The 1,153,433-nt window shown below is 41.7% G+C and overlaps 4 protein-coding genes and 1 long non-coding RNA gene across 14 annotated transcripts; 3 read left to right on the top strand and 2 right to left on the bottom strand.

The window, feature by feature from the left end:
• Window positions 1–309,633: 309,633 nt before the first annotated feature.
• On the bottom strand, window positions 309,634–321,121 carry LOC142827058 (uncharacterized). Its single transcript, XR_012901432.2, has 3 exons — window positions 321,027–321,121; window positions 320,613–320,750; window positions 309,634–310,741 (listed from the first exon to the last, which is right to left on the bottom strand). It is a non-coding gene; the product is annotated as an uncharacterized LOC142827058 (long non-coding RNA).
• A 49,814-nt stretch (window positions 321,122–370,935) lies between these two features.
• LIG4 (DNA ligase 4) lies at window positions 370,936–379,741 on the bottom strand. Of its 7 annotated transcripts, none has more exons than XM_075918654.2 (3): window positions 379,605–379,736; window positions 375,008–375,059; window positions 370,936–374,583 (listed from the first exon to the last, which is right to left on the bottom strand). In XM_075918654.2, the coding sequence occupies exon 3, from the start codon at window positions 374,564–374,566 to the stop codon at window positions 371,828–371,830; it is 2,739 nt and encodes a 912-aa protein (XP_075774769.2). In that variant the 5' UTR covers window positions 374,567–374,583; window positions 375,008–375,059; window positions 379,605–379,736; the 3' UTR covers window positions 370,936–371,827. The 7 variants fall into 7 exon arrangements, with proteins under 7 accessions (XP_075774769.2, XP_075774783.2, XP_075774777.2 ...); XM_075918668.2 differs by lacking the exon at window positions 379,605–379,736 and adding an exon at window positions 379,401–379,527; XM_075918662.2 differs by lacking the exon at window positions 375,008–375,059 and having other exon boundaries at window positions 379,605–379,741.
• A 77-nt stretch (window positions 379,742–379,818) lies between these two features.
• On the top strand, window positions 379,819–420,253 carry TNFSF13B (TNF superfamily member 13b). The gene is made up of 8 exons (XM_075918727.1): window positions 379,819–379,886; window positions 390,536–390,608; window positions 406,183–406,651; window positions 406,745–406,850; window positions 417,691–417,747; window positions 418,027–418,139; window positions 418,483–418,633; window positions 419,904–420,253. Exons 3-8 carry the CDS (start codon window positions 406,199–406,201, stop codon window positions 420,014–420,016), a joined length of 993 nt encoding a protein of 330 aa, XP_075774842.1. The 5' UTR covers window positions 379,819–379,886; window positions 390,536–390,608; window positions 406,183–406,198; the 3' UTR covers window positions 420,017–420,253.
• ABHD13 (abhydrolase domain containing 13) lies at window positions 390,571–396,060 on the top strand. The gene has a single exon (XM_075918717.2). The coding sequence runs from the start codon at window positions 390,571–390,573 to the stop codon at window positions 391,582–391,584; it is 1,014 nt and encodes a 337-aa protein (XP_075774832.1). The 3' UTR covers window positions 391,585–396,060.
• A 110,654-nt stretch (window positions 420,254–530,907) lies between the features above and the next one.
• Window positions 530,908–1,048,971, top strand: MYO16 (myosin XVI). Of its 4 annotated transcripts, none has more exons than XM_075918615.2 (36): window positions 530,908–531,220; window positions 649,419–649,682; window positions 678,358–678,428; window positions 690,110–690,253; window positions 744,760–744,868; window positions 766,692–766,816; window positions 773,213–773,338; window positions 794,156–794,231; window positions 797,648–797,801; window positions 806,742–806,892; window positions 815,263–815,373; window positions 820,931–820,996; window positions 822,438–822,565; window positions 824,899–825,004; window positions 833,097–833,214; window positions 839,395–839,542; window positions 878,741–878,852; window positions 883,915–884,032; window positions 884,767–884,838; window positions 885,709–885,850; window positions 899,489–899,561; window positions 914,065–914,217; window positions 914,775–914,975; window positions 935,421–935,496; window positions 939,663–939,838; window positions 944,226–944,306; window positions 944,550–944,755; window positions 966,435–966,537; window positions 979,147–979,243; window positions 984,879–985,125; window positions 986,949–987,256; window positions 988,686–989,897; window positions 999,161–999,229; window positions 1,007,998–1,008,156; window positions 1,015,386–1,015,477; window positions 1,043,544–1,048,971. In XM_075918615.2, the coding sequence occupies exons 2-36, from the start codon at window positions 649,457–649,459 to the stop codon at window positions 1,043,775–1,043,777; spliced, it is 5,790 nt and encodes a 1,929-aa protein (XP_075774730.2). In that variant the 5' UTR covers window positions 530,908–531,220; window positions 649,419–649,456; the 3' UTR covers window positions 1,043,778–1,048,971. The 4 variants fall into 4 exon arrangements, with proteins under 4 accessions (XP_075774730.2, XP_075774756.2, XP_075774719.2 ...); XM_075918604.2 differs by lacking the exon at window positions 530,908–531,220 and adding an exon at window positions 631,098–631,638; XM_075918641.2 differs by lacking the exons at window positions 530,908–531,220; window positions 1,015,386–1,015,477 and adding an exon at window positions 631,094–631,638 and having other exon boundaries at window positions 1,043,544–1,043,718.
• Window positions 1,048,972–1,153,433: the final 104,462 nt, after the last annotated feature.

Raw genomic sequence — 1,153,433 nt, 5'->3', positions numbered from 1 at the left:
TGCTATTACCTTGATTATACAAATATCAATCCAAAATTAAGATTATGCTTTATTAGACTCGGTAAAACTCTGAATTTCTTTATGTCAGTCTGTCTTTAGGTGAAGTTCTTACTGACTTCAGTGGAAGTCTTCTCTTATTGAGGAGCCTAACAATGGATCTACTGAATATCCTCTGGATAATCTGCAACTCCAGTTACCCTTTGCAAAGTCCCTGTGCTATTTGGCTAATTGGGGATGTATTGTTATTATAAAGAGAAGGGACAATATGTCACTTTCACATACAAATATTGCTATTTTCAATATTTTGGGAATAAAAAATTAGTAACAGCACTACTAATACACTCACCAGTGTTTGGGGATTTTTCCACATCAGCTGTGTTATTTTAATGCCAACCTTGTGAATTTAAATGCAGCTTGTTCAGTAGAATTACTCAATTTTTCTTATTCTCTCTCATCAATCTCCAACATTATATGACTTTTGTTTTTTATCATTTTATCTGAATTTTTTCTTTTTGTAAATACAATATAGAATGATCCTTATAGTGGTTTACCTTATTATTCTGTATCACATCTGCACACTGCAGTACTCAAAACTCCACCCATAATTTTGGGTGTATAGCCACTCAAAGTCAAGCTTCAATTTGTTTCCAAGGTAACACAGAGACATTCACTTAAGGCAATTGCAAGAATCAAAAGCAAAATCAATATAAATGGATATGCATCTGCTTTGCCACCATGAATATTTGTAGAAAATTAACACAGCTACTGAATACAATGATAGTACTGAAATGTAATGGATAATAAATTCAAGACCTTATAATAAACAATATGAATAATGGTTGGGAGTACTAAGATACTACATTTATATTCACTGGCTTACTCCTATAGAAAGTACATAATTTACCTTGTAATAAATGAGATTATTAAATATGTTGCCTCCTCTCACATTCCCAATTCAGGATAAAAGTGAATCCTACTTTCATCAGCTTGCAATTATATCATATACATTTAGTATATTCTAGCTCAAGGGTTCTCAAATTGGAGGATGGGACCCTACAATTGAGTCGCGAGGCTATTACATGGGTAGTCATGTGCCGTCAGCCTCCACCCCAACCCCAGAATTTATACTGATGTTAAATATATTACGAAGGGTTGCACTCAGAAGCTTACTGCAAGAAAGTGGTCTCCAGAACAAAAGTTAGAAAACCACACTCTTCTAGCTCAGACATTATTTTGAATATTTTTTTAATTTATTTATGGCCACATTTTGGAATTGCACACTGAAAGGCCTCCTCCACTCCCACCCACTGACTAATATTAAACAGCACAGAAAATATGTAGGAAAAATCAGTCTTGAGCCTAAATGTTATCATGTCATATGTAAGTGGAAAATGTGAGCTACTCGGTAGTTAGTCCATATTAAAGAAAGACTTCCCTAGAAGATGGCATATTGAGGCAGCATACTTGTGGAAAACTTGTGGAGAGAAACAATATGTTATTTGGTACTTTAAGAAGGCTGGAATCTATTCTTAGTCATTGGCACAGAAAGACCTACTCAGTGAAACTAAGTACTGCAAATTCGAGACTAAGGGTACATTTACACTGCACGCTTCACGTATGTCTACACTGAATTCCTCTTTCAAGGGAGGAATGCAAATGCAGCTGAGCGAAATTGCAAATGAAGCACGGATTTGAATTTCCCACGCTTCATTTGAATAATCGCATCCAGGCGCTATTTTGAAAACCCTATTTTTAAAAAAGAAACGCAGCCTCGGCGCGGTTATTTCGAAAGAAACCCCTTCTTTCAAAATTCCCTTAAACCTCATTTTATAAGGAATAAGGGTAATTTGGAAAGAAGGGTTTTCTTTGGAAATAACTGCATCTAGACCACATTTCTATTTCAAAATAGGGTATTTTGAAATAGCGCCCAGACGCGATTATGCAATGAAGCATGGGAAATTCAAATCCACGCTTCATTTGCAATTTCGCTCAGCTGAATTTGCATTCCTCTTTCGAAAGAGGAATGTAGTATAGACATACTCTTATTTTGAAATAAGCTGTTCCAGAATAGTTATTCTGAAATAGCTTATTTTGAAATAGCACGTCTACACTGCAGAGAAACCTTAAAATTAGACCAAGGCAGGCTTCCCTAATGTAGCTTTAGAGCCCCAGGAGGCACTGGGGAGGAATAACTTACAATGGCCCTGGTGAGCGGCTATTTTGAAATAGCAGCAGTGGAGCATCTATACAAGCCTTATTTTAAATACCCGGTAGCTATTTCGGGATAGGTATTATTCCTCTTAGAATGAAGTTTACAGATTTTGGAATAAGCCCTCTGTTATTTTGAAATTATTTTGAAATAACAGAATGGCTGTGTAGACTCTCTCATTGTTATTTCGAAATAACAAGTGTTATCTCAAAATAACGGCACAGTGTAGACGCACCGTAAGAAAACTGCTTTGTACCAGCAATGTGGAGGCTGTTTCAAGTGCAAGTTTCACTGAGGGTACGTCTAAACTACATGGCTCCGTCGACAGAGCCATGTAGATTTGTTGTTTTGGCAAAGTCAAATGAAGCCGCGATTTAAATGATCGCGGCTTCATTTAAATTTACATGGCTGCGACGCTGAGCTGACAAACAGCTGATCGGCTGTTTGTCCGCTCAGCGCGCTAGTCTGGACGCTCCGCTGCCAACATCAAAGCCCTTTGTTGTCAGCCCCGGTAAACCTCATCCTACGAGGAATAACGGGGCTGCCGACAAAGGGCTTTGATGTTGGCAGGGGAACGTCCAGACTAGCGCGCTGAGCGGACAAACAGCTGATCGGCTGTTTGTCGGCTCAGCGCGGCAGCCATGTAAATTTAAATGAAGCCGCGATCATTTAAATTGCGGCTTCATTTGACTTTGCCTATGTGTCTAATCTACATGCCTCTGATGACAGAGGCATGTAGTCTAGACACAGCCTGACAGCTGGAGGAAATATGGTATTTGTGTATCTTTGATGTTCATCTGTATCCTTCTTTGTATACAATTACATACTACTCCCCCCAAAATACTTCACTTTATCTGTCTATTTTGGCAACAAATCTAGTTCCAGAGCAATCCTTAGGATTTATGGTACCCTACTCAGTACGATTAAACTTGTGCCCAATGACAGTAGGGGTGTGTGAGTATGTCTATATGTGTGTGTATGCACACGTGTGTGTGATTTTTATAGAAATGTGATTTTATAATCTTCAGCAAAACACTAATGAAATATTTTAAAGCAAATTTAAACTAAGGTTCTGTAGACCGACACAGTAAATTTGGAAACTTGCAGTATATTCCTAGGTTTGGCAAAAGCCTGCAAAATGGCTTCATTACCAATTGGATGTTCCGCTAATAGGTCTGGTAGGCTTTTTCACTTTTAAGTTAACTAGATCCTCTTTACAGGAAGTAGTGTGACAGAACAGGGATAAGAAGAGGCAGATGGGTGGATATTGAGACGCAGCTGGTGCCCCAAATTTTTGGGTGCCCTACACAGCTGCAGTTGCTTGTTCTGCATATGAATAAGAACAGCCCTGCTCCCCATCTCACTTTGTACACTATAAAATCTGGCCAATCCCTGATATTAACTTCAAAAGTGGGAACGTCTTCCACATTATAGACTACAGGGACACACAATTTAGTTCACTGTCCATCTTTTTGTCATACAATGACAATACTGAAATATAATGAACATAAATAAAGGCCTTTGAATAAACATTATGACTAATGTCTGGAAATACTAAATCACTATGGCAAGACTTACACATTCCATATACACAGAAAGCTTTACAGATATAGGCAGTACAGTAAATACCAGGTTAGTTTGATTAGTGAAACGAGAGCTGTCTGCTGCCAGATGGCCTGGCATCTGTGTATTTGTTTGTTTTAAGCACATGATGAACATAAGACTGAATGACACTGTCAACTTCCTCCATGCTTTCCCTGTATCTCATGTTTACCACCTTTATATGGCCTTGATATTTTGTACAAAGTATGCCTCATGAGGCATCATTCGAAAAGTCACAATCTACTGAACATCATTGTCCTATTAAACAGCATGTGCTAGGACACATGTACTCCATAAGTATATGGAGTTAAGATTTTGCTATACGTTTCTTACTGAAATAGGTCGTAAATCAGGGAAATGCTCATAGACTAGCTCCCCAGTGTTAACAAAAGGATACATCACAGGTTTTGGGAAACTATGGGATATTGAAGCAATCACTTGCCATCAGAGAGAACTGTAAACAAAGTATTTGCATAACATCCCTAATGCAAGCCAAAGGTGTGAACAAGAAATTTACATTTCGCCTGGAAGATTCTTCAAATCTCATTTATGCCATAGACTGATTGTCTTCTTCCCATAGGGGTCTAATCCTCAAAGTCAGGAGAAGTGTATAAAAGAAGAGACAATAGCTTCTTCCTTACCTCTCCTTGTTCAGAACATCAGTGAATACCTGAAGGACACTGAACTAAGGAAAGTGGTCCCATACTGACAGGAAATCCAGCCTTGTTAACCAAGAACTGGGAACTTCCTGCAGCAAGTGGTGGAGCAAGAAAGATGTTATTTCAAACCTTATTTAGCATGGTAAAGTTTAGGAATTAGATTGCAGTTTTATCTCTTTTATTATTGTTGGTAACCAATTTTTTACTTTTAATCACTCAAATATCCATCTTTACTTAAACTTAAAGTGTGCCTTTGGTTCAAGTGTCTGGGAAATATCTATTCAGATTACAAAGGCTGTTGCATGTTCATTGTGCTTTGATCGAATGGCAAACTTTTAACTTCTAAATTCTATTCCCAGCTATGCCACTAACTTGATCTCTCATTTTTGGGCAAACAACATAAGAATGGCCATACTGAGTCAGACTAAAGGCCATCTTCCAACAATGATTGATGCCAGGTACTTCAGAGGGAATGAACAGAACAGATAATCATGAAGCAATTAATCTCTTGTTGCCTATTCCCATCTTCTGGCAATCCTTTGTAATCCTTCTTTGCCTGTCTCTGCATGTGAGACTATAGGATTTTATTTTGGACAGACTTATCTAGTGCCACCTAAAGATATCCAGGAAGCACTGTGGCAAAGGATGCGGGGAGTAAGTAAATAGGGAGAGTCACTAGCTTTCAGACAAAGAATGGCTAAATGTCTGGCAGGACTAATACTAAAGTGAAGGCAAAACTAGGGCAAGTAGAAAAAGGTGGTTTGGGCACAAATCACTATGCTGAACATCACGAGAACCTACTTCATCAGAAAATATATAATTTGCTATACCATTGAACCAGTCCTGGTGTAACTCAGAAGCAAGGGGTTTTACTCCCATTATTTCCTGCTCCCAAAGTCATTTGGTAGTGGTAAATATAGAAGCAGAACAATATTTGGGAGGACAGAAGGGAGGAATTCTTTCACCATGAAAGGCAGTTTCAAGCCTGGAAATAGTGGAATTTTTCCACTGCACAATTTCATTCTCTTGGAAAATCATTAGAAATTCTGCTTTTACAAAGTAGAAAACACTGCTTTCACAAACACGCAATAGAAATTGTAAGTGCTGGCACCGTCTTTTCTACTTTCATTCATAAACTGATCAAGGCAGATGGTGTTATGCCTAAACATGCAGACAAACAGCTAAAAATTCCTCACCTGTAAGTGGTACTTTTAAAAAAAAGTTATTTGTTTATGAATACATATGTCTCATTCATTAATTCCTCCTCTTCCCACCTTTAGTTGAACAGCCGGTGAGATGAAACATGAAGGAAAATAATTGGTAGTCTCTTAATTAAGGGAAAAAAGTGCCTTTTTCTGGTATTGGCCACTCTCTTTTATTGTTTACTTTTGCTATGGAATAAAACAATTATTTTATTTCTTGGGATTCCTTATTTTCCTTTATTTATGCCGCAAATACATTAGGAAGACAAACTGTGTCATATTCTAAGCAGATTGTACCTTCCAGGGCTACTGCAGCTCCACGAGCTCTTTGTACTTTGCTTCCAGGGAAAAAAAAACCTCGTTAAATGAATTGTGCAGGTCTATTTAAAATATCGTTTCTGCTGAGGAAAATAAACACAGCCAAACTTTATTAGATTACATTTTCCAAACACTTCCACTTAAACTACTTACTGGACAGCACATAAAAGCAGTATCTTCAGAATAGATGAAAATAAAGAATTTATGTAGTAATAAGAAGGTGCTGGTTATAGTTTCATATTCAAGGCTGAATTAAATTTTGCAATTTAAAGTGGGGATTTAATCACCATTTCTGAGGCATTCCATACGAATCTATTATTTAGTCGATGCGTTTAATTAGTTCAAAATGTGTCCATCAAAAATTTAGCAAAGTGAATCAAACCTTTTTAGCCATGAGCAATATCAATTCAGTTATGGTTCATCTGTCTATACAAAAGTTGGCAAAGAGATCACGAGAGGTTTGTGTGGTTTTAAAAATATTTAGAATTAATAGTCATAATTCATTATATAAATGTTATGTACGCCCTCTCACACACTAAAAATTAAAGTAAAATGAAACATTATGTGGAAACACAAATAAATTACTTGTACCAGAACATTTCTACTGAACATTCCCATTATGACGATCCTTTGATGCAATACCAGATACAAAAAACATTTAATCAACGGGCAGCAGTGTTATCGGGACTTATGAGCCATCATTTTCTATCTGATGTATATGGACTAAATGGAAATCAAAACAGATAGGATGTCCTCTGTAGTTTGTAAAAACATACCATATTTTTTGTAAGATAACTTCTGCCCCAAATGACAGTCTTCAGCAAAATGGTACCATAAAAGTGCTGCATTCACTGCTCTTTACATACTGTATTCCCAGTTCTAAATATAACAAGCAAATTAGAAAATAAATCTGCCTTAACACCAATTTAAATCTGGCCTAATTTCATAGACATCATAGTCTATGATAGCTTTAAGTTGAATAAAGCTGGTGTGCTCCAGCTTTCTAAACATAGGTAGTTGGCTAAACTGTGTTATTCTGGAGCAAATATCAAATCATCTTTAGGCTGATAACATTACATTAAATCTTTACATTATCATAGTTAGCTTTAAAAACACAACTCTGGCTCTGAAAGCACCAGCATCAATATCATTTAGACTCACGACTTTCAAACATTCATACACATGCCTAACAAATAGAAGTGAATGAGACTTCCAGGTGTTAAATGGAATTATGTGTATATTTGTCAGACTGAGGCTTAGTTAGCATGGATTGTTTTAAGTTTTTTGATGTTCTATGTCTTGTGTATTACATACCAGTATAATATCAAATACTTTTGTACATATTTAAATTCTTTGCTTAGTAGGGATGGAATCAAATGCATGATTAAATGATTTCTTGAATTGGTACCTACCTTCTGTTTACCTATTGAATAATCTAGACAAGGGCTTTTCTATTCTTACTTTTATGACTTAACAATATTATTTCTGTTAAAAAGAAAGTTCATGTGTGAAAGGTACTGCTTGCCAACAGTGAAAATTCATCAGTTTAACTATCTTATGGATAAAACCGTTTGCAGTATCCAGAACATCAAAGCTTTTTTTTTCTTCTTCCTTGTCAAAGTTGCCTGAATATGTTCATGTTCATATATTGCTGCAGAGCTATGAAGCATATTGTTTAAATAACATCCGAGATATTATTACCAACTAAACATTGTAACAATTCATTTTGTTCAAATCTATCTCCAAGGTAGTTTTCTTCATTTTTACATATCTAAAACATTTAGTAGAAAAGAATTTTTGTTAGCACAACATTGATATTTCTGTCACAGCTGCTGAAACTTATAGTGTATTGCAATTTCTAGCCTACAGCTTAGTAACAGCAGGAAAGAAGTCACTGGTTTGGTAAAATATTGTACAAACCTAGAAAGCCTGACTTAATCAAAATCCAAACGTTGGCAACAAAATGTCACTGCAGAGTGTTATAAAGCCTGATGGAAAAAGTCCTGCATTGTTAATATTCCAGAATGAATATTATTTTATAGACTTCCTTTCAGTAATGAATTAGTTTAGCACTTTTTAATTAAAACATGAAACACATTTCTATTTATATAACAGACATTTTACATGGTTCAAGAAAAAAAAATCACTTTTAATGTCAGTCTTGCCCAGATGCCCTCTGACACAAGATATGTCACATTACGCTGGCAAAAGGAAGCTAGGCAAATTCATTTGGGATGCAAGAGTTCATAGTTACACATTTCAGTTATTATTTATAACTTGTTTCTGGTCACTTTCCCTGTAACTGTCTTGGTCCTTGATATCTGTTTGCATTTCTGTTAACATAAGAATATAAGAACGGCTGTACTGGGTCAGATCAAAGGTCCATCTAGCCCAGTAGCCTGTCTGCCGACAGTGGCCAGCACCAGGTGCCCCAGAGAGGGTGGACCAAAGACAATGACCAAGCGATTTGTCTCCTGCCATCCTTCTCCAGCCTCTGACAAACAGAGGCCAGCGACACCACTTCTATCCCTTGGCTAATAGCCTTTCATGGACCTAATCTCCATTAAATTATCTAGCTTCTCTTTAAACTCTGTTATAGTCCTAGCCTTCACAGCCTCCTCTGGCAAGGAGTTCCACAGGTTGACCACACACTGTGTGAAGAAGAACTTTCTTTTATTCGTTCTAAACCTGCTACCCATTAATTTCATTTGGTGTCCTCTAGTTCTTCTATTTAGGGAACTAATAAATAACTTTTCTTTATCCGCCCTCTCCACACCACTCATGATTTTATATACCTCTATCATATCCCTCCTCAGTCTCCTCTTTTCTAAACTGAAAAGTCCCAGTCACTTTAACCTCTCTTCATATAGGACCCATTCCAAACCCCTAATCATTTTAGTTGCCCTTTTCTGAACCCTTTCCAAGGCCAAAATATCTTTTTTGAGGTGAGGAGACCACATCTGTACACAGTATTCAAGATGTGGGCGTACCATAGTTTTATACAGGGGCAGTAACATATTCTGTCTCTTATTTTCTATCCCTTTCTTAATAATTCCTAGCTTCCTATTTGCCTTTTTGACCGCCGCTGCACACTGCGTGGAAGTTTTCAGAGAACTATCCATGATAACTCCAAGATCTCTTTCCTGATTTGTCAAATTAGCCCCCATTATACTATACGTATAGTTGGGGTTATTTTTCCTGATGTGCATTACTTTACACTTATCCACATTAAATTTCATTTGCCATTTTGTTGGCCAATCACTCAGTTTGGTGAGATCTTTGTGGAGTCCCTCACAGTCTGCTTCCGTCTTGACTATAACAGTTTGGTATCATCTGCAAACTTTACCACCTCACTGCTTACCCCTTTTTCAAGATCATTTATGAATAACTTGAAAAGGATTGGTCCGAGGACTGATCCTTGGGGGACACCACTAGTTACCCCTCTCCATTCTGAAAATTTATCATTTATTCCTACCCTTTGTTTCCTGTCTTTTAACCAGTTCTCAATCCAAGAAATGACCTTCCCTCTTATCCAATGGCAATGTAATTTACACAAGAGCCCTTGGTGAGGGACCTTGTCAAAGGCTTTCTGAAAATCTAAGTATACTATATCTACTGGTTCCCCCTTGTCTGCATGTTTGTTAAACATGTCTATTTCTCTGTCTGAATTTTTACACTTCATTCATCCATTCATGGCAGCTCCGCCCCTACCAAGTAACTATGACAGGGCACGGTTCCCACATGCTGGATTCTTCCCAACAGTCCTCACATTCCCATGGCAAGTACAATATCATGTGCTTTATTTACATTGTGCTACAAAAATTCTTGTTCTCTACAGCATAAGGATTGTAATTTCTCCTAGAGTTGGGGAAAGGTATCTTACCACCCAGAAATCCCATGCTTTTCTGGCCCTTCCTTTTTCTCTCCCTCCGATTTGTTCTCTGTTCCTCTTTTAACTGTCCTTAGCAATGAGCTGAATTACTTTAATAACTGGGTTAATCACCTGGTGCTAAATTAATTATCACATCAGTTTGGCCCTCAACAGGCATGCTTACAGAAACCACAGGCAACTCACGGTGTCACAGTGACCCAGAGCTAGAGGAGTGCCAACCAATGCATGGGCGAAAGGCAGAGTCTTTTCCCAGATATTTCTCTTGATGGTGCTCCTAAAAAAGTAAAAGAGCTAAACTGGACAACCCTGCCAAATATGAGCAAGACTCCCCCGTCAGTTTGGATGTAATCCTGGCCCTAGTGAAGTCAATGGCAAAACTCCTATTGCTTTTAATGGTGCCATGATTTTTCAGGATGCTAGTAGCTGCTGGAGTTAGGCAGGGACCAGACAATAAGAAGGAGATCACTGAATGGAGAAACAAGTCTGGAGAGAGCTGACATGACAATAGTAGTTAGTATGTGTGAATGTGTACAGAGAAAACAGAAGTGCAGTATCTAGAAAGAAAATCAGGCAGGGATGAGATGACTCACATATTTAGTCTACTTTAATAATGCATATATAAAAATACACAAGAAGGCTAATAATATGTAAACTGTCTTAATTATCTTGTCTGTTATATTCACAGACAGATGTAAACATACATTGATATAACCCCCCAAACTACTCACATTTCTAACTTCAGTAACTGTATACTCTAACATTCTAACCCTTCTCTCTCTACTTGTCATTTGGAGTACGTCTAGGCTACATGCTTCTTTCGAAAGAAGCTTTTTTGAAATAATCTTTCGAAAAAGCTTCTTTCAAAAGAGATCGTCTAGATAGCCACCACTTTTTTTTGAAAAAAGCGATCCGCTTTTTAGAAAGAGAGCACCCAGGCAATCTGGATGCTCTCTTTCAAAAAAGTCCTGTTTGTATTCAAGAATGCCTTTTTTTGAAAGAGCTCTTTTGAAAAAAAGACCTTCTTCCTCATAAAATGAGGTTTATCGCTGTCAAAAAAACCGCTGCATTCTTTCGATTTAATTTCAAAAGAATGCGGCAGCATTCTACATGCAAGTGAAGTTTTTTCGAAAAAAGGCCACTTTTTTAAAAAAAAAACCCTGTAGTCTAGACATAGCCTTGCTCTCTACTGAATGTCACACCTTAGAATATTAGATTTTTTAGGAGGAGAATCATATAATAATAGTACTAGAAAGAACCTTGAAAAGTCATCACATCCAGTCTCTTGAACTCAGGGCAGGACCAAGCATTATCTGGACCATCCTGAACAGTGGCGCCCAGATTGGTCACAATACTTCAGTTGAGGCCTAATCATCATTGAATAGAATGGAAGAATTACTTCTCTTACCTTGCTTACAAGATTCCTATTAATATATCCCAGAATCATGTTTGCTTTTTTTTTTTGCAACAGTGTGACACAGTGTCACAATATTTAGCATGTGATCACTATGACACACAGATATCTTTCTGCAGTACTCCTTTCTAGACAGTCATTTCTCATTTCGTATGTGTGCAACTGATTGTTCCTTCCTCAGCGGAGTACTTTGCATTTGTCCTGTTGAATTCCATCCCATTTAACTAAGATCATGTCTCCAGTATATCTTAGTTAAATTATAATCCTATCTTCCAACTCCTCCCAGCTTGGTATAACCCACAAACTTTATGTGTACTTTCTATGCCATTATCTAAATCATTGATGACAATATTTAACAGAACTAGTCCCAAACTGATCCGTGCAGAACCCCACTTGTTAAGTCCTTCCAGCAAGCATGACTGTGAACCACTGATATTATTCTCAGGGAATGGCTGTCCAACCATTTATGTAACCACCTTATAGTAACTCCACCTAGGTTATATTTTTCTAGTTTATTAATGCATGCAAGACTGTATCAAATGCTTTAGTAAAGTCCAGATATATCACATCTACTGCTTCCTTCTTTTGCCCAAGGCTTGTTGCTCTATCAAAGCTATCAGGTTGGTCTGATTTATTCTTTACAAATCAATGCTGATTGTTACTTATCACCTTCTTATCTTCTAAATGTTTGCAAATTGATTCCTTAATTATTTGCTCCATTATCTTTCCTGGTACAGAAGTTAAGCTGGCTGGTCTATAATTCCCTGGGTTTTCTTTATTTACCTCTTTATGGAGAGGCACTATATTTTACCTTTTCTAGTCTACTGAAATCTCTCCCATCTTCCATGACTTTTCAAGGATAATAGCTAATGGCACAGATATCTCCTCAGGAAACTTCTTGAATATTGTAGGATACATTTCATGAGTCCCTGGTGACTTGAAGACACCTAACTTGTTTAAATAATTTTTCATTTGTTCTTTTTTGCATTCTGACATCTCTGTCTACCCCATTTTCACCAACATTTGCTATATTAAGCATACAATCACCATCAGCCTTCTTGGAAAAAACAAAAACAAGTCATTAAGTACCTCTGCCATATCCACATTTTCTGTTATTGTTTTTCCCTCTTCATTGAGTGAAAGACCTACTCCATCCTTGTTCTTCCTCTTGCTTCTAATATATTTACAGAATGTTTTCTTGTTACCTTTATGTCTATAGCTATGTAGAGCTCAATTTGTCTCTTGGCCTTTCTATATTTGCCTCCTACGTATTTGTGTGTGAGGGGAGATATTTATTCATCCTTTGTAATTTGACCTAGTTTCCCCTTTTTGTAGGAAAACCCCAAGATTGCCCATTAAGTTCTACAATCCTTCCATGTCTTGATTCCTCTTCATCCCTCACAGCTCATCTACTTAGAGTTTTCTACCATATGTGGCAAATCTGGATGTTTTGATGATTCTTGAGTGTTCAGTTTGCTGTGGGTTCTGACACTCTGACTTGTATTTGAGAAATTTATTCATCATTTTGGTGCATATTCCTGAGGATAGTTTGCATACTCCCATCATTTCCATGACTCTAGTGATGAAAAAGCCTTAAAGAATGGGGAACCACACTGTGATCAGGAGAATGCTGTATTGATAGTATTTTTAAAACAATACATTCTCAGGGTACATCTACACTGCACGCTTATTTCAAAATAAACTATTCCAGAATAGTTATTCCAAAATAACTTATTTCAAAATAGCACGTCTACATTGCAGGGAAGTCTCAAAATTAGTCTGAGGCTAAGGTAGATGTACTATCTCTATTTAGAGCCCCAGGAGGTACTGGGGAGGAATAACTTAGAATGGCCCTGCTGAGAGGATATTTTGAAATAGCACCAGTGGAGGATCTACACAGGCCATATTTCAAAATAGCTAATTCAGAATAAGAATTATTCCTTATAGAATGAGGTTTACAGATTTCAGAATAAGCCACCGTTATTTCAAAGTTATTTCGAAATAACAGCATGTCTCCATAGATGCTCACATTGTGATTTCAAAATAACACTAGTTATCTCAAAATAATGGTTCAGTATAGATGCACCCTCACTGTCTCTTTTTGAAAAATGTAGCATGTTCAGAATTGCTAACATGCACCAACATGCTCTGTCTTTATATTTTAATTTTTATACTCAAGTTCCTCCCTCCCGCCGCCCCCCACCTCCAATTGCTCCACTCTAGCAAGTAGATTAGAGCAGCAGAGTAAACATCATCCATAATATCCATTGGCTACAGTCACATGGAATTTGATGTTGTACAGGAGCTCTGAAAATTGAGTCAATAACTTTCTTCCATATTCCAGGAAAGGGCCATTTTACACATCACCTTTCCTTAAATCCTTTAAACATTTCTAATCCTCAAAAGCTTTTATGGCATATGTTGACTCAGTGAAACACAATTCTGTACATTATAAATATATTAACTTCCATCTCCTTTGTTTCTGCTTTCATTTCCATTTTACCATAAAATGCTATAGAAATAAAGCTGCAGTAGAACTTATAGCTTATTGAATATTTCAGCTGCTGCATATCACCATTACCTTAGAGCTACTAGACATAAAAACAATTCAGAGGAAAATTTGTCTCAATTCTGCTGCTAAAATTCAATGAAACCATGAGACAGATTTTGAAATAGTTTTCTCATCCTGTGAGAATTTTTGAGATTTCATTTTTCCCCCTTTCTTGAATCAAAACAAAAAGTCAATCTCAAAAATGGAAAAGCATGGCAAATCCAGGGGGCAGGGAAGGATCAGGTCAAAATATTTTTTTTAGATGCATTTTTATTTCAACCTTTCTTAAAAAAAAGTTTCACGATAAATTAATGTAAGTTACAAAACAGACATTTCAACCTAAACAATATTATTTTCCTTTTAGAAATGATAAATGAGATACAATTTTGAATTTTTTCAACATTTTTTTCCAATTCAGAAATTAATAAAATATGACTTTTTGGCAAGTAGTTTCAATTTTCATAATTGACATTCTATGACAAGAGATGTAATGAGAATATTTCCAACTAGCTTCGGTACATAACCCTCTATTTTTTGGAGCCCTTGAGAGTGTACTGCAAAACAAGAGAGAGGATGGAAATGATAGAAAGAGACTATGACAAGCTTAAAATAAATTTATATTCCATTGTTGTTGTGACAGGTTAATGATCTAAAGAATACAGGTCAATTCATTTAAAGCTGTTTTCTGGCACCTTTTCTTTTGTCATGTAAAAAGTGTTTACATTTTAGATGAATTAACATTTGACTGATAGACAAGATTGCTAATGGCATTCATCTTTATTAACAGAAAAGCTCAAGACCTCTGTGAAATGAGGTACAGGTTGCACATTTGAAATCTGGCATTCATGCTGCTGGACCAGAGAGTCCAGGAGCCTAACAGCAGGAAGACCAGCAGCTTGGAAATGGCTGGGGGCAGCAGGGCTGGAGGAGCCCCACAGCAATGCAGGGGCCAGGGTCATAGAATTTTGGTTGCCCACAGCAGCATGGAGCCAGGGGCTGGAGAACCCCAGTCATCTGTGGCAGTGAGTGGCTGCAGGCTGGAGAAGCCTGGCAGCATGCGGCAGCAAGAGCCAAGAAAACCTGGCCACCTATGGCAGCTTGGGACTGGGGACCAGAGAAGCCCAACAGTACATGGCAGTGTGGGGCCGAAGAAGCCCGGCTATCCGCCGCAGCATGGATCCGGGGAAACCTAGCCATTTGCAACAGTGTGAAGCCAGTGCTGGAAGTGGAGAATCCTGGCAGCCCATAGTCAGAGTTCAGTGGCAACACAAAGGACAACTTTGCTGTGGAGGAAGTAGATGGGTCTTTTTTAAGGAACTTAAGTTGTTGTTGTGTTGTGAAACCATCTTGCCCCTCTACCTAAAAAACTCTGGATCTCCCTTTTTCAGAAATTCATTAATGTCTGATGGGAAGCCATCAGCCTATGCTCAGTAATTAAATATAATGATTTAATAAAAACCTCCAAAGTCCAACTGGGCCATGATCAACAAATTTGTTTCAGCTCCTAAACTCTAATTTCCCAAATTGAATGTGCCAGGCCATCAACTTAAGCATACCAGGTTGGCCCAATTATAAATGACTTTTGCAGAGGATATATTAATCACCTTCATATTAATCTTATACTTGTCCCCAAAATGCAGTACATTCATAATTTTCCCAATGCTCTGGAGAGGCAATTCTGCATAGAAAGGATGTATGCTATTTTTCACAGATGTAAATCCCTGCATGTTTCCTCTATAAGCGATTAGACTTCTAAATTGCATTCTTTTCTTCGGGGCATTGGGTAGTGTAGTATAGTTTTAATGTTTGCCTTGTGAAGAAATCTATCACTTTCAGGAAAGATAGGTAAAAATTAAATTTCTTCTATGAATGGCCAACTTGTGAACTTCTGTCTAGAAATTCCAAACCTTCATTTTTGTATTTGTACAATAGAACAGTTAGATAGTAATAGGAAGTGTTTTGTCCCTCCAGTCAGAATCTACTTAATACTATGTAGCCTGCCACTCCAATGTTTATTCATTGGGCCAGGCACTCAGCAGGTGATAAAGATCATAAAATGTCCAAGGAAACAAAAGGGGAATTTTAATTACCATTTCAAATTGTTTCTCATTTGGGCAATTTTCTATGTAGTCTTAAAAAGCAAATAGCACTTTTAATGTTGTACAGTATTATCTCTTTTTGGAAAAAGATTCCTTGCAGGTAATTAGAGTTTGAATCCTCCTCTTCCACTATTTGTATATTAAATTGTAGCTACTAATTTATAGCCATTGCTAATAACAATGGCCTGTAATTCAAGATAAGTCTAGTTCATCACATGTACCCAAAATATAAACATGTCATCTCTCTATAACAAGTTTCTGATTGTTTTAAATGCATGGTAAATGATATTCAAAATCAGCTCTTTTCATTCGATTAACCAAATGACATAGAGTACAAAATGCTGATGAGTTTAGCAGCCATAATATGCATCACAAAAAAGGTGAACTGATCTTTTACAAATTTCCATATCAACATATTCTGCTCCTCTGTACAGAAAAAGAAAAACATTCCTATGCTTTTTTTTATATATAAGCATTATTTCCACCTATCGGTTGAATAATAGGGTTGCCCGATTAGCTCAGGGGGTCTGTAATGGAAAAAAATTGATCAATTTTCATTTCCTGTGACTGGGAACAGATGTCATTGGTTTCATATCCAGAGGCCCAATCGGACAGCTTTGTAGGACTAGAGCAACTCTGACAAGCCACCTCTACACAAGGAAAGTATTTTGAAATTACTAAATTCAACAACTCCATATTTAACAAAATCGAACTACTGCACCCACATGATGAGGAAGCCTTGAAATTAGTCCTAGGCAGGCTCCATTAATGTGGAAGTGCCACTTTGGACTTAGAGCTCCAGGAAGCACTGAGAAGTAATTAGTTTGAATTACTCTGGGGAGTAATTATTTTGTAATAGAAGCACCGGAATGTCCACACTATTGTTATTTCAAACTAACTATTTCAGAATTAGCCTTACTCCTAATGAAAAGCTGGAGTACAGATTCTGAATTCTGCAGCCCATTATTTTGAAACAATAGGCTTGGTAGCATGGATGCTCTGCTTATAAATTCCATCGTGGGGTGGGGGGTTATTTTCAAATAAAGTTGTAGTGTCGACAAAGGCATAGAGAGAAGCAATGTGAAATTGAGCACTCACAATCTAACCAACACTGAACTATCCTATACCATATTTTGGCATCTCTGCACAGCTCTGTAATAGTCAGAGCAGGACTCCAACCACAAATAGCTGATTGAAATCTAGCCTAATAGACCACATATCCATTTCTCCAAAAACAGTTTGAAAACAGACAATAACTGATTGCCTTTATGTAGGTCTATTGCACGGAGTTTTATTGTAGTCTTGTACTTGAAGTGTTTGAAAATGAGCTAAACTGAAGTGCTCTAGGACTAAATAGAAAGCAACATTTGCCCAGCATTGACTTTTACAAACAATGGTGGTTGTTTCAAACTTTTTCAGGCGTTTGGAATATACAAATAATTATCAGGGAAATGGGTCAGTCCCTTTTGACCACCTCATTTGCCCTAGGTTCATTAATTCAGCTAATTAGCCTTACAAGTAATACATTTCTGCATACCACTGTACTGGAGATTTTCTGTTATATATACATGTGTAGTTAAGAACAGTATTACAAAAGCTCTCAGTCAGCAGATTAAATACTCATCCCCAATGTTTGTTTAATTCTTCTAAAACAGTGATTTACCTTCAAAATTTAAGAGTAAATATCAATGAAGTCATCACTGAATGGTGAAAGACTTCACCCATGTAAGTTCCATTTCGCAGCAGTTCAGAACCACACCAATTACTGTTATTGTTTTATTATGTTCAAACAAAACCTCAAAATTCAAAAGTGATAACGAAACCATATGCTTCAGGGGGTAGCCAAGTTAGTCTGTACAGAAAAAAACAACAAATGGTTTGGTAGCACTTTATAGACTAACAAAACATGGAGATGGTATCATGAGCTTTCGTGGGCACAGCCCACTTCTTCAGATGAAGAAGTGGGCTGTGCCCACGAAAGCTCATGATACCATCTCCATGTTTTGTTAGTCTATAAAGTGCTACCAGACCAACTAAACATATGACCCAACTACCTTGAAATGCCCTAGAATTACACAAATGAATGGGTAATGATTTTTAGCAATAGAGGAACAATATCCACAAAGTTATATAGCCTCATAATTGTGTATTAGCTTGAGAGCTCATACATTTCAGTCTCGTGCATCTTTATAGGATATGAAGACATACCTCAACACAGACAGATATCATCCACTGCCTCTGCTGTGGCCTCTGCCTCTCCTGTATCAAGATGTATGCACATATGGTGTCTCTAATATCCTTTGCCAACTGGGAACCAGAACTGGTGGAAAAGTACATAGCATTCACTTGTCCTGGTCCTGCTTAGGATGGAATCACTCTCTACCTTCCCAAATGTTGTACAGTATGAAGCAGTCAACAATTACACAAAACATTTGCCACCAGTGATGTGGCACCTTCTTGTCAATAATAGGATTGTATGAGGAAGATCTATTTTTCTGTACACTCAAATATAAAAAGCATGAGTTGTACAAGACAATATACAGATTCTCCCAAAGCTAGATAAAACAAATGATTTATCTGCTCCTAACAAGAGTCTCAGGATTTTAGAACCTAATCCTGCAATCAGATTTGTATGGGTGGACTCATGGATTACAAAATTAGGATACACTAAACTGCACCCAGTGTATACTACACTACAAATCTACACTTCTCCCAGAGCAGAAAATTTGAGCTGTGCAAATTACATAGCTTATTTTAAGTTAATTTCAAAATAGCTTATTTCAAAATTTGGTGCAGTCTACACAGTTCTTGTTTTGAAATAAATTGCTATTTTGAAACATCCCTTACTCCTCATGGAATGAGGTTTACAGGGATGTTGGAATAGCAAGCCCGTTATATTTCAAAATAATGGGAACACTCAAAGGGCTATTTCAGGATTCCTTCAGGATCCCGAAATAGTGCTGCAGTGTAGACAGAGCCTCAGGATCTTAAAACCCCAATCCAACTGTTTATACTGGAGTTGAACCAAAATATAATGGATCCTGGTGCCTTGTACTACTAATAAACAGCCCTTGTAGCAAATGCTACAGAATTCTAACATTCTCTGATACTAATGCAGTTATTGTCTCAAATGGCATTTAGAACCCATGAAACAACCACATTTTCAAAGTGAAATAACTGTATGTAATGCGTCTCTCTCTGGGTTAACCATGACCTTTTTCACTCAATGACTTTTTAAAGATGATGGACATTGGTCTGCAGCTCAGAATTAAAAGAAAAAAGCATTTAGGATTCGAAAATATACATTAGGTTAATTCAGATTTGATGCTATCGTAAAGTGTGCAATTTAATTTTGATAATTCTGTCAAAACATTATTCAGTTGTAACTGTACCTTCCTAAATGTGGGATGATAATTTCCTTTACAGGAAATCACTCAGAAAGGTTTCTAAGGAAACAAGGCAAGCACGCCAAACTAATATCAGGTTTTATATGACAGCAAATGCTACGCAGGAAGAGAATTTTTAAGAGAAAGGTGCTGTAAATGTGAAAGTAGAAAATCCAGCTTTAAACACACACTCTTAAAGGATTTGACTGCTGCTTAGTTCAAGTGTCTCATGGGAATAAGCAAAAGTAATTGTATGTTCAGCAGTGTTCTCAGTAAGCTGAGCAGTTGGATGGCCACCGAGGAGAGATTCAAGTGCTATCTAGTTGATTAGCAGAGTGCCTACAGCCACCACCATGTGATTTTACTGATGGTGCACATCCACACGTGGTTCAGTGCACATAAGAAAATGTCTTCTGTACATAGATGGAAAAAATTAAAGGGAACATTGATGTGCAGCAGCATATCCTAGCAGTATTATTCAAGGTGTACAAATAATATGGAAGGTAAAGTAGTGGGAGAAAATTCCGTCAAGGAAAATGTAAGTTAAATTTTGCAAAAATCATCTCTTTTAGGATGTGAAACAGTTCTTCATGGGAAGTTATGAGAGTCTCATTATTCTTTGGCATTTTTATATGTATTTGTAACTTAACCTAAGATATATTCAGATTGGAAATAAGGCATGCATTTTTAACAGTAGTGGATATTAATCCTTGGAACAATTTACCAAAGGCTGTGGTGGAGTCTCCATCAGTGGCAGTTTTTAAATAAAGATTGGCTTTCAAACAGGAATTAATTTAGGGAAGTCTTATGGCATGTACTATAGACTAAAATTAGGTCAGACTACTAGACCATCACAACGATCCCTTCTGCTCTTATACTTTAGTGATTCATTAACGTATTAGTCTATGAAATTGCTATCATTTGTGCAATGGAACTTAGAAAATGAGGATAAACTGGTGAAATAGTTTCCTTTGGCAGAAAAATAATCATTTATTTAGACAAGTTTCTTTCTAGCAGACATTCACTTTTTTTAAAGAAAGGTAACCAGAAATGGGACTAATTCTTTCAAGTAAAAAATTTTGTGATGAAAATATTTAACTTTTTCATAAATTCAAATTTATAGAATCTGGTTCTGCATCGGCAATGACTGTTTTACACTCTTGAAATTCCATTGACTTTCTGGGGTGTCACTCACATCCCTACCTGAATTATTTTGCCAATTTTAGGGATGGAGACAATTATTTACCTATTTTTTACTACAGGATCTACTTCCAAGATGTTGGGTCTATGTACTATGCCCTAGGAAAGTACTAGGCATTATACTCCATAGCCTCAGCTATGAGATCTTTTATTTCTTATCTGTTGTGAACTTTGTTAATGCAAGTGTAAATGTTGGCTATGTCTTTCTTCCAACTTTGTTCCCAAAAGGATTTAACTAGAAGACCTGAACACTCTCAGCTTTGATTGATCTCTGTAGGAACATGTATATAAGACAGGGGCAACTTAGGAGATTTGATTTTAGGGTTTAGGGTGACTAGACTGTCGAGTCCTATGGCCGAAAGAGTTGGTGAGGTCAGCTATGAAATCTGAGTCTTGGAGCTCGGCCCTATAAACAGGCTATGTCTACACTACAGGATTTCCCTACTTCCAGAGAACTCGTCTTCCTGCTTTTTTTTGCAGAAGAGCAGACATGCACTTTCGGAAGCCCTGTCTTCTTCCTCCCATGAAGAAGAAGGGCTCTTCCAAACGAGGAGGATTTTCCAAAATTTGGCCCAGTGTAGAAGGGCCAAACTTCGGAATAGCTTCTTCCGAAAAAACTATCAGAAAAAGATACGCAAATTGCAGAGTGCAATTTGCATACCTTTTTCTGATAGATCACTGTAGTGTAGACATACCTAGCATAATCAACCCCTGTAACATTTCACCAACAATCCTGGTGATTTGTCTATCACTGACACTTTACATCAAGATGAGATGTTTTTCTATGCTCAAAGAATTTTGAGGAAGGTCTCAGTCCTGTGCAATACAGTAATTCCTCATTTAACACTATCGATGCATTTCTGAAAATGTTTGTGCTAAGCGAAAATATGCTATGCGGGGTCAATTTTTCCATTAAAAATAATGGAAAAGGTGGGCGTTGTGTTTCAGGTGGTGGTGGCAAAGTCAGTTTTTTGTTGGTGCTCGGTCATCAACATCAACATTAGATATCTTGCAACATAAGTCACCACAGTTTGTTAAATCACAAAGAAAAACACGTGAGTCAGAGAAGGAGCACTGTGATGACTTGTATTCATCTGCTCATATGTATTACCACTGTTTTCACCAACTTATACCGCCGCACGAAGCAGTCCACTACTTGATTATTTTCGTGTTATTTTGAGGACAGTCGTGTTATTCAAAAAACATTCCTTAAAACAAAATAGTGCTATTGTGAAAACATGTTAAGCGGGCAAGTGTTAAATGAGTAATTACTGTATTGGAAGTGAAACCAGAGGATCACAATGTTCCCTTCTAGACTCCGATTAATATTGGATTCCTGTGATGCTTTTTGGGTGCTTGGCAGACTCAAGTAATACTTTACCTGGCAAAACACTCTGACTTCAAAACGTTAAACAGCCTTGGGTGCATGAATCCACACAAGACCAGGATGGTCAAATATTGGAATAAATTGCCAAAGGAGGTGGTGGAATCTCCCTCTCTGGAGATATTTAAGAACAGGTTAGATAGACATCTGTCAGGGATGGTGTAGACGGAGCTTGGTCCTGCCTTGAGGGCAGGGGACTGGACTCGATGACCTCTCGAGGTCTCTTCCAGTCCTATAATTCTATGATTCTTTATGAAAGATTATATACTTCTTTTATTTAGCAGTATTTGGGTATCACTAGTACTCTGTAAATTACTGGAATGTAAAGTGCTTTTCCAAATTCAGGTTGTTCTCAAATGGGATTCCTCTATTACATAGCAAAAAAATTAATAGAAGTATAATATGACTGCATATTGAAAGACTTGCTTTCATTTATGAAACCCATTATCATATAACAAGACTTAAAAAAGGAAGATTTCATTATAGTGCTGAACACAGTCCTTGCATTGTATAGTTAGAAGAAAAAATGGGAAGTGGACTAGTGGGTGTTTTGTCAGCAGCCTGCTATTTTGGGATTTGTGGTCCAAGAAACTTGAGCTCACTCAGAAATAGAATTTCCTTCTAAGGTAGACATTAGGGTGTATTTAATTATGTTCAGGTTCACCAATAGGTTCTCTCCAGCAACCTAGCTACATGGTGAGCAAAGGCCTTAAATACTCTGGAGCCAAAGAAAAGGAATCTGTGGTCTTTTAAAGTATGCCAACATTGCAGCAGAAGCCTCTCAGCTCAAGTAGACAAGTTACACAAGCTCAAAAGTAGCGGAGCTCAGGTGGGCTTGGACAGCCCAAGGTACTGGCCATTCTGTAACATCCCCACTGTTCTTCATGGAGTGCTCTCTAGCGCTGGTTTAATTCCAGTCTGTCTATCTGGGCTGAGAGGCTTGCTCTCCATTACAGTGTAGACATACTGGTACCATTAAATAACTCAGTACTGCCAGGGAGAACAACCGTTTCACTGGAACCTTGCTAAGGAAGAATCTTTGTTTATGTGTTTATCCCTTCTTGCTGGAAACAGATCCTCTTTCCCTTTCATAAAGAAAGATCTTAGCTGAGAAACTTTCTTTGTTTCCTGTGCCATAAAAGACAAGGACTTCCCCTTCTGACTTGCCAAACAGAAATCCTTCTATCAGGCCACCTTTGAGAAGGAGTGAGGACTGTTTACTGGATCCTGCTGAGGAAGAAAATGAATTGCTGACATCCCTCCATGAAGTAATGCCCTTAAGAATTGTTTAAGATCCTCAAATGATATGAACTCCTTCATATAGACATATAATTTTTTCACTTCTTTCAAGAAGGGGATGGGATTCTCTCTCTGACACACATGCACATGATTTATTGTGGCATTTGCAATGGACATGAGGAACTGGCATAGATCATAAACATATAATACTATAAACAAGCAAGCCAGGCACAAAGAAAATAGAAAGAATCAGGAAAGACAACTTAGACAACCCATCAGCAGTTTCACTATAAGGCAGAGATCCAGGAGTCATCTATTGTCCAATTATCTATCACTGCCAAAATAGTTGTCTAAGAAACTTGCCATTGAGCCAGATCCTGCTGCTGGAGAAATATGTTTCACAGTCAGATAATCTCCTTTCTCAGATTGCTACATAAAAGGAGGAGGAGGAGCAGAAAATAGAAGATGAAAGTTTACTTTTCAATGCAATACATGGCATTTAGAGTTTGTGAGTAGCAGGGGGTTTCTTTCTTTCTTTCTTTGTTTTCAGTGGTCAATAGAACTATAGTTTGAAATAAAAAAGAGCTAATTTTACAAAATAGAAATCCAATAATGTTAGATCATAAATAAGGTTGTAGACATTATTTTGTCACAAAGATCAATAATACTATCTACTGAAGTTCTATTTATTCATAAGTAACTGCAGGCTTAATTTATATTTGTATTTGTAGGGGTGAAGAGTTACATGTTACTTTCTTGGCAAATACATGATGTACAGCAGAGAAACAAGAGTCTTATCAGAACTCTTTCATATTTTAATTCTTGGGGAAATTATAAGCAGAGCTGTGAGAATAAATGCTGTATAAAATTTTTAAGAAATTGTGGCAGGTCAAGCCAAAAATGCCTTTATTCAAAAATTCTGGTGATTCAAAAAAAGTAAAATTAACTTGCTGTGTTGAATCTGAAAAAACTATTTATTCTATTTTTGTTATTTTTAAAGTAAAATTAAAAGAGATTTTGAATCAGCTTCAAATGGGGCGAGGGGAATCAAAACATTGTGCTTCAAAAAGATGTAAATGAAATGTTTTGATTTGTTTTATAGCCTAATTTTTTGGATTTTTAAAACAAAACAAAACAGGTTAGCAAAAATGACACATACACAAAAAAATTTGTCAGCAATTGTGCATTTTTCTTTGAAAAAGCAGACAAGAAACTTTGCTTCACTCTTACTATAAGGCATGAGCACAAACCTTAACATGCATAGAAAGGCTTTTTCAAAAAGGTCACCTGCTTTTACCTCTCCTAAGGTTTCTCATATAATATGGATGCCAACCTGTTTCTCCAGCAGTCATGTAGGAATTACCGAGGCTTCACTGACATTGGTAAGGTACAGAGGTCAGACCTTCCCAGAAATGAAAAATGTATCTACAGCATTAGATAAGCTTTTTTTTTTTTTTTTTTTTTTTAACATTAGGAATGTATGTTAAATCTGTCTGTTTGTTCTTCAAAAAATCATTGGCTAAATTTTGCACTTCCTATGCAACTCAGTGATTACCTGTTCTGTTCATTCTTTCTGGGCACCTGTCTTTGGCCACTGTTGGACAACAGAATACTGGGCTAGCTGTACTGTTAGGCTAGATGGACCTGGTATGGCCATTCTTATGTTCTTACTCCCATCTTTAGCAAGTCTGAAGAGAGTGAGGAATGCAGTATCATGCTCACAGCTTGCATAGGTGATGCATGCAAGGGCTCTTTTGTCCCTCACAGTAGTCAATGATTATTTTGTCCAAATAAAATTAAACCGAGCAGACTGACACAGCCATAATATCTAAGGTCACACATTGTTTTATTTGAATTACTCTTAGAATAATGTATCCAAACTATCCTTAAAAGCCAGCTCTCCCACATGCACTTGCTCCTAGGGAGCTGCTCCCCCCTCCCCTACCCCACACACTGCTGCTTCTGATACAGAGGCATCAGTGTGTGGGGGGGCAGGTGGAGCCAGTACACATGTGCATGGAGCCACCTGCCTCTTCTGCCCCTCTCCACCCCGCCTCCTCACTACTGGTTCTGATAGGGCCTTTCAACAGATTCTCCACTGCAGTAGAACACGATGGTGTTTGGGGTGCTCCATCCAGCTAGCTACATAACATATATAGGTGATCAACAGGCTTGCTTTAAGTATTGTATCTGATAATTTTTCAGAAAAAGAGATAGAAATGAACATAATCAGGAAAATGCCAGTGATGTTATATGAATAGATAAGGTCACGGAGGGGTTAGAAAATTGGTTTAAGTTAATTAAGGGATGTTGTTTTTTACTGGCCAAATTATTTCTGGGGTAGGAGAGGGAGTCTTACAAAATATTGACAAGCATGTCTCATTCCGAGACTAAGAGTCACCATCTTTCAGTTTTTTTTAAAACAAAGAGTTTGGAAGGAATTATGCATTCTTTCAAGGGAAAAGTAAATACATAAAAGGTTAGTTATTTAAAAATTAAGGTTACAATCATGTAACCCATAAAGAACTGAAGTCTATAACAATTATTTATGCATAGTTAGAACTACCACACTGTGCTGATTGCTATTCTTAAACTGTGTATTGGCTTATACAGCCAGGGCTGGATTACCCAATAGGCAGACTAAGCACGGGTTTAGGGCACCAGCAAAGCAAGGGCACCAAAAAAAAAAAAAAGGGTTTTTTTGGAAAAAAATTGATATTTGATATTTCAAAAAAAGCATCAAAGTCATCATAATGGGAAAAATCAGAATTCTGCAGAACATTCTTTTTCTCAGCTGAAAAGAATAAAAAACCCTCAGAGAACAACAATGTGTCAGGACAAACTTGATTCACTTTCCCTTTTGTGTATGGAAGCGGACGTGCTTTATCTAGTCAGCTTCGATGAACTTATCCAGAATTTTGCAATCAGAAAATCTAGAAAGAAGCTATTTTAATTTCAGCATACATGTAAGTTTTGTGTCGTTTTGAAAAATAAAATTGTATTTTACGGTATAGTATTGTTTTTATTTTGAATTACATATGGGGGGCACCTTTTCAGCGCTTAGGGCCTCTAAAGGTCTTAATCCAGCCCTGTATACAGCAATATGGCACAATAAGAAGCTATTACTAACAGTGGTATCCTCAGCTCAATACAGAGCTTTCTAGGCTGGAGTGGGAGTTGAAGGGGTCAGAAATCAGGTTTCTTATAACAGAGGATAGTGTGAACTTTCACCTTACTCAACATACATATTGGGAACTGCAGTTAGGTGAACTGGTAGCCAAATTTTCCCAGGTATTGCATTTGTGATTAGTTATGTTAAAGGATGTTCTTTAGTTATGCAGTTTTTTTCTTCAAAAGTGGCATTGAGCCACCTGTTTATATACTTGTCATATAACTTGAGTTTTGACTTTGCTATAAGATGTGCATAGGTAGACACCTGTTCCCCTACACACTTTTATTAACGTTAGTGGATATGGATGAGTAATTCATTGCAGCATCTAGGCCTATATTTTAGGGGTTTTTTCCAAATGGAGAAGAAAATATTAATTCTTTGGATGGGAGTGTCTCCTATATAAGAGATCTGAGGTAAACAACTGCTGGTTGTATGTGTAATGCCAACAGGCAGAACTGAACCTGGGACCTCTGAAGCTTAATGCAAGAGCCTCTACTATGAGTTAAAAACCAAGGCTGTAAAGGAGACCCCTTCTTTTTCTCAGAGGCTACGTCTAGCCTGCATCCCTCTGTCAACATAGGGATGCAAATCAAGCATGTTGAAATTGCTAATGAAGCAGGGATTTAAATATCCCGTGTTTCATTAGCATAAACATGGCCGCCGCTTTTTTTCGAAATTGAGCTTTTAAAAAAAGGCAGTCTAGATGCGGATCTGTTGAAAATAAACCTTTTTTCAACAGATCTTGTATTCCTCAAAAAATGAGGTTTACAGGATCTGTTGAAAAAGGGTTTATTTTTGACAGATCCGCGTCTAGACTGCTGGGGGTTTTTTTTTCGAAAAAGCTCCATTTTGAAAAAAAGTGGCAGCCATGTTTATGCTAATGAAGCACAGGATATCTAAATCCCTGCTTCATTAGTAATTTTGACATGCCTAATCTACACCTCTCTGTCGACAGAGAAGTGTAGTCTAGACACAGCCAGAGAGTGCCCTTACATAGGACAGTGAATCACACTCAGTAGGTGTATTGGCTACATGCTTCCCTTAGCGAAGGAAGAGTATCCTGAGCTTGAGAGACGTCCCAATTGAAATTCCAGACCAACCCCCATTTGTAACACCAACAGGTGGAAACAAACCTGGGACCTTTGAAGCTTAGTGCATGAACCTCTACTGCTTGAGCTAAAAGCCAGCTGGCTCTCCGCTAAAGCCATAAAGCAAATTTATTCTCTCTGTAAATGGCCTAAGTGCTACTTACTTCATAGCACAGTGAACCACACCTAATAGGTATGTAGATTACATATGCAGCAGCACATCTGCAATATCCTTTAGTCCCTTCAGATAGTATTATAGGCACCAAGAGAACTTGCCTATAGGAGAAAGTTCTAACTTCAGCTCAGGAATTTTAAGCCTTGATTTTCTGGCTAACTCCTCCCAGGCTGGTGTGACTGCCCCCATGTTGTCCCATTGAATTTGGCCATGTAAAGATCCTCTTTTAAATAGCAGGAACAGAACTGGGGGCCAGATCACTTTTTTGAATACATATACATATGGCACTTAGGAACCGGCGGTATTTATTTGGTTTTGTATTTTAGCTATTCACTTTCATTGTTAAAATAAGTGAGTGCTTTAGTGCACCTCACAGAGCACGTGAGACGTGCCTCTTTCTGAGCTAGCTTCCATTGCCTCTCAGCACATATCCTTATTGAATGAAAGGTGTGATCCTGTAAGGTGGCGAGCATTTTGGCCTAATCCAGCAAAATGCTTAAGCACTAGTCCAGAGTGAGCAGCACCTTTCAAGGATGGAGCTTAAGGTTTTCAACATTTGCTGATGAACGTGGCCTTTGATCTGAACTTTTGAAAATCAGAACTCTTGTACAGGGTTCCGCACAGGCATTAAGGAGCATAACTTAAAATCTCATTTCTGAATATCTTGGCTATAAAACCTACATGCTGTGTTAGGATAGGGCAGCACATGCACACATTTAAAATCCCTATTAAAGAGTAGGGGGCAATGAAAGAGGGAGACAGGTGGAGGGAAGAAGAAGAAAAAGATACACTGAAAAGAGATAAAGGTGTGGAGTGGGAGGAGCAAACATCTAATACATTGCAGACAACAAAATTCTTTGTTTTCAGTACCAAGTTAAACAACAGACAAAGCATAGGCCAAAGCCTCTGCTGGCGTAGATGAGCAGTTTTTTATATCAGTAGAACTGTGCTTGAGAGAAACAGAGAATTTGGCTCATTTTATATATAAAGATAGGAACAAAATTTATTTTTTGTCCTCTAAATCAAATGTAAACCACACGTCATTAAAAAAAAGTCTCTCAGATGACTGCCTAACTGACAATTTTGTTGCTATAATAATGTCTTTAAAAAATCTGAACTTTCAATGGAAACTGACCATTAACTAAAGCAGACATAGCTATTAAATAGCTATTTTTTTCATTTCTTCATCACTATTTCTCTCAGTGGGTACAAGTTCAAAATTATTTGACAGAGTGAGCCACTGTATCAAGAGAGCAGGCTTAGAACAATCCAGAAGAGATGCTTGTCCACTCAAACATAGAAAATGTTCTTATTGTCTTGGGTCAGCATGGTGGAGGTGAAAGAAAATAGGGTGTCTGATCAAACCATCAGTGGTTAAATAGCCAGTGGGTAGTAGAAAGAGTGTGGGGGAAGGGGAGGAAAGTTGGGCTCAGTTAACTTCAACAGAGTCTTTCCTTCCCCCACCAGGCCCAGAATGAATATGGGGAATACTGTTACTATAAAGAGCCTCTATTCAGGGAACTGGGGCAAGGGAGAAGGAAAGATTTCTCTGCCTCCATGTTAGCAATTCTGTAGAAGAAAGGAGGACCTGACTACCTCTTATGCCCTCTTGCTATATTGCAAAGCCCTCCTGGGTGTATACTAATCATTCTTAGTATCCAACACTCCCTGCTTCATAGGAAGGAAAAGTGTGAACTGAGTTTCCAAAATGAGCCTCACCAGGCCACCAGTTTTTGATAACATGAAGGAATTTTTTTGCCTTTGTGCAAAGTTGGCAAGGTGTCCCGGATTGCCCCTGTTTTCCTCACAGCATCTTAGCAGCCTGGATTTAGACGAACAAGGAGTAAGGACAGGATATTAAAGAGCTATATATTTAATATGGGGAGTCTGTAATTTTGTCCAGGAGATAACCAACATGCATGCCCTTATTCACCCATCTGGGAGGAGGGCACAGAAGTTGGAAGTGGGCTCAGTTCCTAGTACTGGACAAGAGAGAGCCCACTTTGAATGCTTGTTACCCAGCATTAGGCCATTCTGGACCCCATTTAATGTCTGATACTTGCCGGGAGAGGGGTTCCCTCGTATCAGAGGGAAATTTACACTAACACTTTAAGTCAAAGTCATCTCTATGTTTGTTTGATTCTCCGTCACTTCCTAATCAATGACAAAGATAACATTTAAAAATATTCTTTTCATTAACCTATCTACTGCTACATGCACTACAGCTACTCAAACACAATTTTTAATAGAAATCAATCTGCCACAAACAGTCCTTGAAAAATTCTCTCTTCCCTTTACTCCTTTCTTCTCATTTTACTTCATGCAGATTGACCTCAGTTCTGAGAATTGTTCCATGCAGCCAAATCCAGTATCAGCACCAAGGTCCACCTGCATAGAACCATTAGCAGTAGTGAGGCTTATTCTATTTCACAGCAAGTGGTAATGCATATTAGGAATGTTAAAAGTAGGTTAAATGGGTAACCGTGTAGCTGCTGAAAATCTCAGCGGTTACCCAGTTACATGCTGCAGGCGCTGTCGTATAAAGTTTTATACTGCAGAGCCCGCAGTGAAGCCTCCCCAGGAGCAGGGCCACCAGCCCCTGCTGGCCTGACTCCAGGGGAGGAAGCTTCCCTGCCACAGAGAAGCTGCCTCCCTCGGAACTGGGTAGTCAGCCCCTGCTGGCTACACTCCTGGGAAGGTGGTTTACCTGCCTCAGGGTAGGCACTTCCCCAAGTATGGAGCCAGCAGCCCTTGCCTTATTGGCTCCCGTGGAAGGAGACTTATTTGTACTGCCGCAGCAAAGCTGCTTCCCATGGAGCCGAATTAGTTTACCGACACCATTAACTGATAAACTATGCTTATAGTTTAAAGGGTTAGTCGGTTACACTGACATCCCTAATGCATCTCCTTTACAAAGTCCATGTTCTTTGCAAGTGATCTCAGCTAGTGTTTTTCCTACACTGAAATCAGTGTTTTTCTAGTGATTTAAATAGGATTAGGATTACAGCTTCTGACTGACCATTTTTTTTAACCCATACTGTTCTCTCATTTCTTTTTAGGGTAACCATAGAAGTTTGCATTGCTAGTGTAGTCAGCTGTGCTATTTTAAACGGTATTTCTAGAATTTAATAATCTCTTTCACAATTTCAATGAACAAACAGAAAAGAAGATTTTGGGCTTTTCTATGTGAACATTAGTTTGTGATAAGTAGGAAATATTCTTCCATCTAGTCCTGTTTTAAAAAGGACTGGATCAAACAAGATGAATAAACTTAAGGATGTGTAAGCAACATTCACAGGGTCCATGCAAGGTACTGTGGGTAAAGTCACACCCCAGCTTGTTACAAATGTTCCTGGTTTTAATCTACTCTAGCTAATTCTGGGGCTAAATGTAATTACTTAATTATAAATGCATAAAACTAACTGCCACTTGATCACCAACTTGGTTTCTTAGTTTATAATCTATAAAATGGGAATAAAAATACTTACTCAGCTTTTCCAGACTACTTTACCTCTTTCAGGAATCTAACTTCTATTGGAGTACACCAACTTTCACCTAACTGAAAAAATAACTTGCTTACAAATATTGGACGTAATACAAAAAACTGTCACAGCTCTCTCTGCACACGGAGATACAGTCTCTAGGGGTGTGTCTAGACTACAGAGTTTTGTCGACAAAAGTGGACTTTTGTCGACAAAACTATACCTGCGTCCACACTACCGCTGAGTTCTGTCGACATAACATCGACAGAACTCAGCAGTTTTGTCGACGTATGTAAACCTCATTTTACGAGGAATAACACCTTCTGTCGACAGAGTTTCTGTCGACAGAAGGTGTTATTGAATGGAAACTGTCCTTTGCGTCCAGACTACCATGTCGACAAAAGCAGCTTGCTTTGTCGACAGAACTCAATGTAGTCTGGACGCGCTTTGTCGACAGAAGCCTGTAGTCTAGACGTACCCTAGGAGCTGCTCCCAGCCTGCAGCTCATCTAAGTGGGGCAGACTCCAGGGACTGATCCAGACCTCCAGGCCTCTCCCCTCTCTCTCCATTGCCTGGAGGCTATCAGCAGGGATCCCAAGGCTGGCCCCAGCCTCCAGCAGACCCCCTGTGTTCTGCAGCCTGTCCAGGGGAAAAGGGAAGGAGATACAGGGTTCCAGCTTTCAGTGGCACCTCCATAGCCAGCAGGCTCTCTGTGCAGGGGCCGGTATCTGCGGGCTCTGGGGCTGTCCCTAGCCTCTAGCACCCTCCCTCCCTATGCCCTGCAACCTGTCCAGAAGGAGATGTTCAGTCTATGAGGGCTGGCCCAGACCTCAAGAGCTTCCTCCCCTCCTCCCCCAGTTGCCTGCAGGCTCTTGCTGGGGGGCGGGGGGAGCAGGGGAGGACAGGCTCTGGGAACTGGTCCAGGTCTCCAGTTGCCTCCTGTAGACTGCCGTAGTATTTACTATTACATATAATTCACTGACCATTTCTCTAATATCAAATGCTAACATTTCTCAAGAGATGCAGCAGAATTCAAAATTATTTCTAAATGTAATACTGACCATTCATTTTTCTAAGCATCAGCATTCCTGTTTTTTATTTCACTGCACAGTTAATCGCAAGATGAGTTTCCTGTATAAAAGTAAAGTATACCTAATTATATGAGTCTCACTATTAATCAGTCTTTAAAAAAAAGTAAAGATCTTTTTTTCCTGCTCCATTTCTTTAGTAGATCTGAGCCTTCTTCGTATACATCTATCATACTATAGTTTGCTGGAACTGTATTTAATGTTACATTAACTTGCCTAGCATGCATACATGGGACAATTACTAATTCATTTTACAGTAGAGCTCAACAAGGCACAATGCAGCTACCTGGTTCCAAAAATTAACAAAAGCATAAATTCTCCAATGTGTTTTCAGCCCAAACCAAGTGTTTGTGTGTGTTTGCGGTAGGGGAAAAGGAAGGGTCAGAGAAGCAAAAACCAAACTGATCTCTTAATAGCTAAAAATAATGCGAAGTTCTTAAAAAAGAAAGAAAATTGATAATGCATCCAGAAGTCTAAATCAAAGACAAAGAATTAATCTGTAATACAGGTTAGTCTTACAAAAGTGCTTCAATTGAGCTGAAGGAAGTCAAGTGTATGGTAACCTTCCATTCAGAAGTAATCTTGAGAGAGAGAATGCCCAACAATGAATAAATTAATTTAAACACTGAATGTAGCAGTTCTGCCTATTTCTTCTCATTTACTTTCCTTCCATTTGTCAAACATTTAGATTATATTCACTTCTTTAATAAAGCTAATCATAATACAGTAATTATATGAATCATGCTTTGATTTAAAGAAATCCAACAGCTACTCATAGTTTGACAATGAAATGAATATACTTTCAAATGAATAGTAAGAGTGGTTTAATTTTTCACTAGTAAACTTTTTACTTCAAGACATTTTCAATATAGTGATTCTGCAAGCTGTCCTGGCAAAAAAGCAAGGTTCCCACATATATATCTGGGAAAAGGCATTCATAGAGTCCAAGGTGAAAAGGGATCACTTTGATCATCAATCTGACCTCCCACATCACACAAGCCATAGAACTTCCCTCCAAATAAAATGAAAAAGTACATTTAGGTCTGTTTCCTACCAGAAACCTGAACAGAGGTTTTCTAGAAACCAAATGATAACCCTTATCACTCAGCTAACCTTATATCTGACAGCTAAGAATGTCTCAACAGATACTGTAGAACTTGAATAGGTGTCTCCATGACATCTCTTTGACAACACATGGGTGCCATTCATCTGCGACTAGTTGCTCCCAACTTCAGTTTGGCACTGAAAGAGGACAATAACTGAGTGTTTGGCATTTTAAGTCAGGGTATTGAAAAGAGTGAGAGAGAAAAGCTGAGATATCCTGAATAGCTTAAGGCTGGAGTCTTAAATTAAACCTCCACTTCCTGAGAGTGCTAACATGATAAAGAGAATTCTCCAGAGTCTAAAAGATAGTCAGTTAATTTCTTCAGGGTGATCTGACAGACTATAGAAAAAAAATAGATAATTACATTCTGGTTAACAAAATAAAACTAAAACTTGAAAGGATTTCTCCAATACTATACAGGCAGTCCCCGAGTTACTCGGATCCGACTTATGTCGGATCCGCAGTTACGAACCGGGCCCGTCTCCCTGGTCTCCAGCAGACCAGGGAGAGGAAGCAAAGCGGCGGAGCACGCGGGCAGCGGACAGCCCAGACGCGTCTGGGCTGTCCGCTGCCCGCGTGTTCTGCGGCTTTGCTACCCGTCCCCCTGGTCTATAGACCAGGGAGACGGGGAGCAAAGCAGAGCAAAGCCGCAGAGCCCGAGGGCAGCAGGACTGCCATGGTGCGTCTGGGCTGTTCCGCTGTCCCCGTGCTCCGCAGCTTTGCTCCGGACGCCTGTGGTACAGCAGGCTGGGGCGCTGCCGGTTGGTCCCGTAGCGCCACTCTGGGCGCTACGGGACCAACCTGGCAGCACCCCAGCTGCTCTGCCCCAGGCATCCTGATTCAGCCACTGCTGGTCAGTTTCAGCAGCGGCTGAATCAGGATGCCTGGGGCAGAGCAGCTTGGGTGCTGCTGGGTTGGTCCAGTAGTGCTGAGGAGCGGCGGCGCTACTGGACCAACCCAGCAGCACCCCAGCTGCTCTGCCCCAGGCGTCCCCAAGTCAGCCGCTGCTGAAACTGACCAGTGGCTGACTACAGGAAGCCCCTGCCCCGGGCTTCCTGGAATCAGCCGCTGATCAGTTTCAGCAGCAGCTGACTTGGGGATGCCTGGGGTTCTTAAGTTGAATCTATATGTAAGTCAGAACTGGCATCCAGATTCAGCCGCTGTTGAAACTGATCAGTTTCAGCAGCGGCTGAATCTGGACGCCAGTTCCGACTTACATACAGATTCAATTTAAGAACAAACCTACAGTCCCTATCTTGTACGTAACCCGGGGACTGTCTATATACATATATTGCCAAATCCCTTCTGCTACATTTAGACAGCCATGTTAACTCCAATGGCTTCCACAATCTGAGAATAAAAAAAAATGACCTTACTGCCAAGAAGCCACTTTTCTCAGTTATATTTGTACAAACCTGGACCACAACCACCAACCTAAAGTATTTTGAATCAAAGCACGAAATTGCATCCACCTTGGGAGAGGGAAGAGTCAGAGGAGAAAACTCCATTTTGAATTTAGTGGATGGATCACCTAACCTTTAAAAAATAAAACAGGCCTCTGTGAAGTGTCTTGATTGGGTGCCCAGAAATGAAGGTATCACTCACTATTGAAAATGTACGTTGGTATTTTCAGCTGTTTATCGGACAGAACTTGAGCCTAATGGGATCCTTTGGGGTTCAGCCCAGACTAATCGGGGGGCGGGGGAGGGGTTGTCACCACTTACCTTGTAACTCTGGGTGCCTCTGTGCTGTGCAACTTCAGTTCAGAGTTTGACATCAACAGCATGCATAATAGTCTCACCCCAGCTTTCACCATAATGCAAAAGCAGAATAAAAAAAAGGCTAAGACTTCAGCGTAGATAAAAGAGAAGGGCAGAGCATCATTCTGTAAAAGTCAGTTAGATTCAGACAGATCTCCAGAGTGTTGAATGTCCATTCCTGGACTTAACCACTATTGGGATACTTGGAAAGAGACTTGGAAAGAGACATGTTCTTCCATATAGCTAGGGCCTAAGCCACAAGCAGCTTCACAGATCAAACCCAACACACTGAATAGCTCTTGGTCTCAGAATTACAGATTTAGTGTGGTGGTGAAGTAGTGCTTCATTTACCTACTTCTGGAAAGCAGACAGACATCTGCACAGGATGAAGCATCTTTGTGCCAAGTTTCTAATTATCAGCTTGGTTTATAAAATTAAAAGCCAGTCCTATTAGGTGCATAATGATAAGTATGCCACCTCAGTTTCTTAGAGGGAAAACTATACAGATGAAAGTCTTGTTAGTTTTCATGGACAAAATTCTATCTAGACATTTTCATAAACTATTCACATAGAATGATGTCAAGCAGTTAAGCACTGGTGGAGTTAAGAAAGTCAGTTATCTCAAGCCTATAGTGCCAATATGGACGAGTGAAGTGGGTGGTGGGTATGGAAGTTAGCTCTGACAGCACCTTTGGGTAGAAGTAACTGTCATTATGTGTGGCAGTTTTGTTGGCTAAAGTCTGATGAACAGAACTACTGACCCCAGTGAAACATCACTTTTGTAAAAGAGAAGCCTCATACTCATCACGAGCAACTGACCCAAGGAACTTTGTAAACTGTAAGGAGGGTGACATTAAAAGGATATTTGAACAGAGTGAAATCCAGCAGAAAGGATTGATGGCATTTTATCAACACACATAGGAAAGATATGTTCAATCTGGATTATTTCTGTAGTCACTGGCTAATGAATGAATGTGCTATATTTCAAGATTCTAGCTCGATGGTAGCTTGTAAATTAAGTTCCCATCCTATTAAAATTTTCCTAACTTCTTAACTTCAGTGGGAATGCTCACAATGCACAGAGTTAAACAGTCATTTCAAATCCTTTGGAAGTTACTGGGTGACATCTAAAAGGATTCCTTACATATTTGATATGCATAGCTATACATACCTGTATACATACACAATATCATACAGTTGAATTAGATGGAAAACTGAACCTAAATTCTTTGGCAAGACCTAGTCCATGTTGTATTCTGATGCTGAAGTCTGTGGCAAACTTCAATTTCTGCATTATCTTCAAATAAATTTTGAATGGGGGCACTGTTTTATCAAAAATAAATTATACACTCACTACCTCATTTTATATTGCATGTGTTGTCCTGACTTACAAGTAGCCAAAGCAGGGGTATGGGATTTTTAGAGTGTTGATTTCTTGATCATGTGCCACAGTGTTTCTGGCTGTTCTTTTCTATCTGATCACAAAACGTACATATCTCCAGGTCATTGTCACAAGGGGCAGTAAAGTTAAGCACAAGTAATTCCACCTTCCAAACTGTAGCTACAGCATAAAGGCTACAAGTCACCCCTGTTTTACTCTGGTGTAGCTCCATTGGTAGTGCAGCTTTATACACACTCATATTTCTTATTACATTTAGCAAATAGTATCACTAATCTGTCTGTATCTATCAGTGAGACAAGGTGGGTGACGTAATCTATTTATGTAAATCTGCACTTCATATAATAAATCTATCTTGGTTTTTTCCCTCACCAGGAAATGGTTCTTTAAAAAAAAATCCCATCATTGCAAAAACAGGTTCAGCTAAAACAGTATTTGAAATGCTGGGAAACATGAAGTTTCAGCATTATGGCATTTAACCACCCTTGAAACATGTCTAATCAACAAGATGCTGAAAATGGCATCAATAGTTGATAGGCTGACAGTGCAAAGATTTCCAACTTTGCTACCAGAAGGACATTTAAGTGCTATTCAAAGCAGATGCTGGTATTTCTAACTTAAAGTTCCTTCTAACTACAGATACCATCCTCAGAATTCTCCATCATGATAAAAGGTGCTCACACTTCATCACATATGAAAAGAATAATATGTCTATAATACTAAAAGTTATCGCAGGGCAGCCATATACTTGAGTAGGATATTTTTAATGATTACACTGGATATGTCTACAATAGCTAGCATACTAAGGGCATATCGACACTAGGAAATTATTTCAAAATATCTAAATTCAACTTAATCCTTGATTTTACAAAATCAAAATAGTGTATCAGTAGCAATTAGTGCTGGAAATAAGCCCAAGGCAGGCTCCATTAATGTGGAAGCACTACCTCGACTCAGTTCCAGTAAGCTCCGGGAAGTAATTAGTTCAAATTACTCTGAGGAGTAGTTATTTTGAAATAGTGGCACCACAGCATCCACACTAATGCGATTTCTAAATAGCTATTTTGAAATTAGCATAATTCCCAGAGGAAAGCAGGAGTACAGATTTCGACATCTATTAGGGTATGTCTACACTACAGCACTAATTCGAACTAACTTAATTCGAATTAGTTAATTCGAACTAAGCTAATTCAAACTAGTGCATCTACACCTAAAAACTAATTCAAATTAGCATTTTGCTAATTCGAACTAGCATGTCCACATTAAGTGGACCCTGAACCGAAGTTAAGGATGGCCGGAACCAGTGCCAGCAGGGCATCGGGTTAGGACTTAGAGTATGGAGCTGCTGCCTCAGGCTAGCCAAGCGCTGTGCTTAAAGGGACCCGACCCCCACCCCGAATAGACAGTTCTCAGGGTTCCCTGACTGCTTGTCTACCTCAATGAGAGACAGCAAAGCAGTCCTGTCTTGAAGTGCCCTTAGTGCCCGCACTTGGCACATCACAGCACTCAGCCATCAGCCCAGCTGCACTTGCTGCAGGCTGCCATCCGGGGAGGGTCAGTCGGGGGGCTGTCAGGATCCAGGAGGCCCTTCAGGAAAGCTTCCATCCTGCGGAGCCCGCAGAGCCACCCCAGTCCTCCCTACTGGGGGCTTGTGCCCCATTCCTCCTTCACCTCCTTACATTTACCCCTCCCTAGCCCCCCTTCCTGATGTAAAAAATAAAGGACACATGTGTTCAAAAATAGAAACTGTCTTTATTTAACAAAACTGGGAGGGGGGGATTAAACTCTGGGGAGACTGGGAAAGGGAGGTGGGAGAGGGGAAGAGAGAGGGTGGGAGAGGGGAGGGGGAAACCTGGGAGGAGGGAGCTGAAAGGGGAAGCCAGGAGGAGGGGAAGTATAAAACTATGATATGCCATATCTTCAGTACAGTGTACAGACGTGGTCTCATCACCTCAAAAAAGATGTTTTGGCCTTGGATAGGGTTCAGAAAAGGGCAACTAAAATGATTAGGGGTTTGGAACAGGTCCCATATGAAGAGAGGCTAAAGAGACTGGGACTTTTCAGCTTAGAAAAGAGGAGACTAAGGGGGGATATGGTAGAGGTCTATAAAATCAGGAGTGGTGTGGAGAGGGTACATAAAGAAAAGTTCTTCATTGGTTCCCATAATATAAGGACTAGAGGACACCAAATGAAATGAATGGGTAGCAGGCTTCAAACTAATAAAAGAAAGTTCTTTTTCACAAAGCACATAGTCAACCTGTGGAACTCCTTGCCACAGGAGGCTGCGAAGGCTAGAACTATAACAGAGTTTAAAGAGAAGATAGAAAAAGTCATGGAGGTTGGGCCCATGGAGTGCTATTAGACAGCGGGTAGGAACGATGTCCCTGGCCTCTGTTTGTGGAAGGCTGGAGATGGATGGCACAAGACAAATGGCTTGGTCATTGTCTTTGGTCCATCCCCTCTGGGGTAGCTGGTGTTGGCTGCTGTCAGCAGACAGGCTACTGGGCTAGATGGACCTTTGGTCTGACCCAGTACGGCCATTCTTATGTTCTAAGCTCAGGGTTGGGAGTCTCACTGGACTAATTTGATTTTCATGCAAATCTGCTCCTGGGTTCACATGTGGCCTTTGGTGGCCAGGCTGGCAGCTATCCTGACCTAGACAGCCACTTTACTGTTCCTAGTGCGGAGATTGTGGGCGTTGGAGGTCTCTCCCCAAACCTGGATGAGGTCCACGATCTCCGCACTAGACCAGGCGGGCGCCTGCCTCTTGCAGCCCCGGGCAGGCTTCTGGGAAGAGGCAGAGGGCTGGTGGCAGCGGGTGGCTAGCTCATGCCATGCCAGGTGCAGGGTCTGCTGGCTGGGTGCTGGCAGGCTTGCAACTGGTACAGGCACCATAGACAGACTGTGCCCCTTTAAGGGCTCCGGGGCCGGGAGGGGGGCAGAAGAGTTTCCCTGGCTTGGCCCAGAGTGGCTACCAGGGCAAGCTGGGAAGGACTAGCCTCCCACTAGTTCGAATTAAGTGGCTACACAGCCCTTAATTCAAACTAATTAATTCGAACTAGGCCTTAGTCCTCATAGAATGAGGTTTACCTAGTTCGAATTAAGCGCTCTGCTAGTTCGAATTAAGTTCGAACTAGCGGTTTGTATGTGTAGCGCCTATGAAATGTAGTGTAGACATACCCTTAGGGATGATATAGACCATGCTTGGTCCTGCCATGAGGGCAGAGGACTGAACTTGATGATCTCTCGAGGTCCCTTCCAGTTGTAGTATTCTATGATTCTGTGAAGATAATCTGTCGGTTCCTACAACTATGGCCTTTTTATGAATCTAAAGATTGTAAAGAGAAACTGGAATAAATTAAGATATATTCATAATGCTCTGGTTATATCATTTTTGTTCTGTGCAGGGCTTCAACAAACATGCAGACTGCTTTATTATTAATAGAAAGACAAGGTGGATGAGGTAATGTCTTTTATTGGACCAACTTCTGTGGGTGAGAGAGACAAGCTTATACAGAACTCTTCTTCAAGTCTCACCCACAGAAGTTGGTCCAATAAAAAGATATAATCTCACCGGCTTTGTCTTTATATTAATAATAAAGCAGTCTGCATTGTGGCAGCCCTGCATTCAACAGGAATTATATTCCCAAAGTCTTACGAGTATATCAGTATCAGTCAAGATCTGAAGAGCTCTGTGTAAGCTTGAAAGCTCGTGTCTCAGCAACAGAAGTAAACCCAGTAAAAGGTATCACCTCACTCGCAGTGTCTCTCTAAAATCCTGGGACCAACATCAAAGAGTTTGCAATACTGCCATTCTGTTCTCCTCTACCTATTTTTGGAAAGCAACTACAATCCAGTATCTCCAGTGCAAGAGATACATGGACAGGAAAATTCCTCAAACTCAAAGCTTGAGCAAGAGGACCGACTCCCAACCTGTATTTATATGGCTACCAGGACAAGCTAATGGGAATAACCTACTTTCTTCAGTTACCATGGTGATGAACGGTAACTGGACAGAAAACCTCGAAATCACAGTTTCAGCCTAGTCCCCTTCTTTATTAGCTTCTCTTTCAGCCACAGAAAATATACATACGAGTTTCCCTGTTGCAATGATGCTTTAGTACTGGGACACCCCCCTCCTTTGAGTCATTGGAGCACAGGAGATTAAAGAAACTTCTGATTCCTTTCTTTCTCTCCCTCAGCCCCAGGCAATCCCCAATGTAAATGTGGCTTAATCTTTCATCTACTAAATACAGTAACAAGTATTTCAAAATCTCCCTTTATATCTGAATTCACTGAATAGTAAAAATGGTGATTTTGGAACCAAAACTGTACTCAATGCTGTAATTGCAAACTTATTTCTAAGCAGTACAGCAGACAACAGTATCTCAGAGATGGCCAAAGTTTACTGAAAAACAGACCACTGGTAATGATAAATATGTTAAGTGCAGCCTGCAAGCTAATCCATGGATGATGTACTAGAATAAAACTGTTGCAATTTGCTTATGGGAAGCAGCACTTTCATCTAGAGTGATTCAGCTCACTAGATCCTGTGTTCCTTGTTTCCATATGGAAAGTCATTTGAAGCTGCATCTCTTTTGTTTTTTTTAGTAAATCTAGAGAATTGTTTTTTTCCCCCCCTCACTATAGTAATATTTTTCTGGGTTTTTTTAAACACATACGGTGGGGGGGGGGGAGGGAGAAGGGGGGAAGGGAGAATGCAATCCCTTCTCTGTTCAAGTTCAGTCCCACCAGAATTTGCTCAAGGGGAGCAAAACGGAAGAAGTTTGACAGCACAAAATACATCTCATTCCATGAACCTGTACAAAGGAACTCCCATTCTCCATGCTTATCCTTCCTGAAGGGCCATCTTTTCCTCCAAGGCATCTGTGACTCTACAGAACAAATTCCTGCATGGATGCAGAACAGAAGGGCTGCCATTGCTGCTACTGTCATGAGGTCTAAGCAGAGGTAGAGGAGACTCTTGCCTTGTGATCTGCAGTCTAGGAGGGAAGCTTTCATTCTCTTCAAATCCAGAGAATTGCTGCATAAAACTCATTTATTCAGATTTTATGCAGGGGTCTAGTTTTGGCCCTCTAATTCAGAAATAAGTATCATTAGGACATGAGCGGTGATCCTTTGTTTCTTCCAGAATAGCTGAGCTGGAAATGATTTTACAGGATTTCAACATTTTGCCACACTATATAAGAATAAAATGTCCAAAATCTTCAAAAAAAAAATCAATAAATAAAATCAGTCTGGATCAACTGAAATGTTTCATTTCTACAGTTTCAAAATATTCCATTTCAATTCCTGCAATAGCAAAACATGTTTTGAAATTTTTCAGATAATTTTCGTTTTTAAAAAGCATTTATAGAATCCAGCCCTTTCATGCATAAAGGACCAAAAAAAAAAAAAAGTTTAATCAATATTACTAAATGGTTCAACTCCAAACAATCTGACTGCTCAACTTCAGCTTCTGGATCAATACACAGTGGGCATATATCTTGTTCCTGAAGTTCAGTTTGAAGCTGACACTTTCCCACTCCCCCAAACAAATTGTATATGTTGGAATAAGAGTTCCTTACAGAGCTGGATGCATAAATCAGGTTGCATGGTAAGGGCCTCTCGTGCACCTTCTCATATCCAGAATGCTTCTGCACTGCTCTACTCTTTTTGTTCCCTTTCAAAGAAAGAAAATGGGAGGAGGTGGGGATAAAGCATCATTAAATATGTGGAGAATGGGTACTTACACCTCCCCCTTGTTTTTTTCTCTCCCCCCTCTCCTTCCTCGCTCCTATTTATTTCGAGTTTTCATATCCCCAACTCATAACTCCGATCATCTGAAGAAGTGGGCTGTGCCCACGAAAGCTCATTATACCATCTACATGTTTTGTTAGTCTATAAAGTGCAACCAGACCATTTGTTGTTGTTTTCTGTAAGGGTACGTCTACACTACAACGTTAATTCGAACTAAGCTAATTCGAACTAACGGATCTAGACCAAAAAACTAGTTCGAATTAGGGTTTTGCTAATTCGAACTAGCATGTCCACATTAAGTGGACCCTGAACCGGGCTTAAGGATGGCCGGAAGCAGTGCCGGCAGGGCATCAGAGGAGGACGTAGAGCGTGGAGATGCTGTCTCAGGCTAGCCGAGGACTGTGCTTAAAGGGTCCCAACCCCCACCCCGGACAGACAGTTCTCAGGGGTGCCCCGCTTGCAAAGCAGTCCTGGCTTGGAGTGCCCGGAGTACCCACACTGGGCACATCACAGCACTCGGTCATCAGACCGGCTGCACTTGCCGCAGGCTGCCATCTGGGGAGAGGAGGCAATTGGGGAGCTGCAGGAGAGCTTCCACCACAAAAGAGCACAGAGCTAGCCCAGTCTTCCCCATCGGGGGCTCGTACCCCATTCCTCCCTCACCTCCTTCCACTTACCCTTCCCTAGCCCCTTTTCTTGATGTACAAAATAAAGGACAATTGTGTTAAAAAATGGAATCTGTCTTTATTGAACAAAACTGGGGGAGACTGGGAAAAGGGGGTGGGAGAGGGGAAGAGAGAGGGTGGCAGAGGGGAGGGCAACTAAAATGATCAGGGGTTGGGAACAGGTCCCATATGAAGAGAGGCTAAAGAGACTGGGACTTTTCAGCTTAGAAAAGAGGAGACGGAGGGGGGACAGGATAGAGGTCTCTAAATCCAGGAGTTGGGTGGAGAGGGTGCATACAGAAAAGTTCTTCATTAGTTCCCATAAAGAAGGACTAGAGGACCCCAAAGGAAAGGAATGGGTAACAGGCTTCATACTAGTAACAGAAAGTTGTTCTTCACAAAGCAAAGAATCAACCTGTGGAACTCGCCAGCCTGGTCCCGGGAAGAGGGGGAGGGCTGGGGGTCATTGGGTGGGTGGCTCAATCCGCACCAGGTGCAGGGTCTACTGGCTGGGTGCTGGCAGGCTTGCACCTGGCACGGGCACCGTAGCCAGCCCATGCCCCTTTAAGGGGTCCGGGTCCGAGAGGGGGGCATACGAGTTTCCCTGGTGTTGGCCAGAGTGGCCACCAGGGAAAGCTGGGGAGGGCTAGCCTCCCACTAGTTCGCATTAAGGGGCTACACAGCCCTTAATTCGAACTAGTAAGTTCGAACTAGGCTTAATCCTCGTGGAATGAGGGTTACCTAGTTCGAACTAACGGAGCGCTAGTGTAGCGCCTATGAAAGTTAGTTCGAACTAACGTCCGTTAGTTCGAACTAACTTTGTAGTGTAGACATACCCTAACAGACTAACTCAGCTACCACCTGAAGCTCCTACTCTTTATCAGCAATTCTTGCCAGGCCTGATGTCCTCATTATACCTATATACAGATGCCATGATGCACATGTCAACTTTGGATATATTGTTGTTAGAAAATTAGTAATTCATTAATAATTAATATTCTTGTAGGATGGATGCATGGGATGCATATGAAGTCTTATGGATATATGTCAAAATTAGGCCTTAAAATGTGTTTTGAAAACAATGCAGATGCCCATAGTTGTGTGTCTGATCAACCTGCTCATCAGACAGAGGAAATAAAGGTACATTTATGTAACAGGTAAACAAAGACATCTACCTAGCAAGTGGCAGAAATAGCTTCTTCCAGGGGTCTGCACTTCAATAGATAAGTAATTGAATCAACAGATTGCATACACTGTTGTTGTATTATAAAAGGATATTGAGTAAAGTATGAAAGCCTGTGACACAATGGTGATTAACATCCATTTGACATATAGATATTAACAGTTTATAAGAAAGTCTGACTACATAATGATATTATGCTTCAAAATCTATGGCTGAACAGAGGAGAGAAAGCCTTTCTTCCAAATAGGAGGGAAGGTAACACCCTTGGAATCAGAAGAAGCTCCATTTACATGAATCAACAAAGGAAGAGGGAAATCCTTAAGAAAAGAAGAACTGTACCAGTTCCCCTTTATCTTGAGATGGGATCAATGAAATCTGACAATAATAAAGGGACACGGAAAAAAAACTTTAGTTTGTTTTCATTGTCATTGATTGACAACCAGGCAAAGCCATACACATTCCTTCATGTAGGGCAGACTGCACTTATGCATTGCTTGCCATTTTATAGGGTTGCCAGACGGTTTCAACAAAAATACTGGACACACTTGACATTACATCACAATCTACATTACATCTTATTTAGAAAATACCGAACATTTATATTTTCTCAAATTGTTTCTCAGACAGCTCAAATACTGGACGGTCTGGTTCAAAACCGGACACCTGTCAACCTACTTGCCAAACCTACTTTAAGAAGATAATTCTAGTACATATCCAGGACTTTTTGTAAACACTCCCCATATGCATCACATAAGACTATTATTAATCTGTGAGCTATTAGTTTTCCAGTGATATCTCACATGTTACCTTCTGGCTTATGACAACAGTGAGTACAGTGCATTAGGTATAGTGCACGTGTGAGGTCTGACACATGCTGCTGATATGCAGTAGGGGTGAACCACAAATGGGCTTCTATGTCACACACACTTACCAGGGGTCTGGGTTCATTCAGACAAAACAACCTTCTGAGTAAAACCCAGAGTCTCCAAATCTATCCCTGGGCTTGGCTCTTACCCTAGAGCCTGGATGAGCAAAAAAATTTCTTCACAGAAGACTATTGCCAGTTCTCAGGAAGTAACCCACTCCACTGTCTGAGTTTAGCTTGCAGCTGCTGTGCTCTCTTATGCTCAAAAATGACTTCCTTACAGATTTCCCAGAGCCAGACATTCCTAAAAGACCTGCTTCAGTTCTCTTATGAGGAACCAGCTGTTGCAGTTCCCTCCAGGTGTCTCTAGTTGGCTAATTTAGCAAACCTGTTCCAGACTTCAAGCCTCCTGCAAGTAGCTCCTTCACTCCCCCTGCTCTCTCACAGGACCCTGTATTTTTTTAACCCAGTTTCACTGACTTCAGTGACAACTGCAAGTGTTCAGTATAACTCAGGGTGAAGTCCTAATTGCATAATTATTTTGAGGAACACTGTGCTGCTTCCCAGGAGTACTCAGTGTTGGGAGGCATCTTGTCACTACCTGCCCGGAGCATGAGGAAACCTTGACTGTGCCTGCTGTGGATTACCAGCCTCTGCAGCACAAGCGCTCCTTCTACACCTCCACATCTCTGTACAACTTAGCGATAAGCACACATCAACACAAAGTCCTCCATGTGTCATTCTGGAGTGACCAGACTGTTCCACCTCAACACTCACAAAACTCTTATATATGCTATTGCTAAAGGAATAGTGCACAACTGCTTATAAGATTCAACATAAGCAGTATATAGATTCTCCCTTTTTCAGTTTAACTGATGCTTTTAAATATGAAATAATGTAAACTCATGTCATGTTCTATTAACTGATTGGTCACCCAGTAGAAGCCCAGAATAACATAGTAATTCCTGTTAGAGACCAGTTCTGTCACCCAAACCCAACTAAAACTCCTCCTGACTTCAAAGAGTGTTTTGCATGAGCATGGCCTGGAGGATTTGGCCCTAGAGATGGAAATGTCCTGTCAACAATCCTTGCCTGAAAAAATAAAGAAACTATCAGTATATGACTGTACTTTACTGAGCAAGCTTTTCTTCCTATTAGAGATGACAGGTTTTAGAAACAAATTCCAAAGAGATAAAGGAAAGCCTAACATTTTAATAAATCCATGTTATGTCTCATGGGCTAGGTCTACACAGTAGCATTATTTCGGAATAACTGACGTTGTTCTGAAATAACAAAGAGTGTATCTACACTACAACCCATTATTTCTAAATAATGCCAAGCTAGAGGTCTTCTTACTCTGACTCCTATAACCCTAACTTCATGTGGAGTAAGGGAAGTCAAAGGAAGAGTGTTCTTTCTTTGACTTCCTGTACTGTAGATAGCGTCAAAAGCCGAATTAAGCTATTTCGACTTCAGCTACGCAATTGACGTAGCTCAAGTTGCATAGTTTAATTAGAGTTTTACCCTGCATATCATTAGAGCCTGAAATAAATGTATTTGATACCCAATGGCTGTGACTCTACTAGAAGTCCATGATATATCTGATTCCTAGTTAAGAGGTACCTAGAGTTTGAATTATGTCACCCTTTTTATTTATCTTCTTTAAAGCTACTAGGTAATTACTTAAGATATTATGTACATTTGCTCCCTAGGGATGTCAAGAGCTCAGTTCTGAGGACAGAATATTACAGGTATTAGACACAAGAAGCATCATGTTGTAACGGGCCCATATTTACTATAACAAGCTGTCAAATTTGCGATTTAAGAATGTTTTGAGAGCTTTATGACTTTTCTATTTTCATGTTAATTGGGTTTTAACTTTTCATAAGTTTAACTACTCCCCACTAACCAGATTCTCAATCTGCATGCAGTTTTAGTGTTCTAAGTGCAAAACAATTTACCCACTTGTGACGTAGAGACACATGGAAATGTAATCACCTTCAGGATTTAAAAATTAGTAAAAATAGGTGGGATTTTGAAAGTGGCAGGTTTCTGAAAACAGCTAATTTCCAAGGAGGCAATTAACTTGCCCTTATGAACAGATTCAGCTCATCCTATTTTTAAAGACAGTATGTGCCCACACTTGAAAATGAATTTTGCAAAGTAGTTCTGTATATAAAGTTTTGAATAATTTAATGGGTGAGATTTAACAGTCTTCCCCATATTTCCATAAACCCTGTGTAATCCAGTTGGGTGAAATGCATTCCACAGAATAAACAGTGAAGGGAACATAGAATCCAACTCGATCATAAGCATGATATTAGGTTCCCTGTCCCCAAAATATATACATAAAGATTATGAGCGCTGAAGAAAATGAGTTCAAAACAGCTCAGGACTGCAAAATGCTATCTTTGCGGCCCCTGATCTTTCAGTGCCAGAAAAATTCGGAATGTTGTGAGCCCTGCTATATTTTACTGTCTGCCTGTGGTCTCAGTAGACCATTTCAGTGGCCAGGAATTATGAGTAAAGCTGAGCAAGTGCTATTTTGTGGGAAATTCTGCAGTTTGTGGGAAATTCTGTAATTTCAAAACTGTTTGAAACTATTTTATATAAAACAAAATCCAAAATAAATTTCGTTCTGATTTTGATATTTAAAATTTATATTTAGGTATATATTTCAGAATTTTGTTTTGAGAAATCATTTTGAAATGACAATCAAAATGTTACCTTCCAAATTTGTCAAAACAGGACTTTCGGACACTAGCAAAATGCTTCATTTAGGATTTTTGCTAAACAAAATTTTTGAAAAATGTTTTGATTTTGAACAAAAATAGAGATCTCCTAGATGTGATGTTTTTCCATACCCTAAGGTATCGGAGAGGGGGCTACATAGTAGCTGCTACCATGAGAAACCGCAACTAATCATTTAAATACATCTTGAGACTGCCTTATGGAGTGAGACAAAGCCCAATTAGGAGGTCTGTCCCAAAATTTGTCAGTCTGTAGTATAACATTGGGGCCTCATTTTACAATGCAACAATTAACACCACATACAATAAATATGCATAACAAATAAACCAAAGGTGTGTTTACTGTGTACCTATTGTCTTTCATTCTTCTAGTGGTACAACCTTGGTTAATATCAAATGTGCTGAGACTAAAATGGATGGTCCTTTGATGGTATTGATGATGAGGTAAAAGTTTTTTTGGTGGTGCATTTTAAAGCACAGGTTTCTGTATGCTAAAATACAACATCAAAAGCATTGATGCTCAGTGCTACACATCATCCAAATATCGCCACATTTTGGAAGCTATTTAGTAATAGTGTTTACTGTGATTTTATAATATAGCATACATAGTAGAGACAAATTGTAAGTGATAGGCTGTCTCACTAAAGAAAAACACATAAATAAAGTCCAACAAATCTGTGGATATCTGCTTTATAGCTGTGGGCCATTTTTGCAAATTTTTGCATATACTGTACAATAGTATCTGCACAGAGCTCTACAAATGAATTGATTTTGTGGGGCAAGAAAGAAAATTAGTTTAGATTTGCTATTTACTAGTTTACTGCTAGGTAATTCTATTGACCTTCAAAATGTAGTATTTTAAGAAGAATGAGTTTCATTTTATCCAGTTATCCACTATCACTATTACATGGCAGCAGGCACAAGCACTCCCTATAATACCAGTCACTATCAAGCCATATCAAACCTTTTACCTGCACTTGTGCCAATCTGCCTATCCTATTACAGAGATAGCAGGTGCACTGTGGAACATTCTGGCTCACATCTGTATCTATGTATCACCAACCTCAACTGGACAAAACAGAAGATGTGTTAAAGTGTGTGTGACGTCAGCTTCTAGTGACTGATTTATAAACCTTAACTTAATACCACTAACAGCTAATGAAGATTCAACTCAAGTAGCTTGTGCTTGTGCTTTTGGATCAGACCTACACTGCTTACTGTGACATGTAGCTGGAAGTTGTGCTGTCTCAATGCATGTGTCTATACAGCTGGCTGTATCAGCGGGATGCTGCACTTCTTGTCAGTCAGTAAAAGGACGAGCTGTGTAAACCCAGAGTGCATCTTCCAACAGATTGACAGGGGTGCTGCATTTCACAGAGGTAGCAGATCAGTGACACAGTTAGATAGACTGCTGTATTTAGGGGCAATGACATGAGGCTATCTTCATCATTTCAGACACTGTTATTAAAAATATATATGGAGGTTTGTACAGCTTTTCTGAACTTTCCAGCACAGTGGTTGATAACTTATGAAAATATATCTAAAATTATGATTCAAGACCTTTAAAAACCATCATTTAGAGCTTTAACATTTCTGCCCCTAATGTTAGCTATCTAATCCATATTTAGGTTTCTAAATAAATGTAGCCAGATTTTCAGAAGCGCTGAGCACATTCAGTTTCCAATAACTACATGGATTTCACTACATCCTTAATATAAGAATGCTGCCATTGACATAGATTGAAAGTGGATTCTTCCCAAAGGCCAAATCCTGCCTTCAGATAGATTCACGAGGCTCCATAAAAGTCAATAAGTCATACACCTAAGTATAGAATTTAGCCCTTATATTTTAATCAGCATAATACCCTAAAACCAGATAGCTGGGTGTAAGATGACATAAATTCATTGATCTCAGTGATATCTGGAGGTACTCCCCACCTCTGACTTCAACAGAGCTACACTGGTTTAATTAAACTGAGGATCTGGCCCTCAGTATTTTTGTGGTAAATGTACTTTTAGAAGGGAACCCAAGCCACATTAAGCTCTAAATGAAGCAGGTGCAGCTCCTCTGCAGTCCATACAGCTGCAACTGCTTATACCAGGGTTAGATCTGCTCCCATATGTATAAAATTATGTTTAGAACAGTAATAAACATAAAGACAAAGTTAGTTAGACAACTATTTTTCATTTGCTATGGAATCTTTTTAGACTGAAATTTGCAATTTTATTATCCTCAAAGGGTACGTCTAGACTACATGCCTCTGTCGCCAGAGGCATGTAGATTGGGCTACCCGACATAGGAAAATAAAGCGGCGATTTAAATAATCGCCGCTTCATTTAAATTTACATGGCTGCCGCGCTGAGCCGACAAACAGCTGATCAGCTGTTTGTCGGCTCAGCGCGATAGTCTGGACGCGCGGGTGTCGACATCAAAGGTATTTGTCGACCACCCAGGTAAACCTGTTTGTCGGCTCAGCGCGGCAGCCATGTAAATTTAAATGAAGCGGCGATTATTTAAATCGCCGCTTCATTTTCCTATGTCGGGTAGCCTAATCTACATGCCTCTGGCGACAGAAGCATGTAGTCTAGACGTACCCAAACTCTACTCTTTTCATATCTAAAGGTGTTGTTAGAACAGGAACACCTTTGTTTTTTCTGTTTCTTTCAGGGTATGTATAGTTTATCATAATGGGGAGGGGAATACATTTTTATTATTAACGTTATTAATAGAGGATAGATCTGCAGAGAAGAGTTTGATTTTACCCTTTGAGGCCACAAAAAGAGGGAATTGTATGCTAGAAGCCCCTCCTCCACCTTACATTCTTTTTTCCCACTAACCTGTATTCCAGGGGACCAGTAAATCCATTCATGAGCTTTCGGAGGACCGGTAACATTCATTTGCATATTTGCATATTAATTAAGCAAATGACGAATATGCAGATACATTGTTTTGGGTCCTCCCAAAGCCCCCAGGGCCAGCTTTAGCAAAGCTTTTGATACGGCCACCCACAACATTCTTACCAGCAAGTTAAGGGAATATGGATTGGAAAAATGGACTGTAATCCAATAAAACCCTGCACCACCACATCGTGTATTGAAAAGAGGTTCATTTATTTTCAGAAATCTGACACCATCTTTGGAATTTTTTTATTCATGTTCTCATTCCGGATGGTGAATGCACCAGGTTCTCTCCATTCTGACACATTGTAGTGCCTTTAAACCTCACTGTCAGCAGTGGGGATATTTAAAAGACACTGCTTTTAAATTTTTATTCAGGATCTGCGAGCGCCCTGAACTGTCCCACTTCCCGCTGGCTGATTCTCTCCCCCCTGCCCTCCCACCTTCCCCTGCCCCCGCCCTGGGCCAGCCCCGCTGTCCCCGCCAGCCGATTCTCTCCCGATCTCTCCTGGCAAGCCCTGCTGCCCCCGCCAGCCCTGCTGCCCCCGCCAGCCCTGCTGCCCCCGCCAGCCCTGCTTCTGCTGGCCGGTTCCCCAGCCAGCCCTGCAATCTCCCCCAGCCAGCCTCGCTGCTCCCGCCCCCCCAGCCAGCCCTGAGTCTGCTGGCCAGTTCCCCTCCCTATCTTCCCCAGGCAACTCCACTGCCCCAACCCTGCTTCCCTGTGGCCCATATTCAACCTCTCCTCTCCCCTCCACAGCCAGCAATAAGAGCTCACCTGGAAACCCTCACTATGCCTCTGCCCGGAGCCTGAAACATACGGCTGCATCCGCCCAGCCTGGCTGAGGGCTTGGGGAACCCAGCGCTGCACGGGCAGTCCGGGAGCCCGGAACACCCTGGCAGCCATGCTGAGGCCCGGTATCTTTTTCCCACGGCCCAGTACTGGGCCGCAGCCTGTAGTTTGGAAAACGCTGTTGTATTCAATCAAATTGGGGAATAAAGGCATTGCTCCATGACTATGACAGTAACCCTGCAGATGCACATGATTTGGATGGGAGCTGTGAATGGAAGATAAAGGAAACAATAATCCCACTCCCTGTGCAACATCATTATTAATATTAACTGAGATCAGGCACTCAAATGAGAATTAACTAAAGCCAAACCAATTGGTGTGGCTGTTATGCTTTATAGGAGTTGTATTTTATGGGCCTCATCCCTTTATGGTCTAGATGACCTGGATGGACTGTGTCTCTTATGATGCATTTATTATATCCACTCTAGGTAAATTGATGCAATGCAACATGGGATTACATGGCCATGGAGCATCATGGGAAATGTACTCATGGCTTGTAAAGGACAATAATGCATGAGGCACATAAAATACAATCCCCATGAAGCATCACAGATTATAGAGACAACTAGGTAGTTCAGATAGACACAGAAGGTACATTTCGATAAAGGGATGTAGATTAGAAGTATCAAAAGTACAAAAGGAAGCGGGGATTTGAATTTCCACTGCTTCATTTGCATAATCATGTCATGGTGCTTTTTCGAACAAGCACTATTTTGAAAGTAGACACGGTTCTTTCAAAAACTGCAGGCTTTTTCAAAAGATCCTGTAAACCCGCTTCATTTTCTCTTTCGAAGTGCCTAATTTATATCCCTTTCTTGAAAAAGGGATGTAATCTAGAAACAGCTAGATTGTTTCAGTGTATATAATATTTTGATTCATGTAAATTGAAATGTCTTACTTCAATCAAATATTCAAAATAAAATGTGAATTGGTGAAAAATGTCAGTATTTTGACCATTTGTCCCAATCTGGAAACAAAAACTTTTAAATACTAAACTATCCCTCCCCTGACAAACTTTTTGTGCTATAGTCATTTTGCAACACAAAATCTCAAGCCAAGAAAAGACCCAGATACACTGATAGAGTGAACACAAAGGAGTTTGGCCTGAGTGGGTGATAAGTAGGCTGCTTGATTACTTTTCAATATAAAGTAAAGAAAAAAACATTAAATTAACTACAAATATTTTAGTCTCTAACTTAAAGATAAAGTTCAGCCTAGCCACCAGTCACAGAGTAAAATGTCCTGTTTAAGTCTAGAGGTAGAAAACCAGAAGCAGGATTATCTGGGTGGAAGGCTACTCTGTTTATTTCCCTAAAGGCCAAGTGGTGAATATATGCACTTTTGACAGTAACTTAAGGCCCCACTCAAGGATAAACATGGTGGATAGAATATTAAAAGGGGATTAAGGTGGCTAAGAGGAAATGATTAGTGAATAACCAAAGCTATAGAAAAAACATTTTAAATATCTTAGGAACATGAACCTTAAAGAGAATTGGTGGCTCCCTTGGGCTACCAGGGAGTAAAAGGACCATGAAGATATTGCACAGAAGTTAAACGATTTATTTACATTACTCTTCAGTACAGAGAATGTTGGAGAGTTACCAATTCTTTCCAAGTATAAAGTTAAGGTACATTCAAAGATTCAAATGTCAGAAGAGGAAGGCAGTGATAAATTAAAGATCAACACATCCCCAAGACAGGGTGCTTTTTATCCAAGAATTCTAAAGCAATTTAAGAACGATAATAAAAGAGAACCATTCAATTTCTTATTAAATTAACTATCATTCTGAGATCTGAAAGAGAACAACTATTATATTTATTTTTTGAACAAAAGTGCTGGGGTCGGAAAGATGGGATCTGGACTTGAAAACCAGTAAACTTTATTTCAGTACCAGATAAAGTGGTTGAAGCAATACAGTAATTAAAAATAGAAGTCTGAAACACAGAGATGAACATGATAAGATAAAAAAAGCAGCATGATTTGTGTGCTTCACTAACATATTTGAATTCTTTGAACATCTCATAGGGTATGTCTACACTACCCCCCTAGTTCGAACTAGGGGGGGTAATGTAGTCATACGGAGTTGCAAATGAAGCCCGGGATTTGAATTTCCTGGGCTTCATTTGCATAAAGCCGGCCGGCGCCATTTTTAAATGCCGGCTAGGTCGGACCCCGTGCCGCGCGGCTACACGCAGCACGGACTAGCTAGTTCGGATTAGGCTTCTAATCCTAACTAGCTATACACCTCGTTCCATGCCGCGTGGCACGGGGTCCAACCTAGCTGGCATTTAAAAACTCCGTATGACTACATTACCCCCCCTAGTTCGAACTAGGGGGGTAGTGTAGACATACCCATAGAATCATAAAATTGTAGAACTGGAAGGGGCCCTTAGAGATCATCTGCTCTCATGGCAGGACTAAGTTTTATCTAGGCAAGGAGTAGAGTACTACAAGCCCAAAGACAGAACAGATGCCAGATGGTTTGTTTATCTGAGTGTCCAGGGATACAGCTGCTCACAGATCCCAGTGGCCATGGTTCACCATTCCTGGCCAATGGGAGCTGCAGGAAGTTGTGCAGGTTGAGCCATCGCTTTCCTCAGCTCTTATTGGTCAGGAATACTGACCCATAGCCTTTGGGAGCTGCTGGACTCTGTGGCTGTGTCTACACTGGCATGAATTTCTGGAAATGCTTAAAAGAGAATACTATTCCGTTTTCAGTTTTTCCGGAAAAGGAGCGTCTACATTGGCAGGCTGCTTTTCCGGAAAAGCCCTTTTTCTGGAAAAGCGTCTGTGGCCAATGTAGATGCGCTTTTCCGGAAAAGAGCCCCGATCGCCATTTTCGCGATCGGGGCTTTTTTCCAGAAAAGACTACTGGGCTGTGTACACTGGCCCTTTTCCGGAACAGTGTTCCGGAATAAGGACTTATGCCCGAGCAGGAGCAGAATAGTTTTTCCGGAATAGCGGCTGATTTTGTACAGTAGAGCATCGTTGCTTTTCCAGAAATTCAAGGGCCAGTGTAGACGGCTCGCAGCTTATTCCGGAAAAGCGGCTGATTTTCCGGAATAAGTGGCCCAGTGTAGACACAGCCTGTGCCTGTGAACGCTCAGGAAAACAAACTGTCTGGCGGCCCTCCAGTCACTAACCCAGATGAACCATGTGCAGCCCGCATGCCAGAGGTTCGCCATCCCAGATCTATACCATGTTTGTCCAATAATGGATACAGTATTCCACCTTCCTATATATTGTATTCCAGTGCTTAACTTCCTTGCCAGTTAAGTCGTTTTTTCCAAATCTCCAACCTAAACCACCTATGCTGCAATTTAAGCCTATTGCTCCTTCTCCTTTTTTCAAAGTGTAAAGAGGACATTCTTCTCCCCCGCTCCTCGTAACAAGATTTTATGCATTTGAAAACTGTTATCATGTCCCCTCTCCGTCTTCCTTCTCCATACTAAACAAAACTAATTCTTTAAATCTTCCATCTTTTCTAGAACTTTAATATTTTTTATTCTCTTCTCTAAACTTTCCCTAATTTATCCACATCATTTCTGAAATGTGACATCTGGAGTTAAGACCTAATCAATATGGCGTATAATGGAAGAATTACTTTTCATGTGTTGCTCACAACACTCCCACTATTACGACCAAGAGTGATGTTTGTATTATTTGCAACTCTTACACTGTTGATTCATATTAAGCTTGTGATCCAGTATGATAACCGGATCATTTTCTGCAGTACTTCCTCTAGGCAGTTATTTCCCATTTTGTATGTGTGCAACTGATTGTTTTTTCCTAACAGAAGTATTTACATTTGTCCTTATTGAATTTCATCCTATTTAGTTCAGACCATTTCTCGAGTTTGTCCAGATCATTTTGAATTTTAATCCTATCCTCCACAGAACTTGAACTCCTTCCAGCTTGCTATGGTCCACAAACTTTATGAATGTACTCTCTATGTCTTATCAACAATTACACTGCACTAGTAGTTACTGATTGCAAAATGGCTAAGAAAAGAAGGCAGAGGAATAATGGTCAATGTCCAGTGTGACTAGATTCTGAATTAGGGGAGGCAGTGTTTAATCTGTTTATTATTTGTATGGAATGGATTGCATATAAAATGGCCACATTTGCAGATGATGTAACGTTATTTAGATTAGTCAAGACCAAAGGAAGACTGTACTTAGAGGAGGGACCTAATCTAGTCAGGTAGACAGAACGATGGTCTCATTATATAAAATAATTACATGTATTACGGTATTTATCCATGGGAAAACTATCTTAAGAAACAAAGGAGGTTCAGAGATCAGTGACAGGCCACATGCCACAGCTTTATCTCTGCCCCTTCACCCCTAGTGACGATGGTCTTCAATTGATCCTCATCTCAATCTATTTTTGTCTAACAACACATTGTTACACTGCAACATGCAACTAACAGGACTAGGAGAAGATTGTGAGGACAAGGAAAGTTTGGGGTTGTTAGAGAACTCTGTAATGAATAGTGTTAGTCAAATACATATACTAATTGGATCTCATTGGTCCGGCACTCTTGGGAGCTGTCCGGTTCCAAATGAGGAAGTTTGCTGGACCAAGGTAGGTCAGTTCCACTCCTCTGCTGATGGATTCTGGGCTCTCCCAGGGTCCATCAGCAAAGGGCTCCACTACCCGCCTTCCACAGGACTCCTGGCTCCGCTGACCTGGGAACTCATTGCTGCCAGGGCTGCCTCTGCCCCTGCAGCCCCAGGACTAACAGGGTGGTGGGGCTCTGCTGCCCAAGGGGCTGCCCAGGCCACTGCACTCCTGGCTCCACTGCCACTACTCCACTGCCACTACAGCAGGTTTCTGGACCAGACAGTCCCAGAAAAAGAGGTTCAAGCTGTACTAAATAATGTCAGAGTAGTGAATATTATGTATGGTATTATGTGAAACTATAAAATGATTTTTGCTTTTTTATATGTCTCTGCAGTGCAGCATTTCAAAATTTAGATGAAGCTCCTCCAGGGTTATGTAAACCATCAAACTGGCATGTGTATCTTTTCTGTAAAAGTTTTGGTATGTGCAAATAGCCACACTTTTTTAGCTTGCTAGCTAGATTTAAGGCTAGCACGGATGAGTCCACCTAAGCTGCAAAACATAGCTTTAGTTGCAGTGCAAACATGAAGTAAGTGTAGCTGTTACTACAGAAGGTTTGGTGCACCTGTAATTGCTGCACATGAACCCTATGTGACAGGAGCTGATGCTGCCCATAAACTCTTATGTGGCAGCAGCTGCCCACAAGCCCCTGTTCAATTATGCACAGAAGCTACAAATAAATCCTCCTCTGTTATGCATAGACACTGCACACAAATCCTTTTGCGTCAACAGCTGTCCATGAGTGGCACCAAGTGTGTGTGCAGTGATACAAACAGCAAAGACGGTTTATGCACAGCTGAACATAGTCTTTCTCTGATAACAGCTGGTGCATAAACTTTTGCTTAAGATGTATAGTGGACAAAAATAACCTGAATCCAACATGGTTTTTAAATTACCATAGAAGATGTACCTTTCTACCAAATTTTGTGTAGGTATACAATAGGTTTTTTACAGATATCCATTAACAATGGATAATAAGGCTACCAAGGAACACTTTCAACCAAAGAGAACAAAGAGAAACAAATACCAACACTTCAAAGAGCTTACAAACCAGCTCTGTGTGAATTTTCTTACTGAAAGGCAACAGGCTTTTAGAGAAGAACAGGGATTTATATTCCATTTTAAGATCATTTTCAAATGTTACCCTAACATTAGAGCTCTTTCATAATGCACATACTCACAGTTACAGTGGACAGAACAATATATATAGAAAAGATATGTCCCAGAGCATGAATGTTTATATGCCAACAACTACCTAGCATGAGTTAGGAAGAAACATTCTCCATCAGCAGTGTTTCACAACTGTCTGGTACAGAGTTTCTTTCCCTTCTCTCAATCTCTCACCAGAGGCAGGATATTGAATTGGATGGATCACTGGGCTGGTCAAGTATGTCAATTCCTATATTTCCACACATGGAAATACATAAGTTAATACATCAGAGGTTTCTACTTTTCACCTTGCTGATTAGAGGAATGGGATCCCTTAGGCTATTTTTTCAGCAGATACCATTGTAATTATTACCTGAGAGAGACCAGACAAATGCATTATTCATTTTCCTACATGCTTTTAATGAGGCACAAGTATTTATTCTATAATTGTATTTATGCAAATTATATATCTGCATTTTTCTTGATACATTGCTCTAATTGCTTTTTCCAGAATGATCTTGTGCCTCTGAGATCCTCATGAGCAATTGCTATTAGCTTAGTAGCATCTGTTAGTGAGGTAAATGTTGGTCACCTGCAGGTCTCCCTCTGATGTTTCAATCAGTCAAACATGCTGATATCATTTCTACAAATGATTTGTTTCTCTCTTTTTACTAAGCCAATGGTTCACTTTTCCTGCCTCATTTTGTCCCTAATTCAAGTTATCCGTGTGGCCAAGATAAGAAAATTTCTCAGCAATTACTAAGGGCTAAAAAGATTAACTCAGTAGATATTCTGGTATGTCTATAGAATTGAGAGTTTTTGTCTTACTTTCTCAGGAGTACAAATAACTCATTATTCTCCCCCAAAATGTGGTACATTTACTTAAGAATATCCCTAGACATACTATAATTTCCCGTATGTTTATTGTTTTTGAACCCTGCAACTGCCAAAGGCAATTTATATAAGTTCTCAATGTTCGAATGAAGTATGTTATGCTTCTATTATTAAAAAATTCAATATGCAATATCCTACAATAATTCTTTAAACTACTACAGCTTGCAGTAATGATACTTCAGTGTTTTAGACTCTTCCCAAGCTATAAAGCAGTATTTCATTAATCCCTGAAGTCCTCTAAGAAAACGGCTTTAATATGTGACACAACAGGACTGAATCTATAGCCATAGTTACAGTGTTGTCCTGTCTGCTGAAAATCTAAGTAAAATGAAATCTTCACGAATAAATAGAAAATGGGATCATTTTAAAAAGCAAATCAATCAAGGTTTTCCTTGGTATCTGGTTATCAGTTCCATGGCCATCTAGAATACAGATTGAGCAGGGCCCTATAATCCTTTCTCTTAGTACGAAGACAGGAAAATAAGTAGGAAGATAGGAGAGTATTTTATGAGATGTAAGAAATCTTATATTCTTGCTTACTTATTTTTCTCAATATAAGCTCTGTTTCTGCTATTGCTTTGATATTTTTCTGTAGTTCTAAAGCTCAGCGCAGCAACTTCATAAACTTCATTTATCTATAGATTGAAAACTCTGTGTGATGGTGACATGTTCAAATTCTAATGAAGTGTGATGGTATGTTCTGTTCTCTGCAGATGAAATTCACCCAAGGGTACAGGCACTGGAGAAGGTTCTCAGTGCAGCATCACTGCAGTGCTTCTGCTTACATGGAGGATTAGCAGCTGCCCAGAAGATATGTGGAAGGACTCCACATCCCTGCTGTGTTCTACATCCATATAGACCACACCAGAAGGACACTTGGAGCAGAGAGAAAAAACAGTAGCATAGGCACTGGGTCCATCCACATGCCAGAATTCCATACACTGCGGTTCACAACCCCTTCTCCAGACTAGGTGCTAAAGTTGCAGCCCCTAAGAAGCTGCTGAGCTGATTAGGATATTGACTGAAGGCTGGGAGCAGATTTCATTCTCTTCAACACCTGAGAAATTTCCTCACACAAAGCCCATGCACTCAGTCATTGTGGGTAGATAACACTCAGGGTATGTTTACACAGTAGTGCGTAACTCTAAATAAGCTAAGCAATTTGAGCTATACAAATTGCATAGCTTATTTTGAAATTTAGCTCTGTCTACACAGCACTTATTTCAAAATAAATCGCTATTTCAGATCTTCCTTAATCCTCATGCAACGAGGTTTACAGGAAGCCAGAATAACGTGCCTGTTATTTCAAATGCATTTGGAAATAATGGGCATGCTGTTAAGAAGCTCAGAATGCCATTTCGGGATTATGTATATTATCACGAAATAGCGCTGCTGTGTAAATGTACTTTCAGTGTGGAGTGAAATTGTGACATTTTAACTTCATAATGTACATCAAGGTTAGTAGGGGGAGGTGACTTGGGGTGCCAACAAACCTTCTGACACTTGCAAGCAAAGAAGAGTGGTGGAATCTGAAAGTCTCCCATGTTTGTGAGTGAAAGGATGTAGGGGTCCCTCCTGGCAACATACTAAGTTTCACAGGGAGTTCTAAATGTCTCCTACAAACTTCAAACTGAATTCTAGAATTCTAAAGGAGGGAGAGAATGTCACATCTTTCCTCCACCAACTCCCTTCCCTTCTCCATACCAAAGCTACATTCTTTGCTCATTGTATGTTAGAATGCCAAGGAAAATTTAGACCAAAAATATTCATTAATGTGAGGTTAAAACTCATAGTTTACAATTTAAGGATGAAAATTCTTATAAGAAATTTTTAATTATTACAAGGGGGTCACACCCCCTGTTCATTATGCTCACCAACCCCCTCTCTCTGGGGGTAGGTGTCTGGCCAGGGGAAAAGGAGCAGGAGTGGGCTGAGGGTGTGGGTCTTGGCAGAAGGGGTGAGAGGACTGGGGGTGGGCTGGGCATAGATGGCAGAGAGGACCAGCCCCAGTAGCTCCTCCCTGGAAGTGCAGCCTCCCCAGGGCATGAAGCAGAAGCCAGAGCTGGAGCAGCCCATGCCCTGAGGGGACATCGCCAAGGCTGGGCACAGCAAGTGGCTGAGGGCAGAGGTGGAAGTGGGCAGCAGCGGCATGAGGATTCAGATGATGTGATGACATCACTCTGTCAACTTGAAGGAATTTTTTTATTTATAGAGACATGAGAACCTGAGGAAGAAGTAAAATTTCAAGTTCAGTTTAAACTGAAACATCTGAAAGTATGAAAAATGTAAGGCATCCAGCTTAATTCCTCCCATGTAAAGGTACTGTTAGAAAATAAAAAATCTCAGTACACCCATCCCTAATAAATAACTTCACTTTCTTTGGATACCACAATGATTAGAATACCTTGCCCTTAATCATACCTGTTGTGACTGTTCCCGGCTTCTTTACGTCATACACACTCCATAGGGGTGAAAAATGTATTTACAAATTCCTAGTTAGGCAACTAACATAGAGGGCAACTGTTCTTGAACCCCCATTAATGGGCTCAGTTCTTTTAGGTATTGAGTGTATGCAGCACTTTATTTCAGATGGCCTTATAATTTTGTGTACCAGCCAATGATCCGAGTCTCATTACATTTAGGACCAGTGTCTACAATCAAGATAAGAATTCATTTATAAACCAGTGATCTGTGGTGAATATTTTTACTACTCCACCTGCAAACTCTATAAGTAGACTAATTGGGGACTTCTTAAAGTCTTTAAAAAAAGTCATTGGTCCCAATAAAATTGCATCAAAGAAAGTATCTATAAAAGGAATAAAGAAGGGAAATGAAATACAGTAACTCCTCATTTAATGTCTCCCCACTTATCGTTGTTCCGATGCTACAACCCTACACCAGCAAAGTCATCAGCAGAGCCTGTTCTTGTGAGGGGAAGCTGACACTGCTCCTGCTGCTGCTGCTACTGTTCAAGGTGCAGCAGGGGAGGTTTAGATTGGACATTAGGAAAAAATTCCTAACTGTCAGGGTGGTCAAATATTGGAATAAATTGCCAAGGGAGGTGGTGGAATCTCCCTCTCTGGAGATATTTAAGAACAGGTTAGATAGACATCTGTCAGGGATGGTGTAGATGGAGCTTGGTCCCGCCTTGAGGGTGGGGGGCTGGACTTGATGATCTCTTGAGGTCCCTTCCAGTCCTATTATTCTATGATTTCCTAGCCTCCTTGCCTGCCATCATTGTCTGAAGTGGATTATGTCTGTGTGGGGTAACACAGGGGCACCTCTCATCTATAGTATGTTTGTAAACACACCACAATGCCCATCTCACCCCCAGTTGCTTTGTGGCCCACTACCCTCCCAGCTCAGGAATAGGGCACTATAACAAGTGCTTGCCAGGCCACCAGCCACCTGCAAAGCAGCCATTGTGGGGGCAGAGGAGGAAGATATGCATAGCAGTGGCTATGTCTTGCTGTCTTGCGGCTGAATATAGTGTTGTACACAATGTTCCATTCCCTGCCCTGCTTCTCTGGAGGGAAGTAAGAACACAAAGGGGCAGTAGCCCAGGCAAAAAGCGAGTTACAGTAATGGAAAGATCAACTGACTTCTTCAGATGACCACAGCCCACTTCTTCAGATGGTCATCTAAAGAAGTGGACTGTGCCCACGAAAGCTCATGATACCATCTACATGTTTTTTTAGTCTATAAAGTGCTACCAGACCATTTGTTGTTTTTTAAGATAAAAATGTATCAGAGAAATGTCTTGTCTGAACTTTTATTAGAAAAAGTGTGCATAAATTAACCCATTACAGTATTTTTTAAGATGCATCATATATTGTACTTGGCTCAATTAACATATAATTACTTTATTCTGTTTTGCATAAATAAGAAAACACATCCCAGATGATGCATTAACTGTAATATTGGCAACACTGAATCTGGTGTGTTAGTCATAGTCTGAAACTATTTATTATAAATTCTGGTGACACCGTGAACTATTTTCCACCTTGAATGCAGTTTTGATAGTATCAGTACATTTTATTACACCATGATAAAATTTTTGAAAAAAGCCTAAAAGAATCATTTCAATATTCTTATTTTATTCTGATGATATTGAAACATTTCATTTCAATACAGTTAGAACATTTTGTTTTGACTATGATTTTGATCATTTTTGTTTTTTTTAATTTTTTGATAGTTTTATTAAGATGTTATATTACATTGTAATATTTAACCTTTATGAAAATAAAACCTTTTGACATTACTGAAACAAAAGTTTTGGAGTTTCGGTTTCAATGCTTCTGAAACTTTTTTTTCAGAATTTCCAGTCTGTGTGTGTAATTTCAAATGTTTTGCTTTTCATTCCCACTCATCATTAAAACAGATTTTGAAATTATGTAATTTCTCATGGAACAGGAATTGTGTTTTTGAGTCAGTTTTACTACTTATGAGTAAATTTTGAATTCAGTTGCAATATTCCAAATCTAGAATAGGGGTCGGAATCTTCTAGCCTGTACCACTTCCTGGAGTTCCTGTCAGCCAGAAATGGCAAACTGCAGCCCCTGGGAGCTGTGGGGCTCTGGGTATGTCTACACTACAGAGTTTTGTTGGAAAAAACAGCCATTTTTCCAACAAAACATCAGGAACGTTCACACTGCAATTGTGTTCTTCCACAAGAAAATCGAAAGAACAGAGGGTTTTTTCCAACATTGGTAATCCTCATTCTATGAAGAGGAAGCCCTTTTGCGAAAGAAGGCATGTGTGGACGGGGAAGAGGGAGTTCTTTTGGAAGAAGAGGAAAGAGGAAAAAGCAAAGGTGCCCTGGTGGCCATTCTATCCTTAGCAATCACAGGTTACATGCGAGAAAGCATCCATTCAGTCTGGACACTCTCTTTCAAAAAAGCAGATCGCTTTTTCGATGCACTTTTGTAGTGTGGACGCACTCTTTCGGAAAAAGTTTTTTTGGAAGATTTCTTCCGAAAAAAGCTTCTTCCAAAAGAAGCCTGTAGTCTAGACGTAGTCTCTGTGCCTGGAGATGCTCAGTTAAACAAACAATCTGGTGGCCTACTAGCAACTAACCTTACCAAACATGCTGCCCACAGAATGGAGGTTCCTCACACCTGATCTAGAGGTTGATGGAGTTACTCAGTCATAGATTTATAAGTAGCCATTCTTCGACAAAGGAATTTCACTAACCAATTACAGAGAGAGTCTGCAGAACTGGAATTTATCTAGAGATGTGAAACCATTACCCTGGACCTAAACAAAGATGTTAAGTGGTTAGCACATTACAAAGACAATTTCTCCTGCCACTAACATCCACATTTCCACATAAAAAGCTATGTATGGGACATATTCAGCCTACTTAATTAGCCTCATTAACATGGGTCCTACAATTGATAGGTACTTTTTCTGCTGTTACATATACATTTTGGTTTCTGTTATTTCCACTTCCATTCATCTAATGAAGTGGGTTTTGCCCACAAAAGCTCATGATTCTATATATTTTAGTTTGTCTCTGCGTCTATACTGCACTGTAACTTGAAATAAGATATGCAATTTCAGCTATGCAAATTGGATATTTTATTTTGAGGCTATTTTGAAATAGCCTGTTCCATCATTTGGTGCTATCTGCACAGCACCAAATTTCGAAATAAAGTGCTACTCCAAAACATCCCTTACTCCTCGTAGAATAAGGTTTACAGGGATGTCAGAATAGCAAGCCCAAAATAATGGGCTTGCTGTGAAGATGCAGGATAGCTATTTTGGGGTACTCCAGTATTCCAAAATAGTTTTGCAGTGTAGACGTACCCTAAGGTGCCACAGGACTACTCGTTATTCTGTGCTAACTAGTATAATTATGATGAGTATCGATCTTGATAACACTGGTGAATGACTTATACTGTTTGAATGAGGCAAACTAATTCTGCTGAGCTGTCCCTCAGGAATTTTTCCTTTCATAGCTTTAACAAATTAGGTGCATCGTATTTTGCCATGGTATGTCTGAAAAATCAATAGAATAGGAGAATGGGATCAAGACAAAACACAACAACAAAGACAGAAACAGCATTAGTCTGACATCAACAGCAAATTAATATAATCAGTCAAGTACAGGAAACTGGGCATTTTAAACATCATTTTGTGTTTCTCCTTGTCTAGTAAAGCTCACAGAGCAAATTCAGTAATCTGAATAAAATTTATCCTCTTCATTTCACATTTTGGGGTTTTAATCCACATGAGCCTAATTTGTCTTCTATTCTATAATAATGCCATTGATTTAAATGAACTCGCTCCTAAATTATCTTATAATTAGAGTAGAATCAGACCCTAATATTTGGATGAAAATAAAACATTTAAAATTCCTGTTTGTCATACATAGGTTTGTATGCAGTTTACTTACCTGGAAACACAAATGGGAGTAAGAGAATAGTTTGGCCCAATATTTTAAAATGTATTTATTCATATCCAAGTAAACTTTCATCCAAGATTGGAGTTTGACCACTTCTGTTCTTATACAACTTGCAAGTGAAGTAGTAATTTGAGTGCACAACAAGGCTTTTCCTGAAGATTATGGTAAAAGATTTTACTGAAAGGCCTTGGGATATACAAGAAGACTTTATGCCCTTCATAGGCTGAGGCTCCCCCTTTTAATACCTTCTGTCACCCTTGCAGAGGTGGAGGTGGTAGGACTCAAAAAAGTTATCTGAGTCCTAGAGACAGACTGAGGAAAGTTTACCCTGGGATATGGGTTTTCTGATAGGAACCCATAAAGTCCCTATTGGAACCACTTAAAAGACCTAGTAGTTGAAAGTATGGATGATGCGCAGAATGGATGATGAGCAGGTAGCTTCTTTCCCCACTGTTAACTTTTCTTAAAGTTGCAGCCTACAGCTCAAAATCCATCCTGGTGTTTTTCCTCATTCACTGGCATGTCTACATCAAAGAGATGTCTATATCTCTTATACAAATCTTTGACCAGCGATAGCCTCAAGATGACCTAGATGCTGTATTTTCGATATTTGTCTCTACTCAGGAAATGAAACTTCTGATGAAACAAAATGTATTAGATGAACTTGATCATTTCTTTTAATAGTAAAATGCACAGAGAGACTTTTATGAAATTTTTTACTTTCCAACTTCTAATACTGGAAAGACAATGTTAACTTTTCATCTTGGACATTATGCCAAATGAGTATGCTAACCAATATAAAAAGACAGTGAGGGTAAAACAATAAATGACTGCTGGTTAATTTCAATATTAGATATAGTATCATTAGAAATAAAATGTGCTTAAAGTAAACAAAATAGCAATTGGAATCTTTTAATACGATACTAAAACATTAGATGTCTCTAGATAAAGTTGAAGTATATTATGTTAAGGATCTCACTTAAATAGACAAAAAGCATGAAATAAATTTGGAACTTGCTGATAATATGAGCTTCTCTATGCAGTCTCAGAATAATGGAGCTCTCCTTACAGCAGGATGGAAAACCTCCAGCCCCTGGGCCACACTCACTTCATCAAGGTAGCTGCTGGCAGGCCACCAGATGGTTTGTTTATGTGAGTATCCACGATCATGGAGCCCCACAGCATGGACCAGACCACCACTTCCCACAGCTCCTATTGTCCAGGAACAGCAAACTGCGGCCACTGGAAACTTCAAGTGGTCATGTCTGCAGATGCTCAGGTAAAGAAACCATTTAGTGGCCTGCCAGCAACTAACCCTGATGAAATACATGCAGCACACAGGCCAGAGATTTCCTGCCTGAAATTAATCCTTCTTCATTTCATTGGAAGTTCTTCATGAGGACAAGTTCCAGGGTCAAACCCATGACCTTTATAGGATGAGGTGTGAACTAATCATGGCCATAGATTCAATACTGCTTTCTTGAAAGTCAGTGGCAAGTATCTGATCAGAGTACTTTGGATATAGCATTCCATTTTTTTTTACACAAACAGGGCACAAGCCTGCATCGAGCTGAGGTATACAAAGAATATGGCTTTGCACATTAAGATCATAACAGACACTGTACAGAAAAATGGATAAAATCTGTATTCAGAAGAGTCATTTCCTCTGAAAATCATCCAAGGTTTTAGTCCACATCAGTACCTTGTTTTCTGAAGTTTTCCAATGCAGAAATGCAAAAAGCAGTTTAAATTACAGGAACACAAAGAAATGATTGGCCCAGAAAAATTCTGTGTTCTTTTTTCTGCTCTAATATCTTGAACATGATCGAACTATTTGTATTTATATAATGTGGAGTATTCTAGTCCTAAGCTGAGTTCTTTTACACCAAGATTCAGACTGATTGATTTTCTTTTACAGATCAGTTATAAATCTCTCGATATGAAAGCACTTTAACTTCAACTGTTACTAAAAATGGTGTTCTTATTATTCACCACCCATTTCCGTACAGGAACCTATTGTGAACAAACATCACAATAAAATGTTAAGAATACTCAAATGTGATTTCCATTCACTTTTGTTGAGTAAATTTTCAGGATTCATGCATAGGCAGTATCTGTTCTCTAATAGTACCATATGAATAAAAGCTGAAATGTGACATTTGAAAATAATCCTCCATCCATTGTATTTACTTTGTTTATTGTTTTGTTCTTGTTACAAACTGAACTTTATTTTAAAAGCAAAACCTAGTAAAATGTTGCTCATTTCTAATCCATCACTTGTATAAAAATATTGATCTGCCCTAGAACAGTTCTCACCTTATGAAGATCATTTGTAATAACACATTTAGAAATATTGACTCTTTATGATTTTGTATTTAGAACTCAGTTATTATAGCATGTTAAACTTAGAGTTAAAATAATTAACTTTTTTAATTTGCTTTAATACACATACGAGTTGTTCAAAATCTTCCATATATAATAAAAACTTAAATCAAAATTATATTCCTAAGTGGATGCATGATGATACAAATTTAAATTTGATGAAAAGGGCTAGTGTCTCCCATAAGTGTAATCATTCACAAATGAAAAGCATGTTAGCCAAATTAGAAAAATGATCAGAAATGCATGATAAATTCTAAAACACTTCCTTTAAAAAAAAAAAAAAAATGACCGACAAAGTGAAAAATACTATCAGCTACTTATCACAGACTATCTATTTGTATTTGCTTTAATGAGAAATTTCCTTATGGTTTTCAATGCTAATATGTTTGAACGTGTAATAAAAGGGCTCACTACAATGACAATACTGCACAAAGATGAAGTAGCTTGACTTGCTCTACATTCCATCTGCATGTTGTCACCTTGTCACCTTGATCGATCAGTCCATCAGGCCTGACAGAGAAGAGTGCTGATTGCACCATGTCACTTGTGTTGTTCTAACCATTCCTTCAGACACCTGCAGCATGTTGTACTAGGGCCAATAAGTTAAAGTACAATCCACTGTGCATAAGTAAAGACCATCCAGTATTAAATACACATTCAGGATTCATTCAAGATATTTTTATAATTACCAGAATTACACTCATTCCCTGAGCAAATGCTTCTGATTTCCCTGCAGACCATAGGTCCTTTTGTATTCAAACAATGAAATAACAACATATTTTTTAAATGATGCTTCTTTAAATTTTTCACTGGATACATATGAAAACATTCAATACTTCAGTGCAAAAGTGGCTTATAACAATGTGGGACTTGAGGGGTGGGTTTTTCAAAAGCCCTCAGTTTTACCATTAGCTATTACACCATGGAAAATCTCTTGGGGTACGTCTTCACATCAGGGCAAAACTCGAATTAAGCTAAACAACTTGAGCTACGTCAATTGCCTAGCTGAAGTCAAAATAGCTTAACTGGGTGCTCTTCCTTTGACTTCCCTTACTCCTCATGAAAGGAGAATCGCAGGAGTCTGAGTAAGAAGTCCTCTTGCTTGACATTATTTCAAAATAATGGCTTGCAGTGTAGACAGGCTCTTTGATCTTTTGGAATAACATTAGTTATTGAGAAATAATACTGCTCTGTAGACATAGTCTTGGTGACTTCAAAAAGAGCACAGTACTTTTGGAAATCTGACCCCATATATATTCCCTATTAATAAATGTAGTTCAGAAAATCCCATCTCCTGTGTCTTGCCATCACAGGGAAGAAATTGTGTCTCAGTTAACTCTGCATCATCATATCAGAGGTGGGGGCATATTTGCCTTCCCTCCTGTGGCATCCTGAAAGCAGATGGTTTCCTAAAGATTCTTGAGTTTCTATACCATCCATAGTTAAGTTCCTGAGCTGTCTCACTGACATCTCCCATCCCAACCTCTGGCACAAAAGTTCCTCCCAGGCTTCAACTGTCCCTGAAATTTCTGCAGTTGAAGCTTAGCACAAATGATACTAGTAAAAATGTATTATCTTTACCAAAACATCTCCATGAACATCCTCCCCATGCAGCTTCTTAGCTATGATGTCTGTATACTTTTTGCAAGATTAAAATGCTTTGGATCCCTATGTTATTCTGTTAACTAAAACAAGCAGTTGTGTCTTTGAGTATATACAGGCAACGAACCTGGGTATAATGAGAAAAGAGGGTTGTAGAGAATTGTAGGAGGGCGTGAATTTCCCTCTTGCACGGGCTGGGGGAAGAAGAAGCTTAAAGTTGTGGGAAGCTATTCACCTTCCTTCCCAACACAAACACATTCCTCAGAATACTTCATGAGGTGGGGGAACAACCAGACCATCATTCTTTTCTACCCTTTTCTCACAAGATTTGTTTTTGTAGGAGTAAGACACAAATGATATTGCGGGGGTCCCTCAAAAAAAATAGCTAGACCAAGGAGTTAAAAAATTAAAGTTTGGGAAGCTCTCCTCCACTGTCATCCAATTTAACACAGATATAATCACATAATCTAATATATTCCAGTTCACATCTCAGGAACACAGATTGCTCTCCTCACACATTCTCTCGTGAGACTACACGCAGGTCCCATGAACCTGGTGATATTGCCCTGCTGGTGCAGGACAGCATCAAGTTCCAGGATGTATAAACAAAGCTGCTCAATCTGCATTAGAATTAGCATATCAACACATCTCACAAACCTAATTTTAATGCTAATATCACTTTATGTTTTCTGGGGTGTCTTAGTGATGCTAAATAATACTATTTGTGTGTTGTCTTTACCTTGTTAGGCAATCCTTACTCAGGCCAGCATGGAGTAAAACATGCACCAATTTCAGTGTGAGTGTGTTGTGACAAGGAACTGAGTAGAGAGAGCGATGAAGGAGAGAGTCTTCTGTGTTGTCTGCATGCTGTACCAAGAACATCTTTGCTCCTTCCAAAGGAACCAGTGTATACAGGAGGCTTGAGGGCAAAGCAGTAAGACCTACCAGTATGTGCATGTCTATGCTGTATTTTTAAACCTGTGGCAAAGAATCTCAGAGACGGGCCCTAGAGACTTGGGCCCATGCTATGGTGTTAAAAGCAGCTTTCTAGACTTTTGGGACAAGGCTCAGAAACTAGGGGAGATGTGTGGATTTCAAGAGTCCGAACTCAAGTTACACTGTTGTTTTTAGTACCATAGCATGAACTCCTGTGAGCCCAAGTCAGAAGTCCCAGGTTCCTAGACTTATTGACACAGGTTTTAAAACACAGAATAGACACACCCTATATGGCTCTAACATCCACACATGTCCAATGGCTGCTGCCACTAATTCCGTATTTAGTCTAGTTATGGCCTTGGGAAATGTGATCTTTAAGAGATTGATCTTGGTGAGAACTCTGGCCCTGAACTAGCAAAGCACTCGAGTAAATACTTAACTTCAAGCATGTGAATAATCTTATTGACCTGACTGACACTACTTATGTCCTTAAGATTGGGCATATACTTATGTGGTTTACTGAATCAAGACATTAGGGATCAGAGCAAAACTCATTGATGCCAATGGGAGTGTTGCCATTGACTTATATTGAGGCAGGCTGAGGCACTTAATTGCAAGAGAACTTGTAAAGTACTATAATAGAGATATTGACTTCTGTCACATGTCAAATCCACAAACTAATTTTCAGGGGAAAAAATTACATTTTGTTGTAACCCCTTACATTCATCTCAACTAACAACAATGCACAAACATCAACTTGTGCAGTAATCCACATGATGTTTTTAAATTGTAGTACATGAAAACAATATTACTTCAGAACAAACAAAACTATCATAATTTTCTGCAGCATAATCTGTTATATGTTTTGTTATTCATCTTTAGGGAGTTTTTAAAAGAAACAGTATATTTTCAGAAGTTTCTTTTAAATATTACATTTATAATTCAATTTTTATCAATGCCTTTTATGTTAGACACTACCCAATAGTGCCAAATCATAAGACTTCACTGTCAGAGATTAATTTTAAGAATCATTCCTCCATATATTAAATTTTAAATATTGGTGTGTGTCTGAAACTCCTAAGTAGCTTTGTGTTGATCTATTCAACCTGTGCAATTGATAGGCTCTCATCACCTCAAATTTTATTTCAAATTTCTCATTTGTTCTTCCCTGCCTACTTAACCAAGTGTTTAAACCAAAATCTAAACACAGTGCATCTTCTGTTTAGGGGGAAAGTCATGGTTCATACAAACCATGATATTTCCAATGAAATGAGAAATAATGTAAAATAAATTATTTTAAATTGTTCTAGAATAACCTCTTACTTAACAAGAACTGAATTCAGTAATCATATAAAAAGCAGAAGTAGAAGCATGCCAGCTATCTTCACTGATCAACTGAATACTTACAATAATACTAATACATAATATACATACATACATATATTGTGAAACTCTCTAGTCTGGCACTCTCTGGTCTGGCAACATCCATGGTCTGATATGATTTTAGACAGACAGATGCCCCCTTATCATGGGTGTGGCTAAGTTTTCCATGGTCTCATAAAGTTTGTTTACAGCAACCAGTCATGGCTGTAGTGCTCTGTAGTGCTATTTAGCTCTAATTTGCCCCTAAGGCAACGTCTAGACTACAAGCCTCTTTCGAAAGAGGCTTTTTTGAAAGAATCTTTTGAAAAAGACACTTTCGAAAGAGAGTGTCTAGACTACAAGCAGATTTTTTGAAAAAGCAAGACGCTTTTTCAAAAGAGAGTCTAGACACTTTCTTTTGAAAAAGCACAGTTTGCATTCAATAGCACCTTTTTTCGAAAGAGTACTTTTGAAAAAAGGCGTTATTCCTCGTAGAATGAGGTTTACCGCAATCAAAAAAACTGCTGCGTTCTTTCAATTTACTTTCGAAAGAACGTGGCTGCAGTCTAGATGCAGGTTACTTAAAAAGGCTACTTTAAAAAAAAACTGTAGTCTAGACACACCCTAAATGTCTTCCAAGACCTCAGTTAGCAGTGGAAATGTTAGTAATGCAATTAGACAATACTGACCTCCCATGTTTGGTAAATTTTCTATTTCAGCACCAGTCAGGTCCCAAGAGTGCCAGATGAAAGAGTTTCAACCTGTACTCACAAACCCATATTTTGTTAACTAGAATTAAGTAGCATTAAAAGTGAACTATTTTTATAAATTTTCTAGCAGCATATTCTTAAAATTGAAAATCTGAACTGGTTAAATATTACTTAATCTTACTGTGTATTTGTTTCATGTATCATCCTATACGATAACTAGAACTTGATCCAAAGCCCACTATGCTAATGGAAATACTCCCACTAATTTCACTGGGCATTGGATAAGGCCTAGGCTGAAGAAATATGTTGATATTACTATACCAATTTCCTTGAACCAGTTTCAACTGAGATCTTAGCAACGAAGGATTGTAATGCACAAAAAAGTTTTAAGCTGTGGGTCCAATTCTGATACCCTGCTCAGTAACTTTAGTGATGTTAGTGACAGATTTTTCAGCAGGATTTGACTCATTTTCTTTAACAGATAAATTACAAATATTGGCATATCTTCTAATTTCTCTACTTTGGTATCCTACCATTAAAAGAAAATAATTAGGTGTTATTATGATAATCCATGGAAGGGCAACATATTCGTATTTCAAACACTTTAGTTTCTTACAGTGAAATAAATGTCTCTGAGATGCTAATTGTTTTGTTCAGAAACTACAAGCATTAATAAATGTGTCTGCAAAGAATGTGCTAAAGCGCCAATATTCTATGTTTCCAAAGCCAGTATTTAAGCAAACCTCTACATTTGCATGGCCTAGTTAGCGCTTTGACCCAGTTCAAACTCAGAAGCAGCCAGAATCTTCCTCTATTCCAGAAAAGCAATAGGCTTCTGACTTAATAAGAACTTGAGTATTTCCCCTGACAGAAAGCCGACAACTCATTATTAGGAGCTGTGCCTTCTAACTTCAACCCAATGCCATTTGTATTCTGCATCAGTTATACTTGGTTAGCAAGAATATATGTATATTATCAAACATTATTAACAAAATTTCACCAAGTATAATCATTACTTCAAACTGTCTCTTAATATTTACAGAACAGAAGCAATTTTTTGTAAAAATCAAAGTTTCAAATAGATAATGGTCCAGGGTCTCTACTTTTGTAACTCAGCATAATTGCATTAAAGACAGTGGAACTTCACTGATTTGCATCAACTAAGCATCTGGCACAATATTTAAATACATTAAAATAAATGTGGTTTTTTTCCTTTGGCACTTCTTGTTTTATACATTCCTAGTATGTGTTATTACCAAAGCAAACAAAAAACTGTTCAAAGATGCCAGACTTTTGCAACAGGTAGTCAATATTTTGTGAAACCAGAGTAGATTTACAGTGAGATAACAATAGTAACTAGTGCCTGTAAAACGGAAACCAGTCTACAGAGAAGCTCAATCTAAATCCCAACCAGTATATATTGTGTATGCAATTTATGTGACATTGTCAAACATAAGTGCCTGAACCTTGAGAATTTCAAGCAACTACTCTAATTGGCATCAATTTAAATTCACAGATATGTGTAACATTTAAAAGAAAGAGCTATTGGCATTAGAGAAAGCAATTTATTTCTACTTAATGAATATGTTTCTATTTTGAAGATCTAAGGGCCTAAATTTGAAATTCAGCTTTAAAGAATATCTCAGAGTGAATTTATACTAACCCAAACAATTTCTGGCTACTAGGTATGCAATGAACCTTAGAGTATTTAGAGAAGAAAGGCAAATAATGAACAAAAAGCTTACTTTTAAGTAAATATATATAACTCAGTATTTCAAAATGATACAGTAGAAGAACCATAAAAAAGTTGCTAATTGTGATTTATCCTATTGAAAGGTACCGTAATTTGTATGAGAAAAAGTAATGCCATTATTATCACTTTTTAAACCTATGAATGGTTTCTTGGTGTTGGCAGATGGAAAAAAGTATACAAATATTATAGTGAGTGGTATTCATTGTAACGTTTATTGATTTTGTAATCAGTTAAAATTTTTAAATGGATGAAATACTCTCTTCTCCTCCAGAATGTAGTTACTCTCACAGAATACTAAAACTCTTAAATGCAAATAGATTTCTTTTATAATTTTTTCTACTTGCACTTCTGACCTGTCTTTGTATACATGACTATTGAGTAAATTCATTATTTTTTATATTGTCTTTTAATAAACAGTAAAAAGCAACATACCACATTCATTAATCAAATGGAAAATAACAACATCTATATATAATTAGATGTCCAATTTCTGTTCCCTCATGGGATGGTATATGTTGATCTTTTAACATAAATCTTAAGTTTCACCTGGACATTTAATTCTCACAGATTTGAGTACACTGGCAAATCTGTAGTTTAATAAATCACATATTTATAAATAAAAAACAAGAAAGTAACATGAAATTGTCAGTTAATTCTGTTTTTAAACTGGTTTCCCTCCTCCTCCCAAGATAAGCATTTAAAGTGACTAATAAAAATAAACCTTAAGACTTTATAGTTCCATGTACAAACAGCTGAATATATCGTACACAAAATCACATTACTACATTACATTACGGTATTAGACCACTTAAGACTGCTAAATGATTGGATTTCAAACAATGATATTTAAGATGTGAAAATGTCTTTAAAAATATGGGCACATAAATTCAGGGAGAGAACATGCAACATGGTTATATAGCTCCAGTGTGTTCAGAATATGTGAAATATAAGCACTGGGCTCTGTCTTTCAGCACTTTGGACAGCAACTCTTAGAAAACAGCCAGTTTTACAGGAATAGGGCTTTGCATGTAATCATTATTTATCATACATAACAACCATTGCTGACCAGATCACTTTTTGTAGTACGTTCCAAAAATAACAATACTACTGCCATTGTTGTTATTGTTATTGTCTCCACTTTGCCACATAGATTGGTTGGACAAATTCTCAATACACTAGAATAACACTGGCTGGCAGGTCTGGTGCTTGTACCCCCCAACCCAAGAACTATTAATAATTGGCTCTGTATTTCTTTTTGCACTTTTTCTTGCTGAAAAGGTACAAGTATGCCTAGTTTATATTTTCATTTCAGAAGGCTCTTTAAAGTATTTATTTACATAATCCCATATTAGGAAAAAAGAAATAATATACAGAATTGTATAATTTGAATTCTCTGCAATTTCTCCTTGCTCACTTGACATATATGGTAATACAACTGGTGATGTGTGGTGGTAAAAAAGTCCAGTCAAGTCAGCCTGTGCTTTAAAGCATCATGTTCAGAATGTAAATATTGATCATTTGGCAGCACAAGGCAGGAGAGCAATTTCCAGGTTAAGGAGTTACTGAAATGGCCATGATGCCCTCACATTTTTGGCCCTTAGCAAAATAACTTTTGATTTTTTTCTTTTGCCTCCAGATCAGTCAATCTCGACCTGAAAGACAGTAGCCTAAGTATACAATTGCATGTAGTGTGTGATTACATACACACGTCTGGTTAAATGATCCAAGAAATGCAGATCCAAAATTGCTTTGTGAGTTGACTTTATTCCTATAGGAGTTAATCAGAAAAACTCTGCTGACATTCTTTCTTGATACCATCAGGTTTTATTTACACGATGAGATAATGTTATAGGACCTTTTGGGCATATATATAATTATCCTTCCAGGCTGTATACATAACCTACATTTATTAGTACTGCTCATATTCAGTACAATGGGATTCTTAAGGCACACGCTGTACTCATCAAAAGGCCCCGGTGATGCTAAAAAGCACTAATGAGTGTGGAATCACAGTCTCTTGCTAAAAATATGATCACCTTTCTGACCAGCTAGGTATGTGCCGCTGATTTAGATTTCTAAAGCAGGATTTGGCTTGGATTTGTGAAGGGACCAATGCAGTTAATAACCGCGAAAAGGTCAAGCAAGCCAATTGAGAGCAGAAGTCTTATAGACGGTTTACTTGTTCAAAAAATATTTCAAAACCAGGGTCTGTATTTTAAAGCGCCAAGTACGGCCCCTTTCCCTGAGCTTTCCCGCGTTGGGAGTTGGGCCAACTAGTCCTGTGCAAAGTGGAGAGAAGTCGACAGCTACCGAAGACCAACGTGGGACACTGTTTGCTTATGAGGAAAAATTAATCTGCCTGCGGATCGCTCTGAATGAGCATGGGGGACACACCAAGAATAACGATGAGATTTATTGAAATTCTGTCATCACTACTTCCCTCGTAAAGGTCACTGCAGTGTCTGTTTACAGCCACTCTAGTCCTTGAGCTCTTCCCCACGCCTTAGAGTGTGCAGAGCAGACCTGAGACAGACGCATAAGCACAACACCGCTGATCACCTGGAACGTCTTCCTTTTGACATAGAGTCACATGGCCACAATCTCTATTCCTACCTTAGGAAATGCCCAGTTCCTGATTGCTCCGGAATCTCAACCTGATTGCGCGTTATTAAAGAGGACAACAAAACTGGAGTCATAATGTCATACCAAAGCACCGAAACGTGCGCTGCAGAGATTCTAAAGCGCTTCCCGGTTTGGGAAGCTCTCAGATCAGAGGACTTGCAAGACAACCAACACGGGTCATAAGTCATCCCTTGAACATTGATGACGACTTATTGAGATTCCACACAACAGGCCAGGACAACCCGCAACTTGTCTTGAAAGTTAAGATAGAGGCACGTCGCATAGACCTCTCGCTTCGCACAGCAATCAGAGTCCCCCCGGGTGCGCACCGAAACCGACACTTTTTGCCACCGAGCGCCTGCACAAACTCCAAGCAACCAACTTTTTCCACCTCCGTTCCAGACAGTCAACTATCAGGGACAGCACACCCACACCCCAGTGCCGTATTAGGTCGTGCTCATTGGCATGCAGCCCTTACCCCTGCCTCTCTGACAAGCCGCATCCAAGCAGGCAGCCGACTTAGAACCAATCGCATATTCATGAGTAGGGGGATCCAGCTCTGCACTCCCAGAGGACCAAGGATCACCCTTCTTTCCCTTTCAAGCAGTGCCTAAATTAAGGACCCCTTGTGTCAGTTTCCACTAATAACCAATTCTTCCCTAATAACCAAAGCCACCAGCACCCGAATCCAAAACACCACAACAAAAAGGGAAAGCAAACCAGCCGGCCCAGCAATGAAAGAGAGCACAAATCACAGCAGGGCTCCTACCTTACAATCCTCAGGGCACGATTTCACTGAGTACTCATCCGATTGTAAATATTTCTGGAGCATAACCTCAAACTCTTCGTATTTCTCCTGAGCGTGCTGGTCGTAGCGCTGGTAAGCCTGGACGCACTGGCTGCAGGAGCCTTCCCCCGCCAGCACCACATCCAGACTGCAGTTCAAAGTGTCCGGATTGGACAACCCGGCGAACAACTCCCAAAGGGTGTAGGAATTACAAAAGGAAAGGTAAAAATCCGTCAAGTTCCAGCCCGGAGTCTGAGGATTCCCTGTCGCCGGCTGCTCCCGGCTCCAGCTCCTCCGGCACACAGAGTCCGCATCCTCCACGCTGAAACACTGGCCGGATGCGGAGCTCTGCGGGTAACACGTCTCCAGGCGCCAAAAAGGTTTGGTAGAGTTCCCTAGAAAAATAGCCTTGTTGTTGTTATTGTTGTTGTTATTTTTGCTGCTGCCGCCTCTGCTGCTGCTGCTGCTGGGGGAGGGCAAGGTGGGTAATGAGGAGGAGAGGAGTCTCTGGGCCGCCTGTGCTGCAGGCGAGGGCTCCCCCATGCTAGAGAGTAGCTCCCGCTCCGGATGCTCGGGCTGCTGCTGCTGCTGCTGCTGCTCCTTGTCTCTGGTCCTGGTGAGTTTGGCTTCGGCACAGAACCACAAGTGATCAGAGAGCAGGACTGTGAAAAACAAGAGCGATGCCAGGGACAGTCGCCATTTCTGAGCCCTCTCTGAATCAGTGAAGGGTTTCTCGTTCTCCCGGGGTGCAAACCAGATTTTTAGGCCGTCATCATACTGCCGACTGCACATCCAAGCACCCCTGGTCATATTTTGGGAACGCACAGCCCTGGCCGACTCCACCGTGAGGGCTCCTTTGCCAGTGTCACTACAATATGCATTGACTTAAGAGATTGGGGGGGATTTTCTTGCCTTCCTTCCTCTCTTTCTCTCCCCCTTTTTCTCGTCCACTCTCCCCCTCTCGCTCTCCTTTTCTTCCTCTTCTTTCTTCTTCTTCTTCTTCTTCTTCTTCGTCCTCTCCCTATTGAAATGTTGTTGGGTTTTTCAGGTGGATCCGGCTGGGTCTCACCACACTAGCCAGCCAGATCCATCCAAGCCAGAGTACGGCGGAGCGGATGAGAGGAACAATGCGGAGAGAGGAGAAGGAGGAGGAGGTGGTGATGGTGTTGGTGGTGGTGGTGACAGTGGTGGTGGCGGCTGGTGGTGGGCTTGGCTGGCTGCTTCTTTGCCTCCCCTCCTCTCACCCAGGCATTGTCAGATAGCAGCTCTCCATCGCTCTCCTGAGAAAAGCTGGCTGCCCCCTGCCAGCCGCATGCCGCTTCCCCCCGCTGCCGACGGACGGCTTGAGGAGAGCAGCTCCCCTGCCTGCCTTCCCTCCCCCCCACCCTGCCTAGTGGCGCTGGGGCTGCTTCTCCTCCCCCCGAGCCCAGCGCCCTGGCGCGGATGCCTGCGCCCGGGTCTCCGTCTTCGCCTTTCCCTCTCCCTCCTGCGCCCTAGGCGGAGAGGCGCTGCTGCAGGGCTCCCGGAGCGCGGCTGAAGAGGAGGAGGAGGAGGAGGCGGCTGCCGCGGCGGCGGCTGGTGACAGGGAGCTGCGGCTGCTGCCGCCGGGCGCGTTCTCCCCCGGCGCGCGGGGCGGGCTTGCCTGGGTTTTGCCTCCCGATGGCCACAGGCATCTTTGGTCCCTGGGCTAAGTTGCCGCCATCTTCGTCCTGGAGAAGCACTTTTTTGGGGGGAGCGCTGTCTTGTGCGTCATCTCCTCCCGCGCCGAGCTCGCTCTAGCCTGGCGCATTGGCAGCCGCGCTTCCTCCTCCTGCCCGAGGAGGTGGGAACAGGCACCCGGGGAGCACATGGCCCCTCCAAAGGGCTTCCGGAGCGCAACTCCTTAGCTCTTGCCCCTCGCGTCCCTTCGCCGCGTCCTGAGCGCCAGCTGCCGGCTCTTGCCTTGGCTCCCCTCAGGGGCTCCTTCTCCCGTCTCCCCGTGGCCCCCGAAACACCCCCCTTTTCCCCCGAAGGGATCTGCCTCTGTGCCTGGCCTTTGGGTGAGGTGGCCTCTCCAGTAGCAAATGGCTCGTGACAGGTCCAATGTCAAGATCTGAGAGTCGGGTAAGAACTGGATCCTGTCAGGTTTGGGGAAGGGGACGGGTTGGTCCGCAACCCCATACCCCAATATTTCACTGCCCGCATGAAAACTAAGTCTAGCAGCCCGTGGGTCTCTGAACATAACTCCTGAACCACCCCAACGCATCTCCAAACAACAGCCCAGCAACGCCCCAGCTAGACCCTCAAATTCCACTGTAGAAATGAACACGTTGAGCCTCATGTATCTTCTCAATCCTCACCCGGATACACCCCAGTGAAAGAATGAACCAAAGATTTAAATCCAGGATCTGGATCCCTGCTCCATTTTCCCCCAAAACGCTGAAATTGTGCATCCAAACAGAACAATTTTTGCTTCTATTATTTAAAAAAAACACGTCATCTAAAACCAAAAGAAAAATACCCACTGAACTCCAATACATCCCAGTCCAAGAATATTAAAGATCTAATTTGGCACTTACAACTTATTGGATTGGATCTGGTTACTTTTTGGCAGCATACATTTAGATGCACTACATTTATAGGATCTACAAATCTGCTAGAATAATCTGAATCCTAACCTTACTTGGTGCAATAGTTCCACAAAAGTATGTCTAGCAAAGGTTTTGGCATTGAACAACCAACCCATACAATTGAAGTAGAGTCTTCACTTAGAATAATTCATCTCTGGTGAATAACATGATGTGTTTTGGTCACATGATGCATATATCAGTAATATTATTTGTCTTTTCTCTTATAGTAGGTGCTCTTAAAAATGATTTTCAGTTGTATAGGTAATGCCCCATACTGGTGGTCTTCATATTTGTGAGACTTGTAGTTTCTCTCAATTCAGGACAAACATTTTAAGTGTACCAATTCTACTTCCTAAATGCAATCTCTCCCCACTGTTTGGACAGTCATTTATTCCATAGCAAATGGAACCTATACTATATTAGGTACTTTATAATATTTTTAATGTACTAGGTATACTTGGTCTTGCCTCAGAGTGGGGGATGAAGAGAAGGGGGCTGGACTTGATGATATTTGAGGGCCCTTTGGAACCTATCTACTATATATTTGAGAGAATTTGTCTGTTTTGTTTGTTCAAGAACTTCTTCTAAATAATAAACGCTAGGACCACCAAATTTGGTATACAGTTTCCTCTTATAATTTAAAGCAAGGTACGGGTTTGGTTGTGTCAGTAAATGGGATGTGCCTGGAATAGGGTTGCTTCTCTAAAAATACCCTGTCTTGATTTAATACATCCAGCGATGAAAAACTAGACAAATGCAGGCTAGAAATAAAGTGCAAATTTCTAAGTGACAGTACATAACCTGGGAGATCTTACATAATGAGTGGGTGGATTTTCCATCACTTGAAGTCTTATGAAGTCACTTGAAGGGTACTGGATATTTTTCTAAAAGCTATTCTATCTGTAGGCCAACCAGAAATTCTGGGTTTGATGGAGGAATTCTTTGGCCTGTTAAGCAAGGAGCCCAAGTGAAATAATCATAATAGCCTCAATGGGCCTTAAAATCTTAGTGATGTTCATGTAAAACTACTGAATATTAATATTAAAGGAAAAACTACACAGCAATCAGTGAGCTCGCATCACACTTTCTAGTCAATCAGACTATATAATGTACTAACCCTTAACATAATTTAGTTTGATACTTTGATTCTAATGATTTGAAAGGTTGGGACAAAAACTTGCATGATCCATCAGGATTCAAATGCCAACTTTGAATTTTTGCAGCACTGATGTATTTGGATATATTGATATACAGATGTTTTGTTTGTTAGTTTTGGTATAATCAGGGGAGACCCATGGCTATAGGCGGACTAGGCCGCTGCCTAGGTCACTGCCACCCGGGGCGCCCAAAGATGATATCATGGGGGCGCCTGGGGCGCCTGCCGATGATGTCAGTCCATTGACGGCCCTGCAAGCGGGGATGCCTATCGCGTGCTCCACCTGGCACGCCAGCTGCCGCAGCCGGCTCGGCCTGCTCCTGGGTACAATATTAGCTAAGCATTCTCTCTATGGCTATGTCTATACTGCAACACTATTTCAGGGGACCAGAGAATCCTGAAATAGCTATCCCACATCTTTACAGCAAACCTGTTATTTCAAAATATAATGGGCTCACTATTCCGACTTCCCTGTAAATCTCATTCTATGAGGAGGAAGGGATGTTTCGGAATAGCGTATTTTTTTCAGAATTTGGTGCTGTGTAGACAGTGCCAAAGTACAAAATAAGCTATTTTGAAATAAGATCAAAATAAGATATGCATTTTACATAGCTTAAATTACATATCTTATTTCGAGCTATGGTGCAATGTACACTATCTGTACAGATTAGTGTAAAGAACACATGGGATCCAAGAGATTCCAGATATCATGATTTTGTAGTTTTATTCCACATAGATGCATTGGCATTTGGATTTCTATTTTTCCTGTAGCTGGACCAGCCTAACTTATTTAAGTAGTAGAATTCATGGGATGAGTCCAAAAAACTGGCTGCATCTACCAGGATGCATGAGCTGGATCGGGTTTTTATGGTACTGTTGCTTAGGAATATGTCAGGGTCAGTTAGTTCTTTCTGATATTTATTTGTTTTGTTCTTTGCACCCATACAAAAGGAGTGGTTAAATTTGTTAATGTGGAAGGCTGGAGCAAAAACTGGCAGGATCTGGCAGGATCAAGATTTTATCCAGCTAGGGTTGCCAGATACTTTCACAAAAAATACCGAACATGGCGGGGAAAAATTGGTTGAGCAAAAAAAAAAAAAAAAAACCCCAAAAAAACAAACAAACCAGTGGACCAAAGTTGTTGAGAAAAAAAAAACGCACAAAAAGAAGAGTCACGGACCCCCTTTAAGTTCCTACACTCCCTTTGCTCCCCCGCCCCCCACCTGATGCGGCAGGGGAAGAATGTCCGAAGTGGCCTTCCATCCAAGAAGAACAGAAAATACTGAACATTTTACATATCCGGTATTTTCTTCTTTTTTTTTTACTGGACAGCAGCTCCAAACACTGGAGTGTCCAGGCCAATACCGGACATCTGGCAACCCTACTCCAGTCCCCCATGAAAATTAAAGTGAGACTGAATTGGTAAAGGTGTGAGGGTATGTCTACACTACAAAGTTAATTCGAACTAACAGACGTTAGTTTGAATTAACTTTGATAGGCGCTACACATACAAACCGCTAGTTTGAACTTAATTCGAACTAGCGGAGCGCTTAATTCGAACTAGGAAAACCTCATTCTACGAGGACTAAGGCCTAGTTCGAATTAATTAGTTTGAATTAAGGGCTGTGTAGCCACTTAATTCGAACTAGTGGGAGGCTAGTCCTTCCCAGCTTGCCCTGGTAGCCACTCTGGGCCAAGCCAGGGAAACTCTTCTGCCCCCCTCCCGGCTCCGGAGCCCTTAAAGGGGCATGGTCTGGCTATAGTGCCCGTGCCAGTTGCAAGCCTGCCAGCACCCAGCCAGCAGACCCTGCACCTGGCATGGCACGAGCCAGCCACCCGCTGCCACCAGCCCTCTGCCTCTTCCCAGGACCAGGCTGGCAACTCCCAGAAGCCTGCCCGGGGCTGCAAGAGGCGGGCGCCCGCCTGGTCTAGTGCGGACATCGTGGACCTCATCCATGACCTCCGCACTAGGCACAGGAAAAAGGCCGTCTAGGGCAGGATAGCTGCCAGCTTGGCCACCCAGGAGCAGGTGTGCATGAAAATCAGAGTGGTCCAGTGAGACCCCCGACCCTGAGCCCTGAGCTTAGAATGGCCGTACTGGGTCAGACCAAAGGTCCATCTAGCCCAATAGCCTGTCTGCCGACAGTGGCCAACACTAGGGAACCTTGAGGGGATGGACCGAAACAATGACCAAGCCATTTGTCTCGTGCCTTCCATCTCCAGCCTTCCACAAACAGAAGCCAGGGACACCATTTCTACCCCCTGGCTAATACCACTCCATGGACCCAACTTCCATGACTTTATCTCACTTCTCTTTAAACTCTGTTCTAGTTCTAGCCTTTACAGCCTCCTGCAGCAAGGAGTTCCACAGGTTGACTATTTGCTTTGTGAAGAAGAACTTTCTGTTATTAGTTTGAAGCCTGCTACCCATTAATTTCTTTTGGTGTCCTCTAGTCCTTCTATTATGGGAACTAATGAAGAACTTTTCTTTATGCACCCTCTCCACACCACTCCTGCTTTTATAGACCTCTATCCTATCTCCCCTCAGTCTCCTCTTTTCTTAGCTGAGAAGTCACAGTCTATTTAGCCTCTCTTCATATGGGACCTGTTCCAAACCCCTGATCATTTTAGTTGCCCTCCTCTCTCCCACCCTCTGTCTTCCCCTCTCCCACCTCCTTTTCCCAGTCTCCCCGAGTTTTGTTCAATAAAGAGAGTTTCTATTTTTGAACACAAGTGTCCTTTATTTTGTACATCAGGAACGGGGGCTAGGGAGGGGTAAGTGGAAGGAGGTGAGGGAGGAATGGTGTACGAGCCCCCAATGGGGAGGACTGGGGTGGCTCTGCGGGCTCCTCGGGGTGGAAGCTCTCCTGAAGCCCCTTGATTAACCCCCCCTCCAGATGGCAGCCTGCGGCAAGTGCAGCCGGGCTGATGTCCAAGTGCTGTGATGTGCCGAGTGTGGGCACTCTGGGCACTCCAAGCCAGGACTGCTTTGCAAGTGGGGAACCCCTGAGAACTGTCTGTCCAGGGTGAGGGTCGGGTCCCTTTAAGCACAGCCCTCGTCTAGCCTGAGGCAGCAGCTCCACGCTCTAAGTCCTAATCTGATGCCCTGCCGGCACTGCTTCCGGCCATCCTTAACCTCGGTTCAGGGTCCACTCAATGTGGACATGTTAGTTCGAATTAGCAAAATGCTAATTCGAACTAGTTTTTTAGTCTAGATTCACTAGTTTGAATTAGCTTAGTTCGAATTAACTAATTCGAATTAAGTTGGTTCGAATTAGTGCTGTAGTGTAGACATACCCTTAGTGATGAGTGTGTGTGTGTGTGTGTGTGTGTGTGTGTGTGTGTGTAAGTTCACAATCATTCTGATAGGATCATTCTGATAGGAATTATATATATATATAATTGTCATGTTACATTTTATTCAGTGTTCTTCCCATTTGTTTGGAAAATATATGATCACTCAACTGACAATTAATAATAAAATACAATGGAAAAATTACAGAGTAATTCTTGCAATTTGTATTTCTTTGCTTTTATTTCAGATCTGATTTTCTATATTAGGGTATTCATTATACTGATGTGCTCTTTCTTCTCCTGTATCTTTTCCAAATCCCCATTTCTCCCCACCACCAAATAAGTTATGATGTTGGTTTGATTCAAGCATCTGCAGCAGCTGGTCCCTGCTGGATCTAAACTGATGCAGTTCAGTTCTCTGGTGCCCCTTAGTGTTAGGTCTTGGAGCTCAGGTTGGGGGAAAAAGAGAGTAATGCTACAGAATGGAAAAGACAGCAATTTCATTACACGTGGGAGGAAATTCTTCAGATATATAAAGAAATTGACTGTTCATTTCTTTAACTTCCATTACCATTTTTTCTATTATAGGTTAGATGTAAATAGCCAGAATTTAATTTAACTGTTAGTTAACTACTGGTTATTTGGCTATGAAAATCAGAGCTGAATTTTGTCCACAAATATTTTAAAAATATGCTCTTATGCTCACCATTTTTAGAACTTTTTGTTTTGTTTTTGTTACAACACTGTGGTATGTAGGACTGACTTCTTATTAGAAGTACTTATTACTTCTTGGCAAGCATGAAGAACTCATGCAAGTCAGCCTCCCTGGTAAGCAGGGGTCAATGGATGTTCTCTAGATTGATTCCTTTAATACTTCGTAGTTCAATGTAAATTAACTTTACCATGTAGTCATTCTAGCTGTTGAATCAGAGAGTTGATGTTCTTTTAATAGTTTGACTTATAGTACACAATACAACTAATTTATGTATTACTTTATCTCAATGGAAAATCTTACCGGACTAAGCTATACACAAAATTTACAAGTCTGAAAACAATCGCTTAACAGATTCTCTATAAGTTTTCTTAGTCTGTATATTTTAGCAAATCTTAACCAAGAACAGGAATTGTCTAGAAGTAATTTTAGTGGGTAAATGTTAAAGTTTCCTATAAAGTATAGCAAATCTATAAAAACAATCATCTTTAAACTCTACTTTATAATATATATGTTATCTTTCCCTGCTTTGAAAATTGAGTAGAATAAATAGTGATAACAAAAAGAAACTGTTCCATCAGGCTCACAGGCTATGACAGTACATAGATCTTTCAGAAGATTTATAATATAAATAATATAAAATGTCTTTTTTGATTACTAGCTTTTTGTTTTTGATTACTTTGTTTTGTGTGTGTTTTTATATCTGAGATTTACACTAAGAAGAGTATTCTGTACATTTGTTGAGTACAGTCATTTAATATACTCAGTCTTGTTTTGTTAAATGAGTTAACTGTTAACTGAATTTTACTGACACTTTAAGTGTCATGCCTCTTATAATTGGAAATATTCACTTTATAGGAAGAACATGTTGTGTTTTCTTGCATTAGAGTATGATCTTCCATTCCTTATATAAAATATCAGGATTGAGCGTGTTAATAGTTTTTCTTGCTTATACTATTTGGGTTTATATGTATTGATTTGGATAGATTTTAATGGCAACATCTACAGATTATGCTTCTGCTGCTATATTCTCAACAGACTTATTCATCAGTTATTTATTTCAGTATGCTCAATGGATTCCATACTTTGTTTTTACTTTATTCAACTTATCAAGCCCATATGCACTTTAATATAAAATTATGGAAAGATTCAAATGCTTTGTTATCTGAATCTTGTCACAAACAATGAGAATATGATTGTGATCATAAGACCAGAACCCACATAGAACATCTGAGGCAATTTGCGTATCTTTTTCCGCTTTTCTTCCAAAACAGACTTTTCGACATTTGGCCCATCTACACAGGGCCAAATGTCAGGAAAAAACCCTCTTTCAGAACATCCCTTCTTCCTCGAAAATGAGGTTTACAGGGGTGCCGACAAAATGTGTCCGCTTTTCCAACTTTTTTTCGGAAAAGCGGATGCATTCCTTGGACGCGACAGAGCTTTTCCGGGATACCTCTGGTATCCCGGAAAAGCTCTGTAGTCTAGACATACCCTAAGTATCTTTTCCCATACCCCACTTATAGACATTATCCTTGTATTTTAAATATATTACTCTGAGGCTCACAAATACAGGGAGAGTGGGGGGGGGTTGGGGAGGGGGCAGTTCTGCTCACTGAAGTTGCAAAGACTAAATGTAAATGAGGTGTTTACATTGACTTCAGTAAGCTTTGAATCAGGTCCCAAACACATTTATTTTTTTTCTTTTCCTCCACCCCCCCCCCCCCGTAACTCCATTACACAACATAGAGTAACCATTACCCAAACACACTAGGCAAGTGTGCAAGAACATTCATAACAGGCTAACTGAAATACCCCTATGCTCTCCTGTTTTCATTCTCCTCTACAGGAGATATATTCAGAACCATCCTAGGATATACTATTTTTGTGTGTGTGCCTTGATGATTAGACACAACAGAGAACCAGAGTGAGGTAAGAATACATAATATGGAACCAGAATACGGAAGCTGACAGCTTCCAATAATTTTACCTGGACGTGTGTCATAAATGGGTTATGCAAATTGCAGTCTCCACCGTTTGCCACTCAAAACCCACCTCATTTCCTGCCTTTAAAATACAATGCCAAGTTTTTGTATTCCGGATAAAGTTCTTCAGTAATGTGTAGCTGATGTGTCTGAACCTATATTAGTCTTCATGTCCAAATGTTTTGATATTTCATAGCTCCCCTATTCCTATATGCAGATAACACAATAATATTCCTAATATTAAAGAAGCTTGAGCAGTGCATTGAGAATGATTGGGATTTTCCCCAGCATTCACTTTGTCCAAGGAAATGGAATACACTGACTGCGCTCATGTCGCTAATGTGCCATATGCCAACGAGGGAAAAAAAGATATTTTTTTTAAACAGAAAGCTCTTTCGTAGCATTTCTGTGCAGATGGTGTCTGACTCAAGCTGTGTGGTGACTCAAGTACTTGTGGTCTGCCCAGGATCCTCCCACAACTCATTTGATGTGTTTGACCTGAATGTAAACATCACATTGTGGCTTCAGGTTAATGAGATAACTACGAAGGGTGAGTAATGAGCACATGGATGACTCTATGTTCCTGAACGCTATTTTCACATTTATATGGAGTTCTAATTGACTGTACCTGGGCCACTGAATGCTGGGCTTTGGTTGTATATATTTTGTGAGATATCCTTTGACTTGGATGGCTCTACAGGAAGTTCAGACTCCTTTGATGTTGTGAAGACCAGGACTATAACAGAGTTCAAAAAAGAACTGGATAGATTCATGGAGGTTATACCCTGCAATACTTACAGGTTGGAACTCCATGGTCAGGCACTCTCGGGACTTGACTGGTCCTGGATGAGGAATTTTACTGGACATGGGAAGGTAATTTCAGGCCCCCTCTCCCAGCCCTCCCCCTGTCAGCCCCTGCTTCCTGGCTGCCCCTGCAGCCCAGCTGAGCCACATGCTAGTTCTCAGCCTCTCCCCAGCTTAGCTGAGCTGTGGGCAGGCTTCCATCCACTCTTTCCACAGACCAGCTGAGTGACATACAGGCTCCCTGCCCCCCCACAGAGCCCAGATGAGCTGTATGCTAGCTCCCAGCCTCCCTCACAGCCCAACTGAGCCATGCGCTGGCTCCCAGGCCCCCACACGTCCGGCAGCATGCTGGGACTCTGATCTTGAAACATCCATGGTCATATTGGACACAAATGTTGCTGGACCAGAGAATCTCAGATTTTAGAGGTGCAACCTGTATTAGCCAGCATGGATAGAAACGATGTCCCTAGCCTCTGTTTGTTAGGGGCTGGAAATGGATGACAGGAGAGGGATGACTTGATGGTTACCTGTTTCTATCCCCTCTCTTTGTGGCACCTGGCATGGGATACTATTGAAAGACAAGATAATGGGCTAGATGGACCTTTGGTCTGACCTAGTATGGTCATTCTCATGTTCTTATGTTTGTATGATCACATAACTCTCAGGGACTTTGCTACCACAAGCCTCCCCCTACCTCAATGTGCAGTCCTCAAGAAAAGGTTTTTTTCTGGTACGTAAATGCTACTTTTACATATAAGTGGAGATGGTAGCTATGTGATATATTGTATTTTCATACATGCCAATGAAAATACAGACAATTCTTATTTCAAACTTTTGTTTATAAAAGAGAAAAAAAATAATTCTGTTTGGCCTGGTCTACCTTAGGGGATAAGTTTGAATTAAGATATGCAAATTCAGCTATATTAATTGTGTAGCTTAAGTCAAAGTATCTTAACTCCAATTTTGGTGCTGTCCACACTGCAGGCTTCTTTTGTTTCTTGTATCCTCAGCTTCGCCACATCAAATCTGGTTCTTGTGCTGGGCTGTTGTTTTCTTGCTGAAAGTTTCATTTTAAGTTTAGCAGCTACTAAATGGTGGTCTGATCTGATGTCTGCTTTGTGCCTAGCATGCGCATTTTCCAGAGATCTTCCCCATCTCCTTCAGACTGCAAAGTGGTCGATTTGGTTTTGTGAATGATTATCAGGTGATACCCAATTTACTTTATGGCAATTTTTGGGTGGAAAAAGTGTGCCTCCAATTACAAGTTCATTAAAGGCACACATGTCTGCAAGGAGTTTACCATTTTCATTCATCTGGCCTAAACCATGTGTTCCCATTTCTTTTTCCCTACCAGTGTTGTCATTGCCTATCTTGGCATTCATGTCTCCCATCAGGATCAGCATATCGCATCTAGGTATCTTCTCAACCACCGATTGCACAGGAAAATCATACTTAGCAAATCATAACATTTCCATTGACACCTCACATGATAAACTTTGTATAATATTTATGGAAATTGTGTAATAATGGTAAGAACAGTGAAACAAATTGTAACCTTTCATATACACAATATCAAAGTATGAATAACATTCAAATAGAACAGGATGCCAGGGATCTGCAAAGGCATGCAATATATGCTGCAGAGCCCATCTACTCTGTGGTCCTAATGGAGCAATATGCAAAGACTCCTTTAGAGTAGGGCTATGTTTACATTGCAATTCTATTTTTGGAATAGTGGAGTATATCACAAAATAACAATCCCACTATTATTTCAGGCTCGCTAGTCCGACATCACTGTAAATCTCATTCCACGAGGAGTAAGGGACATTTTGGAATAGCAGGTTATTTTGAAATTTGGTACTGTGTAGATAGTGCCAAATTATGAAATAAAATATTTGAAATAAGATTAAAATAAGATACACAATTTGCATAGCTCAAATTGCATATCTTATTTTGAACTACAGTGCAGTGTAGACATAGCCTAGATGAAGAAGTAGACGGCAGGAGCAGGAAGGTGTGTGAAGCTAGAGAATTTGCTACTACATGGATCCTCTCATTCTTTGGATTAGGCAGCCCTGTGAGGCCTTTTGGTAGTGTCTTAGGGCATCTTTGTTCTCTGCTTGATTGTAAATAAATTATTCTGACTGATAAGACACAGAAGATCTGGCCTCCCTTAATAAAGCAAACAGTATAGTGTGTATTTTTTAACTTGTGCTATATTTTTCTTAACTACAAATTAAACAAAATTGAAGTTAATTACTGAAGTTAATTACTGAAAGATTTCTTAGTTCTTTACTTTTAATTTTTTTTCTTTTACATTTGTTCACAAATATCTCAATGAGACATCTGCCCAGGTAAACATTTCTTAAAGATTTCTCTTAAATCTAAACCAGCAGGCAGAAAAATGTAGGCTTTCATAGCAATTAAAACTATCATCTGCATACATTTTCAAAACATTATTTTTTCTGCATACATAAAAGCTTGTAATTCATGTTATGTTTTCATTTCCTTTAATAAATTCAGCTACATTTTCTTTCCATTTTGGTATTTTGTTCTCCTAGAACACATATATGTAGTAAGACTAATCACCAACACAGTGCACACACATTGATACTACACCTACATCCAGACAGATCCTCAATTTATACTGAAATCAATAGACATTCACAGATTTCACCAGCTAAGGATCAAGTTTTTACAGTTATTGATATTATAAAGAAATCTACAATATAAAGATAAATTATTGAATGGCAATAGCCACTCCACAGTTAAGGTTGTTACTGACTTTCCATTATAAACACATCTAAACTTCCTATCCTTTACATCCATAAACATATGAATATTGACTGCAACATTGATAAGTTATATCTGAGGCTAAAGGTTTTTTTTAATCAAATTTAGAGTGAAGTAGGTAAACAGTTGTTAAAATGAGTCCTAAAATAAAAATGTTCACCAGACTACAAAACAATATTCAACATACTTTTTTCCATTTGGTGGAAGTGGTATGAAAGAAGAAAACAATACTTATTAGGAGAACAGCTTACACATAATCTTGTGATGAGCTAGGGAGAATCTTAAGAAAATCAGATAGCTTTCTCAGAAATCCATAATGTGGATTTGTTTTACATATTTCTTGTTAGCAATGCTTAAATACTTTTCTTTTTAATTTTAACAACCTGTCATTAAAATAGGTGTCCAGGGTAGATCATTTTGGGAAGACTTTCCAGAAGAAGACTTTCCATTTGTTTTAAATGGAGGTATGAGGGAGGTTAATTGGCGGGTGCCCAGGAAGAGGCAAACTATTCCAAGTAACAGCACTGATGAGAATTAAAAAGAATGTAGAAAACTAACCCCTCCATTTTTGACTGCCTGAGAGATTTCTGAACAAGATTTTGGGCTTCTTGCCCTGCTCCCACATGAAAGTTTGAAGCAACTTGTTTACTTTGAAGAAATAATACTCTGGTTTAATACTGGCAGCAAATTGTCTGATTCACTGCAGTAAAATCTGCTAACAAATTCCCCTCCCCTTTTCCTTTTTTATTAAACATGCAACATTCCATTATATCTAGAACTAGATGTATAGATTAAAAAATTCCAAAACCAGAAGGGGAATACTTTGATCATCTACTCTGAAATTCTTGTATAACACAGGCCAGAAAATTTGCCTAAAATAATTCCTAGAACATACTTATTAGAAAAACATATTGATTTAAAAATTGGCAGTGAAGGAGAATTCACCCTGATCCTTGGTAAATTGTTCCAATGATTAATTACTCTCACTGTTAATTTATACCTTATTTGCCTAGATTCAACTACAAATTATTGTATTTTTCTTTTTCTATTAGACTAGGGCATCCATTACTGAGTATTTCCTCCGTATGTAGCTATTTATCAGTTGTGATCAAGTCACCTCTTTTCATCTTTTTATCTAGCTATGTGGATTGCGATCCTTGATTGTATCACTATAAGACATGTTTTATACTTGTTTAGTCATGCTTGTGGTTCTTCTCTGAACCTTCTCCAATTTATCAATATCCTTGTTGAATTGTGGACACCAGAACTGGACACAGTATTCCAATTGTGATTGCACCAGTGCCAAATACAGAAATAAAATAATTTCTCTGCTCATAATCAAGTTTCCCCTGTAATGAATCCAAGTGTTGTATTTGCCATTTTGGCCACAGCACTGCACAAGGAGCTCATGGTCAACTGATTACACACCATGATATCCACATCTTCTCCAAGGTCACTGCTTTACAGGATAGAGATCCCATCCTGTATGACTGACATTCTTTGCCCTAATTGTATGCCTTTACATTTATCCATTAAGAGTGCCTTCTAATTATTCTTACCTCTGCTGACCATAAATTTCTCCCTGTGTTCCTTTACTTCTTTTATCAGTTTTCTACCATTTCCATATAATGTATAATGCAAAATAAAAAAGAGTTTGTGACTACTAATTTGAATTTTCAAATTATTTTAATTTGACCATATTCACACTCCAGGTCTGCAAACTCATAACTCCATTTGCTAGAACATTCACAGAAAATTAATTACCAGGTGACTCACAATATTGACACAGGAAGTGTTTTCAGGCTTATCTAGTCAGGGGAAAGAAGCAATATCATGTCTTATCTGAATGATCACAATTTAGCAACATGAATATTGGTGAACAAACCAACACATTTTAAAAGTATTTGTTCCATAAATCTGAATAACACATATGTTGAAAGATCTCATAGATATTACTTGAACATAAAATTAACCAAATAAATTGTGGTATAATATTTTAAAAGACCTAGTTATATATAGAATTATCATTCATTGATTGGGGGCATTCCACTTGTATGTTTATTTTATTCCTTTATTAATGTATATTTACACTCATTGCTGAGTTAAAGCTATGCCTTACATCAACAAAAACAGGGAAACACTGTGGATGAAGCAGGATCTTTTACTGGAACAATTTCTCTTGCTGAAACAAATTTTTGAGGTCACCTGAAGAAGAGCTTTGTGTATGCTTAAAAGCTTCTCTCTCAGCAGCATAAGTTGGTTCAACAAAAGATGTTGCCTCACCCACCCCCCATCTTGCTCATATCCTGGGACTGACACAGCTATATGCTAATGCATATGCCAGTAAAAAAACAATCCGGTACACATAAGCAGAATATAACAGAATACCTAGATAGATATCATAGCAGTGGTGTTATGTGCTCATAATTGCTTTGCCTGACAAAGTACACTAGATAAAACTTTTAGGTAGGGCTGACAATTAATTGCAGTTAACTCATGTGATTAAGTAAGAAAAATTAATCACAATTATCACAGTTTTAATTGCACTGTTAAACAAGAGAATACTAAGTGAAATTTACTTTCAGATTTTTTTTTACATTTTCATAAATATTGTATTCTGTGTTATGATTTAAATTGTATTTGCACTGAAAATTACAAACAAAACTATTAGGCTATGACTACACTGCGCCCGTTTGGCACAAGAAATATGCAAATAAGGCTAAGCGTGGAATATCACCGAGTCTCATTTGCATAATTAATGAGGCTCCATTTTTGCACAAAAAGGAGCCATCTACACAGCTCCTTTTTGCACAAAAAACCCCTCTTGCGCAAGAGCTGTTCTTCCTCATTTTTTCAGGAAAAACGGCTCTTGAGCAAGAGGAGGGTTTTGCACCAAAAGGAGCCGTGTAGATGGCTCCTTTTTGAGCAAAATCCTCTTGCGCAAAAACGGAGCCTCATTAATTATGCAAATGAGGCTCAGCGATATTCCACACGTAGCCTCATTTGCATATTTATTGCGCCAAACGGGTGCAGTGTACACATAGCCCTATTCTTAATTTACCTTATAAACAAGTACTGTAGGGCAATCTCTTTGTTCTGAAAATGCAACTTATAAATGCCAATTTTTTTTTTGTTACCTAACTGCACTCGCAAAACTTCAGGGCCTACAATTCCACTGAATCCTACTTCTTGTTCAGCCAACCATTAAGATAAATAAGTTTGTTTTTATTTAGAGGAGATAATGCTGCCTCTTCTTATTTACATCAGGGCTACATTGTAAAAGGGATGTAAATTAGACTAATCTCCCCCGCTTCATTAGCATAAAAATGGCTGCCAATTTTTTTCCGCACGGAGATTTGCCGGAAAAAAGCACCAGTCTAGATGCTGATCTTGTGGAAAATAAAGCCTTTTCTGAAAGATCCCTTATCACTTATTTCAAGAGGGATAAGGGATCTTTCAGAAAAGGCTTTATTTTCCGAAAGATCCGCGTCTAGACTGGCGCTTTTTTCCGGCAAAGCTCTGTGCCGAAAAAAAGCGGCAGCCATTTTTATGCTAATGAAGCGGGGGAGATTTAAATCCCTGCTTCATTAGCAATTGCAATACGTCTAATTTGCATCCCTTTTACAAAAAAGGGATGCAATCTAGACGTAGCCCAGGAGCAAGAGAGAATAGGCATTTGCATTCATGTTTGTAGCCAGCATTGCAAGGTAATTACTTGAGAGATATGCTAAATATTCACATGCTTCTTTATGTTTCGGCCACCATTCTAGAGGACATGCTTCCATGCTGATGACACTCATAAAAAATGTGGTAATTAAATTTGTGGCTGAACTGTTTGGGAGATAATTGTATGTCCCCTTGTAAAGGGTCCATGTCAGTGGGAGGCCATGCTGACTCCGTAGACTGCCCTGCAAGAGGGCAATTGCAGTGCCACAGTCCCCAAAAAGTTTGCTCGGCAAATTTCAGCCTACCTGCAGGCCAAGCAACATTTTGAAGGCCCAGCCTAGGGTGCAGCCTGGGCTAGCAGTCATGGGTCAGGGCGGGACAGGCAGACAAATGTTTAATACAACAGTGTGAATCTCCAGCCAGGTCCCAGCTTGGTAGGGGTCGGGTCTCCTCGCTGGCAGGGAACCAACAAGCACAGGGGTTTTGCCCCCACATGGGGAACCTGCCACCCGAGGGGATAGGTTGCATGTGGGACACAGGCCCACCTGCTCCACTGCATCCCGGCCAAAGGCCCTGACAGTGGCAGCGCAGCAGTCACTGGGTCGGCAGGGATCTGGGCTGCAACACTTTGACCCTGTCTGTGGGTCAGCGGGGATCCAACCCACGACATGCTGTCCACCCAACCTCCATCTCCACAGCTGCCCTGGAGTTGGCTGTCCCTGGGCTGCTTCCCAGTTCCCCCTCTGGGCCTATCTGATTTGGGTATAGCTCCTCGGGGTCAGCTGCGGACAGAGGTGCTGGCAAGGTGTCCATGGGTTCCAGCTTCAGCTCTGGCTCAGGCAGGGGCCCAGGTGGATCAGTCCAGTCATCGGGGCCTGGCAATGGTCCTGGGGTCTTGGCGTGTGTTTGGGCCACAGCAGCGGTTTCAGTGGCCTGGACCAGTCATCAGGGGCTGGCAGGGGTCCTGATGCCTTATCCCAGTCCTCCCGTTGGGTGCGGCATGGCTGGACCCTTCACTGCAAGAGCTGGGGCTGAGTGTCTGCCCTGTTGGGCTCTCAGCAATTATACTCCTAGTCCTGCCTTCTTGCTTCCTGTGGGGAGGCTGGACCCGCCCACCAAAGGGTCTTAGAGAGCCCTTCCTGTTCCGGGCCAGAGGGAGGCCATATTGCTGTCCCAGTCTCATTACACTCATGCTCTGTTTTTACACACATCCTGCCCTATATTTCATGCTCTAGCAGTCTGGGATGATGGTCCACCACATATTGTTCATTTTACGAACATTTTCACTACAGATTTCACAAAATATACAGAAGGTGCCAATGTACAATTTCTAAAGATAACTACAGCACTTGACTCGAGATCAAAAATCTGAGAGGGACAAAAAATGGAGCATGCTTTCAGAATTTTAAAAGTCTAAACATAGCCTGCGTGAAATAGTATTTCTTTTTATCATGTTAAAATTACCCACTTTTTAATTTCATGCAGTCCCTCCTTATTCGTTCCCAATCTACCTTCTCTAAGTCATTCATTATTGTATGTTCTTTTATCATGTTCCCTCTTCATCTGCTTCTTAAGGTAAACAATTCTAATTTCCATTTGCCTTTATATGACAAAATTGTCATGTCCTTTATTATTCTTCTCTCTCTTTTCTGAACTTCCTCTGCTTCTGCAATGTTCTTTTTTTTACTAGAATGGCAAACAGTATTGCAGATGACATTGTACCATTAGTTTATATAAAGACATTATAATATTCTTTTTTGCATCCTAACAACTTGCCTGCATTCTGGAGGCAGCTTCACATTGAACTATCTACAGTGACATACGGCTCCCTTTCTTGAACTGATGTAATTAATTTAGAAATCAATAAGTTGTATAGGTAGTTCTTTTTTCCTTCTAATGTTCATTAGTTTTCATTTATTTATATTGAATTTCATTTGCATCATGTTGCCCATTAACCTAAGTTATTTTTGTCTTTCTGGTGCTCCTCACAGTTGTCTTTGGTTCTGAGTAACCTAAATAACTGTTTACTTCACCATTTCTGTGTGACATGAGGAGAAAAACCAAAACCGTCTCTAAGGTGTTATTAAACAGATGAGACTATATTGAAACCATGACCAAAGATTCCCAGAAGGAATCTGATATTAAAAGAAGCTTCTCCCGGATATGAAAACCACCACAGTAAATGACAACCCTCTGGTTCCTCTGAAATATTTTATAAAATCTCCCTTATCTCAGCCCATAAATTTACACCTAAGCCAGTTGTCCTTGCATCTCTGGGTGTATAGGTGAGTTACTAGTAATGTGAAACTCTAATAATTTCTGAGAGTTACACAACTGGAGATGACAGAACTTACATGTGATTTTGAACACAGAAGAAAGGAAAGCCACCTATCCAAATAGTCCTGCTTCTGAGTAGCTGTATACCTCATGTATAAAGAATATATTTTTTCCCTTTGATGCTTCTACTATGTTGTGTCAATAGACTGTTCTATGCAATGTTGTTGTAGCTATGTTGGTTCCAGGATATTAGAGAGAAAACATGGGTGAGGTAATACCTTGTATTTGGACCAACTTCTATTGCTGAGAAAGACAAGCTTTCAAGCTTACTCAGAGCTCTTCTTCAGGCTGTCAGTTGTCATGCTGCCTGGAGTGGAATGTCAACCTGATGGCAGACACCCCAACTAGTAGTATGTGCTATAATAAGATTCCAACAACCCTAGTACTAACTGTGAACTTGCTGCCCATTCCCAGGAATGAAACATGGATTGTACAGCTAATACAATCTAATGCATAACTAATGCATAACTTCTGCTAATATGTGCTGCTAAGTACTCGTCATCAGTCCATGCTTTTTGGGGCACATGATACTTGGCCTGCATTTTAGATAGCCCTCGTAAATTGTCCAGAAAGAGGCAGTGTGTATCACCTACTAACCTATGCTACTAGTTGGCCATCAGGCTGTGCCTCCTTGGTCCCATATATTATATGGACCTTCTAATCCTCTCTTGAATACATTGGCGAGATCATCTTCTGCTGCTACCTTAGGGGGTTAGGGAGAGATGTGAAGGGAGAGGGGGAAGAAAAGGGAGAAGCAAGCTGTCTAACCTATTTTCTCCCCACTAGTGCCTAGCTGAGAGCAGGACTGCATTCTTCATGCAGAATCAAGCTCTTACTTCTCTCTGAACTCTTCCCCTTCCTCATTATATAAGCTTAGCAAATATTATATTATTCCATATCTTTTTAATTGATTTGTTCCAGTCATGGTCAATAAATGGGAATAAAATTCTTTTTATTGGGAATAAAATTCTTTAAAAGAACCACTAACATCTGAAACGCACAATCCCATTATATTATAAACTTCCCCAAAATGTTTTGTAGTTTTTTTATACTTTCTCTAACCAGACCATTAGTCTGACTGATTTATCTCCTTTTCTGCACACCTAATTCTGTTGAGTACGTAGTTTCTCTGCCTGTCAAGCAGTAGTCAATTTATGCTTGCATTTTGGTTTCATTTCACTTCTGTAATACCTCTAATAAATGAAATATCTTCAAACAGTTTCTGCAGTCACTTTCAAGATCTACTAAGTCTTTCTATGCAATTGAATATTTGCATACGTAAAAAACCCCCACAGTTTTAAAAGGTGAATGATTTTTTTTTTGTTAAAGGGAGAGACCACCAAAGAAAATTGCACCCGTGACTGTTCAGTATTATGTCACATTTCCAGATTACAAAAGCACTTGCAGTTTTCAATCTGATTAAAATCTGAACAGCTAAATAACTGTTATTACACAGATATTGTATTGCATTTGTGAGGCAAAAATGAAACAGTTTAAACATAACACAAGAAAAAAGGCTGTTCATTAATTTAAAAAGTGAGCAGTGTAATTTAAAACTAGTGTAGAATATTCACTATTTGATAAGCATTTCAACCAGAAATGGAATCCAGCAATTATTAAAATATTTCAGAAGACCATAAAGGGACAAGTGAGATGAAGCTATATCACTAACAACTTAGCTACTTGTTTGTGTTGGTTGAAGTTCTCTGGTGAGGTTTTTGTTTAGAGATTGGATGGCTGATGCACATGTGTAAAATGAGGCTGGATGAAGACTGTGTTTCAAACACTAATATCAGTTGTTTGTGATCTAGAACATTTGACATAATTTCAGTTTGGATTTTCTATATTTCTTTTGTTTGGGTTAAACTACTATTAAACCAGTGACATGGTAAGTACCTAACATAGGTACTGATATACTGAACTCATTCTCCCGCTTCGGGAAACTTAAAATGATCTCCAATGTCACAGATACGACTGAATAGTGTGGGTACAGTTTCATCCAGTAAGCTACAGTAAGACATAATATCATTAAACGAGGATGTTAGTGAAGATAGCTTGTGATTCCAATGGTTTTAAAACACTGTAATTCATGATAATGTGATTGTGTGGTTCATAACAACTGAATGATTATTAAAATAGTAAAGATTCCAATGACAGACACATTCAACAACTAGAACATGAAAGAAGTGTATAAATATGCTGAAAACAGCCTCTCCTCATAACTGGCAGAGTACTCCCCTCAAAACACACACACCTCTTCAAAAACACCCACCGGTAAAAACAAAAGTCAGTGCTAAAAATAATGATACCTAATAATATCAAAAGAATCAAAATCACAGGGAAAGTATAAGATTCTGAGATCTTTTCCATTGTAAAATTTACTCCAATAAGGTTGATTCATGGAGTCCTTTCCGATACTTCAGGGCTCCTATATGCTACCTGGATTGCTTTTTTCATTGTTCTCAGTAGTTCTTACATGTACAGCATCTTATACATCAATATATCATAGATCAAAATACAGCAAAATTTCTTTGGTAGTCAAAGTCAGTTTTGTTCAATTCTGGACTGTATAATTTACCTATTAGAATTTGTGGATAGTAGAAAGAAAGAATTTGTGGATAGTAGGAGTGAGAATATGAAAAGTGTGGTAATAATGAATAAAGATGAAAAAATGACTCATTTTTAGCAAACCAGTGGTTGAAAAAATATGTACTCTATCCACTTATCACTATTTCTAAGAAACAATTCTTTTTTCTGTTTGTAGTTTTAAGGGAAGCTTGTGGCACAAGGTAACTGTGAAATAATCGCTTAAGATCTATAGGTTAATTCGTATTTCTTTGTGTAAAGAAATAGGTTGAATAGGTTGCTAACCTATTATCTAAAGGAAGTGTGGGAAAAGACAAATTGACAAAGAGCAGTATTATTAAAATGTGTTACTTTCCTACTGCATTTTTTATAAAGTCACCAAGTAATTTATCACATGAATTAAATATCACTATGAACATTTAACTAAAGATGTGAGCATCTGAAGAGGAATACAATTTACTTGATGTTTATTAAACAAATAACTTTTTAAAAACACTGATGTATCTTTGACTGAATTTTGAAAGCAAGTGAAGTTTGTGCATATAATTTCTGATATGCCTGTTTAAACATTACCTTCTTTAAAACGTGAAGTGCTATGAGTTTGTTTCCAGAGGAGTCTGGTCTGAAGCCCACTGAAGTCAATGGCAGTCTTTTAAATAATCAATTCTTATTAACTAGAACTACATGAGATGAATGTAGACAAAGACCTACAAGTTTAGGTTGATAAACACTGCCTTGTAGTGACCTAGTTGTGCATGAATCTCTGCCTCCCATCAAGATAAGCTCTCAATTACACCAGCATCCTCACCACCTCCTCAAACAGGGTTGAGTCATGATCAAAGTACTGAGGTCAGTGCAGCACAACATTACCTATGTTAATTCTTAAGGGTTCGTCTACAAAGCAGTGTTATTTTGGAATAATTTATGTTATTCCCAAATAACATAGTCTGCATCGACACTACAAGCCTTTATTTTGACACAATGTCAGAATAATGTCGACCTGGAGGACTTCTTTCTCCCACTCTTGTAACTCTCATTTTATGAGTAAGGGAAATTGGACTTCCTACTGTGTAGACATTGCCAAAAGTTGGGTATTATGACTTAAGCTACACAGTTGATGTACCTCAAGTTATGTAGCTTATTTAAACTTTAGCCCTTCTGTGTAAACGTGCACTAACTGTCCTCCAGAGTCTATCCCACAATATTCGACTGTGACTACTCTTGCAGTACTTAATTTGTGCTATGGCTTGGCAGTTCATAATCCTGGTACCTCGGGGCTTGCCGCATCATTTATGAAAGTAAAAAGACAGCTTGAGCCCTGACGCCTAATTGCTTGAGTGCCAGCACCTCTTTCATTACAAATTAAGTACTATGCTCTGGTTGCAATTGTGAACACCACTGTCTATGGTCATGGATTCCAGAATCCCTCCTCCCCCCCTCAATTTAAAACCTTGCAGATTTTTTAAATGCTTTTTCCTGAGTGTCCATCTTGGAAAAAACATGCACAAGCAATATTCTAACAGCTCTTCATTGTTGTGTATCCAGTTGACCCTGACTGTGTGCTTCGGCTTGAAGTAGACAGGAGCTTTTTGATCTCCTGAGCCTGTGGAAAGAACAGGCTTTGCAGGCCATAGATATGAGAACATCTTTAAGCAGATTGCAAAGGGCATTAAAGAGAAAGGATATGACAGAGATCAGCAGCAATGATTTCTGAAATGAAGGCACCTGTAGCAGGCATACCAGAAGTCAGAAAGGCCAACAGCCAATATGATGCTAAGCTACAGATCTGTTTTTGGAAAGACAGTTATGAAATATTTGCCAGACTTCACCTCCACCCCTTACACCACAATGGATACCACTGAGCAGTCCAAATCACAGGTCTCTGTCAACAAGCCAGCATGAGAAGGAGGAGGAAGAGGATGGGGGACATGTGACTGGAGGAAAGAAAGGAGTCCAGCTATGTCATGAGCCAGGACCTGTTTGAGATTCACACATAAAATGGCAAATGACTATCTAGGAAGGAGTAATGACAGAGCTAAATATGAGCCAGTGTAACACTGTCGCAAAAAAAGGCAAACATCTTTATGAGATGTATTAGCAGGAATGCTGAAAGTAAGACATGAGAAGTAATTCTTCCTTTCTACTCTACACTGATTAGACCTCAATTAGAGTACTGTGTCCAGTCCTGGATACCATATTCCAAAAAAAGATGTGAACAAATAGCAGAAAGTTCAGAGAAGAGTAACAAAAATGATTAAAGGTGTAGAAAACATGAACTATAAGGAAGATTGGAATATTTGGGTTTGTTTGGACTAGGAAAGAGAAGACAGAGAGGGTACATGATAACAGCTTTCACATAAAAGTTTACAAAGAAGAGGAAGAAAATTATTCTTCTTAATCTCTGAGGATAGGACAAGAAGCAATGGGCTTAAACTGCAGCAAAGGAGGTTTAGGTTGGTGTGACGGGGTGTACAAACCCCACACTGGAGCTGACAGAGTTACCTTTGCCCAGCTGGCTCTGCTGTGCATACTCCAACTGGAGACCAACTATAAAGGCTTCTGGAGCAGCTTAGTCTGGACTGACTGCTGAAGGAGAAGGAGGCACAGAGGAGCCTTTGGGGAGGAAGTGCAGACAGACCAAACAGCGGCAACTGGGCCAAGAGGTGCTGCAAGAGAAGCCACAGGAACTGAGTGTGAGGACAGAGGGGACATCTGCCAGGATCTGGTAGGAAGTAGCCCAGCGTGGGAAATTGCTCCCTGAGCGCTCAACATGTTGTGTCAGGATTCTCTGATGAGTGAACAACTGCCAACAGCGCACCTGAGCTGGGACCCGGTGAAGAGGGAGGGCCGGGGTCTCTCTACCACCTCCCTATATATCCCCATGTGGGGAAGTGTTGACGGTGCATATTGACTAAGGCTGCGGGGCCATGATACCCTGAATACAGGGACTTGCATATTGACCGAGGCCGCTGGGCTGTAATACGTGGAGTAGAGGGACTTGGATATTGACTGAGGCTGCTGGACCATAATACCCAGAATAGAGGAACTTGTATGTTGACTGAAGCCATTGGGCCATAACACCCTGAATAGAGGGACTTACAAATTGACAGAGGCCACTGGGCCATCATATCCTATATACAGGGGTTACAAGGTTGCTAGATCATAATTTCTTGAATACAGGGGGCAGTGGGTATTTACTGAGGCCATTGGGCCATTCTGAAAATTAACCGTGTGGCTGTTAGGTTTACTCAATCGAAGAGAATTAGCTCAAGGGGCCACTGAGGGCCTATCACCCCTCAACAGATAGACATTAGGAAAAGCTTCCTAGGGGAGTTGTGGAATCTCCATCACTGGAGATTTTTAAGAGCAGTTAGGCAAACATCTGTCAGGAATAGTCTAGATAATACTTAGTACTGCCATGAGTGCAGGGGAATGGACTAGAAGACCTCTCGAGGTCTCTTAGGGTATGTCTACACTACCACCCTAGTTCGAACCAGGGTGGTAATGTAGGCAACCGGAGTTGCAAATGAAGCCCGGGATTTGAATTTCCCGGGCTTCATTTGCATAAAGCCGGGCGCCGCCATTTTTAAATGTCCGCTAGTGCGGACTCCGTGCCACGCAGCTACATGCGGCACGGACTAGGTAGTTCGGACTAGGCTTCCAGGGAGAAACGGGGAGTAACGGTAGTTCGGAATAGGAAGCCTAGTCTGAATTACCTAGTCCATGCCGTGTGTAGCCGCGCGGCACGGAGTCCGCACTAGCGGACATTTAAAAATGGCGGCGCCCGGCTTTATGCAAATGAAGCCCGGGAAATTCAAATCCCGGGCTTCATTTGCAACTCCGGTTGCCTACATTACCACCCTGTTTCTAACTAGGGTGGTAGTGTAGACATACCCTTACAGTCCTATGACTCTACAATTCTATGACTTCACTACAATCTAGTCACTTTCAAGCATGAGTGGGCCTGATGCAGGGAAAGATCCTGAGGTAATCATGTACATTTATTTTCCAGTGCAGTTCTGACACCCCCACTTTGTCAGGACACAGCTATTGACTTTTAATTAATTTACTCATACTAGAAGAGATAATGGTACAGCCGAGAGAGGCAATGCCATAGACCATTTTTTATTTCCTTGTAGAGGTAGGCAGGAGATGCAGGGGAGGAGGATGCAGAACAGTTTCTTAAATCCTCCCAAGGGATCTCACTGAAACTTTCATTGAGGTACTCTGCAATCCCCTCCCAGATGTTTCTAGGGAGGGCTGCCTTATTTCTTCCTGCACAGTAGGACACTTTCTCATGACACTGAGCAATCACTTCTGCAGGCACTATTGCAGTACACTTGCTGGCAGTATGTGGTCCTGACAGCTTTTGGGACATCACCAGTTGCTATGCTCTCTATGCCTTTGTTACACTCAGGAATGAGAGATCAGCTAACATCACCAAAGCCCATGGAAGCTTTGTGCCAGTGTAATGCCAACAGGCAGTCCTAAGCCTGGGACTTCTGGAGCTTAGTGCATGAGCCTCTACAGTTTGAACTATAAAGCCAGGTGGTGCTCAGCTCAGGCTGCAGAGAAAACTCCTTCTCTCTTGCTGTAAGTGGTCTAAGTGCCACTGCATGGGACAGTGACCCACACCCAGTAGGAGTGTGAGTTACATAAGAACTCAGTACCATTGCTCTCTACTCATAGTTTCATGCATCCAGGCAGTTCCCTCTTAATTTCCCTCATGCCTGGTGGAAACCATAGCTGATGCTGTGAGTTGTGCAGGAGTGCTCTGAAACAGAAGTGTCAATTAGCATAGCTTGTTTTAGAACTTTAGGGGAGCAAGGAAAGGGAGTTCTAAATCGTAACTTTAGTTTCAGTTTCCATTGTGTGCTTTATCTGCAGCTGTTGCCCTTTTTGCAGTCTTGGGACTTTTTCCTTTCACGTCTTCAGAACACCTGAACCAGAGAAGCAGGAGAAAGAAGAGGACTTGGTAGGACATGTTCAACAAGAACCTGCAAAACAGTGTTACTATCAGCACTGAGTCTTAAAGGCCAAACGTTGCAGACAGCCAGGAGAAACAAAAGCATACTGGAGAAAGGCACAGGAGTGACCGCAGGAGAAGGAAAAGAACCAGGACATAATGAGGCTTCTCTGGCAGCAAACAGATAATACCGGCTCTTGTGCACTTACTGGTACAATAGTTCCAGTCTTGCTTCCTTTTCTATTCCATAGAGAACTCCAGTATTGCACCTTCCTACATACCCACCTCTACAATGTAGTGGCACTGAGGCCTCATCCCTACTCTTACCACTCCACCCCAGAGAGCAGCAAGTAGAACTACAACTTCATATACTCTGAGCTGCAAAATAAATGTGTAGCTAATAGACATGAATGTTAATTTCCCTACTTTAAGCTCTGTTCCATACATTTATTGTTTTTGCTTTTAACTTTCACAAAATTTCTGAAGTGTGTGCATTACCCAATAAATCTGTATAGTTTGGCATATAATTCATATTTATTAGTTCCCAACTGTAACGTGGGAGCCCAGTCCTGCTCCCCGTTGGCTCAGGTTCCCCGGTAAGCCTCCGGTTGCCAGTCCTCCGCCGCGGCGGGGTAGGGGGGTCCGGGCCCACCCTCTCTCCCGGACCCCAGCCCAGGGCCCTAAGGACAGGCGAGTGGCCACCGGCTCTGCTGTGGCGGTGCTTCTCCGTAGCACCCCGGCCCGCCGGGTTCGCCTGCCCTGGGCTGCTTCCTACCCCCTCTCAATTGCCCCGAGGCCCCCTCATGGCTCGTGCTACCCTCACTCCCCCCCCTTCTGTGTTGTGTCTCTCTCCTCGTCCTCCTCCGCTATTTCCTCCTTCCTCCGTCTCGCCCTCTCACTCCCGGTTCCTCTCCGGCCTCCTCCATTCTCCTTCTCCCCGTCTCGCCCTCGCACTCCCGGTTCCTCTCCGGCCTCCTCCGTTCTCCTTCCCCCCCCCCCCTTGCTCCCCCGGGCTTCTTTTTAAAAACCGCGCCGACGTCCGGCCCTGATGACGCCAGGCGCCGCGTCGGTTGGCTCCTCCCCCTCCGTGCGTCCCCGCTCCGCCGTCAGCCCCGCCTCCGCCGTGCCGCTCGTCAGCTGAGCCGCGGTGGCGGAGCAGGCCCTGCAACTCGGCCCCGCTCTCCGGGTGGTGCCCAGGAGTGTCAGGGCAACCGTGGGCTTGGTGCGGGGCGGGCCGACGTCGGCGGGGAGGGGGCGGTGTGCCCCGTCAGACCAACATATGCTGCAGAATGCCTGGTGGTAATGAAAGCACCCACTTACTTGTGCACACTGTCACACAACTCATAGGACCAGTGACAAATAGCATGATAATTATAAATGTACAGCAAGAACAACAAAATCAGTAGGTACATTGTGGAAGCAGGACTAAGGGAGAGGGGATTCGGGTGGCCATTTCAGGGTTTGTCAGTAGCAGAGCAAGAGTCTGGTTCACTCTGACTTCTGCTAACGCGAGAACTAGAAGAGACGTTGTGTTTGTCTCTCTGTCTCTCTCTCTCCAAGATAAGAGTGGAATGCTGGCCTCAGTGAGAACCTTGAGATAAGACAGTGTCTGATGGGAACTGAGTGGGCAGGGAAGTAATTGTTTAATGTTATATGTAACAGAAAGGTATATATATTAGTTTTAATTGTTTTGTATTTGAAGATCCGCTTATGCTGTCTTCCCTTGCAATATTGCTCGAATAAACTGCCTCTGGCAACTTGTTGCTTAAACACAACGCAGAGTGAAGGCTCGTTATCTTCCACAATATGCATAGATGTGCATCAAGCACCCCACAATTCTTAACAGGCCTCCAAATTGCAGGGCCAGTGGGAACGTGGTAAAGTACTGCACACTACCATGGCCGGCTGTGAAAGTGCTCTTTCAAAACATCCCTGAACAACATAGCTCACTACTAAGTCCATTGCTTCTTATCCTACCATCAGAGGCCAAAGAGAACAATTTTTCTCCCTCCTTGTAACACCCTATTTGATACTTGAAAACAGCTATCATGTCTCCTCTCAGTCTTCTTTTTTCTAAACTAAAGAAACCCAGTTCTTTCAGTCTTCCCTCATAGATCATGTTTTCTAGACCCTTAATCATTTTTGTTGCTCTTCTCTGGATCTTCTCCAATTTCTCCACATCTTTCTTGAAATGTGGTGCCCAGAATGGTCACAATACTCCAACTGAGGCACAATTGGAGTGCAGAGTAGAGCGGAAGAATTACTTCTCATGTCTTGCTCACAACAGTCCCGAAACAATTTTGGTTTTTTTGCAACAGTGTCACACTGTTATCTTATATTTAGCTTTTGGTCCACTTTGACCTCTAAGTCCCTTTCTGCAATACTCCTTCCTAGACAGTCACTTCCCATTCTGTATGTATGAAACTGTTCCTTCCTAAGTGAAGTACTTTGCATATGTCCTTATTAAACTTTATCCTGTTTACCTCAGACCATTTCTCCAGTTTGTCCAGGTCATTTTGAATTATGACTCTATTCTCCAAAGCAATTGCAACCTCTTCCAGCTGAGTATCATCTGCAAACTTAATAAGACATACTCTCTATGCCAATATCTAAATCATTTACTTTCCACAGTACACTCACCACTGCCTTATCCACTGTCTGTGTAGCACTCATAGGGTGCATCTAGACTACATGGCTCTGTTGACAGAGCCATTTAAAGTAGTTAACTCAACATGGTCAATGAAGCGGGCATTTAAATAAATGGTTGCTGTGCTGTGCCAACAAGCAGCTAATCCGGCATAACACGGCAGTCTAGACGTGGCGCAGTTGACAAGGGAAGCCTTTGTCGACCGCTCCGGTATGCCTCATGAAATGTCTTTCCTTGTTTGCCACAGTGCATCTAGACTGCTGCACTATGCCGGATCAGCTCCTTTTCGGCACAACATGGTGGTCATGTTTATTTTAATGAAGCGGGGATTATTTAAATCTCCACTTCATTGACTATGTCGAGTAAACCACTTTACAAGGCTCTGTTGACGGAGCCATGTAGTCTAGACGCACCCATACTGTTGTCCCTGATCTGGAGCCTCTGGGGACTCAGAACACAGATCCAAGAACATGGGCTTGTGCATCCAAAAGTTCTGTGGCCACTGATCCTTATCCCAATTCTATGTGATCCCACCAGTCAGAATTCATTTCTCAGGCCCAGAAATGGTATTTCATCATTTGCAGCAGCTCTTTGAAATCCACCAATAATCTTAAATTATTTTTGCTATGACTCACAGAAATCTGTCATCCAGGAGATTGTCATGTTACCTGACTCTTCCTGTGGCTCTACAAATATTGCAGAAATGTGTGTCCTGTGCTTACAATCCTCATAATTATAATACAAACCTTTGAAAGCTCCATGCTTTTTGTCTGAGATGGTAGACAGGGACAAATCCCATGTGGGATCATGGGCTTTCCAAAATAGGCCCAAAATGAAGGGATATAGGAGGCATTATGGGATGAGAAAGTCACATGATGGTAACTTGACCCCTTGCTCCCTGACACCTTTGCATGATATATTTCTGCCTCACCATGCATCGTCAAAAGTCTCCCAAACACAGCGTGTTGGAGGGTGGCAAGTTTTACACTGGGATACCTATCTGTGTAAAGTACAGCCCTCCTGGTGTGTAAATGCAGCACGGATATATGGAGCCACGTATGCACATGCACAAGCAATATTCTAACTGTGGTGGCTTTATGCTGAAATGATTGGTATAGATCAAAGTTTGTAGAGTAGACATGCTCTCAAGCTATTACAATGCACGATGGGATGAAGAAACGTCATGTGCACTAAAACGCTGCACTGTAACACTCTCATATAGACACTATTGGCATCTTCAAACAGGACTACGCTGTGGTGAGCTAAGTATCTGTAGTTTATATTACCTACACCTGTTTGGGGTAATTACAAATGCAGCACTTTTGTGTGTGCTGCTGTTGACACCCCTATAGACAACAAAACACCCTGTAGACCAAAATGTGGTGATGTGCACAAGTCCTCACTCAGATCTACTGAACTCCAAGTTCAATATGCAGGAGTACTAAATAGTGGACTGTCCAAAACATCAAAGCTATTGCTGGCCCAGCCTGTTTTTGCCTTAATTGTATGTTTCACTGAAACTGCAAACTGATTGCCTTTTCCCAGGAATGTGGGACCTGTCAAAGGGGACCGTGCATCACTTGAGCATTCAAAGCATCCTAGTCATATTGGAGTCCCATTTGCAAATATCACTTGGGGTTAAATGCACTAAGAAACAAACATGTTGTTCTCCATAGCCTGATGGTTTGCGAGCTTACCTACAATGTGGGAGATCCAGGAGCCACTCCCCCTGCTGGATTGGAGATGATTTATCCACAGTGAAACTAACTGCAATTGGAGAGACTGAGGAAGCATCATATCAAACTATCCAATAGCTTGATGGTCAGAGCACTCACATGATAGGCAGCAGACCCTTGTTCAAGTCTTTTACATTCCAGGTGGAGGGGGAACTTAAACTGGAGGTATCACACATCTAAGGTGTGTACTCTAACTACTGCGCTGAAAGTTGCAAAGGAGATGCCCCTTGCCTTGTGGCAGTTTTGTGTAAGTTCACCTATAGAACCCAGATCAAATAATGGGGATCTGAATATCAATACCAGATCAGGCAAAAGAGGCAAGTTAGGTATTGCTCTGGGGTTCAGATGCCTGGTTGGGGCTTCAGTGTATACACTCAAGAGGCAGAAATGTAGGCATATAGGGAACTTTTTATACAAAAACTGTAGGCACCAAGCAAGTTTTGGCACATACATGGTTAGGTGGCAGCAGAGCAGAGGTTTTGTGAATCCCAGTGGGACCCGCTGATGTGATATGGGTACCTTGTGGCAATTATGCACCTAAGTCTTTTAGTGAATCCCATCCTTAGGAACCTACACAGCCTTGCATGCCAGACTACTGGGGTGGAAATTGTAGGGTGGACTAACATACTGTGCTGTAACTCACACATGTGGACACTGCAGGAACTAAAAGGCATGTAGTTCTTCTAGTTCATGTTCATTTAATTCTGTTTAAAGACTATATTAACTCACACTAGGTACCTTTTAAGTCATGCCTGCAGTGCAAACAAGGGCATTAAAGCACAGAACACTAATGTGAACTTCAAGTCATCTCTGGAGATACTTAAGAGCAGGTTAGATAGACATTTATCAGGGATGAGCTAGATGGTACTGGATCCTGCCATGAGGGCAGGAGACTGGACTCAATGAGCTCTTGAGGTCCCTTCCAGTTCTAGTGTTCTATGATTCTATATTTCCTACTCCAAATTGCTGGTCTACTCAGAAAAGTACCCCCAAAACTAAATGGCATTATGGGGACTCCATGTTTAATGTCTTTCAATAATGTTTGAGTCAAACATGCTTGGTTTCAACAAAACTATGTGAGAAGTAAGGTACATACTCAGGTTGAATAATATCAGACTTACCTACCATTAAACTATGATTGCTCTAAGTGCTAGCCCTGCAAAACTAATTCTGGGATCAGAATGTCAAGCTGGATTCTGTCCTTCATACACACCATAACCATTAATAATAGATATGAAGGGCAAATTAGGTTTGTGAGTCTCAAAGAGTTATGCATGTGTTTCAATAGGACTATTCTGTGTGTGTGACATTAAGCATATCTTTAAAGGATCAGGACCTCAGTCCTCAACGATATCTGAGCTGTGTGATTGCCTTCAAAAGTCAATTTTCATTGACCCCAAGTAGGTGTGTTAGAAAGTCTAACAGCAAAACCTCATAGAGAAATATGACAACTTATGCTTCTCTTTTAGAATAGCCTTAGCCACATGATTTCTGTCACTTGCAGCTTCAATACAATACAAAGAACTTGCACAAGCTGTCAAATCTTGTCATGCCAATAATTCCTAAATATTTCACCACATGGAATGTAAACACACTTATTAATTCTCTAACATCTGTTTCCCATGGTCACACACCTCTCAACTGCCTGCCAGCTAATGTGGCATCACATTTAGCACTTGCTCTGCAGTCAGATGTGTCAAGTTTTCATATATCTATTTACAGGAATTTTAGCTGATTCAACTTCCCTAAGGCTTTCACATTACTCAAAGAAAAAAACTAAACATTGACGATCTTCACTTTTAGTAGAACAAAGCATCTCCTTTCACAGCACATAGAGTTATGACTTGCTTCACGCTTTGTCATATTTGGCTAAAGGCCCAGTACGGCAAACATTACTTCTGAGGACAGTTCAGCAGAATTGCTTCTGTGCTTGAAACACTGCAGGATCATTCCTAAAGAAAGCACTCTTAACACAAGGAGCTTTGGTTTTGTATATAATAAGTAGGCTTCATATTTTATGCTGGTTGTTGTTTCTACTGTGTACCTATAGGATTAAGCAGCAGCCAAGGTTGTGGATTTCAATGATTGTCAAAACTGAGTAGAGGAGCCTAATTTTGGAGTTCAGGTACCCACACACCTTTGTTAATCTGGGCTAAATTAACTCAGTAGTCACTTTTGTTTGATCTGATGAGAATAACTTCTTTTCTTTTACTTTTTCTTTCAAGAAACAGTTGTACATGATAGTAAAGTATGTATTGGAAACCACAATTAGCTTCCATAGAGGATTTTCATGCGTGGTAAAATATGCAATTTAAAAGGAATGTGGGGGAGGTCTAGGTTGGATATTACGAAAAACTATTTCACTAGGAGGGTGGTGAAGTACTGGAATGGGTTACCTAGGGAGGTGGTAGAATCTCCATCCCTAGAGGTTTTTACGTCTCATCTTGACAAAGCCCTGGTTGGGATGATTTAGTTGGGCTTGGTCCTGCCTTGGGCAGGGGGCTGGACTTGACCTCCTGAGGTTTCTTCCAGTTCTATGATTCCAATATTCTGTATCAAATACTTTTATACCACAATAAGATACTGTTAATTGGTATTTTTTAGAGTTAAAATTGCAGCTAACTTTTCATTTTGAGTCTGATTCTTTATGCTTGAACTATTGCATGTGTTATCTTTTTCCAGGGAAGAGATTTTATAGAATTTTGTATCAAACAGGCACGTTCTTTCATGTGAAATTTAGAAAAAAATAAGTGTTATTCGCTTCACAAAAATCCTTCTAACACTTGTTTGTCATGTCATACAGCTAATGAGACAAACTCTACCAGTGTAAATTGGTGAAGCTCAATTTGCACAACATTTCCAGATAATTAATAAATGAGACAGCATAAAATTTTCAGAAGAGCTCAAGCACCAAATTAATAAATGTACTAAGTTGTCTAAAGATGAAGAGAGATGCCTAATGGAATTTACTACACCCCACACCTCAAAGAGAGTTAGGTGTCTCTCTGCTCTGGATTCAGAATCCTCTCATAATGGTGTGTCATCTAGCAGGTCTCTCCTTTTCCAAACCTCCATAGCCAAAAACCTGAATATGAGGAAAGGGAAGCCCATTGTTAGGATACTCACATAAGACATGGAAGAACTATGTTTAAATAAGAGTGACCAGATAGCAAGCATAAAAATCGAGATGGGATGGGGGTAATAGGCACTTACATCAGACAAAGCTATAAAAATGGGGACTGTCTGTATGAAATCGGGATATCTAATCATCCTATTTTCTGTGTAACAGTAAAAGAATCAAAATGTGCATTTCAGGGGCCCTAAACTATTCACAAATTTGGGCTGAATTTGGCTAATAGTTTTGGTCATTTTTTTAAGATGGAATTTTTTCATGTGGATGTTTTCAAAAAGAAGCATTCTGATTTTTCAAAAAACACCAAGGAAGAAACAAAAGCAAAAATCAGAAATAATTTTGTTTTGTTTTTCTGGTTTGTTTCATGTGGGCTTTCAGCTGAAGTATTTTTAGGGGGGGGGAGGGTAGACAGTTTCATTTCATTTAGAAAAATAAAAACAAGCAATTTTGGTTAACATTAAAATGAACATTTTTTATGTTCAACTACTGAAGCAAGAAACCAGTTATTTATTCAACTCTAATACTGATTTAGGAGCTTTTGAACATTTTACCTCCAGTATTGATCCTTGTGGAACGCCATTATTAATCTATACTATTTGCTTCCCACTTTGCCTGTTTTGAATCAATCTTGTAGCTATCAACTTTTCTTAAATAGCTTTTCTATGAGAAACTTCAACAGAAGCCTTTTGAAAATCTGTACAAGATATCTTATCTACCAGTTCCATTTGAGTTAGCTCTTTCAGATCACACTATTTTTTTTACCTCTCCAGTTATGCTCTTCTAGATACTCCATAACCATGTTTAATGATTTTCTCATGTATGTCCTGGTATTGCAGTGGAGTTCATGAGTCATTAATCTATAATTCTTAAGATCACTCTTACGGCTTTTTTTGAAATATTGGCAAAATATTGATTCCCTTACAGTTCCTCAGGACAGTGACTGCTTCTAATGATAGACTCTCTATACTGATAAGAGCTCCACTGTTTCTTTCTACTTCTCCTCTAATAAATTACTTTGAGTAAATAGCATTTGGTGTTTTTGGGGTTTATTGAGATTTTCTCCCTTACCTTTTAATACATGTTTTCTGATAAAGTTTCACTGCAATAAGTGTAATCAAAGGATAGTCATCTTCCCATCATAATTTTGGATGGAAACTAACACAAAAGAAATTCTATAGCCTTCCTACACTGTCTGCATCCACTTTGATTATCTTTTCTTCTTGCCTCACTTTGGAAGTCTAGAAGATATATTGGATCTCAGATGACTCTAGGCTTTTTACTTCTTATTTACTTGAACAATTTCTTATCCTTCAGTCTGTTCCTTGTCTATTTCTTCTTCATTTTTATTTTGCAATCTTTTTCTGAACTGCCAAAATCACTCTAACAGCTTTATTTTCTCATCGTTTAAATAATTTAAAGAGACATTTTCTTTACGACCATAGGGTATGTCTACACTACCCCGCTAGTTCGAACTAGCGGGCTAATGTAGGCATACCGCACTTGCAAATGAAGCCCGGGATTTGAATTTCATGGGCTTCATTTGCATAAGCGGGGAGCCGCCATTTTTAAAACCCCGCTGGTTCGAACCCCGTGCAGCGCGGCTACACGGGGCACAAACTAGGTAGTTCGAACTAGGCTTCCTAGTGAAATGAGGAGTAACGGTAGTTCGAACTAGGAAGCCTAGTTCGAACTACCTAGTTCATGCCCCGTGTAGCCGCGCTGCATGGGGTTCGAACCAGCGGGGTTTTAAAAATGGCGGCTCCCCGCTTATGCAAATGAAGCCCGGGAAATTCAAATCCCGGACTTCATTTGCAAGTGCGGTATGCCTACATTACCCTCCTAGTTTGAACTAGGAGGGTAGTGTAGACATACCCTAACATTGTGTTCCAGAATCTGGTCAGATTTCACAAACTAGCTCCAACCAGAGTGGATTACTACTAGGCATAGATATTACGAAGGAATAGCAAGATCCTTCAGAAACTCTTATTCTGTTCAGAATTAATTTACTGGAGGACAATGTGCAACTGAAGGTGTCGTTTTTAAAGTTTGATGAAAACTGATGTCCCGACCATTTGTCAAGTCTTATTGCAATTTCCAGAAGAGTTGTTTTATTAATTCTAATGATCTAACTAAAATACATCAGAGATTATTATTTTCTGCCTTCCAGCTCTACATTCCTCCTCAAGTTTCAATATTATTTTCTATTTTTACCATGTTATGTAGCGTTTTTTGTGCTCAGTTAAATAGCTGCCATGTTTAACCCAAAGGTGGCTGCATTTTGGTGGTAAGAGAAATGACCCAGTGTGTAGCCTATCAATTTGCTATGTAAACTGTTTTCAGGTCCTTCACAAAGAAAGATGAACTCCTACACTTACCACTGACATAAGGGGTGTTCAAACATGAAGATGGGATCAACTCATGCAGATGGGGAGACTCTGGATCTAATTTTGGTGCGGGTGTGGAAGAAGGGCTGTAATAATTGTATCTTTGCCAAAATAAGATCAGTACTTAAGCTGAGATAAAGACCATATCATGCTCCCATCTGAGTAGCCCAGCCCCGGAGGACAATTCACTCTGCTGGACTCCCACTGAGACATAAAAGTCTGAAAAATGCTGATATTTTCCCCAGACCTCACCATCTCCACTTAGCCCTTACAGATCACTTTGGTATACAAATTGTATGGAATGAAGTCACAGAAAAGGAAAGAAAACTAATAATAGACAAAGTGTTTCTGATAAGTTAAGGTGATAAAGTAATATTCCATTTGGTGATACTCACACAGGATTGAACCCTATCAACTATTGGTCTCCCCCTTTCCAAGCTTGATTTTTGCTAGTCTTGACCTTTCTAAAAATAATGGACTGGCCTCCAGATGTAAGAGACTTTTGCAAGGGCCATTTGCTGCTCCTGCAGTTCATTGAAGGGTTGCCTGCTTTCCATTTGGCACTTGTAAGGCCAGGCTTCCTGAAACAAAAGAGTACGGTGGTAGCCCTACCTTCCATCAGGCCTGATGTTTCTTCCTCCTCCTGGTTCCACTTTGATCACTCAAGAGAACCGCTCAGCCTACCTTGTTTGCAGCCCGTGGAGGCAGGAAAGCAAGAAAAGGGAAAAGTCTGCAGAGAGTCTCTCGGGGCTTGATACAGGCTAATGCTTTCCTAGTGGATGTCAGATGCTTGCCAAGCCATGCCAGCAAAAAGGGCTTAGCAATTGCCTTGTATTCTCAAGGGACTGACAATAAACAAAAGGGAGAAATGAGTACCTTTGCTAGGACCTGAAGCTGAGCTCAGTAGTTTGGAAGGTCACTGGAGCTGAATGCAAGCACATTCACTAACTCCTAAAAGAGCTAAGAGCTAGGACGGCTGAAGCATTGCCACTGATCACTTCATTCAGCTGAGAAGGGTTGTGAGCCTTTCTGGTCTTGACTAAGAACAGCTGCAGGTCACTTCTACCTTCACTTTCAGTTGTCCAACAACATTTTGTGAGTCTTCTCACAGGCTGTGTCTAAAGTGGTGCGATCTTGAGCAAAAGCGGCCGTTCTTGCTTAAAAACTTGCTGCCTGTCTACACTGTCCACGTGTTCTTGCGCAAGTAAACTGACGTTCTAATGTATGAAATCAGGGCTTCTTGCACCAGAACTCTGACACTCCCACTCAGGAATAAGCCCTTTTGCACAACTGTTCTTGTGCAAGAGGCCAGTGTAGACAGGCAACATGAATTTCTTGCGCAAGAAAGCCCTATGGTTAAAATGTCCATCAGAGCTTTCTTGCACAAGAGAGCGTCTACACTGGCATGGATGCTCTTGCACAAAAGCACGTCTCTTGTGGAAAAGCACATGCCAGTGTAGACACTCTCTTCTGGAAGAGTTTTTGCAGAAGAACTCTTCCGCAAAAGAGTTTTTGCGTGAGAACGCGCCAGGGTAGACGTAGCCTGTACAGTGTGTACAAACCCTGCACCAGGCAAAGAGTGTAGGTAAAGTGAAATCTGCAGTTGGTGGCAGTCATAACCTAGAATCATAGAACCATAGAGCTGGAAGAGACCTTAGAAGACCATCAGGTCCAGCCCCCTGCCCAAGGCAGAACCAATCCCAATTAACTCAACCTATCCAGGACTTTGTCAAGCCGAGACTTAAACACCTCTAGGGATGGAGATTCCACTACTTCCCTAGGTAAACCATTCCAGTGCTTCACTACCCTCCTAGTGAAATAGTCTTTCCTAATATCCAACCTGGACCTCTCCCACCACAACTTGAGACCATTGTTCCTTGTTCTGCCATCCATCACTACTGTGAACAGCCTTTCTCCAGCCTCTTTGGGACCTCCCTTCAGGAAGTTGAAGGCTGCTATCAAATCCCCCCTCACTCTTCGCTTCTGCAGACTAAATAGACCCAACTCCCTCCAGCCCCCTAATCATTTTGGTTGCCCTCTGCTGGACCCTCTCCAATGCATCCACATCCTTCCTGTAATTGGGGGCCCAGAACTGGATACAATACCCCAGAAGTGGCCTCACCAGAGCAAAGAAGAAAAATCACATCTCTGGATTGACTGGCAATGCTCCTCTTAATGCAACCTAATATGCCATTAGCCTTCTTAGCTATAGGGGCACACTGTTGACTCATATCCAGCTTTTCATCCACTGTAATCCCCAGGTCCTTTTCTACATAACTGCTACTTAGCCAGTTGGTCCCAGCCTGTAACAATGCTTGGAATTCTTCCGTCCCAAGTACAGAACTCTACACTTGTCCTTGTTGAACCTCATCAGATTTCTTGTGGCCGAATCCTCCAATTTGTCTAAGTCACTCTGGACTCTATCCCTGCCCTCCAGCATATCTACCTCTCCCCCTAGCTTAGTGTCATCCGCAAACTTGCTGAGGCTGTAATCCATCCCCATCATCCAGGTGATCTCCTGGCAACAGAATAAACAGAGAATGATCAGGATGAGAATAATCTGGAGGTTCATAGGGTTTTTCTGTCAACATTTGGAGCATTCATATTGATGAAATGATTGCGGATCTTACTGCAAATTTCCACAGAAAGTAAAAGCTGGTTCAAATTCTGAAATTTGGATCCAACTTTAGTTAAGCCTGTATTGAATGGCAAAAAAATAGAAAAAGAACATTTCATTGGTTTTACGCTTGAAGATTCTGAAGCATACTGAGAAATTCAAGATGACAAAGATCCCAAAACAGAAAACATTTCTTAAAGATTCAGCTCCTGGAAATGGGGATGACATTTCCCATTTCAAACTAAGAAAACATTTCTGAAATTATATAGGACATAAAATCACTAATGTTTTTTAATGTGGGATTTAGGTATATTGGTAAGAAGACTTTCTGGAGGGACCATTATTTTTCTCATCATACACACAAAATATTGAAATCAGTGGGACTTAATTTCATGCTTAAATTTATTCACGTGGGGTATGTCTACACTACAGCGCTAATTCGAACTAACTTAGGGTATGTCTATACTACAGCGCTAATTTAAACTAACTTAGTTCGAATTAGTTAATTCGAACTAAGCTAATTCGAACTAACGTGTCTAGAACTAAAAACTAGTTCGAATTAGCGTTTTGCTAATTCGAACTAGCATGTCCACATTAAGTGGACCCTGAACCGGGCTTAAGGATGGCCGGAAGCAGTGCCGGCAGGGCATCAGAGGAGGACTTAGAGCGTGGAGATGCTGTCTCAGGCTAGCCGAGGGCTGTGCTTAAAGGGTCCCGACCCCCACCCCAGACAGACAGTTCTCAGGGGTGCCCCGCTTGCAAAGCAGTCCTGGCTTGGAGTGCCCGGAGTGCCCACACTGGGCACATCACACCACTCGGCCATCAGACCGGCTGCACTTGCCGCAGGCTGCCATCTGGGGAGAGGGGGCAATTGGGGGGCTGCAGGAGAGCTTCCACCCCCAGAAGCCCGCAGAGCCAGCCCAGTCTTCCCCATCGGGGGCTCGTACCCCATTCCTCCCTCACCTCCTTCCACTTACCCCTCCCTAGCCCCTTTTCTTGATGTACAAAATAAAGGACAATTGTGTTCAAAAATGGAATCTGTCTTTATTGAACAAAACTGGGGGAGACTGGGAAAAGGAGGTGGGAGAGGGGAAGAGAGAAGCTGGGAGAGGGGAGGGCAACTACAATGATCAGGGGTCTGGAACAGGTCCCATATGAAGAGAGGCTAAAGAGACTGGGACTTCTCAGCTTAGAAAAGAGGAGACGGAGGGGGGACAGGATAGAGGTCTCTAAAAGCAGGAGTGGGATGGAGAGGGTGCATACAGAAAAGTTCTTAGGGTATGTCTACACTACCCTCCTAGTTCGAACTAGCGGGGTAATGTAGGCATACCGCACTTGCAAATGAAGCCCGGGATTTAAATTTCCCGGGCTTCATTTGCATAAGCGGGGAGCCGCCATTTTTAAAACCCCGCTGGTTCGAACCCCGTGCAGCGTGGCTACACGGGGCTCGAACTAGGTAGTTTGAACTAGGATTCCTATTCCGAACTACCGGTACACCTCGTGGTATCCTAGTTCGAACTACCTAGTTCGAGCCCCGTGTAGCTGCGCTGCACGGGGTTCGAACCAGCGGGGTTTTAAAAATGGCAGCTCCCCGCTTATGCAAATGAAGCCCGGGAAATTCAAATCCCGGGCTTCATTTGCAAGTGCGGTATGCCTACATTACCCTGCTAGTCCGAACTAGCGGGGTAGTGTAGACATACCCTTAATTAGTTCTCATAAAGAAGGACTAGAGGACACCAAAGGAAAGGAATGGGTAGCAGGCTTCAAACTAGTAACAGAAAGTTGTTCTTCACAAAGCAAAGAGTCAACCTGTGGAACTCCTTGCTGCAGGAGGCTGTGAAGGCTAGAACTAGAACAGAGTTTAAAGGGAAGTGAGCTCAAGTCATGGAGGTTGGGTCCATGGAGTGCTATTAGCCAGGGGGTAGGAGTGGTGTCCCTGCCCAAAGTTTGTGGAAGGCTGGAGAGGGATGGCATGAGACAAATGGCTTGGTCACTGTTTTCGGTCCATCCCCTCCAAGGTCCCTAGGGTTGGCCACTGTCAGCAGACAGGCTACTGGGCTAGATGGACCTTTGGTCTGACCCAGGATGGCCATTGTAAGCTCAGGGCTCAGGGTCGGGGGTCTCAGTGGACCACCTTGATTTTCATGCACACCTGCTCCTGGGTGGCCAGGCTGGCAGCTCTCCTGCCCAAGCCGGCCACTTTCCTGTTCCTAGTGTGGAGATCGTGGACGAGGTCCACGATGTCCGCACTAGCCCAGGCGGGTGCCCGCCTCTTGCGGCCCCGGGCAAGCTCCCGGGAGCCGCCAGCCTGGTCCCAGGAAGAGGGGGAGGGCTGGGAGGCATCGGGTGGCTGGCTCGAGCTGTGCCAGGTGCAGGGTCTGCTGGCTGCATGCTGGCAGGCTTTCACCTGGCACGGGCACTGTAGCCAGCCCGTGCCCCTTTAAGGGGTCCGGGGCCGGGAGGGGGGCAATAGAGTTTCCCTGGTGTTGGCCAGAGTGGCCACCAGGGAAAGCTGGGGAGGGCTAGCCTCCCACTAGTTCGAATTAAGGGGCTACACACCCCTTAATTCGAACTACCTAGTTCGAACTGGGCTTAATCCTCGTAAAATGAGGTTTTCCTAGTTCGAACTAAGCGTTCCGCTAGTTTGAATTAAGTTCGATCTAGCGGAGCGCTAGTGTAGCGCCTATCAAAGTTAGTTCGAACTAACGTCCGTTAGTTCGAACTAACTCTGTAGTGTAGACATACCCTTAGTTCGAATTAGTTAATTCGAACTAAGCTAATTCGAACTAACGTGTCTAGAACTAAAAACTAGTTCAAATTAGTGTTTTCCTAATTCGAACTAGCGCGTCCACACTGATTGGACGCAGGTGGGTATTTAAGGGTGGCTGAAACCGGTTCTGGCAGGGCATCAGGTCAGTAGTTGCTTTGTGTGGCTGCTGTCTGAGGCTATCTGAGGCTCGTGCTTAAAGGGACCCCCCGGACAGCCGGTTCTCAGCCTTTCCTGCTTCCTTGCCAACCTCGCCAAGGGACAGCAAGGCGTTGGTCTCTGTGCCCGTCTGTGTCGGTGCTTCCCTTCAGGGGGGCCACCGCAGGTGGCAACATGGAGCCACAGCTCACTCTGCACCTTCTGGTGCCCGTTCTGGACTTGCTGCTGCAAGCCTGCCACCAATGGCTCGAGGCTGCCTGGCACCTCCTGGTGCACGTCAGCCCCCTGCCTCTTCACCTGGCCGCCCTAGAGGCCGTGGAGGAGCCGCGGTGGCGCCCCGGCACCGGCGTGCCCCGCCGCATCTGGCGTCTGGAGACCAGCACCGACTGGTGGGACCGCATCGTCCTGGAGCGCTGGGAGGACTGACAGTGGACCCAGAACTTCAGGATGAGGAGGGACACCTTCCTGGAGCTCTGCGAGTGGCTCGCCCCTGCCCTGCGCAGAAGGGACACTCACATGAGGCCCGCCATCCCCCTCCAGAAGCGGGTGGCCATCACCCTCTGGAAGCTCTCCACGCCGGACAGCTACCGATCCGTCGGGAACCAGTTCGGCGTGGGGAGATCTACCGTCGGAGCGGTGCTCATGCAGGTATGGCACTCGTCAGCCACTTAGCCCGGGGGGAAGCAAGGAGGGGATGGGGCACCCCAGGGACAAAGGGGGGGCGGGAGGAGGCGAAAGCGCCCCGCACCAGAGAGGTCGGTCTGTCCCGGCCGTACTACACGCCGCCAGGGGGGTTGCTTCCGGGAGTGGGGCGCGGGGCACTGCCAGGGCACGAACGCTCCCAGCCACCCGCGCGCCCCACTGATTGGCGCTTTGCTGTGTCTCTCTCCGCAGGTGGTCAAGGCCATCAACCGGGTACTGCTCCGCAGGGTGGTCCGCCTCGCCGACCCTGACGCTGTCATCCGGGGGTTCGGCGCCCTCGGCTTCCCCAACTGGGGGGGGGCCATCAACGGGATGCACATCCCCATCCGTGCCCCGGAACACCAGGCGTCCCGGTACGTCAACCGCAAGCGGTACTTCTCCATCCTCCTGCAGGCCGTGTGTAACCACCGGGGCCAGTTTACGGACATTAATGTGGGCTGGTCCGGCAAAGCACATGACGCCCGGGTGTACCGGAACTCCTCCGTGTGCCAGCGGCTGCAGGAAGGGACCTTCTTCCCCGACCGCCACATCAGGGTCGGGGACATGGACATGCCCGTGTGCCTGGTGGGGGATGCCGCCTACCCACTGCAGCCGTGGCTGATGAAGCCCTACACGGGGCACCTCAATCCCTCCTGCCAGGCCTTCAATGCCAGGCTGACCAGGGCCCGCATCGTGGTGGAGGGGGCCTTCGGGCGACTGAAAGCCCGCTTTCGATGCCTCCTCACCTGTCTGGACCGGGCCGAGCACAACATCCCTCCCGTGGTGGCAGCATGTAGTGTGCTCCACAATTTGTGTGAGCGAAAGGGGGAGGCTTTCCTGCCAGCCTGGATGGCTGAGGCTGACCGCATGGCTGGACACTACGGTCAGCCCCGTACCGCCGCCCTCCGGGAAGCCCAGCGGGGGGCTGTCCGGATCCGGGAAGCCCTGCGGGAGAGCTTCCAGGTGGAGGAGGAGGACTGACCTCTCCCTTGTATGCCCCACTGGGGCCTTCTTCCACCCTACCCCCCTTCCCCTTTCCCCTCCCTACCTACTGTAATATAAAGACACCTGTTTTTCAAACAAAAACGTCTGTTTATTTCACATAACTGGGGTGGGGGGAGGGAGGAAGGAGGGTGGGAGAGGGGAGGTGGAAACCTGGGACGAGGGAGCTGGAAGGGGAGGGAAGGGAGGAAGGGAAAGGAAAGCTCAGGGGTGGGAGTCCAGCTGCCTCTCCCGTCTCGCCACACTGCGGGTCCGGGGGCGTCGGTGGGGAATGGTTGTGGAGGGGGGGGGCAGGAGGGATGGGGGGTGTGGAGGAAGCAGGAGCGGGAGCAGGAGGGGGAGCAGGGGGAGCAGGAGGAGCAGGGGGAGCAGCAGGGGGAGCAGGAGCAGGAGAAGGAGGAATTGGGAAGCGGTCCAGCAGGCTCTGGAGGTGGCCTCGCAGGGCACGGCCCTGCTCCTCCAGGGCCTCCAAACTCCTCCGGCGCAGCCTCAGGTCCTCCTGGACCCAGTGGTCCTGGGTGCGGAGCTGGTGATCCAGGAACCGGAGGTGCCGCCTCTGGTAGTCCTCCTCATTCCTGGCTCTCCTGCTTGCCCGGGCACGGGAAGCTGCTGCAGGCTGTGTGGTGCGCCCTGCAGGCCCAGGTGCTGCGGCTGTGGTGCAACAAGACCAGCGGTCAATTACCCCAGGGGCCCAGGTGTGTGAAACCCAGCTCCCCTCTGCAAGGCCAGGGCCCCTGCAGGATCCCCAGCTGCTGCTCCGTGGTGGGCAAGGCCCAAGCGCACGGTCCCGGGGCTCCCTCTCGCCCCAGCCCCCCGTACACATAAGGGGAGCACGATGGTACTCACAGGTGGATGCCTCCCCGGCCTCGGACGACACAGGCAAGCAGTTCTGTGGGGTGCCTCGGGGGTCCCGGGTCCTGGGCAGGCTGGCGGCAGGCTCCTGACTCTCGGAGCCCTCCTCCTCCTCCTCCGTCTCCTGGAGCGGTCCCTCTGCCCCGGGGTCTATCACGTCCCGGGGGGTTGGACGGCATGAGCCCCCAGGAGGCGGTCCAGGGCGTGGAAGTGTGGGCACGCCTCTGGGTCGGCCCCTGGCAGGCAGGCCTGGGAGTAGGACTGCCGCGGGTCTTTGATCTTGCAGTGCACCTGCTCCCGGCTGCGCTGGTGGCCCCTGGCGTCCAGGCTGGCAGCCATGCGGCCGTAGACTGCCGCGTTCCTGTGGCTAGTGCGGAGATCGTGGACATTGGAGGCTTCCCCCCAAACCTCGATGAGGTCCACGATCTCCGCACTTGACCAAGCGGGTGCCCACCTCTTGCGTCCCCGGGCAGGCTCCTGGGAGCCACCAGGCTGGTCCTGGGGAGCAGTGGAGGGTTGGGTGTCCTCAGGTGGCTGGCTCATGTTGTGGCAGGTGCAGGGTCTGCTGGCACAGGTGCTGGCAGACTTGCAACTGGCACAAACTGTGTAGCCAGCCCCGGGGCCCTTTAAGGGCTCCGGGGCCGGGAGGGGGGCAATAGAGTGTGCCTGGTGTTGGCCAGAGTAGCCACCAGGGCAAGCTGGGAAGGGCTAGCCTCCCACTAGTTTGAATTAAGGGTCTACACAGCCCTTAATTCGAACTAGCTAGTTCGAACTAGGCTTAATCCTCGTAAAATGAGGTTTACCTAGTTCGAACTAAGCACTCCGTTAGTTCGAATTAAGTTCGAACTAACGGAGCGCTAGTGTAGCGCCTATGAAAGTTAGTTCGAACTAACGTCCGTTAGTTCGAACTAACTTTGTAGTGTAGACATACCCATGGTGTCATGATCATGAGGGTTAGCCAGAAGCCTGAGGACTAAGTGGTTAACTATACCTAAGCCAGATAGAGTTGGCCAATAGGAATGTAGCTAGAAATTTCAAACTCGGACAAAGGAATTTTGGGGTTTTCCCTCTTTTGTCTCTGGGGCAGTTTATCTCCAGCTACTGAGGGAGACAGACAGAATGTCTCCCTCCAAGAAAAGAGTCTTCACTCTATGGGTATGTCTACACTACAAAGTTAGTTCGAACTAACGGACGTTAGTTCGAACTAACTTTAATAGGTGCTACACTAGCGCTCCGCTAGTTCGAATTTGAATCGAACTAGTGGAGCGCTTAGTTCGAACTAGGTAAACCTCATTTTACGAGGACTAACGCCTAGTTCGAACTAGCTAGTTCGAACTAAGGGCTGTGTAGCCCTTTAGTTTGAACTAGTGGGAGGCTAGCCCTCCCCAGGTTTCCCTGGTGGCCACTCTGGCCAACACCAGGGAAACTCTATGCCCCCCTCCCGGCCCCGGACCCCTTAAAGGGGCACGGGCTGGCTACGGTGCCCGTGCCAGGTGCAAGCCTGCCAGCACCCAGCTAGCAGACCCTGCACCTGGCACGGCACAGAGCCACCCACCCGATGCCCCCCAGCCCACCCCCTCTTGCCGGGACCAGGCTGGCGGCTCCCGGGAGCTTGCCCTGGACCGCAAGAGGCGGGCACCTTCCTGGGCTAGTGCGGACATCGTGGACCTCGTCCATGATCTCCGCACTAGGCACAGGAAAGTGGCTGTCTAGGGCAGGAGAGCTGCCAGCCTGGCCACCCAGGACCAGGTGTGCATGAAAATCAAGGTGGTCCACTGAGACCCCCGACACTGAGCCCTGAGCTTACAATGGCCGTACTGGGTCAGACCAAAGGTCCATCTAGCCCAGTAGCCTGTCTGCCAACAGCGGCCAACCCTAGGGACCCTGGAGGGGATGGACCGAAGACAATGACCAAGCCATTTGTCTCGTGCCATCCCTCTCCAGCCTTCCACAAACTTTGGGCAGGGACACCACTCCTACCCTCTGGCTAATAGGACTCCATGGACCCAACCTCCATCACTTTATCTCACTTCCCTTTAAACTCTGTTCTAGTTGTAGCCTTCACAGCCTCCTGCAGCAAGGAGTTCCACAGGTTAACTATTTGCTTTGTCAAGAACAACAACTTTCTCTTACTAGTTTCAAGCCTGCTACCCATTCCTTTCCTTTGGTGTCCTCTAGTCCTTCTTTATGGGAACTCAGGAAGAACTTTTCTGAATGCACCCTCTCCACCCAACCCCTGCTTTTAGAGACCTCTATCCTGTCCCCCCTCCGTCTCCTCTTTTCTAAGCTGAACAGTCCCAGTCTCTGTAGCCTTTCTTCATCTGGGACCTGTTCCCAACCCCTGATCATGTTAGTTGCCCTCCCCTCTCCCAGCCTTTCTCTTCCCCTCTCCCACCTCCTTTTCCCAGTGTCCCCCAGTTTTTTTCAATAAAGACAGAGTCAATGTTGGAAGAAACGTTATCTTTATTTTGTACATCAATAAGAAGAGGGGCTAGGGAAGGGTAAGTGGAAGGAGGTGAGGGAGGAATGGGGTACGAGCCCCCGATGGGGAGGACTGGGCTGGCTCTGCGGGCTTCTGGGGGTGGAAGCTCTCCTGCAGCCCCCCAATTACTCCCTCTCCCCAGATGGCAGCCTGCGGCAAGTGCAGCCGGGCTGATGGCCGAGTGGTGTGATGTGCCCAGTGTGGGCACTCAGGGCACTCCAAGCCAGAACTTCTTTGCAAGCGGGGCACCCCTTAGAACTGTGTGTCCGGGGTGGGGGTCGGGACCCTTTAAGCGCAGCCCTCGGCTAGCCTGAGACAGCATCTCCATGCTCTAAGTCCTCCTTTTATGCCCTGCCGGCACTGCTTCCGGCCATCCTTAAGCCCTGTTCAGAGTCCACTCAATGTGGACTTACTAGTTCGAACTAGCAAAACGCTAGTTCGAACTAGTTTTTAGTTCTAGACGCGTTAGTTCGAACTAGCTTAGTTCGAATTAACTAATTCGAACTAAGTTAGTTCGAACTAGCGCTGTAGTGTAGACGTACCCTATGTAAGTAGGGTACAGTTTAGATAAATCCATTATGTTTTATTGTTTTATGGTTTGGGAAATGGGATCTGATGTCTGTGCATTTAGAAATTGGTTTTCCTCTCCTTTGTAACTAAGCTTCTGGCTCATGGTGCCCCCGCCCCCAAGTATATTACTTTGTGATTTTTCCATCTAATCATTATGCTTGCAACAGGAATACTGTGTTGATAATTGTCAGCCGACGGTCAGGGCAGTGTGTGTGGGTATGTTTCTGAGAAAAGGTTTAATGTCTGTGTCTTTACTGCTAGGACCGGGGTCCCATCGCAGAGGGTGGCCACCAGGCCAACAGACGCCTCGTTATATAGGAAGAGCTTATTACACTTTAGATTTTAACTGCTAGAACACAAAGTTCTTTCGCAGCGGGCAGCCTGGGAAAGGCTGGAAAGGTGCCCTAATGGATCTTGTCACCTGGGAGTGACACAGATCCAAACGCCCAAGCTCTCCCTATGTCTGTCCCTTTATGACCAGATGAAGTTCTTTTAAATTGTGCTTGGTTCTGTTACAGCAACTGTAGGAGTCAGGTTAAAGCTTAAACAGTTACAGGTTTATTAAAGGAACTTATAAATCATATGGTTACAATGGTTCTTTATCTTTCCTTTTTATTAACCTGGCATTGGTTAATTTTTGTGTCCTGGTTTGAACTTTAGGGGTGAGATTTCCCAAGTGATTTCCCCCCTCATTTTCTTATCCTTACTTGGGTGGTGGCAACAGATTTTATTCCCAAAATCTAGGTTTTTAAGATTTTGTGGGGAAGTTTTATATCAAAGCCTGGAAAGACAAGGTTTTGGGGTACTTTTGCAGAGCCCCACTTCTGCATTTATTGTGCCAGAGTGGGGAAGGAGCCTTGACACATGGTTAGGTGGTTTGATGAATAGGGATTAAATTATGCATGTGTTTAAACAGCTCAGGCCTATTGTAGCTGGAGTTGACGTCTCTTAAATCATGTTTCGTGCAGTCGACATAGCGGGAGGTTGATGGGAGAAAATACTCCCATTGACTTCCCTTACTCTTTGTGAGGAGCAGGAGTACCAATACGTACAGGAGCACTCTCTGAGTTCAACTTAGACCCTCTAAATCTAACCCCAGAAGATTAAACACGGCACTGTCGATCTTCTGCATAATATAGACATGGCCCCAGTGTTTTGCTGAACTGGAGGTAATATACTTAGTATCTTTCAGGACTGAATCTATGGAGCTTTACATATCATAAGGGCTTTACAAACTTTGACTTATGTCATGCATACCGGGCCAAGTTCAGGATTGATTTACTGGCTGCAATCTCACAGAAATCAATGGGATTGTAAAATGCCTAAACTGGTTAGGTGCCCAAACTACAATCCAAGGTCCATTAGGATCATTTTCATGGAAGTTGCAATAATGTGTCATCGTCTTCTCTCACACCCCAAATGTTACTCTACCTTATGATACTGGAAATATTTGAAATATAAATACCCTCTTCACTGTGTTTTACTTGATTCTTTTTAAAATTGCTTATGCCACCCTTAGGTTGCGAACAGCTATAGATAAACAAAACAGGGCAGGTCATCAATTTCTCAATACCATGAATCACTCTGTTTACAGTATCAGTAGAAACTCCTGGAAGACATGTAGATTGACTAGAACATTTGCTGTGCTCTATACGGTGTGAAGTAGCATTAGTCGTCTTTTTATTATTTAGGAAACATTACGGCTGTGTCTACATTGGCCCCTATTCCGTAATAAGGATGCAAATGTAGCACTTTGGAATAGGCAAATCCGCGGGCAATTTAAATATCCCCCACGGCATTTGCATTAACATGGCTGCCGCTTTTTTCCGACTTGTAGATAAGCCAGAGAAAAGCGCCAGTCTGGACGCGATCCTCCGGAAAATAAGCTCTTTTCCGGAGGATCTCTTATTCCTACTTTCAAGAGCTTATTTTCCGGAGGATCGCGTCCAGTCTGGCACTTTTCTCCGGCTTATCTACAAGCTGGAAAAAAGCGTCAGCCATGTTAATGCCAATGCCGCAGGGGATATTTAAATCCCCCGCGGATTTGCCTATTCCAAAGGGCTACATTTGCATCCCTATTACGGAATAGGGGCCAATGTAGACACAGCCTACTATTGTTAAGGATACAGCAGTGACATTTGAAACAGCTATTTCAATATTATCCTCTTTCCAGCTGCAGGAAATTCCAAAACATTTTGTTTTTAATGCACAGATTGCAAGAAAGAGCTTTCTCAGTTATTGTACATCTAGCTGCACTAGAGGATCATGAGCCCTGTGTGTACTCAATACTTCATTCAGCATGAAAGAGGGTTAATCCTATACAAATTCTTTTCTGATGATAAAGTGGATATGTACTAAGTCTGTTTCCCTGGCATAATTATCTAACAAATTCAAAGCTTGACATTTATATACAACCTTACAGCAGAGGATGTCATGGCACTTTACACAAGATAATTATGTTTCATAATTTTAACCCGATATGGAAGAAAACAAGCCTTCACTCTGCATTGTGTTTAAGCAACAAGGAGCCAGAGGCAGTTTTATCATGAGCTGCAGCAAGGGAAAAACTGGTTCGGACGGGGGGGAGCCCCCCCTTCTGAGGCAGATCTTCCAATACGAGCAATTATGAAGCAGTTTATATACTGTCTATTAGATACAATAACAATAACAATTAGTCTCCTTCCCATTACAAACACCAATGGTTAACAGTTATTTAGTTCCATCCAGATGCTCCTTATCTCAAGGTCCCTGCCAGAGTCAGCATTCTATCCTTATCTCCGTATAGAGACGAGAGGGAAAGGCAGCGTCTAATTACAGATCTCGGGTTGTCAGGCCACAGACTTAGCCTGACTCTTGCTCTCTTGTTAACAAGACCAAGATGGCTGCACATAAATTTCCTTATTCCCTTTTCCTGCCTCCACACCTATGGCAACTGAGAACATTGTTTACTCAGTAGCTACCAACAGTTATACATCCCCTTGTAGTACCTGCGATACGGTAGAAATAATCTTCTTTTCTTGATTGTTGTGATGTGAGAATTGTTTGAAAAGTTGGCTGTTGCAATAAGGACCATGATAAGTAAAGCCCCGTGACCTGTACCCCAGAGGACTAGGAGTTAGGAGTCCTGGCTCTAAACCACCAGTGTAAGAAGACATAGCATCTTTCACTTTAATACTTACGTTACACAACAAAGACTAAATCATGGCCAGCCCTCTGAGCCTACACAGGAAAGTAAAAGGGTTTAAGGGTTTCCTTATTCTCCTGAGCCTATAACCCTTAAAGCAGAAGGGTGAACGTAATACACTTAAGTGTGGCTAAAAAGTAAACTCCACAGGATATCTACACTTCCTTCAATATGGCTGCATAGGTGTGTGGGGTCTCTGACAGGGTGGAATTTTGTCTCCATTCAATCCATAATACGATATGTTGAACAAACTGGGGACATATGCTGCACCAGTTATAGGGCTGACAAAGGGTTTGTGTACCCCTGAATTGGTGTGGGAGATGGTAGCTTGCATCTTTCTGAATCACAATTTTATCTTCTATCTGCTTCTGGGGGAGCAAAACAACACACTGCATACCTGTAGCTTGTGACAAAACCATGATACAGCCCTTTGCTAATTGGGCCCTCCATCAGTGCCATGCTGCAAATAAAACTCATTCATAATTAGCAACAGATTTTGAGATTTCAATTTGAGATACCATACACCTGATTTTTCTGAGCTGCTGAGCTTTCTTTGAATTCAGCTTGTCTGTGGGTGCTCAGTACATCTGGAACCTAGGTGTCAAGTGTGGCATTCAGAACTTAAAGTACAGAAAATCAATTGTTACTTTGAAAAATATTGGCCTTAATCTTTCTGTCTTTGTTCTCTCTTCTGTGAAATGAAATACTGATAAACCTAATGGGTACAAGCGGTCAAAGTTATATGAACAAACTTTCTTTTATCAAATTGCCTTTTCTTAAAAAAAAAAACCCAGAAGTTTTATTTTCCCCCAAATCATCCCTTAATTATGCAACTCAAGAGAAAAAAAATCAGTATTTGGTTTTCAATGCCTCCATCCTTTCCTTTTTCCCTTTGCCTTGTCCAGTGTCAAAATGGAAAAGAGAGCAGAGGGCTGGAAGGAAGAGAATAGAGAAAAAAACATATCCTAAACTCACCAAAATATTCTATAAAAAATAAAATAAATGAAAAAGTGTTACGTATCAAAACCTGTTGAACACATTTTAACATTTTCAAACATTTTTATAGAACCTCTTCCATCTGAGAATTGGACTTAATAATAGGCAGTAAAACTAATTCAGATCTGTAAAAAATTATGAGATCCTCAGATGGAACTCACTTTATAAAGCGTAAATTATTGTCCCTGTGACGTGGTGTATAAAATCTGCACTAGGAGTTTAGGGGTTAAAGAGTAACTCTGGGCACCATGGGCCTCACCAAGCCCCACCTACAGTGCATACTTTAGATACAAGGAAAAACTAACCTCCTAACCACTAGATGACGCTTCAACCAAGTACCAACCATTACAATCACTAGTTTAAAGATCATAAAAGCAGTATGTAGTGTAGCTAAAGGCACCCTGTTCTTTAAACCTGTATAAGTGCATAATAGAGTGTGCAGAGCACTCGCCATGTTTCTCACTATTTTTCTTTGCTCACACCAGAGTCCGGCACAAAGGAAATCCTTGCACAAGGAGAAGGGATTCAGGCTTCTGTGAAGGCCCAGCATAGGCATTGCTCCACTTAAGTCCCATTTAAACCTTCAAATAGGTCTTAAAATGGAGCACAGAGCTTGCACTTGTGTCTGTGCAAGTAAAAATCCTATCTCCTGAATGCAAGGATTACGCAAAACATCACTGAATGGTCCTATCCCACTCTGCACTCATCAAAAGAGCCAGAAAAATATAAAGACTGTTTCTCTCATTTGGTGGAATAGTGACTGTGCTTCTCCAAGCTCCAAAGACCCACTGCCTCTCAAAGTTTTTGCTGATGCACCACAATGCCATAACTTAACTTTATGTGTGTTGCTTCTCACAAGTCAGCAAGTCAGTGGTAGAACCAGCAACAAAATACAGGCCTCTTAGTTTCCTCTATTAGACTATTCTTTTCTTGCTTGTATTTTTGTCATTATAAACTAAGTAAGGTGTTTATTTCAAGGTGTGCATAATTTTTATAATCTTTTTCTTGTTGCCCTGTTAATGCCTGAGGAGGAATAACCTTCATTTAGGAACCAGTACTGGGTTAAAAAACAGGGTATTGCCAGTTTGCCTCAAATTAGCATTCAATTCATGATTTTTTCCCCCAGACTGGAGGAATTGCCTACACCCTTGCTCACCATGGCAACTGAAGAATCTAGCAGCAGACCCAGGATGGCGGGGGATAGGGATGGGGGTGGGGGTGGGGGTGGGGGGAGAGCTTGAAAATATCCCCTGATGCTAAAATTGGTTTTGTTTTCACAGCAACACACTGTGCAATTGAAGGAGAAAGGGAGAGAGCTGTCTGTACTTCACTTGGAATCTCCCAGCAAAGGAGGAGGAGAAAGACGAAAGCATGTGTGGTTGTGTATATGTTATACAGGAGCATATTGACATTGGAGATCATTTACTTTTGAAGTATGTTTTTGTGCATGTGGGAAAGGAAGTGTTCACTATGGGTTAGTGCATGCCTCCCTGGGGTATGTGACTGGGAGTGCATTGATGTGTGACAGGGTCTGACTATCTTTATACAGTATAAGGAAGATGGATCTAACTATGTGAGTGTATTTGGGTGAAAGCATATTGTTGTGTGTATTGGTTCATGCAATTGAACATAACTGTGTTGACAGTATTTATGAGCACGTCCATGCATGGTGAGGGAAGTGGATCAGAAATCTAGGGTCGCAACCACTGTGAGGACAAGAACAGGTTCTGGCTTTGCAGATTAACTGGATATCAGGGACATCAGCCCAATGGGCTGAACCCAATTACACCAGCAGAAAATGTGGTTCTTCTGCAATCATGTTATTCTGATCATTAAGCAAAAGGGATATTGTGATATTACTCCTTACTTTGCCCTAATACTTTAAATTAATCATAAAATAAAATAATCATGAAGTATTTAAAGAGCCAAGCAAGTGATAAATATGTGTATTAGTAGACTAGAGCACAACAAAAACATATACCCCAAATCCTACAGATGTCAATGACAAAACTCACTGGTCTCAAAGAAGTTAGGTTATGGCAAATATCCATAACACCAGTGGGACCAGTGTTTCTTCCATGAATAAGGAAGTCAGTCTGATATACATTAACCCAATCACAATTGCTAACTTTTCTCTGTAAAATGCTTGAAATAATCTATCATTCTTAATGAAAGTAGACTGTTTGAAATAACCTTCCTTGTGTGCCTTGTCAGAAATGAGTTACAATTGATCATATGATCATATCACAGAATAAATTTAGCGGTAAAATGATTTTCCTCCATGTTGTATAGATGTTATGTTCATGACATACCCATAGGCTGTGTCTACATTGGCATCCTTTTCCGGAAAAGGGATGCTAATGAGACAAGTCGGAATTGCAAATGCCGCGGGGGATTTAAATATCCCCCGCAGCATTTGCATGAACATGGCTGCCGCTTTTTTCCGGCTCGGGGCTTTGCCGGAGAAAAGCGCCAGTCTAGACGGGATCTTTCAGAAAATAAAGCCTTTTCCAGAAGATCCCTTATTCCTAATTTTAAGAGGAATAAGGGATCTTCCGGAAAAGGCTTTATTTTCCGAAAGATCCCCTCTAGACTGGTGCTTTTCTCCGGCAAAGCCCCGAGCTGGAAAAAAGTGGCAGCCATGTTCATGCAAATGCTGCGGGGGATATTTAAATCCCCCGTGGCATTTGCAATTCCGACTTGTCTCATTAGCATCCCTTTTCCGGAAAAGGGTGCCAATGTAGACACAGCCATAGGATGTGTCTACACAGCAGGGCTTAACTCTAAATAAGCAATGAAAATTGAGCTACATCAATAACGTATCTTATTTCGAAATAGTTTATTTTGAATTTGGGACCGTATACATAGCACTTATTTAGAAATAGAGCACTCTTCCTCTGACTTCCCTTACTCTTTGTACAATGAGGGTTACGGGAGTCAGAGTAAGAAGCCCTCCAGCTTGACAGTATTTCGATATTATTTCTAAATAACTGCCTGCTGTGTAGATGCAGACTAAGTTATTTCAAAATAATGTTGCTGTGTAGACATACCGATAGACAAATTAGGTAAAACATAAATGTGTAATCAGGTGCACTCAGGAAGGCCAAATCACAATTGGAATTGCAGCTAGGAAGCGATATGAAAGTTAACAAGAAAGTTTTCTACAGGCCTGTTAGCAATAAGAAGGTGGTCCGGGAGGGTGGTGAGACCCTTACTGGATGAGGGAAGTAACATAGTGACAGATGAAGTGGGGAAAGCTGAAGTACTCAACGCTTTTTTTTGCCTCTGTCTTAACAGCAGGATCAACTGCTGCAATAGGATGAGAAGGAAGTGGGTAGCCCTCAGTGGAGAAATAACAGGTTAAGAAAATCTGGACGTATACAAATCCATGGGGCCGATCTAATGTATCCAAGAGTGCCAAGAGAGTTGGGTGATGTGATTGCAGAGACATTGGTCATTAACTTTGAAAACTAGTGATTTTGGGGCCAGTTTTGTTCAACATCTTTATTGGTGACTTGGATGAGGGGATGGATTGCATTCTCAGCAAGTTTTCAATTGACAATAAGCTAGGGAGAGAGGTAGATACGATGGAGGGTAGGGATAGGGACCAGAGTGACCTGGACAAACTAATGGATTGGGCCAAAAGGAATCTGCTGAGGTTCAACAAGGACACGTGCAGAGTTCTGCACTTAAAACAGAAAAATCCAAAGCACTACTACAGGCTGGGGACCTACTGGTTAAGCAGCAGTTCAGCAGAAAAGGACCTGAGGGTTACAGTGGATGAGAAGCTGAATATGAGTCAACAGTGTGCCCTTGTAGGCAAAATGGCTAATGGCATATTTGGGGTGCATTAGTAGGAACATTGCCAGATAATATAGAAAAGTGATTATTCTCTTTCATTCAGCACAGGTGAGGCCACATCTTGAGTATTATGTCCAATTCTTGGCTCCCCATTAGAGAAAGGATGTGGACATATTGGAGAGAGTCCAGCAGCAAGCAACGAAAATGATTAGAGGGCTGGAGCACATGACTTATGAGGAGAGGCTGAGGGATTTGGCTGTGATGATTTAGCTGGGATTGGTCCTGCTTTTAGCAGGGGGTTGGACTTGATGACCTCCTGAGAGGAGATGACCTCCAGCCCTATTATTCTGTGAATCTATGATACTTTTAATGGAAGGTACAGGTTGGAACTCCCTGTTCTGGCACCCTCAGGATCTAACTGGTGCCAGATGAGTGATTTTTCTGGACCAGGGGAGGTCATTTTTGATCCCCCTGATTCTGGTTCCACCCCCTTCCCTGCTACTTCACTGGACTTCCTGTCTCCCCCAGGCAGCACAGCTGGGTTATGCACCAGGCTTCTTGACTCTTCCCCCTCCCCATACCCATAGCCCCTTCCCCTTCTCACAGTTCAGATGAGTCACATGTGGGCTCCTGCCCCTCCCCACCGCCGCAGCTTAGACATAGGGCTTCCTGCCCCACCCTCCCTGGATCGGGCCAGGCTAAATCTTGCCAGACCTTAGATGTTGCTGGACCAGAGAGTCACAGTTTATAGAGGTGTAACCTGTTGCAAAATAACAGACACAGAACTCTTAGCACCTTATTCTTGGCTGGATTCATAATTTGCTCCATGACCCAGACTGCATGTTTCTTTATAAAGCTTGTTCACCTACAATTTGGACCAGGAAAACCTCTGTAAACCTTTGTAAAGCTTACAATTGTAATACAATTTACAATATACCTCAAAAGGAAAATTCTTGTGTATGTAAAAAACTACTATTAGTGGATGCTGTTGAGAGATCCTCAGATATGCGATACGTGTGCACTGCAACACTGGAAATAACTGCTGCCATTCCAAAATAACGTAGTCCATGTCTAAACAGCAGGCAGTTATTTTGAAATAGTGTCAAAATACTGTCAAGCTGGAGGACTTCTTACTCTGACTCCTGTAACCCTCATTGTACGAGAAGTTGGAGGAAGAGTGCTCTGTTTCAAATTAAGTGCTGTGCAGACACTCCCTATTTCGAAATAAGCTATTTTGAAATAAGATACACAATTGATGTAGCTCAATTTGCATAGCTTATTTCGAGTTAAGCCCTGCAGTGCAGACGCACCCCATGGTTTTCTCAGCTGAGGGTCTTCCTGTAAATAGATGGCTATCAAGTTTGACGGTAATCAATATGTTGGGAAACACTAGCATGCTTTTTCATTGATTTCTACTGTCATTCAGTATATCTGAATTTAATTTATTTATTTTCTTTTGTTTAGCTATAAATTCATTTTTCTCTTTTGTTTCCTTTCTTCTTCCTTTTTCTGATCTCTAACCAGTATTTACTGATAACAAAATCTTGGGAAGGTCACTAATCTGAACATATTCCTCAAAGAAAAAAATATTGGTGTAAACACTAATAACGCATTTATTTAGCAACTCCCAGTTTGTGAAAATTAGAATTACAGTTTTTCATGTAATTTACTGTAGAGAACTGATAGGCTGAGTCTTAGACTCTCAGCTTATAAACACTTATACATTCACTGCTGTGTCTGGTAAAGTAACTGTATGGGAAAAATTCACAGCTGGTGTAAACTGATGTAGTTTCCTTCATGAAATATTGCTACCACCACCAATGCTGTTGGGTATGTCTAGACTACATGGCTCCATTGACGGAGCCATGTAAATTAGTTTATTTGGCATAGTCAAAGAAGTGGGGATTTAAATAATCCCTGCTTCATTAAAATAAACATGGCCACCGTGCTGAGCCTACGATCAGCTGATCCAGCACAGTGCGGCAGTCTAGATGCAGATCTGTCAGCAGGGGAAGCCTTTGCCGACCGATCCTGTAAACCTCGTTTCACGGACTGGCGCAGAGGTCAGCTGAGTGCTACGGCGGGAGGTGAAGAACGTGACTCAAGCAACAGCACCGCCCATAGGGAACAGCCTGGGAGGCAACAGCACTGCCCGGAGGGAACAGCCAGCATTTCAGGCAACAGCGCCCCCCAGAGGGAACAGCCAGCATTTCGGCATTACAGACTCTCAGACACTGGACTACTATATAGATGATGATCTAAGTGATCAGCAATGTGTTAAATTGTAATGAATATGCTTCACTGTTACTCCTGCTGGTAATATTCGCTCCTACACAACTACTTAACCCAAGGCTACATTACTTTGAATTTCAAAAACAGGTTTCTGAGTGTTAGACAGTGCATTTATTATCATAAACAGCTCTAGCATGTGAGCGTGCATATGTACTAATTTAAGCAAGGTGCTATTTCCCAGGCTCCTTATTTATAGGTACACTTTGGGAGGGGGAGAGTTATTTATTTAAATTAAGTGAATGATTTTGAGAAGGGCAGCTTCGGTTCATCTAAATGAACAATATGTGCCACGTCCTCTGCTCACATAAATCAACATTGCTCCACAGAAATCAATGGAACTATGCACCCCAGGTCAGGACCTGGTCAGAAAACATTAGGGCCTTTGTTCAGAATAAGATAATATCCCCAGAGAATTAAACTCTTAGCACTCACCTTTTCAATATTATTATCCCCTGTGTTATAATCAAATCACATCTGATTAAGAGGTTTCAGTGTAACCGGGGGTTTTTTGGTAGACAGAAAGAGCACATGAACCTGATCTGGGATTCTGCGATAAACAAAACAGTTCAATATTTTGTCAAAATAAAGCTGAGGCAGTTAACCTATATGTTCAGTCCTCATGACATTTTTGAGTTTTATGAGAGCTTGAGGGTGGGGATTTGTTTTGGTTTTGGTTGGTCGTTTTTAGTCCATAAAAATGAATAGTCATAGCCATTATATTGCCATTGAATTAAAGGATTGTGCTAGCATCTAGTTCTGCTCTATTTTTTATTTACTGAGCTACAGGAAAACCTCCATTATTATGGTTTGGGAAGAGCCGCCACTCTACTATACTGTTATGTTCCATGGCATATAAACAGAGAAATACTCTTGCTGGAAGGTTGTAACATAGCACTATTTTATTTCTTACACTTCAGATAGATAACACAGAAGAACTCCAATACTGGAAAAGACTAAGCTGCTCCCTAAAACAGAGAAGTCCAATTCACCATACCCTATACTGGTCTATTTACTCACTGACAGCTGCTAGATGAAAACCACATGTCTCCCTCCCAGAAGTACCCCACAGACTGCAAGCAGAATGCTGCAAAAACCTGAAATGTGAAGTGGTAGCATACAATTTGAATTCAGTTTTAAATACACAACTTAAAGTGAAATCCAATTTGTGTTTGTTCTGTGCTGCATTAAGTTATTGTTAGGAGGAAGGAGGGAGGCCTGAATATGGTGAGCAGTACTCAGCTGTACAGGTCCAACAAGAACATGTTTCTTACAGAATGACAGAACTCTCAGAAACAGATATTCTCAGAAATCATCAACCATTGTTAACTGTAATGCCTTGCCAGGCACTTGGAAGATACTCCTCAATGGAATTAAAGGGCGCCCTGCAAAGTTTGCCCAAGAAAATAAGTGCTGATATTGACAGATGGGCAGTGTCTTATGAGATCACTTCCAGGAAACCTGGTGGCTATTCTGGAATCCTGGAAAATATGCCATGTAAATACCAGCTAAGTGAGAAAGGCCTTTTTTTGAATTAAGCTGCCATCTGTCTATTGCTCCCTGAAGCTGAATCATGTCTGACTTTCTCTCTTTCATTTACCCTCTTCCTTGACCTGGTGGCCAAGAACTGCACCAGATCAGTTGCTGTGATTTAGTCAGATATATGTATGGGTGCCGTATGTATGGTGGGAAGCAATGACAAATGTGCCTGTACTAATTTAAGGGATCTGGATGCTTTTAACCTTCCAAAGGGTTTTTAGTTTCCTACACTCGGTGAAATGTGAAATTAGAGGCATGTTGGGTTGATGTCTAGAGGCAGAGGAAATCTCCAAGGCATGCCCAAGATTGATCCCTTCTCTTTTTACCCAGGAGTCAATCATGATGGGGCATATACTGATGGCTTCATCTTTATCTCCTATAAGTTTGGGTGCCATGAAAAAGAGACATGAGCCAAAGGAGCTGAAATGAGGGAAGACAACTACTTTATGTTCATTTCAATGGTCTATCAGTCCTGCTGTTGTGAGTAGTTCAGCCATTGAATGACTGCTAAGTCATTTCAGGTGCAGTGCCCATTACTTATTAGAGTCTGGCATTCCGGTTCATGCAGCCAGGGTGAAGAACCAAAAAAACCCAGAGGAAAACTTTTTTCCAAACTACTCGTTCCTTTGGGCAGCACAAGATGAGTAGGTAAGCCTCAGAAAAGGAAGACGGGGAAGTGTAGCTGTCTGATCCAGTGGAAGGGGGAGAAAGGGGCATGCTGAGCAAGGAGGCTTGTTTTGGCAGCTTTCGATCCTAAAGAGTAAAGAACCAAGAGAGAGGTTGAGGATAAAAATGATGGATGCTGTGCATATGTAGGAGACCACAGGAGAGATTTGAAGGGCATAAAGAGAATTGGAGAGAATGTGGCCTCTAGATAAATCAGAGCAGGCCAAAAAAGAAGGAAACATTTCAGCAAAGGTAACACACACAAAATAGTCAATTTTTCCTTTAACAAAAATAAAAAAAATTCAGACAGACCATATATAAGGTCAAAGGTGGCTTCTTAGGCAGTGGTCAGAGATGGAAGCTCTGCCCAAGTCAGGAGTAACAGGTTTGCTCCTATGAGGAAGTTTTCCATTTAGCCCAATGCTAATCAAGGCATAAGGGGATTGATCACCATTCAAATGACCCAGATGACAAAATTATGAGAGATCAGGACGTATTTAATATTTACTCTTTTTTATACTATAAACAACATCTGAAATGTATAGATTCTTCCTATTGCTTTCCCTTCTGAACCCAACACCTCGGGGTCACTCCTTTCAGAGATTACTTCAATTCTGTCCCTTCTAAAATATGAGTCCATTAGACAAGCATGTCCCATTGTTAGCTGTCAGCCTCATGGCTTCTCACCTTCTTTTTTAGCAGAAACCACACTGAGAGTGGCAACAGCCAGATGGTTAGCTTTGTTATCAGTGTCCTTGCAGCATGTAACTCTTTTCCTTCTGTCTGATGAGAAGAATTTTTGAAATTATCATCTTTTTTTCTTTACAATGAGAGCCATCTGTTCAGGGGCAGGCACAAAAGTCAATATTAGACAGGAACTCTCGTGGTGTTATCCAGTTATCCGGCATGCACCAAGGACAGAGGAGCAGTGAGTGGACATTGTAGTGAATATTGACTAAAAAGCATAGCCACTTGTTTGAATACATTCATGGTTCATTCTTAAAACTATTCAAGAGACCAAATAACCAAACCTGGAATGTCAAGATCAGTGCTACTCAACATGCGGCCCGTGGCCCATTTGTTTGCAGCCCGCGGTGCAGTTTGGGTTTACGTGGGGCTCAACATGAGCCTCACAGGTGGGAGCCAAAACAAAAAAGTAGTCAATATAATGGTCTTCTGTTGATATGTGTTTTAGTAGTTACATTCCTGGACTGCCATTGCTCATTAAAAGTGCTGTCATATGAGTGGAAATTGGGTAAATATTGCATTTTATTATTATCAGCACAACTAACTTTATTGGGACCTGTGTGTTGTGTAGTCTTGCCTTAATCTTTGTATTCATGCCCATCAGTGTGAAAGAAGCTATTTGCATATATTTGCACGTGTATGCAACCACATTTAAGTTGTGGCCCTCGGAATGTGCTATGAGTATCATTGTGGCCCAGGGACTTCCAAAGTTGATTATCCCTGGTCTAGAGCTTGCAAAGTGCAAAGTGTGACCAGACTAGTGGGGAGAGAGTTATATATTCAGTAAATATAACTTCCCAGGATACATAAACATACACACACAAATAGTAGGCAGATAATACCAGTTATATGCCTAACATATATATGTTGGCTAACATGAAGGAGGTGAAAACAGAACCATAACCTATCCTGCAGAGTTTATAGGAATTATAATATAGATATTTGGTTTTGACCAACTGCCATTTCATAGTGATCAGGAAATGTAATGTCATCTAAATCTACTTTCTGACCTTGTTTGCTTCATTATGCAGCTAAAAAATAAATCTAGCCATAAGTGTTCCATTTTCTTCTTTTCTTTATATAAAAAAGAAAAATTCATTTCTGACTTCTTTTTGACAGAGATTTTTCCCAAGATCATTGAATGACCTCGATGGTGATATCACTGCTTGAAGTTAAAACTTGACTAACAGCTTCGCTGGCTCCCAGTAGAAGTGTGATGAAGGCAATATTGACTTTCAGCAACTCAGGTTTAAATCTAGCTGAGATGTCACCCTCCAGCTTTCCCAAGAAATTGCCACAGTCCTTCAGCAAAATGATGGAATTCTGAACCCCTGTGTTTATAAATGTAAAACATAAATGGAAAATAATCATAATAAACAAAAAAAAATCTGAAAACAAGAGACTATTTTTTAGAAATCATAAAGGAGAATCGAGGGACAAAGACCATTCTTATGCTTTTTTTGCAATACACATCTGTAGCAGAAAGATATCTTTAAGAGGTATAACTCACTAAAACCATCTGTTTTATATATGTTTTATAGGGCAATGTCTCTTCAGTTGAAAAAATGTGACAGACAATGGGTAATAAAGTCCTTGCAGTGGCACTTGGAGCATTATACTCACCTCTGAGAGTTCCTTTTGCTTTTATTCAGTCCTTTGGTAACAGTTATTTACCAATAATCTGAACCTCCAGCTGCATCTCAATGTACAGTACATGTTTTCATTATTCAGATAATCTGTCTCCATTTAAATACATATTTTTCTCTTGCATATTTGTATGTTATTTAATGCATTTAATTGCCATTGTATATGATAGATAGATAGATAGATAGATAGATAGATAGATAGATAGATAGATAGATAGATATGAAGTATTAGCTTGCCACATACATACTCTTTTATTTTCATTTCTTTGTACAGGCCCTGTATTTACAAATCATTTCTTTGTGTTCCATATGGACAAAACAGTTCCTGGTAAAATTTTGGATAACAATTAACATAAGCATCGCAGGAGATACCAACTGTTGACCTCCAAAAAGAAGTTAATCAACCGCATATGTGTTTATTTATCCCAACATGCCCTTTTAATTAACAGTTCTGGAAGGTGTATTTGATTATGGCTATTTTGTTCTAGTAAAGCAGGAAAATGTTAAATAAGAAGTGAAGTTTCCGCTCAAAACATATTAAATAAAATATTTGTAGGAAGGAATCTGATGAGTCAGATCATCATGAATATCATTTATTCTGGCTTCAGTTATTACTAGAGATTAAACAAAGTAATTATGCTTATATTCAGATCTAGAATCAGAACTAACTATTCCATAAAGTGCAGAGGGCATTTGTCTGGTGCTCCGTGTGGGTCTATTTCACAAATGTTTAAACTGTAAAGTTTGTATCTACAGACCACAATTTCAAGAAGAGAGAGGAGTGAGGTGGTAAAGTCTCTGTTCTGTCTTGAGCCTATCTGTGACAGAATATATATCTGTGTTCACGTCCAGACACTTTTGCCATCATTTTGGTAGAAGGCATGCCTTGTGAGATATCATTTAAAAACTCGTAATTTGCTGATCAATAATACCAGGACAAAATGCACACAGCAGAGTTATATGTGATGTTATAAATGCAAACTGAGATTGTAACTAAAAATAAGTTTTCCAGAGAAGACTGGAAAGTGTCCAAACCAATTCTTCAGAAATACAGAGTAAGATGTCTCAGCCACATATGAACCATTACCTGATGGACCATTACATGTTCAGGGGGCATTCTTTGTTAGGAAAGGGGGTGAAAAAAACCTAGGTTTTAGCAAAGAAACAACATGGAGTTTCCTTCCACATAGACTGCCTGTCACGATGCTTCCAGATGAATACATTTTTCAAATGGGAGACAGGACTATAAAAACACAGGGACAAACACCCCAAGATACCGCTTTCTCTGTCCATTGAATTTACTGCAGCTGAAGCAGCAATGGAACCTTTCACTAGAATCTGAGAAAAAAGCTCCTGACTTAAGAAATCCAATCATTAAGATGGCAGAGAGCATGGGTCAGAGACTATTGCTTTGAATTTAACATAGTTTACTAAGTTAGACACAAATAGCATTTTATCTTTATTTTTCCTGTGTTTCTGAATTTTATGCCTTGTATACACTTAAAATCTATCTCTTGGTATTAATAAACTCATTTTTTAATCTAATCCATATTGTTTAAAGTGAAATGTCTGGGTAGTTCCATCTGTGGTGACAAGTTGTGCACATATGATTCTTTTAAAGAAATAATGAACTTAATATAACTTTTATCATCCATGAGAGGGATGAGCAGTACAGAGAATATATTTATTGAGGCAAATCTAAGACTGGAGGTGCCTGGTATTCACTTTGAAGTGTAACCAAGGTTGGTGAAAGGCAGAGTGTAACTCAAGTGTGGCTGGAAGGCTGCAGTCACACCCGAACAGGAGGGTGCATCTATACTGCACTCGGAGCTGGAAATGAGCTACACAAATTGCATAGCTTATTTTGAGTTAATTTCAAAATAGCTTATTTCAAAATTTGGTGCTGTCCACACTGTACCACATTTTGAAACAGACCACTATTCCAAAACATCCCTTATTCCTCATGGAATGAGATTTACAGGGACTTCGGAATAGCGAGCCCATTATAATTCAAAATAATGAGCTTGCTCAAAAAATGCAGAATAGCTATTTCTGGATACTTCCAGTATCTTGAAATAGCTCCGCAGTGTACAAGTAGCCTCAAGGTATACTTTCATGCTGGAAATCTGTTTGTGAGTGGCCTATGTGGGTGCTACTTCTGCTAGGCATTGTAAGCCACTCAAGGTTGCAGGACAGGGCTAATACAGCTAATCATTAGTCAAGATTGTACCCTGGTATAAGTTGAACCTCTCTACACTGTCACCCTTATGACCTGACCAGTGCCAAACCAAAGAATTTGCCAAACCATGGAAGGTCACTATTATCTAGCAGCATTACCAATATTCCACTGCTTACAGGGCTCTTAGACAAAATTTAGGGGTAAATTAGAGCTAAATAACAATACAGAACACAGAGGGCCAGGACTAGTGGCTATAAACAAACTTTATGGGACTGGGGAAAATTTGGCCACACCCATGAATATGGACTTCTGGCTAGCTAAAATCATGCCAAACTAAGGATGTTTCCAGAGAATGCTGGACTAGAAAGATTCAGCTTGTATATCAAACCATCTCTGAAAAATAACATGACATTTGCTTTGAAAGCTGGAGTAAATACTTGTGGTAGTTATCTATCTGGTGGGTGGGTTGAAGGGACAGCTACTCAGGAACCAAGCACTTAAAAGATGAACCAAACTAATGACACTAAGTATATTTAGTGTATGTATATAATAGATATCTAGGGATGTGCACTGTGAATACACAAAATAACAACATAAAATGGCTCCTTGCTATTGGTTTTGGTTGTTTCTTTTTATTCTAGCAAGCACATTTTCAGTTGGCTTAAATCAAGGTAGCCCATTAACTTCAGTAAAGTAACATGGATTTACTTACATTTATGATCTGGCCCTTTAAATTTAAAAAAAGGCAAAAAAAAAATAGGAATCTTAATGGTTGTGGAACTTCCTATGCATCATGGAATTGTCTTCCTCAAAGATTAATGTAATGTGAATACTAATGGATACATCTGGCTTTCAAACACATGGTTTCTTTCTTTACATGAATTTATACATCATACACATGAAAAAGCCTCCTACCCCTTGGAAGACTATTAAAGGAATTGTGTTAATCCTGTAAATGTTGCAGGATAGGTAAATGTTAAGACCCAACAAAAATACAAAGTTTTTGGTACACTTTTACAGCGTAACATATCAGTCTATTAGTGAAATAAAACATTTTACCAGAAAAGCAGCAACAACAATAAAAGGTGCAAAAGGTGTAGGCTCATGGGTTATTATTGTCTACTTAGTTGAGATCCTTTACTGCCTCCAGGATGATTACACCAGAATGCACATTTGAAATGCAGTGACCCTCGGAGCATTGTCAAGATGCAATGAAGAGATACAACTTGCTGAAAATACTTACCAAAAGTGACCGTAAGCCTTGGTAAAACTGCATTATATACTGCATTTATTTACTGGGAAAACAAAAAATGGAATTCTAATATATTTTGGCTTGACTTCAGTACATAAAAGGAGAAACTAAAACATACTTTTAAAATATTTGTAAATTGGAACAGAATCAGAGTGGCATGATACCTTAATGATTAGCACATCATATAAGGGACTGAGGTTTGAGAACCTCTCTCTGTCTCTCTCTCTCTCTCTTTCTCTCTCTCTCTTTTTTTTTTTTTTTTTTTTTTTTTTTTTTGCCTTCATCTCCAGCACAGGTCACTTGCAAGTTTAAATGAATATAAGACGGAGATGCTCTATAATGTGAAGTCATTAAACCAATATTTTTTGGCCTTCAGTAACTCTGCCAGAGGTTAAGGTCTACTATAGGAGTGGGTTGGGGAGGTTCTGTAGCCTGCAATGTGCAACACATCACACTAGATGATCATGATGGCACTTATAGGCCTTAAAATCTATGAATCTATGGCTAATTCTAGAATTTAGTGCTTTTCTGGGATACTGGAGATATCCTGGAAAAGCAATGCCATGTCCAAAAGTGATCACCGATAAAGCATCTATGAAGCCTATAATATCATTTAAGAGGTGACTGAAGACACTTTATGTTAATCATAAATGCATACTGTTTTCACAGGCATCCACCTCTTAGTTAGATCATGCATTGAATTCATTCGAATACTCACCCCAATGAGGGGTACCTATGTGAATAAGGATTTGGCCAATATACAGTGATTATATGGAGGGTATGTGGAATATTGCCTGTATTTGTAAACACTGAATATGTTTAACATGTGTCACACTGTTCAGAAGAGGTCATTTTCATCATCCTCAATGAAAGTATTTGAAACTACAGAAACTGGAGAAAGAGGAAGAGAGAAATAAAAGATACACAGATGTTTAAATTATCTATGCAGCCAACCTCTGCTTCTGAGAGCCTTATTCACATTAAAAAATGCAGAAAGAAAAGAGGTGAAATAGGATGGAAAGTCAGCCTGATTGGACAAATAATTCCATAAAGACAATATCCCATATGAGCTTACAGCAAAATGAAATTCTTTGTGTCTTTTAAGCTAAATGATTCATGCAGAGCTGAAGATTTGATATACAAAAGAAGATCAATGATTAGGTAAATCTCCTATCTTGTGTTTGCTTTCTGTTGCTGGTGGGGACAATTTTCATCTGAAAAATGTTACCAGATGTTATTTTTATCTATATTTTTCATAATACCATCCAGTGGAAACAGCAGAGGTGTTGAAAGAAGTATGCATATTTTGTTGATCTCACTCTGTAACACTTTTTGTCATGAATGAACTGACATATATAACATTTTAGCTTATATAGCCAGAGAAATCTTGATAAAATATTATGGGTCACATTCTCAAATAGCATGAATAGCTACTTACTTTAAACTTGCTTTTTCCAGTGTGCTGAACCAGAATTTGTTTCAAAACCATTCTGTTCTTTCAGGTTATTTCTGAGAATGTGGAGAGATTTTTCTGGTTTAGAAAACTTGGGAATGGTATTAGATCTTGACATTGATTCCAGTTTGTGCAAACTGATTACATTTTGTAAATGAACACATAGCTACAGGTGCCCACATTAAATAAAACACTGATTCAGCAGGACTGAATTCATTGGGTATTTTAGAGTACTGTAATGGGAATAAGACTGGGCCTGACCCTTTACCACTTGTATAAATTGGACTATTCAGAGAAGATAAGTTACTCCATATGCAGGTTTGTTTGTGTATTGTGACCCTTCTAATGCTTGTCAATATATTCACCACTGTTTATTTAAATATACTTACATTCTTAATATATGATGAGTAAAAACTGGGTTGTATTTTTCTGAAATGTATTAAAAGATTTAGTAAGTTCTACCTTGGTTTAAACTGTTGCTGCTGTTGATCATGTCCTTTGGACCTGATCCCAAACTCATGGAACCCAACGGGACTCTTTCCACTGACTTGACTCTGTTTTGAATTAGGATTGTGATTTGTGATTTCTCCCATACTCAGACGTTTCTGTAGGAAGCTTTTCATTTGAACTGATTGTATGAACTAAAGTAGCCAAATCTAATCAGTTTCATATCCTTGATGAAATCTCAGCATGATATAAAGTTTTTTTAAAGGGAAATAAATGGAACTTGAAATCCAAATATGCAATAATACAATGACTATAATTATTGGCCCTATTGAACCGTGTGTACTTTATGAACCATAAATCAAATTTATGCTTGAGTTGACATCAGTTCAGTCGTTACAGATAAATTTGACCCCACTGGCAAAAAAGGAAAGTTCTATGAAGCACACATTATACACCCCAATCCCATAAACACTTATTCATGTGCTAATTGTACACATTTGTGTCGTCCCAGTGAGTTGATGAGAGTGCAATATTAAGGACCCAATCTAATTCTCAATAAAGTCAGTGGGACTTAAGCCAATTAACTTTAATGGGTTTGAGTTCAGACCCTACCCCTCAGTAATGATCAGGAACCTCTCTATGGAAAATCATAACAGAATGTCTATGAAATGTCTATTTTAGTGAATGGTTAGCAATTCAGCTCTAGAGGGCACGTCACTGAATTCAGTGAAGTTACTGTGACAACTGACAATATCCTGTTACATTTTGAACAAACCTTTTGGAATTAAGATAAGCTTTCCTGAGTTGTTAAACTTTATCAAATTAGTATTAACACCTTTGGGGTACACTAAAAATTCAGTTGTGTGCAGGCCATTATGGCATTGCTTATACCTTCTCCAGTAGAGAGGGCAATGCTAATTACATTTCTTAGCTATCAATCACTGGGAGATATGCATAGGTAGTTCCCACAGACAAAGAAAAATGATTTTCAGATAAAAATATTCAATTTAGGCTGACTCAGGGTTTTCTTCCTGATCTAGCAAAACCCAGGACCCCTGGTCCATGGAAGGCCCTAGGACTTGATCTACTGAGGCCTTGTAAGACTGGGTGCCTATTCTGACTTGAAGCTTTGATGAAGCCGTGAACAAAAGGAAACCCCTAGTTTGGAGTAATGTGAGGCAAGCCCACAGCAGACTAGGGCAACATGTTCATCTGTCATGGCTTACTTACCACTTGCTTACTCTTTCCTCAAGTGGGCCTTATGGGAGGCTGCTCAGCACTCAGCCCTTACTATCCAGACCCTTGCAAATGGGTCCCTGCCCTGTGAGCCTCCCTGGGCTTCCTTTACCCATCACCTGAGCTGCAGGTGCATCATAAAAATGTCCATTTTCAAATTGTTCCTTGAAAACAGCTGTACACATTCATGCTCCACACCCTTCATTTTCCCATCCTCATGTCCTACCCTGGCACCAAGAAGGTGATAGGACCTTCTACCACCTATGGAGGGTAAAGAGCTCTGATGGGCCAGGCTGTATTCCACTGTGATCCTGCAATTCACTGAGGATATTAATTGGCCACTCCTTCACAAGGCTGTGAGCACTGATATGTACCTGGAGAAGTTCACCCCTCTCTTGTTCCTTCTGCAGAGAAAGGGAGTCCCTGGCACATGTCTACCTCAAATGCATGAATTTGTAACCACTTTTCTGGCTCCTCTAGAACCTTTTCCTCGGGTCCTGGCTGCACTTTATCCCCCCTTCTCCTACTCCATACACAGATCCCATGTATAGCTCTGCAATGTTGCAAGACCTCCTTATCAACTTCCAGGATAGCCCTATGCGAGGCCCTGTGACTGTGGAGCCTCTTTCCCTCTCTTCCCTGGGCAGAGATCCTCTGGGTGATGTCCATTGGCTCCCTCAATTGACTTCATTGGCTCAGTGCTTAGGCAACTTATTCCTAGGCAGGCCCTGGGTCAGATGACCCCCAGATGCAGATATTTCATTGGCACCTTCCTCCCCAGGTACTAACTATAAGTTAGTCTGTGCAGTAGCATTACTTAGCCAGGAATCTTCTTGCTTTGCAGCATTATACATCCCCTAGGCTTCATTTGGTGCTAGTTCCTGTTCCTGCCCCGGCCTTGCCCGAGACTTGTTCCAGCCTGCTCTAGATTTGTCTGTACTCTATTCTGATCTTGCTCCAGCCTCATATCAGGACCCAGGCTTTCAGTTTGACTCCAACGGGGCTTTGATTTTTAGCCTGCACCTGAACACTGATCCTGATTTGGCTTGTCTATGGACTCTAACCTTCGCTCAGACCCAAAGCCTGTCTCCTAGGCCCTGGTTTCAGTACTGCCTGTAGCCAACACTGGACTTCCTAGTTAGCTCTGACCAGCAGGCATAACTGCCTAGAACCCAAAGTCGTAAGCTTATTGTTATGTTTGTCTTTTATTGTTTTCTATGTTTTCTATGCATTGCTCTTTATCATAAGAATAAGGTAGGTTTGCTTAAAAAGAACTGAATGGTAGCTTAAATAATAGTGTGATTGTTTCTGATATGTCTGTGAAGAGAAAGCAATCAGGTTTCTTTAGGCAGATTGTGCTGGCAGTGAAGACTTGGAAATACCCCGGACACAAGGGAGAGAGAGAAACACAAGTCTCCACTCAAGAAAGGCAACAGCTGTGGAGATATGAGCAAAGAGAGAGTTAACCTGTGGAACTACTAAGAGGGGAATCCAGGTGTGGTTACCCTGAACTGTTATAATTACATAGAGTGAATATGGCCCGCACAGTAAGGCTACGTCTACACTGGCCACAATTTCCAGAAAAGCCATGCAAATCAGGTAAGTCAGGATAGGGAAATCTGCGGGGGATTTAAATATCCCCCGCGGATTTAAATAAACATGTCCGCTGCTTTTTTTCTGACTTGGGGAAAAGCCGGAAAAAAAGCGTCTAGACTGGCGCGATCCTCCAGAATAAAGCCCTTTTCCGGAGGATCTCTTATTCCTACTTCAAATAAAGACTTCAAAGTAGGAATAACAGATCCTCTGGGAAAGGGCTTTATTCCGGAGGATCGTGCCAGTCTAGATGCTTTTTTTCCGGCTTTTCCCCAAGCCGGAAAAAAAGCGGCGGACATGTTTATTTAAATCCGTGGGGGATATTTAAATCCCCCGTGGATTTCCCTATCCTGACTTACCTGATTTGCATGGCTTTTCCGGAAATTGTGGCCAATGTAGACGTAGCCTCCGGGTTTAATTTATCACAAAAGTATGCTATGCCTGTCAACATGCCATAATATAGGCTCTGTGTATTTCATTAAATTAGGAGAGTCTTATTTCTAGGAGACCTCACAACAGTTCACTGCTCTTACATCTTTGCTGGGGGAGAGTAGAGGCCTCCTAAGAATCATAGGTTTTGCAAACTAGCCAAGTGAAAATTAGCAAGCTCCTACTTTATGTAATTGAAGTCCGACATCATGATAATTAAAGTCTCATCAACTTCTCATTTTATTTCCAAATGTATGTTTCAGGCAGTATAAATGTGGTGGACAGCTATCAGCTGGTTCAGTTGCTAAGTTATGTCTCTCTGGTATTGAATTACAGATCACATTCTCCAGCAAGGCTTTATGGATGCCATGCAATATATTTAATGATGCAGCTATTACTCATCTCACCTTTTCTGTGTCCCAAGCTTGAATAAAAGATTACTATCAAGCGGACCCTTAATTTAATCCAAGTAGGCAAGCTTGAATTATTATGAACATTACCTACTACCCATGAAATTTACAAAACTACATTGCTGATGGTTTCCTTTTTATTTTTGTTTTCTTAATCTTCAGCTTCACTTAACTAGTCTGGGTTATATTAAGTGAGGTTCTATATGACCATGCAACATCCTAATATTTTAAAGGCAAATTATAGTGCAGTACAAAATAAAGCATTTGTCTTTCAAAGTGGCAGGAATAAAGACATGAGTCAAATGTGGCACTAGATTCAGATTCCAAAGCCTTGGTGATCATCTAGTCTGCCTTCCAGTATACCACAGGTGTCATTTCCCCATGACATGTCTAAATCTGCACTACCTTCATTGGCAATAATGGAATTACTCTGGCTTTACATTGGTATAACTGTGGAAAGGATTTGTCCTATTTTCCACATTTGGGTATTTATCTTGCCCAATAAAGACAGAAGGGCCACAAATGAGGAGCCTGGGGAGAAGGAAAGAAGCTCTGACAAGGAGAATATATGATGAGAAGCAAAGCTTGTCTACACCAGGTAATGTGCACAGTAGCAGTTGCATTTTAAAAGTGTGAATTAGTTACTGTGCATTAACTCATCTTGTGGACATTCTTAGGCTACGTCTAGACTGCAATCCTCTTTCAAAAGAGGCTTTTTCGAAAGATACTTTTGAAAAAGCCTCTTTTGAAAAAGAGCGTCTAGACTACAATACGCGGATCGGAAAATCGATCCGCTTTTTCTAAAAAGAGTGTCCTGACTGCTGGACGCTCTTTCGAAAGGAAAAGCCACCCGGAACCACTTCTGCCAGGGTATGGGGGCAGCATTTCCTTCTGGGTGCTGCTGCCTGCCCTTTGCAGAGATGCGTGGTTGGTTGCTCTGCTCCTGCAGCTGCCTTTACTGTCCCTCTAGGAGGTAAGCAAGGCATTGCAGTGCTGGTTTGGAGCACTCAGCTTCCTGGGACACCCCAGCAGGTTTTTTGTTTGGAGGTTTTTCTGGTTTAGACCCATTTTTTTGGCATGGAGCCAGAGCTGCCCCTGGGCAGGTGATGGCCCCACACCATCATACTGCAAGTGTTGCTGCATCTGCATGACACAGTAATGAGGCTACTTTCCCATCTGGACCCAGAGGTACGAAGGGATCATCCGTCATGCAGCCCCACTGCCCTTGCCTCCAAACTTCTTTGTGGACAGGCATGTTTGGAGGCTTGACACCAGCTCTGGCTGGTGGGACCGGCTCGTTATGGAGCTCTGGGATGACCAAGAGTGGCTACGCAACTTCCGGATGCAAAAGACCACTTTCCAGGAGCTGTGTACCTGGCTTGCCCCAGCTCTGCAATGGCAAGACACCCACCTGCGGCCCGCCATCCCCCTGGAAAAGAGGGTCGCCATTGCCCTCTGGAAGCTGGCCACCCCTGACAGCTACTGCTCCGTGGGACACCAATTTGGAGTGGGCAGGTCTACTGTTGGATCCATCCTGATGGAGGTAAGTCAATGTCTGGGGACAGTCACAGTTTGGGGTGGGGGGAAGGGAGACTGTCAGGAAGGGCAAAGTGGAGTGGGAGTGGGAGGGAGCTCCTCCACTCACCCTGAACTGCTGGGGGGCGGGGAGTTCTGAGGAGGGGATTCTCGGGGTGTTTGAGAGGGAAGGTGGGTGGTGGGTTCTCCTCCTAAGAGATAAGGCACCCCTTCTAACATTTTGTTGTCTGTCTCGTTCTGCAGGTGGTGAGGGCCATCAATTCTGAGCTGCTCAACAGACTCGTCTGTCTAGCAGATCTGGACAGCGTCATGGCCGGCTTTGCTGCCCTTGGCTTCCCGAATTGTGGAGGGGCACTCGATGGGACACACATTCCACTCCGTGCACCGCCCCATCGAGCAGCCCAATTCATTAACAGAAAGGGCTACTTTTCTATGGTCCTCCAGGCCCTGGTCGACCATCGTGGCCAGTTTTCTGACATTTGTGTTGGGTGGTCAGGGTGGGCACATGATGCCCGCATCTTCAGGAACTCGTACCTCTACTGGACGCTTCAGGCAGGAACATTTTTCCTGCATCACGACTTTGCGGTTGGGGATGTTCACATGCCGGTGTGCATAGTGACTGATGCCGCCTACCCCTTGATGCCGTGGCTGATGAAGCCCTACACCGGCCACCTGGATGCGAGCAAGGAGCAGTTTAATGCTCACCTTAACCGGGCTCGCAACCAGGTGGAATGTGCGTTCGGACATTTAAAAGGCAGATTCCGGTGCTTGCTCACACAGCTAGAGATGGGGGGGACGCAACATCGCTGAAGTGGTGGCCGCGTGTTGCGTTCTCCATAACCTGGTGGAGAGGAAAGGGGAGGCCTTCCTACCAGGGTGGGGTACAGGTGCTGATGGTCAGGAGAGGCACTTTGCCCAGCCCCGGACAGCTGCCATCCGCCAGGCTCACCGGCCTGATGTTTGCATACGGGAGGCCCTACGGGAGCAATTCTCAATTGGAGGCCACTGACTCTACTGAGGGGCTTCTGCCTGGGGACTGGGCCCTGGCCCAATAAAAGCTTCCCTCCTCAACCCATCTCCTGACCCTGATGGTAGAAATAATAAACACCAGGGTTTGTCTCAAAAGAATAAGTTCTGTTTTATTGTTATACAATTTTTCAGTGACTTATATTTATAACGTTGCAAACAAAAAAGCTTTTGTTGATTTTTGATGTATAAAATATACTTTCATGACAAACTATGTACAATAAACATTTTCTTTAACACAATCCTTGTTATTTAACTGAGGTGATGGGGGTGCTTGAAACCTGGAGAGGGGAAGGGGATCAGGTTGCACGGTGCTTGCCTGCTCGCAGTCTCCTGCTTGGGCATCGTGTTCGGGGTCCACCATGGCCACGGGATCGCGTGGGGTGACTGTCCGTTGGCTGGACAACAGAGGGTAGGTGCTCTTGGGACTGGGAGGCCTGGAGGCGAGGAGGACCAGGGGAAGAGAGGGGCTTAGGGACAGGGGGGCTGGGGGGACTGGAGGGGCTGGGGGAGAGGGAGGTCCAAGGGGGGAAAGGGATGCTGCTATGGAAGGGGGGTTTGGTGGGGCGGGGTCATGGGGTGCTGGAGGAGCAGGACCAGACACAGGTGCAGGCAAGCCGCAGACCTCCCTGAGGGTACGTCTACACTACAACGTTAATTCGAACTAACTTAGTTCGAATGAGTTAATTCGAACTAACGCGTCTAGAACTAAAAACTAGTTCGAATTAGCGTTTTGCTAATTCGAACTAGCAAGTCCACATTGAGTGGACCCTGAACAGGGCTTAAGGATGGCCGGAAGCAGTGCCGGCAGGGCATCAGAGGAGGACTTAGAGCGTGGAGATGCTGTCTCAGGCTAGCCGAGGGCTGCGCTTAAAGGGTCCCGACCCCCACCCCGGACAGACAGTTCTCAGGGGTGCCCCGCTTGCAAACCAGTCCTGGCTTGGAGTGCCCGGACCACCCACACTGGGCACATCACACCACTCGGCCATCAGCCCGGCTGCACTTGCCACAGGCTGCCATCTGGGGAGAGGGGGCAATTGGGGGGCTGCAGGAGAGCTTCCACCCCCAGAAGCCCACAGAGCCAGCCCAGTCCTCCCCATCGGGGGCTCGTGTCCCATTCCTCCCTCACCTCCTTCCACTTACCCTTCCCTAACCCCCCTTCCTGATGTACAAAATAAAGGACAATTGTGTTCAAAAATGGAATCTGTATTTATTGAACAAAACTGGGGGAGACTGGGAAAAGGAGGTGGGAGAGGGGAAGAGAGAGGCTGGGAGAGGGGAGGGCAACTAAAATGATCAGGGGTTGGGAACAGGTCCCATATGAAGAGAGGCTAAAGAGACTGGGAGTGTTCAGCTTAGAAAAGAGGAGACGGAGGGGGGACAGGATAGAGGTCTCTAAAAGCAGGAGTGGGGTGGAGAGGGTGCATACAGAAAAGTTCTTCATGAGTTCCCATAAAGAAGGACTAGAGGACACCAAAGGAAAGGAATGGGTAGCAGGCTTCCAACTAGTAACAGAAAGTTCTTCTTCACAAAGCAAAGAGTCAACCTGTGGAACTCCTTGCTGCAGGAGGTTGTGAGGGCTAGAACTAGAACAGAGTTTAAAGGGAAGTGAGTTCAAGTCATGGTGGCTGGGTCCATGGAGTGGTATTAGCCAGGGGGTAGGAGTGGTGTCCCTGCCCAAAGTTTGTGGAAGGCTGCAGAGGGATGGCACGAGACAAATGGCTTGGTCACTGTCTTCGGTCCATCCCCTCCAGGGTCCCTAGGGTTGGCCACTGTCATCAGACAGGCTACTAGGCTAGATGGACCTTTGGTCTGACCCAGGACGGCCATTGTAAGCTCAGGGCTCAGGGTCGGGGGTCTCAGTGGACCACCTTGATTTTCATGCACTCCTGCTCCTGGGTGGCCAGGCTGTCAGCTCTCCTGCCCTAGACGGCCACCTTCCTGTGCCTAGTGCGGAGATCATGGACGAGGTCCACGATGTCCGCTCTAGCCCAGGCGGGTGCCCGCCTCCTGCGGTCCCGGGCAAGCTCCCGGGAGCCGCCAGCCTGGTTCCGGGAAGAGGGGGAGGGCTGGGGGACATCGGGTGGGTGGCTCGATCCCTGCCAGGTGCAGGGTCTGCTGGCTGGGTGCTGGCAGGCTTGCACCTGGCACAGGCACCGTAGCCAGCCCGTGCCCCTTTAAGGGGTCCGGTGCCGGGAGGCGGGCATAGAGTTTCCCTGGTGTTGGCCAGAGTGGCCACCAGGGAAACCTGGGGAAGGCTAGCCTCCCACTAGTTCGAATTAAGGGGCTACACAGCCCTTAATTCGAACTAGTAAGTTCGAACTAGGCTTAATCCTCGTAAAATGAGGTTTTCCTAGTTCGAACTAAGCGCTCCGCTAGTTCGATTCAAATTCGAACTAGCGGAGCGCTAGTGTAGCGGCTATGAATGTTAGTTTGAACTAACGTCCGTTAGTTCGAATTAGCGCTGTAGTGTAGACATACCTTGAGAGTGGCACACAGGGACGTGCGCTGCTGGACAAGCTCCTCTATCAGCCAATCGTGCCACCGAGCCTCTGCCTCTGCTCTCTCTCGCAGGATGGTGTTGAGGTCCTGCACGGCCTCCACATGCTGCCTCAGGATGTCTGAATAGACACGCCTGTGTCTGCGGCTCCCATATCCCCGAGATGGATGTGGGGCTGCGGTGCTGCGGCCCTCTTGCACAGCTGGTCCGGCTGTGGAGGAAAAGAGGAAGACACAATCAGTCCTAAAAAACTGGACTATGTAGCACTTAAAATACTAACAAGATGGTTTATTAGGGGATGAGCTTTTGTGGCCCAGACCCACTTCCTCAGATCAGACTAACACGGCTACATTTCTATCACAATCAGTCATGTGTGCAACAGCTGTCCAAAAGGGCATGCCCTCTCCCTTGAGACAGGGGAATCAGACATTCTGAAGGTAACACCATGTGTGACCTGGGCATCAGCCTGAGCATAACAGGTTTCCCTTGTGCATCACCCACTGTGCACCCACCTCCCGCTCCCCCCCCATGTGTTACACAACCTTTCTGCACTCACCTGCTGCTTCATCTCCGGCATCAGATGACACCTGGGAGGCCTCTGGGGTCTGGGTGACTGGCTCCAGAGTGAGGGTCCCCGTCTCCTCACTGTCCTCCTCCTCCGGCACCATGTTCCCATCTCCAGACTGCTCTGGCTCCTTCTCTGGCGCGTCCACCACAGGGTCCCCCAAGCCTGACTGGACGAGACGCAGTGGTGTGCATGCTTCACCACCACCCAGGATGTGGTCCAGCTCAGTATAATAGGGGCAGGAGTGGGGGGCTGCCCCAGAACGGAAGCTCTCCTCCCTGGCCTTCACATACCCTTGGCGCAGCTCCTTAACTTTGGAGCGCACCTGGTCCTGGGTGCGGGGGTAGTGTCCTCTCTTGGCCAGGGCCTCTGCCATGCGGGCAAAAATGTCCGCATTTTGCCGCCTGGTTTGTAGGGTTTGTAAGGCCTCCTCCTCTGCCAAGAGCTCGAGAAGGGTCTTGTGCTCTGGCCCAGACCATGCCGGTGCCCGGCGTTTGGAGCCCCTGGTTAGGTCCCCAGAAGGCTCTCTAGAAGGGCCAGGAGGGTGTTGGGGCTGGGACATGCTGCACCTAAGTAGCAGTGTGCTCTGGCTGCTTTGCTGCCACAAGTGGCTGTGAGGGTGCCTGTCCCTTTAACAAATGGCTGCAGACAGGAACCAGAGACATGCAAGGCATGCCCCAGATTGTCCACCAGGGCTTCTTCCTGGAGGCCATTATTTTCGAAAAAAAGGCCTCCCCGCATCCACACTCACTTATTTTTTGATGGATCTCCATGGAAAAAGGCATTCTTCCTCGTGAAATGAGGTTTTCCGCCGTTGAAAGAAAAGCCGCGTTCTTTCGATTTAATTTTGAAAGAACACGGCTGTAGTCTAGATGCAGGTGAAGTTTTTTCGAAAAAAGGCTACTTTTTTCGAAAAAACCCTTGAGTCTGGACACAGCCTTACTGAGCACTAATAGTGCTTTTGTGCATATTATGGCTGTGTCCAGACTCAGGGTTTTTTTTGGGAAAAGTAGCCTTTTCCCGAAAAAACTTCCCCTGCGTCCAGACTCAAGCCGCGTTCTTTCGAAATTAATTCGAAAGAACGCGGCTTTTCTTTCGATGGCGGTAAACCACAATTTACGAGGAAGAACGCCTTCTTTCAAAAGTTCCTCTTTCAAAAGAAGGCGTTCTTCAATGTAAATAGGGCTTCTTCAAAAGAGAGCATCCAGACTCACTGGATGCTTTCTTTCGAAAAAGCAAGCCGCTTTTTTGAAATTTCTCCATGCAGTCTAGACGCTCTCTTTCTAAAGAGGCTCTTTCGAAAGATGCTTTCGAAAGAGCCTCTTTCGAAAGAGGCTTGCAGTCTAGACATAGCCTATCTGAATACACTATAGAAGTGGAGTAAGCTAAATTACCTGAGGTTGTTCAGTGCACAATAAGACTGTCTACAAGGGAAGTTATTGCAAAGTAAATAGTGCATTTTAAATTTGCATCCATGCTTGCTGTGTACTAATATTCATGTGAAGACAAGCCCTAAAAGAATACGGTCCCAATGAGATGAGGATGGAGAAGGAAGATGAAGCCAAGAGAGATGCCTGCATGAGGGGGTTGGATTTAGGTATTTGTATTTTGGAAAGGAAGAACAGTGCAGACACTTATGTCTATCTAGGGGTACATCTACACCGCAACATTATTTCGAAATAACTAGCATTATTTTGAAATAACTTAGTCTGCATCTACACAGCAGATAGTTATTTTGATATAATGTCGAAATACTGTCAAGCTGGAGGGCTTCTTACTCCGACTCCTGTAACTCTCATTGTACAAGGAGTAAGGGAAGTCAGAAGAAGAGTGCTCTATATTGAAATAAGTGCTGTGTAGATATTCCCAATTTCAAAATAAACTATTTCTAAATAAACTATGCAATTGACATAGATCAATTTGAATAGCTTATTTTGAATTAAGCCCTGCTGGGTAGACACACCCTAAGTGATTTTGCTTTGAACAAGGTAATTTAAGATTCCTTGATGTTAGGCACATGCTTAAGTGGTTGAAGGATGGGGACCTAATTTAATCTTTCTGTGCTTCTGTTCCTCATAAAATGAGAGAGAACAACATTGCCTTTCTCCTACTTTTTTGTTTAGCCTGTCTCAAGTTTATAAACTTTACAGGGCAAGGAGTGCCTTTTATCTGTGTCCCCAGAATGTCAGATCTCTGCTGGGGCTTGAGACACTAATTTATGTAATGCAAACAATTCATGACAGAAAGGGGGCAAATCATAAAACTTGTTCATGTGACAACTGCATGACAGACAGCATTCAAATCTGATGTTTAGTACTCCCCCAAAAAACTTCTGGATTTTACTTTTTGCAAGCCCATCATAAAGTTAGCAGACATAGTAATTTTGCAAGTAAGTCAAGGATGATGCAGAGACTGTCAATTAAACCTACAAGTGTCACCTAAACTTTGATCTCACCAAAGGATTTATATTTTCTAGTAATAGATGTGAGGAATACTGACAAGCATGCCAAATTTCCTGGGTTTTGGTTACCCCAGAGGAAATTAAAGAGAAGTATCTGTCTTAACAGTGGTGGGCATTTTACTGTCTAACTTTCTGTTCAGATAGTCAATTATTAGGAACTTAACTACAGCTCAGAACAAAGAAATAAAATTTCCTGACATTGCTGAATTTGTTGCTTTTTGCTGTTCTGAAAGCAGGAGTTTAGTGTCTTTTGAAATCCTGCATTTGGAAAGGATTCTTGGACTGCAAACACGGAATCAGAATCCTTCAGAATCCTTCACAACAGAGCTGCTCCTCTGCTCAAACTGTACATAATCTTTCCAGGCTTCCCCCAGGAAAATCAAGAAATCTTTCAGGCATTGTAAACTAGAGTGTATTCTCAGACAAGCTGCCAGTGGAGGAGGAACAGCAGGTATCCCTCTGACTGCCCATTATTTTTCCACAAGTGGAAAGGAGGAAAGCAGGAACTGGTAGCATGAGCAGAAGGTTGAGAATTTGTCCTTCCCTGCTGTTTTTCTGCATAGAAATCGCCAGACAAATGTGATTTTTTTTTTAAATTTGCCAAACGAATGCAGCTGTGGAGTTCCCCGCTAATAGTACAGTTTGATCAAAGGAAGCATCTGTCTCTGTTTCTAGAGCTGGCAAACCTGCCAATAAAGAGGATGCTGTTACTGAATGTTTCCTCTTTATCTCAGTAAATAAAGATAGGCGCTTGCTTTTTAAGGAAATCTGTTTTTCCCAGCATCCTGAGACTGCCTCTGTATACCCCTGTGAGAGGATGTGGCCATGCAAACTCTGTATGTATCTGGAAAAGAAGCTGATGAAGTGGGGGGAAATTAGAGATGGATGCAGGATTAGGGAGCATGAATGAAGAAAATAACATAAGAACATAAGAATGGCCATATTGGATCAGACCAAAGGTCCATCTAGCCCATTAGCCTGTCTGCCGACAGTGGCCAATGCCAGATGCCCCAGTGGGAATGAACAGAATCATCTAGTGATCTATCATCCATTCCCAGATTCTGACAGGGTATGTTTACACTACAACGTTAATTCGAATTAGTTAATTCGAACTAACGGATCTAGACTAAAAAACTAGTTCGAATTAGCATTTTGCTAATTAGAACTAGCGCATCCACATTAAGTGGACCCTGAACCAGGCTTGAGGATGGCCGGAAGCAGTGCCGGCAGGGCATCAGAGAAGGACTTAGAGCGTGGAGATGCTGTCTCAGGCTAGCCAAGGGCTGTGCTTAAAGGGTCCCGACCCCCACCCCGGACAGAGAGTTCTCAGGGGTGTCCCGCTTGCAAAGCAGTCCTGGCTTGGAGTGCCCTGAGTACCCACACTGGGCACATCACAGCACTCGGCCATCAGACCAGCTGCACTTGCCGCAGGCTGCCATCTGGGGAGAGGGGGTAACTGGGGGGCTGCAGGAGAGCTTCCACCCCCAGAAGCCCGCAGAGCCAGCCCAGTCCTCCCCATCAGGGGCGCGTACCCCATTCCTCCCTCACCTCCTTCCACTTACCCTTCCCTAGCCCCTTTTCTTGATGTACAAAATAAAGGACAATTGTGTTCAAAAATGGAATCTGTCTTTATTGAACAAAACTGGGGGAGATTGGGAAAAGGAGGTGGGAGAGGGGAAGAGAGAGGCTGGGAGAGGGGAGGGCAACTAAAATGATCAGGGGTTGGGAACAGGTCCCATATGAAGAGAGGCTAAAGAGACTGGGAGTTTTCAGCTTAGAAAAGAGGAGACGAAGGGGGGACAGGATAGAGGTCTCTAAAAGCAGGAGTTGGGTGGAGAGGGTGCATACAGAAAAGTTCTTCATGAGTTCCCATAAAGAAGGACTAGAGGACACCAAAGGAAAGGAATGGGTAGCAGGCTTCAAACTAGTAACAGAAAGTTGTTCTTCACAAAACAAAGAGTCAACCTGCGGAACTCCTTGCTGCAGGAGGCTGTGAGGGCTAGAACTAGAACAGAGTTTAAAGGGAAGTGAGATCAAGTCATGGAGGTTGGGTCCATGGAGTGCTATTAGCCAGGGGGTAGGAGTGGTGTCCCTGCCCAAAGTTTGTGGAAGGCTGGAGAGGGATGGCACGAGACAAATGGCTTGGTCACTGTCTTCGGTCCATCCCCTCCAGGGTCCCTAGGGTTGGCCGCTGTCGGCAGACAGGCTACTGGGCTAGATGGACCTTTGGTCTGACCCAGGACGGCCATTGTAAGCTCAGGGCTCAGGGTCGGGGGTCTCAGTGGACCACCTTGATTTTCATGCACACCTGCTCCTGGGTGGCCAGGCTGGCAGCTATCCTGACCTAGCCGGCCACTTTCCTGTGCCTAGTGCGGAGGTCGTGGACGAGGTCGACGATGTCCGCACTAGCCCAGGTGGGTGCCCGCCTCTTGCGGTCCTGGGCAGCTCCCGGGAGCCGCCAGCCTTGTCCCGGGAAGAGGGGACGGCTGGGGGGCATCGGGTGGGTGGCTCGATCCGTGCCAGGTGCAGGGTCTGCTGGCTGGGTGCTGGCAGGCTTGCACCTGGCATGGGCACCATAGCCAGCCCATGGCCCTTTAAGGGGTCCGGGACCGGGAGAGGGGCAGACGAGTTTCCCTGGTGCTGGCCAGAGTGGCCACCAGGGAAAGCTGGGGAGGGCTAGCCTCCCACTAGTTCGAATTAAGGGTCTACAGAGCCCTTAATTCGAACTAGTAAATTCGAACTATCCTGACTTACCTGATTTGCATCCCTTTTCCGGAAATTGTGGCCAGTGTAGACATAGCCTGTGTGTTGTGTGAAGAAATATTTCTTTTTGTTTGTTTGTTTTAATCCTGCTGCCTATTAAAGTCATTTAATGACCCCCTAATTACTGTGTTATGAGGAGTAAATAACACTTCCTTATTTACTTTTTCCACATCATTGATGATTTTATAGATCTCTATCATATCCCCCTTAGTCATTTCTTTTCCAAACTAAAAAGTCATAATTTTATTAATCTCTCCTCACATGAAAACCATTCCATACCTCTTATAACTTTTGTTGCCCTTTTCCAATCCAATATATTTCTTAAGACCAGACAACTACATCTGCATGCAGCCTATTTATATAGTGGCAATATGATATTTTTTGTCTCATTATCTATCTCTGGGTGTGTCTAGACTACATGCCTCCTTCGACGGAGGCATGTAGATTAGCCAGATCGGAAGAGGGAAATGAAGCCGCGATTAAAATAATCGCGGCTTCATTTAAATTTAAATGGCTGCCCCGATCTGCCGATCAGCTGTTTGTCGGCAGATCGGGGCAGTCTGGACGCGACGCGCCGACAAAGAAGCCTTTCTTCATCGGCACAGGTAAGCCTCGTGAAACCAGGTTTACCTGTGCCGATGAAGAAAGGCTTCTTTGTCGGCGCGTCGCGTCCAGACTGCCCCGATCTGCCGACAAACAGCTGATCGGCAGATCGGGGCAGCCATTTAAATTTAAATGAAGCCGCGATTATTTTAATCGCGGCTTCATTTCCCTCTTCCGATCTGGCTAATCTACATGCCTCCATCGACGGAGGCATGTAGTCTAGACACACCCTCTGTGAGCTTTTTCTTTTGTGATGGCTGCACATTGAGTACATGTTTTCAGAAAACTATCCACAATGACTCCAAGATCTCTTTCTTGAGTTTAACAGCTTATTTAGACCCCCTTTTCCTCCCCCCCCCCCCCGCATTGTATATGTATAGTTTTCCAATGTCACACTCACAGGTGTGCCTGGGTGCCTGATGTTTTTAACATAAAAGGAGATCCTGAGTACCCCAGTGGTGATGTTGTTTATTTGGGGATTCCCTATCCACCCCCTTGCTGCTGTCCCTTGCTCATAGAGAACATACAATAGCAGTGCCTCCAGATGGCTGGCCTTGTACATGCTTAATGGTGTGCTTTGGGAGCCTCCAGGAATAAAATTATTCCAGCAGTAATCTGAATCTAGCTTCAGAACAACAATTACAAATCATAAATAGTATACATCTAATAGATTACAGTAGAATGAACAACATTTACTTAACAACTTAAAGAAACAGGGTTTAACAGATTAACAGTGAATAACATTACCAAAGTACACAGAAATAATAGGAAACTTATCTATCTGTCATTTGCACTGCCACTATTTATCACACCCCAGAATGTGCACTCCTCTTGACTCACAGTCCCAGACACTTGCTTGTGTGGTCGCACTTGAAGAGCTGCAGATGTAGTGCAGATTCTCTATAGGGGATGGAGGGGAAGTGAGTCCAAGCTATGCAACAACTCTGGTTCACTGGGCTGCCTCTCTGCCTCTCTTTGGACCCATAGTTAGTCTATATCCCTGAGGTGTGTCCCAGGCAGCACTTTCCCAAAGAATCCAATTACTTACAGTCTCCTTCTGAACCACAAGCACAGCTGTAGAGTCTCTCCCCTCTAGGGCAATCAGAAGCAGTCTGCTAGATCCCAGTCTGTAAGTTCAACATAACAGCTAGGGTATGTCTACACTACCACCCTAGTTTGAACTAGGGTGGTTAATGTAGTCAATTGAAGCTGCAAATGAAGCCCTGGATCTAAATATCCCGGACTTCATTTGCATCTTGCTGGGCGCCATTTCTAAATCCTTGGTAGTTTGGACTCCGTGCCCGCGGCTACACGCGGCACGGAGTAGGTAGTTCAAATTAGGCTTTCTAATTCGAACTACCGTTACACCTCATTCCACAAGGAGTAACGGTAGTTCGAATTAGAAAGCCTAATTCGAACTACCTACTCTGTGCCGCGTGTAGCTGCGGGCACAGAGTCCGAACTACTGGGGATTTAAAAATGGCGGCGCCCGGCAAGATGCAAATGAAGCCCGGGATATTTAGATCCTGGGCTTCATTTGCAACTTCAGTTGACTACATTAACCACCCTAGCTCAAACTAAGGTGGTAGTGTAGATATACCCCTACTGAACAGGATAAAGCTCCTCTACAGCAGCCTGGCTCCCTTTGTGTTCCAAAACAACGGAGTGTTCCAAGACTGCTGAGCCTGTCTCCACTTGGAGGGACTCATACCCCAAACAAAAAAAAAACTTCCTTCCTGGTTTCCTCCGCCTAATTTCCAAGCAGACTATCTCACTAAAAGATTTTAAAGTCTTATGCAAGAGAGTGTGCATTTATCTCGGTAGGAAAAGAATACATGCGAAGTCACTTCAGTGACAAATTGAATGCAATGGAGCATTCAGTTTATAGTTTGAATTAACAGGTTTATGGGTGGTAATTTTGCTTTTCTGTCTTTACTTAGTTCTTAAACAATAGGGACCTAGCTTTTTCCTATGAATGGAAGACAGAATTAGGACCTTAAGTTCCAGATCCTCAAAGATATTTCAGCATCTGTTTTTTATGGATTTCAGGATGTGGGCCTAGGTCTTTTGTCCATTAAATTAAAATAATGCATATAGCTCTCTGCATATTTCTTCATACTCCATATAGCTTGTTGTTTATATTTTAAAATCTTTTACAAAATAGAACACACACAATAATTATGTAGGAAATTGCCATCTTGACTATATGATTTAAATTATAGATTCCCTTCTCATTTACAACTAACTGTCTTTCTCAGAGTTAATTCTCATTTACTCCTGTGTCCATCAGAGGAGAACAGCCTATCGAATTTAGGGTTAACCTAAATACAGTGTAACTCACCTTAGAATAGTTTGCAAAGTCTGCTTATTTTTCTTCTACATGCAAATGGCTCTGCCTTCCCTAAATCCTAATATAAATCATCAGACTGGACCTCCTGCTGGCAATAGCAGCCAACTGGCAGCTTCTGCTGAGAAAGATTCAAACTACGGCATTCCAGCAAGTCACTGAAACAGTGATGAATATTTCTAACAAGTGTTTTTGGGGGAAAACATTTTAAAAATGAAATTTCTCATTTAATACAAATGTAAGTGAGGTTTTAGGACTAATTGTTGTCACTCTCTTTAAAGTACAGTGTTTTGATGTAACTTTTTAATAATGCAAGCAGAGAGATGTAAATCTTCTTGGAATGAATGCATGCTCAGACACAGCTATTGCTATGATAAACCATAAGCTCTTTCTTTATAAGAACATTCTTTTAGCAAAGGTGACAAAAGTACTTCAGATAAACATCAGACTTTACTGCTGTTGTGCAAACAAACTCAAAGTTAATCACAGAAAAGCTACAATATTACTTAGGTGCATACACACGAGATTTAGGTCTCTTAAGTCCCAGTTTTTAGGCATCACTGAGAATGAAAAAACCCACACAGCTGCTACCAATCACTGTAGGTCCCCAAAGTTTCCTTGTAAATGTCCTTTAGGCATGTAAGATTCTGCCTCATATCACTCCTGCCTCTCTCTAGGCACTTATCTCTTTCCTAAGTACCAGCATGATAAACTAGGGGAAAGACAGATGTTCTTCTGCCTGTCTTACTGCTGGGCCTCATTTGGTAGCTCTGCTGTTAGTCAGAAGTTTTCAAACTTCATTGCATAATGACTCCCTTCTGACAACAAAGTCACTGCATGTAGAGAGCCCTGCTACTCTGGAGAGAGCAAACACAGCCTGATGTCCCAGGTTGGGGGACAGCCCTTCCACTCTGGGTGGAGTGAAGCTCAGTCTTAAACTTCAGTTGGTATCCAAGCAAGTCTAAAGCTGTCCCTGGTGACTCCATTAAAATGGGGTCCTAAACCACTTTAGGGTCCCACCAACAGATTGAGAACCATTGTTCTAAGCCCACCTTCTAGATCTGACCTAATTCAAAATCTAGCCGGATGGATTTTGCTGCTGCCTCTCTTGTAACTTTCAGCCAAGCAATTAGGATACTCACCCAGCATTAGGGAAATCCCCCACCCAGTTTAAGTCCCCTTCTGTAGCCAGGATTTACCTGCTCAGTAAAATGCCCCTAACCACTGAGCTACGGGAGTCTGACAATACTGTTTGGTTTATTTCAATATGCTTTTGAATCCTATGTTGTCTTCAGGAGAGAGCAGACAGTACACCTTAGTCAGTAGATTACAAAATTCTTACTGAAAAGTGACACCTTTGCTTGTATGACCTTGTTGAAAATGATTTATTTAAGAATCCTGGTTGTTTCTAGTTATTGGAGGACCACATAGTATATTTCACCAGTCACATTAGTGTCAGAGAAGCAATATTTCTGGTGAATTAATTGCTTCACACCCACCCCTAACCTTTTAAGCCTTCGTGTTATATTTAGGACACAGATTAAAATGTATTGCTTAGGCTAAAACCCATCTGGCTTTATTAAAACTTAGATCCAGGTCTAAAATATGGCAATAAATCAGTTATCTGACTTTAGTGTAACCATCAGGATAACAATACAGCCAGATGTAAGCTGAACATATCAAACTTCTTAGCCATTAAAACTTATGATGCATAGACAGTAACTCGTGAAATATTTATAACTATTTGTTTTTAATTTTAAAAAAGATAAGTCACATGTAACTATGTCCAGCAATATTTTGTTTTCAAGTGGAAGAACAAGCTTGATTTATGGGTACACTTATAAGTTCCAAAGCTGATAAAATGTGTGTCAATTTTTTAAACAATATCACTGTTTTCAGAACAAAGCCTGTGCTCTGATTAAAGGTCCAGTCCTGCAAAACTTCAGCAGGTGTCCATAGAAGCAGTCCCACTGAAAGCTGTCACTACACACATGCTTAAAATTATCCCACTGCAAGGCCAGGCATTAATTTTGTAGACATTATATCCCCCATACTCCAAACTGGTGGTAATAGTGAGGAGCCTAAAAAAATGTTAGCAATATTTCATTAAGCTGTTCATTAAGCTTTCACACACTCACACAACTAGTATGAAGATGTAATTACCAAAAAAAAAAAGTTAAATCAGAGATTATTAGAGTTGGCGAGGAATTTTGGTTCTTCCCACAAAATCAAACTTTTCATGTGGAAAATATATCTCTTTTTTTTTTCAGAAAATAATTGCATGGGACTTTTTTTTCCCCACTAGGTAAATCAAAATGATGGCTCCATGGCTGCCTGGCCTGACAGGTTTTTGGCAATTTCATTTTTTTTCTAGTCAGGCAACCATGGAGCAGCAGCCAATCTGGGTGTTAGGCTGGGAGCATGAGAATACTAGTTCTCCACTTCTGAATTAGATTGGCTGCCTCTCTGGCTGCTGGAAAGAAAAAGGCAGAGAGATGGAAAGTCTGGGAGCTCAGCTGCCTGCAGTCTGTCTAGAGGACTCTGATCAGGCAGCAATTGCAACTGATAAGAGCCTTCCAGGCAGGCAAACTGCAGGCCAACAGTTTTGGCTTTCCCAAACTAGAATTTGTCTCTAAATTCCTGCCCTCCAGAAATACTTGCAATTTTAACTTTTCATCCATATTTTGCACAGAAGATATCCAAAGACATGAAGTGTTTTGTGTGAAGGGATATCCATTTTCCAGCCAGTTCTAGAAAGCATAGCAAAGGAATTTCCTTCCTATTGTTTTATGGCAGTTGAGAAGATTTTATACACATTTTACAATTGTGTATACAGGACATAAAAAAATCTTTTACTCAGAACGTAATTGTTTGTAATCAGCTTATGATCTCAGCATGCTGGTGGTTTTTCATTACTCAGAGGTTAAAACTTTAGGATATATGTAATGTTGAAATGTTACAAAAATATGCCATCATCAGGCTAGATCTAAATTCTATTGACTTCAGTGGGCTTTGGAGTAGAACCATCAAGTAGTTATCAATGGTTCACTGTCAAACTGGAAGTACATATCAAGTGGAGTCTGTCCTGGCTTTGGCATTAGTCAATATTTTCAGAAATGACTTGAATGAGAGAGTGAAGAGTGTTTAAAATATTTGTGGGTCATACCAAGCTCGGAAGGGTAGCAAGCATTTTGGAAAGGATTAGATTTTAAAATGGCATTCATAAATTGAAGTGTGAATCTGAAATCAATAAGATGAAATTCAAGAAAGATAAGTACAAAGTATTCTGCTTAGGAAATTTTAAATCAAATGCTCATATTCAAAATAGGGGAATGTCTGGCCAGGTAGAAGTGCCGCAGAAAAACAACAGAGGCTTGCTGTGCATTATAAATTTAGTGAATCAAGACTATGATGCTGTTGCAAAAAAGGTAAACATCATTCAGGGATATATTAACAGGAGTGTTGTGCATAAGACACAGGAAGTAATTCTTTCCATTGACTTTTGTTGTATGAAAGCCAGACTTCAAGTGACTCATTTTACGGCACCATATGCTCTTATCAATCCAACTTTGTTACAAATATCTGGCTATAAAACAGCAGGTACTATCTCTGTCAATGGAGCTGGCTGGAAACTGTTTCCTCAGAAAATGGTTTCACCTAAACCAAAATTGTTCATTAAGGAAGAGTTGGTTATGATAAATTCCCCATTCTGGGGGTTTTTTTTTCATCCTGTTAACTTTTTTAAAATAAAGTTTTGTTTCATTATTTGTTCATGTATAGTAAAAACATAAAAACAGATTTAAAAAGAACAAAATCAAAATGAAACATTTCAATTTTATATTTAATTTGTTCACATTCAGGGCAGGAATTTAAAATCTTAAAAATGTTCATAAACTGGGATTTCTGTTTCCTGCACAGTTTCAGTTGTCAGCTAAATTCTACACTTGCAACACAAGGAGCAGCATGAAAGAGTCAGACTTTTGATTCTAAAAGTCACACCTCTACTGCTTGGACAGAAAGATTAGTTATTATTTTTCTTAGTATTATGGCTTATAACATGTTTTGGTTAGGCAGTACACAGCCACATACAATCAAACAGGTGTAATAGACCATTTACAAGAACATTACACATACTTACTGGTGTCCCAATATAAGGTATATGAAGTAAGATACTGCTAGGTAGTTCTATAGTTCATTCACTTATATTTTGGGCAAGTTAAAGTTTCTTGAAGTAGCACAGCAACAACTGACAGATAGCCAGTCTGCTTGAAGTTGAGATTTTTCCTTGGTAGGTAGCTTATTAAAGTCCTTAGCAGGATAGTGCTGAATGTGCAGGACTGGGAGATGGGTTGGAAATGGGGGGGACTACGGCCTATAATGACAAGGAGAAAGGAGGGTCAGGGCACAACAGGGAGGCAAGATCAAATCAGTATCTTAGATGCCTATATACAAATGTGAGAAGTATGGGTAATAAGCAGGAAGAACTGGAATTGCTAACCAATAAATACAACTATGATATCATTGGTATTACAGAAACCTGGTGGGATGGGACGCATGATTGGAATGTTGGTATGGAAGGGTACGGCTTGCTCAGGAAGGACAGACAGGGAAAAAAGGGAGGAGGGGTTGCCTTGTATATTAAAAATGTACACACTTGGACTGAAGTGGAGATGAACGTAGGAGATAGCTGTGTAGAGAGTCTCTGGGTTAAGCTAAAAGGGGTAAAAAACGAGGGTGATATCATGCTAGGAGTCTACTACAGGCCACCTAGCCAGGTGGAAGAGGTGGATGAGGCCTTTTTTAAACAATTAACAAAACTATCCAAAGCCCAAGATTTGGTGGTGATGGGGGACTTCAACTATCCAGACATATGTTGGGAAACTAACACAGCGGGGCACAGGCTATCCAATAAGTTTCTGGACTGCATTGGAGACAACTTTCTGTTTCAGAAGGTTGAAAAAGCTACCAGAGGAGAAGCTGTTCTGGATTTGGTTTTAACAAATAGGGAGGAACTAGTTGAGAACTTGAAAGTGGAAGACAGTATAGGGGACAGTGATCATGAAATAATAGAGTTCATGCTCTTAAGGAAAGGTAGAAGGGAGACCAGCACAATCGAGGTAATGGATTTCAGGAAGGCAGATTTTGATAAGCTCAGAGAACTTGTAGGTAAGGTCCCATGGGAAGCAAGACTGAAGAGAAAAACAACTGAGGAGAGCTGTAAGTATTTCAAAGGGACGTTGTTAAGGGCCCAAAAGCAAACAATTCCGCTGTATAGGAAAGATAGAAAATATGGCAAAAGACCAGCTTGGCTTAACAAGGAGATCTTGCATGATCTCAAAATAAAAAAGGAGTCATATAAAAAATGGAAACTAGGACAAATAACAAAGGATGAATATAGGCAAGCAACACGGGAATGCAGGGGCAAGATTAGAAAGGCAAAGGCACAAAATGAGATCAAAGTAGCTACAGGCATAAATGGAAACAAGAAGACCTTTTATAAATACATTAAAAGCAAGAGGAAGACCAAGGACAGGGTAGGCCCACTGCTTAGTGAGGAGGGAGAAGCAGTAACAGGAAACTTGGAAATGGCAGAGATGCTCAATGACTTCTTTGTTTTGGTCTTCACCGAGAAGTCTGGAGGTGTGCCTAACGTAGTGAATACAAGCAGAGAGAGGGTAAGTTTAGAAGATAGGATACACAAAGAACAAGTTAAAAATCACTTAGGAAAGTTAGATGTCAGCAAGTCACCAGGTCCTGATGAAATGCATCCCAGGATACTCAAGGAGCTGATAGAGGAGGTATCTGAGCCTTTAGCTATGATCTTTGAAAAATCATGGCAGACAGGGGAGATTCCAGAAGACTGGAAAAGGGCAAATATTGTGCCCATCTATAAAAAGGGGAATAAGAACAACCCAGGAAACTACAGACCGGTCAGTTTAACGTCTGTCCCAGGGAAGATAATGGAGCAGGTAATTAAGGAAATCATATGCAAACACTTGGAAGGTAATAAAGTGATAGGGAATAGCCAGCATGGGTTTGTGAAGAACAAGTCATGCCAAACTAATCTGATAGCTTTCTTTGATAGGATAACGAGCCTTGTGGATAAGGGAGAAGCGGTGGATGTCATATACCTAGACTTTAGTAAGGCATTTGATACAGTCTTGCATGATATTCTTATTGATAAACTAGGCAAATATAACTTAGATAGGGCCACGATAAGGTGGGTGCATAATTGGTTGGATAACCGTAGTCAGAGAGTTGTTGTTAATGGTTCTAAATCCTGCTGGAAAGGGATAACAAGTGGAGTTCCTCAAGGGTCTGTTTTGGGAACCGTACTGTTCAATATCTTCATCAATGATGTAGATATTGGGATAGAGAGTACTCTTATTAAGTTTGCAGATGATACCAAACTGGGTGGGGTTGCGACTTCTTTGGAGGATAGGGACATAATTCAAAATGACCTTAGCAAGTTAGAGAAATGGTCAGAGGTAAACAGGATGAGGTTTAATAAAGAGAAATGCAAAGTGCTCCACTTAGGAAGGAACAATCAGTTCCATACATACAAGATGGGAAGCGACTGTCTAGGAAGGAGCATGGCGGAAAGGAATCTAGGGGTCATAGTGGACCAGAAGTTGAATATGAGTCAACAGTGTGATGCTGTTGCAAAAAAAGCAAATATGATTCTAGGTTGTATCAACAGGTGTGTTGTAAGCAAAACTCGTGAAGTCATTCTGCCGCTCTACTCTGCACTAGTTAGGCCTCAGCTGGAGTACTGTGTCCAGTTCTGGGCGCCACATTTCAAGAAGGATGTGGAGAAATTGGAAAGGGTACAGAGAAGAGCGACAAGATTAAAGGTTTAGAGAACATGACCTATGAAGTCAGGCTTCATGAACTGGGCTTGTTTCGTTTGGAAAAAAGAAGATTAAGGGGGGACATGATAGCGGTTTTCAAATATCTAAAAGGGTGTCACAAGGGGGAAGGAGAAAATTTGTTCCTCTTGGTTTCTGAGGACAGGACAAGGAGTAATGGGCTTAAAGTGCAGCAGGGGAGGTTTAGATTGGACATTAGGAAAAAATTCCTAACTGTCAGGGTGGTCAAATATTGGAATAAATTGCCAAGGGAGGTGGTGGAATCTCCCTCTCTGGAGATATTTAAGAACAGGTTAGATAGACATCTGTCAGGGATGGTGTAGACGGAGCTTGGTCCTGCCTTGAGGGCAGGGGGCTGGACTCGATGACCTCTTGAGGTCCCTTCCAGTCCTATGATTCTATGATTCTATAGCTGATTCCTCAAAACATCAAATGACTAACTCCAGATTTTACTCTGAAACAAGATAGCTACAGTTTAACTAGATGATGCCAACCATCAGAAGCATGCTTTTGTAGTTTCCAAAAGGTATTTCCAACGTACCTATAATAAGGCAATCTTTTCATAACAACTATTACTATTCCAATGTAGTCACACTATCAGATGACACTAGCTTACTTTCACAATGATATTTAATATAATACAAGTTAATATTTGATTTTGGAAGGACAGGTCCCATATTTTCATGTGCATTTTCCATTCCTTTTTAGGAGGTAGTTGGAATAACTTAACTGATGAATCTTTGTGGTATTCCTGTGTGTTGAGCCACTTGTCCTTCTGGACTTCTTATATTCCATGGAGCTAGCAGAAAGTGCTGCAATACCAGTGCTGATAACCACACCACATGTAATTATGAGTTCGACGTTCCAAACTCTGGTTAACAATTTTCTCAATGATGGCAGAATGCAGCAGTGTGACAGAAATCATTGGATGGCATCTGAATTAAATGTGTAATATTGAAACTTTCTTAAACTTTCTTTGGGACTAAGGTGCGTCTACACAGCAGGCCTTAACTAGAAATAAGCTACGCAAATTGAGCTATGTCAGTTGCATAGCTTATTTTGAAATAACTAATTTAGAAATTGGGTGCATGTACATAGCTCTTCCTCTGAGTGCAATTTAAGTACCTTTTTCTGCTTGTTTTTTTTCGGAAGAGGCTTTTCCTACATTTGGCTTGTCTACATGGGGACAAATGTTGGAAAAAAACTCTTGTTTTGGAAGATCCCTTATTCCTCATAAAATGAGGAATACAGGGATGCTGAAAGAATGCACCAACTTTTTTGGAAACTGGTATCCCAGGAAAACTCTGCAGTCAGTCATAGCCTGACTTCCCTTAATCCTCATACAATGAGGGTTACAGGAGTCAAAGTAAACAGTCCCTCACTTTGACAGTATTTTTGATAGTATTTCAACATTATTTCGAAATAGCTGCTCGCTGAGAAGACACGGACTAAGTTATTTTGAAATGCTAGTTATTTCAAAACAATGTGGCTATATAGACATACCTTAAATTGCAGAAAAAATAAATTTTCATATATATGAATTCAATGGAACCATGCTGAAAATGATCTTGTCCTTCAGTGCATCTCCTTTCATTGTGGTAAAATGGTTTAGTGGTTAGATCACATGTTGTGTACTCGATTTCCACAAACTTCTTGGATGACCTTAAGCAGGTTACCTAAAATTTGTGTTGCATTTTTCTGTCTGCAAAATGGGGATAATACCACTTCTTTATCTCACAAGGATGTTGATAAGATACATCCGAAACTGTAAAATGTTCAAGAACTATTCTTATAGGGGCTATGCAAGTACCTTCTAACATTCTTTGATCGGCTACTTTCTAGTCCACATGTATTATCTCTTATCCCTTACCCAATGACCCATGCTCCTATGACAAAAAATGACAATCCTTGTACCAGTTGCCCCCATTTGCTGCTTCTGTCCCTAATTTAGAAAAGCAAATGTTTAACTTCGAGCATGTGCTTAAGCTCCACTGAAGTTAATGGGACATATGCTGAACTCTATTGTTGAACCAGAAGCCCATAGCACAGAGATCTCACACTCCATATTACTATTCCTGGCTAAACAATACATTGTGTGCCCAAGGGAAGTACTATGGAGAATGAGAACTTCAAAGAGAAGACCAACCATCGATTGAATTTGTAGTTTTCCAGCCAGCAGTGTTCTGAGGAAGGAAGAAGATGAGCTGTTGCATTGGAAATTTTCGTAGAACTGTTAAAAAAGTATTTTTCACTTCAGTTGATAAGTAATGAAGAGAGTCTGAGGCTGATTTAGATCCTTTACAAATTATCTCACTTAGCCAAATGTAAAAAGGATGTCTCTGTGTAGACGAGGGTTATGTTTTGGGCTCTTCTATGATTTCCCCTTTCTCCATTCTTCCATCAACTATTTTTTAAGAAAGCCCAGGAGGAGTTAAATGTAAAAAAGCAAATGCGGAGCATATTCAATATCAAAAGGCACACTGATCAAAAGGGAAAAAACCTAGCTTCCCACCTGATTGGGAACACTTAACCACATTGGTGAGAACTTAATTATATGAGCACCTCCACTGTACCTAATGGGACCTCCCATATGGGTATGTGCTCATTACTAGGACTAAAAGCTCTATAATTGGACCCTATCACTTTGCTTCCAGGAAAATCATGAGTGCTGCTCAAAGATTATTTCCTTCTTTAAATAAATCAAAGGCTCAGGCTTGTCAATCCCACCTATGTTTGCACCAAAAGTGAGCAATGCAACAGCAATGATTTCTTATTTCATTAATTTCAAATGATCAAAAATAATTCTAAGCCAAGTCCTTTCCTCTATGGCACCAACTCACCTTTAGCAATGTTTAAAATGGGGCAAGTCTTCCTCAGAAACAAAATCAGTGTGACCTAATACTGTTCACCATCTCCCAGATAGGTGTGATAGTCACACTGGTTATGTGTACACAGGGATGGTTTACTGACAAAAGTCCTGTTGACACGCAAAAGTCGCCAAAAGCAAAAACCATCAAACCAGTTTTTCTTCCTCTCATTGTCAACATTTCATGGTGTCAGCCGATGGTCAGGGCAGTGCGTATATGTGTGTTATACACCCGAGTCTTCAACTGCTAGGACACTAGATCCTGTCACAGCGGGCGGCCATAGGGGAGGCCGATGGGCACCCCGAGAAGTTTTACATCTGTGTCTTTGACCGCTAGGACCGGGGTCCCTTCGCAGCGGGCAGCCAACAGGCTGACAGACGCCCCAGAGTTTTCAGGGAGAGCTTATTACACCTGTGTCTTTAGCTGCTAGGACCGAGGTCCTGTCGCAGTGGGCAGCCTAGGGAAGGCCGACCGATACCCCTACGGATCTGCCTCCTGGAGGCGACACGATCCAAAATGCCCAGCTCTGCCTGTGTCTGCTCCCTATGACCGGCTGGAGTTATTTTAAATTGTGCTTGGTTCTGTTACAGCAACTGAAGGAGTTGGGTTAAAGCTTAAACAGTTACACGTTTATTAAAGAAGCTTATAAATCATATGGTTAGAATGGCTATTGCTCTATTTCTTAACTGCTAGCAAATATAGATTTTAAAAATGGTTACAAAGAAAATAAAGATTGAAAATAGAAATAATGGTACCAAGTGACAGCTTAATCTTTAAAGAGCTCTAAGTCTATGTGTACACTTAAAACAAAGGACACATCCAGGTACAATTTTTACCCCCTTCTGTGCCTCTCAACTCCAGCGTATCAGGCCAGGGCCAGTCCCTCAATTCCTAGGAAAGACAAATATGAGATGGGCATCCCTGTGGATCCTTGGGAGGCCAATCACCTAACCCGACCAGCAGATAGATGGTAGATTGATGCTCAGAGTAAGTGTGCTGCTGGGCCCATCTTTATACCCACAGGGGCCCGTATCCTCTTTCTTATCTAAGATGCCAAATTGTGTTGGTCCGTCTTTGTGATGCCAGTTCTTACAAGGGAGTTTCAAATTAATTTACACTTGCAAGAGAGATAACTAAATTGTGAGTACTGGACATTCTTTTCTGGGCAGGAGATTCCTCCCCCCGTGGACGAGTGTGTGTTCGTATCAATATAGGTGCCAGCCAAGGCAGTTCTCGCAGCCTCGAGGTCAACAATTGGTGTATCTCTGTTTACAGCCATCCAGGGTCACAGCAGACAGCATATCTGGGCCTCCTGTCAAGGCTTCAAAGACTATGCTGATTTTACTGCTCTGTGTGTGCCCTGTGTGCTCCAGGCAAGCAAAATGGATGTTACAGGTGGGGGTTCCTGTCTGGCTACACATGGCCAAATCGTTAGCTCCCCTGTTGACAGTTAGAGCAAAGCAATGTGGATAAGCATCCACAGTGCAGTGTGGTGGGAAGGCAGAGCTGATCCCTGCACTCCCTGGGATTCCCTGGGTTTAGGGAAGGGAGGGTCACTTACATGGGCCAGTAGAAGGCAAGATGGCGAGCTCCATCTCCAGCTGGCCACTCCCTTGGTGGTGAGGCTGCCCTGAGTGGTCACTCTTCTCTATAGCTGTCCCTGCATTCACTGCCCCCAGTGATTACTGTGAGTATAGCATACCTCTGCTCACCCCCCTCCCTTTCCTTATTATAGAAAACAATCAAATTCCAAGCACATCTAGTTTTCCTGGCACAACCAAAACCTGACATTGCTTTAAGTTAAGATAAGAGGAAGCTGCATACCAGATTTGGTGGTCCTAGCTTTTACCATTTAGGAGGAGTTCTTGAACAAACGACTTGCATACAGACAGAGTTGTGGACAGAGAGACAAAATTGTAAAATATATGTATAAATAACAAGAAGTGGTCAGAAAAACTGTGACTTTTCCACTACAATGAGAGCAATGCAGAAAAAAAACATTCTGGACCAGGCATATTTTAAAATTTGACTTTTATATTTTCCCATCATGTGTCAGGCCACCATCAATAGTGGGAGCCACTACACACTGAAAATATTATGGTGTTGTTTTCTAACTAATAGCTCATAGTTTTCCTAATTACCTAAATGGAACTGGCCACATGTGACACTGAAAAAAATTACTCAAAAATAGCTTCTTTGCAGCTGTCTATACCTACAAACCTAATTCAGGAGTCTCAGCTGTATTTTTTAAAGAAAGATAAATATGAAATCATGATTCTAATCATTTTAGTGTTTTTTTCTTTATCTTATTGGATAAATTACTCCTTTTGCTTAAATTCTACAAAGTCATTGAGCTTTGGGAAATTCTTGACACTTGTTTTTAAAAACTTCTGACATCAATAAAGTCATGAAATATTAAATTGCAACACAAAATCCCATTTCCCACTAATCTGTTCTTGTTTGTATAAATTGTTGTCACCCTGCTGCAACTGCACATATCTTTGTCCATTTTAAATCACTACAACAATTATAATAAACCCACATTGACAATTGAGAGTACTGAGTAAAAATAATTAGTATCCTCAAAGTCAGTTAGCACAGCTACCCTCTAATTTGAAACACTTCTTCAAAGCTTGGATAATGTGGAATTTAATTTACTCTACGCTTTAAAAAGGGGACTGTTCCAGCCATGTGGTATAACTAGTTGCCAGTGAGGTCATTAGGAGTTTAAAACTCTTCCTGTAGGCCTTATTTTAGAGGCTAGTGGGAGACAAATTGCTCAAACAATCAAATTCTCTTCCTCTAAATTAAATTCCTTTCATAACAGAAGAGTTCAAATTACAGCAAGAGGGAACCATAGAATGATTGCTACACTTTTTGAAGAACTATTTTTAAAGTAATGATGGGAACCAATGTCTGGTCCGCAGCAGCCCACCCCAAAATCATGTGTTCAGTCCTGTACATAAAGTACTGCATACTTGGGGTAGAATTTAAACCATAGGATATTATCTAAATAACTGTCTTTCCGTAGCCACTAACCGAGATGTGTTTTGCATTACTTCACATCATGAGGCACTTTCAAAGGGCTTGAAAGCAGAATATGATGATTATTAATGTCATACTTTCTTCTCTTTTTGATTTTGAGCTCTATCCAGCATCCAAGTCTTTCCATTGACTTCAAGGTTCCAGGCCTTTGTTAACATTTTTGTTCTCCCATGAAGTCAATAATCTCTCCCTAACTTGATTCTGGGAGTAATATGTCTTAGCAGAAAATATCCTTTCAGACTGGGAACCTGTGAGTCTAGTGGCTTTTAGGCTACATCTAGATTACAAGCCTCTTTCGAAAGAGGCTTTTTCGAAAGAATCTTTTGAAAACGCTTCTTTTGAAAGAGATCATCTAGACAGTAACCAGTATTTTCAAAAAAGAGAGCCGCTTTTTTAAAAGAGAGCATCCAGGCAATCTGGATGCTCTTTTTCCAAAAAGCACTGTTTGCATTCAATAACGCCTTATTTTGAAAGAGCACTTTTGAAAAAAGGTGTTATTCCTCATAAATTGAGGTTTTCCATGGTCGAAAAATCTGCTGTGTTCTTTTGATTTAATTTTGAAAGAACACAGCAGCAGTCTAGACATAGGTGAAGTTTTTTCGAAAAAGGCTACTTTTTTCGAAAAAAACCTTGTAGCCTAGGCACACCCTTAAAGCTTCTTCCAGGTCTAAGGAATGCAAAGATTTATTTTGATTTCCTCACTGTCCTGCTCAAATGCAATTTGGTTTTAAATGAGCTAATTTCATAGGTACCACAGCCAATAAAGGATACCTCAGTAGACACTTAAAAATTTAATCTAAATTTAGGCCTAAAGCCATATTCTCTTCAGGATGACAGTCAGAATAGAATTCAGTCAATTAAATGAAACAAATTGTTTAGAAAAGTAGAGTAATACTGTGCAAGAGTTTATTACAGGAAATGAAAAATATCATATGTAATTGTAATGTGGTTGAAGGAAGGGAACAAGAGAAAGCTAGGTCATTATTTTGCATGGAAATAGGTAAGTGGTAACATAATAAAGGGAAGTAAAACAATTAATAGTCTAGGGAAATAGGCTTTTATTTGTTCTAGCATTTTTAGAAGGCATAAGAGGATGCCCAATAATATTTTAAAAAGCAATTTTTGAGCTGAAAAGAATTTTTTTTTTAAAAAAAAGCACAATCTATAGAACTCACTACCACTAGATATTGAATCCAATATCTTAGTAGGATTCCAAGTAATATTCAACATTTTATTATGCAGTACCGTAACAATGTAAAGTTTGACAAATGCAACTCAGATGATACACATTTTTTCTGGAAAGACTCTAGCACCTTGCTTAGAAACAGTATATTCCAGGATCATTATCTGGTCCGAGAAAAAGGATTACTCACAGAATCAGTAATTTATTTTAAGTTACTTTTAATAAAATAGTATATGTAATATGGGGAGGGAGATAGAATTCATCCTAGAGAAAAATCAAATAGCTCCTATAGTTACAAACTATAATTATTACAGAAAGGCATGAAACAATTTATTAATAAATTCAAATATGAAACCTAAAGAGTTTTAACTGTGAAGAAATGTAGATGACTTGCTTCCAAGTTAAGAAAATTACACATTCTGTTGTGTGTTTTTTTCTATCAGTGTCAGCAGCGAATAGAAAAGTATTAACCTCTTTGGCTGCCTTTAATGTGTAGCATATGGCTGCTGCTGAGCTTGCTGAAGAAGTGGGACTGAGTGTTTTGGAGGAAGCAGTAGAGTTGAGTGTTTTTGGTGAGTGTTTGCTGTTTGTACTCTTATCACTGCAGAACCTGTGGGTGTCTACAAGGGGAAAGAAAATTAGCACTGTGGAAAGCTTACATCTAGCAAACTGGAGGTGGTAGAAGAAGGGGATTTCTCTACTGAAAAAGAAAATATTCCCAGTGTGAGAAGCACTTCTTTTCAGGATGGCTGGTTACCTGACATGGAATCTTCTGCTTAGTGACTTGTTGGAAAAGGGCAGTGAGTGATGGTGATGGGGTTGTTAGAATTTTTCCCAGACAGAGGGATTGTGTGGGTGGACTAGAGAAGACTGGAGATTAAGTAACATCAGGAGACGCATTTGTTCAGATTTCACTGGCATTTCCAAGCTGAAGAATTTGTTTCTGCAAGAAAGGTTAAAAACTGTTCTATGACTTGGATTAAATTAATTTCCTTGGCAGAAAAGAAGCTACAGACTCTTACTCATGTGTGTTTGGTCCTTATATCACAGCAGTTGGATTTTTTTCCCTTTCATTTTTTCAGTTCATTGTCACCATTATGAATTTTCCTGTCTGCGCCAGAGGCTACTGTTAGAAAGAACCTGATTTTTTTATTTGCATTTTACTCCTCACTGGCTCTTACATTCGATCTCTGTGTTTCATGACATTTGATAAAATCTTGCATTGTATAGACTGTATGAGCCTGACCTGATTCTCATTAAAATCCATGGAAAGACTATTGTGGTTATTCAACCTCTTTTAAATTTGAATCACACCACACCCTACCTAAGCATTATTTTATTATTTTTAACTTGGACCCTTCTCCACTTTTCTTACATAACAAGAACACTATTACCATGTAATATTGCTAATGCATCTGTTGAAAATGCAAGTTGAAGGCAATAATAAAAACACTCCTAATCTTCATGAGTTTTGCCAGTGTCATTCTGAGTGGTTCTGTTTGGTACTGGAAAGCACTTGTCTGCTCATATCAAGGACACCAGAAGTACTACAAAAGAGGAAACACCAAATCTGAGTGAGGGTATGTCTATACAGAGGCGCTATTTAGGAATAACAGGCTTCTTATTCTGGCTTCCTGTAATCCTTCCTCATTACACAAAGATTAAGGAAGATGCTTGAATATTGATTTATTTTAAAATGTAGCGCTGTGTAGAGAGTGCCAAATTTCAAAATAAGCTGTTTCAAAATAAGCTACGCAATTTGCAGAGCTCAGATTGTATAGCTTATTTTAAGGTATGCGCTACTGTATAGATGTACCCTGAGTGGCATTGCAAACTGGTGCATGGGTTGGAACTAGGGATGTTAATGGATAACTCAGAAGCATGGGGTTGAAATTAGGGATATTAATTGGTACCCAGGGAGCTAAGGATGTTAACTGATACCTGAGGAGCAGCCTATGTCCAGCCAGGAATGGAGCTGTGCCAGCTCCCAGCCCACGGTGGGGCAGCACTCTAGCCCAGCCACTCTAGCCCACCCCCATCCCACCGGCCTCCCTTTAATCAGATAACTGGTTAAACTTGACATTTAACGAGTTCATTAATTAAATGAGATTTTACATCCCTAGTTGCAATGCCACTCAACGTACCCCAGCTGCAGCGCATCTAGGCCAAATTTGAGAGAGTGGCATTATCATCTGGGGCTTAGCCACCCCCACCTCCTACCCCCACCCATGTTTATTAATAATTACAGAATCATTAGTCTCATCACTCACCCCTAGAAAGTCTGAAGCATCCCCTCCACCCTCATGGTTGAGAATCTCCGATGTACAGTAGTTTAGCGAATATAGCCCGCACCTGTGTACAACACGCGGTTTTTCTTTTTTGTGTAAAAGAACCCTTAGATTACCCACAGACATGTATAGCCCACAGGTCCTGCATTCATCCACTCACCGCATTCACCACACTCACACCCAGGCCCCACTCAGCCATAACCAGGCACAACCCATCCTCCTCTGGGCGGGGGAATGGAGAGTCCCCAGGCCCCGTAAGTAAAAATAATCGTGTATACCCCGCAGACATGTATACCCCATGGGGGGGGGAGCAGGGTTTGTAAAAATGTGTATAATCTGTGGATTATATACACTAATTTATGGTAAGCCTAGAAAGTAGAGATCAGTAAAGCTGCTCTCATCACACAGAATTATTTAATGTTCCATTTAAAAATGTCTTATTACCTGCATTACATTCAGTTCTTTGGGAGAGGAACAGAAACCTAAGCCTGGCATGCTAGAAAAATCTCCCCAGCCCAAATGACAGATTCATTGAGTGCTCAAATGGAATCTGTTCTAGTAACTTCCCCTATTTCAAAATAACAAAGCGAGCATCCACCAAGCAAGCCCGTTATTTCAAAATTATTTTGAAATAATGGGCTTGTTATTTCAAAATAATAACCCCTGCTTCTGATGAGGAATAACACCTATTTCAAAACTGTTATGTCAAAATAGTGTGAATATGGACATTCAGCTGCTGTTCTTTCAAAATAATTGGCCTCCAGGGGCTCTCACAGCTGCCCTTGTGGACACTCTGGCCACACATGTGGCAATGGCAATGCTCCACTTCTCCTGCAGTTTTTAAGGCAGAAGGGAAAGGGCTTGTGGCACCACACTGGCCCTGCCAGCTCCATGCCACACAGCAATCTCTTTCTGTGGTGTCATGAGTGAACCCAGCATTCTCACTGAGCTCCCCATAGCTGCAAGCATACCAGCAGCCATCTCCGACACCCCTGGCCAGGGGTAAAAGAAGGCACCGGTGAGGAGTCAAACCTCCAGGATTTCCGCACCAGATGCTGCAATTCAGATCTGTACAGACGGATGGCTGCCATCCTGTCCCAGAAGGGCACAGCTGCACCCAGGACCAAGTGCACATGAAAATTAAAACTCTGTGGCAGAGCTACATAAGGCCAGGGAACAAAGTTCCCACTCTGGGGTGGCACCACAGACCTGCCACTCTTATGATGCCATCCTGGGAAGGGTGCCAGCAGGTCACCTCCCCCCCTTGTTGTCGATGGTGGACAGGATACACCCATCATCAGCCTCCTTGAGTGTGGGGTTGTGGAAGAGCTAGAGGAGGTGCAGGCCAGCCTAGACACCATGCCCTCCCACCAGGAGGTTGTCATCTGCCTGGAGCCATCATCTGCCTGGGCAGGCAGTGAGAGGGTGTGCACTCCTTGCTCGGCCTTCTCGGCATGGTGATCACACAGCAGCCTGTGCATGTAGGTGCACATGGAGTGCCAGTCCAGAGCACTTAGTCCCATGACACTCTTACACAGGAACACTTTGCTCCTTCTCACAAGGTTCATACACAGGCCTACCTCACTCCAGACTCTGGAGTGGGACACCTTCCCACCATAAGGCACCACTAAGGAGGCTAGGATCATGAAATCACAGAGCAGTGCTGCACACGGCACAGGTTGTGCCCACACTCGGGCAGCATCCACTTCCAGTCAAGCATGGTCATGTGATGGACACTGACCCCCTGCATGGGCACCTGCCGGCGGGAGGAAACAGAGGGGACCCAAGTACCACTCTCCCCAGAAAGCGTCCTCTGTCATTCACACATACATTCCCTAACAGCCTTTCCCTCTTCTCCAGTGGGCAGGGATAGAAGTTCTCTCTCTGTGGGATGCTGTCAGTGCCAGACCCAGTGTGTGCAGGACACAGTGGGAAGTTGAACTATCCCATCCTTTACTTCCACCCACAGGATCCTGGCCTGGCTGGCACCTTCTCATGCTTGCTTGTCCCCAGAATATGGGAGTAGTGAGGCTCCCCTGGGACATATGCACCCCTGCAGGAAAGTGCCCACTGTCTAGGCAACAGATGACCTTGCTCAAAGCACATCACCATCATCTGAACTGAGTCCTTCCCATGTTGGCACAGAGATTAGGGCAGTATGTAAATTGCATATCTTTTTCCTATTTACTTTAGAAAGAGGATCTTTCGAAATTTGGCGTGTCTACACGGCACCAAATGTTGAAAGAAAGTACTCTTGTGACACATTCTCTATTCCTTGTAGAACGAGGTTTACAGGGATGGCAAAAGAGTACATCCGCTTTTTTGAAAAAAAATTCAAGTGATGCTTTTCAAGTATACCTCAGGTATCCTGAAAGAGCAATGCAGGCTAGATGTAGCCTGAGAAATATCCAACCTGTAAGTTTGCAATGTAATCATAAGGGGATAGATTGTTTTGTGTCCGAATCTCAAAATTGAGTCATCTGATCTGGGAGCTGGTCCTAAGTCATAAATTTCTTGTGGAATGTTTAACAAGTCACTTAACGACCAGTACCTTAGCTTCTTCTGTTAGGGTACGTCTACACTACAACGTTAATTCGAACTAACTTAGTTCGAATTAGTTAATTCGAACTAAGCTAATTCGAACTAATGGATCTAGAACTAAAAACTAGTTCGAATTAGCATTTTGCTAATTCGAACTAGTGCCTCCACATTAAGTGGACCCTGAACCAGGCTTAAGGATGGCCGGAAGCAGTGCCGGCAGGGCATCAGAGGAGGACTTAGAGCGTGGAGATGCTGTCTCAGGCTAGCCGAGGGCTGTGCTTAAAGGGTCCCGACCCCCACCCCTGACAGACAGTTCTCAGGGGTGCCCCGCTTGCAAAGCAGTCTTGGCTTGGAGTGCCCTGAGTGCCCACACTGGGCACATCACAGCACTCGGCCATCAGCCCGACTGCACTTGCCAAAAGCTGCCATCTGGGGAGAAGGGGCAATTGGGGGGCTGCAGGAGAGCTTCCACCCCCAGAAGCCCTCAGAGCCAACCCAGTCCTCCCCATCGGGGGCTCGTGCCCCATTCCTCCCTCACCTCCTTCCACTTACCCTTCCATAGCCCCTCTTCTTGATGTACAAAATAAAGATAACGTGTCTTCCAAAATGGAATCTGTCTTTATTGAACAAAACTGAGGGAGACTGGGAAAAGGAGGTGGGAGAGGGGAAGAGAGAGGCTGGGAGAGGAGAGGGCAACTAAAATGATCAGGGGTTGGGAACAGGTCCCATATGAAGAGAGGCTAAAGAGACTGGGACTTTTCAGCTTAGATAAGAGGAGACTGAAGGGAGTCAGGATAGAGGTCTCTAAAAGCAGGAGTTGGGTGGAGAGGGTGCATACAGAAAAGTTCTTCATTAGTTCCCATAAAGAAGGACTAGAGGACACCAAAGGAAATGAATGGGTAGCAGGCTTCAAACTAGTAACAGAAAGTTCTTCTTCACAAAGCAAAGAGTCAACCTGTGGAACTCCTTGCTGTAGGAGGCTGTGAAGGCTAGAACTGGAACAGAGTTTAAAGGGAAGTGAGATCAAGTCATGGAGGTTGGGTCCATGGAGTGCTATTAGCCAGGGGGTAGGAGTGGTGTCCCTGCCCAAGGTTTGTGGAAGGCTGGAGAGGGATGGCACGAGACAAATGGCTTGGTCACTGTCTTTGGTCCATCCCCTCCAGGGTACCTAGTGTTGGCCGCTGTCGGCAGACAGGCTATTGGGCTAGATGGACCTTTGGTCTGACCCAGGACGGCCATTGTAAGCTCAGGACTCAGGGTCGGGGTTCTCAGTGGACCCCCTTGATTCTCTTGCAAACCTGCTCCTGGGTGGCCAGGCTGGCAGCTCTCCTGCCCAAGCCGGCCACTTTCCTGTGCCTAGTGCAGAGATCGTGGACAAGGTCCACAATGTCCGCTCTAGCCCAGGCGGGTGCCCGCCTCTTGCGGTCCTGGGCAAGCTCCCGGGAGCCGCCAGCCTGGTCCCGGGAAGAGGGGGAGGGCTGGGGGGCATCGGGTGGGTGGCTCGATCCGTGCCAGGTGCAGGGTCTGCTGGCTGGGTGCTGGCAGGCTTTCACTTGGCACGGGCACCGTAGGCAGCCCGTGCCCCTTTAAGGGGTCCGGGGCCGGGAGGGGGGCAGACGAGTTTCCCTGGTGTTGGCCAGAGTGGCCACCAGGGAAAGCTGGGGAGGGCTAGCCTCCCACTAGTTCGAATTAAGGGGCTACAAAGCCCTTAATTCGAACTATTAAGTTCGAACTAGGCTTAATCCTCGTGGAATGAGGATTACCTAGTTCGAACTAAGCGCTCCGTTAGTTCGAATTAAATTCGAACTAACGGAGCACTAGTGTAGCGCCTATGAAAGTTAGTTCGAACTAACATCCGTTAGTTCGAACTAACTTTGTAGTGTAGACATACCCTTAGGAAATAGGAATGTTGTAAGGTTTACTTCATTAATATTTGTGAAAATCTTTGATATCCTCACATAGATAGTGCTATGGAGTAAGAAGTATTATTAGTTAGTTTCATTGGATTTTTTTTATTGTCTGTTCAGCACAATGAAACCTTAGTGCCGAAGAACTAAGGTTTAATGTATTCTGAATCCTTCTATCCCTTCTGAATTCACTGGGATAGAAGTCTAGAGTTGTTTGAAGATATGACTCAAAAGATGGCAAGGGAACATGTGTCATCACAACCTGGAAAGTTGACATCAGAAAATCACTTTAGAAGCCAATATAAAGTTCTAACTCTCAGGCTGTGTCTAGACTACAAAGTTCTATCAGAAAAAGATACGCAAACTGTGAACAACCATTTGTGTATCTTTTTCTACTTTTCTTCCAAAAGAGGCTTTTCCAACAATTGGTCTGTCTACACTGGGCCAACTGGGAAAAAAAAACCTCTTTTGGAACATCACTTCTTCCTCGTAGAATGAGGTTTACAGGGATGACGAAAAAAAAGTGTCTGCTTTTCCGAATTTTTTTCCGGAAAAGCAGACGCGTTCCTTGGACACAGCAGAGCTTTTCCAGGATACCTCCAGTATCACGGAAAAACAGCAGTCTAGATATACCCTTGAGAAGCTACTATAAGGCACATAGGTAAACAGATCCAAATATCTTACTTGAAGGCTAAAAAAGTATATAGAACGTTAAAGCTGAAAGAACATCTTTGCTAAAAAAGGTGGCTTATCTTTCTATCTGTCTTACCCTGAGTCTGGCAAGCTCTGATCAGTGCAAGACTCCATGAGAGGTACTCCCTCTGTTTCTTAGGATCTCTAGGGACCGATCTGGTGCCCAGTATAAACTGGAGATGCTTCAAGCCTGTTCAAATTGATGCTGGAGCATACAATTCCCTTAGAGGATTGTCAGAGCACAGCACACTGCTACTCCACCCAGTATGCTCTTGGGCTGATGGCATAAAGGGAGGGATTTAGAGTTAGAAATAGTGACTCTACACCATCTGGAATTGCCCCATTATAGGGACTCCTCAGCTGCCCTGTTAGCAGTTTTAAGGCTGCTTTTTACCATTAGTACAATGTACAGCCTTTCCAGAGACCAGTGGCTGGGCTGAAGTATGTAATTGTAGATCATTACTGTATAATCAGGAGAGAGTTGACTTATAATGTATTGCTTTTCTGTACTTTAATTCATGCTCTACTATTTTAATTAGTTGGTTTTAATGCAAATATTTGTTTATTGTACTTCAGAGCTTTTTCCATATTACTGCTGTTCTCAGTTAATCTCAATAAGGTTTTCTATAGCTCTCGTCCGTAAATGCCTATTGCACTATATAGAATGGATTAAGGGAATTTACATTTATTTTATTTCCCCTCCCACATGAAGCAGTATGATTACCAACTTGATCCTGTATACAACATTCCCTCAGAAATCAAAAGGTGTGTCATATGGAGGATTTGCAAAATCTGTCTATATTTGGTTATAGGATTAAGACACAAGAGAGACTATTGTATAACACCAAGCACATAAAAGTATTGAAGCATAAAATGCTACAAAGTTTGGGCTGCTTTCCCATTAAATCCTTTAGAATTTAATGTAGCACTTTGGGAAAAATCATTAAAACTAAGGATTGGGGAAGCTAAATTGGAGGCTATTTTTATGATGATTTCCCTTATTTCTTTTTCTTATTCTCTCATTTGCATAATGGGTGTATGGACACCCATTATGCAAATTAGGCGATGAGGCTATCGATGTCTGCATGATGAGGCATTTAACTAGAGTATTGAATCATTAAGGCTATGTCTACACTGACACGCTATTTCGGGATACCGGAATATCCTGAAATAACTATCACATGTCTTAACAGCAAGCCTGTTATTTCAGGCTCACTATTCTGACATCCGTGTAAACCTCATTCCACAAGGAGTAAGGGACAGTTCAGAATAGCAGGTTATTTCAAAATTTGTCTCCGTGTAGATAGTGCCAAATTACAAAATAAGCTATTTTGAAATAAGATACACAATTTGTGTAGCTCAATTTGCATATCTTATTTCAATGTATGGTGCGGTGTAGATACACCCTAAGAGACCCTAAGAGAATGGCTGTAATGGTAATCCCGGATGTTCTGCACCAACCAGGAAGTGTTCAGCCCCTCATAGAAGCAGGAATGACTGTTTAATTCCCTGTTCCAATTTAGCTCCACTCATATAAAATCACTTCCATCCTCCCATACTTTAGGTGTTTTTCAGTTTATCACAACAGAGCCAATGCAGTAATTTTAGGAGCTGAGTGCTCTTTTCTAAGGTACTCATAAAACCCCCATCACCAAAGTGTCTCTCAATCTTTATCATATTTATCCTCAAAAGGTGTTCCCAGCACCTTGTATGATCTTGTCTCAAAGTATTCAAAGCCATTGATAATACCATTCATCTTGTAAGGCACCATATTTTCAATGGCCTGGCAAACCTAATAAGAAAAAAAATATTTTGGACCATTTGCTGATTGCTTGTTCTGTTCCCTCCCTCTGATCAGTGGCATTGGCCACTGTTGGAAGATAGGATACGGGGCTAGATGGATCATTGGTCTGACCAAGCATGGCTGTTCTTATGTTGTTATGTAATACGCAACCTTTGTAGGTAAAGTGACACATTTCCTTCCATTAATTTCACATGATACTCACAGAAGTCTTGTTCAGGTGTGGAAATGCTTCAAAGGATCTTGTGTTTACTTACAAATGTCTTTTTCTGATAGAATATCAGCAAATATTTAGATTTTAATGAATTCTGTGAAATCTTTTTTACAGTGAAGAGTAGGGTAATAAAATTGAAAATTTTCTGTGTGTGTGTTTTATGATTACATGATTCAGAGCCTTGAACACCAACCTCTACTGATTTAGGATGGTGTTACTTTTTTAATGAACCCCTCTCTCCTCCCCCCAAGAAAGTGGTTTGGTGAATCTCAGACATTTTGATGTTGAAAGACTTGCATATTATTTTTATAAAAATGCATTTAATATGGTTGGCTGTGAAAGGATATACCACCCCCCCCCCACACTGGTCAGGCACAACTGCTTTGGGCAGAAGAGGCTATACCCAACCCCCAACCTTGCTGGATAGACTTCCAGTGGAGGGAGCATATCAAAGGGAGCAGCTCATCTCAGCTCAGCCTAGGCTGGCTGAGGAGTAGGAGACCAGATGTGTGCTTCAGGCTCCTATGGAAGAACATCTGAGATTCCAAACTCCTGAATCTGGGGACCCTTGTTGCCTCACAGAGAAACATTTGATGGTAGGGAATGAAGAGCTTGCTAAAGTGCTGCCAGCTGAGGAGATGCCTAAGGCAGGCCTAAATGCAGGCAATGATCATGGGGATTTTATGGGAGACAGGGAGTCTTGAACTTTTCTCCAGGGGCTGATTGTTTTCATAGAGCTCTGGATTTGAACTTGGTTGAAGCAAGGTTGCTGCAGGTTCCATTCCTTGTACCTATGCCTAGACTCTACAGCCTGGGACTACCGTTTGTACACTCTACAGGTGTTGATTATTGATGTTAGGTGCTATATACTTGAATACTTGCCACTAGGCCTTGCTGTCCTGAAGGAAAGGCAGACTCTGTGAACACTCGTTGCTAAGCCTTGCTGCCTGAAGGAGAGGGTGGCTCTGTGGACACTTGCAACCTGGCCTTCCTGCCTAAATAAAATGGCATTTCTGAGAACCCTCCCCACTATAGCTCATGACCTCAACAGAATCTGACTGTCCATGTGGATATTAGCGCATAAGTCACAGATTGATTGGCTAATTAAGATGATAATCTCTAGATGGTAGCAGTTATATTTGCATGTTACATTCATCTGATATTTATAAAGTAAAAGAAAGAATCAGTTTCCCCCTAAAATCAAATTTTATTTTGCACGAGCAAATAATTGCCTTTAATTATGCTACAAAGTCCCATGTGACTTGGGCACCAATTATCATTTGCTTTTCTGGCACACACACAACTGACCTTGAATGGCAAGACTGTAGTAGAAGAGCCCTGTAATGGGGTTGAGACTTACTAGCACAGTGCCTCCTGCTGGTGACCCTGGGAATTAACTCAATCCTCAGTAAAGCACTCCCTTCTAATTCGTGTCTCACCTGTCATTGGTCTGAACTCTCTCCACCCTTTGGCTCTGGACCTGCATGACTCCCACTGCCAAGACATCTTCTTTGAGACACTGCCTTCCAGCAGTACTCCCTACTCTGGTCTCTTGCCCCTTTCCAGCGATATCAGAAGTCCTGAGTCTTGCTCCTACCACTGTGGCCAACTGCAGCCCCAATCTAGCTCTTCACCTCAGGGACTATCAACAGTCTATAAAGGCCACTCTGCAGTATGGTTAAGTGCAGTGAAAGGGAGAAAGGAGGGACCCAATCCTGACCTAGCAGCAGACTTATCCTCCCCTCTATTGCCTCTTGATCTCTGGGCCACTTCCCCACGACCCCATTCACCTTCTTGTCCCTTGTATCAAGGCCATAGCCTGGAAGGTATCAAGCCAAGCCTCCCTCTCTAGCTACCCTGCACCTGATCTATCAAAAGTGCTCTCCTTCACTGGGAGCTACTCCTGCACCTTCACTGGTCAGGACTCAACTGATCTCTGTGTTCCTGAGTAGCTGCTTTAAACAGAGCTGCTCCAGAAAGATGATTTCGCATTGGCTCCCAACAAGCCTCTCTCTGGGTATGTCTACACTACAGCACTAATTCGAACTAACTTAGTTCAAATTAGTTAATTCGAACTAAGCTAATTCGAACTAACGCATCTAGAACTAAAAACTAGTTCAAATTAGCATTTTGCTAATTTGAACTAGCACGTCCACATTAAGTGGACCTTGAAGCGGGGTTAAGGATGGCCGGAAGCAGTGCCGGCAGGGCATCAGAGGAGGACTTAGAGCATGGAGATGCTGTCTCAGGCTAGCCGAGGGCTGTGCTTAAAGGGTCCCAACACCCACCCCGGACAGACAGTTCTCAGGGGTGCCCCGCTTGCAAAGCAGTCCTGGCTTGGATTGCCCGGACTGCCCATACTGGGCACATCACAGCACTCAGCCATCGGCCCGGCTGCACTTGCCGCAGGCTGCCATCTGGGGAGAAGGGGACAATCGGGGGGCTGCAGGAGAGCTTCCACCCCCAGAAGCCTGCAGAGCCAGCCCAGTCCTCCCCATCGGGGGTCGTGCCCCATTCCTCCCTCACCTCCTTCCACTTACCCTTCCCTAGCCCCTCTTGTTGATGTACAAAAGAAAGATAACGTGTCTTCCAAAATGGAATCTCTCTTTATTGAACAAAACTGGAGGAGACTGGGAAAAGGAGGTGGGAGAGGGGAAGAGAGAGGCTGGGAGAGGGGAGGGCAACTAAAATGATCAGGGGTTGGGAACAGGTCCCATATGAAGAGAGGCTAAAGAGACTGGGACTTTTCAGCTTAGAAAAGAGGAGACGGAGGGGGGACAGGATAGAGGTCTCTAAAAGCAGGAGTTGGGTGGAGAGGGTGCATACAGAAAAGTTCTTCATTAGTTCCCATAAAGAAGGACTAGAGGACACCAAAGGAAATGAATGGGTAGCAGGCTTCAAACTAGTAACAGAAAGTTCTTCTTCACAAACCAAAGAGTCAACCTGTGGAACTGCTTGTTGCAGGAGGCTGTGAAGGCTAGAACTGGAACAGAGTTTAAAGGGAAGTGAGATCAAGTCATGGAGGTTGGGTCAATGGAGTGGTATTAGCCAGGGGGTAGGAGTGGTGTCCCTGCCCAAGATTTGTGGAAGGCTGGAGAGGGATGGCACGAGACAAATGGCTTGGTCACTGTCTTCGGTCCATCCCCTCTAGGGTCCCTAGGGTTGGCTGCTGTTGACAGACAGGCTCCTGGGCTAGATGGACCTTTGGTCTGACCCAGGACGGCCATTGTAAGCTCAGGGCTCAGGGTCGGGGGTCTCAGTGGACCCCCTTGATTCTCTTGCAAACCTGCTCCTGGGTGGCCAGGCTGGCAGCTCTCCTGCCCTAGCTGGCCACTTTCCTGTGCCTAGTGCGGAGGTCGTGGACGAGGTCCACGATGTCCGCACTAGCCCACGTGGGTGCCCGCCTCTTGCGGTCCCGGGCAAGCTCCCGGGAGCTGCCAGCCTGGTCCCGGGAAGAGGGGGAGGGCTGGGGGGCATCGGGTGGGTGGCTCGATCCGTGCCAGGTGCAGGGTCTGCTGGCTGGGTGCTGGCAGGCTTGCACCAGGCACGGGCACCGTAGCTAGCCCGTGCCCCTTTAAGGAGTCCGGGGCCGGGAGGGGGGCAGTAGAGTTTCCCTGGTGTTGGCCAGAGTGGCCACCAGGGAAACCTGGGGAGGGCTAGCCTCCCACTAGTTCGAATTAAGGGGCTACACACCCCTTAATTCAAACTAGCTAGTTCGAACTAGGCTTAATCCTCATGGAATGAGGATTACCTAGTTCGAACTAAGCGCTCTGTTAATTCGAATTAAATTCGAACTAACGGAGTGCTTGTGTAGCGCCTATGAAAGTTAGTTTGAAGTAACGTCCATTAGTTCGAACTAACTTTGTAGTGTAGATTTGTTGGGGCTCTGAGCAGGCTCCCTCCAGACTGCTTTAACCCCTTCTGACCAGAGTGGGGCAGCCATCTCACTACAAGCCCCAATCCAATATCTTCCCTGCCCATCCATTACATACCTCTCTGCAGAGGTAACACAGTTTACAGATTGCTTAGCCTCAGAAATATACAACAGTATCTGTCTCTAATGTCTCATACGCTTGATTCAACGCCTTGTTTGTGTCACTAACATCAGCGAAGCTCAAGTCCTCATTAACTGGCAGCTCAATTCTGTGATTCTGAGCAGCCCATTGTCTTCCCCTCCACTAATCCAGAGGTAACTCAGTTCTCCCTGCTCTAATTCCCCTCACACCATCACTCTAACTGGCAGTTCAGTACTGTTGTGACTTCTGTCACTCAGCCCTTCCCTACTCTCCTTTGTTGTTGTTTTTTGCAACAGACAGGAAACCTGACCCTTAGATTTGCTCAGATAACAGTTCTACCTGTCCTAGGAAATGACAATTTTCCTGGTTGATTTAATATAGTGCTTTAGAGAGTAGAAATTATTAAAATAACCTAGAAGGTCAACAACAGTAGCAACACCAATGCTTATGTGACCAAGTGATGGCAATTCTATAGGCTATTAAGGCAAAACAGTTCTGAAACGTGTATTGTTCATCTCAAACCTTCTTCCAGAGAAGCAGAGAAAACTTTGATAGAAACATAACTGTCAGAGCCAAAAGAAAATTTAGAAGAGCAACATAATACTAGTTCTGCCAGGATATGGACTAGGACATCAAACTAATCTAGATTTTTGTTTATACTTAAAACAGTTTTGTGTTGTGTGTTGTTCTGGGGATTTTCTTTTGCCCTCTATCCATAGCATACACAATATGCATACATGCGTGCTAAGTGTTTACCAAATATATGCAACATGCAAGGCCTACCTGTATTTATATCTGGCTGCTCTAGTTCTGGTGTCTTCTAATACACTGCAAGGGTGAATACCACTAGATGGCATCCAAACTAGTTGGAGGGATATTTCCTGTTCCTGTACACTGCAGCATGCAATGTATTTCTGATAGTTCTTCCAGAACACAAGTGTTTGAAATAGGTGTAGTGTCATCTGAGGTTTATGGGATTTAGGACTGTAATCCAATGTTCCCAGGAAAATCAGCAGCTGGAAGACAACACTACATCCGATAAAGATAAAGTAGAATATCAACCCTTCTTTCATGAGAGATTTGTTTAAAGAATGGCTTCAGCTTAAGTTATTTTATAAATTCTGCTTTTACATTTATTGCAAATTTTCTGCTTCATTGACGGTTCTCAAATACAGGGCCACACTTTTGGTGATAGCCAAAGAGTTCCCAGAGCAAGCCAGGAGAGCAGGTACAGAAGAGACATCAAGTTACTTTTTATGAGTGTGGTCTTCCAGAATGAATTAAAACTGACTGAAGACTCTTTCAGGTCACAGTGGCTTCAGACCATAATGAAAGTCAGGGACTAGCAGACCACAGAGAAGTTTTGGAAATACCAGCTTTGCTCCAGCTATGCCCTGTTGCACTTCTAAAATGGTAATGGAGTTGCTCTGAGGGTTCTACACTACTTGGCAATCTCCATGTGGCTGGGTGAGCCTCCAATTGCCACTTCCACCAGCCCTGAGATTTATTCTCTAATGCAGCACAAAGTGGGTATACCACACTTCAGAATCTGGCCCACTGCTTCCCTCAGTTCCAGCAAAAGCATGACTTACACAGCACCAGCCACTTATGAAAATATAAACAAAGCAATTAAATAAAGAGAGACAAAGGAACAAAAGCTGATGGTCTGCACCCACTTACCAATACATAACTGTAAACCAAACAGCCACAAAACAAGCTGGCATCTGGCATTCTAGATGATACAGTGCATGCTGCCAGCCATGGGGGCTTCACAAAATGAAAAATTACAAAAATCTGTTTTTGTAATTATATTTTTAAAATGTTTACAAGCACTGGATAATGACACAGGATATTGGCAGCACAGTGAATACCGCATTGGTGACATGAGCTACTTTGTATTTTATGTTGTTTCCAGGGGCGTTATGTAAATGTGTTTGCTCCCATGCTGTTTTTCATGTTAACTCACTGAAAGCGGTAAGTCACCATTAACATAAAGTGAGTTGAGCTGTGCTCAGTGTGCAGCCCTGAAAGGAGAATGATTTGAAAGCCAAGGTGAAGCAAGTGGCCATATTCTGAACATGTGTTGGGGGGTAGCATTTCTCAATCATAGCAAGAGGCATTTCTCTCCCTGTCAGTTCTCCCCCCTCCCACCTCCCACCCCAAGCCTCGGAGGGCAAAAGGGGACTTCTCTTCAGGAGGACATTTTAGTGGAAGAATACATTTTATTTTCTGTCTCAGATCCCTATCCTGCTCTATGCACTGACTAAGGATGCATCTGTATTGTACCCTTATCTCGAAATAAGCTATGCAATTTCAAATTGTGTAGCTTATTTGTAGGTAATATCAAAATAACTTATTTTGAAATTTGGCAGTCTATACAGCACCAGGTTTCGAAATAAAGCGCTATTCTGAAACATCTCTTAACCCTCATGGAATGAGGGTTACAGGGACACCGGAATAGCATGCCCATTATTTCAAAAGATATTTCAAAATAACAGGCTGCTTGAAAAACATGGAATAGCTATTGAGGGGATACTTCCGGTATTCCAAAATAGCTCTGCTGTCTAGACATACCCTATCACTGGCACAAAAACTATTTACTTCATAAGATACATTCATTATCAAGTTACAGGAACTCTTTCCTTGTAAACAAACACAGTCCTGGTAGCAGGAACACAGTGAAAGTTATCATCTGGATTTTTAAAAAACATGTATACTGGGCACACAGCCATTGACACATTCAAGAGTGTTATTTCAGGAAAGCTAACTCAGAAGAAATGGGTTTTGCCTTGTCTTCAAAATATGGTGAAGTGCATGGCCTTTCTGATTTTGTCTGACAGTGAATTGAATTGTCTTGTTCAGGCCCCTGCGAAAGGTCTGTCTCCTGCAGATTCAATTCTTCCCTCATTTGTCAAAAGCTTCATTTTGTCACTGGAGCAAACCTATCATTCAAAATCGTCATTGCAGAAGAAGAAGTGAGTTCTCAGGCAACTAGAGCCAATGCCACACTGTGACGGGGCTGCGGAGCCCGCCGGTGATGCCACCGACGCGGTCCCCAAGTCCCGCACTACGGCCGGCCCCGAGACGGCTCTATGTGAGAAGGCAGTAACCGTGCGCCGGACCTGCGCAGCCTGCTCCGGGGACACTTCACGGAGGCAGCCCGAGGCACAGGATGATATCACGGCCGGCACCAGGGGCTGGCGCAGCGAGACATCAGAGCCTGGCGCGGGGCATAAAGCAAGCCCTGAGAGGCCTCAGAGGGGGGCAGAGGAGGAAGTCAAGGGTGTGGAAGGGGGAGCCGAGGAGAGCCCAGAGCGAGGAACGTGCGGCGGCTTGGCGGAGGGGCCGCAGCGCCCAGCGGGGGAACCGGGTTCGCCAGAGGGGACTCCTGATGGCCAGAGTGGCAGACACAGAGACAGGACGTGGCGGAGGAGAGGAAGTGACCCAGGACTGAGCAGCGGAGCCCGGAGGTCGCTTGAGGGTTGGCGAGTTACAGTCGCGGCCCCACCAACTGGACAGGGAATCGTGTCCTTGTCCTTAGGGTCCTGGGTCTGGACCTGGAGAGAGGGCGGGCCCAGGTCTCCCTCCCCTCCATCCACTGCCAAGGCAAATGCGGCCCAGAGTGGGCCAGTGCAGGGTATTCCTGGACCTAAGGAACACTAGAAACCCGGGGCAAGAGGGGACTAAGGTATGTCTACACTACAGCACTAATTCGAACTAACTTAATTCGAATTAGTCAATTCAAACTAAGCTAATTCGAACTAGTGCATCTAGACCTAAAAACTAGTTCAAATTAGCATTTTGCTAATTTGAACTAGCATTTCCACATTGAGTGGACCCTGAACTGAGGTTAAGGATGGCCGGAAGCAGTGCCGGCAGGGCATCAGATTAGGACTTAGAGCGTGGAGCTGCTGTCTCAGGCTAGCCGAGGGCTGTGCTTAAAGGGACCTGTTCTCCACCACGGACAGACAGTTCTCAGGGGTTCACCGCTTGCAAAGCAGTCATGGCTTGGAGTGCCCTGAATGCCCACACTCGGCACATCACAGCACTCAGCCATCGGCCCGACTACACTTGCCGCAGGCTGCCATCTGGGGGGGGGGTCAATCGGGAGGCTGAAGGAGAGCTTCCACCCCGAGGAGCCCGCAGAGCCACCCCAGTCCTCCCCATTGGGGCTCGTACCCCATTCCTCCCTCACTTCCTTCCACTTACCCCTCCCTAGCCCCCCTTACTGATGTACAAAATAAAGGACACGTGTTCAAAAATAGAAACTCTCTTTATTGAACAAAACTGGAGGAGACTGGGAAAAGGAGGTGGGAGAGGGGAAGAGAGAGGGTGGGAGAAGGGAGGGCAACTAAAATGATCAGGGGTCTGGAACAGGTCCCATATGAAGAGAGGCTAAAGATACTGGGACTTTTCAGCTTAGAAAAGAGGAGACTGAGGGGGGATATGATAGAGGTCTATAAAAGCATGAGTGGTGTGGAGAGGGTACATAAAGAAAAGTTCTTCATTAGTTCCCATAATAGAAGGACTAGAGGACACCAAATGAAATGAATGGGTAGCAGGCTTGAAACTAATAACAGAAAGTTCTTCTTCACAAACATATAGTCAACCTGTGGAACTCCTTGCTGCAGGAGGCTGTGAAGGCTAGAACTGGAACAGAGTTTAAAGAGAAGTTAGATAAATTCATGGAGGTTGGGTCCATGGAGTGCTATTAGCCAAGGGGTAGAAATGGTGTCCCTGGCCTCTGTTTGTGGAAGGCTGGAGAGGGATGGAACGAGACAAATGGCTTGGTCACTGTCTTTGGTCCATCCCCTCCAGGGTCCCTAGTGTTGGCCGCTGTCAGCAGACAGGCTACTGGGCTAGATGGACCTTTGGTCTGACCCAGTATGGCCATTCTTATGTTCTTATGTTCTAAGCTCAGGGCTCAGGTTTGGGGGTCTCACTGGACCACCCCGAGTTGCAAACCTGCTCCTGGGTGGCCAGGCTGGCAGCTATCCTGCCCTAGATGGCCACTTTCCTGTGCCTAGTGCGGAGGTCGTGGACGAGGTCGACGATGTCCGCACTAGCCCAGGCGGGCGCCCGCCTCTTGCGGTCCCGGGCAAGCTCCTGGGAGCCGCCAGCCTGGTCCCGGGAAGAGGGGGAGGGCTGGGTGGCAGCGGGTGGGTGGCTCGTGCCGTGCCAGGTGCAGGGTCTGCTGGCTGGGTGCTGGCAGGCTTGCACCTGTCACGGGCACCGTAGCCAGACCCTGCCCCTTTAAGGGCTCCAGGGCTGGGAGGGGGGCAGACGAGTTTCCCTGGTGGTGCCCAGAGTGGCCACCAGGGAAAGCTGGGGAGGGCTAGCCTCCCACTAGTTCGAATTAAGTGGCCACACAGCCCTTAGTTCGAACTACTTAATTTGAACTAGGTGTTAGTCCTCGTAGAATGAGATTTACCTAGTTCGAATTAAGCGCTCCGCTAGTTCGAATTAAGTTTGAACTAGCGGAGTGCTAGTGTAGCGCCTATCAAAGTTAATTCGAACTAACGTCTGTTAGTTCGAATTAACTTTGTAGTGTAGACATACCCTATGAGAGGTCATAAATCGGGACACAGTGGAAGGGAAGGGGTGTTTCAAAATTGAGGTGAGGCGGATACGGCCGCCTCAAGCCACTCCAATGATGACACCTAGCGATCTGAGGGGAGGCACGGACCGTGACACACACATATAACACCTTCCCTTTTGCTGTCTGATGTCATCTGGAACTGTCTTCCTAAACCCTATTGCCACATTGGTTCTCTTCAGTTCCTAACTTGAAACACATCTTTACTGTTTTCGGTATGCCTCTTTATTTTTTCTCTCCTGTTGTAGTTCTCATCATCATTGCCCGCTAGTGTGTAGGGCAGTAACAAAGGTCCTCCACTTCTCTCTGTCTCTGGCCAGCCTCTCAATAATGCCCCAAGTGTGATTTATACTTTTCATTTAGCTTCATTTCTGCTTTCACCACTGGCAGTCATACAAGTCACTGGAGGATCCTGGAGGATCGGTGTGCATCCTTAGTCTGGCTCCTCTCCCCCATGACCTTATTGTAGCTCTAGCTTTATATTATAGAACCCTGGCTCTCTAAATGTATGTCTAGTCAGCAGTGTTATTTTAGAATAACTGTCTTTATTCTAAAATAACATAGTCCATCTCTACATTACAAGCAGTTATTCTGACATACTGTAATGTCAAAATAAGGTCGAGCTGGAGGACTTCTTACTCTGACTCCCGTAATCCTTATTTTATGAGGAATAAGGGAAGTCAGAGGAAATGTGCTCTATATTGGACTTCCAGCTGTGTAGACAGCACCAAAATCTGAAATAAGCTATTTTGTCTTAAAGTATGCAACTGACATAGCTCAAGTTGCATAGCTTATCTAGGCTTTAGCCCTGCTGTGTAGATGTGCCCTAAGTCAAAGCAGAGTTTGGGCCTTTTAGTTTGGGGTAGTTTCTCCTTTATAGAGAAATGAGTGAAGCAGCATTTCTGGATGTGTTTTTCTGCCCTATTTTATTCAAAATGTGTGGACTGTTCCTGCTCACCTTGAAAGAGAAGGCAAAGGATAGCCATGAATAAGAATGCAAAAGTCCCATGAAAGCTACAGAATGGGGGCAACCGCTCTTCCTGGAAATAAACAGTAGTAGTCTGTGTTGTGGGCTGCTGATTACCAAGCAATTTTTCCTCCAAAAAGCTTTTCATTTCAAGCTCTGTTTCTGGCAGTAAATTAAACCTCTTGTACCTTTTCCTGCCATATTGTTCCATAGGTGCTCATTTACCTCAAAATATTTGGCTGGGCCAAGAGCCAACATAGAAATTTGTTATATATTCCCTCCACCTGCTCTCAAGGCTTCTGAAGCTCATTTGAGGCACAGATATTTCCCAAGTCGGCACTGCCCAATTTATAATATTTTGCCTGTGAAGCATGTTGACAGGCGGAAACCCACAGTTCCACTGTGGTTTTAATAAATGGAAGTGTCATCAGGAAAGCACCTGCCCAGTTGAGCAGTTGACTCGTGTCTACAAATGTTAATATGTGCCACTTGTTTATTTTCACAACTTCCGAGCACCCTACCTTCATCCCTGCTGCTGCTCCATTTAACTTGACATATTTCTGCTTAAGCAAGCAAGTTACCTCTTATTGAGGCAGTTTAGGAGCAGATGTTATATAACACTTCCTGCCTCTCGGGCACCTTTATTTCACAGCTCTTCCGTACCAGCTGTGGATATTGTGCCCTCACTCCCTTGCCATTCTCACCAAACCAGGTCAATGAAATGTAAAGAAAATATGGCATTTCGGTGTTGTAAACCCGATGCACCTTTCTGCCATTTGGTCAGCCCGTTTCTCAAACTGGGGTGTGAGAAATGTATTCTGGGGAAAGGGAGTGAGAAGCGTTAGGGGGAAAAATCTTACTACTCACATTTTACCCACAGTATTGAATAGTCCATATCACCCCTGCTTCTGCATTGCTGCTGGCAGCAGCACTGCCTTCAGAACTGGGCATCCAGCCAGCAGCTGCTGCTGTCCCACCGTCTAGTGTCTGGGTGCCTGGCCAGCCCCTGCTGCTCTCTGCTGTGCTTTCAGACTAGCCTCCTATGCACAGAACCTCTACACTGCCACTGATAGCCCTTCCCCCTTCTCACCAAACAACCTACTTTCCTTTACCTTCTGTCTATCAGCTGTCCAGGCTACTTCCAGCTGCCCGGGTTGCTCTCAAGGTCAATCACATTTTTTAAAGGGAATGGAAATGTCCATTTTCTTTCAATTCTGAATCAATGCCTTATCATTTTTCATATTTACTAAAACCTGCATGTTTTTTTTAAAAATTAGTATATGTACTTGTATGCTGGAGGGTGGCGTAAACAACTACAGACACAAAGAAGGGGAGGATGAGCAAATATGTTTGAGCCACTGAGGTAATGTTTTCTTTCACAGCTGTTTTATGTGCCTAGTTTTACTCTATAGAAAATGAATAAGGAAAGATGAGTCAGAAAAACATGATGTTTCTCTTGGAAAAAATCAGATGTTAGATTTTTTTAATTCAAAGCATTAGACATAATTTTTATTTGTAGTATGTTAGCCTTGTGGTATAACAGTGCCTGGGTCTCAAAACCAACCTGTATTTATCACTGATTTTGAAAATTAAGAATTATAGATCTAATATTTTCTATTTGACCAGTAATTTCAGTACATACCAAACAAATTTATTGTAAATTTCCCATCTTGTTGCATGATAATTTTCACTTGCAACTACTATTAAAGTTTAATAGGAGTTGTGTGCACATTATGGGTATGTCTAGACTACATGGCTCTCGCGACAGAGCTATGTAGATTAGTTTACTAGACATACCCAAATGAAGCGGCGATTTAAATAATCACCGCTTCATTTAAATTAAAATGGCTGCCACGCTGAGCCGATCAGCTGTTTGTTGGCTCAGCATGCTAGTCTGGATGCTCCGCAGTCAACATCAAAGGCATTTGTCGACCACCCCGTTATGCCTCGTGGGATGAGGTTTACTGGGGCGGTCGACAAATGCCTTTGATGTCAACCGCGGAGCATCCTGACTAGCGCACTGAGCCAACAAACAGTTGGCTCAGCACAGCAGCCATTTTAATTTAAATGAAGGGGCGATTCTTTAAGTTGCCGCTTCATTTGGGTATGTCTAGTAAATTAATCTACATGGCTCTGGCGACAGAGCCATGTAGTCTAGACATATCCTATGAGCACAGGACAGATAACTTCCACAAAATAATTCCTAGATCACTTTCTTTTTGGAAAATTATCCAATCTTGATTTAAGAAATTCAGGGATGGAGAATCCACCATGATCTTTGATAAATTGTTCCAGTGGTTAATCATGGTTAAAAATGTATACATTATTTTCTGTCTGAATCTTTCTAGCTTCAACTTCCAGCTGTAAAATCATGTTATACCCTTTTCTACTACAGTGAAGATCCCATTATGTATTTGTTCCCCATGCAGCTACTTATAGACTGTAATCAAGGCACCTCCTTAGCCTTCTCTGTGTTAAGCTAAATAGATTGACTCAAGGAGCTCAGTCACTATAAAATGTGTGTTCTAAACATTCAGTAATTCCTGTGTATCTTCTGTGAACCCTCTCCAATTTATCAACAGCCTTCTCCTATAAATGAAATAGTCAAGCAGCCTTTGAATGCCATGTGATATTATAATAAGAGAGCAGGGATCTGTCAGTATTTCTATTAAAATCCAGTGTGATTTATTTTATGTTGTTCTTTACAAATCACACTCAGAGAATATTTAGAGACAACTGCTATCAACATTGTGTGGAGGCAGAAAAAATGTCTTTTTCTGTATTTATACACACACAGTGCATGTAGAAGTGCATTATTCTAGGAAGGTTGGATAGCTTTTGCCCATTGCTACATATAAGGGGTAATGGGAGAAAACTGAGCAAATATGAAAAAGTTTTTTGCACTGAGGAGGAAGGCTGTGTCTCCACTTGTCATGGAGGCGGGATAGCTCAGTGGTTTGAGCATTGGCCTGCTAAACCCAGGGTTGTGAGTTTAATCCTTGTGGAGGCCATTTGGGACAAAAATTCACCAGGGATAGTACTTGATCCTGCTGTGAAGGCAGGGGACTGGACTCAATGACCTTTCAAGGTCCCTTCCAGTTTTAGGAGATAGGCAATCGCCATTAATTTTATAATAAAATTTTTATTTTATCTTCTGGTGTTCAATTTAGCAGGTCTAGTTAAGACTCCTTAAATCAAATGCTGAGGGCAACTCCAGTCGGTGCTGGTACTCCTTACAGTCATGAGGAATAAGGTAAGCCGACAGGAGTGTTTGCTCCCATTGGCCTCCCTCTGTGAAGATGGCACCAAACTTGGCTTAAGGCAAGCTGACTTCAGCTATGTATTTTATGTAGCTGGAGTTACGTACCTTAACCCGACCTTCCAGGTTTAGTGTAGACTGGGCCTTAGACCCTCATCCTGCAGCATCAAAATCAGTGGGAGGTTTGCCATTGATTTCAATAACCACAGCACCAAGTCCAGTGGACACAACAGCTATATGCATAGGTAACACTGATAGGGGCGGAGCTGGCCTCACAACATTGGTGATGGACTGCAGTGCTAGCCATGCCACTGCTCATTCAGGTTAGGCCCACAGCCCTCTGTCATGACAGAGGATAGAGGTGGTAGCATTTTGACCTGGCAGACAAGGGTCACAGCTCCTCTGAGGTCATGATAAGGGGCCAAACCTGAGTGATGCTGTGTCCCGCATGCACCAAGTCAAAACCCTGCTTACTCAGTTTAGCCATCCTAGGCCACCCTGACCCCTCATGATGGAGATGCTGTTGGACCAAACCTGGACAGGCATTGGGGCAGTCAGTGCTTCCTCACAACTGCCTAACTCCTACACTGGAGGTTTCCCTCCTCCCTCACTCCCATCAGGGTCCTCTTCCACTGTTTCCCTCTTTTGAGAGGCCATGTCCTCTGTCAGGTCTGCCTAGAGGACTCACTCATAAAAACCTATCTCAAGTATCAGGTGGTGAGACGAGTGCCTGCAAGGGACAGCAGGGAGCCCTGCAAAGGAGTGGGGAAGAGGAAATGAATGTTGGTGGGTGATGCCATTTTGTGTCTTGCTCTAGGTGAGAGATTGCTGAAGAAGAAACCTTGGTGTGGACCTCCACAGATGATGTAAATTATACATGCCATGAAAATGTAAAGACATTTCTGGAAGTGGCCCTGATCATGCCTATGAGAAGAGAATTGGACCAATAAAATAGACCCGGTGGGAAGAATCTGGAACCAGGAAAAGTCCTGGGTTCGCTAATATAACCTGCTGAAAATAAATTCTGAGTCTTGCATCTGGAGTATACTGAGCTTCTGAAACTTAGGATGGTGTATCCTTGACCATAAATATCAGGCAATCAGAGGAGCTTCATTGTAGCTAATAGCCATTACCATGTATTACATATCCACAGCTCTGATCTGCGTTCCAAACTTTAAACATGCCTTTAGGAGTGATCCCTTAAGTAGGCTAGACCCCAAGAATACAAACAACTTGATAGGGGCAGAACCATCATGTTGCAAGCCTTCAGAACTGGGTCTTTGGGCATCAATACTCCCTGTGTCTATCCTTGGCTCCTTGTAATGAATCCATCCAAGCCAGACAACTGGGGGAGGCTTGCCTTGTACCCTGCCTCTAGGGCACAATGCCATCAGCAACAATTTTCAGCAACAGGAAGCAGCTTTTTCAAACATGGGAACAATTTATTAGTCACCCAACATACAGAATCTGGAAGTTGTTGTTAGGTTAAAAGGGGGGTGCATAGCCCATCCTGGCAAAACCAGTGCAAAAAGCTAGCCAAGTTGTGACAAATTCTGTTTCAATCTCTGTCCCTTTCCCTTTGTCCTTGGACTCAAGTGAGATCAGAAGCCTCTTCCAGAAGTCGGGACTGTATCTCCTGCCTGTCACATTTCAGCCTTTTGTTCCAGAGGGAGTTTTCTGCTCAGCTTCCCTGATAAAAGTTTGGGGGGGAAATCTTCCTCTAGGTTTCCGAAGTGTCAGTGTTCTGGTTGTTGGGACCTCACATTGTCTCACTCCTATACAGCAAAGTGTCAACCCCCCTTCGTCCTGAACTGCTCCTTAACTTTTATTCCACCATGAGGAATTCACAGTAGAGGGAAATTGATGCACACGTATAGCTCATAAAAATATTATAGGCCAGTCCCACCTCATCACATCATCTGAGGTCAGTGTTTTTGCTATTCACCATTAATAACACTTTCTTCAATAGTATTGACATAACCATGTGTTTATTTCACACATTATCATCAGCCTTTGAGACTACTTCTTATTGTAGGACAAATACTTTTCTCTCTATAGTTCTTAAAGCCTAGTCTTGACTCTGCCATGAATACTAGGCTCAATGAGATTTGTGCCTTCAAGATACATGTTTATTTTAAAACAAGACAAAAAAAGGAGCTGATGGGAGAAAACTAGCATACAGTATTTCATGTGGTTTTCCATAAGTGGTTCTAACAAAAGTCTTAATTACCATTGACTCTTCATAGTTACAGAGAAAATTCCTAGTTTTTATATCTATTATATATTTTAGAAAGCTGTCTGTCTGAATAAGAACTCCTTCTAAACAGTAACATCTAGGACCACCAAATTCAGTATACAGCTTCCTCTTATAATTTAAAGCAATGTAAGGGGTTCTTTGTGCTAGGAAAACAGGCTGTGCCTGGAATGAGATTGCTTCTCATAAAACCACACGGAACAAAGGCAATCACCAAATCTAGTGTAGTCCTAAAAATTGACATAAATGAATGACTGTTTAAACAGACTGAACCAAGATGAGCCAGAAAAATAGGATGAATCTGGAATAGGATTGTTTCTCAATAAACTTTACAGAAAAGTGAAAACAGAAATATGGAGTAGTGCTCTGTTTTGGCACACCTGAATCAATGTTTAAGGTTTAAAAACTAGAAGAAAATTATATTGGAAAACAACTGAACAATAGCTTGCTTTTGTTAAAACATAGAGGCTGTGTCTAGACTGACATGATTTTGCAGAAATACTTTTAACGGAAAAGTTTTTCCGTTAAAAGTATTTCCAAAAAAGAGCGTCTAGATTGGCACAGTTGCTTTTGCACAAAAAGTGCTTTTTCGCAAAAGCATCCGTGCCCAGTATAGACACGCTTTTGCGCAAGAAAGCGCCGATGGCCATTTTAGCCATCGGGCTTTCTTGGCAAAAAATTAAGGTGCCCATCTACACTGGCCCTCTTGCACAAGTATTCTTGCGCAAGAGGGCTTATCTCTGAGCGGGAGCGTCAAAGTATTTGTGCAAAAAGCACTGAATTCTTACATTAGAACATCAGTGCTCTTGCACAAATTCAAGCGACCAATGTAGACAGCTGACAAGTTTTTGCACAAAAGCAGTTGCTTTTGTGCAAAAACTTGGCAGTCTAGACACACCCAGAGTGAACATATGATTTTATAGGAATAAAAAATACACTTGATGGAATTCCCATTTTATAAATTAGTACAAAAATTAATGGAAAAATGTTAACAATCCCTCTTTTTAAGAAATCTGAAATAAAAACTAACTTTACAAAAAGAATACTGTATTTTTTAATAAAATACAATCATTTAAATAAAGCATATATATTTTCCTTTTTTAAAAAAATAACACCTTAATTGAGTTAAGGACTCAGGCAACTCTAGGTAAGCTACTATTATCTTGATATAAATCTATATAGCTATAGCTATACGTACCTATCTACATTTATATAGATAGATAGCTATAGGAAATTGATACTTCATAGATATCTTTGAAGTGGAAATTTATTAATATGGTGTCAAAGCTACAGGGTGTGGTGCATAATACAACAACAAAATACAAATATAAATAGACTCCAGGATTCTTGGACTCATATTTAAACCAGCATCTGTAGCATTTGTGTTTGCTCCTTGAGAAGACCCATAAGAAGACATTTAGCAGACATGGAGAGGACACCCGTAAGGCTGCCATACCAGAAGCTGCTGATAAAAACAGACTGATATTTCATTGGATTTACTGTGACAAGGGAAAATGAAAGATAAGAGAAGGGAATTTAATTTATAAATATAATAAATATAAGATGTTCATTAGATCTCTGTAAATATATACACTGAGAAAAAAGTATATGAGACTCAAGAAAGGAGTCCAGGTCAAAGTCTGAATGAATGCTGGAGTGCCTTCTGCCCGAGATACTCAAATCAATTTACAAAAACAAAATATTATTTGTATTACTGAGAAGCCAGGGTTTTAAAAGGAATTAAGCTCCTAAACAGGAAAATAGTGCCAATATTCATTGTCACTGCCTTATAGTTATACTCACTGGACAGTGACAAAGATTTTATAGCTTCATTCAACAGAAAATCTTCCCATCCCTGGAAGGCCATATTAAACATTGCTGAAACTAGAGAACAATTATGTGCTAAAGTGCTCCAAAGCTGAAGTGCCAAGAAGCAATTCTTATTAAAAAACTGTTTGGTAATAAGTTTCAAAATTCCCTTCTCTTATCTTTCATTTTCCCTTGTCACAGTAAATCCAATGAAATATCAGTCTGTTTTTATCAGCAGCTTCTGGTATGGCAGCCTTACGGGTGTCCTCTCCATGTCTGCTAAATGTCTTCTTATGGGTCTTCTCAAGGAGCAAACACAAATGCTACAGATGCTGGTTTAAATATGAGTCCAAGAATCCTGGAGTCTCCATCCTTCGTAGTCATTGGAGAACTCCAGGGCCGCTGCTCACTAGACCTTCATCCACTAACATCCTGCTTGACATCATGGCATCATTACCCCAAAGCAAGTGAAAACCACTAGGAAAACCACAACTTCACATATATCATTCGTGGCTGTGGAATGTGCAGCCACTGCAAATTACATTTGTTTACTCAAATGGACTATATGTTTACTTCCTTTCTAATTTGAAATTCTCCTCACATTAAGCTATGTTAAAGAATGTATCCCATAGCATGTGGTTTATTACACATTCGTTTTCCGCACTGTTTTTTCCATTCAGCTAAGGTCTATTTTTGGAGACTCAAATTACCTTTATTAGTTCACAACAAATATTGCAGAATGCATCGCTGTACTCAAAGCAAACAGTGAATGTCCACCAAACACAACGGAACTCATATATGGAAGAAAGTATTTAGTCGTGTTTCTAAATGTACAGTAGATGCTACACAGTCCATAGCAGCACCCAAATCTCCTGGCCCAGAGAACACTTTAGCAGGACACAAAACACTACTGTGGCTGTCTGTGAAAGTGCTCTTTCAAAGCTTCCCTCTGTTGCATAGATTTTCCAGGCCCACTTTTCCTTCCCCTGCCCCTGTTGGCAGGCCTGCTACAAGTATTTCAATATCCCCTGCCAGCTTGGAAAGCATGTCCCTTCCTGCAGTTTTCTGAACAGTCCTGTGTTCTTAAATGTGTGCGCATCAAGCACCTTCCCTGACCAGCCCATGCTGATATCAATGAAGAGTCTCTGATGATCCAGCATTGCTTGCATAACCATAGGAAAGTAGCCGTTTCTGATGATGCACGCTGTGGAGAGGCATTATCTCCCTGTTGTAGGTAGGGAACCCCGTTTCTGCAAATCCATCTGCTTTTTTCCACACATTGCTGAGAGTCAACATCCTGTATAGCAGCACACAATTAATGATTCTACATGCTTGCATGGAAATGGCCCCTACTGTGTTTTTTCCAACTCCAAAATGCTTGCCCTCTGACCAGTAGCAATGCAGCATTGCAAGCTTCCAGAATTCAATCGCAGCTGGCAATGCAGCTCTCATTCCTGTGTCCATGTGCTGAAGGGCTGTTGCAAACTTGGTACACAGATCCAGGGAACGTGGCTTTTCACATTTTAAAGTTCTGCAGCCACTATTCATTCCCCTAAACTTGCACTACGGTGCAATTCCACCAGTCAGCACTTACTTCTCTGGCCCAGAAGTGGTGCTCCATCTGCAGCTGGCTGTGAATGCCATGAACAACCATGAATTGTTTTTCTCTATATCCCTCACCAAACTGCCCTTGAAGAAATCTTCATCTTCCCAGTTGTTGCAATATTTCCTCAGGATCTGCAAATACAGGACAATTGCACATCCTGAAGTTGCAAGTTTCATGAGACTAGTGGAGAGCTCTACGAGCTTTGTGCTTCTGTCTAAAATGGAAGAGGCTGAAAAGTGTCATGATATGTGGGATTTTTTTAAAAGGGTGAAACTTATGGGCTGTGGATGGCATAATGGGGTGGGACAAAGTTGCTTGCTGTGAACTTGACCCTTAGCTCCCAGAAATCCCTGGGTGAGTCATTGTTATTGCACAAACATTGCGAAAATGTCAAAAGGTGATGGATGACTTTTGGCATAGTGGGATACTGAATTGTTATACACAGTATTTTACATCAGCACAAACGCTGCTGGTGAGTATGTGCATCTCCCCCACACAAGGAGCTATTTATCCTTGCACATGAGTGACATACAAACTTCTGGAGCTGAACACCCAATATAACTTGCATTAACCAAGATTAATAGTATAGATATGCCCTCACTCAAATTTCAGTATGAGCACAAATATGGCGTGCATTTTTGTATACATTACGCTTACATTCATATCACTTTTGATACACGTCAATGATTTGCAGTTACGTGAATATCATTTGGAGAACATACCTCAGCAAGTGAGAGGCATGTTCCTGCAAATAGGTACATCTGCAAATTTGAAATATGACATTATTTGTGTATCCCATCGGCTGATCCCAACATGCATATCAGGGTATGGATGACCTTGGGGACTAATTTAGCTCCCATAGGAATTTTGCCTTTGATGCCAGTAAAAGTAGGAAAAGAACCTTGTGCCCTAGCTTTCAGATCTATCTGAGGTTGAGAATAATGCAGGATTAGAGCCTCTAAAAGTCATAGTGATCGTCATTTGAGAAATACCATGGTCGATCTTGTGCTGCTGAATACCTCATGGATCCAACATTTCCTCCTCCAGCTCCCCTTGCTGACCAGTCAACTTTAGGGAAGTCATTCCATCTCCTGGATAACGATTGCAGTCCGTGAGTTCAGACTTCAAAATCCGCATCTCTGAATAGCTTCAAAATGTGATTGTCCAAATTCTCAGTGAACAAACAGCTTCAAGGGTCTTTTGTTGACTTTCATATATTTACTCTTGTATTCTCTCTCTCTCTCTCTCTCTCTCTCTCTCTCTCTCTCTCTCTCTCTATATATATATATAAAAATTCCTGTGGGACGGCAGAGTGACATCATTATGTCATCTGCGTCCTTGTGATGCTGCTGCCCCTGCTCACCTCCACCCTCAGCCGCTTGCTGTGTCCATCCTCCATGCCATTCCCTCTGGCCATGGCTGCTCCAGCTCCTACTTCATGTCCTGGTGGCCGTGAAGCTGCTAGGATGAGTTGCTGGGACTGGGTCCCCTCTTCCATCTGAGCCTGCCCCTCTGACCTGCCCCCCTAGCTGTGCCTTGAACTCTCTACCTTCTGAGCCCGATCCCACCCCGGGCCACATTGGGTCCCCTCTATCATCCGAGCCCAACTCCTTCTCCTCTCTAGGCTGCACTGAATCCCCTCTACCACCCGAGCCCAAACCCCCATGATGTGCCAGGCCCCCATTGCCATCTGAGTCCACCTCCCCTCCTCCCCCAGTTGCTCCAGGTCCCAACTGCCATCCAAGCCCAACCTCCCCCCATCAGCCCTCTCACCCATTTCACCAAGATCCTGCACCCCCAGCCCATTCCTGCCCCCTCCCCACTAGCCAGACACTCTTCCCCTAGCCCACTCCTATCCCCTTCCCCTCTAGCCAGACACCTACCTTCAGAGAGAGAGGGGGGTTGGCAAGTGTAGTGAGCAGGGGGCGCAGCCCACTAGTATACCTTTCAAAAGATTGTCCAACTTTTGGTTGTAAAAGAATTGGTTTATAGCTAAAATATTGCTCATGTTCTGCAAAAATAATACCACAAGCAGAGGGTGATGGGGATAGGCTGTTAGAATGATGCCATTTCAGTTCATATTAATTTTATCTCATTCAAAGTGCTCTAAAATATGACAATAACTACTATCATTCTTATTAATAATTGAGAAGCTGATTTCAGATACATTACTGAATGACCATTCAAGGTGTAATTTGTGCATTATTTAATTTAATTTCTCAGACTCCCTTTAAAAATGATTTATACTCTTGAGAACTTCAGTTTTGCTGCTAGTATAACCTGTTAAACAGTTACTTTGCTTCTGAATAAAAATAACACCATCTGATATAATTTACAAATGGTCATTCAAACAGCTATAAAAATATATTATAGTAGCTTCTTTTAGTGATCCTGTACCTATTAGCAGGAACAGCTAGGAAGCATACCGAAATTATGTTAGAAGTACTTTCAGAAACCTACATGTAAGGTGAATAGGTACTCTCTCTCTCTCTCTCTCTCTCTCTCTCTCACTCGTTCACTCACTCACTCACTCACTCACTCACTCACTCACACACACACACACACATTTCATAATCCCATAGCCTTTAGACAAACAGAAAGCATTCTTCCCAAGAGTATGTTTGCTGAAACTGAAGGAAGTACCTATTTGGGGGAAATATTACAAATAAAGACTCATCTCATTATCCTAGCAATTTTTCAGTTACATAATTTCATATAAATTTCTGAGGACTAGACAGATTAAATTGATCCTCTTTGGAACCTTTCACAAAAGTATTGCCTCTTCTTTTAAAACAAAAAATGCCATCTATTTACATTCACTTTACCATGAGGCACTCTTCATGAATGTCCTTGTCCCTCACGAAATAAGTAAAAGAAAGATTGCATAATGGGCAGTGAGGAGATCTAGAGTAAACTCCACAAGATCTGTAAATTGATTAATAAAAAGGAACCGTGGAGCTATGAAAGCAAGGAATCATGAATGGCTACACAGGCTCTCTATACCCTTCACTTGAGACACCACTGCTGTGATGCTCACAATAAGTGAGTTGATAATATTGTTTCTAATTTCTGGTCAGTCCATCCTGAGGGTACCTCTGGGAAATACTATCATTTGATAGCACTCATGGAATGAATAGTGACATTAGGTTTAAAGTTCATTACAATAATCTATGATCCACTAACAACCCCTCCCACCATGGGGCTGGAACATTTTGTACAGTGTGGGTACTGACAGCCATTGAACCTAACTTTTAACCTTGTATGGAATGGAAACCACTTCCAGCCAAGAGATATGGGATCACCCAGAGCATCCCTAGTTCTAGCACCTATATTCCCCAGCTGCCTTTATGTCCACACTGCCTTTCCCCACTGTAGCTGCAGGGGAGTTAACAGGCCATTTCCCTTAAATTGTGTGTTAACTACTTATGCTAAAAAAAAAAAACCAGTGGCCCTGTAGCACCTTGGAGACTAACCAAAACATGTATTGATAGTATCATGAGCTTTTGTGGCCACAGCCCTCTTCTTCAGATGACAAATATGGATCTGTGCCTCCTTGTATTTAGCTGTGACAGACTATGGAAGTTTCCTGGAGCTGAAGAATAGCTTTGTGTGAGCTTGAAAGTTTGTCTCTCTCACCAGCACAAGTTGGCTCAATAAAAAATATGACCTCCCCAACCTTCTCAATCATTTGCTAAAGTCAGAGAGTGTCCAAGGTATTGTACAAAACATAAGCCCCAAAGTTTATGTCCAGCAGAGGTTACATTTTAAATAAGATAGACTCCCCCCATTAGACAAGAAGTACTAGGAAGCCCAAAGGAGGGAGTAATAGTAATTGGTAGTTAGTATGATTGATTCACTTACTGTGGGCAATACAGTAGCAACAAGCCACTTTTGCAGTACAGTATTTATGCAAGTGACCTCCCACCATCAAAACACTGGCTGAGCAACATGGTAGAATCATCTCAAGAAACACTATTTCATATCTGATGCTATCGGCTAAGAATGAATACCATTGTGTCAATCCTACAGTCTTTACTCATTTGTTACTGAGGCAAAAGAAGCCCATGGGAAGTTTGCTGTAGTAATAACTGAATAAGGATTGCACATGAAATTCTCTGTACTCATCTTTCTCACAGATTAGCCTTTCTGCTGCATGCATTACTGCAAAACTAGGTCAAGCTGACTAACAACCATATAATTACCACTGTTATGTATAGGATAAAATCCATCTTAGTCTGGGACTGGGCCTCATTCGAATCCCTATATTGGTTAGATCTCAGTCATTGTGTTTAATATCTTATATTTTATCATGGCCAGTATCAAATGCTTCTGAAGAAGGGGCAAGATGCTTCAAAGCTCACAATTATGGAACAACCATCCCGCAAAGAAAGTTTTTCCTAATGCATATCAATGTGGGCAAGTCAGTGTGCAATGAGCCACAGTGTAGTTCTCTAGCACACTAGCTACAGTGCAGTGGAAGTCCCAATATGCTGTTTGACTTGTTACACTTTCAAATAGCAATAAGCCAAAGAGAACTCTAGGCTGCGTCTAGACTGGCATGATTTTGCGAAAATACTTTTCACGGAAAAGTTTTTCCGTGAAAAGTATTTCCGCAAAAGCATGTCTAGATTGGCATGGATGCTTTTGCGCAAAAAGTGCTTTTGCACAAAAGCATCCGTGGCCAGTCTAGACGCGATTTTGTGCAAGAAAGCCCCGATCGCCATTTTAGTCATCGGGGCTTTTTTGCGCAAAATAGTTCTTCCCTGTCTACACTGGCCCTCTTGCGCAAGAATTCTTGCACAAGAGGGCTTTTTCCTGAGCAGGAGTGGGAAAGTATTTGCACAAGAAGTACTGATTTTGTACATTACAAAGTCAGTGCTCTTGCGCAAATTCAAGCGGCCACTGTAGACAGCTGACAAGTTTTTGCGCAAAAGCAGCTGTAAATCCCTTGAATTGTGTGGGAGCAAAACAGGTGAGTGTCTCCTGGCCCACAGATAAGACATCCCAACCAGTCTGAAAAAACAAAGGATTTTAGACTATATCTTTCCCCAGAAGAGAGCACTGAAACAAATATCCCCCAGAATTGAGTGCTGCTTCCTTTCCTCTATTCAGCTCTCTAGTCTCTTCCAGCAGAGCCAGAAAGCTGACTTCCCCTCTTCTTAGTGTGTTCCAGTCTGGTTACCTGAGAGACTAATAATCCTCCCCCTTCCCTCCCCCTGTTTCTATGCTCTGGTAATTAACTCTTCATGCATATGAAGTTAGAAGAAAGTCTGGTGTTCAGGATGTCTTGGGTATTTCCTATTCCTCCCATGTTCAAAACAAGTAGATTAAAGAGCTAGTGTGAAGGACCTATAAATCACTGTTACAATAAACTAAACAGATGCTGCATTAGTAAAATCATTCCCTTAATATTCAAACTTTGATGAGACAATGACCACCCATGGGGATAATGATACTATCAGGCCTAGTGAAATCTATAATGCTACTGGTGAGCTGGACTGTGAGGACCTTAACTCAGAGCGAGTAGCACTTTATTTCAGATGTGTCTGTTGATTTCAGTGAGAATATTTTGGAGATAAAGGCAAAATTTCCAAAGGTATTTAAGCACCTAAATATGAATATGAATACATACATTCCCATAAATAAATGAATAGGCCACTACACCTACTTAGAGGTTTTGAAAATCCCACGAAGTGACCATCTTAATTTTTAATTTTAAAAAACTTGACCCGAAATAGCTATTCCATAGGAATAAAAGATGTTATGTTAGGCTGTGCAAATAAGGTTAATTCTCAGTCCTAAACATTACAGGCCTCATTAAGTCAACTGAATTAGGAGTCCCTATTATGTTATTTGTAATAAGGATTCTAGTCAGGGCACTGTTGTTGTGGTAAGGAACAACAATACTGCTATTACTTAGGTGCTAGAAAATATTAATTTTCCCATATTTTGAATTTAATATAATCAAAGAAATTGATAAAACTGGTCTAAAATGGGACAATTTTCATGATAAGTCACTTTGTTGGTTAAAAATTTAGTATATTTTTAATCAATGGTAATTGATTAAAGAAAAGTTGGACATACACAAATTGATGGGGCTAGATTTAATGCATCCGAGGGTGCTGAGGGAGTTGGCTGATATGACAGCAGAGCCATTGGCCATTATCTTTGAAAACTTGTGGTCACTGGGTGAAGTCCCAGACAATTGGAAAAAGGCAAATGTAGTGCCATCTTTAAAAAAGGGAAGAAGGACAATCCAGGGAACTATATAACAGTCAGCCTCATCTCAGTCCCCAGAAAAATCGTGGAGGGGATCCTCAAGGAATCGATTTTGAAGCACTTGGAAGAGAGGAAAGTGAACAGGAATAGTCAACATGGACTCACCAAGGGCAAGTCATGACCAACCAACCCGATTGCCTTCTGAGACAAGGTCACTGGCTCTGTGGACGTGGGGAAGGAAGTGGATGTGATATACCTTGACTTTAGCAAAGCTTTTGATACAGTCTCCCACAGTATTCTTACTAGCAAATTAAGGAATTATGGATTGGATAAATGGACTGTAACTTGGATAGAAAGCTGGCTAGATTGTTGAGTTCAGTGGGTAGTGATCAATAGTTCCATGTCTGGATGGCAGTTGGTATCAAGTGGAGTGCCCCAAGGATCAGTTCTAGGGATGGGTTTTTTCAACATCTTTATTACTGACCTGAATGAGGGATGGCTTACACCCTCAGCAAGTTTGCGGATGAAAAATGTGGAGAAATTGGAGAAGGTCCAGAGAAGAGGAACAAAAATGATTAAAGATGTAGAAAACATGAGCTATGATGGAAGACTGAAAGAACTAAGCTTGTTTAGTTCAGAAAAAAGAAGAATTAGAGGGGACATGTTTTCAAGTAATTAAATGGGTGTTATAAGGAGGAGGGAGAAAAATTGTTCTCCTTGGCCTCTGATGAACAAGAAGCAATGGGTTTAAATTGCTGCAAGGAAGGTTTAGGTTGGACATTAGGAAAAACTTACTGTCGGCGTGATTAAACACTGGAATAAATTGCCTAGAGAGGTTGTGGAATCTCCATCACAGGAGATATTTAAAAGCAGGTTGGATAGACATCTATTAGGGATGATCTAGACAGTTCTCAGTCCTGCCGTGAGGGCAGGGGACTGGACTCGATGACCTCTTGAGGTCCCTTCCAGTTCTAGTATTCTATGATTCTATGATTTTGTGTGGAATGTGTTTGTTTTGTATGAAATGGAAATAGAGGAACCAACAGCAGGGATAGTTACATGCAGGGCTTGCTGAGAGCCGGCGAGCCCTGCTCGCCAGCCGTGCAATTCTGCACTCTGTGCATGCACAGATCATGCTGCGCCGGCTTTTCTGGGGTATAATCTACTCACCACTATTTCTTGAGCCTTGGTTATACACATGAATGACTACGGCAGGGCAGCAAACACAGAGAACAATCATACTGACAAATTACCACAGGGGCAGCAAGTGCCTGAGCCCCAGGATGCAGCTGATGGCTGAAATCGCAGCCTTCTCTTGCCTCGGGCTGCCCTCGGAGAGCAGTTGCTGACTGTGCCACATGGGTCCTGCTGTTCCGGGCCAGCCCCAGGGCAAAGGCAGTAGGCCGGCAGCACCTCCACCCCTGTCCTGAGCCGGCCCCTGGGAGAAGCCAGTGAGAGTCTGCGCACCACTCCCACCTCCACTCCCTGATTGGGTTGACCCTGTGAAGAATCTGACAGGCAGGCAAGCAACGTGGCCCCTCCATACAACGCCTGCCCCAGTCCTAGGCAATACTGAGTAAGTCTTCTAGTATGTTATAAATTGAGGAATCACCCACTGCTAGTTCTCCAGTGACAACAACAACAAAGAAGGTGACCAGCCCACCTAAGGGATGTTGGACAATCATCACTAGTCATTGATCAGCAAGGGAGTAGTAAACAAGGAATTTACAATGCTCTCAGGGCTAGTCTACATGGCAAAATTGCACTGGTTTAATTTAAAATGTGATTTTAAGCCAGTTTCATTAAGCCAGTGCTGTGTTCACTCTTGCTTCTTCAAACCAGGCTTTTTTTTCAATTAATCTAAAGTTGATTGGGAATCCATTTAAGCTATCCTATGTACATACACAGGCAGTTTGTGCTGGCTTAGCTAAATTGGCTTAAAAGTAAATGTACATCAACTCCCTGCAACGTCTGTATATAGACAAGGTGTATAATATTGAAAAAATAGATTAACTAGCCGAAGTTTTGCAACACTACTTTAAGATGCTCCTGTAGTTTGTTTTACAATAGTGTGTATATTACACAAATAGCTTGGTTCCTTAATTCAAAACAGGATTTGTCAGAATTTTTTAATAATCCATTTCATCTATAAAACAAAAGCAATGTGGAAAGCATGCACAAATAATTATACAGGCAGTCCCCGGGTTACGTACAAGATAGGGACTATAGGTTTGTTCTTAAGTTGAATTTGTATGTAAGTCGGAACTGGCTCCAGATTCAGCTGCTGCCACTGAAACTGACCAGGGGCTGACTACAGGAAGCCGGAGGCAGAGTTGCTCTGCCCCCAGCTTCTTGGAATCAGCCTGATCAGTTTCAACAGCTGCTGAATCTAGAGCCTGGGACAGAACAGCTGGGGCGCTGCCCGGTAGGTTCCCACAGGACCAACCCGGCAGCACCCCAGCTGCTCTACCCAAGGCGTCCCGCAACAAAAGCACTAGCTGCGCCCCCTCCCTCCCCCCAGCAGACCAGGGAGACCCGAGCAAAGCCGCACAGGCGGAGGGACCCCACCGCCCGTGTGGCTTTGCTCCTGTCTCCCTGGTCTGCTGGAGGGGTCCAGCAAAGCCGCTGGACCTCCCCAGCAGACCAGGGGGACTGGAGCAAAGCCGCCCAGGTGGCGGGGGTCCCGCTGCCTGGGCGGCTTTGCTCCTGGGTAAACGAGCAAAGCCGCCCAGGCGGAGGCTTTGCTCAGGTGTCCCTGGTCTGCTGGGGGGGTCCAGAGGCTTTGCTGGACCTCCCCAGTGGACCAGGGAGACCAGGAGAAGCTTTTCTCGCCCCGGAGGACACGGGTGGCGACCCACCGCCCGTGAGCTCCGGGGCGAGAAAAGCCCCGTTCGTAAGTGCGGATTCGACATAAGTTGGATCCGTGTAAGTTGGGGACTGCCTGTATCTCATTGGCATTGATTGGTAAGCTCTTTCATGTAAACCAGACATTGTGGCTGTGTCTACACTGGGCTACATTGTGGCTGTGTCTACACTGCGGCTGCTTTTCCGGAATAAGCTGCGAGCTGTCTACACTGGCCTCTTGAATTTCCGGAAAAGCAGTGACGATTTACTGTAAGAAATCAGCTGCTGTTCCGGAAAAACTGTGCTTCTCCCACTCGGGCAAAAGTCCTTTTTCCAGAAAACTGTTCCGGAAAAGGGCTAATGTAGACAGCACAGTAGTCTTTTCCGCAAAAAAGCCCCGATCGCGAAAATGATGATCAAGGCTTTTTTCTGGAAAAGCATTCTGCCAATGTAGACGCTCTTTTTCCGGAAATACTTATAACGGAAAACTGTTCTATTTTAAGCATTTCCGGAAAAAGGTGCCAGTGTAGACGTAGCCTGTCAGTGGAGTATAATGTTATGGCCCTTTGTTTCTTCCAGTCATCATGGGTATGATACATTAGTGGAGACTGCTTAATTCTTTAAAAATTGTCAATTATTGAGAGAGTAGCTACATGATTTCAGCCCTAGGCTAATTTTATGCACCTGAAGATTTAAAATGTGTATGGGCAAAAGTGAGACAAACAAACACAAGAGTAAAATTCAGGGCTAAATCCTGAAGTCTTTATTCAGGGATTGCTCCTGCAAAATGTTTACTCACACAAATATTATCTTCTTTACACATTAGGAAAGTCTTATAGACAGTTCTGCCTTGTAATATAGCTGTGCAACCCTCAGAAAGTCCAGTGAGAGTTGTGTGTAGACATGGAAAGGCAGCTGGGTCCTTAATGGCAGGGTTTTTTTGCCCTCCTTCTGAAACCAAAAATAATAAAAGCTCTATTGGCCAAAATTTGCTAGTATCAAAACATTTCTGTCTCACATAATCCTCATGATGAATGTGAAAGGTACTGGATAAAAGAAAAAAGAATGAAATGAGACACACAGCTAATCAAAAACAAATTCTTCCATTCTATTTCGCACTGATCCATATCTGACACTATTGAAATCCATGAGAACACTCCCAGAGGTAAGTAAAGGTGGTGACTATCCTTAAAGCTGGAAAGTTTATTTCTCAAATATCAGGTACCGCAGAGTATGTCTACACAGCACTCTTACCTTGAAATAACCTATGAAATTTGCGCTATGCAAATTTGTCTACACAGCGCCAAATTTAAAAATAAAGCACTAGTCCGACAAGTCCCTTAACCCTCGTGAAACAAGGTTACAGGGATGCCAGAATTGTGTGCCCGTTATTTTGAAATATATTTTGAAATATATTTTGAGATAACGGGAACATTTAAAGGCATGGAATTGCTATTTTGGGATATTTCCAGTATCCCAAAATAGCTCCGCTGTCTAGACGTAGCCTTACAAATTAAACTAACTGTATACATCCAATTCTGCCCTCTTGTTCATTAAGGTCTGATCTTAATTATACAATTACATGATATTCAGTGTTGCCAACTCTCACAATTTTATCACAAGTTTTCTGATATATTTTTGTGTTTGAGGCCCCAGCATTTGGAGTCCTGTGAATGTGAGAATCTCATCTTTCAATTAAATAAATTCATTTTTAAGACCTGGGATTATAGAGAAATGCTTGAAAATCACCAAGAAAATGTACCCTAAAAATTCAAAAAACAGAAAGCAAATTAACAGAACCCAGATTTTATTATTTTTTAAAAGAAAATATCATGCTTTTGGGACTGACTCGTGATTTTTGAATGCTTGGAGTGGCAACACTGTAATTTTATGCATCTCCCTCCTACAATACTAGATAACAAAGCACAGCATCTTCAGTAAAATGTATTTTCATTCTTGTATACATACTCTATTTTTATTGTAACAATGGTCTAGAATATCTGTTTTAATTTAGTCTTTTTACAGATAAGTTCTATCTAACGGTATGTCTACACTGCCACCCTAGTTCGAACTAAGGTGGCTAATGTAGGCATTCGAACTTGCAAATAAAGCCCAGGATTTAAATATCCTGGGCTTTATTTGAATGTTCCCAGGCACCGCCATTTTTAAATGCCCCATAGTTCGAACTCCCTGCCCCCGGCTACATGCTGCATGGACTAGGTAGCTTTAATTCGAATTCGAATTAGGAGCTTTAATTCAAACTACCTAGTGCGTGTCGCATGTAGCCACGGGCAGGGAGTTCGAATTACGGGGCATTTAAAAATGGCGGCACCCGGGAACATGCAAATAAAGCCCATGATATTTAAATCCCGGGCTTCATTTGCAAGTTCGAATGCCTACATTAGCCACCCTAGTTTGAACTAGAGTGGCAGTGTAGACATACCCTAAAATATGTATCTATTGGCATTTATATTTCAGTTCCTTGCAGTTAAATTATCTATTTTGTCCAGTAAATTTTCACTCTGTTTTTTATTATACTTATTCCTTGAGAGTACGTCTACACCGCAGGGCTAAAATTGAATTAAGCTATGCAATGTCAGCTAGATCGATTGCATAGGTTAAGTCAAAAATAGCTTAACATGGCTTTAAGTGCTGTCTACACAGCAGGAAATCAAAAGAAGAACGCACTTCCTTCGACTTCCCTTAGTCCTTGTGAAATGAGGGTTACCATGAGTCAGAGTAAGAGGCCCTCCAGCTCAACATTATTTTGAAATAAAGGCTTATTGCATAGACACGCTCTTTGTTAGTTCAGAATCACGTTAGTTGTTCTGAAATAATGCTGCTGAGTAGACATATCTTTAGGCTATGTCTAGATAGCGGTGCTATTTCAGGATACTGGAAGTATCCCAAATTAACTATTCTGCATCTTTAAACACATCCATTATTTCAAATAGATTTTGAAATAGGCATTCATTTCCAGCATTCCTGTAACCCTTGTTCCATGAGGATTAAGGGACATTTCGGAATAGTGCTTTATGTTGAAATTTGACACTGTTTAGACAGTGCCAAATTTTAAAATAAGCTATTTTGAAATTAGATTGAATTAAGATATGCAATTTGCATAACTCAGATTGCATTCCTTATTTAGACCTACGGGTTCAGTGTAGTTGCACCCTTAGGGTGTGTCTTTACAGCACCCTAAACTCAAACTAAAATACATAAGAACATAAAAACATAAGAACGGCCATATTGGGTCAGACCAAAGGTCCATCTAGCCCAGTATCCTGTCTACCGACAGTGGCCAGCACCAGGTGCCCCAGAGAGGGTGGACCAAAGACAATGATCAAGCGATTTGTCTCCTGCCATCTCTCTCCAGCCTCTGAGAAACAGAGGCCAAGGACACCATTTTATCCCCTGGCTAATAGCCTTTTATGGACCTAACCTCCATGAAATTATCTAGCTTCTCTTTAAACTCTATTATAGTCCTAGCCTTCACAGCCTCCTCTGGCAAGGAGTTCCACAGGTTGACTACACTCTGTGTGAAGAACTTTCTTTTATTCGTTTTAAACCTGCTACCCATTAATTTCATTTGGTGACCTCTAGTTCTTCTATTTAGGGAACTAATAAATCATTTTCTTTATCGGCCCTCTCCACACCACTCATGCTTTTATAGACCTCTATCATATCCCCCCTCAGTCTCCTTTTTTCTAAACTGAAAAGTCCCAGTTGCTTTAACCTCTCCTCATATGGGACCCGTTCTAAACCCCTAATCATTTTAGTTGCCCTTTTCTGAACCCTTTCCAAGGCCAAAATATCTTTTTTGAGGTGAGGAGACCACATCTGTACTCAGTATTCCAGATGTGGGCGTACCATAGTTTTATACAGGGGCAGTAAGATATTCTGTGTCTTATTTTCTATCCCTTTCCTAATAATTCCTAGCATCCTATTTGCCTTTTTGACCGCCGCTGCACACTGCGTGGAAGTTTTCAGAGAACTGTCCATGATAACTCCAAGATCCCTTTCCTGATTTGTCGTAGCCAAATTAGCCCCCATCATACTGTACGTATACTTGGGGTTATTTTTCCCGATGTGCATTACTTTACACTTATCCACATTAAATTTCATTTGCCATTTTGCTGCCAATCCCTGAGTTTGGTGAGATCTTCTTGGAGTCCCTCACAGTCTGCTTCTGTCTTGACTATCCTAAACAGTTTTGTATCATCTGCAAACTTTACTACCTCACTGCTTACCCCTTTCTCCAGATCATTTATGAATAAGTTGAAAAGGATTGGTCCCAGGACTGACCCTTAGGGGACACCACTAGTTACCCCTCTCCAATCTGAATATTTACCATTTATTCCTACCCTTTGTTTCCTGTCTTTTAACCAGTTTGCAATCCAAGAAAGGACCTTTCCTCTTATCCCATGGCCATGTAATTTACACAAGAACCTTTGGTGAGGGACCTTGTCAAAGGCTTTCTGAAAATCCAAGTATACTATATCTACTGGATCCCCCTTATCCGCATGCTTGTTAACCCCTTTAAAGAACTCTAATGGATTAGTAAGACATGATTTCCCTTTACAGAAACCATGTTGACTTTTGTCCAACAAATTATGTTCTTCTACATGCTTCACAATTTTATTCTTTACTATTGTTTCGACTAATTTGCCCGGTACTGAAGTTAGACTTACCGGTCTGTAATTGCCAGGATCGCCTCTAGAGCCCTTTTTAAATATTGGTGTCACGTTGGCTACCTTCCAGTCATTAGGTATGGAAGCCGATTTAAAGGATAGGTTACAAACCACAGATAATAGCTCAGCAATTTCCCATTTGAGTTCTTTTAGAACCGTTGGATGAATGCCATCCAGTCCCGGAGATTTGTTAACATTAAGTTTTTCTATTTGTTCCAAAACCTCCTCTAATGACTCTTCAATCTGGGACAGTTCTTCAGATTCACCACAAAGGACGGTGCAGATTCGGGAATCTCCCCAATATCCTCAGCCGTGAAGACTGAAGCAAAGAAATCATTTAGTTTCTCTGCAATGGCTTTATCGTCCTTGATTGCTCCTTTTATAGCTCGATCATCTAGGGGACCCACAGGTTTTTTAGCAGGCTTCCTGCTTCTAATGTACTTAAAAAACATTTTGTTATTTCTTTTTGAGTTTTTGGCTAGCTGTTCCTTAAAATCTTTTTTTGCTTTTCTTATTACATTTTTACACTTGATTTGAAAGTGTTTATGTTCCTTTCTATTTATCTCACTAGGATTGGACTTCCACTTCTTAAAAGATACCTTTTTGTCCCTCACTGCTTCTTTTACATGGTGGTTAAGCCACGGTGACTCTTTTTTAGGTCTCTTGCTATGTTTTTTAATTTGGAGTATACATTTAAGTTGGGTCTCTATTATGTTGTCTTTAAAAAGTTTCCATGCAGCTTTCAGGGATTTGGCCCTAGTCACTGTGCCTTTTAATTTCTGTTTAACTAACCTCCTCATTTTTGTGTAATTCCCCTTTTTGAAATTAAATGCCAGGGTGCTGGACTGCTGAGGTGTTCTTCCCACCACAGGAATGTTGAATGTTATTATATTATGGTCACTATTCCCAAGTGGTCCTGTAACGGTTATTTCTTGGACCTGATCCTGCACTCCACTCAGGACTAAATCAAGAATTGCCTCTCCCCTTGTGGGTTCCTGCACCAGCTGCTCCAAGAAGCAGTCATTTAAGCCATTGAGAAATTTTATCTCGGCTTCTCTTCCTGAGGTTACATGTATCCAGTCAATATGGGAGTAATTAAAATCCCCCATTATTATAGAGTTCTCTATTTTGGTAGCCTCTCTAATCTCCCTCAGCATTTCAACGTCAGTATCGCTGTCCTGGTCAGGTGGTCGATAATATATCCCTACTGCTAATTTCTTATTATTGGAGCATGGAATTTCTATCCATAGCGATACTATGGAACATATTGATTCATTTAATATTTTTATTTCATTTGATTCTACATTATCTTTCACATACAGTGCCACTCCGCCACCCACTCGGCCAGCTCTATCCTTTCTATATATTTTATATCCCGGTATGATTGTGTCCCACAGATTTTCCTCATTCCACCAGGTTTCAGTGATGCCTATTATGTCAATCTCCTCATTTAATATGAGGTACTCCAGTTCACCCATCTTATTAGTCAGATTCCTAGCATTTGTGTACAAGCACTTTAAAAATTTGCCACTGCTTATTTGTCTGCCCTTCCCTGATGCATTGGATTCCTTTGAAAGTGGTTGTTTGTCTGCTCTGGCCCATGGTTTGTTCTCTCCCCTCCTTTCTTTCTGACTACATCTTAGAGAGTCTCTATCAATGGATTCTCCTCTAAGAGAAGTCTCCCTCCGATTTACATGCATCTCCGCACCAATCGGCTTTCCCCCATCTCTTAGTTTAAAAACTGCTCTACGGTCTTTTTAATTTTTAGTGTCAGTAGTCTGGTTCCACCCTGGTTTAGGTGGAGCCCATCCTTCCTGTATAGGCTCCCCCTCTCCCAAAAGTGTTCCCAGTTCCTAATAAATATAAACCCCTCTTCTCTACACCATCGTCTCATCAACGCATTGAGACTCTGAAGCTCTGCCTGCCTACCTGGCCCTGCGCGTGGAACTGGAAGCATTTCCGAGAATGCCACCATAGAGGTCCTGGATTTCAGTCTCTTTCCTAGCAGCCTAAATTTGGCCTCCAGGACATCTCTCCTACCCTTCCCTATGTCATTGGTACTGACATGTACCACGACCACCGGCTCCTCCCCAGCACTACACATAAATCTATCTAGATGCCTTGAGAGATCCGTAATATGCGCTATGTAAATTGCCTATCTTATTTCAAATCTATTTCGAAATAGCTTATTTTGAAATTTGGCGCATTTACATAGATCCAAATTTTGAAATAACGCGCTATTTCAAGCCATCTCTTAACCCTCATGCAATGAAGTTTACCGGGATGGTGAAATAGCACGCCCATTATTTTGAAAAATATTTCGAAATAATGCAAGGCTTGTGTAGTATCCTGAAATAGTTGTGCACTGTAGATGTACCCTCAGTGTGCTTTCTAAGAAAGTATATTTTGTAAAAAAGCATTCTTTACTTTTCATGTAAATGACTTTCTGAACTCCACACATACAGTACTACATGATGTGTATGCTCAATATTGTATGTTAAACAGTACATCTGTGTCTAGACTGGCCAGTTTTTCCAAAAAATCAGCCGCTTTTATGGAAAAACTTGCCACCTGTCTACACTGGTCGCTTGAATTTCCGCAAAAGCACTGACTTCCTACTGTAAAAAATCAGTGCTTTTTGCGGAAATACTATTCTGCTCCAGTTCAGGCAAAAGTCCTGCGCAAAAGGGCCAGTATAGACAGCTCAGATTTGTTTTCCGCAAAAAAGCCCCGATCGCAAAAACGGCGATTGGGGCTTTTTTGCGGAAAAGTGCGTCTAGATTGGCACAGACACTTTTCCTCAGAAAGTGCTTTTGTGGAAAAGTGTCCATGCCAATCCAGAGGCTCTGTTCCGAAAATGCTTTTAACGGAAAACGTGTCTTTTAAAAGCATTTCCGGAAAATCATGCCAGTCTAGACACAGCCTACGTGATCTTCTAATTAAAGAATATATCAGAATATATCAGGGATAGAGAACCTCCAGCTTGCAGAAAGCACACAGTTCTTCAGAGTTAGCTGCTGTGCACCATGACACATTTGTGTTTACTTGGTTCACCATTTCTAACCAAAGGGAGCTGTGGGACATGGTAGCTCATCCTACTCATAGCTCCTATAACTCCCAATGGCTGGGAAGGTCAAATCACAGCTACTGGGAGCTTTGGGGCTCCAAGAGTGCAGACATTAGGGTAAACAAAGTGTCTGGCACCTCCCCAGTTGCTAAATCTGATGAACCATATCCTGCCCATGGGCCAGAGTTTCCCCACTACTACATGAGAGTCTTATATTTGAACGTTTGGAACTGTGCAGTGTTTACTTTGAAAGATGTGGTGTTAGCCTCACCAACAGACTCCAGCATGGTTGCTTTATCCCCTTCCCACATAGATTATTTAGGAGAAGCTTAATCCTCATCTATTTTGGGTAGCTAACGCCCCCCCCCCACTCCACGCTGCTCACAGGTCTCTGAGGGTATGTCTACACTAGCCACCCTGGTTTGAATTAGGGTGGCTAATGTAGGCATTCGAACTTTCAAATGAAGCCCAGGATTTAAATATCCCGGGCTTTATTTGCATGTTCCCGGGCGCCGCCATTTTTAAATGCCCGGTAATTCGGACTCCCTGCCTGTGGCTACACCTGCAATGAGGAGTAATGGTAGTCTGAATTAGGGGCTTTAGTTCAAACTACCTAGCCCATGCCACGTGAAACCACGGGCAGGGAGTCCGAACTACCGGGCATTTAAAAATGGCGGTGCCCGGGAACATGCAAATAAAGCCCGGGATATTTTAATCCTGGGCTTCATTTGCAAGTTCGAATGATTACATTAGCCACCCTAGTTCGAACTAGGGTGGCTAGTGTAGACATTTCCTGACACACCTAATAGCAATTTAAAAATGAATAGAGCAGTTTGTAGTGTGATGATCTGGAATTAAACAGAGTTTCTAAGGGTGAGTTAGATTAGGGCTCAAGACCTGTTCCAGCAAAACTTTTAAAGAATGCTGTTTTCCCATTCTGACCTATACGTTCGATGTTTGAACACTACTCTAGAATGCGTGCATGTTTGTTGTACAACCCCTTTTTATCTTCTTTCCAAAGAAAGATGCTTTACTGTGGAGCCCCATAAATACAATGATTTAAAGTGATCAGTGGCTTTGGCCACCAAGCATCAAGTCACTGACCAAACTGAATTGTTTCCTTCCTTTTTAATGTGCCTTCACATCAGTCTGCCTGTTTTCTATTGCTTCTAGGTATTGCTCATCTCCGGTGACAGCATAATAAAACCCTGCCAGGAGCCAGCGTCTTCTTTCAGTGTTTTTATTTCATGAGATCAATATGTGTTTTCTAACTTCACATGCATACACCAGACTGAAGACATAAAATATGGCAGATAGGTGGATATCACCGTTCCTTCAAATGTCATTGTGAAGCTAAGTAGTGGGGATAGAGTCACGCCTGTGGGTGTAGGAAGTACACTTCTCACCTCCGCACACCCAGCCTGCTGCCTTGGGATCCTGGGAGGGCAAAAGAGCTGCAAATTCTAGGTGGGTGTAACAGACTTCAAATTGCTACCACAGCACCTGCTGCTGGTCTCCTCCGGAATTAGCTATTCAGCCCTGGAGCACCTTCTGCTGGCCAGTGTCTTGCCCTCAGTTACCTGTCTTCTGTGCTGGGTCAGGCCCTGTGTCCCTCCCTGCCCGCTGTGCCCTTTTCTCACAGTACTGCCCTACAGCAATGCCCTGCACTATGGGGTCTCCCTTCCCAGGGAACCGCAATCCCCTGTACCCACCTTGTCTCAGTGACCCACTGCCAGTCGTCATCAAGTCCTTGTTTTAGGGGCACACTGCAATCTGAAATGGCCACTCATTATTGGCAAGGGGGTGTGGACCTGCTGTTTTTGCCTATCTTAGCTGTTTCCCTGCAGCCTAAGTACACTCAGGCCTCTGTCTCAGGGCCTGCAGCTTGGGAGTGGGGTCAGGCCAGAGCTCACCATCTCTGCCTGTCCTTCCCCATCCCTGCTCTATCCCAGGTACCCTTGTTAACTTCCCTGGCAGCCATGTCCCTCCTGCTCCACAGCTGAAGCTATAGTGTGCTGTTTCCCTCTTCTCCAGGAACCCCTATTTATACAGACCCAGCGGGGCCCCTATATGCCACAGCTTCTTACTCCACATCCCCAGCCCTCTCCCAGGACTGGATTTGACCCTTAGTAGGGCCAGTGCAGGACAGATGCTCTGTCACAGTGGAGCTTCAGACAAGCTCTGATTCTAGGAAGAACGATCACCAATGTATCTTCCAAATGCCCTGCGCCTGCCCTTCCATCAAATGGTCTAGCAAAAGCCACCTCCAGGCCCCCTGTGGAGGGAGGGTTGCATGACACTTACCTCCGCTTTTAAAGGCACCCTTTCTGATGCACCCTCTGGCTTATTCTTATGGAACCCAGGAGGGAAAAAAGGAAACTGGACCCATTATAATTGAGTCAAATATGTTCTTTAGATTCAATCTAATGCTATTGTATTTGATACAGAAACTTTACAGCCTCCGTGGCCCAGATAATTCTTCTATGTGGGGTAAACTTGCATAAGGAAGGACATGGGGTGAGTCACCTTACAGAGTTTCCTCTGGCTCATTCTCTTCGGGGGAAAAGCTGGCTTAAGCTTTCATTTGAATCTTCACATGAAAGTAAAGCTTCTTGAAGCTGGCAGCTTCCCTACAGAGGCCCAGTGCCTCTGTGCCCCCTCCATCTCCTCCCAACTAATCCCCCTACACACCCAGCATGGCTCATTGTCCCCTGACTCACCAACACCCCACCAGAGCTTCCAAGGTGTGGAATGGGGGAGCAGAGCAGTAATGGTGATTTTATTACTATTAACTAAATTGGGAAATTCCTACAGATCTGATGGACAGGGCAGAACTAAATTCACTTAAAAATCTGAGAGATGAAAGATCTTTCCTTGTTGTTCCTGTTCTGGAAACATGTGACATCATCCAAGGTGCTCAACTATTTGGTTTGAAGAGGTCGTGCTGGAGTTCTATTATGTCTGAAAAAATATCCATTCTATTATTAAACTGAAAGTGATTTGGGGGTAGAGATGTAGTCAGCTAATAACAGAAAAAGGGTTAAGAGCTTACGCTCCATTTGCACAGTATTTCTCTGCTATGCTACTTGTTTTTAAAAGAATCAGGACAGACTAGCTAGACGTGCATTTGATTTCTGCATTTGTCTGAGCTCTACACCCTGCTGTTCTTCGGCAGTGCTTGTTGAAGGAGACACAATGTGAAGAAGGTGTGTTCAAGGTAATTTCTCAAGGAAGCATTGTTCTTTCTCAACTTTTATTTTAAAAGAAAGTTAAAACACAGCCAAAAGGTTTGTACTCTGAAGAGGTTCTAAAGGTGGAGTAGCTGCAATTATCTCACAGAATTACGTGCTTTCTCATCCCAGAGAACGGCTTCCAGGAAGAGGTATTTAAAAAGATACAATATTGTCACCTTAGAGACCATTGTCCTAGAGTTTCCATAAATAGTAATTTAACTGTATATGTACGTCATGAAAGGTTAGTCGAGAAAAACACAGTTTGGAAACTTAACTCATTCGCATCTGGACTATGCTGAATTGTTTATTTTGTCAATACTATCTTCAAAGGCAATAATTCTGAAAATGATTATTCAGTGCTATTGTGAATAGTTCTCTAAAAACATCCACTCAATATGCGGCAGCAGTCATAAAAACAAAAGAAAAAGAACCACAAACAAACAGAATGTTGGGAATCATTAAGAAAGAGATAGAGAATAAAAGAGAGAATATCATATTGCCTATGTAGAAATCTATTTTATACCCACATCTTGAATACTGCATGCAGATGTGGTCGTCTCACCTCAAAAAAAAAAAGAGATCTTGTCATTGGAAAAGTTCAGAGAAGCTCAACAAAATGATTAGCAGTGCGGAAAGGCTGCCACATGAGGAGAGATTAATATGACTGGGACTTTTCAGCTTGGAAAAGGGCCGACTAGGGGGGAATAAGATAGAGGTTTATAAAATCATGACTAGTGAATAGAAGCAACAGCTGATGTGGTGAGATAAAGTAATGCTGTAAAGTAAATACTGTATTTCATTTGACTACTTTTAGTACTAGTAGTAGTAGACTTGGTAGTATTAGTAGTGGTAGTAGCTGTAGTTGTGGTATTAGCAGTAGTAACAGTAGCAATAATACTTGTGAAAGGTGCCAGATTGACAGAGACAGAAGCCCTCTAGTTTACAGCCTGCGCAGCCTGCAAGGCTGTCAGTTTGGCAATTGCAATTTTAGGGATATCAAGTGACTCGTCACTCCAGGCAACTTCTTGGATTTCAGCATAGCCCCAGTAAATGTTTGTTGGAAGGAAACAAAATAAAGTGGGAAGAAAAGACACGCATGGCTGATATAGAAGAAAACAAAAAGCCTCTTTGTGCCAAATACATTGGATAAGCAGATTAAAATATACAGTTCATCTGAGTGGGAAAAACAAAAAACCTGATCTTTGAAATGCTACGAGTGATCTGCTATGGAAATGCAGATTGTACCCATTACTCTGATACCTGAGAGATGCTTTCACTTCAGTTTCCAATTCTACCAATATGTTAAAGAAAAATGGAAAGTAACAGGCTTTATTTTCAGTTACTTAACATTTATATTGCAGGTGTGTCAAAAGCTCCTGCTGTGCTAGTACTTAAATCTCAGTTCCTGGCAAACTCATGTGTGGTGTAGGTGGGTAAGGGGGAATGATCTCTTTATTTTTCATCCAACAAATCTGAGAATGGACGCCAAATGACTAAACTATGGAAGACCTGTTTTGTTTTATGACAAGCCATGATAAGGTTTAAAGTAAAAACCTAATTGTAAATGAGGTTTTCTCAGTGTATGAGTTAAATAAACCATAACTTGATAACAAACCCATCCTCCTCCAATGCCAACTCTCCTCTCCTCCTCCCATGCTTCCCACTCTCTGGGTATATCTATACTGCAGAGGTTTTTTTGGGAAAATGGCCATTTTTCTGGAAAAACTTAGTTATATCCACACTGAAATAGCATTCTTTTGACAAAAAGTCAAAAGAACAGGGGGGTTTTCTGACAGCAGTAAGCCTCTTTCTACGAGGAATAACGCCTTTTCTGAAAGAGCTCTTTCAGAAAAAGGTGTGTGTGGATGGGGAAATGGGTTTTCTTTTGAAAGAAGAGGCCTCCAGGAAATAACACAGGTGCCCTGGTGGTCATTCCATCCAAAGTTATCACAACTCGATAGTTCCAGTCTCCTGGTACCTCTTGAAACTGCAGGCACCTGGACAAGCCTTATGGCAGGAAGCCGGCCCAGGAGCATCACCCTGACCGCGTGGCCCTTCCTGCCACATATTTCAGAGCTATGTCCAAGCAACAGGCAATCTGAGAACCCCTTGGGAGCACCACCAGGGCTCTCAGGATCCACCCAGGGGCACCAAATGCTGTGCACCCTCCAGGTCTGGAGCAGAGATCCTATCACAGAATCATAGAATCATAGAGCTGGAAGAGATCTCAGGAGGTCATCAAGTCCAGCCACCTGCCCAAGGCAGGACCAATCCCAACCAAATCAACCCAGCCAGGGCTTTCTCAAGCCAAGACTTAAACACCTCTAGGGATGGAGATTCCACCATCTCCCTAGGTAACCCATTCCAGTGCTTCACCACCCTCCTAGTGAAATAGTTTTTCCAAATATCCGATCTAGACCTCCCTCACTGTAGCTTGAGACCATTGCTCCTTGTTCTGCCATCCATCACTACTGTGAACAGCCTTTCTCCATCCACTTTGGAAACTCCCATCAGGATGTTGAAGGCTGTTATCAAATCCCCCCTCACTCTTCTCTTCTGCAGACTAAACAAACCCAAATCCCTCAGTCTCTTCTCATAGGTCATGCACTCCAGTGCTGTTTAACATCTTTATTAATGACCTGGCTGTAGTAATAGAACATACTGATCAAATTTGCAAATGACACAACGCTATGGAGGACTTTGTAGAATAGAACTAAAATTCAATGAGATCTTGATAAATTGGAAAACTGGGCAATAGACAACACAATGAAATTTAGCATAGACAAATGTAAAGTACTACAATTCAGGAAGAAGAACTAAATACATAAATAAAGACTGAGAGATAACCTTCAAACCCTGCTGAGAAGGATCTGGGAGTTGTGGTGGATTACAACCTCAGTATGAGTCAACAACTCAATGCAAAAATAGCAAATGAAATTTTAGGATGCATTAACAAAGGCATAGCATGAAAGTCATAGGAAGTGATATCACTGCTCTGTGTGTGGCTCTAGTTAGGCCTCAGCTTGAGCTCTGTGTCCAGTTTTGGAATTTTGGTCATCATCAATGTACAGAAAGGATGTAACAAAACTGGAAAGGCATGCAAGCCATACAAACAAAGGTTGAAGGAAATGGATATGTTTAATTTGGAAAAGAGGACATTAAGATGGACATGATAACAGCCTTCAAACACTTGAAAAGCTGCCATAAAAAAGATGGGAAAATGTAGATCTCTCACATCACAGAGGACAGGACAAGAGAGAATGGTGTCAAACTACAAGATAGCATGAAAAACTTCCTAACTGTAGAATCAGTAGGATAATGAAACAGACTGTCTAGGGAGCTCATGGAATCTTCTTCACTGGAGGTTTTCTAAAGGAGGCAGGGTAGACATCTGTCTTGGATGGTTTAGATCTAACAAATCTTGCATGTGGTAGGGGGGTTAAACGAGATGACAGCTGTGGTTCCTTCTTACCCTATGGTTTTAAGATTCAATGACTTTTGAATGACACCACTCAAGCCCTGTACCAACCACAGAATGATTAGTCTCCTCATGGGCTTTTTTGTAGTGCTCACCATTGTAGCATATGAACACCTCAGAACCATATTTAGCCTAACAGCTTTGTTAGGAGGGAGGGAAATATTGTTAGTCCCATTTTATTAATGGGAAATGGAGGTATAGTTTTGGGGAGAAAAGAGAATACTAAGGGTGATTTAAAACAAAAATAAAATCATGAAATGTTTCTGTAGATAGACAATAGCCTGAGCTATATACTTTTCCAAAACCTAGAATGACTGAGAGTGCCTTATGTACTATATACACTGTGATAGATGCTTGAAGTTGAAACAGGAGTTAGATTTATGGTGAATGATTGTTATATTTAAATAAACTGCCTGTAATATTTCTTTCCTTTTTGAAGGGTGGTACTGAGTTTGATTTTCTCTCAATTTCTGGTATCTTCTCAGATACCCAGAATATTTCAAAAGTTGTCACTGAGCAAGAAATTTATGTGTCAATTCCTTTCATACACATCATCTGGAGATACTGATCTGTAAATGTCTGTTTTCCAAGTATTCCATTACCTGTTTGTATACCAATAGCTATTTTCACATTTTCCTTTCAAATAGAAACTAAATCTTTATTTAATGTAAAACCGGTTGGACAAAAACAGTAGGAGACAGAGAGTGATGTAAAAAGAGTTATCATCTGGAGTGACCGGAACTCTGATATATCACAAAAGAAGGGCTAGTATGGAGCTGTTTATGGGTTTGCTGGTAGCTGACACTTTCTGCTGAGCTTTCTTCTGGAAAGGAATCTCTCCTGATTCAACCCCTGGTATTAAGTATTTTAATTTCAGCATTGTGCAATCATTTTGACCTGCAGGAGGTGAATCATTCAGCCATTTATCTGTTAATCAATTTTGACATCCTCCAAGAACAGGAATAATTAATCACACCTTCCCTGGGTTTTGTGTTTTCATAAACAACATTGTTCTGCTGTCAAGATCCCTTGCTTTGATATAGTTGGGATCATGCCACCTGTGAACCAAAATTGCTTTCATCCATGGCTAAACATCATGTTGATAAAATAACCCTTTTATTATAATTTAATTATACTATAGCTTTGTTTAGGATAATGATTATTTTTGTTTGCATAAAAGAGTCAGAAAATGTAGTAATTCTGTCCAAGAAAAAAAAGTAGAAAGTCTAATTCTTTCCACTGTATGCGCATAATTCTTAAAAATGCTGTGTCCTTTCATGTGAATCAAGTTAGATTTTGATGCTAAGAGAGTCTCTGGTATCTCTCAAAATATGTTTATTACTAATTAGAGAATCAGCAAAACCTCAGTTTCATGATGCAATTATATAATTCCAACTCATCTCCTTTAGGGTTATGGATGTAAAAAGAGAGAGGCAAAAGACAAGAGAGAGAGGCATTCCATCCTCTAACAATGAAATACACTTGTTCGAAGAGAAACAATTTTCCCACAGAAAGATTTCTTCTTGTATTAACAGGACTAGAGTTTGCCATACTACTTCAACTTAAATATTACAGAACTGTTTGAAAACTTTTATCTTCTGTGGTTACAAGTCACACCTGTTTACAGTAACCGGGAGAATGACCCATCAACGGTGATTTTGAGTTGCAGGGTCCATTGTCCATTATTTGGTCCCTATGCTTTCATGACAAAACATTGGCTGGAGAACTAGGGCATTAGTCATTCCTGTCTTTTCATTGTTAGCTGGTATTCCACAGCAACATCACCCAGAGACCAGTTTGTCCATTTTTTTTCTATCCTCCACATATTTCCAGAGACATATCTACTTCTGAGTGTTTTGGAGACTTTCCCTTCTTTTGTCCATATTTGCTGTCAGAGCACTTCAAATGTATCCAACAACTGTTGTCTGAGCACCATGCGGAATCTGTGCTGTTTGGCTGCATGACATATGCAGCACAACTTTTTGGTGCATTTTAGTCCCTCAGGACAAAACACCAGACTTAATCAGATTGGTATAGACTTCTATAAATCCTCTTTTGAATAAATCCTGGGGCCATGATCATTAGGAGACAGGAGGACTGGCTCTCAAAATTCAGTAGTCAGATCACCTCAAACATCAAGTTGACTGGGTTTCAGACTTTTGACATTCCATGTAAATATACATAGAATAGATTTTCCCAGTATTTCTCTGATATTGACCACCTGTATAAACTCTTAGGTGGTCAAATGCTGCACCAAAACTAACATAATCCATAAAAATCAACTGGGGCCATATTTACAAAATTATTTATGCACTTGGAGATACACATAGATGTATAGTGGGATTTTCAAAAGTGCCTGAGCAAATCAGGTGCTTAACTCCCATTCAAAGTCCAACTTTATATGAAAGAAAAACTGAACACAGAATTCCACATTACAACGGAGAATATCTGGATCAACATCAACCAAAAGGCCAAACCAGTGACTTCCTATAAGTGATTTTCTGGTTTGCTGGATGAACAAAAAGAACATTGTTTGGAGTTGATCCAAAGGATTTTTTTTCAAATGTTTAGTGAACTGAAATTAAAAAAAAAATTGTTATGAGTATTTTCAGATTTAAAACAAATAAAATTAACATAAAATTCAAAATGAAAAATCATTTCAAATTGAACAATTGCTTTTGTTTTCATAATGTTTTTATTTTTGTAAAAGTTTTAAATTTTTGAAATAGAAACAATTTGACAAATTTGTGAAATATGTGCTTTTGTGAAAAAAAAGTTTCAGACAAATGTATTTCCTGATATATTCCTATTATTAGATTTGTGGAGTAACCACAACAAAATGGTACTTGTCCAAAACATTAATAGCTTCAAAAAAGGGTGCACATTTTAGTTCACGACTGAAAATCCTACCAAGCAGATATAGCACAGAAAGTATGTGAAATGAAAAAGATAAAACCTATCACCAGTGACGGTTGATGATCCCAAAGACAAAGACTGTTTGAGAATAGTTGAGATCAAGTCTATGATATAGTTCCAAACAAAACAAAACAAAAACAAAAAACAGAAAAGTACCAGTGCTAACACATTGTCCTACACCAGCTACATCAGCTTAGTATCTGTATATTATACTTGTAAAGAATTAATCTTATCTATATGTATGCATAAAACACTACATAACATTATGGATATGCATATATATAACATTTTACCGAAGCATGGTATTCTACACAGTAATTATCTGTCTGCAGTGTGTCTCTTATAGCTTTCACCTGATTACCTACCTCAGGACACACAAAGGGATCAGCCATGGAAATAACCAGACATTTTCCTGTGCACTTACCTGTCAATTATTTTAAAAACAATAATAAAAACTTTGTCAATAAAAAAGTGTGACAAAGGAGACAGCTATGATAAAAGTGTTGAGAAAGGTCTTATTTTCTTTATTTTCAACTTACTAGTTGCAGTGTAATGCAGACAGTCAGGTTGCATTGATCATATTGTTTTCCAGGTTTCAATACCTGACTCCTGAGTTCTGACAAAGAGCCACCACAAAAGAAAGCACTGACTAACTTTTTGAAAATAAATGTTTAAAAAAAGTAGTTAAGCAGAAGCGGGAGATTCCAAGATTGAAAATGCAATATGTCTCACTGCACTGCAGAGTGGATGATAGACAGAGGACTAGATATCTGCATGGATTGTGGAAAAATCTGGGACTCTTCATCTTGGACTTTGCTTTGAAAATAAATGTAGTTGATAAAGAGCTGGACGAGTTGCAGGAAACCTGAGTTCAATTCTTGGTTCTTCCAGTGACCTACATAGTGCTTTGGGAAGTCACATCTCTCTCAGTTTGTCCATCTATAAAATGGGGAATAAGATTCTGACCTACTTTTTAAAGCACTTTGAGATCTGCGGATGGACAGCGGTAGATAAGAGCTATGTATCAATTGGTATTATTAATCCTACATACAACATGACATCCGTTTTTACTCAGGTTTATGGCTAAATTAGAAACTGAATATATTTACTCAACTATACAGACTCATTGTGGGATTCCTACCAAATTTACAGCCTCTCACTTGGGCAACTGTATGGATAGATCCACTGACAGCATCTGTGTTCTGGAATAGTGGCATTCTGCAGTAAAAGTAGTAATTTCTTTCAAATTTATTTCACTTCTGGAAGATCTAAAGATTCAGCTTCTAATATAACCATACAAAATAAATATTTCATATTTGTGTGATGTTAAAATTCAAGACGGGTGCATCTAGACTGGCAAGATTTTGCGCAAAAGCAACTGTTTTTGCGCAAAAACTTGCCAGCTGTCTACACTGGCTGCTTGAATTTGCACAAGAGCACTGACTTTGTAATGTACAAAATCAGTGCTTCTTGCGCAAATACTTTCCCACTCCTGCTCGGGAAAAAGTCCTCTTGCACAAGAATAATTGCGCAAGAGGGCCAGTGTAAACAGGCACCTTAATTTTTTGCACAAGAAAGCCCGATGGCTAAAATGGCCATCGGAGCTTTCTTGCGCAAAAGCACGTCTATACTGGGCACGGATGCTTTTGCGCAAAAGCACTTTTTGCGCAAAAGCATCCGTGCCAATCTAGACGCTCTTTTGCAGAAATACTTTTAACGGAAAAACTTTTCCGTTAAAAGTATTTCCGCAAAATCATGCCAGTCTAGACGCAGCCGACATGTTTACAATATAAGCTTAATGACCGATCTTAGTTGGTGGCTCTATATTCAAGCTCTTCCTCAAAAAGATAGACTATTAAGCTAGAAAGCCTTAAAACCAAGCTTTAGCTCTGATAATACATCCTACATTCACAATTCAAGTAAAATTTTGATAGCATAATAGGAAATGACAAAATACAGTAAGCTTCCGATAATCCGGCACCTTTAGGACCCGGGGGTGCCGCATTATCAAATATGCCGGACTATTGGAAGGGGGGGCTATGAGGGGTGTGGAGTGGGGGGCGATGCGCCCCTAGGCACTGTGGGACCAACCTGGTAGCACCCCAATTGCTCTGCCCCAGACTTCCCCAAGTCAGCTGCTGCTGAAACTGACCAGAGGCTGACTCGGAGAAGCCGGGGGCAGAGCTGTTCCAATTGTCCGGCTCCCCGGAGAACTTCTGGGTTCCAGATAGTACTGTACCATCAGGAGTGCTGGACCATTGGATGCTGGACCACTGGAGTTTTACTGTAGCTTTTTTCTAAATGATCCTTATGGACAGCTCATAGTTGCAGCTAATGCTGATAAAATACCATGATGAGTGTTCAGGAATAGGTGTTCAAATAATAACCAGCCAGTTGGTTGGTTTGACTATGTTCACCCTGTTTACTAGTTGCTGTTTGTGAACATTTGTGTGCATGGGACTTTGTTCCTACAAAATGTCTGAGGAATGGCTGTTCAGGAGAAAAATTGTTTACAAGGGTATCTGTGTGGCTACAATCATATTGTAGCCACAGTGGTTTGTTGTCACTGACCTAAAATGTCAAGGCTGTGTCTAGACTGCATCCCTTTTCTGTAAAAGGGATGCAAATTAGACACATCGCAATTGCCCAAATGTCTACTTATGTAAACTTTATTCTTACTGAAATATATACTACAGTAATTAGTGCCTGATAAGTGTTTAGACTGACTTAGAAACTGTAAAGACATTCACTCACCATAGGAGCACTCTCCCTCTCCTTTACCATGTGAGGGTGGTCTCTTTTCCCATAACTTAGCCTTCCAGACAGGTTACGACAGGTCTAGCCTTTCTGGGATAAGAATTCTCAGAGGAGTAACCGTCTTAGTTTGTAAGATGCGTCTACACTGCATCATTATCTTGAGATAACTTTGAAATAACAATATGAGCATCTGAACAGCCATTCCGTTATTTCAAAATTATTTCAAAATTATGGTTGGGTTATTCCAAAATCTGTAAACCTCATTCTACAAGGAATAATGCCTCTTCCAAAATAGCTATTTCGAAATAAGGCGTGTGTAGCTGCTCCACCTCTGTTTTGAAATAGCCCCTCACCAGGGCCATTCTAAGTTATTACTCCCTAGTGCTTCCTGGGGCTCTAAATCAAGATAGCATATCTATATCAAGGAAGTCTGCCTCAGACTAATTTTCAGGCATCCCTGCAGTGTAGACGTGCTATTTTGAAATAAGCTATTTCAGAATAACTATTCCGGAATAGCATATTTTGAAATAGATGTGCAGTGTAGATGTACCCTAAACTGTAAAAACAAGATATCATGTGGCATCTTAGGGCATGTGAACATTGGGAAATTATTTTGAAATAAGTTATTTTGAAATAATAACTCCCAAAATAACTATTTCAAAATACCATGGCCACACCACGAGGCACCATCAAAATAGTACAGATTTATATCAAAATAGAATGACCACACTTATTGAACCCTGAATTGCATTTAAAGCCCCTGGAAGCACTCCAGGGAGAGCATTAGGGGTGTGTCTAGACTACTGAGGTTTGTTGACAAAAGTGTCCAAATATATCAGCAGAAAGGGGTACTTTTCAACAGTGCTGCAGGCCCTTGTGGACCTAGAGCACATCCTAATAGGGGAACTTCAGTGGTCTGCTATGGTGATTGCTTGGCCTTCAGACAAGCATGGGCTCCAGGTTTGATTTAATTTGTGGGGGTGTCCAGAAAGGGTCCAAGCAGAACTCTCCCTGAACCTGACATCCCTCTTAAGTGTGCACTACCCTTCCCCCAAGCGCGGGGCATGGGGTGGTTTCCTCAGTCCATCCTATATGTTTTGAAATTATAAACCAAAACATTGGTGGAGATGGGCCTACATCCCTGAATGGGCACCCAGGGTCCATATAAATTGACGCCTATGCTGACCAGGCTATGCTACATTTCCACACCTCAAATATGTAAGTGTCCTGAACAACTTAAAATAAAATAATGGCCATCTATACATCTTCTGCATCTCCCAGGTTCCTCTTCAGTCTCATTGTTTCTTTCAAAGTAGCAGCTTTCAGGACTTATCCTTGGAACCTTGTTCATTTTTAAAGTCCATCACAGGAGTTGATTCCACTCTGTAGCATTTTTACAGTTATCGCTGTGCCTGGCTCTTGTCAGGAACTTCCTACAGAAAAGTAATATCCAAAAAATGTCTTTCCTGGGAGTCATCCCCCCTAACTACTGTGAACTCCTTCTTTTGAGCCTGACACATCCTCTAAGTATAATAAGGTGGGGCCAACAAAGGGGGCACCAGTTACCCTCTTCTTAGCCACTGTGGGGATTATACATTGCCTCACAGACTCCATGTACATAAATGGTCTTTTACTCTAATATCTTCTTTCCAAATCTAATTATAGATCTCATCAAGTCTTGGAGTCCTGCCAATCTTTAAATATAATTCCACAGTAATTTTCCATATATTGTTTTCCTACAAATAATATTACAATTTCCTGCCATGTTAAACAAATCAAGAAAATATTACAATATTAATATGCTATAAATTACATATTACTGTATGAATGTCATATAAATTAGTCAGTATTGTATGTTGAAAAGTTTAAGATGGAGGCAAGAGAAAACAGTTTAATTGTGAGAGCTTCGACCAAACTTTGTCCCTATTTTGGCACAATTGCTGGTTTGTGCCCTGACTGAATTGTGTCTGGGCTGTGTAAAGAGGGAAAATATAGGAAGATTCTTTCATGTGGCAGGCACTACAATGAAGACCATCACACATAGTCTGTTATGATCGTGGACAGAGAGGTTGCAGTTGTAATTTCTTGGTAAGCTGTTCTGAAGAGATCCTGATTTCTGTCAGTGTTTCTTCTTCCTCCCCAGGGGATGTGTAGAAGTATGTGTATTATCTCTGGTAACTTCTGTACCTTTGGATTTCTTTGTGAACAATGCAATACAAGATTATTTTATTTCTTTCTAGTCCTGTCTACGTTTTGCAAATAAATTACTATTATCTCTTTTAGTTCCTGTTGTCACTTTTGCAGACCTTTTGTTCCCTGTGTACTTGAAACATTTCTTATCATTTATCTTAACCTCTCATGCAATCTTCCTGTCATTCTTTGCCTTTGCTGTTCTTACCTTTTTTTCACAGTGGCTTAACTTCATTTTGTAATATTTCTGCTTTAGATCTTCCAAATGTCTCTTTTGTATTGTTAACTACTCAATACACTTCCCTCTACAGTCATCTTTTTGGCCTTGTTATTTTCATCTTCTTTATTTAAAGACATGAAAACTGTATTTAGTACTAGTAGCTAACTTTCTGTTTGGGTATAGTAGGCAAAAACTTGTTTTAAAAACATGACTGGCTACATCTTTTTCTTGAATCTTACATCTTAAATATCAGTACAGATTGTTACAGGCATATCACACTGGGAATGGGGGTGTGGGGGCAGCAGCAGCAGCAGCAGCAGGAGGGAATTCTCTGCTCTGGTCACAGAGCACAAATGCGAAATTCAAAGTGCAAATGATTTTTCTGAGGTTTAGATGGGAAGTGTTAGGGGTTCAATTCAGTTCAGTTGCTATTCATTAATTAAAGATAGATCAGCACAGAAAAGTAAAAAGAGCAATCCCCCAGGGTATATCTACACTGATGAGTTATTTCGAAATAACAAGGCGAGCATCCACACTATCAAGTCTGTTATTTCAAAATAATGGGCTTGTTATTTCAAAATAATAACTCCTGCTTGTGAAAGAGGAATAAGCTTATTTCAAAATAGTTATTTTGGGAGTTATTTTGAAATAACCTGATAGTGTAGACATAACCCCAGAAAGAACCCTGCAACTAAAATCTGTTTAAAAGTTATTAAGTCATTTCTGCTCATACTTGTATTCTACTTGTTTATAACAAAATAGGAGAAAATTTGTTCCTCTTGGTTTCTGAGGACAGGACAAGGAGTAATGGGCTTAAAGTGCAGCAGGGGAGGTTTAGATTGGACATTAGGAAAAAATTCCTAACTGTCAGGGTGGTCAAATATTGGAATAAATTGCCAAGGGAGGTGGTGGAATCTCCCTCTCTGGAGATATTTAAGAACAGGTTGGATAGACATCTGTCAGGGATGGTGTAGATGGAGCTTGGTCCTGCCTTGAGGGCGGGGGGCTGGACTCGATGACCTCTTGAGGTCCCTTCCAGTCCTATTATTCTATGATTCTATGAAAATAGAAGATTCCATGCATTACTAAAAAAAAATTTTACATACTGATTCTTACCAGCTTGTTTTGAACTCAGTATTCCAGAAATCAGGAAAAGACTAAGCCATCTGCATGAGCCATGTCTTGGAAAATTGTGCACAGTGATTAGGCATGTATGTTGGTTAAGCATTAACAAGATCTTATGCTATCCTGTCTTTCTGGTATGTTTATGCAGCTATCATTGCAATGGCATGATTTCACCTTTCTCTTTGGTTCATAAACTTAGCATAAGAGAAAAGTGTTCTCAGAAAAGCTTAACATGGTTACAATTCATAGTTATACACAAACATATGTGATATTATGTATAATATTGATATTGAATATGACTGTGACTAACACTTATTAGCTAAGATCTTACATGCTTTCTCTTATCTAGCTCCATATATGTTTTTCAAAATACTAAGTCCTCTTTTACCAACCAGACCCCAGTACTAATAATTATCTGTACCCGGTAGACTGCTTTTGCAAGGCTCAGCAAGGCATCCATCTTATTTTCTGACAGATTCCACCAGACTGTGTATGTACAAAGTACAGAAGATCCACAGAGGTTACAGCAATTTGACTTAGTAAGTTTACAAAGTGAAACTTAAGATGAATACAAAAGATTTTATATAATGCACCTTATTTACTTAGTTTGATTATATAGCAACTTTAGTCAAATACGGTTGTAGTTAGCTCAATAAAGTAATTAGCATATTTTGAGGAATACATTTGTTTTTGAGATCCTGTTTCACAGTCTGTCATTCCATTCTTTATATGGTGAAACTCCCATTGCTATGTCAGTGCTATTGCTTCTCAGCAGGGCTTCTGCACTCTTCCATTGGCCTAGCCCTAAAGCATTATGGGACTCTAGTTTAGTTTGGTCCACAGAAGCTACAGTCAGTCTCACAGCAGAGCTGACAGGGTATGCATGCCCCTGTGCAAGATAAGGGGAGGGGCTGGCTCCATGGTCTGGAAGGGCAGGGCCAAGAGCAGTTGGCTCTCGGTGCTACCCGGAGTGCTGCCCAAAGTGCAACCCCGCCCCCTTCCCCAGCCCTTAGTGCTGTCCAGCATGTGCGGTGTGACACTCCAGCAGAAATTTAAAGGGTGTCAGACTCTGATCACCACCATTGCTACTGTGGCAGTGGACAGAGCCTTGGGTCCCTTGTATCACTGGGCCTTGGAGCAACTGCCCCATTTACACACACACACACAACACCCCATCAGCAGGCCTGAGGGCTCATAATGGAAAGAAAGGTCCAGACCGAGAAGTGTGATACTTGGTATAAGTTATATTCTTACATTAGGTCTACACTAGTACTTGGTCCTGCCATGAGGGCAGGGGATTGGACTCAATGACCTCTCGAGGTCCCTTCCAGTCCTAGTATTCTATGATTCTAGACAGTTTTGCTGGAAAGTGCTTCTGTTGACCTAGCCAATGTCATTTGCAGGCAGAGGAGATGGTTTCATTCTGCCAGCAAATAAATTTCTTCTCCTTGCCATGTGTTACACTGAGGCGCTTTGGTGGCCTAGCTATGTCAGTACCTTTAGGGATTCTTTATTGATGCTTTTTTGATGTGTAAGAGAGTCTAAATTAGTGTAACACATATGCTAAAGAGATGAAAATAGGTATAAATTACAGAAGTCTCTATCCCTACTTTATTGTCACCCAACTTTTACTTACATTTGTTATGACTCCTCAGCAGGTCTATTATACTAAATTGGAGTCTTTTACATTGGGAGTATGTTTGTCTAAGGAAGGGAACATAGGAATATGTAACTGTAGCCAGACAGACTAACCCCCATATAATCCATCTTATTTGCCTTCCTGAAGCATACAGGACAGAGAAGGAGAAATAAAATCAGCATAGTCTATGCTGGCTCATCTGATCCTGAGAAGCTGAAAACATAGATATGAGGAGAGAGCGATTAAGGCAATTAGCTGGCCTTGAGGCTGCGAGAACTGCCACCGGCTGGCACCTATGTTGATTCGAACACACACACAGTCCCTGAGAGAGGAATTTCCCACTGAGAAAAGAATCCCCAGTAATTCCAATTTAGTTATTTCTCTTACAAGTGTAAATTAAGTTCACAACTCCCTTGTAAGAACTGGTCTCACAAAAGACAGACCAGCCCCATTTGGCATGACAGACAAGAAAGAGAAATACGTGACCCCATGAGTATAAAAGATAGGTCCAGCACACACTCACTTTGAGTGTCATTCTACCCTCTACCTGCTGGTCGGGTTAGGTGTTTGACCTCCCGAGGTTCTATGGGGACGCCCACCTCGTATTTTCGTCTTTCCTAGGAATTGAGGGACCGGCCCTGGCCTGACATGCTGGAGTCGAGAGGCACACAAGGGGGTAAAAATTGTACCTGGATCTTGTCCTCTGTCTTAAGTGTACACATAGAAAGAGTAAGCTGTTACTTGGTACCATTATTTCTATTTTTCTACCTTTATCTTCTTTGTAACCATTTTTAAGATCTATATTTTGCTCGTAGTTAAGAAATAGAACAATAGCCATTGCAACCATATGATTTATAAGCTTCCTCAAATAAACCTGTAACTGTTTAAGTTTTAACCTGACTCCTTCAGTTGCTGTAACAGAACCAAGCACAATTTAAAAGAACTTCAGCCGGTCATAAAGGGACAGACATAGGGAGAGCTTGGGCGTTTGGATCTGTGTCACTCCCAGGTGACAAGATCCGTTGGGGCACCTTTTCAGCCTTTCCTAGGCTGCCCTCTGCGAAGGAACCCCTGTGTTCTAGCAGCTAAAATCTAAGGTGTAATAAGCTCTTCCTATATAACGGGGCGTCTGTTGGCCTGCTGGCCACCCTCTGCGATGGGACCCCGGTCCTAGCAGTAAAGACACGGACGTTAAACCTTTTCTCGGAAACATACACACACACACTGCCCTGACCGTCGGCTGACAGTAACCTGCAAGTGATTACACACAGAGCTTTTAACTCTCATATTATTATTGATTGTCTTGTGATATTTACATCAAATACCTCAAAATAGAAGGTTTAATTAAAAAAGGTTTCTAGCATTCATGCTTACAGGAATGCCTGAAATTGTGACCCCTTGTCTCAGATCCCATTGTCTCAGGGTCAATGCTATACCTCAGCATTTGGACAGTCATGTGGAGAAATCCTTTCAGTGTGCCAGACTCCAGAGGAGTCCTACCCTTTCTTCAGAAACTGCTATACAGCTTCACTGTCTCCTAGACTTACGCTTTTGGGCTCCAGCACTCCTCTTTCGCACCATGAAACTCCTGGCACAGACTCATATACTCTTCAGAGACTGACACACTTCAGCAACTATTTGGAGTGACATCCATTTTCAAAACAAGATTTATTTGTCAACAGGTACATAGCATTAGAAATCCTGAGGTTAATATAGAGAAATAAAGGTTAAAAAATAGTTCATTCTGATCAAGCCAGAGCAATTTACCAGCCAAGCTGTAGTAAACTCCATATTCAGGCTCTGAATTTTTACTTTCTTAGGGTATGTCTACACTACAGCGTTATTTTGAAATATCTTATTTTGAAATAACACATCTACACACAAAATGCATTTCAAAATAGCTTTTTGCTATTTCAAAATCATGCGTCCACACTACTTGGATGCTGAATCACACGTAAGGCCATCCGGAACTGGTTCTGGCAGGGCATCAGGTCAGAAGTTACCTTGTGGGCCGGGCAGGCAGCAGGGCATCCTGGGAAGGGCTGGAGGCCCTCTATTTCGAAATAAACATCTACACAGCACTTATTTCTAAATAGCAATTTCAAAATTGGAGCTATTCCTTGTGGAATGAGGTATACCAATTTTGAAATAAGCCCTCTGCTATTTCAAATTAATTTCAAAATAGCAGTTGGCTTGTGTAGATGCTAGGAAAATTATTTCAAAATAACAGCTGTTATTTCGAAATAACTTTGTTGTGTAGACATACCCCAAGTCAGTAAAAGGCTACAGCAGTCAGCCTCTTCCAGACAATACTTTTTTATTGCCTGACAGTTTCCTCCCAGTTCTTTGATCATCAGACAGGATCATATTTTCACAACCATGCTGAGAGGCATGAAAAGGTGATTGCTAGATATCCACATTTTCCATGATTGGAATTTTCCATTATATTCTCAGCTTTTCTATTAATATGGGCCAACTTTAGCCAGTCCCTTCAATCATCCATTCAGGTGCTCAGATACATGTGTGTGTTACCTGCCTATGCCTTTTAGTATGCCCTGAAAGCATACCTAATCCACCTTTCCTCACTGGAGTAGAAATGCCAAGTATACAGGGAAGCTGGAGGAGACACAGGATTCATAAAGATACCACAGAAAATTTGCATTTTGTCACATTCCTAATGATTTAAAAATCCAAAGGCAAATAACAAAGACCCAATATTTACTACCATTAAAATCACAGTATGGGGGGAAACACAATGTCTGAGCACTCAAGTATTTGCAAAAAATATACACAGTACTTCTGAATTTAATCCAAAGTATTAATCTTAGCAATAAAGGTGTTATGTGCTCTCAATAATAAGTCATGGTGGACCAGAAGTGATTCCACAATGAAGACTGCAGAAAAATTCTCCCTTTGACAGGAGTTTCAAACCTTTATTTTTCACACATATGATGATAGTAACAAAAAATGAAACACAAAAATTAAAATCCACACATAAATCATATTTTTCAAGTAGATAATAAAGCTGTTTGGAAAATGGGGGTCTTTTCTGCAGAAAATTGTGACTATTCAGAAAAAATTCAAATCCCAAAATATTTCCACTAACAGTTCAGATTCTGAGATGCTGCTTCATGCCTCATGAAAGAAGTTTAGTTTTGATGCCTCGCAATCCCATTCTCTTAGTCTGGGTTTCCTAAAATTACATCCACTGTTCTCCTTTTGTGGGATATCCTGGAAAATGAAGTCCAGCGTAGACCACTGAGGAGAATGGGAGCATCAGAAATACCATTGGAAATAATTCAGGATGAAAATAATTTGGGGGGTGGATCAAAATATTATGGTAGTCAGATGAAAAAAAAGTCAATTTTCCAAACAAATCAGATATTTTGACCAAAAAAATCATTGTTTCTTCGAAAACACAATTTTCTTTTAAAAACTAATTTCAACAGAAGATGTCTGACCAACTCTATCAGATGGACACAGAATAATGAGACATAAAAAGGGTCTATTTAAAAAACTGATCAGAAATTGATGCACAAATTAAGGGCACTAAAGATGGTCAAAAATCAGTTTTACAGGTTTCTCTCTCTCCCTCTTGAATCTCTGTTTTCCATTATTTTACTGAGCCTTCTATCTTTCCAAAATGAATGTCATTTTTCCTAATCAAGTCTATTGCTACATCTACACAACAGCACTTAAAGATGTAGCACTTGTGGTGGAGTGCTCTAAGCAGATCCTGCCATCAGGTTAATAATTCCCATGTCCCTGAGAGATGGTAGCTGTGTCTATGTTTAGCCTGCAGAGCTTTTTCGGGATACTGGTGGTATCTAAGGAACACGTCTAGGGAACTGGTCTAGGGAACACGTCCGCTTTTTTGGAACATCTTCCAAAAAAGCGAACATGTTCTTTCAGCATCCCTGTATTCTTCTTGGTAAGAGGAAGAAGGGATGTTCTGAAAGAGGAGTTTTTTCTGAAATTTGGCCCCATATAGATGGGCAACATTTAGGACAAGCCTCTTTCGGGAAAAAGTGGAAAATGATGCACAAATTGCAGTTTGCAATTTGCATATCTTTTTTCAACTTTTCCTGGCAGTGTATGTCAATGGAAGAAACTTTCCCACTGACATAGAGCTTAGGTCATAGGAATATAACAACGGACATACTGGGTCAGAGCAAAGGTCTATCTAGCCTAATATCCTGTCTTCCAACAGTGGCCAATGCCAGATGCCCCAGAGAGAGTGAACAGATACAAGTAATCATCATGTAATCTTTGTTCTGTCACTCATTTCCAGCCTCTGACAAACATAGGCTAGGAACGCCAGTCATACCCATCCTGAATAATAAGTTTTGATAGACCAATCCTCCATGAATTTTTCATGTTCTTCTTTAATCCCTGTTAAAATCCTGGTCTTCACAACATCCTCTGGCAAGGAGTTCCACAGGCTGACTGTGCGGTATGTGAAGAAATAATTCCTTTTATTTGTTTTAAATCTGGTACCTATTAACTTGTTTTGACCTTGGTCTATACTAGGGAGTTATTTCAAAATAACCCCCTTTATTTTGAAATAACAAGTGGAGCATCCACACTACCAAGCCCATCATTTGAAAATAATGGACTAGTTATTTTGAAAACTGTACTCCTGCTTTCCTTGGGAAATAAGCTTATTTTGAAATAGTTATTTTAGGAGTTATTATTTCAAATTTAGTTATTTCAAAATAATTTCATAGGGTACGTCTACACTGCATACTTATTTCGAAATAAGCTATTCCAGAAGAAATACTCCAAAATAGCTTATTTCAAAATAGCACATCTACACTATAGAGAAGCCTTAAAATTAGTCTCAGGCAGGCTCTCCTAATGTGGACATGCTACCTCGATTTAGAGTCCCTGGAGGCACTGTGAAGTAATTACTTTGAATGATGTTGGGGAGGAGCTAGTTTAAAATAGCAGCAGTGGAGCGTGCACACTACTGCTATTCCAAAACAGCTATTTCAGAATATTCCTCGTAGTATAAGGAATATATTTACTTCAGTTATTCCTCATAGTATAAGGTTTACAGATGTCAGAATAAGCCATCCGTTACTCCAAATTTATTTTGAAATAATGGAATTGCTGTGTAGATGCTACCATTCTTATTTCGGAATAACAGCCGTTATTCCAAAATAACACTGCTGTGTGTATGCACCCTTAGTGTAGACATGCCCTTAGTGACCTTTTAATTCTTATGTTATGGGAATAAGATCATTATGTCTTATGTCACTGAGGATGCATCTATACACTGTAACTCAAAATAAGATACGCATTTTGAGCTACGCAAATTGCATATTTTAATCTGATGCTATTTTGAAATATCTAATTTCGTAATTTGGCGCTGTCTGCACAGTGCCAAATTTCAAAATAAAGTGCTATTCTTAAATATCCCTTACTCCTTGTAGAATGAGGTTTACAGGGACATCGGAATACCAAGCCCAAAATAATGGGCTTTCTGTGAAGACATGGGATACCTATTTTGTGATACTTCAGTATCCCAAAATAGCGTTGCAGTGTAAATGTACCGTGAGGGGTATCTATTATTCACACTTTTGCATGACATAAAATATACCAAGGCAACCAGTAGCATAAACAAGGTCTAGCTCTTATATCTGTGTCTTCAGTTTTTCTTGTGAACTTCCTAGTTTTTTTAGTATTATCTGTGAAGCTCATTAGCATACTGTAAACTCCCTTTTCCAGCAGTGAACCCAGTTACATGGAAAAATAATTGTAGGGAAATATTTAGTGTGAGGGTTTCCAACCTTTTTCAGTCCCCATACCCCCTTGGCTTTTAGTAAACCTTCCCATACCCCCTATTCAATGTGAAAGGAAATAAATTCTAGACTCTAGAATCCACAACCTTTTTCACTAACACTACTACTTTTGGAATATTTCAATTAGGATAAGCTAGTTATTTACCAAATATTCCCCGTACCCCCTTGACAAGCTTCTTGTACCCCCTGGGGGTACACATACCCCAGGTTGGGAACCCCTGATTTAGTGCTTTAAATAAAAAAAGCCAAAAAATGATGTTAGCATCTAGAAACAAGGAGAGACAGCAGAATCAGACCACACTGCTCTCTCTATGGACTCCTAACAAGTACACTGCAGACTACAGTTTGGTTGTATTAAATCACTGCATTGCATTTCTTTGACATTATAAGAATACTAGCTATTTGTGTTTGACCAAACAGTCTTCTGTTAACATAATATCATGCTAATAAGCAGGGCTCGCCAAGTAGCGGCAAGTGTAGCCAGACAGGAACCCCCTCCCCCCTGTAACATCCATTTTTGCTTGACTGGAGCATACAGGGAACACAGAGCAGTAAAAGCCTTGAACAGAAGGCCCAGATATGCTGGCTGCTGTGACCCTGGATGGCTGTAAACAGAGATACGCCAATTGTTGACCTCGAGGCTGCAAGAACTGCCTTGGCTGGCACCTATATTGATACGAACACACACTCATCCACGGGGGGAGGAATCTCCCACCCAGTAAAGAATGTCCAGTACTCACAATTTGGTTATCTCTCTTGCAAGTGTAAATTAAGTTGAAACTCCCTTGTAAGAACTGGTGTCACAAAGACAAACCAACACAATTTGGCATCTTAGATAAGAAAGAGGATACGGGCCCCTATGGGTATAAAGATGGGTCCATCAGCACATTTACTCTGAGTGTCAATCTACCATCTATCTGCTCATCAGGTTAGTTGTTTGACCTCCTAAGGTTCCACGGGGACACACAGCTCGTATTCGTCTTTCCTAGGAATTGAGGGACCGGCCCTGGCCTGATACGCTGGAGTCGAGAGGCACAGAAGGGGGTAAAAATTGTACCTGGATGTGTCCTTTGTCTTAAGTGTACACATAGACTTAGAGCTCTTTAAAGATTAAGCTGTCACTTGGTACCATTTTTTCTATTTTCTATCTTTATTTTCTTTGTAACCATTTTTAAGATCTATATTTGCTAGCAGTTAAGAAATAGAGCAATAGCTATTGTAACCATATGATTTATAAGCTTCCTTAATAAACCTGTAACTGTTTAAGCTTTAACCTGACTCCTTCAGTTGCTGTAACAGAACCAAGCACAATTTAAAAGAACTTCAGCCGGTCATAAGGGACAGATATAGGAAGAGCTGGGGCATTTGGATCGTGTCGCTTCCAGAGGACAGATCTGTAGGGGCATCTCTCAGCCTTCCCTAGGCTGCCCGCTGCGAAGGGATCCTGTATCCTAGCAGTTAAAATCTGAGATGTAATAAGCTCTTCCTATAAACTCTGGGGCGTCTGTCAGCCTGTTGGCTGCCCTCCACCTAGGGCTCCTGATCCTAGCGGACTAAGACACGGACATTAAACTCCTCGGGGCACCTGTCAGTCTCTCCTAGACTGCCCACTGCGATGGGACCTTGTGTCCCAGCAGTTGAAGACTCGGGTGTAACACACACACACACACACACACACTACCCTGACCATCGGCTGACAGCAAGCCCCGCTTACCAGCCGCACGGTTCTGCACTCTGCACATGCGCAGATCGCTCTGTGCCACTTCTTCCAGGTTGTAATCTACTTGCCCTGGCCGAGTAGATTACATTATTTGTTGATAATAAGTACACTTATTTGCCCTGCTAATAAGTACACTTAGTCCACCTATCCATACAAAAGGGTCAGCTCTTTTGTAGAGCATGAATTTTACTGATCTTTTGCAAGCACTAGTTTGTCATATGCCATAGACATAATGGAGGATTCTTGAAACTCAGAACACATCACATTGTTTTGTTATGGACTACATTATTGTGTGTGTGTGTGTGTGTGTGTGTGTGTGTGTGTGTGTGTGTGTGTGTGTGTGTGTCACTAAAGAGAATGTTTTCATAGAAAATCACTTTTCTTGAAAACATTTTTTTTAAACAGTGCCTAATTTTACAATTTATTTGGACAGGATAATTTCTGAGAAGAGCCTGTGGAGGATGCAATTCATTGGGTGCATTTTTTATGCTAAACATGGAAAAGACATATAAAGATTGCTGTCTCCAATGTAATGGCTCATTGAGTTTCCTTTCAATAATAACCTCTTTCTGCATTTAATTTGAGTAGTGACAGAAACATTGTAGCAATAAATACTGAAGAACTTGATGAAATAATGAAAGACCATCTGGGCACTGTGTTTAGAAGAAGGGTTTCTGTGTCTCCAGTTATCTTTCACTTAAGAGAAAAATATAATTTTGCTAGGAAGAAAATACTATTTGCTAAACCTAGATACTAACCTTAGAAATATGAATGACCATCCTGAAGATTCACTTTACTGAGAAAATATATTTTATTCACAGGTATTAACCCAACAATATTTAGCATTTATATAGAACTTGTATGTTCAGTTTTCTGTACAAACATTAACTAAAAACTAATTTTGCAGCACAAAGTGGTAAGGTCAGAACCTTGATCTACAGGATAATGGTTTCATTTTGTCTCTCACGCGCTATGTTACAGTTTTTGATATTTTCCAAATGAGCCTGAGAAAATTAGGCACAGTTTCTTTTGAATTTTAGTTAAGCCCTTTGAAATTCCCAATATGTCTGCTATGGAATAAGTCCTTCTGGAAGAATAGAGATACTAGCTTTTCTGCACACTTCATGCAGTCTCTTGGTTTTCTGTAAAGTTCTGTGTTCAGACAGAGAACACAAAGGAAACCAGGACTAAACAGTTACAGGCTACAGCTAAAAATCAGAAAAAAATACTACTTTATTTCTACACATAAACCTTGTAATAAGAACACAAATTATCTTAAAACCAGTCTTGCTTATGAATAATATACTACAAAGTGCACTCTAAATGTTTTAAAGTTAAAAAAGATGACAGTATGAGTATGTCTACACAGTCGCGTGGAGGTTGAAATAAGCTATGCAATTTAAGCTATACAAATTGTATAGATTATTTCGAGATAGCCTATTTTGAAATTTGGCACTGTCTACACAGTGCCAAATTTTAAAATAGAGTGCTATTCCAGCATCTTCCTTATTCCTCATGCAACAAGGTTCACAGGAAGCTGGAATAAGCCACACATTATTTCAAAATAATTTCTGTTTAGATGTGCATAACACTATTTCAGGATAATGGTCCTTATCCCAAAATATTGATACTGTGTAGATGTACCCTATGTGGCCTAAGTTTATAGCACTTAGACCATGTCTAGTCTACACACCTTTTTCAAAAGAGGCTTTTTTGAAAGGTACTTTTGAAAAAGCCCCTTTTGAAAAAGAGCATCTAGACTATAATCAGTACTTTCAAAAACACAAGCCGCTTTTTCAAAAGAGAGCACCCAGGCAGTCTGGAAGCTCTTTTTTGAAAAAGCACAATTTGCATTACATAGCACCTTTTTTCGAAAGAGCACTTTCAAAAAAAGGCATTCTTCCTCGTAAAAGGTTTTCCGCAGTCGAAAAAACTGCCGCATTCTTTCCATTTACTTTCAAAAGAACGTGGCAGCAGTCTAGACACAGGTAAAGATTTTTTGAAAAAAGGCCACATTTTTCAAAAAATCCCTGTAGTCTAGACCAGTGTTTCTCAATTTTATTTGGCCGAGGAACCCTTTTCAGGTTTTCAGAATTTCAAGGAACCCCTAGGTTTGTCAAGCAAAAAAAAAAGGGGGGGGGGGATCCCCACCAATGCATGAAAATCATATTCCTTCCCCAAGACTCCCCCACCCCCCCTTCCTTCCTTGAGGCCTCATTAGCTCTGTTCCCCTCCTCTCCATCACTTGCTATCCCCAGCCGTTATACACTCTCACTAGGTTGAGACAGGAGGTGTCGGGTGGGAATGATGGATATGGGTGTGGGAAGGGGTGAGAAGTACAAGCTCTGAGAGGGAATTTGGATGCAGGGGAAGGGGATGTTGGCTTCAGGAGGGGGCTTAGGTGGAAGGTTGGGGTGCTGAGCAAGCCATGGGCTTGTGGATGTGAGGGTGCAGGAGTTTGGGCTGGATATGTGAGGGACTCAGGGAAAGAAGGTTGTGAGTATGATGGGCTCAGGACACAGATTTGTGATGTGTGGATGGTGCAGGAGTGTTGTGGCAGAAGACTGAGGATGTGGGGATGCAGGAGTGTGGGGATGTAAGAGGCTCAGGACAGGGGGTTCCAGTGTATGATAGGCTCAGATTTGGGGCCAGGTGGTGCAGGAGTGTTATGATACTGCAGTGAGATGGGGGTTTGGACCCAATTGGGGGCTTGTTGGCCAGGCTTCATTTTTAAATAAAATATTATGTGAAACTCAAAAGGTTTTAGCATTGTCTTTATTTATGAGAGGGGTGAGGAACCTGTTTGAGTCAAGGGTCACAGACCCACAGAAAAGTCAGTTGGGGCCACACAAGTGAGATGCAAAAAAATCCAACAACCCTCCAAAAATCCCCAAGCCTCACTGATGTGGTCCCAAATGTGCTGGTGGGGGCAGGGGACAGAGTGAAACTGGGTTCTGGGGCTGGGGAGAGGGTGCTGCTAGGTGGAATGATGCTGGCTCAGGACGCAGGGTGCTGGGGCAAGGTGCTGGGGCAGGCAGGTGGCAGGGTGCTGGGGTCAAGGACATGGTCCTGCTGGGCACTAGGATGACTGGCAGGGTCCTGGGGCCAGGGACAGGGAGGGGACTTGGGTAGGAGTTGGACTTCCCTGATCTAGCACCCTCTGGACCTGCCCTGGTCCCAGATGAGGGATTTTTGGACCAGGGGAGGTCATTTCAGGGCTCCTGGTTTCCCCCCGCCCCCACACACTAGGCTTCTTTGCACCTCTAACCCCTGCAACCCAACTGAGCTGCCCACCCCTGCTGGTTCCCTGCACCTCCCCCAAAACCATCCCCCACAATCCAAGGGAGTGCAGCACCAGTTCCTTGCAGCCCCTCACAGCCCAGCTGAGCTGCCCGTCTGTTCCGTATGTCCTCCCCCATCCACCTCAGCCCAGCTGAGCCCTGCACTGGTTCCCTGCATGCCTCCCCCACAGCACAGCTGAGCCCCGTTTCCCTGCACCTCTCCCAAGCCCCGCAAAACTGCTGAGCCAAGTGCCGATTCCCTGCCCCTCGCTCCCCCCTTGAATCTAGCCCCGGTTCCTCCTCCTGCAGCCAAACTGAGTTCTGAGCTCCATACACACACACCCCCACCTCGCAGCCCAGCCCAGCCCAGCTCCCCAGACCTCCCCACTCTGCAACCCAGCTGAGCTCAATTTCCCTGCACCTTCCCCCAAACCATGCAGACATGCTGAGAAAGCGCTGATTCCCTGCCCCTGCCTCCCTCCTGCCCTGCCCTTGACTGTGTCTACACTGGCACGATCTTGCGCCAAAGTGGCTGCTCTTGCGCAAAAACTTGCTTCCTGTCTACACTGGCCACGTGTTCTTGTGCAAGTACACGGACATTCTCATGTATGAAATCATGGATTCTTGAGCAAGAACTATGATGCTCCGGCTTAGGAATAAGCCCTTTTGCGCAACTGTTCTTGCGCAAGAGGCCAGTGTGAACAGGGAACATGAATTTCTTGTGCAAGAAAGCCCTATGGCTAAAATGGTCATCGACACTTTCTTGGGCAAGAGAGCATCCACACTACCATAGATGCTCTTGTGTAAAAGCACAGCTTGCAAGTACTGAGTTCATGTGGCTTGTTTGATGTGCCACTGTGGCACCCGAGTTATTAATAAATATTTTTAAACCTCTACCTTTTCTCTCTGCTGCCATGTCTCCTCCCCTCGTTCCATCAGCTCCCCTGGTGCCTGCTGCCCCCCAACTCCTCACCCTCCTCTGCTGTCCTGACTCCTGCGCTTCTCACTGCCCTCAGCCCTCCTGCAACCTGCCCCCCTCCACCAGCCCTTCTCTCTTCTCTGTGCCCACCCCTCCAGGAGCCCCACTCTGATCATGTGAGCTACCCCTCCTCATCCTCTCTTCTAACACCTCCCTGTACAAACCTATCCTGCATCTCTCCTCTGGTGCTGGTCCCTCCCCTGCAGGTGTCTGCCCTTCTGCTTCACCCCAGAATCCCCTGGCACCTGCACCTTCCCTTACCCCTGCACCCTCCTGGTGCCTCCCCCTTCCCTCACTGCCCCTACCTCCTTTGCCCTCTTTTTCCCTGATGTCCACCCCTCACCATCCTCTGCCCCTATTCCTCTCATGCCCCTGTGCCCTCACACATGACTTGCTCCATTCCAGCCTTCCTCATTCCCACCCCTTCTTTCAAGCCTTCTCCCAGCACCTCACCTCCCCCCTCCCAGCATCACCCTGTCCCACTCCCACTGACACCTCCCCTCTTGCCTTTTTCCTCGTTGTCTGCACTTGGCCCCCTGGTAGAGTCTCTCTTCCACCCTGTCCCTTTGGTGCCTTCCCCTCTCTTCCCCTCCCCCTCTGCACAAGCCCCTTCCTTTCCCAGCCCTTCCTCTTCCTTTTGCCTTTCACTTTGCATGGCTGAAGTCTGTGCTCTGTCCCCGGACTCTGAACCCGCAACTCAGCCGCACAGTGCAACACAGCACCCAGCAGTTTTAAAATCCTGAGCCGTGACGTTACGTCATGCCCAGGCGTCTCCCCGCCCACCGGTTGGAGCATGCAACGCAGGGCAGCAGCAGCCAGCAAGGGGGAGCTCAGTGAAGGTTGCGCACTGCAGGGACGGGCCAGGGACGGGGCTGGGGCAGAGACATCTGGGGCCGGGGTGGGAGGACGCACTGGGGGGCCGGGGCCTGCTCCAGCTCCAAATATTGGTGGAGCATGGGCACCACGAGCCCATACAACTCGCTGCCCATGCCTCTGCTGGCTAGCCGGCTCTCTCTCTCTTTCAGAGGGGGCGGGGGAGTGCTGGCTCCTCGCGGAACCCCTAGTTTTGCTTCGCGGAACCCCAGGGTTCCCCGGAGCACCAATTGGGAAACACTGGTCTAGACACACTCTTAGGTAAAATAGCATACTGTTGGTAATTTATGGCAATCAGAAGGCAAACAGAAGGCCATATCCACTGCCTCCTGCGACCCCAAGATCCACCATGACAGCATTGGAGTCTACTGATCCTGAAAGATGTTCAGACCAGGGCAGGCCAGACTGAGATACAGGTGACTATATCCTATAGTGGCTCCAGATAAAACATGTTACCATCCAGCGTGTCAGCTGCCTCTCTGTTGTGTCATTTTTCTTTTTTTCATTTTATTTCCTCTCTTATCTCCCTCCTTTTGCCTTCTGAGTCTGTCTTAGGTCATGTCTAAACTACATCCCTTTTTTGAAAGAGAGATGTAAATTAAGCAGATCGAAAGTGCAAATGAAGCAGGGATTTAAATATCCTGCGCTTCATTTGCATAATCGTGTCACAGAGGTCTTTTGAAAAAGTGTATTTTGAAAGTGAAAGCACCATCTAAACGTGGTTCTTTAGAAAAAACACACCCTTTTTTGAATGATACCATACTCATTTTTTGAGGAGTACGGGATCTTTCGAAAAAGGGGTTGTTGTTTTTTTCGAAAGAACTGCGTCTAGACGTCACTTTCACTTACAAAATACCCTTTTTTGAAAGACCGTTGTGACACAATTATGCAAATAAAGTGCGGAATATTTAAATTCTGTTCAATATCTTTATCAACAATTTAAAAGATGGCATAGAGAGTGCGCTTATTAAATTTGCAAATGATACCAAGCTGAGAGGGGTTGTAACTGCATTGGAGGGTAGGGTCATAATTCAAAATGATCTGGACAAACTAGAGAAATGGTCTGAGGTAAATAGGATTAAGTTTAATAAAGACAAATGCAAAGTATCCCACTTAGGAAGGAACAATAAGTCTCACAAATGCAGAATGGGAAACGACTGTCTAGGAAGGAGTACTGCAGAAAGGGATCTAGGAGTCATAATGGACTACAAGCTAAATAAATAGGGTATGTCTACATTACAAAGTTAATTCGAACTAACAGCTGTTAGTCTGAATTAACTTTCAAAGTGTCTATACATGAAAACCACTAGTTCGAACTTAATTCAAACTAGCGGAGCGCTTAATTCGAACTAGGTAAACCTCATTCTACAAGGACTAACGCCTAGTTCAAATTAAGTAGTTCGAATTAAGGGCTGTGTAGCCACTTAATTCGAACTAGTTGGAGTCTAGTCCTTCCCAGCTTGTGCTGGTAGCCACTCTGGGCACAACCAGAGATACTTTTTTGCTCCCCTCCTGGCCCCAGAGCACTTAAAGGGGCATGGTCTGGCTACAGTGCTCGTGCCAGTTGCAAGCCTGCCAGCACCCAGCCAGCAGACCATGCACCTGGCACAGCATGAGCCAGCCACCCACTGCCACCCAGCCCTCTGCCTCTTCCCAGGACCAGGCTGGCGGCTCCCAGGAGCCTGCCCAAGGCCGCAAGAGGCGGGCGCTCGCCTGGTCTAGTGCGGAGATCGTGGACCTCATCAAGGTTTGGGAGGAGGCCTCCAATGTCCATGATCTCCGCACTAGGCACAGGAATGCGGCAGTCTAGGGCAGGATAGCTGCCAGCCTGGCCACCAATGGCCACATGCGAACCCAGGAGCAGGTTTGCATGAAAATCAAGTTGGTCCAGTGAGATCCCCGACCCTGAGCTCTGAGCTTAGAACATAAGAACATAAGAATGGCCGTACTGGGTCAGACCAAAGGTCCATCTAGCCCAGTAGCCTGTCTGCCAACAGCGGCCAACACCAGGTACCCCGAAGGGGATGGACCAAAGACAGTGACCAAGCGATTTGTCTCGTGCCATCCATCTCCAGCCTTCCACAAAGAGAGGCCAGGGACACTGTTCCTACCCCCTGGCTAATAGCACTCATTGGACCCAACCTCCATGACTTTATCTAACTTCTATTTAAACTCTGTTATAGTTCTAGCCTTCACAGCCTCCTGTGGCAAGGAGTTCCACAGGTTGACTATGTGCTGTCTGAAGAAGAACTTTCGCTTATTAGTTTTAAACCTGCTGTCCATTCATTTCATTTGTTGTCCACTTGTCCTTCCTTTATGGGAACTAATGAAGAACTTTTCTTTATTCACCCTCTCCACACCACTCATGCTTTTATAGACCTCTGTCATATCCCCCCTCAGTATCCTCTTTTCTAAGCTGAAAGGTCCTAGTCTCTTTAGCCTCTCTTCATATGGGACCTGTTCCAAACTCCTAATCATTTTAGTTGCCCTTTTCTGAACCCTTTCCAAGGCCAAAATATCTTTTTTGAGGTGAGGAGACCACATCTGTACACAGTACTGAAGATATGGCATACCATAGATTTATACTTCCCCTCCTCCTTCTTCTCCTGGCTTCCCCCTTCCAGCTCCCTCCTCCAGGTTTCCCCCTTCCCTCTCCCACCCTCCCTCTTCCCCTCTCCCACCTCCTTTTCCCAGTCTCCCCAGAGGTTAATCCCCCCCCCCCGAGTTTTGTTAAATAAAGAGAGTTTCTATTTTTGAACACACGTGTCCTTTATTTTTTACATTAGGAAGGGGGGCTAGGGAGAGGTAAGTGGAAGGAGGTGAGAGAGGAATGGGGCATTAGCCCCCGATGGGGAGGACTGGGGTGGCTCTGCGGGCTCCTCGGGGTGGAAGCTCTCCTGAAGGACCTCCTGGATCCTGACAGACTCTCCCAATTGACCCCCCTCCCCCCCGGATGACAGCCTGCGGCAAGTGCAGCCGTGCTGATGGCTGAGCTTTATGATGTGCCAAGTGTGGGCACTCAGGGCATTCCAAGACAGGACTTCTTTGCTGTCCCTCATCGAGGTAGGCAAGCAAGTGGGGAACCCTGAGAACTGTCTGTCCAGGGTGGGGGTCGGGTCCCTTTAAGCACAGCCCTCGGCTAGCCTGAGGCAGCAGCTCCACACTCTAAGTCCTAACCTGGTGCCCTTCCGGCCAGCCTTAACTTCAGTTCAGGGTCCACTCAATGTGGACATGCTATTTCGAATTAGCAAAATGCTAATTCGAATTAGTTTTTAGGTCTAGATGCACTAATTCAAATTAACTAATTTGAATTAAGTTAGTTCGAATTAGTGCTGTAGTGTAGACATACCCTATAAGTCAACAGTGTGATTCAGTTACAAAAAAAGCAAACATGATTCTGGGATGTATTAACAGGTGTGTTGTGAGCAAGACACAAGAAGTCATTCTTCCGCTCTACTCTGCACTGATTGGGCCTCAGTTGGAGTAGTGTGTCCATTTCTGGGCACCACATTTCAAAAAAGATGTGGAGAAATTGGAGAAGGTCCAGAGAAGAACAACAAGAATAATTAAAAGTATAGAGAACATGACCTATGAAGGAAGACTGAAAAAATTGGGCTCTTTAGCTTGGAAAGGAAAAAACTGAGGGGGGACATGATAACAGTTTTCAGATATCTAAAAGGGTGTCACAAGAAGGAGAGAGGAAAAATTGTTCTCTTAGGGTATGTCTACACTACCCTCCTATTTCGGCTACATGCGGCACGGGGTTCGAACCAGCCAGGATTTAAAAATGGCGGCGCCCGGCTTATGCAAATGAAGCCCGGGAAATTCAAATCCCGGGCTTCATTTGCAATTGCGGTATGCCTACATTATCCCGCTAGTTCAAAATAGCGGGGTAGTGTAGACATACCCTTTGCCTCTGAGGATAAGACAAGAAGCAATGGGCTTAAGCTGCAGCAAGGAAGGTTTAGGCTGGACATTAGGAAAAACTTCCTAACTGTCAGGGTGCTCTAGAGATATTTAAGAGCAGGTTAGATACACATCTATCAGGGATGGTTTAGACAGTAATGGGTCCTGCCATAAGGGCAGGGGACTGGACTCGATGACCTCTCGAGTCCTTCCAGTTCTAGTGTTCTATGATTCTATGATAACAAATGGACTCACAGTTGGATGGACAGACACACAGATAGACACAAATTTTCTAAAATACATATATGTATAAATTACAGCAGGACCTATGTATTTAATGTCAGACACCTACAAAGCAAAAGTGATCTATATTTGTCTCAGACCCTTAGAAGATGAGAATTCCATTTCCTCAAGGGGAGTGAGTGAGTATGTCACTCCACTATGCAGTTCTGGCAGGAGGCAGGCTAACATAAGTCAAATAGACTGGAACATGACACATTTTAGATGCTAACTTTGTAGCTAAGTGGTCTTTAAGGATTCTGCTAGCACACATTAAGCTTTCCATAGAACCCAGACAGTCAATTTAAACTACTGATCTCTCTTTTGCTATTTATCTCACTCTGCTATACCTTGAGATAAAGGCTGCTTTTTATTTGTGCTAATCTGGAATGAATTTGACTGTTTTGATTGAGGAAATGCTGTTAACATCCGTGTGTGTAATTCATTTATTTTAACCAGCCTTTGTGCTGAAAAAAAAATAAGGCAGAAAAGGTTATTAATTATTTAGTTGATGTTCAGCTGCCATAGATAGGGTCACCAAATGAGAACTTTGGAACTGGTCTCAGAAAGAGTGCACCTATCTGTGTTAATGAAATTGTCCTCACAAACAGTCTAGAGGGCAATAGGAAACAAAAAGGATCATGCAATAAAGTACAGAATGACTGATCCTTCACAGGAAGGCAGTCTACAGCTGGACCATACAATTAAGGAAGAATGAGCAGAGCTATTTCAACTGAGATCTGAAGCAGCATGTAGGCAAATAGGCAACATAATTCTGTGTGGGCTGGAGCATGGAGAGCAGTAACTTGAAGGCTATAAAGTAGGCGCAGTAGTCAGAGCAACTGATGGCACAGAGGGGGATTCCACTACCACAGGTAGAGAAGGGCAAGTGAAGGCAGTATCAATACAAAGAGCAGGATAACGGTCTGTTAAAGTAGTCAAAATCAAATCAAGATGCAAAGTCTAAGGAGAACTAGTTCATGTCAAAGCAGCAGGACAAAGTAGCTTTCTGAGGCCTACTCTACACTATGCCCCCTGTCGATCTAAGCTGTGTAACTTTAGCTACAAAAATAGTGTGGCTGAATTCTAAATACTTGCCATGGTGTCTTCCATGTGTTAAGGTCAGTGAGGGCTGCTCTCCTATCAACTCTGGCTATTCCTCTTGTCCTGGTGGAGAACCAGAGTCAATGAGAGAGCACTTGGAGATCAATTTATTATGTCTAAGCAGAAATGATAAATCGACCACTGGTGGACGGATCACTGCAGTGTTGATCCACAGTATAGCGAAGTCAAGACCTGAGGAATGAAACAGTAAAGAGACTGTTCAGACATAACTAGAGATGATCCTATTTAGAATGTGGAAAAGCAGATTTCTTAAGACATCATTTGCATATCACAAATTAAGTCTGTTCATTGCTCAGGTCCCTCTGACTGGAATCATTTCTGAGTTCCAGGAGTGTTGTCTATAAGATGTTCACAAAAGGGGAAAAAGCCCTCTGATGTCAAAAGCATTAAAAACTGAGGAAGGCACATGAGATCAATAGCTAAACAATAGTTCAGAATGATTTATTTGATTATTTCAAAATATAAGTAACACATAAGAATGATTTTTTTATTCAAACATCATTTATAAGTCTCTATCCAAAGAAAATAATTATTTTCTAAAGAAGACTGGTTACTACATATGGGTATGTCTACACTAGCTCGGTAGTTCAAGCTAGGTAGGCAAATGAGGGCAACCGGAGTTGCAAATGAAGCCCAAGATTTAAATATCCCAGGCTTCATTTGCATCTTCCCGGGCACTGCCATTTTTAAATCCCCCTTAGTCCGAACTCCGTGCCCGCAGCTACACGCGGCACGGAGTAGGTAGTTCGAATTAGGATCTTTAATTCGAACTACTGGTACACCTCGTTCCACAAGGAGTAACGGTAGATCCTAATTCGAACTACCTACTCCGTGCAGCGTGTAGCTGCAGGCACGGAGTTCGGACTAAGGGGGATTTAAAAATGGCAGTGCCCGGGAATATGCAAATGAAGCCCGGGATATTTAAATCTTGGGCTTCCATTTGCAACTCCGGTTGCCCTCATTTGCCTACCTAGCTCGAACTACCGCGCTAGTGTAGACATACCCTATTAGTGTATTCCAACCAATTTCCAGACAAGGACCAGTTTTGCTGTGAAAAAGCTTTGAGCTCGAAGTGCATTCTGGCTGTTGCTAGGCAAACAAGCACACTTCTTGGGTGCCATCCGATACAAATGAAACTTTGATTATAATGTAAACAGCTTTCTCCATCTGTTTATTTAGACCAAATTGCTTTATGGGTGTGCTTGCAATATTAAAACTTTCACCCTCTCTCTTCCTTCCTCAGCATATATAAGAAGGAAGGTGTTTCCCTTGCAGCTCCCGCGAGGAGGTAAACAATCTGCTGTATCAGGATTGTTTGGAACATTGTTCTGCAGATGGAATGTATTTAAAGGATCTTAAAAGACAAAAAAGAAAAAAAATGTTCCCTGTTAATTTCAGCTTTATCAATACATAGGAAAGTGTCAATGTTTTCCAAGTGGCAAAAGGAAAATTGGTAGGGGAAGTAAATATTTTCCAACATTTAAATGGAATGGCAACTATGAACAAAGTTATGAACAAAAGGAAGTTAAAACATATTCTCCTGACAGGCTTCCTTCAAAGCAGAAAAAAGACAAAATTATTATTAAGCAGTAGTCAAATATCTCATTGTCATATTATTTCATATATCTTGTGGAACAAGGATTGGAGTGGAAAATTGTACTATTAGTTAATACAAAAAATTAGACTACGACATTAGAAAGTTAGGTTTTAATAGGGCTGACTCTTTGGTCTAAGCATTTCCAGAGTTATTTACTTAATTACTATAACTGGTTAATATTACAATATTTCATTTTGATTTTACAGCTTTGGAACAATTATACAAAATGGTGCAGTAAAACTGAATTGCAATGAAACATCAGTTTGTGGGAATTCTTTGAATGCATTTTAATATGGAGTATAAATTAAAGCTGTAAACACCTGTATTTAGGCTGTGGGGTGTCAGGAGATTTCCTGTTAAGAACATACAGAAGCTTCTCAAGCTGATATTCAAATTAAGGTGAGACATTCTGGAAAGGACTCCATGGGCAGAAATTTTTCTTACGCTAATCTTCCATAAAATCAGACTTATGGGGATGATTTTGAATTGTGACCAAGGACAAAACCAGATGAAGGGCTAGGAATGAGGTAAAAAAAATTAAATAATGGCCTTGCTCCTATAAACACGTCACAGGGATTACTCACATTCTCAAAATTAAGCAAATGTGTAAATGTTTGTACAATCATGCTAAAGCACTGTGACCTGAGAGAGCTGAGTCCAAGGTGGAAGGTGATAGACAAGATGGTCCAGGGTAGGGGTTCCTTCAAGATAATACATCCTGAATGTTAGGCCCTTTTTGGGAACCCCAGTGGCCACCACAGCCATAAGTAGCTTCTTGTAGTGAGGTTATAATGGAGCTGAGTGGCCAGCATTCAGTATAAAGACGTGCTATTTTGTTATTACTATATTTACTATTTTGAGCTTTAAAAAACACTGGGTATTTCTAGGGACATTTAATACACTATTTTTTTGCTAATAATGGAAGTCAGTAGAGTAAAGACCTGCTCAGACTCAGCAGCTGATAATATTGCTTCCAGAGGAAAATGTCTGTTTTCAACATTTCAAAAAGATTGGAGTTACTTCATTACTCAGAAGTAAAACTACATCTCTTAAATGTCATCTAATTACAGTTTTGCATTTGTTAAGTTTGTTTTCTCGGATGAAGATCTAATTAAAGTTTGATTTATAATAAATAGGGACAATAACGGTGTCATCTCTAGGGTTGATTATTTGAGTGCCTATTGGAAATACATGGAACATCTCCAGAATGGCTGATCCATATACGGTATTTATAAAGTGTTTCCAAAAAGTGCTCTAATACAACAATTAAGGACTCAACTTCCTCCCTCTTTCCAAACACTCACACTCACATGCACACACACACCGTAGGCTTTCTTTTCAATATAAAGCACAGAATGCAGATCTACGGGTCTATTCTCCTATCACATCATTAAAATAAAGTATAACATTACTGAAAGGTCTTTCTCTCCCTGTAAGTCAAAATATAATGCAGAGAAATGTGTGTTTTCTACTGCAGTATGCTCTTTAATAACTGCATATAGTATAAATTTCATCTTGTTTCCATTTGCTGTAAGGGCACAAGAAATCGCTCGAAAAAAGTTATCTTCATAGTATGAAAGAGTTAAGTAATTTCAGACAACATTTTGCTTATACTTGCTAAGTACTACTTCTGCCTGAATTCACACAATAGCTGGGTAGTTGCTTTCATTATGAATTATCTGGTGATGGTGCATGAAGTATGAAGCAATTATATTGTGCATATGCACATGCTGATATCAATTAAGAGTTTATGATGATTATAGAATCTAGTGTAGTCCTAGGAGAATTATCACAGAATGAGCCAGAATTAGGAAACTGCATTTTTTCTTAATGTAAACATTGGTTCTTCCAAGAGAAAGCAAAAGTCACCCTCAGCACTTCAATGTAACTATACAGAAACTGTAGGGTTTTTTTTTTATGGTCAGGCTCTCTGTTGGGTACTTTGCCAGTGCAAAAATCAGATTTCTCAGGTATGCAAGGCATTATACCATACCTAGCTCTGTAGCATCTGAATGCTCAAAGAAATTAATGCTTTAAAAACAAACAATGAACAAACCTGAGCCAGAAGAAAGCATATTTAGTGTCCACCAGTGATAAAAACCCTAAAGAAAAATAATTCCATTGTAAATGTTAAATCAAAAACTTTTGTTTCAAAAGCAGTTCTGTTAAAAGATCTGTTCCTTTAATACCACATGTAATCATTTAAGGTGTCTCTTTAATGTATAAAATATGTTTTGGTTAGATTTATATCCATTTATTTACATTAGAAAGGCATTCATTTAAAAGAATCGTTCAGCTTTATATCATGTGAGAGCCTGTAATATATTGTATAAGCAAGTTTATGCACAAATTCCAAATGAACCCTTTCCTTTCAGCAGTTCCCATGTCCCTTGTTATTTATTATTGCTACTGTTATTGGTACGTAAAGAAAATCTCTGTTCTAGTCAGGTGAGTTACATATCAGGGAACTCCATCAGAGGAAGCATTGCTTCCCAGCATTTAATGGATTATTTGGACCAAAACCAAATTTATGAGTTTTAGTTAGCAAGAATAATCTGGAAATATTTGTATAGTGACAGGTTACTTAGGGATACCTCTTACTCCATTCCCTATATGGCAGTAGAAATATTGATGTATTTCTAAATGTAAGTTAATTGGCATTCACATAGTACATGTCACTACACAAATAATTATTTTATTAAAATAATCATAACAAGCAAATAATATGCAGGATATCTAGGGTATTTCTAATGGCTCCATCCTGTGGCCTAGCTGCAGTATTACATCCAACTTAAACGTATAAAAAAATCTGTTTCAGGCCTTATCTACATTACACAGTTTTGTCAAGAAAAGTCAGCTTTCATTTGTAACCCTTCTGCCAGTAGCAGTCCGCAACCAGAAGGGCCAGGTTCAGTAAGGACATGTCTAAACTACATTCCTCTTTTGAAAGAGTAATGTAAATGAATCCAGTTGAAAATTCAGATGAAGTACGGATTTACAAATCTTGCTTTGTTTGCATAATCGTGCAAGAGCGCTTTTTCGAAAAAAGGTTTTTCAAAAAAGAATCTGCAGTCTAGGTGGGGTTCTTCAAAATAAACCTCCTTTTTCTAAAGAACCCATACTCCTGAAAAATGAGGTGTACGGTTTCTTTCCAAAAAAGGGGAGGGAGGGTTTTGAAAGAACCCCGTCTAGACTGCAGTTTCTTTTTCAAAAAACCCTTTTTCAAAAAAGTGCTCTCGTGCGATTATGCAAATGAAGCACAAGATTTGTAAATCTGCTCTTCATTTGAATTTTTGATCGGCTTCATTTACATTCCTCTTTCAAAAGAGGAATGTAGTTTAGACATGCCCTAACTAGGGAGGTTCTTTCAACAAGGTGACTAAAACAGGCTCGAGCCCCGACCCAGTAAACTGGGAAAATTCCAACCTACCCACTGGGTGCCTTTAGAGGCAATTCTTCCCCTCTCACAAGCACTGACTCGGAGATAGAAACAGTCTGCTTAATAACAGTAATCAAGCATCAGCCCACAGGACCACACATAAACAAAGAAAACGCATAACATGAAAGAAACTTGTAAGCAAGGTACAATCCCCAGAGTCTACAGGGCAAAGTCTTTTGCCTAAAGGTCTTTAGTCCAAATGCCCCACTTACAGCTCTCTCCAGTCAGTGCAGACCCAGACACATCACCCTGATTTCTTCACTCATTGAGCATGAGGGAATGCCACCTATGTGCTGCCCCTGTTGTCCTCTTGCTCCTGCCAGCTGTCCCACTGGCTACCGGCCGCTACTCCTGCCAGCCATCCTGTTGGCTGCCTGCTCCGGCCGGCCACCCCACTGTCAACTTGCTGCCGCCAGCCACCCTGATGGCAGCCTGCCCCTGCCAGCTGCTCTGGGAAAGGGTCTACCAACAGAATGACTGGGTCATATTGTTGTTGTCAAGCACTTAAAGTAAGCTGTTGGTAAACTGTCAGGGACCACATGATGTCATATAGTGAATTGGGAACATGGACTACAATATCCATTTCCTGGATAAGAAGAAGAGAGAAAAAAACTTATCTTGTGAACATCTTTAAGGTTTGGAAAGCAAAGGATGGTCTATCTATAGACCCTTAAGACCTGTCAGACAATTTGGAAGTAGTTGTGCAGCCATCTACAGGCACTGCACACATACCATAGAAACAGCCTTTTTCCACACTTGCAGTTGCAGGATGGGTACCTGTTGGACCAATAATGATCTCCTGTCAACCAGATTGAACTCTTTCTTATTGTCATTTCTAAGCTGTTGCTCAATGATGAGAGGGTAGGCTCCCACTGTGACAAAACCTCCAGGACAGGTCTAGAGGATCTTTTCTTTGTTTGTTTTTTTCAATTCTTCAGGGTACCTCCCTGTAGACTGGATGTGTTCACTTAGAAATTGGCTCTAACCTTGACTGGGTGGTCTTGCCAGAGAAGATAGAAAATAGCACTCTAAACTGCGCCATGGAGGCAAGCAAATCATGACTATTCTGTTGAGCTCATGCTTGAATGGCTGCTGGCAACATATATAAGTAATGTTCTAATACTGTGGAGTTTAATGTCTCTGCAATCATGTGACCTCAGTCATCAGCTAACCCTATCTTTAACATGTTTAGGCAGCTGCCTGGGATGATTCCCTGAGGCAAAAGGCTCCAATTGAAATCTATACCAATATGTTCCTGGGGCAATCCCAGCTGTCAAGTATGTCTACTTTCATAATATCAGTCTCTATCTCTCTCCTCATCTAAAGCCCTATAGCTTGTTTGGTCACCCCTGGAAAGGGGAGAAGCCAATAGGACAGTCCAGATTTCTCTTGGCAAGGCTAAGGTTGTGGTCATGTGTCCAAACAAAACTTTCTGACAGGTTCTTTATTGTGGCTTGTATTCCTTCCCCCTGTTGTGAATATTGTGTTATGCATCTGGCCGCATTAATTTTGTCATAAAGACAAGCAAATTAAGCATTAAACAGCTCAGTCCTCTTGGTATTATCTTTTAATCCTCTTTCCTCACTAAGGCTATGTCTAGACTGCAGGCTTCTTTCAGAAGAACCTTTTTTTTGGAAGAGATATTCTGAAAAACTTCCAAAAGAAAGCGTCCACACACAAAAGTGCATCGAAAAAGTGATCTGCTTTTTCGAAAGATAGTGTCCTCACTGAATGGATGCTATCTCGCATTTAAGCTATGATTACTATGCATAGAGTAATCTTTCGAAAGAACTCCCTCTTCCCCATCCACACACACCTTCTTCCAAAAGAGATCTTTCAGGAAAAGGCTTCTTCCTCATAGAAAAAGGATTACCAGCACCGGAAAACCCCCTCTGTTCTTTCAATTTACTTTCAGAAGAATGTGATTGCAGTGTGGACATAACTCAGGTTTTGTTGGAAAAACAGCTGTTTTTCTGACAAAACTCTGTAGTGTAGACATACCCTAAATGTGTGTCTATACTCACCCTTTTTCTTTCATTTGCCCTTGTTCTGGAGGGTAATCAATAAACCAAGATTAATATAAGTGTATAACAGAGTCACACTCACCTCTCATGAGCATTCTCCTGACCAAATGTGTGTGCCTGCATTCTCCATTATGGAGGATCTTTTGTGATCCAGTCCTCCAGCTGAGTCACACATATCACCTTTGTGTCAAAGTCAACAAACTCCTTCCGAGGTACATGTCTAACAAGGGCCCATTTTGGTACCCTCCGAAGTGCCCCTCCGTCTGGTCCCATCCTGGAATGGAATGGTGTCCCCAAGTCTTCCTTCCTGGAAGCAGCACCTTCACCCTTACCTCAGGGCTTTATCTCACATTCCCAGAACAGTATGGACTTCATAGTGAGCTGTCCATGGTATTGAGCCTCTCTCAGCTAGTCACCAAGTCTGCACTCCTTTAGCTTCAAAGGAGACTTACTGCTACTCTGTTCTATAGCTCCTTTTTATGTGGCCTTCCTGGCCCTTGACTGACTTCCTCTCCTACAGCCACTCTATTCTGGTTGGAGGACCTCTCTATTATCCTTTCTAGGGCTGAGGACCTCAAGGCCTAGTCCACCCCATCAGAGTGATTGCTGCATCTTTTGACCATCAGGTGGTTTTGGCACCGAGAATGTGAAATGCTGTACATCTCCCTGAAACGTTAATCTGTGCCTTCCCAGATTCCCTGCACTAAAACTGAAGGCAGTTATTATGTTTATTCATTAAAGGGGACAGTGCCTTTGAAATCCACCTTAGAATAAGCAAAGAGAGATTTAATCTGGTTTGATGAACATAGGCTCAGTTATAAATGACTATTATGGAGCTGCCATTAAATGGCAGAGGCTAATTAGCAAGTCAGATTTGGATGCACTCAATGTGTTCAATTCTGAGTTATTACAAAGATGTAAAATTGTTAAAATTGTTAAAATTGTAATTCAGTTAGTTAAAGCTCCTTACTACAGCCGTGTTCACCATGTATAACATATAAACTGGCCCAGGAGTTATGACCTTTTGTTTTTCAGTAGGCTTGGGAGTAAATATTGATTTTTCAGATGCCACCTGATTTTCTTAACCTTCTCAATGCATATTTGTTCAAGGAAGTCAAAGTTGTCAAAGCTGATCAAATTTTGAAGATCTAGGGAAGATTTGTCAACTCTTGCCATTTCCAAGTACCTCCAGTTGTGGCTGCTGTAATGCAGCAATATGTTTGAGTCACTCTTGGGACTGATATTTGAATCCACTTTGAAAGATATTATCTGATCTAGGAATCAAATTTTCTACTTTTTAAACTTGAATCTAAATTATACAGTATGCTCAAGAAGAGGCTCACTTTTTTTCACCCCTTGTCATTAGACTGTGCTCCACACATGGTTCTGCTCATTCAGTTTTGAAGCTGTCCCCCTTTTATTAAGTATAATTCTGGGTATAGGAACTGAAAAACATCCCTCAAAGTTGAACATAAATGTATCCAAATTTTAGCAGCTAATTAACCTCTGCAGTCTTTATTCATGGTGCTCAAATATTACATTGCAAAAGACCCTGGATAAAATCCTGAAGACTTCACTGACTGGTTCCCTCATGTATGGCTAGTCAGCATTTATGGTGGGAGATGGATATCTTATTGTTTTTTACATTTGAGGAGTAGAGGCAATTCCATACAGCCACATACCAATGGTATCAGTGGAAACAAGTTATGGACAGATTTTAGGATATCGTTGTGGTTTGGCAAAGTGTCATTGATGCTCATGGGTGAAACCAACACCCTTCATTTGCAAAAGCTATAAGAAACCGGCAAAGTCCTTTGAAAACAAGAGCAGCCTTCACTTCAAACATAGCCACTATCCAAAATAAAAGTGTCCAATCAGGAATTTAAACTGTGTGGGTGAGGGAGTAGATCAAGCATTGTTTTGAGTAGAGGAATGTGAGAGAAAGTGGAGGTAAGAAGACTGGCATATAGTGGGATTTTCAAAAGCAGCTAGGCACCTATTTTCCACAGAGATCATGAACTCCTGAACTTTCGACATATCGAACACTTAGCCGTCACGTGACAACATCTAAAAGGGACATGAACACACAAACAGAGAGAAAAAATTATGTGGTATTATCTCCCAAAGTCTGATAGATGATTTAGCATCAGGACAGATAATTGTGTGGGTATCCAAATAAATCATTAATTGGCAGGCTATCCCGATGTTTAAATATAATTATGCCATGTGCAATAAAAAACAGAGTTATAAACTGATTATACTGATATGTGAAAGCCATGTAAAGACTTCTGTAATCCATTTGGCTCATTATCTGTCTATTAGAATACTGTGTTGGCTTTTTATTGTGAAAAGTTCAATAATCGCTATCAAAACTTCCTTAACAGCTTAAAAGCAGAGAGTGGAACCCTGTCTCTTGCTGAGTAGAGCTGTCCAGGACTTTTTTGACCAAAACAAATACATATTTTTCAAAACTCTTTACAGAAACATAGGTTTCAATAAAACTTCCATCTGGAAGATTTCTCAGGTTCAGATAAGAATTTCTGATCAAAACCAGAGAGAGACTCCACAATAGTACTCACCTTCTGGTCCAATAGCTATTTGAATGAAGAGGAGCAGTTCTAACAGGGGAAATTAAATCTATAGTCTGCTCACATTAGAAACTTGAACCTGGATCTCACTCTTCCCAGATAAATACTCTAATCAGTAGAGGTATGTCTACACTACCACCCTAGTTCGAACTAGGGTGGTAATGTAGGCAACCAGAGTTGCAAATGAAGCCCGGGATTTGAATTTCCTGGGCTTCATTTGCATATTGCCAGGCACCACCATTTTTAAATGTCCGCTAGTGCGGACTCCGTGCCGCACGGCTACACGCGGCACGGACTAGGTAGTCTGGATTAGGCTTCCTATTCCGAACTACCATTACTCCTCGTTCCACTGAAATGAGGAGTAACGGTAGTTCGGAATAGGATACCTAGTCCGAACTACCTAGTCTGTGCCGTGTGTAGCTGCGCGGCACGGAATCCGCACTAGCGGACATTTAAAAATGGCGGCGCCCTAGAATATTTATGGAGGTCTGCCTTACTCTTTCACTCTGTTTTCTTCACAGATTTCAAAAAGCCTCAGTTTCTTCCTGATGTGGATCAAAACCAAACTCCAAAGCCCTTCACAAACTGAAATTCATGTTTTCTGGCCAGCTCTAATGTTGAGTAGTATCTTACCACCCAAACCTTCCTGCTGAAATTGGTGGGGCTACTCCTGAAATATGGTTTTAACATGAGTCATGGTTCCAGAATCCAGACCTTAGAAGTATTCTGTATGTAACCTCTTTTGCTGTTTATATTTGTAAGTGCTATTTTAAAACACTAAAAATAAATTAAAGGTGAAGCTTTAGGCTATGTCTACACTGACAGCTAAAGATGGAATTCCTAGCTCACACAGGCATAGTCATGCTAGCTCTCAAGGTGCCATCGTGCAAAAAATAGTAACAGTAGCGTAGGTAGCAGAGAGACATAACATGGGATAGCTACCCTAAGTCCAAATCTATCTGGATCCCCTGGGTCTGAATTTGGGGAGGTTAGCCCATTCTATGGTAGTTTTAGCATGCTAACTGAATGAAAGCTAGTGAACCTATTCGAAATGGCCTAGTTTCAAGTGTAGATGTAGCTTTAAAGTTTAATGCTCATAAAATATTCTACAGGACTATGTAGCACTTTAAAGACTAACAAGATGGTTTATTAGATGATGAGCTTTCGTGGGCCAGACCCACTTCCTCAGATCAAACAATCTGATCAAGGAAAAGAGGAAACTGATGTGTGGTACAACCTGAAGAATAGGTCAAGTGTCCCAATTCCATTATGTTTGGTGGGCTCATTTCATACCAGCACAGCCTGCTACCTACTCTCTGTTCTATGCAGGATCTCTTAGGAAAAATACCACAGCCCCCATCCATATTTGTACGGTCTATGGTACCACTTGACCAGCGAACATTTAAACATTTCTTTCTTCCCTGAAAGAGAGAGATTTCCCATTACAGAAATTCTGCACTTTTTTCTCAGGAGCCCAATACAGTAATTCCTCATTTAACACTATAAATATGTTTCAGAAAATGATCATGTTAAGTGAAAATGTGTTATGTGGGATCAAATTTCCCATTGAAAATAATGGAAAAGGTGGGGGTTGCGTTTCAAGAAGTGGTGTCTGTTGGGCCCGGGACATAAGGTTAGGGGAGAAAGGAGACTGGGTTACAGCAGGGAGGGGAGGTGTTTGGCTCTGCGGAAGGGAAGGGGAGGAGAGGGGAGGGGGATTGGGTTGGGAATATGCCCCTGTGACGGGTCTGCCAGGACCCGCACTGCGTCCGGCGAGGGGAGGTCACCGGGGAACAGCGAGGTGAACAGCGAACCCTCCATCACTTTACAAGGAGGTGGGGGATGTCCTGTGCAGCCTGGGGCTGGGGAAACCCAGCCGCCAGCCTGCAAGTGGGGGCAGAGGAGAGGGGGCAAGGCATCTGGTGAGGGAGAGTCAGGGGGGAATGGCACGGTGAGCGGCGAACCCTCCGCCACTTTGCAGGGAGGTGGAGGAAGCCTCACGCAGCCACCAACAACAGGCCATCCGGGGAAATCATGTTATTCCGGGGACGGTCATGTAATTCAGAAAACGTTCCTTGAAAAAAAATCATGCTCTTGCGAAAACGTGTTAAGAGGGCACGTGTTAAATGAGGAATTACTGTAGAGTAATCCAAATCATTGTTAAAATTAAAATATTCAGAGAGACTAACACCATAAGAAAAAAGTAGATGGTGAAATTCTGGCCCTATTGAACTTAATGGCACAACTCCTACTAACTGCAGTAAAACCAGGATTTCACCCATAAACCCCATATTCTGACCCAGCTGAAGATTTTGCAAAGCCTACCCATAGCAGGGTAGGACAATGATGAAGAGAACAGGTTGGAAGCATTTAGGTATTACATGTCACAGTTTGTTCTTTTTGAATACCAGTTCCAGTGCTCAGTAGAAAAACATCCAAAGATACTGTATGTGCTATGCCACATTGAAGAATGTACTATTATTTTATAAAACTTTTTGGGACAGAAAGTACTTTTTTGTTATATATGTGCACATTGCCTAGCACAGTGGGGTTCTGATCCCTGACAGGGCCCCGATAATACAAATATTTTGTAACAATAATCTTGACTGCTATTTCTAATTATTTTTGAAATACATATTTGACTGTGAAATACACATCAAGCAAAAAAGTGTCAAATACTGGAGAAATTCTCCTAATGTAATTAAAAGAGAGTAATTTGCTGATAAATTATTATTCTTAGAAATAATGCAAAGCATGAAACAGTTATACGCATTTTATTGAAAAAAATCAAGCATTTAATTATGTATGACACGTCAGAATTAATCAATTCTCAAGGTTTCTCTTCATTTCCTAACTGACAGAATGCTTGTCTTATACGAACATAGAATAGTCTATGTATTTCAATGACCGGTGCATCTACTACTGTGTAAATATGAGTTGGGGATATCTTGGGCTAGATATGCTGGGCATATGGTAGCAAAGTTAATTAATTAACTTTCAACTTTACTTCAGCTGAGAATCTATTTATCTTTAGCTGATGTGCCTTTCACTAAGTAAGCACCAGCTGATAAACTGTTAATCTTCAGAAGCTCTTGACCATCCTTTCCACCCTTTGGATTCTTAACTAACTTTACCACTGGTGATTTTTGAAAGTACTATTCAAGTTCCATTTTGGAAAATACTATCAAACCAACCTCTTATGCTTTTCACATACTTTACTTTATCTAAGGCACTCTGTGTGGGTAAAATATGTTAAGAAGAAAATGAGGGCCAGACAAACTAGTTTAGGTAATAAAAGAATCATTCTAAAATTAACCCAAAGTTTAAACCTTTTTGAAGTTTGAAAAGATTTGATTGAAATTAATTGATTACCTCTTTCCATGCCTCTGCATTGCTTCCAGGTTTGCTAGAGCCCGAGTACACTCTTACTCACAAGGCATTTCCGAATTGGAAATTACAAGAACGTAGACTCATAGATTTTAAGGCCAGAAGGGATTATCATGATCATCTAGTCTGTCCTTCTGCACTTTGCAAGGCACAAACTTTCACCTTCCCACTCCTGTAGAACAAGTATCAGAGGGATAGCCGCAGGGGCAGATGACCGTTTTGCGGGGCCCCGGACAGCATAATTCGCAGGCCCCCCCCCTTTGCCACGGCACATGCGCAGTGACGCCATGCGCGGTGGCGCCACGGCGCATGCGCGGGGCTTTTTGAAGCGCGGGGCCCAAGGCGGCCGCCCCGCTCACCCTGCCCTATATCCGCCCCTGGGTAGCCGTGTTAGTCTGAATCTGCAAAAGTGACGAGGAGTCCTGTGGCACCTTATAGACTAACTGAAGTGTAGGAGCATAAGCTTTCGTGGGCAAAGACATCTGACGAAGAGGGTCTTTGCCCACGAAAGCTTATGCTCCTACGCTTCAGTTAGTCTATAAGGTGCCACAGGACTCCTCGCCACTCCTGTAGTACAGGTTCTCTTGCTGGATTTCCAATGAGCTTTCCATCTTCATTTCTAATTCAAAGTGGTTCAATCACACAGACAAATTTCAGATAAGTTTCTGATATGTTTTTGTGTATACCTATCTAACCAAACACTTTGAGACTCATCTATCATTACCCAGAACCCACTCCAATGACTACTACAAGGAGTAGGCAGTGACAGATCCCCATTTTTCATCATAGGCCAGTTCAAAGTAATTGTCAGCCACCTTGTCAATGTAATATATAGTAAATGTAATTATCAGTTTCTGCATTACCGAATGCCAAAAAGGTGATATTCTTTAGAGCAGACAATATTTGTAGTGAAGACTACATAAGTAGAATTATTTGAGCATTGAATCATGAAGTAGTAAGATATTTCCTGGCTTGTGGACAACCGTGAGGAAACTGCTGAACTGCAGTTTTGTACAGAGCGAAATCTTGTTGATTTTAGATTAAAACCAATGGAGCAGATCTACATGCCAGCAAAATGGTTTGTGCCAGCTGTCCAGGAAATTGCAATGGCATGGAGAAAGCCCAACTGAAAAAGAGAAGGGACATTTTTGCTCCATTAACCAAAGGAGAATGAGAAAGGGGAAGAGATACTGTCCATCCCTAGAGCTAATCTCAGCATCTTTTATTGCTCTCCCCCATTCTCTGCAAGATCAATAGAACAATATTGGTATTGCCTTTTGGATGCACTCATTCTACTCTGCTGTCTACGGTAGGCTATAAATAAATATGCTGACTAAAATGAAAGAAACAAGGAGAGATGAAATGCTAAGGGAAAGATATGATACAAACACAAACAAAGGTTTAAACTTACCAATTTAACACTATAAGATTATATAAAAATCACACTGCGAGCTTGTTGACATTTCTGAACATCTCTATTCAATTCTCTAATAAAATAAATACTATGTGAGCACCAGCAGATGAGAGCAGTTAGGACAGAATCATCAACCTCATTTAATTATTACTAATGTAGGCACCAGAAGTAGTCTCAAAAGCTACTAGACAAATCCTTACATTATTATAGACTCCGGACTGAAAGCAATCAGACTCATTCATTTGAATCAAAGGTAAAATTAATTATATGCTCAGTCCTTATCTTCCAGAAACTCCACGAGGAAGCTGTTTTAAAGGTGGCAATAGGGCAAGGAAAATTTTACTAACTACGGTGGTACATGAGCATTTCAAGAAAAATCCATTTCTATTCCAATGAAAACTCAAACATAAGCTGCAATCATCTACTTAATGCAGAACTGGGTTTTAAGGAAACAAATATTAACAAAGCAGCAAATGAAACCTCAGTGTCCCAGACTTAATTATGTAGTCACCTAATTAACATCACTTAGTTAATTAATTAATATTGGTACACACACACTTTTCCTCTCTCCTTTCACTTTGTAGAAGCCATTATTTGTATTTGAATGGGCTGTTAACTATGAGACATTTGTTTGAGTCCTTATCAAGGATACATAAGTTATTGGTATAAGTAGTACTTCAAAATCCATTCTTTTTTTAATGAAGGTTTCTAAACTTCTGCACAGTTACCTTTTCTCTATTGTCAAAAGCAATAATCTTTTGTTTGAAATAATTTATAGAGGAAGGTAGGAGTAGCAGGGAAAGAGAGGGAGACCTAAAACGCAGTGGGCCTTTTGTTAGGGATGAATTTGATGAGTTAAACTAACAGGAATTCCCACCCCATTTTCCCATAAAAGTTGAAGAATCTTCAGGTGCACGGATTCTAATTGTTCCAGGACACTCTTAGTGTAATGTAAAAACTATTTGGAAAATAGATCCCTCTGAACTGGAATTGAAATTCATTTAACTTCTTGTCACAGAATGGCAACAGCCCTTTAAGAAGGAGCAGAGCACATGTAGCTGGTTAGCAGACTTCAACTGAGCTTTTGGGGCAGGGGTGAACTTAGAGAGAGAGAGGTGAGGAGGAGCCTGGGTGAGTTGGACAGGAAAGAGGCAGAGAGTGGGAACATGGGGATCTTACTGCCTGCTTCCTAGGAATAGGGAGCTCTGGAGAGCTGGGACTGCTAGAGTCCCCTATGATGGGAAGACAAGGAAGCAGGAGGAGAAGGACCATCAGACTCCCAGGGAGAGGATGAAATGGAGAACTAATGGGAGGCAAGTTTGTGGAACTGTATTTTTGATAATTTAACCTAAGTTTGGGCAGCAAACCTGCCTGACAAAGTGTGGGCATGGTACTGCGCCCTTGGCAAGCTGGAGAAGAGCCCTGACTTGTGATGCAGCTGTTAGAAGCAATTCTCTTTTCAGCAATGCTACAGGAAATGGGTTAGAACTGGCTCCATTGTTTTATACATTTGAATGTAACCCTTTTATGCATAAAAACAAATGAGGATCACATGGTCTGTGATCTGGATCAGTATTGAAAATCAGATGACATAATCATTAGCTCATTTTCGTTTGGTTTGACTCTCCAGCAAGCTAGGTGTCTTTCCTGAACATCTAGTGGTCAATCTTGGAGGCCTAGACAGAACTCCAGCACTTAACAGGCTACACAAAATTAAGGGGTGTGTCTAGACTACAAGGTTTTTTTTAAAAAAGTGGCCTTTTTTCGAAAAAACTACCTCTGCGTCTAAACTGTTGCCACGTTTAAAGTAAATCGAAAGAACACGGCAGGTTTTCGACTGTGGAAAACCTCGTTTTATGAGAAAGAACGCCTTTTTTCGAAAGTGCTCTTTCAAAAAAAGGTGCTATGTAATGCAAACTGTGCTTTTTCAAAAGAAAGCATCCAGACTGCCTGGATTCTCTCTCTGGAAAAGCAGCTCGCTTTTTCGAAAGTACTGGTTGTAGTCTACACGCTCTTTTTTGAAAGAGGCTTTTTCTAAAGTATCTTTTGAAAAAGCCTCTTTCGAAATAGGCTTGCAGTCTAGACATAGCCAAGTACTGTCTGGATAAATAAGCAATACATAAGACTGAGAGGAACATTTGCAATGAAATTCAAATGAAATCAAAATGTAATTTCATATTCACTACATCTGTGAACCTACTTTTAAAAGTTCACAAAACATAGACTATGGTTGTTTGTACTGTTGGTAAGCTAATAAACTTACATTCCTTCAAAAATTTCACTCACTCCCTTCCAGCCATTTTGTTTCCCTAAGAAGGTGGGGTAGCTAGAGACTAGGTCTTCTGTATTCAAATAGTGAAGAAACTAACTGTTGTGGTGAAATACTAGGAGAGTAGTCATAGGTGCCAGGAAGGCCAATTGTCTTTTACAGAGTTTTCAACAAGTGAAATTTGGGGAGATCTAATGAAAAAAGTTGAATTGGCCTTAGGAACTCTATTGCCCAGGCAAGGGGTAATAAGGTCTTTATTTTTCCTTGCTATGCATCAGTTTAGTGGCCGGCCAATATTTTCAGCCACTGATGCAGTAACCAGTTTTTTTTTCTTTAGATGTTTATGAAGAACATAGGGTATGTCTACACTAGTTCGAACTAGGGGGGTAATGTATGCATACCGAACTTGCTAATGAAGCCCGGGATTTGAATTTCCCGGGCTTCATTAGCATAAAGCCGGCGCCACCATTTTTAAAAGCCGGCTAGTGCGAACCCCGTGCCGTGTGGCTACACGGACTAGATAGTTTGGATTAGGCTTCTAATCCGAACTATCTGTACGCCTCGTGGAATGTACAGATAGTTCGGATTAGAAGCCTAATCCAAACTATCTAGTCCGTGCCGCGTGTAGCCGCGCGGCACGGGGTTCGCACTAGCCGGCTTTTAAAAATGGCGGCGCTGGCTTTATGCTAATGAAGCCCGGGAAATTCAAATCCCGGGCTTCATTAGCAAGTTCGGTATGCATACATTACCCCCCTAGTTCGAACTAGGGGGGTAGTGTAGACATACCCATATATACTGCCTTTGATGTAACAGGGCTTTGCTGAAAACTTCAGATTTTTCATGCAAACCCAATGTTTGCAGCAACATTTGTCCTCTCCCAGGCAACAGCCCCACCCTGAAATGGGTGACACAGCAGGGTCATTGTTGTTTTACCTAGACAAGTGGAGCTTTGAAAGAGGAATGCAGCTTCATACTTAGTGGAATTAGGGAAAAATCTAGCGCCTTCCCCATTAATGCAGAAGTCTACTTATGCATTAAGAGTATAATGCATGGTATGTGCCCTGCATAAGCAGCACACTCTGTTTACTTGCTAGCCTAGGTAATTCACTAAGTAATTGAAACACATAAGATTGTACCAGACACCACCACTCACAAAAGAAACAACTTGACTTTTTACCCATATTCAGTTATCTTCAATGTTGTGCAGAGAATATTGGCATAACTCACTCATAACTGGTTTATTTTCTTAGATTTCAGCCTCTCTTCTTTTTTAGGATAAAAATAACATCCAGGATACACTGGTATAGCTGAGCTGATGAGGACTCAAATCTGAGGCTGTTAGGTACGCTGATATTGGCACTTCACTGTTCCAAACTGTCCCCCCAAGTTCAGCTCCTCTGCTGACTTTTCCGCTGCAACTTGTCACAAACCAAAAAGAAATCAAAGAGGATTTTTATGTGTTTAACTATATGTGTATAAAATATGTATGATTTAACTAAGGCAGTGCCGATTATGAGCATAAGAAAACTTTGTATGGCTACACTAGCAAAATAGGAGTCCCTTCCAATAGAAATACAGGCTTCTCTTTCATACAAAGTATCATAGCTCTTCACAGTTTACAACTTGCAGGGAATTCCAGGATTATGTCAAAACCTTTCCCACTCTCTCATTTGACTTGCCACAATAATAATTATTTTTAGAGCTTAAATAGCGTTTTACATCTTCAAGGCACTATAGAAGCATTAGCTAATGTCCCACGTTTAAATCTGACACTACAAGTGCTGCCTGATTATAAAATGACAGACACTGTACACTTGAGAATATATCTCAGATAAACTTTTCAAATTTATAGTTTTATATTCTATTTTGATGTAGTTACATTTTTAGCTCTGAGTGCTGTCAAATTAGGAGGTACAGTGCTTGTCAAACTTCTATATCAGTTTTTAATCTCTTTCCTATTTTAAAGGAGAATCTACATTTGTGCTTCTAGCCACATGTGCTGTTTATGAGTTCTAGGAGAAAATTAAAGCAGCTTCAGCTCTTTCAGCTACAGGTCTCTGACTTTGTACTTTGTTCTTAGTCACCTTTTCTGAGCTTGTAGTTTGTGTTTTGTTGTTCCCTTGAGATACAGCAAAATGCAAACAGCCTACTCTCTTTTTTTCTGTACCAGATGTAGTACATATTGTGAAGTGGGTATCTTTAGGCCTCCAGAGCAAGGAACGGTGAAATGCTTTTTGCATCGTTAATAGAACATAAGCCGCCGTCACAGTAGAGTTCAGATAAATATTCTAATGTGAGGGTAGCAACAGATTCTTTATTACCATTCTTCACAGGTGAAGTTGAAGGCAATTCTATGTGTCTTATGTTCTGACCTTTATACAATATTGAGAAAACATTGTGAGAATTATTTCTCGCGCGCTCTCTCTCACATACACACAGAGCAAGAAACAGAATTTGTCTATTTCCCAAAGCATGTATTTTTCTCCAAGAATTTGTAGTTTGGGGTGGAAAATGTTCACATCAGTGACTACTACGGCACCAAAAGTTTTTTCCTGTATGATTCCTGAACATTTTGAAGCCACTTCAAAGTATATCTTATATGTAGAACACTGAGCTGGGATGAACTACTGTAGGAAATCACAATTTTCCTTTTTGTTTTTTTAACCACTAAGCCTACCCCTCTGTACTCAGGAAGGGTCTACATTTTGCCAACCTCTACAGGGGGAAAGTTACTCATAGAAAGGGGGACAGTCACAAAAGATTCCAGGAGAACAGTGGACTTCCCCTTTGCCAAACACATCTGATAAAAAGTGGTAGGCAAATAGGCCTTTTTCTGTTGCCCTATCCTAATTCTCAAGGGAAATTACTACACTAGGAAATTATTTCGAAATAACTAAAGTTGACATCATAACTCCCAATTTAATAAAATCAAAATAGCATGCTCCCACTACAGGGAAGCTTGGAAATTAGTTAGAATAAGTCCAAAATGGTGTGTCCACACTGATTAGTGCCCGCCTTGGACTTAGAACCCCCAGAAGCCTTTTGTGGCTGTGTGGTCAGGCAAGCTGTGATGTGTGTTTTCAGGGACTTCTCTCTAATGCTTAGCCTCATATGCCACGCCTCCACTCCCCCCCCCCCCCCCCGTAGGACACAAAAGGGATGCAAGGTGCTCTAGTTGCCCTTGCGGATGTCACAGCACTCACAGCATGGAACCAGAGCTTCTGTAAAGCAGTGCTAGACTCATGGGCCTCATGCTGTGCTTCATGGCACAGTTCATCCAGAATGCCCACATGCTGCTCCAGCAGGATGAGGATCAGCCTAGACCACAGGCCCTGATCACCCAGGTCCTGGCACTCCTGCTGCTGTACATGCCTCTCAATCCCCTGGACCATGGAACGCCGCTTCTAGTGGTGGGAGATCAGTTTGGACTGGTGGGACCACATTCCGCAGTGATGGGATGACCAGCAGTGGTTGCAGAACTTCCACATGTGGAAAGCCACCTTCCTCGAGCTCTATAAGTCGCATGCCCCTGCCTTCAGGAGACAGGACACCCAAGTGCATCGCTATTGCCCTGTGGAAGCTTGCCACACCATTCAGCTACTGTTCTGTTGGGAACCAATTCAGAGTGGGGAAATCCACCATCAGGGCCATTATGCTGCAGGTAACTAAGGCTATCAACCAGGTTTTGCTACAGAGAGTCATCATTTTGGGGAAGGTGGACAACATCATCAATGGCTTTGTTGCCATGGTCTTCCTCAGTTGCGGGGCAAGGGGAGCCTAGACAGCATGCACTTCCCCATTCTGGCCCCTGACCACCAGGACTCAGACTGCATCAGCAGGAATGGGTACTTCATGGATCACAAGAGATGCTTCACTGATATCAATATGGGATGGTCAGAAAAGGCGCATGATGCCCTCATCTTCTGAAATTCCTGTCTGTTCCTAAAGATGAATGCCGGTGCTATTTTCCCCAACCGCACCATCAGAGTCGGGGAGGTGGACATGTCCATCATCATTCTGTGTGACGCAACCTACATCTTGATCCCCTGGCTCATGAAGCCCTGCATGGGAAGCCTGGACCCCACCAAAGAGCACTTCAATGCTAGACTGAGCAGGTGCTGCATCGCTGCTGAATGTGTGTTCAGCCATTTAAAGGAGAGGTTCAGGAAGCTCCTTACCTGCCTGGACCTCAGTGAGCACAATTGGCGAGGAGTCCTGTGGCACCTTATAGACTAACTGAAGTGTTGGCGCATAAGCTTTCATGGGCAAAGACCCACTTCGTCAGATGCATGAAGTGGAAATTTCCAGAGGTAGGTCATATGCAGACCAGAATCAGGCTAGAGATGATGAGGTGAATCCAATCAGGGAAGATGAGGCCCACTTCTAGTAGCTGATCTGGAGGTGTGAATACCAAGAGAGGAGAAGCTGCTTTTGTAGTTAGCGAGCCATTCACAGTCTTTGTTTAATCCTGAGCTGACGGTGTCAAACTTGAAGATGAACTGTAGCTCAGCGGTTTCTCTTTGAAGTCTGGTCTTGAAGTTTTTTTGCTGCAGGATGGCTACTTTTAGATCTGCAATTGTGTGTCCAGGGAGATTGAAGTGTTCTCCTACAGGTTTTTGTATATTGCCATTCCTAATATCTGATTTGTGACCATTTATTCTTTTATGTAGGGACCGTCTGGTTTGGCCGATGTATATCACAGAGGGGCATTGTTGGCATATGATGGCATATATTACGTTGGTAGATGTGCAGGAGAATGAACCAGTGACGATGTTGCTGATCTGGTTAGGTCCTGTGATGGTGTTTCTGGAGTATATATGTGGGCAGAGTTGGCACCGAGGCTTGTTGCATGGATTGGTTCCTGAGTTAGAGTTACTATGGTGCGGTGTATAGTTGCTGGTGAGAATATGCTTCAGGTTGGTGGGTTATCTGTGAGTGAGGACTGGCCTGCCTCCCAAGGCCTGTGAGAGTGAGGGATCATTGTCCAGAAGTTTTAGATGAGGACTGTTGGTGATGGCCAGTGGTGTTCTGTTGGTTTCTTTCTTGGGCTTGTCCCGTAGCAGGAGGCTTCTGGGTACATGTCTGGCTCTGTTAATCTGTCTCCTCACTTCCTCAGGGTATTGTAGTTTCCAGAATGCTTGTTGAAGATCTTGTAGGTGTAGGTCTCTGTCTGAGGGGTTGGAGCATATGCAGTTGTACCTCAGTGCTTGGCTGTAGACAATGGATCGTGTGGTGTGTCCAGGATGGAAGCTGGAGGCATGCAGGTAAGCATAGCGGTCAGTAGGCTTTCAGTATAGGGTGGTGTTTATGTGACCGTCACTTATTTGCATGGTGGTGTCCAGGAAATGGACCTCCCGTGTAGACTGGTCCATGCTGAGGTTGATGGTGGGGTGGAAGCTGTTGAAATCACGGTGAAATTCTTCCAGAGTCTCCTTCCCATGGGTCCAGATGATGAAGATGTCATCGATATAGTGTAGGTAGAGAAGGGGTATGAGTGGACGAGAGCTGAGGAAGTGTTGTTCCAGGTCAGCCATAAAAATGCTGGCATATTGTGGGGTCATGCGGGTGCCCATAGTGTTGCCACTGGTTTGGAGGTATATATTGTCACCAAATCTGAAATAGTTGTGTGGAAGGATAAAGTCACAGAGCTCAGCCACAAGTTGTGCTGTGGCTTCATCAGTAAGCACAATATCCTCTTTGTGGTGGCAGCCTGCTATGTGCTCCATGAACCAGGGGGAGACATTTCTACCAGGGTGGGGGGGCTGAGATTGAATGGCTGGCCAGGGTATTCACCATCAGGAGAGCACATCAAGGGGCTGTGCTCACCAGGGAGGACTTGAGGGAGAGTTTTGTCCAAGGCCAGCTGTGAGACTCTCCCCTGTGCCTTTCTACAAGGGGTCCCTGAAGTCCTTCTCTGTGCCTTTCCTTCCCTACCCCTGCCTTCCCCTGTCCTCTCTCCCTACCTCTCTTCTCCCCTCCCCTCCCCCTTCTTTTGTGAAACAACAGGACTGTTTATTGGGAGGATATACAATAGGGAAGGGACTGGAGAAAGAACCTGAAATGGAGGAGAGGGGAAGAGGGAGGAGGGGAGCTCAGGGACAAGATTGGGACTAGAATCTGCCTCTGGTTGGTTGGGAGGCTTTAGCTGCCTGAGAGGTTCCACCACCATGAGTTCTGGGGCCCCAGTGCCCTTGCAGTGGCTAGGAAGAGAAGCTGTGGGGGGGAGGGGAAGTGGCTTGTGGTCTTCTCCATGCATGATGCCATGCGCTCCATCATTGAGGTGAGGGAAGAGCACATGGCATCGTGCTGATGCACCAGCTGGTCCCAGGCAGCCTTCCTTTGCTCCCAGTCAGCAGCCTGCTCTTGGTGTTCCTCCTTGAGCCCCCAGATGAGGGACTGCAGACAGGCCATCTACTCCTACATCAGGTCTTTGTGGGTTCTTTTCTGCCTGTGGATGCCATGAAGTGTTACAGATGGTATAGGAGATGGGGGGAGGTGGGGCATGCCAACCTCGCAGCTGGACCAGCTATGAAGAAAAGTGACAAGGGCAGTCACCCAAGAAGACAGTGATTATGAAGCCTAGCCTTAATCTCTGAGCTGAAACCAAATGTCTTGGGTCAGACAATGGTGATATGCTTCGAGCAAGGCCATATGTTACCTAGAAAGTGGGCACTTTCCAGCAGCAGCACAGACAGCCCAAAAGAACATTGCTATACCCATGGCCTAGAGACAAGCAGGCATGGGAAGGTGCCAGGCAGGCCAGGATGGGAGGAGGAGAGGGGGAGACTCAGCTTCCTACTGTGTCCCATACATGCTGGGTTTGGAACTGGTGGCATCCCACAGAGAGAGAACTTCTATCCCTGCCCACTGGAGGAGAAGAAGGGGGCTTGGGGAGGTGTGTGTGAATAGCAGATGCCGCTTGCTGGAGAAAGTGCTACTAAGGTCCCTGCCTCTTCCTCTCTCCGGGCAGGATCCCATGAACGGGCTCAGTCTCCTCCACATCACTCATGAGTGAATGCTGCCTGAGTGCAGGCATGACCCTGTACCATGTATGGTACTGCTCTGTTTTTCCATGACCCCAGCCCCCTTAGTGGTGGCTTGTCATGAGAAGGTGTCCCACCACAGAGTCCAGAGTAAGGCCGGCCTCTCCATGAACCTTGTAAGAAGGATCAAATGGTTCCTGTGTGAGAGCAACATGGGGCAGAGTTCTCTGGACTAGCGCTCCATGTGCACCCACACACAACAGGATGTTGTGAAACCCCCAGGCCACGTAGGCTGAGAGAGGAGTGCATAGCCCCTTGCAGCCTGTTGCCTGCCCCCGTATGTAGATAGGGAAAGTTACAGAACTCACCTGAAGTGCCTTCCCTGGGTTCTTCTGAAGCGTGGGAGGAGAGGACTGTCTCCAGGGTGAGGAGCAGGTCCTGGTTGGCAAGCATGGTTGCCTTGCTGGCTGCCTCCTCTTCCTTCTCCTCCTCCTGATCCACAACTCTGCCCTCCTGGAGGCTGATGCCGGGCGTGTCCTGGAAAGACTCCATGCCAACAGGGGAAGGGAGGTTTGACTAGCCCCTGTCCCAGCATGGCATCCAGCTGCTCACAGTAGCGGCAGGTGTGTGGTGCTACCCCAGAGTGTCCTCTCTGCTCCCTGACCTTGTGGTAGGCCTGCCAGAACTCCTTGATTTTCATTCAGACCTGGTCCAGCATGTGGCCTTTGTCAGCCAGGTTGGTGGCAATCCAGCCATAGATGTTGGCATTTAGCTTTCTGGTGTGGAGATCCTGGAGGTTAATCTCCTCTCCTGAGACCTCGGTGACATCCAGGATCTCCACACCAGTCTAGGCCAGAGCTTTCCTGCATCTTTGGCCAATGGCAGTTGAGGGAGCAGCAGGAGTGCTGGCAGCCCTGGGAGTTTCTGAGGGATCACTGGGGTCACTCACAGCTCTGGGGGATGCTGCTGTGTCACACGGAAATTTCACAGCTTGCCATGTGGGAAAAGCCCTTTTCCTGCTGCCTACATTTTAAGTTCCAGAGGGGAAGGGGAGCAGTGGAGATCCCAGGTGTGGTCAGAGCAGTCAGAACTGGTGTTACGAGAGGCCTCCAGAGGCCAATTATTTTGAATTAGCAGCATTGGAGTGTCCACACTAATGCTATTTAAAAATATCAATTTTGAAATTAGCGATATTTGCTGAGGAAAGCAGGAGTACAGATTTCAAAATAACCAGCCTATTATTTCAAAATAAGAGGTTTGATAGTGTAGTCGCTCCATTTATTAATTCGACATAAGAGGGGTTATTTCAAAATAACTCCCAAGTGTAGACCAGGGCAAGAAAACTACATAAGTTAATGGCAGAGGGAGAGTCTAGACAAAAGGCTGATGTGGGAAGGGCAATTGTGAGACAATAAAGTACTCATGGGCCTACCTAGACAACTACAAAGGTAGATAAAGCACCTGGATTATTGAAGGTGTCCCATTGTTGTCTTTGCATTTCTTTTTCAAAATTGTGCTTTAATATATACCTCTGCACATAGGTAGAAAACAAATAGAAGAAGTTGAGCAATATGCCTATTTGGGCCAAGAAATTAACATTGGCCATGATCAGGAAGGCAAACTCTTGCAGAGAAATAAAGTTGGCTGGCGTACATTCAACTCTATCAAGGATGTTCTCCAAGGGAAAAAAATCAACAAGTCAAAATGCACAGCCCTTTTCAATTCAACAGTACTGTTGGCAATGTTGTATGGCTTCTAACAAATATAGAGGAGCAACAACTGTCTGCCCTGATGAGGGTGATTTGAAGAAGAAATCTGAGGATTTCAATCTGTGAACACCCCAGTGAAGTGATCAGGCAGCACGGTGGAATGCAGGTTGTTGTTGAAAGCAGTCACAGTAAAATGCAATGAACCAGAGATATAGCTAGGTTCACTGACAATCGATGGACAGCAGCTGTCACCAACTATTCAGCTGACCTCCAATAAGATGGGAAGATTTTACTGTGAAGAGGCATGGCCGCACATGGAAAAATGTCAGGATAAGGGAAAAATGGAAGACATGCTGTGATCGATGCAATCTATCTGAGGGCAGGACTGATCCATCAAGGTGATCAGTGCTTCAGGGCAAGCTCTCTCTTGGAATGTTTTGTACAGTACCTAGCAAAATAGGCATGTGATCCATGAGTGGGGCTCAGTAGTTTGACACAATGATATCCCTGAGATCTGAAAGGCAAGGACCATTACATTCCCTATAGTGGGCAGAGCCAAACTGGCCTTGCCCCCTTGCAGAAGGGCCCTGTAGATCATTCAGGACTGGACCAGGAAAGGAGGCAGATATCTCTTCTAGGGAGTGTCTAGACTACAGAGTTTTGTCGACAAAAGTAGACTTTTGTCGACAAAACTATACCTGCGTCTACACTACCGCTGAGTTCTGTCGACATAATGTCGACAGAACTCAGCAGTTTTGTCGACGCTGGTAAACCTCATTTTACGAGGCATAACGCCTTTTGTCGACAGAGTTCTGTCGACAGAAGGTGTTATTGCATCTAGGATTGTGTCTAGACTACAGGGTTTTGTCGACAAAGCACCTTGCTTTGTCGACAGAACTGAATGTAATCTAGATGCTGTTTGTCGACAGAAGCTTTGTCGACAGTATCTGTCGACAAAACTTCTGTCGACAAAAGCCTGTAGTCTAGACATACCCCTAGAGAGATGAGCCCTCTGTGAGATCCTGAACTCTTTGCCAAGCCAATCAGTGACCTACTGACTCAGGAGGCAGAGGAGTTGCTGGAGGGGACACCACCTGATGGGTGAGTAATGAGCCAGAGCCAGTTGCTGATGGAAAATGCCAACAGAGACCAGGGAAGCCAGACTTCAGACTGGCTTTGCTGCTGGGATGTAAGGCAGCGAGTTTGTTTCCTCTCTGACACAGTGACAGGACTGCACACCACTAACAAAAACCCGAGCTGGGACCCACTGGGTAGGGCGGGCTCAGGTTTCCCTGTCAACTCCTCCATAGTTGGGGCTAGCTGGAAATATGCCCTAGGCCATACTGCCTGCACCAGACTGTTGTAGTTTTCCACCCAGGAGGCTGAGAGATACAGGCTGCTTTGTTTGCTGTCCTGACCAGAGAGACAAAGCCCTGATATTTGTTGTCTGTGGAAGTTAGGCAGATTAGCCTCCCTCTGAACATAACAGAGGGACCATTACAGACTCTTAGGCAATATAAATAATAATAAAATACTCTTTTTCTGTGGGCTGTTGATCCAAAGTTGAAAACACATCCCAGAATCCTAAGGCCTGCATAAGGATTTTTGAAGTATTCCAAAAATCAAAATTGGACCTTGCCTTCTCCAATTACTACCATAGATAACTAAATAGATATGCTGCTTCTCTCTGTATCGATGTGCTTTGAGGTGTGGATGCGCTTTTGCGCAAGAAGTTTTTGCGCAAGAACTCTTGTACAAAAGGCTTCTTGCGCAAAAACCTTGCAGTGTAGACAAAGCCCTACTGTGGAGCACCTCCAGGGATGCTCATCTCAAAGAATGTCAGTTACAGCAAGGTGAGTAACCTCCTCTCCTAGACAGCCAGAAACCATTCAAACCTGTGTCTAAGCCTCTGCAGAGAGCACATAACCCTAGATAACCCTGCTGCATGTAGGAGAAACTGAGGCAAATATAGGCTTCATACATTGCAGAAAATTCCAACTTTGTCACAAAGGGTTAATACTGTTAAAAATATACAAGGATTATTTTAAGTCTGAATGTATCTAGCTTCAACATTCCCCCCCTTCCCCATTGAATATTACATCTTTGTCTGCTAGACTGAAGAGCTCTTATCAAAGTTCTGTTCCCATAGTAAAGCAATTGCTATTGTGTCAAATGTTTAAAGACATCAACACACTGAATAAAAAATTGAAAACTGTTTACAGAGGACAGGGAAATAGGAGCACTTACATATCAATCTACAGAGCCAGTAAACACTTTTTGTGGATGCTCAAATATAAAGAATGTTATTTCTAAAAAAAAGAAAAAGATTCTATTTTAATAATTAAGTGGCACTCCAGCTCCACAGAAATGTATATGAGATATTGTTCCTTGTTTTCTCTGTGGCTGTCTCTCATTCTTCTTTTCTTTTAGACTGTTCAGCTCTTTTTTGTGCCAACAGGAAAACTGATAGTGATAAGACTCCAGACAATGGAACCTGAAACAACACAGATGGTCTCCTGTGCAATATCTGCATTGGATCTGTATGCAAAGCAAAGAAACTGTGAATTCTCCAAAAGCTAAGGTCTGAACAATTGAGCGCATTGGAGCATGCAACATTTGTATAGAAAAAAATAAATAAATAGGAGGCATGTGCACATATAATGGTATGTACTCAAAATTCCAGTATGGCATAGGACAGTGGAATTCTAGAGAATTTATAAACCAGGATTTATGTTAAAGACAAAAATCAAATAACATCTACCTTCCCATAATGTATCAGGTACCAATAACTGTTTTGATAGCTAGGATGGAATGGATACAAGGACTCCTGGTTCTAGCCACACCTTCACCCTAATGTTGAAGTAATTTGTGGCACAGGCACTGCTACAGAGGTTTGGAGAGTTTGGGCTTTGTTGTTTTGCCAAAGGACTTCCTTATAAAAAGCCTTTCTGTTACTTACACAATTCTTCCAAAGCAATCACTCTGTATCTGACCTCTCAGTCCTTGATCCTCAAAGGAAACTTGTACAACACTTTCAAAAGACTAGCCTGGAATCTTAAATTCATGATGCTGGTAGAGTCTAAAAATCATAGAATGAATACAGACCCTTAAATCTTTCCCCCTCTCCCAGCTTCCTTCTTTTTCCCCACCAGCTCCCCGATGACTGTAGAAGTGTTAACAGGCCACTTCACGTTGCATGATCCCTTGAAATGTGAACACATTACTTGTGCCAAACAATCTGTTCCACCTTGTACTCTAGCTAACAGGCTGGCTGTGTCTACACTGGGCCACTTATTCCGGAAAAGCAGCCGCTTTTCCGGAATAAGCTGCGAGCTGTCTACACTGGCCCCTTGAATTTCCGGAAAAGCAGTAACGATTTACTGTAAGAAATCAGCTGCTTTTCCGGAAAAACTATGCTGCTTCCGCTCGGGTAAAAGTCCTTTTTCCGGAAAACTGTTCTGGAAAAGGGCCAGGGTAGACAGCACAGTAGTCTTTTCCGCAAAAAAGCCCCGATCACGAAAATGACGATCGGGGCTTTTTTCCGGAAAAGCGCGTCTACATTGGCCATGGATGCTTTTCCGGAAAAAGGGCTTTTCCGGAAAAGCATCCTGCCAATGTAGACACTCTTTTTCCGGAAATACTTATAACAGAAAACTGTTCCGTTTTAAGCATTTCCGGAAAAAGGTGCCAGTGTAGACATAGCCGCTATTTCTACATTGCAGGCTTTTTGCCCAAGAATAGCTGTTCTTGTGCAAAAACTTGCAGAGCGTCTATACTGCACATGCGTTCTTGTGCAAGTAAATTTACAGTACAGCGTTGGAAAACAGGGCTTCTTCCAGAAGAGTTATTTCTCTCTCTCTTGGAATAAGCCCTCTTGCTCAAGAGCTCTTCCACAAGAAGGCAGTGTAGACAGGCAACAAGAATTTCTTGCGCAAGAAACCCCTATGGTTAAAATAGCCATCAGAGCTTTCTTGTGCAAGAGAGCGTCCACACTGCCATGGACGCTCTTGCGCAAAAGCACATCTCTTGTGCAAAAGCACATGGCAGTGTGGACGTGCTCTTGTGAAAGGCCTTTTGCAGAAGAATTCTTGCGCAAAACAGTTCTTGCACAAGAAGCCTGCAGTGTAGACCTAGCCTCGGTGTCACAGCTAAACACATTTCCCAGACCTGAAGAAGAGCTCTGTGAAAGCTTGTCTCTCTCATCATGCACAGAAGTTGGTTTAATCAAAGAAATCAGGGTCAGTTCACCCACCTTGTCTCTCTCCATTCCTGGATCCTTTACCAGGATCTCTTCTTCCTCTTCTTCACCCTCCACAATACTTTCTTACTCCACATATATCAGATGGGGAGCTGCTGGTTCCAGGCAGAGCAATAGCTCCTTCTGAGTCCTCTCTGCTACTAGAAGTTGTGAATGCAGGGAGAGAAAGCATTCACCTATCTTCCAGCACTGACAACAGGGGAAGGAGGCTGGAGGAATGGCTGGGGCTCAGGAGTGGTTGATGTAACAGCACTGCAGGGGATAGCTATGGCCTATGCATTGTTGGGACAGCCAGAAGTGCAGACTTACTGTTGGAAATGTCCTTCTTGGTATGGATTAATGTTGTTAGAGTAAAAAAGACAGTTTAGCTGTATCATGCTGTTGCTCTGTTCTAATATTCTCAAACAAGTTTCCTCCTGATTGCTCTTTTCCTTCTCCCTTCTTCAGTGTCCTGGTATGTAACAGGAAATATGGAAAAAGTTTGCATTTAATAAATGAGTTTAGGAAATATTTGGTCTCCTCCACCTCCCCCAAATTATCTATTTAACCCGATTAACATTTTGAAATAAAGTATTTGTTACTGTTTTGCTCTCAGACCAAAGAGTGTAGAATGGAGGTCCTGAGTATACTGTACTATAAAGTGGTAAAACACTAACATAGTTGTGATCTCACCAGGTTTTTTCTATGCTCCTTTGAAAAGATATCCAATGTACCCTCCATAGACTCAGGCTATGTCTACACTACAGACAGTAGTGCCACTGCAGCTGCGTTGTTGTAAGGTTTCCTATGTAACCACTGTGTGCAGATGGAAGAGAGAACTCTCCCACTGGCATATTTAAACCATCCCCGACAAGCAGTGGTAGTTATGTTAGTGGGCATCTCACAGATATAGTCCACACTGCTGCTTCTATCACTGAAACTTATGTCAATCGGAGTATGGGGGGGGGGGAGGTTTCACGCCCCTGAATGACAAAAGTTTTTACTGACAAATGTGCTAGTGTAGATATTTAGAATGACTTGCGAATTCCTACATAACTCAACTCATGGCTTCATTGCTCCTGGGTAACATGTCCAGCCCAAATTCATGATGATAAAGCCATAATAGCATGCTATAGTACCACCTGTTGTTATCTTTTTTGAGGACACCATTTAAAGAAAGGGGACTCTACAAGCTATTTGAAATTGCCTTTCATAGCACCATTAAGGCATAGTGACACCAACAGTATCTTAATATTCAAGACTTAAACCACCAGGGAATTTGTCCACACACAGCTTTCTTGTCATCAGGAAGCTCCAGTGGGAACTCTTGTAATCCAGATCTGTGTTGGGTGTTATTTTAAGGTACTGGACTGAAAGTTTCACAGTTCATTTAGTTACTTTGCATGTGATAAAACTGAAAGATAAAATAAATAAGCATAATTCCCAAAATGTGCATTATTCAGTTCTAAATGGTATCGCTTTGTGACTCACTCTGAAAGACTTATTGGACAAAACAAAGGGTTTTCGTTTCCTCTGGCATTTCCAAATTCCCTGTATTTAAATAATTCCTTCCCATTTTCAAGTGCTAAACTATGGCTGGCCTAGCACAGGCAACTAAATGGCAGAGATGACCGAAAGCCCCTCTTTCCCTGCTAAGTCTCCTATGTAGTAATCAACCCTAATGTACCTGCCTGAAGAAATGCATTTTTCTTCTTAATTTCCTGGGTGTTATTGTCATGAACACCTATTACTGAATTATTCCCATTTTTCTCTTTTCATACCCAGTTTCCTAAATGACTGCTGCTAGCCAACATCATTCCTTCTTTCCTAGTGGAATTGCTTTCCCTTTCACATTAGATTACAGCTCCCTAACTCTGTGTTGTCCCATCCCACCCCACTCCACCCTTTCACCCAGACGCTGCCCCTGCTCCATCCCCACTCTCCTCTTTCCACTCCTGCTCCACCCTTACCTGCCCCTCGAAATCTGCTCCCCTGAGCTACATGACCTAGAGGATTATCAAGGGCACTAATGCAAGGCGGCAGCAGGGTAAGTCACCCCCCGCCCCCTTTCCCCCCACACACACTTACTGTGGTGGTAGGACCCAGGAAGTGGAGCAATGCACACAGCAGCATACATTTATCTGCTGCCATCTCCAAACTGGGTCACTACACTTTATCGCAATGACAGGAAACAGAGCACCTCGGCCACAGACTGCAACACTCCACTCTCCTGAGCCCTGCATCACTTGGGAAAAGTGGAGTGGGCCAGGGCACGCCACTTCCTGCCACTGCAGTGAAATAGAGCAACCCAGCTAGGAGATGGCAGCGGAGCAGCTCAGACTGCAGTAAGAGAGGTTTTTCCTAATATCTTACCTAAATCTCCCTTAGTGAAGATTAATCCCTTGACCTTTTATCCTAGCTTCAGTGGACATGGATAAGAACTGATCATTATCCTCTTTTTAAAACAGTCCTTCACATATTTCAAGATTTATCAGGTCCCCGCTCAGCCTTTTCTCAAGACTAAACATGTTGGGCTCGTCTACACTGGCCCCTTTTCCGGAAGGGGCATGTAAATTTCACCAGTCGTCGTAGGGAAATCCGCGGGGGATTTAAATATCCCCCGCGGCATTTAAATAAAAATGTCCGCCGCTTTTTTCCGGCTTTTAAAAAAGCCGGAAAAGAGCGTCTACACTGGCCCCGATCCACTGGAAAAAGTGCCCTTTTCCGGAGGGTCTTATTCCTACTTTGAAGACCCTCCGGAAAAGGGCACTTTTTCCGGAGGATCGGGGCCAGTGTAGACGCTCTTTTCCGGCTTTTTTAAAAGCCGGAAAAAAGCGGCGGACATTTTTATTTAAATGCCGCGGGGGATATTTAAATCCCCCGCGGATTTCCCTACGACGACTGGTGAAATTTACATGCCCCTTCCGGAAAAGGGGCCAGTGTAGACGTAGCTGTTCAGTTTGTGATCCACTATAACCCATAGATTCTTTTCAGCACTGTTACTACCTAACCAATTTCTCCCATTTAGTATTTGTGTATTTGATTTTTCCTTCTTAAGTGTAGCAGTTTGTAACTATGCAATAGGGCAGTCTGCCATTAAAGTCAGTAACACCTAGTGTTCAGCCCACCCTGCCACTTGCTTTGACCCTTTAAACATTCGGCTACAGTTCTATGGTCCTAGGAATGTCTGTGGATTGGAAAAGGAATAAGGGCCTGAAGCCTTGCAGAGAAGTTAAGGCAAGGTAAGGCTCCCCTTTCTCCAAACCCACTGGAAAATAATTGATAAAAGGGGACTGACACACAAAGGCTACCACTTAGGTCAGACAGATGGTTCTTCATGCAGCCAGGAACATGAACATGTACCTGACACAATTCATGATCTCCCCTGACCTGTCCCTTCTTAGGCAAGAAGAAGGCCGTTGCACACATTTACATTGATTATACCAGGTTGCATCCCCTCTGCCAGCTCCTCCAGAACCATTTGCTTCAGTTCTGGCTGCACTTTTCCCTACAACTCTTCATCTATGTACACCCCACCCATGGCCCCATGAAGCCACAAGATGTTCTCTCAGCGTTGGCCAAGGTGATTAGCCACCACACTATGAGGGCAGGATGGGGAGGGTACTCTGTGAGGCAACCCCTCCTAAAGTCATGTCTCTGGGCAATGTTATTCTAAGCCATGTGCACTAGCTCCCTGGGTGCTTTACCAGAGTAGTGGTTACAAATAGATGAGGGCAGATTTCCCACCATCCATCCCCAGAGCCTCAATAAGTACTGTAGGCAGATACTGAGAGAAGGAGACTAGCCTCTTGAACCCTCCTGAGACTCATTAAGAGCATACTGCTGAATTAAGCTGGCAAAAGCCTCATAAATGACTATATGATGGCAAGAGGCTTGAGACATGAACCTCAGCCCTGGAGAGAGGGCACAGTAGGAGGAACTACTTGAAGGAGGTAGATAAACCTTTGATAGTATCCCAGACCTTGGAAGGGCCAAGGGGGAGCACCTTTTTCTAGGAGAGTGGAAAGAGAACTGTCTCAAGGAAGAACTGAGACTGACTTTTAGGAAACACTGGCAGAGGTGGTCCCAGGGAAGTTGGGCAGAACCACAAAGTCAGAACACTGGCAGTAGAGCCTGAAAACCACGTGACTTATATTCCTTCCCTCTTGTAAATATTATATTAAGAGTCTGATCAGCATTAATAAAAGAATCATAGAATTCTAGGGTTGGAAGAGACCTCAGGAGGTCATGGAGTCCAGCTCCCTCTCCAAAGCAGGATCAACCCCAACTAAATCATCCCAGTCAGGGCTTTGTCAAGCTGAGACATAAAAACCTCTAGGGATGAAGATTCCACCACCTCCCTAGGTAACCCATTCCAGTACTTCACCACCCTCCCAGAGAAATAGTTTTTCCTAATATCCAATTTAGACCTCCCCAGTGTAACATGAGACCATTGCTCCTTGTTCTGCCATCTGTCACTACTGAGAACAGCCTCTATCCATCCTCTTTCAAACCTCCCTCCAGGAAGTTGAAGGCTTCTATCAAATTCCCCTTCACTCTTCTCTTCTGCAGACTAAACAACCCCAAATCCTTCAGCCTCTCCTCGTAGGTCAAGTTCTCCAGCCCCCTAATCATTTTGCTTGCCCTCCGCTGGACCCTCTCCAATGCGTCCACATCCTTTCTGTAGTGGGGGACCCAGAACAGGATGCAATACTCCGAATGTGGCCTCCCCAGTGCCAAATAAAGGGGGGTATGTCTACACTACCCCGCTAGTTCGAACTAGCGGGGTAATGTATGCATACCGCACTTGCTAATGAAGCCCGGGATTTGAATTTCCCGGGCTTCATTAGCATAAGCGGGGAGCCGCCATTTTTAAATCCCCGCTGCTTCGAACCCCGTGTAGCTACACGGGGCTCGAACTAGGTAGTTCGGACTAGGGTCCTATTCCGAACTACCGGTACTCCTCGTGAAACGAGGTGTACCGGTAGTTCGGAATAGGCACCCTAGTCCGAACTACCTAGTTCGAGCCCCGTGTAGCCGCGCTACACGGGGTTCGAAGCAGCGGGGATTTAAAAATGGCGGCTCCCCGCTTATGCTAATGAAGCCCGGGAAATTCAAATCCCGGGCTTCATTAGCAAGTGCGGTATGCATACATTACCTCCTAGTTCGAACTAGGAGGGTAGTGTAGACATACCCGGGGAATAATAACTTATCTAGATCTGCTGGCAATGCTTCTCCTAATGCACCTTAGCATGCCATTAGTCTTCTTACCACTGTTCAAAAATGATAATCCATTAGGAGCCTTTTATAATTGTGAGAACTCAAAAGAACTAACAAGAACTTGTGATGGCACAGCATTTCTGTGCAGCCTAAGAGCTGAAAATCATTAAGAAACTGACCTGCAGTGTTCGCAGTGGAGATGCAGAAAGTGAGCAGTCAGCTGGCAGGAACTAGCCAAAGCAAGTGCTTAGATGGGAGAGCAAGCCAAGTGCCTTCTTCCCCAGATGTGAGGAAAACTCACACAGATGAACCTCTCAACCTGGGGGGTACGTCTACACTGCACGGCTATTTCGAAATAAGTTATTCTGGAATATTCTGCCTACGCTGCAGAGAAGCCTCAAAATTAGTCCAAAGCAGGCTTCCCTAATGTAGATATGCTTTCTTGATTTAGAGCCCCAGGAGGCACTAGGGAGGAATAATTTAGAATGGCCCTATTGAGGGGCTATTTTGAAATAGCAGCAGTGAAGCGTCTACACACGCCTTATTTTGAAATAGGTGTTATTGCTCATAGAATGAGGTTTACAGATTTTGGAAAAAGATTTCATTATTTTGAAATTATATTCAAATAACAAAATGGCAGTGTAGATGCTGACATTGTTATTTCAAAATAACACTAATTATCTCAAATTAACAGTGCAGTATAGGTGCACCCTGGTTCCTCACTGACAAAGAGCAACCATTGTGAGTGGAGGATGGTGAGAGAGCAGACGGAGGCACAGTAAAGGAATTCTGGCTATAGAATCCAGGAACAGGAGGCAGAAGACACTGAACCATACTCTCGGGGAGGATGTCCTGCTCAGAATTTTATGTTTATGAATCCCACTTGCAGCATTTTCCCTACTAAACACTGGGCGACTTCCCTTCTTTCATTAAAATTTCTGTTCTATACTCACATTCTGTGCTTGCAAATGAGGAAGATATCTTAGGGTATGTCTACACTACAGCACTAATTCGAATTAACTTAGTTCGAATTAGTTAATTAGAATTAGTTAATTCGAACTAAGCTAATTCGAATTAGCGCATCTAGACTTAAAAACTAGTTCGAATTAGCGTTTTGCTCATTCGAACTAGCATGTCCACACTGAGTGGACCCTGAACTGAGGTTAAGGATGGCCGGAAGCAGTGCCGGCAGGGCATCAGATTAGGACTTAGAGCGTGGAGATGCTGTCTCAGGCTAGCCGAGGGCTGTGTTTAAAGGGACCTGACCCCCACCCCGGACAGACAGTTCTCAGGGGTTCCCCGCTTGCAAAGCAGTCCTGGTTTGGAGTGCCCTGAGTGCCCACACTCGGCACATCACAGCACTCGGCCATCAGCCTGGCTGCACTTGCTGCAGGCTGCCATCCGGAGGGGGGGTCAATCAAGGGGCTTCAGGAGAGCTTCCACCCCATGGAGCCCGCAGAGCCAGCCCAGTCCTCCCCATCGGGGGCTCGTACCCCATTCCTCCCTCACCTCCTTCCACTTACCCCTCCCTAGCCCCCCTTCCTGATGTACAAAATAAAAGACACGTGTGTTCAAAAATAGAAACTCTATTGAACAAAACTCAGGGAGACTGGGAAAAGGAGGTGGGAGAGGGGAAGAGAGAGGGAGGGAGAGGGGAGGGCAACTACAATCTCAGGGGTTTGGAACAGGTCCCATATGAAGAGAGGCTAAAGAGACTGGGACTTCTTAGCTTAGAAAAGAGGAGACTGAGGGGAGATATGATAGAGGTCTATAAAAGCATGAGTGGTGTGGAGAGGGTGCATAAAGAAAAGTTCTTCATTAGTTCCCGTAATAGAAGGACTAAAGGACACCAGATTAAATGAATGGGTAGCAGGCTTCAAATTAACAACAGAAAGTTCTTCTTCACAAAGCAAATAGTAAACCTGTGGAACTCCTTGCTGCAGGAGGCTGTGAAGGCTAGAACTAGAACAGAGTTTAAAGAGAAGTTAGATAAAGTCATGGAGGTTGGGTCCACGGAGTGCTATTAGCCAGGGGGTAGAAATGGTGTCCCTGGCCTCTGTTTGTGGAAGGCTGGAGATGGATGGCACGAGACAAATGGCTTGGTCATTGTCTTCGGTCCATCCCCTCCAGGGTACCTAATGTTGGCCGCTGTTGACAGACAGGCTACTGGGCTAGATGGACTTTTGGTCTGACACAGTATGGCCATTCTAAGCTCAAGGATCAGGGCTCAGGGTCGGGGGTCTCAGTGGACCACCTTGATTTTCATGCCAACCTGCTCCTGGGTGGCCAGGCTGGCAGCTCTCCTGCCCTAGACGGCCACTTTCCTGTGCCTAGTGCGGAGGTTGTGGATGAGGTCCACAATGTCTGCACTAGACCAGGCGGGCGCCGGCCTCTTGCAGCCCCGGGCAGGCTCCCGGGAGCCCCCAGCCTGGTCCCAGGAAGAGGCGGAGGGCTGGGTGGCAGCGGGTGGCTGGCTTGAGCCGTGCCAGATGCAGAGTCTGCTAGCTGGGTGCTGGCAGGCTTGCACCTGGCACGGGCACCGTAGCCAGCCCATGCCCCTTTAAGGGCTCCAGGGCCGGGAGGGGGGCAGAAGAGTGTCTCTGGTGGTGCCCAGAGTGGCCACCAGGGAAAGCTGGGGAGGGCTAGCCTCCCACTAGTTCGAATTAAGTGGCTACACAGCCCTTAATTCGAACTAGCTAATTCGAACTAGGCGTTAGTCCTCGTAGAATGAGGTTTACCTAGTCCGAATTAAGCGCTCCCCTATTTCGAATTAAGTTCGAACTAGCGGTTTGCATGTGTAGCGCCTATCAAAGTTAATTCGAACTAACGTCTGTAGTGTAGACATACCCTTATAGAGATATCTAGAGCTGGTGTGTATTTTCCCAAGATTACTGTACAAATGTTCAGGTGTGCTCTACATATATAATTGAAAAGGAACCCCTCGACATTGAATCCAGCCCTAACTCCTGCGGGCTCCAGCTGGCAGAGGGATTACAATTACATCTATTTCCTGCTAGGATGAGTTCACTTCAGTTTCCTATCCATTAAAGAGCCATGATGGAGCCATATTGTCCTCTTATTATTCTTCCAGTCTTTCCTTCTCATGTAGACTGCATTTATGTTTTTAATATTGTCTCCTTGAGCAACTGTTCTCCTGACTCCCTTTTTCTTCTGCAAAACCTCCACTGGAACCTTGCCTACCAGTTCTCTGATTTTGCTGAAGTCTGGTTTTTTGAAGTCCACTCTTCTTATTCCAATGCTCTGGCACCTTCCTTGTCTTAGAATCACAAAATCCATCATTTCCACATTTTTAAGTATCATGCAACTCAACACCTTATTGGCTAGATAAGCCCTGCCAATCTCTCCTTCTAACCAATCTTTGAGCAGTATCTCCTGCAGAAGGGAGGAGCCATCACAAACCTTGCTCAAGGATTCTTCCCTCAGTACTTTCAAATTGTTCATTTTCAGCAAGGCAATTGTCACTCATAGAATCACAGAGCTGGAAGAGATGTCAGGAGATCATTGCGTCCAGCCCCCTGCTCAAAGCACGACCAATCCCAACTAAATCACCCCAACCAGGGCTTTGTCAAGCCGAGACTTAAAAACCTCTAGGGATAGAGATACCACCACCTCTCTAGATAACCCATTCTAGTGGTCCACCACCCTCCTAGTAAATAGTTTTTCCTAATATCCAACATAGACCTCCCCAGTGTAACTTGAGAACGTTGTTATCTGTCATGTGTCGCTACTGAGAATAGCCTATCTCCATCCTCTTTGGAACCTTCCTTCAGGACGTTGAAGGCTGCTATCAAATTCCCCCTTCACTCTTCTCTTCTGCAGACTAAATAAGCCTAAATTCCTCAGCCTTTCCTCATAGGTCATGTGCTCCAGCCCCCTAATCATTTTGCTTGCCCTCTGCTTGACCCTCTCCAATGTGTCCACATCCTTTCTGTAGTGGGAGGCTCATAACTGGACACAATACTCCAGATGTGGCCTCACCAGAGCCGAATAAAGGGGAATAATCACTGATCTAGATCTGCTGGCAATGCTCCTCCTAATGCAACCTTATAAGCCATTAGCTTTCTTGGCCACAAGGGCACACTGTTGACTCATATCCAGCTTCTCATCCACTGTAATCCCCAGGTCCTTTTCTGCAGAACTGCTACTTAGCCAGTCGGTCCCCAGACTGCAACAATGCTTGGGATTCTTCCGTCCCAAGTGCAGGATTCTACACTTGTCCTTGTTGAACCTCATCAGATTTCCTGACATTAGTCGTTTCAGCAAAGAAATCATCTGTTTTCAGGGGAGCCTTTTTTATAGGAACACTGGCCTTTCTTCAATCATTTAAAAATTTTCTTCATGCCCTTTTTAATACCCTATGACACCCTCTGTGTCTTTCTTTGGAGGTTCTCGAATGTCTGAGAAGGTCATGACAGACTCTAAAAGGTTAACATCAATCAGCCCCACACAAATGACTAGGATCACTGATATTCTATTAAACTCCCAGCTCCATATTTTGGAGCTGCACAGTGTAAACTGCTAAACTCCAAATCAAATCCAAACACTGCCTACACTCCACAAGTGCTCAGAATGTTTTCAAGCACACTGTAAAATATATTTTTCTATATCAATTTAAATTTGTACAGTCAGTCAGGGAGTCTGTTTTTATTTGCTTGGCAGGCAAAACCACAGGCTACCAATACTCTGAAGCTTTAAAATTACCAGGTGCAACTGCTGTGACATTTCAATTCAGTCGTGTTCATCACAAATGATAGAATAACCAACTCTGACCTTTCTCACACTCACACACAGCTTAACAATAAGTGTTTGGAATCTCCTGCAGTAGTGAAAGCGGCTTCTCTCTTTTTCTCTCATGAGTGCATGTGTGAAGATTCTCATTAGTATTCTACTCAAATAAGCTTGTGGAATTGTGCAGCATCTAGAACTGTGGGGTGCTGGTTCATGGCTGGGCCATGTGGAACTCAGTGTGGCTTACTTGCACATCAAAGCTAAATAGAAAAATAAAACTATATATGTGGATATGGCTCCTACAAAGATAAATCTTTAGTTCCAGGATAAGCTGCCTGGCAAGCCATAATGAGTCCTGGCTGCTTTGGAGCTCTGTTCAACGTTACATACTGATTAGGTGGCAAAAATGTTTATTGTCTATTATGCCAGCTTGTAATAGGGTGGGCTCACCACTGCAGCACCTCCTGCTGGTCTCTCTTTGAATTAGATCAGTTCAGTTCTTATGCACATCACTCTGCAGTCTCCACCTTCTGTGGACCCACATCACTCCTGACCATGGTGTCCTCTTCACGGCACAGCCCTCTGGCTGTGCCCCAACTCCATTCTCCCAGCTTCCACAATTCTTCCACTTGCCTCACTGGCAAACTGCAGTTTCAGGTCTATCCCTCACCTCAGGAGCTAACTGCAGTCTGGTTCAGCTGTTCTTTTCACTGATGAGCAGCTGAAAGGGGGGGAACCTAGGCCCAGCCATTTTTCTGGATCTGGGTCAGGGACCCTATAGCTTGGCAGTCACCTGCTGCCCATCCATCCATGTTCTGCTGCCTGAGTCCTCAAAGCCCTAGCACCTTCTCTGCCCCCTGTATCTGTGCCCTCAGTCGGTCAGCCAGTGAGGCTGGAACTCTCTCTTGCTCAATCCCCTGACTCTGCCTTGGATCATGTCACATAGTTAAGCTAAGTCACAATCCTGCAAATCACTTTGTATGATGGACCTCTACCCTCATGCAGAAACAGTTCCAGGACTGGGGCCCTAAACAATAAGACCCCGGCAACATGCAAAAAAGGCTACAGTCTGCTGTGATTATACTTCTGTGCATCCAGAGGAACTCAATTAAAGACACCACCACTGAACTCATTCTGGATTTACACTTCTGTCACTGAATAGGAGTCTAAATCTTTATTCTGTCTGTAAAGTGACATGAATATCAATGGACCAACAGGAAAATCCTAATTAACTGAAATTTGTCCCCCTAAATATAAATATAAATTTTCATACTCAGTTAAATATTTAACTGAGATTTCAGTTACCAGAAGGCTTAAAATTTATTGCCATTGGTACATTGATATGTTATGTCTGGAGGAAAAAAGATGTGGAATGTAGTAATGTATTGGGTTGTCAAAATGAGGTATATGATAGACACAAAAGTGTCACTTTAAAATGTAGGAGACATTCTGTGGTTAATACTTCAGACTCTGTTCCAGCAGCACAACCCAGCAGCAACCCAGCAGCACCCCAGCTGCTCTGCCCCAGTCGTCCCCAAGGGTATGTCTACACTACCCCCCTAGTTCGAACTAGGGGGGTAATGTATGCATACCGAACTTGCTAATGAAGCCCGGGATTTGAATTTCCCGGGCTTCATTAGCATAAAGCCGGCTCCGCCATTTTTAAAAGCCGGCTTGTTCGAACCCCGTGCCGCGCGGCTACACGCGGCACGGGCTAGATAGTTCGAACTATGTAGTTATTCCGAACTATCTGTACGCCTCGTAGAACGAGGCGTACAGATAGATCGGAATGGCTACATAGTTCGAACTATCTAGCCCGTGCCGCGTGTAGCCGCGCGGCACGGGGTTCGAACAAGCCGGCTTTTAAAAATGGCGGAGCCGGCTTTATGCTAATGAAGCCCGGGAAATTCAAATCCCGGGCTTCATTAGCAAGTTCGGTATGCATACATTACCCCCCTAGTTCGAACTAGGGGGGTAGTGTAGACATACCCCAAGTTAGCTGCTGCTGAAACTGACCAGCGACTGACTACAGGAAGCCCGAGGCAGAGTTGCTCTGCCCCGGGCTTCCTGGAATCAGCCACTGATCAGTTTCAGCAGCAGCTGACTTGGGGATGCCTGGGGTTCTTAAGTTGAATCTGTATGTAAGTCGGAACTGGCGTCCAGATTCAGCCGCTGGTGAAACTGATCAGTGACTGATTCCAGGAAGCCCGGGGCAGAGCAGCATTGCCTCGGGCTTCCTGTAGTCAGCCACTGGTGAGTTTCAGCAGCGGCTGAATCTGGACGCCAGTTCCGACTTACAGACAGATTCAACTTAAGAACAAACCTACAGTTCCTATCTTGTACGTAAGCCGGGGACTGCCTGTAATTTGTTTGTAATTGTTGGATAAATAGTATTATCAACATTTAAGCCTGTTGAATGTGAACTGTTCATAGCAAGTAATCAAGGTATTTGGCCTTGTCTATACTACAAAGTTTTGTCAACAAAAAAGAAAAAAATGGAGACATACACACTACAGTGTGACTTTTGGTGGTAAAAATGCCCTGTTTTGGAAACAGAATAAAACCATTATGACAAAAGGGATAAAGCTTTTCGTGCAAAAGCTTTATTGACCAGAGAAGTGCCAGTGTAGACATGGTGCTTGATTTTATCACTTTACTTGGCCTTCAGGAGGTGTTCCACATGCCCGTCCTGACTGCTCTGGTCAGCAGTTTGAACTCCACTGCCCTGAAGCCAGGTTAACAACCATCCACCCTTTCCATTTTAGTTTTTGAAATTTCATTTCCTGTTTGTTCAGCATGCAGAAGTCTCAGCACATCTTACAAGTTGACCATAGTGACGTCATGCAGCAAACACTCTCCCGCTTGAACCACAGTGGAGTTGCTGGGTCTGCCCAGTATTTGGGGAAAGGAGACTGTGCAGTTCCAGAAGCACTTCTGCACTAGGAAATGGTGCAGTGTAGAGCAAAGATAAAGGAGCTGATGCAGGTGAACTATAAGGTAAAAGAGGAAAACCAGTGTTCTGCTGCTACACTCAAGACTTGCTGGTTCTATAAGGAGCTAGAGCCTATCCCCGGATCTAATGTAGTCATGAGTGTTTTTATTCTTCCTTAATTGATGTATATGTATATTAAGGAGGATATAAATTAAGGAAGAATAAGACTGTGTGCATACATACACACATATATAAATAATATATGACTCGGTCACCTATTATAGTTGTTTGATCAATATCCAAGTAACTGTTATAATGAAGATGGTGTTCACAACCTGAATTTTTATACAAAAGAGAATTGTTCTCTATCTCCAATGTTCAATTTTTTTCCCAAAAGGAAACATTTGCCTTGGCAGTTAGTTTATTACATATACTGATTCAGTGAAAGATACCCTCTCCATTAAAAGAAAGAAAACAAATGCAGAAACTTGTCATATGTTCATGGATCCCAGTCTGCAACCCTCAATCACCAGTAATTCTCATTCATACAGCTATCCCACCGAGGTATTAGTCTGGTGAATGATGCTGTCTTATCTGCTTCTAAAATTGAGATAGTAAAGTAGTGAGTGTCTGAAGCCTATGCAAGTGGGAAGAAATTCTACAACTTTTCTGATCCTGATTCCTACTGATTATTCACACATTTGGCTAATTGCCAGACAAAATGAAAAAAGGCGACAGAAAAAGGCTCTACAGAATTAGCGCAGCAGCTCACTCTAGCACATGAGCTTTGTCTTAGAGGCAGATAGCTATATCAGTTCTTCCAATATCCTTGATGACCTCATAAACAACTTCGTTACAATTTTCATTGAACCCAAGAATGAAATCTAAAAGACACGGAAGAAACTGTGCCAGGACTTTTAAAGTGAAATTATAAATATTCTTCAACTAACTGGAAATGATTGAGTGAATGTTTGGTTGTTTTAACCTGACTTACTGTGTTGCATCTTAGTTAGAAGATCTTTTGTTACAGCCACAAGACCAGTGTTGATAGACTATTAACTACAGACATATCAACAGATTAAAAAAAAACCTTGTTCAATATATCTCATTTATTTCTTGGCAAGAATACAATCTTGCCACTTTGATTAGTGTACATTCCACCTCTCACAAATAATATACAGAGCATAAAATGCTAGAGACATTGCAATTCAGCAAGGACATTAAAAGGTAGATGCAGTGGCCAAGGACAATTTTCTCTTACTGGAGGTCAATGATTCCTTGTCTATAGCCAATATTATGTAGAATATGAACCCATCCATTCACAATAAAGTGGACCTCATTTCAGACAGCAGACTAAAGTCTGTCTTTTCAATTCATATTTGATGTTTTGATCTCTGTAAAACGCCTTTAATACTCTTAGCAGAACTGCTTTACTACTTGTATTGTATAGCTGGAGAAGATAAATGCACACCCATAGCTGACATGGAGAAAATGGAGCCGGATTTAGGAGGTCAGGTTAAAAAGACTAGATATGTTTAGTTTTCAGAAAAGATGTGGGGGACTGATAAGTCTTCAAATATGTTAAGGGTTGTTATAAAGATAACTGATCAATTTTTCTCCATGCCCACTAAAGATGAGACAAGTAGTAACAGGCTTAATCTTCAGGAAGGGAGATTTAGGTTAAATATTAAAAAGTTTCTAACAATAAGGATAGGTAAGCTTGGAAATAACCTTTCAAGAGAGGTGGAATCCTCCATCTCTGGATGTTTTTAAGAACAGGTTTTATGAACAGCTGATAGGTCCAACTAAACCTAGACCATCTCTAGACCTATCTCAGCACAGAGGATGGACTTGATGACATTGAGATCCCTTTCACCCCTACATTTGTATGATTCTATGACACTATTATAGCTTTTCCAAACCTGTAGGAGTATATGGAAGACTTAGGCAGAAGTATGAAGAAAGCAGACCTTTCCAAAGAAGTAATCTGTGTTTCAAAAGTGGGCTTTTACACAGAACCCCTTCAAGGTGTCAGCAATTATATAATACTTCATTTAACTCAGTGCTCGGGGTGAGACTGAGGAGGAGGGATTCAGTATTCAGGCTGCCTGGGAAGAAAGGATAACCCCAGCTCCCTCTCACCATAGCAGCATAGGGACAAGTGACAAATGCCTCTCCATGGCCAATGCAGCTCCAGCAGGCACAGTTGAGGGAGAGGTGCATGTTTCCAGACTGGGACAGGTCCAGGTCTGCCCTCTACACTCCCCAGCCAGAGCGAGGCATGCAGCAAACTGTGCACTTTCCCCTCACTCACTGATGAAGAGGAACAGTCACCAACATTCCCATACAAATCAGGGCAGAGCTTCCCCCCCACCTCCCTAACGGGCACCTGGAAGGGGGAGTCAGAGGCTTAATGCTGGGGCAGTCTTGGATGGGCATGGGGTGTACCCCCAGCCAGCCCCTTTCACCTGCCTAATGATTCTGTCTCTTTTCTGTATGGTTTTATAAGAAGCAATCCCATTCCAGGAACATCTTGTTTTCCTGGCACAATCAAACCCCTATTTTGATTTAAATTAAGATACAAGGAAGCTATATACCAAATTTGGTGATCCTAGCTCTTATTGTTTAGAAGGAGTTCTTGAACAGACAGACAGATGGATGCACACACAGACACACAAACTCTCTCAAATATATAGGAGATTTCCCATAATCTATGCTGGTCTTCAGGTGTCCAGCAGTTTCTAGTCCAAGTCTCTATTCAGGCCATGAACTTAATTGAAACTATTCAAGATGATAAAGGATGAATCAAAGTCCATGACTGGGACTCTTAGGAACTATGATAATGCACATAAAGAATTATTTAAATGGCTCCTTTCTTCTGTACCAGTACATACCCTGCCACACTTCATCCATTGCACATTACTCAGAGAGCCTTCAGTGGGTTCCTGCCCTAATATGACTGGAGCAGCCATTGGCTTTTCTAAGCAGGAGTAACATGAAGAAGTGACATGAAAAGAAGTATTTTATCATGGAACAAAAAAAGTCTAGCTATGGTCTGTATTAGCTGCCTATCAGTTTCCGGACAGAGATTAAGATGTTGATTTTGATTTATAAGACATTACATGGACTGAAGCCATGTATTTAAAAACCCTCCTCACTCTGTGCAGTGCCAAGCAGCTGCAGACAGCAAGGGCACTGAAGCTAGAGTTCTCTCTGTGAAAGAAGGAGGAGGAGACAGAAGAGCTCCAGAATTGTGTTCTTCGGGAGTTGGCACTCCCCAATCTCTCTGACCTCCAGGACAGGCTGCATCTATGTATCCAGGCTTTGGGGGAGGAAGGAAGTTAATAAAGGTAGGTACTGGTAAGTTCAGTGGAGAAATTTGGGGATCTCCCTAGGTGCCTTAGAGTGAGAAGCTGCTATTTTATTTTTTATGACAATATGTAATCTCCTATATGGCAATGGCATCTAAAGCCTGGGACAGGCCCTCAAAATTTATTACCCAGTTGAAAACACATAAAAGCAAAGTAGGTTATACCTGTTGGCTACGTCTACACTGGCATCCCTTCCGGAAAAGGGATGCTAATGTAGCACGTCGGAATAGCAAAATCCGCGGGGGATTTAAATATCCCCCACGGCATTTGCATTAACATGGCTGCTGCTTTTTTCCGGCTTGGGGATAAGCCGGAGAAAAGCGCCAGTCTAGACGTGATTCTCTGGAAAATAAGCCCTTTTCTGGAGGATCTCTTATTCCTACTTTGAAGTAGGAATAAAAGATCCTCCGGAAAAGGGTTTATTTTCCGGAGAATCACGTCTAGACTGGCGCTTTTCTCCGGCTTATCCCCAAGCCGGAAAAAAGCAGCAGCCATGTTAATGCAAATGCCGCGGGGATATTTAAATCCCCCGCGGATTTTGCTATTCTGACGTGCTACATTAGCATCCCTTTTCCGGAAAAGGGGTGCAGTGTAGACACAGCCGTTCTGTGTATAGAGGGCTATTTTCCCCTTACTTTCAATTGAGCGTGTTGACATAAAAGAGCAACCAAAAAGTAGTTTTACAGAACCCTAACCCTGCAAAGATAAAAAGGTTCATGCTCACAGAGTAGAATTGAGACCTACTAAGGGCAGAAACTAAAGCTGTGCAGAGAAAGGTATTTCTGTTTTGGGGGAGGTTTTCCACATATCAAAATTTGGTATTATGCCAGTTTGGAACATCGTTTCTCCCCTGACCACCCCTCACCCCCCCATTATTCTGTGAATGTGCCACCCTGGAGTAATGGACATTGGAAAATCTGAGATTGGGTAGTGAGCAGCTCTGGAAATCATGGGAGCCCAGGCTGCAGAGAACACGTAATCTTTTATCCTCGCCACATCCTTGTGAGATGGGGAAATTCAATTATCCCCATTTTACAGATGAAGAACTGAGAAACTAAGGCCTAGACTCTCAAAAAGGTATTTATGTTATCTAATTCCCACTGATGTCTAACTCCTGCTTATATACCTTTGAGGATCCAGGCCCACAGGATTGACACTACTCTGAATTACCTCATAATCAAATGTTAGCTCAATGCAGAAGCATTTTACTTTGAAGAGACATTTACAAAGGATTACCACTTCTCAGAAATAAAAAACCCTTTATATGCCTAGATTGTTTTATCTGTTTCAGCTTGTTAAAAGAAGGCTTCATTTCACGCAACAGGGGAATTGCTTACTGAAGACTACAGAACATGAGCCACTTTTTAAAATACATTAAAAACTGTGTTGCTTTAAGAGTTAGAAGAGTTTCTGTTAATAGTCCAGCATAAAAATCTTTTATCAAAGTGAATCTATCCAGATGAAGAGCATTCATACAAAGCTTTCCACACCACTTAAGAGTAGCATCCTTTTTCCCCTGGGCATGAGGAAAGTGTGTGAAGGTTGATAAGCCACCCAGAGTGGGGTCTTCATACACCATGTCTGCATCTAGACTGGCAAGTTTTTCCGCAAAAGCAGAAAACTTGCCAGCTGTCTACACTGGCCGCTTGAATTTGTGCAAGAACACTGACAATCTCATGTAAGATTGTCAGTGTTCTTGCGCAAATCCTATGCTGCTCCCGCTTGGGAAAAAGCCCTCTTGTGCAAATGCTTTTGCGGAAGAGGGCCAGTGTAGACAGCTAAAAACTGTTTTGTGCAAAAAAGCCCCGATGGCGAAAATGGCGATTGGGGCTTTCTTGAGCAAAACCGCGTCTAGATTGGCACAGACGCTTTTCTGCAAAAAGTGCTTTTGTGCAAAAGCGTCCATGCCAATCTAGACATTCTTTTCCGCAAATGCTTTTAATGGAAAAACTTTTCAGTTAAAAGCATTTGCGGAAAATCATGCCAGTCTAGACGTAGCCCATAGGTAGTATCCCCTAATTGTGCCTTAATAGAGATGATTAGATCATATCTTATCCTCTGACCCAGATAATCCCGCGCTCTGGAAGGCCAGTGGTCACTCAGGATATATCGACACTGCCACCTTAGTTCGAACTAGGGTGGCTAATGTAGGCATTTGAACTTGCAAATGAAGCCCGGGATTTAAATATCCCGGGCTTCATTTGCATGTTCCCGGCGCCGCCATTTTTAAATGCCCATAGTTCGAACTACCTGCTCGGGGCTACATGCGGCACAGACTAGGTACAGCCAGTCCCTGGGTTACGTAAAAGATAGGGATTGTAGGTTTGTTCTTAAGTTGAATTTGTATGTAAGTCGGAACTGGTACATATTTTGGGGGGGGACGGGGAGCTGGAGTTGGGTGGAAAAGACCCTGATTCTCATACAACTTCCTTATTCTAAGAAAAACACATACTGTTTTGATATGAAGGTTTTTTTGGTTGATATTTTAATTAAAAATGTATCATAAGTTTCAGTGCTTCGTGCTATATCCAAATCTTCCTTTTGGGGTACCTGAAAGATCCCAGTTATTCATTTAATAGTCAGAATCTTTGTTTCTTATAACTAAAAAAAGTTTATTCAACGCATATTACTGTTCCAAATAGAATTTGCTACAGATGGTTCAGTGAAATGGGTATTAAGTGTAATCAATAGTCATTGGAGAGCACAGTGAAATATTGATACAATCAAAGCTGTTGTTGTATTCTGCTGAGAAGAAAATGGAAATCCCTTCCTGTGAAGTATGTGTGTGAATTAATCCACAGGATTAATTTTAAAGAAAAATTCTGTGTTGGGAACAGGAGTTTAGCCACAGGTGGGTCCTCATTGTCCACTCACCCACTTTGCAACCAGACCCATCCCCTTGGGTCCGCTCCAGCCAGGGTGTGAGGTGGGGGTTTATCCCCTCTTCCTTTCTGTCCTGCTCCTCCCCATTCTTGCCCACCCATACCACTGGGTAATTTTTCAGCTTCACCTCTACCAGGCTGGAAGGGACTTGTTAATTTCATGTGACGCTAACAAGATACTTGCAGCTCTAGTGCTGAAGAGGGAAAGAGCTGTTGCTCCCAAGGTGGGGACTGTAACACAATGGGTCTCACTGCCTGATGCTCCTGCTGTTCCCTAGGAAATTAATTTTTCCGCTCTGGAGTGCCCCCATTTGGCTGGTGTCTTGTTCCCCCCAGCAGACCCGCGTCCTCCGCGTCGAGAAAAGCCGCTCCGCGTCTCCCTGGTCTGCTGGGGGGGAAGTGCCCCCCGCGCCGCCAAAGGCGGCGACAGTGGGGGAGGCACCCTGCACTAGCTGAGCCCCCTCGCCCCGTTTGTAACTAGGGATCCGACGTAAGTCAGATTGATGTAACCTGGGGACTGCCTGTAGTTCGAATTAAAGCTCCAAATTCGAACTACCATTATTCCTCCTGCAAGGAGGTTTAATGATAGTTCGAATTAGGATTTTTAATTCGAACTACCTAGACCGTGCCGCGTGTTGCCGCGGGCAGGTAGTTCAAACTACGGGGCATTTAAAAATGGTGGTGCCTGGGAACATGCAAATGAAACCCGGGATATTTAAATTCCAGGCTTCGTTTGCAAGTTCGAATGCCTACATTAGCCACCCAAGTTTGAAATAGGGTGGCAGTGTAGATATACCCTCAGGGTGCATCTACACAGCATCCTAAACTTGAAATAAGATATGCAATTTGCATAGCACAAATTGTGTATCTTATTTAAAAAATATTTCAAAATAGTTTATTTTGAAATTTGGCATATCTACACAACACCAAATTTCAAAATAATGCACTATTTCAAGCCATCCCTTATCCCTCATGCAACGAGGTTTATCTGAATGGCAAAATAGCACGCCCATTATTTCGAAAAACATTTTGAAATAACAGGAGGCTTGCGTAGAGGTGGGGTAGCTATTTTGGGATACTGGAGATATCCCAAAATAGCTGCAATGTAGACATACTCTTAGTCTGTAGACTTACATAGCAGTCATGGAAGGTTGCATTACACATTTATAGCCTGTCTTTGCATTGAAGCATATTTCATCTTCCATACCACCACTGTTCAGTTTTCTGCATAAAGTCTTGGCAATCATGTTCAGTATAGGTAAATTTCAGGGCTTGTCCACACAGACAAGTTTTACCAGTGTAACTATACCAGCAAAGTGAAACCCACATAGTTATGCCCGCATTTCTCCCCTCATGGTCACACATTCCATGCAAAAACATGGCTTTTCTTGTATTGTAGAACACTTCCCAAGAGGCATGATTGGAAAAAACCCCACTGTTATATCAGAATAAGGGTGGCCACATGGGGAACTGTACTGGTATAACTATAACAGTTTAAATTCACGCTTTCGTCCATTTGCAGGGGAAACCGGTATAAGCTTTCATACTCCATGTTGATTCAGTTTCCTGTTATGCAGTTCAGAGAACTGTTCACTCATTCCTGTTCATAAAAATTATCATGTTATTTCTCATTTTGCAACTTACTGTTTAGACACTGGTTTCCACATTTACAGTGTATGGGGATGTATGCTAGTGACAGGGAATCAAGTCTCATGTTCTACAGTCACTTATGGCATTAAACAAGCTTCAAATTTCAGACTGACAGAACACCCAACATGCTTCTTACACCATTTTATTAAGACATTGGTGCTTTTTGACTGGGTGGTATGTCAAGAGAATTGGCCTGTGCTGAGTTACATCTACAAAATTTCAGCAACTGCTCTGTGATGAATGTCAGAGGGGTTTGAACAAGAACATATTTGAGCTGTGTGCCATAACACTGAAATCTGACATTTGAATGTTCCTTGGACTTACCATAGGCCTACCTGATCTGAAGATATGAAGATAACCTTTGAACATGAGATCTATGGCACCCAGAGATGCATTACAAATGTACTTTCCATCTACAAGATAATAAATTGTCAATATTTTAACTCAGGGGAGGTCAGAGGAAGGGCTCTTTGTCTTCAGACTGCAACTAGCTGATCATTTTGGGATAATAATAATTTTAAAAAATAGATAGGGAAAAGCACACAAGAATAAAACTCAGGAAAACTGCAAATATGAAAGACTATCTAATCGGCTAAAGATGTAGAAGAATTTCTTACTGACTTCCGAAGGGGGAACAGAGGGAGAACATACACAGACTCTGGTACATAAACAGTTGGGATATGTCTACACTACATGGCTCCGTTGACGGAGCCATGTAGATTTGTTTACTCGGCAAAGGGAAATGAAGTATCGATTTAAATAATTGCCGCTTCATTTAAATTAAAATGGCTACCGCACTGTGCCGATCAACTGTTTGGAGGCACAGCGCTGTAGTCTGGACGCTCCACAGTCGACATCAAAGGCATTTGTTGACCTCCCTGGTAAACCTCATCCCACAAGGCATAACGGTGAGGTTGACAAATACCTTTGATGTTGACCGTGGAGCGTCCAGACTACTGGGCTTTGCCACCAAATAGCTGATCGTCAGAGCGCGGCAGCCATTTTAATTTAAATGAAGTGGCAATTATTTAAATCGCCCCCTCATTTCACTTTGCCTATAACCCTAATCTACATGGCCCCGTTGATAGAGCCATGTAGCCTAGACACACCCTTATAGAGCAGGGCTACTGTTGTAATTGGAGGGTGCATCCATTCTGATTATTCTGCCTGTTATCATTATTCAACAATTTAGTGCCTGAACTGTTAAACTCGTGCATCCCTGATTCTGGTTTGACTACCTCCACTCTGGAAGTGTAAAGGGGCCTTAAAGAAGACCCAAATTACAGTTACACCCAAAGCAGAAGTGTGCAGAATACAGCCCACAGGGCTGGATTCGGCCCATCTGACATTTCTGTCTGAACTGCCATGACTCCTGGCAATTGAGAACTTTACTCCAGCCACCACCAGCAGCTGCTAATGCAACAGCGGTAGGAGCATCAGGCCCTGTAAATCACTGCAAGAGCCCCAGAGAGCACAGTTCAGGCAGTGCAGAAGGGCTGGCTGGGTGAAGCTAGGCCCTAGCCATGCACCTTCCAGCCAAGACCCCATCCTGACCTCCCCCACACTTTGTCCAGGGGCCAGGCAAGACCATCTCCCTTATTAATGCCTATCAGAGACTTTTTTCTTCACATTGAGGGAGTTTCATTTCTTCTTTTACAATTAATTTTAATAATCAACATAGGTTGTAAGAAAAAGTTTAGCATTAGTGTTTGTGTTACAAATGTTACAAGTGGTCACAAAACAGTTTGCAATATAAATTGCCTTCCAAGATAAGCTGTGGATAATTGTGTCTTCAGTTAATTGTTATTAAGTGTCATTACTTTGTTGTGTAAAGAACATAATGACATTTTTTTACAATAGACAGTGAGGTAATTTAATTAATATAGTAGAAATGTGTGGCCCACGTTGACTTACCAAAATTCATGGAGTGGCCTGCCTGGGAAAATTATGGCTCACCCCTGCATGAAAGGTATGTTTACAAAGCAAAGGAAAAGCAGTGGCTGGCCCAAGCCAGCTGACTGGGATTGGCAGGGCTTGCACTGTGCAGCTGTTTCAAAGTTACATTGACTCTTGGGTTCAGGCTGAGGAATAAGTCCTTACAAGGTTCCAGGGTTCTCTGAACCCAAAAGTCTACACAGCAGTGGAACAGCCCTGCAGACTAAGCCCAACTGGTCAGCTGTGAGGTTTTCTGTCCCATGAAACTTTCCACCACATTTGAAGCTCTTGATGGTTATGGTTTCTGTCAGAACAATATTTTCCTGTGAAAAGGAAATGAGAGAATTCTCTGAAAAGTCTGTTTGCTAAATACCATTTACTGCCATCTCATTCATCCTTGGGTGAACTGCATTAAGTAAACTACCTTCTTTGTAAGAAGTCCATAGTAGCCAATAGTCATGTCAATCTCAAAATGAAAGGCACTTTGGGACATATATCTAGGCTGGTAGATTCTCAGTTGCCCTGCACCTATACCAAAGTCATTGGCACCAATATCTATCATGTGTAAAATGCTATTAAATTGGAATAATTAATTTTATGCAGTCTCTATTCTGTTTGTGCTGGTGTAAATGACTGTGTGAAGTGCAGGGCAGTGGAGAATCTCATCTGGACTTTTTGGATTTATTTTTTATTGGTGTATTCTTGTCCAGTTAAATTCTGTAGCAATTTAAAACTCCCCTTTTAACCATTGTTCACATTCAAGTTTCTGGCTCAATCCGTGTTGTCTTTATTATCCTTGAGGTGTCTTGCAGTTTCTTTGTCTTCCAGCAGTTTCTCTCTCTTCTCTGCTTATCTTGACTGCAGTTTCTGTAGCAAAGACAAGGTAGGTGATATAATATCTTTGACTGGACCAACGTCTGGTGGTGAGAGAAAAAAGCTTTAAAACTATCAGATCTCTTCTTCAAATCTGGGAAAGATATGAGGAGTGGCACAGCGAAATACAAGATAGCACATATTTTATCTGTTCAAACTATTTATGCTAAAATAAAGAACCATATGCTAAAATAAGGAACCATTATAACCTTTGTAGCCATAAAACAAAAAGGGCATCAGTGGATTACAAATTATTGTAATAAACCAAAAACCCAGTGCCTTTATTTTTTTAGTGTTTCACAAAACTATGAATTGAACCTCCCAGTGTCATCTTTTTAAAGTGTTGTGCAAGTATCCTTTGAAGATGAGATCTGATACAGATATAGAGTGATTGTTTTATGAAAAAAGTTTCACCACATGTGATAGGATGCTTTTGTCCTTTATCATTTTCCTGTGTGCATTCGAAAGCTTAGTGATTGTGGGTGAAACCAAGCATAGTTACTGTGGCATTTAGTGTACTATATGAAGTATACCTCATATTACAAAAGGCAGAGGTCCGACCTATGGATCTTGAAAGATGTTATCGGGGACACTTATCACTGCAACAGTGGAGGTATGTCTGCACATTTTGCATCTGTTGTTCTGGCAGGGGTGGGGCCTGTTTTCAGTTGATGTTGTTGTGGGAAGCTTGCTTCTGATTATGAGTTTTGGGGTTGTCTGAAGGCCAGAGGTGGAAGTTCAGGAAAAAATTCTTTAAAGATGAGGTTTCCATGAAGTATGAGTTGCTGTTCTTTGATGACACCTCCCATGAGTTCCAATGTCCGGTGGTAGAGAACAGCTAAGGGTGTATAGCCAGAAGAGGTTTTATTTCTGTTTGAAGCAGGCTCTTTCTAGGTATCTGGGTGGCTTGTTCCATTATTTGATCTACTTCTCCAGTGAAGTGTCTCAGTGCATTCTATTGAAATCTTTGGTGTGTGTGATCTGCTCTGTAACTAAATTGTCTTTCTGGAATTGTCTAATTGTTGGCGAACATACAAAACAGCAACTAGTTGATGGTTCCCTCCCTCTTCTTCCCCCCATCACCAATTGTGTTTTCTTAAATCTTAACTTGAAGTTTTCATAAGATCTTAGATTATTCTTAACACATTTTGTCTGCTAGTTAAAATATGCATTACCTATGATCAATAGGACCTTAGACCATTTTAATGTCAGTGTGTCAGGTAATCTGAATTGTAGAAACCCCCTACAATAAAGCAATTATTCTTCTCAAAGGCCTTCTTGATTTTTAAATGCCATATATTTTGTACAGCTGAATCTTCCCTTGTAGTGAGAAAATGTGCTTTCTTTGCAGCTAACATTGTGGAGACTTAATTTCAAGGCAGAGAGGGATTTCACTCAATCATGTGGGGGCTTATTTTTCACAAAAATAGCAACTAGCAATTCTGGTTTTTGTTTGCTTGTGGTTTTGGTTTTTTTTAAAGAATATATATAGTACCTCGAAGACTTCTTAAGTTTTGATTGAATGTCAGTGCTTGTGAAGTTAGAAGCTGATAGCCTTGGGTAAAACTGGACAGTTACTATGGGTATGTCTACACTACAAAGTTAGTTCAAACTAACGGACGTTAGTTCGAACAAACTTTCATAGGCGCTACACTAGCGCTCCAATGTCCACGATCTCCGCACTAGACACAGGAACGCAGCAGTCTACGGCCGCATGGCTGCCAGCCTGGCCGCCAGGGGCCACCAGCGCAGCCGGGAGCAGGTGCGCTGGAAAATCAAGGACCTGCGGCAGTCCTACTCCCGGGCCTGCCTGCCAGGGGCCGACCCGGAGGCATGCCCCCACTTCCAGGCTCTGGACTGCCTCTTGGGGGCTTATGCCGTCCCTGCCCCCTGGGACGTGATAGACCCTGAGGCAGAGGGACCGCTCCCAGAGACGGAGGAGGAGGAGGAGGGCTCCGAGAGCCAGGAGCCTGCCGGCAGCCTGCCCAGGACCCGGGACCCCCGAGGCACCCCACAGAGCTGCTCGCCTGTGTCATCCGAGGCCGGGGAGGCGTCCACATGTGAGTACCATCGTGCTCCCCTTATGTGTACGGGGGGCTGGGGAGAGAGGGAGCCCAGGGACCGTGCGCCTGGGCCTTGCCCACCATGGAGCAGCAGCTGGGGATCCTGCAGGGGCCCTGGCCTTGCAGAGGGGAGCTGGGTTTCACACACCTGGGCCCCTGGGGTAATTGACCGCTGTTCTTGTTTCACCACAGCCGCAGCACCTGGGACTGCAGGGCACACCACACCGCCTGCAGCAGCTGCCTGCGCCCGGGCCAGCAGGAGAGCCAGGAACCAGGAGGAGTACCAGAGGCGGCACCTCCGGTTCCTGGAGCAACAGCTCCGTCTCCAGGACCACTGGGTCCAGGAGGACCTGAGACTGCACCGGAGGAGCTTGGAGGCACTGGAGGAGCAGGGCCGTGCCCTGCGAGGCCACCTCCAGAGCCTTCTCAACCGCTTCCCAATTCCTCCTGCTCCCCCTGCTCTCCCTGCTCCTCCTCCTGCTCCCCCTCCTGATCCCCCTGCTCCCCTTCCTGCTCCCGCTCCTGCTTCCTCCACACCCCCTGTCCCTCCTGCCCCACCCTCCACAACCATTCCCCACCAACACCCCCGGACCCGCAGTGTTGCAAGACAGGAGAGGCAGCCGGACCCCCACCCCTGAGCTTTCCTTTCCCTTCCTCCCTTCCCTCCCCTTCCAGCTCCCTCGTCCCAGGTTTCCACCTCCCCTCTCCCACCGTCCCTCCTCCCTTCCCCCACCCCAGTTATGTTAAATAAACATACGTTTTTGTTTGAAAAACAGGTGTCTTTATTTGACAGTAGGTAGGTAGGGGAAAGCGGAAGGGGGTAGGATGGAAGAAGGCCCCAGTGGGGCATGCAGGGAGAGGTCAGTCCTCCTCCTCCACCAGGAAGCTCTCCCGCAGGGCTTCCCGGATCCGGACAGCCCCCCGCTGGGCTTCCCGGACAGCGGCGGTGCAGGGTTGACCGTAGTGGCCAGCCATGCGGTCAGCCTCAGCCATCCAGGCTGGCAGGAAAGCCTCCCCCTTTCTCTCACATAAATTGTGGAGCACACAACATTCTGCCACCATGGGAGGGATGTTGTGCTCGGCCAGGTCCAGATGGGTGAGGAGGCATCGAAAGCGGGCTTTCAGTCACCCGAAGGCCCCCTCCACCTCGATGCGGGCCCTGGTCAGCCTGGCATTGAAGGCCTGGCGGGAGGGATTGAGGTGCCCTGTGTAGGGCTTCATCAGCCACGGCTGCAGTGGGTAGGCGGCATCCCCCACCAGGCACACGGGCATGTCCACGTCCCCGACCCTGATGTGGCGGTCAGGGAAGAAGGTCCCGTCCTGCAGCCGCTGGCACACGGAGGAGTTGCGGTACACCCGGGCGTCATGTGCTTTGCCGGACCAGCCCACATTAATGTTTGTGAACTGTCCCCGGTGGTCACACACGGCTTGCAGGATCACGGAGAAGTACCCCTTGCGGTTGACATACCGGGAGGACTGGTGTTCCGGGGCACGGATGGGGATGTGCGTCCTGTCGATGGCCCCCCCGCAGTTGGGGAAGCCGAGGGCGCCGAATCCCCGGATGACAGCGTCCGGGTTGGCAAGGCGGACCACCCTGCGGAGCAGCACCCGGTTGATGGCTTTGACCACCTACGGAGAGAGACACAGCAAAGCGCCAATCAGTAGGGCGCCCGGGTGGCTGGGAGCATTCGTGCCCTGGCAGTGCCCCGCACCCCACTCCCGGAAGCAACCCCCCTGGCGGCATGTAGTACGGCCGGGACAGACCGACCCCTCCGGTGCGGGGCACTTTCGCCTCCTCCCTTCCCCCCTTTGTCCCTGGGGCGGCCCATCCCCTCCTTGCAGCACCCCTCCCCCCCCCTGGTGCAGTGGCCAACGAGTGCCATACCTGCATGAGCACCGCTCCGACGGTGGATCTTCCCACGCCGAACTGGTTCACCACGGATCGGTAGCTGTCCGGTGTGGAGAGCTTCCAGAGGGCGATGGCCACCCGCTTCTGGAGGGGGATGGCGGGCCTCATGCGAGTGTCCCTTCTGCGCAGAGCAGGGGCGAGCCACTCGCAGAGCTCCAGGAAGGTGTCCCTCCTCATCCTGAAGTTCTGGGTCCACTGTCGGTCCTCCCAGCGCTCCAGGATGATGCGGTCCCACCAGTCGCTGCTGGTGTCCAGACGCCAGATGCGGCAGGCCGGGATGCCGCCGCGGCTCCTCCACGGCCCCCAGGGCGGCCAGGTGGAGAGGCAAGGGGCTGATGTGTACCAGGAGGTGCCAGGCAGCCTCGAGCCATTGCTGGCAGGCTTGCAGCAGCAAATCCAGAAAGTGCACCAGAAGGTGCAGGGCGAGCTCTGGCTCCATGTTGCCACCTGCAGTGGCATCCCCGAAGGGAAGCACTGACACACACGGGCGCAGAGATCAACGCTTTGCTGTCCCTCGGCGAGGTTGGCAAGCAAGCAGGAAAAGCTGAGAACCGGCTGTCCGGGGGGGTCCCTTTAAGCACGAGCCTCAGATAGCCTCAGACAGCAGCCACACAAAGCAACTGCTGACCTGATGCCCTGCCAGAACCGGTTTCAGCCGCCCTTAAATGCGCCCCTGCGTCCAATCAGTGTGGACGTGCTAGTTCGAATTAGCAAAACGCTAATTCAAACTACTTTTTAGTTCTAGATGTGTTAGTTCGAATTAGCTTAGTTCGAATTAACTAATTCGAACTAAGTTAGTTCGAATTAGCGCTGTAGTGTAGACATACCCTATGATAGCTTTCAATTAGCACTTCTAATCCTGACCTATAGCAACCCTGCCATTCCAACACTTTTAAATAGGAGCTAATATTTGTTCCAAGTAATGTTATGGCTTCATGGTGGCAAACATTCACCAGTAATTCGTGTAAGAGCACAAAACTCCTTTAATTTTGTATATTAAGTAGAATTTCAGCCCACACGCCAGGCTACTGATTTACTCTTGTTGGGCTGGTTCATGAATTTCCAAATATAAAATGTTTGCTATACTGGGAGGTGATGAATCCAGCTGTCTTTTCTATTTAACTGAGCTGAAAAGTAGTATCATCATTAAATGAATAAACCATGAGTTACAAATACAAATAGCCAGTATAACCAGTGATTTTAAAGTTTTGTGAGACCTTGTTGTAGCAGCAAGGTCCTATCTGTGTTATATAGAAAATCAAACTAAATTATTAGAATGGACTTTTCTAGCTTTAAAATCTGTAGATGTGTCTAAGATCACATGGTAATTCCATTAATACACTCTGAAATCTGGATTCTGAGTGTCACAAGATCCATGGCTCCACAGGCCTTCAGTGTTCCAATCTTTGTGTAAACCTATGAGTTCTATCTCGCTCTGCTTTCTCATGACTTTTCACCATGAAAAAAATAGTTGGGTGAAAGGATTGCTATAGTCTCATTTCCCCTTCAAAACATTGTGATAGAGAAGGAAGGTGGCAGCTACAAATGGCTGAGACAGTACCAGATGGTTATAACTCTGTCTGCCACAGATTTATGCTTTAACACCAAGCTTCTCACAAAAACCTGGGAGTGTAAAAAGTGCTAGAGAAATCTGTTATCTTTAGCCAGGCATCCAGATAATACAGAATATAGTCTGAGGAGAAAGTCCAGGATATATAATTTAACTCAGTCAAAACTGCCTTCATCCAAAACTATAACACTCCATTGGAGAAGTAGTTTACATCATGGAACAGACCCTACAAATACTCTGTTTATACAGAAATAACCCCCCCTTCAACTGCACATCCCTAGTTGTCACCTGCCACCCCATACTGGAACCCACACTGGGTATTAATAAACTACAACCCATAGGACTCCATCCTGAAGGAAGTCTTTCTCATCCCCACTTTTCTGACTTTCAAACAATCCCCCCTTACCTACTCAAGCTCAGCAGCAGCAAGCTCCCATAGACTAGGACACTGACTCTAGGGTGTACCAGACCAGGCCATAACAAGTGCAAAGTCTATAGCAGGGGTGTCCAAACTTTTTTCAAAGAGGGCCAGATTTGATGAAGTGAACATGCGTGAGGGCCGACCATTTTGCCTGACATTCTTTGAACCATTAAAATTAAATGCAAATTAACTATTTTATGCAAAGTTTATTGCAAACGGCAAACGACATAACACCAACTATACATGTTGTGTCCAAATATATTTATAACTGATTTAGACCAACTGACATTAACTGAGATTTTACAATGTATTCATCTCAATTGAAAAAAAAACTTGCCTACACTAATGTGAAGGGTGAAATTGAGATCTGGACTGCAGCACATAGGCTAGGTCTGGTTCAAAGGCAGTGGTTTTGATGCGCAAAATGTCACGCAGGTGAGAGTCACTTAGTCTTGTCCTCACGCGGTTCTTGTTAAAGTTCATAGCAGAGAATGTCTTCTCACACATATATGTTGAGCCAAACAAGCTCAGCATTTTCTTAGCCAATGTTCGAATCTCTTGAAACCGGCTCTTATCCAGTTGGCGGTAAAAGTTCACAAGAGAGAGCTGTTGGTGACGACTGCGTAACTCGCTGTCACAATGCAGCTCAATGAGCTCGAGCTGCAGCTGATCTGGAGCATCCTCGGGGTCAACAGAGAATGGAGAGGAGAAAAGGCTGATCTCCTTTTCAATAGCTGCAAAGTCCTGAAAGCACCGTTTAAACTCCCCAGCCAGAGATGCAATGTCTGCTGCATACCTGCTCGTTTGCGCACTGATATTGTCCTGTGGAAAACTGTTCATTATTTCCTGCAACGCTGAAAAATGTATGGTATTGGGCTGTGTTTGTGACAACTGCCTTATGAAAAGTTGCAGCTTTGTCCCAAAGGCTTTGAGGTGTGAATAAAGCTGGTTCACCGCTGCATCTTTCCCCTGAAGACTTGTGTTCAGTACATTCAGATGCTTTGTTATGTCAACTAGAAACCCCAAATCAGCCAGCCAAATAGGATCAGATAGTTCTCGCATTGGTTGTCCCTTTGTTTCCAAGAATTCTCCGATTTCCTTTCTGAGAGAGTAGAAACGCTGCAGTGCAGACCCCCGACTGAGCCATCTTACATCGTTGTGATATAAAACATCTTCGTATTCAGCCTGGATGTCCAGTAGAAACTGTTTAAACTGGCGGTGGCACAGGGCTTTAGAGCGAATAAAATTAATAGTCTTTAGCACCGGTTTCATAACATGATCATATTTGAGATGTTTAGCACAGAGAACTTGTTCATGAATGATACAATGGAGTTTAATAGCTTTGCCTCCTTCTTCGATCACCTTGTTACAGATTAGGGTTGATAATCCACTTCGTTCACCAACCATCGCAGGTGCCCCATCAGTAGTAATCCCAGTAACTTTGTTCCAAGGCAGTTTCATGTCATCTATGGCGGAACTAACAGAAACAAATAAATCTTTTCCTCTTGTTTGGTCCGTGAGGCTCCGGAGGTCAAGTAGCTCTTCAGTCACATTCATTTCATTGTCCACCCCTCTCATAAAAATCAGCAACTGAGCTGTGTCAGATAGGTCCGTGCTTTCATCACAGGCTATTGAAAAAAAGTCAAAATCCACTCCTTTGGATGTCAACTGTCTCTTAATATCTGATGAAATCTCTTCAATTCTCTGTGCTACAGTGTTACGAGCCAGGCAAATGTTGGCAAACTCTTGCTTCTTCTCGGGACAGATATTCTCAACCATTTTCATAATGCATTCTTTGATAAAGTCACCCTCAGCAAAAGATTTGCAATTTTTAGCAATTAACGTTGCCACCTCATAGCTCGCCCTTGTGGCATTTTCATTTGACTCACGGGCTCTTATGAAAAATTTCTGTTGTGACATTAAAACAGCTTCAAATTGCTTCAACTTTTCACTGCGGTCGTGCCCTGTAAGCTTGTCGTATGTGCTATGTCTCGACTGGTAGTGTCTCTTGACATTAAATTCCTTATAAACAGCCACAGTCTCTTGGCATCTCAGACAAACACAGTGATTCTCTATTTCAGTGAAGAAATATTCCACTTTCCACCTGTCCTGGAAGCGGCGGCCCTCACTGTCAACTTTCCTTCTCTTATTTACAGTCGCCATTTTTTTAAATTGACCAGAAGGGGAAGGGATCATGTGAGCGCAGTGCCAGAGGTTTAATACACTGCCCAAGTAATACACTGCACTAATACACTGCCCAACAAGAATTCTCTTGCCTTTGTGGCTGTTTGTGGCGAAGTCTCTAATGATAAGCTCCACATGCCTGAGCCCGTTTGTGGCGAAGTCTCTAATGTTCGCAGCTCCACGTGCCTGAGCCCGCCAGGAAGCTGACAGTGCGCAGGGCCAATCACAGATACTGAGATTGATCAGCTGCGGAGTCCGTCCCTGATCTCAGCAGCTGCGGAGTCCGTCCCTGCACTCTCAGCCCCAAGGTAGAGGGCCTGCAGGGTCAGAGGCGGGCGGAGAGCACAGGGCACGCTGGCCTCACGGCGGCCCGGGGGCAGGGCGAACCCGTAGCCAAGCGCGGGAGCGGGGCTGCGGACGTGCCCTACATGGAAGACTTTAGGACCGCAGCGGCCGCCATGGACGGCGGCGGCGCGGCCGGAAGCGGTGCCAGTTCAGAGGAGCACCGGGGAGCCAGGAGAGGGGGAGGAAGCGGGGGCTGTCCCCGCACTCTCAGCCCCAAAGCGGAGTGCAGGGGCAGGGTTTGGGACCGCGGCGGCGGCGGCGGTCCGAAGCGGCACGCTGCGTGCGCCAGTTAAAAAAAGCACCGGGGAGCCGGGAGAAGCGGGGGGCCGTATTAAATCCGACCGCGGGCCGCATTTGGCCCGCGGGCCGGACTTTGGACATGCCTGGTCTATAGGAATCTCTACTCTGCTACAATGATCAAACAGACCTTTCAATACCCAGGGTACCTGCACATGCTTGTCACAATATGCCATGTACCTCATTCAAATATGTGAAATGCCCCAACAACTATGTGGATGAAACCAGACAATCACAGCACTCTCACATGAACGTACACAGGAAAAAGATAAAAGACAAAAATACTTTATTGCCTGTGGATGAACACTTTTCACAAAGAGGCCAGATAAAAAATGATCGATAAGTCCTCATTCTGAAAGAAAACCTGCACAACACTTCAAAAGACAATCCTAGAAGTTTAACTTTGCTAGACACTAAAAATCCAGGTCTTGATAAAGACACTGGATTTTTGGTTTATTACAAGAATCTGTAACCCACTAAGACCCCTTTTTGTCCTGTGACTGCAGGGGTGTTAACAAAGCATTTCACTTGGTATGATCTTTTGCAACATGTGCTAAGTCCTTGAGCATAACAATCTGTTCCATCTTGTATTTAGTTGTGACACTCTGGGCTAGACTACACTTGAAATGCTACAGAAACACAGCTGCAGCTTTATCTATACAGGGATGTAGGTCATCTTCACTACACTGCCCTTTGTAAATTCATGCCAGAGGGTAGCAATTGCCTGGTTTCACCCACATAGTTACTGGAACATTTAATATATTGGGGAAAGGTACATTACATTTTGTGATAAATAAGGATTTTTCACACCTCTGTGCTGCATAGTTAAGCTCACCTTATTTTGTACTCTAGACCAAGCCTTGAAACACACCTTTCCCAGACTTGAAGAAAAGCTTTGCATAAACTTGAAAGCTTGTCTCTCTCACCAACTAACTTGGTTCAATAACATGATCATCTCATCTACCTTGTCTCTCTAACATACTGGAACCAAGACAGCTAGAGCATTGCAAATGGGTCAATATAATTACATCGCTCAAAAGTGTACAAAAATGCAGCCCCCAGGCCATGCCACTAACCTGACTTGACTCCAGGGTAGACATCAACAGGATGAGCTTCTCCCTTTGACATAGGTGCCACCTCTTACAGATGTTAGTATCTACCCATTTGAAGTTTAGACCTTCTTGAGGAGATATTGCCATTCCGTAGGCACTTCCCTGAAGGTAATGCAGAAGATGGTAAGAGGAAGGATCTCCAGAGGCAGAAGACTAGTGACATTTTGCACTTAATTACAATTGAACCAAAACAACCAAAACAACTGTTAAAATCATCACCCCACAGACACTGTCTTGACTACATATCTAAGTGATGGACTTGGCTTTGGCTTTCCAAAGGAGATTTGTTTCTTGGGTGTCTAGTATGTTCTGTCCATGTATTGGGCCTGTACTTACATAGTCTCATCCCTCACTCTGTTTCAAGATGTGCTCACTCACTCTTTCATGTTGCCTCAGTTGTCTGTCTTCCTCTTCAGCCATGGTCTCATGGCTCCCCAACATTGTTTGCTCCACTCTGAGACTTTCCTCCCCCTGGAGAAAAAGTAGTTTGTAAGCAGGGTCAAATCAATGCTTCCATTACAACCAGCTGGAATGGGATGGAAATCCTGAGTGCTCTCATGTAAATACAGTTCACTCATTTTGCTCAGACCTACTAGATATTCAACAGTTAGAATGGTATTTTGCCCATTGTAACCAGTTTGGCTGTTGTGGGGTCCCTAATTGTGTTAACACTAAATGCAGGAAATGTGAGATATGATCATCAATACTTGCAGTTACTGGGGGAAAGCAAAGAAGTCAGACTATGTTTAACTCAGTTCAAATGAGAGACTCTGTTGGGGGGAGGGATAACTCAGTGGTTTGAGCATTGGCCTGCTTAAACCTAGAGTTATGAGTGCAATCCTTAAGGGGGCCATTTAGAGATCTGCAGCAAATCTGTCTGGGGTGGTACTTGGTCTTGCTCTGAGGGCAGAGGACTGGATTTGATGACCTCCCAAGGTCCCTTCTATCTCTAAGAGATAGGTATATATCCATATGTTCAAATACACTTGGATGGACAGATGCTTGTCTTCAAGAGTCCTCTAAATTAAGCTGGGGAGGGAGCTGAGTCAGCAGGTTACATGCCTTCCAAGTGTGAGCTGTAAGACTGGTTCAACCTGCTTCTCCCCACTGTTTCAAAGATAGAGTTAAAGAAAGGTGTTTCTTTTTAATGTAAATTTACTACAGTAGATTCAGTGGATGTTATATACCTTGACTTTAGCAAGGCTTTTGATATGGTCTCCCACAATATTCTTGCCAGCAAGTTAAGGGAATGTGGATTGGATAAATGGATGGTAAGATGGATAGAAAGATAGCTAGAAGGCCGGGCCCAGCGGGTAGTGATCAACGTCTCGATGTCAGGATGGCAGTTGGTTTCTAGCAGAGTGCCCCAAGGTTCGATTCTAGGACCAGTTTTGTTCAATATCTTTATTAATGACCTGGATGAGGGGATGGATCCCTCAGCAAGCTAGGGGCAGAGGTAGATACGCTTGAGGGCAGGGATAGGGTACAGAGTGACTTAGACAAATTGGAGGATTGGGCCACAAGAAATCTGATGAGGTTCAACAAGGACAAGTGTAGAGTCCTGCGCTTGGGACGGAAGAATCCCAAGCATAGTTACAAGCTGTGGACCAAGCAGTTAAGTAGTAGTACTGCAGAAAAGGACCTGGGGGTTACAGTGAATGAGAAGCTGGATATGAGTCAACAGTGTGCCCTTGTAGCCAAGAAGGCTAATGGCATTTTAGGTTGTATTAAGAGGAGCATTGCCAGCAGATCCAGAAATGTCATTATTACCCATTATTTGGTTTTCGTGAGGCCACATCTAGAGTATTGTGTCCAGTTCTGGGGCCCCCACTACAAAAAGGATGTGGACGCATTGGAGAGGGTCCAGCAGAGGGCAACCAAAATGATTAGGGGGCTGGAGCATATGACTTATGAGGAGAGGCTGAGGGACTTGGGTCTGTTTAGTCTGCAGAAGCAAAGAGTGAGGGGGGATTTGATAGCAGCCTTCAACTTCCTGAAGAGAGATTCCAAAGAAGATGGAGAGAGGCTGTTCTCAGTAGTGACAGATGGCAGAACAAGGAGCAATGGTCTCAAGTTGTGATGGGAGAGGTCCAGGTTGGATATTAGGAAAAACTATTTCACTAGGAGAGTGGTGAAGCACTGGAATGGGTTAACTTGGGAAGTAGTGGAGTCTCCATCCCTAGAGGTGTTTAAGTCTTGGCTTGACAGAGCTCTGACTGGGTTGATTTAGTTGGGATTGGTCCTGCCTAGAGCAGGGGACTGGACTTCATGATCTTCTGAGGTCTCTTCCAGCTCTATGAGTCTATGATTCTGTGCTTTGAGCTAAGAGCTGAAATCACTAGGTTTGGCCCAGAACCAAATCCACCACAAGCCAGTGGAAGATGCGATGAGTGGCCAGCAGGGTGGTGATGGAGAGGAGTGAGGAGCTGTCAGCAGAGCAGCGGTGGTGAGGGGGGACTGATGGAGAAGCATAAGGAGTGGCCAGCAGAGCGACAACAGTGAGGGGTGACAAATGGGCAGCAGAGTGGATGAGATGCTTCCTACTCCCCCCCACCTCAGGATGGAAGGTGAACTCTATGAATACTTCTCTGCACTTTGGTCTGCCCTGACCCAGGGCAATGACTGTGAGTGGGGTGTAGAGAAGGGGTGGGCTTGTGAAGGGGACATTTACATGGCTCGACCTGAGAGCTTGAGAGGAAAAGAACATTGCTTAACCTACTTGAACGGAACATTTACTCATGGCTTTGTCCCAAATTAATGCCACGTTACTTCTTTCCCCTTTTATTAAAAGTTTCTTTTTCATACTCAGACTCTGTGCTTGCCAGTGGGAAAGCATTACTTTCCAGAGGCACCCACGGGTGTTTTGTGAATTTCCCAGGTTATTGAGTGGGTGCTTGAGCCAGTTCTGCAATGGATGGATGGAAAGGCACCCCTAGATATTGAACTGGGCCCTGACTGCTGCTGGTGTTATCTGGCAAAAAGGGTCACATGTACAATTCATATCCACTGGAGTAGGACCCTTGAAAGCTGCTCTTGTCTACTGGGTTACTGGGAGCAAGTCACAGCAAATGTCTGTGCTTCACTCTCAGTCTATAAGATGGGGAGGATAATACAGACCCCTGTTGTCAAGCACTTGACAAATATAATGCTTTGCATCATATATACAGTAGCCCAATGTCTGTGACTCTGTAACGCTGAAATTCTGGCTGTTGCCTCCCTGGCTGTTTCCTCTGGGCAGCACTATTGCCTGAGTCATGTCCTTCACCTCCCGCCGTGGCGCTTGGCTGAGTCTTGTGCCGCTCAGCTGGGCCACCGTGGGGCAGCAAGCAGAACAAGTGGCCTTTTGGGCTCCCCTGCGGCAGCCCGGCTGAGCGGCACAGAAGTCAGCTGAGCACCACAGCGGAGGCGAAGGGGGGCGGGGAGGTGATGTGCGGTGTGACAACAGTTCCAGGACTCGCCCCCTGGTTGTGAACACGCCACACCCCCTTTCGCCTCCCACAGTGGCGCTCGGCTGACTTCTGCGCCGCTCAGCCGGGCCGCTGCGTGGGAGCAAGTGGTGCAAGCAACTGTTTGGGCTCCGTGCTCCCCATGCAGCACGGGGAGCGTGGAGCCCAAATGGCCGTTTAGGCTCCATGGTCCCCCGAGTGAGAGGCAGGAAGGGGAGGAGAAGAGAAAGAGAGAGACAGAGTGTGAGGCAGGAGGGGGAGGAGAAGAGAAAGAGAGAGACAGAGAGAGAGGCAGAAGGCAGAGGAGAGCTAAGGGCAGGGGAGGCAGTAGGAGGAGGAGAGAGAGAAAAAGAGAGAGAGACACGGAGTGAGAGACTGGAAGCTCTGGAGAGAAGACCAACAAAGAAGAGAGACTTGAAAATCCTGTCTTATGATGGGCTAATTGGCTACTTATACAAGAATTGTGCTATCAAGGTTAATTTGTACTATTAGAAATGGAGAGGTGTCCATCACACTGTTTGTCACAGACAACATGTGAGAATACACTGGAAGACTTGAGAAGTCCAGGGTAGGTCCTCAAGTGGCCTAATGGACAAGGTGCCAACTTCCAGAACCTTGGTTTGTGGGTTTGAGTAACAGCCAGGCAACTGGCACTAGCTGAGGGTAGGGAGATGGGTTACAAACTACGCTAGGGCTGGAGCTGGCAGGGGTAAGCAGCTTGCTGTAGCTGCAACAATCAGAGCAGTAACTGGTCCGGGAGAGGGGGCCATGTGTGCAGTGGAAGCTGCCCCAGATCCTTGGGCCTGCCCTGTGAGGGAAGGGGTGGAGTATGGGGGGTGATGCTGAGGCTCCCCAGTTCTTTGACCCAGCCAGTGAAGCTACCCCCAGATACCTGCCCTCTCTGCTCAGCAAGGACAGCTTCCCCCAAGCTCCCTGATTCTCCTGACCCCCCACTCCAGCCAGAGCAATTCCCCAGCCAGAACAGCTCCCACCCACCAGCCAAGACTCCCTCCAGTGCTGGCCAGTTCCCAGGGCCCCAGCCACACCTTCCCCTGAAGCTAGAGACAATGCTGACTCAGATTTGCCCACTCCTCTGGCTGGGACAGGAGAGCAGTGCACCCCACTCTTCACCCTGGCCTGTTCCCACTGGGGCAGAGCTCTGGCTGCAGAGCAGGGACACCCAAACCCCAGCTCCAGTGTCTGTAACAGGGTTTATTTATTGTAACAGTGGTAGCCAGACACTACTCCTAACAGGGAATAAGCTAGCAGCTGAGTGTGGAATTGAGGCTGCACCTCGCCAGGAACACAGGGAGTCCTGCAGGCTCACCAGGATACAACCTGCTGCCACCTGGATGACAGACTGCAGTGGCCCCACAGAGCTCTTCCGTGGGTGTGAGTGCACAGCGCATGGACGGTGCCAGGTGGAGGCAGAGCAGTGGGGATACAGTCATGGCAGTGTGGGTCTCATGGGCAAGTTGGCATCCATATCTGCTTTTGCCCCACCACACCAAGAAAACCTGAATGTACATCTATTATTTCAATGGGACAGGTAATGCTAGTCCTAATAATAACCGAACTGTGGCTTGTGATGAATTTCCTCAACATCTTGAGGTTTTAGTAATTGATTACTTTACTATAAAGAAAAAATGTATTTTTTCGATCCACAAGCTTTCATTTATTGCACATACTCTTCTTAACTAAGCAGTTCTTTTAAGAGCAAATATTATATTTTTACATCAGATACTGCCACCTGCTGTAAGCAGCAAAAATTGCTTTTACAAATTTAGACCTTTAGGCCTGCCACAGTGTGGCCATCAAATCTTTGACATTTAAAATACTGATAGATGTCATTAATTTTATTTAATTATCAATTCAGCCACAAGTGTTTTTTTCTATTGAGCTTAATTGGTCCTCTGTACATGTCACTCCCAGTTTGTTTTATTTATTGGATTAAAATTCTAGTTCAGGAATTAACTCTCTTTTAGATATCAAATTGACTAGGCATTGGTTTATACATATTAGGGTTGCCAGATGGTTTCAACAAAAATACTGGACACACTTGACATTATATCACAATCTACATTACATCTTATTTAGAAAATACCAGACATTTATATTTTCTCATTTATATTTTCTCAATATGTTTCCCTAACAGTAAGCTCAAATACTGGACTGTCCGGTTCAAAACCGGACACCTGGCAATCCTATTATTAACCATTACTAAATACCGACAAATGCAGATAAGTAAATAAGAATTGTTTTAAAAATCAGTGACTATTTTTAAGAAGCTAAGACCACTCAGTAACAGTTTCACAGTGATAGAAATGTAGCTGTGTTAGTCTGGGGTAGCTGAAGCAAAATGCAGGACAATGTAGCACTTTAAAGACTAACAAGATGGTTTATTAGATGATGAGCTTTCGTGGACCAGACCCACTTCCTCAGATCAAATAGTGGAAGAAAATAGTCACAACCATATATACCAAAGGATACAATTAAAAAAAAATGAACACATATGAAAAGGACAAATCACATTTCAGAACAGGAGTGGGGGGGAAGGAAGGAAGGTAAGTGTCTGTGAATTGATGATATTAGAGGTGGGGAGAGTGGGATAATGGTAATCTTACCCATTACCAAGATAGCTTCCCCAATTATCACCTCTAATACAATTAACTCACAAACATCCCACAAGCACATGACTCACTAGCTGGCTTCCCACCTTGTGGCTGGGTGTGGTGTAGTCTTCTTTGCCACCTGCTAAAAACCGCTTTGGCCCTATCATGATTTGCTTCTTCATACAACTTGGCCATCCAGCCAGGTCACACATAGTCTCAACCCTTCCAGGTGGAATCGGTAGTATAAACAATCATCCATTTGCATCATATTAGGCCTTTGGTCTGACAACTGACTCACTAGTCTTTACTCCTGGGCCAGCAGGTTTCAAGAATCCTTACCTCTCATGGGTGGGTGGGGGGAGGGAAGGGTGTTGGCTCTACAAAGCTCCACTGTATTCTGGTCCTGAGGCCAGTCAAGCCCTGACTACTAGGCCTTTTGCTGCTTCCCTGGTCCACTTCCTAACTTGCCCTGTCTTGGACCTTTATCATAATCTCTTCCCAGACTCATACCATATCAGCTGCTCTTTAATCCTCTTCCCTAAGGTCACAGCAGAGTTTCTTAGCACTTTCTAGGAGGTTTCTCTATTTGCCTGGCAGGGCAGTCCCTGACTCAGCAGCAGGGGCGGATATAGGGAAGGGCGAATGGGGTGGCCGCCCTGGGCCCTGTGCTTCAGAAAGCCCTGCGCATGCGCCGTGGCAAAGGGGGAGCCTCGCGGAATTATGCTGCCCGGGGCCCCGCAAAACGGTCATCTGCCCCTGCTCAGCAGGAGTCCTGAATCCTGCTACCCGCAAGCCCTTTCAGCAGCATGGAAAACTCTTGGCAGACTCACTTCCTCCCACTTTCCTTCCCAACTGCTTTGGTCTCCCCATTGTAGGGAGGCTCTGTGTGCCAACAGCCCCCACACCATCCTGATTTTAGCCAGGCTTCTCTCATTGAGTGAGCATCACTAATCTGCTCTCCTTCGTGGTTAATCCCTACCCAAACTGGGCTCTGCCTTTTAAACTCCTCTGTTCAGGTGCTGTGGAGAGGAGACTGTTTGAGAACAAGTGCTCTCTTTAAACCCTTCTTGCCCAGTGTGACTTTGGCACATACTTTCACAACTAATGCCTCATCTGGCAGAAATCAGCTTAGCTCCAGTGGAATCACTCCAGTGGATTCACTGGAACAAGGCTATTTCACATCAGCTGAGAATATGGGTCATTAAGTCTGCTTAGGGTCAGAGGAAAGAGGGGCAGGAAAGGGGGGGGGGGTGAGAGAGAGAGAGAAAGAGAGAAAGAGAGACAGAGAATTGAAAACATAAACTAGGAAATATGAGTGCAAAAGAAGTGACAGAAAAAGATTGAACTCTAGTAAGTGTAAAGAATTGCTTCTCTCACCTATATTGCTCAGCTCACTTCTAGAAACAAGTACACCTTACTAATAGTATAATACAATCTCTATGTACTTCTGAAAATACTTTCAGCTTTGTGGCTGACGTGGGATTTGCTGTCTCTTTTTACATTAGGAGATTGACACATCACCAACAAGAGTTGTCAGCAAGAGGTTGCCCTGAGATGCTTCAGAAAACAGTTCCACTGCCACCATTTCTCTTGGCCTTTCTGTCCCCTCCCATTGCATGTATGTTCTAAAGTTAGGAACCATCAGATCCCATGTAGTTTCTAAGGTCACATCTCCACTTGCAGAAAGATCAACACTGCGGTGGTCCATCTTCTGTCATTCATTTTAGTTGGTCTAGTAAAGGAGCTGGTACTCTTCGCTGTCGTGTAGAGTAAGGGAAGTCAATGGGAGCATTTCTCCCATCAACCTCCCAGTGTGGAGATGGTGCCAAGCTCAGCTTAAGGTATATCAGCTCCAGTTATGTTATTTATGTAGCTGGAGTTGTGTACCATAAGCAAATCTTCCAGTTGTAGTATAGATCTGGCCTAAATGTTGCTAATAATAGCTTCCAAATTGTTCTTCCCATCCCATTTTTCCTGAGATCTATCTGTCCCATTACATTCTCTTTTCCCCTGAAACTTTATCTGTCTATGGTTTTAGTTGCATGCAGATAGTGGCTAAAATCCCCCTCTTTTCTCCTATTCTCTCTCTCCTGCATGCCATCTCATGCTACATCTAGACTACACTGATCTATCAGAAAAAGGTATGCAAATTGCACTCCGCAACTTGCATACCTTTTTCCAATATTTTTTTGGAAGAGGCTTTTCTGAAATTTGGCCCAAATTTCGGAAAAGCCTCCTCTTTCAGAATAGCCGTTTTTCCTCATCGAAGGAGGAAGATAGGGCTTCCGAAAGAGCGCATCTGCTCTTCCGCCAAAAAGAGGACACGGTATCCTGGAAAAACCCCATAGTCTAGACATAGCACCCCCATCATGAGCAACAATTTAGCTGTCAGTTCAAATTGGGCCTCCTCAAAATTGAATTTCTTCTCATTCTTCTTGTTTTCTCTTATGATGCCCTTCTTCCTCCATTTACATCTCCACTATCCTTATAGTCTCATAGGGCCAGACTTTGGAGAGCTTTTTCATTATTCTCTCTGCATATTCTTTTATTCATTATTCTCTCTGCATTTTACTGCTGAACCCTGTTCTCTAACCTCTTATAAACTTCCAAGCACGTGGAGTCCACAGTGTCCCATAGTAACCTTTTCTAGCACTTAACTATCCTTATAATTAGAAAGTTTTCTTAATATCTAACCTAAATCTCACCTACTGCCAATTAAGCTGATAATTTCTTGTCCTATCCTCAGTGGACATGAACACTTGACCTCACAATGTTAACTTTTTACATATTTGAAGACTTATGCTCCCCACTCAGCCTTCTCTTCTTTGAAGAAACAAGTCTAATTATTTCAACCTTTCCACATAGGTCATGTTTTTTAAAACATTTATAATTTTTGTTTCCCTTCTATGGATCCCCTCTATAATTTGTTCACATATTTCTTAAAATGTGGTGCCCAGAACTGGACACCATATTCAGCTGATGTCTTACCTGTTCAGAGCAGAGAGACATAGTTACTTCCACATCTTACATGTGAAACTCTTAATACATGCAATAATGACACTCACTTTTTCTATAACATCACCACATTCTTGACTCATATTCCATTTGTAATCTGTTACAAACCTCACGTTGTTTTCTGTAGTACAACACCCCACCCATAAGCAGTTAATCATTGCCAAATCATGTCAGTTACCTTGCAGTGCATGTACGGACACTGAGACAGTTATCTGCAACATATCTGATCAGTTGTACAACTTTCAAATGTAAATAGACCACTCATGGTTGCAGGGCTTGCTATGTCTCCTTGCTCTTTCTGGGCTCTGAGTGTAGGCTTTATCCCTTTACCTTTCATACCATAAAAACCCATTTTTTTGCCACGAAGCATTCAGCCACATTACCCTCTGTATCCACCATGCTTACCCACTACATCTAAAGTGAATTAATCCACCTGCCTTTCTTTTCTTCAGCAGATCTGCCCAGTGGCCTGCAGTGATCAGACAGTCTTATTTAAACAAAGTATTTAGCAGCAGGAACTTTTCTTGGAGAAAAAAGATTTTACAACAACAATTTACATGTACTAGGGGGCTGCACCCCTTGCTTACTACCCTCACCAATCTCGCTCTCCCTGGCAGTAGGTGTCTGGCAGTGGGGAGGGTGCAGGAGTGGACTAGGGGCAGGAGCAGGCTGGGGGTAGGTGTTTGGCTAGGGAGGAGAGAGCAGGAGCAGGCTGAGAGCGGGGGGTCTCAGTGGAAGGGGTGAATGAAGGGGCTGAGGGTGCAGGGTCTTGGTGGAGGGTGTATGTGAGGCTAGAAGTTCAGAGTCTTGGCCAAGGGTGTGTGTGAGGGGGCTGGGGATGTGGGGAGAAGGAAGGGGGGAGTCTGTGTTGCTCTTGCTCACCCCCAGAGCACCAGGGAGAGAGGCGGCCTCACAGCTCTGCCCCCGTAAGAGGGGGAAGGCCTTGCAGATCCCACCCACCCCTGTAACGGGGCCTCAGGGTTCCTGCAGTCTGGAGCACCATGGAGGGAGGAGGCCTTGTGGCTCCCACCCCCCTGAGATAGGGCGAGGCCTCATGGCTCCCCCCCCCCCCAGAGCACTGGGGAGGAGGGAGGCCCTGTGGCTCCTGCCCCCAGGACAGGGGAGGTCGCATGGCTCCTGCCTCTCCAGAGCACCAGGGAAGGGGGAGGGAGAGGCCTCATGGCTCCCCACTCCAGGAGCAGCAGGAAAGGGGCAGGGGGGGGACCATGAGGCTCCTGCCCCTCCTCCCCTCCCCGAACTCCTGCCTCCCTGGAGGAGGGGGGAGGACGTTGAGTTTCCACCACCCCAGGGAGGGGGGAGGAGGCCTCATGGCTCCCATCCCCCAGAGCACCAGGGAGGGGGAAGGAGGATGGAGGAAGGAGGCAGGGGAGCTGAGGGCAGAGGAACAGTGCAATTCAGAGTGACATAATGACATCACTCTGTCATCCTGCTTGGGAAAAAAGTATATATATGTAGAGAGAGAGAGAACATTCTGGAGTTCAATCTAGACCAGAGAGGGGTTGTGTCATCATCAGCCCTGCAACCTGATGTGCCTGACAACGTCTTGTTGCTATATCTCCCAACCCAGAGTTCTCACAACCTGCCAGCAATACTGACTCCAGCAGTCTTAGCTATTATCTGCAGTGACCCCAACTCTCCCTGCCCTGCATCTTCCCCAAATTCTGTGTCTGGCCCTCTCTAGGTAGTTCAGATATTTTAGGTATGTAGGCTTGGCTTAAGATAAAATTCTTACCACATGCTCCCATCAACAGGGCTGACTGGTCTCTGGCCGTATGCAGGAATTTCTGGGGTGTGTGTGCTTTTTTTGTAAATGTGGACCACAAGGATGTGAATGCACTCTCCATGGTCCCCCAAGTAAACTAGGAAATAAGCCCTAGCCTTCCCCTGGCTGACCAAAGCATGGAGGAGAGAGGCTCAGATAGCACGCCACTCCTGTCTTCCCCTGGCTGGCCAGAGCATGCTTACTTGGGGAACCAATAGAGAGGTAGCCGTGTTAGTCTGATCTTGGTAAAATAAAAGGAAAAAATATCATCCCCTAATTAAAGACTAACAAGATAGTTTAAGTGCTACATATTTTTTCCTTTTGGGGAACCAACAGAGGGGGGAGGTGTTTTTACACACTTTGCACCCCCCTGCATACAGGCCTGACTCTTCAGGCCAGAATTTGTCCCAAAGTCAAAATGGCTTGTTTCTTTTGTCATCTTGGTTGAAAGAGCGAGAGATACCTTGGGTGTTTTTGCCCTTCACTTTATATTCCAGTCCTCCTTTGAAATGCATTTCCATGAGGTGAGTGTGGAGTCATGGAATCTCAACTCATAGTGAAAGAAGTTCCAGGCTATTGTTTGCTAAAATGCAGATCAGCTAGGAAAGAATGGTCACTAGACAGCTAATTGCCCATCAGCTAATTGATGGCACCTGAGAAGAGGTATCAGCTTGTTCCTTCTCAAAGACAAATAGGTTTATCTCCTCCCTGAACTTGTTTATTAACCTCATTTTAGTTGTAATTGCAACTTATTTTCATAACAGCATATACAATATTGCTACATATATTTCACCATAATGTTATCGACCATTGAGTTATTAGTTTTTAAATGATATCTCGCAAGGCATATTTGGTACAAAGATTATTACAGTGGTAGATAAGGTATGAACATAGGACTGCATTCTGCCCCAATATGTATGTGCAGGGCTAGACAAATAGTGTAATCTTCTTGCCCGTGGCGAGTAGATTACACCCCAGAAGAGCCGGCGCGGAGCGATCTGTGCATGCACAGAATGATCTGCGCATGCAGAGCGCAGAACCGTGCGGTTGGCAAGCAGGGCTCACCACCGCTCAGCGAGCCCTGTGTATGTGTATCTTGCTAAACATGTTACCACTTCAAGGCTTTGTCTACACTGCACAGTTTTTGCACAAGAAGCAAGAAGCCTTTTCCGAAAGAGTTCTTGCGCAAAAACTTCTTGCGCAAAAGTGCATCCACACCTCAAAAGCACATCGCATGCTATTGCGTAAGAGAGTTCTGATGGCCATTCACAGAATGGAGATTAGAGCACCTGTGCTTTTTGTGATAGGCTCTTTTTGTGCAAGAAACCCCTGTTGAGCATCCACACACACATTTTTGTGAATAACTCTTGCACAAAAAGGAGTTATGCCTCATAGAAGGAGGTTTACCTACACCGCAAAAAGCCCTCTGTTCTGTCAATTGACTAGATTTTCTTGCGCAAAAACGCGCTTGAGGTGTGGATGCCCCACAGGTTTTTGTGCAAAAATGGCTGGTTTTGTGTAAAAACCCTGTAGTGTAGACATAGCCCCAGATGGTAATCCATGCAGGCCTAACTTATGCAGACATACCAGGAGTTTCCTGCATCTAAATCAGGTTCCCCTTAACAACTACCCAAATTCAAGAGATAGGAGGACCCCTTTTGATCTTCTGGTTCCTAGCTTTTTTCCTGCCCTTAGCTTTTAAAGTCTTAAGTGTTTGATAAAAAGTAGCTTGTCTTGAACCATTCTTCTTTGCCTCCTTCTCCTTCCATAGAGTGCCTCCCCCAATGAACTAGAACAATATGTACATCCTAATAACAAGGTCAACGTTCTGTGTGCATAAGCTACCAGAGAGCAGCTTCAATTGTCAGACTTTCTTTTAATACAACTTCTTACTGCTATCCAGATTCCCGGTGTGAGACTAGTCAGAAGAGAGCCTGAAGTTATCAGAATGCCAGAAAAAGGTGATGTTTTCTATTCTCACTCTATTTCAATTGATTATTGGATTTTTTTTTCTTTTCATTTTGCTGTTAGCTAGTCACACTGGAGTGCAGATATCCCTCAATTGCCTGGCCTGCGGCATCCTCTCTCTTCTAGCTGCTGCCATTTCTGTTCTGTTGAACTCTATGTGATATCTCCAAAAATACAATCTGACAAGAAAGTGCATGTCCATGTTGTTTTGTGGTTTCACCTGCAAGAAACTGCCATCTACTCACCTACTCCAAAAACACTGATTTCTTGTCTAGCCTAAATTAAATAGCTTGGTCCTCAGATGGTGTAAATCAGCATAATTCCATTGAGATCAATATTATATGCCATAGAGAATTAAAATATTTATAATAATCCCTGTATGACATACCCAGGGTAAAATGCAGAATAATGAGTGGTTATGTGTGTCAGCCTCTAAACTGGAATGCCTTTTCACTGCTTCATTTCTGTGGCCACCACTCCTGATCTGCTCACAAGCAGATTTCACCATGTAAATTACTCCCATGTATGCCAGCAAAGTGACTCCAACATACTTTCAAATCCCACATGCCCCCCCACACACACCCTGAAGTGTATATCTTGTGCTGCCCAAACTTCTCCTGGACAATATAAAGTATGTCATTTTATTAACAGAAACAATATGCACAAATTTTGTTATACCAAATGGATTTTTCCCAAACATTTGAATTTAAACTCACTGGATTAAATAAAACAAAACAAGTCTATTAACTCTGAAGAGGGAGATTTTCAGTGACTATAAATAAGGAGGTATAACAATCAGAAATGGTTAAGAGAAAAATAAAAGTAAAATGAAACTAATTCCTTATTTAACAAAAGTGGGGTAAGTCCAAAGCAAAGCCTCTCTCAACACAATTCAGCAGTTCTATTGGCAGAACTTCTTTCAATCAGGACTCTCCAGAGGCCAACACTGACTCTTTTGTTCTTCAGGTGTCATGAATGCCATAGGTAGAGACAAAGGGAGAGATTTATTAGGGTGTCTGTCTACCCTTCCTTTTTTATAGTACTCTTTCTCCTTTGAGATGCATCTCCACTGTGAACATGGTAGCAGGCGAACTGTGTGGATAGGGACTCCATGCCATTTTTTTTCTTCTGCTAAAATGTAGGTTTGTCACCCAGCTCCCTTTTCCTGACAGTGAAAAGCCACTTAGCAGGTGATGACTCATTTGACCTTATTTACATCTGGCTGAGGCATCAGCCTGTTCTTTGTTTATGAGGGTGCATCTACACAGCACAGTTATTTCAAAATAACAATGCAAGCGAGCATCTACACAGCAATTTTGTTATTTTGAAATAACTGACAGCTTATTCCAACTTCTGTAAACCTCAATCCATGAGGAATAATGTCTCTTCCAAAATTGCTATTTCGAAATAGCTGTAGTGTTGAGGCTCCACTGCTGCTGCTTCGAAATAGCTCCTCCCCGGGGCAATTGAAAGTAATTACTCCCTGTTGCTTCCTGGGGCTCTAAATTGAGGTAGTGCGTCCACATTAAAGGAGTCTGCCTCAGAATAATGTTGAGGCTTCCCTGTAGTGTAGACACACTATTTCAAAATAAGCTATTTCACAGTATTTCTTCCGGAATAGCTTATTCCAAAATAAGTGTGCAGTGTAGACATGCCCTGAGTTTTGACCACTCTCCAGACTTATAACATGTTTTAGTAACACACCAGATAGTGGAATTTTATAGCTTTACATATAATATTGCCACACATATTTTATCAGGACAATAATGATCAGAAAATTTTGAGTTTTCAAACAATACCTCAGAAGGCATACTTTGTACAAGGATTATTACAAGAATCATAGAATCATAGAATCATAGAATAATAGGACTGGAAGGGACCTCGAGAGGTCATCGAGTCCAGCCCCCCGCCCTCAAATAATGTGCAAGGAGTGAATATTGTCACACTGTCACTTATAAAATGTAAGTTAATTTCATTCTTTTAAAGTTCAATATTAGGTCCCAATTCTATAGATGTTTATGCACAAGTTCATCTTTATACATGTGATTAGTCCAGCTGTTTCAAAGGAAATACTTACATGCTTAAACACATGCTAAATACTTTGCCAGATCTGGGCCAAAAGAAGGAATTGGCTAAAGAATTGCCTCTTTGTCTTAGTCTGGTTTCTCTATAATAAAGATGGCATTAGAAGAGTTATTCAGAGAACCTGCTCTCACCACACTAACAGGAAGATTTTGATTACTTCCTGAGTTGATCTGACTTTGCAAAGAGGATGAACAATTTTTAATAAAAATAACTAGAAAGAACTACACACAACTTCAGACTATTTTAAGACATTAAAATCACAGAAGAGGTCAATTATGACTATGAGTGGAATGCTGCTTTATTGGCGATACCTGCATTACTAATGAGATGCATTTGAGAAAAGGGTGAGAACAGCAGAAATCCATTTCTCCAGTCTAATTGGCACTGACACCTGATGGGATAATAAAAAATTTGGATAATCTGGAGAATGAGAAAGTGCAAAATTGTAGCACCATCTAGTGGCCACAGGAAAGATCACCCACTCCTGGACCTGCGTGCACTGGTTGTTTGGTTAATGCAGAGTCAGGTGATCGAAGGTCAGATAAATGGGATACTGTACTTTAACACTCAGTCCTTCTCTTGCAATAATCAAATATGTCAAAAGAGACACCCTGGATACAGAAGTACAAAACCACAAGGGAAAAAGATTATTTTAATAGACTCATCTGACCCTTGTTATCCTTCCCCATACTGAATTGTCATTCCTATAAACTCCATTGCTTATTCCAGTGTATTGCAGTTAGGTGGAAAAACTGGATAAATTTGATCTTAGTTTTAGTGCATCTACATTTGCAGCTTTTTCTGGTGTTGTTTTACTATGGCAAAAAGGATCAAGGACAAAAAGTATGAAGACAAGCCTGACAAAAATCTTCTTTAGTATGGAATGAACACACAAAGTGGGTCAGCAGACGCATCTTGCCACTGAAGAAAAAATATTAAAAATCTCTTTGTCTAAGAAGAGTGGTAAAACCTCTTTAAAAGTGTCCTTCACTAAAACAATTCCTTGCTAGAAGTAGTTAAATATGATGCATACTCTTTATACATATAAACAAAAGCTGACTATCCCAGCTTAATTCTACTCTTCAGAAACTTACACAGGAACAAACGGAACACACATACATGAATGTTAATAAACAAATGTAGAAAAGTAAAGGAAACTGGGTCTGGTTAGGCTTTGGGCATGAAGGCTATGTCTCCGTTGCGTATTCTTGCGCAAGAAGATATGCAAATGAGGTGCGGTGATATTTATCGCCGCACCTCATTTGCATACCTAATGAACCACCATTTTGTGCAAGGGGCTTTTGCGCAAGAAGGAGTAGTTTACACTGCTCCTTCTTGCACAAAACCCCCCTCTTGCGGCCAAATCTAGCCTCTTTGTGCCACACCTATAAAATAGGAATAATGATGCTTCCTCACTGTATGGGGTGTTAATATATGGAGATATATTTATCTCATAGAGCTGGAAGGGACCTCAAAAGGTCATGGAGTCCAATCCTCTGCCCTCCTGGGAGGAGCAAGTGCCACCCCTGATAGATTTGTTCCAGATCCCTAAATGGCCCCCTTAAGGGCTGAACTCATAATACTGGGTTGAGCAGGCCAGTGCGCAAACCACTGAGCTAGCCCACCCCCCTTTTTGTGATAATAAGCTAATGACGACAATGAGGTGCTCAGATATTATGGGGACCTATCTAGCTTTAGGGGCAGGTCCTCAACTGTGACACTTTACACCAACTGAGGATCTGTCCCTGCAGCAATGTTTGAAATTTTGATTTTTTTTTTCAACAAAATGTGTCATTTGTGTAAATCTGTAGCTTATGTTTCAGCAAGGGTCATTGTGGCCCTGAATGCTGGCTGATGAGTCAGAGACTATGGATTCAGTCCTTCATTCCTTTAACATCAATGGGTTCCACGTTATCATTAGGTTTCCCAAACAATTAGGAGTTGTGGCGTGGCATTATTTTTGTGCCTTTCAGCTTCAGTTATGTTGCTCCGCTGGGTATTGCTAAGGGATTAACTACTGGCAGTGATATTTGAATTGGGTTTTCACTTGAAATTGTATTCCCTGAGCTGATTTATTATTAGACTTTAAATGTCAACTGGGTATTCATGGGAAGCCTTTTGTCTGCATTAAGAGCTAGCTGCTGCCACTGATACTGGGTTACACAGTATCAGAACTGCTATCCAACAGAGACAAAGCCATCGCTTAATTCCACTGTTACACATTTTTAAGGACTGCCATTCAGCTCTGTTTGCTACATTGGTTTTATGAGTGTATTTGAAAAGGACATAGTCACATCTTAAGTGTTTCTTCACTATTACAGTCCAGGGGTACGTCTAAACTACATGCCTCCATCGACGGAGGCATGTAGATTAGCCAGATCGGCAGAGGGAAATGAAGCCGTGATTAAAATAATCGTGGCTTCATTTAAATTTAAATGGCTGCCCCGCTCTGCCGATCAGCTGTTTGTCGGCAGATCGGGGCAGTCTGGATGCGCCGCGCCGACAAAGAAGCCTTTCTTGATCGGCACAGGTATGCTTCGTGAAACCAGTCTCTGTCCCTGGGGAGCCCAGTCTGCCATGGACAAGGGCTGCCCTGGTGGGGATTGAGCGCTGAAGGCAGCCCCAGGCCCCATATGGGAGCTGGGAGCCAGCAGCCAGTCCTACCACAGGGCTGGGAGCAGGAGCCCCATGGGGTGGAGACAGGTCCTGTGGGGCTGGAATGTTCCCTATCCCAAATCCTGCATAGTTAGTTAATCAGTGAAATGTTAGGTTAATCTAATGTTTAACCAATTAACCGATTAATCAGGAGTTTGTGGGCTCAGGCCTGCACTCATGCTGAGCAGCAAAACAGTCAGGCCTCCAAGATCTGACAAGGGGCCAACAGCCCCAGGCTTCTTTCCTTAGAGTGTGTCTACACAGTAGGGCTTAACTAGAAACAAGCTATGCAAGTTGAGCTACATCAATTGCGTAGCTTATTTCAAAATTGAGAATGTTTCCACAGTGCTTATTTCAAAATAAAGCACTCTTCCTCTGGCTTCCCTTACTCCTTGTACAATGAGCGTTACAGGAGTCGGAGTAAGAAGCCCTCCAGCTTGACAGTATTTCGACATTACTTCGAAATAACATTGCTGTGTAGATGTACCCTAAGAGAGAGGGAAACTGACACCCATGGCTTAAAGTGGCAGGGGATTACAGGCCAGCTACTTCACTGCATCCCAGCCCAGGATCCTAGCAGTAGCAGACCAGTCTGCCACTGGGTCAGGAGGGACCCTGTTTACAATATGCTGACTCGCTGGCATCACTGCAGCCAAACAAGGGTTGATTAACCCCGGGTCCTTTCTAAATCCCCTTCAGGGAATACAGGGCTCTTTAGAGGGTCGTCTGAATTATTGGTGAAGAAGGCCTCTGTCAGGGCTTGTAGCTCCTTCCAGCTCAGGTCTGTAAATGGTCCTGATGGTCCTGGCCATCTTCATCTTCCTCAGTGTCTTCAGCAGCTTCCAAACTCAGGAGCTCAGAGGAGACATCTGGCTCCTCTAGCAGCTGGGTTCTTCAACCCCCCATTTTGTACTTCCTTTCCTGCCCACTGACTTCCTGTAGGAGGGTTGATTGTGGTGGGGCTCCACCCAATAGGGCTCAGTGATATCCCTCTCGTGAGTTTATGGGCGGCCAATCCACCTCACTCTTAATTGTTATCTAGAATTAAACTAACTAGTATTTTATAGCATTCAAATTGCACTGCAGCTTTTACAGAAGAGATAAGAAAGACCTAGTCCTTCACTGCAGAGTATATTAGAACCTATATTTTAGACTTGGAACAATAGTGATGGCAGGAATTAGTAAAGCAGAGTTGAGGAACAGAATGACAAACCTTCCAACCAGGGGCGGATATAGGGCAGGGCGAACGGAGCGGCAGCCCCGGGCCCCGCGCTTAAAAAAGCCCCGCGCATGCGCCGTGGCAAAGGGGGGCCCTGCGGAGTTATGCTGTCCGGGGCCCCGCAAAACAGTCATCTGCCCCTGCTTCCAACAATATGATTATTTAAGTCCGTCCTTTAGTCTTGTGCACTTCAGAGCAATCGAATAATTGTTTTTAAAAAGACGTACGTTAAAATAAAGTGATTGTCATTGTTCCCATGTGAACTACACCTTTAACCCCTACTGGCATTGTGAGTGCACCTCCCCTCAGGTCTCAAGCCATCACCTCTTTTTGGGGTGTAATCATGTGATTCTCCCATTCTCAGACCAAGCCTTTAGCTGTAGTCCATGAGCGCTACTCCTAGTCATCTCAGCGGGCCTGATTTTATGTTCAGCACTTGCAGGTTTTGCTTCTGTAAGCTGTAATCAGTGTTACCCAGTCTTTCTGAAAGCAAAGCATTTCATCGTATAAAAACATGTCAGAGAAGAGACATCTTAAAAGCCTATAACTATGTGTGATTCACTTGCCAGTTTTCTTATGTTCCACATGAGGAGCTAGGCATTCCTAAGCTCCCTTTCAGGCACCCCAAGGCCTCTGGGATCTGCTTGAGAGTCTCTTCCCCTAATTCACAACCCTATTCTCACTGTTTCATTCAGGAGCTGATCAGGTTTTTTGATCACCTTCCTTCTCAGAGAACAAGTCCTTTAACAGATTGAGGTATTGTAAACAGTTAACTCCCAGGATTGCAAAACAAGGACTATAACTTGTAACAGAATAAAGGAGCTTTGAAACTTTCCCCACTGACATTCAAATGTGGGCAGGAATGTTCCTATTTAGGAGCCATTGTGTTGCTTTCCTACTTGTTTATCTACCAGCCCCCCTATTAAGCTACATTAATACAGTCATCTGGAAAAGTCTCCTAACTCAGTGTAACTCCCTGACCAGATCATATAGAGTATTTATAAAGCAATTATAGATCAGTATTCTTAGATTACGCCAGACACATCATTTGCATTCATAGAGTATTGGTGATACTCCTTGTGGGTTAATAATAATAATTCCTAAAGTGTCAAAAAAAAAGGGGGGGGCAGAGCATGCATTAGTATCTGGCTCTGAAGTCTCTAAGGAAGAGACTAGACTGCATCTTGAGAAAACTGAGTGCATTAAATCTTCAGAACAAGAGAACTTCAAAGGAACTAAAATGTGAAATGAAATAACTGATGCATAGTGAGGAGACAGCACATTATGGGCCCATGCTACAGAATGCCTAATTCCTCCTGAAAAATACGGAGGCTCCTTACTATCAAAAGGACTGAAATGCCATTTGGTCTCAGTGGCAATCTTGTGTTATGGGTCTTTGTCATAGTTCCCAGGATTCACCAACTACTGTAGAGATGCCAAAAAATCGTAAAGGTGTCCCCCATTTGCCTAAGCGGGGGGAGGGAGGAGGTAGGGTTCTCTGCTACGAACTGAGTTAAATAGACAAGAACAGACACTAAACATGATCTTAGCTTTCAATAGGCCGAGAAGGGGGTGGCGCTCTAAGTTTGAAGGGGGTGGTGCTCTAAATTCCCACTCCCATTGTCCTTTAGTGTGGTATCAGATTCCCTAATCCCAAAAGGGATACAGGGTAGTGGAACCAAGTGCCTAACAGCTCACCCTGGAACATGCCAATTCTCTCCTACCCAGCTGCTATACCAAGGTCCTTATCTCCTTGTAGGAACAGGGTGGGTCAGGTACATGGCCTTCCTGAGGCCGTTCCCCTGACGACTCCCAGGAATCTCCTTTGTGAGCTGCACAGCCATCCTTTGCTCTCTCCTAGAACTGCCCAGAAACAGCTGGGAACATCCTGCTTTTAAACCTCAATTCCACCCTGACACGACTCATGGAGCAGGGCCAGCCTTGCCCACAGCAGTGCTTTAATTCCATCATCATTGGAATGGGGCTTATTGTCAGCCGAAATTGTCAGGGCAGTGTGTGCGTGTGTGTTACACCCAAGTCTTCAGCTGCTGAGATGCAAAGTCTCGTTGCAGTGGGCAGCCTAGGAGGCTGGAGGGCGCCCCGAAAAATAGTTTAATGTCTGTGACTTTACTGCTAGGACCGGGGTCCTGTCGCAGAGGGCAGCCAACAGGCTCTCAGACGCCCCGGTGTGTGTGTGTGCTATACACCCGAGACTTCAACTGCTGAGACCAGGGTCCCTTGCAGCGGGCAACCTGGAGGAGGTTGATGGGCGCCCCAATGAGTTTATAGGGAGAGCTTATAACACCTCAGATTTTAGCTGCTAGGATACAGAAATCCCTTCGCAGCGGGCAGCCTGGGGAGGCTGAGAGGATCTGTCCCCTGGAAGCGACACGATCCAAAACGCCCAAGCTCTTCCTATACCTGTCCTTTTTGACCGGCTGAAGTTCTTTTGTTTGTATTCGGTTCGGGTACAGCAGCACGGGTTCAAGTCAGAAGCTTGACACGCACTGGCTTATTTATAGGAGAAAGAAAGAAAAAAGAAATAAAGAAACTTGGTTCAGTGTATATATATATATATATTATAAGTGAATGAGGGCACCCCACTTATTCCCAAAGTTTATAGCTAAATCACCTTACCAAAGGCAGTTTACAATAGAAATGAGGCAGTTTGCCTTAAGAAACTATAATACAGTAACTAAACTTATAACAGAGAGACAATTAGAGTGTACACATAAAGAAAACACATTGCAGGTACAATTCTCACCCCTGCGTTCCAGACTTGGCGTGGCCAGCGTCTTTCTCTCAATCCCTCGGGAAGAAGTAGGGTGAGGTTGGGCATCCCACGGACCTCGGGAGACAATCAATACCTGGCAGCAGGTGTAGGTGATTGGAGCTCAAATGGGGTGGGCAACTCAACCCTCTTTATACCCCTTGGGACACATGGGCTTCTTCCTGGTCTCAAGTGGCCAATTAGGAAAAATGGCTTTGAATGCCAAGTTTCCCACGAAGGGTGCAAAGCATAATTCACACCTGGGAAAATGCAGACAATGGGCACCTCTGGTATGTGATGGGCGAAGATTCCTCTCCTGGGACAGTGCAGGCGTGTCAATTACTGATACTAGCCATCACGGCGACAGGAGGCCTCCCAGTTGTCAGCTAGCCCATTTACTGTCTGGTTTCTGTTTATGGTAGAGTCAGGGACAGGCACCACACCTGCGTTCCCAGGGCATCAAAGGCTGACTGCCTTTCTCTTGCTCTCTGTGGGGGGGATGACAAGATGGGGTTCGTGGAAAACCAAGATGGGGTTTGTGTCTGGCTACACCTATGCACCTTGTCAACAGCCTTATGGCACTGGGTGCGCTGTGCAGATGTGACAGATACTTGAGTTAGGTTCCATCTATCCATGATTATTGGTCTGTTTCAGGAGGTTGGTGTTTATGTGACTAAAAGCTGGATATTTAATAGCTACCACTTCACCAGTCTCTTTCATACCAATCTTAGCTCCTTCTTCTACCTGACCAGTGCAAGAGAACCTCTTTCCTGCTAGGGACAATTTGTCACTTCCATGGAATTTAGACTCACTGAATACCAAAGGCAAAATATTTATCATTCATCGGATACAAAAAAGTGGATTCATCTTATCTTTACTCTGTTGTACAAACATGCCTCCAAAATGAACTTTCAAAGCATTTCAAGGCACCTCTCATCGCAGAAAGTTATAGAATAGTTATGTACTGCTAAATTTTGAGATATTTTTATATATGAATCGGGCCCTACCAAATTCATGGTCAGGAAAAACACAACACAGATCATGACATCTGGTCTCCAGACATGAAATCTGGTCTTTTGTGTGCTTATACCCTATGTCAGTGTTTCTTAAACTTTTTAACACTGAGGAACACCAAAACAATATTTTTTTTTAAGAGGAACACCAAGGATTTTCTATTGAGCAAAAAAAAAAAAAAAAGGGGCAAGGGGAAGTAATTGAGCAAAAAAAAAGTCGCCTGCCCCTTTAAGGGCAGCCATTTTGAACTCTGTTGTTCTCCGTGGCACACCTCTGACTGCCTCGCAGCACACCGGTATGCTGCAAAATACAGTTTAAGAAACATTGCCCTATACTAAAACTGACAAGGTCTCTATCTATGTGGGCTTTGTCTTTTGCTGAGAGTAAGGAATAGGCTTTGAGTCTCTGACCTTAGGTTCTCAGCACAAAGGCTAGTTGTTTTAGAATTAACACCTTTTCTGATGAATCCCTTCATTAGCATTTCACAAGGTTTCTTTGATGGGTCATTTAATTGCCAGGCTCTTTACCATGTAAATGTTTGCAACTATATTATGAAAGGGATAGATAAGCAAAAATAATACAAGCACATGCCACTAGTTTTCATGAAGTTTAAACATAAGAATACAGACTTACGCAACTAACCATTCCTTTGATTTACACAAATGAAATGACCTGAATACACTCCATCATGACCTGGTCAGTCAGCAGGACACACACTTCTTAACATTTGCAGGTCTCCTCTGTGATTATTCCAAGAGATGTGGCTGAGGTAGTTGCCTTTCAAGTTCCATCAAAGATAGAGAAAATACTCCATGGGATAGCATGGCCTGGCATTCTTCTAAGATTCAATGTGTTTTTTTTAAACTTTGACGAAATGATCAGGCTGTCAAGCTTGAGTGGGTACAGACCTTTGATGGATACAGTGCTCTGCAGAGACAATTACTGAAAGGAAAAGGATAACATTTTGAACCATCTCAACTGCCCACTGCAATTAATATTTAAGCCATTCTGTAAATTTCCCCTTATTGAAAATACTCCTGCACACTTAGACTTTCCATATTCAGAAGGTGGACATCTAGGGTGACCATATTTCCCTAGACTGAATATGGGACACCTGCTAAAATTATTCATATTCAAGCTGAAGTCTTTATTTATCTTCTTATCTTTAAGGCTTGCATGGGGATAAGCAACACATTCACCCTCCTATATACCTCTCTCCTACAGAGATGAAGGTGACTGATAGACCTGATAGAACCCTCCCTTCCCAGGGCTCTCCACCCTCTATGTCTGGCTGGGCCCCCAGGATGGACCTGCCTTTCTTGCTACCTGGCAGCACATCTTCTCGAGGCAACGTGGAGGGTATGCAGGATCACCAAAGTGTAGCCAGCAGCAACCTTTCAGCACTGTGTAGAAGGGAAGGGATGGGAGCTGCTTCCAGGGGGGTAGGAGTGGGGGTTAGGAATGACCTGGCCTGTGTATTGGAGAGCTCATCTCTTCCTTCTTGGAAACAGCTTGTCCCTTCCTGCCTGTACAGTGCTGAAAGGCAGCTAACACTTCCAAGCTGCTGCTGGCCACTGCCATAACCAACCACCTCCTTTCCCCTGGTTAAAGCATGGGGAAGAAGGAGTTAAGCCCTAAAGACATGTTGTGTTCCAGGACCAGGGCACAGAAAGTCTGTCTACAGAGGCTTTGGTGAACCCAACCAGAGGGGGCCTCAGCAGGAAAGGGTGCCTGGGGGACAGAGCAGCCCCACATGCACTAGGGACAGGACCCAGTGTGGGGTCTGCGTGTGAAGAGGGTGCTATGCAGTTGCCATGGAGTTGCCTTGGAGCCTGCAGAGTGGGGGTTCCAATAGCTTCCTCCACACCACTGCAGAGCCTTCTGGCCAAGAGCTGGCATGCAGCAGGGACTGCACTCACAGACCAGCATGGGGAGCGGCCAGCCCTGCATGCTGCAGCTTTGCCCAACCAACTCAATCCCTTGCTCAGAGCTCCTTCCTACATCCAAAATCCATCTCAAACCCCACACCTCCTCCATTAACAAAGAAGATATGTGGAGCCTGTGACCACTTACCAAAATTCTTGGAGTTGTCCCCCTGTGAAAATTTTTGCCTATCCCTGCAGTAAAGCATGGGGCATACCAGACACCCAAGTACAATATCATTAATCACCTTATATAAACATTTGAATATAACCTGACACATGTGCCCACCATTCCTGGTCACATACTCTGACTGGTTCATTATTTTCTGGGAAGCAATTTCTAGACGAATCATGAACTGTTCAAACACCACACACATGCTGTGGCAGGTTGCTACCTTACATACTTTCTTTCTTCTTTTTTTCTATCAGCTACATATTTTGCATATTTATAGGGCTAATGTGAATTCATGCTCTGTTCTATATCCTTATCATAATTAACGTATGCTCAGAGATTAAGATCATGAGTGTAGCATAGCATAATGCATGGAATAGAACACTCGCTTGGGATATGGGAGACCCAACTTTAATGCCCTCTTGCCCTTAGATGGGGCTGGAATAGGGAGTCTCCCACTCTTTAGAGGAATGGCCTTGCCATTGTGCTATGGGATGTTCACCAGGAGACAATGAGGGAGACTCACAGCTGAAGATGTTCATTTTCTATAAGTATTTAAATAGGCCAGAGAGAGGAGGAGACCTGAGTCTTGGGCTCACATCCAGGCAATCCAGGGGCTGCATCCAGCCTTAAGTTCCCCACCCCTGCTATAAAATATCCACAAAGCTACCGGATTATCACTGTGACAGAGTGACAATAACCTGTACAAGCCTTTTGCAATTAAGATAACTGTAATGACTTAAAGCCTACTTACTTAGGGTATGTCTACACTACAAAGTTAGTTCGAACTAACGGACGTTAGTTCGAACTAACTTTAATAGGCGCTACACTAGCGCTCCGCTAGTTCGAATTTGAATCGAACTAGCGGAGCGCTTAGTTCGAACTAGGTAAACCTCATTTTACGAGGATTAAGCCTAGTTCGAACTAGCTAGTTCGAACTAAGGGGTGTGTAGCCCCTTAATTCGAACTAGTGGGAGGCTAGCCCTCCCCAGCTTTCCCTGGTGGCCACTCTGGCCAACACCAGGGAAACTCTATGCCCCCCTCCCGGCCCCGGACCCCTTAAAGGGGCACAGGCTGGCTACGGTGCCCGTGCCAGGTGCAAGCCTGCCAGCACCCAGCCAGCAGACCCTGCACCTGGCACGGCACAGAGCCACCCACCCGATGCCCCCCAGCCCTCCCCCTCTTCCGGGGACCAGGCTGGCGGCTCCCGGGAGCTTGCCCTGGACCGCAACAGGCGGGCACCTTCCTGGGCTAGTGCGGACATCGTGGACCTCGTCCACGATCTCCGCACTAGGCACAGGAAAGTGGCTGGCTAGGGCAGGAGAGCTGCCAGCCTGGCCACCCAGGAGCAGGTGTGCATGAAAATCAAGGGGGTCCACTGAGACCCCCGACCCTGAGCCCTGAGCTTACAATGGCAGTCCTGGGTCAGACCAAAGCTCCATCTAGCCCAGTAGCCTGTCTGCCGACAGCGGCCAACCCTAGGGACCCTGGAGGGGATGGACCGAAGACAGTGACCAAGCCATTTGTCTCGTGCCATCCCTCTCCAGCCTTCCACAAACTTTGGGCAGGGACACCACTCCTACCCCCTGGCTAAGACCACTCCATGGACCCAACCTCCATGACTTGATCTCACTTCCCTTTCAACTCTGTTCTAGTTGTAGCCTTCACAGCCTCCTGCAGCAAGGAGTTCTGCAGGTTAACTATTTGCTTTGGGAAGAACAACTTTCTCTTACTAGTTTGAAGCCTGCTACCCATTCCTTTCCTTTGGTGTCCTCTAGTCCTTCTTTATGGGAACTCAGGAAGAACTTTTCTGAATGCACCCTCTCCACCCAACCCCTGCTTTTAGAGACCTCTATCCTGTCCCCCCTCCGTCTCCTCTTTTCTAAGCTGAACAGTCCCAGTCTCTGTAGCCTTTCTTCATCTGGGACCTGTTCCCAACCCCTGATCATGTTAGTTGCCCTCCCTTCTCCCAGCCTTTCTCTTCCCCTCTCCCACCTCCTTTTCCCAGTCTCCCCCAGTTTTGTTCAATAAAGACAGAGTCAATGTTGGAAGAAACGTTATCTTTATTTTGTACATCAATAAGAAGGGGGGCTTGGGAAGGGTAAGTGGAAGGAGGTGAGGGAGGAATGGGGTACGAGCCCCCGATGGGGAGGACTGGGCTGTCTCTGCGGGCTTCTGGGGGTGGAAGCTCTCCTGCAGCCCCCCAATTGCCCCCTCTCCCCAGATGGCAGCCTGCGGCAAGTGCAGCCGGGCTGATGGCCGAGTGGTGTGATGTGCCCAGTGTGGGCACTCCAAGCCAGAACTTCTTTGCAAGCGGGGCACCCCTTAGAACTGTGTGTCCAGGGTGGGGGTCGGGACCCTTTAAGCGCAGCCCTCGGCTAGCCTGAGACAAGCATCTCCACGCTCTAAGTCCTCCTCTGATGCCCTGCCGGCACTGCTTCCGGCCATCCTTAAGCCCTGTTCAGAGTCCACTCAATGTGGACTTGCTAGTTCAAATTAGCAAAACGCTAATTCGAACTAGTTTTTAGTTCTAGACGCATTAGTTCGAATTAGCTTAGTTCGAATTAACTAATTCGAACTAAGTTAGTTCGAACTAGCGCTGTAGTGTAGACGTACCCTTAGGAATTACAGTGTGGGATATGTTGTATTAAAAAAGTAATTGTGTACATGTTATTATATGTACATTCTCTAGTAAGGAGGGGGATGCTAATGAAATTATAATGAGTTATCAGCTTTTGAAGCAACTCCATCCTCCATGGGGAGATGTACAAATACTCTATCAAACTGGATACTCAAGAGACAAAAAAAAATTTTTTGGCCAAAAGCATGCCTGCCCTCACTAAACCACTTAAAGAAAATATATATGCATTTGCTCTGAATTGTGACAATCACTGTTACATTCCTTCTTAAAAGTCTTGTTTTTCATGGTACCTACAATAACAGGAGAATATTTAGACAGTAGAAGTACATAGACCACTGACTATTATTATGACCAATATTCTCTCAATCTTCCTGTTCCACCATATCAGTCTGTAACCACCCTTTCTCTCCTAAATTATAAGCCCTTTTTGGGGCTATGACTCGTGGGACTGGATGTGGCCTTGAGACGTTTTCTAGTCCAATTACCCACACTCGTGATTGTACTAAGTATTATCTAGACCAGGGGTTCCCAAACTTTTTGACATGGGGTCCAGTAAAATCTATTCACGAGCTTCTGGTGGACCGGTAACATTCATTTGAATATTTGCATATTCATTAAGCAAATGATGAATACGCAAATAAGTTGTTTCTGATCCTCCCAACGCCCTCAGTGCCAACTTTAGCAAAGCTTTTGATATGGTCACCCACAATATTCTTGCCAGCAAGTTAAGGGAATATGTATTGGCTAAATGGACTGTAATATGGATAGAAAGCTGGCTAGACCAGGGTTTCCCAAACCTGACTGGTACCAGATGAGGGAGTTTTTTTGGACTAGGGAAGGTCATTTCAGGGCTCCTGGTTTCCCCCCTCCCCACTAGGCTTCTTTGCACCTCCCTCCCCTGCAATCCAACTGAGCTGCCCACCCCCACTGGTTCCCTGCACCTCCCCAAAACAGAAAGGAGAAAGGAAACAGGAAGGCCAACAGGAATGGTTTGGAGCAGTGTTTCTCAACCTTTTTTTCTAAAGTACCCCCCTTTAAAAAAATTATCAGTACCCCCTGCAGTTTTCAGACACACAAAACATTTTCTACCATTGCAGCACATTTGTTTAAACAACTTAATCATAACTGGGTGGGTGATGACATTTTGGGGTGTAAAAAGTACAAAAATAATAAAGCACTGAATAACTTAAACCAAAAATTCAGTTTTCTCCAAATTTCAGTTGTGTTGATGTATCCTCCAGACTTCTCTTGAGTACCCCTACCGGTATTCATACTACTGTTTGAGAAACACTGGTTTAGAGCAGTGTTTTTCAACTTTTTTTATAAAGTACCCCTTTTAAAAAATTATAAGTATCCCCAATGCACCCAGCCCTCCCCCAGATCCAAGCACCCCCAGCCCTCCTGCTCCAACCTAATGTCCCTTTTGTCCCAGAAAACTCTCCCCTCGCTCTAATCCAATGCCCATCCCCCAGAGCCAGGCATCCCCAGCTTCTCTGCCCTAGCCTAATCCCTCTCCCCATTCCACAGAGTCAGGCAGGAAAACCCTACCTTTGAAGTGGCTGCTCCTGCCACTTGGCCCAGCGTTGGAGGCTTGATTGCACAGGGAGCACGTGGCCTGAAAGCGCTTGTGTAATGTAGAAAGCTGCTACCTTATAGGAATGTGCTACTGGTAGCATTTTCTTATCTGTATGATTGTAAGGAAGTGCTCCTATAGGAAACTGCTATCAGAAGTAGCACAATCCTACAGGGAGCATTTCCATACAGACCAGGTTTGTCGCTGACCACAACTCATGTTACTGTGTGCTCTGCTCCCACCTCAGTCTGGTGCCCCGCTAGCGTGGTGCCCAGGGGCAACTGCCCCCTCTCCCCGTTCTCCCTTCGCTTTGCCTCTGTGCTGGGAGCCCAGAACATCCGGCAGCATCCTCTGCCCAGCCTGTTCCAGGGCTTGGGGGACCCAGTGCCGCATGGACACTCCAGAAGCCCGGAGCACCCTCCGGCAGCCATGCTGAGGCCCAATATTTTTTTTCCGTGGCCCAATGGCGGGCCGTGGCCCATAGTTTGGGAAATGCTGATCTATACCAGTGTTTTTTAAAATGGGCCATGCACCTACTTTGGGAAAGCTGCTACTGGGCCCATGCTGCTTTGTTGATGTAAAGGCTTCATAGCCATGGTGCCTTCTGGCTCCCATGGGCTCTGATTCACCATTGCCAGCCAAGGGGTGCGATGGGATGCAGCGATCCAGGGCCACGCTGCTTCCTGCAGCTCCTTTTGGCTGAAAACAGTGAACCAGAGACAATGGGAGCCACAAGGCTCCGTGACTACAGAGCCTTTAGGTCAACAAAATGGTGTGGGCCTGCTAGTGACTTTCCCAAAGCAGATGTGTAGACCACTTTCAGAAACACTGATCTAGACCATCCCTGATAGGTGTTTTTCAAGAGCAGGTTAGACAATTTCCAATTACAGAGATTCCACAGCGTCCCTAGGCAATTTTTCCTACTGTCCCATCTAAACTGCTCTTGCTGCAATTTAAGCCCATTGTTTCCTGTCCTAGCCTCAGAGATTAAGGAGAATAGTTTCTCTCTGTCCTTGTAAGAACCTTTTATGTACTTGTAATTCTTATGTCTTCTCTCAGTCTTCTTTTCTTCTGGCTAAGAAAACCAATTTTTTCAATATTCCTTCATAGATTATGTTTTCATTTTTGTTGCTCTCCTCTGGACTTTCTCCAATTCATCCCCATTTTTCCTGAAACGTGGCCTGCCGGATCTGGACACCATTCTCCACTTGAGGCCCACTTAGTGTGGAAAATGACTTCTCATGTCTTACAACGCTTCTTGAATGATATTTGCTTTTTTTTGCAGTAGTGTTACCCTGTTGACTCATATTTAGCTTATGGTCCACAATGACCCTTAGATTCCTTTCTGCAGTAATCCTTCCCATTTTGCATATGCGCAAATGATTGTTCCTTCCTAAGTGAAGTTCATTACATTTGTCCTTATTGAATTTCATCTTTCATTGTTTCAGACTGTTTCGCTAGTTTGGAAAATAGGATTGAAATTCAAAATGATCTGGACAAAGCACTTGTAACTTCTCCCAGGCCTATGCTATTATCTAAACCATTGATGAAGATATTGAACAAAACCAGATACATTACTGATCCCTGAGGAACCTTACTCATTGTGCTCTTTCAGCATGACTGTGAACCACTCACTAGGAACAGTTTTCTAACCAGTTATACTCCCACATTATAATAGTTTCATCTTGTACAACAAGATTGTATTTGCTTAGTTTTTTTATGAAAAGGTCATGCAAAACAATATCAAAAGCCTTATTAATTTAAAGATGTACCACATCTGCCACTAGCCATCTAGCAAAGGGGTGTTATCTTGACAAAGAAAGCTGTTGGCATTAGAAAAGATTCAGAAAAGGGCAACTAAAATGATTCAGAGCCAATGGAATGGTCCCATATGATGAGAGATTAAAGAGACTGGGACTTTTCAGTTTAGAAAAGAGGAGACTGAGGGGGGATATGATAGAGGTATATAAAATCATGAGTAGTATGGAGAGGGTAAATAAAGAAAAGTTATTTACTTGTTCCCATACTATAAGAACTAGAAGTCATCAAATGAAATTAATGGATAGCAGGTTTAAAACAAGTAAAAGAAAGTACTGGGCTAGATGGACCTTTGGTCTGACCCAGTATGGCCATTCTGATGTTATGTTCTTATCCTTGACAAAGGTGTGTGCAAAGTGATTGCTTAAGTATTACCACAAGAGGTGAAAGTAAATAAGTGTGCTCAGGTGTGCAGCTCCAACAAGAGCTGGCTGACTGAGCCGACCTGACCTGGGTTGCAATAGGACAGTACCTGCAAGAAATTTTAAGTTAATTTCACCGCTGATTACCACTCTTATCTTTACAGGCACTGAAGATAAGATCCCTGGTCTGTTATTCCTTTTGGCTGTCTGTATTCCCCTTTTTATAGATAGGCACTAAATTTGGGCTTTTCCAGCCCTCTGGAATCTCATTTGTCTTCCATGACTTTTCAAAGATAACCACTAATATTTCCTCAGGTCCTTGAGTATTTCAGGATGTATTTAATCAGTTTCTGGTGATTTGAAGTAATCTAACTTGTCTAAATAATTTTATCTTGTTCTATCTCTATTTTAGCCTCTGATCCCACCTCATTTCCATTGGCATTCACTATTGTTAGATGTCCAATTGCTACTGAATTTTTCTTTTGTGAAAACTGAAACAAAAAAAAGTTATTTAGCACTTCTGCCAGTTCCACATTTTCTGTTGTTTTTCCCTCTTCACTAATCAATGGTCCTACCCTGTTCTTGATCTTCCTCTTTCTTCTAATATATTTTTAGATTCTTTTCTTGCTGCCAAGTACGTCTGTACAGGCTGTCTTCACTATAAATCGCCCCGGTATATGTTGGTTCCGCACTAACGTAATTGATGAATTTAGGAACTGTTTTGTTATAAATCCTCCCATTCCCTGATCTTACGTCACTCAAAAAAAATTTGCTTAAATGAAAGTCAGCCACTTGAACGCAAATCAGAGAAAGCAGCGAACTCGTGTGCTGTGCAGACACAGCAGACACAGAGGAATACTGTGCACTGTACTATAGCAACCCATGTCAAGTATTGACGCTCTCTGTCTTTGTTGTGCAAAGATACCACACCCTCCTGGGTCATCCTTTACAATACAGTATTGTGTTATATTGTGCAATCATTCCACATGTCTAAAGGAAGTGCAAGTGATGTTAAAAGTAAAATTGGTGAGTGTACAAGGCATCGGAGTAGTGTTAGTCAGAATGCAAAGTTGGATGTATTAGATCATAATAGGAAGGGTGAATGCTCTGACGATATTGCTCGCCGACTTGGAATGCCTCTGCTGACCCTATGCATGATTATTAAGAATCATGAGAAAATTTTGGAAACAGCAAAACTTGTGCTGAAGCATGCTTCTGTGAAGCAAAGAAGTGAAAGGATGGAGAAAATGGAACGCTTGTTGTCTATATGGCTGCATAATCTGTACAAGCATAATTTGTACATTAGCCTACCCCTCGTTCAACAGAAGACCATGAGTTTGTATAAAGAAGGAGAGACTTGTGAACCTGGACATTTTAATGCCATCAGTGGATGGTTTTACAGGTTTCAGAAAAGATATGGCTTCAAGAATGTGCAAGTGCTGGGAGAGGCTGTGAGGGCAGACAAGGATGTAACTGAAGCATTTCCCAAAATGCTAAAGACCATCATAAAAGAAGGTGGCTACAACCTACGGCAAGTTTTCAATAGTGATGAAATGGGCTTGTATTGGAAATGCATGCTGTCTAGGACCTGTATTTCTGTGAACCAGAAGTCTGCTCCTGGATTTAAGGCCTTGAAGGATCTCCTAACTCTGTTGTTAGGGGGTAATGTCGATGGAGACAAGAAGCTGAAGCCCTTGCTAGTGTACTGTAGTGAAAATCCATGTGCTATGAAATCTCGGCTTCTTGTCATTTGGAAATCCCACAGAAAGGTCTGGATGACAAGGAACCTTTTCTGTGAATGGTTTCTGGGTTATTTTGTTCCAGAAATGAAAAAGTATTATGAAGAGAATAACCTTACATTCAAGATTCTCCTCATCCTGGACAATGCTAGTGCCCACAACCTGGATTTTGAATCCCTCTGTCCTAACATCCAGGGTTTTTTTTATGCCACCCAGGATAACCTCACTCATGCAGCCAATGGTCAAGGGATTATCACAAACTTCAAAGCTTATTATTGGTTGAGGACATTCCACAGACTCATTCAGGAAATTGCTGGAGAAGGAAAACCCACAGTCCAGGAATTCTGGAAAAAAATCAACATTATGGATGCTGTTATGATCATCAGTGCTGCCTGGCAATACGTCTCCAATTGTTTAATGAAAAGAGTCTAGAAGATCCCATATACTGATGTTGTGCATGACTTCTTAGGCTTTCTGGAAGCCCTTATACATAAGGAAATCATCCAACTAGCAAAGGATGCCAGCTTTCAGGAAGTCAAAGAGGATGATGTGAAAGAGTTGTTGGAATCTCATTTTTTCCTCTCAGTAACAAGGATTTAGCGGAGTTGTATAACACCAAAAGAAGATAGTGTCAGTGAAGATGGGGATAAAGATGCCAGCCTCAACTCCCTATCCTCCAATGTGTCTTCAAACTGTATGAAGAGATGGTAGATATTCTTAAGGAACGTGACCATCTTGTTGATCGTTCTTCAAGAGCAGCAGCAATCGCATCTGATGGCTTGTCATGTTACAGACAGATTTTAGATGCCAAACTTAAGTGCACCAAGCAAACAACACTGGACACTTTCTTTACTAAAAAAGTAAAAAAAGATCCTAAACCATTCATGGACGAGCTTCAACCAGGACCTTATGATATTAAAAAGCAGGAAAAAAACCATGCAGCAGTCATTGAAGAGCCTCCAGAAGTTGTGATGTATATGCTTTATTTAAATGATTGTATTTTTTAAAAATACAATGTTAATTTTATTAAGATAATTTTCATTTCAGATTTTTTAAAAAAGGATTGATTTTTTCCATTTGATTTTTTTAGTAATTTTTTAAAATGGGAATTCTATCAAGGGTATTTTTTTCTTCGTCCCAATAAACTCCTATCATTGGCTCTGTTTTAACAAAAATGGGCTTTAATCAATTTGGTTTCTAATAACATTTTATTTCTGTTTTCAAACCTTAAGCATTGATTTAGGTGTGCCAAAACAGAGCACTACTCCAAATTGCTCGTTTGATCTCTTCTGTAAAGTTTATTGAGAACCAACCCTATTCCAGGTTCATCCTATATTTCTGACTCATCTTGGTTCAGTCTCTTTCAACATTCACTTGGTTAGTCAGTTTTGAGGATTGTACTTGATCTGATGATTGTCTCTTTTCTGTTTATTTTTATGAGAAGCAATCCCATTCCAGGCACATCCTATTTTCCTGGTACAACCAAACCCTTACATTACTTTAAGTTATAATAAGAGGAAGCTGTGCACTGAATTTGGTGGTTCTAGCTGTGATGATTTAGGAGGAGTTATAGACCAAAGAGACAAACTCTGTAAAATGTATAGTATATTCCAAAAGGAAATTATATTAAAATAGACTGAAGGGAAGTTATACTTCATGACAGTTTCTCATTTTAGATGCAAAATAAATTGTTTAAAAGAAAACACTTTCAGCTGCACATGTCTTTTCATTTCTATATTATTTTTAAATTGAGGGTAATTTTATTTATTCACACAAACTCCACCTCTTCTATCGGGTTTCTGTAATAACTGATGATTACTGTGATAACTGCTCCTGAAGTGCAGTCATTTTCACTCATTAGCAAAAGCTAAATGAGGATGAAATTTTATGGTCCTGTTCAGTGGCGTACAACAGCTGTTACCTTCTGTGCAGTTGTTCTGCACCAGTTGGTTCAACAGAATGTCTTCAAAGGGACTTCACTGATTACCTTCTATTTTTTTTCTTCAGTGCCATTTTCAACTGACCTTCAAGTTCTCCCTTTGAAAGAGTTCATATTGAAGTTGCAAATAAGATTTGTAAAAAACAATCTCATATTCTTATCAAGACCAAGGAACACCATCACAATGGATACCATATCAGCCACACTAACACTGCCACTGACAAGCTCTTTAAGATCTGCCATTAACCCATTAAACTGGAATGCCATGAAAATAATACCACATTGTATTCAATCATTTGAGTGTTGATAGGAATCAAACTTTTGATTATTTCTCTTCCATTAATTTCCTTCTGCTCTTTAATTCCATACACAAAATTAATTCCCAAAGAATTAATGTACATAAACTATATTCTAATTCTTTGTGTGAATAACTGAAGGTTTGACAAGGATCTAATGGTATTTAAGCACGTGAATAATAAATATGATATGGTGCAAACATAAAAAGTGCTCATGGTGACTGAAACTGAGACCCCAATCTGCAACTGATTTGTACATATGGGTACCTGCATGCACAATAGGGGATAGGTTAGGAAAAACTAGGCACACTACAGTACCAAGTTCTTACCACAAAATAAACTTCATCCACATGAGCTACCCTTCACAAGACATTATACAGCTGTTCAAAATATGGTTATACATGAATGTTGGGTTCCTAGAAGTTGATTGTCCCTCAGTAGATTTCTGGCACAGGAAAAAAAAAAAACTTAACCTCATCTGTGTTATAAGTATTCTTTTCATTTCCTTCACCACTCCAGGATAATTTCAACATATCAAAACAAATATAGCAAGTATATCATTTTGCTGTGTAGGCTACATACATGAATCATTTTTGTTCTGTAGACTTGATCAAAGCCATAAAAACAAACTAGTACAGTAACTAAAATGGAATGGAATCATTAATTAAATGATTAATTGTCCCTATTCAAAAGGACAGTTCAGTTCCACCTGATTCATGTTTTTATTTTGCTAGCTGATAATTTTTCATGTGATATGGAGATGGAACACTATGTGAGAAAGCAGATGGTATCCTGTCGTGACTCACTGTTTCTTCCTGCCTCTTCTTTTTTTTTTCTGCACATATATTTTTCTAAAGGGTTATGTTAAAAACCAAGGAAGTTGGTTTTTTTTATCATCACTACATTGACATTAAATTACAGTTATATAAACACATCAAAAGCTACTAAAATGCCATTGATAGATTGTGTTGTTGTTACTAAACACAAAGAGCAGAACACAGCAGTCTACTTAATGAGGTTTACACAACCTCATTGTACCTTACATAATTATATCGTGTACCGTATTTCCACAATCATACTCAGAGAGCTGCTCTACTCTGCAGTTAGGTTGATGTAGAGCAGCTTACATTGATCTAATTATGTCAGTGTCTATACTACAGCTTTGTTTCTGCCGGCATACATGGCCTAATGCACTGACATAGTAATTCCACCTCCATGAGTGGCACAGGGCTTGTATCGGTGACACAAATTAAGGTGGCACAATGTCTACACAGTGGGGAGTCAGGGTAAGAAGACCTGGTCACTTCCCTTCACCCCCAGTTCCAAATGAGAGCTGGGACCGGTCTTGTTAATTTCACGGCTCAAAGTCATGGAATAACCAGGCTCCCTGGCTTCTGCAAGGAAGCAGGGAGGTGGTTGGAAGACAGAAGCTGCAGCTGGACCACTCTTTCTGAGGGCCAGAAGCCCTGGGCACACATTGCTCCCCATGAGAAACAGGGACTAGGCGGTAGGACATCCCTCCAGAAGCTTGGGAAACTATGTGGTTGTCTGGGTCATGGGAGGGAGTGGCCAGGCACCAGACTGAGAGACCAGGCTCTTGAATTCACATCCTGCCCCTCAGCGGTCATTGAAAATGCTCCTAATGTGGATGCATACCACTGCTATAATTACTGTAGTGGCTGTAAGTTGATTTAATATAGACTCTAGTAATGAAGACAAGGAGAAGGTGCTAATTTCTGGAAAAGGTTCTGGAAATCACAACTGCATTATAGAGGGGAAGAAACAACAGGGCAGTCTGCAAAGCATCTTTGATGCCTGTATATAAATGCAAAGAGTATGGGGAGAACTAGGAGGATAAACCGGAAGTCATGGTATATGAAAAAAATTATGGCTTAATTGTCAACACAGAGAGTTGGTGAGAGAACTCCTATGGCTGGAGTACCAGCATTAAGGATATAGCTTGTTCCGAAAAGATAGGTATGGGAAAAAAGAAAGAGATGTTGCACCTGACATAAAGAATGTATACACTTGTTGCGAGGTCTAAGGGGAAGTAAGTGGGGGTATGTCTACACTACCCCCCTAGTTCGAACTAGGGGGGGTAATGTAGTCATACGGAGTTGCAAATGAAGCCCAGGATTTGAATTTCCTGGGCTTCCTTTGCATAAAGCCGGCCGGCGCCATTTTTAAATGCTGGCTAGTTCGGACCCCGTGCCGCGCGGCTACACACGGCACTGACTAGCTAGTTCGGATTAGGCTTCCTAATCCGAACTATCTGTACGCCTCGTTCCACGCCTAATCCGAACTAGCTAGTCCGTGCCGCGTGTAGCTGCGTGCCACGGGGTCCGAACTAGCCGGCATTTAAGAATGGCGCCGGCCGGCTTTATGCAAATGAAGCCCGGAAAATTCAAATCCCGGGCTTCATTTGCAACTCTGTATGACTACATTACCCCCCCCCCAGTTCAAAGTAGGGGGGTAGTGTAGACATACCCTGACAGACTTACTTAGAGTCTCTTGGTGAGGATAACAAGGGAAAAGGACAATAGTGATGTTATGGTGAGAATCTATTATAAACTATCAAATCAGGATCAGGAAGTGGATGAGTCATTCTACAAGAATGTTACAAAATTAGCTCCCACACAAGAACTAATAATAATAGGGGATTTTAACTTCCCTGATATCTGTTGTAAGACTATTGCAGCAAAACATAATTCATTCTACAAATTCTTAGTGTGTGTAGTAGACAGCTTTCTGATTCAGAAAGCTGAGAAATAAGTAAGTCTATTTTGAATCTAGTTTTGATCCACAGGGTTAATTACTTGCAAAAGTGAAGGTGTTTGGGAACTTGGGAAGAACTGATCACAATCTGATAGAATGCCAGATCCTATGAAATGGAAGATATGAGAAAAGAAAAGAAAAAATCCCCAAAGAGACAACATGTTAGAAAGACAGATTTCAACCAACTCAAAGCAGTAGTAGGCCAAGTCGCAAGGAAAGACCAATAAGGAAGAAAAGACGCTGAAGTGGGCTGACAATTCTTAGAAGGCCTAACACTAGAGTAGTGTTTCTCAACCTTTTTTTTTTTTAAATAAAATACCCCTTTTCAAAAAAAAAAAAAAGATAAGTACCCCCAGTACCTACGGTTTTCAGACACACGCAATTTTTTTCCACCATTGCAACACATTTGTTTAAACAATTTAATTGTACCTGGGCGGGCGATTAAATTTTTGGATGTAAAAAGTACAAAAATAATAAAGCTTTGTAAAACTTAAAACAAAAATTCGGTTTTCTCCAAATTTCAGTTGTGTTGATGTACCCCCCCTCACCCAACTTCTCTTGAGTACCCCTAAGGATACTCGTACCATTGGTTGAGAAACAGTGAACTAGAGGGTCAACACCGAGATACTCCGATGCAGAAGGAAGATAAGAAGAACCATATCAGGCCAATGTGGCTATAAAAGAGGCTTTTTTTAGCTCTCTAAAAACCAAATAGGATACATACAGGAAATGGAGGGAAAAGTATATCATCAAGGAAATATATATGGGAATAGTACGAGCATTGAGGGACAAAATCAGGAAAGCCCATGCAAGAAATGAGTTACCAACACAAGAAGGGGTTCTACAAATACGTCAGACAAAGAGAAAGGTGAAGGATGTTGTGGGTCTGCTGATCAGTGGAGTATGTAAGCTGGTAGCAAAAGATTAATGACTACTTAATGTCAGTCTTCTCATAAAAAATAGCGTGACCTGACAACTAGCAAAGGTACCATATACAGTACAGGGGAAAGGATGCAGATTGAGATAAGTAAAGAACATGCCACAGATCTTCTAACCAACCTGAATGTATTTAAATCAGTGGGGCCAGATTCTATTAAACTGAAGGTACTGAAGGAATTAGCTGAAGAAATCTCAGAGCCAGTGGCAATAATATTTACAAACTCATGGACTGCAGGAATGATACCTGAATCCTGGAGAAGGACTCATGTACTGCCCAACTTTAAAAAGGGGGAAAGTGAGAAGCAGGCAAACTATAGATTAGTTAGCCTCACTTCCATACTTGGGAAGTCACCAATGCAGCCATTCCCAAACTTTAGTAACCCAAAGACACCAATTTTAATGTATTTTTTTCAGACTCCAAGCCCTCTTGCTGTTATAGTTACAAGCCCTAATCTCTTGACCCCTTTTCCCTAAGTCACATCCCCGCCCTATCACATCCTGTTCCCTCCATCACTGCCCTCCTCTTTTCTACCTCTTTCTGCTGCCTTTCCTAATAATGCTTCAGCCCCACTCTTCCCCCATCTTTCTTAACATCTCCTGCATGCTGCTGAACCACTGTTTTGTGGTGTTCAGGAAGAACTAGAAGGGACAGGTAGGCGTCAGACAGCAGAGCCGACAGATGCCTTGGAGAAATCTCATGGACCCCAGGTTGAGAAATGCTACACTAGAGCAATGTAAAAATCATTCTCTTTGAGAATCCCTGGAGGATGAAGCAGTTACCAATAGCATGTATTGACTAAGAACAAATCATACCAAGCAAGCTTAATTTTCTTCTTTGACAGGGTAACTGATTGGTGGATAGGGTGAATTTGGCAGACAAATTTAACTGGACTTCAGCAAGGTTTTTGACATGGTCACACATGACATTCTGATAACTAAGCTAGAGAAATGTGGGCTCAGCAGAACAATCACTAAGTGGCTACTTGGCTAAATAATCGCCATAAGATCAATGGGAAATACCCATGCACAGGCAGGTTTCCCAAGCTGGTACAGAGCCACCTTTCTCAATAATAATATACCATTGGCCTACAAATTAAAGGCATGTCTACATCAACTATTCTCCAGCCAGTTCCATAGCTGGTGGGAAAAAACAGAAAAATAAATCCAACAAAAATTTATACTTTTTTCCATTTTTCATGGGAAATGTCCCCACAGCTTAACATTTCTACCAACTATAACATCATCATAAAAAGTAGAAACATAAGTTATTCTTTTGAAAACAAACCATTAGTCACAGAATTTTACTGTTCCCACAATCCTGAGTCAAATGCCTCTCGTTGCTGCAGATGAACATATTACACCTGATTATCTGCTGCCCTGCTGCTTGTGCATGGGAGGGCTTTACATAAACTGTAGAAATTACATAAACTGGATAATATTATAAATCAGAAATAAATGTATTAACTACAAACAGGTGTATTTTAAGCGGTTAAATAGGTAGCAAACAGAAAAAAATCAGATTAAGAAAATAAAGCAAAGTACACAAACTAAACTTGATTCACTAATTGGTTACCAACAATAATTCCTCACCAGCTTTGATATTGTGTTAGGTAGAGACTTTCACAGGCCAGAAATATCATTCTAGTCCAGGCGCAGTAGTTCCTCCTCCCCTTCACTTCCAAACCTTTTCTTTCCAGGTGTTTTCAAGTATCTCTTTTGGTGGGGAGGCAGAGAAGATGCAAACTGAAGACCTTGATTGTTTTTTTCCCCTGCCTTATATAGGATTCCATAAAATGGGAATCCTTTATTTGATTCCCTCACCTCCCAATGAAAAAGTTCAGTTATCCAAGATGCTGGTTAGTATCAGGTAAGCAGGTCATCTGACTACAGCGTCCATAGAATCATAGAACACTAGAACTGGAAGGGACCTTGATAGGTCATCGAGTCCAGTCCCCTGCCCTCACAGTGGGACCAAGCACCATCTAGACCATCCCTGATAGATATCTATCTAACCTGCTCTTGAATATCTCCAGAGATGGAGATTCCACACGCTCCCTAAGCAATTTATTCCAGTGTTTAACCACCCTGACAGTTAGGAAGTTTTTCCTAATGTCCAACCTAAACCTCCCTTGCTTCAGTTTAAGTCCATTGCTTCTTGTCCTGTCCTCAGAGACCAAGGAGAACAATTTTTCTCCCGTCTCCTTGTGACATTATTTTAGATACTTGAAAATGGCTATCATGTCCCCTCTCAGTCTTCTCCTTTCCAAACTAAACAAGCCCAATTCTTTCAGTCTTCCCTCATAACTCATGTTCTCTAGAACTTTAATCATTCTTATTGCATCACCCAAAGTAGCTTAGTTGAAATACAGAGACACAGTCAATAGTCCTACCTTAGGATGCTAAAATGATACATAAATACAAAAAGGATAATAATATTCAGTAAATCATAACCTTTCCAGGAATACCTTACATGAGTTATCTTGCATACAACATACTTTAGTAATGCCATATTCATACCATAAATATATTTTCATAAAGCATATGGAGGGTAGTATCACAGTGCCATTTACACAACTGCAGAGCAGGTGTGAAATATTTTTTGACACATACTTTAGAAATGTGTAAACGAATACACTTGTCATAGGGGAGTGGGAAAATGTAAGGCAAATCAACGGGAGAAACTCTCCCATCATGGTGTATAGTCCACGGTAAATTGACTTAAGGTACATCAACTTCAGCTGTGTTATTCAAGTAGTTGGAGCTGCATAGGCTGCTAAGTCGACTTTCTGCTGTTGTGTAAATGTAGCCTCAGATTTAATCAATTCCACACAGTGCAGTGACTGCTATTTCTACCAATTCCCTGGAAGGAATGAACTGATAAAGTTTCCATAAAATACTACCCCAAAGCACATAATGACATCTACATTCCTTGCATGATAGCTTAGTCCCCTTGCTCAGGGTAACTGCACTAAATCACCTGTCTTTTGGATCGTATGTCCCTGCAAAGAGTACAAGGCTACATCTGAACCTATTGGGAGTGTGCGCGGGGGAAGAAAGAGATAGCTGTTTTGGTGGTTTTTTTATATTGAACTCTTTTAAATATTTTCTCAACAGAAGAAAATAACAACATACCTGATGTGTTGTACAGTTAAGTTATTTGAGCAACAGAAATGGCTTTGGAGCTGACCATGAAATTACACCACCATAGATTTTTTTATCCAATTACTTTTGTCCATCTGTATGTCAAGAGCTCCACTACAACAAATCCTGAAAAGCTGCACAGTTCCCCTTGCTTTTGCTCCATTGACAGCCTATCTGGAAAATGCCAGTCACATGCCAATGAAAAGGAACAAGATAAAGAAACTTCTCTTCATTCCCTCAAGTTTTGCCAACAGCAGCTTTTATTGTGTTGAGTTTTTTTTTTCTTTTTTCTTTCCTCTCTGCTTAAGAAACACCATGGACATATATCATAGTGGTAAAGTCATCTCAAAATAAAACTAAAACTATTGCATTACAGTGTTCTGTTAGGAGGTTTATTTTCAAGCACAATATTTGAAAAACAGATATAAAATTTAAAAACCTAGGAAAATTAAAGCTAATCTCCTCCAAGGAACATCCTTTATCTCCAAAAGACAATCCAGAAACAAGTCAAAATGTAACAAAAAAAAAGGGGGGCTTTATTTATTTTGACAGGAAACACAACTGCAGCGGAAAGGCTGCTGTTTCAGTACTAAAGTAAGCTCCTTTGATGTTGAAACGTAAGTTTAATCCTTTAATACTGAAACACCAGACTGCTACCAACTATTACTGTGACACAGCAAGGTACACTATTAGGAGCACTGATAGTCTCTGTGGTTCCCTGGGCAAGGTGAAAGGAGGCCCAGTTCCGCGCTCGCGGAAGGGGCAAGGTCTTAGGCGGAAGGGGAAAGGTGGGACAGCCAGCACTCTGAGCTTTCCTGAGTGCACCATGCATCCCCCCTCCAGCCCTCAGATCCACCCACAATGCTCTGAGTCGTGATTTAAAAGACCTGGAGCTCCGGTTGTCACCACTGCTGCAGTAGCAACAACTGTGGCTGGGAGCCTCAACCCCCTTTGAATAGTCAGATCCTGGGTAACTGCCCACTTTATTCCCCCTCCCCATCAGTAGGCCTGTACAATATAGACTAAAGAGCAATCGTGGCATACTTGCCCTGTAACTGTGGGTGCCTCACAGTGCCTTGCTGAAGTAGCTTCAACATGGCTCAAACAGCCTTTTAGCATACATGTTACACCATAACTGTCATGTGCAACTGCACCCTGCCAGCCACACTTGGGTTACACTCTAGCTCTCAGCAGCCTTGGTTATACTACAGGATGACCCCAACACATGAAACTCCATTGCCTGTAGAATCATAGAAATGTAGGGTTGGAAGAGACCTTATGCAGTCATCCAATCCACCCCACCACCCATGTTGAGGCAGGACTACATATACCCAGACCATCCCTCAGAAGTGCTTGCTACCCTTTTCTTAAAAACCTCAAATGACAAGGCTTTCACATCCTACCTTGAGACAGTTACTTCCTATTTCTCAATCAGACTCCAAACTTTCTGGGAAATTTGAACTCCACCAAATAAGCAATTGAATCAACGTGTTATATGCAATATTAATGTATAAAAATATGTCAGTTAAGATCTTTTTATTAAAGTGTGTAATATTCTGAACTTGATGGTCATTAGGAAATAACGTATGCAGGTTATGGTTCTGAATATATGCAGGAATATCTGTATAGAACTTTATAATTGTTACAAGGGTGCAACTACATTACCTCTCAGCAATTAGAAAGAGATGGGCACCTGCTAGGCTAGTTATTTATGTAAATTTAACTTCAGGCACTCAGCATTGTAAGACCCATAGAAAGGCAATGTTGGACCATTATTGTTAATGGAAAGATACCGAAACTCCAAATCTCGGAAAACTAAAGTAGAAATGACTCAAGGTAACCATGAATTACCAGGGTCCGGTGGAAGGGAGGAGGAGAAAGAAAGCTCTCTTAACAGGAAGATGTTGAAGCTAAGGCTATACAAAAATGGAGGGCATGCATCTAAGCTTCATGCTGTCCATGAAATGCAGGATTCCCTCTGTCATGGTGCCCGGAGTGGCTCGTAGCCAAGAGGGCTAAACTCAGGCCAGACTCTCATAAATCAGGTCAGACATCCCAGCCTAATGATATATTCTATCAATAGATTTTACCAATCCAGGATCACAATATTGGTTTTACCATGAAACCAGAGTTTCCTTATGTTCTCTAATTTCTCTTATCACCCATACAAACTGGACTTTTTGATGAAAGATGACTAAAAACAAATTAGGTTGCTTCCAACCCCAAAGGGTCAGTAACTTACCTCGGGTCAAAATACAATCTAGGTCTCACCAAAGAAAATGGTGTAGCTAATCCTTTAGAAAACTAAAATTTAATTAAACAGGAAAAAGTAATGAGAATTATGGCATGGTTAAAGCAGATACAGTACATTACATATGAATTAGAGTTCGCAGGTTCAAAATAAAAGCAGAGATGTAGCAATCTGCCAGATTCAGAGTCTTTATTTCATAAATGCTGCAGAGGCTTCCCAAAAATGGCTTTTGGGGAGCTATCTCTGGCATCTGGAACCCAGCTATTAGTGTTCAGATGGTTCAGAGGTAAGGATCGCTCCCACCCCTATCCCTTTATAGTTGAACCAGGCAAGTAAGCTGACAGGCATCTTCTGTACATGGGGTTTGATAAATAGCAATGCAGATAGTCTGTGATAGTCATTGTTTAAAATTCAATAGACCATTAAAAGATAATTCATTTAGAAATGCCCATTCAGACTATTAAAATGGTCTGTAGGTAGTTTACAATGTAAATCTACATGTTTCAAATAGATGACAATAATGTTAGCAGTTCCCTAGTTCCCATGCATTATTTATATAATCTAAATGCTAATACATTTTTGCTTGAAAGTTAATTAAGCACAGGATACAGACAGACATGGTAACAACAGGTTAATTTAGTTACATTAGAACACATCAGACAGGACACATATAAAATGTAAATAGTATTAAGCCAGTTACAAATGTAGACAATAACATTAACATTTAACAGACAAGTGAATTAGGAAACTTAACATTGCCTTGAGATCATGACCTGAGCTCAGTTAGCTGTTAATACAGTTGAAAACTGTTCAAAAGCAACAGATAGTATTAGAGAAAGGATGCTAAAGGAGCACTAAAGGACGGTAAGGTCATAAGGGATCTGTTTTTTGACCAGTTCTCTTCAGTATTTTCATCTTCAGTATTTTCATAGAGAGTACGCTTATTAAGTTTACAGATGATACCAAGGTCAGATGGGTTGCAAATGCTTTGGAAGATAGGGTCATAATTCCAAAAGATCTAGACAAACTGGAGAAATGGCCTGAGGTAAATAGGATGAAGTTTAATAAGGATAAATGCAAAGTACTCCACTTAGGAAGAAACAGTTTCACACATATAGAATAGGAAGCAACTGTCTAGGAAGGAGTACTGCAGAAAGAGATCTAGGAGTCGAAGTGGACCACAAGCTAAATATGAGTCAACAGTGTCACACTTGCAAAAAAAGACAAACATGATTCTGGGATCCATGAACAGGAGTGTTGTGAGCAAGACATGAGAAGTCATTCTTCCACTCTATTCTGCATTGATTAGGCCTCAATTGGAGTATTGTGTCCAGTTCTGGGCACCACATTTAAAGAAAGATGTGGAGAAATTGGAGAAGGTCCAGAGAAGAGCAACAAAAAATTATTAAGGTCTAGAAAATATGACCTATGATGGACGACTGAAAGCATTGGGCTTGTTTAGTTTAGAAAACGGAAGATTGAAAGGGGACATGATAGCAGTTTTCAAGTATCTAAAAGGGTCTGATTAGGAGGAGGGAGAAAAATTGTTCTCCTTGGCCTCTGCTGAACAAGACGCAATGGGCTTATGTTGCTGCAAGGGAGGTTTAGGTTGGATATTAGGAAAAACTTCCTAACTTTCAGGATGTTAAACACTGGAATAAATTGCATAGGGAGGTTGTGAATCTCCATCACTGGAGATATTTAAGAGCAGGTTAGATAGATATCAGGGATGACCTAGATAGTGCTTTGCAGGGGGCTGGACTTAATGACCTCTCGAGGTCCCTTCCAGTTCTAATATCCTATAATTCTATGACTGAAGAAAACTAAAAGAATTCTTTGTATCCGTCTTCACAGCTGAGGACACTAGGGAGATTCCCAAACCTGAGCCATTCTTTTTAAGTGACAAATCTGAGGAACTGTCCCAAATTAGAGAAGCTTTTGGAACAAATTGATAAACTAATCAATAATAAGTCGCCAGGACCAGATGGCATTCACCCAAGAGTTGGGGAAGAACTCAGATGTGAAATTGTGGAGCTATTAACTATGGTTTGCAATCTACACTTTAAATCAACTTCGGTACCAAATGACTGGAAGAAAGCTAATGTGATGCCAATATTTAAAAAGGATTCTAGAGGTAATCCTGGCAATTGCAGGCCAGTAAACCTAATTTTAGTACCAAGCAAATTGACTGAAACGATAGTAAAGAACAGAATTATCAGACATATAGATTAATATAATTTGTTGTGGAAAAGCCAACTGTTTCTATAAAAGGAAATCATGCATCACCAATCTACTAGAATGCTTTGAGGGGGTCAATAAACATGTGGTCAAGGGAGATCAAGTGGGTATACTGTACTTTTTCTGGAAAGCTTTTAACAATGTCCCTTACCAAAGGCTCTTAAGCAAAGTAAGTTGTCATAGGATAAGAGGAAAGGTCCTCTCAGTGGTGCAGGAAAGGGGAGCTGGGGGGGTGGGGGAGTTGCACCCAGGTGCCATGCTAGAGGGGCACCAATGTAGTCTCCCTCCGCTTCTCATCATCTCTCAGTTTGCCTGCTCCTTATCCGCCCGCTGCTGCCAGCTGGAGTCTCCTCCCCGTACCTCCAGCCAGCTCCTCTTCCATCTCCGCCAGTGGATTAATGCATGTGAAGGCCTAGCCCCAAACTGGAGGGGGAGGGGAAAGACACACTACAAGCTCCACCCTCTCCTCCCAGGGTCAGGCTCAGCCGTGCACCAGGTTTGTGGCCCTGCCGCACTGCAGTGGAGGGGAGCTGCAAATTTTGCCTTTGCCCTCCGGGAGCATAACACCTTCGCTACTCCTCTGGGTTGTCTCATGGATTGATAACTGGTTAAAAGATAGGAAACAAAGGGTAGGTCCCCTAGAGGATTTGCAGATGATACTAAACTGCTTGAGATAGTTAAGTCCAAAGAAGACTATGAAGAACTTCATAGAAATCTCACAAAACAAGGTGATTGGGCAACAGAATGGCAGATGAATTTTAATGTTGTTGAATGCAAAGTAATGCATATTAGCAAACATAATTCCAACTGTATTTATAATGTGATGGGGACTAAATTAGCTGTTACCACTCCAGAGAGAGATCTTGGGAGTCATTGTGGATAATTCACTGAAAACATCCACTCAGTGAGCAGCAACAGCCAAAAAAGCAAATGGAATGGTAGGAATCATTCAGAAAGGGATAGAGAATGAGACAGAGAATATCTCATTGCCTATATATAAATTCATGCTACACCCACATCTTGAATCCTGCATTCAAATATAGTCATCTCACCTTTAAAAGATATCTTGGCATAGGGAAAATTTCAGAAAAGGGCATCAAAAATGATTTGGGGTTTGGAACAGCTGCCATATGAGGAAAGATTAATAAAATGGAGACATTTCAGTTTGGAAAGAGACAAAAGGGGACATGATAGAGATCTATAAAATTATAATGGGTGTGGAAAGTAAATAAAAAAAAGAATTATTCACTCCTTCCCATATCACAAGAACCAAGGGTCACCAAATGAAATTAATAAGCAGCAGGTCTAGAACAAACAAAAGGAAGTAGTTATTCACACAGTGCACAATCTGTGGAACTCCTTGCAAGAGGATGTTGAGAAGTCCAAGACTATAACAGGATTTAAAAAATATCTAGTTATATTCATGGAGAATATAGTCATGGCTATTAGCCAGGATGGACAGGAATGGTGTCCCCAGCCTCTGTTTCTCAGAAGCTGAGAATGGACAACGAAGTACGGATCACTTTATTACCTATTCTGTTCCTTCCCCCTGGGGCACCTAGCATTGGCCACAAGCTGAAGATAGGATATTGGGCTAGAATGGACCTTCAGTCTGATGCAGTATAACCATTCTTATGTAATTTGCCTAACATAGGTAACATTTTTTTTATTGTATTCTGTGTAACTTGTATGCTTGCTTTTCCTTATTTCATCTTTAAAGCCATATTTCTATTAAACTTTATTTTATCCTAAGCAGGTTTCCAACGTACATTCTGGGTAAAGTGGGCAGTCACAGGGAGATAACTAGGGGCAGGTTTCACCCCACAGGGCGTGACCAACTGGAAAAGTCAGTGTGTCTGATACTTGAGAAATTGTAGAATGGATTTGAGGAGACTCAGTACCGGAAAGGTTGAATAGTGGTAGAATAGTGGTAATATCATTAGCTCACAGACATTTACCTTCACCCCTTCTGTTCTGAAATTTGATTTGTCCTTTTCATGTGTGTTCATTTTTTTAATTGTATCCTTTGGTACATATGGTTGAGACAATCTTCTTCCACTATTTGATCTGAGGGAGTGAGTCTGGCCCACGAAAGCTCATCACCTAATAAACCATCTTGTTAGTCTTTAAAGTGCGACACAGTCCAGTTTTTTGTTTTACAAGAAAGGTTGTTGGAGTCACTCTGCAAGGAGTAAGGAGGCAGGTGGGAACATGTTAAACCTTTGGGCTTGAAAGCTTGCTACTGCCATCAGAGCTCTGAGCTATATTAACATATCACAAAGGTACCCAAAATTGTGAGGCTAGTAGGGACAGAATCTCTTACTGGTCTGAGTGACCCTAAAAAACATTTTTACATTCCTGTTAATACACCTAGAATTTGTTCTTGCACCGAAGCAGCATCAAAATTCTCTCTAACAGCCCTCGGTTTGAAAGTACCACTTTGCAGTAAGTGATAAACCATTCCTGGGGCTTGATGGCCCTCCTATATTTTTAGTTCAGAAGGTGGAGAAATCTACTAGGGGGGTAAGCTGTTCTAGATTTGATTTTGAGGAAGCATGAGAAAATGATTGACAATTGGAAAGTGGAAGGCAGCTTGAGTGAAAGTGAATGGTGATTAGGATTAAATTGATTTGTATTTCATTGTACCAATCAGTTTGAAATTAATTTAGAGATAAACCCTTTATGTGGTCCAGAAACAAACATTGATTCCACCTGGAATAACTTTTATACATTGCAGGCTATGTCTACACTGGTGGGTTCTTGTGCAAGGAGTCCTGTGCAAGAACACATCCACACTGCCATGAGAGATGTGCTTTTGCGCAAAAGCGCCCATGGCAGTGTGGATGAGCGGCAGGGGTTCTTGCGCAATAAAATTCTGTAGCTAAAATAGCTTTCTTGCGCAAGACAGTGTCCACACTTGTGCTTCTTGTGTGAGAGCTATGCTCTTTTCTTACAAGTGGAGGCTGTCTTGGCAAGAGCTCTTGCGCAAGAGAGCTTACACTTGTAAGAAAAGAGCATAGCTCTTGTGCAAGAAGCCATCTCTTACCACGCCGTACTGTAAATCTTCTTGTGCAGGAGCGGGTGTGTGGATGCACTGCGGATTATTGCGCAAGAACAGCCGCTCTTGCGCATGAAGCTGCAAATGTAGACAGCCTTATTGTTTTCACTAGCAACTCCATTGAAGAAGTGCTAGCAGGTTGATCTGAATTTTATTTTTGAACATCAAAGCCACAGGCCTTCCTTTTTTTAATCTATAGTGTATCATACCTGAGATTAAGGCAAAAGTTGTTTTTTTAAGAACCCAGGTTTAAAAAAATGACTTAATAGATAAGGCAGAAAGAAAAGATTCAAGTGCATTTTTTAAAATTGAGAAAAATATTGATGCATTAAATAGTTCTGATGCTTTTCATCATATATTACCAATAATGTTAAGTCATATTGTTAAGACATATTGAATTGTAAGGGATCTTTTAAGAGGAGAGTGTGTTGAGTGTCTTATGTAGGTCTATTTTCTGCTAGCTTAAATCTTCCATTTTAATAAATCCATTGTCTTTCATACTTGTAGTGCATAAAAACAATGGATCTGTGTATTCTGCAGTTTAATGACTCATTAGGTAAACTATATTAGGAGAAAAATAGGGATTTATAATAAATTTTTGTGAATAGTGAAAGGGAGGAAGAAAATGAGAAACCTACTTTCTTCCCCTTTGGCCTCTGATATAATGTTCCTAATTATTTATAACTGTTTTGAAAAATCCATAAGGTCAAATACCATTATGCAGAACCTCATCTTGAGTACATCATCATTAATGACTAATGCCTTAATAAGGCAGGATCAGCCACTAAATGTTCACGTACCTCCTCCCACCCCCTTAGAGAAGTATTTTCCCAATAAAATACATTTCAAACTGGAATAAAAATATAGAGATCTTTATTTCAATCATTCAGTAAAAAGTCTTGGTTAAAACAGAAGTGTATTTGCTATACATTACTAAACACCTTAAAATAACCCATATATTTTCACATATAGAAAGGCAAGCTGAAATTAGTGCGGGGGAATCCTGACTGTATTGTGGTCAGTAAGCGATTTGCTGGAGTTTTCAAATGTGTATATTCTCAACATATAAGTTACTTGGATATTTTATTTACCCTTCAACTAAACCTTTGGATCTAGGCCTATACTGTCTACTCACACAGAAGCACTTACACAAATAGTATTGAACTATTGAAAAATACCCTTAAAATTCACTTTCACCAAATTTACATGCAGACTAAATCCTGAAAGTTAGCATATCTTAAATATCTACTTCAGAACGTTAAAATGTATATAATACAATCATTATTCAGTGATTGATGTAGAACATTTAACCGTATAAAAACGTGTTAGCTGTGTTAATGCTTTGGTTTAAGATGCTTTTTGTAATTTAATTGCATATTCTTTTAAAATATTATTGATTTAAAAGTTCAATCTCACACCTCAGAAAGATCAAATGGTAGAAAATAGTATATAAATAAAGGGAAGTTTTATCAGTGGTACAAGGTTAACTTCATGGCTATAATTAAAATAATCTCCTATGGGAGATCTTTGTAAACACAAAGCTTATAATTATTTCATTAGCACTCTCCCAAGGTAGTCTGAAGTCTTTTTCTCCTTCTCCAGCACAGGAGATGCTATTTTTCTTTTTTCAATATATAAATATTAGAGCTACTCTTTACCCATAGGCTAGGTACACATCTGGAAACAAAGACTGACCTCATCAAATCTTAAGACCAGCAAGTTATCTTTACTTCTAATTAAAATCAGTTTTAAATTAGATATTGATTTTCATACTGTAACTTCCCCTCCTTTATAGAATCTGTTACCCACAGCTCAGATAGGATTTTAAATTTTCTCTCAAATGTTCTCCTAAGTGCTTTTATCTCTTTCACACGGGTACGATCTTCTCCCATAACTACATGGGACACACCCTCCTTTAGCTGCGAGACTACTTTTGCTCCATGGAAACGGAGCTCCAAAGCTCTAATTGATAGCATTGTTCCACGGGTCTTGGTACTCGGGTCATTAACAGTAGCATAAAGGTCCAGATAAATGGTATTTTGCCTGAACATACTGAGAGGAGAGCTGTTCCACAAATAACGTTCTTCTAAGTCAGCAATCATGTCCAAAGGCATCTTCTCATCATTTTCATTAATTCTTGAGAATATTTCCTTTATTTGGGTCAGATCTGTATCTGCTGTGTAGCTGTCACCATAACAGTCATACTCACATGCAAAATGTTGTTTTGTATCTGGAGACATGTGAATCATGAAGGCAGGCTGCCATGGTACAAACATTTTTGTTTCAAAACACTGTAAAAGCCACTCTGCTCTCACAACATCATGCTTGTTGGACAATATGATATTTTTTACTCTGACATTCTCAATTCCTGCAATAACACAATAAGTGTCTGGTCCAGGATTTTGCACCACATTGCCACCGCTTTCTGCTACTTTACTTTCCAGTTCAGATTTGGAATGGTTTTGAGTTCCAGTCATAACACAAAATTCAACGTCTTCAAATATATTAGAAACCTTGTTTACATTGGAAAGATCAGGGGCTTTAAACTGATCCATGATTCCAATTATTTTCTTTACCTTCGGTACAGTTTTCCGTTTCTTTTCTTGTGGTTCATCATCTCCCATATCAAGGTGCTTTGATGCTAGCTTCCCTGAAGCTTTACCCCTGAGCTGTTCTAAGAAATCCAAAGTCATACATTCATGCCACTCTTTGTCCTCTCTTATTTTCTCAATTCGAGGGAATCGCAGCGTGCAGTCAGTTTTGTACATATCACTAGCAACAATCTCCGCTGCCTTAATCTGAACTATGACTGAGTTACAAGGCTCAATGTAAACTTCAGGCTTCTCAGTCCCACATAAAATGTTACATGGAGGATCTCTTTTACGAAAAGGTTTCCAGTGTTTGGCCAACTTCAAACCAAGATCATACAGCTCCTTCATAGTGTAACCAGAACCAACACGACAAACAGAATGAAATACAGATGGTTTTTCACCAGGAGGGGAAGTCTCAGCAACAGCACACAAAAAGTGAGACATCATGCCACCACGCAAACCTTTGCCCCAGTAACCACCAACAATTAAAAGGTCTAGTTCATCCATGAGTCCATTGACATATTCAGGTTTGATTTTTAACCAGCCTTCTCCACGCTTGTCTGGCTTGTAAATGGACATAGGATCTTTTATCATGATTCCTTCTTCTCTGTTATCTATTGCTTCATTTAGAGCATCAACTACTTCTTTCCTAGTGCTAGCTTGTGTTTTATGCACTATGTGAATTCTGCCTATCATTGGTGTGAAGAGTTCATTTAGAATCTCATATCTTTTGCTTAGTACTTCATGACCCAATTTCTGATCATTAACCAATAATACATCAAACACACAAAAACATGTCTGCAGATCAGAATCATCTACCATTCTTTTTATGTCAAATTTGTTTCCCTTCTGCATAAAAGTTTGTGTATTGGGATTGTAGGCCATCATTTCACCATCAAGAATGCAGTTTTGTATATTATTTTTAAACACATTATGAATAAATGGAGTTAATGAACCTTCAAGGGGAGAAGCACCAAACTGCTGAGTATAATCATACCCATTACGGGAGAAATACTTGTATACATCACCATCTTTATGCATCTGCATACGTTCACCATCTAGTTTAGTTTCTATGTAGAAACTCTGGTTATTCATTTGTTTCTCGATTTGCTTGACATTAGCAATAGCAGCAAGCATAGGTTTAAAGGCAGAAAACAACATGATGGAAACATCACTGAGTGACACAGCAGGGTCATGAAGTAGTCTGCAAACTTTCTCTAGGTCAGTTGTGACATTGTGTAACTCGGAAGCATCAGGATGGAAAAGGGAAAATATGGTTTGCTGGCTAACACCAAGTTTTAGATCCTTTATAATCATCCTGATTAGCCACTTTTGTTCGAGTGCTGAGCTCTGAGTTATTAACTGAAGAAGATTTTTCTTTACTAGGTCCTTTCTTTTGGCAGCATTATTACCAGCAACTGAATTCAAGAGTTCATTCACCTGTTCTATTGTCAGTTTGCCTTGTTTTGGGCACCTTGGTTTCAATACAAAATAGGCAATCATTGCAAAGTCTCCAGCATCTCCATGTGAGCCAGTAGGTGTTCTATAATTTAAAAGTTTTAGGGCATCTTTTCCTTCTTTGGGTAAATTGAGCAGTTCAATATACAGCTTAGCAAGCATGGTTTCTTTAATTCCATAAGCCATTCTCTCTCTTTCCAATTGCGGGAGAATAAGACGCATTGCTGGATAAAAAGAGTCTGTGACATCTCTCTCTTTTTTGTGAAGAGCATCATGAAATTTCCTCCATGAATCTAAAAATTCCTTAAAATACTTGGTTTTCTCTGGCCGGGATTTACATTTCTGTATTCGTTCTAAAATTGAGCATAGATCTGCAAAGGGAACTACTGATGCTACACTTCGCCTAGGGGAAGATTGTGAAGTAGGTGGGCAAGACATCAGGATTCACTTTTTCACTAAAAAACAAACAAACAAACCACAAAAATAGTTAAAGTGATAAAACATACTACTAAGTCGCCATATTTTTTCAAAGGAATTAATTTAATTGTTTTTACATTAAAGGTATCTCCTGATTGCTTTCACCTAGACCACCATTATAATCATTTATTACAGCACCATGCAATCAACCCAACAGAAATCAGGATCCCCTTGTACTAGGCTCTGAATAAAATACATAGTAAATCCCTGAAGAGAATATATTTTACATTAATAAGACAGATAATTGATAGAAAAGGAAATCTCTAATTTTTACTGAGGGGGAACTGAAGCACAATGATTTCAAGTACAATGTTTGAATGTGCCTAAGTGTATTAGGAGCAAAAGTTTCATTACTAAAAGTTACTAAGGTTTGGTCTACAGCTAAATCATAGGTCAACTTACATTTCTGGAGATATGAAATATTGCATGAACTGTTCAACATAGTCAGGATGACCTAGGTTGACAGAAGAATTTTTCCATTAATCTAACCAGTGCATCTCAAGGAGATAAATTAACTACAGCAACAGAAAAAACTTTTCTATTACTAACATGAGGCTCTATGCTATAGCAGCATAACTGCAGCATTTACAGTTGTGTTGCTTTTAGCTTGTGTGTAATAGAAATCAGAGATGTAAGAGTGCAACTGCTTAAATAGGTAACTGATAAGCTCATATTGGTTAGCCAAATGTTAGATGCAGTTCCTGGTCTGGGAACCAGGGAGCTGGCTGCTGCCCTGCGCTTCTGCCTCTGCACTTGGAGCAGCTGCTGGTTCCCTGGGAGCAGGATGGCAGGTGGGAGCTGACATGCACGGGAAACCAATAGCCAACTCCACTGGCTCCGGAGAGTTCCAAGTCAAGACATAAATACACAGGAAAGTAATAGGTCTCAGATCCAGATCCTAGCTTAACATGGGCTCAGGTCCTGCAGGGACTGGGGCAACATTCCCTCTAATTTTTACTAGCCATTTTCAGAATAAATAGCTTTCTTTGATAGGATAACAAGTCTTGTGGATAAGGGAAAAGCAGTGGACGTGGTATACCTAGACTTTATTGATAAGATAATGCAAGACCGAATCAAATAAACTAAGCAAATACAATTTAGATGGGGCTACTATAAGGTGGTTGAATAACTGGCTCCCATAGAGTAGTTATTAATGGTTCACAATCCTGCTGGAAGGGCATAACAAGTGGGGTTCCGCAGGGGTCTGTTTTGGGACCGGTTCTGTTCAATATCTTCATCAACGATTTAGATATTGCCATAGAAAGTACACTTATTAAGTTTGCAGATGATACCAAGCTGGGAGAGATTGCAACTGCTTTGGAGGATAGGGTCATAATTCAAAATGATCTGGACAAACTGGAGAAATGGTCTGAGGTAAATAGGATGAAGTTTAATAAGGACAAATGTGAAGTATTCCACTTAGGAAGGAACAATCAATTTCTCACATACAGAATGGGAAGCGACTGTCTAGGAAGGAGTACTAAGAAAGGGATCTAGGTGTCATAATGAACCACAAGCTAAAATGAGTCAACAGTAGGACACTGTTGCAAAAAAAGCAAACATAATTCTGGGATGCATTAATTTTGTGAACAAGATATGAGAAGTCATTCTTCCATTCTATTCTGCGTTGGTCAGGCCTCAATTGGAGTACTGTGTCCACTTCTGGGCACCACATTTCAAGAAAGATGTGGAGAAATTGGAGAAGGTCCAGAGAAGAGCAACAAGAATGATTAAAGGTCTAGAGAACATGACCTATGAAGGAAGGCTGAAACTGGGCTTGTTTAATTTGGAAAGGAGAAACAGAGGGGACATGATAGCAGTTTTCAGATATCTAAAAGGGTGTCACAAAAAGGAGGGAGAAAAATTATTCTCCTTAGCTTCTGAGGACAGGGCAAGAAACAATGGGCTTAAAATGCAGCAAGGGAGGTTTAGGTTGGACATTAGGAAAAACTCCCTCCCCATGCACTGTATGAAGCCAAATCCCAGAGATACAATTTTGTGTTTTAATCTGTTCTGTTCTCAGTTGCTTTATAACACCTAATAACCAAGTATACTTTACTAAATACATCTTTCTGTTTTGTTTTTAAAGTCTCCTTTTTTAAGGGTATGATTTGATTCGTGTGCCCTGGAAGGTAGGAGGTTTGTGTATGAATGCTTAAGATGGAGAGCTCAGCTATCAGAAGTTTCTCTCTCTCTTTCTTTTTTAAAGCTCTCTTGTGGTAAAATACCTTGGGTGTGCCACTCAGGAAGAAGTGAAAGTGTTTTCTTTCTGGGTTCAAGAAGAAAGGCTGCCACCACCAAGTGAAACCTCTACTCCCGAAGCCAGGGAATCTGTGAGCTTGGAGAGGCTACATTTACACTGCAGGATTCTTGCGCAAGAAGACTTTTGCGCAAAAACTTCTTGCACAAAAGCATGTCCACGCCTCAAAGACCATTGCAAAAGTGATGTGCTTTTGCGCAAGAGAGCATCCTCACTGCATGGATGCTCTTGTGCAAGAAAGCTCTGATGACCATCCACAGAATGGCCATCAGAGCACCTGTGCTTTTTCCCTCTGGAGCATCCACACTTGCCTTTTTGTGCAAGAGCTGTAGCGCAATAGGGAGTTATGCCTCATAGAAGGAGAGGTACCTATACCAGCAAAAGCCCTCTGTTCTGCCCTTTTACTGCTGATTCATTTGTGCAAAAGCACATTTGAGGTATGGATGCGCCACATTTTTCACACAAAAACCTTGCAGTGTAGACGTAGCCTGAGTGCTTAAGTGGAAGCCTATAGAGCAGGGGTGAGTAAAGGAGCCTCCGCAGGCTAGATCCAGCTCACCAAGCAAGTGGATCCAGCCCGCGGATGCCCTACTACTACCCCACTCCCAGGCCAATAAGGACCTGGGGGCGTGACGGGCACGCAAAGTCTCTTGGCTCCTTACCCTACCTTGCAAGTGTCGTGCACCCCTTGCAGAGCGGGGACAGGGAGCAAGAGACTTCACATGCTCCTCCTGCCCCCGACCCTGATTGGCCTAGGGGGTAGGAGAACATACAGTCTCCTGCCCTGCAAAGAGCATGTGATGCTCAGAGTGAAAGCGCCGTATGCGCCTTGCAGGGCGGGAGCATGTGGTCTCCTCCTGCCCTGCAAGGGGAACACAGTGCTTTCACTAAGCACCATGCGACCCTTGTAGGGTGGGGGGCAAGGAGAGAGACTGCACGCTCCTCCCACCCTCAGGTCCTGATTGGCCTGTGAGTGGGGTAGTAGCAGGGCATCCGTGGGCTGGATCCACCAGTTGGCCTGGGGCAGGGAAAGCTCACAGTCTCCTCCTGCCTTGCAAGAAGGCAGGTGCCTAGAGGGAACCGCAGCTGTTCAGAACAGTCGATGGTTCTCTCTATGCAGGAAAGGGCGGGGGCAAAGACTTCACATGCTCCCCGCACCCTTAGGCCAATCAGGGTCTGTGGGAGAGAGAGCAGAGAAGTGATCTGGTCCCACCCCTTCCAGGGCAGCTTGAAGCCACTTCAAAAATTAGTGAAGAGACCCTCCCCCATATCTAAAATTAATTCCCGTCTCTGCTATAGAGGAAAAATACTTTAAGGTCTCTTGTGAGCCCACACCTTCTGTACTCTGAGTGGGGAACAATCTAGACATGCTGTCTGTGGGCACTTTGTTAATCAGATGGGAAGATGTTAGAGTTAGGGAAGTAAAATCCCAGTTAATCAGTTAAATGCAAGTTTAACCAGCTAACAGGTGACAGCAGCCATTACAGTCTATAGTGAGCAAGCCACATTATTCAAGCTAACTAACAACACTCAATGGCTGTCTACACTGGCCACTTATTCCGGAAAAATCAGCCGCTTTTCCGGAATAACTTGCCAGCTGTCTACGCTGGCCCCTTGAATTTCCGGAAAAGCACTGATGAGCTACTGTAAAATCATCAGTGCTTTTCCGGAAAAACTAAGCTGTTCCCGTTCAGGCAAAAGTCCTTTTCCGGAAAACTGTTCTGAAAAGGGGCCAGTGTAGATAGCACAGATTTCTTTTCTGCAAAAAAGCCCCGATCACGAAAATGACAATCGGGGATTTTTTGCGGAAAAGTGCGTCTACATTGGCACGGAGGCTTTTCCGGAAAAAGTGCTTTTCCGGAAAAATATCCTGCCAATGTAGACGCGCTTTTTCCGGAAATACTTAAAATGGAAAACTGTTCCGTTTTAAGCATTTCCAGAAAAGGATGCCAGTGTAGACGTAGCCAATCAGCTTATTGGTTAACTGGTGTTTTGGTTAAACCCTAACATTCCCAGTAAGAAAGTAAGAATATTCATTAAAAATTTAATCCTACCTAATGTCCCTTAAGTGAACTGCTAGATGTCAGAGCCTGTTAATTCTAGAGCTGAGTGGGTCTAATATTTAGCCATCTCCTTTATACATGACTTCGACACAATGCTCATTGCTAAGTTATCTGCCAGAAAGTTAGGCTTGCCCCAGTAGCCCCTAGGGAGAGCTGATGAGTGTCTGTGTGTGCATGGAGATCACCCCCCCCCCTTCCCATTTGTAGTTTGGCTTATACTGATCGTGCTCAGTAACAATGGGGGGGGGATCCTCACTTTGCCCCCCCCCACTCCCCTTCCCATGCTACTCAGCACGCACAGGTCACTCTCTCCCTCCTCCCCCCTCTGATCTGATGCCAGCTGCGCAGCCAGGACACGTTCCGTTCCACTGGTCAGCGGAACGCGGCTGCGTCACAATGGGCCCAGCGCAGCCCCCGGCCCAGGCGGGGAGCTCGCAGCCCCTGGCCCCGCCCGCGCAAACGACTCACCCACCCGAGCAGCAGCACGCCCAGCTTCTACCCCACAGTCTACGTCACCACACGTCATTAGGGGAAGACGTGCGAAGCCCCAGAAATTCATTCCTCGGACCCGCCCATTCGGAGGCTACGGGGGGGGGGGGGAAGGAGGAGTGCCAGGTGGAGGACCTGCCCCGCGCGCCATGGTTAGGTCCCACCCGAGAGTAGTTCTCACACTCGCCTCTGCGCCGGTAGGTCGGTTCATCACATGGATCCGGCGGCCCCGTTTCACTTAGCCGCCCCCGCGCGCAATAGTTTCTCCTACTCGCTGGCCGGGGCAGGGGGAGGCGCCCGAACTATGCCCTTGCCCCCGGAAGCGGAAGTGGTGGCGGGCGGTGGCGTGGTCCCCGGAAGCGGCGGGGGCTGAAGTTGCAAGTCCCGGCTTCGGCCGCGGAGGAGAATGAGGCGCGGGGGTCTCGCCCCGCCCCGTTCCAGCCTGGGAGCGGCAGCGCGGCGCGTCTGAGTGAGTGACAGAGAGAGAGAGAGAGAGAGACGCTTCCTCCGCCCGCGCGCTGACCCCCTCCCCCCCCGAACCCCCCCCCGCGCGGTCTGTCAGTGGAGGGGGCCCCGCGCAGCCCCGTCCCCCGCGGCTCGGTGCCAGTCTGGGCCGGGCGGGCGCTCGGCGAGAGAGACTCGCGGGGCGGCCCCTGCGCCAGTCCCCGGCTCCGCCCGCGCAGGGCCTGGTGGCTGGATCGGGGCCGCAGTGGCTGAGCGCCGTTGGGTCGGTAGCTGAGGTTCCGCCGCCCCGTGACCGTGAGGAAGCGCGTGGACAAGGCGTGTGTGAGAGAAGGGCGCCGGGAGGGAAGAGGAGGAAAACCAGCGGGATACAAGGGCTGTTCCCGGATGCGCTAAGTCTAGTAATCCAAGGAAGATGGATTGGAAGCTGACAGTCACCTGGTTCAGAGACACGTTTGCATAACTACGCCCCACAAGCTTCGTTTGACACTTAATCCTGCCTTGCCAGATATTAAGGTTCCAAATCTCCATATTTATTTTGTAGGTCTATTTTGAGTTTTGCAATTTTTAGTTGTTAAAAATAATTTCTCAGATAATTTGTCCAAATTGTACAGGTCTATAATAGCCACAAAAAAAAGTCATTTTCTCTCAGCCATTCCCCATGCCAAGAGTATGCCCAACCTTCCAGTTAAGTTGGCTTTTTGAGCGTCTTGATATTTTCTAACGCTTCAGAGGGGTAGCCGAGTTAGTCTGTAACAGGAAAAACTTAAAAAAGAAATAGTCTAGTAGCACCTTAAAAATTAACAAAACATGTAGATGGTATCATGAGCTTTTCTGGGCACAACCCACTTCTTCAGATGACTGGAGTGTTGGAAGTCCAGATCCAAGCATAAATAAGGGAAGGAGGGAGAGGGGGGAAAAGGAAAAAAAATGGAGGGAGGAAGAAAAAAGAGACCTTGAGTAGCTAAGCTTCAGAGGGATAGCCAAGTTAGTCTGTAACAGGAAAGACTTACGAACAACAAATAGTCTAGTAACTATTTAGTCTTTAAGGTGCTACAAGAGGCTTAGAACCATTTGTTTACACTTGGAAAGGCAAATGACCAGCAGAAGATTCTACACTCCTTCCCTTATTTATTCTTGGATCTGAATTTCCAACACTCTGGTCATCTGAAGAAGTGAGTTGTGCCCACGAAAGCTCATGATACCATTTACATGTTTTGTTAGTCTTTAAGGTGCTACTAAACTATTTGTTTTTTGTTTTTTTTAATATTTTCTGTTTGCATTACTAAACTCTTAGGCATTACTTCTTACTGTTAGTCAAGAACTCTTGGCTTAAGGAAACTACTAACATATTCACAAAAGCTTGCCTCAAAGATACTGTTTTGAAGGATCATTAAGGATTGCTGATTTTGGGGGTCTACATTAGATGTAACCAGTTAATCAGGGGCCTGAGCATGAACACTCCTCCTCCCCTCACACACACAGTGTGGCATAGTGGAACCTGCGGCAGGGTCAGCTCGGCCTGGTTGGAGGTGGGCCTGCCGCTTTATGCCACCCACAGGATCCTGCAGTGGGCACTGTCCGAGGTTCTCTGCTCGGTGTCCCCATCCGGTTCTCTCATTTTAAACCTTTGACCGCACCCCTGATCCTGTTTTTCATTTTTTGTCCCCCGTAATTTGTTGAATCTTGGGTCCAGTGGTCTCTCCCGCAGGGCTGGGGGAGAGGCCTTTGGAAGTGGGCAGTCTTATGATTCCCATGATTCAAATAGTGCCCCCACTACACCTCCCTCTGGTTATTTATCTTTCAGTCTGTGTTGCCTCCTGGAGTAGAGGGCTAGGGTAGTGAGAGCACCCCGGATCCCACCCAGAGCCAGCATCCAAGGGGACAATCATGGATAAAAGAGATCTGCAAGAAAAGGTGTCATTGACTTGGGAGCAAAAGCATGGGCTACGTCTAGACTGCATGATTTTTCGGAAATGCTTTTAACGGAAAACTTTTCCGTTAAAAGCATTTTCGGAACAGAGCGTCTAGATTGGCACGGACGCTTTTCCGCAAAAGCACTTTTTGCGGAAAAGCGTCCCTGGCCAATCTAGATGCGCTTTTGCGCAAAAAAGCCCCGATTGCCATTTTCGCAATCAGCGCTTTTTTGTGGAAAACAAATCTCAGCTGTCTACACTGGCCCTTTTGCCTGAATGGGAGCAGCATAGTATTTCCGCAAAAAGCACTGATATCTTACAGTAGGAAGTCAGTGCTTTTGCGGAAATTCAAGCGGCCAGTGTAGACAGCTGTCAAGTTTTTCCGGAAAAGTGGCTGATTTTCTGGAAAAACTGGCCAGTCTAGACACAGCCATGCAGAATAAAGGCAGGACACTGTGACTCACAGGGATACGCACAGGGAACAGTGGCTTCTCTGTTTCTTATTAAGCCAGTGAAAGGCCTGGCTTTTGAGCCTGGTTACTGAACTTGGTTAATTAGGGGAAGAAGGTGTGTTGGGGGTAGGGAGAGCATAGGGTGGAGTGGAGCTATGCTCCATCTGACCCTCTATGCTAAAAGCTTTCGGGTATATTTAGGATACAGGAGTGAAATATTATTAATTTCATAACACAAGTCTACAAGTCTGAAAAAAGTTGGCTTAATCAAATTGGGCCGAGCTTAGAATAAATTAGTACAAGTACATTAACAATAATAAAAATAATTATAAAACCTGCTTAAACATAAGTTAACTGGGATTTTACGTCCCTAGTCTGCATGTTGGAGCTGAGCTTTACATTAAAAAAGTGAATTTTATATACTTTCTTCATTACCTCAGCCTCCGTTTTGGCCAGTGCAAAAGAATGTTTGTTAAAAAAATTAATATTTACCATTTTTAGACTGTACAATATTTTGGTGAAGACATTTAACTCTTGTCATAGTTTTCCAAGAGAAACAATATGTTGTTTGAAATATTGTGGAACATGACTTCTTTCCTTCATTGAAATCAATTGGATATTTTTGGCCATGACAAGCAACCATTTTCGTTGCAGTTATTAAGGGCTAATGTTTTATCCAGTAATGAGGAGACGGCACACGTAGGCAATATAATTCAGTTTCATATCCACTGGTGCAGGAGTTTGGAGTTGATTTTGTAGCTCTTCTGGTAACTAGGGTTGTTAGAGTGTAGCTGAATAACTGTTTAACCGATAAGTTGTTGCCCCATAACAAAAAGTGAGATGTATTTGGATTCTTTTATATATTTTATGAATATTTAAATTTCTTTGAACAAAGAAACTTTTTAACTGATTTTAAATAATTCTTTAAAACAGGGATGGGGTCTCTAAGGACTGGGGACCAGATGTGGCTCTCAGCTTGCCTGGATCTGGCCCTTGAGACTCAGCCCCCATTCACCCCCCCCCCCCCAGCATTGAGGAGCCCGTGATGGTGCTCCAGCCCCGCTGCCATTCCCCTGTGGGGCTGGTGCACGCAAAATCTACTAGCCTGGACCCCCAAAAAGGTTCCCAAAACTTGCTTTGAAAGCTACATTTAGGACAGTAGAGAAGCTTTAAGCCATCTTTACTTAATTAGTTGTATTCTGAGTTATGTTGTATTTAGGATGTAAAATCTCATTTGATTGATTAACTGGTTAAATGTTATGTTTAGCTGGTTAACCAATGAAGCAGAATCCCACGGGCGGGGGACCACTCCAGCTCAGCTGGAGTGGTCCCCTGCCTGCAGCCCACTGGGCCTGGCCTAACCAGAGCAGTCCGCAACCCATGGTGCTGCTGGCTGCTGGCCCCATGAGACTCCCATTCACATATAGTTGTATATCATCAAGAGAAACTTTAGAGATGTTTCTCATATTAAGGCTGGTTTTAAATGTCTTGAGAACTCAATATTTGATATCCATAAGGTTTTGCTTGACTCCCAGCTTCCAGTTTAGAGAATGCAACGTTTATATTCTATTTCTAGCTGAATTTAATTTCCACAATGGTAATTTTTGTTGCTATGGTTTTTAAATCATAGTTTATTTATCTAATTTTGGTATGTATACCTACCAAAGAGAAATGTACACATATATTCTTTCAGTATAAACAGTATACGTAAATTGCGACTAAGATTGTATATTTTACAGTTCTGAAGTTCCTCGCTTTTAAGTGCTACCTTTCTAGTATTACCAGAAAGTGTTGGCACCATGATAATTTTTTTTTCTTTGTTTAAAGATAAACAATGGTTTCCAAATGTTTGTGTGTTCCAGAGATGTAATTTCTATTTTAATCTACAGGCAGTCCCCGAGTTACGCAAATCCGACTTATGTCCGATCCGCACGCGAGAAAAGCTGCTCCCGGTGTCCCTGGTCTGCTGGAGACGGTCCCCAGCAGACCAGAGGTACTGGGAGCAAAGCGGCAGCGGAGTCCCGCGCCTCTGAGGCTTTGCCAGAGCAAAGCCTCAGAGGCGCGGCACCACGCCGCTGCTGCCGCTTTGCTCCGGGTGTCTCTGGTCTGCTGGGGACTGTCTCCAGCAGACCAGGACACCCGGAGCAAAGCCGGGGAGGCGGAGGGGTCCCGCGCCTCTGAGGCTTTGCTCTGGCAAAGCCGGGGAGGCACAGGACGCCGCTGCCGCTTTGCTCGCGGTGCCTCTGGTCTACTGGGGACCGTCTCCAGCAGACCAGGGACACCTGGAGCAAAGCCGGGGAGGTGGAGGGGTCCCGCGCCTCTGAGGCTTTGCTCCCCGTGTCCCTGGTCTGCTGGGGGGGGGGGCGCGCAGCTAGTGGCCCTCCCCCCCAGCAGACCAGGGAAATGTTCAGCAAAGCCCCGGGCCTGTGGTAGAGCAGGTGGGGCGCTGCCGGTTGGTCCCGCAGCACCGCTCCTTGGCGCTACTGGACCAACCCGGCAGCACCCCAGCTGCTCTGCCCCAGGCGTCCCTGAGTCAGCCGCTGCTGAAACTGACCAGTGGCTGACTACAAGGAGCCCCTGCCCGGGGCTTCCTGGAATCAGCTGCTGATCAGTTTCAGCAGCAGCTGACTTGGGGATGCCTGGGATTCTTAAGTTGAATCTGTATGTAGGTCAGAACTGGCGTCCAGATTCAGCCGCTGCTGAAACTGATCAGTTTCAGCACCGGCTGAATCTGGACGCCAGTTCCGACTTACATACAGATTCAACTTAAGAACAAACCTACAGTCCCTATCTTGTACGTAACCCGGGGACTGCCTGTACTAGTACAAAAATATGTAGAAGCACCACTGCAGAGGGTAGGCAAACGTATGTCAACAAGTAGAACATTTGTGTTCCAAATAACATCACAAATGGGGAAAAGCTAGTCAATTATTGCTGAACTGTGTCCCAAGTCAGCAGAGTAGGGAGCAGCTGGCTTCTTTGCCCCATAGCAAATGATGCTCCTTATTCATAAATTCATCCTTCTCTTTAAATGGAAATGCAGCATTCTTTTGTTCTACAGTTCATATTATATTAGTGGTGGGCAATCTACGTCCCATGGACCCCCTCACTATGTACCCCATGTGTGTCTCATGCATTCTCATACTTATTAAGCCTTCTCCCTCTCAGCACTTTTCTAGAACGCATGAATCTCCTGATTCCTGCTCCATCCCCACTCACTCTCCTCACTCCCACAGCTGGACTGCTACGAATCAGCTCTTTGTGGCATTCCAGCTCTGGGATGGAGGAAGAGTGTGGATGGAGCATGAATCAGGCGATTCAGGCCTCCTCTGAAAGTGCTGGGAGGGAGGGGGAGAAGCTAGTAAGTGCGGGACTCCGGTGCCTCAGCACATAAAAGGTACATGGGTGGGGGGGCGGGAAGACAGGAGACAGACCACCACTGATCTAATCTGATCTGTAGAACAGAAGAATGTTGGAATTCCATTAAAAGAGAAAGATGAATTTACAAATAAGGAGCATCATTTGCTTCCTACTCTGCAGATGGAACTCCAGTGGGTCATGGGCTAGGGATGTTGAATAGTCAATTTACCATAGTAATTCCTGTCGGTTAGTGGACTATTATAAGGTCTCAGGGGGTGGGGCTAGCAGCCAGTGTGCTCCAGCTCCACTCGTGGGGAGCCCGCTGTCACTCTGCACTTCTGCCTCTGCATCAGAGGCAGCAGCGTGGGGTGGCAGGCAAGAGCCAGTCTGAGGGGAGCCAGTTTAAAAACCGCTATTTGTAACACTGTGCTGCTGCCTCTGATACAGGGACTGCTTCTGTGGCCGAGCCTCTGCGGCGGGTCCAAGGTTACCAAGGCGCCTCTGTCTGTAGGGACCTCAGACCCCCCACACAGACAGGGGTTGCTGCCATGAAACAGCCTCCCCTGCCCTCAGAGGCAGCAGCGCGGGGGGGAGGGGCGTAGGGGGGGCAAGGTGGCACTGCAGAGCTCGTGCTGGGGGGGGGGGGCTTTTAAGCTGGCTCCTGCTCCCTCCTCCTCCTCCCCTCCCCACCTCTGAAGTAGGTAAAATGTTAGTAGTCAAGAATTTAACCAGTAAGTCTAGGCTTATCAGTTAATGGTATATTTGACTAGTTTACATCCCTACCATGGGCTGTTGCAGCCCATTGAGGTGAAGGAGGGCCACTCGTGAAGCCAATCCACTTTTTGTGGTTGTTCGCCTATCCCTGGGTTAAGTATTGTGCTTGTGTTGTAGTAAGCAGTTTTGCAGCTTGATGGCAGTACTGCTCTCTGAAGAAAATACTATCTGTAGTCTTCTGTAAAATTATTTTACATTCATATTAGTTTACAGGGTCACTTCCAGAAGTTTAATTTCAGTTTTTTCTCAGAAAGGAATCTTTGTTACTACACTCGAGCACACTTTTTCAAATGATGTTCGGGCGCAGCGGGGAGAAAAGTAAAATTAAAAATTCTATGGAACTCTTTTATTTGGACTGCATGGCTACCAATTTAATCATATGTCTTCCTCCTCTACTTTTATGACAGTTATATCATGGAGGGTCTAAAACTACTCTTCTGTCAAATCTCCTTCAAGCTTCTGAGAAGCTGTAATGCTGAACATCAGTTGTAACTTATTCCTTCAGATGTCCTAAGTTTCAGATAACTGTAGGGAAGAATACTATGCAGCCAGCTGACCGCAGTATTAATCATCAGATACCCAAGGACACAAATAGGTATAATATTCTCTCTAGTGCTGAATGCACAATAGGGTAGTGAATGGTTAACCGGCAAGCATCCCTCTCACCAGCCAATATTAACAGGTTAACCACTAAGCATCATCATCTCCTTCCCCCTCTCCCCTCCCGGGCACTGGCAACCAGTTAGCTGGTATGCACCTTGCCGGGTAATGCTTACCTGTTACGGTTAATGAGAGGGGCCTGCTCTAGCCTGGCCAGAATAGCTCCCATCCATGGGGGACCCGGTCTGACTCACCATGGGCAGAGGTCGCTCCAGCTCAGCCATGGCAGGCAGGAAGGTTGCAACAGCCGAACTGGATTTGAGCAGCTCCTCTGCCCACCTCCTCATTTCCCGTTTAAGTGGTTAATCGTATAATCATAACATTTAACCAGTTAACTGATAAACTGGGTTTTACAGCCCTATTGTGGAAAGAGATGGATTTGTGGTAGTACAGTATCCCCTCCCCCTTACTATCAGTTTAAACAAAGTACCATTTCTTTAAAGCTCCATTTTTCAAGAGCTATAAAACTTTAGGTCGGGTTGGGAATCTATGGCCCGTGGCTTGCCTTGATCAGGTCCATGAAGCTCAGGACTCCTCCCCCACAGCGGGGAGCTGGTGCTAGTGCTCCAGCCACAGTGTACCCTGCGTGGCTCGAGCACACAGAGCCACCTGTGTCCTCCCCAGAAGTTGCACCAGGTAGATGGCCCCCTTCTCTACTCTCTTCCCCACGTCACTACTGCACCGTACCTCCTACTCAGACCCTGCACTACCAGCCCAGGCCTGCACACTTTCTCCCATGCTTTAGGTACGTGACAAATCGTTGGGGCTGGGCCAAGCCCACTGCTCTGTGGGTGGGGGACTGCGCCAGCTGGGCACTTGGCAGCATGGGACAGGCTGGGCTGGAGGAGTCCCTTGCCCATGTCAGGCGGTGGGCACCTCCAGCCACCTCGGGCTGACAGTTAACCACTTATCTGGTGAACATCACCTGGTAAGGGTGATGATTATTGGTTAACCCCAATGCCTGCTATCTTGTAAAATTTCACTTGTCACAGCCTTCAGATAGGGAAGTGTGGCATCTGATGTAGTTCAGTTCAGCACTGCTATGACTTGTAGAGGTTCTTTAGATTTGTCAGGACAGTTCCTAGTTCTGTTTTTTTCCTCATGGTGACGGTAACCTCATGTACTGGATCACAGATATTTCCCTCGTGTGTGAATGGCTTATATCAAAAAGATATTTGGGATCCCTTTTCTTCTTTTTGCAAGGGCAATCATTTCGCTCTTCTTTCTCAGGGACTCTTCTTTAAAGAGTCTCAGGGAACTCCCTCCTGGCCCCCACTTCCTGCGGGGCTTCCTTTTGAAATGTACAAGAGCCCCAAGGGGGAGCTTGTCCATTTCAAAGGCTCCGGTGATGCAGAGAGCAAGGAGCCAGTGGTGGTGTCACCCGCTGGTCCCACACTTGCTACGGAGCTTCCTTTTGAAATGTACAAGATCCCCATTGGGGAAGTGCGGGGCCAGCAGGGAGTGTTCCCTAAGACTCTTTAAAAAAGAGTCCCTGAGAGAGAAGAGAAATGATTGCCCTTGGAAAAAAAGAAAAGAGATCCCAAATACCTCTTTGATATAAGCCATTCACTCATGAAGGAAATACCTGTGATCCAGTACATGGGGTTACTATCACCAGGAAGAAAAAAAACAAAAAAACATAATAGCACTGTAGCAGGGCTCTTGCTACAGTTCAAAGACGGAGGCTCCCTTATAGACTAATCAAATAGGTCATGGCTCCTTCCCCACTCTGGCATGATAAATGCAGAAGTGGGGGCCAGCAAGTGTACCCCAAAGCCTTATCTACCAGGCTTTGGTATAAAACTTCCCCCAAAATCTTAAAAACCTAGATTTTGGAATAAAACTTCCGCTGCCACCACCCAAATAGTAATAACGAGATTAGGGGAAAGATCATTTGGGAAATCTCACCCCTACTATAAAAATCAGGACACACAAGTAACCAATGCCAGGTTAATAAAAAGAAAAGAGAAAACTTTTATTATTACAACAATATTCCTGTTGCAAGCATAAGGATCAGATGAAAAGGTAACACTATACTCATGGAGGAATTACACCATGGGCTAGAACTTAGTTTAAAAGAAAAGCCAAACATCTCTTAAGCAGTGCCAGATATCGGATCCCATACCCAGCCCTTAAAACAATAAAGCCTAACGAAACTACCTAAACTTTACCCTACTTACAGAAAGTGAAGAATTGTTCCTTGAGGGGAGGGTGGGAGACAGACAGACAGACAGACACATGTCCCTCCCTGTAGCTGCAGAGGACTCACCCAGAGAGACAAAAGGAGAAAGGAAAAATCCCAAATTCCTTTGTCCCAGTTTGAAAGTCCCACCTACATTCCTACTGGTCATTCCACCTGGCTAGGTATAGTTAACTCCTTAATCCCCAGGCTGCTGGCTAACCCTCATAATCATGACAATCCAGTACATGGGGTTACTATCACCATGAAGAAAAAAAAAATAGCACTGTAGCAGGGTTCTTGCTACAGTTCAAAGACAGAGGTTCCCCTATAGACTAATCAAATAGTCGATGGAAATTGATTATTTGATTAGTTAATTAGTGTACATTTAACATCCCTAATAAGGACTCTATAGCAGTGTTTCTCAACGACTACCCCTTAGGGGTATTCGAGAGAAGTCTGGGGGGAACTTCAACACAACTGGAGAAAACTGAATTTTTGTTTTAAGTTTTACAGCACTTTATTATTTTTGTACTTTTTACACCCAAAAATTTCATCTCCTGCTGTAGGTACTGGGGGTATTTTCTTTAAAAAAAAAAAGGGGGGGGGGGGAGGGTGTATTTATTTTAAAAAAAAAAAAAAAGGTTGAGGAATACTATTCTGTAGGTCAGAGTGGGAATCTTTTGTGAGCCAGGGGCCACTGACCCACAGAAAAATCAGTCTGGTAGGGCACACAAGTGAGAAACCAAAATAAAAAGACACTCAACTCAAAGTGCTGGGGCTCCACTTGCATTCCAGTCCCATCGGGGTGGGGAAGGAAGCACTGAGTCTTGGGGCTTCTGGCCTCCAGCACAGAGAATTGCTGAAGGCCAGATCAAAGGAAGCTGTGGGCCATATCCTACAAAGATCTTAAGTCCGAGGCGGCCAGGGGCTCCTGTTGTCAGCTAAAAAACAAGCCTGCTGCCTGGGGCTCACAGTCCTGGCTTGATTAATACGGAGAGCCAGGTAACAGAGGTTCAGATAAACAATACTACTGTAGCTAATATGTTTGCATTTTTTTCACAAAACTAAAGATTCTCTATTAACACAAATTCCATGGTTTTCCATAGCAAATGAATTTCTAGGATCCCTTCTGATGACTATAGTTGAACTTTGGGAAGTGATTGAAGTGATCGGGTTACAGAAAAGATGAAATAAACAATAGTTTGTTACCTTCTGTTTATGCAGTGGTTTGTTAATGAATTTCAGAGAAATGAATGCGTGACTGTTTTCTATGTTTGGTATTTACATGCTTATGTTTGATTTTTTTTTTCAGGATACTTATGGACTAAAAGATCCCTCACTACTGCAATGGAGAAGTCATGGTTGCTTTGGACCTTTGTTGAAAGGTGGCTACTGGCTTTGGTTTCATGGTCTTGGGGCCTCTGCCGTATTTCTCTTTTACCTTTGATAGTAACTTTTCATTTGTATGGTGGCATTACATTACTTATATTAATATTTGTATCAATAGCAGGTATACTATATAAATTCCAGGATGTATTGCTTTACTTCCCAGAACAACCCTCTTCTTCACGCCTTTATGTTCCTATGCCTACCGGTATACCACATGAAAACATCTTCATCAAAACCAAAGATGGAGTTCTTCTCAATCTTATTCTGCTGAGATACACAGGGGATAATGCAGCATATTCTCCTACTATCATTTATTTTCATGGGAATGCAGGCAACATTGGTCACAGATTACCAAATGCTTTGCTGATGTTGGTAAACCTGAAAGTAAACTTGCTGCTGGTTGATTATAGAGGTTATGGAAAAAGCGAAGGAGAAGCAAGTGAAGAAGGACTATACTTAGATTCTGAGGCCGTGCTAGACTATGTGATGACTAGGTCTGACCTTGATAAAACAAAAATCTTTCTCTTTGGCCGTTCCTTGGGGGGAGCAGTGGCTATTCATTTAGCTTCTGAAAATTCCCATAGGATTTCTGCCATAATAGTAGAAAACACGTTTCTTAGCATCCCACATATGGCCAGCACTTTGTTTTCTTTCTTCCCAATGAGATATCTTCCTTTGTGGTGCTACAAAAATCAATACTTGTCCTACAGAAAAATCTCTCAGTGCAGAATGCCTTCTCTCTTCATCTCTGGGCTGTCTGACCAGTTAATTCCACCAGTTATGATGAAGCAGCTTTATGAATTATCCCCATCTCGGACAAAGAGATTGGCAATATTTCCAGATGGAACTCATAATGACACTTGGCAGTGTCAAGGTTATTTCACTGCACTTGAACAGTTCATCAAAGAAGTAATAAAGAGTCACTCCCCTGAAGAAATGGCAAAAACATCATCTAATGTAACAATAATATAATTGATACTCTTTTTCTGATAAAATTGCACTGTAACTTGATTTGTGAAAATGGTAAAAGAATGTCAATTTTTAAATGTATATTATGTCTGTACTTGCCTAAAGAGTGAAATTAAACTCGGAAAGGTCTAATACTTTATGATAATGATCCAGATAGTTTTTATATTTTCAACATTGTAAATGAGTGAGCAGTTCTATGTGTCTTTCCCATACTCTTTTGGGATATGTTTATTATTCCACTTGTTCAAAATATAATGAAGGTCATTAAAAACTTTTTGTTACTACATTATTATAAATTATCTTAGTTTAAGAAGGCAGAAAGCTCTTCAGTTTTCTCTGCTGTATGTATCAGCTATTTGGGCAATCATGGTTAGCAAAATATATTTGTAACAATATTTCTCTTCTAGGATTTAGTTTAAGTATACCATGCATGATAGTGTTTTATTCCTTGAATGTTTGTGTTACACAAGATATGCTAAGTAATGTAAATAGCATCAATGCCAGTGTACACCTGTGGATGTATGACCCTGGATTATTTTTATGGTTATATTATATTACAAATTGAAAGTTAAGAGGAAAAGCCAATTTTCTATATTAATTTCATTATTTATTCTGTAGTAGTGCTCACAAATTTGAGCCTCCGTTACTAAACACCGAGAAAAGTTTTTTACTTTGTACAGCTAAGAAGAAAACTAACTTATGAAGAGAGTGGGGGGAAAAAAACAGGCGTTATCAAAATATAATGGTTTCAAAAGGATTATTGTTTGTCCTCAGCTCATCATCATAGCCATTATTAGCTGTCTTGCTTTTTGGCATCAAAATAGAATCATCAGTTCAGGTTAGGTGTCCCATGTCTGTGGGTCAGGATAGCAGAAAGAGCAGTGCTATTTGTGGAAGAGGTGGCAAGTGGAATGCTACAGATTAAACTTAACATTTTTTTTTAAATTGGATTGAATTAAATGCCTGTACTCCCTCCACATACACCTCTAAAACAAATAGTCAGTTTAAACGTAATTAAATGTTTGATTTGTGCAGTTTCTGTGATAGGGATAAGAAACCCACATAATCATTCATACTCAGCAAATTTAGGATTGGCTAAACTCTGGAGAATATAGATAATTTCATTTTAACGTTATTGTATTTTGTTTACAGAATTGTTATTTAAATTTTATTTAGCATGCAGATTGTAAGCACCATCAACAAAATTTAATTTTTTTCCCAATCACATTACAAGTTAATGGTGACCACTTATTCAACATAACTGACAAATAAAGCTAATAGAATCATAGAAGGTTAGGGTTGGAAGTGACCTCAGGAGGTCATCTAGTCCAGCCCCCTGCTCAAAGCAGGACCAACCCCCAACCAAATCATAAGAGCCTAATTATGACTGTCCTTCTAGAATGAGAATCATTGCTTGAACAGCTATACCAAAGCTGTGTGGAATCAACTCAGTTAACATGTACAAATATATAATATTCCTTATTTAGGTTTAATTACTCATTTGCTGAAGATTAATATGCAGTTTGCCTGATCAATCATTTTTTGACCAGACTATGGATATCTGTGGGGGGAAAAAGGCTTTGAATACTAAAATATGTACTATTGCTGTTTCAGATTGAATTCTCTTATACCTTTCTGCTATAACTGTTAAGCCCTCATTCCGGAGAGCACTTCAGCACATGCTTTAGTCCATTCCTGTTTAGCCGTGGCACTTACGCGTATGTTCAGGCTGTGTTAGTTTCTGTGAACAAGGCTGCATTCCTGAACTGGTGCCTTAATGACTACTTTATTATATAGAAGTACAGGTATTAAAGATGGCTATGTAGTTATCAGTAAATTAAATATCGATATGAGTGTGAAGTATCTCAACTGGAGAAAATAGTTTTCAACAGTGGTTACTCTTTTCTTAATAAAGGCATATCCGATATTGCTGCCATCCATGTAAGTATTTTTTTTAATACTGCAGCCAGAAGTCCTTTAAAATTACTGGAATCCACTTTAGAACTTCCTAGTGTTATAAACTTTACTTAGCTATACATTCTCTGACTTCCTTATCCAATTATTTCAGTGCTATGTGGTATGTTTCTTTTCCTGTGTGATGTAGAAGTGGCAACCTTCTTAACTGCTAAAAGAATTCAGTGGATCATTTAATTTGATATATGGTTTGGCAGGAATATATATTTTCACAAATTTTACTCTTGTATACTTTCAGCTGCATTACATATTTAAAACTGACTACATTCCTACAGAATATGGAATAAATAAATTATAGCTGAATAAGTGAGACAAATATTGCTGTTCTAAAAGGAAAAGCTTTTTCATAGCTGCAGTCCCCAATGCAGATTATTCGTTGAAGGTTGTAAATTCAGCTCAGTAAACAGCAGCTTCAAAAGTTGTCATGTCTTGGAATTATTAAATTATGCCCAATATAAAATATGGATTTCCAAAGCAAAAGCTGATCATAATTGAATGTGTATTTTCAGTGTAAAATCTGATACCATTAAGGGCTCTTTATGCACTTGTATCATCTGAGTAGTGAATGTTGAATTGGGCCCACAGTTGCCAAGGCAACTGGTGGAGGAGGAAATCACTATAAACAAGAAATGTTCAGCAGTGCACTCTTGATCACCAAGCCATATGATTTTACAATGGTGTCTGTGGGATTTCAAGTCATATATCTGAAAACCTGCATGTTATGCTGAATATTTATTCCAGGTAGGAGGTGCCTATATGCTTAGGATTTATTAAACTGAATACTGACCCTTCCCCTGTCATTTCCTCAACCACATACATGTTTTAAAACTACTTTCCTATGCTGCATAGGGACAGGATCATGTTAAGTAGTGTGAATGAGAAACTTTAACAGGGGTTTCCCCTTCACTTCAAAATCCATTTGAGGCAGGTGAGGTGGGAATACTTAACACCAATTTTGTTAACTGTTTTCTGTATCTTGTGCTGATGTGAATGGGATTATTCATTGGTAGCAAAAGTGGAAAATGTGTGGGAATCCTTCCCAGTTCAAACATCTGACAAGTCAAGATGTGTCTGTCAATGCACTCATTCTGGCTCCAAATTGTACAGTGACAAAATAGTGTTTTCCTGTTGAGTTTTCAGTTTGAGAAACAGTTATGTTTGGGTATTAAAAAGGATCATGGCAGTAGTCATTGAAAATAGCTAAACAGAAGTTTAATCATTTGTGTTTTATCTGAAAAATAAATGGAATGGTAATTAGTCGTACCTTTGAAAGTGCTCTTCATGTTGAATATTCCTTCTTGCAAAAAATAACAGTAGGATAAAGTGTTTAGTTGTGAATAGTCTATATTCCTATCTTTTACAAATACCAATCATAGATCTGTTTGGGGAGAAGGAACTAAGCAGTCTGATTCCAGGGTTTACAGGTGAGGGGGTCACACTGAGGTTTAAAGATACAGTAAATATATGTTTAAGTGGGAGCGGCCTCTCTATTTATGTAAATAGACTTTAAAAGAACTGGGAGTCAAACTAGTGTAGCTGTGATACTAGCGTCCTTGTGATAAATTCCCCCCCCCCCCCCCCAAGAGTACTTTTCCTTCTTGATGGAATTAGTGGAGACACTTAAAGCTTCCTGTTGATCCATGTTTACATACCCAGTATATAGTTTTGAAACTGTGAAATGCAAAGATATAAGCTGGAAATAACTAATATAGGTGCCCTCATATCCATTCTCAGGTAAAATAACACAGCACAAACATATTTGGCAGACTTGATACTTGTGGATGATCTCCCAGTTGTAAGGGTAGATGAATTAACTTCTATTTATTTATATATATACATAAAAATATGCACATCAGCATCTCCTGGCTAATTAGTAGTATCGCTGTGGATGCTCTTATGATGACAAATGCAAAGGTGAGTTTCTCTGATACTAAAATCCCAAAATTTGGTAAGTGTATAAGATTTATCATTTTCAGTTAGCAAAGAGATGCAGCTATACCTCCAGTTATATTTAATTAATCACTTTCTTTGGTGTGTATTTTTAAAATGATGTGCCAATTTGCAAGAGGCAGTTTTGCCAAAAATAAAACCATTGCCTCCTGCACATAATGCCATCAAATTATGACTAGTGTGTCCCATTTAGAACAACTTATAATGCTGTTGTGTCTGTGTAGTTTATAGTAGAACCATGCAGAAGAGGAAAGTCTCTTTAAAGCATATTCAAGAGTTAAATGAACTTATGTTCTGAATTTAAAATCAGTCACTGAATGTTCAAGGAACATGAATTTTCTTTGATTTTTTTTTTAAGTATTCAGCTTAAGTATCCTATAAAGTAGTACTTCTATATTTTGTTGACTGAGTATAAATGTTTGAGTCCTATGTGCTAACCATTGCAGTTTTTACAAACACTTTCATTCTAGTCTGGTTTTTACAATAAAATGATTTTACAAAACACATATTTTTTTATGTACCGATGTGCAATAAATTGATGCATTAAAAGTGCCATTAATGTCTTGTTCCAGTTTGTGACTTTTTTTCAGAATGAATTTAGGGTTTTTTTTGATTACCTGGTAACTGTTGTTGTTTAACAGGTAAAATGTTGCATTGCTTTGCTTTGTGAATAAATTTTCATGTGGAATACAGATTCTCCATATTAGATGTTCTGTTGTGCACAGAAATATAATTATATAAGTTAATTGGTTACATTAGTGAAAAAAAATAAAGCATCCATTTGGCTATCCTTTATCACTTTCACATCTTTCAGGCTTCTGCCCAGCCACCTTAAATTTCCTCTTTAGGACTGAAAGGTAGTCTGAATATTTATTTATTCCCCTCTTCTGGATTGAAAACAAAGTGAAAACATTCTGAACTCTATACAGAATGTCTTCCATCTTCCAAAAAAACACTCACTATTTCCATTACCTGCAGACAATCATCTCCATTACCAGATAAAAATTTAAAATGTCAGTGGCATATCTGATTTTATGCAGGCTATGCCAGGGCATAATATCCTATTCTCCATGAAGGCTGCAGCAGCTCAATAAGAGCTGGCGGTGAGTAAATGGGACAGACTTGACTCTACTTAGGTGTGCTGCTGGGTGTGCGGGGTCCTTAGCCACTACTGTAGCCCATCAACTCAGACTACAGGTCACAGTAGGTGTACTTTATGGCCTTGTATAACATAGGTCTTAGCACACCCCTTGCCCCCAGATAATAGCTAGAGCTTATCTAGAGTACCCACTTCCAGCTGAGAAGGGATGAATTTCTTTTAACATAATCAACTCATTTTAGCTCAGATGTACAAAGCCAGTTTAATTTGTATTTTATATAAGGAATAGGGGGAAGACATTAATGTTATGTTGCTGGGAAACCAAACTATTCAGAATTCTGTGTAAGATGGGTATTGCCTTTCTCATGCTTCCACAGCTCAAGGATTGTGAGCCTTTTTATAACCCAATAGAAGAAATGATTGCTGATGGTAGCTCCAAAATATTAATCCCATTTATTTCTTCTTGAGCCTGTTTTACTTTCTGTATGGAGCTTGTTCTTTACTTGTTCTGTAGTTTACTTCATAAAATAATCCTCTGTTTATTGATTTTCTTTCTTTCCTGTTCTCTTTAAAAGGCACTCTAATTTTTGCAAAGCATTCAGTGGAGCTGAGGCTGTAAAATGCCCATCTGTGTAGTTTACCTGACTTAAATGCACTATAGAATGAAGGCCTGAGCTTGCTATTCTTGCTCAGACAAAATTGCTACTGCCATCAGTGTGAATTTTGTGAGAGTGGAAATGTAGATAACTATATAAAAAAATAAACTGGGGGAAAGGGGAAAGTGGAGGCTCTGGTGGATCACAGAATAAAAATAAAATGACTCAAAAGGCAACAGCTAAGCTGCTTTATTGTATTTCTCAAAAAGAAATGCATACTGTGAAAAGACGGTTCTGAATTTTCTGCAATATTTCTTCATGTGTACGTTAAGGTGTATACTTTCTTTCAAATAGGTTTTCTTTAGGCTGTATTTTAGTACATTAATTTAATTAGGATAATAAGGACATACTTTCTCTAAAGCTGGCTAGAGAAGCCTCTGTATTTCAGTCATTCTTCCCCTGTCCAAAATGTGCACTGCTTAATTTTTTCTAGTGGTTTTTAAAAAATTACATTGTGATTCTAGTTTGCCTGTGTAGCCACTTGGACACTGCCTTCATAACCAAGGTCACTGTTAAGGAACAGCTCTAGCTGTGCTTGGCCCTGTGAGAGAGGGGGACTTTTTTCTTATTTCCCAACTAGAAGACTTACACTGTGTTGTTTGGGTCCTTCAGGGCAGGGAACTGATGGTATGGGGCAGGGGGTGCAGGGTTGGGGATATGGATGTCTCAGGGCAGGAGGCTGGGGTGCAGAAATCAGGGTTGAGGTTGAGAAGCGGCTCAGGGTAGGTGGTCCGGAAGAAGAGGATCTCAGGAGAGGAGGGATGATTTAGGGCAGTGGGGCCAGCTGCCTGCTCCTCCCCAGGATGTGCTCCCTACCTACTGGCTTCCACTCCACATGCCAGTGTCTGGGTGTAGGCTGCCCACTAGCACTCCCTGGACCCTGCCCCAGGGTAGTGGTGAGAGCGCACAGGCTGCCCTCGGGCGCTCTCTGGGGCGGGCTAAGGTGCGGCAGCACACTTATCTCAAAGGACTGAGTGTAAGCCTGTTTTGCTTAAGTAAGGACCAGGGGAGTGTGACCTCTTTTCAGTGGGAGCTGTAACGATTCAGTCTGCAGTGAGTCAGACTGGCCACTTTGGAAAGGGAGGGGGCTAAAGAAAGGACTTGGACTAATATATTTGTTGAAGTGGAAGCTCTGCATTCTCTTCCATTTCTTACTCTAATCTCTGTGTACTCAATGCTGCCTTGCATAATGTGACATGTTAGCCTGTTTTGGTTGGGGACTTTGGAGCAGTGCTAGGAACCAGTGCTAATTTAGAAGTATCAGCTGTTCACCCATCAGTTTGGTTAGCTATCCTGCACTTTGCATGTAGAGACACATCTATAGCAGGGATTCTCTATCTTCATGGTAATACGAGCCCTTCTGATGACAGACATGACCCTAGGAGCAGAGATTGAAGCCAAAGCTCCACAGCCTCTGGTGACTTAATTAAAATGGGGTCAGGTCAGGTCTGGTCTGTTCCTCACTCTGGCACTCCCAAGTGCAGAAGATGGGGACCTGCAAAAGACCTTAAATATCTTGTCTAAAGGCTCTGCTTTTAAAAAAAAAATAATTAAAAAAAAAAAAAACTGGCCAGGGTCACAGATGCACTGGCTCTGGAAGATAGGCTGCCACCATCAAGTGATTTTAAAGAACCTTGAAAAACCAGGGAGGAACACTTGAATTCTTCCCCAGGGATACCCCACTCTTTTCTGCCACGAGAGCATGAAAAAAGAAACAAATGAAAATACAGAAAACAAATTCTGTCTTTGATAGCTGACCTCTCAGGCTATGCAGGCCCCCACAGAGACCTGTTACCTTCCAGGGCATAAAAATCAAATCATTGCCTTAAAAAAGATGATTTTATTAATGAAAACAAGAAGGCATACTTGATAAATCATACTTGGTTGTTAGGTGTTACAGAGCAACTAACAAAAAAATTAAAACAACAGAGAATATAGTATCTCTGGGTAGAGTTTAGATAGTGAAGGGGGTGGGAGGAGCACATGGATTTTACACAGAGAAGTTTTACTAAACAGACAAAACAAAAATACTCTGAGTGCGACTGAACATACATTCCTCTCTCCTCGTGATCTGTGCTGATATATACTTCAAGGCCCAGTTCACTCCCCCGCCCAATATTCTTGTAGGCATGGTAGTTCAGATTACTGCATCTTGCTCCCTCCAGCCCTTAATTTAGAACTCACACAAAGAGAGCAGGCAGATATATATTCAGAATTTAAATTTTAGCACTGTATCCCATTGGATCTGTCTTCCTGCCAACACCCTTAGTTACCTGTGTTTAACTCTTTAGTCACTGAGTGCTGACTAGCACTCCTCCTATCCATCACAGATCACAACCCACTTTGGGATTTGAACACCACTGACCTACCATACAAATTTTGGTGAACAAAGGTTCCACACAATGGCATCCAAAGATTTGTTTTAACTTTTTTTAAAACGATGTGATTTAGTTTTATATTATCTGAATGTATCCCTTGGCTGTCTCTTAAGTATTTATACACTAGGGTGATGTCTACACTGCTCCCTCTTGTGCAAAAAAAATGCAAATGAGGCTAAGCGTGGAATATTGCTGTGCCTCATTTGCATAATTAATGAAGCTCTGTTTTTGGCAAAAAACCCCTCTTGCGCAAAAACAGCACAAGTGGGGGCAGTGTAGACACAGTCTAGCAGATTAACCTGGCATTGCTTGGGTGTATAAGGGCATGCAAAGGCCCCATGAACGCACCTGGGAAGGGGAAAGGGGTGAGGGAATCCTCAGGCAAGAGAGGAGTAGGAGTGGAAAGCGGGAATCCACACTGTATGGCTGTGTCTAGACTGGCAAGTTTTTCCGGAAAATCAGCCGCTTTTCCGGAAAAACTTGCCAGCTGTCTACACTGGCCGCTTGAATTTCCAGAAAAGCACTGACGATCTTACATGAGATCGTCAGTGCTTTTCCTGAAATACTATGCTGCTCCCGTTCGGGCAAAAGTCTTTTTCCGAAAGACTTTTGCGTAAAAGGGCCAGTGTAGACAGCACGGTACTGTTTTCTGCAAAAAAAGCCCTGATTGTGAAAATGGCGATCGGGGCTTTTTTGCGGAAAAGCACGTCTAGATTGGCCACGGAGGCTTTTCCGCAAAAAGTTCTTTTGCGGAAAAGCATCCTGCCAATCTAGACACGCTTTTCGAAAAATGCTTTTAACGGAAAACTTTTCTGTTAAAAGCATTTTCGGAAAATCATGCCAGTGTAGACATAGCCTATGGGTGAAGTGTGGTGGGAGAGGAAGGGAGGAAGGGAATCCCCAGGCCCTGAGAGGAGTGACATGGGGGGTGAAGGGCATCCATAGGTCCCATGAGGAGGCAGGGAATCTTCACATTCTGGGTGAAGAGGCAAGGCAGGAAGGGAATCCTCACACCCCAAAAGGCCAAGAGGAGCAACTTAGGGAGGGGAATTCCCAGTCCTGATTGGGGGAAGGAGAGCATGGCCTGGCCGTATGCAGAACTGCGCAGCGGGGCAGGAGGAAGAAGGAGGGTGTCCCTAGGTCCCATGAGGCGCTACATGGGTGAAGGGGACGAGAGGGACTCCCCAGTTACTAGGTGAAGCTGTGTGTTGAGGGGGAGGGAATACCTAGGCCCTGTGAGGAGGCATGGGTGGGGTGCAGGAGGAGGCAAATTGAATCCCCATGATCCAGAGGAAGTTGGTGAAAGGGGAAAATTGCTAGGCCCAATAAGAGCTTCACAGCAAGATGGGGGATCTCCATGTGTCTGTGTGGAGGGATGGGGGAGGAGGAGTATGCAGGTCCTTGTGGGGGGGGGGATTGCCTGACCCCATAACAAGGTGGGAGAGTAATGCCTAGGCCCTGTAGCTGCAGCGGGGTGGGGAGAGGGAATCCTTACCCATAGAAGGTGGCCTGCCCAGCAACATGCAGAGCCTCATCTGCAGCTGGTCAGTCTCAGTGCTCACTCTGCAATATCCCATCCTTGTTCGCTACCCCCAGTGATGAGTGTAAGGATCACATCCCTCCTCTCTGTCCCTTTCTTTCCATGTTGTGGAAAATAGCCCCATTCCCATCATTGCTCGTGTTCCTGGAACCCTAACTTTGCTTTAAGTGAAGGTAAGAGAAAACTGCCTGCCAAATTTGGTGGCCTTAGCTGTTAGTGTGTAGGAGGAGTTATTGCACAGATGGACAGACAGACATCTCATTTATATTCCTCTGACCTTATTCATGAGACTTGTGGTCCTATACACTTTTTTAAAACTTCTTTGTATGAATTTATTTTTATTCCTTAAAAAGGAAGAATGCTTCTGTGGTTCTGGACTGGAACTCAAGAAATCAAAGGTTCAGTTCCTGGCTCAACTGCAGATTTCTTGTGGGACCTTGGGTATGTAACTCTGTCTCAGTTCCCCATTTGTTTAATGGTGATAGTGCTAGTATATTTTAGGTTAAAAGGACCCATTGTGGTAATCTAATCTGACCTGCATAACACAGGCCAAAAAAACCTCACCTTGCAACTTAGAAAGAGAGCCAGTTCAAGGGATGGAGAATCTATTACACCCTCAAAGGTATGTCTAGACTACAAGCCTCTTTCAAAAGAGACTTTTTCAAAAGAGCTCTTTCGAAAAAGATCATCTAGACAGCCACAAGACTTTTGAAAAAGCGATCCACTTTTTTGAAAGAGAGCACCCAGGCAATCTGGATGATCTCTTTTGAAAAATCCCTGTTTGCATTCAACACTTTTTTTTGAAAGAGCTCTTTCAAAAAAAGGTGTTTTTCCTCGTAAAATCAGGGTTCGTGCTGTAGAAAAAACCGCCGCGTTCTTTCGATTTAATTTTGAAAGCACATGATGGCAGTCTAGACATAGGTGAAGTTTTTTCGAAAAAAGGCCACTTTTTTTGGAAAAGCTCTGTAGTCTAGACATAGCCCAAGTGAGTTGTTCTCAGAATTAATTACCCCCACTGTTTTAAATCTGTACTTTTTTTTCTCATTTGAATTTGTTTAGCTTACCCTTCCAACCATTGAATTTCATGCCTTTTTCAGCCTATTTAGAGATCTCTTCCCAACTGAGGCAGTTATAAAGTATGATCAAGTTGCCACTTACCCTTATCTTAGATAAACTAATGAGCTAAGTTAGTATCCTACTATAAGGCATGTTTTCCAGATCTTGACTCATTCTTGTAAGTGCTTTTCTGAACCCTTTCAAATTTTTGAATTTTTTTTCTTCAAATGTGGAACTAGAACTTGGCACATAATTCCACTAAAGGTCTCGAGAACATTATACACACCAGTAATACTACTTCCCTATTCCTAGTTCATATGCACCTGCATATACATTTAAGGATTAATTTGCTCTTTCAGCTACAGCATAACACTGAGAACTCATGTTTTCCTGATTATTTGCTATGACGCTTCAGTCCTTTTCATAGTGTTTTCCAGGATGTAGTCCTCAGTCTGACCTACAATCTTTGTTACTATATGACTTTGCACTTAGTTGTCTTTTAAAATGCATGTTGTTCATATGAGCCCACCTTACTGAATGATCCAGATTAGTCTGTATCACTGATTTGTCCCCATGTTAATTTATCTTCCAATATTAGTGTTATCTTTACCAGCAATTATCTTATGTTTTTGTCCATATCATTATAAACATTGATTAGTGAGTCAAGAACTGATAGCTTTAAGAATCCATTAGAGACAACCTCATTGGATGATAATTTCCCATTTATAATTACTATTTGGGGGCTGTGTTAATCAAAGTTTAATCCATTAATATGATTTTATGTAGTGCTAACTTTATCAGAATGTCATGCAGGACAATACCAAATGCTTTATAGAAGTCATCACAGTTACTTTTTTAATCTAAACTTGTGATCTTATTGTAACCAATTGGACACAACCCCCTTCCCTCCTCTTCATTGGTATCTAACTGACCAGGCATACTCCTCAGCTTTCCCCTTTTTCCTTGATCCTACCTCTCTTGAGGTGTGTCTAAACTACACCCCTCAGGTGGCAGAAGGATGTAAATTAGACATATCGAAAGTGCAAATGAAGCGGGGATTTAAATATCCTGTGCTTTATTTGCATAATGGCGGTCGTCGCTTTTTTTCGAAATAGGAGGACAGAAATTGTTTCGAAATTTGACATAAATGCCCTGTTTTGAAAGATCCTGTACTCCTCAGCTGCATTTGCATTCCTCTCTCGAAAGAGGAATGCAGTGTAGACATACCCTGAGAGGGTACCCCCATTGGCGCTAGTAATTCTGCTTCTCATGAGGAGTCAGAGAAGTCGATGGGAGCTTGTGCTCCTGACAACCTCCCACTGTATGGATGTTGCCAAAACATGATTTAAGATACTTCAGCTCCAGCTATGTAATCAACGTGGCTGGAGTTGCGTATCGTAAGTTGACTTTCTCCTTTACTGTAGACCAGGCCTTAGAGTGAGAATGTGGGAGGACACAATATCTGATGTGTTCATTCATGGTGGTTTGCGTGGCTGAAGGGAAGTACTGCAAGATTCTATTCTAACTTAATTAAGCAAAGGTTGGCAAGAGTGTACATTTCAGTAGAACCTTAATTATGAACACCTGCAGAATGGAGGTTGTTTGTAATTCTGAAGTATTCAAAACTGAAAATAACATCATTCTTTCAAGAGTTTACAACTGAACAAAGACTTAAAACACCTTTGAAATTTTATTACGCAGAAGAAAAATGCTGTTTTTCTTTTTAATGCATTAGTAGTTTACGTTTAATATGGTACTGTATATGCCATTTTTTGGAGAGAAGGGGAGAGAAAGGAAGCTGTGATTGTGTAGTTCTGGTTCCAAATGAAGTGTGTGGCTGGCTGGTCAGTTCATAAAACTGGGGTTTGTAACTTGGAGGTTCTATTGTCATTAGATTTCCCCTCACCCCATTTTAAGATCCTCATAAAGTTCAGATGGATGCAGGGATTAATCAGGCCACAGGAAGAGATAAGCACATTGGATTATAAAATCAAATTAAGCAGACAGATTTAAATTCTGCAGATTATCTTTGCCTTCTAGAGTGAATGCATAGTAGAACAAGTTCTTCCAATTCATGGAAGTGTCTACATACTTCCTTTCTACCATTACCTTCATATCAATCTGTGATTAAACCCACATCCAAATGCTTGAGCTCTGCAGCACAATAAGTAAATTTATTAAATTGTAACAAAAAGTCACTCCCTCGATTGAGCCTGCAACTTCAGAATTGAAATGCTCTGTTACCTGTACTTGGATAACTTTCTGTTTTTAGAATATAGGATAATAATAAAATTCTGTCAGTTCATGTACTGACTGCGGCAGTTCCACCTCCCCCCATGTTTTATGAAAGTGACTTATTGAATATAAATATGTATAACTCAGAGATGCTTTGAACAAATGTTAATGTTACAGTCTACAAGATCTGTATCACCTATTTTGGTGCATGTATTATTCTTTGATGTAAAGTTAGAAATATGAAGGATGAGACTGTTTACAGTTTTAAATGTGCTAATGAGAGCCAGTAATGATGCCCCCATCCCTAAAGTCCTAATGACTGGGTTATCAACCGAATGATTTGTAAACAGCCTTGTTTGTTCTTTAAGTCCAAAGGTGGTTGGATTAGTAAGACATGTGACCATACCACCTGGTACTGGGATTCCATTTTGACCAGGTAATTTTCCATGGAAGAGGGAATGGATGAAGTCCCAGGGGAAAGTCTATTTAAGCAAAGAGAAGTCACCAGGTCAGAGTAAAAGAGTCTCAGACCTGAAGCTTATGTCTAGGACATGAACAACTTTTTAGGGTAAGAGTCTGTTTGCAATAAGTTTTAATGTATTAGAACAAGCTATGTGTTTTTTTTTTTCATTTCAATTTTGTAACACTTTGATCTGTTTTCACTTGCAACCTCTGAAATGCTACTGTTTGTTCTTAATAAAAGCATGTTTATTATCAAGCCCAGTGTAAATAATTGTTACCTGGGGTAACAATGATCAGTATGCATATGCTTCTTTTATTAATAAAGGGGGCTTACCCGAATGACCTTTCACTGTATAAGAAGTTTACACAGAGAAAGATGGATTTATTTGGCATTTTGGTCCTTTGTGAGGCTTGGTTCCCTGGGTACTGTGCCCTAAACTGCATCCTCCCAGAGATGAAGTGGTTGTGTCTGCATTGCTCTTCAAGGGAGTGGTAACCCCATTTCTGTGCCTTATCTAGGGGAGATTAGAAGATCTGGCCCAGCAAGACAGGGTGGTAGGGAGCCCCAGAAACCAAGAAGGTAGGTATCAACGATATGATCAGCACACTGGGAAACAGTTCCAAAGGGTCTTCTGCAAAAGTGGCGAGGAGTCCTGTGGCACCTTATAGACTAACGGAAGTGTTGGAGCATAAGCTTTCGTGGGCAAAGACCCACTTCGTCAGATGCATGTCTTTGCCCACGAAAGCTTATGCTCCAACACTTCCGTTAGTCTATAAGGTGCCACAGGACTACTCGCCGCTTTTGCAGATTCAGACTAACATGGCTACCCCTCTGATACTTGACACCATGAAAGGGTCTTCCGTGACTGCACCCCACACACTGACATAAATGCCCTATTCTTGAGAACTACTTTATATTTCTGTTATTAGAGACCACTTTCTGTTAGGTTGCAAAAGGATACAGTTATTTACCAGGAAGTCTTACAGGTTTTCTGCACTGTTAGATAAGATTCAGACTACTGATAGTATATGTTTTAATTGTATCTGGATATGAAGATAACCGGAGAGAGTAATGGGCAAGATGCCATAAAAACATATATAGCTGAAAGTGAAATGAGGAAGGCAGATTAAGCAAGCAGCTGAAGAGGGAGAATAATAATTACCAAGATGCACAACAGAAAGAAGAAAGCTAAGGGAACCTGAATCTTAGACACTTACCCTGCTCATTAAACTTAATGTTTGTATCAACAGCTCCATATGACAGGAAATGACATGGACATTTTGGTCAAATAGTTTGGCTGCCCTTAGTTTCAGCCAGCAACTGGCAAAATGGATTAAATGGATTACCCCCTGGAAGGAGACAGAGCTGAATATTCCCTCTGGCTTTAGTAAGGAAAGAGCAGAGATGAAATCCGTGGACTGTGTGCATGTCATTCAACAGAAGGGCACCCTCTCCTTTCCTCCCGCTCTCACTGGTGCTGTTCCGGGCAGCAAAGGACTCCTCTCGATTACATTCCTGTGCCTTGCAGTGCTCCTGTCCTCTTCTCTTGCAGCAGTGTGTCTTTACCATGTTCTAACACTTCAAGCAGAACTAGCAACTCTCCGCAGCGAGCTGATCTACACAGTCCAGGCAAGGATCCCGCCACCCCAGCACCAGGATGAGCTTAAAGAGGGTGCCCTATCTTCTTCCTTGCAGTTATCAGCAGTCGCTGCTAGGCAGGTGAGTTACAATGGCCTTTGAGACCTACTCTTGGTTGTTAAAATGAGTCTTTGAAGCTGCTTTCCCCACGCTAACCTTTTTTGTCATTGTCAGGAAATCAGGCTCCCTGTTTTTGAGCCAGGTGAAGGTGATGCAGAGAGAGGCTGGAGTAGGGGCAGAAGCAGAGAGAGAAGGTCCGTTCTGCCTGCAGAAGAAATAGGTAAGTGACAAGGTGGGTAGGACTGCTGGAGGAAAATGTGTGGATACTGGAGAGACATGAGGATAGGTTTGAAAGGAGAGGAAAAAGGCAGAGCTTGACCTACGTTCTCAACTGGAAGAAATAGCAATTCAGTGTCCCCCATTGCTGTACACCACTGTTATAGAGTTAATGGTGGTAACTCGAAACATAATGACCCAAATGGACTGTTAATCCTTTGCCTAATGCACTTTGAGCATTGAACTTTAGGCAGGTTTTTAGATATGATTCCAACTTGCTCCTCATAATTCAGTCATCTCTCCTTAGTGAATCAGTCCAGAGCAGTAAATTCACACGACTCTAAACTGTTCAGCAGGTTTTTTTCTTTAGATCCTAATAAAGTCACTTTTCTTGTAATAGTTACCAGTTTCCGCATGAAAGAGAGAAGTGGCGGAACAGCTTCACAGCTTTGTTTGGGGAAGTTTTAAGTTTTTACCGAGAACAGCTAATTTGGTACCTGTCAAAAGAGGCAGAAGAAGAAGAACCCACCAGACTAGTCACTTGCTCCAAATATTCCCCTTTAAAAATACAACTGCTTCTGTGTTGACAAGGTGATGTTTAGAAAAAGTTATATTAGAACTAACTCTCTCATGGCTTTAAGTCTATTTGAGGCTTCATGGAAAACTTTAGAAATTCTTGAGCAAAATGAGTTCTAATATTATGATTTTAATGGAATAGTTTTTCCCATTGGTGAAAGATTAAAGCTTTATTATGCTCTCAAGTTTATTCATGACCCATCAAATTAATAGGCATATAAGTGTATTGAGTGCTAACATTGTCCCTATAGTTCTCAGAGTTAGCACACTTTTTATTTGAATAGAGACCCTGTTTACCTCCCCGTATTACCTTAATTTAGCTAAAGGGGGTTTGTAAATTGATAAAATCAGTGCAATCCTCATGTGGATGCTCTCTTAAATTAGTTTGACTGGAAGTTGGTTTAATTTGATTCAGTAACTGATTTAATTAAATCAGGACAATTTGTATGTACATCAGCCCTAAGTCAGAATTTAAGCGATCAGCCAGAAACACATTTTAAATAAAATGGGATGTTTTGTGTAACTGAAATTTCATTTAGCAGGTTAAAGCCCAGATACTGTATATTCAATTACTTTCCCTTGAGTCCCCAAAAAGAAAATATTGTGTTTACTGAGGACCTAATCCAAAACCTGTGAATTCAATGGGATTTTTATAGTTGGCTTACTAGACTTTGGATCAGGTCTTCAGTTTAATAAAACCCTTAATCAAATTATTATTAGTCTTTCTTTGTATTACCATGGTCTCAGCCATAGACCAGGACCCCACTGTGCTAAGCTCTGTACAGAACAAAAGGACAGTCTATGCCCCCAAAGACCTTATAATCTAAGTATAAAACATGGGACAGCAGAGGGAGCCAGACAGATGGGGAACCCAGGAAATAATGTATTGCTCAGTGTGATAGGCTGTGATCTCAGCACACCAGCCACCAAATGCGTGTTCAGTTTTTTGGTATGCCTCATCCCAAAAGAGAGTTTTAGGGAAAATGTGAAGGATAATGACATCTCTTTGTGGATGTTTATTGGGAGACTCTCCAAACCATGAGGGGCTGAATGGGAGCAAGAGCAAGAAAGTGCTTGAGCACTGTTAGCCAATGAGAGGTGGGAGCTGATATTTTGATAACAAATGCAAAATGATGAGTAGAGTGGACATAGACTATGAAGGACCTTGAAAGTGAGGTCAAATTGCATATTTTTAATGCAATAGAGAAAGGGACAGCAGTGGAGAAACTACAAGAGGGATGAACTGGTCAAAGCAACAGGCTAGAAAAAATATCTTTGTAGCAGGATTCTGAATGGATCTGAGTGGGGCAGGACTGCATTTGTCAAGGCCTGAAAAAGGATCTTGCAGTAATCAAGCTGCAAGATGATGAAACAAGAGTTTTAGTGATGTGACTGGATAGGAACGCTGTATCTTAAGAGTACTATGCAGAACAAATCTGAAGTATAAGAAAACTTAGTGCTCTTTCTTCGGCCCCATCAAATTATCGCATGTCATCAGTCACCCACAAGTATCCCCAATTTATCAGTCCTCACTTCTGGTTTCAAGTTAGCTTAAATAAAGATAACTTTTAATTGGCCTAATATGGAGAATAGAATCATAAAATGAAAACTGATTTAAAAGAAAAAATTATACTGAGTCAGTTATTGCTACAAATGTCACTAATGAGGCCCCACAATTTAGGTTACTGAGTATTGGTGAAGCAAATTGAAAACCTGGTATACTGCGTCCTTTTGTGGCTCCCAGGAATATTGTGTGCATTTTCCAGTCCCAAAGGTCTGCATAGTCTCCAGAAGGAACTACTTTGAAACAAATCTCTCTAGAAAGAGGTCAAAATGAGGCAGATGCTGAAATGAGACACATCTTAATAGGATTATCTCTCTTCTGTTTTGAATGCAATGTTGTGGTGACATCAGCTTGCCAGTGTTCACTAACAAACTCTATGTTCCTGGATCCAGTGTTTTGGCCCTGCAAGGTTCACAAACATCAATGCAGATAGGCTTATGGCAGAGGGGTGGGAATAACCAGAAAGGATGGTGGTGTTCATGGTGCTGAATCATCTCACATTTAGTCATGGCAAGGGGGTTACTGCAGATTCAGTCTTTAAGTCCTCCCACATTTTGGTGCCTCCCCAATCCTTATAGGTACTGAACCAAACTCTGGATTATGCATCATTCATTTTGAAGTCATAATCTTAAAGTGAAGCATGTGCTTACGTGCTTTACTAGTTCAAGGCCTTAAAGCAACTTAACAGTAAAATATTTTTATGAATATATTAGTTTCTAATGGTCTCACAATTTACTTTAGCTCATATGTGATCATTGCCCATTGTTCACTGATAACTATCTTGGTTTAACAAAATAGTTAATAGTTGATAGAAAATTTAATCTAAAATGTTGTGTTATTGACATATCTCTTCATTAGGCAGTAGATAAAAACAGTATTTTAAATAAGAATCTAGTTTTGATAATATTTTGTTCAAACCTTTTTTTATTAATTTTAGATATAAAAAACCAAATGTCTGAAATGTATGTAACATCATTCATCCCATATACACAATCCAGCAGTTGTGTGCATGGAATTCCTGTTTTAATTTTTTTTTTTTTCATTTGCTGGAAGTTCTGCATGTTAAAATGGCCATACAGTAGGGTTTTGATTACCATGAAGAGAGAAACAAAAATGAGCACATCACAATTATGGTCTTTTAAAAGCTCATTTTGGAAGATGCTACTATTATTTTTTATAATATATAATCATCAGTGCTAGTACAACATGTACCTTTGGAAGTTAAAAGCTCAAATGGATTGTTTGTTTCTACCAACTGTTCCAAATATAGCCTTATGGTTATCACTCACAGATAGAACTATTGCTGCATTGAGTGGGAATTAATAGACAACTGCAAAGAGTACATATAATTAGAATCCAGACAGATAAATCATAAAACCATTTATGACAGCACTTTTTTTAAAGAGCAGTATCTATCTATCTTTCTGACAGAGGAAAATATAGAGTCTTCAGCACAACTGAAACTAACACTATATTAAACATCATGGTTACATTCATTCATTTTGTGCCAACATGTTTTCTGCTGGAGATACAGGAACCCAGATGTCCAGAAACAAGAATGTGGTTTTTGATTATCTGGGCCAAATTATTTATCTATATGTGCCAAGGTTTCATTCACATCCACTGTGTAGGCCTGAGTCTGATCTCCTTTCCACCAGTGTGACGCAAGAATAACTTTGATACCAGAGAAAAATAAGGGATATCAGAATCAAGGCTCCTGTAATTTTAAGCTTTGGTAAAGTGGTTTTTGTGTGTGTTTGTCGTGGTTGTTCCATGAACTAACAGCAAATATTTACTGTGGTATAAATATTTACTGAGAAGTCACAAAAGCACCTACAGGATGAACCTCTCTAATCCAGCACACTCTAGTCCAACAATATCCATGGTCCAGCATGATTTTAGCTAGACAGATGTCCACTTACCATGGGTGTAGCCACGTTTCCCATGGTCCCATAAAGTTTGTTTGCAGTCATCAGTGTTGGCTCTCAATATTCTGTGCTGTTATTTAGCTCTAATTTATTCCTAAATGTCTTCTAAGACCCTAGTAAGCAGTGGAAATGTTGGTAATACTGCTAGACAATATTGACCTTCTGTGGTTTGGTAAATTCTCTGGTTTGGCATCGGTCAGGTCCTGAGGGTACTAGACTAGAGAGGTTCAAACTGTACTGACATTTCCATAACAAAAGTCTTGGCCTTCCTTTAGCCACAGAACATTTCCAACTCATTCAAACATCACTACAATAGCGTATTATATTATACAAGCCACTCCAGCTACTGTCAAGCTCCTTTTCTGCAGATGCCCATGTCCAGACTAAATAATTAACAGCATGCGAATTTCAGTGTTAGCTAACACTAGTTGCTACCTGTTGTCTGTTTCCTCTATTCCAGAACAGCCTTACCAGAAAAAAGACAGGTGGTAACAAATATGGTTTTAATTAGGCCACAGCTGTATTCACATATAATATCTGGGTACACTGGGTTCACAGCTTACTGTTTTCCACATACTCCTCATCCTGGTCCCTGCTGTCCCACAGCTGTGCCTTAGCCACTCTCTACTTGTAGGAGCTATGAAAAGAAAGGGTTGGCTCCCCACCATTTGACACAGGAGCTCCAACCCCACTTTCTCAACTCTGATAAGGAATGACTTTTTCCTTTTCCCAACCAAATCCCTTCTATAGCATCTGCTAAGAGTTTTGTATGCTAAGTTGTGACATTATAACAAAAGCTACCATTTAGTCATGGGTATTTTTAATACAAAACATGGACAAGTCATGGACCAGAAACAAAAATTCTCCACCTGTAACCTGTCTATCACTTGTACTATAAATGCCCCTGACTAAATCTTAGTTTGGGGGCTGCTGCTCTGGGCCTCTCTGGGGGGAGAGAGCTGCTGCCTTGTCTGGGGCCAGTGGCATCAACTGCTGGGGATGCCCTCCAGGTGCACTGGGGACCGCTGCTGGGGGTCACTGAACTGTGGCTGCTCCCCTGGAACTGTTGCTCAGACAGTCTGACTGTCAGAGCAGTAGCTGGTGCGGCAGGCTGTGGGGCCACTGGTATGGCTAACCCGGGGGCCAGCTGCCACAGAAGTCAGCAGTCAAAGGAAGTAATGGAATCCATCACTTCCATGACAGTCACTGTGTCCTAATTATAACCTAACCCTCTTGCTCTTCCTCACTGTTTTCCAGACCTGTTGTGGGGAAGGCGAAAAAACCCACCCTGCTGTAGTCAATCTTACCTTCCCATTCCACAAGAGAAAAAAGGGAGTGACTATCATAATGGCTATGTCTAGACTACAGGCTTCTTTCGGAAGAAGCTTTTCTGGAAGAGATCTCCTGAAAAAACTTCTTCCGAAAGGGAGCGTCCACCCTACCAAAGTGCACCGAAAAAGCGATCTGCGTTTTCGAAAGATAAGGTCCACACTGAATGGACGTTATTTCACATTTAAGCTGCGATTACTATGGATGGAGTGGTCACCCGGGCACCTGTGCTTTTTCCTCTTTCCTCTTCTTTCCAAAGAACTCCCTCTCCCTGTCCACAGATGCCTTTTTCCAGAAGAGCTCCTTCGGAAAAAGGCTTCTTCCTCGTAGAAAGAGGTTTACCAATTTTGGAAAAACCACTCTGTTCTTTCGATTTTTGTTTCCGAAAGGACATGATTGCAATGTGGACATTTTTTTTCAGAAAAAACGGCTATTTTTCCAAAAAAAATCCTTTATAGTGTAGACATAGCCAATGTCCACAGCAGATTATAAGGATGCCCACTCTTTTTGCAGATGCTATGGAAAGGTGGGTGCAGTTCTCAAGAAGTTCTCCTTCTTATCTGAGAAAGAAATGGAGTTTGTTTCTGCTGACAGCAGTGTAAGTCAAAGAGGAACCAACTCTTCCTCGACCACAGAGCATGAAGGGACTTAATCCAGGACATGCATTTCAACATGAGAGATCCAATTTACTGCCTGGATGAACCAATATTATGCATATTATGTGAAATTATGGGCACTCCAAAATAGTTATTCAAAAGTAAGCTGTCCCTTTATAAAACAAAAACATTCTAAAGTGCAAATAATATGTGCATAAAATATTTGGGGTAAATTACATAGCAAATCACTTATTATGTGGAACACGCCACAGTAATGGTCACTCTATTAAGAGCAACGAATATTTTGGGAATATTCATTAGCTCTGCGTCACATTCCTAAATATAACTGAACTAACTGTCTTTATACAGGGTTTATGCTGTCTTTGCTAGTTTATATATCTAAATTATTTATAGTCCTAAATGCCAGATTAACCAGTTTTAAAAATATACATTTGAATTATACATGGCTATTCCATCATTCCCTTCTACAGATGAAAAATAAAGCAAGCAGCTCCTGGAAGAAAAATGGGAGGAAAGAAAGAAGACTCCACTTTGTGTGGAATTATACAGTATTAAGGCATGTTTCAGAAAGTCCACTGAAAATACATGAGGCCCATGCAAGAAAGGAGGGGTGTGTTGAAATCCTTTTAACATAGCATCTGTTCACAGATACCTAGCGAACTAATGCCAGTGTTTTCAAACTTGGGTTACCTAAGACATGCCTAAATTGTGTCCTAAAGTCGTGTTTAGGCATCTACATTAATAGTTTTTTTTCAAAGTTACTGAATGTTACCAAGTCTTTGACATTTGTGAATTCTCAGAGTTTTGCACCTCAGGCCACTTTTAATTAGTACCATGATTCCGCCATATGTACCTAACTTTAGGCATTCACGCTTTAAAATTTCTTCAAGAATTAACATATTGTAAGGTTAGGTCTCAACTTATAGGACACAGGTGACTGTAAATAAGGTTATGTAAAATCGTTGTGGGAGGGGATGTGATAATATTAATATAAAGTCTCTGATCATGTATAGATGTATACACTAAGCTAGTCTGCAGTCCCATGTGTAAAAAACATGTTGCAAAAGCAGCAGCTTGCACTAGACTGGCAGGGCAGCCCTTTCTGGTGTTTTGGAAAATAAGCATGCATTGCTCAGCTGGACAGGCCACATCCTTTTAAGTTCTGTCTGTGGTTTGTTAATGCATCTGAAGTCTGTAACTTCAGAAGTGTCTGTTTAGCTTAGGGAAGAGACATTACATTCTGACACTTGGTTTCTATAACATTTTCTCCTGGAGGTGTACAAGTTAGAAAAACTTACATTACGAGAAGAACAGCTCTTTTCTGAATGGGGTCCTAAAAGATTATCAAATGCTGCAGGTGCAATGTGTGCTGTTGTCATGAGGATGTAATCTGTTTTCCTTGGATAGTATAATACATTTTTAGATTACCTTACTGTCGTAATCATGGTGACATTATTAATTATTATATTTTAGAAAATGGCGTGACCCACAAAGTTGGAACAATGATCTGAATTTTCAGAATTTTGGGTGTTCAAACAAGGATTTTTTACTCATTCCAATTCACTATTATAGTTACTATTTGTTCATTTTGTGTTTGGCATTGCATTTTGAGTAAGCCGTAGCTCCTTTTTGAAATAGATTGACAATCAGTTCTTAGTGGAACTAACGTGTTGCTGAGGTCCTAGAGGAAATAGTTTTCTTCCTTATTTCCTGTTTTAACAAGTAGTAATCTTACTCCTTATGACCCTGATTCAGCAAAATATTTAAACAGCTGCTCAACTTTAAACATGTGAGTAGTCTCATTAAATATAGCAAAGCAAAGTATTTTGCTGGATTGTGACCTGTTGCTCCTACATTTCAAAAAGGTTTCAAAAAACTGCTGCTTTTCATAGTTCTGAAATAGACTTTGTTTTCTTGGATACTGCTGTGGTTTAATTTGTGTTTTTAAATAAGAGATTCAGATTGCTAATTAGCATTTGCTTTAGCACCAGTGAACAAAACTTTATAATCTGTTGTCTCTCCTTATAAAAGGTAAATGGTTATATTCCAAGAGATGTAATCATTATCATCTAGATGCACAAAAAGATTTAAACAAACAGATGGGTTTTCTGTAGTGGTTATAATTAGTAATACATTATGTTTGATAATATTCGGGTATTTTTATTATGAAAAAGTTTCTCAGATGATATCAAACATTTAAGTTATTACTGCTTTAATAATTACATGGTAGTGTCCTACAATGATGAGTAGTTTTGTGAGGTGGTAGTAATAAAAATACAAGGCCAAATCTTCAGCAGGTGCACATAAGCATAGTTCAATTAAAGCTAATGGAGTTAGGCTGATTCATACCAGTTGAGTATCTGGTCCTGTGTATTTTACACACACTCACACAAAAAATTGCTGCAAACATCACCAGAATTAGCAGCAAAAGAAGCAGGACCACACATCTGACACCAGATCTTGTCTCAGTCCTTTAAAAGAAAGTTACCTATTCAAGAAGTATCTGATTTTTCTGAAGGCTAGAAAGAAATGTGTAATCTGCACTCAGTTTGGGCGCTAGTGAATAGATAATGTGGCTCAGTCATAAGGAATTCAGATCTTAAAGAGAAGAATGAATTAATTATAATGCCTTTTATAAGAGGCTGATATTTCCTCTTTGACACTGCTGTGCACTACCAGGAAATTGTATTTTGCTTGTATTTGAAAAGCTTCTCTTTCAGTGAAGTGCTTTTATTATGAGAGAAGAAGTAAGGAGAAGTTTACCCAGGGTTTTTTTTCCATGTGAGAAGGGCAGGGATTTTTTTTAAGCCCTTAAGCTTTTCATTCTTGTAAGAATTTAAAAAATTCTAAATATATCTGATATTCCATAGAATACAGGGCCAAATGTTCTGATATTCCATAGACTATGAGGCCAAATTTTCTGTGCCTCTTATGATTATTAGTATCTTAGTGTATGGCTATACTAGCCACCCTAGTTCGGCACTCCTCCTGCAATGAGTAACGGTAGTTTGAATGAAGAGTGTTAATTCAAACTACCTAGTCCGTGCTGCGTGTAGCTGCAGGCAGGTAGTTCAAGCTACTGGGCATTTAAAAATGGCAGCATCCAGGAACATGCAAATGAAGCTGGGATATGTAAATCCCAGGCTTCATTTGAAAGTTCGAATGACTACATTAGCCATCCTAGTTCGAACTAGGGTGGCTAGTGTAGCCATACCCTTAGACTTCTAGTAGTCCTGCTGGCAATGTTAGCTAGCATATGCATGATAACATAGTGCACACCACCTTAATATGTATTACAAACACCATATTATTTCAAATTGATGTTACTATTGTATACATTATATTGTTTATGAACACTGAGTAGTTGTGTTAACTCAGCAGCGTTATGCTTTCCCTAAAACGCTATATACTCTTGTTCTACCCATGCTAAAGTGTATATCCCACAACACTTTGCAAAACTTTTGGCACAGGCAAATACAAAGCCTGTCAGAGATAAGATATATTGTATTAGTATTGTATCCTGGTATATGTAGGAAGAGTTTTCATGCCAGTTGGTGCCTGGATTGTGGCATCCAAGACAAAGATGGGAAAGGAACAAGCTGAAACAGAAAACATGGCAAAAAGCTGATAGGCAAGTTAAGTCTTGGTTGACATATAAAATGTTGTATAACTTTTAAACAGCAATACTGTGTATACAGCTAATCTTGACTACCTCATTTCAGAGCAAAATTAAATGCTGCAAGACTCTGCTCTCCAAATCAGTACTGTATTAATTCTCTTTTCTGCATTATACTGCTTTGTCTTTGACTAATAATTTTGACTAAGATTGGTTATTTGGTCTCTTGAGTAATTTCAATATCAAACCAAAAAGATAGTTAAGCAATTGGCTATAACATTTTAGTTTTTTTGGTTTTTGTTTTTGTTTTAAATAGGACTGCTTGTGGAGCAGTAGCAGTAAGGGTGGCAGAATTTGCTCACAGATTATGTGCTTCAGGAAGTGAGATTGAACATATTAGGAATTTTTTCTTTGTTTCTTTTTATTGACTTTTTTATGTAATACCGTTATAGTTTGAAAGTAACAGTAAAGCATAAGGCTTAACTGATATCTGTGCTTAGGTAATACAATTTTCTGAAATTATGATTCCAGGTACTTATCTGTGGGAGATTTCTTTAAGGTGCCTTAAATTGTATTTGCCTGTTATACAAATGCCACAATATTGCTTACATTTCTATGACTAAATTTGTATCATGTATTTCTATCCAAAGCATGCAATGTTAAAGCTTTAAAGCAATGGATAAGTTTTGGCAAGTACTAAGTTTTATAGCTGTAACTGCAACACTTTATTTTATAAACATTTGTTATTACCTCTTTCATGATTAGGCAATTTCATTAAAATCCCATTGTTTTATCTCACTCTTTTAGGAATGTAATATGAAATGAATTCATATTCACACTGACTTTTTCTTTCGCTATTATGTGAAACTAAAAACCTCTTGCAATTGCTACAAAAATCCTTTGAAAGACCAACATCCATCACAACTGACAATAGGGGTTCAGATAGAAATGTAACTAAGTTGAAGGAGCCAAAGCATCTAAACTCATTTATGAATTTCTCCAGTACTCTTTAATGTGAAAATCTGGTGGCTGTTCTGCACATTTGACAAATATCTGCCACAAGAAGAAATGGTTCCACATAGTGCGAATAAGAGTGTTTCCCTCATGTGTAGATTTTATTTTTACCCTCCCAGGATCTTAAACTATTCTTCTAATTATATTCCCTCACTTGTTTTCTTTGATTACAAAGGAGCGTTCTTTTTTTTTCTTTTCAGTGCTACAGGCCTGTTTGCAATTGATTGCTGATAGCACAAGTAACATTGAGCAAAAAGGTAACAATACTTTCCACATATTTTCTACTCAAACACCAGGCTAACCAATAAGTGGTATTTAGTGGTATTTTGATTAATACAATGCTGTTACAAAAAAAAAAAAAGAATTTTGGGACTGGATAATTCCCCCTAATCTCTTCCGCATTTAAATGTGAAAATCCCCTTCTCTAAACTGTGCTTTTTTTCAAAGATCAGTATTGTTTTTGAATTTTGACCAAAGGAAACTAGAAGGAACTACTTACTTTTAATTTTTTTACCATACATTTTTCTTTCTTTTAGATGATTCAAGCATTGTTCCATGGCTTCTTAGCTTTAAAAGAGGAACAGCTCTGGAAGAGCAAGGAAATAAAATATTGGTCAAAGAAGCAGGTTATTTTTTCATATATGGTCAGGTAAGAATATTCACTTCGCTTTAATATTGTACTTTCACTGGGAATATGTAATGCACATTGGCTGTGTCTACACTGCACCCCTTTTCCGGAAAAGGGATGCAGATTAGACACTTCGGAATTGCAAATCTGCGGGGGATTTAAATATCCCCCGCGGCATTTGCATTTACATGGCTGACGCTTTTTTCCAGCTTGGGGATAAGCCGGAGAAAAGCGCCAGTCTAGACGCGATTCTCCGGAAAATAAGCCCTTATACTCGTCATATTAGCATCCCTTTTCCGGAAAGGGATGCCAATGTAGATGTAGCCCTTATGTCTGAAGTTTTCGTTTCTTTTTTGTTCTTCAGGTATTATATACAGATGCAACATTTGCTATGGGACATCTAATACAAAGAAAAAAAGCTCATGTTTTTGGTGATGATCTCAGTTTGGTGACATTATTTCGTTGCATCCAAAATATGCCTCTTTCTCATCCTAATAATTCTTGCTATACTGCTGGTAAGTATGAGTTTTTATCCTTCTTTTTCTATAAGAAAGCTGTACCCAATACAATTTGTGGTGATGCATGACTCGGGTTTCTGTGCGTTTTATTCCACTTGTCTGAAGAAGTGGGTTGTGCCCACGAAAGCTCATTGTTTGAGTGTTTTTATGTTACAGACTAACACAGCTACTCCTCTGAGACCTAATGAAAATATAGTTGATTCAGAAATCACCTTGCCTATAAAAGCATGGCATATTTTTGTTGGTGTGCAATTTTATTATATAGCTAATATAATTCTTACGAGTCCATTTTCAGATGTCCAAAATATGCATTTAGATACGGCAGTAGCCATTTTTGGCATCTCTGTTCTGCTTTAGTCAATCAGATATGGACTTGGGCATCTCTAGGTTAAAGCACTCAGTATCAGCCTGACTTTATGCTTCTAATAAAGATGACTGGAGTCTTGTCTTATTGTCATAAGTGAAAACATGGTTAGACCAAAGTGGAGCATGTTTGACAGTCCCATCAGAAATATTGCATACAAATAAATCAAGATATTCACACCTGTACAGAATTAAAGCTTTTTATATTAGCAGAGCTCCAGAAGTCTGTTGTGTGCTATAAACTATGGTGTGCTATCCGGGCAGGATTTAAAGAACCATTTTTGCAGCCAGTCAAACTATTTTACCAATTCTCTTTTAATTATCTTTATTCTCTAGACTTTTTTCCCCATCATTGTTTTGCAAGTTCTCTGTAAGAATATTTTCGTCTGTCTATTTATCTTGTACTCAAGGGTGTGATACGCAATGCACTTCAGCATAAATGAATACAGTAGATGGCAGCACAGTTCACCACAATAAAAGCTGTTCTAGGGCATGGTCATAGGATTGTACATTTGCTAAATGACACGTAGCAGGGAGCTAATTAGAAAGGAAAAAAATTTGCACAGAAATGTCTTAGTAATCACCAATTAGAAGACAAGAAATGTAAGACTAATACAAGGCAATGTATTGTGATTATGGTAACTTTTCTGAATGGTGGCAGTAGTTCTTTAAGATCAGAATATAATGATTAGGAAGTGATATTCAAATGTAAGGTCCAAATTATAGATGAATTTAAATGTGAGTTTTGCCTGAGTAAAGATTGCAAGATTGGATTGAATTATATCTTTTTTTTATTACAAATAATTTGTTTAGGTAATACAAAATATACTCTCTGAGTTCAGTCTATTGGAATATTACCATATATAAAATACCTGTTTTAAAGATATGTCAAATTCTTTTCCAGGCATTGCAAAATTAGAAAAAGGGGATGAACTTCAACTTACAATACCACGGAGAAGGGCCAAAATATCATTGGATGGAGATAGCACTTTTTTTGGTGCAGTTCGACTCCTGTGATGCTCTTTTACATTGCGTTTATCTCGGTTTTCATTTGTTTTTTATGTAATTGGGATGGGGGCAGGAAATACAGTTAGATTGAATTGGCAGCTTTTTTCTTTGGTTTGATGAGCCAGCCCAAAACAGGAACCCCAGCAGACTTACTTCTGATGTGACTGTCATGTGAATTACAAGAAATATAGGTTATTTTAGGCAATAGTAGAATAAACATATCAGTGACTGTACAGATACATCTTACAGCTTTGAAGCCAATTCTTGTCCATGAGGACTCAATGTTATGACTAAATCATTATTCAGCAAGTGCTGAATCCAGCAGGTGCTGAAGTAACAAAAGCAAGTCAACATAAACACTGCTCAGATTCACATTAAATTTTACATATTCAATATTAATAGCAAATAAGCAAACAATAAGAAAGAATCACCAAAGAGTAGAACCCTCAACATACATATTAGTTTACAGTAAATGAGAAATTGCTAAGTAATTTGCAGGCAAATACGAAACTGTACAATTGCCAGCCCAGTTTTTAGCATGGACTCTGAACTTTTAGAGGAAACTGAAATCAGATGCAGAAAGGGGGTTGGGGAAAGACTGACCAGGGGACTAGAGGAGAAGACATGGGACTGGGATAGGCAGTCCAAATGGGTGAGGACTTGCTGGGGAAGGAGACTGGGACGAGAAGCCTGAGTGGACAGTAGGGCTTTGTCTACACTACAGGGTTTTTGCGCAAGAAACCTTTTGCACAAAAGCACATCCAGACCTCAAAGCGCATTACAAAAGCTCAAGAAAGCTCTGATAGCCATTTTGTGAATGGCAACCCGAGCACCTGTGCTTTTTCCAATAGCGGTTTCTTGTACAAAAACCCCTTCTGAGTGTCCATGCCTGCCTTTTTGCGCAAGATCTGTAGTGCAAAAAGGAGTTGCTATTCATGGGAAGAGGAATAACTCTACCGGCAAAAGCCCTCTGTTCTGTCCATTTACTTGCACAAAAATGCACTTGAGGTGTGGACGCTTCACCAGTTTTTGCACAAAAATGGCTATTTTGTGCAAAAACCTTGTAGTGTAGACGTAGCCTCTGGGTATGGTCGTTTTTCCAAAAAAACACTGCAGTGTAGACATACCCCTACTATCCACACCACAGGGTTTTTTCCGACAGCAGTAAACCTCTTTCTATGAAGAAGAAGCCTTTTCCTGTAAGAGCTCTTTTGGAAAAAGGTGAGTGTAGATGCGGAAGAGGGTTTTTTCCCAAAGAGTCCTCCTGGAAAAAGCACAGGTGCCCTGATGGCCACTCCATCCATAGTAATCACAACTTAAATGTGAGAGAGAGTCTACATTGAATGGATGCTATCTTTCAAAAAAGCAGATTGCTTTTTCAATGCGCTTTTGCTGAGTGGACACACTCTTTTGAAAGAAGTTTTTCCAGAAGATCTCTTTCAGAAAAGCTTCTTCCGAAAGAAGCCTGCAGTCTAGACATAGCCTAGGACTGTTTTGCAGAGAGAAATGGGACTAGGTCAGGAGGACAATGGAAGGGAAAAGAAGGGACAGAGAGAGCCTGGAAGGGAGCAGAGATGGTGAAAATGGAATCAAGTTTAAGGGAAATTGGCAGAATTGTCTTTCCTACAGACACCCTAATAGAAGCCAAGAGACCTTTATTTCACTATTGCTCTATTGTTTATGAAACCCTTGTCATACAATCTGGAATGAGTCATAGCTAAGTGTGTTGAATTCAGGCCATACTGTCAGTAAACAGAGCAGACACACCCAAACTAGTGCTATATTCTATAATTAGATTTCACCAAGCCGGCCGCAAATGTGTGTTCCTAGAGCACTATACCAGCTTACCTTGGAACCATAGCCAGTTGCCTGAGCCACTCCAGCCCATCCTGTCACCCAGCAAACTGGACTTAATGAGGAAAGGCTATTAAAACAAAAAACTCAGCACAGTCATTTACTCTCAGCCACAAAGGGCCTCCCACTTATCCCAAGTCAAGGTACACTTCAGATCTCCCCAAAAACAATGCTAAAGCCAATTTCTTTAGCCAACTAAACTAAAGATTTTTTAGGTCAGAAAAAGAAATGAAAGTAGGTAATACACATAACAGGTGAATTAAAGTTTGTAAGTCCAAAATGATAGCAGTGATGTCTTCTAGTTTCTATATCTGTTTTCTCTGACAAGCAGCCAAATACTTACACTCATAGCACAGATTCTCACATTGATGATGAATGCATTTTGAGTCTTTCACCTCAGGGCACCATATCAAGGATAACTTGCTTTGAAATTGTCATTCCACTTCCTATATATAAATCCAGTTATAGTGCTATACATATGCAATTGCCTGCCATTACGTTCTAATAGCCAGAATAGGTAAATAAAAACAAAACAGATACACATCCAGCAAATTCTCATCTTAATACTAATACAAACCTCTGGTTGAGGGTTTATTAAGCATAGGTATACATATATAATGCAAATCAAGTTACAGGTATGTAAAGGCAATAGCACTAACATTTATTTGAACTATTCTGACAGCTGAATTGGCTTGATCCCATTACAATGTGGCTTGGCATTCTCTTGATTCCTTTTAGCACAAGGGAATGAGCCTATGTCTGCTAGCCCAATTAACAGCTCTTTGATAACCACACAAGTGACTTTGAGGTTTTGCCACAATGTTCATGCAAAATGTATAATGTCATGGCCACCTAGTGTTGATCTGTATTGAAGATGACAACCTACTACTGCTATCTTTTACTGCATTATCTCAAGTGGCAGATGTCCTTGATGGATTAAATACCTAGTCCATTTGGTGTATTTCAATGGACTACATGCTATGGCCAGATTCCACAGAATCTCACCTTTCATTTAATAACAAAAAGTACCTTTCTAGGCCTCATTATTGTGAAGAAAGCCTCCAAAATATGAACAGCCTGAAACTGATCATGGTTGATTTCCTTTGCTTGACACCAGCCTGAAACAAGCTCTGAAAGCTGTGAGCGCCTCCCTCTCCAAGTTAGGAAAGAGATGGAAACAGACACCACAATAATGATCATAAGCAAATAAAAAGATTTAGCAGACAAAATCTTGATTTAGTGACAAAATCTTAACTGCAAGATTCAGGCTGATTCAGACTACAGTTCCACTGCAATTAAAAACCAGTGGTGCTCACATGGCTCAGGCTAAGGGTCAAAGTTTAACTGCTGTGTAGATGTTCCATCTCTCCACTTGCAGGCTAAGATCCCAGGCTCCAGCCTGAGCCTGAACACCTATCTAGTGATGAAAGATTCCCTTAGCCTGTTCTCTGAGCCCCAGTCGGCTGGTACAGGCCAGCCATGAGTGTCTAATTACTGTGTAGACATACTTGGAGAGAAGTCAGAAATGTGAACAGGAAATAAACTGAGGGTTGACTTTGGAAATGAAATGCAGACTTGTACATCTGGAAAGGCAGATATCTACAAGGCAGAGTAAGCATTAATACCAACAGGCCTACAGAGCCTATGAAGATTAGATCTGAATTTGTGGTAAAATACACGAACAACAATAACAACAACAACAAAAGCATGATTTGAGACTATATATTTAGATTCTTCCTACCACCAAACAAGAAAGTAGATGAGAGCTGCTCTTTCTGAATCTGAAAAGACTACCTATCTAGCATAGTGCATTCCTTTCTATGCACATCAGTACCAGAAAGATGCAGATAAACTGGTTCAATTTCAGAGAAGAGTAGCAAAGATGATTAGAGAACTAAGAGACTGGCATATAAAGAGTGAATAAAAGAGCAAAATATGTATATCTTGGGTAAGAAACAGCTTGAGAAGGTCATGACAGCACATACGGGTACTGGAAAGGTGTAAACAGATTGTCACCTCATCTGAAAAAAGAAACCTAGCATGGGAAAAAGTTCTGAGAGGGGCAACAAAAATGATTAGGTGTTTGGAATGGCTGCCATATGAAGAGAGATTTAAAAAGACTTGGACTTTTCAGCATAGAAAAAATGGGACTAAGGGAGGATTTGATAAAGGTCTCTATGAAACATGACTGATGTGGGACGTGAATAAGGAAAAGTTATTTACTTGTTCCCCTAACATAAGAACTAGGGGTCGCTAAATGAAATTAATAGGTAGCAGGTTTAAAACAAAAGGAAGCATTTCTTTATGCAGCGCACAGTCAACCTGTGGAACTCCTTGCCAGAGGATGTTGTGAAGACAAGGTCTAATAGAGTTCAAAAAGGAACTGGATAAATTCATGGAGGTTAGGTCTGCATTGAGGCTGAATACCAATTTTGAAAAGCCAGTTCTTCACTTGCTGTTTAAATAGACTCTGAGACCCATCTTCTTCTGTTACTTCCCAAGTCTGCAACCACATGAAAAAAAAAAAGGTTACTTCTTACTGTACTGCAACTGTTGTTCTTTGAGATGTGGACACAGCTGTGTATTCCATGAACATCTTCCTCCCTTCTCATGCAAAGGAATGGAGGAAGGTCAGAGCAGTTCCACCCTGAAATAATCTTGTGAGGGGGCCAGAAAGAGGCATGAGGGCACATGCAAAAAGTTCTCTGTCTTAGTTACACATCTGTAAAACAGTGAGGAAAAGTACCTACCTGTCCTCCCCAACAAAAGTGTAACTAACCCCACCCATTTCCTTTGCCCGCCCATTTCCTTTGCCATTATATGAAGCACTAGCTAGCAGGATATTTTCCTTCACCCTTCAACCTGGAAGAGCACCAGTGGTCAAGAAGCAGGGTGGAGGGGCCATTTGGAGAACCAGCCAGCTCCTTCTCCCTTCTCTCCAGCACCAATTCACCATCTCTTCACATTCCTATCATCACTGTGACAACATTGTCTGACTCCAACACTCTCTGCTGTCACCTGCCATTCTCCTGAGACTGCAGTGATTCGCTGTCATGGAGTCAGGTACAACTTGATTGATCTGGCTTGCACTGCCAGTCCTATTGAGTTGCTCTTCCGTATTGTGATTTTAATCATGCTGCTTCCACTTATGGTTCTGTTGTTTCACTACCTTTCTACCTTATCCTTTCTCTGTTCCCTCCAAGCTGTCTCTCCCTCTGCTTCCTGCACAATCATATTTCCACTTGCCTTCTTTATCCCACTTCTTCCAACCTTCATACAAATGAAAGTCTAGGAAAGAGAGAGAGAGAATTTTCTAAACAGATTTGTAGCTACTTTAGCTCCACTACCTTATTTATCTTGGGAATCTCATCACAGGTCATTGCTGGTGAATTGCCCAATTTAGTTGTTTTAACTGTACTGTACACATGCTATGAGGCCTCTAGAGGGCAGCTGTGTCACACATCAAACCCATGGCTACTCTTCTGAATACCAATCATTGCACAATAAAACTTTGATTTAGATTCCCAGGTGAGTGCCTCTCTGACCACACTGGAAGTCAGCACGAAAAGGAGATTCAGATTTTCTGGAACAGCTGGGACAAAGAAATCTATTAAGAACTACCTGTGTGCCAACAATCTAGTCTTTGCTTCAATAGGTTTTGACAAACAGGATGTGTTTCTCGACCCCCTTTTTAGGAAAGAGATGGAAATTGACATGAATCACTCGTCTATTTTATTTTTCATTAAATGGTAAGTTAGGGAGAAAAAGTCTAAGATGAGCAGAACTGCCACCCTTGCACTGTAATGGGCCTGGTGAAAACAATGGCCTGCTTAAATGCTGCAGAACTGAACTTTTCCTCCATGCTCCCAGACCTGAATAAAAGCAGGCAGTGTGCTCTGACCGCTGCCTATCTGGTTGACCAGCATCATGTCCTTGCTACTTTGTGCTACCTCGTCGGATTGGCACCTCTTGACATTTTGATTAAAAAACTAGAGAGAGGTTAAACTTAACTTGGCACATGATAAATGGATTTCCACTGGCTAACTGATCAGTCTTAATATGCTATGGTGAACAGGGAATCATTATCAAAGTGGTTGTCTCTACCCGGAGTCCCACAGGGCATGGTTCTTGGCCCAATGCTATTTAACATTTTTATCAATGACCTGGAAGGAAAGCAAAAGCATCGCTAATGAACTTTGCCAATGACACAAAAACTAGAGGAAAGGTAAATAATGAAGCAGATAGGTCTCTGATCCAGAGCAAGCTGGATCATTTGGTAAACTGGATACAACCAAATAATGAGTTTCAATACAGCTAACTGTAAAAATACACATGTAGGAACAAAAAATGGTCATTCGTTCAGGATGGGGACTCTTTTTTAGGAAGCAGTGACTTAGGAAAAGATTTGGCAGGACCAGAATGCCATAGTTCTCAAACTGCTGATGGCTATTTCCTACTGTATAGAGACGGAAAAAGCCTTTGAGCACCTTCGTCTCCTTAAGCAGGCATCTCTGGTACAAACTGGCTTCCACTCCCCAGTCCCTATAGTGTGGTCCCCTAAAAGAGGTACAGGTTAGTGGCACTGACTACCTAATGGGTCATTTTGGGGCTTGCTGAACCTACCTAACCAGAATACTAGGGTCATTGTCTTCTTTCAGCCATGGGGATTTGGGGGAGAGGGCTTGTAAATGGCCTTCCTGAAGTCAGATGCTCTCAAGGCTTCAAGAAATCTCCTTTGGGAGCTGCAGAGCTACCATCTGCTCTCTCTCATTGCTGCCCAGCATCTTGATTTTAACCCTTATTCCATCCCTGACATGACTGACAGGATTGGAAGAGAGGGACGAGCTTTGTCCACAGCAGTCCTTTAACATAATTGAAGTGGGGTTTAGCTTTCTGGTCAATGGGGCATGGGATAGCAGCTGAACATGGACTCCCAGTATGACATTGGGCTAAAGGAGCTAACAGGGGAATCTCAGGTAAGGCTAGATAGACTATTTTACCGCTGTATTTCACTCTGGTTCAACCGCTGCTGGAATATTGTGTCCTGTTCTGGTGTCTGCAATTCAAAAATGATGTTGCTAGAGTGGATAGGGTACAGAATAAAGCCGTAAGAACCATTAATGACTAGAAAACATGCCTTATGATAGACTCAAGGAGCTAGAAACCGTTTATCTTAACACAAAAGATCAAAGGATCTATAAATGTCTCCATGAGGAACAAATTTTAATAATGGGCCCCTCAATTTAGCAGAGAAAGATGTAACATGACACAGTGGCTGGAAGTTGGGTATAAATCAAGTGTACATTTTAACCATGAGAATAATTAGCCATTGGAACAACTTACCAAGGATTGTAATGGCTTCTTCATCAATGACCATTTTTAAATCAAGATGGGATGTTCTTTTCTCTCTCTCTGGGTATGCCTACACTGCAGCATTTTTCCAGAAAGACTATACTTATGTTTACACTGCTATCGTGTTCTTTTGACAGAAAGTTGAAAGAATGGACGGGTATTTCCGACAGCAGTAAACCTCTTTCTACAAGGAAGAAGCCTTTTTCCGAAAAACCTTTTTTGGAAAAGGTTTTGTGTGGATGCAGAAGAGGGAGTTCTTTTGAAAGAAGAGGCCTCAGGAAACAACACAGTTGCATTGGTGGCCACTCTATTCATACTAATCACAACTTAAATGTGAGCTAGCATCCAATAAATGTGGTGCTACCTTTCAGAAAAGCACATCCCTTTTTTGTTGCACTTTTTCTGTATGGAAAAAGTGTATGTCTACAGTTTCTAGGCATAGGGAAATGAAGTGGCGATTTAAATAATCGCCGCTTCATTTACATCAAAATGGCTGCCATGCTGTGCCGCTCAGCTGTTTGGAAGCACAGTGTGGTAGTCTGGACGCTCCGTGGTCGACGAGGGCTTCCCTTGTTAACTGGAGAGCATCCAGACTGCCCTGCTGTGCCGCCAAACAGCTGATCGGCACAGCACGGTGGCCATTTTGATGTAAATGAAGTGGCGATTATTTAAATCACTGCTTCATTTCCCTTTTTTGAGTACACTAATCTACATGGCTCTGTCGACGGAGCCATGTAGTTTAGACATACCCTCTTTCTAAAATAGTTTTTCCAGAAGATCTCTTCCAAAAAAGCTGCTTCTGAAAGAAGCCTGCAGTCTAAACGTAGCCTCTGGGTTATTATATGGAAGTTCTCTGGCCTGTGTTACACTGGAGGACAGACTGAATGAACACAAATAGTTCCTTTTGGCCATGGAATCTGTTGGTTTCTCCATCTGCATCGACCTGTTATCTAATATTCTTGGAGACAGAAGCAGGGTTTTTTTTCTGTGTTTGTACAGAGTTTGGCACAGTGGGGTTCTGGTCCTCATGCTCTTCTGCAATACAAATAATTGTAAGGGTAACTGACCTTGCATGTGTACTCTAACTGGGTCGGGAAGTAAGAAATCTACTTCCTGCCCCACCAAAAATGAACAGCTCAAAGGTGAGAGAGAAATCCATTGCCCTTGCTTATTTAGTCTGAACAGATTGCCAATGAGCACAAGTTGTGGCAACCATTATGTGATCTTGCCATCATTTCATTTGGCACAAAGGTAGGAAGCAGCGTATCCGTGGGCATGGGTCAAAAGTGAAAGTATCTGTATCTTCCTATCAGTCCTCTGAGCCTTCCCTTCCCTTCCCTGGTCTCCCCCCAAATATTTTTAAAATTATAGGAGAAAAGAAAGAAGATTTCTCATCTACTGAAATGTTATAAGGAGTATTATTTGCATAACTACAACTAACACATTTCTTTGCAGTTTCCCAAGCTGTCAATTACCTTCTGTAATGAATTTTCACACTGGAGTTACAAAGCCTTCCAAGAGGATCTTATAGCCAAGCAAGTTGAATGCTAGCAAAATACCTACAGTACTAATATTAAATTCTCAGCTGCTACAGCCCAACCCATAATGATTTAGTTTTCTCAAATACCTGCCTTTTCGGAGAAGGTGAGTATTGCCAATATCTTGATAATTTATTTATAGAATAATTGAATTAAAGCTAGACCACTGAGATACAGTGCTGATGACAGAGAAATGTGCAGAACGGTAACTTTTCATGTGATTGAGACTGACAAATGTCTTCCTGCTTCAGTTCTTTTCACCCTTGAGAATGCAGCTAGCAGAGAATATTACCCCCCTGCAGACACTCCATGACTACCACAGCAGCCAGCAACAGAAAAGCCACAGCGTTGTGCATTTTTTGTCTTTTTTTTGGGTAGCTTCCCAGTTTTGCTACTGTCAAATGTTTTATTACTACCCGTCACTTCATGAAGAAAGGAAAGGAAGGTGGGAAGTGTTGGGAGGAATGGGGGAGGGAAGGAGGCAGAGAAACCTAAAAATGGAAACAAAAGGTGATTGTGTTACATACAAATGCCAGACATACCAGTAACACAGTTGTGGACGGAGAAATGTGATCTAATTGGAATTAATTGCTTAAATCAAGGCATTGGCTGGGAGATTAAATGTGTAGAGGCAAGGAAAAGTTTAGAGATGAGAAAGGCAAGTATAAAATCTACAGGAGGAGTGAAATGAATATGATATAACAGTGAATAAAATATGTATTAACGGATGCAGTAAAGACAACTTGGTTTCAAGTAAAACACAATAGTTTGGGCTGTCCATTATTACAGACCATCCCATATAGAAAAGGGTAGTATTCAGAAATATTTGTACCAATGCAGAGAGCTGGTGAAGTAGCTAGAGAAATTCTAACTAGTAGAGTAGTAGAGACATTCTAAGTACCCAGATATTGAGTGCAAAAACATTGGTGCATCATTAAGAAAGGAAATACTTCCATAGGTTGTTTCATTATCCAACAGAATAGCAAACAAGAGACAATTACTGACATGAACTGGACACAAACCAGATGTGATGCATAGGGTCAGAACAGCAAAGCACTTGGTTTGCAATGAAGATGTGAATCTGACTCATGACCATGAGGTTTTTCCAGGCTCCCATATACTCACAGCTATTTTACGTTCTATACAATGCATCTACTCTCTTCCAGCATATCCCTTCCCCTCTTTGATGATTTGGCAGGTGGCATGTCAGAAACACAGCCTCTGGCTTCAGGTGTCTTGTGTCAATTTGCCTCCCTAGGGTCTTCACATATCTTTCAGGTCTGCCTTCATGTTTACTCTGCTGTATCCTCCTGAGAAAAAGATGACAATTTCTCATGAAGTGTCATATCTCAAATTCATTCTGAATAATAATTGTTGGGTTGGTAAATTATTTCAGTTCCTGTGTGGGATTTTTGGGGGTTTTTTTTGCATTATTGTAACAGATGAAAAAATTATTTGGACGCTGTAGGCTCAAAATATTTGTCACATTTCTATCTTATTTCCTTATAATCACTTTCACTCCCATCCGCTCTTTCGTTTTTGTACACACAGTGAGACAGAGTCCTGCCCTTGAGAGCTTGCAATCCACAAGACCAATTCGGAAAATTGGTAAGAGAGAGGTGGTGTTATTTCCCACCTATTGTAGATGGGGAACTGAGGTACAAAGCAATTGCCCAAGGAAATCTGTGTCAGTGATAGGAACTGAAGCCCGGTCTTCATGGTTCCTAACTACAAAACTTAATCGTTCCTTCTGTGTGCTAGCCTGCTTCTCAGAGTAGAGAGACTGGTCTCATAATTCTCTCTCTGTGACTTATATATTATATTCAGTAGGAATGAATGGCATATTAATCCCAATTTTTCACAGGCATTGTAAGAAGGTCAGTGAAATATTGGACATGAGGCATTTAGGCAATGCATTCCAGGCTAAAGAAAAGAGACTACAACTCAAGGTGCAGGGAATGTAAAAGTGGAAAGAGGATATATTTAAAATAAAGTGTAAAACAATTACAGAAACTTAGTTCGAGTAGGAGTTTTATTTCAGTGGCATTAGTGAAGGAAAGTAGCTGGTGTTTAAGGGTGTGTCTAGACTTCAGGGATTTTTTGAAAAAAGTAGCCTTTTTAAAAAAAATCTTTATCTGCGTCTAGACTGCAGCCGCATTCTGTCAATAATAAATCAAAAGAACATGGCAGTTTTATTGATGGCGGTAAATCTCCTTTTATGAGGAATAATGCTATTTTTGACAAAGTTCTGTCGAAAACAGGTATGTGTGGACGCGAGAGAGTTTTTTTTTTCCCAAAAAATAAAGGCCTCCAGGAAAAAGCCTTGGTGGACACTCCTTGTCAGACCTTTCACCTCTATTGTTCTTGGCTGTAGCCATCTTTTAAAGGCAAAGGCGCCCAGGAGTAGCATTGTGGCAGCAAACCAGCTACAAGCAGGACCCTGACTACTTGGCTCTTCCTGGTAGGCCCATTATAGCCATGTCACAGGCACAAGCCCCCTGACATCCCCCTGGCCCTTCCAGGGACACATCCCCTCATGAAGCCAGGGGCACCAAATGCGGGGCACCATCATGGTCTGGCCCCGAGATCAAAACCCTCTTGGAGCTCTGGTCTGAGGAGGAGTCTCTGCAGGCCCTGAAGTACAGGAGGAGAAATGCTGACATTTATGCCCAAATGTCTTGCTAAGAAAAGCCACCACTCCCACACACTAGACCAAGTGAGAGCAAAGGTCAAGGAACTGCAGCAGGGATATGTTAGGGCCCATGAGCACAACTCTCACTCTGGGGAAACACTACAGTACAGCACATATTATGAGGACCTGGACCAGATCCTGGGGGGAGGGGAACCCCTGTCTCCAGAGAAGGTAGTGGAGTCTGGGATGGAGACACCTGTGCAGCATTAGCTGCAGCTCCAGGATGACATCACTGAAGACCAGCAGCTCCAAGAAGAGGAGGAGGAGGACACAGGAGCACAGCGACCCTCACCCAGGAGCCGGACACCTAGATGCAGGAGGCCTCCCAGACAACTTTGGACACCAGGGAGGGAACATCAGGTGAGTTCTGTGAGGGTCCAACACACCCAGGGCAGGGGAGGCGGGAGCAAAGGGGTGATGCGGTACGGTGATGTGTCATGCCGATCACAGCATTCTGCCACCAGTGCAGCAGAGAAAGGGGTACAATTTACCCTCCTGTAGGCTCTGCTACAGGAAAGGACATTATAGATATTGGGTAACATGTTCAAAACCTTGTAATTTACTTAGGAGCCCATTTTCTTTTGAAAGTCAACTGGACGTTGGCTCCAATGGATTAGATCCTCAAAAGTACTTAAGCATTGCAATGCCTAACACCTAGCACTCTGTAACCCAGTGAAATCTTCAGCTAGAGCTTAGGCACCCATGCTCCCTGCTCATTGTATAAGGAGAGAGGCAACTTAAAAGGGGATACTCAGAACCCAGCAAACTGAGCACGGAGCTCCTTTGATATCTAGAAATAAATCTGTAGGAGAGGGGTGGGGCTTCAGCTCAGCTCCTCAAAAGTATTTAGGCAATGGATTATTATGGATCTGGACCTGAGGCTCTTGTCTGATGGGCCAAAGATAATAGGTCTCAGCTGTAATCGCTCTTCTGGAGCTAGGTCACATCAGCCAATTAAGTAGCCCATGTCCTGACAGACAAAATCCCAACCTTTCTCATGACAAAAATTGGAGCGGGAAAGAAAAATGTCCCAGTATAGCAAATAATCTGATGGTACTGTCCTGGGAGGTGGGTGACCTAAGAGTTTTGAACTTGAGTTTCCTATATTCCAGATATACATTTTAACCACTTGGAAAGACTCACACAAATTTCCACACTGGTTATTGGTGGGTCTTTTTTTTTTTTGCTGCTACCAGGTGCATGCTGAGCTTACCTACAGGATCAGGGCCTGCTGGCAAGAGCAGTTTCCTTCAACTCTCTTGTAAACATTTTTCTAGGGCCTCTGGAGTTGCAGATTGATTGAGGATCTGAGCAGCTTATTAGCATCAGCACATAGGTGACTTTGAGAGTACTAAGAGGTGAATACTTCAGATCTTAGGGGACTTACAAGTTTAAAAGGTAAAATAGCAGTTGAACAGCTGTTTTGAGAATATCAGTGGTGCCTAAATGGTAAATTTAAGCAACTAAAGAGGCAGTCAGGTGCTTACATACCTTTGTTGAACTGCCCAGTGCATTTATGAAAATAAGACACAGGCTAAGTTACCTCAGCATTTTCAAATTTTTACCTTGGCCTTTGAATATTTGGAACCAAAATATTCCCTGAAATGTATTGTCCTAGAAAGAGTTAATATTTAGGTGAGTCAGAGTTTTCTTCTTAGTCCTGAGGAATTCACAGACCTTTAGGCCGCTTTCTATTTGAAACTGATGTGAACTTCATTAGTTAGGAGCTAAAGCAGTAAGAACCTTTCCAATCTCATTCCAAAACAGCAGTTTGATTCTGCTACCTCCAGCTGCCCATGTGGATTTTGGCTGCCTCTGTGATCCCTTTCTTACAATAAATCAATTATGTCTGATGGTGGAACCTTCAAAATCAAGTGTCTTAGGAGAAAAATTCCATTGAGGTCCTGAAACACCATATCTTCTCCAGGTTGATCCGTGACTGTACTTTGTTTTAATTAAAAACTGAGTTACATATCTTTGGTTAGTATGTTATCAGGGGAAAGGAATTCCTAGCAAAACCTGTTTCAGTTTTGTTACAGAACTCACTTTCCTTTTCATTTTATATTAGCGTGGGTTACGTCAACACTGCAGGCTTCTTGTGCAAGAACTGTTTTGCACAAGAGTTCTTGTGCAAAAGGTCTTGCACAAGAGCACGTCCACACTGCCATGTGCTTTTGCACAAGAGAGTGTCCACACTGCATGGATGCTCTTGCGCAAGAAAGCTCTGATTGCCATTCACAGAATGGCCACCAGAGCACCTGTGCTTTTTCCTTCTGGAGCATCCACACTTGTGCAATAGCTGTAACACTAAAAGCAGTTATGCCTCAGAAAGGAGGTTTACCTATGGCGGAAAAAGCCCTCTGTTCTGCCGTTAAACTACCCATTTAATTGCATAAGAGCTCATTCGGGGTGTGAATGCTCCACAGGTTTTTGTGAAAAAACCTTGTAGTGTAGAGCGAGCCCGAGGGGAGGGGAATAACTCTTGCACAAGAAGCCCTCCGTTCCGATGCCTTACTGTAAATATACTTGCGCAAGAACTCACGTTCAGTGTAGACGCTCCGCAAGTTTTTGCGCAAGAACAGCCATTCTTGTGCAAAAAGCCTGCAGCGTAGATGTAGCCTTGGAGTTTAATAATGAAGGGAATTACCTTTTTACAGGTTAGGACTTAATATTCTCCTGTATCAACTTACGTTTTCTGATAACCCACCTTTTCTTCAAATAAACTAGATTAAGCCTGGATCCCTAAAGACAGAGAACAATGCCTTTCAAGTTAACTTGTGTTTGAAATAGATTTTTTACAATTTTAGTGATTCTAGTATAAAGTTTCTTTTCTTCAGTCTTGTTATTGGACATATTACAACTCAAAAGTGTGATATTCTCTGATTTGTTTTAACATTTCAGGGTTCATATTGTTCAGTACATTTCTCACTCTTTTACAAATTCATCACATGTCACCACCAGTGTTACAGAATTTATCATCCTGCTCAAGTTCAAAGCAAATGCTTTGCACTGGCTTTCCTCTGATGAGCCTGTGGCAAGAAAGCAAACGGAAGGAGGCTTCTCCCAAGCCGCATAATTATGTAGTTATTTCTTTTAAATGACAACAGCTGAGTGGCAGATTAATCACATAATCAGTTAACCCCTGTTGAGGCTACACACTGACCTTGGAAGATAGACACTTATGTCAACTTTAATTGTCTAGCTCAGAGATTCAGATTATGCAGCTTGCAGCATACCTTCGCTGTCAATTTGTGGAATGGTTCATCTCCTCTGGATATTCAAAAAGAAGGAACGTTTGGCTGTTAAAATGAGGGGCATTTCTTCTAATGAGAAATAATTGAGCTACCTGCCAATCTTGTGAGTTTTCATCTAATGCAGTTACTCTTGAAGTGTATAACCACTTGTGAACACCTTTCCCTTCCTGTATCTAGCAGGAGTGTTCATCTTTTTAAGCAGTGGTAGGATGTGCAGGATCTTTTCTCATCTGTTGCTGTGAACTACTGCAGCTCTTTTCAGAAGGATTTGAGTAACTGATGAGCTTTCGTGGGCTAGACCCACTTCCTCAGATCAACTTGTGGAAGAAAATTGGCATGACCATATATACCAAAGGGATACAATCAAAAAAAAGTGAACACATATAAAATTGACAAATCAGATTTTAGAAGGGGGGGAGGAGAGAGGGGGGACTGGGCATTGTCTCAAGGACCTAACTACATGTATCTTACTTCAAAGAGACTTTAACACCAGACTACAAAGGGAAACCTTAGAACTGTCATTCATGCTTAAATTTGACACTTTATTAATGGGCCTTAACAAAGATGCTAACTTCCTGACCCATTACAAAGATAACTTCCCCAATTATCATCCCTAATATCATTATCTCATAGACACTAACCTCCCTCCCCACCCCGTCTGTTCTAAAATCTGATTTGTCAATTTTATATGTGTTCGCTTTTTTCTGATTGTATCCCTTTGGTATATATGGTCATGCCAATTTTCTTCCACAAGTTGATCTGAGGAAGTGGGTCTGGCCCACGAAAGCTCATCATCTAATAAACCATCTTGTTAGTCTTTAAAGTGCTGCATAGTCCTGTCTTTTGTTTCAGCAAGACCAGACTAACACAGCTACATCTCTATTACTGTTTTGCTACTTGTCATTCATAATCCATCTTACATAGTCATTGCTCGTATATCATCATGTCTTCACTCTCTTTCCCTTAATTATATTTTTATTTCTCTTTCCCAGCCTCTATCGCAAGCCCTACAAAATACATACAAATATGCGAGTGGTTTCAAATGTCCCAGCACAGTCCCCCAGACATAGTTTTTTCTCCACCAAAACACACAAAAACCATTCTCATTTCTTACACAGAAAGTGCTCCTTCTAGTTTTCCAATTTCTCCATTTGCCAATCAAGAAAAGGCCTAAGAAAAAAGCTTGGGAAGATAGATTAAAGTGCAAAACTAGGTTCTGTTGTTTGGATGGAGTGATGTAATTTTTTATCTACAACATGTTTGCGCTGTTGAGCTTAAGGAGAGACCCAAACGAATCTTCTCCGAGGGCTAACAACACCCTTAGCACTACTTTATATGTTGGCTCCCAAGGATCAGAAAGGGCCCCGTTTCTATGAGCACCTATCCAAAAGTAAAGGTTATTGAAGTTTAAGAAAAGAAACATTAAGAAATTTAAAAAATCTAGTGAACTCCATACTTTTGGGATGAACATATGCTTGTTTGCTGATGTGCAAGGGAGGGGAGATGGTACAAAGAGCCTGTTCCTCCCTTAGCTCCTCCTGTACCATCTGCTTAGTGCCTGGGCACATTTCCCATAATACTCTGGGTACAGAGATTTTCTCTCTCCTATTCTAGGGGCAAGAGAGGTGCTATTGGCCATTCTCCATCATACCATGCATTGAAACTGTTGGATATACAGGAGAGAATGCTAACTTGTAAGATTGTATCAATAGGCATATACCCAGTAGCTCTAGGAGGCACTAACCTATCTGCAAGCATGATCCCTGAGGATGCTCTTGCAGAGAGTGCTGTAATGAATCCTTAGTGCATATGGGCAAATATTTATACAGAGAAAGAAATGTGTGGGCTTTTGTTAGATCCCTAAATGAAGAAGCAAGCTGGAGCATCCAAAAGACCACAATCAATACTTAGCACAGTGAAAGAGAATGCCAAGAACAAGACCTGATCAATGCATCATCATAAGATACCGTTCAGTGAGTTGAGGGTTTAGAAATATACTGGACATGTAGAAGCTGGGGTAAACAAAATAGGAATCCGTGGGACTGGTTTAAACTCAGAATGAACACACTGGATCTGAATCAGAATATAATATTTTCTAAGAATGGAATGTCTTCTGTTATCACATTCTCAAAAAGTAGTTAAGGTATTAAAAATAGTGACAAACTGAGTTAGCTTGGGTTAGTGAGACAATATTTTGTGCTGTTGAATGATCTATGTCTTTGGGGTAAGAGGTCAGTTCTAAACTAGGGGTGCATGTACTCCTGAGGCTCGTAGAGATCCTCCAGGAGGTACATCAACTCACCTAGGGCTTTGCCTAGTTTTACAAGAAGGCTTTGTAAAAAGTACTAGTGAAGTCAGTACAAACTAAATTCTCATAGGCTATGTCTATACTGCGCCCGTTTGGCGCAAGCAATATGCAAAGGAGGCAAAGCGTAGAATATCGTTGCATATCATTTACATAATTAATTAGGCTCCATTTTGGTGCACAAAGGAGCCGTTGTGCAAAAAACCCCTCTTGCTCAAGAGCCATTCTTCCGCATTTTTTTCAGGAAGAACAGCTCTTGCAGTATAAACATAGTCATACTGGGTATGTCTAGACTGCATCCCTCTGTCGGCAGAGGGATGCAGATTAGGCAGGTCAGCATTGCAAATGAGGTAGGGATTTAAATATCCCACGCCTAATTTGCATAAAATGGATGCTGTTTTTTGCCGACTTAGCACTTTGTCAGCTAAAAGAGGCAGTCTAGAGCGGGATCTGTCGAGAAAGAAAGAAAGCCTTTTTGACAGATCCCTTATGCCTCCTGCATAAGACTCAAGCCAAAGCCCGAACCTCATAACAGGGGTCTCAAACCAAATCTCAAGCACTGCTGCCTGAGACTTGGGGTACAGTAGCCTGGAGAGGGTAAGAACCACTGCCCTAAGCACCACACTGATGCTATTCCAGCCAACGGATGATATGACACCATGAATTTTGCCTAAAAATATTTTTTCAATATTTGATATATTTAAAGATTCTTACTGGTAGTAAAAATTGTGACCAATTTTTCCCTCTCCCCTGGGGCAAGAGAAGCAATAGTTAATTTTACAAAGTAATACTTTTAAGAAACAACACACTTAAAAGAATATTCCTTCCGCTTTCTATCACCAAATTCAACAAGAAGCAAAACCTGTTTATTCTGTTGTTTATCTCAGATCGTACTTTAATTTGTATGATCACTCTGGGTCACTGATGTAATTAGCCATATTGTGAATTGCAACTAATACAGATTAAAAATTAATGCCAGAGGATCTCATTCTCATTGAACTGGAAGGGGTACCTTCAGTTCAGAATATGATACGAGGTGTGTAATTTTTGAAATTACTCCTTTCTTGAGTCTCAAGATACTAGGAAGTTTACAAAACTTTTAGGAAAAGTAATACAGAGGACATTAGTAATTATCATTATAATTTTTTGTTTGTTTTGTGATAGCACCTAGACTTAAGATCCCATTTTTCTAGGCTCTGTAAAATATACAACTATTCCTGCACTAAAGAACTTACAATCTAAGGAACTAATAATCTATTTTATAACTGAGTAGTAGTGACATTTAAATTATTGTATTTAAACTACATTAGAGGCTGAAAACAATTTTTACCATCAGGGCTCAAAGTGCAAAAATACAAATAGATTCAATAATTCCACTAAAGACTCTCAGAATATTTTCTGAATTGCTCTTTGTAGTTCTGTATAGATTACAATACTTTGAGGAATTGCTTAGACAGAGAAGTCCACACTGTCCAATTAAAAAAAAAAGGCACAACAGTAGCATTCAAATACTGGGTATGGGCAAGTACATCCCAATTAAGAGTTCTCTTTTTCTCTCTCCAAGTTTTAGGAGATGACCTAGCAGAGAAAACAGAATTATTGTTAACAGAGGGGAAAGTGGGAGCTGGAATTGTAGCAAAGAGGAAGGAGACAAACACCTGGGAGCAAGAAAAGATTCTATAGCCGGAGTGGGCAAATAGAGGCCCATGGGCTGGATCCGATCCACCAGGGTTAGCGTCTGGAAGGCTGCCACCACTATTTTTACTTGCCCCTCCACAGGTATTAGTGATTGCAGCTCCTGTTGACCATGGATCACTGTTCCTGGCCAATGGGAGCTGTGGGAAACCGTGTCCAATTCTGCACTACTTCTTAAACCTCCCATTGGACGGGGATGGCAACAGGAGCTACAATCGCTGGTACCTGTGGGGAGACAGGCAAATATAAGGGCAGTGGCCCACCAGGTGCTAATCCTGGTGAACTACTACCATTTTATTGCCCACCCCTGTTTTCTAGGATTCATATAACCACAGGAGTGGGAGTATTGCAGGAATAAGAATAATGGTTTATCAGCACAGAATACAGAGCTAGTTAGCAATGATAGAAAAAATAGGTTTTTTGTTTCCGTGAGGATAAAAATATTTTTGTTTAATTTTGTATATTTTTCAATGGAAAAATACTTCAAATTTTAGAATCTTTTCACTAAAGTTCTTATGTAGTGAAATATCAGATGTACATCTGAGTTTTGATATAATTTACAAAAACTCTTTTTAACAAGTTCATTGAAGATAAAAGTGGCCACTAGATGGCAAACTTTCACTGTTCTATGCTGTGGATTAAGTCACAGGAACTGAGTATGCTGCATGAATACAAAAGTTGATATAGGAAAAACGTGGGTATTCAAAATAACGTGTAGATTAAGTAGTTAGGGTATGTCTACACAGCAAAGTTATTTCGAAATAACAGCCATTATTTTGAAATAACTTTCCTAGCATCTACACAGCCAAACTGCTATTTCAAAATTAATTCGAAATAGCGTAGCGCTTATTTTGAATTTGGTAAACCTTATTCCATGAGGAATAATGCCAAATTTAAAATAACTATTTCAAAATAAGTGCTGTATAGACACTTATTTTGAAATAGGGGGCCTCCAGCCTCTGGCCACTCCAGCCTCAACCAACACTCCTCTCCCTCCCCTCTCCCCGGAGCCCTTAAAGGGGTTGACTCTGGCCACAGTGCCTGTGCCAGCTCCAATCCTGCAAGCTCAGAGCCAGCAGTCACTGCCCCTGACCCAGTAGCCCCAAAACATGAGCCAGCAAGCCACTGGCAGCTAGACCTCCACTGCTCCCTGGGAACAGTCTATCAGCTCCCAGGAGCCTGCCAGGGCCCAGAGAAGGCGGGCGCCTTCCTGGTCCAGGGTGGAGATCATGGACCTTATTCATGTTTGGGGAGATGCCCCCAACGTCAATGATCTCCGCACTAGATGGAGGAACACGGTCATCTATGGCAGGATAGCCGCCAGCCTGGCCACCAAAGGCCACATGCGAACCCAGGAGCAGCTTTGCATGAAAATCAAGTTGGTCCAGTGAGACCTTCAACCCTGAGTCCCAGGGGCAGATGACAGTTTTGCAGGGCCCCGGGCAGCATAAATCGGTGGGGCCCCCCCTTTGCCGTGGCGCATGCGCAATGATGCCATGAGCATGCGCAGCGGCACCACGGCGCATGCGTGGGGCTTTCTGAAGCGCGGGGCCCGGGGCAGCTGCCCCGTTCGCCCTGCCCTATATCCGCCCCTGCTGAGCCCTGAGCTTCTCTTCCCCCTTCTTCTCCTTGCTTCCCCTTCCAGCTCCCTCCTCCCAGGTTTCCCCCTCCCCTCTCCCACCCTCTCTTCTTCCCTCTCCTGCCTCCTTTCCCCAGTCTCATCAGAGTTTCATCCCCCTCCCGCCAGTTTTGTTAAATAAAGAGCGTTTGTGTTCATGAAAATACATGTATTTTATTTGACATCAGGAAGGGGGGTTAGGGAGGTGTAAGTGGAAGGATGTGAGGGAGGAATGAGGCACAAGCCTCCAGTGGGGCAGACCAGGGAGGCTCTTCGTGCTCCTCAGGGTGGTAGCTCTCCTTTAGGGCCTCCTAGATACTGACAGCCCCCTTGATGGGCCTCCCGAAAGTGCAGCCAGGCTCACAGCAACGCGTCCACAAGAAGCACCAGAGTGCTCAGGGGTAACTCTGGCTCCATGTTGCAGAGTGCTGTGGTGTCCTGAGTGAGGGCAATCAGAGCACTCAGAGACACAAATGCTTTGCTGTCCCTCTCGAGGTAGGCAAGCAAGCAGGGAAAGCTGAGAACTGCCTGTCCAGGGTGGGTCCCTTTAAGCACAGGCCTCAGATAGTCTCAGGCAGCAGCCACATAAAGTAACTCCTGACCTGATGCCTTGCCAGACCTGGTTCTGGCTGGCCTTAAATGCAATTCAGCATCCACTCAGTGTGGACTCACTATTTCGAAATAGCAAAACGCTATTTTGAAATGCATTTTGTGTGTAGATGCCTTATTTTGAAATAACTTATTTCAAATTAACTATTTAGAAATAAGATATTTCGAAATAATGCTGTAGTGCAGACATATCCTTACAGTGATGAAATGTGTGTGAAAAAATTAATGAGTGATTCTGTACCTTAATACTGCATCTATTTTCAGTGACTGGTCTTCCATTTGGCAATACATTAGTAGATATATGTAAGTAATCCAAAGTAATTCTATAAAATAACTCTTGGATTATATTAAAATTAAGTATTATTTCATTTTTTTCTAAAGATAATTTTGTATTTTTTAAAAGGTGATGTGAACATTTGCAAAAGTTTTAGTCAATATGGTCTCTCCAAAATTGGTATAACTTGATGAAATCCTTTAGGGAAGTGGGTTCACAAACTTTTCAGCATCATGCCCCCCTTTCTGATTTTTGAAAAACCCTCACGCCTCCCCTCAAAAAAAAACTTGTTGAGCAGAAAAAAAAATGGAACTGAGCATGGCAGCAAAACATGATGGGGGGGTCTGGGTCACTTCGCGCCCCCCCTGGAATTTCTTCATACCCCCCCCCCCCCGGGGGGACACATTCCCCCAGTCTGGGAACCCATGCTTTAGGGGCTAAGTATCAGATGGGTAGCCATGTTAGTCTGAATCTGCATTAACAATGAGAAGTCCTGTGGCACTTTATAGAATAGCAGATTTATTGGAGCATAAGCTTTCGTGGACAAAGACATGTATCTGACCAAGTGGGTCTTTGACCATGAAAGCTTATACTCCAATAAATCTATTTGTCTATAAGGTACCACAGGACTGCTCGTTATTTAGGAGCTAAATATCTCTTCTTTATGGTAGGACTGTTTTTCATTGTGTGATAGGGTGCACACAACTGAAGCAGTTAAGGAGCAGTTCTGAGACCAAGTGGCTCCACCCCACCCACTACACAAGGGTCCAGATAGGACACATCTATCTTGGGAATTGCTGAGTAAAGGTGCAGCAGGAGGTCTAGCTGGGGCCAGGGGAAAGCAAGCAACAGTTATCCCGGGCCTTAGAGGAAGAACTAACTTTTTCCTAGGTGTAGGGAATCTTTCATTCTAACTTCTGGGGAATCATTTTGCAAGTCTTTTGGCCATGCCCTAGACTAGGAAAGTAAGTGCTAAGAAGTGAACAGCTTCAAAGCACTCCTGGGATGTTTGATACTGGTGTCTCTTGTACAGTCCTGAGTTGAAGACCCGTGGAGTGTGAAGACTCTGGCTCTTCTAATAACCACCCTCTGGCAAAGGAAGCAGAAACTTTTTCTTCAAGTCCCACATGCACTCGTATGGGGAAATAGAGACACTGTGAATCCTGAATCCAGGATGTGAAGCCACAGGGATGTGGAGGTGGGCAGAAGATTTGTGTGGGAGTCTTGAACTGTATATGCTGGCCTGCATATTTATACCTGCCTCTGGACATTTCCACTACATGCATCTGATGAAGGGGGTCTTTGCCCATGAAAGCTTATGCTCCAATACATCTGTTAGTCTATAAGGTGCCACAGGATTCCTTGTTGCTGTTGGACTGTATATGTTTTTATTGGACTCATCAGGGAGTGGACTAGACTGGTGATCTGGCTGGAGAACTGAGTCACTACTTATCAAATGTCAAGGTTATTAATTGTTGGCAAAAGATACTGGAGATGGTGGACAGCTGAGACATAATGATCTCACCACCAGGGAACACCATTTTTAGGTCCAAACTCATCACACACTGACCACTGGGTTTTTGACTAATGAATTTTTTCAAGGAAAGTGTCTGCTTTTGGCAGAAAATTTTCACATTTCATTGCAAAAACCAAAACCTAAAACGTTTTGTTTTTGACAGAAAATAAAAAAAATATAAAAAAGTCCTGCTTTCCAATCCATTTTAACCTGTACCATCATAGTGCACTCATTTAAACGAGTAGTTTTAATTACAGAGGTTTTTTGTTTTGTTTTATTTTGAAGTAATCTGTTGTGTGGCTGGCAAGGGAGAAAATAAATATGATTTTTGCTTCCCCCTAGTGGTTTTCAAGAGCAACGAACACACACTGTGCCCATAGTTGCACTGAAATAGTCAACTATGTTACTGTATTAAAATAAAGAAAAGCTTTGAGAAGTGTAGTGTAGCAGACAGGAAGAGACATATTTATTTTGATATTGAGTAGTTGTTAGGGTGAGGTAGGGCTCATTATTTATTGGTAAGTTTTGTAATAGTTTTTCTTCTGTTCATGTACCTAGTACAACAAATCAGCAGAATAAACACAATTGTTTTCATGGTTCCTACTCACTGGAAACTCCACATACTCCACAACAGCCACAGAGACTGTGCCTTACTATAAATGTATGCTTTGTCCTCTGTGACAGTTGGATGAGTCTGGTTTTGGCCTTTCACAGCTATCCACTTGTCCTTCTCTCTTATGACTTGGTCTCTTGGGCTACATATAGACAGTGACACTATTTCTGGATACTGGAAGTATCCCAAATTAGCTATTCTGCATCTTTAAAAGTGCCCATTATTTCAAAAAAGATTTCAAAATAACGGGTGCGCTATGCCAGCATCCCTAGAATCCTCATTCCATAAGTGTTAAGGGACATTTTGGAATAGCACTTTAATTCAAAACTACCCCAAAATAAGCTATGTGGTTTGCATAGTGCAAATTGCATAGATTATTTCGAGGTAAGAGTCCAGTGTAGAAGCTCCCATGGAGATGATGCCAGAAGATACCTTGGGCATGTATATGGAGTAAATTACACAGAGCCCCACACAGCCACATAGCTTTCTAGCTGAACAGGCTCCGAAGAGACAAAGGGAAGGTAAATGAATGTATAAAATTGGCTAGAATAGTTAAAAATAAAATCTGTGGTTTTAAAAATGTGAGCTTCTTTTCAAAACATAGGAAAACAATTAGCAAATTTTCTATATATTTTTTTTATTTGTTGATTTGCTTGATCTGGATGCTAACATCTTTGAGGATGGGTGAAGCTGTGATGATAGCAACATGTCAAAGGACAAATTGGATGTCATTTCATGCTTGTGAGATGAAGTCCCTGATGTCTCACAATCTAAGTTGCTTTATGTAGCTCTTGAGTTTAACTCTGGGATGATACAAGTAAGAGCACTGGAGGATGATTAATACTTGTTCTCCTATCTTAAGGGCACTAACACGATGACAAGTAGCAATGTGCTCTTATCTTGGATACATGTATGGATGCCCTGTATTGTAGTAATTGAGGACCTCACAATGCTCCTGTGAGGTAGGGAACCACTGTTACCTCCGTTTCACAAATTGGGAACTGTAGCAAAAAGAAACTGAGAGAGAGATTCACAAAAGTATCAAGTCCAACGTTTAGGATGTTCACAGAACCACTGCTCAGTTCCCTCCTAACCAAATAGTCATCTACATTTCCTAGGTGACTACATTTCCCACCCAAAAAGTCTCCACGGAATCTAAATATCTACTGGTGAGTATCAGCAAAGCTACCCAAGTACTGTCGCTACTGAGCAACTTGGTGCCTAGGATAAGTCTAAACCCTGGTGGAATTCTCATGCTAAGTATTCTCCTGCCTATCATATCTGTGGAGCCCTGATCCCTACAGGTGGTTTGAGCACCCCTAGCCTGTGAAAAGACAGCCATGGTAAGCAAGTTGGGTATGGGTATCTCAGTTTACCCAACAGCTTTCCCTGTCATTAGGGCACTCACTGCTTCTGAGCAGGGATTTGAGCCTGGCTCTCACATATCCTGGGTATATGTCAAAGCTACCACCCCAGCCTATCCAACTACCTGCCTGCTTCCTCACCCACCCTCACCTGCCCACTGCTCACTTCCCAGCTAGTCTCCTCACTGTCCATCTGGTGCACCCTCTTCCATCCATCTCTCTACACCTTGCTGTCTCCCATCCTTTTATCTTCTCACCCCTTCCATCCGTCTTCCACCTCCCAGTTTGCCTCTTCACCCCTCTCACCTGACCACCTCTTGCCTCACTTTCTTGTTCACCACCTCACCTGAATATCAGGACAGATGGCGTCCTGATCATACATTGGTCAGCATGAAGGACAAAGGGCTAAATATCAGGATAGTCCCAATTTTGTTGAAGTGAAGGGCTTCCCAAAGCACATGGCCTGGAGTGGTCACCCCAAGGTACCAAGTGATGCTATGGTTAAGGCACTCAGCAGGGAAGTAAGAGGCTTAGATTCAAATCCCTGCTCCAAACCAGGGAAGGGATTTGAAAAATGGATCACCCATTTCTCTGGTGAGTTCCGAACTATTGTGCCACCAGAACCCATGCTGGAGATGGCTGTGCACAGGGGACCTTATTTCTCTCTTCTCCTATCAGTGGCTGACCTGGCTTAGCCCAACAGAGGACACACAGCTAAGAAATTAGAGTAGAAGGAGGTGCCTCCCTTTTAGCCTCTGCTCAGCACTTCCTGCAGGATAGGCAGCTCCCTACTCAGCTTGCAGGCTTCCATAAATCCCGTTCATAGGGAACTAACTCTCCCCTTACACTGTAAGGTGTGTCAGGGCATCTAATTCAGGACTGCAAATACCATAAGGGGGCAGGGCACCTCAGCTTTAATACCCCCACCCCATTTGGCTCTATCTTTTAAGGGTGTGTCTAGACTACAGGTTTTTTTTGAAAAAAGTAGCCTTTTTTTGAGAAAACTTCCCCTGCATCTTGAAAATAAATCAAAAGAACGTGGCAGTTTTTTCAACTGCAGAAAATTTTGTTACGAGGAAGAACGCCTTTTTTCAAAAGTGCTCTTTCGAAAAATGGTGCTATGTAATGCAAACTGTGCTTTTTCAAAAGAGAACATCCGGACTGCCTGGGTGCTCTTTTTTGAAAAAGCGGCTTGCTTTTTCGAAAGTACTGGTTGTAGTCTAGATGCTCTATTTTGAAAGAGGCTTGCAGTCTAGATGCAGCCTAAGTGACTCATCCTAGAATGCTGTGAAAGAGGGAAGTGATAGAAATGTAGCCGTGTTAGTCTGGGGTAGTTGAAGCAAAATGCAGGACAATGTAGCACTTTGACTAACAAGATGGTTTATTAGAAGAGCTTTCGTGGGCCAGACCCACTTCCTCAGATCAAATAGTGGAAGAAAGTAGTCACAACCATATATACCAAAGGATACAATTAAAAAAAAAAGTGAACAAATATGAAAAGGACAAATCACATTGCAGAACCCAGAAGGGGGATGCGGGGGGGTGGGAAGGGGGAGGAAGGAAGGTAAGTGTCTGTGAATTGCTGATATTAAAGGTAGGGAGAGTGGGATGTTAGTGAGTTAATGGTATTACAGGTGATAATTGGGGAAAGAGGGAGTAATTGAACCCCAGTTTCCCATATATAAGACAAGTTCCCTAAACAACCTTCCTTTTACTGCTTAGACTAAGAGCAATGTGATAAAAACCATCTCTCTCAAAGGACTCTCCCTGCTCATGCAAAGCATTAAGGTCTGAAATAGCATGTATGTCCAAATTGATACATACAAGTACTTTCAAAGCCAAGTATAGTTAGGAGAGACAGGCAAAAGCAAATATTTGCCGGACTTTGAAATGTCATGGCCAGGAAACAGGTCAATAATCATCTTTTCAAATGAAGAAGTAACTGGAAAATAACTGGGCTGAGAACAGGACACAATGGGAGATCTGACAAATTAATTTTTTTTCTTCATCCGGATGGTGGTGATGGAGCAGCTACAATGTATTTTTATGGATTTAATTAGATTTGTTCATCTTTCTGCACCATGCCAAGTGAGGATTCCTCTTACTTACCATAACTAAATAAGTGGCATTTCTCAGTAGCCCAAACTCTGGATGTGGGATAGGGATAGAAGCTGGGTAGTTATGTATCCTCTTAGAAAAGGAAAGAAGTTGGTAAGCATCTCTTTGTTCTAAACTAGTTAAACTATTCTCCAGTTCTTAAGAATCATGCTCAGCTCTAGGACATAGCCAGTTTGCAGAGCACAGGTTACAAAGAACTTCATATAGAAAATCAAGCATAGGATTCATTCCCACCTTTTGCTATTGCAAAGTATTTAAAACTTACCCAACTGCTTGCTAGGCTCCGCTATTATTTCTGTGTTTAAATATGGAGGTTTGAAGTTCCAAACAGAGGCCAGAAAAATGCAAACATTCTGTAGGCGGCAACGTGCCAGCACAAAGCACTCTGTATTCATTCACAAGAAAGTGTTCCATTCTGCTGGCACTAGATACTGCTGTATGTATCACACAACAGAAATGGGATTAGCAGAGCTAACAAGCCTGTCATATCACAAACCTGTGGCCTTGGTGTCCTGAAAAATTAAACAGCTTTCATTGACTTCCACAGTCTGCAAATTTTACATCCTTGCTCAACTCTTCCTCGGAGATAAGCAATGCATTCCTCCCTGGAAACCAGCCACATGTAGCCAAGAAGGTAAATGCCATAACTTAAACATTGTGTTGATGTTCAGGGAAGAAAGACAAATCTACTTAAATCAGGTCTGAGTCCTGTACCAACTTCTAGAAAATACAGAAATCTGCATGCTTCAATGTACCCTCAACAGCTTTTGCATTCTTGCTACAAATCTGAAAATCCAGTATGATAACTATAAAGTCCTCTGCACCAGCTATTGAAGAATTCCTATACCTGGCTCAGTAAAGCTGTGCGTAAGTGAACCACACCCCATAGGTGTGTGGGTTTCATACTTCACTTTTATGTTTATGAATTATTACAAAATTCTTTAAGCCTAAAAGGCAGGTAAAACAGCCCAGATCTGCAACAGAGACTTGCGATGTTCAGCATAAAAACACCTAATATTTAGGCACCTAGTAAAGCCCTGGAATCGACAAAGCTTGAGTTAACACTCTAGGCTCCCTCTATGATGAACAGTAGCCATAAAGCCAGTATGGCAGTGGCTATTTGACTAAACTGGTCAATTGCAGATGCTGTTAAGAGGCATGTAGCCTAAACTCTGCCTATCTTCTGGAATTAGACACCTGTCTCTTTGGGGGAGGAGGGGGGACAAGAACATAAGAACGGCCGTACTGGGTCTGACCAAAGGTCCATCTAGCCCAGTATCCTGTCTACCGACAGTGGCCAGCACCAGGTGCCCCAGAGAGGGTGGACCGAAGACAATGATCAAGCGATTTGTCTCCTGCCATCCCTCTCCAGCCTCTGACAGACAGAGGCCAAGGACACCATTTTATCCCCTGGCTAATAGCCTTTTATGGACCTAACCTCCATGAAATTATCTAGCTTCTCTTTAAACTCTATTGTAGTCCTAGTCTTCACAGCCTCCTATGGCAAGGAGTTCCACAGGTTGACTACACGGTGTGTGAAGAAGAACTTTCTTTTATTAGTTTTAAACCTGCTACCCATTAATTTCATTTGGTGTCCTCTAGTTCCTCTATTTAGGGAACTAATAAATAACTTTTCTTTATCGGCCCTCTCCACACCACTCATGATTTTATAGACCTCTATCATATCACCCCTCAGTCTCCTCTTTTCTAAACTGAAAAGTCCCAGTCGCTTTAACCTCTCCTCATATGGGACCCGTTCCAAACCCCTAATAATTTTAGTTGCCCTTTTCTGAACCCTTTTCAAGGCCAAAATATCTTTTTTGAGGTGGAGACCACATCTGTACACAGTATTCAAGATGTGGGCGTACCATAGTTTTATACAGGGGCAGTAAGGTATTCTGGGTCTTATTTTCTATCCCTTTCTTAATAATTCCTAGCATCCTATTTTCCTTTTTGACCGCCGCTGCACACTATGTGAAAGTTTTCAGAGAACTGTCCACAATAACTCCTAGATCTCTTTCCTGACTTGTCGTAGCCAAATTAGCCCACATCATACTGTACATATAGTTGGGGTTATTTTTTCCGATGTGCATTACTTTACACTTATCCACATTAAATTTCATTTGCCATTTTGTTGCCCAATCACTCAGTTTGGTGAGATCTTCTTGGAGTCCTTCACAGTCTGCTTCTGTCTTCACTATCCTAAACAGTTTTGTATCATCTGCAAACTTTACTACCTCACTGCTTACCCCTTTCTCCAGATCATTTATGAATAAGTTGAAAAGGATTGGTCCCAGGACTGACCCTTGGGGTACACCACTAGTTACCCCTCTCCAATCTGAAAATTTACCATTTATTCCTACCCTTTGTTTCCTGTCTTTTAACCAGTTCTCAATCCAAGAAAGGACCTTCCCTCTTATCCCATGGCCATGTAATTTACACAAGAGCCTTTGGTGAGGGACCTTGTCAAAGGCTTTCTGAAAATCCAAGTATACTATATCTACTGGATCCTCCTCGTCCACATGTTTGTTAACCCCTTCAAAGAACTCTAACAGATTAGTAAGACAGGATTTCCCTTTACAGAAACCATGTTGACTTTTGTCCAACAAATTATGTTCTTCTACATGCTTCACAATTTTATTCTTTACTATTGTTTCGACTAATTTGCCCGGTACTGAAGTTAGACTTACCGGTCTGTAATTGCCAGGATCGCCTCTAGAGCCCTTTTTAAATATTGGTGTCACGTTGGCTACCTTCCAGTCATTAGGTACAGAAGCCGATTTAAAGGATAGGTTACAAACCACAGATAATAGCTCAGCAATTCCCCATTTTAGTTCTTTTAGAACCCTTGGATGAATGCCATCCACTCCCGGAGATTTGTTAACATTAAGTTTTTCTATTTGTTCCAAAACCTCCTCTAATGACACTTCAATCTGGGACAGTTCCTCAGATTCATCACCCACAAAGGACGGTGCAGATTCAGGAATCTCCCCAACGTCCTCAGCCATGAAGACTGAAGCAAAGAAATCATTTAGTTTCTCAGCAATGGCTTTATCGTCCTTGATTGCTCCTTTTATAGCTTGATCATCTAGGGGAACCACAGGTTTTTTAGCAGGCTTCCTGCTTCTAATGTACTTAAAAAACATTTTGTTATTTCTTTTTGAGTTTTTGGCTAGTTGTTCCTCAAAATCTTTTTTTGCTTTTCTTATTACATTTTTACACTTGATTTGACAGTGTTTATCTCACTAGGATTGGACTTCCACTTCTTAAAAGATACCTTTTTGTCCCTCACTGCTTCTTTTACATGGTGGTTAAGCCACAGTGACTCTTTTTTAGGTCTCTTGCTATGTTTTTTAATTTGGGGTATACATTTAAGTTGGGCCTTTATTATGGTGTCTTTAAAAAGTTTCCATGCAGCTTTCAGGGATTTGGCTCTAGTCACTGTGCCTTTTAATTTCTGTTTAACTAACCTCCTCATTTTTGTGTAATTCCCCTTTTTGAAATTAAATGCCAGGGTGCTGGACTGCTGAGGTGTTCTTCCCACCACAGGAATGTTGAATGTTATTATATTATGGTCACTATTCTGGTAACGGTTATATCCTGGACCTGATCCTGCACTCCACTCAGGACTAAATCGAGAATTGCCTCTCCCCTTGTGAGTTCCTGCACCAGCTGCTCCAAGAAGCAGTCATTTAAGCCATTGAAAAATTTTATCTCCGCTTCTCTTCCTGAGGTGACATGTATCCAGTCAATATGGGGGTAATTAAAATCCCCCATTATTACAGAGTTCTTTATTTTGGTAGCATCTCTAATCTCCCTTAGCATTTCAATGTCAGTATCGCTGTCCTGGTCAGGTGGTCGGTAATATATCCCTACTGCTAATTTCTTATTATTGGAGCATGGAATTACTATCCATAGCGATTCTGTTGAACATGTTGGTTCACTTACTATTTTTATTTCATTTGATTCTACATTATCTTTCATATACAGTGCCCACCCGGCCTGCTCTATCCTTTCTATATATTTTATATCCCGGTATGATTGTGTCCCACAGATTTTCCTCATTCCACCAGGTTTCAGTGATGCCTATTATGTCAATATCCCTTCCCTGATGCATTGGATTCCTTTGTATGCGGTTGTTTGTCTGCTCTGGCCCATGGTTTGCCCTTTCCCCTCCTCTCTTTCTGACTACAGCTTAGAGAATCTCTGTCAATGGATTCTCCTCTAAGAGAAGTCTCCCTCCGATTTACGTGCATCTCCGCACCAATCGGCTTTCGCCCATCTCTTAGTTTAAAAACTGCTCTACGGCCTTTTTAATGTTTAGTGCCAGCAGTCTGGTTCCACCCTGGTTTAGGTGGAGCCCATCCTTCCTGTATAGGCTCCCCCTCTCCCAAAAGTGTTCCCAGTTCCTAATAAATCTAAACCCCTCTTCCCTACACCATTGTCTCATCCAGGCATTGAGACTCTGAAGCTCTGCCTGCCTACCTAGCCCTGCGCGTGGAACTGGAAGCATTTCCAAGAATGCCACCATTCTGGAGGTTCTGGATTTCAGTCTTTTTCCTAGCAGCCTAAATTTGGCCTCCAGGACATCTCTCCTACCCTTCCCTACATCACTGGTACCTACATGTACCACGACCACCGGCTCCTCCCCAGCACTACACATAAGTCTATCTAGATGCCTCGAGAGATCCGCAACCTTCGCACCAGGCAGGCAAGTGACCATACGGTTCTCCCGGTCATCAAAACCCAACTATCTATGTTTCTAACTATTGAATCACCCAGTACTAACACCTGCCTCTTCCTAACTGGCATTCCCTCCCCCTCAGAGGTATCCTCAGTGCGAGAGGATACCGTAACATCCTCTGGGAGGAGGGTCCCAACTATGGGATGGTTTCCCTCTGCTCCCATTAAATGCTCTGTTCCCTTGAGACTTTCATCCTCCTTAAGAGCACTGGGGCTCTCAGACTGGAGGTGGGACAGTACTACAGTGTCCTGGAAAGTCTCAACAACATAGCTCTCTACCTCCCTTAGCTCCTCCAGTTCAGCCACCCTGGCCTCCAAAGCCCGAACTCGGTCTCTGAGGGTCAGGAGCTCCTTGCAACGGGTGCACACATATGCCACCCGCCCACAGGGCAGGTAATCATACATGTTACACTCGACACAATAAACAGGATAGCCCCCACTCTGCTGCTGGGCTTCTGTCTCCATTTTTCTAATGAATAAATTTAAGTATAAACTGGGATTCTTTATAAACCTCTGGAATATAGATTATTCTAAGAGTTATGTTTTAAAGAAGGTCAGAAGTCACTAGTGCCCTCTAAAACTCCCTCTTGAAACTCTCCTGTTAGCTGTTCCTGGTCGCGCTCTCCCTGGTCGCTGAGTCACAGGCTTATATAGCTCTTGTAGCCCCTCCCCCTGACTGAGGCTCAGCCAATTAACAGAGGCTTCTAGATTTCAAACCTTTTAGAAGCTCCTTCAAACAAACAAAACAAACAAACAAACCAAACAGACAAACACAAGCTCAGCACACTGCAAATAACTCCCCCACACACAAACACACACTCCAGACAGCCACTTACCACAAGGGTCCAGTTTTTACTCCTCTTTTACCTGGAGAACTCCCTCTCCAAACTCTCCTGTTAGCTGTTCCTGGTCGCCTGTTGAAATTAGGGCCCATAGATATTTCTTATAGGAAATATTAAAGAAGGCGTGTCCTGACTCTTTTATAATTTTTAGACCAGTCATTAGAAAATTCAGACAGGATGTGGGAAACACCGGTTCAATTCTCTCCTCTGCATAATGGGGAGAAATAACTGTCAGAAAAGCAGACACATTTTGTTGGCATCCCTGTAAGTCTCGTTTTACAAAGAAGAAGGGATGTTCCGAAAGAAGGTTTTTTCCCGAAATTTGGCTCTATGTAGATGGGCCAAATTTCAGAAGTAAATCAGGAAGAGTATGTCTACACTAGCTCATTAATTCGAGCTAGGTAGGCAAATGAGGCGACCGGAGTTGCAACTGAAGCCCGGGATTTAAATATCCCAGGCTTTATTTGCATGTTCTTGTCCGGTCGCCATTTTGAAATTTCACTAGCCCAAACTCACTGCCACGCAGCTACACGTGGCAGTGAAATGTTAATTCGAACTAAGTCCTCATTCTACGAGGAGTAACAGTTAATTTGAACTAAGGACTAGTGTAGACATACCCAAAAAAGATTTATCTTTGTAGTATACACAGAGCCTGTGACATAAGTATCTCTGGTTGAAGCTGTTCCACTGGACAAGTATTTAAATAGCTAGTGGACTGGACTGAGGAGGGACTAATCAAAATAAACTGATATTAATCGTGTTTTAACTGGCTAAATAGCTTTGTAAGTGAGATCAACAATATTTATTTTTTTACTCTAGAAATTTACAACTATTAGAAACAAAATATCACAAGCTCCAGTTTTTATAAACACTTAGTTTTTAGGGTTTCCATTTCTCCATCCTGAATTACTCTTGTGATTTTCAGATTAGAAGCTTTTTTCTGAAATTCTGCAGCTGGAGAAATTAGCCAGTCCAAAGAATGTCATCAGACACATCTGTATAGATCTCTTTTCCCTGTGGACTACTAATATGGCTACATCTACACTACCACAGTATGTCGACCTAAAGTACCCAACTCCAGCTATGTGAATAATGCAGCTGAAGTAAACAGGACTACGCTGCATGGGGTTATGGAAGACACTCTTCTCATCCAGGTAGAGTACAGCGGTTGACTAAAGAGAAATCTTCAGTTGTTTTGGCAGGTCTTCACTAGACCCTTTAGATCGACCTCCAGTATAGAATGGTTTTGATATCTGATATCCATTGATATCTACTCCGTTGACCCTGGCTGTAGTGTAGAATAGCTTAAGGCTTAAGCTATTCTACACTACAGCCAGGATCAACAGAGTATCAGCGTATTGATATCTACTCCGTTGATCCTAGCTGCCATCAAGATTGGCTGGTACAGGAGCATTTCTGCATGGAGTTTGTTATTACTGCCCTTGAGGAGTTTCATGACCTGAGATTTTTGTCTACGCTGATTTGCATGGGGTTAGGGTGCAAACCCAAGAGCTCAGTTCCTACCAACCATGTTAGGGTCCCACAGATCCCTTGTAATAGGACTGCTGTGGGGGTTGTAGAAAGTAGCAAATCCTGTAGAGAGCTGTGACCTGATCATTTCTTCTCCCCATGTGCTTTCTCTAAACTTCTTTGCTTTCTTCTGCAGCTCCCCAAGCAGTATCGATGAGGTATGCTCCCACACAAATTCACAGAATCAGAATTAAGATCACTGGGACCTAATTGCAGTGTTATCAACTTTTAACAATGAATCTCAGTGAAATGGGAGAGTGTAGTAAAAAAATGTGTTCAATGGAGATGCATTCAGTAACTTGTGGGAGGGTGGGGCTGGGGTGTTCAAGTGGTGATTTAACCATATATTAAATTGGGGCACAGTTCAAAATTTTGGTCTCTTAGAATTTTAATAGAGAAACTAACAAAAAAAGAGCAAATGTAGAGCATATCACTTGGGTGCCATCTTTTGTAATTCTCTTTGGAGTTTTTTATTTTTAAATGATCTTTCTTATTAATCAGGTCATGCATTTAATTAGGATGATGGGATATCTAGCAAGGTCGACCTGTCAAAAGCTCTTTTAAAAAATATCAGAAAATTAACTATCGGATAAAAATAAACTAGAGGCTATTAGAAACTCCACCAGCTCTTTATTAATCTACTGCATTCTATTATACTTTACCCTCAATACATACAAGAATCCTTCCCTGTCAAACACTGGCCTTATACTCCACCTTGGATAGAGGACATGGCACAGAACTTATTCAAAATATTCCATGTTCATGAACAAGCATATGTAGCCCAGGAGGCCCTCTTCTGAAATGGGGAATAGTGGCTCATAATGTAGCGATATTTTCCTCTTTGAGATAGAATCATAGAATCATAGAATAATAGGACTGGAAGGGACCTCGAGAGGTCATCGAGTCCAGCCCCCCGCCCTCAAGGCAGGATCAAGCTCCGTCTACACCATCCCTGACAGATGTCTATCTAACCTGTTCTTAAATATCTCCAGACAGGGAGATTCCACCACCTCCCTTGGCAATTTATTCCAATATTTGACCACCCTGACAGTTAGGAATTTTTTCCTAATGTCCAATCTAAACTTCCCCTGCTGCACTTTAAGCCCATTACTCCTTGTCCTGTCCTCAGAAACCAAGAGGAACAAATTTTCGCCTTCCTCCTTGTGACACCCTTTTAGATATTTGAAAACCGCTATCATGTCCCCCCTTAATCTTCTTTTTTCCAAACTAAACAAGCCCAGTTCATGAAGCCTGGCTTCATAGGTCATGTTCTCTAAACCTTTAATCATTCTTGTCGCTCTTCTCTGCACCCTTTCCAATTTCTCCACATCTTTCTTGAAATGTGGCGCCCAGAACTGGACACAGTACTCCAGCTGAGGCCTAACTAGTGCAGAATAGAGCGGCAGAATGACTTCACGAGTTTTGCTTACAACACACCTGTTGATACAACCTAGAATCATATTTGCTTTTTTTGCAACAGCATCACACTGTTGACTCATATTCAACTTGTGGTCCACTATGACCCCTAGATCCCTTTCCGCCATGCTCCTTCCTAGACAGTCGCTTCCCATCTTGTATGTATGGAACTGATTGTTCCTTCCTAAGTGGAGCACTTTGCATTTCTCTTTATTAAACCTCATCCTGTTTACCTCTGACCATTTCTCTAACTTGCTAAGGTCATTTTGAATTATGTCTCTATCCTCCAAAGAAGTCGCAACCCCACCCAGTTTGGTATCATCTGCAAACTTAATAAGAGTACTCTCTATCCCAATATCTACATCATTGATGAAGATATTGAACAGTACGGGTCCCAAAACAGACCCTTGAGGAACTCCACTTGTTATCCCTTTCCAGCAGGATTTAGAACCGTTAACAACAACTCTCTGACTACGGTTATCCAGCCAATTATGCACCCACCTTATCGTGGCCCTATCTAAGTTATATTTGCCTAGTTTATCAATAAGAATATCATGCGAGACCGTATCAAATGCCTTACTAAAGTCTAGGTATATGACATCCACCGCTTCTCCCTTATCCACAAGGCTCGTTATCTTTTCAAAGAAAGCTATCAGATTAGTTTGGCATGACTTGTTCTTCACAAACCCATGCTGGCTATTCCCTATCACTTTATTACTTTCCAAGTGTTTGCATACTATTTCCTTAATTACCTGCTCCATTATCTTCCCTGGGACAGACGTTAAACTGACCGGTCTATAATTTCCTGGGTTGTTCTTATTCCCCTTTTTATAGATGGGCACAATATTTGCCCTTTTCCAGTCTTCTGGAATCTCCCCTGTCTGCCATGATTTTTCAAAGATCATAGCTAAAGGCTCAGATACCTCCTCTATCAGCTCCTTGAGTATCCTGGGATGCATTTCATCAGGACCTGGTGACTTGCTGACATCTAACTTTCCTAAGTGATTTTTAACTTGTTCTTTGTGTATCCTATCTTCTAAACTTACCCTCTCTCTGCTTGTATTCACTACGTTAGGCACACCTCCAGACTTCTCGGTGAAGACCGAAACAAAGAAGTCATTGAGCATCTCCGCCATTTCCAAGTTCCCTGTTACTGCTTCTCCCTCCTCGCTAAGCAGTGGGCCTACCCTGTCCTTGGTCTTCCTCTTGCTTTTAATGTATTTATAAAAGGTCTTCTTGTTTCCCTTTATGCCTGTAGCTAGTTTGATCTCATTTTGTGCCTTTGCCTTTCTAATCTTGCCCCTGCATTCCCGTGTTGCTTGCCTATATTCATCCTTTGTTAGTTGTCCTAGTTTCCATTTTTTATATGACTCCTTTTTTATTTTGAGATCATGCAAGATCTCCTTGTTAAGCCAAGCTGGTCTTTTGCCATATTTTCTATCTTTCCTACACAGCGGAATTGTTTGCTTTTGGGCCCTTAACAACGTCCCTTTGAAATACTTCCAACTCTCCTCAGTTGTTTTTCCCTTCAGTCTTGCTTCCCATGGGACCTTACCTACAAGTTCTCTGAGCTTATCAAAATCTGCCTTCCTGAAATCCATAACCTCAATTGTGGTGGTCTCCCTTCTACCTTTCCTTAAGATCATGAACTCTATTATTTCGTGATCACTGTCCCCTATACTGTCTTCCACTTTCAAGTTCTCAACTAGTTCCTCCCTATTTGTTAAAACCAAATCCAGAACAGCTTCTCCTCTGGTAGCTTTTTCAACCTTCTGAAACAGAAAGTTGTCTCCAATGCAGTCCAGAAACTTATTGGATAGCCTGTGCCTCGCTGTGTTAGTTTCCCAACATATGTCTGGATAGTTGAAGTCCCCCATCACCACCAAATCTTGGGCTTTGGATAGTTTTGTTAATTGTTTAAAAAAGGCCTCATCCACCTCTTCCACCTCTGATTCAGAGATATGGTAGGTGAAATTATGGCACTGAATTAATTATTTTGTTCCACTTAGACTAGCTTGTCCTCAAGTAGGTTGGATTCAGAGCAAGTGACTTGCTTCTGATGTTGATATGTGAAGAAATTGCTACAACAACAGGATTAACAAAAAGTCACGTGTCAGAGTGAGAATATATACAAAAATCAAGCAATTTCTATACGAAGAAGGTTGACTGTTGTGGCATCATTCCTGGACATAATCCATGTATTTGTATTTTCATAACACTATTGACATTCTGGTAAGCAGTACTTGTTCTGTTTTCCATTGAAACTTCAGAAACTTCAGTATTGTCCCTTCCCATAATTGCACCATTTCAGAGAAAACAGAGGATAATCAAATACATAATATAATCCTTGCTGCCTTTTAAAAAAGAGACTTTGTTTATGGCCATTGGCTTATATATCTCTAAACTTTGAAAGCTAAATTCAGGGTGCATAAATGATACAGGAGCACAACAATGCTTTCTTCTTGCTGCATAGACATTTCTTTTTTTGCAAGGGGAGGAAAAATTCAACCACTTTCTTTCACTGATGTCATAACATTAAACTCTAGCTTTGGCATATAGCTCACTTTATTTATTTGGAAAATGTACTGCTAAAAGTGTCATTGACAGCTGAATTGTGGGCTGCTGTACAGCTGTTCTCCGGTGAACTATCTGTATACTCAGCTAGACAGCAGCAGCTGACCCCTGAACATAGCAAATGGGTGGGTGTGTGTGAGGGGAGGGGGCTAGTTGGTGGTTTTGATTATAAATCATGTTCTGGCTTGTCCCCATATGGAAAGTCAGTCGTAACCATGCAATTAATACTCCCTTTCAAAGCATTCAACAAAGTACTTGTTTAAATCCCATTTAAATCAACTCATTGAAGTTAATGGGTCTTAAGCAAGTGTGTAAAGTAAGCCACATTGTTCAGTGCTTTGAATGAAGTCCTATACCTGTAATAGCTGCAACAACTGGGTAATCTGGTGAGCATAGACTGAAGAATCAGTATCAATGCTTACTAAAATAATTCATTAGGACCTTAGGATGTTGTCATTAAGGTGTAAAACTTTAAACTCCTCAGATCCACTTGTGCGTTTTTCATGTACACTGTTCTGCATAATAACATGAACTCTCCATGTTTGTAAAACTAAACAGGCTTCTAAAAGAACCATTTTATGGAGGTGCTACAATTGCAACTAGCATCCTACTCATGTCATACAGAACTCTTCTAAACTCTTTTTTCCTGCTACCTATGCTCTTCCATCCTAGTTCCACATAGGAACTCATATGTAAAGTTGTACATGCATTTATCCACATTCTTCTGATGGAAACACTTGTGTGTGCACTCAAGAAATACACTAACAAAGCTCACTATGACAAATAGGTCTAGCAGGTAAATTTTGATAATTACTCCCACTAAGGATCTTAATATTTTCAAAGTGACTTTTGGAATAGGGAAGTGCTATCACAGGCACGTGAATGTTAATCATTTTGCATACTCACCAGTGGAGGCCTGGGTGAAAATTTAAGCTTAAAGTTCCTGCCTTCCCTACTGAATTGCAAATGCATACAGTATGTATGCTATAGACACCATGGACAATTTTTATGTTGGGCTATTATGCTTAGCAATCTTTTGCTTCTATAGTATTCCATCTATTGATTCAGTTTTGAGACCCAAAGGCTAATTTTTACTAGGCATTGATGCACTGTTAACAAAATGTCACATGGTATGTTGGGAGTACAAATAACTTTATCTTCAGATAATTGTGTCTTGTTGAAATGTTCCTGCATTTAGAGTAAAGAGGTATGACAAGGTCTCACATTGATTAAGTTCTCAGGTGCTGATGACTCAACTTTCTAGTGAAATATTGGTACTTTAAAGATTAACACAAGCAAAAAGTTACAGCATGTGGACTGCTATTCTAGATGAGAACAATGATCCAGTTAATATAGTGTTCTTTTAAAAAACATCTTAATAGTGCTAATGATGTACTAAGCACTTTGTGCACAGGAAAATGAGTTAGCATTCTAGTTATTTGACTAACATTACTATATAATGGCAGTTTCTAATGGAAGCCCCATAGCTAGTGCATTGCACAGTTACATGAAACCTGGACTTGATTTGCAAGCCTTGCTAGCTAGCTTGTGAGCTCTGAAAGGGATAAGTATACCATAGGGGCAGACACCCAAGAGTCACCGAAGAAGTATCTCCTTTTGTCACCGAAATGACCTCTGTTTATTCAAGGGGTGTGTTGTCTTCACATATCTCTGGTAGCCCTCCCAGGAAATACGTTTCCTAAATCTAACCTTCCAATCACTTGTGTTTGTCTTCTATTTCTAGTGTGTTTTTAGTAAAACAAAGTTGGTTATAGTGAGCAAGGTGGCAAAGAAAAGGAGAAAATTCGAAGTCATTTTCTACAGTATGAGTTGTCTTGTGTCACAGTCTGTTCTATGTACTTGTATGCCAATTGTTCATTAGAAAGACATCTTCCTTGAGTTGCTGCCAAAGATGCTAAGCTCTCCATCAGAGGTTACAATTAATTGCAAACTTCTCTGCTTGTACAAAGAGCCTTATATTTTTTTCTAAGATGAACGTCTCTGTGTCATCATCTGCTTTCATTTTGCCCAGTTACCCAGCTTCATTAGCTCTTGCTTCAGTTCCTCACAATCCCATCTAATCTTGACTAATATTTTACTTAAAATGTCAGCATATTTTGTCCACTTCATTCATTACTTACTGAGTCTTGAGGTCACTTTTCATAATTAAGATATTGAAGAAATCCAGACTTAGTACTGATCACAGGGGGCAACCTACTATTAACCTTTTTCTACAGTGATAATTGGCTGCTAATTTCTAGTCTTTACTTATCTATATATATTTTTTTACTTCCAGTTTTTCACCTATGATGGGCCATTGCTTCTTACAGAGTTATTTTCTGTACAACTGCTCAAGGACTTAGCCTGTCATTCACCTTCTGTTTTGTTAATTTTTTTCAGAAATTCTGACTAATTACAGCATATTTTTATTAGAGCTATTCCTCCCCCACACTATCCATGACAATCCCCTTAGGGCAGTGGTTCTCAACTTGTTTCAGTCCATGGACCACCAGGCCAATCAAAAAATTTTCATGGACCACCTCCTTTCTGAGACTGCATGTGATAACAGATTTGGGTAACTCCTGATCATGCTGGCCCAAAATTTCTCTATGGTAGTCACGCCGTGTAACTTTGGACAATGTTCCTGTGGACCACTGAAAAAGTCACCATGGATCACCAGTTTAGAACCATAGCCTTAGGGTATGTCTACACTTGCACCCTAGTTTCAACTAGGGATGCAAATGCAGGCATTTGAAATAGTCAATGAAGTGGGGATTTAAATATCCCATGCTTCATTAGCATGATCTTGCCAGCGCGCTAGTTTGAGTCACAGCTGATTTGAACTAGGACGTGCGTGCCGGGACGCGTTAGTTCAAACCAAACCTCTTGGTTCAGATGAACGTTACTCCTCAAAAAATAGGGGGTAACATTAGTCTGAACCAAGGGGCTTGGTTCGAACTAACATGTCCCGGTGCACACTTTCTGGTTCGAATCAGCTGTGATTCGAACTAGCATGCCAGCGAGATCATGCTAATGAAGCGCAGGATATTTAAATCCCTGCTTCATTGACTATTTTGAATGCCTGCATTTGCATCCCTAGTTTGATCTAGGGTGCAAGTGTAGATATACCCAGAAAGACCAGTGCACTGTCTAGGTCGGTGCTTATGTGAACAAAGAATTAATACTTACTCATCTAAATTAATGAAGACTTCAGAGCCAACATGAGGAACTGAGTTATGATTATTCATATTAAAAACACAATACACAAAACATGTGTTGTAGAGCAGTGATAGGAGTTCTAATAATTAAAAAGGGTCTCCAAACACATTGCCTCAGCTTCTCAATCAAAGCGCCACCTGGCCAGATCTTGAACATAATCATCATGAAATGAGTCATGTTATCAGGCGTCCTGAGAGAACCCCGCCAGGTAAGTTAGGGCTTGAAACAAAGTGTCATTCACATATAAAATGATTCTGCAGATTCTGTTTTATGTTTGAAGTGACAGGAATTGAAGTAGCTAAAAAAAGGTGGATAGGATCAAATTACTAGTACAGGAGCCAATATGCAAACATGAGAATATAATGAATTGGAGTGTTTGATGCCAGGTAAGGTTCTGAGTATGTCTAACAAATGTCCTTGGAAGCCCTGACTGTGTAATGGCCACTGCAGAGGTGTATTAAGAGCTCGCCTTAAGGCTGTGTTAACCTGCATTAGGGATTGAACCAGCTCTCAGAACTGGAGGAGCACAAAGGTGGCATGACCAGAGATGGACAAAAATGTTCAGTGAAATGTTGCCAAAAATGCAGATTTGGGTCAGCCAACATCTCATGAATTTGTGTCCTATTTGTTAAGTCATTTTGCTTGGGGGCAGGGGAATAGTACCAGAAAACTAAATTTAAAAATTTCTATAATTTCATTCAAAATTGCTTTGTTTCAAATTTAAGTTTTCCTTTAGAAAAGGAGGGGTGAGACAAGACCTAAAACCAAACATTTTGTTTCAGAAGCTTCAGGGGATAACCTAGTTAGTTTGTACATGAAAAAACAACAAATGGTCTGGTAGCACTTTATAGATTAACAAAACATATACATGGTATATGAAGAAGTGGGCTGTGCCCACGAAAGCTCATGATACCATCTACATGTTTTGTTAGTCTATAAAGTGCTACCAGACCATTTGTTTTATTTTGTTTCAGGTCAAACAATGTTCTTTTAAGTCTGAAATGTCCCCTTCCCCGCCCTGTTTCCATCAAACAAACAGAAAATTGAATTATTCTCACAGCTCCTGATAACTCCTTTTTTGCCTCCACCCCTTGTACCATACACTGATCTCAGTGGGTATGTCTAGACTACATGCCTCTGTCATCAGAGGAATGTAGATTAGGCTAACCAGCACAGGGAAATGAAGCCGCAATGTAAATAATCGCGGCTTCATTTAAATTAAAGTGGCTGCCGCGCTCTGCCGACCAGCTGATGATCAGCTGTTTGTTGGCAGATCAGGGCAGTCTAGATGCGCCATAGTCCACAAGGAAGCCATTGTCGACCGGCGCAGGTAAGTCTCGTGAAACCAGGCGTGTCGACCGCGGTGCATCTAGACTGCCCCGATCTGCCGACAAACAGCTGATCATCAGCTGGTAGGCAGACAGCGGCAGCCATTTTAATTTAAATGAAGCTGCGATTATTTAAATCATGGCTTCATTTCCCTATGCCGGATAGCCTAATCTGCATGTCTCTGATGACAGAGGCATGTAGTCTAGACATACCGGCTGTGTCTAGACTGGCAAGTTTTTCCGCAAAAGCATCTGCTTTTGCAGAAAAGCTTGCCAGCTGTCTACACTGGCCACTTGAATTTCCACAAGAACACTGACTTCCTACTGTCTGAAATCAGTGCTTCTTGCGGAAATACTAGGCTGCTCCCATTCAGGCAAAAGTCCCTTTTGCGCAAAGCTTTTGCGCAAAAGGGCCAGTGTAGACAGCTCAGATTTGTTTTGCGCAAAAAAGCCCCGATCGCAAAAATGGTGATCGGGGCTTTTTTGCGTAAAAGCGCGTCTAGATTGGCACGGACGCTTTTCTGCAAAAAGTGCTTTTGCAGAAAAGTGTCCGTGCCAATCTAGACGCTCTTTTCTGCAAGTGCTTTTAACGGAAAACTTTTCCGTTAAAAGCATTTGGGGAAAATCTTGCCAGTCTAGACGTAGCCACCCAGTTTGACAGGGCCTGAGGATTAATTAACTTTGAACATCTTCATACTTATGACTTCTGAGCATTTGCTTTCTCCCATATCAAATACTTCTGGGAAATTCTAATCTTGGTTATTTCCTCACTTAGTTGTTCACCTGCCTCTGGGGATCCACTATGTAACAAGGCATAGCAAAGCCCCCTTTCGGTCCTGTCTCTGCTCAGCTCCAACAACCAGCCAGAGACCTCTGCTTTGATGCAATCACCCATGCTATTTATTTACAATATACTTTGCCATCACCATCTAGCTGCAAACAGCTTCAAGATTATAGCCTCCAACCCACAGAGACAGACTCCCACTCCCCCTAATTTTTTGGATTCTCCCTTTCCTTCTCTCCAGCTTCTTTCTTGCCAGCCTTTCTACTGCCCCTACCTAACAAGGTTTGCAGCTGTTCCCCATTTCTACTCAGCCATGGTCTTAATCAGACAACTCCAATTCCCCTTTCTTGATTGGAACTGGTATATGAGCGCTTTGGCTCAGATTTCCTTAGCCAGTACCCTGTCACATGATGTAATATTTTAGTGATTTTTTTCAGAATAAAGGAACATATTCTAATAAGAACTAGTGGAAAGCAACCTCTGTCAGCTTATGTATAGGAGTGGCACTGTATCTTTACTTGAGAGAAAATAATTTGGCATGAAATCTTACTGGAAAAATTAAACTGGCTACATCAGTAATACCATTGAGGGGACTGAAAACTGGCTGAGACTGTAAACTAAGATTAGTGGTAAATATCAGAGTATTGTCTTGGAGGGAAAGCATCCAGTGGGATAGCAGTGGAATCTGTTAGTACTGCTTTTATTTAGAATATTCATTAATGAACTAGAAACCAGAAGCAGCATGTTAATAAGATTAATAGAAGTTACTACTTTCCTAGAATCTGAATGCAACAGTGAGCGCACATAAACACAGAGGCTACATCTAGACTGGCATGATTTTCCAGAAATGCTTTTAACGGAAAACTTTTCAGTTAAAAGCATTTTCGGAAAAGAGCGTCTAGATTGGCAGGACGCTTTTCCGCAAAAGCACTTTTTGCAGAAAAGCGTCTGTGGCCAATCTAGACGCACTTTTCTGCAAAAAAGCCCCAATCGCCATTTTTGCGATCGGGGCTTTTTTGCGGAAAACAGTACCGTGCTGTCTACACTGGCCCTTTTGCGCAAAAGTCTTTTGGAAAAAGACTTTTGCCCGAACGGGAGCAGCATAGTATTTCCGAAAAAGCACTGACAATCTTACATGAGATCGTCAGTGCTTTTCCGGAAATTCAAGCGGCCAGTGTAGACAGCTGGCAAGTTTTTCCGGAAAAGCAGCTGATTTTCCGGAAAAACTTGCCAGTCTAAACACAGCCAGAGAGTCAGATAAAAACAGACGAACCTAAAAAGAGCATAAAAAACGCCCAATGGGACTCACTCAACCTGCAGAAACAAAAGCAAGTAGGAAATGGATGGAGGGGACAGGAAGAGAAATTGGGAACACATGAATCATTGAGTCTGAGAAACCTTTAAAGCAGAATTGACACCTAGAGATAACAAGTAGCAAACATCTATGATTTTTCAAGATCATGATAAAAAAAAAGTCCAATGCAATTTTAGGAATATTATGCTGATTTAACAATCTACAGAGAGGAGGAGGTGAGTGAACATGGTGCTATTCCCTTTCCTAAGCAGATTTTGTGCTTACTGCTCTATGGACAATGATACAGGAAAGAGACTGAGATTACAAAGACTCTAGAGAAAAGATAACAAATTATCAAGGGACCAATAACTTGATCGGAGGAAAGATTGAGATGCATGATTCACTTGCTTTATGTGACAAAGTGAGAGAGTTCTTGACAAACTACAGATAATAAAAAGGTGTAATACCAAGGATTTAGTACAATAATTGAGAACATATTAGTCCAGAGATGGCTGGGTGGGAAGCGGTGGGGATGGGGGAGCAGCAGAGATCGCTAAGCGCCCTGCGGCCATTTCCTGACAAGGCACCGCTGTGTGCTGGTGCAACCTGGGGGCCGGGGCAGAAGGTGGCCGGGGTGTGGGAGCCGGAGCCTGGCAGCAGGGGGTGGAATGGGGAGCTGGAGCTGCTTCCTGCTGGAGCCCCAGGGAGCCCAGAGTGCAGTGAGGAGCTGCTAACACCTCCTGATCCTCCCGCAGGGGAGTCAGGGGCCAGCAGCAAGCCCAGGTTGATCCTGAGGAGGGTCTGGGAGAAAGACTGGCTGAGCCTGGACCCTCGCCTGCTGGAGCCCCTGGGGTCCTGCCCCCTGCAAATGCCCAGCCCAGCCCTTGCCTTACTCCTGAGGGAGGGGGACAAATTGCCCCAGCCCCAGTAGTGAAGGGTTCCCAGCCTACCCCGAGCCATGGATGCCACTTCCCCTTCTCGTTCTGCCAACACTGATGACGTGATGACATCATTCTGTCATCTAGCAGGAAATTATATATATAGAGAGAGCGAGAGTGAGAGAAAGAGAGAGAGAACACTAGGGCTGTGTCTAGACTGGCAGCTGCTTTTGCGGAAAAACTTGCCAGCTGTCTACACTGGCTGCTTGAATTTCCGCAAGAACACTGATGATCTCATGTAAGAAATCAGTGCTTCTTGCGGAAATACTATGTTGCTCCCGTTCGGGCAAAAGTCCTTTTGCTCAAAAGGGCCAGTGTAGACAGCTCAGATTTGTGCAAAAAAGCCCCTATCGCGAAATTGGCAATTGGGGCTTTTTTGCGCAAAAGCGTGTCTAGATTGGCACGGACACTTTTCCACAAAAAGTGCTTTTGTGGAAAAATTCCGTTCCAATCTAGACGCTCTTTTCCGCAAATTCTTTTAACGGAAATCTTTTCCGTTAAAAGCATTTGCTGAAAATCATGCCAGTCTAGATGTAGCCTAGAGTTAATGGGGAATGTAAGCTATTGGGAAAATGTATTGACAGGAAAGATGCATTAGAATGTGGAAAATTCTCCCAAAGGAAGTTTGGGTAGAACACACAACTTGGGAACTTTTGAGCTTCTATTTGCTACAGGAGAAATGAACTCATTGTATTTGTGCTGATTACCATGACTATGCATTAAATACTTCTAGGGACAATCTTCCAAATAACCAGGAGTTTTTGCTTACATTTTGTGAAACTTCACATTACCTCTGCATGGGTGGGGAGAGAGATTCCACCTTATAATTGTGTCTGAAATGGTCAGAATGCTTCCATGTATTCCAGGGTGCACAAAGGATGTGACTTACATTCTGAAGCGGATTCACTTCTCTGTACCAGTTAGGTCTGTCTCCTTTAGAGCAGCTAACAGTAGCAGTAGACCTATCCTTGAGGAGCACCAGAACTGCTACTGTGCCTGGTCCTGTGGACTGTAGAAATATGGGATACATTTGTACTTGAAGCTTTAACACAAGAACTGTTTGGGCTGGCACAAATCTGTAGAACAAGTGTTTGAGAGGAGACTGGTTTGAGAAAACAGAGGTTGAATGTGAATGCAGTGCTCTCATGGTGAGTGATGCTGGGAAAGCCTTGAAAGGAGTGATGGCAAAGGTTTTCCATAGGCCTTATCCAAATGGAAGACTGGTGAGCTTTGGATCAGATATATAGCCTAGAGCCATGGGTATCCAACCAGTTCTGAAGCCAAAGCCACTTTAGCAAACTAGCTGCACTCAATTGGCCAAATAGCCACATATGGCTAGAGGCTAGCGTGCTAGACACCCTGAGCTAGAGGAATGGGGTAGGACCTCTTTCCATCGGTGGTAATTGTTGTTTTTTTAAAGAAACTGCCAGTAACCAAGTTAGTGGTACTACAGGACTATTCACTGTCTTTTAAGTTTTGCCAGTAACCAGTCAGAGCAAATGTGTTTATAGAGGCACTGTATGTTTTAGTAATAATTAGAAGTGTGAGAATGGTGGGTTATGTGTAAAGAAGAGCAAAAGACATAACAGGCCTCATTATCTAAATAAAAAAAAACGGAAAATATACTGCAGAGAACAACTTTGCTCTGACAAAAGGGATAGATGGGGGACCTGATCCAGAGTTCAGTGAAATCCATAGGGGACAGGGGAATGTCTATGTGAAGATTTCAGTGGGCTCTGGATGGGCACATCTACACAGTAGGGCTACACTCGAAATAAGCTACGCAACTTGAGCTATGCTAATTGCGTAGCTTATGTCTTCCCCCGACTTCCCTTATTCATTGTACAATGAGGGTTACAGGAGTCAGAGTAAGCAGTCCTCCAGCTCAACATTATTTCGACATTATGTGGAAATAACTGCTTGTGTGTAGGCGTGGACTGTTTTGGAATAACATCAGTTATTCTGAAATAACGCAGCTGTATAGACATAGCTGATCAGTCCCTGATATCTCTCTTTCTGTTTCTCGCTTCACTGATTTTAAGCTTATGATTTGCAGTTGTCCTTTTAATATTAGTTCAGGCAGAAAAACAGCATTTTTTCAGAAGAATTCTGTTTTCTTTTCATTTAACAGAATAGGGTCTAATGTAAATTGAATATTCTGTTTGATGTACAAAAGATAAAAACTATGACCTTATAATGGAAGAAGTTAAATATACATAAGGCATTATACAAGCCTTATTAACTATGAACAGGGATGGCTGTTTGTTGTTATTAAACTAGCTTTTAATATATTTTATGTTCCACAATTTCAAGAGCTTATAGAAATAATTCACTTCTTAATCCCTGAGGCCTTTAAAAAGTATTTAAATTGACCTATTTTTTTTGAGAAGTCAGCAAAAGGCAACTTATTTTTCACTTGGTAAATTAAAATTTACCACTCAAATTGTGTGTCATTCTAGCTCCTATACAAATTTCATAGTAAATCATAGTCCTCGGGAAAAGCAATTTCAACTCTGACTTTGCTTCTCCTGTTGCCATGGTTCATTAGTTACAGTAACATATTCACAGAAAGTGCATATGCAGCATAAATGTAGTGAGGCCTAAAACTGAATTTTAGGTTGCACACTCCAGAGTCATACCATGAAAGCTCGTTTTCCAAAAATACATTTAAAAAAATGTAGAAAGGGGGATAGCAATAACCTTTTTAGCTATTACTTGACAGTGCTTCACATCCAGGTAGGTCCTGTGCCAGAGAGAGATCTGACCTAGTCCCATTGGATATATTTGGGTCCAAGTTTGCTAAATGATGCAGTGAGGAATGGAAGACTGGTCCAAATATGCCCTACAAAGATATAAAGAAAACAATGTACATTAAATAGATGACATTTTAAAGAATATTTCTTCACTTTTAACTTCCTTGGGACAAGACAACACTAATATTTTTTCCTTTAACTTTTTCCAAGCCCTATGTGCTTGCCTTTTATCTACCACTGACTAGACATTTTATCTAAATCTCCATTTGGTTCAGGAAAAAATAAACAATCCTTAAATATTTGCCAGTTATGGTTCACATTGTAGAGCTCATCCTGCATTCCTTATTTACCCCAAACTCCCACTAAGTGTCATGGGAGTTTAGGTACCCAAGAAATGCAGGAGTATTCTATGAGTATGTTTCTAAAAGAGAAAATTGAGTTATGGGAACTAAAAATACCGAGTGTGAATACTGGGCATTTAAAAATGACGGCGCCCAGGAACATGCAAATAAAGCCCGGGATATTTTAATCCTGGGCTTCATTTGCAAGTTCGAATGACTACATTAGCCACCCTAGTTCGAACTAGGATAGCAGTGTAGCCATACCCTAAGGTGCCACAGAACATAATAGGTCAGTCCTGATTTGGTTTGAATTGATCCCACTTGGATGATTTTAGAAGAGTGGAATTGCTTTTAATAGATTTAAATCTAATTTGGTGTGCCTGTTCCTCACTGTCCTCCAGCTTGTGAGGAGACCACTTTCACAGACCTCCAGTGTCGGCCATCACTGTTGAAATCTTAAAGTGTTTCTTGGACCAGGAACTATCACATGGAATGTGCCATTGTTCATTAGGTCATGGGGGGTAACCACTTTAATCAACTGTACAGATACCTAACCCATCAGAAGTAGCTTACTCCCTCTTCCAAAAATTATTTTAAAAGGCCAATGGCCTCTTTAGGAAAGTTTCATATGTTACGATAGTATGGCTCTAAATACATGGAGCCAATATGCCTTCCACCTACCTGGTAGTACAGACCATTCGTGTTCTAGAAAAGGCAAAGATCAAGAGACAGAACAGTATAACAATCAAAGACAATTCCAGAGCCATAAAAATAGACAGCAGTAAAGGTCTTGATCTGACTCCCAATGACTTCAGTGCAGCTGGATTGTTAAGATCAAAGCAGAATGAAGAGTTACAGAGATCTTGCAAAACTAGGTGACTGGGCAACAAAAATGGCAAAGTAATGCATATTGAAAAATAATCCTAGTGTTACATAAAAAATGGTGGGGTCTACCTTAGCTGTTACTGCTCAAGAAAGAGATCTTAAAGTCATCACAGATAGTTCTCTGAAAACATCAGCTCAATGTGCAGTAGGAGTCAAACAAGTTAACACAATGTTAGTAACCATTAAGAATGGGAAAGCTAATAAAAACATAAATCATAAAGCCTCTGTATAAGTGTATGGTACACCTTGAATAGGATGCCTCATCCAACAGAAAATCTTCAAAAATTGTAAAATATTTAGCGTAAAGAAGAATAGAATTTCAAACTTCAGGGAACATCAGGGATTCTAGGAAACTTCAATCTAGGCCTGTAATTGCTTTTCATTCTTAAGAGGCTTCAGAAGTTTACTTTGGAAATATTAGTAAGAGTCAATCAATGGAGTAATTGCCTCTGAGAAAAATACTATATGGACTTGTTGGAATCTGCATATATCTAGCTTACAAGATGGTGGGAACTAGAGCCATCCTTAGGCATACGTAGCACATGCAGCTGCATAGGGCACCAATAAATTTGGGGGCACCAGTGGCATTCAAAATTTAGTAGTGTCCTAGGCTGCATATGCCTAGGGCTACCACCAGCTGCAGGCAGCACCAGCTCTGGCAACCCCAATCTTCCAGCCCCTTCCTCCACATACCAGCCCTATTGGATCCAATCCCCATCCCTGACCTCACCTGCTCTGCCTCATTGGCCCTGTCAGCCACAATCCCCTAGCTCCCTATCTGCCTCCCTACCCCATCGGATCCAGTCCTATTGCCCCGGTCTCCCTGCCCCAGAACTCTGCCCCCCTCCACCTGCTGGCCCGTAGCTCCAGCAGGGTGTGCCGCTCCACCTTTTGCCTGCTCTATCTCCTGGTCCACAGCTCCAACCAGCTGTGCTACTCAGTCTGCATGCTCCCCCACCAGCCGCCCTGGCCTCTCACAGCCCTGAACACAACCTTACCCCATGGCGTGGTTGCCACCCCCACCTTCTGCAGGGGATGGAGGTTACAGCTGTTCAAACTGAGTAAGGCACTAAAACCTTAAGGATGGCTCTGTTGAGTACCACTGTCATAAAGGCCTTTGTAATAAAAGCCTTCATGGCATTCTATGCATTCAAAACCATGCATGTCCTTGTTCAATCAAACATTTATGTCTTGTAGTTAATATATTTTTACACTAATATTGTAGCAAGAGGATTAAGAATTTCCTGAAACAATGTATTCTCTTTTGGATTAATGATTTACCAAGAGATAACAAGGCGTATAAATATATCCCTTTGAAGAAAAGTGGGGAGGGTTGAGAAAATTATTTGATATTCCAACATGTATATGTATATATACTCACATCAAACATACATCTTTGTTTAATATCTGATTGCACAAATGTCACCTTGTCAAATGAGAAAGCTAGTAGCTGGAGGCAAACTGAAATATTACCAGGTAATTATTCTTACAAATTATAGAATGTCATCAAATGGAGAAGAAATGATTTGAAACAAATTTAGCTTATTTAGAGGAACAAACATTAACATGGGCGGGAGGGTGAGTCTTAGGGGGGAACTCCGTGGAATGAGAATTCTTAATATCTCTGCTCAGATGTGAAATGCAGGAATGCATAATTTTGGGATAATAATTTATTTTTGATAAGTTTTAATACATTTGTCACATGAAGCAAGCAGATTCAGTACAGATAGTAAGCATGGTGAGAAGTTGTATAACTGTAAATAAAGAAAAGATTATTGATGTGACATGTTTTTATATTGCCATTTAAAACAGCATCTGCAAGGTTAAATAAATATTCAGTTTTAAAGAGCATATGCAAACCTCTCCTACCTCTGTAGACAGTGTAAGTAAACACAAGCTTTGATACATTTCTGTCTTTGAGAGTTTATGCTATAAGGAAGAATCAAACCCAGTACGTAACACCACTGAGAGAAAGTCAAGTAACTCCATGTTTCCTAACACCAATGTGTATCTAATGAGAAATAAGAAAAATAGATAAAATATTGTCTAGATGGTTTTACTATAAAGTGAGTGCACCACTGGATGAAAGTCCACACACACACAGACAAGTTATCAGTATAAACTTACAGACCTGTACAGACTAACTCGGCTACCTCCTGAAGTTTCCGAGTTATCAGTAGTTTGCTTTCTTATTGGGAGTCTGTTTCAAGCAGGCCCCCTACAGAGGTCTGTCCTGGGTCGGTATTATCAAATGTGTTTAATAACACCTTGAAGGATGGACTGAAGAGTATGCTTATAAAATTCTCAGATCATATGAATTGGTGAATAATTGGCCTGATAGCAGTAATGTAGAAAAGGATCTGGACATTATACTGAATCACAAATTGAATATGTCTCATATAAGAATGGGAAATAATTATACCATTCCACTTGGCATTAAGGAAGCCTTAGCTGGCATGTTGTGTCCACTTTTTGTTATCACACTTTAAGAAAGATGTGAGCAAATTTGAGAGAGTCTAGAGGAGAGCAACAGAAAGATTTAGAAAGCATGACCTATGAGGTAAAATTGAAAGAGTGTTTTTTCTAGAGAAAAGAAGGTAGAGAGAGGATCTGACGATAAGTTTCAAGTATGTTGAAGGATGTTATGAAGAATGTGATGATCAATTTTTATCCATTCCCACTAAGGGTAAGAGAAGTAGTAACTAGCTATTAATTTTTAGCAAAAGCAATTGGGGTTAGATAGTAGGCAACACTATAACCACAAGGATAGTTAAGTACTGGAACAAGTTACTTAAGAAAGCTGTGGGATTTCTGGCAGTAGAGATTTTTAATAAGATAGACAAAGACCTGTGAGGGATAGTCTAGCTGTATTTAATCCTATCTCAGCACCACTGGATGATTTAGATGACCTCTTGCAGTCTCTTCCAGCCCTACAGTTCTATTATTACATGGAAGAATGCACAGCATGAGATACAGTATAGAAATGATTCCAAACAAGATTTAAGACACATCAAAGGGTACATCTACACTGCAACACTATTCCAAAATAACTTAGTCCATGTCTACACAGCAGGAAGTTATTTTGAAATAGTGTCAAAATACTGTGAAGCTGGAGGACTTCTTACTCTTACTCCTGTAACCCACATTGTACGAAGACTAAAGGAAGTTGGAGGAAGAGTGCTCTATTTCAAAATACGTGCTGTGTAGACATTGCCTATTTTGAAATAAACTATTTTGAAATAAGATACGCAATTGACATAGCTCAATTTGCGTAGCTTATTTCGGGTTAAGCCCCTACTGTGTAGATACACCGAAAAAGGCATCAGGGTTTCACTGGTACTGACTCAAAACTTGGCTAAATGAATAGTAGTTTTCAGGAAGCTGAGGTGTAAATCTAGCCCATACTAGTCTATTATGCACTATCTGTCCATGTGAACCCTATTGCCATGCGCTGAAACTTTTCTACTGCACTTGAATCTACTCCAGTTTCAAAGTGGAAGTAGAACACAGTGGACTAAGGAATTTTTGATGGAAAACAGTGGCATCCATTGAGACACTTAATGAGTGGTAGGCTAGTGTGAAGTAGATTTTTAACCCCAGTTTGTCATGAATTGGTATTTCTTTAAAAATTGCTTGCAAAAAAGCTATTGAAGATTTTATCAATTTCCACCAATATTTCAAAGAGTCATGAATCAGTTAGCAGGTTATGTTTGCCCATTAAAAATAGTGGATGTTTCACTCTTTGTGAGATGTTGCATCATGGAAGTCAGTTTCACACAATTATTTCAGCCCAGTGCATAAATAATTCTTAAACAATTATAACAATTTCAGATTCTGGGTGTAAGGAAGCCCCACAGTTAGGCTAGTACTGGTGGGGCAATACCTATCTCGAAGACTCATGTCATCTTTTTAATGGCAAATATTTAATCACTTTTAATACTGTACTGGATTACCACAATCTTGTAACAAAGGCTTAGAGATTCAGTCATATTAGTACATCTTCCAGGAAGTTGAAGCCACAAGATGATCAAAATTGCCAGCGAGGGACATATCCCATTTCTGAAGAGAGGCTCAAACAAGAGAAGCCTACAGAAAAAACAAAATAGGTCTAGAAAACCTTCAAGAAGGCTACTCCCCAAAACAGATGTCTCTAGATTTGAGTGATGAAGTATTTTTTTCCTGCTCAGTGGTAAGATGACTACTTTGAGAGGTAAGTGATTGAGTCCAAAAATGCCTGCACACAATAGCCATATATGGAATCAGTAAGAGCTATTTGCCATATTCTTGTGTGTCTCAGAATGAAAGCAAGGGTACATAGACAGGAAGACGAAGCCCTTCAGATGAAAGAGAAGCTTGGCTTCTTGAGACCGTGCAATTTCCTGCCTGGCCATGAACTCCAAAGATCAGCTCATCACTCTTAAAATGTACTATGAGAAAAGTTCATATCTTGCATAGGATCTAGTAATAAACCCACTTGTACCAAGTCTGACATTTTTGGTCCAATCATCAGATGGCGCTGGTGACAATGCATTAGAATAAAAATTAACACTATGCCAAAATTAAGCTCAGGGCCATGAAGAGATATTGTAGCTGCTTTGATCTGTCCATATCAAGTAGGATTCAGGGGAGGACATTATCTGCAATATTTTTCTAATAAGAAGTAATGTATAGTTCAATAATCTTGCAGAGATAAAAATATGATGATTAAACAAACATCAGCAGGTTGTTTGTGGAATTGCAGGGAGAAAGAGTGTTCAGATAGAAAACGTTGTCATGAAACCTACATATGTTTTTAACTGTCAGTATGTTAGATATGCTGTAGTAAATTGATAACGCAAATATAGGGTGATATTATCTAAATTCTCCTAATAACAAAGATGCAACAAAGACACATATACTGAAAGGCTATGTCTACATTATAAGGTTTTTGTGCAAAAACAGTTGTTTTTTCACAAAAACTGGTGGAGCATCCACACCTCAAGCGCATTTTTGCGCAAAAAAAAAATACAGTAAATCAACAGGACAGAGGGCTTTTGCCGGTAGAGTTATTCCTCTCCCCACAAAGAATAACTCCTTTTTGTGCTACAGCTCTTGCACAAAAAGGCATGTGTGGACATTCTGCAGGGGTTTCTTGCACAAAAAGAGCATGTCAGAAAAAGCACAGGTGCTCTGATGGCCATTCTGTTAATGGACATCAGAGCTTTCTTGTGCAAGAGTGTCCATGCAGTGTGGATGCTCTCTTGTGCAAAAGCACATCGCTTTTGCGATGCACTTTTGAGGTGTGGACACGTTTTTGTGCAAGAAGTTTTTGCAGAAGAGCTCTTCCACAAAAAGCTTCGTGCGCAAAAACCCTGTAATGCAGATAAAACCAAACAGTAATTTATGATCAGGATTAGACACCTCTAGTATTATGAAATACTGTACCCCGAAAGCATGCTACAAGATAAGATGACATAAATGAATACAGCAATCAGTTATGGTTTACTCAGTCTGTTGGTGATTTGAAGCATTCTGAGGTAGCACTGACTCTTAATAAAATGGAAACGTATTTAAATTCTTTTAAAGGGCAATGAAGAAATATTTCAGATCTTTGTCATATTTCACTTGTGCTGCTTCTCTATTGTGCTTTCTGAATTGTACACTTAACCTGTTCAGTAGCCCTTAAGCTTATATAGACTTGGTCAGAAAAGTATTTTTTTCTCCTCTATGATTACAGCACATGTAAAAGTAACTGAGGGGAAGGGGAAACAAAACTGCTCAGAATAGATGTTTAGCCTCTTGTTTCTGTATTAATACAATAATAATCTTAATAATGTAAGTTACCTATATCAGGTTTCTAATGGCTGTTTTATTTCCATTTGCTTTGTGGGTCAGAAAGGAGCAAAAGTGTTAATTGCACATAATTCTAGCCATGAAGTCTGCACAGCAGGGGAAGGCATCCCCTCCCATTGCATAGCTACTGGTAGAGCTTTCCACACTAAATCTTGTGAGTCAGGAAATAGTCATTATGCATTGTACGATCTCATGGGAACGGGGCTTAATTTGTACTGCAAATTGCTGTGTAAGTTAATGCTGGAAGCATTAACTCTGTCCGAGAAAGATTCTGCACACCAGTGGAAGGTTGATTTGTGAGCTACTGTGATAGGAGAGTCCATAGAACATTGCATGTAATGGCACATATAATGTAGTATGTCCTGAGATTTACCGAGATTTGTCTGGATATTCCAATGAATTGCCTAACTCCACACCATCTACAGGTCACATCCAATACTAAAACTGGCCAGAAAATGGAATTTCTGTGGCTCAGAAATGTTTATACTGTGAACATTTGTTTAGCCTTGAACTGGGGTAAACAGTTACAATCTTCACAGTATAATAAGTATAATAAGTTTGAAATATCATCTTGAATCACCTCATTTAGAATGTGTTGAAATGAAATGTTGATTTTTTTTTACCCAGAACATGAAGGCAAATAGTGACCTTTTTGATTTAAACATTAAGGCTATGTCTACACTCGCGGCTTCTTGCACAAGTATGGCCATTCTTGCAGAAGAATCCGCAGAGCGTCTACACTGCCCGCCCGCTCTTGCACAAGGAAATTTACAGTATGGTGTGGTAAGAGAGGGCTTCTTGTGCAAGAGTTAAGCTCTTTTTTAACAGGTGTAAGCCCTCTTGTGCAGGAACTCTTGCGCAAGAGGGCAGTGTGGATGCTCAGCAGGGATTTCTTGTCCAAGAGAACAGGGGCTGCACCCCATCCCTGCTTTCTGCATCCTCAGGTGCAGCCTTGGGCCTTGTGATTTCCAGTCCTTGAACAATGGAATGAGGCCTATCCAGAAAAGGCTACCAAACAGCTCCCATCTGTGGGGGAGCAGAGGAAGGACTGGAGTGCTGGGGGCGAGAGAGCAGGCATGAGCACCCCACAAAAGGACTGTCGTTGGGGCTGAAGATCTTAATGCCTGATCCCTGGTGGAGCATGAAAAAGTACTCAAGAGGAGGGCTGAGGCTACACACCTGCAGCGTAGGGAGTCTGTGGCCTTGGTAATTAATCTAATCTTGGTCCCAGAGATGGAAGAGAAAGATTCTTAAGAGGCTTTTTCCTTAACAAAACCTAAGGATTTAAAGTTTGCTTTTTTTAAAGAAACAAAAACAAAGTCATGCTATCTTTGCTTCCTTTTTCCTAGGAGGCCAGGGCCTATTACACCATTGCCCTTATGACACACTGAACTTCCCTAGTCTAGCACACTCTGGTCTGGCAACACCCATGGTCTGACATCATTTTAGTTATCTGGATGTCTACATATCATGGGAGTGGCCAAGTTTCCCCTGGTCCTGCAAAGTTTGTTTACAGCCTGGATCCTAGTGTTCTGTGCTGTTTCTTAGCTCTAATTTACACTGAAGCTGTCTTCTAAGAGCCCAGTAAGTAGCAGTAATGTTGGTAATGCCATTAAGTATAAGCATAGTTTTTATGCTTTATTTACTCATTTCCTTGTGCCAGTACAATACAATTGTGTAACAACACTAACACTTTGTTATGGAGAGAGTTGATAAGTCTTGGCTAGGCATAGGCTTATACAGGCTATGTTAGTACATCCATTAATTATTAAGCAGTATTGCAAGCATTGTTCCATTTATTCACCTCAGTGAAATAGAAATAAAAAGAGACCATCTCACTATAATTTTGAAGTGACTCTGGGCTCCTGAGGCCCTGACCCTTTGCCCAAGCTTGGGCTGGAGGCAGAGTTTAAAAGGCAGTCAGGCAGCTCAGTTAAGGGATGGCAGAGCAAGAAAAAGGATGCATTCCAGAACACCATGAGACCGAAATCCACACCCAGCTGGGGAACAGACAAGCTGCAGATCCAAGGGGCCAAGACCAGAGCCAGGGTGCCAGGAGGCAGCACCCCACTAAAAGACAGCCAGCTGGGATAGAGCAGAAGGCAGGAAGTGACCTAGGGAAGCTGACTTGAGACTAAGGAAAGGCCCTGAAGCAAGTGGCGCTGACCCAGCATCCAAGGGCCTCTGGTCAGAACCCAGTGGAACAGGTAGGCCCACATTCCACTACATTACCTGAGGTCTGCACCCATTATGGAGTTGCTCCCTTGGGTACTAAGAACTAGGTGGGAGACCCTGCCTCCAACCACAGGGACCTAATACAAACAATCCCCTCTGCAGTGTCGTCAGCTCTTCTCCCTGCCAAGCTATGGCCTCAGCCTCTTCCATCTGGCTGCAGCTAGTGTCCTCTAATACACTTGTGATGTGTTCCTGAGGAAACCGGGCTAAGTCTGGATGAATGAAAAGTTTCTGCTGGTGGAGACCTAGGCACTGCTGCCTTAAATAGGCTCTCAGCGTGCCTGCTTAATGAAGGGTGACAGGCAGCTAATGCAATGCTGGCCTCATATCCTTCCACTATACTGCCAATAGTGAAGAGGGTCTGACTCAACACACATCTGTGGTAAGTCTCCACCATCCTCTCCAGTGCAACAGCAGCAGCATTCTCCTCCTCCAAGTGAGAAGCAGCAATGTGGATGCGTTCAAAGTGCTCCAAGATGTTTCAGAAGGACTTTTGTTGCCTCCCATGTTGCCTCCTGTTGGTAATGGTGTCATGTCTACCCATGAGAAATGAGTTCAGACACTTTGTCTCTGTTTTTTCAACTGGAATATGCTTGCTTCCCTGTTGCCTTGGAAGGGTTGGTTGAAATGGAGAAATGGGGTATAGAGTTGTTGCCATCCAATAACATTCCTTCTCCCAGGACTGCTTCTTAGAAAATGTAGTCTTACCCTGAAGACTATTCTTTCTAGGGAGTATTGCCAGTAAGTAGCTTTTCCTGATATGCCTGGTATGATGGGCAAGAATGCAGTTTTATGTTATTCTAAATCAGGTCAGTGCATGTTATCAGAGAACTCCTTGTGGAAAAGGATCGCACACAGTCTCACTTTCTTCTACCACAATCATATTTGACCTTACTTGACCCAGTCTTCAAGGGATTTTTGCAAAATGTTTTTAAATGATCAGGGAATATAAACTAGCTTTGTACTTATTCTAAAGAGAGACCACAAATTCAGAACCATTGTTAGACAGTTTTCTCTGATGCTTGTTGTATTTAAATACTGTTGCATTTTACACTGTGTGGTTTTGTATTCTGAATGCTACTTAAGTGTTAGTTTATTATTAGAAAGCATCTATGTCTCCATGACTACCAATTTACAGCTAAATTTAACTAGTTATTTGTGTCACACATAGTGTTTGTGCTTACATGGTTTCTTTTTGGGAGAAACTGCAAGTTCCAGAATTTCTCTAATCGAGGGTATGTCTACACTCGCTCCCTAGTTTGAACTAGGGATACAAAATGCAGGCATTCGAAATAGTCAATGAAGCGGGGATTTAAATATCCCACGCTTCATTAGGATGATCTCGCCTTTGCTCTAGTTCAAATCACAGCTGATTAGAACCAGGATTAGAACCAAAAAATGAGGAGTAACATTAATCCGAACCAAAGGGTTTGGTTCGAACTAACGCATCCCGGCACACACTTCCTGCTTTGAATCAGCTGTGATTCGAACTAGAGCGCTGGCGAGATCATGCTAATAAAGCGTGGGATATTTAAATCCCCGCTTCATTGACTATTTTAAATGCCTGCATTTGCATCCCTAATTCAAACTAGGGTGCAAATGTAGACATACCCCTAGTCATTTCTACAAATAGTTTCTTCTATGTAGAAATATTCAAACTGGTCTCCACAAAATACTGGAATGGTAAAGCTAGATTTGCAAACACTGAGCTCCCTTTTTATGTGTCCACAATATGTAGATCTAAATTATGGTTGCAGCCTACTCAGTCAGATGCCTAAACAACTGTTTTAAAGCCAGATTGTTAACTGAGACATTCATTAGTGGTTGGAAACTATTAGTGGTTGAAAACCATTAGAACACAAACTGAGCCTGCAGTTATTTGTACACTTGATTTTGAAAGCACAGGGAAAATCTCAGGGGAAAGACCAAACTTAACTCCAGTCTTGCAGTTGATGCTATGTGGATAGACTGAGTCAGTTTTAGGACTGGGATCTAAAGCCTTCTTTACTACACATTCAGGGCTTATTTTGCATGCATATATGAAATAGCTATTATGGAACAGGACCTTGATTTTGCTTTCACAAAAACTTCATGAAAAAAATGAGTTCTTGTTCTGAACCAAAACATATTTTCTTTTTATTTAACAGAACAAAACCTCAGCTGAATTCCTATATAACCAAAATTGCTTCTAATTTTTTCCATCTCTAATGAAAAATTTCACATGCTCTGCTGCCCAATATGAAACAAAGATTTGCAGTGGTAAGAGATGCCCAGTACATAGTGGCAAGCAGAATTTTCTCACCTTTTCCTGCAAATGAATAACTATCACTTGTATAAATGACTCAGGCACTTGTCAAATCTGATTTGAAACTGCCTCTTGTGGCTATTCTCAGCTTCCGTATGCGCTGTTAATTTTGATGACATTTGCTACTCCACACATCAGGTACTATAAGAGCACAGTATAGACCTGTTTGGGAATATTTTCTGCATTTATTTTTTTAATCCAGCTTCTGTAAAAACAAAATTTTGAAAAGGAGACTTTAGGTTGCCTTACCCTTCTTCACCTTTTCCTCCTCCTTCAGTTCTTCATTGGGGCTTGAATTGTAACATTCTGGTTTGCTGCAATCCTTCCTGACTATTGCAGTTTTAGTGCTTTCATGATGCTGAACTGTTATGGGCTGGGCTCACTGGCCAAAGTGCATCTCCCATAAGGTAATGCAATCATGTGACTCCCATGATTCACTACTACCTGTCTCGGGCAAATGGAAGACCAAACTGAAATATGAGAAATGTAATGTATCCAAAGATCATGGCCCATAAAGGAGACTATATCTATGCAGCATCTCAACTACAATTCCTGTGACATACTAGGTAGATACAGCTTAATGGTAAAATGAATCAAAGTGTTTTGGAACTCATAATTCTACTATTTTGACTGTCCTGATGGGACAAAAATAAAAGTTGAAATATTGGAATTTCCTGAAGGGTGGATATGCCAATTTTATTTCCACCCTCAGGATTAGTTCAAAACCTACTTGTCTATGAAAAAAGTGCATAATTACTAGAATTATGGCAATAGCAATACTACTCGTTTTTCCTGTAAACCTACAATTCTCATCTGGGCAGGCAATTAACTCTAAGTACCCCTAGAAAATGTGCATACTGGAACTCTTTTATAACACAGTAATCTCTTTACTAAATTCTCCAAAGAAAAATCTTGAGTTGGAATTAAATGACACATTGTGCAAAACTCCTATCATGGATCTTTTGAGAAGTGACTGATAAGCCCACCAAGAAATTAAGGAAGCATGCTCTAGGCTGCTTCCACAAAATAAAGTTTATGCATAGCAGAAAGGGAATTTTGCCAAACATTCTAATATAAAAGTTAGGTTGTTCTTGGTTTTGCTGCTTTCTCTCTGTAATTGCACTCTCTCTCAAGTAATTAAAAGCAATTATTGCAGCACACCACTTCAATGGACAACGTTATAGAAAAGGGAGAAATCTGTGAAGGTCTGTTGTAACTGCACTCCCCTAAGTGATAGCAATGGGGCAAAAGAAAGCAGCTGGTGGCAGCTGCTGTGTCCAAGTAAGTAGACTAAAGATTTATGAGGAGGATGAGCTAGGACTCCTCAAATTCTCATTTGGACTGGCAATCAGTATACACCCATATGCCTCTTTGCCATGCTTGCCCTAAGCACTTGAAGCAAAAGTAGCATATGTGCCAAGCTGCCACTGACTTCCCCAGTCATGTAGAGCACACACCCTCTCCAGTGGGACGTGCAAAACATAAAGGCTCTATCTTGGCCCTATCAAAGTTCATTGCAAAACTCTCCTTGACTTCAATGCAACCAGAGTTGTACACAGAATTTGCAAAATCATTCCATATTAACCAACATAGCAATTTGCTGCTTAAGCCTTTTTTCAGTGAGCACATGCTGCTTATAACACCTGCTTTGATAGCTTCATCTATCTTTCAGGCTGCTACCCCGTTAACCACATGCTTCCCCAAATATGTGGATTCACTGAGGATGGACTGCAGATGGAAAGGGAATAGTATGCCTCAAAGCTATGTTACCCCTCTGTGCAGTCCTTCCCCAGTCTCATTTCTGTGTATCTGTCATGTACTTCCTCTATACCAAGCAGCATATGGCACTGAGAGGGATTTTGCCCAGTAAAAAATGCAAATCATTCTTCACCTGAAGCCTGGCAATAAAATGTATGCTGGGTTCAGGATTTTGGATAATGAAGAAGAAATGGTGGTATAATATAATGTTCCAACCCTTTTCTACTTGAAGTGTAAAGAGAACATTAAACTAGCTGTCTTGTTAGAACTCAATGCAAGTACCGAGAAGCCTAATAAATAGCTTATCAGCTTCCTGGTGAAAAGATGTCCTTTTTACATAGATAATAGAGTATGCAAAGAAACACAGTCTGAGAGAGTTTTTACTTAAATACATTTGAACCAAGGCTATAAAATATGTGCTTAAATAGTCTTTTATCAAATTCTGCTCTTAGTTTTATGCAATGTAATTCATGTTGAAATCCATGGGAGTTCTATCCAGGAAAACAAAAGCAAAATTTTGACTTTAAACGGACATAGGCCATTTATGTTATGTGTTTTGCAATCAGATACTTTTGCATAGGATCCGGCAGGTAAACAATATCTATAAATAGAAAAGAGCATTAGGTATCTTCCACTTAGCATGTCCCTGTAGAGAATCAACAGGTATAGTGCTTTGGCCGCGTGACAGGGCATTGCAAGGACAAAACCAAGAAAAGCTGCAGACCTTGGAGGACAATCCGAGAGTCAGCGGAAATGCGCATAATCAAGAGTCCTGAGCCAACAATAACAACATCTGCCTGAGTCAACGACCTTCGAGAATTCTGTGTTAGAGCTGTGAAAAAGCACAGTTTGTGAAAAGCAGGATGTGGACTTTTGGGAAGTTGAGAGGGTATAAAGATAGTTGTAATCTTGCAATAAAACGATTTCGTGCTTGCACCGGCCGGAGTCTGTGCCTTCATACACCACATGTACCCTGCTCTCAAGTGTGGTACAACAATTAAACATAAACAAACATTTGCTGCACATAATTTGCTGGAAATTGCATAGTTCCTAAATTGTCTTATAACAGTATCATTTTATCCACAATAATCCACTTTCCTGGGTTGATCTGCATTGTATGTTTATGGAACTATCTGTATTGTGCTTTGTGTTTCCTGATTTGTATGTGATCTGTTAAAATATCACCGCATGTTCAGTTATGTAAGGGAAAGAAAATAAGGCTTCCTGCCACATCATAAAGGAAAAGAAGAACAATTCACTTGAAGATGTCACCTCTTGCTAACCAAACATTGTCTTAATAAAGTTTTAATTGTCATTTAGTGATATAAATTAGCCTTTGAGAATCTCAAAGAAGTGAAGCTTTTTTTTTTTGGTTGGTTGGTTTTTGTTTTGTTTCATGAATGACTTGAAGAGAGAAAGAAAGGGAATGTTTGAACTGCTGTAGTTCAGAGGGCATTTCAAGTATAAGGGTACATCTACACACCATTATTATTTTGGAACAGCTGTTATTCCGAAATAACAATGCGAGTGTCTACACAGCAATTCCATCATTTTGAAATAAATTTGAAATAACGGATGGCTTATTCCGACTTCTGTAAACCTCATTCCACGAGGAATAGCACCTATTCTGAACTAGCTATTGCAGAATAGCAGTAGTGTGGATGCGCTACTGCTGATATTTCGAAATTGTTCCTTCTCAGGGCCATTCAAAGTAGCTACTCCCCAATGCCTCCTAGGGCTCTAAATCGAGGTAGCATGTCCACATTAGGGAAGCCACATTAAGGAAGCATTCCCACATTAGGGAAGCTAATCAACGGAACATGTCCACATTAGGGAAGCTTGCCTCGGACTAATTTTGAGGGTTCCCTGTAATGTAGACGTGGTATTTCAAAATAAGCTATTTCGGAGTATTTCTTTCAAAATAGCTTATTTTGAAATAAGCGTGCAGTGTAGACATATCCCTAAGAGACCACAATGGAAGAGAGAGGAGACAAAGATGGGATGATGTAGACTATGCAATGCTGCATAAATGATCAGCACACTGACTAGCATAAATTATATTCCATCAAGTATTTCAAGATACAACAGTTACTTATGAAACCTTCTAAAATATTTTACTTCCCAGGTTACAAGTAACAATTTAAGATCCAGTCATGCAATGAGTGTCATGCAAATAAATGAATCGTGGTCTTGAACAACGTGAGCAACATCCACATTTCACTAATTATATATTGGAAATGGAAAACATGCAGTACATGTTTCCCAGATGAAGGCGAGTAGGAGGGTGATAGATCTATAGGAAAGTCTTTTATTTATGACTGCCACATTGAAATGCGGTAGATTCGTTTTGTTTAATGTTGAGAAGCGAGTGAAGTCCTTAAATAGTGTCACAAACAAAGCAGATGTTGCAGACAAACACATTGCAAAGGTTTGTTAATTTGCTTCATTGGAGGCTTCTTTGAATTCCTACTTGTTACCTGCTGTATTCAGCAAGGTATTTTGTTTAAAGAATGTTCTTCTGCATATGCTAGCAATGTGAGGTTCTATTCCAGAGGTTCTGTAATTCTATTAGCAACAAACTCTCTGACTTGCATATCCATAGGCCAGTATTTAATCTGAACATCTACAGAAATACAAAAGGATTTTTTTAAAGTATTGGTGACTAATGTTTAAAAAAAATCAGTTGAGGTAAAGCTTTAGTAACCCTACAGCTGCAGATCAAAGAGAATTTCTTTCCTGCAAGTAGCTACAGTGTAATCAGAGAGGAAATCCCAGGCAGGAAGGTTATATGGTATGAAAGGTTATATGATATGATGAGTTAACTGGAGACTTTGATGATCAAGGTTAGAAAAGCCCAAGAATCTCTTTTGAAATTCCTGAAAGATGTGTTTACAAGAGTCCATGAAATCCTGCAAAGGTATGACCAATTGGTTAGAAGAAAACACAGATACTAAAGAGAAAATAAATTTTAATTCAATATTTAAAAAAAATTCAAGCCAAAATAGGTCATAGGCTCAGCATTATAACCCTCCCTGGAACTGAATAATAAAGCAATTCTTTTTTATTAGAACTTGTATTCTTCCTCCCTCCCCACAGACTGAAATGCCTGTTATAGATAAAGGAAGTTAGAGTCATAGAATACCATTCACTTTAATTTCATTACAGGCTTTTCATTATATACAGCCTAAGCAGCTGATGCATATAGTCCTGGTTTTGCAAATGAACAGGAAATTTTTAGGGGAACTAAACAGAATATGCAGAGATGCAGGGGGAATAAAGATGAGGATAAAATACAAGGCTACCCAGAAGGAGACATATTAGCAATTAAGGAATATACAGATTCCTGTTACATTTGTCACATCTTCCTTTCCGTAATCTCTGTGGGGATTTCTGCATCACTGAAAGACAAATTTTCATCAGTAAGACCAGCTAATCTCCTCCAAGGCATAACTGGATGTCAGGAGATCTATCCCCCACTCTTCAGAGTCATTGTTGCCTTGAAGGTATACAAAAAAAGGAAGATAATTTAGTATGCACATAATTTGTCATTGATTTCATTGGGGAATGAAAGTAAACACGGGAGCGCAAGAGGGAAAATGATTTGAAGGATAGTATTTTTAATGTTAAACCCTCTCGTTCCTGATTCAAAAGGAAGGGTCTGTTTAAATTACAGCAGTTGGGTCCTTATAAAAATATATTGCACTGGATTTACCAGTGTGTCTTACATTGGTTATAGCTCCAGTTAATGCAGTGTTCCTATACTGGCCTAAAGCTGGAGTACTGTGCTTGTGAATTGAGCCCAATAAATGTACTTTGTTTGAAGAGTGACCTACCCCTTTAGCAGAGAGATGACCCAACCTGCTGTAGAAGCACTTTCCTGTGGAAGCAGGGACTAAAGCCAGCAACCAGCCTGAAGACAATAGACACCTGCTTGAAAGATCCACTTCAGGTGCACACCAGAGAAGGAAGCAAAGAGAGAGCAGAGCAAAGAGAAGGGAGCAGCTGTGTCCCTACCCCTAAACTGGAGAAGGAGCTAGGGAGAGTTGTCACATCTCTGAAAAAAGTACAGAGGGAAATGGGGAGTGCTTCACCTCGTCTGTTTGGGTGCTTAAATTGCACCCCTCCCTTTGATAGCTGCATACCTGTGTTGGAGATACTCAGCATCCACACTGCCCACCTATCTGAAGCACTAATTTGCACCTCTTGGCAGTAAAAACAGAAAATAGGGTCTCTGTGTCATTCCATCTCCCAGCTCAACCAGGAGATGAATCTGAGAGAGGGTCTGTTGGAATCAGAAGTTCTTTTTTTTTTCTCTCCAAGCTCCTGGTTTCAGGGAGAGAAGAAGTGGGGCATTTACCCAGGTCCCTCTCTTTTGGTCTCTGGCCAACTGCTGTCACAGGCTACTGCTGCTGTTTGGGTAGCAAGAGGATATGCTTTCCAGCAGCACTATCCCCCAACTGCTGCTGTTCATCCCTGCTGCTTGGTGATGCAGTCGGAAATGATGCCAAGTGGAGAAAGCAGAGTTTTTCTGTAGAAAAAGGAAGATGTGATTTCTGGGAGGGACAATTGAAATTAATGTCATATTGGTCTCATAGTCATCCTGAGCCTCAGATTCTTCTTAAAGGATACCCATGAATCTCCACAGAGCTTTAAAAGCATTCCTTTCCTAAAGAAGATGTTTGAATCCAGGCTGGCCTATTTTCTTTCATTAAAAACACTTTGTATATGGTGCATCCTCAAAGGAATTTATACACATTCACTCCTCATCTCATCACCTCACAAGGAGAAAAATATTTGAAAGGCCCTGACTTTGCTTGACCACTAGAGAGGGTGGTGACTGGCCCTTGGAGGCCCTTTGAACTCCCTCTCTGGACTGAATAGCCTAACAGCCCCTCTCCCCCGAGTCTATTTACCGTACAGCCCAGTGACCCCAGTCAATATGCTCTCTCCCTGTGTTCAGGATATTATGGCTCAGTGGCCTCAGTCAGTATGCACACCCCTCTATTCGGGATATTGTGGCCAAGTAACCTCAGTCATTATGCATGCCCCTGTATTCAGGGTCCTGTGGCCCAGCAGCCTCAGTCAATATATCATAGGGAAAGTTCCTCCACATGGGGGTATCTAAGGAGGGAATAGGGGGTCCCAGGCCCTCTCTCTCCACCAGGTCCCAGCCCAAGGCCCTGCTGGCAGTAGCACAGTCCATTGCTTGCTCAGCAGGGAATCTTGCCACAACACGCTGAGCATTCGGGGAGTAATTTCCCACCCTGGGCTACTTCCTACCATATCCTGGCAGATGTCCCCTCTGTCCTCACATGGAGGTCCCATGACTTCTACTTCAGTCCCTCTTGGCCTGGCTGCCACCACCTGGTCCAGCTGTGCTTCCTCCCCTGGAGCTCCTGCAGTGCTTCCCTCCCCTTCAGCAGTTAGCCTTGACTGAGTGGCTCCAGAGGCCTTTATAGCCAATGTCCGGTTGGATCATGCCCAGCAGGGTAGTGGGAATGGGGCCCTCTCAGCCAGCTAGGCCATGGTTAGCTCCACCAGCTCCAGTGCGGGATTGATACATCCCATCACAGGCCCATTTTACAGACACTCCAGGAACTTGCCAGTGACCTTCCACGCTGAGCTCCCGGAAGTCAAAACCAGGGTTATAATGGAGGAATTCCTGAGACTTCCTTTTGCAGTCATCTCATTAGACCATGCTGTCTTCTCTCTGTTGATTTATATTTAAATCAATCAACCCCTTATTTCAGTTTCCCTTCCCTAGGAAGGGAAAATTATACTCTTTGGTAAAGAGTTTAAAGGAGAATAACACAGGAATAGAAGAAAAGAATGAAGTGAGCCATGCAGCACTGGAACACTTCCTGATCCCTCATTCCTCCAGTAAAGACTGCAGAAGCCATTGAAAAAGAGGGATTAACTGGATATATTATGGACAAACAAAAGGAAAATATATAGAACAAGATACACTATTTTGAAGCAGAAACCAAGATCACTCACTTCAAAGTATATTACAGAAGAACTCAGAAGACCCTACGTAATTTCTACAAGATACACTGGATGACATCTTTCCCATCTTGGATGACTTGTATGTTAATATAGTAGGTTTTTGCTTGTGCTGGGAGGGTTAGACTATGCATCTGTTCGTGGTGTGATTTTGCTGTTTATTTTCTGATTGCTTCAAAGCAAAGTTATCTGAGTGTAGGAATATTCTTGATTCCATACTCCCTATGCAATCACCCAAGGTATGTCTAGACTACATGCCTCTGCCGACCGAGGCATGTAAATAAGACATACTGACATAGTCAATGAAGCGGGGATTTAAATATCCCTTGCTTCATTAAAATAAAAATGGCTGCCGCACTGTGCTGGCTCAGCTGTTTGTTGGCACGAAGAAGCAGTCAAGACAGGGATCAGACGGCAAGGAAAGCCTTTGCTGACCGATCCTGTAAACCTCGTTGCACGAGGTATAAGGGATAAGTTGACAAAGGCTTTCCTTGCCGACCGATCCCCGTCTTGGCTGTTGCTTCGCGAAGACAAACAACTGAGCTGGCACAGTGCAGCAGCCATTTTTATTCTAATGAAGCAAGGGATATTTAAATCCCCGCTTCATTGACTATGTCAGTATGTCTTATTTACATGCCTCGGTCGGCAGAGGCATGTAGTCTAGACATACCCCCAGTTAGGAGCCTGATACAAAACCCTTTAAAGTGAATATAAAGACTCCTGTTAATGTCTGTGGGCTTTATGAGGTCTTAAAGTAAAGCATCAAAATGTGTCTCATCTGTTGGGAATCAGACTCTTTTGGCGTTCCTGAAAATCCTTTGGAAGTGATTTCAAAATTAGTTCTGGTGGCTAGTATGACTTCTACCATCTATGGAAAACCAACAAGACAAGCAGCGCTGCAGCCATGAAACACTTATTTTGTGCTGTGCCAGCTGAATCAGAGATTATAGAGAAAGAGGAGATATTTGTCATTCTGCTGGCAGCGCATAACCTTTCATTTTCCTGCACAGCTCCTTTAATAGCATTTATCAAGGAATTATTTTTCTTTTTTCTTTTTCTTTGGCAGATCTAGAAACTATCACAAACACAAGATGTTGAACATTAAAATCTGCCTGCAGTGCTCACCATATTCTTGAATCAATGTATTAGAATGGTAGTGGTTTTAGTCGTCTCTCTGCCAAGGGCTAGCTTAGTAGCTTTGGTAAAATTGATTACCTTCTCTCTGTGTCTCTAAAATTAAAGTGATAATATTTCCCCAATCCTCACCTTATACAGGGTTTGATATAAGTGTTTTGGAGCTGTAAAATGCTATGGTAGTAATACTAATATTTATTGGCCATTAGTTCCTTTCTACTATGGCTGAAAATGTTTTGGTGAGTGTCACGCTGGCTGGAGCAGTTCATGACTGTTCAGGGCAGACTGTCAAAAACAGGGTGGAAACTCCAATCTGGTTGTAAGTTCTATAGTTAGACTTTACAAATCTAATAAGAAATGTGAAAACCTAGACCACTGTAAGTCTTATCACGGTGTCACAGATTCCCCTTGGGCTCTCCAATCTATCTTGCCACACAGTCAAGCTGGAGCTGGTGATGAATGGTCACTTACACTAAAAGAATCACAAAATATTCAGATTGCTTCCCATCCCAAGAAACAGGTCACTTACCCCATATCAATTTGTTGCTTGGATCTCACACCGAAAACAATGCCTATAACATAGAAATAAAAGAGTAATTAAGGGTATGTCTACTCTACCCCCCTAGTTCGAACTAGGGGGGTAATGTATGCATACCGAACTTGCTAATGAAGCCCGGGATTTGAATTTCCCAGGCTTCATTAGCATAAAGCCGGCTCCGCCATTTTTAAAAGCCGGCTAGTGCGAACCCCGTGCCGCGCGGCTACACGCGGCACGGGCTAGATAGTTCGAACTATGTAGCCATTCCGATCTATCTGTACACCTCGTTCCACGAGGAGTTATCGTAACAACGATGCGCTTTTGCACAAAAGCGCGTCTTCATTGGCGAGATGCTTTTGCACAAAAGCTGAAGCCCAGAACCATTTTGAAGAGGGCAAAAGGGCACCAGCCCTTTCCGGGGGCGAGGGCTGTAGCTCCTTTGACACACGTGCTTAAAGGGATCTCCCCGGACAGCCGTTTCTCTCCTGCTGCGAGCTTTGGGACCTCTTGCAGGGACTGACAGCTGTAGCAGTTTTGGTGGTTGCCCTCTGCCTTTTTAGACACCACCCTTTTGCCTTTTAGTGCCTTTGCCTGTTTTTTTTTCATTTTCCTTGTTTTGTCTGCCTTGGAGCCAGGGGTGGCCTTGTGCCTTCTCTGGCCCCTTCCGTCCATTTTGGAGTGCCTGCAGCTGGTGCTCCAGCCTGCTGCCCTCCTGTTCCAGGACCTGGAGGCGCAGATCACTTTGGACTCCCTCACCACGGAGGCCATGTGGCATCTCTGCCCCAGCGTGGAGAGGCCACTGTGGAGACCGGACACCAGTACGGACTGGTGGGACTGGCCAGTCCTGGGGCAATGGGACAACCAGCAATGGCTCCGGAAATTCTGCATTCGAAAGCGGATGTTCCTGGAGCTGTGTGCCTGGCTCGCCCCTGCGCTCCAGAGAACCACCACCCGGCTGCGGGCAACCATCCCCGTCAACAAGAGGATCACCATTGCAGTCTGGAAGCTGGCCACCCCAGACAGCTACCGATCGGTGGCACACCAGTTCAGGGTGGGCAGATCCACTGTCGGTGTCATCGTGATGGAGGTAAGTCCCAGGGCCACTGGGGTGGGGGGAGGGTGCTGCACTCCATGCCCAGGGGCAGCCAAGACTCCAGGTTGGGTTACCCAGGGGTTTGGGCTGTCCCTCCCTTGCACAGGCCTGCTGGTGGGGGAGGGGGGAGCCGTGGGGCAAGGGGGCCCTGGTGTGTGTGTGTGTGTGCATGAGCACAGAGGGCATCACGGGGCGGGGTCCCAAGGGAGCGCACACTCACCCTGCCTTATGTGATGTGTTCCCCTGTGTTTCTCTGCACCCTTCTGCAGGTCATCCACGTCATCAACGACGTCCTGCTCCCGAGAGTCATCCGCCTCCATGATGTGGACGCTACGGTGGCCGGCTTTGCTGCCCTCGGGTTCCCCAACTGCGGGGGAGCCCTAGATGCAACCCACATCTCCGTCCGGGCCCTGGAGCATCGAGTGACCCATTTTATGAACAGGAAGGGGTACTGCTCTATCGTACTCCAGGCCCTCGTGGACCACCGTGGCCGCTTCCTGGACGTTTATGTGAGCTGGTCCGGCAGGGCACACAACTCCCGCATACTACGCAACTCCGGCCTGTTTCACAGGCTGGAGGCAGGCACTGGCGGGAGTTTACTGTTGGGGATGTACCTATGTGCATCTGTGTCGTGGGGGAAGCAGCCTACCCCCTGCTGTCCTGGCTAATGTGGCCCTACACGGGGCAGCAGACCAGAACTGGGCCCGGTTCAAGGACCACCTCAACTGGGCCCGCAACTAAGTGGAGTGTGCCTTTGGCCGCTTGAAAGCCCGGTTCTGTTGTTTGCTCACCCGTCTCGAGATGGGTGAGCGGAATGTCACGGAAGTAGTGGCCGCGTGCTGCGTGCTCCACAATCTTGTGAAGCAGAGGGGGAGGCCTTCCTCCCCGCATGGATGGCAGGCGAGGGCCAGGCCTATAAACAGCCCGACACAGCTGCCATCCGCCAGGCGCACCAGGATGGGGTGCGCATCCAAGAGGCCCTGACGGACATGTTCACACAGGCCCCATAGTAGGGTCGCCTCGGTCTCCCTTTACAACTCCCTCCCATTCCCTCCTCTTTCCCCTCCCCTCCCAATAAACCACAAACACAGTTTTTTCTTGAACACAAACACTTGTATTTTTTATTTACGATGGGGAGAGGGGAGATCTAGGATGGGAGGGGGAGGAGACCTTGAACGGGGAGGGGAAGGAGCTATTCCTGGAAGGGGTGGCCCCTGCGACTGCTCCTGCGGGAGCAGACCTGAACATGGGGGGCAGGCTGCATTGGGGCAGGCAGCACGGGGAGATGGGCAGGAGGGGCAGGACCAGGAGCAGGAGGGGCAGGAGCAGGAGGGGCAGGGACAGGAACTGGAGGGGCCATTACAGGAGGGGGCCTGGGCAGTGCTAGGAGAGGGATGGCGGGTGCATGGGGCAAGGCTATGCTATAATGGATGGCATGGCCAATGTTTGCAGTGAGGGTGACTATTGAATCCCCCATGCAGATGCACTGGGCCTGGAAGGAGCCCTAGGCCTCCTGGCACCACTGCAGGTCTGCCTCCATGCGCCTAGTGATGGCTGCCTCGATGCGCTCGATGGCCTGCACATGGCGCCAAAGGAGCTGGTCCTGGTGGCGGAGCCGCCACCGTGGTGGTTGGGTGGCGGGGGGTGCTGCTGCAGGGCTAGAGGGTCCCCGGCTTCTGCTTGGTCCCGCTGCAGGGATCAGAAGAAAGGACGGGTCAGTCAGGCAGCCCGGCCACTGTCCCCACACCTCATGCCCTCCACCCCTGAGCCCAGGTGACCCCACAGTAGTGTGGCTTGGGCCCACTCGGTTACCCCTCTCCCCCTCCCCGTGTTGTATGTTTGCATACAGGACCGCCCTTGGAGTATGGTCCTCCTCCATGTATTGCACGTGCTGCATATTGCCTAATGCTACACAGCCTGTGCAGCTCACGTGGCCTGAGTGACGTGCTCTCCCCCTCCCGCCTCCGGGTGTCTGGCTCCCCCTCCCTCCGCCCTTGTGAGTACAAAGTGCAACACTCAACAAAGTGCGGCCTCCAAGGACGCACGGGACATGTTGGGGCTGCTGGAGGGGGCCTGCAAGGTGGCAGTGTTGGCCTCGTCCTCCAACCCACTGCTGCTGTCCCCTTCCCCCACCTCAGAGGTCCTGGTGATGGGAGGGCGCATGCAGGTGTCCACAGAGACGTTCGGTCCCTGAGGTGCTCGCTGGCCCAGGATGGCGTGGAGCTGTCGGTAGTCGGGGCAGGTGTCGACTCCTGCCCCCTGGCCCTCGCTGGCCCAGACATAGCCCAGGCACAGTTCTTTCACTTTAGCCCGGACTTGCTCCAGGGTCTGGGCTGGATGTCCCTGCTGGGTGAGCATCTGGGCCATGCGGTGAAATATGTCCGCGTTCCAGCACCGGGAGCAGGTGCTGTGCAGGGCCTCCTCCTCCTGCCAGAGGTCCAGGAGTGCCTCCAGCTCCCCCAAGGACCAGGATAGGGCCGTTCTTTTTCGGCCTCTTGGGGCCTCCTGTGCTGGGGGTGCAGGTGCTTGATCCCCCGCTGGAGCTGCCATCGTGGTCTGGGTGATGTTGTGGACAACAGGGGCCGTGCGGCAGAGCTGTGGCCAGAGGTCCCAGAAAGGCTTCTGCCTCGTGGCCTCAGCAGTCTGGTCTGCCTTTAAGGGGTCTCGGGTTACCAGGAAGTCAGGAGCTGGCTTGCAGCTACAGAGCATCCGAACGGCCACTCAGGCTTTTTCCCGTTTAGCCTGCTTTTCCGCAAAACTTCTTAGCTGCCTGTTTACACTGGCCCTCTTGCACAAAATCATTTCCGCTAGAGAGCTTTTTCCTGAATGGGAGCATCAAAGCATTTGCACAAGAAGCACTGATTTCGGACAGTAGAACGTCAGTGCTCTTGCACAAAATCAAGTGGCCAGTGTAGACAAGCGGCAAGTTTTTGCGCAAAAGCGGCTGCTTCTGCGCAAAATCTTGCCAGTCTAGACACACCAGTGTTTCTTAAACTGTGTTCCTTTTTTTTGCTTGCTCAATCAATCACTTTACCCAACTCTTTTTTTCCCCTCAATAACTTTCCCCCCAGCCCTCCCCCCCTTTTTTTTGCTCAACAAAAAAAATTATTGTTTGGTGTTCCTCAGTCTTAACAAGTTTAAGAAACACTGGTCTATAAGGTACCACAGGAGTTCTCATTGTTTATGTAAATTCAGACTAACATGGCTACCCCTCTGATACTTGTCACCATGCAAGGAACTGTTAATAGTTGAATCAACAGGGAGAGACAGATTTTGAGACAGGTAACCCAAGGAACCATCAAGGGTGCCAGGTTTGGGGGGTTCTGGGCTTGGAGTGCTGTTTTTATTGTGGAAGACAAAAGTTTCAATAAGCTTGTAGAAACCTTTTTTTATTTGCTTATACATGACCTGAATAAATATAGATTTATAGGTCCCAGTGTGTAAGTTTATCATTTTTATGACAGGGATAAATCGAACATGCAGATTGTACATTCAATTTATGAAATGGGCCACAAATGTAATAAAATAAGTTATTGAAAAATGTAACAAATGGAGGGGAGATGAAGATGTTCCTTGTTTGGGGAGACAATTGATACAGGACCAGTGCTGTCTGGAGTGAAATCCTGGAGTTATTGAAGTCCAATGAGAATTCTGCTCTTCCTTTCTGGGGTGCAGAACTTCAGGCCAGTTCTCCTGACTCCTACTTTCCTCTTCCATGCTGCCTCCTAACGTTAATATTATTGTGTCTATTTGAGGAAAAATAGGTGCACTGGTACTATCAAAATATCCCATCTGACTTCCTTCAATGAGTTGCCTCTTAATTCCCTTTTCACTTTTTATTGGACAAAATATTGAAATACTATACTTTTTTACATTTACTTACTTTTGTCTGTACTCTCACTCTTTACTCTTTTTTCCAGTTTACAAAACACTTGGAAAGGCTGTGTGACAGGGAAGCAATTTTACTGAATTCATGTATAGGCAAAAATGAAAGACTGAAAAAAATGCTAAACTGCTTCCCTTTAAAAAAACTGGATTTACAAAACATAAAACATTATCAAAGAGTACTCTTTGTAGCATCTCCAGCATTTGAATACCACATTATCTTTACCCATTGTTAATACTTAAAAGATTTGTTGTAGATTGGAAGACATGGATTCTGTTTGTAAGCTGACAAAGTCTGTTCTACATTTTGCTACCAACTACGTGATCAGGTAACTGAAGAGAATTCTGATGCACTTGGCAGCTGTACTATGTTTACAAATAAGGGCCCTGGTGGAACTTATCTGTTTTATGCAGCATCTTTTCCTTTGACAGCTGAAGGCTTGATGCTAGAGAGATTGTCTGAATGGTTATAAATGCTTTTAATGTAAAATCTAATATGCCAAAATGCATATTAATATAGCTGCCCGGTATATATCTTTTGTAAGTAGAATTTCTGTCTGATATTTGAACACTTGAAGGAATTTCATTTAAAGATTAAAAAAATTACTGATTGGGAAAAAGGTGAATTTACCTTTTTTTGGAGGTATAACAAATAATAATCTGTAAGAACTTGGATATTATGCTAACTATAGATGTATCCATGTTGGAATGAACTGGGTAAGTAACCCTAGTTCAAGAAAACTAGGCAGGTATTCCAGTTACAAAAAAGTTCAGTACTTGCTGTGGTTTTAACCTTTTTTAGTGGGGAAAATTATGTCTCTATACACTTTCTTAATTTCTGCAGACTTCGCTAATTTCAAAAGGAAAAGATCTTTCTTTCTTTCTTTCTTTCTTTCTTTCTTTCTTTCTTTCTTTCTTTCTTTCTTTCTAACCTCCTGAGGTCTTGTCCAGCCCTATGATTCTGTCAGGCTGGCTCTCTAGATGGGTTAAAAAATTAACCTAAACCTCTAATGTCTACATTTATAATTTTGTACTTTTTAATATGACTTACATGTATTCCATCTAATCCTGTTTCTGGTTAGGAGGATCTCACAAGGATGCCAAGAAGGTGAATCTTTTGGGCTACATCTTCACTGCAAGTTCTTCAGGCAGAAAATATGCTAATGAGGGACTCATTAGCATAAGTTGTGATCTCATTAGCATATTTTCTGCAGTTTCTTTTTGTGCAAGGGGTTTTTGCGCAAAAAGAAGCAGTGTGGATGGAGGGTTTTTTTGTGCAAAAAAAACCATTTTGTGCAAGATCTTTATGCCTCTCTGGTCCTAGCTCTTACTATTTAGGAGGAGTTCTTGAACAAACGGACTCACAGACAGACAGACAGATGCACAAACATGCATCTCTGTCTGTCTGTCTGTCCATCTATCTCTCTATCTAGAGATTGGGATTTGAGGCCCTGATTCAGAGATGTAATTCATCACATAGTTGTCTTTGGAACTATTAATATTCTTCTTGGTAAGCAGGCACTTAACAGTGATCTGTTGGATCAAGTACTAAATGACTTGGCACTATCCACATTTTAACTACCGCAAGGAATTCTCCCAAAACAATAAAAATGTGCCTGTGTCCTAAATATATATGGCATGTTTAGCAAAAATATAAGAAAACATACATACACATTTAAAGATAACTGAAAACTTACCAGGAAGGAAAACCAGGAAATAACACCAAATTTAAATAACAAGATTTGAAACCATAGCAAAAAAGTCATGTTTTAGCTTTTTGCCAATTTTGCAAATAAAGTAATGTTTCTTTCTATATGTGAAGTTTATCAAGTTGTTGGCATAGAATGCTCCTTCACAGAAGCCAAGAAACTTCAGGAAAAAACGATCATGTCATAGAATCATAGAAATATAGGTTTGAAAGAGAACTCAGGAGGTCATGGAGTCCAAGCCCTTGCTCAAAGTAGAACCAATCCCAACTAAATCATCCAGGGCTCTGTCAAACCTGGACTTAAACACCTGTTTTAAGATTCCACCACCTCCCTAGGTAACACATAAACTTGCTACAACTGCATTTTGTTTAGGGAGAACAAGGCAAGTAACATTAGTGACAGACAGTTTAGGAAGCTGCAGTTTAGGCACAGAACAGGTATAACAGTTATCATCTCCACAAGTTGCTTCATCTTTTTCCCTCCATTTTTGTGGGTCAAAATATAATTGAATGCTGTGCTTTTATTCGCCAAGGGGCTTCTCTCGCCAAGATGTGGTATGGTAAGAGACTGATGAGATATGGACTGTGGTCCCCTAAGACTAGTTTTAGACTTACCAAACTCCTGTCAGATAGCAACAATTTTTAATCATTACCAGCCTGGGCATGGATGAAAAGTTTCATGTGTATAACTGTGAGAAGCTCTCTAAGCTTGTCTCACATAAGTTTCAGCAATGATTTCTCATGAGATCATTTCACACTTGTGCCTTAGATTGTCACATGAAGGCCTTTCAAAGTCTTTTTGTGTCTCTCTTCATCCTCATTCCTTTCTCTCTAAATATCAGCAGCTAATCCTTCTAATCCTCTCCTTATCTATCTGTACTATTTCTCTTTATCTTCTGAAACAAAGTTCTTTCCCTCTGTACGTTTAATTAGCTTCCAGTTTATCTACTTAATCGTGTCTCAGCTTTTCATCTCCATTCTAGTCCTTCCACTTCCCTTCTATTTTACATCAGTGCATTCTGTTCCACCTACTTTCATATAAATTCCCATGACAAAAATACATGTTAGCCAGCAAAAAATACTTCAGTGGGAAGAAATAGAAATACCGGCAGATATGAGATGATTTCACTGCAAGCAGTCTGTATTTTTCGCTATCATCACTTTATTGGATATGTCTTCACTCTATGTCTCCCATTTTAATAGTTAGGAAGATAAAAGGTCAGTTCGTGATTACAAAGAGATCTCAGCAAATACAAACAAAAATGCTTGCTGCTTGATCTTGCCAGATATTAAGTTAGGCAGGAGGAATGCACTAGAACAAAGATTATGCACTGAACATATGAAATTGCGTCGAACATTTATTTTCAAATCCTTTTTTGTCACAGACTTTTGTGACTTGTAATCCTAGGTTAGCTTTTGTTTTTACTTATGTCTTAATGAGGCTGTTGAAAAGCATCTAAGCACTAACTGTCTCACACTCTATAACTTATCTCTAGTCAAAATAATGTTGCACCAGTCCATGGCTACATCTACAGTGCAGGCTTCTTGTGCAAGAAGCTTTTTGCGCAAGAGATTTTGCACAAAAACTTCTTGCTCAAGAGCATAGCCACACCTTAAAGCACATTGTGAAAGCAATGTGCTTTTGGCAAGAGAGTGTCCACACTGCATGTACGCTCTTGCGCAAGAAAGCTCTGATGGCCATTCACAGAATGGTCATCAGAGCACCTGTGCTTTTTCCCATAGAGGTTTCTTTCACAAGAAACCTCTACGGAGCGTCTACACTTGCCTTTTTGTGCAAGAACTCTTGTGCAAAAAGGAGTTATACCTCATAAAAGGAGGTTTTCTTACACTGGAAAAAGCCCTCTGTTCTGCCGTTTTACTGCTGATTTATTTGTGCTAAAGCATATTTGAAGTGTGGACACACTGCAGGTTTTTGCACAAAAACCTTGCAGTTTAGACATAGCCTATGAGATTATTTAAATCTTCTGCTTTATACGACTTTTCATTAGAACATTGCATTACATGTGCATTATTCTGTAGAAAGGCCTTAAAAGACATAGCTTTGTTCCCATTTATGGTGCTTATGCTGCCAGCTCCCATGGAAGGTGGAGGACTGATGGAAGCAGTTACATGTCTTCTAATATAGGACTTTATACACTGCTGCTATTCTTCCAATCAATGAGGCAAGGAGAAATCCACCAGGCTAACAAAGAGGCCAGTGGATTTCAAGAAACATTGGATTGAAATGGATCTTCTCTTTCGACTCACAGTAGGTCTACTGAGGCATAGTGAGGATAGAGGATTAAATCTTCAATGGTCTCTTTGTCACATTATCAGAGAGAACGCTCAGAGAACAGAAAAGTACTCAATTTTAAATGTTTTAAAATAAGTTCCACGATTGCCAACATTTCATGTATTGAAAATGGCTTTGTAACACCAAAATTTTGCCATTGACTTATGCAAGACCATATGAAGTAATTACCCTTGGGTGTGCCTAGACTACATGGCTCTGTCGACGGAGCCATGTAAAGTAGTTTACTTGACATAGTCAATGAAGCGGGGATTTAAATAATCCTTGCTTCATTAAAATAAAAATGGCCGCCGCGCTGTGCCGACAATCAGCTGATCCGGCACAGCGCGGCAGTCTAGATGCGGCATGGTCGACAAGGGAAGCCTTTGTCGACCACTCCTGTAAACTTCCGTTGACGGAGCCATGTAGTGTAGACACACCTCTTGTAACAAATTATAGCAAGTCTTAAATGAAGTTTTCATTCAAGACCCAATCAATGTAAAAAATACCAGCGCTGCCATGTTCCCTGCACAGTTACAGTTAAATACAATAGTCATGTATTGTATTTAACTGTAACAGTGACAATCATTTCAATATATCAAAAAACTAGAGCTTACTACATCTGCTACTTTTTTCATACCTTCTTTCCCTTTCTGGCTTCACTCCATACAAAATAAATTATGTGCTTTTTTCCCCACTGTTTTTTCTTTCTTTCTTTCTTGACTGATATAAAATGTGCAGGCCTATGCTATCCAGGGGAAATTTTCACATGAGAAGTCCACCCCCTCCAGTTGCTGGGTCAGGGGAGGGTTCTGTGATTCCTGACACAGTACTTTGAGTTGCTTAGATGCTTCCTCTTCCATAAAATTTCAAATCTCACCCAAACTGCTTTGGTTGATGGAAGGAAGAAGGAGCAGTCTCTTTCTCTCCCCCCTCCTGCTGTTAAAGTAGCTGGTTGATTTCTGCTCCTTTATCTCAGTTAGTCTTCTGACTGCCCCATGGGGGTAGGAAGTTCTGGTGATACTCTGGTATATTCTCTCTCTTTTCCCTACCCCAATCTTTCAATTTTAGACCTCCCTCTCTAGTAAATAACTCCAATGTCTTCCTCTCTTCTTTGCCAGGCAGGGGCAGAACAAAATTAACCAGCTTGTTTCCTGTTTCACTGCTGCCCACTGGATTCTGAAAAGCTGCAGTTTTCATGTTGCTGCAGTTCAGTTGTCTGTCAGCAGGTATGTCTACACTGGCAAATAAATAATATAATTTATGTCCTTCAGAGGACCGCGCCTCCCAAAACAAAAGTTTTGCTGTGGCAAGTGTGATTAGTGTGTTGTGGGCAGGAGCATTCTCCTGCTAACACTGCGCATACCGCTCCTTGGGATGGAGGTATTTTGTTGGCAAAAGAGCTGATTAACAGCAGCTACGCTGCCCAACTTTTAGCGGCATGCATGTTGCCACCGATCCCAGGCGTTAGAATCCTGCTGGGCCCACTGACAGAGGGGGGAGGGAGCAGTTTCCCCAGGACCCAGTGATTCTAAAAGACCCAGGGGCTTTGCCTGCTGCTGCTGCTGTAGCAGCGGCAGCACCCAGTGCCCTGAACTATTTAAATTTCCACTAGAGTATGCTCCAGGTGGCTCTAGGGGTTGGGGGGCAGGAAGGGGGGGCAGCATGGTGTGCTCTGGGCAATGCTGAGGGCAGTCTGTCCTAGCTCTGCCCTTCTGGGGAGCACTGAGCCGGCCTCCCCACATCTTGCCCAGGGGTCCACCATGGCCATCAGCTCCCCTGCACTGGAAGCTCCTCCTAGCCATGCGGGTCAGCAGATACCAATTTCAATTTAAGGATATCTATGTCCATTGTTAGAAATTTGTATCTGTGCAGGGCTCTACTAATAGAGTCTGAGTCCAGCTATAGGGAACCCAAAACTGCCACACTCAATTCCAGAAACTGCGGGTGCAAAGTGCTGATTGTGCATCAGCTTAACAGTAGCGAAATGACCCACACACAGCTCATTCCTGCCACCCACCACGTCTCTATATCTCTCTTAAAGAGATCTCTCCCTATTAGGCCTGTGGGTTACACAAGCAACAGAAAGTTGCATGAACTTAAGAGACCTTTTCAGCAGGCCACACATTAAAAAGTATTTCACTATTAAGTACTTTCTTTCAGTACAAGACAGGGCAAAAAACAAAATGTAATTGACAGGGTTTAATGAGGATATTGTGTAAATGTATGTAAAATGTACATAAAAGTTATTTCACTTTGCTCTTCATTTAAATTTAGTCTATTATTAAATAGAGACTAGCTAAATGAAAATATTTTACATATGTTTATAGATTTGTAAAAACACCGGACATTTTAGATTCTGACATCCCATGTTAACATATTTTCATAGTATTACCATTGCTAAAATGAATGGCAATCCTATTTGCAGCAGCTTTGGCTAAAAACAGTGATCATGTTAGCTCAGGTTTTATGAATAATGTATAAGGCTGTATTCAACTTAGTCACTTGTTATGCATTTGGTTAAAAGCACAACACAAAAGACTATACTGGGCATTAAACAGCAATATCTCATTTTATTGGCTGTATCGTTAATTGAGAGCAGTTGAAGACTGAAGAATGCAAAGCCTTCCCATTAGTGTGACTGTCTTTTGTTTCACCTTCCCATTCCTGTGACTTTTAAGAAGTGTTCTCGTTCTTAGATGGAGGCCAGTCTGGAAAATTTTTCTATTTTTATTTTAATCTTTTAGGCTTTTGATACATTCTTACTAGGGCATGGAAAAATCAATTATATCTTTTTATCTGGATGTTTTTACCAAGTTATACTCATGTGGGTAGACAGCTGGAGCTAATTAACAATAGAAAGCATTTTTCACTTTTATAATAAGATGAGACCATATTCACAAATGAAAGATTTAGTAGCTTTTACAAATTAAGAGATTTTTAATGGAAATAATGTATGGGTCAAGTTATGATTTTAGTTTGAAGAAAGTTATTCAGAAAATAAGACAGACTGTTAAAACCTCTATTTAAACAAAGGCAAACTCATAACTTTGATCTTCTATATAAAGCCAAACTGAACATATTATTCTTGTAAAGAAGAGTACCAGTTTACTGCACCAAAATTAAAACACAAAATGAAAACCATAAAAACCTACTATCATACAGTTTTGTTTTGGACCATGACTAATAAATAGAGCTGGGAGTTTGAGATTTCAGTGTCTTTATTGGTCCCAGATCAGGATAAAAAGTCAATAAGATAAAATATTTTCATAAACTGATAACCTGAAAAAAATCAGGTAGCTTAAAATATTTTGTTTTGCTAATTTGAAATATGCTAGTTAAGTTTTAGCATAAATTAAAATTTCAAAACAAAAAAGGCATTTTTAACCAAAAATGAAACTGTTTTTAAGAAGTCAGAAAGTCCCAAATTGATAATTTCAAAACTTTTTTCAAAAAAGTTTCATATTGGGAGACTTTCAGAACAGCCCTTTTCCCATGAACAGATTAAGTCTCATTTCTGCATTTTTTTGAAAAAAGACTGGAAAATTTCTGACAAACCAGATAACAAATACAGTAGTGCTGCATTTGAAAAATTCAATCAGACACTCTTCTAAACAGTGTTTTATTTAAACAAAAGCTTCTAGCCTCCATGCTTGCAACAGTTATAGTCAGCTTAAGTCTAGGAGATTAACTGATGCTACCTTCATACCAGGGCAGGTAAAGGAGTCTGCCTTAGCTTTGCTGCACCAGCAACCAAATTTTTAATGGCTCAATCAGTGCTGCTGATTGGAGCCACCAAGGTCTCTTTTTGACCAAGTGTGCCAGTGGTAAACTGGACATCTAGCCACCATGTGTCAGAGACCTTCCCAATCCCAAAGCATTTACAATCTCAACAGACAAGAGTGAATAAGAAAGTGTGATTATCCTCATATTACACAAAGGGCATTGATGCATTGAGAAATGTAAACGATTTACCCAATGTTGTGCAGAGAATTTTGTAGAGCTGGGAAATGAATCTGGTGAGTACTAATCCAGAGCCTTAATTGCAAAACAGTACTTCCTTAGAAAGGATTTGGTAATGGACTATAAAAGGACTCTAGGAATCTGCATAACAATTTTTAACCTGTTGGATCCTGAGTTGCATTTGTATGCCCACATAGCAGCAGTGGTCATTAATCACCATTTTTTGTCATCCACACCTGGCTAGGTTGTGGCAACTTAATTTTTCAGGTGCAGACCTTTACAGACTGATTGCAGGCTTGTCACCTCTCCATCTGAATGCAATACTCTGTATCTGGGTACACCTAGACTCTGCTTAGAAGTTGAGCTATGTCAAAGTGCAGCTCTGTGCTTATGAACAAAGTATCCCAGGAAACATGTTGTACCTGTAATGCCTTCCAGTTAATTCCTGGTACTAATCAAGCTCGCTATATAGTTCTGTGTGGTTTGGGCTTTGTATACATTCTGAATGGAGGCTTCTTGGCTCTGGTGCTTGTTCAGTTTTGCTCGAGCAGAATGCATGTTTGATCTTTCAGGAACGCTGAAATGCTTGTTTCTCCTCCCATGGTTTTCTTGAGAGAGAATGAGAGTGTAAAGAAGGAAGGAGTTGATCTTCAGTGCTGGTGGTCTGGTAGTTTTTATAAGTTAACATGGCTGTCAATTTCAATAGTTTTGTGGGTATATTTTTATAATGAATATACATCTGGAACTTAGAAGCCCTTTATTCTCTATTTCTTTTGATTTATACCACACTCACACCAAGTCACATAGGTGAATTTGAAATTTTTCCCTCTAGCCTCATATCTGGGGTAAACTTGTTCTTGAGTAAAGGACCCTGTTCTGACAGGAGAACAGCTTAGACCCCCTTCCTTCTTTTAGTCTACACAACTTATCGTTCTCACTAGTACAGATGTGGCAGTGATTAGTTATATGACTGATCAAGTTACAGACTCACAAAGCATTATGTGATCCATGCTAAATCGTCTTTTGAAATGGAAGACCTACTTTGACCCCCTTCCTTCCTGACTCTGATTGGCAAGGCTGGGGATACTCATCAAAAGCTGAGAGGAAGAAAACTGAATTATGGAAAGCTTAGAGAATAGTGGGGACAGAGTTCCAGCCTGAGCAGGAGGAGGACAGAATATTGTGTGGAGCAAGGAAACCCAGAGTACCAAGGAGTCTGGAATGAGGGGAGCAGGAGAAATATCTGGGAACTACTGGGCAGGAAAAAAATAGTAGAAATGTATTGGGGGAAGAGGGAGACAGGTAAGCAGGTGGGGGTAACTTGCTTAACTTAGCACACAGATTGGAAGCTGCAATTGCTTGACCAACAGTGTGCAATGGAGTGTAAATTCCAATAACACACACAGGCTCTGCAGCTTATTTTAAATCTTCCTCAGCTTTTGATATTTTTATATGAAATGCACTGACCCACATTAGACTATTATAAAACAAATCAATTCTGCCCTGACATCAGTCCACTAATTCTCTAAAAATGGCCTGCGCATAACAAGTGAAACTACATTATCCAGCAGAGCTGCAAATTTAGTTGAATGTCATGCTGTGACTTGCTCTTTTCTGAAAATCTCATTTCTAGGGCGACTGGTTCATTTTTAGTCTTTCCATTGGTTCAACTTTCAGGGGGAAGAGATGAAGCTATTAGCAGCCTTTTCCTGCACACTGTGCTAATCGAAAGTCTATTGATAGTTAAGCCACTATGTTCCAGTAATGAAGCCTGTGTTCTCAGTCAGGCAAACACCACTGTTTAAAAAGTTTAAATTAGTACATCTCCTAATTATAATCAGTGCTTTCCTTCCATTATTTGAAGTTTCAAAACTCAAATAGTAAGGCCTATGGATGTCTTCTGACTTGTTTTATTATAATCTGTAAGCTGATTTCTCTATTCAGAAACTCAGACTAGGATAAAGTTTCAGTGTAGTGCTGACGTTCCATGGGATGTCACAGTCTGAAGCACCTGAAATGTGGCTTGCCAGATGGCTGTTATTTGCTTACTAAACTTGTTTTTTAATCTTAACTGAACAATCTTTACTCCTTCAGATCCACAGTCAAAGACATGCTTAAAAACTTCAACATTACACTGCTCCTCTACTGAAGTGTAGCTGTCTGTGAGTCAGCGACATTACTGCTAACCAAAATATTTCAAAAAAGCAAGAAAGGCATAGCTTGGGGGGAGAATTTTCATTTTATGGCCAGCTCTAACTCCACATGTGTGAAAACTGCAAGGTAATACTGTATTAGAGTTTCAGATTCAAATAAAACCCCCCTTGTCATAGGAAGAACAAGTTTTGCTTTCCAGTCTTCCATGAATATTGCCAATCTCTCACACTCCTTTCCTTCATAGCCATTGCCATTTTCAGGCCCCACTTCTATTCTCCAGGTCACAAAATTTCACTGGATCTTTCCTTTTTCTGCCTGAGAGTTTTTCCCCACAACCTGATCTCCACCTCTCCTCCATACTTCACTCTACCTGCTTCCCAGTTTGCAGCCGTGTAAGACAAAGCCCTTCCCACTTCTAAGCACATTCTCTCCTCTGCTTTCTGTTGGCTGCTGTTGAGTGAATTCTTCCAGCCCAAGTGCATCACAACCATGATAAACACATGACCATGGAGAGACAGACACTCAACAGACTCCTTCCCAGCAGCTCCCAGACATCTCTCTCTTCCCCTCTGGCACTCTAGTACATGCTTTGTCTTGACATGACATTTCTCACAACATTTAAATGTCACCTGCCCCCAATTCTTCAGTATATTGTGCTTTGCATTGCTTGGCTGTCACTCCTGACCCAAGAGGTTTGTCCTCAATGGATCTAATTTGTTAAGCACTTTGGGATGGAAGATGTTATCATTATTAGTGTTCGGATATTTGATTTCCTCATTTGAGTTAGAGATGTTAATTTTAGTTTAATCAGACTAGTTGATGGAACTTCCATTGACTAGTTGATTAGTCGATAAGTGGGGGAGCCACAGCTGGGCTAGCTCCTGGCCCGGGAGCTAACCCCGCTGCAGCTCCACCTTTTGAAAGCCTCCACCCGACAGGCTTTTAAAAGGCTGAAGCGCAGAGCTTAGGGATAATGGTAACATAACAAATGGGACTAAGGATATGGAGGTAGATATTACCATATCTGAGGTAAAAGCCAAACTTGAACAGCTTAATGGGAGTAAATCGGGGGGGCCCAGATAATCTTCATCCAAGAATATTAAAGGAACTGGCACATGAAATTGCAAGTCTATTAGCAATTTTTTTTAATAAATCTCTAAACTCAGGGTTTGTACCATTTGACTGGAGAATTGCTAATATAGTTCCTATTTTTAAGAAAGGAAAAAAAAGCGACCCAGGTAACTATAGGCCTGTTAGTTTGACATCTGTAGTATGCAAGATCTTGGAAAACATTTTGAAGGAGAAAGTAGTTAGAGACATTGAGGCTAATGGCAATTGGGACAAATTACAACATGGTTTTACAAAAGGTAGATCATGCCAAACCAACCTGATCTCCTTTTTTGAGAAAGTAACAGATTTTTTAGATAAAGGAAATGCAGTGGATCTAATCTACCTCGACTTTAGTAAGGCATTTGATATAGTACCACATGGGGAATTATTGGTTAAATTGGAAAAGATAGGGATTAATATGAAAGTTGAGAGGTGGACAAGCAACTGGTTAAAGGGGAGACTACAGTGGGTCATACTGAAAGGTGAACTGTCAGGTTGGAGGAAGGTTACTAGCGGAGTTCCTCAGGGATCAGTTTTAGGGCCAATTTTATTTAATCTTTTTATTGCTGACCTTGGCACCAAAAGTGGAAGTGTCCTGATAAAATTTGCGGATGACACAAAGTTGGGAGGTATTGCCAATTCAGAAAAGGATTGGGATATCATACAGGAAGATATGGATGACCTTGTAAATTGGAGTGATAGCAATAGGATGAAATTTAATAGTGAGAAGTGTAATGTTATGCATTTAGGGATTAATAACAAGAATTTTAGTTATAAGCTGGGGACACATCAGTTGGAAGTAACGGAGGAGAAGAAGGACTTCAGAGTCCTGGTTGATTATAGGATGACTATGAGCTGCCATTGTGACATGGCTGTGAAAAAGGCTAATACGGTCTTGGGATGTATTAGGCGAGGTATTTCCAGTAGGGATAAGGAGGTGTTAGTGCCATTATACAAGGCATTGGTGAGACCCCATTTGGAATACTGTGTGCAGTTCTGGTCTCCCATGTTTAAGAAGGATGAATTCAAACTGGAACAGGTACAAAGAAGGGCCACTAGGATGATCCGAGGAATGGAAAACCTGTCTTATGAAAGGAGACTCAAGGAGCTTGGCTTGTTTACCTAAACCAAAAGAAGGCTGAGGGGAGACATGATTGCACTCCTTAAATATATTAGAGAGAGAAATACCAGGGAAGGAAAGGAATTATTTAAGCTTAATACCAATGTGGACACAAGAACAAATGGATATAAGCTGGCTAGTAGGAAGTTTAGACTTGAGATTAGACAACGGTTTCTAACCATTAGAGGAGTGAGGTTCTGGAACGGCCTTCCAAGGGAAGTAGTGGGGGCAAAAGATCTGTTTGGCTTCAAGATTAAACTAGATGGGTTTATGAAGGGGATGGTTTGATGAGATAACATGATCTTGGTGATTAATTGACCATTCATTATCAGTGGTAAACAAGTCAATGGTGGGATGATAGGAGTTACTTTAGAGAACTTTCTGGGTGTCTGGCTGGTGAGTCTTGCCCACATGCTCAGGGTTTAGCTGATCGCCATGTTTGGGGTCGGGAAGGAATTTTCCTCCAGGGTAGATTGGCAGAGGCCGTGGAGGTTTTTCGCCTTCCTCTGTAGCATGGGGTACAGATCACAGCTGGAGGATTCTCTGCATCTTGGGGTCTTCAAACTATTTGAAGGCTTCAATATCTGAGATATAGGTGAGAGGAGGAGGAGGTGGGTGAGATATTTTGGCCTGCATTGTGCAGGGAGTCAGACTAGATGATCACAATAGTCCCATCTGACCTTAAAGTCTATGAGTCTATGAGTATGGGGGACCTGGTGTGAGCTGAGAATCAGTTGTCCCGGCTCACGCTGGGTCCCCCCTGTGGCGCACCAGCTTTTTAAATGTGTTAAGAGCCCTAGGAGGAGCCTGATAGAGGAAGCAAGGGGGGGGGGGGAGAAATGACTAGTTGAGGGACTAGTCGACTATCTAATAAGCTTATGCTTATCCCACCCTCACCCCCACCCCCACCCCGGGAGCAGCCAAAAGCCAACTAGTCACTTACATCCCTAATTTGAGGCCTGTGTGTATGTACTCAGACCAGGTAGCATCATAAGAACGGAGTGGAAAGAGGAAGGACCTGAGAGCAGAGTGAAAGGAGAGCCTGGATAACACAGTGCAATGTTATGAGAGTGAGTTAATGTTTGTGAGGCCCTCTGTATAGAGACTGACCATATACAGAACATAGAACATCTAAATCTTTTCCTGGCGGTAGTTGCTAGATTTTTAGTTGCAGGTTACAGACACTAGGAGAAGCTGAAGAAAGGGAGATCAAAGGTGGTTCTAAGTTACCTTTGAATGGTCCTATGATTGGTGCAATTTAGTCTAGTCCCTTGACTAGTTTAGAGCAGTCTCCATGCTACTCTAAATTATGCCCAACTTCATTTGTTTTCCAGGGACTGTTTCAGTAGCTGGGAATCAATAGGTATAAAGGATTCCATGCTGTGTGTGCCTTTCTCTAGGACATATCCTTTGTGCCAGGGACTAGCAAGGAAGTGGTGGTATAACATCTGCGCAATACAGCTCTCGGAGATTCCTCTTACCCAAGAGGAATCAGTTAAACTAGGTCCCTAGCTGCTCTGTGCAACTGGACTGGCCCAAATCAGCACACTCGGAAATTGGGCCCAAAATATTCAGTGTAGGAAGGGTGAAAACAGGTAGAAAAGACAGAATCAGATAAAGTGAGAGCAAAATCAGCATTTCTTCAGTCTTGAGTGAGACTGATTCTGTTCTCACACAACTGTAAATCAGCAATAGTGATAAAGCAGGTATGCGAATAAATATTTACACTTCTATAAAAAAAGAACAGACGAACCCAAAATAGCACTTTGGGGGCTGTTTTACTATGGCATTAGTTTTGGAGCTTACTATGTAAATTTATGTCCTGATGCATTAGAAATGGAATCATTCTATTTTGAACTGTCCTTGAAGACTAAAATGTAGGATTTTTACAGCTGTTGGAGGTATGCTTAATGCACTTGATAATAGACTTCATTTTCTCATACTTTTATTGAAATAAAAGAATCTTTAAAACGGAAGGAAAAAGAAATTTGCTGTAGTAATCAGAAGCAGTAGAATATGGAAAATCTAAACATTCTTCAGTATTTCACAAGCAAAGGCATGGTCCATCTAAAATATACATCTCTGTATTACTGTTAGCTTTAAAAAGAGTGTTAGGGTAAGGGTAAAGGTTTTTTAACCTGATTTTGAACCAGAAACCAGAAGCTGCTGGTTGTGCTTCTAATAATAATAATAATAATAATAATACAGATAGGAAGAATGCTGTGCAACTCTTCCTTTGTATTCTTCCTTGAAACATTAATTCATCCGAAATTATTACTTGCTTGCTGCTCTCTGTGAAACTACTGTCACTAAACTACTAAATGCAACTAAAACTGTTGTCAAATGCATTCTTTATCTCCCAATACTGGTACAAACATTTTTTACCAGCTATCATGAGCTTCTTGTGCTTTTGCAGTAACTTACATGAGTGTCATTAATCGAATCAATTTTTGGTCACTCTTCCCAATACAGTCCAGAAGACATATTTCACTTTCCTCGATAGCTATAGTAAATAAAATAAGTCCTCTATTACATTAGTGTAATTTTGAGCCTGAATGTTCCTTTGGAAGACCCAATAAATTAATTAACTGTAGATTCATACTGATAATAAATAGTTCTCCTCAGCTGGTGATTTATCTAGCGTGGATACTGTAGAAGTATCTTTAACTATACACTGAAGATGTTTGTCTAAATACTGAACATAATATGGCCCAATGATGGCTCAGGCACATGAGATTCTGTTATTGTCAGTGTGTGCACACAGGGAGAAGGTGTGGGAAGTGTTTCCTTCAATTTAACTGACTCCCGGTGAATCAAGAGATGCAGATGAATAACAGCGAACCCCATTGTCCTACATTAGAAGAAGACAAGCCTATTTCTTCCTTGCTTGAATTTTGGCTAGTGAAGCTCTGAGGTACTATTGGTATCTGCAGCACTCACTGCATCTTATTAAGTGTAAGCAATCCAAGAAGGTAGAATTTTTGATTAAGCCTTTTAACAGTTGTTTACATATAATGGGGAAAAAACTGTTTTGATAAAACTGTTTATGAAAATTCCATCCTGTGTAATCAACTCCACTCAGTTCTAGGTCTCCAGATCACCTGATACAGCTCAAGCTGCCAGTTGCCTAACCTGGTGCTTTGATGTGATTGGGCTATGGGGGGAGAGTGATCTGGCCGGTTACCTCTCATTCATTACTCAGTCCACAGAGATTTTGATTGAAGGAAACAACCAGAAGAGATGGCAAACTTGATATTCCTCCACTGAGCTTCCCTGCCAAGTGTGGAGCATGTGCCCAGTCTAGGACTCTGGACTTCAAACTGCTGTCAAGAGCAAGTAGCAACTACAGCTGGATTTACCTTTGTATCTAGTTATGATCAGAAGAGTCCATTCACTTCTTTCAGATCTAGATGGTATTTTGCCCATGATCTAGCTAAAAAAATTCTCCCATTGAAGACTTGGGATATCAAAATTAGACAATAGCGTTGCCTCAACTGTTTTGAAATCTCAGGTATAAACATATGACTGAGAGCTAGATCCTTAAATATTATGGCTTGCCCCACCTGCTTCAGAACTTCAATACAAGGATATTGAATGTAGTGCATATAAGTGGTTGCCATTAAAAAATCACCATTGACCAACAGTTTTCCAAGAGTGATGTGAGGCATTAGCTACTTTCCATCAAAAGCATAAGGAGAAACTGTGCTAACTTGGTGCCTGATGGACAGCCCACGGAACCTATGAAAACACCATAGGTGACTCTATTGCAGGGCTGGATCAGGCACTCAGATTCCATTGTTTGATTAAAGTGTTATCAAAATATTGGGGGTTTGTATTATGATTTTTTATTGCTGCATTTAGAGAAAATAAAAATGTTACCCTCTATTAAAAATTTGTTTAAGTTCCTTCTGCCTGAAACACATGATAGCTGACAAGATGGTTGGATAATTTTCAAATGGGGATTAAGATGAATTTTCTAAACTATGCTGAGAAGTCTATACAGCACTTCCCAGATTATCACTGATATATTGCAATACCACATCAAGGCCCCTGGTCTGAGGGCTAGGTATATCTCAAATATAAGACCTTCCCTACTATGAAGAATGAACTAAATTTGCTTTGCTGTGTAAATCAATTGAAGCCAATTAGATTGCACATGTGTAAGAGCAGAGATGGCCTAATATACCATACTCAAAGAGGCTCTGGGAGACAGACCCATAGTCTCCTATAGACAACCACCTAACCTCAAGATGATTCTTACCAACCACCACAGGACATACCACACTAATACCAACCCTGGTACCTTCCCTTGCAACAAACCCCGTTGCCAGCTTTGTCCACATATTCATTCTGCTGATACCATTATTGGACCTAACCAAGTGAGTTATAAGATCAAGAACACATATTCCTGCGCATCCAGAAATATAATCTATGCTATCATGTGCCGAAAGTGTCTGTCTGCTATGTACATTGGACAAACATCTCAGACACTTCGCCAAAGGATTAATGCCCACAAAACAGATATCAGACAAGATCACAAAGAGAAAACAGTTTCTTGCCATTTTAACCAGAAAGGACATTCTCTCAATGACTTAACCACCTGCATTCTGCTACAAAGACCTTTTACATCTGCACTTGAAAGTGAATCCTCTGAACTGTCATTCATGTTAAAATTCGACACTTTCCAACAAGGACTTAACAAACATTTGAACTATCTCACCCATTACCAAGATAGTTTCCCCAATTATCACCTCTAATACCATTAACTCACAAACATCCCACTCTCCCTACCTCTAATATCATCAATTCACAGACACTTACCTTCCTTCCTCCCCCCCTCCCCCCGCATCCCCCTCCTGTTCTGCAATGTGATTTGTCCTTTTCATATTTGTTCATTTTTTTTAATTGTATCCTTTGGTATATATGGTTGTGACTACTTTCTTCCACTATTTGATCTGAGGAAGTGGGTCTGGCCCACGAAAGCTCATCATCTAATAAACCATCTTGTTAGTCTTTAAAGTGCTACATTGTCCTGCATTTTGCCTCCAATCAGTGCCTCTATGGCCTTCATTTTCATGAAGTGCTGTGTACATTATGCAGGACCACATAGTTTTTTTATCTAGTCCATTTTAGCAGTCTTTACAGAAGGCATCAAAATGCTGAGCACTGAAAAATTACCAGTGAAAATGTAATTCCTTCATACTCCAATTGGGAGTGAATACAGTAAATGGGTGAGAGAGAACACAGCGGGTGGTTACGAGACTGGAAAAAGTCAATGCAGTTGCTATGATATTGTCATGAATAAAAAGGAGACACTAGGATTTTTACTTTTCCAGGGCTTCTTTGTGATTGCATTTTTGTATTCCACATTCTGTGCCTTTTTTGAAGTGGTAAATGTTCTATGCTTTCAGAATGCCTCTGAAATGAGAGTGTAAGCAGGCTCTGAAGTAATGCTTCTGTTACAGCTAACAGGAATGGGAGACAAACTCTGGGTGTGTCTATATAAATACAGTTTGCTTCTGCTTTACTTAGATAAGTTTGATAGTCAGCAGATGGAGTGGTATTTTGCTCATTGTATTCCACTTAATTTGTGACCCAACACCTGCTATGTTTGTATTAAATTCAGGGATAGCTAAAATATGATTACTGATGTTTATAACTTTGTGGAAATACAGAATAATAGGACAGTGCTAAATTGTTTCACTGTGAAAGGGCTCACAGTTAGCAGAAAGACTTCTGCAAATGCCAGGGGCTCAGAACTCTATGAGAAGTATGGGAAGATTATTTTGGTCAGGAGGCTTTGTGGCTTCCCCTGCTTGGACTGGTTTGATCTGTTTTCCCCACTGCTCAAAGACCAGCACAAAATAGGCATCATTAGGTGCTTTTTTCCCCTTATGTTATTTGTGTCGGAGCTGTGGTTTTTCTACCTTGCTTGCTAAGAGTTGAAATATTGGGAGCTGAAATCATTTGAGGCTGATGGACGGAAGTCACGGCGACTGAGATGTAATGAGCAACCGAGTGGCGGCAGCATGATGAGAGGCCAGCAGAGCATCGATGACATGCTGAGCAGCCAGCAGGGTGGTGATAGAGGTGTAATGAGTGGCCAGCAGAGTGGCAGCACAGAGGCAGGTGGATGGTGAGTGACCAGTGGAGTAAGATGCTATTTTACCTCCTCCTACTCAGGAAGGGAGATGAACTCTGCACATGCACCTCTGAACTCTGGGTCTGCTCTGACCAAGGACAGCAACTGTGAGTGGGGTGCAGAGAAGGGTTGTGGAGGGGACATCTGGGTTGTTGGACCACCTACTTGGGTCTGTTACTCATGGATTTTGTTTATGAACTCTGGCATTTTCCCAAATTAATGCTAAGTTACTTCTCTTCCTTTTATTACAAGTTTCTTTTCCATGCTCAGACTCTGATTGCAAGTGGGGAAGCGTTGCCTCTCAGAGCTGACCGAGGTGGTGTGTAAATTTGCCACGTTACTGGGTGGGGGCTTGAGCCAGTTCTGTGTAGAATTGATGGAAAAGAACCCCTAGATATTGAACCTGGCTTCTGCTGCTTTCATTTGGCAGAAGGGTGACAAGAGCATGCCTTTCAAAAGTAGAAGTAAACCTGGCCAAAAGATAAGCATAAGAGTTCCACTCTTTTTTAGTCTCTCCTGCCCCCACAATAAAAACTCAAAATGTAAACTCGTATTGAAATTTGAAAACTTCATCCAGCTCCCTAACTGGTCATGTAAGGAGGGAGGAGAAAATCTCTAAAAATGTCATTTGAAAACACCATCACTACCACTTCTGCTGGCAAAATTCAACTAGCTCAAAGATGAGTTACCTTTTAAACGAGCCTTCAGAACATACTCTTGAAATAGAAAATATCCGATTTGATGATGAACATCTGTGTGGGATTTGAAAAGTATTCACTAACTTTATAGTTATGAGACTGTGGGTTGAAGCAAGACTATGGAGAGAAACCCAGGAGAGTCTGTTTGGTTTGCCTGCAGAAAGCTAGAAAGTTAAAGGATACTTGGCCAGATCCTCTGTTGACTTTACATCCCCTTTATTCCATCCAAGAGGTGTAAAGGGGCTGTAATCTGGTTACATCTATATTGCAAGGTTTTTGCGCAAAAACCCATGGAGCGTCCACACCTCAAATGTGCTTTTGTGCAAGTACATTAACAGTAAAACAGCAGAAGGGAGGGCTTTTTCCGGCGTAGGTAAACCTCCTTTTACGAGGCCTAACTCCATTTTGCACTATAGCTATTGCGCAAAAAGGCAAGTGTGGATGCTCCAGGAAAAAGCACAGGTGCTCTGTGATTGGCCATCAGAGCTTTCTTGCGCAAGAGCATCCATGCAGTGTGGACGCTCTCTTGTGCAAAAGCACATTGCTTTTGCGATGTGCTTTGAGGTGTGGAAGTGCTCTTGCACAAGAAGTTTTTGCGCAAAAACTCTTGCACAAAAGGCTTCTTGCTCAAGAAGCATGTAGTATAGACATAGCCCTAGTGTATTGAGACTTCTCTGTTTCCAAGTGTGCCTCTGACTCACCCTCAGTCCTTCAGCGTTGTCACAGGTGGCCTGTGGATGGTTAAAGAAGAGTTTGTTCTGTTACGTCCATTATGGCCATTCCTATGCCAAAATGTAGAGCTGTTTGTTAGGAACTCTAAGACATGTTGGGGCTGAACCCTCAGAATCAAGGATCTGTGACTGGATCGCTGGTTTATCTTCCTCTCTGTTCCTACAGTGCATTTTCTGCAATGAGCTAAGCACTGGCTCCATTTCCAGGCACCAGTTACTCGAGGTTACTCACGGTGCCTTCTGTTGCTGATTATATAGCACCAATAAACTCATATGTCAGAACTAGGAAGTATTCTTGTTTTTCTAGTGGTAGCACTCTTCAGTAGTTTCTTATTTACGCTTCACAAATGCTTTGTGTTCAACTTTAAGTCATGGTGAATCCTAATGCATTCTGGGGTAACAATGCTTTGATGGCACAAAAATGATAAATGTCAAACATGATATAAACAAGCACTTCACTCTATCACACTGGTAGAATTTCCAAGTCCTAGGTCCCAGTTCTTGTCCTGTACAAAATACAAAACACTGTTTTTGCGAATTAAACACTAATGGAAAAGATGCTGAACAAATAAAAATAAGAGGTTTGCAAACAAAGAAACATCTGTTCTTCTGCAATTCATAACAAAAATCATCTATTGTGGGAGACTTGCATGGTTTAGGCCTCCTGCTCTCAGTATACATAGAGCAGTTGAGCTCACCACAGAGATATCCCTTGTTGGCATTAAGTTAAAAACTCTGTGGATATACTGAAGACATGGACTCCAAAAGGGAAAAACTAGGTTCTGAAAACAAACTGTTAACACTTTTGTAAACCTGCCAAGTTCTTCAGTGTAACTGCCAAAGGTCTGATGTTCAGAAGAACACAACAGAACTGCTAACATGCATGCTGCATAAATGACTATTCATTAGAAGGATGCAGTAGTTTATGTGACTGCTTTCTTTGCCTGGCTAATATATCAAGCATTGTACTTTTTTGTGCTGTGAAAAACTTTCTCCATTACCATAGTAACCTCTTGCATATTGGCGGAAACTGATGTCATTCATGGTATTATTCATTCTTAGTGAATTGGTACTCACAGTGCTAACAAGACCCAGAGAGGTAAAAAAGACTAAGTATACATTCTCCTTAAACATGTCTTAACCCTTTCACTTCACTCAGTCCTTGGTTACATTTTTGGTTTGTTTCTGTAGCATTGCTAAGGAAAAGGTTAGACTGTCATGTTGACTTACCATGATTTTATTGTACAGAAAATGCTAAAAGGCAAGATTCCTCTGTCTGTCACTTCTCATTTTTCACACTGATAACTACTTATTATATCTAAACTTGTTTTTTAAGGAAAATTTATTTTAAAAATAAATTTCTTATATGTATCTTCCAAGCTGAAATGTATCCTTTCTGTAATAACGGTAGGTAAAACTTATAGTATCACGAGCTTATGTGGGCAAAACTCACTTCTTCAGATGAGCTTGAGTGGAGAAAAAAGAGGGACCCAGAATTATAACAATTGTAATTATAATTCTGGATCCCCATTTTTTCTCCACTCCAGCTCAGCTGATTAAGTGGATTTTGCCAATGAAAGCTCATGATACTATATTATATTTTTGTTAGTCACTAAGATGCCATGCAAGGCATTGCATTCAGCAGTATGGAGTGCAAATCCATCAACTTTTTTTTTTCAACAAAGTACAGGTTGAACCTCTCAGATCTGGGACTCTCTCGTCCAGCAATATCCATGGTCCAGCTTGACCAAAGAGCCCCCAGAATTGGGAGTGGGAGCCAGCTGAGAGAACGCAGGCTTGGGGAGCCCCAGCTGAGCCAACAGCAGCTGGACCAGGTGGCGGCCAGCGGAGCTCCTGCCCTGGCCATGGAACCCTTGGAATCAGCTGGGCCAGGTGGCCAGAAAATCCCGGCCCCAGCTTCTGGTGGCAGGCAGCCCTGGCTGGGAACCCCAGGGAATTCCCAGCAGCAGTGGGGACAACTCTAGCAGCAGTGCACTGTGGCCAAGCAATCCCAGCCATGGAACCCCTGGTGACGGTGAGGCTGGTGGTGGCAGTGTGGTCCCATCCTGAGGACCCTGGGGAACACCATGTGGCAGCATGGTTGGCAATGGCCAGGCTGTCCTGGCTAGGAACTCCGGAAGGCCTTGGGGCAGTGTTCAGGCAGCAGGATGGCAAGACCATGCCAGGTCACCATTAGCCAGGCTAATGGCAAGGCATGGAGTCCGAGGGAGAGGAGCCTGGAAGCAGAACAGCCAACCAGAGAGCTCTGAACTCCCCTGCTCTGGCAAATTCCCGGGTTTGGGACAGACCAGGGAGGTCCAATCTTCTTTGCATGAAAAACTGACATTTTTGTTGAAAAACCAAACATCAAAACAACTGAAAGTTTAGCATCTGAAATCCTGTTTCTGTGCCACTAGGATGTATATTGGTTGTCATGCCCACATCCTCCATCTTTCTCAGATGGGCTGTGCTGCTTAGCCCCACTATATCTCCCATAGGGTATGTCTACACTGGCGTGATCTTGCACCAGAGCTATGCAAATGAGGCTAAGCATAGAATATCGCCGAGCCTCATTTGCATATCTAATGAGCCGCCATTTTTGCAGAAGGGGGTTTTGCACAAGAAGGAGCTGTCCTGAAAATAATCAGTGTAACAGCATTGTGCAAGAGGGTTTTTCTTGCATAAGAAGGGGCAGTGTAGACAGCTCCTTCTTGTGCAAAACCCCCTTCCGCAAAAATGGTGGCTCATTAGATATGCAAATGAGGCTGGCGATATTCCACGCTTAGCCTCATTTGCATAGCTCTGGCGCAAGATCGTGCCAGTGTAGACATAGCCATAGTGTACTATGACTCTCATAATGCAATACAAAATTCAGCAACGGGGGAGACTGGTGCATTATGGGAGATGTAGTTCGGCCAGGAGTCCATGAAGATAGACTGGGGGCATGAGGCAAGTTTAATTTAAATGCTCATGTAACACCTGGAAGCATTTCCAAATTAAAGTTTTCAATTTTCGGATCTTAAGTTTATTGGAGGTGGAGAAGTGTGTGTGTTTTCCTCTGAAAAGCCACTGAAATATCTGTTTTTCTGTGTTTGAGGAGCAAAACCTTTTCTGATTACATCTAGCTGTGACCAAACATTGTGGATGGCAATTCCTTTTTTTTCTCAAATGACTGAGTATATTTATGAGAACAAGACTCTTTTTATTCATTCTTTATTTAACTTGCTCTTGGGGAGACACTTTAAAAAGCTGCTAAGTAACAGAGCAAGGTGGTGGAGAGGTGTTCCAATATCTTGTAGCTAGTTCTGAAAACATCTCTTGTAATTCTTAGGAAACTGATCATATATTAGATTTTCAGGTCTAGCAAACAGCAATATCTTACTAAGGGCAAAAAACAGGATGTGTTTCTGGAGGCAGGAGTGTCCAGATCAGGAATCCTGAGAGGAACCATTCTCAACATGTCCTGCTTCAACCTTGCTGGCATGTTGCTGCTCCGTCTCCTGGCCTGCTGTCCCATTCCACTGCACGTTTGCTTGCTCTCAGGTCCACCCTGCTGCAGGGGTGGATTATTTAAAAAAGTAGCTAAAGAATAGGAACCTCCTGGCATAGAATTCAGATCAGTGGAGAACTTCACTGGTGCTACTGTTTGAGATTCTTTGTGGACTCAAGTGGACATGTACTGCTTTGTATAAAGTCCAGCACAACTGGACACCATTTTTGTTTGGTCCCTGGGTTCTACCATAATAAACATAACTAATAACATCTCTGCATCTTTGTACTCCATGGATTTAAGGCTTTCTTTGGAATCATAGCAGCCAGAGAGGTTTTAGTGAAACAGAGATTCTGGAGAACAAGAAAGTGAGCTTTGAAGAAGTGTTTGCCTGCTGGCTTAATTGGAGTCCTGGGTTAACTGCTTGCTGATAAAAAGGGCCCTTTTCTTGCATTCACAGGAAGAAGGCAAGAAGAATAACATTGAGAAAGAGATAGAAATGATGAGGAATGTAGGTAACAGGATAAAGATTTACATAACTCTCCTACCTTAAAATAAAAAGGATGTAGACAAGTCAGTAAAAGCTAAAAACACTGTTTGTGGTGTTATAATGTTTCCGCTAGCATTTTACTTGCTATTTACATTAATCCCTTCTAAATATTTACATTTAGATAATTTCCTTATCTGTATTATGAATTATCTAACATGCAAGGACACTGTTTTGTTGGTTCAGGCATCTTCATACTGCTACAGTATTGGTTAATGTTTTTATTATGACAATAGTACGGTTTTGTTTTAATGTGTACTATTGGATTTTGCACATGGATAAAGGAAAAAAGTAAATCAATGTATGAACCTTTCAGTTTTGACAATGTCCCTTTAATTACACTACCCCAACATTCTCACAGAGATTATTTTGTTGGCAGCAGAGCCAGTGAGCTGGTTCAGCTAATGGAAAGGTCATGTTTTATTATACCTAACTGTTTGGATAAATTGACTGAGGAATTTGTCAGCTTTGTCTATTGTTAAACTCCCTTCTATATAAAGGTTAATTTAACCTAAAGTATGTTTGTGTTTTTCACAATGATAACAGTGCATTGCCTATTTTAAATTGAAAGCACTAGCTTTTACTCATGCCTCGTAATAGATTAAAATATCATCTTTGCTAATGCTAAAAGTAAAATGTACTTTACTCCTGAAGAGAGAGTTTGCCATAATGTGAACAGTATACATGGGCCTATATGATGATATCTGAACTACAGAACTAAGCAGAAAATGGGTTTTTTTCCCATGGAAAAATTCAATACCAATGGGGCAGGGGCTTGCTGTGCAAAATTAAGGTATGTGACTTTAAATTTAATTAATGGAGTATTCTGTTTTTAATCAAAAGTTGATATTTTTCACAAAGCAGAAACTTTTGTGAAAAAAATGTTTGCAAAACCCAATTTTTTATTAAATAGATCTGGTCAAAAATGTCCTGTTGGAATTAATTAACTCACACTATCGGAAGTTCATTATAGCCTTCATACTGCAACTTACTCTGTAGAGGTCCCCAGTTTAGTGTAAGTGGAGCCAGTGATTTTAATGAAATGCCATCGCAGAGTCCATTGCCGGGTGGGGGTTTGTTTGTAATGCTATGTTATGCAATCCTTTAAATCCATTAAATGTTCTAGTTTAGTGGTTCCTACGGTTGCACTTACTAATAAGCATTATTGTAATAATAATATATAGAAGTTTATATGATATATAGATATAGATATAGATATAGAGTCCAGAGGCCATAAGGAAGATTAGTGCCCCAATATAGAGCACTCTGCAAACATACTAAGAAAGAGTGCTCATAATGAAAAAGCTTATAAATAGTAAGACAAAGGGTGGGACGAAAGTATCATCAATTCAGTTTTATAGGTGGGAAACTGCTGTACAATGAGACTAAATAATATGACTAAGGTCATGCAGGAAGTCTATGGCACAGACAAAATGGAATATTGATCCCCTGACCCACAGATCAGGGGATTGGACATAAAACTATCCTTCTGCTCTTGTGTATTTTTCATTTCAATTAATTTTGCTCAGCTTAGATTGTGGTGTGTGGGTTTTGGGTTTTTTTACAATTGCCCAGGGGCTTTCAGTGTACACAGTCAGTTGTCTTATAAGCTTCAAGAATCATAGAAACACAGAAGACTAGAAGGGCATTTCTATGCTGGGAAATTATTTCAAAATAATATCCTGAAATAACAATTTCAAAATTGTGCTATTCCTCTTCAAAGCATGAGAGATATTATTTTGAAATAACAAGCCTATTATTTTGAAATAATGGGCTTGGTAGTGTGGATACTCACCTTGTTTCAAAATAAAAGGAATTATTTTGAAATAACTCCCTAGTATAGACATGCCCTGAGAGGCCTCAATATAAATCATCTACTACGTCTACACTGGCAGCTTCTTGTGCAAGAACTCTTTTGCGGAAGAGTTCTTCTGCAAAAACTCTTCCAGAAGAAAGCGTCTACATTGGCATGTGCTTTTGCGCAAGAGATGTGCTTTTGCACAAGAGCATCCATGCCAGTGTAGACGTTCTCTTGCACAAGAAAGCTCTGATGGCTATTTCAACCATAGGGCTTTCTTGCGCAAGAAATTCATGTTGCCTGTCTACACTGGCCTGTCTACACTGGCCTCTTGTGCAAGAACAGTTGTGCAAGAGGGCTTATTCCGGCTGCTTTTGCACAAGATCGCACCAATGTAGACACAGCCCTAGTCCAGATCCTGCTCTAAGGCACGGGTATATATTGTCTCTAAATCAGGGCTACCTAACTTTGAAAGCTCTGGGGGCCACAATGATAATCACAGCACATGGCAAGGGCAGCAACTTAAGTGTGGTTGCATATACATGCAAATATATGCAAATAGCTTCTTTCACACTGACAGGCACGAGTACAAAGATTAAGGCAAGACTACACAACATGCAGGCCCCATTTAAGTCAGTCTTCCTGATATTAATGAAATGCAATATTTACCTGATTTCCACCCCTATGAGAGCACTTTTAATGAGCAATGACAGTCCAGGAATTTAACTACTAAAACTCATATCAACAGAAGACCATTATATTGACTACTTTTTTGTTTTTCATTTCCACCGGCAGGCTGGGTGTTGAGCCCTGCGTAAACCCAAACTACCCCACAGGCCACAAACAAACGGGCCACATGTTGAGTAGCTGTGCTCTAAACGATACGTGGCAGGTATTTGTCTGAGAAATTTTTGTCTAAGACAGTATCAAAAGCCTTACTGAAGTCAAACTATTACCACATCTACTGCTTTCTCCATCCATAATGCTTGCTACCCTGTTAATGAAGGATATTAGATTGGTTTGACATGATTTGTTCTTGACAAATCCTTGTTGACTGTTACTTATCACCTTATTATCTTTTAGGTACTTACAAATTGATTATTTACTCCCTTCTCATTCTGGGTACAGAATTTAAGCTGTCTGGTCTGTAATTCCCCAGACTGTCCTTATTTCTCTTTTTTATAGATAGGTACTATGCTTGCCCTTTTACAGTCCTCTGAGATCTCTCCCATCCTCCACTAGTTCTTAGAGACAATTGTTAATGACTCAGATATCTCTGCAGTCAGTTCCTTGAGTATTCTAGGATGTATTTCATCAGGCCTTGCCAAATTGAAGATATCTAACTTGTCTAAATAATTCTTAGTTCTTTTCCTCTTTTTGCCTTAGATTCTCTCACTTACACTGATATACACATTCACCCAATAGTCACCTGTTTACTGAAAATTGAAACAAATAAGGCATTTAACACTTCAGCCATTGAGACTTTTTTCTGCCCTGGCCTCATTTCCCCCTTTGTTTCTCATGTACTTTGTAAAATGTTTTCTTCTTACCTTTTATGTCCATAGCTAGTTTAAACTTGTTTTGTGCCTTAGTTTTTCTAATTGTATCTCAATATGTTTGTGTTTTTATATATCCTTTGTAATATTACCTAGTTTCTACTTTTTTGTATGACATCAGGTTGTTTGAAGATCTCTTGGTTAACCAGAGTTGTCTCTTACCATATTTCCTGTCTTTCCTTTATAATGACATAGCTTCCTTTGTACCCTTAATAATGTTTCTCTAAACAAACTACCAACTCTTCTGAACTTTTTTCACCTTAAACTTGCTTCCCGGGGTATCTTACCTACCAATTCTCTGATGAAAACTGCCTTATTAGAGTTCATTGTCTTTATGCCTATGTTTTTCCTGTGACCATTCCTTAGAATCACAAACTCTACCATTTTGTGATCACTTTCACTCAAGCTGTCTTCCACCCTAGATTGCGGGGGGGTGTTGGCTTATCGGAAGTATCCCAAAAAAATTCCACCATGTCCAGGGAATGCGTTTGCTCTTCCGCTTTTTTTTTTTTTTTTTTTTGCGGAAGAGCAAACGTGCTCTTTTGGAAGCCCTTGTATTCCTCGTTTTACAAGGAAGACGGGGGCTTCTGAAAGAGGGTTTTTTTCTGACATTTGGCCCAGTCTAGATGGGCCAAATGTCAGAAAAGTCTCTTCTGACAAAAGAATTGGAAAAAGGTACACAAAATGTGTAGCGCATTTTGCATACTTTTTTCTGACAAAAGCTTGCAGTCTAACTGTACCCTTACATTATCAACTAATTTCTCCTTCTTTGTCAGAAACAAATCTATGACCTTGTCTGCACTGACATGTTCTGTCAAGAAATATTGGCTTTGGAGGACAAAAATCTCTGAGCGTCCACATTACATCACAAAAAATGTTACAACATATGGCTGTTTTTTGCAACAGAAAACTTCCACCTCCATGGGGGACATTTGTCAGTACACTATTTCCTCTTGGGAGTGTTGATCATCATCCTTCCAAACTGGGGTTAGGGAGTTTCTTCTCCTCCACGTTTTGGGGGACATTTCTCAATGTCAAGACAGCAAATTGTTTTATTTTTTATCTCTGTGGAATGTGCTTAGGAGTATGGGTGGAACACTGCTTACAGCTAGAAGTAACCAGCATCCAGGTTCCTTCCTATGAAGGAGCAGTTTCACCCTCCTCTGGTGCAGTTGTCTCCATTTGGATTGCTTCCTCAGACTTGGAGATCTCCATATGCATATTTTCAATGAATACCTCACGTGTATGGATGCTCTGGCTCCCTCTCAGGGTAAGTCTACACTACAAAATTAAATCGGAAAAAGAAACACAATTTGTTATCTTTTTCCAATTTACTTTCAAAAGAGGCTTTTCTGAAATTTGGTATGTCTACATGGCACCAAATTTCGGAAAACCTTTCTCTTTCAACATATCCCTTCTTCCTCGTAGAACAAGGTTTACAGGGATGGTGAAAGAGCGCATCCGCCTTTTCAAAAAAAGTCAGAAAAAGTAGATGCATTCCTTGGACGCGGCATCTCAGAAAAGCACTGCAGTCTAGACACAGCCTCACCTGCTTTCTGAGAAATTCTACCAGTAGGCACCTCTCACACAGAATTGTCTCCACTTCCCAGCTTTCTTGGATGGGGAAATGCAGGCCATTGTCTCTGAAAATCCACACCAAGACCTGAGGAGAAGCATCCATGAGCAGGTTCTTTGTCTGGATAATGGTGGAAAAGCAGTGGCGTTGTTGGTGATGTGAATTTTCCAAACATACTGATTTTATTCTTTTGTCTCCCCGACCTCCCCCTGACCTCCCAACACCCTCTCAACAGCTCCCCAAGATTGTTTAGTGTTTAGTTTTTAAGCTCTTATTTCTTAGATCAGCTCTGCCTCTCTCATTAACACCTGAGGATAGGGTGATCGCAAGGATGATCAAGGGACAAGAGGCTAGCCTTGCTAGAGTGCACTCAGCTAGTAAGTCTCTGGCCTCCACTCCCCCACAGTACCTCTCCCCAGACACACAATCCCCACTAGGCCACACTATAAACTTTGAGCAAGCCAAAAGAAAAACCAGACCAAAAAACAAGCTTGTCCACTCACCCCAAGAATTCATGCTTGCTCCTTCTTCAGCCTAGACATCTCCCTCTCATACTTCCCATGTTTGGAGAACTAAGGCACATTGGGACAGAACTACAGTTGGTATAAATCAGTGAATTGAATATAATGGATATGTATTGGTATGCACCAGCTAAGCATTTGACTCACAGCCTATACTATGCAGATATATCAGTTACTTTGAGTGGAGGGTAATGAAAGAGCAAATCTCTGAAAATGGCATTACGATTTAAATATTGACATTTTCTCTTACATGTGCCTGTGCTCAGTATTAAAATGTCTATTCCCAATGTTTAAAGTAATTCACTAACAGGGGAAAACTATATTTAAGCCATTTTTGCTAGGAGGCATCACTTGTGTCTCTAGATACCGTATTTCCCTGAACTAATCATTTAGAAAGTGGAATTTATTTTAATTAGGGAAATTGAAAATATATATTTGGGAAATGCATAGAGGACATAGTCTTTAGACGATAGGTTTGAAGCAAGAAGGCAATCAGGGTGATGTCTAACTTGAAGAACAAATCACTGTAATTTGACCTGACCGTTGCAAAGATATTGTGAGTGTCATACATATTTAAATGAAAACAAACTTTTTTCTCCTTGAACAACTTTCATGGTGTTTCATTAAGTAACCTTGGTTAGATGCTCAAGTCACTTATTCATTAGAGCCCCTTAGGTAAGGAGCTACTATGTGAAGTATGTATATGATATATGCATTTTTTTTCTCTCTGAAAGGGCAGTTGCTTGCTGTGTCATTCATTCCCATTGCTTGAACTTCTTGCAGTGTTGTATGATCTCTCCCTGAAAATAATGGAGTTTCCTAGTTCTGTATTTTGAGATGAATATTGTGCAGCAAGCAGTGGTGATCCTGAAGCCCAGTCCTGTGATGTGTATAGTCTGAGGCTTCTCACACTTTTTCCTTTACCTTGCCTCCCCACACATAAATGTTATGTGTGTGTTACAGTATATATCCACCGTGCCCAGGACAGCCATCATATAAAAATGTTTCTTTGCCTGTTAATGTATCTTCTTCAAGACAGCCTGTCTACTAATGCAGTTGTAGACATCAACTAGTTGGCAAACTGGCTTGGAAGCAAGATTTGAGAATCAGAGCCTATCTGCTGAGATTTAAAATTACGTAATTTGCCTTTCCTGACAGCACTGTTCCTCTACTCCTGCCTCTCTTTATTTTCTTGCCAGCCCCAGCTCTCAACTTCTCTCCTTAGGCCTGCTTCTATAGTTTCTATGGCAGGGGTGGGGAACCTTTTTTGGGTTGGGGGTCTGCTGACAAGTAAAAAGCACACAAGTAAAAAGCAAATAAACCCCAAAACAACAACAACAAAACCCCCAGCCCTCACACACCAGAGCCTGGGGGGCCCAGACTAGTTGACTTTGTGTGCTCCATCCCTGCGGTAGGGCATCAGGGGGAGGGGGGCTAGAGGGAGAGCCCGGAGCCTCAGGGGCCAGATCCAGGCAAGCTGTGGGCCACATCTGGCTTCTCCACCCGTGCCCTATGGTCACCCAACACTTCTTTACTTCCCTCCATGGCTCTTAACTCCCTTCCATCCAATCCACCAAAACCATTGACCCCTCCCCCACCCAGCTCTCAAATGTCACCTTAGCCACCAAGCACTACTTTCCACCTGACCCTATCCTCTGGGTGGTCAAACTGCACCCTTTGCCTTTTCACAGATGATTGCTGCATTAGGCAGTGATGCATGCACACAGTAAAAAACACTTTGGAAACCCTGCTAGAATAGGTCTCCATCATCTCTAATTTCTATTATTCTGTCATAAAGGAGTTCCATAGGAAGTGAGATAAGACCTGAGTGTGGTAGTTACTCTTTGGCAAGTAGCCTTGCAAGACACCAGGGAAGAGCCCCTGTTTCTCAAATACACAAAGCTTGGGAGATTATAACAACAACAACAAATCTAAAATATTTAAGACTAACATAAAAGCTGAATTGACTGCAGACCTTTGGTGTTGGCCTAACTTGACTTCAATCAAAAGCAACTCTAGAGAACACACAACTGATGGAAGTGGGTGAAAAGTTATACAGAAATATCAAAATGCTGGCTGTAGAAAAACATACAGCTGATGAGTACAAAGTAGCCAGGAGAGCCCAATAGGCTGGGAGCAGAAAAATTAGCAAATTCATACCAAATATGGCAATGGGAAGGGTCACAAAAATGTCCTGAAGTAGTGTAGCCATGGTAATATTGGGGGCCATCTAGCCACCTTAAAGTCTCAATGGGCACTGGCAGCCAACAATTATCATGCAGAAATTGGCACACCATTGCATTGGAGGCCTGCCTGCTGCTGCTGGGAAGAATGTGCATTGTGCATTAGCATTTGAGAAATAAACTTCCAGTAGACATGTGTATCACATAATAACAGCCTGAAATGACTCTCATTAAGGAGATGGGCTGTAAAGATTAGGATAGAATAGTCAGAGAAGGACTAATGACCTTTTTAGGAAAAGTAGAAATCTTTTGGACCTGTTAGGAGAGATTGGCAGCAGCGTGGGATATAATTTAGACAAACTCAAACTGCATTCCTTCTGCAAAATGCAAGTAGTCTGGGAAATGGTCATGCCAATCTATGCTCACCTCCTGCCTTACCCTAAATTCTGTCCCAAATGCCTGTTACCAATCTCAGAGGGATGCTACTTCGCCTGCCATTCTCTAGATGACAAAGTTCTTACATTTCACAATTCTATCTGCTAAACTGCTGTGCAAATGCATACTCCAGGGAATAACAAGGAATTATGCTGGGTATCTCCTTGGGGTCTTAAGCACGGTAGTAACACAAACACAGCTATCAATAAACAAAGAATATGTATTTTCAATAACATCCTTCAGTAGATTGCAGATTGATTAGGAAGTAATCCAAACTGAGATTAGATTATTTAGCAGTCTGATAAGAGAAAAAAAAGCATTCCAGTAACATCAGCAAATGAATAATTAGCCAACTATTACTGTTATCCAAAATTCATTGTACTGAAATCATATAACAGAAATGTATTTCTACAGTCAACATTACCAACCTCAGATTTCTATTTGAAGTAATCTTTTTTTACTGCCTCCTATCACATGGTGTTGCAAAAGGTGAATAGTCCATGTTTTCATGTTAGCAAAATGATTAATACTACAAAATTGGATGTCTTCATATATTATGACCTGTGGCAAATTGGCCTTTTAGATCTTACTGCAAGTGAAAGAATCAGCTTTGGGAACAGAAACAATATTGCCTTTTTAATGAAATACTGTCCACTTACTTGAACAGTTCTGATTAATTTGTTAGGACATTATTTCAGTGTTGGCTGGCTGTTGGAAGTAAAGTAAAAGTTCTAAATACATACAGAAACATAGATTTTGTTTGAATTTTATTACATTTTTGCAATGTGGTAAATTGTTTATGTTACCCATGTTAATACTTTTTACATTTTTATTTAATGGTTTAAAACTTAAACTAGAAGAGATTTGGGTTTTCTTTTCGACTGTCACAAGTTTCCTGTGTGTCATTGGCCAAGTCACTTAATCTCTTTGTGCATGAACTTTTCTCATTTATAAAATTGGGATAATACTAATTGATTGCACAGAGGTTTAGTGAGACTTCGCTCAAGAATGTTACACTTTGAGATCCTTGCTGATTCTGTAGAAATGGTAAATGGAAAATACTAGAACTATGACGAACTTCAAATGATAGTAAAACTTATAAGTCTCCACAGCAATGTGCCCTGGTCTGCACTAGGGAGTTACTTCTAAATAACACGTGGAGCATCTATACTACCAAACCCATTATTTCAAAATAATAACTCCTGCTTTCCTCTGGGAATAAAAGTTATTTAAAAATGGCTATTTTGAAATTGTGGTAGGGTGGACACCACTGCTGCTATTTCGAAATAATTACTCCCCAGAGTCATTCAAAGTACTTACTCCCCAGTGCTTTCTGGGGCTCTAAGTCAAGGTAGAGCAAAATAAGTTATTTTGAAATAATTTCCTAGTGTAGACATGTCGGCTACGTCTAGACTGGCCACAAATTCTGGAAAAGGGATGCAAATCAGGTAAGTCAGCATAGGGAAATCCACGGGGGATATTTAAATATCCCCCGCGGATTTAAATAAACATGTCCGCCGCTTTTTTTCCGGCTTGGGGAAAAGCCGGAAAAAAAGCGTCTAGACTGGCACGATCCTCCGGAATAAAGCCCTTTTCCGGAGGATCTCTTATCTCTTGAAAGTAGGAATAAGAGATCCTCCGGAAAAGGGCTTTATTCCAGAGGATCGCGCCAGTCTAGACGCTTTTTTTCCGGCTTTTCCCCAAGCCGGAAAAAAAGCGGCGGACATGTTTATTTAAATCCGCGGGGGATATATAAATCCCCCGCGGATTTCCCTATGCTGACTTACCTGATTTGCACCCCTTTTCCGGAATTTGTGGCCAGTCTAGACGTAGCCGTCCTGTATGGCCACACAAAGGAGAGGTAATGTTACACTGTTCTGTGGAGATGGGCAACTTCTCTCAAGCCAAAGCTTTGTCTTGTTTCTCTGCTTCTAAAAAGCAGAAATATCACTTGAATTATTTAATATTTGTTTTACAAATCACCATTCTGCTTCTATTTTAATATTTGCTACTTGATCCTTTTTTGACAAAGACCCCTATCTTGCAAAACTTTCTCAGTGCTTATATTTACTCGTATAAGTTGTCACATGATTTTCATTAGAACTATTCATCTGAATAAAGGCAAACACATGTTTGCAGAATTGAGGGCTAGCTCCATATATCTGTAGTGTTTTCTGTCTCAGTTGAAATTGTTGTGGGGAAATACTGACTGTAATTAGAATATTAATAACTGTAAATAAGTGGTATAATTTCTCCAACTTTGTGCGGGCATTAACCTTAAGAAATGCATACCGTTTATGTCTTTTGCTATGTCTTCACTAGCACTTTTATTGGTATAACTTCTATCTCCTTAGGGTGTGTCTACACTCCACCATAACTCAAAATAAGAAACACAATTTGAGCTACCCAAATTACTTTGATGCTATACCAAAACATCCCTTACTCCTCATACAATGAGGTTTACAGGGATGTTGGAATAATGAGCCCGAAATAAAAGGCTTGCTGTGAAGACATGGGATAGCTATTTTGGGATACTCCAGTATCCTGAAATAGGTTTTCAGTGTAGACGTACCCTTAGGAATGTTAAAACAAACAAACAAACAAAAACCTCCGCTGAGTGTGGCATAAGTTACATCAACAGAAGTCTGCAGTGGGCAGCACTATGTGTCAATGGGAGAGCATCATCTGCTGATATAGCTACAGCTGTTTACTGGGGATGGTTAATAATGTGGAGAGGAGAGTGCTTTCGCTCTGGCATACAGTGGCTACACAACCACCTTGGAGCAGCACAGATGCATCTGTACAGCTGTGATGTTAAACTCTCTAGTAGTATAGACATGGCCCAACGCACAAATCAGAGCATCTCCTAGTACAGTGCTTCTCAAAGTGTGGGCCCACTTGGGGAAATCCGCTAGCATAGTAAATAAATCATTGTAAACAAGTCTTTGTGTGAAATTTTAGATTGTACTGAATTTTCTTGTGCTTTTTATGTAACCTGTTGTAAAACTAGATCAATCTCTTGATGAGTTAATACCCCTGGAAGACCTCTGCATGCCCCCGGGGGTACCTGTACCTCAGGTTGAGCATGATCACACTGAAGCATGAGAATGCTGTTAATAGCATGTGGATGTAGAAATGTAACTTTAGTGGCATTTTTTTCATAACTGTATCTTTTAAGATTTGCCATTTCACTGAGCTTCAGCTGTGATGTTCCCAGTGTTTCCCTTTTGTTTGGCATTGTCAATTTGGCAGGGAATCAGCCAGTTCTTTGTTGTGCTGAACAGCAACCAGATTGTTCTAATTTGAACCGTTCCCCCCCCCCCCCCCTTTCTTCAAGCAGTTGATTCAAAGGCAAAAAAACAGACAAGGGAGTTTCTCATCTTTATAAACTTCTGCCATACATCTGAATAAATTCAAGGGATATAGAAGCTGTATACTGTAACCAATATTCTCATGTGCTAGTGGCATATTTTCTAACAGAAGATACCGAAGTCTTCAGAGGTGTGGGAAGTAGGTGTGCAGTTGGTGTTGCAGGATTCCCAGGTTTTGGGCATCCCTGCCCTTTGCCCCTGGCATCCAGGGTCCTGACCTCCCAGCTTCTTGGATGCTGGGCCTGTTGCTGCCCAGAGGCTCCTTTGCTGGTCCTGGGTTCTGCTTGACTGCTAGCCGTGAGGCTTTGCTGCCAACATCAGGCTCCTGCCTGGCTACTGGCCCCACATTCAGGGTCCTGGATGCCAGCCCCAGTTGTACGGGTCAGTTAGGGGCCTGGTCATGGGTAATGGGGTGGGGTGAAGCTCAGGAACACTTTTCCAAAAACTGTTCCAGCACCATTGGAAGACCTGATTATGTAGTGTCTATTCGTGCTTCGCTTGCTTTTTCCAAAGTGTTCAGTACATTAACTTTCTTTTGTTTTGATTATGCAATGCTCCTGTCACCTTATTGTACTGAGTCAATTAAAATAATGGCTTTATCCTAATTGTCATTGTTATTCATAGTGATGTAAAAGAGGTATGGATAGTGGAGATGAGGAAATAAGTATGTCTACACTGCTGTTGGGGCTATAAATCCATTGACAGTGACGACTGTGTGAGCACTAGTGTAGACAGTCTGAACATTGAAATGACAATGCCATCTAATCCTGCTCAGAGAAAGTACAGTGATTAAAGGGTGGTCAGCTTGTCTTTATTAATAAAGCCCTGTGAGGATACAAAATTGCTATCCGCATCTGCAAAAATAATTTGCAGATATCTGCATCCACATTCATGTATGTGGACACCCCCGGATATAAAGCGGATATCTGCAAATTTATGGGGTGGTAGCTACAAAATTTGTATTGGCATCCACCATAACTGCAAAAATGAGCTGCCAAAATTGGTAGCCACATCCGCAAATACAGATACCTGTGGATATAAAGTGGATATATCTTTGCAAGGCTCTAGCCATTCAAGCTTCTACCATTGCTGCTTCTGCCCCAGTGATAGGAACAGTCGGAAACTGTCAGGCAAGGAAATATGTGTGTCAGACCAGAAGAAACACACACACGGAGCCGTGTTTGACAGAGAGGGGGTAGAACAAACAGCCTGTGTGTGAGACAGAGAAGTAAAGGAGAGGAGACCGGGAGGAAGGGGGGTGACACGGACAGAAAGCGAAAGTGTGTGTCAAGAGATTGACATAAGCGGAGCCTCCAGCGCTCACACCTCCTGGGACCCGTGGAGGAGGGAAAGCAAAGCAGCTGTTAGCTTTGACTAAGCAGCTGTAATTAGTGTGTGTGTGTGTGTGTGTCCCTCCCGCTCGGATCCCCTCCCACCCCCGCTCGGCAGAGTCTAGGCAGGGGGACTCCTGCAGGACCTCTCTGCCTGCAAGTGCCTGAGCGGCGGAGCCTGCAACACGCCGGCCACGTATCCCGGGGCAATCCAGAGCGTCTCGTAGCCGCAGGGTGCGGAGCCCCCGGTCCCAGCGGTGAGTGTGAGGCGAGCGGGCGCGGGGGACCCGGCGGGCGGCTTTGTTGCCCCGCTCAACTTCAGGCGCTGGTTGCGGTGCAGAGCCAAAGGCTGCTGAAGCGCCTCTTGAGCTGCCCTGGCGGGCGGAGACAGGGTTCGCCAGCGCCTGAGCCCCGGGAAGCGGCCGGGGCTGCCGCACGCGTCGCGCTTTGTGTCCTGAGCCAGCCTTAGAGCTGGGGGACCCCGCCCGGCTGTGAGGGGGGCCCGGCCGGAGAAGGGTGAAAGCGGCTAGTCGCAGGCGAGCGAAGGGCAGAGTGGCTCAGGTGGCCCCTCAGGGAAGATGCTGGAACCTGTGCTGTGTGTGTGTGTGGGGGGGGGGGGGAGCAATCCTGGGGGGCTGGGATAATGTGCACAGTATGTGTGTGGGGGGGGGAGGGTGCTGAAAGCTATTGAACTAAACGCAAACCCCCTGTGTGATGGAAACCACTGCAAGACAGGGGGTGCTGCCCCCCCGTTCCAGCACCTGTGGGTGTGTTCCTCAACTCCCCCCCCCCACCACCTCACCTTGAGCTCTCTCTGACTCCACTGAGGAAGGCAGCAAGCTGGTCCCTGGAGTCAAAAAGGGTGTAAAACAGTGAATCTATAAGAGAAAAGAGCAGAAGGCAGAAAACTAGTCTAGGATCTATCCCCCCCCCCATCCTACCTCCAATCCTTTGCTTTAGTTTAGTGACATTCTACTGAGCATCCTCCTCTTGGGGGATGACCCAAGCTTGCCCTCCAAGCAGTGTGAGTAAAAGATAACTTTACTCCCAAACCAACCTATCAGCAACAAAAGATTATGTTGGTTTTGCTCGCTGTCTTTTCTAGGAAAGGTGCAGGCTAGTGGTGTGAGCATGGCATTCCTGGGTTCTCCTCCCTTCTCTAATGCTGAGTTTCAGCCAAAATCTTGGGCAAGCTGAAACTGCCTGCCTCAGTTTCCCTCTGTTTAAAATAGGAGTGATACCAGTCTCACAGGGTTCATGTTCCTATTAATTAATTGGTTGAAGTACATAAGAATGGCCATAGTGAGTCAGACCAATGGTCCACTCAGCCCAGGATCCTGTCCCCTGACAGTGGTTGGTGCCAAATGTTTCAGAGAGAATGAACAGAACAGGGCAATTTGAATAATCCAACATCTGCTGCCCAGTCCCAGCTTCTGGCAGTCAGAGATTTAGGGGCATCCGAGCACAGATTTGAATCCCTGACTATCTTGACTAATAGCCATTGGTGAACTTTCCTCATTTTTTAAACCCAGTATTACTTTTGGCCTCTACAACATTCTCTTGGCAATGAGTTCCACAGGCTAACTGTGTACTATGTGATCAAGCACTTCCATTTGTCTGTTTTAAACCTGCTGCTTATTAATTTTATTTGGTGACCCCTGGTCCATGTGTTATGTTGGGGGGGAGGGTGGAAATAACTTTCCTATTCACTTTCTCTATTCATTATTCATTATTTTATAAAGCTCTGTCATGGCTCTCCTCAGTCATCTTTTCTAAGATGAACAGTCCCCAGGCTTTTTCATCTCTCCTCAAATGGAAGCTATTCCATACTCCTGATCATTTTGTTGCCCTTCTCTGTACCTTTTCTAATTCTAGTATATCTGTTTTTGAGATGGATGACCAGACCCACTACACTATTCAAGGTGTGGTCTGACCATATATTAATATAGTGAAATTCTGATATTTTCTGTCTTCTTATGTGTTAGCTAGTTTGACTACTGTATAGATCATTGAGTGGGTGTTTTCAAAAGACTATCTGTGATTACTCCAAGATCTCGTTCTTGTAGTAACATCTAATTTAGGATACGTCTACACTGCACTGTTATTTTGTGGTACCAGAGGTATCCTGAAATAGCTACCCCATGTCTTTTGAACGTGTCTGCTATTGTGAAATACAGTGGACACACTATTTCAGCATCCCTGCAAACCTCATTGCACGAGAGATAAGAGATGTCTTAAAATAGTTTGTTAGTTCAAAATTTGGTGCTGTGTAGATGCGCCAAATTTTGAAAGAGCCTATTTTGAAAAATAATGAAAATAAGATACACAATTTGCGCTATGCAAATTGCATATCTAATTTTGAGTGAAGGGTGCAGTGTAGACTCAGCCTAAAATTAGACTACTATCATTTTGTTTGTGTAGTTTGGATTATATTTTCCAGTGTACATTACTTTACATTTAGCATTACTGAATTTCATATGCCATTTTATTGTCCAGAGACAATTTGAGTCTTTGTGGGGGACCAACCTCTTTTGGTGAGAGAGACAAGCTTTGGGGGCCATACAGGGCTATTCTTCCAGCTGGAACTCTCTGTGTGTCTTGAAAGCTTGTCTTCCTCCTCAACAGAAGCTAGTTCAATAAAAGATATCAACTCACTCTCTTGTCTCCTGGCCCACTGATGGGAGGGGGTGGGGTTGCCAATTCAAAAGGGCCTAGGACTTCCAGCCACTTCTATTAATGAGGCAGCAGTGGCAGTTGGAGCCCCAGTAATTTTAAATTGTCCCCAGCCCTTCCGCATCCGCCTGAGGCCCTGCCCCTTCCAGGAGCACAGGGCTTCCTCCCCATACACACCTTGCCCAGTGGCCTGTGGAGGCTGTTGGTGCTCCTGCTTGTCTCTATTATTGTGGGACTGACATGGCTACAGTGACACTGCATATAACATTTTGTTTCCCAGTCAGCCAGTTTTGTGAGATTCCCTTGTATCTCTTCACGGTCTATTTTGGACTTAATCATGAGCAATTTAATGTCATCTTCAAACTTCGTTGCCTCATTGGTTACTCCTTTTCCCAGGTCATTTATTAATATGGTCAACAGCACTGAACTCAGGAGAGATTCCTGAGGGACACCACTCTTTATGTCTCTCCATTGCGAAAACAGACCATTTATTCCTACCCCTTTCTTTCCTATCTTTGAATCAGTTACTGATCCATCAGAGGACCTCCTGTCTTATCCCAGGACTACTTATTTTGCTTAAGAGCCTTTGGTGAGGGACTGAGCCAAAGGCTTTCTGAAACCGGATCACCCTTGTCCACATGTTTGTTGGCTCCTATTTCCTGTTTGTGAGGCACCTTGAGTATGAGAAGTGCCAAGTATTATTTCCTTAGGAAATAGAAATGATTTGGTTTAATTTGGGTATTTATTCCACCCCTCCCCTTTTTTTACTCTGAGCTTGCCCTTTTTTCCTCTTTGTTTGCCGTCCTGTACCCTTGATGAGTTTCCTTTGTTAAGGAGGTCTAATATGAATCCTTTCAAAGCCTTTCATTGCTCTTTTGAATTTGGCATGGGAGGCAGAGTGGTAGGCTAACTACAGAGGCTCTTCCCTTGAACTAAGTAAGCTGAATCCTCCATGTTCCTATCCATGCTGGCACAGAAAGAAAGAGCTCAATTCAGAAAATTGAATTTGTGTGGTAGGATGTGCAGAGCTCTGAACTCTGCATCATAGTGTTGGTGATTTATTTGTATTACAATAACACCTAGAAGTCCCAGCCTAGAATGGAGCATTAGGCGCTGTACAAAGACATACTTGAGAGATAAGTCCTTTCCCCAAAGAGTACGTAGTGTAAATCAGTGGCTCTCAACCTTTCTAGACTGCTGTACCCCTTTCAGGACTCTGATTTGTCTTGTGTACCCCCAAATTTCACCTCACTTAAAAAAAGACTTCATTACAAAATCAGGCATAAAAATACAAAAGTGTCACTGACACGGTTACTGAAAATGTGTTTACTCTTTTATTTTTACCATATAATGTTAAAATAAATAAATTGGAATATAAATATTGTGCAGTACTTACATTTCAGTGTATAGTATGTAGAACAGTACCAACAAGTCATTTGTATGAAATTTTAGTTTGTACTGACTTTGCTAGTGCTTTGTATGTAGTCTGTTGGAAAACTAGGCAAATTTTTAGATGAGTTGATATACCCCCTGGGAGATCTCTGTTTACCCCCAGGAATACACATGACCCTGGTTTTGAACCACTGCTCTAAGTAATCAAGCAAATAAAGCAGTAAAGGGGAAAAAAGCAGAGAGAAGTGACTTTCTGAAAGTGATATGGGAGGTAAGTGGAGCTATAGCTAGACTACAGAATTTTGTTGGAAAAATGGCATTTTTCCTACAAAACTTGAATTATGTTCACACTGCAAGCGCATTCTTTCAATAGTAAATCAAAAGAAAAGAGGGGTTTTTGCGCAATTAGTAATCCTTATTCTACAAGGAAGAAGCCTTTTTGTGAAGAGCTCTTTCACAAAAAGGCATGTGTGGATGGGGAAGAAGGAGTTTTTTTGGAAGAAGAAGGAAAAGGAAAAAACACGAGTGCCCTAGTGGCCATTCTGTCCATAGCAGTCACTGCTTCCATGAGAGAAAGCATCCAGGCAGTCTGGATGCTATCTTTTGAAAAAGCGCATCACTTTTTCAATGTGCTTTTTCAGTGTGGACGCTCACTTGTGCAAGAAGTTTTTTTGGAAGATCTTTTCCGAAAAAAGCTTCTTGTGCAAGAAGCCTGTAGTCTAGACGTAGCTGGTAGAACTGTAGAATAGGACCTCAGTATCTTGACTCTCATGTTTTATCCTCTAGTCCCCATTGCCTATCTGTTGGAATTACTTTTCGTTGTAAAAGTGAAATATGTCTGTTTGTGGTGAAACTGTGAAAAAGTGTGTACATCCTGTCAGTAATGTTTGAAGTAGAATTTTTGGCATTATACTTAATGTTAAATGTGAATTAATATAATCACCCATCTGGTCAACAGGTGGATAGGCTGACTCTTGTATAGTATAAATTGTATCTAATCAAATATTGCTTAAGCTTTCTTGAAATCTGGGTATTTTACACTTGTTTGAGGCAACTGCATGATCAACACATGGCAATGTCTCGCTGTGCTTGGAAACCACTGTTCTATTTCAGTCAAGCGTGATGTTCCTTAAAATAGCTCCCTGATTTCAAAGCAGCACAGTGAAGTGAGCAGAGTGTGTTACATGCTCCTAGGAAACATATAATATTTGAAGCAAAGATCATAAGGCAGAGTAGGAATTCCTGCAGAACATGGTTTGCAGACAAGACAAACCTGATTAGTATGATACCATGCCAAAAAACAAATGCTGTGCTAAGCAACAATTATACAAATGCTTACACTGCTACCAAAAAAGAGGTGTGTGATCCAAAAGCAATTTGAAGGATTTACACATTCAAACAGTTAAAATTGCCTCTAAGAGCTTGTGATTATAGAACCAGAAGGAACTTCAAGAGGTCATCAAGTTCAGTCCCCTGCACTCATGGCAGGCCAAGCACCATCTATACCAGTGGTTTTCAAACTATAAGTCATGACCCAGTATTGGGTCATGGAAAGTCAGGCACTGTGTCTCTTTGCTGCAGGGAGATCCGGTGACCAGGAGGGGTGCTAAGGCAGGCTACCTGCCTGTCCTGGCCCTGCAGACTGTGCTGTGCCCCAGAAGTTGCTAGCAACAGTCCTAGATCTTTATGTGGGGGAGAGTGGATTGCACACAGGGCTCCCACACACACTGCCTTTGCCCTGAGCACTAGCTTCACACTCCCATTGCTACTGACTACTTCTGGGGCACAGCATGGTCCGTGGTGTAAGAAGAGGCAGGAAACCTTATTTAGCACCACTGCTGACCAGGAGCCGTTCAAGGTAAGCCCCTTTTGCCACTGCCCTGATTCCCAACCCCCACAAAGCTGGAGGCTCTCCTACATTCCAAAGCACTCATCCTCAGCCCCACTCTGTAGCCCACACTCTAGTCACATTATGTTGGGTCAGAGGCATTAATGATTTCCTTCAATTGGGTCAAGAGAAAAAAAAGTTTGAAAACCACTGACCTAGACCATCCTGGACAGATGTCTGTTCTTAAAAATCTCCAGGGATGGAGATTCCACACCCTCCCTGGGCAATGTATTCCAGTGTTCAACCACCCTGACAAGTTAGGAAGTTTTTCCTAATGTCCAACCTAAACCTCCCTTGCTGCAATTTAAACCTATTGCTTCTTGTCCTATCATCAGAGATTAAGGAAAATAATGTTTCCATCCTCCTTGTAACCCCCTTTTAGGTACCTGAAAGCTGTCAGGTAACAGTGTAGTAGATCTCATTTGCACTTTCTACATGCAATGGCATAACTACAGTGACACAGTCCAAAGGGGGACACAGTCCAAAGGTACTAAGATTATGGGGACCCAATCAGAGGGGCTTCTATAGGAGAATGGCACCAACTAGCTCCTTGGAACAGAAGTGGGGGCTGGGATGAGGAGGGTCATTCACTTGCAGTAACTGCAGGTGTGAACAAGTGACAAGAACATGCAGAAAAGGTAAAGCTGGAGGTAGCACCAGTGGCATAGAGACATGTGGGGGGAGCAGAGATGGCAGATGTGCTCCTGTTCTCCACCTTCCCCCCCACACACACACACTTCCCTTGAAATGGAATAATGGAAGATTAGGTTTGGAAGAGATCTCAGGATGCTATCTAGTTCAACCTCTTTCTCCAAGCAGGACCGACCCCAACTAAATCATTCCAGCCAGGTAAAAGGTAGGTAAAAGCTTTGGCTGCTTTCTACTGGGCACAATGAGAGAAGTTGAGGACTAAATCGGAGCTGAAGGAGACCAAGTTGGAGAACTAAGCGAGGATTTGTGGGGGTTTGACATGTGGCTAGGAAAGTGCATCAGGGAAGTGGGGACAGGAGAAGACCTAAAAGTGCCTGGAGAGCTAATTTAATCAGATCTGTGGGAGCAGAAGGCTAGATTGAAGGAGGCTGGATCAGAATTGGATGGGAAAATGAGGGGTTATGGAGAAGATGGAGGTATGTATGGGAGCCATGAGGAAACTGGAAGGAAGTTAGGCAGGAATTTAGGGATAGCAGGGTTCACTGGGGCTATGGAGTAGCTGGGCAGGAGCTGGTGGACATAGAGGCTGCATTGGGGCTGTGAAGGAGATGGAGGGAAGCAGGGGGCTAGAGTAGTGCTGCAGGAGGGCAGATTTTGGAATCAGAAAGGAGGCCTCTACCCTATTGTTGCACCTGCCCTTTTTGGAGTCTTGCTACGTGATTGTCTTCAAGTGTTTCAATTTTGTCTTCTGTGTGCTGTTAATTCAGAGATTCTTACAACTAATGACTACAGAAGAATGTTGTGCCCTCTCATAAAATTAGCAATAATTAGGGATGCACTCAGTGATGTTTGGCAGCATCATGTCCTCACATGTTGCCAGCAGTAACAACTACTTCAGATGTTTAATATTGGGTGGTCCAGGCCTGCTATATAACACTCAATTTAATATTGGAAATACAGGTCATTGTACCTTTCTGAACGACATAACAAATGATAAAATATTTTCAGATCAATAAGATAAAAGGTTTTCATATAGTCTATTGCCAAATCCAGCATTTATAATTTGTGAACGTTTAGTAAGAACTAAGTACTATTGTGCCCTAAATGTATGCCTATTTCATTTTCTTTCCCATAGAAATCTTATAGAAATCACCTGAGAATCCCAGTGTCTACAGCCAAATATTTTATGCTAATGGTCAGATGGCTAGTCTCTTTGCCATGTATTTATTGATAAAGCTTCAGTGATGATCATCTGATTCGTGTTTCATTGATAAATATGCATTCTCAGTAGGTCTTGCTATGAGTACACAAGAGAATGCTATGATTTTTATCCATAGCATTTTGGAGGTGAACATTTTTACATAAACCCCTGAAATTATCAGCAAACTTACTCTTTGGGTAATTTGTATATGGTAGAGAACATTTGAGAACATGCGGAATAGTCTGGTATGTTAAGTCATTAATGTTCTTTATATACAGTGACAGATTAGCACACGTAGCACATTCATCCATAAGCCAGATAGAGCCGGTCCCCAAGTTACAAACAGTTGCTTTACTACCGTTTGCATTTACGACCAAACCTCCCATTAAGCAGTCGTAAAGGCGGTCCCCAAGTTACAAACACGACCTGCGCTTACGAACAGCGCGGTCGTAACTCAATGGGGTCCAACTTACAAACATTTTGAGTTACGGCCAAGTGTTTGGTCCATAACCCATTCGTAACTTGGGGGCCGGCTGTATAACAAAATGCCCAATTTAATTATTCTTAAGGTTCTTGTTCATTTTAAAGGCTATGTGTAGACTGCCCCCTCTTGCGCAAGAAAATATGCAAATGAGGTGAAGTGGTGAATATTGCCACACCTCATTTGCATACTTAATAAGCCACCATTTTTGTGCAAGAGGCTTTTGTGCAAAAAGGAGCAGTTTATACAGCTCCTTTTTGAACAAAAACCCCCTCTTGCGCAAGAGCTGTTCTTCCTGAAAAAAAGCGGCAGAGCAGCTCTTGCACAAGAGGGGTTTTTTGCGCAAAAAGGAACCATGTAGACAGCTCTTTTTTGCACATAAGCCTCTTGCACAAAATGGCAGCTCATTAAGTATGCAAATGATGCATGGCGATATTCACAGCTTCACCTCATTTGCATATTTTCTTGTGCAAGCGGGGTCAGTCTAGATGTAGCCCTCATGATTACCTTTGTGCAAGCCATTTTATAGAAAAAGGAAATCAAAACTACTGATTTCTAACTTTTTAATAGACAACTTTATGTCTCTGACAATATACAGTAGACATAAGTAGTGATTACTACAAACACAGATTTTAATTTTGTTCTATGTTTTTATGATGGCAAAGAAAGATGTCTTATGTATGCAGTCTGGATGCTCTCTTTTGAAAAAGCACAGTTTGCATTACATAGCACCTTTTTTTGAAAGAGTCCTTGAAAGTCCTACACAAAGACATTCTTGAAGTTTCAAGTTCATAACTTCTGCTGAGAACAAGAAGGCTCATCATTTTATGAGGCAATTGTATCATGCTTGGGCCTCTGAAAAGACAATGAATGAGGGAATGAGACAGACAATGGCTTTCTGCTCAAGGAACAGCTTCACATTGTAGCCCTCAGAAGTGGGTCATTTGCATTCCTTGCTCCCCAAGAATTCCCTGGGAAATCTTCATATTTATTGTCACCAAAAGTTCTTTAAAGTGCCTAATACTTCCCAGAGATTGCATTAGTCATGTCACCTAATTTGGACCTGTTGGGGTGTGGGAGGGGCACCTATCTCCCATCCCAGCGACAGAACTGCCACAGTGAGGACGGGTGCTTTTCCTCCTAGCCCAGGTGCTACTGTCAGATGAGAGAGAGCTGGGAGAAGTCCTTTCTCCTTTCAGTAGCCCCAGAGCATCCTCCTTTACCACAGACACCTTAATACAGCTACACCTTATAGCTTGCACTCCCAGCCAGAGCCCTCACACCTATGTACTCTAACCTTCTGCTTCAGTGCTGAGCCCCTCATCTCTGACTCCAACCCAGAATCTGCATCAGCTGGAGCCTCTTGCAACACAACCCTCTGCCCGTTGCAAAGCTCCTGATCCCTGGATTCAGCTGTGAGCCCACGTCCCCAGATAAAACTTTATGCTCTTGGACCCCAACCTGCTGCCCCAGGCCCGAGCCCCCTCCCACAGAAATCCCTTTGCCCCACTCCTGCCACATGAATGTGAACCACTGTGTGGGACTGATTCTGTTCAATATCTTCATCAACTATTTAGATAATGGCACAGAGAGAACGCTTATTAAGTTTGCAGATGATACCAAGCTGGGAAGAGTTGCAAGTGCTTTGGAGGATAGGGTCAAAATTCAAAATGCTCTGGACAAACTGGAGAAATGGTCTGAGGTAAATAGCATGAAGTTTAATAAAGAAACATGCAAACTACTCCACTTAGGAAGGAACAATGTATTTCACACATACAGAATGGGAAGCGACTGTCTAGGAAGGAGTACTGCAGAAAGGAATCTAGGGGTCATAGTGGACCACAAGCTAAATATGGGTCAACAGTGAGATGCTGGTGCAAAAAAAGCAAACATGATTCTGGGATGCATTAACAAGAGTGCTGTGAGCAAGACATGAGAAGTCATTCTTCGCTCTACTCTGCAGTGATTAGGCCTCAGTTGGAGTATTGTGTCCAGTTCTGGGCACCACATTTGAAAAAAGATGTGAAGAAATTGGAGAAGGTCCAGAGAAGAGCAACAAAAACGATTAAAGGTCTAGAAAACATGACCTATGAGGGAAGGCTGAAGGAACTGGGTTTATTTAATTTGGAAAAGAGTAGACGGAGAGGGGACATGATAATGGTTTTCAGGTATCTAAATGGGTGTCACAGGGAGGAGAGGGGAAAATTGTTCTCCTTGGCCTCTAATGATAGGACAAGAAGCAATAAGCTTAAACTGTAGCAAAGGAGGTTTAGGTTAGACATTAGGAAAATGGCCTGTCAGGGTGGTTAAACACTGGAATAAATTGTTTAGGGAGGTTGTGGAATCTCCGTCACTGGAGATATTTAAGAGCAGGTGAGACAGACATCTTTCAGGGATGATCTAGATGGTGATTAGTCCTGTGGTGAGGGCAGGGGACTGGACTTGATGATCTCTTGAGGTCCCTTTCAGTTCTAGTATTTTATATCACACACCACCTACATATTGGCGCACATAACAAAATTCATTCCTCTCAGGTGGTGGGAAAAGTTAGAGGGAAACACTACCCTAGACATTGATTTCCCTTTATGAATTTGTCCAAAATATCCCCGAAACATCTTTCTTTCTTTCCTTCCTTCTTTCTTTCACCATTTATTTGACTTCCATGACCAGTAACACATGTCTGTGCTAAATTGGCTATTACAGAGACCCTCAATATGCCATCCTCTCTAAGGATATGTCTGCACTGCAGACCTTTTCTTGGATACTGAAGGTATCTCAAAAAAGCTCTGCTGTGTCCAAGGAACGCATCTGCTTTTCCAAAAAAAAATTCGTTAAAACAGACGCGTTTTTTTGGTATCCCTGTAAGCCTCGTTCTCTGAGGAAAAAGGGATATTCCAAAAGAGGGGTTTTTTCTTAACATTTGGCCTAGTGTAAATGTCATAAAAGCCTCTTTCAAGACGAAAAGCAGAAAAAGATAGACAAATTGCAGTTCACAATTTGCGTATCTTTTCCAGATTTTTCTTTGTAGTGTAGCCTAAATGTCATTCTAACCAAGAAATTTCCTCTGGGTCTTTGTTCCTCAAGAGACCCTCTTTTATCACATCACCCCAGGAGACCTGGTAAATTAGTCTTCAAGAGAGACTTATCCAATTATACCTCAAGAACTTCCCTTCCAATATATTTATTCTTTTCTTGAGTGGCAGGAAGAAGTCCAGGCAAAAGACAGAGGTAAGTGTAAAAATACACTAAATATTTAGAATTCCAGCACAGCATAGGTATTGACTTAAGAGGTCCTACATGGCACCAATCTAGCAGCTCCAAAAATTTCTTTTTAAATATCACTACATGTGATTTTCAATATAGATAAGGGCAGCTATAGGAAACAGAAAAATAATGTATATACTTTGAGTTAGATGGTCTTAAGTACATGATAATTATTTCTTGAATAATATATTTATTTTCATTATCTTTAAAATCCATCAGTTAACAGTGAATGCAAGAAAACATAATGATCAGAAATTATCGAAGTGTAAGCTTATTATACAATACTTAGGTTTAAGGGGTTAGAAACAGTTATTCATTTGTATTAGAAAAAAGCCTAATCAGATCACAACCCCACTGTGTTGGACATTGTACACACATGCATTTTGAAATATAGATAACAAAAATGAACATACCTTTGAAGTTTGTGGTTGTGATATACTTGAAATAATTGTAATGTGAATATCGCAAAAATGTGTCTACATTTTTTATACAATTAATCTTCATACAATCACCATAAGTGTCCAGCACAAAATTGTGGGGTTGTTAATATTAAAAAATTGTCTCATGTTACCTCTATAAAGCCCTGCTTAATTGAACATATGGAAACATTGTTCTCCAACTCTTTCCCCTTAGTGATAGGCCTTTTTAGAAGACTCCCAGGTACTTTTAGTTTGGGAGTGAAAATATGGGCATAATTCTTGGCCCTTCTGAAGGAACTCCTGGGATGAGGTATACCTGGATAGTTGACAAATGCCTTTGATGTCGACACCCGCGTGTCCAGACTATCGCGCTGAGCCGACAAACAGCTGATCAGCTGTTTGTTGGCTCAGCGCGGCAGCCATGTAAATGTAAATGAAGTGGCGATTATTTAAATTGCCGCTTCATTTTCCTATGTCTGGTAGCCTAATCTACATGCCTCTGGCAACAGAGGCATGTAGTCTAGACGTACCCTTAGTAATAATACAATAGAAGAAAACAATTATATTTGATGCTTATTTGTGAGTTGTGATGGACCGGGCCGGGTCTGGACACAGCTGAAGGCATCCGCTCAGGGTGAATTGCTCAAATCAGGGCTCCTTACAACCCCAGACTGGAAGCCCTTCCCAAATAGGCCACAAACCAGTCACACAGAGCACTTCAGCTGCCTACCTGGCCAGCCAGAAGCTTCACAAGCAAAATTCCTCCGACACCCCAGCACTTCCTGTGCCCCAATCAGTCCCAGGCCTGCACACAGGTGTGGGGTTATAGAACCCAATCTCACCTACCCGGAACGGGTTCTTCAGAAACCAGTCACAGTTCCCAGGCCAATTTATACTCTGGATCTTACCCACAAGACTATGCTGAGCCAATCCTTTAGAATCTAAAATCTAAAGGTTTATTACTAAAAGAAAGAAAAGCGTGAGAGGAAGGTTGTTAAAGTACCATACATTACATGCATCGAATCTCCCAGTTCTTGATGCAGGCTTGTAGCAGAGATGTTATAACTGCTGGCTTAAAAGTCTTTGGTGTACATCCTATGTCAGGATCGGTCCACAGATCTTTCCGGCTCGTGGTTCCTTGCAAAGCTGCCTCTAGGATCAAGAGCTGAGCTGAAGACCAAGATGGAGGGTGCCACATGGCATTTTTATATCCTTTCCTGGTCTCTTCCAAGCTGATGAGAGTCACATGGTCAGTGACCAGGTGTGTCTCCAGACTTTGGAGATCCATTGTCCTTGGAGCCTTGCTCATTAGCATATCCATTGGCTGAGCCTCTTGCTCAACCACATACAGAGAAGTTTCCAGCGTCCATACAGAGTACATGTTTATAACTTCACATACAGATATTATACAATTACATGAATAGCATATATAGAATCAGAAGATGATAAGCTTTCATTTGACACCTCACATGGCCCCCTTCGTATACACTTTGGGGCCAATACCGCCCCATGGGTGCAGCAGTGATCTGGCTGCTCCCTTTAAAATCCAGTAACGTGACATGAGTGATAACTTCTAGCGCAGGAAGCTGATGTAATCAGGTGTTTGTGTACTTTTATTAAGTTCTCTGTCATTGTTTTTATTTTAAAAATTAATTTGCATTATATAAAGTAAGAAATACTAAATAAAGATGCAACATGGAGTTGTAAGGAGATGATGCTACTTTTACTGGATTAACTGGAAAATAATATAATAGGCCAGATTGTGAGTCTGTTACGTTGCTGAACAGAGTTACTTATTCTAGTGGGAATATTGCATGAGTAACAGCTCACCAAGGAGAGAGAGAATGTGTGTGTGTGACAGACAGACACACACAAACTGATTCAATGTAACTTTTGAGACTCACTCCCTTCATTTAGTCATATAGATGTAGCACTGAAAGGGAAGGTATTGTTAGGGTAGGAGTCAGTCAGCAGGTGACACTGTTACATGCACATTCTTTTCCTTAGTGTACAACCACACTTGAAGGAATGCTTGTATTGTTAATTCTGTGTGATCTGTTTCTTTGAGGGAAACGATAGCAAGCATCAAAGTAGTTTGTTCTTTGTATAACTAGACTCCATTTTTCAGGCGATACGGTCCCTGTGCACATGGTCTTAGTGTTGGCGCTAAGAACCCTTGGATTGCCTGGAAGCCATTTGTAACCATTTTTGTTCCAGGACTGATTTATATGTGTAAATCAAGTTACTCAAAGAATATATCCAGGGTTTTTTTTAATTCTCTTCTCCAAGGGAAAGTTAACCTACAAGGTCCCAGCATCTGTTACCATGTGTTCATATTAGAATGGCAGAATAATACAGATTAACGTACAGCAAAAATTGTGGGAGAATATTTTTTCCTTGCCATGGGGAAGTTAAACATTAGTTTTTCCTTGTGTCATGAGTAAAATAACTCATTTAGCCTCTTACCATTATATCTGCTGATCTGCTCTCACAGTACATCAATGAAGAACTAGTGTAGTTGTCTACTTGATTTACCAATGCTGTCACTTTGTGATGTGTTTCTATTTGGTAGATTCTAAGCTCTCTGCCCAGTTCCAGTTATTTGCATTGCTACAATAGATGAAACAAAAGATGTTTAAACACTTGACACCCAGCCATATTTTTAAACCTCAGCATTTGAAAAGCAAGCCTGAGATATGGGAGGAGATTTACATTAAGTGGCTGTTAATGTAAATATAGATGAACACATTATTGATAATAGCAGTGTTCACATACTGACTTTAGGTTTCTCAGCAATGTCTGAATGAAACTAAAGCTTCAATATTTTGCAGAAACAAAATTTCTTACTCTGCAGGTTTAATTCTGTTGATTCAAAACATCCTAGCATTTAAGGATTATGCTGGTTAACTCATTAAGGAGGTGCAGAAAAGTTGTGGTTGCTGTTCTAGCCAATATGCTGAAATACAGAAAGTGGAGAGGCATCATTTTTCTCTTACTCTTACTCTTATTCTCATTCACACTCACACTCACACACATGGTCCAGTTAACCCAATAATAAACGAGTCAGTTGTTTCTGGAAATTAAGAACTGAACTCAACTGGAGATCGCTCTCTGTGCATGGCTGTAGAGCTCTTTATAGCTGCTTTGTGATGTTTTTGCATTCTTCCTATTGTTTGCTATAAGACACTTAACATATCTACAACATATTTGGCATGAAAAGAGCATGTAAAAGTTGTCTAAAACACTGAAAGAAGCTATTATTAATTAGCAGTCTTATCTCTCTTGTTTACTAACATAAAATCATAAGTACCATATAGAAAATAAGTGAAAATTTGTTCATGAAAAATTGCTTTTATATATATTACAGTTGTGGTAACTTAGCATATATGATGTGATTATACACACTGGTATTATGCCTTCCATCACTAAACAATTAGAGTGTAGTAAAATTGCACAGCTTGAAATGTGTAACTGGCTTTTAAATATTTTGTATTAAAGCTGTAAATATTTTTGTAAATCTTTAATTGCAAGAGCATTTAACATTGTTTTTTGAAATAAGATACTTCTGTTTCATGTGTTTATTCTTTCTAATTTGGAAAATCTTGTAATCTCTAGCTTTTAAAAACAAACAAACACACTTGGCACTTGTAAATTTTCAACCGCTGGATACTGGTGCAAAATTAACGTGTGCCAGTTTGCCCTCCCAGTTGCTGCTGTTTCTGCTGACTACTGGCTACCGGTAACTTTCCCTTCTCCGTTTTACCAGAAATGATGGCTGTTGAAAATAAGGTAGAACACATTAAAGAATTTTCTTTAATCACTAACTTTATTTTTGTGCTTCCTACATCCATTTCCATGGAAATAGAACCAGAATCGGCCACTGCTCATAGTATTTCAGAATTTTCATTTCTTCAGATGATAATGTTGTGACTCGTTTTAAGAGAGATAAGGGCTTTATTTTCCGAAAGATCCGCATCTAGACTGGTGCTTTTTTCCGGCAAAGCTCAGAGCCGGAAAAAAGCGGCAGCCATTTTTATGCTAATGAAGCGGGGGGAATTTAAATCCCCATTTGCAATTGCAATATGTCTAATTTGCATCCCTTTTACGGAAAAGGGATGCAGTCTAGACACAGCCGGGGAATTATTTCAAAATAACCACTCTGATTTTGAAATAATATGCAGAACGTCCACACTACCAAACCCATTCTTTCGAAATAATGGGCTGGTTATTTTGAAATCTGTATTCCTGTTTTCCTTGGGGGAATTACACTTATTGTGAAATAGTTATTTCTAAATAGTGTTAGTGGGAAGCTCTGCTGCTGCTATTTCGAAATAACTACTCTCCAGAGTAATTCAAAGCAATTACTCCGCAGTGCTTCCTGGGGCTCTAAGTCAAAGGTAATAGGTCTACAAGGAGCTTGCCTTGGACTAATTTCAAGGTTCCCCCATAGTAGGAAAATGCTATTTTGATTTTGTTATTTCAGGAGTTATCATTCTGAATTTTATTTCAAAATAATTTCCTAGTGTAGACATGCCCTCAGAGAGCAAGTCTAATATAGTGAGTGTTACTATCACAGGGTAGGTACGCTCCATCTACTGTGCTGCATCATGTATGGTGAGAAGAAGGGGGAAAACTGTATAGCAGCCAGTTAGGTCCTGTGTTTGTGACCCTGACTATAAAACATGGAAGTACAGCTTAGTGGCTAGAGTAAATAAGGTATCCCTTCCATTCAGGGCAGCATGGCCTAATAACCAAAGTCAGTAAAATCATCCACTCTGTGGTATTGAATGGCTAATAGGGGAAGTGGGGCACACTTGGGGGAGGGGTGATGCCCAGGGTAGCGGTAGTTGAACCCTTCCTGCTCCTTTAGACCCAGCCCAGAGTGGCGGTGGGGATGCTCAGCACTGACTCAATGGGGATCATCCTGAAACATGCTGACTGATTCTTTAGTTCACCCCCCAGAGTGAAGTCTAAGTCCCCTGGGCTGCTTCCTACTCTTTATATCAGGCTACGTCTAGAAAAAGGCTTTTTCAAAAGATACTTTCAAAAAAGCCGCTTTCGAAAAAGAGCGTCTAGACTACAACCAGTACTTTAGAAAAAAGCAAGAAGTCTGGATGCTCTCTTTCGAAAAAGCACAGTTTGCATTACATAGCGCCTTTTTTCAAAAGAGCACTTTCAAAAAAAGGCATTCTTCCTCGTAAAATGAGGTTTTCCGCAGTTGGAAAAACTGCCACGCTCATTCGATTTACTTTCAAAAGAAGACAGTGGCAGTCTAGACGCAGGGGAAGTTTTTTCGAAAAAACCCTGTAGTTTAGACCTACCCTTAGAGACGCTCCACAGTTCCCCAGGTCTCTGTGATCCTATGTGGCATAGCTCATGCAAGCACAGCCCTTTCTCTGAACCATCAGGAACTCTGAGGGCTGTGGCTCTGAAACTCCCTGGAAAGAACCCGCAGTCTGCATTCTCCCCCTTCAGCAGCCTGCCCAGACTGAGTTGGGCTTCTTCCTTTTATACTTTGCCTCTGGGCTGAGCATCTGCAGCAGAGTCAGAGGGGTGGAGCTTCCTTACTCTGCAAAACACAGTTAACCCTTTGAAAGATGGTCCAGTTTAGCTACACTCATCACAGTGACTAAAAAACTTATTTACCATATATAAAGTTCTACCAATCCCAAAAGATTGGACACATTATCCACCAGCTCAATGAATATTTTAGATCTTACCCAAATACTTACTTATTTCATTAAATTAAGATGTTATTTAAAAAGAAGAAAAAATAGCTGTTATGGAGTAAAGGTCATTACATACCAACATGAATAAAATTCTTGGGTCACTTTCATGGCATAGATTGGGAGGTTGGTGATTCTTAAAAAAATTTCTAGAATCAGTTTAAAAGGTTGGAGTCCAATGGGAAGTTTATGTGTAGAGTTTGGTCACATTCTTTCATGAGAAATGTCAGGGATAATCCAAAGTATGCAAACTGACCTCAATCTTGAAATTTAGACTTTCCCAGACAAAGTTTAAGCAGATCACAGATAAAACAAAATCAGACTCCACTCCTTGATAGCAGCAGTTCAGCAGATAAATGTCTTGTCAGCTAATTACCCCAACATATCTTCTTTGAATGAAGCCTAGACAATGTACAATATTGCTTTGAAGCTAATCTGTTTCCTAGTTATACACCAGTAACTAGTTGTATTCATTAGCTAAAAGCAGTTAACCACTCAAACAAATTCACAGGTAATTTGCTACAACTTTCAAAGAGAAATGAAGACAGTATCACTATTTCACCACAAGTTTTAACTAAATGGTAATATTCAAGTGTTCCTGCTAAGGTGCAGCTTCACAGGTGATTAATCAGCCCCGCCCAGTCAGTCAATTCCCTACATAGAGCCTTGAGCTTCTGAGCAAAATTTAGAGGGAACACTGGTAATACTCCTGTTTAAAATCTGAATCACTAGAACAGTGGTCTCCAACCTTTTTACACCCAAGATCACTTTTTAAGTCTCAGAACAGGCGAAGATCTACTGCCCCGCCCCTTCCTTGAAGCCTCGCCTACATTACACGAGGAAATCTAATGTAAATGTACTGCGCAGGTGCGCAGTTCAGAGAGGGCTCAAGAGCTACTCTTAGAGCCCCTGAGATCTACCGGTAGATCGCGATCTACTGGTTGGTGACCACAGCACTAGAATATACAGTAAAACTCCAATAGTCTGGCATCCAATAGTCCGGCACTCCTGATAGTCCGGCATCAAAATGGCAAGAGCCTAGTGAGTGAGCTTCGGCAAAAAATGAGTCACAAGGTAACAGCGGCAGCAGCTGAACTGAGCAAAAAGGGTAAAAAAGGCTTAAAAAACCTAAAACATTACAGTATACTGTATACAGTATGTACAATAAAAAGGGTTAAGAACACTTTATATACAGCATATAATGTGTACAGTATATATTTAACCAGTTTATAGTATCTCCTGGTAGTCCGGCATATCTGATAATCTGGCACCACCTAGGTCCCATAGGTTCCGGATTATTGGAAGTCTACTGTAATAATGAAACAATATAGACAGGGACAGAAGATTAACATCTGCAAACTAATTAGATCACAGTATAGGCCTATATTTCCAGAACTCTAGTTTATTTAGAAAAAGTAATGGGGGCAAATACTAAGATAAAGGATGTATGATGAAACAATAATAATGGTGAGCATTGAAATGTTTAAATTTTATTAAATATATTTTCAATGTACTCTACACTGTGCTCCAATAGTGGCACAGGAAGTGAGCTTTTACTTGGGTTTGAAAAACAGTTTGGAACTTCCTTTTCTAGCAATATCATTTTCATCTCCGCTACGAAGGTTTTAGAATATTTGTTGTATAGACTGGTCTTTAATAGTAATGAGCATGGTTGTACCTTCCTTCTTAAGGATCTGTTTCTTCTGCAAATAAAATTGCATGAAGGGCCTGTTTGCATATGGCTGTACCTTGACCTGGCTACAACACATTTTGATACTGAAGTGTAGATGACACCTAACAATGTTTTAATCACATCTGCAAATCATGCAAATCATGCAAAAGCCACAGACCCAAATAAACTGAAAAAAAGTAAAAGCTTTAGCCTGGATGAGGGACACAGTACTTGCAGTTTGACTGGGACCTGAGAATGCTTTGAGAATTTAATATTACAAAAACTGGATCAGTCAAAAGATGAGGTGTTTTTTGTGCCACACAGGAGTCTGGGATTGACTAGACGGTATCCCTTTGAGGGAAAAACTGCTTTAGGAAATCTACTCTTTTGGATCTTATCTCTTCTCCTGAGAGGTCTTCTTTTGGTTTCTGAAGACAGCATTGCTGCCATTATTGCAGAGTAGCTTCATGTGTATCTGATCTTTAAGTTCCACAGACTGAGTATGATGGAATTCTCTGATGTTTCTTTGGGAGCTGAGTCGTCCAAGATACTATTTTAAAATAGTCCCACCAATATATTTTATTACACTTGAGCACTGGTGTTGAGATCCTGATTGTTATAGCTTTTATGCACTAGAGGATTTGGGAGAATAATTTTCAATGTGTTAATTTCGTTTTGCCAAAAACTATGACCTCAGCAGAGGTATCTCACCTGATTCTTAAGGCATCAGTAAAGATGCAGTCCTGTTTTTCTTGAAATGAGATTACATTAATTTTTCCTCTCTGGCATGTTCAGTAGGAATGGAATACTTAAAAAGGAGTATAAAAGCATCAAAGATTATTTTTCCTCATTGTTTATATCAGCTACTAAAGGTAATTAAATGTCCTTTCTAAAATTGCCTTTAAAAGAATTGGATTTATCAAATTAACTGGTCAGAAATTATCCTTTGAATTCATATGCTCAGCTAATCTAACACATTGTTTAACCATGTAATAGATTTTTATTTTTGAATAAAATGTTTAAAACAATAGAGGGTAATTTATTAGTGAACTGCAGATCAGCCACATTGCTGAAAGATTGTGATTAAGAATTACTGCTAAATTCACTTTACCACGCATAGTTTAATGAACTGCAATTGCAGCATAATTAAAACTGAATGCAGACTATTTTGGCATTCACATTGCAATAGCAACATTTAAACATTTCCGGGAAGAATGTGATCCCGTATACACCACACCCTTCTCCTCTCATATTGAGATCTAGGGATAGATTGTGTTATGGAAGGGAAGAAGATAGCGAGCACAATGTGCCCTATACAGAAATCAGCAGTAATCTTTGTGCTCCATAAGAGCAAGCACAAATTCCAATTGTGACACTTGACAAATGGGGCCATTATTCCACCCTTCATACTAATCAGTAGATCTGAGCCAATACAGGGAATGCATATTGCATCCTCTCAAAGGCAGAAGCATTTACTTGGGCTGTATGTGATCCCCTGATTCTCCAGGGTCTACAAAAACCCTGACAGATACAACTGCCATAATAGATCATCAAGCCAGGTAACCTGTTTCTGAAATTGATCAGTACTGGGTGCTTCAGAGGAAGTTGGGAGCCCCTCTATAATGTTCAATTAGCTATTAATACTTGTTTGGGAAGAGGTTTCTTTCTTGTCCTAGACAGGTGGTTGTTCTTGAATCTCAATTGCAGAGAACTCACTTGACTAACTGGAGACTGTTATACCTATCTAATTAACACCTTTTCCCTATGGTTTCTTCTGTACTTGTTAGTGTACTTCAAATCTGTAAGAGGGCATTTCATGTACACCGTATTAGCCCATACATGGTCCATAACATTACATTGAGTATATTGTTAAACACGCAACTCTCCAAATACAACAACATATGCCCATATATGCACTTAAAGAAGTTGCCGTTGCTTGTCAAGCTTATTAACTCATTAAATGGCATTTAATTAGAGTACTTACAATCTAATTAACTTATACAGTGCATTTATGACTTGTCTAATGAATTTATGCATTAAAAGTGCTTGGAGCTCCTCATTGAAATTAATCAGTTTTACGTCTTTCCTATATATTTTGTTTCATTAAATAATATTTTCTCAGCTTGTCCACATTCATTTCCATTAGCTACAGTAACATGTGTTGTTAAAGCATGCCTAGCTAAATGTAGGTTCCCCTTACATGGAGTTTGCCATCTAATATCACACAGTTTCTGTGGCTGTTTCTGCTTTTTAAGGTGATTGGAATGGGGCACATTGGAGAAAATTTTATCTATAGTGTTACCCCCTTGGTATCCTCGGTTTCACTCCAAGGATGAACTGGCTTATTGTTTTCTCTGGTGAGTTGTAGTTCATTTCCACTGTGTTGCTGCTACAAGTAGACTGGAAACTATAGGAACTGTATGGTGTAGTACTGTATGGTGTTTCCTGGTATAATATTTTGGTGAAGAAGTATTTTGTAATGTATAGACAGACTAGTGAAAACAGAGAAAGCTCTATAAAATATGGCAGTGAATTTGCCTCATTATCTACAATATTTAGCAAACCAGAAAATGAATGTTTCTTTTTCTGGCTTTCAGTGTTTTTTATAAACACTGAAACCATACCAGAGGATAATAATTAATTAAAGCTGATTGTTTAAAAGAAAAGCTTCAGTATTTCTTCTTATGTAAATAAAACAGATATACTGCATTCAAAAGGAAAATATTTCAAGAATTTGGAAAAGGCAACATTGTATGCATTACATGTATGTGATGCCTTAGCAAAAATGATTTCAGACTTGGTGGAGAATAATCTATTGATTGGCAAAATGAGCTGCCTAATTGATCTACTTTGAGCTGAGATGTACATGAGAATACCCTAAATTGGAACCATGTATTGGTATGAAGAAGTGTGATGTGTTTGGTTATAAAGTACATCTATATTCAAATATCCCCCCAAAGGGAAACGTTTCTCCAAATATACAGTTTCAATCATGCATATTAATTATTCACATGTTCTCCTGAAAAAAGTCAGTTTGTTATATTTAATTAATTGGAAAATATTTCATGTGATTTTTTGAATAAACACCACACAGCAGGTTCCTAGGTTATATAGTCAAAGAGGGAATTCTCTGATCATTTATGTTCTTATACAGCTTTCAGCTATCTATGAGATCTAAAAATAATATCCAGGCTTTGAGGACAGCTTGTGGATTTTGACTTTGTCTAAAATGTCCACGAATGAATACCTAAATTGTTGGTTTTAGATGCAGGGTTTTAGATAGTTAATATTATTTTAAATATCTTCATAGCAAAATAAAATGTTATTTATTTACTATCATCCAAACATAAGGAAGTGGCTGTTAGAAAGGGAACATTTATTCTCCTTTACTACTCAGGATATTTGACACATTTTGGTTTTTCCTATTCTAATTACCAGGGCTCGACAAATTATACAATCTACTCGCCTGTGGCGAACCCAGAAGAGCCGGGTTCCGGCGATCTGCGCATGCGCAGAATGATCTGCGCATGCGCAGATCGCTGGACAGCGCGGCTGGCAAGTGGGACTCGCCACGGTTTGGCGAGCCCTGCTAATTACAAAGAAAACTACAGTGTCTTGATTAACACAGCCTGTGGTTATGCTGAGTAAAAGTTGGCTTGTTAATGACAGCCACTGTAACACAATGAACACTTGTACTACTTATATTTTACATTTAAAAAGTGGTAAATTAACCTTTGGATAATTTTAGCACATCCAACTGATGCTGTACAATTAGAACACAACTAAACAGAAATTGCTTACTAAAATATAAAAGTGGGCTGAGGTACTTCCTTGCTATAGTAAGCCTCACTATTAAAGTAAGATGTGTGGCATATTCTGATGCATAGATTGAATGGTTTCAGAATGCAGATGATCAGTACTTGACAAATGATATATATTAGCTAGAAAACCACCTTGTGATATGTCATACATTTCATAGCAGAGAAAGGGTCACTTCTGTGACTGATTCTACTAACCCACAAGCCCAAACAACCTTCAGTGAATGAATGAATTTAACCCATTAATTCTCAGGTTGGTTGCCAGATAAGCATAGCTTGTAACAGCCCATCAGAATAAGAATAAGATAAATTGATCGTTATCTGATTACACTAGTTCAGCTCCATTGAAATTAATCGGGCTACATCTACTTACACCAGGGGTGGACAATAATCTTTGCGGGAGGGGGGAGCACTTCACAAATTTTGGCAGAGGTTGTGGGCTGCCCCCCAGAAGGCACAGGGCCTCAAATGGAAGGGGCTGTTCCCTCTAGGTGCAGAATACCCCTGGCGTGGGGAGGAGACTTCACGTGCTCTCCTGCCCCCAGACCAGTTAGGACCTAGATGTCTAGAGGCAAATGCCAACTCTTTAAAATGGCTAGCAGTTCCCTCTAGGCACCGCGCACCCTTGGCATGGGGGAGGAGACTTTGCACACTCCCCTATCCACAGATCCCAATTGTCCTGGGGGTGGGGGAGTGTGTAAAGTCTCTTGCCCCCTTGCACCCCATACCAGGGGCACATGGCACCTAGAGGGAACCACCAGCTGTTCTGAACAGGTGCCATGTAACCCTGGCAAGGGAAGAAAACTTAACACACTCCTCAGCTCCCAGGCCAATAAGAACCTGGGGGGGGGGGGGAATGCGCAAAGTTGTTCACTGTTCAAAATGACTGGCAGTTCCCTCTAGGTGCTGCATGCCCCTGGTGAGGGGATGGAGCTGCCAGCCACTTTCAACAGCAAATGACTTTGTTCACTCCCCCGTCCACAGGTCTTGATTGACCTGGGGGGGGCGGGACAGTAACAGGCTGGTTGCGGGTTAGATCTTGCTCACCCCAAGATGGGACCTTAGGGACTAACACACACACACACACACACACACACACACACACACACACACACACATATACAGAGAGAGAGAGTATCATGAGCTTTTGAGGGCAAAACTCACTTCTTCAGATGAGATGATAATGAGTGGAGAAAAAAAAGAGGGCTTCAGAATAAGAAGGGAGAGGGAGGGAAAAATTACCTGTCAATTGTATTCATGGTGCTAATGAGGCTAATTGAGTGGGCAGGAAATATCCCAGACTTAGTTTTTGACATCAATAAGGGTGTTGAATGTAAAGAAAGCTGGTGTTATAAGATGTTAACCATTTCAAGTTTTTGTTCAGGCCAAGGGAGATAGTGTCAAATTTGCACATGAAGTTCAATTCTGCACTCGCTCCTGTAGCTGGCTTGTGAAATTCCTTTGTAAAAGAATGGCTACTTTTAAGTCCATTAATGAGTGCCCAGTTAAGTTAAAATGTTCCCCTACAGGTTTCTGTGTGTTATCATTTTGACTATCTGATTTGTGTTCATTAATCCTTTGTTGGAGAGCAGGGATGGGAAACCTCAGGCCCAGAGGCTAGCTGTGGACCCTGGCTTGCCTGGATCTGGTCCCTGTGGCTCAGGGGGCATCGCCAGCATTGGGGAGCCTGCGCTGGTACTCCAGTATACCCCTGCTGCCCCACTGCAGGCTGGAGCACACAAAATTTTCTAGGCTGGGCCCCCTTTCACTCTGGTGTGGGAGGGGAATGTGAGGAGTGTCATTTCTCTTCTTATTTCTCAGATTGTAAATCAGGAGTAACTCCCCTGATGTTAACTGAATCACACCTGTCTAAAAATGGAACAAGGAAGTGAAGATTCACTCCAGTTCTCCATTTGGCTTCTATGTTTTTAACAGTTCACCATTTCTTCAAATACATAATTAAAATAATAGCAAAGTTCTTATTAAGGATCCATGATACTAATACAGCCTCTCCCTGAGTTACGAACAAGTTACAGACCAAACACTTGGCCATAACTCGATCTGTTCGTAACTCGGACCCCCTTGAGTTACATAGAGACTGCGCTTTTCAAAAGTGCGGGTCGAGTACGTAACTCGGGGACCGCCTTTACAACCGCTCCATGGGAGCTTTGGTACTATATGCGAATGGTCATAACACGACCGTTTGCAGCTCGGGGACCAGCTGTAAATATATTTGAGGGAGGTGCTTGAGATATTTCTTATTTCTGGGAAGAATCTCATAGATTCGCTAATGATTAGCTATCTATCAGTTTAGATCGCCTCTATTGCTATAATAGGTGAGAGGCTTACAATCTTTTGTTGTATTTCTTACTGTTATTAATAATTAGTAGTGAAGTATTTGAGCTCTGATTCAACAGTCCTCAGAAAGACAAAACTCCCATGGAAGTAGATGTGAGTTTAGGCTGTATAATGAAAGCAGGGTTAGATCTCAATTTCATAATCATTCAGGATTTTTTTAATTCAGTATCACTACGGCTATGTCTATACTAGAGAGTTTTTTCGGAAAAACATCCATTTTTCTGAAAAAAACTCATGGAGCATTCACACCTAAAGCGCATTTTTGCGCAAAAAAATCGAAAGAACAGAGGGGTTTTTTCTGTAGGTATTCCTCATTCTATGAGGAAGAACGCCTTTTTGCAAAAGAGCTCTTTCGCAAAAGGTGTGTGTGGATGGGAAAAAGGGTTTTTTGCACAAAAAGAGAAAAGAGGAAAAAGCACAGGTGCCCTGGTGGTCATTCAGTGCGTTGTACTCAGAGCTTACTTTCGAGAGAATGCCCATGCAGTGTGGACACTCTCTTTCACAAAAGTGCAGCGCTTTTTTGATGCACTTTTTGAATGTGGACACGCTCTTATACAAGAAGTTTTTGTGGAAGATCTCTTCCGATAAAAGCTTCTTGTGCAAGAAGCCTGTAGTCTAGACGTAGCTGTGTACATGGTCAGTTCTAAACAAAAGTGAATTGATTTTTATTTTCACATCCTAAGTCTCTGAATTTATATTCATAAATCATTAGGGTGTTCTTATATATACAACACAATGGCTGCTACTTCCATTGTGTGACCTGAATTGCTGGAAATCTTCAAAATGGAAATTCATTTTCCACGTGCCAGATATTGTCAGGGACTTCTGGGAGGGAAGTGTTCTTCAAAGTGGTACACATTCTCTGATTCCTGAAAGAGAAATTATGACCTTGGATACTATACTTGAAAAAAATAGGACTATACTGTCTCTACATTATTGAGGTATTGTGACCTTTCACAAATAGGGGACTCACAACAGTCATACAAAATAAATGCTAGTGTGCAACATGAGAAGATTATGGATACATTATATACTGGATTTGTTAATTTGCCTCTCTGAAACTTCTTAGATATACATGCTTTCCTATAGTCAATATGATGCAAGAGCCTGAAAGAAATGGAGATCACTGGAAAGGAGGAAGATTAGAATAGCCCTTCTCGTCTTTAGCCTCTGATCATGTTGTGTAGTGCCTTATACAACGGTGAATCAGAAAGTCTGTCTTTATTGTCTTGTTTTCTCCTGCATCTATTACTTTGTGAAAATGATGTATGGAAGACTGAAAGCAAACACTGTATATGTGTGGCTCCTACATGACACAAAAGTAACCATTTGCAGATTGATAATATATATTCTAATAAATGGCATAAGTGATGTGATATGTCAAAATAATGAATGAAATACTGTAGATAGAAAGGAATATTAGAATTGTAATGGTATGTGTAAATGATTATTCTGAAATTGCAAAACAGGTTTATGAATGGTATGCTTACCAATAAAACACTAAACTGAGATTCTGTTACCATATTTAATGAACAAGTCAACCATTTATGTTCCACGTAGCTCAGCTCACAAAATAAATGGCTATCAATTTTTTGTTCTGCTGTGTTCACATCCAGGGAAACATGATTGCAGACCTCAGAGCGCTAAATCAGAAGCATAGATCAATAATTCATTTTTTCTTTAGACACTGTTCATTTCAGTAGGTAGAAATGTTTACATCTTCTCAGTGCTGGTCATGATTTAAATTCCCTGCTTATTTATTTCTTTTAAAAAATATAACTCGCCAGGAAAACAGCCCATTCAACTACATGTTTAAAGTAAATTAACAGGATAATTTCTCCAAAGGAGTAGACTGCTCAGACTAGTACACATTGACTCATAAGTAATGGAATATGTGATGTCTGCATTAAACAATAGAAGTTTGGTGATGGGTGAACTGATGGACTAGCAGCAAGATTTCCTGAGGAGAAGGGCTTATGTAGAAGTGGGAATTCAGCTGGCTGCCTCTGATTTATGTGAAAGAAAGCCATCCCTGCAGACATACATTTGAAAGTAAAAGTACTGGACTATGACAATCATAACAGAAGGCACAAGTGACTGGAGTGTGCTGTGACCTGCATGGTATTGTGTTCAGACATATGTAGTAAGATAGTGGCCAATGCAGATGGCAGAAATAGAGAAGGGAAACCCAATAGGAAGTTTGAATGATTTATCTATGATTGCCTCTCTTTTGTCATGTCATTAATATTATTCTGAGGAAACTGAACAATAAAGGCTCACTTTGGATTAACATAATGGTTCAGTATGGTAAAATATTTATGAAGTGCTGGAGTTCTGGGATGCAGGAAAACTTTGCATATCTTTCTGGTGCTTTGCTTTTATGGATGAGGCTACTAATATTAATGTAGATAGTGTTGATCGAGGGTGCAGCTACACTGCACCGTTTTTCCAGAATAACGGTCGTTATTTTGGAAAAACAGTACTAGCGTCCACACCGCATTTGTGTTATTTCAAAAGAAAATCAAAATCAGTGACGCTTTTTCTGACATTGGTAAACCTCATTCCACGAGGAATAACACCTCAACCGAAAAAGCTCTTTCGGAAGAGGATGTGTGTGGACGCTCGTACTGTTCTAAAGTTATTCCTCCCCAGTGCCTCCTGGAGCTCTAAATCAAAATATCACGTCCACATTAGCAGAGCCTGCCTTGGACTAATTTTGAGGCTTCCCTGTAGTGTGGATGCTCTATTTCGAAATAAGCTATTCTGGAAGATATCTTCCAGAAAAGCATAATTTTGAAAGAAGCATGCAGTCTAGACATATTAGTGTAAAAGCTGCTGTTATACGGAAGTAATCTCAAGATCTACAAGAGAACAGGCAAAATGCTACATTGTAAAAGGTTTTTTTTTTAAATGTAGTCCTTCATATTTTAGGTGTAATTAGTACATTTTTAAATTCCACTACAATGAGATTGCAAAATAACTCTAGGGATTTCACACTGGGTGTGTCCAGACTGCAGGGTTTTATCGACAAAAGTGGCTTTGAGCACCTGGCCCAGGGACTGACCACCAAAGGGCATCACTCCCACAACATGGCCTTTTGTCGACAAAACTATAGCTGCTTCTACGCTACGGCCGTGTCCTCTCAACAGTAAGTCGACAGAACATGGCAGTTTTGTTGAAAGCGGTAAACTTCATTTTACGAGGAAGAATGCCTTTGTCAACAGAGATTTGTTGACAAAAGGGGGTGTGTAGACGCAGGGGAGCCAGTTCTGTCGACAAAAAAGGCCTCCAGGAAGAAGCCCTGGTGGACAGTCTAGCCTTTACAGGTATAGCACCTCTGTGGTTCCTGGCCGCAGCCTCTTAAAGGCACAGGCATGCAGACAGGCCTTGCTGTCTAGTTCGAATTAGGGTGGTAATGTAGGCAACCGGAGTTGCAAATGAAGCCCGGGATTTGAATTTCCCAGCCTTCATTTGCATAAAGCTGGGTGCCGCCATTTTTAAATGTCCGCTAGTGCAGACTCCGTGCCGTGCGGCTACACACGGCACAGACTAGGTAGTTCAGACTAGGCTTCCTATTCCAAACTACCGTTACTCCCCGTTTCACTCTACATTACCACCCTAATTCGAACTAGGGTGGTAGTGTAGACATACCCCTAGTCAGAGCACCCGTGCCAGCCATGACAGCCATGTCCCAGCCTCAAGGACCCCCTCGCCCTTCTCGGGACAGAGACGAGAACCCACCCAGGAGCACCAAAAGGCAGGCACCAGCATGGTCAGGGCCAGAAATCAAAAATCTCCTGGAGCTCTGGTTCCAGGAAGAAGCCCTGCAGGCCCTGCAAACATGCCCGCAGGAATGCAGACATTTATGAGCACCTGGCCCAGGGACTGACCACCAAAGGGCATCACTCCCACACCATGGCACAAGTCAGGGCCAAGGTAAAGGAGCTGTGGCAGGGATATGCCAGGGCCTGGGAACAGAGCTCTCGCTCCGGGGCAGCCTCTGAGACCTGCCCTTACTACCCGGAGTTGGAGCAGATCCTGGGTGGTGGGGAAGCCCAGACTCCAATGTTTGTGGTGGAGTCCGGGTTACCCCACCACATCGTGCACCGACCCCTCCTGAGGGAGGAAGACCAGGCAGGAGAGGCGGGAGAGCTGCACCTGGAGGAGAAGGAGGAGAAGGAGGAGAAGGAGGAGAAGGAGGCAGCAGGGACCCAGACCCCAGAGGCCTTCCAGGTGTCCATGTACATCGGGGAAGGAACATCAGGTGAGTGTTTTGAGGGGTCACCACGCATGGGCAGGTTGGCAGTGTGGGGGGCCAGCTAGCTCCATTGCCACTGTGGGGTCCCTGTGAGGCTTTCAGGCCACTGCCCAACTCACATGCGGTGTCATGTGTAACACCCCTGAGTCTCCTGTCCAAAGGAGGACAGCAGGGGTGCACGCAGATAGTGATTGTCTCCTCTTTTCCTCCACAGCCAGGCCCTCTACCCAACAGGGGAGCACCACACCTGCCCCACCACCATCCCAGAACCGTGGCACCTGCAGGCACTGGCATGTGTACACGGACCTGCTGAGGGAGCACGATGTGGCCCTGCAGCACCTCAACAGCTAGCCCCAGCAGAGGCCAAGTGGCGCACTAGGATGCTGGGTGAGCTGGTCCAGCAGCGCACTGACATCTGTGCCACAATGAGGGAGCTCTTTGCCTTGCCTGCTCCTGTGATGGGCACCGCTCCTCCTGCACACCAGGCCCCAGCTCCCCCTGCTCCTACAGCCCCCCCAGCCCCTTTTCCCCTCAGCCTCCCTTTTACCCCGCCCCCCCAGCCCCTCCAACTCTCCCTTCCCTCCAGCCCTCCCCAGCCCCTCCTGCTTCCGAGCCCTCACAGGCCCAACAGCTGCCCCCTTTCCTGCCCAGGCCAAGACTAGGTCTCACTCCACCTGATCCCAAGGCCGTGGCAATGCCAGGACACAGGAAGGTGGCAGGACCCTGCGATCAGGGAAGCAGCGGCCTACTTGAGCTCCCTTCTCCCATCCAGGTTTTCAGTCCCCTACTACCCCAGTTAAAGGTCATTTCAGTTATATAACAACATCTTTATTTTTGAGTGAAAGATTTACCTTTACACATTTGAACAGTACAAAGAGAATTTTTTTAAAAAAGTTAGCACATTTTCTTTACTGATAGTGTTTCTAATAAAGAGCTAATGTCTATGTACAAAGAAAACTGGGTGTGCATGTATTCTTTATGGGAAGAACATAAGAGTAGTGGAGGGAAAGGTAGGGGTGGACCAGGCCAACCCCCCCATAGGGGAGGCCCTGGGGAGAGTCAGTGGGCTCCTTCTGAGATTCTCTCCCTCAGGGTCTCTCGGATTTGGACATCAGCCTGGTGAGCCTGGTAGATGGCTGCTGAAATGGCCCATCCTTGCCATCAGCACCTGTCCCCCACCTCAGCAGGAAGGCCTCCCTTTTCCTCTCCACCAGGTTATGGAGGACGCAACATGCAGCCACCACATCCAGGATGTTGTGTTCACCCATCTCAAGGTGTGTAAGGAGGCAGCAGAACTTCCCTTTCAGATGTCTGAATGCGCATTCCACCTGGATGCAAGCCTGGCTAAGATGCATGTTGAAAAACTCCTTGCTCGCATCCAGGTGGCCAGGGTAGGGCTTCATGAGCCATGGCATCAGGGGTTGGCTGCGTCAGCCACTGGTTGTGTCTAGACTACATGCCTCTGTCGACGGAGGCATGTAGATTAGACAGATTGGCAGAGGGAAATGAAGCCGTGATTAAAATAATCGCGGCTTCATTTAAATTTAAATGGCTGCCCCGCTCTGCCGATCAGCTGTTTGTCGGCAGATCGGGGCAGTCTGGACGCGCCGCGTCGACATAGAAGCCTTTCTTGATCGGCACAGATAAACCTGGTTTCACGAGGCATACCTGTGCTGATCAAGAAAGGCTTCTATGTCGACGCGGCGCGTCCAGACTGCCCCGATCTGCCGACAAACAGCTGATCGGCAGAGCGGGGCAGCCATTTAAATTTAAATGAAGCCGCGATTATTTTAATCGCGGCTTCATTTCCCTCTGCCAATCTGTCTAATTTACTTGCCTCCATCGACGGAGGCATGTAGTTTAGACGTACCCACTATGTACACTGGCATCTGCACGTCCCCAAGTGCAAGGTGCTGCTGGGGGAAAAATGTTCCTGCCTGCAACCTGCGGTACAGGTAGGAGTGCTGGCATATGCGGGCATCATGTGCCCTTCCCAACCACCTGACACAAATATCCATAAAGTGTCCCCATTGGTCAACCACGGCCTGCAGCATCATGGAATAATAGCCCTTCCAGTTTATAAACTGAGCTGCTCAATGAGGCGGTGCACAGATTGCGAGGGCTCCTCCACAGTTCGGGAATCCAAGGGCGGCAAACCCGGTAATGATGTTGTCCAGGTCCCCGAGACAGATGAACCTCTTCAGCAGCTCCATATTGATGGCCCTCACCACCTGCAACATGAGACAATTAGACAGAAACCAGGGAGTCAGGTTACCTAAGCGCTTGGGGGAGGGGACCCTTTCCCTCTCCCCCCTCCCAATCCATCCCTCTCTTTGTCAGGAATTGGTTGGAATTGGTCCTGCCTAGAGCAGGGGGCTGGACTTGATGACCTTCTGAGGTCTCTTCCAGTTCTATGATTCTAGGATGCCCCCTCCCCCGCATCAGTGCAGGGGTGGCCAAGGAGTGGCCTCCAAGTGCCACTCCATCCCCCACTCCCTGTTGCCCTTGCGTGGCAGTCCCCCTTTCTCAACCCCCTCACTCAGCAGGGCCTGTCCCCTGAAATTGACTTACCTCCATCAAGACAGCCTCGATGGAAGACCTTCCCATGCCAAAATGGTGTCCTATGAAGCGGTAGCTGTCAGGGGTGGCCAGCTCCACAGGACGATTGCGTCCCGCTTCTACAGGGGGATGGCGGGCCGCAGGTGGGTGTCCCAGTGTTCCAGAGCAGGGGCGAGCCAGGCACGCAGCTCCAGGAATGTGACCTTCTGCATCTGGAAGTTGCGGAGCCAGTGGTCATCGTCCCAGAGCTGCATGACGAGCCAGTCCCACCAGTCTGAACTCGTCTTGTGCCTCCAAATCTGACTGTCCTCAAAAAAGTTTGGGGGCAAGGGCAGAGCTCCTGCATCCCGGAGGAGGGTCTCCTCGGTGCATTCTGGGTCCATATGGGTCAGGAGATTCATGACAGAGTCATGCAGATGCAGCAGAAGCTGCAGTATGGCAGCTTGGAGCCATTGCCTGACCAGGGTCAGCTCAGGCTCCATGGCCAAATAAAAGGTGAAAAGCAGAAAAAAACCCTGCAAATAAATTGCTGTGGTGTCCGAGGAAGCAGGGCAACCAGAGCAAGAACTGAAGCAGTTTTGCTTTCCCTCTAGGAGGTAGGCAAGCCAGAAGCAGGAGAAGAGCAATGGCTGTTCAGGGGGATCCCTTTAAGCACGCGTCCCTGCAAAGGGCAGGAAACAGCACCTGGAAATAAAGGCTGCTCCCATGCCCTGCCAGAAGCACTTCCGGGTGTCTTCTTTTGCTGACAGAACATCTGGCAGTCTGGACGCTCTTTTTCAAAAAAGTGGATCAATTTTTCTATCCACATAATATAATCTACACGCTCTTTTTTGACAGAGGCTCTGTCGACAGATACTGTCGACAAAGCGTCTGTCAAAAAAGGCGTGCAGTCTAGACGCAGCCTATGTTGTTTGGTGCCTAGTATAGGAACCCCGACATTAACCAGATTCTCTAAACAAGTCTGGAGGCCTAAAGCTCAATCATTTTCTTCCACTATTTGATCTGAGGAAGTGGGTCTGGCCCACGAAAGCTCATCATCCAATAAACCATCTTGTTAGTCTTTAAAGTGCTGCATAGTCCTGTACTTTGTTTCAGCTACACCAGACTAACACGGCTACATTTCTATCACTATTTCAAAGTAAGTTATTTCAAAATAATAACTCCTGGAAATTGAAACAGAGCACCTACTCTACAAGAAAGCATCGGAATAGCTCAGAATTATTTCAAAAACGTGTCCACACTTATTGGAGCCTGCCTCGGACTTAGAGCCCCCAGAAGCAATCTGGGGAGCGCACCAGCAGGGTGGACACTTCCTGGGGCTGTTTGGTCAGGCAAACTGAGACACGCGATTTCAGGGCCTCCTCCCTATGGCCACATCTCACAAGACACTGCCTCCCCCATCATGGGACATCAAACAGACACCATGTGCTCTGGTTGTCCTTGCAGATGCCACAGCACTTCCAGTAAAGAGCTGGAGTTGCTGCAAAGTAGTGCCAGGCTCATGGGCATTGTGTTGCACCTCCTGTATGGTTTGTCCACACTGCCCACATGTTGCTCAAGCAGAACAATGACCAGCCCCAACCAGAGGACCCCTTCACCAAGGTCCTGGTAGTCCTGCTGCTGAAAAATGTCCCTAAACCCTATGGACACTACAGGATGCCACTTCTGGTGGAGGGAGAACAGTTCTTACTGGTGGGACTGCATCTTCCTGCAGTGATGGGATGACCAGCAGTAGCTCCAGAACTTCCACATGTGGAAGGCCACCATCCTGGAGCTCTGCGAGTGGCTTGCTCCTGCCCTCAGGCAACAGGACACCCAACTAAGACTTGCAACTCCACTGCAGAAGCTAGGGATGTTAAAGACTAGTCGACTAGTTGACTATCTGATAAACATTTCCTCATAGGATAGTCTTTTGACTAGTCAACTAGTCGATTTCCTCCCTCCCCTGCCTTGCTGCCTTTATAAGATAAGAGACAGCAAAGGGTGGGGGGAAGGGGTACTTCAAAGTGTCAGCACCGTATAATTGTGCAGCTCTGCCTCTTTGAAACCCCAAAGTGGTGTTTCAAGGGGGCAGCCGTTGCACAGCTGATCCGCACCTGGCCCTTTAAAATGCTGCCGCCGCACATTTCAAAGAGGCAGCAGTGGAGCCTGAGGTCAGCTGGGGACTCCCCAGCTGATCCCAGGCTCTGTGCGTCATTTCTACAGAACCCAGGGTCAGTTGGGGAGACCCCAGCTGACCCCAGGTTCTACTGCTGCTCAGAGCCCAGGATCATTTGGGAGTGCCCAGCTAACTCCGGGCTCCATGGCAGCTGCCCCTTTAAAACGCTAGTTGTGCGGCGGCTACCCCTTTAAAACGCCTCTTCTGGCATTTCAAAGGGGCAGCTGCCATGTAGCCCAGGGTCAGCTAGGGAGTCCCAGCTCACCCTGGGCTCCCCGCAGCATTTTCCCAGAACCCAGGATCAGCTGGGGTGTCCCCATCAGACCCCAGGTTCCGCACAGCACTTTCCCAGAACCCGGGCTCTTAGCGGCATGCAGTGTAGAATGGAGCCTGGGGTCAGCGGGGGACTCTGAGTTCTCCACTGACCCTTGGCTCCATGGCTTTGAAATGCACAAGAGCCAGTTCATGGACATCAACATTGGGTGAGGCCTGCATATTCCGGAACTCCTGCCTGTTCCAGAAGATGCCCTCTGGCACTTTTTCCCCAACTGCACCATCAGGGTCGGGGATGTGGACATGCCCATCGTGATCCTGGTTGATGCAGCCTTGCTGCTTGCTCCCCTGGATGATGAAACCCTATGTGGGCAGTCTGGACCTTACCAAGGAGAACTTCAATGCCAGGCTCAGCAGGTGCCACGTGGTTGTGGAGCATTCACTCAGCTGCTTGTTCTAGGAGTCTCCATACCTGCTTGGACCTCAGCAAGCTAACCATCCCCTTAAGGGTGATGGCTTGCTGTGTGCTCCACAACTTTTGTGAGAGCAAGGGGAAGATTTTCCTGCCATGGTGGGGGCAGAGGCTGAATGGCTGGTCAGGGCTTATGAGCAGCCGGACATCAGTGCCATCAAGAGAGCACATCAGGGGGCTGTGCTCATCTAGGAGGTCTTGAGGGACAGTTACAGCCAAGGCCATGTGTGAGACTTTTCCTTGTGCCTTTCCACAAGGGGCCCCAGTATTGTCCCTGTCCTCCCACACTTCTCTCCTCCCTTGCTTTCCTTTCCCACTTTATCCCTAGACGGGGTACTTTCCTGCAGGGTAACAGATGTTGCAGGGGAGCATTTCTATACCCATGTCCTGAGGACAAGCAGGCATGGAAAGGTGATGGGCAGTCCAGTCTGAAGAGTGGAGGGTGACTGAAGAGTGGACACTGAAGCGGGGTTAAGGATGGCCAGAAGCAGTGCCGGCAGGGCATCAGAGGAGGACTTAGAGCGTGGAGATGCTGTCTCAGGCTAGCTCTCCTGCCCTAGACGGCCACTTTCCTGTGCCTAGTGCAGAGGTCGTGGACGAGGTCCACGATGTCCGCACTAGACCAGGCGGGTGCCCACCTCTTGCGGTCCCGGGCAAGCTTCCGGGAGCCGCCAGCCTGGTCCCGGAAAGAGGGGGAGGGCTGGGGGGCATCGGGTGGCTGGCTCGAGCCATGCCAGGTGCAGGGTCTGCTAGCTGGGTGCTGGCAGGGTTGCACCTGGCATGGGCACCGCAGCCAGCCCGTGCCCCTTTAAGGGGTCCGGGGCCGGGAGGGGGGCAGTAGAGTTTCCCTGGTGCTGGCCAGAGTGGCCACCAGGGAAAGCTGGGGAGGGCTAGCCTCCCACTAGTTCGAATTAAGTGGCAACACACCCCTTAATTCTAACTAGTAAGTTCGAACTAGGCTTAGTCCTCATAGAATGAGGTTTACCTAGTTCGAACTAAGCGCTCCGCTAGTTCGAATTAAGTTCGAACTAGCGGAGCGCTAGTGTAGCGCCTTTCAAAGTTAATTCGAACTAACGTCCATTAGTTCGAATTAACTTTGTAGTGTAGACATACCTTTACTTATGCTCTACTGCTGGCGATGGCACTGCTTTCAGAACTGGGTGCTTGGTCACCAAATGCCACTCTACTAAATCTTCTCATGCCCCCCCTGGCCAAGCTTCTTCTGAAAGATGTTTCTGCACTCCTTTGTACAGACTAATTCAGAAGAAACTTTTATATTGGAAGCTGCAGCTGTTGTGTAAGGATGTGGGATGTGGCATCACAAGCCAAAAAAGTCATCCTTCTTTTTGGGATGTGGGATGCTGGGTTACAAGGATGAATGGGGTGTGATGGATGGTGGCTAATGTTAGGCTCTGGTTTCTGCTCTTGGAGATATTTCAAATATAAATAAAATAATCCAATACATTAGGAGGTTTTTTTGCCTTAAAACAGCAACATCACTTTCTGAGTGGGCACTTCCTTTCCCATATCAGACCTCTTTTGTTAGTTAGAAGGGCAGAGGTAAGTTATAATTCAAGGTCAACAATAAGTAAACAAATACCTCCACTGCATCAGAAAGTGTAGGGGAGAGAAAGAAAAAGAATAATCCCCATGTTTTAACACTACAGAAATAAGATATATCATCTAACAAGCATGCCTCAATCACTACACAATGATAGATGTATTGTGTTTCTTTTTCATGCATGTATTGGCTTATCTTTTTGTAGCCTGAAGTTTCAGTGAAAATGAATAGTCTGATTCTGTAGCTACTCAGCATGAAGGACTTGCATTCATCAATCTAATCAATTTTAGGTATTTATATGCACCGGTCGAGGCATGGATCAATGAGATTCCACACATTGTGCAACCACAGAGAATCAGGCCCATTAGGTCTGAGTTGTTATGGTGGTTTCGGTGTCCTGTAAAGAAGTAGTTTCAAATTTTATTCTAAATTGGGCTGCTATAGTTGGACACGAATTAGATAAAAAATGATATTGTAAATAAAGAAACAACTAGGGTTTGCATTAAATGCTGACTCTGTTTTCCATGAACAGCTACAGAAACTGCTTACTGCTAGACCCCAATATGTATGACCTTATGCAATGGAAGATGTGCTGCCGTTATAGCACACAGAGGTTCAACCAGAGTGTTATGAGAGTTTTGTTTGTTTTTTTTTAATATAAGGGTGGATCAAACCTTAAAAATATGACAGAGAATACACAAGGGTGTTGTTTACAATAGAAATAAATTAGGTGAACAAAGTGCAAATTAATACAAAATTCATACATTGTCTCTTTTCTGAAAAAATGCTTATGTATATTCACTTTGTGGTGAGGGTAGTAAGTTTCGAAGCAGGTAATTACATTGCATTAATTTGACTGCTTGAGACTTTTATCAACCCCTCAGATCACTTGCTTTCTCCTACGTGTTTCATTATGAATTCCTAGACAGTGTTCATTATTCACTTTGTGTAGTTTGACAGGATTTTGGTTGCTTAGTATTTCAGATTAGCCAGCCTGACAATATAAAATATAAGTAGGAATTGTATAATAGAAGCAGCAATTTGTACATTTCCAGAAAGTGATTTCAAACGGAACTATGCTATCAAAATACATTTAAATAACATGTAAGGCATTTCAAAAACACAAACAATAAACACATTTCCTTTTGTAAATGACTATGTATGTTTCCCATAGGAAAATAAAAAGGTTGGGAATTTCATCATTCACAAATAAACACATTTTCTTCAGTGGGATTACTCACTGAGTAAGGTGTAATTCATGTGACAGAGGCTAATAGATGTGACTTGGGTTTGGGTTTTTTGTTTTTGCTTGCTCTTAATAACACACTCTGTCCATAGATCTCAAATAAAGCCACTGTTAGTATTTAATCTTTTCATTCCTGCAAAATATAAATTGTTGTGCAGCAAAGTATATGGATAAAATTATTCTGATGTGATGTTGTAGCACCTGATCCTGGAAATTGCTGAGTATCTATTTATAGATGCTGAGAACCTTTCCACCTATTGGGGTTAATAATGGCAGCTGAGGTGCTCTGTATCTTCAATAGGGCAATCAAAGCCCTGCAGAATAGGACCCATAATCCCCTATTTTTCAAATCACATAACTTCGGGAAGTTGTGCTATAGCAAAGTTAATATTGGCATTTTGCACTAAGTGAGGTAATAGTTCTGTCAAATCCAAAGCACAAATCAAAATGGATATTGTTGTATTGAATAATTGACACTATTAATGGTCCTCTTTGCTAGATTTACAAAGAATGAAACTGTAGGGAAACCGGTGATAATACATGTCAAGGATCCTATTTCTTTTATGTTTCATTATGTTTTTGCGTGCTCTGTACTAATGCTTTTAGAGAAAATTATGCCTGATGATGGTAGTTATTCTTCAGGGATGTTTTCATAGTTGTTATAGTAACTGATAATTCTACTGTATTTATTTAGACCAGGGTGGGGAAATTTTTTTGAGTAGGGAGCTGCTTATCCACAGAAAATCAATCGGGGGCCGCACACAAGTGAAAAGCAGAAAAAAACCTCTTCTCTGTGGCCCCTGAATGAGGAAAAAGACACTTCCCACATTCCCCTCACACACTGGAGCCTAGGGGGCCCAGCCTAGTCAATTTTATGTGTTCCATGCACACAGGCAGGCAGCCAGGGGACTGGAGTACCAGTGCAGGCTCCCCCATGTTAGGTGTGGGCCCTGAGCCTTGGGGGCCAGATCTAGGCAAGCCATGTGCTGGCCCCTGGGCCTGAGGTTCCACACCTCTGATTTAAGCTGTGGTTAATGGTTATGGTTAATGATTATACTAAGCTAGTGGTTAATGATTACACTCAGCTAGTCATTCATGTCAAATTTAAACAGTTTAGGAAAAACACTTCTCAGAATTACTTGCATTTATTATTTTCAGATATACACAGCTATGAAAATTTCATTTAGATAAAATATTTGCTCTTCCTATCAAAATACATTTTACATTATCAGTTGCTCAACATAAGTGTTACTACTTAAAGGGGTTTTTGGGAAAAGTGTTTTCTCTTTGGGTATGTCTACACTACCCTCCTAGTTTGAACTAGGAGGGTAATGTAGCATACCGCACTTGCAAATGAAGCCCGGGATTTGAATTTCCCAGGCTTCATTTGCATAAGCGGGGCGCCGCCATTTTTAAATCCCCGCTCGTTCGAACCCCTCATTCCACTAGGAAGCCTAGTTTGAACTACCTTGTTCGTGCCCTGACGGTAGGATATGGACAGTGGATGATACGGAGATCAGCAACCTGTTACTGGCTTTGGCAGTTACAAAGCAGCAGTAGAGGGTACAGAGCTACTTTTAGACTAGTAGAAACCAGCACTGATTGGTGGAACCACATAGTCATGCAGGTGTGGTATGAAGATCAGTAACTACAGAATTTTAGGTTGCATAAAGCAACCTTCCTGGAGTTGTGTGCTCAGCTGGCTGTGAACCTGCGGCACAAGGACACATGAATGAGAACTGCCCTCTTGGTAGAAGAGTATGTGAGAATTGCTACGGGTCAATTGCAAATCAGTTTGGAGCGTGGGAATCTACTGTTGGTACTGTACTGATACAAGTGTACAGGGTAATATATTATATTCTGCTACCGAGGACTGTGACAGTGGGAAATGTGCATGACATAGTGGTTGGCTTTGCAGACATGGAATTTCCCAATTGTGTGTGTGTGTGGGGGGGGACAATAGATGGTGCACACATTCCAATTTTAGGGTCATTCCACCTTTCCATTGAGTACAACAACAGGAAGGGACACTTCTCGATGGTGCTTCAGGCACTTGTAGATCACAGTGGGCATTTCACAGATATCAACATGATGTGGTCTGGGAAGGTGCATGACACACACATCTTCAGGAACACTGGCCTGTACAGAAAGGTGCAGATTGGGATTTCCTTTCCAGACCACAAGATTACCAGGGGTGATGTGGAAATTCCCATTGCAATCCTGGGAGACCTGATTTATCCATAGCAGCTCTGGCTGATGAAACTCTACACAGGGTAATGGGACAGCAATAAGGAGTATTTTAACAATAGGTTGATAAGCTTCACAAAGGCCTGTTTGTCCTTTTGGTTTTTCAGCTCCCTTTCCAAGTGTTGTTCCTGAGGTTTTCATTCACCTGCTTTTTGATCTGGCACTTCACAAACCAAATCCTCCTTGTTTTTTTGAGGATATTTCCTTATCTGTTGCAAGTTCTTTAACATGGTGCACAGGGGGTCCCAAAGTTTCCATTCAGCACAATGCACAAAAAGGAATCTGTTAACATCGAGTCCTACATGGTGACATTTCACTGACAAACCACTTTTTCAACCTTTCCACTCACTTTCCTACTGACTCTTGTAAGGAATGCATCTTGGCAAGCACTGTAATCATGGTGAGTGAGGGAGTTGGGGTGGCTGGCGGCTGTGTATACGGACAAAAGAAATTCCATCTGTGGCCAAAAAATTCCCTTTGCCAGAACATAATTCTAATTATGCCACACTTCTCTACAGGCACCTTGGCAAAGAAACCAGGGCATAACTTCTCCAAGCTTGGAGCTTTTGCCGTGCTCCATATGCATCTATGTTCTGCTTTGATTTCTGCACAAGTGATTGGTATGGGCTAGTGTCCTACAGTGGGGGAGGGAACAAAGCAGCACTGCCATGAATTTTAGGCAGAAAATGTACAAATATCTTTCTAAATGATTTGATAGTCTCTCTTCAAGATTCCATTGATATCACAGTCAGCATGAACATGCTGCTCAGCCATACGGACTAGCTACACAGGGATATGAATAGCTCACAGAAATACAGCCAGCCTCTTTTCCATGCCCTCGGCCCTCCACTCCACAAGCCACTGCCACTTAGCCACTTTTCGGGGACCAGGTGCATGCAGGGTGTCAGTCAGTATGGAGAACAGTTCTTGGCTGCCAGACACACTCTGCATCCTTGAGGGGATCCCTTGGTCCTCATCTACTTCAACCTCCTCTTCTACAATTTCATCTTTGAGTTAGTTCCTCTGTGCACTGTTTCTGTGCCCTCTGAAGCATCCATGGGGCTCTTGCTGGTGGTGTTGGGGTCACTGCTATGGATAGTGTCCAGCTCCTTATAGAAACAGCAGGGCTTTGATGAAGCACCAAAGCATTGCTTCATGGACCTTGTGAAAAGCTTGTCTGAGTTCTTCAATCTTTGCTCTGCACTGCGGCGTATCCCACTCACATCCCTTTTCACACAAGATTAGAGAAATGTGCCTGCACATATCCCACTTCTTACTAGTTACAGTTGCATCTGGACAGACTTCTGTCCCCATACTCTTATCAGATCTATCATCTCTGTGGCGGTCCAAGTGGGGGAATGTTTGGTGCAATGGTCAGGCATGGGCAACTAGGAAGACACCATGAGATGACTGTACACTGAGCCAGCACATGGGTTGGCGGAGAGGGTCCCCAGGGGGTCTCAGGCATCAGGAAATGGGATTTAAATTTCATGGAGATTGCAACAGGGCAGGGTGGGAAACTGGTCACATGGCTATATGGCAGCGGAATTCAAATTGATGATCAGAGTGTGACTGGGAATGCTGGGACAATTCCTGGGGGCCAGAGTCTGTGACAAAATGCCGTGAGGTGTCCATACTGCATGTTTGTTAACGACACACATTGGGGAAAATAAAAAAATCTATTGTGGAGCTGGAAGTTTTTTGTTGACAAAAATCGCCTTTTTTCATACAAAAGTCACATTGCAGTGTGAATTTTTACACGGTTTTGTCGTCAAAAGGCACTTTTCCTTGACAAAACTTGCCAATGTAGACAAAGCCTGAGCCACCTGGTACTGGACTCCATGATAATACTAGTATTTTTCCACTGACCAGGTATAGGACAAAACTGGATGACAAAGGATTCCCACCATATGCAAAAAACTATTTAAGGCAGGGAGTGACATTTTCAGGGGTCAGTCCTTCACAGAGCCTGCACCCTAGATTACTACTGTAAACATCTAAGAAACAAAGGATTGAACTGGACAGAAGAACTGAGCCCAGTGTAGAGCATTTGCTAGCTTGTAAAATGAGTATCTAGATTCTTAAGCTGCTAAGTGCAGCGTGCCTACAAAAATCTCTGTAGTCTGCCTAAAACCACATTTACGATGAGAATTTGCTACTTGTAATCAATTTTTTTTTTTTAGTATATTAAGCTTAGATTCCGTTTTTTATCTATTTGCTATTGCTTATAATCACTTACAATCTATCTTTTATAGTTAATAAACTTATTCTCTTTTGCTTAAAACCACTCTGTGGAAATCATAAGGGGGACGGAGAAGAAAACTGTTGCATATCTTCCTCCAAACTGAGGGAGTGGGTGAATTTCATGAGCTTATGCTATATAGTTTTCTGTGCAGTGCAAACGCAGTACAGAATAACCTTGAGTTTACCCTGTAGAGCAGGGATGGGCAATAACACAGTGGCTGTTAACCAGGGTTAGCCCTTGGTGGGCCACTGCCCCTATATTTACCTGCATGACCTAGCACTGGCGATCACAGCTCCAGTTGGCCGTGGATTGCCGTTCTGGACACAGGGAGCAGTACAGAACAGGGCACTGCTTCCCACCATTCCCATTGGCTGGAAACTGTCATTTGCGGCCATCAAGAGCTGCAATACTTGTGGCTGTGCAGGTAAACATAGCAGTGGGGATTCGCCAGGACTAACCCAACAGAACAGATCTGGCCCATGGCTAGTATTTGCCCACCCCTGCTCTAGAGGATTGTGGTCACTTGAGTAAGTGGGCATTTCCTTAGCTGAGCCTTCCCATGAGCAGCTGATCTCAGCAGCTGTGTGTATAGATGAAGGTGGATATAATTCTTTTTTGTGTGTCTGCTGTCCAGCAGATTCATCAGCTGAAGCAGGTTTTGCTCAGACGGTTTTTGGGGAAATATGTGGGGGGAAGCTATAGTTTAGACTGAGGTGAGGAACTATGACCTGTGGGCCAGATCCAGACAGCTGCTTAATTTCATCCAGCCTGTGACAAGTCTCTGCGCTGTAGACTGGAAGCCCCAAGTCTCAGTGCAACCCTGCAGGGCTGGAGCCATGAAGCTAGAGTTGGCTCCACACATCTCCTGGAATGGTCAGCATGTCCCTGTGGCTCCTAGACGATCAGGGAAGCTCCATGTGCTACCACAAGCTCCAAGCTCTCATTAGCCAGGAACTGCAGCCAATAGGAGCTGTGCAGGCAATGCCTGTAGATGAGGACAGTACACACGGTGCAGTACCCCCTGGCCATATGGCGGCTGCTTCTGGGAGTAGCACAGAGCCAGGACAGGCAGGAAGTCTGCCTTAGCCCTGCTGTACTACCAACCATGAGCTGTGCCTTGAACCACCAGCCCCAACCCTGAGCCCTCTCCTGTTCCCCAGCCCTCTCAACCTCAGTCCCACCTGAAAGCCTGCACCCCCATCTGGAGCCCTAACCCCGTCTGGTAACCCACCCCATGCTCCAGCCTGGAGCCCCCTCCAATACCCTGAATTCCTCATTTCTGGCCCCACCCCAAGCTTCTGTGCCCTCCTGAGGGGCTGAAATTGACTTTTTTCTGTAGGTCAATAGCCCTTGATTGAAAAATATATATATACTCCACCTGTTGTTAACATGAATTCCAAAGAAAATCCAGTTTTCTGCTCCACTGGTAAAGCACATTTAGGCTTTTTGTTTCTTGCCTGTGTGGTAATATTTTGATGGTATATCTTAGAACACTGAAACCTCACTGCTTGGGGTTGCCAACAATCCCTTATTACAAGGGATATTCCTTATTTTTTCATCTCTGTTTCACAAGATCAGGAGCTGTTGAATGCTGCAAAAAGCCTCAAGAAATATTCCTGGGCTACGTCTAGACTGGCATGATTTTCCGCAAATGCTTTTAATGGAAAACTTTTCCGTTAAAAGCATTTGCTGAAAAGAGCATCTAGATTGGCACGGACTTTTGCCCAAATGGGTGCAGCATAGTATTTCCACAAGAAGCACTGATTTCTTACATGAGATCGTCAGTGTTCTTGTGGGAATTCAAGCGGACAGTGTAGATAGCTGGCAAGTTTTTCCGCAAAAGAAGCTGCTTTTATGGAAAAACTTGCCAGTCTAGACACAGCCCTGGTGAATATAGGTGCATACTGCTGAATACATAATACTAATAATAATACTACTAATAATTAAATAAATAATCATAAATATCAGGAAGTAGGGGTGCTAAGAAAAAAATTCCCTATTTTTTAAATGCAATGTAGACAACCCTAAACAGTAATTTGAATGTCAAATGAGGTAGTATTGTTATCCTATAGATGCAATCCTATACTCCACCTGAAGCAAACAATAGTATTTAATCACTGATTGAGCAGAGTTTAAACATTGTTGGGACTATGGCAGTTGTATAGACAGGGCTAGATTGGAATTAGATATGTATTTTTAGTACCCATGAGGCATTGGCTTCTATTCTTCCCTTAAATATTTACCCATGGTTTCCGTTCGCTTCAGTGGGAGTCAAACAGGTGGGTGTGAGGGCAGAACTGGGCCTTTAAGTCTTTTAGAAACAAACTGGCTAGACAAATTACCTTATGTAACCTAAACACAACTATATTTAAACTGTGTGTAAATGGATTTGTGTAATGTTGGCTTGGCTCGTGCAGATAGGCGCTCAGTCAGTGAGATGTTATCAGCACCCACTCATGCTAGTGCTGTGGATGATTGCCTAGTCTTATTACCATAATCTGATCCAAATTTGGGGAAGCCCCAATTTGCATATTAATGATGCAATAGACTTTGTCATTGCTTTAAGGTCTCATGTGTCCTGCAGCAAGGAGTGTTTTGGTCCAGATGTTTGTTTTATTTAGGGCTGGATTCAGCAAACTGCACACAGCTCACAAGAAGAGGTGGTGAAGTGTCACAGCCAGGAAGACAGAATCCTCTGTGAGCATCCCCTGCTCCCCCTCCCCATAACATAGGAATTGCTCACCCCTGCTACTCTCTTTCACCAGACAGTTTTCTGGCCAGTCTACAGGAGCTTACCTGGAGCATGATGCTCTGGAAATCAATCTCCTGGGGTTCTATTTAGTGGTAAAGACTCAATAAATCAACCACTGATGGCATCACCATTAATCCTGCAGTAAGTTAAGCTATGGTATTTACATAGCTGGAGTTGCATATCTTAGTTTGACTTTCTCTGAACACAGGGACAACAAATATGTCTGGCCCTTGTGCATGCCACACAAAGCTGGGTGGGATGGCTCCTTAATTCAGACATGTCAAAACAGTGTAAAAAAAAAATAAGCCACGGCATTTTCAAGGAAGTAGAGATGAGAAATGGGGTGGTTGTGTGTATTTTATTTTTTCCAATTATTTGAAAATGGTCAAATGAATTAGTTTCAAATTCACACATAATTTACCCTGACTTTAAATATTTTATGGTAAATTTGATGTAGGTGCTGATTTTTCTATTTGAACTATACCTAGGGGGAAATTGACTGTTTTTATAGTCATGATGAAAGACCTATAACTACACAGTTACAAATGGTGATGTTAAAATAGCAGGTTAATAGAAGAAAACAGAAATATACACACACACACACACACACACACACAATTTTGCTGCATGTACACCACACAGCTGTTCACCATACACTTGGAGGTGAATAGCATAGCTTGGCTAACATGTTACCATGTTGCAGAGTTGCTATGGCAATATTAAACCAATGAATAAACCACATCACAGAGACACTGAGGTGAGTAAGTGTGAAATTGATTCAGTTGAACACAGGACTATGTGGAAGCTAAATTTGTCAGGATAATATTTCTGGTAGGAAATTGTATTTCTTTGTACATTGTTTCTTACTTTCAAGATCTTACTAGAAAATATTTCTTTAAAATTAAATGCATTTGAGTTAAATGGCACTGGAGGAATTTTTTCCCTCAGTATAAACTCTATAATATTTTTCAACTGTCACTTATTTCAACATATGTAAGGCATTTAAGACATAAATATATATAGTATTGAACATATTCAAATGTATCATTTTCTGGCAATGCTTTCTATGTAGATATTTGAAAGAAATATTGTTTACCATGATTTGTTAATAACATAAGATCTAGATGAAATAAAGTAACTAGACAATGAGTTGTGAAATAGGAGCTTTTTTCTGCCATCAGCTGCAAGCTAATATTTGCAAAAGTTTTATTTGAACTGTATGTACTAGTCTTAAACTTGATGATATCTAAATGTGAATGAGCAGTGATGTGATATAAAATTTCCCAAGTGCAGGTTTAAAAAAAACAGGTTTATATTTAGCACACTGAAAGGCAAATCTCTCTTTATACATTGATCATCTTGAGGCTGAATGTGTGTTTCAATGCACTATGCTATGATCTTTGTATGACTGATAGTATTTAGCACATTTCAGGACAGAATCCCTTTTAAAAATATTTTTGAAATATCCTGCAAAAAGATTGATTAAAATATTGCACATAAGTTGTGTTACCAGCAGGACAATTCAGTTAAGTATGGACAAGGAAATAAATAGCAGACAAGCACCCTTTTGATTAGTTCTTTTTCTAATTTAGCTTAATGCATTTGGCACATCAAAAGGTGATAAAGACTTTGTCTTGGGGAAAGTGCTGATGCAAATGGATTGCAAGGACAGAATTTCTGTTTGAAGAGGACTTTTTATTGTTTTCAAGTTGAATACTATTTTCTTGTGTAAAGGATAATTAAATCTGTTTTAGAACATATTTTTGGACTGTCAGTGCTAACTGAGGCTGGGAAGAGCATTTGTAAATGGTTCACTGTTGTAGTTCTTGGTAAATGGTTAATGTTCCATCTTGCTTGGAAAAAGCTGATACAGTGGCTGTGCTTTGCTGTCTTGTCATTTTCTTCTTTTATTGTCAGTGTGTATTTTGTGTACCCAATGATTTTTTCTGCAAATGTTAGCAAGAAGAAAATAAATTTGGAGAAGATTAATACTAAATGAGGCAACACTGCATTAAAAATATTTAAAACTTGGTCTGGTCTTATCAAGTACAACCAATAAGATGAGGATTAAATTAGTTAGTCTGAAATGCTAGCATGTTATATACCACGCCAGCTGTGCTAGTGGTCTTGTTCCTTACTTAATTCAACTCATAAACAGAATATTGCAATTTGTATATAGAACAGAAACCAATATTTGCTTGCTTTTACTCTCCTAGAATAGATTTTAGAAAGCAATATTTGCCAGATTATTGGCAAAGAACTTGATGATTGAGCATGTTTTATAGTAGAATGGTACATTGAGTCTATCTAACAGACACAGAATATAGACTTCATCTTTACTGTTACGTTAACTGATTTTTGTGTGTGGGTTTCTTTGGGGTTGAGATTTGAATAAAAGTAAAACCTTCCCATAATGTTTGTCCAAATCACATTCTTAACAGTCTTCTAAATTTTCAGAAATTTTCCTGACCCCCTTTGCTGGAGTGGAGCTCAGATACAGTGGCTACATCTAGACTGCAAGCTTCTTTCAGAAGAAGCTTTTCCAGAAGAGATCTTCCAGAAAAACTTTTTTTGAAAGAGAGTGCCTACACAGCAACAGTGCAACGAAAAAGCTATGTGATTTTTTGAAAGATAGCGTTCACATTCATTGAACGCTATCTCGCATTTCAGTTGTTGTTACTGTGGATGGAGTGGCCACCAGGACACTTGTGCTTCTTTCAAAAAAACACTCTCTTCCTCATCTACACATGCCTTTTTCTGAAAAAGGCTTCTTCCTCATAGAAAGAGGTTTATTGCTGTCGGAAAAACCCCTTCATTCTTTCGACTTTATGTCGAAAGAACGCAATAGCAGTGTAGACATAAGTGTAGTTTTCCGGAAAAATAGTTGTTTGTGTCGACAAAACTCTATAGTGTAGACGAGATCTGAATAATTTTGAGGATCTAGACCTCTGTTCCTAAAGACATATTAGTAGGTTTGAAAGGATTAGATTTTTATTGGTAAATTTCAGTATACAATACACAACAAAACCAATGAAAAATATTTCCATCAATAATAATCTAAATATACAGCTAGGCAAAGTAAGAAAAACGATGCTCAAGAACGTATCAGTCTTTAATTTAAGGCTGTTTACTTTGTATATTTTAACATGCTGACAATTTATGTTTTAACAGTTAAAGCTTTATTTTTTAACATCTGTTGTCATTAATTATTGTCTGACCCCCACAATTTCCCATAATGGAGCGGGGCCAGGAGCCGGCGTGTAATCATTACAGCAACCAATAAGTTCATGCTTAAAAGCTGGCTCCCTGCATGCTCCGGCTCCTGAGGAGCTGGCTGCCATCCTGTGTTGCTGCCTCTGTATCAGTGCCAACAGCATGGGGCAGCTGCTGGCTCCCTTAAAAGCCGGCTCCCAGCATGCACTAGTTCCTGAGGAGCAGACTGCTGCCCAGTGCTGCAGGCCCTACAATATAAAGCTTATACTGCAGAGCCTGCAGTGCAATCAGACCGCTGGGTGTGGGGCCGGCAGCCAGGAGCCTTCTCCTGGTGTGCACTGACTACTGGCTCTGCTCCTGGGGAGCTGGCTGCACTGCAGGCTCTGCAGTATAAATCTTACACTGCAGAGCCCTCAGCGTGTAATCATGTACCTGATAAGATTTTTGGTGGTTACACTAATTAATCAATTACACTAATTACACTAATTAATTAATCTTGCGCAAAAACTTGCAGAGCGTCTACACTGTACATGCGTTCATGTGCAGCAAGTACATTTACATTTAGCATCAGAAAAGAGGGCTTCTTGTGCAAGAGTTATTCCTTTCCCCACGAGGAATAAGCCCTCTTGTGCAAGAGTTCTTGTGCAAGAAGGCAGTGTGGACAGGTAACAGGGGTTCCTTGCGCGAGAAAGCCCTATTGCTAAAATGCCTATCAGTGCTTTCTTGCACAAGAGAGCACCCACACTGCCATGGATGCTCTTGCACAAAAGCACATCTCTTGCGCAAAAGCACATGGCAGTGTGGACACGCTCTTACACAAGACCTTTTGCACAAGAGCTCTTGCGCAAAATAGTTCTTGCACAAAAATCCTGCAGTGTAGACATAGCCTCTAGGTACCCAACAGAACACAAATAATCAGAACTCCAAGTTTAATACTTTAATAATCTCATTAGCTTTTAGACAGTGTCACTATTTTTGAGGCTTGATTCATGTTTTTGAATGCTTTTGCTTAGCAGTACTGCAACTACTCTGAGTTTGTCTATATTTTAAAATTAAGTCGACTAAATTTACATATAGCCACAGCACTAATTAAAGTGGTGGTTCATATCTGCATTTACTTCTTCTTTCAATGTTGTGGGCACTGTGGGATACTGACATCTGAAGGCTGACAGGCTAAATTATAGGTTTGGGGCTCACGGCTGCTCCCCTCACCAAGGTGTCAGGCAGATGCCAGCTCTGAGCTGGGCTCCACCCCACCCTGACAACCCTGTGAAACCTTTCCACCCTTCAGTACTGACAGCCCAGCTGTGAGCTGGGGTGGGATCAGTTTCACAAAATGGAGCCTACAGGGACTGAAACGGACAGGAATGTTTCATGACTGGTATTATTTCACATTTCAGCTCCAGCTATAAGTCCATGGTGGGCTCACTGCTGGAGGCCCAAGCTCCTACGGAAGAAGAATTAGAGTGTAGGCACTGACATAATTAGATCAACATAAGCTGCCTTACATTGACATAACTCTGTAATATAGACCAAGCCTCTGAGCCACATCCACTCTTCCAAACCTATTTAGACCCTCAGCTTGGAGCATTCAAGTGAATGGGAGAGTTGCCATTGACTTTAGTGCAGGGTCAAGATCTTAGAATAGATGTAATGTATTAGCACTGTTGTCAAGGCTGATTCCCCACTTTGACACAATGAATGCAGAAGTGGGGGTCTGCCAAAGTACCCCAAAACCTTATCATTCCAGTCTTTGCTATAAAACTTCCCCCCAAAATCCTAAAAACCGAGATCTGGGGGATAAAAATCCTCTGCCACCATCAAGTGCTTTTGAACCAACAAACAGGGGTGGACATTTGAAACCAACCCTAGGGCACCCCAAGCTCTTTTCCCCAAAGAGCTTGAAAGAGAAAATACAAATTGTAGTCTGTGGCTGCTATCCCCTAGTCAGAGGCATGCAGATCCCACAGATAGATTTTCCAGGACACAGAACTGAACCAATACCAGGTTAATAAAAAAGAACAAACTTTTATTATCAAAACAATACTTCTGTTGCAAGCATAATGAGTAGATGGAAAAAGTCACCAATTAATATACTCATGGAGACTCCCATGGACCAAAACTTAGTTAGAAAAGAGAGGAAACCCCATTTCTACAAGCACAGACATCAGATCCAAAGTCCCACAACAGAAAACAATAAAACCCAACGGATTTATCTAAACTTTACCCTACTTACACATTGTGAAGAGTCTTTTTTTAGGCTGTCTCTAGACTGCAGTGTTTTTTTGAAAAAAGTAGCCTTTTTTCGAAAAAACTTCACCTGCGTCTAGACTACAGCCGCGTTCTTTCGAAATTAAATTGAAAGAACGCGGCTTTTCTTTCGATGGCGGTAATCCTCATTTCACGAGGAATAATGCCTTTTTTCGAAAGTGCTCTTTCGAAAAAAGGCGCTATGTAATGCAAACCGTGCTTTTTCGAAAGAGAGCATCCAGACTGCCTGGGTGCTCTCTTTCGAAAAAGCAGCTTGCTTTTTCGAAAGTACTGATTGTAGTCTAGATGCTCTTTTTTGAAAGAAGCTTTTTCGAAAGTATCTTTTGAAAAAGCCTCTTTCGAAAGAGGATTGCAGTCTAGACGTAGCCTTTGAGAGAGACATGTCTTCTGTCTCCCTCAATAGCTGGAGCAAACTGGCCCGGAGACAAAAGAAGGAAAACCCCAAAATTCCTTTGTCTCAGTTTGAAATTCCTATCTGCATTTCTATTGGCTAAATGCTACCTGGCTAGGTACAGAGACATAGTTAACCCCTTATTCCCCAGGCTGCTGGCCAACCCTCATGACCATGACAACTGTACACTGTGGTCCTTCCCAATCTTGTAAAACAGAAAGAGCTATGTGATCATTCCTAAACAACCCCCACATTATGGCAAAAACTGATGTTGATCCTTCAGTAGTTTTCAGTGTAGCCTTTTAGAATTTACTCTAAATCAGTGACCCAGCATGGTAGCAGAGGACCTTTTGTTCTCTTTTGAATCATATTTAAAAGAGAGATCTTGATAGCTTGCTTTGGTTAAAATTACAGTGGTGTTTTTTGTAACAATGGTAGTTTTAACCCTGCTGTCCTGAACAAATCTGAATTAATGTAATTACATTCTTCCTAATTGCTTTCCTCATACTTTTTCAGTTGGATACAGCAGACTGCACTTCTTGCCTTTTACTGTTATGTAGTGCTGTTCTGTGGTATTAAGCACTTATTATGCTCTACTTTGTTGGACGGTGATGTGATTAAATTTGCCTCTCAGGGAGTTGCAGGACTTAAATACTTGTGGCCAAATTTTGTGGTTCTGAATTGAACAAATATCCCATTGGGAGCACTACATAATTCAGGTCCACAAATAATTTACAAAATATTTTAAGAATATGGTATGAAAGATGCATTAGAACTATATTATATTTATTGACATTAGAACTCTTTAGACATGTTATCAGGGATGGGGTAAAATCATATTTTAACTCTTAAGGGAAATGTTAACCTTCATAAGGCTAAAGTCAATTTGTGTAACAGGGCTTTGAAGATGTATTTTTGCTTCATTAGTAAAAAATGTCAGATACAGGCAGTCCCCGGGTTACGTACAAGATAGGGACTGTAGGTTTGTTCTTAAGTTGAAATTGTATGTAAGTCGGAACTGGTACATATTGTAGGGGAAACTCTAGCCAAACATTTCTCCAGAGCTCAGTTTTATTCTCCCACACCTCACTTCCCTCAGTCCTTTATTCTCAAGCTGAGGTGTCTGCTGAGAAAAGCCGCTCCGCGTCTCCCTGGTCTGCTGGGGGGGAAGGGGCGCTAGCTTTCCATCTCCCTGGTCTGCTGGGGGGGAAGCAGCTAGTGCGGGGTTGCCTCACCCCATTTGTAAGTAGGGATCTGATGTAGTCGGATCCATGTAACCCGGGGACTGCCTGTATATTTTGAAGAATTCATCTGAAGTACAGTATATGTTTTTCTCTGTGTTAGTAAATCACAGAGCATTCTGACAGTGGTAAAAAATTGCTCACAAATATACATATTTAGATCCATCAACAAAAATGATTAAAGGTCTAGAAAACGTGACTTATGAAAATGTGACTGAAAGAATTGGGCTTGTTTACTTTAGAAAAGAAGACTGAGAGGGGCCATGGTAGCAGTTTTCAAGTATTTAAAAGGAGGAGGGAGAAAAATTGTTCTCCTTGGCCTCGATGATAGGACAAGTAGCAATGGGCTTAAACTGCAGCAAGGGAGATTTAGGTTGGATATTAGAAAAAACTTCCTAACTGTCAGGGTGGTTAAACACAGGAATAAATTGCTTGGAAAAGTTGTGGAATCTCCATCATTGGAGATATATAAGAGAAGGTTGGATAGACATCTATCAGGGATGATTTAGATCAGTGTTTCTCAACCAGTGGTACGAGTACCCTTAAGGGTGCTTGAGAGAAGTCTGGGGGGGTACATCAACACAACTGAAATGTGGAGAAAACTGAATTTTTGTTTTAAGTTTTACAGCGCTTTATTATTTTAATATTTTTTACACCCAAACATTTCATCACCCGCCCAGTTACAATTAAGTTGTTTAATTTAAACGAATGTGTTGCAATGATAGAAAAAAAATTGTTTGTCTGAAAACTGTAGATACTGGGGGTACTTACAATTTTTCTTTTAAAAGGGGTACTTTATAAAAAAAAAAAAGGTTGAGAAACACTGATCTAGATGGCGCTTGGTCCTGCCATGAGGGCAGGGGACTGGATTTGATGCTCTCTCGAGATCCCTTCCAGTTCTAATATTCTATGATTCTATGTGAGTGGGTGGATGTGCATTTGTTCAAATGTAGCTTTTTTTGCTGGCGGGGAGCAGAATCATTAATTTTGCTCTCAAACAAATTTTATCTATTTGACAGCTTTATATCAAATGTTATTTCTGGATCATGATGCATGTTCAAGCTTTTAACCAAACAGTAATGTTTTAAGTGAACTATAAATCTCCTGCAAATACAGGTTTACAATGAAAGTCTATGTGCTATGAGCCCATAACTATAATTAAAGCTTAAGTTGCCATTGGTATCTACAGATGTTCACTGTCACGTTCACTCAGATGCCATAGAGTGATAGCAATTTGAGCATTAAATTAATTATACTCTATCTTGTGTAACTAAGAAGTGTAATTCCTCCATTTGTTTAAATAACTCTGGGTACAATATTGCATTTTTTGTGCACCTAACATTGATTTTTGGGTGCCTAAGGACTGCACAATTGGCCCCTTATGTGTTTAATAAAAATAGATTAATGACAGTATTATGCATTTTTCAGTTTTGTGCAATTTTTAAATGTTTTGTTTAACTCCAAATAAAATGTGTTCAATGTGTTTTTAACATTTTTTCCATTTTTTTAAAGTTCTAAAGAAAAACCCATTTTGAACAAAACAATATTTACATGCGTCATTTAAAAATCGTCAGAATGAAACCTTTTGATTTGTTTTCAGAATTGTTAAAAAGTTTTCTTCAACCAAACCAATTCAGTGACTTGAAACAAATTCTCTCAGTGTTTCAGTGTTGTTGTGATGGGGTAGGCAAACCCCAGAATAGGGAGGTAGGGAGCAGGAACAATTGGGCAGGCCTTCTGGACATGCTGCAGTTGGAAGTGGAGTTTAAAAGGCAGGCTTATCAGCACCAGCTGGGTGGGTGGTAGAGCGAGGAAGAATTATATTTGCTGTTATGGAGAATCTAAACCCAAAAGAGTGCATCAGAGAGGAACAAGGCTGGGGCCGATGACCTACAAAGGCTCAGGAGCTGAGTTGCAAGGGACACCCACAAGATATGGCACACCATGAAGAGTTACTTAGTGGTAGGAAGAGACCCAGGAAGGTTGTTGTTGTTCACTACAGTTATGGGCTCCCAGCACATAGATTTTCATTGTAAACCTGTATTTGCAGGAGATTTATAGTTCATTTAAAACATTACTGTTTGGTTAAAACCTTGAACATGAATGATGACCCAGAAATAACATTTGATATAAAGAAATAAAATTTGTTGGAGAGCAAAACTATCTGATTATCCTTATGGTGCTCTTGAGCTCCCAGCTGTTTTAGAACCTGGTGGAGTGGGAGATATGGCCAGAGGCCAAACGGACTCCTTAATCTCTGGCAGTAACTTTCAGACCAGTTCAATGTACTCTGGCCCATTGATGTCATAATGAACATATAATAAGTGTCATCTAAGGTATCCTGGGAAAATTAATAATACACTGATTATTAATATTCTCATATATATGGGAGTGTCTAGACTACAGAGTTTTTTCGAAAAAACTACCCCTGAGTCTAGATCACTGCCACGTTCTTTCGAAAGTAAATCAAAAGAATGGGGCAGTTTTTTCAACTGCGGAAAACCTCGCTTTATGAGGAATAACACCTTTTTTCGAAGGTGCTCTTTTTAAAAAAGGTGCTATGTAATGCAAACTGTGCTTTTTCGAAAGAGAGTATCCAGACTGCCTGGCTACTCTGTTTTGAAAAAATGGCTCGCTTTTTCAAAAGAGGTTTGCAGTCTAGATATAGCCATAGGCTGTGTCTACACTGGGCCACTTATTCCGGAAAAGCAGCTGCTTTTCCGGTATAAGCTGCGAGCTGTCTACACTGGCTGCTTGCTTTTCTGGAAAAGCAATGACGATCTACTGTAAAATTGTCAGTGTTTTTACGGAAAAACTATGCTGCTCCCGTTCGGGCAAAAGTCCTTTTCTGGAAAAACTGTTCCGGAAAAGGGCCAGTGTAGACAGCACAGTAATCTTTTCCGCAAAAAAGCCCCGATCATGAAAATGACGATCCGGGCTTTTTTCCGGAAAAGCGCGTCTACATTGGCCACGGACGCTTTTCCGGAAAAGTGCTTTTCCGGAAAAGCATCCTGCCAATATAGATGTGCTTTTTCTAGAAATACTTATAACAGAAAACTGTTCCGTTTTAAGCATTTCTGGAAAAGGGTGCCAGTGTAGACGTAGCCATAGAGTATGTACAGTAAACTCACAAAAGACTACAGTTGTGCTGAAAATATGAAATTTAAATGTATTCAAACCAGACAAGTGTGGGGAGCTGGTAAAACAGTCTGTACCCAGAAAAAGGAAAGGCTGACACCTCCATGCACGTGCAAGTACAGTCTGCTGGTTATTCATTTGCACATTGAAGGTTTCAGAAACAGATCAGTTTGCACTGCAGCAATAACCAATGGGGAGGAAGCAGCATGAGGCTTTACCATCCAGACCTCATAGCTTCTTTACTCGGCATGAACTGGAGATGCCTTCAGAGAACTAAATTTCAAATAAACAGTGGACCATAAAGAAGAACCTCTGGATTAGCCTTCAGTTTAGGAGACAAAGGAACCAAGGCTCCATCGCCATGATGGATCCTAGCAATCATTAACTATAAAGGAGATTGAGTGAAAGCAACCCTCTTGAACCAAGACTGTATCCTTCCAGATTAAGTTTTTTTTTCATGTGTTAGATGTGTGCATGTGCCTTTATTTGCTTGTAATCATTTCTGTCTTTATCACTTATACTTGGTATCATTTAATCTATGTCCTTTTGTTAATATACTTGTTTTATTTTCATTAAAAACGAGCTCAGTGCTAGGTATGCTTACCTCAGTAAAGCTGTGAGGTATTCACTCTATAAACAAAATACAGGACTATGTAGCACTTTAAAGACTAACAAGATGGTTTATTAGATGATGAGCTTTCGTGGGCCAGACCCACTTCCTCAGATCAAATAGTGGAAGAAAATAGTCACAACCATATATACCAAAGGATACAATTTAAAAAAATGAACACATATGAAAAGGACAAATCACATTTCAGAACAGAAGGGGGATGTGGGGGGGGGGGGGAAGGAAGGTGAATGCCAGTGAGTTAATGATATTAGAGGTGGGGAAGGGTAGATGTCTGTGAGTTAATAGTATTAGAGGTGATAATTGGGGAAGCTATCTTTGTAATGGCTAAGATAGTTGGAGTCTTTGTTAAGTCCCCTGCGGAGAGTGTGCTACATAATCCTGTATTTTGTTTCAGCTACACCAGACTAACACGGCTACATTTCTATCACTCTATAAAAGCAGTGAACTTAATATCTTCTGTGAATATATGGTGAAAGCATTGCAGAAAAGCATCTCTGAGGAGCTCAGGGGCTTGAATTCACTGATTATTACCTGCTAGGTGAGGTATGGGCCAGGACAACCTGAAGGACCTTGCTGTTGAAGAAGACAGACTGGTGTGTCAGGGAGCTGGCAGGGAGCAGTCTAATCTCCAGTAGAGCTGCCTCTTGCTGAGGAAGAGAACTTACAGATTTGTGTGTCCCCAATAACCTAGCACAGAGGCTCTAAATTCCCCTACTTCTTACCTGGGGGTGGGGCTGCCATGAAGGACTTTAACCACCAGGAAGTACTCTCTTGTTTCTATTTGCAGAATCTGCATTTTTCATGCAAAAAAGTTTTGGCCAAAAAATTCACCCAGTTCTATTAATGAGATCTATGATGTTGCTTTTAAAATTACGCAGCCTTGTTTGTCCTACCAGTGTCTTTATCCCTTAGTTTGGATCAAAGATGGGGTAGTGAATCTATGACAACAGATGCTGTGGAAGAAATTTTGGACATTTAGGTTGGAAGTCCAATGATTCAGACAGCTGGTGTGCCCAAGTGCATGAGTCATTCAGTATATCCCTCGTGTATGTCTGGTTCTGGGAATAGCTAAGAGGGGATAATAAGGAGAGCAGCAGTGCAGCTGAAGAGAGCAATGTGTTGTGTCATTACTTGAATTTGATAACAGACTGGAGTTATCAGGAGATCAAGTCATACTCAGATTTTGAGGAAGATTGAGGAAGAACATTTTGTTTTTATTACATAAACCATGTTACAATGCATTTTTTCAGCTGCGTTCCTCACATTCTTGTTTTTGAGATTTAACCTTCCATTCACAAAATTCTGCATTCACTCTGGATGTTTTGAAGAACTACAGGGAAAATGGGGACGGCCTGAGGAAAAGTGGAGACAGACTGAAAAGAAAGGAAGTATTTTAGTTGAGACACTGGGGCCGTGTCCAGACTCAGGGGCTTTTTCGGGAAAAGTAGCCTTTTCCCGAAAAAACTTCCCCTGCGTCCAGACTCAAGCCGCGTTCTTTCGAAATTATTTCGAAAGAACGCGGCTTTTCTTTCGATGGCGGTAAACCTCAATTTACGAGGAAGAATGCCTTCTTTCGAAAGTTCCTCTTTCGAAAGAAGGCGTTCTTCAATGTAAAAAGACCGTCTTCGAAAGAGAGCATCCAGACTCGCTGGGTGCTCTCTTTCGAAAAAGCGGATTTCTCTTTCGAAAGAAACCTGCAGTCTAGACATAGCCTGGGAGTGGATATATTATCAATTCTGAGCTCTACTGATGTTGTCTTGTGTGACCTGAGCAGATTACGTCCCTCTCTGAGGCTATGTCTAGACTACAGGCTTCTTTCGGAAGAAGTTTTTCTGGAAGAGATCTTCCGAAAAAACTTCTTCCAAAAGAGAGCGTCTACACAGCAAAAGCTCTATTAATGAGATCTGCTTTTTCAACAGATAGCATCCACACTGAATGAACAGTATCTCGCATGTAAGCTGTGATTACTAGGGGTGGAATGGCTACCAGGGCACCTGTGCTGATTCCTCTTTCCTCTTCTTGCGAAAAAACTCCCTCTTCCCCAATCACACATGCCTTTTTCTGAAAGAGGTCTTTCGGGAAAAGGCTTCTTCCTCATAGGAAGAGGTTTACCAATGCCTTAAGCTTAATATGGAGATATACCATCTCATAGAACTGGAAGGGATCTTGAGAGATCATTGAGTCCAGTCCCCTGCCCTCACAGCAGGAACAAGTACCATCCCTGACAAACAGAAAAACCCCTCTGTTCTTTCAATGTTCTTTTGAAAGAACACAATTGCAGTGTGGATGTAATTAACGTTTTTTTGGAAAAATGGTTGTTTTTCCAAAAAAACTCTGTAGTGTAGACTTACCCTGTGAGAAATGTAAGGGAGCTGTAGAAAAACTGTACACCAGAAAATTGAAATATCTTGGATTTTCAGCCAAAACCCCAAAATATTTGTTTTTTCTAATCCCCTCACCTTTTTGTTAATAATCAGAAAACCATTAGACAAAATTAGACCATTAGAAAACAGCCGTTACTTCCTCCTCTACTCTTAAAAAATGAGGCAGACTGCTGAGGCTACGTCTAGACGGCAAGCTTCTTTCGGAAGAAGCTTTTCCAGAGGAGATCTTCCGGAAAAACTTCTTTTGAAAGAGAGCATCCACACAGAAAAGCGCAACAAAAAAGTGAAGTGCTTTTTTGAAAGATAGCGTTCACATTGATTGGATGCTGTCTCACATTTCAGTTGTGATTTCTGTGGATGGAGTGCTTTTTCCTTCAGGCCTCTTCTTTCAAAAAATCACTCTCTTCCACATCCACACACATCTTTTTCTGAAAAATCTTTTTCAGAAAAAGGCTTCTTCCACGTAGAATGAAGTTCACTGCTGTTGGCAAAACCCCTCCATTCTTTCGACTTTCTGTCAAAAGAGTGCAATAGCAGTGTAGACATTAAGTATTGTTTTTCCAGAAAAGCGGTCTTTTTTCAGAAAAACTCTGTAGTATAGACATACGCTAAGTCTCTTTGTTATTATTTTCTTTATTTTAGTTGGACAGTTTTTATTGCCTCCTCCTTTTACATTCTTCTTGTTCCCATGATGAATGTTCCAGCTATATGACATTTTGGTCATGTGTAACATCTGTCTATTTGCCCAAGGTGGTCACTGTAATACTAGAGAGACTTGGCTTTCATAAAACTTGGAAGGAGAAAGAGAAGCTACTAAATTTATTTTCTAAAAACTAAAATAAATGCCAGTTTTGATTGTGAGACACAGTTTAATAATATCCCACACAATTTCAGTTTTTGATGGTCTTTGGAGACACATTTATGGATGTTCACAGATCAGTTTACTAACTTGAAACCAAGAGTAATTTTGACTATGGCTCTATAAATGTATTGCTTTATCTATTTAATGAATCCCATTACAGATCCCATTGCAGTTGTGATGTAACTTTTTATTGACTTTTTCATTGTTTTTTTTTTAATTTTTGGTGAAAGTTTGTACAGTATGATAATTCTCCAGCATTCTTATTACTTATTTCTGGTGATATGGTCAAATGGATTAATATTAGGCTGATGCTGAAAGTAGGCACTCCCACTAATTGCTGATGTCAAAGGGAGATTTCTTAATAATAAAATGTTATGCAATCCACATCAAAACAATAGAGTTTACATTATGACAAGATAAAACTTAAACCACAAAATAACCATATAAAGAGTAAGGAGACAAAACCAAAATGTAATCTGAAAAAACAAAAATAAGACAGTATATGAACGTTAGGGTTTCCCATTTGAAAACAAAGTGCACTGTTAGTGTACCATCTGAGTATTTATGTATGTATTTACAAAATTCTATAGTGAACTATTACTATAACCACTCATTATAGAATTATAAGGATTGGAATAGAAAATACAGATTCTATCCATAAAAACAATCAACTGTTGACTTCAGTACAGATTGTGCAACTATAACTGAGGGCAGAATGGGCTTAATTAGTCATATATTCTTGTTGAATACTGATCAACTAATTCTGACTTCAGTTCCACTGACATAGTATACCCATGAGAGTCCCTGTCCTTCAGCGAAAGGAGGAGATTCAATGAGAAGGGTCTTTCCATGCAAAGTTGGAGGCAATAGACTGAAGCTACGGCTATACTGCATTGCTTTTTCGGGATACTATCCCGGAAAAGCAACGCCGCATCCAAGGAATGCGACTACCTTTTTTGAAAAAAAAAATCGAAAAACAGACACGCTCTTTCATCATCCCTATAAACCTCTTTCTATGAGGAATAAGGGATGTGTTGAAAAAGCACTTTCTTTCGACAGTTGGCACCATGTAGATGCACCAAATTTTGAAAGAGCATCTTTCAAAAGTAAATGGGAAAAAGATACGCAATTTGCATATCGCAAATTGAATTTCTTTTTCCGATTTAACATTGCAGTTTAGACCTATCCTGAGTTAGGAATAGGTGGGAAAGGGAATCAGTAAAGCTCCTTTTGATTATTCATTCCATACACAAACCAGGAGGGGAAGGAAGTTAATAGCGAGAAGCAGCATCTCTTGGTGTTAGCTGCCATTCTAGCACAAGATAAAGATTCTCCAAACCGGGTCCAAGGAGGTAGAGTGGACTGCATTAAAGGTAGGACAGTACATGTGCTGAAGGATCTACTGACCCAACAGTCAGTGCAAGCCAAGAGTTGGAATATCAGCTATATGTGCACTTCAGAGAAGCTAAGTGCCATATTATCAAGTGGGGCTTGGAGTCCTCATTTCTTTTTCCTCTTGCCATTCATCTGCATAAAACCTATTTGCTTATGCTGTCTACAGGAGAATTTCACCTCAAGGGAATGACGTTTCCAGTGCATGGTAATATCAATGCACCCTCCCCCTCCACACACACACACAAATTCCAAACACATTTTGTCCTGTATAAGTAGTAACCAGGCTCTTTATCAACTGAGTTACAACCACAATTCTCAGGGATGGTATTTTAATGCAATAGAAAGTCAGTCTTGTGCAAATCTCTAGAGCTATGCAAATAATAGAAATCATAACCATCTTGCCACAAACCCAGTATGTGAACTATATGGATTCATGTAAGCTTTTGTGAAAATGATATGCTGGAAATATGTTTAAAAACATAAATATATTGGTTAATATATTTTTCTGATGATCTTTTTAAAATTCCAGTTGAGCCTAGTGAGATTTTGTAAGTTGAAAAAAGTATTATTATTTTTTTCCTAAAGAAGGGCAGTGAACATATTTTTAATGTGAAAGCATAAATATAGGTATTTTCTAAAGTGCCTAAGGCCCAGATTCTCAAAGGTATTTAGGTACCTAACTCCCATGGGAAGATTTGGGCTTTTGAGGATCTGAGCCTAAATTACATCTGAGCCTATGTTGTCATGACATTCTCTCCCTTTTTCTCTATACACCCCCTAATAAAACTTATACCCTTACTTCTATCTATATATACATTTTCAAGCTAAAAGTGTAATTAAATACTTGATTTAAATTAAGATACAGAATTCTAGGTACCGAAGGATACTATGAAGTAAATAGGACATAAAGAGCCTTACTTGAGTCACCTGTTAGATTACGGGTGGGCAAATATCTGCCCACAGCCTGGATCCTGTTCACCAGGATTAGCCCCTGATAGGCTGCTGCCGCTATATTTACCTGAACCTTTGCAGGTAAGGGTGATTGCAGCTTCTGTTGGCCATGAATTACATTCCCAGCCAATGGGAGTGTGGGAAGCGATGTCCGAGTCTGCACCACATACCACAGTTTCCCATCGCTCATGCAGCTGCTCCCCCAGTCCAATGTCATCACAGAGGATCACCATGTGGGCCTGAAATTCCTACACCTTACAGCCTGGGTGCTTCCTGGTTAAATGTGACAAAGCTTGCCTGTTTGGATCAAGTCCAACACATACTCCTCAGTAGCCACAAAACTTCCATTAGGGCCATTTCCATTTCTCAAAATGTCAGCTTGTTTTCATTACAATCATGTTAAAGTACTACCATTTCTGTTAGTTCACTGTGGTTTCTCCAAACACTTATGCTCTACTAGCAGTGCTCTTTGTCTAGGATTTGATCTAGGAGTCACAGAAATGCTTTCAGAAGCCAGAACTGTCTTCTTTCTCTTTATCTGGCATGACATAATAGGAACAGTAACTTTTTGTTAATCACATACTACAGTTAGAAGTATTCCATGGAGAATTTGTGGAGTGCTATGAAACTGCCACTTGGACAGTCTTTGGGTCAAGTTGGGATTAGAAAAAAAAAGCCTATTTCCTTTGACTTTGTCCCTATCATTTTTTAAACAAGATCCAGACACAAGGCCCTTTCAAGCTAAGCCAGAAAAGTGGTTCCCAAAGGATATATTTGTGTTCTGTTTAAACCTACTCATCCAGAACATAATAAGTGGGTTATTTGTAGTATAATCTTTTCTTTCAGGATGATGATAAGATTGCAGAAGACTCATAGAAGTTACTCCACATTGCCTGTAAAAATGTTTTTAAAAATCTGCTTGGGAAAGGGAAGTGTGAAGTCTGCTAACCTCAAACAGCTCCATCCTTATTAGAGTTTTATTCTGGTGCTGAATGACTATTTAAGAACTGATTAATCATGTTTTCCTGTGATTACCTGTTTCAGTTGTTCTTGTCTGGCATTGTAATCAACAAGCCTGTATTATTATAAAATATCTCAACGAAGTGGACTTTGATATCGGTGAAAACATTCCCTCACTTTTCCAGAAAGTTTGTGACACAGCAGAAAGAATTTAATAGGATCAAATATATTTGACAGTTAAGCCCAAAGCAATTTGGCCAATAGAGAACTCCTCAGATGGAAGGAAATTCTTCACGTGAGATTACGCTGAAGCAAAATCTCTGCCACCTACTCACTTGCAGCCCCAGGAGTAAAAAGAGTGATTGGGAGAAGAGCACGCCAGAAGCTTTCAGCTTTTAATTCTACACCAACACCTAGGTCAAATAGGTAAAAGTAGCTGTGTGTCTACTTCAATTTACACTAGTGTCTCAGTATGTCGCTAATCAAACCAGAATAGGAGAGGTACTGGCACATACTTTTGCCACCTTCATTTTTTTCTGCAGCTAAGCACAATTTGACCAGAACAGAGAATTGGGTCTATTTTGCTTAGGTTCTCAAGAATAAAAGCAGTGGGTCAAATTTTCCTTATGTTTACAACAGTACAAATCCAGAATATGTGAAGTTACTAGTAGTCAGTGACACCAATCAAATGTACGCTACAGGGGTTATGCAATTTGGCCCTTTGATGGCAAGACAATTAGAGGAGTTTTCTTATGAGCTGGTGGTCTTCATTGCATTAAGAATATTCCTAAGGTAACCCTGGCATGTTTCTGGGTATGCTGTGAGAAGCATATTTGCGGGCTGCCATCTTGTGTGAGGTGAGGGTTGTAAAAAAAACCAGTTTACAAAGTAAGTATATAACTATTACAATCCTAGCAATGATACAGTTACATGCACTGCAGGCTCTGGAGTATAAAGCTTACACTGCACAGCCCGCAATGCAGCAGGTTCCGCAGGAACAGGGTGTGGTGGAGCATCGGGGTCCCCCGCCTCCTGCACCCCCATAGTGGCACAAACAGACTCCACCAGCCAGTAGAATAGTAGAATACCTCTTCCTGGGAGGTAACTGGTCGAACAGGTTACCTCCCTGTCCCATCAGCTACTCTGCTGCACCATGGTACAGACAGTAACCCGTGGGGGTCACTCATAGCACAAGCCTAGCAACCAGCAAGGTACCAACACTACGTCACCGTTCTCCCCCCTCCAAGAGCGAAATGAGCAGGGTCACTCCACTCCACTCGTGACCTAGGGAAGTTTGGGTCCTCTGCGTGGGAACCCGCCCTGGGGCATGGGTGCTCCCCTTGACCCGGTCCAGCCACAGCGAGGCCTCAGATGAATCGGCTTTCCTCTGACCACTTGTTACACAGCTTCAGGGGGACTGGCACAGGCCTGTCTTCTGTGGTCGCACCCACCCTTCCACTGGCCTTGATCTCTGGCCAGGGTCTCTCAGGCCGGGGCCATGAGCCCAGTGAGCCTTTCCTGGAAAGCCAGGACATCTTCCACTCCCGATGCTCCATCCAGGGGGGTCTTCCCCTCCCATAACTCTCTCAGCAAGGCCAGGGCCTCCTCTATACAGGGTAGAGACCCCCCAAGCAGCTTTCCTCCCAACTTGGGCCTTCCCACCTCTCTGGCTGGAGTCACAGGACCGGCAGTACCGCTGCACAGCCACAAATATCTCCGGCCAGTAGAAGTGTTGGAGAAGCCTCAGCCGGGTGCGCCGGATCCCCCGGTGGCCTGCAAAGGGGATGTCGTGGGCCAAATACAGTGGCTTGCGGCGATACTTTTGGGGAACTACCAGCTGCTGCTGGACCCCTCCCATGCCCTCACCCTTCTGCGGGGAAGCCATTCCCAGAATAGGAATCCCTGCTCCCACAGGAATCTCTCCTGGACACCTCTTCCCAGGGGCTGAGCTGCACGGAGGCCAGCCTGGTCCCTCAGCATCTCCAAGGAGGGATCTGCCTGCACCTCAGCCTGGAATTTAGCCACTGGGGCAGGGATCGGGACCTGTTCCCCACCTTTGCCTAGGTCTGGGGTCCCAGCCTGGCTGGTCCCAGTGTCCCCTGGGATGTGGCCCTGAGCCCCCGGCCGGGAGCCCTCCCCTGGGTTAGGGTTGCCAGCCCCTCACTGGCTCTGGCTATGGGCAGTGACCAGGGTCCTGTGAAGTCTGTCTGGCCACTCCTCTAGGTCACCCCCCATCAGCACCTCTGTGGGCAAGTGCTGGTGCACCCTCATTTCCTTGGGGTCCTCCTTGGCCCCCCATTTCAGATGCACCCGGGCTACAGGCACCTTAAATGTGGTCCCGTCTATGCCCCTCAGGGTCAGCTGAGTGTTAGGTACCATGTGCTCTGGGGCTACTACAGGCCAGCGTCACCTCTGCCCCCGTGTCCCAGTAGCCCGTCACCTCCCTGTCATCCACCTGCAGGGACACGAGGCACTCGCTCCGCAGGGGCTGTCCTTCCCCCACCCGGTACATGGAGAAATATGCCTCCCGAGGGTCAGACCTCCCAGGGGAGATGCACTGAGCATCCTTCCCCCCCCCCCCCCCCCCCCCCCCAGCTGACATTTGCCTGCCAGCCCTTGCCTCTGGGGCGGCCTTCCTTCCCTCCAGCTCCAGCCAGTTAACCCTGGGAAATCCCAGGTCTTGGTGCCTGGTGCACTGAGCCCTCTTGTGGCCTTTTTGCCCACAGCGATGGCAAGTTAGGTCCTGCGGGCCCTTTTTGGCCAGCTCTGCCCGGGCCCTCGCTGGTTCTCTGGAGCGCAGATGACTGGTCCTTGTCTCTTGGGCTCGCCTCGTAGGTGACTCTCTCTGTTGCTCAGGCGAGAACCGGTCTCTGCGTGATTCCCGTTCACACCTGGACCGGCTCTCCATGTACTCATCCGCCAGTCTCCCGGCCTCCTGGGGGTTCCCTGGTCTTCGGTCCTTAAGCCACAGCCTCAGGCTGGGTGTGCACACTTCATAGAACTGTTCCATCATGATCAGCTTGAGCAGTTCCTCTGCGGTCTGGGCTCCGACCCCAGATACCCACTTGCGGCAGTATTGTACCAGGCGGGAGGCCACATCCATATAGGTCTCCCGTGGCCCCTTCTGCACCCCCCGGAACTTCTTTCTGTACGTCTCGGGGTTCAGCCTGAACTTGTGCAGCAGGGCCTCCTTGACTCAGTTGTAATCCCCTGACTGTAAGTCCTCCAGCTGATTGAGCACCCCGGCAGCCTCCTGGTTAAGTGCGGGGATGAGCTCCTGCAGCCAGTCAACTGGGGGCACCCGTTGCAGTCCACAGGCCCTCTCAAAGTAACTAAGGAACCCGTCTATGTCACCCACATCCTTCAATTGGGCCACCACGAGCTTCTCCAAGCGTCTGACCGCCCTGGGCCCTTGGGGCCCATCCGCACTTGGCACAGCTGGGGCCCTACCGCTTCTCCGCTCTGCCATGGCCAGCTCATGCTGTCACTGCTCTCTACGGTCCTGGACTTCCAATTCCTTCATCTGCAGCTGGATCTACAGCCGCTGCAGCTCCGCTGGGCTGTCCCCTGCCCTAGACGGACTACGGCTTGCAGGGCTTCCCTGGGAGGCAGTCCGGTCTCTCCAGCGGGCTCCAGTGCTCCGCCCCCTCTCGGAGCCTGAGATGTTCCCAGGGAGGGTTTGGCTGCTCCCCGCTGGGACAGGATCCCAGCTCCATGGCTGGTCATTCTCCTCCAGCTGGGCAATCAGCTAGGCCTTGGTTGCCTTTCCCATGGGCAGGTCCCTCTCCCTGCACAGCCCCACAAGCTCTGCCTTTAGGAGTCGGGCATAGGCCATCTCCCCACTGGTCCCCTCGGTGCAGACTCACCAGCCTAGTACTGTAGTGCCCACGATTCCCAGGAACCACTTCGCTCTGTCTCCAGCATGTCTGGCTCCATAGCTCTTGCTTCTACTGCGCCTTGTCACTCGCCACTGGAAGTTCCATCCACGGGGTGCAGTGGATCCCGCTCTTGACACCAGTGTGGCGGCGTGTCGGGATCCCCCACCTCCTGCACCCCCGTAGTGACAAGAACAGACTCCACCAGCCAGTAGAATAGAGGGAGTTTATTGCTTCTCCAGGATACAGCACAGCACAGTTGTAATCTGGTTACAGGAACTGGGGCTAGGAGGCCGCAGTGCCTCCCTTGAGATGGGGAGAGGCTGGGCCCTACAATCCCAGTCCCCTCCCTAGCTCCTTCTCCCCTGCTTCCCAGACAGATACTAAAAGACCGTCCCTTCCAGCCCTGCCCCCCAGCCAGGGGCGGCATTCCACCTTCCTTTGTTCCTCTCCCTGGGAGGTAACTGGTCGAACAGGTTACCTCCCTGTCCCATCAGCTACTCTGCTGTGCCGGGGTACAGACAGTAACCCGTGGGGGTCACCCACAGCCCAAGCCTAGCAACCAGCAAGGTACCAACACTATGTCACACAGGGCTGGCAGCCAAAGCCAGTGCCTGTCGAGAGCCGGATTGTGTGTACCAGCTCCCGGTGCACAATGGCTCCCCTTCCAAGAGCCAGCTGCACTGTGAAGCTTTGCAGTATATGCTTTAAGTGGTTTACCAATCAGCATCAGTGGGCTCTGCAGTATAAGCAGGGCGAGCAGCTGGGAGCCTGTGTACAACAGCAAAGAGTTTAACCATAACAGAAACGGATAAACTGATGCTTCTCAGTTAACCATTAAAATGATTAAACTCTTGCAGCTCTAGTGGGGTCCTTTCATCCCCTGCATTGCTGCTGATTGTTCTGTATGTTCAGAAGAAGGCATCTTCACCAAAGCTGCATATACAATAGATGCTGTAACAGTCCTTTGATTAAATGAAACATTAATATAATATTGATACCAGCACAACAGGTAACTCATAGAACCCACAGTAAAGGCTGATTAAATAATTTGTCATCAGTGCTGATGTAGAATTAATATGGATGAGAGTTACAATGTAATTTAGCAAAAAACAAATGTGGTGGAAAATAGTCATTAAGCTACCTCGCAACCTAGATTCTATCATCACAAAAGAATTAAGACAGGCAAAGCTCATGACACAACTTGACGTCGTTGTAAACCAAAGATTCCATCAAGTTTCTGAGAAGCAAGATAATCCCAATGCTAATGCAATCCTTTAAGTATGTGTGCATGAATTACACATGCTTTGTCTCCCCTCCCACATTTTGAAAATGCTTCTGATGGTTAGCTTGCTGAACATCATACCGGGACAGCTGCCTGGAGACCAGCTGTGTCATGGGAATGAAACAGCAGATCTCTGGCTGGTTGGCAGCAGATCCTGATGCCTAAAATTAAATTCTTACAAATGAGAATGATTGATTGTATTGGTATCAGAAGATCCTACACATTCTGCTTTCATGGCTACTCCTTTATTCTGCTTCCCACCAGTCAGCATTTTGCATTGCATTATTCACTAGCCGATGGGTGGTGGAAGAAGTGTTTGGCAGAAGCCCAGACTTCATAGAATCATAGAATACTAGGACTGGAAGGGACCTCAAGAGGTCATCGAGTCCAGTCCCCTGCCCTCATGGCAGGACCAAATACTGTCTAGACCATCCCTGATAGACATTTATCTAACCTACACTTAAATATCTCCAGAGGTGAAGATTCCACAACCTCCCTGGGCAATTTATTCCAGTGTGTGACTACCCTGACAGTTAGGAACTTTTTCCTAATGTCCAACCTAAACCTCCCTTGCTGCAGTTTAAGCCCATTGCTTCTTGTTCTATTCCCAGAGGCCAAGATGAACAAGTTTTCTCCCTCCTCCTTATGACACCCTTTTAGATATCTGAAAACTGCTATCATGTCCCCCCTCAATCTTAACTTTTCTAAACTAAACAAAGCCAATTCCTTCAGCCTTCCTTCATAGATCTTGTTCTCTAGACCTTTAATCATTCTCGTTGCTCTTCTCTGGCCCCTCTCCAATTTCTCCACATCTTTCTTGAAATGCGGTGATCAGAACTGAACACAATACTCCAATTGAGGCCTAAACAGCGCACAGTAGAGTGGAAGAATGACTTCTCGTGTCTTGCTCACAACACACCTGTTAATGCATCCCAGATTCATGTTTGCTTTCTTTGCAACAGCATCATACTGCTGACTCATATTCAACTTGCGGTCCGCTATAACCCCTAGATCCCTTTCTGCCATACTTTTTCCCAGACAGTCGCTTCCCATTCTGTATGTATGAAACTGATTGTTCCTTCCTAAGTGGAGCACTTTGCATTTGTCTTTATTAAACTTCATCCTATTTATCTCAGACCATTTCTCCAATTTGTCCAGGTCATTTTGAATTATGACCCTATCCTCCAGATTAGTCGCAACCCCTCCCAACTTGGTATCATCTGCAAACTTAATAAGCGTACTTTCTATACCAATATCTGAATCATTGATGAAGATATTGAACAGAGCCGGTCCCAAAACAGACCTTGCAGAACCCCACTTGTTATGCCTTTCCAGCAGGATTGTGAACCATTAATAACTACTCTCTGAGTATGGTTTTCCAGCCAGTTATGCACCCACCTTATAGTAGCCCCATCTAAGTTGTATTTATCTAGTTTATTGATAATAATATCATGCGAGACCGTGTCAAACGCCTTACTAAAGTCTAGGTATACCACATCCACCGCTTCTCCCTTATCCACAAGACTTGTTATCATATCAAAGAAAGCTATCAGATTGGTTTGACACAATTTGTTTTTTACAAATCCATGCTGGCTGTTCCCTATCACCTTGCCACTTTCCAAGTGTTTACAGATGATTTCTTTAATTACTTGCTCCATTATCTTCCCTGGGACAGAAGTTAAACTAACTGGTCTGTGGTTTCTTGGGTTGTTCTTGTTTCCCTTTTTATAGATGAGCACTATATTTGCCCTTTTCCAGTCTTCTTGTTTGCCTTCTTGTTTCCCTTTATTCCCATAGCTAGTTTGAGCTTATTCTGTGCATTGCCTTTCTAATCTTGCCCCTGCATTCCTGTTCTGTTTGCCTATATTCATCCTTTGTAATTTGTCCTACTTTCCATTTTTTATATGACTCCTTTTTTATTTTTAGATCATGCAAGATGTCGTGGTTAAGCCACAGCAGTTTTTTGCCATATTTTCTATCTTTCCACCACATCGGAATAGCTTGCTTTTGGGCCCATAACAATGTCCCTTTGAAAAACTGACAACTCTCCTCAGTTGTTTTTTCCCTGAGTCTCAATTTCAATGGGACCTTACCTATCAGCTCTCAGAGCTTACCAAAATCCGCCTTCCTGAAATCTATTGTCTCTATGACTTGAATGAGTTAGGCGAGGCATAGCAGTCATAAGCAGCTGGTGTGCTCTGACTGCAGTTTACTATATTCAACATGATTGTTTCACCACTACATCGTTAGTCATATCCACCCCTATGTCTTTCATCATATACTTATATAACCCTTCCATCAGATGAAACCAAGAACAGCCAGGGCTGAATTCAATATCTTGGTGTTCTTTTTCTCTCATTTCAGTACAGAAGCTGCTTGAGTCCCCACTCAATAATCAGGGAAATTTACATACCACCTATGGGTGCCTCTGAGAGACAATGCTTCCCTATTGGAAAGCAGAGTGTGAATATAGAAAAGAAACTTTTAACAAAAGGTGAAAAGTAACTTAGTATTAATTTGGAAAAACACCACAAACATATACCACGAGTAAAAGTTCCATCCCAAGTGTGGCAGGTAGAAGAGAAACTTCTTTTGGCCAACGAGTAGTCCTGTAGTACATTAGAGATCAACACACACACACACACACACACACACACACACACACACACACACACACACACATAGTGTATCATGAGCTTTCTTAGGCAAAACCCATTTCCTCAGAGAGGAGAATTAACTAACATTACAGACTAACACAGCTACCCCTCAGAGGGTATGTCTACACTACCCTCCTAATTCGAACTAGGAGGGTAATGTAGGCATACCGCACTTGCAAATGAAGCCTGGGATTTGAATTTCCCGGGCTTCATTTGCATGAAGCCGGCCGGCGCCATTTTTAAATGCCGGCAGTTCGAACCCCGTGCCGCGCGGCTACACGCGGCACGGAGTAGCTAGTTCGGATTAGGCTTCCTAATCCAAACTAGCTATACTCCTCATTCCTTGTAGATAGTTATCAGCACCATGATAAATAGACTGGAATTCTGAACATATTTGCCTATATTGTTACACAGGGGTGGGCAAATACTGGCCCACAGGCTGGATCTGATTCCCCAGAGTTAGCCCCTGGTGGGGTGCCACCACTATATTTACCTGTGCCTCCACAGACATGGGCAATTGCAGCTTTTGTTGGCCACAAATCACTGACTCCTGCCAATGGGAATGGTGAGAAGTAGCACTGACCAGGACACTGCTTCCCACAGCTCCCATCAGCTGGGAATGGCAAGCCACAGCGAACAGAAACTGAAATCACCCAGACCTGTAGAGGCACAGGTAAATATAGTTGTGGCATCCTACTAGGAACTAACCATGGCGCACTGCCACTGTTTTATTGCCCCTCAATGGGTATGTCTAAACTACCCCGCTAGTTCGAACTAGCGGGGTAATGTATGCATACCGCACTTGCTAATGAAGCCCGGGATTTGAATTTCCCGGGCTTCATTAGCATAAGCGGGGAGCCGCCATTTTTAAATCCCCGCTGCTTTGAACCCCGTGCAGCGCGGCTACACGGGGCTCAAAGTAGGTAGTTCGGACTAGGTTCCTATTCCAAACTACCGTTACTCCTCGTGAAACTAGGTGTACCGGTAGTTCGGAATAGGAAGCCTAGTCCGAACTACCTAGTTCGAGCCCCGTGTAGCCGCGCTGCACGGGGTTCGAAGCAGCGGGGATTTAAAAATGGCGGCTCCCCGCTTATGCTAATGAAGCCCGGGAAATTCAAATCCCGGGCTTCATTAGCAAGTGCGGTATGCATACATTACCCTCCTAGTTCGAAGTAGGAGGGTAGTGTAGACATACCCAATGTTAGAGAATCAAGAATAGATGTTTATGTGTATTTGTCTGTGTTTACTTATATTTTGTTAGAACTTAACAATGCAACTAGTTTACTTTGTAGATGTTAATTGGTTTTCATGTCTTAATGGCCTTATATTGTACATGCAAGTAGTTCAGTTAACCTTAAGATCGAAGATGTCAGATATGGCAGCAAACAAACAATAATATTTGTATTGCCTTCGACTTAATTATCTATGCCATAATGGAGTACCAGCTATTTGCCTTACGTGAATGAACACTAGTTCTTCTGTGTTCAGAGTCATAGAACTGGAAGGGACCTTTGGAGGTGATCAAGTTCAGTCCCCTGTTCTCATGGCAGGACCAAGCACCATCTAGACCATCTCTAACAGGCATATGTCTAACTTGCTCATAAAAATCTCCAGTGAGGGAGATTCCACAATCTTCCAAGGCAATTATATTCCAGTGCTTTACCACTCTGACAAGAAGTTTTTTCTAATGTCCAATCTAAACTTCCCTTGCTCCAATTTAAGCCCATTGCTCCTATCATCAGAGGCCAAAGAAAACATTTTTTTCTCCCTCCTCATTGTAACACTCTTTTAGATACTTGAAAACTGTTATCATGTTCCCTCTCAGTCTTTTCTGTTCCAAAATAAACAAACCCTATTCTTTCAATCTTTACTCATAGGTCATGTTTTTTAGACTTTTAATCATTTTTGTTGTTCTTCTCTGGACCTTTTCCAATTTGTCCACATCTTTCCTGAAACATGACACCCAGAACAGGAGACATTACTCCAGATGAAGCCTAATGAGTGGGAAGTAGAGTGGAAGAATTACTTCTTGTATCTTGCTTACAGCACTCTTGCTAATACATCCCAGAATGATGGGTTGTTTTTTTTCAACAGTGTCACACTATTGATCTATTGACTCACATTTAGCTTGTGGTCCACTATGACCCTTAGATCCCTTTCCACAGTACTCCTAAGCAGGCATTTCACATTTTATATGTGGTAATGGATTATTTCTTCCTAAGTGGAGTACTTTGCATTTGTCCTTATTGAATTTCATCCTGTTTACTTCAGATCATTTCTCCAGTTTGTTCACATCATTTTGAATTTTTATCCCATCGTCCAAAGCACTTGCAACCCCTCCCAGCTTGGTATCATCTGCAAACTTTATAAGCGTACTCTCTAGGCCATTATATAGATCATTGATGAAGATATTGAACAGAGCTAGTCCCAGCACTGATCCCTGCTGAACCCTATTCATATACATAGAAAATAGAAGATTATCTTCAAAGCAGAAAATTGCATTACCTACTCTTCCTTGTGGAAAGGTCCTGCTGTGACAAGAAGCTTATCAGCTTGCTGGAGAACTTTTAAAGGAAGCTTCGGGCCTGATCCTTTTTATCTGAGGTCTGCTTAAACTTTAACATGGAAGATCTAAATGGTAAGACTAAGGTTTTCAGGTTCACCCTGGTTTACCCTGGAATTCTCATAGAATAATTTTAATAGATTTTATACCTGGACTGACTAACCCTTTAAATTGATTCAAGAATGACTTTTAGAAATAGCAGCTCCACTACCTCTGCTGTGAAACTAACACAAATTGACCATTTGTATGTATATTGATCTTTTTTTCCCTTTTATTATTAAACTTTTAGTTAATAAAGAATCAGCATCTGCATGATTATTGGGTAAGATCTGAGACTCACATTGACCTGATGGGAAGTGTCTGGTCCTTTGAAACTGGTGAACCTCACAGATGGTGAATTAGGTTTTCAATAACCTCTTACTATATTAACTTGGTTGTCTAGATCAGAATCAAGGGCTGGAATACCTGAAAGGGACTGTATTTGGCTTTTTTTGGTAACCAGTGTGTTATTGCAAAAGCTATTTTGTTACTGGCTTGGTGAATATAATTAGAGAATAAACCACCAGTTTGGGGGATTATTGGTCCTATTCCTTGCAGTCTGCCCTGAGTATAGCATTCTTATAGAAACCAAAACTTAAATATCAGGACAGTTCTTGGAATGTTTTGTAAAATCTGCTGCATTATGGATTTTTTTTTAAGCCACAAGTTACTGAAGGCTGGTTATGCAGTGGGCCAAATCCTGGTGACTTTATTCCCATGAGTACTGTATATTCATTAACTTAATTTTGTTCTGTTGCCTTGATTTTTTCCAGATTTTTGTGAAATGTGGCCTAGATTTGCATTTCCTATTCCGGAATAAGCTTGTAGTGTAGTCGTAGCCCAATTGGTGGTAATGACCTCTGCTGCCAGAGCTGTCCCTTGAGGCTTTGGGCTGCTAAGTGTAAATTAATCTCAAATCCCATACCAGCATCCAGTCGGCCACAAGACCAGAGTTGCTTAAAGATGGTATTATGGACTTTCTGCAATAGACTTACACCACATTTAGCTTGCCTAAAGATTGTTTTTATCATGTACACATCACACCATCTGCGAGAATATGCCCATGTCATAAAAGTAACCAATGTCTGATATTGAGCTCTTGCAGTCCATTAACACTGCTTGTAAAACTTCATGCTGGAAGTGGAGTTTTATAAGATGGTATAGAGGGAGGAAAAATCTCTTAATCTCACATTTAACCAAATTTGAATTGAATTGAACCAAGTTTGAATTGAATCGACAACACTTTAAAAGTATTTTTCATCAAGATGAAATAAAAATAATAAATATTTTGCAAAGGTATAAAAATGAAATGGCTTAATTGTGGGGCACTTATACTACTTTTGTTTCTGCTAATAGGCCTGGTTTGCATTAAAAGATGACCACTCTAACTCATTGTAACTATATGTGGTTATAGTAATTGTTATGAATTGTTTAGTTTGTTTTCCTCCTGTGTCGTTAATATAAGTATCTCTTGCCTGACATTAATGAATTAGAGTTGAGTGTTGTGGGATTTTTGTAGTTGTATTTTGGGGGATGTTTGTGTTTCTGGGATTTGGGGAGGGAGCTTATTTAGAGCATGCAGAGGCTCATTTTGTTCTTGACTGCTTTTATATTCCAGTTCTCATTGTTCTTTGAATGAGTGAAGATCACTTTTCTACCAGCAAGGCCAGTGAAAATTATGGATGTGCAGTTTCATTTCACATCCCCTTCTATGTGGAGGTTTATGAACTATGTTGAAATTCATGGATCATAGTACCTAATATTTTAAACATTATATCTCTTTTTAAAATTTTTATTCAGTGGTTTTTTGGCAGTGTGTGTGTGTGTGTGCGTGTGTATGTGTTTTTTTTTATTTGAAGTCAGTTTGCAAAGCTTCCTAAACTACAGCTAAATAGAGGCCATACCTTATGGACCTCTTCTTTATTCTGTATTATCTGTTAAAGCAGCATAACAACATAAAAGTCTTATACTACAGCTTGCCTGTTAAGCTTGAGAAAGCACATATCATAGATATTACTGGGGTAACTGGTTGCATTGAGGTAGACATGACAGTGAATGAGGACAAACAAAGGCATAGATTTTTAACAGAAGGCTGCAATTCATTAAACTCAATAGAGAGGAGCGGCACTACCATTCTGTCACCCATACTCTGTGTCCTCTCATCTATCAGTGGTTCCATAATAGATGGGTTACAAGGCACCTCCCATATAACCCTTAACTCGGGGTAGACTGTCCTCAGCATACCAATTTTTGGTTTTTTATGTCATTTGGATGTGTAATATAGTGGGCCATCCAGCCAATGTCTTTATTCATACCTCTGTTATAGGAATCAAACTTGTAAATGAAGTTAAGCACTAAGGCTTCCCTGTGGAGTTGGCGTGTGAAATTCGCCTGAAACAATACAGCCGGTCCCCGAGTTGCAAATGGTCAAGTTACGACCATTCGCATTCATGGCCGCTTCAGTCGTAAATGCGGTCCCCGAATTACGAATGCAATCTACGCTTACGAACAGCGCTGTTGCTATGTAACTCTGTGGGGTCCGAGTTACGAACACTTCGAGTTACGGCCAACTTGTTCATAACTCGGGGAGAGGCTGTATGGTGACTTTGAGATCCATTAATGAGTCCCCGGCCAATCAGGTGTGCAGTGCAGTGCATATTCTTTTTCCTTCTCTCCCGCTCCCTCCCTCCATCCCCTATTTATTTAGAAACTGGACCTTTAATGACTCCATTCATCTGAAGTGGGTTGTGCCCAGAAAGCTCATGATACCATCTACATGTTTTGTTAGTCTATAAAGTGCTACCAGACCATTTGTTGTTTTAGGAGATAATCAAGAGAGTGCATGGGATTATGGTGTTTTATCTCTCTCACCTCAACTCCCTGCAGCATGGAACTGCTATGCAAGATACTGAGCAGCCCATGGGCATGGCCTTATTAAAATAGTAATGTTCCTCAAACTGAAAACCCAGCAAGCAAAAATCTCTGAGCGGCATGGGAGGTAGCCTGAATGCAGCCTTGATTCCACATTTTGCTAGCATATCATCGGGGCCACATTTTCAAACCATGGCCACAGTGGCATCAAAAAAGGAATATCAAACTGAATGTTACTGAGGATTGATACAGTCATTTACAGAGAAGCCTCATTTCTATGATATGTGATGTCTAATTCTGTTTTCTACCTTGACTTCTTTTGGTACCATCTAAGGAAGATATACTAAGTCTGGCATTGTAAGACTCAATTATGGCCCCACTACTGTCTGCACTGCCACCTCTACCAAAATGTAGTCCTACAATTTAGGTTCAAATCCTTTAACATTAAGGTCTCAGCTCAGACACATCACCTCACTCCCTCACATGGGATTTGGAAACCAATTCAAAATCCATTCCATAAATAATCCGTGTCTGTCTTTTCAGGATATTCCATACAAAGTTCATAATACTGTAAGATAATTAGAGGATGGGGCCTTCTCTATAGTGCTGCCTACCTCTTTCCCCAGCTCTGCTGAAGTACTGGGCTCTTGTTGACCTGCCTTTCCTATCATGTTGTTGGGCTTTTTTCCTTTTCCCCTATTGCAATCAATGGCACTATGTTTACCCATACACATAATGTTTGTACTTGTAGAGGGACCAAAAACACTCCCTGTCATTAAATGCAAAACCAACATTGGACCTTATACCAACAGTTGGTGCCAGTGGTTTTGGCACTAGCAACTATTATCTTGGGAAAGACAGCCAGTCAGGATCATATGCAGTCACACATTCCAGACAAAGATCTTGTGTGTTGTTGTTTTTAACTGAATGGTAATTTTGGCTCCTCTGACTAGTTCTCTGTTCTGTCTTAACCATGCTGCTCTTCCATACACAGCAAGAATCCTTACTATTAAGTCATCATACTTGAATAAGGCAACATTTGTCTCCTGGGTTCTCTCACAAATTACATCTGTGTATCTGCAAAATTCCAAAGCCTAGTTCTCAAGGGTCTTAGCTACTGTAAAGATTTGTCATCATCTTTCTTTTCCCCTTTCCCTGTGGCACCCACCTGATACTATAAAGAAAGTAGGAGGAAATAAATACACCTATTCCCTTTGATATATTTTTTCCATTGTCCCTTTTGAGAAATTCACCCCCAGAAGCCTTTTAGTTCTCATATACGATATCAGAGCTTTCTCTGCTCCCACCTGTGACTTAGAAGAGACTAAATGTGGCATGCAAGTCCCCACGAGTGGTGCTGAAGATGGGAGTGGGTCTCCAGCCCTGATTGCTTCATGGCCTGCTCTGAGATGCTGCTCCCACCCCAACCCTGTAAGGGTATGTCTACACTACCACCCTAGTTCGAACTAGGGTGGTAGTGTAGACATACCCTCACAGTGTTGCTCCTCTGACTGAATAGGTGAAACCCTTCTTTGGCAGTCTGCCTATCCTTTGGCCAACAATGGCCAATGATTAGCCAGTCTATTTCACATCCTGTGTGAGGGTGAAATGGGGTAGAGGGACCATTCATAGCTAAAAGGGGAAGGACATGTAAAGGTACTCTTGACACAGTGCACTAAGTCTTATTGCCCACCTCCTCTCTCTTGGTGAATCCAAGCTGGGGTTTAAATTTAACTGCCATCATGCCAAAGGGGAGAGGTGTAGGCCCATGGACACTCCATCATCCAGTTCAACCTCAATTAGTCTGGGACATTTGCTGTCCTCAGATTCTAAGTCCTCTATTGGGGACTCAGGGTATCACAGTTTGAATCAATATCAGCCACAAAGGGAATGGCCCCTAGAGAGATCCTGGTTCCTGTCTACTGTAATCTCCCTGCCCTACTCTGCTCCTCAGTTTGCGATGGGGAATCTCATCTCTGACTCCTCTCTTCCTCCAGCTCTTCATCTGCAGAGGAGCCTAGCCTGTGGTCCTCATCTGTGCCAAAGATCTGAGGAAACTGAGAATCTCATACCCAGTGGGGTAGCCTGCAATGCCCTGGCAAGGGTGTGTAAAGGAATCTTCACTCCCATCAGAAGCAACAGCTTTTAATGCATCAAGGAAGGCAGGAGTGGGGCACTCAGGGCATGAGAGAAAAGACAGTCCACTAACCCTAGCTATACCCTGAGTCAGCTGCCCCATACCAGATGCCTTGCGTCTCCACCCTATGCCCTTAGCCCAGCAAACCAGAGAATCTGTCTCAGTGCAGTCATCACAGTGGCTCTTTGAACACATGGCCTCTAGCATTCCTTGCTGGGACCTAATCTGAACAACACCAGGGACAGGCAGGCCACCCACCATATAACTGCCAATAGCAGATACTCTGTAGCTGTGTCTAGACTGGCAAGTTTTTCCACAAAATCATCTGATTTTGCAGAAAAACTTGCCAGCTGTCTACACTGGCCGCTTGAATTTCCGGAAAAGCACTGATGATCTCATGTAAGATCGCCAGTGCTTTTCCAGAAATACTATGCTGCTCCCGTTTGGGCAAAAGTCTTTTTCTGAAAGACTTTTGCGCAAAAAGGCCAGTGTACACAGCACAGTACTGTTTTCTGCAAAAAAGCCCCGTTCGCAAAAATGGCGGTCGGGGCTTTTTTGCGGAAAACCACGTCTAGATTGGCCACAGACGCTTTTCCGCAAAAAGTGCTTTTGCGGAAAAGCATCCTGCCAATCTAGACGTGCTTTTCCAAAAATGCTTTTAACGGAAAACTTTTCCGTTAAAAGCATTTTCGGAAAATCATGCCAGTGTAGACGTAGCCTGTGTGTCCCTCGCCGCCTCTTCCCATGAGCAGGTGGTGGGGAAAGCCTAGCCACAGAACCAAGGGAGTCAGACGTGCCAGGAGCCCCACAAGTGTGTCACATGTATGTCACAGTTGGTCCAGGCAACAGGACTATGTGAGGAAGACCATAGGAGCATCCCTTGATGCATTTCTCCCAGTGAACAGGAATGAGTGTGGGGGAGGACAAGCTACGTTCAGCCTTCTCCCAGGATCATGAACAGGCTGTGCTGTACGGGTTTGGGGAAAGGGTATAATCCATGGCTGAAGTGCACCACACTTCTGAGAAGTGTTAGGTTATAGAGCTCCTATCTATCCTCTGGGTATTGCTTCTCCTAAGTGCTGAACCCACCTCAGTTCCTCGTTGGCCTACCATTCTGGATCTAGGAGAATAATCTGGAAAATCATCCAACCCCAAAGCAAAACCTGGTGAAGCTGGAAGAGAGGGAGAAAAAAAATCTACATGGACTAGGAAAGGGTTTACATTTATGAAAGGAAAATGAGGGACCACTCAGTTCTCTTCCTCCCCATCTTAGCCAATAATGGGTTAGAGAAGGGGAGGGGAACCTTTTTTGGGTTGGGAGCCATTGACCCACAGAAAAATCAGTCAGGGGCCACACACAACTGAGAAGCAAAAAAACCCAAATAATAACAAAACCCCATATATGGCCCCTGACTGAGAAGGAAAAACACACTCCCCACATTCCCCTCATACACCAGAACTGGGAGAGGCCCAGGCTAGTAGATTTTGTGTGCTCCAGCCCCATGGGAAAGTGGGGATGGTGAGGGGTGTGGAGTGCCAGTGCAGGCTCCTTAGCACATCCAGCCCCTGGGCCTGAGGTTCCCCACCCCTAGGATAGAAACTCTGAAGTGGAGGTGCACCCCTGCATCCTTTCAGCATTTTTCCCCCACCCCCAATCAACTAGAGTTGTCCCAATTGCTGCTGGCAATTTCCCACTCATTGTGTTGGGTGGGTGAGTAGGTGGATGGCAGGCATTCAGAAGACCTAACACAAGTATTTTTTATTCATGAAGTAGTGCCTCAATTCTGCTTTATCCAAGGCAGTCCTGGGTTTTCAACAACTGTCACAGGCAGTTGGCATACTAGCCAGTATGCTGGGATTGTCAGCAGTTCTGAGAATTTCCCTAATACCTCCAGAAAAACTATATCTCAGGCATAGCAAGGGAGCTGTTTTCCTGGCGGGAAGAGGGGTGCTTCAAAATGGCTTCTGAGCGGTCCTGCACAGGACCAGGATTGGCAAGCCTCTGTTCCTACCTCTCCCTAAGCCCAGTGATGATCTGCACACACATGACTCCCAAAAAAACTAGCAACATCCCACTGACATCCCTTGAGGTCAGCAGCCTCTACTTTCCAGTCACCCCTTTCCCAACTCCAGATCCTCTAATCTAATGAACTCATTTCCTCCATATAACCCACTGAGCCTCCTTGACTCTGGCCTCAGGCAGTCCCCCCAAGCCCTGGCATCTACCAAAACTTGTACCAAAAATTGTAGAAGTGCCTGAAACTAAATATGAATAACAATAGATCATGAAAGTAAGTATCTGCAGGATCAGGCACAGTATTTGTAATAAACCACTGGAATAATTTGAGGCCCAAACTAATCCTCTTGAGTCAATGGAAATATTACTTGCTCCTGATTTTGGTTGGATGAGGTCCTTTAAGTATAATACTTAAAATATTTAAAACATAAATAAAATCTTTCTTTGAAAATTCAGATTCCCTTTTAGTTTATTTGTTAATACAAACTCATTTTAAGGATTAAAATTGAATTAATATTTAGAATTAATGATGTGCTGAATGGTGTCCCTGCCTAAAAGATGTTATCTCAGAGGCTGATCCTGTTGTTTTCATTCACGTATAATTCCTGTTGATGTTGGTGGGAATTTGACTTGATTGGCTTTACCAAATGAGCTCATTTTTATGTATGATCCATTATGACACCTTTTAAAAGTCAGCCACATCTTGAAGACAATGTGTGGATATTGTTTTAAATGGAAAGCAAAACATTTAGGATTATAGCCATTCCCCTCACCCCCAAAATAAATGTGTAATGCCTTATTTGTAATTTAAGATGCACCTAATCCTCCCATTTTTGCCTTTAAATTCACTGTTATGACTTATGGGATTTAATATTACCCAAAGTCTTGTCTACTGTATGTAATGCATCCAGGCATGCTTCTCAAATATATAGTGACTTAATTAAATCACTAACGATACTTGATCATTGAGTGACAAACCTTTTTATTATTATTATTATTATTATTATTATTATTATTATTATTATTATTATCTCCTGATCTAGCAGCAAAAGAGTCAAGCACAGGGTAATCCAAATATAGCTTTTGAATCAACAAAGGCAGCAGCTTAAACAGTCTGAGTTCTAGTGATAGAAAAAAAATCCTTTTCCATCTCTGAAGATCATTATTTGAACCAACAAGGGATAGGGTTACTCCAAAGGCTGTTGCATCCCAAAGCTCTCCTTACATGTGCCATCAACATTTCCTGTCATCTGAATACTCTCTAAAGGGCTGATTGTGCAGTCCTAATGCAATTCACTAAAGAGCAAATCAGGCTTGTATGTTTTTCCTTCACTCTTAGACCTCTGGGAAAACATATTTTGGAGATGTAAGGTACTACTAGCTCCTGCTGGAACTCTGATTATTCTTCAGTCTGGCGGGGTTCTTGCTGACATCTGCTCCTTTATGTTGCTTTGTGGAGTGTTTCTTCTTTACAGATAGTAGCAATACTTTTGGACTTTCCAAATCAAGCACTATTCCTTAGTGTTATACCCCACAGATATGTGCTGCTTGATATTCTGTTCACATACACCCGTTGGTGTAACACACTTGACTGTAATCAAGTTACACTAGTGTAAATATTCAGGAGTAAGTGAAAGAAGAATCAATCCCCAAATAAGAGCAAATGGAAGAAAATTAATTTAATCCTTAATCTAATACCAAAATCTTTCGGACTGCTAGAGTTTATGTGTTTCTTTCAATCTTCAAATAAAAAGGAACCACATCCAGCTGAAACTAGGCAAGGGATGGTGAATGATGGAACAATGGCTCCTTATTTTTTTTAAATTGCAAACCTCCTCTGCCTCCATTTTGTAGGTTGGGATTCCATGGGCTCATAAGGGTGCTGGGAGCAACTGAGGAAAGAGCTATGGAGCAGGAATGAAAACTGTTGTTGATATCAGTAGGGCAAGAATATCCCCCATGTACTTTCTGTGGCTTATTCTTCCCTAAAATAAAAAAAGAACAAGTTAAAAATCACCTAGAAATTTAGATGCCTGCAAGTCTCCAGGGCCTGCTGAAATGCATCCTAGAATACTTAAGGAGCTGATAGAGGAGGTATCTGAGCCTCTAGCTATCATCTTTGGAAAATCATGGGAGACAGGAGAGATTCCAGAGGACTGGAAAAGGGCAAATATAGTGCCCATTTATAAAAAGGGAAATAAGAACAACCCAGGAAACTACAGACCAGTTAGTTTAACTTCTGTGCCAGAGAAGATAATGGAGCAAGTAATTAAGGAAATCATCTGTAAACACTTGGAAAGTGGCAAGTTGATAGGGAACAAGCAGCATGGATTTGTAAAAAACAAATCATGTCAAACGAATCTGATAGCTTTCTTTAATAGGATAACGAGTCTTGTGGATAAGGGAGAAGCGGTGGATGTAGTATACCTAGACTTTAGTAAGGTGTTTGACACGGTCTCGCATGATATTCTTATCTATAAACTAGGTAAATACAACTTAGATGGGGCTACTATAAGGTGGGTGCATAACTGGCTGGAAAACCATACTCAGAAAGTAGTTATTAATGGTTCACAATCCTGCTTGAAAGGCATAACAAGTGGGGTTCCGCAGGGGTCTGTTTTGGGACCAGCTCTGTTCAATATCTTCATCAACGATTTAGATATTGGCATAGAAAGTACGCTTATTAAGTTTGCAGATGATACCAAGCTGGGAGGGGTTGCGACTAATCTGGAGGATAGGGTCATAATTCAAAATAACCTGGACAAATTGGAGAAATGGTCTGAGGTAAATAGGATGAAGTTTAATAAAGACAAATGCAAAGTGCTCCACTTAGGAAGGAACAATCAGTTTAATACATACAGAATGGGAAGCGACTGTCTGGGAAGGAGTACGGCAGAAAGAGATATAGGGGTTATAGTGGACCACAAGTTGAATAAGAGTCAGCAGTGTGATGCTGTTGCTAAGAAAGCTAACATGATTCTGGGATGCATTAACAGGTTTGTTGTAAGCAAGACATGAGAAGTCATTCTTCCGCTCTACTCTGTGCTGGTTAGGCCTCAATTGGACTATTGTGTTCAGTTCTGATCACCGCATTTCAAGAAAGATGTGGAGAAATTGGAGAGGGGCCAGAGAAGAACAACGAGAATGATTAAAGGTCTAGAGAACATGATGTATGAGCGAAGGCTGAAGAATTAGGTTTGTTTAGTTTAGAAAAGAGAAGATTGAGGGGGGACATGATAGCAGTTTTCAGATATCTAAAAGGATGTCATAAGGAGGAGGGAGAAAACTTGTTCATCTTGGCCTCTTGGGATAGAACAAGAAGCAATGGGCTTAAACTGCAGCAAGGGAGGTTTAGGTTGGACATTAGGAAAAAGTTCCTAACTGTCAGGGTAGTCAAACACTGGAATAAATTGCCCAGGGAGGTTGTGGAATCTCCATCTCTGGAGATATTTAAGAGTAGGTTAGATAAATGTCTATCAGGGATGGTTTAGACAGTATTTGGTCCTGCCATGAGGGCAGGGGACTAGACTCGATGATCTCTTGAGATCCCTTCCAGTCCTATTATTCTATGATTCTATGATTCTAAAAGAATAGGAATATATATGATCAGTCAGCATACTCTATATTTGTGTATAAAACTACCCTAGTTTTTTAATTCTGCCAGTTACAGAAAAAATTAACTAGTATATCTTCTACATGTAGCATATTTACAACTGTAGCAATACTTTTGCAAAGTATACCAATTTCAGAGATGTGTACATTATTCATTGTGGTAGTACATGTATTCTGAATCATTAATTGACCTGGGGAACAAATCTATTTTTTATTTCCAAAACCGGAAAGGGAGACATACAGCAAAAATCTCAAGTCCTATATTTTATTTTGACTATCCATTTTATATTTAGATTTTTTTGTTCTTCTTTCCTTGACTGTATCTTAAGTATTCATGTTGTTTCAGAGCCCTTGACTTGGTTAAACAATCTTCATATTTCTTGGAAATGAAAGCTGCCATTAATATGTTAGCTACCCAACAATTTGGAACAATATTTAAAGCTGCTTGAGAGCCTATATTTTTTTCAAACGTATAGTTAACTTCATCAAAATTAATGTGTGTGCTCATATTCTTATTCCATAGTTGTCAATAAATTCATGATTCACAGTCTCACTGGACACTGATTTTTCAGTCATACTTTATGGCTACAAAAACAAGGGCTACAAGCACAATTCACAATAGCTTTCTCTTGGTAAAAACATGAAATAATTCAGTTTTTGCTTTTTTAGGGCCATCTAATTTCTCCCTTTAGTTTGTGGTCAGTGAAACAAGAGTAGAATTCAAATTCTTATGACAGGGTAACAGCACAACACATTCTTCCACTCTTTGGAGCTTGTGAAGCTTTCTTATGGGTACACCATACAATCAAGATTAATGATGGGAGGTGGCCGGGGAAGGGTCATGTATGGGACACATTGATCTCTATGAGCATCTTCCTCCTCCCCATACATATGGGTATGTGTATGTATTTTTTGGCCTTGTCCACACAAAAGCATACTAAGCAGGTATGTCCTGTCTACACTAGCTCATTGGTACAGTGACATTTGGTCTCCAGTGTACTCCTTAATGTGTCTTCATTTGCTAGGTAGGGCATTTATCTACATACCACTCCTGCTCAAATCTTCAAGTAATCTTTAGTTATGCAGTTAGGATGGTACAGACACTTTGTGTGGAAATCTCTTTGTAAGTTTCTGTTCTTCATCCTGACATCCACAGTTAAAGTAAGTAACATAGATCAGCTGAAAAATCAAAGCCTTTTTTGAATAGTTTGTTAACAATAGCTAAGAGCACAATTTTGAGATGGAAGTCATGGAATCTGTGACTTCGAGAGACCTCTAACTTGAACTGCTAGGAACTGAAGGGTATCCCACTGCCCATGACAGCCAGGAGCAGAGTCCCCACAGCTCCCAGCCACCACTGGTTGATGCAACTCCTGGCTGCCACAGACAGCAGGGAGACTCCGCAGCTCTGAGTGGCTGTAGGTGACAGAGAGTCCCAACAGTTGCTGACCAGCAGCAGGGGAACCCGCAGCTCCTGCCTGCTGTGAGCAGCAGAGGGCCCTCCCACACCTTTGAGCCATGGATGGAGGGAGATCCTAGAGCTCTAAGACCTTTCAGCCAGGGTCCTGCATTTGCCCAGATACTGCAGGTAGTGTGGGGATCCTACAGTTCCCCATTTTGTCTTGGGTATTTTTACTGAAAGTCACACAAGTTACAGGTTTCCATGAACTTTTCATTTATTACCTGTGACCTGTGACAAATCTTAGCCAGAACAACAGCTACCTTACCATAAATTGTAGTGTAGCTATGTAAGCTCATCTTTAGAGAGACAAGATAGATGAGTCTAATATTCTAATATCAACATGACTACAACAACAATGTAATCTAATTCTTTATGAGCTGCCTTTCAGAATCTCAACATAAACTTTCTTGATTAACTATTATTACTTTATTCATTCACATGGTGATCTGAAGATAGTCTTGGTCTTATGCATGCTGGTTTTCTTCTTGATTACATCATATATATAGATGAGAACACTGCACCTCATTGTGGGCCTTCCTGCTAGGGGATAAGTACAATCAGGTCATCCAAGAGTAGTAGACAGACCATGATGTTGCCTATTCAAATCATAGTCTGAGAGGATATGCCAGCAAATCCAATCTAAACACAACAGACCTTCAATAGAAAGTTACAAAAGAGATTTTGTTCCCAGACTGTTTAAAAATCTCCTTTGGGAGACTGATTGATTGACTCATTGATTTATATATTAATGTCTTAGGAGATGCCACAACTCAACCATAGATATGTCCATTATTAGATAAAGGGTTGTGTTCAGTTAACAAAGTAATCACAACAGCAGTAGAGAATAGGAACCCCTTTTTGCTGAGGACCATGCAAAGCAGAAATTAAAAAAAAATTGCCTAGAAGGGTTAATCAAGGCTTCTGATTACATTACACAGCTACTGATCACAAGCTCTGGTTTCCTTGTTGAGGAGTCTGGAAGGGAATGAACGAGAGTGAAATTAACAGACCCCAAAGCACCAGAAAAGTGGTCATGTAACTCATGGGCCCTTGGAGTCCACAAAGGCCTTTCTGCCTCAACATGCTTGGTGGTTCTGCAGGATTTCAGGGGCCATTTTGGAATGGGAGGCTGAGCAGCCAGTTAGCTGTTGCCCTACTGTACATAGAGAATAATACAGCATAAATAGTCAAGTGCATGTTTATGATAAAATTAATGAAACTCATAGTAACATTAACTGTACCTCTTGACTAGGAACCGCTGGCAATGTTTATAACAGGGGAGAAAAGATGATTTTATGTGTAGACCACTAGCTCAAGATCCCCCTGAAACTCTAAGCATCCTGCCCCCAAGAGTTCTAACCTTCACCCCTACTGCTCTGTTCTGCTCCCTCCATGCAGCCTCTTACAACATGCTGACACAGCTCTGTCAGCCCACCCAGTTCCTGTCAATGATTCATACACCCTGTTCTTCCATGCTTGTGGGTATGTTTAACTGATACTGGTATGCTGATAGTTTATAGACTGTAATAATAGAGGGCATCATTCATTAAGATCATCTAGTCTTATCTCTTCTATAGCTGATGGGTTCTGACCAGTTTGATGCATGCATGCAATGACACATGTTAATTAGATTGAAAACTGGCTAACTGATAGGTATCAAAAGGTAACTGTAAACCAAAGAATCATCAGGGATTGGTTCTTGCCCATATGCTATTTAACATTTATATTAATGACCTGGAAGAAAACATAAAATCATCACTAATAAAAGTGGCAGACAATGCACACACATTGTGGGAGTGGCAAATAATTAAGAGGACAGATCATTGATATACAGTAATCTTGTTTTCTGTTAAACTAGATGCAAGCAAACAATATGTATTTTAATATGGCTAAATGTAAATTTACATATCTAGGAACATGGAATGTAGACCATACTAATGGGATGGGAATCTCTATCCTGCAAAGCAATGACTTTGAAAAAGATTTGGGGTTAGGGTGTTTAATCAGCTGAATATTATCTCAGAAAGTGACATTGTGGCCAAAAGAACTATTCTGATCCTGGAATGCATAAACAGGGGTATCTCAAGTAGCCTTAGAGAGGTTATTTTACCTCTGTGTTAGTCACTGGTGAAAGTTCTGCTGGAATATAGTATCATGTTCTGGTGCCCACAGTTCGAGAAGCATTTTGAGAAATTGAAGAGGGTTCAGAGAAGAGCAACAAGAATGTTTAAAGCATTATAAAGCATACCCTATAATTTATTTAGTTTAACAAAGAAGGATAAGGGATAATCGGATTAAAATCTATACATACCAACATGGGGATAAAATGTTTAATAATGGGCTCTTCAGTTTAACAGAGAAATATATAACATGATCTAGATCTATAGCATGACTAGAAGTTGAAGTTAGACAAATTCAGACTGAAAAATGGGCATATATGTTTTACAGTGAGAGAAATTTAACTACTAGAAAAAATTATCAAAGTTTGTTAGGGATTCTCCATCAATAACAATTTTTAAATCTAGACTGGATGTGTTCCTACTTCATTTCTCTAGGAATTTTTCTGGGGAATTCTTTGGCCTGTGTTACACAGGAGAGTAGACTTGACCACAATAGTCACTTTTGGCTTTGGAATCTGTGAATCTAGAGGAGTGGGACTGGGAGCTTCGCATCTCTCTTTTCTGCCCCTCTGTCTGACCTCTTCATGCCCTTGGTACATTTGAGAGCTTGGCAGAGGAGCAGTATTCCCACTCCAGCCCTGCTCTGCCTGCAGCTGCCCCACCCTGTGAACCACAGAGAGTTTGCCAGGTGGGCAGCAGCAGTTGGAGTAGGGCTGACAGCTGCAGCTCTAAGAGTCCTGCAGCTGTCACCTCTTCCCCCCTGTACCACCATGTCTGCTTGAGGAGCAGTGAAGAAGGACAGCAGAGCTCTTGGGAGCTCAACATCCAGGTCCCTTTCTCCAGGTCAGGTGATACCAGACAAAGCAGGCCTGGAAAGTGTATACCTTATAGCCCTGCACCTCGTCATCAGCATTGCCAGCTCAATTAATTTTTTTAAATGTTTCTCTTGAAACTTCAGCTCCTGAGTAAAGTCAAAGTGAGAATTTCAGCTTTCATGTTTTAAAGGGTAAAAAGTAAGTTTCTAGATTTCATTTTTATGGAGAAAAGCTTTAAAATATAACCAGAGCACACTCTACAGACTATCAAACCAAGGGCAAATAAAAGTAATTCTTCATTTCTTATATTTTTAATCGTATCATTTTTAAGCAAAGCATTTAGGACATGACTCATGATTTTTGAATGCCTGATATTGACAGTAGTGTTTCTTCTTGGATCATTTGCTCCTCTGATAGGTTTGGGAGGTGAGGGAATCCAAGCGAAGAGAAAGGGAAGGTGGTAGCTGAAAGCAGCTTTCAGGTCTGTAACTCCTGCTGAAAGTTGAGTTGTGTGTGCAGAGTGACCATCTTTAACCAGGACAGACCCTTATTTAAGATCTCTTCCTGGCATTCCAATTTTTTTTATATGGTCACATTGTCCCATATTTTCTCTGCAGCAGGGGGAAGGAAGGGGAGGGAAGAGGAGCTGCCAGCACTCAAGGCTTCAGCGGCTGAAGCCCAAGCACCGGTAGCTCCCCTTCCCCACTGTAGGGCTGAAACCCCAAACACTGGCAGCTCCCTTTCCCTCCCTACCCTGTGTGCTGTAGGGCTGAACTTTATCCCTGCAGTAAAGCAGGGTGGGCGGGGAGCTGCTGGCACTTGGAGCTTCAGCTGCTGGAATCCCAAGCTCTGGTGGCTCCCCCTTCCCTGAACTGTGGTGCTGGAGCCCCGAGCACCAGCAGCTTCCCCCCGCCTCCTCCCCTCCTGCCCAGGCTGCAAGGCTGAAGTCCTGAGTGCCGTCCCTGACCTTGCTGCAGGGCTAAAGCCCCAACCACCAGCTATCCCCCTGCTTGGAGCCCTGAGTGCTGGCAGCCCACCTCCTCTTGGTGTCTTTGGAATAGGGAAATATGGTCACCCTATCTGTGTGTCATGGGAAATACGGACCCTCATAACTTCCTTCAGATACCTGCAAATCTCAGGTCTATCTACACCCTCCGTGACCCTTTCTCATGGGTGTACAGCTCTCTGTCCCCCTCAAATTGCTGCTTTTCCAGATAATGAACTCCTGTGCTTCATAGGCAGGGCAGGTGAAGGTGCAAGGGCTGGGAACTTCATGTCAGAGGTTTGTAGCTGTCAACAGTACCCTTTTGCCTATTCCTCAAACATACCAGGAAGTAGGTCTGAGAGCTGCAGGGCTCAGGTTTTTGAGGTGGAGGGGAGAAGAAGAGAGCCAGGAGTGAACATTTCAGTTGAGGAGTTTGCCTATTGTGGCTCTGAACAAGGGGTGGCTTGCAGTCCTGTGAGTGATTCACTCCACAGAGCCAAAAATAAGCCTTAAAATGTTCTTTTTAAAGCTTGCCATGGTTCATTTTCATATCCCTTCAGGTCTCTCTTTTCCCCCACCTTTTGTGCACAAAAGCATCCTCAAACTTGAATTTTAAAATCAAGACAATTTGGACAACCTGAATATTAAAAATCCCTTACCAAATTATCACACATTTGTAACACAAATTTGATCACATGCCTTGGCCAGATATATTAATTTTCAGGTCAATGTAATGATGCACATGTGTTTTGAAGAGGTTTGAAAATTCAACTTTACAAAGAACTCTAGCCGAAGCTTTAACTATGGAGCTACTGCCATCCAGAACCAGAAAGAGGAGAAATCATAAGCATGCTCAAAATACCCCATACTCCCTGATTTTAGTATCTCTCCGTAATTTTGCCTGATTTCTCTATAGCTTAAGTTTTGATGAGTTCTTTGTTTAAAAGAAATGTATCTGTTTGAAATGTGCTGCTCAGTCTAGCATGAAACCATCTCTGGGCAAAGCACCCATTCCCAAAGAAAAACCCTTAATGAAGTGCTTGCTTCAAAGCTTATAATTAGGATCATCAAGTGCTGGCGTTAGGTGATTTCTTTCCTCTTTAGAATTAACCTATGGAAATAAATACAAGACTGGTGTTAATGCAGTGTTAAATGTGCATAGTTAAAATCATAGATGGACCCATGCAGAAAGGTGTTCAGAACTCACAGTTCTCACTGACTTCAGTCAAGGCCATTCAGTGTCTTACAGGATTAGACCCAAAGTCGGGAAGTGGAAAAATGAAGGCTCCCTTTAATTGCTTCATGAAATTGTGTCAAATTAGCATTATAAGATCCGATATTGTCCCTGCATGTAACAGAAATATATTGATAATGACAAGAGAAATTGTTTTTAGAACAAAGAGCCTCATCAGGGTTCTACATGTGGCCCACAAAATGTTTTGTTTATTATTGTTCCCCATGCACAGGGTTGCCAGATTCCATTGGTTTCTGTCCATTTTGTTTTTTTCCCCCATCAGTATTACTAAAGTGACATACATGTAAATAAGGGCACATGAAAGTGAGGTGTGTGTGGATTGCATACAATATTGAGTGTGAGCCAGGCATTCCCTCTGCATCCACAGTGCTGCTATGGTTCAATTGACACACTGCACAAATTCTAGGTACACAAACACAGTTAGCAAAACTACCCTATCCCGGGAAACCGTCTTGGTTACAACAGTCTCGCAGCCCACTAAAATGAAAGACGGCCACTTATGTGGCCCACTTACTAGCCTAGATTACCATATCTGAGTTAGAGCCTACTTTTCCTTCCCCACCCCCTTCCCTTCCATAGCCATGCTTCCAGCATGCGATGGAAGGGTGCATTATTGCCAGGATCCATGAAGGGAAGAGGCAGAATAGTTTACAGCCACTCTGTTGGCTTGATGCAACCTGAGGAAGACCTCTGTATCAGGAGGATTTCCAAGGAATTGTTTTTTTTTTTTTTTTGGCTGATTGTTCTTTTATCAAAGTACAGAGGCTGTGGTGGAAGCCAGAGTCAGGGCCATTCTCTTCATTCCCAAAGTTGATTTCTTCAGGTAACCAACTCAGAACAAAGATTTTTTTCCTCACATTTTATTTCCACTGTAAATAGTTTGACATATAATGCTACCCTTCCCTCTTCTCCTTTGCTTCTGTCCTGTACAGACAATGGTTCTGTATTGACATTCCATCCTTTAATTATCCCACAAGGTTTCAACAATGCCTACCAAATGTCAGTTGCCCGCCATTTAGTAACATTTCTGATTTCTCCTGGGGGGCAGGGAGTGGATGGTTCTCATGCCTTTTGTCTTTCCGTACAGGCCTTAAGAATGTGAATTTTCTTCTTTATTTCAGCACATCACCCTCTATTACCCCACTTTGTATGTTGGAAGTACTCACTGCATTATTTTATTTAATGCAAAATTCTTTTTATCCACTTTTCGTAGTTTAAAGCCTGTCTAACAGGCTTTGCTATTTTTGAATTCAGGCGTTGAAAACCTCTTCTGCTAACATGAAGTCTGTCAGATTCAAACAGGATGTCATCACAAAATGTTCCAATGTTCTGTCAATCCCAAAACCTGCTCTCTGCACCATTAGCATTTCCATTATCAATCTTTTCCTTTCTTTGTTTGTGCTTAGCACAAGAAGTCTTTCTGAAACTACCTGTATCAATCCCATCTTCAGTTTTCTCCCCAGGTCTCTAAAGGGACTGATGATCATATTAAATCTTTCTTCACTTACCAAAACCCTTGCTGGGTTTTGAAATAATTGTTCTTATTTTAATCACTTCCCATCTTAACAACTACTATAGTTCCCACCCTCCTCCTCCACATCCCTCCCAGATTTCTGCCCCCTATATTTCAGGCTACTCTGGTAATTGTATTCACTAGCTTAGAGCATGGCAATATTAACCCTGTCTTCCATCACCATCACTGACTTTCTGTCTATTTCCTAATCCAATTCATAACTTTTCTCCTGGATTTCAAGACTTTCAAATAAAACACAGAGCAAATAATGAATTGTTACAATCCAGCAGGCACTTCTGTGGGTCATGAAAATTAAGTTACAAAGTTCATAGGTCAATGATGATAATGTTCCATATCAGAATGCATGTCTGTGCCCTTTCTTCTGTCACCTCACACTCTATTTCATATTCCATCTCCATGGAAGTTTTTGTGCTGTTTCCCCAGTGCTCAGTTGAGTTGATGCCTGGTGTTTTGTTTCCAATCGATGTTGTTGAGGTAAACCTGAACTCATTTCCTTTAGTCTCCATCATCATGGACTCTTCCGTACTAAAACCATGCAAATCCTCTTGTTGGTGTCCTCACAAGTACTATCACAAGGAAATTGTATACATGCACTAATAACTAATTTCTTCAGGAAGAAGCAACATTTGTGGGCTGTGCAAAAGGCATGGCTAGAAGAATCCTGGATCCATGAAGTCAGACCAGCTATAGCACTGGGAATATGCTGTTTGTACTAGGGTGGTGGGTGGTGCTACTGTCCTCTTTTCAGATTCCAGTCGCCATGGGATTTCCTGCTTCCATTTGGTGTCTTCAGTTACTGTATTAATAATCATTATTGATGAAGTTGACCTGCTCCTTACTCTACTTATCTGTCAAATGACAGATGTACATAAAGGATTCAATGGGAATGAGCTAGAAGAAGGGGACAAGCACATATATGGTGTCCCCCCTCATAACAGAGAAGACAGCAGCAGTAGGAGAAGACTGCCTGATTAACTCTCTGAACCCAACGTGTAATATAGGGTGGGGAAAAGTCTAGCTGAAAGAGAACCTGGCTATAGTTGTGCACCTGGCCTTGGTTACAACCCAAATTCATAAGGGAAAAATTGGAGATACTTATCTGAAGAGAGTGTGACTATTTAAAGTGCAACCACAACTCTAGGAAGGGGATTTGAGAGAGCCTCCTAAACAGGGGCAAGAGAGCAGACTTGGGGCTCATATATGGACCCAGACTGTCTTTAAACTGCAGTGACTAACCGAGTGAGTTAAACTTCATAGAAAGACTTGGTAACTCAGACCCTAGGAAGCAGGATACATGTTTCAAACCAATTTAATCTTGGATATCTGATTGAAAAAACCTGAAGAGGTGTTTAGTGTAATGCACCTGCAAAGCCATGAGGGATCTCTATGGGATATGTGGGAAGGCAACTACTATCTTACCCAAAAGGCAGAAAGGAGAAACATTCCTGCTGCTATCATTGCTAGACCAAGGACCAAAAGGAGATAATACCCCATAAGGCACTATGTATTTTACTCTTCTAGGGTATGTCTACATTACCCCCCTAGTTCGAACTAGGGGGGTTAATGTAGTCATACAGAGTTGCAAATGGAAGCCTAATCCGAACTAGCTAGTTCGTGCCGCGTGTAGCCGCGCGGCACGCAGTCCGAACTAGCCGGCATTTAAAAATGGCGCCGGCCGGGATCATGCAAATGAAGCCCGGGAAATTCAAATCCCGGGCTTCATTTGCAACTCCGTATGACTACATTAACCCCCTAGTTCGAACTAGGGGGGTAGTGTAGACATACTCTTAGCTATCATACCGAGCCTTACCAAATCCTGTCTGTTTCTGTACCTAAGATTAACCACACTGGGAGCCAAAGCAAAAGCATTTCCTCCCTTCTGTTTTCCTTTGAGGCCACAGCCTTGGGAGAGGAAGAAAAATTACCACCTCACTGAATAAAGCAGTGTTATTGATAAGACAGGTAGGAAGAGGAGCAGGTGAAGTGAGGCCGAGGAGAAGAAGAGAGTTTTTCTTGGACGTATAGCCCTAGTAGAATTCAAGCAGCTAGTTTGTTTCCAGTGCTTTTCAAGAGAGCGTATTGAGCTGGTTTTATCTACACATAACCAAAATCCTTTAGGGTTTGGTCAGACCTAGTTGAGAAACATTGCACAAAATATCATATGTGGGTCATTTCTTCATCAGGTAGATTGTACTATTGAAGACTGACTATAAAATAATGCCTGGCAAACATCTATAGATGGTGTGGCTCATCCACAGAACAGTTCTTCATTTGTTAGCTTAGTCCTGGGAAAGATTATCCCTGGCATGGTCATCAGATAGTAGATAGTGTGACCATGGACTGATTGTCTAGTGTAATTTGTCAAAACACATATGCAATTTTCATTTTGTTGCCAGGTGAAGTAGTGCAGCTTTATACAAATAAGTAATGCAATGTAATGTGAAGGAAAATATCAAGGTTTGTAGTGCTGATTGAAAATGGTGCAAACAGTAAACTTCTGTCATGTTTCTAAATCAGCAGCTATGGTGTTTTCTCATTATTCAAAGCATTTTCAAATAAATTTGCATATATCCATCAATTTTTGTAGTCTTACACAGTGTATAAAATGCTCTAGGAGAACTTAAAGGTCACTAGAAAACACTAACTGAATAACAAAATATTTATACTGTACAGTGTATCAGTGTTTTAGCAGAAGAAAAGATAACAAAATATCATTTTTGGACAATGGTTTTGTTTACTACAGTGTTGAATGAAATATGTCAAAGATATTTTTTATAAGATGAGGAAGCTATGACCATTCAAGTACTATCATGAAAGAGAAGTGATAATAATTGTGTGAATCTGACACATCTGATTGTGCTGATGTGCTGTTAATGTCTGTGCTAGTGATGGCCAGTCATAACATATTTAAAAGATAAAAATAAAAGATCTTAAAAAAATCTGCAGTCCCATTATCAAAGCTTGTAAATCTGCACGAGATGGAATTTGCTAATATTCTAACCACTATTCTCAACTATGCAATCTCTTTTTTTGGGAAGGCTCAACACAGTGAATTGGTTCTTCACATAAATTTTGTTTTCTACGTTTGTAGTAGTTTTTCATCATTATAAGACATTTTCATAAAGCTAACCCAAACAGCACATTTGAATCTTCAAAACGCTTGAACTCAAGTTTGATTTCAGTTCAGTGTATGGTCCTAATCCAGCAAAGTGCTTGTACATACATATACTCAGCTTTAGTATGCGAGTAGTTCTGTTGAAATCAGCATGTTCTTTAGAACTTAGCTGCATCATGCATGGCCTGTGTTTAGAAACACTGTGTCAATAACCTTGAATATTCAGAAACTGCAGTTTGTCAGTGCAGTTTGATCCATTAGGTTGTGGACATTGACATGGTAGATCTCCTACTAGCTTGTGTCCCCCTCCTCTCCGGTATTCTGAATTCCCTTTTTCACTTCTTAACTAAAGTCTATAAAAGAAAAGAAAAAAAAAAAACATTCAAAATGACCAGTATATCACTTCCTTTGTCGACCAACCAAACAGTTTTGCAAATTCATTAGAATTATCATCTAAAATTTGCCAAATTTCAATTGCCCACAAAAATTCCATTGGTTCTTTTTTCATTTCTTCAAAATCCTAATTCTTTCTCTTTGTTTTAACATTTTAATCCTTGTTTATGCCTTCATAATTTTCTACCACAAGTACTGTAACTTCCTCTCTCCAGACAATTCACCCTGCCTCTCTCCAATAAAGCAAATGGGGGAAAAATAATTCGGTTTTGAGGCTTTGAAACTTATTTTCATTCTTCATCAGCGCATGATTTTCTGACATATTTTAGGCTATGGCTACACTATGAACTTCTTCCGGAAGAGGAAATGCAAATAGACTGCTCATTTGCATATCTCACACTCTCATTTGTATATTCTTTTCCGATCCTTTTAGCAGAAGAGGGTTTTGCACAAAAAAGCGCTGTGTAGAAGGCGCTTTTTCGTGCAAAAAAAACCCTTTTGCGCAAGATCCTTCTTCCAAAAATTGAGGAATGGCAAAGAGAATGGAATGGGGAGGTGGGGGTGGTAAAATTGGAATAAATGAAAACAGAGAAAGAAACCTTTGTGGAATTGTGAAGAATCTTGAGGATGAGAAGTGGAAAATAAAATTGGGACAGGGGTCAAAGGAACACAGTGCAGGAATTTCAAAATGGGAAGTGACACAGTCCAGTTGGAGAGAAAAAAACATGACTTTAGCCTTAGTACTTTTGATAGGAAATTTGGAAATTTTTCAACAAAATATTTGTAGACAAAACATGTCAGTTCATCAAAACTAAACCTTTTCACAGAATCATGTCATCACAACAGGGCCAGCCCACAACCTTTCAGCACCTGAGGTGGGGAGTTCAAATGATGCCCCCAAGACCCTTCGCTTGGGCCAAAACTTTGAAAGGTCTCAGTTCCGCCTTCTTCCTGTTCTACTCCTCTCATGGTACTGCTCTGCTACCTACCCCGAGAAAGGAGAACGAACAACTTAAAATTCCTTTCAGATGCCTGAACAGCAAATGTAACCAGTGTAATGTGCATCTAGAGCAGAGAGAATACATATGAACCAGCAGCAGACACAATTTTCTACACTCTGGGTTCTAGTGGTGCTCCTCTCCCCCCGCCCCTCCAAGTCTGGCACCTGAGGCAGCCACCTCAGTTCTCCTCATGGTAAGGCCAGTCCTGCATCACAAAAGTTTTGCAGGTCTAGGATGGAATTTCAAGATTTGTCTGGGATGTGGCAGACCCAGTTTCAAGTCCTTGTTCTGAATCAGACAGAGCAAGGGCATGCCCTTGATCTTCAACGTACCAGGCAAGTGCCCTCCCTACTGAGCTTTAGTCCATTATGTGGCTTCTCTCTAAGGCTACAGCTACCCTACAAACTTTATCCAGAAGAGGAAGTGTAAATGGAGCACTTGCCTTACTACTCCTTTGGAATCCTTCTTTCTTAGCCCTGCCATGAGTGCAGGGGACTAGACACTAGGACCACTTCAGGTCCCTTTCACTCCTATGATTCCATGATTCTTTCATTCTTGTTTTTGTGCTGTTTTGCACACTGCCCTCACATTTATGCCAAAACTCATCCTTACCAGCAATACAGTAAGGAATCAGCCTCTGACTTTAAATTCTTCCTTACAACCCACATACATAGAGCCAATCAGTGATAAGTATATAGCAAGCACCTGATACACGAAAAGGAAAAATATATGTCTTACTATATATTTTAGAAATGTGTATCTGTCTGTCCATCTGTCCATGCATCTGTGAGTCCATTTGTTCAAGAACTCTTCCTAAGCAACAAGAGTTAGACCCACCAAATCTGGTATGTAGCTTCCTCTTATCAGAATTTAAAGCAAGGGAAGGGTTTGGTTTTGTACCAGGATAATGGGATATGCTTGGAATTCAACTGTTTCTCATAAAATGGAAAGGGATTGGTCTTGCAGGAGGAACAGTTATACTGCAGAATGAGCACATGGGGACATCAAGGGCCAGACATGGGGAATGAGACACCTGCAGGGGGGAAGAAAGGAACAGCTATCTACTATATATTTCAGAGAGTTTATCTGTGTGTCTGTTTGTCTGTGTGTTTGTCCCTCAGCTGGGAGAGAGACATGCATCAGCAGCCATGGACATATACTTCTCCCCTGGCCACAAACAGCTGTGGTGAGAAAGAGCTAGAGTTATCCTTTCTACCCTGGGGCAGCCTGCACACTGAGCCCCTCATTTCCAGCTCCACCCCAGTACAATGATTTAAAGAAAAAACAAACTTATTTAAGGGCCCAAGCAATGCTAAGTAAATCTAGTATGATCTAAAGTGCAAATATCATTTGTGAAGGGGAGTGTATGTTATGTCTTTCGGTGAAATTGGATTCTGCTTATAGTAGAAGTAAATCTGGAGTTGTTCCATTGTTTGCAATGTTATTAAGTTCAGTTTCTGTTCTGAACATTCTATTATTTTTAGGCTGGGTCGCTTCCTCTCTATTTTCATTACAGCACCAAATACAGTGTCTATCCTTAGCAGATAATAGCAAATTTCCCTTTCTGTTTCTCTCAGATTGCAGACACAGTTTTTATGTATACATGTTGGATTCACAAATGAAGAAGATGCAAGTAAAATTTTTTCCACATTTGGGTCAACCGTTAATCTGACATGTTATCACAGCTCTAATTCTTCTATGTCTGAAAACAATGGCCTTTTTGGCACTTCCATGATCCATCTTGCTGAAGAGTTTACACAAAATTGCACTGCTTTTAGTCAGTGTGAATTGGTAAAGACATACTTCTGTTAAAAAAGCCAATCTTTCTACTTCACAACAACATCATGGTTGATCCTATCAAGAATGTTACCACCAGAATGATTCCTGAAAAGACTTTTTTGTCAGATTTGTGACTTTTACTCATGGACTGTGACTAAATATTTTATAAATAGATATGGACCAAAAATGTCAAGGTACTGTTTGAAAGTCAGAGAGATGCTGAAAAATGAATTACTTTGATTCTTTGGGCCAACAGTTGAGTTTTAGATCATATGGTAATGAGATTTCATTGTTGTTTTTGACTTATTTCCTTTGTTCATTCCTGTATTTTATTTTATTTTAAAGAAATATAGTTTGGAAGGAAATAAATAACTGTAACTCATGCAAAGTAATTGTTATGCTGATCACACCTCAGAGCTGAAGTGCAATAGTTAGCCATTAGATCCGAACTGAGTTTTCATCTAAGGGGGTCACTAATTGATCACTGGGTGTCAATTAATGTTTATCTGAAACACTTTTACTTAGTCTTAAGCACACATGCCATTTTTAACAGACAAGTACAGTAGGGAGCATGTACATGTACATTAACATTAACCATAAATCCTAATTCTAAACCCTAACATACATCAGGCCACCTTGTTAGAAGATTATAGGATAGCTAATAACATTTGAATTAGTAATCATTACTGATGAAGTAGACATGCTCTATACTGTACTTATCTGTTAAAAATGACATGTGAGCTTAAGACTGAGTAACAGTGTTTCAGATAAGCATTAATTCTATTTGTGACTGGCCAATCAGACTGACTTTACAAGATGGGGTTGCACGGAGAAATAATAATGGTGCATGGTCTAGATTGGGGTGGGAAATAAAATGGTGGTGGTTTGTCAGGGTTAGCCCTAAATTTACCTGTACTTCCATAGGTATCAGTGACTGCAACTTCTCTTGGTTGTGGATTGCCATTCCTAGCCAATGAGAGCTAACCGGAGCTGCAATCTCCCATGCCTGTGGAGGCCAAGGTAAATATAGCAGTAGAAGACCACCAGGGGCTAAATGTGGTGGACTAGATCTGGCCCATGGGCTGATATTTGCCCACCCCAGCACAGAGGAAGCAAAATCATTTCCTCATGTTCAAGTACCTTAATATTCTCCGAGCATCGTTTTCTTTAAAATGCTATATAAATAATTGACATTTTAGTACAGATTTTGCTGCTATAGCATTCTCCAAATAGTATTAGCCAGATGTCCATATTTCACTTGTACAACAATGGAGTTTGAGTGTTTATTTAAAATACAATGCAGGTCTGCCTTTTGTATGCCCTTAAACAACTCAGAACATGCTGGGTAATACATCAGTATGCGGCAACTGTTATTTGGAGGTCAGGTGACTAAATATATAGACATTAATTTCCACTTAATGCAGTTTATTATATATTGATAGTTGATTATATTTTCTTAGACATTTTTCTTATAATTAGATTTTTAATTGTTAAATATCATTAGAAAAACACATATTTGTTATGAGATCAATATGTAAACCTTACAGTTCTTTTCTTCTGAATTCTAGTATAGTCAGAAATAGTCCAACCATAAATATAGATGCAATTCACTACAGACTTCAAAGAAGTGGCAAAATAAGAAGAGGTTAAAGAATACAAACACAAACACATTTAATCTCATTTAAAACAAGCCCTCAAACAAACCTGGAGCTTCAGGAGGTTTCTGTGAGCTATGTCCTCATTTTCACCTTATAGCAAACTAACATTATGATCTGTGCTGCTGAAAGGTTATTTCTGGTAACCTGTATCAATTTCCTATTCATACAGCAACTGGTGTCAACTAAAAATAATTCCATTTGAACACCAGCTAAGAATCCAGTCACATTTGGATCACAGACAATGTGAATAAATAAGATTTAAGATCCCTTGTTCTGCTACATCATTCGAGCTCACTCATCAAGCTTAGTTTCATCAAACTGCCATTTGAAAGCTATTGAAAAGCCATTAACTGACAGGACTGTGAGAGCCGCAGTGCAGCAGCACACCTCAGTGCTGGAAAAATGTGGCTGCAAGTGCACGCCAATTAAATCTTACTATTCCGGGGAATGTGGGATTAGGAGGAGTGTCAATCAAGTGTGTTACAATAGCACGTGCAATAGTCATGGTTCAAGACACAGAGGTTTATCTTAACTCCAGCAGCTGGGTGAGAATGACTTGGAAGCCTCTGCAAGATCTTGGAACAGAAGCTACATTAAATAATGTATTCTGAGGTAAACTGGATACCTGAGGAAAGGTTCTAAATAATGCATTTCCTATGCATGACAGTTATAGCAGAAGAGAATGCTGAAATCAGTAGGAAGACTACAGTCTGAGATGAAAGAATGTCTCATTATCATTTTATCAAGTGCTGTAAGTAACAAAATGGTTATTTTGATTTTAAAACAGTCCCTTGTTTTGTTTTTTGAGGTATCTGTGTTTACTGCCTATGCAAAAAGTATTAAGGCAGATACTGCATGATATCAGTTTGATAATAATGGAAGGGAGTTGTTACTTAGCTTGTGAATATATGCAGGCAGTGTATAATGTTTTTCCTTTCTGTTGTGTACTGAGACTTCACTGTGTGGGTCAGTTCCAATTCTAAAGCCCATATTATTAGCTTTTCAAACTTCTTTATTTATATACTTAAACAGTCATTGGAGAAAATACCCAAGGACAGGAAACATCTGAGACATAGGACTATGTTATGGGTACCTTCAAGGACAATCTGTCTCTGGTACCCAACAGGATTAATACAAATGAAAATAAAGCTATAATGAAAACTTTCATTCTCTACCATACATCAGTGCTGTATGCACCCCATTAGTGTTTAAATCTGCAAAATGCAACCATTCTGTGGGACAGACTCAAAAATAAACTTTTATCCTTGAATCAGGAATACTGCAGCTCTAGAAGACTCCGATTAGGATCAGAGTACATTGGTTCAGTGTAGAGCAATTTCTTATCTCATTTGCTGTGTCTAACAAGAGTGGTTTTTTTTTCATAACTGCGTGCCTGATGGTATATTATGAGCAAATTCATGTATTTAAAAAATGCAATGTTATTAGAAATAACATAATAATAAGAGGTGACACAGCAGACTAAGTAATTATCATCATTTTACATTTTGTGCTGAACTACAAATGTTTTGCTAGCTGTGGAGCTTTTCTACAAAGGACTTTGAAAACTTCAGACTTCTAGTGTTAACGTCATTGTCTTGTGATGACAAATGGTACATTGCTGAAAAAGGTTTTCTTGCTGGATTATGGTCTTTGTTGACACAAGTGCACTGAAGGTCACTGCTGGGACTATTTTTAAAATAGCATAATATTGTTAAGAAATGAAGAATGTTATTCTTCAGTGTTCCTGGTATGGAGTAAAAGTACCCTGTCAGTATTTTTTGTAATGCAAGAAAAAGCATCAGCTTCTCCACATAGCTTTAGCAATGCACCTTCAAATCTGCCTGCAGCTGTGGAGGAGGAGACAAAGTAATGACTCTTCACTCTGCAGACTAATATGCCAAATGATATTGCTGGTCTTATTTATTTATTTATTTGGCTTGGAGACAATTGGGATCAAAACACAGAGATAGGTTTGGGATAGAGGAGAGGACAGGGTGGCAGTAATGATGCAAATATTCTCAGATCCCGGGAAAATATCCTAACCAATCAGTGGTTAGAATCTGACTTTGTGTTCTGTGACTTATGTGATTTATCTGTTGAGCTGCTGGTTTCTGTGTATGAGAGAGAACTAGACAAAACATGTTTGCACAAAGCTCATTTTAAGGTTTTTTTGGTAGTAGGAAAAGGATAATTTAAAAAAAATGCAAATTACAGATACAGAAAACCCAACACATTAACAATTCCTCATGATGTGTGGCTCTATCATTTTGTTTGTAGTTTACGTTTCTGAAGTAAATGCTATGAGCCTCTGCAGACAAGTGAAAGGAAAGGAGGAAGAGGGCAAATGCTGTTCTGTTTTTACTGGACATAAGCAGTAGCATTAGTGGTTTTCATTGGCTATTCCTACATTCACTAAATGTACTCTTGTCATGGGGAGGCTGTGAAAATGAGATGTAATCCTTGGTTAAATTCAAGCACACACTACATAGAGCATTCACTTCTCTGTTTTGTCTCTGCATCTTGCCCAGATTGTGTCCAGAGCTGCCAATGCTGATGCCTTCCACTGCAGTTACTAGCGCTTTATTGCCATCTGCCATCATACTGTTTTCAGCTAAGCTACCATGATCCCCCATTTCCATAAGATAGGGAGCAGCATAGCCAAAGCCTTAAATATATTTCACACAAGCACCAGCAAAAGCCAAATAAAAAAAAATACTCCTACGCTCTCAATCCCTAACACATCCCTTTCTGCCTGCTTGAACAGCTCATGCTGCCACTGCTATTGGCCTTCTGATTTTGTAGCCAAATACCTTTACTGCTCAAAGCTATTACTGTTCCTGCTGACAGTTGCTGCAGCATCTTCTGTTTGGCTATCTGCTGTTGCAAGCCACATTCCATCCCTGGCATAGAGAACAGTGATAGAAGGGGAATGCTACATGACATCTGCACTCTGCTGGGTGCCATTCTTCTCTCGTGCTGAATGATATGACATGCAACTGTGCAAATTAATGTTATTTTGCAAATAATGCAAAGCACCTTGCTTCTACACTCTCCCAGAGTGACATAACTCTCATAATATATATTTAACCCTGTTTCCTAAATACTAGTGAAGTCAGTGGAGCTATGCCAACTCACACCAGCTAAGGGGCTGGCTCAGATCAACACATGCAAATACTGTGATATGAATATCTGAACCTAGTCACACCCTTACTGAAACACCACTATTCTAGTCTTTTATCTCACTTAAGCGTGCACGTACAAGAGAGAGTGAGAGACTTCCATTCATGCCAATCATGTAAAGAACTAGGAAGAGAGCACCCAATTCATTTTTACTGGTGACAAGTAAGGATTTGAACCTAGTTTCCCAAAGGTGCATAGTTAGTTCAGTAACTGCCTGAAACATCTAGCTCCCAATTACCACATAGGATCTGGGGGAAAGACACTTCAGTTAGAGAAAATTAATTGCAGTAAATGACATATTATAAGAGATTTCACCTTTGTTTAACCCTCTCCCTCACATAATTTGGTTTTTTCCTTCAAAGATACAGTATTAGCTTTGACTCCAGTCTGCACTGCTGGGAATGTTAAATGTGTTAAAAAATTAAGTATGACTGACTAAATGTACGCAAGATTTACAGTGAGTTAGTTTAGTTGGAGTGTTTGTGGTGAAGCTACTCTAAACCAATGGGAGAGAATTCTCCTGTCAGCTTAATAACTCCTGCCTCCATGAGAAGGGGCAGTTACATCAGCAGAAGCCATATGGGAAAACTGTGAAGGTGAGATGATGTGTGAAATAGTGAGTGCCCAATCCAAAAAATTCTTTGTGGTTTAAAATCAGGACCTTGAATTCAGTTATGTAATGAGTGGGGAGCCAGTGCAGTTTAGGAAGCACAGGTGTGAGATATTCCTGTCAGCTGTTTCTGAGGAGTTGTGCTGCTACATGCTGCTAGATTTGCCAGCCCTCCAGGATTGCCCTGGAGTCTCCAGGCATTAAAGATTAATCTTTAATTAAAGATTATGTCATGTGATGAAATCTCCAGAAATATGTTCAGCCAAAATTGGCACCACTACATACTGCAACAACTTAAGCCTTTTTTGTGGTAGTTCCATTCAGTAGAGTGAGTTGTAGTGTCGAAATTTCATTAAGTCGAAAGTGTGTCTCTTGATAGATCTAAAAAGGAAGAGTGTGGCTTCCTGGTTAGTCTAATATGGAAAAAGGAAATCCTAACCACCTCTGTGTGACTAGGAGCAGTAATGACCAAAGGCTTCACACTGTGCTGACAATCTGTGTGTTAATGCCCTTGTTCACAGTGCATGGTGAGGTTAAATAATTGGCAAATGCTTCAGAGTTTTTTCCCTTGTTTCTACTAATGTCATTTCTCTCTTTCCAAGGTTGAGCCAGAGCCAATATTTCATTTATCTATGCTTTTAATATCTGGTGTGCCACAAAAATGACGTTCTACATTTTACACACCACTAATGGGGAAACAGAGGACATGGAAATAAAATGATTTGTTCAATCATACAGATGGTCAGTGGCAGATCTGTGAATAGAAGCGAGGTTTTCTGGCTCTTAGATAAGGGCTTTACCCTCTAGACCCCTCTACACTGTAGCTTATAATGTCATTATAGTATCAGCTAACTATAGTTCCACAGTGAAAGCGCTATGTAATATATGCAGTATGGTTGTAGGGAAAGCTTATTTTTTGTTGTACATGCTTGAGACAGAGTGACTATAGAATAAGGTTACAAGTATTATTGCAATGGGATGGTGGGAAAGACTGAAACAGCCTTTCAGCTGCTGCTGAGGTTGGGAGAGGTAGAAGGAGATTCCTCTCAAGGGGGTCCAATTAGAAAACTGAGACAGATTAACTGTGTATAGCCACCCTGGGTGTATTATGTGTGTGTGTGTACACATACAGTCTTGTAAAGCCACTAGAAAAGAAAGAAAAGACTCAGCTTCTATTTAAAAATTAGCCTAATATCTAGACCTTATGGATGCAGACAAAAGTTTGAAGAGATGAACTGAGTGCCCCCTGTAAGATCAGAAACCAGGTGACAAGTAAGATGAACCCCAACGTTCTTATTTAAAAACAATCATGATTCGGGGGGGAACTGAGTCACAATATTCAAATCTTCATCTTCACAATGCTGGAATAAGCTATTAAACGCAAATTATTTGTTCAGTTTGACCACCAGTTATGGTGAGGAAATATTAGCTGTTTTATATTTATAAAAAACCTTTTGGGTGTCCAGCTAATGCTCTGAGCAGTCTATAAATGAAAAAGAATGAAAAGAGATAACAGGATAACACAAACGACTTCTCATTTGATCTTGACAGCTAAAAATGTAAAGTATAAGAAATGTAAAACAGTGGCTTAAAAGAGCAGAATGTGTTAGTCAGCATTAGCATAAAATAGGAGTATTGGTGGTATCTGAATGAATGAATGAAGCAAAACCACATTGTTTTAAATTAAAAGTTAAACATACAAGTTCCTTTCTCCCTTGGCCATGGCTACTGGCAGCACTACACCCACTATCCACTTTCTCTCTCTAAACCTAGCCTGCAACCCAACTAAGTGCTGCCCATAGTTATGATTTTATCATGACTTTCAGAATGTTGGATGATTTCTCCAATTTTTGGATGTATATGACTGAGAGAATCTTAGCTTTCCTTTCTTTTCTTAAGGGAATTTTCTAGTCTTCATTGTTGAGATCATAGCTTTTCTCTACATCAGAAATAAAAAAGAACTTCAAATTTAGTACTTCAGGAAGGAAGCTTTAGATTGGCAATACTGGCATTTCTGCATATCTTCATATGAACAGTTTTATAGAAGTGTGAAGCATACAGCAGCTACTACTGGCTTCCACAGAAGATTCTGGATGTTCTGATCTTGAAAAGCAGACTGCTTATTTAGATAACTAAATATGAATTAGGCACACAACTTTGAAAATATGTGTGTGTATGAGAGAAAGGGGGCTAAGTGTATGTGTAACACTCTCGCCTACAATTTCAATTAATTGATTAGAAAAGTATTTGCAGATTATGAAAAGAAGATATTTACTACATTTTTTAGTCTTAAGTACATGATGGAATAAACAGCAAGGGAAGCAATTACCATTAGCTGGACATTTTGAGGGTCACAGGATTTCAAACTTTATAGGTTCTATATGTAACATGTGCCATGCAAACTATAATCATCCCCAGGATAGATTTTTATTCTATCATTATTCCCATTTTAAAATCTAAAATGTGAATGAGGCACCACATTTTTGTGAAAGACCATTACTTGTACTTTTAATATGCTTAAAATCCCACATTTCTTCACATTCAGGCTGCTTTTGTCTTCCTTGTAGGGTAGGATTCTATAGGCAGCAAAGAAATATGAGTATCCAGAAGATAAAATGAAAGGGCAATGTAAAGGTCAAAGTAACATACTTTCTCACCATATTGCACAGCATGCATGAAACATTAAGGTTCTGATAGCACATTTCTGAGGCAAAAATTACTGCAGAACAGAAAATGGCATTGCATATCTCCATTCTTCTGTATTTGAAATAGTACAAACATAACCCATTTTCACTATAATGTTAAAACAAGTTTCAGGGTTTTATTTTTTTGCATACCTAAGACACTGATCAATCCTTTTTTTTCCTCCAAATCTGTCAACTGAAATCTGTAACTGGGACCTGCACAGTAGAGCAACCTTAAAACCAGAGTAGAATTAGCTATATATTTAGAAAGTAAGTGATAGTATTGTAATGGGGCAGACCCATTGTTGTGAAGCCTCTGGCTGGACATTATGGGTACGTCTAGACTGCAGGGTTTTGTCGACAGAAGTTTTGTCGACAGATACTGTCGACAAAGCTTCTGTTGACAAAGAGCATCTAGACTACATTCAGTTCTGTCGACAAAGCAAGCTGCTTTGTCGACATAACAGTGTGGACGCAAAGGACAGTTTAGATGCAATAATGCCTTCTGTCGACAGAACTCTGTGGACAAAAGGCGTTATTCCTCGTAAAATGAGGTTTACCAGCATCGACAAAACTGCTGAGTTCTGTCAACATTATGTCAACAGAACTCAGCGGTAGTGTAGATGCAGGTTTAGTTTTGTCGACAAAAGTCCACTTTTGTCGACAAAACCCTGTAGTCTAGACACACCCTATGAGAATTAGTCGAGTCTTTCTGCAGAGTGCCCTCCTCTGGTGGTATCCTGCCACCATATCTTCTGCTATGGACTCACATCGCCCCAAGGATCTTTGGTGACCTGTTCAAGATAAAGTCTTCTAGCAATGCCCATCTCCATTCTCCCCTGCCTTCTAGGGAACCAGCAGTCTTTTGCCCGCCACTTGCCCTAGCAGCCAACTGCAGTCCTCAGTGGCAAACTGCAGCTCTTCAATGGCCACTTGCCTTAGTGGCAAGTGGGGGGAAAATGCGGGAAAACCTGTGCCCACCCACTACTCTGGGTCCTGACCTGGGGATCATACTTCCCCTGCGTCCAGACTCAAGCCGCGTTCTTTCGAAATTATATTGAAAGAACGCGGCTTTTCTTTCGATGGCGGTAAACCTCAATTTACGAGGAAGAACGCCTTCTTTCGAAAGTTCCTCTTTCGAAAGAAGGCGTTCTTCAATGTAAAGAGGCCGTCTTCGAAAGAGACCATCCAGACTCACTGGGTGCTCACTTTCGAAAAAGCGGATTTCTCTTTCGAAAGATCCGCCTGCAGTCTAGACGCGCTCTTTTGAAAGAGGCTCTTTCGAAAGATGCTTTTTCGAAAGAGCCTCTTTTGAAATAAGCCTGCAGTCTAGACATAGCCTCAGTGAAAAAGAGAATTTAGATTGAATTCCAAGAAAATAGTTTGTGTCTATACTGGACTAGTCTGGTTTAGTGTGGTCAGAAATAAAATAAATTGCCACCCTGTTTGGTGTACTAGGATTATTCTTAAACCTATATTTATCTATAAAAGAACATTGTCAAAGTTGATAGCTTTCATATTTGGTCATTACTTAAAACAAATTCTCTCTCTCTCTCTCTCTTTCAGAGAGTTTGTGCACATGTCTGTCTGTGAGTCCATTTATTTAAGAACTCCTTCTAAATGAAAAGAGCTAGGAGCACCACATTTAGTCTGAAGCTTCCTCTTATCATACTAAAAGCAAGGTTGGGGTTTGGCTGTGCTAAGACAATGAGATTTTCCTGGAATTTGATTCCATTGTATGAGAAATGAAGGGAGAGGTCTGGCAGGAGGAACAGTTATACTGTAGAATTACCATAAGGGGCAGCAAGGGTCCAGAGATGGGGACCGGGACAGCTATAACCCCATTGGGCCAGCAGATGGCAGGGATGGAGAAAAGGACAGCTGTCTACTGTATATTTCAGAGAGTTTGTCTGTCTCCCAGGCTGGGCGACATGCACTCCTTCCCCAGCTCTACCCACTGCAGCTGCAGCAGATGGACAAGTGCATTTCAGCTAGCCCGAAGCTGCTGTGTTGAGAGTGAGCTGCGGTTGTCCTCTTTCCCAGGGGCAGCCTGCACACTGAGTTCCTCATCCCTAGTCCCACCCCAGAATATTGATTTAAATGAAGAAAACATAACTTATTCAAATGAAAGACCCAAGCAATGTTGGGTAAAATTGGAGGGGGGGGGGCTCCATATGGCCTGTTTTTCTTTACTAGAGGCAGGAGTCACAACCTAGTGCATCATTACTCATGGCAGACTAGTTCATAAGTTTGTGGTAAACTCTCCCCTGTAGTGCTGATCTCCCTTCTCAAGGCAGAGATTTAGAAGTTGTGGGGAGGACTCTAAGGCAGGGGCAACAGGCAGAGTTACTGTCACTCTCAATCTGGCAGCCTTTCCCTGGGCCACTTCCCCAAACAATCCCTCCCAGTACCTTTCCTTTGGTACCTGCTTGTTAGTCCTCCACCCACACAGCACTTTCTCCTTCCTATCCTTTACTCTTTTCCTTCCCCCTTCTTTGCCTGGGGAGAGCCCTTTAAAAGTGGCACCATAGGCCTTAGTTAGTTGCAGGTGTCTAATCAACCTGTAGCTTCTAGCAAGTTTTAAATGACTCCAGGTGCCTGCCTGATTATGCTGCAGCCAGGTTTTGAGCTTTTCTTTACTCAGGGAAAAGAAAGTGGTTCACTCAAGCCCTAGCATGTCTTCCTTCCATCAGTGTGCGTCAGCCAGCTGGCCTGGGTCTGTCACAATATATATATTGGTTGATACTCCAAATATTAAAATAAGTTCCTCAAAAGAAAATCTGTTCTGTATTAAAATTCCAGCTGCTTGGTGTGACAATGGGAAAGACAGAATGTTTGGTCTGTTGTGATTTGCAGATGTCCATGTGCAAGTTTGGCCATGCTGTCTACATGCTGCCATCCATGCTGTCTGCCAGTTCCATTTTTGCATGGTGACAAGGGTCTAAATTTGACAAGATTACTGGTCTGTATGGTGAATTAGAGAGCTGGGAGTTTGTCAGTTTTAATCTCTTATTACCTTACAAGAATGGATCTGGCAGGAAATGTGGACAGGATGGCACAGCACACAAGCTCAGGGTTTATTGTCGAGCTCCCAAGTGAAGGGGATGGGATGTGAAGATTTCTGCTATCCTCCTTTTAAAATGTGTGAGCTTTCTGCCATCAGAGAACACTTTCAAACAGAAATCATTGTTTTAGGCAGAGGATAAATTTTGGGTTGAACCAATCTAACAGAAATCCTATTTTCCTGTCTCTTTAGTGTAGTGTTACTTTGCACAAGATCTGAGGTCCAGATTGTGTTAATTTATTTGGCTATAGACAGATAATGAATTTGAAGCAACATCTGATATAGGGAGCAGGATCAATTTTCTCTGCTGTTATTTCTTTCGTAGCTTTGATGAATCATCTGTGCGATGTCCATTTATTTGCACAATGCGGGAAATTGGAGTTTTCCTGTGTTGATCCTATGTGCTTGTCTATGTGGTTTTTTTCAATATTCCTTGTTCAATGAGGACCTTCAATTTGTTGGCTTCTCTTTTTCTCAGAAGGATGATAGTTCACATGGCTATTGCTATTGCATCCCTGAACACCTTGTGTATTCTTGAATATAACTATGAACTGTCATACAGAGATCATCTGTACCCTCTTTAAAGAGGCTAATTTCCACTCATGCTATAGAATCATATGCCCATTGGCACAAACACAGACTGAGAAGGATAAATGGGGTAGTGGTTTTAGCCATTTTCCGTATCCTCTATTATCACAGTATCTGGAAGCTTGTCCCACCTCATGATTTATGTTAGAGCAGCTTAAAGGTTTTAGTAATCTACAATCATTCATAAAACCCAAGGGGACAGCTCCGAATAGCCAGAGCACTTCGCACACCAGCCAAGCCCTAAACATTCCCTGCTCCTTACCGCAGTATATACCTCTACAATGCGAGTTGGTATTGAGGAGAGAGTAGTATTCTTCCTCCTATTGAGTGCCAAGTGGAGAATTTTCTTATGCCAGCAGTATTCTCCAGGGGTCTGCTTCGTCTGCTGTATGGTGGCATTAAAGGGCCAGAGCAGATGAGAAACAGGTTTAGAGAATCTGCAGACTGAAAACTAGGAGGTCATCTTGACCATTAGTCCACAAGTTCATCATTTCGCAGTGTACTTTTATTAATATTTTTATCCAGTCTGCTTTTATCCATTATGCTCTGTGCCAGGCAAAGAGGCTTTCATCCCTTCCCCTGAGAGCTTATTCAATAAGCTAAGAATCTCACTCTGTACAAGTGTTTTTTTTACTCAGCTTACAATTTTTCTGTGTTAAATTGAGCCCATTACTCCTAACTCTTTTCATTTTCATTATGGTCAGTCAATCTTTACTGTCCACTTTGTTCAAATATCTGTTATCATGGTCATCCTTAGCTAATACTTACAAAAATATTCATATTTAATTCTTTTAACATTTCTTTTTCATTCAGTCCCAGAGGCTATGTAACCCCGTTCTTTTTTATCACCTCAATTTAGTAAAATGTTGCCTAAAACTGAAAAATATATCAAAGATAAGTCTTAGATTCATAACTTTAAGGTCAGAAGGGACTATCAAATTATCTAGTCTGACTCCTGCATATTGTAGGCCACAGAACCTCACCCACTAGCTCCTGTAATAGACCCCATAACTTCTAGCTGAGTTACTTTGAAGTCCTCAAATCAAGATGTAAAGACTTCATGTTTCAGCATTGACACTAGTTTAAACCTGCAGTGACCTGTTCTCAGTGATACAGAGAAAATTAAAGAAACAAAAAAAACCAGAGTCTTTACCAAACTGACCTGGGAGGGCAGTTTCTTCCCAACCCTAAATATGGTGATCAGTTAGACTATGCAATTGTGCAAGCCCCAGCAGCCTGCCACCTAAGAAAGAATTCTCTAGCCTCTCTAACTACTGTCCCGTCACTGGCAGTTGACAATTTTTGGCAGTCACCAATAGGTCACATGTCAGTGTAAGCAGATCTGTAATGCTGTCCACTCCATAATTTTATCAAGCTTAATCTTGAAGCCATTTAGAATTTTTGCCTCCTTAGAAGGGGCATCTTATAGACATTTGTTCTTGTGTTCACATTTGCATTTAAATAACTCCTCTCTCTCCCCGGTATTTATCCCAGTATTTAACAGCATTTTTGGTTCCCATAACAATTAAAAAAAAGACAAGAGAGCTAGCTGATGACTGTGTAGGTTAAAAGGAGAAACTTTCTAGCAGTCACTTTCCCTCCTACTTTCTTATCCTTTGTGATTTCTTTCTGCAAGCCCAGGCCCTTTGTCCTTTTGTTGGACCTTCAGGCTTCAAACTTCTTAATTTTTATGTGCTTTTGATGGAATTATATTTTAGAAGTTTAGAATATTAAAATCCAGACAGAGCTTCCAGAACTGTAAATCAGTAGAGGCTTTGAGAGTCACAGCAAATATTGAGTACAGTATGTTAATAGAACAAATTGTGAATGTAATGTCCACTAGTTACCTCTTAGAATCCAATTCACTCTTGTGATAGGGTTCATTTGCCTAAGAGTAACTGAAGAAAACTATAAAAGATGAAAACCTACCTGAAAGAACTAACTCGCTTTCTTTCTTCTAATCTTTTTTAAACCAATATTTTGAAAATAAAGAGAGAAATATTAAAACTGTCCGGTAGCACAGTTAATGCAATTCATTTGACCATTATTTTCTGATCAAATAACTTGACGTTGTCACAACCTGGACATTCTGACATTATTAATGCTTAATCATGAATGTACTGCTCCTATAAAAATTCTGTATCTTTTTAAGGCACAAACATCTTTTCCTTTTGAGATCAGCTAGGTTTTTCTTCTTTATTAGTTTTTTCTGCTTGCCTATTTGTCTGATAGGGTGACCACATAGCAAATGTGAAAAATCAGGATGGGGCAGGGGGCAGTCACCTATACAAGGGTGAAAGTAACATACATTTCTTACAGGCACTTTTGTAGTCCTTCCCTGTAATAAATTTAAGTTTGGGGTATGGAGTGTGGGGGGCTCATGGTAGAGGGTTGGGGTTTGTGTAGTTAAAGAGTGGGGGGCAGGGCATCCTTATTGAAGGGCAGGTGGTCTGAAGCCTCCCCCTGATTCCTATCAACACTGCTTGTTGCTTGCTTTTCCCCTTCTATCACTGTCAGGGTGTGAGAGGACAGCAGACAGCATGGGTCACTTACTGCTCTGCCCCCTCCCTGCCAGTCAGGAGGAAGAGAGATGCAGGGACACTGTGCCCTGTCCTCTTGCTCTGTCACAATGACAGAAAGGGAACAGTAAGCAACAAGCAGTGTCAGTGGGCATGGCATGGCGGGGTGGGGCGGGGCAGGGGGAGGTTAGCCCTCCTGTCCTCCCTAAAGGATGCCCTTGTAGAATTCAGGGCAGGGGCAGTCCTGGATCAGAGTAGGGTGAACCCACAACCATTAGCAGAGGCTATATTATAATCTTGTAGGTTGCTGGTGGATTGGCATCTGAATCCTATCCAGTTTTGTCCCCTGAACAAAGCCAAGTTGCATACGTTAGGTGCAGGGGGATTGGTTTAGCACATCTTTATGCTGGGCAACCGTGGAATAGCTTTCCATCAGAAACTCCAGTGCCATCAGACAATCCACAATCCTTTTTTCCCTTTTGTAGCAGCTTATGTATTTGAGGGGAGGGAGTACTTGAAATTGATTATTCTGTGAATTCAGCGTGTGTCCTTGTCTCATCGTCTAGGAGATTGTGCAAGGGCAACAGCAGTAGAGAGCATGTGAGGACAGCGCCATTCCAATCTGCAATATTGAGCAGCATCAGCATTAGCAGATTGTGCCCATTCATTTCCTCTGCGTTCACACAGTTTCTGAGCACTGCCCACTGGGATAGGGCCTCCTATTTTAGGATATGCCCCATGTGAAACAGTTGGAATTGAGACCTCCTCCTGTTTCCATATCATATGTGTGTGTCTGCACATGGATACATATTTTTTTTTAAAAAAAATGCACATGGGCATACACACATTCTCAGAGAGTGAAAGAATCCCTTTGCACATGTTAGAAATGAATATTTGACTACATTTAAGGCCTGTGCATGAACATATTGTTAAATTTATTTTTCTTGGATTGGCTAGTATCTAGTTAATGATTCTTAGCTAACACACACACAATCCATATGTTCAAGTGTATTACATGGCGTTAGTCATAAATGACAAAATAGAAACCACCATTATATTTGGTTCTTTATTATTCAGTTTTCCTTCTATCCCTGCAAAGGTATATCCAAATGGTTGAGTCAGTGATTTAAACATAACAACTTTTTATAAAATATTGCAGTAGCATCACTAAATCACTGATAGATAGATTACAATAGAGTCTATTAGAAAGCCTGTAGAGTTGATTAATAGTGTCCAATAAGTAACTATTTTCCTTGGTGTCAGGCTGGAAATTGATTGCAGCTCCTGCTTATCAGTCCAGTCACATCAAAGGGCTTCTGAAGAAAAGCATACAGGAGTAGGGCTTTATAAGGAGACTGTCATTTGAACATGCTCAATATGCCTCTTTAGCAAAGGCAGATAAATGTGTTCAGCAGAAAAAACAGGAAGCCTTGTATATTAAGTCACTGAAGGAGCCTAACTTTGTAATTGCATCTACAAGAGCTCTGTAGAACCAAGGACAAGACAGCCAGATCAACTTCTTTGCTGAGGTGCAAATCATTGCTCTGAAACATGGCATTAAATGAATTCTTTACATGAAGGTAAATAACACTTACATTTATAACTCCCTGTTCATCTGCTTTGAAAAAAAGAACAAAGGCATTTTACTAAACTGAACACAGTGCTGCTGACCTAACCAAAATACTTCAGCTGTTGAAGTTGAGTGGTTAAGAGTAGTGTGCTTCAGCAAAAAGCCTAACATATGTAAAAGGATTGTTCTTGAAGTTGTTAGTAATTTTTCCTATATTGACCATAGGATTTTTAAATACAAGTATTTTAATGCTGACTTTGCCAGTGCAATCTGAGATGGATTTACACTAATCTTGGTGCTTCTGTTCCTTTTTTTCAAAACTGTGATTTACTAAGAGGGCCCCTCTGATCACAGGAATTACTTTACAGTGCAGGCATTTGCAACTTCAGTTGGGCTGTTGCGTAGATATTACTGATTTCTCATGCAGCAGCTAAATTGATTTCATCTTAGCAACGATGATAAATGAGCTTTTAATAATTTCTTTTTGGTAGCAGCATATCACTTCTGTAGCAAATATATGCAAGGAAATAACCATGGTTAGCAATTATGTGCATTGATGAAAAGGTGAGTTCATTAATCTCATGATCAGCATCTGCTCTCTAACCAGGATCATCACCAACCTATAATACCAAAGGGCCAGCTGCTCAGAGTTAGCACAACCCCATTGAACACAAAAAAGCAAAGCTGATTTACACACATCGCAGACTAGCAACATACTTTCAATGTCATTTATTGATTAACCCAGGCTTTTCTCACACCCATCTTAAGCATTTAGCTAACCACTTTGAGTAAGTATATATTGGAAATATTGTATTCCCTTCAATTTATTGCATTATAGTTTAGGTTTGATTGGTTGCTATTTTTTAAATGAATGATATACTCTTGTTGACAGTACATGGAAATCAGTGGGAGTTGCAGGGGCCTGACCTTTCTGAACAGCAGGCCACTTTCATTTAGTTGCTTAGAGATGGATTTAGATTCTTAATTTTAGGTTCTCAAATTTGAAAATTCAGACCCATTTATTTTGGATGGACCTGCTGCTGTGGGGAGGGCAGACAAAGGGGACAGTTGCCCTGGAGCCCAGCGATTCAAAGGAGCCCATGCTACTGTGGCAGCAGCTGCTGCACTGCCTTGCTGCATGCTCCCGGCTGTGCTCAGCAACACAGAGAGCTGCCTGGTGGCCTGCATGGTGCACTTTGGGTGATTCTCCAAGCTGGCTGCCCCAGGCTCTGCCCTTTTTGTCTGAGCTCCCGCCCTTTCTGGGAGCTCAGAGCCCAGATCCCCTCTCCCCCCCCACACACACCTTGCCCAGTGGCCTGTGGAGATTGTCAGTGCCCCTACTGATAGGGCCCCTATTTTAAATTGCCCAACACTTGCCATTATATAGATTCTTGTGACCTTTTCTTTTTTGAAGCTTTCCCACATCTATCATTAGCAGCACACTTGGGAATCTGACAGAGGGATAGTCCTTAGACTGTGAAAGTGCCCTGTCTTTGTTCAGTTAAATTCATTCAGCTATTGCTGAGATATAAACTGTCAAAAATCACATTTTTTCTTCTCCCACTTGCATTTCTAAGAAAAATGTTGGCAGCCAGCCAAAATAATTACTAGAAGAAAGCATTCTGAAGCTGGGCTAGCAGCACTGCCAATTCAGCAGTAGCACACATTGTACTGAAACATCTGGGAGTTTCTTGAACAGCTGTAGCAGTGATATGCCTCGCAAATAACCCCAGTGACCACTGGCCCACTCTTTGTGCACCACATGGGGAAGGAAGAGATCCAGCCCATATGTAGCCCCACTGGTCCAACTACCAGCCCAACCAGACACTATGTATAATGAGAAAGATGGGTGAATTATCCCTCCAGCCAAGCATAGGACCTACACATGGCTCCAGCAGTTCATAACATTCTTTGGAAACATCGAGTGGAATAGGAGCTCCCCTAACTCCAAAGATTAGGGTGGGAATCCCTTATGCTTAACAATCTATCCCTTAATAGCCATCTAAAATTAAGTGGTTTCCTACAGTGTGTGTGAACCCTTCCTGCTTAATAATCTATTTTAATTTATGTTTAGTTTAGACATCCTGGTTGGCTCTGAGAAGTTTGGAACCAGTCTGTTCCAGCAACTGATGTTGGTCCAATAAAAGATATTAACTCTCCTAGCTTGACTTTCTCATATCATGGGGCCAACTCAACAACAACTCCGCAAAAAATGTAAAAGAAAGTCACCTTTGTCTAACCAATAGCTGCACCCACTTCTTATTTCAAAGGCACTGCCAGAGTGGATAGAATTATCAATAGGAAACTTCTATCGATGATTGACTATGATTTGTGAATTTCAAAATGTGCAGCTACAACAGAGGATAACAATGCATCTGATTTGGTGGCTGATGGCCAAACTGCTCAGTCTCTATTGGAAATAATTAATGGAAACAAATCAGATATCTGAAAAGGCAATGCACAGTAACCTGTTGGAGAACACTTTAACCTGCCTGGGCACACATTAATGGAGCTCAAAGTCAGCTGTTGTTTCAGACTAATTCCACAAGCCAAATACACAGGGAAGTGATGGAACTTAACTTCATTTACAGGTTTAGAGCCCATCACAAAGATATGAATAAAGATATTACCTGGCTAGCACATTACCTTTCACGTCCTAATGATTTAAAAAACAGAACAATGGGTACCTAAGAACAATTTGCACCTTCTCTATCAGCTTCATGACTACAGTTCATCTGTAAATTTGACACCAACAGTTTAGGATTAAACAAAGACTGTGAATGGCTAGCCAACTACAAAAGCTGTTTCTCCTGTCTTGGTGTTCACACCTCCACATCAGCTGCTAGAAGTGGGCCTCAGCCTCCCTGACTGAATTAACCTAGTTATCTCTAGCCTTATTCTGGCCTGCATATTTATACCTGCCTCTGCAAATTTCCACTACATACATCTGACAAAGTGGGTCTTTGCCCACAAAAGCTTATGCTGCAATACATCTGTTAGTCTATAAGGTGCCACAGGACTCCTTGTCGCATGAACACTCTATTTCACCTTTTTTCCCTTCCTTCTTTCCCCATCTCCTATTTATTTTGAAACTGGACCTTTAATTCTCCATTCATCTGAAGCCGTGAGTTATACCCACGAAAGCTCATGATTCCATCTACATGTTTTGTTAGTCTTTAAGGTGCTACTAGACCAGTGGTACTCAACCTTTTTTCATATGCGACCCACAGAGCCAGGAAAATTTTTGTCGAGCTAAAAAAAAAAGAAAGAAAAGAAAACGCTGGGCTAGCAGCACTGCCAATTCAGCAGTAGCACACATTGTACTGAAACATCTGGGAGTTGCGGCCATTTTAATTTAAAGTGCCAGTCCACTCCCCTTCCACTCCCCTTGCCCCCGCTGTGTGTATGATGGTAGCTGAGCCAGAAAAAAAAATGCCAGAAAAAAAATGCGATCCCCCTGCAGGAACACAGCCGGGACCCCCTTGGAAGCAACTAGACTATTCGTGGGTTTTTTATGTTTTTCCAGTTACAGACTAACTCAGCTACCCCTCTGAAGCTTTTGACCATACTGTACTCATTCCACTTTGGGGGCAGATCTATCCCTCTTGGAAGCAACTCTCTGGTCTAAATTAGTTAGATCCTGTAAATGAAGCAGAAACAAAATAACTTGTATTCAGTCAGAGGCATTCATGTTCACTGATCTATAACCCAGCTGGGTTAGTTCTGATGTTCAGTGTCTGTGATGGATGGACAATAATTCTTTGTCTCATTTGATTAGCACTAGAGCATGATTTTCAGCTCTGGTTCCCTTCCTCTTGTCTCTTGTTTCTCTTCTACTGCAGACCAAGTTAAACTTTGAGAACAAGGTATCTGAAGTTACGCAAGTGAAAAACTGATGCAAACAAGAGTAGTAATTTTTCAAAAAATTGCTGCCTGTGTCTGACTTTATTTCCAGTTTCCTTTTGTCCAAAACATTAAACATTTCTAATGTTCATGACGATTTCAGTTTGCCAAATGGTGTTGATTCTCACTTGTCTCCTCATGCAGCTATATTTGAAGGGGAGGAGGGCAGAGTTGGGGTCTAGGGTTCTAATTAAAAATACTATTAATATGGAATTAATTGAATTTTTCCATGAAGTAGATGATAGCAAAACAGATGCTTCCCAAATAGCATTAGTCAATTATGTGGCTCTTACATAAAATACATACTTCTCAAGAATTAAATAGGAACTCTAAGCAGTTAGGTAGGAATTACATTAAACATTGAAAGCTCAGTGTTATCTGACCTTAATTTGTTTATCTTTCATTTCTTGTAGGCTGTTTCCAGCTATGTAATGTTTTTCGAACACATGACATGGAAATTGACCAGTGCTTACTGGAGTCCCTCCCTTTAGGCCAACGCCAGCGGTTGGTGAAGCGTATGCGCTGTGATCAAATAAAGGCATATTATGAAAGAGAAAAGGCTTCTCAGAAACAGGAAGGACATGTGAAAAAGCTGAAACATGGAAAGAATCATCGAGTTCATTTCAACCTTGCTGATATGATACAGGATGCAATCATACATCATGATGACAAAGAAGGTATCATAGGCATTTAACAGTAATCTCATGATTTTTGCCTTTGTGTGGCTAAAAGTTTGAGTCTTGGGGCATTTTTAGACTTATTTTTGAATAATAGTAGCTATTTATAGCTGGTATGTATTATGTGCTTTGTAATTAACATGCAGTAGATTAGATAAATATGTATTATATGATATAAAACAGATTATGGCATATAATTTATGTCTCTGAAGAAAGCAAATAGTGTTTTGGAGGCTTTAGGATGCCACTGTAAGATAAATGTGTTTTCAAAATCATAGATTTTTTTTTTAAGGCCAAAAGGGACTATTTTGATCATATAGTCTGACTTAGTGCATACTGCAGCCATAAAATTACCCAGGTGCTTAGTAATGATTTGAAAAATATTTTCCCTGTATTTAAACAAAGCTCTTAAATAAATAATCTTCCTTCAAAGCTGAGGCTCTGGCTGGGGGCAATGAAATGGTCAGCCATTTTTCCAACAAAACTAGAGTTACATCCACACTGCAAGCGCGTTCTTTTGATCGTCAGTCTTTTTGTGCAATTGATAATCCTCATTCTATGAGGAAGAACGCATTTTGCGAAAGAACTCTTTCGCAAAAAGGTGTGTGTGGACAGGGAAGAGGGAGTTTTTTCGGAAGAAGAAGGAAGAGGAAAAAGCACAGGTGCCCTGGTGGCCATTCTGTCCATAGCAATCACTGCTTACATGCAAAATAGCATCCAGGCAGTGTAGATGCTCTCTTTCGAAAAAATGCATTGCTTTTACAATACGCTTTTGCAGTGTGGGTGCTCTCTTATGCAAGAACTTTTTTCAAAAATCTCGTCCAAAAAAGGCTTCTTCTCGTCCAAAAACTACTTCTCTGTAGTTTAGACACAGCCTGAATGAGCATAACCACACCTAGGATTCCTGTTCTTTTCTAGCTAGCTGCATTGGAAGCAGTGGTTCAGACCCTGCTTACATAAATAAGCAATCAGTCTGCAAACAATTTGAAGATAACAAGGTGATAAGTAACCGTTAGCATGGACTTTCAAGAACATTTTGAGGGAAATCTTGATTTGGACAACAGGGATCACCACAGTGGCATACAACTGCTCTAAGGCACGGTCTTAGTCATTGGAATATCACTACTTTCTGTATTAGCCAACTCTACCCTGCCACGTTTGGCCTTATTTTGCCATATTTCAAGATGGTCTGTTGGACAGGCTTGAATTCTCTCTTCCCACTCGCTCCTGAACCTTTCACTCTACGCTAGTAATTATGTATATTTTTTATTGTTTGAGAGCATCAGTTTATGCATTTTGATTTATAAACAGACATAGATAGAACTAGGGATAGTTGTTTCTTCAAGTGAGGGATTTAGAAAGTCAATTGTTAAAATATGCAGTTCCCTCCTTCAGTCCCCTAAACAGTGATGCCTGTGATTTAAAAATTAACATCCTCACCACTCCCCATCTTCTCACAGCTCCCTTCTCCCCAAAAGCCAAGCAGAATAGTAGATGTGTTTTGGAGCACAGCCTAAAGGTCAGATGCTTCTGGCTATTTAATACTTTTACTGAATGAATGAGTATATACAGTTCACTGAGTGAGAAAAGTGAAATCCTTACAGGCCCCTAAAAAAGCTGAACCCAGAGCAGAACAGAAAATTCAGCAGCCACTGAAAGTGAACAGTGGCAGCATATTAAAAACTGCAAGGCAGGGCAGCATGGGAAAGGTGAAAAATAGGCACTAGTTTGGTATCCTATAACTGGGAGGAGCAGTATAAAGCTCTAGAACACTTTCTCAAAGCAAGCTCCAGGCCCCTCCTTTCTGGGTGGGCCTCCTCCCACAGAGACCAGTCACCCCTGAATCCAGGCAGATATTTGGCTTTCTTAACCCCTTTGTACCTGAATTGCTGTAGCTGGAGAGGGGAAGAGGAATGTATGCACTACTGTCTGTAGAATCATGCACTTCCATGGTCCTTGTGGAGTCTGTCAGCCGACGGTCAGGGCTCCCTATATCTGTCCCTTAAGACCGGCTGAAGTTCTTTTAAATTGTGCTTCGTTCTGTTACAGCAACTGAAGGAGTCAGGTTAAAACTTAAACAGTTACAGGTTTATTAAAGAAGCTTATAAATCATATGGTTACAATGGCTATTGCTCTATTTCTTAACTACTAGCAAAATATAGATACTGCTAGCAAAATATAGATCTTAAAAATGGTTACAAAGAAGATAAAGATAGAAAAATAGAAATAATGGTACCAAGTAACAGCTTACTCTTTCTATGTGTACACTTAAGACAGAGGACAACATCCAGGTACAATTTTTACCCCCTTCTGTGCCTCTCGACTCCAGCATGTCAGGCCAGGGCCAGTCCCTCAATTCCTAGGAAAGACAAAAATACGAGGTCTCCCATAGAACCTCGGGAGGTCAAACACCTAACCCGACCAGCAGGTAGAGGGTAGAATGACACTCCAAGTGAGTGTGTGCTGGGCCCATCTTATATACCCATGGGGGTCACGTATTTCTCTTTCTTGTCTGTCATGCCAAATGGGGCTGGTCTGTCTTTTGTGAGACCAGTTCTTACAAGGGAGTTGTGAACTTAATTTACACTTGTAAGAGAGATAACTAAATTGGAATTACTGGGGATTCTTTTCTCAGTGGGAAATTCCTCTTCCAGGGACTGTGTGTGTGTTCGAATCAACATAGGTGCCAGCCGGTGGCAGTCTCGCATATCCTGATCTCTCCTCATATCTATGTTTCAGCTTCTCAGGATCAGATGAGCCAGCATAGACTATGCTGATTTTATTGCTCCTTCTCTGCCCTGTATGCTTCAGAGAGGCAAATAAGATGGATGTGATGGAGGCGGGCTGTCTGGCCACAGAGTCTGATAATGATACAATATTAGAATGAATTACAGGGGATTTCTCTGAGTTTACTAAAGTAGTGACATTGTAAGCATGTCTGTTTTTCACCCAGAAAAAGCTGATTATTGATTGTGTTACTTTATTCTATTGTGTTCAGGCAGTAAATCTTTTATTGTCAGCAATCTGTCATTTTAATATATAATTTATTTTTGAACTATTTTATATTGTGAAAAAACAAAGGCTATCTCTCCAACTTTAATACTGTTTTATTAGCAGTAATAAAAGGTGTATCTTTGAGAGTTAGTGCAAAATCACTTCATTTTTATGGGTTTACATATTGCATAGCTAGCATATTCTTTGTAGTAGGCATAAAAAAGAATACATGTCATTCCAAAGAGCAAAAAAAAAAAAAAAAAAAAATCCAGTGTGTCTTTTTTGAGGGGATCTCAGAGTCTGGGATCCCTCCCATACCTCAGTGACTGCACAGTTATTTTTAGTCCCCCAGCATTAGGTCTGTGAGCCTAAATATATTGATTTGGGCTCTGGGACACAATACAGTGTTTTGTTTTATTTTGTTTTTTGCTGTGCAGATATACCCATAATGGCTCCAAAAAGTAGATTTGAGTGACATTGGTTAATAGGTTATAACAGAATGTCTCTGGTCTTGTGTGATTGTCTAGGGCTCGGACCCTGCCACATTTAGCACACACAGCGCCCGTGCAGTGCTCCCTGCAATGTGCATACTTTTACATTAAGTAGGGTAATCATACATGTACAGAGATATGATATGTCCTAATATAACCAATAACCAGTTACTGACCAGATCTGAAGTTATATTTTACTGTATTTTTATTTTTTTAATGCAAAATTGAAGATTACCAGAGCCCAAATTAGGATGAAACTTTATGCATTAAAGGCTCACTAAATGCATCAGATTCAGCTGAGGAGTTAGTAGAAACCTTCTTCTCCTTCTCCTTTTTTTCAATTTAGGTGCCTTAGAATTTGTCAAACTATATTTCTTTTTATCATGAACCAGAAAAACTCAGAGCAAAATTGCTGAGTTTTGTATTTTTTTTAACCCGAGACCAATAATTCAGGAAATCCTGTCCCTCATCCTTTACCCATAAAAGCCAAGTATTCTCTCTACATTTTGTTTCTCTCTCAGGGAGCTAGAAGACCTGCGATTTGCAAAAGCCCAGCACACAAAAACATGCTTTCTTGAAGTGAGATAGCGGTGGTTCAGCTGTTCTTATCTACACTCATGCTCTTCACAGAGACAATCTGTTTCCCCATCTCTTATCATTGGAATTGTGGGGGGGGGGGAGTTGGGGGAAGGCGCCCATATAGATTTTGGCCCACTAATCTGCAGAGTCCTGTTTCTGTGACAATGACTGTTTCCCTAGTTTTGAGAGCTGATGTTCCACAGAATGCACTACATTATTTGGGAATCACCTGAGCAACTATGTAAAACTGCTTGCTTCACTCTATGGCATAAAACAGTATCCAGAATCCTCAAAACTTATGTAAACTTCTCTGAACTCTTTTAAACAAATGAGTGCTAGTTTTCATGGTAAAGAAAGCCAAGACTAGATTTACTTGAGTTTGGGTTTCAGCATAAAAAGTTCACACAACTTTAATATTTATAAATTGAGCAGATCTGGATAAAATGAATGGCCATCATGAATATCAACAAAAACAATAGGAGGCTGGAGAACTGATTTAAAAAGGAAGAGAACATGAACTAGATGTGATTATCTTCTTCAACACTTAACCATACTACCAACCACAGCTATCATTTGCCATTTAGTCTCTTCCTGTGTTGCTGCAAGGGCTTGATGGCCCAAAAATAAAATGTTGAAACAGACTGAATAAATCCAAGTAATAAGGGGTTAACCTCTGGCCAGCCTCCACCCATCAGGTATTGAAATTTGATCGTAGACATTATAAGCCATCTGGGGAATGACATTCACTGGAATGTCTTGTGGCATTCTAGCCACATCTTGGAAAAGCGTAATATGCCAGCTGCAGATAATGGCCCAGGAATCTGTAAACCAGAGCAACTGTAAACATCTGAATTATGAATGAATGCTTACTTGCACATCAAAGCATCAGTGCCTGGTGGTTTGTGTTCACAGCACATTCCATGCTATGATATACTCTGCAGGAGGAGAACAGCACCTGTCATGTGTGATATTATGGTGCAAGTCCTTCTGAGGGATTCTACCATGAGATTTCCATGCTACCATCTGATATATGCATCATTACTTGAACTATGACCCGAGAAAGCAGAGAGTCTGAGGCACAGAATTGCTTGAGGCAAGCAGCAGGAGTTATCATTGGGTGTATCTGAACCATAATGGCCAATGACCTAGTCAAGCCCAATCAGCAGAGAGCCAGCAACTGCATTTAGATTGCCCAGATCAAAGATTATCATGTGTAGGGATGGTGTGATTGATTGAAGAAGTGACCTTTGACTCAATCAGCCGAATGCTCTGTCAGTACATAGACTACTATAATAGCGAGGTGACCAGGTCAAAGTTTAAGATGCGCAATAAATAATCAAGAAGTCATGAGTGTCAAGAAGACATGGAGGACTTGGCCTCACCTCACACAGTAATGCTACCATTTATAAATGGTTGGGACCACTGAAATACAGAAGTATTTTACCTACCATAGTGGCACCCATGATCTATCAACTTTACTTCCATAGGCAGATGATTGATATGCCATGACATAGGGCAGTAATCTAATAACCACATCTGTAAATATTTGCAACATTCCATGTTGCAATTTTGATGGATTGGTGGAAATCCCAGATCTGATCATTCTAATGGTATATTGCAGACATGGCTGCTGACATTAGAGGATGCATGCCCAGAGGGTGGCTTTGGCATGAACCTATCAGAGGAAGATAGCACTAGTAGGGCATCTACAGCTGAGACTAAGGTAGGGGATTAGGTCTGGTGCTTAACTTACTGAGTTATTCATCTTGATCAGAAGCAAAAATGAATGATTGTCCCAAAGTATACCTCATTCCATTGGGTTGATATAGAAGCCCAGTAATGCAAACTTTTTCCTAGTCTACTCACACTGATTTTACCCTGTGTCACTCAAGCTGTTGAGTCTTTCTCAGCAAATTCCTTCACGTTGGATAACTAGGCACAGTTGCTTCCCTGCATGTTCAGCCCTTGTGTCGACCGTCCTTTTCAGGATTCTCATTGGATCTGTCCCTCTTGCATAATGCTGAAGGCAATGTTTCAGACCAGCTTTCATGCTAATGGCATTTATCCAATGAGCAATCCCTTACATTAGATGTTACACCCTTCCATCAAAACATGGTACAGGTCAGCCACAGGTCATGTGATAATGACCAAATGTTAATTTACCAATATTTTAACTCAGATTCATGTAGTGTCAAGTATATGGATATAAACACCAAAGACAGAGGATTTTTATAGTAGTATAAGGTGTACTGTTTGGAATAAGATGATGAAAGAAAGAAAGAAAATGTAGGTTAGTATCAAGTTAACTTTGCTGACAATAAAACCTGTTAGATAGATTGTGAAATAGTCTGCTAATGCAAGTCTGAAGATTCTTCTCTAGGGTCATTGAAAGCCAGACTGGAGAGCATATTAGGAATCATGCAGGATAACCCTGCATTATAGAGATAATGGATTAGATTACATGAATATTTTTGTTTTCCCCCTTGCCTCTAATCTGCATGATTCTGTGGATATCAAGAAAACAGTGCTCTTGTATTTAAGTATTTAAGACTGAGATGAACTTTGCACATAAAGTAGGGACTCAGCTACTTTATCACTTAGACTAGAAGGCACAGTTTTAATTTTCTCAGACTTCATGTAAAATAGATCTTAATTTTTGAGCTATAATTTATTTTAAAATGGATTATTTAAGAAATTTAGTATCCTATATGAGACTACTTTCTGTCTCAAGTGATCTTAGTAATGAAACAGTCATCAAATTAATGTTAACGCTCACACATTTCTTTTTGGCTCCAGTTGAACACATTTATCCTTTACATTTAAAGGAATAATGATATTTTTCTCTAGCATTGTTCATAACTGAACGTTTTCCTTCTGTAGGGGCTGATGAATAATGTTCTATTACACAGAATTTCACCAAAAACCTTCTCTCCTCCAAAAAATGATTGCCATCTCCTGAGGTTCTCATTGCACTAAAGCCACCCTCAGCAGCCTTCTGTTGGTGACTATTTTGAAAATGGCAAATCTCCTCCCACTGTTCTCAGTAATTCTGAATATTTCTGCCTCCTGACAGCATAGGGGTGGCCATCTTCCCCGAGAAAAAGCTAGCTTCAATGTCTCCTGCTCTTGCTAGGAACATGAGGAAGTAGTGGCCATTTTGAAAAAGAAAAAAAATGTGCATTTCTCTGAAGAGGATGATTTTATACACCTGTCTCTGCTACCAAATAAACTTGGAGTTATGAAAAAATCATGATCCAGTGAACAATAATCCTAAATGTTACTTTTTAGAAACATTCTTCTCTGTTGAACCATATCTTCCGAAAGGAGTAGGTTGGTGGAAAGGGAAGGAAGTGTGAGTGTTTATGTGAGTAACACTACAGAGTTATTTCGGAAAAATGGACGTTTTTCTGAAAAAACTTGAATTACATCCACACTGCAATCGCGTTCTTTTGAAAGAAAATCGAAAGAACAAAGGGGTTTTTCCAGCATTGGTAATCCTCTTTCTATGAAGAAGCAGCCTTTTTTCCAAAAGAGCTCTTTCAGAAAAAGGCATGTATGGGGGAAGAGACAGTTCTTTCACAGGAAGAGGAAAGAGGAAAAAGCACATGTGCCCTGGTGGCCACTCTGTCCATAGTAATCACAGTTTAAATGTGAAAAAAGCTGTCATGTAGCACTTTAAAGACTAACAAGATGGTTTATTAGGTGATGAGCTTTCGTGGGGAAGACCCTGAAGAAGTGTGTCTGCCCCACGAAAGCTCATCACCTAATAAACCATCTTGTTAGTCTTTGAAGTGCTACATGACTGCTTTTTTTTGTTTTACCAAGATCAGACTAACACAGCTACCTCTCTGTTAGTTTAAATGCAACATAGCATCCATTCAGTGTGAACACTCTCTTTCGAAAAAGCAGATCACTTTTTAAATGCACTTTGGCAGTGTGGCCGCTCTCTTTTGGAAGAAGTTTTTTTGGAAGATGTCTTCCGGAAAAGCTTCTTCTGAAAAAAGCCTGCAATCTAGATGTAGCCTGAGTGTGTGTATCTGTATGTAAAAGAGAGAGGGTATGTCTACACTACAATGATGATGCGGGCCCTGGTCAGCCTGGCATTGAAGGCCTGGCGGGAGGGGTTGAGGTGCCCCGTATAGGGCTTCATGAGCCAGGGCTGTAGGGGGTAGGCCGCATCCCCCACCAGGCAGACGGGCATGTCCATGAAGAGGTCGGGGAAGAAGGTCCCAGCATGCAGCCTCTGGCACATGGAGTTCCGGTACACACTGGCGTCGTGTGTCTTGCCGGACCAGCCCACGTTAATGTCCGTGAACTGTCCCCGGTGGTCACACACGGCCTGCAGGAGGATGGAGAAGTACCCCTTGCGGTTCACGTACTGGGAGGCCTGGTGTTCCGGGGCATGGATGGGGATGTGCATCCCGTCGATGGCCCCTCTGCAATTGGGGAAGCTGAGGGTGCCAAACCCCTGGATGACGGCATCCGGGTTGGCGAGGCAGACCACCCTGAGGAGCAGCACCTGGTTGATGGCCTTGACCACCTGCGGAGAGACACAGCAAAGCGCGAATCAGTGCGGCACCCGGGTGGCTGGGAGTGCTCGTGCCCTGGCAGTGCTCTGCGCCCCACTCCCGGGAGCAACCCTCTCGGGCGGCATGTAGTACAGCCGGGATAGACCGGCTCCTCTGGTGCGGGGCACCTTCTCCCCCCTCGACCCCCCGTTTTCCCTGGGGCGGCCCATCCCCTTCTTGCAGCCCCCCTCACCCCAGGCCCAGTGGGTGCATGAGCACCACTCCGACGGTGGATCTCCCCACCCCGAACTGGTTCCCGATGGATCGGTAGCTGTCCGGCATGGAGAGCTTCCAGAGGGCGATGGCCACACGCTTTTGGAGGGGGATGGCGGGCCTCATGCGAGTGTCCCTTCTGCGCAGAGCAGGGGCGAGCCACTCACAGAGCTCCAGGAAGGTGTCCCTCTTCATCCTGAAGTTCTGGGTCCACTGTTGGTCTCCCTAGCGCTCCAGGACGATGCGGTCCCACCAGTCGCTGCTGGTGTCCAGATGCCAGAAGCAGCGGGGCACGCTGGTGCCCGGGTGCCGCCGCAGATGCTCCATGGCCCCCAGGGTGGCCAGGTGGAGAGGCAGGGGGCTGACGTGCACCAGGTGGAACCAGGCAGCCTCTAGCCATTGCTGGCAGGCTTGCAGCAGCAAGTTCATAATCTGCACCAGAAAGTGCAGGGCGAGCTCTGGCTCCATGTTGCCACCTGCGGCGGCGTCCCCGAAGGGAAGCACCAACACAGACGGGCGCAGAGAAAAACGCTTTGCTGTCCCTCGGCGAGGTAGGCAAGCAAGCGGAAAAACTGAGAATCGGCTGTCCAGGGGGGTCCCTTTAAGCACAAGCCTCAGATAGCCTCAGACAGCAGCCACACAAAGCAACAACTGACCTGATGCCCTGCCGGAACCGGTTTCAGCCGCCCTTAAGTGTGCCCCTGCATCTAATCAGTGTGGATGCACTAGTTCAAATTAGCAAAATGCTAATTCGAACTAGTTTTTAGTTCCAGATGCGCTAGTTCGAATTAGCTTATTATTCGAACTAAGTTAGTTCGAATTAGCGCTATAGTGTAGACATACCCATAGAGAGAAACAAGAGGGTAAAAGTATTTTGGAATATACATGCTGTGAATGTAGGGAGATGCAAGAGGCGGCGGGAAATTAGAAGGACAACAGGCTGGGAGAAACTGGGCTATACACTTCCAGTTTATTTTGCACTACTGTGTTGAAACAAAGCTGAACTAATCAACTCAAATCAACTGGCTAATATGCTCTGAATGTCTTTGTGCTTCTTTAGAGTGAGTTAGTGAGAGCATTCCAATGAAATGTAAGTCTTTTGGTTAGTGTTTACGTATAAACTTTTAATTTAAAAGAAAAGAGAATTCTCAAACACTGCATTAAAATGGAGCAAAAATGAAGAAGTTTAATCTAATTTTGGACTAAATATGCTAAAAGATATTGATCAGAATCATGTTTTGTATTCTGTCAGTACAGGACAGAGTTAATTTTATCTGGGTGCTCTAAGTGAATTTTCATACTGTACTATGTTTGCATTTCTTTACATTAAACTTTAATTCTGAATTTCCTGGGTTTAGAATATTTTGTTTTGGATTACTTACAATATCCCTGTATAATATATTTATCTTAATTTACTATTATATATTCTCAACTGTAACTCCATTTTAACATAGTTTTCATCTGGGAATATAAAAGGAATTAAACATATGCATGCAGTAGTGGTAACTGATATGCCAGAATTTGCTAGCATTTACTATCTAGTGATATTCAGAACATCCCAGTTTCTTTTCTAATTAGAGGTGAAAAATGTGCATTAGACACTTTTATTTGGTAACCACTGGCAAATGTGGATTTTAAGAGGAACCATTGTAAAAGCAAATATGATTGATACATATGCATATACACATAACAGTGTGACATACATAGCCCTAATCGTTCAAAGTAATGAATGCATGCTACAGGTCTCACACTGTGAGCAGTGAAGTTTATAGGACTTCTCATGCTGTATAAAATTATGGATGTGCACAAATCATTGCAGAATTGGGGTCATAAAAAGAAAAAATAGTTTTATTGTAACAATGAATCTGAGGCTGTTGAAACAAATGCATTCTGTATTAGGAAGTCATACTTTTAGGTGAGGTTAAAACTGCTGACTATCCGTCAGGCAGGATGTTGACAACTTCTTTCTGTATATGGAAAAATCTACCTATTTATCCACTTGGGCTTTGTCTACACTGCAGAGTTTTTGCTCAAGAAGCAAAAAATCTTCCAGAAGAGCGCGTCCACACTGCCATGTGCTTTTGCGCAAGAGCATCCATGACAGTGTGGATGCTCTCTTGTGCAAGAAAGCTCTGATGAACATTTTAACCATAGGGGCTTCTTGCGCAAGAAATTCATGTTGTCTGTCTACACTGCCCTCTTGTGGAAGAGCTCTTTGGCAAGAGAACTTATTCCTCATGAGGAGAGGAATAAATCTTCTCGAAGAAGCCCTGTTTTACAATGCTATACTGTAAATTTACTTGCACAAGAACGCTCATGCAGTGTAGACAGCAGGCAAGTTTTTGCTCAAGAACAGTTGTTCTTGCGCAAGGAGCTGCCAGTGTAGACATAGCCCAAATAAAAAAATAAAGGAGATACTAACATGCCAAAATTATCATTATCTTCCGCTTTCCTATCACTTCAACTTAAAGAATATTTTCTCAACACAATGAAATGTGTCCTTAATTTTGCATAAAAAACCCAGCTGTTAAAGCCTTTTGCACATGAAGTTGACAATGTACATCTATAGCTATGAGCCTGAGCTGAATATATAGACTATGTGATATAATACACAGATAATTGATTTTTCTTGATGATTGCTTTTCAAAGCCATTACAGAAAGCAGGTTATTACAGTATAGGTACTAATGTTGGTAAAATTCAATTACCGAATCTAAAACAATAGATAATTTCACTTGATTGTTAACATTAACTGCATTTGAGCTATGAGGTGGAGCAATCAGTAGTTAAAATGATATTGACAATTATTCCAAATGTAACCATTTAAATGTATAAGGTCCATGAACACAGTTCAAGGAATGAATTCAGCCAACTTGAGGCTGCATGTCACTTTTTTCATTGTTTCCTTTTCTTGACTATACTATTACACTATATATGACCTTGAAATGGTAGATACTGTGATTTTGCTTGCGAAACAATGAAATGGTTGGAGCAGGTTATTTCTCATGCTGTGCACTGTTGGGGTTTTGATTAAATTCGGACTCAAAAGGCAAACACAACAGCTTAGTGACTTAATGCTGTAGCTAAGGTCTGTACTCTAATTTTGCAAACAAAGCTACTGCTGGTATATTGTGATAAGTTTTCAGATCTGAACATTTACTCATTGAGAGTAGGAAAAATATGACTTGCAATTTTACTCAAATCAGAAGCATCTGTTGGAGATGTGATCTGCAGCACTGATTCTGGATTCACAATAAGGTGACACAAAGGAGGGTATATCTGTTGCCGTTAGCACTCTGCAATGTATTTTAGCAGAATAAGCAACATTCATCCCTGATTTAACTCCATTCACTTCATTATATTTACACATGGGATGGATTTGCCCAACTTGTGTAAAGAACCATAGATTTACATGAATAAAATTGTAGTGTGTCAGGACCAAATTCAAAGCAAGAAGGAGCATGTATATAGTTCCATGAAGGCTTACAGTAAGCCTGCATGTCTGTGGGTTCTAACTATATATCTACTTTGCAAAGGCAAAGTTTTAGATTTTAAAATTTACCACTTACTTTTAAATTCGATTAATAACCCAGCTAAACCATTGAGAGGGGATGGAGGGCCAATTAGCTTGTAGAGTGTCTGCCAAATGTTCCTTTGAAAGAGTTGGAGTTGAAGGAAGCTGAGGCCACTGGCTCTTAACCCTGAAAATCCCAGGTTGCTGAATGTACAGGACACATCTATCGTATGGCTGTTGACCCTTTATGATGTCCCTTGTCATCGTTTCCAAAATGGTAACATAACTTTGTGAGGTGTTGTGCTGCTATAATAGCATTTCACATCTAAGCAAGAGATAAAATGCATCAAAGTGTAGATAAAATTATCTTAGAAACAGCATTAAGGTCCATGCAGGTGTTGTCTTGTGTGACTACGGGTGCCTAAGAGAAACATGCCTTGAAGAGTCGATTTTCCCAGATTCACTTGTCAGCCTTTGAAGGGCCCTCACCTCTGAGTCATGGGAAAAAATTGACTCAGGTGTCTGGGAATGGGGAAGAATGGTAGCTTCAAGGAGCTGCTCTCTGGGCTTTAACTATCTCATTTTGCTCTTTTCCATTTTTATATTAGGAGACATGTTGAACCCACTATAACTTTTTATTGGTAGAGAGGAGCTCATTGAAACAGAGAAAACAATAGGGAAGATTGGGACCAGTGAACATGAACTACTTGAATTGTTTAATACTCCTCTGAAAAAAGGAATATGTTTTAGAAAGTGCATTTTGGAAGACAAAATAATGGGAATAAAGAAATCTAATGACCAATGTGCATAGTGGAAAGCGTAGATATCTACTACAATTAGAAGAATGGTGGGAAATCCTAAAGATCCTATAATTAAGGACCACTAGACTTTAAGTTTTTCAAGAATGAAAAATTTAAAGACTGATCACTATGACTTAGGGACAAATTCTGTATCCTTACACATGTTGAATAGCACTTTACTCCATTTAACTTCAGTAAAATGACTAATAGAACAATGCACCATTCAGTGAGTTAATGTATGATTTCTTGTAACGTTGAGTGTTAAAATATTGATAATAGTAAATGGCAGGGAACAACCAAACAAACATACCGGGAAGGCTTGCTAGAAAGAACTATTGGTAGCTTTTACAAAGCTCAGTGCTTTACAAATAATATACAGGAGCAACGGATATTAGAAATGAAGAACTCCTGCTAATTCTGATTAAGTGGCTGAAATAAAATATGCCTTTAAATGGCTGAGATACTCAATATTAAAGTTCCGTCTTTAGTCAGAAAAACAAACAAACAAACAAAAAAGGAAGTCTTACACAGTGACTATTAGTCAGGATGGGTAGGGACCCTGACTTTTTTCCTACTCTATAATCACAGTGGATAAAACGATAAAAACCAATACAGAAATATTTACTTCATCCTACTTTGTTAATATTTAATCTATCAATATGCACATGGTTGGCATGAAAATTCTTAATTTACATGTGTGTGTACATTGGGATAAGATAGACCCAAGACATAAGCACTTAAGATACAATGTACAGTTGAATTTGAGAAATCACGGCAACCTGGAAAGAAATTGAAAGATACAATTTTTCAATTGTATAGCAATCTTTGAAAAACAAAGAAGAATGAGTCTGAAAGTTATTCCTTAATCCAACTTCTATCTCCTGCAAAGTAAAATATTGAGAGAGAAATAGCAAAACCACTAGAAGATAATGAATTTTCATATGAGTAACTTGATTACCTGTGTATTCTGTGTGCATGGATTTAAAATAAAATTCTGCTCTAGCATAAACCTTTGGCAGTTTTGATGATGATTCCAATGAAGGACAGCAATGAACAGTATTATAATGAATCTGCGGAAGGTGGCTATTTTACCTCTTGGTAACAGGGATTAACATTAAATCTAGTTTCAGTGAACATCTTCATTAGTGGGCACTTCATTACTGGAAATAAATTGAAACATTGGACAAGAAACTCTAGATTTAGAGCTATAATAAAAAAAACCTCTTGGATGATGAGATCTTATTATGTGGTTATGGTCCCATGGGACATGTTGATAGTTTTAATATTTGAGAGACTTAAAACTACCTTTTGCAAACCCAAAGATGCAGAACAGTGGATGTTTCTTATCTGATATATGTTGCAATATGTGGGCTAGTACTATTTTAGTTATGTTCTACGAAAGTCCAACATGTTGGAGTAAGGATTTGTGTACATGTAAAAATTGTACCACTTTAACTATACTGATATGCTGTTATACCAGCATCAAAATGCTCATACTAGTATTCCTCTTTGGGGGGTAATCTATAGTAGTGTAAGGAATATTGATAGTGGTATTACTGTGTCCACAGCAGGAGTTGTACCTATATAACTGTTTCTGTAAAAAGCCATGTTCCTAAGCAAAATAGTTATGTCAATATGAAATTTTGTGTACACCAGGTCTAAGTCTGGTACAATCACAGTATACTCTCTGGATATCTATATATTTCTCTGAAAGACAAAATATTTATATTATCATACATGACTATCCCAGTGAGAAAAATGTTTGGATTTTTTTCTTAAAAGAAACATAAACTGAGGCCTTGCTCACAGATTTACAAATCTGTTTTGGATTAATACATAAATAGGCAAAGTTCCAAATGTGCCCCATACCATCCAATGTATTTTTGTTTCCTTCAATATACTCTGTAAACTCCTAATTTCTGTGCACAAAATCCATAGTTCTCGATGGTCTATGCTGAAAGTATCCATCTGTAAGATAGGTCACTATTCTATTATCATTGATAATTTCTAATACAAATACTAGTAGATTGCTTGCATTATTAGTGAACAAAGCATATCTGGTTTACACTTTGCACCAGATATGCTTTGTACGATATGGGAGCAAAGAAAGAAGGACTCTGCGCATGTTGGAGTAAACAAGGAGTAACGCTATGGAAGCCTCAGGATTCATATTAGTGGAGAACCTGTACAAATCATGGAAGAATCAGACAGTTTATAATTCTTTTAGTGGAATAGAATGAACAATTGTTTTATGTTCAGATGCTTTAGAAAGAGCTGGCAAAGGAATCCAGTACTGATAGCTGAGTTTGTTAACTTGAAAAGTCATGAAAAATCTTCATTGGGTGGCAAAGGAGACATCCATAAATTAGAATTTAAGGTGGAACAGGGTGGTGTCAGCCGATGGTCAGGGCAGTGCGTGTGTGTGTGTGTTACACCCGAGTCTTCAACTGCTGGGACACAAGGTCTGATGGGCACCCCGAGAAGTTTAACATCCGTGTCTTTGATCGCTAGGACCAGGTCACTTCGCGGTGGGCAGCCAACAGGCTGACAGATGCCCCAGAGTTTACAGGGAGAGCTTATTACACCTCAGATTTTGACTGCTAGGATAAACGATCCCTTCACAGCGGGCAGCTTAGGGAAGGCTGAGAGATGCCCCTACGGATCTGTCCCCTGGAAGCGACATGATCCAAATGCCCAGCTCTGCCTGTATCTGTCCCTTATGACCAGCTGGAGTTCTTTTAAATTATGCTTGGCTCTGTTACAGCAACTGAAGGAGTCAGGTTAAAGCTTAACCAGTTACAGGTTTATTAAAGAAGCTTATAAATCATATGGTTAGAATGGCTATTGCTCTATTTCTTAACTGCTAGCAAATATAGATCTTAAAAATGGTTACAAAGAAAATAATGATAGAAAATAGAAATAATGGTACCAAGTGACATCTTAATCTTTAAAGATCTCTAAGTCTATGTGTACACTTAAGACAAAGGACACATCCAGGTACAATTTTTACCTCCTTCTGTGCCTCTCGACTCCAGCGTATCAGGCCAGGGTCGGTCCCTCAATTCCTAGGAAAGACGAATACGAGGTGGGCGTCCCCGTTGAACCTTGGGAGATCAATCACCTAACCCAACCAGCAGATAGATGGTAGTTTGATACTCAGAATAAGTGTGCTGCTGGACCTATCTTTATACCCATAGGGGCCCGTATCCTCTTTCTTATCTAAGATGCCAAATTGTGTTGGTCCATCTTTGTGATGTCAGTTCTTACAAGGGAGTTTCAACTTAATTTACACTTGCAAGAGAGATAACTAAATTGCAAGTACTGGACATTCTTTTCTGGGCTGGAGATTCCTCCCCCCTGTACGAGTGTGTGTTCGTATCAATATAGGTGCCAGCCAAGGCAGTTCTCGCAGCCTCGAGGTCAACAATTGGCGTATCTCTGTTTACAGCCATCCAGGGTCACAGCAGTCAGCATATCTGGGCCTTCTGTCATGGCTTCAAAGACTTTGCTGATCTTACTGCTCTGTTTGCCCTGTGCGCTCCAGGCATCTCAGAGAGGGGCAAGCAGAATAGATGTTACAGGGGGGTTCCTGTCTTGCTACAGGTGGGAAAATGCTATTACAGAGAATGGGTTCTTCTGATATCTTATTGTTGTCTAAGATAGACATAGTTTCTTGTCCATCATTTAATGAATATGAAAAAAGAGTGCTTATTAAATTTAAAATAAATTGAACAAATATGAATGTGTAATAGTGTATATGTAACAGAATTGCTTACCTAGTCACTAGTGAGTTGCAAGTGACAGATACATGATAACAGAAGAAGAAAGACCCATTAATTCAATCAATGCACAAAAACAAAATATTGATAGTTATATGGGATGAGATATAACAATTTCCACCACTCACTCCCCATAATCATTTTGATCAGAATACTGTCAGCTAAGAGAGACACTTGTAAGTGACCTCACACTCTTTGCAAAGAAAATTGTGCATGTCCAATCATGTGCAGTAACTTTGCCTGAGATAATATATGTGACGTATATCTTTCCTATCTACCTAATCAGGATGTAAGATCATTTTAAATGTAGGGTCCACATATATATATATATATACACACACCTATCCATCTGTGAGTCCATATGTTCAAGAACTCCTACTAAATGATAAAAGCTAGGACCACCAAATTTGGTATCCAGCTTCCTCTTAAGGCAAGGCCAGGGTTTGGTAGTGCTAGGAAAACAGGATGCACCTGAAATCTGATTGCTTTCCATAACACAGATAAGGAAGGGTCTGATGAGAGTAAAGACAATTGTACTCCATACTGACATGGGAGCAGTGAGCACTGGAGATTGCAGGAAGACAATGGCCAGGGCTCTCCATATTGCTGGCCATGAGAAACTGACCCCTCACTCCAAACTCTGTCCTCCCAGCTCTCAGCCCAGCTCTAGAATGCAGGGAAGCCCCTACCCTGAGCAGCCTCCCCCATCCCTGGTGAGAGCTGCAGGCCAGGCCAGGCAGCAGTGCCCCTCCCTCCCTTTATGGAAGGAGCTGCAAAGTCAGGCAACATGGTCCTCGCTGCTGTGGGTGGCCATGGTAAGCCCCCCAGACCTCCCAGCCCCCTGCCCTGTGCCCTCCCACCCCCAGTCCTGGCTCCTGCACCCTCATCCCCGCCTTCAGCCCCCCCCCCCAAATCCCTATCCTGATTCCTTCACCCCACCCCCTACCCTGAACCCTCCACTCCTTGGCTTGATGATCCCTCCCCCCTGACACACACACCCCTCTCAGGTCCTTGCCCAGGCAGACCTGAGTAATGCCAGGTGATTCTTCTAATATAAAACAGAATACTATTAACATCCAATAAGGGGTTTGAGATCTGAAAGATAATATGGAAAATATCCAGACTATTCATTGACAATATATGTCTGGTGCAAGTTTCAAATGCAAATTATTTGAGTCCATCAGATAGTAAATCAATATGTACCAGCTTGTTTTTAATTCCTATTTCTTACAGACTTATCTAGAATCCATATTTGAAATTGCCATCTTCCGTTGCTTTATGCACATGTCTTCTACATTCTGAGATGTGGGGGAGAGAGTGGGGAGAGGACTTTGGCCACAATAACAGAATTCAGCTTTGCCAAGTAAAGCAAAATCCAACCTTGCTATTTGTTTGTACGGATATGAGGTAATCTGCCTCCCCTCCTCTCCTCCTGAAGTGTTATGGAATGCACTGCGTTCATCATAGGGGCCCTACCTGGTCTGTGACAAGTACAATGTTGCTTAGGCATGGATCAACTTTTCCCCCTGCTTGCTGAAGTGCTTAGGGGAAAGACTGGCAGTAGCTGCTTTAGGAATGGGAGAAAGGGAATACTGTTGAAGGAAGGTCTCCCCATGCCGGGTTTATAAAATGGGGCTGGAGTGGAAGTCAGTGAAATAATTCTTTTTTTAGTAGTTTATATTATTGATATAAAAGAACAAGACAAGTATCCTGCACCTGTTATTCCTCATGATTCCATGCAACAATTTACATCACAATTTTAAATTCAGCAAAAATCAATGCCTTGGTTACAATAGGGCCATTGGCATCTGACTCCTCACTGCATGGAATTTATAAGCTATAAGCACTGTCCTAAGAAAAATGGGGCAGCAGTTTTTTTTCTAAGACAGTGTCCTTGCAGAGATCAATATCACTTCTACCTCCTAAGCTAAAATTTCTCATGGACAGTAAAAAATGCCAGAGCGGTAGGTAGCCGTGTTAGTCTATAAACATGGAAAACCACTTTTTTCACCCCTTTCACTTCCACCATTCTCCAGGAGGCTCATAATTTGTATAACTCTTGTTTAATGAAGGTTTTTTCATTGATTGTTTTCTTTAATTCATAAATACATTATTAAAAAAAGGTCCTTGGCTTGAAAAAGTTTAACAGACATTGCCATCAATCATGGTGGAAATCGCATCTTAGTCTAATGCATGCAACAACAAGAAATTAAGAATGAGTTTCACAAACAGGGTATTCAGTGTGGTAATGCTTGCTGTGCATAAATAATAGAAACCAATAGGCAGAGCTTTGAAAGAAACCATCAGCAATAAGCAGTATCGCTAGTGGCAATCTGCTGCTATAGAATAGATGCTAGTCAAGTAAGACAAATGAGAAGGATGGTTTAGATGATTAAATGTACTGATAACACTGAATCTTACAATTTCTCGGAAACCAATCACAGCAAAGGTGCCTAGCTTTAAAAAAATCAATTCATTGTCGTTTTAGGACCATATACATGACAATTCTGGCTTGATTTCCTTGTTTTTTCAGGACCTCAAAATAACATGAAATCAGTATTGATCTGCACCAGAGCACATAGCAGGCTCATCTTCATATAACTGATACAAAGTGAAAATGGAGTGGTGTTAGAGCATAGAAGTAATGCTGTGGTGGAATGCAAAAAGAATAATGATTCTGCTTGAGGAAGCACAGTCATATGGAGTGAGTTCTTAAGTTACCAGCCAGGGAGCTAAGATCCTTCGGCTGTGTATGTTGTTTGCTTGGTTATTGGGGATCATAGAATCATAAAACTGGAAGAAACCTTGAGAAGCCATGAAGTCCCCTGGACTCGTGACTAGACAAATTACCATCTAGAAGTTAGACCATCCCTGATAGGTAGATAGTGCTACCTTCACTTAAAAATCTCCAGTGATGGAGATTCCACAACCTCCCTAGACAGTTTACTTCAGGCTATGTCTACACAGCAGCACTATTTTAGAGTAACTGATGTTGGACATAAGGAAAAAGTTCCTAACTGTCAGGGTAGTCAAACACTGGAATAAATTGCCCAGGGAGGTTGTGGAATCTCCATCTCGGGAGATATTTAAGATAAATGTCTATCAGGGATGGTCTAGACAGTATTTGGTATTGCCATGAGGGCAGGGGACTGGACTCGATGACCTCTCGAGGTCCCTTCCAGTCCTAGTATTCTATGATTCTATGATTCCGAAATAATATAATGCACATCTACCCTACAAGTCTTTATTTTGTAATAATGTTGAGTTGGAGGACTTCTTCCTCCGACTCCTGTAAACTCTCATTTCACAAGGAGTAAGGGAAGTCAAAGGAAGAGTGTTCTCCCTTCGACTTCCTGCTGTGTAGACAGCACCAAAAGCAGATTTAAGCTATTTTGACTTCAGGTACACAATTGACGAAGCTGAAGTTGCTAGCTTAATTTGATTTTAGCCCTGCTGTGAAAGTTTTTCCCAATGCCCAACCTGAAGTTCCTTGCTGCAGTTTGACAGAGTGCTGTTTTTAACCTTTTTTAATGTCACTGTTGGTGATCTCCAGAAGGAGCTGTTTCTACACAGAATATGCAACTAGATTCTCTCAGGCTACGTCTAGACTGCATAGTGATTACTGTGGACGGAGTTTGCTTTTTCCTCTTTCCTTTTCTTTCGAAAGAACTCCCTCTTCCCCGTCTGCTCACACCTTTTTCCAAAAGAGCTCTTTCAAAAAAAGGCTTCTTCCTCGTAGAAAGAGGTTTACCAATGTCGGAAAATCCCCTCTGTTCTTTCAATTTTTTTTTTTGAAAGAATGTGATTGCAGTGTGGACATAAAAGAAGTTTTTCAGAAAAATTGCCATTTTTCAAAAAAACCCTCTGTAGTGTAGACATAGCCACAGTCTGAATTGCTTTCTGTAAAATAGGGAGAGAAGCAAAGTCTCCGTTTGAAAGCTCAGTGTGTGTATTTCCTTTTTATTGTCTGCAGCAACTTTGGCAACAAAATGGCTGCTGTCTTTCCCCAAAAGAATTATTCATAGAAAGCTTTAGCACACCATATGGATTTTACAATGTATACATATTTAGTCAGACCTTCTACTACCCACGAGATCAAAGATGCCTACAAATTTGCAAGAGAGAGGGAATATAATAGTGCTACATTAACACTTTCTCCTTGACACATTTGTGTGCATATTCTCTTTATCATTCACTTTTAGAAGAAAAATTATGTTGAAATATTGGAGATCCAAAAGATTTCTTATTAGCTGTTTAAAATTTGAAAAGAGCCATATGGGAAAATAAGACAGCAGCATCCATGTATTCTCAAGTGCTCCTTCTGCCCTGGTGTCTCTTGTGACTTTTTCAGGTGTCCCTAAGGCCAATTTTGAGGATGATACATGTATTAACAAATATTATATTATTTAACAGAAACTCAAATAGGCACCCAGGAAAATGAATCACTATAGACTGAATGAATGGATTGCTTTTAATATTGAAACTATTTGGAAGGTTTTAAGGGGAAATCTTGTTTGTATAAAAATTTTCCTTATAAAAATTATAACATACTCTCGAAAATAAGTGTCTTACAACATTTTTAAAAGATATATTATTGAAATTAACAAGAAAAATATCCCTCTACATATAATTCTCCTCCATGCTGAAGTTTGAAAGAATGCATAAGATGTGGACTGACCTTATGTATGAATTTTATCCATAGTGAGTGCATGTGGATGGTGGCTATCACAGAAAGTGAAAGGGACATTGTTTATATCCAGGAAAATTACATTTTGTAGTGAGAACTAAGATAGCATCAGCTGAGGCAAGAACCATACAATAGTATTATCAGGAAAGTTCAGTGGATTCAAATACAGAAGTCTAGAAGAATAAGAGTTAGACTGTGTATATGAAATTAACATTATTCTGTGGAACTTGTTGTGAACATTTACTTCTGTATGTTTCCTAGGAAAACAAGCCAAAACAAAAACTAACAAACAAAAAAAACCTAATCTTTGAGTCAGCTGCTCAGCAAGCAAATGGGAGATTCACATGACTGAATACTTTTGGAAAGCTCCTTTGTAATCAAGTGAAAGTGAGGAAGATTCATTTTATTACCTTGATCGGCATTGCCAGATATCTCTCAGAAAGGTGATGGGCATTGAGTTGAATAGGAAAACCTCATAATCAAATTATTTAAATGTTTTTCCTGAAAATATGTCCTCTTTCTTCTGCATCCATTGCCAAACAATTTAAACATCATTGTATCTTCAGGAACTACTTTAAGACAAATAATAAATATAGAATCAAATTGTCTCTTGAGAGAAACTCCTTTGAAATCAATTGGACTGTGCTTCTTTACTTGACAGATTTTTTTTACCTGTAAATAAAAAAGGTAGGGCTACCCATTTTTGCACCAATTAGATAAAATGTGGAGTCTTGTGGATTATGGCAGATGTTGGTGTTTCCTTTTCATAATAAGTGGTTTTCCAGGATATAATCTTTCTTCCAGTAGAGAATATTAAAAAATAAATTTTAACTAGTTCTTGTGAAAATTTTCATTTTAAAAAATAAGACACTTTAATATTAATCAAAACAAAATATTGCAGTACGCGTTGATCCCTACTGGACATTCTGTGGTGATATTGTTACATATATACTCCTTTAAAGTGAGGCAAATCATATTGCATTTTCAAGAAAATATACCTATATGTGTAGTCTCCATTTCAATGAGGTAAATCCTGTTCCCTTTTCAAGGAAAGTGAAGGCTTATCAGTTGCTTTTGTGTGTTTTGAAATGTGATTCATTTCATGACCAAGAACATTGACCCAAACTACATGAAAGTTCACAACCACTGCCCTCTCAGTCTTTGTGATGGAAGATTCCTGTGGTATTGTTGACTGTACAGATCAATGAAGAAGAAAAAGAAAGCAAATTTTAAAAAATCACTGCATGTTTTTATCCATCTAATCCCAATTTTGTGCATGAAACAACCATATATTTATGAACAAGTTCTGCTTAATATCTATCTTATTTATGTTTGCATCATATATATAGTGTTGTTTGTGGAGTAATCTCTGCAGTTGATTCTACTGAAAAAGCAATGATGGCCTTTGTCCATTATCTCCCCTCTCAAAGACTTCAACTCACACAGCACTTGCAGATTTTTTAAACTTCTCCTGTATTTTGACTCACTGGCAGGAGGGAGAATCATGCATTTAGAAGAGAATGCTATTTTTGTCTTCAACAATGCGTCATTAATAAATGTAGCTGAGGCGTCATTACCTTGTTTCACTCAATTTTTCCATGCAATTGGGGTTCTGGAGGTTGTTGTGGAGTGACAGAGCCTTGACACCACAGCTTCATTTCAAATAATAAGGAAATATAAGAATATTTTATTACTTGGATACTCTTTTTGACATACTTCCTGTGTCACATCAGACTAATCACTTAGCATGTGTGTCATGCTGTCGGGAGTGGTTCACCACCATGAGTGCCAACCTCAAAGCAGACTGCAAAAAATCAGTACAGACACCCTAAAGCAGTTGTATGTTCTAGAATTAGAATTTTCCAACCTACTATCATATGTGATCTCCTGAAGTACTGTAAGGATATGTCTAGACTACATGCCTCTGCCAATAGAGGCATGTAAAATAGGCTACCCAACATAGTCAATGAAGTGGGGATTTAAATATCCCCGGCTTCATTAAATAAAAATGGCTGCCGCGCTGTGCCAGCTCAGCAGAACATCAGCACAGCATGAGAGTCAAGACGCGGATCGGTCAACAAGGGAAGCCTTTGTTGACCACTCCTGTAAACTTCATTTCATGAGGCAAAACAGAGTGGTTGACAAAGGCTTCCCTTGATGACCTATCTGTGTTTTGACTCGCGCGCTGTGCCGACAAGCCGCTGAGCCGGCACAGCACAGTGGCCATTTTTATTTTAATGAAGCCAAGGATATTTAAATCCCCGCTTCGTTGACTATGTCGGGTAGTCTATTTTACATGCCTTTGTCGGAAGAGTAATGTATTCTAGACATATCCTAACAGTCTTACCATGGAATCACAGACTGTTCCTTTGACATTTCATTCTCTCATGCACCAAGCCAAGCTTGGCTTTGTGATAGATGGTCACTTTTCACCAAAAAGTCACAGCAATATTCAGGCTTCTCCCAGTCCCAAAGGACCACTTGCTTACTGTAGGTCATATCTACTCAGGCCACAAACAAAAGACAATGGTTGTAATGATTGCTGTCATTAACTAAAGATTTATTAGCTAAGAAAAAGAAACAAGAGTTGTTTACAAGGCTAAACCAGGAAGCATACATGCAAATACATTATAGCTGTAGATTTTAAAAAAGTAATAAATGTTTCTATAATAAACTTTATATATTCTTTGAGGCTGAATCATGCTAACAGCATGGGGATCTCTTACTTATGTTTAATTATCTTTGCTCCCTCAGAATCCAGAGAACATAAAGATACCATATTTTATGGGTGTTTATCCCCTCTCAACCCAGAATATAAGCTGATGAAATGAGTGCACAGATAGGCCACCCTTTCCTGGAGGGAGATAGGAATGCAGTCAACAAGTTCTCTGTGCTTTGGGGCTACACAATGCCTTGTTTGGCTTCAATGGACCTTGTGTGCAGGAGGAATACTTCACCTGAATTACTGCATTGGTTTGGTTAGTTACACAGCATCAAAGGTTTACAATTAACTTGATATTGCGGGTGCAGATATTATTAGTAAGATTAATACATACAACATCTTACAAGCATTCCATATATCTTAAACACCAAATACACTCTTATAACACAAATATTTATTTGAATTACACTAACTCACAAGTAAGTCACACCGTTTTCCAGCTATGTATTTGTCAGTGTTTGGTAAAGCCCTGGGCCTTGGCATGAACTGGTGCTTGATGTGCCAGTGGTACAATATAATTTCCAAAAAGTGCACAGCTCTGGTCTAAGTCTGCTCCTTTTGAAGTCAGTGGCAAAACTCTCCTTGTCGTCAGAGAGACCAGAGTTAGGCTAACACTAAGCATTTTTTTTGGAAAATCCCACTTTTAAGGACTAAGTTCCTCGTTGTCCTCATTTTCCAGTGAGGATTATGTCTATATTGGACAGCTGTAGTCAGTTGTAGTTCAATTTTGTAAAGTTCCTCTGATAGAAATTGCAATGCAAGAGCAACTATTATGTGGCTTAGATACAGAAGAGGTGAGGCAAGAAACTGTTCAAAGCATAGGAGTGAAGAAAGTGTCAGGAAGTTTTGGCAATCTAGCTATTGCAAGGGTTCTGAAAAAACTGTGTGTGTATGTATTTGTGTGTGTCTTCATAGAATCATAGAAGATTAGAGTTGGAAGAAACCTCAGGAGGTCATCTGCTCCAACCTCTAGCTCCAAGCAGGACCAACTCCAACTAAATTATCTCAGCCAGAACTTTATTAAGACCTCTGGGGTGTGTCTAAACTACGCCCCTCTGGCTGACAGGGGGATGTAGATCAGGCACTTCGAAAGTGCAAATGAGCCTGGGATTGGGATTTAAATATCCTGGGCTTCATTTGCATACTCACATTCGGGCGCTGTGCCAATCACGTGCCCTTTCAAAAGTGAAAGTAAAGTCTAGCCGAAGCTCTGCCGAAAGCGTGAAGCTTTTTCGGCAAATCCTGTACTCCTCAAAAAATGAGAAGGTCAGGATCTGCTGAAAAATCTCCCTGCTGTTGGCAGAGCTGTGGCTAGACTTTACTTTCACTTTTGAAAGGGCGCGTGATGGGCACAGCACCCGAACGTGAGTATGCAAATTAAGCCCGGGATATTTAAATCCTGGGCTCATTTGCACTTTCAAAGTGCTTGATTTGCATCCCTCTGTCAGCAGAGGGATGCAGTCTAGATGTAGCTTTGTTGAGTGTGTCTAGGACTCTAGCAGCTGTAACCTAAGGGAAACAGAGTGTCCTTATTTCCTTCTGAATGCACTGTACAATGCTTTTTAGTACTGGTATGGATGAAAAGTCTAACTTTAGATAGTAAGCGAGGAATAGGGGCTGATATTTTTAATCACTGGGTTTCTGTAAAGGAGAGTAGGAAGAAATAGTTTGTGGGCTTTTTTCCTCTTCATTCTTCCACTTTTGCCAAATTTTTGGCAAGTATAAATATGCTCCCCTTATATTCTCCATTTTTCTTGGCAACTGTAACACAGTCCATTTAATCTGCATTACTCAATGTTCTGCTTCCCAATTTAGTGGCAGTGCCAAGAACAACAGTAAAGTCTGAGAGTATTTAGCTTACAAAATTGTGTTTGCCAGAAGGCAAAGCCCTTTTGCAATTACGTAAATTAAATGAGGCAAAAACAAATAAAAAAGCAAATGATGAGATACCACAGTTTTATTCTTCAAGTATGAATTTATAGGAGGGCTTAGACTCTGTTGATTTTCAAAGCCTGAAATGAATCATGAAGTAAGTTGGTGGTAACTATCATTTTTTGATTCTTTCAAAATATATACTTGTATGTATCGTTATAAGTGGAGTATATAGTTGCTCGTATGTTTAGGGTGGCCTCTCCCTTTTTAAACCCTTGCTTTCATTATAACAGTATTGAACTTTAACTGATTTAGCTGATTTTTTTCTGCTTGGTGTCTCTTCAGCTTGATTTTTTTAAAATGTGATTGTGAATTGGTAGCTTATTTCAGAAATCAAAGACAATGAAAATGGCCAGTGTTAAAAAAAAAAAAATTACCAAACAAACCAAAAACCATATCTGACTATTTTTGAAAACCTCTAGTGCTTCTTAAAGACTAACAAGATGGTTTATTAGATGATGAGCTTTCGTGGGCCAGACCCACTTCCTCAGATCAGGTTTTGATCTGAGGAAGTGGGTCTGGCCCACGAAAGCTCATCATCTAATAAACCATCTTGTTAGTCTTTAAAGTGCTACATTGTCCTGCATTTTGCTTCAGCTACCCCAGACTAAAACGGCTACATTTCTATTACTATTCTAGTGCTTCTGTGATTTATAGCAGTAACTTCAAATTAAACAGTGGGAAAGCACAGGCCTGATTTCCATGGAAATCCATCAAGACCTGCCTAAGTTATAAATCTCTGGAAAAAATCATAATTTCCCCATATGCTGAGGAAAACTAATTAGTCTCTGGCCTGTTAGTTTTGTGAATGCCCTAAAGCATGTTGCATGCTCCTAGGTCTTACTTTCCTACCCTTATCAGCATCTCTTGCCTTAGGGAAAGTGCACTTAATGGGGGACTATAAGTTCAAATTTTGCCTCTCTGACAGATGTGGCAATTTCCTGAAATATATATTTGAGCCATCTCACTATGTTAAGTTAATGTATCATTGTGGGCCTGACATTCTATGCATTTCCATAGGAGATGGTGAATATAGTTTTCTAGAAACTAGGTTGATTAGGCAAATTGACTGAGGTTATAGCTCCTCCAAGGAGCCTCTCCATGACTTGGAGAGGCTCACATATATTGGTTCCAACTGGATTCTTTGGAGACGAACAAAGAATGAATGTACTTTTGAATAAAGAACCTGACTTTAAACTGATTCTGAGCCTTGTTTCTGATCCAGCAAGTAGACAACCTTCTGTCTAAAGGTGGGGGGAGGAGGGTGGGATATGACAGGGAATAAATTACTTGATGATTACCTGTTCTGAGTCTCCTAGCAAATGGCAACTTTTGGCAGGTATTGGTCCTTCCAACCTTTCTCTAAACTCCTAGGTTGGAGTTGGGGTGGCCTCTGTTAAGTTTTTTAGCATCCAAGTCGGTTGTTTTATTTTTGATACATTTTGTTTGCATTGCTTTCACCTTAAAAATAAATGAGCTTACTTAGAAAGCGCTGTCTGGTAACTCATAAATGCTGGCAATTCATATAACTTCTCTTGCGCCTTGGCTTCCTGATGAGGATGTGGAACCAGCTATGCTTTGATAGAGGGGCTCAGTGCTGAGTAGTTGCTGTGCAGGGGTGAATTCCCCTGATAATGTCTGGCCTTTTCATTATTCAGTCCTGTCCTGGAATGAACACTGATAGAGTGAGTTAGTCAATTCCTGAATTCCTAGTGAAAAGGTTATAAAAGCCATAGAAACCAAGGAAAAGGAATAAAGAATTAAGAATCCTGACTGAGCACCAATATGCAGAGGTGTCGTCTGCTCTCAGGTAAATGCCTGGGTTCATTGCAAAGGAGTTTGTAGCAAAGCATGTGGACCCAAATATAGTTTTCAGGAATTATACTATGGCAGCGTTCAGATATTGTACTGTAGAGATTGAATGGAGTGCACTTCACTGAGCTGTGGCATGAAGATTAGTTTCAGGCAATATAAGTTATGAAAACCAATCTCAATCATTTAGTGAAAAAAAAAAAGCCTCTAGGACTCCTGGGAACTCTGCAAAATATAATAAAATCCGCTAACTGTGTTCTGCACTCATGTGAACATGGTCTAATCGGGTGATTTTGACCTTGCTATGGAATATCCCACATTCAGAACTATGGACCTACAACTACTCTCTAGAGATGTCCTTGATATTGCTTATTGTTAGCATAGTTATCAAAGGTCCTGAACCAGCCGATGTAGCCATTAAAATAAATGAGACAGGAAATGCTGACATGATAGTTTTACAAATATTAACTCTGAGGTTTGCATATAAATCTGTTAATGAAGATTATGAAAAATCAGGCTATTAAGATCTCAGTACTGGGTGCATAGCCATATTAATTATTTCTTCTCTTTTTGTTGCTATTTCAGTGTTACGGCTACTAAAGGATGGTGCAGACCCTCACACTCTTACTTCCTCAGGAGGCTCCTTGCTCCATCTGGTAAGAGTGATTGAAGATTAGTGTTAGTGACTGTGGATGAGTATGGCAGGATTCTGTGTAGCATATTGGACACATTAACAATACAAAAGACTTTGCAATAATTTTTTTATCTGCCCTGAGCGCCAGGGTGATTATGATTGCATCCAGCTGTGTGCATTAAATACATGTTGGCATTCAAAAGGCTTATGCAAAGATGCATCATGTAGGACAGTTACTAGCAAAATCCAGGGAGATGTTTTATGCATAAATTATCTGCACAGTAAGTAAGAGCAAAGAAAAAACTGACTGCTTCCCAAGATAGAGAAATTAACCTTCAGTTTAACTGATGTAGCTCCTCCCTTTTTCAGTGTTGATCTCCTATAGATGAAAATCTAATGCAGTATCTCCATTTAGGTCAGCATAGTTATTTGTATATTAGAGTAAGTGAATAAAGGAAAAGGTTTGTGTGTACCATGTAATTAAGGCAGAGAGAGAAATACAGAAAATACACTATTTTTAGTTAATGAGAAGTAAAGGATGGCAGTTCAGGACTCACAGCAGACTTGTAAAAAGCACTATTATTTTGTTTTGCTGGACCACATCATGAACACAATTTTTTTCAGTGTTGTTCCACAAAGGTTTGTAGGGCATCTCTGTTTTGCTTTGAAGGTTGAGTCAAACGTCCCAAATGCTCAGGAGCATATGCCAAGTTTTGCCTGTTTTCGAGACACAACTGTTAATTTGCCCAGATTCCTTCAGAAGGTTCACAAACATTTATGTATGACTGGCCTGGTTTTCTAGTGTATTTTAAAAGCCAACAAAAATATGTCCCCAAATTAAGGGTAGTATTACTGAAAATCAGTTTAATCACACAGTTCTAGTGCACAATTCTAAGTACCCAAAATAAATCCAGTGAAAGCAATCCCATGATTACTGCCGCTGTTACTTTATACTCAGACAAGGAAATTTGTAACTTGTGTCTCTAATGCCAAAATAAACTGTATTCATTCTTAAACTGTTTTACAAGGTGTACTGTTCCATCCTTGTACATGCAATTGCCTTTAAACTATATGGGGCTTCTATCTGTGGAATGTGGCTGTAGGTTAGAGAGCCTTGATGCCTACAACTATGTGAATTTCCATAATTTCTGTCTAGCACGCAATTCCAAAATCGCAATATATATTTTTGTCCCAAACCAACTAAAGCAAGTTGAACCTGTCAAAATTTGTCATGCCTCAGAGAAGTTGTAGTTTGGTTATCTGCTCTCATTCTCTTCTATGAGCCAGGCTGCCTGGCTGGATTATATCTTTTATGATACTTCCACTGCCATGTGTCTCCAATAGAGCACCACACTGCCTAGTCAGAGGAGAATCTGCATTGCATCATGACAGATATAATCTTCTTATAGATGGAAAAAATCTGCACATGGGTGGAAAAGATTAGAGGGAACTTTGCCAGAGAGACCAGCCCATCGGAGAAAATGGAGGTCTTGATGACGGTGCCTATGAGTAGAGCCCTGCATGGATCCAAAAATGTGGATCTGTATTTGATCCACATGCACCAACTCGACATCTGATCTGTCATCTGCTAGTTAAATTTTACTATCATCTGCATGTGCATAGCACATCTGGAGAGGAGGGGCAGGCTGTCTGGGGGAGTCGCTGCACTCTCTGGGTGGAGCTGAGAGTTCCATAGCCCCAGCCCCACCCTTTTCAGCCAAGGTCCTGTCCCTACAGGAGGGCATGGAGCAGGTCCCCCCCACCTTGTCCAGGGGCCAGGGGAAATTGTCTGCCCCACTGAGGAGGGGGGAGGAAGCACAGATGATTAAGGTGTGATGGGGTCTTGCAGGGAAGTGGCATCATGCAAGCAGAGCCTTTGGATAAGGAGCAGCACGAGGGCAAGGTGAAGATTTAGAGAAGTGGTGGATGTTGGGGGTAGGGAATAAATTTGCATTGTGTGTTGCTGCTGTTTAAGAATTCCTAGCGTAAGGGGGGGCCCTGCTGCCCAGGAACCAGCCTGTTCCTAGGGTGTTGCCCCCACTTCCTCCACAGCTCCAATTCCTATGTGTGCAGAACTAACACACACACACACACACACACACACACCGTTGATCTAACCTATGCAATTTGAGATACACAAATATCATAGCTGAAGTGGATGTACTTACCGCGATGTCTTCTGTATGGTAAAGTTGACTGGGGCTGCTCTCCCATCAACTCCCGCTACTCTTCTCATCCTGGTGGAGTACCAGGGTTTTCAGGAGAGTGCACATAGATCAATTCATCATATTGAAGTAGACAAGCCATTGGATTGATCACTGCAGCTTTCATCCATCACGTAGTGAAGACGAGCCCCAAGGGAAGAGATGTATGAATAGATGATATGACGCCTTAACTTTTCAATTTTCAAATGGAAGGGTCATGACGCGTAGGCAAAACTTTCTGCCAATATGTATTTTGCCGTGTAACAGGCTGATTTGAAAAATGTTTCCAAAATCTTCATTTGGAGAACAAGAAAAAGGTTATTCATAAACAGCAAGCTTTCCCCCAGTACAATGGTAATCTCTGTGATAAATCAAGAATTCCTTAAATATTGTATGGTACTTCTTTCTAGGGGAAAAGATCCTGCTTTCTTTTAAATCAATTGCAAATTTTCCATTGACTTCAGTGGTATCAGGATGCCACCATAGGTACTCAGCCTTCATGTTCCCGTTTTCTTAAAGGCAGTATGTAGCTGCTATAGCCGTTGGATGTTAGGCTTAATTCTAAAACTGTCTAATGTAAATACAATAACAAACAGCAGAATTTGGTTTCATGAGAAATACACTCTTCTTCAGTTTGATTTAGATACACATATGTTTCCAATTTCACATACATGGAGCAAAGCAGCACTGTCACATTGACGTGTTACTGGTAGACTGTAACCTTTCTAGACTCTTAAGTCTGTGCTAGGAATTTCCCAACATACTTCTGCAATCATTAATCTTTCCTGAATGATGTTGCTTTGTATTCTGATCCCACACTGCCCATTGACAAAGGCAGTGCTGCCCATCTTCATGCCATTTCTATTGGTTATTCTTGTGTTTTATATCTCAAAAGTTCAGAATAAAAAGAAGATGAAAATTAATTATCTTCTCTGGCATTGTAATGCTTTTGTTGTCCTTACTCACCTGCCCCTGTGGATTTAAGAACCAGCAACAAAAGTTGCAAGCCAAGATTTTCAAAAGAGATACGTATTCTTAAGTTCCAACTTGAGTCATCTTACAGGGGCCTGAAATTTGAAAAGGGCTGTGCATCTTAAAATGACACCCCTTTAAGGTGTGTCAGGTTGGGCACCCAAAATCACTAATCACATTTGAAAATTTTGGCCTTAGTTAACAGTTCAAAGGCAGTGTGACTTGTAAACAAAATGTCCCACTCACACTTTTAAACCAAAAAAGAAACTTCTCTGGATTTTCAGTTAGTCTATATAGCAACTGGAACACACTTTTTAACAGCAGTTTTAAGTGAATTGCATTTTAGGCTTTTTGAGTTTAATGCCCCATTACATTCAGCGAGTCTCCTTTGGGGCCTGTCGCTACATAAATTAATGCACAATTCCAAGAGAAGTGAAAACTCTGTACAGGAAGAAACATGATGTACTACTGAGTATGTAAACTACTGATTTGGTTTAGTGAGTATTGTTAATTTATTTACTACCAAATCCTGATCTCATTGAAAACAATGGCAAAATGCATACTGGGCAACCCAGATTTGACCCTCTTTCAAGCATAGTGCATCTACATCTGGGCATCAGTCATGCTACAAATACAGCAGCACACTTTATTTCAAGATTTTATAGAATCATAGAATCATAGAATAATAGGACTGGAAGGGACCTCGAGAGGTCATCGAGTCCAGCCCCCCGCCCTCAAGGCAGGATCAAGCTCCGTCTACACCATCCCTGACAGATGTCTATCTAACCTGTTCTTAAATATCTCCAGAGAGGGAGATTCCACCACCTCCCTTGGCAATTTATTCCAATATTTGACCACCCTGACAGTTAGGAATTTTTTCCTAATGTCCAATCTAAACCTCCCCTGCTGCACTTTAAGCCCATTACTCCTTGTCCTGTCCTCAGAAACCAAGAGGAACAAATTTTCGCCTTCCTCCTTGTGACACCCTTTTAGATATTTGAAAACCGCTATCATGTCCCCCCTTCATCTTCTTTTTTCCAAACTAAACAAGCCCAGTTCATGAAGCCTGGCTTTATAGGTCATGTTCTCTAGACCTTTAATCATTCTTGTCGCTCTTCTCTGTACCCTTTCCAATTTCTCCACATCTTTCTTGAAATGTGGCGCCCAGAACTGGACACAGTACTCCAGCTGAGGCCTAACTAGTGCAGAATAGAGCGGCAGAATGACTTCACGAGTTTTGCTTACAACACACCTGTTGATACAACCTAGAATCATATTTGCTTTTTTTGCAACAGCATCACACTGTTGACTCATATTCAACTTGTGGTCCACTATGACCCCTAGATCCCTTTCCGCCATGCTCCTTCCTAGACAGTCGCTTCCCATCTTGTATGTATGGAACTAATTGTTCCTTCCTAAGTGGAGCACTTTGCATTTCTCTTTATTAAACCTCATCCTGTTTACCTCTGACCATTTCTCTAACTTGCTAAGGTCATTTTGAATTATGTCCCTATCCTCCAAAGAAGTCGCAACCCCACCCAGTTTGGTATCATCTGCAAACTTAATAAGAGTACTCTCTATCCCAATATCTACATCATTGATGAAGATATTGAATAGTACGGGTCCCAAAACAGACCCTTGAGGAACTCCAATTGTTATCCCTTTCCAGCAGGATTTAGAACCGTTAACAACAGTATCTTTTAAAGTAACTTATAGTTTATTGAAAAAATTGCCCACTCAGATCCTTTACATAGCAGATTTTAAAATTTAACTGCCTGTAACCTGCTCTATGTAGGAGAAAAGAATTATCATTTTGGATTCTTCCCCAATTGCCATTCGCATGAGAAATCTGTTCACTCAAGAAGAAAACTAAAAATACATTTACCATAAAATGTCATTAAAAATGACTTACAATATGAAACTGTTTTATTTTCTTCCTCCTATCTTCTCCCCACTCTTCCAAAAATTGATCTATTTCTTTAATAAAGGTTGTGGAAGATGCTGAATTAAGAGCACTATTCACAGAGTAGGACTTCAGAAGAACTGACTTTTGACCTAACTCCTGTGAAAATCAGAGGTAGCAGAGTTCAGGCCCTAAGCTTTTTTGAGAGGCACTCTTTTGGGAGGCACAGAATTGTTGCTTTGGTATGGCAAGTCGGTCAACCACCCTGTCTAACAAGGGAGCTAATTACTACTGATGACTTTTGTTGTTTGAAATGGACTAAGATTGCCAATCATTTCACAAATGCCTCTGTACAAACATCAGGGTACACATCTATGCTGTTTTCAAACCCCAGTGAACTAGAGGAAAAAGACATTGTAACCCTTTAATAATGCCTGGAGCGATGCTGTCCCATTTGTAATTTGTTCTGTATGTACATTTTTAGAAAAGATTAGACCTGTGATTTGTAATGATGTAATTTAATCCAGGGTAAATCCTGCTCCTTGTATAACTGTGGAAAGCCCTGCTTGTAGCAAATTTGGTATAGTTCTGTTTCATCATTACAAATCATAGGTCTCATCTTTCCTAAAAATGTGAATGTATATCTCCCTGTAGGGGATCCCCCCCCTCCCTGTGCGGAGGGGCTTACGTCCGCCCCCCTCGGTTTTCCCGCTATCAATGCCTTGACGCGACCGGTTTCGATTGGTTTGGATAGGCGGGTGGGGGAAGGGGGTCCGGGCCCGCCCTCTCTCCGGACCCCAGCCCAGGGCCCTAAGGTCGGGGAAAATGCTCCCCCACCTAGCAGGGGGGGTCGAGACCCCTAAACTCCCCTGCCCTCAGGGTCCGCGTCCCCGCCCTGGGCTGCTTCTTCCCCCTTAGGTCCCACAGGCTCCCCTGGGCCCTTCCTCTGGGCCTGCCCAGGGTCTCCAATAATGCTGGCCCCTCGCCGGTTCCCGGGGGGGTTGCGGCTCCTCCGCGTTTCCCCCTTTGGCTGGTCCCCTCCGGCTTTTTGAACTGCCCGCCGGTCGCAGGCAGATCACGTCACCCCCCTCGTCAGCCTCCGGCCCCTCCCAGGGCCGTCCTCCCTGTGACGTTTCTATCACGTCCGCTCGGCCCCGCCCCCTCCCTGCGCTGCCGGCCGGCCCCGGCTCGTCACCCGGCCGGTGTGCCGGCGCCCCCGTCCCTGCACTATCTGCCGGCCCCGGCTCGTCACCCGGCCGGGGTGCCGGCCCCCCCGTTCGGGAAAGACGGGCCGGGATCCGCTCCCCTACGGGGGGTGAGTCCTTCCCCCGTGGTCGCGGCGCCCCGGCCGTTTCCGGGAGGGGCGGGGCTACCCCGCCACACACCTTCCCCCTTAAGTCGGGTGCCATACTCGCGGTTCTGGTCTCTGTGTTTGCCGCTGACCGGGATAGCCAGTCCGCGTTCCCGTTGGCGGACCCCGGGCGGTGCACGACTCGGAATTTGTATGGCTGTAAGCTGAGGTACCATCTCAAGATCCGTGGGTTAGTGTCCTTCATTTGCTGCATCCATTGCAGCGGGGCGTGGTCCGTCACCACGGTAAATTCATCGCCTAAAAGAAAGTATCTTAGTGAATCGACAGCCCACTTGAGGGCCAATGCCTCCTTTTCAATTGTCGCATATCCCTTCTCCCGAGGGAACAGTTTACGACTCAAATAGAGGATGGGATGTTCCTGTCCCTCCTCCTCTTGCGTCAGTACCGCCCCCAACCCCACTTCTGACGCGTCGGTCTGTAAGGTAAAAGGTTTGTTAAAGTCGGGCTGGGCCAGCACCGGGGCCCGGATCAACCGGTCTTTCAGCTCCTGAAACGCGTCGTCGCACGCCGCGGTCCACCTCACCCTCTCGGGTTGCCCTTTCCTTGTGAGGTCTGTCAGTGGCGCGGCTACGGAGGAAAAATTCGGGATGAACCGTCTATAATAGCCCGCCAATCCCAGGAACTGCCGTACTTTCCTCTTTGTCGTCGGGGTGGGGTGTTCCCGTACCGCCTGGACCTTATCTACTAGAGGCTTCAGCTTCCCTCTCCCTACCGTGTACCCCAGATACGAAACTTCGGCCCTCCCAAATTGGCATTTCTTTGGGTTGGCCGTGAGTCCCGCTTCCCTCAGTGCCCTTAATACACTCGTAATGTGCTCTAAGTGCTTCTCCTAGGACTCACTGAATATCACAATATCGTCAATATACGCCGCTGCGTAGTCCTGATGGTCCCTTAAGACCTGGTTCATGAGTCTCTGAAAGGTCGCAGCAGCCCCATGCAGTCCGAACGGCATGTTTTTGAATTGGTACAACCCAAAGGGGGTGGCGAACGCCGTTTTCGCCTGGGCTTTGGGGGAGAGGGGGATCTGCCAATACCCTTTCGTTAAATCGAGGGTCGACAAATAGGCGGCCCTCCCCAGGCGTCCCAGTAACTCATCTATCCGCGGCATGGGGTATGCATCAAATCGCGAAATCGCGTTAACTTTACGGAAGTCAATGCAGAACCTCGTTGATCCATCTGTTTTGGGCACCAAAACGATGGGACTTCGCCATTCGCTACGAGATTCCTGTATGACCCCCCACTCCAACATGGCTTGGAGTTCTTCCTTCACCGTGCCCCATAACTTCCGGGGAAGGGGGCGCATATTATCTCTTACCACTCTGCCGGGTTCAGTCTCGATCTTGTGTTGTACTAGCGAGGTCTGTCCGGGTCGGCTGGTTAGGACCGTCCTGAACTGGTCGAGAAGGTGGTGCAGCTGTTCTCGCTTTGGGCCCGGGAGCTCTTCTCCGACCCGTATGCCCTCGATCCTCACCTCCGGCTCCCCCCACGGGCCCAGCTCAATGTCGGTGTCCCGGGGGTCAATCAGGAGGGCCTCCCGTGGATGCCACTTCTTTAAGAGGTTGACATGGTAGATTTGGGTTGCCCGGCGGTTCCCGTCTACCCGAACCTCATAGTCGACCGGGCCGAGTTTCCTGATTACCCGGAAGGGTCCCTGCCAGTGGGCCAGGAGCTTGGACTCCCCGCTAGGCAGCAACAGCAGAACCTGCTCGCCTGGTTCGAACTCCCTCACCTGCGCCTTTCGGTCATAGTAGGCCTTCTGCCCTTCTTGCGCCTTCTCTAGGTTCGCTCGGGCCCGGCCCGCTAGGTCGTGGAGGGTCCCCCTCAGTTTCTGTACGTACTGGGCGGCCCCCAAGGCAGGCGATACTGACGTTTCCCATCCCTCCTTTACGAGGTCCAGGATCCCCCTCGGTCGCCGCCCGTATAATAGCTCGAAGGGGGAGTACCCGAGCGACGCCTGCGGTACCTCTCTGATGGCGAACATCAGTGCGGGCAGCAGCTTATCCCATTCCCGGGGTTCCTCTTGTGCGAACTTCCGCAGCATCCCCTTCAATGTGCGGTTGAATCACTCCACCAGCCCGTCGGTTTGGGGGTGATATACTGACGTCCGGAGCTTCCTGATCTGCAAGACCTTACACAGTTCCGTCATAACCTTCGACGTTAAATTCGTCCCCTGGTCTGTCAATAACTCCCGGGGCAGCCCGACCCACGAGAATAGCTTAACTAATGCTTCCGCTATGGCGGGGGCGGTGGCTCTTTTCAGGGGCACTGCCTCGGGGCACCGGGTGGCGTAGTCTACGATGACCAGGATGTAATTATGTCCGCGCCCAGACTTCTCGAGCGGCCCTACCAGGTCTAATGCTACCCTCTCAAAGGGGTCCCTACCACCGGCAGGGGCACCAGGGGAGCCGGCGGGACCCGGCCCCCGGCCGTTCTTTGGCACTGGGGGCAGGAGTTACAGAAATTCTTGACCTCCTGGTACACCCCCGGCCAATAGAACCTCTGGAGTATCTTCTGTTGGGTTTTTTCCCGGCCCAGGTGCCCGGCCCACGGGTGTTCGTGGGCCAATTCCAGGACCTTCCACCGGTACGGTCTTGGGACTAACAGCTGCCACCTTTCTTCCCCAGGGAGTTCCCCCGCAGACACCCGGTACAGGCGGTCCTCTTTTACCTCAAATCGCGGCCCGTCCGGCTGATTGGGCTGGTCCCCCTCCTGCGTCTCACTTGTAGTGCGCACCTGCTCCCAGGCTGCCCGTAGGGTGGGGTCCTCGCGTTGTTGAGTGAGGAAGTCCCCTTCTTCTACGTCAAGACGGACGGTGGGTGGTGTCCCGGCGTCCGGGCCCCTTGCTGACTCGCCCCCCCCCTCATCTTGCTCTCCTTGGGCTACCAAGGTCCCCTGCCCAGTTTCTGGCTCCCTTTTAGGATGTCCTCCGCTATCCCACTGTCCTAGGAGTCGCTTCAGGCAGGGCCAATCCCGCCCCAGCAGGAGGGGGTATGCTAACTTGGGGCCGACGGCGACTACACAGTCTCCTTCCAACTCCCCGTCCCCTATCCGTACCCGGGTCGTAGGGTAGTAGTGAATGTCTCCGTGGACGCACCGGAGGGCTATGGGGGCACCCCGGGCCCGCCCGGGAAGTATCACGTCCCTTCGGACAATGGTTTGCCCGCATCCCGAGTCGAGGATAGCCTCCACCGGGTTCCCATTAACCCACAGTCGTTTAATTACCTGAGCTGCGCCGGCCGCCTTCCTGTCCGAGCTCCCAGCCCGCCTCTGTCCAAAGGTGCAGTCCATCAGGGTGCAGTCCCGCTTGTAGTGGCCCTCCTGGCCGCATTGATAGCAGACCACCTTCGGGGCTCCCTCGGGTGGCGGGGTGCCCGGTCTCGTTTCGGTCGCCCGGTCTCCCCTGGTCTCACCGATCGGCCTGTTCCACCGAGGTGCCAGCCTCCTCGTCGGGAGGGGGCCCAAGGAACTCCCGGCGCTTTCCCCAGCCCGCTGGGTTCCCGTGGGCTTACCCGTCCCAGCCTCGTTCCTTCGGTGTTCTCTCGGTGCCCCAGCGGCTCCTTTCCCCTCAGGCCCTTCTGCGGCTAGGTAGTGTTCCATGAGGGTCACCGCTTCATCCAAGGTCTCCGGAAGGTGCCGCCGGACCCACCGCTGCCCTTCCGCGGGGAGGATGCTGACGTATTGTTCAAGTATCACGAGGTCTGCCACCTGAGCCCCCGTCTTAGTCTCGGGTTCAAGCCATCTCATCCCCGCTTCCTTAACTCGTTGCGCCACCGCCCGTGGTCGCTCGCGGGAGTCGTACCTGGCCTCTCTAAACCGCCGACGGTGAGTCTCGGGGGTTACCCCTAATTGGTCCAAAATAGCCTCTTTAACTTTATAATAACATAAGGCATCGCTGGCGGACATCCCTCGGTATGCTAGCTGGGCCGGCCCCGACAGGTAAGGTGCGAGGAGGGTGGCCCAATGCTCGGGTGGCCACTTCGCGGCGGCGGCCACCCTCTCGAACGTAACCAGAAATGCCTCGGGGTCATCTTCCGGCCCTAGTTTCGTCAGCCTTATGGGCAATTGGGTGCCGACCCCCTCTCCTCCTCCAGACCCCGCTACCGCCCCCGGTACCGTCATTGGGGCGCCTCGCGCCATCTGCTCCTGGCGCTCCTGGAGCTGGTTGAGGAGCTGTTGCAGCGCCTGCATCTGTTGCTGCTGTTGTACCTTCTGGGTCTCTGTCCACCATTCCAGAATTTCATTGTCTCCTGGCGATCAATACTTTGTTAATCCTTTCCCTTATCCGAACCCCCGTTTCGGGGTCCACTATGCCCACGTTCTCCACCACGTGTAGGGGATCCCCCCCCCTGTGCGGAGGGGCTTACGTCCGCCCCCCTCGGTTTTCCCGCTATCAATGCCTTGACGCGACCGGTTTCGATTGGTTTGGATAGGCGGGTGGGGGAAGGGGGTCCGGGCCCGCCCTCTCTCCGGACCCCAGCCCAGGGCCCTAAGGTCGGGGAAAATGCTCCCCCACCTAGCAGGGGGGGTCGAGACCCCTAAACTCCCCTGCCCTCAGGGTCCGCGTTCCCGCCCTGGGCTGCTTCTTCCCCCTTAGGTCCCACAGGCTCCCCTGGGCCCTTCCTCTGGGCCTGCCCAGGGTCTCCAATAATGCTGGCCCCTCGCCGGTTCCCGGGGGGGTTGCGGCTCCTCCGCGTTTCCCCCTTTGGCTGGTCCCCTCCGGCTTTTTGAACTGCCCGCCGGTCGCAGGCAGATCACGTCACCCCCCTCGTCAGCCTCCGGCCCCTCCCAGGGCCGTCCTCCCTGTGACGTTTCTATCACGTCCGCTCGGCCCCGCCCCCTCCCTGCGCTGCCGGCCGGCCCCGGCTCGTCACCCGGCCGGTGTGCCGGCGCCCCCGTCCCTGCACTATCTGCCGGCCCCGGCTCGTCACCCGGCCGGGGTGCCGGCCCCCCCGTTCGGGAAGGACGGGCCCGGATCCGCTCCCCTACGGGGGGTGAGTCCTTCCCCCGTGGTCGCGGCGCCCCGGCCGTTTCCGGGAGGGGCGGGGCTACCCCGCCACACTCCCCTATATATCACAGAATTTATTTCCATAGATCCATCAGCCTCCTGCAGAAATGGAAACATAATCTTTAGTACATTATCTGATAACTTTCTATGTTATGTAGAGAAAAAACACCACATGAAAAAGCATATTAATAAATTGAATTTTACCTTGAACTAGGTCCCGTGTCTAATCATATTTTCTCTTTTCCAGTGTGCTCGTTATGATAATGCCTTTGCTGCAGAAATTCTAATTGACAGAGGAGTAAATGTAAATCATCAGGATGAGGATTTTTGGACACCAGTGCATGTAGCCTGTGCATGTGATAATCCTGATATTGTCCTGCTACTGTTATTAGTAAGTAAAACAATTCAGTTCATTGTGTTCTTGAAAATGAAATATAATATATATAAAAGCATGAGATCTGAAATGGTTATATGTTGCATTCACACAACCCATTAAATCATTGAAAAGAATATATCCATATATCATGGTTTTGTATATATCTTCCTGATCCCAAGATATTTAGAGAGTCAATGCTAAGAAATTTTTCAGGTCTCTAAAGTCATCATAAGCCACAAAAGCTATACCCAAATACATCTGTTAGTCCTTAAGGTGCCACAGGACTCTTCATTGTTTTTACAATGTAAATGTCGTGTTACATTTTGTCTTTGATTTTGATCTACAAATTTTGAATCTGTGAAAGAAAGAATATTACATTTACTAAGTGTAACAGACTTAGTATACATACATTCAGCCTATGATAGATGAAGGCTTGAGTCTTGTTAAAATTTTTCCATGTCTAAGGCCTAAGCTTTAATCTTGACATGTGGTTTTGTGTGGATATTGATCCCTGTTTAATTTACAGTGTAGTTTAATGGGACAATATCAAAATTGCCTAAAGCGTGACCCAACTTTTTTTTACTTGCTTATATCTATTTATAAGGTGTCTTTATATTTTTTCCTAAGGTAAAAGATTTAATTTTGTTTTTTTCTAACACATCATTTTGAGCACCACTCACATTTACCATTATCTTTATAATGACAACACTATCTTTACAGAATGAAGGAAGGAATATTTTAGCAAGGCAACACATCTTGTTTTCAGCTTCAGTGTTGTTATTAATTACCACCAAAAAAGTACTACTTTAATGGACGGTTCCTAGCTCCAGTGAAAACAAATGTAAAACTTGTTTTGGGTTCTCTAGGTCTAAGATTTGTTGGTCTATAAATATGTTGGCACAAAATCCTGAATTTTACATAACAAGATAGTGTATTTAGACACTTTTGAAATGCACCTATCCCTTGCTCTAGCACTAGGCTATTGTCTAATGTAAATGCCTATAGAAAACTCACTTTAGAGCAGGGTTTTGCAAACTGTGGAAAGCTGACTCCCATTTAAGAAAAATGAAACTACCGGTTGGACCTTCTGGTCTGGCACTGTTGGGACATGACCAGTCCTGGACAAGAGAATTTGCTGGACCAGGGGAGGTCTTCTGGCACCAGCCCCCAAACCCATTGCCTGCTTCTGGAAGGCTATCCCAGCAGGCATCCTGCCTTACCCCTCTCCCCAGACTGGCTGGGCTAATTGTAGCTGCTGCCAACTCCTTGGGCATCACAGGCTCCAGCTTCTGCTGCGGGGCTCTGGACCTGCTTGCTGTGGGCTTCTAAGGGGCTCCATCCCAGCCCCATACTCCTAGGCAGGAGACTCTGGCCTATGCTGCCACAGAGCTCTGGCCCCAGTCCTGTGTTCTCAGAAGCTGCCAGGGGACTCTGGTCCTGGCCCCATGCTGCTGTGGGGAGCTCCAGCCCCAGCCCTGCACTGCCTCTAGCTGAGCTGCCCACCCTGTTTTCCCCAGTCCTGGCTGGCACTCCTGTCTTTAGGCTCCCAAGCTCTCTGGTCTAGGAACATCCGTGATCCTGCTGAACCACAGATGTTGCTGGACCAGAGAATGCCAGTTTTCAGAGGTACAACCTGTAATAGTGCAGGTTGGTGTTAAAATCCTACCCATCGTCATTCACTCATCTGTTTGATCCTACCAGCTAATCGCTCACACCCTCATACATGTCATGATCATGAGGGTTAGCCAGCAGCCTGGGGACTAAGGGGTTTAACTATACCTAACTCAGGTAGAATTGTCCAATAGGAATGTAGGTAGGAATCTCAAACTAGGACAAAGGAATTATTGGGTTTTTCCCTCCTTTGTCTCTGGGGCAGTGTCTCTCCAGATATTGAAGGGGACAGGATGTCTCCCTCTAAGAAAATACTCTTCACACTCTGTAAATAGGAGAAAGTTCAGATAAATCCATTAGGTTTTATTGTTTTATGGTTTGGGAAATGGGATCTAGTGTCTGTGCATTTAAAAATGGGTTTTGTTCTCCTTTGTAACTAAGTTCCTGGCCCATGGTAAATTTGTCTTCCATGAGTATATTATTGTTACTGTTCCATCTAGTCATTATGCTTGCAACAGGAATATTGTGGTGATAATAAAAGTACTTTCTCTTTTCTTTTTATTAACCTGGTATTGATTAATTTTTGTGTCCTAGTTTGTACTTTAGGGGTGAGATTTCCCAAGTAGTCTCTCCCTGGTTTCTTTATTAATATTTGGGCGGTGGTAGCGGAGATTTTATCCCCAAAATCTAGGTTGTTAAGGTTTTGGGGGGAAGTTTTATACCAAAGACTGGTAGATAAGGTTTTGGGGTACTTTTGCTGACCCCCACTCCTGCATTTATTGTGCCAGAGTGGGGAAGGAGCCATGACACATCCTTTCCAAATGATGATATAGGTTTTCATAATATAGTTCCTCACTCCTATTATATGTGTTCATAAGCAGTGAAATAGTTTAACGGTGTTAATTTAAATAATTGCCATCAGCTTCCTTAATTGAAACACAGAAAAGCAATTAAGGGGTCTGGATCTGCATCCCATAGCTAGCACTTCACAACCCCATCTGGGGGGCATGCCCCACTCTACCAGAGACATTACAGAGAATATCACTGTAGTAATGTAGAGAGAATAAATTAATAGTAAACTAATCCATGAAACTCCCCTTTGGCTCATCTGCTTCTGCAAATCAGAACCTTTTTTGAAATCTAGGAGGACAGATGATCTTTGCAGTGTTTCTTGCTGGTCAGCAGAGTCTAGATCTCTCAGGCCAAGATGGAAAGAATTCTTGACTGCAGGGAGAGTCTCAGTGAAATTACCCTGCCATCAGATCCTCCTGTTTAAATTAAGGTGCATTAGTTTGAGGGACTTTTCTGATCTAAATTGCTATGTATCTGATGAGAAGGCAGGTGCTTTTTTATATAACCAAGACGTAATGTATATAGAATTTGATGTGCACGTATAATACAATCCATGAGAACAACATGTCTAAACAAGTAGGCTGCTGAAGTTTCCAAATGTGCCTTCCTCTTCCCCTAAGCCTTCCCTCTCCCCGAGATGAGCACTGGGGCTGAGGGCCATGGATGGAGAGAGTTTGGAGTGGGAGGAGGGCACTTACCCTGGCCGGTGGCTGGCAAGATGGCGAGCCCTATCTCCAGCTGGCCACTCACTTCCTGGTGTGTTTGCCCCTAGTGGTCACTCTGCAGTATAGCTGTTTCTTCCCCCTGCTCACTGTCCCCCTTGGTGACTATCAGTACCACCTCTCTCCAAACAGCTCCCTCCCTTACCATGTAATGGAAAAAAATCAAATTCCAGGCACATCCCATTTTCCTGACACAACTAAACTCTGAGCTTGCTTTAAGTTAGGATAAAAGGAAGCTATGTAACCACAGCCCAGGCAGATTTGAACCTGGGACCTCAGTGTAGGAGCCTCTACAGCTTGAGCTATATAGCCAGGTGGCTCACAGCTGAGGCTATAGAGCTCCCTTATTCTTATCTCTCGCTGTAAGTGGTCTAAGTACCACTACATGGGAGAGTGAACTATACTAGGGTTTGTCTGGACAGCAGGGCTATTTCAGGATACTGAAGGTCTTTTAAACATGTCCGTTAACCTATGTCTTTTAAACACGTCCGTTATTTTGAAATATTTTATAGGGAAGCCAAAATAGTGTGCCTATTATTTTGAAATATTTTTCAAAATAATAGGCACGCTATTTTGACTTCCCTATAATCCTCATTCCACGACGGTTAAGGGATGTGTTGAAATAGCTAGTTATTTCAAAATTTAGTGCTGGGTAGATGTGCCAAATTTTGAAATAAGCTATTTCAAAATACAATCGAAATAAGATACGCAATTTGTTGTGGCACAAATTACATATCTTATTTCAAGTTTAGGGTGCTGTGTAGATGCACCCTACGTGTGTGGGTTACAGCTACATGCCAAATTTGGTTGTCCGAGCTGTTACCATTTAGGAGGAGTTCTTAAACAAATGGATTCTCAGACAGATGGATGGACTCACAGACAGACAGACACCCCTAAAATATATGTAGAGAGATTCTAGTGCTCCAGTCTTGAGGTTACATGGCATGAATAACTAATCAGAACAAAATGAACTTCATCAGAACAAAATTATTATTATATTCTTTTGAGATTCCCATGGAATAATGCACTCCTTTCTTACCTCCTAATCTTCCAGAACTGGCAGGGGATTCAGTCAATCATGGGTGATAAAAGTGGGTACCCTCTCCTAGCTAGGGAGCTCACACAATTGCTGTTACTCCTTCCAGATGCTTTCACCAACCTACCAGTGTTACCTCTCACTGATCTGAGTCTTATCCTGTCATTTCTTAGAATCTTGGTGCAGCTTAGCCTTTTGTAATTTCTGAATTCATTTGTAATTGCTGCTTTCCTCAAATTATCAATGACATCTTTTTGTGGTTGATCACATTAAGTTCAACATGTATTATGTATACTATTTTCTGGTTTTGTATGAAACAATATTATTGTGTCCTTAAATCACACCTGTCATATATGATAGAGTGGGAGTAAACTTCTATAAACATTAAAAGCAGTCATGTAGCACTTTAAAGACTAACAAGATAGTTTATTAGGTGATGAGCTTTCATGGGGCAGACCTACTTCTTCAGATCATATTCTGAAAGCGAATTGGCATGACCATTATATAACAGAGGAATACAATGAAAAAAGTAAAAAAAAATTTCAAACTGATAAATCAGCTACATAGAATAGAAGGTGGGGGCGTGACAAGGAAGGAGGAAATTGCTTACTGTAAGAGTCAATGAAGTGGCTAATCTGGGGTCATTACGAATATCAAAAGGTGGGGAGGCTGTTTTTGTAATGTGTAAGATAATTATCATCTCAATTAAGGCCCATTCACAATGTGTCGATTTTAGCATAAATAAAAATTCAGAGGTCTCCCTCTGTAATCTGGTGTTAAAGTCTCTTTGTTGTAAGATGCATGTTGTCAGGTCTTTAAGGGAATGGCCAATTTGATTGAAATGCTGGCTGACAGGTTTCTGTGTGTGGAGATTTCTGATGTCTGATCTCTGAGCATTGATTCTTTGGCGAAGTGACTGACCAGTTTGTCCAATATACACCGCAGAGGGGCATTGCTGGCACATGATGGCATATATCACATTGCTGGATGTACAGGAATATGAGCCCTTGATTGTATAACTGACATGGTTAGGTCCAGTGATGGTGTCTCCAGAGTAAATATGTGGACAAAGCTGGCACCAGGATTTGTTGTATGGGAAAGTTCCAGGGTTAGTTTTAATGTGGTATGCCGTGTGGTTGTTAGTGAGAATCTTCCTGAGGTTAAGTGGTTGTCTATAGGAAAGTACAGGTCTGTCACCCAGAGCCTCTCAGAGTGTAGCATCATTTTCTGGTATAGGTTGTGGGTTATTGATAATGAGTTGAAGGGGGTTTGAATTGGAGGCTGTAGGTGATGATAAGCGATGTTCTATTGTTGATTTTCTTGGGCCTATCTAGAAGTAGCTGGTTTCTGGATATTCGTCTGGCCCTTTCAATCTGTTTTTTTTTTTTACTTCTTCTGGTGGGTAATTGAGTTTTACTAATGCTTGGTAGAAATCTTGACGTTTTTGGTCTCTGTCAGTGGGATTGGAGCAGATGCGGTTGTATCTAAGGGCTTGACTATAGACGATGGATCATATGGTGTGTCCTGAACGGAAGCTGGAGTCATGCAAGTAAGTGTAGCAGTCAATGGGCTTCCTGTAGAGAGTGGTATTGATTTTGCCATCAGTAATTTGTGCTGTGGTGCCCAGGAAATGGATCTCTCATGTCGAATGGTTTAGGCTGAGATTGATGGGGTGGGGGTTCCGGTTGTTAAAATCTCTGGAATTTGTCCAGTGTTTCTTGACCATGGGTCCAAATGATAAAGATGTCATCGATGTAGCATAAGTAAAGGAGGGATAATAGGGGATGGGAGCTGAGGAAATGTTGTTCTAAGTCAGCCATATAGATGTTAGCATACTGTGGGGCCATGACTGTGCCACTGATCTGGAGGTGTAAGTTGTCCCCAAATTGGAAATAATTGTGGGTAAGAACAAAGTTACATAGATCTGCCACCAGATTTGCTGTGGTAACCTCTGGGATAGTGTTTCTAATCACTTGTAGTCCATCTTCATGTGGAATATTGGTGTAGAGAGCTTCTACATCCATGGTGGCAAGGATGGTGTTATCAGGAAGGTTATTGATGTTTTGTAACTTCCTCAGTGGTATCTCGGAGATAGCTAAGAGTGTTTCCCAAAATCCATAAACCTGGAAACCTTGTACACCCCATCATTTCATGTATTGGCACACTCACTACCGGATTATCCAGCTATGTAGACTCCCTCCTCAAACCTCATTTTATGAGGAATAACACCTTTTGTCGACAGAGTTCTGTCGACAGAAGGCGTTATTGCATCTAAACTGTCCTTTGCGTCTACACTGCCATGTCGACATAGCAGCTTGCTTTGTCGACTGAACTGAATGTAGTCTAGACGCTCTTTGTCGACAGAAGCTTTGTCGATAGTATCTGTCAACAAAACTTCTGTCGACAAAAGCCTGTAGTCTAGACGTACCCATAGGGTTTGAGGAGGGAGTCTACATAGCTGGATAATCTGGTAGTGAGTGTGCCAATACATGAAATGATGGTGTGTACAGGGTTTCCAGGTTTATGGATTTTGGGAAACAAATAGAATAATCCTGGCTGGGGTTCAGAAGGCATGTCTGTGTGAATTTGATCCCGAGTAGAGGCAGGGAGTTCCTTAAGAAGATGGTTTCTTTTGGTATTTTAAAGTTGGATCAGAGGAGAGACGTCTGTAAAATGTGGTGTTGGAGAGTTGTCTAGCTGCCCCCTGTTCATAGTCCGACTCATTCATAATGACCACAGCACCCCCTTTGTCAGCCTGCTTGATTATAATGTGAGAGTTGTTTTTGAGACTCTGGATAGCATATCGTTCAGCGTAACTGAGATTATATGTCACTTGTTTGCACATAATGTCAGTCTGTGCATGGTTGCAGAATCACTGAATATAGACGTGCAGACTGTAACTACAACCGTTGGGGGGTCGGGAAGGGGAGTCCACATAGAATTTTTTTTCTTTTGGTGTTGGTAGGGGGGATCTAGTTTGTCAGCTTGATGTTCATTGGTGACTTGGAAGTATTCCCGTAGACAGAGACAGCAAAAGAAGGCTTCAAGGTCACCACAAAGTTGAACCCAGTTCGAACATTGTCATTCTTTTTGCCAAATACCGAGAAATCTCTGCCAAACAGTATTTCTGTCTTTTGGACCATGTTCACTCTATCTTAACCAGTATAGGATAGTACTGTACTATTAATTTTGTATTTCTCCTTGACATCCTTTAGAGTTTGAGATATTAGTTAAAATTCAGAAGCTCATGCTGCAGAAGCAATGAGCTGGTTCATGTTCTTCAACCATTTATCAACACAAAACCAAACTTTGGTTGTATCTAATGCTCACCCTCTCCCCCATAGTCTCTTTTATTGGGCTTTTCAGGTTAAGTGATAATGGCATGACATTGTGAGCACATTGTACTGTCATACAAATAACAGATATGTATTTTCTTTTCTTTATGACTAATTTACAGTATAAAAAAGGAATTCTGAGACACATATGCTCAGGAGCATCAGTTCCCTGATTAAATAAGGAAAAAATCTTAAAAGATCCTATTCTCAATTTGTTTCATTAGAGAAAGTATGTCCTTTTGAAGCAGAGCAATATAATTCCTTATTCAAGCCTGCCATTGCTCCCTGTGTGAGATTTTCAAAAATGCTCAGTATTATATACTCCTAATAACTTCACTTAACGTAGAATACGGCAGTAGTCAGCCTTTTTGAAAATCTCACCCTGCACAAGAGAATTTTGCTTAGAACTTCCAGGCCAGGCCAGGAAGGTTGGCTTAAGGTACTCCATCCAGCTACACAAAATGCATAGATGGATTCGGCTTACCTTAAGCTGAGCCACCACAGCAATTACACTATAGGAGGCCGACAGAAGCACACATCTCATCAGCTTCTCTTACTCCTCACAGAATGAGGAGTAAGGAAGCCAGTTGGGGCTGCCCTCAGCATTCCATTTGAGGATCTACACTAGACCCACTAAATCGTACACTAGAAGATTGACTTCCAGAGTATCAATCTTCTCTGTAGTGTAGACATGTCCCCAGGAAATACAACCCCATTAATTTAAATGCATCTATAAGCAATGTTCTTTTGCATCTCACACCATCTGTGTGTTTTCATCCGTACTTTTCACAAACCTTGTTTTTCAAAAGGTATTGAACATCAGAAACCTTGCAGCATATGAGGCCACTCTATGGCTACGTCTACATTGGCCCCTTTTCCGGGGCATGTTAATTTCACAGGTCGTAATAGGGAAATCCGCGGGGGATTTAAATATTCCCCGTGGCATTTAAATAAAAATGTCTGCCGCTTTTTTCCGGCTTTTAGAAAAGAACGTCTACACTGGCCCCGATCCTCCGGAAAAAAGCCCTTTTCTGGAGGAGCTCTTATTCCTCCTTTTCCTATGCACTGAGCACATCTCATGCAGAATTTGGCCCACACTACATAAATCACTTACTTTTCTCCCAGGGTTGGGATTGATAAATATAATCTTGTGCGGGGAAATTGTTAGTTGAGCAGTAGTTTCTGAACTGTGACATAAATAATACGTTTAGTAACATTTCATCCAAGTGAAAATGGAAGTAGAAATTGTAGGGAAGCTTTTATTTCACATCTGTAAACTATCTTTATGTGAGCTTCTGATATTAATAATTGCTTTGCCTTGAGGTCGGAGTGTTTCATAGTCTGTGTCTAATGTGTATTGTGGAACTGGATAATGCCCATGTGAACTGCAGGCAACTTTGGTTATGCTACAAATTTACAGTGCAGTTAAAAGAGTAAATAACACTTTTTAAAATCTCATAAAATCCTTTTTTTTAAATGTCCCTTTTGATTTATTTGGATAAGAAAACAATTGCAACATTTTCTCTCTTAAATATTGAATATACAGAACATCTACAAGTGATACATTCAAAGGGAATAGCGTAATCCTTCCCCTCCATGTGCCATATTCTGAAATTGTGTCTTGTGCAAAAATCTAATAGAGCTCAAAGGGAGACTGATCTGAGTAAGAATTTCAGTACTGGGTCAATACTCAGAACACTCGATGTACCCAATTGCATCACAGACCCTGTACCCCAAACCAGAGCCCCAGCCCTGAGCCCAATCCACCATCTTAGCTCCCTGCTAGACCTTACTCCCTTGCTACTTTCTTAACCACACACCCTCATTCCAACCTTCTGCCTTCAGCCTGCTCCTGAACTCCAAATGTCTTAGCTCCAGCCTGGAGCCCCCTCCTGCATCCTAAATGCTTCATCTCCAGACCTACCCGAGAGCTTGCATCCCAAGCCAGAGCCCTTATCCCTTCAATCCTAAACCCCCTCCAAAAATCTGAACCCCCATGGTCCCACCACATCACAGATTGTTCATGTGAGGAATTGATGTTATCATAAAATCATAGAATACTAGGACTTGAAGGGACCTCGAGAGGTCATCGAGTCCAGTCCCCTGCCCTCATGGCAGGACCAAATACTGTCTAGACCATCCCTGATAGACATTTATCTAACCTACTCTTAAATATCTCCAGAGATGGGGATTCCACAACCTCCCTGGGCAATTATTCCAGTGTTTGACCACCCTGACAGTTAGGAACTTTTTCCTAATGTCCAAGCTAAACCTCCCTTGATGCAGTTTAAGCCCATTGCTTCTTGTTCTATCCTCAGAGGCCAAGATGAACAAATTTTCTCCCTCCTCCTTATGACATCCTTTTAGATATCTGAAAACTGCTATCATGTCCCCCCCTCAATCTTCTCTTTTCTAAACTAAACAAACCCAATTAATTCAGCCTTCCCTCATAGGTCATGTTCTCTAGACCTTTAATCATTCTCGTTGCTCTTCTCTGGCCCCTCTCCAATTTCTCCACATCTTTCTTGAAATGCGGTGCCAGGAACTGAACACAATACTCCAATTGAGGCCTAACCAGTGCAGAGTAGAGCGGAAGAATGACTTCTCGTGTCTTGCTCACAACACACCTGTTAATACATCCCAGATTCATGTTTGCTTTCTTTGCAACAGCATCTCACTTCTGACTCATATTTAACTTGTGGTCCACTATAACCCCTAGATCCTTTTCTGCCATACGCCTTCCCAGACCGTCGGTTCCCATTCTGTATGTGTGAAACTGATTGTTCCTTCCTAAGTGGACCATTTGCATTTGTTTTTATTAAACTTCATCCTATTTATCTCAGACCACTTCTCCAATTTGTCCAGGTCATTTTGAATTATGACCCTATCCTCTAGATTAGTCGCAATCCTCCCAGCTTGGTATCATCTGCAAACTTAATAAGCGTACTTTCTATGCCAATATCTAAATCGTTCATGAAGATAATGAACAGAGCCGGTCCCAAAACAGACCCGTGCGGAACCCCACTTGTTATGCCTTTCCAGCAGGATTGTGAACCATTAATAACTACTCTCTGAGTACGGTTATCCAGCCAGTTATGCACCCACCTTATAGTAGCCCCATCTAAGTTGTATTTACCTAGTTTATTGATAAGAATATCATGCGAGACCGTGTCAAACGCCTTACTAAAGTCTAGGTGTACCACATCCACCGCTTCTCCCTTTTCCACAAGACTCGTTATCCTATTAAAGAAAGCTATCAGATTGGTTTGACATGATTTGTTCTTTACAAATCCATGCTGGCTGTTCCCTGTCACCTTGCAACTTTCCAAGTGTTTACAGATGATTTCTTTAATTACTTGCTCCATTATCTTTCCTAGCACAGAAGTTAAACTAACTGGTCTGTAGTTTCCTGGGTTGTTCTCATTTCCCTTTTTTTAGATGGGCACTATATTTGCCCTTTTCCAATCCTCTGGAATCTCTCCTGTCTCCCATGATTTTTCAAAGATGATAGCTAGAGGCTCAGATACCTCCTCTATCAGCTCCTAGGATGCTTTTCATCAAGCCCTGGTGACTTGCAGGCATCTTACTTTTCTAGGTGATTTTTAACTTGATCTTTTTTTATTTTACCTTCTAAAATTACCCCCTTTCCTCTAGCATTCACTATGTTAGGCATTCTTACAGACTTCTCGGTAAAGACCGAAACAAAGAAGTCATTGAGCATCTCTGCCATTTCCAAGTTTTCTGTTACTGTTTCTCCCTCTTCCCTGACCAGTGGGCCTACCCTCTCCTTGGTCTTCCTCTTGCTTCTAATATATTTATAAAACGTTTTCCTGTTTCCCTTTATTCCCGTAGCTAGTTTGAGCTCATTCCGTGCCTTTGCCTTTCTAATCGTGCCCCTGCATTCCTGTGCTGTTTGCTTATATTCATCCTTTGTAATTTGTCCTACTTTCCATTTTTTATATGACTCTTTTTTTATTTTTAGATCATTCAAGATCTCGTGGTTAAGCCAAGGCGGTCTTTTTCCATATATTTATATCTTTCCGACACATCGGAATAGCTTGCTTTTGGGCCCTTAACAATGTCCCTTTGAAAAACTGCCAACTCTCCTCAGTTGTTTTTCCTCTGAGTCTCGATTCCCATGGGATCTTACCTATCAGCTCTCTGAGCTTACCAAAATCCGCCTTCCCAAAATCCATTGTCTCTATTTTTTGCTGTTCTCCCTTCTACCCTTCCTTAGAATTGTGAACTCTATGATTTCATGATCACATTCACCCAACCTGCCTTCCACTTTCAAATTCTCAACCAGTTCCTTCTATTTGTTAGGATCAAATCTAGAACAGCTTTCTCCCTGGTAGCTTTTTCAACCTTCTGAAATAAAAAGTTGTCTCCAATGCAGTCCAACAACTTATGGGATAGTCTGTGCCCTGCAGTGTTATTTTCCCAGCATATATCTGGTTAGTTGAAGTTGTCCATCACCACCAAATCTTGGGCTTTGGATGATTTTGTTACTTGTTTAAAAAAAGCCTCATCCACTTCTTCCACCTGGGTAGGTGGCCTGTAGTAGACTCCTAGTATGACATCACCTTTGTTTTTAATCCCTTTTAGCCTAACCCAGAGACTCTCAACTTTTCCATCTCCTAGGCCCACCTCCACCTCACTCCAAGTGTGTTCATTTTTAATATATAAGGCAACACCTCCTCCCTTTTTTCCCTGTCTATCCTTCCTGAGCAAGCTGTACCCTTCTATACAAACATTCCAATCATGTGTATTATCCCACCAAGTTTCTGTGATGCCAACAATGTCATAATTGTACTTATTTATTAGCACTTCCAGTTCTTCCTGCTTATTTCCCATACCTCTCGCATTTGTATATAGGCATCTAAGATCCTGATTTGACCTTGCCTCCCAGTTTTGCCCTGACCATCCTTTCTCTCTGCCATTGTAGCCCATGCTCCCTCCCATTTCCGACCCATCTCCCAGGTGTCCATGTTCTCCACTTACCTGTGAGCTTTGCTCACCTGTCCCTGTCAAACATAGTTTAAAGCCCTCCTCACTAGGTTAGCCATTCTGTGTCCAAATAGGGTCTTCCCCCTCCTTGAAAGGTGGACGCCATCCCTGCTTAGCAGTCCTTCCTGGAATAGCACCCCATGGTCGAGGAAGCCAAAGCCCTCCTGGCGACACCATCTTCGCAGCCAGGTATTCACCTCCAGGATGCACCTGTCTCTGCCTGGGCCCCTACCTGCGACAATATACCAATATTGAATGTGTTTCTATTATTACTGAAGTTCTTCCTAAATGTTGTGACTTGTCTTTCAAGACACTGCTTAGGTCTTGCTTGTTTTCTTAGAAGAAGAAAAATTCCCAGTGTATTCTGGATCTGTATAATTTTATATCACCAATACTCACACCTTATAGTTTTTGAGCATTGCTAATGACTCATCACTCAGCTGCATTAGAGGGAACTCCAAAGAAACACTAAACTTACTATTTTTATTGCGTTCACAATCTGTGTTTCAAGATTTTTTTTTAAGCAAGTTTAATCACAAGATGTTTAATCAGCCAGTTGAATTTAAAGAGGAGTGGCGCAGAAAGAGAAATCAATTGCTTAGGAACAGTAATCTTTTTCAATTCTTTGTACTGCCATCCAGAAACAGTATTGAGAGTCTTCTTATGTTGCACCCATTTCCCTTTCCCTACACGTGAATTTTCTATTTAAATTAGGGTATAGAACTTTGGGCATGCCAACCACATGCAGGTCATCGGGGTTAGCTTCATACCACTTCCTGCAATTCCTATTGGCCAAGAACAGTGAATCATGAACACTGGGGCTACATCTACATTGGCATCCCTTTCCAGAAAAGGGATGCTAATGAGACGAGTCGGAATTGCAAATCCACGGGGGAATTAAATATCCCCCGCGGCATTTGCATTTCCATGGCTGCCGCTTTTTTCCGGCTTGGGTATAAGCCGGAGAAAAGCACCAGTCTAGACGCGATTCTCCGGAAAATAAGCCCTTTTCTGGAGGATTTCTTATTCCTACTTGAAAGTAGCCAAGTCTTGAAAGTAGGAATAAGAAATCCTCCGGAAAAGGGCTTATTTTCCACAGAATTGCGTCTAGACTGGCGCTTTTCTCCGGCTTATCCCCAAGCCGGAAAAAAGCGGCAGCCATGGAAATGCAAATGCAGCGGGGGATATTTAATTCCCCTATGGATTTGCAATTCTGACTCGTCTCATTAGCATCCCTTTTCCGGAAAGGGATGCCAATGTAGACGTAGCCCGGGAGCTGTGGGGCTCTGTGCCTGCGGACCATCTGGTAAACAAAGTGTCTAGCAGCCCCTCTGTGGCTAACCCTTGTGAATAGCTTGTGGCCCACTGGCCTGAGGTTCCCCATCTCTGATTTATGTCATAGCTCTTCAGGATAGGGATTGTCTTTCACCTGGTTTGTACAGTGCCTAGCACAATGGACATAATATATATGATAATAACCAATTAGAATAGTGTACAGCAGTAGCAGTCAGGCAGGATTTTGTTTATAAGTACATGAAAATAGTTGTGTATTGCAGAAAAATATTTCTAAAAGTTTCTCTTTCTGACATTATTAGAAAATCCAGGACTTTAATCACTGCTAAATGATTAAGTGATTGTTGTTTTTGTTCATATGGGGTTTTGTTACCCAGAACTGATGGACAAAATTCAGTCCTGATTTAGGTGGCTAAGATTCTGTTTGCTTTAAAGGACTTGTATTGGAGCTGTAGTTCACACAGTATGTTTAAAAAAAAAAAGAATTGGGAAAATTGAGCTTCTTGTGAGTAAGCAAAAGGGAGTTCTGCTTGACAAACCCTGCATTAGGTTTACAAGCTCCAGCACCAGATCTGCAATGTTAGACAAGCTGTCCGAGTTGGGTAATACCAGACAACATTGCAATTCAATTGGGAGCTTTTGAAGTGCTCCCTGAATGAACAGATAGCCTTCCAACTTCGTTGACCTCCTGCTCCGCAAAATTCTTGTTTCTGCTATGAGAACTGACCATCTGACTTATGAGTAATGCAGCATTGAAAAGCAAATGGAAGGGATGGCATAAAGAGAATCTTGAGTAGTTTTAAGCCTTCAGTGAGAATAGAATATGATTTATCCTCCAAAGAGAAGACTTTGATATATTATTACTTGCTGCATGGTCCCTCGGTTTAAAGGATATTTTTTACAGAACAGTGAAACTACATGTATGTATAAATGAGCCAAAAAAATGGACATGACATCTATGTTTGTGTAAGACTAAAGCCGACATTTTCTCAAATAAAATATTTTTACAGACAGTTGGCCAAATCAAACCCTAGAGTGAGGGAATACAATTCTCTTTGATTACTCTCAGAATCTGTCATTCATAAAATATGTCTTATCTAAATGGAAGAAAAACACTTTATAAAATCTACTGAACAATTGTACAGGGTCTGATTTTACACTTAAAAAAAGAGAGAGAAAAAATTTCCCCCACCCAACAACATAGTTAGAGTAGGAAAACATTTACAATTTAAGATTTTACATTGAAGATCACCAATGTTTTCATTATTTTGGTATAGCAAAGGGGCCATAACATGTTAATTTGAAATTACATTTACACACACTTTTAGATATTCTTAACAGCAAAAATGATAAAAGGGGGTATTAGTCTTAAATAAGAATCAGGCTCACAGACTATGAATATTGACATCATGTAGCCCCTTACCAAAATCCAGCTACCTATGCAGTGAAATTCAACAGCTTCACAATGGGAATATTACATAAAACCGTAAGTAAATTATACCATATCCAATTGAAACTACAGAAGGAATTTAGTTAGGCAAACACCATAATAATGTAATGTATTTAATGGGCTGCAATGATAATATTTGTTGAGCATTTTAAACCTGGCTATGTTTCATTTGTGGTATTTTGTTCCCCCGGGGCTTGTTAATGAGCACTTCCCAGTCAATTCCCCATCTACATGGAAGAAGCATTTTATATTATGTACAGTAGGCCAAATTCTGAAATCCATGTGTGCAACCACTTTGACTTAAATGTAATTGTGAGCCTAATTTGGACAGCTGTATTAATTGATTTGACTAAAATCATGAAAATGGGATGAATTGTGGCAAACAATGGTCAGTGATCCTAATATTATCTGCTTTAGGATAAAGTGAAAGATTAAATGGAAATAAGAAGGAACCATTGACTTTTTTTAGCATGTACTTTACATTTCGTTGGGCCACAAAACTTACTGGAGTATATGTGACATGATCATAGGGGTGAGTGGATGTATTTGTTTTACATGTGTTTTATATTTACATAGTTATGTATTAAAGGAGTTAAGGATTCTCATTTGTGTAATAAAGCAAATGAAATCAGACGGAATACTAGTTAGATATACAGTGATTGTCTATAAACTTCCAAGTACTATGACCAGAGATTAAAAAGTGCACGTAAAAAAGTGATTTTAAAAATGAGGAGCCTATTAGAAATAACAATCTTAAGAAAAATATTAGTAAATAATATTACAAGAAATAACCACATAACAAACAGTAGCATGAAATCAACAAAAAATATATAAATACATATTTTTCAAACACAGAAAGTTAAAGGACATGAATCAGTAGCACCACTAAAGGTCAAGAATAGGAAGTAATTGACGGTAACCTGAGAGCGATATTTAGAGGATGAATTCATTCTTTGCCTCAGCAATTCTCTTTCAGCAGAGAAAAACTGGTGATTGTGGTCCATTAACTTGATAGGGAGTCTTGTAATAGTTCTGAGGTGAGAGACATAAGTGTGAATTAGTAAACTTTGTTCAGTTGCGCCAGTGGGGAAGAAGTGTTGCCATTAATCCCTGACAAACTGGACAAAAATTACAAAGGAAAATTGGGAGATATCTTTCTTTTGGTAAAGTTTGCTTTTAATTCTCTTTTATGAAAAGCATAATTTAAGTGATTGTATATTGTTCCTTGTGGCACTCACATTGTGATGCGCTCAGATATTAAGTTAAGGGAGGCCATATAAATATCCTTTGTAGAAAAACATGTGAAGGCTTCTAAGGCTTGAAGACTTTTAAACTCATCTCCCTTTGCATCTACCAAATTCTCTCTTACCAAGCTCAGAATACCAAAAATATGGCACTAAATATTTCATTTGGATAGAAGAATATTTTTGTCTTGACAGTATAGGTCAGTGTTTCTTAAACTATGTTCTGTTGCACACCGGTGTGCTGCGAGGCAGTCAGAGGTGTGCTGTGGAGAACAACAGAATTCAAAATGGCTGCCCTTAAAGGTGACTTTTTTTTCTCTCAATAACTCTTCCCCCCTCCCCCCCCCGACCCTTTTTTTTTTTTTTTTTTTTTTGCTCCTCATAAAAAAAATATTGTTTGGTGTTCCTTGGTCTTAAAAAGTTTAAGAAACACTGGTATAGGATATGAACATTAAGTAGGTTATACATGTGGAAAGAGCCTGAGGCAAAGTATAAAACTCCTGGGAACTGATTTTCACCACTGTTGTCAGAAAGGGGAAATCTCAGTGAAGAAGGAATGCTATTCCCTTACTTTTTTGTATTACAGAATTCTCACAAAAACCTAGTCAACCTTTCTTTTATTACCTTCTCATACATCCTATTTGCAAGATGAGTCTCTTGCAGGAATTTGTGGATCCATCTAGTTTTCAAGATGAAAGTTTTCAAATTCAATGTTATAGCAACAGGAGTAATCCACCAAGAACTGAAAGAGGGATGTTCTGTTACATTTGATTGGTTTTAACATTGTGGATACCATTGGAAACATAGAATAAAAAGAATGGTGGAGCTGAGAAAATTATGACTGAATAGTTAAGAATTCTTTTAACCACAAAAGTATGTTGAACTGGAAAGGCAAATCTTCAGACAAATAACTCATAATGAGTGCATAGGATTATGTATCTCAAAGTCTTTAATGAAAAGTCATGAAATGCTTTTCTCTCTGTGTCCATTTTGTCCTAGGCATGCCACAGATTTTAAAATTCTTCAAGATTTTGGCTTGAATTCTCATTTACATAATAGTCCCTTCACAGCACTTTGGTAATGTAAGCCTCAAAATAAGTGAAAATTGCACACTAAGTTGCCAAAGTATCTCAGAAATGGTGAATTTCCTTTAAAAATGTTATAATTATAAAAAAGACAGTTATTACAGGTACATCATTTTAATTCATAGAATCATAGAGCTGGAAAAGACCTCAGAAGGTCATCAAGTCCAGCCCCCCATCTTTTCATTTCTTTATAAAATGAAAGACGAAGACAAATAACATCTAGTTGATATATTTTTAAAGAGTCAGGGAAGTGTCCTAAATTTAGTAGAACGCTTTGTTAACTTATTGCAAGGCCTCTCACATTTGCTTAAGTACTGCACTTTTATAGATTGGCATATGAGAGGTGCTTCTTATTAATGGTGTATGATGAATTTAACAAATAGAAGTGATGATCAAGATGCTTTTCATTACTGGATTGGAAGAAGGACTTTTTAATGTAGATGTCAAGTGGAGTAAGGACAAAGAAAAGATTGTTGGCCTCTGAAATGTGGTTTGTGTCTTCAGTTCTTTTGAAGTTACAGTAAACAGCGTTAGAAATGATGAGGTGCTGAAAAAGTTGTGAAGAAAAATGAGGGATCCTGTGCATCCATAAATTAGCATTTGGGTATGTCTATGCATCAGAGTTATTTTGGGATACCAGAAGTATCCCCAAATAGCTACCCATCTTTTGAATGTGTCTGCTATTCCGAAATATAGCGGATGTGTTATTTTGCCATTCCTGTACACCTCATTGTACAAGGGGTAAGGGATGGCTTGAAATGGCTTTATTTTGAAATTTGGTGCTGTGTAGACAGTGCCAAATTTCATAATAGCCTATTTCAACATAGACTTGAAATAAGCTACTCAATTTACGTAGCACACGTTGAGTATCTTATTTTGAGTTTATGGTGCTGTGTAGACGCATTCTTAGTTACCTTGATTTGTAAACACTCCTGGAACTTCCTTCAGGTTTCTTCTAATTAAATAAATAGGACAAAAGAAACATTCAGTGGAGAGGAAATCCTAAATTTAGAGTAACTTATGTAGACTTGGTATCTGAGAATGGGGAGCTGATCCAGTTCAATGGACAACAATGTAAACTGATGAGACTGGGATAGAAAATGAAGCATAGACATTAAAGAGGTAAATTGAAGACCAATAGATATCTGTGAGTAGGGTTTTTTGAGAGGTGCATAATCCATTTCTCAGGAATGAATGTTGTTTGTAACTTTGAAATGGAGCTTCAGGGGGTAGCCGAGTTAATCTGTTACAGAAAAAAAACTTCAAGCAAATGGTATGGTAGCACTTTATAGACTAACAAAACATGTAAATGGTATCATGAGCTATCGTGGGCACAGCTCACTTCTTCAGATGATCAGAGTTATGATTAGAGGATAAGGAAACATGAAATAAATAGGAGAAGGGAAGGGGGGAAGAAAGAAAGATGTTGAAATGGATGTTGTTCATAATTCTGTCTACATCTATACTGCAAGCCTCTTTCGAAATAGGCTTTTTCGAAAGATAGTTTTGAACAAGCCTCTTTTGAAAAAAAACGTCTAGACTACAACCAGTACTTTCGAAAAAGCAAGCCGATGCAGGCAGGCAGTCTGGATGCTCTCTTTCGAAAAAGCACAGTTTGCATTATATAGCGCCTTTTTTCGAAAGAGCACTTCCGAAAAAAGGTGTTATTCCTCATAAAATTAAGTTTACCGCAATCGAAAAAACTGCTGTGTTCTTTTGATTTACTTTCAAAAGAACACGGCTGCAGTCTAGACACAGGTGAAGTTTTTTCAAAAAAACGCTACTTTTTTCAAAAAAAAACCTGTAGTCTAGACATAACCTCAGAAACGTTCATAACTCTGAACAAAACTTTATAGTTATTATTTCAAAAGTTTACAACTGAACATTGAGTTAATACAGCTTTGAAACTTTACTGTGTAGGAGAAAGATACTGCTTTTAATCATCTTAATTTAATTGAAACAAGCATAAAATGGTTTCCTTACCTTGTCAAATCTTTTTTAAAAATCTCTTAACTTTTAGTAGTTTGTGTTTAACACAATACTGTTCTGTGTTTGCTTCCTCACCCTCTCTGCTGCTGGCTTCTAGTTCCAAATGAGGTGTATGGTTTACCTGTGTTAGTTTGTAATGCTGGTGTTCATAACTCTAAGGTTGTACTGTAAAGTAGTACTTAGTATATTTATAAACAACAAAAATAGCTGCTGACACCAGTTATACATCTTTCCCTGAAGCACTGTCTATGAGCTTTTTTGTTTGTTTGTTTGTTTGTTTTTTTTTGTGTAGAGTCCTTAATCTGGAGGTAACTTGATTATATTTAAAACTGTTTTCAGGAGCCATGATCTACAAAATGCAAATTAGGCACCTATTCTATTCAATGATTTGGTGGCATAGAACTAGTAAACTATTAAGCAACAGTACTGTTTTCAGGTTTAAAAGTGGAATAGAACAATTTAATTTCAGTGAGACTCGTGGGAATATAAAAGAACTAGCCTATGAATAGTTATGGATTTATTTTCAGAAAAGAAGTTTAAAAGACAGGTCTGTTGGGAGAAGGAACAATAAAGCATTAGTCTCAGGATAGGAAGAAGCTTACACACAACAAAAATATGAACTTGACATACACTGGAGATAGGAATTAACTGGTATATGTTCACCAACTATGTGGTGCTTAGATTACATTATATGAGCAGATTTTAGAACCTGTGAAAAAGATAAAGTAACTTTTCAAAATGCATAATTAGGGACAAAAACCTTGATAGGCCACATGATATTCTTATGTCCCTTTAATATTTGTGTTCTATTTTGTCCTATAAAATACTTTGGCCTTTTGAAATGGAAAATAAAAAGTTTAAAGGGCCTACATATTTGTTGAATATTTTTTTTTCATGAAAATGACCTTATTAGGGCTGGGAAACCTTTTTTGGATTGGAGGCCACTGACCCACAGAAAAATCATTTGGGGCTACACACAAGTGAGAAGCAAACCAAAAATCATCTCAACCCCTCACTGATGTGGCCCTGACTGAGAAGGAGAAAGACACTCCCCACATTCACCTTGCACACCAGAGCCTAAGTTGGCCCAAGCTAGTATATTTTGTGTGTTGCAGTCCCACAGGGGAATGGAGGAGAAGGCTGGAGCTCCAGTATGGTCTCCACAATGCTAGGGTGGGAGCCTCATGCCTTGGAGGCCAGATCCAGGCAAGCTAGGGATAATATTCTCTATTTGATCAATAAGGCAATAAGAACATAAGAATAGACATACGGGGTCAGACCAAAGGTCTATCCAGCCCAGTATCCTGTCTGCTGATAGTGGCCAATGCCAGGTGCCCCAGAGGGAGTAAATTGAACAGCGATCTCTCTCCTGCCATCCATCTCCACCCTCTGACAAACAGGCTAGGGACACCATTCCTTACCCATCCTGGCTAATAGCCATTAATGGACTTAACTTCCATGAATTTATCTATCTCTTTTTTAAATCCTGTTATAGTCCTAGCCTTCACAACCTCCTCAGACAAGGAGTTCCACAGATTGACTGTACTGTGTGAAGAACTTCCTTTTATTTGTTTTAAACCTGCTGCCCTTTAATTTCATTTGGTGGCCCCTAGTTCTTATATTATGGGAACAAGTAAAATACCTTTTCCTTATTCACTTTCTCGACACCAGTCATGAATTTATATACCTCTATCATATCCCCCCTTAATCTCCCCTTTTCCAAGTGTAAAAATCCTAGTCTCTTTAATCTCTCTTCACATGGGACCCATTCCAAATCCCATAATATATGATAATTTTAGCAAGATTAGGATATTGAGATCACAGAAATATGCCATTGCATTCTGTGTCTCAAAAATCTTTTAAGTGTACTGTGCTTCATGCATTACCCAGACGGAGTAACTTCATAGTTCAAAGTCTGCTTGGACAGGCCAGTTCTCTAATTGCATTTTGCCATTCTGGAAGCCAGTTTTCTTTTGAGTTAAGATGACTGGCATTTTAAGCTTCTAAGTATGGCGGTATTTCACACAATGATGTGTTTGTAGAGGGTATAGATTTAATTACAGTCCATCTGGACAGGGTTCCTCTGGGTGCATATTATCTTGCTGTACATAGCTTGAACTCTTGGAATATCTCAAGGTTTGTAATCATCCTTGTGAATCTAACACATTGCAAAAATGCAAATTAGTTGACTTAGAGTTTTGGAACTATTAGCTGCTTGTAGTAGCATAATGCACTTATATACACAGCTCCCTAGATACAGTACACAGTAATCACTTCCTACATACCATTTAACCTCTCAGTATTTCCCGTGCACAGGAAGACATCATACATTCTTTTCTATATGACACCATCCATATGTATTTATTCATTTAAGTTTTGTCATCTACATGCCAGTATCAAAGTGGCAGTATTGAGACACATACATGAAACAGTCATTTATCCACATGTGTCATTTGGCATTTCTTCTCTTTATTAAATCTGGAGTATACCAACTGGCTAAGCAGCAGTTCTGCAGAAAATGACCTGGAGATTACAGTAGATGAAAAGATGAATAAATGTCAATGAGAAATCTAATGGCATATTAGGGTGCATTAGTTGGACCATTGCTAGCCGATCTAGTGCAGTGATTATTCCCCTTTATTTAGCACTGGCGAGGCCACATCTGGAGTATTGTGTCCAATTCTGGGGCCCCCCATTACAGAAAGGAGGTGGACACATTGGAGAATGTCCCATGGAGAGCAACAAAAATGACAAGGGACTGGAGCACATAATTTATGGGGAGAGACTGAGGGATTTGGGGTTAGAGTGAGGGGGGATTTGATAGCAGCCCTCAACTACCTGAAGTGGGGTTTTCAAAAAGGGGTTTCTAAAAAGGATGGAGAGAGGCTGTTCTCAGTGGTGACAGATGATAGCATGAGAAGCAGTGGTTTCAAGTTGCAGTGGGGGAGGTCTAGGTTCGATATCAGTTGGTAAAACACTGGAATGGGTTACCTAAGGAGGTGGTAGAATATCCATCCCTAGAGTTTTTAAGTCCCAGCTTGATAAAAAAACCTGGCTAGGATAATTTAGCTTCAGAGAGGTAACTGGGTTAGTCTGTAACTAGAAAAATTTTAAAAACAACAAATAGTCTAGTAGCACCTTAAAGACTAACAAATTATGTGGATGGTATCATGAGCTTTCGTGGGCATAAACCACTTCTTCAGATGACTGGAGTATTGAAAGTCCAGATCCAAGAATAAATAAGGGAAATGGGGATAGAAGGAAAAAAAGGAGAAAAAAGACATGCTCTATATAGATCGTGTAGGTGTTTGTCTCTGTCTGTGGGATTGGAGAAAATCTAGTTGTATCTTAGGGCTTGGCTATAAACAATAGTTTGCTCCAGTCTCACAGACAGAGACAAACACCTACACGATCTATATAGAGCATTCTTAAACCTGAAATTCAATGATGATATCCTATTACATTATGTTTCCTCAGACCAATCCTATTCAATATATTTATAAATGATCTGGAGAAAGGGGTAAACAATGAGGTGGCAAAATTTGCAGATGCTACTAAATTGCTCAAGATAGTTAAGACCAAAGCAGACTATGAAGAGTTTCAAAAAGAGCTCACCAAACTAAGTGATTGGGCAACAAAATGGCAAATTAAATGTAATGTTGATAAGTGTAAAGTAATGCACATTGGAAAAAATAATCCCAACTATACATACAATATGATGGGGACTAATTTAGCTACAACTACGCAAGAGATAGAGATCTTGGAGTCGTTGTAGATAGGTCTCTGGAAACATCCACTCAGTATGAAGTGGCAGTCAAAAAAAATCAAATAGAATGTTAGGAATCATTAAAAAGGGGATAGAGAACAAGACAGGGAACCTCTTATTGCCTCTATATAAAACCATAGTCCACCCACATTTTGAATATTGCATACAGATATGGTTGCCTCATCTCAAAAAAGATATATTAGCATTGGAAAAGATTCAGAAAAGGACAACAAAAATTATTAGGGGATCAAAGTAGAAGTACTTTTTTTGGCTCTAAAATTAGCAATCATTAGCTTCATCAAGTGACCTTTTGTTCTCATATTGTGATATAAAGACTCATCACTTTATACTGTATCTGTCATCATTCTAAATCATTAAAATTAAATTAAATTTGAAAAGAATGTGAGCTTCTGTGCTTTTATCAGAGTTCAGTGCTTGAATTGTTTGGTTTTTCTATCAGACTTGCAGCTTAAATCCCATGTGCATAAGCAGATGGGGAAATACCAGAATTTAGTTTCAGTCACCTAAGGTACTTTGAAGGTCCCCTTGTAATTAATCTTCTTTCCTAGCCAAATAATTCTAGGGCTTACAATGTCTTGTCATAGAAAAATCCTACTATACTTCAGACATTTTTCCTGAGCTTTTGAATTTCTGCTGTAATATCTTAAGGATATGTGAATAAAACTAAATGCAGTTCTAAAAAATGGTATTTAATGTATTGTCATTATAATATTTTATACACTGTTTTTCTATATGTTCTTCAGTGCATCTTCACATCCCATTTGTTTAAATGTTGCACAATGATCAAATGCATTCTTTGATCTATCCCCAATTATTTTTACAATACTTTGAAAAAGACATTTCATTGTAAAGCGTTTAGAATGAGAGTGTGTGTTAATTCATTCCAGCAAACATTCTGCAGATATTTACACAATTTAGAAAAGTTTTTTACGTCTTTACTTTTTAAGTGTGGAAATAAGAATCTAAAAAAGCCAGCCAGGTTTGCTCTGTTGTGAATCTTATACTGTTTTCCACTACCAATAATCCTTCACCACTGACCATCACTCCACTCCACTCTACACCTCTACCCAAACTTAACTTTGCCACCTTGCATTTGTAATACAAAAGGGCCGAGGGAGACAAAGCTGCCACATTCCCCCAGGTCTCACCTAGTTACCTGCTATCTCCTCTTTATATTACTTCTTGGTTGAGCACAAGAAAGAATTCTCCCTTTCCAAGGAAAAGTTTGAGTAACTTTTTGGCCATGAGAAGGGCACCTAATTTCCCTTTTAAGGCGTTATCTCTTCATCCATCTTCTTGAAGGCCAGGGTGTGTCCTAATCTTACATGACTGCATCCACGTCCACTTGGGTGGTTTTTATAGTGCTGCTGTGGTTTTCCAAACTGCAGGGAGAGGTAGGGTATGTCTACACTATGCAGTTATGTTAGAAAAACGACTGTTTTTCCAACAAAACCTGAGTTATGTCCACACTGCAATTGTGTTCTTTCAAAAGTTAATTGAAAGAACAGAGGGATTTTTCCAGTATTGGTAATTCTCTTTTTATAAGGAAGAAGCCTTTTTCTGAAAGAGCTGTTTCAGAAAAAGGCATGTGTGGATGGGGAAGAGGGAGTTCTTTTGAAAGAAGAGGAAAGAGGAAAAAGCACAAGTGCCCTGGTGGCCACTCTGTCCATAGTGTAAACAGCTTAAATGTGAGATAGCATCCATTCAATGTGGACACTATCTTTGGAAAAAGGAGATTGCTTTTTTGGTGTGCTTTTGCAGTGTGGACGCTCTCTTTTGGAAGAAGTTTTTTCAGAAAATCTCTTCCAGAAAAGCCTCTTCTGAAAGAAGCCTGTAGTCTAGACACAGACTTAGAGTTGGCTGATTGTGCAGGGTGAGCCATGGCATGTCCTTTTAAGGTCTTGCCACTCTATGTTATTCTTTCTTACCCCCAACACACTCTCTTGTAGTACAATAGAATTATGCCTCCAGGTATGTCTACTCTACAAAGTTAATTCAAAATAACAGCAGTTATTTCTAATTAACTTTAATAGCGTCTACACAGGTAAACCGCTATTTCAAAATAAATTTGAAATAGTGGAGTCCTTATTTTGAATTTGGTAAACCTCATTCTATGAGGAGTAACAGCAAATTCAAAATAGCTATTTTGAATTAAGTGCTGTGTAGAAACTTAATTCAAAATAGGGGGCCGCCAACCCTTTCCAGGGAGCCCTGGTGGCCGCTCTGGGCACAACCAGGAAAACTTACTCTCCTCTCCAGCAGCCCTGGAACTATTAAAGGGGTAGACTCTGGCCACAGTGCCTGTGCCAGCTCCAAGCCTGACAGCCCAGAGCCACCAGTGGCCACCGGGGCCCCTGACCCAGTGGCCCCAAAACATGAGCCAGCAAGCCACTGGCAGTCAGACCTCCACTGCTCCCCAGGAGCAGACTGCCAGCTCCCAGGAGCCTGACAGGGGCTGGAGAAAGTGGGCGTCTTCCTGGTCCAGGGTGGAGATCATGGACCTTATTCAGGTTTGGGGGCGATGCCCCCAATGTCCATGATCTCTGCACTAGATGGAGGAACATGGCCGTCTAAAGCTGCCAGCCTGGCCACCAAAGGCCACATGCGAAACCAGGAGCGGGTTAGCATGAAAGTCAAGTTGGTCCAGTGAGACCCCCAACCCTGAGCCCTGAGCTTCCCCTTCCCCTTCTTCCCCTTACTTCCCCCTTCCAGCTTCCTCCTCCCAGGTTTCCCTCTCCCACCTCCTTTTCCCAGTCTCCCCAGAGGTTCATCCCCCCCCCCCAGTTTGTTCAATAAACCCAGTTTCTATTTTTGAACATATGTGTCTTTTATTTGACATCAGGAAGGGGGGCTAGGGAAGGGTAAGTGGAAGGATGTGAGGGCTTAATGGAGCACGTGTCCCCGGTGGGGAGGACCGGGGAGGCTCTCAGGGCTCCTCGGGGTGGATGCTCTCCCTCAGGGCCTCCTGGATCTTGACAGCCCCCTGATGAACCCCCTGGATGGCAGCCTGCAGCAAGTGCCGCTGGGCTGATGGCAACAACCCCACGAGATGCACTGGCATGCCCAGGGGCAGCTCTGGCTCCATGTGGCCGAGTTCTGTGGTGTCCTAAGTGCAGACACTCAGGGCAATCCAAGACAGGACTGCTTTGCTGTCCCTCATCGAGGTAGACAAGTAAGTGGGGAACCCTGAGAACTGTCTGGGGTGAGAGTAGGGTCCCTTTAAGCATGGAGCTCAGTTAGCCTCAGGCAGCAGCCCCACACACTAAGTCCTAACCTGATGCCCTGCCGGCACTGATTCCGGCCAGCCTTAACTTCGGTTCAGGGTCCACTCAGTGTGGACACGCTATTTCGAAATAGTTTTTGTGTCTAGATGCATTATTTCGAATTAGCTTAATTCGAATTAACTATTTTGAATTAAGTTAATTCGAAATAGCATTGTAGTGTAGACATACCCTCAGATAGCAGTTGCTGAGGCACAATGTTTCCTGATATTCTCTTGTTCCCACTAGAGTTATGAGCTTAGTAAGTGACACCATTGTAATGGGGATGTGGGCTTTATTACAAACTATTTGTATTACTATTATTCCCCCACTAACCTTTTCCTCTTCCTACAATCAAAGCTACTAACTGATAGGTCCCAAATGCCATTGTAAACCGGGAATCATCATAATTAAGCAGGAGTGTTTCTTCTCTTTAGATGCCCCAAAATTTAGGGGAATGGTAAAAAATGAAGAGGATGGGTCACTGATGCAGGTCAATCTGGATTGTTTCTTAAGTTGCATGCAAGCAAACACCATGGCTACCCATAAATATATGGCTACCTGCAATATGGACTACCTGTAAATATATAAATCTAATAATGAAGACATAGGCCATTCTTACGTGATGGAGGAGTCTTATCCTGGGAAACAGTGATTCTGAAAGGGTATGTCTACACTAACCCGCTAGTTCGCACTAGCGGGGTAATGTAGGCATACCGCACTTGCAAATGAAGCCCGGGATTTGAATTTCCCGGGCTTCATTTGCATAAGCGGGGAGCCGCCATTTTTAAAACCCCGCTGGTTCGAACCCCGTGCAGCGTGGCTACACGGGGCTCGAACTAGGTAGTTCGGACTAGGATTCCTACTCCGAACTACCGGTACACCTCGTTCCACCGGTAGTGTACCGGTAGTTCGGAATAGGAATCCTAGTCCGAACTACCTAGTTCGAGCCCTGTGTAGCCGCGCTGCACGGGGTTCGAACCAGCGGGGTTTTAAAAATGGCGGCTCCCCGCTTATGCAAATGAAGCCCGGGAAATTCAAATCCTGGGCTTCATTTGCAAGTGTGGTATGCCTACATTACCCTCCTAGTTCGAACTAGGAGGGTAGTGTAGACATACCCAAAAAGATTTTGGAGTCATGCTGGGTAATCAGTTCACTGTGAACTTCCAGTGCGATGCTGGCCTATACTGCTAATGTGATCCTGGGATGTGTAAGCAGAGGAATATTGATTAGGAGTAGGGTGGTCATTTCACCACAGTATTTGGCACTGCTGGCATACTCTGCACAGTTTTGGTGCCTGCAATTCAAGAAGGATGTTGAAAAATGGCAAAGAATTCAAAACAGGCCCTAATGATTTACTAAAAGGATTACAAAATATACCTTATACTGATGAGCTAAATAAATTTTGCTCTTTGGCTGTGTCTAGACTGGCCAGTTTTTCTGGAAAAGCAGTCGCTTTTCCGGAAAAACTTGCCAGCTGTCTACACTGGCTGCTTGAATTTCCACAAAAGCACTGACTTCCTACTGTAAGAAATCAGTGCTTCTTGCGGAAATTCTATTCTGCTCCCATTCAGGCAAAAGTCCCTTTTGCGCAAAGCTTTTGCACAAAAGGGCCAGTGTAGACAGCTCAGATTTGTTTTCTACAAAAAAGCCCCGATCGCGAAAATGGCGATCAGGGCATTTTTGCGGAAAAGTGCGTTTAGATTGGCACGGACGCTTTTCTGCAAAAACTGCTTTTGCGAAAAAGCGTCCATGCCAATCTAGACGCTCTGTTCCGAAAATGCTTTTAATGGAAAACCTTTCCATTAAAAGCATTTCCGGAAAATCATGCCAATCTAGACGCAGCCTTTGAGTCTAAGAAAGAGAAGGTTATGGAGTGACTTGATTATAGTGTATAAGTACCTACATGGGAACAAATATCTAAAAATGAATTCTTCAGTCACACAGAGGAAAGTAAAAGTGGTGCTAGAGCACTAAAACTTCAAGTGCTTAAAAAAACCTATATTTCTGGAGTTTACATTTTTTAAATAATTATTTCTTTCTACTCCTAGGATGGCTGTCATTAACTTTGCATTTCTTGTGCCTGTGATTAGTTTTATTTGATGTCTATTTAACCATCAAAGATATTATTGAAAAGACAGTGTGCTTCTTCACTGTTATCAGAAGAGTTTAGTGCTAGAGCTGTGTTTTTGTGCACAAGCCTAACAGCTAATGAGGAAAGTTAGGTCCCATGGTGCTTGAGCAGATGGGGAAATGTTGGTCTTTAGTTTTCAGTCATCAGTGCTAATTCTTTTATCTTCTGATCACATTAGTGGAACAGACTGTGCTTGTCAAGCTAGTTGTAGAATTTGCCAGAGAAATATTTTCTTTTTACTTTATTCAAAAACCTTCCTATGGTATGGAATTGCTTACAATTAATTGGTTTAAAATGCCTTTTCCACAAATTAAAGAGATAATGACAACCTTAACATATTATTTTTAAAATAATACTTTATTACTATATTGAAATTAATATCACATATAGTTTAATGGAAGTCTGCCTTCAAATAAAAATGGGTGTTTCTGTGAACAAATGTGATATTAAATACCCATAAATCTATCAGAGAGATTGTATGAACAATTATTATATTTGAACATGTATCTGTCTATCCTTACTTGCCCTAATTCATATTTTTCAATGCTTTGGTTCGTTGATCTGTAATGTTCTTTGCTATACCTACATAAAGATATGTATGTGGTTCTTAGCTTCAAGGTGACAAAACAATTTCTGTTAGTTCTTTTGTTTTTTAAGGAAATTGTTGTTGATGCAGATCTTATTAGGCATTTGTCTCCCCATACCTCTTCCCTAATGCAGTACAAAGGAGACACCACAGAGATATAGACCTTATTTACAAATACAAGCAATATTTATGAGTTTGTTTATTTGTTTATCATAGTGCTTAGGAACCCTAATTGAAGACCAGGACCCCACTGTATTGGGTATTATATAAACACAAGAAAAAAGCCAGCTCCTGTCCCAAAGAGCATATAATTCAAGTATAAAGACAGGAGACAACAGATGGATACAAACAGACAGGGGAATAAAAGGAAACTGCGAGACAATATTTGTTACCCATGACTGACATTCAGCATACTAACAGCTAACCATTGTAAAGTTTTCTGTAGCCCCTAGAGCAAAACAGAGTTTTAAGGAGGATAATGATCTAGTTTGGAAGACATTAATGGGGAGTTTCTCACAAGCATGAACACAGCATAGACAAAAGCACAACAATGCTACTCTGAAAATTTAACAAGTCGGCAATGGAAGCTGACTTCATAGACTGATCAGAGGCAAGAGTCAACTTTTTTATACTGACTGAGAGATGCTAGGTGGGTTGGGAACAGTTTAAAGGACCTTGAAAGTGAAGACAAGTACTTTGTGTTTTATATGATAGAGAAAAGAGGTGGCTTGGGCCAAGCAGCAGAAAGGGGATTAAACTATGCTAATATAAGACATTCTTACTCTATTTTATTTGGACTATGCTGTGTTTATAAAGCAAATGAGAAGAGCAACATTTATTTATCTTTTTAGACTATGTGTTTAATTAGTGATGCCCTCTATTTTAATTCTGTTTATCTGATATGTAAAACTTATATTTGGTAGAAGGACTCAGAATAAAAGGAAAGAAAAAAGAAAAGGATGTCTGAAATCTACCAATGCCATATAATAACAAGCACAATATTTATATATCTTTATGTAATTGTTATTGCAATAAATAAGCTTTAGAAAGCTCAACACTCTCAAATTTCATGACAATTTTCCAGGACCAATACGTAGGCCAGATTCTCATTTATATTCAGGCTTCCTTTATATCACTTGGGTAGTAGAAAAAGGTCTTAAAGAGGATTTAACTGTTTCTTCCCACTTTAAGGCTCTCTTTATCCTGTGTCAGCCTTAGAATCATAGAATCATAGAATAATAGGACTGGAAGGGACCTCAAGAGGTCATCCTGGAAGGGACCTCAAGGCAGGACCAAGCTCCGTCTACACCATCCCTGACAGATGTCTATCTAACCTGTTCTTAAATATCTTCAGAGAGGGAGATTCCACCACCTCCCTTGGCAATTTATTCCAATATTTGACCACCCTGACAGTTAGGAATTTTTTCCTAATGTCCAATCTAAACCTCCCCTGCTGCACTTTAAGCCCATTACTCCTTGTCCTGTCCTCAGAAACCAAGAGGAATAAATTTTCTCCTTCCTCCTTGTGACACCCTTTTAGATATTTGAAAACCGCTATCATGTCCCCCCTTAATCTTCTTTTTTCCAAACTAAACAAGCCCAGTTCATGAAGCCTGGCTTCATAGGTCATGTTCTCTAAACCTTTAATCATTCTTGTCGCTCTTCTCTGTACCCTTTCCAATTTCTCCACATCTTTCTTGAAATGTGGCGCCCAGGACTGGACACAGTACTCCAGCTGAGGCCTAACTAGTGCAGAGTAGAGCGGCAGAATGACTTCACGAGTTTTGCTTACAACACACCTGTTGATACAACCTAGAATCATATTTGCTTTTTTTGCAACAGCATCACACTGTTGACTCATTTTCAACTTGTGGTCCACTATGACCCCTAGATCCCTTTCCGCCATGCTCCTTCCTAGACAGTCGCTTCCCATCTTGTATGTATGGAACTGATTGTTCCTTCCTAAGTGGAGCACTTTGCATTTCTCTTTATTAAACCTCATCCTGTTTACCTCTGACCATTTCTCTAACTTGCTAAGGTCATTTTGAATTATGTCCGTATCCTCCAAAGAAGTCGCAACCCCACCCAGTTTGGTATCATCTGCAAACTTAATAAGCGTACTCTCTATCCCAATATCTACATCATTGATGAAGATATTGAACAGTACGGGTCCCAAAACAGACCCTTGAGGAACTCCACTTGTTATCCCTTTCCAGCAGGATTTAGAACCGTTAACAACAACTCTCTGACTACGGTTATCCAGCCAGTTATGCACCCACCTTATCGTGGCCCTATCTAAGTTATATTTGCCTAGTTTATCAATAAGAATATCATGTGAGACCATATCAAATGCCTTACTAAAGTCTAGGTATATGACATCCACCGCTTCTCCCTTATCCACAAGGCTCGTTATCTTATCAAAGAAAGCTATCAGATTAGTTTGGCATGACTTGTTCTTCACAAACCCATGCTGGCTATTCCCTATCACTTTATTACCTTCCAAGTGTTTGCATATGATTTCCTTAATTACCTGCTCCATTATCTTCCCTGGGACAGACGTTAAACTGACCGGTCTGTAGTTTCCTGGGTTGTTCTTATTCCCCTTTTTATAGATGGGCACAATATTTGCCCTTTTCCAGTCTTCTGGAATCTCCCCTGTTTGCCATGATTTTTCAAAGATCATAGCTAAAGGCTCAGATACCTCCTCTATCAGCTCCTTGAGTATCCTGGGATGCATTTCATCAGGACCTGGTGACTTGCTGACATCTAACTTTCCTAAGTGATTTTTAACTTGTTCTTTGTGTATACTATCTTCTAAACTTACCCTCTCTCTGCTTGTATTCACTATGTTAGGCACACCTCCAGACTTCTCGGTGAAGACCGAAACAAAGAAGTCATTGAGCATCTCCGCCATTTCCAAGTTCCCTGTTACTGCTTCTCCCTCCTCACTAAGCAGTGGGCCTACCCTGTCCTTGGTCTTCCTCTTGCTTTTAATGTATTTATAAAAGGTCTTCTTGTTTCCCTTTATGCCTGTAGCTAGTTTGATCTCATTTTGTGCCTTTGCCTTTCTAATCTTGCCCCTGCATTCCCGTGTTGCTTGCCTATATTCATCCTTTGTTAGTTGTCATTCATCCTTTGTTAAGCCAAATGAAAACTGCATCCCTTCTCTTTATAACGTGTCTGGGAATATATACTACATACTGTATTTTCCGGCGTATAAGGCTACTGGGCGTATAAGACGACCCCCTACTTTTTTAGTTAAAAGATAGGTTTTCGTCTTATACCCCAGCGCCCCTCCGCCTCCCCGGCTTTGCTCCCGGTGTCCCTGGTCTGCTGGGGACCGTCTCCAGCAGACCAGGGACACCGGGAGCAAAGCGTCTGAGGACGCCCCGGCAGCAGGACAGCCCTGGTATGCTTCGGAAGCCCCGCCGCCGGAGCCCCTCCGCGGCTTTGCAAAGCCTCAGGGGAAGCCGGCGGCGGGGCATCCCAGGTGCGCCTGGGCTGCCCTGCCGCCTGTATACCCGGCATATAAGACGACCCCCGATTTTTGGGGTATGTTTTTTACCATCAAAAGTCGTCTTATACGCCGGAAAATACGGTACTCATTTAGCTTGAAGACAGCAATAGGGTGTCACCTATTTAAAAATTTTTTTTTGTGGGCAAACTTGGTAAAAAATGGAGCATTGATGTATTCCAATAAGAAGTGATATAATAGACTGTTATACAGGCTTTTCAGAACTCAAAGCAGTGATAACTTGATTTGTTTTGCTTAGACCAAGTTAAGGATAAATCAGTGGGGCATAACTCCTCCATCTGATGAATGATTGATGCATCCTGTCAAGGCTATTCCCCACTCTGGTACTCCAAATGCAGAAGGCGGGGGCCCACAAGAGAGCATCAGAACCTTGCCTCTACAGGCACTGGTTACAAAAAGTTCCCCCCAGAATCACAATATACAGATTTTGGGGAATCTCTGCTACCATCAAATGATTTTTTATGCTTAAAAACCAGGGGTGAACACTTGAAACCACCCCCAGGGGTACCCCAAGCTCCTTTTGCTACAAAAGAGCTTGAAAAATGAAAAGAGAAAAACAAGCTACAGTTTCTAGTAGCTGATTTCCCAGTCTGAGGCATGCAGATACAAACAGACAGACAGACAGACCTTCCAGTACACAAGAATAAAATCATCACCTTAGAAAAGTGATTTTTTTATTACAAGACAAAAGATAAACTTGATAAAGCTTGATATTTGGTTGCTAGATGTTACAGAGCAACTAAGAAAAGGAAATTGAAATACAGAGAAAAGTCTCTAGGCACATTGTGAGATAGTAAATGGGGAGGGGAGGCCTAGATTTACACAAAGCAGTTCAAATCAAATCACAAAATAAAGAAAAAATCCCTGATTGCGATTAGATCCACTTTTGCTTCACTTACTTCCAATCTTCTCTTATTCAGTCTACTTCCATGCCCCAAATTCCTTGGAGGCATGGTAGTCCTGTCTGGGTTTAAATCATTCTCTCAACTCCTGGTTTTTCTCTACCACACAAAGAAAGCAGGCAAGGAATCTATTTCCAATTCAGATTTCAACACTATCTTGATTGGTTCTCCTGGCCCCTTGTCCAACACCTTTGCTAACTACCTGAGTTTAACCCTTTAGTCCCGGAGAGCTGGTCAGCACTCCTCCTATCCATTACACACCCCAAAGTGCTTTCACCTACAACTACTTTTTATTAGGTCTTGCGTGCACGCACACACACACACATATATGTAAAAGGTTCAAAGCACTCAAAAAATCATTACCCAAAGTCTGAGATGCTTTCAAATGAGTAACAAAGGCCACCAATGGCCAGTAACCTTCTTGTGGGCAGTAGATTGTTGGAGAAAAGTCCCTCAGGACTACTTCCAGGAACTAATCAAAGTGTACTTTTTTTCTAATGTTATAGGTAACTTAAAGAAAAAGTATTATTTACAGTGACTCCTAGTTGATCACCAGTTTTTCTAGCTTCCACAAATTCTTCATTATCTCTTATTAGAAAAGCATTTTTAGTATTTCTAGACACAATAACAATAACATGTATATATAGGGGGGCATTCAGAACTAAGGTTGCTATCCGCTTTCTCCTTTCCGTTTTCATGGTCCATTCTTTTTTTTCTCTCTCCCATTCTGATTACAAAAAAGTGCAAACTGTGGCAATTTGTCTTTGCCCTGGCAATTATTCCTGTTACATAATGTTCTGCTTTTAATCAATGGTGGATAAACACCAAAAAAAGTCTGTGGTTCAATTTGGTGATATTTGGGAGTTACCCGACTGTTAGACAAGATTTTTCCATCATTCCACTCAATAGTGTCTCTATTAATACCATCAAGGTGAAAAACACATAATAAGGGACAAATGTATTTGGAATATTATAGCAAACTGAGACATTGAACCATAATACAGAAGTCGGAATTAAACATGTTATTAACTACAGTAGATTTTCATAGGCATCAATTAAAATATAAATCAAATAGAAAATTGCAGGTAGTAGATAATTTGGGAATACTCTATTTATGCATGAACTATGTGATGATGAATTCCTCCTTTACAGTTGTGAGTACCTGGTTGTGCCACATCTGGAATAATTAATTTGCTTTATATTTTCAATGTATTTATTGGATTTGATTCATTACCTCAATAACATGATAAACTCAGCATTGTTAAAATGTCTGGGTTTTTTAAAAAAATGCTTGAGGTTCAAATATAGAAACATCCAACTAAATAACTTTATTTCAGTTATATTAGAACAATTTTATATAGTACTTCCATTGCTGTCGGTGATAAGTGGTGATCTATATAGTAACCAATATGAGTTTATCATACTGTTATACTATTATACTAGTATACTATACTATACATATACTATTCCGGTTGCTTATCATTCATATTTCCCTAAAATGGTGTTAGGTCCCTTATATGGCAAATTAAAAGCATGACATGGCCTCTGCTACAAATAGCTATCTAAGTCCCCAGTCCTTCAGAGAATTGTATGCTTATTTAACTTGATTAAGCATGCATATAGTCCCATTTAAATCCATGGAGATTATTCATGTTATTAAGAGTTTGCAGGACTAGGGCATGATTTTAGAGCTGACAGAGATGAAAGTGACAATTGAGAGAATGGGTAACAGAAGGCCAAGGGTGACTAATAAGTTATTCTCTAGCGGTGTTTACCCACATTGTTGTTTCCATAACAATTACATTGTGTAATGGGATATTTAACTACTTGTGAATTACAATGAAAGCTACTGAATATTTTGTTTAAAATGTTAATATCTATTCTCATTTCTGACATAAACTCTAATTCTTCATAAAATATAATACCTTGCAGCCTCAATTATCAAACTAACATTCCTTGTTAATCAAAGGTCAGTCATTACTCCTGGGAGTGACAGTGATGAAAGCTTCTCTTTTGCAGAGGCCCCTCTTGCGAAACTGTAATCCTGTAGACCTGGATTATCTTTTCTTCCCCAGGCCTTTTATGACACTGATGGCTTAAAATGAGAGAAAACAACATCCTAGAAATGCCTCCTATATAACAGGTACTTCCAACTGATGTAGATTTGTAAGAGTAAAAGATTAGTATAGAGCCAGTCCTTGGCATGGAAAGTATGACCAGAGCATAATATATTCAAGATATTCTTGGCTGCCAGATAGCCCCCAACAGCCTATTAGAGCTGCCCTGAGCTACTGTAATTTATGCCCGGAGCTCAGGTGAAAATTCAAGATGTTCAAAGGCAGTTTACAGCCAGTGGATTTAGAAGAGTTAAAACTTCATGGTAGTCAACTGGGCCAGCCAGCTTTGGGGAACAAGATAGCTGTCTCGTTGTGGACTTGGTAGGCCCCTCCTCTGAGCAATTTAGACTTTGGAAAAGAACCAATTCTCTCTCTCCTGAAACTGGGAATTATCTGTAGTGTGAGGACTTGGGATCTCACAAAAGTGAGGCACTATTATAGAAGTAAAGGGAGAAAAAAATCAACATTAAAAAATTCAAATTAGAATGTAAATGCAACAGACAATTTTTTTAAAAGGTCAGTTATTGTATTTCAGGAAGATACATACATGTTGGCCAGGTGCTTCTTTGACATCTTCAGTAGAAATATTTTATAAATCAAAGCAAAAATATTATGAGGCTCGCTATGGCTAGCTGCCAAAGGACACATGTACATTCGATTTTAACCCAGAGTCGACAGAATGTAAGTGTGGGTTAAAAAGGAATGCTGTCAGTATAATATACCATTTTAATGGAATAATCTATAAATAGTAAATACTAAAGTGTAGGTTTAATCAGACCTTCTTGTAATAAAATGATGGTAACTGTGAAATATCCTGCCTCCACACAATCTGTTGTTGAAATATGTTGGAAGTAAAACATGCACTCAAAGAGAAGGCTGCTGCTCTGTCATTTTTATTTAAAATTCTACTAAATTTTCTTTGTGTGAGATTTGTGAACTGGAAAAATTCCTGAATTTTTGTGAGTTGTACTTTAAGTTCTGCGTTTTGCATAATGAGATAGTAAATAATGATTTTTTTTATACCAATGACCCTACATCATAAAAATACATAGGGCAACATTGTCCCCTTCACGTTTGCGAGTAGAATGGAGTAAAACTGTTGGAGTCTAATCAGGAACAACAGAAGAGGGAACTGCCTACGCTTGCATAGTTCAGTGCATTGAGTGCAGGACTCTACAAGGCTTTGCCACGAGGAAGCAGGATGGGGGTGGAGCCAAGGAGATCCCTGCATGCCCTACTTATTTTCCTTACTGGCAGTCTGACTGGCTTATGTATTTAAATGATTATGAAAGATGTTTCATCACCCACGGATTCCCCTCTGAACTGCTGCTGAACAGCTTCTGTGGAAGTCGCAAGGTCTTTGCAAATCTTTTTAGATTTAATATTTTATCAGTTGTACTCAGACTGAGGCTCACAAGCCATAAATGGCTCTTTAATATGTCTCCTATGATATTAAAACACTGTAGGCTACGTCTACACTGGTGTGATCTTGCTCAAAAACTCTTTAATGCACGAGTTCTTGCATTAAAGTAGTTGCACAAGAGAGCATCTACACTGGCATGTGCTTTTGTGCAAGAGATGTGCTTTTACGCAAGAGCATCCTTGCCAGTGTAGACGCTCTCTGTGCAAGAAAGCTGTGATGGCCATTTTAACCATAGGGCTTTCTTGCACAAGAAATTCACATTGCCTGTCTACACCGGCCTCTTGCGCAAGAACAGTTGCGCAAAAGGACTTATTCCTGAGCTGGAGTGTCAGAGTTATGGCATAAGAAGCCCTGATTTCATACATTAGAATGTCAGTTTACTTACACAAGAACACACGGCCAGTGTAGACAGGCAGCAAGTTTTTGTGCAAGAGCGGCGGCTTTTGCGCAAGATTACGCCAGTGTAGAAACAGCCTGTGTGATCTAATTATTAACCTTTCTTGGCTATTTACCAATCAGGATGCTTTTACTGTGTAGTTAACCAAATGTTGATTATATAATAGTCATTTTACTGTGAGAATGATATACAATTGAAAAAATAAAATCTACATTCTTTTGGTTAATGTTAGGTAATGTTGACTGCTAATTTGGATCCTGAACATGTAAGTATCACTATGTTAGATGGTTAGGACAGATCTGCTCATTTTACTATGTATGTGTGCATGTGTGGGCATGCACCCTTCATGCACATGTGCAAAGACACTTTGTAATGAATGATACTGAAAATGAGATAAAGAGGTAAAATCTCCCATAGTAAGAAAAATGCCATAGGCTGAACGTCTTGTAAAGTGTAAATACATTTATTTATTTTTGTCTAGTAACATGTAATATTAATTTCTTATATAAAGAAATGTTTTGTAAAATTATGGTGCACTTTTTTAAACACTGAAAAAGTGAACAGTGCTACTGAATAAATGCTGCCATTTATATTTTGGAAACATGAATTCAATGTAAACTTACTTTAGGTTAGAAGAGAACAGAGTTTTTCCCATAACAGGAAGCCAAATGATTTGTCTCTTAATTTTGCACAATGCTTAGGATATTCTGGAATATAAAAAATAAACCGTGTTTTGGGAGGGGAATACAGTGAAGAGGTTTCTGTTTGTTTGTTTGTTTGTTTTTTAAACTTCAGGCTGAGCTGCATTAATGAGGCAGAGCTCCATTTTCCTCTGTCCCATTGTTGTCCATCCTAATTTCATACCTATTTATTTAAACACTGGAATAAATTGCCGGGGGGGGGGGGGGGGGAGAGGCGGCTTGTGGAATCTCTATCACTGGAGAAATTTAGGAGCAGATTGTCTGAGATTATCTAGATGGTGCTTGGTCCTGCCATGAGGGCAGGGGTCTGGACTCGATGACCTTTTGAGGTCCCTTCCAGTTCTATGATTCTATGATATACAGCTGGCTAAAGTTTACCCTTGGTTGCATCGATGTAACCTCATGAAGCCAGTGATAAGAACTAGGCCCCCATGATCAGGCTGCAAAGGGGACAGCTGCTTTAGGGCCTAGGGCTCTTGGCTGCAGTTGTCACTATTGCATCAGCAGTAGCTGCTTGAGCCCCAGGCCCTTTATATCACTTGCAGACCCCCTGGCACTGAAAGGCTGGCCCCAGACCTGTTCCTTATGCCCAAAGCCCCATCTCCTATAGAGACACAGAGGCAGCACCCCTCATCTTTCCAAGTGGCCTGGCAAGTCTGTAGGCTGCCCTGAGAGTGACCTTGAGTAACAGAGGGCAGTGCTTTGCTCATGATTACATACATATATAGAAAAATATTAGATAACATGTATTTACAAAAGTAAATTACTCAAATAATTTAAATCTCTAAAGTAAATCAAATATAGAACAATTGAGAGCAAAGTATTAAGTTACATCCTGTGACACATTACAAAGGCTCCACTTGAGTATAAGTAGGCAGACACTAAGGCTATGTCTACAAAGCAGTGTTATTTCAGAATAACTGACCTTACTCCAAAATAACATAGTCCACATCTACACAGCAAGCAATTATTTTGACATGATGTAGAAATAATGGCAAGCTGGAGAAGTTCTTATTCCTACTCCCGTAATTCTCACTGTACGAGGAGTAAGGGAAGTCGAGGGAAGAGTGCTCTTTCTTGGACTTCCTGCTGTATAGACAGTGCCAAAATCCAAAATCAGCTATTTCAACAGCTATGCAATTGATGTAGTTCCAGTTGTGTAGCTTATTTTGGCTTTAGCCCTACTGCATAGACGTGCCCTAAATGACCTACTTAGTTCTTCCACAAGTCGTCAGGAAGGAGCTGGAAACTGAACGTCCAGTCAGAACGTCCACCCACAGAAAAATCAGTCAGGGGGTGCACAGAATTGAAAAAAATACCACCACTCACCAGCCCGGGCTCCTCAATGCTGGGAGACCACTGAGCCTCAGGAACTGGATCTAGACATGCTGGGTACTGCATCTGGCCCCTGGGCCTTAGGTTCCCCACCCCTGTTTTGGGTGAAATTCTAGTAATGTCAACGGTGTCATACTAGGATGATGTTTTTGTCTTTTCTGAAATCTTTATTTTTTTCCATATGATATATCTATAATCCCAAGAGTACCGCAATGAAGGGTGGAAAAATCACTGGATGAAACACTTATTTTGTTTTTTTGGTAGACAGATGGTCAGCTTCATTTGTCTGCCAGTTTCACCATAACATATCCAAGTTAGAGCTAGCATAGAGACAGGAGATGTGGATTCAAATCTTCTCTCTGCCTGTGGCCATGTCTATACTATATATTTATGTCAATCTAAATTACATTGGCATGCAACTGCCGCACTATTACATTAATTGTGCATGTGCACACCTTGCTCCTTTTGTTGGCGGTGTGCTTCATCAGAGGTGGGATCTGAATCCATAACTTCTCTCTCCCAAGTGAATGCCTTTATCATCAGAATATATAGTCATTCTCTTTTTAACTCAATGATGATTTAAAAATTGGTACAAAGTGGAACAGCTTCAGCAGAAGAGATTGAAAGCAAAACAGCCTATAATCTTCACCTGTTAGTGTTGTGATCTGAACTCAAGTCCCTGCTCCCAAGTGGGGGTTCAAACCGGGGTCTCCCTCATGCCTTGTAAGTCTCGTAAATATTAGACTAAAGGTTATAGAAGGAGAATGGACATCATGCTCTGTCTCTCTTTGCTGTTTCTAATTTGCTGACAAGTTCTGAACACGTTACCAACAAAGTATTTTGTCTGAATTTTTGGTTGTCTGGCCCAATAGCAAACTCAGTTATTCACCCAGCTGCTAGCTTTATTTTAACTGTGCAATATTTCCATGAAACTAAAACAAATACCCTATCCCAGGAATTTTTGTACTGCATAGTAAATTCCTATATTTAAAAACTAGATGACTATGGTAATGCTGCAAAATGCTGGGTCTTGCAATAATAGCATTGGGGGTAACTACTGTAATATGGATTTTCTGTCTTGTTTTTGCACTTAGCATAGTAAGTATTAATGGATGAAACTTTACAATGTCAGTCAAGTGAAAATGTAGCTCTGAAGAATACCTACAAATATGTGAGTTATTTTTATACCCTATTTATTTGAGCTGGAGATGTTTGCATGAAGCATAGTTGATATATTTTAGACACTTTGGCCGCTACTGGGATGCCAAAGAAGACACAGCAGTTGATGATTTTACTATTTAGGTCCTATATGCAAGTACATATTAATGAACAGATTATCAGACACAGTGCATACTTCAGCCTTGAACAAGTAACAATATGTGTGTGGTTGGGAGATCTTTATTCTGTAGATAGACCATTTAGCTCTCTCCATTACCTTGTATACCTACTACTTTCTGTCTCCTGTTAGAATTCTTTTTTTAGTCAGTGGGGGCATCAGCCAGTAAGTGAATTAAGGTATCTTATTTGTTTAATCTGGAATCAAAACTTACTGGATGCTGGATGGAGTGGACCATTCAGAGGGAATTGGTCCTGCTTACATTTGCCTCATTGACTGCCTCTCAGTGTCAGATATTAGGATATATCTACACTGTAAGTAAAAATCTGTAGCTTGACCATGCCAGCTGGTTCAAACCAAGAAGTTGTTTAATTGAGTTCTAAACATTCAGGCTTGGACTGGAGCCAAGACAGCTGGCAACAGGTTTTTACTTGCAGTGTAGACATACCCTTACAGTTCAGCTGGTCTCTGTAAAGAGCTAGGAGATCAGGGAAAAACCAGGATGAAACTGGAAGGCTTAGCTTTTCTCCTGGGAAAAGGTGAGAGGGTAAAGAGTGAGTCTGAGGCACCATGGAGAAAGACTCCAGTTAGGTAGTGCTGGTAGTGGCTTACCAAAAACAAGGGAAGACTTCAGGTGTGATAGCCTAAAAGTGGAGGAGGATTCACTTCCGGGAGAGAGAAACTCAAAGGCTGAGTTTTGCTTTCTATTGTAAAAACAAAGTAGCCCCAAATGGGAAATATTTTAAGGGGAAAATGTGTGAACTTTCTAAAGGACCTTGAGCAGAAAAGGAAACTGAGGCAGAGTGCCATTTTGCCACTCCTTTTAAAGGAGAGGTAAAAAGAAACGTGCCGAGATAGAATGCATCACTAGCCTCTCCATGAGCATAGTTACAGAATATTAAATCAATGCTTTCAGCAAAGCAGGAAAAGCGGGAAAAGTCATTTCTACACTCACTGACACAGGCTATACCTCCATCGCCAGCTCAGTGATTCCTTGTTCCATTTTCAGGAAAGGTATGTAACTTGAGCTTTGAAATCCCAGTTACAGAATACTTCATTAACATTTTGGTTATTTTATTTTATTTATTGCACAAATTATTTGTTTATTGCTTGTTAGCAGTGACAAAACATTATTTAACCTTCTAATTAATGTTTCCAGTTAATGTTGCTGATATTCTCTGGGAGGAGTCATTACCCTTACTCCCTTCTATGCTAATTCCCTAGCTTCTTCTCATCCAAAGTTTACTCTATTAAATTACTTTTAAGCATGTAGTAATCCCATTGATTTAAACTGTTCTAAACACCAATAAACCTAAACAACTTGAAGTGGAGTCATCAGCCACATAATTCTTATGTAAGGATTTGATCTGGGTAAAATATTGGCACTGAATTATAATCAGCCTATTGGAATAATGTATTGTAATTTTGCTGAAGAAATCCTTACAAATGGGGAAGTGGTGGGCGATTGAAAGTGGGTGGAGGTAAGAAAAGGCACGTGGTGCTTTCAAATTACTTGTCTAGCATTTGTAATCATAGTTTGGCTATATCAGGGTGGCTAACCTCAATGTGTAAATTAAAATAACAAAGTAGATCCCATATTTCATATCTACTTCACTTTGACAGATTGCTGTCTTCCAGGCTGTAAGAAGTATCTGCACTGGCGGAGACGCAAAGCTTTGCAGCAGGCTGAGCTGAAATATTGCTCTTACAAAAAACATTATAGAAGGCTGATGAATATTTGTAGTATAAAAACAAATACACAATAAAAACGTTCTTAATCCTAGTTGTTAGCATGCCTATTGATACCACAATAGATACAGCTAAAAGCAGAGCTAGTTGTCCAATGTTGTGATCACCTGCAGCATTGTATTTGTAACATTGTATCCTTGTGTTTATTAATTTTCTTCTCTTTTCTGAGCTAGAAAATGACCCTTTGTTGCACGGCTGTTGCTAGCTCCCAGTAAAAAATGGCCCAGATTGGCTCTGACTGTGCAAATCAAGTCCCATCTGTCTAGAGATTTTGCACAAAGATTATTTTACACCAAAACTCATCAGTGAATTCTGCACAAACATTGAAGCCTCATAGGCTTAAACTCATGGGCTACGTCCACATTGGCCCCTTCTCCGGAAGAGGCATGTTAATTTCCAACTTCAGAATAGGGAAATCCGTGGGGGATTTAAATATCCCCCGCGGGATTTAAATGAACATGGCCGCCGCTTTTTTTCCGGCTTGGGGAAAAGCCGGAAAAGAGCGTCTAGACTGGCGCGATCCTCCGGAATAAACCCTTTTCTGGAGGATCTCTTATTCCTACCTGAAAGTAGGAAGTAGGAATAAGAGATCCTCCCAAAAAGGGTTTTTTTCTGGAGGATCGGGGCCAGTGTAGACGTTCTTTTCCGGCTTTTCTAAAAGCTGGAAAAAAGCGGCGGACATTTTTATTTAAATGCCGTGGGGGATATTTAATCCCCCACGGATTTCCCTATTCTGAAGTTGAAAATTAACATGCCTCTTCCGGAGAAGGGGCCAATGTAGACGTAGCCATGGGCTTGCTGACTTTTGGAGGTGTGTACATTGAAACATACCGTGTCCTGGCATTGGCCTCCCCACCCTCCACAATGACACAGGGACTCCAGGATTGGGCAGCCCAGCACCAAGACCAGCATACCCCCTTCCCTGTGCACAGTTGTGTGGGGGCAGGAGAGCAGGGAGGCTCACCTGCAGACTGCTGCCTCAGGACAGCTGGCAGAAAGCGGTGAGCAGTGTGAACATGAGCTGAAAGGCTTCAGAGGAGCATGGGGCAGGAAAGGTTATGATGTTCTTTTTATAAAGCACTCTTATCCAAAGCATTTTACAATAGTTAGCTAATTGTACAAACAATATTTGGAAAGATCATTAAGTGGTCCACTGAGACCTGCAGCAATTTTCAAGTAGTCTGTGGAAAAAAAAAAAAGTTAGACTACAAAAACAATCAAGGGTACCTAACTTTATTTTCATGTACCTCTTATTACTTATAGGAGTAGAATGAAGAAAAAAGAATGAAAAATGGGAGTGGCAGGAAGAGTGAATGCTCTTTTTTCTTGTCTGGGTCCCCAGGGGAACCCCAAAAATGAAGCTGAGCAAAGGGTCCCACTAACTGTAAATCTGTCACTATGTGTACACTTTGTCTTCTATTAGCAGCACCATGAACTGAATGAGGCACTTTGCGTAGAATTTAATTATATTGCCAGGGGAAGTGTACTCTGTCCAGAAAGTCTGTCTCAATTCAGAGAACCTACATCTTTGAGAAAGATAGAATGATTAAATTCATCAGTATTTCTATATCAGGAATTGGATAAGCTGGACACTGTTTTTTTAAAAGATTTATTTTCCAGGTGATGAATGATGGATGAGCTAACTGGTGAATGTAGAAGTGGTGGCAAGACACACACAGTATATTGGTAGCTCCCATGACACATTCTGTGAGCTGCATACTAGATTTGTGTAATTAAGTCGATGGGTCTAAATTTAAATGTAATATGATGGCATTGCATTATAAATATACAGAAATGTGTATGTATATATATATATCTTGAAATTGTAATTTAGAGAATTTTGAATATCTAGTCCTCCATGCATAATTGAGTAGTTGTGCATCAGTGGCATCTGGAATCCTGAATGTACGATATTTGTGTCTTTACTTATTTATGATATGTTATAAGTAAAAAGCTTCAATCAATTATCTTCTTTCATATCACTTCAAGTCTGCTAACATCAGCACTTCACTGTCTCTCTCCTCTACTCTTCTGCTGATTAATCCTCATCTTTTTGAGCACTGATTTGCTTACACTCTTCACTCAATCCTTTGCACAAATTTCTATCACTTTTGCTGTCAGCTTTGGCAGCAATATTGTATATTTTCTATAACAGGAATCTAAATGAGGAGTTTAACTTTTTTATAAGAAAATAAAACTTCTGAACTGTCCTGACCAACATTAAAATATGATGAAAATCCATGGCTTACAGGTAGGCATCCCAAGGAAAAAAAAAAAGATTCAGAGTTTACTGACAACCCCTTCTGTTTGGGACTGTTACCCTGAGTTCTAAATACATTTCACTTCAGTCCTCTTCCCATTTGACAGGGTTTACAGTGATTTTTCTTTCTTTCTTTCAGACTGTGATGCTGTCTATGTGTCTTCCTATTAATTGCCTATTATCTTATTTAGATTTCTGGGCTGTATCATAGTTTGATACGTAAACATCTGGTTTGGGAGTTGCTCCCTCCCACTAAGAGGTATATTTGAAATTGGAATATGGTCATGAGCATGGTATTCTACATACATGAATATTACTAGATTCATATACACAATTTGTAAACATATTTCATAATGACCTTCAAATTCAGAACATTGCAAGCTTTCATAAAAACCGTATTAGCATTTTTTATATGCGGTAACATCTATACAACCAGCTGATTGTTTGCTTACTCGATGGCTATGTCTACACTGGCACGATTTTCCGGAAATGCTTTTAACAGAAAAGTTTTCCGTTAAAAGAATTTTCGGAAAAAAGCGTCTAGATTGGCAGGACGCTTTTCCGCAAAAGCACTTTTTGCGGAAAAGCTTCCGTGGCCAATCTAGACGTGCTTTTCCGCAAAAAAGCCCCGATCGCCATTTTCGCGATCGGGGCTTTTTTGCGGAAAAGAAATCTCTGCTGTCTACACTGACCCTTTTGCGCAAAAGTCTTTCGGAAAAAGACTTTTGCCCGAACGGGAGCAGCATAGTATTTCCGCAAAAGCACTGACAATCTGACATGAGATCGTCTGTGCTTTTGCGGAAATTCAAGCGGCCAGTGTAGACAGCTGGCAAGTTTTTCCGCAAAAGCAGATGATTTTGCGGAAAAACTTGCCAGTCTAGACACAGCCTTTGGGTTTAAGAACTTTTATTCCCTGGGGGAGTCTGAACCCACGGGGGGGAGGGGGGGTGTCAACAGACTTGCTGGGCCTCTGGGCAAGGTGGGGGAGAGACAGGCTCCATGCTCCCAGAAAGGATGGGGCTTTGGGCAGAAGAGGTAGGGCTGGAGGCAGTCAGCCCTCAGTGCCACCTGGAACACATCCTGCTGTCCCCTACTACGCTGCCAGCCCTCAGAGCCAGCCGTAGTGTGCTGCCTGAGGCTCTGGCAGTGATTTAAAGGGGCAACAGCAGTAGTGGTGGCCAGAAGCTCCAGACCCTTTAAAATTTCTGGGTCCTGGGGCATCTTCCCTCCTTGTCCCCAACCTCCGTTAATGGGCCTAGGACCACATATGGGAGCAGGATTAATACTGTCTTAGAGCAGTGCTCCTTGCCCCATGCCTTTTTTACATGTGTGCCCCACTTTATAAAACTAGCTCTGCAATGGGATGACCTATATTAATGAAGGACAGGCTTGATCTGAAGTTATGGATTTGCCTTGGAATGTCTAGATAGATCATACAAATTAGCTCCATGCTCTCCAGAGACATGTAGGACATCTTGATTATTTATTTCTCTTTGCTGATGTACTGAGATGTTTGCACCTCTAAAGCTACAGTAACCCCCATGTAGCAGCTTCTTTGTGGAGGAGAAAGAGTGTTAGAGTTGAGGTCTCAGTTGTTAGCCTTTTGTTTTCCAATTTTCCAGTTCTTCAGTAACCCCTTGATTGCCTTGAAGGGTACATTATAATTTATTTTCCTTTGGAATAATCCAATAATAGCCTTTGCTTGAGAAATGATTGATTTGATCAATGGCCAGATTCATCTAGCAAATTTTCTGTTCATCCCTATGTAATATAATAGCTGTCTTTCTAAATCTAAATGTAATGGGTATTTGGGAATAAAGATTATAAAATGTTTTCCATTTCCAGTACCTCATATGTACATGACTAGCTAGACACGCTTTGCACTAGGGTAGTCAGGAGGTTCAAATTATAAACGCAAATACTAAATAAAGGCTGATAAGGGCTCTTCAGTCATCAGCTGTAGGACTTAGCTGATTAGCTGAACCTGATTTGGAATATATAATATTGATTAATTTTAGCTCCTTAATGAAAGCCATTCATTAGGCAACAGTTGTTTTCAGACAGCTGTCATGAAGGGCTAACCCTCTAGAACATCACATAAGAGGGTAAAAAGGAGGGGAGGGGAGAGTTGAGAAGAAAATTAGTACTTTCAAATAAGTGAATATTTATATCCCAGGATACCTTAGTTTTAACTGTTATTCCTTACAGACAGTTGAAAAGACACTACTGAAACAAAATTGATCATCTAGTTTAGGGATTATGTTTATTTAGATTAATAAGACATTGACAAAACAGGTACATATCTCAAATCCTTGTAATTATTTAAAGATGCAGCTAAACACAGAAAGAAAACAGCCCTTTCCAGAAGCAACCAAGTTTAGCAAATTGTATTGCCTCATTACAGGTACATACTTACTCCTGCAAAGGTGTCTGCCTGGGCAGATGGTGCTTCTTATAGGTCTATAGCATCTTCTTGAAAGCTGTAATTGTAATTGACCTGGAGTGAATATACTCAAATCTTGGCTTTCATTTTAATAATGTACATTTCTGGTCCTCATTGTTCCAGGGAAAATATTGATAATATAAATCCTAAAGGCTCAAACATCTGAAGGCAAATAAATAGGCCCAGATTAAAAACAAATGTTATAATTTCTAAGACAGTGTCATGACTTTCTGTGGCTTTATTTGTGATTGTTTGAACTCTTGGTTCTTCTTTGCATAACTGTACACACATACGTTCTCTTATAGGTGTTTGTTCACTCAGTATACTTGACTTGGAAACTTTTGCCAGTAGTACTACAAGATGGCACATGCACCCTTGCTCTTCTCATGCTTTCAGGTGAGGGAATATAAGAGTCATGGCTTCCACCTCCTTCTCAGTTCCTTCTCAACTCTGAATCTGTGATGAGAGTTGGTGCTCCCTATAACATTCCCTTCAGTTTGTCATCATCTCTACAATTGTGAGGGTATGTGTACACAGCAGGGCTAAACTTGAAATAAGCTATGCAACTTGAGCTATCGCAAATTTCATAGCTTAAGTCAAAATAGCTTATTTCAAATAGCTTATCAAACGTAAGTACTCACTGGTCCCATCTAGGTGGCACCATTGACTCCAGCTTGTTCTGAGTCTGAAAATAAATTTAGATGCATGACAGTTACAGCTGACACAGCACACAGACTTCATAGGAACACCACATGGCCAAAACAGTCTTGGTTCACAGACTTCCATCAGCTCTCCTTCTGGTCTCTGATAACTTTATCCTAGTTGAAGATCTTCTGTGTCAGAACCAGGGCAAGTCCCCACATCCCTGCCTTCAGTCTCTCCATGCCATAACTTGGATGATCTATGGTTGATTTCCTTTGAGAAATAATGCTTTTGAGAGAATCAGACTATCTTGGTAAGCAGCTGAAAGAAATCCACTGGAGCCATGTATGCAGTAAAGTGGAAGAGATTTTTATATTTTGGCAGTCTCAACATTTATCATCTTCTCACAGAGAGATTATGTGTGTTAAACTATCTGTTTCACCTGAAATCCTCAGGATTTGCAGTTAGTTCTATGAGCATTCACCTGGATTCTACTTCCGTGCTAGATCCACCAATAAATAGGTTTTTCATTTTCTCTCATTTTCTCAAATTTTGAAGCCTAGTCAACATTTATCTTCCTTTGTCTGATCCTGTACCTACACAGGATCTCACTATAGTCCTTTCTAAACTTGTAGGATCCCCTCCCTGTCACCTTCTATGAAGGTAGCTTCATCACCATTATTGTTTATGAAGATAACTTTTGTGGTTATCTTCAAGCTACTTGCACTGATCCTCCTTCATGTTCTTCCATAAAGATAAACTTTCCCTTAAGCTACACTCTAAGTTTAAGCCTAGGGTAATCTCTGCTTTCTATCTTAATCAATTTTTCATTTGCTGATGTTTTCCCTAAACTCCAGTCTTCTAAAGCTGAAGAAACACTTCATACGTTGGATGTTCATAGACCTTTAGTGTTCTACTTGGAGTACATGATAAATTCTTTCAGGCTTTTCATAACCTATATGAGAGAGTCAAAGGGCAGTGACATCTCACATTGGATTTCTGTTTTCATTAAGATCTCCCACAATCTTGCTAAAGTCTCTTCTCCACTGACGATAGTGACTCGCCCCACCAGGGCTCAGTCAACTTTATCAGGCTTTCTAAGCAATGTTCCATCAGCTGATATCTACCAGGCAATAATGGACTGGTTTACCCCCCCAAACTTCTTGTGACAGTGCCAACTTTGGCAAATTGGTATTCTAATCTCTGAAGACCGTCCACCTATAAGAAAACTGCTGATGAGTCACCTGCAGTGAAATGTAAATATGCACAATCACTCCAAGGAGAAACAAAGGTATTACCTGTTGTCCTTTAAGATGTGTTGTGAGTATATATAACATGATGCTCTTACCTTCTCTACTACTTTGGATGTTGCATGCAACAGTGTGAAGGGAGAGTGAAGTAGGTAGCTCCCTTTAATGCACTCACCTAGAACATAAGGAGAACAGAGGCACATGGAACGGCTAGCAGTACCACTGGCAAAAGTCTGACTCAGGTGCTTTGGACACACAAACACCTGCAGTGGAATGTGTATGTGCACAACCCATCTTAAAGAAATACAGTTAGGGTACATCTACACTGCGGTGCTATTTTGGGATACTTCCGGTATCCCAAATTAGCTATTTTGTGTCTTGACAGAGGGTCTGTCATTTTGTAATAGCTTTCAAAATAATGGGCATGCTTTTTCGACATCCCGGTAAACCTAATTCCATGAGGATTAAGGCACGTTTCAAAATAGCAGTTAATTTCAAAATTTGGTGCTGTGTAGACAGTGCCTAATTATGAAATTAGCTATTATGAAATTAACGCAAAATAGGCTACACAATTTGCATAACTCAAATTGTATAGCTTATTTTGAGCTAAGGGTGCAGTGTAGATGCACCCCAATAGCTAATTGACTTCTTTTGTTGGCAACACCAGAAAAAAAAGGGAATATGAGATAGGTGTCCTGATGAGGTTATCATCTAAGACACTGAACCTGCTTTTGGAGCTGCTAGCACAGACTTCTGTGCCAATGCAGAGCCCCACTTAAAGTTGTTCCCTCAATCAGATTTGCTAATTAATGTGCCTGTGCACTGGCATAAGGATATAAGCTGGAGGAATCAGTTGCAGGAATGGACTCAGGAATGAGAGTAGGTGCATTGTAGGTTTATTTTTTACAAAAATTGAAAATGCTCATAATTTATGATTATTGAAAGAAAGAGAAAAATATTGTCTAGAAAACTGCAACAAGTAAATTTTTTTTCTGGCCTTTAGCTGGAAAACTGCATTGCAGAACCTTCCACTGTTGAATCTAATTTTAATAGCTGCATCCTTATTGGTCTGCAGCAATCAGAATAACCATGGAAACAGTAACTGAGGCTTCTCTTGGTCTCCCCACCTCTTTCCTTCTTTCCCCTTCCTTGTTCCTCTGAACTAACTGATAGTGCTGTTACATTACAAAATCATGGTAGCTAATCAGACGGATGATACCAGGATATACAAATTTTTATATTAAACAGGTCCCTTGTTCAATAATCTAAATACTTTTAAAATGTATGTCTGGGTCAAATTCTTATTTAAAAAATGTGCACTGCTGTTCAGAATTACTTCATTATCCAAGTTCAGAAGCATCTCTTATCTGTCTAGTAACTGCAAGTTTGAGCAAGTTAGATCTCCTGTTTCTGACTGGGTCCTCATAAACATTTTTAAAATAAATGTCCCTTAAAATGATGGGATCTGAGGAATTCCATGTTATATCCTTCCTCTATAAAATGACACTTTCCAAAGAGAATGAAGTAGGTTCTGCAGATTAATTTAAATGCCCTTCATTTCCTAATTTGTAAAGTGTAGGAGGAATGTTGATTTCTTAGCTCTAGTGAAGAAGAAAACATATATAAGTGAATGGGGTTTTTTTCCTAAAAATTGCCTGAGAATTGAAGATTTGTTTCATGCAGGAAAAGACATGTACTTTTAGGTTTTAAATTGTGCTTTTAGTAAATAAGCCCTTTATATAAGAATGTTTGCATGATTTCTATAGAAAAACAAAATAAATCATAATCCAAACAATACAAATGTGCTATATAAAAATTATTCTGTAAAACAAAGCAAGTGCAGTAAAATAAACATGGGTAACTATCCGAGACAATCTTTTTAAATAATCCTCTTCTTCAAATTCATTCCCAAAATTAATTTTCCTTATCTGTCTAATACTGATTCACACTTTTGGGACAGTTTAATAGAAGTATGTATTTTAATGGAATCAATGTATAAAATGCACAAAACATTCCTGTTCACTTAGGCTGTGTCTAGACTACATGCGTCTGTCAGCAGAGGCATGTGGTTAGATACATAGGCAAAGGCAAATGAAGCTGCAATTTCAATGATCGCGGCTTCATTTACATTTACATGGCTGCCGCGCTGAGCCGACAAACAGCTGATCAGCTGTTTGTCGGCTCGCGCGCTAGTCTGGACGTTCCCCCTGTCAACATCAAAGCCCTTTGTCGGCAGCCCCGTTATTCCTCGTGGAATGAGGTTTACCGGGGCTGCCGACAAAGGGCTTTGATGTCGACAGGGGGAACGTCCAGACTAGCGCGAGAGCTGTTTGTCGGCTCAGCGCGGCAGCCATGTAAATGTAAATGAAGCCGCGATCATTTAAATCGCGGCTTCATTTGCCTTTGCTGAACAAACAAATCTACATGCCTCTGCCGACAGAGGCATGTAGTTTAGACGTACCCTTCGGCTACATCTATACAGCGCAGTTATTGCATAACAACCTATTCCAGAATAGTTATTCTGAAATGGCTTATTTTGAAATAGCATATCTACACTGCAGAGAAGCCTCAACATTAATCTGAGGCAGGCTTTCCTAGTGTAGATGTGCTGTCTTGATTTAGAGCCCCAGGAGGAATAACTTAGAATGTCCTTGGTGAGGGGCTATTTCAAAATAGCAGAGTGGAGTGTCTATATAGCCCCTATTCTGAACTAACTATTTTGGAATAGGCATTATTCTTCATAGAATGAGGTTTACAGAATTCGGAATAAACCGTCCATTATTTTGAAATTATTTCAAAATAACAGAATTGCTGTGTAGATGCTTCCATAGGGTATGTCTACACTAGCCGCCCTAGTTTGGAGTAGGGTGGCTAATGTAGTCATTCGAACTTGCAAATGAAGCCCGGGATTTAAATATCCTGGGCTTCATTTGCATGTTCCCGGGCGCCGCCATTTTTAAATGCCTGGTAGTTCGAACTACGTGCCCGTGGCTACATGTGACACAGACTAGGTAGTTCGAACTAAAGCTCCTGTATTTCAAACTACCATTACTCCTCCTGTACTCTTCCTCCTGGGCATTTAAAAATGGCGGCGCCCGGGAACATGCAAATGAAGCCCGGATATTTAAATCCCGGGCTTCATTTGCAAGTTCAAATGACTACATTAGCCACCCTAGTCCGAACTAGGGTGGCTAGTGTAGACATACCCTCAGTTATTTCAGAATAACAGCTGTTATTCTGAAATAACTTTGCTGTGTAGACACACCTTTAGATTACTGTTACCCTAAACCAGAAGCTGAGCCCCAATGCCTATTGAAGTCACTGTTGCTTTTTTCCCATTGACACAGTGGGCATTGGATCAGGTCCTTTGCATTTAAACTCCTCAGAGCACAAGTTGTTTTCTACTAATAATCAGGGCTCGACAATTAGGGCAATCTATTCACCCGTGGTGAGTAGATTTTAGCCCGGCACAGCGCCGCAGTGTGATCAGTGCATGGGCAGCGTGGTCTGCGCACGCGCAGTGTGACAAACCACGCGGCTGGCGAGTGGGGCTCGCTGCCGCTTGTCAAGCCCTGCTAATAATAATCTTTCTTTATTAGTGATCCTGTGCCACTCAGGTTTTAAAAGAGGTTATCCTTAATTTATAGACATTGCTTTAAGAGTAAGTGTAAGCCACACCCTTATCACCCAGGCTTCAGCTGGTCATGTGTAGGGATAAGAAAGGACTTTTTCCCCTTGATGCACAATTGACCAGATGTATTCTGGTGGTATTGGCTTTTTTTATGTTTGTCTTTCTCTGACACATCAGGGATTGGCTATGGCTAGAAATAGAACAGGGCACGCTAGTGCTCTCAGGTGGTGCAGAAAATCCTCTTTCTTCGAGGCCTGGGTGGTATGTCTTGCTCAGAGTCAAATTTATTACCACATTTGGAGTCAAGAAGGAATTTTCCCTCAGGTCAATTTGGCAGTAATCTTCAGTAAATGGACAGGGTCTTTTCCCTCTGCAGAATGGGGTAAGGATTGCTTGCTAGCCTCATTTAGCTGCGTCTCACCTAATCAATTCCCTACCATTGTAGGGGCTCAGGGATTGGTGGCATCTTGGCCTCTCCTTTTCTCTGCCTGTGGCACATGCTCATTTAGTTTCCTGAGGATTGAAATGTTTTAGTCTTACTAAAGTAATTGAGCTAACTAGAGGGCTATCTGGGTGAAGTTCTGTGGTCTGTGCTCTACAAAAGGACAGACGGAATGATTTAATGGCCCCTTCTGGCCTTAAAACTCTATGAAAGCTGCAAGGAAAAGTAATTATATTCAATAGAACTTATTCTTCTTTTGGAATTGCTTTTGATATGAAGCCACAGGGAGAAATACTTAAACTGAATACAAGTCATGTTTTTTTAAAAGAAAATGCATGACCTTTTACTGCATTCAGGCTTTCCTCAGTAATAGTTTTATATATTTTTGCATGGAATAGGACAGATTTCTTGTAAAAATTGGGCTAGCCTGGCCATCATATTACAACTTGTGATTCATCCTCCTTAACACAGAGAACATGAAATTGTTCCACAGTTCTTATATCCTAGGAAGTGTATGGCTTGATAGTTCTGGCATAATTTTCTCCTCACACTTCTTCCATCTCCAAAAATAGTCAGTCCTGGACTGCTTTTAAGCAATGATAAATTTCGAGTAGGATTTGTAGTAACATAGACATGGGCACTTCAGGGATTGCCCTGGAAACCATCAACCTCACTTTCATTGTTAAAACCTCGTGAAAACTCTGGGTTTTGCTTGTTTTGTTTTTGTCTTCACTTTTCATGTGGAGTGTCATTTCAAAGGAACCTACAATGTGAAATGAAATGCTGTTCAGAACAAAACAAATTTGAATGAATAGTTCTGGAAACTGTTGAAGCCCTCTGCATCTAACATAGGTCCTTATAAAAGCAGTAAATTGGGCCTAATACCTTTATAATCACAACTTTTGCAATTTTTTCCCTGTAGCTATTAGATATAAAGATATAAAACGTTCTTCATTCTTGCTTTTAGGCTGGGGCCAATGTGCTGCTGCAGGATGTTAATGGAAACATTGCTCTTGATTATGCCATTGAAGGGACGGAATCCAACTGCATCCTTCTGATCTACCTGGAAGAAAATGGTAGGTCAGCTCTTATTTTGGATTTTTCCCCTTTCTTTTGAGGGGCAGAGGGATGCATATGAGACCATATTGTCAACTGATGTAAGTCAACACCAACATATAAGGATCTTTTTTGAAAGGGCTGTGTGTATAATCAGAATAATCCTGATGAGGTGTTGATTCTTACTTAGCCTCTGAGTAATATATTGGAAAACCATCAATTTTTTTCCTGTGGTAAACATTTCAGATTTTTTCCCATTTATATAGACACACTAATATGCTAATTATCTGCAGACAAGCAGCCTACGGTACTTCTGTAGGTAAACCACTTAAATAAAAAAATGATTTTGGCATGTGAAACCCAGGTACAATCTGAATTTACAGAGTTGGGCAGTAACTCCTTGTAGTTGCTATGCTGCCATTTTAGATCTGACACGCATAGCTTCAGGCTATTGCAATTGTCTTCTTTTATGGATTTTAAAATATTTATTTTACATCTTTTATCAATGAAACTAATATATATAAAATTTTACTACTTTCAAAACTTTTAATTGTGCACTAAGAGAATATCTTACATGGATTTGTGTTCTTTAATGTCAGATGACAGCAACTGATCTCAGGGATACTTTGTGATTCACTAGTTTATTTACAAGCTTAGGTATCAGATCTGCAGTAATATCTGTAGCAATATTTTGACTGGAATATGTCAGTTCTGTTACATGTATATATATAAATTCATATTGCGGTGAGATATAAAGCAATTTATTGTATGTGACATGCCATGATGTAGGAGACACATTTGATAAACAGATATAAATAAAAGGAAATAATGTGAAGATACATTATTTAAATCTTAGCTTACACTAAGAAATCCATTATAATTTAAACCAAATTTAAAGTGCCATGCCAATGGACACGTGGAAGAAAAGTAGCGTTAAACTGACAAAAGGACGATACCCAATGTGTGAAAATATCCATATAACCAGTGGTGTGTCCAATGATTCACATATTAAGGTATTTTCCATCATCTTTTTGGTCCGTTGCATGGATTTTTTCACATTTCAAGTACTATCTGGTCGGAAAATTAGATTAATGTATGTTTGTCATTTGCGTGAGCCACTCAGACTCTCAGTGTACTACAATATGCAAAGTGGGCTGCAAGAATGTGGGTTGAATTTGCATTGACCATACATATTATACAACAGAATGAATTCTACTTATTACACTAGTTGGTTCTAATGGATCTTCATTAAAAAGTTCTCTTCTCCCCCAATCAGGTTGTATGTGTGCTATTTTGGTTGTAGAAGGGAAACATGTGACTATAAATGGCAAAGACTGTGGTGCTCTTTTCAAAGAGATTTGCTAGTTACACTGAAATAGATTCAAGAGAAAATATATGAAATTCTGTCTTTGAATAACAAAATGTAGAGCTACAGCAGCGTTTACCATAAATACCATGGTTCAGGATGAAGAAGGGAAAAAACAATGATACATGACTGCAACTCTGGGTGAAATACTGGCCCCCTGAAATCAAAACTCCCATTGACTTCAATTGGGATACAACTTCCCCCCAATGCAGCTGTGCCACTTTAGAGCTGCCAGTGCAGATTCTCCAAGCTGACAAGACAGAGCCTTCCTGTTGACTTAGCTACTCCAGCCTGCACATGTAACGGTAGCTATGTCAGGTCTTGTCTTCACTTTGCAGTAGATCAACGGTGCCACAAATGATTTTCTTGCATTCGATTTAGAGAGTCTAATTAAGACTTGATAAGTCAAACTCAGAGAGTGCCCCCGCTGGTGGCTAGTACTCCTGCTCTTGTGAGGAATAAGGGAAGCCAATGGGAGTGTTTGCTCCCATCAGCCTCCCATTGTGGGGACAGCACCAAGCTTGGCTTAAGGTACATAGCTTGTATACTGTAAGCCAAGCTTCTGGGTCTAGTGTAGACCTGGCCACAGTGAGAGAAACTCTCTTGGCAACATATTTTAGCCACACTGATACTTATGTCACCCAAGAGTATGTCTTATTTGCATCCCTGAGCAACATATGCTGATTCAAGCTGTAATGTGTACATTGTCCCAGTCTGTGATATATTCATCCCACAGTGGATTCATTCTGCAGTTAGCTATCTTTTGTTTTTAATTGGCATGCCAAACTATTTAAATAGTCCACTAACTTTATCAGAAGGAAAGGATAGAGAATAATCTGAGAAGCATAGAGAAGCATAGAAGGATAGAGAATAATCTCAATCACCATGAATGTAAGTAATACCAGGTTTTCTTTTCTTTTCTTTTCTTTTCTTTTCTTTTCTTTTCTTTTCTTTTCTTTTCTTTTCTTTTCTTTTCTTTTCTTTTCTTTTCTTTTCTTTTCTTTTTAAATGACAAGAGCTGTATGAAGAGAATACATGATTCCAACTCCCCCCAAGACCTTCCGCCATGCACTATGCAAAAGGCTATTTTTGGAATAATACTATCCGGGCTGGAGGAAGTTCAGAAAATGTAACATCTTTAATTAAACGCTTAATTGAATGAATAGGAGAGTTTCCTAAGCTACAGAAGTCAGTTAAGATGGCTTTCAGAGAATCTCCATAGCAATTTATTGAGTGATGACAACATATAAAACAATGAACCATGATAAAAACATTGCACATTATGACACTTGCAAAAGCTGAACATAGTTTGAGGAAAGGATACTGTTACCTATTGATTGCTAAAGAGATATTAAACCTTTAGTGTGATTCACACATATCACAGAACAACCCAGCTCACTGAAATGATAAACTTCACTAAACAAAAAAACAAACCAAAGACAAAACAAACAAAAAAAACCCTACCTCAGTATAATCAGGGTACTTTCATCTTCTACACATTTATCTTAAACTTGTATGTTAAGGCCTGGTTGCTATCCATTTTGTGTTTGCAATATAATTTACAGCAGACTAAGTTAGTGCCCAGCTTTTAGTCAGTAAAGCAAAACTCAGGAATTACCCATGTTAAAATCATTTACAAAAGATGCATTTTTCCAATAGTCTGTGCCCAGTCACTTGTTAATCAGACTTCTGCAGGTAATTATATACATAAATTAATCTTTCTTCTGTTTTGCTGGTTAGTGCCCTATACTGTTATGAAAGTTTTGTCTTTTGAACCTACAGAAAGTTCACACAGCTTTCAATTTGTGAATAACATAAACACAGCCTCTCCTCTGCACCACTACTACTAAGATGCCTTGAACTATTATCCAGTCTATCAGTGAATTCCTAAGGTATTATCTTGATATTTTCCATTTAATCATGCTATCTGATTTTAGCATTAAAAGATGCTGGTAGTGGAAGCCAGAAAATATTCTAACAACTGACTATAATTACATAAAGGGAAAAATCAAGTGTTTTATATATAATTAAAGGCTCAGTTAAAAATGAAACAATGCTACTGTCTTTCCTATTTGCTGATTCAAAGTATTAGTGGAACAATTAGATTTCAGGTATGGAAAACTGATTATTGGAGAGCTTTAAAGTTATGGTAAGCTAAGTTTTGTGCATTTTTCTTTTTAAAGCGCTTCACTGTGGTATCTAAATCCATCTCAGTTCCTGGCTAATCTGTAATTAGATTATAATCCAAAAATATTTTCTAAATATTTTATATTGGAAAAGCAGAGTTCTTCAATCCTACTTACTAGACCCCTGATGGGAATTATAATTAAAATCGCACTCCCATAATGAAAAACAGGACCATTATTAAAAATACCAAAACAGTTGCATAAGGGATCGGTCGGCAAAGGCTTCCCCAGCCAACCGATTCACGTCTAGACTACTGTGCTGTGCCGGATCAGCTGATCTTCTGCATAGCGGCGGCCATGTTTATTTTAATAAAGCGGCGATTATTTAAATCCCCGCTTCTTTGCTTATGTCAAGTAAACTAGTTTATATGGCTCCGTCGATGGAGCCATGTAGTCTAGACATACCCTATCTGTGAAACATTTTATGAGATTTTTAATTGATATATTCTGAAAAAAATTCTGAGAGGGAGAGGAAACTGAGCAAGAAGACTAAAGCATCTGAGATCAAACAGAGAAGTTTCTTTAGAACCTGTTGTTACAAGCTCTCTTCTCCACAGTTCATTTTAACAAGATTTATTTTGGAGAAGGACTGAAGTGATAAATAATATCCATTTTAGTAGATACATATTCTCCTTACTTCTTACCTTTTTAATATTCCCTGATTTACTGGTACCATGATTTAAATAGATTTTATCCATGGAGTTCTATTTGTGCATTATCCACTAATCTTTCTCCTTTAAGATGCATGGGACATTCATCAACTTCAGCCAGTTAGTTTGGTCATGTGCTAGTCTGTGCAGGCTTCTGAGAGTAATACTGATGGACTGGGCTTCTTTCTCTATTATTCTGTATAATGTTTCTCTAGGTTTCCCTCCACTTGCTGTGGAAGTTGTGCTGGTGGCATCAGATATGCTCATCATTATCAACTTACCATATTTGATGTGTTAGGTGGGTTTGCGTTACTTAGAAACTTTTTTCCTAATGGACTGAAAATCTTTTGTGGGCATTTATTTTGGAATGAATTTATCTTCTTAATTTTTGTTGTAGATTTCTATGACTCTGCTGCATTAAGCAGGACAGACATGATGCTTGTGTTAAAAGTTTGTATTTTTGTGACTGTACCAATCACTCTACTTTTCCAAATCTTTTTACATTGTTGTTGGCTGCTTTTGATATTGATTGCTTGACATCTGGCATTGTGCCTTGTGCCCTCATAGAATTTCAGTGGAATGAGCTTCTTGTGTTCCTGTTCAATCCTGACATGTCCACCTAGGTGGAACTTACCCTAGTAATATGTCAACAGTGCTATATTTGTTCTGCCTCATTCTATCATTTTAAGATGCATTGTACAACTTCTCTCTCCTTTCACAATACTGAGAGGAAAATAGTGGCACTTTAGGAAATTGACAAGGAAGGACTGAGAGAAAAATAACAAAGGATCATTAGTGGTGAGGGAAAATCCAGGCACAATGTCATCAATCACTGGAAGTCATTAAAACATAAAGCAGTTATGATAAGAATGAATGAAGTCTAACACATCTTTAAATGTTCATCCTGTTTGTATAATTTTCTTTCCTTGTTACAGTCATCTCTGCTGATCCCTTCCATCTGCTTCTCTTTTCATTCGCATCATTCACAATCTGTGCATAGTTCACATCAGTTCCCCTCTGTTTTAACTGCATCAGCTGCAGTTGTTCTTTGTACATATTGTAATAACTTCATTTCTCTGCTTGTCTTCTCAGAGTTTTTTTTACTTTTTGTTCTGGCTTGAGTAAGAGACAAAAAGGCATTGTTTAAAAGTGGAAGGTAAATTGTAGTGATGAAAATAGAAAGCAGAATAAAGTCCAGTAATTCAAGTGAAAATTATAATTAGGAAGGCCAACTAAGAATTTGAAGATTAGCTAGCCAAAATCTTTTAAGCACATGAAAAGCAGGAACCTGAAAAATAACAAGAGGGTCCACTGGATGATTGAGTTGCTAAAGGAGTACTCACAGGTGATAAGGCAATGGCAGAGAAACTAAATGAATTCTTACATTGGTCTTCATGGCTGAGGATGTGAGGAAGATTCCCAAACCTGAGTCATTATTTTTAGGTGATAAATCTGAGGAACTGTCCCAGATTGAAGTGTCATTGGAGGAGGCTTTGGACCAAACTAATAAACTAAACTGTAATAAGTCACTAGACCAGATGGCGTTCATTCAAGAGTTTTGAAGAAACTAAAATGTGAAATTCCAGAACAACTAAACCGTGGTTTGTAACCAATCCTTTAAATAGGTTTCTGTACCAAATGACTGGAAAATAGCTAAGGTTATGCCAATTTTTAAAAAGGACAGTTCTATTCTTTACTCGTTCAACCATTTTTCCTGATACTGAAGTTAGACTTTACAGCCTATAAAGTCTAACTTCAGTATCAGGAAAAATGGTTGAACGAGTAAAGAATAGAACTGTCAGACACACAGATGAACATAATTTGTTGGAGAATCAACGTGGTTTCTGTAAAAGAAAATCATGCCTCACCAGTCTATTAGAATTCTTTGAGAGGGGTTAAGAAGTATGTGGAAAAGGGGAATCTAGTGGATGTACTTAGATTTCCAAAAAGCCTTTGACAAGGTCCTTCACCGAAGGCTCTTATGCAAAGTAAATTGTCATGGGATAAGATGGAAGGTCCTCTTATGGATTGGTAGCTGGCTAAAAGATAGGAAACAACGGGTAAGAATAAATGGTCAGTTTTCAGAATGGAGAGGGCTAACTAATTGTGTAAACCAAAAGCCTGTACTGGGACCAGTCATATTCAACATATTCATAAAGGATCTAGAAAAAGAGATAATTGGTGAAGTGGCAAAATTTGCAGATGAAAACAATTATCAAGATAATAAAGTCCACAGCAGACTGCAAAGAACTTCAAAAGGATCTCACAAAACTGGGTAAATGGGCAACAAAATGGCAGATGAAATTCAATGTTGATAAATACCAAGTAATGCATATTGAAAACCCCAACTATACATATAAAATGTTGGGGTCTAAATTAGCTATCATCACTTAAGAGAGAGATCTTGCAGTCACTGTGGATAGTTCTTTGAAAATATCTACTTGTGCAGTGGCACTCTAAAAAGCAAACAGAATGTTGAGAATCATTAAGAAAGGGATAGATAATAAGTCAGAAACTATTGTATTGCCTCTATGTAAATCACTTCATCTCAAAAAAGATATATTGGAATTGGAAAATGGTTCCTTAAAGTGTAATAAAAATTATTAGAGGTATGGAATGGCTACCATATAGGGAGGAATTAAAAACTTTTGGACTTTTGGACTTTTAATGAAGGAGAGATACGATAGAGGTCTACAAAATCATGACTGGTATGGAAAAAATAAATAAGGAAAAGTTATTTGCTTCTTCCCATGACACTAACTAGGAGGCACCAAATAAAATTAATAGGCAGCAAGTTTAAAAAAAAACAAAAGGAAGTACTTCTTCACACAATATCCAGTCAACCTGTTGAACTCTTTATCAGATGATGTTGTAAAGGCCAGGACATTAACAGTGTTCAAAACAGAAGTAAAAACATTCATGGAGGATAGGTCCATTAGCCAGGATGGGTGGGATGATGTAGCTATCATCTTTGGAAAATCATGGGAGATAGGAGAGATTCCAGAAGACTGGAAAAGGGCAAATATAGTGCCCATTTATAAAAAGGGAAATAAGAACAACCCAGGAAACTACAGACCAGTTAGTTTAACTTCTGTGCCAGGGAAGATAATGGAGCAAGTAATTAAGGAAATCATCTGTAAACACATGAAAGGTGGCAAGGTGATAGGGAACAGCCAGAGTGGATTTGTAAAGAACAAATCATGTCAAACCAATCTGGTAGCTTTCTTTGATAGGATAACAAGTCTCGTGGATAAGGGAGAAGCGGTGGATGTGGTATACCTAGAATTTAGTAAGGCATTTGATACAGTCTCACATGATATTCTTATCAATAAACTAGGCAAATACATCTTAGATGGGGCTACTATAAGGTGGGTGCATAACTGGCTGGATAACCGTACCCAGAACGTAGTTAGTAATGGTTCACAATCCTGCTGGAAAGGCATAACAAGTGGTGTTCCGCAGAGGTCTGTTTTGGGACCGGCTCTCTTCAATATCTTCATCAATGATTTAGATATTGGCATAGAAAGTATGCTTATTAAGTTTGCAGATGATACCAAGCTGGGAGGGGTTGCGACTGCTCCGGAGGATATGGTCATAATTCAAAATGATCTGGACAAATTGGAGAAATGGTATGAGGTAAACAGGATGAAGTTTAATAAAGAAAAATGCAAAGTGCTCCACGTAGGAAGAAACAATCAGTTTCACACATACAGAATGAGAAGCGACTATTTAGGAAAGAGTATGGCAGAAAGGGATCTAAGGGTTATAGTAGACCACAAGCTGAATATGAGTCAGCAGTGTGATGCTGTTTCCAAAAAAAGCAAACATGATTCTGGGATCCTTTAGCAGGTGTGTTGTGAGCAAGACACGAGGAGTCATTCTTCCTCTCTACTCTGCGCTCGGTAGGCCTCAGTTGGAGTATTGTGTCCAGTTCTGGGCACTGCATTTCAAGAAAGAAGTGAAGAAATTGGAGAGGGTCCAGAGAAGAGCAACAAGAATAATTAAAGGTCTAGAGAACATGACCTATGAAGAAAGGCTGAAAGAATTGGGTTTGTTCAGTTTAGAAAAGAGAAGATTGAGGGGGGACATGATAGCTGTTTTCTGGTATCTAAAAGGATGTCATAAGGAGGAGGGAGAAAACTTGTTCATCTTGGCCTCTGAGGATAGAATGAGAAGCAATGGGCTTAAACTTCAGCAAGGGAGGTTTAGGTTGGACATTAGGAAAAAGTTCCTAACTGTCATGGTAATCAAACACTGGAATAAATTGCCCAGGGAGGTTGTCGAATCCCCATCTCTGGAGATATTTAAGAGTAGGTTAGATAAATATCTATCAGGGAATGTCTAGACTGTATTTGGTCCTGCCATGAGGATAGGGGACAGGACTCGATGACCTCTCGAGGTCCCTTCCAGTCCTATGATTCTATGTTCCTGGGCTCTGTTTATCAGGGTTGACAATGGGTGACAGATAGATGATTTGATTACCTGTTCTGTTCATTCCCTTTGGGGCACTAGGCATTGGCCACTGTTGGAAGACAGGATAATAGGTAGATGTACCTTTGGTCTGACAAAATATGGCTTTGGTAACGTGATACATTCAGGGTAGCCATGAAATTTACAGAGCTCTGTATGGAAACCAAGATGTATGGGCCCGAGGAAAACTCCTACAAGCAGCAAAGCATATTTGGATGTTAGGATAGATTTGGTAACGAGAGAGGCTTGAGGGTGGCTTTGTCATTTGTGTGGGGGATTGAATGTGTAATTCATCAGTGGAAGCTTCATGAGGGTTTTGGTGGGGTGGGCTGGTGCACTGATTTTCCAGCCCATGAAATACAATACCCATTAGATGTACACCCTTCTTCTTAGGAACAACTTGATGAGAACTTCTGAAGAGTCCAAACAGAATTTAAACAGCAGTAACAAAACAGAAATAACAGCTACAATCAGTAATTTCAACATACAGACTTGTGAGCAGGGCTCCAGTTCACACTGAGGGTATGTCTACACTACCCCCCTAGTTTGAACTAGGGGGGTAATGTAGTCATACGGAATTGCAAATGAAGCCCGGGATAATGTAGCCATACGGAATTGCAAATGAAGCCCGAGGTAATGTAGTCATACGGAATTGCAAATGAAGCCCGTGGAACGAGGTGTACAGCTAGTTCGGATTAGGAAGCCTAATCCGAACTAGCTAGTCCATGCCGCGTGTAGCCGTGCGGCACAGGGTCCGACCTAGCCGGCATTTAAAAATAGCGCCGGCCGGCTTTATGCAAATGAAGCCCAGGAAATTCAAATCCCGGGCTGCATTTGCAATTCCGTATGACTACATTACCCCCCCTAGTTCGAACTAGGGGGGTAGTGTAGACATATCCTCAGATATTTCTCTCTTGCTCTCACCTAGGTGGGCCTTTATACTTTCCCTAATTCCCCCTAGTAGTTCAGGTTTAATTGACTATAGCATTAACCTGTTATGGTTCATCTACGCTGCATGCTTACTTTTCAATAAGCTATTACGGAAGAAATATTCTGAAATATCTTATTTCGAAATAGCACATCTACATACCAAATGTGTATCAAAATAGCCCTTAGCTATTTCCAAATAGAGTATCCACACTGATTGGATGCTGAATCATATTTCAGGCAACTCAGAAGCACCTCAGGCAGGGCATCAGGACAGTAGTTACTTCCTATAGCTGCTGCCTGAGGCTAGCTGAGGCTTGTGCTTAAAGGGACCCCCCCCCCCCCCGCCCGGTATAGCTGTGTCTCAGGTTCTTCTCCTTTGCCTACCCCATTGCTTGCTGAGGTTGCCCTTGCAGATACCTCATCATTGTAGCCATGAAGCCAGACCTGCCTGTGGGCACTCAACAGCCCTTATTCGTCATGCTGCAGTTCCTGCAGCAGTTTCTGCAGACTGCCCTCTTGGACAGTGTGGGGTAGGGGGGGAGCAGGAGGAGTAGGGATGAGAACTTTGGAGTGGAGGGAAGGGTGAAGAGAGGCTCGGGGCTGGGCTTCTGGTTGTTCTACTGTCTTGGGTATGCAGACTTCAGTGACCATGAGGGGGAGGGTTAGAGGGAAGAAGCAGGAGCAGGGTCTGTAATGGGTGTTGGAGCAGGAGTGGCAGCAGGAGCAGCGATAAGCACTTGAACTGCCAGGCACATGGTACAGCCCTGCTCCAGCAATTCTCACCAGGTCTCTTGCCACAGCTGGTTGTCCTCCTCCAATCTCTAGTCCAGGGTGCCCTTCAGGGATCAGAGTGTGGAGATGTGCTCCCCCAGTAGTTCCTCCTGGATCCTCCGGTGCCTGCAGATCACCCAGTCTCGGGAGGCTGTCCTGGGTGGTGTCCTCCTCTTGCAGCTGGTCTGACTGTGGAGAAAAGAGAGATGGTCAGTCATCCTGGGAGACACTGTCCCTGAAGCCTTGCCCTCTTCTGTGACCAACAGTGCTCAGGTCAGATGAAGGTGAGGTGCTTGGAGCAAGGAGATCTGTAGCCTGGACAGTGAGTACTTTCCTGCAGGGGCTCAGATGTCCCCAGGGGAAAGGGGACTCACTACCTTCACATCCTGGCTACAAGCAGGCATGGCAAGTTGCTGACCAGACTGGGATCCTGTGGGTGGGGGGAGGGCATGGGGTGGCTGGACTTCCCACCATGCCACGCACATGCCAGGTCTAGCAGTGGCAATGTTCCATGGGGAGAGGACTTGTATCCCTACCCACTGGAGGAGATGGGGTCAGGGGGTTAAGCAGTGTCCCTTCTAAGCTGCATATTAAAAAATTTATATCCACCCACATCATTTTAAGAGCTGCGCAGCAACATTCAGCACTCATCTTCCTGCTGGAATAGAATGGTGGTGGTGGTGGCAGCAGCCGGTTGCCCAGTGGGTTCATGACAGTGGGCAGCTGCCCTTTTGTTCCACATGGAACCAGGGCACATGAGGTTAGACTTTTCCGGTGAGACTGCCCCAGCTGTAACTGGCCTTGTGTGACTTCTGCTTTACTCCAGCTGGAGCTGGGGACACCCACAGTGCTATTTTTAGTACAAAGGTCTCACGGGGACTGGGACCACAGTACTAAAAATGGCACTGTGAGCGGCCTCTGCTCGAGTCCTAGCATGCGGTCCCACCCCAGGAATAGCTGGGGCTAGGGTTGTGGAAGCTTCTAGGGCCAGGATTGTGGTGCTAAAAATAGTACAATAGCCCCAGCCTCAGCCACCACAACCTGCTTTTCATGTTGAAGTTAGAAAGTTAGGGCAGGAGCAGGGGGAGAACTAAGGGGAAGATGGGGTGAGGAAAGGAAGAGGCTTGTGCTGAGGGGAAAGGAGGGGGCCAGAACAGGAGAAGAAAGGGAAAGCCACCAAGGGGCAGGGTGGAGGAAGACAAATACAGGGGGCCAAGAGGAGACAATGAAGAAAAGGGGCCTGTAGAGGGGTGGAATGGCCGCCCTCTGAGCCGGAAGCAGAAGAAACCCTCTGGGAGCCATTTTGGGGCCAGCCTAGCTCCGCCCCCTCACCTGACCGGAAGTCAAAGGGCGGGGCTAGGACTATAAGAAGGCTGCCTGGGAGCTCAGTCAGGAGCCAGCCTCCGAGGGAGCCAGAGGCCTGGCTGGAGCTCCTGCCTGGAGAGGCTAAGACCCGGGGTAGGCCGCCCTCAGCCACCTTCCCAGAGGCGGGCCAGAGACTCCCTGCCCCGGCTACTAAGGCCTGGCCCGGCCCGTCAGCTGAACCACTCGCGGACCCAGAGGACGGGACCGCACCGCTGGACCAGCTGGACCCCTGGTGGGTACGGGAACGCCGGGCTGGACAAGCCCCACGGGACACGACAAAGCTCCGACCTCTTAACCCCTGGATTGGGCCGCCAGCCCCTGCGGAGACGACGTGGGCCTCAACTCCCCGACAGGCCGCTGAGGCTACAGGTACTGGGGAAGGGGGGGGGGGAGACGAGGAGAGGCCCAGGGGGTAGCATGGGCTGAGGACAGCCCTAGGCCAGCAAGTTGCGGGCTGGAGCCCCTGCTGAGCCCGTAGCAGCGGAACGGCTGCATCCAGGGCCCCTGGGCCGGGGCGCAGTGGAGTGGGTGGGCCTGCGCCCCCTGCCACCCACTAACCGGGTGGCAGTCTTCCACCCCCCTTGCCACTGCGACAGCTGCACTGCCGGCCCCGCTCTTGAACTAGGAGCTCCTACAGACCTGTGGGTTTGTTTGCGGCCCCGCCTTGCGTTGGGGTCTGGCCAGCAGTTGCTGCCCTGCCCTGCTCGAGGGCCTGGGCATCCGTATAAGGGTTTTGGCACCCGGCCAGCACCCGGACCGGACCTTTTTAAAGGGCCAGGGCTCGGACTACTCTACGGCACAGAAGGGCCATAGGACGGACTAGCCATCCAGTATACCAAGGCGGAGGATCCGCCTCCTAAAGGCCGGCTGGCCTATAACGAACCTTCCCCCGGAAGGGGGAAAAGCTCAGGCTATTGTGGACATTGCCGGAGGGCAGTGTCCCGAAGAGACCGCGCCACCTGCCGGCAGATATAATTCCCCGAGCAGACGGCAGGGGCGCTGTGGTGGAGCGGAAAGCCCGCTACAGGGCCACAGCGCCAAATTCTGAAATAAAGTGCTATTCCAAAACATCCCTTAACCCTCGTGCAATGAGGTTTACAGGGACGTCAGAATAGCGACTCTGTTATATTTTGATATAACAGGCTTGCTCTTAAGATGCAGATACCAAAAGCATTCAAAAATAGCTCTGCAGTGTAGACGTACCCTTAGTGACCAGTCTAGAGAGTGCTGTTGTACTGTCACACATAGCTTGGGGTACTGATCCAGCGTGGTGGGGTTGGATTGCCAAGCTGATCTTTCAGGGTTGAAATACAGTATGAATGACAGACTCACAAGTGTGTGAGGTGTCTGATGTGTTTTCCAGTATAATACGGGACAGGACAGATTCACTGAAAATATGGGGTTTTGTGCAGTCATACACTAAGGAAAACACTGTATGGACACAGGACTAGCATTTCCCTCCAGAATAGGTTTGAAGTGTCTTGGTAGGAACTGTGAAGGCTTTCATTGTGACTGACTGTTTCATGAGAGGACTTCAGACTTTGGGAATTACAGCATGCCCCCTCCTTTCTTCATTCAGAATTAAGTCAACATTTGATTTTAGAGCAAAGTTTTGTGTTTCAGTGCCACATTCAAAATATCTGTTTTAAAGTTAATTGATAAAAAATGTCTAAGGGATGTTATTACTCACATTTCACATACAGTTTCCTTTTTTTTACGTAGGCACAATTTTTTTCATTAAAATTTGTGACACTAAAACTCTGATATAGAATATGATCCTTACATTTATTTTCTTCCCTTAGGATGAATTAAATATTAATATCTTGAAAAGTTTTTCATTTCTTACTTCCTTTCATGGTATTTAGTTGCATCGTAGATTAAAAGACTTAGATATTAATTGGGGAAACTAAAACTGAGTAGCAAATTACTATTCAGCTTGCTGGTTCCTTCTTGACACAGGGCAGACAGTGACACATTTGCCGTGTAATTTGTTTCTGAAAGTAGGAGAATTCTTTTTGTATGTCTGTATACTGGGCTTGAGTCTTTAGGTGAATTATGCATCCAGAATGCCAAATTTGAATTCTATCTTGTATTTCTGAAAACTAACTCTTATATTTGTGCTTATTGTAAGAGGATACTCAAACTACTATTACAAAAAAGGAGAAACATTAGTTGTGAAATTATTTGTAAAGATATACCTCCATTTATGTACTTGATTTAGCTACATCAAAATAAGAGCCATGTTGTTTTGTACCATTTCACACAGTATAAATGCAAAATAAATGTTTTAATCTTGTGATGTAAGTTTTTCTTATTTTTAAGGGAACTTTCTATGTAATTAATAAACCAAAGGAAATTGTTTGAGTATATTGGCCGTTAACCAATATTAAATATTTAATATGCCCAACAAGTCTTTTATTATTACTCCAGATGTGTGAATAATATATGTCTTGTACTTTGAATGTTAAGCTGATGATGTTTAAAGTCCTGACTGAACTCTGAAAACAAAGGCCTTTAAAGATCTCAATGCAGAAAGTAAAGTGCTAAATTCTCATGTAAGTGCTAAGTATTTTAACTCCACTGGCACCATCTCTGAATAAGGACCAGTTTTTTCAATAAAAAATTACAATCTGTCAAAATGTATGTTAGCAAATAGAAGTGGTAATTAGTTTACAGTTGCGTTGCTGAGGGAGCTGACATGATAAAACTTGGTTTTTTTCTGCTTTGAAGCAGCAGGTAGAATCCTCAAGAGAGAAACCTGTGGTTAGTATAGAAGTTTGAAGATGTCATGTGACATCAGACAGAAAAAGTGAAGCCACAAATAGCCATACTAAGCATTAAGGCTTCTTTAAAGCTAACTGTGAACAAAGCAAAACAAGTACAGTAAAACTCCAATAGTCCGGCATCCAATTGTATGGCACTCCTGATAGTCCGGCATCAAAATGGCAAGAGCCTAGTGAGTGAGTTTCGGCAAAAAACTAGTCACAAGGCAGCAGCAGCAGCAGCAGCAGCAGCAGCAGCAGCAGCTGAACCGAACGAAACCAGACGGGATCGAGTCAGTCTGCCAGTGGCATTGTGTGACGCTGGACAGTGCTTGTGCTACAATAAAAAGGGGTAAAAACACTTTATACAGGCAGTCCCCGGATTACGTACAAGATAGGGACTGTAGGTTTGTTCTTAAGTTGAATCTGTATGTAAGTCGGAACTGGCGTCCAGATTCAGCCGCTGCTGAAACTGACCGCCAGTTCTGACTTACATACAGAATCAACTTAAGAACCCCAGGCGTCCCCAAGTCAGCTGCTACTGAAACTGATCAGCAGCTGATTCCAGGAAGCCCGGGGCAGAGCAACTCTTCCTGTAGTCAGCGCTGGTCAGTTTCAGCAGAAGCTGACTTGGGGACGCCTGGGGCAGAGCAGCTGGGGTGCTGCTGGGTTGCTCCAGTAGCGCCGCTCCTCGGTGCTACTGGACCAACCCAGCAGCACCCCATCTGCTCTGCCCCAGGGTCCAAAACAAAAGCCTGGTCTGCTGGGGGGGGGCACACTAGCTGCGCCCCGCCCCCCAGCAGACCAGGGACACGGGGAGCAGAGCCGCAGAGGCAGCGGGGTGCCGCGCCTCTGAGGCTTTGCTCTGGCAAAATCTCAGAGGCACGGGACCCCGCCGCGGCTGCAGCTTCAGTCCCAGTGCCTGTGGTCTGCTGGGGATGGTCCCCAGCAGACCACAGGCACCGGGACTGAAGTGGCAGCAGCGGCGGTTCCCCGCGCTTCTGAGGCTTTGCTTTGGCAAAGCCTCAGAAGCGCGGGAACCCGCCCGGTGCCCCTGGTCTGCTGGAGACGGTCTCCAGCAGACCAGGGGCACCGGAGCAGCTTACGAACGGGGCTTTCTCGCCCCGGAGCTCGCAGGTAGCAATCCGCCACCTCAACCTCCGGGGCGAGAAAGCCCCGTTCGTAAGTGCGGATCCGACGTAAATCGGATCCGCGTAAGTCGGGGACTGCCTGTATACAGTATATATATATATACACACTATAACCATCTTATAGTACCTCCTGATAGTCCAGCATATACGATAATCTGGCACCATCTACGTCACAAAGGTTCTGGATTATCGGAAGTCTGCTGTAATATAGACAGGGAAAAGTGAACTGAGAAGTGAAGGCAAGGAGAACAGACATAAGAAATTTAAAAAATGCCCAAGTCTGAAATGTGACTATGGCACACAGTGAAAAAGGTCAACAAAATAAAACTTCTAAAATAATTCATGAAGCCTGAAAAAATCTCTGAAATTTCCCTAGAAGACTTCTATGGGAAAGATACCTCACAAAATCCACAGTTATGAACATTTTTTCAGACAAATATAATAACAACTAGTGTTTTATTCAAAATTATTGTCTTAGAACAAAATATTCATGCTGGGCAATATGTTCTAACACTGAAAGCCCAGTTCCTGCACTTTAAATAAGGAGAAGAAGTAAGCAGTATATTAACTCAAGTGTTTTTATTAAAAGAAATTGTTGGAGTTGAGCAATTCAGCAACTGGTAATAGTACTGCTCTAGCTTCTTTCATGCAAAGGCTCTTGAAAAGTTTTGTATTAATAAAAATGAACCCTAACAATAATCCCATAAATACAATAAAATTGAGTAAAATGCCATCATGCTAGCACCACCGCTCATTGAACTATCTGTTGTAAACAGAGTCTCTAATTTAGATTTTGTTTCTATCTCAATCTTTTACGAACTAATACTTGTTTCTCATCATAAGTATTTTGGCTAAAAAGTTTTGAAGCGTAGGTTGTTCTCAAACTTTTCCCTTTTATTATTCTTTGTGGGATATGATTTGTTATCCAACTCACATTCTATTGTTTCTGCTCTCTAATTGGATGAAAAATTTCTCAACCAAGAAAAGAGAATTTAACAACTAGTGAATAAAGAGTACAACATACACTGCATATGTGAATTCTCTTGTTTATATGTAAGGTCCAGGATGTAAATTAAAAACAACAGTTTGTCAAATATTTAGGTGAACAAAAATAATCTGTAAAGGGAAAATAATAAGGGGTATTGTAGGCGAGAGCACAATGCACAACTCAGCCATATATGTATCCTATTTTACCTATGTGGGGAAATTTAGATAATCTTCCTTGACTATTACTCTTACCTCTCATCTTTGCATCTCTCAAATTTCTTGCCAAAACCTCTTAAAATGGTTTATAAGGCCATTCTCTTCCCTTCTGACAAATTTGTCCTCAAGGCCTGCCTCTGTAGTGATTCCAATGTGAATAAATTATTTATTTCCGGTGTAGAAGGAGATTGCTATACTTAGTATATACAAATAAAAATATCAAATGTATGTGTGTATATAAAGTATAATAAAAAAACCTTCATACTAAAAGAATATTAAGATATCAAGTTAGATCATTCCAAAATTAACATTATGCATGCAACCTTCATTCACCTGACACCCCTACCCCCATTATACATAAGATAAGTTTTGGACAGGCAACCATAATTCTGGCATTTCCTAATTAGAGTACGTGAATTTGCAACCTTAATGCGTTTTATTGTATCTCTCTGTGTATGTGTGTGTGTGATTTCTTAGATGTTAAAAAAAATGAGAAAAACCACAAAAATTGATCATAGAGTCATATTGGCATCTACAGAGATCAACAGGAGGGTCAGAATCTTTAGATTCATAGCATAGAATTCTATAATTTGAGCTAATATTTTACCTGTCAGCAATAGTACGTTGTCAGCCTTTATCTGGACTAGCACTGGAAGGGGAATAAGACTAAGTCTGTAGTACAAAGAAAAGTTGGAAAAAGATATGCAAATTGCGGTTCGCAATTTGTATATCTTTTTCCGCTTTTCTTCTGAAAGAGGCTTTTCCGACATTTTGCCCATCTACATGGGGCCAGTTGTCAGAAAAAAACCCTCTTTCGGAGCACCCTTTCTTCCTTGTAGAATGAGGTTTACAAGGATGCCGAAAAAATGCGTCTGCTTTTCCAAAAAATTGTTTTGGAAAGGCAGACGCATTCATTGAACACGGCAGAGTGTCTGGTTTCCCAGAAAAGCTCTGCAGTGTAGACATAGACTAAGACACTTTAGTTGTCGATTTCACAGATTTTTACAAAAGGCAGAGGATTGTTGGTACTCAGGACTCTTGGATTCCATTCCAGGCTCTAGAGCAGAGTGTACTATGAAGAGCAAAGACTTTTGTCCCATTTTCCTCAAGTCTCTGACTCCTTTTCCCCTTGTTCCCTCTATTCTGTCCTTGTCCCAGTCCTATGTTTACCTCTTTTACACCTTGGATTCTTCATCTCAGTCTCTCCAATTCTCTCCGATTCCTCACCCTAGTCTCATTTTCATAAGCTACCTCATTATCTTTTTTAAATGTGTCCTTTTCTATGATGCCTACAAAAAACACTTGATAACTGTTAGTCCTCTTACGTGCAGAGGAAACATATCATCCCTACCAGCATTGTCCTATTGTTTCCCTGTATATCACCTCCTATCTGCATGCATTTTTTGCATACAGACCAGGCCAGTTATTTCTTTGTTACCATCATGTTTATTTACAAAGAATTTATAGGTTCTTGTTTCCCTGAACACGGTAGGAACAAGCAACATAAGTCAGTTTTCCCAAAATTTCTCTCTTTTGGCTTCCAGTCAGAGCCATGCAACAAATGCTTTATCCTGGTTTTCTGCTTCTGTACACATGGGCCCACCCACTGTGTTTTCATTTAGTCAGTTAAAGGGAAAATCCCTCTTATTGGCCCTGAATTAGGCTATGTCTACACTGGCAGGTGTAAAGTTCTGATAGTTACAAAGCTGCTCACAGAGCACTGCAGGGAAGCTACTGTTGTGTGTCCACACAGTGCTCCTTATGATGGTGGAGCATGTCTACGTTAGCAGCTCTTGCAACACCACAGAGAGCCGTGCATTGTGGTAGCTATTCCAATGTGCAGCTGATCACAGACGATATGTCTACACTACCACCCTAGTTCGAACTAGGGTGGTTAACGTAGTCATACGAACTTGCAAATGAAGCCCGGGATTTGAATTTCCCGGGCTTCATTTGCATGTTGCCGGGCGCCGCCATTTTTAAATGTTCGCTAGTGCGGACTCCATGCCCGTGGCTACACGCGGCACGAACTAGATAGTTCGGACTAGGCTTCCTATTCTGAACTATCTGTACGCTTCGTTCAGAGTTTGCAATGCTGCATGGAGCAGGCAGCATCACATTATCCAGGTTTCCCAGTTCCATTGCTCCATGGTCATCCTTCTATGTTGATAGCTGCTTTTCAACAAGAGTCAGGGGAAGAGGGAAGAGTGTGATAGGGAGTCTGTGTGTGTGTGGGCGGGGTGGAGGAGGAGACACTGTGTTTTGGGGATGTCAGAATGCTGTTTTACAAGTTCAGATGGTGGCAGGAAACCCCTCCTCAGACAAAAGAAGGGTAAAACCCTAACATCTCAGGCACCCCCTGCCTCACTCCATAGCTCTTTCCTCTCTCTTTCTCACTCACGCACAACTTCCTTTGTGTTCAACAGCAGGATCAATCCATCTGAATGATTTGCTCTGTGTCCTGGAGCAAATCAGCACAGCATTCAGGCTGTCTGAAATGGAGCCATGAAAGTGGATATGCACATACTTACAGGGCTGACCGTTCTAAACAAAGAGCAGAGGGGACTTGAAGGATTATGGGCCATTTCTGGAGGCCAGTCAGAATGCAACAAACAATTCAGGTGAACACACTGTCCCTCCCCCCCCAATGCTGTATCCAGAATGCAGCAAGCTCTATGGTGGTTTATGTAGAGTGCAGCAACTGTGGAGTTAACTGAGGGTAAGTCTAGACCACATGACTCTATCGACAGAGCCATGTAGATGAGTTTGCTAGACACAGGAAAATGAAGCGGCAATTTAAATAATCGCCGCTTCATTAACAACAAAAATGGCCACCATGCTGTGCCGATCAGCTGTTTGGCAGCATAGCACAGTAGTCTGGACACTCCGCGATTGACAACGGAAGCCTTTGTCGACCGCTCTGGTAAACCTCATTCCACGAGGCATGACGGAGCAGTTGACAAGGGCTTCCGTTGTCGACCGTGGAGCGTCCAGACTACCGCGCTGTGCTGCCAAACAGCTGATTGGCACAATGCGGCAGCAATTTGATGAAAATGAAGTGGTGATTATTTAAATCGCTGCTTCATTTTCCTATGTCTAGCAAACTCATCTACCTGGCTCCGTCAATGGAGCCATGTAGTCTAGACATACCTTGAGTGCCTTGCTAGTGTGAACATCTCAGGTACAGCGCCGGGAGCTGATTTACTGCACAGTCAGTTGCCAGTGTAGACTCGGTCTGAGTTCTTGCTCAGCCAGTTCCAGGAGGTCCAATGCCTTGGGCAATGGCTTTTACTGTTTCAGCTATCTTCCTCCATAATGGAGCTTATTGCTTCTTTCTTTAAGCCTGACTATTAGCATAGCCATCCACATCAGTGGGAGCCGAGATTGCCCATAAATCAGACTTTTTGCTGGCAGTTGCTAAAACCCTGTAACATAACAATAATACTAACTGTCCTTAACCAGTCAGTCCTGGTCTCCATTACCCATGCAGCCATCTCCCAGTTGCAATCTCCTACTCCAAGTTCCTTGGTCCAGTCTTTTGCATCCACCATCATCCCCCTTTCCCGTAAGTCCAGCTCTGTGTTTCAAATTCGACTCTTTTTCTCAAAGATGCCTGGGCATCAGCGGAGTGCAGGGAATTGAGAGTATAGAATTGAGAGCCAGTCAGCAGGCTCTCATCTCCAATGTCTTGCTCTACAGCGACTCTTTTACAAACAGACAGGCTTAAGTAGCCAAACTTTTATGGGGGCCTGAATAGAGTCCAGACCATCAGCCATTATGTTGCCTCATTGCACTCACTTCAAATGTTTTCCCTCTAGTTCAGGTAGATAAGCAGATTCACAGTAACTCTGACTGAGATTATGAAGATAACTGTAGCTTAGAAATTATATCAAATGTTTACAGGAAAACAGTGTGCTGACATTCTGCATATCAAGCTTGAGACCAATCTAATTTATAATCACAGAAGCATAAAACTCTATAAAAATGATTATGAAAAGAATATGGTTAAAGATTCCTACCTGAAACATGTTTCCAAATGCATGTGCTAAATTCTACAGTTACAATTGCATGAGTAGTCCAGGGCCCTGGTCCCTGAGCAACTATCCATGAGGGCAAGTTTGAAACCCAGTTGACCTCAATAGGGCTATTTTTAAGTGACTAGGGAAAGAAGAATGGGCAATAATTTTTTTAATCTTTCATTAACATTAACAACAAATACACACACATACATACATGCAGACAGAGAGAGAGAGGGGCGGGGTATGTCTACACTACTCTTCTAGTTCGAACTAGGAAGGCTAATGTAGGCATTCAAAGTTGCAAATGAAGCCTGGGATTTAAATATCCCGGGCTTTATTTGCATCTTCCCGACCGGGTGCCATTTTTAAATCCCCCTAGTCCAAACTAACTGCCCGTGGCTACATGTGGCAGTCAAACGTTAACTCAAACTAAGCCTTTAGTTCGAGTTAACTATTACACCTCATTCCACGATGGTGCTGGACCAGGGAGGTTCAACCTGTACTAGCAACTGATCCTGGATGATCCTTTAAGGGAACTCACTATTCTTTTTCCCCACCTTTGAGAAGGGTGTGCCAAAGTGACATGGGAGTGGATGAGGGGGGGAGCAAAATGCATGATACACTATGTCACACATCTCTTTCCTCCACCCTCATTTTGCCCTTTTCCTATTGAGGACTGAGATCCAGTCTAATTTTTCTTGTCTTTGCACCAGTTTTATACGTGAGTAACTTCATGATCTTTAGTGGCATTGTTCCTGATTTACACTGGTGTGAAGAGAGTTGGGCCAATGCACTTGAAGAGAATAATCTTCTGTGACATTGTACAACCAAGGCATTTGTAAATGGACAGTTGACCTACCCTTCATCCTGTTCAAAAGACCAAAACAAAATGAGCATAGTTGCTGAAAGTCAGAATAAAATAGAAGGTTTTAGCATTTTTTCTTTAAACATTGTATTTTCTTCTGAACAGGTGTGGATATGAACTCACTGCACCAGATGAAGATTCAGAGACCTATGACAATGCTTGCAGATGTGAAACAACTTATATCAGCTGGAGGGAGCATGAATCAGAAGAATGATAAAGGAGTTACACTGGTAAGCTTGGGCAGTACTTGTTGATTCAGATCCTAAAGCTGTGAACATGCCAATGAAGTGAACATATATTTGCAAGTTGGGATCTAAGGCTTTTGACTTCAGTAGGGCTCTGTGCCTGTACAGAGACAGTTAAAGGATGGGGGATGATGATCCAACTTATGCATCTGCCCAGAGCCCCACTGAAAGCAGTGTGCCTACATGCTACATAATGCAGAATCCAGTTACTGGTTTGTACAGGATTTGGAATTTTAAAGTGAGTGGGTATTGCATCTATTTTACGGATGTGTTTCTTACTCATAATCATTGTTTTGAAAACTTCATGAACAATACACATATGCATCTATATCTGCCTGTGAACATTTCACTGCTGAGAACTTTAAAAATTCAGAAGCAGAAAAATGTTGTACTTCACAGATTTTCAAGCCCATGATTATATGACTTCCAGCATAACACAGGCCCTAAACTTTCACCCAGTGAGTAACTTCTGGTTGACTCACAACTTCTGGGCAGGGACGGATATAAGGCAGGGCGAACGGGGCGGCCGCCCCGGGTCCCGCGCTTCAGAAAGCCCCGCGCATGCGCCGTGGCAAAGGGGGGGCCCCGCGGAATTATGCTGCCCGGGGCCCCGCAAAACGGTCATCTGCCCCTGCTTCTGGGTGAGCTAAAGCATATCATTCAGAAAGCTATCCAGTTTTGATTTAAAGACTTCGAGTGGCGAATCCACCTTATTTCTAGGAAAATTACTTCAATGATTAATAACTGTCACCAACCAAAATTCATACCTTATACCTAGTCTGCATTTGTTCACACTCCAGGCACTGTATCTTGTTACACATTTGTCTGCTATATAAAAAAATGTATTATTGTTTTTCAAAATTGATGCCAATTAAACTATCAAGGTCTGTTGTATCAAAATAATATCAAATTATTGCTTCCTAATATAAAATATCAAAAGCACAGCTATTAGAGGGTATATCTCCAAGTACAATCACTGGTATCATTATATACCAGGAGGGAAAGCCAGAGAATTTGTCCTCAGATTCCAAATATGGAATTTCTTGACTATAAATTCTTGGATATTTGTTGCAAATAGTCTAAAATCAGAAAATTCAGGTCTCTGAAATGTTGTCTGATTAATTTCAGGTTTTAAAAATATCAGTGTTGCCTTTAAATTATCGTCACTTAAACCATTAATTAAACATGTGAGTAACAGCAGGGGTTTACTTTCATAGCTAGGATTATCCCTGGGAATTTGCATTCTAGCCCCCAAGAGAAGACATCAGAGACAGTTCTTAGGCCATGAGAACCGCCTTCACATGGTCCATATTACCAACATCCACCCAAGCCTCCACATAAATAACAAAAAACTAAGAAGTCCTCATTCCCAGCTCCTTCTGCTTACACATCTCTGCTTATTCCCAGATGCAGGCTAAGGACCAATTTTGAACTAATGGTTGAAACCAAGGCACCACTACCTAGTCCTATCCCTGTCACCTTTGGAGACCATCTTACTCTCTTTGCCCTACTTTTTATACTTAATAAAATCACTTTTTTAATTGATAAACCAACTGTAAGTAATTGATGGGGGGACAACAGCTATGAATATTGCTTTTTCCGTGATAAAGGGGATGAATAATTTTTGAGCTTACTCTCAAACTTTTATACAGAATAAGACGGGTTTATCTGGCATTCTCGTCCCGGTAGGTCTGTGCACCTGGGTGCTGTGTCAGATACCTTTGACTGAGCCTTCCCACCCAGAGCCAAGCTGCTCTCAGTGTCTATGTTGCTTTGCTGTGGTAGGTAAGCTAAGTGGTATCTCAGTGCATCAACTGACAGTCACAAGGGGATCTCTGTGACTGAACCCATTACAGTTTTGTCTTCACACAGCTGCCCACTGCTTGATTTATTAAGAACTTGATCAGGACCTTATCAACAGTCATTAAGCCTATATCTCAACTGGCCCGTAGCCTTGTACTTTCAGCACTCACAGGCCTGGCCTTCAAGCCAATGGTGACATGTGACATGACCTGTCTATTTATGAAGGATCACTCCTAGTGACCATAACTGCACACAAAAAAGTCAGTGAACTAGAAGCTATGATGGTGAATCCTCCATATATACTGAGATGATTTTTCTTAAGTTACAGCTCAAAGTCCTCTCCAAGATTGTTTCTGAGTTCCATGTTAGTTAATTGGTTCACATATTGTTCTTGAAATCCCATGCCTTTTGCATAGATAGGGTATCACACCCGCAATGTCAGATGTGCCCTGGCATTCTACCTACCAAGAACCAAATAGTTTAGAAAATCTCCAAGACTCTTTGTTGCCACAGCAGTATGGTTGTGTGGGCAGGCCATAGTCCACAGAGGGTTTCTTAAGTAAGTTTCAGATGCATATTACAATGCTACAAAATAATACACCTTTCCCCTCCTGGGGGTATCATAGCTCAGTCTACACAAGCACAAATGGTTTCCACAACATTGCAGAAGAGAGTATGCAAATGAACCATGAGATAATGCTAATCTGTGCTTCATTTGCATAGGCTCTTGTGGCAAAACTCGTAGTGTAGATGTAGCCATAGGGATTAGCACTTGAAGAAGATATGGGAATTATGTACTGTCAGTGGAGGTTTTTTGAGATGTGTGGTATCTCTCTGTATTCCACTGCCTACCCTCCTTCCTCACTGCTCTGGATTCCTGTAGGATTGTGGTAAGAAGGGGAACCAGAGAGGGTGTGACTCACACCACCTATTATACCTTTGCTCAGGAAGACAAAAGAAGCTATAATGCATGGGCAGGTCAACATACATTACTTTGAAGAGCTTATGAACTAGGCCGCATAGCATGCAGGATGCATACTTATATGTGGAATAACAGATCTCAAAGTATCTCCACTTATAGTAACTAAGGGTATGTCTACACTACCCCGCTAGTTCGAACTAGCGGGGTAATGTATGCATACCGCACTTGCTAATAAAGCCCGGGATTTGAATTTCCCGGGCTTCATTAGCATAAGCGGGGAGCCGCCATTTTTAAATCCCCGCTGCTTCGAACCCCGTGCAGCGCAGCTACACGGGGCTCGAACTAGGTAGTTCGGACTAGGTTCCTATTCTGAACTACCGTTACTCCTCGTGAAACGAGATATACCGGTAGTTCGGAATAGGCACCCTAGTCCGAACTACCTAGTTCGAGCCCCGTGTAGCCGCGCTGCACGGGGTTCGAAGCAGCGGGGATTTAAAAATGGCGGCTCCCCGCTTATGCTAATGAAGCCCGGGAAATTCAAATCCCGGGCTTCATTAGCAAGTGCGGTATGCATACATTACCCCGCTAGTTCGAACTAGCGGGGTAGTGTAGACATACCCTAACCTCCATTCTGTTATGAAGAACAAATATGCACTATCAAGAGAGAAGGTTTAGAGAATCCTCTTTCAGTTCATTGCACAAATGCTGGAACCTGGCTAGTTCTAGAAACTTGCCAAAAAGGGATATTTTTGTTTGAATGTCTTTTTTTTAATTTTAATTTCTGAACATCATTTGTTGTCTGACAACAAATATAGAGTGGAACATTTTCCTTTTGTTCAGGATTTATGTCATGCAAAGCCTTTATTTTGTGATCTGGGAGATAAAATATCCAAGAAGCATGTTCCAGCAACAGACTGTGTTAGACTGATTTCCTCCTCATTCATTAATATGGAGTCAATCAGTCTGTGTCAAAGGATCTGGCAATGGGCTTTTTGCTGTACCTGATAAACCTATCTATACAAAGACAATAGCAAAAAATCCTATTTCTGGCTAGCTGAAGGAAGCCTGTTTCATGGCGATATCATCCAGAGACTCTGTATTTCATGGCTGAGAAATAGCTGTTTTAAAATTCAAGGGAAACTAAAAAGCTTTTACAGAATGTGAATTAATAAGATTGCAGCAAGGTTTTTTTTTTAATGCTTTTTTCCCCTATGCTGTTACTTTTTTCTGTGTATAAGCAACTGAATAGATTTTATGTTCACTGAATGGTTTTCATGCCTGGAGTTGTAATGCCAGTCATAGTTAGAAGCTGAACACAAATAAATTCCCTATTCCATAACAGTTAGGCGTACCAAGGAGATAAACCTATCACAAGAATGACAGGCTACATCAAACCCATGGCCAATTTATCAGAGCAGCCTAGCATAACAGCCTCCCAAGAGTGATATAACTTTCTTTTAAATATTCAGTCCACACTTCTCAGGAACAATGTAAAAACTACAAGTGGGGGAAAAGGCACTATGAGTTCTAGTCAAACAGCAGTACATTAGGGTATAATGTGTAGTTCTGAGCATTCATTAGCAGAATATTTTATTTCCTGATTTGGTACATCTCTGGCAGTCCTCACTGGTGAAGCTTCTATGGGGTGACTCAAGATACAGAGACACAGATATGGAAGTATATAGATATGTAGGTTTGTGTGTACATGTACATAGAGAAAGAACATGCTGGACAACAAAACTACATTTCTTCTATGAGAAATTTCCAGTGGAAAATCTTTGTTTGAAATATTTTAGTCAAAAAGTGCTTGTTTTCCCCAGTGAAACATTCAATAGATTCAGAATGACAGTTTTCATTCCCAAGTGACATTTTGACATACAATATAATTTTATTTTGTTTTAACCAAAAGGTCAAAACCATATCTTTAGTCAAACTAAATTTAAATTTCTGTTTTCTCATGTTTCCTGAGTAAATCAAAACTTTTTATTGGAATTGGCATTTTCCCACCAAAAACCTTCACTGTTTTGACAAAACTGTGTTTTTTGATGGGAGACCTTTCCACAGAAAAGCTCTGATATAGCTCTTTATCTACAATGGCCTAAGTGGAAATTATGTGTATAAATTATAGGCATAGTTGAAGGAGAAATAAGTGGGAAAGAGAGAAAACAGTCCCAGACCTGCTAAGGGTTGGCTTCAGGCAGAAATATCTCAGAAAAAGATACCAGTTTAACACCTGTTGCCCTAGGTTAAGAACAAGGCCACATATAGCAGTTTCTCCCTTCTTGCCTTAGTCTAGTTTTCTCAGAATCTTTTCGAATCCTGGCTACATGAAGTTCTGGCAAAAATGTTTCTCTGTGGATATGTAAAGGACAGTTGTTTTGTACTGCTCCCTTCCTGCTTTCTGGAAGCAGAGGAGAATGCTTAGACTCATAAAAATATTACCTTGAGAACAAATAACATTGATTTCTAATCTGAACCATTCAAATTTGAGACATTTGAAATATATCTTCTCCATGCATAAAAACTGGGTTTCCAAGAGAAATCCCTAATGGCAGATAGTGTGTCCCTGATACAGTATTTTCTATTGTTCTTTTGTCTAGTCATCCATTTAGTTAGTAGGGTTTGTTTGTTTTTTAATCTTACAGCCTCTTTTATGTTGGTTAGGTTTTGTGTGTTCATATATATAAGTCTTGTCTGGTTTTATATTGTATTTTTAATTACTATTCTCCTCCAGTGAAAATAATTCACACGTATAAATGCAGAATTCATAAGAAGTCACACATTGAAATAACAATTTTCATAGTTTATCATCTAATTTCCAAAATTAATCTTTAAGAAGTAAAGCTATTGCCTGTTCTTCATTTTTCCCTTTCTCCCCCATTCTTTAAAACCTCATCCTTTAACCTCCTCCTCAATGTGATGGTTTCAGTAGTATCCCCATTTCTCAGCTCAGTTATCATTTTTATTCTTTAATATATCATAGAACTGACTGGTCCCAGTTCTAATCTTTTAAACAATGAACTATGTAAGGGAGATGAGACCAGAAAAAAAATAGTGGAGTAACACTATAGAAGTTTTTTCTGTAACTATGGCTTCCCCAGCAAAACCTCTGCAAAGAGTGTCATTGAGTGTTAATAAATTAAATTTGGAATAATAAAGCATCATCTGCCAGATGAGATTTTAAAACCGTGAAAAATGTAAAATTCGGCTATACACCATGCTCTAATGAAATATATGAATTTGCCTGGGCTCATGGAACCTGTTCAAGGTGCATAGGTTTGAAGGCAACGATAGGAAACATGAAATAAATAGAAAAGGAAGGGTGATAACTTTAAATTATAATAGAATCTGTGTTGGACTAAATCATTAATGCCACACTTGATACTGATTGGTTGGAATTATCCTTTATTCTGAATTTTCCTGCTTTAATTTCTAAGCACTGAAAACTTCTTCTCAAACTGGTTTTCTGCAACATTTGGAATATTGTTCTCAAATACCAGTTTTACCTTTCTTATATTCATAATTTACCCCATTTTGAAAGAAGAGTATTTTTACATCACCACAAGTTAAATCTTTGGGAAAGTGAAAATGCATGCTAATCACATATGTCTTGTGAAAATCTTTATAATAAAACACTTATTTTGTTTTATTCACAGCTGCATATAGCTTGTGCAAATGGGTACAAGGATGTGGCATCTCTGATCCTGGAACATGGTGCTGATGTCAATGTCGTGGATAATCAGTACTGGACCCCTTTGCATTTAGCTGCAAAATATGGACAGGTAAAGTTTGATTTTTCACCTGCATGTCTTTTTAGTGTATAGTGTAACATCTTTTTCAGTAGTGAGCGTTTTAAAATCAGAGAGCTGGGAATATTTTAATGTATTAAAGAATAGTTTGATTAGATAAAGAGTATGTAATAACAACATATATAATAATTCAGGCATCACTTGAAAGTCAGTTTGCTGCTTAGAATCTTTTCCTGTTCAGAGAATTTACACAAACCTTTTGTGATTCCAGAAATGTTTTAATTAGAAGTAGATGTAAACATTTATATAATGACAAGGCCAAAAGGCTGCTATTGCAATTGGAGCCATGTTTTGCAAGGTGCTGTGCAAACATAGAGAAGACACGTTGTCCAGGAAAGGCTTCATGTGAAACGATGCAAAAGTGTGTAAACCAAGAGTTGGAGCACAGTGATATAATGTACAAGCCCATTAAGATGGTGAAGAACTGGCATCGCTTCTGTAGTTACATATTTCCTTATCGGTGATGGGTTTGTTTGTTTGTTTGTTTGTTTGTTTGTTTGTTTGTTTGTTTGTTTGTTTGTTTGTTTGTTTTTAATTGGGATAAAGATAGGATGAGGAATGGGGTAGCTACAAGAATAGAGCAATGAAAAAGGAAGGGAAAGAGGAACTCTCAGGGTACATCTACACTTCAGAGGAAGATTGAAGCTGCCACTGTTGATCTTCCAGGGTTCAAATTAGTGGTCTAATTAAGACAGCTAATTCAAACTGAGAGGGTCACTCTAATCGATGCCAGTAACCGTGCTTTCACGAGGAGTAAGGAAAGTCAAAGGAAGAGTGTTCTTCCTTTGAATTCCTGCAGTATAGACAGTGCCAAAAGCCGAGTTAAGCTACTTCGACTTCAGCTACACAATTAAAGTAGCTGAAGTTGCGTATCTTAACTTAACTTTGTCCTGCAATGTAAACATACCCTCAGAGTTTTACACCTGTTTAATTTACCCTTTCTTTGGGGGTTTGGTTTTTTTTCTCTTGCACTCATCATAAACAGTTCACTCTAATGATCTGATATTCAGTATTTAAAATATTTAAAATTGGAATTATTAGCTACATGCAATAAATTCACATACAGGTACTGTGGTGTTCCCTGACTTCCAATGTATCTCTTTTAATCTATAGGTAAGACTATAAATCTTATTGAGACAACTTGCTGTCCTCAGTAAAAATTTGTTGTCAGCAAAAATTGTATTCACGCTAAATTTTTTTTGTAGGGGGGGAGGAACCCAAACAAACATTTGTGCTTTATGTTTTGTTGCAAATATTGTACATTGATGCCATCTACTAGAGTTTAATCAAGACAAAGCTGCATTGCAAAGGAGCATCCACAAAAGGACCACAGCTAGTGACAGATTTTGCTGGGCCTTGGTATAGGTGGGGACTCAGCTTTGGGACCCCAAAAGAGGCAGGGCTTCAGGCAAAAGGGCCAGGGTTGGGGCCTGGCCTCCTCAATCCAGCCCTCAGCACCACCTGGACTTCATCACACAGGGATCCAGCAGTGATTTAAACGGCCTGGGCCTCGGACTGCTAATGCTGCAGTAGCAGGGATGTGGCTGGGAGCATCAGCCCCTTTTAAATTGCCAGGCTGTGGAGCAGTGGATCCTTTGCCCATCGCCATCGGTAGCCCTCCTTACAACACCGATTTTGACATTCATTGAGCCCTCCATTTATTGACATGGGGAGGGGTGTTCTGGGCTTGATTTTGGGGCTCATGGAATATGTCTTTTCTCTTAGCTCTGGTTTACACTAGGACTTTGTTTTGAAATATGCTCTCCCCCCCCCCCACGGTCGAATTTGTAAGCAGAGGATCCACACTACCAAGCCTGTTATTTCAAAATTATGGGCCACAGAATTAGAAATCTGTACTCCTGCTTTTCATCAGGAGTAATGCTAATTCCAAAATAACAGTAGCATGAACACTTCAGTGCCACTCTTTTGAAATAGGTATTCCCCAAGTAATTTGAACTAATTACTCCCAGTGCTTCCTGGGGTTCTAAGTCTGAAATAGCACATTCACATTAACAGAGCCTGCCTTGGACTAGTTTCAAGGTTTGCCGATAGTGTGGACATGCTAGTTCAAATTTGTTACATCAGGAGTTAAGTCAAATATAGTAATTTTGAAATACTTCCTTAGTGTATCCATGGCCTTACAGTGTAAATCCTCCTGGTCCACTTCTATACACTAACCTCTGTTCAGATTATTTTGCATCTGCCAGAAGCAGTCTTGGTAATAGCTCTGTCTGGGGTGTGGTGAGGGAATGGGAAGGAGGGGAAAGTATGGCCCGAAAAAATATGTTTTGAAATGTAATCTCAAAACCATATTTCTTTTTTACATTTTATGCCATTTCCAATGTCCAGTTCCTCATTTGGTTTGGCAAGAACCATTAACATGCATACATGATTCAGGAATGAGACCTTTACATTTCTGATACATTTTTATGTATAGTTATTAAAGAAACTTTACAAAAATAATAATGTGGCATGCTGGGAAGCAGAAACTTCTTAATTCTGATCCTGGTTCTGTGACTGATTTATTTTGTGACTATCAGCAAAGACATTTAGGTCCAAATTTTCAAAAGTGTCCAATAGTATTAGAAGCCCAACCTTCGGACACCTATGTGTCTCTCAGTTTGGGCACTCAAAATTCATGGACACTTTTGAAACTTGTTCCTCAGCTGTCCAATCTGTAAAATGGAGATAATCTACTTACATGTCTGATGGTAATTCTGGGGGACTGATAAATAAATGCGTTTGAGAAACTGAAAATATAAAGAACTAGATAAAAGCTAATAAAAAATAAGCTACAAATGTTGTATTATTAAAAGTCAATGTAGATAATTCAGTGTATCAAGTATAGTTGACCTCTATGCAGTGTTCAATAGACACAGTAAACCTTTTTCTGTTTCAAAGATGTGGATATAGAGGTTATTTATAGGTACTTATACAGCTATGCTTATGAGTAATTAGATGTACATGATGAGATATGAAAGGTGGACAGTTGACTCTTTAGGACATAATACTGTTTATAATAGGTTCAATTTATTTAAAAACATTCTTCTGGTTTCTAGCTAGGAAAGCTAGACAAGGTAGCATGAAATAATATGATGCCCTTTATATTTTAAAAAGTCCTTTCTGATTCAGACTTCCTCACATCCACAACTAGATTTCATTGTAAGCACCTATTCAGTTCCAAAAAATTACAAAGACAGGATTCTATTTTAAAATGTAGGTCACACACATATCACAAATATATAGAACAGTTGAACTGACAGATTGTGCACCTATATTAATGCCCCCACTAGCTAGCTATACAATCTATCTTCAGGTTTCTAGAAACATTCAGAGAGAAGACTTGGTCCTCAGAATTACACATTGATTAAAGTTTTGTTTGATTAATAATTTAGTATACATGTTAATGTTTGTGTTCTCATTTTCACTATGTACATGATTGCTAACATTTCCTTTCCCCACTTTGTTCAAACAAATAATATACTTCATGACAAGAAGCAAATTAGTAGTCAGGTAAAATAATGAACTTGAGACTTATTAATTTTTCAGTTTAAAATATTAACCTTTACTTCTGAGATGTATTCTGGGACCATATGTATTGGTAGCAGATAGTTTTGTCCGATACTTAGGTTCAAAGATCAGTGGGAATTATGTATGTAGGGTTTTAGTTTATTCAAATATTTTTGAACGGGTAAATTCATAGCAAAATTTTTTCTCTCACAATAAGCTATTTTTCACCTTAGTATGTATTTGTTTTAAATGGGGGCATCAATGAGGATTTTGTGTGATAACTGTGTGTTCTAAATTTGATTTGTCTCATTTTGTATTGTTTTGTGTTCTCTGATGAGGTCCAAATTTGCATTAATGGACATGGTACAGAAACAATGAGAACATTTTCTGAAGAACAAATCTTTCCATGGGAGGAACTGGGCTTTAGTCACAGCTCCACTTCCTCCCCACCGCTTTGAGTGGAGCATTCTACCCTGTATAAGTTACTGCAGCTCATGGCCCATTTGTCTGGGCTAAGTACAGTGCACAACATTTACTTCTCAACATGTACTCAGTCAACTATATCTCACAGTAATTTAATTTATAGGCATTGGAAAGAAAAGAAATGCAAACATATTGCTTTTCCAGAATTTCTTAAACTAGGGAATAAATTATCTGGTTTTAGAAACATCAATTTTCAGCTCTATCATTTTGCAAGGCCACCAATCCTCTCACATATAACGTCAGCAGATTTATTATTTTTATTTATTGTGCTAGTACCCAGGAGTCTCACTCTGGGGCAAGGGACCTCATTATACTAAGTACCGTACAAACATATGACAGAAAATGGTCACTCTCCCCAGATAGCTGTGAACAATGACAGATGAGGAATACTGCACCAACACTCACTGCTGTTAACAAATAAAGCACATTTACTTTTTTCTGTGTATAGTTAATGAACAATACATTTGTGAATATGTTATCTTATTAACACCATCGATAATTTAGCATTTTGTTTTAACAGATAACAGTTGACCCAATGTGGGTTCTGTTCAGACAAGGTTACAAGTAAATCACCTCAACTGCAAATATGTTTGAGGGGAAATTAGTTTATGATTAGCAACACAATGTATTGGCATTTCAGGGAATGTGCTGAATAAATGTTATAATGTAACTTTTACACCTCCACCTCTTGGAATGGAGTCTGTAATACATGTTAATGATTTTAGCTTTCTTCAAAAGGCTTACTTAGGCTATGTCTACACAGCAACATTATTTGAAAATAACTAGCAAGGGTGGAGAAAGGGACAGCTCTCTACTGTGTATTTTAGGCTATTTCTACACATCAACATAGTCTGGGTCTACACAGCCGGCAGTTATTTCAACATAATGTTGAAATACTGTCAAGCTGGAGGACTTCTTATTCCGACTCCTGTAACCCTCATTTTGTGAGGAGTAAGAGAAGTTGCAGGAAGAGTGCTCTATTTCAAAATAACTAGACAGCTGGGTAGACAGCACCAAAACTCTAAATAAGCTATTTCAAAATAAGCTACACAATTGACACAGCTCAATTTGTGTAGCTCATTTTGAGTTTAGCCCTGCTGTGTAGACGCACCCTTAGAAAAATCATTGAGTGATAAATCTCAGGGTGCGTCTACACTACACTATAACTATGCAAATTGCACATTTCGATGCTATTTCAAAACAGCTTATTTTGTCATTTGGCACTGTCTGCATGGCGCCAAATTTCAAAATAAAGCACTATTCCGAAACGTTCCTTACTTTTCATAGAATTAGATTTATAGGGATGTCAGGATTGCAAACACAAAATAACGGGCTTGCTGTGAAGATGCAGGATAGCTATTTCAGGAAACTCTAATATCCCCAAATAGCATTGCAGTGTAGATGTACCTTTTGTAAATAGCATATTGCTCTTTTACTATCAGTACACAAACACATTTGTTTCTGGCTTGATATGTGTTTATTGCCATTTGTGTTTACAATGAGAACAGCAATATCATTGCAGGAGTGATAAACTAATTTTATAGCAGCCTAGAGTTTAAATGGATGAGTTGGTTCAATTTAAAAGTGAGAAAAACAAAAACTCTGAAATATTGTATAGTTTAGTCACAACATGCACAGCTAATCCTCTAAACGTTGTTTCTGTGCACATAGACATTCCATTGTGTGCTGTGTTTATGATTCTCTCATCTTTTGAAAAACATTTGCAGAACTCAATTTGACTTTTCCCTGTATTAGACCAACATAGACTTGCTACCTTGGAAATTCTTCGTAAGGACTTCTTTCCATTATGTTTTCTAAGAACATATCAGAAGGGAGAGATGGGCCTTGTCGTCCCATATATTGTTTTTTATAATGGCCATTGATGGATGTTTCAAAAGAAAACCTTACATCTTTACAAAACATTAGTACTCTATCATGGTAGAATATCACCCTGACTCCATTCAGTCATATGCCTTGAAACACAATGATTAACAGACCATCAAAGTCTGTCCTTGCTGTTGCACTTGGAAATGCTATTCTTATTCATAAAATGATGCAGTATTTCTCTGAATCCTACCAAGCTATTTAACTTCATAATGTGATTCAGCAAGGAGTTCTACAAGTTAACTTAACATTTTATTTTTAAAATGTATTTTACATTTTTACATATGTAGATTCGGAAGGCTGTATTCTCTCATTTCTTGCTTTTTTTTCTATATCTGTATAATCTTCTCCATACCCATTCAATTTTATCAAAATTAATTTACATATTCAAAATTAGGAAACAGTGTCAACTGATATAACATTTGAATATATCCTGCACCATGTTATATGAATTAATTTACTTTTTGGACGACTATGCTGTACCTTAAGGCTGTGTCCAGACTCAGGGGTTTTTTCGAAAAAAGTAGCCTTTTTTCGAAAAAACCTCACCTGCGTCTAGACTGCAGCCGCGTTCTTTCGAAATTAAATCGAAAGAACGCGGCTTTTCTTTCGATGGCGGTAAACCTCATTTCACGAGGAAGAACGCCTTCTTTCGAAAGTTCCTCTTTCGAAAGAAGGCGTTCTTCAATGTAAATAGGGCTTCTTCGAAAGAGAGCATCCAGACTCACTGGATGCTTTCTTCCGAAAAAGCAAGCCGCTTTTTCGAAAGTTCAACGTGCAGTCTAGACGCTCTCTTTCGAAAGAGGATCTTTCGAAAGTATCTTTCGAAAGAGCCTCTTTCAAAAGAGGCTTGCAGTCTAGACATAGCCTAAATGAGCATCTTTATTTTGCTGTTGACAATGACCTTTTTTTTCCTGACAAGATAGAATTGAATAATTCAGAACTAGAGCTCTGTATAGGAATCCTGCAGTGTTCTCCACAGTGGCATTTGAGAACTGAACTCAGTAGGATGTCTCAAGACAGACTGCCAGTAAATTGACCCTTGCAGACTTACATAACAGTTAAGGTTTCAAATAAATACTAAAACCTCAAAGAAACATTTCAGCTCTTCCTCTAGTACTCCCAAAAAGGTCCCTGGACTCAGCCACGTGTTGTCACCTTCTTTGAAAAATTAAACAAACTCCACCCTTTCACCCCCTATTACCTTCTCTATTTTCTGTGGTATGCCACCTACCTCCCATCCCATCTTCTATCTTTGAAGATGCCAGGGGAAATGATTAAAAGAGCATAGCACTAAGATGGGGGCTAGCAATAATCATGGCCATGCACTTAATATAGACCAGGAGTAGTAAGGAAAAGAAGATTTCCATTTCCCTCTTCATAGAATCATAGAGCTGGAAGAGACCTCAGGAGATCATCAAGTCCAGACCCCTGCCCATGATCAATCCTGGGAATAGGTAAGACTGCTTCCTGGCCCTCCAGAAGACCCTTGTTATATGGGGGAATAGCTGCTGTACTTGACATATTCTTCTCTCAAAGCCAGAAGATAGAGGAATTGCCAGCCAGTTCAACAGCCACTAACTGAGGATTATTGAACTTATGAGCTATAGAACCTTCCAAGGTTGGCAAATTAAGGTCTTTTTATAAGATATGTGTGTAAGAGTGGCTTTTGGTGGGAGAGGTCATTTGGGAGCATGGAGACCAGTTGCATGGAAAATTTTTCCAGAGCCTGTCACAATTTTTTTTCCTGTGGGAACACCCTCTTCTTGAGTTCACAACATGAATGGAACTTACAAACCAGGGTTACTTCAAGAAGGTTTCATATAAGCTTATTTCTCATTTCTGCTCAGAATCGGTACATCAGTTCAAATTGTTTCTTGTGCTGTATGTCTCTGTACTTTTTTTAACACAGAATTTCATCTAAGAACACAAGAATGGTCATACTGGGTCTTATCAAAGGTCCATCTTTTCCCTTGAGCAGTCTTTCCACAATGTCCACTGTCAGGTGCTTCAGAGAGAATGAACAGAGCCAATATTTATTTTGATCCTGGCTTATATGTTTGCAGAGTTTTAGGAGAACAAATATATAGATTGTATAAGGCGGCAATATGATAATGAATGATGAAGGGTTTGATGGGCAGAGGAAAAAACCAGATGGTTAGTTCATTTCCAGACTTTTTTCAGGATAATAACTGGTTTCCACTCAAGTATGTTTTCAACCATAGTTATAAGCAAGGTCTTATATTTAGGAACAACATATAACATGCCAGAAGGGAATGAAAAAGCAATCTTTGTTACTTCTACAGCCTTAATAGAGATGATGCTAGTTAACCATACTTGTAAAGAAATGGAAGCATCATGTGGTTCAAAATTTAGAATGAGAAAATTAAATGAGCTTCTGTATGTGAAGAAGTTGACAGTGATTAAAGATTTAAAAGACTATATAACTCATTAAATATCTTGGGATGAAAATGAATCAATGCTACTAGATTACAAAAAGATGCTTTGAAGCTAGTATCTTATCACTATAACATCAGAACTAAACCAGATGAAAAACATTGAAGAACTGAAGTATTAACACAGTCGTATTAAAGGTATAAAACTCACCATAACTGATCTGTAATCTCAGATTCATTATCATACATGAATTTCCTGTTGCTGCAAAAGAAATGTCAGCAGAATATGAATAAGGCCTTCTGCTGCTATTGCCTTTTCTGTATATATTAGAAGATTTTATATGTGTAGAACAAAGCAAAATTTAAATGCTATGAATCCAAAAGCATAAAGCACAATAATTACATTACATTGTAGCTTTTCCATAGAGTGGTACCTATATCCCAACAAGCCAAATTGCTGTCAATACTTCACCCTCCAATAATTTACAGTCAAAGCTGTCACCAGACAATATTTTTAGTTGCCAGATTTCAATTAGGATACAGGCACAGTAAGGGTCTAATATGCTCATCTGTTGCATGTGGCTTTGAATCTATGGGAAGGAGAACTTCTATTCACCTTGCTTAGAAATAAAACAAATGTTAAAATAGTATGTGCACACTTGATGAAGGAAGAGAGAATGGCTATAAACAGGATCACTATTAGGAAAACCAAAACTGTTTGTTGAATATAACTTCTAGTAAAAAATAAAAGAGTGAGATATTGATAACTCAATGCACCACCGAAGATCTCTGTTGTTCTTATGGAAAAAAAAAAGTAAAACTTATGATAGAGACACTGCATAAAATGGATGAAAACAGTGCTTGTCCAAGTACTAAAAAACAAGAGAGAAAGGTAACCATTTGGGTATGTCAGTATATCTCTGTGTGTATATTCACACCATGGCTGTGTCTACACTGGTGCGATCTTGCACAAAAGCAGCCGCTTTTGCGCAAAAACTTGCTGCCTGTATACACTGGCTGCGAGTTCTTGCGCAAGTAAACTGACGTTCTAATGTATGAAATCAGGGTTTCTTGCGCAAGAACTCTGATGCTCCCGCTCAGGAATAGCTCCTTTTGCACAACTGTTCTTGTGCAAGAGGCCAGTGTACACAGTCAACCTGAATTTCTTGCGCAAGAAAGCCCTATGGTTAAAATGGCCATCAGAGCTTTCTTCTGCAAAAGAGCATCTACACTGGCATGGATGCTCTTGCGCAAAAGCACATTTCTTGTGCAAATGCACATGCCGGTGTAGACGCTCTCTCTGGAAGAGTTTTTGCACAAGAACTCTTCTGCAAAGAGTTCTTGCACAAGATCATGCCAGTGTACATGTAGCCTATGGGTCTGTCTAGACTACAGGGTTTTTGCAAAAAAAGTGGTCTTTTTTTCGAAAAAACTTCCCCTGCATCTAGACTGCCGCTGCCTTCTTTCAAAATTAAATCAAAAGAACGTGGTGGTTTTTTCGACTGTGCTAAACATCATTTTACAAGGAAGAACACCTTTTTTCAAAAGTGCTCTTTCGAAAAAAGGTGTTCTTGAATGCAAACAGGGCTTTTTTGAAAGAGAGCATACAGATTGCCTGGGTGCTCTCTTTCAAAATAGTGGCTCGCTTTTTCAAAAGAAGTGCTTGCAGTGTAGACACTCTCTTTCGAAAGAGGCTTGTAATCTAGATGTACCTTATGGGTGTGTTTACACTGCATCATTATTTTTAGATAACTAGTGCTATTTTGAAATAACAATGTGAGCATTATTTCACAGCCATTGCATTATTTTGAAATAATTTTGAAATAATGGACGGCTTATCCCGAAATTTGTAAGCCTCATTCTAGAATGAATAATGCCTATTCCAAAATAGCTATTTCAAAATAAGATGTGTGTAGACGCTCCACTGATGCTATTTTGAAATAGCCCCTCACCAAGCCATTCTAAGTTATTCCTCCCCAGTGCCTCCTGAGGCTCTAAATCGAGATAGCACATCTACATTAGGGAAGCCTGCCTCGGACTAATTTTGAGGCTTCCCTGCAGGAAAGACATGCTATTTTGAAATAAGCTATTTCAGAATAACTGTTCAGGAATAGCTTATTTCAAAATAACTGTGCAGTGTAGATGTACTCATTGGCTTTGTCTAGACTGGCAAGTTTTTCCACAAAAGCAATTGCTTTTGCGGAAAAACTTGCCAGCTGTCTACACTGGCCGCTTGAATTTCCGTAAGAACACTGATGATCTCATGTAAGAAATCAGTGCTTCTTGCAGAAATACTATGCTGCTCCCATTCTGGCAAAAGTCCTTTTGTGCAAAAGCTTTTGTGCAAACGTGCCAGTGTAGACAGCTCAGATTTGTTTTGCGCAAAAAAGCCCCGATCGTGAAAATGGCAATCGGGGCTTTTTTGCACAAAAGCGTGTCTAGATTGGCATGGACGCTTTTCCACAAAAAGGGCTAGCCTGTCTTATCCTCTCAGCACCAACAACCATACTTTTAATCATCTGATCGGTTGTGCCTACCGGAGTCCAGGCTCTCTTCTCAACTGGGTGTTCTGATTGAAAACTGGAGGGTGTGGATCAGCAGTTCCCAACTAGCAGTGGGCCGCTAACCCCTGTCTGCTGAGCGATGGCACCTTGCCAGGCCACGCCCTCAGCTTTTATTTAGCCCCGCCTCCTGGGATTCCCAGGAAATTCCCTTTCTGTCCACTTCCCCTTGCAACAGCAGGGTGAGTGGGACAGCGGGCATCTGGGACTGCAGTGAGACTGCTACACATCGTGGCTGGTGGGGCTGAATGGAGAGTGGCTGCACCGGCTGGTGGGGCCAAGAGCTGCATGGAAAGTGGCTGACCCTGCGACCCCATTCGCCTCCCTCCCTGCTCGGTGGGAGCCTCCACCTGGCCTTCAGCTGCTCCCAGCCAGTGGATGCACACGCATTATTACTACGCATTATTAAGTGCATAGGAAAATATGAAATTGCAAAATATGTCAGCACTGTCAAACCTATTAACTACCGCCTCTTTAATTCTGGTACAATTAAGGCAAAAGGTTTGGACTGGAGAATACTCTTTAACAAGTATCAGCAACTATTTTACTGGTTTTTTTTAAATGTGTGTGCAACAGTTTTTCAGATTCTTGTTAACCATCATGTCTCCCCTCTTTTGATTTGCCTGATATACCATGGGCTAAAATCGCCAAAATGAATATGCAAACAAATTAATTACCATAATGAATATGCAAATATTTCAGTACTGGTCCTCAACAGTTTTTGAATGAGTTTGGTGGTCTGTTATATAAAAAAGGTTGGGAACTACTGGTGTGGATGACTGATGTCAACCAGTTGTTTGATTTGAAGAAAATTGACCTGATTGAAGTAGCTGGGTCTGTAATCAGATGCCAGGGTCTCTGTGCATCCTCCATTTATTTTCCCCTTTTGGTGTTCCAGTTTTCACCATAAGCAGCGTTCAGACCACTTAGAGCATTCCTTAGATTTTTTTAAAATTGAGCAGAAGCAGAGTTCAAAAATTATTGCACTGCACCCAAACAAAGAAACAGAGAAATACCTCAGGTTGAGTGTAGCGCTTTGCTTTATTTTGTCCAGTTAGCTATGATGATAGACAAATTAGTGTTTTATATAAAAAAGTGCATCAGTCACCTTAGCTGTATTCTTAAATATCATTGGCCACTGAAAAGGAATTTAAGAAGCACATTATTAATTATAGAGAGGCCAAGTCATTGCCTAATTTCATTAATCTAGCTGTGGAAGTGGGAAGTGGTAGCTTTCTTCCACTGATCATGTCATCAAACCAAGAAAGTCCTGGTGCCATAGCACTGACAACCTCAATAGAAAATATAATTAATTTGTTGTCTCTTAAAAGATCAATTCATTAAGATATAATTCACTATTACTTTATTTCAAATATTACTGATAATCTATTTATAACCCATATCACTACATCAGTTGTTTCTGTTTCTTTTTTTAAATACTGATTAAAATAACTGGTTGGCTCTTGAGATGCTTGCCTTGGGCAGTAAAAATAGACTGGCTAGTTTCATTTTGAAGATTCAAGAACATAAGAATTGCTTATTCAGTTCCAGCTAGTAGTCCACCTTGTTGTGTGCTCTGTCCCTAAAGACTGTTAAAACTATACAGCAGCACAATGTAACCCTTCAGTGTGGACATTACCTGCATGTACAGGAGGGGTTCTCCCATTGGTGTAGTGAATCCAACTTCGAACAGGCAGTAGCTACGCTGATGGAAGAATTCTTCCGTTGACTTAGCACCGTTTACATGGGAACTTAAATTGACTTAATAACCCTGAGTGACACAATGAATCTACCAGACCTAAGAGAGGCTTGAGCCAGATGCATCAAAAGAAATGGTGCCAGAAACTCTATGCTGGATAATTATAGAATAATCAACCCACAGGAGAAGCTTTTTTAGCACTAACAATTTGGTGTTTGGTTTATGTTCTGAAGCAGAAGTGTATGTCATTGTATGTATTTCCTTGCTATAATATATAACTGAAAGCCAAGAGATTCTTCAGAGATTTTATATATAACTATATAAAATCTCTGAATAATCTCTTGGATTCAATTGTATATTGTAGCAATGATCTCCATAATTATTAAGTTACATGAGTGTTCAAGCACTAGCACCATATTGTAGCATTTGATTTGCAAGTACTACAGAGAAATATGTATTTCCTATTAAGAATAGTTAATTGTTTATTAATGTATTAGGTTTCCCAGTCCCCCCACCCGCCATTTACATACAATTCAAGCCTAAACTATTGTAAATGACAGTATTTCTTTGATATCTTTAGCTGGACTTAGAGAAAACTTAGAATGAATAACTTCATACATTTTATATTAGTTTTTCAATATTATTTCTGTAATAGACGTATTTGTCTTCTAAATTAAATATAACAATACTATTGTACTTACAGGATTTAAAATCACTGATAAAAATATTTTCCATTACATTCATATAAGATACTTTTAGTTATTTCTCAGATCTTATCAGATATTTTATAATTGTTTTGGTTCAACATGCAGCTGATTAAAACACATCATTTGAAGAATATGTATAGATTTTTGCTATGCTGTGCTTATTCCTATCTTTTCATGAGAAGCTGATTTCCTTTCCTTTATCACTCCTGGATTAAATTATTGTAATGCTTTACTTCCTGTTTTGTGGATCAGATTAATTACTAAATTGCACAAGACTCTGCTGAGTAGGTATTTTTTCATGTTGGCTAAGCACAAATATACTTCAGTATCATCATGGACTGAGTCACATTTATCATACAGAATGTACTAAAAGATGTTTCTGTTAACCTTTGAGGCTTTTCACCATCAAAGCTGTAAATATTACAACATTGATTAACGTGTTCTCATGTAACATTACATGCCACTCTGGGCTGGCTACATCATTGTCTGTGCTGAGCTTGACTGATTGTTGATATGTCACAGATTTGACTTAGCGGGCAAAACTAGGTGGAATGGGCCTAGAAACATTTTTTAATAATTTGAAACAAAATATTTTTAAACTCATAATGAATATAGTAGATGTGTGTTTGGTGCAGAGGATATTGAGGCCCCAATTTCATTTGGGAAGTTAGATGCTATTGTAATGTTAATAGACATCATCTTAATCATTTTGGCTACGTCTAGACTGGCATGTTTTTCCGCAAATGCTTTTAATGGAAACATTTTTCCATTAAAAGCATTTGCGGAAAAGAGCATCTAGATTGGCACGGATGCTTTTGCACAAAAGCACTTTTTGCGGAAAAGCGTCCGTGCCAATCTAGACACAGTTTTGCACAAGAAAGCCCCGATCGCCATTTTTGCGATCGGGGCTTTTTGTGCAAAACAATACTGCGTTGTCTACACTGGCACTCTTGTGCAAAAGCATTTGTGCAAGAGAGCTTTTGCCCGAATGGGAGCAGCATAGTATTTCCGCAAGAACACTGACAATCTTACATGAGATCATCAGTGTTCTTGCGGAAATTCAAGCGGCCAGTATAGACAGCTGGCAAGTTTTAACTTTGTGTGTGGTTTTATTTGATATTATTATACCAACATAAAATATGTATTCTGTGAATTCCAGAAGTCCTGGAAGTGCACTAGCCTGCTTGCATGCAGGATATGTCCGCATAGCGTAGGATATGTCCGTCAGCTAACTCAATCTCTTACGGCTCAGGCTTGGGGCTGAAAAAATTGCTTTGTAGGGATCTGGGCTCTGTGGAGTCCAAAAGAGTAGGGTCCCAGAAATGGGGCTCCAGACCAAGCCAGAACACCCACACTGCAATTTTTAGCCTCATAGTCCAAGAGCTGGCCAATTGGAGTGGACCAGCTGTGGCTATGCCACAGGGCTTTTGCTCCTGTGTTGAAGCATATGAAACCATGTGGAACCTGCTGCTATGATGCTGACTTCCCCTCTTCATGGGGGGAACTCAGCCACCTCTCTGCCACAGGCCCTCCTCCCCATTCCCTGAACCCCTGAAAGATTTACAACTTGGCTTGCCGGCTCAGTAATTCAATTAATAGATAAGCACAAATATTTATGTTCAGTCATTTAAAAAAATCTACTCAGATCTACAAAATGGATTTTGGCTCATATTCTGGTTTCCCTTTATATGCCATACCATTGTATATTGATAGTAGTAGTAGTTTTTTCATGCATGTAGTGAAAGCTGATTATTAAAATAATAAATCTGACCGTTCACATTTGTAATATTAACAAAGCAGAGCTTAAAGACTGTGAAGTCTGAAAACTGATTTTATTATAGGGGTTACATATAGAGTGAAATTTACGCACCAATATAAAGGCTGTCAGCAGAGCATAAAACCCACTGTACCCTTCAGAGCACTGGGTAACTTTGTGCACAGTCTATTTGGTAGAAGTGAGATTTGTGCTAGGTGTGCGTAAGTTAACATGAAATAGGAAGCTGAGGGTGGATCCTGGGAAAGATTTGGAGATATGGACTCTGGGTCCATACTGCCATGCATATTCAGTAGCCAAATGGCCACATAAGAATGCACAAGGATTGTGGCACTTGTTCTTTACAGGGACTGAAGTGGCATTTGTACAGGGAGTCATAGGGCTACCAAGCATTCTGACTACTGATTGAGGAATTTGTTTCACTTACTCTCCAGTGTATTTCACCTGAATTAAGCCAGTTCACACTGGCTCTGTGCAGGAGCTTATGGGTGTGTTTCACCTATGCAAGACTGCATAAAAATGTATATAGCACGTTTCAAATTGAGTGTGTCCTGGATAAATGAAAAACTGAATTTGCTAACAAAAGAAATGAAACATCCCTCGCTGCTACCTCTTCCCCCACCTAATAAGAGTGAGGTTGAGGGTAGAGTTCTCCCTTGAAGAACTTCATACTTTTTACAAGTATAAGTTTAAAACTAATTTCTATCATAATATTTATTATGCTGATATTTATTATTCCTTATGCTGATATTCTTTTCACAGAGGCTGTGTCTAGACTGGCATGATTTTGTGGAAATACTTTTAACGGAAAAGTTTTTCCGTTAAAAGTATTTCCGCAAAAGAGCATCTAGATTGGCACGGATGCTTTTGTGCAAAAAGTGCTTTTGCACAAAAGCATCCATGCCCAGTATAAACGCGCTTTGGGGCAGGAAAGCACCGATGGCCATTTTCGCCATCGGGCTTTCTTGCACAAAAAATTAAGGTGCCTATCTACACTGGCCCTCTTGCGCAAGTATTCTTGCGCAAGAGGGCTTATCCCTGAGTGGGAGCGTCAAAGTATTTGCGCAAGAAGCACTGAATTCTTACATTAGAATATCAGTGCTTTTGCGCAAATTCAAGCAAAAGTGTAGACGGCCAGTGTAGACAGCTGGCAAGTTTTTGCACAAAAGCGGCCTCTTTTGTGCAAAATCTTGCCAGTCTAGATGAACTCAGATAGTATTTGGCATAGCCTGCATTAGGAAAAACAAGGGTTACAATTATTTGATTTGCTAAGGACAGATCCACAGTTAACTGTCTTTGTCTGTATGATCTATAATGTATCATGAAATATTATAAATCGTATTACCTTATTTATCTATACATTAGACAGAAGTCTCTATAGAATTGATACAGCTGAGAAGGAGGCATTTTCTGAAGATGGTATGTTTCCTAGGATTGCTATACCATAGCTATTGCAGAAATCCATTCCTTTCTGGGGTGCAGCCCTATTCTATGAAGAGATATATCGGCTGGATTTTAACTTCTTGCTTCTTAAGCATGTAAACCAAATTAGCTTCAACTCAAAGCAGCCAGGCATTTGCTATCCAGAAGCAGGATTTATAAAGTAATTGAAATTAGCAGTGATCTGAACAGCTGAGCCTTAGTGATGTGCATCAAGGATTTCCAGCTGGAATTATTTCAACAACAAGAACACTAATATTATAGCCTGGCCCAAGCCCAAAACTTTGTCTAACCCCTGAAGCTGCCTATTCTTCTTGAATGGAAAGAGCATAAAATAAATGATATAGTAGTACCACCACTTCTTTCCAGAGTCTTTAAAAAGATTATGCAATTGCTGATGATTTACTTTGCTCGGTGACTAAACATGTTAGATGTCAGTTCTAATGGGAAACACACAAATATTTGTTAGGGTTTCTAACTGGTGAGCAGCACTAATTGGATTTGGAATTTGATATCACAGTTGCTCTTCCTGCTGCTACTACCAGAAAAGAAAACCATATTTAGAAAGCCAAGGATCATGAAGTAGTTTTGGAATGAAATGATTTTAGCAATATTTCCTAAACAACAGTTGCCTGCTTTGTATGAATGGACAGTATATTTTACTTTTGCATTTATCAAATAATCACCATTTTATTTTATTTTTTTATTAAGTTGTTTGTGTTTTGAATCATTTCATTCCTAGTATTTATATTATTTCTTTCTGAACAATTTCCCTGTCACTAGTCTTATTTTTTCCCTCTATTATACTATTCCTTCCATGAGAAGTTGCATCTATGCTATCCTTCTATTTGGTATATCATCCAGGTCTCAGTTTTCATTAGATTTATTCTTAGTTTGATCTGAAGCACGGTTCTCAAACTGAGGGTCGTGACCCCCTCAGAGGGTCATAAGGTGGTTACATGGGAGTTGCAAGCTATTAGCTCTGTGGGGCTGACAGCTCCCAGCTCATATTAAATTATATCCCCCCACCCCTTTTTAATGCATGGGGGGTTATACTCAGATATTTGCTGTGTGAAAGGATTCACTAATACAACAAGTTTGAAAACATCTGGTCTAAATAATCTTTTCTTTTCTGTCTGGTCTACTTTGCTCATGTAGTCCTCAATTGCCTAGTGGCATTTACATTGTAAGGATTGTGCCTTTTACCATGTATGCCAAAATGCACAAACAACCTCTTTTTTAAGCTTTGTATCCATGTGTTCTGTATATTCCCCACCCCTTCTTAGTGCCATTTCTTACCTCTTTCTTTCTAATCATTTCATTAATCATTAATCAGACTAGTCAATATACAAGCAGTATGTGCTGTATAAATATCTTGGGAAGCTACAGTACAGTGCAATGGCAGGAATTGCAAAACACATTTGTTTGCAGCACTCTTGCAAAAGGAGTAGGAAAATTATTGTGTTGTCAGTGCGATGTATCAAGATAATTTTTACTATTACTATGAAAGAGGTTGATCAACATAAGACAAAAAGCCTAATTTCTTTTAGCTACAGAGTTTTCCTTTGTAGTGGCTATGATTTATTTCCCTAGTTTGACAGTGACCATGCAGAGTCAGCTAATTAAAGTGTGCCTGCACAGGGAGTTTACTGTGAAGGCTTAAAATATGCGTGTTTCACCTGTAACATGCACATGAGATGCCTGTTTCATTTTCAATTTACATCATGTGAACACATGGTGATGGTTTACCTGAACTGGTATACTGGTCTCAGAGATTTTCCCATGGTCCTTTGGGTTATGGCCGAGCAATGTGCATTCTGCAATTGTGAATTGTGGGATGCAAAGCAGAAACCACATGGATTCAATTTTCTTTAAAAAAATCTGTCTCTGCTCTGTACTTCATTTTTGGGAGGGCTGGCGCTATTTTCGAAGAGCTGTCAGCACAGACCCAGAAATGTACTGCACCTCTCTGGAGGCAAGCATGAATAGACAGAGGCTGCTTGGGCTCAACATTCATACCTAGGATTGGGTGAGCAGATGGGGAAGGTGAGGAGAATACACAGTGATGGTATCCCCGCTTCTCCAGTAGTAGGAAAACACTGGGAAGCTGTTGCAGCAGGATGAGGATGCTGCACTGCTGGAAGAAGAGGATCAGTGTACAGTGCTATTTATGGGCCCCGTGAACCCATATGAAATGGTAGGAGACAGTTAGTAGTGGCAAGAGGCTTCCAGGTTGGGAAGTGATACCTTTTTTGAGGTCAGTACAGAGCTGCCCCAAGACCTACATCAACAGCTTTCCAAGATGCTTTGTCCCATACCAGTTCAAAAGCAGGTTTCCATTGCCCTCTGGAAGCTGTCTGGAAGGGTCCATCCGATGAGCTTTCAGATCTCAGCTCTATTTAATTTAATGGAGAAAAGACTCTTTGCCCTCAAGACTACTGTGGACATTAAAGATGTAGAGTTTGCTCAAGTTATTCTCCTTATTCTCTGATGCCCTCTTTAATGTACCAGGCTATTATGGGAGGGGGGGCAGGAAAAAAGGAATATTTAGCCAGTGTAGTTGCATCATGGTGGTCGAGTGTGTATTTGAGTGTTTGAAACGTGGGTGGCATGGCTTGGGGAATGTTTGAAAGCAGCAGAAAAGAAACATCCCAACCCTTATAGCTGCATGCAGTGTTATGCACTGTATTTGTCAGACAAAGAGGAAAACCTTTAACAACAGGCTGAGGGTAGGCCACTTGCTTGGCAGTTCAAGCAGCCAGCAAGGCATCTCTTAGAGAAGTCTTCAGCCTATGTAGGTACATCCTGTTACACATCTTTGGAGGCAGGGAAGGAGATTGGGAGTAATGCAGACTGTGAGTAATGCAGCATTGCTTATGTGTGGAAGAACAGAATGTTGCCCTTATATACTTTTGTAAAGCCACATACATTATTTTAAAGGATTTTAGGTGTTACACACAGTCATAATGAACCAAAATGAATTTAAATGGTTTACATTATAAAATAACAATAATAATACAGAAACCCTGATTCGCTGAGATATAACAATGCTTCTTTTATTTAAACAAATCTACAGATTAACCAACAAAATGCAAACTTCTGAAGAAATCATTTAAACCAAGTGGAAAGTGCAGCAATGCAAAAGGTACAAAAGTAACAAGCTATTTGGCCTAGGCTTAAAGTTACAGCTGCACGTAAGTCTTCCCTCTGCCTTGTCTTACATAGGCAGTTCTGGGCAGTAATTCAAATGTTTAGGTGTTGTATAGGCTCAAAAGTCCTGCACTTCCAAGAGCCAGTGTTCTTGGTGGGCAAATGTTGAAACGGAGAGGGGAAAGGCCTCTGGGATAAGTGCTGTGTGGCACAGAGAGAAGAGATTGTCACTGATCCCAGTGGCCAGCCTTGTCCAAGGTGCTGAAGAACAGGGCTGGGTCCTCTTATACACTACCCTACAGAATCCCTGAACCTGCTGGCCTAGCAGGAACATGTTTTGTAATTGTGCCCTGAGACTGCTGTCTTCCCTATGTGCTGTTTGCTGCTGTGCCTTAGTAGCTTGGAGGAGTGTGTGTGTGTGGGAGGGGGAAGAGGGGAGGAGGACTTGGAAATATGCTCCCATTTTGTTCTGGAAATATTGTTTGTATGTTTCTATGATGTTGAGGCATTTCTATGGTGTCAGAGGAGATGATGGTGGTATGAAAGGGCCACTGGGGTTGAGTTGGTCAGTTATCCCCTTTGAATCTCCTTTAGGTGATCCTGAGCCTCAGTGACTTTACAGTGAGGCAGGTCACTAGTAGTCAGAGAATGGTCTTATTCAAAAAGACGGAGGACATGTGCTGAAGCTACTGAGCAGGTTGGCCTCTCCAGAAATACAAACTGCGAGGGAAAGTGAATCCGGCAGACTCCAGACGCTGTCTTGAATGATTGTCCTATAACTGTGCATGATTCTGAGTTCCTTGCTTGTTAACTGGCATTGGTCAATATCCTGACTGGTGCCTCTCTTAAGTATCTGCCTGGCAATGTCTACAAAAAGAGCGCCATTCATATGACTTGGTCACAAGGTAACACCCTTGTGTTGACATGCCATGAGTACATGTGAAGAATATTTGGGATCTGGGCCAGGGCAGGCAAGGATGTTAATCTGTTGTTGCTGATGGGATTTACCTCTGCATGTGAAAAGTGCATGTATACCTCTGACAGATTTATGCACTGTTTGTGGTGTGGACTGGAGCAGGTGGACTATAATGCTATACTGTTTCCCTTTAAAGATGCCTTTTAAAATAAATTGTAACTGAATAACATGCTTTTGATACTTCAAACAGACTTTTTTGTACTTTTCCAGACAAACCTTGTAAAACTGCTGTTGATGCATCGGGCAAACCCCAGTCTTCTCAGCTGCAATGATGAAAAGCCCTCAGGTGGGTGATGATCTACTGGTGTCCTAATAAATGTGATAGTCCTTTATTTTTCCCTTAGCGAATAATTCTAGTCTTCACTCAAGCTCTATAGATTGTTGGTTTGGCCCACCTTACAAAGAATAAGTTGTTTTGAATAGAGGCACGTGAAGGCCTCAATAGGAATTTTACTGCATAATGCCACCACAAGAAAGCATTGTGAAATTTTAAAGAGACTGACTCGAGAGGTTGTGAGTTCACAAGATGTTGTCGTACTTGGGGTGCTTTTCATCTCTTGCTTTTGGGTTCTGAAGCTGTGGGATTACGCATAGGCCCATGCCTTCAAGGGTATTCTTAAACTTATAGAATAGGTGATGATTTATTCAAGAGTATGTATTTTTAAAAGAACATTTCTTGTGCATTTTATATAATTTTGTCTTCTGTTTTCAAAAGGCTTCCAGAAAAACAGAGAAGATCATATAAAACGGTTCATGTATTAATGCCTTCCCTATAGTTTTTAGTATTTGCTTTTAGCATATATTTGATGTTCTTATTCCTTTGGAGACTTGGTTTTGGTGGTTTCTGTCTTTCTCTACTGCCACAGGGTTAGATACTACAGTGTTGGATTCTCATCTCCATGATTTTCAGAGATGTTGAGGATTGGCAGGCCATGTCCCTTAATCCCTGATCAGGAGATCATGATCAGCTCAGTTATCAAAGGGCAGATTGTTTCCCAAAGTATTACAACCTTTTCATTTTGCAGAGATGGCCATCCTAGACAGCTCTGCAGCTCCTTTGCACAAACTGCCTCTAGGGTTCCTTTGCAGATCTCCCTTTTTACTTCTCCCTCCAGCCACCAAACCAGCACATTGCTCCTCCAGGGTACAAGGCCGCAAGCTGCTCCTACTCTTCATGTAGATAGACACAGCAGCAGCTGCTAAATGAACACAGGGGCTGCGTCTAGACTGGCAAGTTTTTCCGCAAAAGCAGTTTGCCAGCTGTCTACACTGCCCGCTTGAATTTGCGCAAGAACACTGACGATCTCATGTAAGATTGTCAGTGTACTTGCAGAAATACTATGCTGCTCCCGTTTGGGCAAAAGCCCTCTTGCGCAAATGCTTTTGCACAAGAGGGCCAGTGTAGACAACGCGGTATTGTTTTGTGCAAAAAAGCCCCATTAGCGAAAATGGCGATCGGGACTTTCTTGCACAAAACCGCGTCTAGATTGGCACGGACGCTTTTCCGCAAAAAGTGTTTTTGCAGAAAAGCGTCCGTGCCAATCTAGACACTCTTTTCTGCAAATGCTTTTAACGGAAAAACTTTTCCGTTAAAAGCATTTGTGGAAAATCATGCCATTCTAGACGTATCCAGGCTGTTTAATCATGTCACAAAAGCTCATCTGTACATCAGGGGTGAAAGTAACTTACATTTCTTACAGGTGTTGTTGTATTGTAGCCCCCCTGAGTGTGGGGGAGCTCAGGGCAGGAGTCTGAAATGTAACAGTTCTTGTTTGAAATGTAAATGTGAGGAAGAGTTGGTGACTCAGATCAGGGTCCTGGGGTGTGCAGAGGTGGTGGTGGGGATCACGACAGGGATGGGAATATGGGAAGTGCAGGAGCCTGGGCAGGAACTTGGGGGCATGGAATGCTCAGGACAAGGGGCTGGAGGTGTGAGGGAGTGCAGGAGTCAGGGTAGGTGGATATGAAGAGTGAATTGCAGACAATGAGGTCTCAGGAACTCCAAAGTACCATGGGTGGCTGGGCGTGTATGTATGTACTCAGCAGCTCCTGGCCCAGGCAGGCAGTGGAAAATTCTCTTCAGCTCCCAGTCCCTGCATGACGCTGGGACCTTGCAACTCCTGTCTGCCTCAGGTGGAGGAACATCCCCAAAGCTCTGTGCTTCAGTCCTAACCATGGCTGGTGTAGTGACCCTGCAGCCCTGAGCCACAGGCAGAGGAGGACTCACAGCTCAGAGCTGGCTTCCCGCTGGCAATGAGGGGATCCTTCAGCTCATATTTTGTCATGCATATTTTTAGTGAAAGTCACTGATAGGCCATGGGCTTCCATGGCCTGTCTATGGCTTTTACTATAAATATGTGTGACAAAATCATATCCTCCTTAATAAAGAGGAGCAATGAAAGACATGAGAAGTACAGTAAAAAAAAGCATTATTAAAAATCCTTCTGTGGAAGTGCAGTTCCTTACCTTCTGAGGAAAGGATAAAATAAGCTTTTTATCTGAAAACTTACATCTTAATGCTGAATATCCACATTGCACAAAAAACAAAGTTGCTTCAGCCTCTGCAAATCAATATACAATTTAAAGTATCAGACTAATTTTTGGAAATAAATAAAATTGCAAGAATGTTCAATGCTTACATTTGTTCAAATACATTGTTTAATTATTGTTTGCAAGGTCGTTGCTGCCATGTTGGTCCCAGGATAATAGAGTGAACAGGTAATATCTTTCTCTTTGTAGTCCAAAAGATTGTCTCTTTCTCCAGCAAAGGTTGGTCCAATTAAAGGTATAACCTCACTTACACTATCTAATTCTTCAGTTACAGAGTTCAATATTTGTATCTATCTGCAGTTCACATACTATAGGAGACCCTCACGATTCACAGATTTGCTATTTGTGATTTTGTGGGTCTCTTCTGTTCCCCCATTACACTTGAACCCCTGGCCTTGGGGAAGAAGCCTGTTGCTGGATGGAAGCAATGGACAGGATGCTCCTCTCTTCGCACTCACCACAGCAGCCAAGAGCCACAGGAAGTTCAATGCAGGGTCAGAAGCCGTGGGGAAAACAGTGCGTCAGCCAGGAGCCATGGGGAAGCACACCACAGCCCCCAGCCTGCGTGATTAGTTCCCTGCAGCTCCCAGCCCCCAACATCAATTCCCCACAGCTCCCGGCAGCTATGGTGAGTTCCTCTCACTTCCTGGCCCCTGTGGTGAGTTCCCTATGGATCTTGACCCCTCTCTGTGAGTTCCCCATGGCTCCCAGCAGCTGCAGGGAATTCAGGAGCTGTGGGGAGCTCACTGCAGGTCCCGGGAATTGTGGGGAACTCAAAGCAGTAGCTGGGAGCTGCTGCCCCCAGGATTCATGAATTTCAACATTTATGGTGGTGCCTGGAGTGCATCCACCAAGAATGGCAAAGGTTTACTGTATTGAATAGTTTAGCTCCTGATAGAATAAGACTGGTTGTGGAGTTTTGAAAACAATGATAATGTAATTTCATATTAAAGGTATCATACATTTATTTTTCCCCAATAATCTGGTGCTCTATTTTGTGATATATATCAAGAGCAGTGTTTCTTTTTTTGGCAATATGTTGATAAAAACTTTTGTTAAATCTTAATCTGATCTGGAATTTTGAGTCAAGTAGAATTTGGCTTTTCTACTTTCTTTTGCCTGATAGTCTTCTTGGCAATATCCACTATCTAGATATTGCAGCTTCTGAATTTATTGAGGAAATGCTGCTGAAGGCTGAAACTGTTTGGGAAGAAAAAATGAAAGACCCTTTATCTGTTTCTGCTTTATCACAAGAGGAGCCATATGAAGAAATCATCCATGATCTGCCTGCACTTTCCAATAAACTGTAAGTGTTTTTATTGTTAAGAGTGTTCTACTAAAGTGTTAAAGTACTGGGGCAAGATTTTCCTGTAGATTGTATGCACAACTGAGGAGCTAATGGGTTCCTCATTTTAGAAAGTTGCCTTATGTTTCTCTGGTTTTAGTCCTCCATCTCTACTAAGTTTGCTTTAAATCAATCTAGACTATAAAGCATGGTAAGAAGAGTATAATGTATTGTTATGTTGGTCAGTAAAAATTCCTGGATTATTTTAGCAGAATTATTGTGGGGTGTCATTCTGGAATCATAAAATCATAGCATCATACTAGAACTGGAAGAGACCTTGAAAGGACATCAGATGCAGTCCCCTGTCCATATGGTAGGACCAAGCCCTGTCTAGATGATCCCTGATAGATGTCTATCCAACCTGTTCTTATATATCTCCGTTGATGGAGATTCCACAGTCTCCCTAGGCAATTTATTTCAGTGTTTAGACTTAATCATGCTCCCATTAACATAGATGAAAATGAACTGATAAAAATACCATTGACTTAAGTAGGAGTTGGGACATTTACTGAGAATAAGATTAACATGACCACTTTTAGACAGAAGTGAAGACTGCTCTAGGAAGTTACAGATTGTAGTCTGAATTGTACTGCATACGGTAAGTAGCTGGTGCAAGGTGGAGAGAAAGGTAGGATTCCATTGAGTGAACTCAGAGGTCAGTGACGGAGTGCAATATGGATTTAGTTCTTGCTCTTGGCAAAAAGTTGGATTTTGATATCTGTATATATTCTTGCACATCTTAGAAGGAGACTCTGACACGGAAATTCCTTTGGGGCTGTCACCCACGATGCTGATCATACCACTGAGCCTGACCACCTGCCTTCTAGGGCCCCCCACCACCCCCCTGTCTTGTCCATGCCAATAAAGACACAGATTTGGAATAACAACCCCCCAGCAGAGAAATAGAGATGCTGAAATAGCCCAGCTCTTGGAGGGTTCCGTTATAGGGACTTAATTGCGTTCAGGAACCCAGCCCTCAAAGGGGACCAAAATGCCAGATAAGTCAATCTTACTCTGTACAGAAGTTTTACACAGAGAAAACACACAAGATTCGCTCTCTGTATTAATGAAAGAGAGAGATGCACAGCTGTGCCTCTTTCCCCAGTAACAATTATTTACACTGGGCCTGATAATAAGCAAAAGTGTTTTATTAAATAGGGTTTAAGTGATTGTTAAGTGAAAACAGACAGATCAAAGCAAGTTACCAAGCACAACAAATACAATATGCCAATTAAGCTTAATATACTAAGCAAAATTGATACAGATAATAATTTTCAACCTAGTCCTTATTTCAATTATAGCCTTTCAACACAGATTTGATCTTTTCTCTGGCCTGGGTCTAACAGCTTCCCGTGTCTTTAGAATTCTTTGTTTTCATTTTTCTTTATGTGAATTCTCTTAGGGTAGTTCGAACTAGGGAGGCTAATGAGGGTGACCAAAATTGCTAATGATTAGCATATTCCTGGCCAGTCGCCATTTTGGAAACTGACTAGCCCAAAGTAACTACCCACGTCTACACACGGCAGAGAAGCGGATTTCCGAGAAAAACCCCTCAGTTCGAATTAACTGTTACTTCTCATGGAATGAGATTTAACAGTTAATTTGAATAAAGGGTTTATCTTGGAATCCCGCTTCTCTGCTGCGTGTAGATGCGGGCAGTTACTTCGGGCTAGTCAGTTTCCAAAATGGTGACCAGCCAGGAATATGCTAATCAAGCAAGGGATATTTAAATCCTGCGCTTCATTAGCAATTTCGGTTGCCCACATTAGCCTCCCTAGTTCGAACTAGGGGGCTAGTGTAGACGTACCCTTAGAGTGGGAAAGTCAGTTTTCAAAAGCTAGCTGAAGACAATGTTGGTTGCTTTGCATTCCTTAAATAGAATTTCCCCTTTGTTTGCCCCTCACTCGCCCCAAGGAATAATACCACATTCAAGATGGATTCCAACACCAGGTGGCATGTACACATGTCTTTGTAGGACCAACTACAGTTTGGGGTTACAGGAAAAACAAAGTCATTTACAGATTGCTGTCTTGAAGAACAGGCCATTAAGTCCCTAATTCTTCAATTACAGCATTCAGTATTTTATCTATCTGCAATTCACATTATACAGGAGACCCTTGCAAGTTGCAGAATTTCTATTTGCAATATTGTGTATTTGTGGGTCTCTCCTGCCCCCCTCTCCCCATTGCACCTTAAGCCCCAGCCTGGGTGGGGCACAGCATCAGGGAAGAGTCCTATTGCTGGATGGCAGCAGTGGACAGAGCCCATCTTCCTCCATTTTCACCACAGCATCTGGGAGCCTGTACTCTGGGAATTTATGTCAGAGATTGTACTCTGCCCTCTAGAGCTATCAACATGTGAAAGACATGGATGGGACATAGCACAGAGGGTGTAAAATTTACTCTCCTCATCCCTTGTTTCCTAAAATGCAGAGGAAGCTTGTGACTCATTGAGAAATTTCCAAAGGTTATCATTTATTCAATGATCATTTAAAAAAAAACCTATTGTGGAATGTGACCTTCATCCATAAATACCTAGAAAAATTCATTGAAAAACTAAAATAACTGATTCTAAAGATGAACCATCTGTGGAAGATGAAACTGCCCGAAAAGACCTCACTATCTAAACAGGTCAAAAGCTTTGAAAGATATCACTTCAAAGCATGATACAGTGGAGGCTAAGGGTTCCTCTGGTACTCATGGGGCAGAGAGAGCCCATAGCTCTAATAGCAAACATTCTCTTATTCAACACCTTCCTCCAGACTAAAAGGAACAGTTCCAGGCTATTATTGATAAGGGACCGCTACTGACCAGAACAGCCCTTTGAGTGTCCTTAGAAGCTGCAGATACCATGGCTTGGTCTTTCTCCACAGTCGTGATGATGGTAGAGGCTCCTGGTTCCAGTTGTGGTTTCCAGGAGAAGTCCAGAATAGGATAGAGGGTCTCCTCTTGGATTGAAATTGAGAATACCAATGAAACACTACACATGCTACAAGACTCAGAAAGCACATTGCATTCATTGGGCATTTACACCCCCGGGAACAAAAGGAAATTCAGTAGATAGCAAATAGTCCAAAGATGCTACCCAATAGACTTCTCTGGGTTTTGGGTACATCTAAACTACATCCCTCTTTCAAAAGAGGGATGTAAATTAGTCATATTGAAATTGCAAATGAAGCCAGGATTTGAATTTCCCACGCTTCATTTGCATAATTGTGTCACGGCATTCTTTCAAAATATGCTATTTCAAAAGTGAAACGGCTGTTTAGACATGGTTCTTTTGAAGAGAAAATCCTTTTTTGAAAGATCCAGTACTTCTCATTTTTTGAGGAGTACAGTATCTTTTGAAAAAGGCTTTTCTTTAGTCTAGACATAGTCTAAGAGACCTTTGGGACCTCCAAGAAAAATAGACAGAGGTTCCACAGAAAGAGATCCTTTAACTCAATGATTCTCAACCGGGGTATAGGTACCAGTGGGGGTATGCAGAGATCTTCCAGCACATACATCTACTCATTTAGATATTAGCCTAGTTTTACAACAGGTTACATAAAAAGCACTAGCGAAGTCAGTACAAACTAAAATTCATTCAGATAATGACTTGTTTGTACTGATTTCTATTTTATATCCTGAAATGTAAGTGTAATATTTATATTTTAATAGATTTATTTTATAATGCTATGGTAAAAATGGAAAATAAGCATTTTTTCAGTAATAGTGTTCAGTGACATTTTGTATTTTTATGTCTGATTTTGTAATTTTTAAATCAGGTGAAATTTGGGGGGACACATTATAAATCAGACCCTAAAAGGGTCACAGTTCTCTGGAAAGGTGGAGAGCCACTGTTTTAACTCATTTGATGCAAGTTCACAGAAGGCTGCTTCTTAGAAATGTCATTTTTGACAAGATGATGACAATTTGACCCCTTCCTTTTCTCTAGATAACTGCAACTATTTTCTCATTTCCCCTTTGATTGGCAACTGTCTTTCCCATTTCCAACAAACTTTCGAATGTATCACCTTGATTGAAGTATTGCTGGAAGCAATAACAGCTGTCTCTATACCATCCACTTTTAGGGTGTGTCCAGACTACACTTCTCTGTCAACAGAGAGATGTAGATTAGGCACATCCAAATTGCTAATGAATCAGGGATTTAAATATCCCGTGCTTCATTAGCATAAACATGGCCATCGTTTTTTTCTAAACAGATTTTTTTCAGAAAAAGCAACAGTCTAGATGTGGATCCGTCAAAAATAAAGCCTTTTTCGACAGATCCTGTAAACCTTGTTTTTTGAGGAATACAGGATCTGTTGAAAAAGGGTTAATTTTGACAGATCCGTGTCTAGACTGCGATTTTTTTTTGAAAAAACTCTGTTTTGAAAAAAAGTTGTAGCCATGTTTATGCTAATGAAGTGAGGGATATTTAAATCCCTGCTTCATTAGCAATTTTGATGTGCTTGATTTTCATCCCTCTGTCGATGTAGCCTTATTTCCTCCCTCCATCTCATCCCCATTTCTTATTTCCTATTCAGGGACCCCTCTTATGACTTCTTATTACATCATGGTCTACACTAGAAAATTAGTTTGGTTTAATTATGTTGGTCAAGGATGTAAAAAATTCACACCCTGAGTGATGTAGTTAATCCTACGTATGTTCTCGTAAGAAAAGCACTTGGTTGATAGAAAAATTCTTTCAATGATCTAGCTACTGTCTCACAGGAAGGGGATTACATACCTCAAAGGCAAACCACTTCCTTTAGAGAGTGTGGAGGGATAGCCACCCAACCCCACTCTGTGCCCCAATTCTACTGTGGCCTGGCCCTAGCTACAGCTCCCCTCCTGGCCTCAGCTCCTAGAGATGGCCTCCAGCTGTGACTTAGGACTCTCGAGTACCTGGTTTTCAACTGGAAAGTCTGGCCAGAAAGGGGACCTGGAAGTCCCTGGTAAGCACTGCTGACCAGAAACTAAAAGTCTGGTTACTTGCAGTAACTGCTACATTACAGCACAGTTCTCTCCCATCCTGCCCTACTCACCTGAAACCCCAGTGCACGAGTCTCCTTTGTCTGTCCTGCCTCTATAAGCCATCACCCCTAGAGCATGGCTCTCTTTTCCCATCTTGTCCCTCTCATTCACCTACCACAATCTCAGCTTCCTAAGGATACAGACCAGGTAAGGGGGTGCTACTGAAAAACTTTGGGGACCACTGGCTTAGACAAACTGACGTCAGTTCCCTAACAGACAAAACACTCCTTAGATTGGTGGAAGAATGATTACAATGTAAGTGTAGGAGTTCCTTTCTTCCAACTGATGCCAGTGGTAACTGTAGCTAGAGATGTATCTCGTTGGGATGGGTAGCATACAGAACATATGATACAGGACAGATGATGTCCCTGAGAAAACACCTTCCCTATCAACCTATTGGAGCTCAAGACAACTGGAAATTCTTGCCATTATTTTCTGCCTCCTATCAGAGACAAGTCAAGAAGCCATGACAACAATGTTTTACATCGCCCAGGAGGAAGAGATGAGATCTGCTTCCCTCCTTCACTGAAGTAGTAGTGTTGAGATTGCTGGATAAGGCATCACTAAGAATTTTGGCAATGAGTCTCACTGTCAGGCAAAACATCACAGCTGATGCTCTCTGCAAGACTACAAATGAGAGTTGGAATTCCATATTTTTGTTGGCATATTTCATACTTAGGGGTAACCAGAAGTAGACCTCTTTGCCACAGCCTCATGTTTCATTCAATCAGAGGTTTAGGCTACGGGTCATTGAGGGTGCTTTCCTCCTCCCTTGACTGAAGAAATTTTTCTTCCTACACCCCTTATTCTCTAGATGGTGAATAGGATTGGACAAGACAAAGCCAGAGTTATTCTAATAGCCTGACCATAGTCGAATTAGCATGTCTTTGAATGTCAGCTTCCAAAACTTCCCTCTGCATTCAATCTTTTCAGTGTAAAAATGCTGAAAACTGATAACTCTGGTGATATTTTGAAGCACATTTAAAAAATAAAAATCAGCAAATTAATTTAATACACTGATGGCTCATGTAGATAAAAATTAAGGTGATATTACTTGTACAACACACTAGAATTTTTCCAGTAATGTGTGCCAGTAATAGTAGCCCTACATAACTCAAATAGATTACCCTTGATAACTGAACTTTGTGTCTAGTATATATCTTTACTTTTGCCTCAAGCCACATAGCTCCCTTTGTGGTTAATTATCTGATCATGGAACACAACATTCTGGAGGTGATTGCTCATGCTTAACCAGACACCTGCATTAACAAAAGATCTTTTTTTCCCCACTGTGCTATAGTTAGACTTTCAGTGGCACCATAGTTAACAGAATTTCACCTTGTGACTAACCTGCAATGAATGTTTATAGAGGAATTTTACTAAAAGTGACATTTTGGTGGAAAGATCATATTTCTAGCTAAGGTGCCTATCTGTTTTAATGTTCAGTATCTTTCTGAAGCTGAATCAAATAGATTTGTTTGTATGATGTGTTATTCTGTCTTTGTTGGAATTCATCTCATGTACTTCTTGAAATACAAAGTATATTCTAGCACTTTATCCAAAGGCTTTTTAAAGTCTCTTAAATACAAATAGTTTGTGTGGTATGCAGGCATAAATCAATGTATTTTATATATCTTTTGTTTAAGAACCTAGCCCGTGGTTTACTTGCCACATATATGTACTGAATTCTCAAAATTTATGGTTAACATAAAAAATGTACCTACTTGGTCACCAAAGGAGTGGAGGAAAGTTTAGCACTTTGCTGTCTGAGGGTATCTGCGATAGTCAGCTTCTATCTACAACTCCTTAATCAGATTCTTTTGATCTATCTTCCCTGAAAGGCTTACACTCTAATTTTAAACATGATGCTACAAGTGCACCTGCTGTGTCTGGGGATGGTTGTGTGTGCTACAAACAGCGGGGAGCGAATGGGATGAGGAAGGATGAAGGTTGCAGCAGTAAGATTCTGAAGCTGTGAATACTCACAAAGTGAATACTATATTAATATTAACTTGAAAATACCAACTGTGAAGATTTTAATGATGATCACCATATCTGGGCACAACTTCTAATCAGAATATATTGGAAACACCTGTAAACTTGGGAAAACATATTAATTAAATGAAGGGTTTTGTTTTGTTTTGTTTTTCCTAATAAATACCAGAAAAATATTTTGAAAATGCCTGTAGTCATGTGGCTCAAAATTTCCATTAAAAGTTTACCTTTTGTGTTGAGATTACCCAAAAGGACTTCCAGAAAGCTGTGTGCAATAGGAAAAGTTGCATTAAAAGGAAAGTTGTCATAACATGTAATATTTTTACATTCATTTTTTATATGACTAATCTCACCATTACTTTTGAAAAGTGAGACCCTTAGCACTGAGAGCATAGCTTTCTGAAAAATAAAAGTGCCTTCATGATATGGTCTTTGGAAAATGCTTCAGAAGATTATGCTTTCAATTAGGCATGTCTTAGAATAAAGTGTATATCACATGTCATTTCTGGCATTATTTGTTACTAAAAGCAAAGCACTTTTATTACTTACTATTATTTCAGTATAATATTACTGCTAAAAATGGTCCTCATTCAGGAAAGCAATTATCATATTTTTAAGCTTACCCCTATTAAATACTGCACTTAAGCACCTAATTAAAGTTAAGCAGGTACTTAAATTCAGTCCTGAATAAGAATGTGGGCCACTATTAGGGTTGGAAGTAAACCCCCATTCTTTTCTTCTTGGATAGTTAAGACATAAGTCTCCAGGTAAAATCCTGGCCCTGCTACAGTTAATGGCAAAACTCCCATTGATTTCATTGACCGTGATTTTATCCTCCATATCTCCATGCTGCCTTCCTTCCTAAATGTTACCTCCATGTGCATTGTCAAAGGAGACATAACCAAGAAACAGAGGAAACTGGGTTCAGTAACTCCTCTCTTGAATAGTGCTGTGGTGGCATTTTTCAAACTCACCTCTGTTCTGAGGCTTTTGCTGGTGTTTAGTGTCCTGGAATATGATGTATCTGAAATCTTGTGAGAACCTGCATGTCCGACATTGTTTGTGTATTTGTTTCTTTGTTTGTTTTTGAGAAGTATGGAGTGCTCTGGAATGTAAATATAGGAAGTGGGAAGGGAAGGGGAACCTCCAAGAGCAGTAATAAGCTCATATAGAGAAGCTTCAGGGGGTAGCCTAGTTAGTCTGTACAGGAAATGTACCAGACTGGACCATTTGTTGTTTTTTTTCATATAGAGAAGTTTTGTATGGTGGCAGTCATTTTAGGTATCATCTATTTTCTTTTTTTCACCTTAAATATTATAGTATTACTAACTCTGGAACAGTATATATAGATTTTAAAACAAATTAAATATCTCCTATTTTTTTTACCAAGAATGATACCTTTTTATTTTATTTTTTATTTTATTTTATTTTATTTTATTTTATTTTATTTTATTTTATTTTATTTTATGCAACAACAGTAGCTGTATGTCAAATTGTTTTTAAATATATTATTTTTGAGAATACTATTGTGGAAGTTAATCATACATTTAAATTAATCTTTCAGATTGTTTATTGATTTGCCAACCTAGCACTATCAAATACAACCTCATGCATATTCTATTTGCGTTGCTTAGCTTTCTTCTGAAGCAGACTTGCATAAAAGTGAATTTTAAATCAAAGTGCTTTGCCAAGACTACTGTATCATTGGCATAGACTAGTGAACAATCTGCTGTTCTCATCCAATTTCTGTTTCTTTTTGGATCAGGAGCAACTGTCTCAGGCATGAATTATATTTTAGTTCCAGATTCATACCTCTCATTCTTGGCAATCTTCTGTTTGTCAGGCATCTTCAAAAGGAGTCTAATTGCTATATTGATTCTCTCTGTAGCAATCCCTTAGCTTTGCCGATTGCCAAACAAGACAGTTTGCTGGAGAAAGACACCATGTTCAAAGATTCAACAAAAGGTTTATGTAAGCAGCAGTCTCAAGACACCGCATCTGACAAAGTCACAGTGAGTGACACAACCAAACTTGAACAGGTACATGCCAAGTTTCTTAAATGTCTTGGGTCTGGGAATTTGACATTTGATGTACAAGAAAGCGCAGGGATGTAACTTATATATGCTATAAAGTGTTGGCTACAGTCATATTCTAATAATTCCCAAAATCATTACACTTAAACATCTTAGGATCAGGCTACCCTAAAGACCATCACTCTTAATGAATTCCATGGATGTAGTTGTGATCAGCAGATGTATTTGGTTTTCAAATATTAAATAATTAATAGGTCACCGTACCAGACCTTTGCATGGTACCAAAGTGCAAACATTAAGAGAAAAATAAAGAAACTGAATTTTCTTTTCTCTCTTGCTATAATTATATTCGCAGTGCTTTATTAACACAAATAGCACAGTCTCTTTACTGGCGAGTTCAGTGAAGAGTAACACCCCATAACAAGGTTTCACTCAGCTCATAACAATATTGTGAAAATCTGTGTAATCAAATTTTTCTACTCAGAAAATTAATGTTTAAAAAAGTGTAGCTAGCTGGTTGCCTATGGCATACTTGAGAGGCAGCATTTGTACAGAATCATTAGCCATTTGCTGTACATGCCAAACTATTTGCCACCAATAATGTCTCCATGATATAGGTCACAACCAACTTTGAAAAGGCTGTGTCTTTATGAAGCATTTCTGATGTCTATTATGTACTCCGTTCTAATCCTTCTTAATAATATCTTTTTTATAGTTGTGCAATTTGAAAACTGAAATTTCTGTTGACTGCTGTTTCTTTGAAGGAATCTTGGCAATATGATTCCATAGCAGACAAAATGCTTTTCATTGAAAATAAAAAGCTTTGAACGTAGGACTTTAAATGTGGTACATCTAACAAGGATTCAGTGTCATTTATCCTTAGTGTTTATATTCTAACCTCTATTGGAAGTAATCATGTTCTGTTTAATTTTTCATTACGATATGCAGAGTCATTAGTCAGGTTTTATCTTCATATATTATTTAAATGATCGGCATGATATTTCACATGCTGCATGTCAAGGATAACATACATTCACAGGCAATATAGCAAATAGATTAGACCTTCCCCAGGGCATCTGAGAGAAAATTTAGAACTTATTAGGCTTGGAATATACATTTTAAATATAGAAAACTATTTTTTTTGTTTTGGAATACAAATTATAATAGCTCAGATTTACATATAATTACAAAATGTGAATATAAAAATTAACAAAATACCACATCCAATAAAATAAAATTCATATGTCATGAAATTTAAGAGAAAGAGGGTCAAATGAGCAATCGCGGTCTCTTGGTTCATTTTTTTCTAGCTGAAATATGTTTTTGATCTCAACTAATTTCCTGAACCAAATGTGCCAGATCAATAAGCCAGTATGCCATAGTTGCATAGTTGACAATTTAGGTGCTTATCATGACTCAAGGAGGATATTTTCCCCGGTACATGCTTGCAATCTCTGCTGTGAATTGGAGTTGTGTGTTACATTTCACCAAGTAAAACAGCAAAAATAGTCTTTTTACTTGATTAAGCCATTTGTTTTGGAAAGAGAGCTGGCACAGATTTGGGCTTCATATCATTGTCCACATAATGTGATGGAGACTGCTAATGTACAGATTCAGTTTTTTCTTCTTTTATTGCTGGAATATTAGATTCACATTCAGGGGATAGTAATGGTTGTAAGAATATTGTGCATGGAAATTGGAATGCATATGATTTTATTAATGGTACTACTAAATACATTTATTTTTGGTGATACAGTGTAAATTACTAAAAATTTTAATTAAGCCATCTAAAGAGATTACGAGCATTTAGATAGTCTAACAAACACACATGCACACACACACACAGAGTCAAATGAGCAAATTGAGAATGTCATTGTTAATATTTAAAACAAAAGATAGCCATTTTGCTTCTAATATATACATGGCTGAGAGTGTTTAGTGACTGTTCAGATTATTGGTTTTGAGATTCTGTCTCCATAGTTTAGGGTATTGAGAACCATTAATAAAATATATATTATAAGGTCACTTTAACACTCAGACACAGGAGGCAAGAAAAAAAATAGAACCTCATCTGTATGCTCAGCAAAAGAAGCTGAACAAAATAACATGGGAAATGCCCTGGAATGAGATATTAATAATGTAAACAGAGTTTACCCTTTGGTCAATTTATTTGTGTACGTAATGCATGTGGAATTTCTTGTGCACATCTCTCTTTTTTTTACTACTTAAAAAATGTAACTTTTAGGACATTTATTTGCTTAATGGGGCAACACCATCACATTTTGTTCTTGACCTCAGCTGGATGGTATGTCCTGGGAATGTGCATCCTTTTTCCCCTCAAATAGTTTTGATTATTTCTAAAAACAGTGCACAGTTAGCTTGATATATAACTTACACTTGTACATGATGATGAACTATGACATAAAAGCATTGTCAGCATGAATTTTGGATGGCTACATAACTTATGCATGGCATCCCAAATGAAAGCAAATGTCATAACATCATATTATTCTGTATGGATGCAAAAGCTACACTGACATTGTTGGATCATGAAGTGGCCCTATATACCACACACTTTACATACAACTATATTAGAATCCAGATGCCAGACTACCTACCACAAACCTCTCATTAGGAGAGAAAAGTTATAATAAACACAATTTAGAAACCTTTGAGTATGATCTAACAGCTTTTTTGTTTACAAAAAAGTCACTATTTCATAGTTTGATATCTTGGGACACTTTAGGGCTATAAGTAATTGCTGTTTATTCCCATTGGGAAATTTTTAAACAAAAAAATATATATTTTCAGAGTTCTAAAGTTCCCATTTCCTGATTTGAGGGTTTTAGAAAACAAAATATTGTCTGTACAGAGCTCAAGAATAAGCAGTTTATGTGGAAATTTTCCACATTTTAGAAAGAAAGGGCTGGTGGAGGAAAAGGGGAATAATAATGATAGAAGATTGATGATTTTCAGAGCTTTGCAATGTTGAAATAAGTCCTGGGGATGATGGATCAGTAACAGAATTCAGGGAACTAGTCAAAGGTACAAAATTGTTTATCACTTGTTTCTGAAAGTTAGTACCTGAGTACACCACTGCTTATTTACTACGTATATATGTATGGAAGAGAGATTGTTGGAAGCTTCATATAAAGACCAAATCTGGTAAATGCAGTCTTTAACCAATTTCTTTTAGATAGCTACTTTCTCTGTGCTGCCAGTCATCCTGTCCTAGACATATTCCAGATCATAATGAGTTCTGGTATGAATAGGATGATAGGTATCTATTGAAAAGTTCTATAAGAGAAGCAGAAAGGAGGAGGTATAATTTAAAAATAAATTGGATAGTACTGAATTTTCATCGTGGAGAAAAAAAGTAAAGTAGATCCTAACACAGAATCTCAAAATCATGACATAAAAATATAAACACTTGAAAAGTGTTCTTACTCTGGAATTACTCTTACTCAGATTCTTACTCTGGAATCTGATCTCCACAATTATAAGAGAAAAGTCATCTTGCCTGTGGGTCTTGGATCACAGTGTAACATAACTTTCTGGCAGATTATTGGGTTTAAAATTTCCTTGACCTTATTATTCTATAGACTACAGAGAGTGAACAAATGAATCAGTATACTCTGCTCCTAAATCTGCTTTTTCTCTAGTATTTTTATAAGATTTTAAAGAGACCAGAGAGAACAGTTTTTAGGGTCTTTTTTTTTCCCCTCCAGGGTGATCTCCCTGTTATATAATTTCTGACTAAAGACCCAAATGTGTAAGAGAGGTTTTTCTACTGAGCAAGTAAAACAGTTGCACACCCTATAGTCCCTGTTCTATAACTACCATGCATCTATAACAAAATTTGATTGAAGTGTCTTTATTTGGTCGATCTAGAATGTATATTTTAGTGAATTACTACTGTATATGCCAGGGGTGAGGAATTCCAGCCTGTGAGCCAGATACAGTTCATCATAGTTAGATGCTGGAGGGCTGCCAGGTAGTTTATTTACCTGAGCATTTTACACGCATGGCTGCCACAGCTCCCAGTGGCTGTGATTTGTTGTCCCTGGCCAATCGGAGCTGTGAGAAGCAGCGGCCTAGCCTCTGCTGCTTCCAACTGGTATGTGATTGACTTCAAGGTTACCATTTCATCTAGTTCAACCATTGTATTATAGATGAAGGTCTTTAGGAATACCAGTGAGATAGTTGCAGCTGCCCTTTTGGGTTAGGTAGAACAATTTTTGAAATGACGTGGGTAAAATTCATGCTGTCATGTGCACATGATGATTTGCCTATGGGTATATCTACGCTGCATGTTGCTTATGGAAGCATGGGGGTGTCTAGACTACAGGGTTTTGTTTTTTTAAAAGTGGCCTTTTTTTGAAAGAATGCGGCGGTTTTGTCAACGGCAGTAAACCTCATTCTACCAGGAATATCGCCTTTTTTCGAAAGTCATCTTTCGAAAAAAGGCACAATTGCATGAAAACAGGACTTTTTCGAAAGAGAGCACCTACACTCTCTTTGGAAAAGGTGAGATGCTTTTTCAAAAAATTTTCTTGTTGCCTAGATGCTCTTTTTCGACAGAGGCTTTTTCGAAAGATACTGTCGAAAAAGCCTCTGTCGAAAAAGGTGTGCAATCTAGACGTAGCCCAAGTGAGTACATATACTATATACTCCCTAGCAAGGGTATAAATAGCAGTGTAGATGGTGAGGCACTGCTTATGTGTGTAATGACACACCTGTATCCTGGGGTACCTAGCCTACCCAGACCACATTTGGCCCCACAAATAACATGGGCAGGTGGGGCAAGATGCCAGAGCCTGTGTGTAGCCTGGGGAAATACCAGGGTGCCTGGCAACCACAGCAGGGGTAGGGCCTCCTGCTTTCACTGGCAGTGGTGGGGAAAGCAGAACAATTCAGCTTGGCTCCCCTGGCTGCTGGACACGTCATTGGGGGAGCAGCAAGATTACCCCTCTTGCACTCGCTGGCGAGAAGCAGAGTGACACGGCCAGCAGCGGACGGAGCAGAGCGGCTGTGACTGCATCATTCCACTTCCCTGGCCCCCACTGCTGCCAATGAGTGTGTGATGGGGGGTGATCTGTCTGCTGGTGCTAGGCCCCTGCTAGTGGTGTTTCTGGGAGTGACTTGGGGGAAGAGGTGCTGCAAGGCTCGGAAGAGGCAGGGAGAGGGTGGAGCAGGAACAGTAGGAGCAGGTTCTGGGATGGGGGAATTGTCCTGACCGTCCCCCAGGCTAAGGTTGGCGCGAGGAGTCATGTGGGGGATAGCCAATCACGTGGCTTGTGCCCTCACCCTCTCATGTTTTTCCTCACCTGTAGCTTCTGCCCCCTGGCTTGAAGTGGTTTCCATCTCATGCAGGATTTACAGTTTGGTTCAATGTCTCTCACCACCCCATTGTATGAATTGTTTTCCCCCACCCTGCCCCATACAAGGCTCTCTGCATGTCCAAGCAGTGCTTCTCCCCTCTGCATTGCTGTTTTTAACAATGCTGTGTTCCGCTGCCACCCTGCTGCTGGAGGCAGCTGCTTCCCCTTTCAGAGCCTTTTACTGCTATGCATAGCTACATACCACAGTGTGGCTGCAGTTTACTTTTCATGGCTTGGTGTGGCTACGCTTACCCTATATGCTATCACAAAAGGTGTGTGGTGTAGAGGTAGCCTATGAGTAGAGACCTTTTTTGGTCAGTATTTATTGCTTGCTACTGATACTGATAAAAAAAGGCATAAATTAGTATGGAAAAAGTCTAGTTTCTGATCAGTTAATGTTGAAATTTGGATTAGTCCCTTTCGCATACAATTTTATTCTGAAGAATGGAGGGGAAATGGTGAGGAACCAGAGTGATACCAATCCCAAAGTGGTTACTGACATGCTGCTGTATGCTACCCAAGGTGCAATAGGGCAGACAGAGGCATGGCTTTGTGACCTGTCATTCTACAGAGCTAGTGTGTGGTGTGCTGGGAATTAAGCGACATTTTGAGGGTGGCTATAAATTATCCCACTCCTCACTCCATCTCACCGTAGGATAGCAAAGCAGGGGAAGAATTGTGAATCTTTGAATCATAAACTCTCCCAGGGCTAGTCAGAGGGCCTACATATTATGCATTGCACCTCACACAGAGTTGTTCCTAAAGTCAGTGTTTAACTGAAAGACAATGGATTCATTACTGGGGTCTCATTGCCCAGGTCTACACTTCAGATAAGATTGAATCAATCTTCCTGGGTTTGAATTAGTGGGTCTAGTGAAGATATGCTAATTCGAATTGAGAAGGGGCTCCCATCGATGCAGGTAGTCCCTACTCTACGAGGAGTAAAGGAAGTCGGAGGGAGAATGTGGATGGCACTAAAATTCAAGTTAAAATACTTGGACTTTAGCTACACAAATAACATAGCTGAAGTTGCATATCTTAATTTGAACTTACCTGCTAGTGTAGACCAGGGGATCCTGTTATAAGTGACTGTGAATCTATGCATTTTTCTTCAGTTTTACGTTCTTTAGTAATTTTACACAGTTGTCATATAGCACACATACAGCTAAATAGATATGAATACTTTTATGTGTGAGTTCTGTAATTTAAGTAGTTTGATTTTAGGAAATGATAAAAAATAATTTGTAATTACATTTTCATCAATACCGATTTCCTTTTGGCCTTTAATATTTGCTATTTAACATTTCTCAGGGGGATGTTTTTGGTTTTGTTTTCCTTTGCTTGTGGTTTCTGTCAAGTGTATGATTTAAATTGGTGACTATTCATTAGGAATAGAGCCCTGGACTTTAATGAAGAAAATAATAAGACTGGTTGTGGAACTGACCAGGAACTGAATAGAGCAGTTCACTCTAAGTCATTTGTATGTACTGCATGCGATTGTGCAGTATGATATCTAAAAGCATAACAGTTTGAATTGTTAGAACAATTTCATAAGTGGCATGTCCTGCTTCAAGCAAGCAGTAATGACAATGTATAAAGAAAAACAAGAACAAGCTTTTTTGTTATTAAATTCTGACTTAGAGAACTGTCACTCCTTTTTGTGCTCATGCCCTGAGAGCTGTCATTCTTCACACAAATCTTGAGGCTCTGAGAAACTTTAGGGTGAACTGAAGTGTAAAAAGTTATACAATTGATATTCTACAATTCTGAAATTGAGATACTAGAGAAGGGCTATATGTTTATGTTCATTTGTTTTATACTGACAGATATATTGTTTCTGAGTAAAGCGGACAAACTATTTACATAGAAAGGCCCGGTAGGATTCTGTCTAATACCATAATGGCTAGTTGTGTGGATTTTTGTTTGTTTGGCATAAAGATGAAGGCTGAATACTTTCAATAACTCTTTGGCTATGTCTAGCCTGGCCCCTTTTCCGGAAGAGGCATGCAAAGCAGGCAAGTCAGAATAGGGAAATCCGCGGGGGATTTAAATATCCCCCGTGGGATTTAAATAACCATGGCCGCCGCTTTTTTTCCAGCTTGGGGAAAAGCTGGAAAAGAGCGTCTAGACTGGCGCGATCCTCCGGAATAAAGCCCTTTTCTGGAGGATCTCTTATTCCTACTTGCAAGTATGAGCTGCTGATATTGACACTCTGCACAGTGTCTTCATTGTATTTCACAGCAGTTCTTTTATAGTTGATTTATTGTACTTGTACAACATATAAGTAATTTTCTTTCTGTTAACAGATTTTGTTTCTATAATATTTAGATTGTACACTATTTAGGCTTCTTTTCTCCTGTGTCTGGAAAGCACCAAGAATATGTGGTGCTACTGTGGTATAAAAAAAAAATGTTAGGACTCATATATTAGATGTTGAGCATCGTCCATGCCTATTGACAATTTAAGTCTCATATCTATCTCACTCAGTTTCCTCTGTTATGTTCTGTGCAGCTGAATTGCAATAAGCGTATTAACTTCCGTATTCTGAGAAGGAGCTGAGGATTCTAGGGCTGGGAGTTCTGTTTAGTGGCAACCAATATGTGATTTACAAGTGCATTAACTTTTCAACTCTCAATCACCTTTCATCAGAAACAGTTAATGAAGAGAGCAGGAGACTTCCACTTGAACTTAGAGTCTTGTCAGGTTTAGGGATTGCAAAGAGAATACTTGTACATTTCCATATACTTATGTCCTCATTAAACTAGTGCAGAATACGTGCTTTAAAAATGATAATCTTTCTAAATTACTTCTATTTCTTAACGTAAAGGATTAAGAGTGACTGAGAAATTATGGATATCTTTCTGATTTACTAATGCACAATAAACATGTATATTAATTATACCATTTGGAGTTTATAATTGAAATTAGGGTATTACACCGAAGAGTGAGCAGCTATGAAGTTAGATTATTTGAATGTATTATTTGTATTTTCCAGGTCAAGTTAATGCCTCCAGCACCAAATGATGACTTGTCTACTCTGAGTGAGCTAACAGACAGCAGCCTTCTCTATGAGATTCAGAAACGTTTCAGTAACAATCAGATATATGTGAGTGGCTTTGAAACTGCTTTCTCCACTGTTTTTATTCACTTACCTACAGTCAACTTTTAAGTTGATGAGCAATTAAAGAAAATAGAATTGGACTTTTATTAATTCCAGCTAAACAGAATTGCCAGACACTAGAATGACAAGTATTGCTGACCAATATTAAGTTGAGTGTAGGAGTATGTGTATGTTAAATCTACAATAATCAAATTTTTAATTGTAAAATTAGGGGAAAAAGACAATGAATACGCACAGGTAAGCCTGTGTATATGTATATTTTCCATAAAATATGTACTGATAAAATGTGATAGGAGGATGTTAACTCTTTCCACCTAAACTACAGGTTGAACCTCTCTAGTCCAGAACTTAGTGATCTGGGAATATCTGTCATCTGGAATGATTTTAATTAGCTGGATGTCCACTTTTCATGTTTGTGGCCAACTTTCCCAAGGTCCCTTGAAGTTTATTAATAACCACAATCCTAGATCTCAGTGTCCTGTGCTGTTATTTACCTTTAATTTATCCCTAAATGTCCTCTAACAGCACAGTAAGCTGTGAAAGTGTTGGTAATGCTGCTAGACAATATTGACCTCCCATGGTCTGGAAACTTCTCTGGTTTGGAACTGATCAAGTTCCCAGGGTGCCAAACTAGATATATTCAACCTGTACCAAGAGATTTCTGTCTTTAACTTTATGTAAGCATTTTCATTCAGGTTTCTGATTACAATAACTGGAATGGAATAAAAATCAGTATATAACATTTGATTCCCTATTACTTTGTTCCTGAAATTTTACATGAATAATTCTCTTGATATTGTTATGTTAATGATTTACAAACACTACAATAATTACTAGATGATTTACATGCAATAGATTTTCCTGTTCTTGCCATGTTAAACAGAGGGAGAATCCAGTCAGGCGTAGATTATTTCAAAGGTAAAACCTACATATGCACATTTCTGGCATTCCTGTTCATTGCTATGTACCCTTTTTTTAGCTATTGAACAGCTGATTAGGTAATTTGTATGTAAATGTTAAATGTATGAATCTGCCTTAATATAATGAATTAACAGAGTGTGGTTAGACAAGCAAAATGCAGATTCACAAACAACAAGCAACTGTCACAAACAACAAACTACTGTAAAATCATCTGAAATTAAATACAGGAGCTACATTATGAGTACTATGATAGTGCTATGACAATGCTGTTTGGATGTAAAGACTATATTTATGTTCATACCTTTTTATTTTCTGTGTAGCCTCCATTTTATGTAATTTTCAGAGGTACTGAGCATGCACAAATCTGACTTAAGTCAATGGGAGTTACAGATGCTCAGCATCTATGAAAATCAGGGCTGAGTGTTCGTTTACTCTTCACCTGACATCTCATTCTCAGGATTGACCTGGGGTTCTCAGGCCTCCCCACTCTTGTTTCTCATTCTGGCCTAATTAAATATTTTGGGTTTGTTCCAGAGCACACTAGTCTTCTCAGAACCCTTGATCAGTGCTCTTCTGGTTGACTGATTGACAGCAGCTGTTTGTGCAATGAGTGGCTATCCCCATCAGAACTGGAAAAAAACCAACAACCTCTCATCCATTATTTCCTGGGGTTCCACCATCTTAGAAGGAAAAAACACCCTAGAGGCCATTTACAAACCTAGATCGTCTTCACCACAGCACACATACTACCATGCTCTCTGAACCTGTTTCTGAGAGTCATAAACTATATCTGCCTTATCCAAAAGAGGATCTAAATGGGGCTTCATTCTGAGAGCGGGAGGTTTTATTGTATATCTCCTCCTCAAGGTGGAGTAGGGTGGAGCGGATGGGCAGATGGGTAGATTTTATTTTATTGTTGCAACACGGAAGTCCCATCTGTGATTGCTGCTCAGAGGATATGCTAACTCAGCATAGTCTCTGCTCCCAGGTCAGTGCTGCCTACTTTTGTGTTTGATAGATGCTTTATACACTCCTATGCATGACACAGGGGCATGTCTACACTAAGAAATATTTCAAAATTACTAAAATCAACATAATAACGCCCCATTTAACAAAATCAAAATAATGCGTCCCCACTACAGGGAAGCAGATTAGTTAGAATAAGTCTGAAATGGTGCATCCACACTGATTGGAGCCTGCTTTGGACTTAGGGCACCAGTAGGGTGGATACTTCCAGTGGCTGCTTGGTCAGACAAGCTGTGACACATGCTTTCTAGGGCTTCTCTCTATGGCTGTGTCCAACAAACCACTCCATCACCGCCTCGTGGGACACAAAAGTGATGCAGTGGGCACGTGCCTTCTTGTGCTCTAATTGCTCTTGCAGATGGCACAGCTCTCATACCATGGAGCCAAAGCTCCTGCAAAGCAATGCCAGGCTCAAGGGCCTTGTGCTGCGCCTAATGGTGCAGTACTACCAAACTGCCCACATGTTGCTCCAGTGGGACCAGGACCAGGACCTGCAGAATGAACCTCACGTGGACTGCAGATCCTTCTCACTCATGTACTGGCACTTCTGCTGATGCACAGGCACTTCAATCCCCTAGACGCCACTTCTGGCACTTGGAGACGAGCTCGGACAGGTGGGACCTCATTGTCCTGCAGGGATGGGACGACCAGAAGTGGCTACAGAACTTCTACATGCAGAAGACTACTTTCCTCAAGCTCTCTGTGTGGCTCATTGCTACCCTTAACTGACAGGACACCCACATGAAAATAAACAATTATATAGATATATATCATCTCTGTATTTAGTTTTAGTTCAGAATGCTTTATTTTTGTATAATATATACAGGGCTCAACAAACTATAGAATCTACTTGCCTATGGCAAGTAGATTTCAGCCGTGCGCCCTGTTTACCGGCGGTGCGTGCATGCGCAATGCGGCTCTTGCACATGCGCAGTGCGGGACAGGCAAGTGGCTTTTGCCGCCGCTTGTCAAGCCTTGAATATATATATATAATACAAAAATAAAGCATTCTGAACTAAAACGAAATGCAGAGATTGTAGTGCTGTATAAAACACAGAACACAACATGGTCCTTTTTACCAGGAGAAAACACAAAACACACAAGACACTATAGTAGAGGAATATTCTTTTTTAGGCCTTTTGTTTGTTTTCTTTGTCTTATTAGTTTTTTCTTTTTGTTTGCTTTGTTTTATTTTGCTACTTTGTTTTAATCACCACATGTGAAGCATTTTTCTTTAATTAAGCCAGTGTTTGTGGACAGAATGTTTTAAAAGCACAATAATAACAGAATTATTTAATTAAGAACATGTTGAGAAAACTTATTTCTGTTCTACTACAATGTAAATCCAACAAAAGAAGTTCACATTACTTTTAGCATGTGAGGGGTATATCTACACTGCACATCTATTTCGGGATACCAGAGGTATCCCAAAATAGCGACCCCACGTCTACACAAGCTGCTCATTATTTCAAAATATTTTTCGAAATAATGGATGTTCTATTTTGCTATCCCTGTAAACCTTGTTGCAATAGGGATAAGGGATGTGTTTCTTACTTAGAGTTTAGGGTGCTGTGTAGATGCACCCTGTGAAAAAATGTACTAAACTTTAGTTTTCCTCAACAACCACAGCTATCATGTCAATCATCAGTTTGACAAAGCACCTCACAGTTTTACAACTATATAAACCAATTAGAAGAACACTTGACACCAAACAATTCTTCAGTTTTCATTTTTATTTTTCTATAGTGCTTAGTGTTAAAACAATAATTGGGGACAATATGGCTATGTCTACATTGGCCCCTTTTCCGGAAGGGGCATGCTAATTTTTCAGATCATAATAGGGAAATAAAAATAGGGAAATAAAAATGTCCGCCGCTTTTTTCCAGCTTTTAGAAAAGCCGGAAAAGAGCGTCTACACTGGCCCCGATCCTCCGGAAAAAAGCCCTTTTCCGGAGGATCTCTTATTCCTACTTTGAATAAGGAATGAGAGATCCTCCGGAAAAGGGCTTTTTTCCGGAGGATCGGGGCCAGTGTAGACGCTCTTTTCCGTCTTTTCTAAAAGCCGGAAAAAAGCGGCGGACATTTTTATTTAAATGCCGCGGGGGATATTTAAATCCCCCGCGGATTTCCCTATTACGATCTGAAAAATTAGCATGCCCCTTCTGGAAAAGGGGCCAATGTAGACGAGCCCGCAGGTGTTTCAGTTGTCTTGCTGTTAGGTTTTTAGTAGTAGTAGTAGTAGTAGTAGTAGTAGTAGTAGTAGAAACTACTCTTCAACTCTTCTCATATATGAACAAGGTTAAAAATGAAATACTATTATAGGAAATCAGTGGTCCCAGATTCCATGTGCTAGGCAATTTTTGATAAATAATATCTGGGATAGAGATGGGTGGGAAATGTGGCTTAAAGTCACCTTTATATATTCTTGTTCCTGAGACCATCCCATCACTGGACTGCTCTCTAGTACAGGCTAGAGTATCCTTTACTGCTGCTTGTGGCCTCAAAGAGCTGATATGGTAATCCATTAAACAAACAACCTGACCATACCTCCTTTGCCAGGAATTGTGTGGAGGTATGTGGACACATTAGTTCTAGTCCATTGAGAGGTGAGTAGAAAGTAAGGCACCAAACAGTCAGGATATACTAGAGAATGTATCTTAATACATTCATGTAGTAGTGTGTGTTCTAATGTTGCAGGTGTAATCCTGGCCCTTTTTAGACAATGGGAATTTTGTTTTTGCCTTCAGTGGAACCAGTATTCTGAATTTTATTCATAGATGTAAAGTTTGTACTATAATTATGTAGTTTGTTGTCTCTTATGCTAGTAACAGCTTTTTAAATACCCATTGGCTACGTCTACACTGGCATGAATTTCCGAAAATGCTTTTAACAGAAAAGTTTTAACAGAAAAGCACTTTCTGCGGAAAAGCATCCGTGGCCAATCTAGACGCGGTTTTCTGCAAAAAAGCCCCCGATCGCCATTTTCGTGATCGGGGCTTTTTTTCGGAAAACAGAACTATGCTGTCTACACTGGCCCTTTCATGCAAAATAATTTTTCCGGAACAGCACTGATGATTTTACAGGAGATCGTCAGTGCTTTTCCGGAAATTCAAGTGGCCAGTGTAGACAGCTGGCAAGTTTTTCCAGTTGAAAATTCAGAAATTCATGCCAGTTTTGCCAGTCTAGAAACAGCCATTCAGTTTATCTAACTCTGCTAGCATTACTAATCTGGTTTATCCTACAATAAGGTGATGGGTTGTGTGGTACAAACTTCATTCATTTTGCTAAGTTTAAAAAATGGTGAATTACACATATTCACCATTACAATAAGTAATCTTAGAATAATATGTGCAATTCAATTCTTTTGTTAGTCATTTTACCTTACGAAGCACTTAGTGTTAATTAATAAAGGAATGAATTGTAAATTTGGATCTTAGTTTTTAAGAGCAAGAATTTAAAAGGCTCTGGAATGTGAAAGTATGAACTTATAATTCATTTCTTTATCTGGACTTAAAGTGCTTTTCTGGAAGAAATTCATTGACTTCCTGAAAGATTTAATTTATCACTTAATAAAACACTTTTATATTTTTTCCAGACCTATGTTGGAGATATACTGTTGCTTGTGAATCCATTTAAAGAACTTCCAATTTATTCCACTATGGTAAGCATTTTTTTCTAAAAATGTTATAATGTAGATTTACTTCAGTGGAGTTTCGTCCATATCGAATATCTGGAATCCTAAGTAAATAAGAAATGCCTCTGTTCTTTTCATATTAGAAACATCTTGTTTTAATTTTGTGTTAGTAGTAATAACTTTAATTTTGCCTAAGGAACAAGTATCTCCTTCAGGCCATAAATGTTTTTAATTTGTTTTATTATGTTGCCTATTACTTTGTTCTTCTTGAGTGCTACTAGTGTGAAATAGCAATCATGCTAGACGTGGCAACTAGCAGAACAATACTTCTTTCATACATTGTTTAAGTACCAAGAAAAAAAAGGTACTTAAAAGCAATGGCTCAATGGGGCCTGGTCAAAACTCTTGTTTTACTAATTTTATGACATCCAATCAACTTATATATATACTGTCTGCCATTTCAGTATCAAAACATTGGTACACTGCAATGTGGGCACAACATTAATTCACATTATGTTTTACATGTCATATTTCAGATTAGCCCAGTCATTTGAGATTGCCAGTGTGAAGTATCAATGTTAGCATTCAATAATGAAAAGTGAATTATTAATCAGGAATCCGACCTTGCAATATTTAACAGATGAGTTCAATGGGACTAGTCATGTATGTTAAGTTCTTGAAGGACTGAGTCAGTGATTTGTAGCTTGTTGAAATATTCTGCTATTCATGACAAAAAGAAACAGCGAATATATACAAATATTCACTTTCTAGACTATGTAAGTATGTCTGTGTTATCTCATATAGAGAGCTCGTTACTGAATAACAATAATAGTTACTTCAGGGTCAGCATTTTTTAAATGAGCCAAACTATAGATATTTACAAACCAATTTTGCTGAAGGCTATGATTCTAATTAATTAACTGACCTTAAATGTCAGGTCTGTCTTAGAGGAATGTAGGCTTACAGTAGGATAACTGATTTTTGCCAATGAGAGCATGCTGCTAATAATGTGTATTACAGAAGTGTTTCTAAATTGCAAATAAAGAATTGCTGGGAGCCTGCTGTGTCATATAATAAATTAATTAGCATGTAACCTGATTTCATTGATCTGCCTTATTATTTCAGAGGGCAGCTATGCTATTTGTATTTAATATTTTAAAATCAGGACATTGAAGTATTATCATAGGAAGTATAAATAATATAACTTAATATATTATCTGCTTTTTTAAATTGGACAAATCTGCATAATTAGTCACCATTATTATAATTAAGTATGAAAATAGTGTATCTTAAATTGAACTTTTGTGATGCCATTGATATATTTATTACTTTGCTTTACAAATAGTTGAAGGTACCCACATAATTTGTTTATAATGCATAGGGAGCCTTAAGAAAACCCCTTATTGAAGAGATGAAACAATATGTGTTTAGAACTTGCTGCTTTTGTTAATGTTCAGTTATGTTTCAGGTCACCCAGCTTTATCTAAGTGACTCTGGCAAACGATGTTCCTCACTTCCCCCACATATATTCTCCTGTGCTGAAAGGGCTTACCACATGCTTTTCCAGGAGCGACGTCCTCAATGCTTTATTCTCAGGTGAAAATCTGTCTTTTTATTGAGTGATGTATAACTCACGCCTTTGAAATGTTTCCCTATGGACTCTGCAGACAAGGTTTCCTTTCTTTTTTTCCCCTCCAATTGATTTATTCTTATTTACTCATCTCCCTCATATACTGCAACATAATGGTGTGAAAGGAGATATTTAATTTAACATAAGCATTATTCATTTTGTTGGGAAAATGTCAGCTTCATTCATTTGCATCTTTAATAACAAAGATTTGTTCACAATCCAAATTTTTTTTAAAATTTTAACAATCTGAATCTGAGGCTACATCTACACTGTAGGCTTCTTGCGCACTGCAAAAAGCGCATCGGAAAAGCGTGAGCTTTTGCGCAAGAGAGCATCCAGACTGCATGAACACTTTCTCACAAGAAAGCTCTGATTGCCATTAGCAGAATGGTCACCAGGGTTCCTGTGCGTCTTTCAATAGGCTGTTTTTGTGCAAAAAAACCCTACTGCCCATCCACACACACCTTTTTGCGCAATAACTCTTGTGCAAAAATGAGTTATTCCTCGTAGAAAGAGTAATATCTACACAGCAAACCCCCCCCCATTCTGTACATTTTCTTGCACAAAACCACGCTTGAGGTGTGGACGCTTCATGAGTTTTTGTGCAAAAACTCTGCAGTATAGACGGCGCCTGAGAAAGGATTGTCCAATGGGTCAGATGTAGCTTAGGACTTGGGTTGGGAGACATGAGCAGGAGTGGCAACAGACTTTGCCAGGCCCTGGGCAAGGTGAAGGGGTGGGCAACTCCAGGCCCCATGAAGGGGCAGGGTCTTGGGCAGAAAGGGTGGGGTCGTGGCTCTAGGATCCCACAGCCAGCCCTCAGGCCTCCCAGACCACTCTGCATGGGGCTCTGTTGGTGATTTAAAGAGTCCAGAGTCTGTCTGCTGCTGCTGCAGCCATGGAAGCTGATTGGAGCTTTGGCCCTTTTAAATTGCCAGGCCGTGGGGAAGCTGACCCCTCTGCTCCTCACCATCAGCAACCCAGGACACGAATTAAAGTCCCTGCTCCACCACAGACTTCTTGGGTGACTGAGCAAGTTTGTTCTGTGCCTCAGTTCTCCATCTTTAAAAGGGGGATAGAAGTAATTTTAAGGGGTTTATAGTGATGATAAATACTTTATAGGTTCTGGGGCTGTCTTCTACTATGATACTAGGGGGCATGTAAATACCTACATTGGATAGAACTAGCTAATTAAACTATCTCATGGTTATGCAAGTTGAGGTAAGTGGATAGACATAAACACACGTCTCTTAATTGTATTTCCCTGTTATCTCTAATCTTACACTTAGGCTACCATCTACACTGTTTGTTTTTTGCAGAAGAGGCAATGCAAATGAAGCACTTATTAGCAAATCTCGCGCTCTCGTTTGCATGGTCTCTTCCTATCCTTTTTGCAGAAGAGGTTTTTGCGAAAAAACCTGCAGTGTACACGGGGCCATTTTTTGAGAAAAAACCCTTTTGTCCAAGATCTTATTCCTCAAAAAATGAGGTTTACAGAATCTTGCAGTGTGATGTCACTTTCTCTCCACTTCTGTTCTGTTTCCTCCCCTCTTTCTTGTTCCTACTTCCCTTTATCTGTTTTCTTTGCCCACTCCATCCCTCTAATTATTTGTTTATTCCTGTCCATGTGCAAGGAAAGAAATTAAACAAAATTCATAATCTTTGAATTCTGAGTATGCAGCACTTCAGAGTTTGGGGAGCTTGTAAATTTTACTCTGCATCTTCCAAACAGAGAAGCCTAACACAGCAAAAGGAAAATTGCTGACATGCCGAAGTGCCATTTGTCAGCCAACTTTGCTATCTTTTCATTCTCTTTCTCTGCCATTCCTCATTCTCTTTGTAATTTTCCATCTCTTTCTCTTCTTCTCATCTTTGCCACTCCTATCACTCAAACAGAAAGCACCAGATAACTTAGAGTTGGTATGACCTCTTTCTTTTTTGGGCTCATTAAAAGGAAAAGTTACGGCATTGCTATCAGGGCACTACAAAGCATAACAATTATAACTTTTGATTGCCTCTGTGCTAATCTGGGGACAACCTGTGGTTGTGCAAAATCATAGATTATAAACCAGTTTGTCTTTTATGTTGTTTTCATGATTATTTAATAGATTATTTAATCATGATTATTTAATAATAATTTATTTCCTAATAATCCCTCAATTAGGTATTAACATTTGTCTTGAGTATCCACTCCATTAGGAATAAAAATGTATAATGTAAAATAAAATAATGTAAAGTATAAAATGGTGACACAAAAAATTAAACAGTGGCTTTTTTCTCCCTTCTCTCCTTTCTGCAGTGGAGAAAGTGGTTCTGGGAAAACTGAAGCTTGCAAACAAATAGTGAAGCATCTGACATGTAGATCCAGTTCCAGCAGGTGTACCTTTGATTCAAAGATAAAACATGTAAGTAGCATTTTGAGCTGTTTCAGAACTTGGCATGGATATGTGTTTTGGCCAAGGAAAGATATTTTTATTTAGAGGGAAATTATGAATTCCGCAGGCACGCTGACATAAGGCTTGATTCTGCCCTAGATCTTGAAATATTTTACGTGTTTTTCATAAAACAGAAGAAAGGTTTCTTGTGGTTTAGCATATTCCAGTCAATGGGATTTTTTTCCATTCACTTGAATGGGAACAGGATCAAAACCACGTTGTGCTGAAGAGATTGGGCTAAATTGGGGAAACTAGCTTTGTTGATACTTTTTTTGGTCATTTTGATTTTCATCCTTGCTTCTAAGTATAGGAAACATTTATGGTACAGTATTTACCCTTAAAAATATTCCAGTTGATTTTGATAACTATGTAGTTTTATGTCTGTGTTTGTGGTATTCCTTATATGTAGGATGTTGGCGCAGTGTTGGTCCCACGGAGACTATGTCTAGAAAGCAGAGTTTTATGGGAAAAAGATAAGCAAATTGCACTTTTCTGCTTTTTTTTTTTTTGGAAGAGGCTTTTCTGAAATTTGGTCCATCTAATTTTGGAAAGATTTTTGGAAAAACCTTCTCTTTTGGACAGGGGTGTCCAAACTTTTTTCAAAGAGGGCCAGATTTGATGAAGTGAACATGCGTGAGGGCCGACCATTTTGCCTGACATTCTTTGAACCATTAAAATTAAATGCAAATTAACTATTTTATGCAAAGTTTATTGCAAACGGCATACTTTTCATTTCGTCACATGGATGACAAATCTAAACAGGTGTTAAATCACTCTGCCTTTCATATCTGAAGGCCAGATGAAAAAAAAAATCCAGGAAGCTGAAATATATGTCAGGAACATTGTAAAGTACATTACATATTATTGGTAATAAAGGTTGTCTGTCAACTTTTAAGTTAAAAAAATATGAACAGGAACATAACACCAAGTATACATGTTGTGTCCAAATATATTTATAACTGATTTAGACCAACTGACATTAACTGAGATTTTACAATGTATTCATCTCAATACATATGGATTCGTTGGGGGCCATAAAAGATAGATATTGCCAAATTACCCGGGGGGCCGTATTAAACCGGAACACGGGCCGCAATTGGCCCGCGGGCCGGACTTTGGACATGCCTGCTTTTGGAGCATCCCTTATTCCTCTCACCAAGAGGAATACGGGGATGCCGAAAGAATGGATCTGCTTTTTTTTTCCGAAAAAGCGGGCGCGTTCCCTGGACGCAGCAGAGCTTTTCCGGTATCCTGGAAGAACTTTGCAGTCTACACATAGCTTGACAGACAGTGTGGGTGAGGTTATATGTCTTATTGGAACAACTTATTTTGGTGAAAGACAAGTTTTTGAGATTCCTCACCCCTCTTTTCTCTGTTGGTGTTCCTTAAGGTGAGTACAAAAAATGCTGTAATTTCTGGAGTAAACTCCTAGGAGGAAAAATTGGAAAGGTTTAAAAGAAATCACTATGTCTCAATGATACATAAGATACTCTCATTCCTTTTCTCTAAGGCTATGTCTAGACTACGGGGTTTTTGCGGGATATGCTAGGTATCCTGCAAAAACCCTGCGCGTCCAAAGAACACGTTTGCTCTTCCGCTTTTTTTTGCAGAAGAGCAAATGTGCTCTTTAGGGGAGCCCTGTATACCTCGTTTCATGAGGTATACGGGTGCCACCGAAAGAGGAGATTTTTCCACCATTTGGCCCCATCTAGACAGGGCTAAATGGCGGAAAAGCCTCTTCCAAAAAAAAGTGGAAAAAGCTATACAAAATATGGAGTGCATTTTGCGTAGCTTTTTCCACAAAAATGCTGCAGTCTAGACCTAGTCTAAGGGTACGTCTACACAGCAACATTATTTTCAAATAACTAGCATTATTTTGAAATAACTTACAGCAGTCCGTGTCTACACAGCAGGCAGTTATTTTGAAATAATGTCAAAATACTGGCAAGCTGGAGGACTTCTTACTCCAACTCCTGTAACCCTCGTTATATGAGGAGTAAAGGAAGTCAGAGGAAGAGTGCTTCATTTCAAAATAAGTGCTGTGTAGACTCTCTCAATTTCAAAATAAGCTACACAATTGACATAGCTCAATTTGCATAGCTTATTTAGAGTTAAGCCCTGCTGCGTAGATCCACTATAACAGTCCCTTATTTACAAAAGTATTATTTAAGTTTTTATTTACAAACTATATCAAAACCCCATTAACCTAGATCACTTTAATATAAATCTAATTTATCCCTCTAATAAGACTTGTTTATTACATTTTAAAAAGATGTTATCCATTTATTTTAGCTATAAATTTAGCTAAATGATTTCTATATGTGGTGAGTCATATTTTGCCATTGCACCAAACAGGATTGCAAAAGCTTGCCTTAGGGCAGAGTTAAATGACTCTTCTTTTGAAAACTGTAACATAAATGTATAGATATAAGATGTAAAAAATCAATTTAATTTTGTACCAAATTTCCATAACTGGGTCAAATTCAGTCAGGAAACCATGGGAACAAGCTGCTTTTATCCAAAAGCAGAAATCATTTTTGTGACAGTAAATACTAAATAAAAAGTTTTCATTCAGTTTGACAGTGTAATACACTGAGCAATAAAATGTTACAGCAGGAGCACTATGGTTAAGTTTCAGATGAACACTCCACTTAAAATCACTCATTTTTGGACTTTTATAATAGTTTCCTAAATTATCTTTTTATCTGAATGACTCATGCTTGGTCTTATATCCTATATTGGACTCAGCCTACCATATTGACCCATATTATCTCATTGTTTATTTATACTCTCCCATTTGTTTGTCTGTATCTATCCATTATCTCTTCTCTTACACTGTAAATTCTTTTTGCCAGAGACTCTGTTTTTACTGTGCCCTACACATTGGGTTCCTGATCTATGATGAGGGCTCCTATGTGCTATGGGAATACAAATCATAATAGCAATAGTATCTTAGATGTTTTAACCCAATTCATGCAGTCATTTCTGATATCTGTATGTTCTGATTTTTAAAAAACTTTTCACTCTCTCCGTTCCACACCGCCACCACTTAAACTGAACTTAAAATTATCATTTTCTAATTCAAACATGTCATATCCATGATCTTTAATAAAAATGAGATTTTGGCTAATTTTTAGGGAGTTCATTGTAATGGCATTTGAAATTGACACATGGATTATTCAAAACATAATATTTTCTTTCTGCAGTCCAGACAGACAAACTCTGGTAAAAAAAGTCTCAGAGGAGTACCCATGTTAGTCTGTAACTTTAAAAAAAAAAGTGGTCCTGTAGCATCTTAGGGTATGTCTACACTTGTACCCTCTTTCGAGAGAGGGATGCAAATGAAGACATTCAAAATTGCATATGAAGCCAGGATTTAAATATCCCACACTTCATTTGCATATTCACGTTATGGAGCTATTTCGAAATAGCACTATTTTGAAATAACAGATGATGTTAAGACGCGGTTGTTTCGAGAGAAAACTCTTCTCTCAAAATAACTGGTAAACCTCATTGTATGAGGAATAAGGGTTATTTTGAGAGAAGGGTTTTCTCTCAAAATAACCGCATCTTAACAGCGTCTGTTATTTTGAAATAGCGCTATTTTGAAATAGTGCCATAATGCGAATATGCAAATGAAGTGTGGGATATTTAAATCCTGGCTTCATTTGCAATTTTGAATGTCTTCATTTGCATCCTTCTCTTGAAAGATGGTGCAAGTATAAACATACCCTAAGGTGCTAAAGGACCACATGTTGGGTTTTTTTAAACCCTGGAGAAGTAAAACTGACACAAATACACACATAATCCCTTCACAATAGCAATGAGTTAAGAGACTTACTGATGTCTGGTTGGCTATTGGAAAACACAGCTGCATTTATATATTAAATAATTGTGTACTGAAATCTGATTAAGGTGAAATAAGCACAGCTGAATTTACTTCAGATGTCTTACATTCAAACAAAGCCACAGTCTGGAAATTCAAATAGTAAAGTTCCCAGAACAATGTTAACTTTATTGCACTGCACTTATACAACCTAGAGGTCTGGATCACTGTTGATATTTTTGAAAATACATGCTTTAATATAGATGATTAGTGAAACAGTGTTAACATTACAGTGGAACTGTTACTTTCCAGTTTTGTGTGTTTAAATTCTCCTGTGTAATATTGTATTTGTATAATTGTATACAAGTAACAAAGCTTTTGTTCATTATGCTAAATGCAATCAGAATAATAACTCCATAGACTTCAGCGGACCTTCGCTGATTTTCCCCAGCTTGGTCCTGCCCAGAAATCCTTCTCCTGCATTTTAACTCAGTTATGATCTATTCTATGGCTTTTCCTTTCCTAAAGTTCAGATAAAAATAATAAATAGGAAGAACTGGAAGAATCAGAGAACAAATAACTGAGAAAATGATTAGCCTGGACCAGTGGGTAACGATCATCTGATATAGGTGTCAGGATACTTGGATTCTGTACATGACACTGACTTATTCTCTGTCATTGGTTCAACTTCTATCAACACCTGTGCTGGTGCATTACAGATCAGCTAAGATGCTTTCCATAAAAAGTAAATGAATAGATGTGGTAACAGAAGGGTAAATTTGATTTTCATTTTAATTTACTGTTTTTAAGAAGTACTGGTAAGCTTAATTCATATCTGCAGCACCTATGCATAATGCTGGATTAGTCTCATTGGGCCAAATTCATCCTTGACATAATTCTACTAAAGTTACTGACAGATCTAAATTAGTCAATTTTTTGCTGCCATCTACTGGACAAACAGCTAATTAAAATTCTAATATTTCCTGGGAATGATTTTCTATAGTGTTGCACTTTTGTGTAGTAATTTATAGCTATACAGAGTGGGTATAAAAAGCTACCGTATCAGAAATGTAGAGCATTATACCCAACTTTCCCAGGTGCAAATGAAAATGCAAGGTGCAAATTAGTCCACACCAAAGAGATGGTTTTGATTAGTGGCGAGCAACCTGTGACCAACTGGGGCTCCACCTGTGACCGATAGAAGACCTTCGCTGTCCCTTACTCAATGCGCCTCTTGCACACTAGGACATTGGAGTCCCGTACTCCCTATGCCTCCTACCTCCCAGAACTTTCAAAGTGCACACATTGCCTGTTTCAGGCTCTGACCCTACTCCTCCCCCTCCCTCCCAGAGCTGGAAGGCCACAAATCAGCTGAGGGACAGAGTGTGGATCAGGGAATTTGTGCACTCAAAACGTTTTGGGAGGGCGGAGGAGGAACAGTGAGGGGCTCTGGTGCTCAATGCATGAGAGGCTCATGGGAGGAGTGCAGAATGGGGGGGGCATAGGGCCACAGGTAGAACCCTAGCAGGCCCAGAGTGCTGCCGCCCACTGAGGTGAAGGAGGACCACTTATGTGGCCAACCACTAATCGTGGTTGCTCATCCCTGGTCTAAATGATACTTAGTCCTGCCATAAATGCAGGGTACTAGACTAGATGACTTCTCTAAGTTGCTTCTAGTCCTACCATTCTGTGATTCTATGTAATCACCAAAATTCACAGGGAATCGCACAAATCCCTATAGAACCAAATGGGAAGATACTTTTTATTGTAAGACTTCTTTAAAAATGAAAAGGTGTAAAAATGGCATATCATAAACCATAGATAGGCATGTGTAAGTTATATTTGTACCAGTCATTTGTTTGAGTGAGAGGAGAGTGAAATTTACTTTCTCTCTGCATGATATATTTTTTTAACAATTTGCCTAACTTGAACCAAGAAACTGCATTCATAGAGGGAGCTGCCAAAAATGCTAAGCTAAATTTCATCTCTGTCTCACAGAGGTGTAAATCAGGAGAAACTCTGTTCAAAGTCAATAAGCCTCCAGAACCTTTGTGATAGTTTAATGGTGAACAGAGCCTATAAAACTGCTAGGTTTCCCCATCTGGAGAGAGACTCAACTAGTACATAGCCAGCATAGCTGCTTTCTGTGGGATCCCTATTGCAGCCCCCAAGCAACTATGGCAGGAGTGGAAGGGACATTGCTGGAATATTATTGCATGGAGAGTCATAGCCTGCTAGTGTTCTTTAGATCAGCTCTGAAGCTGCTGTAAAGTATGTCATGGCCTCAACTGGCATGCAGCTGGACTAAGCATCAGGAAGCCACTGCCAGCAGATACCAGCATCAGAGAACCTGACCCAATGGAGTTCTGTTAGAGTAGGGTAAGTGACGGTCAAAACCTCTGATTTTTAATTTCAAGGATATGGCTTCACCTTCTGACCTCTACCACTCTCTGCCAAAAAAGGGTTTTTTGCAGTGTCATTTTAGCCTTGCTGGTGTCTGGATATTAGAGAGACACCACTTTTTTATTGAGGCAATACCTTTTATTGGAACAATTTCTTTTGGTGAGAGAGACAAGCTTTTGAGTTTATGGGGCACTCTTCTTTAGGTCTGGAAAAGGTACTCAGGGTGTCACAGTTAACTCAAAGTTGAGCACATTGTTATGCATAAGGAATTAACACATGTTGCAAAAGATCATTCAGGGTGAAGAGGGCCATTAATATCTCTGCAGTCCTAGAACAAAGGAGTATTATATAGTTACAGATTGTTATAATGAGCTGTAATCAGATGTCTTTACTGAGTCTATAACTTTTAGGGTATGTCTAGACTACATGCCTCTGCCGACAGAGGCATGTAAACTAGGCTACCCAACATAGTCAAAGAAGCCGGGATTTAAATATCCCTGGCATCATTAAAATAAACATGGCCGTCACGCTGTGCCAGCTCAGCTGATCGTCAGCACAGCACGCGAGTCAAGACGCGGATCGGTCGACAAAGGAAGCCTTTGTTGACCACTCCTGTAAACTTCGTTTCACAAAGCATAACGGAGCGGTTGACAAAGGCTTCCCTTGTCAACCGATCCACATCTTGACTCGCGCAATATGCTGACGATCAGCTGAGCCGGCACAGCGCAGCAGCCATGTTTATTTTAATGAAGCCGGGGATATTTAAATTCCAGCTTCTTTGACTATGTCGGGTAGTCTAGTTTACATGCCTCTGTCGGCAGAGGCATGTAGTCTAGACATACCCTTAGTGTCTAACAATGGGGTTATTTAAAACTCCCAGCCTCATCTTTTGGAGGTACTGTGCAGGTTTCTTTTGAGCGTGTCTCTTTCAGCAACAGAAGTTGATCCAATAAAAGATATCACTTCACTCAACTTGTCTCTCTTAGAGTGTATCTACACTGCACCCGTAGCTCAAAATAAGCTACGCGATTTGAGCTATGTAGCTTATTTGAGTGTATTTTGAAATAGATTATTTAGAAATTTGATGCTGTCTACCCAGTGCCAAATTTTGAAATAGAGCACTATTCTAAAACATTCCTTAATCCGCATGGTATAAGGTTTACCAGGATGTCAGAATAGCATGCCCATACTTTGAAAGCTTTTTTGAAATAACAGGCACACTGTGAAGACGTGAACAATGATATTTTAGGATACCGGAAGTATCCCGAAATAGCACCGCTGTTAAAATGCACCCTTACAAAGGTTTTGTCCTTGGAGTCCTCCTTATTTCTCTGTTCATCTTGGCAGGGTTTCAGAAATTAAAGTGCAATTTAGGCTTACAAATAAATGGCCTGATTCGAAGTTCTGTGCACCCAATAGTTGCCACCAGGGCCAACTTATCCATTAGGCACAGCATGCACAGTCCCTAGGGCCCACGATACTTTTAGGGGCCCACAAAAATGTTTTAATTTCTTTTAAAATCAGAAGAAAAAATGAACTTGTAGGGTCGAAGAAAATGTTTTAATTTTTTTCTCACATCAGAAAAAATGAAACTTTTAGGGCCCACAAAATTAAATTTTGCTTAAAACAAAAAATGAAATGTTGAAGTATTTAAAGTTATATCAAAAGTAATTTTATATATATATATATGGAGGAAAGGGCCCACAAAGGGAAAAGTGTCTAGGGCCCACGAAAGTCATAATGCGGCCCTGGTTGCCCCTGAAGCCCACTGAAACTCTTTCTTGTTTACTTCCTGTCATATTGTCACTTCATTACCTTTATATTGTATTGCAGGTCAACTGTATCTTGGAGGCGTTTGGACATGCTAAAACAACCCTGAATGATTTGTCTAGCCGTTTTATAAAATATTTTGAGCTGCAGTTCTGTGAGAAGAAAAAAATATTAACCGGAGGTAAGTATTAGTTATATTATGGTTGCATCCAGAGGCCTACTGAATCTGAGTCCAATTATGGTAGGCATCAGGGTTTATGTAAGTTGGGTGCTTGGGTGGCCACCCAGGAGAGACTGAATACCACCCAGCTGATTAGCAGAGTGCCCACAGCCTCCCATAGCTGGTAGTATGTGTTTCTACTGCTGATGCGCATCCACATATGATTCTGTGCACATGATTTTTTTTTCACACATGATGGAAAATATTAGACGGAACATTGGTAAACATGACGAGGAGTCCTGTGGCACCTTATAGACTAACTGAAGTGTAGGAGCATAAGCTTTCGTGGGCAAAGACCCACTTCGTCAGATGCATGTAGTGGAAATTTCCACTACATGCATCTGACGAAGTGGGTCTTTGCCCATGAAAGCTTATGCTCCTACACTTCAGTTAGTCTATAAGGTGCCACAGGACTCCTCGTCGCTTTTGCAGATTCAGACTAACACGGCTACCCTTCTGATAATTGGTAAACATGTAGAAAATGATGGTCCTGGACCCAAAGAGCTAATTCTCCAAAGAATGAAATGAGACCAGTAGGTCGTGGTATAAGGCAGGGAAGACAAAATCATAAACATAATAGCATTTGTGTCATTCTTAGCCAATAGTACCAGGAATTCAAAGTACACAGTTAAAAAGAAGTTATTTGTTCTGTTTAACCACTAGAGGGCAGACAAACACTAGGGAAAAATGTGGACTACCTCATATATTTTTCTGTACTTAGTGATTTTTTTAAAATGATGAATGTTACTCTTCTAATGAAATTAAAAATAAATAAAGGGTCACTAATGTAGCTTTCAGAACTGCACTAGTAATTAGGGTTACAGTAAGTATTTTAATATCTCCTAAAGAGTTTTAGACCAGAAAAATGTTAAATATTTGTGAAGAAGTGTGAGCCACAGAGAACATCATAGCCTAAACTTTATCCTGGTATCCTTTGTGGGGCTCCCACTGAGTACATTTAGCACAGCATTGATTCTTTTACTGGCAGAAATTGGCTCCATGAATTTACTTTGATAATGTTAACGTTACTTTCAACTTTGAAAGTTAATATTGAATTATAAATCACAATTCCAACATTAGGGTTTCGATTTAGACTTAGGACATAAGGAAAGTAAGAACCCACTCATCCTCTTACAGGTTCCTGGACTGTTTGTCTGGGTGCATACGAATAAATGGAAGCTTTCCAATTCCCCTCAAGAGCTGGTTAGTGTGAAGGATGGACAATGAACATAACTTTGCAACCCACTCAGTATATTGGCCAAACTAGGTAGGGTATCAAGGGTGGGTTGTAATTTGTTGGCAATACAGTCATCAGTAAATTACTTATGTACTTATGTACTAGGTAAGAATGGAAGGAAGGCACAATTCCCTGAACTGCTTTTGGAGTGGCACAGCAATTTGTAAATTAGCTTCTGGATAAATTATATTGAATTATCCTCAACTTTCCAAAGTAATCAATTTTTATAAGGGCTGTAGGCACAGTAGGCACAGTGCCTAGGGCCCACGATACTTTTAGGGTCGAAAAAATGTTTTAATTTTTTTCTCACATCAGAAAAAAATGAAACTTTTGCCTAAAACAGAAAAAAAAATGTTGAAGTATTTAAAGTTATATCAAAAATAATTTTTAATTTTTTTTTATGGAGGAAGGGGCCCATGAAGGCAAACAGGGCTAAATGCAGCAGGTTTGTAAACAAAACTTAAAATGATATTGGGTCACAACTGGCAATATTGTAGGTTGTTTAGAAACACTAATGAAAGATGTTTTGTTGAGAGGTCTGGATCAAGACAATTTATCATTGAAGATGCGCACTGATGTGCAACAAGAACTGAGAATACTTGACAAAATAATAGTCAATAATTCAAAGTGAAGGAAGTGAGTAAGAGCCTCTAAAGTAATATTCAGCCTTATTGTAGTTTATCTCAAGTGCTCCAACATGTGAGACAAGACCTAAATATTGGAGAGCCTCCAATAACCATTTCTCAGTGGCCAGCCCACACTGAGCTGAGCTTTTCGCTTACTAACACAGCCATTGGAGCATGCCCAGCACAGTCTGAGAGGTGGGATTTCCTCCACTCAAAGCATGGTTTAAACCCTTTCTTGCCTAGTGCAGGGTATGCACAACTTGTCACACTAGGTCATAGCCAAACCAGGATCTGTTTGTGGCCATAGTTTAAAGTAGGAACACTGCTGAATTAATTGTGGAAATGGAATTAAACCCAGAAGGGCAAAAAACAATTTTAGTTATAAGTGATCCTAAAGGTGAGGAACTTTTTCTGTCTGACATTAGTTTACCTGGGAAAGGGCTTGGATTGTGTGACCTGGCTAGAAGGCCAAAGCAGACACAAGACCTGCATAGGCTGACTGAGCCTGCAGGGGGCACCAGGAAGATGAAGAAGATTGCAGCCCATCTTCAAACACTGGGGAAGGAGGCACACAAAGAAGTGAACACACCTGCCACATGACAACATGCTATTTTTTCCCACAAGACAAAGAATGGAGACACTCACTGATAAACAGCTATTATATATTTTGTTTTAGCTTTGTTGTTTAATGTGTGGTTCCATGTACTGCATAGTCTTCAAACTTTGCTTTGAAGACATAATTATTATTTCCTCTTGGATTTTCCTGTTGGACTCCTCACTACAGTATCTGTTCGCTTCATAAACATTAATGAATTTATTTTCACAATACCCTCATGAGATGAGGGTTATTATTATCACCATTTTGCAGATGGGGAATGAAACAATTGAGACATTAAGATCAAAAGTTTCTACTAAGTTTGAGATGCCTGGGACCTATTCCCCCCTTCCCTGAATTCACATTCTTAGCTGACTGATCATGGGCCCCACACCGGACCAGCTTTCTCATCCATGAATTACATGCAGCTAAACTCCCTTAGGGTATGTCTACACTACCCCGCTAGTTCGAACTAGCGGGGGTAATGTAGTCATCCGCAGTTGCAAATGAAGCCCGGGATTTGAATTTCCCGGGCTTCATTTGCATGAAGCCGGCCGGCGCCATTTTTAAATGCCGGCTAGTTCGAACCCCGTGCCGCGCGGCTAGACGCGGCACGGACTAGCTAGTTCGGATTAGGCTTCTAATCCAAACTAGCTGTACACCTCGTGAAAGCCTAATCCGAACTAGCTAGTCCGTGCCGCGTCTAGCCGCGCGGCACGGGGTTCGAACTAGCCGGCATTTAAAAATGGCGCTGGCTGGCTTCATGCAAATGAAGCCCGGGAAATTCAAATCCCGGGCTTCATTTGCAACTGCAGATGACTACATTACCCCCGCTAGTTCGAACTAGTGGGGTAGTGTAGACATACCCTTATATAACTGTAGTTCCGTTAATTTCACTGGTTGGGATAATATAGTGCTGAATCAGGTCCATTAACATACAGACATGTAATTTACACCTGGTTACACATCAGCTATGAATTTGGTCCAATTAATCTTATTGAGACTGAGGCGAGTTCAAGAGGCAATCATTTATATGCCAAGGAGCCGGAAGGGATGTAGCAGGAAAATTGGCTAACACGTTTTTGTTCATATTTGTAGGTTGAAATAGGCCAGCCCTACTGCATTTTTTTCAGTGACCTAGACCTGATTACACCACTTTTAAGAAGGGGATCAAATCCACTGTATTGTGCTGTAGATTAAAACTGACTTGGTGATGTTGTGTGTCTCTATGGAAGAGCACTTGCAGCAATATTTACTGTCTCTTGCACTGTTTAAACATGAATGAACAGTGTAAATATAAAAAGCACCAGATTCTCTTGTGATGTGACTTTATAACTGACATTTATGCAAACAGGGCTAAATGCATCAGGTTTGTAAACAAAACTTAAAATGATATTGGATCACAACTGGAAAGATTGTAGGTTGTTTAGAAACACCAATGAAAGATGTTTTGTTGAGAGGCCTGGATCAAGACAGTTTATCATTGAAGATGCACACTGATGTGCAACAAGAACTGAGAATACTTGACAAAATAATAGTCAATAATTCAAAGTGAAGGAAGTGAGTAAGAGCCTCTAAAGTAATATTCAGCCTTATTGTAGTTTATCTCAAGTGCTCCAACGTGTGAGACAAGACCTAAATTTTACATCAGATAGTAACATCTCTTGTCCATTTTGAGTCTTTTGGATAGTGGGCATTGAATGTGTTTATGGGAAATGTATAGCTCAGTTTGTCTGCTTAGTTCAGTTATGCTTTATCCAACAGAAACATGATTAATGTACTTTTTTCCTGCAACATCTGCTCTGCAGCCAAGAGAGTGGGAGAAAGTGGGGGGGGACACATCCCAGGATCAGCATAATGGTTTTATAGACATATCCCTTTCTTCCAGCCTTGATCCCTTTTTCCACTACACCAACAACAAGTGAGATGATGACATATTGGCTCTATTTATCATACAGGCTGCATGACACCAGTGGGTTCATCCTTTGTGAGATGATTAAAATGGCTTTAGGGACAGATTATGTCTCATATGGGGCACCAAGCAGCCATACAGCCCTAATGTATTTGTCCCAACCTCTTTACTTATGGGAAAAAATGGTGATAATGATTTTGGTTGCTAGTGGCAGAGTTGGGAATTAAGTCTAAGGCAGGTACTTCCTATGGGATTTTTTTACACTGAAATCCTTGTCATTATAATTTTTATATGTAACTCATGTTGTTTATATATATGAGACACTTTCAGTGTAAATGACTGTAAACTGAAGGGGGGCATTTTCATGAAAGTGCAGTGGCCCAGTTCTCCAGAATAGCTACATACACAGCTTTAAATCTATTACAGTGTTCACTGTGATCAATAGCCTCATGAACTCTCATCTCCATTTACTTTTCCCATGTGCTCACCTACTGCAGCCTAATGGGAGCCCAGCTCCTTGGGAGCTGACATCTCTGTCCATTTTCCTGGATTGAGGCTGGGAGGGAGATGTGGTGTCCAAAAATGCTTTACCTTCCTTCACCTCTCTTTAGAGATTCTTCAAGGATGTCTATCTGGAACTAACTACTCACACACGAGTAAACATAACCAACACACGATTTCTTTAAAACAGGGAGCAAATTGAATGTAAAGTGCTTAATGTAGCTAGGTTTACACTTCCGTAGAACAAAATAAATAGGCATGCTCAGGTTAGGGATAGAGAAGACAGAGAAGTGAATGAACAGTTTACATGTCATTTAAAGCAGTTCCCTCCTCTGACCACTCTTTTGTCAGCCTGTTTGCCGCTCATCTGTTTTATTTAATCCCATCCCTCTGGGTCAGTTTGTATGTCCAGACATGTTTTTCTTGATCCAGGCTGCCCCCATTCCTTCCCATACCAGTCTTGTCCAGTTCTGTCTATGCACAACATGGTCTCTCTTCACTGCCATCCCTTAACAATGTCCATAAATTGTTCTCTAAAGATTCCATAATCCAACCCAAATGCTGTAGTTCACAGAGCAGTCTGCATGCCACTTCCCCCAGCCAGTTTCTGTTTCATCTTTTCTGACTGGTTGGAGTTTTCCTCAGCATAATCCCCACCCCCACGTCTACATTGAACTATAAATTATAGAGAGATCCATATCATCTGTCATAAACACTTTATCAGTAGCTTGTATTTGCTCATAATGCGCTGAAGTTTATGTTGAAACTGGCTGCATACTTTACCAAATATACAGTTCTGATATTATCCCATATACAAAAATGTTTAATTTACAGATAAGTGCATTTTGTTTGAGTGAAAAATGAACAAAGATAAATATCCACTTTTTATTTTAACTTCTGTGTTTTTTTGGGGGGGGTTGTTTTTTTCTTATTTCAGGGAAGGTTTCTTTTCTTTTCTTGATTATAGTTTGTTTCTCCATCTTGCAAAATTTTGACTACTGCTTCCCCAATGAGAAAAAACAAATGTATAAGACCACCAATATTACCAATGCTGTTTTGCCATTAACTTTCAATGGTGCCATATATACCCTCTTGGGATTTTACTGATAGTGTTTCTACCTAAATTATATTTAGGTTTGTCTTTCATCTTATACTATTAGATTCTTTTATAAAGTGTGAATGTCCATTTTTTGTGGTAACTCATGGTTTTTAATTTATGTCAAAAAACAATCCATTAAATGATACACTTGTTTGTTTGTGTTTTAATCAGCAAGGATTTATACATATATGCCGGAGAAGTCTCGTCTTGTCATGCAGCCTCTCAACCAGAACAATTTTCTTGTTTTTTACTTGTTGATGGATGGGCTGTCCGCTGAAGAAAAGTATGGCCTATACCTCAGTAATTTGTCTGCACACAGGTAGGCTATCAGTTTTATGTGTGCTATGAAGCTGACATGGTCTTTTTCCTATTTAATGGCCCAATCCTCAGAGTTGATGAGCACCTTCAACCTCCATTGAAAACAAGGTGCTAATTTTGAAATGATGTTTGCTTAAAAATAATGTTCTTTTTCAAGGGATGGATTTCATTCTCAGTGTACAGGCTACTCCTTCACATGAGTTCTAATTCTTTTGGCAAGAGGTTTCTGTGGAGGCCACACCTGTGCCCTTTATTTTTTTTAAGGGAGCAACCATTTCTAGACCTGTGTGTCACAGATCAGACCAAGAAATGCTAGTGTTCTGCTTCAGAGCAGCCTTCCGCAAGTGAGCCATGACATATACCTTTCTCATCTCTTGACATGGAAATTGATATATGCCTAACCCTGATCCACATGGTACTAAGAGTCCTGAAGAAACTGAGATAAGATGCAGTATCTATGAATATGAGGATCTCAAAATGGACTAGGTAGTTAGGGTGAAGCTTTCAGTGCAATCTGTGATCATTTGGTCTGCTCTGCTCTCAATAGTCTCAGATAACAGCAGTCAGAGCTGACATTCTAAACATCCAACAGTCTGGGTCCTGGCTGGCTAGGGTTCATCAAAAAATGTTCAGAACATTCTCCTCTAAAGCAAGAAAGCTTCAGCTAGACTAAGGGCTTGTCTACATGGCAAGTTGTACAGCAAGCCAAAGTGTGAATCTACAATACACCAGCTTGTGACATAGTAATATTCTCTGTGTAGTTGATACTGCTACACAGCACACTAAATATCCCAGAGTGTAGTAGCAAGCTAGACTATACTCTAAGACAGCCGTGGCCAACCCACGGCTTGTAAGCCACATGCGGCTCTTTCCCCCGCCTCCTGGGAGCGGCTCACGAAGCTCCCCTTTGCTCTCCCCATGGCTCATAAAGCCACCCTCACGCCCTCCAAAATGACCCTCTCCTCCCGGGATGGAGCATTAAAAATGGTATCAGTTGGCGGGAGCCTGATGTGGCCCAAAAGCCTCTTAACGTATTTTCTTAAAGGGGCAGTCCTTTTTTTTTCTTGACAACTTTGCCCCGCTCTTCATGCTGGACCCACTGATATCTTGGCTCTTTGCCCAGAATGGGTTGGCCACCTTTGCTCTAAGACTTTTAGTGCACTGTAGCAGTGTCTGCAGCAAACTGGTATACTATAGAATCATACCATGTCTTGCCACAACGTAACTTGACTTGCAGAGAATTCAAGCCAAGTGATCATCTCAGCACTAGGTGTACTCAACAACACCCATATTAGAGCCATGCTATATTTTCTCAGCCTGCAGTGGCTAGATTTCTTATATGATTTATTCATGTTTTTTTTTTCTTCCAGTTTGGGTTCCTCTTCTTTTTGGCACCTCAGTGTAGTAGTATTAAAAGGATTGATGTGTACCAGCCTTGAGTCCTTAACAAACTAATTCTCACTACCATCTGTCAATGAAGGCTGACCTTTTAGTAGCCATTACATCATTTCAAAGGGTAAGGGAGGTTCAGGCCCTCATGGCCGTGTCCCTCATATACAGTGTTTCATAGACAGAGAGTCACTCTCAGGCCTCATCTAAGCTCTATGTGAAAGTGGCTTCAGAATTCCATTTGAATCAATTTATTCATCTTCAAGTTTTCTTCCTCAAGTCTCACTCAACTCCAATGAAGCTACACTTGATACACCTGATGTAGTAAGGACATTGCTATGTTGCCTTAACCGGACAATAACATTCAGGAACATACTTAGACAGTTTATGGCTTTTGTTGATGAAGATAAGGGTCAGGCAGTACCCTCCCTGAGGTTATTGGAATAAGTGTCCCCTGGATAAGAGCTTATCATAAGAAAGCCAAATTAGATCTACTTACCCATAATAGACCTCATTCCACTACAACTCAAGATAGCTTCTGCTGCCTGTGTGAAGAATGTTCCTATTTCCCAAATTTATAGGCAGCTACATGGAGCTAAGTCCACACGTTTACAAGACGCAATACTTTGGTAGATGCTTTCAAAGCAGATCCCTTTTTGGTAGTATATGAACTCTACTCACCTCCAAGAAAACAGATAACTGTTTCTTAATCACCAAGTGTGAGACCCATGTAGACAGTCACTTATAGAAGAAAGAATAATGGCTTACCTTATAGTAACTGTAATTCATCAAGATGTGTTGTCTACTGGATTCACAACTCATCCTCCATCTTCATTATTCTGAAGTCCTACTCTTCTGGGATTCTGTATTGGTGAAGATGCTTGGGTAGCTCAACATAGTGACATTTAAAACATAAGCAAAACCCCACTGCTGGTCAGAATAATCTGATCTTGAATGCAAGTGGGACACACATATCAAGTGTGGAATCCATGCAACCAACTTAATTTAAAGAATAACTAACTGTTCCCTTTTTCTCTTAAATTCATCATCTATTTAGAGTTTTAACTAACAGCAAAAAAAAAAGAACAATAATAATTAAAATGATCAGAAATGGGTGCTTTAATTTCTCAATGTTTGAATGTTTCTTTGGCATTTTTTTTGGTCATTGTGAACGGGTCTATAAGGTGCCCCGTTGGCACCACATCACCCCCCCCCCCTGGTCCCGTGTTTCCTTCACCTCTTTTTGAACGCCCTCCAGCGTCCGAGTCTGTCTTAACAGCAGTTTGTAGGCCCTCCCCTAGGTTGGGGCTTCGCTGGTCCCAGAGACGGGGCCGGCCTTGTTCCAACCATGGGGAGAGGGAGGTCCGGGCCTGCCCCCTCTCACGGACCCCAGCGCAAGGCCCTAAGGACACGAACGCCTATGCCATCTGGTCCGGCTGGTGGGGCCACCATAACTCGCCAGCCTGCAGGCTCCCTTTGCCCGCCCTGAGCTACTTCCTCTCTCCGCAGTTAAACATGCCCTTGTTGTCGGGCTCACCTCCTCGCCTTGGGTCCCATCCATCATGGGTCCCCCATGCGGAGCCGCTCTCTCAGCCTCCCTCCTTCGCCTGGCATCTTCTGGGATTTAAATCCCCATGCCGGCTCCCTGTCTGCAGGGTCCCGCCCCTTCCGACGTGCCCCCGCTTCCGGTCTGTCAGCGGGGCCGAACGCCGATGTCTCTCCACCTGTGCTAGTGCCCGGGCGCCTGGTCAGGGCTTCCTGGGAATAGCTGACGCACTGCCGGTAGGCAGGCATCAGCGCCGCTCAGTCCACAGCCGACAACACGTCCAGTGCCGCTACTCCGTCCCCCACCCCGAGGGCCGCCAGACAAGCGGCCGCCGGCAGGACTGGAGTGCAGGGCACTTCCGCCCCATCACAGTCATCTTATGCATCTTCCATACTGACTGACACTTGAAAAAAACAGCTATTCTCGATTTTCAGGCCTACAAGGAGTTAATGTAATGACGTAATTACCATTTCTGGTGGGAAAACCTTTATCATCATTGATTTTTAAACACAGATTCTTATGGTGGTACTGCTTGGTAATATCTTAAGTTCTTTACTCTTTTGGAATTTAAATACATTGGCACAGTTTCAGATATAATAAACTACTGAAGCAAACCTGAGGCTACATTGCTTCTAAAAAGATTATTTCAAAAGGAAAAAAAAAGCAGTTAATATTTTCTTCTAATATTTTTTCTTGTAAACCCTTTGAAGACTTTGAAAACCAAAAAGATTTATTTGCTGAGCTCTAGAGCATTAATTTATTCCTCGTTAACAAAAATGTTTAGAATCACTCAGCTTATTCAGAAAATAGCACATTTTGAAATTACTTTGCAAGGTGTTCCAACAGGAGGGAACTCAGCAAAAATCTGGATAATTAGATTTTCTCTGATAAATATCCAATAGAACAAAGTAATATTTCTAAATAGATACACATTATAATTTTAGTTCCAGAAATAATTTATGGCTTAACATATACATAAACCATTACTTTAGTTATATAGTAGTTTGTCTTTTGCACTGTTAAGAAGCATTTTGGTTCATAGTGCTTTCCTTACATATGAGTAGTTCAGTTAGCCAGATTAATCTTGGTTGACAGAATTACACCAGAGATAAATTTGACATCATGAGACTATTTGCATGAGTAAGGCAAGCAGAATTTGGCCCATCATCAACTTCTTTCTGGCTAATACTTTAATGAGATCATATCATTCAGGTTAGAGCAAAGATTGCATCTGTCATGTTTTCTTTAAACAAGTGTAAGTGTAATAGTAATAACAAATTTAATTAGGTAAAACCTCTTTTGAAACTGAATTTTCTTTCATGCCCAGCTGGTGGAAATGGTTTGTGTCTGATTTTGTTCTTTTCTTAAGTTGTTTAAAATTGTAGCCATTAGAGTGAAGACTGAACAGTCTCTAGATTATACCCTGTTTTTTCAAGGTCACTGGCTACACCTTTGCTCCCATTGAGATTGAATCAAGCGTATTGAATAGGCAAGGCTTTAAAACAGATCTTCCTTGTTCCTGATTTTCCATAAAAATGACCATTTTTATTTCAAAAAATACAATGCATTATTTTATTTTATTTTATTTTATTTTATTTTATTTTATTTTATTTTATTTTATTATTATTTAATGGATGATGGTGGCATGTTTGTTTGTTTGTTTGTTTGTTTGTTTGTTTGTTTGTTTGTTTGTTTGTTTGTTTTAAGTTGAACAAAGAGGGGAGAGTCAGGAGTGAAAAGAAATTCTCGAGATGATGTCACTGAGCAATAAAGGATGTTTGAATGGTCTTAACTAGCCATTAACATGCATTTGAATTAGTGTACAGGGATTGTAACTGGATTTTCCAGGCTCTCTGTTGGCTTCGTGTGTTTTAAAAGAACTACAGAAGTTTATTAAGGTTATTTAGGAAAATAAATCGTAAATTGTTTAAAGGTTAATTTCAGGTTAAGTTGTCTTGATTTGTGTTTGCTGGTATCGATTAGATTTAGATTTACTAAGGGAGTTATTGTACTGTGAGTCAAAATAAATATATATTAATTATTGTCTGTGTTTCTTTTCTAGTGCTATATATGTAGAGTCATAGAATCATAGAACATTAGAACTGGAAGGGACCTTGAGAGATCATCGAGTCCAGTCCCATGCCCTCATTGCAGACCAAGCACTATCTAGACCAGGGGTAGAGAACCTGAGGCTCGCGAGCTGCATGCAGCTCATGAAGAAAAAAATTGCAGTTCTGACAGAACCGGGATGGAACCCGGAACTGCTAAGGTCAGCCGCTCCCACGGCTGGGCCGCAGTGAGCCGCATGCATGCTCACGGCCTGAGCCATTCTGTTCACAGCCCCCAGCACACTGCATCATATCCTGCACATGCAGGCCGGGTCACACACCGTCCCAGCCTGCACGTGCTAGCAGCCGGCTGCTGAGCACAGGCAGTGATTTTGGGACCCGGGCATAAGGTTGGGGGAGGGGGAAGATGCCCACGTGCTTCCTGAGACCTCAGATCCCCAGGTACTGGCCCCAGCTCTTTCTGTCCCCTCCCCCTGGCCAACTCCCCCTTCCCCGACAAGTACCCTGCCCCAGCACCCACCAGCACCTTGCCCCTGCACCTTGTCCGCTGCCCTCACCAGCACAGTTGGGGCCACATTAGTGAGACTTGGGGGGTTTTGGAGAGATTGAGTTTTTTTGCATCTCACTTGTGTGGCCTTGACTGACTTTTCTGTGGGTCAGTGACCCCTGACTTAAAACAGGTTCCCCGCCCCTCTCAGAAATAACGACAACGCTGAAACATTTTGTGTTTGACATATTTTATTTAAAAATGAAGCCTGGCCAACAAGCCCCTAATTGGGACCAACCCCTCATCTGGCCGCATCGTCATAACACTCCTGTACAGCCCCCCAACCCCAAACCTGAGCCTATCATACACTGGAACCCCCTGTCCTGAGTCTCTCACATCCCCAAAATCCTGCACATCCCCAGTCTTCTGCCACAACACTTCTGCACCATCCACACACTGCAAATCTGTGTCCTGAGCCCATCATACTCCCAGCCTCCCTGACTTGAGCCCCTCATACATCCCAGCCCAAACTCCTGCACCCTCAAAGCCACAAGCCTGTGGCTTGCTCAGCACCCCAACCCTCCACTTGACCCCAATACTCTTCATCCTGGAGCCCCTCCCTGAGCCAGCATCCTCTTCTCTACTTCCCCCTGCACCAAAATTCCCTCTCAGAGCTTGAACCTCTCACCCCTTCCCTCCTCCCCAGTGCTTTTTTTGTGAGCCACAATAGCAGTGGAGACAGCAGGAAGAGCCATGGCAAAGTTGTTGAGCCGAAAAAAAAAAGGCAGGGCCACGAATACCCAGGGAAAAGTTGTTAACCAAAAAAAAAAAAAAGCATCCATGGGACAGTGTACCAGCACCTATTGTCCTTGAGTGCGGTGGGGTATTTTTGGTTTTTTTTCTTTGCTCAACAACTTTTCCCTGTTCTTTTGCGGCACTGCCACTCCCCGCCTTTTTTTTTTTTTTGCTTGACAACTGTGCCCTGGTTCTTCACACTGTCTCCACTGTTATTGCGGCTCTTTGTCTGGAACGGGTTGGCAACCCCGATCTAGACCATCCCATATGGAAGTCTATATAACCTGCTCTTAAATATCTCCAGAGGTGGAGATTCCACAGTCCCTAGGCAATTTATTCCACTGTTTAACCACTCTAAAAGTTAGGAAGTTTTTCCTAATGTCCAACCTAAACCGCCCTTGCTGCAGTTTTAGCCTATTTCTTCTTGTCCTATTATCAGAGGCCAAGGAGAACAATTTTTCTCCCTCCTCCTAGTTACACCCTTTTAGACACTTGAAATCCACTGTCATGTCCCCTCTCAGTCTTCTTCTTTCCAAACTAAACAAGCCCAATTCTTTGAGTCTTCCTTCATAGGTCATCACTAGACCTTTAATCGTTCTTGTTGCTCTTCTCTGGACCTTCTCCAATTTCTCCATATCTTTCTTGAAATGTGGTACCCAGAACTGGACACAATACTGCAATTGAGGCCTAATCAGGGCAGAGTAGGGTGGACGAATGACTTCTTGTGTCCTGCTCACAACACTCCTGTTAATGCATCCCATAATCATGCATCTTGTGTCTTACCCTTTACAATTTCATAGTTAAGACAAGCAATTTCCCTGAGGGACATGAAAACTACATTTACAGAAGAAATAAAAAGATACAGTGTGGGGGCATATCAGCATGTATTTGATCTGCAGTGGAAATCCTGATGAAAGAAAAATATTGTAAGGAGAGAAGGAGAAAGTTTGGCTCATAGTAGGTGTGAAGTCTTTTTATAACTGTGGACAAAAAAGCATATTAAGGGAAAGCTTGAGAAGAAGCTTCCAACAGGGTATAAGCAGACACGAACTGATGTCTGCTCTCTGCCCCCCTTTTATCTTTTAAAATTACGCTACTTGTTAATAATAAACAAATACGCTACTTGTGCAATAATAAACAATTTACAGGCATTAAAGAGGAAAAATACATATTCACTTACACTCACTCATATTAGTAATTATGTACCTCACATCTATAAGGGGAAAAAAATATCATTATGTAGCATTTGCCTAAATAGCATTTCCTCTTATGATTTTTTTGATCTGGAAATTATTTTTTTACTGCCAGTAAGAAAATCTCACACTAACTTCATGTATAAAGCAGCTACTGTAATGAAGTAATTGGATTAGTCATTAAAATCTAAATGGATCAGCACCTCTTTGCTTAACTGCTGAGAGTATCATTCTGCCTCTTTAAATGATAAACTTCATTTGTCAAAAAGGACACTGAAAATGCAGTGAAGGAAAATGAGTGACTTAGAAAAGAGTACAAGAGACTGTTTTCAAAGTGCACTTTCTTGGTTGAGCTAAGGCACTAACGCCTCATGCCTCAGAATTGTTGTGTGTATCCAGCACCCCTCTTTTCTAAAAATTACTAGAACCAATGTGAAGTTAAGTGGTGATTATTCTAGACTTTCCCATGAGGATCCTCTTTCGTGAGATAAGTGCATCTTTGGCCCATACATTTGGAATCTTCTAGAAGGCAATGCTTTTGGACCCATTCAACCCAACTTTCCATGGTGCAAGACACCCTGAGCATGTCTACAAGTCAAATTAAGATACGTAACTTCATCTAAGTCAATTGCGTAGCTGAAGTTGAAATAGCTTAATTTGGCTTTTGGCGCTGTCCACCTAGCAGGAAGTTAAGGAAGAACACTCTTCCTTCAACTTCCCTTATTCCTCATGAAATGAGGGTTACAAGAGTCAGACTGAGAAGTCCTCCATCTCAAAATTATTTCAAAATAATGGCTTGCTGTGTAGACATGCACTATGTTATTTCGAAATAATGTCAGTTATTCCAAGATAATGCTGCTACATAGACGTACCCTCTGAAGGACTAAAAAGTGGCCACCCTTCAGTTTTCAACTGCTGAGGGTACACCAAGAAGAAAAGACCAACCCTTCAGATCCTTTTTTCTAATAATTCTTGTGGTAAAATCATTTAGTAAACAAATAAAACTCTTTGTAATTGTCTGCCCCAACCCATTTTCCCTGCATGAAATTGCATAAATCACTTGTTAATCCACCCACTACATTTTATCAGATTATTTTAAATCAATTTTCCTACACTTGAATATCAATCGGCCCTCCCATTTTTGTATCTACTCCATTTTGCATGTCTTGCTGCTTGTCCCATGAGCCAATAGACACAGTACTGTTGCTTATACTGTTTATCACTTCCTTCTTCTTATTTGACTCTTATGTAACTGACCATTTTACCAACCTCAGAATGTTTGTTGTTGCCAACAATGTAGTATTTATAAACCATATACCTTCATCTTAGATGTGTGCACTATTAAGTTTAATGTTTAGAGTAGGTTTTGCTTGAACTAATAGTATGAATAAACCCAAGTACACCTAATATTTCAACCAAGATAGGAATTCTTTTTAAAGCAATGTGACTTGTGTGGGTAGATGTACAGAAGCATTTGTTAAAATCATATCATTCCCCCATTATCCAAAGCAGCACACATCTTTATCTACAAAATGGCCATTAGAAATTTCATTTTAAAACTGAGATATCACTGGAACCATTCTACAAATCATTCCACCTTGACTAGAATAATTTGAGAGTGCTGTACTTAAAAGGTCTTCTCCTTGACATTGTGTCCAAGATAAATGGAGTTTCTGATTCCAATCTAAAGACAAATGTAGCTTTTATTATTAGTTTATCAAACTATGATGTGGATTTTATATAGTGCTACATATGAACATTATGTGTTGGAATTAAAGATAGAGGTTCTATATGTCATAGAATTAGAGATTTTTATGAAACTTTATGGAGTTCACAATTTGCTAGCTCTTACTTTGTAATTTAATGTAGAGATTCACTGTATAATCATTCATGCTGATTCCAGTTCAGTGTGGCCTCATTGTCCTTAATGTAGTTACAGGCAGTCCCCGAGGCTATGTCTAGACTGCAGGCTTCTTTCGAAAGAGGCTCTTTCGAAAGCATCTTTCGAAAGAGCCTCTTTCAAAAGATCGCGTCTAGACTGCAGGCGGATCTTTCGAAAGAGAAATCCGCTTTTTCAAAAGAGAGCACCCAGCGAGTCTGGATGCTCTCTTTCGAAGACGGCCTCTTTACATTGAAGAACGCCTTCTTTCGAAAGAGGAACTTTCGAAAGAAGGCATTCTTCCTCGTGAAACGAGGTTTGCCGCCATCGAAAGAAAAGCCGTGTTCTTTCGAAATAATTTCGAAAGAACGCGGCTTGAGTCTGGACGCAGGGGAAGTTTTTTCAGGAAAAGGCTACTTTTCCCGAAAAAACCCCTGAGTCTGGACACGGCCCGAGTTACGCGGATCTGACTTATGTCGGATCCGCACTTATGGACGGGGCTTTTCCCGGAACTCGCGGGCAGCGGGACCACCCAGACGCGCAGTGGTCCCGCCACCGCGTCCTCTGGGGCGAGAAAAGCTGCTCCGGGTGTCCCTGGTCTGCTGGGGGGGTCCCCAGCAGACCAGGGACACCCGGAGCAAAGCCTTGGAGGCGGCGGGGTCCCGTGACTCCAAGGCTTTGCTCCAGGTGTCCCTGGTCTGCTCGGGGTGTCCCTGGTCTGCTGGGAGGGGTCCCCAGCAGACCAGGGACACCCCGAGCAGATCAGGGATACCTGGAGCAAAGCCTTGGAGGCGGTGGGGAATCACACCTCTGCAGCTTTGCTCCGGGTATCCCTGGTCTGCTGGGGACCCCCCCCCCCAGCAGACCAGGGACACCCAGAGCAAAGCCGCAGAGGCGCGGGATCCCGCTGCCTCCGCGGCTTTGCTCCGGGTGTCCCTGGTCTGCTGGGGTGGGGGGGCGCAGCTAGTGCGCCCCCCCCAGCAGACCAGGCTTTTGTTGTGGACGCCTGGGGTAGAGCAGCTGGGGTGCTGCCGGGTTGGTCCTGGGCGGACCTACCCAACAGCGCCCCAGCTGTTCTGTCCCAGGCTCCAGATTCAGCCGCTGTTGAAACTGATCAGTGGCTGATTCCAGGAAGCTGGGGGCAGAGCAACTCTGCCTCGGGCTTCCTGTAGTCAGCCGCTGGTCAGTTTCAGCAGCAGCGGCTGAATCTGGAGCCAGTTCCGAGTTACGTACAAATTCAATTTAAAAACAAACCTATAGTCCCTATCTTGTACGTAACCCGAGGACTGCCTATATCTTGATTTATATAGGTGTATTGGAGAGGAAATTCTCTTTCTTTCTTTCTTTCTTTCTTTCTTTCTTTCTTTCTTTCTTTCTTTCTTTCTTTCTTTCTTTATTCAGCTTAAGGAACAAAATGTGTTTTCTTAACTAAAGACCACTGAATTTTGCTTGTGGATATGCCCTTGAAGTTACAATTACGCAAAGGCTACATCTACATTACAGGCTTCTTGTGCAAGAATGGCCATTCTTGCACAAAAACTTGCGGAGCATCTACACTACATGCGCGATCTCGAGCAAGTAAATTTGCAGTAAAGTGTTGGAATAGAGGGCTTCTTGTGCAAGAGTTATTCCTCTCCCCACGAGGAATAATCCTTCTTGTGCAAGTGCTCTTGTGCAAGAAGGCAGTGTGGATGGGCAACAGCGGTTTCTTGCGCAAAAAAACCCTATGGCTAAAATAGCTATCAGACCTTTTTTGCGCAAGAGAGCATCCACACTGCCATGGACGCTCCTGCGCAAAAGCACATCTCTTGCTCAAAAGCACATGGCAGTGTGGATGCACTCTTGCGCAAGACCTTAACAGCAGTGTTATTTTGGAATAACTAACCCTATTCTGAAATGACATAGTCCACGTCTACAGTACAAACAGTTATTTCAACATAATGTTGAAATAATGGTGAGCTAGAGGAATTCTTACACCGATTCCTGTAATCCTCATTTTATGAGGAGTAGGGAAGTCAAAGGAAGAGTGCTCTTTCTTGGACTTCCTGCTGTATAGACAGTGCCAAAAGCCAAAATAAGCTATTTGGACTAAAGCTACGCAATTGACGTAACTTAAGTTGCATAGCTTTTTCGGCTTTACACATGATGTGCAGACGTGCCCCATATTATATACATGTTTATTGGATATAATATACATGCTGGCTGTGTCTAGACTGGCCAGTTTTTCTGGAAAATCAGCCGCTTTTCTGGAAAAACTTGCCAGCTGTCTACACTGGCCGCTTGAATTTCCGCAAAAGCACTGACTTCCTACTGTAAGAAATCAGTGCTTCTTGAGGAAATACTATGCTGCTCCCATTCGGGCAAAAGTCCCTTTTGCGCAAAACTTTTGCGCAAAAGGGCCAGTGTAGACAGCTGAGATTTGTTTTCTGAAAAAAAGCCCCGATCACGAAAATGGCGATCAGGGCTTTTTTGTGCAAAAAGCATGTCTAGATTGGCCACGGATGCTTTTCCGCAAAAGTGCTTTTGCGGAAAAGTGTCTGTGCCAATCTAGACGCGCTTTTCCAAAAATGCTTTTAACGGAAAACTTTTCCGTTAAAAGCATTTCCGGAAAATCATGCCAGTCTAGACGTAGCCGCTGTGTTTATTATTGTTTTAATTGTTTCTTCCCCAGCTCTGCTCCTTTTCTCAAAGACTCTGTTAAGGAGAATACAAACATTCAAATTCTCACAGAACTTTCAACCTCTCATCTCCAGACTCACAGCTGTATGTTTCTGTCTGAACTCAGACAAACTTTAGTTTCCACAGTATGATTATGATTCTGTATCTGTCACAGAAGTCACAGATTCCATTAGTTTTTGTGACCTCTCTAACTCCTGTAGGGGCCAGGATGGATGACACCAAGGCTGTGCTGATGGCTCCCGGGACAGCCACACCAGCCACTACTCTGGTGGCCAGGCAGAGCAGCTGCAGTCTGTGACCCTGGGCAGTGATTCTTGGCTGGCTGACCAGAGCAGTTGTGGTCCACTATCCATAGCTGTTGATGCCACTGGATCCAGTTGCCCTCTCCCTCCTGTGGCCTTCCAGCAGAACCCCACCCACAGGATTTAACCATTGGTATTTTTAATATAAATCATGAACACAGATTATGATTTTTTTGTTTATTGCCCATGACTTGTCTATGACTTTTACTGTGACTAAATCATAGCCTTATGCATAGTACATGCTCTTCCTCAAAAAGCTTGCAGCACATTAACTGTTCTAGCACAGTGCAAAGATACAAGTCACAGCAGTGGAATTGGGTGTGTTTATTTGCACACCTAGGCTTGGCACAGTTGGTGGAGTTTCCAGAACGATTTGAAATATAGAAAATGTTTTCAGTTGTAAGCAGGGTCAGGATAAGCTCTACCCTGACATCTGTTGGGGTATGTCTACACTACCCTCCTAGTTCGAATTAGGAGGGTAGTGTAGACATACCCTTGGTGAACTGTGGCAAGTCAGGGTCAGGATAAGCCCTACCCTGACTTCTGGGGTGAACTGTGGTAAGTGATGCAAAAAGACTTCAGGGGCTGATTCATTTGCATAGGCACGCCCACCCTGCCTAGTATGTGCTCTCAGCAGCCAAATGGTCACTTTGGCCACTGTGGGATCTCAAGTTTATCTGTTATTGAGGCAGGGGGGATAAAGTGTTGTTACCCAGATTATGTGAATCAAATAGTGGAACTGTTTTGCCATAAACTAATTAGCACTTGCTAGACAAGGGCATGGGTTCCAAACCCAGTCAGACTGAGAGAGGCTGGGGACAGGTCTTTGTACCTGGGGGGCAGAGCCTGTCTGAGGGCCCAAAACACACCAATTGCATCTCCTTCTCTCTTGCTGGCTTCACTGTGGGCCAATGGTGCATTTGCCCTGAAGCTTTTCTACTGCAAGCTGAAATCACTGTGTACTGGGAGGAGTCTGGTGCCATACTGCTGAAGAGCTGAAATCACTGTTGCTGAGCTACTAGCAAAGCAGATCGTGGGATAGCTAGCAGAGCAGTTTGTGGGGGTGACTGGCGGATGCAGACAAGCGGCTGGCGGGGATGACTGACGGGCGGCCGGTGGAGCAGCTGTGGGACCTACCAGCTGGTGGCCAGGGAGCGTGTACTGAGGCAGGCTGGTGGAGCAGACACTGCTCCTTGGAACGGGTGGAGCGGCTCACAGGACAACAGGTGGAGTGTGGTGGAGTGATTTGCGTCAATGGCAGCAGCAGAAACCTACGAAGAGGCAGAGCTGCCAGTGGACCGCGTAAAGTGTATCAACCCCTGCCTCCTCCATTGCACCCAGGTTGGGATGGTAAAACCCTGCCAGGTGAACTTTTGAACCCTGGGGCAGCACTGACCTGGGGCAGAGACTTTTGGAGTGTGGGACTTTGGGTGATTTTTGGGTTGCTGGACTCAAGAGACTTTTGGGGTATTGGACTTTTGGGGACCTTGAGTGATTTGTGGCTGGGGGGTGGGTCTTTGCTCATGTCTGGTTTATGAATCTGAGTTGTGGTGTTTTCCCACTTCAATGTTGATGTCGGTTACCTTGTGTTATTATAGATTTGCTGCTATACCAAGGCTGTGTGCTTGCGAGAGAGGAAGAATTGCCTCTTTGAGGCACCCAGGGGTGTGTGTAAGATTTCCCAGGTCACTGGGTGGAGGCTCGAGCCGGTATTATGTTGTTGGGAGGAGACCCCTAGATATTGAACCCGGCCCTTGCTGCAATTAACTTGTCCTGGCAGAAGGGTTACACAGTGTTGGGGGAAGCTAGAGAAGAAGTCACAGAGGTATAAATATGCAGCATTTTGGAGTAAGTGGGAACGAGCCTTCTGGCTCCAAGCCCAGACTGAGCGACTCATGCTAGCACTCTAAAAATAGCATTGCAGGCAGTGCTTGGAAGCAGTGGCTCAGGTTGGAACTCTAGCTGTGAAGCCTAGGAAGGAAGGCCACGTCAGAGCCTAAGCTACAGATGGAGCCACAGCTACAACGTGCTGTCTATCTAGCTATTGTTAGTTAGGTAGGAGGTATGCCGTATAGACATATCCAGAATCAACAGCAAAGTCCAGATCCAGATTTCAAGCATCCTCACATTTGGGGATGTTAAGATCTGGAGCTTTCATTGTTCTCATTATAAAGGCAAATTTTACAAAGTTCAGAAGAATTCTGATTTTTTGATGATCCTCTTCCCACTGCCAGGGTTTGGTTGAGTCTCACCCTAAGGATACTTCTAGACTACAAGCCTCTTTTGAAAGAGAGCGTCTAGACTACATCCAGTACTTTCGAAAAAGCGAGCTGTTTTTTTGAAAGACAGCACTCAAGGCCGTCTGGATGTTCTCTTTCGAAAAAGCACAGTTCGTGTTCAACAACACCTTTTTTTGGAAGAGTACTTTCAAAAAAAGGCGTTATTCCTCATAAAATGAGGTTTATTACGATAAAAAAAACTGCTGCATTCTTTCGATTTACTTTCGAAAGAACGCGGCAGCAGTCTAGACGCAGGGGAAGTTTTTTTTTTTAAAGGCCACTTTTTTTGAAAAAAATCCTGTAGTCTAGACACACCCTATGTGACAGTAGAGAACTGGGCAGAACACTGAGAACAGCAGGAGTAAGACAGGAAGAATTTAGACTACAGAGTTCACTGTTTGTGGCAATGTAGTTGTGTAATGTTTTTTACAGGGAATGAGGATTTTGAACTGAATGCAGAAGAAGGGGAGCCACAGCTGAGCCTTAAAAGGGCAGGGTATTCAGAGTGGCAAGAGAAGAAAGTGATCTTGATAACAGTGTTTTGAGAGAAAATGAAAGGAGAGAAATTAGAAACATTTAAAGTAGGAGATTGTACCAGTCAAGTTGTGAAATTACAAAGTCTAAATAGAAAAAGCTAGTAACGCACTTGGATACATATGATTGCATGTAACATCATCTCTAATATTTCAGAACCTGGCACTCTGCTTTAGTGTGTGTGTATAATTTGGACATATCTAAGCTAAGTAGTGTGCTCTCTCTAGAAAGATAAGAAAACATTATAAATGGCAAGTCACTTTCACAGACAGAATACATTATAACTCATTATTAAGTTACTAACAGTGTTTACCCTGAAATTATCAAAATTTAGAAGATGTAAGTCAACTTGCAGCCTACATTTTCAAAAGTGATATGTGATTTTGGTTGCCTCCATTTTGAAACACTTAAAAGCGATTTGATTTTCAGAAAATATTAAGCACACAGTTGGGGTATGTCTACACTACCCTCCTATTTCAAAATAGGAGGGTAATGTAGGCATACCGCAATTGCAAATGAAGCCCGGGATTTGAATTTCCCGGGCTTCATTTGCATAAGCGGGGAGCCGCCATTTTTAAATCCCCGCTCGTTTGAACCCCGTGCCGCGCGGCTACACGCGGCACGAACTAGGTAGTTTGAACTAGAAAGCGTAGTTCGAACTACCTAGTTTGTGCCGCGTGTAGCCGCGCGGCACGGGGTTCAAACAAGCGGGGATTTAAAAATGGCGGCGCCCCGCTTATGCAAAAGAAGCCCGGGAAATTCAAATCCCGGGCTTCATTTGCAATTGCGGTATGCCTACATTACCCTGCTAGTTCGAACTAGCGGGATAGTGTAGACATACCCTTGGAGAAACTCAACTCTCATTAAGACCTCTCATGTTGGGCATCTGAAATTCATTTGTCAATTATGAAAATTCAGGTGGCAATGTACGTGTATTATGTACATTCATCGTGATTTTAAAGTTAGTTTATACATACAGGTTCCTAAGTATAGCCACCCTGTACTTAACAGGCAGTTATGGTACCCCAACTTCTGTGATGTAGTAACTTAGTAAATGTTGACTTGTTAAGGATAACAACTGCTTATGTGAACAGTGTGGTTCTGTTTCTCATACAGAGATGATCCAGGGATCTATTGAATGCCTCCTGTGAAGTACATAATACAAGCCCATTTCTTTGAAATTATTAATATGGTGCTGTGTAGACGCTCACTCTGTTATTTTGAAATAAGCATACATTTTAGACATAGCTTTAAGTGGCCTCCCATATTTTCTTCATGACATGTGCATGTCATACAGGAAAAAGTCTGAGCACTGATTGTGTCTGTCTGCTCATTTTCCAGTAAACTCATCACTGTATTGTCATATGTATTATAATATCACTATCAGTTCTAGGCATGGACCAGGGCTCCATTGCACTATGTGGATGGATCTTGGCATTATTCTGTTATTGAAGAAAGGCATAAATACTTTCCACTTGGTATTATGGGTCAGCTTTTCAAAATTAAGCATGTGCCATTGCGTGCATATATTTGTCTGATACTAACTTATTTGCAAAGTTAACCACGCACTAGGTCAGTCTTGCTCCTAACTGACCATATGCACAAGCCTATGTCTGATGCATACTTGCACAAAGTGCATTCACAGGTATTTTAAACAAGGGTCACATGAATATACGAGCATGGTTCGATGCACCCAAGTTTGAAAATATCGACTTGAAAGTGTCAGGACTTTTAGCTCATCCTATTTCCACTGATTATATATTCCATATATCAAGGAAGATGTATATGAGCTTAAAAGTGAGATGCCTTAGCTTTAATTCTTTGGGTTTTTTAATTTTATTTTTTATTTCCTTATTGAACCTCCGTGACCAACCGAGCCAGGTCTGGGCACAGCTGAGGGCATCTGCTCAGGGTGAATTGCTCAAACTCGGAGCTCCTTACAACCCCTGACTGGAGGCCCTTCCCAAATAGGCCACAAACAAGTCCCACAGAGCACTTCAGCTGCCAATCTGTCCAGCAAAGAAGCCTCATGAGCAAAACCCCTCTGAAATCCCAGCTCTTCCTGTGCCCCAATCAGCCCCAGGCCTAACACACAGATGAGGGGTTTTAGAACCCAATCTCACCTACCCTGAATGGGTTCTTCTGGTCCCAAAAAACCAGCCACAGTTCTCAGGTCAATTTACACTCTGGATCTTACCCACAAGACCACACTGAGCCAATCCTTTAGAATCTACAATCTAAAGGTTTATTACTAAAAGAAAGAAAAGCATGAGAGTAAGGCTGTTAAAGGATAATACATTACATGCATCGAATCACCCTGTTTTCGATACAGGCCCTTAGCTGAGATGTTACAAACTGCTATCTTAAAAGTCTCTGGTGTACATCCTATGTCAGGATGGGTCCACGGTTCTTCCCGGCTCATTGTTCCCTGCAAGGCTGCATCTGGGATCAGGAGCAAAACTGAAGACAAGATGAAGGGTGCAACATGGCACTTATATACCTCTCCTGGCATCTTCTTGGCTGCAGCAGATCACCTGCTCAGTGGCCTATCCCTGTGTTCCAAGCTGGTAGCCCGTAGGTATCAGTCACATTCCTGAGGCATGTATTGGCTCCTTGCTAATTAGCATAGCCATAGGCTGAGCTTTCCTTGCCCATTGCTCTGCCTCAGACAGAGAATCTTCCAGCATTAACACAGAGTACATAAGTATAACTCCACATACAGACACTATACAAGTATATGAATCGCATATACAGAATCAGTAGAACATAAGCTTTTGTTTGACACCCCACATGGCCCCCTTTGTACCAACTTTTGGGGCAAACACCCTATGGGTGCAGCAGTGATCTGGCTGCTTCCCTTAAAATCCAGTAACATGACAACCTCTCTAGTCTGGCACTCTCTGGTACAGCAACACCCATGGTCTGCCATGATTTTAGTTAGCCAGATGTCCACTTATCATGTGTGAGGCTAAGTTTTGCACAGTCCTAGGAAAGTTTGCTTGCAGCCACCAGTCCTAATTTTGTGTTCTATGCTGTTATGTAGCATTAATTAGAAAAACTTCATGTCAGGGTGGTTAAACACTGGAATAATTTGCTTAGGGAGGCTGTGGAATCTTCATCACTGGAGATATTCAAGAGCAGGTTAAACAGACAGGGATGATATAGACCATGCTTGGTCCTGCCATGAGGGCAAGGGACTGGAGTTGATGATCTCTTCAGGTCCCTTCCAGTTCTAGTGTTTTATTATTTGAATGTATCCCTAAATGTTTTCTAAAAGCCCAGCAAATGCCAGTAATTTTACTAAACATAAGGATGGTTTTTATGCTTTAGCTACTTGGAGTATGTCTACACTACAGCACTATTGCGAATTAACTTAATTCAAAATAGTTAATTCAAATTAAGCTAATTCGAAATAGTTTTTGTGAGTAGATGCGCTATTTCGATATAGAATTTTGCTATTTCGAAATAGCACGTCCACACTGAGTGGACCCTGAACCGAAGTTAAGGCTGGCCAGAACCAGTGCCGGCAGGGCATCAGGTTAGGACTTAGTGTGTGGGGCTGCTGCCTGAGGCTAACTGAGCTCCATGTTTAAAGGGACCCTATCCCCACCCTGGACAGACAGTTTTCAGGGTTCCCCGCTTGCTTGTCTACCTCGATGAGGGACAGCAAAGCAGTCCTTTCTTGGAGTGCCCTGAGTGCCTGAACTCGGGACACCACAGCACTCGGCCACATGGAGCCAAAGCTGCCTCTTGGCACGCCGGTGCATCTCGTGGGGTCGTTGCCATCTGCCCAGCTGCACTTGCTACAGGCTGCCATCCAGAGGGGTCCATCGAGGGGCTATCAGGATCCAGGAGGCCCTGAGGGAAAGCGTTCACCCCGAGGAGCCCTCAGAGCCTCCCCGGTCTTCCCGACTGTCCTTCCACTTACCCTTCCCTAGCCTCCCTTCCTGATGTCAAATAAAAGACACATATGTTCAAAAATAGAAACTGGGTTTATTGAACAAAACTGGAGGGGGAGGGGTGGACCTCTGGGGAGACTGGGAAAAGGAAGCAGGAGAGGGGAAGAGAGAGGGTGGGAGAGGGGTGGGGGAAACCTGGGAGGAGGGAGCTGGAAGGGGGAAGCCAGGGGAAGAAGGGGGAGGGGAAGCTCGGGGCTCAGGATTGGGGGTCTCACCAGACCAAATGAGGTTTACCAAATTCAAAATAAGGGCTCCACTATTTCGAATTTATTTTGAAATAGCAGTTTGCCTGTGCAGACGCTATTAAAATTAATTCGAAATAACTGCTGTTTGTAGAGAATCGGCAAGTATAGTGCTTTGGCTGCGTGACAGAGCGTCCCAAGGACGAAACCAAGCAAGAGTCCTGAGCCAACAATAACAACATCTGCCTGAGTCAATGACCTTCGAGAATGCTGTGTTTTGGACTGGGAAAAAGCAGTTTGTAAAAAAGCAGTTTGTGGACTTTTGGGAAGTTTGAGAGGGTATAAAGATAGTTGTAATCTTGCAATAAAATGATTTCGTGCTTGCACCGGCCGGAGTCCGTGCTTTCATACACCACAGTTGTTATTTCGAATTAACTTTTTAGTGTACACATACCCTTATTTCCTAGTGACAATATAGTAAAATTGTGTAACAACGGTAACACTTTGTTATGAAGAAAGCTGATAAGCATTGTCTAGGCATAGGCTTATACAAGGTGTATTAGTAGAGTTATACATGCCCATTAAGCAGCATTGGTCCATTTATTTGCTACCTCATAGTCTTAAAGGGAGTCTTGACTAAATAATAGTTCTTTGGATAGGTGGAACATTTACTTTTATAAAGTTTGGTCTGTATATAAAAGTCTATGTAATAAAATAAGACTGGAGCTAGTTTGACATCCTTGTGGTTGGTCTAAGTGCACTTGTTATTTTTCTGGCTTTCAGGATAAATGATGTAGAAATTGTTCTTTATCTGGAAGTCTAAATCTGAAAGTGTTATTCCTCTGAGTATATTATTTCATCTTATGTTAAGAATCCTGTCTTCTTCATGCAAACTGACTGAATAGAGACAGTGCTGTGCATGACACGCCCCTGCAGGCTCTAGGATGTACAAAAATCATTTCTATTACCTGTTTGACAAGTATGTTTTCTCACTATCGGAATTCTGATAAATTTAAGATACAAGACTACATGTAATGAACAAATGAACAGTTTTCTGTGTATGTAATTGTATTTATAGAGAGATGGATTACGGCAGGTAGGGGATTACTATAGCTCTGTGTGTTTTCAATCCTTCTATATTATCCTATAAGAACTCAGGTATCTGATAATCTCTTGTGCTTTCTACAGGTACTCTGTTGGTGACTTTTTGCTCTTCAACACGAGAGAAATTATGTTCGATCATATAAATGATCTTTGTGTTTTAATTATAAGGTTTGCCACTAACTTTTCTATTCTATCACTTTGTAGATTCTTACCCCTCTACTTCAGCATGTTTTGTTTCATTCCATGCACATGCCAGCTGCTTCTTTGGCTTGGCATGGTATCATTTACTATTTCTTTGATTGAGGGAGCCTTTGTTTCCTTCTTGTACTCTCAGCATGATAGGGAAAACACATGCAGAAAATAAGAACAGGATAATCTGACTGTGGCATAAATGACAAAGAAAGGGAGGTAAAAAAAGAAAATATGTTTAACTCAAGAGGGAGAAAACACAACTCAGTAATTAAATGTGTTTTTTTAAAAGAAGAATTCTGTTCAAAGAACCAGTGTTTGTACAGAAGCTAGGGTACTCAAGGTAGACCATGTGTTTATCAGAACACTAAACATATAATGAAGTAGTATTTGAAGCTGGTTGATTGAAACAAAGAAAAGTACAATAACAACCGTAGCGTGAACCAAATGTTTTTGGAATTTTGTTTTGTAAAAGATTTGTTTGAAGATCTCATAGCCTCAAGTCTCTGGCCTAAATTTGTCAGTATATAAGAGGGTGAACCTCTTCTGAAGGTCAGTAGAAGTTACACCCACTTACCCTAGGGCTAAATTTGTTCGTATGTGTTAAAGAAATCAAGATCTGAGAGTTATTGAGGAAGAGTGATATTTCAAACATGCATGGTACCGGATCCAGGAGAGGAGAGACTCTCTGACCATTATTTGCATTCACCTTGTCTACAGTCTGCAGTGGAGCCTCCTGATTAAGTTAGAAGAATTTTAGTGCTGCCCTTATGTACATTGACAAGTAAAGTCAGTCAAGATCACCATGGCACGGCAAGCTCTGACCCTAACCTTTCCTCTGGGAACCCCCTTTCCTCAGCATCTTGTGTACATTGAGGAACTTTAATTAGAATAATTACCCAAGTTGGCCTTTGGCCAGGATGTAGGTTTTCCAACCATATACATGTAAAACATGCTATGAGAGTGTTAATAACCACAAGTAAGGTTAACTATCTTCTAAAAAATTGCACCTCCATCAGCCTTGCCTTTGTGTGCTATTTTGGGTCCTCAGTTCAGTACAGCCTCAGAGCATTACATGATGAATCATCATCACCAAGGTGGTTTTTGGTGCTCCTCTATCCCAAATATTGATACCGCTCATCTATGCTTAGCTTGATGTATCTAATACAGTACAATGGAATACAATGTGTTATAGCTATAGGTTGTATAAGAACTAGGGGTCACCAATTGAAATTAATAAGTAGCAGGTTTAAAACAAACAAAAGGAATTTTTTCTTCACGCAGCACACAGTCAAGCTGTGGAACTCCTTGCAGAGGATGTGGAACTCCTTGCAGAGGAAGACCAGAACTTTAACATCATTCAAAAAATAACTAGATAAATTCATGGAGGCTAGGTCTATCAATACTTATTAGCCAAGATGTGTTGGAATGGTGTCCCTAGCCTCTGTTTGTCAGAAGCTAGAAATGGATGACAGGAGAGGGATCACTTGATGATTACCTGTTCTGTTCATTCCCTCTGGGGCCATCTGGCAATGTCCACTTTTGGAAGGCAGGATACTGGGCTAGGTGGAACTTTGGTCTGAGCCAGCATGGCTGTTCTTATATTCTTATGTTATGTTCTTATATCAAATAAGGCATTCAAAACAGATAGCAACACTGACCAGTCACAGCTTCAGTTCACTTTGGTTCATAAGTAGAGGCAGAATGGTTCAGGATGCTTGGAATGCTTACAGCATCTTGGCACATACACAGCTTCTTAAGCCAGGCAAAGATACAGACAAGTATGGCGGTCATTTAGGTCTCTGATCTGGAGAAGAATATGACTGTAAGGGTTAGAGATGGTTCTGGAGGAAGAAGGAATGCCAGCTGTTTTCTGGGCTTGTTAGTATACCATCCTGACCTGTGACCTAGCCTGCAACAAGACCTGTAGTTAGTGAATATAAAGATTCAATTTTCTGCCGGACAACATAGAACAAAGATGGGGAAAGGAATTAATTTAAGGTAATTCTAATTTCCGCAATGAACTGTTCAAATGAAAGATATTTCCCTAAAATCAGAAATATACTGGTAACATGTATAATGGATATTCAGTATTAAACAAGATAACCTGGGGCCTAAAATACTGTAAATGCCATCTGATGAACAACCAGCATTTGTAACAGCAATTACAGAGAAACATAATGTATAACTTGTGACAAATATTGATATCATTTTATATCTGCTTTAATTTTGGGGAAATGTAACAAACCATTGGGTATATGTAAGTATACTATATTGGTGTGTTACATCTTAGTATTAATCTTACACAGTAATTACAGTGTTGATTTTGGCAGTACAAAGATGCCAGATTTATAACTTGTTTTACTTAGCTAAAATAGGGATTGACCAGATTGAAAATAGTGCTAGCCACATTGAAAAAAACCTGTGTTGTCTTGTCAGGTTAACAATCTTACTGTATAATTTAGAAATATGCATATGTCTGTCTGCTTGTGAGTTTGTTCAAGAACTCCTCCTAAATGATAAGAAATAGGGCCACCAGATTTGTTTGCAGCTTCCTCTTATAACTTAAAGCAATGTGAGGGTTTGGTTGTGCCAGGATGATGGTATATGTATGGAATTTGATTGTTTCTCATAAAATGAGAAGAGAGGGGTCTGGCAGGAGGAAGTTATACTGAAGAATGGCCGTGGGGGGTAGCAAGAAGCCAGCTTTGGGGACTGGGACAGCTATAACCCCATGGGGCCAGAAGGGGGTAGCGGTGGAGAAACGGACAGCTCTCTACTATATATCTTAGGCTATGTCTACACATCAACATAGCCCACGTGTACACGGATGACCGTTATTTTGACATAATATTGAAATACTGTCAAGCTGGGGGACTTCTTACTCTGACTCCTTTAACCCTCATTTCATGAGAAGTAAGGAAAGTTGGCGGAAGAATGTTCTATTTCAAAATAAGTGCTGTGTAGACAGTACCATAACTCAAAATAAGCTACACCATTGACGTAGCTCAATTTGTGTAGCTTATTTCAAGTTAAGCTCTGCTGTGTAGACGCACCCTTGGAGAGTTTGTCTGTTTGTCTAGGTATCTATCTATTCCCTAGCCGGAGGACATGCACTCCTCCCCTGGCTGTGCCCACTGCAGCTACAGCAGGCATGAAGAGGCATTTCTCATCTGGCCCCAAGCTGCTGTACTGAGAGAGAGCTGGGGTAGTCCTCTCTCCCCAGGGCAACCTGCATACTGAACCTCTTATCCCCATCCCCACCCCAGAAAGGTGTTTTAAATAAAGAAAAACAAAAGTTATTTGTGTAAAGGACCTGAGCAACGGCAGGTAAATCTTCTAGTAAGTTATAAAAGATATCATTCAATAGGAAATTTTAGTTGGAGAAAAATAATATGTTAGAAAAAATGTGGAGGTTGATTTTAGTCATTAAAATTCTCTAGTACTTAAAAAGAGCACATAGGGTAACTAATCCCTTCTGATTTGTTGGGATATTGAAGTTAAATGTCCTGTCAGGGTCTCAGCAATGATGATCTTGAACATAAATTTTTAATCCCTTTATCTGCATTTTGTCTGACATACAAGCTTGTTAAGAACTTCTATTGCTACAAGAAACATGCCTTGACATCCTATTACTTGTGACCACTTCTTTATTGTTGGTTTTGTAACAGTCAGCTGTCCACTGTTCTCAGTCATACATAAGTAAATCAAATTCATTATTAGATATACATTTGCCTTTTTTTCCCTGACTTCTTAATAGCCTCTGTGCCCTGATGCAGTCTGTCCTTCTGAGGTCACTTTGTTTTCATCAGCTGTGGGTGTCTTTGCATTATTTCCACTTCTGAATTTCCTGTTTCAACAACCTTACTGAGTGAAGAAGGATATTGAAACAAGTGAAGCATCCTGAAAACTCATCTAATAAAACTAATCTAACTAGATTTACCCCAGTGAATGTTTATTTTTAAAACTATGTGGTGAAACTAGATTGATCTCAGTGGAGAGGAAATAATCTGGAATAATAGGAAACAAACTGTCATATTATGTGGTTGTGGTGTTGATTGTGGAACCTATCTTGCAAACAGATAATTATAATATTCTCTCTTCACTTCCCACTTCAACTCCCCACTTATATGTGAAAGGAGAAGGGCTGCTCTGAGACATAATTTATTCTGTCCTCTTCTTTATTCTATGTGCCATATTTTTTAAAGCAAACCACAAAATGCAATACAAACCTGACCGCTCTACAGAATTATAGAGCACACTGGATATCTATAGAAATCCCCTCTGATTTGTTTAATGATTCAAGTTAAATTTTATACTTCGTGGTACTCAGTCATGATTACCTCAGACTGTTTTCTACTGTTCACAAAATATAAATCCTTGTATGTAAATACAGTATCAGTTACAACAGTAAACCATAACAGGGTGTGCCTTTGTGAATTTATTGGTGAAGCCACCAGTGCATCATAAGAACGGCCATCTTGTCAGACCAAAGATCCATCTAGCCCAGTATGCTATTTTCTGACAGTGGCCAATGCCAGGTGCCTCAGAGGGAATGAATAGAACAGATAATCATCAAGGGTGTGTCTACACAGCAAAGTTATTTCAGAATAACACCTGTTATTCTGAAAAAATTATACGAGCGTCTACACATTAATTCAGTTATTTTGAAATAATTTTGAAATAACGGATGGCTTATACCACCTTCTGTAAACCTCATTCAATGAAGAATAATGCCTATTTTGAAACAGCTATGTCGAAATAAGGTGTATGTAGATGCTCCACTACTGCTATTTCAAAATAGCCTCTCACCAAGGCCATTCTAAATTATTCCTTCTGGGGCTCTAAATTGAGATAGAATGCCTACATTAGGGAAGCCTGCCTCCGATTTATTTTGAGGCTTCTCTACAGTGTAGATGTGCTATTTCAAAATAAGCTATTTCGGAATAACAATTCCAGAATAGCTTATTCCAAAATAGCTGTGCAGTGTAGATGTAGCCCAAGTGTCACCCATTCCCAATTTCTGACAAACAAGGGGGCTATGGGCACTACCCTGGCTAATAGCCATTGATGGATGAATTTATCCAGTTCTTTTTTGAGCCCTGTTAATGTCCTGGTCTTCACAACATCCTCCAGCTAAGAGATCCACGGGTTGTCTGTGTGTTGTGTGAAAAAAATTGCCCAGTACTGAAGTTAGACTAACTGGTCTGTAATTGTCAAGAATACCTTTAGAGCCCCTTTTGAAAATTGGTGTTACATTTTCTGTTTTCTAGTCATTTGGTAAAGAAGCTGATATAAAGGATAATTTAAACTACAGTTAGTAGTTCTGCAATTTCACATTTGAATTCTTTCAGGACTCTTGGATGACTGCCATCTGGTCCTAGTGACTTGTTACTGTTTAGTTTATCTATTTGTTCCAAAATCTTATCTTATGATATTTCAGCCTGGGACAATTCTTCAGATTTGTCACTTAAAAAGGAGGCTTAGGTTTGGGATTGTCCCTAACATCCTCAGCCATAAAGACTGATGCAAAGAATTCATTTAGTTTCCCTGCAATGAACTTACATTTTTGAGTGCTTCCTTAGCATCTCAGTTGTCCAGTAGCCCCACTAATTGTTTAGCAGGCTTCCTGCTTCTGATGTACTTAAAATTTTTTGTTTGCTATTACTTTTTGAATTTTTGGCTAGCTGTTCTTCAAACTCCTTTTTTGGCCTTCCTAATTATATTTGTATACTTAATTTGAAAGAGCTTATGCACCTTTTTTCTTTTCCCCAGTAGGATTTAACGTCCACTTTTTAAACTATGCATTTTTTCTCTCACTGATTCTTTTACTTGGTTGTTAAACCACAGTGTCACTTTTTTGGTTCTCTTACTATGTTTTTTAATTTGGGGCATACATTTAAGTTGAGCCTCTTCTCCACTAAAGAATAATGCCAACAAACTATCAAGTTTTGATTCAGGAAAGTCAATTCCCTTTTATACTGATGCAAATCATTTGAAGTCATTGGGATTTAAGAACTTGCTTCTTAAATGCTTTCCTGAATCAAATCCCCAAAGTGTAACCTGGAATGGTTTATTTCTGGTTGAATGTAGCTCACTGATGATAGTATTTTGCCATTTATATAAAATTACTTGAGGGTGTGGTGCCTTGGAATGGGAGATTTAATGTCAAAGTAATGATTTTGGAATGTGAAGTAAGATAAGAATCTTCAGTGTTAAGAATTCTACGTCCTTTAGAAAGTGGGTTCTCATCAGCACTTATGAGTTAATTAATTACAATGCAAAAATCACTTCAGATTAATTTATGAGACATATGCAGAGTTAATTATTTTTACAGATGTGTTTACTACTGATTCTTAACTTGGTTATATTATCTCATTTGTGCACATGTGTGTGTAATGTAATGTTTATGGTCAAGGCCTTGAGAAGGAAATTTGGGTGTATCAGTTTTTGGGTGGCAACTTGATATATGTGTATTATTGGAGGGAGGAGTCTGTTTCTCCTAAATCTGCTGTTCTCAAACATACGATGGTCTCAGAAGGGTAGTCGTGTTAGTCTGTAACTTTAAAAGAGCTTTCGTAGGCAAAACCCATTTCTTCAGATATCTCATCTCATCTGAAGAAGTTGGTTTTGCCTACTAAAGCTCATGATACCGTATATGTGGAGGTTAGCCTCTAAGATGCCACAGGACTACTGTACAATATCAGATAGTACACAGATAGATTTAAAGTATAATAGCAGAATAAGAATACACTATGGCTACGTCTACACTGGCATGATTTTCTGGAAATGCTTTTAACGGAAAAGTTTTCCATTAAAAGCATTTTCGGAAAAGTGCGTCTAGACGTTTTTCCACAAAAAGTGCTTTTTGCGGAAAAGCATCTGTGGCCAATCTAGACGCGCTTTTCCACAAAAAAAGCCCTGATCGCCATTTTCGTGATTGGGGCTTTTTTGCGGAAAACAAATCTCTGCTGTCTACACTGGCCCTTTTGCGCAAAAGTTTTTCGGAAAAAGACTTTTGCCTGAACGGGATCAGCGTAGTATTTCCGCAAAAGCACTGACAATCTTACATGAGATCATCAGTGCTTTTGCGGAAATTCAAGCGGCCAGTCTAGACAGCTGGCAAGCTTTTCTGGAAAAGCAACTGCTTTTCCGGAAAAAGAAGCCAGTCTAGATACAGCCCATAAGTGTACCCTAAAGACAGTTATAACTAGGTGAGGGTATGGCTACACTACCCCGCTAGTTCGAACTAGCGGGGTAATGTAGACATACCGCACTTGCAAATGAAGCCCGGGATTTGAATTTCCCGGACTTCATTTGCATAAGCGGGGAGCCGCCATTTTTAAATCCCCGCTGGTTCGAACCCCGTGTAGCGCGGCTATATGGGGCTCGAACTAGGTAGTTCGGACTAGGATTCCTATTCCAAACTACCAGTACACCTCGTAGAACACCTCGCTACACGGGGTTCGAACCAGCGGGGATTTAAAAATGGCGTGGAACGAGGTGTACCGGTAGTTCGGAATAGGAATCCTAGTCCGAACTACCTAGTTCGAGCCCCGTGTAGCCGTGCTACACGGGGTTCGAACCAGCGGGGATTTAAAAATGGTGGCTCCCCGCTTATGCAAATGAAGCCCGGGAAATTCAAATCCCGGGCTTCATTTGCAAGTGCGGTATGCCTACATTACCCTCCTAGTTTGAACTAGGAGGGTAGTGTAGACATACCCATAGCCTGTTCAATTTTTAACTTTTAGATGTGGGACACTAGATTTAATTTTTAGATCAATTATTCTAAATATTAAATAAGTAGTGAATTCTGAAGAAATCTCTTGACCCTAATTATCTTAATTATATCTACCAAGTAACCTAATGCGAAAGAACAAGTCTAAACAAAAGAATATAAAGTCATTTCAAGCTGAAGGAGCAAAGTTCAACCAGTTTCTGAAACAATGCTGAACATGGATTGGTCCTGTCTGCACTCGCAGGCCCTAACCTGTTTTCTGCACCTGTTCAGCAGCATTCATTGTGTATTTCTAGTGTGTATCAGACTTTTGAGTGGGACCACAATGGAAAACATATATTAAAAATAATCTTCTATGATATAAATCTGGAGTAATTGCATTCAAGTGTAAAAGTGAGTCACTATAAAAGTGGGATTTGGAATAATAATACCATTTGTGTAATGATTATGAAACTTCCATGGAGGTTAATAGGAGTTCCACACAGTTGACAGTGAACACTATAGGATATCTCTATTTCTCTCTCTGATGCATATCATTCTGTGATTTCATAGAAATAATCACACTTTATGAGAAAATTGTGATTCTTCATCTTATTCTGAAACAACAATACTTTTCTTGGGAAGCATTGTTGGCACCATCCACAAACCTGATACACATAAAAATAAGATTTCTGCATATATTCTTAGGAATATAATAGTTATTAGAAATAGAATAGAAACTGGCTTCTTTTCCAAAGGAAGTTGTAGTGGCTAATAAGTCTTAGTCTAACCGCATTTGGTATTTTCTACAAAAATAAAGATCAAACTGAAGAAATTCAGCTTGATACGTGACTACAGCATCTGGTACAGTGCATGAGGACTCCAGTTGTAGTAAAGCATTAATCAGTAATTTCTTATTGTAATTTCTTTCAGTTGTGCAAACATAAATCTATAGTAATTGAACACTTCTTTTAAAGATTTGCAGAAGAATTTAACTCGTAAAAATATCAAGGAAAAACTTTATCGATTGAACTGTGCACTGGTTATCTGCTTTAAGGCTACCTTACTTCAAACATATGTTTTAGCCTTTGATGTGCTGAGTTTAGAACAATAAAAGCAAAGAATATCCAATGTGGACATCACAAAATTCAAAAGGCTCTCCATGAATCTTAATTTAGGAATTTTATGTTGATCTAAAATCAATAGGGCTATATTCATTTTAAAATAACACTCTGTGCAATAGTCATTAAAGAGATTTATGTAGCTGTACAATTTGTAGTAATTTTACCTCGGGTAACTTGGTTCAGATAATGTAGGGTTTGTTCATACATTAAGTTGGAAAGATGATGACACAGGAAGAGACAGTAAAATTATTCCCCCTTCCCTGCAAGAAAAAAGCTAGAAGCTGTTCATTATCATGTTCTGCAATTGTCATCGGCTTTATTGATGTCAACTGTTTTGTTTTGTTCTTATCTCGTTTCTGTTTACATATCAAACAGTACTAAGTGCAGGGCAGCTTTTCCCCACAAAACAGAGTACATTGTCCTCTCCTGTTCACATGATAGCTCTAAATGGGAAAAAAAAGTTTTTGTAATCTGCTATCCTGTGACTTCATGAATGTGGCATGGATTGGTGGGTGGGTTGTTATTCATGGGCTTTTTTTAAGGTAATATCACATACTTACATGATACTTTTTATCCTAATATATTTGAAAATACTTAGCTAAATGTGTGTGGAACCATGAAGTTGTTGGTCCTTAGGCAAAACTCGCATCAAAGTCATAGGTCCTCTATTCTCATGAAGATCCTCAGGATTTAGTAAAATATATATGAGAATAACTTCATTCAGAGCTAAAATGTGTCCAGTTTTAGAGAAAGACTTAGCAACAGCAGTATTAACCAGCTTCTTTAGGACAGGAAGATAAGAGTATTGTATGTGCCTGAAACTGCTTGTCTGCCTCTTAGCATACCGTTTGTATAGTGGTAACCGTTAAAAATATTATAATTTGCCATGAGTTGGCACATGAGATATTCTAGTATTCTCTTTAACCACTGTATTTTATAGGAAATAAGGTCAAATAAGATAAACAAAACACGTATTTCTTGCCCAGAGATCTGCTTATTTAATAATATTTTGAATTTACATAGTAGAGGCTGTTCTTGGAGATTTCAATGAAATGTATTAATATTAATTAATGGAGACTAGAAATACTTCTCCAAGGTAGGCAGAAAACATTCTTTTTTTGAATGGATGAAGAAAGTGAGGTTAGATAATTTACTCAAGATCACCTTGGAAATCTGTGGCAGTGTTGGAAATAGAAGAAGGTCTTCTTACTCCTTGTTTGCCCCTTTTACTGCAAGATATGTCTTCTTCTCTCTCACTATGGAGTCAAAGGAAATCTTAGTGTTTCCTGTTGTATATAATATGTAGGTGAACAAAAGCTATGTATCGATAGCACAGGTATTTTACTCACATACAGCACCTTGCATGCTCAGCACTAAGCACATGCTTAAATGTTTTATTGAATCAAGCCCTGATTCACATGTGGAAAGCACGCACAGTCCTACTTCACACTATAGAAATAAGTGACACTAAATAATCCCGATTAGATCTGTTTCATTGTCCTGGTGACCTGAAGTCATTGCATATTCTGTTATGTCATTATGCACACATTGTATTTGTTTTTAGAGTAATCAATGCAACTAACTATAACATTTCATGGAGATTAGCATAGGAAGGATACATTTATATGCTTGTTACTGACCCATTTTAATTAAAATCAAGGTGTAATAAAAGCCTTTTCAAGTCCACATGTACGTGAAGGGATTTATTTAGGCTAATCTAAACCACTTAGTCAAAGAGATATGCTCTTTTCTAGGATAAAGCAAGATGTTTTTGTTGCATGAACTGCAGGTGCACTTTCCTGCCATTGGCCTAAAAAGCCGAGAGACTCATAAACTAGGTCAGGCAAAACAAGCAATGAACCCATTGCTTTATTTACTGTTTGTCAGCAGAATTTCAAAGAATTTGGGTACCTCTGTGTTTGGACAGGTTCTCAGGAAATCTTGTCAAGGTCAATGAAGATCTTTTGAAAAAACAACAAAACATTACTTCACCCTGCATTGTGAATTGCTTTGACAGAGTAGTGTAAACTGTCTTTGAAAAATTATTGTGTGACAGAGAATTCACATGTAATCACAGATGATATGTAGAAAAACAAATAAAATTGTTCTACCTTGTACAAAAAATGGGATCCCAGCTTTTATGCCTATTTTGAATTATTGAAAAAAATTTGATTACCTTTATCTGTCACCTTTCATTTTTTATACACAATATTTTAGAAATTTACAGTGAGGATCTTGACAGTGCAATTTAGAAAGACTTCAGATTTGGAAAATATTATTTTAAAACCCCTATTTTTCATTACATGATTAAGAGATAGTATCAATTTCATTTTATTTGTTTACTTTCAAATATTTATACCTTTTCTGTCTGCAGATAAAATTCCTTTGCCTACCGATTTTGACTGTCTGTTAGCAAAAAATAGGACTTTGTCTAAGTATTAGATAAAAAAAAACAGTATTGCCCCACTTCCACTGGGAACTCTGGCAATCCATACCAACAGATTTCTACATATAATTGAAAGGAGGCAGATGAACCAGAAGACAGAATAGCCCTCACCACAAAGAATCATAACTCCCCACAAGAGCCAGTTTACACTTTATTAGCATCTGCTTCTCACTGAAGCACTCAGCTTTCTCCATACAACCTTTTTCCCTCAGGAAATGATAGAGAAATGGGGGAACTAGGGTTGTCTTATAACAACTACTGTGACTTAATGACCAGAAACAAACCACTGGCCTGTGGTCTATGTGCCACAAGGTTTGTTATCCTTTATCACAAATGGGAAGGCTCTTCGTGTTGGTTGCTTTGTGTGCTATTGTAGGGGAGTTGCGGGGAGCTCAGATGCCCCATGTTTCTCCTTTAATTCAAGTGTTGTCTTTGAAACAAAATGAGTCTTTTTTTGTATCGTGCACATAGTAGTTACTGCTTAAATTCAAACACAGTGGCTATCAGCAGGAACATTTGCTCACTACAATTAAAGCTTAGGAGTTATTCAAGGCAGCAAGTAAACATTGCCTATATAAATGTACCACATAAAGATATATTACTGGGGCTTATTGTCAAATTGCTCCTTCAAAACCACCCTGACTTAAGACCCTCTAATTGCCCTTGTTTCTGACTGCTCAAACTCAGAAGTCAGTCTATCTACCTCAGCACTCCATCCCAAGGAAACTTTTTGCCCTTTGCTTCACAAACGTTATGCAGAACATAGCAGGCTGCTATGACCATCAGAATATTTTCCCATTGAGGTCCAACGTGCCAAAAAGGCAGTGCCAGTGAGCTTTTAAGCTGCCAAAGATACATTCAACAGTCATTCTGCACCTGCTGAGAATGTTGTTGAAGCATTCCTTGCTGCCCTCTAGGTTCCCAGTGTAAGGTTTCATATGTCATGTAAACAAGGGGTACTCTGGGTATTCCAGAATCATTATGAGGATTTCCACATCCTTTACTGGAATCTTTTCATCTGGAAAGAAATTCCTAGACTGAACCTTTCTACAGTCCAGTGTTCCTCATGATGCATACATCATGAATTTTCCCAAACCAAACCACAATTATGTAAATAACCGTTTATGGTTATCTCTCAGCACCTGTAAAACCTTGGAGAAGTAGCCCTTTCTTTTGATATACTCTGTAACACAATGGTCTGGGGACAGAACTGGGATATGCCTGCCATCTGTCACCCCATTACAGTAAGGGAATTGCTGCAAAACTATCAATTATTTCCTGTGCATTACCCAGAGTCATGGTCCTTCATAGGAGGGGGCATCTAATGGTCTTGTACACTTGCATCACTATAACCTCCACAGTCAATTTTTTAACTCCAAACTGATGTGACTGACCAGTAGCAGCTGGATTTGCCACACTATGATTGCCACTCAGTTTTCCACTAATAGGGCTGAGGCAAGTTCTACCTGTTCTTTTGGGAGTGTAGAAATAGTTTTGAAAGTGTTACAGGGTAGGCCATTGTATTAGAAGAAAGATTAGAAAGATAAAGCTATATAGTTCAGTCTGTTCAGTTTTCAAGTAACTATTTTAATATAAAACAGCACCATATTTTACTTGGTGTCTGCTCTGTAATACAATTATTGATCTGTTTATCTTCTCAAACAAATCCTGTTTTGTGGATCAGCTAAATTTTTCTTTTTGAAAAAAATAGTTGATCACGTTCTTAAATTAAAACTTTTCTGTGTGCTGATAATCTCTCTGGTTACATTAGTCCAGGGCAAATGTTGACATGATAGCATTTAAACAGATGGTCAGACATTCAGTGGAAAGTAGTTAATTATTAGAACTGTACAGCTTGGATGTGAATATCACTTGTCTGAGCCACTACCATCAGCCAAAAGGTTCAGTTTAAGAATGTTTAAATCTACCACACTGTGTTAGGCCAGTCTGTGACTTGTTCTATAAGGCGCACACAGATATGCAATTTAATGGTCAGTGAAAGTAAAGTAATTTCATGTATGCAAGACTTTAGAAGTTTCCTAAATGTAACCTGTATAAAGCAAACATTACAGGAAATGCCAGTGCCTCTGTTGTACCTGGTCCGGCACCCTCGGGACCGGACCAGTCCTGGATGAGGGATTTTGCTGAACCAAGGGAGGTTATATCTAGACCCCTGCTACTGGCCCTCCAACCCTGGATGGCTGCTCTGCTGGTCTCTGTCCCACTTTGCCTGGCATTCCAGGCAGCCCAGCACACTGAGCTCCTGGCCCTGCTGGACAACCCTGCTGCAGTGTGCCAGGCAGCCCCACTGAGCAGCCCCGATGGGGTGTGCTGGGCGGCCCCATTGCAGTGTGCCATGTTCCTGGCCCTGCCCGGCAGCCCCACTGTGGTGCACCATGCTCACAGCCCCTCTGACAGATCACTGCCTGCAGCCCTGCCAGCCTACAGGACTCCTATGCACCAGCGCTTCACCAGGACTCTCTGGTCCTGGAATATCCGCAGTCCTGCCAGACCACAGATGTTGCTGAACCAGAGTCCCAGTTTACAGAGGTTCAACCTGTAGTATTCTCTTTTTTTTCACTGCCTGTCCCCCACACTTCAAAGATTTTCAATAACAAAAATAAGAGAATTTTTCAGCTAATAGGTCACATTGGATTTGTATCTATCTCCACATTTCCTGAAAGCCATTCTGAATAGAATCTGCACTCAAAAACAGGGTTTACTACTGAACTTTGAAAACTCAGTCTGATGCTAAATATGAAGTTTGAACAGTGTTGCAGTTCAGGGCAAGGAGGTCTACTTTAGGCTCTCCACTCCCCAGCTGTCGCTGATCTTGGGCAGAGACCCACATCGTTTTCTCTCTTGACTGTGGTTTTTCCAGGTTGTGTGATTCCCTGCCTAAACTATGTTATTCCCGACATTTGCACTTTGCTTCTTTGAAGGCTTATGAAAAGTTTTAATTAACTTCCCTTACAAGTTATCACAGTACTCTTTCTAAGCAACCATACTTATTTTTAAGGAGAAGATATTACAGAAAAAAATAAAACCCACGAAAGAGTTTCACCACAATAATGCAGAAATAGCTTTCCTCTCCCTCCCTTCCTGCACCTTTCTCTCCTCTCTGCAGTTTCTTTGCAATTTTGAAATGGTGATGGGAACAAGCCTGTAAATAAACTGCACCATTGGATACTGAATCCAGGGTCTCAGAGTTACTTTGTGAACTTAGCAGGGGCAGAAGCCCAGGTGGCTGTTACTAGTTGAATATAATCCTGGCCCATGAGAATACGCAACTTTTGTACATAATACAGTATACTCCAAAGATACTTAGTTCAGTAAGGTTTTTCAAGGGTATTACAGGAAATTGCCACATCTGTCGCAGGCAGTTTGTCCTGTTTAATATACTTAGTTGATTAAAAAATATATATGGACAAATTACATTCAACCTCAAAGACCTTGACCTCCAACCCCCTTTAAAAGACTGATTTTTTTTTAAATGTTCCTGGGGAAGTGCTTGTCCCTGCCTTCCTAACTCTCACCGGATAGATCTTGTTATTATATCACATAAGAACTAATTCTTCAGCAATTCGCACAGTAAGCTTTGGCAGCAATCAAATTTGTTGGTAATAAAATTAGAGGGGTGGCAAATGTGTAGTGACCCCCCCCCCCAAAAAGTAAAAGGGAACGGTCTTGCAATGAGATGACATTCAGTACTAATAAATGTGAAGTCACGGGCACCTAATTGTCTACTTGGTATTGAAGCCAAGGGTTACCTTTTCTTCCTATCAGGACAGAGGATATATTTTAGTAGAGTATGGCACCTAAGCCTGTAAACCATTATTCCCACTGGAATAATTTCTTGCCTGCAGTCAGATATCTGCAGGTGAAAGTTCTTACCGTTCTGCCTGCAGAGAACTGTGAGCACAAGTTTTGGAAGCTGAAGTTGTATCCACAATAGAGAATCTTTGGGAAACAATGAGCTAAAACTAATAGCAATGAGGGAGGAATTATTGTTCAGTGGTTAGAGCACAGGGCAGGTAGTGATGCAGTTCTGCGTTCTGTATCCAGCACTATTGCTGACTCACTGAGTGCCCTTGAGCAAATCAATTAACCTCTCTGCCTCCTGTTCCTCAAATTTAAAATGGTGATAATACTTATCTCCAGTGAGTTGTGACGCTTTAAGATTTGTAAAACCCTTGGAGATCTTTGGATGAAAGGCACTATAGATAGAAAAAAATGCTTTATTCTTAGTATTAAAAATTATGGGCAAGGTCCTCAGCTGGTGTAAATTGATATAGCCTCATTGACCTCCAAGAAACTATACCAGTATACCAGCTGAGGATCTGGCCTAATATTTACTTACTGAAATATATCTCCTTATCACCTATGATTAATATGACCTATTACATTGAAAGGAAATTGTGGCTGGAACACTTAAACACTCTAGTATTAGTGCAGGGAATAATAGATGTATAATGGCTGTAACCAAGTGTAGTTCATAGTAGCACAAAGGTAAGTAATGCTAATATATGAATACCATATGGCAGCCTGTAGTGGACATTTTTAGCCATTTATAATTGCTTCATCAGCAGCAATGTAATTCCATCCCAGTAACTGAAATGTCAAAAAAATGAGAATGATCATAAATATTCCAAAAGGCTGACATTTTATGAAATAATTATGTATCAGGTATAGCATTAACAGTAAAGGCTTTATTCACCACCACTTTACTCCAGTTTTACATAGGTGTAACAGAATTGTTTTCATGGAAGATACAACAGTTTAAAATTGGAGTAACACATTGGTGAATTGAGTCCAAAGTCTAGTTGTGTGGTAGAAATAGGCTTCAAAGTATCACAAGATATTGACATCCTGAGTCCATCTGTAGTAGCGGGGCTAAGTATTCTTATAACCAGAAGTGTATCTTTTCTAGCTGCCACTGTTTCTCATCTGGGATAGGTTGAATAACACAAAATGTGGTTTGAGAGTGTTTTGGCAAGTAAGCTCACTCTCTGCTGTTTGCATTTATTTAATGTCCGCTCAGATCTGTAAGCGCTTAACACAATTTTAAAATACTATCAGACATTTAAAAATAGTGAATAGAGCCTTGTGATTTTTAAAAAACTAAATCAAACTCTTTCCCACTAATTCTTACTTTTCAATTTTCCTTACATATCTGGGGAAATGGATGGGTCTTGCAAGATGATCTCAAAGTCAGCAAATTGGTTATTTTATGCTAGGCCAAGAAAGTAAAGAAGTCAATTCGAAAGATGAGCACTCATGAAAATGTCCTGCCTGCAGCTGCCCCCCTTTTTAAATGAGGAGGGTTCCTTATCATGTGCCTGTACTGCTCACAACTGTGGTAAAACATTAGTAGGAGAGTGGCAGGTAGTTATTTAGGGTGCAATTTTGCAAAGCACTCACCGTTGGCCTAACATTTTTCCTAATGAAGTCAATGAGGGAATGTCTATACTTCCCAGAAGATCGATGCACTGGAGGTTGATCTTCTGGCATTCAATTTAGCACGTCTGGTATAGAATCTAAATCAAAATCTGAGGGTAGCTCCTGGCATCTGGCATTCTTCCTTTTGTGAGGAGTAAGGGAAGCGGATGGGAGTGTTTTCTCCCGTCAGCATCCCACAATGTGGAAGCCGCCAAGTCTCGGCTTAAGGTAAGCCGACTCCTGCGTTGCATTTTGCGTCACTGGCGTGGCATATTGCAAGCCAAACTTCCTGGTCTAGTGTAGACCAGGCCTAAGAGTTTTATTTGGCATCAGAGTTTGGCCAACACTGCACTTTGGAAAATCTCACTCTTTGGGTTCTCAGTGTCCAATTAACTCTCAATAAAAGCAGTGACTGTGACAGACGCTAAGCAAAAGTCAATGAAGATTGAAAAAAATCATGCCCTTCCAACACGGGACTCTGAGTTTGCATGAGTTGGGCATTTTTATTAAAATATTTGTGTGAAAGTTCATATAGTAACACTTCAAAAACATTAAAAAGAGCTGATTAACCATGTTGCATAAATAGTAAAGGCATATGATACCATTCTGCAAAAGAGAGAAAATAAGGTGCCAACCATGCAGAGAGAGATATGTAAAGATTCTTACTGAGAGCTGCTGGGTGGTGATCCCTTTTGAAAATCTGGCACGAAGGACACAGTTCTGCTGATTGCTGAGTACCTTCGGTGTTAAGTTAGTGCTCCACAGAATCCGGTCCTAATGGTGTAAGATTTAGAAAGAACTACAGGCGGACCTATCCTGTCATTGGGAATTACTGTGTCTCTGAACACATTTTTCTTCTATCTATGTTTATTGACCACCCATTGAAGCAAGTTATCTCTCTATTATAGACCAAACTTTGGTTGTAGTCTGACTAAATTGGGGGAGTCCATGATGAGACTTTTCCTTCCCAACTGGAATATAGTGTGATCAGGAATTGTCAGAACTCATACCATGGCCAGGCCTGTTTGTTATGGACATTGGACAGCTCAATGTGACAATGCAAACACATTTTCTCTCTTTCATTTTTCAGGGTATGTCTGTAATACAGAGTTTTTTTCGGAAAAATGACTGTTTTCCGAAAATACTTCACTTATGTCCACACTGCAATCGCATTCTTTTGAAAGAAAATTGAAAGAAAAGAGGGGATTTTCCAGCATTGGTAATCCTCTTTCTATGAGGAAGAAGCCTTTTTCCAAAAGAAAAAGGAGTATGTCAAGGGAGAGGGAGGAGGAGGGAAGATTCTGTTCTCTACTGGCAGAAGATCTTAGTGGCATAAATTAAAGCTGTCCCCTTCAGCTTTATCTTGCACTGAGGCTGTGGATATCTGATAATTGAGGAGCTACCATTAGTTCCTTGTCAATCTCTCTTTTTCACTGTGCCTGAGGTCTGCTTGGCTACAGATAAAAATCAACCCTACTGAGTACTTGGAAGAGAACAAATGCGGGGAGTGGGGCATCAGACCACATGAAAATTAAGCAATCTCACCTGACCTCTCAGGAATGTCAGAAATGCACCTTGCAAGTTCAATCCAAATACATGCAAATGTCACAAGGAAAACTTGTGAGCTAATGGCTGTGTATAATAACGGGTGGTTATGCAAGAGCCTAGGGAAACGTAGGAGGTAAACACATTCTGTCACAAATGCCTTTCCCTCAGAGAGGTGAGAGAACAATTCACTGAGTCTCCTGTAAACACTTAAGAACATTATGTACAGGTGTTTGTGTATGACTTGCATTAGTTTGGAAGGCAAAAAAACAACTTTTAACCACGGAAGCTTGATTGTGTGCCAGCCTCATAAAAGCTGTATGCTTTTTTCCCACTGTGCAGGTATCTGAACCAGACTGCACTGGAGGAGACACCAATAACAGTGAACACATTCAACAGAGAGAAATTAGCCATCCTAAAACAAGCTCTAACTGCTTTTGGATTCAATAACCTGGTAAGTCATGCAAGCCAATGAGGTCCATGTCTTTTACCTAGTAATAAGCTGGTCATAAAAAACTCATATTGACAGGTACCCCTCCACACACACACTCCTGCAGAAAATTATAAGCTTGGCCCTTTTTTGTGCCAGTGAAACAAAGTGCTAGTTCACTCCAAGGAAATGACTGTAATCACTTTTAATTAGATACAGCACCAACAATGTAAACCTTTTTTATTCTGAAAGATTCACAAAACAGCTGAAAGTTATAATCTGGTGAAGAATTAAATTACATAATGTCTAACAAGAAACAATCAAATCCCATATGACAAAAACTTTATAAAACCCTTTGGGGATCTTTCCCTTCCTGATTATATCCCTGTCCCTTTTCATTTTGTGAAGCATACATTCCAAATGCTGTCTGATTGCTAGCATCTGAAAAAGGCATATACATAATTAGACACACAACATTATGGTCAATTGACCTGAAAGATTTGACTTCAACTAGCGAAAACAAGGAGCAACTAGTCCTAGAATCCAGAAGGGAAGAAGCAATTCTTGGTTTAGTCCTAAGTTAAGCAAAGGATATTGTCCAAAGAATATAGTTGAACTGATCAGTAATAGCAACCCTAATATAATTGAATTTAAACATTCTTTTTGGGGAGGAAATGATAAAAAAAAAAACCTCAACACAGTAGCATTTAACTTTACAAGAGGTAACTACTTAAAATGACAAAGTGGGTTAAACAGAAATCAAAAGGTACTATCACAAGGATGTGATGCCTGCTAATTACATAGGAACTATTTAAAAATTATTTAAAAACAACATAATACAGATTCTCACTAAAAGTATACCCCACTTTGGCTTCATGCAGAACAGAAGAGCCAAAAAAACCCATACTGTAAAAATTGGAGGTCAAATCCTGCTGAGGAAAATAGAAAGGAGCATAAATTCTGAATGTCAGGTGTAAAGATATTAGGCAGTCCAACAAAGAATTTGAAGAACATCTAGCTGAGGACAAAAACTAGGAGCACTTTAAAGCAAGAAATTTGCCAAAAAATGTGTGTGATCAGTGGATGACTGAGCTCTAAAGTAGCACTCCAAGGAACAAGACGGTTGAAGAGAATTAGAATGAATTCTTTGCCTCAGCTTTCTCTGCTCCTGAGCCATTCTTCTTAGGTGACAAATGTGAGGATCTGTCTCAGGGTGAGGTGTCAATAAAGGAGGTTTAGGAACAAATGTATAACTTAAAGAATAATAAGTCACCAGGATAAGATGGCATTCACCCAAGAGTTCTAAAGCAATTCAAATGGCAGAACTACTGTCTGTGGTTTGTAACATTTCACTTAAATCAGTCTGTGTACCAGATGGCTAACAGGCAGCTAATGTAATCCCTATTGTTTTAAAGGAAATCCTGACAATTATGAGCTGGTAAACCAGTCAGTTTGACTAAAACTGTAGTAAAGAAGAGGCCTGTCAGACACATAGGCGAATCATATATTGGGGAAGAGTCAACATGGCTTTTGTAAAGGGAAATCATCTCTCACCAATCTATCAATTTTTTTAGGGTGTTGGCAAAGCTATGGGCAAGTGTGCAACATTAGCTATATTGTTTTGGGGAATTCAGAAAGCTTTTGATAAGATTCATCACCAGTGACTTTTGAGCATAGTAAGCAGTCATGGGATAAGAGGGAAGGTCCTCTCATGGATCAGTAACTGGTTAAGAGATACAGAAGAGTAGCCATGTTAGTCTGTTGTTTTAAAAACAACTACTAGTCCTGTGGCACTTTGGAGTTTTATTATAATTTATTATATCATGAGATTTCCACGTTATCATGAGCTCATGATATAGTATACTTGTTAGTCGCTAACCCCTTGTGTACAGTAGGGGATAAGTTCAAATTAAAATACACAACTTCAGCTATGTTAATTGTGTATCTTAAGCTGAAGTATCCTACCTTGAATTTTGGCTCCATCCATACTGAAGGAAGTCAAAGGGAGCACACTCTCCCTTTGTCTTCTCTCATTCCTTGTAGAAGCAGGACTATCGGCATTGACGGGAGCACCCTCTCAGTCTGTATCTGTAGTGTAGACATGGCCTATGGTGCCACAGGACTGTTCATGGTAACAAAAACAGAAAACCAAAGGTAGGACAAATTTTTCAGTTTTCAGAGCAAAGAGAGATAAATAGCAGACAAGGCAGGGAGTTGGAATTGCCACCCCCTTTCAGAGCATCGCAGACACTGAACCAGTTCAGCTCTGGGAACACTCAATTCTAAGGGCTCAGCACCCAAGAAATCAACCCCAAGTGGGACCCAAATCCCAGATAAATCCATCTCATCCCGGGTAAAAGTTTTACATAGAGAAAGCTAATAAGGTTCACTCCCTTTATCAATTAAAGAAAGAGCTGCACAGTGATTGCTTCTCCACTCCCCACCCCCATTCCCCCGGGCAAGTAACAGTTATTTACTCTGGGCCTGATAATAAACAAAAGTGTTTTTATTAAGTATGGAAAGGAGGATTTAAGTGCTTGCAAGTAAAAACAGATCGAAGTAAGTTACTCAATTAAAATGACTAAAAAATTCTTGGTTAGTTCTAATTCACAAAAAAACTTGTTACATGCAAATTCTTACCCTAAACAGCTGTTCTTATTTCAGATAAAAACTTCAAATCAGAGCTGATTTTTTACTCTGACTTGGGTCTACAGCTTCTTCAAAGTTCTTCATTTCTAGGGCTGTCAAGCAATTAAAGAAATTAATCGCAATTAATTGTGTGATTAATCGCGTGTGCTGCTTCTTTGAAATGCTGTGGCAACATTTTAAAGGGGCAGCACCGCAGGAACCCGTGATCAGCTGGATTCCCCCAGCTGACGTCGGGCTCCCTGAAGCACTGCCCCTTTGAGGCGCCGGGGCGGCACTTCAAAGGGACAGCAGAACATGGAGCTGGGTATCAGCTGGAGTGCCCAGCTGATCCCCAGCTCCACATTGCTGCCCCTTTGAAGTTCTGCTCCAGTGTCTCAAACGGGCAGCACAATGTGGAGCTGGGGATCAGCTGGAGTGCCCAGCGGATCCCTGACTCCGTGTTCCGTTGCCACTTTGAAGTGCTGCTCAGGTGCTTCTTATTCCGAACTACCGTTATTCCTCGTGGAACTAGGAAGCCTAGTCCGAACTACCTAGTCCGTGCCGCGTAAAGCCGCGCGGCACGGAGTCCGCACTATCGGACATTTAAAAATGGCGGCGCCCAGCAATATGCAAATGAAGCCCGGGAAATTCAAATCCCGGGCTTCATTTGCAACTCCGGTTGCCTACATTACCACCCTAGTTCGAACTAGGGTGGTAGTGTAGACATACCCATAGTGTGTTATCTTTTTGAAGAATTATATGAATATTTCTAATTAATCCTCACAATCATTCTGGGAGGCAGGGTAATATTTATTAATATCCTCATTTTAAAGATGGGGAATGTTTATTAAGTGTCTTGGGACACTGAAAATAACTATCTGACCCATCCTCTTGATTTCTAGGGCCACCCAAAATCTTCTGGAGTTGAAGTGTCTCCCAGTGTCGTGTTTGTCAACCTTTCTGAGTCTTAGTTTTCTATAATTTTCCCATCTACACTGATATTGTGGTTTTTCCATTTGTAGATTTCAAATTGTCTAAGAAAGCATTAATACAACTTTTTATAGTAGCATAACACCTGAGAAGTTTTAACAATTTGTCTGATAAGCATGTATGAATGGTTTAGGTTGCGTGGATCCGGTATATACGAGATCTGTGTCTATCCTGGATCATCTGCAAACTTTTTTGTATCTCATATCAAGTTATGTAGATTTACTGTGCCTTATTTACCCAATCTGAAGAATGGCAGTAATGATATTGGCCAACTTTTACTAGATTATGTGTTGCCTCAGTATGGTTCACTAAATATAAATAAATTATTCATATTGTTCATGGACAAGATAAGAGTACAACTTACAGCTTTGTCATTTTCCGGGGATATTTTGGTAGAAAAAGCAGCAAAGGGAAGAATCACTTTTTACCAGATCTGTTGTTTCTCCAAATGTCTGGGAAGTACTCTGGGGTGAAATTCAAAAAATTATAGAGTTCTGGATAGTTGTTTACAAAGCTCATTCAGCTGCAGACGATGCACAAGCTAAATGTTTACATATTGTGCATATTTTGGCCCTAAGTCTCAAAGAGTAGTTAATATATACGAAGGAAAGCATGTGCATATCTTGTCAGGTTGGGGCTCTAAGAATTAATTTAAGAATTATTTCAGGTAAAACTTATCAAATAACTGTATGATTTTTTAACATTTCTAAGTAATGCAATGTAGCTCTCTCAAGTAAATAAGGGTTCTTAGTCACACAATTTAAATCCAATGTGTTCAATAGTTCTGTAGACCTGAAGGAGGAGTTGTTTTCCGGGGGTAGGGAAAGACTGTTTTTTTGTTTTGGTCTTTTTTTTTAAGATTCACAATAATGTTTTTATAATGGGAAAACAGTTGCTTTTTCCAGTCCAATTTCCTGGACCATCATTTATTTAATTTTAAAAACACTGTTACAAAAATCACAGAAACTATATTTGAAAAATTACAACCAAGAGGTGATAGTTTTTCAAAGTTATGAGCATCTGAAAACAAACAAATAAACAAACTTAACTATAGCTTTCACTCCTTAGAACCTGGTATAATTTGAAGTTTTACACTGTTTGTGAATGTGATTGGCTAAAAAAAACCTGCTATTCACAAATGTAGAATTTATTGCTGTTAGAAATCTCAGTAGGCAAGAAATGTGAATTTCTTGCAAAAATAATACTTCCATACAAAACATTTTATTATTTCTTCATGCTATTTTAAATATGATTTTTATCTCATCAGTTAATTTGATTTACACAAATGTAGAAGTAAATGTCATGTTATGATTTCTAAATGCTAAATCGTCACATTATAAATTAATAGTTTTTAGTTTAACAAATGCCACAGCTGTATACATATAGCACATACACATTTAATAAAGCATCTTCTTTCATTTGTATGCTCAACTGAACTGTTTTTTATATTTGTGTATAAAACATGCAGGAGGTGGAGAACCTGTTTGTAATTCTCTCAGCAATTCTGCATCTTGGAGATATTCAGTTTACTGCTCTGACAGACGCTGAGACAGCATTTGTGTCAGACCTGCAGCTACTAGAACAAGGTCAGTAGAACATGACCTTCTAGTATTGCCTACATTGTCTCTGTTAATAAGGTGATTTCACTAATTCACCAATAGATGGAAACACTGTTCCAGGCAAGCAGAGATCTGCAGCCATAAATTACTGGGGAAACATAATATCCTATTGGCTCCAATACTTTATAAACTACAAATTTTTTTGGGAATGAGCAAAATGCTACTGTGGCAGATTATTAAATTCGGTGTCATACACAATGATGCCATTTGCCAAAAGAAATTTACAGTGCAATATATCCATCCACTTTGGTTGCATGACAACACCGAAGCAATTTGCATTGAATAGAATTCCTTACATTCAGAAATCCTTGCTTTAAAAGATTCTCTTGCTTTGAAGTTGCCCTGTTGGTCACTTACAAATCTCATCAAAGTGGTTTATGAATACAGATTGCCAATAAGCAGCATACCTTAACTCTAATACTAAAGCGATCCTGCCAAGCCCTAGGGAAAGTTCTGTGTAATCTGTATGACTGAAAAAGCTGTAATTTAATATACAGATACATTCAAACTTTACAAAGTCCTGATTATAGTAAGCCGATTTTACGTATTCATTAATTTTGATTACTGCCATGACAGCTCACTCTGCATTAATCTAGAGTTTTTTTCATTGTTTAAAAATAGCAATGAAATAAAAAAAAATCTGTGTATATATTGAACTGAACACATGTTCATATCTTTTCAAAACAACTCTTTTCATTTAGTGGCAGGAATGTTGCAGGTATCGCCAGATGAACTTGCTTCAGCCTTAACAACTGATGTCCAGTATTTCAAAGGTATTTCTTCCAAGTCCACGTTCTAAAAATCAGACATGGTAGCATTTAATTCCTTTTGAGTCTGTCAGAGCTAAAATAGGCTATGTCTACACAACGGGCTTTTTCCTGGATACCAGAGGTATCCCAGAAAAACTCCACCACATCCAGGGAATGCATCTGCTCTTCCACTTTTTTTTGCAATAGAGCAGACGCGCTCTTTTGCAAGCCCTGTCTTCTCTTCCACGAAGAAGAAGAAGAGTTCTTCCAAAAGAGGAGATTTTTTCCGAAATTTGGCCCAGTGTAAAAAGTATCAGAAAATTGTGGAGTGCAATTTGCATACATTTTTCCAATAAAATCTCGTAATCTAGACATAGCCATAGTTAATGGTTTTTTCTCATTTTTTATGAACCAGTAAAGAGACTCGCTCAAGGAAGAGATCAAACCGGGTTTTGTAATAATAGCAACCTATTCTAACACAGAACTCAGCAATAGCTCATAGGGTGACACTGATAGACTTGAACTGTGATGGACCTCGCAAAAATATAGCAAGGTCAAAGACCAGGCCCAGATCCTAATGCTAAAAACCAATGTCAGCAGGAGTGTCCTTTAGAAATTCCATTTCAATAAGTTGTCTGCAACTAGAAATGATCCTGTATGCCACACAAATTTCTTTTTGACTCTGTTCACTTCTGACCTGAGAATTTTTCAAGTATGTTAGTGGAAGCCTTTTGTTATTTGACTCACTAGATCTTTCTATAGAATTAGTACACAACAAGAGCATGGGAAATGAAACACGTGAAGAGGCTGGACAGCAAGATTATTATGATGAAAAATATTTAAAATACAATTTATAATCATGTTTTCTCCTCCTTTTTCTGTTTACTTTCTTAGGAGACATGATCATAAGAAGACACACTATAGAGATTGCAGAATTTTATCGAGATCTTTTGGCAAAGTCACTGTATAGTCGTTTATTTAGTTTTTTAGTGAATACAATCAACTACTACCTCCAGAATCAATATGAGACCAGCAGGTAGGAGCACAGGTGCTAACTAATCTAATTGATGATCTTACATGTTGATGACCTATTTAAAAGAATCTGTCTTATAAAAGGTATACAATGTAGCCATTATTAAAGCATTGCATTATAGTGTTCCAGTTATGCTTAATGATGTTATTGGTCATTCATGGAGTGTTCCAAATCCTTCACTACTTGATGACAAATTGTTTGTTTTGTGCTTGTATGCAAATTAATTTAGAGACCAAAGAGAGGTGACTATTTCTACACCAATGTCTAACATTTATGTATCTAGATAAGGAACTGCATAGAAACCTAGTACAGTAACTGTTCTAACCTGTTGGCCAGCCCTGACATGACACTTCTTTATGTTAGTAGGCATATTGTTTTTTTCATGTAAGACATTAATGTTAGCTTGTATCATCTTCTTTAATGGTGTTTGTTACTACATCATTACAACATCAGATATGGTATTTAACAAGTTGTGACCTGGTTGGCATTTAGTTGGTGTAAAGCTCACTTATTATTCCTCTCAATATCTCATGATAATAGGCAGATTATTAAAACCAAAATTCAGCTCAAAAGCCTTAAAATACGTGTTTAAATTTCAGTTCTGTTTCCATGAAACCATAGGAGTATTTTCTACATGTCAGTAGGTAATCATGTGATTAACTCAAACAAATTGCCATCTGACATGGTTTCTCAGAAAACATGCATGCCCACTGAAGTATATTAATGGAGCTAATTGGGAAAAAATTTCATCAGAATTCAGACAGAAAACTAAGACGAGAAGTCTAATTAGACTGTAATATCTATGTGTCTTAACTAGGATTCAAAATGTCACATGCACACTGATAAAAACTGGCTTTCTCATATATACAAAATAAATGCTGGTTTGGCATTATTCACAAGTGGTAAACCACAAGTGAGTTCTGTGGATTGTCTTTAACAAGCGCCAATAATCCCTTTATACCACAGTCAGACAGGCTGTGTAGCCACAGGTACAGCAGAATTATTAATTTAGAAATATTAATTTGGGGGGTTTTAAAATCCATCAATTTGTAAAGCCATTAGTAAAGCCACCATACCAAAAATCACAGATACTCTGCACCTCTTTCATATAGGCTTTAATGTTATATAAGGGCTTCAAAGCTAGTATAGCTAGACATCAGCAATTCCCCCAATATAAAGGGCTTCCATGGCTCGAGTAGAGCTGTGTACCCACTGTGTGCCAGTGCAAGGGATGTTCAGGAGGCATTCCAAGGTGGAAGGTGGGTTCCCTTGAGATGCTGCTACTGGACCAGCCTCCTTAGAGCCACAGGGTTCCAGTTAGAAGCAATTTCAAGTTGCTCTATATGTACCAAAAGCTGAATTTATCCCTGGTCTGTTCATGATGAGGGAGATATAGTATAGCAGAGAGCCATATTTAGCCCATTACCTTCCTGAGTTTCTTGTGACAACTCAGCTCTGACACAGAGAGGATTGAGGCCATGCTGTCTTGCTCTATGTCTACATCAGGACTGGGCAAGACACTGCCCGGGGCCAGATCCGGCTCTCCTAACACTTTGATCTGGCCCACGGACTACATCTGGCTGATTTCTATTTATATCCTGCTGCCTGTGCCATCAAATTTCCAGGTGGTGGCTGAGGCAGCAGAAGACTATTTAAATGGCTCACAGCTCACAGTCGTGACACTGGAGCCGCAAGCCTTTTAAATAGTTGTAGCAGTCCCAAACGTCTTCCATGCAACGCAGTAACGGCAGAGCCAAGAGCTGCAAGCCCTTTGCTATGTTTTTAATTCAAAACTCTGGCCCACACAACTCTGGAGGGAAGGTTAGTCCCCTGTCCCACCCCTTCCACGAAAGACCCCTCCCCTTCTGGGTATGGAGCTGGCCCGTGTACTAAAATTAAGTGGTCTCTCTGTGAAAATTATTGCCCATACCCGGTCTACTCTATGAGCTAGGGGTGTGATTTCCTTGCTTCTGTACACATACTTGCACTAGCCCTCATTGAACTAGCTCAGATATAAATATCAACAGTCCCAAGAGTAATGCAGCAGAGGCACAGTTAAGTTGTGCTGAACACATATCCCCAAGTTGCAGACAAGTTTGTATTTGGCATGGCTCAGCCTTGCCCTATAGTCACTACCAGTATGTGTACCAGTGTTTGTACACCAGCAGGGAAATCACACCCTCTAACATACTGGGGAACAATCCAGACTATGGGGGATTGTGCTGCACTTCCCTGCAGCCTTGGATGCCTTACCATGTTTTGCGGTAGTGGCTCCCATCTGAGCTGCTTGCAAACATCCTGTCAGCATCCCAATCACATTTAGGGTTGTGAACTTTCCTGACGGGACAGACTAAATGCCATTCACAGCAATGGCATCTGATTCTTTTGGTCAAGAAAGTTGGCAACCCTAGTGAGAGCACAGTATCACTGTCAGGCTGCAGTAACTGGCAGGCTTTCAGAATGTGACAAGGATTCCGAGATCCTGAAAGTTACTGCAGCCTGCTAGGGATACTGTGGCTCTCACCAGCCTTAGTTATACTGCAGGGTTGCCCCAACTCACCCTCAGTCGCGGATATTCCCAGGCCCCTCTTGGATAGTACAAATACATTGTTATTTTTAAGTGAATAATATGCCATTTTATTACCTTAAATCAGGAGTGGGGAACCAAAGGTCTGGTGGCCAGATGTGGCCTCTGCATTGCCTGGATCCATCCCCTGAGGCACAGAGCTCCCTCCCTAGCATTCGGCAGCCCACGCAGGTGCTACAGCCTTCCTCACAACCCCACTGCCACACCAGTGGGCTGAAGCACACCAAATCTTCTTAATCGGGGCCACATCAGTGATTTTTCTCTGTGGGTCAGTAGCCCTGACCCAAAAAAGGTTCCCCATCCTGGAGTTTAAGTGTGTTCAGTTAAACACACCAGATTAAATGACACAGTAAATCAAGTTTATTAACTACAAAGAGAAGGCTATTGAGTACAAGTAATGAGGCATAAAAGTTAGAAATGGTGACAAGAAAGATGAAGAAACAGTGCTCACTAACATCTACTTGAGAAACTAGCTTCATTGACAAACAAACTTTCTCACCACATGCTCCAGAAGATTACTGCTCAAACTTTAGAATCAGGACACTTCCTCAAGAGTTCAACAGATGTTTGCTTTTGTCTTCTGAGCTGTGGAGAATGAGGTGGACAGTGAGGGGCGTCCCTTGGGGGTGTTTGTCTCTCCTTTTAAATGTTTCCGTCCCTTTCTTGATAAACATTGCCATCTGAGAATAAGGAGCCAAAGAGAGACAGTGTGGCAGGATAGTCCCTGCAGGTTTTTTTTTCTCTTGCTTGATGACTCTCTTTACTGCTTAAATGCTAGTAAAGTCCAACATGCATTCCTTTGCTCAACACAGGTCTGTTTGACCACTTTGATACTACTTGAGTTTTAACGTGTATTTTTAACGTCATACCGGGGAATCTTATAACTTCACATGCAATGTTGCCGCATACTTTGTCAACAAATTACTATAATAGTGTGTAGTAGGGATGTAATAGTATAATCATTTAAATGGATAATTCATGCAGGTTAGGTCCATCAATGGCTATTAGCCAGGATGGGTATGAATGGTGTCTCTAGCCTCTGTTTGTCTGGATATGGGTGACAGGAGAGGGATCATGTGATGATTACCTGTTCTGTTCACTCCCTCTAGGGCATCTGGCATTGGCTGCCATCAGAAGACAGGATACTGGATTGAATGGATGTTAGGTCTGACCCAGTATGGCCCTTCTTATGTTCTAACTAATAACAATTAATGGTTAAATGCAGGTTCCTGGCCCTGCTTGTGGGAAGCCAGCTGCCACCCCAGAGCCCACAGCATGGGGCAGCAGCCGGCTCCCTAGAAGTCGGGCTGATGTCTGGGAGTTGGAAGCAGGTCCAAGAGGCAGCACATGCCAGCAGCAGCGCAGAGCAGCAGCCAGCTGCCCAGAAGTAAGGCTGCAGGTGAGACCTGCTGCTGCCCTGTGCACCTCCCTCTGTATCAGAGGAGGAGCACAGGGCAGCAGCCAGCTCCCTGGGAGCAGTGCCAGCAACAGGAGCTGGTACGTACTGGGAGCCAGCTTAAAAGCTAGCTTTTGGTGTGTACTGGATCCTGGAGAGCTGCCTGCTACCTCACACTGCAGGCTCTGCAATATAAAGTTTACGCTGCAGATCCTTTAGCGCAGCCAGCTCCCTGGGAGTGGGGCCAACCGCCTCTGTATCTGGGGACACAGCTGCCAGCCCACAATGTGGGCTCTGCAGTATAAGCTTTATATTGAAGAGGCTGCAATGTGAGATTTTCAGTGGTTACACGATTACCTAATTAACCACTTTGTAACATTCCTAGTGTGTAGGTGTGAACCATCACGCACACTTAATTTGTAATGTAGACATAGCCATAGACATATGAGTCCAATTATGAAGGCTTTGAAGGGAGAGAAAAATATACAACACATTCTAAAAACCTCTAATATTATTGGTTATATATTTTATACATGATAATCTGTGATTTTAAGGTTTGATATTTTAGGACCTATCAGAACAAGTAGCTGATATCTATCTTGTACCATGATATAAAGCTCTCTTTTCTAGCCCTGACACAGTTTTAAGATATTAGCCAATTAGCCCATCATAAGACAGGATTTTCAGGTCTCTCCTCCAAGTTGGTCTTCTCTCCTGAGCCTCCGGTCTCTCACTCCATCTCTTTTTCTCTCTCTCTCCTCCGACTGCCTCCCCCTCTCTCTCTCAGCTCTCCTCTGCCTTCTGCCTCTCTTTCCATCTCTCTCTTTCTCTTCTCCCCCTCCTGCCTCTCACTCTCTCTCCGCTCTCCTTTGTCTCCACTGGGGATGCACGCTCATCCAGGCCCCGCCCCCTGGGCGTTTACGTCACCGCCCCACCCCCCTTCGCCTCCCGCCGTGGTGCTTGGCTGACTTCTGCACCACTCAGCCGGGGCACCGTGCAGGAGCAAGGAGCACAAATGGCCTCTCTCTCTCTTCTCCTACTGCCTTTCCCTTTCTCTCTCTCAGCTCTTGTCTGCCTCCTGCCTTTCTCTCCATCTCTCTCTCTTTCTCTTCTCCCCCTCCTGCCTCTCACTATGTGTTTCTCTTCTCCTCCTCCAGCTGCGTCTCTCTCACTCTCTCTCTCACTGTCTTCCGCCTCCTCTGTTCTCCTCTCTGTCTCCTCTGTGTCTGCTCCACTTTCCTCCTTTTTAGTCCGGCGCCCTTTTCTGATGTCAGAGACACACACTCGTCCGGGCCACGCCCTCTGGCTGTTCCCTCTGGGCGGTCTGTTGCCTCCTGCCGTGGCAGTTGGCTGACTTCTGTGCCGCTCAGCCAGGCCGCCGCGTGGGAGCAAGCGGCACAAGCAGCCATTTGGGGTCCGTGCTCCCCATGCAGCACCCCCATGCTGCATGGGGAGCACGGACCCTAAATGGCTTCTTGCACACTGCTTGCCCCTGAGTGGCTCAGAAGTCAGCCAAGCACCACGACGGGAGGCAACAGCACCGCCCAGAGGGAACAGCCAGCGTTACAGAATCACAGACATTGGGCTACTATATATATGATTAGATCTAAATATTTTTCATTCTTTACTGCATCCAGTATACTTGGAGAGAGTTCTACATTTTGGTGGGGAGAAAGATATATTTGTCAGGTTGTTTCTAAATGTCAAGTAACCTTAATAAAAGGTAGTGCTACCTATCTGGACTGCAATATGGCAGTTTTTTGGACTTGCTCAGATGTTTAGAATGTTACAAGTTGTCTTGATGGAGCTGGGCAGAGTCAGGTGTAGTAATCAGAGGTATAGAATAAATGCAACTTATCACATACATCTACAGTTCATGGATCAAATTTCCTCATTTACACCAAGGCAATCCACCTGAATTCAGTGGGATCACAACTGTATAATTTGAAATAAGACTCGGCCCAAAGTTCGTTGCAAAGTTCTTTTACCAAGAGTTTATAGGATGCTAACGTGCTAGAAATATCTGACTCCATATATTGAAAATCAAAGCATATTTCTAACCAGACGAGGGCTTCACTTTCTTTGTAGAATTACTAGAATTTGATCATTAATATCGATTTTTGTACTTACTATGAAACAGCTAATGGCTTGTTTACAGGTGAAGAAAACTGGTGATTGCCATTAGATCAAAGGTGGGTGGAAGTTTATTGGTAGATGCAAGAACATAGCTATCTCAGTGCAAAATGGATAAAAACATTTCCAGAATCTGACAAACACATGAATGAATAATCCAAGTCAAATTAATATACCTAATCAGTTTTAATGACAATGTAAAGAAAGATATTATTCACCGTCTGGGAACTGAACTTGTTCATTCATAGTGACTTATAATTTTGTCTAATTAAAGCACCAATTTTTATATTTTGTCTAATTAAGCATAATTATAACCATTAATATAAGTGCAGGCTGGTTACAAGTTGCTTCCTTGTTCACAGCTTTGTCTGTTCTCTTTAGTACTGTTTTTAAGTAGGGCACTATGGCAGAAATCTTGTGTGGTTAGTGTTCTAAAATTTGACTAGAGAAAAATGACTCCAAATGCTCACCAGCGCTCCTCATTGCTAAAAGTAATGATTAACTTGTTTAGTTTCAAATATATTAGATGCTTCTGTTCTATTTACTGTAGTTTACAAACCATCTTCATGCAGAATATTTTTAATACCTTGCTAAGGTTTATTGTATTGCTAACAAACTTGCTGATTCTGAGCTTTGGATAACAGAGCCTAAAACAGATATCATTGATTGTTGCAATTTAAATTATTTGATTGTCCTTTAGCAGAATCAGATCTAGATCATTGGACATAAGTACCGGTATAAAATATATTAATGTGACGTATCAGGGAGACTTGTTCACAGCGTACTAGCAATGCCTATAAAGACTGAAAACGTATTTACCTTTTCCAGCTGATCACAAAACAGTGAATTGGATACATTTGGTTTGAAAAATCTAGGTTTTTTGTCTGTCCTGGCTCCCTATGACTCTAACAAAGTAGTGGGTCCTATTTTCTTTTGTTAGCAAAAGAAAAGTCTCAGTGTTACATGACCTGAAGAGGGAGCTTATGTCAATATAGTTGAGGCACTGCAGACTAGCAAATGAAATTAACTTTTGATTATAGCTTTGTATCCATGTTGTCAAGACAGCTGTAGGTGATTTCCTTTTCTAATATAATCTACTGGATATATCTGAAACCACATTTTGCATCTTTCAGCAGTGTAATTTTTATCTATAGTAATTTTTTTTTCAAATATTAACAGAATATAGCGGTAGCAACATTAATTTTGGCACAAGAAGAATTACTGAAAATCTCATTCACAAATTCCTTTACATGTATTATGCATCATTTGAGTACTAATAAGATCACATGCAGAATAGCATGTCGCTATCAGCCTTAGAGGAGAAATCAGTAGGATTTTTTTCTCTTTTTCATGGGCATCCGCTATGCTAAGTGGGGGAAGGCACTTACTCATAGAAGACAAAAACAACGTTTTAAACTCCAGAACATATGTAGCCTTTTAAGAGAAAAGTAAGCCCTTGATATTGGTGAGTGAACTGTGGAAGGTTAGAATCCACCTGAATACTGTGATTGAAGAAAATATTCTTTACCCCAGGGGTTCCCAAACTTTTTGACACAGGGACCAGTAAATCTATTCACGAGCTTTCGGAGGACCGGTAACATTCATTTGCATGTTTGCATATTCATTAAGCAAATGACAAATATGCAAATACGTTGTTTTTGATCCTCCCAAAGCCCCCAGAGCCAACTTTAGCAAAGCTTTTCATACGGCCACCCACAACATTCTTACCAGCAAGTTAAAGGAATATGGATTGGAAAAATGGACTGTAATCCAATAAAACCCTGCACCACCACATCGTGTATTGAAAAGGGGCTCATTTATTTTCAGAAAGCTAACACCATCTTTGGAATTTTTTTATCCATATTCTCATTCCAGATGGTGAATGCACCAGGTTCTCTCCATTCTGACACATTGTAGGGCCTTTAAACTTCACTGTCAGCAGTGGTGATATTTAAAAGGCACTGCTTCTAAATTTTTATTCAGGATCTGCGTGCACCCTAAACTGTCCCGCTCCCCGCTGGCTGATTCTCTCTTCAGCTGAAAGAGAGGTTATATACTATACCAAATCCTCATAGCAGTTCCCCTTCTTAATCGGTATCACCTCTACTTTATCCAGATCAAAATTAAACCCTCTGGCTTTCATCCTAGTCACTATGGGCACGTTTACACAGCAGTGTTATTTCAGAATATCTGATGTTATTCTGAAATAACATAGTCTGTGTCTACACTACAAGCAGTTATTTTAACATAATGTCAAAATAATGTCAAGCTGAAGGAGTTCTTACTCCGAATCCTGTAACTCTCATTTTGAAGCATAAGGGAAATTGGAGGAAGAGTACTCTTCCTTGGACTTCCTGCTGTGTAGACTGTTCCAAAAGCTGAAACAAGCTATTTCAACTTAAGTTACACAATTGACATAGCTCAAGTTGCATAGCTTATTTCAGGTTTAGCCCCACTGTGTAGACATGCCCTACCAGATATTGGAGAAGCGGAGAGAAGAATGAATCTGGATTTGATGAAAAGGCGATGTGGAGCTAAGTACCATCATAGCACTTACATATAGACAAACATATTTTTCTAAACAGCAAAGTTATTTCAGAATAATGTTCCTATATTGTGATACTGGTTTCACTTCTCATTAAGTTTGGAAGGCTCAGTATTTACACTGTTAAAGTGTCAACATTGTTGAGCAATCCTAAAAAAGTAAAGTACAATAAGTAGTCTTGAGAAAGAAAATTCCTTTTTTTTAAATATGTGTTCCTTGAGGTTTCTGGTGACAATTTCCCTTGATTTGTAAACATAAGAGAACAGCTCCTTCTATTTTGCTATGGAAATCTCTGTTATGATTAATTTAAGAAAAGTAATTTTGCTGGAATTAGCATGACTGACAGCTGAGCAGGATGTCCCAGTGCTCTCTTGTGAGGAAAAAGTCTGAGTGAGATAAGGACACACACACACACACACACACACACACACACACACATGCACACACACAAATATAGTGAAGTATTTCACACATGCACACACACAAATATAGTGAAGTATTTATAGACAATTACAGAATGTTATTATAATTCATGTGTTGCACTTCCTGTTGAAATTTAATGGGCAAAATTACTATTTTCTATTAGTAGTTGTAATATTAATAATATTGAATTTCTTAACCAAATCCATATTACTGGCTTCCTGTGGTAATAGGAAGATAGGCTTAGGTGAGGAGATTCAGTTATTTGGATGTAATCACCTTTGTGGCCAGCCAAGTTGGCTCTTATAAATGGGGAAAAATAAAGTCCCATTTATGTCATATTACTGCATGGTGAGTATTGAGACAGAGAGAGAGAGAGATGACTTCTGTAAGGATACAAGGGCTGAGACTCTCAACTAGATCAATCACATTCTTTTGACTAAATTTTTTTTATGTCAGAAAATGATGTTTTGTCTAAATCAAATAGTTCCAGGTTTCATAGAAGTATAGCTGTATGGACAGAATTTTTATCAAGAATAGCCAGTATCCCAGTGGTTAGGTGACTCATCTGGGATGTGAAAGAAACAGTTTCCACATTTTAACTATCACTAATTTCACAACCTCATCATTTTTTGGGGGAAAAAAGAATTGTTTCTGGCCACCTCTACCCTCCAAAAATATCTTGTGCCGGTCAGACTACAAGATGGTTTGGTATATGGCTTAGTAGTTTTCAGGTGTGTCCAAATATAACTGCAAGATGGTTTACTTAAAACTATGCTGCTGCAGACAGCTGACCCTATTCAAGTCTCCTTTGTCCATGGATATTGTGGATATGAGGTACAGCAATGGTCCTTGGATTGGATGCCTCAGATGGGGCTATGTCAATCATTATTATGGCCAGTTGTTTAGGGACATACCACTTTGCTGGGATTAAGGGAGTCATAGAACTCTTTTGTTTATTGGAGGGAAAATACCAGAGGCAATGACAAGGATCTATTAGTAGTAACATAGAATTACGGTAAGGGATCTGATGGGTTCCATAGAGGTGAACCAAAGACAGCAAGACCAGGGCATTGCTCTGAGAGGAAGTTACATTGGTAGGTATTAGACTGTCTGGCAGAGGCGAAGAATTATTGTATCTAATTAGTCTGTTTTGGAATTGATAGACAGAGGCTGGGTGAGGTAATATTTTTTTTATTGGACTAACATTTATTGGTGAAAGAAACAAGGTGTTTAGCTTATGCTGGATTCTGACTGGGTACTTAGAATGTCACATATAACTACAAGGTGGAACAAATTGTTAAGAAAAAGGAGTTAGCATATATTGGGAGACATTATTCAAGATGCAAGTAACAGTTAACTCTTCTATAGTCCTAGGACAAAGGAGGGGTTCACATTGTAATGAGTCATCAATCCAGTTGAGTCACATGACATACATGGAATTAGATTTTTCTCTTTTGTAAGAGCCACCTTGTCTGGCCACAAGGGTGGGTATATCAGAGTAACTGCATCCACACACTTAAGCCTATTTTACCACAGTGCAGAGTCAGTACAATGAATTTGGTTAAGAAATCCAATAGTAAACTTTGAGTTCATGATTTTAAGGCTTCAGATTTGTCTTAACTGTTCAGGTTTCCTTTTGAATACAAGGATCAAGAGATCAGATATGGATTGATTGTTTTGTGAAAAATGTTTGCCTACATGTGATATGCTGTTTTTGTCTTTTATCATTTTTCTAGGTTACTTCATTTGTGCATGTAGTGATTGTTTCATTTCACCTGCATAACCGTTATTGGGACATTTAATGCACTAGATAAGTTAAAGCACATATTCTAATAGTCATGTGGATTTTGAAACATGTGTTGCAGAGGTTATTGATCATCATAGCAGTGGAGATACGTCTACAAGTTTTGGATCTGTTCTAACAACATCTGTGCTACTTTGAGGGTGTTTTCTAGTCCATGTGGCCTTTACTTCTGATGATGATTTTGGCATGATGCAGGGCATTGTCAGAAGAAGAGGTCTGGAAAATATTTTTTTTCAGGATGGTCATTGTATGGGTTGCAATTGTTTAATGATAGTCCATATAAGGTGGTAGGTGATGACTAGTTGTGGAGTCTCTTTGTTAAGAGAAGGTAGTTTTAAATATGTTAAGATGTGTAGCTAAGACTTTCTCCTTGGATTACATTTTATGGTAACTGAGTGCCTGGTTGTAGACAACAGATTTCATGTTTCGGATTATTACTGGATCTGTGAAGGTTGGTGTAGTGATCCTTGTGTTTATTATATGTAGTTGCCTGTAGGGTGCATTGTTGAAAACCTGAACTGAGGAAGTGGGTCTGGCCCACGAAAGCTCATCATCTAATAAACCATCTTGTTAGTCTTTAAAGTGCTACATTGTCCTGCATTTTGCTAGAAATAGGGTACATTTTGGACAATACTGTGTATAGATTAACTGAGAGAAAGGCATAGGAGAGTCTATCTTTTTGCAAATACTGAAAAGATAAATCAAAGGATGTTTGCCAATCCACAACTAATATAGCCATTCCAGCATCTATCCAACTTTCAAATGTGTTTACTAAAATGATAACATGCTAAGTATGTAAGGGTATGTCTACACTACAAAGTTAATTCAAACTAACAGACGTTAGTTCGAATTAACTTTGATAGGCGCTACACACGCAAACCGCTAGTTCGAACTTAATTCGAACTAACAGAGCACTTAATTCGAACTAGTAAACCTCATTCCACGAGGACTAACGCCTAGTTCGAATTAAGTACTTCGAATTAAGGGCTGTGTAGCCACATAATTCGAACTAGTGGGAGGCTAGCCCTCCCCAACATTCCCTGGTGGCCACTCTGGGCACCACCAGGGAAACTCTTCTGCCCCTCTCCCGGCCCCGGAGCACTTAAAGGGGCATGGGCTGGCTACGGTGCCCATGCCCGGTGCAAGCCGGCCAGCACCCAGCCAGCAGACCCTGCACCTGGCACGGCATGAGCCAGCCACCTGCTGCCACCCAGCCTTCCGCCTCTTCCCGGGACCAGGCTGGTGGCTCCCAGGAGCCTGCCCAGGTCTGCAAGAGGCGGGTGCCCACCTGGTCTAGTGCAGACATCATGGACCTCATCCACAACCTCCGCATTAGGCACAGGAAAGTGGCCGTCTAGAGCAAGATAGCTGCCAGCCTGGCCACCCAGGAGGAGGTTTGCATGAAAATCAAGGTGGTCCACTGAGACCCCCGACCCTGAGCCCTCAGCTTAGAATGGCCGTCCTGGGTCAGACCAAAGGTCCATCTTGCCCAGTAGCCTGTCTGCCGACAATGGCCAACACTAGATACCCTGGAGGGGATGGACCGAAGATAATGACCAAGCCATTTGTCTCGTGCCATCCATCTCCAGCCTTCCACAAACAGAGGCCAGGGACACCATTCCTACCCCCTGGCTAATACCACTCCATGGACCCAACCTCCATGACTTGATCTCACTTCTCTTTAAACTCTGTTCTAGTTGTAGCCTTCACAGCCTCCTGCAGCAAGGAGTTCCACAGGTTGACTCTTTGCTTTGTGAAGAAGAACTTTCAGTTATTAGTTTGAAGCCTGCTACCCATTCATTTCATTTGGTGTCCTCAAGTCCTTCTATTATGGGAACTAATGAAGAACTTTTCTGCATGCACCCTTTCCACACCTCTCATACTTTTAGAGACCTCTATCATATCCCCCCTCCGTCTCCTCTTTTCTAAGCTGAAAAGACCCAGTCCCTTTAGCCTCTCTTCATATGGGACCTGTTCCAAACCCCTGATCATTTTAGTTGCCCTCCCCTCTCCCATCCTCTCTCTTCCCCTCTCCCACCTTCTTTTCCCAGTTTCCCCGAGTTTTGTTCAATAAAGACAGATTCTATTTTTGAACACATGTGTCCTTTATTTTGTACATCAGGAAGGGGGGCTAGGGAGGGGTAAGTGGAAGGAGGTGAGGGAGGAATGGGGTACGAGCCCCCGATGGGGAGGACTGGGCTGCCTTTGTGGGCTCCTCAGGGTGGAAACTCTCCTGAAGCCCCTTGATTGACCCCCCCTCCGGATGGCAGCCTGCGGCAAGTGCAGCCGGGCTGATGGCCGAGTGCTGTGATGTGCCCAGTGTGGGCACTCCGGGCACTCCAAGCCAGGACTGCTTTGCAAGCGGGGAACCCCTGAGTACTGTCTGTCCGGGGTGGGGGTCGGGTTCCTTTAAGCACAGCCCTCGGCTAGCCTGAGGCAGCAGCTTCACGCTCTAAGTCCTAATCTGATGCCCTGCTGGCACTGCTTCCGGCCATCCTTAACCTCAGTTCAGGGTCCACTCAGTGTGGACATGCTAGTTCGAATTAGCAAAACGCTAATTCGAACTAGTTCTTAAGTCTAGATGCGCTAATTCGAATTAGCTTAGTTCGAATTAACTAATTTAGTTCGAATTACTGCTGTAGTGTAGACATACCCTTGTTGTGTATGGAGTACTTGCAAGCTAGAACAAGACAGGAGCTATACATTTTTCAATTGCTTAAATACCTATAAGCTGTACTGTCTTCTTGTTTCAGTGACCAGGTATTTGAAATTGGAATATTGGATATCTTTGGGTTTGAGCAATTTCAGAAGAATACCTATGAACAGGTAAGTTGCTTTATTTTCCGGGATTGATTGCATATATAAATGCTGCTTAGCTGATAATTTTTTTAAAACAAAAACAAGCATTTGCACCATCTGAAAACAAAGTCACACATGGGAGAAAATTGCTGCTCTCAAAATAAATTCTTTGCATTCTTCCAGTGTGGCTCTGAATCTAGTAAACATCTAGCATAATTGCATGGGAGAACAATAAACTCTGCTTTGGAAAATATTCTCAGAGAATTACTTGTTGTCTGGTTTCTTACTTATGGAACTGATACTTCAACTAGGTCATTGAGTGGGAGGATAGTAGACAGGATTAGAAGTAAGATCAAGAGGTCAGCAGATGCTTTGGATAAAGAATAGAGTGAAAATATTGCTTTACGCTCAGTGCTATTATTGGCAGATTCACCTCTGTATACTACTACATGTGACTTTTAAAAAAGCTGAATTATGGTAAATATAAAAAAGGAAGGCTTCTGGATTGGTTTTAGGAAGGTGGGGGTTGAAGAAATACTCTAAGGGTATGCATTAGCCACCCTAGTTCGAACTAGGGTGGCTAATGTAGTCATTCGAACTTGCAAATGAAGCCCAGGATTTAAATATCCCATGCTTTATTTGCATGTTGGCAGGCGCTGCCATTTTTAAATGCCCAGTAGTTCTTTGCAAGAGGAGTAACGGTAGTCCGAATTATGGGCTTTAGTCTGAACTACCTAGCCCCTGCCGCATGTAGCCACTGCTACCTAAGGTTCCACCTCTATGCCCAAGGGCCTCACCGCTGGCCTCAGAGTCTCAGCTACTGGCCCCTTATGCAGGGTCCCAGCCATTGGCCCCATTGCCGCTGCCTGGCATTCTGGCTGCCAGTCCTACTGCCAGCACTCCAGGTCATGGATTGTGGCTCCACAGCTACCCCCAGCTGTGGCCCCAACCTGGGGCAATAATGAGTGTGGACAGAGTAATGGGAGTGTAGCTCAGCACCCTGACTGTAAAAATTGTTTCATGCACCTCTGCCTATGGACAGGGCAGGAAACCTAGGGATTAGCTAGGAAAGGCTATCTTGTGGGAAGTGTGTGCTGTCTACTTGTCCAGCCTGTGGAAAGTAGTGCAAGCATCATTGTTTTGTGTTATTCGGAATCTTGCATTTTCTGTGTGTTTGTATCTTCTCTGAGTTTAGTAGCAGGACTGGGATATATTGTTAACACTGTGCACCACAGGAGGGAGGAAGTCACCACTCCTGCTACATTCATAACTTGAAGGACACATGGCTGTGCTATTCTGCTTTCAGAGTGTGCCAGAGAAGAAGGGCAACCCCTTCTTCCTCCTGGTTCTCATTCATACTTGTGATAAGGTAGCAATTTCCTAGTTCACAGGTACCTAAGCTATAATGGTGTTGATGTAGGGCAAATTCTTTAGTCTAGAGCAAGTCGCCACAAAACGACAGTTTCATTTCCAAAAATTGTTCGTCTATATTTCTCATGCTTAGTTAAAGGGATTTTAAAGCCATTTTCTCTTATTTTTAGCATTTTCTAAGAACTAGTGTTGTTGTATAGGAAATCTTATTTATTTACAATGTGGTAGTATGGCATGCAGAGGCACCCCTTGTGGACCTTTCACATGCCACCAACCATCAGGTCTCTCCATGTGGAAGAAATCTCTCTCATCAGTGTTTTCTTAGGTGGAGTCCAACCTACCAGCTAATTATCCTTTCCCTCAGAGAGACTGGAGGGTTTTATCCCTGAAATATTCTTATACAAAAAACAAACCCAGTATTGGGCCTCCCTCCAGTCTTCTCACTCTGGGTATGTCTACACTACAGCGCTAGTTCGAACTAACTTAGTTCGAATTAGTTAATCATTCGAATTAGTTAATTCGAACTAAGCTAATTCGAACTAACGCATCTAGAACTAAAAACTAGTTCGAATTAGCGTTTTGCTAATTCGAACTAGCAAGTCCACATTGAGTGGACTCTGAACAGGGCTTAAGGATGGCCGGAAGCAGTGCCGGCAGGGCATAAGAGGAGGACTTAGAGCATGGAGATGCTGTCTCAGGCTAGCCGAGGGCTGTGCTTAAAAGGTCCCGACCCCCACCCCGGACAGACAGTTCTAAGGGGTGCCCCGCTTGCAAAGAAGTTCTGGCTTGGAGTGCCCGGAGTACCCACACTGGGCACATCACACCACTCGGCCATCAGCCCGGCTGCACTTGCCGCAGGCTGCCATCTGGGGAGAGGAGGTAATTGGGGGGCTGCAGGAGAGCTTCCACCCCCAGAAGCCCGCAGAGCCAGCCCAGTCCTCCCCATCGGGGGCTCGTACCCCATTCCTCCCTCACCTCCTTCCACTTACCCTTCCCTAACCCCCCTTCTTATTGATGTACAAAATAAAGATAACGTTTCTTCCAACATTGATTCTGTCTTTATTGAAAAAAACTGGGGGAGACTGGGAAAAGGAGGTGGGAGAGGGGAAGAGAAAGGCTGGGAGAAGGGAGGGCAACTAACATGATCAGGGGTTGGGAACAGGTCCCAGATGAAGAAAGGCTACAGAGACTGGGACTGTTCAGCTTAGAAAAGAGGAGATGGAGGGGGGACAGGATAGAGATCTCTAAAAGCAGGGGTTGGGAGGAGAGGGTGTATTCAGAAAAGTTCTTCCTGAGTTCCCATAAAGAAGGACTAGAGGACACCAAAGGAAAGGAATGGGTAGCAGGCTTGAAACTAGTAAGAGAAAGTTGTTCTTCACAAAGCAAATAGTTAACCTGCGGAACTCCTTGCTGCAGGAGGCTGTGAAGGCTACAACTAGAACAGAGTTGAAAGGGAAGTGAGATCAAGTCATGGAGGTTGGGTCCATGGAGTGCTATTAGCCAGGGGGTAGGAGTGGTGTCCCTGCCCAAAGTTTGTGGAAGGCTGGAGAGGGATGGCACGAGACAAATGGCTTGGTCACTGTCTTCGGTCCATCCCCTCCAGGGTCCCTAGGGTTGGCCGCTGTCGGCAGACAGGCTACTGGGCAAGATGGACCTTTGGTCTGACCCAGGACGGCCATTGTAAGCTCAGGGCTCAGTGTGGGGGGTCTCAGTGGACCCCCTTGATTTTCATGCACACCTGCTCCTGGGTGGCCAGGCTGGCAGCTCTCCTGCCCTAGCCGGCCACTTTCCTGTGCCTAGTGCGGAGATCGTGGACGAGGTCCACGATGTCCGCACTAGCCCAGGAAGGTGCCCGCCTCTTGCGGTCCAGGGCAAGCTCCCGGGAGCCGCCAGCCTGGTCCCGGCAAGAGGGGGTGGGCTGGGGGGCATCGGGTGGGTGGCTCTGTGCCGTGCCAGGTGCAGGGTCTGCTAGCTGGGTGCTGGCAGGCTTGCACCTGGCACGGGCACCGTAGCCAGCCCGTGCCCCTTTAAGGGGGCCGGGGCCGGGAGGGGGGCATAGAGTTTCCCTGGTGTTGGCCAGAGTGGCCACCAGGGAAACCTGGGGAGGGCTAGCCTCCCACTAGTTCGAACTAAAGGGCTACACAGCCCTTAGTTTGAACTAGCTAGTTCGAACTAGGCGTTAGTCCTCGTAAAATGAGGTTTACCTAGTTCGAACTAAGCGCTCCGCTAGTTCGATTCAAATTCGAACTAGCGGAGCGCTAGTGTAGCACCTATTAAAGTTAGTTCGAACTAACTTTGTAGTGTAGACATACCCTCTGTTATTTCCATTGGGTATGGTTCATATACTGTCTGGTTTTGTAAAGCGCTCACTCCTTGGACTCCAACTGAACCTTCCTGGGGGCTACTCTGGCTAGCAGGCCTGTCTCTCCTTAATTGTATACCCAAAGCACCTTCTGAGCACAGCTCCATCATCCTTACTGACCAGTCCTATTATTCCCACGCCCTACAATGTTGGAACTGGCTGAAGATACAGTGGGACAGGGTTAGGTGGCCCCGTAAGCTTTCTTTAACCTCTTCTCTACTGGTCTGGGGCCTCCTTGCTCCATCACAAACTTTTTATCGTGTTCTTTTCTATACAGTTCATATTACTAAAACATGGTGTGTGTTTTTTTCTTTTTGTGAAACAATTTTTTAAAATGTCCTTAAAATAAAAGATGTAGGCCTGGATCCAAAAGGACATAGGGTATGTCTACACTACCCTCCTAGTTCGAACTAGGAGGGTAATGTAGGCATACCGCGCTTGCAAATGAAGCCCGGGATTTGAATTTCCCGGGCTTCATTTGCATAAACTGGGCACCGTCATTTTTAAATCCCTGCTCGTTCGAACCCCGTGCCGCGCGGCTACATGCGGCACGAATTAGGTAGTGGAATGAGGAGTAACGGTAGTTCGGACTAGGAAGCCTAGTCCGAACTACCTAGTTCGTGCTGTGTGTAGCCGCGCGGCTATTATCTGAAGACAAGTTTATCCCAAACTTCCAAGTGTTAGATAAAATCTTTGGGTAACTGGGGTACAACTGCACCCAAAATTCCCATATGCCTATTTCTATCTATATCTGTGGAGGGAAAAGGGCGATAAAAAGAGTAACAGCAATATAGATTTTAAAAGTGTTATCATTGGGAACATTTAACCATTACTGTCCCTCATTGCAAAGTGGCTAGCTTTTTCATTTAATTTTTCTTTAAATTTAAGTTAACCTATTTTAAAACAATATACAAATAATTCTGAAATTTTTAAATTTTGCTTCAGATTTACTGTAAGAAAATGCATTCTTCTCATGATGTATTTGCTTGCTTTTATGAAAAATATGTTAGTCTTTCCAAGAAAGATTAAAATACTCCAATTGTCTAAATCTACCAGACGGGGACATTTAAAGTTGTTTTGAATTTCTTTCATTTTTTTAAAACAGACCAATAGGGCTTTCAGTCTAACTGTTAAAAAATAACAATATGTTATTAAATGGTATGTGAAATTTAGACAGCTATTATAAAACAAGTGCTGTTAGAAGGTGCATCATATGTCTCTTTGAAAGGAAGAAAGACAATTTAGGTCATATAACACGATCATTCTATAGAATGTGATAGACTGAGAAGCTGCTAAAGTATTGAAATGCCAAAGGCTAACAATGAATGAGTCTACTGATAGTTAATGAACAATGAACAGGATGATAGATGCCAGGGAACTGGGAAAAAAAGTTAATTATCTCCACACCAAGAACTTAATAACTTCTGAAACCAAGACGATTATGACTGGTCACTAACTAGGAGATGAGTTTCACAAATCACATCAAAGAAGAAATCTTCAATGTTAAAGCCAGTACTGGATATACTGTTTCATTTTTATTTGTTTAGCATCAATAGGCCTTCATTTTAAACCACATAAATCTTCACAATAGGAGGTCAAGTCATTCTTTCTGGAACAACATTAGCAAAACAGTGTACATAGATAACTAACAGTGACTGCATTTGAGGCGCATAGTAGAAAACTATTGCACAAGTTAAAAAACTGAGAGATGTTGTAATAATATGAAAAGACGCAGGCTAAGAGCATTACTGATCACTGGAAATTATATTTCCAATACTAGATCAAGAGAATCATGGAATAATTTGTTCTATGAGCTTTAAAGCTCGTTTTTAAATGCCCTGATGCATGTTTTTAGCTCCTGTTGTCATTTGATTCTCCCTGTTAGTTTTAGTAGTCTCACAATAAAAGCAGCAGCACTTTTAGCTGAAAAGTACCTGAATCTATTTTTTCTCATACGTTTTGTAGTACTTTTATATTCTGTTCTATTCTGTTTTCACTAAACCTCCCTCTCCCTAAATACTGGAGGTATATGCTTTTGCTGAGGTATTTAATATTATTTTATTTATTATGAATGGTATTCCCAAAGTCCCATTAGAGGGTACGTCTAGACTACAGGCTTCTGTCGACAGAACTTTTGTCGACAGATACTGTTGACAAAGCTTCTGTCGACAGATACTGTCAACAAAGCTTCTGTCAATAAAGAGTGTCTAGACTACATCCAGTTCTGTCAACAAAGCAAGCCGCTTTGTTGACATGACAGTGTAGATACAAAGGACAGTGTAGATGCAATAATGCCTTCTGTCAACAGAACTCTGTCAACAAAAGGTATTATTCCTCATAGAATGAGCAGTTGACAAAACTGCTGAGTTATGTCGACAGAACTCAGCCACAGCGTAGACACAGGTAAAGTTTTGTCGACAAAAGTCCACTTTTGTCGACAAAACCCTGTAGTCTAGACACACCCTAAGAGTGAAGCTCAAATGAGTTATGAGCTGCACAAACACATAGGTAGAAAATCTTCTTACCCAAAAATATGTGCAATCTAATTAAAGAGAAGACACATCAAATTAATGTAATAAGCAGTGGGAGAGAGTGTGGGTGAGGTTATCTGACACTGTTATTTTATGTCATTTCCCAATACATTTGTTTCCTACAATGTTGCCAAGAAGAACCCAAAATATAAGAACCACCAGGCATAGTGCTTTAAGAGTAAGATTCACATCACATCTATAAAGTCTGAGTAACAGGGCTTTCTACAAGGGGTTGACAAAGGTGAAATAGTCACCCATAATCTGGGAATGGAACAAATGTCGTACAGTCCTTCCTTTCCCCTGTACCCAGTAATTCAGACAATAGAATAGCAACACAGCGTAGTTTTTGAATAGCACTTTTCATCTGCAGATTTCCATGCTTTACAGAGGAGGGTATGTATAAGAACCTCCATATCACAGATGGGGCAGTAGAGTCCAAGGTTACACAAGTGACAGAACAAGGCACAGGATCCAGAACTCTGACTCTCAGTCCCATGCATTATTCACTGGACTATACTGGACCACTCCGTAGGTGAGGCATTAGGGCTCTGGGGCAAGCATGGATCATCACTCTTCCCTGGATCATGCTGCATTTTTCATCAGTCTCTGTGGAGTTAGTTCAGAGCCATTCTCAGGCATGCAGGGAATGCACAAGTCTACTTACATGGCTACTCTTCTCAGGGTTCCCACTTTGTTAGATACAATATGGAATTTAAGTGGCACAGGCCAACTGCGCTTAAAGGAATTTCATCATACATTCATCAATAAGCATGGAATGCAATTACATTTCTCAATGTATTTCCATGTATTTCCTCTTCAGCTACAGCTTGCTGAGACTTGTGTTTTAGGATTGAATCATGTGACCTATCTTTGTCAATGTAGTCATTCAAACTATATTAGATTACATCTCTATTTGCCTCGGCTATTTTCTAGAAATCTAACAGTGTATACTCAGTAGGGAGAGAGATGTAACGAGAGACGATGTTATACGGCCCAACAGAGAATATCCATTATATTTTACAAATTATCTACTGTCTTTACACCTTGTCTGACAGCTCCATGAGGAAGGCTTGAAAGGACATGTGAACAGGTGTGATGTGCCCAGTTCTGCTTTCAGGCCAGGAGGAGCATTCCCACACTTTTTTTTCAGAGTCCATATCTAGGGATTTGCAGGGATATAGCCATCATCCCACTTTTTTCTGCCTTAGCCAACCAAGTTGGACCAGCACGGGGCCAGCAAAATGGGGCAGGGTGCCCATCCTTAAAAGTGCTGTTGCTGCTATGGCAGAGAAGAGAAAATACAATGACCCGGAGCACAGTGCCTCAGGGAGCAGCTGCAAGTATTTCATTCCCCTCAGTCCAAAGATGACTAATGACTTAACACTCCATTTGGGGCTTTAACATTCAAAAACAATATTTGTCAGTTAAATGAAGATCTACCACCCTATGTTCACAATTAGATTTTAATGTCTTATGCTTCAATTTGTATTTGGGGTTGATTGTCTCACCTCCTTCTATGCTGTCTGTTTACTGCTCTGGCCACTAATCTCTGCTGCCACCCCAATCTGTTTGATCTGTTTTCTTCTTTTCTACTCATTTCTCTCTTCTTGCTTGATTATTATTAGGACATATCTAACCTTCCCAAGAAACCAGTTATTTTGAAAAGTGAAAATATCAAAGCATGTACAAGATGTCCAACATTAAAATAGGGGTTTTTTTTAATGTTGGGCACATCATATTTGGAAATAAAATAATTGATCTGAAATTTAAGCTTGCCAACTTGATTCTGTTTGTGATGGATGGTATACCATAGAGTGGAAATGATCAACAAACTTGATACATATCTTTCCACAGTGGCATCCATTTTTACACAGCAAATGTTTGATTTGTTGAGAAGCAACTGAAGTTAGAGAGTAGAAAATTTGGAGCCAGCTTGAACTGTTTAATTCCAGATTCTTTTAAAGAAAGATTGTTATTATTATTATTTAATTTATATATCTTCAAAATAACTGAGAGAAATATTCTGCTCCTTTCTACAGCACTATGCAGGTCACCAATATTTATATTAGAAGCTTAACACAATATTTTGTTTCTGTTGAACTGTGTTTTTGGCATATAGAATGGTGGTGAATTTGAAAGAGGCAGGTAGCTAGGGTTACACTGATCATGACATGATAGAGTTTATGATTCTAATGAATCATAGGAGAAAAACAGTACAATAAATTAAAAATGAATGTCAAGAAGACAGAGTTTAGCAAATTCAGGGAGTTGGTAGGTAAAATCTCACAGAAAGAACATCTAAGGGTATGTCTACACTACCCCGCTAGTTCGAACTAGCAGGGGTAATGTAGTCATCCGCAATTGCAAATGAAGCCCGGGATTTGAATTTCCCGGGCTTCATTTGCATGAAGCCATCCGGCGCCATTTTTAAATGCCGGCTAGTTCGAACCCCGTGCCGCGCGGCTACATGGAGTAGCTAGTTCGGATTAGGTTTCTAATCCGAACTAGCCGTTCTCCTCATGGAATGAGGAGTACAGCTAGTTCGGATTAGGAAGCCTAATCCGAACTAGCTACTCCATGCCGCGTGTAGCCGCGCGGCACGGGGTTCGAACTAGCCGGCATTTAAAAATGGCGCTGGACAGCTTCATGCAAATGAAGCCCGGGAAATTCAAATCCCGGGCTTCATTTGCAATTGCGGATGACTACATTACCCCTGCTAGTTCGAACTAGCGGGGTAGTGTAGACATACCCTAAGGAGGAAAACAGTTCAAGAGAGTTGGCAGTTTTTCAAAAAGACATTATTAAGGGTGTAAGAGCAAACTATCCCTCTGTGTAGGAACGATAGGAAGTATGGTGAAAAAGTCTATACAAAAGTGGAAACTAGGTCAAATTACAAAGGATGAATATATACAAACAACACGTGTACAGAGACAAAATTAGAAAAGCCAATTCACAAAATGAAATTAATCTCTCTAGAGACATAAAGAATAACAAGATAACATTCTACAAATATATTACAAACCCAAGCAAGACCATGGATAGGACAGTTATTTAGTGAAGGGACAAATACTCTGCCATGATAATGCCTCAGTTGGAGTATTGTGTCCAATTCTGGGTGCCACATTTCAGGAAAAAGATATATGAATTGGAGAAAGTCCAGAGAAGAGCAACAAAAGTGATTCAAGGTCTAGAAAACATGATAAATAAGGGAAGATTGAAAAATGGGTGTGTTTAGTCTGGAGAAGAAAACACTGAGGGAGGACATGATACCAATTTTTAAATACATAAAAGATTGTTACTAGGAAGAAAGAGAAAAATTGTTCTCCTTAAGCTCTGAGGATAGGACAAGAAACAGTGGTCTTAAATAACAGCAACGGTAGGTTAGGTTGGATGGTAGGAAAAATTTGCTTGCTATCCAAATGGTTAAGCACTGAAATAAATTGCCCTGTTACTGGAGATTTTTAAGAGGATGTTAGGCTATGCCTACACTATATGATCTGTTGGAAAAAGGTACACAAATTGCACTCCACGATTTGCATACCTTTTTCCAATAGTTTTTTAGGAAGAAGCTTTTTCAAAATTTGGCCCATCTACACTGAGCAACATTTCGGAAAATTTCCTCTTTCAGAAGAAACCTTCTTCTTCGTGAAAGGAGGAAGACAGGGCTTCTGAAAGAGCATGTCTGCTCTTCCACACAAAAAAAGTGGGCTGTGGTGTATGAAGGACTCAGGGCAGGGAGGTTGATGGTGTATGATGGGCTCAGGACACAGATTTGCAGTGTGTGGATGGTGCAGGAGTGTTGTAGCAGAAGACTGAGGATATGGGGGTGCAAGAGTTTGGGGATGTGAGAGGCTCAGAACAGGGCGTTCCAGTGTATGATAGGCTCAAATTTGGGGTCGAGGGGGTGTACAGGAGTGTTATGATGCTGCGACTAGATGGGGGCTTGGCCCCAGTTGGAGCTTGTTGGCCAGGCTTCATTTTTAAATAAAATATTATGTCAAACACAAACAATTTCAGCATTGTCTTTATTTGAGGCGGCGGAGAACCTGTTTTGAGTCAGGGGTCACTAACCCATAGGATAGTCAGTCAGGGCCACACAAGTGAGATGCAAAAAAACAACTGCTCCAAACACCCCCTGCCCCCCAAAGCCTCACTAATGTGGCCCCAACTGTTCTCGTGGGGGCAGAGGACAGGGTCCTAGGGCAGGGTGCTGGTGAGTCCTGGGGCAGGGTGCTGGTGGGTGCTGGGGCAGGGTGCTGGTGGGGACAAGGGACAGGGGACATTGTGCTGGTGGCAGTAGCGGATGCAGTGCTGGGTCAGGTAGCAGGGTGCTGGGTCAAGGTGCTGGTGGGTGCTGGGGCAGGGGACAGTGTTCTGGTGGGGGTAGTGGATGCGGTGCTGGGTCAGGTAGCAGGGTGCTGAGTCAATGTGCTGGTGGGTGCTGGGGAAGAGACAGGGTGCCAGTGGGGGCAGAGGTAGGTGGCAGGGTGCTGGGGCAGAGGCAGGTGGCAGGGTGCTGGGGCAGAGAGCAGGAAAAAAAAGTCCTGGGTGCGTGCCTCCTCCTGGGACTCCTCCTGCCCCCCACAAGAAGGCAGCAGGAGAAGGAAGTGCCCAGCGTGCACCTCCTCCCAGGACTCCTACTCCCTTCCCCCCACACGGAGGAAGCCAGCAGGGAAAGGAAGTCCCCGGTGTGCCATATATCTGGCTTCAGGAAATGCGACGAGTGATTGGGGGAGGAGGGAGCAGCCTGTGTACTTCCTGAAACCCCAGAAGTGGTGAGCAGCTACAGGACTGTCCCCCCACCCTGAAGGAAGCTGGCGCTATCCCCATTGTCGCTGAAGGTAGCATCAGTGGGAAGCTTCTTCTTGGGTATGGGGAGAATGGGAGAGCTAGGGGAGGGCCAAACGCCTCTCAATTGACTTGTTGAGCCCTCCTGATCAACCAGTTGATCATGATCGACGGATTGGTGGCGACGGCTGTAAGAGTATGTCTACACTGTGCGGCCACCCTGTATCTTAACAAGCTACCCCATGTGTTAACAAGCCTCCTGTTATTTCAAAATACTTTTCAAAATAACAGGCATGCTATTTTGGCATCCCTGTGTAAAGTTAAGAGATATCTTGAAATAGTGCATTATTTTGAAATTTGGCACTGTATAGATGCACCAAATTTCAAAATGAGCTATTTCAAAATAGAATCAAAATAAGATACACAATTTGCATAACGCAAATTGAGTATCTTATTTTGACTTTAGGGTGCTGTGTAGATGCACCCTAAGAGACATATTGGGAAAGTAGGGGGCATGACTACCATGCCCTGCATTTATAACAATCACTGGTTGACCTAATAGTCTGTTGGCAGCAAGTATCATAGGCCAATGTAATATAGAGGAGCCTTTGGACTGCTCTCAGTTCTACTAACATGAGTATGGTGGAAAACCATGGCTGAAAACTAGAATTGGACATTTTTTTTTTGCCTAAAAGTGCAGTTTTGAAGGTGACAAAAATATTTACAATTTGAGAAGAATTCAGCAATTAATTTTGGCCAAATAAAAAAATTAGGAAAAAACATTGAAAAGTCAAAACTCTTTATTTTTTATATTTTGTAAATTACCTATTTTGATGTCTTATTTCTAAATGAACCATTTTGAATCACAATGTTGATTCATTCAAACCAAAGTCTTTTTTTTTTTTTAATTTTCACTTTGGTAACAAAAACTAAAAAAAAAAAAATCAGTTTCCATTCTAAATAAACTGATATTTCCTGAGTTAATTATTCACTTAGGTCTAGCCCCATCTGCTCACTTGCAGAAGCCTGCCTCCTTTCTCTTATGTTTCTGCTTCCAATGCTCATTGGAGTTATTTGAGTCAGATTTTACTCTGTGTGCTTCCTGTTTCTCACAGTTGAATGCATCTATAGCAATCTGAGCTTGCTTCTTGATATGTATCCAATTGAACTTACTTTCCTTTTTGATTTTTTTAGCAGAATCCACTCTCATAAATTCAGGTCTGAGGATCTGAATGGCACATTTCTACTTATATGCCTTACAGTTGAAAATTGAACTGTTGCTGTAGCATGCTACAATGTATTAATCATTACAATTCACATTGCAGTGTACTGTTTTCCTCTAATAACCTCCTTTGTTCTGTGGATATATGGAAAGTCTTCACAGCATAGTATGTTGATTTTTTTTATTCACTCCAGCATTGTAAATCAGACATTTTCAAGATGTGACTTAGATTTTCCCATCCACCAACTCAAATTGTATTGTCTAGTAATTTTTTGCATAGTCATTAGTTTTAATATTTCATTTGTTTAATTCTTTTCTGAAGGAATGCATATCATAAAATAAGCTTAAATTCATGTCAAGTTTTTTAACAAATTAACTTTTTGTAAAATTTATTTGGGTAAAATTAAATGGAATTTGATCAAATTTGTGCACCTGACACAAATTTATCTCATGACCTCAAATCAGATACTCTCTTAAACAAAGACTGATTCTTTTTATGTTATAGCTGTCTCTTGAAGTAATAATATTTTTCTGGAAAAAGGGTTCTATAATTGGAATTAGAATTCTGAAAATGAAAGTCAAAGCATAATTCCCAAATTTTATATTTAAAAGTATCTTTTCCTAAATACATTGCTTCTTTTTGTAATTCAGTCTTCTAGTTTCTATATTAAGTGTTTGAGAAAAAGATATGAAATTGATTAATTTTGGGAAATATCACTTTAAAATAGATGTTTACCTTTATGACTTCATTTTGTATTATTCTGTATTTGGATATGTGTTCAGTTGATGCCTATGTTCTTTACAAAATTGATTTTTGTTTTGGTTTGGGGGGTTTATTGGTCATACTACTCTGCTTCACTAAAAGTGATTGCAAGCAGATTGCATTAGTGTGAGATTTTAAAGTATAAAAGTTTCACTGAAATGCCCATTATTTGAAGGTTTTTTTACTAATCATAGTGGTAAACCATGTACATTTTAAGACTAAAATACATATTTTAGTCATTACAAAAATTGATTGATTGATTGATTAGTTGGTTAGAACCATTTTTATGTCCTTTATTTCATTATCGAACAGTTTCTAGCTAAAATAATCATGTGACTAAGGTCCAATCTGAAAAGAGATTGGATTCATTCAGTTTTTAATTTTTCCTTATAATTCACTTGTTCCAACCCCTTACTTTCTTGGTATTGTTTTATATAATCGTTATAACTTTTCCCCACTTAATTTGAATAAAATATTTTAAGAATCATTCTTGTTATTGAATATTTACTCTTCAACAGACTGATATCTTTACTTTAAAAAAAGGCTTGTAAAATAATTCTCTCTCAATTGCATTTTATTTAAAAATGGGTTCTTAGCTAGACAAATTGCAAAATTGTGTGTACTTTCTGCAGAAAATAATGTGGGGTTTTGTTTTTTGTTTGCTTTTGTCAGAAAAGAGTACACTTTAAACCAAAATGTTCCATTTTCTGCCAAATCCAAACATTTTCAGCTGGAAACCAACACATTTGCCCCGTCGGAATTACAGTTTGTCTGCCTCATGTCCCTATTCTCCACTAGAGTCTGGCCTCTCAAGCCAGGCTTCATCTACCTTAGTAAATGGTTGCCATTGGTGTCTTATTGTATACTACCTCCTCTCAGCAAGAGATGAGACTGTGCAGTTTAGTGGTGTTTAAAGTAAAATTTGTGTAACTACCTGAATAAGTGGAATTACTGGAGATTACTGGAGCATATCTGAGAATATTGGTAAAATTTGGACTAATATTTAGAATTCACAAAATAAATAGAGAACTATATCCTATCAATTTAATACAGGTTGAACCTCTCTAGTCCAGCACCTTTGGGACCTGATCGGTGCCAAACCAGAGAATTTGATGCTTGTTAGGCTCTTACAAGGCATTTTGGAGTAAATTAGACTAAATAATAGCACAGAATACTGAGAGACAGGATGGATGGCTTTAAACAAATGTTATGGGATCACAAGAAACTTAGCCACACCCATGGTTAGTGGACATCTGGCTTACCAACTAAAATCATGCCAGGTCACGGATGTTGCCAGACAAGAGAGTGCCAGACTAGAGAAATTCAACCTGTAGTAATAATAGCTAGAATATACATTTCCCCAGTGGCTTCATAATCTTTGGTTTATCAATTTGTCATCAAGTTTGATATTAGACACAGTGTAAAGCCTGTACTGATGAATTATTTTGTAAATTTCCAGTACTCATTTTGCTTTTTTTTTTTTTTAACAATAGCTGTGTGTCAACATGGTCAACGAGAAAATACACCAGTATATCAGTGAAGTGCTTTTTTTACAAGAGCAAGCAGAATGTGTACAGGAGGGAGTTACTATGGAAACAACATATTCTCCTGGTGACCATACAGAAGTCTTGGATTTTTTCTTTCAGGTAGTTTTCAAACCCATTTATACAGCATTTACATTTCTACACATACTATGTGTGTCAGGCTAACAAAAATTTGGATATCAGTTTCTGATTTAAGTGTCTAAAGAAAAGGTGAGAGGTACAAGGGACTCATAAAAGGAGGCCTCTATCATTGCTCTGTGCACCAGTACATAGGAAAGGGTTTGGGAGAGGTTGACTCACTATACTGATCCATTTGCCCCCACACGTAGGGGTTCTAAAGCAGATCCTAGATACTACTGCAAAATTCTGGCTCCTGTTGAGACCATGGAGATATCATCTGTCCTTGGAAATGACTTTTGAAGCATGAAATAGCATAATCCCTTGTAATTTTCTTAGGAGATTAGTGACCATCACAATTTTTGAGTAAATCAAATATGAATCTTCGTACTTTTTTGTAGATGACCATCTGATGTGTTTGGCAGATTTTCACTAAACACAATTCTGCTTAATAAAAAAGACATTTTAGTGTAAATGGAAGAATTGTATTTTGCCTATGAGTAAAAGCAGAGAAATTTAAGCACCTCCATTTTTCCTTTTAGAAGCCATCAGGTTTTTTGGCAATGCTGGATGAAGAAAGCCAATCCATTTGGTCTGTTGAACAGAATCTTTCTAAACGCCTTCAGTCTTACGTGGAAACCTCAGACACAAGTGCTGTATATTTTTCCGCAAAAGATGGAAATGGTAATGTTGCACCAAAGGATCAGAGTCCCAACTTCACTATTATGCATTACGCTGGAAGGGTAAGTGAGGAGAGGAAAGTAAGTAATTAATAATATATGGCTAAGGAAAAGGGCAATAAGATCTAAAGGGATTCCTCAAAGTTTCTGAACTAATAACTTCTGATAGCTAACAGAAAGAGCTGAGTCCATGATAAACTATTCACTTTATTGGACAATACATTGTTAGAAAGAATCTAACATCTCAAAATTCAAAGGCTCATAAATAAATTATTTAGTTTATACTCCTTCCTCACTGGCCAGGGGTAGACATCACCATGTCACACAAGGGACACTTAATAATATTACTGCGCTTAGTGATGGACTTCGGGAGGAGGCGATTATGTCATTCAGTCATTTAATCCATAAAATAGCACACACAATTTTCCACAATGAAAAAAACAGTAACCTAGCTACTACTACTAAATTCAGCTCATATAGTTAATGAAAAATGCATGTATACATACTGTATATGATATGACATTAGAAATGAAAATGAGGTTGATTTGGGATTTTACATGGTACTTATATCATTTAAACATATTTGGTACCCTGAGCAATGATAACATTTATAAACCCTGAGCAAAACCCCATTTGGTCTTTTTCACTCATCCCATTACAAAGGCGCAGATGTTATTGCTGTCTACCCAACGTTGTAGAAAGTCCTATGAGCGAAACATGGAAAGATGGGGTCAGTTTACACCGAGGGCTGAAGGAGGACTCCCAAAGTGCATTCATTAACACTTGAAATACATGAAAGTAAATACATTAGAGAGATAAGAAGGTGTAAGACAGACAACTTAATGAGAAGCTCCAGAAAATAAGACCCAGAGGGAGTAATGGTAGAGGGAATCATAGAGAGGCCAAAGGGGCTGGTAGAGGGAGTGGACAGAGAACTACGGTAGAGGGAGAGTTGTTGCAGGGTTGACCCAGTCTTCTGCATCTCCCCGTGTGTCAAAACACTGATTGCTACCGCTATAGGAGGGAACAATAGAACACAATTTCCTGAAGAATGAATGACTTGAGGACAGTTTCCTGAAGAGATCCAGAATTCCTGGCCAATGGACTGGAAGTTGGGTCAGTGCTGGGGTGGAGAGGGAGAACAGAGGCAGCATGTGGAGCTGCTCTGCCTCTGCAGAGACTCTCCACAGCATGCAGAGATGCTGGGGATGGGGAGAATAGCTTGTGGAGATCCAGGGATCTCTCTGAGATGAGAGAGCCTGTGATAAAAATTATGAAGTCTGTGGCCTATGGATCTCATAATTTTTGCCACAGGCACCTGTGTCTTTGTATGGACACTTTTCAGATCCATGATGATTGGTAGGAGCACTATGAGAATTTCTTGGCCCAAGAGAAGTTCTGAAAATCCTCACCAAGTTGCACCAAGCTAAAAAAGGGAGGGGTTTCTGGTGAAAAATTCACCAAAATATTGTGCTTTTTTAAAATTTCAAAACTTTTTTACCAGCTCTCCAGATGCTCAAAAAAAGGGCAAATATTTGGCAATTTTTGTGAAAAATTCATCACGTTTTCCCTAACAAAAAATTATAATTTGGAAAGTTATGACTGGCAGTGAAATCCTGTACACTTTCTCCCCTTTTTTACATTAATTCTCTTTACCCATTCTCTTCTTTTATTTTTGTCTGCATGCTGTTCCTTTGGCCCTCTCGCCAAACAACCAAAATCAGATGCTTTTTTTAAAAAAAGTGCAGGTACCATTCTTAGTGTAGGAAAATGACTTTTCTCTTTTCACTGATATGGGAAATACATTTTATACACCTTTATTATTTCTTTTGGTGCTTAATATGGCACAGTACAAGATGCTGACAGATATGTCCAATAGGATATTGGCCCAAAGGAAATTTCAAAAATCCTTCTTCAGGCTCATTCTGGTTTACTCTTGAGGGTCTGAGGATTTTCAGTTTAGAAAAGAGGAGACTGAGGGGGGGGGGGGGGGGGAAGGTAGAGGTCTATAAAATCATGAGTGATGTGGAGAGGGCCGGTAAAGAAAAGTTATTTATTAGTTCCCTAAATAGAAGAACTAGACGACACCAAATGAAATTAATGGATAGCAGGTTTAAAACAAATAAAAGAAAGTTCTTCTTCACACAGTCTGTAGTCAACCTGTGGAACTCCTTGCCAGAGGAGGCTGAGAAGGCTAGGACTATAACAGAGTTTAAAGAGAAGCTAGATAACTTCATGGAGGTTAGGACCATAAAAGGCTGTTAGCCAGGGGATAAAATGGTGTCCTTGGCCTCTGTTTGTCAGAGGCTGGAGAGAGATGGCAGGAGACAAATCACTTGATCATTGTCTTCGGTCCACCCTCTCCGGGGCACCTGGTGCTGGCCACTGTCGGCAGACAGGATACTGGGCTAGAAGGACCTTTGGTCTGACCCAGTACGGCCGTTCTTATGTTCTTATGTTCTTTATGTTCTTATGTGCTCTGAATGTAGTGTATAGAATCAGTGGTTTAAACCCTATAGTCATTATCTAGTCAAAACTCCAAATAAAGTCATCATGTAAGGATACAGAATAAGAATTGCAGGATTTGGTTCTTATGTCTAATTAGATTGGCCTTTTCTCTCTCTCCGATATAAGTCAAAGATCAACATTTAAGCTACATGAGTGTATAGTATGTGTGCATGTGCGTGCAGGGGTGTGTGTGTGGGGGGAGGGTGTTAAATAAGGCAATTGGTCTAGGTTCTTTCCTTTTCAGGCAGGGAGAAGACAGGAGAGATAAGCATGGGAAACAGGCAAGTTGATCAATGATGGAGACTGATCACAATCTCAATTTCACTATAATTGGTACAGTCTGGTTAACTGGGATATCTAATTACGGTACTTAATTACAAATGATGTTGAGCAGACAATTGTTACAAAGTACACGTTATACTGCGTGCATACACGCACATGCCAAGAGAAATGAAGCTTGTCAACAACAATGCATAGCACATAACTCTTTCAAACAAAGTTAATGGCTTCACTACTCTTCATCATACCCCACGAAGTTCAAGCAACATTCTTCTGCAGTGCTGCTCAGTGTAGTAAACATATTAGACTTAGATAGGTAGGTAGATTGTGTGCCAGGATGTTCTATTGCAATGATAAATTTGTATCAGAATAGGGCTAGAATGCTGCTGCACCCCAGAACAATATGCAAGTTGGCATGAAAGAGCAGCAGTGAAGCAGTTAAGGAATGAAAATTAAACTCCTAACAAAAACAATAAGCACATTGAAAAAGCACACGGCGGGCTGGGGGAGGGAGGAATGTGCTTGTGGTATCCTCTTACAAAACATTCAGTAGGGCCATTAATTAAGATCAAAGCCTCAGGTACCAAATTCCAAAACTTAGGACTTGAGTGGTAAATGGTATACCTTTCATTAATTTGTGTTTTGCCCTTAGAATTTCATTTTATAAAGAGACTTCTGGTTTAACCTTTCCTCAGCAATGTTAATTATGTTTTATTTAAATTATGAACAGTAAGCCAGCAGCTCTGTGGTGTAAATTCCCATAGTTCCATTAAAGTCAGTAGAGATACTCTAGTGTAAACCAGATTAAGAATTGTCTTGGTATGTACAAGGTTTGATAGGCTCTTGACAGGATCGTGACTTGAGGCTCTTGTTTTGCAAAGACAGAAAGATCCTTTTGAAAAACTTGCCTATTTGAATAGTGATTGAGCATCTTTCAAAAAGACATTTCCCTTTTTCATTTATCATGGGATCATTGTATCATCACAGGATGTCATTTCTAATAACAAGAATAGTTTGTTGAATAAATAAATATGTAAATGCAGATTTTCCCATATTAACATAGCTGAACAGGTTCATTTTAAAAATAGACAACTCTCTCTTTCGCCCCCTCCCGAAATAGCCCCCAAGGAATTTTTAAGGGATTTTACTTGTGCTGATGCTGTCCTTAAGCTTGCGCTATTACAGAATTTGAGGTACAAATTGCTAGCAAATCAGAACTTTATATTTATGAAGTTTTATTGGCAATACAAAATAAAAATGTCATACAAAAAGTATCAGTATAGTCTGGCAGATTTAGATAGCCATTGCTAAAATGTGCAATTAAATATAACTGAAGGAAATGAAAGGTAACACCTCATTGACTGTGGAGATCCTGACATTTAAAACAAAAGGGCCTGATTCTGTTTTCATGTATATCAATTATACTCTGATGAAACTCCCTTAACATCAATAAAGTTTCTCATTATTGACATTAGACTCCTAGGAAAATGTATGACTGGTACAAAGATGTTTGATAATTGGATATGGAGATTTCAATCTCTAAGATTGTCCATTTAAATTCAGTCAGTCTAATGTGTCTAGAATGATTGTATGTTTAATAAGGCACTTTCACACTGCAGGGAAAAAGTCGAATTAAGATACACAACTTCAGCTATGTCAAATGTGCAGTTGAAGTTGAAATAGCTTACTTCGGCTTTTGGCACCGTCTACACAACAGGAAGTTGAAGGAAGAATGCTCTTCCTTTGACTTCCCTTATGCCTTATGAAATGAGGGTTACAGGAGTCAGAGTAAGAAGTCCTCCAGCTTTATATTATTTCAAAATAATGGCTTGCTGTGTAGACGCACATTTTGTTCTTCCAAAATAATGCCCTTACAGTGGATGCAAATTTTCTGTTAAACAGTAGAGGGCAGATATCCTGATTTCCTCAGGTAGCTAAAAATTAATTTTCCCACGTATTTCTTAATAAGTTTAAAATGGCTTTTCCATTTTTTATCACATGGCAGCCCCATTGCTAGTAAACCCTTATTCCACTCAACTGACAGTGTTTTATATGACAGGACTACATACAAGCTATGTAGAATACAGAAGTTACTGTTGTCGATTTTTAAGTGCAACCCTTCTGCCAGTAGCAATGGACAGCAGTTAGATGTGGGTTCAATATCTTGGGGGTGTTATATTGAAGGATATAACTATGTTGCACATCTTGACCCTGCAACCAGGCAGATGGAAACATTTCACTCTACTCACTGGACACCTCTGAAAGGCTATTCTTCCTCTCTCAGAAGCACTGAGCCTGAGGTAGAAAGGGTTTAATAAAAATAACCTAGCATTAATCGAAGCAAAACAGCACGTGCAGTATCCATGTTATAAAAGCATGAGCATAAGAGTCTGCTGGGCAATGTTCTTTGCTTGAGGTTTTTTAGTCCAACTCCCTATTTCTTGTAGTATGCCCCCCTTAAAGCCCCACTCAGAGTTGGGTTTGGTCAGCACAGACTCAGAGTTCACAGGTATACCTACATGAATTCTCTTCTCATTATTCTTGCAGGGGCAAATGCCACTATGCTCCCTCTTTCCACCAGTCATCCCACCAACCACCTGCCCTCCTGTTTGCTGTTCCTGCTAGCCACCCCAACAGCAGCTTGTTCACTGCTCCCAATGGCTGCCCCCACTGGGCAGCTGCTTAGTGATTTTAGCTCTATGCAGGCTTGGTAAAAACATAGTCCTGCTTCAGGTGATGGAGCATTTTAAAAATAACAAATAAGACTCCTAATGAAATCTATTTAGCTCTATTCTTGGATCTGTGGGGACACACAGGTCAAACCAGTCTTGCAGCAACACTTGAGGGCATACAGTCTGCTGATTGGGAATCACGTCCTCCTCTCTTTCATGGGGCTCCAATGTTTGAGCATTTGTCCATCTGGGGTTCTTTAAATTGAGAGTGGCTTCCTTCTTTGGGACAGGTTACGCACAGTCTTTCTTTTCTCTGTTCCGACAATAATTACAAACATTGGTGATCATATTTCACTATCTCTGCATTTAGTAATAACATAATCTGTGATGCAATCCCAGTCAAGTTGATTACAGTGAACAAAACACCACTCCATCAGCTGAATATCTAGCAAATCTAAGCAAAATAGTGTCCAGGAGCAACTGTATTTACATAAAAACACCCAGGCTACGTCTAGACAGGCATGATTTTCCGCAAATGCTTTTAACGGAAAAGTTTTCCGTTAAAAGCATTTGCGGACAAGAGCGTCTAGATTGGCATGGATGCTTTTCCGCAAAAAGTGCTTTTGCGGAAAAGCGTCCGTGCCAATCTAGACGCACTTTTGCGCAAAAAAGCCCCGATCGCCATTTTTTGCGCAAAACAAATCTGAGCTGTCTACACTGGCCTTTTTGCACAAAAGCTTTGCGCAAAAGGACTTTTGCCCAAATGGGAGCAGCATAGTATTTCCGCAAGAAGAACTGATTTCAGACAGTAGGAAGTCAGTGTTCTTGTGGAAATTCAAGTGGCCAGTGTAGACAGCTGGCAAGTTTTCCGCAAAAGCAACTGCTTGCCAGTCTAGACACAGCCCATGTGTCTCTTTCCACCTCTCAGATAGCTGTCAGGGAAGCATTCATAAGATATTCCACTCTGTGTTCAAATTCTCTATTCTGTCATCATCAAAAGGCAGCCTATTGCTGGTAAAGCCTTACTCCACTCAACTGTCAGGATTTTATAAACTTAAAAAACAACAAATAGTCATGCAGCATCTTAGGGTACATCTACACAGCGAGACTATTTCAGGATACTGGAGGTATTCCAGAATAGCTACCCCACGTCTTTTGAAAGCACCCACTATTTCGAGATAGGTCTCAAAATAGCAGACGCACTATTTTGGGATAACTATAACCCTTGGTCCATGAGGATTAAGGGATGTCTCAAAATAGTGTGTTATTTCAAAATTGGGTGCTTTGTGGACACACCAAATTTCAAAATACATTATTTCAAAATTCAATCAAAATAAGATATGCAATTTGTGTAGCACAAATTGTGTATCTTATTTTGAGTTTCGGGTGCTGTGTAGTTGCATCCCTAGAGACTAACAAAAATGTGGATGATATCATGAGCTTTTGTAGGCACAACCCACTTCTTCAGATGAATGTAGTAAGGGATCCAGGGTACAAATAAATAGCAGAGAAAGACGGGGTACGGAGGGAAAGAGAAGGAAAAATATTGTCAATTAGAGATAGGCATCTATAAAAGCTATGGAGAATTTGAGTAGAATACAGAGGTTGCTGTTGTAGATTTGTAAGTATCACATCTGTATACTTTTTCAGCTGTCTTTAACAAATATTTCTTGTCCTCTTCACTTCAGGAATCAATATACGTGCCTTAATCAGTCAACTTCTGAACTGAAGTCTTTGTTTCTTCCAGTATGTTTTCCATGTATTCTCTGACTGATACAAGAATAGCTTCTATTGCTGGACAAAGATCTGCTGTTGTTGCAGATTCCTCTATGGCATCGTCTAAGGACCCAAGTGGTTTCAAGAATAGACTCACAAAAGCATCAAAAGTAGTCTTCGCCGCTCTGGGCGCTACTGGACCAACCCGGCAGCACCCCAGCTGCTCTGCCCCAGGCATCCCCAAGTCAGCTGCTGCTGAAACTGACCAGTGGCTGACTACAGGAATCCCCTGCCCTGGGCTTCCTGGAATCAGCCGCTGATCAGTTTCAGCAGCAGCTGACTTGGGGATGCCTGGGGTTCTTAAGTTGAATCTGTATGTAAGTCAGCACAGGCATCCAGATTCAGCCGCTGTGGAAACTGATCAGTTTCAGCAGCGGCTGAATCTGGACGCCAGTTCCGACTTACATACAGATTCAACTTAAGAACAAACCTACAGTCCCTATCTTGTACGTAACCTGGAGACTGCCTGTATTTCAAAATAACAGCCCTTATTTCGAAATAACTTTCCTAGCATCTACACAGCCAAACCGCTATTTCAAAATAAATTCGAAATAGAGGAGCGCTTATTTTGAGTTTGGTAAATCTCATTCTATGAGGAATAATGCCAAATTCGAAATAGCTATTTCGAAATAAGTGCTGTGTAGACACTTATTTCAAATTAGGGAGTGTCCAGCCTTCCCAGGGTGCGCTGGTGGCCACTCCAGCCTCAACCAAGAACACTGCTCTCCCTCCCACCATCCCCGGAGCCCGTAAAGGGATAGACTCTGGCCACAGTGCCTGTGCCAACTCCAAGCCTGCCAGGCCAGAACCAGCAGTCACTGCCCTGACCCAGTGGCCCCAAAACATGAGCCAGCAAGCCACTGGCAGCCTCCACCGTTCCCAAGGAACAGTCTGCCAGCTCCCGGGAGCCTGCCAGGGGCTGGAGGAGGTGGGTGCCTTCCTGGTCCAGGGTGGAGATCATGGACCTTATTCAGGTTTGGGGGGGATGCCCCTAATGTCCATGTTCTCTGTACTAGATGGAGAAACGTGGCTGTCTATGGCAGGATAGCTGCAAGCCTGGCCACCAAAGGCCACATGCAAACCCAGGAGCAGGTTTGCATGAAAATCAAGTTGGTCTGGTGAGACCCCCACCTTGAACCCTGAACTTCCCCTTTCCCTTCCCCTTCTTCCTCTTGCTTCCAGCTCCCTCCTTCCAGGTTTCCCCTTCTCCTCTCCCACCCTCTCTTCTTCCCTCTCCCGCCTCCTTTCCCCAGTCTCACCAGAGTTTCATTCTCTCCCCCCGAGTTTTGTAAAAAAAGAGAGTTTGTGTTCATGAAAAAACATGTATTTTATTTGACATCAGGAAGGGGCGTTAGGGATGGGTAAATGGAAGGACGTGAGGGAGGAATGAGGCACAAGCCCCCAGTGGGGCAGACCAGGGGGGCACTTAGTGCTTCTCAGGTGGAAGCTCTCCCACAGGGCCTCCTGGATACTGACAGCCCCCCGATGGATCTCCCAGATGACCATTTTTAAATGCCAGCTAGTTCGGACTCCGTGCCGCACGGCTACACGCGGCACGGACTAGCTAGTTCGGATTAGGCTTTTAATCTGAACTAGCTGTACGTCTCGTGGAACATAGAAGCCTAATCCGAACTAGCTTGTCCATGCCGCGTGTAGCTGCGTGGCACGGAGTCCGAACTTGCCGGCATTTAAAAATGGTGCCGGCCGGCTTCATGCAAATGAAGCCCGGGAAATTCAAATCTCGGGCTTCATTTGCAACTGTGGATTACTACATTACCCCCGCTAGTTCAAACTAGCGGGGTAGTGTAGACATACCCTAACCTAGGCCTCCCCCATTGCAACTTGAGAGCATTCTCCTCATTCTTGAGAGCATTGCTCCTCATTCTGTCATGCATCTAACCAATCAGTTTAGCTTCATTTGCTAGTCTTGGTAAGAAGCGGTGTCCGAATTCAAGATTATATACCTAATAATGGCCTTCAGTTTGTACTGTATGGTGTCTCTTGTTTAAATACGAAGTGACAAACCATGTTTGTTTACACAAACTGTGTTGTCTGGCCAGCATTCTTAATAGCCTCATTAAGTACTTCTGAATTTGGCTTTGCCAGTGACTGGCTTATAAGGTTTTCTTTCAGAGACTTGTTGTTTTGCAGCCTTTTCACATAAGTTGTCAGCATTGGTTTGCTGATCAGTTTGGCAAACCAAGCTCCTCCACTTTTGCTATATAAATCCACTAGCAGATTTACCGAGCATTGCTAAGGTCCTTAACTCAATTAATTATTTAAAAATAAAAGGAAAATGTACATGTTTTATTGAAATGATTGCATTTTTTTGAAAAATACAGTGCTATTTTTATGAAGGTAATTTAAATAATTTTTGTAAATAGGAATTTCATCAAATACATTTTTGTCTTCATCCCTATAAACTTATCATTTGGAAGAGCTATAGTCAATTTGGTTTCCAAGATCATTGGAAGTTTTCAAACTTTAAGCATTGATTTAGATGTGCCAAAACAGAGCACTACTCTAAATTTCTCTCGTTTATCTCTTTTCTGTTTGGTTTAGTGAGAACCAATCTTATTTCAGTTTCATCCTGTTTTTCTTGCTAATCTTGGTTCAGTCTCTTTTAGCTTTCACTCCATTATGTCAATTCTGAGGATTGTTCTTGATTTGGTGATTTTGTCTCTTTTCTGTTTGGTTTTATGAGAAGCAATCCCCTTCCAGAGTAGAGTTTCTCTGGGGTTTAATTGTGCAATTGAAGAGAACACCATAGCATCTTTACATAGGTCTCTTTGTTCTAGGATATTATTTAGCACTTAGTACCACAGAATGTAAATGATTAAAAGAGTAAAAACAGAACAATAAGGTCTTTTGTGGGCTTTTGGACTTGATTTTTTGGGGTTTTTTTTTTGGAACAGTGGGAGAAATACATGAGTGTTAGAATTTATTTAAAAAAATCAATTCTGGTGGCAACCTTTATCAAAAGGTTGTTTTATTCCTTGCCATGAACTACCACAAAGATAGGGCTTAGTCTGATCTTTTTTGGAAAGGAGTTGTACAGCTGGGTTCTTGCTTCTGAGAATGCTTTATTCCCAGTATCTAATACTCAGAACCTGGTTGTATTCAGCTGCATTTTTCACTGAAATACATAGTTGTCTTGAGGCATCATGGAGGAAAAAGCAGCCTCTAAAGTAGCTGTGCCGTACTACATACTCTGAACAGTAAATGCTGTGTTACCTTGCTCTCTACCAGATATAAACTCTATGAAGTGGAATTGCTGATCTTCATTGAAATTTTGGTTTGTAATCTGGTTGGGACAAGGGCAGCAGGCTCCCTCACTGGCTGTGCATGACTCTCAGAGGCAGCAACATGTCCCTGCTGTTTCTAGGCAGAGGAATGGTCACAAGGTTTCGGTGTGCTGCTCCTGTCCCACCCTGAGCACTGGGTCTGAAGCTCCCATTGGCTGGAATTGCAGCCAGTGGAAGCTGCAGATCCAGCGACATGTCACCACTTGTGCCCGAGCTGAGCACTGCCCATATCTGGTATCCCAAAGCCTCTCCCATGTTCATAGGTGGCAAGTTATATGGGCTTGTGGTGCCCATGCTCCAGCAATATTCAGAGCCGGGGGCCATGCTCCACCAATATTTGGAGCTGGGTCTCTCCCCCAGCCCTGCCTGGAGTGGGCCCTGGCCCCCACCTGCCATCCCCCTCCCCCCGTGCATCCTTTTCTCCCCCCCCCCAGCCCCAGAGCATCCCCCCTGGCACCGAAGTGTCCCTGCCAGAATGAAAGCTGCGCATGTGCGGCATGCTGAAACACTGCGCAACAGCTGAGAGGGGAGACGCACGGGCGGAACTTTAAAACCGCATGGCCCAGAGTTGCACTGCGTGACCCAGCTCCAGGCCTGGCAAGTGGTCTGTTGCCCCAGAAGCAGCTGGGGCCTGATCACAGACTCCAGCGCTGCAAACTAGAAGGAAAAAGGTGGGGTGGAGAAGGGATGGGATGGGGAGGGGAAAAAATAGGGGGAAGGAGTGAGAGAGGAAGGGGCTTGTGCTGAGGGGAGGGAGGCAGGTCAGGAGAAGAAAGGGGAAGGTACCAAGGGACCGGATGGAGGAGAGACAAATGCCAAGCGGCCAAGTGGAGACTGAGGAAAAGGGCAGGAGGGGAGGTGTCAGTGGGAGGGGGACAGGGTGATGCTGGAAGAGGAGACGGTAAGGGCACTGGGGGCTAGAGGAAGAGGGGGAGGTGCTGGGAGAAGGCTTGAAAGAAGGGGTGGGCATGAGGAAGGCGGGGATGGAGCAAGTCATGTGTGAGGGCACAGGGGCATGAGGGGAACAGGAGGCAGAAGGTGGTGAGGGGGTGGACATCAGGAAAAAAGAGGGCAAAGGGGGCAGGGGCAGTGAGGGAATGGGGAGGCACCAGGAGGGTGCAGGGGAAAGGGAAGATGCAGGTGCCAGGGGATTCTGGGGGGTGAAGCAGAAGAGCAGACACCTGCAGGGGAAGGACCAACACCAGAGGAGAGAGGCAGGGCAGGTGTATAAAGGGACATTTTAGGAGAGGGGATGAGGAGGGGTAGCTCACATGAGCAGAGGGGGGTTACTGGAGGAGTGGGCACAGGGGGGAGAGAAGGGCTGGTGGAGGGGGCAGATCTCAGGAAGGCTGAGGGAAGTGAGAAGGGCAAGAGTCAGGACAGCAGAGGAGGGTGAGAGGTTGGGGGCCAGCAGGCACCGGAGGAGCTGATGGAGCAAGGGGAGGAGACATGGAAACAGAGGGAAAAGGTAAAGGTTTATAAGATATTTATTAATAACTTGGGTGCCACAGTGGCACATCCAAACAAGTTAAATATTTTTTCTTACAATAGTGATATTGTGCAATAAAGGGAAACTGTTAAACATTTATGGTTTCCAGTCCATTTTTACATTATTTAATAAAATATATATTGGCTCACAGTGTGGGGGAGACACTAGACCACCAAAATTCTGGGCACCACCAAAAATTATACAAACCTGCCACCCCTGCCCATGTTGCAACACACTGCTCCAAGTCCCCTCCTGCACACAAACTCCCTCCCAGAACCTGAACCCCACAATCCCTCCAGTACCCCCAACCTGCCATCCTGGGCCCCACCCGCAACTGGAGCCTTCATCCCTTCTTGCTCTCACCCTCCTGCTCCAACCAGGTTTCCCCTCTTGCATCATGAACCCTCATTTCGGGCCCCACCCCAGAGCCAGTACCCTCTCCCACACCCTATTGCCCTGCTGCAGATTGGAGTCAGTGTTCTCTGTGAGCTGTGCACTTGTCAGCCTCTCAAGAGAGATTCAAATGCCACCCACCTGATGAACAGAGAGCCCACAGTTGGGGTTTTTGTTTCTGCTAGTTGTACACAATTCACAGATGCCTCAGTATACATAAAGGCTACGTCTACACTGGCATGATTTTCTGGAAATGCTTTTAACGGAAAAAGTTTTCCGTTAAAGTCTTTCCAGAAAAGCGCATCTAGATTGGCAGGACGCTTTTCCGGAAAAGCACTTTTTCTGGAAAATCGTCCGTGGCCAATCTAGACGCGCGTTTCCGCAAAGAAAGCCCCGATCGTCATTTTCGCGATCGGGGCTTTTTTGCGGAAAACACTACTGTGCTGTCTACACTGGCCCTTTTCCGGAACAGTTTTCCGGAAAAAGACTTTTGCCCGAACGGGAGCAACATAGTTTTTCCGGAAAAGCACTGATGATTTTACATTAGATTGTTAGTGCTTTTCCAGAAATTCAGGCGGCCAGTGTAAACAGCTGGCAAGCTTTCCGGAAAAGCGGCTGATTTTACCGGAATAACTTGCCAGTGTAGACAAGGCCAAAATGTATTCTGCACATGGATGGAAAAAGTCTGCACATGGAAGGAAAAGATTAGAGGGAACATTTCCTAGATCCTCCTCCCACACTTTGAACTCTTAGTTAACCACATTTTTTACTAACCAGAACCCCTCATTTCCCCAACATGCTGGATAACAAAATGGTTACTGTATATGTATGGCTGAACCTAATCTATATTTTGATTTATTTAATAAATGCATTGCGCCATGTGATGGAATTGTACCAGTACAGTGAAATATAGAATTTTGGGATACTTACTTAATTCAGAACATTAACGTCAACTCTTTGGCTCCTACATGCCATCATGGTTTCTCATTAATTATTTTACTGCGTTGTTAGCCTTGCTGATGGAAGTGATTTTTTTTTTTTGTTAAGGAAAAGGACAGTATTCCATCACTGAACTTTTGCCAGGGCTCAAAATATCTCTTTTATTATAACAAGGGTGTTAAGGTACCTGTAAGTAAATCTGAAATATATCATTCTAGTACTAAGCTAACAGCCACATCTTTAAACAATAGACATTTAATGTACTGACTGAGAGATTCTATCTATGTTAGCCACGTTATCTGAACAATTTGGCATTATAACTCAAGCTTTATACAGTTTAAATTTACACACACATTAAGAGATTTGATAGACTCCTTGACATTATATGCCTTGCCAGTTTTGACCTGCAGTGTTGTAATAAACTGATCAGCCCAAAAGACCAGCTTCTTTGCTCTTTAAAGCTGTTTACATAATGTCCTGTAAGTGCAGATCAATATCCGTTCAATTTCCCAACTATGTATGTGTCAAAAATACCTCTCTCAACTGTCAACTCACCTTCACCAACAGGAGCTTTGTGTGAGACAATTTTACAACCCAGGCAGACTCTGAAACTGAACCTTAAATCAAAAGACGAAAGAGATGGATTAATCAATAGGGAAGCTTTTATTTTCTTTATCTTGTTTCAGGCTGAATCTCCAGACATAATAATCACATCAGTGTACTCTAAACTATACCTAAGCCACAAAAGGTTATTTGACAGAGGTATTCTCTTTTACAGAGATAAGTTAGGTTCATTTACAGATCTTCCTTTAAAAAGAAAACAATAACAACAAAAAATCTAGCCAACACTTCTTTTTCACTAGATTTGCCTCTTCATCGTCTATTATTTCTATCAGCGTATTAGAGTAAATATATGAAGAATGTTCATTTAAAAAGGGTTAGGTTCTAGAAAGAAAACTAAAGAGATTGAAAGGTTCAAACTTGTAAGTGATCTTATTGTTTCATCAAAGACTTGATACTCCTTTTATCTACATCTTTATGTTCTGGCAAGAATGTACAAAAAAAAAATACCAATGAGAGCTCATCACATTGATATTTGCACTCAAAGGGTGCATTTAAATTATACAAAATGATAAATATATTTTTACTTATAACCAAATTTAAACTTTTAACTGAAGATGAAGACTAGTTTCTTAACTGTCTTGCAGAGTATCATGGTGAGAAGCCTTATCAGCATAAAATGTTAAATTAATTTTATATCATGTGCATAACCCACCACAAAAATGTAATAGTATCCAAACAATACAGAATATATTTATTTTTATTACACAATAGCTCAACTAAAGGATTTATCTGGCATTTTCTGGGTTCTTATGGTGGCTCAGGGTAGGGAGTGGAGGGTTGAGGCAATCAGTAGGGAGCTGGGATGTGGGGGGGGGGGGTCAGAGAAGGAGATGGGAGGTACATGACTCATGGCTGGGGTCTGGGAGATGCAGGACTCATAGCATGGGATGGTGGTGCAGAACTCAGCAGGGCTGGAAGCTGCAGGAGAGGAGACTCAGGGCAGAGGATGGAAGGTGTGAGGGGCTGAGGGAAGGAGTGGGGGTGCAAGAATCAGGACAAAGGGTGGAGGAGTGTCTCAGAACAGGGACATGACAGGTGGCATGGGGGGGCTTACTGGAGCCCCCATCTTGGCAAAGGTGGAGCTGCTATGGTGCCAGCACCTTCAGGGAGGGGGTGGGGGGACTAAGGTTCTTGGGAACCAGGACACCAGCAGCTCCTCCCAGGGGGCTATGGCTGCACTGCCTAGTCCCACCCCCCCAGCTGGCAGTTCTTGGCAGGGGGCCTGCCCAGCTGCCAACCTGCCTGGCTCCCCTAGTGGCTTCTCACAGGAAGGACAGGGCTGGGATGCCCAGCAGTCCTGTTTGGTGGCTCCTGGCAGGAGGGGGTGCTGTCTGGCTCTCTTGGTCAGCCATAGTGTCAGCCCCCCCAGCAGTTCCTCATGGGGAGGGTGAACTGGAGCTGGGTTGCCTGTCCCTGGGAAGTGGCAGACCAGTGGCTCCTCCTGAGAGGGACCAGGACTATGCTGCCCAGGCCCCGACAGAGGTAGAACGAGATGTAATGGTAGTTTGAATTAGAAAGCCTAATTTAAACTACCTACTCCGTGCCGCGTGTAGCCACGGGCACGGAGTCCGAACTACCAGGGATTTAAAAATGGCGGCGCCCGGCAAGATGCAAATGAAGCCCGGGATATTTAAATCCCGGGCTTCATTTGCAACTTCAATTGACTACATTAACCACCCTAGTTCGAACTAGGGTGGTAGTATAGACATACCCAGAGAGAGAGAGAGAGCACACCAGGTATTACTTTTTAACTGATTTGAATGCAGATGCACTTTGAGCCAGATGAAAGTTCAAATCCTGATCATTCTTTTCCAGATGTCTTTGGGGTCTAAATCCATTAAAAGCCTGAGGCATAAATTAAAATATGTACTTTCCCTGAATTTTAAGGGTATTTATGGCCTATCATTGATTCTGCGGTACTAAAAATAGTGAAAACAATTATGGGTAGATTAACCAGTTTGTAGAACAAAAAGGAAAAAAAACCCTTCCCCTTTGTACTTAATCCTTTACAATATAAACTCAACCCAATATTTCTTTTGACTGCAACAAGATGTCATGTAGTACTGTGCATATGCCTGTTTTTTACTTTATATTGTGTTAGCACACAACGGACCCAAAGAAGATCTCATACCCATTACGCTATGTGCTATTCAAATACACAGGAAGATATAGTCCCTGCTCTAAAGAGGACAGTCTAATTTGAAATAAGATGCAACAAGCAATCATAATAAACAGTAGAACGAAAGGTGGGCGAGGAGGTTAGGGTTTATGATAATAGGAGTGTTCAATCACATAGGCTAGCATGTGCACATCTTGATGGTTCTCAGTAATTTACAATTCTTTTTTTTAAATAGCTGTCTGTGACCACCATTCAGTGTAGTCCTTCCTTGTAGCCATCACAGCAGAACTGGGCATTGAGGAAGGGATATGAAGAAGGAGAGGGAGAGAATTTTTGGATTACTCTATGGTTATTTCATGCATTAGGAATGACAAGAATGTGTAGAGATTTATGAGAGAAGTGGACAAATTGACATTCAAGGTTAGCAACACTGTCCAAATGGATGGCTGGCAAAAAGCTGGCAAAAAAGTAGAACTTCTTTTTACTTATGAACTGATGATATCTGAACTAGAACTACTGTGACATAATACGTGTGAAGTGCCACAAGACCACTGTTACAAACTCACTCTTTCATGAGCAGAAGCACTGACTTAAGTTACCAGGTCAGGAAGGAAAAGTGTGGGTATATCTAGACAGCAATAAAAAAATCGGTGGAAACAAATCTAAGAGCCCAGGTCAGCTAACTCAGGCATGCAGGGCTCTCCTGTGGGGTTAACAATAGTAGTGTAGACACGCAGGCTTTGCCTGGAGGGTGGGCTCTGAAATCTGGCAAGGAAAAGGAGATGTGTTCCCTCCAAACTGTGTGCTTAGGTGGTCATGCACGAGAGATTCATGTGCCACCCAGCTGATTAACAGAACACCCACTGCCAGCCAGAGCCTCTGTGCATGTATCAACATTTATTCCACAAATGGATGAAAAAAAAATTAGAGGGAACATTGGTGGGGGAGGGAGTATCAGAGCCCTGCATGCTAACTAAGCCCAAATGTCTACACTTCTATTTTTAGCCCTGCAAGCCTGAGTTAGTAGAGTAGACTTTGAGTCTCGTTATTGAAGGGATTTTTTTCTGCATATACCCTGTAAGGGAGGATGGTAATTTCATCATAAATAGGTTTCCTAATAATTGTTTTATGTACTACTGGTAATATGAGGGATGTCTTATCTTTTGAAAAACCAACATTTAGTACTGCATTATTTCAGCGTACCCCAGGTTCCCTAATTTTTTCATGTCAGATTAGATATATAACCACGATTTATTATCTCCACCTGCTTTACTGATAGTAACTCTCATAATTTAGTTAAAGCCTAAGATTCTCAATTAAGCAACAATGTTATGGATTTGTAAAATAAATTCTATTAATTATTTTTTCCTGTAGATATATGGTGGACCATTTACTTTAAGTACACGAACAGCATTTAATAGTGTACTTAAATTATACTAATAGCGTATAAAATATGCTGCTTCTTTGTAAGAGATGCCATTAGAGAATTACATAATATTTCATCTGTCATAAAAAAAAAAAGAAATGGCATGCAGTTCTATTGTCAGGCCTTTTCTATGACAGATGTCATATTAATTATATGTCAAATGATGCAATTAACATAACATGTTATGAAGATCCAAGTCATATAATCTTTTTTCATGAGTAATGAAGCATTCAAGAATTGTCAGATGATCTAATCGAAGCAACATATTTTACTGATCAGTATTATTAATCTTAATTGTATATTTATGACCATAGTTTATTACTAAATATACGTAGAAAAGGGATAACATTTTCAAAAGTGCCTAAGTACCATAAGAGCCTACATTCCTTCGAATGACACTGGGAGTGAGACCCTAACTCTGTGCAAAATCGAAAATGGGACTAAAGCTTACAAGTCACTTAGGCACTTTGAAAATTGTACCCAACGTGAATTGTTAATGCAGGCCTTGCTTGCAGCCTTAGTCATGCAGTCTTAGTCATGGTGTGGCATCTACTTACAATTGTTATATATGAGATAAATTTTTTAGCATATTTAACATACATCTAATGTGTGATGAAGTATTAAAATAGCGTGCTTTGTAGATGCACTCTGAGTTTCGTGTCCAGGAAGATTTCAGTTCTGTGGTCCTATGGGGTAATAAATTATAGTAGAGTCCTGTTGTGCTATTTCATCACATAACATGCACACACACTATGGTCTTTTTTTTCCAAACTCATCCTTTTACTGGTGATTATCTTTACTGTGTGTCTTTAAAAAATGTAACGTAAGTGAAAAGAGCCTACAGCAGGACAGAATCAATTTTCTGCAGGCTCCACCTTCAAAGTGGAAATCATACTTACAGTGTCCTACTTCACAGTGCTACTGTGAGGATTAACTAACATCTGCAATGTACTTTATAAACTTAAAATGGTATGTCTACACTGCAAGTTTTGGTGGCAAAAAATATGCTAATGAGGGACTCATTAGCATGAGTCATGATGTCATTAGCATATTTTCTGCTGATTCTTTTTGCACAGGGGGGTTTTGCACAAAAAGAAGCAGTGTAGCCACTTCCATTTTGCACAACCCCCCCTTTTTGAGCAAGATCATTATGCCTCTCCATTTTGTGCAAAACAGAAGCGGCTACACTGCTTCTTTTTGTGCAAAAAATCCTTGCGCAAAAAGGAATCAGCAGGAAATATACTAATGACATTGCAACTCATGCTAATGAGTCCCTCATTAGCATATTTTCTGCCACCAAAACTTGCAGAGTAGACAAAACCCCGGGCTATGTCTAGACTGGCATGATTTTCCGGAAATGCTTTTAACGGAAAAGATTTCCGTTAAAAGCATTTTCGGAACAGAGCATCTAGATTGGCACGGACGCTTTTCTGCAAAAGCACTTTTTGTGGAAAAGCGTCTGTGCCAATCTAGACGCGCCATTTTCGCGATCGGGGCTTTTTTGCGGAAATCAAATCTGAGCTGTCTACACTGGCCCTTTTGCACAAAAGCAAAAGGACTTTTGCCTGAACGGGAGCAGAATAGTATTTCCGCAAGAAGCACTGATTTATTACAGTAGGAAGTCAGTGCTTTTGCGGAAATTCAAGCGACCCGTGTAGACAGCTGGCAAGTTTTTCCGGAAAAGTGGCTGATTTTCCGGAAAAACTGGCCAGTCTAGACACAGCTCTGTAGTATGGACATATAATCACTTGCACAAATTTTCTCTGTCTTTCCACCTAGCTCAGAGCCTGGTTGGTTCTGATGACTTTAATGTTGTCTGACGAGGTCTGTCAGGCATCTGATTTTTGACTGGAATGCCCAGTTAAAAAGGATGAGTGGCATGGGGGAGGGGGAGTCCAGGACTAAGGCAGGCTTCCCACCTGACTTGGCTCTACATGATTCCCAAAAGTGAACTCCAGGTTTCCAGCCAAGGGGGGCTGTGGAGCCAGTACTTGCAGATGGGGATAGCACATAGAGTCCAGATACATGGATTCCTTTTGCTGGAGTCCATTGTCCAGAAAACATGACCAATGGGACATATGAAGGCATTACCTACAGGCATGGTGGAGCCTCCCTGCACCTACAGAGTGCATGGAGCTTGTGGCCACTTCCTGGGAGTCACAGTAAGTGCCGACAGGACCCACCACCTCCAATCTCTCCACACACATCAACTCCCTGCATAAGCCCAAAGTCCCCTTCCACACCCTAACTCCCTCCTGACTCCCCAACTCTCTTCCCCAGTAACTCATCCCAAGCTCCATCACAGAACCCACCTCCACCCAGAGTACTCACCTCATAGACCTCAGCCCCAGACCGAATATTTCCTATATCCTGAAGCCATCATTTCTGGCACCGCCTAGAATTCACACTTCCAATTTTGTGTAATTAGAAAGTTGGCATCCCTAGCTAGCATGTCAGCAGAATAACTCTGCATCTCCCCACAAGATCTCAAAGCTACGTGCGTGTACAGGCACGCACGCACGCATGCACGCACATGCACACACACACACACACACACATGCACCATTACATTCAAATTACAAAAGATCTTTACAACAGTGTTTCCTTCAAATGCAGCCTACATGCTAGCTGTCAAGAGCATTATGAAATCTTGAAAGCATAGCAACAAGTTGGTTTCCATCTTTTGGGACACAAAGAAATGGCAGATATCAGTCAAAATCCTGAATCAAAATAGTTTTGCAGTGCAATGTGTCTTAAAATCAATTTGACTTAATTTTGTCATATTGCAGAAACTGAATAAATAAAACTAATGCTAGTTAAAATTATTGGTAATAATGAGGGGAGACTATAAACAGGGCTTATCTAGTTGCAGCCTTCACTGTGCAGCTACAACTTAATTTTATATTTGACTTTATACCTAAAAGATTTTTCAAAGATGTTTTAAACATTGCTAATTATACCATTATATTTGACTGCAGGTGACTTATGAAATTGTTGGAGCTATTGAAAAAAATAAAGATTCCCTTTCACAAAATCTCCTGTTTGTAATGAAAAGTAAGTGTTCTTTTGTTGGTAGAATACGCCATTTCACACCTTAACTTTTTAATCTTTTTCATAGTTTTACAAAATATGTCATCTGCAAAAGAATAGTTGAAAAAAACATTTAATTTTAAATACCAGAAATAATAATACTTTTACTATGGTATACATTGTGTACAAGTTATTTGAAGCTATCAAAACTAATTTAAACAGGCTTTTAGCATCTGTACACATAAAACATTGCTCTATGTCAATAGGGGGTATGAATTTTGAAAAGATTCTTGTTAAGACTAATGAAAACAAAGTTTCTAAAGTCATACCAGTTATAGAAAGATTTATTTCATCATTAAAATGATTAAAATTCCAAGTAAAAATGGCATTTTGTGGGTGTGCTTGAATTTTCAGTAAAAACATACAAGTGTGTTTATGTGAGTAAAAGGAATCTGTAAATTTGGTTCAATATGCCTATCTTATAATTGTATATCTAATAATAATTGTATATATATTCTTGTTTATTCATTAATGATTTATAAGTAGATAGTTACACATTTCTTGTCATTTTATGTTTACCTTTGTCTTTGTATTTTAAAAAATTCACTTTCCTCAAGGAAATATGACGGTTTATCTTCCTGCAGATGTTACCTTTTTTCCCCCTAAACCACTACAGAATATTTCATCTAAAATATTATCTAGTATATTTTATGCCACAGAAATAGAGGTCTGATATTTGCCATCAGAATCAACAATATTGGAAGAACATATTGACTTACTAGCAATTATACAGTGAAATTAGCTAAAATTTCAGGGCATGTCTATATTAGGAAAATTATTTGAAAATAACTTATTTTGAAATAGTAACACCTGAAATTACTTTTCCCAAAATAAATAAGGAGTTATTATTTCAAAATAACCAGCCACTTATTTTGAAATAACGGGTTTGGTAGTGTGGACGTTCTCCTTGTTATTTTGAAATAAGGGGAGTTATTTCAAAATATCTCCCTAGTGTCGACCAGGGCTCTGATAAAGTCATTCCTCCATTTCCAAAGTAAATGGCATTTTCAAAAATATGATCCTTTAGTAATATTATTGATGAAGAAAGAAATAAAGAATTGATTTTGAATATATCCCTATCGATTATAGCTTTAGCCATAGTCAAGTTCTTTGTTGTTTGAATTTATTTTGTATTATATTATTCCTTGTCCTGTCTGATAATCAGCTATACAATGAGTTTAAGAAATATATTTAACATACAGTATGCTCTAAAGATAAAAGAGAAGGGGCATTATTATAGTCTCTCCTTACATTTTTATTACTACATTATGAACCTAGTTAGGACAGTCTTTTTATAGGGCAAAAGGAGAAATTAAATCATAGAGTCACAGAATCAGTGTTGGGAGAGACCCCTGGACTTGTGTGTGTTCAGTTTTTCTAAATAGTCCTTAAGCTGTCCTTAAATCACTGAGGCCTGCTCACCTCCTCCCCATACTGTGCTGCCCAGTGAAGTAGTCTCTGTGAAGACTGAGGCAAAAAAAGCACTGAGTATTTCAGCTTTTTCTATACCACCTGTCACTAGGTTGCTTTCCCTATTCAAATTGGATTTCATATAAACTCTTTGATATTGTTAATGGGAATATATATAATTTAGAAGTCAAATATCAATAGATCCAACTAATTGAAGAGGGCTAAGTGTACATTTTTCTAAAGCACATTCTTCTCACCTTCAGAATTGATTTAGGCACTTAGTAGCCTAATCCCGTTGACTTTCAATTAAACATAGGCTTCTAAGGCCACCAGCTAAAAATACAGCTAGGTGCTTGTTGGGATTTACAAAATTGCTTAAGCGAATTAAATGCCAAACTCCCATTAATTTTCAATGAGTTTTAGGCTCCTCAGGTATGCACGCACACACACACACACACATCCCGAAATCTGTTTTGAAATTGGGATGTAGATTCCTAAGTCACTTTGATGCTTTTGAAAATTTTACCATGCACCTAAAATCGCAAACACACAGAAATAAATACAAAGAGCTATTAGCATAGACTTTATTTATTCTGATTGGGGGGAGGGAGGCATTTTATTACTGTTTCTGGTGATGGCACTGGATACATATACTTGTTTTACCTGGGCTACTTGTCATCCCTTTGGATCCTGCTTTGAATAAAAAGTAATGAATCAAATGAGTTGTTTTAGACCCTTTTGCTCCTTCATTGTATAATTATTATGTAACTAGCCAATTAGCCTGTCATAAGACAGGATTTTCAGGTTTCTCCTCCACGTCGGTCTTCTCTCCTGAGCCTCCGGTCTCTCGCTCCGTCTCTCTCTCTTTCTCCTCCTCCTAGCGCCTCCCCCTCTCTCTCTCAGCTCTTCTTTGCCTTCTTCCTCTTTCTGTCTCTCTCTCTTTCTCTTCTCCTCCCACTCCTGCCTCTCACTCGGGGGACCATGGAGCCCAAACAGTCGTTTGGGTTCCGCACACCCCATGCTGAATGGGGAGTACGGAGCCTAAACAGTTGCTTGCGTCACTTGCTCCTATGCAGAGGCCTAAGCTGTTCCCTCTGGGTAGTGCTGTTGCTGAAATGCTGGCTGTTCCCTCTGGGCGGCCCATGCTGCATGGGGAGTGTGGGGCCCAAACAGCCGCTTGCACCGCTTTCTCCCCTGCGGTGGCCCAGCTGAGCAGCGCAGAAGTCAGCCGAGCGCCACGGCAGGAGGAGAAGGGAGGTGGGGTGGTGATGTACATGGCTGGGGGTGAGGCCAGGCCTTGTGTGTCACCTCCCTGCCCCCCCTTTGCCTCCCGCCGTGGTGCTCGGCTGACTTCCATGCCGCTCAGCCGAGCCACCATGGGGGAACCCAAATGGCCGCTTGCTCCCCCGTGGTGGCCCGACTGAGCGGCACAGAAGTCAGCCGAGCGCCACGGCAGGAGGCAAAGGCGGGGCAGGGCAATGGTGTTCACGGCCAGGGGCGGGGCTTGGAGCCACTGTCACGCTGCATGTCACCGCCTCCCCCCCCCCCCGCCTTTGCCTTCCACCGTGGTGCTCAGCTGACTTCTGCGCCGTTCAGTCGGGCTGCCACAGGGGAGCAAGCAGCCATTTGGGCTCCCCCATGGCAGCCTGGCTGAGCATCGCGAGCACCACAGCAGGAGGCAACAGGGGGCGGGGCAGACTACACAAAGCAGACTACATTTATTTCTGGGGCAAAAGCATCACAAACAAAACATATAAAAATCAAGAAACTTGCACATAGTAAAAGTTACCAGAGGTCACTCACCTACAACATAGGTTTCTGGTAGGAGCCCATCTTTCAAATTACTGAACAGATTTGCTCTTGAAATGTTAGGTTTCAGATCAAGAACATGAACAATCTTGGGATGGTTAAGCTGGGGGTGTTTTATTTAGTTTAGGCCTTTGCTTTCTGGCCTCCTGTAACGGACCCCTTTTCAGGGACCAAAGCTTCAAAAGCTAGGTTTTGGTGTATCTCTTGTTGGGAAATTCTACTTTAAGCATCACCCAGGGATTTCTCAGGAAACCAATTCAGCCAGGACCACGGAAACACAAAGTGTTCAAAAAGTCCAGGACGGTCTGGCATATTTCAATGCAGTCATCTTTTCAGGACTGCATGCTTCCCAGATTTCACATCTGTCGCAACTCTCTCTTGTGCCATGTCAGATTATTTGGCTCAGTCTTTAACTGACTTTTGTGAAGTACATAGCATACATCAGGATACTACAAAATACCGCACCATTTTTACAGAAGTTCATTTGCCACTATTTTAGTCACATGGGTGTGAGCTATAATAGCTAAATTGGATTCTGAAATATACCAAAAGAGCCAAAGTATTCAACACCCAAATGCTGAAATTTAGACAGACCTGTAACACTGAATCCTAAATTGTATCTGGTGTTTCTTAGAGCCCTGTTTGGTTCAATTTAAACATATTTTTTTGAGTAAATTTTAAAACAATCACTGATGACTGACAGCCTGGGATAATTGAATGCTATTGGCCTTGGATTGAATAACTTAACAATGCATAAATGTAGTACTTCATCAGCTATTCATCCAAAATAATTTATTTCTCATCTTGTTAAATACTATCTCCTGGTTTGTGTGTCCCGTTCCTTTTACTGTGTATGCAATTTTCTCATCATTATCTTATCTCTGTACATGACATTTCTTTTTTTTTCCCAGCTAGTGAAAATATAGTTATCAATCAGTTGTTCCAGTCTAAACTGACACAGACAGGATCCCTTGTACCTCCATATCATTTTCCTAAAGTTAGAGGATCCAAAACAGCCTTGCTCAATAAGAATACATCAATAGCCTACACAAGAGGTGAAGCAAAGAAATACACGGAGCTTAGTAAGGTAGGAGTGTGGAACTTTTTTCCTCTTTTTTCGAATTAGAGCAAATACTTTGGTCATGCTTATGTCTAAGACTGCTTATGTCTAAGAAATCTGGAAAGCTCCATAAAGTCCAGGCAATAGTCTAAATGTTATTTGTTGAAATAATCAGGCACACTATTCTGACTGCAAAGCAACTGAGGAACTACATAGTATTATTTTTGGTTAAAGGATCTCTGAAATTTACTGTCTTACCTGGACAATGATATTATAGCCAATAAAATTATTATGTGGAACACTGCATGCTTCATCCTTGTGGCTGTCATGATGAATGTAAAATAACTTAAGGGACAGTAAACTGAAAAGCTTAAATTCCACTTGCTTAGTCTGTTGGTATTCATCATGCAAGAGGTTTATGGTTTACAAGCAATAATTTTATGTTCATGCACATATTTAGTATTTTGGTTAAAGGATAATATTCTTTATAATTTGTGTTAATTTTTTTTTAAACCCTCATTCTCTGCCTGATCATTTATAGTATAAAAATTAAAGATGATCAGAGCAGTAGACAATGTTAAGGTATGGCTAGAGTTGGCAGGAGAAATAAAAGCCTTTGTATCAATATAAATCTATTTGAGCTGAAATTAAAATCACTTCACTCTCTGGAATGGTCTTCAGTTCCATTACCTGATTTCAGCCAAAAACAAAAACAAAACAAGAAACCACAACAATCTGGAGGCTGTCCAGAATAACCACTAGTTCAACTGCAATAGTGTCCCTTGCAGGACAAAATTTTGTCTTCGTTGCTGAATCAAAAGATTTTGCAAAGTTATTGCCATTTTATAGTACTGAAAATCAATGAAAACAAATTACGTTGAAAGGTTTAGTGGACCTAAGTACTTGGAGTATTACCTTCATATAGAAGTTACATACTTGTTCAGTCTAGGTTTGATTATATCATGGATTTTTACTTCTTTCTGGAAAAGCAGGAAACGTGTTCTTCCAATGGGAGCAGGTGTATCAGGAGGCCTATTGAGTTGCACAGTTTTGTCTTTTGACATACATCTATAAAAAGCCACAGGATTACAGAGTTTGCTTTCACATCTATTTGTGGGAGGGTCCATGCAGGTAATGGCAATGAATACTAATGTGAATTTTTCATATCAATGCCCCTAGAAATGATTTTGACAACAGTTTACCATCAGCTCAGTAAAGTCAATAGCAAAAGGGCCATTGAATTTAATGGTACTGGTTTGAACTTTAGACCATTAATCTCCTCCTACGCACAGCCTTCAAAATCTATCCAAGGAGAGTATTGTTTAATTGATTAATGTATTAATTAATTAATTAATTACAATAACTAGGAAAAGCAGTTTTCTGTCTTCCTATAATAAAAAATGACCACATTTTGAAAGCCAAAACCACAACCTCTTTCTTAAATGTATCCTGGGATCATAAAAGAGACCATGCAAGAGAAAGGAACGGGGAGTGTTTGTAAGTTTTATTAACTGAAAAGGGTTTATTAACTGAAGGAAAGTCTGCAGCCCTCCCAAACGTGTGTTTGGGAGGGCTGCAGGCTTTCTTCTGCAGACATTTTTTTGGCCTCGCTCTTTCCCTTGCATGGGTTAGCCATGCAGAAGCTGTTAAGCATATAGTATTTGACTAGCTACGACTTTTATCTCTGTTGTTACTTTTCCGGATCATTTTGCTTCATTTGATTGTTGGCCTACAAATAGAACCATAAAAATAGAGGAAGGAAGGGACATTAAGAAGTTATTAAGTCCAACCCCCCTCCTCTGAGGCCTGACCAAGTAAACCTAGATCATCCATATGCAAAGAACTCCATAGTAGGCATACTTGGGATAAAAACATCTATTACAAGATTATTGGGATTTAAAACCTTAAAATGCTATGGAAGTAGAACTATGAAGTAGGTTTCTCCTTCTAACAGTAGACAACCATGCTTCCTCTTGTAGATCTGACAAAGGTACAAGATTTATAAAGCATTCTTGTCAGAGCCATCCTTGTCTGTGAAGAGTTTAATGGAGATTTATAGTGTGGATGGAGAATTAAGACATGATTTGATACAACCCTTATTTCTCAATCCAAAGCAGAAACTGCTGAATATTTGAGAAGTTTTGTTTAAACTCATTTCTGTTCCTGCTTCCCTATTCCCCAATAGCCCTGAACTCAGAGGGGGGGCAGCAAAACTGTGGGGCTGTCTCTAGACTGCCTCCCTTTTTCATAAAAGGGATGCAGATTAGACCTATCGCAATTGCAAATGAAGCGGGGATTTAAATCTCCCCCACTTCATTAGCATAAAAATGGCTGCCGCTTTTTTCCGGCTCGGAGCTTTGCCAGAAAAAAGTGCCAGTCTAGATGCGGATCTTTCAGAAAATAAAGCCTTTTCCGAAAAATCCCTTATCCCTCATTTTAAGGATGAGAGAAATGGAAATGGACCAGAAAGAAGGGCAAAGAGTCAAAGACTGTCTCAGATATGTATAAGTGTCTTAAATTCTATATTCTTGGTGAAATCTTAAGGAACATCCTCAATTAAATGTAATTCATTTTAAGAGGGATAAGGGATCTTTCGGAAAAGGCTTTATTTTCCAAAAGATCTGCGTCTAGACTGGCGCTTTTTTCCGGCAAAACCCCGAGCCGGAAAAAAGTGGCAGCCATTTTTATGCTAACGAAGCGGGGGACATTTAAATCCCCGCTTCATTTGCAATTGTGATAGGTCTAATTTGCATCCCTTTTATGAAAAAGGGATGCAGTCTAGACACAGCCTGGGTGTATCACAACAGACTCTGAGTTGTGCAACCAGAATTTTGTTCCTGGTTTTCCTACTGAATCAGTGAGTGATGTTGGGCTAGTCACTTGCATGTGTGTCACAGTTTCCCTTTTCTGTAAAACTGAGATAATGCCCATATAAAATGGAGTTAATTACCCACATTTCTAAACCATTTAGGGTGCATGGGTTAAAATAATTATACAAGGTCTGACTGATGTTATGAAGAGATCATGGCTCAGCAGACCTTCCTAAATCTTGTTCTACTTTGTGTGAGATTTAAAAGAGTAAACAACTCCAGTGTCCAGCACAGTGATCAGGGAGTTGCAGGCAATGCAATTATTCTATAAATGGGATTTAACCTGGATGTGTTTAGATGAAGATATACATGTGCATTCTGGTACAGCTGGGTATGATCGAAGTTTCCCAGATACCAGCTCTGAGAAAAAGGGTGTTGTGGACAAATGGATGGGAGAAATGGACCAGAAAGAAGGGCAAAGAGTCAAAGACTGTCTCAGATATGTATAAGTGTCTTAACGTCTATATTCTTGGCAAAATCTTAAGGAACATCCTCAATTAAAATGCTTCAGCGGTGCAGGAGCATTGGTGCAGCTGCATCACTACAGTATATCAGTGCAGATGTTACTATGCATAGTTAATCCACCTGTATAAGTAGCAGTGGATATGTCAATAGAGAAATCCTCAATAACACTATCTGAATGGGAATTAGATCAGTATAACTGTGCCACTCAAGGGTGTGGATTTTTCACACCCCAGAGCAACATAGTCATACTGTTGTAACTGTGTAGAGTACACATGGCCTTAGAATCCAGTTGTCTGCCAGCTCTAATTTAGAAACTTGAGCAGAAGAAGCCAGCTACTTATGGTTCTTCTTAAGATAACATCTTTACTGTATTCTTTCAAAGATACAAAGTAGACAGTATTCAAAGGTTGCCCCTCCCCCCATTTACTAGTGGATATTACTGATCCTGATTGTACAGTAAACATCTTCTCTTACTACTCATATTTTACGTGGCTTTAAAATAAATGTTTTAACTACATTCACCTGTAACGGGAGAAAAAAAAATGTAATTCATTGATAAATATTGTGTCTTTTTTCATTTGTAATTTACCATTATCCCTGGGAATTGTTGGATGTACCCAACTATTCAAAAACCATTTAGTGACTAAGGGGATTTTTGCATAAAATTTTATAATATGCATTTGGTATGTTATGCTAAATCTACAAGTATTGATGCCATAACAAACATTTTTACTTTGCCTCATTCTGAGAAGGAATGATTTTACAAATGCACACATGCTGATGTTTGGTATACATTTACATGCTGACTTCAAATGGAATTTTGCACATACAATAGTACACATCAGCTTTTGGAATCAAAACTTTGTTACTAGCCTTTTGTTGTGCAGATTTCTGTGGGCAACTAGCTATCCTGCTGGCTATTTTTGAAAATCTAGCCTCAAGAGATTTGTCCCTATATGACATGATTCGAACACAGCTTTATATTTGCCTCTATTGGTGAACCTTTTTTCCAGGGAAAATTATAGTACTAGGCCTGTACTGGGTTAATAATACTCTGTGTATACTTTTCTTACCCACAGTTGTTGAAAAAGAAAGGAACTTCCACATTTCTTCAGAGACTGGACCGAGGGGGCCCAATCACTATGGCCGCACAGCTCAGGGTTAGTAAATGTTTGCTGGACAAAGGTTTATAAAAAAGTTTTAAGCGCAGAATGAGCTCTACAGGTTACAAAGACCAACAGACACATGTTTTGCCTGAGTAAGCAATTTGTGTATTTAGGTCAAGCCTTTTAAGACAATGATGTGAAGTAAAAAAATTTAAAGATATGCTTTGTGTTATGCAACTCTTTTAATTCTGACAAATGGTTGTGAGAGAATCTTTTGGATTTTATTTCTTTCCACAGAAATCACTCTCAGATATTATTGGGAAGCTTCAGAGCTGCACACCCCATTCTGTTCATTGTATCAAATCCAATAACGATAAGCTGCCAGATACTTTTGATAATTTTTACGTGTCTGCTCAGCTGCAGTATATTGGTGTCCTAGAGATGGTGAAAATCATACGGCATGGTTATCCAGTACGCCTCTCTTTCACTGACTTCTTGTCAAGGTAAATTCTTGTTCATAGAGTCTGATAAAAGCATTTACTTACAGCACAGTGCTTTCTGTCATATTGTATAAGTGCTTGCACTATTATTTTGTTGATGAGCCTTTTGGGTTTTCTTTATAAAAAAATTACTTGAGCTGGCATAGAGTACAGTTCTTTAAATTGAAGGAATCATGCATGTGATGTATAAATCTTATTTATGAATTATTTCTTGAATGGTCAAATGTATAAATGATAGAACCTCTAGTAACATTGATATATCAAATATAACATTAGTGTAGTACCTCCATGTAATTTTTGTTTAAAATTGCTTTAGAGCAGGAAATGTTCACATCACTTTCATCATCTTTTTCTAGTTTGTTATTGGGACACTTGGGAAATCTAGTATTCGTGTCTCAAGTGCTGGTTTATTTTGATGCTTAGTCTGATGAGGGGTTACATATGTTTTTACTTTATAAATTCACCTTTAAGTGTTGCAGTCAGGAAAATATGAGACATTTGAAAAGAGGTGGCAAACAGGAAAGAAGGTGACTGGGCTCAATTACCTTTCTAGGTCCTTTCCAGCTCTAGTATTCTATGAAGAAATGCTCTACCACTTTCGGGGCCAAACAATCACTTTTATCTTCCTTCCTTTTAATTGTTCTTTTCTGTATATTTCTGGGGAGTGGGGTATTACCTTTTCATATACTTCTTTTTAATGCTGCTGCAAGATTAAACTGAATGTGTCTGATCAAAAGAAATATAAGAAAAGAAATGCAACATCTAGTCATATATTTAGGTATATTGTTTCTTACTCAAAGAAGGGAACACAATAATAATTTTGAAAAGATTATTTTGATTACAGTAACTATTAGTTTGATACTCTGAAGGCTCACAAAAGAGGAGTAAAACAGCCCAACACTACTCTCTTACAGGGAGGTGATACCTGCTAACCTCAAGGCTATCAAACTGCTATGCAGGGAGAGGAAAATGGAGGGATGGGGAGTCCTTACTCTGATCTGGGTGCACAGATTACATGTCACAGGCCCATGATTAATAGTCTTTGATTGCTCTTCTCTGTTACAAGCTGGTCTATTGTATTTAGATTTTTTTTAATAGGAGCAGGAACAGTAAGTTTCTTAGATCACACCTGGCTCTTCATTTCCCTTGCTAAATTGTGTCATGTGTATTTGTCATCATTTGCAAATCACCATTGAAACATCCTCAGTGTCCATGGGGAAATACTTCTCTGTTTCTATGGGATTCTTTATTCTGGCTATTTTGCTACTTATCCTGAGACAGATAGCTCAGTTTTTAGCAACAATAGTGGACTGAGGTTCAGTCTGGGATGGTGTTAGACTTTAGGATCAGATCCAGAGCATGCTTATACTATGGAAAGTTTTTTACTGCAGTGCCATTGGATCAGAATGTTGGGAAGGCATCTAGGCCTCTTTCTGCAGCTGGCCTCAGCTTCTTCTGCAATGGGTTGAAAGGTGCATATAACAGATCACAGATGAGTGTTCTTCATGAAGTAGGAGGTAAAAAAATCAACTTGTTATATCTAAGTATGGCACTCTTAATCCAAATTAAATATCCACATACAGGCTAGCACTTAAATAACTGAAGTTTTGAATTACAACCAATATAACTATGTTGGTTCCACCAAGCTGTGAATATGGGAGTAAAGCCATTAGTTCTATATTCGAGTATAGCGTAAGCATCCAATGTGAGAAACAGATAATAAGCTGGAAAGGGGCTTGAGAAATGTTGGAGATTTCTTGGCTGCCACCCCAAAAAGGTAGAGTAAAAAGGTGGTAATGACTAGTAGATAGGCCTAGAAGCAAAAATGTTACGTGGACTCTTGACACTCAACAAGATGTGTCATTTTTAGAGCCCTAAAGGATGAGAGGTTAATGCATCTCTTACCTACGCTCTCAAAGAGAGCTTTCAGTGACTCTTCAATTGGCTGGTTGTAATGAATGTAGTTGTGCGTTCAGCAGCAGTTGTCACCAAAATGAGTAATTCTCCTTTCTCTAAAGCTGAACCTGCTATCTCTACAGGGTTCCCAGCCTTTGACAGTCCAACAACCAAAGGATAATAGTAGTTGATCACAAAGCACTTTACAAAAGAGGCAATTGAGGACAGGATCCCAACTTGACAGTATGTTACACCACTGCTAGACTTTTATTTTATTTTATTTTATTTTATCCCTAGTAATGACCTGGGTGATATGACGAGGATAAATAATTGGTTAAATGGAAGGTTTAGAAAGTGAATGTTTTTCTAAGGACAAATAAATTGATTGATCAGTAAGTAGTGGCTTTTGTGGAAAAGGAATGGTGTAACGGAACAAATGGTATCATGTGAGCAAGAAGATATCATTCAATTTTTCTGGGTTGTATTTAAATTTATGTGTTTTATTTCCCAACTACAACTAGGATCCAGTTTATATGATGAGTTCTTTTGTAATTTATTTAATTGTTTTTAAGGGGGGAGGAGGATTGGCTGAAAAAGTAAATTGTTATGGAAAGTTTGCTCTAAACAAGAACATTGCTTCCTGAACAATGATACTTATATCATTACCTGTAATACTATTACTTTTTTTGGCTAAATCACTTCAGCTTGTGGAATATAGAATTAAAACTTTACAGTTATTCAATAAACTAGTCAATATGGAGATATACCTATCTCATAGAACTGGAAGGGACCTTGAGAGGTCATTGAGTCCAGTCCCCTGCCCTCGTGGCAGGACCAAGTATCATCCCTGACAGATTTGCTCCAGGCTACGTCTAGACTACATCCCTCTATTGGCAGAGGGATGTAAAAGAAGCACTTTGAAATGATTCATTTGAATAATCATGTAATGGTGCTCTTTTGAAATTGAAACTGCAGTCTAGATGCAATTTTTTCAAGCACATTGTGCCGTTTTGAAAGTTCCCGTGAATCTCATTTTTTGAGGGATGTAGTCTAGATGTAGCCTTAATGGCTCTCTTGAGGATTGAACTCATAACCCAGGGCTTAATAGGTCAATGCTCAAATCACAGAGCTATCCCTCCCCCAAACAGCGAGAATCACTGAACTAGATAGAAATCTTCTGGAAGTTCTGGTTAAGTGGAAGTAGTACCAGTTACTGACAATGAATATGTAACAAAAATGTGAATTAATCAGGATGGATTTTATTAAATACTGTGAAAACAGCACAGATATAATCGACAAATGATAAATGTGATTACTGTGGATTTTGCCAACTCTTGCTGCAGTAGTTCTGCTGAAGATGCCTGCAGTGTTGGCTTAGTTTCTAAAGCTTTTCAAGCTGTATGCAGTAAAACAAAAGTGCCTACAATTTATTTAAAACTTTTGAAAATTTATATCCACATCTCCTGCTTTAACCTCTTAAGAATATTTGTATTTTGGGTGAGATTTTGAAATCCTAGCCTCCCATTTTGTGCCTGCGCTTTGAATACAGAATCAATATCATACAGACATCTGAAGTACCTTATTTGTAAGCAAAATCTGATATACAGGAGAAAGCTATAATCTTTGAACTAGTGTATTTTTCTTCTGCAAAGAAAACAAAAAACAATAGAAGGGGAAAAAAAGACTGTTCACATAGCCCTACCAAGCCATTGTACTTTCTAATTTCTGTATTAACCTTGACAATGTACCATACAATCTACAGACAGATGATATCCAGCGAGACTGTCATCAGGACAGTCACCAGTGTCATATGCAACTGCAGAACATTCATGATATCCAAGAACCACTAGTACAGGAATAGAGCCAAAAAGCTTGGAGGCACTAAAAGAGCTCAGGCATATGAATCTAGGCCCTGAACTCTCTGTATCAATTAGTGAAATGGAAGCTGGCTGAGCTTCATGTCATTTACATTGCTTGGTGCCCACTGAAAACCTGTAAAAGCCATTTGGATTATACATTTTTCAAACTAGTGATAATGTTCAAGGATCTATCCAAATAATGAGCCAACTTTATGTTTCTGGCTTATTGAGGCAGAAGGATAGAGCTGTTAAAATATGTTCAGGTAGTAACGTGCTCCTATTTCTTCATTCATTGTTTAAAACAAGTTTAGTATGGCCACATCTTTCTCAGATTATTTTCTAAAATGACATTTTGCAAGTTGGTTTAGAAACTAACAAAGAAAAGGAATTCCCCTGCTTCAAGTACAGTTTTTTGTGGCAGTACTGTCACCTAATACAACCCTAGATGAGCTCCCATTTATGGGCTTTTTCAGGTTGTTGTACTGTGCCCAAATTTTGAGTCCCATGTATTCTTGACTTTCTGGGACTGGTCAAAGTTTAGGTTCAATGTGTCTGTCCCTAGGCCTCTACTCACACATTCCAGGCCCAGACCCAGTGTCTGACAGTCCTTTGGGCAGTAGGAACCCCACTGTCCAAGTGTCTGGGCCCTGAAACTAGTGACTGCATGATTAGACCACTCCACTGAGTCTGTAGAATTTATGGTTTACAGTTCTCCTTCATGGGAACTCCATGATAGCCTAGGCAAGTAACAGATTCTGCAAAGGAATTTTCAATAAAACATGCACTTTGCTCACAGAGAAAAAAAAGAGATTCAAGTCTATAGAAAGAACACCAAGCATACAAATAATAGAAATCATAAATATGTAGAACTGGAAAGGACTTTGATAGGTCAACTAGCCCAATCCTGCACTTAGGCAGGACTATGTATTATCTAGACTATCCTTGAGGGATGTTTGTCTCATCTGTTCCCAAAAACCTCCAATGACAGAGATTCCACAGCCACTCTAAGGCTATGTCTACACTATGGGGTTTTTCTGGGATTACCAGAGGCATCCCGGAAAAACTCTGCCACAGCCAGGGTGTGTCTAGACTACATGCCTCCTTCGACGGAGGCATGTAGATTAGCCAGATCGGAAGAGGGAAATGAAGCCGCGATTAAAATAATCGCGGCTTCATTTAAATTTAAATGGCTGCCCCGATCTGCCGATCAGCTGTTTGTCGGCAGATCGGGGCAGTCTGGACGCGATGCGCCGACAAAGAAGCCTTTCTTCATCGGCACAGGTAAACCTGGTTTCACGAGGCTTACCTGTGCCGATGAAGAAAGGCTTCTTTGTCGGCGCGTCGCGTCCAGACTGCCCCGATCTGCCGACAAACAGCTGATCGGCAGATCGGGGCAGCCATTTAAATTTAAATGAAGCCGCGATTATTTTAATCGTGGCTTCATTTCCCTCTTCCGATCTGGCTAATCTACATGCCTCCGTCGAAGGAGGCATGTAGTCTAGACACACCCCCAGTGAAAACATCTGTTCTTCCGCTTATTTTTTTTTTTTTGCAGAAGAGCAGACACACTTTTTCAGAAGTCCTGTCTTCCTCCTCCCACAAAGAAGAAGGGCTCTTCTGAAAGAGGAGGCTTTCCCAAAATTTGGCCCAGTGTAGACATGCCAAACTTCAGAAAAGCCTCTACTGAAAAAACTATAGGAAAAAGGTACGCAAATTGCAGAGCTTGGTATTGTCCACAGGCTTTTTTATAGTTGTTCTCTGTATGCCATTATCAAAATCATTTATGAAGATATTGAATAGATCCAGATCCAAGGCAAATCACTCCAGGACCCTCTCCATATGCTCTTAAAGCCTTATGTGAGTCATTGATAACTCTTAGTATGGTTTTCCAAGCAGTTGAGCACACACCTTCTAGGTTAGTCAAGGCTATATTTCCTTACTTTATGACAAGATCATGTGAAAGGGTATCAAACACCTTACTAAAGTCAAGGTAAATCACATCTATTGCTGCCCTCCAGCCACAAGGCTTTTTTTACCCCGTCATGGAAGGATATTAGGTTGATTTGACATGACCTGTTCTTAACAAGTCCATGTTGACTGTTATTTATTATACTATCTTCTATGGCTCAGAAACTTATGGATTACTATTTGCTCCATTATCTTTTGGGTTGCCAAACTTAAGAAATCTCTACTTCTATTTCTTCACAACTCCAAAAGCCCTTTGGAACTGGGAAATCAAGCTATAATGGTTAATGATGGAGTCAGTTCAGAAGAATTCCCCAAATATACATCTCCAAGGTTCTCTAGAACCCCTTCAACGTTGGTGCAATGTTATCCTAGAAATCTGGAATACTCAGACTTCCTCTAAAGATCCTAAGAAGAGGCACTCTAATTACTCTCTTAAAAAAATCATCTAAAAAAGACCTCACTCTCAAAGCAGGTCAATAGCCTCAGAGGGTTCATCCTTGAGTCTCTATAGAGGCAAAAGGCTCCTATGGTACCAGCAAGTCATGAAAATCCCATAGCTCTTCTGAGAGCAAGCATAGCACAAAAAAGTGCTATCTAGAAAAGATGGTCAAAGGAGACATAAAAGATCAATACTGTTGGACTTAACCATTTTCCTGGTATCCCACTAAGTTCTTCCGTACTGTGTAAGACTCAGCCTTCATCTGTGTCAGTGCTGTCTGTGAAGCACTCAAAATCCTTAGTACTGCCCTGCAGGGACAAGCATATGGGCCATGAGTGACTCAACTCCACTCAAAACTGTAAGACTTCTGATGTGCCTAAAGGACTTATTGGTGACTGCCCATCACAGGTGTGAGTATATTCCGGAGTGGAATGCTGCCTGCTTGGCCACAAAGTAGCTGGCTGTCTCTGTAGTCCACAAATCTTCCCTTGTCTCAGGGTGACCCAGAGTCCATTAGCAGCCCTGCACACAGGGCAGTATAGCCCACTGGCCAAAAGTAATTTACTAGCCCCTATCTTGAGGTAGCACCAAAAGTCCATTAGCGACCCCCTAGTGCAGGGCAGCATGTTCTACCAGCCAGAGTCTTTAGACAGTCCTTGGCTTAGGGGAGCACGTCCTAATAGCCGGAGTCTATATATAGCCCTTGGTTCAGGACAATTCTGTTAAATGGCTAGAGTCGGTATACAGTCCTTGGTTCAAGGCAATGTGGGCTAAGGGCCAGAATCAGTAGGGTTGAGGAAAGCACCCTGATAGGGGGACCCAGGTCCACCCTTCTCCACCATCTCCTGGGACTCCATTTCCTACTGTCTGAGTCACTGCTTGCTGTAGCTCAGGAGCTCCAGCTGGAGATCCTTCTCCTTTTGCTGGCCAGCCCAGACTGAGATGCTCTGTTGAATTTTATACAGCCCAAGCATTTGGAGCATGCCCAGTCTAGGTGAAGGAATGGGACTTCCTCAGCTCACAGGGTCTTAATCCCCCCTGCTACAGTACAGGGTATACACACTCTATCACACAGGATCTCCATTGATTGCAGGTACTAAGGGCTTGTCTATACTGCACCAAAGTTTCAAAAGAGGATATCTTCTTCTGCTCTCATTTTCAAAAGCAAAGCAAAGTCATCAGGACACAGTTTTTCAGCAACCCCTCTTTTTTCAAAAAGCCGCTCTTCCTCAAAAAATGAGGTTTACATGGCTTTTCAAAAAAGGGGAGGCTTGCCAAAAAAACCTGCATCCCAACTACTTTCACTTTCAAAAGCTCCGCATATTCTCTTTTGAAATTTCAGTGTAGTCTAGACATAGCCTAAGTGTTTCTCAGTTATGAGAACTACTCAGTCTTTGGACACTTACCCACTCCTGGTACCATCACCTCCTCTTTTGGTTGGAGCTCCCTCATCAGAGACAAAAAGAGAACAATGATGAAGACCTACCTTCAGTATTATCAATATCTGTCCAGGATTCTTCTATGTACCCATGCAGAAGAGACGTGGAATATGCCTGGGAACTTATCTGGCATAGTGGAAGCAAATCTGGATGCCATCCTGTCCTGTTCACAGTCATCAGTGGCCAAATTGGGATCCGGGGCAGTTCTCCAGGGCTCTGACACTGCCCCATTGAACAGATAGGCAGATTTAAGTCTCTGCCCTTCAACAACAGGAGGGAATATTCAGGGATTAGGAAGATAGTCCAAAATAGTTACCCTTCAAAAAACAATCTTTTCCTCCTCACCAGATGAGGTGGTAATGCCTCCTCCTCCATCTACGGCTAATGATTTTAGTAGTTTCAAGACCTCCTTAAGTGGGTGGAAGACTCTTTAAGAATATCTCTTGAAGAGGTTAAAGAATCTCAACATAAACTACTGGTCATTCTGTGAAATCCTCTAGAATTGCCGTTCCTATCAATGAGACTCTGCTGGAGTCTGCAGAAACCATTTGAGAAATTCTGCCTCCAGTAACACCTACAAATAAGAGAGCTGATAAATAGTATTATGTTCCCACCAAGGACTTGGAGTTCCTGTTTTCTCACCCTCCAGCCAACTCTCTGTTGGCAGATGAGGTGAATGACTGGGGCAAACAATAATGTCATAAGTCCACCCTGTAGGCCAGCAAATAGAAGGGACATTCAACCATCCTTACAAACCCATCTTACAGGCTATGTCTACACTACAGAGTTTTTGCACAAAAACGGCCGGTTTTGCACAGAAATTTGTAGAGCACCCACACTGCAAGCACGTTTTTGCGCAAGTAAATTTACAGTAAATCAGAAGAAGAGAGGGTTTTTTGTTCAATAGTTATTCCTCTTTCTATGAGGAATAAGCCTTTTTGCACAAGAGCTCTTGCACAAAAAGGTGTGTGTGGAGAAGAAATGGGGTTTTGTGAAAGACGCACAGGTGCCCTGGTGGCCATTCCATTAATGACAATCAGAGTTTTTCCAATGCACTTTTGCAGTGTGGATGCGCTCTTGCACAAGAAGTTTTTGCGGAAAATCTCTTCCACAAAAAGCTTCTTGCGCAAGAAGCCTGCAGTGTAGATGTTATTGAAGTACACAAAGAGAACCCATCCTCCTCTCCTGAGAGAGCTATAGATGGGCTTCAAGAAGAGCCTTCTTTGCCCTCAGAGCCTCAGAAGGGATTTTAAATTAGCCCTGCAGCACTGAGGCTGAGATAGGAACCAGTTAGTGCAAGAGGGGCTGTACAGAGAAGAGCAACAACAACAACAAAAAACAGAGAAAAAAGAGGAACTCAGACCAGACTGAATATAATACTCAATCCCAAGAAGCAATATTTTCTGTCAAGATCAAGTCCTCCTTTCCTCTCTCAGTGCTTTTGCTTTCTGCTTTTCATACACACTGGGTGCATCTAAACTGGCAAGATTTTGCGCAAAAGCAGCTGCTTTTGTGCAAAAACTTGCCAGCTGTCTACACTGGCTGCTTGAATTTGTGCAAGAACACTGACGTTCTAATGTAAGAATTCAGTGCTTCTTGCGTAAATACTTTGACGCTCCCGCTCAGGGATAAGCCCTCTTGCGCAAGAATACTTGCACAAGAGGGCCAGTGTAGACAGACACCTTAATTTTTTGCACAAGAAAGCACGATGGCTAAAATGGCTATTGGGGCTTTCTTGCGCAAAAGCGCGTCTATACTGGGCACGGATGCTTTTGCGCAAAAGCACTTTTTGCGCAAAAGCATCCGTACCAATCTAGACGCACTTTTGCGGAAATACTTTTAACAGAAAAACTTTTCAGTTAAAAGTATTTCTGCAAAATCATGACAGTCTAGACGCAGCCACACAGTTCTAAGATGAGCCTTTCTGAGCCTGCAAAATTGGCTAGGCAGTGCTTACTCTGATGTGCTGCTCCTAGCTGGGGTGAGGCTGTACAAGGCCTATAGTAGATGGGGAAATGTACAGGATGACATAATGTTACGTCAGATCAAGACCTCGTTCTTCTAGCAATGCGGCATTCTGCTGCTTCTTCACTAATATCTCTCCTACGTGCATGGGCTATGCTTGCACAAGTGGCGGGGGGTTAGCTAAAGAAAGGATACGTCGATTTGTTATTAAATCTCAGTGTTTATAGGGCTATAAGTGATGTTTTATGTAATAGGGCTAGTTTCAGGATGGATTGATTTAAATCAAAGAGATTAAAATCATGTTTAAATTTCCAGGTAGGAAAGCTAGATTTAAAGTGTGTATATTAATCAGATTTTCCCTTTGTACTTCAGTTATTTTCTAAAGAAAGATAACACCTACAGGTGTTATAACCATTAAAACATGTTGATTTACAACTAAATAGAGTCTTTACCCTAGATTTGGTACATTTTTTTACTACCTTGGGGGGTACACTATATCATTTTTTCAAGCAATTAATATTTTCATATTATTATTAATTGCACATTTTAGCATGTTAGCAAATGGTGCATGCTATTGTTTATTTACTAGATAATTAACTTATTCATGATTTGTGTCAAGCGGCATTCAGATGGTAATAAATTAAATTAAACACACAAAGAAGAATATCAAAATTATTTTCATTAAAAAAACCACTTTAAATGCCCTAGACACATGAACTCCAAAATGTATCTCACATTTACAACTGACTTATTAAATGGAGGGATTAATTTTAATCAGGGAATTAATTGATTATTGCAGGTGAGCCTCACAAATTTTCAAATACGTCTGAATGAAAGCACTTGCTTAAGTCTCTTGAAAAATGAGACAGTCTCCTAAGTTATTTAGACTGCCCATCAAACATTTTTTTCATTTTTATTCATAAACTGAAAGAGAATGGCAAGTTTCCTGCTTTTCCAACTTCCAATTGATTTTTTTAATTCAAATGAATTAGACCAAAAGAAGAAAATATATTTCATGTGCCTGCAGGAGAGGCTATAACTGTCAAAAAATTTAGTTTAGCACTGCAACAAACTCTGTTTCCAGGTCCTTAGCTAGTGACTTTCACCAATTTAGTGGTCTAAGTTTCTTTAAAGTATCATCAGCGAGTATATACTACTTCACCTCCACCTCTAAACATTTTTATGATAGACATAATTGACAAGCGATTATTAGATGCAGTTAGGCATCTATCCTAGTACATTGGATTGAGAATATTGGCAAAAAAATGAGGTAGAGTAAGTGCTTGATGCAGCCACTTCTTTATTGCCTGCAATTTAACTTTGTTGTCAGGTATTTCTTTCTTTAGTTTCTCTTGAAGTTCTTTCAAAATTTCAACAGCATCAGCAGTTCAGCAGCCATCTTAATGCCCTTGATCCAAGACTCTAGAAATAGATTTCAGGTTATTCAGCATATCTTCTATGTTCCTCATTAGTCTAGTGTTGACCACTTTGGCTGTGAGAGCCCCGTCTATTTTGTCACAAATTGTCAACAAAATAGTCCAGTTCTTAATAAATAGCTCAAAACAGTCAACCATTGAATTGCATCCTACATCCTGGGGAATATTAGGCTCTGCAGGTCTCTGAACATGAATTTGTTGGGGTTGGTGAGTCATCATGTTTCAAACTCCACTGCTCCTGATTGGGCCACAACTCATATTTAAGTCAGTTCTCAGGTGCTAAAATCAACACTGGAAGCTGAACAGTGTTGTCCCTTCTTTCTACAAGGTTCTGTTTTGACAGGAATCTTGCTCTTCTCTGGTTCATGCTCTGCTACTCCTCCCTTGTTACATGATTCCCCATCCCCAGTCCTATCCTCAGAGAAAAAAAAGAACAATCTGAGATGTCTGCTCCTAATCCACCTCCTTTCACACTACAATATTTTATCTGATTAGAGATAGAGAGAAGCAGTTAAGATCTTCTGTTTGTATTGCTATCTGAGTTCACATGCTAGAAGATAGATCAGGCCATTTACATGAAGTGCCGAGAACCATCCAGAACCAAGAGATGGTAGTTACTGGGCATATTAGTGTTCTTCCATAAGATGGAAAATAAGTGTATATGGTGGCTGGAGACAGAATGGTGGCTGGAGACTCATAATTTGAGAAATGAGCCAATCAGAGCTCAGCTAAGGAGAAGTTATCAAATACAAGTATGAAACCACCCAGATGGGCTGAATGAATGATCCCGATGAGATGCATGTGACTGTGTCTCCTGCACTCCACAGCTGGGTTCCAATGCCTATAATGACTTTGCCAGTCTCTTGTACCCAGTAGCACAGGACAGTTTGATAAAGCCATATTTGTAAAGCTTGATCTAAAAAATTAGTTAAGTTTTTTCCTCTGATTCTTTCTTTATGTACCCCAGCAGCCTTAACTCAGGTTTCGATAGAGGCTTGTTCATTTAGCATACTTTTTGCTTTAAGAGATTATAATAAGCATAGGCCTTAACATTTTTTTGTATTAAACAGATTTATTTTTTAAAATGAAAAAAAATTATAATAAGTAACAGTACCAAAAATCTGATTTAAAACCAGATTTTGTAAAAGAAGAAATAATTGATTTACTTCCCTTCCCCCAACTGCATGTATGTTTTATGCTAAAACATTTCTGATTTAATGCACCAATTTTGTCAATTTCATTAATAAATATAATAATTTATGTTGCATTATCAAGATGAATTGGGAATGTCAGCTTTAAGTAAAAGAACGTGAAAGTATTGTAATGCAAATTTTTAGCAGATGTTGTGAATTCATTGTTATTTGCATAGATGAACTGACTAATCCCAGGAGCTGAAATATAATTTAGATTTCCATTTATTATTCTGCTGCCACATTGTCTGAGATGAGGGAACCCTTGCTTAATTACATGGAGTTCATGAATAGATGCTCTAGGATTAAGACACACTTCTTAGTTATTTCTTCTCTCCAGAGATTGAAATTCAAATGTTTCACGATGGTTGCTGATGGTAAAGCCTAATATAAAATTATAAAAATTAAAGATGAAAAAGGCCTAATAGGCCATGATTCTACAACCCCCTCCACATCAATGCTTAATTATTTTATTATGTAATTATTTCCTATAGTTTTTACTTTTTATCCTGTTTAGATGAAATGTCCTAAGCAACTGTTCCCCATAGAAGACTAGAAGTGGGTCGTGCCCACGAAAGCATATGATACCATCTGCATGTTTTGTTAGTCCTTAAAGTGCTACCAGACTGTTGTTTTTTAAGTTTATTTCAGTCTAGTTAATTTTATAAGTGCCTTAGCTTAGTATGGGTTTAGGAATGGATCCATGTGAAGGTCATTACAAGACAGGGGCCATAGATAACATTCTGACAGTAGTCTTAATTTTTTTCTTAATTTCATGTTGTTATCCCAGTTATTCCTCCATGTATGCCATACTCAATAATTACTCTCCTGAAATGCTGTGACGTGAGACATTCCCCTCCCTCTTTTGTAGTTTAAAAAAATTAAAGTTTTGACTTCTGAAGTTGGTAAATCAGGCATTTCAGCTGCCCTAAAATAAGTTTCTTGTGATATTAAGAAATATGAAAAACCATCAACATAATGGTAAAACAAAACAGCATATTAAAATCTTATCAATTTGCCTAATTATCTCTTTCAGCATTACTGATTTTCAGATATCTTCCTCCCATTGAATATCTGTGTGTCATGTTAACACAAATAAAATAGACTTCAATTTTTCCAAACAGTCTAATTTTATGTTCCACCCTTAAGTATAACTTCTCAAAGGTCTTTCTTTTTAATCCTGTGCTGTTCAGCACCAGTCCAAGCTAACAACTAATATATTAGAAACTTAGCACCACCACTAAAGGTATCTCCCTTCAAAGATTTACTACCCTGTCATTTGTTATTACTCTTTGTTTCCAGTCTGTTAGGCAGATTGCAATTCATGTATGTATGTTGTACTTCTGAAACAAATTAAGTATTTCTTTAAGTTTTCATGAAACGATCTCAGAACAAAATGTATTTCATCACTTGTATTTGCTTCAGCTAATATTTTTTGTAATTCTATCAAAAACAAACAAAAAATAATAACAAAGCAGTCAGGTTTGTTTGGTATGATTTGTTCTTTTTAAAATACATGATGTTTTTTCTCATACATCTATTGTCCTCAAGATCTTTATTTAAAATATATTTTAATATTTATTCAATCAATATAATTAAGAATTGATGTTAGATTTACCAGAAAGTAATTGGCAAAATCATTATTCTTTCCTTTTCTGGGAATTTGGCATACTACATTTACATTTTCTGCCCAGTTTTCCATATGTTTTCAAAAATTAGATAGCTAACTCTTTTAACATCCTTGCATGAGTAACATCAGAACCCAGTGGTTTTATTGTTATTATTATTATTAGTTATTATTCACCAGAGTTCCCTCCTGTTTCATATTGGGAGTTATATTTGCAAAGTCTACATTACATCTTTATTTTTCCAAATATCTTTTCTATGCATTTCCTTTTAAGGGAAAAATCTAGCACAGAGATTCTCTTCACAGTAGAATGGTCACTGAGAAATGCCAGCTGATGCATTATAGGTTTTCCATTACAAATCCCATCCTGCTCTTCCTGCTAAACAAACTAACAAACAAACAAACAAACAGAGATCTGAGTGCACACTGAAAAGTTTTACAACTTGCTCATATCTAACATCAAAATAGCTTGTTGTGAAGAATATGGTAGTGAAAGAAACAATCTAAAAAAAAGGGATTTACAGCATGTCTCATGATTTAATCTACTACCGTACACTGCTTTAACAAATAGAAAACTTCATTAGATCCCAAAGCTACCAGTCAGCTTTAGGATAAAGTGGGCCTATACAGGGTTAAATCCTCCCTGAGTACCCTATTACCATTGGTCAGCCAGAGAGATACAACCCAACAATCTATTTCTTTCCACAACCATTTAACTACCTACTCCCTTGACTATTCTCCTTGGTGCTAATAGTTTGGCACATGCTTGGGAGTCAGTTTAAGAATTAGGATTCATATAGACATAGGGTTGTTTGTGCCCTCATGGCTAAAAAGAAGACTGGTTTTGGTTGGAGATGCTTGCAAGGTGAGTTTGGCAGCTGCTGTCAGCTAAACCTAAGACCATAAGAACATAAAAATGGCCCTACAGGATCAGACCAAAAATCCATTGCCAGGTGCCCTAGAGGGAATGACCATAACAGGTAATCATCAAATGATCCCTTCCCTGTCACCCATTTCCAGCTTCTGTCAAACAATCCTAATAGCCACCGATGGACCTATCCCTCCATGAATTTATCTAGTTATTTCTAATCCATCTCGTTAAAGTCCTGTTCTTCACATCATCTTCTGGAAAGAAGTTCCACAGATTAACTGTGTGTTGTATGAAGAAATACGTCCTTTTGTTTGTTTTAAATCTGCTACCTATTGATTGCATTTGATAACTCCTAGTTCCTGTGTTATGGGAACAAGTAAATAACTTTTCCTTATTTACTTTCTCCGTATTGGTCATGATTTTATAAACCTCTGTCATATCCCCTGTTAGTCTCCTCTTTTCTAAGATGAAAAGTCCCAATTTTATTAATCTCGTCTCATATGACAGTCGTTCCAAACCCCTAATCCTTTTTGTTCCCCTTTTCAGAACTTTTTCAAATTCCAAGACATCTTTTTTGAGATAAAATGACCACATCTGCATGAAGTATTATTCTCTATCTCTTAGGGTTCAGTTCTGACTCATGCTGGGTCCAGAAGCTCAGATCCCACCCCCGGACAGGGGCTTCTGCCATCCTATGCTGCTGTCTCTGTATCAGAGGCAGCAGCATGAGGCAACAGGCAGCCGGTCTGTGAGGGGAGCTGTTTTTTTCCTCGCAGACCAGCTCTCACCTGCCACCCCATGCTGCTGCCTCTGATATAGAGTGGGAGTGGGACTGGTTCACACTATTCAATTAACCAATATTTAACATCCCTAGTACCTACAGTGTGGATAAAAGGCTATAGGGCCAGCTACCAGAAAATACAAGACATGGAATTTTGCTGATTGATCCCAAGTCTCTGGAGGAAAAGGAGACCTGTAGCTCTTGCAGACCGGAGTCTTTAGTAACATCTGTCCTTTACACGGGGGGGGGGGGGGGGGGGGTAGGAGAGGGGGTAGAGGGGGGCGACGGGAGGGGCGGGGAAGAAGAGAAAACATTCAGAAGAGCAATCTGGAGTAAGCTGTCAAAGGTTATGGGGAATATTATCGATGCCCTTTTAATTCCTCAGGGGATATACGATTGATGCCCTTTCAATCCCACATTGGATCCATCTAAATGCTTGGTTTGGGGGAGATAGTGAATATTGAATTTTACTGAAGTTGCTGTCTGCTGCTTAAAACCCATCCCTACATCTGTCCTCATTCACTTGGGTGTCCAGATCAGTGCCAGCTATGGGAGAGAGTTTGGTCTAGAAACGGATCAGTGGAATTCAGTAATTTAGAGGTACCTGCTATTCTTGTATTATGATGATTAATTAAATTACATGTAAACATAGGAAACATTTAGATTGTTTTTCTGAAAGGATTTATCTTTTGAATAAACCCATTAGAACAATGCCATGTTAATATAATAAACCAAAAGAGAAGAATGAAACTGCAGCATGAAGATTTAGACAGGCAGCTTTGCTTCTCTCCCCCCCTCTCCCCCCCACCAACTGTTTGGTTATTTAAAAATACATCACTTAACTTAGCTACCAGGCAGCAATTGCATGACATTCTGGCATTTTCTTATTTAAATAACAATAAGAAAATGATCAAGAGAGAGAAAGTTGCTTTGAATCAAGCTTTTTGTGGTGGAAACCATGAGGGACTGTACTAATATCATGTGTTTCTGTAACAGAGAAAACTGACAACTTTCTTAGCTATAAAAAGAAAAGGAAGTGGTGGAGAAAATGACACAAAGAATTGTCCTTTTGTAAAGACTTTTAAATGTTTGTGCACATAGCTCAGGAAAGTCTAATCAATTCATTTAATACTGGAATTGGGGTTCCTTTTTTTTTCTTTTTGTACTCCATGTCATCCATTTTGTGTGTTCTTCCTGTTCCAGTGTAAGGGCCAAGATTCTGCCATTCTTTTTCCTGTTGACCTGACTCTGCAAGTGGTGCCCTTGAAATCAATTCTGTGATGTTTGTTCAAATGATGGCTTACTGTGAGTGTGAGGAGCAACCATGATTAGCCAAGTCTACACTGGCAAGTGACTGTGCAGTAAATCAGCTCCCAGTGTTGTGACTCCGTAGGTGTCCACACTAGGAAGGTGTTTAATGCACACTAACTCTGTGGCTTCTGAGTGCTAGATAAACCACCTTGAAGAGCTTGCTTCACTCTGGATACAGCACTGGGGATGCTTGAATTGTTTGCAGTGTTGTGACTGGCCTCCAGAAATGGCCCATAATCCTTCAAGTCCCCTCTGCTCTATTTGGAACTGATCTGTCTGCCCTGCAGGTGTGTGCATATCCCCTTTCACAGCTCTGTTTTGGACAGCCTGCATATTGTACAGATTTGCTTTGGGACACAGAGCACATCAGTCAGATGGAATGCTTGTGCTGTGAACACAGTGTCAATGTGATAGAGAGAGAGAGAGATTCCCATACAAAGAGCCAGGGAGAGAGCCTGAGACATTGGGATTTCCGTCCCCATGCCTGAGGAGGGGTTGTTTCCTGTCATTGTCTGAACTTACAAGACAGCATGCTGACATCTCCCAAAACACACAGTCTGCCCCTCACACACAGACACACTCCCTTTCACACTCTACCTCTTTCCCCAACTTCTGCTGAAAAACAGCTGTCAATGTAGTAGAATGACCATGGAACAATGGGATTGGGAAACCTGCATCATATGATGCTGTCTTCCCCATGCAGTATTGCAAACCCTTCCCAAAGCACTCTGTGGCCAGCTGCACAGTAAGGGTATGTCTAGACTACATGGCTCCGTGGACCATCTGCTATGTACATTGGAAAAACTTCTCAGACACTTTGCCAAAGAATCAATGCACACAAAACATACATAAGACTCTCTCACAGAGAGAAAGCTGTTGTTTGCCATTTCAGCCAGACTGACCAGTCCCTCAATGACCTTAAAACATGCATATTGCTTCAAAGAGACTTTAACTCCAGACTTCAATGAGAAGCTTCAGAATTGTTATTCATGCTTAAATTTGACACTTTATGTATGGGTCTAAACAAAAACTCTAATTATCTCACCCATTACGAAGATAGCTTCCCCAGTTATCACCCCTAATGTCATTACCTCACAGAAACTTCCCCTATTATCACCCCTCATGTCATTACCTCACAGACACTAACATTCCCCCCTCACCCCCACTCTTCTAAAATTTGATTTGTCACATGCATTCATTTTTTTGATTGTATCACTTTGGTACAACCATATATACCAAAGTGATACAATCAAAAAAATGAACACATGTGAAATTGACAAATCAAATTTTAGAACAGAGTGGGGGTGAGGGGGGAAGGATAGTGTCTGTGAGGTAATGACAACCATATATACCAATTTTCTTCCATAAATTGATCTGAGGAAGTGGGTCTGGCCCACGAAAGCTCATCACATAATAAACCATCTTGTTAGTCTTTAAAGTGCTACATAGTTCTGTCTTTTGTTTTGCAAGGATAGCTTTGCAAAGAACAAAACACATTACTCATTCTTTGTGTTTGGGAATTGTTGAGCTGAGTGTTTGGGGTTAGAGAGCTAAACCCCACTGACAAAACAAACATATAGTTAGGGAACTGGGAGTTCTCCCATTCAGATCCATCAATGGGGGCAAGTTGGGGTGGAGGAAAGGTAGTTGGGGATTAAGAGACTGACCCTGCTACCAACGGTCTAGCCTGTTTCCCCAGGAACAGTATCAGGCTGGGTAACTCCAGCTTAAGAGGACTCTCATCTCCTAATTATCCTTTCCGTGATGGGAAATTTTGATCTAGGAGATTCCTTAAATTTGTGTGGCTGATAGCTATCTTTTGGGGCCTTCAAAGTGTTGCTCTCATTAGGACACAAAGCCCTTTACAAGTGTTTTTCCCCTTGGCTGGCTAACTAAATACCCTTACCCTGAAGTTAGGAGAGCACTAAACGTGCTCAACTTCATTCTCCCAAGCCTGATGGCTATATGGTATGGTAATCAGGTGGGTCAAGTATATGTGTCTGCATAAGACTGAACTCAGGCTTCTGCAGTTACGGGGGGGAAATGTTCCTGTATACAGGGAATTACCCCTGTGACAACAGAGGCTCCCCAGTTACATCTCCACAGAGGGAAACTCTGGATAGGTCTTGATGTTTCCAAGTAAATTACATTACATCTTTATATAAGCCTGTTCTATTAATGCAAGATTTGTGCAGTATTATCAGCTATTCTATAGCGAGTGTGACAAAGAAAGACATGATTTTCTGCTATCCACAAGGAAATTAAAAAACTCACCTTTAGAGGATACCAAACTCGCTATAATATGTATTAGACAATAATATAACCTGTAGTTCACAATAGGAGAGGCAAGGGTGATGGTGGGGAGGGGGGAACTGAGGCACTATCTTTTATTGAACCAACAGTGAGAGAGACCAGCTTTCTTAGCAATAAAAGTTAGTCCAGTAAAAGATATTGCCTCACCTACCTTGTCTCTCTAATATCTTGGAACAACATGGCTACAACTATACTGCATTCACAATAGGATACATTTGATGTGCTAGTGATCTGTTATCCCTTTTAGATTTTGACAGAGAAGGGTTTTTACAGGTGCTATAACACGTAAAATAAAGCTAATTTCGTTTGCTTATCCATAAATAAAAACTTCATAGACTGAGAATCATTTGAAAATAAGTACAGAAAATTCAAAATTAATTAATATTTATTTTTCAGCTGAGAAATGATGATGATGTATTTATACAGCACCTCACAGTCCACAATGTAGTTATCCTCACACCCTTGTGCATTTATACCTATTTCACAGATGGGGAACCAAGGCAGAGAAAGGTTAACTTGGAGTCTGAGGCAGATCCAAGGAATGACCATAGATTACCTAAGACTCTTCTCTGCCTCCCCTCTCCCTACAAACTTCCTTGGTCCAATGCCTCTAGCAAAATACCATCTTCTCCCTCATAGTTAAGAGATCATTTTATGGACTAGAAAAGGGCTCTGAGCTCCAAACAGTGAGTGACAGAGGCTATAGTTTAATACTTTTCTGGAATTTAAGGCAGAAGAGACCAATAGATCATCAACTCTGACTGAGAATCACACACTATGTACTTCATCAAGTTACACCTATATTGAGTCTAATAACTTGTGTGCACCAGAAAGTACCAGTTTTGATTTGAAGACACCAGGGCTACGTCTAGAGTGCATCCCTCTGTCAACAGAGGTATGCAAATCAAGCACGTCAACATTACTAATGAAGCAAGGATTTAAATATCCTGCACTTCATTAGCATAAACATGGGTGCTGCTTTTTTGAGGTTTACAGCATCTATCCAAAAAGGCTTTATTTTCAACAGATCCGCGTCTAGACTGCCTTTTTTTTTTAAAAGCTCCGTTTCGAAAAAAAAGCAGCGGCCATGCTTATACTAATGAAGCATGGGATATTTAAATCCCTGCTTCATTAGCAATTTAGACGTGCCTAATCCACATCTCTCTGTCGACAGAGAGGTGTAGTCTAGACACATCCCAAGAGATGGAAAACTTGTCACTTCCCTTGATAACCGGTTCCAATAATTAATCAACCTCCCTCTTAAATATTAGTGTCTCATTTCTAATTTGAATTTGGTTGGTTTCAACAGGGCAGGGAGGAATTGTAGCCCCCACCCCCAGATATGTGGGGGAGCCTGGTTCTGTACTCCTTGAAGGGATGGGCATTTTCTCCTGATAAAGATATTTATACATTATAATCAGACCTCTTTTTCGTTTTTTCTTTTTTTTGTGATGAGCTAAACAGATTGAGCTCCTCAAGTGTCCGACTATAAAGTATTTTTTTCAAGCCCTCAAGTTGCTGAAAAATTGTATTCATTTCAAATTGGTAGAAAACCCGTTCACTTTTTAGCCATGTCACCTCCAAATGATTCTTTTCTAAACATTCATCTTTTCATGTGATGTTTGTTCGAGAAATATTTTTTCTTCGGAGGGCCTGATCTAGAGCAGTGGTTTTCAAACTATGGGTTGCAGACCAATTCTGGGTTACAGAATGTCAGGCACTGGGTCTCATTGCTGCAGAGTGATCAGTAGGGGTGCTAAGGCAAGCTACATGCCTGTCTCGGCACTGCAGACTCCACGGCACCCTAGATGTGGCCAGCAGCAGGCCCAGCTTTCAGGTGATGGTAAGGGGCAATGGCAAAAGAGCAAACAGGGCTTCATGCACTGTTCCTCCCTGAGCACTAGCTCTACCACTCCCATTGTCTGCGAACCTGCTGCTGGCTGCTTCTGGAGCACAGCATGTGGCAAGAGAAGCAGGAAGCTTGCCTCAGCACCCCTCAGTGCTCTTGTTGCATTGCTGACTAGGAGCCACTCAAGTTAAGCTCCTCCTGCCCCAGCCCTGACCTATCCCCAAAGCTGAAGCTCTCAGCCCCAGTCCCATTCTGGAGCCCACGCTTTAGTCAAATTTTGTTATGTCACAGACAAAAACAATTTCCCTCCACTGTATCATGAGAAAAAAAGTTTGAAAAGCACTGATCTAAAGCACACTGACGTTGTTCATCCGAGTTTTTCCATTGACTTCAGTAGGTTGTAGATGAAACTCTAAAAGAACAAGCAAGAGACCAATGATACTTTTAGTACCACCTGACACACATCGTTATTGGGAGCTGATAAGGGAATGCACCTAGCAGTTTTAAACTTGTATACACATATCTGCAGGCCAACTAAATGGATTTACAAAGGCTGTGGAGCCATTTTCTATTCCAGCACTTGAACTCAGGAATACTGGCTGCAGTTAACACTAAAGTATGTGGAAACTGAGATAGCAATTGACAAGTCCAATAGATAGCATTTACAATATTTTGTAACTTTAGGATACACCTGTGAATTACCTGCTTGTGCAATTATCCCTTTGCTAATTTTTGCAGGTATAAGAACTTATCTGAGACAACACTGGGAGAGAAAAAGAAGTTATCTGCTGAGGAGAAATGTCGTCTTGTTCTTCAGAAATGTAAATTACAAGACTGGCAGGTTTGTAACTTATAAAATAACAGAATTATCAGCTTAAGTCTTTAAACAAGAAAAAGGAGTAATTTATATTGTGGGAGTCACCAGATTCTTTGCAAAAATTTATCCTTTTGATGTTTTGGTGTGATTAGGACATTACACCTATTCTTTGAAATGAAATAATCTGATTTATTGAATTTAGTAGAACATCTCTAGCTGTGATCATTAATATGTGCAGAAAAATCAGCACATGCCCTTGCTGGGAGTGAGGGAACTCAATTAAGTGTAAAATTGTGTAAAGCTTTTCCAATTACATAAAAATATCTATATTCTCCCATCCAATATATATGCATAAGTGCCATCAGAGCACAGCTGATGGTCTAGATTCCTAGGTTATATGATTTTTTAGTCTGATCTCACATATAAGAAATACCAAAAGATAGAAACATGACAAAAGAGAAAGACATTTCAATAGTTTTACTTTTCCCACACAGATTTTTTAACTCAGCTTTATCCTGAATGTCCTGTGTCCTGTGGGTTATGCCCTGAACCCTTACCATAGCAATCTCTGTGAAAGCGCCCTCTAATATAAAACTTGGTGTATCTTAGCTCAGTGTGGCACTAACCTTCACAGCTTCATTCAGAACTGCAAGCATCAAGGTGGGAAAATGCTGAGGTGCTGTAATTCTATATTGTAGTCCAGTCCAAAAGTGCACTGCATGGTGCCTGTGAAGTTGAACTCCACAGGAGTCAAAAATAGCACTAGAACAAGAGAATTTAAAGAGCAATCGGCCAGCAGTAAATGCCTGCAATTCAAGAACAATGATCTTGGTATTTGTGAACAAATCTGAAACCTTGAAAGGTAGGGATGTAAAAAGGGAATTATAAAACAAGATCCCTACTATAAAAGAGATGGAAACTTGTGATCTCCGAAAACATTTTGTATGTCCCAGTGGCAAGGTAATGTAATATGCTGAAAAGTGAACTGTACAAAAATGCAACAGTATACAATGTCCTTCAAACCAGAGAATCACAATGCACTTAAGAGATTCAAGAAGCTCCATGGATAAGAAAAATGTAAGAGTGATTGTAAGGATAAACAACAAATGACTCAGTGGCTTAAAAACAAATGGAAGGAAGTTGTGCAGAAGCAAATAAATGGCCTTTCTTCCATGCACATACCCCCAAACCGTGGAGAGCTATGGAGAGTGGACAAAGACGTGTTCCTAGCTGAAGGGAGAAATAACAAGAGTATAAACTTAGAATGTGAGTTTGCTATAGGGGAAGGCCCAGTAAGTACAAGATTTAATGAGCACAGAAGGTGACATAAGGCAAGAATCCGTATCTCCAACATTGGTGAGTAATGTGTGTCACATAATCCCACTGTTCATTTTTAGATGTGTTTGACTAAACATGGAAGTTGAACTTTAAATAAAAATCTAAAAGAGGAAGCTTATACAATCAGTAGTTGTCATGGATGTCCTCCTCTGTGCTGCAACAGCAGAGCAGTCTATAAAAGGTAAGGGGAGGGGAGCAGAAAGGAAAGAAAAGGAAGAATTAGCAATACAGGATGATGTCAGTGAACAAAGCATTGAGAAAAGGAATCATCTTGTACTGCATCACTAAAGAAAAAAATCACACAAGGGGTAAGGAGTGTATTTACAGCCAGTTTAGCCTGTCCTGTTGCCAGCAGTGATTACTTTGAATGAATCAGCATTGGAATAGAAAATGTATTTGATGTAGGGGTTCATGAATAAGTCAAGGCAAAGTCCTCCCCAGCACTCTTGCCTGTTATTCCCCAAAGAGTACTAGCAGATTGATTGATAAATATGTAATCCAAATGAACTATGAAGAAGAAGAAATCTGAAATAACCCCCTCTTTATGAGACACCACAAGGGAAAGGCTAACCTATAAATTCAGTGGGGAATGGAAAATATGCATATTCTACACTATTGTTTTCAGAGCAGAAAGGTGATAAATTGCTTAACCTTATTACATACTAGAATGCACCATAACACGCAATTTGAGCATGTAGGTTCCTGAATATGTTCCCAAAAATGAGCAAAGGAAATGTCTTTTTTTTTAATTTGGCAAACTTTCTTTGGCTTTTAATTTAATTTATGAGTTTAGCAAGTTTTCTAATACCTAAAAACCAGCGGCAACAACAATCTGAGAGTCTGCTCACTGAACAATTTCTTCTCCAAAATGTTGGGAGCCTGGTCAGAAAAAAAACAGATATGCTATCAGTAATGTATTATAGTGCAAGCTTCATCACAGATGCAGGTGGTGAGATCGAGGGATAGAATCCATTCATGCTTTACTTTCTGTTTATACAATTCTAGAGTCAACAACATCAACCAGCCATGAACTGGGGCTGGATTCAGCAGCTTCCATATTGAAAGGAAAGTATTGGTTAGAAAAATGATGATAGTTTCATGAAAGGTTGCTTGTTATTTGGGTAAGTTGAGCTGGAGATGATTATACTAGGACAAAAAAGGAGCTGTTTTATTAAAAATGGCATACAATACAAAGCACTTCTACTGCTACACTTAGCTTAACTGCTGAAATGTGAGTTGTAAAAGCGCAGTCTTATAAACAAAAGACATTTTCACATCATTTTTCTGTACTATTGCCTTGATGAGGCTTTTCTTTTTTTTCCATTTAAATACATACTTGAACAGTGTGCAGCAATACAACAAATGGTAGTTGCCTGCTGGAAGAAAAAATTGCTAGCATGCTGCTATATAAAATAAAACAACAACAACATACCAATATACACTATTCCTTTGAGTTTTCAAATGATGGGCCCAATCCACCTCCCAGTGAAGTCCAACAACATTTATGTAGTCCCCATCACTAGAGGCTTTTAAGAACAGGTTGGACAAACACTTGTCCGGAAATATCTATGTTCACTTGATCCTGTATCAGAGCAAGGAGCTGAACTAAGGGTACATCTACACATCACTGTTATTTTGGAATAATAACATAGTCCACGTCTACACTACAAAGTTATTTTGACATAATGTCAAAGTAATGTTGAGTTAAAAGGCTTCTTATTCCAACTCCTGTAACCCTCATTGTACGAGGAATAAAGGAAGTCAGAGAAAGCGTGCTCTGCCAAAAGCCGAATTAAGCTATTTCGACTTAAGCTACACAATTGATGTAGCTCATGTTGCATAGCGTATTCGGCATTAGCATGCCCAAAATGACCTCATGATCTCCCATCCAGCCCTACATGTCTATGATTCAATGTATCAGAGGAGTAGCCGTGTTAGTCTGAATCTGCAAAAGCGGTGAGGAGTCCTGTGGCACCTTATAGACTAACTGAAGTGTAGGAGCATAAGCTTTCGTGGGCGAAGACCCACTTTGTCAGATGCAATGGGAATTTTGATTCAATGGGAATTGTGCCATTTACTTTAATGGGAGCAGAATCAGACCCAGTAAATTCAAGGAGAAATCAATAAAAGTATCACAGGGCCATTGAACTATCCAGTCTAGTGAAGGACACCCAACTGGCCTTCAGCAGATTGTGTAGTCTCATTTTACCAGTGAAGATTTCTCACCCTCACCTTTTCTTATCAGTTACAGTTTTTCAACAAAAAATTCAAATATTTCAGAATATTTACTAAGCAAGGTACACTATTCCCACAATGCTTATCTTGCAAATGTTAACAATATTTGGGACATATAAATATCACCAACAATCTTTGACTGTTTTACTACATAATGACAGAAGAAAATTCATTCATTTGGATTATCAATCCCCTCACAGTTGAGCTTGCAAATGTAAATTCAATAAAGGTTGAATTAACACAATAACTTATTAAGCTTTCTAGTCAAATCTCTCAAGTTTAAATTTTTATTGGCCAATGTCAGTAACCTGCATTTAATTCTTTTGTTGTTATTTTATACAGCTCTTATTTGCATCTTTGCAAACTCCATTCTAACTTATCATCTGCAAACTTAATAATTGTACTCTTCAAGGCTTGACAAGGGGCGGCGAGCCCTGCTCACCAGCTTCGCGGTCTGGCACACTGCGCATGCGCAGACCGCGCTGCACATGTGCTGATTGTGCTGCAGCACTGTACTGGGCTAAAGTCTACTCGCCACGGGTGAGTAGATTGCCCTAATTGTTGAGCCCTGGTACTCTCTGTACCATCATCTAAATCATTGAAAAAATACTTTTTGGGGATTAAGAATGAAGATGATGGTATAGAGAGTACAATTATTAAGTTTGCAGATGATACCAAGCTGGGAGGGGTCTCAAGTTTGGAGGATAGGGCCAAAATTCAAAATTATCTGGACAAACTAGATAAATGGTCTGAGGTAAACAGAATGAAGGACAAATGCAAAGTACTACACTTAGGAAGGAAAAATCAGTTTCACCCATACAGAATGAGAAGTGATTGTCTAGGAAGGAGTACTGCTGAAAAAGATTTAGGGGTCATAGTGGATGACAAGTTAAACATGAGTCAATAGTGTGACACTGTTGCAAAAAAAGCAAACATGATGCTGGGATGCATTGACAGGAGTGTTGTTAGCAAGATACAAGAAGTCATTCTTCCATTCTACTCTAGCGCTGATTAAGTCTCAATTGGAGTATTGTGTTCAGTTCTGGGCACCACATTTCAAGAAAGATTTGGACAAATTGAAGAAGGTCCAGAGAAAACAAGCAACAAGAATGATTAAAGGTCTAGAAAACATGAGCTATGAGGGAAGATTGAAAGAATTTGGCTTGTTTAGGTTAGAAGACTGAGAGGGGATACAATAGGGCTGTGTCTACACTGGCCACATAACCCGTAATAGCTATGGACTATTCCGGAGGATCGCGCCAGTCTGGACGCTCTTTTCCGGCTTTTCCCCAAGCCGGAAAAAAGCGGCGGCCATGTTTATTTAAATCCCGCGGGGGATATTTAAATACCCCGCGCATTTCCCTATTCTGACTTCTCTCATTTCCATAGCTATTACGGGTTATGTGGCCAGTGTAGACACAGCCTATCAGTTTTCAAGTTTCTAAAGGGGTGTTACAAGGAGGAGGGAGAAAAAATGTTCTCCTTGGCCTCTGATGATAGGACAAAAAGCAATAGGCTTAAATTGCAGCAAGGGAGGTTTAGATGGGACATTAGGAAAAACTTCCTAACTGTCAGGGTGATTAAACACTTGAGTAAATTGCCTAGGGTGGTGTGGAATTTCTACTACTGGATATATTTAAGAGCAGGTTAGACAGACATCTGTCAGGGATGATCTAAAAAGTGCTTAGTCCTGCCATGACAGCAGGAGACTGGATTTGATGACCTCTTGAGGTCCCTTCCAGTTCTAAGATTTTATTATTTAAAGCTGCATGGAGTAGTTATCTAAGGCTTGTCCAGCAAGGGAGAACGGCTACGTCTACACTGGCCCCTTTTCCGAAAGGGGCATGTTAATTTCACAGGTCGTAATAGGGAAATCCACGGGGGATTTAAATATCCCCCGCGGCATTTAAATAAAGATGTCTGCCACTTTTTTCCGGCTTTTAGAAAAGCCGGAAGAGAGCGTCTACACTGGCCCCGATCCTCCGGAAAAAAAGCCCTTTTAAGATCCTTCAGAAAAGGGCTTTTTTTCCGGAGGATCGGGGCCAGTGTAGACGCTCTTTTCCGGCTTTTCTAAAAGCCGGAAAAAAGTGGCGGACATCTTTATTTAAATGCCGCAGGGGATATTTAAATCCCCCGCAGATTTCCCTATTACGACCCGTGAAATTAACATGCCCCTTTCGGAAAAGGGGCCAGTGTAGACGAGCCCAACTAGACTGGGATGGACCTTTTAGCCTTTGAATATCAAAAGAATCATATATATTTTCTTTTTGGGAGTATTGTTTTAACTCACACTTTAACTATTGGTGTAACTTCTAACTCCTTTCTCCACATCCCACAGTGATTCTTTCTTCCCAAAGGTCTTAAACTGAAGAGAGTTGGATGGGGTGAATACTTGGATGGAAGAACTCAGAAGAACATTAGGTCCTGAAGGAAAGGGTATTTGTAGTTCAGGATAATTGATTCTCTTCCTTCAGTGTCAGGTACTAAATACCTTTAGAGGAGTAGCCGAGTTAGTCTGTACAGGATAAACTTAAAAAATAACAAATAGTTTGGTAGCACTTTAAACACTAACAGAACATGTAGATGGTATCTGAAGAAGTGGGCTGTACCCACGAAAGCTCATGATACCGTCTGCATGTTTTGTTAGTCTTTCAAGTGCTAACAGGCTATTTGTAGATATTAAACAGTTGCCAGGGTCTCAGTACACCCAGAGGGTTACACAGAGAGGATATAGCAAAAGCTTACAATGTTCCTGAATTGCCACCCTCTCTGTTTTGAGTGCCTATAAATGTTATAGTTCTCTGCCTTTATTTTTTTTTAATAAATCCTTATGCAAATCGAACTCCCTATAGCCCATTTAAGATTGTTTAAGTCTATTTTGCTCCAGCAGATTGGCAAAGAAGAAATTTAAAATAATACAGGATTTGGTCCCTGACTATTATCAAGTACCAAGAAATTCATGTTTCATCACAACAACTTTAACTCTGACCCAAAAGTTTTTACTGCATTTTTGTCCATGCCGCGTGTAGCCGCGCGGCACGGGGTCCGAACTAGCCGGCCTTTAAAAATGGTGCCGGCCGGCATCATGCAAATGAAGCCCAGGAAATTCAAATCCCGGGCTTCATTTGCAACTCTGAATGACTACATTACCCCCTAGTTCGAACTAGGGGGGTAGTGTAGACATACCCATACAGACTTGCCCCCAGCTATCATATGCAGCAGTCAAAACCTGTTCTGCACTCAGCATCTGTTATCTCTCTATGCAGCCAACTCTTCCCAACAGTCATTTCCTAGTTCAGGATCTTTCTCCTTATCTGGCCAGAGGAAACAGAAGTGTGGCAAGGAGAGGACTCTGTAAAGCCCCAAGTGTTGAGATACTTACATGTGTTTATTTTTATTCATGGGAGTATTACTCATGTACCTTAAGCTATGTGCATACCTAAGATTTTGCAGAATTGATGTCTTATTCAATCCATACCAGAATCAGAGGTCATTAGTATGCCAGAGACAATGGAACAAGGCCTTAAAAATGTGCCGGAAAAAGCTCATAAGTAAAGTAGAAAGTTAGTGCTTTCACAAATAATACTTCAGTTCTTATATCTGTGCCCTGTAACTCTGTATGACATTATAATGATTTTACTAACATTAATACCACAAAAAGACAAATTTTACAATAGCTTTAGGTTTTTCAGATTTCATTAATGTACTGCGAAAATGTGTGTTGTGTAAAATATCTTTACATTATAACTGTCTGTCTTTTCTGGGTTGCTATTTTGAAAGTACTGCCAGAAACACACAGCCCTCCTACAAATTGCCTTTTTTAAACCAAAGAACAGCTTCGCAGATTCCCTTGACACCTATTAAGTATGAACTAATACTGCCTTTATACCACCTACACTCCCTCTCAAAAACCATTCCATAATTTTGAATGTCTGTACTTCTGCTTCCTACACCTTTTCTTTTAAAAAAAATAGCAGTAATTGAAGCTTTGGTAGTCATCAATGACAATTTTACTTAATCTTTAAAAATGTGTCATTTTGAAAAATAACATTAAAACTGTAATGATTTTCTAATTAAAATAACTATGACTGTAATTCACAGATGGTTTACTTTTATAGGAATCTGAATGACATTAAAATTTCAATCTTGGATAAGATGACTTTGTATTCCTCAAAGTATTGAGAAGTTGGTGTCAGGGCAGGAGAATATTTTAGCTTTCCTCTCCACCTCCCCTCCCCCCGCTTAATAAGCAAGAAACATTATATGTGATTAAAAAATCATACCAGAATGAAGACTGTCATCTATGAAACTGTTTGTATATGAGACACATAACTAATGTATGTGATTCAGACATTTTCAGTATTCCTTTCATGGAATATCAATATAAAACATTGTACATTGTACAGATGTTCTAGGTCAATTTCAGAAGATGAATTTCAAAGGTAAATCTATACAAATGTCTAATAATACTTAAGTAATGCCTCATGACTGTTTCTCTACTAATAGATATTTTTGGTAGAGCTGACACATGTTGTAAAAAATTGTAAATAGTGTTTATGAAAATTTGAAAATGAATTTGCCTCAGTCACGACTGTGTCCCTTTTCCATTCACTTATAAAACTCCATAGGCTTCCTATCTATAAGTTTCCTATCTAATTATATATCTAGTCAGAGAATATGTACTATCCTGGTTTCTTATTAGACTAATTGCAACTAACCAACAAATTTCATATTTAAAGAATTTTAAATTCTCAAACTGGATTTTTCATGTTCATTCCAAAGGCTGAAAGAAAAATGGCAAAACCAAAATGTGTTGAATAAATGCATGTACAAATTTGAAGAAGTGTCACTCCGTTCATTCAGTCAGTCATTTGCAGTCAGCAAGAGAGAAAATTCACAGAGTAAATTATTTAGCATCAGCTGTGGGTACAAGTTGGACCCCTCGGGACCTGACCCTTCCTGAATGAGCCCACCCTGCCATTTCTGCCCTGCAGCCCAACCTTCCTATACCTGGGCTCTGTGGTCTAGAAACATCTGTGGTCCTGCTGGGCCACAGATGTTGCTGGACCAGAGAATCCTGGTTAAGAGAGGTACAACCGGTAATACTCATCTTTTCTACAAAAATGTATCCTGTAAATGAAAATGCTAAAAACAGTAAATGGTCTATATTTTTAGCATTGTTTTTCTTAATATTTTGTTAGTTAGGAACCTGTACGTGTCATGGTAGTTTACAATAGAGGGCTTTATAGCAGCATGGGAACAAGCATGAAAAGACTGAAAGAAAAATGCTTAGAGGGTGCTTAAGAAGAGTTGTGTAGAACTATTGAAGGAATATGCAATAAATGGAGAAGGCACACAACTGTGGAGAGCTTTGCAACTAAGAATGAAAAGCTTTAGTTTGATATGGAAGATGAATGGAAACCTTAGAAAGGCGATATAAAGAGGAAGTAATATACTCAGCTTAGAAGGGAAAGATTTAATGGATGTCATCGTGCTGGGGCCTCTGATGCAAATAATAAATAATGATAATAATGGTAATACAAGATTTTCAGATGAATGGAGTAAGTCAGTGAGAAGCAGGAAGATCAGAAAGGAGTTTGCAGTAGTCAAGGAAAGAAATGGGAGCAGCATGGCAAATGCGCTGGCCAAAGGGATGGAGAAGAACAGGGTTTTGTTTATTTTTTCAGGAGGCTGTGGGAGTTTGAGAAGTTGATGCTGAAGAGCTTGGTGGCAACATAGTGAAAAACTTGATGTGGTAGGAGAAGTAAAAAGAAGAATCTAATATCATACCAAGACTTTGGATATGTATGTCAGGAAGGACAATGGAATTTTCTGCTGAGAGGAAGAAAGTAGAAAATCACATGATTTGGTAGGGAAAAAAGGGGAGTTATTTGTTGATATCTTAGTTAGAAGCAGGGAATCCAAGAGTACATACTAGAATGACAGATGTGCAAATCTGAACAAAGGTAGATTGACTGGGGGTGGAGAGAGAACCATGGGAATCAGTGGCATGGAGATTATGGTTGAAACTGAGATAACATTTGAGGTTATGGAGAAAACAGTACAGAGAAAAAGAAGAAGGACGCTAAGGAGAGAGCCATGTGGAAAGACAGTAGAGACAGGTTAAGGAGTGATGGAGACACCAGAAGAGATACTGAGAGAGGAAGTCAGAGAATTAAGAGAACCAAGCCAACATTGAATGATGAAAGTTTGGGGAGGAGGCAGAGACATCAGTTTTGTGAAGTCAGCTGATAAAACAAGAAGGAAAGGACCCATAGACAACTGTATAAATAGATGACTAGAGACCTTTTGTGAAATCATTTTGGCTGAGTAAAGAAGTAGTGGTTGGATTTCTATGATTCAAGAAAAGTTCATAGTTTAGTTTGTATAAGGAAGCATGCTTTTATATTAAAAGGCAGGGAGAAATGAATCTGTAGATTCTGTTACAAAATAAAAGTAATTTTATTCCACTTTGTGAGAGCAAAGGTTTCAGAAGGGAGCTGTATGTTTTTATTACAGAATAAAACTCCATATATTATGCAATAAGGGGGTGTTTATACATTGTGCAAGATTGACACTTCGGAGGTCCATCTTTTAGTATAGACCCTTTGGGGTCAGTCCCCTCCACTGTCCGGTACTCCTCCTTTTGAAAGGAGTAAGGGAAGCTGATGAGAGCATATGCTTCCATCGGCCTCCTGCTTTGGTGATGCCACCAAGGCTTGGCTTAAGGTAAGCTGACTCCAACGTTTTGCATACATGGAGTTAGGTACCTTAAGTCAACCTTCTTGGCCTAGTATAGAGCAGGCCTAAATGTCCACATGGGAGAATTATTCCAGAATAGCTGCAGTGGAATAAATGTCCAAATGTAGACAAGGCCAACGATTATCTGTAGATTAAAGCGAATTTAGTGATATACGTTCTCAAAAGGCTTAACTTACTATGACAATTGTGCATGAGAAAGAAACAGACTAAAAAAAAGTCTCTGCTTTTGCAACTTCTATTCATCATAGATGAAATTAGATAGAAGACTAATTATATTATATTAACTATAAAATGTATATCCTCAAATCAGAATTTAGACAGAATTTCATCTGTGAAATTTGGGAGCCAAATTACTGAAGTCAGCTTTGAACATCTGGTTTGAAATAGGGATGTTAAATATCAGTTAATTGAATAGTTGAGTAACTTCATGAAATTTTATCAGTTAGTCAATTATTCTATAGTCCCCGGGGGGGCAGGGCTGGCAGCCACTGTATCAGAGACATCAGTGTGGGGTGACAGGTGAGAGCTGGTCCATGAGGGGAGCCAGTTGAAAAAACAGCCCCCCTCGCAGACCAGCTGCCTGTCACCCTGTACTGCTGCTTCTGAGAAAGAGGCAGCAATGCAGGGTGGCAGCAGTCCCTGTCTAGGGGCGGGATCCGAGCTCCCGGACCCAACTCTACATGCGTAGGGCACTGGCATTTCTACTTCTAGTAGACTAATACTGCAAGCAGTGGAACTGCACTAACGGTGAATTATGGCTACAAAGTTTGTTAGCACAGAAGAGGCCTTGAGGTGAAGCAGTCAAAAACTGTGAAGTTAGTCTGAAATCCAGTTCAGACTGTTGTGGTGCAAATTCTGTACACCAGGCAGTATATTAACCAATCTTTATTTTCCCAAAAGCGTCCTGTTAGGAAAACACTTTGGGAATATGAAAAATGCATTGTAAATGTAAGGGTTTATTAAACTTTATTATTATGAGAGTTGGTTAAAGAGGGTTATAATTCATGAGAGATTTGAAGGTGCAGGCTTATTTCATCATTGCATACTGACATTTGTTTATTTTGGTTTTAGCCATGCACAAAACCAAATCATTGCTTAAATTATTATATTAGAATTTTTCATATTTTTATATAATTGTAGATGTTGCTGAAATCAAACAGTAATATAGTATTATATTTATTCTGTAACCTTAGCTGCATATGTGGGCGCTCTAAAAAATACACAACATAAGTTGCAGTGTCTTCGGTGGTCTGTTGACTTATGATGGATTTGAGGGTTTGGGGTTTTTTTTGTCCATTTGTAAAAAAATTATTTGTTTCTAATTCTGCTGTAAATCACACAGTGAGGCTACACCTACACTGGCATGATTTTGCACAAATACTTTTAACGCAAGAGTTTTTGCGTTAAAGTATTTGCGCAAGAGAGCGTCTACACTGGCATGTGCCTTTGCACAAGAGATGTGCTTTTGCGCAAAAGCATCCGTGCCAATGTAGATGCTCTCTTGTGCAAGAAATTAATGTTGCCTGTCTACACTGGCCTCTTGCTCAAGAACAGTTGCGCAAGAGGGCTTATCCCTGAGCGGGAGCATCAGAGTATTTGCACAAGAAGCACTGATTTCCTACATTAGAATGGCAGTGTTCATGCGCAAGTACTCGCGGCCAGTGTAGACATGTGGCAGCTGCTTTTGCGCAAAATCTTTCCAACGTAGAGACAGCCAAAATGTTTTCATTGAGGATGCACTGATGATTCAGAACAGAATTAGGCCTATAGGCTACAGACAAGTAAAATTTGAATAATTTGATCAATTATTGCCAGACTTGTATTCAATGTTTCTATTAGCCATACAATTTGAAAAACAATTCCAGCAGCAAAAGGAACTATGTTCTTCATTATTAAACATACCTTATTGGGTGTATGTGTCTTCTTTAAAATTCTGAGTAGCAAAGAAATTCTCAGACAAAAATCATGAGAATAAAATACCATATGAGGACAACTCTTACTGAATCATTACTTCGATTTTCTCAGTAATCACTGTAAAGATGAAGGCTTTTTAAGGTATAAAAAGAATATGTACTCATGTTTGCATGATCTGTACATGTTCCAAAAATTTCAAAAGTAAAGTGTTTCCTTATGGTTTTACAATTGGAAGGAGGAAAACACCAGATACAGGTACTGTGAAATAGTTTGTATTTCTGATCTCATCTCAACCATTTGCTTGAAACTTTATGTAGAATTATTACTTATCATCTCGGCCTTTTTTTCTTGATGGTGAAGGTTTCTCTGTTGTTTGTATTTTAGATAGGAGTCCAAAAAGTGTTTCTAAAATACTGGCAAGCTGACCATCTCAATGATTTGTGCCTACAGCTACAGGGGAAAATTGTAACCTGTCAAAAAGGTAACAATTACAGAACAAATATTTCTGAACTATATTTTTATGTATAGAGTTAAAAAACATTTAATGGCTTTGGAGTTTTCATTTGATTATTATATTTGCACATTTCCATACAATTCTACCTCCAACTAATTGACAATACAGATTTTTAGAAGTCCAGACTAACACCTCTTTGTCTATTCACAGTGCACCTCTTTGTCTGTCAAATCCAGTTTGAGTTCTAGTTGTTAGCCTTAATAATTCCTTTTTTATCATTGCTTTCATATTTTTAACAAACAGACAATCTTTTTAGGATTTAAGAGTTTTCATGTCATTCTTACATTTCTACTGTCTAACAAATAAAGAATAGAAGAGGCAAACTTTTTAAATATTTACATATATCTTTCACCTGTAAATGCATCTACTTTTAATATTATTCATCTAGGATATTGGTTACCTTTATTTTATTCTCATTTGCAATATTTTGCATATTTTCTTCTGGCTTTTTTGTCTTTGTCTTTTATGTTGATATCTTTACAAAGGTCATTCTGACATTTTGGCACACTTTTTGAAGGAGATACGTCTCTATGTCTCCTGATGTTCTGTAGCTTCTGTTCTATTTCCCATCAGAATCTCAAATAACCATTTCCAATTGAATATTACTTTGTATAAAGCAGCTTCCTTCACACTATACATTATTTATTTAGTTGGCTTGTAGCAGCAACAATTCACATTAGCACTTAAAAAAAAGCTGACACAGCAGACTGAAGTGTCTTGATTTTTAGAGTTGTCACATAGTTGAGTAAAAATGTCCTCGAATTTTTTTTTAAACTGACACTTTAATTACCTGTTCTTCATTAAGGGACAGTTGCAGAGAAAAATCAGGAGAAAGGCAAAGGGGAACAAAGTCATCCGTGTGGAAATAATTTCAGAAATTAATAATGTTTCAGGTTTGGGAGGGTGACAGTGTACACAGGTCCAGATTCAACAAGTTATCAAAGTACACGTCTAGTTTTAAACACTAGTAACCTCATTTCTCCACTCATTTATCTACCTTAGAAAAGCAAAACTTATTCATCCTGCTTTCCCTCCATGCCGACTACCAAGAAAAGTTGATCATCTTATTTTCCTGCCTCTAATTTAAACTCAGCATTAATATTCTACTTTATCACAAACTAGACCTTCCTCAGTTACTGTAGCACTGAGGTTTACAAGACATCTGCAAAGTTTAATCCTAAGTAAAGAGGATAAATACTTTAGTTCCCCACAAAATTCAGTTTCTCGGCTTCTTGTTTTTAGCCTCTGGAATTTACTTCCATTTAAAAGTTCACTTTGTCAGGAACAGTATTTAGAAAGCTCCCACCCATTATGGGTCAGATTTTGCCTGGCTTTAGACAAGTATGTAAAAGTCCAAGGAAGTTGAAGGAGGTCCCACACAGGACTCCAATAAGACCCAGTCAGATTCCCCACAGCCATGCATTAGTCTTCAAAATAAGCAGTAGTCCACAAATAAGTGTAGTTGCAAATATGGAATAACTACAAGCCCAAGAGTTCTAAGAGGTTTGGAATGCCTTCCTCTTCTCCCCATGAGACAGTATGACTCAACGTGACCTTACATACTCCATTCTACTCCTAATATAAATGGATCCCATCAAGTCCACTGACAGCAACACTAGGGGTAAGGTACTCTTATGCTCATGGACATAAGTCTTGTACTTCAAGCCAGACATCTTTTGAAGCTATAGACATGTCTTTTTCTTTATGACATGTTGGTTAAAGGCATAAGGCATCAAATGCCAATCATGACAGTAGACTGTCCATAACAGACTCACATCTGTAGATCAGGACAATTTCTAGTTGGGTATCTAGTCTTGAAATGGATAAAGTGAAGTTTTACATTTATTTATTTATTCAAATGTAATCATTGTGCCTATTTAAAATGCAAAGCACAGTATAAAATTCATATTATTTTCATAATATATCATAGCAGGGCCTTCAGAGTTCTGCAAAAGAAAAACAGCCCTCATACATAAATCTTATCAACCCCCCAGACATTTTCATCCATACAAACCTTTCCAACTATCTCTTGCATAATGTTCCTCTGTGGCTTCAACAAAAGTCTAAGAAAACAGGTAAGTCTTTCATCATGAATTGATAAGCCCAGACTATAGTGGAGAAAAGAAGGGAAGCAACTTAAATAGACACATATCCCTTCCTGAAAATTGCCTAACAGACCCATACCACCTAAATCAGAAACTGTGAGCTCAAGTATCATAGACTCTGTGGTAACCCATGCATATACAAGTACGCAGCTAACCAGGGCAGTTCTGATTATTCTGAATCAACTATTGAGTTGAGGGCAAAGCTTATTATCCTGAAGTTCTTCTATTGCAATCCAGCCAAAGTGTGAATTGATTTATCTGTGTATAGAAGCCAACTCCACAACCTGCCACAATTTCCACAATACTGACTGTGACGGCGCGTTGGGGGTCCCCCGTCTCCTGCACCCCGAAATGGCACAAACAGACTGCACCAGCTGGTGTAATGGAGGTTGTTAATTGCCTCTCCAGGATACAGCACAGCACAGATGTAATCTGGTCACAGAGCTGGGCTAGGATGCCTCAGGCCCCCTTGAGATGGGGGAGACTGGGCCCCTAAACTCCAGTCCCTTTCCCTAGGCTGTCTCCTCCATGCTTCCAGCCAACAACTCACTAACCTTCTTCCAGCCCTGCCCCCCAGACAGGGCAGCATTCCACCTTCCTTTGTTCCTCTCCATGGGGGGTGTCTGGCCACTGGTTCAACAAGTTTGGCATTACCTTTGCATAATGAGGTTTTCCCTGCTGGGTCTTGCTCCAGACAGCAGGGGTCACCACAGCCCAGCAAGTACCCCCACTACGTCACACTGACCTTTATTCCTAAAGAATCAGGTACCCCTCTGGCCTTAGAGGGTACGAGACCTCAAATATTTTTAAGCAGGCAACATAAATGAGGACAGTAGTGCAGTAAGGGCAACATTGTGAACAGTAAAGCCTTCCAGAAGATGATGCTTCCATTTGAGTTTTCAAATTTTGTTTTCATTCTGCACTGGAAGGAAAATAAAACCTCTCAACATTTTAATGAAGACCAAATTGTATTTAAATGCCCATTTTTTAATTTGATACCAGAGCTGTTCAATTCAAGAAGTTTGTAAGATGTGGGGAGAAGGTAGAGAAAGTCTTTATCGGTCTTTCTCAGTCTTTCCAATAAACTAAGTCAAAACCAATATACCTCTGACTCAAAAGGTCATAAAAAATACTATAACCTGTTCTAATGACCAACATATCAATTTCAGTGTCCCATCTACAGTCAGTGATGCCGACAATAATAATGGAGATTTATCCAGCAGAAATATATTTCTTCTTCTCCCCCAGTGGATCACTTTTGCTTTGTTTGCATTTAAAAAATAAAAACAAATATATTTAAAATAAAGTTTTATAGGTCTCAGGTATAGAAAGATGGTGTTTTCTTCAAAGTGATTTAGGATTTACTGCTTAAATGATTAGCAAATATCCCAGTTGCTCTGAAAATGTGTTTCAGAAAGTACAGCTGGGGAGGGAACAATTCTGTATCATTAAGCTCTTTCAGTACTGTGTATTTGTAAGCATTGGACTCTACTAGATTAAGTTCTGGGATGTATTCATTAACTCCTCAACACCAGGATTTTATGAGTTCAGATTCAGTAATGTGTACATCAAATATCAAGCCTCTCATAAAATTGTCAAAAGGAAAATGCACTATTAATTTCTTTTTTAACTAAATAGGGATTGTGCATTAATGTTTCAGATGTTAACGAAGTCAACATTTATTATAAAATGTGGCTCAAGAGATTGAGAAATGGTTGGCTACAATAATAGGAATGGAAATCCTCAGATTCTTCCGTTATAAACATGCTTGAATTAGATAAGACTGGGTAAATTGAAACCCTAGTGAATTCTAGCCTCCGAGAGTATTGGTATATTCACATTAACCTTTTCTACATTTCAAGAAATTAAACACTGAGAACCCCTAAGAAAATCTAATTTTAAATATATACACAAAGACAAGGAAGGTGATAACAAATATCTTATGTTGCTGCCAATTCTATCCTCTTATTTTATTGAGCAATTTTACATTCCTGGAAGACATTTTTCCTTTAGCTTAGTTCAGCATGACTGTTTTCTATTTCATTTTACACTACAGCGTTCCTAAGAGCTTAATTTTCCATTGCGTAATTTAAAAGGAGCCTTATCATTTCAGGTATTTTGCATGTCTTTACCTGAAAATCTTAATATCAGTTGTTTTGTGGGTTTGATGTTTTTTCTCCTAAGCAACCATGAATAAAAGTTTTGGTCAAACTCTGCTCACCTTCCTCGTAGGAATATTTCCATTGGCTCTAAAGGGTTAGAGAGGATTGAAATTTGAAAGAGAGGATTGAGATTTGGCTCAAGGTGGATTTTTCTTCTTACTAGATGGAAATCATAGTAATAAAATCACCTAGATTTTTCTGGCATTAGTTAATTAATCCTAAAGTCATTTCCCAGTGGAACACACTGAATTTTCAACCCTGAAAAACAGATAACACGTGATTTTAAATTGTGGCATTTATATGAATTTAAAAACCATATTTGGTGATTGTAGTGACTCATATTTAAATATATTTTATTTTATCTCCCTAAATTCTCTACAATTTTACAAAAGGGAACTATAGCACCTAATTTTGCAGGGAGAAGATTTAGGAAATAATACAAACACTTTTTTAAATTCTCTAAAACATTTGTGAAATTGTTTCTTATAAACTGTGACATACATGTAGAATATACACGATGATGGTGTAGTGGGAACATTCTACTAGCATTCATTTAAGATGTCTTCTATAACTCACCTATGGCTTCATCACTCATAAGTATTGTGATTGTTCCAAACTCATGCAAATAAACCTTTATATACATTGCACTATATGGCCCCTGTACTATATGTGTATATATACCATTTGATTCAGAATAAGGTGTCCACTCACAGACTCTGAGCATTCTGTCAATTATTTAATGCTACAGGTAAAGTACAGTACAGTTACCTCACTCTTGGTACTAAGGCATAGCGCATAGTCATAAGTAGGCCGGTAACTACATCCACCCACTTCTTTTGAAGCACCACTCACCTAAAATAATAATTGTATGAAGGTGTCCATATGAAAAATCCATTATTGAAAGGATGATACTGTTATATTACAAAGAATGTAAAAATACCTTCTTCATAATACATAGAATCTAGGTTGGGATTTGTGCATAATAAGGGGAGAAACAATAAACGAATGTAAGACTAGGTTATCATCTCTTTTACAATAGGACGTGAACCAACATTCTCTCCCACTTGGGCAAGATGACAAGCTGTCCATTCTATCATCTTTACTATATATTTTAGATATGCATATCTGTCTGTCTGTCCGTCTGGCTGCGAGTCAATTTGTCCTCCTACACAGTTAAGAACTAGGACCACTAGGACCACGCAGATTTCTCCTATCATAACTTAAAGCAAGGTCAGGGTTTGGCTGTGCCAGGACAATGGGATGTGCCTGGAATTAAGTTATTCGTTGTTGAATTCTGACTCTCATTGGTCCATATTTTTTTTTCCATTATGGCAGTTGTAAGAGGATTTCTAGCTCGCCAGCATTTGCTGCACAAGATGAGCATCAAACAGCAAGAGGTCAAATCAATCAAAGACTTTCTGCAGAATACTGAGGATATGGGGCTGAAGGCATATGATGCTTTGGTCATTCAGAATGCTTCTGACATTGCTCGGGAAAATGACCGGCTCCGCAACGAAATGAATGTTGCTCACCATAGGGAAAAGTTAGAGGTTAGAAACAGGCAGGAAGAAGCCCCCAAAAGGTAAGGAGAGAAAGCAACTTCTCTAATGGTAGGAATCAATTTTCTTAAAGTTCTCAGTATAGTCCATACAATCATGTCAGGAATAATGATCAAATGTAAACTTGTCTATGGCTTCTTTAAACATATGGTTAAATGACTCTTGAGTCTTCATTAGCTACTCTTCTTGTTTATAAAGCTATATCAAGTAATTAATTCTAGTTGCATAAAGCATCGGCATAGAAGATATCTGATTCAGGAAGTACCATCACATACTATGGCTATTGTTAAAATCTCTAAGATATGCTAGCATTTAAAAAATAAATAGTGTTTTACTATAAGTGCAACAGATGTTAAGTGGGATTTTAGCAAGTAATTATAATAGTTAATGCTTAGAAAATTCAGCTGGATACATGCCAAGATAACAAGAACAGCTATGAAGGCATAAAAAGACAGTGAAGTCCAGACTGAGAAATGTGCCTAAGAGACAAATTGCCAAGAGGCTCCTTTCTTCTAATTTAAAAAATTGCCTAATGTTTAGCTTCAGTTGGAAGTTTCATGAACCTATTCTAGCAAATCTAGCAAATATTCTAGCATCCATCCCTGTAGGTAGAATACAGATGGTGATGATGTTTTCTGTAATACCAGAAACTTATTATCTGTGTCTATATCTCATTGATCATAGGAATGTTTATTTTTCCAGAGCAGCTTGATTCCAGCTCATTGTATCTTATCAGAAACAGCTCCCCCTTGCCTCCATTGCCTCTTTCAGATGACTTTTATTGAAGTAAAAATGGCAGTGTATCTGTTTAATTAGTTTCAGATATCCCAGTGATTATATACTGAAGGAAATGCCTTTGTAGCAAAGGCTGTAATTAAACATTACACTGAAAACAAATTATCCACTGAGCGCTGAGCTTTCATCTTTAGCTATTTCATTTATTACACGGGCAGCTGGCTATATCCTGTAGTTTTATCCAGCTCTGCTGATGATCTGCCATGCAGAAATAGAATTTTAAAAACCAATGCTAGAAGGCTTATTTGTAAAAGTATCGAACTGCCATCTTTTAGATAGTAAAGCACATTACTACACAATAGTATAAGTCTATTTTTAGACATCTGAAAGGTGTCTTCAGTTACTTTTAATCTAAGTAACTTTTTCACGTTGAAGGAATTTGGAGGGGCAGTCTCTCATTTTCACCAGCTAGTTGGAATCAAGCTAGCGACATTATTTTCCAATATATACTGGAAACTGCAAAGATCACTACAATACATTTTTAAAAATCCACAGTTGTGCTTAAACTATAAGAACATTTAAACAAGAAGACTTACATTGACATATAGTTGGGTTATAATGTGAAGCCAAATTCATCTATTAAAAGGTCACGATATTTTAAAGATCTGGATTTCACAAGTAGAATTTATAGTTGTCTTTTTTTAAATAAAACAGTGCTAAAAGTGCAGCATCTGCTGCCTCAGTAACTTTCTATTACTATGCATTTCCCAGAAATTATCATTCAGATTGAAATCCTAGCTTTTGATTGTGCTTAACAATCAAAGTGTGAACAATTCATTCAGTGAATGTCTAGTCAACAATATGAAACTGCTTGAGTAAAGCTGCATTTGTGAGAAAAAGGTCCAGTGTCCTGTTTTATCATAAAACAGGAAATGGAAGAATACTAGCAGCTTGATCTAGGTTTGTTTGTCAGAGATTACTACACACACCCTCTAGGCACAGCAGGGAGTGTTGGAAGATTGTTTACCAAAAAGCCGTTGTTATGTTTGCATGAGCAGGTTCATTGTTATCATTTGAATAATGCATCTGGGCATATTTTCTGTGTTTTCAGCACTGATGACAGGGGTGGGAAGGTCTCTGAGGACAGCTTTGCTGGCTGCCGAATGCCTAAGCATTTTTATTCCAGTTCTGTGCCTATCCCCATGGCAGTTGATGGCTTGGTACATTCTGTGGCTGGATCATCCATCAGATCTCCTTCCCTGCACTCTGTGTTCAGCATGGATGATAGTAATAGCCTGCCATCACCAAGGAAACAGCCTCCTCCCAAACCAAAGAGGGACCCCAACACACGACTGAGTGCTTCATACGAGGCCGTTAGTGCTTGCCTGTCGGCAGCTTCTAAGGAAACAGCGAATGAAGGTTAGGCAGAAAAGGAGTAACCGTCATAAACACTGAATCTTTTGACTTTAAATCTTTAAAATATCTTGTTTCCTTAGAGTACCTTTGATGCAATAAATAAAGTTACCAACTTATCAGTATTTCCTAAATCAGCAAATAATAGTTCATTTGTTCTGTTTTCCTTATTTGTCAACAACAAAAAGCTTTGTCAATGTTAGCCGATATTCCCTATGATTTATTTTAGTTCACCTTTTAAACAGTGTTATTCTTATTCTGACAGCTAAAATAGAACATTTTGAATGATGACTATTACCATGTTTACTCTAAATTACGTACTCTTTCTCTCCACATTAATACGAAGGCACAGGAACAAACCCCAACAGAGATAGCTGCACTTGAGTTATATTATATTACAATTCACGCATAATGAAGGTTGATGCAGTGGCACACAGCTCATACTGAAATAGAACGAAAGCCCAAAAATGTCCTGCCCCCTCACCTTCCTTCATATTAAAGGGGAGGGAAGGGGAAACCTTTCCACTCTCCCTTGTTAGGCCTGAGTAATCAGATTTTTCCTAGAGACTAGTACATACTTCCTTTGCTGCAATTGAGATGAGAAATAACCACTCTGTAGCCACTAGTATGGTGGCTAGAGACTCTGCATATCCCCTTTTCCTGATAATTAGGTTGATGTATCTATGTCAGATTATTTCAGTCTTTCCTATCCCTCCTCTTGCTCATCCACCCCTAAAACTGCTCTTTTTGCTCCAGTGGGGAGAGAAGCATTTAAGAGATGTTGAATAGTTCTGCTGAACCAGAAAGTTCCAGTGCATGCTCAAGGCCTGCTGTCTCAGTTCAGTGAAACTGCCGCAGTTCCACAGTGTTTGGGCCTTCTATGCCCAGCGGTGCTAGGGAAAAAGAATTTACTCACAATCAGATGGCTCTCTGAAATGACAATATTTACTTAAGTTATTAATTTACTAATTTATAAGGCACCTGGCATCTTTGAAAGTTCATGGGATAAATAAATGTTAAATTGTTGGACCAAATTATTTACCGTACCCAGGTTCTGCTGGGAATGACAGATGGAGGACTGTCCAAAGAGTCAGTTATAGCTCTCTGATTCTCTACCCCAAGTGGGACTGTGTGTGGTTTCTACTTCCTGTGTGCTGCTTTCCTCCCTCATGCACTAGTCAGCAGAACTGGGAAAACCCACTGGACACTTCACAGTCCTGCAGAGCACCACTCATTGAATGACTGATCTGTCAGGTGTTTCTGACCCAGAAAAGATTCTCTCTCTTCACCTTCCTTGAGAAGAGGCTGGTGACTTTGGATCATTACAATATCTTGAATCCTATCCAATGAAGGTTTAAGTACAAAACTTTGTAAGACATCTTGCAGAAGACTCAAGACTGTTGTTAATATATGCATATATGTATTTCTCTTTCAGTATTGACCCGACCAAGGCCACACAGTGATGACTATAGTACCATGAAAAAAATTCCTCCCAGAAAACCAAAAAGAAGTCCCAACACAAAGCTCAGTGGTTCTTACGAAGAGATATCTGGCCAAAAGCCTGGTGATGTGAAACATTCAATTGTAGTCTCTCAAGCAGGTGGTCATGACACTATGACCATACAAAGAGCAGCTTCTGCTGACGGGCCACATCATAGCACATTGAGTTTGTGCATGTCACAGGAAGAGGAGGAAACTGAGCCAGTGTATATTGAAATGGTAGGGAATACTATCACAAATACTTCTGCTGAACCAGAAAGCCCAGACCCAGGAGAATCTGTTTATGAAGAGATGAAATATTTTTTACCAGAAGAAGGCAGCAGTGGTATTGGGATGGTTCCTTCAGCGACTGGATCTCCTCCACTGTTGTTTGATAGCAAAAAAATTATACCAGTTGAAGAACTTGATGTAAATAATCAAGCAGCCTTGGGCTATAAAGACTCTTGTGACATTCCAGCCCCTTTTCCAAACTTGCTTCCTCATAGGCCCCCACTTCTTGTGTTTCCTCCAACCCCTGTAACATGCTCACCTGCTTCTGATGAATCACCCCTAACACCACTAGAAGTAAAAAAGCTTCCTGTCCTGGAAACCAATCTTAAATATCCTGTTCAGTCAGAGGGTTCAAGTCCTCTATCCCCACAGTATTCCAAAAACCAGAAAGGGGAGAATGAAAAACCTTCATCCCCAGGTTTGGCTGTATTTAATGTTTCAAGCAAAGTATCTCCTCCTTCATCTCCTCCTCCTCCACCTCCTCCTCCTCTTCCTCCCCCGCCACCTCCTATGCCCCCTACTATTCCCTATCGACCTTCCTCACATTTCACTTTCCCCCCAGAGACTTGTGCTGCTTTTCTGGTTAATACAGGGAAAACAGGAACAAACTCAGAGCCATCAAAAGTACCTCAGAGACCAAATCCTGTACAAGTTGGAGGTTCATCTTCCCAATTCTCCAAGCTGCCTTACTCCCCAGTAAAGGTGGCAAGAGTTGAGCACAGGAAATCAAACTCCAACTCATCATCTCCACTGCCATACAGCCCTACAAACTCAAGACCCTTGACCAGTCCCCTTGATGAGTTAACTAGCTTGTTCAACTCAGGGCGGAGCATGCTTCGAAAGTCTGCAGCAGGAAGAAAGATTAGGGAGCCTGAAGGTAAGCTTAATGGGAATGCTTCACCTTACTATGTATTCTATCTGCACAGACTTAATGGACAATATCTGTACCTCAATATTTGTGCTAATTCTCTTGGTTGTGATATTAGATGGAAGTGAGTCTAGAAAGCACTGGTAAGTAAATATTTTCATCTCTTCTATCACACTGTCAGCACTTTACCTTGACCAACTATGCCAGCCTCCAGCATCCACTTCTCCCACAAATGTCCTCATGCTTTTTTCCACGCTGACCCATGGAATACACTTCCTTTGTTCCTTCAGCTCCCTCTCCAAGTCCCACTCTGTCATGAACTCCGCTAACTAATGATAGCTAAAGTAGATTAGATCATTACTTTTGCCTTGGGTCACTATGAAATATCTGATGCTTTTTAAATTAATTTAGTACCAAAAAAAAATGTGGAAAATCAATATTTTTACATTAACATTGTAAAGATTTTTGTGTTTCCCATTCTTCCATCTTTCATGTGACTTTTATCCTTTTAAGCTATTTGTGGCACAGGTATTGTCTACATTTGTATTTGTACAGCTCCTAACATAGTGGGGTCTGAGTCCTGCTGGAGACTCTGGAAAGTATGGCAATATAGGTTTTTCATAATAATAAATAGATTATTTTAAGATATTTATAGAGTTAAATTATAATAATACTTATGTTCTAAACCAAAGACCACAAACAGATCTGCACATATCCCATTACATTTCTGGGGTAACACTATGTTCTTTACAATTTGTTGGTTGGCTGCCAAATTGAAATGCGTTTGTGTTTGGTGTGTAAGAGAGAGAGAGAAAAAGAAAATATTCACTGCACTGTTCTTCAGATACACTACTGGCAGAAGACTCTCCATGTTTTTCACTTTCACAACTTTTTGCAAACAATGCCTATCTTAAAGCAAAATAATGCCAAAATAAAATGTTATATCCATCTCTTCAACCACCTTAAAAGAAACTATTCATAGCTCAGGTTCAATGAAATATAAAAAAATCCCAAGTTGTGATGCATGGTAGTTTGCTGATTCCTTATGGGCAGTTTAAAAATATTATTCTGGGTCAGGTGCCTATTTTGTAACACTTGTTAGTTATGTTGCATCCTCAATAAACATATATAAATATGGAAAATTACCCAGAGATCACAAAGGGAAGATAGGGTTTTGTAGTGCTTACTTTGCTATTGCTCCAGTGTAACAGAGAAACTGGCCTACAAAATAAAATAATCTGTGTCAGAAGCAGATAAATTAGAAACAAATGGCCTGTTTTATTTATTTGTTTCTAATTTATCTGCTTCTGACACAGATTATTTTATCTTGTAGTTGTGAAAAATGCAGGGATAAAATAGAGAAAATATATGATCAGATTATACAATTCCTCAAGTTTTCTCTAAAATGTCAATTTTCCTTCTTCCAGTCAGTTCTTACACTACAGATTTAAATGTTTTTTCTCACATTCTAATAATTTTAATAAAATGACTAGATAGTACATCATATAAAGATGAGTTTACAATGTCAATTCAATGTCAGTATCTTGACTGCAAAATTGTATTTTGTATATTTCAGCAGGTCAGCTTTGAGAACATTTAATTTGTAGACTACAGTTCAGATTTTCATTATTACAGTTTCATGAAGACAAGAGTCTGTATAATGCAACCATGTTTCTCCTTTTAGAAGCATTTAACTCCCCAATTTAATACAAGAGGGGTTGCAATAATTTACACACACACACACACACACACACACACACACACACACACACACACAAATTGATATCCAGGCTTTCAGATGGCAGAGCAAAACCCCTTATACCTGATGCAATTGAGCCACAAGCTTGCCAATTTACATACATATTTTTGATACCATAGTATTTTACAGATCCTAATTTTATCATTCACCTTGTTCAAAGAGGAAATGGCTTCGGATTTTTGGTTGGTTTATTGTTATTGTACAGAAGCTCCCAGATTGGTATATGTGCAAATTATGACTTCTTAGAGTTCATCTTAATATCAGCTGTTACTTTAGATATATTAATAATGCAATTGACTAACCTTTTAATGTCTCTGGTCAGCTGATTTCATGTTATTTTTAATTTAATAACAACCACATACAGAAAAAGTTATGCCGTACATTATATACAGCAGCTTCTTTTCATGTAAAAGTAGTGTTCTAGCTGTCCATCTTGGACAGTCTTAGTCTGTGGGCAGTATCAACAGTTTGTTTAAAACCACAATCAATTAATTGGATTATTGACTCTATGATCCTCTTTCTCCATCTTTGAACACATATCTGACCCAGTAATTAGCTGTGTTTGTGTAAATATTCATGGCATAGTTAACTTTGATCTGATTTTCTATTTTCACACATAATGTAACTGTATGGTTGGCTTGATTATCTCCTCACTTACTATTTGTATACTGTATTTTCTATGGGCATAGTTCCACTGACTTCGATGGGATTACTCTTGATTTATGCAGATAAAACAGAATAGAATCAGACACAATTAGGAGATAGTGAGTAATTATACTTAGAAATTTTCATTATTTTTTAAAGTGGACAAACAGAGTTTTTATACACATTTAACAGAATAAATTGAAGTTATTTTGACTTTTTCATACATAGAGAACAAATTTAATTGGCTTCTCTCTCCATTATGTCTTTGACTCAGAAGCATTTGTTAGATTGAAGTGTGTTCTCAATGCAGTCTCTTTTAGTGCAGCACTAGAGGGCCACTTCAACAGGGACTACACATTCACTTTTCTAATACACACAAAAGGTTGTCTCAGGTTTTGATATTTTTACAAACTCATTTTTCATCCCCTGTTATCAGAAGATGAAGATCAGCTTAGGTATCCTGTGATTTGAGACTAGTGTAACAACTAAGTGTGCCTACCATCTAGCAGCTCTGAATTTACCTATCACTTGGAAAATATTAGACTCCTAAATATTTCATCAAGAAAGAACTAAGCATGAAAGATCAAAGTTCAAGGAAGACATGCCATAACATTTAAAATCAATATTTTATTAGATAAAAGCTGCTGTATAAATTTAAGTGCAGTTACATATGAATTGTTACATATAAATTGTTGATGAGACAAAGGATCTATTGTATCAAATAAACACAGACAAATATACACAGTGTCTTTTTACAGCTCACATTTTAGTTTTCTGCATATGTTCAGTTCATTTCTCTTGTTATAGCCATTATAAATATTACCTTTCATTTACCCTCTGGTGCATTTTAATAAGATAGCAACATAAGGAAGCAGTTATACAAAATATGAAGTTCTATATTGGAAAATGCATAAATTGTTGGCTTGTCTAGTATTTTTAGAATATCTTATTCTGTCTAGTTTTAGAGGGGCAGCTGTGTTAGTCTGTATTTGCAAAAACGAGGAGTCCTGTGGCACCTTAGAGACTAACAGATTTATTAGGGCATAAACTTTCATGAGAAAAACCCACTTCATGAGATGTGTTGGAGTGGAAGTTACAAAAACAGAGGCATATATCAGAGAAAAATTGCTTGTGTTAATGAAGCTAATCTAGTCAGGGTGGAAATGGATCATTCACAGCATTTGGTGTGGAGATGTGAATATCCAGAGAAATGTTAACCTGTTGACATCCTTATTCAGTCCTTAATTAATAGTGTTGAATTTTCAAAAGAACTCCAGTTCATCTGTCTCCATTTGTAATTGGGTTTTGAAAATCTTTTGTAAAAGGATGCTACTTTCAAATCCATCACTGGATGTCCAGGAAGGTTAACGTGTTCTCCTGTAGACTTATGTGTGTTTCCATTCCTGATGTCTGATTTCTGTCCATTTATCCTTTGGTATAGACTGTCTATAGTCTGGCCAATATACATAGCAGAGGGGCATTGCTGGCACTTGATGGCATATATCACATTAGTGGTTGTGCAGGTGGGTGAGTCCCTAATGGTGTGGCTTATGTATTTAGGGTGGGGTGGGTTATGTTTTGAATGTTGGGGGAAGAGAAAAGGTCCTTGGCAGCCGGGTGGGCTAGAGGGAAAGAAAAGTCCCTAGTGACCGGAGGTTGTCTGAGGGGAGAGAAAAGGCCCAAGTCAGATGGGACTCTTGCTGCTCTGAGCCCCTCCTCACCCCACAACCCTCAGTCTCACACACCCTTACTCCCAGCTTCCTTCACTGCCCCCACACACACATCCCCAAGGCCCTATCCTGACTCCTGCATCCCCCACAGTCCAAGCTCCCTGACATGAAGGACCCAGGCAGTAAGTCTTTTAATTATCAATAAATGTGGTAGGTCACTATCAAAGGTGTGTGTCTACTTTCCTGTCTATGTACAGACCAGCTCATATCTGAGCTACCCCCTTTGAAATCATAAGCAACACAATGACAATCAGGCATATATTCATAAAATGTTATGGGCATCTCCTATTGCCCTCTTTACCCCCTTCCTGAGTCCGGTACTTTCCAGGTAACCATACATGTGAATAGTGATGTAAATAGTGATGGTCAGGGAGCTGCTAATGGTCCCCTGATATTGCATGTATTTTGGCAGCCTAGTTCCAACTAGAGCTTAGCAAACAAATATGCTTTATGTGCTAGGCGAACTTTGGAAAACAGCAACTTGTCTCTTGTCTCTAAAGGAACGTTGTCCTGTCAGAGGAAGTTATTCTTTTGATAACTTGTAAATAATTCCCCACTATGAGCAGATTAAAGTAAGCTACTGTTGGTAGCTAACATAATTCTATGCTGGATTGCAAATTAAATTCCCACTGGGGTTTGAGAGATGAAATCCCAATCCTTTATCCTCTAAGCAATTCAGACTTTCCTCTTAAGCAATTTAATAAAGATAATATTCATATCTGCATCTCATTACTCCTACATTATAATATAAAAAATTTCCTTCTTTTGTAGCAATCCCTAAGAATTTACAAAATGTGAGCACTACAGAAAGCTATCTTGTCACCTATTATCATCTTTTACCCAAGAATACTGAGAAAATTATAATATGATACTTTGCACTTATATAGCATTTTATCTGAGGATCTGAAGGCACTTTAAAAACATTAATGAATTAAGCTTCAAAATACTTCTTTGACATAGATTAACACCTGCTTATATAATTCTACTTAATTACCTAATACTGTTCAGTCTGACTCAATCTTCAGATTAGAGAAGTGACTAATCTTTAGATTAGGTGAGTGCACCCATTTTAATAATTCACAAGTGAGTAATTTAAAAGTTTAGGGCTGATACAAAGAGTAGGGGATAATTAGAGCTGCTCATAGCTCTTTGATACTGGACTCAGTTCTAAACTAGCCCTGCATTGTTTGGCTATGGACTCTCTAAACCGGAGATTACTGAGTATGTAGCATGGGAGCCAACAACCTCAGTTTCGTGCTGGAAATTCCTCCATGCGAAGGGAGTTCCCTAGCTGAGGAGGAGTGTTGCCTTTGAGTTACTAGAGCAGCACAACAGGGATGAAGTGAGCCAGGGAAACTTGCTGCTTAGAATCTTTTCCTGCTCAGAGAATTTACACAAACCTTTTGTGATTCCAGGAATGTTTTAATTAGAAGTAGATGTAAACATTTATATAATGACAAGGCCAAAAGGCTGCTATTGCAATTGGAGCCATGTTTTGCAAGGTGCTGTGCAAACATAGAGAAGACACGTTGTCCAGGAAAGGCTTCATGTGAAACGATGCAAAAGTGAGTGGACCAAGAGTTGGAGCACAGTGATATAATGTACAAGCCCATTAAGATGGTGAAGAACTGGCATGACTTCTGTAGTTACATATTTCCTTATCGGTGATGGGTTTGTTTGTTTGTTTGTTTGTTTGTTTGTTTGTTTGTTTTTAATTGGGATAAAGATAGGGTGAGGAATGGGGTAGCTACAAGAATAGAGCAATGAAAAAGGAAGGGAAAGAGGAACTCTCAGGGTACATCTACACTTCAGAGGAAGATTGAAGCTGCCACTGTTGATCTTCCAGGGTTCAAATTAGTGGTCTAATTAAGACAGCTAATTCAAACTGAGAGGGTCACTCTGGTCGATGCCAGTAACCGTGCTTTCACGAGGAGTAAGGAAAGTCGAACGAAGAGTATTCTTCCTTTGAATTCCTGCAGTATAGACAGTGCCAAAAGCCGAGTTAAGCTACTTCGACTTCAGCTACACAATTAAAGTAGCTGAAGTTGCGTATCTTAACTTTGTCCTGCAATGTAAACATACCCTCAGAGTTTTACACCTGTTTAATTTACCCTTTCTTTGGGGGTTTGGTTTTTTTTTCTCTTGCACTCATCATAAACAGTTCACTCTAATGATCTGATATTCAGTATTTAAAATATTTAAAATTGGAATTATTAGCTACATGCAATAAATTCACATACAGGTACTGTGGTGTTCCCTGACTTCCAATATATCTCTTTTAATCTATAGGAGCTCTTAAAGAAACCATGTGAGAGAGGTGAGAAAAGATTAGGATTTGGGAATTTTAGAGAATGTTATCCTTTTCCTTTTTTCTTTTAAGGTATCATTCCTAGAAAAATTAGGCATTTTTAATTTGATTAGCAGAATTTAATTTATATTACTCTTGTCACATTTACACATTTGCATATTTCTAACTTTGAAAGTTGTGAGATGTCAAGTTTAATGTCCTCTGGGGAAGGGCTATGGTGATGCTGATGCATATAGGAAGAACTTTCCTCACCCACCGTGCCAAGCATTGTCTGTCACAGGCAACATATTTCACTTCTGAAATTAGTGCAGGTTTACTGTGAACATTCTTGCTAATAAAACTCAATAGATATAATATTCAAAGAAAACAAACTCCTGACCTAAACGGTGCATTTGAGTGAGTGCTCTGAGTATTTTTGCAGGAATTTCTCAGCTCCATATTAAAATACCTGTACATTTGTATGGTACTCCCACATACAAATGTACCTAATTTCAATCACATAATTTTTTTTTAAATGATCAATTTTTGGTTGCCCACATAGAGGATCCTTTAAATGCCCTGATGTATAAAGGGTGGGTGCTCAGAACATGGTCTGCTCCTGAAGTCTCCCTCCCGAGCCCCAAGTTTGTCACTAGATGTCAGGAGAGTGTTCATTTAGACCCTGCTTATATCATTAAACTTGCATGCCTAAAATAAAATATATGCATATGTCATGGCAGGATTGGGACGTTAGAGGTTTTTCATAATTACTGTTGCAAGAGCAGGAAGTTAAGGGGGGGGCCTTTTCTAATCACTTTTAAAATTGCCCCAATCCATGTGAGTTTTATTCAGTTCCTCATGCTTTATATAACACTTTCCCTGTCTTGTGTTTCTCTCTGCTTTGAATTAATTTGCTCTCTTAACTCTCACATTGCTCCTGTGGCAGCTGAACCACCGCACCATGTATCTTGAGCCCATAAACTGGAATAACACTCAGCATGTAGCATTGAATTCAGGTGACAAACTGCAAGCCCATTATTTTAAAAAGAAAGTGAAATTACAAGTCTGGAGCACTGTTCCTTCTTTATTGAAAGATCTGGAAATCACCTGGTAACTAAGCAGCATAGCCAGATTGGAATCTTTAAAACATAAACAACATATTTGCAAATAACCAGTAATTTAATGGCATATGGAGGCAGACTTGAGTCCAAGATGCAGGTCCAGTGAAAGCTTTGTTCAGTGTTCTTGCACTGTGTTGATTGCAGCTGTATCGGAGAGGAGAGAACAAGTGCAGACAAATGAACTGAAACAAGCTGTCATTTGTGGCAGCAACAGCAGAAAGTTCTGACACCCATACATATAAGATGCAATTATTTAGTAATAAAAGTGGTGTGATTTTGTTACTAAGGGATTAAAGTTATTGTGGTACTATTATTCTCTTGATCAGAACACGAAGAATGAAACAGCGAAGCAGATTTAAAATGGCATGCCACCCATTTATTAACTTCTAACTTGAATGTGGATGGGTATCCTAGGTATATACTTGGGGTCACAATGGCGTTAACTGACCTTCTTCCATATAACTAGTCCTGGGTGGAGAATGTTTTGTAGAAGATTGTGAAACTTCAAAATTTGTTTTCATTTTGATTTGAACTGAAAGCTCCATATTTTTAAATTCTCCATAAAATAAAAATTGGGAGGGGAGGGCAATTAGTTTTTGAGTCATAGAAATGTTGTTGTTAGAAATGTTTAGAAAACATTTCTATTGGAAGTACCAAAGCAAAATGTTTTAACTTTTGACACAGGACTAGAAATTTAGTAGTAACCATTTTCCACACAATTTTCAGTCTGTTAGGGCAGGGAAGAGAGGGGAGAGTTGGAGAGAGGCTAGGAGCAGGACACTGGGCCAGGCCAGGTGGGAGGGATGGGGGTGTGCTTGTTGCTCCAGGTGCCACTGCTGCCATATTTGGACAAACTTTTCAAGGGGCAGTTCAATATATTTGCTACTACATTGAAGCGGTCTTCTAAGCCCAACCCATTTGTGGGGCAGAGAGTCTTGTACAAGTTCACTCTGGGCTCACCTGAGGACAAGCACCAGAGATCAGGTGCCCCGTTCTTCCTATCATGTCGTTGAGATGGCTCCTCAAACCTAATCCCTCATATCCCCTGACACATCTCATCCTGATCCTGTGAGGTCCATGGAGCCATATATTGAAACACACACAAGAACTTGAGTATCCCCATCTCCCATGTAAAACCCTAAGGACTACACTATAAAGTCATTTTGATACTCTCTTTTTGGTCCGATGACTTTGTAATCATTTATACAAAGTGGAACATCTTTAACAGAAAAGCTTGAGAAACCCAATGCACTGGTGGTAGGGCACTCACCTAGGTCAGGTCCCTGTCAAACCTGGGGCTATGTCTACACTACATTGATCTATAGGAAAAAGGTACACAAGTCTTTCGAAAATGGCAGGCTGAGGAATACAGGATCTTTCAAAAAAGCCTGCCGTTTTCGAAAGAACCGCGTTTAGACTGTGGTTTTACTTTCAAAATGTCACTTGTTCAAAAGAGCGCTATGACGCGATTATGCAAATGAAGCACGGGATATTTAAATCCCCGCTTCATTTGCACTTTCAAAGTGCCTCATTTACATCCCTCTGTCAACAGAGGGATGTAGCCTAGACATAGCCAACAGTGCTACAGGACCATTTGTTGCTTTTTAATCTTTTTCTGTTGATCCACCTATCAGTGTTAAGGCATGCCCTCCCACCTTCACAGTTACTGGGGTCATGTTATACGAAGCTTATCACAGTAACACAGATCTTGCTCTGCCTTCTTATTATAGGCCTCTGTTACTTGGTGACAGCTGCAGCCACAAAACATTTGAAGCCCTCACCTTGTACACTGGAGAAAGGTACCATCTCCACCAGCCTCACGCTATCTCTGACCAGTGTCATGTCTTTACGGTCATTGCTATTATATCTTTGCCCTCTCTCTGATAACACTTCACTATGGCATGAGTGATGGTGCTGTACTCAGCTGATGAAATCATGGAAAGCATTATGGTGTGTCATCCTTTGCTATGTCGTAGACTCAGGCTCAGTGCTCAGTTTGCTTTTTGCCTGAGATAAACTCTTGCAGCATGTTTGCTTTCTGGTGTGTGACTCAGCATTTCTGATGTCCCCAGTGTTTTCAGGTCATAGCTCCAACTGTCTCTCCAGCTGCATAGTTTCCAAATCGCACTGGTACTGTTTACAGCATCCGTTTTGAAATGTTGTCAAACCCAGAAGATGTCCATTTAAGGTGTTTTCCATGTGGAGTTAGAAGATTGTATCTGCTTGGGCTTGGAGACAGCTACCTCTGAGAGAAATGCAGTACACTAAAACCATATCAAGCAGAGATGGAAGAAAGTGACCTTTCCCTCTTTCTAGGAACTATGATTAACAAATTGCATCCTTTCCAGGATTGACATAGTAGTGGAGAAAACTTTTTTTCAAATGAGTTGATAGTATGAGCAATAGCTTGCTTGAGCGGTCAGCCTCTGGATCAGAATTTGGAGTAACTGGAACTGTGCTAACCATAACTTCCTTTTCCTCACTATTATGGTTGTCTCCTGCACCCTGAGGGTACATTTACAAAACAGTGTTATTTCAGAATAACTAGCATTATTCTGAAATAACGTAGTCCGCCTCTACACCACAAGCAGTTATTTCAGCTTAATGTCGAAATAATGGGGAGCTGGAGGACTGCTTACTTTGGCTGTGTCTAGACTACACCTCTCTGTCAACAGAGAGATATAGATTAGGCATGCTGAAATTACTAATGAAGCAGGGATTTAAATATCCCGTGTTTCATTAGCATAAACATGGCTGCCACTCTTTTCAAAATGGAGCTTTTTTGAAAAAAAAACAGCATTCTAAACGCAGATCCGTTGAAAATAAACCCTTTTTTCAACAGATCCTGTAAACCTCATTTTTTGAGGAATACAGGATCTGTCGAAAAAGGGTTTATTTTGGACAGATACGCGTCTAGACTGACATTTTTTTTAAAAAAGCTCCATGTCGGAAAAAAGTGGTTTCCATGTTTAGCCATGTTGATGCTAAGGAAGCATGGGATATTTAAATCCCTGCTTCATTAGCAATTTCAACATGCTTGATTTGCATCCTTCTGTCAACAGAGGGATGCAGTCTAGACATAGCCTTTGACTCCTGTAACCCTCATTTTATGAGGATTAAGGGAAGTCAGAGGAAAAGTGCTCTACCTCAGACTTCTTGCTGTGTAGATAATGCCAAAAGCCAAAATAAGCTATTTTGACTTACGCTAAACAATTGACGTAGCTCAAGTGGTGTTGCTTATTTTGGCTTTAGCCCTGCTGTGTAGATGTGCCCTGGGTGTTTGATTGTGCCCCAAGGAAATAGTGCTCTCTACAGAAGCAGCCAACTGGTGTCTGATGACTACTCTTCCTTAGGGCCTACTTCCCCTCACTTCATTTCGTGCTGTTCATGCTGCAAAGCTTCTGCAACCGCTTCTCCACAGAGCAAGCCAGAAGAGGTTTTTATTTTCCCTACCCTAAACACTCCAAGGAAGAGCACTATTTCTGTGCCACCTCATTATGTAATCTGGTAGTTTCACTGACAGCTGTGAAATGGAGGCTCTGAGAGGGATGGTGGAAGCCCTTGTCCTAGGAGCAGCAGTGTGGTTTTCCCACTCCGATATTTGCTTTACTCTTTGCAACTTGCGGAACAGAAAATAGGGGGGCAGTCAGGTTTCATGAGATAAAATAAGTCTATTAATAATGTTTGCCTTCTGTAGCAGTGGGCATCTGTCATGGAGAAGTAAACAATACCTGCTGGTATTCTGGGGGAATCCAGTCCTGACAGTCTTCAGCCTTATATATTTCTTTCAGACAGACTAAGATAATCAGTCTGCCTGTAGCTCCAAACAGGCAAATATATAAGCACGAGGCTAAGTCTTCTTCTAAATCCACTTCAAAGAAGTTGGATACAGCTGTAAGCAAACCCATCAGCTCAGTCCATTGGGACTTAGTATGTTTCTGATCCCAGAGGCATGACAAAAAAATCCCTTAAGCACAAGGCCACATCAGTACCAGACCATATTCCATTGGTTATTCCTCTAAAACCCTCAGCATTGATGAAGTGCAATCACTGTCAATTGTAGTACCTCCCTACTCACCGCATCCAGTTGCTCAAATAAGCAAAGTTCCTCCCACACTGAATCCCTTTCTGCCCTACACGACATTTTTGCTCTCCTGGATCTGAAATCCCCCCCCCCACACACACACACACACACCACCACCACCACCATTGAGTCTCTCCGTTTCCAAGGAGCTAACATCACCTCTTAGTGAATTGACCACTGGAAAGAGTTTATCAGCTATCTCATACACAGAATACACCTTCTCTCTATGGCTACTGCTATGTCATGGCTACATCCATCTGGGTTCCCTAGGCAGATCCAGAATAACTTTGAGTACCTCACCTTTGATGAATCACGCATTTTGAACCAGAAGACAGGCAAATTTATCCATATCCTGAAGAACTCCCGGGCTACTTTCTACTCACTGGGGATATGCATGCCTGACCCTAATCCCTGATATAGACATATGGCTTAGCATATTCTTTATCTGTTGTCTTTTTAGGTTACATTATTTTGTTAATATTTTCAAGATCTATTAAAAAGAGTAGTAAGATGGCTCATTTCTCTATGGGTTACTGTACAGTATTTCAGAATGACATGATGACCTTGGCACCTAAAGAAATAAGGCCCTTCCAGTATCAGATTGCTATATACGCTCTAATATATATTGAGAGAGAGAGAGAGAGAGAGAGAGAGAGAGAAGGATTCAGTGAGTAGCCATTACTCCACAGGGTTGAAAGATTAAATGGCTTTTGGCTCTTACGGCTGAATCTGCAAACAGAAAGCATTTACTGGACATTGGCCATTTTCCATGAAAAGAGAAATAGTTTTCAGTATACACTATTAACATCATTTATTTTAATTCTTCTTTTCCTTTTTTTTTAATGATCTTAATCTTTTTCACTGTCTCCAGCTGTGAGGGCAGGCCTACACTAGAAGTCCTACGTCGACACAGCACATTGGTATATGAAGCTTACTAGCATACTAATATTCTGTGAAAATCCCCATACATACTGGCACTTACTCTCTCCTAAATTCTGTCTAGGAATTTATGTAAGTAGGAAAGCAGATTTCATCACTTAGTTACCATATAGTTTCTCAATCAGTATCTGCAGGACAATTGAGCTTATAGATTCTGTTCATCCATTTTCCATGAAGGGTGTGAGATTAGCTATATAAGATGATGGTAACATTATATTAGGTATAGTCCTACTCTGAAAACAAATATAGTGTTTAGAAATTCACATTTGTGTTCATACAAAGAGAGTAAATGGTTTTATAACAGAATATTTGGGATATATACAACTCAACTAAAATAGGGAATATTTTTCTTTCTCAAAGAGAAAGGGATCATTTAACTCCCTGATGTTTTAATTCATAGGAATTCACATAAACAAGGAAAGAAAAGGAGCAGTGGTAGTTAATCATTTCCATGATTGGCATATTCAAACTTATTTTTTCCCAAATACGAAGAGAGTGTGTCTTTATTACACCCTGTGTCTCATGATTATGTCATGAGCTGTAAAGTCCATCTCTTCCAGGATTAGTGACTATATCAGGTGCATAGGGATTTTGTGAGTTGATCTATTGCATATCTGTTATATTTTAAAAAGTACTCTACTGGTTTTCATGTGTACAGAATATGATGTTTGTGACTATCTACTATGCCACAAGTAAGAGACAAACTGTGCCCCCATTTACAACCCATTCAATCTGTTTGAAATGAGATTTTACCAGGTGTAAGTCAGGGCAGAATTTGACCATGAAAGTTAAACACTCAAGCTATGGTTACATTACAGAGTTTTTCCAGGATACCAGAAGTATTCTGGAAAAACTCTGCTGCATCCAGGGAACGCGTCTGCTTTTTTGGATCAGTTTTCAAAAAAGTGAGCCCGCTCTTTTGGAAGCACTGTAGTCCTCATTTTATGAGGAATAAGGGCTCTTCTGAAAGAGGAAGTTTTTCCCACATTTGACCCCATGTGGATGGGCCAAATGTTGGAAAAGCTTCTTCACAATTTGTGTACGTTTTTCCAAAGAAGAACTACGGTGTAGAAATTGCCTCAGTCATATTCCTAGAAAGGTGTAATAATGTTCAAAATAGTCTTATACATTGCAGAACCTGGCAAATTTTCCTTTTAAAATCTTCCACTCTTGAAACTGACAAACCTGCCAGCATGATAAACTGCCTATTGCCATTCTTTCACCCCACACTTTTCCTTGATTGGCTTCTCCCAATATCAGCGTCAGTATCATTCTTCACATAAGCTTTTATTTATTAGTTGTCAAGTTAAGATGCTGCCAATTTCTGCTGCAACGTAATTATGACAAGAGCAACAAAGTGAGTTTGAACAAACAGCCAGCACTCAAAAGTGCTGATTAGCATAATGACAGCTGTAGACGCTGTAGACACTGTATATATATATATTTTTATACTTTTTCTCCTAAAGAAACTTTGAAGTAGGAATAAGAGATCCTCCGGAATAGGTCTTATTTTCCGGAGAATCACGTCTAGACTGGCGCTTTTCTCCGGCTTATCTCCAAGCCAGAAAAAAGCGGCAGCCATGTTAATGCAAATACTGCGGGGGATATTTAAATCCCCCGCGGATTTTGCTATTCTGATGTGCTATATTAGCATCCCTTTTCCGGAAGGGATGCCAGTGTAGACGTAGCCTAGCTGTTCACTGTAGTGTTTTATTTCCATTGCTAACAATCAGCCAGGATATGTAGTAGCATTTGTCTGTTGGATGACTGGACTCTGCTACTTAGAAGTAGTATATATTCTTACCGTGAGGAAGCAGTACCTTTCACTGCCATGTGTGGGTGCACATCACAGTGTGGATTCACCCTGCTTGTCAAAGTACAGGTTGGACGTCCCTTGTCCCTCGGGATCTGACCACTGCTGAACAAAGGGATTTGCTGGACCAGGGGAGGTTCCTCTCCTCCTGGCCCATGCTGCCCTGCTATCACTGGGCCAGGGCTCCAGCCTGGCTCCGGTGCTGCCCCAGCCCCACAGGTGAGAAAAACAAGAGAAGGAAAACTGCTTTTGTAGTGAGCCAGCCATTTCCACTCCCTGTTCAAACCCAGACTGATAGTGTCAAGTTTGCAAATACATTGCAGCCCTGCAGTTTCTCTTTGAAGTCTATTGTTGAGGATTTTTTGTTGAGAATGGACACCTTTAAATCTCTGTGTGTCCAGGAAGATTGAAGTTCTCTCCTACTGGTTTATGTATGTTACCATTCTTGATGTCTGATTTGTCTCCATTTATTCTTTTGCCTCAATACTGTCCTGTTTAGCCAATGTACATGGCAGAGGGGCTTTGCTGGAACATGATAGTATATATCACATCAGTAGATGTGCAGCTGACTGAGCCCCTGATAATGGTGGAGCTGATGTGGTTAGGTCCTATGATGATGTTGCTTGAGTAGATATGTGGGCAGAATTGGCAATGGGATTCATTGCAGGGATTGGTTCCTGAGTTAGTTTTTCTGTGGTGTGGTGCATAGTTGCTGGTATTTGCTTCAGGTCTGGGGGGGCTTTCTGTAAGTGAGGACTGGCCTGCCTTTCAAGGGCTATAGAATCATAGAATCATAGAATCATAAAATAATAGGACTGGAAGGGACCTCGAGAGGTCATCGAGTCCAGCCCCCCGCCCTCAAGGCAGGACCAAGCTCCGTCTACACCATCCCTGACAGATGTCTATCTAACCTGTTCTTAAATATCTCCAGAGAGGGAGATTCCACCACCTCCCTTGGCAATTTATTCCAATATTTGACCACCCTGACAGTTAGGAATTTTTTCCTAATGTCCAATCTAAACCTCCCCTGCTGCACTTTAAGCCCATTACTCCTTGTCCTGTCCTCAGTAACCAGGAGGAACAAATTTTCTCCTTCCTCCTTGTGACATCCTTTTAGATATTTGAAAACTGCTATCATGTTCCCCCTTAATCTTCTTTTTTCCAAACTAAACAAGCCCAGTTCATGAAGCCTGGCTTCATAGATCATGTTCTCTAAACCTTTAATCATTCTTGTCGCTCTTCTCTGTACCCTTTCCAATTTCTCAACATCTTTCTTGAAATGTGGCGCCCAGAACTGGACACAGTACTCCAGCTGAGGCCTAACTAGTGCAGAGTAGAGCGGCAGAATGACTTCACGAGTTTTGCTTACAACACACCTGTTGATACAACCTAGAATCATATTTGCTTTTTTTGCAACAGCATCACACTGTTGACTCATATTCAACTTGTGGTCCACTATAACCCCTAGATCCCTTTCCGCCATGCTCCTTCCTAGACAGTCGCTTCCCATCTTGTATGTATGGAACTGATTGTTCCTTCCTAAGTGGAGCACTTTGCATTTCTCTTTATTAAACCTCATCCTGTTTACCTCTGACCATTTCTCTAACTTGCTAAGGTCATTTTGAATTATGTCCTTATCCTCCAAAGAAGTTGCAACCCCACCCAGTTTGGTATCATCTGAAAACTTAATAAGCGTACTCTCTATCCCAATATTTACATCATTGATGAAGATATTGAACAGTACGGGTCCCAGAACAGACCCTTGCAGAACTCCACTTGTTATCCCTTTCCAGCAGGATTTAGCACCGTTAACAACAACTCTCTGACTACGGTTATCCAGCCAATTATGCACCCACCTTATCGTGGCCCTATCTAAGTTATATTTGCCTAGTTTATCAATAAGAATATCATGCGAGACTGAATCAAATGCCTTACTAAAGTCTAGGTATATGACATCCACCGCTTCTCCCTTATCCACAAGGCTCGTTATCCTATCAAAGAAAGCTATCAGATTAGTTTGGCATGACTTGTTCTTCACAAACCCATGCTGGCTATTCCCTATCACTTTATTACCTTCCAAGGTAATGAAAGCGAGGGATCGTTTTCCAGGACAGATTGTAGGGTATATCTGATGAACAGAGAGTTATCAGTTTTCCCCTCCCTTTGCATAGGGGTTCATTGTGCACATGTGATATAGACATATTTTGACTTTGGAGGAGAATTGAAAGTAACTGTGGTAAGGCATGGATCCATACCCAGGGATTTAAAATAGCAATGGACCTATTTGGAAATCAATCTGGGTGAGGCTTAGTCTGCAGAGGGGTTGTGTCAGTTTGGCATTTGCCTAGATGAGGAGGAAGGAGAGAAGATTTATGATGTTACACTTTACCTTTGTATACTGATTTTGCTGTCTGGTAGTGGTGGTTTTTATTATGGTAGCAGCTATAGAACCAAATCCAAGATCAGTACAAGGTCACAACACAAGCCCATACTAGGACATAGTCCCATAGCCCTGAAGAACTTATACAAAATATACAAGACAGACAAGTGAGATATGGAACTGTAATTATTCTTTATTCCCATTTTGTAGAGGGAACTGAAGCACAGATGGATTAAATGACTTGCTCAAGAACATACAATGTCTGGGGCAGCAATTGAACCCAGTTATCTTGAGTTCCAGTCCAGGGCCTTGACACTATTTCAAGGCAATGCTTATGTTTGTTTCTGCAGACCGAAGTGGGAAAAGCAGAATGATAAATATAAGACACCCGATTCTATACTGCCTTGCACCAGCTGTCATCATCTACATTAGGACAGCAAGGCTACCATTAGAATCTGGTAATATTTATATCTTCTTTGCACAGCTGTCTATGACTACAGAAGGTGCTTGACAGTGGAGACCTATATCAAGATGAGAGACATTTGATATTGGAGGGACAGTCTCAAAACTATGTTTGTGACAGTTTTGTGTCTAAGGTGCTGGACTTTTGTGCCTTTTTCTTAGTTACCTTATCAGAAAGAATTTTTAAATAACTGTAGTGGCAGAAAATGGATATTTGTGATTCTTTTGTGTGAATGGTCACCTAAATTCTTCCCTGGAAGAAAGTGAGAGAAAGAAGAAACCATATGTGATAGTAATTAGACACGTCACTTAATGCACTACATATACTGAGATACTCCAGTAATGAGGGCAATATAAGCACCTCTGTGGAATAGAATGGAATCTAAAATTTAGGCAGTATATTTGCCATGAACTTTCAGAGCAAGAAACTGTCATGCATAATAGAAGGAAGAAAGTTTGGTTTTGATTTTGTAGATGTTCAAGGGGTCTCTGCTTGCTGCTCGCTTTTGTGGCCAGAGACCATGAAAGCATAACGACATCAAGAGAGAAGCATGATGACATCATTCTGTCACCTGGCAGGAAAAACTTTTATATACATATCGAGAGAGAGATTTGTATGAAAAGAAACAGCAAAAATGAAACCCAGTTAATTCTTTGCTACTATAATTCTTCGCTACTTTACTTTGCAAATTGATTGTCTTTGCCTGAAGAATCAGTAATAGAAACCACTTTTTATTAGTTAATTGGTTTTCTAGTAAATTTAGTGTTTACTTAACATTCATTTTAAAAAGCAATTTGATGAATAGATAACAAATTACTGTGTGTGTGTGAGAGAGAAAGAAAAATATACTGTTTAGTGAAAAGCTGACGGGCTATTTATTTATATCAGGTGTTGAAACTAATATGAACTTCAAAAGCAGGGAAGATCCCACCACATCAGAAATTGAATCAGGAACCCAAGATAAAAATGCAAACAACCATGGAACTCAGTTGTCGAATCCACTGTCTGGTTCTGTAATGGCTGAAAATGGAAATTCAGTCTCAAATGGTAAGCAGATTTTAATCTGAAAAACATTCTAACATACTGCTACAGTGGTTTTTGAATTAGCTTTTTAAGATATAGTCAAACTCTAGAATGTTTTGAGTTGCAAAATATAAATATAAAACTGGATTAATTCTGTATTTATAAGTTGGTAAGCGTGTTTCCAATAACACCTGAGTGTGAATGACATGAAATTGCCTTTGTCAAGGAATTTGTAGTTAGCTCACTATCTCATATATGTGGCCTTGAGAACTGAGAGTTCTGATCTTCTAATCAATGTAAAGTGGATTGAAAATGGAAAACATACTCTTCTTTTGGAACTGGTGTTCCTTCTAATGAAAGCTGAGTAACTCATAGTTGCAAGTGGCACTGAATCCCTCTCTCCACCCCAACAAATTTACAAGTGCTTGGGTCCTTCACTGCACTAATTGCCTCAAATCCCATTGATTTTAATCTATTTATGACTTGTCTAAACACAAAAGTTGTATGTGATAGTTAAATCAGTATCCCCACCTTAGTGCATCTACCATTATAGCCCATCCACATATGAAAAGGGATCATAGTACACTACTATAAGGAAGCTCTATTGGTATAACTGTATCCACACTGGAAGCTGTATCAGTATAAAAATTTCACAAAAAATCACATCCTGAATTTAAAATAGTTATACAGGTACAAAATCTATGTGTAGATTGGGTTTCTTGTCTATCTAGGGTTTTGGCAGTATTTTCTAATGGCCTGAAGGGATTGTGAAGGTCAGCACTTTGCAATATTGAGCCCTAAATCTCCACATCTTTCCATTTTGAGAGTCTGACTGTTGACAGTTAAGAAATGAAATCATATTTTATACATTAAATGTACATGCATAAATAGTTTATGAGAGTCAATGCTTAAGAGTTTCCCTAATAAACGCTTAATCAGATGTTATGGAATCTAAAGGGTCGACAATTTGTAACCATTTATTGTTCCTATTGATGGTTTATAACCATCAGTAACCCATACTACTCACTTTGGCAACATGCTTATAACATCTATTAATAATTTATCAAACCTTTTAAAATTATTTATAAATAGAACCTTAACATTTAGCCTAAGCAGAAAGGTGTAATGATGAGGGCTGATTGGGAATTTTCCAAGAAAATGCTTTGTTTGTTCAAAAATGCCGATTTGCTTACACTGAATCTTTTTTTAGAAACATATCAGTTTTGATAGAATGTTAAATGGGAGAACATGAATGCGCCAAAGCAGGGACATGAACTTGGGTTTTGCACAGTCTAGATGAGTATCCTAATCCCTAAGACACTGAGGGTATTTCTACACTGGATGACTTTTTCAGGATACTGGAGATATACAGGCAGTCCCCGGGTTACGTACAAGATAGGGACTATAGGTTTGTTCTTAAGTTGAATTTGTATGTAAGTCGGAACTGGCTCCAGATTCAGCTGCTGCCACTGAAACTGACCAGGGGCTGACTACAGGAAGCTGGAGGCAGAGTTGCTCTGCCCCCAGCTTCCTGGAATCAGCCTGATCAGTTTCAACAGCTGCTGAATCTAGAGCCTGGGACAGAACAGCTGGGGCTCTGCCCAGTAGGTTCCCACAGGACCAACCCGGCAGCACCCCAGCTGCTCTACCCGAGGCGTCCCGCAACAAAAGCCTGGTCTGCTGGGGGGGGGGGGGGCGCACTAGCTGCTGGGCGGCTTTACGAGCGTGTCGCTGGTCTGCTGGGGGGGTCCAGGGGCTTTGCTGGACCCCCCCCCCCCAGCAGACCAGGGGGACAGGGAGAAGCTTTTCTCGCCCCGGAAGACACGGGTGGCGATCCGCCGCCCGTGAGCTCTGGAGCCAGAAAAGTCCCGTTCGTAAGTGCGGATCCGAATGGATCCGTGTAAGTCGGGGACTGCCTGTACTGAAATAGCTACCCCGTGTCTACACAAGCTGCCCATTATTTCAAAATACTTTTCGAAATAACAGGCACGCTATTTTACCATTCTGGTAAACCTTATTGCTTGAGAGTTAAGGGATGGCTCAAAATAGCACATTATTTTGAAATTTGGTGCTATGTAGATGCATATGTTATTTTGAGTTTAGGGTGCCATGTAGACATACCAGAGTTAATTTCTAACATTCTGATCCAATGAACAGCTCCAACAGGAGAGAATGAGAGACACTCACCCCACCAAACAATAGCCTGTTGCTTAAGACACTTACCTAGGAAATGAGAGATACTTTCACTCTCTGTTGTCAATGCTCTTCACTGGTGGGATGGATAGGTACTTCTGTCTCATTTTTTATTAATACAATTGAAAAGTCTCAGTTTCATTTGACACTGGAATGAAACCAAATTCCAAAACTGTTTTTTAACAAAACAGAATTGTTTTTTAACAAAACAGAATTGTTGTTTTCCAGCCTACCCTACATTACATCAGTTAACAAACTGAAAAAGCTCTAGAACACTTTGCAAGGACAATTGAATGAATCTCTGATTCCAAAGATGATCTAATTTTAAAAAAGCAGAAAACTGCGTCAGTTATGACAGCTTAGTTTTTTGACTGTTTTAAGTCTGTTTTTTCTTTGGTATCATTAGAGAACAATGAAATATGAGAGTATGAGCATAAAATGTATCCCATATAAAGATATGGATTTACTCTTTTCTTGTAATGGTTACCAAACTCTGCTAACTTTCTGGAATATGAGGCATGACATGCTCTATTAATTATATGATATTTAATTTATAAAACTACCAAGTGCTAAGATGTACAGCAGTCTGGTTTCCATAGTAAAAAGTAGAAATCCAGATTCATAGATTTCTTATTTAAGCAAATACTGAAGCAATTTTTACATAAAATCTTGTCCTTTGCTGTCATGAAGAGTGAAGTGACTGTAACACTCCTCTGAAGTATGTACCAATAAAATAAATTTAAAATTAGTATATTCAAAAGAACAATCATTTTGACCAAGACTTTAATCATACTTATGAAAGAATCTGATGAATTATTTTAAAAACCATTACTAAGCAGCTAAAAAGTTGTCTGGCACAATCACCTAATAGACAAATGCTGTATCAAATTCAGAAGCTAAGTTTAATTAGTATGGAATTTTCATGGAAGTTTTTAATTTTTATATATTGTAATCTTCCTCCTCCTTCGTTTGTCTTCCTTCAGTTTTTGCAGTAACAGCCTTGAACAGCAGAGCACCGTAACAGCACGGTGGTATTCCCCAAAGCACAAACCCTCCAGACCTACCATAATCCTTAGTTTAGCAGAAAGAACCACATAAGTATTTATCAACACATGGACAATAAGCAGAAATTTCATCTAGCACTTTATGGCCTACAGCTGAAAGGTGCTAGGCTGTAACAATAAAAAAGCAGAGTTGATGGAAGAAAGCACTCAAGTACTGAAGAGTGGGCTAATATAGCCATGATCTTGGTAAATTCCAATGTATGGAGATTTACTTTTTATCCCTTCCAAATATTAATTAAAATGTGGTGGAAGAGAGCTCAGAAAAACAAATTATTTTATAGTGGTTGTCGTTAATCATTTTTCTTACACTCACTACGCTGGGTGGGACATGCAGGTCTTTTTTGTGAACTCAGGAGACAAATCCACAAACTCTTGTAGCCTGCACTACCCGTGTCTCTAGGAAGAGGCCCATGTAATGGCTTGTAATCGCTGCAGAGGTTACTTGAGTTATAACACAAATGTTTCCCCCAGCTCAGGTCCTATCCACACACAAAACACATTCACTCAAGTGCAGTGGTGTTATTAATTCAAGCTGGCTGGTTCATCCAGCAGCATAAACTAACATTCAAATTAGCACAATTCATCAACTGCTGACACAACTGCTCTGCACTTCTGTCGCTGGCAGTTTGAAGTGTTATTTTGTAGTGTGGCCACTCCTGAGCTAGCTAGTTTGAGAGAAGTTAGTTCAAGTGTACATAACTCGAGTTAACTCTGCAGCGAAGACATAAGCTAAGCTAAATAATAGCTTGGCATTTCAAGTATTACTTTCCAACTGGATTCAGTGGCAGTTTCAGAAGTTGCTTATTTAGTCCTGATCTACACTTAAAGAATTTGCCAACATAACTGTGTGATTCAGAGAATGAAAACCCCACATAAGTATGCTAACAAAAGTCTTACTGTAAACCTGGTTATAGGATCAAAGACGTCCTTTTGCCAGCATAGCTTATTTTATGGAGGGATCTGCTATAATCTGTAACAGCAAAAGCACATTTGTGGCTATGAGCTACATTTCTACTAGCAGTACTTACCAATATTACTGTAGGAGAAAACCCTTTCCGGTGAAGACAAAGCATTGCACGTGGCCATGTGACAAGGCTACATGACAGAGAGTCTTTACCTTTTTTTTTTTTACTCACACTTTCTCCTAACTTTTGGTTAGTTTTTGTTGTTGTTGTTGTTTGTTGTTTTTGCTTTGGAACCACCATTCCCTAAATAGGACTTCCCAATGCAATCCAGATGAAGAGGGGCCACTAATATATTGATTCCAATAACTTCACTCCTTTGATCCTGCTGCCTAACTGTGAATAGGCTAAGAAACTTTTAAAAAGCACATACTTTAATATCCCCAGTGTCTTCAGGGCAGTATTACTCAATTTCATGAGCTGATGAACATTGCAACCATGCATACCAGCTTGGAACACCAGTCACTGAAATTTGGCCCACAGCCCTTTCCATCAAGAAGGAGAGGTGGCTGGGTCAAATTTTAATCAGTGGCATTGTGAGCTCATGAGTGAATGAGAAGGCTTGGTGCACTACCCTACAAGTTTAATGCACCCTCTGCTTTCTCCTGGTTGAAAAACACTGGCATAGAAGAAGGCTTTTTTGAGAGAAAAAGAATAAAAACCAGGCAAGGTAATATAGGAGATAATCTGTATAGGTTATACTTCTGACTTTCATATTTTTTATTTTACTGCCTCTCAAAGTATTTGGAAGAAAACAAAGCTGGATGACTCTGTCAAGCTGGTGTCGATTTGGGTTAAACCAGAAGCTCCTCTATTAAACCTGACCCAGAGACCATGATTTGTGCTCAAACCCGAGCTTCTAGTTCCAACAACTTTTGCTCTAATGGTTGTGCCCCTGCTAACTGATGTTTCCAACTTCGTGCTGAATTATGTGGTTATTATTCAGTGCACAGCTGTGGTGTCCTAATATTTACCCAAGTGTATGTAAAGGAAACCTTTCGGCATGTAATCTACAACTCCATTTATCTTTCCAAACTCCACCAGCTCTCTGCTTTCCATGTCCACGCTGACGTACTTCTTTGAACTTCGGTGTACATGGAAACTGTACTTATTTGATAAGACATCTAATCTAAGTACCTTACATAGAAATAAACAGATGAATCACTGATGCCTGGGGCTTAGATCAAGGCTATCCATTAACAGTGTCCTGATGTGGAAGGATATACTACAGTATTCTTTTTTAAAAACCATTAGTGGCTAAGAAAATATTTTAGTTCAATTTTATGATCTTGAATCACACAAGTACTTCACATTAGTTCTTACAGTGCCCACTTAAAATAGCATTCTACGTTAGAAGAATGTGGATGATTCTTTAATCACATGCATTGAGATAAAGCAAGAATAACTCCCATTATATCACTGAACAGGCATCTAGTTTATAACTGTAGTGAGATCAGTATAAAGCAGGGGTGTGGAATCTTCTCCTATCTCCTTCTCCTACCTTCTGCCCCCTAAAAAAATCAGTCACGGGTCACACACAGCCCAATGGAGAAGGGGCTTCTCCTAGGCTCTGGTACAGGGGGCAAAAATGAGGGGTTCAGGATGTGGGAGGGGGCTCTATGCTGAGACAGAGATTTGGGGTACAGAATGCAGTGAGGGCTCTATTTGGGAGTGTGGGCTCTGGGGAGATGCTGGGCTCAGGAGTGCAGGAGTGGGCTCAGGTCAGGGGGTTAGGGTAAGGATGGGAGACTAGTATCTGGGAGGGAGTTAGAGTGCTGGAGTGGGCTCAGGGCACGGGCAGAGGGACATGGGGTCTGGGAAGGGGTTAGGGTGCAGGAGGGGGTTCTGACCTGGGTCAGAGAGTTCAGGGTGCAGATGTGGGCTCTGGAAGGGAGTTTGGATGCCGAGGGCTCAGGGCTGGAGCAGAGGATTGGGATGTGGAAGGGGATCTGAGCAGTGGAGTATGGCAGGGGATGAAGGTTCCAGAACGGAAGAGGGGGCTCTAGGCTGTGTGGATATGGGAGGGAGTTAGACTGTGGGAGGGGTCTCTGGACTGGAGCAGAGGGTTGGGGTGCAGGACACTTACCTCAAGTCATTGGCACAGCAGGACTAAGGCATGTTTTCTGTCTGCCATGGCCCCCACACACTCCCTGACATGGCCAGCACATCCTCATGGCCCCAGGGACAAAGGGGAAGGTGCCTTTGCACACTGCACTCGCCTATGGGAACAGCACCTGGAGGTGAGGACATCATATAGAACTTCCCTTTTCACCACGAGCCAGCACTCGCAGCTCTAGCCCAGTGGGGGGAACCAAGGCTCAGGGCTTTTAGCCCTGGTACAGAGACATGCCGCTGCCTCAGAGAAATTAAGCAAGCAGTTGGATCCAGCCCATAATGCAGTACAAGTGCTCATTTTAGTATATTGTTTATTAAATTTTGGAACTCTGATTATGTTGCTAAAGATTTCATGCCTTTTATAGGCAATATGCAAAAAATTGCAAAGAGTGCAGTAAACAAAGAAATTTAACACTTGATTGTGAAGGAAAGGACGTTCTTATGATGAAGATACTAGATTGGTACTAGGAGATAAAGGTGTAATGTCCAGCTTTTCCATGGATTTCCTACATGATCTTAGAAAATTCATTTAGAGCCAGGTCTTGGCCCTCTGCTCTGTCCATTTTCACTGTCACAGTGGTACAAAGGATGGAAAATTGTTCTAAGAGAGAAACCAAGATTCCCCTGATATAGGGGAAAATCCCTGGCTGGTATAAAGGCATCATAATCTATATTATAAAGTCTTCCAGCATCAGTGTTCTCTCGTAAAATGACACATACGCCAACAGCATTGTTTGTAGCTGATAAATAATAACAATAATTTATCTCTTGGAAAATTTCAGCAAGCCTAGGTATAGTAATATGTCATCACATTTATGAGTTTTATACTCAGTAAAAAGTGTCAAGCATTTTCAATCTCTGGCTGAAAGTCAGGCACTGTACAAATGTCAGGCTATAAGTTAGTATTATTCTGCTTTAGGTGTACCAGAAGAAAATGAATATTCAAGATTCTCAGCCAGCACTGCAGCAAGCTCATCAAATCAAAGGCATAGGGAGAGCCACACTAGTCAGGTAAATATTTTACAGATATTCTAATATACTCTGCTGAAATGAGTAAGAATGCTCACAGACACTGCTTACTGAAAAATCTTTGAAAAATCATGGCAGACAGGGGAGATTCCAGAAGACTGGAAAAAGGCAAATATTGTGCCCATCTATAAAAAGGGGAATAAGAACAACCCAGGAAATTATAGACCGGTCAGTTTAACGTCTGTCCCAGGGAAGATAATGGAGCAGGTAATTAAGGAAATCGTATGCAAACACTTGGAAAGTAATAAAGTGATAGGGAATAGCCAGCATGGGTTTGTGAAGAACAAGTCATGCCAAACTAATCTGATAGCTTTCTTTGAAAAGATAACGAGCCTTGTGGATAAGGGAGAAGCGGTGGATGTCATATACCTAGACTTTAGTAAGGCATTTGATACGGTCTCGCATGATATTCTTATTGATAAACTAGGAAAATATAACTTAGATAGGGCCACGATAAGGTGGGTGCATAATTGGCTGGATAACCGTAGTCAGAGAGTTGTTGTTAACGGTTCTAAATCCTGCTGGAAAGGGATAACAAGTGGAGTTCCTCAAGGGTCTGTTTTGGGACCCGTACTATTCAATATCTTCATCAATGATGTAGATATTGGGATAGAGAGTACTCTTATTAAGTTTGCAGATGATACCAAACTGGGTGGGGTTGCGACTTCTTTGGAGGATAGGGACATAATTCAAAATGACCTTAGCAAGTTAGAGAAATGGTCAGAGGTAAACAGGATGAGGTTTAATAAAGAGAAATGCAAAGTGCTCCACTTAGGAAGGAACAATCAGTTCCATACATACAAGATGGGAAGCGACTGTCTAGGAAGGAGCATGGCGGAAAGGGATCTAGGGGTCATAGTGGACCACAAGTTGAATATGAGTCAACAGTGTGATGCTGTTGCCAAAAAAGCAAATATGATTCTAGGTTGTATCAACAGGTGTGTTGTAAGCAAAACTCGTGAAGTCATTCTGCCGCTCTATTCTGCACTAGTTAGGCCTCAGCTGGAGTACTGTGTCCAGTTCTGGGCGCCACATTTCAAGAAAGATGTGGAGAAATTGGAAAGGGTACAGAGAAGAGCGACAAGAATGATTAAAGGTTTAGAGAACATGACCTATGAAGCCAGGCTTCATGAACTGGGCTTGTTTAGTTTGGAAAAAAGAAGATTAAGGGGGGACATGATAGCGGTTTTCAAATATCTAAAAGGGTGTCACAAGGAGGAAGGCGAAAATTTGTTCCTCTTGGTTTCTGAGGACAGGACAAGGAGTAATGGGCTTAAAGTGCAGCAGGGGAGGTTTAGATTGGACATTAGGAAAAAATTCCTAACTGTCAGGGTGGTCAAATATTGGAATAAATTGCCAAGGGAGGTGGTGGAATCTCCCTCTCTGGAGATATTTAAGAACAGGTTAGATAGACATCTGTCAGGGATGGTGTAGACGGAGCTTGATCCTGCCTTGAGGGCGGGGGGCTGGACTCGATGACCTCTCGAGGTCCCTTCCAGTCCTATTATTCTATGATTCTATGATTCTATACTGAAAGCATTCCCTATTCACATGTTGGTGTTGGCTTTGAAAAATACAACTTTCCCTAAAAATTATTCTATTTATATTAAGCCAAATACAATTATTACTGTGCTTTTCAAACTTTTTCTTCTATGATCTTTCTGGAGGTTTCTAATGTCACAATTATGCTGTTTTATGAGGGCATAATTTTCAGGAATTTTGACTCAGCGACTTGAGCGAAAGAGGACACTGATCTCTCCCAAGCTATTCACCTTTGCGCCAGAAAGATCTGAATATTAATCAGCTTCTTAAGAAAAAATTCATAATTATATAGGCTCTTCGTGCAAAAGTATTGAAGTCACTGAAAATATCATTAGGTACAAAAGGAGTATAAAAATTGCACCTTAGTTACTTTGAAATTAATTAATGGAACATAATGTGAAGTATTGCAAACATAAAATTAACACTAACATGCATTAAGTAAAACAAAGCTAGGCAATGGAGAATTGTAAGTAATGTATTTTCTTCATTCTTTTCTTCAGTCAGAACTTTATATGTAACCTGAAATACTTTGCATTCCAGTTATTCATTTTGGTTCAGGCATTTGGCCTTCAGGCCATTATTTTCTACCTTACTTCATAGATAGAATTAGTGCTTTAAATTTGTAATCCGCATATGTTCTATCCTGTCTTTAAAAAATAAAATTGTGAGCCATGATTCATTTGAGACTGTCAAAAATTTGCTGTAACTGCCAAATGAAGTCCAAGGGGAAAATGTGTTAGACTGGAGAGGAATTTCCTCATTAGTAAGTTCTGATTAGATGATGCAATTTTCAAAAATTTTTGCTAAAAGGTAAGGGATATGCTTTGTCTAAATGTATACAATTTTTACTGTTTGCCAAAAATAGAACAAACTATCTGAAACAACTAAGGCAAAATCCTGGCCCTACAGTCAATGGGAATTTGTCGGTGAGCTGAACTGGGCCAGAATTTTACGCTTATTACCACAGTCAGTCTGAATCTAACCTTGAAAAACCACAGGTTCTTCCAGGTTCTGCACAGGTACACAAGCCAAGGAGGTCCAAAGATCCTCATTCTTTTCCATTCCCCCATGCAAATGCTCTGACAACCACAGTAATTATTCTCAGAGTACAAAAGCTATTGGAGACTTCACTCAAAAGCCATGTTAACCTCTTCAAAAATGTTGCTAATATTCCCTATCCTCCCCTGCCCTGAGCCAAACACCAAAATTGCTTTGGTACAGGCAGCCAAATATACTATAAGGTGGTGCAGTAGCCACAATCTCCAGAGCTTAACATGGTACTGTAGTTACCTGGGGGACAAAGGCACAGATCCTCAAAGGTATTTAGGCACCTAATTTCCATTAATTCTAGTGGGATTTAGGCACTGAAATTCCTTCATGGATGTGAGTGAAAGATATATATTGGTTTGTCAACAGGAAAGAAATTCTTGAGTGGTTACTCCAGATTGTACTTATTTCCCAGTCTTTGGTAGGCATTCCTAAAGATTTATCTAACAGAAATTCACAAAGGCATTTGCTAATAATGAAAACAGATACTATTTTATATCAGCATCAACCCCTGCATACCATACAATTTATTAGTAGAAGTTTTGTTATGTGTTTTGTTGTGTGTGCATGTTAACAGTACAGAAATCATAATAAATACCAGGTGTTACAAAAGGAGAGTAAATGCTGCACCATTGTCACTTTGAAATTGTTGTTTGTGCTACTTAATGTAAAGTGATTAAGGAATGTAAGGTAATGTTAATTAAGTGCACTTACTGTAAACAAAAGCATGACAAATCAAGGAACTCATCAGTTAAAGCAATGTTTACATCCACACCAAATACAGTTCAAACGCCTTGCCACCCAAATGCCATAAACTTGAAGCCACTCACAGAAACCTTGTCTCCCAAATAAATTCCACCTAATGTTCTCAAAATGCATAGCTACGAGAGCAATCTTATATACAACTTCAGTAAGATGAAGCTATTGTGGCAAAACTCTGTGGGTCTCACACTACTGGCGGATAGTGTTAGCCTCAGAGGCTCACTGTGGCTCTTCACATGGCCTCTTTTTCTTCACTAGAGGCAGGAGACACAGCCTACTGAGCCATACTCATCGCACGCTAGTTCATAAGTTTGGGGTAAAATCCCCTCTGGAGTCCTGATCTCCCTTCTCAAGGCAGAGGTTGAGATGTTGTGGGGAACCTGGGCCCGCCCACTACTCCAGGTTCTGGTCTAGGGACCCTAAGGTAGCAGCAACAGGCAGGGTTACTGCCACTCTCAATTCTAGCAGCTTTTCCCTGGGCCACTTCCCCAAACACTCCCTCCCAGCACCTTTCCTTTGGGACCTGCTCATCAGTCCCCCGCTCACACCCACACAGCTTCTCCACACAGCACTCCCTACTTCCTGTCCTTCATTCTTGTCCTTCCCCCTTCCTACTCTGGGGAGAGCCCTTTTAAAGCAGCACTACAGGCCTTAATTGGCTACAGGTGTTTAATTAGCCTGTGGCATCTAGCAAGCTCTAATTGACCCCAGGTACCTGCCTGATTATGCTGGACTTAAGCTTTGGCCTTTTTTTACTCAGGGAAGAGAAAGCTGTTTACCCAAGCTCCAGTATGTATTCCCTCCACCAGTGAACGGCAGATGGCTGGTCTGGGTCTGTCACAATATGTTATTGCTACCACAGAAAACGGGCTTCCATTTTGTGCTTTTCCAGTACAATCTGCTCTAATGTACGCACACATCCCAAAATGTCGCTACAGACTAACTACCAAGAAAAAAAAGTCCTGAAAGAAATCTGTGTTCATTCTTTTCAGCAGAGAGATGTCAAAATTCACACAATGAAAAGCATTCCTCATTCTATGTATGCTATGAAATGTATTTGACAATGACTTGTTTTAATTACAATTGGCATTTCTTAGCAGACTGCTGGTGACGCTAGCAATATGAAAGCCTAGGATAAGTCATTTGTCTGTGCTTCTCTTCATTAGCCTTAATCTCTTAACAGCAATTCTTTTACAAACATATCAGACAAAGATTATTGCACAGATCTGTAAAGATCCTAATTGTTATATAGGAAGAGGCATATTTGGGACTGAAACCGAGTCTTTGGATTCCTTGGCAGATGCTCTGTCACTTCAGCTAAAGGAAACTGATTCATTAGCTGGTAGAGTCTTTTTATACTTATGCCTTTTTATATGTTATTGAGAATTGCTTATAGTGTTGGGAAAATTTAATTTCACTTTCCTCGCACCATCTCATTACTCATGGTATATCTCAGATAAAGTTATGGCAATATCATTCATGGCACATGTTACACTCATTGCAACAAAAGCACACATACACACATTAAAAAGAAAATTTCAAGTCCATTTAGAGGGGCATAACATGTATAACTTCAGTGGCTTTTAATTTTAAATAATAATGAAGTTTTAATATAATTTAGAATTAGCACCAAATAGCCACTAGTTACTTGGGTGATTATCCCAAATCCTGGTTGTGACAATTTTTAACAAAAAACAATAGGATTTTGATAACAATTTCATTTTCATCCAAACGTTTGGATTTTTTCGACATTTTAAAATGAAAAATGTTAACAGACTATTTCATATTTAATAATTGTTAGAAAAATCCTACTCTCTCTCTCACTGCAAAAGAGGGAGTAAATTTAAAAATAGAAGAGTGGAATTTTTCCTACCAAAAGAAAGTGAATTTCACAGTGAAATTTTGTTTCAAAACCTTTGATCAGGAATGAATTTTCTTCAGAAGAAATGAAATTTTTTTCTTTTAATAAAATATTGGAAAACATTCATATTTTTTTCAACCAGCATTAATCAACCCTTTACTGACCATTTATGGTTTCATGACTTCATGGTCATAATTTCCAGGTTCAGGAGAATATGTAAATAGCAAGTGAATGCCAGATAAAAACATGTGGATTGTGACTTTGCACTGGGTGTGGTGCAGAAGCCTTAATCTCTTCCTTCTTGCATCCTTAAACAGTATGATGGCCTGGATTGGGTGTCCTAGATCTCCAGTCACAGAAAGATGGCTGTGTTAGTCTGTATCTGAAAAAAACCGAGTTCTGTGGCAGTCCCTAAGGTGGCGCAGGACTCCTCATTGGTTTCATAGATCTCAGGATCAGTGGCCCAAAGAAAGACCAGTTACAGACTGGTGTAGTGTTCCATTTGGGTAAATATACTCAGATATGATCTTTACAAAAATGTGTTAATGCACAACCATGAGGGTTTTTTTCACTAAATGGGGATTCCAGACTCCATTAATTCTTTTATTTAATAGAAAATCTTTCTTGCCAATTCTGTTGTAAAGACAACCTTCAAAATGTAAACTGAAGTTGTACAGTAAAGCTACTGTTGGAGGAAATGATTTTAGAATCATAGAATCATAGAACTGGAAGGAACCTTGACAGGTCATCAAGTCCAGTCCTCTGCATTCATGGCAGCCCAAGCACCATCTAGACTATCTCTGACAACTGTTTGTCTAATCGCCATAGGCAATTTATTCCAATGCTCCTAATGTCCAACATAAACCTCCCTTACTATAGTTTAAGCTCATTGCTTCTTGTCCTATCTTCAGAGGATAAAGAGATAAGAGCTCTTGAGCAAAAAGGCTTATTCCTTATAGAAAAAGGAATAACTCTTGCTCAAAAAGCCCTCTCTTCTTACGATTTACTGTACATTTTCTTGCGCAAAAATGCGCTTGTAGTGTGGATGCTCTGTGAGTTTTTTCACAAAAACGGCTGGTTTTGTGCAAAACCTCTTCAGTGTAGACATATCCTCAGAGCTTCAACAGGAGAATTCCCCCATAGGATTTTTGATAGAAGGAGTCCACCACTATGTGAGAATGGTGCCTAAATTCCCCTTGCAAATACAGTAATTCCTCATTTAACACTATAGATATGTTTCAGAAAATGATCGTGTTAAGTGAAAACGTGTTATGCGGGATCAATTTTCCCATTGAAAATAATGGAAAAGGTGGGGGTTGCGTTTCAAGCAGTGGTATCTGTTGGGACCGGGACATAAGATTGGGGGGAGAAAGAAGACTGGGTTACAGCAGGAAGGGGAGGTGTTTGGCTCTGGAGAAGAGAAGGGGAGGAGAAGGGAAAGGGGATTGGGTTGGGAGTATGCCCCTGTGATGGGTCTGCCGGGACCCGCACTGAGTCCGGCGAGGGGGGGTCGCCGGGGAATGGCATGGCGAGCGGCAAACCCTCCACCGCTTTTCAGGGAGGGGGGGAAGCCCCATGCAGCCGCCGGCAATGGGCTGGCTGGGAAAATCGTGCTATTCCGGGGACGGTCGTGTAATTCAAAAGACGTTCCCTAAAAAAAAATTGTGCTATCGCGAAAACATGTTAAGCAGGCACGTGGTAAATGAGGATTACTGTATAGCTTAAAAACAACATTTTCATAATATCAAAATTGTTCATTGTAACATTTCCAATTTTTTTTATTTCATTTGAAACAATTAGCCAAAATCAACATGAACATAAAATGTTTCAGTCGCCCCCGATCTGAATTTTTCTGCAAAAAAATAAATTTAATCCAAAGAGTTTTGTCAAGTGCTATCAGCCACTCCACGTGAAACCAAATACTTTCTGAGCTCTTTACCTCTGCAAGTAGGGATTGCCTATATTTTTTACACAATTTTTATTAACATTTTCTGCCCTGGTCAAGCCCTGTGGCTTGGGAGATGAAGAAAAAGAAATACAATGGCGAGAAAAGAGCAGGCTGACTAAAGGTTTCCATGTCTTAATGTGGGAATCAAAAAGCAGCACGGATAATCTGTAAAATGGGTGATGGAGCAACTAAGTGATAAAGAACAGATGGAAAGTGATGGGAAGGACAAATTAGTGGGGGAATGATTGTGGAGATAAGATGGGAAGCAAACAAAGGATAACTCAAACAAATGGCTTGGAGCAAAGACAAGAAGAAGGAAGGCATAGAAGAGAGGCTGGAAGAGAAGAAAGGCAAAGGAGAGAGGCAGGAAGAGATGTGGGAATATGGATAAAATGAGGAAAGAAGAAAAGGAGAAATAGAGACAGAACAAGAATAATGAAAAAAGATATTAAAATGACAGGAAAGGGAAAACATATAGGGAAAATAAAATTAAGGAGACTAAAGGATAGAGAGAGACAAATAAATGGAATCAACATGTGTTTCAAATAACTCTGAGGTGAGTAAATTATTTTATTTATTCATGCCTTTGTATTTTTTCTATATCATCCTGTAAGATAAAGGGGAGTTGAAAGAATTTTATAATGTACGTAACATGCATATATTTTCAGTAATACTTACTATGCAAAATAGTTCTCAACCCAGATGTTACCTATGTTTCTCTGAACCTGAAGCTAAGGTAACTAAATCCTATTCTCCAGGAAGTATTAGTAAAATAATCAGTGTATATTTAGGAAGGAGACACAGCACCTCCATCTGTTAAGTGATTTGGTACAACCATATATATCCTAGAATAACAGGTGTTCAACTTGGTATTCCCATTTGATTTTCTCATTGGCCCACTGTATGACACACTTCATTTCCCCAGAGATTTTTTTCAAAGTCCCACACTGACTTCTGTTGCAGAGCTGTTCAGTCTACACTTCACTATCATTCTTGGGAAGTTTCCCCATGCTTCAAACAGGCTTTGAATTTACACCACCAAAAGAATAGGTAAGTGATCCCAATACCAGCAAAAGAAATACCCAGGAGTACATCCTCTCTTATATCCCACACACTAACCTCCATGCTGTTAGTAAGCCAAAATACAACACACAATAACACTTCTCCCCTCCTTATATATTAGCAGCCATTATTATGCATCTAAACTAAATTTAGCAACTGCTACTTAGATTCATCCAGGTTCAAGTAATTTCTTACCGAGTTAGGGGCTCTTGGGCTTGAAGCATCCACTTGGGGCTCAGCAAATATATCAGTCCTGATTTATTAGCTCGGGTGATTTACTTGAAAGGTGAACTCAAATTTATAATAAATATCCTAATGTAAAAAGATAGCAAAAAAGCATTGGCCAAATCTAAAACTGAAAATCATGGAGCCCCTCTTCAGTAGATGCCATCATCTTCTGATACTTAGCTACTAACAGGACTATAAATGGAGTCACACAATTAAGGGGGTGAAAATTCACGCTAAGCCTCCAAGTCTTGAGATCACTTTTAAGGACTGGCCACAGGGTGGCATTATTGGGGCTCGATTATGCCACTGGGATCCCTTGGGTTAAAAGTCCATCTTTTTTTTATTAGGCTGCCTTCTGCCTCTTTTGGAGGCAGGTACTGCTTCTGGAGTGGGGGGAATCAGAACCTGTAACTAGGACTTCAAATGCAGTTTGTCCACATGCTATTCTCAGTCTTGCATCATGTTCCTCTGTCTGATTTTTTCTTTCACAGACATCCTGCTCCAGCTTCTCTCTCTCTCTCTTCCTGAAAGAAACACTTGCGTTTGCTGCCTGAGTCAGAGTTGCTGCTTAAAAGTGTCTGATACTGCTTTCAGGCTAGCTACTTCCTGTTCTTTCTTAATTTTATCTTTCACTAACTCCTCCATTCTTGTCTTTAACTCATCTGTCTTGTTATCTACTACCAGCGGTACTGTCTGCTTACAGAGTTGTAGGAATATCCCAGGGCCACTTAAGCTTCCAGGTTACCAAGGTCCATTACCATATTCCTGTACAAACTCTGCTAGGCTATTACCCAAAACCATTTCCAGTCTTTCATTCTTTCCAGGTGTTCCCTTTCCTCTGACATGTTTTCTCCCTCCGTGAGGCTAGCCTCAGTCCTAAGTCCCAGTATCAGAAGGTATCCATAAATTGACACATGGACGATGACATGCAAATTACAGTTAAAACCCTGCCATGCCATACTCAAGTCCGCTGTGTAGGAAAGATAGAAAATATGGCAAAAGACCAGCTTGGCTTAACAAGGAGATCTTGCATGATCTCAAAATAAAAAAGGAGTCATATAAAAAATGGAAACTAGGACAAATAACAAAGGATGAATATAGGCAAGCAACACGGGAATGCAGGGGCAAGATTAGAAAGGCAAAGGCACAAAATGAGATCAAACTAGCTACAGGCATAAAGGGAAACAAGAAGACCTTTTATAAATACATTAAAAGCAAGAGGAAGACCAAGGACAGCAAGAGGAAGACCAAGGCCCACTACTCAGTGAGGAGGGAGAAGCAGTAACAGGAAACTTGGAAATGGCAGAGATGCTCAATGACTTCTTTCTTTCGGTCTTCACCGAGAAGTCTGGAGGTGTGCCTAACGTAGTGAATACAAGCAGAGGGAGAGTAAGTTTAGAAGATAGGATACACAAAGAACAAGTTAAAAATCACTTAGGAAAGTTAGATGTCAGCAAGTCACCAGGTCCTGATGAAATGCATCCCAGGATACTCAAGGAGCTGATAGAGGAGGTATCTGAGCCTTTAGCTATGATCTTTGAAAAATCATGGAAGACAGGGGAGATACCAGAAGACTGGAAAAGGGCAAATATTGAGCCCATCTATAAAAAGGGGAATAAGAACAACCCAGGAAACTACAGACCGGTCAGTTTAACATCTGTCCCAGGGAAGATAATGGAGCAGGTAATTAAGGAAATCATATGCAAACACTTGGAAGGTAATAAAGTGATAGGGAATAGCCAGCATGGGTTTGTGAAAAACAAGTCATGCCAAACTAATCTGATAGCTTTCTTTGATAGGATAACGAGCCTTGTGGATAAGGGAGAAGCGGTGGATGTCATATACCTAGACTTTAGTAAGGCATTTGATACGGTCTCGCATGATATTCTTATTGATAAACTAGGCAAATATAACTTAGATAGGGCCAAGATAAGGTGCATAATTGGCTGGATAACCGTAGTCAGAGAGTTGTTGTTAACGGTGCTAAATTCTGCTGGAAAGGGATAACAAATGGAGTTCCGCAGGGGTCTGTTTTGGGACCCGTACTGTTCAATATCTTCATCAATGATGTAGATATTGGGATAGAGAGTATGCTTATTAAGTTTGCAGATGATACCAAACTGGGTGGGGTTGCAACTTCTTTGGAGGATAGGAACATAATTAAAAATGACCTTAGCAAGTTAGAGAAATGGTCAGAGGTAAACGGGATGAAGTTTAATAAAGAGAAATGCAAAGTGCTCCACTTAGGAAGGAACAATCAGTTCCATACATACAAGATGGGAAGCGACTGTCTAGGAAGGAGCATGGTGGAAAGGGATCTAGGGGTCATAGTGGACCACAAGTTGAATATGAGTCAACAGTGTGATACTGTTGCAAAAAAAGCAAATATGATTCTAGGTTGTATCAACAGGTGTGTTGTAAGCAAAACTCGTGAAGTCATTCTGCCGCTCTACTCTGCACTAGTTAGGCCTCAGCTGGAGTACTGTGTCCAGTTCTGGGCGACACATTTCAAGAAAGATGTGGAGAAATTGGAAAGGGTACAGAGAAGAGCGACAAGAATGATTAAAGGTCTAGAGAACATGATCTATGAAGCCAGGCTTCATGAACTGGGCTTGTTTAGTTTGGAAAAAAGAAGATTAAGGGGGGACATGTTAGCGGTTTTCAAATATCTAAAAGGGTGTCACAAGGAGTAATGGGCTTAAAGTGCAGCAAGGGAGGTTTAGATTGGACATTAGGAAAAAATTCCTAACTGTCAGGGTGGTCAAATATTGGAATAAATTGCCAAGGGAGGTGGTGGAATCTCCCTCTCTGGAGATATTTAAGAACAGGTTAGATAGACATCTGTCAGGGATGGTGTAGACGGAGCTTGGTCCTGCCTTGAGGGTGGGGGGCTGGACTCGATGACCTCTCGAGGTCCCTTCCAGTCCTATGATTCTATGATTCTAAGTCCCTGTTGCAGCAAACTGCATCTACCAATAATCCCATTCCTCTCCAACCAACTTCTGGCTACTGTCTCACCAGATCTGTTAACTGGGGCTGTTTGAACTCCAAACTATGGTAACTAGTCTCTGTTTTCCAAGCAGTATCAGGAAATAAATCAGTGGGGGGACACAAAACCTCCATCTGGTGAATGATTGGTATACCAAGAATGTTTCCACCCCAAAATCTTTTTTTTTTTTTTAGTCTAAAGCACACATAAAAACCTAGCAATACTCTAGAACAGTGGTCCATGGCCATCTTGCAGTTGGGCTGTTGGCTCGGGGCTTACCTCACCCCTGCAGCGGGGAGCTTGCACAGGTGTTCCAGCCTTTAACCCCCCACCGTGAGGTAGGAGTGGTAGTGCTGGCTTCCCTCTTCAGGAGAGGATGAGCTTCATGATCTGGATCTGGCTTGCATGGGAAGGAAGCAGCTCTGCACACTGCCGCTCCCCGTTCCTCTTGGCTAGGGCAATAGCAACACAGGAAACTGCTTACCTGCAGGCTTTCTTCGCTGCTACCATTGGCTGGAATCACAGCCAATGGGAGCAGCGGGGGTGGTGCTTGGGAGCAGTGCAGCGCACAGAGCCAGGTAAGTTCCCCCTCCCTATCTCACTCATGCCCAGACTCTACACCTCCATCCCCCCACACATACACCCTCCTGCTGAGAACATCCAACCCCCAACCCATTCCTGCACCTTACCTCCCAACCAGACCCCACACCCTCAGCCCCCTCCTGCAACCAATCTCCTGACTCACTACTGAATCCTACTCCTGGCTAGAGCCCATATCCCCACCCTCTCTTTCACCCATTTTTTTCATCATGGGTAGATGGTTGGTGGTCCATGGAAAAGTTTGTGTTGAATGTAGTGGGCCCCAGGCCAAAAAGTTTGAGAACCACTGGTCTCGAAGCATCCCATAGATATAATTACTCAAAGTCTGAGGTGTTATCAAATGATTCAGCAGCAGGATTCAGTGGCCAGCGTTTTTCCTAGCCACTGGGGAAATAAGTGTCAGTCTTCTAGCTTGTAGAAATCTTCTTGAGTTTCTCCCAAGCTTCTCTGAAGTGCACTCACTAACTAAATTGTTTCATATGTGACTTCTCACAAAGCACTCATAGTAACTTTTAATAGGCTGGGGTTTGCCTTGCAACATCAAAGACTCTAATTCTTACTTATTGACACAGAAGCGTCCAGCAGGAAATTACAAACAACCATACTCAAGCTCAGCTATTCACATTCCCCACTTCCTTTTCAAGAATCTGTGCTTCTTAGTAATACACTACCCCTGCTATTGTTCTGTGTGAAATCTGGGTTCCAATTTCACCTCACCACTCACTGTCTGATTCTCCTCAAATGTTTCATCGAGACTCTGGTCTGCTAAAGCCCTGCTCTCCATCATGCTCAATAGCTGCATAACAAACCTAGCCAATGCTAGGTTTTCTGACTCAGGTGATCTTGCTTTCAGAGCTATGGAGGCTAAGTGCAAAAGCTGGCTGCAAGTTATGTCAAACAAATTCTCTCTCATACACAGAGGCTCCTACAAATATGCCACAAAGTTTAGGTGCTCCACTGTAGCCATGAAAAAGTGTAAGAATTATCTTCAAGAGCCATGACACCTTTTTGGAAGATTAGTTTAAAGATCCCTGAGTATTAATTCACTTGACATCAGTGAGTGCTGAGGATACTTATCAGTTTCTAGTATTGGTCCCCTCATATTACATTAAATAAAACAGTCATTAGTAGCCAACCAGCCTGCTACGTTAAATAATATCTGGGAAGTATACATCCTACCATGAAATTCTGGGTTTCCCCTTTTCTGAAATGTCAGGATCTTCTGTCACCAGAGCTCAAGGCAGTGAGGTCAATAATGATGGTTGTTTTTTCACGAATCTACACTCTTATCCTTCAATTTTTTAAAAAGCCTCACAGCACTGTTTGGCATATTTCAGTAAAGTAGCAGGCAACATCTGACAATGAAAAATGGGAAAAGTCTTCTCACATTTGTGAAGAACGTATTTATTGTTTCATTATAGCTTAAGCCAGAGCTCTTATTTTGTGAAATCATATTGCTTTCAGCGGTCTATCATCTCAGAAAGAGTTGCATATTCATTATAGTTTCCAGGGCTCTATTTGTTCATACTTGATTTAATATTTGTTGCCAATCACTCTTTTTGTTGAATGTTCAGAAGTTAAAAAAGAATTAATCCTGGATACTGCTGTGAGTTATACCCTTAGCCTGTTGTCACTGCTCTAAATAAAGGGCTTCTAAATTCATTATTAATGTCTGTCATGTTCAGCCATTAGCTGCAGAAATCTTTAATCATCTTTGAAGAAAAATGTAGCAATTGAGCAAGTCTAGTCTGTAATAAAAGAATTGCAAACATATTTGTACACATGCAACATCCAAGAGGTGACATATAATACCCTATATATCACTGATCTGAATTCTGAAATACTAGTAAATTGTTTTCAAGTTTGTTGTTTTGACAGTAACAGCAAAGAAATCTTTTTGTAATCTCACTTCTGTGTGAAAACAAAGAGTTATAACACACTATAACTCTATTCCTTATCAGGATTTTCAGACAAAAATATATTGCAAAAGGCTTCATAGAGTTAAATAAGGCAGAGTACGTTATACATGAGTCAATAGCGAATGCACACCATGGGAAATGTCATGACTATTAAGCCATAACACAACTTGAAGCTTTAGGAGAGTAGGATATGGAGAGTTTCCTTACAAGCAGGAGTCCCTAAAAGCAACACTAGCTACATTGTTTAACAAAGCTCAGCACATTCCCATGCTTCATTCTTCTTCTTCTCATGTTCAGCAAGTGGAAGGACTGGAATTGTGGTTGGGCTGATAGCAAGGTAGTGAGGACTCTTTCTTCCCTTTTCTCTCCTCATCTGTCCATGCAGTACCAACTATACTCTCTGTTTGTATGCAGACATGGACAAAAGTCCAAAATTCACTCTACAGTTGTAAATGTAATCACTGATGAGTGTGAGTAACAGGGCCCCTTCTGTGCTGATCCATAAAGGATATGAGGTGCTGCAGCAACCAATTACAGAGCTGTACTGCTTATGTTTTAGCTCTGGAGGTCTCCATAGTGTGTTGGCAAAGAGGACATTTATCGACACAACCACACCCAAACTTAAGAGTTTGATTCTAAGCTTCTGGTCCAGTGCATTATATTGAAATGCATTACAGACAGTGGAGGCAAAGGTGAATGAATAATTAAGTAGAAGTAGTAAAGCAGTATTTAACTATAGGAATTACTGTAGGCCCTAGAAGTACTAATCATAGGCTCGGACCTCTTATGCTAGGGACAGTACAAACACAGAGCAAAAAAAAGACAGACTCTGCCCTCCCAAAGAGCTTGCAATCCAAGAACAAGACAAGATATAGCAAATGGATACAGATGGATGGGATGCATCTATGCAGCAGCATTATTTCAGAATAATGGCCATTATTCCGAAATAACAATGCAAGTGTCTACACAAAAATTCCCTTATTTCAAAATAAATTTGAAATAACAGACAGCTTATTCTGACTTCTGTAAACCTCATTCCATGAGAAATAATGGCTATTTCGAAATAGCTGTAGTGTGGACATTCCACTGCTGCTATTTTTAAATAGCTCCTCCCCAGAGACATTCAGATTCATTATTCCCAGTGCTTCCTGGGGCTCTAAATCAAGGTAGCGCATCCATATTAGGCTTCCCTGTAATGTAGATGCACTATTTCGAAATAAGCTATTTCGGAGTATTTCTTTTGGAATAGCTTATTCCAAAATAAATGTGCAATGTAGATGTACCCATAAGGAAGACAAGTAAACACTGAGACAGCACTTGGCAGAACGATATGTAGGGGTCTTTGCACACCAGCAGCCTAACTAGTGTCAAAAATGTTTGTAGGCAAAGAAGAATTTTGAAGAGGACCTTACAGGTAGATAATGAGGTAGCTCTGTGGTACGTGGATGGACAGAGAAGAATGGCATTATGGGCCATCAGAGATGAGCATCAGCAGTGAAAGAGAGATGATAGGCTGGATAGGGATTAGACTTGAAGGGGAGCCTTGCAGGAATTAAAAGAGAGGGGTAATAAAGAGGTGAAAGAAATAGGCTCGGAAAATCATCTTTGCATGCCATGATTAGTCTACCTAAACTATTGTCTGACAGGCCAGTCCCATGTTTGCTCATTGCTTTACAGCCTATACCTATGCCGTACCTAGAGAATACCTGGGTTACACACTGTGCTGTTTGGCATTATAGGATGGGCTGGCCCAAAAATTGAGAACCACATAGCCATACAGCAACCCTTTTATCTGAGAAATAAAGAGGAAATATCTCAAAAGAAACACCACTTTTTCAGATGCCTGAATTTCTATTATCCTCACATGTAACAAATTAACTCTGTTTCTCCCCAGATGTAACATAAAAGTCCTAGAATGAAGAAATTAATGATACACATGACTTGGATGGTTAAAATTTCTTCCAGCATCTTGATATTGTGTTTTGTACTCCAGACTATAACATTCTTTATAGAAGTCATCCTAAGGGAAGAAGAAGGTTTATATTAGACAGGGATGTGGAAGATGAAGGTAATCATCAGAAAGAACAAGGGTATTGACACTTACTTTGGACCAGATTGCACCTGGTCCTGACATGAGTGTAGTGTAGGTGAGAGAAGCCCAAAAGTTTTTATTTCTTCTCCATACCACCCTTTGCAGTCCATATAAGGGCCAGGAAGGACAGCATTTCTTGGTTTCAGAGAAAAGCAGAGAAACTGCTCCATCTATAATCCCTTGGGACATGCAATGCCCAAAGGAAATAATAAAGAGAGCCATGACGTCGCACATAGAGAGGAATATGTTGCAATCTGTATAGGGTATGCACCCTTTTACATCCTAAGGGTATGTCTACACTAGCCCCCTAATTCAAATTAGGGAGGCTGATGTAGGCCTTCAAAGTTGCAAATCAAGCCCAGGATTTAAATATCCTGTGCTTGATTTGCATCTTCCCAGCCAGTCGCCATTTTTTTAAATTTACATGTCCGGACTAATTGCCCGTGTCTACACGCGGCAGGGACCCGGTATTTCGAATTAAAGCCCTAAATCAAACTACCTGTTATTCCTCCTGCAAGGAGGTTTAATAGGTAGTTCGATTTAGGGGCTTTAATTCGAAGTACCAGGTCCCTGCCACATGTAGATGCGGGCAGTTAGTCCGGACATGTAAATTTCAAAAAATGGCGACTGGCTGGAAAGATACAAATCAAGTGCAGGATATTTAAATCCCAGGCTTGACTTGCAACTTCGAATGCCTACATTAGCCTCCCTAGTTCGAACTAGGAGGCTAGTGTAGACATATCCTAAGAGAGCATTTTGTCAATATGTGTACGCCTACACTGGACAGGTATTTTGAAATAAGCTGTTCCGGAATAGGGTTCCAAAATAGCTTATTTTGAAATAACACGTCTACACTGCAGGGAAGCCTCAAAATTAGTCTGAGGCAGGCTTTCCTAATGTAGACGTGCTAGCTTGATTTAGTGCCCCAAGAGGCACTGGGGAGGAATAACTTAGGCTGTGTCTAGACTACATCCCTTTTCTTGAAAAAGGGATATAAATTAGACACTTTGAAATTGCAAATGAAGCCAAGATTTAAATTTCCCATACTTCATTTGCATAATGGCAACCGCAGGGTTTTTTTTTTAACAGGGCTTTTCAATAAAAACATGGCAGTTTAAACTGAGATCTTTCGAAAATAAAACCCTTTTTTGAAAGATCCTGTAAACCTCATTTTTTGAGGAGTATAGGATCTTTTGAAAAAGGGTTTTATTTTAAGTTCCCCATCTAAACTTCTGTTTTTCTATCAAAAAGCCCCATTTCAAAAAAAAAAAAAAAAAAAAAAAAAACAGCTGCCATTATGCAAATGAAGAACAGGAAATCCCAGCTTAATTTGCAATTTCAAAGTGTCTAATTTACATCCCTTTTTCGAGAAAAGGGATGTAGTATAGGTTCAGGCCTAGAATGGCCCTGGAGAGGGGCTATTTTGAAATAGCAGTAGTGGAGTGTCTACACACGCCTTATTTCAAAATAGCTATTTTGGAATAGGTATTATTTCTCATGGAATGAGGTTTACAGAAGTTGGAATAAGCTGTCCGTTGTTTTGAAATAATATCAGAATAACAGGCGGCTTATTCCAATTTCTGTAAATAGCTTCTCACTGGGGCCATTCTAAGTAATTTCTCTCCCTGGGGCTCTGAATTGAGATACTGAGTCCACATTAGGGGAGCCTGCCTTGTACTGATTTTGAGACTTCCCTGTAGTGTGGATGCTCTATTTCGAAATAAACTATTTCAGAATATATCTTCTGGAATAGCTTATTCCAAAATAAGTGTGCAGTATAGAAGTACTCATATGATATTATCATATGAAGGTAAATTGCTTCCCAGTGCCTGTTAACGGACTAGTAGTTACAGAGAGAGAGAGAGATTAACATTAAAGCAATAGAGTCCAGAAAAAAAAAGAAAACATATTTTCTTCAGAAGCAAAAATATGTTGTTTTTTCAAAATAAATGCTGGATATAATCAGACGATGACACACATGAGGTTTACAGTCAGATCTGGCATTTGGGGAGGGATTCAAGGTACTAGGGGTATGTCTATGATGCAATTAAAAACCCGTAGCTGTTTGCCAGTTGACTTGGGCTTGCATGTCTCAGGCTAAAGGGCTGTTTAATTGCTGTATAGATGTTCAGACTCAGGTTGAAGCCCAGGCTCTAGGAGTCAGGCTGCTTCCTTAGCCCAACTGTAATTAATCAGCCCTTTTGCCTGAACCCCATGAATGCAAGTCAGCTAAAATGGGCCAGTGGCAGGTAGACATACCCAATGGAGGGGTACTGGAGGATAGTTAAGGAGAAAGAGCAGGAAACACAGTAGTGAGAGAGAGGCATGACATGCTAGATTAAGCCACAAATTACTGAACTCACTAGTAATCACATGCATAGTAAGGAGAATAATTCCTTTAGGAATAATAATTTCTGCAGGAATTACTGAGTGAAATTCTATGGCCCATGCTCCATAGGAGGTCTGACTAAATGATTGCAGTGGTTCCTTATGGCTTTAAAATCTAGGAAATCTCCATTCGGGAGTTCAGCTTTTTGAGTTAATAATAATTTCTTACTGTGAAATATGTTTATTTTGTGAGTAGCTTTAAAAACTAATCAGATTTTAAGGGGGTGGGGAGGGAAGCCAGCATTAGATAATTCTGCTACTTAATCTCCTGTGTGGCTTCCATTATGTGGGTTTGACTTTATTAATAATGTAAAATACCCATGGAGGACAAACAAAACTATGGTAATTGCTAGAATCTGTGGCTAGTTAATTTAAAGCAACACCATGGTAGATGAACATAATTAGTAATATATTTACAGAAGAAATATACACTCTAGATACTTTATACAAATGTCTATGGAGCACAGGTTTACATTCAATGTTTACCATAAAAACTACACTGTGGCAACTTGCCAATTTCTTTAATAGTTATGTATGTTAATTAATGAATTTTACTAATACCTTACAAAAACTACTTAAATTAAATTTGCATTTAAAGGTATTAAGCTGAAGTTATTTGGATAGGTAGAATTATTTGTCTGTTTTCGTTTCCATAAATGTCATTAAATGCCTTTTTTCACCTTTAAGGAATAACCAATAGAAAAAACGGAACAATGACAAATGCCCAACAAACTGATTTACATATAATGTGAATTATTTAAGAAAAAGTAAATTCTTCTTAAGTGACACGGAGCGCTGAATTTTATTAAGTGAATTAAAAAAACACAATTATGTAAACAAACAGAAGGGTTTAAAAGACACGTGTTTATTTTGCAGGCACTGGTCAAGGCTGCATTGAGTTTGAGACTTAACACAGGGCTTCAACCTCTTTGCTATTCATAGACAATACAACTTATCCCTAATATTTCATCACTTGATTTTTGCATACAGAATCAAGTATCTGAGACTTTACAAGTCAACCTATCAATTAGTTTGAGATAAAATTGATTTTAAATGGGTCCTTTAAAAAATGTTGCACTCTGTGGCATCTTTATTTTGTTTTATTCCAAAGTATCTTAATGATAGAATAGCAGAATCTTCTAATTTTCCACAGTTAAAACTCACTAAAATCTTGTTTGACAATTGTAATTAAGATAAATTATGAAGTATTGTTATAACTATTAGTCGTGATTATAAATTGACAGAACTAAGTCACCAATTCTGGGTATACTGAACTAAGGACTTTTTGATATCAAAGGAACATAGTCACTCATTATCCTTCCTCTACATCCCCCCATAAGCCAGATCCAGTCTGCCAGAGTTAGTCCCTGGTGGGCCCCCATACTGCCATATTTACCTGCACCTGTGCAGGTGTGGGGAATCACAACTCCCATTGATAGGTCACCATTCCCGGCCAATGAGAACTGTAATCACCATAACTGCAGAGATGCAGGTATATAGTGGCAGTGGCCCACCAGAGGCTAACCCTAGTGAATCGCTGCTGCTTTATTGCCCAGCCCTGCTCTACATCTATACAGTTTGCTACAATTCTATTGGTTGTAATGAGTCAGTAAGATAAGAGAGACTGGACTTGTGTTAAGATTTCTCATTGGTGGATGGTTTGGTCACAACTATCACTGCTTCTTAAAAGTTGCTGGACTGAGTGCTAGTTTGGGCATGAATACCTGAAAGTGTCTGTATGGCACTACTGTTTTGACTCCACTGTATAGTGAGGCAGCACTGTCAAGGAACTAGGGATGTAAGTGAATAGTTGAGTACTCAGCTACCTGATAAGGCTAAGCCTGATAGGCAGTCAAGTCGAATACTTGATTACCTGCTCCAGTTCCCCACAGCACAGTCCCTCCCCCCGCACCAGTCTCTATCAGAGGCTGTGGGTGGCAGGTTAGGGGATGCTGCTCCAGCATCAGCCCTGTCTGTGAGGGTCCCAGAGGGGAGCTGGGCCTCTCTACGGACAAGGGCTGCTGCCATGGAGCAGCCCGGTCCGTGGCAGCCCAGGCTGGCTATGGGCAGAGGCTGCTCCATAAGCAGTTCCAGTCCCCAGCCAACCTGGGCTGCTGCGAATAGGGGCTGCTGGACTTGGCATGAGTTGTAACTGAGCAGTCCTAGCTCACGCCGGTCCTGGACCACTTTGCCTCTGCATTTTAAATGTAGTAAGAGACCTATGGCTCTTGCTACATTTAAAATGGAGGGGCACCAGCTCTGGCAGCCATCCATGCTGCAGCTCTGCAAAACGGCCCCCCTTATTGACTAATCATGTAGTCAATACAAGTTGTATTGACTACACAATTAACCAAATAACCGATCTTTAACATCCTTACAAGGAACTGAAGTCAGGAGTACAGTGAGAGACTCTAATGGACAAAAAGATTGGGAGTCAGGGACTGGGATTCTTTCCCCCAGATCTCACTCTTTATATACCATTTGTCTCCCCTTTCCCAAAGAAAGATGTGCTCCCCTCCAGGCCTATAAGTACCCTTGCTTACCTCTTTCTCTGTTCTAACCCTCCTCCCCTGCTGTCCATCCCTACTCTCAGTCCCCAGTTCTCTCTGTGCTTCTCTGGAGATGCAAAATAGATTTCAAAGGGGCCTGAGAGATGAGGTTTCCAAACTCCCACTGAACTTTGAATTTCTAAACTTGAAACAGTCTCTCTCCTGACAATAGATAGGCTGGTCTTTGTAGGTTCAGTTTTCATGACAAGCTTTATACCAGTGGTAGGCAACCTAGGCTAGTGAGTGTGCTGCATTTGTGGCTTTCTTTCATCTCATTTTGTAACCAAGGTGGTCTGCCAGAACAGGGCAGTTTTATTAACTGAACTTGCATACCTAGAATGTGTGGGGTCCAGTTGATCCATTGCAGCACTTTGATTGGAGGGATTGGTTTAATGGGAGCACATAGCTCTCATGTTCAATGTTATGTGCAATCAGCACACAACTCACTTCATGTGAGCCTTGCTTTACGTTTGTGTCACTTTAGTAATACCAGCAGAAAAAAATACCCTACACAGATGGAAACCAAAGGAATCTGGTAACCCTGCACATAGGCAAACAAAATGTCTTGCAGGCCACACATAGAACCCTGATGGGCTGTAGGTTGCCCACCCACTGTCAAGAGTCACTCTAAGCTGTGCGACAGCACAGCCCCACAGCTGCTTAATCAGTCTTGCCTCATCAGGCAGCTCCATGCACAGAGTCCTGAGTCCCTGGCTGGCTGGGACTCATGAAGCAGTTGCGGGGTTAGAGGGAACCTTGCCCACCTCCCTGTACTTATACATAATAAGGTTTATCCATGTCCTATGTCCTCCTCTGCTTGTCTTTTGCAAAGTTTGTATTTAGTCTTGACTGAGAAGCACAGTTTGCATTTTTATTTAATGCTGCAGACTAGGAATCATTCACAGAAATGGTTCAGTAAATCTCTTTATATAATGAATAAGTGTGAGAAAACAGTTAGCTGTTCATAAATCAATTTATGAACAGAAAAGAGGAAAATGTATCTACTAGATTATTCTCTTATGTTGTTCACCCATATCTAATTATATTAATGAACCCATATAAAGATTAAATGCTTCTTGTATATTTTCCTTGCTTCCTGTTGTGTCGCATATTGTTCATACAAGTTAAAATACTAATGCTTTCCAGACTACTTGCCAAAAGCTTATTTAGAGGAGGGTGTTTCAGGGTATACCTGTTTCAGTCTCCCCAGGGTTAAAGATCTGAGAAAGATATGTGTATAATTTTTAAATGGCCAAACAGATTTTTTCAGTCCAGCTTAAAAGATAAAATAAAAAGATGTATATCCATTTGCAACCAGGACCAAATTTTCATGTCCATTGTAAAGTGAAAAATGAGGTGCATAATGAAAATGCTGACACAACAGTAGCTACAACATGCACAAGTGGTGCCAGAATAATAAAGCATCCACAGTTTCTTCATGCTATAAATAGGGTGCATTTTGTCAATTTCTTCATGCAGTCAGATTGTACTTATTTTTCACCCTGCACCTGTGTGCCTTTGTTTCTGTTACAGAATAGGAACAAAGCCTTCTCAGTTTTATGTATCTCTCAAAGATGAAAATTCCTTACTATTTCATTAAAGTAATGCTATCAAAATCAATTTTGTCTCACCTGGTAGCAACCTTAGGAGCAGCTTTTAAAGTATTTGTTTTGACATTACATACATTTAACTCTAAGCATTTATACACAACTTTATTTATTTATTGAAGCTCTTTAAATGAAAGCTCTTAGCTGACATTCTAATTCAACTTCTTCTTCAAATACACTAGCACCTGTCATCGCATTATACTCAACATTGGCCCCTCTTACCTTCCTCCATCCCTAAAAGGGGACTTAATGTGATATCATAAAACTGTTTGTTATTGTCTTCAGAGATATGAATGAAAAAGTAAATAAAATCAAATATACCCTGTCCTGCCAACTGGTTATAACCATGATCCAAAGCCAATCAAAGTTAATAGGAATTAGCTCTTATGAGACTATCACTTCCAGTCCTAAAGGTGATACCAGCTCCTGCATCTATATGACCTACACCATGTTCCAAATGCACCCACCCTCACTGAAAATGAAAATTTGGATATATGAAGGGGTTGGCAATATCTTTTTAAATACATATATACAGAGAGAAAGAAAGAGAGAACATTTTATCATTTTATCCTCTGGCAAATCATCTGGGATACGTCTAGACTGGCATGATTTTCCGCAAATGCTTTTAACGGAAAAGTTTTCTGTTAAAAGCATTTGCAGAAAAGAGCATCTAGATTGGCACGGATGCTTTTCCGCAAAAGCACTTTTGCGCAAAAGCATCCATAGCCAATCTAGACGTGCTTTTGCGCAAAAAAGCCCCAATTGCCATTTTCACTTTGTGCAAAAGGACTTTTGCCCGAACGGGAGCAGCATAGCATTTCCGCAAGAAGCACTGATTTCAGACAGTAGGAAGTCAGTGTTCTTGCGGAAATTCAAGCAGCCAGTGTAGACAGCTGGCAAGTTTTTCCGCAAAAGCAGGTGCTTTTGTGGAAAAACTTGCCAGTCTAGACACAGCCCTGGAGTATATGAGAGTGGAGGAAGGTATATTCTCTGTAACATTTGAGACAAAATGTTTGTTGAGTTTACAGTGTTAATTTTGGTAACTTTGCTATTCTAACTAATGTCTTACAGCATGAACATGGCTTAACTTAAAAAAAAACATTTTTGAAAGCTCCTCTGTAGCTAGATAAGTCCCCCCTCTCTCTCTCCTCCGAATGTTATAAATAGACTTATAAGGCTTAGATTTTTATCAGTAAATGTTGGTAAAGGTTATTTTCACTGAACACATACAAACTGACTAAAAGAATATTTCCTTAGATAATCATTGACATTTATAGATAGACAAAGAGAAATGCTGCTTGAGAACTTATTTAAGGATATTTACTTTGTATATTTTGACATGTGATGATAGAACACAAGATAATAAGAATGGCCATTCTGGGTCAGACCAGTAGTCCACTTAGCTCAGTGCCAGATACATCAGTGAGAACAAATAGAACTGGGCAATTTATTGAGTTATTGTCCAATCCCATTTTCTCGGAATCAGAGACTTAGAGACACACAAAGGATGGGGTTGCAGGTTGCCATCTATGAATTAACTGATTACTTTTTGACTCCACATATACTTATGACTTTCAGAATATTGCCTGACAATGAGTTCACCGTTTGACTGTATGTTGCGTGAAGACATACTTTCCTATGTTTGTTTTAAACCTGCTGCCTGTTAATTGCTTTGGGTGCAATCAGCTCCCTGCCTCTGCTGCTCCTGGCAGAGGCATGGCCAGACAGTTCTGCTGCAAGCAGGCATGCTGCCTCTGCCTGCAGGTGTCACCCCCATTGGTTCCTGACCAATGGCCTGGGAGCTGTGGAGTCAGTGCTCAGGGAGGGGGGATGGAGGCAATGAGCCTGTAGAGCTACCTGGGTACACCTCCACCAGAAACAGTATGGATGAGGACCCTCTCCAATCCAGTACTCCAAGAACCTCCCATATCTCAACCCCTCCTGCCTTCCAGACCCAAACTCCCAAACTGTGCCTTGCAGCCCCTCCCACATTGCACCCCCTGACAGCCCTGCACCATACACACTATAAATCAGACTTTCTGTGCAGATTAGAAATGGTGGTTTATTGTGCTTGCCAATTTGTGAAGTGCCAAATGAAAGAGCTTTTACTATATAGCTGTGATTGTTTTCCAATGTGTATTATAAACATAGAATTTCTACCATTTTATTAGCAAGTCAGCCAATTTTGTGAGATCCAGTAGTTGCTCTTCACAGTCATCTTTGGCCTGGACTATCTTGAGTGGTTTTGTATCATCTGCAAACTTTGTCACCTCACAGTTTACCTTTTTTCCCAGATCATTTATGAATATGTTGATCTGCACTTGTCTCAGCACAAATCCTTTGGGGTCCCCTCTATTTAACTTGCTTCACTGTGAAAACTGACCACTTATTCCTACCCTTCATTTCCAGTTGATGAGCCATGAAAGGATCTTCCCTCTTATCTCACAACTGTCTACTTTGCTTAAGAGCCTTTGTTGAGGGAAACTTGTCAAAAGCTTTCTGAAAGTCCAAATACTCTATCTCAACAGGAGCACCCTTCTCCATATGCTAGTTGACAGTTGACAGTTTGTTTAAACCATTATAACACTCTTATTTTATATAATTCAGCATCTGCTGTTATTAAATAATTGTGTGACCCTTCCTAACTTCCCACAACTATGATAGATAAAAATAGAAAATATGTTTAAAACATGTTGCTTCAACTGTGAAAATTTAAATATATAAACAATTAGAAATGCTGAAAAGTATCCATCAATGTTACCTGTCAAAAGGATTTTTTTAAATCTAAGTCCGCCAAGACTGGTTATGAAGTAGAGGCAAACCTTTGGCTAACGTTTGTGAAAGTTGGGACTGGTTACTATCTCTGAGGGTAAAGGTTGGAGCTTCTTGATCCAGGTACTACGAGGAGTAACGCCAAATTTGAATTAGCTAATTCGAATGAAGTGCTGTGTAGACACTTAATTCGAATTAGCTGGCCTCCAGCCCTTCCCAGGGTGCCCTGGTGGCCACTTTGGGCACAACCAGGAAAACTTACTCTCCTCTCCACCAGCCCCGGAGCCAGGGGTAGAGTCAGGCTACTGGGCATGTGCGAGCCAGAGGCCTGCCTGTAGAGAGCCAGCACTGCCAGCCCCATCATGAGCCATGCAGGCAGTGCCAGCCCAGTGTCCCCCGCCCAGTCCCCCAGTTCCCAGGGGCCAGCCAGGGGCTGTAGACAGCGCACGCCCGCCTGGACTAGTACGGAGATCATGGACCTCATTGAGGTTTGGGGGGAGGCCCCCAATGTCCATGATCTCTGCACTAGGCAGAGGAATGCGGCCATCTATTGCTGCATAGCGGCCACCATGGCCAGAAAGGGCCACAGGTGTATGCAGGAGCAGGTGCGCCTCAAAATAAAAGAACTTCAGCAGGGGTATGCCAGGACCACCAGGGACAGCGCCTCAGCAGGGGCTGACACCTGCCCCTACTTCCCCAACCTCAACCGCATCCTGGGGAGTGGGACGGTCCGCGCCACCCCAAAGACCAGCAAGCTGGGACCAGAGTGACCAGCACGGAAGGTGCCACGCCACCGGGACCCCTGAGCTGTCCCGGCACCAGAGTCAGCAGGGTCATCAGGGGAGGCCACACCAGGTAAGTGCCATCACCGTCCCCTACCTGGGGGGGGGGGAGGTATGGGGAACCAGGGACCGCGCACATGGGCCTCCGACAGATCAGGCAGCCACCTGTGCACGTGCAGGCATGTGCCATTCCACCCTTGGGCAGGTGGCTCCAGCTGCGTGCCACACAGGGGCCATGGCCCGATAGCCACACACGTGTGTGAAGAGACCTGACACACTCCCGACCCTGGGGTGGGACCCAGCAGGATGCCCTCCCTTCACACGCCCCCTCTACACAGAGGCAGGGGACATCTTCCACCCGCCTCAGCCGCACTATACATGGCACAGGGGCATGGCTGTGGTCTTGGGGCAGCTCCCACTCCCAGGGACAGCCAGACATCCCAACCATGGCCTCTGTGCAAGCATGTCAGCTCTGACAGTGCAGGGCATGGTCATCTTCACCTCGCAGACAGGATCTGGGCTTCACCCACTCTGTCCCCAGAGAGAACTGACCACTTCTCTTCTTTCTCCACAGCCGCACCAGCTGCGGGTGCAGGGTGCACCTCCCAGCCCGGGACCTCCTCCCGCACCAGAGGGTTCAGTGTATCCACCGCCACACATCAGGGGTACCATGAACAGCACCCGGGGGCCCTGCGAGCCATGCACCTCACCCTCGAGCAGTGGGCACAAGATGAGAGGGAATTCTACCAGGAGTTGCTTGACCAGGGTCGTGCCCTCTTTGAAGATCTGCTCACCCTGTTGCAGAGTATGCTGGCCGTGCCGCTGAAGCATCTGCTCCTCGTCCAACTTCTTTTCCCCCTCCCATCTCTGCCTCCTCAATCCCCTCCTTCTCTATCTCCACACCCTCCTCCCATTCTCTGGGGGACACCGAGGCCCCCGCACCTACAGTGATCAGAGACATGTGGCCTGGCAAGACCCTCACCCTTGAGCTTCCCCTCCCCCTTCTTCTTCTTCTTGCTTCCCCCTTCCAACTCCCTCCTCCCAGTTGCCCCTCCCCTCTCCCACACTCTCTCTCCTCCTTTCTCCCGCCTCCTTTCTCCAATCTCCCCAGAATTTCATCCCTCCTCCCAGTTTTGTTAAATAAAAAGAGAGTTTATATTTTTGAAAAAATTTGTCCTTTATTTTTTATATCAGGAAGGGGGGCTAGAGAGGGGTAAGTGGAAGAACATGAGGGAGGAATGGGGCATGAGCCCCTGGTAGGGAGGACCTGGGTGGCTCTGAGGGCTCCTTGGGGTGGATGCTCTCCTGCAGGGCCTCCTGGATGGCAGCCTGTAACAAGTGCAGCCAGGCTGATGGCTGAGTGCTGTGGTGTCCCGAGTGAGGGCACTCAGGGCACTCCAAGCCAGGACTGCTTTGCTGTCCCTCATTGAAGTAGACAAGCAAGCAGGGAACCCTGAGAACTGTCTGTCCAGGGTGGGGGTAGGGTCCCTTTAAGCACGGAGCTCAGTTAGCCTCAGGCAGCAGCCCCACACACTAAATCCTAAACTGATGCCCTGCCGGTACTGGTTCCAACCAACCTTAACTTCAGTTCAGGGTCCACTAAATGTGGACATGCTATTTCGAATTAACAAAAGGCTAATTCAAAATAGTTATTGTGTATAGATGCGTTAATTCGAATTAGCTTAATTTGAATTAACTATTTTGAATTAAGATAACTTGAATTAACATTGTAGTGTAGACATACCCTAAGAAATTATATGGGAGCCGCACCCCAGAAACTCCATAGCATCAGGGGCAGCCTGTGAGCCTAGGTGAACTAGGCAATTGCCTAGAGCGCCGCTGGCCCGGGAGCCCAGTGATGACTGTAGATGCATTCTTTTCCTTCCCTTCTCACTAACAGGTTATCCACCAGCTCAGACTGTCAGACAATGAGAGCGCCGCACTGCAGGAACTTCTGGACTGGAGGCGAAAGCTGTGCGAAGAGAGAAGTGACTGGCAGAACATCCTGCACAGCACAGAGGAGAGAATCACGGCCCCTCCCCCACCTCCCTGTAAGAAGCCAACTCTGCTGAAGAAGGCGGAAGATACCCCCTGCAACAGACTTTCTTCAGGGATCTGGGACACCACTATGTGATTTCAATTTGTTCATTTGTGGGATATTCAAAGTAAAGCCATTTAATGATTTAAATCTGTAAAGTCAGCAGGTTTCTGCCCCTGCAATGTGTGCAGGATTTTCTACAAGTACCCATTCAAGAGCACAGGAAGCAGGAGTTACATAGATCTGTTGTGTGTTTGTGTGCGTGTGTATATACGTGTGTTTCTTTTCCTTTTTTATATATGGAAAACACTGTAAGTACATAGTTTAAAAATACAAGATAGTTACCTACTGCTCTCACATGGACACTGAACAAATTCTGCGTTAAGTGCCCGAGGTTAGGGAGAGGTAATTGGCAAACAATTTGGAGAGACTGGGCAAGTTTGTGTGCACACTGTACAGCTGTTTTATATAGTACAACAATATGATGTTTCTTGTATCTCAATGAATGGTTTTATTATATTATATATACCTATATAATATTTCTTTGTAGATGTCTGTGTTTTATTGGAATTGCAAACATGATGTTTATTACTGGTATTTTACAACTTTATGCAATTGGTGCTGTTGTTCTTTCTTCAGAATACAGGTAATAAATACAGTACTGGTACTGTTTCATGATTTATCCTTAATAATGTACCTAAAGTTTCAATACTGTGGTGGTATTCTAGCACTGGCAATGTCAATCTTAGAGGCAGATCTCGAAACCCTTGTAAATCTGTCATTTGCCAGAGAGGGTTAATGCTAATTCAATAATTAGAAAGCTCTGCTTCTTTATTATGCCCCTGTTTCTGAATGAGTGTATTGTGATATTCTTTAATTTCATCTCAAAACTTATTTCATCCTGAGTTGTGTGAAATAATGATATACTCCTTTAAACTATAAATCTGGTTGTAGTTCGCAGCTGGTCAGGTGTTGGTGGAAAGATACATAATAGTAACTAGGTATGAAAGTACAACTCTGATTTACTCATATAAGCCGCAAGGCTTCATGAGATAGGTGAATCAAGGGATTATATCCCTATAGCAGTACAAAGAATGATTCATTTATACCTTAGATTTCATGGAATGAAATGATTTCAGAAATGTGAGAGTCTGGGTGGAGGACATGAGTTCTCACACTCACATGAGGAAAAATGCTGCTGGAAACTAATTCATTATAACAGCATATGTCAGTCTCTGAAATACTCCTTGGCCATTAAAGTAGCATAAATTATGTATGAACAAACACATATGTACAAAGGTGTTTTGTCAGGGGCTGCTTGCTTTAAGTCCATGGCCTATCTAGAACTAATGTGAGGCACTCTTTCTGGTGGCCTGCCTCTCTCACCACTATGAGGGAAATAGAGGAAAGGAGCTGTATATTTAAAAAAATTTAAACTCATATTTTATCATTTAAGCTAAGTTAAGATTAAGTATCTGGCTAGAAGTGTTTAAAAAGTGGTTTTTTAATTGGTCATGGGGGAAAATACTTGTCTTTCCACTTAAAAGAAATAAGTGGAGAAGCTAAAATGCAATCTCATGTTTGCTTTGGTTTAGTTTTGGCTATTTGGGGGAGGTGCTCTTAAAATTGGACACTTAAGCCCCAGCCTGTTGTCCAACTGCCTTTTATCACTAGGCAGAACTAAGTCTGCTATGTTACTGGAAATTGAAACATTCAGGATAATCAAGGAAGATATCCCTTAGGCTTAGTTATGCGGAGACTATACTTTAACATTTAGTTGGGCCTATTTACTCCAGCTGGGAAGGTTGCTCATCAGAGAATGTGGCAATGACTTGTAAACCCAGAGCAATTATACTAAAGCCAGGATATAACAGAAATGTATGGCCTCTGCCTCTGCTCACATTATTCAGACATATTGCCCCTCTAATATGGCCTTCTTCAAACACCTATCCCTCATATGCTATCCATACTACTAACTTTTAAAAACTGATAAATACATTTATTGAGTGTAATTCAAAATGGCATTGCATAGTTTGTGTCCACATAACACCATTGTCAAACTTAGCTAGAAGCAGTCTCAGAACTTTGGTCAATCCCCGCTAAAGGAGCAGAGATGGGGGTCTAAGCAACACTCTTCACTCTTAAAGAATTGTATAGCATACTAATCCAGCACTGGGAAAATGAAAATATGCTAGGCTAGCATTATAACTCATTTCATTGATACAGTTACATGCAAGAAGTTCATACAAAATTGACGTACCCATTATACTATTGTAGACAGGGTAATAGACACATGTTACTGTATTTCTATTGGGTGCCAAAAGTTCTTGATTTTATTTTCAAGATCTGAAATAAAAAATGTTGGTTCTGGGGTTCCTCCTTAAAGCATGTAGCCACAGTACAAAACAAACAACAAATAATATAGAGATATTTTGATTGATAGTGATCCCAGTATCAACAATGAACAGCTTTTAATGTTGAAAGGCTATCAGACTATGAATGTAAAATACAATAAAAACATGTTTAGAAGATTTCTGTTTGCATTAAGAGAATGCTAGAGTATGAATTATGATGTAATAATGCACACATAGTGTGTCCAATTGTCCTTGTCTTTGGCCTCATGCCTAATAATATAGTTGGTGTAGAATTATTAGACCATAATTCACATCCTGCTATGTCTTATTGCTTAAATAACCATAACCCTGAGGTGTCTTAAAACTACTATTAATGTTTAGATTGTGGATCAAAATACTGTTTACAGGGCTGGAAACACATACTATTGACATATTGAAGTGTTAAGAAATAGTTTTAGCAGAACCGTGTGGTGCTTATAAATTAACCTCCCCTATGGAATATGCACCCGCCTATTAGAATGTTTTTGAGTGTATGTCATTCTCCTTTGTACTTAGCAAAGCAACTTAGAAAAAAAATAGTGAGCTCAACATGCTAAAGGAATACACTAATCTCTGTGAACTTTCTCGTGCTGCTAATTTCCTGTGAGCAATCTGAAATACCCTTTATACTGCAATAAAGCAAGTTCAGGAAGCTGCGATTATCATCAGATAACCACACCTCCACATTGTGCCTTATTGCTTAATTGTTTCATGTGTGAAACAAACTGAACTTAATGCAGATTGGCAACTGGTACAGTACATAATGCTAAGAATTAGGCACACGATTTACAGCTTATGAAGTTCCCAGTGATGGTCAAAAGTCTACAAACCTGAATTACAATAAATAAATACTGGAAAAAGCAGATTGGCATGAGAGAATTGTAAAAGCTTATTTCCTGAGAAAGCATTTAGTTCTTCTTTATTTTCTATAGTTACAGTCCTGGAATGGATTAAAAGCAATACCTTTGTTTCCACTTTTTAAAATTGGATGTAGATGTTCAGAAAAATACAAGCACAAATCTTTTACAAAAGAACTGTGTATAGCATGAGGGGATAAGCATTTTAAAACTTGTATTTTTTTTACAAAACAGTAACATTGTTAAATAAGCGAATTAAATTCTCCCTTCTTTGCTAGTGATCCTTTTTATTTCTTCAGAGAGGCTGACTAATGTTCGTTAATAAGTTTATTACATTGCAGGTCTTTTGTGTGTAGGACAAAGAATTTCATTAACTAGCTGAGAAAGCATAATAGATTATAGTGGAGTACTGAAGTGATAGTAATAACCAGATTCATTGTCATTTTTAATTCTTCTCCAGACAGTACTGAGGTCCCTAATAATCACTTTATTTTTCTCTCTGTAAAGCTTGCTAATACATGAAATGTTCTGAGAAGCCTAAAATAAGTTTTTCCATTTGCCTGTTTAATTAAATTAAATCTTAATTTCTAATAATTAAATGCTGTACCTACCACTTAGTGTTCCAGAGTAATATTAAATATTTCATTACTGTGTGTGTGTACACATATTACATACGTGTGTTCAAAAATCTCTCTCTCCACCTGAGCTTAAGAATTACAGTATCCCTTTTTGCTGTTCTTTGTGTATTCAGGGGTTTCATTTTCAGCAGAATAAATAAATCCCATGTTGCTTTATAATGTTATCGTGGGAATTAGATCATTAGCAAAAGTTTGTCTTTCACTCCACATGTGGGTCAGAATATTTGCTTGGTGATGCCAAAAAGCCTGATGTGATCATTGGCTTGAATACTGGGTAGAAGTAGAGTCATGATATTGCTTCTGTGTTTACTACTACTGCCACTGCTACTAAAATACTTTGTCCAGTTTGGGTGATCACAATTCAAAATGATGTTGGTAAGCTGGAGAGGGTTCAGCGGAGAAGAACTGGAAACCATGCCTTATTGAAAGACTCAAGGAGCACAGTTTCTTTAAGATATCAAAATGAAGGTTAAAGGGTGACTCGATCACAGGCTATAATTACCCACATGTGGAAACAGAGATTTGGTAGTAAAAGGCCCTTCAGTCTAACAGATGAAGATAAAACACAACTGAGTGACTGGAATTTGAATCTAGGGATCTGGGAAATTCACCACTGGAACAATTTACCAAGGGCTGCAGTAGATTTTCCATCAGTTGACATTTTTAAATAAATACTGGATGCTTTTCTAAATGCTACTCTAGTTCAAATAGGAATTAACTCAGGCTTTAATTGTCTGTGTTATGCAGGAGGTGAGACTCAATTGTCACAATGTTACCTTTTGGCTCAGAATCTATTAATCTATGCTATGCTTTAAATCCAAGGGAATATTAGATGTTTCAAAGAGACCTGCAAACTTCTTTTCATAAGATGTTTCACTAACAAATCAGGGTTTTGTTTCCATAATTGTAAAGAAAATTGGAAGAGTTGGCATTTCTGTAAACAAAATACAATAATCCTGTGATCAGATTTAGTTTAGTTTGTTCCAGAAGTGTTTGACTTTTTCCTTTAAAATATCACCAGTTAAAACCTGAGTCCTCCTAGCTTTTTTCTGAGTGTCTATCCAGCCATTAATATAGCATATTACATCAGTCCTTGTAAGTCTTAATTATTGTCCCTGTTTATCATCATTCACTATACCATTTATTCTAATTTGTTTTACTATCTGCCAGACCAGTGTAGACTATGTCATAGCTCCATTAAAATTATCCAGTCTTGAAAGTATACCAGGAAAAAAAATATTTTGTCCAACAGTTCATTCAGTTTTTAATCTTCTTTATCTCTGTTTCTATGTAGTTGTGCACATAATCAAAAAATTTCAATTTCTATTCAGTGTTATTTGTATTTTTGAAGACTACAAACTATTAGTGCCCAATCCCAGCACCAGTCGGCAGAACAAAAGACAGTTTATATCAGAAGACTGAAAAGGTTCTGAAGAAATAGATAATGGAAATGCATTCCTTGTGCAAATTTTTCCTCATTAAAAAAGTAACTGATTCATCTGAGGAAAGTGAATATAAGTCTGGCTTTATGGTGGGGAATCAATTCAAGAGTGATTCTAGGGTCAGATGAGTTTAAAATTCTTCCTTGGTTGAAAGGTTTTTCCCTGGTTCTTCCTTGGTTCCAATTGCTTTCAACTTTTCAATAAGTGTATGGGATGTTTTCAGTTCAGGGAGATGACAGTGGGGGAGGAAACATCTCTTATTGTCTGTTGATGAGAGAGACCGGCTTTCAAGCTACACAGAGCTCTTCTTCGGGACCAGTACAGCTATAGCAACACTGCACACACGTTTTCAAATTGAATGTTAGGTAATAGATTCCTGCCTGACGGGTTACAGCTAGTTAATGTTGAACTAACCTGCCCCTGGGCTTGCTATGTCAATGGCATAGTCCTTTGAGATCAAAACTCCAGCATCAAAGGCCAATAAATGTATTTCTGTAGACTCATGCAACCCAGTGGGAATGTATTGTGTGTGTATATACCTAAGTCTCTAGCTTAACTTAGAGTAGTTTAAGGTCTCCTCTAATTTGTATTTGCCTCCAGTGTCTGCAAGGAGCCGTTCACACAGCCATTCCTAGCTATTCCTTCTGTCCCCAGGAATATCCTCTATAGAACCACTCTGCGGGGGGATAGGGGTTGGAGGGAAAGCTTGATGGGATAAAATAGAGACAGCTACAATAGCCCTATACCACCTGTGGATTCTCCTGCACCAGCACGCTCCTTGGATGTTCCACTAACCCAGCTTTGTGGGTGCTTTGTACTAAGCAGCCTCATTGTGGGTGGGGTGCAGTGCTAATAGCTGGCTTAATAAGGCTATGTCTAGACTGCAAAGAAAAGTCAGAAAAAGATACACAAATTGCGGTTCTTTTTTTTCGGAAGAGGCTTTTCTGAAATTTGGCCCATCTACTTGGGGCCAAATTTCAGAAAAACCTCCTCTTTCGGAACATCCCTTATTCCTCATACTTTGAGGAATACAGGGATGCTGAAAGAACACGTCTGCTTTTTTGGAAACTGTTCCAGAAAAGCAGAAGCATTCCATGGACGTGGCAGAGCTTTTCCGGGATACCTCTGGTATCCCAGAAATGCTCTGCAGTGTAGTCATAGCCTCTCAGATTCCAGTCTGAGAAGTCCCTTGCACAAGTCCCTAAATAGACTTATTTGTAAGTTGCACTATTCAGAGGGCTACATTTACTCACACATAATGTTTTCAGGATCATCCCCTTTGTCCTTAATATGGACTTAGACCTATTTTTGCATTTTAACAGAATGCCATGAAAAACCAGAGAATCAGTAAATTGGACACTCACCTGCTGACGACACACTGTGATCTGAGCTTCCTATCCCTCATGCTTATCCATCCTTAGTAAAAGCCTAGGTCAATGAATTCATTACCTTTGGCAGTGACCCAAGTAGTTCATCACAAATGAGGCCCAAAGGCTCTTTATTGTTGCCTGCTTTTCCCCTCTGTATAATCCTATTTTCCTTCCCAGACCTCAGCTGTTGCCATGGACACTCATCATACACCTAGAAAAACAAAGCAGTCTCCTCTCGCTGGAGATTACAATGTTACTCTGTGACTAGCTGTTGAGTGGTGAGAGCTTAGTTCAGTTGAGGTACTAGAATTCTAAGGACTTTCCTTACACCAGGGGTCCTGGTTAGGAACTCATACCTGGTTTTACACCAGGTAATGCTATACATTTTCAGTTTGGAGCTCATTGGTGTAATGTAGACTCTGATTCATGCCTGGAAAACCTGGGCTAAATGCCCAAGTCCTTGTTTTTGCAGCACTCCCACACCATGCAGAATTTAGCCCTCGCTGAAAGTTCTTTTGCCTACAAAATGTTCATCTAACACATTCTTGTCTAACCAACAAATTATGTTAAAAAGGAAAAACTAAGAACTTATAATAACATTTTAAATAAAAAGAAAGTAGCCAATTGTCAAAAAGTAATAATAAAGAAAAAAATCCAGTCATAATTCTACATCTCTAAAGAAAAAAATGCTTTCCCCAGCTAAGCACAAGATGAGGTTAAACTTCTGAGGATTATAAATTAGTTTTAAAATCATAATACATTTATTATCCAGATATTGTTAATAGGTTATTGTTACATTTTGCAGGCACTGAATTAAATGGAGATACTTTGAAATCTTTAGGTTATTGGTCGCTAAATTGCAATGGACTAGCTCAGCAGTAGATCGTCAGTGAGGTGAGGTGAGTGAGGTGCATGAGTCTCCCTCCTTCACCTCATAGCCCTCTGGGTCTCCGCCTGCAACCCCATAGAGCCCTGGCTGTCCCCTTCCCCCATGCACCTCTCGTTCAGTAGGGCATTGGAGCCCCATCCTTCTGACTCCTTCCCCTTTCTCCCAGCACTATTGGAGCACCACTAATCACTTAATTTGCTCTCCAGCCTTGCTTCTTCTCCTCCCTCCCAGAGCTTGAACAGCCACGAACAACTGATTTGTGGTGCTTTGCAAGTGCTGGAAGGGAGGAGAAGGAACAAGGATGGAGCATGAAACAGGTAATTTTCATACTATAAAAGGGCTGGGGAGGAAGGGGAGGAGCAGGAAATGCAGGGCTCCGTGCCAGTATGTAAGCAGGAGGGGAGCAGCCAGAGGGTCCATGGGCCACAAGTTTCCCCTCCATTGGACTAGAAACTTATCCTACAAATTGATCGCAAGTAGCCAAGCCAAAAAGAAGAATGTATTTTATGTTGTGACCTTGGTTTCACGGCACATGCTGATGGCATGTTACATTACATCATCATGTGACAAAAGCTGAATGTCATATAGTGTAGAGTAAATCACATTAGCACTGCTATTTTCAGATTAGGTATCATCTAACAATTCCAACAGCAAATATACCAGATTTATTTTAGAGGATGGCAACTGTATAAAAATTAATGCACTTGTAACCCACAAACCTACGGGGTATGGTTCACTGTCCCATGTAGTGGCACTGAGACCACTTACAGAGAGAGAGAATGAGTGTGCGTTACAGCCTTAGCTGAGAGCCAGCTGGCTTTTAGCTCAAGATGCACAGGATCATGCACTAAGCTCCAGAGATCACCAGTCCGGTTCTATCTCTCTGTGCTACTCAATACTCATGCAAATAAGCTGATATTGTGGTTTATTAATATTTTTAATCTGTCTGGGATATATTTGCTGAGCATTATTTTCATTCTGATTAAAGCATGTTGCTATTTTATTGGTTTTAATTATCCTTCTTCAATTTCTTGTGCAAATCCACTGGGCACTGTCTTCAGATAGTACGTTGAGGTATCTCTATGCGATGAGGTGGACAACAGCAGCACTTGAGGATAAATGTGGTATGGAGCTATCGCTGCAGATGAACCTCATTTATGATTATGCAATTATTCACCCTAATGTGCTCCTTGCATCCCTGATCACCTGAGAGATTCAAAGCACATAGTGATTTGTTCAGGCATGCCTCTGTTGATAAAGCTCATATCATTCAAGTGGAGAACTCAACCAATCCCTTGCAATTTAGGTGACCAATCATGCATAGTCAATAATGAGTATTCAGAGAGCTCAGTTACCATAGGCTGTAATTTATTTGGACAAACAATACAAATAAAATAGTGATTCTGGCACAGATTTCGGGAGTTTGTGTTTTGCTCAAGGAAAGCTCACACACCAGAGTGGGAAGGAGGAAAGAGCCTAGTCATCAAATAAAACTTTGCTATGCGCTTCCTCCCCATTCCCCTGCTTTAGTAATGTCACACCATGAAATGCTTTGTTTGGAATTGTAAGAGATCTAACCCTCTTGTCATGGTATTAAATATATTAATGGTTTGATTTACCAAGCTAAAGGCAGGTAGCTGGCATGTGGCAAAATGATACCTGATAGCCCTATGGTCTGTTCGCAAGCACTCCTGGAGGAAAAAAAATCTCTCTTTAATGCAGCGGTTCCCAAACTTATCGGCATCACACCCCCCTTTTTGAGAAACCCTCATGCCTCCCCTAAATAGCAGCAAAACTTGTTGGCTGTGTCTAGACTTCCTCCCTTTTCCGTACAAGGGATGCAAATTAGACACATCGCAATTGCAAATGAAGCAGGGATTTAAATCCCCCCCCCGCTTCATTTGCATAAACATGGCTGCCGCTTTTTTCCGGCTTGGAGCTTTGCCGGAAAAAAGCGCCAGTCTAGACGGGGATCTTTCAGAAAATAAAGACTTTTCCGAAAGATCCCTTATTCTTCTTTAAAAAAAGGCTTTATTTTCCGAAAGATCCCCGTCTAGACTGGCGCTTTTTTCCGGCAAAGCCCCGAGCCAGAAAAAAGTGGCAGCCATGTTTATGCAAATGAAGCGGGGGGATTTAAATCCCCAGTTCATTTTCAATTGTGATGTGTCTAATTTGCATCCCTTTTACGGAAAAGGGATGCAGTCTAGACAGCCATTGAGAAAAAAAAAAGGAACTAACGGGGCAGAAAAACAAAAATAGCAGCAAAACTTAGGAAGAGGGTTGGGTCACCTCGTGCCCCTCCCCACCAGGATTTTCCTCATGCCCCCTCAGGGGGGCATGCCTCCCAGTTTGGGAACCCATGCTTTAATGGGTCTGGCCTCCGCATAGGCCCATTGTTCTGACATACCTGGGAGAAATCTAGTTCGAAGTAAATGTGTCTTGTGCCTGGCTAGAGAGCTCACTGACAAAAGGCTTAGGCTGGCAAAGTGCCTTTCTGGGAATTCAGGAGCAAATGCAACAAAGCTGATGAATTTGAGGGTGCTTAGCACCTCACTGAAGGTATTTACAACTTTCCCAAAGTCCAAGTTCCCCTAGTCCCTCTTTCTGCCTTTCCCCTTCCCGCCCCTGGTCTGCAATTTATTAAATCATTAACTGACTTTAGCATTTTAATGAGTAACACAGTTGTTGCCTATGGTCATAATAAATAATACGAGAATTTTCTTGAATTAGAAATGGTTTCCCGTGCGGATACAGAAAATGACCAATGCCTGGGAAGTATTTCTTGCTCTTTCTGCTAATATGTATGGTTGTAATCACATGACTACTTTTAACTAGCCTCATTCAAGGTTTGCCCTTTAGGATGTACTCATGTGGATCTGTATTTGAATTACACCCAGATGTTATTCTGTGCTTTGAGAAGGTGGGTGGTCTCTTATGTGAGTACCTTTACTACAACTCCAGTGAATGCACTCGCACATGAGACAATGTTGTGAAGATAAAGTTAGTACCTGAGGTTATAAAGTACACTTCTTTAAACTGCAGTGCTCAAGAATTAGAATATTTACCACTTGTAAAAACTGAATGTAACTACAGCCCTCGATGTGTGATAGAAATAGTTTTTTGTGTTCATTCTTCAAATTATTTTTATTAACTTCAAATAAAAAATGTCATTTGGAATCATGAATATTATGAGGGAAATAATTTACTCAAAACAAAATCTTTCCCACCATTCCTGTGTTATAAAATGTCTAGGTGAAAGTCTGACCACAATTATGCCATTATAAAACCAGAGAAAGTCCTTTGATTTCAGAGCAGCTACTCTGGAATTATACCAGTGTAACTGAGAGCTGAATTGGCCTTCTAAAGATGTAATTATTGTTAGTGAGAAAAGTATATTAATACCTTGCAGCAATCATTGATGTGATTATGGCATTTTAACAGTAACAGCCTGCATGATTAAGTGTTTTCACTGCTTACCAACAGATGGTCACTGTGTTACAGAACAGCTTCCAGTAAACAATGACCAATCCAATGGAAAATCATTTTCAATAGTATGGTCCTTCTTCCTGGCAGCAAAATAATGAGATGAAGACAAGTCTTCTGCTCCATTTTACACTGATGCCAAAAGATTACAACTTGTTAATTGGAAGTGAAGGTGAAAAGAAAATGAAAAACAGAAGTGAGCTTTTACAAACACATTCACCCTGCATTTGAATAATCACATTGCATCATGGTGAGCAATTCCCACTGACTTCCATGGGAATTTCCCCTTCAAGGTCTAAAATAAAATAAGGACAAAGATTTAGTTTCCCACTTGCACTGTTCTGCTGAAAAAAAATCTATTTCTCCTCACTGTGATTATTGTGACAGACCATCCTGGTCTGCAGAGCCCGAGGGAGATTAACTTATAACAGGCCCATAATGCATTCTAACATTTTATGGCACTTAGCTTCATAAATGACTAATAACCACTGTTCCCGGAGCCACTTCTTTTGTTGTCAGGAAGAGTCTGGGACTCACTGAACATATTCAGTGGGTTCCTCAAAATGTCATCAATATTGTTAGAGTATCAATAGCATAAGGGAAGTAGGAGTATGGAAATCCAGTCAACACATATTTTGGGGGATGGAAGGTACAAGATTTTTTGGGTTCAATTATTTGTTTAAGAAACAAAACCGAAAAAGGGGGAATTAGTATTTTTCTCCATTGATACTGAATCAACAACGCCCAGCTCACCGTCTTTGCAGAATATAATTTAATTTATGAAGAATAAAGCACAGATCAGTAACTAATTACTTGCTGTCAGAGAGAAAGATCATTGAAGAAAGAAAAATAAAATATTACCCACACTGACAAGATTCAAAATGCAGGCTACATGTTACACAAAGTCAGTGTCAATCATCTAAAGAAAAGGAGTTAACTTCAGCATTCCACGAATGACCAGTTCCAGCTGAAACTACCCCAAAGCCATAAGGTCATGTGTTTAAGTCTCTCCTTTGCGCTTAAGTGAGGATTCTGTGATGAGTTAACTGTTCATTAGATGCAAGAAAAGTTATTTCATTAGAGGTAATAATGAGTTCTCAGTTAGTCACTTGACCCCAGCAAGCTGTGGGAAAGATTGACTATGTTTGTTCCCATTTCTTTCTAACATTGAAGTATCCTCTTCAAGAACCAGTAATTTTGGTGCAAGGTGGAGAATTTTTTATTTCAGAATGAGCTACATATACTTTAGACTATCATTTTGGAAAATTGCAATATACATTCTGTGACATAATATTTAATTCTGAAATGTGCTGGCTGTTTGGATGTCTCTGTGAGCTGGGTTAGTAATTTCAGTCCACACGCTTGTGTAAAAATCCTTCAGAGAGGTCATCCCTGATTTGAAGTCTCATCAGCAAGTTCAAAGGTTGAATGGGCATGAAGATTCAGTAGGACTTCCTTTAAAGGCAAGACAAGGTGGATAAGGTAATACCAGGGGTGGCCCATGGATGTAGGCAATCTCGGCAGTTTAAAGCGGTGCCCAATGATGACGTCACACCATTGAGGGCTATGGTGGCAGGGGTGCCGATTACGCATTCTGCCAGGCACCAGTTGCCGGCAGTTCTCCTCAAGCCGCTCCTGGGTAATACCTTTCATTGAACCAACTTGGGTTGTTGCCAAAAATCTGGTCCAAAAAAACATGTTACTTCACCCACTTTGTGTCTATAATATCCTGGGACTGGCATGCCTGCAACAAAAATGCATACAGCCTTTTAAAGAAAGTATTTCCAAGTCATGGATGCAGTGCAGTGGGGCCAAGCTTATACCTGTCCAGTCTGTGCAATAAATAAATAAATAACTTTAGCTTGGGATGTGGCCCAAAGCAAAACTTTGTTTTTAATTGAAATATTTTAAATCAACGTATCATGCCTCTGAACAAGCAAAAGCTCTGTAAGGGTATGTCTAGACTACATGCCTCTGGCGACAGAGGCATGTAGATTAGGGTACCGGACATAGTAAAATGAAGCGGCGATTTAAATAATCGCCGCTTCATTTAAATTTACATGGCTGCCGCGCTGAGCCGACAAACAGCTGATGAGGCATACCTGGGTGGTTGACAAATACCTTTGATGTCGACAGGGGAGTGTCCAGACTATCGCGCTGAGCCGACAAACAGCTGATCAGCTGTTTGTCGGCTCAGCGCGGCAGCCATGTAAATTTAAATGAAGCGGCGATTATTTAAATCGCCGCTTCATTTTACTATGTCCGGTACCCTAATCTACATGCCTCTGTCGCCAGAGGCATGTAGTCTAGACCTACCCTAAGCTGAGACCAAAGAGAGTTCCAGACTGTCAATTCTTTTAAATTATGAGGACTGTGCACAATTCTCCAGCAAAGGTGCTTCCCAGTCTCATGCTGTCTTTAGAGTGCTCCCAATTCCCAGTCCCATCCTTACCACATAGGGCTGAGCTCAGCTTGATTTACTCACACATTTACTCAATGCTTTTTTTGCCTCTCTCTTCACAGACAAGATCAGCTCCCAGACTATTGCACTAAGCAACACAGTGTGGGAAGGAGGTGGGCAGCCCTCGGTGGAGAAAGAACAGGTTAAGAACTATTTGGAAAAGCTGGACATACAAAAATCCATGGGGCCGGATCTAATGCATCCGAGGTTACTGAGGGAGTTAGCTGATGTGATTGCAGAGCCTTTGGCCATTATCTTTGAAAATTCGTGGTGATCAGGGGAGGCCCCGGATGATTGGAAAAAGGCAAATGTAGTGTCCATCTTTAAAAAAGGGAAGAAGGACAATCCAAGGAACTACAGATGGATCAGTCTCACCTCAGTCCACAAAAAAATCATGGCAGAGACACTCAAGGAATCCATTTTGAAGCACTTGGAAGAGAGGGAAGTGATCAGCAATAGTCAACATGGATTCTCCAAGGACAAACCATGCCTGACCAACCTGATTGCCTTCTATGACACGGTGACTGGCTCAGTGGACATGGGGAAGTCTGTGGATGTGATATACCTTGACGTTAGCAAAGCTTTTGATATGGTCTCCCACAGTACGGATTGGAATGTAAGGTGGATAGAAAGCTGGCTAGATTGCTGGGCTCAACGGGTAGTGATTGATGTCTGGTTGGAAGTCAATATTAAACGGAGTTCCCCAAAGGTCAGTTTTAGGGCCAGTTTTGTTTGATATCTTTATTAATTAACTAGATGAGGGGATATATTGCACCATCATCAAGTTTTCCGATGACACTAAACTAGGAGAAGAAGTATATACTTTGGAGGGTAGGGATAGAGTCCAGAGTGACCCAGACAAATTAAAGGATTGGTCCAAAAGAAATCTGATGAGATTCAACAAGGACAAGTGCAGAGTCCTACACTTGGGACAGAAGAATCCCAAGTGCTGTTATAGGCTGGGTACTGACTGGCTAAGCAGCAGTTTGACAGAAAAAGACCTGGCGATTAAAGTGGATGAGAAGCTGGATATGAGTCCCACCCTCATATGAGGATATGAGAAAAGATTTAGATGCACTGGAGAGTGTCCAGCAGAGGGCAACAAAAATTATTAGGGAACTTCAGCACATGTCCTACAAAGAGAGGCTGAAGGATTTAGGCTTGTTTAGTCTGCAGAAGAGAACAGTGAGGAGGGATTTGATAGCAGCCTTCAACTTCCTGAAGAGGGGTTCCAAAGAGAGAGAGGCTGTTCTCAGTAGTGATGGATGGCAGAACAAGGAGCAATGGACTCAAGTTGCAGTGATGAAGGTCTAGGTTGGATATTAGGAAAAACTATTTCACTAGGAGGGTGGTGAAGCACTGGAATGGGTTACCTGGAGAGGTGGGAGAATCTCCATCCCAGGAAGTTTTTAAGTCCCGGATTGACAAAGCCCTGGCTGGGGTGATTTAGTTGGGTTTGGTCCTGCTTTGGGCAAGGGGTTGGATTCAGTGACTTCCTGAGGTCTCTTCCAACACTATGGGTATGTCTAGACTACATCCCTCTGTTGACAGAGGGAGGCAGATTAGGAAGGTTGACATTGCAAATGAGGCAGGGATTTAAATATCCCATGCCTAATTTGCATAAAAATGGCCACTGCATTTTGCTGACTCAGCACTTTGTCAGCAAAAAGCACCAGTCTAGAGGGGGATCTGTCGAGAAAGAAAGCCTTTTTCAACAGATCCTATAAACCTCCTTGCAGGAGGCATAAGGGAGCTGTCGAAAAAGGCTTTCTTTCTCGACAGATCCCCCTCTACACTGCCACTTTTTGCCGACAAAGTGCTGAGTCGGCAAAACGTGGCACCCATTTTATGCAAATTAGGCATGGGATATTTAAATCCCTGCTTCATTTGTAATGTCGACCTGCCTAATCTGCCTCCCTCTGCCAACTGAGGGTTGCAGTCTAGACATACCCTGGGATTCTATGATTCTCACTGATTGTGTATTGGCTTCTGTGAGCAACCTGAGAAAGATTTGTGTCATGAAAAGTGGTTGTGTTCCCAAATAACAAGAATATATAGACACCATACAGGGTAGCATAAGGAAGTGTAATTGAGTCTACTTTTAATTTCTTTGAAGTAAGTATATGTAATAATAATTGCCACATCATAGTTAAGATTAGAGGTGGCTCCTTAGTATATGCCTGATTTTAAAACACACCCCCGAGGCATAGGCAGCAAATATAACTGCACTGAGGGCCCTGTTCCAACAAAGTTTGGGGCTGGATCTCTCCATTGGCCCTGCATACTGCTCCCACTCACTCCTGTCCTCCAGCCCCAAACATCCCCCAACCCCACCTACTACCCACAAGGGCGACGAGGAGTCCTGTGGCACCTTATAGACTAACGGAAGTGTAGGAGCATAAGCTTTCGTGGGCAAAGACCCACTTCGTCAGATGCATGCATCTGACGAAGTGAGTCTTTGCCCACGAAAGCTTATGCTCCTACACTTCCGTTAGTCTATAAGATGCCACAGGACTCCTCATCGCTTTTGCAGATTCAGACTAACACGGCTACCCCTCTGATACCCACAAGGGTGATTTCAAATGGCCCAGGATCCCCCTCACTGACACCACCGGCAGCTCACTGGGGCTAAAGCAGTAGCTGAGGCTCCTGGGAAGGGAGGGGAGTGGGAAGGTCTCTGCCCCAAGTATCCCTGCAGCAAATGGGAAGCTGCGGGAGGCGGTGATTGTGGGCATCGGGGTGCAGATACTCCTCTGCCCCCCCACCTAGAAGCTGCTGCCAGGGTGGGTGCCCCAGGTAAGGGGCACCCCCTCCTGACTGCAAATACCTTTCTAGAGTCTGAACCCCTCACTCCTCCTCACCAAATCCCTAGCCCAGCCCAGAGTCTGCACCTAGCACTCAGCCTCCATCCCAGACCTCCTTCCGCACCCACATTCCCTCCCCGAGCCAAACCCCTCATCCCCTCCTGCACTCAAGCTCCCTCCCAGAGCATCCCTCCTATACCCCAATCCCCAGCCCCAACCCAGAGCCTGCACCAAGCACCCAAACTCTCTTCTAAAGCCTGCACCTCTTCCCCCACCCTGAGCCTTAGGCAGATGAGGGGCAGGGAGTTTAGGTGGGGGACAAATGCAGACTCGGTGAATTCTGGGCACCACCAAAATTTCTGCAAACCTGCTATTTCTGTACCTAGGTTCTTCAGGTAGTTACTATTTTTTCCTGAAAAATTGCATACAATAGCTCATTTCAGGGAAGAGTTTTTCTGGGAAATTTGGTACAGCTCAGAAAATGCAGACAAAGTTAGATTGATTCTCCACTTACTCCACTCTGGCAATGTAAAAGGGCTTTTTATGTGAATGTAAATCATGTTAGAGCAGCATAAGGGGCTTTAGTATAAATGAGAAGTAGGCCCAAAATGCTTTGAAACTTTTATCTGAAGTCTTTTTAAAATACATGTGGGGGTGGGGGAGGATGGGGAGAATTCATCTTGGTTCCTAAATGGTTTGACACAGAAAATCCAAATTTTGTTTTGCTGACCATCTTAAGAAGTGTCTTTTCAAATGTAGAGAGGGGTGCATAGTGAGGGGCTTAGAAACTGATCATGTAAGCAGCTTTAAAATATAGTAAACAATAACAGGGATTAAACATATTGGCTATGTCTACACTGGCATGATTTTCCGAAAATGCTTTTAACGGAAACGTTTTCCGTTAAAAGCATTTTCAGAAAAGCACGTCTAGATTGGCAGGATGCTTTTCCGCAAAAGCACTTTTTGTGGAAAAGCGTCCGTGGCCAATCTAGACGCGCTTTTCCACAAAAAAGCCCCAATCGCCATTTTCGCGATCGGGGCTTTTTTGCAGAAAAGAAATCTCTGCTGTCTACACTGGCCCTTTTGCACAAAAGTCTTTTGGAAAAAAACTTTTGCCTGAACGGGAGCAGCATAGTTTTTCTGCAAAAGCACTGACAATCTTACATGAGATCGTCAGTGCTTTTGCGGAAATTCAAGCGGACAGTGTAGACAGCTGGCAAGTTTTTCCGCAAAAGCAGATGATTTTGTGGAAAAACTTGCCAGTCTAGACACAGCCATTGTCATTACAGAAGGATAAAAAGAGAAAGCACGTGGGAGGAGGAAAGTTACCATGTCCTCCCTCCCGTTTTCTAACAGGAAGCAAGGATGAGCCAGGAAAATGACCATCTTGTTTTTCCATTCTGTAACATTACAGTTGTCATGCCCACCTTATATGTTATTAAAATTGGTTTATGAATTTGATTAAACATAACTCAAAGACACTTTAGGCAAAATGCATCATGTAATATAATAAGTTAAAAGTTACAGTCTGCTAAATGTGTATATCCTATTTTTGTGCATGTATCATTCCTCTATGTGAAGTCAGAAATATGAAGTGTGTAAATATGCTAATGAGGTCCATGACTGATACTCGGGAAACTTAATGGCCCAGAGCTCAGGGTAACAATCCGTGAATGGTTTTGTTTTCCCTGGATTGTGGGTGGTCATGCCAGGACATGAGCTCAGGCCAGTTGATAATGGAACCCATTTTGAAACTGGGTCTTTTGCATTCAAAGTGAGAAAAATTTTAATTAAACACAAAGAATTCCAGCCTTGGGCCATTGAGAAATAAAGGGGAAACCAAACAATAGAGAGGATGGCCAGACTCCCCACTGACCACCCAAGATGCCTGCTAGAAACATCTAAGACTAAACAGAAGGAAGGACTGGGACCAAGCAAGCATGCTGCCTAGCTTGTGAAACAGATGATTAGAACAACTGTTAGGGTAAGAAGGAGTCCAGGATAGCTGGCAGTATTTTAAAGAAGCCTTATTGAAGGCACAGAAAGAAACCATCCCGATGCATAGCAAAAGAGGCAAACATGGTAGGAGACCAGATTGGCTTACAGGGGAAATCCTTGGTGAACTTACGCACAAAAAGGAAGCTTACAAAAAGTGGAAACTTGGACAAATCACCAGGGAGGGGTATAAATGTATAGAACGAGAATGCCGGGGGGTTATCAAGAAGGCGAAAGCGCAATTGGAATTGCGACTGGAAAAGGATGTGAAAGATAACAAGAAAGGTTTCTACAGGCATGTTAACAAGAAGAAGGTGATCAGAGAGGGTGTGGGGCCCCTACTGGATGAAGGAGGTAACCTAGTGACAGATGATGTGGGGAAAGCTGAAGTTCTCAATGCTTTCTTTGCCAAGGTCGGCTCCCGGACTAATGCACTAAGTGACGCAAGATGGGATGAAGATGGACAGCCCTTGGTGGGTAAAGAACAGGTTAGGAACTACTTAGAAAAGTTAAACGTACACAAATCCATGGGTCAGGACTTAATGCATCCGAGGGTACTGAGGGAGTTGGCAAATGTCATTGAGGAGCCTTTGGCCATTATCTTTGAAAAGTTGTGGATATTGGGAGAGATCCTGGATGATTGGAAAAAGGCAAATGTAGTGCCCATCTTCAAAAAAGGGAAGAAGAATGATCCGGGGAACTATAGGCCAGTCAGTCTTACCTCGGTTCCTGGAAAGATCGTGGAAGGGATCCTTAAGGAATCTATTTTGAGGCACTTGGAAGAAAGGAAAGTGATCAGGAATAGTCGGCATGGATTCACAAAGGGCAAGTCATACCTGACCAATCTGATTAGCTTCTACGATGAGGTAACTGGCTCTGTGGATATTGGAAAGTCAGTGGATGTGATATACCTTGACTTTAGCAAGGCTTTTGATACGGTCTCCCACAATATTCTTGCCTGGAAGTTAAGGGAATGCGGATTGGATAAATGGACGGTAAGATGGATAGAAAGCTGGTTAGAAGGCCAGGCCCAGCGGGTAGTGATCAACGGCTCGATGTCAGGATGGCGGTCGGTTTCTAGCAGAGCACCCCGAGGTTCAGTTCTAGGACTGGTTTTGTTCACTATTTTTATTAATGACCTGGAAGAGGGGATGGATTGCACCCTCAGCAAGTTTTCAGATAACACTAAGCTAGGGGGAGAGGTAGATATGTATGAGGGCAGAGATAGGGTCCAGAGTGACTTTAGACAAATTGGAGGACTGGGCCATAAGAAATTTGATGAGGTTCAACAAGGACAAGTGCCGAGTCCTGCACTTGGGATGGAAGAATCCCAAGCATTGTTACAGGCTGGGGACTGACCAGCTAAGTAGTAATTCTGCAGAAAAGGTCTTGGGAGTTACAGTGGATGAGAAACTGGAAATGAGCCAACAGTGTGCCCTTGTAGCCAAGAAGGCTAATGGCATATTAGGTTGCATTAGGAGGAGCATTACCAGCAGATCCACAGATGTGATTATTCCCCTTTATTCGGCTCTGGTATGGCCACATCTGGAGTATTGTGTCCAGTTCTGGGCCCCACACTACAAAAACAATGTTGACACATTGGAGAGGGTCCAGCAGAGGGCAACCAAAATGATTAGGGGTCTGGAGTATATGACCTATGAGGAGAGGCTGAGGGAGTTGGGTCTGTTTAGTCTGAAGAAGCAAAGAGTGAGGGGGGATTTGATAGCAGCCTTCAGCTTCCTGAAGGGAGGTTCCAAAGAGGATGGAGAAAGGCTATTCTCAGTAGTGACAGATGGCAGAACAAGGAACAATGGTCTCAAGTTGTGGTGGGAGAGGTCCAGGTTGGATATTAGAAAAACTATTTCACTAGGAGAGTGGTGAAGCACTGGAATGGGTTACCTAGGGAAGTAGTGGAGTCTTCATCCATACAGGTGTTTAAATCTCGGCTTGACAAAGCCCTGGCTGGGTTGATTTAGTTCGGATTGGTCCTGCAGGGGGCTGGACTTGATGACCTTCTGAGGTCTCTTCCAGCTCTATGATTCTATGCTTCTAAGAATTTGCATGTAACTTGGGTTTTTTTAATATGTTAGGATTAGCTGGAATGATAGGTTTATTTTTGCTTGGTAAGTTACTTTGCTCTGTCTGTTTTCAGTTGTAGTCACTTAAATTCTATTTTTTATACTTAATAAAATACTTTCTTATCATCAAGCTCAGTGTAAACAATTGTTATCTGGGAGGGGGAAGCAACCACTGTGAATGTCTCTCTTCATAAAATAAAGGCGGCAAACATCTTTATGGGCTTTCTCTTTTATACTTTTATACTATAAAAAAACTTTTAAACTTTTCTCTCTGTACAACTTTTATAGAATTGTCAATGGCCTTATAGTTGAGCCCTCCCAGAGCTGAGATGGTTCAGCATCTGTGTTGCTCTGCGAGGAAAAAGGAGGGGCGAGGTGACTGTTACCCCAGCTCTTTGCCTTGGCTGGGGGTGACCAGAGTGTCTGACCCCAGCAGGGGGGTGGGGCACTCCAGAGAGCAGGTAGGCAGGCTCAGTCGGATGACCAGGTGACCCCTGTGATCTAACCTGTTGTCATGATCATGAGGGTTAGCCAGCAGCCTGGGGACTAAGGGGTTAACTATGTCCCATACCTAGCCAGGTGGAGTGGCCAATAGGAATGTAGGTAGGAATTTCAAACTGGGAGAAAGGAATGTTGGTTTTTCCCTCCTTTGTTCTGGGGGCAGTTCTCTCCAGCTATTGAGGGGGACAGACACTATGTCTCACTCCAAGAAAAGACTCTTTCTTCACTTTCTGTAAGTAGGGTAAAGTTTAGATAAATCCGTTAGGTTTTATTGTTTTATGTTTGGGGTATGGGATCTGACTTCTGTGCACTTTTTAAAAGATGTTTGGCTTTTCTTTGTAACTAAGTTCTAGGCCCATGGAGTTTCTCCAGGAGTATATTATTTGTGACTTTTCCATCTAGTCATTATGCTTGCAATAGGAATATTGTGGTGAAAATAAAAGTTTTCTCTTTTCTTTTATTAACCTGGTATTGGTTAATGGTTCATCCCTGCCCTCCAACTAGACAACACCCACCTGCGGCCTGCCATCCCCCTGGAGAAGCGGGTTGCAATTGCTATCTGGATACTCACCACCCCAGACAGCTACCGGTTGGTGGGCAACCAGTTGGGTGTGAGGAAGTCCACCATTGGGATCCTCGGGCTGCAATCCCTGAATGGGGGGAGGAGGGAGAGTTCTGGAAAGGTGGTCCCTAGTGAAAGGAGGGTTGGGGGCATGGGCATTGCTTGGGGAGAGAGTATGAGCATTGCTTGGGGAGGGAGCAGGGGCATTACTTGGGGGACAGGGGGAGGGAGAATGGGCATAGCAGGAAGGGTAGGAGGGTGATAGGCAGGAGCAGCGACAGCAGCCAGGTGTGCCATCATCTGCCACATGATGGCACACATGTTATTGCCCTGCCGCACAAGTTGGTCCCACACGTGTGTCCACCTGTGCGCATCCTCCTGGACCTTCTGCGCCCGAGTCTGTTGCATGTCACACAGGATGCCCACATGTTGCCTTATCAGCTCCTTCTGCACCATGGAGAGCTTTCGGCTGCCCCAAGGTCAGGCGGCTGGCTTGGGTGATGTGTCTCGCTCCTTAGTCATGGCTTGACTGGCTGCAGAAAATAAAAAGAGGGAGAGGCGGTCAGTCATCCAGGCAGGCACTGTCCCTGAGGCTGTGCCCTACTCCGGGAGAAGTGACCAACAGTCCTTGGGCCACAGGAGGTGGATGTTCCGGGAGCAAGGTCATGTGTGGCCTGCAGAGCAGGCCCTGCCTCACAGGGGCCCTGAGGTGCCCAGGGAACCATGCTGACAGTTGTCCCCAGCACCCTATGATAAGCAGGCAAGGGAAGTGTCCGGCCACAGTGGGATCCCATGGGTGACAGCCTGGCCCTTCCTGGGGATTGCACACACACCTGCGCCTCACAGTGCTGTCCACAGGAGCGGTTGGTGCCTCACATGCAGGCAGGCCCATGTGCTGTGTCTGGGGTCATGCCTGTGCCCGTGTGGCTAGCCTGCTTCTAGCCATGGCAGGTAGTGGGAGGGTGTCCCCCCCACTCCTGGAGCCAGTCATGTGTGTAGCTTCCCCTGAACCTGGCAGCAGGGGCTAACTGTTGAGTCCGTGTGGGGCACAATATCGCTGACTGTGGTTCCACATGATGTCCAGCCCAAGCAGGCCAAGTGATGCTCCTGCCTCCCCCCATCCTGTGTGTGTGACAAGCCAAGAGCACTCACCTGAAGACCCCTCCCCAGCATCAGATGATGCCTGGAAGACATCCTGGCTCACAGCAACCAGCTCCAAGGACAGCATCACGGTGGCCATGTCGTCCTCCTCCTCCTGCTGTCCCTCCTCCTCTTCCACCTCCGTGACCTCTGGCCGGGCAATGACAGGCGTCTCCAGGACAGAGTCTACCATGACGGGTGGGGAAATGGCTTCTGGTGGATCTGGTGGAGTTCCTGGTAGTAGGGGCAGGTGTGGGGTCCTGCCCCGGAGCATGAGCTGCACTCTCTGGCCCTGACATATTCCTGGCAGAACTCCTTTACCTTATTCCAGACCTGTTCTAAGGTCTGGGGTGGGTGTTCCTGCTCCGTCAGGGACTCAGCCATCTGGCCATAAATATCTGCATTGTGGTGCTTGGAGCGAAGATCCTGTAGTGTCTCCTCCTCACCCCACTGCTCGAGAAGGGACAGGATCTCTGCTCCAGACTATAAAGGTGCCCGATGCTTGGTATCCCTCAGTGAGTCCTGGGAGCCCTGGTCATGCTCCCTGTGAGGACCAGGAGGTTTTCAGGGGGCTTGTGGCTGTACCATGGGTGAGCAGGCCTGTGGCAGGGAGAGCTGCAGAGTCAGGGTGCTGCTCCAAGACCAGCTTCCTGCCACAAGGCTTAATCATGGTGCCTGCAGCTTTAAGAGGGGCCAGGAGACAGGAACTATAGGGTTGTGATTACATTGGATGGAGTGGCCACCAGGGCACCTGTGTTATTTCCTAGCGGTCTCTTTTTTCAAAAGAAAACCCTCTTCCCCGTCCACACACACCTTTTTCTGAAAGAGCTCTTTCGGAAAAGGCGTTCTTCCTCGTAGAAAGAGGGTTACCTCCGTCAGGAAAACCCCTCTTTTCTTCCAATTTTTTTTTCAAAAGAACGCAATTGCAATGTGGATGTAATTGAAGTTTTTTCAAAAAAATGGCTGTTTGTCAAAAAAACCTCTGTAGTGTAGACATAGCCTGGGAGTGGGTGGGTTATAGCCAGCTAGTCAATGCTAGTTCTGAACCATTCTTTGCAGCAGAGATCTTTGAAGAGTCCCTCTGGATAATCTGTCCTAAGACTCTGGCCCTACATGTATAGTGTCTCCCTGATACACAAAGTAACCTTATACAAATATTATACATGTAAAGGGGAGGCAGAAAGGAAAAATAAATGAGTCAGAATGAAGAAGTGAGAGTGAGAATGCAGCATGCAGATGGCAATGACAATATCCTCTTCACTGAGTATGTGGAGGTATGAAAATTCACTCTAGCTGAGAATCTGGGCCCCAGGGTTTCCCCCCTCCCCCATAGGTTCTGTGCGTGTTGAAAGCTTTAATGGCTACACTGCATATCAAGTTTTATAGAACACTGGTGTCCTCCTGCTGTTCTGATCTCTTGCTGCCCACCTGCTGGCTGCCTGATATTCACTTGCCTGTTACTTAGTTAAGTGGTTTAGAATTTACATTCTAAATATAAAAGGAGGAAGAAGAAAAGGCAGAAGAGAAGGAAGTGTGACAGGTTTATCCCCTCCTGTTGTTATGCAAACCCCAGTAGCAGCTTCTGGTTACCATGGTCTACACATAATATGAATATTTTGTATAAGCTTAAAGGGCAGTTAAACATTCAGGGAAAGTGAATTAGTCCACCCTGTTCCTATACCAATTATCTGGAATAGCACTTGCTGAATTGTTGCTCCATAAGTAGCTTCATGATGATCCCACTGGCAAAATTGAGCTATTGTGTGTGTGTTTATTTGCTGGAACGTACCAAATAATATTCCAGTTCACTAAAACAAGTTGGTGTTCAATCTCCAGCTCACTTGCAAATGGTGTCTTAATTGAAACATTCCATTGTTGTATATTATTGTATAAGAACGCAGCTCCCACCTATATAGCACTGTCTACACTAATAGGCAGTAGTGCAAATTACATATCTTATTTCAAGTTTAGTGTGCTGTGTAGACACCCCTGAGGGAAGTATAGCCTAGCTATGCATACTATAAGGTGCATGCTCAATTAGATGGAAATGTGTGCCCAGAGACTATAATCAATGGTTCACAGTCTATTCAGAAGGGCATATTGAGTGGCAGATCCCATAGGCATATGACCTGGGCTGGTTCTATTCAATATCTTCATAATTTATTTGGATAATGGCATAAAGAGTATACTTATAACCAGGGCTCGACAAATAGTGTAATCTACTTGCCCGTGGCGAGTAGATTACACCCCGGAAGAGCCGGCACGGAGCAATCTGTGCATGCGCAGAATGATCTGCGCATGCAAGGAACGCAGAACCGCGTGGCTGGCGAGCAGGGCTCGCTGCGGCTCGGCGAGCCCTGCTTATAACGTTTGTGGATGATACCGAGCTGGGAAGGATTGCAAGTGCTTTGGAGAACAGGATTAGAATTCAAAATGATCTGGACAAGCTAGAGAAATAATCTCAAAATAAGGATTCTTTTACTTCAGTCAGCATAGCTCTGTATGGATGCACTGGCTTGGGCATGAGTCTCGCATAGAAATTAAGTGTGGGTACTGAAGTGTGAGCTTGGCAAGGAGTCTAGTCTGAAGGTATGGGTCACATAGGCCCTGGTTTAATATGCAGAATATAGATACCCTTAGGCAGCTTTTCAAATATCCACCTTTGTTTCTCTGGCTTGTCATTCTACAGAGAAGTCTGCAGGAGAATATCAGATGCAAAACCCCTCAATTCCTGTTGGGGGAATTAAGCTGCAAATTCATCACTCGGGCCCAATGCTAATTTAAATGGCAAAATAGCGTATTTCTAATGGAACTGCCTTTCAAGGGATATAAATGCATTGTTTGTTAAATAAACCATGCCTGGAAGCCCCCTCAAGGTGACTGCACAGTGGCAGTAAGTACAATCATAATAAAAGACTCGAGGAATATGGAAGTTCAGAATCTGTAATTCTCCACTGTACTCAAGAATGAGAACCTTTGGCTTTAAAAAACTAACTATAAAACACTTTCGTTTTTAATAATTATACTTTTTAACATCAACGTCAATCACAGAGCAAGGGATCCATTTTCTAATGCCAGAGCGGGAAGAGCAATTGGACCTTGGCAAACCTGTACTTGTATCCACAAATATGTATTTTGGGCATGCTTATAGGTGTTTACAGACACAAAGCCAGGTAGCACCACAAAACATTTTTAATTCACTCGACAACTCCTCTCAAAACTCAGCACTACAAGTTCAAATATAAACAGTATTTGTTTCTAGGTTTAAAAGGAAACAAGAATTGGTTTCCTTCTATGCATTTTTTGAAATTCAGACTTCTGGCTGGAATGCCCGCACTAACTTCTTCTGATTTCTTGGACATTATTGTTCTGTTGTCTTAACTCAGTGGCATCCAGTACCATTTGTTACCCTTCTAGCCTAGATACATTGCAAGATGTTAATTCAAAGCCTTACAGAATTTAGAGAGTTATGTTTTCTCACATACTTTCAATCTGAATTATTTATATTTAGTTTAAGAAAACCAAGAAAACAAAACAGAATCAACTGTTAGGTCTCCATTAGAAAGTACAATGTATGCTGCTTCTTTAAGGGACTGCAGCAACTACCCACAAAACAGCAGCTGCCCTGCAAATAGCAGTATCCTAGAAATATAAACTGTAGTATGCAAAATAGTTACTGTAGCTGTTGCTTTATTTTGAGTGATAGAGATTCCACTTTTATATCAGGGTTGGTGGCTCAAATCTGTAGCAACACTTCTGTACCAGGAAACAGAACAAATATGTGAGTTATTTCACTTCACTTGAAAAGCAAAACCAAAAACCCTGCTAAATATATTCTTGCCTCACATATATTTAATTTGACCATCTTTTCTCCATTTTCTTTTTGAATTTGCGTACCTGGCCCTCAAATTATTTAACTGAGTCACTTTGAAAAGGGATTCACTTTTCACTCAAGAAGAGAAACCATCTAGTATTTTTTCTTCTTCTATGTTTTGGGGTTGGGAAGGGAATAACTCTTGAAATAATCATGAACATTTTTAGTAGCAAAGGAGTTCCAAATAGCTTGTTGTAGAAGATCTCCATGCAAAGAAAAGATGAAATATACCATGTTGGGAGAAATATGAAGTCATGTCTCAAAATGCTAAGGAGTCTTTGACACCTGCTTCTACCCCCAACAAGAGGAGTTTGTGCTTGTAAAAAAAACAGAACATTAAAGCTGGAAGAGATGCTGAACACACTGTGAAAGGATTCTCACTTGACTTGTTGAATCTCTCTAGATGTTGCAACAGACTGTTAGCTTCAGAGAACAGATGGACAGAATTTGGGCAGCAAAGACTCTGAAAGCCAAAACTGGTACTAAAAGACAATCATCGAATCATAGAATACTAGACCTGGGAGGGATCTCAAGAAGTCATCAGGTATAGTCCCCTGCCCTCACGGATGTCAATCCAACCTGCTCTTAAATATCTCCAGCGATGGAGATTTCACAACCTCCCTAGGCAATTTATTCCAGTATTTAACCACCCTGACAGTTAGGAAGTTTTTCCTAATGTCCAACCTAAACCTCCCTTGCATTAAACGGTCATACCTTATTGACCTGAGCTACTAGGCTGTGCCGCCCTGCATTATAGGGCCATACCTTTTTTACTTGGGCTGCCCATTTGTGCTACCCTAAGTCAGAGAGCCACTTCTCACTGATTCTAGCCACTAGGGTATACAACCCTGGACCAAGGGGCAGGGTTGATGGGCTAAGAGAAAAACTGCTAGCGGTCCAACAGCTGAATAGACGACGTCCACGCCCTCATGTCACATCTCCCAAGAGATGGGGTATGCTTACAACATAACAGTCAGAGATAGCAGAAATTCTCCTCTTTGTCTTCATGTTTCTTTAAAAACATCATTATTTTGGTTGTGGATGTGACTGTTGGAGGAACAACCACTGAACAAATATCCTGAAGAACAGAGAAGTTTAATCCGTGGGTAAAGGAAAGGAAATAGGGTCTGTAGATAGACATGGTCATTTAGGGTATGTCTACACTACAGCATGAATTCGAACTAACTTATTTCGAATTTGTTAATTCGAAATAAACCGATTCGAAATAATGCATCTAGACCCAAAAACTAATTCAAATTAGCATTTTGCTAATTTGAAATAGGCCGTCCACACTGATTGGACGCTGGGTCACATTTAAGGGCAGCTGAAACTAGTTCCGGCAGGGCATCAGGTCAGTAGTTGCTTTGGGTATGTCTACACTAGCCCCCTAGTTCAAACTAGGGAGGCTAATGTAGGCATTCGAAGTTGCAAATGAAGCCTGGGATTTAAATATCCCGGGCTTCATTTGTATCTTCCCGGGCGCCGCCATTTTTAAATGTCTCTTAGTCCGAACTCCGTGCCCACAGCTACACGCGGCACGGAGTAGGTAGTTCGAATTAGGGTCTCTAATTCAAACTACCGTTACTCCTCATGGAACGAGGTGTACAGCTAGTTCAGATTAGGAAGCCTAATCCAAACTAGCTAGTCTGTGCAGCGTGTAGCCGCGCGGCACGGAGTCCGAACTAGCCGGCATTTAAAAATGGCGCCAGCCGGCTTCATGCAAATGAAGCCCGGGAAATTCAAATCCCGGGCTTCATTTGCAAGTGCGGATGACTACATTATCCCCGCTAGTTTGAACTAGCGGGGTAGTGTAGACATACCCCTGGTGACAGAGCTCGCCCTGGACATTCTGCTCCAGTTTTTGGACTTGCTGCTGCAAGCCTGCCAGCAATGGCTGGAGGCTGCCTGGCACCATCTGGTGCACGTCAGCCTCCTGCCTCTCCCCCTGGCCTCCCTGGGGGTGGTGGAAGAGCCACAGCAGTGCCTGGACGCCAGCGTGCCGCACCGCATCTGGTGTCTGGACACCAGCAGCGACTGGTGGGACCACATCATCCTGGAGTGCTGGGGACCCAGAACTTCAGGATGAAGGACACCTTCCTGGAGCCCTGTGAGTGTCTTGCCCCTGCTCTGCGACGATGGGACACTCGCATGAGGTCCGCCATCCCCCTCCAGAAGTGTGTGGCCATCGCCCTGTGGAAGCTCTCCACGCCGGACAGCTACCGATCCATCAGGAGCCAGTTCGGCATGGGGAAATCCACCATCGGAGCTGTGCTCATGCAGTTACAGCACTCACCGGCCACTGGGCCAGGGATGAGGGGGGCTGCAAGGAGGGGATGGGCCACCCCAGAGAAAATGGCGGGGAGGAGGAGAAAGTGCCCCACACAGGATGGTTCGGTCTGTCCCGGCCGTACTACACGCCGCCCGTGGCGGTCAGGATCACAGCGGGGGTTGCTTCTGGGAGTGGAGTGCAGGACAGTGGCCAGGGAACGAACACTCCCAGCCACCCAGGCGCTCCAGTGATTCACGGTTTGCTGTGTCTCTCTGCAGGTGGTCAAGGCCACCAACCGGGTGCTGCTCCACCGGGTGGTCCGCCTCGCCAACCCTTACACGGTCATCCAGGGATTCGGCGCCCTCGGCTTCCCCAACCGCGGGGAGGTGATCAACGGGCTGCACATCCCCATCCATGCCCCGTAACACCAGGCCTCCCAGTACATCAACCACAAGGGGTACTTTTCTGTGCTCCTGCAGGCTGTGTCTGACCACCGGGGCCAGTTCATGGACCTAAATGTGGGCTGGAAGAGCAAGGCACACGACACCAGGGTGTTCCGCAACTCCTCTGTGTGCCAGAGGCTGCACGCCGGGACCTTCATCCCTGACCGCCACATCAGGGTCGGGAACACAGACATGCCCGTGTGCCTGGTGGGGGATGCGGCCTACCCCCTACAGCCCTGGCTGATGAAGCCGTACATGGGGCACCTCAACACCTCCCAGCAGGCCTTCAATGCCAGGCTCACCAGAGCCCACATTGTGGTCGAGGGGGCCTTCAGAAACTTGAAAGCCCGATTTAGATGCCTCCTCACCCGCCTTGACCTCGCCAAGCACAACATCCCTCCCGTGGTGGCAGCATGTTGTGTGCTGCATAATATATGTGAGCGGAAGGGTGAGGCTTTCCTGCCAGCCTGGATGGCTGAGGCTGAGCACATGGCTGGCCAGTACGTGCAGCCCCGCACCACCGCCGTCCGGGAGACCCAGTGGGGGGCTGTACAGATCTGGGAAGCCCTGCGGGAGAGCTTCCAGGTGGAGGAGGACTGAACTCTCTCTGCATGCCCCACTGGGGCCTTCTTGCACCCTCGCCTCCTTCTCCTTTCCCTCCCTAACCCCCCTTCCTAACTTAAAATAAAAACACCCATTTTGCCAAAAAACCCTCTCTTTATTGTATATAACGGGTGGGGGGAGGGAGGAATGATGGTAGGAGAGGGGAGGTGGAAACCTGGGAGGAGGGAGCTGGAAGGGGGAGGAAGGGAAGGGAAAGCTCAGGGTTAGGGGTCCTGCTGGCCCTTCCATCTCACAGCACTGCGGGTGCAGGGGCGTCAGGGGGGAAGTGGGTGTGGAGGGTGGGGCAGGAGGGATGGGGGGTGCAGAGGAAGCAGGCTCCAGTAGCTGCAGGTGCCACCACTGATAATCCTCCAGATTGCGGGTGCGCCTGCTGGCCCGTGTGCAGGTGGCTCTTGCAGGCAGAGTGGTGCGCCCTGCAGTCTCAGGTGCTGCAGCTGTGGTGAAACAAGAGAAGTGGTCAGTTCTTTCTGCAAGGCAAGGTCGGTGTGTGGGGAATGAGCCAGGGCCCCTGCATGACACCCAGCTGCTGCTCCATGGTGGGCAAGGCCCAGGCGCACGGTCCCTGGGCTCCCTCTCCACCCCCCCCCCTCACCTCTGCATACACATAAGGGGAGCATGATGGCACTCACATGTGGAGCCCTCCCCAGACTCGGACAACACAGCCGATGTGCTCTGTGGGATGCCTCAGAGGTCTTGGGTCCTGGGCAGGCTCCTGGCTCTCGGCATCCTCCTCCTCCGTGTCCGGAACGGAGCACTCTGCCCCGGGGTCGATCACCACCCGGGGGGCATGGACTGCGTGAGCCCCCAGGATGCCGTCCAGGGCCTCATAATGAGGGCATGCCTCCGGGTCAGCCCCTGGCTGGGAGGCCCTCCAGTACGCCTGCTGCAGGTCTTTAATCTTGCAGCTGACCTGCTCCTGGGTCCACGTGTGGCCTCTGGTGGCCAGGCTGGCAGCCATGTGGCTGTAGACGGCCACATTCCTGAGCCTAGTGCAGAGATCGTGGACGTTAGAGGCCTCCCTCCAAACCTTGATGAGGTCCACAATCTCCGCACTAGACCAGGCGGGCACCCGCCTTTTGCGGCCCCGGGCAGGCTCCTGGGAGCTGCCAGCCTGGTCCTGGGAAGAGGTGGAGGGCTGGGTGGAAGCGGGTGGCTGGCTCATCCTGTGTCAGGTGCAGGGTCTGCTGGCTGGGTGCTGGCAGGCTTGCAACTGGCATGGGCACTGTGGGCAGACCGTGCCCCTTTAAGGGCTCCAGGACCGGGAGGGGGGGGCAGAAGAGTTTCCCTGGTTTGGCCCAGAGTGGCCACCAGGGCAAACTGGGAAGGGCTAGCCTCCAACGCCTAATTCGAATTAAGTAGCCACACAGCCCTTAATTCAAACTACTTAATTCAAACTAGGTGTTTGTCCTCGTAGAATGAGGTTTACCTAGTTTTACTTAAGTGCTCCGCTAGTTCGAATTAAATTCGAAATAGCGGTTTGCATGTGTAGCCCCTATTAAAGTTAATTCAAACTAACGGCTATTAGTTCGAATTAACTTTGTAGAGTAGACATACCCTGAGAGGTGCAAGCCCTTGTCCAGCTTGTACCATAGCCTTGTTTCAAGGCGAGACCTGTGGAATACAGCAAATCCTCAGATTTAGGAACTGTCAGGATACTGTGACCCACTCTAGTTATGTGTTGTACAATCTCTGCATAAAAGATTTATGTTTAGAATACAATGTTGAATAAAAAAAAGCCTTCTTGAATTCCTTGACACATATGTACAATTACATTTTTTCCTGGTGTGTGGGGAGAGGGATCAAAACCCTTTTGTCATTCTGTGTATTCCTTGGGGAGTAAAGACAGGAAGAGTCTCTTGAGTACAAAAAAACAGAACTATGTAGCACTTTAAAGACTAACAAGATGGTTTATTAGGTGATGAGCTCATCACCTAATAAACCATCTTGTTAGTCTTTAAAGTGCTACATAGTTCTGTCTTTTGTTTCAGCTACACCAGACTAACACAGCTGCATCTCTATCACTATTCTCTTGAGTACAGGGACTGTAGTTCTAATTTGCCTTTCCCAGGCTATGCAATAGAGGGAATGGATTTCTTCTGCCTTCTTCTTCTGTTCCTCATTATACTGGCATGTAAGAACCAGACAGAAGCTGAGCCTGAATATACATATGAGCAGGTAATTAAAGACTGTATTATAAATTTACATGCACATGGAGGAGAGAGAAAATTGCATATGCATATGCAATGTGGCAATCTCTTAGTATAGCTAGAGAGCAAGAGGAGTTATTTTCTGGTTTGGAATCTACCTTAACTTAGCACCCAGCATAGCTGCAGTCACAAGTTGTCAATATTCTTTGACTTTTTCCACCATTTTGCAGTGGGCTATTATTGCTCAGTCTAGACTTAGACAATCTGTTGTCTGCCGATAGGCTACATATGTCAGCCTGTTTGTCAAACTTCTTTCTGCTTTGCTTGGTAAAAAGATTTGGAGAAGGATAGTAGAAATGAATCAGGCAAAGAGTTTATTTAATGGTTTTGGCGTTGGTTTGATTTTGCAACTTTCCGAGCCTTTTGTGCACCTTTCTAATGTATTTCCATTGCCATTTTGAAAGGGTTCACATTATGGCACCCAGGTAGAATGTGCATGCAAAGAAGTGAGAACAAATACAGTTCATTGTTTGTATGTCTAGATATTTCTAAAGATTTCATCACCACAGACACCACAATACGTGAAATGTGTCTGATAAAACAATGTGGATTTAAGTTTACCATGCTGCTATAAAGCTAAAGGGGGAGGGGTAACATTTTCAAATGCATCTAAACTATTTGGGAGCCTAAATTCTATTAGGAGCCTTTGGAAAAGCTTGTCTAGAAAAGACTACCCTTATATGTTAATTCAGCAGTTATTTTTTGTTGATACCACAATGTGGTACCACAGATACCATGGTCCATCCCTATGAAAAACCTGCAGTGCCCAGATAGTTAAGTTGACTTCCAAAGGCTGTCACTTTAGGAACTAGTAAAGGATAATGAACACACTCAGTCTTGCATGCTTGAACTGATCTAAATGAGAACACATGCACCTGCAATGGGATCTGTATTGGTACACATGCATCTATATTTGGCATGACAAATCTGTAAAAATCAAATTCAAGACAATCCATGGCCATTGTAAGAGAGAAGGGCATGTCTGGATCCAACAGTGAGCTCTATTTTGTACTGCAGCCTTGCATGAGGAGCTCCATTTTGTGCTACGTGCTGAACTCACATCTACTCTTACCGAAGGCAAAGTTATTATAATGCTCTCCAGTCAGCTACACTTGCCCAGGAAAGCTGTTTGACACCTTGCTGATGATATCTCTGAGTTCCTCCTTCAATATAACAATCTAGGACCATTGACTCTGATTGTTCCATTGGTAAGAGCTGGTAGTTGAGGGAAAACGGACTCTCTGGGGAGGAACCCAGAAAAGGGGAAAGGGCTAATCAGGCCAGTGGTGCACATGGCAAAAAGCAACAGACAGGATTTAAGTGCTTGGCGGGAGGTGGGGGGAGGTGTGGCAGTCCAGCATTCATTAGCCACAACATACGGCCCACGGGCCACATGCGGCCCATAGGGGCTCACTGTGCAGCCCGTGACCAGGGCCAGATTAAGAGGCGGGCTAGCTGGGCAGCTGCCCGGTTCACCAACCTATGGGGGGCGCTAAAACACCCCAGCACCCAGAGTCACTCCACCATGCGGCAGTTGCTGTGCTGCTGCATGGATGGGACTCCCCAACCCCAGGTCTCCCCTGCCCACTGCGGGGGGCAGAGAGTCTGGGAGCGCACTGGGGCCGGGTTCACACTGCGCCTCATGCCTGCCCAGCCGGGCTTGCCTCCACTCGGTGTTGGATCACTCCGGTTTACCCAGGCCCCACGCCCAAGAAGCGCTCAGCCGAGCGCCGAGGCGCCACTTCCAGGCACCTGCTGCTGCACAAGGTCGAGATCCTGGCACTGGCAGGTGAGGCCGGGCAGGGGGAGGCGCCGCTGCGCTCCATGAAAAGGGGTGGGGAGTTGAAGGCCGGACCAGTTAAAAAGAAAATGCTCCCGCAGTGGGGGGGGGGGGGGGAAGGGAGGGAACAGAAGCAGCGCCCCCCTCTCCCCACCTCTGCTCCTCAGCGTGGAGGGGGGCCCGGGATGGAGGGAGGAGGGTGGGCTGGCCGCTCCCCACCGCCTGGAGCTGAGGTAGAGGGAGTGGGGCGGGGGCATCCCCATTTCCTAATGCTGCCCCTTGATCCTCTCACACTTCTCCCGGTGGCGAGGCCTCAGGCAAGGGAAGGGGATGGACACTCTGTATTCATAAATAAACATTAAAATAATTTAAAAAATACTTGTTTGATTTAATTGAAAAATTCTTAATAAAGTATCACCACCCCCCAAACCTACCCTTGTGGCCCGCAGCTGTTTTCTTTGGAGTAATATGGCCTTCACTGCTTTCTGAGTTGTGCAGGCCTGCATTACACAATCAGGGTGTGTCTAGACTCTAGACTATGGAGTTTTTTTCAAAAAAAGTGGCCTTTTTTCAAAAAAACTTCACCTGCATTTAGACTGCCGTTGGGTTCTTTCGAAATTAAATCAAAAGAATGTGGCTTTTTTTTTTAAATCAGTAAACCTACTTTTACCAGGAAGAACGTTTTTTTTTTTCAAAAGAGCTCTTTTGAAAAAAGGCATTCTTGAACACAAACAGGGCTTTTTCGAAAGAGAGCATTCAGATTGCCTAGGTGCTCTCTTTCGAAAAAGTGGATCGCTTTTTTGAAACCCTTGTGGATGTCTGGACGATCTCTTTCGAAAGAAGCTTGCAGTCCAGATGTACCCTTAGAGAGAGAAGTCAGGAGAGAATCTACCTAGCCTGAAACACTGACAAGACCTTTAAGTCAGAACATCTGAAATCAGACTCAGGAGTTAAGTCTGGGGCCAATATTCCCTCTAATATTTCCATCCATGCATGGAATAAACTTTGTTGGGTGTACTGATGCATGTGCGGATGTGCACCACCAGTAAAAACACATGTTGGCAGCTGTGGCCACTCTGCCAGTCAGTTAGCAGCACCTGAATCTCTCCTGGGAGCCATTTAAACACTCAGCTTACAGAGAACACTGCTCTGGGCTTCTGGACTTTGCTTAGATCTGTAACTCTAGTGCTTTTATAAGAGTAAATTATCTGTAGTTAAGAAATGCCTTTGCTAAGACTGTGTTCCTTGCTTTCCTGTCAGATTATCTCTCAAGGGGTAAAACAGAAGACAGAGAACTCACAGATAAGTAAAATTCTGAAGGACTGTATACAGGAAACTAGGGAGCTTAGAAGGTAGCAGGTTTAAAACAAGAGGGGGTGCTTTTTGACACAGCATGCAGTCAACTTGTGGAACTTCTTGCTAGAGGATGTTGTGAAGACCAGGACTTCAACAGGGTTCAAAAAAGAACTAGATAAATTCAGTGAGGCTAGGTCCATCAATATTCATTAGCCAGGATGAGTAGGAATGGAGTCCCTAATCTGTTTGTCAGAGACTAGAAATGGATAACGGGAGGGATTACTTGATGATTACCTGCTCTGTTTACTCCCTCAGGGGCATCTAGCGTTGGTCACTGTTGGAAGACAGGTTACTGAGCTAAATGGACCTTTGGTATAACTCACTATGGTTGTTCATATGTTTTTAAGGTCTGAAACAGTGGTCCCAGGTTTTGGAGCAGCTAGCCTGCAGAGGCCCATAATCGCAGTAGGGCTCTGTGACAGGGCGAGGCAGCCTGGCACTGAACCCGAAGGGCCCAGCCAGGGTTACCTGGCTGCAGAGGCCCCTCCCCCACAGCCCTACTGAGCATGCTCAGGCTGTAGCTCCACTATAAAAGCCTGGGGAAGGACTCAGTCTGGGAGGTTAGCTGGAGGAGAAGGGAGCTCCTGCACTGCTGTTGCCTGAGATTCTAGGAAAGGCTGGAGGGGGCATGGAGGTGAGCTGGTGCAACCCAGGAACTGCCTGCTGAGGAGATGCCAACCCAGAGGTTGCAGCAAGCTGTGCGGGGACAGGGGAAGGAATCCCAGGGAACCAGGTAGGAAGTGGCCCATGGCAGGAGCAGAAGCCTTCTCTCCTGCCCACAGAACCTTGGTGTGTTTTGGCCAGATTGCCCTGCCGAGGGAGTGACCTGCTACCCAGTTGCTCACAGGGCCCTGGGCTGGGACCTGGTGGAGTAGGGTTGGCCTGGGTCCCCCTACCTGGGATGTGTCCCTGCTACAACCCTAAATGGTGTTCTGGACTTAGGCTGGAGGGCCTTAGCCTTGCCTTAAAGGGCCAGCTTTAAACTGTGCTTTGGATTCAGGCCACAGGCCTTGGAGTTGAGAGGGTGGGAAGGAGGGGCCTGCCACAGGCTCAAACAAGTGATTTGTACATGGGATGGTGGCCTAGAGATGCAGGCCTAAGAACATGATGAGACTTAGCTCAGGCTATATGACTTCTTTGAAGCACTCATTGTTTGGGTCTGCTCATATCAGATTGATGATCATACTATGGGGTTATTAGGCCAGGTTGTAACAATAATTAAAAGCAGAGATGTTCTTTTCTGCCTATGTTTCTAGAGCAGGGTCTTCAAAGTAGCTGGCTTTCTTTTAAGTGAAAAAATTCACTAAAAACAGTTCTAATAACTAACTTGTTAAACCCATGGCTGACAGATATTATAGCGGCAACCATGTAGCTTAATGAGATATATGTGAAAAGGATTTGTATGAATGTTGTATCTGCAGTTATCCAATTAAGATTTAAAAAAAGCCTATCCATAGTTACTGGTAACAAGTGATCAGCAACTGGGTGAAGAAATTGTAATACAGGCAGTCCCCGACTTACGTCGGATCCGCACTTACGAACGGGGCTTTCTTGCCCCGGAGGTCGAGGTAGCGGATTGCTACCTGCGAGCTCCAGGGCGAGAGAGCCCTGTTCGTAAGCTGCTCTGGTGCCCCTGGTCTGCTGGAGACAGTCTCCAGCAGACCAGGGGCACCGGGCGGGTTCCCGCGCTTCTGAGGCTTTGCCAGAGCAAAGCCTCAGAGGCGCGGCACCCCGCTGCCGCTCTGCTCCCGGTGTCCCTGGTCTGCTGGGGGGGGGGGGGGCGCGGCTAGTGTGTCCCCCCCCCCCCCCCCCAGCAGACCAGGCTTTTGTTTGGACCCTGGAGCAGAGAAGCTGGGGCGCTGCCGATTGGTCCTGCAGCGCCGCTCTGGGCACTACTGGACCAACCCGGCAGCACCCCAGCTGCTCTGCCCCAGGTCCTGATTCAGCCGCTGCTGGTCAGTTTCAGCAGCGGCTGAATCAGGACGCCTGGGGCAGAGCAGCTGGGGTGCTGCTGGGTTGGTCCAGTAGCGCCGAGGGGCGGTGCTACTGGAGCAACCCAGCAGCACCCCAGCTGCTCTGCCCCAGGCATCTCCAGGTCAGCTGCTGCTGAAACTGACCAGCGCTGACTACAGGAAGCCCGAGGCAGAGTTGCTCTGCCCCAGGCTTCCTGGAATCAGTGCTGATCAGTTTCAGCAGCAGCTGACTTGGGGAAGCTTGGGGTTCTTAAGTTGAATCTGTATGTAAGTCAGAACTGGCGGTCAGTTTCAGCAGCGGCTGAATCTGGACGCCAGTTCCGACTTACATACAGATTCAACTTAAGAACAAACCTACAGTCCCTATCTTGTACGTAACCCGGGGACTGCCTGTACATGTTTTAATCCTTCATAGAAGGCAGTATTGGCTGCTGTAACTGATAAAAGACAATATATTGGATTAGATGGGCCTGAGAGGAAATTCCCATTTCCTCCTCTTGAGCAAAATGTGAATCTTTTTAAGGGGATTGCAAAAGGACAGAGATTTAAGAAGGAATAAATAAAATAGAACAGTACAGCCAACTCGCATAGTTTCCATGTCATATTCTCACAGTCTAACATTCTGTTCTCTCCAAGTAGGAAATAACAATATAATGTACAGCCCTGTCACTCCTGCTATTAATATCTTGGAATGCATCCAGAAGCACATGGGTACAGAGGAATATGCTGTTCCTGGTAATCACATAAATGTTTAGCTGTTTTCTTTACAAGATTCAAGCTAGATCTCTTTTGTGTACCACATGCAAAGGTCCTAATTTTCCTACTGCCCAGGGTCATGACCAATCACACTTGAAGTTTTAAAGTGGAGTTACAGTGAAGCAGAGTACTGTATGTTCCAAAACAATGCATGAGCTATTTTTAACACACTAGTCTTTAAAAAAAAAAAAAAAAAAAAAAAACAGAAAAAAGAAACAGAAAACTAAACTGGAATATGCTGGAAACAAGGCTTATTTCTGTAAACAGAAGATCCATGTCTTGTTACCCTAGGAAATGACTAGTGGTTTACAATTCTCCTTTGAAATCCCCTGGATTCCCTGGTACCAAAGGCTCACATCAAAACAAGATAAAGCTTCCAAAGTACGTAAATGGAGTGCTGCACATGTGTTTTGGTCCTCTCCTGTGGGTACCCCACCCTCCTGCTGCACCTTGCCCTAGTGCTGCCATATAATGAGATCTTTAGTGAGTCATGACAGCCTACGGTGTCCCAGGGGGAGTTCATGCAGGGGTACACTCCAAGCTCATTAGTTGCACCTGAGCCTAAAGGTCAGCAACTTCAAGACAGGGCTGGATTACTCCCTTGCAGAAGGGAGAGAGGGACTTTGTTGCCCAAAAGACAGACTGTGAACCTAGGTGCTGGAATGAGGGATAGTGGGGTGCAGCTGCACCCTCTGGCTTGAAGTGGTCTCTACCATACCCAGGGTTTACAATTTGATTCAAAAGCTGTTGGATGATTGTTCCAGCCCCTGTGGCGATTAATCTGAGTAAATATCAGAGCTGCTATGTTTGTTGTTGTGGACAGTGAGGGTTTTTCCTCTCTCTGGTTGAAACTGGATGTGGCTTTAGCAGAGAGAACGGAGAGCAAAGTGAAAGAGAAAGTGTCCCTGAGGTCAGGTGCTGCCTGGAGTCATCTCTCGGAACAGGCTCTGGCAGCATTAAAAACAATGATTGGGTTTTATTATAAGGTGGTTTTTGGCTCATTCATTTGGATAGCCCCAGAGGTACAATAGTCTCTCTTTAAGTTTGCCGGCTATATGCTTTATGGACAGGACACAGCCAAAGCCCTTTCTCCAAGTTTGTATTTTGAAACAACAAGTAGTCCTGTGACACCTGAGAGACTAACACATTTTTCAGAATTTTGGGCAAAGTAAAGTGTGTGGGCGGGGAGGGGAATAAGTTTGGGTTCAATGGCATGTTATGTTTACAGGCATTTTTAGCAAAAGCAAAGGAAATGAACAGCTAGATTCTTAAACACAAAGGGAAGGCCTCTGACCCTGAATTCCTAATAACCAGTGATTAGAGTGCTCAGATGGGATGTGGCTTGAAATTGCTGCTCTGGAATGTCCACTAGAATCGGAGTGTCCCCCCACCAGGTGAGTGTCTTAACTACTGGGCTGTAAATTCAGGTTGTCTTGGCGATTCAGGTATCTTATACAGGCATCTACAGGAGAGATCCATGCTGGCCTGATGATGGGGGTAGGGAAGGCAAAGGAAGCAACTGCCCCAGGGTCCAGCGATTCAAAGGGACCCAGGGCTCCCAAACCCCATTGCCACAGTCATGGCAGCCAGAACCCCAGGCCATTGGAGCTCCAGGTGGCACACTGCAGAGCCCTGGGTGGTGCACTCTGAATGACACTGAAGAGGAGACAGGGCATGATTGATTCAGGCAGCACCGATGACTGGGTGCCTTGTCCCACCCCATTTGCCCAAGGCCCCACCCCTTCTGGAAGTGCAAATCCCCTCCCTTCCCCCCAGCCTACACCCACACCTTGCCCAGGGGCCAGCTGAAGCTGTTGACTTTTCCTGGATCCATGTAACTAGATGGCAGCAAGACCATAAAATGTGGTTTTATACTCCCTAGAAGAAACAACAATTTACTTGAACTTCTCTCATTTCTCTGGATGGACATCTTTTGTTCCATAAGCAAGATTAAAATCAGTTACTTTCTCCACTGCAGTTCATTCTTTAAGAAGTTTAGTGGGTCACACTGTACCTGACCAGAACCAGCTGTACTAGAACTGGGTCAGCATCCAGGTCTTGTACAAGCCACATCAGAGTGACATGTCAGGAAAGATTTATGCAGGCTGCCGATGTTAACAACTTGCACAAAAATTTACAATTAAATCTGGAAAAATAGTAATTAGAGGGCTTCATGGTTATAATCCTAGATGGTGACATTGTTCCAGTTTCAGGGAAAACCTGCTTACATCAGCCAGGTCACAAACAAAAACAGAACGAGGAGGCAGCCAGACATCTCACTCTACCACCTAGTCTTTATGCCAGACTGCCTCTTTCGTACTAATGACAGACAAACTACTAAGAATTCACAACAACCAAATAACAAAAGGAACAGTGTGTGAACTCTCCTAATCTGACCTGCATAACAAAACAGAAATTGGTCCAATAAAAAGCTATTACCTCACTCACCTTGTCTCTCATATACTAGAACAGCGTGGCTACAACAACATTGCAAACAACTACTGAACAAAAATATTAAAGCCTCAAAACCTTCACTTCCACCCCATGAACTTGCAGTCCTGGAACTGCTGTAAGAACACATCCTCCAATGGGGAACAGAAGGAGAGGAGTAAAGCACAAAATATTTAATGCTTAACCCAACATACAGCCCTCTGTCACAAACACCTTCAAGTAGTTGTTTGCCTTAGAAACAGCTGCTGTTGCCATTGAAAGTACATTAAGTGAAATTGGCATATAAAGGTGTACACCAAGCAATTAAAAGCAGCAGGTAAGGATCTTAAAGGTATCTGGTTGAAAACATGGCAGGCAATCTTACTGGCAAGATGACAAGGAACACTTGCCTCCCCTGTTGTTGTCAGGAATCTACACTTGGCTAGATTAATGAGTTTGGCTGAAAGAGAATGGCAGGTAAGCAATTATTCCAGTGCAACAAATAAGAACCTTGGGAGGAACTAGGGAAGAAAAACTGAGCTAAAAATTCAATTAAGGAAATACCCTTTTTAATTAGTCTGTTTATTGGGTGTGTACACAATCACTGGGATTCACAAAGCCTGTATTTGGTGCCTAGGCACCTACACAATGCATACAGAGAGCTAGGTGTCTCAGAATGGAATTCACAAAAGCCAGCAGACTAGGCAGCTCCTCCATTTTGCTAGCTGGTGTAGGGTCTTCACTCTATAACAAAAGAGCCATCGGGAAAGCATGCCCAACCATGAGAGTGACTCTCTAGCCTGTTGGACTGAGTACTCAGTGGAAGCTGAATGACCCAGCCCCTGGCTCCAATGTCTTTTTAAAGTGTTTTTTCTGCAGTGAAACAGCCTGATCAGGAAAGCCTGAGCAAGCCTCCATATCTGAACATCCCATAATCCAGTGGTCATAGCACTTACCTGAGCTGTGGCAGAGCCCTGATCAAATTCCCTTTCCCCCACAAGTTGTGTGAGAAGTTGAGCTCTGGGTGTCTCATCCCAGTTAAGAGCACTAGTCCTTGGGCTAGAAATTATGAGAATAGTCCTCCACCATCTGTTTCATATAACTCATCTGTAGGGTCCTGATCCAACAGGTAAGCACTTACCAAGCTTGAACAAGTTAGAGGAATTCCCATCTTTCCATGGTTCCCTCATCACCGTGAGGCATAGGCTTGTGGACACCTGATGTGGGGCTGCAGCATCTGAGCACAGCGTCCACCACACAGGCCAAAATTTGGGAACCTAGAGATTCAACAGCAGCTGAGCAGGAGCTTTGTGAAGCCTAATGGAGCCTGATTCTGGGATCTTGGTGCCTAAATCCTTTCGTGAATCTATTTGTGCCAAACAGCTAAGCTGCCTAAAGACTCTAGATTGTGCTGAAGCAGCTCATTATTGTGCTTTCCATTTTAATCAGCTAACAAGCCTGTTAACACCAAAGAATGGCTTCCTGAACATGAATGTAACTGCTTCCCTTAGAAGTGGTCCTGGTTTCCTCCAAAAATGAGACGCTGAAATTCCCACTGCAGAGTCAATACAGCAATATACCAACTGGCTACATACTGGCCAATGGTTCTATACCTGCTTTATTTTTCTGGGTGTGATTTTTTTTTTGCACATTTTCTTGCATCCAGCAGGTATAACCTTTATTATTGTCTTTGTCCTATTAGTAGGCAACATCCAGGTGCCTTAAGGATATTTTATTTTGTAAAGGCAAATACTATTATTTGTACCTATGGCAGATTGTGCACTGTAAGGCTAAATTTAGAATTGATTCATATAATTTTGGGATTAGTATAATGTTAGCCTAACAGATTTCACATATGGGAAAAGGTGCATCTTTGTTGTGCAAGAATTCTTTGTAAATATTAGTAAAATAGCAGAGAGATGGCTCAGACTTTTTTGGTTTTTTAAAATGCTGCTTATGCATACTCAGAGGTGACAAATGAATGAATAATCATGGAGTTAGCAGCAGCATCCTAGCTTATAAGGGTAAAACAATTGAATTCAGAGATGTGTGAAAACCTTTCCCTGGTTTTTCTCAGACCAGCTTTACTAGTTAAGCAGTAAGAAGGAAGTAGCTGTAATGTCTAGCTGCTGCTAAGTGAATAGTGACGAATCCTGAGGCAATGGTGCAATGTAATGCTCCACAGGAGAGAGTGGTCATTGATTTTAAGGGTTAAATCCTTGGTGGGTGTAAACTGGCAAGTCAGTGGAGTCACAGGGAATTTGAATATGGAGGCTCCCTTGGTCCCTGCTGGAGCAATTTACACCAGCCATGCATTTGACCCTATATGAGGTGGTGTTGCTATAGTTGTGTCCATAAGGTTCATGAAAAATGGCAACAATATTCAGACAGGCTTAAGCCCATGAAAGGACAGAGCGGTACAGCAACATTCTGTTGTGGAATCGTCACATTGGTGGTTTTTAACTGCTGGTTAGACAAACATCTGTCAGGGATGATCTAGGGTGGGCAAAATGACTCACCAAGCCACTGGATCCAGCCAACAGGAGCCTCCGCCACACACCCTACCTGCCCCCACACACAGCAACTCTCTGAATGCTTCGAGTCCAGGGAGAGGGCAGAAGAGCCCCCCACCTGCAAATCTTGCAGTGCCCATTGGCCAGGTTCTGGCCAATGGGAGCTGCCATTTGCAGGACAGGAAGCATGAAGTACCCCTACCTACTAAGGGCTTGCAGCAGTCATATCCACACATGGCCCCTGTAGTCAGTACAGGGGCATGAATGGCAGGGACCCTGGCTGAGGAACCAGCGAGGCTGCTGGCCAGTGGCTTCCCCAGGTCATAATCCCCTCCTTCACCCAAACTCCCTCCCAGATTCCACACTTGATTCTGCACGTTAATCCCTTACCCCAAGCTCCTTTCTATACTCAACCTCCATCCCAGATCCTGCAACTTCCTTTAATATAATCGGAGAGAGCAGCCTTTGACTACTTACCAAATTCTTGGAGTGCCCTTCCCCCCCTCCCCCCCGCAAAAATTATTGCCCACTCCAAATCCATATTGTACTTGGTCCTGCCATGAATACAGGGGACTGCACGGGATAACCACTTGGGATCATTTCCAGATCTAGTTTTCTATGATTCCATGACTTGGATTAAATATATAAAAATACACTGGTGATAATAATCTAATTTACAATATGACTTTATTGTTAGACAAATTCAGAGCAATCTACACAGGACCAAATTATTGTTGCTCTTTGGCATGTGTGAGGGAATGTTACTGAAGTAGGGTTTCTTTTTTCCAGCAGCCAGAATGTTGAGGCTTAACAAATAGTAGTAATAATCAATTAAACTTGGCGTTGGTGCTTACACAATGAAAGCAATTGGAACCATGAAAGGGATACACCTTCTTAGTGACCCTCCCCATTTCTCCCCATGTGATACTTTATTGGCAGACTTAGGAATCACATCCATGCCATGATGTTGTTTAAGCATGGATTTGATGCTCGGTGCCAAAGAACCTCATGAAAAGGTCATGAAGAGGGAATCACATCTGCTCTTTGCTTGAGTAGCAATGTTTAATTGCAAGTTTTGGATTCTGTACAAACAGATCCCTAGACCTACTTCTGAACAAATAAATTTGCATGTGCCATGATGCCACCCTCCTGACAATACAAGATACTCTCACAAAATTAATGTTTATGAAGTGTAGGGAGAAATGAATCATTAGCTTCCCAGGCAAAATTGAAACAACAAAAGCCTGTAAGATTCTCACTGAACTAGAGTTGAAAGCCTCCAAATTGCAACAGGAAATGTTCTGCAACTTTTACACAGGAGCTAAGTCTGCATAAATATTTTGATTAAAAACACACCGCTACCTGTTAAAATTCATTTTGCCTGGGATGACTTTAACTTGACTTGCAGCATCCTGAGTTGCCAACAGTTAACCACTAGGTTGGATACTTAAAATACTCTGAGTTAATCAAAGTAATTGGTAATATATCAAAAGGATGAAAACTTCTCTATAGCTTTTCTGCATTTTGTCATGGCAAGAATGACTCTCTCATTTGTAAGGTGTTACAAAAAAGACTTTAAAAAGAGAAATTGAACAGAACAAACTAATCAAAACTATTTTGCAATTTTAAAATAGATTTTCTAAAATAACTGTCCAGTGCATTGGTGTGTTAAAGTTCAGAACAAAGTTGATCTGAAAAAATAGATACAATCTCTGTACTCCAAACTAAAACTTAGTAAGAACAGCTGAATCTTTGCAGTGAATGTGACTAAAGAAATTAAGTTAAATATTTCTGCTGTTGAATTTCTTCTCCCTTGCAACTTGTATAGTCACTTACTTACACATGTACAAAGACTGCAAAACAGTGCTCTTTGGTTTGGTAGCACTATGTAATTTATTTGGACAGGTGTAAAACGAATAGCAGACATAAGCATTGACAAATCAGACCCAAAAATTGTAGATGCACCAATATTTTCAGGGTTGTGCTACACAAAATAATTACAATCCAACTGGGTTGATCCCTGTATGGTGAATTTTGCACTTTGCACAGAATGGATGGAGAATTTACCTGATAATCACAGGCAAGGAGCAGAGAGACTGCAATGTGAGCCTCTCTGATGCCTGCTAAAGAAAATCTAAACATGAGGTGATGCACTTGGGAACTAAAGGGAAAAGGTGACATCTGCACCTTTTGTTTAGTATGCATTAGTCAAACTTTGCTGTCTCTTTTATATATGTGCCAAAAGCTGCTTAAGGGAAGAGGGAAAATAACAGATAGGCAAAGGTTTTCAAATTTGAATTTCATTGAAATGTGTGTTTATGCTCAAATTTGAATTTCAAGAAATTTCATAGCACTCTACCCAGTGAGTAATTAGTAAAGGCATTTTATCTTCATGCATTGCTTACTATTCTACAGAATAATCTTATGTTTGACAAGACCAATATATATATTTTCAACAAACCAATTTTTAAATCTAGTGGATGAAATTAACTCAAAGGGCATTCATTCATATATAAAGAAGTTGGGCATGTTTGTAAGAGTGAGAGGGCTTGTCTATACACACGGACACATGGTAAAATTAATTCAAATTAAGTGAAGATGTGAATTTAAAGGGAATGAGTTAAACTGCATGAAACTCCTATGTGTACACTTTTATTTAGAATTAATTCAGATTAAAAGGTAATTCAAATTAATTTTCCTGAATAGCCCTGCATAGGCAAGCCCTTACTCAATAAATATCCTTGATATATCATGCTTAACAGCGTGGCTAACAATAATTCAGGTCCAAAATGATATTCGCATTTTCATATGGTATTACCAGAGTTAGCAAAATCATATTGGACACACTCATCAGGTGTCTGGCTGGTATACAGAACTTTTTCCTGGGTGTCTGGCTGGTGAGTCTTGCCCACATGCTCAGGCTTCAGCTGATTGCCATATTTGGAGTCGGGAAGGAATTTTCCTCCAGGGTAGATTGGCGGAGGCCCTGGAGATTTTTCGCCTTCCTCTGTAGCATGGGGCACAGATCACTTGCTGGAGGATTCTCTGCATCTTGGGGTCCTTAAACCATTTGAGGACTTCAATATCTAAGATATAGGTGAGGATTATTCTAGGAGAGGGTGGGTGAGATTCTGTGGCCTGCACTGTGCAGGGGGTCAGACTAGATGATCATAGTGGTCCCTTCTGACCTTAAAGTCTATGAATATCATCATATCTTTAATAAATTATTTGATGAATTATTTTCATTATTTGTCCAGTGCTTAATGCTACTGATGTTACCAAAGCCCCAAGACTTCTATTTTCTCGTGATTACTGAGTGGGACATAAGCAGGAATTGCTTGAACTGCACAAAACAAAATGAATGTTTCGGTATAGATACAATAGATGCTGTACTTTGTTAAAATAATAGGTATTTGATCATAGCATTTCTCAGTCCTTGTGATTGCTAAAGGCCATACTAGCAGATGATAAATCCTTCTTAGTAGATTTGATCGAGTCTTTTTCTTAAGAATGATTCTTGGAGTTTCATTTCTTTCTGTTTTAACCATGTTAGCAAAAGGTTATGAAAAGGCATGCACTTAGTAAATCCATTTGACTTTCCAATATACAATACTGGGATGGAGTTTGTGGGTTTGCTTTGCACAAACAAAAGCACATAATGTGCTTGACTGTCTAAACAGAAAAACAAAATTTCTTTATTTACCAAACCTCATATTCACCAAACAGCATCTTCCACAGCCTTAACTATGCATCCTCATGGAGTACACCAAACAGAAAGAGGGAGAGAGCTTTTACTCCCATTAATTATAATAATTGAGGACAAAATTCCCTGGGTGTTTAAAATAACAGAATACTTTTGGACATCTTGATCCCAGGGTAAAATTTGATTTTTAAGAAAAGGTAAACTCATAACGTTTCTCATAAGTTTACACCTTGTTTCTGCTCATGGAATACCTATAAGTAGATCAGTTTCATCAAGCATTCCTTATTATACAAAAATGTTGGTTGTTTCTGTGTTTTTGCAATGTGTGATATTTAGAATTCCAGCTGTGTTGATTAGTTGACTGTCCCACAAGTCACATGATACTGTACTGTTCTCAGACTGAGCACAAACAAATACACTCAAGTGAAATAGTTGCTACTAACACTTAGGCTACGTCTAGACTGCAAGCCTCTTTCGAAAAAGAGCGTCTAGACTGCAAGCAGTACTTTCGAAAAAGCAAGCCACTTTTTCGATAGAGCACCCAGGCAGTCTGGATGCTCTTTTGAAAAAGCCCTGTTCGTATTCAAAAACGCCTTTTTTTCGAAAGAGCACTTTCAAAAAAAGGCGTTCTTCCTTGTGAAATGAGTACTGCCGTCGAAAGAAAAGCCGTGTTCTTTCTATTTAATTTCAAAAGAATGTGGCTGTAGTCTAGACACAAGTGAAGTTTTTTTTGAAAACCTGCAGTCTAGACACAGCCTTTGAGGCTTGATCACAAGAGATGAACACAAGGGGAACAAGCACGGGTGATGTGAATTCATTTATAGAAAATTCAGAAGTCATGTACATTTTTGCTGCATTTTTTTCTCTAAACACACTCACATGTACAAAAGCAAATGTTTAATGTTAAATAGGTACATGAGCCAGGAATTCAGTTTTTACATTTTACACTTGAAAAGTACTTCAAATGATTCTTTTTGTTTGTGGCATTGTATATTTAACATAATGTGTTGATTATAGCTCTATACCAAATAAGATCCTAAAACTCTGAAGGAGTTTTCATAATATTGGCTGCTTCTGTCTTCACTGCTGGAAGTTTCTGGAAAGTCTACTCTCTTTCTGAGCAAGTCTGCATTATAAAAAAGGCCTTATTTTCTAATTACGGAAGCATTATATTTTATTTTTCCTTGGAAGGTGGGTAGGAAATCCCTCCATGTAACAGAACTTTGCTGTGGAGGGGCATGAGAAAGGATTGTTTCATTATCCTTCTTTCTCAAGCAACCTGGCCAACAACCCCACACGGCTATGAGAAGGTCTTTCCTCTGGGCAACGCAGACACCATCACAGATGGCTTTGCCATCATGGGCTTCCCCAATTGCAGGGTGAGGGAGGGCATAGATGGCACTTACATCCCCATCCCTGCCCCAGAACACCGTGTCTTGGAATACATCAACAGAAAGGGGTACTTCTCCATGATGCAGCAGGCCCTTGTAGATCACAAGAGATGCTTCACTGAAATCACCCACACTTTCCAAATCTCATGACTGTTCAGAAGTATGCACGCTGACAGTTTTTTCCCTGACCGCATCATCAAAGGTGGACATGACCATGTTCATCCTGGGTGACGCAGCCTTCCCCTTGCTCCCCTGACCCATGAAGCCCTGACCCATGAAGCCCTACACAGGCAGCCTGGACCCCATCAAGGAGCACTTCAATGCCAGGCTGAGCAATGTAGAATAGTAACAGATGTAGCCGTGTTAGTCTAATCTAGCTGAAACAAAAGACAGGACTATGCAGCACTTTAAAGACTAACAAGATGGCTTATTCAGTGATGAGCTTTCCTGGGCCAGACCCACTTCCTCAGATCAAATTGTGGAAGAAAACTGGCATGACCGTATATACCAAAGGGATACAATCAAAAAAAGTGAACACATATTAAAAAGGACAAATCAAATTCAAGAACAGAGGGAGGATATGGGGGGTAGGTTAATGTCTGTGAGCTAATGATATTAGAGGTGATAATTGGGGCAGCTATCTTTGTAATGGGTAAGGTAATTGGTATCTTTGAGACCCAGGCATAAAGTGTTAAATTTAAGCATGAATGAATGTCTTTGACATTTTAACACAAGACTTGAAAGAGAAATCTCTGAACTGTCATTCATGCTTAAATTTGACACTTTATGCCTGGGTCTCAACAAAGATGCTAATTACCTTACCCATTATAAAGATAGCTTCCCTAATTATCACCTCCAATATCATTAGCTCACAGACATTAAACCCCCTCCCCCTCCTCCCTCTGTTCTGGAATTTGATTTGTCCTTTTTGTGTTCACTTTTTTTGATTGTATCCCTTTAGTATATACGGTCATGCCAGTTTTCTTCCACAAATTGAGCTGAGGGAGTGGGTCATGAAAGTTCATAACCTAATAAATCATCTTGTTAGTCTTTGAAGTGCTACATTGTCCTGTCTTTTGTTTCAGGCTGAGCACCACCAAGCAGTACTTGAAGTGTGCATTCAGCCATTTAAAGGGGATTTTTCTGGAGTCTCCTCACCCATCTGGACCTCAGCAAGTTCAACATCCCCTTTGTGGTGGCACCCTCTGTCTTCTCCACAACCTTTGCATGACCAAGGACGAGACTCTGTGCCATGGTGAGGAGCAGAGGCTGAATGGCTGGCCAGGGCATATGAACAGCCAGACAGAAGTGCCATACAGAGAGCGCATCAAGGGCCTGTGCTTAGCAGGGAGGCCTTAAGGAAGAGTTTTGTCCAAGTCCAGCTATGAGGCTCTCCCCTGTGCTTCTCCACAAGGAGCCCTTGGGTTCCCCCTGTGTGCCTTTCCTCCCCCACTCCTCCATTCCCCTGCCCTCCCTTTCCACCTGCCACCCCTCCCTGCAGAACAAATAAAAATGCCTTTTTTTGTGAAACAGGATTGTTTATTGGGAGGATATATAACAGGGGTTACAGTGGATGAGATGCTGGATATGAGTCAACAGTGTGCCCTTGTAGCCAAGAAGGCTAATGGCATATTAGGTTGTATTAAGAGGAGCATTGCCAGCAGATCCAGAGATGTTATTATTCCTCTTTATTCGGCTCTGGTAAGGCCACATCTGGAGTATTGTGTCCAGTTCTGGACCCCACTATACAAAAACAATGTGGATGCATTGGAGAGGGTCCAGCAGAGGGCAACCAAAATGATTAGGGGGCTGGAGCATATGCCTATGAGGAGCGGCTGAGGGAGTTGGGTCTGTTTAGTCTGCAGAAGCGAAGAGTGAGGGGGGATTTGATAGCAGCCTTCAGCTTCCTGAAGGAAGGTTCCAAAGAAGATGTAGAAAGGCTGTTCACAGTAGTGACAGATGGCAGAACAAGGAGCAATGGTCTCAAGTTGTTGTGGTGGGAGAGGTCCAGGTTGGATATTAGGAAAAACTATTTCACTAGGAGGGTAGTGAAGCACTGGAATGGGATACCTAGGGAAGTAGTGGAGTCTTCATCGATACAGGTGTTTAAGTCTCGGCTTGACAAAGCCCTGGCTGGGTTAATTTAGTTGGGGTTGGTCCTGCCTAGATTGGACTTGATGACCTTCTGAGATCTTTTCCAGCTCTATGATTCTAGGGGAGGGACTGGGGCAATAACCTGGAATTGGAGATGGTGAAGGAGTGGAGAAAGGGGCTCTGGGATGGAGCTGGGACAGGCACCTGACTGTGGTTTCTCGTGAGGCTTTGGCTGCATGAGCAGTCGAATCACCCCAAGTTCTGGGGCCCCAGTGGTCTTTTAGGGGGCTAGGAGTGGAAGCCATTGGAGAGCGGGGGAGGGAGATGGCTGGTGGCCCACTCCATGGATGAGGCCATGTGCTCCATCACTGAGGTGAGGGAGGAGCACATGGCCTCGTGCTGGTGCGCCAGCTGGTTCCAAGCAGCCTTTCGCAGCTCCTGGTCAGAGGCCTGCTCCTGGTGATCCTCTCCAGCCCCTGGCTGAGGGACTGAAGACAGGCCCTTTGCTCCCACATCAGGTCCCCCCGGGTTCTCTTTCACTTGCAGGTCCTGTGGAGTCATGCAGATGGCTTGCAGCAGGCCCAGCTGTGAAGAAATTTACAAGCGCAGTCATCCCAGGAGACACTGTATGAAGTCTGGTCCTAATCTCTGAGCCGACACTGAAGGTCTTGGTTTAGATGATGGCGATGTGCTTCGAGCAAGGCCATCCATTGCCTAGACAGTGGGCACTTTCCAGCAGTGGCACAGATATCCCAGGGGAGCTTCACTATCCACCCACGTCCTCAGAATAAGCAGGCATGGGAAGGTGCTGGCCAGGTCAGAAGCCTGCAAGCAGGAGGTGGGGGATGGGGCAGTTTGGCTTCCTACTATGTCCCGCACACATGGAGCCCAGCACTACCATCAGCCTGCAGAGAGAGAACTTCTATCCCTGCCTACTATAGTGGGGGACATTAGCGTGTGTGTGTGTGTGAGAGCGATAAAGGCCATTTGCTGGAGAGAGAGGTACTGGAGTCTCCTCCTTTTCCAGTCCCTGGCAGGTTCCCATGAACAGGATCAGTCTCCTCCACATCACCGGGCTTGACCAGGAGTGAATGCTGCCCGAGTGCGGGCATGACCCTGTGCCATGTGTGTTTCCATGACTCCAGCCTCTTTAGTGGTGGCTTATCATAGGAAGGTGTCCCACCACAAAGTCCAGAGTAAAGCAGACCTTTTCAAGAACTCTGTGAGAAGGACCAAGAGGTTCCTGTATGAGAGCATGATGGGACTGAGTGCTTCAGATCGATGTGCACAGGCTTTTGTGTGGCCCCCAGGCCAAGTGAGGATTGCACAGCCCCTGGCAGCCTGAGTATGTATAGGGAAAGTTATAGAACTCACCTGAAGTGCTTTCCCCACGATCACCCAAAGCTTAGGAGAAATCCGGGGCGGGGGGACCAGCTCCAGTGGGGGCATGGTCACATGGCCGGCCTCTTCCTCCTCCTCTTCCTCATGCTCCTCCTCCTCATCCACAACCCCACACTCATGGAGGCTGATGCCAGGTGTGTCCTGGCCAGACTCCATGATGATGGAGCAGAAGCTGTGTAGTGCTGTCCTGGGGTGTCTGCTCCCTAGCCTCTTGGTAGTCCTGCCAGAGCTCCTGCACCTCCATGTGAATGTGGCTCAGTTGTGGCCTGTCAGCCAGGCTGGCAGTGATCTGGCTGTACATGCCTGCACTCCTTTTCTTGGTGCGGAGATCCTGGAGGTTGGTGGTCTCCCCCCAGACCTCAATGAGGTCGAGGATCTCCACTCCAGGCCAGAGCTTATTTCTGAATAGGGTGGTGGGGATGGGGAGCTATTACAGTGGCCCAGTAACATCTTAGCTCCCATTGAACCCTAAGATCCAGATGGAGTTTCTGGTGCATCACAAACTGGAGGAGGGGCAAGGACCAGGAGAGTGTGGGGAAGAGGCAGGATGGCTGCGAAGCCCCATGGCCAAGACCCAGAAGCTCATCCCAGTGGCCATAAGGCTTGGTGCACTCCTGTGGGGCTGCATTCCAAGCCTGAAGGAGTGGGGTGCCACAGTCACCTTGCCTCTTTCACCAAATGTCCGCCCTTCCTCAGCTTGCATTCAATCAGTGCTGGCCCCTCTACTGCTGCTGGAGTGGCACCACACAGTGGGTGGCAGTAACGGGCCAGCATTGACCTCTTTTGGTCCAGTAGATTCCCTGATTCAGGACCAGTTAGGCCCCAAGGGTGCCAAACCAGGAACAAACAACCAGTATTATGTATTTCTAGAAGTCTTTATGCTAAAACTAAGTTGTATAACTATGAACCGTACTCTCAGCATGCTTAGAAACTCATGCTAAGATCAGAGTGGAAATGTACTAAACATCTCTAGTCCAGCACCTTCAGGACCTGATGGGTCCCGAACCAGAGTATTTGATGAACCACAGGAGGTCTTTATTGTAGCAAGTGGGTTTCTTTTTACTTTTATTTTGCTGAGGCGAGTAAATGGAACCGTGCTTCCATTGTTGCTTAATAATCATGTATGACTGTACTGACACATCCCATATATGCTTATGCCTAGCCAAGACTTATCAGCTCTCTTCATAGCAAAGTGTTACTGTTGTTACATAATTTTACTTTATTGACACAAGGAAATAAGTAGACAAAGCATAAAAACCATAGTTAAGCTTAGCAGCATTACCACTGCTTACTAAGTCTCTTAGAAGACATTTAGGAGTAGATTAGAGCTAAAAAATAGCACAGAGCACTGAGAGCCAGGACCCGGGGCTGTAAACAAACTTTATGGGACCATGGGAAACTTGGCCACACCAATGATAAATGGACATCTGGCTAACTAAAATCATGCCAGACCAAGGATGTTGCCAGAGCAGAGTGTGCCAGACTGTAGTAGGTAAACTGTATATACTCCCATTCCTTATGCATTACATGTACTGATTACACGGTACTGCTAAATTGAAAAATATGAAATGCTGATACTAATTAATAGTATGACACTCTTGGTTTTCTTCTAAGGACTGAATGGAGAAATGATGTCAGAACTGGCAAAAACAAGCTGTAGCTTCTGTTAACACATGCCAAACCTGAGCAGTGCTAGTTATCTGTTTGATAGATAATTGGTCATTCAAATGTCTTTGTAACCTGAAAAATAATTGGAAACTAGATAAGAGCAGGTGTGTAACATCTTTAACTAAAAAGGTGGAATCTATACCATTTTCTGTCTATTGTAAAGAAAACAAATAGTTGTAATCAATTTGGAACAGAATGAAGATATAAGCTACAAGACTGTTTCCCCAGACAGAGTAAAATATTAACCCCTTTCAGTATTGTGCTCATTTCTCTCTTTCATAACCCAGATCAATCAGGATCATGCGTGTGATGCCTCTCCCAAGCTATATGAAATTGAGTTATGGACATAAATCTGCATAAGTTGAAGATTTTTTTGGACAAAATATCTCATGTAACCTAACAATTTTAATGTCACAGTCTGCTTGATTTGTATATACTATTTTGGTGCACTTTTCACTCATGTATGTAAAATCAGAGATATGGAGTATGGAATCGTTTATGGTTTTAAATGAGCAAATGAAAGCCATCAAGGGTGTTTCCCTCAATATCTGGGTGATCACCTGTAAACAGTCCCTTTAAGTTTAAGTGGTGGTTGGTCTTGGCAGTCATGTGACCCCTCCCCCAATTGGTAGGGTCTGGCCAGGTAATTCTCCATGGAAGAGGAGAATATGAAACAAAGAATTCCCTCCTAAAAAGGGAGACTATTTAAGTTGCAAAGTTTTCAGTCATTTTATCTTTGGCTGGCATGTCACCCACAAGAGAAAGAACCAGAGACCCCAGAGAAAAAGGATCTTCCCTGGCTTGCAGCTTCAGCTGAAATGGGAACAGTTTTACGGTAGGTTTGTACTGAGCTTTAAGTGTTAGAACTAGCTATGTGTTTTCTGTTATTTTAAATTTGTAATCTAGTTTGCGCTGCCTGTTTTCACTTGCAACCACTTCAATCCTATTGTTTGTACTTAATAACTTCACTTTTTATTTACTGTCAAGCCCAGTATAAATAATTGTTACCCAGGGGAATAATTAATGTGTATATCCTCCTTTCATTGTTAAATGGAGCTTACCTGATGAATGGTTTATGTGGGGTTCTGATCCCATTTGGGCGTGGGGTTCCTGGAAGCTGAGCCCAAAACTGCATTTTTCTTCTGACCTGAAGAGTTTTGGTGTCTGCATTTCCTGCTCCTCGGAGGGCAGGAAAGAGAAGGCGGTGATCTCAGCTCTGTGCCTTGGCTGGGGAAGACAAGGAGACCTGGCCCAGCAGGACAGGGTGTAGAGAATCCCCAGAGAGCAAAGAGGTGAGTGTCAATCAGAGTTCCCTCTACCATTATATATAAATAAAGCCCCAGAACAAATTAACACATGGTTTCGGGGTTTGTAGAAACATGCATGTTTCAAAGAGCTTGCAAATAAGATTTCATCCTACAAAATAACTAGCATCATACCTAATACTTGCTACTTCTGATTTATAAGAGTCAGAACTCTACCATATAGCAAAGATCTGGCCTTATTATACCAATGTATTAATACCAATGTATTATACCATGTATTAATTAATAAAAATAATCATTAAGCTCCCCTGACTCCACCTCAGCCTATCACTAACTCTCTTCCTCTCCCTCCTCCTCTCCCCTTCCTCCCAGCCACTTATCGCCTTATCTCCCTTGTTTACCTGCTCTGGGAGCTACTCAGTTTCAAACATGGAGCCACTCCATTTAGCTGCTTGCTTAGCAAGATGACTCCCACCGAGCAGCTGAGCACCCTGTATGTGTGGGAACTTTGAACTTCTGAGCAAAGCTCATAAAACAGCTGTGTGATTGTGCAGTTAACAGAGAATTTAGGTGTCAGGGGCTTTATCAGCACTCCAGGAAGCACCCTCATCTTCTGCGATGGTGTTTTCTGTGACCGCACACCATCACAATGAGTATTAGGCCCTTCATGTATAGTTATATGTCCCTTAGGGCACATCTACACTGCACGGCTATTTCAGGATACCTAATTGTATGAGGGTTTAGGGATGGCTCAAAATAGTGTGTTATTTCAAAATTTGTCACTGTGTAGACGTGCCAAATTTCAAAATAAGCTATTTCACAATCAATTTGAAATAATATACGCAATTTGCAAAGCACAAATTGTGATTGTATTTCAAGTTTAGGGTGCTGTGTAGACACACCCTTAGATTTGAAAATCCTAGCTCAGTATAAATACTTGTGTATTGGTTTCATTGAGTGATAATAAATGGCACTGGGTCTTTAAAATAAATGAGGGAAAGAGGAACTCAACAGTGAAGGAAGGGGCAGAGTTTGGGATAGGGCTGCCAGTTTTCTGGGGTTGTCCTAGAGTCTCCAGGAATTAGATTATTCTTAACTTAAAGATTGTCAGTGTGGTGACATCTCCAGGAATTCATCCAAGAGATGTAATCTGGGTGAATAGCGTTAAAATGTATCTTCAAGTTAAAGGATTTTTAGTTCATTTGTATTGCTTCTCTGGAGTAGTTTAATCTGATTTAGATATTTGGTAAAATTACATAGTTATCATCCAGTGCTCAGTCAAGTCCCAGTGCTCAGTCAAGTCTCAGAGATATAAAGGGAGGAAAGAAAGAAGGTATAACATTCTTTATGCTCCTGCTACTGAAAAAGATCTTTGATCTTTCACTGCAGTAAGTGACTCCTACTTGTATGTAATGTTTTATGTAAGTTACTCCTCTTTATAAGGTGTATACAGGCAGTCCCCGAGTTACGCGGATCTGACTTATATCGGATCCGCAGTTACGAATGGGGCTTTTCTCGCCCTGGAGGACAGGAGCGGCGGGATGCCCAGATGCGCCGCGGTCCCGCCGCCCGCATCCTCTGAGGCGAGAAAAGCTGCTCCGTGTCCCCCTGGTCTCCTGGGCTCCGAGGCTTTGCTCCCCGTCTCCCAGGTCTGCTGGGGGGAGTCCCCCCGCCCCAGAAGACCAGGGAGACACGGAGCAGCTTTTCTCACCCCGGAGGACGCGGGTGGTGGGACAGCCGCGGTGAGTCTGGACTGTCCCGCTGCCCGCGTGCTCCGCGGCTCCCTGGTCTGCTGGGAGGAGCCTCCCCCCCCCCCCAGCAGACCAGGGAGACGCGGAGCAAAGCCACGGAGGATGCGAGCGGGACCGCGGCGCGTCTCGGTGGTCCCGCCACCCGCGTCTCCCTGGTCTGCTGGGGGGGGTGCAACTAGTGCGCCCCCCCCCCCCAGCAGTCCAGGCTTTTCTCGACGACTATGCCTGAGGTAGAGCAGCTGGGGCGCTGCCGGGTTGGTCCCGCAGCGCCACTCCTCGGCGCTACTGGACCAACCCGGCAGCACCCCAGCTGCTCTGTCCCAGGCGTCCAAATTCAGCCGCTGTTGAAACTGATCAGCGGCTGACTCCAGGAAACCCAGGGCAGAGCAACTCTGCTTCGGGCTTCCTGTAGTCAGCCACTGGTCAGTTTCAGCAGCGGCTGAATCTGGACACCAGTTCTGACTTACATACAAATTCAACTTAAGAACAAACCTACAGTCCCTATCTTGTACATAACCTGGGGACTGCCTATATAGGGATTTGTTTTGTTTTGTTTTTTACCATGGTAGCTTTTGTATCTTGTATTTTCTAATGGGCCTGCTATGGTATTCTTAAATCTTCTATCATTTAAAGGCTGTTGAGCCTTCTTTCTCTTCTCTGGTTATACTGCGGCAATTCACTTATTTTTTTTTTTTAATGCCTTCGGAAGTTTTGCCAGCAGGGTCTACACACAACTCATGTTAAATTGACTCTTACGAGATTTTCAGTTTAGGACAGGATGAGCACTGGAACCTCAGCACTGAATTTGGAGTCTGCAAATTGGGTTGGGAATATTTTGGGGTTTTTTTTAAATGAAATTGCACTTATTTGATGATGGTCTGAAGAATCAAGCCCATTAAGTTATTTTGCAGCATGTTAGTGAAACTGGAAGAATAATCTGACACATTTATTTGATAATTATATTCAGCAAAGGATCATTGTCTATTCTGCTTACTGATTGTACTACGCCATCTGTGAGTGAAAAAGTAATAAATAATAATGGATTTCATATGCCATCTGTACTCAGATCTTTAATAATAATTAGGTAATAATAATCCCCAAGAAATCACTTGTTAACTGTGCTAATTGATTACAAGTAATAATTTTTGTAATAAACCATAATCAATGGTTTATAATAGCAATAATCTTTTTTTAAATGATAGCAGACACAGCATGTCTGAACAGCTGTTCTGGAAAATTAGTAATTTTGCTGAGTTAATGACAGATTTTCTACCAATCAAAACCCAGGACACGGTCTGCTAGGATTGTAGTAGTGTTGATAATATTTTCCAGTAAGGAAAATATTGTAAATATCCATCCATTTAGTTCCTATTAAAAATAAATTGCTGTAACAAAATGTCTTGTTATATTTAAAAGTGTGAGATGGGGAGTAGTGTAAGTACTACTCATAGCAGTGCATTGTTGTGCAGCAAAAGCCTTTCCCCACAAACCCTGACTTGCTCAAGCGTTCCTTATGCACACTAGTATGTTCACGGATTTGTATGTAAAGTGAATCCTATAGTCCCAGTGCTGTAAGCACTTAGACCCCAATTCAGCAAAGCACTTATTCATGCACTTAGCTATAAGTATGTGCCTGAGTCTCAGGCGTAAAATTAAGTACAGTGCATGTATTTAAATGCACTGCTGACATGATGCCTTACCCTCATGCTTAACTCTTTAAATGCAAGACAGTGTTACAGTTATACTATATACCAAGTCATTTTCAAACCAATATAAAGATCCTAAACTTATTTATTATAACAATATATCAGTGTTCCCTCTAAGGTGGGTGGCAGCACAACTTCATAGGTGATTGATTAATCCCGCCCAGTCAGAGGCCCAGGGCCTCTGAAGTTGCCTTTGAAATTTCCAGTGAACTGAAAAATCCATTATTTTCCCACCTTTATGTATGAGTCCCCAAATATCCACTAGATGGAAATGAACTTCACTCCATGCTATATATTGTCTGGATTTGAATTCTTGACTATGGGTAAAAGACTGTAGCTCATTGGCAGAATCCAGAATCATTCATTCCCATATGTCTGCTAATGTAAGAGAAGGTCGTGTATTTATTCCAAAAAATCTAATACACCTAGACAGGAAACAAGTTAAAATTAAAGAGTGTTTTTTGGGGGGAGGGAAACGGGGGGAAGAAGACTAATTTTTCATTATTTTTTTTTCTGTTGGTCTTTTTTTCAGATTTTACAGAGAAATTAAAATTAGTCGAGTCCAAACACTTCAGAATTAAACCACCATTATTTTTTTTTTTTCTTCTTCACAAAAATAGGTTATTTTTGAGCAGGTCTCTAAAAATAAGTTTTGTGAATGCCAGTTGTAGCTCTTGTATCAGAAACTCTCCACCAGACTTTGCACTCATTGGTGGGTTCTGCAGAAAGGCCAAGAACCCAGATGGGCCACAAGACTTCACCACTCATGTTGTTATTAGAGGATAGCTATGTGAAGGGGATGCTTGCTGCTGCCCTGTATGCAATCAGAGGTCTTCACTGACCAAGAATCTCATTCCAACGCTTGCACCAGTACTAAATCCTCGCACAGGTATTTTTAACTTAACTTTATCATGCATTATAAATTATTTTTGAATATGCAGATGAGATCTACATAATTTACATACATAAGAAGTGTGATGTGATCATAACTAAAGTGCCTTTAATTTTTTTCCACAAAGAATCCCTGATATTCAGGGCTGTCCTTAGGGGGATGCTTGGTTTGGGGCAAACTCCTCCCCTGAAGAGGAGGGGCATGGGGACAAAGGCAACCCCTGCCAGAGTCCCCTCCTCTGCTCCACCCCACCCTGCCCCTCACTCCATCCCTTCCCTTAATCCCCACCCCTGCTCTGTCCCCTTTCCTGGTTCTCCTGAGCAAAAAACTTGGTAATTACTGGGGGAGAGTTAGATGTTGGCCCCTTCCTCCCACAATCACCACATCAGGGGGAGCCAGAGCAACCTGGCAGGCTGCTCCATTTCCCATCCACCACCACCTCCTCACCACTTTCTCCCAGCCCACTGGCTCCACTTCCCACAGCAGGACGTGAATTGCCTAGGGACTGCAGCTCCAGCTTCTTCTGCCACAGTGAATGGGGGAGCAATCCCTGCTGCCACCCTGTGCCAGGATCCCCCGGAAATCTCCCAGGGTGACCTCCCTGAGCCCCCACCATAGGAGTGGGGCCTACAGATGGGACAGCTCTGCTGATATTTGTTTCCCTTTTGTGTACTTTTCAGATTGTATTTTCAATCCAAAACTCTCAAATGTGTACATCTGGGATTGGGGGCTTCAGTCTAAGTCTTTAAAAATCAGAAGACTTAACTTGTGTTCATTTTGATGGCATCCATTTTTTTTCATACATGGGGCTGCCAATATTGTCGCCTTCATTCCAATAATTATCTAATACAACAGGTTCACAGAAGTGATATGAAACAGACTGATTTCAATTCCCATCCATTTTAGTTCAGGTAAAACATTTCACTCAATTATATCTAAATAACCCTGTGGATCCTGCTAAAGTTCTTGTTCAATATTTGAACTTACTAATACATAGAATGTTTTCGGGGAGGTTAAACAGAAGTACAAGGGGCAAATACAAATTATGTTTATCGGCGTTGCTCTTTCCCAGGATGACACACTTTATTTTTGGAAAAAAAACTGTAAAGAATACTGTTGCTGAGTTATTGTTGCTGAATTAAAGTACCAATCTCCCAAATAAAATATGATTCACTTCTTAATGAGGATATGTCTACACTTGCACCCTAGTTCAAACTAGGGATGCAAATGTAGGCATTTGAAATAGTCAATGAAAATGAGGAGTAATGCTAGTTCGAACCAAGGGGTTTGGTTCGAACTAATGCGTCCCGCCGCGCACTTTCACTTTCGAAACAGCTGTTGATCGAAGTAACGTGCTGGCAAGATCATGCTAATGAAGCGCGGGATATTTAAATCCCCTCTTCACTGACTATTTCAAATGCCTACATTTGCATCCCTAGCTCGAACTAGGGTGCAAGTGTAGATATACCCTAAATGTTTTGGTTACAGCCCTAAAAGACTGGCCTGGTCTCATCCTGAAGAGAAGTATTCTAGCAGCAATATATATAACAAAACAGAAGGAAGAGAGAAGAATGCAGTTATATGGACTATATGTTGCTTTCCATAATCTTGTCTAAATGCTACTGTGATTCTTGCATTAGAAAGAACTAGATGGTAAGATAGCATAACCAGAGAAATACAAATGTTACACTGGAGAAATTTTTTACAACTTTGGAGAAATTAAGACCTTTGACATCAGACTCCTTTATAGCATTTATATCACCACGGGTAAAACACTCAGCTTCCAAGTTGTATATTTGCTGATCGTATGTACAAAGTAATGCCTTATCTGTTCTGTTGTAAATTAAACCAAACTATGGGTATTTTCATGTGCCATAAAACTGTGTCCCAGCAAACTGCCAAGAGAATGAATGATTCCCTCTTTACTAATAGCAGGAGCCAGAATATTTATCAGGATATCTGACAAGATTAGAAGAGGCTGAAAATAATATACTCCTGTTTTATACAGAGCACCACTAATATATTACAAAAATATTGAAAGGTTAGTGGAAGAATATTATGCTCAGTAACTTTGTTGCTGTTTTACAATTCTGTTAGCAAAGGTACAGTACTTAATATTTAATCAGACACAATGGACCAATTTTAATCAGTTTCAAAATATTCTTACACTGTGTTCATCCCTATGCTGTTGGAGTACCTGCATAATTAACCACTTAGACGCGTACTTGTCTCTTGAATTCAAATGCTGTATCTTAATGAAGTGAAAAAGGGGGTATATTTGACTCCAAATATTCACAAAGAAACATCAGCCATCTTTAACATTTTGTGACACTAACTACAGCTGTAAGGCACTCTGCTCTACAGTGCTAGACTGGCAAAAGCAGAACCAGACCTCTTTGCTTCCCCTGAGCCCAAAGGAAAATTTATCCCAGCATGATTTACACAATGAACACACTGCAAAAGTTTTATAAAGATAGATCTCCATGTCTTTGTCTCTATTATTTGTTCATTTAGGTACATTGTAATGTAACCAAAATGCCCAAACAATTTTTTTTCAGTAACAACTTTTGTTCTTGACAAAAAATGCAGATAGACGGAAACATTCTGTGAATTCATACTCATTTTAACCAATGGTCTCAGTCAAAAGGGGGGGGGTGAATTAAGAAATGTTAATGGTTCAGCTTGCCATTCAAAACCATGATTTTTCAGGGTAGATTTAAAAGGAGACCTGAACACCATTCATAAACCTGGTGTTGCTCTTCTCTGAATCTTCTCCAGTTTCTGCACATCTTTCTTGAAATGTGGTGCCCAGAACGGGACACAATACTCCAATTAAGGCCTAATCCGTGCAGAGTAGAACAGAAGAATGACTTCTCGTGTCTTGCTCACAATACTCCTGTTAATGCATCCCAGAATCATGTTTGCCTTTTTTGCCACAGTGTCACACTGTTGACCATAGTTTATGGTCTGCTATGACTCCTAGATCCCTTTCTGCAGTACTCCTTCCTAGACAATCACTTCTCATTTTATAGTGATAGAAATGTAGCCGTGTTAGTTTGGTGTAGCAGGGTTTGTTGCAAGGGAAGGTACCAGAGTTGGTATTAGTGTGGTATGTCCCGCATCCCCCTTCTGTTCTGAAATTTGATTTGTCCTTTTCATATGTGTTATTTTTTTAATTGTATTCTTTGGTATATATGGCTGTGACTATTTTCTTCCACTATTTGATCTGAGGAAGTGGGTCTGGCCCATGAAAGCTCATCATCTAATAAACCATCTTGTTAGCCTTTAAAGTGCTACATAGTCCTGTATTTTGTTCTCATTTTATATGTGAAACTGATTGTTCCTTCCTAAGTGGAGTACTTTGCATTTGTCCTTATTAAACTTCATCCTATTCACCTCAGACCGTTTCTCCAGTTTGTCCAGATCATTTTGAATTTTGACTCTAGCTTTCAAAGGAACTTGCAACTCCTCCCGGCTTGGTATCATCCGCAAATGTAATAAGCTTACTCTCTAGGCCAATAACTAAATCATTGATGAAGATATTGAATAAAACCGGCTCCAAAACAGACTCCTGAGGAACCCCACTGGTTACACCCTTTCACCATGACTACAAACCATTAATAACTACTCTCTGAGAACAGTTATCCAGCCAGTTATGCACTGACCTTACAGTAGCTCCATCTAAGTTGTATTTCCCTTGTTTATTGATAAGGTCACACCATATCAAATGCTTTAAAAGAATTTAAGCCCTGGTGACCCCAATAGTGTGAGAGTGAGACGAATAGAAAGAAAAACTCACACATGCACACTTTCAGTAAATATTGTTTAATACCCAGATGTTGTGCTGTGCAGACCTTATATGCTTGCAATCGCCTTGCATTTTGCAGACTATAGGTTGTGTTTACCATTCATAAGTCATGTTTGAATAGTTTTAGATTTAAGTTTTGATTGCCTATGTTAATTTCATAGATGACCTATTCAAACTATAAGAAAAACAAGTGTGAAGAAGAAAATGAAAGTTATAAGCTAGAATGGGAGGAAGATTTTGCATTCACTGTTAAAGTCAGGAAAACCTTTTGTGTAATCTGCAATGCATCACACTCATTAAAAGTGAGCCACTTGAAATATCACTATAAAATGAATCACAGTAATCTTTCATATAAATATCCTCCTAAATCAGAATTAAGGAAAAATAAACTAACCCAATTAAAATTACACCTAAATTGTCAGCATTATTTTTGGCATTCAGTAAGCAGGCTAGTTGTGTTATGTCATGGAATATCATCCATACTGTGATGAATAATTTAAGAGGAATAGTGCAAAAGTGGGTTTTAATTTTAGATCCAAGTAACCCAAAACTTCAATGGCTAATAAAGCAAATTCCAATTTCATACCAATCTATAGAGAGGTATACCTTCCAGATCAGTGTTGATGCTGCAAGCAAGATGAAAAATGATCTAAAGAATTCTCTAACAGTCAGCCCACCTGTTGATGAATCAACAGATACACAAGGTAAACCACCTTTAGTGATATTTGTTTGCTGTTTCTGTGAATTTGATCATGAAATAAGAAATGTTAGTGTTAGTGCTGCTAAAAGAAACAACCTATGGTTTTGATATAAAGAATGCACATGACAAAGCAGTGACAAATGCCAACATACCACTGGATAAACATGTCAATGTTGCAGAGGATACAGAACCTGTAATGTGGGGGGGGGGGGGGAGTGGGCGGGAGAGAAAGTAGGCCTTATCAGATGCTTGAAAAGTGACCTCAAATTTCCAGAGTTTCTCCTTTTTTTTTTTTTTTTTTGTTGCATCATCAATTCTGAAGATCTCACAGGAAAATATTTCAGATGCAAAAATGATATGAAAACAGCCCTAGAACTAGTCAGTTGTATCTTCCTGAATGAGAACTCACTGTTGGTTCAAAAATTTCATCAAAGAGCAGGATCTTGAAGAGAAACCTAACGGCATCTCTTTCTACTGTATTGCGAGGAGGGTATCAACCAGCAATGTCTTACATAGGATTATGGAACTGTTGGAGCCTATCCTTTGGGGGGGAAAAAAGGGAAAGTTCTACTGGATGATGAACAACGGATTCAGGGTCTGATGTTTTTCTCTGATATTATGCAACATCTGTAAACTCTGAATTTGACACTCCAAAGTAAGGATAAGATTATTGCTGACATTCCTCAGACAGTCGTCAGCTTCTAGAACAAGTTACTTGCATCCTCTTGCCCAATGAACATTTAATTATTTATACAGAGTGGAGCGAGAACTTGAGACAAGCCCAACCCAGAATAGCTAGTAGTTTGGCAGTTGCCAGAGGAAGTTGTGAAGATTAGGACTTTACCAGGGTTCAAAAAAGAGCTAGATAAGTTTATGGAGGTTAGGTTCATCAATGGCATTAGCCAGGATGGGTGGGAATGGTGTCCTTAGCCTCTGTTTGTCTGGAAATGGCTGACAGGAGAGGGATTGCGTGAAGTTTACCTATTGTGTTCACTCCCTCTGGGGCATCTGGCATTGGCCACTGTTGGCAGACAGGATACTGGGCTAGATGGACCTTTCGTCTGACCCAGTATGGTTGTCCTTATGGTTAAAACACTCACCTGTGATATGGAAGACCTGACTTCTAGAGCCTGCTGCCTAGCTGGGATTGAACCTGAGCCTCCCTTCAGCTGCAACAGAAACGCCAACCAAAGATGTTTAAATAGTACCTAGGTCCTCATAAAAAACTAGCTATTCTCTTTTTCAGTTTCTTTTGCTTTTATTAAAATTAGATCTCCAAAACTGAAATGAAATGATTTGAATGAAACTTTCCTTTGACTGAAAATGAAAGTTGGAGTGACATTTAAATTAGCCAAAAAAATCCAAACAATTTAATATGTGAGAAGGCTCAGATTAATTTTCAGGCTTCCCTATAGTATAGACGTGCTATTTCAAAATAAGCTATTTCGGAATAACTATTCTGGAATGGTTTATTTTGAAATAAGTGTTCAGTGTAATTTTCTTTTGAATTATTACATATAGTTTGTGGGCAGCATAGAAGAGCTGAGATGTTAAAAAGTGATGGAAGATCACTGAGGTAATGTGAAGTCAGCAGGTGGATCCATATACTGTAGCTGGTATGACTGAATCAAAGGATTGACCTCCAGCCAGGGAGTCAATTATTTCTGGGTATTTCTACACTGCATGCTTATTTTAAAATAAGCTATTCCAGAATAGTTATTCCGTCTACACTGCAGGAAAGCCTCAAAATTAGTCCAAGGCAGGCTTCCCTAATGTAGATGTGCTATCTCGATTTAGAGCCCCAGCAGGCACTGGGATGGAATAACTTAGAATGGACCTGGTGAGGGGCTATTTTGAAATAGCAGCAGTTGAGCGTCTGCACACGCCTTATTTTGAAATAGCTATTTCAGAACAGGTGTTGTTCCTAGTAGAATGAGGTTTACAGATTTTGGAATAAGCCATCCATTATTTCAAAATTATTTTCTGTAGACACTCACATTATCTCAAAATAACATTGCAATGTAGACACCTCCTTTGATAATGCTCAGTTCACACACACTAACAAATCTGTGGCCTGCTGCAAAAGACTATGATTCAAGTTGTTCACCCTATCTTGGTTTCCTTAGGGGGAAGGGAAGCAAAGCAATGCTTTTTTTAGGAGCTTGCACAGGCACAGAAGTGTCACCAGGACCAGGCACTGGTGAGCCAAGATAGCATGAACATTGTTCAAAAATGATCAACCAGATTCTCATTAAGCTTGAAAAGAGTGCATCTATCATGCCCAACAACTTCATTGGAGAGTTTTGCTTGCCCAAGCCATAGCATAACAACACAACGTTAATACAGAGGACAATTAGCATCAATGGTAGTTGGGAAATGATTAAGATGTGAGCAAGTAGTTTACCTGCAGGAACAGAGAAAAGGGTGAATTTAGGAATGACAAACTTTAAAAGTACTAAAATTCCTTGGAAATTTGTCAAAGGGTCAAAGTCATATATTTTCAAACAATGTTGCTGCCAGCATATTTCTCCCATTTTGTTTGCCTTAATCCCAAGAGCCTTGTTGACAGGAATATTTGCCTTACTCTTTGATCTGGGCACAAGATCATGTTATGACTCTGGCTATACTGGGGACAAAAGATAGAAAACCTGCTTTCTCGCATTTGAACCACATGTGCAGTTGAAAATAGTTTAGCAAATAGGATAGACAAGGACAACTGTTTAAAAATGTGATGGCTAGACCTGGCTTAGGTAAAAAGGTAAAGCTAAAAATATTTAGCATTGTGTACAAATGAAAAAATTATTAAAGTTTTCAAACACATACTGTTCCCCAATGTACACAAGAGTTATTAGGTAGAGAATCAGAACCACTATGTCATTTAAAGATACAGCTTTAAGGGAATTACCATTCGTGGTTTCATGTAAATATTTTCAATATATATGCAGATATGGAGAGCTTAAGTAGCAGCATTATATCAATAACAAACAGCTTTCACATTACATTTGTTGTCATGGAGATTTCTTCAATTCTTGACTAAACTCATTGATTTAAGATTAGCAATACAGGCCAAATTCATCTTTGCTATGGCTTTTATCAAAAGTATATCAATTTCGGAATGACCATGTGATAGTAGCCCCAGTGGTTTGCTCTGTTAATTCATATGTCTGACCTTACTGAACTCAGTCTCCCACTGGGCTGGTTCCAGATATATGCAAAAAACTACAAAGGGGATAAGCAAGGCTTGGAAACTACCTGGAAAACACCTACAGAATCTGGATTCTCTCCAGAGACTTTTTGCCAGTTAACTTCTGGAGGGCTATATCATATTCACCACTGAGAATGGTTTTATAAAGAGTTTCATGGGCCAAATAACATTGCATTTCTGGGCCAAATAGAGAGATTTCCAACACTGAGTTCTACAGAGCAGCTTGCTTCTGCTCATTCTTGTTCCCTGTGTTCAAATTTTTGAAGAAGCATGTATTTCCCTACCCTCTGTGGGCAATAGCAGTGACCAAAATTCAAAACAGATTGATTACGGGGATCATCATGTTTGGGATATTTGGACCAAGTTTACAGTCCAATCAGTGCCAGTTTCTACCTTTCATAATCTATTCACTTCTTAACCATGTCAGGCTAACTTACCTATTCAAATGCTTCATCTCTAAGTAATCTTATTGTCCTTCACATTTATGCTACCACAGGATTAGCTCCAAAAAGCTCTTACATGTTACCAGTGATCTAAACAATTGGATGGATACAAAGCAACACCTACTTATGGTTAACAAACTTTCTTGATAGTTCATTAACAGGATTTCAGCAGCAGACTGTGTGTGTCCCTTCTGCGAAGATGAAATGCTAGTCCCATGCTCGGAAACTCTGAATAAACAAGCCAGTCCCTTCAAAGACATTTTTAACTATTTCAATTTGAGGCAATTTGGAGCTTTGGTGAGGAAAATCCTGGAGGAAATTATTAGATTAGCTAGGCATTCTCATCTTCTTCCCCACATGAATTTTTAATGACAGACTGTTTGAACAACTGGTGCAAGTGTCACCATTCAGTGGCGTTCTCCAGAGATTGCTATGCAAACAGGCAGATGGAGGAGTTTTTCAACCACTATCTCTATTTGACTATCCAAAAGCATGGGATAATTTTACAGATTGTACATTATCCTTGTGACATTTAAACTTTTTGGAGAAATGTATTGATACTAACTTGTCATGACCAAAGAATGCAATTTAAGAAAATGCTCCTTGGTTCTGATTACAACAAAGACATGTAATACTGTCTCTAACTTGATTTAATTATCTGCAGACATGCTTTCTGCTAGGGAAGTAGGTTGCATTTTCATGGGATATTTAAATAGTGATCTGTGCCTCTGTCATCTGACATGTAATTTGATATTTTTGACAGTCATAAAAGAAATCATCAGCCTAACAATAAAAGGGGTCACTCAACATGACTACAACAATTTGATCATGCTACTGTAGCAAAGGTTCACCCTAGTCACTACTGTTGGTGTTTATATTTATGGCCAACAGCATGTTCTTCAGCTTTAACCCTAATTACCAAGAGGAGTGGAGGTGTGAAAACAGTGTTTTGGGAAGTTCCTGTGAGAGGCTGTTTTCTCTAACCAAGCCATTGTTTCTGCAGACCTTGGATCTGTGGCTGAGAATGCTGAGACTATCTTGGGTTTAGCAGGAAGCACAGTATCATGTGTCTGCTGGGTCAATAGTTCAGATAGGTTTTCAGTGATATATGTGAACTAAATTTGTGGTCACAGTCAAGACTAAGCAGAGACATGTTTCAAAAAACCACTAACTCCTCTGACATCCTTCTTGGCAGCCTCAGAGGCATTGATGAAGGCTCATGTAGACCAAACTAGCCTCTTACCAACAGAACTGGTTGCTCCAGGGTAGGGTTATGATTGGTGGTTACTCTGTGAAACCTCTTGGATAAAGTTAAGATCAATGCCATTCAATCTGAATTTTGAAGATTATGCACAATAATAATAGCACGCAGCAAGGGTTTGGTTGTTTTTTTTCAAAACTCAAAACAACTGCCAACAAAACCAAACAAAGCTGGTGATTTGTCAATTGACTGCGGAAACAGTGACACACCAAAATGTAAGAAAAAAAGTATTAAACACTTAAAAATGGGAAAACTGCTTTCTCTTTGACGTTTCCATTTATTTCTGTAACGATTTACTCTTTATTTAGGGCACCAGATTTCTGTCTGTGTACAATAGCCCTGTCTGCATGAATAAAAATGTATAACAGCAAGCTTACACAGGCAAGACAGGTGGCTGCCTTGGGCAGGAAAATATTTGGGTGCTCTGTAGTGGGAATGACTTGTACCCGTAACAGACATATACTCTGCATCTTGCCTAAGGCAAATTTTAACGCCATCACTAAGCCAGGGTGGCAGGTAGCATTTACACAATTATGTTTACGCCTTTTACTTTAGCTGAGGATTTTGTATTCCTATAGGTTTATGTGTTTCTAAAGTGTTGCCAGTGTGACACCTTATTGAAGGTGACTGTACCAGCCTCTTCAGAAACATGACCTCAGTGTCACTCCGTGTCTGAGAGAGTGCAGAGGAAGGGAAAAGACAGTAGGCATTTATCTCCAACCTTATCCCCCTACAGAGAGTGTATACATGCTCAGTATGCTATGGTAAGCCTCTGAGCTGAGTCCACTCCTGCACCTGATTCTCACAGCTGCCAACTCAGCATGTTCAGGCTACCAACACCAGTTCAGATTGTCCTGTGTCTGAAATAGATCATACGGAAATAACTGTAAACTGGATACAGCTTGACATTCCTGGCAAGGTGGAATGCTCTCCTTCCCCAGCATGTATTGCTAACCTGTTAGAACCAGTGATATAGTGAAGCATAGTTTGTTCAGGAATCAGAACCAGACTTTCTGCAGCATCCCTTTTTTGCTCAGTGAGAGGAGGAGCTGTCAGGGATATTGCTGTGGATTCTTTAACTCTCTCCTGAGTGCTGATTGGAGCAACCATTGGGTGTCTCAAAGCTGTATCAGGTGGCTATGATGCTATGGTATCATATAGGAACATGACTCTGGCCTTAACCTAACATGTATCCATGCCAGAGGTTGCAGGGAAGGAGGCCTAAGAGCCATCTTTTACTTTTATACCCACTGGGAATTCCCAATGCCAGAGGAGCAGTCCCAGTAGAGGACATGAGGGAGGTTTCCACTCCCTTTGGTATATCCAGGTGAGACAAAGGAAAAGGAGTGAGGCTAACACTCTGACCCTCAAAATGAATGTTGATTATATCTTTGAACACTCATGGTCCCTGAAAAGGCCTAAGCCTTAAAATAAGTAAATAACTAAATAAACCTTCAAAAGTGGCGAGGAGTCCTGTGACACCTTATAGACTAGCAGAAGTGTTGGAGCATAAGCTTTCGTGGGCAAAGATCCACTTCATCAGATGCATGCATCTAACTAAGTGGGTCTTTGCCCACGAAAGCTTATGCTCCAACACTTCTGCTAGTCTATAAGGTGCCACAGGACTCCTCACCACTTTTGCAGATTCAGACTAACATGGCTACCCCTCTGATAAATAAATCTTTTAACGTGTATATACACACCCACGAAAATAATGGACTGTCTAGGATAACTTGAATCCATTGTCAGACTACTAGTCAGCAAAGGAATAATGGATGTTCATGTTTCAATGAATTTAGTCAGTTCATTACTTAGCTCATCTTAGATCTCCGAGCTCTAGTGTTATGTTTTTGCTTTTGTCTAGCAATCAGATACAAGAGTGAGGGGAACACATGAGTACTTGATTTATATAAAAATGGTGCTGTCTCAGTAACAAATTGTGCTGTGGTATCTAGGTATTTTATGAAATGTGTACTCATCCTCAAGACACTCTTTCCCTATAAAAAGCAATCATGCGTTTTGATATCAGCATAAACCTTAATTACTCTTTATTTCTGTATTTACTATATAATTGCTTTAAAATACACATCTTTGTGATTCTTGTTTGATTTTAAAAACTAGAGTTTATCATTATGGTATTCTCAATAACTAGTCCCTCACTCCCACAGAAGTGAGCTGAGCAGCACCTCAGTCCTTGGAGATATTTCCGTACACCGACATTAGTCTTGATATTTTGGCACTTCCTAGAGACCAAAATCTGGTAGGTATTATATGGAAATAACATGTGGAGAACCAGAAATACAAACCAGTTGTATAAATTACCTTCATTTTTTCAAGTCTCTAATTATGGCAATAAAGGTGACGTGTTACCACTGTAACTCAAGATGAATATAGCTCCATCTCCTAGTCTTCCGGTCTGAGCTTCATTGTAGTTTTTAGACGTTAACAGGAAGGAAAATTGCAGACAGGAATAATGGGTTGTGGGTTACAATTGGCCAGGAGAAGACTAGCCATCCCTGGTGGAGCCACTGCTGCCCCTGCAGCCAGACACTTGAGCTGTGGTGGCTCTCTCTGGCCTCCCTGCCAGAAGTAAGCTTCCACCAGAAGTTTGTTTATTATGCACCATGCAGGTGGGTGGGGAAATGATATCTGCTACTCAGCTTCCAGGTGCCTTGGATTCCCAGGAAGATTACTGCTTCTTCAATTATCTGGGAACCTGCATGAAACATATAAAAGCTCAGCATTATCTTTCTGCTGCCACTTGGCTGCTCCTCTCTAGCACTTCCCCCTTCCTTTCCAAAGGTTCCTACTTCCTTTTACCGACGCCTCCTCTGCTCCCTACTCAGCCACCTCCACTCTCAGCTCCCCTCCCACAATGCTTCTCGCCGAGTCCCTCGTGAATATAGTAGGAGGAGACGAGGGATGCATGCAGTGAATGGCAGTGTGTAGGGGGGAGCAGAATGGAGGGCTGAAGGAGAGGAGGAATCCATTCAATGAATGGAGAAGGCCTGAGCGTGGAGAGGGCAAGGCCTGGAGTGAAATAGGGTGGAGTGTGCGTGGGGCTAGAGCAGAAGAGACCGGACAAGGAGCTAGGCTACCCAAGCAGAAGCTTCACCTGACAGCCATGAAAGGTATGTTGGTTTGAATGGGTATTTTTTGTCAGCTTGGAAGAAATTCCTCTCTGGCTAAATTTAAAAAAACAGATACATTTAATAATATTTTGGATGGCTACTTAGATGTCTCTTTGAAAACAACAAAAAAAAGTCCAATAGGTGAAAAGCATTGTTCAGGGGTCTCCTGTAAAACAGGGCTACTCAACTTTGGAAGCCCCGGGGGCCACAATGATACAGCACATGCCAAGGCCCGCAATTTAAGTGTAGTTGCATATACTTGCAAATATATATATTCAAATAGTTTCTTTCACACTGATGGCATGAATACAAAGATTAAGGCAAGACTACACAACACAACCCATTTAAGTCCGGTCTGCTGATATTAATAAAATACAATATTTACCTGATTTCCATCCATATGACAGCGCTTTTAATGAGCAATGACTGTCCAGGAATTTAACTACTAAAACACATATCAACAGAAGGCCATTACATTGACTACTTTTTTGTTTTGTCTCCCACCCATGGGTAGAGTTGCCAGATGGTTGAAATAAAAATACTGAAACCCCCTTTCCCCCCCCCAAAAAAAAACGGGAAAAAATTCTGTTGAAGGGGGAATAAAAGGGGGAAGACCAAAGTTGCTGAGCAAAAAAAAAAAAAAAAGGACTCCAAGTAAGCCAAAAGAAATTCAAATAAAACAGCACTAAAAGCATGTTCCCTTTAAGAGTTACTGCTCAACTTTTCCCCTGTTCCTATCCCTGCACTAAGACCCAGGGGAAAGCATTGCTTCCCCTAGGTCTTCTGGCCAACAGCCATTTTTTGCCGGCAGCCTTGGGGAACCAGGTAAGCATGGGGGCTGGTGTCGGGAGGCAAGGGGTGTTGGGAGCTGGGGAGGGATCGGAGGGGGAGGCCAGGCCCTGAGTGTTTGTAGGGTTGCCAGGTGCCCGGCATTTTTGCCTCCTGGCCGGAGAAAATATCAGAAAATACCGGACATTTTAAGTGTCTGGTATTCTCTGAATTTCTTTACTGGACAGGAGCCAAAAATACTGGATTGTCCGGGTGAATACTGGACACCTGGCAACCCTACCCATGGGCCTTGTGTGGAGCCTTGCATAAATCCAAACCATACTGCAGGCTGCAAACAAACAACCCGTGGGCCGCATGTTGAGTAGCCCTGCGATAAAGTCTTTTAGAAGCTTTTCTTGAGTTATCCAACCTTCATGTTCCCTACCTAATTAGAAAACATATTTTCACACAGAAGTACCTGAAATGAACCCAAATGATTTTTGCCAATTTTCCTTAAAAATAATAAATGTGGTGCTGAGAATAAGCCTGAAAACATTCAGCAGTCATTCTTGTGGAATGATATAGCTTTGTGGAAAAATAGAGGTTTGTAATGGAAGTGGCTTGTCAACTGTAATGAGGGTATGTCTACACTACAAAGTTAATTTGAACTAACAGCCGTTAGTTTGAATTAACTTTAATAGGCACTACACAGGCAAACCGCTAGTTCGAACTTAATTCGAACTAGCGGAGTGCTTAATTCGAACTAGGTAAACCTCATTCTACGAGGACTAACGCCTAGTTTGAATTAAGTAGTTCGAATTAAGGGCTGTGTAGCCACTTAATTCGAACTAGTGGGAGGCTAGCCCTCCCCAGCTTGCCCTGGTGGCCTCTCTGGGCACCACCAGGGAAACTTGTCTGCCCCCCTCCCGGCCCCGGAGCCCTTAAAGGGGCACAGTCTGGCTATGGTGCCCGTGCCAGGTGCAAACCTGCCAGCACCCAGCCAGCAGACCCTGCACCTGGCACAGCACGAGCCAGCCACCCGCTGCCACCCAGCCCTCCGCCTCTTCCCAGGACCAGGCTGGCGGCTCCCAAGAGCCTGCCCGGGGCCACAAGAGGCGGGCGCCCACCTGGTCTAGTGCAGACATCGTGGACCTCATCCACGACCTCCGCACTAAGCACAGGAAAGTGTCCATCTACGGCAGGATAGCTGCCAGCCTGGCCACCCAGGAGCAGGTTTGCATGAAAATCAAGGTGGTCCAGTGAGACCCCCGACCCTGAGCCCTGAGCTTAGAACATAAAAACATAAGAATGGCCGTACTGGGTCAGACCAAAGGTCCATCTAGCCCAGTAGCCTGTCTGCCAACAGCGGCCAACACCAGGTATGCCGGAGGGTATGGACCAAAGACAATGACCAAGCCATTTGTCTCATGCCATCCATCTCCAGCCTTCCACAAACAGAGGCCAGGGACACCATTTCTACCCCCTGGCTAATAGCACTCCATGGACCCAACCTCCATGACTTTATCTAACTTCTCTTTAAACTCTGTTCTAGTTCTAGCCTTCACAGCCTCCTGCAGCAAGGAGTTCCACAGATTGACTATTTGCTTTGTGAAGAGAACTTTCTGTTATTAGTTTGAAGCCTGCTACCCATTAATTTCATTTGGTGTCCTCTAGTCCTTCTATTATGGGAACTAATGAATCACTTTTCTTTATTCACCCTCTCCACACCACTCATGATTTTATAGACCTCTATCATATCCCCCCTCGGTCTACTCTTTTCTAAGCTGAAAAATCCCAGTCTCTTTAGCCTCTCTTCATATGGGACCTGTTCCAAACCCCTGATTATTTTAGTTGCCCTTTTCTGAACCTTTTCCAAGGCCAAAACATCTTTTCTGGGGTAAGGAGACCATATCTGTACACAGTACTGAAGATATGGTGTACCATAGTTTGATACTTCCCCTCCTCCTTCTTCCTCTGGCTTCCCCCTTCCAGCTCCCTCCTCCCAGGTTTCCCCCTCCCCTCTCCCACCCTCTCTCTTCCCCTCTCCCACCTCCTTTTCCCAGTCTCCCGAGAGGTTAATCCCCCCCCCCCCCAGTTTTGTTAAAGAGAGTTTCTGTTTTTGAACACACATGTCCTTTATTTTGTATATCAGAAATGGGGGCTAGGGAGGGGTAAGTGGAAGGAGGTGAGCGAGGAATGGGGTACGAGCCCCCGATGGGGAGGACTGGGGTGGCTCTGTGGGCTCCTTGGGCTGGAAGCTCTTCTGCTGCCCCCCGATTGACACCCCCCCCGGATGGCAGCCTGCAGCAAGTGCAGCTGGGCTGATGGCCAAGTGCTGTGATGTGCCGAGTGTGGGCATTCAGGGCACTCCAAGCCAGGACTGCTTTGCTGTCCCTCATCGAGTTAGACAAGCGAGCGGGGAACCCTGAGAACTGTGTGTCCGGGGTGGGGGTCGGGACCCTTTAAGCACAGCCCTCAGCTAGCCTGAGACAGTAGCTCCATGCTCTAAGTCCTAATCTGATGCCCTGCCGACACTGCTTCCGGCCATCCTTAACCTTGGTTCAGGGTCCACTCAATGTGGACATGCTAGTTCGAATTAGCAAAATGCTAATTTGATCTACTTTTTTAGGTCTAGATGCACTAGTTCGAATTAGCTTAGTTCAAATTAGTGCTGTAGTGTAGACCTACCCTGATAGTGTTGGTGTTGTGGTGTTAAAGTACTGAAGTAAAAAATTATCACTACTTAATAAAGTTTTAGATGTGACAAATAATGACTAAGAATGTCACATCACTAATAACATTTTGCAAATGAAAACCATCTGTCCATTATTCCGTCACTGAAGCTAGCTCAATATGTCATTTTGTAAAATGGTCTGTCAAGCTACATCAGTCATGTCTTGCTATACTACTTCTATAACATACTGAAACATGACAGGTACAGCATGGAATTGTGTCTGGCCCAGTCTCACTCTTTCTGTATTTTTAAATGTCAACTCTGTTAATTCTGTAAATTCTGTTAATTTTCAGTTCATGCTAAATTAGGGACCTGGTTTTAAAACCCTTCTGCACATGTGCTAATTTTTATGTCTTTATAAAATGCCTCTCTAATGGTGAGATATTGATTACTTCAGTGTTGGTTAATGATGGGTGAAATAGTGTCTTTTTATTGGACCAACTGCTATTGTTGAGAAAGGAAAGCTTGATGCTTATTCAGAATGAAGAAGACTAACATAATTATGACAACACTATATACACTAACATTAATCAAGCAAATTCTTTGACTTTCCAAAGGGTTTGTTTGAGTGAGGACTAATTAAACATTCAGTAAAGACATTAAGATTTAGTCCTCTATCTTCAGAGAGCCTAATAAGACCTAATCATCCGAAGAAGAATTGCAGACTGGGGACACTAGCCCCAAACCTGCTGTCATGGCTCCTTCCCCACTCTGGCACGATAAATGCAGAAGTGGGGACCAGCAAAAGTACCCCAAAACCTTATCTACCAGGCTTTCATATAAAACTTCCCCCCAAAATCTTAATAACCTAGATTTTGGGAATAAAATCCTTCTCTGCCACCACCCAAGTAGTAATAAAGAAATCAGGGAAAAAATCACTTGGGAAATCTCACCCCTAAAGTACAAACCAGGACACACAATTAACCAATACCAGGTTAATAAAAAAGAAAAGAGAAAGCTTTTATTATCACTACAATCTTCCTGTTGCAAGAATAATGACTAGATTGAAAGGTAACAACGTATACTCTCATGGAGAGACTCCATGGCTACATCTACACTGGCATGATCTTCCGGAAATGCTTTTAACGGAAAAGTTTTCCGTTAAAATCATTTTCGGAAAATCGCGTCTAGATTGGCAGGACACTTTTCCGCAAAAGCACTTTTTGCGGAAAAGCGTCCGTGGCCAATCTAGACGCGATTTTCCGCAAAAAAGCCCCGATCTCCATTTTCGCGATCGGGGCTTTTTTGCGGAAAAGAAATCTCTGCTGTCTACAATGGCCCTTTTGCGCAAAAGTCTTTCGGAAAAAGACTTTTGCCCGAACGGGAGCAGCATAGTATTTCCGCAAAAGCACTGACAATCTTACATGAGATCGTCAGTGCTTTTGTGGAAATTCAAGCGGCCAGTGTAGACAGCTGGCAAGTTTTTCCGCAAAAGCAGATGATTTTGCAGAAAAACTTGCCAGTCTAGACACAGCCCATGGGCCTAGAACTTAGTTACAAAGAAAAGCCAAAACATTGTTTAAAAGTGCACAGAAGTCAGATCCCATACCCAACACATAAAATAATAAAACCTAATGGATTTATCTAAACTTTATCCCACTTTCAGAAAGTGAAGAAAGAGTCTTTTCTTGGAGGGAGACATAGTGTCTGTTCCCCTAAACGGCTGAGAAAAATGCCCCAAACAAAGGAGGGAAAAACCAAACATTCCTTTGTCCCAGTTTGAAATTCCTACCTACATTTCCATTGGCCACTCCACCTGGCTAGATAAGGAACATAGTTAACTCCTTAGTCCCCAGGCTGCTGGCTTACCCTCATAATCATGACGCCAGCAAACACAACTATGAGTACTCCCAACGATTTCATTCACTCCAGCTGCTTAGTAAGGGCTCCCTTTTCTTGTAGTTCCAAATGTATATAGTTCTGTTCTGAGAACCCAGTTCATAAAAAAAACAATACTTTTTTAAAAAGGAATTTTCATAAATTTTCTGATTGAAAATGCAACTCATTAAATGCCATTACCAAATGTATAAGTTTCCATTCTGTCTATACACTTGCACTGTCAAAGTGAAGACAGGTAAATAAAGCCCAGAGAAAATCTCTCTTTAGCATTAACATTCCACGCAAAGAATATTCTTATTGCAATTGTAGGTGGATAATTTAACCTCAAATAAATCAAGACCTTATGTGCTGGTGCTTTCTTACTTGCATTAAAATATGGGCTGGTTGAAGCTATTTAGGCAAAGTAAGAACCAGTACAAACTTGTAAATATTCAGTAGAGTTAGGAGTGAGTGAATCAGTTTGACCAAAATGATAATGCAATACAAACCTTTGGATTACTTTGAATAAGATTGGTTGGTTAACTTCTCCCAGGACTTGGATTAGGAAGATTGAAGATTGGTCTTCTCTAGGCCTTCTATGCAAATATAAAAGACACAGTGATAGTTGTAGAAGAAGCAGATGAAAGGGTGAGGAGAGCGTCTTTGACAGAGCAGAGTTGGTGGTTGTGGTGATGTGCAAAGAGACTTTGTATAGGACAAAATCTTCAGCTGGCATAAACCATCCATTGGATACGGAACTCACCTATGCCAATGTAAATCAGCAATAACTCCACTCGCTTCAAGGGAATTACCATGGTGAAAATTAAACCTAAGATCAGAATGAGGCCCTGTATTCAGCAGCACACTGGATCTCAGTTTTAAGTGTATCTGCATGCCTTCCCTGGCCTAACAAAGAGAGAAAGATACAAGGCAGACTTATTCACTGTCTAGCTAACTTTACATAAAAAAGTCTCATCCTGTTCTACCAAATCAACTGTGGCCCCTCTTCTCTTCAGTCTTGACGAGGTTGATAGATCTCCAGTATTTGACTTTGTTCTGGTTGTGTCTATGTGGCTAATGGATCACATTCTGATGGCATTGTGCTATACATATAGATGATTCCATAGGGCAGATGTACTGAGAGGTCAATCTTAAACCTCAATATATGTCCATGTTGTGCAGATATCTTACTCCACATTCTGGGACTGGAATGCATACATAATGCCACCTGGACAAGGAATTTTCTTCTTTTTATAAAGCATTCCCTTCATATTTTTCTACCTCTCTAGTTGTTATTGCTCAGGTTGATTAGCTATTTAGGTATATTTGTTTGTTTTTTAATAGCCAGTGGCATTCTCATTCCCTTGTTTCTCTTCCTGTCTGTAGAAACTTCGCTTACAAACACACACAGCCAGCACATAAATGTTGCTCACACAAGAACTCCTAGTATAATTGCCATTCCTTTCACACAAATATATGTGCTCATACATGAATAGCCATAGTCATCTAAATAAGAGTTCCTCTCCAGATATGTGAATAAAAACTGGTTGGAAGAATATTTACAGAACAATAAAAAGCAGAAACATGTTTATATTAAATCGCACATTGGATTTCACATACATGTGTGGAAGTATGTTTTCCCAGGTCCACATGAGATAATAAAATCATTACCAACTTGTAGATATCAGTGGTAGAAAATATCACCTCAGTTTTCTGCTTTATATTCTGCAGCTTTACCTACCACATTATTCCCATTATCTCTTCACTGAGATGTCTCCTATCAACACAGAATCTGATAAATCCATCATTGTGAAATGATCTACTGATTTAGTGTGTTTTAGAACAGAGGTATTTGTTCTATCATTTTAGAAGAGAAACTGAAAAGTTAAATGACTTTTCCAAGGATGCCTGAAAAGTCTGTAGCAGACCAGGGAGTTATGCCTCTTTAATCCCAAATGACAACCATTAGAATCATCTTCCTCCCATCTCTTATTTAACCTGTTTGGCCTTCTTCACTGATACGGTCTCAACCATCTCTTTCTGCCAAGCGAAGCAAAATAACATTTTTTTAAAATATATATAGCATGTCTATTGTTGGTATACATGTTTGGGACACTTCATTAATATACCACAAGGCTTTTTAGAAATGCTGTGCATTAAAAGCTGTAAAAAGAGCATGGCCATTTTGAATGCAAATTAATGAATTCTTATCAGTCACTTCTCTCCTGAGTTAGGGCTTGACTGCAAGTACATCATTACCGTGGTGCAGCTTTCATGAAACCACTCATGTGCTGATGAGAAACTTTTTCCTGTCACTGCAGTCAATCCACCTTCCCAAAAGGTGGTTGCTGTGCTGGAATGGGAAGCTCCCAGCTGACATAGCCCTGTTTACAGTGGGGGTTAGGTTGCTATAAGTTTATCGCCTGGTGTTGAACATTTTTCAAACCCCTGAGTGATATTGATATACCAATAGAGGGGTTGGCCTAAGTGTTGGCTTAAGCAGACCTTCACTTACACACTCTGGCTCTGTCTACACTATAAGGTTTTTGCACAAAACCAGCCGTTTTTGAGCAAAAAACAGTGGAGCGTCCACACCTTAAGTGTGTTTTTGCACCAAAAAACACCCACAGTAAATCAACAGGACAGAGGGCTTTATCCCATGAGGAATAACTCCTTTCTGTGCTACAGCTCTTGCGCAAAAAGGCATACGTGGACATTCTGCAGCGGTTTCTTATGCTAAGAGCCTATCAGAAAAAGCACAGATACTCTGATGGCCATTCTGTTAATGGCAATCAGAGCTTTCTTGCGCAATAGTGTCTATGCAGTGTGGATGCTCTTTTGTGCAAAAGTACATGGCTTTTGCGATGTGCTTTTGAGGTGTGGACGTGCTTTTGCGTAATAAGATTTGCGGAAGAGCTCTTCCACAAAAAGTTTCTTGTGCAAAAACCCTGCAGTGTAGACAAAGCCTCTATGTTGGTGGTTCTCAACCTGTTTACCTTTGTGGCCCACAATGTGTTAGATGAGCCACAGTTTAAGAACCATAACACCCTCCCCCACCCCGCAAAAAAACACCCTCTCACAATCCCCTATCTCCAATGCTACCTCTCCTGATCCCCTAGCAGGGTATGGGCATAGGCCAGGCAGCCAGACCCAGATCCTGCCATACAGGGTCAGGTAGCAGCTGGCTGGTCAGACCTGGACTGCACCATGCAGAGCTGGGTGATGATCGGTCAGTTAGATCTAGACACCATCATGTGGAGCTGGTAGCAGCAGCCAGACAGACCTGGGTCCTACCAGGCAGGACCAGGCAATAGCTGCGTGGCCGGACTCGAGACCCAGCCACATGAGGCTGGGCAACAGCTGAGCTGCCAGATCCCAGACCTCACAAGAGTCCCATATGAGTGTGATGTGTTGGTGTAAAGCAGGGGTCTCCAAACTTTTCAGCCCGAGGGCCGCATTAACTATCAAACAGCAGTTCGGGGGCCGACTACACACTTGAGGTCCAAATAAAAAACAATCCAAACATGGATGTTGTTTTTAATTATGTATTTAATATTATTTTATTCAGTTATTATTTAATAACACATTCATACACTACACATGAACACCTGTATTAGTGTGAATGGTGAAATTGTTTCCTGGATGCCAAAATAGCAGACATTTCTGGCTTTAGATTTGTTGTCCCTAACATCAACAGTGACCTGAGATTATCATCGGACAAGTTTGTTCTCAAATTGTTCTTCACGTATTTCATTCTTGAAAATGTTTGTTCACACAGGTATGTTGTTCCAAAGATTGAAAGGTACCTTGATGCAAAAGTTTTGACATTAGGAAAGTCTTCCTTGGGCAAAAACTGGTAAAAACCCACCAGTCCTATTTTGAACTTGTCCCTAAGGAGGTCATTTGCTTGCAACTCAATGACTTTCAGCTGCAGTTCTTCTGGGCAACTGGCCACATCTGCTTCAAATGGGTTTTGAAACAATCTCACTTCTTCTGCCTTTGAATCCAAAAAGGTCTCCACGGGCCGGATGAGAGGGCCTCGCGGGCCGCATCCGGCCCCCGGGCCGTAGTTTGGAGACCCCTGGTGTAAAGGATCAAACAAATGTGTTTCACAAACAGGAGGCATTTATAATTAAAGCATTAGTGTTTTGTCTTAGCTTATTGGCATCTAGAATACTGGATGATTAAAAAAACCCTAAAATTGGAGATTTAGTTTAGACAGGTTTTAATTTTCAGTACTTAAAAATGTTATAAATGCAATCATTTAAAATAACGACACATAACACTCAAACACTGCAGCTCTTATCTTCTCTGTCCATTGACTAATTTGTTTTAACATGATAGATTTAATAATAAATAGATCATCTATGTATGTTCTTCTATGAATTCAGCTTCTTGGGCTGCACTGAGCAGATGCTTTCTACTACTCAGTGTTGATGGGAATACTGAAAATAAAATATTGAGGGGTTTTTTTTTAGCTCCTATATAATACCTGAATCCTTTTTGTAATAGATGGAAGTGTTTTCAATGAGCCTGTCACATAATGACAGACTGCTGCAACATGCTTCTAATGAGGAAGGCTAGTATATTAAATAACTTCCTAATAGATATTTTTAACCTGTTTGATTCAAACTGCCACAATAAAGCAATGAACTGAATCTTTGAAATAATAACCTCATAAGAAAAGGCATAATTTGTGGGTGGGGGAGTAGGAACCAAATGTCACTTTTAAAGATAATATTAGGAAAGGTTACCTCAACTCTTCTTTACTTGTCTATAAAAATCTGTTTAGAATCCATTGTGGAAAATGCATGACCTGCTAACTAAACACAATATTCTGTAAAAAAAAAAAAAAAAAAAAAAAAAAAAGAGCAGGATCTTTATTAATGTAAATTAGCAAGCAGGAATATTTACTTGCACAGGGGTCAGCCTGAAACACTGTAATCTATTTATTCTTCAGTTTCCCATACGTGCCTAGACATTTTCTCCTGTAACATGGAAGACTGTTTCTTTTTGGCAACATTTACAATGTGGAAGCCTATACTACTCGCAGACTGATAATAGGACTAATATGCTGGCACTCTGACAGAGGGCACAGGAGGGCATGCTATTAGATAAGTGTTTCTGCTACATTACCCAGACAATGTTGCCCTTCACAGAATGTTCCAGCCATTGTGCAGCTTTGATGTCACACAGCTATAGAATGTTAATGCCAACATAATTATATATTTTGGCTTCCGTTTTGGCAGGAGACTGTACTTAAGCAGAATTTAGTACCATCTTAAGTGTTCCTACAGCTGGATAATTAAAGGGCATTTTAGTTTTCTGAACAGGAAATTAATGATATGAAGATCAGTGGCTATTTAAGGACAGTTATTTTGGGCACAGAGGGAGTCCTAACAATTAGGTGCATTTAGATATACACACACATAGTCTGGTGAGAAACAGGTACAAATTTGGTGCAATGTAGCCAATTTATTTTCAGGTTGTACATGTGCTATATAGGCATGCTTTTATTATTCTCCAGCAAGCTGTGCTTTACTGATGTGAAGTTAAGGTTGCAGGCAAATCTCTGTGTTTTGAATGTGTATTATCTTTTAGAATTACAGGGTTAGAATTATAAGCAATACCTGGTGATCTTCAAGAAATTCAGAGTTTGAATTGCGCTTCCTCAAGAATCATCTCAGTTCCACAACAGCCACATCCCACACCTTCCTCCAGCAGATGTGTGCTATTTTTACAGGGTGGTTTAAGAAAGTGTGTGTGCAATAGCTGACATCTTTAAATTAGATTAACTGGGCTCTGAAAATGACATTGATTTGATGTATGGACCAACTATCCACGGTTGCTCGTAGACACCTGTCTTGGAAGGTTATTTTAAACTTTTTTTGCTTGTTTGTAAAGTTTACAGCACAGGTGAGCAACCTGTGGCTGTTGGGCTGCATGTGGCCCACAGGGCTCCACCTGTGGCCCATGGACTCCCACGTGCATGTGACACACTGGGGCACTGGAGCACACAAATAAGTGAGAGCAAATAAGCAGATTCATGGTGCCTGGAAAGTGCTGTGAGGAAGGGGAGGAGTTGGAAGTGTGCGGCTCCAGTGCCTCAGTGCACAAGAGGAGTAGTGGGGAGAGGGGAAACAAGGGGGTGCAGGGCCGCAGGTGGAACCCCAGTGGACTGTACGCTGATGCATCCCTCTGAAATGAAGGAGGGCCATTCATGAAGCCCGCTCGCTATTCTTGGTTGCCCATTGCTGGTCTACAGCATATACCTATGAATGGCTGTAGTTTAATATGACCTGCATAAAGGAATGTCACTATTTCTATCTTGATGTGACTTAATTTGTATATCCAAATCTAGGATGAAACCCTTTCCCACTGAATGCAATGGTAACGCTTCCACTCCCTGTTTCAAAATGCATGGCCCTTTAAAGTATTGATTAATATAATAATGCAGTGGTCTTCTACCTTTTTAAAGAACAAGATCACTTTTTGAATTTTAGTGCAATTCAAGATCTAACTCAAACCCAAATACCCTTGGCCACACCCCCTTTGTGCCCCTTCTCTGAGGCCTGCCCCTGCTCACTCCATCCTTCCTCCCTCCCCCAACTGGGCAGAGGGCTGGGGTGCCAGCTCTGATCTTGGATTAAAGGATGTGGAGTGCAACAGGGGCTCTGAGCTGAGCTTGGGGCAGGCAATTGGGTTGCAGGAGGGGGTTCGAGGTGCAGGCTCTGGGAGGGTGTTTGGATGCAGGGGTGCTCAGGGTTAGGGCAGGTGTTTGGGGTGCAGGAGGGGGTTCATGACTGGGGTAGGGTTTTGGGATGTGGCCTCCAGCTGGGCACTGCTTACCTCCCTGCCCTGGTCTTGCACTACACCCAAAAAGAGCCAGCAAACTCCCTCAATCCCTAGCCTTGTTGTGCCCCTCTCTGCTCTGTGGAGATAGGATACAGGGTGGGAGAGGGGGCACCTTGACACCAGCACCTCTCCTCTCCTTCCCTTGCCTTGCACAGCAAGCAGGAGGCTACCGAGGGGGAGGGGAACAAATTCTAATACTTGCATGCTCAGTTGCTAGACTGTTGTAACTGAATCTTCAGTGAAAGCATAGGCATGTAGAAAATAGAGGCTGAAAATTTACTCTAGTGTATATTTCTGAATACACTAACTACATTCAGCGCTAACAGTATTTCTGTAATGACCCAGTTCTATACAATGCATTATTCTGTGCTGTTAGTAGTGTCTCTATTGGCAAGTGGCCAAATAAGAGAGATTTATAAAGATTTTCCTATGTATCATGAAACACACACCGAAAAGATGGAGATATTATATTTGCCTTCATGCTTGTTTAAAACAAAAAGATATTAATCTTAAAGTTGACAGAAATCAGTGAGGCTCTGTCTCCCCAAACCTACATGAAATTAGACATAAAAGGGCTAAACTGTCTATACTATTATGCATATTATAACATTATTATTATTTTAGTTTTCTTTTTTCATTACTGTAAATTTACCGATATTATATTTTATATAATGCCTTTATATAAATGTAAAAGTGCTATGTGTTGTAGCTATTATTGCGCATTTTCCTCAACCTGAAGGCCATAAACAGCACTCAGGATAGTGACAAGACATTTGTCAAAGCAAAACTCGCACCTGTCAATCATCTGAAGCTAAGAGCAATTTGGTCTTGGATTTATTTTTTAACATGGATGTGTGAGCAGATGCCAGTAAGAGCCATTACACAGTTGCTACTTAAAGTGATTAAGTGATTCATTGGAGTGTCTTTGTAACCTGAAATTTAAAGTGCTAACAGTCTCTTTATTAAAAGATAAAAGAAATGTAAAAAGAGTCAAACTGCTGTCTGGTCTGCTACTTCTTTTTTAATGGAGATGAAATATATTCAATGAATCAGCAATATTCTCCTTTATTGTCATCCATCAGCTATGCCACTGAATGCCTCTAGGAAAATTTCAGGAAAAGTTTATTTCCACTACTAATGTCTTCCTTCCTTCTTTCCGTTCTGCCACCTTACCTGCTGAGCAATACTTCTCCACCTTTGACTTTTACAGTCACACTTCTCATCACCTGTTTTCAGCTTCTAACTACCTTATTAAACCCTCCACCCATTCAGTTCTCAGCTCTCTAAAGGCACATCTACACAGCAGGACAAGTCGAATTTAGCTATACACAATTTCAGCTACGTCAATTGTGTAGCTAAAGTTTAAAGAGCTTAATTAGACTTTTGGTGCTGTCTACACAGCAGGAAGTCAAAGGAAGAATACTCTTCCTTCAACTTCCCTTACTCCTCATAAAATGAGGGTTACATAAAACAAGTCGGAGTAAGAAGTCCTCCAGCTCAACATTATTTCAAAACAATGGCTTGCTGTGTAGCTGCACTCTTTGTTATTTTGGAATAACGTCAGTTAAGTTGAAATAATGCTGCTGCGTAGACACAGCCTACCTGTGCAAAACCTTGATAACATTTAAATGAGAAGGCAAACAAAATCTGCTTTGATGACTCTCTCTCTCTCTCTCTCGCCTCTGTCCTCGCTTTCCCCAACTTTCCATCAGTTCCTTCTTGCCCTCCATTTTGGACACTGAGATTTCTCAAATGCTTGCCTCCACATGCCCTTGTAAATGTCTCTTCCCGTTTACAGCTGTTGCTTTGATTTCTTCTTGTCAGTCTGGATTCTGTGCTTTTCATTTCATTCAAGCTGCTTATACCAACATCACTAATGACCTCTGTCAAGGCTATTTCCCACTCTGGCATGATGAATGCAAAAGTGGGGGCCCGCAAAAGCATTCCAAAACCTTGCTCTGGTACAAAAAACTTTCCCCAAAAATCCCAGGATTTTGGGAAATCCGCTGTCACCACCCAAGTAATTCCAAGACAACCAGGGAAACCCCCTCCCTAAGGTAAAACTCTTCCCTGCCCCAACCTCCATTTTACTTGGAGTTGGGAAAAACAGAGGGGTTCATAAACAACGATGGATTCTGCCCTATTAACTAGGTATTGAGTCAAAGGACACAACAATCAACCAATTCCAGTTAATCAGAAAAAAGAAACCATCTTTTATTATCAAAACAAAACTACAGTTGCAAGCATAGTAAAGTGGCTAGATGGAAAGCCACCAATTGATCTAGGTACTCTGGGGGACCCCCGGGGCTAACAGCTTTAGTTACAGAAGAGGAAAAAAACACACTTAACAGCTCAGACGTTCCTTCCAAATTCCCAAACAAGGAAAACAACAAATCCTGATGGACTATCTAAACTTTTTCCTACTTACACATTGTAAGAAGTCCATTCTTGGAGAGAGAAGTGTCTCCCATCTCCCTCAGTCTTGGAAGAAACAGTTCTGCTCTCAGACAAAGAAGGGAAAGATAAAATCTCCTCTTTCCCAGTTTGACATTCCTACCTGCATTGTTATTGGCTAACCACCCGATACCTACCTCGGTGCTGAAGACGTTAGTTAACTCCTCAGTCACCAGGTGTTGGTCAGCACTCCTGATTATGACAGCCTCGGTCAGTAAATCACAAGGAATCTGCTACATATTCAAGCTTCCAGACTTCTCTGATGCTTTCAGAAGTCATGCCTACGCTCTTTCACATCTTGTCATCTATGGGCTTTCTAAATATTGTCTTCTCATCCTATAACTCTGGTCATTCTACCTCTTCCCTCTCACTTTCTATGGGCAGGCATAGAGTTCTGCCCTTGGTTCCCTCTTCTCCTTACTTTACAGCTTTTTCTTTGGTATATCTCACCCACTTATGTGGCTTCAACTACTCTCTGCACATATCTAAACTCACAACCTTACTAGACTTCAATTAGCAACTCAAGAGCAGCAGAAGGAGAAAATGAGATTCCCAAACACATGCGTCATTTATCGAATGAAATCAAAGGGATCTCAAGAGATCATGAAGTCCAGTTTCTAGCAATGAGTCAGGATTAAATAAACTTAGACTATCCCTGACAAATATTTGTCCAACCTGATCTTAAACACTTCCAATCAGAGATATGACCTGAATCTCCTGACTGGCAGAGAGGGGGTGATTTAGTTTTAACCATCCTAGAAGCAGGTCAAGTCACATTTTACCTCCAGGAAGACCTTCCCGTTACTCTCAGTCCCCTCCCCCTCCCTCACCAGAAAATAGCCCCTTCCTGTAACTCCCAGCTCTTACTTCTGACTCTTCAGTTAGATCACAGCTCTTGGGCTCTGGCAGGTGCCACACATGGAGGAGGTCTGACAAAGTAGGGCTGGCAAACACTGACAGAAATTAGGGAGGTCACATGGCTCGCCTATGAGTCATCTCTGCCTCTAATGATGGGGATTCCAGAACCTCCTTTGGAAGCCTTCTCCAGAGCTAAACCATGTTAGAAAGTTGTTCCTAATATCTCTTCTGTTTCAGATTAAGGCCATTACTTCTTGTGCTACCTCCAGTGAACTTGGAGAACAACTGATCACCATCCTCTTTATAATAGCCCATAACATATTGGAAGACTGTTATCAGGCTCCTCCTTAATTTGCTTTCCACGAGACTAAACCTGCCCAGTTTTTTAACGTTTCCTTGTAGGTCAAGTTTTCTAAACCTTTTACCATTTTAGTTGCTCTCCTCTGGAATCCCTCCAATTGTCTTCCCCCATTCTGTGTAATATATATTTTGATTATATATTTGATTTTTTTTCCTCCTAAGAGAAGTAGCTTGCACTTGACTGTATTGAATTTGATCTTCTTGATTTCTAATCTTGGCATCCAATGTGCTTGTAACTTCTCCCTCCTTGATATCATCTACAATTTTTGTAAGCATCCTCTTACAATCATTAAGGAAACTATTGAATAGTACCATACCCTGGAATGACCCTTATAGGTCCCTGCTAAACGCTCTCCTAATTTGCCAGCAAACCATAGATAGCTACTTTCAACTGGCTTTGCACTCAACTCGCTATAATTTCATCTACATTTCATTTCCCTAGTTTGCTTATGAGACTGTCATGTGAAACTATCACGTCTACTCCTTCCCCCTATCCAATAAGCCAAAAGAAGGAAAATAGGTTGGCTTGGCAATGGGTTATACTTGAACAATACATGTTGGCTTTTCCTTTTACATTTATTAACCTCTAGATCCTTACAAATTGTTTAATAATTTGTCCCAGTCTCAAGCGCTCCAATTAGGAGATTCACAGGGCAACCATGTGACATTTTCTGGAAGGGACCTCAAAAGGTCATCCAGTCCAGTCCTCTGCACTTTCAGCAAGACAAAAGCAACATCTAGATTATCCCTGAGAGTACGTCTATAAAGCAGGGCTAAAGTTGAATAAGCTATGCAACTTCAGCTACATCAATTGCGTAGCTTAAATCGAAATAGCTTAATTCGGCTTTTAGAGCTGTCTACACAGGAGGAAGTCAAAGGAAGTACACTTTTCCTTCAACTCCCTTACTCCTTGTGAAATTAGGGTTACCATGAGTCAGAATAAGAAGTCCTTCTCCTCGACATTATTTCAAAATAAACGTTTTTAGTGTAGATGTGCACTATGTTATTTTGGAATATTGTCAGTTATTCCAAAATAATGCTGCTGTGTGGACAAACCCTGACAGGAGTCTATCTGACCTGCTCTTAAATATCTCCAGTGATGGAGATTCCTAGGTAATTTGTTCCTATGCTTAACCATCCTGAAAGTTAGGACATTTTTCCTAATGTCCAACCTAAACTTCCTTTGCTGCAATTTAAGCCCATTGCTTCTTGTTCTATCATCAGAGTCTAAGGAAAATATTTTTTTGCCTCCTTCTTGTAACACCCTTTTAGGTACTTGAAAGCTGCTATCATGTCCCCTCCCAGGCTATGTCTAGACTACGGAGTTTTTCCAGGATACCTCTGATATCCCGGAAAAACTCCGCTGCATCCAGAGAACACATTTGCTCTTCCGACATTTTTTTTTGCAGAAGAGCAGACATGTTCTTTTGGAAGCCCTGTCTTCCTCATTTCACGAGAAAGAAGGGCTCTTCCAAAAGAGGAGGTTTTCCCAAAATTTGGCCCACTATAGAGGAGCCAAATTTCAGAAAAGTCTCTTCCAGAAAAAAAAATTGGAAAAAGATATGCAAATTGCGGAGCACAATTTGCGAACCTCCTTCTGAAAAAAACCAGCAGTCTAGACGTAGCCTCAGTCTTCTCTTTTCCAAATTAAACAAATCCAGTTCTTTCAGTCTTCCCACATAGCTCATGTTTTCTAGACCTTTAACCATTTTTGTTGCTCTTCTCTGGACCGTCTCCAATTTGTCCACATCTTTCCTGAAATGTGGTACTTAGCACTGGACACCGTAGTCTGGCTGAGGCCTAATCAGAGCACAGTAGAGTGGAAGAATTATTTACTTTTAATTATTTTCAATAATGTGTGATAATTATATTTATTTATTGTGATGCAAAGTATTAATTTAGTGTCATCTATACATTTGCTGGTTATTACTGTTTGTCAGACCCATAACTTTGTTTGGTATTTAATCACTGCGATCCTTACTTGAAAACACTTCTGTGGTTTTGACATATTTCCCACTTGCCCTGAAGATCAACAATTTTTTCTTTTGTTTTTAAACTATTCTGACCTCGGGGCAAAACATAACAAATTTCTATTACTGTATGTGCACTGCTGCTCTCTACAGGGCCAGACCTGCTCAGCTTTGTATCTTAGTTCCTATAATGTTAACACCTAAGTAACCACACTTGTGTTATAACAAACAGAAGGGCCTGTGCTCTGAACTTTACTCCTGCTCACATTCATATCAGTGACAAATCTCTCTACTCTGGTGATGCAAGATTAAGCTGTCAGAGGAGAAAGATCTAAGCAGAGTTGGTCTGAGGGGTGGGCGAGCCAGGCGGTTGCCTGGGGCCGCCAATTGGTTAGGACCAACCGTGGATCTAAGTACAGTACCTTATTCTGGTGGGCAAAGTGTGCAGCATAGTGATACCTATAACTTTCTTGATGACGATTGATTATTAGAATATTTAGGGAGTTTACAAACCCTGGAATATGTGCCTTTCTAGCTCAAATAAATGGCAATAGTGTGAAACCTAAAACCACAATAGATGATTCAGGACTTTTGAACAACTTCCATATTAGCATTATGCCAAGGATAAAACTTGGTAGTAATTTTTTTTAATTGCAAAAAATAGTATTTTAAACTTGTTTGTCTTTCTTTTCCTGGGAAACAGTAAAATTGTTTTATTCAATTCAGTGCTAGTGATCTTTTGTCACATTTGTACATCTGAGGACATAACCTTTTATGCCATAAAACCAGGCAAAAAAATTGAGAGAGAGAGAGAAGGGACTAAATTCCTAGCTGATGTAAACAGATATGATTTGATTGACCTTAATTAAGGGGTGCCAGTTTACACTGGCAGCAAATTTGGCTCACAATGCATGTATAAGTGAGCTTAATTGGTCAAGAAAAAAAACCCACACTTAAAAATCTTCCTCTGCAATGAGGACTGTAGTGTATAAATATAGAACCCTGTTCTATAGAGCACTCTCATATATTCTGTAGGCAACAAGCTTGGCTGGCAGGGTCATGGATTACATGACCTACGATGTCTTTTCTATCTATTTCTGTTATACGCAGTTATTTTAGTAGCTGTGTTTCTTTTTCCTCTGCTAGGTAATAGCATTAAGAGTGGATCTGCCAGAGGAAACCATGGCTCTCAGACAGTTGTAAAAATAGAATGATGAATTCAAAGCACGTGGGTTGAAGACCTTAGAATCCAGGCTTGGAGCAAGTTAAAAAGAGGAATTTAGACAAGGCTGTAATCTCTTTCAGGGAAAGACTCTGTTCTAGGGCTCCTGGTCTAATCGTGCTGAGAAAGGGGCGGTTCCGGAGCTGCATGTGTACTTGTTTACTACAGGCTCTAGGCACTACCATGCTCTGTTGCCTTTCTGATTTGCTCTCATTCATTATTTCCTCTGCTTGTTTATTCTGCAGCATTTCTGGCTCTCTCTATGGGGATCTGAAGAATCACATTAATGACTCATCTATTTTATCATACCAGACGAGACCCATGCTCCAGAGGCTATCTCCTTCAGGCACCTGAAGCACGCAGCAAGGCAGCTGTGTGAAAAACAGTAAACAATCCCAAGCAAGCACTGAAAACAGCTTAGCGTAACTCTTTGCTTGCTGAAGACTTGTCAATAGAAAAGAAAATAGCTGCTAGCCAAAGCAGCAATCACTGAAATACACTGTACGACTGAAAGCAGGGCCGCTTTTGTGCAATGTGCCATCAAAACACTGAGCTTCTGAATCTTGTAGTGACTGTAGTGAGTTTGGGAGGTCTCGAGCAAATGTGGCTTTCCAACCTGAATTAACTCACATTAAATCCTCTGCTGGTGTAAATCTGTTTAGTTCCACTGAAGCAGCTGGTTTATACTTTAGAGAAATATATATGTGTCTGGTAGCACACAAGCCAAGCCACCTCTCATCCTTATACGGGGCTTTTATCAGGCTACGCAGGATTATGCAGGAAGCTTACGCACGCACGCACAGCCTGTACTATGAACTATAGAGCATAAAGCAAGCTCATCAGCTTCCATCCATCAGAACCAATAAAAGAGAAACGATCTTTAACCTTTAACCCTTAATCAGCATAGCGGCTTTTTGGGAGGGACAGGGATAGTCATATGTTGCTCATTGTATATAACATTGGGCTATATTTTTAAGTTGTGGGGAAAGCAACATCCACTGTCTCCTTTGAAAGAATCATTCCATGTATTTCAAGGTATATCAATGCAGGATTGGCCCACATGGAAAGCTGTATTTTGCTACTGCTAGCTATGGATTTTCAGTATGCATCCTGAGACCAAAGGCTTTAGACCAGAATCCTTCCATGTTTTTAAAGGAGAAAATAGCAAAAAGCTTAACCATTCAGTTTTTCAGAAATCTAAAATAACACCTGAAGTTACATTAAAGCGGCATCGATGCATGCAGCAGGATTTGGCCCTTAGTACATAGTTTATGTTCTGGTTTCACCAATTTTTAAAGTGTAGTTTATTTTGGTGCAACAAAGTACAAGCATTACAGAAATCATTACAAAATGAGCCCTTTGCTCATATGTAGCTCATTTGATAATGGTCCTGAGAGCTATTATCTTGATGTAAGGTACATATTCATATATATTCCGATATTTTTATTCCCCTCCAATCTAGTTTCTAAGAAAAGCCAGCAAGGCAGCACAAAATGCTGTGCACTCCATATGCTTATTGCAGTTTCAATTGCACTGGAAAACATGCTGATTCCCAAACAGTACTAATAGATATCCCTTTACAGTTACAAGAGGTCAGGGTGGTTATTGCTGTCTTTGTTGGTTTACAATCCTCTTCCATAAACTCCTAAACAAACATAGTTTAATTAGATCAATAATGATCAAAGTAACTTCAGGCAGAAACAACTCTCAGTTTCTTTAATAACTGTGAAGCCTGAGTCCTTTTGCCTCCAAAAGGCAGGGGTGAGGGGCAGTATAAAGGAAAAAAAAGAGAGACCCTTGGGAATTTTGCCAGCTATCATCATTTTAAAATAGTTTTGTTGTTCTTCCTAGTTCAATATCCTCAGTACAATCACAATATGTCTTTGATATTGGACACTGATATTGATCTGGGTGCATCTGTCTCTCTCTCAGCAGCTGATAATGACAGTACACGTGATTTCCTGTTATTGAAGATCCACAGACATTTCTGGAGCCAGAGCTTGGCAGCTCCAGGGCTCCTTTCCCATCAGCAGCCCAGTGTCCAATGCTCTTATTGCCTTTCAGCTGATATAAGTCAGCTACACAGGCAGCCCTGCTGAGTTGTAAACAACTTGTTTACCTCCTCAGTGTAATCTCTCTCTGCTCCGATTGGCTCCAGTAGCATAAAGAGAGCATTAAAATACCCAGAGCTCATAGGCTGTTATGTAGAAAACAACCCGAAGCAAAAGCGCCTTATCATGCTCTCGCTTTCCAAGGCAGATGATGTTATTTATACCTGTTCTTTGCACTTGCAGCCAAACAGCTCTGCGGTGGTATGTGATAGCTTTGAAGAAAACATTAAACTTTTCCATCTTCTGGTATGAAAATGTATTGTGGGCCAAATGCCTCTCTCCTTACAAACCCATGCTTGGGACAGGCAAGAAACCCAGCTTTCTTTTGATGTGCCGTTTATATTTTAATATAAAAAGTGATAGGTGTGTGTGCATCATAGATCTTGCCCTGCAAGTTAAATCAATGTAAGACTGGGGAACAGAGTGAAACCCTGAAGGCAAAACCATAATGAGAGAGCTCTGGGATCTGAAAGGAAAAATTCAGCCTATTAAGTTCTCTCCTCCAGTTCCCTGACCAGGACTTTGGAATACCTGCAGAGAACACTGGCCCAGTTAAAAGAAATCCCATGTTTTCTACCCCCTCCGTGAGAGATAAGGGGCTAGTTCACCACTGCTTGCATGGGGAAAATGGCTGTGAAGCAGTAATAGTAATAGTAATACTTTGTACTTGTGTAACGACTACAGGTAGGGCTGACCTGGGCTCTGTGGAGAGCCAGTTCCAGGGGCCCTGGAAAGAGTGGAGCCTCAGGTGGAAGGGGCAGGGCTGGGGGCACAGCCTTTCAGTACTGCTGGGGCACAGGGAAAATGCCACTCAGGGTTCCAGCAGTGATTTAAAGGGACCAGGGCTCTAGTTGTGGCAGCTGACAATGTAACGTCAGCTCAGCATCCCAGGCCTTTTTAAATTGCTGGGCCCCAGGACGGCAGCCCCCTTCACTCCTATCCTTCTTTCTGACAACAGGAGTTACAGAGCAAAGGTGAAGTGAGCTGCAAGGGCTTCATCCTGCTCCAGTTAAAACCAATGGCAAAAATTCCTTTGAGTTCAGTGATGCAGAGTTGGGATTCAAGAGACGAGCTAGGAAGTTTAGTCAGCAATCAGTGCTCTTGCAGTACCTTCGTAATGCTCTATATCCCAATACTGTGCTTTGATTCCAGGAGCTCCCAGTAACCTGATACCCAATGTATCCCTAAAGATACCATTCCTGAAAGTTTCCCTTCTGCATTGCAGTGTGGTACACGAACCAGAGACTCTTTTTTTTTTTCCCCTGATGCTGTGATACTGTTTGCCCTGCTGTTGGTTTTGAAGCACTTGTGGAAAAGATGTTATGTCAGGAAGTAGTGTGGGTTCAAGCATAATTAGGAATAATGTACCAATGAATTCCCCACAGAGTATTCTGAAAAGTGCTTGCTGACCCAGTTTGGCTAGAGGTTTGAAATGAGAAAAAGTAACTGAGTTATTTTTGGCGCTCATCGATGAACCTAGAAGAACTATGCTGCAGCTGAATAGCCAAAAGTTAAGGAGATAATATAGAAATTATCCAAACTTTTCTCAAACTTCTTTGATGCTGAAATTGCACAAAAAATCAGATGAGCTCACACTTGCATGAAGTTTCTTGGACAGGCTGAACCTCTCTAGTTCGGTTCTCTCTGATTCAGTGACATCCATGCTCCGGCATGATTTTACCTAAACAGATGTCTACTTATAATGGGCATGGCCAAGTTTCCTGCAGTCCCATAAAGTTTGTTTACAGACACCAATCCTATCTCTGGGTATGTCTACACTACAATGTTAGTTCGAACTAACGGACATTAGTTCGAACTAACATTCATAGCCGCTACACTAGCGCTCCGCTAGTTCGAATTTGAATCGAACTAGAGGAGTGTTTAGTTCGAACTAGGTAATCCTCATTTTACGAGGATTAAGCCTAGTTCGAACTAGCTAGTTCGAATTAAGGGGTGTGTAGCCCCTTAATTCGAACTAGTGGGAGGCTAGCCCTCCCCAGCTTTCCCTGGTGGCCACTCTGGCCAATACCAGAGAAACTCTATGCCCCCTTCCCGGCCCCGGACCCCTTAAAGGGGCATGGGCTGGCTACGGTGCCCGTGCCAGGTGCAAGCCTGCCAGCACCCAGCCAGCAGACCCTGCACCTGGCATGGCTCGAGCCACCCACCCGATGTTCCCCAGCCCACCCCCTCTTCCCGGGACCAGGCTGGTGGCTCCCAGGAGCTTGCCCTGGACCGCAAGAGGCAGGCACCCGCCTGGGCTAGTGCGGACATCGTGGACCTCGTCCACGATCTCCGCACTAGGCACAGGAAAGTGGCCGTCTAGGGCAGGAGAGCTGCCAGCCTGGCCACCCAGGAGCAGGTGTGCATGAAAATCAAGGGGGTCCACTGAGACCCCCGACCCTGAGCCCTGAGCTTACAATGGCCGTCCTGGGTCAGACCAAAGGTACATCTAGCCCAGTAGCCTGTCTGCCGACAGCTGCCAACCCTAGGGACCGTGGAGGGGATGGATCGAAGACAGTGACCAAGCCATTTGTCTCGGCCCATCCCTCTCCAGCCTTCCACAAACTTTGGGCAGGGACACCACTCCTACCCCCTGGCTAAGACTACTCCATGGACCCAACGTCCATGACTTGATCTCACTTCCCTTTCAACTCTGTTGTAGTTGTAGCCTTCACAGCCTCCTGCAGCAAGGAGTTCCGCAGGTTAACTATTTGCTTTGTCAAGAACAACAACTTTCTCTTACTAGTTTCAAGCCTGCTACCCATTCCTTTCCTTTGGTGTCCTCTAGTCCTTCTTTATGGGAACTCAGGAAGAACTTTTATGAATGCACCCTCTCCACCCAACCCCTGCTTTTAGAGACCTCTATCCTGTCCCCGCTCCATCTCCTCTTTTCTAAGATGAACAGTCCCAGTCTCTGTAGCCTCTCTTCATCTGGGACCTGTTCCCAACCCCTGATCATGTTAGTTGCCCTCCCCTCTCCCAGCCTTTCTCTTCCCCTCTCCCACCTCCTTTTCCCAGTCTCCCCCAATTTTGTTCAATAAAGACAGAGTCAATGTTGGAAGAAACGTTATCTTTATTTTGTACATCAATAAGAAGGGGGGCTAGGGAAGGGTAAGTGGAACGAGGTGAGGGAGGAATGGGGTACGAGCCCCCGATGGGGAGGACTGGGCTGGCTCTGCGGGCTTCTGGGGGTGGAAGCTCTCCTGCAGCCCCCCGATTGCCCCCTCTCCCGAGATGGCAGCCTGCGGCAAGTGCAGCCGGGCTGATGGCCGAGTGGTGTGATGTGCCCAGTGTGGGTACTCCGGGCACTCCAAGCCAGAACTTCTTTGCAAGCGGGGCACCCCTTAGAACTGTCTGTCCGGGGTGGGGGTCGGGACCCTTTAAGTGCAGCCCTCGGCTAGCCTGAGACAGCATCTCCACGCTCTAAGTCCTCCTCTGATGCCCTGCTGGCACTGCTTCCGGCCATCCTTAAGCCCTGTTCAGAGTCCACTCAATGTAGACTTGCTAGTTCGAATTAGCAAAATGCTAATTCGAACTAGTTTTTAGTTCTAGACGCATTAGTTCGAATTAGCTTAGTTCAAATTAACTAATTCGAACTAAGTTAGTTCGAACTAGTGCTGTAGTGTAGACGTACCCTTTCAGTGTTCTGTGATGTTATTTTGCTCTATTTTACCCCTAAGTCTGTGTCTACACTGGGAAGGTTTGGTGACAAAAGTGCTGTCGACATTCAAAGTTTCCAAAAGGGAAAACCATTCAACCAGTTTTTCTGCCTCCCACTGTCAACATTTCATGGCGATGTGCTTAGAACCCCTGTCAACAGTGCAAGCTTGTGAGAAGGCAAAGCTGACTCTCCCTTCTCCCCCGCCCAGTTCTCCCACAGTATTCTGAGCTGCTTGGAGCAGCAACCGGAGTAGCTCTGTGAGCTCTCTGTGCTGAGGAATGTCAAAGCAGCACAGTAGTCTCTCCAGCTCTCCCCCTGCACTAGCAGTCTGTATGCTAGTGTGTTTCTAGCAGGGTAGAAAAGGAGCATTTCAATTATTTGCTCTTTGTTTGTTCCCCAGATAGAGCAGCTCACTCGGCTATTAGGCAATCTCCTTTAATTTAATTTAATCTATCTCCTAGAACTGGAAGGGACCGTGAAAGGTCATTGAGTCCAGTCCCCTGCCTTCACAGCAGGACCAAGTACCACCCCTGACAAATTTTTGCCCCAAATCCCTAATTTTTGCCCCTACTTCCAGTAGCTTTGAAAGGGGACGGGCACATGCCTGAACAGAGTCATCAGGCATTGTGGGATATTGGGGGAAGCCAGTTCTTTTGCTAAAATAAACAGCGGAATCCGCATGGTCCAAAAAAGGGAGGGGAAAAGACAAAAGTCTCTTGCAGACCTGGAAGTTGTTTTATCGCCAAAACTGGGTGATTTTCTTGACAAAAAATCACATTGTAATGTAAATGCGCTCACTGTTTTGTCACCAAAAGGCAATTTTTGGTGACAAAATGTGCCAGTGTAGACAAAGGCCTAAACGTCTGCTAAGAGCCCAGTAAGAAGTGGAAGTGTTGGTCATGGTGCTAGACAATATTGACCTCCTGTGGTTCAGCACCAGTCAGGTCCCAAGGGTGCCGGACTAGAAAGGTTCTATCTGTATTTTCTGATCTTGCCTTGGATGGAAATAAAGGAAGAACAGTCTCTTGCTAAATTTTGGCACCTTTGCTACCAGCTAAAAGAGAGATGGCACATTCAAGGTAAATGAAAATAAGCAGTTGTATTGTTTGGGTTTCAGTTTTCTTTTAGGCAAAGTTTTTGGAACTTTTGTGATTCTTCCCTCCCTATTTTTTAGGACTTTTATATCCAATTAATAATTATCAGAAATATACAGAAGAGCATGACTGAAAGTTTAAGCTAATGAGAATCAATATGGTCAAGTAGTAGGATACTGGGAATCAGAACAAAACCCAGAAATTCTCTGTACTTTACTTGTGCTCATCATTACTGAGGTAGCTGTACACCTACCACAATCTTGTTTCCAACTCTGCTACTGGCTTGCTCTGTGACCTGGAACATGTCATTTAACTTTTCCTTGTCTCACTTTGCCCATCTATAAAAGGGAGTTAACCTTACCCACATTTGTACCATGTATCTTTGACTGCAATTCACTTGATGAGATTCATATAAGGGTCAATATATTGTATTTATGATTGTTTTCTAATTGTCTGGAAGACTATTTTCCTACTTCATTTTTCTGCTTTCATCATGGTAATTTGCTTATAAAAGAGCAAAGAAAACACTGAAAAGCTAAAGGTGGAAAATGCAAACATTAAAAACATGTTCAATAAGCCCATAAACACATTTTTAGGGCTATAGTAAAATTAGGTTTTAGGCAGTGAAATCACTCCAATTTAGAGTAGTGAAAATTAGTTTCTCTCGTATAAATAATAATTTGCCTTTTTATGCTCTAGTAAGTCTGCCCCTTTTAACAAAAGAAAAAGATCCAGCTATTGAGATTTCTTTGTTTTTCTGTTTAGCCTATATAGTGACATGGTAAGGAGTGGAACATAATTAATTAATAATAGAAAAATAGAGAATAGATAAATGCAGGTCAAGGTCATCATACATAAATGAAGGTCTAGAAGCTGCATATTTCATACTTTGCTCATACCACTTTATTGATTTTTTTTTCTCTTGGAAAGAAAAAAGGAAGATTTTAAGAGACTTCAGTTTCTTTAGTGTGCTCTAAATTTGTCTCGGTTCTGATTCTTCTCAATGTTCAGGTGAACATACAGCACTTTCATGGCAATAAAAAAGTACAGTTAAACCTGCAGAGCTACCTTCATGACTCAAGTCAGTGGTCATTTAACTCCATCAAAAAGATTTGCTAGAGAAATCAAGGAGAGTTTATAACAATGGACCAATGTGAAGAGCACATAGAGCAGACAGAGCGGAAAGGCAATGCCAGAAAAGCACCTTTATCTTTTGTCTGAATCAGAGGCATGACGCTAATAGCACGCAGGTATCTATCTACTGTTCGTTAAAAGAGGATGAAAGTGTTCTATAGAATTCTAGGCAGAGCATCTACCTATAAAGAGTCAAAAAATGCAACATATTAGAGTGTCTTTGATACGATTTAAAATTAATTAATCAGTTCGTATTTCCTCTTGAGACTGACAGAGAAATAGAGCGTCTCATGTCTATGAAACAAAATACAGGACTATGTAGCACTTTAAAGACTAACAAGATGGTTTATTAGATGATGAGCTTTCGTGGGCCAGACCCACTTCCTCAGATCAAATAGTGGAAGAAAATTGTCACAACCATATATACCAAAGGATACAATTTTCTTCCACTATTTGATCTGAGGAAGTGGGTCTGGCCCACGAAAGCTCATCACCTAATAAACCATCTTGTTAGTCTTTAAAGTGCTACATAGTCCTGTATTTTGTTTCAGCTCCACCAGACTAACACGGTTACATTTCTATCTCATGTCTATAAGAGACTCTGCAAAGTGTGCAGTTTCCTCACTGACCACAGCTGGAGCTGGTTGTATTTATTTAATAGCTCCATAGCTGCCTCTTTCCCTGTGGGGGGAAATCCAGGACCTTGGGTAAGCTGAGTGTCAGTGGACAGTAGGTTGAATGTGATGGAAAAGAAAAGGCTGGCTGGACAACCAGATTGTCTAATCTGACCTCTTATATATCATAGGTCACCCAACACTGCCCAGCACCTGCATTCTAAACCCAACAACCAAAATTTGGACCAAAGTATTACAACCCACAGCAGGGATTAGACCAGAGGAGGCCAAACTATGGCCAGCAGGCCACACCTGGCCAATTGGACCCTTCAGTTTGGCCAGCAAGCTCCTTCTGGAGAGTGGGGTCAGAACTGCCTTGCCAGGAGGAGCCAGCCCAACTCCGAGGCAGTGTGGAAAGCATAGGCTGCTAGCCCCCGCTCCTCCCCTTCAGCCTCCCTCTCCTACAGTCTCAGCTCCCTAGTGTCTAAGTGGAATGGCTGCAGTGCTAACAGACTCAATGCTCCAGGTCACATGGTCGGGGTGGAGAGCAGGGCACTAGGATAGGAGGCTGGGGTTTTGCCGGGGGGGGGGAGCAAGATCTTAGGGAGGCTGGATAGGGAGTGAGGGCCAGGCCAGGTCTGGATGTTTGGGGAGACACAGCCTTTATTACCTGACCTTCCATATAATTTCCAAATCTGATGTGGCCCTCAAGCCAAAAACCTTGCCCACCACTGGACTAGACTATTTTGTACCACAGGCTGAGAATAGGAGGGACTGAGGTGAACCAGTGCTTGAAGAACCTGCAGTAGCAAGGCGATTAAGTGAGATATACCGAGATAAGCCTGACAAGTGACCTGCATCCACAGAGAAAGGGAAAAAAAAGAGGAAGGCAATGTCACTGCCAATCATACTTGGGGGGATATTCCTTCCCACCCCTACATATGGCAATCTGATAGATCCCGAGTATGTAAGTAAGAACCAGCCAGCCAGGCACCTGAGTAAGAGAATGCTTAGCTCCACCTCAGCAAGGCCCTCCCTAGGGGACACCAGGCCTGAGGCAATCCCCTGAGCACAGGCCCAACCCCGTCTCCATCCTTGCCCCTGCTCCACCTCTTTCCCACGCCCTGTCTCCACCCCTGCTCTTCCCCCTGCCCCGAACAATGCAAGATGGGGGATTATTGAGGCTTGGCATAGGGCAGTAGCAGGGGTTGCCTCCCCACATATTCACTGTGGGTATGTCTACACTACCCCCCTAGTTCGTGGAACGAGGTGTACAGATAGATCGGAATGGCTACATAGTTCGAACTATCTAGCCCGTGCCGCGTGGCACGGGGTTCGAACAAGCCGGCTTTTAAAAATGGCGGAGCCGGCTTTATGCTAATGAAGCCCGGGAAATTCAAATCCCGGGCTTCATTAGCAAGTTCGGTATGCATACATTACCCCCCTAGTTCGAACTAGGGGGGTAGTGTAGACATACCCTCAGATGGCAGGAGCCATAGAGACCTCTCTGCCCCACCACTCCCTCCCAGCCTGCTGTGTCCCACTTCTCCAGGCCAGGAGGAGCTGATGCTTTCTGCTGCCATGCTGAAGCCAAGCACAACGTGCTGGGAGAGGGAGGTGGAGCAAAGCAGGTTGCTGGGTCACTCCCACTCCCCACGGTCAGTGGGGAAGTGACTGTGACGTAGTGTTGGTACCTTGCCGGTTGCTAGGCTTGGGTTGTAGGTGACCCCCACTGGCCACTGTCTGTACCACGGCCCAGCAGAGTAGCTGATGGGACAGGGAGGTAACCTGTTCGACCGGTTACCTCCCAAGGAGAGGAACAAAGGAATGAAGGCAGAGTGTGGCCCCTGGCTGGGGGGCAGGCCTAGAATGTTTTAGTTTCTGACTGGTATCATGGAGGAAGCAGCCTAAGCAACGGGCTGGGATTTGCTTCTCAAGGGGGGGCTGAGGCATCCTAGGCCTGCCCTGTAACCAGATTACATCTGTGCTGTGCTGTATCCTGGAGAAGCAATAAACTCCCTCTATTCTACTGGCTGGTGGAGTCTGTTCGTGCCATTACGAGGGTGCAGGAGGCGGGGGAAACCCGACGCGCCGCCACAGTGAACACTGCTGCCACCATATGTGCCAGACCCCCCAGGTAATCTCCTGGGCTACCTGGGAAATGACCTTATGAATGGATGGCTCCACACTTCAGAGCATTGGCCCACCCTGAACAGTGTTCCACCTCTAGCTCCAGCCATCCCTGGTGTTTTAGAGGAAGGAGAGTTAAACAAAACAAAAGCCCTCCAGAGTACACGACAAGGAGAACCCTGCTAGTGACTGGCTGAAATGCTGAAGAATGAGCTTTTAGAAACATAAGACAGAAACCAGAAATGAGCTCCAGAGACACTGAGCTCTGCTCTCCCCCATAACGAGCAACCCTTACAATAGGACTCCTACATTTGTTCATCTTGCTCTCAAAACTAATTTAGTTGTTTGCCCCCAGCCTGAATTTGTACCTGACCAGTTTATATCCATTTTGTTCCTGTGTCAACCTTGTCCTTTAGCTTAAACAACTCTCTATCCTCCTTGCAGAGTGGAAGTATTTGCCTCTGCTACCCCCCACTTCTACAATGTATTTGTAGAGAGCAATCATATTCTCTCTCGGCCATCTTTTTGTGAGCCTAAGCAAACCACGATCTCCTAGGGTGTGTCTAGACTACATGCCTCCTTCGACGGAGGCATGTAGATTAGCCAGATCGGAAGAGGGAAATGAAGCCGCGATTAAAATAATCGCGGCTTCATTTAAATTTAAATGGCTGCCCCGATCTGCCGATCAGCTGTTTGTCGGCAGATCGGGGCAGTCTGGACGCGACGCGCCGACAAAGAAGCCTTTCTTCATCGGCACAGGTAAGCCTCGTGAAACCAGGTTTACCTGTGCCGATGAAGAAAGGCTTCTTTGTCGGCGCATCGCGTCCAGACTGCCCCGATCTGCCGACAAACAGCTGATCGGCAGATCGGGGCAGCCATTTAAATTTAAATGAAGCCGCGATTATTTTAATCGCGGTTTCATTTCCCTCTTCCGATCTGGCTAATCTACATGCCTCCGTCGAAGGAGGCATGTAGTCTAGACACACCCCTAGTGTCCTCTTGTAATACAGGCACTTCATTCCCCTGATCATCCTAGTAGCACCTCCCTGTACCTGGTCCAGTTTAAATTCATCTTACTCGAATTTGGATGACCAGAATTGTACAGAACGTCACAAAGGAGGTCTTATCAGTGCCTTGTACACTGGCATTAACTCTTCTCTATTTCTACTGGAAAGTCCTCTCCTAATACATGCTAGGATGTGATATATCCTTTAGCCATTAAATTCCACAAGGTTCAGACGGGTAGACTATGTGTGGGTACATGTTTAGAAAAATAAGATTATTTAGAAATGTGAGATGGTTACTAAGCATGTAAAGCTTTAGAACTTCAATACACCCATTTGCCTGAGCAGACAAAGTCCTCAGATGCAAAATGGTGCAAGTGTCAAAGTCATTTTATACTCTGCCCAACTAATATAAACAGCCTAGGGTTATTGATGTTCTCCATGAAAACAGAGATATCTCTCAAATGGAAAAATAGCCTCAAAATACCTTTTTTTTTTCTTTTTAGAGACATGTAGAAAAAATATGGTTAGGAAATTTTGGAAAAAAGGTTTTTTTTTCAGAAAATGGTGATTCATCAAAAACAAAACTTGTTATGAAAAAGTATCAGCTCTGACTGAATTTTCAGTGGGATGATTTCTCAGGGTCAAATGAGAGAGTGTGATCACCCAGATTAGCTAATAGCCAAGAAGCTAAGGGCATGCAGCTGGGATGTGGAAGACTCGGGCTTGAGTCCCTGCTCTTAATCTGACACAGTAGGGAGTTGAACCTGGGTCAGAAAGTCACTGGTCTACAGAATATTGGGATTCTGGTTTTCCTCCTTTTTATGGGGGGTTAAAAATTTGGAAAGTTCATATTTTCATTCCAACTCAGAATGAAAAACACGTGAAACCTATTTTCCCCCATGAAATGAAGCTCATATGTTCCAGGCAGTCCCATGCATAAAGCATGGATCACTGGCCAGCTCTCATTTTGACCACTACCTGTTCTCATAGGTGCGAGAACTAGGAGTGTGCAGTGATGCAGTACCCCAAGGCTCCTGGGCTAGCACCCGTGGTCTCTGCTGCTGCCCCACGCACCAAGTTTTTGGCTGCTAGCCCCATGTGCTGGGTTTCTGGTTAAAGTCCCACTTGCTGGGGGACAGCAGAGCTCTTGGCATGGAGCAGCAGCTGAGAACCTAGCACCCAAGTGTTGGCCCCATGTGCTGGGGCTTTGCTCTGAGCCTCAGCTGGGGGTAGCAGTAGATGGAGCAAAGAGGCATGCATGTCCACTTTTAAAAATGTTTTTGCCCCACTGTCCATTCTCTGCATTACAGGTATAACTCTCTTAATTACCCTTCCCGGCATCAGTGTGACTCCCATTACAAAAAACTGCTGACACGCCACTGGTGGAGGAAGAGATGGCTCTGTCTCAGGGGGGACACTGGCAGCTGGTCACTTCTGGCAGCAGGTAGCGCTCTACCCCCGTTTCCAGACCTCCCCCAATGGTTTGGAGAGCTGTTACTCTGTTCTGGATACCGCAGATAAGGGATCACTCTCTAAGGCAGAAGAGGAGAAGCCTTATACTCCCAAGCCTGGGAGGTCTGTAGCCACCACTATGAGGTGGTAGTGGTGGTTGGAGAGTCCCTTCTGAGGGAGACAGAGGCGCCCATCTGTTGCCCTGACATGTCATCTCAGGAGGCTTGCTACCTGCCGGGGGCTCATATCCAGGATGTTACGAGGGCATTGTCGAAGATTATCCGGCCCTCAAACTACTACCCCATGCTACTCATCCATGTGGGCACAAATGATACTGCAAGGTGTGACTCTGAACAGATCAAAAGTGACTACAGGGCTCTGGGAGTACTGGTGAAGGAGTTTGGAGCATAGGTGGTTTTCTCTTCAGTCCTTCCTGTCAAAGGTCAGGGCCCAGGCAGAGACAGGTGCATCCTAGAGATGAATGCCTGGCTGCAAATATGGTGTCACCATGAGGGTTTTGGCTTAGGATGCTGTTCCAAGAAGAAGGACTGCTAAGCAGGAATGGGATTCACCTTTCAAGGAAGGTGAAGAGAGTATTTGGACACAGACTGGCTAACCTAGTGAGGAAGGCTTTAACTAGGTCTGACAGGGGCAAGTGACCAGAGGCCACAGGTAAGTGAAAAACATGGAGATCTGGGAGATGGGTCAGAAATGGGAGGGAGCATGGGCTATAATAGCAGAGATAAAAGAGGGACAAGGCAAAAAAAAATTAGTATTTTAGAGTGCGTCTATACTGCACTGTCTTTCCAGAATAATGGACGTTATTCCAGAAAAAAAATACTATCGTCCCCACAGCAATTGCATTATTTCAAAAGAAAGTCGAAATAACAGAGGGCTTTTTCCAATGCTGGTAATCCTCATTCCATGAGGAATAAGGACTCTTCCAAAAAAGCTTTTTTGGAAGAGTGAAACAAAATACAGGACTATGTAGCACTTTAAAGACTAATCACCTAATAAAACCATCACCTAATAAACCATTTTGTTAGTCTTTAAAGTGCTACATAGTCCTGTATTTTGTTTCAGCTACACCAGACTTAACACGGCTGCATTTCTATCACTTTTTGGAAGAGTGTGTGTATGGATGTGGAATAGGGAGGTTTAAAAAAAAAAAAAAAAGAGGCCTCCAGAAAATCCCACAGGTGCTCTGCTGGCCACTTCATCCACACTCATCAGGACTCTACAGTTCCTGTTCCCCTGCAGCTCTTAAAGCTTCAGACACCAGGGAAAGGGATTGTGGCAGGAAGCCAACCCTCACAGCCTCCAGCCACAGCGCAGCTGCTAGAGCCTTACATATGGCCAGCATGTCCCAGCCCCAAGCCCCCCAAGAGTCCTTTGCCCATCCCAGGGAGCATGCACAGAGCTCCCAGGAGCCTGCCAGGGGCCACAAGAGGTGGCACCATCCTGGTCTGGAGCGGAGATGATGGCCTTCATCGAAGTGTGGAGTGACAAGGAGAACCTACAGCAAGACACGAGAAGTCATTCTTTCACTCTACTCTGAACTGATTAGGCCTCAGTTGGAGTATTGTGTCCATTCTGGGCACTACATTTCAAGAAGTTGTGGAGAAACTGGAGAAGGTCCAGAGCAGAGCAACAAAATTTATTAAAGGTCTAGAAAACATGACCTATGAAGGAAAACTGAAAGAACTGGGCTTGTTTAGTTTAGAAAAGAGAAGACTAAGAGGGGGCATGAAAGCAGTTTTCAAGCATCTAAAAGATGTTATTAGGAGGAGGGAGAAAAATTGTTCCCATTGGCCTCTGATGATAGGACAAGAAGAAATGGGCTTTAATTGCAGCAAGGGACATTTACATTGGACATTAGGAAAAACTTCCTAACTGTCAGGATGGTGAAACACTGGAATAAATTGCCTATGGGGGTTGTGGAATCTCCATCACAGGAGATATCTAAAACCAGGTATGACAGGCATCTCTCAGGGATGACCTAGACAGTGCTTGGTCCTCCCGTGAAGGCAGGTGACTGGACTTGATGATCTCTTGAAGTCCCTTCCAGTTCTGTGATTCTATGATTCTATGATTTTTTGGAATTAAAAATGTTGGCTTCTCTGACGTTTCCATCAGTGCTATTCTAAAGATTGTCCAAACAGAAATAGGTTATGATTCATGTTCCAATCCACTCCTTTTCTATAGGCCAAGCACATCATTTCTGTATCACATTTACTAATCAATGGCCTTTGATTCTGAAAATCTGAATTACTTCAAAATTTGCATTTTCACTGTGCTGGCTGTCATAACTGGAGGGGTCCTACTTAGCTCTGGAGCCAGCTCAGGTTAGAGAAGGCTAGTTGAGCTAGCAAGGCTCTGTGATTCTGAAGAGAAGTTTTGTGCTTCAAGGCTACATCTACACTGCAACTTTTTGCGACAGAAAATATGCTAATGAAGGACTCATTAACATAAATTGCAATCTCATTAGCATATTTTCTGCTGTTTCTTTTTGTGCAAGGGGTTTTTGCACAAAAAGAAACAGTGTAGCCACTTCTGTTTTGCACAAAAAACCCCGTTTTGTGCAAGATCGTTAAGCCCCTCCATTTTGCGCAGAATGGAAGTGGCTACACTGCTTCTTTTTGCACCAAAACCCCTTGAGCAAAAAGAAATGGTAGAAAATATGCTAATGAGATTGTGACTTAGCCTAATGAGTCCCTTGTTAGCATATTTTCTGCCACAAAAACTCACAGTGTAGACAAAGCCTAAGAGGACTGACCTCAGAGGACTTTACCCACACACAAGGAACTCTTCTAATTAGTGAGGAACCTGAGGAGGGAAACTTCCAAACCCCCCTCATGCAACTATCCTGCAGTTGCATTAACCCAATGTGTGTGACATTAACTCAGGGCCAGAGAGGCTGGGGGAAGTGTTCCCTCTAAGGCTATGTCTACACTAGTGGCTTCTTGCACAAGTACAGCCATTCTTGTGCAAGAACCCACAGAGTATCCACACTGCCCGCCTGCTCTTGCGCAGGGAAATTTACAGTACGGTGTGGTAAGAGAGGGTGTCTTGCGCAAGAGCTACGATCTTTTCTAACAGGTGTAAGCTCTCTTGCGCAAGAGGGCAGTGTGGATGCTCGGCAGGGATTTCTTGCACAAGAAACCCCTATGGCTAAAATGGCCGTTGGAGCTTTCTTGGGCAAGAGCGTACACACTGCCATGGATGCTTTTGTGCAAAAGCACAGCTCGCACATGGCAGTGTGGACATGTTCTTGCGCAAGACTTCTTGCACAAGAAACCAACAGTGTAGACATAGCCTCCCATGAGTTTCCTCCCATGAGCAGAATGAATTTTGTGTTGTGCACCAGTACTGAGTTCATGTGGCTTGTTTGGATGTGCCACTGTGGCACCCAAGTTATTAATAAATATTTTTAAACCTTTACCTTTTCTCTCTGCTGCCATGTCTCCTCCCCTTGTTCCATCAGCTCCCCTGGTGCCTGCTTCCCCCCAACTCCTCACCCTCCTCTGCTGTCCTGACTCCTGCCCTTCTCACTTCCCTCAGGCCTCCTGCAACCTGCCCTCCTCCACCAGCCCTTCTCTCCCCCCTGTGCCCACTCTGCCAGTAGCCCCAATCTGATCATGTGAGCTACCCCTCCTCATCCTCTCTTCTAACACCTCCCTCTATTCACCTGCCCTGCCTCTCTCCACTGGTGCTGGTCCCCCCCTGCAGGTATCTGCCCTTCTGCTTCACCCCCAGAGTCCCCTGGCACCTGCACCTTCCCTTACTACTGCACCCTCCTGGTGCCTCCCCCTTCCCTCGCTGCCCCTACCCCCTTTGCCCTCTTTTTCCCTGATGCCCACCCCCTCACCACCCACTGCTCCCATCCCCCTCATGCACCTGTGCCCTCACATATGCCGGCCTTCCTCATGCCCACCCCTTCTTTCAGGCCTTCTCCCAGCATCTCCTCCTCCAGGCCCAATGCCCTTACCCTCTCCTCTCCCAGCATTACCCTGTCCTGCTCCCACTGACACCTCCCCTCCTGCCCTTTTCTTCATTGTCTGCACTTGGCCCCCTGGCATTTGTCTCTCCTGTACCTTGTCCCTTTGGTGGCTTCCCTTTTCTTCCCCCTCCCCCATCTCCCTCTGTACAAGCCCCTTCCTCTCCCAGCCCTTCCCCTAGTTTTCTCCCTCCTCCTCCCCCTCAACACAAGCTCCTTCCTTTTTCACCCCTTCCTCTTTCTTCCCCCTTCCCCTCCGCACAAGCCCCTTCCTCTCCCAGCCCTTCCTCTTCCCCTACCTTCTGCCTTCCACTTTGCAAAGCTGGAGTCTGCGCTCTGTCCCCAGACTCCAAACCCGCAATTCAGCACTCAGCAGTTTTAAAATCCCGGGCCATGACGTTACATTATGCCCGGGCGTCTCCACACCAACCTGTTTGAGCATGCCATGCATGGCAGCAGCAGCCGGCAAGGGGGAGCTTAGTAAAAGTTGTGCATGGCAGGGCCGGGGCAGGGCCAGGGCCGGGGGAGAGACACTCTGGGGTCGGGGTGGGAGGACGTGTAGGGGGGCCGGGACCCGCTCCAAGCTGGGCCAGAGAGACCCAGCTCCAAATACTGGTGGAGCATGGGCACCACGAGCCCATACAACTTGCCACCCATGGTCTTGTCTTCAATCTTGCTCTTGATTCCAGATGCATCCTTGTTAGGGACACAGAGCCGGGAAGGATTGCTGACCCATCCTGAAACGGGATGTACACCAGAGACTTTTAAGCTAGCAATTTGTAACATCTGTGCTAAGAGCCTGCATCAAGAACTTGGTGATTAATGTATGTATTCTCCTTTACAATCTTACTCTCAACCTTTTCTTTCTTTTATTAATAAACCTTTAGATTTTAGATTCTAAAGGATTGGTCCAGCGTGCTCTTGTGAGTAAGATCTAAAGTGTAAATTGACCTGGGATTGTGGCTGGTTCTTTGGGACCGGCAGAATCTGTTCAGAGTTGGTGAGATTATATTTTATAACTTCTCATGTGTGTGTAGGATCCAGGGCTGATTGTGGAACAGGGAAAGCTGCGGTTTCTGAGGGGTTTTGCTCGTGAGGCTTCCTGCTGGCCAGATTGGCAGTTGGAGAGTTCTGTGTGACTGGTTTGTGGCCTATTTGAGAAAGGTCTCCAGTTAAGGGCTGTAAGTAGCCCTGGTTTTGAGCAATTTGCCCTGAGATGACTCCCTCAGTGGTGTCCAGACTCAGCCCAGTCTGTCACAATAGATATAAAGACTCACAGACTTTAAAGTCAGAAGGGACCATCGTGATCATCTGGTCTGACCTCCTGTACATTGCAGGCCACAAAACCTCACCCACCCACTCCTGTAATATACCCTCAAGATCTGGCTCAGTTACTGAAGTCCTCGGATCTATCATTTACACTCGTTTAAACCTGCAAATGATCCATGCCCCATGTTGCAAACTGAACTCCCAGAGTCTCAGCTAATCTCATCCAATTGGGCAATTCCTTCATAGGACCAAATATGGCATTCAATTAAACCCAGAACATGTTGGTAAGACCCAAAAGTGTATCAGGCTGTGGTTTCCTGAAAAAAAAGAATAGACATGTACCTTACATGGTGTGATTCCCTGTCCCCCCCGACTGCCTGGATCACAAAGTAGATGGAGTCTGCTATTTTGAAAGCTCAGTCAGTTGAGGCTCCTGATTTTTTATATGGTATCCACAGTTTAGTCTCCACTACTGACACCTCACTCACTAGTGCCCTGTTACAAAAGGCAAAAGAACTAAGAAGCAGCTGAAAAGTAGATTCTCAAGAGATTGGTCAGAAATCTAAAAGGGATTGAAGGGGAGGGAAAGAGAGAAAATAACTAGAATAAAACTAACTGAAAATATTTAGTTTAGAGAAAGAAGAAATGGTAGGCAGGCCATCTCTAATTGTTTCTCTTACTGCCAGCTCAGGGATGTGGCTTCCACTATTTAATCCCAAGCATTTATTTCACATACCATAGGGGGACACCGTGGTCAAGACCAAGCTAAATAATCACAATTGTTAAACCGGGTTTGTTTTATTATTAATAAAGAAAGAGGAAAAACTGAAATTCCACAAATGAGTGAACACAAATCATTTTAGGGGAAGTGGACCTGTTGTCTATTAATAAATAACCAGCCAGTGCAGAGATGGAAAACTAAACAATCTTAACTATGAAAATAAAGTAAATATATAAATCGGTTACTAAGGAGAAGCCAGTTAAGAT

This window comes from Pelodiscus sinensis, chromosome 1 (genome assembly GCF_052426305.1).
Source record: "Pelodiscus sinensis isolate ZL-2025 chromosome 1, ASM5242630v1, whole genome shotgun sequence".
Classification (NCBI taxonomy): domain Eukaryota; kingdom Metazoa; phylum Chordata; order Testudines; family Trionychidae; genus Pelodiscus; species Pelodiscus sinensis.
Note: the sequence above shows the minus strand (reverse complement) of the source record. Positions and strands in the feature narration are given on the sequence as shown.

What these genes read in the sequence shown, in the direction of transcription:
- MYO16 (XM_075918604.2), top strand. Translation starts at nt 631,611, where the DNA reads ATGTCTCATTATCATTTTATCAAGTGCT. An exon ending in ATGATAAAGGAGTTACACTG is followed by an intron (nt 766,817 to 773,212) that starts GTAAGCTTGGGC and finishes TTTTATTCACAG; the next exon opens with CTGCATATAGCTTGTGCAAA. An exon ending in CCTGCAGCTACTAGAACAAG is followed by an intron (nt 884,033 to 884,766) that starts GTCAGTAGAACA and finishes CTTTTCATTTAG; the next exon opens with TGGCAGGAATGTTGCAGGTA.
- TNFSF13B (XM_075918727.1), top strand. Translation starts at nt 406,199, where the DNA reads ATGACATGGACATTTTGGTCAAATAGTTTGGCTGCCCTTAGTTTCAGC. An exon ending in CAGCAGTCGCTGCTAGGCAG is followed by an intron (nt 406,652 to 406,744) that starts GTGAGTTACAAT and finishes TGTCATTGTCAG; the next exon opens with GAAATCAGGCTCCCTGTTTT. An exon ending in TAATTCTTGCTATACTGCTG is followed by an intron (nt 418,634 to 419,903) that starts GTAAGTATGAGT and finishes ATTCTTTTCCAG; the next exon opens with GCATTGCAAAATTAGAAAAA.
- ABHD13 (XM_075918717.2), top strand. Translation starts at nt 390,571, where the DNA reads ATGGAGAAGTCATGGTTGCTTTGGACCTTTGTTGAAAGGTGGCTACTG.
- LIG4 (XM_075918662.2), bottom strand. Translation starts at nt 374,566, where the DNA reads ATGTCTTGCCCACCTACTTCACAATCTTCCCCTAGGCGAAGTGTAGCA.